The sequence below is a fragment of the Oreochromis aureus genome, linkage group 14 (assembly GCF_013358895.1).
Source record: "Oreochromis aureus strain Israel breed Guangdong linkage group 14, ZZ_aureus, whole genome shotgun sequence".
Classification (NCBI taxonomy): Eukaryota; Metazoa; Chordata; class Actinopteri; order Cichliformes; family Cichlidae; genus Oreochromis; species Oreochromis aureus.
In genome coordinates, this window is record NC_052955.1 from 16017415 (window position 1) to 17054517 (window position 1037103).

At 40.8% G+C, this 1037103-nt stretch overlaps 38 protein-coding genes, 2 long non-coding RNA genes and 1 pseudogene across 89 annotated transcripts; 18 read left to right on the forward strand and 23 right to left on the reverse strand.

Moving 5' to 3' along the window:
• Positions 1-5120: 5120 nt before the first annotated feature.
• Positions 5121-73516, reverse strand: LOC116323575 (muscleblind-like protein 1). 15 transcript variants are annotated; one of them, XM_039622479.1, is made up of 12 exons: positions 73424-73516; positions 69673-69891; positions 49320-50337; positions 27519-27689; positions 20604-20828; positions 17519-17758; positions 15448-15501; positions 14463-14613; positions 12575-12610; positions 11655-11746; positions 11283-11352; positions 5121-9162 (listed from the first exon to the last, which is right to left on the reverse strand). In XM_039622479.1, exons 3-11 carry the CDS (start codon positions 49491-49493, stop codon positions 11296-11298), a joined length of 1200 nt encoding a protein of 399 aa, XP_039478413.1. In that variant the 5' UTR covers positions 49494-50337; positions 69673-69891; positions 73424-73516; the 3' UTR covers positions 5121-9162; positions 11283-11295. The 15 variants fall into 15 exon arrangements, with proteins under 15 accessions (XP_039478413.1, XP_039478414.1, XP_039478415.1 ...); XM_039622480.1 differs by lacking the exon at positions 73424-73516 and having other exon boundaries at positions 69673-69900; XM_039622481.1 differs by lacking the exons at positions 69673-69891; positions 73424-73516 and adding an exon at positions 64221-64377 and having other exon boundaries at positions 14463-14580.
• Positions 73517-95029: 21513 nt separating this feature from the next.
• LOC116323657 (succinate receptor 1) lies at positions 95030-101084 on the forward strand. 2 transcript variants are annotated; one of them, XM_039622510.1, is made up of 4 exons: positions 95030-95061; positions 98099-98147; positions 99397-99476; positions 99718-101084. In XM_039622510.1, exons 3-4 carry the CDS (start codon positions 99474-99476, stop codon positions 100669-100671), a joined length of 957 nt encoding a protein of 318 aa, XP_039478444.1. In that variant the 5' UTR covers positions 95030-95061; positions 98099-98147; positions 99397-99473; the 3' UTR covers positions 100672-101084. The 2 variants fall into 2 exon arrangements, with proteins under 2 accessions (XP_039478444.1, XP_031599901.1); XM_031744041.2 differs by lacking the exon at positions 95030-95061 and having other exon boundaries at positions 97878-98147.
• Positions 101085-103027: 1943 nt separating this feature from the next.
• On the reverse strand, positions 103028-127280 carry aadac (arylacetamide deacetylase). Of its 2 annotated transcripts, none has more exons than XM_039622894.1 (5): positions 127143-127280; positions 109386-109614; positions 108777-108846; positions 107487-107658; positions 103028-105325 (listed from the first exon to the last, which is right to left on the reverse strand). In XM_039622894.1, exons 2-5 carry the CDS (start codon positions 109576-109578, stop codon positions 104711-104713), a joined length of 1050 nt encoding a protein of 349 aa, XP_039478828.1. In that variant the 5' UTR covers positions 109579-109614; positions 127143-127280; the 3' UTR covers positions 103028-104710. The 2 variants fall into 2 exon arrangements, with proteins under 2 accessions (XP_039478828.1, XP_031599907.1); XM_031744047.2 differs by lacking the exon at positions 127143-127280 and adding an exon at positions 110989-111687.
• Positions 126599-140698, forward strand: igsf10 (immunoglobulin superfamily, member 10). The gene is made up of 10 exons (XM_039622893.1): positions 126599-126745; positions 127037-127315; positions 128950-129079; positions 130386-130776; positions 131377-132141; positions 132361-134130; positions 134238-135770; positions 136025-136928; positions 137945-138311; positions 138401-140698. The coding sequence occupies exons 2-10, from the start codon at positions 127113-127115 to the stop codon at positions 139949-139951; spliced, it is 7614 nt and encodes a 2537-aa protein (XP_039478827.1). The 5' UTR covers positions 126599-126745; positions 127037-127112; the 3' UTR covers positions 139952-140698.
• A 14677-nt stretch (positions 140699-155375) lies between these two features.
• Positions 155376-158203, forward strand: p2ry12 (purinergic receptor P2Y12). The gene is made up of 3 exons (XM_031744013.2): positions 155376-155498; positions 155823-156079; positions 156521-158203. The coding sequence occupies exons 2-3, from the start codon at positions 155828-155830 to the stop codon at positions 157364-157366; spliced, it is 1098 nt and encodes a 365-aa protein (XP_031599873.1). The 5' UTR covers positions 155376-155498; positions 155823-155827; the 3' UTR covers positions 157367-158203.
• A 9486-nt stretch (positions 158204-167689) lies between these two features.
• Positions 167690-170847, forward strand: p2ry13 (purinergic receptor P2Y13). The gene is made up of 5 exons (XM_031744007.2): positions 167690-167925; positions 168214-168241; positions 168824-169026; positions 169141-169530; positions 169881-170847. Exons 3-5 carry the CDS (start codon positions 168841-168843, stop codon positions 170379-170381), a joined length of 1077 nt encoding a protein of 358 aa, XP_031599867.1. The 5' UTR covers positions 167690-167925; positions 168214-168241; positions 168824-168840; the 3' UTR covers positions 170382-170847.
• A 24589-nt stretch (positions 170848-195436) lies between these two features.
• On the forward strand, positions 195437-205025 carry mfsd1 (major facilitator superfamily domain containing 1). Of its 3 annotated transcripts, XM_031743998.2 has the most exons (17): positions 195437-195655; positions 195832-195884; positions 196215-196327; positions 196474-196516; positions 196658-196725; positions 197062-197170; positions 197301-197403; positions 197777-197875; positions 199121-199232; positions 199912-199968; positions 200049-200205; positions 200427-200524; positions 200648-200760; positions 200880-200927; positions 201115-201181; positions 203805-203910; positions 204108-205025. In XM_031743998.2, the coding sequence occupies exons 1-17, from the start codon at positions 195511-195513 to the stop codon at positions 204165-204167; spliced, it is 1551 nt and encodes a 516-aa protein (XP_031599858.1). In that variant the 5' UTR covers positions 195437-195510; the 3' UTR covers positions 204168-205025. The 3 variants fall into 3 exon arrangements, with proteins under 3 accessions (XP_031599858.1, XP_039454230.1, XP_031599859.1); XM_039598296.1 differs by lacking the exons at positions 203805-203910; positions 204108-205025 and adding an exon at positions 202127-203635 and having other exon boundaries at positions 195439-195655; XM_031743999.2 differs by lacking the exons at positions 203805-203910; positions 204108-205025 and adding an exon at positions 202130-203635 and having other exon boundaries at positions 195439-195655.
• On the reverse strand, positions 204739-205419 carry LOC116323589 (P2Y purinoceptor 3-like). Its single transcript, XM_031743946.2, has one exon. The coding sequence runs from the start codon at positions 205417-205419 to the stop codon at positions 204739-204741; it is 681 nt and encodes a 226-aa protein (XP_031599806.2).
• Positions 205420-206113: 694 nt separating this feature from the next.
• schip1 (schwannomin interacting protein 1) lies at positions 206114-427477 on the forward strand. 5 transcript variants are annotated; one of them, XM_031744009.2, is made up of 15 exons: positions 206114-206245; positions 206488-206575; positions 214981-215048; positions 216157-216243; positions 218589-218730; positions 275344-275411; positions 276560-276631; positions 276855-276990; positions 388270-389055; positions 415991-416109; positions 417488-417605; positions 418259-418456; positions 424539-424662; positions 425342-425435; positions 426509-427477. In XM_031744009.2, the coding sequence occupies exons 1-15, from the start codon at positions 206223-206225 to the stop codon at positions 426558-426560; spliced, it is 2175 nt and encodes a 724-aa protein (XP_031599869.2). In that variant the 5' UTR covers positions 206114-206222; the 3' UTR covers positions 426561-427477. The 5 variants fall into 5 exon arrangements, with proteins under 5 accessions (XP_031599869.2, XP_031599870.1, XP_039454229.1 ...); XM_031744010.2 differs by lacking the exons at positions 206114-206245; positions 206488-206575; positions 214981-215048; ... (3 more) ...; positions 276560-276631; positions 276855-276990 and adding an exon at positions 384927-385460; XM_039598295.1 differs by lacking the exons at positions 206114-206245; positions 206488-206575; positions 214981-215048; ... (4 more) ...; positions 276855-276990; positions 388270-389055 and adding an exon at positions 393399-393629.
• LOC120432913 lies at positions 325477-326557 on the reverse strand. The gene is made up of 3 exons (XR_005608190.1): positions 326407-326557; positions 326247-326330; positions 325477-325553 (listed from the first exon to the last, which is right to left on the reverse strand). It is a non-coding gene; the product is annotated as an uncharacterized LOC120432913 (long non-coding RNA).
• Positions 427478-429705: 2228 nt separating the features above from the next.
• il12a (interleukin 12a) lies at positions 429706-431994 on the forward strand. Of its 2 annotated transcripts, none has more exons than XM_031743947.2 (7): positions 429706-429810; positions 430415-430560; positions 430680-430769; positions 430926-430967; positions 431072-431215; positions 431327-431377; positions 431504-431994. In XM_031743947.2, the coding sequence occupies exons 1-7, from the start codon at positions 429786-429788 to the stop codon at positions 431636-431638; spliced, it is 633 nt and encodes a 210-aa protein (XP_031599807.1). In that variant the 5' UTR covers positions 429706-429785; the 3' UTR covers positions 431639-431994. The 2 variants fall into 2 exon arrangements, with proteins under 2 accessions (XP_031599807.1, XP_039454227.1); XM_039598293.1 differs by lacking the exon at positions 429706-429810 and adding an exon at positions 430241-430290.
• A 93-nt stretch (positions 431995-432087) lies between these two features.
• Positions 432088-448676, reverse strand: si:dkeyp-97b10.3. The gene is made up of 18 exons (XM_031744008.2): positions 448563-448676; positions 448138-448443; positions 445823-445854; positions 443112-443144; positions 441836-441907; positions 441290-441319; positions 441088-441123; positions 440711-440752; positions 440568-440617; positions 439701-439753; positions 439380-439606; positions 438995-439248; positions 437395-437520; positions 436591-436726; positions 436417-436464; positions 436255-436326; positions 435821-436108; positions 432088-433712 (listed from the first exon to the last, which is right to left on the reverse strand). The coding sequence occupies exons 2-18, from the start codon at positions 448185-448187 to the stop codon at positions 433684-433686; spliced, it is 1578 nt and encodes a 525-aa protein (XP_031599868.1). The 5' UTR covers positions 448188-448443; positions 448563-448676; the 3' UTR covers positions 432088-433683.
• Positions 448677-462438: 13762 nt separating this feature from the next.
• LOC116323591 (uncharacterized membrane protein C3orf80) lies at positions 462439-465196 on the forward strand. The gene has a single exon (XM_039622519.1). It carries the CDS (start codon positions 462829-462831, stop codon positions 463477-463479), a length of 651 nt encoding a protein of 216 aa, XP_039478453.1. The 5' UTR covers positions 462439-462828; the 3' UTR covers positions 463480-465196.
• A 1653-nt stretch (positions 465197-466849) lies between these two features.
• ift80 (intraflagellar transport 80 homolog (Chlamydomonas)) lies at positions 466850-510304 on the reverse strand. Of its 3 annotated transcripts, none has more exons than XM_039622652.1 (20): positions 510268-510304; positions 508390-508450; positions 507944-508165; positions 505773-505883; positions 505570-505638; positions 500068-500177; positions 498982-499071; positions 498765-498902; positions 482785-482964; positions 481253-481371; positions 480555-480629; positions 479824-479987; positions 479669-479733; positions 474543-474678; positions 474167-474314; positions 472278-472449; positions 469950-470039; positions 469601-469773; positions 469243-469366; positions 466850-467483 (listed from the first exon to the last, which is right to left on the reverse strand). In XM_039622652.1, the coding sequence occupies exons 2-20, from the start codon at positions 508424-508426 to the stop codon at positions 467373-467375; spliced, it is 2334 nt and encodes a 777-aa protein (XP_039478586.1). In that variant the 5' UTR covers positions 508427-508450; positions 510268-510304; the 3' UTR covers positions 466850-467372. The 3 variants fall into 3 exon arrangements, with proteins under 3 accessions (XP_039478586.1, XP_031599847.1, XP_031599846.1); XM_031743987.2 differs by lacking the exon at positions 510268-510304 and adding an exon at positions 508582-509271 and having other exon boundaries at positions 474543-474675; XM_031743986.2 differs by lacking the exon at positions 510268-510304 and adding an exon at positions 508582-509271.
• Positions 509432-527699, forward strand: smc4 (structural maintenance of chromosomes 4). 4 transcript variants are annotated; one of them, XM_031743996.2, is made up of 24 exons: positions 509432-509583; positions 510957-511108; positions 512103-512293; positions 512838-513029; positions 514053-514229; positions 516248-516412; positions 516786-516913; positions 517162-517302; positions 517817-517967; positions 519827-519991; positions 520084-520317; positions 520431-520616; positions 520710-520871; positions 521024-521249; positions 521375-521451; positions 522089-522241; positions 522411-522537; positions 522803-522992; positions 525020-525164; positions 525385-525558; positions 525826-526008; positions 526287-526519; positions 527026-527209; positions 527328-527699. In XM_031743996.2, the coding sequence occupies exons 2-24, from the start codon at positions 510967-510969 to the stop codon at positions 527490-527492; spliced, it is 3891 nt and encodes a 1296-aa protein (XP_031599856.1). In that variant the 5' UTR covers positions 509432-509583; positions 510957-510966; the 3' UTR covers positions 527493-527699. The 4 variants fall into 4 exon arrangements, with proteins under 4 accessions (XP_031599856.1, XP_039478584.1, XP_039478583.1 ...); XM_039622650.1 differs by lacking the exon at positions 509432-509583 and adding an exon at positions 509653-509673; XM_039622649.1 differs by lacking the exon at positions 509432-509583 and adding an exon at positions 510442-510613.
• Positions 527700-527945: 246 nt separating this feature from the next.
• Positions 527946-533759, reverse strand: trim59 (tripartite motif containing 59). The gene is made up of 5 exons (XM_031743979.2): positions 533464-533759; positions 530521-530826; positions 530194-530415; positions 529901-530110; positions 527946-529710 (listed from the first exon to the last, which is right to left on the reverse strand). Exons 2-5 carry the CDS (start codon positions 530773-530775, stop codon positions 529108-529110), a joined length of 1290 nt encoding a protein of 429 aa, XP_031599839.1. The 5' UTR covers positions 530776-530826; positions 533464-533759; the 3' UTR covers positions 527946-529107.
• A 133-nt stretch (positions 533760-533892) lies between these two features.
• Positions 533893-548607, reverse strand: kpna4 (karyopherin alpha 4 (importin alpha 3)). The gene is made up of 17 exons (XM_031743978.2): positions 548389-548607; positions 546669-546713; positions 546394-546483; positions 544029-544058; positions 543765-543817; positions 542570-542665; positions 542171-542256; positions 541405-541491; positions 541156-541325; positions 540176-540220; positions 539906-540037; positions 538631-538759; positions 537936-538040; positions 537777-537848; positions 537402-537564; positions 537215-537309; positions 533893-536303 (listed from the first exon to the last, which is right to left on the reverse strand). Exons 1-17 carry the CDS (start codon positions 548455-548457, stop codon positions 536208-536210), a joined length of 1563 nt encoding a protein of 520 aa, XP_031599838.1. The 5' UTR covers positions 548458-548607; the 3' UTR covers positions 533893-536207.
• Positions 548608-550898: 2291 nt separating this feature from the next.
• LOC116323643 (ADP-ribosylation factor 6) lies at positions 550899-552601 on the reverse strand. The gene is made up of 2 exons (XM_031744019.2): positions 552177-552601; positions 550899-551612 (listed from the first exon to the last, which is right to left on the reverse strand). Exons 1-2 carry the CDS (start codon positions 552489-552491, stop codon positions 551304-551306), a joined length of 624 nt encoding a protein of 207 aa, XP_031599879.1. The 5' UTR covers positions 552492-552601; the 3' UTR covers positions 550899-551303.
• Positions 552602-553861: 1260 nt separating this feature from the next.
• ppm1lb (protein phosphatase, Mg2+/Mn2+ dependent, 1Lb) lies at positions 553862-604543 on the reverse strand. Its single transcript, XM_031743990.2, has 4 exons — positions 603571-604543; positions 565663-565879; positions 557674-557835; positions 553862-555975 (listed from the first exon to the last, which is right to left on the reverse strand). The coding sequence occupies exons 1-4, from the start codon at positions 603967-603969 to the stop codon at positions 555635-555637; spliced, it is 1119 nt and encodes a 372-aa protein (XP_031599850.1). The 5' UTR covers positions 603970-604543; the 3' UTR covers positions 553862-555634.
• A 1535-nt stretch (positions 604544-606078) lies between these two features.
• Positions 606079-622536, forward strand: nmd3 (NMD3 ribosome export adaptor). Its single transcript, XM_031744000.2, has 16 exons — positions 606079-606220; positions 606576-606659; positions 608713-608847; positions 609012-609108; positions 609565-609645; positions 610148-610276; positions 611057-611147; positions 612810-612888; positions 613322-613418; positions 613899-614016; positions 616859-617004; positions 617338-617450; positions 617562-617634; positions 617804-617910; positions 621735-621805; positions 622014-622536. Exons 2-16 carry the CDS (start codon positions 606616-606618, stop codon positions 622145-622147), a joined length of 1515 nt encoding a protein of 504 aa, XP_031599860.1. The 5' UTR covers positions 606079-606220; positions 606576-606615; the 3' UTR covers positions 622148-622536.
• A 1928-nt stretch (positions 622537-624464) lies between these two features.
• sptssb (serine palmitoyltransferase, small subunit B) lies at positions 624465-628695 on the forward strand. 6 transcript variants are annotated; one of them, XM_039622226.1, is made up of 3 exons: positions 624465-624950; positions 626563-626829; positions 627412-628695. In XM_039622226.1, the coding sequence occupies exons 1-2, from the start codon at positions 624808-624810 to the stop codon at positions 626804-626806; spliced, it is 387 nt and encodes a 128-aa protein (XP_039478160.1). In that variant the 5' UTR covers positions 624465-624807; the 3' UTR covers positions 626807-626829; positions 627412-628695. The 6 variants fall into 6 exon arrangements, with proteins under 6 accessions (XP_039478160.1, XP_039478159.1, XP_039478158.1 ...); XM_039622225.1 differs by having other exon boundaries at positions 624474-624950; positions 626898-628695; XM_039622229.1 differs by adding an exon at positions 625056-625138 and having other exon boundaries at positions 624490-624950; positions 626563-628695.
• Positions 628696-637486: 8791 nt separating this feature from the next.
• Positions 637487-642240, forward strand: otol1b (otolin 1b). Its single transcript, XM_031743949.2, has 5 exons — positions 637487-637576; positions 638051-638466; positions 638563-638652; positions 640290-640361; positions 640439-642240. Exons 2-5 carry the CDS (start codon positions 638064-638066, stop codon positions 641341-641343), a joined length of 1470 nt encoding a protein of 489 aa, XP_031599809.2. The 5' UTR covers positions 637487-637576; positions 638051-638063; the 3' UTR covers positions 641344-642240.
• Positions 642241-642255: 15 nt separating this feature from the next.
• Positions 642256-644780, reverse strand: LOC116323607 (annotated as a pseudogene).
• A 6694-nt stretch (positions 644781-651474) lies between these two features.
• On the reverse strand, positions 651475-654765 carry LOC120443490 (low affinity immunoglobulin gamma Fc region receptor III-A-like). Its single transcript, XM_039622288.1, has 6 exons — positions 654693-654765; positions 654566-654601; positions 654149-654439; positions 653378-653650; positions 652838-653107; positions 651475-652740 (listed from the first exon to the last, which is right to left on the reverse strand). Exons 1-6 carry the CDS (start codon positions 654715-654717, stop codon positions 652709-652711), a joined length of 927 nt encoding a protein of 308 aa, XP_039478222.1. The 5' UTR covers positions 654718-654765; the 3' UTR covers positions 651475-652708.
• Positions 654766-664024: 9259 nt separating this feature from the next.
• LOC116323608 (low affinity immunoglobulin gamma Fc region receptor III-A-like) lies at positions 664025-667437 on the reverse strand. The gene is made up of 6 exons (XM_031743968.2): positions 667284-667437; positions 667157-667192; positions 666732-667022; positions 665935-666207; positions 665387-665656; positions 664025-665289 (listed from the first exon to the last, which is right to left on the reverse strand). Exons 1-6 carry the CDS (start codon positions 667306-667308, stop codon positions 665258-665260), a joined length of 927 nt encoding a protein of 308 aa, XP_031599828.2. The 5' UTR covers positions 667309-667437; the 3' UTR covers positions 664025-665257.
• Positions 667438-669245: 1808 nt separating this feature from the next.
• On the reverse strand, positions 669246-681680 carry rabgef1l (RAB guanine nucleotide exchange factor (GEF) 1, like). Of its 5 annotated transcripts, none has more exons than XM_031743971.2 (9): positions 681531-681680; positions 680512-680703; positions 680167-680339; positions 678220-678398; positions 677500-677581; positions 677251-677383; positions 677034-677125; positions 675747-676003; positions 669246-671675 (listed from the first exon to the last, which is right to left on the reverse strand). In XM_031743971.2, the coding sequence occupies exons 2-9, from the start codon at positions 680682-680684 to the stop codon at positions 671250-671252; spliced, it is 1515 nt and encodes a 504-aa protein (XP_031599831.1). In that variant the 5' UTR covers positions 680685-680703; positions 681531-681680; the 3' UTR covers positions 669246-671249. The 5 variants fall into 5 exon arrangements, with proteins under 5 accessions (XP_031599831.1, XP_031599830.1, XP_039478739.1 ...); XM_031743970.2 differs by having other exon boundaries at positions 681514-681665; XM_039622805.1 differs by having other exon boundaries at positions 680512-680700; positions 681531-681664.
• Positions 681393-688886, forward strand: LOC116323593 (caspase a-like). Its single transcript, XM_039622375.1, has 9 exons — positions 681393-681399; positions 682811-682828; positions 686690-686968; positions 687040-687128; positions 687246-687422; positions 687512-687749; positions 687843-687995; positions 688122-688231; positions 688310-688886. Exons 1-9 carry the CDS (start codon positions 681393-681395, stop codon positions 688412-688414), a joined length of 1176 nt encoding a protein of 391 aa, XP_039478309.1. The 3' UTR covers positions 688415-688886.
• A 9741-nt stretch (positions 688887-698627) lies between these two features.
• Positions 698628-713315, reverse strand: relb (v-rel avian reticuloendotheliosis viral oncogene homolog B). Of its 3 annotated transcripts, none has more exons than XM_031743992.2 (11): positions 712337-713315; positions 712169-712243; positions 711239-711420; positions 707631-707906; positions 706688-706854; positions 706498-706589; positions 706246-706377; positions 706007-706111; positions 704502-704717; positions 703064-703135; positions 698628-701224 (listed from the first exon to the last, which is right to left on the reverse strand). In XM_031743992.2, exons 1-11 carry the CDS (start codon positions 712368-712370, stop codon positions 700800-700802), a joined length of 1776 nt encoding a protein of 591 aa, XP_031599852.1. In that variant the 5' UTR covers positions 712371-713315; the 3' UTR covers positions 698628-700799. The 3 variants fall into 3 exon arrangements, with proteins under 3 accessions (XP_031599852.1, XP_031599853.1, XP_031599855.1); XM_031743993.2 differs by having other exon boundaries at positions 712169-712240; positions 712337-713314; XM_031743995.2 differs by lacking the exons at positions 711239-711420; positions 712169-712243; positions 712337-713315 and adding an exon at positions 709635-710072.
• Positions 713316-721747: 8432 nt separating this feature from the next.
• Positions 721748-758091, reverse strand: clptm1 (CLPTM1 regulator of GABA type A receptor forward trafficking). 2 transcript variants are annotated; one of them, XR_005608111.1, is made up of 15 exons: positions 757939-758091; positions 753219-753355; positions 746810-746933; positions 746508-746666; positions 746190-746307; positions 746009-746094; positions 745274-745394; positions 744930-745174; positions 744187-744280; positions 743888-744078; positions 743639-743734; positions 743284-743419; positions 742442-742609; positions 740319-740549; positions 721748-721771 (listed from the first exon to the last, which is right to left on the reverse strand). XR_005608111.1 is itself a non-coding variant. In XM_031744016.2 (14 exons), exons 1-14 carry the CDS (start codon positions 757987-757989, stop codon positions 740371-740373), a joined length of 1905 nt encoding a protein of 634 aa, XP_031599876.1. In that variant the 5' UTR covers positions 757990-758091; the 3' UTR covers positions 739303-740370. The 2 variants fall into 2 exon arrangements, 1 of the variants encoding a protein (XP_031599876.1); XM_031744016.2 differs by lacking the exon at positions 721748-721771 and having other exon boundaries at positions 739303-740549.
• Positions 758092-759421: 1330 nt separating this feature from the next.
• Positions 759422-765792, reverse strand: tbcb (tubulin folding cofactor B). Its single transcript, XM_031743997.2, has 7 exons — positions 765625-765792; positions 765090-765245; positions 764791-764934; positions 762975-763071; positions 762509-762700; positions 761379-761451; positions 759422-761279 (listed from the first exon to the last, which is right to left on the reverse strand). Exons 2-7 carry the CDS (start codon positions 765207-765209, stop codon positions 761165-761167), a joined length of 741 nt encoding a protein of 246 aa, XP_031599857.1. The 5' UTR covers positions 765210-765245; positions 765625-765792; the 3' UTR covers positions 759422-761164.
• A 1553-nt stretch (positions 765793-767345) lies between these two features.
• Positions 767346-776217, forward strand: six5 (SIX homeobox 5). Its single transcript, XM_031743924.2, has 3 exons — positions 767346-768801; positions 772347-773812; positions 774869-776217. Exons 1-3 carry the CDS (start codon positions 767891-767893, stop codon positions 775543-775545), a joined length of 3054 nt encoding a protein of 1017 aa, XP_031599784.2. The 5' UTR covers positions 767346-767890; the 3' UTR covers positions 775546-776217.
• Positions 776218-779045: 2828 nt separating this feature from the next.
• Positions 779046-782617, forward strand: six9 (SIX homeobox 9). Of its 2 annotated transcripts, none has more exons than XM_039598237.1 (3): positions 779046-779524; positions 780837-781021; positions 782064-782617. In XM_039598237.1, the coding sequence occupies exons 1-3, from the start codon at positions 779138-779140 to the stop codon at positions 782227-782229; spliced, it is 738 nt and encodes a 245-aa protein (XP_039454171.1). In that variant the 5' UTR covers positions 779046-779137; the 3' UTR covers positions 782230-782617. The 2 variants fall into 2 exon arrangements, with proteins under 2 accessions (XP_039454171.1, XP_031599865.2); XM_031744005.2 differs by having other exon boundaries at positions 780837-780997.
• Positions 782449-790240, reverse strand: qpctla (glutaminyl-peptide cyclotransferase-like a). Its single transcript, XM_031744004.2, has 7 exons — positions 789238-790240; positions 786145-786291; positions 785777-786070; positions 785297-785458; positions 784793-784892; positions 784588-784704; positions 782449-783648 (listed from the first exon to the last, which is right to left on the reverse strand). The coding sequence occupies exons 1-7, from the start codon at positions 789457-789459 to the stop codon at positions 783503-783505; spliced, it is 1188 nt and encodes a 395-aa protein (XP_031599864.1). The 5' UTR covers positions 789460-790240; the 3' UTR covers positions 782449-783502.
• Positions 790241-796807: 6567 nt separating this feature from the next.
• LOC116323629 (ribonucleoside-diphosphate reductase large subunit) lies at positions 796808-802234 on the forward strand. The gene is made up of 4 exons (XM_031744001.2): positions 796808-797019; positions 798810-800791; positions 801566-801754; positions 801843-802234. Exons 1-4 carry the CDS (start codon positions 797001-797003, stop codon positions 802032-802034), a joined length of 2382 nt encoding a protein of 793 aa, XP_031599861.1. The 5' UTR covers positions 796808-797000; the 3' UTR covers positions 802035-802234.
• A 996-nt stretch (positions 802235-803230) lies between these two features.
• Positions 803231-886853, reverse strand: sipa1l3 (signal-induced proliferation-associated 1 like 3). Of its 3 annotated transcripts, XM_039622712.1 has the most exons (25): positions 886549-886853; positions 862460-862628; positions 842621-842703; positions 830749-831463; positions 828689-829670; positions 825525-825655; positions 822657-822845; positions 821970-822144; positions 821471-821574; positions 819689-819846; positions 819007-819592; positions 818040-818138; positions 817772-817947; positions 814283-814525; positions 812292-812468; positions 811496-811620; positions 810420-810529; positions 809886-810334; positions 808729-808956; positions 808011-808173; positions 807757-807931; positions 807509-807658; positions 806739-806865; positions 806301-806382; positions 803231-806050 (listed from the first exon to the last, which is right to left on the reverse strand). In XM_039622712.1, exons 4-25 carry the CDS (start codon positions 831211-831213, stop codon positions 805865-805867), a joined length of 5280 nt encoding a protein of 1759 aa, XP_039478646.1. In that variant the 5' UTR covers positions 831214-831463; positions 842621-842703; positions 862460-862628; positions 886549-886853; the 3' UTR covers positions 803231-805864. The 3 variants fall into 3 exon arrangements, with proteins under 3 accessions (XP_039478646.1, XP_031599785.1, XP_031599786.1); XM_031743925.2 differs by lacking the exon at positions 862460-862628; XM_031743926.2 differs by lacking the exons at positions 842621-842703; positions 862460-862628; positions 886549-886853 and adding an exon at positions 840549-840646.
• Positions 886854-889360: 2507 nt separating this feature from the next.
• On the forward strand, positions 889361-934147 carry map3k10 (mitogen-activated protein kinase kinase kinase 10). Of its 2 annotated transcripts, none has more exons than XM_039598190.1 (12): positions 889361-889788; positions 890858-892203; positions 919384-919564; positions 920800-920948; positions 924517-924692; positions 925093-925339; positions 927005-927127; positions 927200-927338; positions 927922-928034; positions 928118-928416; positions 929652-930177; positions 932004-934147. In XM_039598190.1, the coding sequence occupies exons 2-12, from the start codon at positions 891207-891209 to the stop codon at positions 932396-932398; spliced, it is 3345 nt and encodes a 1114-aa protein (XP_039454124.1). In that variant the 5' UTR covers positions 889361-889788; positions 890858-891206; the 3' UTR covers positions 932399-934147. The 2 variants fall into 2 exon arrangements, with proteins under 2 accessions (XP_039454124.1, XP_031599863.1); XM_031744003.2 differs by having other exon boundaries at positions 891052-892203.
• A 5686-nt stretch (positions 934148-939833) lies between these two features.
• Positions 939834-975851, reverse strand: ttc9b (tetratricopeptide repeat domain 9B). Its single transcript, XM_031744030.2, has 3 exons — positions 975169-975851; positions 944730-944912; positions 939834-942774 (listed from the first exon to the last, which is right to left on the reverse strand). The coding sequence occupies exons 1-3, from the start codon at positions 975629-975631 to the stop codon at positions 942680-942682; spliced, it is 741 nt and encodes a 246-aa protein (XP_031599890.2). The 5' UTR covers positions 975632-975851; the 3' UTR covers positions 939834-942679.
• A 3362-nt stretch (positions 975852-979213) lies between these two features.
• c14h19orf47 (chromosome 14 C19orf47 homolog) lies at positions 979214-985842 on the reverse strand. Of its 2 annotated transcripts, none has more exons than XM_031744040.2 (8): positions 985694-985842; positions 984595-984682; positions 984383-984497; positions 984092-984173; positions 983057-983182; positions 982857-982931; positions 980987-981060; positions 979214-980906 (listed from the first exon to the last, which is right to left on the reverse strand). In XM_031744040.2, the coding sequence occupies exons 1-8, from the start codon at positions 985710-985712 to the stop codon at positions 980376-980378; spliced, it is 1110 nt and encodes a 369-aa protein (XP_031599900.1). In that variant the 5' UTR covers positions 985713-985842; the 3' UTR covers positions 979214-980375. The 2 variants fall into 2 exon arrangements, with proteins under 2 accessions (XP_031599900.1, XP_031599899.1); XM_031744039.2 differs by having other exon boundaries at positions 982782-982931.
• On the forward strand, positions 985773-995043 carry LOC120443658. Its single transcript, XR_005615573.1, has 6 exons — positions 985773-985860; positions 987462-987542; positions 993397-993492; positions 993666-993897; positions 993985-994057; positions 994932-995043. It is a non-coding gene; the product is annotated as an uncharacterized LOC120443658 (long non-coding RNA).
• Positions 989456-999125, reverse strand: fosb (FBJ murine osteosarcoma viral oncogene homolog B). 5 transcript variants are annotated; one of them, XM_031744035.2, is made up of 6 exons: positions 997997-999122; positions 997459-997646; positions 994900-995283; positions 994410-994517; positions 993649-993996; positions 989456-993488 (listed from the first exon to the last, which is right to left on the reverse strand). In XM_031744035.2, exons 1-6 carry the CDS (start codon positions 998058-998060, stop codon positions 993423-993425), a joined length of 1158 nt encoding a protein of 385 aa, XP_031599895.1. In that variant the 5' UTR covers positions 998061-999122; the 3' UTR covers positions 989456-993422. The 5 variants fall into 5 exon arrangements, with proteins under 5 accessions (XP_031599895.1, XP_031599892.1, XP_031599893.1 ...); XM_031744032.2 differs by having other exon boundaries at positions 989456-993996; positions 994930-995283; positions 997997-999125; XM_031744033.2 differs by having other exon boundaries at positions 989456-993996; positions 997459-997616; positions 997997-999124.
• Positions 999126-1013276: 14151 nt separating this feature from the next.
• capn12 (calpain 12) lies at positions 1013277-1031012 on the reverse strand. The gene is made up of 22 exons (XM_031743922.2): positions 1029729-1031012; positions 1029121-1029190; positions 1027948-1028066; positions 1021395-1021528; positions 1021105-1021276; positions 1020951-1021034; positions 1019924-1020009; positions 1019751-1019828; positions 1019501-1019664; positions 1019150-1019409; positions 1019062-1019073; positions 1018886-1018959; positions 1017003-1017125; positions 1016022-1016058; positions 1015853-1015924; positions 1015711-1015756; positions 1015349-1015410; positions 1014974-1015042; positions 1014788-1014866; positions 1014463-1014579; positions 1013570-1013622; positions 1013277-1013489 (listed from the first exon to the last, which is right to left on the reverse strand). Exons 1-22 carry the CDS (start codon positions 1029927-1029929, stop codon positions 1013463-1013465), a joined length of 2139 nt encoding a protein of 712 aa, XP_031599782.1. The 5' UTR covers positions 1029930-1031012; the 3' UTR covers positions 1013277-1013462.
• Positions 1031013-1037103: the final 6091 nt, after the last annotated feature.

A 1037103-nucleotide genomic window follows, 5' to 3' on the forward strand; every position in this document is an offset into this window, starting at 1 on the left:
TTACACAACATTCAGTCATTCACCCATTCACACACTGGTGATGGCAAGCTACATTGTAGCCACAGCTGCCCTGGGGCGCACTGACAGAGGCGAGGCTGCCGGACACTGGCGCCACCGGGCCCTCTGACCACCACCAGTAGGCAACAGGTGAAGTGTCTTGCCCAAGGACACAACGACCGAGACTGTCGGAGCCGGGGCTCGAACCGGCAACCTTCCGATTACAAGACAAACTGCCAACTCTTGAGCCACGATAGTGTCACATAGGGAGCAACATCCCATCATACTCCCTAAAAGGTTCCTGTCATATTTGATTTAAGATATTTGCAGGTAATTTTTGGTCAATTTATGGGAAAGAATAGATTATTTATTTACGAGGTTACAAGACTTATTGTCTCCTCTTGTAGCCTGAGTGCTACTGGCCAATCACCTTTAAACTGGCTTTGATTTGTTGCTGTTAAACAGTCCACATGGAGAGGAAAGAACAGATTGCGTCTGGCGAAATTCAATCTGAGAAAGATTTTGTTTTTTATGACCTCTATTTGCAAAAAGTGACTCACACGCCGAACATTAAATCTTGGCCTGGATATGGTTTATTGTATTTACTAGGACATGATCCATAAACATTTTTTGGAAACAACATTTAATAGTTTATAATATCAAAAGACACCATAGCTAAAAAAAAATAAAATAAAATAAATAAAAAGACACCATAGCTGAGGAACTCATGAGATCTTAAACAGTAAAATGCATAATATCCAAGGACACTGAAGAAACTAGCTTGAGTCAGTAGCAGTTCTATCTGAAATGAACAGAAGATATAAATTTAGTGCTAGACGTAAGTCAGACAGTGTCAAAACCATCTCTAAATAACAACCTTTCTAGGGTTGGCTCTCGCTGATGGCTTTACTGCAGATTAAACTAATACAAAATCATGTAGTTGTCAAGACATTGCTTTGAAATCAACACATAAGTGAGAAGTTTGATCTCACTCTAATTTACAGCTAAAAATGTTCAAAGTTTTTAGCCAGGCCTGAATTGCAGCTATACATCCAGCATCTTTGGACAGGTTTCAGTTACACGACTCCATCAAAACACAACCAAACACATGGCTGTTACTGGCAGAGCAACAGAGAGCTGCAGAGATTCTGCAATGGACTTCAGCTGGTCGGATCGATACCTCCCTTCTTGCTGGGGGAGATGCGATTAGCTTAACATGCGGCAACTCTTGCACACTCTCTCTCTGTTCCACCAACACAAGAAAATATTCACAGACACTTACTATAAACAGACACACACCAGCACATTTCTGTAAACACTCACCTGGATGCTGACACACACACACTTACAGCCTAGAGAAGATCGGGCATTTGAGCTGTGCTCCAGGTAACAGTCAGTGAAAGTCGTAGTGACTCAGCAGTCAGACAGCAGTGAGGGAGAGACAGCGACATCTCTTAAGTGACGGTGGGGACATCGGACAACAGAGCAAAGTAATAAAACCATTCCGCTAAAGTAAAGGCGACAGTGATAATCTATGCTGTCTGTCATTGTCTGTCAGCCTTGGAATTACCTGCCATAAATCCCTTTATGATGCCTGTTTTCTAAGATTTATTATTTACCTCTGGACCTAAATGAAAAAAACATGTGTGCTCACTTTATTGTCATTGTGCATTTTGTTTTTCCTCACTTCCTTTATTTAGCTCTCTTCCCCTTCCTCTGTCTCCCCGTCCTTTCATGATTGCCTTCATAATGAGGTCAGAGCATTAGTCCATTATTGGGTCACTTTTAACTGCTTTTCTAACCCCTGACTAGAGCAGACACACTGCTCTTTAGACTGTATCTATAATTTAAAAATAGAAGGATTCAAATTTTTTTTTCATTACACTTCTCAACATTTTCTCCCCTGAGAGGAAATTCATTAAATGACATTTATTGTTTATTAATGCACACTTATGGCTGAGTGCTCAGAGTGCAACTCATCTGCTTCCTTTTTGTCCACATGGCAACTTGGCTGGAGGTTTCAGTCTTCTTTTATTCACACAAACAATACACTCACACACACACACACACAGACACACACACACACACACACACACACACACACACATTCAGCTTTATATATTGTTTTAAAGGGAACCTAATTGAAAAAAAATTATGACATGTTATGGGGGTAGTAGTAAGTGAGATTCATGATGCGTTGAGGACATGAGGTCATACATCATACTTTGTGCAGCAGGCGACAGAAGCTGCCATTATTGGATCAGCACTGCTTCATTAAACCTCCACACGCCGTTGGACAGAGATGAAGGGAGGGGGAAGGAGAGGGAGAGAGATTTGAGAAGGAAAAGTGAGGACAAAAGCTGTGACGGAAAGGGAACAGACAAGGCAAAAGAAGGAGGCTTATCACTGAGTGAAGGAAGGGAGAGAGGTAAAATAGTTTTATTAAAAAAAGGGGGGGGGGGTTAATGTGGAAAAGAAACAATGTAAAGAAACATCAACCATCCAAAATGTTCTCTAATGATTTTCTTGTTTGTTTCAAGCAGATAATGATGCGTTGGGTCAGCAGCCCACCAGATCTTACAAGTTCCACAGGTTGATTTCCCATCATTTTTCTATCAGTCTAATCATCATGTAATTTCCCTGACATCTCTCATTGTCATTCTATTTGATTTAGTCAAGATCCAGAGCAACAGAAAGTTATGGAACCTAAGAACTGTCATAACTTTCAACAGTGCACTTTGAACTGGGCAGCACTTTTGGGGGGATGAATGGAGATTTATTTGGATGCCATAAAAATAATCAACTAAAAGATAAGATTGAAAATTAGGATGACAAAAAAAAAAAAAAAAGAAACTAGCAAGGAACAACCATTCAACTAAGAGAACCATCCTTTGTGATATCTACATTACTTTATCTTTTAGTTGTGGGCATATCAAATATTTAGATAGGTTATTAATAATAGCTCAGGCTTTGTTGAAGAGAAAAAAGATTTGGCATCTAAAATAGATTAGGCACTCCTTTACTTGATATTGGAATGACCAAAGGAAGGGACAGCGTCAGAAGCAATCATTTCAGTCTATATATATACTTATTACTAATTTAAAAAAAAGAACTGTTCAGAAGCCTTAATTTACAAAGAGAGGGTGCCATCTGGTGGGTCTTCTTTGAATCGCACTTTTGAATCAGCATAATGGCATATCTATTGGGTCTCTGAAGGAAAAAACGCGACACCAAAAAGCTCCTGAAAACTTGAAGTTATACATTTTTATGAGTGTATAATTAAAAAAACAAAGAGGAAGAAGACGGTGAAGATGCACGTGGTCTGTCCTGTGGCTCCTGAGCACTGGGAATACAATTTTCTGACAGCAATTACAGATGGTGTAATCCCGCGGCAACTTGATCTTTACTGTCTCATCAACATCTTCTGTTTTGGCTGATTAAGGATCCTTTCGGATTATATAGGATAAGGAAAGATTACCAATGTTAGAGAACTCTGGGGTCATTTTAAGGACTAAAAAAAACTTTACAAATTCTCTTTTTAATTAAAGCATTGTGCCAGCAAATCAAACAATTCCTCATTCTAATTAGATAGCTTGCTTTTTAAAAGACTGCAGCCAAGTCACGTTTAGATTCTATCGGTTACTGCATCTCTATCTCAATTAAAATCTTTCCTCTTAATTGGAAATTTCGGCAGGTAGGACAAACTGATCCATCATATATAGAGATAGATAAAACAAGATTTTAATGATTGCTACAGTATAAATGGTGGCTGGAATAATGTTTGGTTTTGGGGGGGTTTTAACATAAAAATTACACGTATTATATTTGAAGACAAAAATCTCTAACTGTGCACCATAAAGACCTATCATGTTTGTAATGTGAGTTTAGAATACCGCATTACATTCCTACTGATTTTGTGTGGTGGCTGTCATGTATCTTGACATCATCCATTGTGTGGTTTAGTCAGCTATGACTGCTGAAACAGAAGAGCTTAAGTTAACTAAAAGCTGAAGCCTGCAGCTCATTAGCGTTAGCTTGGCAGAGAGACTGGAAACAGCTAGGCTTTGTTTTTTAAAGAAAAACAGGTCGCAGGCAGAAATTTTATTTGTCTGCAATGACATAGAATTTCAAGGCGTTTTATTTTAAATTACAATGTAAATTAAAATAAAATGCTACAACCTCTTAAAGGGAGAATAAGAGGGTAACAAGTTAGGTGTTCACAGGAAACAAAGATAATTATATTGTAAGTAAATTTAAGTACTATGTAAGTAATTGTAAGTAGTGTGCAATTTTATGGTAATTTTGCAGTAAAACAATATTTACCCATTTCAGATACTACATTTACGGTATTGAGCTGTGTAGTGAATGATTGACGAAGACTTGTTTACCTTTTAATGCTGCTGTTTTATTATCTGGATACGAACAGAGTGTGTACCTGTCAGACAGGTCGGCTGAGTACAGATGGCTCAAACACAGGACACTCAGGCTCGTCTCTCGAATCAGGTAATGTTTTAATGCTGCCACTTTTAGCCGCGGCTTCTGAGAGAGGGCGCCATTGGGCCAAAAAACGTCGCAAATACATTGTGGTTAGTATGGGAATCACAGTGGAATTAGATGCAACAGTAACACTGTTACAACAATAATTTACAAAAAAAAAAAATTTGCAGTCTGTTTAATACAGCATGTCAAACATGCGGCTCGGGGGCCACAATCGCCCCACCAAAGACTCAAATCGGGCCTACCGGAAGGCTTTGGAAAATGTGAACAAGGACATAAATTTTAGACTTTTAGCTGTATTTTTGTAAGTTTTGTAGCTTTTCTTACTGATAAAAACTCCTGGGATCAATCATAATACGCCAGAGTATTGAAGTCATTTGATGTCAATAGATCAACATTTAAATAACATGTTTTTTTTTATAGTTAGTCTGCACAGTTTCAACAAAAAAGAAAAAAAAAGAAAAGTGAAAATTATTACTACTCACAAATCAGTCCCAAAGAGTCGTTCTGACAGATTTCTTCTATTTACTATAGAAGTATTTCTTTATCGTTTACTGTAAAAAACAGAGACATGTTGTTGAAATAATGTTTATTTTTTTCTTATATGAAGATATAACTAAGGGTTTCAATGCACGGTTAAACTTCTTGAAAATGATAGAAAGTTTCACTGGTGTGGCTCACTTAAGGTCAAAGTGGCCTGTATGTGGCCGACAATGTAAAATAAGTTTGACATCCCTGGTTTAATACAAAAACAAAGATGAATATGTTGCGTTAAGCTTCATTTAACGCTTGTGCTGCACACAGCCAGGATAGCCGTTCGCTGCTTACTGTGCACAGAAATGAGCTCTAGTATTGTCATTTGTGTTCCCTTAAATTACCCAGAACATCCCAACCTTGAGCTCAAATGAAACGACACATTTTAAACAAATTCTCCTTTACTTGAGTTCATTTGTAAATTTTTATTACATTTTTTTTATTCATAACAGCAAGAATCAAATATAGCAATGCAGGCCCCGTGAATAAAATGGGTCACGTACTTTTCTCTTAACTCCACACATCCATCAGTGTTGGCACAGCACACCACAAGCTATACTAATTACCTCCACGACTGGAATTATTGCATGATGCTATAGTTAATAAAAACCAAGGCAAACACAATCCTGTGAGATCCAGAACATACCACACCCCACCTCCTTATCATTTTTGATTTCTTCTCATATTTCATTCAGATGATTGGATTTTATGGCTTTAGGCTGTTGCAATCAGTGGTTTTCTCTACACACGCTTTCCAGACGAGGTGGCTGGTATGCAAACATGACGCATCCTTTCAGGGGGCCTGGAACAGTAAAACAAGCAGAAACAAACTGCGGCAGAAGACAGAATACATCATCTTAGCACTACAAGCAGAGAAAACAAACGACAAACCAAAAAAAGTTCAGTTTACATTATATCATAAATGTAAGCATGCGTGCTTGTAGAAGATGAGAGATGACTAAGATGATCAGGACAAAATTTCAAACTAACTGGTTAATAACCAAACTACAAAGCAGTATATCATTCTGCAGTTATTCTTAAATTCTGACCTGATGTTGAACTATAACCGTGTTCGGTCAGTTTCATCTACTAAAAGCACAGCTTACATAAACATAAAGAACATACTTATAGCTATGGTGTTTGTGTTGCATGTATTTTAACTCTCCAAGTGGTGAAACTTTAGTGAGTATATTCTCAGGAATTTTTTTTTAAATAAACCACTATTCTATTTTTATATTTTTTAATATATATTTTATTCCATTACATTGATAGAATATTGTATACTGTAAATACATCTTTCTGTGTAAATGTTTTCTTAATCAATATTACTGTGTTGTGATTTCTTTTTTTAAACTGTATATGTATTTCCTTTAACATGCATTCCTCTCTGAGTACAGTAAAGAGACAGGACGTGTTGTGATTGGTTGGGCCTGGGCGGGCGTGGCCATGACACACACCTGTGCAGTACAGGCGGGTTGGGGGACCAGACAAACCCAGTCAGGCCCTTACCCTGGAGGGTAGTGGACGCCTCCTCCGGAAGGTTACCTGGCAAACTACAAGCTGCTGACAAAAAAGAAGAGCAACACTTGGCCTTTTCTGAAAGGGGTAGGAGAGTGAGAACTCGGTGCCCTTTTGATGCAAGCAATTTTGTTCAGCCTTTCATAAGATTTTTTTTTTGTTATCCTAGCAAAATTCCTTGTCTTGATAGACATTATTTTTTTTATTCAAAATAAGATCTCAATATACATGATTCTCTCTTTTTTGACTATGTACAGAAGTGCAAAAAAGTCAACCATTATCACCTTTATCACCTCAAGATTCCCCACCCCACCCTTGTTGTTTGCAGATGACTGAGTAAGAAACGAGAGTTCAGACTCAGTTTCCTACTCGCCACGTTCACCTGACCCCGCCAACAACGCCCCCAAAAGTGATCAAATATGCAGCTTGTTTTCCAACATGGCCCAATTTCCAGGGAGAGTAAAAACATTAAAACAATAGTTACTATTTGAAATGGATACAGTAGAAAATAACATCTTTACTCTAAACATCTAAGAACTAGATTTTTATAATAGTCTTTTTTTTCTTATATGACTAGTTACAAACCTTACAATCATTAAAATATTACTCATTTATTGGCGACAGTTGCCACAGCGACAACCTCGGCCTCTCTGTTCTATTATTCCATTACTGTTAGATACTCATATAAAACATCTTTGTTCAAAGAAGACAAAAAAAAAAGACTAGCGAAATGAACAATATGCATACAGTTCAACAATATGCATAACGTAGAAAATATTGAGTTTACAATCGTAATCATACTAAAATTAACATTACATGGAATTTCAGGGAACTGTGCATGAGGAACACGCAAACACACACACTGTACCTTATATTCATTATAAGAAAGATAAATATAATAAGCCAAACTGAAAATCAGAACTAATATCAAAAAAATCATCCAAACAAAATGAAACACTTGTCGTTGTCTAACAAAGAAAACCACAAGAGAGTTAAGAAAACACAGACAAAAAAAGTGACAGTTACATAGTGCTCTCTCTGTGTGTTAATATGGCGTGGATTAGGCAACTGGATGGTTCAAAATGGCATGTTGCATTGTGCTGACCCGATAATACATTCTAAGGCTTTGGATGAGTTATACAATCGTTTATATTCTTGCCACTTTCCCTGTACTATCCACCAATTGACTATGCCTGAAAAAACACCCAGAATATTAAAAAATAAAATAACATAAAGAGTTCTAGAGATCTACTCCAAACACTCGATCCTTCTTTGGGCTACATATTTTTAAGATTTTAGCCCCACTAGTCTATCCACAACACCTAACAACAGTGACACGAAAAGACTTTGGCTGACTATCTGAAAAACAGTTCTCAGGTAGACATAAGAACAAATACTCTTAAATATGTCTGACTTTATATACACTACACTGAATTTACTTTAACCTGTCTTAAAATATGAATAACGATACCAATGAAAAACAAATCGGGTCGTACAGGTCGCGTCTTCGCCAGTTGCACTGTAGATTTTGACTTCTGTCTCACAGCAGCGTGGACATCACCTGATCCTGACCCTGTGGAGTCATCATAACAGCTTCATCACTGAGAGAGCTTCTTTGGTCTCTCACCCAGGCCGAGATCTCACAGTCTACTCGTCTGACGTTTAGAGTCGACAGACTTAATGGCCACGGAGAGCTCGGATTACGAATCATTTCATGTCTAAACAACTGACATCAACAACAAAGTTGAAGAAAATAAAATTAAAAGCTAATCATTCAGTAGAAGATTTATGTAAAGCACGTGATCGGGGGACGGTCATCTAATCAATGGGGCAATGGTGCTCTTAGGGAATCAGAGACAATGACGGGCTATGACATTGGACACTTCATGCTGTCCAAAAGAGAAAAGAGACGTATTAAAGGGAGTTGTTGAGTTGCAACACTTTGTAACACTGCTTCTATACCATTCATGTAGTTTGAGATGTATGGCACTTTACAGGGATGCCTGCGACATTAAAGACATGTGCTTAAGAGATAGAAAGGTAGGCTACAAAGGTTTGAAAGACACCTCACAGACATTCAGTTGCTATTTTGCCTCTGAGTGCACTCATGTAATTTCCCTTATATCTGGTTTAACAAAATCAAATCATTAACAAAATCATTGTGCATGCATATGTGATTCAGTCAGATTATTTGTTTCGTTTTCCTCAAATGAAATACAAGGTGCACCTTTGTGTAAACAAAAGACCAACAACCGATGAATAAACACGCACAACGTAAGTCATGATTCTTGGTCAACAGACGTACCGATTCAGTCGACCTGTTCAGCGACTGCTCCACACATTTACCTTATGTTAACATTCAAAGTGTGTCTGGTGAATAAAGGTCAGTTGCCTCTACAGAACGCAAGGCAGTCTTTGATGCGATGTTGTTCTTTTCTCTTGTTGTGTAATAGTGTGCATGAAGTACACATGAAAACGCTTCTAACAAACTGTGCCTCCAATGTTAACATGCAGATTTACTCCAAACCAGTTCGGTCCTCCGTTTCGCTCCTGATGTTATGGGCATGAAGGGTGACCACTAATCTTGGACTTGACACCAGCACGCTCCAGCTCCATCTGAAAAGAAGTGCATGAAGTACAGGAGGTCAGTTGTGAGGAACGACAAAATGGGGTAGCAAAGCTAGTGAGCTTACTGTTGACTTAGAGTTCAGTCAGACAACAATGCTGATAATGGAAGCCTCAAAGTTTCTTTCTAAAATTTGAATGTTTGGTTTCCATAGTAACTGTGAATTACAAACTGTATTGTGCAAAAGTCTTGAACCACCCATTTGTTTTACTTATTTGTTTATATATACATATAAAGCGCTGATTTTTTTTATGTGTAATCATGTATAGAAATACAGCATATAGGGCAAAACACTGATCATGTACAATTTTAACAACCTTGAAAGTCAATACTTGGTATGACCACCTTTATTCTTCAACGCTCTAAGGGAAGCTCTCCTGCAGTTTCTTCAAGTAATAATAATAATAATGATAATAAATTTTATTTATAAAGTGCCTTTCAAGACACCCAAGGACACTGTACAATAGATAAAAACACATAATAAAGTAGAGTTCAGGAGTAGTTGTACAAGATTCTTGAAGGACAATAATGTGATTCAGGCTTTGGAAAACCACTGAATAACTGGATAATGTTCCATTTGTTTTTCTATCTGCTCTTACTGCAGTGTGTTTGCGATCACTGCCCTGCTGAAAAGTGAGGCGGATGGTATTGCACGGTGGATCAAAACTGATGATAATTTCATCAGTTTTGTTCTCCAACACCACGGGCTGAAATGCACCTCTAAACTTTGACAGAGCCTCAACATTGTTTTACAGAGGTCTGTAGATGCTCACTGTTGGACTTGTCTTCTGACCTCCTCTTTGCATATTGATGATGATTTGAATCAAAAATTCAAATTTACTTTTTAACAGCTTCTTGAAAACAATTCAGCAGATCCATTTATGATGGATCAGCTGAAATGCGGCAGCTGTGTCAAACTCCTTGAAAACAAAATCTAATGAAAGAGAGGTGGCTCAAAACTTTTGTACAATAATGTACAAAGTTATGGTTAGGGAAAATCAATCAAAATCAATGCAAACAAAAAGGTTAAATGAAGATCTCTGAGGGGAGGCAGACTCAGGGCACATGATTTCATGCACTGTTACTGAATATTTGAACCCATTAGCCGCACACTTGTTCAATATGAATATATTTCTTAGAAGTACAAGCTCCTTTAGAACAAGATGTGATATTTGACATATTTGATGTTGCTTATTTGTCATCAACATTATTAGTATTTTCTTATTTTATAGATGTTATTTATTTATTTCATTTTTATGAGTGTGATATCGAAACACGTTATATCAATCAATTCTACAATACATTGTTTATGTTCTACTTTACTAAAACACTTAAAGATCTGAGATATTCACAGCTGTATTAAAAACAAAACAAGATTTTTTACGATTTTCATACTGATCTTAAAAAAAATATGTAAAAGTATGCAAACACTGAGCGGCTGAAATTAATTTGATCTAGTTCAGCTGTATGATGACTATCATATCGTAAATCTCATCAGCAGGGAATCAGGAGAGCAAGAAAATCTGATGGATCACTGTGAAAACTTCCACAGTGGCCAAGTCATATAAGGCAAACAGGATATTAATTCATCTCTGTTGGCTTGTGCTCTTTGATAGTGTGGATGGTACGCTTATTTGCTATTCCTGGCATATTGTAGCTGCTGGCAGCTTACAAGCTAGTTAATGTTCCCAGCAACCATTTAGAATCACAACTTTAAATATTGGCAAACATTTTTGTACAAATTTCAACACGCAGGGAGGGAATGTAAACAGATAAGCATTAGACGCTCTACTTGGCAGCTTTTAATATATTTATTTATTTTTTTGTTTGTTTGTTTTTTTTTACTCTGCTGTGTTTCTGTTGTTTATTCTAAGCTAAGTTAAGCAGCTTCATCTTTAACCGGAGACGTAATCTTCTCTTCTAACTGCTGGAAAGTAAGCAAACTTTATTTTGTAAAAAACATTCTAGATTAGAACCTTAACTCCCCCCAAAAACAACAAAAAAAAAGCTTTTGCAACTGTGTCACATCAGGGTTTTGGAGTTCTTTTTCAGAGGAAAAAAATGTATTGTTCAAATGCATTGTGTGAGGTGCTGGAGGTGCAGTACATACTGTTCTGAGACTTCTACATCTGGGTCACATACTTGTGACTAGTCAGATGGTCTGCAGATATTATTGGAATCTGATTGGGAGGAGAAAAGACAAATGGGGGGGGGGGATGGGAAGACAGAGGGAAATAAACAGAAGGGTCTACTGCAATGACAAAACACATTGGAACCACAACCGCTAACAACGATAAGCGATTATGTCTATAATCACAAATTGAGATATTTAGAAATAACTAGCAAAGACCAGAGGTGAGCCTTGTGCACCACTCATGCATTTTTCATTTCATTCACATTGAAATCGTACGACTAGAGGAGAAAAAGTCAGAGGTGATAGCAGAGGTGAAAGACTGTGAAAGAAGGCAGGAGAGGAGCAAACCTGATTGGCTGTTGCTGTTGCAAAGGGAACACTTGTGGCAGATGTGGTGGCTGCAGACACAGTGGCTGGGGTAGCACCGTGCATCATGGGTACTTGGAGGGGGAAAGATCACACAGGCAGTTGAACCAGAGCAGATTTAAAGCTTTTAATGCTTGACACTTCATTTGTACGTCTGTGTATAGAATGCTGATAAACATGAGATCTAAACAGCTTCAGATTTATTGTCTGCTTTCTAGTGATCTTTAACATTTTATCTACAAATATCCCAGCAATTTGCGTAAACTCATAGCAGCTCACCTGCTGTGGAGAAAGAAAAGAAACGTCAGGGAAATTATTTAAATTGCGAGGCAGCTAATTGGAAATTGGACGAGCATATCATATCAGGTGGCAGCGTGTTATTTTCTTGGCGGGGAGCATTCAAAACTGAATAAGAGAGTTCACTGGGTTTTGCAAAAACTACAGTACAATTAGTACAATTAATAAACTTTACACAACATCTCTATCCTTTCTTCTGCTACCACTGATAAATCCTCATGTTTATATGGCATTTATAACCAGACAGTATAATGAGGTGCTCAAGAGGTTAAAGAGCTTGAAATGTAAGTTAAACAAAGCAGGGGTCAGGGGATTTTGAACTGCAACAAGCATTAGGTGACAGATAGATCTGTGGTGAAGCAAAAAAGGACTACAGTACAGAATAGTAAAGCACATCATTTCCAATTGAAATTACACAAGTATGCTCACAATCAAAATTTGCAATTTACATTTTAATAGCCTGTGTTGAAAAGACACTGAATATCATTTTGAGTACATTTCAAAGTCTAAATAAAAAAAAAAACTGTGCTCACTTTATGTGGTGAGTTAAATGAGAGTGACTACAATGGGTTCAAAGATAATCAATAAGGAAAGCTGGCACCTACCAACACTTGTTGCAGGTGTCATGCACAATATCGAGCCTGCCCATCATGCATTGCAACAGGGAGTGGAGTGAATAGGGGGGAGAAGAAATCAGCAAAATGCATTACAAGTGTTACAAAGTCAGACAATATTGGATTCATTCTGGATGTAAACATGTGAACTCTTTCATAGAGTGGCCACAGCTTATTATATAACAGCATTGGTTATTATTACGTTCATGGCTTGCAGTTGCTGTAACTGCACATACTGCATATTTAAGAAAACATATGCATGAAAGTTCTGAGTGGGAAGAGGTGTGAAAAACTGAAAAGAAAACAAAACTTGCTGGTCAACCCCAGTTTACTGTTCAACTGATCCATTAAACTGAAGGGCAAATTAAACGCTACCACTACCCCAATTTTCCTGTCAGGGCCATGGCAGCTGTTTGTACAGTGACAGGTTTGAATGGCTTGCTTTTTAAGCCCTCAAACAGTGTAGCTGTAGCGATCTGACAGTCCAATAGAGTGGGACATATGAAGATCTGAATGTCTCACAGATGGGAATCGATGGCAGGCTATTCTTAGGCTGTCAGAGGAGAATATGGGGCACAGTATAAGATGACTATGCAGTGCCCAAAGAAGAGCATTTAAAAAAGCTGTGCGTGTGTGTGTGTATTTTGTGCGTGCGCATGTAATGCACACCTTGGGTATAATTTACACTGGCAGAGAGTGAAGAAGTGCCCCTCATGTTCCAGGAGTCGTGGATTGTCTTGCCCCATTTTTCAGAATTTCGGTTCAATTAACTAAGTCATATCTTGCTCCTCCTGTTCCTTGTATTTCATATAAGGAAAAAGTCTTATAATGTTTTTATACCACGCAAAACATTTTGAGCCCAAAATGTTGATTTGTAACTAATCAATTAATTAAATGTATATTTCCCATGTAAATGTAACATCAAATGTTCGACTTAATGAACATTTTAATAAATATTTAAATAAATAAAAACTTTGATTTTATTTATCTCAGTTGCATCTTATTCAAAATTACTGCTTCCTGTTTATTAGGATGAAGAATAATCTTTTGAGCGTAGTTTATGTGCAACCCTAGGGGTGTTTTCAAACCTGCAGTGTTTAGTTCATTTAAACTCTGGTTTGTTTTTTCCCTCAGTGCGATCATTTGGGCAGATGTGAAAGCTGTAATTGGACTCAGATGTAAAACAATCGCACCGAGACCCTTTGGTTCCAAATGAACTTCAGAGCAGTTCGTTTTTCATGTGAACATGATCCGACCTTGATCTGACCCAACTACGTTCCAAGTTTGAGCTACAAAAGTTCCGGTTACCATGTATGCTTTGTATTCTGAGTGAGGCAAGGTCCTATAAATGTGCCAAAGTCTGTGCGGGCTAGCAGCTAGCCATGAAATGAATATAAACTCTCCACTAGTCTAGAATGCAGCACCTTCTTCCTGTATTTACTTTTGTTTCTGCAGCCCCAGACTCATCTGGCCAATAAGCAGCCTGAATATTTTCACGTGGTTTATAGTGAAGCATTTTGGTTCACTTGACTTTCTCCGTGTGTGAAAACAAACCAAACCACCCGGAAAAGCTACAAGTTTACAAACTCATGAACTGACTCGAGCCAGAGAAAACGAATATAGGTGTGAAGACATCCTAGTACTGCCTGCCTGTTTATAAATGAAAAAAATAAACCTTTTGACTATTTCTCTTCCCACTTGTGACACCAAAGTTATGCCCATGCAGTACATATATGTGCAAATAATAGTGTGCAAGTTTTTCCCCCATCATTTCACACATTCAGCCAGTCAGTGCTGATGCCAAACCATAATCAAAGGAGTGTGAAATGTGAATAGGATAACTGCAACAAACACCAGTTAAAAAAGACTCGGGCCTTACCTGATGGTATGAAGGCAGCCTGCTGCTGAAACTGCATGTTGGCCAGGGCCTGTTGGTACGGGAATACACCAGCATTGAACATAGTGGTGGCACCGTTGGCTTTTTCAAGTGCAGGTCTCTTTGGTAAAGGAGGCAAGACGGGAGGGAGCCCCTGGAGAGGGGACAACATCAAAACAAAAGGATGGGAGTGAGGGAAATCAAAGTATGGTAGCAGTGACATTCAGGACAGAGAGAAGAAAGAAATTCATTAGAAGATTAAATTGCCCATCAAAACAGCGATCAAATATATTGGCAAGCAAGCAGTGGACTACATTACTTCTGTCAGAGCAGGCGGACAGAGGTGCTAGCTGACAAAAAAATGTGTGACATATATCTTACGACAAGCATAAAAGTCCTCAAGATATTGTCATGAACCTTTTTACATGATTTTAGAATATTACAGTAGATACAGTCAATATTTTGCTGGCTGAGAACTCGAATTTTCTGTAAAGAGAACTTAGCAGCTGTTTAATAAAAGCTGAAGCACAGATTGTCGGACCATCAATGGAAATGATGTAGTTAGGGAAAGTTGCGCTGTCAGCTCCATGATAATAGTAAACTATACGCCATGTTAAGACTGTCATGACACCTCTTTACCAGTTATGCATGCAGTATGGGAAATGACCAACACATGCAAAGACTACCACAGCTTATACCACAATAAACTTTTGCATTTCCATGCTTCCAGTGAAGTGTTTTTTGAGATTCACTTAAGGTGATGAACTGACATTGGAAAATGTAGCGCATTTCCAGCTTTGAGCCACTGTGCTTATTCTTTGCTGATGTGATTGGAATCTGTTTTTAATCTTAAAACGTCAAACCAAAGGTTACAATCAGTTCATCACCCTTCAGTGCTTTCTCATTTAGTTAGTTAAACACACAGCTTCAAACTATATCTATCACACCACAGCTGCATGCCAAGCTAAAAGGTGAAAGGTCATAGTACCAGATCAAAAGTTGCGTCGAGGGGTCGCTTCAGTGATTTGACAGCCGACTGAGTCTTAATTAGCAGGCAGCGAGCACATGATGGCAATGGGCCAATGGGGTTCAAGCGCATTAACAAAAACCAGCAAGCGAAGGTGCGTCATGGGGGCAGCAGTGCAGTGTGGGTTGGTGAGGAAAAAAAACAAACAAAAAAAAAAACAAAACAAACAAACAAAAACGAATCATTGGAATGCAATATACAACAATTACAAGACTTGTGCATGCACATTAATGGCTTTAGGGTTACTGAAAAGAATTAAAGCCCTTGGCAAACTTTGCTGTCAGAAGAAAGTTTTTATTTTCATGAATACGAAAATTCTATGCTATGGTCCAGGAAAGATTATTAGTCAATGAATGAGCTTTGATCAAATACAATCATTTGAAACAGACTATACATATTATCTAACATGATTCTGCCCTTTGCTCCAGATGCACTGCTTTCTTAAAGCCTGTGGTGGCTGGACTATGGCAACTGTACTGAAACAAATTTCCTAAAATGGCACATGACTCTTGGTCCTAGGCCCATTTTAAGGTTCTTAAACGACTGCAATTTCCAGTACTTGTGTGATTCTCCTGTTCCTGTGTTTTCTGTTTCATTCACATGATTTGAATATACCATAAAAAATCATTGACATCTTCAGATGTGTTTGTTCCTAAATTCTTACTATAATGATCCTAGGGTACATGTATGCATCCTATCACCTCCTTAACAGGTGGGCCAATCTGAACAAAACTTTTGTCTTACATACAGCGAATATGAAATTGCAGATACATTTTAAAATGTTTTCTTACTAAATCTTTTGTCCTGTCTCTGTCCCATCACCCCCAGCCGATCATAGCAGATGGCTGCCCCAAATGCTGCTTCTGCTGGAGGTTTCTTCCTGTTCAAAAGGATTTTTTCCTTCCCACTGTCGCCAAGTGCTTGCTCATACGGGGTTGTCTGATTGTTGGAGTTTTCTTTCTAATATTATAGGGTCTTTACCTTACAATATAAAGCTATAAAACACCTTGAGGTGCTTGTTGTGTTCTGGCGCTATATAAATAAAATTGTATTGAATGTTGTCTTCCCCCTGCAAATGTGATGCTGTGTTCTCTGTTTGAGTTTGTTTCATGTGTCACAACTAAATACTCAATGAAGACTTTGAAAAAGCGTCACAGGTCTGGTTATTTGTAATAAAAGAAAAAAAGAGAACGAAATTTAGTCTAATTCTATAGATACACTGTAGTAATAATTATCATTGTGCCATTATATTCATACTAATTGCCACTTTATATCCCAGGAAGTTACTACATTTTATATGGAAAAGATAAGATTGGACATGATAAATGGCAGGCCTGCTCAAATTGTGCTGAATCCATAGAAATAAACAGACATGAAAGGTTAACTGAAATCAAGCTGACCCATATTTTTGAATTCAATGATGCACAATATTATCTACTGTACAGTACTTGGCGGAGCACGACCTTTTTTCTGTCTCTTTAGAGAAACCGATCGCTGCATTGCGGAAACAAGATCCAAAATATGCCGCAGTCTACACAATTGTCTTCTCAGCAAAAAAATGTAACACATCTATTGAGTGTGAAAAAGCAAAATGTAAAACTAACAAAGCAGCAAAACAAGGAGGAGCAGGCGAGGGGAGGCTCAGTCACATACTAGCACGATTACTGCTGCTGCTGCTAATAAAGCACACATTGACACAAGCTACATCTGTATCGTTTTAGGGCGTACTGAGTCAGAGCTGCAGAGGCACAACGAAGACTAAAGGTTGAGGTTAAAAGCAGGGTAAAAGGTACTGGCTCAAGCAACGCTGTCGATACATAGAAAATTATCTCCAGATTAGAGTATTTGTGGTGCAATGCTTGCGCTCCAAACTAAAAAAGAAATTATTTTTGGAAAAACTATACATTTTAAACTTTCATGTACATAAAATGACATTTAGCTTTAATTGTTAACAGCAGGTTGTGATATTGTAATACATTAATCTTTCTTAGTTTGAGTTACTTTTGGAGGTGTAATGTAAACAGATACCTACCATGGCTGCAGCAGCTGCAGCTTGGTTGACTTGGTGTTGAGCGGCTTTGATTTTGGCCTGCAGGTGAGCCGGAGGGTGAAAGTACTTGCACTTCTCCCTCGAGCAGCGGCCCTTTATGTAGTCCATACACACAGTGACTGTGTTGTCGTTGGTGTCGATCATGGTGCTATCTGCAGGATGGGCAAAGCGACAGTCGTTCTCCCCACGCGTGCAGTTACCCCGCTGATATTCCCGGCATACCTGGGGCAATGGTAAGGATTTGATCATAAACCTAACACACATACACACACATACACAGTTACACACATAAGTTACAAAGTTACTGGTGAGTCCATGTGATAAAGCAATCAATCTGCTCCGTCATTTCAGACGGTATCAGACGAGGTAACCGATCTTAACGATGGGTTCAGCCATTAATGTTGATTGATAAGCAGAACAGACCCTAACCAACGTTTACAGACTCATTAATCATACCGCATTCATCCATTATTCAAATGAGAACTGTTTTTGTTCTTCCTGAGTCTGACAGAAGGGGGCAGCACTTGCATGAACAATTGGGAAAATGCCTTCTTCATTCTGAACATACAGACTCAATGAGGCTCATGGGAAATATGAAGCTTGTTACCCTCGAGGGAGGCTGTAGCTGACGTAATTGTCAGCCCGCTGGCACACAGTAGCAAACACGCACACGCACACGCGCACACACATACACACACACACACAAAAGGTGGGTGTATATATATTATAAGGCAGCACTGTTTTTTTTTTTCATTTAGGCACTTAAACAGCCTTGCAATAACTTCAGATCTCTGCTCTCGGCGCGCCATCAGACTGTTGAGTCTGAACTGGATTCGAGACGCAATCCTCCACCAAAAGAAATGCAATTTCATGGTGCGTTGTATTGATCTATCAGTTACTGTGATGGAACAAGCCATTTACTAAGTCTGTTTACCAGTCTCCCTGTCTGCGTGCATAAAGGATTTGATTTGTGGTGGACCGGCTGCCAGACAAAAGGCCACCAGCACCGTTATCTGCAAACTGCTCTGTCTCCAGTCTTGACAGCTCATCATCTACGTTCACTGACTGCTGTGAGTGATGGCGTTTCTCTCTTTGCCTGTCCCTTGTTTCTCGTGGGTACCTCTCCCTTTCTCAGATATGTATGCCTACATATGGACACCACCCCACCACTGCTAACCAGTAACTACTGTTACTTGTCTTTTTTTTTTTTTTTTTAAACGAGAGACTGCCTTGTTGTCAGGCAGATGTCGTAGAGGCGGGGGAGGGAGGGAGGAAACTTGGAGAGAAGGGAAATGTAAGCGTGGTTGATGAATATAGAGTAAAAAGACGAGGATGGAGATGGAGGAGAAAGTGAGAGCCTTTGGTGATGAGGTGTATGTAGGCTGTCATAGGAAAAAAAAACAGGAGAGGACTGAATGATAGGATTTGATGTTCTCGGGACCAAATGTCTAGTAGTGTATTTGTCTTTGCAGTTACAAATTATTTAGAAGACGCTAAACCACTAAAAGTCCTTAGTTAGACAAACAAATGAAGGGTCTGCTAATCGTATTTCTGTCCCTATGGTAACGATCCCCCTGAGCCACTTGCATCACCATGGTTGCAGGTAACCAACATATGACTTTATGCATGCTGAGATCTTGCAGCATGCCGTATTTAAGGAAAAGACAGCGAGACTTCTGGAGAATATTTTCTCAGGAAAACTGTCTGGAGCATTGTCTTCTAAAATAGGAATTTCTCACAGCCTCAAGGAAACAGTCCGAAACACATCAACTGAGCGGTATGTGTGTCGCTCCACAGAATTCCAGCTATGTTTACTTTGAACGACACACACTGGAAACTGAAATATGACTGGCCCCTTTCTCTAAGATATTTTTAGCAAACCTAGTTCCTTTCAAATTAAGAAACTAGGATATGAAATCTCCTCATCAAAAAGCTTCACCCACACATGCAGCCTCACTACCTCTCCTGCAGCCTGACCACCACAGATGCCGTTGACCAACAGACCTCTCTATCTAAAAGGAAAACAGTGGAATGAGGAGAGTATTTCTGCATTTGGTTGATAAATATTTCATATCCTTTTGCTATCGATCTTTTGCAGGACAAATCGTTTTAATCCTTAGTCTGAATCGAGAGCTGCATGCTCTCCTGCTCGCAGCATCTTGCCTCCACTTATCCTTAACCTCTACAGCATGACTTGTACTAACGCCTCCATAAAATTCAGTCAGCGCCCTTTGCTTTGTTTCTGGTATCTCTGTCTCTGCCTGCTCTAACCCCTCCCCTGATGACCACAACAGGTCTACAAATTGATTTCCTATCTTCCGCCTCCATCTCTCTTTCCTGTCAGTGACCTGTTCTGTCGCTCTGCATGTTGTCCACTCATTCACTTGGTCCAGAGACTTACTCAGCCTCACCCCCATTAATTACCCAGCTACCCAACATTACATCTTAAATGTAACCTTCCTGCATTCTTGCACGCCTCCTGCCTGCCTCCAACGATTTCTCCATTATTCCGCTGCCACTGTTTCTCGGGTGGGGCTACATAATGGATGAGATTGACTTACTGTCCAATTAATGATTATCTGAACGCAGCTGGAGGAGGGGCGCTCATCAGGTTTCAAAGAACTAATTGCTTTCCGAGAAGAAGTAAAGATTTTTCTGAAAATGACATATGTACATTATAACCCGCGCTTGTGCCAGACAAAGTTATCTCCTTCGTATCGATAGAGTCAGCAATGGTAATGTTTGTGGATGCTTTCATTAACATCTCATTCTCTTGCTTAAGTCTGAGAAATAACTCTGTCTTGGTAATGGCATGTAGTTAGTGTAACAGAAATGGTGTACATACACAGACGTACAAACAAGACTGTTAATATTGAACAGACAGATCCTACATCTGAAAAGCTTCTGTTAGAAAGGTGTGAAAAAGGTATTTCTCCCAATCGATTTTTATAATCTGGGAGCGGCAAAGGAATCACAAAAAATTATGCAAATCCTCCCGATGTGCTTATATATATTTTTTCCCCACTTATTCTTGTGAATGTGTGTAAATGTTTGTGTTCCTCCTCACCTCCAGTCTGTCTGTCCTCATGAGTTTCTGCGCAGCAGCGGCGGCAGCAGCAGCAGCAGGTATGGGAATGCTGGGGTTGCTGGTGACCAGTACGGGGGCACTGGGCAAGATGTCAGCGGGCATCAGGCCGGGCGACACAGGGCCAAGGTAGGGGTTAAACGCAGCAGCCGCTGCTGCAGCAGCATTGGCATTGGTTGCAAGGCTGGGTGTGACTGAAAACATGGGCTGAGAGCACATGCCAAATAAGAGAGTTGGTCAAAATTAATCCACAATGATTTCTCACAGTCTATATATAAAGATGCTACATATATAATTACATCGTTTCTTCCTCGTATAAATATTACCCCTGGTGGATATAAAACATATGAGGCAGAACGGTGAAATAGAAGATTATCAGTAGGAAAGCAAAAAATAGGACCTCTGATTGTGGATGTGGAAGGAAAGAAGCAAAAACAGATAATTAACAGGCTTACATCTGAGGAAAAAGAACATGGCTGCTTGTCTTTCATTTGCACTAACGCGCAGTGCAAGCGTCAGTATGTGGTGTCACCTTCTCCCATTGATCAGATGGAATCACATGCTTCATACCCCAGATATCACACAGTTAGCAGTAGTGATGAAGGACGTCAAGCTGTGTGAGCATGTGAGTGGGGAGAGAGGCTTCACTGTAAGATAAAGTACTGCCTGTATGCGTTGTACTGGAGTTTGACAGAGAGAGGAGTATGCACTGCAAAGTTTTCCCTGCCTGATCCTGACCTCAGCCCCAGTCTAAGGATTGTCTTTTGAGCCCCTGCCAACAGGACACAGTGAGTAATAGAGGAGCGGCAGCCAGGGCCGTACTGATACATTCTTCCTAAAACCTCCTCACTGCTCAGCGATGACTCAGAAAATCAGAAATAATTCTTTCGGCACTGCCCTCTGGAATGTCTGAAGAGTTGTTTGCTATCATAAGGTGCTCTGGAAAAGCAGATGTGTCTCGCTCCAGGTGCTCAGATATCAGTTTGAGATATTTGCAGCTTGGGGTTTGGATGGAATAAGCATGATGTCATCTAAAACATTTGCGGTCATGGGGTTTTAACTATGCAGTGATATCATCTTGCAAAGAGTTTGAAAGCTTACTAACAGACCTTTTTTGGAACACGTCAAAGTTTCAGTATTGATATGAAATTGAATATTCGTATTAATTAACAAAAATGTTATAACAGAAACATCTATAATTGCATACAGGGCTTAATTCCGGTTCAGCAGTATTTGTTTTCACTATTCCCAGTAAAATGTGTTATCCCCTCTTTTTCTGGTGCATGTTTGCTGTTGTTGTTTTTTGCATAACGGTGGAAAACCTAAAGTTAAGTTTTGCTGAAAAGTCCGAACTACAATTAAAATGATCATGACGGTAAAATGCGACGTAACAGTCATTGCACAACTTTATCTAAATTTTGGTTTTACCAGTTAGCCACTGTACTGGTTATAATGGACTAAGAAACATACTATGTAAAGATATTCAATACATCTTTATAAACAAGCTTAAATTCAGATTTGAAGATTCAAGATTTGGACGTCAGACGCACTGACCTAGTTTGACCTTTCTTTGTTGTAGTGCAAACACTTTGCCACATGAGCCATAACTTCAGCTCCTAAATATTTAAACACAGAGATGTGGCCAATTACACCCCACCACTGGAATGTCATTGGATTGTGGCTTTCATGCTTTGACTTATGTTATTTTCAAAGAGGATCTGTACTAAACAGGTCCTTTCCTACTGTGAGTAAGTGACAACCAGATGTGACAGACCCTAACCACTTCACTGTGTTCATGGTCCAATGCATGAAATTAAAGTAGGTTACCTACATGCACTGAGGAAGGATGGATAGCTGCAGATAAAAGAAAAAAAAGGGGAAAATAAAATGTGGTAGAGATACTAAGGGTGGAAGAAGGGGACTGAGCTACAGACACAAGGGAGGGAAAAAGAATAAAGTCTGATTCCTAGAAAGGTAAGTACCCGGTTTTACCCTTTGATCCCTGTGCACAGAACATGCTCTATTTTCTTGACTTTTCTTTGTAGTGGAGGTCTAAAGCCATCTCTCCTCACTGCTGTCATCCTATCTCCTTCACTTTACCTACCTGTCTTTACCCTGCCCATTTATCTATTTCAGCTGCATTCCCTTCTCCCTTTCTTTTTCTGCTGTGTCCTTCTTTGTCAGCTTGTCTTCCTGCTTCTTCTCTCGTCTTGCTTTCTCTCTCCCCATGACATAAACAGAAAGGGAAGGCTTTGCAGTTCCAGGGAGATCTATGCTTCTTTAAACCCCACCCCTCCCAATGGGGCTCTCAACTCAGCCCTCTTTTCTAGATAGGGTTGATAAGCCATCAGCTAAGTGTGCACTTGCACGTGTGCGTCCAAGCATACAGCATCTTTTGAACTCTTTTGAATAGTGTTAGACAAATTCAGTCCAGTGCTCTCTCAGGGACAGTGGAGATGACAGAGGAATTACTTCAAGCCTGACTGGCAGTTCTCATTGTTTCTGTAAGGTGTCTGGATCGGTCATGGAAAGATTCATTTGGCTGAACGGGGCTCTGGCTATCACCTTGAACATCCTTGGAGCATGCTGCGCATATATAGAGCAACATCTTAACTCAGTTTGCTGTGTGTGTATGTCATACAGCTTTATGGATGTGCTGCTAATCATTTAAAATAATTCCCTTCATTGCCTTATACCAGGACTGGCTATCCATCCATAGTTAGAACCTAACCCAACTGCATATTTAATCCATTCTGATTTGCTAAACATAAATGACCAAAATAAAGGTTCACTTACTAGTTTTGTAAAGCAGTTACTAGTTTTTTAGTTTTCTATATTATGCAATTTACAAACGAAAGGAAAAGTAAGAATAAACTTTCATCAAATTAACTAATTCTGTCAATTTTCTTTAAATTAAACATTTTTTTCAAACTCAGAACTGTTTTTCATGGCTTTCATGTTTTTCAAGTTCATTTGAAGAACACTAAACAGACAAACAACCCTACCCACTGGCAGTCCTATGATCGGCCCGAGTGCTGATCATATGATTGCCCTCATGATTGGTTTACATTGGGCAAATGCTACAAATATTATTTTTAGTGGGATTTAAAATCAGGAAAAAAACTTTTTTATTAACCCTTACACACAGTTTATACTTCATACCTTTGTAATATGATCCTATTTGGAATGTATTTGTTTTATTGAACGCGAAACTGGCAAGAACATTCTGGAACTGCTGGGATTTATTATGTAACCATGTATAACCATTAAACCTATAAACACTGTCTTTATTGTTGTCATTAAACAAATCCTAGGAAATTACCGAGTATAATTATGAATGTTAATTCAGCAATAATAAACCGTTAGATGACAAAGCACAGAAAATTGCTTATTGCAAATTAGTCTGTGAATTCACAGCAGTGGTAGGAAACTTTGTGTATGTGTCACACATGTATTCTACATGTGTGACTGTTTTTCCTATACTCACTGAAATGGCACCTCAGGTGCTTATATAACATTAGGAATCCCCTAATCCCACTTTTGATCTGTCTCTGGTAGCTCAGTTAGCACAGTTGGTTTAATTTCAGTTACCTCAGAATAAATAGATTCGAATTTTCTTATTTTTAGATTATTTTGTTGTATTGTAGGTGTTTTTGGTTGTAAATGTGTGTATCTTTTGTCTGTTTCAAGGCACCCTGTGAACTCTGCATGGATTCTGGTCCTTATGAGCATCATGTCGGATCAATCTCGTGCTATTTCACATACAGTGCTTAACAAAGTATCAGAACACCCAGTATAAAGACTGTGTCACAGATGATCTTAATTACACAGCATTGGTAATTACCAAAATCACTGCTATCATTGTTTCTGTAATGATTACTCCACCAGTAAACATCAGCTAATCAAAACTATGCTCCTAATGTTAAAATATAATTGCTGCTGTTATCCATTAATTTTCAAATTTAATGTTTCACAAAAGAGTTGAAAAAATAACTAGAATGTCATTAATTAAGATTAAGATGCAACATTTCAATTATTTACTTGCTGGACAAACAAAAATGTATGTTATGCTTGATTAATTTCTGACTTCTCAGAGAGAAGTCCAGTGTGCCGACTATTTGGGTCTAAAATGTAAATTCAGTTTGTTAGCTTTTCAATAAATACCAATAAAACAAGACAGCTTTCTAAAATATTTGTGTTTTCTTGTTTTTATGACAAGTCGTCTAATAAATTTGTTAATCTCTGTAGAGTGGTAAGCAGTATGTGCTGCACTGACACTCGATCGAGCCAAAGTTTGTATTGTGCTGGCCACTGTGCTAAATCTGTACTGTGTAATTTTTTTGTGCCTGCTCACTGTCTTTATATAGAGTCTGCTCCCCGTCATTCTTTGTTTCTATTGGTCATGTCAATGCAGAAGCATCCGAGACAGCATGTTTGCATTGCACCTTGCCAAACCATTCATGCGCGGTACAAACCACAGGAAATAATGGTTTTCAGATAGCAGTGGTGCTGGTGCTGATCTTACATTTCGGGCCCTCTACAGGAACCTGGCAAATATGGTGGGAACGCAGCTCTCGTGACAGTGTCAGGTCTCCTTTGAGCTGTCATTACTGTCCCATAAAAAATTCACACTGACATCACATGTGCAGTTACACAGTTTCAACATTCACTAAAACTACTATTTTGACCCCGACTGGTGGACATAAAAACCATCTGAATGGATATGGGCCAAACAGAGCCCTCAACTCATTACTACCAAAGGACTGACAAACACAAACACTTTTACAAAACTATACTCATCAAAAGACTCAAAAACAACAAAAAATTACACAAATCCACTACAAACTGGACCTGGGAACAATATGCTTATTTGCACACTCAGTCACATAGTTACTGAACACACATCTAAATTATACTATATTTGCAGATTTTGCATGCATGTCTTCGTCCTTCTCGTCTATAATATCTTGACAATAACTCAACCTGGTATTCAGTACCTACTGAAAAATCCACTTTGTATTGTCTCTGTCCTGTCTTTGTTTATCTTACAGTTAGTATTGTATAGTTAGTAATTAGTACCTTTTATTTTACCAAAATTTAGCATGTTATTTATTTGTAATTCCTAGTTTTATGTCTCTTGGAGATATATCTTTTATATACTTATAAATACATTATGGGGGGGCTTGGGGTGAAACGACATTTCGGTACACTGTATACTGTGTATACTGTTGTATTGACAATAAAGCTCTTGTATCTTGAATCTTGAAACAAATTGTAACCAGTTTTCATTTATGTGTATTTTGGGTTACTTTTGGAAAAGTCATCACATTTCAGACTAAAAGAATGAGATTCATATTATTTAAAATGTCAACAATATGTAAAGTTTTACATGTTCATTAAGATGAAAATACTGACAAATAACATTAATAAGGAAGATTATAGGTAATCTTAAACCAGATAAAACAACATTTCCAACGTTCTCAAACTCAGGGGTGGGTGCTTGAGGTGGAGAGCCACTACAGGATGACAAAGGAAAAATATGGAGTCAAGCTCAAGTTCAATGGATATAACTTCTTAGGAAAACTTAAACAAGAGTTTGTGCTGGCCTTTAATTCACTAAAATCTAACTTCTATCCTTTTTTAAACCCTGATACAACTGTGAGTATTTTTCAGATATCTAACAGCATTTGAGAACCACTGTGGTATTTAAATGATGCTCAGTTAGTATGATGGGGCGCATAGAAATTATTCGCTACATCATTAAACCACCACCACTGGCAGCTTAAAAGGTTGATCGAAGGCTTAATGGATCTATGCTTTCTTGTTGTTTTCGCCAAATTCTGACCTTACTACCTGAAGGTCACACTAGACATTGAGATTCATCACACTGGGCAAAGTTTTTCCAATCTTCTATTGCCCAGAAGATTGGAAAAACTTGAACCTTGAACCAGTACCCCTTCTGCTTCAAGGTTCAAAAGGTTGTGCATTCAGAGAAGCTCTTCTGCATACTTTGGCTGTAACAAGTGGTTAGTGGAGTTACTGCTGGAGTCCTATCGGCTCAAAGAAGTCTGTCCAATCTCCTCTGACCTCTGGCATCAACTAGGCATTTTGCTGCTCAGTGGACATTTTTCAGAACATTCTCTACAAACCTCCAGTTTTTTTAGAGAAGGTTAGGGTTATGTGGGAAAATCTGAGTTGATCAATAAGGACCCATCTAGCGCCAAGCTATCCATCCATCCAACCATTCCAGTTGCTGAAGAATGACCTACTTTTTTCATTGGTGCTACTCGGTTCGACTCGCCGTGGATCACCACAACTCGACACGGATCGACTGCTTTTCCATTACAATCCAGTACTACCTAATGTGCACGGTTGTCATCATAGCAACGAGTCCGAGCATTCCGCAATGTAATTAAAATGCGGCACGAACGCTACAAAAAAGGTGAACAAGAATATACCTGCTGCTCGGTCTGTGGCTTTTTGTCAGACTCAGGGACCACGGCGTTGTTCTTTGTAGCCATTTCCCTCATTGCCTCGTTTAAACCGCCAAAAATGGCGGTTTAAATTTTCGTGAACAAGACTCATGACTCACTGACCAACCAATCTGTGGCATGCAGTCTAACAATGTCACTTTTTAGTGCCTGCTCAGATCACTTGGAACCCCAGGCGAGCAGGTACTAAAAAAGGTACCTGGTACCAGGCACTGTGACCTAATGGAAAACCCTGAAAACATGGCGAACCGTGCCAAGTCGATCTGAGTAGGTACTAATGGAAGACTGACTTTTGACCATGTCTACATGCCTAAATGCTATGTGATTAGACATTTTTGTTAATGGGCAGTTGAACAGGTGTACCTAATAAACTGTCTGGTGAACTGTCTGGTGAGTGACTACTCACCACTGGTTGTAGCTGTGTGCCGGGCATCATGGCATTAGCGAGCTGCATCTGCTGGGCCAGCATGGCCATGTTTTTCTGCTGGATGAGGTTGTTTCTTCCATTGATCTCCAGCTGGGTCTTTAGGTGAGGAGGAGGATGCAGGTACTTACAGTTCTCCCTGGAACAGCGGCCCTGATGGGAGGAGAGACGAAGAGAAAGGAGGAGACAAGGAGGGCAAAATCAAGGGAGGGGGGTGGGGAAGACAGACACATGGGAAGTGGTGGGTTAGAATACTGTTCCCTTTAACCACAGCCTAATGTATAGAAGTAATGAGCCTTGAATCAAGTCGCTACCCTCCTATTTAACAGGCGCTGACCTCACATCCTTGACATCTGGGCCTGCCACTCTTTTTGCCATAAAGCAGACCAATCAGTTCTGCAGAAGATGTAGGCTTACCACCTTCTCTATTTTCTCAAGGTCCCATTGGGAGACAAATTAGCTCCAAGAGCAGAGATAAGGAGGATTAACTGTCTATCTGCTCTTTCTAAGAGATTGTTTTACACAAAGCAAACATTCGACAAAGACAATGTTGCCGTGTGAGTGTGATAAAATGAACACTTTTCATTTTGCATAAGTCTCGAAATTATTTTTTTGGCTTCATTTGTTTATTATTTGATCAAAATCACAAACCGTGTGAACGTAATTTCTTAAATGCTGAAATAACATCTTTAAATTAAGTCTAATTTTAAAAGTAAAGACAATTGGGTTGAATTGATTCTGCATTGTTGGTCTAACCCCAAAGAAAATTTGTTTTGGGAATCTAAATTAGCAAAAGCTCCCCAGTCTCCTCCATCCTACCACCTAAGAAGCTGTTCAACTTGCTGCTCGATGTTTTACAAAGCCCTGTGAATCACCATTGATCTCCACTCAATTCAAACAAATGAGCCACGTGTCAATATCGGACATAATTTCAGTAAAGATGAAGCGGGAGAACTGATGCAGGATCAATACGTGATTGGAGACTCCTGTGACACGAAACATAAACACATTATGGCGATCTAATGCTGTATTATGCTACTATGCTAGAGACTGTGGTCTGTGTCTGTGCGGACTCACTGCTGTGGGTGCTTATATTCATCCTGCAGCCAGCAGCCCAAAGGGAGGAGAGAATGTAATTTACACTCTCATAATGCCTGCTCCACTGAACACTCCCCTGGCTAGGTGTAATATCTTAGATATCTCCACCTCTCTTTCACTCCCCCTTTCTCCCTCATTCTCTCCCTTTCACATCAATCCCCCTACATCCTGAGCCCCGTGCTGATATTTGCTCTCCTCATCATGAATACAGAGCAGCGCAAGTGCCGACGTACTGCTGTGATCTGTGTATATATTCATGTATGTGTGCAGCATTTGTACTACTCCTTGCCTTTGTCAGCTTCTCTCTCTTTCTTCTTCTTGTGCCTCGACCACCTCATCAAAATGCATCCTCAATCCATCTATTCCCATTACTGCTTTATGTAAATCTTTTTCCAGGGGGATTGGGAAACCAGCCCTGCGACAACTCCACAGTGTCCCCTCCCATGGGGAATTAAAGGTTGGCTGTCATGCGACTGCTTATCTCAGTGAGATTACCTGCTGCTCACTGTGGCCTACTATGACACCTTCCTTCACGGCCTAACACATACACTCTCCCACTCTGGCTTTATGCTTAACACATCTCTTCTTTCTCCTCCTTTCACTTCCTGGTCTTTCTCTGTCTCTGCCTCTCTCCCATTTATTCTGCCTAGCTACAGCATGAAAGGTACTTTGCATTGGAGAGCAGCAGAATGTCAAGACTTCATTCAGCATTTTGATTGGGTAAAAGCTGTGAGGAATAGTATTCCCAGCCTGACCATTGGCCCAAAGGCACACATTGACAATGCTCCAAGTCATCCCTCCCGGTTCATCCCTATGTGGCTGTAAACTATTGATCAGTGTTAATTGGTTAATGTCTTTTGATTTTCAGGGTACATTCCCTCTGGACCCAAGCATGTCAAATCCAGCCGTGTGTGTGTGTGCATGTGTGTGTCTGTGTGTGTGTGTGCAATCAACTGTGACAATGCGGCCCCTCAATTACATAAATTACAGCTCTATCTGAGGGCTGTAATTTATGTAAGCTCTTTTTCAGCGGGGTTCCCTGCATCAGTTTTCAGTGGTCAAAGCTCAAAAGGTTTTAAACACTTACACATTTTAACAAGCCATACTGGGAATAAGCTGCAAAATAATTACTTCAAGAATAAGAAACTTTTGTAAAGGTTTTTACAGAAGAAAAAGTTTATGTCAAGACATTAGAAGCTTCTGGTAAACAGGTGGTGGAAGTGCTTTTCTATGATGAGCAAGAACGTAGATGATCTCATGTTGCCAGTGTTTCATCGAAATATTTATAACAAAACGACTACTTGACATTCTGGTGCTTTTAACTGGCACCACTCAATCGTTCACTGCAGTCAAGCAGTGTTACTTTCAAAATACATGGACAAAATTCTTAGATTATGTTTTCGAAAAAAGGTATTTTCTTTCTCGAAGATGAACAATATCAGCAAATTACGTGGATCGGGATAAGGACAGAATCTGAATTATCGTTTATTGGCTACATTCAGAAAGGTTAGCACCCTGATATATTCATCCCCCTCTATTTTCACCAGCAGGTCCATTATCTATAGCAGCGTTGTTGTTCTCCGAACAATGCCATGCATGAGCCCGAGGTCCTTGCCAATCATTGTCTGTGATGTTAATGTTTTGGCTTCTCTCCTGTGCCTTTTCACCTGTCTGCTTGTCCTCCATGGAGACGTTAATATGCTAACAGACTACCAGCATCTGTCTTTCAAGCGCTCTCTCTACTGTTCCATCTTCTTCTCCTCTTATTTTTGTCTCTTCTGTCTTTTTCCAATTCTTCAGGTCCAGTTCTCTGCAACTCCCTGCCCCAGTCTTTCTTCTTAAGACTATTAAGCAAGTTTCACATGTTTGGTTCACTCTCCAAATAATGGAGGTGGCTATTCCTCAAATCCAGATTCTAACACTTGAACCAATTTACCTTCCCAATATTTTAGTTGCAGCAAAGAACAGTTAAATGGTTAGCACTTTAAAGACAGGAAATCACTTTTCACTATTAAGGTGTATGGAGAATAGAGCAATCTGTTCTTAAAAATCATCTTAGCCTCATTAAACCAGATTTCTCCCGTGCTTATTATAGTTCAGCACATGCAGGTTCTTCTGGTTCGGCACCCAGTACCAACTTTCCAGCTGGTCTCCAGCTTCACTATATAAAGGGGAGAAATCTCATTAGCTTTATGATGCACACCTGTCCCTCCAACCTCCCTGACACTGCCCCTTGAGCTCACAGTACCACCCCTCTCCTGCGGCTGAGCCAGCGACCGAACCTCCGCCACAGTAAGTAACAAGGAAGTCTTGGCCAAGATGTTCAACAGCTACACTGAGAATTTCTGAAACCCACAGTCAATAAGTCATAAGGAATAATAAGTTATAAGTCAGTAGATAAACTGATTGATTACCAGATTGTGAGTTTAACCCAGAAAAGTGGAGTTTTTGTTGAGAGTGCAACATCCTCGACGTCTGGGCAACCACCTTCGGTCGCAAGGTGCAGTCGCAATCCTTGTACAAACTGCAGTCCCTCTCACACAGATTGGAAAATGTTTGCAAAAAACTGCTTACTAAATTGCTTGCTAACTTTATAAATACAACAAATTGTTACCAGATTCCAATCAATCTGCCCAGATGAGCAAAACTCGTCTGTGATGAGTCTCTTTGCAAAAGCGGACTTAATTCATTTAAATGCAAGGTGGTTAAGTTCTGGTTATATTCCTATATAACAGCATGTAGTTTTAGAGCTTAATCAGGGACCTAAAGCACTTGGATTCTGAATGCAAGTATCTAATGGGAATTTGCGACAGACAGCCATGGATTTGAAACATTTGTAGATTTATCATAGTTAATTGCTGCAACATTGAGAACAGATGCATTTAATTGCAGGCTTGACCCCATTGAAGTGCAAACTGACTGACAGCAGACTGACTGTCTCTGTTGTTTTATCACCGTCTTGACGTACCAAATTCTCTCTGAAAACGGCACATGACTAGGTCCCTAACTTTAACATGGCCATTTCAAATGCTGTAAGATCGCAAGTTTATTGCACACCGTTGTAATAATTCTGTGACTGAAGCCGGTACAAAGATTAATATATCAATTTGAGTCAGCATACAGTGATAGATAAGTGAGTGGATATCAAAAGGTTTTTATTTTATTCTGAAATCTTTAATCTTAAGGAGACCCTTGGTTGTGAGTTGTGGGGCACAGAATTGTTAATCATCTGCTTTTTGTTTTTTCCTAATAAGTATGTAATGTATTTATAAGAAAGAATAAAATAATTTAATTTCAGGAACTATATAAACTATTACTGCTGTAGTAGCAGTAGTTGTTGTTGTTGTTGTACTAGTAATACTACTATTCCATAGCAGTAATTACTGTCAGTATGTTTTTTAACTGCTGCTTTATTTTATCATCAAATGTCAGTGCATTTTTTGTCTCCCATCATGCCCTGGTTCTGAGGTTTCTTCCTGTTAAAAGGGAGTTTTTTCTCCCCTTTGTCGCCAAGCGTTTGCTCAAAGTGGATCGTTTGATCATTTTATTGTAGAGGTTTTACCTTCAAATATCAAGTGTCTTCAGGCAACTGCTGTTGTGATTTGGCACTATATAAATAAAATTTAACTGAACTTAAAATGTATTATATACATAAAGCCGCGTGTGGAGATCAAGGGTCAAGACACTGATCCACATCTTTACGAAGTCATCAATCACTATTTTTGCGTACATGCGAATGTTTTGTGGCACTGTGATCAGAACCTCGCAATGTCGGTCTTACTTGTTGCCTGTGGTGCTTTGACAGCTCTCTGAAAGATGTGCCTGAGGAATTCCAGTGAATAAAACCTGTGGCAGAACTCCTCTCAGAGATTGGCAACAGAGGCAAAGACAAGAACAGAAGAAGTAGAAGGCAGACAGTCAGAGAGAGCTACAAAAAAGCAAAAGGGAGTGAGAGAGACAGAGACACAGATGCAGAGTGTGCTTTTCATGTTAATATTAATCAAAGTGGTCTGTGCAAGTGATTTCGGCTGTGCCTTTGTTGGCATGTATCTACAGTATGTCCTCCAAAGGGCTGAATGGCACATTGCTTTCCACAAAGTCCTTCTGCGCATTCACTCCCGTAATCACACACTGATTCTGAATGATCTTTTAATCTACCCATCCAGAATGACTCATTCCAACTTAACCACACATAATCCAACAGCCTCTGATCTTTTCCGCATTTTCACTCTGTCTCTGCTGTCGGTGTGCCTGAGCTCCCCGCAAACCACGGCTTGTGCTGCACAGTGAACACCGTGACCAGTGTGACAACTGTAGAGCTCAAGTGTGGACAGCCACCGTTCCAAGTCCCTTTGCATTATTAATTCTCTCCCAGTGGAACTGCCTCTCCCTCCTGCTCCCAAAGACAAGCATCAATCAAGAAAGTGCCGTCTGGTTGAGGGCTGTGATGAGAATACACAAGCTCACACGCACACGCAGACACGCACTTTGGGGCATGTGCTTTCCTGACCAAAGGTTCCTGTTGGCAAGCATACGTCAGACAAAATATGACATCAGATACGGTACAAAGAACAGCCTGTCTGAGGACTCAGAGTGCTGCCAGACAAGCCAATAACACACAGAAGTACGTGCACACATACACCCCGCACACACAGACACGCGTACACACTCTAAAACTGAAATTTTATTAAGCAATACAGTTCAGCTGCAAACCACTGGCAAATCAGGCAGTATGTTAGTAGGTAAACCCGATGACAAACATGTTTTTCGGAGACAAGAAAACATCCTGTGTTCATTGCCTTCCCTTTTTCCACCTCTCCCTGTTCCATAGCTAATACCAGCTGGCTATATAAGTCTCATTATCTCGTTCCAATCATTTATTAAATGTGGAACACCCCAGGTGCATTAGTATATTAGCCTGGATCAGTTAATGACCTTAAAATCTCATTTAACTGGGCAGAGGGATAAGCCGTTGAGACAACGACAAAGATAGACGTGTGGACAGAAGAATCACAGACAATGATAGACGAGGTGACGCAACACACCTGGTAGAAACTAGTAATGGAACATAACAGCGGACGAATACTGCTGAATGTCACGGCTGACGTAGAATCCGAGGAAAGCTTTTAGCAGCAGTGCTCACTTAGCCAAAACACCAATTACATTGCCCAATAGCACACAGAGTGTTAGCATGTTTTGGGTGGACGTTGGTACAAAATCATTAGCACAGGAAGTTAATGACGGGGCAAAATCATTAGCCCCCGTGGCTAATGACAACACTCTGCTGCTGCTGAGCTGAACTGCTCTGAGTTTGTGATCTATTACCATACATGATGGACATGTCTACCTCAAACAGCTCATGTCAAAGGAGCATTTGACAGTTTGATTCATTTATTACTGGCTATCATTTTCCTTTTTTAAATTAATATTACACTCTGCATTTATGCTAACTGAAAACAAAAAAAACTGAATAGCTCCTCAATCAGTCCTTTTTCAAGGTAAGATAAAGAGAGAGCTCAAACTGACAAATCCCAGTGCTTCTTTTATTTGCTCTGAATACACTGGCTGAATCACATCAATCAAAATATCAAAAATTAATGATAAAAGCCCAGAATTAGGATTTGGTAGGATTTTTTTGTTAAGATTGTCTGGATTTAATCGTGACAAAAAAACCAAAACAGATCCCATGCAGGACAGATTTTGAAATTCTTTCCATTTTGCCGTGAGGAAATGAATGAAAGTTTCCAAACAGATGATCAAGAAACAGGCACTTGCTGAAATCACATGAAGTGGACAGAAATGTCTGAGGAATTACAGAGGCATTGCTATTTTACCACCAGTACTGACTTATTTCACAGTGGGTCACCCGACAACTAAAGGAGTGCACAGGAATTGGTTCAGAGAGTGTATACCATGTAATCATTAGACTCCCTTGAGGCCGGGCAAATCGGGATAAGGCATACCTTCTGTATCTGCTGCTGACCAGTCTGAAAGTGAACACCAGCATGGTCAAAAAAGTCAGCATTAGCACCCAAGAAATAAAAAAAGGATTAAATGAAACGTCAAAGTGACCAAGTCAGCAGCAGAGCCTTTTTTCATCTTTGCTCACTATGCTCCTTTTACTAAAGTCGCACAACCCAAACTTCTTCGTGGCTCAAGAGTTGGGAGTTCGCCTTGTAATCGGAAGGTTGCCGGTTCGAGCCCCGGCTCGGACAGTCTCGGTCGTTGTGTCCTTGGGCAAGACACTTCACCCGTTGCCTACTGGTGGTGGTCAGAGGGCCCGGTGGCGCCAGTGTCCAGCAGCCTCGCCTCTGTCAGTGCGCCCCAGGGTGGCTGTGGCTACAACGTAGCTTGCCATCACCAGTGTGTGAATGTGTGCGTGAATGGGTGAATGACTGGATATGTAAAGCGCTTTGGGGTCCTTAGGGACCAGAAAAGCGCTATAGAAAATACAGGCCAAATACAGGCCATTTTTCACTTGCTTATAGAATCTGCTTTAAAATGCGGGATGAAAACGTTCAAATAAAAAAAGTCTCTGTGGCGTCTGACCCTCTCGGCTGCATTATAGGTGGGAAGTGTTGTCCTGGCTCCAGCGGGAACCTCATCGTAGAGTTGGGTCCCTAATTAGCTTTGTTCTCATTTAGTCTACAACGCTGTCTCCCCTCAGACAGACAAATACACACATTTTCAAACACATATACACACATATAGACAGCAATGCAGAGAGAGGCGAGAGAGACCACCCCACAGCCCCTGAGATCTGGCCCTTCTTCTCTATTTCTCTTTCAATTAACCCTCTTCCTCCATCCTCTATCCGTTCATCTTTTTCTCTTGGCCTTTATCTCTCCTTCACTCTCTGCCTGAGCGTTCCCTATTCACAATCTTTAAAGTTTAGTCTAATTCAGTTTTATCTCCCATTCACTCTGCCAAGAAGGCAGGCAAAGAGCAGACCCATTAAAACAGGCTTAATGGAAGACTGTTGAACAGGCAGACAGGATTCAACAGCTTTTAGACCTAATTATTTTCTGCCCATCTTTGTAACGCTCGTTCTGCAGTTATACTGTATGGGCGTCACTGGCTGCAGGGGACAGACCTCTGTTCTTTTTAAAAATTTTTCTTCATCTAAACCTTCCCCCGCTTTTCATATCTTGCTCTCCATCAATTTTCACTCTGCTTAAACTGCTTTACACTTATTGTCATTAAGTGTTCATTAAGAGGTGGGCTAAAGAGTTTTTGTTTGCTTATGACTCTATTTCAAGAAAGCCAGAGTGAGCCGACGGAAGGAAAGAAGGAAAAAAGATGGAGTTGTCCTTGTAAATGAACAAAAGATGCTTGCTGACAAAGACTGGCAGCTGCCTTTGGTTTGTGCTGTGATCTTTAGCAGCTACATAAAGTGGCTCCGAAGTGAAAACAAAAGATGCTGTTGGCAACAGGAGACGGGCAACAGAGAGGGCTGCTCTCAGCCAGTGAAAACTGCATTTGACCGAGTCGCTGGAGAGCAAGAAAAACAGTTCGATGCCTTCTCTGCATAATGACCTGAAGAAGGCCTTAATATCAAATGACTGTTCTTTTTTTATGAGTCAGGATCAGATGCAGTAAAGTCAGCTGGCTGGAATGTTTTATTCAGCTCTTCTGATGAGTCATGGGGGACATGGCAGATAATCACAAGACCACACCCTAAAGCTTCAGAGTGTGAAAAACTGAGGGCAAGTTGTCAAATGCTAGTAGAGACATCTCTTCTTACATCCGTGTGTGGCACATCTTCAGCCACGCTCACACATACACGCGTACTCCTTCAACAAAGGGTGTCACTGTACTGGCATCAGCAGCTAGTGTCATTGCCTTGAGGTTAAAGCAGATAAGAGAGGATTAGCATTCATTACTCCACAGAGTGATGATATACCCACTGCAAGCACACACAAAATGATGCACGGGCATTCTTAAAGCACACACACTCGAGGAGCATAGCCAAATGCTTTTCTCCAAAGATTACATTAATAATAGAAGGGAAGTACAAAGGAAACAACAGTAATACAGCATGTAATCCTTTGTATCATCAACAACTGCAGAGCTGGAAATCCTTAAACTGAAGCCTTTGGGATACATGACGAGTTTTGGCATTGTTGGGGGAAAAGAAAAAGAAAATAAGCACAACAGTAAAAAGGAATTAACTATTCAGTGCAAGATCCTTCTATTTCCATGATGGTTTCATGATGAAGTTACCCGTTTCCCATGTGCACTACCCAAGAGCACTCGGAACAAAAGTACGATTTGTTTAAAAAACTGAGAAATGGGCGTTTTCCCCCCCTCAGAATCTTGTCTTCTCTACTGGAAAGGAGCATTCAGCACAGAGTGTCTTTTTCCCATAAAGAGCCAAAAGGGAGCAAAAGTAAAAGATGGGTAGAAAGAATAGAAACAAAGACTGAGATGGAGTCATGGGTTAAGGATGTATTCTGTTGGGGTGATATATCATGTAGAAAAGCATGACACAATGTGTCTTAATTCCCTCCCACACACACTGTGCACGACAGAGCAAAGGGCCATCACCCCCCTCCGTCTTCACATAGCGCCTTCCGGCTGCACACTCATCCACATCGATCCACATTGATCAAAGTCGGCTTGTACCACTTCAGCAAAGAGCGGGGAAACGCTGGACAGGGTGATCACCTTCTCTAAGCCTCTCTCACAATGGACTCATCTTGTCAGAGCTGCCACTGCCACGTATTGTATCCCGCTGTAGTCGCAAAACGTAATGTTGTCCGTCAACAAAGCCAATTAGAAAGAAAAAAGTATGAACAAATTCGGGCTAAAACTGAACAGAATTTACACAGAAGCTTACATGAAAAAGCTTGCTTGAGAAAATACGGATCTGACTGCACTCTAGATGTCATTCAGATCAAATATTTGTGAGGACATGTAGTCCAGTCTAGACTTAAAATACCAGTAGGGAAGCTGCGGTGATAGACACTGCGGTGACAGACAGCAAGCTGTCGGCAGACCCAACACGACACAGCTGCTGTAGCCCTTCTGATGGCTGAGCCTGATACCGATGTAATCCAGTTAAAGCCTCCTGAAGAATCACAATGTCTAACAGCAAGCCCTGCAACATGCACTATAACAATAAAGGGATATTACAGACATTCTTCAATATTGCACATGCCGAAGAGCCGACTGGCACCACTCCCGTTCACTTCCGCACTCCCTTTCTCTGTTATTGCTTTCTTTCCATCTGTACACCATCTTCCTGCACTTCCCTTTTCTCGACCTGTCCATCATTGTCCATGTGACATAATTTGATTTCTGTCCATCATTCTTTCATTGTCTTTCACTTTATTTCGTTGCTACACAGTCTCTTTTCCTTTCTGACGCCACCCTCGTGTCTCATCCGTGTCTCTGCAGGGATTATACTCTCGGTGTCTTTTATGTCACGATGATGCAAGTGGAGATGCAGACATTTTCTGCAAATGACATCATCTCATTGTGTTATCTCACCTTGCTTTATTTCATTTCATGTGTTCATTTGCTCAGGTTTGCATGAGTTGCATGTTTCCGGGTGGATTTTACAGGCTGCCGTAAGAGGGTGAGTCAAAGTTGATGTATTAGTCTTTGTAGAAAGAAAAAGAGAGAAAAGCCACGCTGAAAGCAGCAAAACATCCGCTCCATAATGGTCATGAAGGATCAATACTGCATGGCGACAAAGTGCTGATAAACAGTGTGGTTTCTGTTAATTAGCACTTCTCTAATGATCTCTCTCTCACACACATTTTCTCCTCCTCTTTTGCCCACTCTTTCACTTTCTGTACTTCCCTCCCACTCTCTTCATTCCCTTCCATTAAAACCCTTTCTTTCTCTGACTTGATCGCTTGGTCACTCCTCTGTCTAAGTCTGCTGACGCTGTCCTCCCAACCAACACTCTATCTCTGAGCAAAGAAAACAAAGTGAGGGGAGGAATCCGAGTTCTTTTCATAAGCATGATGAATATCCCACTCCTGTGTTTGTGGCTGATGGCTCTCAAGGATGAGATTTAATGAAGCTCTCATCCAACTCTGATTATTTTCTAATTAAAGGAAGGAGTGATGAGGGCAATGAGTAAATTCATGAATGCATGTTTATAACTGCAGGGCAAAAAAAAAAAAAAACACGCCAATGACAGACGGCAAAGACACTAATCATACTCAGCTGAATCTTGTTTACTGCACTCCATTGGGAATGGGAATACATGATCGTAGCACTTAAACAAATTACAAATCTAGCACAGAAGTATGTTTAACATGTTCAGCAAAATGCGCATGCATCTGCTGTAAATATTTTTTCTTAGTTGCATTAATCCGGCTGGACTTCACGGCTAAGAAACTGGATATCTGCAAACATTTTTTTTTAGGATGCTCGGGAGTTAGGAAGTTTTAGAGGCAGTTTTTCATACCTCTTGTATCTTGCCATTCAGTTCTTGTACCAATAATTTAGTTATTTGTCAAATGTGTTGCCTAGTTGGCCTTTTTAGAAGGTGAAAAAATAAAACCCTAATTAATATCTATGCTGTTTAATGTAAATGTTGTGTTTAAAAGTCCTTGTTGTATTTCAGAACTGAAGGTTGTACAGAGAGCGCAGCTAAAGTTTGGTTCTGCTAAGAGTAGTCACCAAGCGTAGCTGGTCAGTAAATCCCTTCAAAATATCAGGCTAAACCATTTCTAATTTAATATGTCTTAACATTAAGGATGTTAACCATTATTTTTTTGTCAAATGTTTGTGAAAATAATAATAATACACAAATGCATTTCTTGTCTTTCAGCAAGGCTTTGACGTTTTTACCAATTAGCCTAATTAGCCAAGACACTGTATTGTTTTCATCCTGTAATCAAATGCAGTGAGTCTATACTCTCTAAGCATAACAATAAGAGAGCAACAGTATGCAGTATGGGCTGAATGTTAACACTAGCTGTTTAGAAGTAAAATGTTAATAATGACAATGATCCCAAACATAATGCCATGCATGCATGTTTGCAATGCAAACCTTGATAAAAAACAAACATCTAAGGGAACACTATGAGTTACGGATTGGCCTCCCCAGAACCTCAACATTATTGAAGCACTGGGGGATCATCTTGACCTAGAATGAAATAAAAGGCAGCCAACATCCAAAGAGGAGTTTTGAATGTCCTTCAAGAAGCCTGGAAAATGAGAAAGCTTTGCTAAAAGAGTTCAGGAAGTGTTGATGTCTAAGCTACTTTCAACTGCTTGCTTGCCACAAGAGGACACCACAGCAGGTAGCTCTGCATGTTTGATTTCACAGAGTTTTTATGCTAGATGCCCTTCCTGACACAACCCCAAGGGGCATGTGTGTCTCCAGCTAAAATCGAAGCAGAGACCTTTCTGTTGCTAAAAGAATGTGTTAACTACTACACAACTGGAGAACAAAACTGTTCATACCAAATATTGACTTGTTAAAATTGTATAACCTCTGTTTTTGCCTTAGATACTGTGTCTTAATCTGTTTTTTACATGTTTCATGTGACTATGGAGCAGCTAAAAGTAGTTCGTTTCATTCACTGCACCTATTTCTCATTTTCCTAGAAAATGCACAGTACTGTAGATGAAAAGCAATTTTCAAAGACACAACAGTTTGTCGTGTGGAGACATTCATTTCAATCCAGTTTGTTTTGCACAACACCACAACTATCAGTCTCTTATTGGAAGCAGTGCTGCAGACTGCCCGCACAACACGTCTGCCTTTGTTTCCACTTTGATCATCCAAACGCTCTCCTGACCCACTCTAATTTCTCTGTTCCAATGCCTTGTGATTTGCGAGCCATCCTGCCGTGGCTTCCATGACGACACATAATCGCTTCAAAATGTCCAATGACACAACAGCGTGAGACTTGCCCAGCCTCCAGTTTCCTGCCTGCTCTAGCCTGCAATATCATTAACCAGGCACCAAAGCCACTCTATCGTGATTACCTACCTGATGTGAATACTTATTATTTTTCAGGACCCTTTGTGCTTTACCGAGATCAGCGAGTGTGCTTGTGTCATTGTGTGAGTGGGTGTCTGCAGGCGAGAGTAAGTGTTTGCTCCTCATGTCAGTTTGTGTGTTTATGTGTTGGAACCTGAAAGTGAATGATTACACTTCAGAAGAGTTACTGCACGATGCCCGCACTCGTGCAATCGGATGAAGAGTGCGGGGTCAGTGACAGACAGAGAGAAGCGGAGATGGAGCAAAGACAGGGGTAGGCAGAATTACGGTGCAGCCAATCGACAGAAGCAGGAAAACAAGTTGGCAGATGACTCTCTGTCCTGGGGTGAATTAATGTTCTGTTGCTTCCACTCTCCATTTACTTCACTCTCCACCCCCTTACACCTTATGTGTCTGCAGTCTCATTTAAATGTTTGTTTTATTACATCAACCTGAAAGAATTACAAATGGAGAGCTTTGAAAGCAGTCCGAAGATAGCGAGAGGTGAGGTCAAAAAAAGGGGGGGAGGTGGAGGAGGAGGAGGGACAGCGATCAGCACACGTGGAGAAAGACGATGAGTTAGTTTGGTGAGACGGGGGACGGGGATGGGGGGGTCGAGACAGGCTAACAGGAATGGATCGCGCCATAACTGATTAGATATTCTATCCACAACAGCGCTAGCAGCAGGAGCAGCAATAGCAATGGGACATCACGACTCAGCACGCAGATATCCTGATATTACCTCTAAATGTCCAGGGCCCTCCAGTTTCTTAAGAAAACACATGCAGAAGTACGCATACGCAATGCAGGAAGAATGACACACATATTTGTAGAGAAATACGCACAGAAAGATCACAAGTTGAAAAATGAAGGGTGCCAAAAGGTGAAAGAGGGAAGTTTCCATGAGCTGGGAGGCTATTCCTGAATGCCCTTGTATATATTTTGGCTCTGGTGTTGTTGTGTCATGTCTCCATGCTGATGCAGCATGTTTAAAGATGGATGTGTGTGTGCGTACGTGCGTCTATGCTGATGCAGTGTATCCACAGATGGATGTAATGGTGGCCTCTCTGAGGACAGAGAGACATTTAGAGGAGACGTTTCAAGGGAGGACCTGCTCATGAATATAGCCAGACAAAGTTAATAGCTGCTGGCTGCGTGTGTTCACTCCTCAGTTCATGGCAATGTGCTAATAAAAGTCTCTCTTAGGCCAATATGTGTGAAATGTTATATATAGCATATCCTGCTTAGTAAGACCAGACAATATAAAAATGGATCTGCAGAAATCATAAGAAACAAACAGAAGTATAAAAGTCACCGAAAGGTGACTTTGGGGTCAAACTGAAATTCGTATCAGCTAGAAAATCAGCAAACACTGTCTGGTATGTGACTTGTTCTGTATACTTACTTGGTAAAAAAAAAAAAAAAAAATACAGTCTAATTTATTTCACTCTAATTTTCTGCAGTTAAACAGCCCTTGACATAAGTGTTTTTGCCACAGAGTGTAAGGTCTAATGGGAATCACTGCTAATTTTAGCAATCTAGGCTAACTAGCTTTCACTTCCTTAATTTTTCAAAGTGTAATGGGAGCTCCCAAATGCCAGGACACAGCATCTGCTAACAATGCTCACCCGTGACTGCCCAGCAACTGATTACTCAAAAAAAAGCTTGTTTCCTAAAATATGTTAAATATGCAAAAAAGCATAATGATTGTAGACTACTGAAGTAATTACAGTGAAATGAGCAAACAGCCTGGAAATGAACTAAAAACTGCACTCAAATTAAAAAACAAAAAATGTAAAATGAAATAAAACTAATGTAAAAATATTACACCATAACTCTGGTCCCCTGAAGGCCAAAGATGACACAACAAAGACGCTTAAATTTTGTCCATCGTCTAACTAATAAAGCCCCAGACGAACAAATGTCTCACCAAAATATGATGAAAAGTGATAAAAGATAAAATCGCTGTGTGTGAAATGGAAATGAAAGTGTCTGGGATGCCTGTAAGGTAAAAAAAAAAGAAGAAGAAGAAAAGGGAGAAAGGGGGATGGAGGGCGGGATGGGTTGAGTAGAGACAGATTAACAGAGGTAATGAGAGGAGAGGATGAGAGCGAAGAGCATGGCAGGAGAATACAGATACAGAGCAGATTAACTCTGTCGGAGTACGTTTCCTTTTCAAAGAGTTCTTAGTCAATATACTGCATCCCTCTGTGGACTACACACTAACACACACTCACACCTCTACTTCTGTTTTCTGCCGGGCTCTCATCTCAATATATATTGCCTAGCCTATTCTGCTGTTATCTGTTCTCGTTGCTTTCCTCTCACCTGCTCTTGCTCACCCCTTACATTTTTGAAAACATTTTCAAGGACTTTGAGGTATACAGTATAGCTATGTAGGTCACTATACCTTCCCAATGCTGCTGGCTTGTGTGTCTCTGCAATGTGGCGATGTATGTGTGACTGTTGAGTGTAGCTTTTAAACACTGATCGCTGTGACAGGGACACCAGGTGATCAGTGCGTAAATATATTTGTATATTGCAAACTAAGCATACAGTATTGATTCAAACACTAGAGCTTTACAACACAAATACATCAGCGTTGTTGGTTCAGAGGATAATGAGTTTACCAAAGCTGGAGTGGGTTGTTTTTCCTCTGACTATCTTGCATGAATTATTAAGGTCCTTTGGGCAACTTTAAACAAACATAATGATACTCCATCTTATTTGATTAGAATGTGTTTCTTTAGTCCCCACTGGTTGGTACATCAAAGTCTGTTTTTTTAAGTAAGGATTCAACAGAAATCAGACCTTGTTGTAGACTAGAACCACATTCCAGCGACTCTGATAACAGCTGACCTTTTTTAAATATTAAAATAAGCTTCTGTGCTTTTTTTCAGTGCCTACGAAGCTTTTGCTTCTTACAAGAAAATATTGTAATAACCTCACTTGTTGCTTGCGCCACTCTATCACTTCCTTAATGCACTTGAACAGGCACTCTGGTGTTTATGGCGGTAATAACACACATCACCATTGGTGTGATGATAGCAAGGGATTCCCTGTGTTATCGCAATAATACAGTCACCAGATCTCAAGGACACGTGGAATCACTGGTATAATCTTAACCTTTAAAGGTTTGCAAAATGAAACTTGTGTGCGGCACATTTAATATGCATAAACAGTGGCAGGACTTTATTAAGCTCAGACAATAACAGCACATTTACAGGCCAAACTTTCAGTTAAGAACTTGGCTGCGTTGGGTCTAACAAACAGCATCTTGGAGAATATACTTCAAATGCTCTGCTGAATGAAAAGATCCAGGAAGGAACGGCACTTGTATGCTCAGCTGTAGCCCGTCTGGTTCTCCGGCGTTTTATGTGACACATCACTGGGGTTTGGCTCGAGTGTGACATGAACATCCCCTGGATTGCCAAATCTAAATATGTCCTTACCTAATAAAAGTCAGACCCCACACTGACCATAAAACTTGAGACAAAAGGATTGCAGTACTTCAAACAGTGTTTGATCTTTCATTGCTGAACTTTCTCTTTGTCTATGTTGGTTTTCTTTTGCCTTTTTCATTCTGGCAACTATAGTTTTGAACACAATGAGCAAGTCAAATTAAATCAAACCAGTGCCCCTCTATAAACACATTCTTTATAAGATGTTTTTTCTGGCTTTGTACAAAGAGTCAGAATTGAAACCCCTGCTGCCTGATTGGTTAATTACCATAAATCATCTAACAGCCCATTATTCAACATTACATCCGAACAAAATTGCTGACAGACTGTTAAAATTGTGACATACTATATTTACACTATACGTTTGACCAACTTGAATGTAGGCCACCAAATTACTTGTAGCTTGGTGTAACATGCAAGTATGTTTACTCAACCAAAACTATTAATAATAAAAAGAAAAATATTAAATTGTGCAAGAAAGAGAGAAGGACTTGACAGCACGCACTATGCTGTTTTTCACATTTATTCACCACATGGCAAAGAAAGGCTGCAGATTCAGGACAAAACGCCCTTGAAGTTTACTCAGTGAAAAGGTGAGGAACAATTACAAATACACTCAACCTAAATAGAACTTTCTTTTCTCTTCACCATCTTTCATGTAACATTTTTTCTGCCAAACCTCAAGTTCCACCAGCATAAATAAGGGAAGGGCAGAGAAAATGCATTACTTATACAACATTTAATGCTCCCCTCTTATCACAGAATTTCCTTTAAAAACTACTAATATATGTCTGTGAGGACTTTGAAGTTTTTGTGTGTGTGTGTAATGTTGTTTTCTTTGAAACAAATAATTTGATAATCCTCAGCGGGCTTGTTAGAATTCATGTAAATACAGAATAACAATATATTCCGTACAAGATGAAAAAAATCTTCGTAGGGAAATTGCGATTATAAAAACTCCCGCTCCCCAAAGAACAAAACTAAACTTCCTCATGTTTCCTGTTAAAATAATGTATTTTTAAGAATAGAACACATTTTCAACAATGTATCATTTGGTAACTTTGAAAGTAGCTATTCAACACACACAAGCTTTAAAGGGATCTAAACTTCTTATAGAAAAAAGCCAATTTACAACACTTATAGTGGAATCAAGTTTAATATTTTAAAATAAATATCAAACAGCCAATTAAAAAACAGAAGTTTTAATGAGAAGAAATTGCTGAGGAAGTCAACTCGCTGTCAGATAATTTTAGCACAGTCATCAGTAGCCAGTCTGTTATACTTCAGCGAAACCCCTTTGGCTTTTTTGGCTCACGCTCACCTGTTTCCCATCACAGTCCAATGGTAAGTTTATTGTATTTCGTCAGCTTAAATGCCCCCAGATTTGCTTTTTATTCACTTGCAGTGAAACCAGCTTTCTGTCCAGCTGCTAATAGCAACAAGCTGTTGAATTCCTTCAGCAGGAGACAAAAGAAAGAGCATATCCCACTGTTTTCCATTCTCTCAAACAGTTACGAAAATACATTGTTTGTTCAAATCTTCTGAAACGGACTCTTTAGCACACGTGAGTACATCCTGATCTGGCATCTCTTTTTGTTTAAACATAAATAATTTTAAGAGTAGAGGTTATACAAGGTCACTCCCATGCCATGACATCTAAAGGTGAATTCAGCAACCACTCTCTTCTGCAGAGTTTCTGCACCAGGACAAGGCATCAAGCTACTTCTGTGCTTGGCAGGCTGAACTGAGAAATTTTTCAATACGACACAACTGCACACAAAGTCAAAAGTGAACACCAACTCACAGAAACTCACTGTTAAAAATGAGAACTCAGGTTGTAGACATGTCTGGTACGTTTGAAAAACTTGAAAAAATGACCTATTAGAGAAGAGTTTTGAGTATTTGAACAAAGTGGTAGGTGCTGTTTGATTTATTATCGTAGACAACCTCTAAACAGAATGATTGAAGACTGATAAAGAAGCATTACATTATCAGTACTTCTTCCAATAGCAAATTAAAACTAAATAAAATCATTTTGAAGTTGTGCTGTGTACCTAGACAGATTCCTCATGTCTTTGCAAACATCGTATTCTTTGTTACTTGAGTTACTTGAGTCCAGGCCATGAGGTCAGTCTCACTGTAATATCGGTCAATCCTAAAGAGCCTCTGCCTCTGACTCATTTCCTGTCCGCTTTTATCACCCCATCCTCTGTTATACGCCCCGTAAATGGAACTTTCCACCATATTCACCACTGACAAAAACCTATTTTTGTGACATTGCTGAATGGCTGAATGAAGTTTAGGTATAAATAGGTATAAATAAAGGTATTATCATAAGAGACCAACTGGTAAGAATTCACAAGGCTCTGATGTGAAAATAAAATGTGCATTTACTGAATCTGAGAAAGACTTGATTCAATACATAAAGAAGATCAAATTAAGGAAGCTATCCATGTGTCTTTCTATTTCTCCTGCTACAAGTCCTCCTTTCCTTTGCTAGCCTGCATTGTAAAAGCACTGAAGGGCAGGTGGTGTGAAAAATTATCCTGAGGTGGGAAGCCACGTTTACCACCATCCATCCCTTTACTCCTATTTTTCCATCCACATTCTCCTGCCTGTCCTTCCCTTATCCCCTTGCCCCTTCTCCCTGCCTGGCTATGTATTATGAATTCATCTGCAGATAAAGCAGATCTATCATTCTGTCATGAAGGCAGGGAAGGGAGGTAGACTGTGGAATGCCCTGGCACTGAAAGCAGGGAAGGGCTGTGTGCATAGTGCTATGCTTCCTTGCACATTCCCTGCTGCGCCTGCTCTTGCCCTCTCCAGCTCTGTCTGTCTGTTCTCATGATCCATGCAAGGCCCCAGCTGCCCCCCTTATCCATTCCTGTCTTACCTGTACCAACTAAACCCACACAAGCCACCTTAGCTTCAGCCAAACAGCCCATAACTGTAATAACACAGTGCCTGGCTTAACAAGAAATCCATCCCCAGGTATAAACCAAGGCCTGGACTGCTTGACTGACTCTCAGCTCAAGTCTCCAGTTACACAGAATAACACCCTTCTTGCCAATCAGATAGGGGACAAATTACAAGACGTGCACAAGAGAGTACACAGAGCTCTAGGATCCAGAACGACTGTGCCCACTGGAGCCAAAATATAGAGATTTACCTCACCGATAGCTCTGCATTCAGCACATATAAAACATATGAAGTAATGAGAAAGCAGTTAGAGGCATGTGTGTGCATGTTGTACATTTGTCTTGTGTACGTTTACTTTTCTGATCTTTCGATGCAAAACAACCTCTCAGCCATCATGCTTGGCTCTCAGCCACTGGCCAGCCTTTATACCCAATCTCGTTAATGTTGATGAAATAAAAAATAAACTGTATGAGTGTTTATAACATTTTGCAGCATCAAATTTAAGAATACATCCATCCAATTTTCTTAACCAATCGAATTCCTATCCCAGCTGTCATTGGGGAAGAGGGTGAATAGAAACAATCATTCGCTCTCACAGTCATACTTCGAATCATATTTAACTTAACGTGTTTTTTGACTGCAAGAGGAAGAACCCAGCCATCCGGCCAATCAAACCCAAGACGTTCTTCCTTTGTGACAGTGTGAATCACTGCACTGCACTTCATACGTGTGTTATCAAAATCTACCTCCCTGACTGTCTTATTTTCTCTTCTTTTTCTTTAACTAAGTTCACATCTGACTTTGTCTCCTTGAAACTGTGTTTTATATCAAAAGAAAAATGCCTGAATTAAATTATGTCAGCATCTTCTTATTAAATTAATAACATCTGAGATATCAGTGCTTTTGTTGGCGTTTGTTCCCCTAGAGCATCTGCATTGCAGTATACAGAGTATATTGTCAAAATGAGGTGTTTATTCTTTAACTATGCTAACATTATGGCGGTAGGGTAAGTTTTGTATCTTCTTAGTGATTTCCTCCAGATTCACCAAGAAGCAGATGTTTCTAGTTTGGACTGAACATTGTTTGGACTGATTTTGTTCTATTTGTAAAAGTATTAACATTCCCATCAGTCTCAGCTATACTTTGTGTTTAGTTGGCAAACATTTGTATGCTAACATGCCAAACAATGATGGGGGCAGCTGTAAAGCAGACACATTAAACATCATCACTAATCTTAGCATGGCTCTAGATTCAGTTCCACTCAAAACCGGCTCAAAATCAGAAACCTCTCCAACCACAGTGGTTAGCTGCCTTGAGCTAACATTCATGAGTCAAGATGCAAAACCTCTCCAACGTCTCCAGTCACCAGAATCAAACCTTTGTCCTCTGTCCACCTTTTGTACCACTTACACTTACAACAAAAGCAGTTAAGCTTATTGCAAAATGTAGTAAGTAAAATTGGTTGAAAGCCTGTAAACAGATTTGGTGACAAGCTACACTGCGACATAAATATCCGTGTCATTTCTTCTGGAAGTTTTAATCAAAACTTCCAGAAGGAGCCTAGATTAAAAAGCCTAGGGCGTTTTAATCTCTTTTAAGCATCGGATAAATAATTCTCGCCCCATTTATTATACCTTAATATATGTATTTGTGTTTTCTTCACAACTTCTCAGTCCATTCCATTTTCCTCCCTCTTTCCATCCACTCTGCCGTTTGATTTTTCTTCCCCTGTCTCGGAGAGAGGAGCTGCATAGTGGGAGTGTGTTGTCTCAGTGCCAGGGCAAAAATAGACAGTAAATTACAGAGCCTTCTGAGAACACCCCACTGTGCTGCATGACCTCAAAATAACACACACAGACATGTACCCACAGACTTACATACAAACGTGAATTACACAGTATGCTGTCCTACTTCTCTATTTCCCATGCAGCCTGTTGATGTGACGATCACACAAAATCTTTTGCAACTTTGTGCCAACCAACAGTCCTGCACCGGAGTTATGCGCCTGCAAAGGAAACTCTGAGTCTGATTCACAGATGTTAATGCGATCATGGTCTCATCTCAGCTTACCCTGACACACAAACATACTTTTAAAAATATTTATACAGATCTATATGCATCTATTGCCAAAGTATAACCAAATGTAGTCATAAGAAGCACAGCAATAAAATAATATTTTATGTCTATTTTATAGTCGAGTTAAACTGATCAATTCTCCAAATACGTCTGTTTACAGGTTTTTGCACTACGAATTCTCAGACCACCCTTGTCAGCAGCATAAGCTCAAAAAACCTCCACAAAAACAAAAAAACAGGGCAGTGCTGATTGAACATCACAGGTGTTTGTCATACTCACCTTGAGAGAGTCAAAACAGGCAATGACTCTGCCATTTTCCACTTGACAGCTCTTGGCAGGGTGGGCGAACTTGCACTCACTGTCTGGTCGTGAACAAGTTCCTCTCTGGAATTCCCGACAAACCTCCAGTGTCAGCCACTTTGTGTCCCGGATCGGTGTCACATTCACCGCCATTTTAAACCAGGAAGGAGGGGTCGATTAAGAGTAATAGATATCCAGCAAATGCAGTTATGTCTATTTCTGTATGTTTCTAATAACACTGAGGCAAATGATGAGAAAGCACAGATAAAGGACATGGGAAAAAGGCAGACTTTACAGATTTTCTCCCCAGGGTCTGACTCTGAATTTAAGCCTAAGAGGCCTTGCTGTCGTCTACCACCTGTGGCCCATCCTAAGAGTCTGTTTGGGGCTCCTTCAGCACCTGTCACCCAGGGCTTAGGCTGCTGACGGCCAGAGAGACCTGCTTTGTAATCGCTCTCTTTCAAACACCCACACCATGCACACCAGTTCTCCCTGTGCCTTGCTTGCTCCTCAGCTAAACTGTCAGGTGAGATGAATGGCAAAACACATTATCGATCGAGTTGGCCCGTGATGAAAAGATGCATGGCTGGAGGAGAGAAGAAAGCAGGAGAGGAGGAGGAGGAGAAGGGGGGAGAGGGGCCGGTGGAGGGGACAGCAAAGAGACAATCTTCTTCTGCTAAAACGAGCCGATAAAAACGCTGTGTCTTCAGTATCGGCCTCTGTCTGCGGAGAAAGGTGGCGTGTTTGACTTCCACAGAGGAGGTCTGAGTGGCATGGGTGGAGAGAGGTCTGGCTGGCAGACAGAGGAGGAGATGGAGGGGAGGAGGGAGGTGTCAGTAATGTGGAGACAGCCTCAGTGGACGAGGCTGGCAATCATGGCAGTCCTGGTGCTCGTGGTGTGGCTGGCAGCTCCAGCAGACGTGGACAGGCGCAGAGGCACACGCGGCTTCAGCGGAGCCAAACAGCCACAGGGGTCAGCGAATGAAGGCACTTCTCTCTGTGGAGAAGGAGGGAAGAGTATCAGGGTAACAGCGCTTATTGCACATACATGCTCACAAACACAAGGCTAATACTCTTCCTCTCAAAAACACACAATTGGATTCAGACACAAAGCCTCATTTGAACTTGCCTCCCATTCATTTTGTCGTGCACGCTCTCTCACAGTAGCTCTCGCAGACACTACCAGGCTCTCAGCTGGAAAATCAAACACCACATTGCTAACAGGAAAGCTCAGCAAAGCTCAAGCATTCAGCCACAGACAATTTATTTCAAAAGTCGACCATGAAGAAGAGAGAGGGGGGAGACAGAAAGTGGAAGAGGGACAATTATGTTATGCATCTTTGTCTGCATCAGTATTAATTAACATTTAGAATTAGCGCCGTAAACAAACAGAAAATAATGAATGACAAGTCAACGATAACAATACAAAGAAAAAAGAAACACAGTAAACAAAAATCAAGTAACTATACTGCAAAATACTGCAGCCAGTACTTAAACGCAGCTAATGGCGAGCACTCGAGTATCAAAGTATTGATTAGTGATTTAACAATCGGCCCATCCCCAGTAAGATTAAAAGTAGCCTATCAGCAGGCTAGACAGTCCCAGCGTCACTGCTGGAAGGTTGCCGGGTAGGACAAACAAGGCAATGACTTGATAAAGGTCGGTACAGAAGAGGGAAATATTTGGGACATGCTTCTTCTTTTTACTTTTGTTACACTCATTCCTGCGTGATATTTAAAGCATTTCATCTGAGAAAAAGTGGTTGCTGAAAGAACATGACTGTCCCTCAAATCTCCAACAGCTTACAGGAAGTGCCCCAAAACCTACATCCCACCAGTGATTACATCACTTCTAGGTCTCCCACACTTTAAGAGATGAAATGTTTCTGTGACCGTGCTATCATGAAACAGTGGTATGAAGTTTATATAAAGCATCCAACTAGATAGGAGTCCTCTGGTAACTTCAAAATGACCTTATTTAGAGTGACCTCTCAGTCAGTCTCACCGTGGCCTGTGATTCACACAGAGGCTCTATTCCTAAATATGTATTCCTGGTATTAGGTAATGCCTCTTTAACTCCAAAGCATGGTATCGTTTCAGTGGGGTTAAATTAGCATTTATAGTGTGTAGAGGAAGAAAACTAAACCAGAAAAAAACAAGCAAATCAACTCACCAAAGTCTGTGTGGATAGATATTAAGTCTTAAACATGACTTTAAAACCTACTCTCAGGTGGTTGTACTAAATCATTTATCTCACTGGGCTGTCACAAAAAAACCCTTAATGATGCCAGATATTTAACAGTAAAGGAACATCAAGGACCAGCTTTTGTCTGATTTTTAATCAGTAGTCTAGCAATGTGGCCAAGAGTTAAAAATGTCAGCTTGAAGAAAAATGAAGAGGTGCATGACTTAGGAAGGGAAAAAGTATAATAAAATGAAAGTACTTGGTCAAGCATTGATTGCTCCTATTTGGGCCAGTCACATCGTGAACTACTTTTTCAGCCCAAAGCTGATATTTTGGGCAGTGCGGATATGTGCAAGTGGCAGCAGAGTGAATAGAGAGATGACTGCTGCTTGCCAAAATTAGTCTTTTACATCACCCACTCTTTCTTCCTGACCTTTCTGGTATACAACATATATTCAAACATTGTTTTTTTTTATGCTGAAATCTCTAAGACACACATGCCAAGATGTGAGTCAGCACTTCCTGTATGCAAACAGAAGTACAGGAAGTACAGCAAAAAAAGAAAATTAAATTAAAATTACAAATTAAGCATCAACAACTAACAATTCAGGAAAACTTAAGGAGATGGGAATATCACTGTCTACAATCAAGAGAAGCATTCACGAATGGAAACAAGGAGGCTTTACAACAAGCTGCAAACCGCCGGTTACATTCAGGAACAGGAAGCCGTGCACCGAAAAAAGAAAAACAATTCTTTGGACAGATGAAACTAACAGAGCGATGGGAGAAGAAAAGCACAGAGATGGAGAGAAACGGTTTATGACCTGAAGCACACAGTAACATCTGTCAAACACAGTGGAGGCACCGTTATGGATGCTAGTGGAATCGAGTCACTAGTGTTTATAGATCATGTGATTGCTGATAAAAGCAGCAGGATGAACAGTGAAGTGTACAGGGATATACTCTCTGCTCAGATTCAGCCAAATGCTGCAAAACTAGTCAGACAGTGCTTCACAGTGCAAATGAATAACCCTTAACATACTGCTATAGCAAACCCAAGAGTTTCTTAAGGCAAAGACATGATATATTCCTTGGTGTCCTAATCAGTCACCTGATTTCAGAACATCAGAGCATGCTTTTCAATTATTAAAAGTAAAACTAAATGCACAGACGCACAAGCAACCAGCATCTGAAGGTGGGTGCAGTAAAGGCCTGCAAAGCATCAGAGAGGAAACACAGCAATTACTGATGTCCATGGGTTCAAGACTGGACATTCATTGACAGCAAAGGATTTTCTTTGAAATGATATAAAATGATGTCCGCCCAATTACGTTTGATCATCTAAATGTGTGGTATAAATGTATGAAATGGCTCTAATTCCTAAACATTTATTGCAAAACTTTTGTTAAACCCCTTAAATTAAAACAGAAAGTCTGCTCTTCCATCACATCTTGACTGTTTGATTTAAAATTCAAAGCATCACGAGGTCAAGCAAAGGCTTGAAAGAGAATTCGTAACGACTTTGGAAAAGAGAACCAGAAAATCGAAGGACCCAACTAAATGGTACAAATGCCGTGGGTCCGTTGTAGCTGCTGGAGCTGAAACTAAAATATTGTGAAGATGAACTAGAAAAAGCACATCCAAGATACTTTAACTTGTTGTTTTTGTTTGTTTGTTTGTTGTTTTGCAGGGTATATAAATGTGGACATCTGAAAAAGATTACCTCATTACCACGGTTGTCATTTTAAAACGCTGAATCTAAAACATATAAAATAGAATAAAATGCTTGTCACACTGAGATTAGTTGCTCATCCTGTCGATTTATATTTTCCCTTCCCGCTGTGGAGATGATCCAGTGTACCTCAAGTCTTTATTAAGGCATTCAGCGTCTGTGACTGAAGTCAAATTAATTAATGATAATCCTGAAGTCTGGCAATACAGCAATGCTGAAACTGATGGTAAACCTCAAATTTACTGTACTGATGTATGTATTCACACTATTTATTTGTAGCACACTCTCTAAACCCATGAAAGTGCTTGGTACTAACTAATGCAGATTCTAATAAAACAGCATAATATCCATAGCTCACCCACGAGAATAATAAACTGTTGTATGTCTAAAACATATCATCACATCCACAAGTTATAGTAGGAAATGCACCGGTAATTAACATTTACACGATTTGTGTAATCATTTTTTTCCTCGAACAGCTTCCTAAAGCCATTATCTTCTTTCCTCTTATTAAAGATGCACTAGTGCATCCGATGGTAAGCAGTGTGACAAAGTAGGCACTGAAGCACCTTTCCTTAGTATTTACAGAAGTCATCTGTCTCGTGTTATGGCTGCCACACAGACGCTTTCAGTTTGAACCTTTCCAGAGCAAAACCTTCACTTTCATGCAATGCAGCATACGTTTCTCCAAAACATCTATTATCGGTGCCTTTATAAGTGTCAGCTATCCCATGTGCTCTGATGATATTTGAACTGTGAGCCAAGTGGATATGATGTCATATTTAAATTTGATTAGCCAGACTACAGGACAGTATTCTTCATAGGACAGTTCCTAAGCCTTGCAAACATTTCCAGTGCAGAATCATACCCTGTGAATTAACCACAATAGCTGTGCAGCATTCCTACCAACGTTTCTAAGGGACATATAACAATTTTTTTTCTAAATCCACATTAAAAATTCAAAGTTTAAACATTTTTTATTGTTTTAATTTATTAAAAGTAGTTTCAAAAGTGTAAATGTCTCACATGCACTATATTATGTTTATAATTTTTATAAGTGTTGATCAGCATGACCAGAAAATGGACAACAGTTGTACTTTTCTGCAACCTAACTAAACAATGTAACACAAAATAATGGAATCATAACTGAAGTGCATCAAAAACTATATTCCCACGTGGGGGATGATCCTGGGTCTCCTGGTTAAAAGTCTTGTTTTATTTGGTCTAAGCACAGAGGACATGAGACATCAGAGCATAACCAAAAGTTCAGTTGCACTGAACTCTAGCATATGCTCATATAAAAGGGAATATGCCTCATTTGCAAGGCTGCATGGATAAAAAGAAAGCAAACAGAGAATGTACATGGATTTGATTAGACAAACTTACCCTTGAGTCCTAAGGCAATGGCATGCTAGTTTTCTGTTAAGAGTTATGCTTTGGGTTCTGGAATATCCTAAATGAAACAGCTATGACAAAATAATATAGATGTAATGGGGCTCCACGTTTACATGCATTATTAGTGCCAGTTCCACACCGGGGAGGGAGTGAGGCACCTTAGTCGACTCTCACCTCAAAGCAGGATTAAAACTAAGAGGTAACAAATGTGAGAAATGACTCTGGCACAGAGGAAATATATAAATAAAGAAGTCATCAATAAGCATCTTACCATGTGTGAATAATGCATGTGGCCATTTCCCATAGCCTGAGGCAGAAGATATTATTACACCATCAGATCAACTAGCCAAAGTAATAAGTTGGAGTGGAAAGGGAGGTGGAGAAACCTGGGGATGTTACACTCCCACAAAACACCCCGATTTCTTCGAACCCCAAACAGACACGTGCAGCCCTACACACACACACATAGAGTTCATTAAAAAGAATAAAATACTGGCTATATACTCTGTCTCATTCCAGGCCAACCCCAGCTGTTGACATGTGGTCAGCACAAAGCAGACTGTAATGCCGAGTGTCACCAGGGTTCACGTATCTCCTCGTTTAAAGAGAGCCATCTGATCTTGTGTTAATCTGTCTGGTAAAACGGTGCCATTCATTTGGCCCAACTCTGCATTATTTCATGCATATGACAACTGTCCAGGAAAAACACACTGATTTAGCTCAGAGAGACACCCCTGCTGTGGAAGTACTGACTACTAAGACCCCCTTACTAACATATCTGCAACACTTTTATGATATTGCAAAGGTAACACTGATTTGGCAACTTCTTTGAAGAAAAATAAGACTCAACAAAAATAATATCATGTTATGTCTGTGAGAAGCTGCATGTAACGCTCAAAATGGAGAAATCTGTGACCCCATGAGCTACTCAGCCTAATTTGCCTCTGGGGACAACAGTCAATTTTTTTTGTGGCTTTCTGTTATCCAAATATTTGAGTCAAGATTTCCATTTTTGTCCTCTGGTCATTGTTTCCACATCCAGATAAAGAACAACAAGGTAATAAAAAGTTACAGCTCATGGTTTCTGAACGCTCTACCCGATTTGCTTGCCACACATAGCTTTTATCTGCATGCAACCACAGCCTGCTCACACGTGAAAAACTCAAGGTAGGCTACAAAAACCTGAAAATATTCATATGCAGAAAAAAGATTCATTTGTTAAGTAGCTATTGGTAGTAGTAGAGACTAATCCACTATTAGCTAGAATTGAATGAAAAGATCACCAAATTTATTGGAAGTGATCCTGAGCTGCACACCAATATCAACTAGCAGTTGTGGCATTTCACATAAAAACGCAAATGTCACCCTGCAGGTGGCACCACTGGAAAAAGTCAGCAGGGTTCATCCTCTGGGCACCGTAAATGTCCACGTAAAATGTCATGAGACTTAAATCAGGAGTTTTTCAGGAAGTCTGAGCCAAAAATGGCAAGCCAGCCAAAAAAAACCGAAAGACAGGCCAAACAGAAAAACAACACTGCCATTTGTAGCATAGATATAACTAATTATACATTAGTAGCTCAGAATGATGTCAGTGCTATTTTTTATATAGTTGCATACCATAATATTAATTTGGACTGTGGAGCATAACACACATGAAACTGAGCTGTTAACTGAAGCAACATGCAGCCCTGCATCTGAGAGTAATGAACAGACAAAAAGAGGAAGAATGATGAAAGTTTTTGTGAACGCAGGCCAGAGATCTGAGTCATTTATTCACCTTGAATGACTTCCAGAAAAGGTAAAAAAATAAAACCAAAGGTGAAGAAAAGAAAGCTAGAAAGCAGGTTCCTTCATGTTTGATTTCCTACGGATGATCTACCAAACACAGTTCACTGAGAAACAGAAGCTTGCTGGAAACTAAGAGAAAATAATATGCTTGAAAACAAAATTCCCCAAGAGAGTCACAGGGTAAACTCTGATCTACTAAAGTGCCTTCGGAGTTGCTGTCTAGCATTTGAAAGGTCTTCTTTGTTTACGCAGTAAGTTGATGGTTTAGTCATTATTTAAGTGTTACAAATTCAGCCAAGAGCTCAGAATCTGTTTTTTTATGCTCCTCCTCTTTGGATTTTGGGAATACAGCAGGTTAGAAACAGGGATTTTTATCTTTTGGCTCAAATTTAATTGTTCAGTAAGTTTACACTGCAGGTATTAAGGAAGAAGTTGCCCTTTCGGGCCATTATGAAAATCATACATGTAAAATGGTTAACGTAATTTTTGGGATGTACCAGTGATGCATTTCTTAAGTACTTATAATGATTTTTCGTAGCTTACTGTAGATTCAAAATGTTCTGTGGCGTAAGAGGCGAGAACTGGGAGAACTGGGTTCCTACTGTGTTAACAAAAAAAAGAGGAGGGGAAATTCAGTAATGTGAGAGGTTAAAGGGCGCTGACTGCAGCAGCAGCAAAAAGCAGATGCTGGGCGCTTCATATTACACCGCATCACCGGCTGACCAGGATATCATCTATAAACGACCTGAGCTGCCCTTTATACTGATAGGCACATCAGGGAGAGTCTGTATGGGGTGGGGAGGCTGCAAGAGACAAATAGAGTAAAGGAGACCAAAGGTGGTGACAGGAAAAGGATAGAAGCTGGAAAGGGATTGATAAGAGGCAAACAGGAGCAATTAGTACAAGTTTGTAAGAGACAGAGGTTGGTGTCTGGTAGTAAACAAAGATCCCTGAATATTTTCTCTTGTTGCAGGGTTTTTTTTTAAATATGTTCAAGGAAAATCAAGGTGTGAACTGGAGGTCCTTTTAATGTCAGCTCTGATTTTAATTTTCCAAAGGGCCTGTATTTATTTGTAAAGTATTTTTAACCTCCAACCTTATTTATTTGTTTAACTTCTCATGTTTGTTGTTATTTAAGTAAACAAATTCCACTGATACGCAAGAGGAGGAATCAAAGGGGAAAGCAGGGAGGGGAAAAAGCCGAGTTTTAAAAAGCACGTCTGGCATTCTGCTGTGATACCATTTCAACATTTCTCATCTCTCTTCATTTCTCGTACCCTAATCTCCACCTGTTCTCCTTTTCTGTTTCTTTACACATGCATGCTTCGGTGTTTCACTTATTTTTCTCTCCCCAAGTCTTTATTCTTCAAACAAATCTGCTCGCCTTCTGCTAAGTTGCACTCGCAGTATCATGTGACATAAACAACTCTGTGAACGTGGCTAGTCTTTTAATAGTAGCTGTCCTCGTTTTATTCGCCCACTGTCTCAGCCCCCTCTATCTCTCCTTCTCGCTGTCTCTATACTCATTCCTTGTTCACACAACACCTTATGCTGCAGTACCACAGTAATGTGCTGCAAGGTCACCATCGCCACGGCAACTAGATAAACCATGCTTAAAGCAAGGACAAAGTGGTTAATGGTGTCAGGTCCAAGCTCATATCATAGCAATATAAGGGAAAGACACAGAGTTTTCAAATGACACTGTGACATCGGGAACGGCCACTGGGCTGTCCATTAATGAGGCTGCAGTGGTTAGGAGCAGGGGTAGCGCAACGGCAGGAGACAATGCCTGTATATATGCATATAGCTTTGCTGCAGGAGTGTCAAGCATAAGGTCCGGGGGCCAGAATCAGCCCGGCAAAGGCTCCAATAAGGACCATTGGATGGCTGTGGAAAATGTGAAGGACATAGATTTTGGACTGGTAACTGCAACTTTTTGAGTTTTAGACAAAGTTATTAACTTACAGATTTCTGTCATTTTATTTCTTACGATACATGTTGACAGATTTCTTTAATTTAATACAACAGCATTTCAACATCCAAACATTCTCTTCTGCTTATCCTTTCCATGGTCACAAGGGGCTGGAGCCTATCCCAGCTACTATTTTGCAAGAGGCAGGGTACACCCTGGACAGCTCGCCAGTTTGTCATAAGGCTAACAACCACTTGCACTCAGATTCACACCTAATTTGGAATGACCACTAACTGCATGTCTGTGGACTGTGGGAGGAGGCCGTAGTTTTCAGAAAGAACCCACACAAACACAGGGAGAACATGCAAACTCCACACAGAAAGGCCAGGTGGTGGAATTGAACTCAGGACCTTCTTGCAGTGAGGCAACACTGGTCTGGTCTTTAAACCACACATCTATTCAAGTAGTTTCAAAAGTTGTTTTGGTTATTTTCTGGCCCAGAATGGTGCATACTATTTAAATACATTTTAATAATGGAAATAACAGATATTCTGTGCTGCAAAATTGAAATTTAATGTGATATGACTTAACACACTTGATTAATGGTGTCGTTTCTGACCTGTTTTGGAATATTGCATGATGAGGGATTTTGTTTTCTGAATACAAGTTATATTGAAGGTTTACATGCAGTCCTAATTAGAGAAAAAACTAATTTCCTCTATACGAAAACATCAAATGTCACAGTGACAACGAAAAATGGATTGTTGCCTTCAGATGATCCGCAGTTCTGCAGCGAGAGTGCTGACAGGGACTAGAAAGAGAGAGTATATCTTTCCCATATTAGCTTTTCTTCATCGCCTCTCTGTTAAACTAACAATCACATTTGAAACTCCTCACATACTATAAGGTCTTGAATAATCAGGTCACATCTTATTTTAAAGACCTCATAGTACCTCGTTCTCAGACTGCTGGCTTACTTGTGGTTCCTAGGATATTTAAAGTTAAATGGGAGGCAGAGCCTTCAGCTTTCAGGCCTCTTATGTGGAACCAGCACCCAGTTTGGATTCGGGAGACAAACACCTTCTCTGCTTTTAAGATTACGCTTAAAAACTTCCCTTTTTGATAAAGCTTAAAGTTAGGGCTGGATAAGGTAACTCTGAACCCTCCCTCAATTACAGTACAATAAGCTAAGGCTGTTGGGGACTTCCTATGATCACTGAATGTTTTTTTCCCTTTTATTATTAGTTAATAGATTAACTATTACATTAGTTATTATTAATGTCTGGTTCTCCTCCATAGTGTGTCTTCTGTCCTCTGTCCCGCCCCTCGCTGTCCCTCCCTGCGCCTGGTTCTTGAGGTTTCTTCCTGTTAAAAGGAAGTTTTTCTTCCCAACTATCACCAAGTGTTTGCTCAAAAAGGATCATTTAATGGTTGGGGTTTTCTCTGTATTATTTTAGGGTCTTTATCATAAAATATAAAGTGTCTTGAGGCTACTGTCGTTGTGATTTGGTGCTATTAAAAAAAACTTTGCATTAGTTTCTCTTTGATTTTAGGCAAGAAAAATCTGATTTGGTCTCTTGAATGAGTGAAAATAAAGCCTTTGCTTGGTTTCCCTTCCTTTCAAGCTGCTAGATGAACAGTGATGGGCATCTTAGTCATGCACAAGTGAACTCAAATACCTTGCCGGGGGTATAACTGAAATTATAAGGCTCACACATGAACCCTGTCAAACAAACGCAATGTCCCACTCATGCAAGCTGGAGATTTGATCTGACAGTCTTCAGCTGAGTGTTAGTCATTGTGGAATGATACTCCATTATGATGACGGTTAGACAGACTGTACCATCAGGGTAATCTTATACCTCATCCTGATGCCGAGTTTGCGACACTCATACACACACACATTAACACTGAGACAGCAGGCCTGCATCAGCTAGAGGAAACACAACTGTAGTGATAAACGTAAGGTCACCAAGTGCATTTTTAATCAGGATACTACCATATAGTGATACGTATGCATATGAACATCAACTATCTCTCGTGCACTCTCTCTAATTCACACACACACATTAACCACACAGTCTGTGACTCCCTCCTTTAGCTGTAAGACAAACAGAGGGGAGGGGAGATGACAAGGGGCAGTCAAGTGGCACGTGTGCAAGCTGTCGTCTGCACTGTGGTATCAGCACAAGTGTTTAAAGAGCCTGACATGCACATAGACAGAAGGGGTGAGGCACTTGTAGCACACTCATATGACTTGGGATGTGTGAGATCATACAGATTTCATGGTTAAGATATGTGGTTTGGTATGCTACACAGGGAAAGAGGATTACATGCAGTCCCCATGTACACATATATTCAGTGGATGTACACATTGTCTTCCTCCTTCACTGCAGTACGGCTACTTTGCTGTGGTGATGCCAGCCTGGTGTAATGCAGCAGCAGCAAGGGTGTCACTGAGTTCATGGACATAAACCAACCCACTGCCAGACCAGTCTGCTCCTCTCAGGAATAGCAATGGAGGTGGTGTGTGTATGAGTATATGTGTGCAAAAAAGTGTGGGTGGGAGGGTAGATTGAGAAAGATTGGAAAACGCTGAGAATGAGAGGAAGAGTCACAGACCAAAAGACAGATAGAGACAGTGAGTGATAGAAGAAGATGTCCAGGGGATATAGATTTAATGGCTGGAAAGGTGGAAGACAGATGCTCATGAAAAAGGGCCCTTTTTAAAGGAAAAAAAGCCTAAATTGTAAATTCACTTGGCATCTCAGCATGTGTCATTTCAAGCACAGGGCCATTTTCAGCAAACGCACAAACACAATCGATGTCATTGACATGACTGTTCAGTTTAACAAAGTCTGTTTTGCTTTGAGACATGTCAGCCTCGAAAGACAATACAGGCAGACAGGTGAATGCAAAAGTTATAATAAAGAAAAGCGACACAGTTAAAGTGACAGACAGATGGAAAGACAGGTAGACAGAGGAGAGGGAAGGTGGCATGGCCTGAGAAACATAAGAGATATTTTGCAAATAATGAGAGGAGTGAGGAAAATGTTTCAGCCAGCAAAAGGTGCAAAAGGTAGAGCAAACTGAGAATTATTTATGAGCTACTTGGCTGTGGAATTCCTTTATAGAAAAAAAAGATTAGTAACTGTGAGATGATCACCGATTAGGAATGGAAGTCTGAAAAAGCTTAATAAAGTAACGTAAAGTTCAGTAGATGAAGATTATTAATGCTAATGATTTGACCTTCTGGGACTTTTTTCCACATCCAAGAGTCTGGCATTTTTGATCAAATGAGGAAATACCAAAGAAGTGGTGCTCTCAGAAGAAAATATCACCACCACACCCACATACGAAATGCAGGATCCATGGCTTGTCATCAGATCAGCAATTGGTCAAACATGGGGATAATCTGTACTCTTCAGCTGTCTCTGACCAGCGATTCTGTTTGACACCTTAATCTGTAGAAACCACAGAGGGCTGCTCTATGGAGCCAACTGTATTTACTATAGATTACATCTTCCACTAGTGTGCATTAGTCCGGTGACAGCTTTGCAGACTGCAGGGAAAACAGCAATCATACACCATTGACTGACTCACTGTGATTTTGCCACTCGCCAAATGGCCTCGTAGGACTTCCCCAACCATTTGTCTGAGTGGCTGTCTATCTGCCACTTACTGTGTCGAATTTCTGAGGCTTGGGATTCAAAGTCCTGTCCGCTCACGTTCTCTTGCTTTCACCTTGATCAAAGCATCCACCCCATTTTCTTATTTTCTGGTAACTGAATAATGCAAATCAGAGTAAGGGTGAGCTCATGTTGTTATGCACATACACTTTAGCTTTTTCAAACAAACACACTGCTCATCTGCATTCAACAGACTGCCCCGTGGCTGCTGAAGACAGCAGGGAGATGACATCACTTCGAAAGGACAGAAGAGGTGGTGGATGAAACTAGAAAGTGGGGGAGGATGAGAAATGAGGACAGACCTTTTCTACATTTTTTAATTGCAAAAAAATTCACAAACGCAGGTAATCAAGCATTCTCTCACTCTCCCTATTAGAGCATCTTCTTGTCTTACACGCTCCTAGTTGATCAGTCAGAGTTATGCGTGCTGTGAAATTCAGTATGTATCTGAGTGCCTCCACACGCCGCTGTTCTATACCCTAATGACCTTGTAGATCTGCCTGCTCTGATCTGCAGAGAAGTTCTTTCAACCGACTCAGAGACTGAAAAAGAAGCAAAGCGAGAGCCACAAAAAAAGCTGAGAGACAGAATAAAACTGAAAGCTGCAGGGAGAGACAGAGACAGAGATGTGCAATATGAGAAAGTAAAACTGTGAAAGAGAGTGGCAGGTGTGGAGATAATGATTGATAACAAGCAGCAAGGAGCGTCAGTTTGGTAAATAACAAAAATGTGCATGTGAGCTCAAATATGGTACTCATTTTACTTCTACCACTATACATATCAGTAGGTGTGCCGCCCACAAACAATCAACATTCAGGCATCATTGCATTTTTTTTTCTTCTAAATTTTAAACCTGTATTTTCAATTTTGTGAGTCACTATCAATTGCCATGACACCGGAGCAAGATACCATTAAGGGAAAATCACCTCCCGGCATCAAAATAAGTCTTTCACCGGTAAACCACCGCAATGCTTTTATTGTGTTTTTATTGCTCCGGAAAGTGAAGGTATAGTCCTAAATGTGAGCAGCTATAAGCTGTGCCTTTGATAAATTAATATTTTACCTTCTTTTTGATAAGTGGGTTGGTGTAAAAAAAAATCAAAAAGTTCAAAAGATTTCACAGAGAATTTTAGGTGTGAGGCACTCATGCAGCTTAAAATGAAACCCTCCATTCTGTCATCGAAGAGACATCATGCACCACAACCCCTTTTTGTGCAGTGTGGAAAATGTATGTAGATGAGTGGCAAATGAGATGTGCATGAAGATAAACTGGGAATCACATTTTTTTTAACAGAAATTATGCACATGTAATAATCATAATTTCATCACACGATTGCTCCTCATTTCCTAACCAATCCTGGTGCAAAGACAACAGCATTTAATGTACTTTTCTTAACGGACACACAGTTAAGCCCTGTACATATTGTGCATATTTTACATTATATGCAATATTCAACAGATTTTTTTTTTCTTTTTTGCACGTGCATTTGTGTGTCAGTCTGAGTAACGTTCAGATCATCTCCTGAGGGCAGCTGCACTGTAAACACCAGTAGCCTTGCTATTGTTCAGAAGTGTAGGACTGTTCTCGAGTCAGAGATTGAGTTGGTGTGTGTGTGCGTGTATTTATGTTTCTCATTCAGGTATCCATCAGGGTGAGAGCATATTTAGAATTAGTGTTACCAGCAGTTTTCACACAACAGGGACTTTATTGCAGTCGAAAAAAAGACAGAGACACAGTGTAAACTGCCAGAAAAGGGAATGTGTGTCAGTGTGAGTGTGTGTGTCTTTGTGCGTGAGTGTGCGCTAACTACTCTGCGGAACATTAAACACCAACCTTACCCATTCTTTTTTGTCTGCTCAGCTCTTTTTCACATTTAAGCTCTCGCACCTCAAACTACCACACATTAGCAGCGAGGCGCGGTGTCAATCTGCACATGTACACACATGGCAAACACATACTTAGAAACACTCATAAAACTCACTCAAACACCCATCAACACATCAACACACTCAACATCCAGATGGCGAATAAAAATTTTCAAAAGCGAGTCACGGCAGAACAAAGGAGAAAAAGTAAGAATGGACAACTTAGTCTTGTTAACACAGAGTAGCGCATAACCCATACAAACACACACACTCACACACACACATATATAAACTGAGTAAACAGCAAGACTTACTGTATCTCTGCATGGACTCATCTGACTGCTGCTGAGGGGAGAATGGAAAGCGAAAACCTCATGCTTGCTTCGCGGCACTCCTCTCTTTCACTCCCTCTGCCACCGCCCCCTCCTCCTTCCTTTTTCCTTCGCTTTCTCACTCCCTTGCCTCTTTTCCTTCCTCCTCCTCCTCCTCCTCCTCCTTTTCTTCCTTCCCTCTCTCCCTCCTTCCTTCTTGGCAGAGCCTTACAGTATTCAGATACACCAGTCTCCATATAAGGCAGCACAGCTAAACATGTCACACATAATTTATCCACAGCAGGCTGCAAGTTCACCTTTCACAGCCCGTGCTTGGATCGTACGCAAAGGAGGGAGGGGAGGAGAGAGGGAGGGCAACGCAGGGGAACAGACAAACTTCTGCTGTCAACAGCCACGTTCCTACGATTTGGCAGCGCGAGGGAGAGTGCATGCATCCGTGTGCACGTGTGTATGTTAACAAATGCTGACAATCAGACCGTGAAAGTGCTACCAGAGACCGAAATGCAATTCACCTGCACTGTTCCGACACCTCCCTCTCTGTCGCTCCACAATCTGTATCTGCAGTCAGTAAATTTTATACAGATGATGTTTGCGAGACCTGTCCACCTGCACGCCTCCACCACCACCCCGCTCTCAGGAAAAGAGAGAGAACTGCAAAGGAGGAATACACAGAGACTTGAAAAAAAAGACAGGAAGAGTTATAGCGGTTTGTTTTGTGACTGAAAAAGGGAGAGGCAGCAAATGAGAAGGGTGAGATAAAAATAATATGTCAACAAATAAGATGCTATCCGGAATGCTGTCTGGTTGCAGCTGGGAGAATCAGCGCAATTCCCTCTGATGATGTGTCAGGTTTTGCAATCGATGGCTTCAAAAATACATAGTTCCTGACCTCTCTTCTGCCTCTCTCGGTCGAGTTTTTCTCTCTTTTTTTCCTTTTTTGAACCTCATAGTCTTTCTAACGGTCTTGAAGTAAAACAAAAGCACCATAAAGATAGCTGCTGTGAAAGGCAAGAAGAGGAAAAAGCAAGGAATAAGAGAATGGGAATAAATATAGCTGCACTTGAGAAGCCGTGTTGGCTGTTAGCTTTCTCCTCCCTCCTCCACAGCTTCAGTCCACTCACAGGACAGCAAGAGTCACAGCTCTGTTGCCATGGCTTCTAACTCCATCAAACACTACGTCAGGTGCATGTGTGTATGTGTGTGAGCATGTGTGAATATCTGGCGTTGTTTTTGCAGAGGTGCATGCGTGTGTGTGTTCATGCATGTGTGTGTGTGTGTGTGTGTGTGTGTGTGTGTCGGGTGGGTGTTGCCGAGTGACTCAGAGCCACATCACTGACTTATGGCAGCAGTATTTCATCCTGTATATTATTTATTTGTGCATGTGTGTTGGTGTGTGCGTGTAAGACAGTAAGTGAAAGGTGTTGACTGAACAGCAACCTAAAGCCCGCCTTCAAAGGCACCTATGATGGATCTCTGCGCTGCTCTAAGTGTTTAGCTCCAGCTTCTATAAATATTTATCGGTTCGCTCATAGAGTCAAAGCAACACAATACAGACACCAGCAATATGGAATTCAGATTTTAGAGATGGCAAGTCATTGTTCTGTGCCCAAAAAAGGTCCTGTAGTTGGCTTACAGGACTATGCTCAACTGGGGTGCTGTGTCTCCAAATGTGTACATGTTGCACTGTGATCTTTTATTTTTACTTTTGCACTGGAAAAAGCATCATCTGCAGTCGGACTATTGATGAGTGCATGCTGGAATAGTGTACTTATGATAACAGTGAGGAAGGTCAATTTGGAATGATCCACACTTCTCGCCCTTAATTATGAAGCAGCGTGGGAAGGACAACCAACCCTCATCAGCAATTACATCACTGCTAGTCAGCTAATATTAACAGCTGCTGATGTGGCTGCGTTTGGTGTTAATGTGCATAAAATAGTCGTTTTCAACACAGAAGAATTTAGTACTTGATGTGTTTCAGAGGCTCGGCGAGTTGTAAATGTCCAAAAAATGCAACAGTTAATGTGACACATTCAAATGCAGCGTTGTTACTTCAAATAAGTGCACAACTTGCCATGTTTGATTTGAAACTATCCTGTCAAAATTACGCAAGTGTACATAGTGTAACTACTCATCTACCTCATTCAGAACACTCATCAACACTTCTGCAGGCAACACGGCAAATATTACAATGTTAAAATGATCCTTTTAAATGTAAGAAGAATATTGTGGTTAGAATTGTTGCTTCACAACAAGAAGGTTCATGAGTTCAAATCCAGGCTGAGGCCCTTCTGTGTTCTCCCTATGACTGCGTGAGATCTCTGGGGATTCCTCCCACAGTTTAAACACATCTATGGGGTTAGGTTAAGTGGTGTTTCTGAACTGACTGTGGGTATGGATGGTTGTCTGTCTCTATATATTAGCCCTGCATGAGATTAGTGACCTGTCTAGGGTGTACCTTGATGGATGGATGGATAGATGGATGGATGGGCAGTTAATATTCATCTTGGTCAATTAGAGACATATAAAATAACTTAATATATATACTTCATCTACCCCCACATGCTCAAAAAATATTTGTCTCCTTAACAGCAAAAGATTCTGTGTTCATTAGTCTTCAACTAGGATCTCACTGCCCCTTGCTGTTGGCTGGGTAGTGCAGCAATAGCTCTTGCTTCCCAGTGCAGTGTGTTCGGTGTCAACCCAAACAGTAACACAAGCTTCAGTGGAAGGCAGAGCTAAGTCTGTAACTGCAGGTTGAGGTGATAATGTTTTGTGGATATGTCATTAGGGGTGACATGTTTTACACTATTCTTGCAGCTTGTCTCTTTGCTAACAGAAAACTATTGATTAGTCTTATAAAAAGCTACTCAAACTTCAAATGTAAAACTGCATTTCTTACTTCAGAAAATCAATGGCTGTGCGAGTGTTACAGTGCCGCTATTTTTATTTGTTCTTTAAAATGCAAGATGTATACAAATGTTAAAGCTGACTGAACCCTATTTGTAAGGAGCTGATGTACTCTGATTACCAGCTCCATGGTATGAATCTCAACTGCATATGTTCCATCTGAGACAAAGTGTAAGTAGTATGAAATGGAAATAATCAAGTAAAACGCAGTTCTTTTAGAATTGTTTGAGTAAAAGGACTTTCCACAGGCAGCCTTGTAGTCAAAAGGGATAAATACAGTGATGAAAAAACAAGGCACAGTGAAAGGTCTTGGACTTGCAGATAATTGCTGCAATTGCAGATAATTTATTGCACACTAAGGTTCCTGCTCACCACTCTGCTGATGTCTGTGTATGGAAGAGAGAACGACAAAAGACTTTTGAGTCACTGCTTTCGAACATAAGCCGTTACACGTTCAATCCTCTCTCATGCTGATCATATCAAAATGAGGTCATGGACTCGTGAACATGTGGAACTTGTATTCCAGGTCAATAAAGGCAGGAATGAGGGAAAACTTAAGTAGAACACCAGAGACAGCATCAATTGTAGTTGAACGAGCAGATCTGGACCCATATATCACTTTTGAGCCATGCTGCTGAGCAAAGCCAGGGTTGGGCTCAGACCAAAAGAAGATCTACTATGGTACCTTAAAGATTTTACAGAATCGAAAATCATATAGGTTCAACCTGACATAGCAAATCTGTTGTTAAACATTCAAGGTCTAATCACAAACACTTAACCTTCTAGAAGTTCATCCTCAATGCAAACAGCTCTGTGTACAGGTACAGACATATTTCGGGGCCCTGCTAGTGTGACTGTACTGAAAATGAGGGAATCTTTCAACACAGAGCTTTATAACAGAGCAGTAGTAGAATATGTGAATATCATTTGTTTTAAAACCTCTTAAACCCGCAAACTCACCACTGAAATAGTTCTGGTATAACCACTGTTATTCAGAGAAATTTTGGATTTACTGTCACGATCTGCTTGAGCCAAACCACTATTTTTCAAGCACCCCCGCCCCCAACTTTTAACTAAAGACAGGCAGGCATTTAGAGTGTCTGCAGAAAACACATGCAACAAAGCAGCTATGTAGACACATACATGAACAAACCTGGAAATAATCAAGTACATCTTTAAGCACCAACACAGCTACTGAGAAGATTAAGAGGTAAAGAGGATACAGTCAGCAACAGATATCGTGGAGGGAGACAGTTAATGAAAGCAACCATCATGAAAAAGAGAATCAATTCCATTTTGAATTTGACAGGTGGATTTTTGCAGTGGAAGAGCAAAGAGAAGTGGTTTTCGGCCAGTGCTAAATGGACATTTTTGTGCGATCTGCATTGTAGTTTCTTTTTTTCTGTCCTTTTTTAAATTTTATTTGCAAAAAGCTCTTTGCATAGCCTGTTAATGTTCAGCAAAAACAGATCCCATATCTACATAATTGTTTCCAAAAGGAGCAAGATACACAAATACAGTTCCTCGTGTCATAGCTCCTTTGAGGGCTCTTTTGTGTGTTTTCCTCAGAAAACACATTCAAAAGATGTCTTTCTGGAATTATGATTTAATCCAAAATAAGCAGTTTTACTGACTGATTTTGGGTTTTTTTGTCTTTCCACTTAACATTGTTGAAACATGATTTTACACTTGAGTCCCAGAGGGGAGACTTCTCAGTTGAGTCCTGAGGTAAAAAAGTTTAAGAGTGTGTGCGCTAAGCTGATGCAATTGCGCTTTTCAGGTTGCCTGAGTCTCTGGCGCAAGAGATATGGTCACAAGCCTCTGTGACAGTTAAACCGCAAAATGACCCGTAAAACAAAAGCTACCCTTTTACCTGTCAGCTTACAACAGTGTCATTTAGGGCATGTACAGTAGACTACCTTAAAAACTGATACGTTTTACATAACTGTATAATTGTTGTCTTTTTAATAGATAAATATATTTTTGTCCAATAAAAAAAATATCTGTTTTAGTATAAAATGAACTTGTTACGCTGCTTATCTGATGAATTTAACTGTCCAGAATGACAGTGCTTTACAGTTTGTAATTTCCTGAAAGTTTCATCATGTTAACCAGCACTATCTGAACACAAGCGCGCACAAAAATCGCCCCCAGTGTATTCAAACTGGCTACAGTTAAACAAATCTGCTAGATCAAAGGAAAAAAACATGCAAATACCAAGCCAAGTAACAGCCAAACACTAACATGGATATATCACAGGCATATCAACTATTTTGATTGCGCTCTATTTAATATACTCTTCCTCTTGAATAATCCTAGTTTCAGGTTTTTTGAGACAGAATTTAGCAGCAGTCACAAGCAACAGGCAAAGAAGTTGTCGGGATCATAACATGTCAAATATTAATCACAGCCTGGCATCTGTATAGAGCCACTCTTCTCTTCTCACTTGGCAGGGGCGAACAGAGAAACAGACGATCTCGAAAAACTCGGCGCTATCTGTGCGGTCAGAGCAAAGCTGTCTTACCTGCCTGGACGTCTGTGTATTTTCTTGCTTCGGTCTGGGCGTATGAGTGCGTGTGCGCTCACAGACAACCCCTCGAACAGGAACTGATGAATCTGCACGACTTCAGCCCTGCAGCGTGCGGTGCATTATGGGGTTTCAGTCAGGCTCTCTCTCTGCTCTCGCTCGCTCTCTCTCTTCCTCTCTGGCACAGCGTTAGAGGGGGATGTCCTCGCCTCCTGTCTGAAGAGAGGAGGGTGAACTCACACACGCTGTGTCCATACACACACACGCAAACACACACACACAATGCAGAAGAAGCCTCGTGATGACGATTGCCGCGGCTTTGGTTGCCATGGCAACAGCTTCCCTCCCCCCCCCCTTTGCTGCTGTAGTTCAGACTGAATATTCTGATAAAATACTGATAAAGAGTCAAACAAGAAAATACTTCACATGCTGAAATCGCTCTGCATGCCTCGATTTCACATCTGCTTGGAGCCAGCTGACGCTGAAATGAGGAAAGACTCTTGTGGTCATGTGACCACTAACTGTTGCTGCCTTCTTACGTTAAGAAAGAGCAGTATGTGGAAAGAGGAGAGAGACAGATAACGAGTGTCTGTCTCTCTGTGTGTGTCTGTGTTCTGAGCATGCGGGTTGATGTAATGGTTACTGGAAGCAGGCTTCCTGTTTGCGGTTTCTTTCCTTTTCTCCATTGCTACTGCCAGTCCACTGAGGCCTGCTGCCCTTTGATAACACATTTCAGTCACATTACAAACAAGGGAAGTACAGCTGGATAGCCCAGGAAAATGACTGGGTGGCTACACATGTTCATGCAGGCAGACAGACAGACATACAAAAAGACTAACAGTTCCCTCCACTATTCACTTTTCTGGAGGTTTGTTAGTTTTTTAGTGCACAGATTTATCAACAACTGTAGGCTGATAGACAGAAAATGAACAGAAACAGCAAAGGAGCAGTATAAAGAATGAGAAGTAGAGGGAATGAGACTGAGGAAGAAAAAGAGACGAGGTCTCTCTACCGTCGCCCATGGAGACAGAGTGGGTGGAAGGTCGTGGCTGTCCTTCAGGCCCTGTAAATCAGCATATCACAGCTGAGTCCTGCAGCGCAACCATCACGCTGGTAACCCCCAACGCTCAGTCTTTCAACGTCTAGCTTCACTTAGGTTTATTTTGCATCTTCCATCGCACTCTCTGCCCCTCAGTATCTCAGTCTTGGTGCAAACCATTCTGCGTCTAATCCATTTGACCCCAAATTAATCAACAGAAACATGTATTTTTGCATGTTCCAAAAACTTAGTAGACCACATTTAGAACAGAAACATTCCCACTATGTTCTCTGTCTTTTCGGTAGCCATGGGAACGGATAAGAACTGGGATCAGTGAGGATCGATTGCTGAAATTGTTTTGACAATAATTTAATCAGCGAGCTTGGCAGCAAAAGGCAGAAATCCAGGGTAAAGACGAGGTCAGAGGCAACAGGTCATAGTGAATTTAAGCATGCCAAGATAACTACATTGATTGAATTTAGAGATTTTTAGTTTAATGATAGAAACTTTATATTTATGAACTCTACAGGTCCTTGTTTGAGCTGCATGATAATGAGACCTGTACTTGGAAAACTTTACACTTATGAATGCAGATGAATCCCTCATGGGGGAAACCATGAACTAAAAGCTCTGTACGTTAGTATACTAAGGATTTATGAGACGTAAATGTTTATGTTCAAATCATTATTTAAGTCCTTTTGTGCCTGTGTCATTTGCTTTTAACAATTTGGTGTGACCTAGGGGTGACCTGGGGGCGATCGTGGCTCAAGAGTTGGGAGTTCGCCTTGTAATCGGAAGGTTGCCGGTTCGAGCCCCGGCTTGGACAGTCTTGGTCGTTGTGTCCTTGGGCAAGACACTTCAGCCGTTTCCTACTGGTGGTGGTCAGAGGGCCCGGTGGCGCCAGTGTCCGGCAGCCTCGCCTCTGTCAGTGCGCCCCAGGGCAGCTGTGGCTACAATGTAGCGTGCTATCACCAGTGTGTGGATGACTGGATGTGTGAAGCGGGGTCCCTAGGGACTAGTAAAGCGCTATACAAATACAGGCCATTTACCATTTACTTAGGCCAAGCTAGCAATGCTCAACCATGAGAGTGACTCCTGGAGTAATTAATCACATGCGACTAATGTTCATCTTTATTAACCATGCGCTACATGGAGTAGGGAAATATGACAAAACCTGCAGTTAAATTTGACAGTATGATGGATACCTAAATTACTACCAGCATTACATAGGATCTATACTTTGGTGTTAAATTTGTGGTGTAGAAATGTAACTACATGTAACTTCTATGTAGGCCATAATGATTGTGATTGGCCTGTTTAGTATCATCATTTTCTCTTATGCATTTCTGAATACTTTTTGATTATACCTTTTGAATGGATCAGTGACAGAATAATAACCCCAGCCTCAGTATAAGAACTCACAGACGGCACCAAATTCTCAAAACTAACAGAAAGGATGTGAGAGAACATACAAATGAGTGAAAAGACACGACGGATGAAAAAATGTTTGTTCTAAATCCACGAGGGAAAAATTTCCCAGCATTTTATTGCCACTGCATATGAAACAAAGTCATTTAAGACATAATGCACTATGCACAGGCATGAATACTGGCAATGACGTCGGCCACCTGTGTAGGTTACATCATAGCCTCTACACAGATTCACTACAGAAGTTTAAATCAACAATTATAGTGTAAAGCTCTTATTCTATATACAATTATATAGTCACGGGTTACCCTGCTTCTCTGAGCTGCCAACGCAAACTCACAACTCTACTTTTTTCTTTAAGTATGCAGAGAACATGCCACTAAGTTTCAAGCTGCTCCTGCAGGCGATTCTCTGAGGGGCAGAAAACTAAATTAAATCAATACACTGGGCTTTTCCATGGGTTTTCCATTTTAGCCTCTAGAAGAAGCACGTATCAGTACAAGCATTATTGCTAAACACTCAGGTGGTCTGTGTAATGAAGGGTCCTTGAAATTGAGGGACACTGAATCACCTGCTCAGATTTGAAAGCCAGGATGATTAGTCTGCTCTCTGGGACTAATGGTAGTAGCAGGTGTCCACAGACTCTGGGTGCCACATCTATTCATTAGAGACATTAACACTAACCACACACACACACAGAGCAAGAGTGAGAGTGAGAGAGAGAACTCACTGCTCATTGGAACGATTCATTAACAACACTTTAGCTACCCTTAAGCGCAATAGCCATTGATTAGGTTTATGCATAATGAAGGTGGTGAAACTGTTTAATTATTGCAGCTCTTAGATTTTTGTCCACTTTGGTTTAGATTTTTATAGCACATCTGCACTGTAAACATCGTGCACCTGTCTACACTATACTTTGGGAGTATTCCTGTATACATTAGAGAGACTAATGTATACAGGAACTACAAACTCCATCAACTCCATCTGATCTGTGCAAGCTATTTTTCTCCTTGCAGCATAGTTGCAGGGTGGGGAGTTGGGACTCTGTGGCAAGTAGCCTACTGCAATAGATAATTCACAAATATAATACACCCACAGACTTTATATAAATCATGAATGTAGCCACTATCATCATTGGCTACAAGTTGGGTTTAGTTACTCCTTTTCAGCCAGAAGCTTGGTTAGCAAGGTGTTTCCAGAAAACCACATGTGTGGCACAGACACACATATTTGCTAATTAGTACTGAGTAAAAACCTATTAAAAAATGTTTTACTCACCAACACTGAAGGACATTGAAGTGCTAACTTTCTGGATGGGTTGCACCACTTAGCAAGCTACATTATTTGTCACATGATTCCATTAAAGATGAGGGGTAGGGCCAGTTCAGTGACTGGCTAACTGACTAGCCCTAGCAGGATCTAACTGGCTCGAGGATCTGCAGTTTTTAGCATTTCCTTGTTGGCTACATTTTTCAGTTTTACATTTATATTTCCTTGGAGATTACTGGGTAACCTGGGGACAACAACTGAAAATCTTCCAGCTAATGCAAAAGACAAAACAAAACTGGTGTTAACATAAAGTTATCACCAGTGTGTTGACTTTGCACAATCTGGTTTGCACATTTGCCTAACTTGTGAAGTCCATTCGGGCTTGTATCAGGATGGGCATCTAATATAAAAAATCTTCCAAATTAAATATGTGGCATTATCTGCTGGATACAAAAAGGTTTTGTTCATGGAAGCTAGAAGCTAACGTTAGCTTGCATAGTTTAGTGCCAGTCTGCTACCAGACAAAATAAACAAGTCTGGCTATATGTCTTTACTGTGCAAACAATTTGAAAGCAAAAGGTTGCTCACAGAGCAGAAACTTCCCTCTCATAATAAATGCGAAAAGAGTTGTAGTTAGTATTACAATAAACAAATATATTTTTAAAAGCTCCAGGGAACAAAAAAAATGAGACCTAGGATCAAAAAATTCCCATTTAAGTTCCAGTAACTGGGGGCATTTTTTGTTCTTATTTTTGTGTTATGTCACACCTCACGGTAAGATCACTTTATTATGACACATCAGTGCATCACCATGGCCGCAGCTAGCTGTGACTACCTGTGGAGTAGGTCATCTACCAATTAGAAAATTGGTGGATGCATCAGTGGCTGCTCCAGTCCACATGTCGAAATATCCTTGGGCAAAATAGCGAAACCAGTGTTGCCCCCTGTTCATCCATCAGACTGTGAGTGTATGCTTAGCCGTAGATAAAAGTGCTGAATGAATGTGTGCGTGACTGGGTGATTAAGACTTGTAGCCAAAAGCGCTTTGAGCATTCAAGTTGAATAAAAAAGGCGAACCAGACCATCGGAGCTAACCTCAAGAAGAGTTTCAACTGAAACGATCTTCAAGTGTGCAAAAAATTTAATTAAATCAGTCAACTAACTAATTAATCAAAAACCACAACCTGAGAGGTTGTTTGGATTTAATCTATTATTTTAAGTTCATAGTTGAATCCTATAGGTGCTGTCACTCTCAGCCCATTACACTGGGATTGACAATAAATATAAACAGTCAGGAAGCACAATTACAGTACTGTGGACATCATATGATAAAAAAAAAAAAAGTTTGACGTCATCATCATAGCAGAAGGGAAGTCATTATAGGAGTTTGGGATAATAATGGTCTGAGGTAATTACGGTAACACCATCGAGGCACCCCATCTGGGAATAAGGTAATGATGAATGGACTCATCACTGATGTGATGGACTGAGGACTCATCATCATCATTTTGGGGCTCTCTATGATATGTCACAAACTTTCATTGAGGCAGTTCCAGGAGTATTATGCTAATATTTCTCTCACCTCTTTCTATATGAAGACCTTTATAGACGGTGTTTGAGCGGTATCCGCGTAGATAGATCTTATTTCAAGCACATCTTTTTATGTATTTATGTCATTCAGAATGATGGGGGGGAATTGTTATGCACATATATTTTCTATCTTTATTCTCAGCAATATTACCCTTCAATGGATGATCTTGCAAAGGTTGATCAAAGTTTAAAAAAATGAGAAATTTTGACACCGTTCATTATGGATCCAAGTACACCAAGGTAGCAAGAAGGAACAAAAACATTACATGCAAATTTATTTAGGAAGCCTGCACTAAAACCATAGTTTATTCTGAGAAACTCCAGAACATTTATATTTGAATTCTTTCCCTGCTATCAGGGGGATGTAGAGGCTCTGCTGGACAGTTGCCATTTGATTTAGTCATTAGGGTGCCTTATTATACTGCTTGCAAAATGAAAAGACCCCTTTTTGTGATTACACCCGTAGAAGCAGACCGCAAATATTTTATATCATACATCTAAACAACACTGAACCTGTGATTAAATAGTGAGCGCTTAGATTAATCTGTAAACAGCAGAACGCCTAGTCAAGACTTGAGTTCCAGTTGCTGATGACGGTCTGAGCAGGCTTTTCAAACAATATATCTGACAGCAAAATAATATTTAGCCATTTATTTTTAAACACATCTTCCCTCGTCTGTCTCAGAGAAATGGAGCAGGGATGGGCGAGGGGTTCGATGTCTGCCTCTGTAATAATCAGACTCTTCCCGCTGAGACAAACTCACACCAAACAGAATGAACAAGCATCACTGGGATGAATTCTTTTTAAAATTCCTTTACATGCAGATTATCAACAGTGCCACTGCTGTATCATCCAAACAATATGAAGGAGGCTATTGCAGAACAATCACAAATCAAAACCAAATAAATACAATTATGTTTTGTGAAGTCTACAATAAAACTGTTTTAAAACTGTTTAAAAGAGACACAAATGCACAAATTCTGACCGCTAATCAGTCTTTTTCCTGCCAGGGCTTAGAAACTCAATGAGAATGCCAAAATGTTGTCATCACCCTTAAATTAAAGGTTGTTGAGGCTGAGTAAGTTCTGCTTACACCAGTGAAATGTCAAGAAGAAAAAAGCAGCAACTCTCAAGAGTTTGGCAAAGTCAAACTTCAAATTACCAGTAATTCTTTCAAAATTAGCAACACATTTTCAAAAGCAATTTTTTGTCAGAGCTGATATTTTCATTACTTTTTGTTTTGATTTGAAAATGGTACTTTAGTTTAATGTGGGTATAAATTATTCAAAACATGAGAAGTTGCTGAAAATACATAAGCGCACTATATATCCCTGTATGAAAAAGAAATGGAAAAATGCATAGTAAATGTTTATATGAATGATACCTACTGAAAACATGAAGGTGGGGACTTTTGTCAGTAAATCATACGCCACTTTCGCATAAGAATTCATCAGGACAGCAAGTTTTCCAGTTTTTCCTTTTTTGGAGGGGTAAGGGAGTTAGTTGGTTGTTTTGTTTGTAGGAAACGTAGCTAACACACGTGATGCTCACTGACTTATGGGGAATGTACAAGAACGTAACCTTTTTTAACCCCCATAGGGAAAAATACTCCTCTGCATTTAACCCATTCACTCAGTGAAGCAGTGGGCAGCCAACAAACCAACCCGGGGAGCAGTGTGTACCTTGATCATGGGTACCTCAGTGGATTTGAACCACCGACCTTCTGATCATGGGGCAACCACTCTGCCTACTGAGCTATCCCTGCCCCTGTACCCCTGTGCAAGACTTTTAGTTGTGTTATGTGCACAGGCAGGATAAACAGTGGGTAATGCTCGATAAAACTGATTTTACCAATTATTTACCACCAAAATCTTGCTCAGCACCCTTGATGGACGATAAAAGGAAAGGATGTGAGAACCTCTGGCCAATTGCCATTGCTTTCAGAGGTTTCCATAATGACAGAACTGTAATCACAATCTCATCACACATCATTCATCTGCATGAAACCATACAAGGAAATGTCTAAACTGTAACTGCAGGGTAGAACAATTAACTTGAGTGCAACAGAATGTATTACAAATAATTGGAAGTGCATTCCTCCAGAACTGCCAGTGTTCAGTGTCACAGTACTAATGCCTAGATTCTTTTCCCCCCAAGAGTTGCACGCATTTCGTGTGAAGGTTTTTAAACCTTTTAGTGGGTAGTTCATTTCACTATTGTGGGTCTAGCAGAGTATGTTGACCACACGGACCATCAACCACACTAAAGGACAACAAAGTTAAATAATGGGTTAACTATGCAATCAGAAACATAAGCATCAAGTAGACAAATAACCCTGCTTGTTCCAGTTATTCAGTCAGATCTGCTCACCAGGTTGGATTGTCCTCTGGCTGTCAGCTTGACAAGCAGTTCAGCACTGCCGCCCCTGACTGCCTTCCACAGATGAATGGCACTCGATTGTTGAGAAAATAATGTAAATTGTTGAAAAGTGTTCAATAGAAGAACATTCATTGCAAGTGCTACTCAGACAGAATAATGTAATTTTGTTGCAACCTTGCTTGTTGCTGCTTAACCCGAATAAAATGTGGAGACACAGAATTATCAGTTACCTAACAATGCTGTTAGAAAAGGCTCTGCATCAAATTTAGATTCAAGCTAACCTCAAAATAAATCTCTTAAAAAGCTTTGTGTATGAGGTACAGTAGGAAAGGCTCTGTATGTGAAGGAGGCCTTGATGTCTCAAATAACGTAGGTTACTCTTGGGTTTGATCGAAGTATACCCAAGGCTACTGAGAGAAGAGTTATAATTCTGAAAAATAAAACACACCCGGCCAAGCGCATATACATACACGCTGAGTCTGAAGCCCACAGAAGAATGGATGCATGCACATAAACTATGGTGGGAGTGAACAAATCTCAGCAGATTGCCCTTGGTAACTTGGTGTTGGTAAATATTAATAAGGGCAATCTCTAGACTCATTGCAAGTAGCAGAAAGATGTGTAAATGTGTGAGATGGCAAGGGAAGGACAGGGAGACATGAATACTGAATAGAGCGCTGAAGAAAGAGAACAGATGCTAAGACATAGAGACAGACGGGTGAAGGATAACAGAGGAAAAACAAGGCTTTGGTTTCATGGCAGTTTAGAAATAGTTGAGAAAGCAAAGAAATGCTTTGGTCTGAGAGATGCACATACCTTTTTCAACTAACTGGCTATTATAGTATGTTACAATGGTACAAAAAACTTTTGTTTATGCGCAGATTTTATCTGATTAGTAATGCATGAACAAACACTGACTTTCTCTACTAATGGGCTTGAATTTGAAACCCCAATTCTAGAGGTTTTTCAAAACATGTGAGTTTTTATTGCTTCATTTATTTCAATAGTAGCCCTTTTCATACTTTGAAATGTGGGCAAATTTCCAAGAATTCCAAGTGTATTTGAATTACGAACTGCAGATAGTAGATAGACTGTATAAATAGCCTATCTGGCATTAATAAATGGATGATTTATCCTTTACATTTCAGAGAGCAGGGAGAGCAGGAGGTTTCTAATCTGTTTACAATACTGGGCAAAAATATTTGTACCACCTATTATCTATTACTTTAAAACACAACAGCTATAATGACTTTAATTTAAGTATATTTTATATTTTACAAAGTGAAAATGGTAGGAACATAGTGGAACTTATTATTATAAAACCTTGTATAACCATTACAGCAGTTAAACACTGATCATAAAATCTCACCATAAAACAATTCTCATAACTGCACTGTAAAAAAAAAAATCCTAATATAAAAGTATTTTACTGTGTATTTTACAGTTTTGTTCTGTTCTTCTAGAATATCATTAAATTTACATAAATAGACTGTGATTTCACATTTCAAATGTAAATTAACATAAAATCACTGTAATGTAATAAAACATAATTTTCTTGTTTTGTAAATGTATTTGTCTGTATATATGCATATTCAGATTGTTAAAATACATTCACAAATGTATCATGATTTCACAAATATGTGTCCGTTATTTGAAAGATTGAACTGTTAAATTCAAATGTAATGCTATGGAAACTTTTTTTACATCAAATAATAATTATTATTATTGCTATTTAGGGCGATCGTGGCTCAAGAGTTGGCAGTTCGCCTTGTAATCATAAGGTTGCTGGTTCGAGCCCCGGCTCGGACACTCTCAGTCGTTGTGTCCTTGCTCAAGACACTTCACCTACCGCCTACTGGTGATGGCCAGAAGAGTCGATGGTGCGATATGGCAGCCTCGCCTCTGTCCCAGGGCACACAATCCATTATTATTTAAACCAACTGTTAACTGTATATTTCTGTACATTTAAGTATTATTCATATTGCCACATTCATTGACCTTGTTTATAGGTAATTTCATTGTTTAATCACATTAACATGTTCCTAATTTAATGTTTAAAAGCACTTGAAAAAGGCAAACTCCCATGTAAAATTAGGGCAACAAACTGTATTGTCATTACTGAAAATAACTGTATTTTTATGAGAAAGTTATTTTCTGGTATTTTCTGGTATTATTTTGGCGCCCCAGCTGCCGGAATATTACTGATTCTTTTTTTTAATAGTGTACCATCTATAATTATTAATAGTAATTTAACATTTATTAATATTTAGAATACAAAGCATAAAAAATTGCAAAGTAGTTGGAAAAGTGGTAGGAGACCTGTGTGGGACTTGCACTTGTGTTTTCCACACTCATTGAAATGGGACTGATTCAAGCTTCTCAAAAATCACCATTGTCCTTGCACTGAACTACACGGGTGGATCGAAAATGAATCTGAACAGATATGGGTTCAATTTGACCCTGAACAGTCTTGGTTTATAAAAATTAGTAGCAACCGCACAACTATGTCCAATTTTTTTCAAAAAATATTTTCATTTATTTCTGTATTTCGGGTAACGTCAGGATAATTCATCTAATTTGAGGCTAAAAGAATAACATTTGAGGTGTTTTATTGTCAAAACAGGTCAAATTTGACTCAAACTGTATGTAAGAGTTAAACTGCTAGCTCTGCCGTAATCAGAAAAACCTAAGAAAATCATCTCCAGCAGCAGCAGGCAGTATAAAAGATGTTCTGTTTTATTGGACAAACAAATGTGTTGTGAAATAATTTTGCCATGGATAATTGTGAGTCCTTGACACGCACTGCACACATTCATAACGCCATGATATTTACCAAATGAAGTGATTAGTGATTTAGAACACTTATTAATTTTTTATTTTACATTTCTGAATCCGAACAGCTTACCCTGAAGGCATGCATTCTTCTTGAACAGCTGGTTTATAACTACGGGGAAAGCCTGATGGACAATCAAGAGCATGCCTCCTTTGTGTAACATGTACTGTATACTGAAATTCGCTGATCTTCCACATGTTCTTTTTCAGTAGTGATTTACTGTTGCCTTTAGGGTCTCTGAGAAAGACTGTTTTATCATCCGTTTAAAAGTGAACATCATGCATATTTAAACATTCTCATGTACGTGCTATAGCATATGCCTGCTACCAGAGGAACACAGGTACATTATATATATATATATACATATAGATAGATAGATAGATGTGTGTGTGTGTGTGTGTGTGTGTGTGTGTGTGTGTGTGTGTGTGTGTGTGTGTGTGTGTGTGTGTGTGTGTGTGTAATGTTTTCTTTCTTGGCATCTTGCAAAATATTCTAACAGACAAATGGGAGAGAAGCCAATAATCTGTGTGCAATTTTAACTTTACCATTTTTGAGGGGAAAAAAATACAATCACAACATGTATATATATCTCCTTTAGCTAAAAATAAGTCTGCTTCTCAGAGGTGCTGGCCAGCCTAATAGACTAATTAACTCAAATCTCTGGAGTACTTTGATAGTCAAAAGAAATGTAAAAAAAAAATAAAAATCACACCACACTTTGCATTGAAGCCATGGACTTGCTGTCTTTGTTGGTGTGCATCGTTTTATGTTTATATCCTTTAAAAAAAAAAAAAAATCTCGAAGTTTTTCTTTCAGTATGGATCCAAACATGCAAATTTCTGTCACACACACATTCCCCGACGTAATGATTTCTCACTTTTCACACTCTTTCCCCCTTTCCTTTGGAGACAGTAATCCCCAGCTGCAGCACTAATAGCATTAGCAGAGCATATCCAATCCCCTTATAGTACTCTGCCAGGGAGCTCAGACCTACCCTGAGACAGACACTCTGCGGGACTACATTACCCATACTCCTCAGGAGTTACCTGGTTACCTAGTCCAGTTTGGATTCATGTAAACTAAGACAAATATTAAACACAAAGTAGAAGGCATTTTATACAAGCTACTGTCTACTCTCAGTGTACAGCAGAGGCACAGAGCGCCAGCTTTAGTATCACACAGTTACTGCAGTGTTTATTGCTTTGTCACAAGTTGGGAGCACTGTGGAAAAAGACACCACAGGATAAAAAGGGCTAAGTGTAAAATAAGGTAAGCCCTACATGTTTAAGTTTAGTCATTAGTCAGCTGTGTGAAAAATGATACTGAAAGGTTGCAGCGCGTTAAAATCAGTCAGTGATTTTTTAAGTGCAGGTCCAGGGATGGAACAGTCAAGAAGCTGCTTAAGGCTAAAGAATCTCAACCATTTAAACACCGGTACAACATTTTGCACATTTATGGATCCAATCCCTATTATTACTCCTAAACAATAAAATTGCATCCTTTGAAACATGTTTGCTGCAGCAGTGAAGCACAGCTTTTACTTTAACAGTGAAGGATCTCCTTTTTTCATTTGTGGTGTACTCCTTTTAGTTTCCCAACCACTTGGCAAGTAGTTAGAGAGTATTTGCAAACAAATCAGCATCTTACAAATAAACAACAGGTGACTGTGGCAATCTGCTAGAATCCAAAGCAATCTCAAGGAGCTTTTTAGTCCAGCAACATATTTGCCATTTGCAAGCCATTACATGTAGTGACAGCAAGCGACACTCACCAACTAGCTGGAGAAAATAATTCTTTTTCTGTATCCACTGGTGGCTACTAGGGGGTCATGGGCTGGTCTCCGGGCTGGTATGACTGGAGCTAATATAAAGGGTTAGAAAATGTGTGTAAGAAAGAGAGAGAGAGAGCCCTTTTGGACATGATCATTTTCCAGTGAGACAAGTTTAATCTCTCATGGATTTAGCACCAAGCTTTTTAAATTACAGTACTTTGTTTAATCAAACTAATTGTTAGTATGGGGTCTTATTTGTAAGCAACTCACATATTATTACATATTATTACATGTACATATTTATTTAATTTTGCATGCACGACAGACCAGATTTTTTTTAAAAACACGCCTTGCATATTCATGTGTTTTGAATGAACAAATGGTATGAAATAATTTGAATATAAAATTCCAGACCGACATTAACAACAGCATCATTCCTGAATTATTCATGTACGCGCAAACAACACAAAGCACTGTATGCACATTTCTGTGCAGACATACTTTTACTCACAAGTGCGCTTTTTTGTACTAAGAGAAAATAAAAGCAGACAAATAGGAGGGAGTGCTAAAAACAAACCCTGTTCCCAGACACAACCATCTAAGGCAGAGCAGCACCAAGCCAACCAGCAGAGAACTTGTCTTCCTTCATCCCAGCCTCTGTAAGCCAGCTCTCAGCTTCTTGACTGCAGCTCCATCTCTCAGTCATTAACCATTGCTCACAGTGAGTCATTGACTTAAAAACAGGCTGCAGTCTGCCACGGCATCAGCTCATAAGTAATCATTCTACTGTGCAGTGTAAATATTGGTGTTTATAAGAGTTCTTTCTTACTTTTTTTTGCATGTGCCCAAGGAAGGATGAAGAAAACTATGCAGATATGGGAAGGGAACACGGAAGCTACAAAGGGGTTAGAAATGAAAGAGAGATGGGGAAAAAAGGAGGGCTGTGTGTCAGGCCTAAGAATGAGCTGTAACCTAATGAGTCTAAATGAAAGCTGACTGTCTGAGCTAACTCAATTCTTTGCTCTGCTAGTCACAGTTCTTAGCTTAATGATGTTTGCTGCAGACTACTGATGCAAGAGCCAATGCTGGATTGTCTTTTTTTGGTCATATGTTTTCCTGCGTGTGGCGTCCCTCTTCGCCACTTGCATGTGTAGAATGTTGAACTTGGCTCAGGGAGCACACGCGATGACATCACCCACACTGTGGAGCAGACATCCGTTTAAGATATGTTTACAGTGCTTAAACCATCGGCATGCCTCTGTCCCTGCTCGTGTAAACACAGAATGCGGCTGACCATGTGCCCGCTTGCCTACCATGTGTATACAGCGTTTACACAAAACAGATAAAGAAATAAAAACCAGAGTGGGGAGTGCGGGTACAGGAGGGAAGGCTGCAATCTGTGGCCATTTGGTTAAATATGGAACAAAGATGAAGCAGCGCAGGGGTGAGGATGTTCCAGAGAGGTCTCTGCAAAGGGTATAACAGATTTTGAAAGGAAATGTGTAGTGTGTACACAGAGGTGAAGAGAAGACATAGTTCATGCTCAGGAATGCTACAAAGCTGTTTGTAGAGTCAGCAGGCCAGCTCAGCCTAGGTGTTAAAGCTTTTTTGCACAGAACGTTTGCAAAAAAAGAGAGCAAACACAAAAGAAATTGTGTGAATTGAATAAAAGAAAAGTAAAGGATCTATAGAGAGAAATATGTCATGTTGTCCGTCAAAGAGAGTTTTTAACTCAGCAAGAATCCAGCCTCAGATTAATGGAATCTGGGAAGCTTTTTTTAGAATTACATGTAAACCTCCTCCTGCCCTACTGCACCATTTCTACCCTTTCAATGGTCTTTGTTTCAGTGTGCTTATCAGCAGCACATCTGTTTCACATGTCGATGTGATTCCAGAGCAAATTTACTATATCTTTCAGAGCCAGGTGTGTGTGTGCGTGCGTGTGTGTGTGTGTGTGTGTGTGTGTGTGTGTGTGTGTGTGTATGTGCATCCCCTGGCCCAATATCACAAAAACAGAGAGCAATTAAATCATGCACACACCGGAGGGGGACACAATTCATGGTGCTCCCCTGACTTTTTATTGCTTGAATTTTCCTCCTTCTCAGTTCAATTTCTTAGCAAAAATAAATAAATAATTGAAAAAGCCTAAAACCTGGTTGGATGCACTTCCAACAGGGTAATGAACCCATAACTAGCATTTCATAAGCTGCAAGACTGGAAAAAGGAGATAAAATTGGATACAGATTCGAGAAACAAACTTCTTTTCAGGTTACTGTATTTCTCTGACATAAGCTAAAGCACTTTGACAGTGTGCATCTTGTAGTAGAAAGTGGAGGTGGGCTCTGCTACCAGAGAGCCATGAGTAATGTTATTTCCTTGTACCATAACTACAGTGGCTTACTAACCCAAGCTTAACGATACCCGAGGAGCCAGAGCAAACCTCTGACATAGGGAGGTCTTGTGTTTTTGTGAAAGTTTCATCCCTCAGTTTGTATTAGTGGATTTTCTTCTCCTGTGGCCAAGGTCTAAGGAGCAGACATTTGGTTTTTTTTTTAAAAAAATACACAAAGCTAAGTAATGTGTGAATGTGGTAATATACAGGTTATACAGGTAAACAAACTGGATTTTTTGTGGTAAAGAAACTCGTTTTAATAGGAAATAAGTTTCATAGCTTTGGATTTTTCACTGGAACCAAACTGCATGTGGCGGGTTTCTGTGCCTGTATACACAAAAGAGCAAAATGTCCATGATCTTGAATTAACAGACTGAATTTCACGACTATTTCATAAAACTGCCATGAAACTGTGCTGGTGTTCCACTACAGAGGCAAAGGGACAGAGCATATATATTATACAAATTGTGCTTGTGAAGAAAGATAAGTGCAGTGCCACTGTGGTAAAAGCACACTATCCAAAATCTAATAATCTGAAACTGACGTTTAAAGGTTTGCAATTTTAAACGGAACCAGGTTTTAGGAAAAAATACTGCTCCCTATACAGATAAACTAAACATTAAACCTAAAGTGAGTCCACAGTTGTGCTGTTATCTACAGATGTACAGTACTGTGCAGAAATCTTAAGCCACACTTCATTTCTTTATATTTTGTTTCCAAACTTGTATTTTTTTTTTTTTAAATGGTCTTGAACGATTTGTTCACCAGGCTTTCTGAACGTTTTTGAAACTGTTTGTACAGTGGACATTGGCCAGTTGGCTTTCTCCTGTTCATTTTCAGAGGTTTCTTTTTCCTTTTTGTTAAGGTACTTTATAAAGCATAAAAAGGCACAGAACACAGAACACAAAGGCTACCAACAACATACAACTACAGGCACTATGCACATTTCAATTCAGTTTTATTTTATTTATATAGTTTAAGTTTATATTGTAAGATTTTACTTCCGCAACAGCTGTTGCCTCAATGCACTTTACATTGTAAATACCATACAGAGAAAACACCAACAATCAAACAAACCCTTTTGAGCAACCACTCGGCGACAGTGGGGAGGAAAAACTCTTTTAACATGAAGAAACCTTCGGCAGAACCAGGCTCAGGGAGGGGCGGCCATCTGAAACAAACAGTTGGGGTTGACGACAGAGAGACAGGCGAGGCAGAGATTAACAACAACATTTGAAATTGAAAATTTTGATTCAATTCATCATCATCAATATGTATGGAGAAAGTCAGGAGAGAGATACAACAGTGAGTGTCTACAGTTATCTGTATAACACATGAACACATTCATACTTTGATGCACCATGAAATACTATCTGGATTGGCAGCCTGGAGATCTATTCCCATAGACTACTCTATTTTACATTTCTCCACTATATCTTCTCCTTTTGAGGATTGTCCAGGGTTTTTCTTCTAGTTTAGTTTATGTCTGGTGTATTCTGCTCCATGATCACGACTGTGGCACGATGCAGTCACTATCTTGCAGTGAGATATGTATGTTTTTTGCGGTAAAACTTTGCTCTTTATTCCAAATTGTCTCACTTTAACAAAAAGCAGGGATTAAAGCTGCACCGGGACAAATGTTACAGCTACTGTAGTGTTGACAAAGACTAGTCTGGCTAAGTCTACATCAACAAAACCTAGTAAGTTTCTTATCTCAGGATTAAAAAAAACAATAAAAATAAAAAAGTCATTCAAAGGATTAAAGACTTAAAATGTAAGCATTTATGTAAAATGTAAGCAAAATGTATGATACAGGGGGTATGTATCATAGCCATCTGTATACAATGTTTGTGTAATTACTTTCATTACCAGCAGGGACAAAAGTTCCACGCTGCAAGATTTAAGCAGTCAGTGTTGCCATGTCCCCCATCTGTTAGCAGAAAGCTAATATTGCAAATGAGCCCTTAGGTAAACTTTACTGGCTTCTTTTTTTTCCAGATATTTGCTCATGAACTGTTTTGACCTGATATTTGTGTGAGAGTCAAGGAACCTTGCAGGTCATCTGAAATGGCAATATAAATATTTCAGTGATGAATAGAAATGCGTGCTGACAGACGTACCCAACATTGCCATTCACAGAGAGGTGCGGCGTGTGGAAAATTTAAAACAAAAGTACCGTTTGTATGATTTTTCTAAAGACAAGGTCGTGTTTTGAATTACAAATCGAGTGAGGAATTGTGGCACTGAGAGAGCAGAGATTCTGCGCGGGGTTATTTTAGTTTTCCATCTGAGCAAAAATCTAATTTAGCTCCATCCCTCCTTGACCACATACCCATGCAGACTCTCCCTTCACAGTGCAACATAACTCAAGGACAGTGAGTCAGCCAGCCAATATGAGCCTAATCAAATCCATGGTCCCGAAATGTGAGCCACCGTGAGACTAGCAGAGAGTCGGGATGTCACAGGGCAAGACCTTCGCCCCATCTACCTGCTGACAGAGGCAATGACAGAGGGAGCACGAGCAGAAATGGGAGACGGGAGAGACGGCTTCCTTTTGTTCTGTTACCATTTTTTCCATGTCTGTGTGCACCAAAGCACAGAGATGAGACACTGCTGTGCATAATTGCCACCTGGGGAGAGAAAAGAGAAGAAGGCAGCGTTACTGACCAATAACGACCACGAAGGTAGAAACACTAGATAGACTGCTTAGATAAACAGACCACATGCACTAACATTGAAGAGCACATACAAACATGCATCTATTATGGATTTTCTGTATTTATACATATCTAGGTATAATAAATCAAACAGGATAACTGTTCCTGACCACAGCACAAACATTGAAAATCTTAATGGTTTAGTTTCTCCTGGTGAGCACCTCCAAACATCATCTCTCTCCATATTTCCTCTATTTATTTTCTTAAAGCCAAGCAGACCAAGAGAAATTCCTGTGGGTGTGCTATTTAGGAGAACTTTTGACCACTTCAACAATGGCTGGCAAAGTGAGCCCCGTCATCTAGTGCCAACACATACAAACCAGTAAGTCAAAGACCCCACAGAGGAAAGTCGTAATTCTTCACCTCTGCCACGGATGCCTTTTATAGTAAGATATTTAGACTTTAAGCTGTCAGGCTTCATATTGTGAACTCGGCTAAGTGTGAAACCTTAGTTTATCATGTTACTTTTTATCTTGTCAAACTGATGTGAGAATACCATCCACCTTCTGCTCAATGCATTATTTTCCCTCCAAGCGCCTGTTGCAAGCTCTGTGTTCTTAAGCGTGGAGACAGATTTCAGTGATGTTCTCTGTGGAGCCTGAAAATTTCCTTGTCCCCTGACACTTCGTGACACCAATTAGGAGGTTGCTGATATGACAAGCCATTGGCCCATTGACAAAAAACCTCTCTAGCTGCGTTTATGTGAGCTGTGATTGATTTTATACTATAGCATAGTGAGGGAACAAAAGAACAAAAGTAAAGATCGTTGCAATGATGACGACGGAGAAACAAGAAGAATCCAGACAGGAAAGAAAAGGGGAGGAGGAAAAAGGAAACAAGCTGAAAGTTAAAAACTTCTGATGTCATTTTTGGAAATTGACGTTTTTTTTGTTGCCCACTTGATTGTCAGCTGACAGAGACGCTGATCTCCAGTGAAAGAGTGACAAGAGAGCTGGTGTGCTCATTGAATACTCCTGTTATGAGTACCTGCTGTCTAGAGCAATGTACATGGCTTCAGAGTCATCACAGCAATTTACAAGACACTCGCTGTTCTAAACCATTACAGTGGGCTTTACATAATGTAACCTGTTTCACAGCTCCCAGGTTCCTCATCACCAGCAGCAGTATGATGTCATCAAGTCAAGATGCAGAACAGGAGGACCATTATTTTGTGTGCACTGTGGATATGTTCACATCAGTAAAACCTGCGATGCCAGTAATGAAACAAGAGAAGGTCCTTAAGAGTGTGTGTGTGCGTGCCATGTGCTTGGAAATCCTCCACAGAAAACTCACACCTGCCAAATGAATGATAACAATTCATGTGGACTCTGAGCACGAGCAGGCAAATCATAGACAGATGCTGCCATTTAGAGTGCACCCCTGTGTGTTTGTGTCACAGTAACTGGCAGTTTAATATGGGGAACAAGTTTCGTAGCTTGTGAAAAATCTACAAGCTACTGTTGAGGATAATTGAAAGCAGGTTGCTGCTGACGACAGTTCTGACAGTTCACTGTCAGAGAACATATGCGCACCCTAACCAAATGTTGTCTGAAGCTGTACTGTAGGCCATGAGCACAGCAGGACAGCATTAAAGCGGAGAGCTCGCATGACCGTAACAGCATACAACCATAAAGCGTCTGGATATAGCCACAACTTAACCTTGTGCTTGACTAACTCTGAGAGCTGCCTGTAAGAGATTGAAGTGAAAACATGTAAAGGTTATACGCAGCACATAGCCGAGGCTGAGAAATTTAGCTTTCAGCAATGTTTCCAGTGACTAGCGTAGTGATTAGCTGACAGTTAGCTGACCTGATGGTGGTTTTGAATTTATGTGTCCCAGTAGACAGAAGAGGCAATCATATCAGTAACGCTGAGAAAGCCTTACACAGCACACACCACCAGCATGTGTAAAACAAGCTTCTGGAACTGCAGTGACTGGAAATGAAATAGATGCACAGCACAGCAAAGAATACCAAAAGTTATCAAAGGAGATCAAAGTTGCACTACTGAACATAAACTCATAATAGAGAAACATAGCAATCCTGTTTATTTAATTATGTGTTAAAGCAAATCTACAAAAGTAATTAGCATATTAGCTTATTGCCATAGCATATTATTACACATTTTCATACAGATTTTAAACATAAAAAAGCCTAAAAAAGAAGCACAAAGAGGGAATAGTGATCTATATCTAAGAGAAAGCTGTCCAGTTGTGGCATCAATGTGGCTTCTTAAAATAAAAATAAAAATGTGCGTTAAATTACTTTTTTTTTTACTGCTTATGCATAAAACTATCATTTTTAAAAATATCATTTTGATTAAACAGCTTGTGCATAGAGCTGGATTAACCATTACAGAAGCATTTTTTAAAAAGTGTTAATTTAGAGCAGCTGTGGCATAAAGCTTACACTGGGTGGTGGGCTAATAAATTACATTAATAAATGGTAAGCGTCTGACATGGATAAAACATCCTGAGTCTAAACAGCTCTGTCATGAAACTGCCCCCATTCTGTCGCTGTGGATGCCCACTTAAACAATGAAAACAAGAAGCCTTTGGAAGCTTTTAAGAACATTTTTAAAATCAGCTTGCGTAGCTGGACCTGCCTGTGACCCCAACAAGAGGACAGGAGCAGGTGAAGCCCCCAATCTCCCCTCTGTCTGTGAAGGCCAATTTCAGCGCTGCTCAGACAAACACTGAATGAATTACTGAAACACGACCTGATCGTGCCTCTGAGAACACTTTGGAAATTGAGGACTGGAAGAAATGAAGGACATGATTTTAAAAAAGGGTTAGAGAAGGCTGAAATGGTGATAGAGGAGAAACATTGAAATAAGGCAAAAAGGATTCAAAAGCACATTCATGTAGAGAAAAGTTTATGACCCACTCAAAGGTTTTGGACATATTTCAAGAATTGAGGTAATTCATCTCTCATCCTCACCTCTGTAATTTCATACATGTTAAACCTTTACGAGACCATTTGCTGTGTCGAATTGTGATCCAATTAACTCACTGTCAAATGTGAACCATGTCGATAATTAGTGCAGACTTGTAGTGATAAAGCTCTAAGTGTGTCACCTTCCAGAACTAGGACAGCCGTGTAAGTTGCAGAGACTAATGGGAACACTCACTGAGAATCAGCCTGCATGAAGCAGACATTCACTCACCTCGCTCATGTTTTACTGCACCATGACAATGTCCTTAAAATTATACATATTGTTATCAGACCAAACAAAAAGGCCTTATTCTATCAACAGATATGATTTTTGTTCCTTTTGGGCCACCCACTCCTTTCTCTTCTCTTTAGTCATTCTTGTTTTCTTCATCGTTGTGTTTCTTTGTGTACACACGAATACCTCAGGGTACACTTGGGACTAATTGGTCGTCTCAGGTGGAGAGCGTTCGACTAAGCAGATTAAGTTTGTCGTCTCAAACAGAGATCAACTAACACATGCATACACACAAATACAAATTATGAGAGCGCTGTGACATTGCAGGCAGATGCACCCTCTGCTCTGTTATCTATATTCTCACTGACTCTCATTCTGTCTCCTTCTTCTGCATTATTTTACTGTCATTCACTATCCCACAAAAATCCATCTTTATGATTCATAACTTGTATGCTTTGTTCATTTTTAGCTACAAATGTTTATACTTTTATAGTTCTTAGTCTATTTCATTGTTGTTCTATCTACACAATCCCATCTATGCATTTCTTTACAAACTAAGGTAGGACACTTGTGGAATTTAAGCCCGATATATGAGTATTGACTTAATGCTGCCCTCTGCTGCAAAATATTGGCATCATACAATGTTTGCTGAGGCTGGTACACAAAATTTACAAATGTAATAAAACAACATTATGGTTTGTATACAGTTCCCGTGAATATGAGTCTGCTTATCAGTGGATCTCATTTATATGACTTACAACATGCAGCTTGTCTTTTGATGTCCTGTAAACAACAAACACAATATGAAGAACATATTTACAGTTTCGTGGCTTCATTTTACAGATGCTTTACTCTGCTCCAAAAGCACATACACGGCAGGTTTGAAGGGAACAGATGCATTTTGTTGTAACTGCGTTCAGCACTCAATAACATCCAGTTAGTGCAGCAGCTGCACAGAGTTGGCAGGCCCACAAGAGGGGCAAACAACAATAAATCTAAAGGAAACCATATAAAACAATTATGCTAGAAGAAATTCAATTCATTTTTTTCTCTTTTTCCCGTTTCTTGAAGCAAAATGTCTTATTTCAGGATACTACAGAGCACCAAGTTGTGCATTGGAGAGTCACTTTGAATTGTTCAAATCACAAAAACCCCAAATCCTCTCCACGTGGTCAACGTAAAAACACAAAAAGTTTGTAATGCAGACTGCACTTGCATGAAATGTCAACAAACCTTCATCTGCACATGCTGTCATGAAGTTACGCAAGACTTACGTTTGCTTAGGCCTGCCACCAGAGAGCACTCCTGTCCTACACAAAACTGCAAATAAAAAGATTTGAACTATATTAAATATAAAAAAGGCATTATTGTAAAAATAATAATGTGACTGTTTCATTATGCTTTTTAAACAAAGGCTTGCACGATTCTCTTTTCCCAGCAGCAAAACAATGTAAAAGAGATGAGAAGGGGAAAAATTATTTTAATTAATATCACTTAATTAACTTTGAGAAAACTAAGTAAAGCATACTTTATGAGCATCATTATTCAAAGAAATAAATAATGTAAATAAATTAAACAAAAAAAAAAAAAAAGCAAGAATATCTAAGAGTTCTTGCTGTCCTGGACTGACAAATGAAGTATCAGCAAACCACTGCTGATAAGATTTTTTGTGTTTGGTTTTTTTGGGGGGGTTTGTTTTTGTGTTTTTTCATGGTCCACTTTGGATAACCGTGTCTTTTAAGTAATCTGGAGAATAAAAATGAATTCATAATTCAAAGATGATTATATAGCCGTTGTAAATATAGGCAAAACATAACGTGATTTTTCTCACGTGAGAATTAAAACAGACTTACATCTTTGCCCTAGCGCTGGCCTCTGCTAGAACAAACTGAACACTATTAAAGACAGGAATGCTGAAAGATTACTTTTGATCCCGTAACCAAACAAACCCCTGACAGTCCCTGCCTGGGTTTCATAAGGACATGCCGACTGTATTATGTCTGGCTTGCTTTATCTGGAGTTCAAGGTTTTTTCAAAAAAATCAAATAAGTCAATAAAGGTCTAACCTGACTTTGTCTCACACGAATGTGTCTTATGATCTCTCAGCACTATGTCATGTGCTTTCAAAAGGCTGGTAAACATTGTAAGCTCTGTTGCCAAAATATACTGTAGGCTCACCATCAGGCTCAACATAATCACGATTAGTGTGTTATGTAACCACAGGACAGGTGTTGAATACAATATGCTGGAAAATGAACAAATCAACAATGTCGCATTAACGTGTTAGCCATTTGATTTATTGTTACTGATGATGAGAAGTGTCTTTCTTGATGTGTAGACAGCATTTGAACATTTTTCATATAGGCTTATTTATTTTGTGCCAAGTCACAACAACAGTCATCTTAAAGCACTTTATATAGTAAGGTTAGTAAAGTACAATATTAGACATGGACAGAAGAATGGATTGGAGAAGTCCCCTAGCAGCTTAAACCTATTAAAGCATAACTAAGGGATGTTTAAGGGTTACCTGATCCAGACCTAACTGAACTCAAACTGAAAACTGGTTCCACAGGAAAAGAGCCTGTGAACTGAAAACTATGAAGTGCTCTGCTGGGATAACATCATACTATGAAGTCTTTAAGATATGACAGAAGCTGATTTTTCAAGAGACGGATCTTAAATTCTGGATTTAACAGGTGCCAGTAAAGAAAAGTGTGAGAAAAAGGATCTCCCTTTTTAGACCCTGCTAAGCTTTTTGCTGCAGCGTTCTGGATCAGCTAAAGACTTATCAAGGAGCTACAATAGTCCTGCATAGAACAAATGAATGAACTAGTTTTCAGCATCAGTCTGAGACATGATGTTTCTAATTATGGCAATACTGTGCAGATGAAAGAAGGAAGCCCTAGATTTGTTTAATGTGCAGATTATAGGACATATTCTAATCAAAAAGACACACACGGTGGTATTGGAGGCCAAGTATGAGTTTTTATGGCCAAAAATAATATAACTTCACTATTTGTTTTTTGTTTGTTTTAGTTTTTGTATGTTTTGTTGTTGATGACAAGTGTACACCAAAGTAATATCAAGTCAGATGTTACGCCAACAGCTGAAGTTTGGCCCAAATTGTGTCATGCAGCAGGGCATTGATCCCACAACAGCAAATCTACAACAGAATGGCTGAAAAAAAGAAAAGTATCAAGGTGTTGGAATGGAGCCCTGCATCAGCTTGGTGACCTGTCCAGTGTACCCACACTGCAATGAAAAAACAAGACTTCATTTTATCATGCACTGTAGCCCTGAAGCTTTCTTAATATTGCCTATGTAGCGGCGCCGGGAGGGGAGGAAAGGATTTGGCTGAGGCAGGTTAACGCCGAACCTACATCCCGTCGACACACCAAATTGTAGCTGCGAAACACCACCAACCTAAATGGTATTGTTTTCGACAACGCCACCTGGGGGTAGTTACACCCCAGGAAAAGATGATTAATAGATGTTCCAGTTATCACAGGCACGCAGGTCTGTTATCTGCAGCAGAGATGGGGCAAAGAAACAAACAAAACTACTAAAAATACTTTATTTGACAATCATCAATAGAAGCAAAAAGGTTCATTAAAAGGACTGCCTTTGTACAGTAACAGCCTGACAAACAGGTAAACTAAATATAAACGGGGAATACCGACCACTTGGAGGCAGACTACAGGGAGGAGTGCCCAGTATGCCACCCGCTACTCACCGGTGCGACCTCACCGCAATCCTCACTGCGATCTAACCGGTGTGTTGTACCTATACCCCAGTGTACACACGCGCATGCTTTGGAGGAAGGGAAACCACCACACGTGCCTAGCCTCCCACAAACGGCCGGACCTTCTCGAAAGAAAAGGACAGAAGAATTACACAAAATAACTAAAATAAACAACAAATACAGATTCTATCCTAGAGTCTCCTTTAAACACACTTTAAAAATTCACCATCAAGCGTAAAATACCATCACACAAGGGGCAAATAAATGCCGACCCTAGTTGGTATAAACCCAATTAAAAGTAGAAACAGGACAACAAGTAAGCAAGACCATAAGACAAGACAGCAGCAGTGTAGCACGACACTGTAACGACAGAGAGAAGCAGTCGTCAGGGTCCACCCTACTATGCCACCAGGGCCGTTGCTAGCCATTTGGGTGCCCTAAGCACAAATGCTTTATGGTGCCCCCCGCCAAAAAAAAAAAAAAAAAAAAAAAACATTAATACTTTTGAATTTCTCAGTGGAATTTGTTTAATTAAATAACAACAAACATGACAGTTAAACAAATAAATAAGGTTAAAGGAGGTTAAAAATACTGTTACAAATAAATACTCAGGCCCCTTTGGAAAATTAAAATCAGAGCTGACATTAAAAGGACCTCTCCGCACAATTTCAACACGATCAGCATCTACAATGTGAGCTGGCCAAAGAGCAGGATCGGTTGAAGGGGGCACACATGTCTCCACAGTGTCACTTTCTGATAGTCTCTCAGTGACAGGACTCTCAGTGGTACTTGTGTATGGAACTGTACCTGAACTGGTGGTTGATGGTTCTTGTTCTTCTTGGCTAGGGATTGTTGCAGGGTCTACAATGGCTGGTGGTTGATGTCCAGGGATGGCACTACTACTGGATGGTTCATCCTGTCCTTGAGATCCTCCTTGAACATATTTAAGCATTGACCCTGCATACAAGAGAAAATATTCAGGGATTTTACAGAAATACAATTTTGAATCTACAGTAGGCCTACGAAAAATTGCATTATAAGACTAATAAATTAAGTAAGTCACTGGTACATTTAAAATTACTAACTATATTTTACATGTATAGATTTTCATAATGGCAAATGGCAATATAAACATGCTGTACATAATTTGATATAAATGCGCAAGTAGGAAATCTATATTACTGAAGATATAGGTTTCATATTACACTGTAATATGAAACCTATATCTTATTTATGCCGCATAAATAAGATATGCGTCTTTATAGATATCCTGAAATGCAGCAACATACAAAGTAATCTTGTCTAATCTGATAATAATACTTGACTGCATCACTGACCTATCCCAAAGTTAAGGTTAATCAGTAGCATGCATGACGTTAGCCAGCTAGCAACCTGAGGAGGGAAATGCTAGTCTCACGATTGCTAACGTTATCTGAAAACCGTCAATTGAGTGACCATGATGAGTTGCTTTTAGTAGTCCATTCTATATTCATATCCACAACGTAAACAAACTACCCAACATCAATCATTTGCAACATTTGTTAACACAGTATGAACACTGCTAACAGGAGCTATCACAGAGTTGACGGACATGAGCGTGCAAGCAAGGGCTACAATAATGAACTTTTTCTTATTGTTATTATTTAAACATTGCCTTACCGGCAAGCGACGCCTGAGTTTCATCACGCTTCCTCTTCTTCTTTCTTTTCTCCGCTCCCGACTCCTGTTGCCGTTTCGAGGCCATGTTCAAACAGGTGTTTACCAATACCGAATTGAGGCATTATAGAACAGACCACTGGGAGTGGGGGGGCACCAGGAGGAGACTGGAGACAGGGCACAAAGCAGATTCACCCCTTTTCTCGGGAAAATTGTTTTATGTTGCTTTTGTATTGTTTAACCATATTAATGCATATGATATTTATAGTATTAATATGGTTTACTTTTTTTTTTTTTTACGACCCTGATTTTTTTGGTGCCCTACCGGCCATTTGGTGCCCTACGCAGTGTGCGTTATGTGCGTTTGCGGAGCTACGGCGCTGAGGCGGCCTAAAGCACTTTATACACCACTGAACTCCAAACATCCTGAATTTTATGACGCCCTCATTCAGGCGGAAGTTTCCCTGAATGGAAGAACAAACAACATTACTTGAACTGGCTTGCGCTGCTGTACCAGCTGACTGCGCAGGCATGACTGTGGGCTCACCAGGGCACTCTCTGGCAAAATGCCCAACCTTCTGGCACTGTCTGCAAATTACGGCCTTATTACGTGAGGCAGGATATGGTTTGGAAGCACTATTCAAAGCAGCAAGATTCCTTGCGAGCTGATTCAACTGCTCTTGCTGACTTTTAAGAATCTCTTTTAACTCCTGTATTTTAGATTCGTAGGGTGCAATACCTGCCAGACTACCTCTAAAAGGGACCTCCTGGACAGTGTGCTGAAATCCTAACACTGGGGGAGCCGAGTAACTTCTATGCCTACCGCCCCTTGGCATACCTCCACGCTCCCATAATATAGCCTCCCGACGAACATCCATCAAGGTGGCAGTAGGGTGGCCGCGGACATACTGCTTTAGTTCTCTGCGTAAGAAATAATCATTTTCAACAAACTGATCTCTAAGCAAGACATCTTTGTTCAGCATATCACGAGGGGACTATTTCACAGCCCTATCTATGAGACACATAAGAGCATGTGAAAATTCCTGTAATGTCTCTCCCTCCTACTGTCATCTTGAAAAGAAATCCTCCTGCAGAGAAACATATGACTTAGTACACCCATACAGTTCCTGTAAGATAGTCAAAATCTTTTTGGGATTTCTCCTCTGGAAGCCGATATTTAATCTCTTCTCTGGGCTCGCCTTCTAGATGATCATAGATAAACAGGGCTTGGTCGGCTGGTGAAAGATGTCGTGGTCTCAAACAGGCCTGCACCTCTTCCACCCACTTGGCATTACCTATACCAGTCTTACCGTTGAACCATGGGCAGTCTCTCTGTCAGGGGAGCTGAAACAGCAGAATACCCATGGGTGAGTGAACCTGTAGAAGCAGCACTGGTTCCAGGTTGCTCCGATTCTCGCTTTTGCCGCATCTGCCGATTTTCTGCTTGCAGCTGAGCTACTAAGTCCTTTAGCTGTGCGAGCTCTTCCTCCATAATAAAACAGAAGAGTATTAAAATATCACTTTATAAAACCAGAAGTCCGTCCCAACGCTGCCGCTGCTGCTGTCTTATCACTACCCCCAATAAACCATACAAACTAACTTGATCCAAAACAAAAAACTGCGCCACGTATCTGCCTGCAGAGATCCTGTCAAACAATGTCAGACTGTGGTGGCACGAAGGAGGATGGCACGAACATCCACTCCTCCCCAGCTGATAATTAGAGGCCGTTGTAAGAAACAGCCGTGCTTCATTACACCTACATACAAATGCATTTGCAGTGTCAGACATTGCATAGTCTACCAGCTGCCTTGTACAAAATCGTTGTGATGCCCACTAGCAAGAATCTGAGCCAATGCTGTATTAGCACAGGTAATAGTCCCATGAATTCATGCCTCCAACATGGCCTACTCAAGCAGCACACTTGCTCAAACTACATACAATTTATTTAGAAGTGAGAATGTGGCGATTTTCAACATGTGCAAAACCATACCACTTTATTAATAACGTGCCTGAGGGTGGCATGCTGAAATTATTCACATTACTGATTGAGTGGCTGATAGTGAAGAGGAAAAATTATTTTGGGTTCTACATAACACATTATTTATAATACAGAAAGAGGAAGTATGAGTTTACTTCGAAGTGACTAAAGAATTATTTTGAAAATCATGGTCTAACTAAAAAGGAACTCAACTATTGGTTGATACAATGATGTACGTGACTGAAATTTTTGCAGCTTCTCGGAACAAGTATAAATATACGGTGACTCAAAAATAGCTTCTAGAAAACATTTCAGTGCTCTTAGACCTTAAGTCTTTAACATTGGAACAATAAATTCTAGGGAAATAGCTCTGTATACTAAAATAAAGTAGCATTGGATGAATAGACAAAAAACAATGAAATAAAAAAATTTTTTTTATGAATTTTGCCATTTTAGTCAGGACTGCCAGAAGCTACCAAGCAAGACCATCAGCTCAAAGGAGACTGTAAGTAAAACTATAGAATCATGCAATTTGTGTGATTTCACATTTTAACAGATTGTTGCTGTTTTAACATAAAATGCATATAGCTTCAACTTTTATTAAAAGGATGAAAATATCTTCTTTATACACTGATGCTGTGTTTTAACCAAATCCACTGATGCTGTGTTTTAACCAAATCCACTGATGATGTGTTTTTCAGATTTAAACACATTGTTGCTTTGTTTACATATAAAGAACACAGTCTCAACTTTAGTTAGGGGTGGCTGAGAAAGGGTGAAGAAAATTCTTATTTTCACACTGATATTGATATTGTGGTTTAACCAAGACCACACATGATGTGTTCTAAAATTATAATTTTTCAATATGGGAAAATAAGACCTTCAGTAACTAACTTTTGAGCATCAATAACACTGGAGAATGTATTGTCGGACAATCCGGTGGAACTGAAATGGAGGTTTTATGTTGAAACAGCACTCAGTGAACGTGCTCTGTAACTTTATGCGGTCTGTCACATCATGGCTGAGCCACTGTGGGTCATAAATGATTCACCTTGCAATACTTTCATTTAGAATTGATCATTACGAATGTCTGAAGGGGAAAACAACGGTTGCACAAACTGACACGTTGCAACACTGGTTTCCTTTTGCTACACTTGAGTTCAGTGAGCTCTTCAGAACGATTCATTATTTCACAAATGTTTGTATAGGCAGCCTAAGGGATCGATTTCATAGATAATAATAATATTGAATATATTACAGTGATGCTAGAAGTCATGCATTGTAATCAGACGATATAAATATTCGAGCAGAAATATGTGTTGACAAAATAGACTCATATATGTTGATTTTATTATTCAGAATAGGGAAGATTTCAAATAAAACTATACAATTCTTCATCAATTGAATGCAAAAGTTTAAATTCTTTTTCAAAAATTTAGAAGAATTTAAACACTTGATTTGGTTGAAAATGTGAAAAATAATATAAAAAAAAAATCATTTTTTCCCAACCCTTATTTCAATATCATGCTGATAATAATGGAGGCGAGCTCATCTGAGCTTTCGATAAGAAAATTATATTATATATAGCCATGTTTTCTTGGGCGTGCATCATATTTCCACGCTGTAAATGCAAATGACTCGCAAAGTGTTTGTGTACTTAAACCATAAGTGAAATGGCTATTTATGTCAGGTTTTCCTGCCCTGTCATATTAATGGCACCAGTACCCTGACTACTCTGTGTTTACTGTTTCCAGTGTACAGAGGGAGGGTGCACCTGCTCACTACTGCACATCATATTCTCGCTAACAGCAGCTTTCAAAACAACTACACCATGGTAAGTCTTATCTTTACAAATATAACATGTATTGTGCTCAATGTGTTCAGTTTGAGTTAAGGAAATCTCCTTAAAGTTTTCTTTTCCAGGATGTAAGACTTTGATATAACTGACTGGATAAATTAGTTTGAATAAATAATTTACTTTGTTTTTTCTCTCATTTTGCCCCAATCCTCCTCTTCGTCCTCTTCCTTTCTCCTTCTTTCACTCCTGTCTTCTCTTTATTCCTCTTTTGCTACAGGTGCTTAATTGTACGGAGATAGTTGTGGCACTGGAGACCTATTACCTGACAACATTTTATGGAATTGAGTTCTCTGTTGGTTTCTTTGGCAACCTGCTGGTTGTACTTGGTTATATATTTTGTTTACAACAGTGGCAAAGCTGCAACATTTACCTCTTCAGTCTTGCAGTTTCAGACCTTCTTTTCCTCTCCACATTGCCACGCCTCTGCTACCTTTATTCAAATCACAAAGAAGAGAACAATGTCTATGTTTGTGTTATCAACCGCTATGTCCTGCATGTAAATCTTTACTCCTCCATACTCTTTATGGTTTGGCTCAGCATGGACCGCTTCCTGCTCATAAAGTATCCAATGAGGAACAATTATCTGCTCAGGCCACGAACAGCTCTGATTGTTACAGGGTTGAGCTGGATAGCTGTCAACGTTGAAGTTGCCCCAATGATAACGCTGATGGTGCAGGACCTAAAGGAAAAAAATTGGACCAAGTGCCGAGATTTTGCCAGTCTGAAGGGAGATATCAGTGTGCTTGGCTACAGCTTAGGGCTGACAGTGACGGGTTATATTCTCCCTATGTTGGGACTTTGTGTTTTTTCCTACCAAATAGCACACCTACTGCGTGTCCAGGAAAGGGCTCTGCAGCGCAGCACAGCGTCATCATACAAGCGGCCTCTAAAGGTGGTTGCATCAGCGGCAGCGCTATTTCTGGTTCTCTACACTCCCTACCATGTGCTTAGAAATGTGTCAATAGCAACTATGCAAGAATGGGCAGGACTGGAGAAGTGTACAAAGATGCACATAAAGAGTATGTATATCTTGACCCGACCTATAGCTTTTTTTCACAGTGTAATCAACCCCATCTTCTACTTCCTCATGGGTGACAAGTTCAGAGACCTCCTAGTATCTAAGATTAGAAATATAGTCAGCAGAACAGTGGTGCAAAGAAACCCTTCATGAGTAAAATACAAATTTACTGTATGTAAAAAAAAAAGAATATCAGCATAGCATCCATGTACATGAATGAGATCTACTTTGTATTTTCTTTCTTTTCTTTTCTGTATTTTGTCTTTTGTTTTGTATTTTTCTCATATCACTGCATCCTTTAGTGATGCACATGTATATTTCTATATATATATATTTTTGTAGGTACAATATTTACACATCACATTATTATTAAGTAATAAAAAGATGTAATAGCATATTCTTGATGTAAAACTATGAATGCAAGTTTATTGTCACATTTGCTGAAACTCGTAACCGAGTTGCATTGCTTTATCATTGTTACTTCTTATTTGGGAATGTTTGCGCATTATAGTGCCGTATAGCTTCCTAATCTAATAAAGTCTATTAAAAACTGTCTGCTCTTTTATTATTACCTAGACTTCAAAGTTTTCTCCACAAATCCTTAAAGGGGGCATTTGGTAAATGAATATATATTTAAATGAATTTTGATTAAATAACCGGACCAAAAATACAAAAAGGAAAAGAAATGTTTGCATGATTACTAGAAAGAAATACCATAGTATGAGATGAGTTGGGTGTGGAATGACAAAGTGAGTATCAATTACACAGTTTCAGCTCCTGTATTCACCTAATAAACCATAGTATGTAAAAATCTGGCTGACGTAGTCTATATCAACAAGAATGATTCAAATTCGAACAATTTTAGTCTGGTCAAGTTGGACTTTTCCATGTAAATGCTGTATGTTCTCCATGGGCCTAAGAAATGCATGTTAGGTAACTTGATTATCAAACCTAACACGATAAAAACCAACTAGAAAAACCGTCTCGTGCATCAGAGGTGTGGACTCGAGTCACATGACTTGGACTCGAGTCAGACTCGAGTCATTAATTTTATGACTTTAGACTTGACTTTAAAAAATGTTCTAAGACTTGTGACTTGACTTGGACTTTTACACCAATGACCTGGGACTTGAATTGGACTTGAACCGGTTTACTTGAAAAGACTTGATATTTCACCCCAAATCTAAAATTTAACACGCATATTATATAGAAAGTGTGCACCATTAATTCAATTCATTTATTCATTTATTCAAACCACACCGTGACGTATGTGTGCAAAAGCGAGCTGTAGCACAGCCAATCAAATTAACCAGATTTTTTCAAAAAAGAAAAAAAAAACGCTCAAAAATGCTGCGAGTAGTTATTTTTTTTCCAGGTACATAAACTATGAAGTAGTCAACAACAAACTGAAATGCAATATGCAAAACATGCAAGAAGAGAATCACAGACGGAGATGGAACAACTTCCAACTTTGTCCGACAGTTGAAGTTGCATAAAGAACGGTAGGTGGTGCTTCTCTTTTGCTACGATGAGATAGCTGACTTCATCTAACTAGCAAATGTTGTCCAGGCTACGTTGATGATACTGTTTGGTTTTAATGTGTATGATATTTTTGTCACGCTATTTTAAAGCCAGTCCTACAAGCACATCCAAGAATAACATGCAGCTTATCTCAGAATTGTCGGTGAAAATTTTTCTTGGAGCTAAGTTTAATTGAGCTGCATTTTATAGAGGTGCAATTTCACAATTTGTGTATATTTTTTAAGTTCACTATTTCGTCATGTGTTGAGAAAAACAGAGATTTAAAAATCACATGGTCTAATATTTACATTTAGCATATAACTGCAACATTCTTTTCTTTTTTTTTTTTTAAAGACTCGAAAGGACTTGAAATTCAAAGTTTCAGACTTGTGACTTTACTCTGACTTTTACACCAGTGACTTGAGACTCGACTCTGACTTGCCTGACATTACTTGTGACTTGACTTGTGACTTGAGGATAAAGACTTGAGACTTACTTGAGACTTGCAAAACAATGACTTGGTCCCACCTCTGCCTATCATTATATTTAGCCTGGACTTCCTTCCTGATATTGAGATGGAGCAAATAAGAAAAAAAAGAGATGAAAAGTATGCCAGGATAAATATAAAGCCTGAAGCTCTATATTACTTATAATATGATTTGGTAATATACTAAACCAGTAAATTCTCTGGGAATATTAAATTTCAGACCACCAACGTCACAGAGGCACCATGGGTATCATTTATAAAGGTTTGAACCTGATTGCTGTATGTTGAGTACAGTTATTTAGTTTAAATGCTGGAATACATTTGAAACATTCACTCTCAAAACCTAAAATCAATTTTGTATTTGACATTTAAAATTAAAGATTAAGCACTCAAGCTTCATGAAAGTTTGATTCTTGTAACACTTAATTACTGGAACATTTTGTCATTGGTGAAGATTGTGTTAGTGCTAGCAAATCAAGTACAATTAACCAGGAGCCAAAGTAAGGATCGAGGAAATTTATTGTCAGATAGCTTAAAAAAAAAAATGCACCTAACAAAGGAAACCCAGGACAAATAATAGAAACTGTTATATTTACAATTGACCAAGTAGAGCTGTTTGAGGAAATAAGCTAGCTTTGTCTGTTAACATGAAATGTTGCAATGTCTTTTTTACCAACAATGTTAGTAAAAAAAAAAAGAAGAAGCTCCAAGCTCTGTTAACCAGAGCTTGTGTCATTTAGATATCTCCCATATGTAAAGAAGTCACAGAGGTGATGTCACTCAAGAGAGAGGAACAGTAATGCTCTAATGACAAGTGAACAGTTAAAAGTCACCTCACCATTGCTAAAAGAAAAAGCAACTCAACTTTTGTATGTTAGAGATATAAACAAAAGTCAAACAAACAACAGTCAAAACAGTAAATACGCAATCAGACGTGCATAGAAAGCCAAATTACCAACTCTTTAATCGCATCTACATACTGTTCACCAAACTGGCAAATGGTCTTGTACTTACAACTTCAGCTAAGTGTCCTAGCCTTTGAACCATTGCTTATTGCGTATGAAGCAAAAACAAATCTACATGCTACATTCCTGATATGGCGACTTTATGTTTATGACTCTATGTTCCCAAATGAGAGCACTTTCTGGTTTTCCAAATGTAAAGTAGTTTATTTACATAATGTACTACCATAAAAAATTATCAGCTCATATTATAGGAAGTGAGACTTGTAATACTCTGTAAAGGTTAAGGCTCCAGATATTATTCCTCTCGCTTTGCCATATTGCTTCTTTACACTCAGCTAAGCTTTATAACAAAAATGTGTTTATGCGTATAGCGAAGCTCTTTATATACAAATACCAATATTCTTCATGGAATGTGGATTATTTTATTTCACTGCCTTTAGCCTTGAAATGAAGATATTTTAAATCACAATGCAAGTAGATGGGTTTCTGATGAGGACTTGAAGTTGTTTTTTTCCTTTTATTAGATTAAAATGCTGTTCATTCTGCAATTTAAATTAAGGGTATTACCATAAGCAACTCTATGTGCACCATTTACATGTAAGGGATACACAACAAAAGGAGTCATTCTTTTTTGTTTTAAACGTGTTGCAATTATGCAAGTCAGTATATTTTGTAACATCACCTCAGGCTTCAGTGACCTGCAGCTTGGATAAATGTTAACTTTGGCTAAACAGACTGTTGTGAAAATTCTTTTCTGCTGTGCCAAAACTTACACTGGATTCTTTAAACCTCTAATGGAATATTTCAGATTTCTCAGTGGTATGCATTACTAAAGCCATAAGATCAGACTAGATATGAGGTGCTGTGGATGGAAAACAATGAGGAGAACCATAACAGGCCAAAGAAAGTCCACAGATATTTTTACCCTCATAGTTGCCTGTTGAGCCAAACACAACACTATTATTGTACTTTGTGATGCCTTCATGTGTTGTGCTGCATTCAAGCCACCTTATTTGGAAAGAAAATGTTCTTTACTCTCAAAATCTTGTTTCCTACTCCTATCCATGGCAACAAAACGTACAAGTTTCTCAATAAATACACACAAAAACAGCAGGACCACAGAAAAAGAGACACCACCAAAAACAAAAGTCTACACCCAATCAAAACATTCTTGCATTGTGAAGAAATACTGGAATAACTACTATTGATCCTCAACCTTTTACAAATTTTCCTTGAGCCATTTAATATAGTTGTCTGTCATGCGACGTGCAATCAGGAAGTCAGTTGGCCACACGGTGAACATCAATGCTCCGTGAAATCCTGTGTCATAGTGTTCATGTGTCACCTCAACGCCAGCAGCACGGAGCCGTGTGGCATACATGATCCCATCATCTCGGAGAACATCATACTCGCACGTCAGAATGTAGGCCTTGGGCAAAGAGCGTAAAGCTGCGTCTGGAACAAGCAGAGGCGACGCCCTCGGATCAGCAAGAGATCGAGATGGTCCATCCATTGCAGCTGCTCCCTCGGTAACTGCGGGAGCACTGTAGTTGTACTTTCTATGATACGTTTCTGGCAGAAAAGCACTCCAGTTGACAAACTTCAGCAGGCTTGAAGACTCTGGGTTGTTGTGGGTGTTGGCCATCATTGCTCTAAAAAAAGCTTTGTCGCTGGTGAAGTATTCACTCCAGAAACGCACCATAAGAGTGCGGGGCAGAATGGGCATGTACTGATTCTGCTGATATGAAGGCGTGTAAAGGTCCAGAGCCTGCAGCACAGGGTAGATGAGTGCTTGGGCCTTTAACTGAATCTGCTGACTAGGTTCCTTTCGTAACTGTTTTGACAGAAAGAGAGAACGAGAGAAGGATTTAAATGTAAGTTAACCAAGAAATGTATGCGTCATTGTTGTTGACTCAGTTCACTTCAGTACTTCCTGTTGGGCTTCAAGTGTAATGACCTGTTAACTTCAGTGCTGTAATACCTACAAACTTAAATAGCGAAAGTACCAAGAATGTTGGCTTAATACAGCTGCCCAGCAAAACAATGTCCTGGACCAGCCTTCCGAAGAAATAGCACTTCTGTTATTTACAAGTCCGAGAGCCATTTTTGATAATACACAGTTTCACAGGCAGTGCTTTTTATATACTTAAGCAACTTCCCCTACACGCTCACTCAGGGTTCAGCATTTTGCCCAGAGATAGTTTGAGTGGCATTTCAAAGTAACTGGGTATTGAGCCACCACGCTACAGCTGCCCAAAGGACACTGCTTTGCAGCGGACACATTAGATACAACAGTTTATCAGTTAACCACTTCAATTATTTTTAAAGGCCAAATGATATACAGGGTACAGGCTGTATGATGGTTGTATTTTAAGAACCATGGTTCCTTGGTTGTTTTTTTCCTAAAAACAATAAAACAGTCTTGGCATTTGTACGGTATGTGAACTGTACGAAAGTTGAAATAAAGTACCTAAGAATCTATATCTAAGAACTAATTCGCAATTCCTTCCTTCCTTCCTAGACAGGCAAAATTAAATTCCAAAGAGATTCCTTGAGAACTCCTGGTCTTGCTAAGACACTTTTGTTTTAGTCAATCTCACATGCTGCTAAAACATCTTTTTTCATCTTTCAGAAACTTCCATGAACCTTATATAGAATAGAATAGATCTTTATTGGAACTGTTACAAGAACAATGAAAGACAGTTTGGCATCTCTCCGTTAGCAGCATGTAGATTTTACATTAAAATTCCTTTAGAATAGAGAGAATAAAGAGAAAGCCCCCCAAAATAGACTTAAAGTTAAAGAGGTACCTACACAGGGAACGTATGTAATAACGTGAGTATCTACACAGATATGTACAAGTTATATATGCCATATAAGGGAGCAGTAGCAATTAAAGGAGCAAGTGATCAGTGCAATGTAATTGGTGGTAGTGCACATTAAGTAAGATGGTTCCATTATAATAAATACAGTTTTTAAATACAGTTGAAATGTCCATAACTGTTAACAGTACAGCTAACCTTCAATCAGGGTGGAGGTAGGGCATGTTTGACAGCCTGTGGGTAGAAACTTTTATTGAGTCTGTTTGTCTTTGACCTGATGGACCTGTAGCGTTTACCAGAGGGGAGGAGGGAAAAAAGTGAGTGTCCAGGGTGCGAGGGGTCCTTGATGATGATACTGGCTTTCTGCTGAAGTCTGCCAGTATAAATGTCTCTGAGGGGGGTTAGTGAAGTGCCGATAGTCCGCTCTGTCACTCTCACCACCCGCTGCAGTTTCCTCTTATTCTCCACACTACAGCAGTTAAACCAGAGTGTACAACAGTAGGTCAGAAGGCTCTCGATGGTGAAGCGGTAGAAGTTAATTAGCAGTTTTGGGGGTAATTGGGCCTGACACAGCTTCCCGAGAAAGTACAGCCTTTATTATGCTTTTCCTACATTTAGGGAAATGTTTGTGGACCAGGTAAGGTCGGCCGAGATATGGACCCCAAGAAACTTTAAGCTTTCTACCCTTTCTACCTCCTCCCCATCCATGTAGAGGGTGGAGTGCTCAGATCGCTTTGTTCTTCTGAAGTTGATTACCATCTCCTTGGTCTTGGCTGTGTTCAGATGTAGGTTCTTGATATAAGGCTCCTTTGTGCTGCAGGTTTTTTTTTTTTTTTTCTTCCCACTGTCGCCAAAGCGCTTGTTCATAGGGAGTTATATGATTGTTGGGTTGTTCCCTGTTTTCTTTGTATTAGTGAACTTACCTTACAATATAAAGCTCCTTGAGGCAAGTGTTGTTGTGATTTGGCACCATATATATAAAACTGAATTGAAAATCTTGAATTGAATATAAAGATACCGATACTTAGATCCAAGAAAGGAACAGTCTTCTGTTTCAGGGTAAGAGAATACTATTTATCACACAGTCACTCAATAACCTATTCTCTGCCACCTCATGAACAGGAAAACAGATTCGACGTTATAAACAAAAGAAAAAAAAAAACAAAACAGTACCTGTTGGGTGACTGCAGCTGCCAGGTTCCCCCCAGCACTATCCCCAGACACAGCAATGCGTCCAGGGTGCACATAGTACTGGGCCAGCACCCCCTTCTGGAGGAAATGTTTGACCACACGGTAAACATCCTCATAGGGAATAGGGAAGTGGTGCGCTGGAGCAAGGCGATACCTGAGCAGAGTTAACTATTTAAGCCATGTTTACAGACAATATTTCAGCAAACAAAGCACGGTGGGAAAAAAAAATTTAATCATTTTTTTAAGTCAAGGACAAACAGACATCTGTCAAACTGAATAGGCAATAAAGAGACAGTAAAGTATAGAAAGGTTATAAAAATGAAAAGAACTTATTGCCATTTAGTTATTAACTTGAACTATAACTGACATAATGTACAACGGATATTAAATGTCTTTACAATTCTTTGTTTTATGTAATGAAAAACTCATGCCAGGTCAAAAAGAAAAATAATAATTAAAAAAAAAAAAAAAGTATAAATATCTGGTTGCATAAGTGTGCACAGCCAGCTATAAATAGGACGTGTCCACAATCAAACAATTACTTCACAACTACAGCTGCTGCAAATTGCTTCAACACTGCTGAAATATGGTTGATACAATAAACAGTTTTGTTTTGCTCTGACCTTTGCAGTGCTGGTGTCATCTCTACAAGTATTTTAATCTATTTGCCAAATGTTACGCATGGCTGACCCTGAGACTCACTAATGCTTCAATTACGCATTGAACCACTGGCAAAAAGCAGAAAGGAATTCAGATGAGCCAGATAAGGAAATACCCTACACGCCCCAAACCCATACGCTATCCACTTTACTACACAGTGGGTTGGTTTCATGACTATCAAAATCTACATTTTAAGAGTTACAAATATCAATATCTAAAAAGATGTTTAAAAGGTGAAAAAAATCATTTAATGTTAGTATTAGCAAACAACACTATAAGTACTGACACACAGACCAGGAGGTGGATGTGCCAAAGAATAGCAGTGGAAGTGCTATGATGGGGAACAGGCTTACAGAGTCCCAAACAAAAAGAAAAATGGCGAGCTTAACAGCATCATCACTTCAATCTAGCCTGTGACTAATGAGGGATGACAGGGACGTGACAAAAGAAAATTGTGTGTGAGCAACAGAAAAAGTCGGGGGAAGAGGATGAGACCTATTAATACCACAAACAAAAAAGAATTTAAATAATGACATAAAAAAAAACATGCTGCTTCAGCAGTACCTCTTTTTTGACAGCAATATACATGACTATAAAATATGAAATACTTACTCCACCGAAAGAACCACAGCATCGAGCTCAGTGACAACTTTTCTGGCCAAGAGATCATATGGACTCATTCCTGAGTAGATAGTAGAGAAAGAGGAAAAAGATTTAAGTAATACAATGCATCATATTAAACTTCATAAATGTAATACTATAGTAAGATAGATGAACCTGGCATTAGCAATACTTCCTGGAAAGATTCATGTTACTGTAATTGTGAAAGGCCTTTAACAGATTGCAAGAGCAGCATGAGATGTGTCAAACTGCATGTCACGTCTTTGGATTAGCAAGGGTAACCACCCCCTGAGGTCCCCACCGCTCCAGCAGAAGGCATGTTATTTCCTCAGGAAACTGAAAGCTTTGTGACTTGTGTTTCACAGTTTGTTCATTATTTATGATCCTGTCACAGTACCAGTCACTGGGAGTCAATATGAAGCTGTAATGTCATGAACCGCAATCAATCAATTGGAGAATATTACCACTACTCTCTTGAAATAACAATGGTAATATTCTGAGCTGAACACACAATGTGTTCATCTTTCAATTCATCTTTAAAAGCCACAGAGTCGTTATTCAGTGTGATTAAGGAGAACAGAGCCCAGCCCAACTACTTACGGGAACTCCCCAGACACCATCCTCCACCGTGCAGGTATATGATCGCTCTCCTGAGGTCTGTGTCACTATCCCGGTGCTTTGGCTGATATAACACCACCTCCACTCCATCAAAGTTTTCTTCTGTCACCTTGACATGCTCATCAGAAACAGGTGCTATCTTTTCTAACAGAGTAATGAAGTACATTACCCCCATGTAGTCCTTCAGGCCCAGTAATTCGCTTATGTCTGCCTGGAAATGGAGAAAGGCAAATGTAAGGTATAGAGAAAAAACATATCACATAATTTGTTGGTGTTTGTGAAACATGAGGCATCTCTATTGCCTTGTGTACAAGTGATAACATTAGTATAACCCTGTTTATCCTATGTACACATCATGCCGGACTAACATCTATAATATTCAAAACAGAAAATGTCAAATATGCTAAACTTGTGACCATGATAAGGAGGAAGGGAGAGAAACAAGTAGTCACAAGAACACTGTTTGGCAAAATGTCAAGTCCCCTAAAGTTAACTGTTGAAAGAAGTCATACCTAAATGAAATAAAAGCATGACTGGTACTCCATTATGTCTGCTTGCTGAAGCAGTAGAAAGCTGGCTTCAGGGTAATCAGCTGATGTGCCCACAATAAACTAATCAGAGTCATCTAGGTCCAGTACCATCAGGAGCTCATGTCAGGCTGTAGTTTTTTGTTTTTGTTTTCTTTTGGGGGGTTTTAAATAAGAGGAAAGAAAGAAAAAAGAAGGACAAGAGGGTTCCCTTTCTTGGCATTTCAAAGACCAAACTGATGTGTACTAAACATGTTAGTATTAGAACAGATTGAATCGAAATTCAGGATTTTAGTACAAAATGCTGTCATTACATCTCCAAAACAGATCATTTTTTAAATGCCATGTTTTTATGCTAAAAGGGAAAAATGAGATACCATTATCCCTAGTTTAACAACAGAACTGCCCTGTGGGGTTCGAGGTAGTAGCCTCCACCTTTTTTTTCTAACTGCATAATAATCAATATTAAAAACAAGCACAACACTAAGATTTATTTAATACTTAGGATGTTAATTAAAAAAATGTGTTCCAAACTAAATCCACTAACCATTATATTAAAACTACACTTATCCTACTGATGATATGATGCAACACTAATCTATTCAAACCGCATTTGAAGACAATAAAAAAAAGCTCTATTAGCCGTAGCACAATGGGCTACAGTAAACCACGGGCGTCTTATCCGTCATAAACGCAGACGGGTTCCCTTGATAGGTTCTATTTTTAGAACAGGTGAGCAGGACTATACAAAACATGGATTAGCATCTGACATAATCTGGTGTAACCAGCATGTGCATCTACATCAGCAAAAAGACAACAAACGTTTAACCTGCCACCTTAGCTGCTCAGAGAACAAAGGCAGTTTACCTACCGTTTCTCAGCTTATGGCTACATAACATACATACAGTGCATTAAAGTGATCAGAAAGGTGTGTTCATACATCCACAATACTGAAGAGCCTACACTCTTTTGGGATTTTATTTCAGTAACACCAGAGCAGATTATCCAGATAGACGGCAAGAATAGTTCTTTTATTTATTTATTTTAATTTTCCTTACCAGATGGCTGAGACTTCTAAAGAAAGAGTTGGTCAGCATGAGTTTCCATCTCTCTTCTATCTCCTCAGGAATGGGCTCGTAAACGTAATAAGCGGTGAAAGAGCAGAAAGCGACGAATAAAATGATGCTTCCCAGCCTCATTTTCCAGCGTGGGTCCCTGGCCACAAACTGCGGGGTGCAAAACAAACGGGCTGTTGCGCTTGTTAAGTCACTTCGCTTCGCGACTAAGCTTACTCACGGAATCAATTCTTGGAACCACGCGAGCTAAATACTACAGCGAGCGCTCGGTGTCATTATGTGGTCATCTGTGCGCATATTCTGAGCTTTTCTCGATGCTCCCTTATGCTCCTTAGTGCGTGTCTGTCTCGTGGAGCAGCAGAATTAATTGAAGTGTCAGTGATATGGAGACAGGAGCGCGCACGCTGTGTGCTCACGAGGCAGGAACCGTCCCACCTTGGCCTACAACTCAAATTCCTCAGGTGCCTCCTAATCGCTAGATTACACGGGGCGCGCGACTAAACTTTATGCTAAGACGCACCTGATGCACGAATGTCGTGGCTTGTAGCTCAAACATGGCTGGTGCATTCAGATTTCCCTTTTTAGTTCTTTTCTCCTTCACTCTTTCCATTCCCCGAGTACAAGTTTTCAAATTGAATTTATAAGAAGAGAAAGTCTGTGTAGCTTGTATGCGGTCACAGCATAAGGCTGTGTACTGCAGATTTGGTTGCAACTGTCCAAGCTAATTATATAATTGGTGACAGAGCCAGCTCTGATGTCTGCTTTCCTGGTAGGACTGTCAAAAGCAACATGACTCTCTGATGCACTCACGTTTTCAAACGCTGCAGGAGGGACGATTTGGTGCTTGCTGCAGCAATGGGAAGAAAAGTTTGCAGATGCAGGACTTTTTTTATTTAGTTTATCTTATTTTCATGGGCATATCTTTGTGTAGAAAAAGTGGCAAACTGGTTCAACAGAAGTGGCACGTCACAAGAGATGTACTCGAGTCAGATTGAATTTATTAAAACAAAACCGTTCAAACCAACACTGGAGCGATGCCAGTAGTGAAGGGTACTGTAGCATGTGCACTGTGAAGTTTTGTAAACACAAAAGAAGGCTGATGCCAGCTGGATCATCCTGGATCAAGATGAGAGAAAAAGAAGATGAGGGCCAGCCTTCATTACATTACTTCATTGCGTTTGTTTAGTAAATGATCCAATAAGAGACACGGGGAAGCTGAGGTCAGTAAATAATGAGGAGCCCCTTCGCTGTCAAAGTTGCAAACTCTAGCTGTTTATGTTTTTAAATGAAATGATCCATATAACCTAAAGCCTTGTTCTGAGGTAGTTTGATTTCTCTATAGGGTTCATCTGAGAAATTATGAACTATATACTTCCCCCTGACTTGGAGTTGACCTCTCTGTTATGATCTTTTTAATGTCTTTTAGTCAAACTGGAATTTAAAATTAGCTGGTGTTAAAGTGCAGGCAAGTGTCTCCTTCCATCAGCCATCAAACTCAATTGAGATAGAATCGGCACGATCCAGGACGTGACAGTGGGTGAAAGCATCTATGAGACCGCTCACTGCTGAGCAGTGGAATACTAAATCTCTTCTCTGAATACAAAATCACACTTCAGACACTCGGGGATTCTCCCTGGAATTCCCTCCCTCTCGTTCGCCTCCAACAACTGGCCTCATCTCTGCTTCTGATGGAGACCACCTCAGATCACTAGTAAATCTTTCATGGAGCTCTCTTCACTCTTTGCATCTTGTTAATGGGGAGGATGGGTGTCAGAAGATGTGGGGGTGGGTATGTTGTCTTCATCTACGTATAGTCATGCTGTGCAGTGCTATGCCACGTGACTCTCCAACACCCTGCTGCGTGTATGGGTAGCTTAAGCAGATATGTACTGAAGTGTAGGAATATGTGTTCATATGCTTGCTGGTGTAATCAGTGTAAGCTCACATACATACATATGAATGTGTGTATACACACAGATGGGCACATTCTTGGGATTACCAAATCTACAGAGGCACTTCAAATAGTTATAATTAAGGAACTCAATCCAGACCTCCCCTGCTTATAAGTATGAGTGGCAAACTTTGTAACTTTTTAAATTGCAGAGCCCCTGCTGAGGCAAAGCAGCTGCCCTGCATGACAAGAGGCATCTGAAGGCACTTAATTCCAGAGTCCAGAGTGAGATGAGTGGAAGGAACATTTATTTGATATAATAATCAAAAAATAGGTCAGGTTGCATGGCCAACTTTAAGCAACTAACCTCAAACAAAACCAAATCCACAAGATTTCTCCATCCTCATTAAATAAAATCATCATATACAAACATAACTGAACAAAAATATTAAACACAGATATTAAACTCAAGCTCCACTACGTCTTAATTCGAGCTTCCAAAGTTGTTTTCATGCAGAACGATTGTTTTCCTCCAGTGTGTTACTTAGAAATGTAATGCCCAGAAAAACACAAAAGCTTTTGGGACTATGCTCTTGATCTTGTTTTCTTGCAGTTAGTTTTACTGTATATATTCTTTTACACACACACACTAGATGCATATCTACTGCTTGGTTCTCTGTTTAAACTTCAGCAGGTCTTCTTGAATATATCTACATGCCTAAATGCCTGCTGTTATATGAAGTTGAACAGCTGTACCCAATAAACTTTTATTTTTATTGTTCATTTCACCGAATGTGTCTTATTCAGGTTCATATGTGTCATGCAGGTTTTTCCATGGAAGACTGAATTGAAGTTGGATAGAACAGAAGTTGGAGGCAATCTTGAAAGAAACGAAAGATTTTTCTTTCTTCAGAATGTGGCTTTGCTTAACATTTATTTTAGCTAGAAAACTGTGAATCTGTACAGCTTGACTGATCATTTGTTTTTGTGCATATATCAATAAGTGATTGTGTGTGTATTCATCAACACATAATACAAAATATATAGTATCTGCTTGTACAAGTAGAGCAGTGGTACTAGGCACTACATGTCTGGGCAATATCTTAAATATTTGTTAGTGTCTGGAGTAACGTACAATAGAATTGTGTTTTTTCATGTAGTGTATTCATCTAAACACATGCAACAATGCATCTATTCTTCTTTTCACGTATTTTTTACAATAAACAGGCTAAACAGGGTCAAATAACTGTCTCTGATTTCAAGCTTTAGGCCAAAAGCAGAGCCACAACCTTGGCAGGTTGCTTTGTGTTGTTGGTCCATCCTCTTGTCACTGCTTTTGAAAGTAACAGGTTTTTAACATACCTCTCTAATGATATAACAATCTAAGCCTCCAAAGTACCATTGCACTATAAAGTAATCATATTGTGGTCATCAAGAGAACAGAAAAGTAAAGAGTTCCTCATACATATTACATATTTCTGAAAGTAAAGTTTGAGGTGGAAAGAGCTACAATCATCAGAAATGAAAAAAGAACACTTTGTACCAGGTGAGAAGATTGTAAGAGCCCAAGGAAAGTGATTCCTTGCTTTAATAATTGAATACTAAAGTTATTTCTGCATGCCACGACAAAGCCCTAAATTAGTAATGACGCAGACCAAGTTTTTATTCCTTTACGACATGAACACCAAACAGTGCCAAACACTGCTTCCAGAAAGTATTGGATTTGCAAATACGTTTATACCAGCAGTTACATAGTTATCATTTATGGATCGCTGGCTTCATGTGAAAGGCTGAAAGAGCTGTAACTTTTTATTTGAACTAGTAAAGACTGACCTACAAAAGCCATGCTTGCATAATGTATCTAGAAGAATGGAAAAAGTATTTTGCCACAGAGTGAATAAGATAATCAGCATCTGACTTGAGTGAAGTGAATAAGACAATAATATTTATGGAGCGTATGCTTTGTCAAAGGTTGTGAAGAGTCAAACGTTTACCCCTGTTTCAGATTAGAAATAATATACAGTGCATTCCACAACAAACTCGTTGTTTTTTTTCCAAAGCTCATTTTGTTTGCACAATAATACATAGTTCCACTATGGTTTCTTTCTTACTAAATCCTTGCATGGCAATATTTGAAATATTTCTTATTTTAAACAAAGCCAGCGAAAGGATCAGAATCGGGAACAGAATTAACCTCCTGATGAGCAGACCTCTATTGCTGCCAAAAAGAAAAAAGTTACTAAAAAAGTTACAACTAAGAACGTCCCTAAGAAATTTTCTTTTATTACAGTAAACATGAACAATGACATTTAATTTAATGCAATGCATAAGGTGGTGTCTTTCTTTTAGTTTTCCCTGAGGTCCCTGATACACATGGTCACATGGTCTTTGGGGAGTGACTGTAAATGAGCTGTTTACCTAAAATGTTGAACTTTAGTTTTCATCACTTTTCACCACCAGATCCTCCCTGAGTCTATATCGACCAACGCTGCAGTTTATTATTTCCACACTGCGCCTCATGATCATTGGACTGGGTGTAGGAGACAGCAGTGGATAAGCTCTTTATCAGTACTTGCCTATGCAACACTTCTATCTTAAGGAATGTTGGCCTCTAACCTCAATTCCACGTGAATTTCTCCTGTTATCACCAGACACAAGGATATCCAGGGGGGTTTGCATTCAACTACACATTGACTAAACAACTCAAAACATAGATAAAAAGCTCTGGAAAACAGAATAACTCAGCCATTGCCTGTTTTAATCAGTTTTGACAAGTTATTTGAACTACAGCCCAAACATGGCGGAACATAGAAGTTTTGGAGTTTACATCATCTCTGACATATTAAACCTGGAGTCTACAGCTACACCAGCAGCTTTATGAGGCTGTACTTAAGCACTATCTAAGCCCTGCTAATGTCAGCACACTGATAGTGATAACATTTGAATGTGTAACACATTTTTTCTTCCATTTTCTCCATCGTATCTTTGTATACTAGAATATGAGCAGGACTAAGCACAAAGTGCTTTGCTGAGGACGATGGAACAACCTTATCTGCAAGCATTTGATGATTAAGCTAAAATATAACAAAACTCGAGTTATTGATTCCACCAGGTGACAAGTCAGAGATCGCAAAATTGATTATAATTCATCTTAAGCAAAGCATAAATACACAAAAATGAATGACGATTCATCCAGTAACTTTAGGAATGTCACATTCAAAAGCACATATCTGAACCCAATGGAGCTAGAGGGAAGGTTGAGGAATCATATAAATCATTTAAATCGCAACTCCAGAAAAAAGACAGAAGATGTCTCTTAAAATATACTGTTAGTGTGAAAACATCCGGTATAAATTGTAGTCATCAGAGAAAAAAACACAGGAAAGAAAAGAAGTGTCTAAAACAACTAATTTCCTGGTAGCTGTCACATAAAATACAAAGCACCATCTGCTATCAGCTATCTTTGTACAACATTGGACAAAAGCCTATTTATAAAAATACTTTATTCTATCTACCGCACTACATAAATATATATATATATATATGTAGTCATGACTACTCAACTCTGCTTGGTTATTGACTTTTACTCTCCAGCAGAGGGTGCTCTGTCCTAAATCAACTACTGCCAGGCTTCAACACATTCACTGAGTAACGTTTTGCTTTGCTCGAGTCAAAACCAGCTATTCCCCAAAAGTGTTTAATAAGAAAATAATATATTTTTTAACTTTTACAAATTCTGCAAAGGTACAGTGAGATATTATAAGAACAGGATAATGAAAACATGACATGCACACCACTAAATAAGTGTCTGTGAGCATAAATATCAAGTGTTTTTCAATACTTTTATCTTTTGATCTCAGTTTGGTTCTGCCTTAATGCTGTGTGGACTGCATTAGTAACCCTGCAGTTGTACATGTCTTCCTTCATCAGTCTAAGCCGTGAGTGAATTTGAGAGTCAGTGTCTCTATGTTTCAATCCTGTAATGGTTTGGCGACTTGTCCAGGGTGCAGCTCACTTCTCGCCGTATAAGATAGACTCCACCCGGCCTGCGACCCTGAACTGGTTAAAGAGTGAAATAAAAGCACTTTCAATGTGCGAACAACCACAGGGGGTCTTTGTCTGAACTGCAGGCAAAGAAACAAGTCATAATATCTGAGAGCTGAGAATAATTACACCAGAAAAATGTGCAAACACATCTGCTGCTAAAGGCACTGTCACCTCTTTGGCAACATATTTAACACTACTGAGTGGGCTCCTAGGGGACCACACGAATAATTAACTGTAAGAAGCAATCATACTAGCAAAATAAAAGTAATAATACTCTTGTTATTTTAATAATACAACAACAATAATAATAATAAAATAATATTTCCAGTCTAGATGTTTCCATTCAGATGATGAAGGTAACAATGGCATTTGAAATGGTTGAAATGTGATGATATCAATACATGGTATCACAATGATGTGATATTATTAGAAACAAACTGATTAACAAAGTCATACAAAATTGGGATGATTAAAAAAATACCTGTGAGATATGTCTGCATGGACCCCAGTCAGTTGAGGTTAAACGGGGTTAAACAGGTGCAGTGTCACATAAAATCCCCCGTTTCAATCATCCTAAATAGTTTCCAAACTTTTACTAAGTCAACAAACTGGATTTTCTGTCCTTCTCCAAGGCAGATGGAAAGATAGGAGCATGCTTTTACCGCTGCCTGAAAGTGAATAATATGATCCTGTGACTAATCCCATTAACTGAAATGCAGTACAGATCAAGCTTCTGTTTAGTAAAGTATAAGGTCATGCAGGATAACAGGTTGGCTCATCTCTTCCTACTTTGGACCTCGGTGCCTTTTAAATGTCAGGATTCCTGGATGTTTCTGGATATTCCTGTTCTTGTGAGAGAAAACTTGGCCATCAGCGAGGACAAAGAGATATTGGAAGAACTACAGGGTCTGGAGGATCAATAAGCCACATGTTCAATTTTTATGTCCTTTTGGCATCCTTTGAGACACAATAAGGCCCTTAACTGTGGATGAGTGATGTAATTTACAAGCCCCTCAAACACAGACAATATTTTTAGCAGTGTTCTTTCAGAGTTTTGTAAGGTATCCAGTACTTACATTACAGCTTTATTTTGTAGTGTCTCAGACTGTTTTGATTCAGCTGTAGAGCTCTAATCTTGCTGATACAAACTCATCAATGATGCATCTGTCTCTTTACAGACTTAACTTCTGAACTTTCCCACTGTTTGTGATGGTTTATAGATATAGATTGTTATAGGGCATCGTTATATAATCAGGAAACTGTTTGTGTCATTATCTTTAGTGGCTAGTTAAGTGTTATCTTAAATGTAAACTTATTGCGGAGGCAGGACAGGTACAGTAAGGCAGAACACAGCAAACAGTAATTAGCTATTGAACTGAGTGAATAAGGATAAAAAGGACAAAGTTGGAGATACTGCAGATGTTACGGTGAACAAAACAAACAGGGAAGATGGATGCAAAAATAAACAAATAATGAATCGGCAAACAACCACAAAATTTTGTTTAGTCTGAAGATCAAACCCTGAAACAGACACTCGATGGAAACTGTTTTGTAAAACAAGTATTGCTTTCACTTGCTGCATGACTCAAACTGGAGAGAGATTTATATATATTATATACATATATATATATATATATTGTGTAATTTACAGTGCAGTTGCCCAACAAGTTTTCTACTTATTATATAACCTGCAGCATTTTGTAATTCGTGTACTTTTGGTTTCTGCAATTGTTTAATTCTTTATGTGGCTGCGAAAGACTCACATTTTTGGTCATGGTTTTAATTTTATTCAACTGACAAACTGCAAGCTGTTTTCCATTAATAACATTCTTATTCAGTGAATTAACTCACACATGTGTTCAGTGTGATGCTTCTCAATATATGCAGATAAAAAAAAAAAAGAAATGTGATCCATACCTAACAGCTTGGCCCTTGATACCCTTTAATGGCTCCAATGGAATGCAGTGGTTTTAGTGGGGCCACTAGAGCCCAAAGGACCACTAGGTATGGAAATATAGTGGGATAAGTAAGGTAGCAGGGGTTGTTTTTGTTTTCATAGTCCTGGGGCATTAGATCAAAAACACATGTTGTTATACTTGCTTCGTGATTGGTTTAGTTAGTAGCAAAACATTGTACATTAGAATTACTACGCTCAAACAAAAGAAGGCAGGATGTGTGCACCACTGGGTCCTGCTACACCAGCACAGGCTGTGTAGTTTTTTTTTGCTTGTCTGTGTGACCAAAAGTAAGAAATATGGCATGCTACAATGATTAAGCTGCAGAACGCACGGCGTGCAATAAAAAAAAACATACTTCATTTAAATAGGATCGCTACGGTCAACTGATCACTGCAATCAGAGGGATAATGAAAACCTGAAACACAGAAGTTTACAAGTCTGTCAAATGACACTTTGTATTGCTTGCATGCATCTATATATCACAATAAGGCCACGCACATTCACACATGCTAACATGCTTGTGTTTCTATATATCTCAATGATGTCAAGCACATTCATATGCTTGGGCATACTGCCCATCAATTGCTGGCCACATACACACAGCACAAGCACAAACATAACAGGCTTTTTTCACCATCAAACCTCAAAGTGATTCAAGGGATGATGTAACATTTTGACTAAATAAGTTTTAACTTGAAAACAAAGTAAAGTGATAAAGGTACATGTAAATCATGAAAGAGCTAACTATTGCCGATTATTCTTCTTTTCCCTTCAGTAACAAATAACTTGCAGATTATTAGATCCTGACTTACAAATTTTATATGGTTGTAAAGCAAATTAAGTTGTAGCAGTCTGTAAAGCATGAAAACAGAAGGAGAAGAAGGAGAATTGAATTACTATTAAGCTCCTCAAGTTCCTGCCATGTAACATATATAAACTCCCACATATACTCACTACAGTTTGTCAGGTATACCTTACTAGTACCGAGTTGGACCCCGTTTGCCTTCAGAACTAAGTCTTTACAGCATAGATTCATTCCTCAGAGATTTTGGTCCATATAGCATCACACAGGAGCTGTGTGAGATTTGTCGGCTGATAGGCAGGCAACAAATTTCATTGTCATATTTAAGAAACAAGCTTGAGATGATCTGAGATTCATAACATGGAGCCTTATCCTGTTGGAAGCAGCTATCAGAAGATGGGTAAAGTGTTGTCATACAAGGGATGGACAAGGTCAGCAACAATACTCAGGTAGACTGTGGTACTTAAACAATTCTCAGTTGGTGCTAAAGTTCCTAAAGTGGGCCACAAGAATGTTTCCCACACTATTACATCGCTACCAGCAGCCGGAATCTTTCATACAAGGTAAGATGGAGATATGCTTTCATGTTGTTTACGCCGAAGTCTGACCCTGCCATCTGATTGTCACAGAAGAAATTGAGACTCATCAGACTACACAACATTTTTCCAGTCCAATTATGGATGAACAAATGTGAACTGTAGCCTCAATCTGACAGGTGTGCCACCTGGTGTGGTCTTCTGCTACTGGCTCAGTGTGTATTTCAGAGATGGTCTTCTGCACACTTTGGTCTTAAGTGACTGTTTGAGTCACTGCTGCATTTCTCTCAGCTCAAATCAGGCCGGCCATTCTCCTCCAACGTCTGGCATCAAACAATGCATTTTTATCCACTGGATTTTCTCTTATTTCCTTGTAAATCCTAGAGGTGCTTGTGTGGGAAAATCCCAGCAAATCGGCACTTTCTGAAATACTTAAACCAGTCCATCTGGCACCAACAACCATGCCATGTTGAAAATCACTTAAATCACCTTTCTTCCCCATTCTCATGCTCCGTCTGAACTTCAGCAAAAAATGACACATGGAAAAAACAATAATAACAATATGTGGAAGATCCTAATCATTTATAACATGACTAATGAAAGAATGTCCATACCTACATCAGGAACACGCTGACAGGGGGAGAACTTACTGTAACACTCAATTGTCTGAATTACTATGTTTATGCAAACTCAACTCCTCTCAGTCCATTAGTTTCCCTTACTCACATCAGCCACACAGAGCGATCAGAGATTACAGATTAGACCCGGTCCAGAGCGGAGGTCTGAGCTACAGAAAACTGTTGTCATATTCAATAATAATGATAGATTTTAATTTAAAAAAACAGCAATAGATCAGAGTTTATAATAAAGAGATGCTGACAGAAGATATGGAATGTCAGCCTGATAGATTAGAATTACGTCTCTGGTAAAATATTGTTTACAGATTTCTGTCTTACGGAAAATGCTATTTAAAGCCAATTAGCCCCTAGTCTGAGACAAGTAAGGATAAACATTACTATGAGGAACAAATAGTTGTTGACTAGCCAACATTAACAAACTGATGACTGATAAACCTGAAAATAATCAAAAACAGCCACATGTGTTCATGGTGCTATAAATGCTCATCAAAGCATTATTTCAGCTAAGTCCATTTTCAAATAATCATGACAGTCCATGAGGATACAAGCCCGTGATAAAGTCAGTGCTGCATATTCACTGACACTGACAGTGAAATCCTCCATAAACAAATTTTTGTGAAGGAATTTAAAGTTCACGTCTGTTCCCTGTTCACTTTTGCAGTTTTACTCGTTTTGATTCTCCTCAGCAGGAATAACATAGCAATGGACAGATGAATACAGTTGGGCACATAACACAAAAAGGAATATTAGAAACAAGATAAAGTCCAGCAGAGTTCAAAAGCACTCATCTGTCCAAATCAGGAGTACAAAAAATGATTCTGACAGCAGAAGCCAGTCCCAAACAGGCTTTTGCAATATTGAATTTAAGACAAAAGGATCTGAGTAAAAAATTATTGTTGAATTGTTGTGCCTCATTATTCTAAAATCTGTTTTTACTCATGAGGCCAAAATCCTTCTGTCTTTGTTTTGCTGTGGTCTAAAATACTCACTAACAGTAATCAAACAATCACAGTGCAGTTGTGAAAATGAGAATATACTGCTGATCCTAAAGCAGTAAAACACAGATCCATTAGGAATTTATTAAGCAGCCCACTAAGAAACTCCAGCATTTTCTTGCTATCGCAAGCATCCTGCTGTGGCTAAAACGCTTTTCATTATCGCTGAGATGTAATTGCTTGTAGATCAGAGCTGGCTAGTTCAATGCCAAACAAAGGAGGATCCTAAGCATATCAGTGATTACTAAAGAAATGTCACCAGGTTATTAAAAAAAAGTGATACCTGAGCAAAACTGTCAGAGATAAATAAGCTGCAAATGTATTTCCATCAAACACATCACGTGTACAAATCTCTGATTTGTGAGTTTTTAAGAACAAAACTATGCATTAAACTGAAACTAAAAAGCTCCAAATTTATTTAGACAAGTCATTCTAATTTATCTGTGTGTGTGAGAGAGTGAAATACCTGTCAGAGAGGCTGTTTGGAAATTATGTTGCTCTCATGCAGTCAGGTCATGTGATTTCCTCAGTGCTAGAATGTGACTGACACGTCAAAGCTAACTTTAGCTGACTGACCCCGGCCTGGAGTCAAAGGCTCGAGGTAAGCGTGCTTGTACACAAGAAGACTAATGTGTTAACAATGCCAGAGTCTGAATGGCAACAGAGAGCATGTTTCTTCACTCATTATATATCAGCTGCATAAAATTACAATAAAGAACAGAGGATTAAACCATCAACAAAAGGTCATCGCCCTACAGAGCAGACGGTAAAGATGCTAAGAATAGCTAGAAATCTCAACTTATGTTTGGAAATTGTAAAAGACAAAATTATAAGAACTATTGAATCCTGCAGTTATCTGTTAAAGCATATCAAGCCAACATTTGCTTTCTCTTTCAGGGAGTATTTCATCTACCACATCTTGAATCACAAAGGGTAACATACTGAATAAATCTGTGAGCAGATGTTTTAGTTTTAGAATAACAGTCATTTTTTGCAAAAGAATTCATTCATCATTATCTAATAAAAGGGTACAGTACAATCACAAGTACTGAATCTATAATGTATAATGCTGACAAGAAAGAATGGTTATTTCTTTGTTTTTTAAAAAAATGCTGCTGCTGAGGTATCTTTCATCAGACCACTGCACTTAAACTGTTCCAGAAAACCTCATTACAGTAGCAAATGTAGCAAATCACCTTCATGTTATCATCTGCATAGTGTATCAGTATAAACCTGATTAATAAAGTTGCTATACAACAAGAGACTTTTGCAAAACAACAAGAAGATATGGGAAACGATAGGGCTCTCTGACTGAGCCAGATATGTTCTAACCTTCCATGTCATGACCCATAAATGCCAAACGTCACGTCAGCTTCACAGCAGGCAGCTGTTAACAGTCTGACAAATGTTACATTGGTCAGGCATGTCAGGAGAACTGGGTTCGCTTTCATCAGTGTTGTTGAGAATTTGTGAAACTTGAGTAAGACCTTGTCCAGGAGTGAAACACAGAACTGAATTCCATTAAAACAGATTTTTCCAAAACTCAAACTATAACGCACACTGCACCACACACAGTATTTGTTCACAAACACGATATATTTCATTTTCTTACATACATAAACACATTTATCAGCTAATGGAACTGAAACTGGAATTTCACTGTTACCTACTGCTACAAATATAAACATATATCTAGACTTTTCCATAGCTTAAATTAAGCTGGAACGTCATGTCAAGGTAGCTAAAGGATGAGTGGGATTGAACAAAGTGTATGAGGAATGTCAGAGTAACAGACTGAAAATGACTTAAAATAGTAGATATCTTACATCTGACAAAGAAAGTCATTTAAGGACTCCACAAAAGCTAAATGTCACCCATTTCAGATCATTTTCCTTGTACATTTATGCAGCAATTTGTAAACGGTATCCAAATAAATTTAAATGACATGGGGATGGATGGCTCCCAACCCACACTGGTCTGGAAGGGTCAGATGAACAGATGAGAAAAAAAAAGAAAATGTTCTCCTACATTGCTCCTCAAAAAAAAAAAAAAAATCTGGCTATCTGTTCTTATGTCTGCATGGTCTGGATTTTGTAATCCCTCTTTTTCCTAAACTCTAGGTTTATGCTACGATCAATCTTTTCGGCCTCCCTAATATACAAAGCCTGTTTGATGCTAAAGCTTTTCAAAAAGACCTCTCGGTGTGTTTACTGCTCTATAAAGCACACCTGCAGATAGACGTGTAGGCACATAAACATCAGTTAATTTGCATATCACAGACAGACAGATAGACCAGATAATTAGAAAGAGTTTCATTTGTAAACTACATACACAGATGTATCTAGAGTAAACATTTCTTGATACAGAAAAATAGAAAATATGCTGAGTTGTTATGAGGAAAAACATGTCAGGGATGTAGAGAGTGTCAGGCGATATTGTTTTCAAACCACACTATTCCTGTCATTCACCTCCTGCAGAGGAGGGCCCCCAGTTAAAACCAAGCATTGAATGAGAAGAACTAAAACCAATGCTATGTGTTTCCAGAGATTTCTCAGCCACCAGCTACCGCAACATTTCCCCACATTCCCTTTAGCCTACACTGATTATAGGGAAAAGACAGCAATATCATAACTGTCATTAACCATGGTGCTTCTGTGTGTATAAACAGAAACTTTCCATTAGCTGAACATTAAAAAAAAGTCTCAAAAAAACACCTTTAAATCTAACTTAGCCTCTCATTTTAAACACTTAGCTTGGAGAACAATACAGCTGCCCTTGCAGTGCTCCTCATCTGGAATGAATTAAAGCCCAAGAGAAACAGTTTCCTCAGCCAGAAGAAGGATGAAGCAAACTCAACTTTCTGATCAGCAGAATCACAAACAAACAACTCCTGTTGTACTGGCCACATGGCTGTCCACATGCAAGCACAGGCTGTTGTAAACTATGCTCTTCCCATCGTCTCCCCTATTCAGCCCCCTAAGCCTCTTATCACTACCCTTTTCCATGTCTCAGAAGAGGCTTAACTTCTCAGTTCTAATGATGACTTGGATCAAGACATAATTAGCTCAAATATGTGTCTGCCCAAAAGAGGGAAAAAGAAAGCTGTTCTGTTAGCAGATTAAACCCACTTTAACTGGGTTGGACATGAAACTCGACATAATTTAATTAAGTCGTGTTTGTATAAGATTACTTGTGAAAGATGAGAAGAGAGGCTCGCTAACTCCAATCGTTACAGCAGTTGGGAAGTGAATCAAAAGTGTAGGGGTCAACAGAGTGGGAGAACACAGTTATCAGTACAATCTAACCAGTTAGTAAATCAAATGCACACTTACATCTATCGCATAGTGACAGTTGCTCGGCGCTTTATTTACTTCATTTAAGTTAGACATCACAGAGAAGAGAAGAGAAGAGAAGAGAAGAGAAGAGAAGAGAAGAGAAGAGAAGAGGTGTTTGTGTCCATGTGTGAGGGTGTGTTATCCAGATGTACAAGTAAAAACAACACCGATAGACTATGCCAACCTTGCCTGTGACCAATGAATGGGAAGCCCTATATCTACACAAAATAACTAATCCAAAAACACACAATCATCTCTTCGTCCTCTGTGGTTCTAAATGAATCTAAAAGGTTACACAGTGCAGTGACTCATTAGTTAGTTCACAAGTATCTGAAAAGGAATACCAGTCCACTTTCTGTGAGTAGTTTCTGATAAACTGAGCCAGATGCTGAGTGTCACAACCATGAAAGCTTCTCTTATTGCTTATTACTTAGTCATGAGTTACACTTTTAGTTAAAAGATACATCTTAGTGAGAAGATCTTAAGTCATTCATCATTTTATTGGTATGATAATATATTTATTATTTTATTATTATCAGGTCATTAATTCATTTTGTTTGCCCTATAAAAAAAGATGGTATCTGATACCTGGTGGTTTCTGAGCAGTGGCTACAGAGGGATTAAAAACGTAGCAAAAAAGCATCCACTTTATGTTAACAAGAGAACAGATTATAACAGTAAATGTATGACAGTTTGTGTGCATTGTGTATAACTTCAGTGACTTTTGTGATAAAACACACTAGTTAAATGAATGGTATGTTTTGTTTTTTTTTGGGGGGGGGGACTCAGCTCCCCCCTTTGCATGCCAGAATAGTGATTTACTTGTGGAATTTATCATAAGAAACCCCCCAAAAAACACACACAAAACCAATTTATTCAAATGACCCATTTGATAGGAGAGAAGAAAGTGAACCGGCTGCTGCTATAATGTGTAACACATTGTGGCTCAAATGTGTTTTAATCTGACAGAAAGACTTTCACAGAAAAGAGTTTGTGGAGTATGTGTGGACAAGCTTGGGATACTTTAGGTCCAAATTTAATCACAGAAAAGCAGGATTCAATGAAAATATGAAAAAAATATACAATAAATCATATCAGGAAAGTGTCAGATTCTTCAAAAAGACATATGACCTCCTTCTGAGCTTGGTCATATGAGACAAAAATTATTGTCTTGGCAGCAGATGATATTTCCAATATCGTCCCCAGTAACTCAAGATGAGGAAGAATTTTGTTGGCCTTTAACTGTCTATCAGATGTTTCAAACAAAGCAACTCCCTGCATTTTTATTTGTAGTTTGTCTAGAACTGCAATACTGCAGTTTATAAAGGAGGAGGAGAAGGAGGAGACTGGAGCGTGTGCTCTGCTGCAGGCGCTCGCAGAGAAATGACTCTAGTCCCTCTGTGCTTACAGAGTGTGCTCATCTAAGAACTCAAACTGGAGAACTACTGAAACTGAATGTGGACTTTAAACAGTTTGACTGGGAATTTCTATTTCGTGCTTCTGCAGCAATTCCGGTTTCTACAGATGTTTTAGTGCGGTGAGAGAAACTGTATACAGGCTATCTTTTTTGTCATGGTTTAAATTCCTCTGTCTGCAGATATTTTACTTCTGCAGAAATATATTTCTCATTGTTTTTATTTTATTTTGCAAGTGCATGGATACATTTTGACTTGAATGCTTATCCTTCCCTAAGTTTTCTTCTTTGGAAGCAACGAATAGCAAAGACAGAAATAAAACATACAAGAATAGAATGGAATGAATGAAGGAAATGGCTTGGAAATTAAATCAATTTTTTTCTATCTATTTATCTTCATCCTTCTCTCTTCAGGTGGTTTTCATTAATGGTTTCTGACAAAGTTTTGCTCTAATTTCCTGTGCAACTGAAGCCCCCAACTCCGTGCACAATGACTGAGTGTGTGTGCAGCTCTTCATACCTGCAGAGGTGGTTGCTAAAGACTTTGTTGTTCCTGGCTGCTGCGCTGCCTTCAAGTGCTGACTGTCCCAAACCATGCGCCTGCCATGTTACCACTGAAGTGCACTGCACCTTCAGATACCTGACTTCAGTACCTGACCACATCCTGCCAGCTGTTGAAAAAATTTACCTCGGGTAAGAGTTGAAGTACACATACTCTTGGTGAAGAATTACTGAGTGATTTAAACCGCAGACTTAAACAGAATAGCATTACACAAAGTATTTCTACAAGTCAAACAGGTTTAGTCTAATAACTAGACCACATATAATTACTGTCTGGAAAAGAAATAACCTTTCAGAATTGAGATAAAAATGTTTTTTAAAATGTCATTGACTCAAGAAGACACAACTATAGCTTCAATTTGTGATGCTGGTTAGTCAACAAGGAAATATTAGCTCAGGTTAGGAAACAAAGTGGATCTTGCCATTAGCTAACAAGCAATAGCTAGCAAGCATTAGCTAGATAGCATTAGCCATCAAAATTCTTAACCGGAGAACTTTAGCAGTGTTTAGTTTTATGTGCTTTGAGATGCTTAGTTTCTCAAAAAAAGAGCAAAGAAGTGAATCACCACTCTAGTGGTGCCATTGTCATCCAGCTAGTAGCTGTTACCACAGCCACTGAATGAATTCGTCATCAAATTCATCATCACTCATCACAAAATCATCTATTGAATGCCTCGGGCTGTTATTATGTTAATGATTCTGAAATACATGATGCATAAACAGAGCTGCCTTACCTCTATCCTGTCTGTGGTGGCCTGGTGCTACTTCAGCCTGCTTGGAAAGCTATTTGTCAATCAAATGACACACATCACTGGTGCTCCACAAGTGCATTCAATTATTGTACCTAATTAGACCTCATTTCAGAATGTGACCAGGCCAGAACAGAGTATTTACTGCAGACATCCTGAGATGTCTTGGCAGGATTAATACAGGCAGAATTAACAGTTAATTATGTAGTAATAATTTCCTCTACAAGTGTCAGCTCCAAGGGCATGTCATGGTGCCTGCTGACTCATACATAGTGAACTCAAACATTACTGGATACACACTATGAGTTGTTTTCATTAATATGTATCACAATATTAGTAATCAACAACATTTACTGGCATTGTTTTAAACTTGTCTTCACATGCATGTATGTCTGAAGATGGTAAAATGTGGCCCTGACCTAGCATAGCTAGTACTACCATCCATCATGTGTTAGAAGTAGTGTAACACGAGAAAGAGCCAAGGTCCCTTATCCAACAACCCCCAAACACACGCACGTGCAAAAACCATCTATAAACATTTGAAAAGTACTTGAAATTTCATATGTACTGGCTCCTGCTTCAAGAGTTTTCTCTGAGATGCTTTAGTGACGCACACAGCCTCTGTTTGGCAAGTTATGGTCCAAAATCTAAATAATTTATTAATGCCTAAGGCAATTATATAATTAAAATTATTAAATTTATTATTAAATTAAAGTGCCTGAATGAGGAACAGGTAATATAGTCAGCACAACACTAATTTCCAGTATGTCAATATTGAGGGTAATATATACCTATAGTTCACCTAGTGAGGTGTTTTCACTTATTTGTCTGAGTAGACAGGTTCTGGATGAGAATGAATGCTTTTTTTCACTGAGATCTTTCACCAGCATTGCCCACCTTTTAGGTTATATGTGCAGGACCTCAGTTGTATTTCAGTAATATTTTTGCGAAGTATATTTGAAGGCTCATTCAAAATGATGATCAGTAACCAAAACTTTTTCATTTCTATGCCGTTAGGTACAACAGCATAACTATCCTGAGAGAAAATGATCTTTCAGGGCTTGAAAACTTGGAACTGTTGTTGCTGCACAGCAACATGATACACACTACTGAAGACAGAGCCTTCAAAGACCTTAAGTCATTACAGGTAAAATCCTTTGTAAACAAATTACTCGCCAACCTCACTGCAACATCCAAAATATATCTTTGTGTGACAACCCTCATTTTTATTTCATTTTGACTTGTTATTATTTTCTAGAGTAGGTTTTCTTATTTCAGTTTATATTTTAAATTTGAAAATGTGTTGTTTTAGTTATTTTTCAATAAATTAGTTTACATGTTCGTTTTCATTTTTGAATGAAGGGCATATGTCAAACACAAGATTGGAGAAAATCAACAGCGGTACTGCAATAAAAATAAAGAATTTTTTGAAAGCAGTTGTAGACATCCAGAGTTTCAATAGACATGGCTCATCAGTTGTGGTTGCAAGTTACAATAAAGGTTTTACGAAACAAACAGATTGCAAAACCAAGGATATTTCCTCTCTCTAGATTATTTTTATTTGCAGTTAGTTTTCCAAGTTCACAAAATTGAGGGGTTTTTTTTCCAAAAAGTATAGTTTTCATTTTTATTTTATTTCAGTATTTTACTGTATTGTTTTTCTCATCTAACTTTAGTTTTTAGTTTGGGTTTAGTTTACAAAAATAGCCTTACTGCTGACATCATATAGTTTTAATTCAGTATTTCTGTGATGACATACACATATCAGTAAGTAGAGCATGCCTACATAAATATGTTTTTGTTTGTTTTCTGTTTTGTTTTCTTTTGTTTGGATAATATCCAATATCCTTGGAGGGATGAAAAGTTCACAGCTGATTTGCGTCACTATTCTTGTGTCACATTTCCATCCATAATTAATTCAAAATGACAGAAATTTCAAAAAGCATAAAAAGACGACACAAATGAGAGAGGAAAACGATAAGAGTTGTCCAATTACAGCACAGGGTTTTCTTCACCGTGGCAAAATTGATTCAGAAGTATCACCTTTGCTTTTGCAAATCTAATTATAAAGTAATGAAATTAAAAAAGAACTCAGGCACAAGTAACTGTGTTTAATCAATAACAGGCAGTATAATTCAATAAAGAATTTCAGTGTCACAAGTGCAAACTTGTAAAAACAGAGTTGCATCAACTCTTTTGTGGTGCATTTTCACAAAAAGTAAATGCTTCATGTTTCACAAAGAATGCATGATTGTTGAATTATTCACAATAATTTTATGTGTGTGTGTTATGTGAAGGATGGTCCTTGATTCCTTGTACTTTTTCAGACTAAATAAACAGTCTGACAATAATTCATGTTATGTCTATAAAAACAATGTTGTGTATTGACATAATAGCTTTCGGTTATCATTGTTTTGACCACCATCTCCATCTTCCTAATTGTGTTTTCCAAGGTCCTGAAGATGTCATACAATAAATTAAAGATTATCAACAAAGAAACTTTCAAAGGCTTGGATAGTCTGCTGAGACTCCACATAGACCACAACCACATTGAATTTATAAACCCGGAGGCTTTCTTTGGGCTTACCAACTTAGAATTGGTTAATCTGGAGGGTAACTACCTCCAGCAGCTCCACCCGGACACATTTATCACACTGAGACACAGCCAGGTTTTCAAGGTATCATCAGTAAGAACCATCCACCTGTCAGACAACCTTCTGACCACTCTGCCAGCAGACACTTTTTCAGGCTGCAGTCAGTTAGAAAATGTCTTCCTCCATGGCAACCCCTGGAAGTGTGATTGTCGTATGAAGTGGTTCTCACTTTGGGCACAAAGAAATACAGGTAAGGAGTGCGTCTGTGCTTTGGACAATTCTCAAAGTACTTAGAGGCATATAAAATTGAACCGTGGTTAACAGCTAAGAAAGCCACTTACTGAATCTAAACAGTTTCTTTTTCATTAATGCCAGAGAAACTTTCTCTAAACCTCTGTAAACCGACATTTGCTACCAGCTTTAATAAGACCCATCTGGTAAAACTGCTGGCAGTATTTGTGGTTGTACTCAGGTTTTAGCATAGTATGTTTTTCTCTTAAAACCTAATAGTGCATGGGATTGTATCCCAACCAAGACAGGCATATCCAAGAGAAGCATATAAATCTTTGCAGAGACATTACAGGAAGCAGATATCATATAATCTTTTCATCATGAGGGCCACAGAAAACAACGAAGACACAGAAGAACTGAAGTTATACATTTTATTTATGACTTGGCAAGCGCCAGGGTTAACCGAAATGTCGCAATTCTGTATTGTGATTATGACCTTTTGCGGTTCACAAGTTTTATTAGCCAGTTTTGGTTTGGCTGGAACATAACTTGTGAGTGTGATTTTTTTTTTCTTCCACGAATCCAACTAAACATTGCACTGCTTAATAATTCTTTCCAGGTGTGCTGAAATGCCGACGAGACAGGAGATATCCCGGAGGCCTATGTCCTGTTTGTGAAAATCCTTCCCTTTACCACAAAAGGCCTCTATCGCTTCTACCCGACAATGCTTTTACTTGCACCAAACCTTTGATCCAACCCCATCTAAAGCAGAAAAACATCAGCCTGGATGAAGGGAACTTCTTTCCTGTTTCCCCCAAAGACTTTATTGCCCCATTAGGCTCAATACAAATGAACCTGACCGACCGGTTTCACAATGATGCCAGTCTAACCTGCACTGTACAGCGGCCCACTTCTTTTGAGAACCTGACTCAAACCCTGGAGGAAGGAGAAGAAAACAATGTCACCATGCTTACCACTTGCATCACTACGTATTTGGTGTGTAATATTAACCATGAACACATCCAGCAACTGTGGCAGATTCTAGCCACCTACAGTGACTCTCCTATGAGGCTAGAGAGAGGTTTAATGTTGGCCAGAAGCCCAGAAATGGTGTACCGATATACTCAGATGAAAACAAAGGATTTAGATAAAGAAATAAACACAAACATTAAGGCTGAGATTAAAGCCTCTCCTGCATGGTTAATGCAGGGAGAAGTGAGCTTCCAACTTGACCGCACTACTACCACCTTCTCTACTCTGCACATTAAGTACCAGTCTGTGGTAAACCTACGTTTGGAAAGCACACCATCTAAGAGGGACCGCTATTCCTGGGCCATGATCAAACGAGATAATCAAACCAAGACTGAGCACACTGTACTTACAGGTGGGAGTCAGAAATTAATATACTAGGTGTGACTTTTACTTAGGTCTGCACACACCAGTAACTGAACTATTAACGTATGTATGAAAATATACTGATCATTGCACTGATAAAATAGAAAGCATTTTAATAAATGAATTCAGAATTTCAAAGACTAAAAAGTCTTTTCTTTTTAGCATGAAAATGGTTATTATATTATCAAATGTTTTCCTCCTGACGTAGGTGGTGTGGTACAGTTGAGCTGCCATATCCAGGGTGATCCAAAGCCTCTCTTGGAGTGGATTTTACCAGATGGAAGCAAGGTCAGAGCTCCTTATTCCAGTGAGGACAGGAGAATAATAATTACTGCTGAAGGGAAGCTCACTCTTCGAGGTGCAGATACCTCTGATACAGGCCTCTACTGGTGCATTGCCACAAACTACCTGGATGCAGATATCCTCATCTTTCGAGTGACAGTTCTGTCCATTGATGTGGAAGAGGCTGAGGTCAATGGTGTTCAACTCTCTAGGCCACTGGGTGAAAAGCTTGTTTTTGACTGTAGCTCCTCGGGGAGTCCTGAGGCCTCAGTGTCTTGGATTCTGCCTGACCATTCAGTGCTTGACAAGCCTCATGGGAACAGAAACATTTTTAAGAATGGAACATTGCTGATTCAGGGTATCACAGCAAGGGATCGAGGATTTTATAGGTGTTTAGTTGCTAATCATCTTGGAGTTGACCTACTTGTGTCTCAGGTGACAGTAACAGACAAAAGGCCCGTGACAGCAACAGCTTTCAACAGTGAGGGATCAGGGATGGTGACGGAGGTTGCGATGGATTCTAGCTTGACACAAAACACAGTCAAACTTAGTGACTCCCAGCATGCTGACAGAACTATCCAGGAGTCCAGGACCATCACTTCAGATCGGGCTTACCCCAGACACAGATCACGTGGCCGAGTAGGTTTTGGTGGTAGACTGGGACAGAGAAGGAGGGGGTCAGTCCGCAACAGCCACATCTGGAGCAGTAGGGTCTTTGATAAAGCTTCCAGGAAAGTAGACCCGCAGAAGTTTGCAGAATTTATGAAAAAGGCTCAGGATGGCTCAAAAATAAAGAGTGGTAGAGAAAATGAGAAAGCAAGATATGAAGACATGCACATTGGTTATTCTGGTAACGATGAAATCGGCTCTGGTGAAGCTCAAAATGAAGACCGTCTCATTGTTCTCCCAACAATAGTCCAACCAACAACAGGTTATCCACAAAGAATATTTGCTCAAGACAGACAGACTGAAACAGTAACAGCTGCACAAATAGGTGAGGGACATATTTTAGTAACAAAGGAAAATGCTATGGAAAATAGATTCAGCAATCACATTAATTCAACTAAAATAATGGAAAATAGAGACATGGCAATGACAGAGCCATATATGCAGTCTACATTCACTAGAGATTCAAGGTTAGTTGAGACAAACAACTTTTACACCCTTGAAAGAACCAGCATGCCACCTTTGAACCCACAACCAGTCACTCTCCAACCTACTGTGACAGACACTTCACAAGAAACCCAACTACAGTTATCAGGAGAAGCACCTGCAGAACTAGAGACCTCGACAGAGGGTGCTTTTTCTTCAACTACAGACCCTAATGTTACTCCAATGAGAGATGAACCAGGCCCAGTGGAACTAGTCCTTCACACAGACCCTGGAAGCCAGACCACATTTACAGCAATCACATCTACAGACAGACAGCAAGACAAGATCATTTTCCATACAACCCAGACAATTAAATCCCCGCGCCTGCCTGCAGGATCTACTATCATCTCCCGGCAGCACATCCATATAATCCCACGCCAGAATAACAGAGGAAAGGTTGGCAGGAGGACCTTCCAAGGCCGCAGAAGGATCATTAAACCAAACAGGATCCATGACATGCAGTCCTTTATTAATAAACTTAAACAGTCCACCATGAGTAAAGAAGGGAATGCCTCTATGCCATATCAAATTCAGTTGACCACAGGTAAGAAACCATGTTCTTAAAACCCTGTTGTTTTGTACTTCTGTGTTGCATAAATAATTAGTCATGAAACAATACATATTTTTACATGGTTCGTTTTTTCTTCTCAGCCTGTAACTGTGATAATAAAGCAGCAACCACTGATTTGGCAGTGGTCACACCAACACCATCTTCTAGTCCATGTTTACACAAAACAGAGAGACCTGCTTATGCGCAAAAAACTCTTGCTTCTACCACAAGTCATTACATGACTTCAGATGCCACATTCAACAATGCAGAGTCTAGATCAGAGACTTCCAATGAGTACATAACGTTTGCAGTTGCCCCTGAACTGGATCCTACAACTAAAGTCCCGACCACGACCACTACTACATCTACTTCTAAGATCATTCGGGGAAAAATTCCATGGAACAAGTTGTTTGGAAACAAAGGAAGGGAAAGGATGCTCAGTAGGCTTAAGAAGCCATTAACTGCGAAAAAACCCTCAACTATGACTGAAACAAGAGGCACCCTAGCCACAACCACTGGTCCTACGCCCATTACCTCTGCAAACTTACTAGTTAAACTTGATAGTTTGTCACCATCCAGACACACACAGAGTAGTTCATTAGATGATGACTATGGAGATGCATCCTCTGCTGATTTCCAGTTCACAACACTGGGTCCCAGCTTGGACTTTATACCTGTTACTAGTTATTCTGGTTCCTCACAGTTTTATACCACTGCCGAAACACCACCAGAATTACAGACTCTACTCTCTCCACCCACTGTCAAACCCACCCAACAGGAAAATCTTGATGTAAAATCATCTGGGTCTGGAAGACTGCCTGACAATTTGCTTATAATCAGACAGAGGCCTGGTGGGACAAGAGGTAGGCTAGGGCGGAGAAGGAGGCCCTATAGGAGAAGAAGACCCCTAAGGAAACCTGGAATTCCTAAAGTCCAACAAACTTCAACAACTGAGGCAACAACTACTGAGGCAACAACCATAGAATACACAGTGGAGGCAACCACACTTTTTCAACAAAGTGTTTCAGAATATAATCCCATTTACACGCAAAAAGATGCCAGAACCACAGTATCGAGTACCACTGAAAAAAGATCTGAGGAGAGTGACCTATATGAGGACTTTGACTGGACATCTAGCGGTTCATCCAGCTATCCTACCACCAAGACACCTTTGTTTTCCTCAGACACTTATGATCCTACTACTACACTGATACCACATACAACTAAAGGGCTTTACACAACAGCTCAGACAAGAATCCACAGCAACATGGAGAGAATTAGACCTACCGGTACTCGAAAAAGCAGTGGTACTAAAGGCAGTGTAGATAACTCTGATACACTGACCCTTCTAACAGCTCAGCAAGGCTACATGATCAGTACCCCCGTTCCTTACATTACAGACAAGGATTCTGCCACCTCTACTATTTATAATCAAGTCTCGGGATATGATGCTACCAGTGCCAGTAATGCTGGTTTTGAACCCACTACAAAGGTCATGTCAAGTAAACCCAAGATAGTGGGTGGAAATGCAGCTAGCTTTACTGTGCTGTCTAACTCTGATGCTTTCCTGCCATGCGTGGCTGTTGGAAACCCACAGCCAGTTATAACATGGAAACGGTTCTCCTCCAGCACAGGTACAAAAATTATTTCATTCATTCTTATCATTAACAGAGCCAAAATGTGATACATATTAAGATATGGGAGTGACAGTATTTTTGGCATCATGTAGAAACAAAATTTGTTGTCAGGTGCAAGTAAAAGCCATTTATAGAAAACACTGCAATAATAAAGTAACACTTTTTGTCAGTTGTTTTAAGTGATTTGTGTAGAATGTTTTGGTGTTTGTAAGGTAAATATTTCATTGTCTCTGTATTTTTTTGTCCCACAGGAAGAACCATTACCATTAAAGAGAGGATGGGCAAGTATGAGGTGTTGAACAACGGCACGCTGTCAATCCCAAATGCCAATATTAAAGACCGAGGCCAATACTTCTGTCTAGCTGAGAACGACCATGGATCAGATAAACTTATTATCACTCTCTCAGTGGTAGCCTATCCCTCGCGCATTTTAGAGCCAAAAATGCGCGAGATAAAATCTTATGCAGGAAACACAGTTGAACTGAAATGTAAAGCAGAGGGCCGGCCCATGCCTGTGATATCTTGGATCTTGGCCAACCGTACCCAAGTCATGGGTCAAAACACTGAGAAAGGAAGAGCATCAGTGTCTGCTGTGGGGACTCTGGTTATTAAAGATGTGTCTGTTTATGACAGAGGTCATTATAAATGCATTGCCAGTAATCCTGCTGGAGCTGATACTGCTACAGTCCGACTGCAGGTGGTGGCAGCTCCACCAGGTATCATGGAGGAGAAGCGGCAGCAGCTACAAGCTATTCTTGGCCACAGTTTACAGCTACCCTGCACTGGTCATGGCACACCTCAGCCTAGTGTTCACTGGGTTCTCCATGATGGGTCAATGATACAATCTAACAGGCCTGTAAGTGATACACGGATATCCATGTATGAGAATGGGACGCTTCACATTAAGGATGTGACTCCAGCAGAAAGTGGAAAATATGAATGTATTGCTACCAGCTCTACTGGCTCAGAGCGAAGGGTCGTGACTCTGACAGTAATACTACAAGAATCTGCTCCTCAGATATTGGAAATATCCAAGCGCTTGACTGAGTTGTCATATGGGGATCAGTTAAGACTAAACTGTTCAGCAACTGGAAACCCTAAACCTAGGATAATCTGGAAACTACCTTCTAAAGCTGTGGTGGACTACTGGTACAGGTAAAAATACACTGATTGGTAGAATAGGTATTTATTGTATTATCTCTTATAAATTAAAGTTACAAAATTCTAATAATTCAATGTGCATGATTTGCATAAATATTGTTTAGAAAAACTGTAGTGGTTTAGTGAACATTTTATGGAAGAAAGTGGATAAAAATCACCAAAACAGACTTATTTTTGCCCTTAGCCTCTCATGAAACAGCTAAACTGTTGAAAACAATTCAGTGGCATACTGTCATGCCTACCAAAGTAAGCACTGATTGTGAATAGAGTACATGCATTTATATTTTTTATAGGTTTTGTTGCCTGCACTGATTCATTGAATGTCTCTCATAAGTACACGTAAAACACGTAATTCTCTCTAAATGTAAAGAAATGAGATGCAGATATTGACTATACTTATTCAGAGCATAACTCAGCACAGTCAAATGAAGACTGAAGTGAAAATATTTTCAGTACAATGGTTCTCTTTCTATGCTTCTTTTAGAATTGAAAAAAACACAAAAGTCATCATACCGAAGGGAATTGGAGTGTATTTCATTTATATTTTTCCTAATCGTTAGCTTGTTCAGTGTGATAATAATGCAAGCATGTTTTACCTTAATTTTACGTCTTTGAAAAAATTACTGCAAGTTTTAAACCACATTATTTCTTATAACCCCAATACCCGTTTATAAAAACACTTTGTGTGTCGGTACATTGTCTTTTGCAATGTCTAACACCAGAGAGAACAGAAAGACTGAGGCAATGCAAAGCAGCTACTGATTTAATCTTCCCAGTGGCATTCAGTACACATTTGTTTGGTGTAAGCAGATAAGACACTTTTCCACTGTTACCGTTTTGTTTTTAGCTGTTTGAAAAAATATATGAAACCATACAAGTTTTGCTCTTAATAAGCATAGCCAAGGAATTCTGCAAATTATCTTAATGCCAGGTTTGTAACTGTACAATGAAAACAGTAAATGTTCCTTCTGTGATGAGAATCTCTAATTTACTTTTATTTGTTACTCCAGGGTGGGCAGCAGGATAAAGGTCCTCGATAATGGTACTCTTACTGTTAACACTGTGAGTGATAAAGATGCCGGAGATTATCTCTGTGTGGCCCGAAACAAGATTGGTGATGCTCTACAACTCATGAAAGTCAGTGTATCAATGAAGCCAGCCAAGATAGAGGCTAAGGTATACAGCAAGAAGCAGGTACCCTATGGAAAGGACTTAAAAGTAGACTGTAAAGCCTCAGGGGCACCAAAGCCAGATATCTCCTGGGGTCTACCAGATGGTACAGTGGTCAACAGTGCTTTGCAGTCTGATGCCAGCAGTAGAGGAGGACGAGAACGTCGCTACACTCTGTTTGACAATGGAACTCTTTATCTAAACCAGGTATTAAATTGGATCAAACACAAACTGCACAAACATATATACATATATATCATGTTTATATATTGTGTTTTCATATCATGTTTCTCCAGGTTGGAATGTCAGAGGAAGGGGATTATACCTGCTTTGCTGAGAACCAGGTTGGCAAAGATGAGATGCATGTACATATCACTGTGGTTACAGCGTCCCCTAGGATGCGTCCAGCCAGCCAGACCTATGCCAGAGTGAAGCCCGGAGGAAGCACCCGCTTTGACTGTGAGGCACTTGGAGAGCCTAAACCTAAGATATTGTGGATACTTCCCAATAATGATGTAATAGCAGCATCACATGAACGCTACTTAATGCATGTCAATGGTTCTCTGGATATTAGGGATGTGAAGGTAATTGATGCAGGGGAGTATGTTTGCATGGCTCGCAACCCTGGTGGAGAAACCAGAAAGGTTTACAAGCTTGAGATAGGTGGGAATCCACCTGTGATCAATGGCTACCATCAGAACAGAACAGTCATTAAAGAAATAGTGTCTACATATTCCAGGAAACTTATAGACTGTACGGCTGAGGGGACTCCCAGACCCACTATCACTTGGATTATGCCTGATAACATCTTTCTAACAGCACCCTACTTTGGGAGTAGGATTAAAGTCCACCAGAATGGGACACTTGAGATACGTAATGTCCGCCCTTCTGATACAGCAGAGTTTATTTGCTTGGCTAGAAATGATGGAGGAGAGGCAGTAATGGTGGTGCAGTTGACGGTTACAAGTATGCTCCGAAGGCCAATCTTCAATAATCCCTTTAATGAACGTATTGTGTCTGGGAATGGGAAAACCACAGTTCTGAATTGTTCTGCTGATGGGCAGCCAATGCCAGAGATCACATGGACTTTGCCTAATGGAACACGGTTTACTGGTGGAACCAATCATGGTTCTCGCCACCAAATAAACAATGATGGGACTTTGGTCATCCACAGTACTCACAAAGAAGATGCTGGGAAATACCGCTGTGGTGCCAAGAATCTCATGGGCTACATAGAGAAGCTAATAATTTTGGAGATTGGACAGAAGCCTTATATCCTGACAAGACCCAGGGGTATCATACGCAGCATATCAGGGGAGTCCCTCTTCCTTCACTGCCTATCTGATGGGAGTCCCAGACCAAGAATCTACTGGACCGTTCCTGGTGGACACACTCTTACTCGGCCTCAAGTCCTCGGACGCTACCAGATGCTAGAAAATGGTACTCTTATAATTCAGGACACTACACTCCACGACCGCGGAAACTACATATGCAGAGCTCGAAACGATGCTGGTGAGGCTGTACTTAGTGTCCCTGTTATTGTCATTGCCTACCCTCCACGGATCACAATGGGGCCACCCTCCAATGTGAGGGCAGTGACTGGGAGACCTATTCAGCTCAACTGTGCTGCTACTGGGATCCCCAAGCCAGAGATCACCTGGGAGCTTCCAGATCATTCAGTTCTATCAGCAGCAGAAAAGGGGCGTCCTATGGGTAGTGAACTGCTCCACCCTCAGGGTACACTAATCATCCAGAGGCCCACAACCTCTGACTCTGGAACATACAAATGCCTTGCCAAAAACCACTTAGGTACAGATTCAAAGGTCGCATATGTACTTGTGCAGTGACTGAAAACAATAGCTGAAGGTTGACAGCATATGCTAATGTAAATATTAACAGACACATATTGTCTGCTAACTACAGTACCTATCATCTTGTGGATTAGTGAAGATCAAGGCATGTGTAATACAGAAGCTGATTATGTAAGTAATTAACAAAGCACAAAACAGGGAATTAAAAAAAAGAAACTCCTGCTTGCTTGTAACATTGGAAGCTGGGGTCTGGAAAATCAAAGTTGGTACTCATTTAGGGTAGTCCTAACGAGAGCAAAAGAGCCAAATCATAGAGCCAAACCTAAAGTGATTTCTCTGACCTGCTGTTGGACATAGTACCCAAACAGGAAAATAGAAATTAGAAGCGGGGGGTTTGTGACTTCACAGTATATTTAAAAAAAACAGAATATGTAGTAAAATGTATTTTAAAAGTAATTCAGTGAGTTTTTTAAGTAGGAAAAAGGGTTTATTCAAATATATATATATATATATATATGATACTTGTCTTACACTGGACACGGTATACTGTTTTGTGTGTGTGTGTGTGTGTGTGTGTGTGTGTGTGTGTGTGTGTGTGTGTGTGTGTGTGTGTGTGTGTGAGTGTGTGTGTGTTAGTGTGTGTTAATAAAGGTTTATATAGATTCCTATATGTGTATTTGGAACACAATGGAATATAATACATATTACCAATCTGTTGTGTTGTACATGACAATTTACAGTAATGTTATACATTATGCCAATAATAAAGTCCATGTATGTCTATTTGTAGTATCTACTTTATCAAAGTATGGGGGAAAAACATGAACTTAAGAAGTAAAACATGACTCATGTCTTTTTATGCTACTATTTTCTCAGTTGGGGATAAAAGAAATACAAAAGGTATTAAATTATAGCTCACCAAAAGTCACAAACAGAAGCATATTCAGCTCTGGAATTTTAAGTGCAGGCCAGCTGTGAAAATAGTCCTTCACTCTGTTTGTCAGTGGGCAGGATCCACAGGGGAGCCATTGATTTTTGCTGTGATGCACTCTGATTTTACTGTGCTCCTGCAAATTAAACTGGAAGATGATGAGTAATGTTAAGACAGAGGAGGTGAACTTAACATGAGGTTGTACTGCTGCTTGAGACTGCTATCTGAAAATATACATTACATGCTATCCACGTTATGCAAAGCTTATTATGTTTGCTCTCTAACCACACTTACTTGGCAAATGTCAGCTGATTCACACCCTGTCCTTTTTCTAAAGAAACAGATACAGAGCATTTTACTTAAAGTCTTGTCTTATGCCTTAGGAACAAATGAAAATAATTTCTCAGTGAATTACTCCACTTTTGAATTGCCCATTATGATGCATGCTTTACAATAGGAAAATCTTAATCTATATAAGACCTCATAAAGAATGCTGTATCTTCTAGCAAGTATGCTTCACCATTTGTGTAAAAGTAAGAAGAAAATGAAGACATAAAAGTTAATTATGAATCAGTCTGAAATGTTTTGAAATGCTGTATGCAGCTACTGGCCATACCATACCATACCATACCATACCAGCATGGTTGATAATGTTAAACACCACTTTGAACATTGGAATGTACAGTACCTGCCAATAAATGAATTTTTTAGATTTCAGGGAAATAAAAAAGGAAAAAATAAAATTCCAAAGTTTAAAGCCAGTCTGCGTAAGTGTGATATAACCCGGGCAGATATGGAGGAAAACGGAATTGTCCTCCATAAACTCTGGAATGTGAGGTACTTGCTGTGTGATTTGAGAGAAAAGTGCTTTCATATGTGAGTTTGGTGACAAACAGATACAAATCACAGTAGTTATGAAGGACCACCTATTCTTTACGTATGGTACCTCAATGTAAAAGACAGTTCATCATTCACACCGGGTGCCCTCTTGAGATGTGGACGGTGAAAAGTTTATTTGTTCAGTTCTGGTTTTGCAGTTCATGTTCAGGGAATGATGGAGTTTATGTTCCACTGACTTGGATATTTATGAGGATTTGGAACATGTGATTTTCTCATTTTCTCCTTTTCCCTTTGGATATTTAAAGGAAGAGGGTGGAAGTCTAACACGTACCATTTAAAATAAGGTTTTATGAGAAGCTACTGAAAGGAGGACTGGGGTTTTTTGTGCTGAGTGAAATTCACCTTCACCAGGTCAAAGTCACTTTTAGACCCAATTGCTGGCCATAGCTTTTGAAACTAGACTTTTCAAGCATGAAGCGCTACACTGTTGTGTTGCGAGAAGATAAGCAGAGCCTGTTTTTACTCTCAGTGGGGTAGGTGGACTTATGACCACTGCTTGGCCACCTTGAAGACTGTGGAAAAACAGAACATACTCAGAATCAAATGACTTGTTAGAAATGTTGTGGCAATTAGTAACAGTCTATTTATAATACAGACATTAATATTCACAGTTAGATTTAAAAGACTCATGGACTTGCTAACTAACATTTAATATACTCACTAATATACTCACTGGTGAACAACAGCATTTTACTTTTTTGTACATCCAGTGAATCTCCTTTTGAGATTTTAAGCATTCATTTACTTTTCAAGAACCACCAGTGTATATGAGTATTCTATCACAGCATCTGTGTGGTAGTTAATCTGTATTTTCATCTAAATATTTAATCAAATCACAGTTTGGCGTTTTCTCTCATCTCACATTACTTTCACATGACATGATATTGGTTTGATAAGAGATCTAATAGACGGTGTTTCCAACCATCATCAAAATGTGTTTTAAAAGAATGATGTTTCATTCTTCCAATACAGTTGCAGAGACTTGAAAAAGTGTTCTGTTGCACTAAAGCTGTTCTTGCAACATGTGGCAATCCAGAAGCTTAATAAGTCGTTACACATCTCTCTGTATTGGAAATACCTGCAATAAGAACTGACATTTAAAAGCAAGGAAAGGAGCAAGTGAAAAAAAAGTGTGAAGGAAAAGGGACGTTTACAGAGTTGGTAGATGAGGGAAACCAGAGAAGGGTGAGACATAGTTTTGGTCTGTGGTATGAATTCCATACTTAAACTAGAATGCTAGCAGCATGAACATGGAAACTGAGATGTCTGGAGAGCACTGCTGGGTGCTGACCAACAGCAGTTTCAGACAGTACTCTTCTGTTAGCTCAGAGTCTGCTTCACTTCTTTGAAGCTGCAAAGTTGGCTACAAGTAAAGTCCCCAGAAAAAATGTAGTCACGCTCCTGCTGATATTTTGCTGCCTATGGATGGAAAACCTTTTCAAAACAAAAATGTAAAAAAATGGCTCATTCTGTTACACACACAGCCTTTTTAGCCTTGTGGGAATACACACACACACTTGCTCATACAGTCGAATGGCGTTTCTGTCAGTATCTGAGCTACGACTAGAATTTCACACCAGCAAAGTAGAATCCACACATCTACACCACACCATCCATCTTTGCACCTTTCTTCAAGGTACAATCTGTCATTCTGGGATGGTGGTTCCCTGAGTTATTGCTTTTCAGTGTTGTGTTTAATCATCTTTCAGTTTGAGTTAATATTTAATATGTAATTAAAGAAAAAGAAGGTAAGCACCTGTAATTCAGAAGAAAAGCTCATATAAAATTCATCTCTACTTTTGAAAGCTCTAAAAGTTTTCTTTTTCTTTTTAAAGTCACTACCTAGAAGCAAAGTATTTGCGCCAGGGAAAGTACATAAATCAGCTTCAACCATAAACTGGCTGAAGGTTTCAGAAAGCGAAATGTTGAATGCAAGAGGGTCCTAACAAATTTAGAAGTGTCTGGTGTGGTACAGTTTTTATATATAAGAATTTGTATACAGATTTTAATGAGACCATATCCCACAGTCTTTATCCTGAGGGCGGTGGAAGTTCTTCACTCTGGGTTCTTACATCTGATTGCGGATGCAGATGTGATACTTTGGTCCCCAGAGTATAATCAGATGGACCAGTGCAGCCTTCTTCTGTTTACCTAAACATTTTTCTTTCAGTTACACAAACACCCAACTAAAAACATCAAAGTACTTCTAAATTATTAGGTCCCCAAGGGGACATGCTTTCAAACAAGCTCTTTCACCCAATTAGACAGCATCAGCAGTGTGGCACTGCCTGGTGGGTGGGTCAGCTACATAACTCTTACAATGCATAAGGGTATTAGCATATTTTTAATCAACGTGCTGTCATTATGCTACACAGAGCTCATTTGAGCCAAAACTAATTTAATATTTTAAATTCCTTATGTATTAAGTCATATTATTTTCTTATGCTGTTCAATCATTCCTTGAATTTTAAGCCTACTGAATGTTGCTGTTTGACTGGCTTCCCATATTCTTTTTGAACCCTAATTATTTCCAGTAGAAGAAGACCAAGACAAAGCTGGAGGACTGCTGTAAAAGAGTCATATGTTTGCAAATTACATTCCTTTACTTAGACACATCTCACATCACATGACAGCATTTCTTCGGTGCCTCTGGAGCTAAAGCTTAATTTACCACTCTCCAATAAAGCCAGTGTGTAATTTAGATGCAATCTGGAGGAGCTGGAACACAGCTGAGGAAACATTACACAGCTATAAATTAAAAAAAAGAACAGCACCAGCAGAAGCTCATTACAAAACCTGAAACCTGCTCCAGTTTACTGTGACATAGACTGATGGTTTTCTATAAACATCTATTTTCACTGTTATGTAAGGTGTCAGTTTTTTTTAACTAGCTACAGATTCAAACAACCTTGATTTTGTTAGGAAACACAGAACAAAAAAGGTTTATTTTCCAGAAACACACTACACCTTCACTGACCAATACAGTTCTAAATGTGAATTCTTTTGCTGTCATTATAAAAAGTACAACACAATAATAGAGTGGCTACACTTTGCAAAACCCCCAAAAACCAAAAAAGAAAAGCAAAGAAAAAACACACATTAATTTACACAGTAAATATAAAGAAATACCACGTATGGTGATGAGATTATGAATAGTGACAAAAAGCAGGTGCATGTATTTTGAAGTTTCACTGTGATTTAATTAATAATGGACAATATCACATTCTAATAATTGAAGATATTGTTCATTGGGAGTTTTCCCTTCCCACTGTTGTCAAGTGCTTGCTCATAGGGGGTCATTTGATTGTTGGGTCAAACAGGTGAGAGTCAGGTTGTGATGACTAAAATGTTTCTGGGTCTGCTGAGACAAAAGGGAGGGGAGTGAAAACCGGACAATCTTCTGAGCTGTGTTGATGATCTGCTGATTCCTGCTCCCCTCTGCTTCAGTACAGCCCCTGTACCATGCAGTGATACAGCATGTCAGCACACTCTCTGTGGAGGAGCAATAAAGTCTCTGCTGTTTCTTTCCTGTGACTGCTGAGGTGTTTGGAGTCCAGGATAGGTCAACAAAGATGATGGTACCCAGGAATTCGTGGCCATTGCCACAATTAATGTTGAGAAAGGTCGGGTCAGGGCTGTTCCTGAAGTCATAGATGATTTCCTTTTTTTTCCCGATGAAATTTCCAAGCTGAAAATGTCAGAATCTCATCTTTGACATGGCTTGGACATGGACACGGCTTCTTCTTGTAATAAGATTAAGCCACATGTTATCTTTTGTCAACCAACCAACAGATGGCATCAATAGACCCAGTTATGAAAATCTACGTTGTTCCAAATAGTACTGAGAAAGTACACAATGTAAAGGATTTAAATCTGAAAATCCTTTGAAAACAAATATAAGTGTCTCAGAAAATTAAATCAATTGGGTTCTTTTTATAAAACATGCAAACTGTCAAGGTTTAGTTATAAACAATTTTACATGACATCATCCAGCTCACCTACTGTGGCTTGTCTGCCTCATATAAATGGTACCCTAGCAACCTCAGCGAGCACAATGACATCAGAGGGAAAACAAACCCTCAACAGCTCTGAGTTCAACAGTCGCTGCTAAAGTCATCATAAAGGTTGCTCTAGACATTCTCTAAACGTTTTATTGCTTTATATCCCATGTTGAAAATAGATGATAAACTTGTTGGGGTGATTTTGTTTCAAGTACAATGATGAAAATCTGCTTTCTATTTAGTTTGCTTTAAATATCTGGAATGTTTGGGCTTTGTAAAGTGTTGTTTAAGGTTTAAAACGTATTAGTATCTAATTCGTGTTTGTCTGTCACACTGGCCTTTTAGCACATCTAGTCCCCACCTTTGTGGGGACCAGATGTGACACTTTCTGGCCTGCCCCTTGGCCTGCCTGCCGCATTCTTTGTGCACACAGGTCTGTGCTGAGCACACAGAGACACTCTGTCAAATATGCCTGGTATCCCTCACTGGCTAGCTTCTAAAAGAGAGCAGTTGTTCATATTTTTCAAATCTCATGCTACAGCTATTCACCCTGCTCTCCTGGTCAGTGGGTTTGGGGATTACCAAACAAACTTTAACACCCTGATGAGACTTTAAAAGTTAAAAAAAAATGCCACTGCTGACAGGTGCTAGCAGCAAGACACATATAAAAAAATGTAGGTATGTGTTACCACTTTGTATTCATAGCAGCTTTTTCCTATTAATTGGCTTATAGCAGGACTTCGTGCCTCATTAGTGAATGTAAGCAGATTGGTTCCTTAAACTGAATCATCAGGGGGTTGCGTAAGTGATAGCTGGTAATGTTGGGTAAATTCAGTTTTGATTTGAGGTGAAGCTGCTACACACAGCTGAGCTAATCGTCATTTGATTTTCTCCATGCATCTTGCTGTGTAATCACAATGCCAAGTAGTATCAACACAGGAACACACATTAAACCACCACTGATTGTGCTGATTATTATGAATAATCTGGGTAGTTTTTACATAAAAATGCTTGCCTGTATCAGTAATGACAATAGTTACTTGGAATTTTAAAAAATTAATTGAAGAAACAAACAAAAAATGTTATAACAATTCAAGACAACCCATTGCAATTATAGGTATTGTAAGAATTTATAAATGATTATATTTGTGGTCATGGGAGGCACGAACTAGGCCTCATAACTAAGAACTGCACAGTGTAAGTAAACAGCTGTACTGATGGTTTGAAATATACATGTAAGTACTTTTAAAGGTATAACTTTACATTGTTATTAATTCTATACGTGACACAATCATATTGCATTTACTCTAAGATATATAGTTACAGTATCATTATATATGTATTCAAATTCTGGAAAAATTTACAAACTTTGGTTCAAGCACTTCTGTTGGCGCATCAGTCCTCATTTATAATCAGTCGTACGGAGAACAACACTTCCACTAAATTGTGACAAATAGATGGATTTGTGGAAAAATCAGTTGTGCAAACCAAGTAGTGTTTATTAGATCATTCAGTGATGCAAATGCCAGACCTCAGACATGAATAGTGATTTGTAGCAATGCAGAGACAAAAGCTGTTGCTAGGAAAACATCATAGGAGCAACAAACAGGAGCCTGAAATGGAATGAACTACATCATTCACCGGTACAAACTCGGAGCCAGTTGGATCCACTGATGGTCTTGTATTCGTGCCATTTCAATGCAGACAGTCAGCACACCTGTACTGGACACATGGGGATCATGAGAAATGAAGCTTAAGTTAGCAGTCACCAATGCAGAACCATCAAAATGCCACTAAAGAAATAAAACTTGAAGCTAAGTATGACATTGAGACCATTTCATAAGAGTTTTATCATAAATATGTAATGGCAGCAAATATTGTTTCATCCTTGATAAAACCTATAGATGCTGTAGCTCACTATTTTTAGCTATACCAGTCTACCCCTATATGATCTCTATATGATCTGTGTCAAGTTGGTCAAAGTGGATAACCATGTGGATTGCAGACCCGCGGGAAACTACACAGAGCAGCACACAAGTAGGAGCAGTAGCTAAGAAAAACCTTACACTGTCAAAACAAACTGTAGCCCACACATTTCAACTTTGCGGAGAGAGACTAATTTGAAAGCCAGTGAAAGGAAATGCATACATATACACATAAAGGCAAAAGACTGTGTCAAACAGACCACAAGCAAATACCACCCTGACTGTTTTTTTTTCTCTCGCGATGTAGTAAGAAGTTTTTGTCTTACGTCTTTAAACCTGTCATCATGACAAGGTGATCAAACATAAACTGTTAGCAAAGGTCAGAGGTCAAAGTTCAGCGTCAACTTGCCCGTGCATCAACCAGGCAAGGGGAGCATCTTCAGACAGCTTTTAGACCTCGTTGTTAAAAGTTTGATATTTTCCTGAAAACAAGACTTTCTCCCATTCTGTCCAACTCCATCTCAGAGTTACCCCAACCTCATAGGTCCCTTTAAGGTTTTGCCTAAAGCAGGGCTACTAAAAGTTATGTGTTAAACGGAGAAGTTTTTCTCTATGTGCTCTGAAGTTTTTACCACAGGGTGAAAAGAGTAGCTTGACGCTGCTGATATAGTAGCAGTGTTTAAGTTTGTGGTTGATCGGAAGACTATGCGAGTGAATAGAGGGGGATAGTGTTGCGAAAAGCTCAAGTCTTGTGTTATCCTTTGTGTTATGCTTTTTCCTCTATTTTACCTTTTGTTTTCTAATATTTAACTTTTGTAATTATCTATTAATTACTTGATATATTTGAAGATGTGAAACAGTGTCTGTTCAATGCAAATGAATGAACAGTCACTCGAAGCAAACCTCTGATAAAATTCTACGGGGTTTACAAGAAACTGTCCATTGATCACAACCGACATGCTAAAGACACAAAAGTCACCAGTATCTGTCATATCTGCAGGTGTAGGTGCATGCCAGGTAGAGTTCTGGACCCAAAAATACTGGACTGAACTAAAAATCACAGCTTTAATGCTGGAAAAACTGGCAACCAAAACATAAAAGGCAAAGGACCAACTAAACCGTCACAAAACATAAAATAAACTGATTCACTGACAGGAAGGAAAACAGGTGGACAGAACAACTACCTACAATGCATGAGAACATGACAGCGAACATAGACAAGGGAAACACAGACAATATATACAGAAAGAGAATAACGAGGGAAGCAGTCACAGGCGGGAGCACAGCTGACACTAATCTGAGTGACGTGACAGGGGAAGCAAAACATAAGAACATAATACACATGAAGCACGAGATTATCAAAATAAAACAGGAAGTACAACCACTGAGACCAAGACTAAGACACATGGGTTTGACACGGGGACCGGGGAGAACAGACAGACGTGGGTACATAACTATGAAGGCTGAAAGACACAGATATGAGACTAGGAAGACTGAGCTCAAGAGACACAAATACAGACTAGAACATAAACCAAAGCAAACACAAAAACTGGGTTGAGGACCTGGGACCATGTGGCTGTGTTCGGTGGGGATTTTCTCCTCAAGCCTGAGGGGTTTGCTGAAAGAGGATTTGAGGCAAAATAATTTGGAATCTGTTTATAGTTTATGCATCTGAAACTGTTCAATAACATTTTTCAGACATAGTTTTGACCAATATTCAGAGACAGTGAAGTTAAGTTGACCAAAACTGGAATTACTGCAAAGTCTGGTTGTTCTTAACTGTGGTGTGTTTTTGCATAACTAACATTTTCGGTCTGCGTTTTTAACATGTGATTGTGCCCATACAGTTCCCATACAAGGTTACAAAATGACCTTCCCTGGAAGTAAGCTGTGATTCTTTTAAATAAAACTCTGCAGTGTGGACCAACTTATGTAAATTGACTGGTTCTTATATAGCGCTTTTCTGCTCTTCTGAGCACTCAAAGCATGGCATGTAGGCTAGGTGAAGCCAGGAATGGAACCACCAACCTTCCGATCAGTAAAGGACCTGCTCTACTGCCTGAGCTACAAACGTCAGACCTGAGTTCAAAATTTTAAACAGTAAATAAATCTATGAAAACCAAAGCTGAAAAAAGTGGGGAAACCAAAGAGACAGACAGATTAGTGTTAAACTGAAAAGAAGCATATGTAGATCCTGGGTCCCCTCCAGGAGAACGCATGCTTGATTCAGTCCTGATCAAACCCAGATGTGACAAGAACATAGCTGCAGAAAACATGACTGGATAGAAATATGGCGGATTGGAAAAATAACCTTACATATAATATTATAGAGAGTTTAGAAAGTGATATTTGACAACAACCACAAGACTAACTAGAAAAATTAGCATTTCCTGGGAAAATGCTGTGTGGATGCTGTAACGCTGAAGCTGTCTGCTGAAAATAGCCAAAAAGATGAAAAGTTGCAAAAATTGCAATAACTTTGCAGAAGCATAAGAACTTAGCAAAAATGTAATTACTTATCAGAACTGCAATAACATAAAGGAAACATAATACTTGGCAGAAATACAATAACATAGCAGAACTTAGCAGAAATATTGTAACTTAGCAGAAACCTGATAACTTCTCAGAAATACAAGAATTTAGGAGAATTGCTACAAGATAACAGAGATACTATATTTAGCCAAAAATACCTAAACATTGCAGAAATACTATGATTTAGGACAAATACTACAACATAGCAGAAATATTGTGATTCAGCAAATATACTGCGATTTAGCAGAAATACTATGATTTGGCACAAATACTATCCTTTGGCAGAAATACTATGATTTAGCAGAAATACTGATTTAGCACAAATACTACGATTTGGCTCCAATATAATGATTGAGCAGAAATACTACGATTTGGCAGAAATACATGCCTTTGGCACAAATACTATCATTTAGCAGAAATACTGATTTAGCACAAATACTATGATTTGGCTCTAATATAATGATTAAGCAGAAATACTATGATTTGGCACAAATACTATAAATACTATGATTTGACAGAAATACTATGGTTTAGCACAAATTCTATGATTTGGCTCAAATACTGTGATTTAGCAGAAATACTATGATTTACCAGAAATACTGTTAATTACAAGAAATACTGTAGTTTAGCAGAAATAATATTCTTTGTCACGAATACTATGATTTTGCAGGACTATTATGTTTTAGCAGGAATATTATGATTTAGCAGAAATACTATATGATAGCTGATATGTGTGCTTGTATGTTTCTTTGAATCCACCAATCAGAGAGGCCGCCTGTTTCCCGCCTAAACAGCTGCACCTGCTGCAGCCCTTTACACACACACAGGCACAGCTACAGTCTTTCTGTAGTCTGTTTCTCATATTGAGGATTCCCCTCGAACAAATGGCCATAATTTCCTAACTGTAGGGGCTAGAACAATCATTCTTAGACTGTTTTGTTCAGAAGAGATGGGGGAATCTTCAAGTGTTAACTATTTATAATTAAAATGCGAATTATATTATATATGACTTAGACGATTGGCTGGCTGGGAAGCCGAGCAGGCCCGGAAATGTAAATTGGAATGCGCCAGCCCTCACAGAGGATTGGCTGGCTGGGGACATGGCAGCCAATTTAGTAGGAATGAAGTAACTTAGCAGGAACATTGGAAAATCCATATTACCAGCTGAAAAAAGCTAACCAAAGGTAAAGTTTGCTCAAAACTACTTGGTGAACTTTATAAAAACAAGAAAGGACATCCAGCAGATACACAAATTTGAAACATGCATGCACACACACACACACACACACACACACACACACACGCACACACACACACACACACACACACACACAGGTGCTTCTGTAAAGTGATTAGAAGTTCAAAAACTTTTTCAAATACTGACTTCAGCTTCTTCAGCTTTTTTCAGCTTTATAATCTGCTGTATCTATGACAGTCAAACAGCCTAGATCTGCTCAATTTGAATCCACCAATCAGAGCTGCTGCTTCTATCTGCTTCATCACGCTGTGTAGTTGTTCCTGTCAATACAGCTGCACCCCTTGATCACACAGACAGAGACACGGGCTTTCGGCAATGTATTTCTGACATGGAGCATTAACATAACATCTTAGCAAAAAAATTGTGACTTAACAGAAACATGATAACTTAGCAGAAATACTATGATTTGGTAGAAATACTATAATTAAGCAGAAATACAATATTTAGTAGAAATACTATGTTTCAGCAGAAATACTATAATTAAGCAGATATACTATATTTAGTACAAATCCTATAAAATAGCAGAAATACTATAATTTAGCAGAAATACTGTATTTAGCACAAATACTGAAAAGTAGCAGAAATACTATGATTTAGCAGAGTAATAATTACTTAAGTAGAAATATTGGAAAAGCAAAATGGACAGCTGAAAAATAGGTGATAAAACATTTCTTGAATTGTGAGCGTCATTAGTGTTTGAAGATATATTGGCACAATCCTCATGCCTTAACTTCGCTTCGTTAAGGAGATATGACGATTCGAAAATGCCTCTCATTAGAGAATTCCAGCAGTGATTTTGAACAAACTCTCCATTGACTTTCTATAGAGAGTTTTCAGACTTTGTGTTGCTCTGAGGAGATTTGGAAAAAATCTGTAACTCCCACAACAATGATAGTGACATTTTCTGAAAGCCAGGAAAAATACGTTTTAATATATAATTTGAGGGGCTTGAGTGAAAATTGAGCGCGTAGCAAGAAGTTGGAACAGTGGCCCACTCAAGGCCTAGCATAGCAACCACAACAACGCATGTATTTTCTGAAAAACCATAAAGATAAAACTGAAAACTTAAAGAGGGATAAAAACAAAACAGTAACAGATATGAAAAAGCTGAATCATACATGATTCGCCCAATAATTTGAGAACATTTTAAAATTTGAATGGTTGTTCTATGTGAAAGTATGAGGAAGTAGTTAAGTTTCAAAAACCAGCAAGTTTTAGCAGAATTTTGGAAGTTTCCTATTTATTTCAATGGGACAAAAAAAAAGGAAAAAAGCTTAGTATTTTAAAAAGTATAATAGTAATAAATACCAAAAGTCATAGCCGGCATTAGTAGAAATAGCAGAATAGTTTGAATGGTGAAAATTGGACAAAAATTGTGGAAGTAGTTCCACGGCGAAAAACGTACGGAAGCAACTAGAAGAAGAAGAATAAAGGATAAAGAATAAAGAGAAATAGGAGCTCAATAGTGTGGATGCTGATTAAGCATCCACACAATAATAATAAAGAATAAAGAGAAACAGGAACTCAATAGTGTGGATGCTTTATCAGCATCCACGCAATAAGCATTTCTAGGAACTGAATAGTGCTGATAATGCCAGTCTTAGTCTGGGCACAGGAAGTTGCAGCATTGCCATGCTAGCTTCTGGGACTGACGAAAATTCTGGGCAGAAGTCCATCAGGATCATGTGATGAGCAGAGAAGTACAGACATGGGCAGGAAGTCTTGCTTAAAAAAAGATTTAAAAACAGAGGCTGCTGATCCCCCAAACATACATGAGTGTATACCACACACCAGTATGAATTTAAAATATTCAGAAAACGCAGGACAAACACAGATACTACACAATGGTTTTATGTTACAGAACAGTAACACCTGTCAGTGTAAATGTCATCATAACCTTCACACTCAAGGTTTGACGCACTTACAATTTAGAGTAAGATTCAAAAATAATAACATTATTTATTTTTTTAAACACTGCTATTCTATAGTTTATTCATAACCCATTGTTTTTCTTCATTCTTGAGTCCTGAGTTAAGTTTAACAAGTTAACGGCCATCAAATGATTACGCCAATCTTCCAGACACAGGAAGTTGTTGCATTTTCATGCTAACTGCTGGCATTCAGGAAAATGAAGGGCAGAAGGCATCAGAGTAATGTGCTGAACAGAGAAGTAAATACAGGCCTTTATAGCCAGTGCTCATCAGCAAATCATTCATAAAATTATAAACACACAACATGCACCAGTGTGACTGAAGATAACATCAACGTGAACATCATATCATTTCCTCTCAAGGTAGAGTGCACTTACACTTTAGACCGAAAACATCATTACTTGTGCTTTAAAATACTAATATTTACAGCTTAGGTTTTAATGAGTAATTTTCTTATTTGCTGTGTTTTTGAGGTACAGAAAATGTTTCTTTAAAACTGTTGTTGAGCATGTGTCTTATAATTAAGATTATTAAATTTAGAACCCTTCAAAGCCTTCAAAACCCTTCATGAAAAAAGTAAATACAGGCAAGTGTAGCCAGCGGTCCTCAAGAAATATTAATATAGTCACAAAACAGTATGGCGAGGTGGAGATAAGAATGGTTTGTTCTACTATTTATTTATTTACTTACTTATTTGTTTATTTATTAAAAGGGTCAGAATGTTTTTTTGGTTTGTTTGTTTGTTGTTGTTGTTTTCTAAAAGGCCTTTGGACCAGAATTAAAATATCTCATCACAGATGGCTGTTGTTTCTTCAGGCTCTGTCTCCAGAAGAGGGCAGTTAGAAGGTGAGCCTATCTAAATGGTCATGTTTACTTCACATCTTGGAACATGGTTATAACCGTTACAATCAAAATGACATGGGAAGGCACTGAGTTCAAATTCTGAATGGAGCTCTGAGCAGTGGAAAAGTTTTATATCAGTGAAGCAGCTGCCAAAAACCTGCCAAAAACCCCTTGATATTGTTTCACAATGGAAGAAAAGGTATTACTGCCATATGCTTCCCAGCCGCTCGTTTTTGTTGTTCTTTTTTTTTTCTCTCTGTGTGTGTGTGTGTGTGTGTGTGTGTGTGTGTGTGTGTGTGTGTGTGTGTGTAATTTTCCTTTATCAAATTCTAAGCAATGCAAGGTATTTTCAATATTTGCTGAAAAACTGTAAACATGCTATATTATATTTAGATGGAAACTAGCGAGCTAACTTCCTGCTAACTTCTAACTCCGTTAAATGCCATAAATTCCGTTTTCATGGATGCCTGGATGTTAAACTTAATTGTTACACCTGGTAGAGCAGCCACACTGATCATTTTATTACAGATGAAAGAATTTAGACAGTTTTTCAACTCTCAGTGATCACACAGTGATCGTCTGACTTATGGACCTGCAGTGGAGCCCAGACACGGCTAATGATGTCAGACTTAAAGACCAGATTATTTTATAGAGAAATTTAAATAGCTATTGATATGTGTTGATTATAATAAATGTGTTCTTCGTTCCCTGACTGCAAAGACTTGGGAGAACAATTTAACAAAAATAAAAATTACATATTGAAAAACTGCATATACAAAGCAGAAGCAGTGAAAGTTACAAAATAGTTGTAATTTAAATGAAATGAAGCAAAACAAAAAAAAGGGAAGCAGATTCACTTATATCATAGTTGTTTTTTTTTTTAAGTAATAGATTTATATTCCATTTAATGAATTTTGCTGTACTTTCATCATTTTGTTTCTTTTTCCAGTGGGATTGTGTTGTGTTATTATTGTCATCTGTTAATGAACTGAAATAAAATAGTGTTTGTGTCTGATAACATAACTCTGGAAATGACACATGACAGGAAAGTGAAAGAAGAAGACAACAAGAAAAACTTCCTGTGACCTATACACCACTAGCAACACACGCCCTGTTTTTCAAAACTTTGAAACTAGGAGGTCCAGACAGTCTATATCTGGTAAGAACTGGAAGTAATACAGAGCGAGGGACCATTAAACTCAAAAAACACCACGCTGGGACTTGATGTGGATTCACTGACAGAACGCAAGAGAACTTGTCAGGTGAGATACAGAACCTTACAGTCTATCTATTTTTAATAAAGGTGTTTAATTTGATGTTTAGCAAATTTTGAAATAATTCTGTAGCGGTCTTTGCTAAAATATACAAAACAGGTGCTAAAAATTGTGCTGTTAAGATAGGTGTATTGCACAGTGTTTGTTTTCATGAACATCGTGCAAAATGGCATCAGCAAAACAATGCTGTTTTTTTTCTGATGTTTTTAGCCACTTCCTCCATACAGCATTTGGCTAAAAAGATTCATTTTTTCATGATGAAGGTTCTTGAGCAACTTAAAGAAAAACAACTATCTCTCTCATTTTTTTCAGGCAACATGGAGAGAAATACAGCTTTCCCCCTGTTAGCTGGCAATCACAGCCACACCAACACCACTTGCTCCCGTGACAATGTTTTGAAGAATGTGGTTTTTCCCATTCTCTACTCCTTTCTTTTCCTAGTGGGAATGTCACTCAATGGTCTGGCAGTGTGGATATTTCTTCGCATCCCCTCGCAGTCTCACTTCATCATATACCTGAAGAATATTGTGGTTGCAGATGTCATCATGACCTTCGCATTCCCTTTCAAGGTTTGCCACGCTTGCATTAGGGAATCTAAATGGGTTAAGGCTTCATTGATGGTTAATTATAAAATTATTGGTATTTTATAGGTTAATTGTAAGTATTTTATTTTTTTTAAGAAATGATTATGAGCCTGAGTTGTAAATATAATTAAGCAAACAAATTTGCAGTTGGTAAGTCAGAATCATGAGTTCTGAACTTCAAAGCCATCAAGCAAGAAGTGATTAGTTTTAAATTGTAAGCCCCTGATGAATAAACACCTATTAACTCTAAATATCTGATTTTTAATAATAGAGTTTCCTGTAAGAGAAAATTAAAAGACAGACAATTTATGAACCATACATTTCAGGGTAATCCAATGAAAATAGGTTCCATTGAACTTAGAGATAGGATTTGTGGTTTGAATGTGGAATAGGTGCTTGACAGCACAAATGTTTGTGTTTCTGCAGGTGTTGTCAGACTCCAACATGGCATCCATTGGCCTACGGATATTTGTGTGTCGAGTTTCCTCCGTGCTTTTCTACCTCAGCATGTATATCAGCATCCTCTTCTTTGGCCTCATCAGCATTGATCGCTGCAGAAAGACCCTTAACCCATTTAAGGGCACTAATGCAACCCGGCTGAAACATCGAAAACTCCTTTCGGGAGCCATCTGGACTTTCCTCGTAATTCTCTGTCTTCCCAATGTAATCCTAACAAGTAAAACCCCGACTTCTCAATATTTCCAGTGCAGCAAACTGAAGACAGAGGCGGGGCTACGTTGGCATGAGATAGTGAATCATGTCTGTCAAGTGATTTTCTGGGGCAACCTGTTGACTGTGATAGTTTGCTACACTCTAATCACCAAAGAGCTGTACCGTTCCTACTCCCGCACAAAGTCTCACAGCACCGGAGGCTCGATATCTCAAGCTGCAAGTCGGGGAACAGTTAAAAAGTCTCACAAGGCCAAAAGAAAAATTAATGCAAATGTGTTCCTGGTTCTGGCAGTGTTCTTTGTGTGCTTTGTGCCATTTCACTTTGCCCGAGTGCCATACACAATAAGCCAGACCCGAGCCGAAAGCTTTGACTGCAAACTCAAGCTCTTCTTCTTTCAGCTGAAGGAAAGTACACTTTTCCTCTCATCCATGAATTCTGTCCTGGATCCTCTCATCTACTTCTTTCTCTGTAAGTCCTTCAGGACCACTCTGTTTAATACCCTGCACCTACTTCCTGGTACTTGTAGCTGGCTAACAGGGAGAGGATCAGATACTGACACGTCCAGCTCCCCTCAGGAAAACTCCACTGCTACTACATAAAATCACTGGACCTGAGAAAGACATGAAGGCATTTATGATGACTTACAGTAAAGAAGTCAACTAAATCCAAATTCAACTATATGACACACTGCAAGGGACAGATATAGTGATCTAAAGCTTGTCATTGGCTGTTGAAGAGTAAGCCACGGCCCATATTTGTCTTTATTACCAAGTTACAATATTACAACAATACTAACAGCATTGTAAATTACACTAAACCATATATGTGATTTTACACTGTCTTTGAAAACAGTGTGAATCAGCATTCCCACAATGAGAAGCTGAAATGAATCAACACATGTACGCAGTGTTGCAGATGTTTGCTTTTCTTTCTTCCTCTATATCACTTTTTCTTACTTCTTCTTTCTACTTCAGTTGAAGTTGAAAATAACCTTTTGTTTTTTTATACTCTCACACTGCCAACAAAAGAAGAATTGAGAAGCGGTCATAATAATAACTTTAAGACTTCCACAGAATATCTTACTGTGAAACTATAATAAAAATCTGTATAATGAACCCTAAGTTTTATATGCAATCACCTGTCAGTACACTGTGATGTCTTTATGCTGCACGAGGGTGCATGCTGCTTGCATTAGCACTGAGTGAGATTTAAGGATAAGCAAACCATAGAGCAAGTTATGCAGTCTTGTTTTTATTTTTATTATTGCTATTCTAAAGCATCAAATGAATTACAACGATACTAAAGTTGGAATGGACATATCAGAGATCTCCAAAAACAGGTGCTACTTTCTGTCATAACTGCATAGCAAAAAATAGTTGTTTAAAAGGTTTGCAGAAACACATTATGAAACAACAATAAAGGAAGTCAAGTTTTAATTACAGCTTTTCTGTGGCTTTTTCTCACACAGGCTATTATTAAACCCTGCATGGCTCTTTTGGAATTATTGTATGACTGTCTACTTCTATAAAAATCTATTTAATTATTCACATTTCAAAACAATACCCATCTAAAATTAAATAAGTCCAAAAAAAGCTAATAAGTATTAGTAATAAATGCTTGTAATAACACAACCTCGATTTCCAGTTTCATAAATCATTTCCCTGTAGCCTGAAAAACACAAGGTCTACCAATATGTGTCATTTAAATCTGCTCACAGATTTGCATCTCTCTGGTTGAAAAGGCACACAGACACTTTAAATTCATTTTTTACTGCATTAATCTTTCACGTTGTGCAGTTTGGAGTTAAGGAGTTGACCATTCCTTGTGGTGAGTGGCTTAACACTATTATCTGAAACTAAATATATATGTAGGACTGGTTAACATCAGAGTGATAAATCATTCGTATGCTTAAATGTCGTTTGTTTAAAAAGAGCATAACGTCTCTTTATGACTTAACAATGCATTTGTATAGCTTCAGTTTTGTTTACCTGTGTCCCTGCATGTCTCTGAGAAAAACAATCAGGTCTGCTCACTCACACAGGACACGCATCAGCTCTTCATGAATTCAAGCTGGAAAATCTTTACTGGCATCCATGTGTAACTCACTGAGAACAGAATCATGTTATTGCCATCACCAGGAACCAAACCGTCAATAAGTACTTGCTTTTTCTTTGGCCAGCTTTTGTTAACAGGTGGTTAATAGTGACAAAGATTATTATTTTTATTTATTCACTAATAATATCAGTTTACTATTACCTGCACAAATACACACTCATAGAATAGAATAGAATAGAATAGAATAGAATAGAATAGAATAGAATGAAGATCTACATCCAGACATGTTAAGGAACCTATGAAGCAGCTGGTGTATAAGGCTGAAAGGGAAGCGTCTCAGTACACTTCACGAGATAAAGTAAGGTTGTAACTCAATACATGTCATGAGGTATTTGAAAATGTACTTATGTTAATGCATCTATATGCGATTACATGCGTTATGTACTGTATTCAGTGAGGCAAAATAAAACCTTCAGTGGCAAAACAGCCATCATTCAGGATGCATTCAAATGCTCTGGGCTAGCATTCAAAAACAAATCCAAGTAACAAATGTCTTCTAAACTATAAAAAATGTAAATCATGTCGAAGTGGGCAAGGTGGAAAAATTTACATTGGTAATAATTCTCAGTCACAAAAAAGTGCTACACGTATCCTCGTTCCGGCTCATTTCACGCCCCATTCTTTATCCTCTCCGGAGCTAAGTCACTCCATGTCAGACAGCCTTTGTGTGTTGGCATATCGCACATAAAATATCACACTCTTGCATGATTCGCAGCTTATTTGTGTTTGCTTGTTGCACATACTGTAAATGCAGGCATAAGTCCCCTCTCATGTCCAGTACTGCCATTCACCTAGCATGCATCTGGTGCGTCACATCAGTAACATTATGAACTGAACCTAAAGAGACGCTGTGAGCATATGTCTGCCACTACTTGCGTCTGTACAATTCATCTTTAAAATCATAGCGAGACAAGCCAATAACTTCTGGAGGGAAACTTCACAGATTTGGGGAAAAGAAGAATACATCTTCCTGTAGACAGCAATGTACTGCAAGTGTATGGAACTCGTCAGCCAAATGGATTTCGACCAGACTAGAAAGCACTATGAGAGCAACTATGCACACAGTAACTACAGTTAGTCTGCACATCTGCAAGAGTGTAATGAGGCCTTAGTGGGAGAGAAAGGTTGGTTTTGCCAAAAAAACAGACAAATGCTTAGTTTGATGTTGACCCCTGTACGTTTTTTTCAGATCTTGAGGATGTCAAACAGCACAGAACGCCTCTCCTCTGACTGTGGCTCTTCCAGCCTGGTGACCTTCCAAATAGTTCTCTCACACCTTTTATTCTTCTTGTTTCCTATTGCATTATTACTTAATGGAATAGCAAGCTGGGTGTCTTTACACCTAGAGTCCACTTCTACCTTCATAGTGTATCTGAAAAATCTGGTAGCTGCTGACCTTCTCATTACACTCATGATCCCACTGAAGGCAGCCGGCATGCTTCCGGGTGCAACAGTTGAGTTTAGGGCTTTCATCTGCCGTTATGCTGCCGTCACGTTCTACTGCTGTTTGTACACAAGCATTGCATTAATGGGTCTCATCAGTTTGGACCGCTTCTTCAAAATCGTTCGACCATGTGGAAAAGTCCTGGGACAAAATATGAAGTTCAGTGTAATAATGTCCACCTTGGTTTGGATTCTGTTGTTTGGCGGTACTGCTATTCCAAATATCATTCTCACTGACCAGGTTTCTGCTACTCAAACTGATGATTTATGTATGTCTTTGAAACCTCCAGCTGGCAAGAACTTCCATAAATATGTGGTTTTATTTATGGAGATTCTTTTCTGGTGTGTCAACATACTGATTGTGTTTTGCTACATCTGCATTACCATGAAAGTAGTGCAGTCCTTCAGAAACTCTGGGAGCAATAACAGACGGGGAAAGAAGAAAACCAAGCTGCGAGTCTTCTTGATCCTTCTTGTTTTTTGGGCGTGCTTTGTGCCACTCCACTTAATTCGCATTCCTATGATGCAAAATGAATTCTCTGACACTGATGTCTGCGTTCCAACATGGTTAAAGATCGTCAATGAATTAGCCACCTGGGTCTCTACTATCAATACCTGCCTAGACCCTGTTCTCTACATCTTCCTGTGCAAGGAGTACAGAGAAAAACTAGTGGAGATGAAGAAAAGTATCTGCACTGGATTTCATTCTGGTGACAAAAATGTGATTTCACAGTAAACAAAAGGGGGATAAAAAGGCTATTTTTCTGTTTATATATTTGTGAATCTTTAAAAACTGAGATATAAGTAATTGATCTTTGGTAACAAACTCTGACTTACTCAGAAAACAACACCATAGCAAGCACTTTTGATCTTTAAAGTTTGTATTGTACCGCCCTCTAGTGCCCCAATAGGGATCAGCATCTATTGAGAGTGAAGGTCCCCCAGCAGAAATAAGACAACGCTTAAATAGATTAATAAATGTTATGTTGCTTGCAAAATAAGTACAATACAATGGATCTTTGCTGTTCTATTCTAGCTATTCAAAGTCTCAGTAAATCTCAATTCGCCTTTTGTTTTAATCAAAGCTGTGTGTTTTTTTATCCATACATGTGCTGTTTATATTTATGTAAATATACAGTTCAGCTAATTGAGGGAATACTTAGATCACAGACTGGAGCTTTATTAATGAAACATTCAAGTTGAAAATCTTCACTTAGATGCATTTTGCAGTTTCTTGAGAACCACAATCATCAACTCTGGACACACACACACACACACACACACACACACACACACACACACACACACACACACACACACACACACACACACACACACACAAAAAAACAAGTTAAAATTTGTTCAAGTAGTCCCTTAATTTTTTTAAAAATGTTTTACTTAAATAAAAACATAAATTCAGATTCTTAATTCTTCTCGATTCTTATTTTCCAGATATTTAACAATATCATTTTTTACAAGTTTTTGATAGTTTTCTAAAATATTTGTGTCTTCTTGTTTTTATGAAAGTTGGATTAATACATGTGTTAAGCAATGTACATATTCTTTGAATGGGTGGATATGTGGATGCTTAGACAGATGGATGGATATTGTTTTATCATTGATTTCAACGTTTTAACCCAATTATCATCTGTTGTTTTGTTTTTCACACATCATAGAAAGATGACTCGGCTTTATATAAATGTATTTTTGCCGCACAAAAGAATGTAATTGTTTCTATTATTATAAGAGCTAAACTGCTACTGCTAACCACAAGAATTCTCATAAATCCTTTTTCAAGATATAATAAGATTACTGTAAAAGTGCACTATTAAGTTGTCAGCATGTAATTCATGTAATTCTTTTGTTAGAATTAATTTCATATTTAGAGACGTTTATAGCCTGTGTAATTTTTTCAAAATCTTTAATCGTTCCTTAAGGAATAAATGTGTGTATGCAACTGTGTCCTCTTTGTTATTCAGCACAAGTCCCCACTCAGCACGATAAACTTTCTTGACAGCTATTGCATTTCCTTTTGTTCAAGAAGACAAAAACCTTCAGTGAAGGCTGTAGGGACTGTGTTTGCTTTAACATCTGATATCATGCTTTGGTCACTTGCTACAGGATCGTGACTTTATTTCTTGAACTAAGTAGTGCAATAAACAACCCGTCGATGCAAATGCAATCAATCTATTAAAAACATTGTAATAATATTTTTTAGAAGAACGTTTATTTTTCTACATCAGCAATAAAAGTCAAAACTATGATGAGTAGAGGGGAAATGGTGATGATGAAGCTTAGAGCTAATGGGACGTAAAAAATAGAAACATTTGTTTTGCTAGTAACTTTGAGGATGATGAGTAACATAAAACACGGGGGTTAGAGGTCTTTTCTATACACACCCATTAATGCTTCAATCTAAAAGTGAGGCAGATGTAATGATGTGTGAAGTCTATATGCAGGCTCATAAAGTCATGGGCCACCCTGACTAGACTGGTTCACCCCATTGAATGTCAGGTCTAAGCACAGTTTACACTGCAAGCTGGATTTATGGCATGTGTTTTGTTTCTCGGCAGAGAGCAATAAGCTGTTATTGTTTTTGCATATGCTCTGATAAATTACCAGACTTTCACGGCTGAATTTGTTTGCCATGAAAATCAAACAGTATTTCTTAAGCGCCTGCCATGTCAGTGCACTGCCACGCATTATCTTGTGCCTTAGAAGAACCACTCAAGTCATCAACTGTAAGTTATTCTCAAGATGTGCTCTTATCTTTATTTAAGAGTGTAGTGTTCACTTTGATAGCATAATCAGGGGTGACAAAGATAACCACTCAACTAATTACTTCTCAAGAGTAGTGTAATAACATCAGTTTTAATCTACAGTTGTACACTGAAAAGATAGATTTTTCTGTTCTGGTTTAGAATAATTCATTAAATATGTTCTGCATAGCAAAGTAAAACAGAGACGCTTTCCTGTCAGAAATCGTTTAAACTACCAATGTATAGAGTATTTCTTGGATTAGTTATGTCTTTATCAAATCTCCTTTGCAAAGTCTATAAAGAGAATGAATTACCCTCCCAGGATAAGGATGCATATAATCTGTAGCATTTGGATTATAATGTATTTACTTTTTGATTAGCTTTCATAACTAGGAATTCAGAAGAGTATTAAACACTGAATACAGGAAATGAATGGAATGTGTAATGGAAAATTGAAAACTACTGGTAAGAAATAAATGTATTTAAAACAACATAATAATACGCCACTGCTTCTGCCCTGTTTAGCCTGCAGCTTGGACTCAGCTAAGCAAGAGATAATGAATGCCACGTGGGATGCAGCCTTTCAAAGTAATCAGAGTGAGTATAAAGAACTCAAAATAGTCACATCTTTCCCATCAAATTAATAAACAAGTCGTGGATTGTTGAACATTAAAGTGGATTTGGCACTCTACATGTATTAAGGCTCATTTACACCATGGAGCCCTACTACTAAGACTGTCACTGGGTTGGTTTGTCTCTAAAGGTTCTCAGTCATCCAGGTCATCGTAGTCTAAGGAGCTTGGAAAGAAAAAAGCGTCTGGGTTGGTTTGTTGATTGGTTACTGGTAATGGACTTGCATTAGCTTATGTTAGCTAACAGTAACAAAGCCAACAAGTAAGTGGAAAACATGGACACTAAAACTGGAAAGCAGTCTATGCAGGGCTGTAATAAGGAGTTAAAAAAAATTTGAAAAAAACAAAACAAAAAAGCATATGCTGTTTTCTTTAACTCTGTGTCTTTTAAGCAGTAATTTGGCTAGCTGCACTGAAATGCAAAAATCCACCTGTTAAACATGATGTTAGGGTTTGTAGAGCATTTAACAAATGAGGACCATGTGAAGGAGATCGGTTTTGAGTCAGGTGCACCAAGCTGAAGTCAGAAACTCGATTTTTCCTGTCATTTCTCATATCCACGTATGGTGTACTGAGAACTGCAATAAGCTGATGGTCACAACATGCGATCAGTGCTGTTTTATGCAATAACGTTTTATGGACTCTCCAACACATCCAAAACGTTTACAACATATCAAGTTACTACATTCACCACAAATAACTTACTAAGTTTCTTACCAAAGCATAAGGAATCCTAACATGAAAAAGCAAAGCCCAAATCTAACTGAAGGAGGAGGATTGTTTCCCTGATGGATAGAAGGATTCACAATTTTGCTTTGGTAAGAAACTTAATTAGGTTTGTGGTGTAATGCGCATGTAGTAACCTGTTATGCTGTAAACTGTTTAGATGTACTTGGGAAAGGACTTTTATATATAAACAAAATTCCCCTCTCGCCCCTGAGGGCGGTCTATCCTTCAAGCTCGGGTCCTCTACCAGAGGCCTGGGAGCTTGAGGGTCCTGCGCAGTATCTTTGCTGTTCCTAGGATTGCGCTCTTCTGGACAGAGATCTCCGATGTTGTTCCTGGGATCTGCTGGAACCACTCACCTAGTTTGGTAGTCACTGCACCTAGTGTCACTAGTACCACTGTTACCTTCACCCTTAATATCTTCTCGAACTCTTCTCTGATCCCTTGGTACTTCTCCAGCTTTTCTTCTCGTCTACCACCACTATGTCAGGTTGGTTAGCCACCACCATTTTGTCCGTCTGTATGTGGAAGTCCCACAGGATCCTTGCTCTGTCATTCTCAACCCACTAGGGGGCGTTTCCCAATTTGACCTCGGGGCTTTCAGGCAATACTTGGCACAGATGTTTCTGTATACTATGCTGGCCACTAGGTTAAGGCGTTCCATGTGTAGATATTGCATAAATTGTCATAAATTCAGTTTTCATGGATGCCTGGATGTTAAACTTAATTGTTACACCTGGTAAAGCAGCAGCACTGATAATTTTATTAAAGATGAAAGAATTTAGACAGTTTCTAACTCTCAGTGATGCCGCAGTGTTCTGCCAAGGGGGCAGCATAAATTTGACCCCCCAACTGCTGACCTGTCACTAGTTAGCGCATATAAACCAATATAAGTCACTTAGCAGCAACTAACCAACCAACCAACCCAGTGACGTCACTTTCTGTACTGGCGCAAAATGGCACTAAACATGTTCTGAAAGCTTTAAATCTATAGCAGTTTTTTTGTGTGTGTGTAAAGTGGCAATGATACGTGTAGTGTTTCATGTCCATTCAAATTGAATACAGTCAGGGGACAATCTGTTTAAAATACATACGGTACTAAACAGACTATATAGGGATTTTCTTTTCTGGAACTATTGCTGTTTAAAACATGTTTTCCTTTTCTAGGTGGAGCGATGCCAGCTGAGACAGCTCAAAATGATTCAAAGTGCCACAGTTTCACTTACAACCCAAATGTTATCCCAGCCCTCTACTATCTGATGTTCCCTTTAGCCTTGTTGCTGAATGGTGTAGCAGCCTGGGTGTCCCTACACCTTAAGTCCACCACCACCTTTGTGGTGTATTTGAAAAATCTGATTGCTGCTGACACTTTAATAACCTTGATCGTCCCATTCAAAATTGCATCTGACTTGACGGGTGCATCACAAATGATATTCAAACTGTCATGCCGTTACTTCAGTGTCGTTATGTACAGTCTAATGTACATATGTATTGGTTTGTTGGGTTTAATTAGTGTAGACCGTTTCTTCAAAATTATGACACCCCACGGAAACTTTGGCCAGAATGTGACATTTGGCAAAGTGATAGCAGGCATAGTCTGGATAACAATATTTGGAGTCTCAGGTTTACCAAATATAATCTTAACTAATAAATCACCCAACTCGACACAGGCCATCACTTGTATGCAAATGAAAGGAACAGAAGGAGTTGTATATCATACAAAAACAGTGATTTTTGTCAATGCTTTTTTCTGGATTGTCAGTGTGGTCATTGTGGTTTGCTACATCTGCATCACAAACAAAGTCATCGAGTCATTTCGAAACTCTGGCAGCAATAACAACCATGGAAAGCAGAAAATCAAACTACGCGTTTTTCTTGTTATTATTGTGTTTTTTGTGGCATTTGGACCATATCACTTAGTCAGGATCCCATACACATTTCAACAAGTCAACTATTCCAGTAATTCCTGCTTGTTTGAACTGGGCAAGTTTGCTAAAGATGCCAGCCTTTGGCTTGCCACCACAAACACGTGCATAGACCCACTTCTCTATGTCTTTCTGTGCAGAGAGTTCAAAGAGAAACTGGTATCTTTGATGGCAGATGTTGCCATCTCACTTAAATTGGCTTCAGCACCAGACAAACCAGAAACCACTTTGCAACAGACTAAATTCTGATAGATCTTATGAAATATTATCCCTGATTAGATCTGCTCAGATGTTATTGCTGTAGTGAACTTAATTATTCCTGCATTTATTAACATTTAATTGCATTATTTACTCTTTTAAGTCATGTAAAATTGTCCTTTTAGTACTAAATGTTCCACATGAAGAGTTTGAAAAACTGTAACATGAAACGCAGCAGAGTGAGTGGTATTTTCATGCTGATTCTATGTAAAAGTAGCACTGCATTTTAATCAGAAGGCGAATGGAGACAAGGACATTATCATGCAAAACACATTCAATCATTTGTCTTTCATGCAGATGTTTTGTAATGACTGTGGTTAAAGTAAATAAGGGTCATGGCAATAAAGAGTTTGTCTAAAATCCATATATTGTATGATGTTAACCATGTATGCAAGTTTATGTCCTACTGCATTGCTTACTAATTATTAATCTGCTAAAATATATATGTCTGTATATTCCATCTGATCTCACTGAGCTTTTACTTATATATTTTTCTTTGTGTGTGCCAAACTGACTGTTGGTTCATGGAATTATATTGTGTTTATCTGTCATGACATGTATCTACATGTGTGGTGTGTGTTTGAAATAATAAAAAAAATAGGTTAACTTCAACTTAAGCAACAACATAATTTGGGGACTTGTAATAAAAACTAAGCTATTTCTCAACTTGCTTTGCAGCTGTCATAATTCTTGGTTCAAATCCAAAATGAATCCCACAGGAAGTTATTTTTGCAATGTTCTCAGAATGTCCTATTTTTAACAAGAAAGTGAGAGTGGAAGGGAATGGTAAATCAGTCACTTATTGTTGTAATTTGATACTATTTACAGAAAATACACACTATTTCAAACAGAGGCAATTTATAATAATATCATTTTCTTCCCAATTTTTTTACATTAAACGTGATGCATCATGGAAGAGCTTGCTACTCCTTTCAAGTGAAGTCAGTAAGAGCAATGTGCAAGCTATGCATGTTATTGTTGCCCACTAAAACCACAGCTGGTGGAGACTTTTTGAAACAAGGCGTAAGCATTGAACATTAGTTGCGAGGTGGAGCGAAGAGCTGTAGGGTGCAAGAGGTCTGCAAATAAGTCTGCGGCTGTGGTGTTCGCCTCTTAACAGCTACTAAGTCTGACGCAAGCTAGCGGAGGCAGAGGGACTGGCACGGAGTAGAGCAAGCCTCTCAGCAGACAATTGGAACAGGAAGCAAGGAAGGAAAGGGTCTTTCACCCGGAGGAAGACTGGCAAACTCATTGGGATTGTGACAAGACAGCCACACATTAGCTCCAGGGACCACCCATTGTAAGAGCATCAAACACACACACACACACAAACACTTAAAAAGAGAGAGTCAGAAGGGGAGGAAATACCAAGAAAGACATAAAGATTCAAACCTCAAGCCAGAACCAGTATTTCTGGACTGATTAAAGAACTAAAATAACAGCAGGAGGTTTTCAGTTTTATTTTTTATTTCCCATTTTTTCCTGTGGCTAAGAAGAAAAAAGAGGAATTTGTCATTTCTCTTCTTCCTTTTTATGAAACATTGTATTTTCTGTTGCGTTTTCTCACTATTCTTCTCATGCCCCACAGACACAGACGATAAAGACACAAAAAGAAGGTAAGACTCACTTACTGGCTTTTCATGTACATCTTGCAGATAAATTACTTTTTGAAACTGGGCACAAACGTGTCATTTGCCTAACAATGTAACTTGCTCAAAATCTAATTAACATTTGAGTGCACACTAAACCAGACAAAGGTTTGAAAGCAGTGTATATTAGATGCCATAGTCCATGTGTGTAACCTCAGTGCTATTCTTCAGAGCAAAAAGAAGAGAGGACATAGGGAATACAGAATGAACAGAAGCACAGTTTAAAGTATATATTAAGTCTGTATCTACATGACTACAACAAACAAAGTATTGGTATTTTTAAGTAGAGGATAGGAAGCAGCTGTAACATTCAAAATGATCTGATAATTCCTGTGGTCAATTTTTTTGTAACTCATGTCATATAAATGAATACAAATAATTATAATAATTAAGTACTTCAGCTACATTTTCTTAGGGACTTTTGTGAGATAGAGAAAACAATGCAATAATTATTTCATATTAATTCTAGAAACAGCATATTACAGTGTTTTTTATAATTTCTTATGATGTCTCTGTCATCTTTTTCTCACTCTCTCACCCTGTCAAAAGCCAACTAAGGACACAGTATGAACAACACCCTGTCCAACACCACCTCCTTCAAGTGTGTTCGGGATACCAGCATAACAGCTGTGGTTTTCCCCTGCCTATACAGTGTCCTCTTTATAGTTGCTCTGATAATGAACTCCCTCGCTGCATGGATCTTCTTCAGTATCCAAAGCACCTCAACATTTCTGGTCTTCCTAAAAAATGTGGTAAGACACCAAGGCTTTTGCTTTGTAGGTTTAGTCTCCGCAGTGAAATAAGGACAACAACAACAACAAAAAAACAGCATTACAATAACAAAGTTAAAATTTGCTCAACAACAGGTGGTGGCTGACTTGCTCATGACTCTGACCATCCCTCTGAAAATCTTAACGGATGCAGGTGTGGGTTCCTGGCAGCTACGCGCCTTCCACTGCCGATACTCTGCGGTGCTCTTCTACATCACCATGTACATCAGCATCCTCTTGCTGGGCCTCATTAGCTTGGACCGTTACCTGAAGATTGTCAGGCCCTTTGGGAAGTGTGCCCTTCAGCGGGTCCGTGTTGGTCAGATACTAAGTGTAGCTGTTTGGGTGGTAATGCTATCATTAGCGTTACCCAACGTTATTCTAAGTGACAAGCCGCCACGGCCGTCTGGAAACCAACTGAAGTGCACGTCCATGAAGAGCCCGGCTGGCTTGCTGTGGCATGAAGGTTTCAACTATTTCTGTCAGGTAGCTATGAATTAAGGAAATACTTTGAAATTTAAGCAAACATTCATATTCAACCTCCTTCCGTTTAGCATAAGATTTCAGAACCAGCTGTTCTCCTTTAAATGTATCCCACAGATAACACTGCTGTCAACTTTTTAATGTGACTCATAGGCGTGTGTGTAAGCAAATTTCACACAATAGAGAAGTGTTGCTATTAATATATCTGAACTGCAAAATCAGCTAATTTAAACTGAATACACGATGTCCTTCTGCTGTTATGAGAATCTTGCTGCTACTGCTGACCTAAATTAATTAGAGAAAAGCTGTGAGGTGCTCCTCTGATTTCACCTTTTCTTGTTTTGTTTTTCTAGGTCATTTTTTGGGGGACACTTGCTTTGATGGTAGTCTGCTACACATTCATCAGCAAGAAGGTTTATGAGTCATACAAAGCCTCAAAGAGTAGCTCTCGGGCTGCCAGTCGCAAAACCAAAGCGAAAGTCTTTGTTGTAGTGGGTGTGTTTTTCATCTGCTTTGCACCATTTCACTTCGTCCGGGTTCCCTATACCCTGACCCAAACACGGAGCCCAACAAGTGACTGCAAGGCTCAGAATGCCGTCTACTTTGCCAAGGAAACCACCCTGTGGCTTTCAGCAACAAATGTATGCCTAGACCCGCTTATCTACGTGTTTCTATGCAAGGTGTTCAGGAGAAGACTGACTGCCGCACTCTGTATTAAGTCCCTCCAAAAAGGTATTGACTCTCCAACAGGCACATCAACGCAACTGGAGATCTCACAAATAGCCTACAGTAAAAGGCTGTCACACAACGGCACGTCAGAACCCAGTGAGCAGTGCACACTGGGACACAATTAATAACACCCTGGAAGAATGTTTATTTTGTATATAGTAATTCCTCCTAATAAGACGGTTGTAAAAAAACAAAACATGTAAAAATGAATGCAAGTTTATAAGAAACTGATGAGTAGACAATGTGTCAAAGAAGAAAAGCCAAAAAGTTTCACGTGCGCAATGACTACTGCTTTTCATACAGTACCAACCAAGTTTCTTTGTTTTTTTGCTAAGTCATCCATCACATTTCCTTGCTTGCACTTGCTGTCATTTACATTTCCTCCTTTCTAATCTTACATAAACCGCATTTTCCCTTTGCAAAAACTTTGACTATGTGGTGAAGATCTTGACAGCACAAATTTTCCAAGGATTAGTGACAAGGGACTGAATAATAATTGAAAAAAAGAATAATAGACTTTAACAAACACTGCTTCCAATAATTAAAATGTGACTAATCATTTTAATAAAAATGATATTTTTCATGCTGTAATTGCACAGTGTTCACTTTTATTTACTTTGCTGAGGCTAACAAAGCTCACACAAGCATCATTGGTGGGTAAGCTAAAAAGCAAGCCAAAACATATACAATAATAGCTACATACAAAATAGATCAGGTTTGAAGTTAAGTTTAGGAGGCCTACCATGAGTCGTAAATATGTCTTGAACTAGCATTAGTCATGAAATTGAATCTGTTGTTTTCTTTATGTTGGCTTCTTAACACAGAAGATTCAAGTATGAGAGATCGTGCATAAGAGACCATGATCTTGACAAAATGTTGTGTCTGCATCAGGAGATAAAGTGCGTTGTTTGCTAATCAGAAGGTCAGTGGTATGGTCGCTATCTTTAGTCTGTTTAAACTGAAGTGAAAGTGAATATTAAAAATGAAATCAAACCAAACATAATGCCAAATATAAAACTGAAATATCTGTTTTGGGAAACATAATTACTGGTGTTGGTCAGTCTGTCATATCCGATACTTAAAGAAAAGATGCCAATTAAATAGAAAGAAAAGGTCAGTGCATTATGAAAGCTTGACAGGAATATGGTTGAGAAACACAGACCTTCAAATAACTTTTAATGGTGTTTAATTATTTGAATTATTTGTTTGTTTGTTTTTGCTTGCACACTTTACACTAAATGATAGATGACAATATTTACCTATTTTTGTATCTAATCTCAGTGTTAATTCATATTTGGGACATTTTTTGAAAAAAAACAATGAAGGTAAAAAAAGGAACAATGAACGAGGCAGAAATGCAGACACATAGCGCACTGCAGGAAATCAGCTATTTGATAACAACCACTGCAACCCAACTAGAACAACACCCAGCAATGCTGCAAGAATTTCCAAGTATAGCATTTCGCCTTTCACAACGCTGCAGCAGCTTCTGATGAATTTTCAAATTGAACAAGGGATGAGAAAAGAATACAGATCTGGAATTAATGGACTTTTTTCCCCACACTACCACACCTCAAGATGGGCTTCTGGACATTCACAAACTGGTTTGGCAGAATTAATGTCACTTCCCACCTGATTTATAATCCAGTCTGCATGTGGGTTTGATTAATATAATAATGAAATATGATCTTTCTCCACCCCACCCACTGTCGGTTACGACAGAGGCTGATATTTGGGCAGGAAATTAATGAGCTACTGAGTGGGAGAGTAGCAACTGCAGCCGGGGAAGGACCATTCATCACCTTCAGATTAAATCCTCTGACAGATGATAGTAGTGAATTATGAGAAATACTAAATTACATTCATGGAAATTAAATAAACCCCCAAAGATAGTGTTACCTAACCATTTCCACAGAAACAGAATTCTATAACTAGGAGTCTATAACATGAGGTAGGGACTGACATTTACTTGCATGGTTGTGAGCTTACATATCAGCAAAACCAGTAATGTCAACGTCTGCACTGACAGACCATGTGAAGGCTGAAATGTGGACCCAAAAGTAGACATGTGGAAACAAAACTTGATGTCAACTAAACATGAAACACGAAACATGAAACATGGAGTACCTGAGCTAGAGCAGAACAGACGACAAACAAAGGGAAACTCACACAATATATACAAAGAGAGGTGAGAACAGCTGTAATGAATGGAAATGATGACACATGGGAAGCAAAACTAAACACACTGAATTGCACCCCTGCAACATCATCATCAAATTTGCAGACGACACCACTCTGATGGGGCTCATCACCAACGATGATGACACCGCCTACAGGGATGAGGTCCAGCAGCTGTCGGAATGGTGTAACTACAATAACCTCACCCTAAACACCAAGAAAACCAAGGAAGTGGTCATGGACTTCCGCAAAACAAGGACTGATCCTCCCCCCCCTCCATAAAAGGTGACTATGTGGAGAGGGTGTCCTCCTTTATGTTCCTCGGCACCCACATATCCGAGGACCTATCCTGGTCCACAAACACATCAGCCCTAGTAAAGAAAGCCCAGCAGCGCCTCCATTTCTTGAGGGTTCTGAGATGGAACAGGCTGCAGACTGAACTCCTAGTGTCCTTCTACGTGTGCCACTATCGAGAGTGTGCTGGTGCACGCCATCCCTGTGTGGTACGCTGGTTGCACAACAGCTGACAAGAAGAGACTACAGAGGATCATCAGAACTGCAGAGAAGGTGATCGGCTGTCCACTCCCCTCCCTGGACTTAATTGCCAGCTCAAGATGTCTCTCCAGAGCCAGGGCAATTATAAAGGACCACCTCCATCCTAACCACCACCTCTTCAACATCCTGCCCTCTGGGAAAAGGCTCAGATCCATCAGGTGCAAAACCAACAGACTAAAGAACAGCTTCTTTCCGTGGGCTGTCAGAACTATTAATGGAAACTAAGAGTGTGTAAAGACTTCCCAACACATCCACCCTGACACTGCTGTTGATCATCTATGTGCAATATCTCAGTCTTTCCATGTTCTGTGCAATATTTTTGGCTCAAGTGCAATTATTTTGGTCCCAGTCTGTTTCAATGTTTCCTACACATACACCATGTATATAGTTCCACTCACACATGTACATATATATACACTGCTTTTATTTTATTCTATTTTTTTTTTTTTTCCACCTTCGATGTATATTGGTTTCTCTTTTTCTTACTTTAGCACCTTTGTGGTCCAGCTACCCAATTTCGCTGTGCAAGAAACTGCACAATGACAATAAAAAGCTCTAAGTCTCTAAGTCTCTAAGTCTCTGAATGTCATGGTCCTGGGTCGGTGGCCCAGTGTTTCTGAGTTTTGTACCTTTTTAGTTTAGATTTTTTTCATGGTTTGTCACTGTAGTGTTTTTTTTTCTCACTGTGTCTAGCTCCCTAGCCCTTTAGTATTTCCTGAGTCCAGTTTTAGGTTTGTTATGTGGCTTCCTGTGTTCTGTATTTCCTGTTTTACTTTGATAGTCCCTGTCCTGTGTGTAGTGTGTCTGGTTTTGCTCCACTTTGTCTCGTCAGCCCTGATTTGACCCAGCTGTGTTTCCTCCTGTCTCTCATCCCCTGATTGCTCCCTCTGTATTTAAGGCCTGTAATTCTCTGTGTCAGTGTTGCGTCGTTAACGCCTGCTCACCCTCATACTACGCTGTGTGCTCTGTTTACCTGCTTGCTGGTCTGTTAGTTTATTTCACCCCAGTATAGCTAGATTTCCATCCAGTCTGCAACCCGCAATAAAGCTGTGTATTTTGAGTTCACCTTTGCCTCCGTGAGTTCTGAATTTTGGGTCATTCCTCCTGCCTGCCTGCACACAGCCATGACTGAACACAGGATGAGAGACTGTCAAAACAAAAAATTAAAAAAATGTGTTATTTTTACACATTTTAGATCACCACAGCCAGCTGTGACATAGTTGTCTATTAATTGGAGGGTGGATTCAAACCACTATCAGAAACCGATGTCCACATAGCAGTCTCTGCAGAACACAAGAAGCTGTTCAACAGTAGTTTTTTAACATAATTTGACTTGTTTTGTTTTGGGTTTTTTTGGTTTGTTTCTTTTTATACAGAGCCAAATAATTAAATATGTTAGGATGATATATTTTTATTGCACGGAATCTACATTTGGTAACAATAAAGTAAAAAAATCTGAAAAAAAGAAAGATTAAGGTTACAGTCAGTCATTTTTTGAGGTAATTTAATAGAAAAACAAATGCAATACATATTATGTACATTAATTAGTGTGTAATTACATCTTCCAATAAAGTGATGGTTTCTCATGAACTTTGAATTAATCCGTTAAAAATACAGTTTGTGAAAACTGCCATGTTGCCTCACCATCTTAAATACAGATGGACATTATGCACCATTATGCCTAATTGCATTTCTGTATACTGGCTATATACATAGAATCAGAATCATCTTTATTTGGTTTGTGCACACAAACCAAATTATTTAATCCCAGTTCAATTTGCTTTTGTCATGCAAAGAAAAGAAACGCTTTGTTAAATAGGCAGTATATACAATATTTATTTTATATAGAGAGAGACGAGAATGTCGCCTCTGCTTTTTGCAGATGATGTGGTTCTGTTGGTTTCATCAGGTGGCAGCCTCCAGCTCACACTGAAGTTTTCACAGCCAAGTGTGAATTGAGGATGAGAATCACCGCCTCAATTCTGAGGCCATGATCATCAGTCAGAAAAGGGTGGAGTCCCCACTCCGGGTCAGGGATGAGTTGCCCCAAGTGAAGGGATTGAAATATCTTGGGGTCTTGATCACGAGTGAGGGGAGAGCAGGAGATCGACAGACAGATTGGTGCTGCTGTGCTGCGATGAGAGAGCTGAGCGTAAAAGCGAAAACTCTCGATTTACTGGTCTATCTATGTCCCTCCCTCACCTATGGTCACGAGCTTTGGGTAATGACCAAAAGAACGAGATCGCGGTTATAAGCGGTTGAAATGAGGTTTCTCCAATGAGTGGCTGGCCTCTCGCTTAGAGCTGGGATCAGAAGTTCGGCCATCCAGGAGGAGCTCAGAGTAGAACCACTACTTCTCCACATCGAAAGGAGCCAGTTGAGGTGGTTAGGGCATCTGACAAGGATGCCTCCTGGGTGAGGTGTCGGGTGAGGTGAGGTCTGTGCTCGACAGCACAAATTTTCCAAGGATTAGTGACAAGGGACTGAATAATAACTGAAAAAAGAATAATAGACTTTAACAAACACTGCTTCCAGTAATTAAAATGTGACTGATCATTTTAATAAAAATGATATTTTTCATGCTGTAATTGCACAGTGTTCACTTTTATTTACTTTGCTGAGGCTAACAAAGCTCACACAAGCATCATTGGTGGGTAAGCTAAAAAGCAAGCCAAAACATATACAATAATAGCTACATACAAAATAGATCAGGTTTGAAGTTAAGTTTAGGAGGCCTACCATGAGTCGTAAATATGTCTTGAACTAGCATTAGTCATGAAATTGAATCTGTTGTTTTCTTTATGTTGGCTTCTTAACACAGAAGATTCAAGTATGAGAGATCGTGCATAAGAGACCATGATCTTGACAAAATGTTGTGTCTGCATCAGGAGATAAAGTGCGTTGTTTGCTAATCAGAAGGTCAGTGGTATGGTCGCTATCTTTAGTCTGTTTAAACTGAAGTGAAAGTGAATATTAAAATGAAATCAAACCAAACATAATGCCAAATATAAAACTGAAATATCTGTTTTGGGAAACATAATTACTGGTGTTGGTCAGTCTGTCATATCCGATACTTAAAGAAAAGATGCCAATTAAATAGAAAGAAAAGGTCAGTGCATTATGAAAGCTTGACAGGAATATGGTTGAGAAACACAGACCTTCAAATAACTTTTAATGGTGTTTAATTATTTGAATTATTTGTTTGTTTGTTTTTTGCTTGCACACTTTACACTAAATGATAGATGACAATATTTACCTATTTTTGTATCTAATCTCAGTGTTAATTCATATTTGGGACATTTTTTGAAAAAAAACAATGAAGGTAAAAAAAGGAACAATGAACGAGGCAGAAATGCAGACACATAGCGCACTGCAGGAGATCAGCTATTTGATAACAACCACTGCAACCCAACTAGAACAACACCCAGCAATGCTGCAAGAATTTCCAAGTATAGCATTTTGCCTTTCACAACGCTGCAGCAGCTTCTGATGAATTTTCAAATTGAACAAGGGATGAGAAAAAGAATACAGATCTGGAATTAATGGACTTTTTCCCCACACTACCACACCCCGAAGATGGGCTTCTGGACATTCACAAACTGGTTTGGCAGAATTAATGTCACTTCCCACCTGATTTATAATCCAGTCTGCATGTGGGTTTGATTAATATAATAATGAAATATGATCTTTCTCCACCCCACCCACTGTCGGTTACGACAGAGGCTGATATTTGGGCAGGAAATTAATGAGCTACTGAGTGGGGAGAGTAGCAACTGCAGCCGGGGGAAGGACCATTCATCACCTTCAGATTAAATCCTCTGACAGATGATAGTAGTGAATTATGAGAAATACTAAATTACATTCATGGAAATTAAATAAACCCCCAAAGATAGTGTTACCTAACCATTTCCACAGAAACAGAATTCTATAACTAGGAGTCTATAACATGAGGTAGGGACTGACATTTACTTGCATGGTTGTGAGCTTACATATCAGCAAAACCAGTAATGTCAACGTCTGCACTGACAGACCATGTGAAGGCTGAAATGTGGACCCAAAAGTAGACATGTGGAAACAAAACTTGATGTCAACTAAACATGAAACACGAAACATGAAACATGGAGTACCTGAGCTAGACGAACAGACGACAAACAAAGGGAAACTCACACAATATATACAAAGAGAGGTGAGAACAGCTGTAATGAATGGAAATGATGACACATGGGAAGCAAAACTAAACACACTGAATTGCACCCCTGCAACATCATCATCAAATTTGCAGACGACACCACTCTGATGGGGCTCATCACCAACGATGATGACACCGCCTACAGGGATGAGGTCCAGCAGCTGTCGGAATGGTGTAACTACAATAACCTCACCCTAAACACCAAGAAAACCAAGGAAGTGGTCATGGACTTCCATAAAACAAGGACTGATCCTCCCCCCCTCCATAAAAGGTGACTATGTGGAGAGGGTGTCCTCCTTATGTTCCTCGGCACCCACATATCCAGGACCTATCCTGGTCCACAAACACATCAGCCCTAGTAAAGAAAGCCCAGCAGCGCCTCCATTTCTTGAGGGTTCTGAGATGGAACAGGCTGCAGACTGAACTCCTAGTGTCCCTCTACCGTGCCACTATCGAGAGTGTGCTGGTGCACGCCATCCCTGTGTGGTACGCTGGTTGCACAACAGCTGACAAGAAGAGACTACAGAGGATCATCAGAACTGCAGAGAAGGTGATCGGCTGTCCACTCCCTCCTGGACTTAATTGCCAGCTCAAGATGTCTCTCCAGAGCCAGGGCAATTATAAAGGACCACCTCCATCCTAACCACCACCTCTTCAACATCCTGCCCTCTGGGAAAAGGCTCAGATCCATCAGGTGCAAAACCAACAGACTAAAGAACAGCTTCTTCCCGTGGGCTGTCAGAACTATTAATGGAAACTAAGAGTGTGTAAAGACTTCCCCAACACATCCACCCTGACACTGCTGTTGATCATCTATGTGCAATATCTCAGTCTTTCCATGTTCTGTGCAATATTTTTGGCTCAAGTGCAATTATTTTGGTCCCAGTCTGTTTCAATGTTTCCTACACATACACCATGTATATAGTTCCACTCACACATGTATATATATACACTGCTTTTTATTTTATTCTATTTATTTTTTTTTTTTCCACCTTCGATGTATATTGGTTTCTCTTTTTCTTACTTTAGCACCTTTGTGGTCCAGCTACCCAATTTCGCTGTGCAAGAAACTGCACAATGACAATAAAAAGCTCTAAGTCTCTAAGTCTCTAAGTCTCTGAATGTCATGGTCCTGGGTCGGTGGCCCAGTGTTTCTGAGTTTTGTACCTTTTTTAGTTTAGATTTTTTTCATGGTTTGTCACTGTAGTGTTTTTTTTCTCACTGTGTCTAGCTCCCTAGCCCTTTAGTATTTCCTGAGTCCAGTTTTAGGTTTGTTATGTGGCTTCCCTGTGTTCTGTATTTCCTGTTTTACTTTGATAGTCCCTGTCCTGTGTGTAGTGTGTCTGGTTTTGCTCCACTTTGTCTCGTCAGCCCTGATTTGACCCAGCTGTGTTTCCCTCCTGTCTCTCATCCCCTGATTGCTCCCTCTGTGTATTTAAGGCCTGTAATTCTCTGTGTCAGTGTTGCGTCGTTAACGTCTGCTCACCCTCATACTACGCTGTGTGCTCTGTTTACCTGCTTGCTGGTCTGTTAGTTTATTTCACCCCAGTATAGCTAGATTTCCATCCAGTCTGCAACCCGCAATAAAGCTGTGTATTTTGAGTTCACCTTTGCCTCCGTGAGTCCTGAATTTTGGGTCATTTCTCCTGCCTGCCTGCATGCAGCCATGACTGAACACAGGATGAGAGACTGTCAAAACAAAAAATAAAAAAAATGTGTTATTTTTACACATTTTAGATCACCACAGCCAGCTGTGACATAGTTGTCTATTAATTGGAGGGTGGATTCAAACCACTATCAGAAACCGATGTCCACATAGCAGTCTCTGCAGAACACAAGAAGCTGTTCAACAGTAGTTTTTTAACATAATTTGACTTGTTTTGTTTTGGGGGGTTTTTGGTTTGTTTCTTTTATACAGAGCCAAATAATTAAATATGTTAGGATGATATATTTTTATTGCATGGAATCTACATTTGGTAACAATAAAGTAAAAAATCTGAAAAAAGAAAGATTAAGGTTACAGTCAGTCATTTTTGAGGTAATTTAATAGAAAACAAATGCAATACATATTATGTACATTAATTAGTGTGTAATTACATCTTCCAATAAAGTGATGGTTTCTCATGAACTTTGAATTAATCCGTTAAAAATACAGTTTGTGAAAACTGCCATGTTGCCTCACCATCTTAAATACAGATGGACATTATGCACCATTATGCCTAATTGCATTTCTGTATACTGGCTATATACATAGAATCAGAATCATCTTTATTTGGTTTGTGCACACAAACCAAATTATTTAATCCCAGTTCAATTTGCTTTTGTCATGCAAAGAAAAGAAACGCTTTGTTAAATAGGCAGTATATACAATATTTATTTTTATATAGAGAGAGACGAGAATGTCGCCTCTGCTTTTTGCAGATGATGTGGTTCTGTTGGTTTCATCAGGTGGCAGCCTCCAGCTCACACTGAAGTTTTCACAGCCAAGTGTGAATTGAGGATGAGAATCACCGCCTCCAATTCTGAGGCCATGATCATCAGTCAGAAAAGGGTGGAGTCCCCACTCCGGGTCAGGGATGAGTTGCCCCAAGTGAAGGGATTGAAATATCTTGGGGTCTTGATCACGAGTGAGGGGAGAGCAGGAGATCGACAGACAGATTGGTGCTGCTGTGCTGCGATGAGAGAGCTGAGCGTAAAAGCGAAAACTCTCGATTTACTGGTCTATCTATGTCCCTCCCTCACCTATGGTCACGAGCTTTGGGTAATGACCAAAAGAACGAGATCGCGGTTATAAGCGGTTGAAATGAGGTTTCTCCAATGAGTGGCTGGCCTCTCGCTTAGAGCTGGGATCAGAAGTTCGGCCATCCAGGAGGAGCTCAGAGTAGAACCACTACTTCTCCACATCGAAAGGAGCCAGTTGAGGTGGTTAGGGCATCTGACAAGGATGCCTCCTGGGTGAGGTGTCGGGTGAGGTGAGGTCTGTGCTCGACAGCACAAATTTTCCAAGGATTAGTGACAAGGGACTGAATAATAACTGAAAAAAGAATAATAGACTTTAACAAACACTGCTTCCAGTAATTAAATGTGACTGATCATTTTAATAAAATGATATTTTTCATGCTGTAATTGCACAGTGTTCACTTTTATTTACTTTGCTGAGGCTAACAAAGCTCACACAAGCATCATTGGTGGGTAAGCTAAAAAGCAAGCCAAAACATATACAATAATAGCTACATACAAAATAGATCAGGTTTGAAGTTAAGTTTAGGAGGCCTACCATGAGTCGTAAATATGTCTTGAACTAGCATTAGTCATGAAATTGAATCTGTTGTTTTCTTTATGTTGGCTTCTGAACACAGAAGATTCAAGTATGAGAGATCGTGCATAAGAGACCATGATCTTGACAAAATGTTGTGTCTGCATCAGGAGATAAAGTGCGTTGTTTGCTAATCAGAAGGTCAGTGGTATGGTCGCTATCTTTAGTCTGTTTAAACTGAAGTGAAAGTGAATATTAAAAATGAAATCAAACCAAACATAATGCCAAATATAAAACTGAAATATCTGTTTTGGGAAACATAATTACTGGTGTTGGTCAGTCTGTCATATCCGATACTTAAAGAAAAGATGCCAATTAAATAGAAAGAAAAGGTCAGTGCATTATGAAAGCTTGACAGGAATATGGTTGAGAAACACAGACCTTCAAATAACTTTTAATGGTGTTTAATTATTTGAATTATTTGTTTGTTTGTTTTTGCTTGCACACTTTACACTAAATGATAGATGACAATATTTACCTATTTTTGTATCTAATCTCAGTGTTAATTCATATTTGGGACATTTTTGAAAAAAAACAATGAAGGTAAAAAAGGAACAATGAACGAGGCAGAAATGCAGACACATAGCGCACTGCAGGAGATCAGCTATTTGATAACAACCACTGCAACCCAACTAGAACAACACCCAGCAATGCTGCAAGAATTTCCAAGTATAGCATTTTGCCTTTCACAACGCTGCAGCAGCTTCTGATGAATTTTCAAATTGAACAAGGGATGAGAAAAAGAATACAGATCTGGAATTAATGGACTTTTTTTCCCCACACTACCACACCCGAAGATGGGCTTCTGGACATTCACAAACTGGTTTGGCAGAATTAATGTCACTTCCCACCTGATTTATAATCCAGTCTGCATGTGGGTTTGATTAATATAATAATGAAATATGATCTTTCTCCACTCCCACCCACTGTCGGTTACGACAGAGGCTGATATTTGGGCAGGAAATTAATGAGCTACTGAGTGGGAGAGTAGCAACTGCAGCCGGGGAAGGACCATTCATCACCTTCAGATTAAATCCTCTGACAGATGATAGTAGTGAATTATGAGAAATACTAAATTACATTCATGGAAATTAAATAAACCCCCAAAGATAGTGTTACCTAACCATTTCCACAGAAACAGAATTCTATAACTAGGAGTCTATAACATGAGGTAGGGACTGACATTTACTTGCATGGTTGTGAGCTTACATATCAGCAAAACCAGTAATGTCAACGTCTGCACTGACAGACCATGTGAAGGCTGAAATGTGGACCCAAAAGTAGACATGTGGAAACAAAACTTGATGTCAACTAAACATGAAACACGAAACATGAAACATGGAGTACCTGAGCTAGACGAACAGACGACAAACAAAGGGAAACTCACACAATATATACAAAGAGAGGTGAGAACAGCTGTAATGAATGGAAATGATGACACATGGGAAGCAAAACTAAACACACTGAATTGCACCCCTGCAACATCATCATCAAATTTGCAGACGACACCACTCTGATGGGGCTCATCACCAACGATGATGACACCGCCTACAGGGATGAGGTCCAGCAGCTGTCGGAATGGTGTAACTACAATAACCTCACCCTAAACACCAAGAAAACCAAGGAAGTGGTCATGGACTTCCGCAAAACAAGGACTGATCCTCCCCCCCCTCCATAAAAGGTGACTATGTGGAGAGGGTGTCCTCCTTTATGTTCCTCGGCACCCACATATCCGAGGACCTATCCTGGTCCACAAACACATCAGCCCTAGTAAAGAAAGCCCAGCAGCGCCTCCATTTCTTGAGGGTTCTGAGATGGAACAGGCTGCAGACTGAACTCCTAGTGTCCCTCTACCGTGCCACTATCGAGAGTGTGCTGGTGCACGCCATCCCTGTGTGGTACGCTGGTTGCACAACAGCTGACAAGAAGAGACTACAGAGGATCATCAGAACTGCAGAGAAGGTGATCGGCTGTCCACTCCCCTCCCTGGACTTAATTGCCAGCTCAAGATGTCTCTCCAGAGCCAGGGCAATTATAAAGGACCACCTCCATCCTAACCACCACCTCTTCAACATCCTGCCCTCTGGGAAAAGGCTCAGATCCATCAGGTGCAAAACCAACAGACTAAAGAACAGCTTCTTCCCGTGGGCTGTCAGAACTATTAATGGAAACTAAGAGTGTGTAAAGACTTCCCCAACACATCCACCCTGACACTGCTGTTGATCATCTATGTGCAATATCTCAGTCTTTCCATGTTCTGTGCAATATTTTTGGCTCAAGTGCAATTATTTTGGTCCCAGTCTGTTTCAATGTTTCCTACACATACACCATGTATATAGTTCCACTCACACATGTATATATATACACTGCTTTTTATTTTATTCTATTTATTTTTTTTTTTTCCACCTTCGATGTATATTGGTTTCTCTTTTTCTTACTTTAGCACCTTTGTGGTCCAGCTACCCAATTTCGCTGTGCAAGAAACTGCACAATGACAATAAAAAGCTCTAAGTCTCTAAGTCTCTGAATGTCATGGTCCTGGGTCGGTGGCCCAGTGTTTCTGAGTTTTGTACCTTTTTTAGTTTAGATTTTTTTCATGGTTTGTCACTGTAGTGTTTTTTTTCTCACTGTGTCTAGCTCCCTAGCCCTTTAGTATTTCCTGAGTCCAGTTTTAGGTTTGTTATGTGGCTTCCCTGTGTTCTGTATTTCCTGTTTTACTTTGATAGTCCCTGTCCTGTGTGTAGTGTGTCTGGTTTTGCTCCACTTTGTCTCGTCAGCCCTGATTTGACCCAGCTGTGTTTCCCTCCTGTCTCTCATCCCCTGATTGCTCCCTCTGTGTATTTAAGGCCTGTAATTCTCTGTGTCAGTGTTGCGTCGTTAACGTCTGCTCACCCTCATACTACGCTGTGTGCTCTGTTTACCTGCTTGCTGGTCTGTTAGTTTATTTCACCCCAGTATAGCTAGATTTCCATCCAGTCTGCAACCCGCAATAAAGCTGTGTATTTTGAGTTCACCTTTGCCTCCGTGAGTTCTGAATTTTGGGTCATTCCTCCTGCCTGCCTGCACACAGCCATGACTGAACACAGGATGAGAGACTGTCAAAACAAAAAATTAAAAAAATGTGTTATTTTTACACATTTTAGATCACCACAGCCAGCTGTGACATAGTTGTCTATTAATTGGAGGGTGGATTCAAACCACTATCAGAAACCGATGTCCACATAGCAGTCTCTGCAGAACACAAGAAGCTGTTCAACAGTAGTTTTTTAACATAATTTGACTTGTTTTGTTTTGGGGGGTTTTTGGTTTGTTTCTTTTTATACAGAGCCAAATAATTAAATATGTTAGGATGATATATTTTTATTGCATGGAATCTACATTTGGTAACAATAAAGTAAAAAAATCTGAAAAAAAGAAAGATTAAGGTTACAGTCAGTCATTTTTTAGGTAATTTAATAGAAAAACAAATGCAATACATATTATGTACATTAATTAGTGTGTAATTACATCTTCCAATAAAGTGATGGTTTCTCATGAACTTTGAATTAATCCGTTAAAAATACAGTTTGTGAAAACTGCCATGTTGCCTCACCATCTTAAATACAGATGGACATTATGCACCATTATGCCTAATTGCATTTCTGTATACTGGCTATATACATAGAATCAGAATCATCTTTATTTGGTTTGTGCACACAAACCAAATTATTTAATCCCAGTTCAATTTGCTTTTGTCATGCAAAGAAAAGAAACGCTTTGTTAAATAGGCAGTATATACAATATTTATTTTATATAGAGAGAGAGACGAGAATGTCGCCTCTGCTTTTTGCAGATGATGTGGTTCTGTTGGTTTCATCAGGTGGCAGCCTCCAGCTCACACTGAAGTTTTCACAGCCAAGTGTGAATTGGAGGGGATGAGAATCACCGCCTCCAATTCTGAGGCCATGATCATCAGTCAGAAAAGGGTGGAGTCCCCACTCCGGGTCAGGGATGAGTTGCCCCAAGTGAAGGGATTGAAATATCTTGGGGTCTTGATCACGAGTGAGGGGGGAGAGCAGGAGATCGACAGACAGATTGGTGCTGCTGTGCTGCGATGAGAGAGCTGAGCGTAAAAGCGAAAACTCTCGATTTACTGGTCTATCTATGTCCCTCCCCTCACCTATGGTCACGAGCTTTGGGTAATGACCAAAAGAACGAGATCGCGGTTATAAGCGGTTGAAATGAGGTTTCTCCAATGAGTGGCTGGCCTCTCGCTTAGAGCTGGGATCAGAAGTTCGGCCATCCAGGAGGAGCTCAGAGTAGAACCACTACTTCTCCACATCGAAAGGAGCCAGTTGAGGTGGTTAGGGCATCTGACAAGGATGCCTCCTGGGTGAGGTGTCGGGTGAGGTGAGGTCTGTGCTCGACAGCACAAATTTTCCAAGGATTAGTGACAAGGGACTGAATAATAACTGAAAAAAAGAATAATAGACTTTAACAAACACTGCTTCCAGTAATTAAAATGTGACTGATCATTTTAATAAAAATGATATTTTTCATGCTGTAATTGCACAGTGTTCACTTTTATTTACTTTGCTGAGGCTAACAAAGCTCACACAAGCATCATTGGTGGGTAAGCTAAAAAGCAAGCCAAAACATATACAATAATAGCTACATACAAAATAGATCAGGTTTGAAGTTAAGTTTAGGAGGCCTACCATGAGTCGTAAATATGTCTTGAACTAGCATTAGTCATGAAATTGAATCTGTTGTTTTCTTTATGTTGGCTTCTGAACACAGAAGATTCAAGTATGAGAGATCGTGCATAAGAGACCATGATCTTGACAAAATGTTGTGTCTGCATCAGGAGATAAAGTGCGTTGTTTGCTAATCAGAAGGTCAGTGGTATGGTCGCTATCTTTAGTCTGCTTAAACTGAAGTGAAAGTGAATATTAAAAATGAAATCAAACCAAACATAATGCCAAATATAAAACTGAAATATCTGTTTTGGGAAACATAATTACTGGTGTTGGTCAGTCTGTCATATCCGATACTTAAAGAAAAGATGCCAATTAAATAGAAAGAAAAGGTCAGTGCATTATGAAAGCTTGACAGGAATATAGTTGAGAAACACAGACCTTCAAATAACTTTTAATGGTGTTTAATTATTTGTTTGTTTGTTTGTTTTTTGCTTGCACACTTTACACTAAATGATAGATGACAATATTTACCTATTTTTGTATCTAATCTCAGTGTTAATTCATATTTGGGACATTTTTTGAAAAAAACAATGAAGGTAAAAAAAAGGAACAATGAACGAGGCAGAAATGCAGACACATAGCGTGAGGTAAACCTGAGAGACCGGCAGCAACCAGGTGAATATTAACACTCAGACACCTCGCGTAAAACGTCTAGGCTCGCCCAGAGGGGTTGGTAGCATTCCTAAAAGTAAACGCTCGCCTGAAAAAGGGGCTGGAAGCTATTTTAGTAGGGTTTCTAGAAGTAAACGCTCGCCTGGAAGGGGCTGGAAGCTATTTTAGATAAACCTGGTCCGTAAGACGTAGTGCGCGTTGAAAAGGTGTTGTTGTTTTATTTTTGTTGGTGGAATAAGTTGATTTTACAGCACAATAAGGAGGCTGAACTATTCCACTGTTTTGTTTGCTGTTGGCCACCCAAGTACTGGTGAAAAGAGAGAAACAGGTCGTGTTTTATCACGTAAAGATGACACCGCTTTCAAGAATAGCTTGAAAGTAGAAGGCCGTGTCAACTACCTCTCTCGATTCTCGTGCCAGAGAAGGTGCCGGTGTAGTTGTAAAGTGTTAAAATTAAAAGGATTAAAATGGGTAACTCACTGCTGACGAGCAGTGGTTAGAAAAGAAATGTCCAGGCGCCGGACAAATTAGTGCATATAGATGGAGAAATCCAAAGAAAACCTAAATGTCCCACGTGGGAGGGAAAATGCATTGACTAAATTATAAGAAACCCTCCAAGCAGAAATAAATACTGAAAAGGAAGCTAAAAAGAAAACAAAGTGTACACAAGAGTTGTAATATTTTAAAGCATGGAAAGTGGAATGAAGTGGAATAAACAAAAGGTTAAATTAAGGTTAACTTAAAGTAGAGCTTATCTGCGATAAGCATGATAATAGGAGATAATAGGAAGGTTAACAACCTGTAAACTGGTATTAACAATGAAACAAAATTGGGAAGACAACCAAGCTGAATGAGTAGTAATGCGTGAAACCAGATAATTCACAACAAAGATATATCAAATAAAAAGGAGAGATACATAAGGTATATTAAGGCTGTGTCATTGTTCAGCCAAGGAAAAGCAAATGTCTCCAGCTTGGGAAGGTGTGAAGCTGCAGATTCGCACAGACCCGTGATGGATACATAATAAAATATAAACTAATATACTATTGTATATTAGTAGTAAAGTAGTGAAGTAGTGTATTGTAATATACTATTGCTGTTATAAAAAAGGAAAAACAATACAATGATAACATTAATAATGACATACTATTAATAAGAAGAGGCACCTCAATCAGTTATGATGTGAGGTGGAAGATTGTTGAAAGTAGTCTGATTCAAGCTTAAGGTTTGCTCAAACTCAAACTCAGTACAATGATATATGAGATGAAGAAAATAAGGAATTAACTACACTAATCAGGTGCATAGAGACACTTGACCTGCTTGTAAACCTGTCATCTTAGATGAGACTTTGTTAAGATGAAGACCTATACTAACAACTAATGAGCCAAACCCTGTATACAACAGCTACAAGATTGAGAAGCTGGATTAAATAAATATGTGGACATTACCAAGCTAATGAGGAGCGGTGACGCGCATGGAGATGCTGGTTTTGCTCACTACAATTGTATAAATAGAGTTTGAATTCATTACTGTGGATGTACAGTGAGTGACCTCTATATATCTTGAAAAGCATGTCTGAAATACTCGTATGGAAGCATATTTTGAGTGATTTTAACTGTGTAAATGCTGTGAGTAGTAGGTTTTGAGTGATTGGGTGTGATCTGCACAAAAATAATAAAAGAAAAAGAAAGTATATCACTACAAAGGTTCATAGTGGAGTGAGTGAACGAGTGGAAGTGTGTGTGATGATTCCTGATGTCTGAAAGAGCTCAATTTAAAGGTGTGTGTGGAATAAAGGCGTATCGTTTTTAGATCAAGATTTAGTAGAATTAAAGAGGGTTTATAGACTATGAATACAAAGAGAAACAAAAGAGTTCGATTAGTCTGCAGAAACAGGAAATATGTATATAAATATATATGTGTGCCTGTGGTGTGTCAAGACAGCTCACAGAGAGAAACAGAACTCTATGAATAGACTCTATGAATAGAATGAATAGTCAACACATACTCAAATTGTTATATGTGAAATTATTGTTGGAAAGGGTCAGAAGAGATAATTTGAACTTAGAACTCAGTGATATGACGCATGAATTAAACCTTATGGCAATAAACACTTGCAATGAAGAAAGCAGAAAGCACCTGACAGTTAAAGTTTCTGCAGTCCCCTTCAGCCTGTTACCCACTACTCTCTACCTCACCTTTGGACTTACATCCAAAACCTCGACACACACCAGTTTGCCTACAGAGCAAACCGATCGACAGAGGACGCCATAGCAACAGCACTCAATGCAGCATTAACACATCTGGAGAAGCAAGGAAACTATGTGCGTATGCTCTTTGTGGATTATAGCTCTGCATTTAACACCATTCTCCCATACAAACTGGATGCTAAGCTAAAAGACTTGGGGCTGCCCCACAACACCTGTAAGTGGATTAATAGCTTCCTCACCGACCGCAGACAGAGAGTGAGAGTGGGATGTCACACATCTCCAGCCCTAAATTTGAGCATTGGGTCGCCACAGGGCTGCGTGCTTAGTCCACTGCTCTACTCGCTTTACACACACGACTGCATCCCCGCCCACCAGAACAATACCATCGTAAAGTTCGCAGACGACACTACTGTGGTGGGGCTTATATCGGGGGGAGACGAGTCTGCCTATAGAGATGAGGTGGAGCGGCTGTCTTCATGGTGTAAGGATAACAACCTTCTTTTAAACACGAAAAAGACTAAAGAACTCATAATCGACTACAGAAGACATAAGACAGAAATTCAACCATTAATCATCAACGACGACTGTGTGGAGAGGGTGACAGACTTCCGCTTCTTGGGAGTCAGCATAGAGGGAAACTTATCCTGGAGTGTGAACACCTCTGAGCTACTGAAAAAGACACAACAGAGACTGTACTTTTTGAGAGTACTCAGAAAGAACAACATCACACAGAGACTGCTGGTGTCCTTTTATAGAGCCTCCATCGAAAGCATACTAACGTACTGTATAGGCATCTGGTACGCTAGCTGCACAGTGGCTCAGAAGAAAGCACTACAGGGAGTAATCAACGCTGCCCAAAGGACAATCGGCTGCCCTCTCCTCAAACTGGAAGACCTACACAGTTCTCGCTGCCTCAAAAGAGCCCATAACATTATAAAAGATATTTCACATCCTGGACATTCCATGTTCGAACTGTTGCCTTCAGGTAAACGGTACAGAACCATATACACAAGGACTAACAGACTCAAACACAGTTTCTACCCAATCGCAATATCCTGTCTCAATGCTACTAAAAGTAGATAACGTTCACTGCCCCTGCTGTCAGTTGAAGACATGTTTTGTTGGATACACTAACATAATTGACTGAGTGTTTGATTGTTATATCACCTAAGGACGTATGTCAAGTGACTGTATGTCAAGTGACTGTATGTGGCATTAGGCCTGGATCGCTTTGGGTGCATTTATTGTATGAGTAGGTTGTATTTTATTTATTTTTCTACAGTATTTATAACATAGTTTTTTATAACATAGTTTTTTTTTTTTAAGTATTTATTTCTGTGAATGTGCATCGATCAGAGACATCTCTCAATTTCATTGTACTTGTAACAATGACAATAAAGAATATTCATTTATTCATTTAATATGAACGCAAAGCCTTGATGCCATAGGCAATTTGTTTTGTTTTGTTTGTTTGTTTTGTAAGTTTGGAAAACAAATTTGTGATCATACTTGTGGATCACAGTGACACATAATGATTAGGCACATGATTTAACAGTGACGAGTTCTAGAGCTGTGAGCTATGAGCTATAAGCAATGCAAAGTTTTTCCTAACTTAAAAGTTTGAAATATGTAAGATGTATGAATTCTTTGAGAAATAGGAATTGCCTAAAATGCCTTAAGTCAAAATGTAGTGTTGCATCTACACAGCAGATAGAGTTGTAGAAGCGAAACCGTTGACATCCTCACACACGCAGGCCAAGATATAAATATATACACTGACATGTATGTTTTTTCAGCTGTGCAACACTTTGAGATCTTCTAAAGACACTATTAGAAGTAATTTTATTGCCAAAACGGTTAGCATTTTGTAAATGTGCTGCACACCAGAAAGGCTGCTCAGAGGTCACTAAAGGCAATAACTTGGCAGACCAGAGCCGCAAAAGCAGCAGCACAACAAACTATAGACACATTAATGTCTGACTCCTCAATGCAAATACCACTTGATGTGCTTATAAACGAACAGAAAGCCGCACCAACTAGAGAACAAAAGAGGTGGTTAAAAGGTGGAACACAGCCAGAAAATGATTTGATGACCTGTAATAGCAAACCAATACTACCAAAGTCCCTACACATATCAGCAGCATTATTGTCAACAGGAGGGGGGGTAGGAGTGGTAGATAAGATTTCGGAAATTTGTCGGAACATGCATGATTTGCCAAAAACATAATGCACATAATGCACACCACCTCATCCTTTTCATACAATCCACATGGGTTTTATTGAGCTAAATGAATGCCAAGAATACGCTCTAGTGATCATAGACGTGATCTCAAAATGGCCAGAAATCTATCCAGTAAAAAAGCAGATGCCAGTAGCAAAATGTTTGTGCAACCATTTTATTTCAATATATGGCATCCCCACTCTGATAAGATCAGACAATGGGACACATATTGTTAATGAAGTAATCAGTAAGGTCTCTGAAGCACTAGGAAATAAAACAGAGACTGAGAAAATGCATGGAAGAAACAGGGAGACCATGGCCTGAGTGTATAGGCCTGGTAAAAATGTGGATGAGACTGACACAAAGTTCTCAGAAACTCACAAGTTGAAGTTACTTGAAAATAAAGAGATTGTTCTAAACAACTCTTCAGTGTCTTGCAGGTTGAAACCAGGTGATTGGATCCTGATCAAAGTACTCCAGAGGAAAAATTGGAGTTCACCAAGGTGGGAAGGTCCTTATCAAGTGCTACTCACCACACCTACTGCCTGCAAAATAGCAGAAAGACCATCTTGGATCCATCAAAGCCACTGCAAAAAAAGTGAGTGACAACCTAAACGTTTAGACGCCGACACCCCTAACTCCTGGTGATCTATTGGTGGAGGGAGGGCTGATCGGGTATACCCCGCCTTCTTCTTCTTGCCAATAGTCTACTCATCAGAGGCCACAGGTGTGTCTGGTGATCATGAAGATGGCACTCCTGGTGAGTTTCTTAACACTCACCCGAAAGAAAGAAAGAAGATGAACAACGCATGGTATCGATATATACATGACAGCACACCCAGAAAAGACTGCTATGTTTGCTCCTATATGCCCCTAACGACAATACGCCACCTTGTATGCGAAGGGAATGGACATAATTCAAGCAAAGTGTGCATAAGCTACGCCAGCCGTGGGCATCAATTCCAGGGAATCGTGGTCAACCATGAGGAACCTCTCCAGATAGGATGAAATGGCACATGTGATGACTGGTTCTGGGTTAACCTGAAAGTGATGCACATAAGTAAGGCTAAATCATTCCCAGTCTTTCTTGGAAACAATGGGAATTTGAGCCACAGCCTATGCTACCGCCAAGAGAACGGATCCACGCTAATGGGACACAACACCAACTGCAAAGCAGTACAGACACTGCCTCCTGGAGGGCCCGTGAAGAGCAGCAACATCTCAAATGGCACCTTCTGGGTGCAAGGGATGGCCTGGATCTGTGGCCAACAGGCCTATTTTATCCTTCCTGGGAATTGGACAGGTCAGTGCGCTCCCATTTTCATATCTGACCACACTTTCAAGATAACCATGGACGCCACGTCAACTTCAACATCAACAACAAGGAAAAGACGGAGCACCCCGAACCTCAAGCAGCATGATTCCATATGGGGTTCCGATGTCCCAGAGGAATTTAAACTTTGGACTGAAAGACAAAAGGTTCTGAATGCTTCATGTAAATTCAACGACGAACAGGATCAAGAGGTTGACGCTCTGTGCATTGCAGTAATGCAACACAGGGTAGCATTGGACATGATTCTCGCCGAGAAAGGAGAAAGGTGTCCTCTTTACCAACACATGTTGCACATACATTCCAGATAATGTGCACTCACCGAACATGACTGATGCTCTGAAAACACTGAGACCACTTCAGGATGCACAACAACGAGACTATGCCACAAACACAGAAGACTGGCTTACGTGGCTCTTGGGAGTCCCTGCTGATTAAAGGACATGTTTTGTTGGTGTTATAATACTGTTATTGTGTCTTTTCACTTCATGTGTCATACCTTGTTTGAAGAACATGGTATCAAAAATGGTAACTGCTTCAATTCATGCTTACATCACCCTGTCACAGAACGATGAAGATGATAATGAGACAGACACTTGGATATAACATACTCACAGAACCCACTATTTTATGATGTCTTGGCTAAAGATGTCTACAAGTGGCCATAGACTGATGCACTGTTAGTGGTTGCTATGTACATATATAGAAGGAAAGATCAAACAACAGGAGAGAATGTTAAGGGATTTCTTAGGATTTTAGGATTTTTATTATGTTATGCTTAAAAGTACATTTCATTATCTAAATGTGTTTGCTCTTTCAGTATTCAGCTTAAATGGGGAAGTTACACTCTGTGCAGACTCAACAGGAAGCCTGCAGCACAGTTCTATTTTATCTCTTCCTGTACGTCTCTGAGAATGCTATGAATAAAAGGCTGACAACTATTACACTGGGTGCGAGTCTCCCTGAGTCTCGACCGTGTACACGTAAACCTGTCTGAGCCTTTTTATTCCGACCTGGGTTGCAATACAGGAAAACTCCTGACATAGCGCACTGCAGGAGATCAGCTATTTGACAACAACCACTGCAACCCAACTAGAACAACACCCAGCAATGCTGCAAGAATTTCCAAGTATAGCATTTCGCCTTTCACAACGCTGCAGCAGCTTCTGATGAATTTTCAAATTGAACAAGGGATGAGAAAAAGAATACAGATCTGGAATTAATGGACTTTTTCCCCACACTACCACACCCCGAAGATGGGCTTCTGGACATACACAAACTGGTTTGGCAGAATTAATGTCACTTTCCACCTGATTTATAATCCAGTCTGCATGTGGGTTTGATTAATATAATAATGAAATATGATCTTTCTCCACCCCACCCACTGTCGGTGACGACAGAGGCTGATATTTGGGCAGGAAATTAATGAGCTTAAATAGGCAGTATATACAATATTTATTTTATATAGAGAGAGAGACGAGAATGTCGCTTCTGCTTTTTGCAGATGATGTGGTTCTGTTGGTTTCATCAGGTGGCAGCCTCCAGCTCACACTGAAGTTTTCACAGCCAAGTGTGAATTGGAGGGAATGAGAATCACCGCCTCCAATTCTGAGGCCATGATCATCAGCCAGAAAAGAGCGGAGTCCCCACTCCGGGTCAGGGATGAGTTGCCCCAAGTGAAGGGATTGAAATATCTCGGGGTCTTGATCACGAGTGAGGGGGGAGAGCAGGGGATCGACAGACAGATTGGTGCTGCTGTGCTGCGATGAGAGAGCTGAGCGTAAAAGCGAAAACTCTCGATTTACTGGTCTATCTATGTCCCTCCCCTCACCTATGGTCACGAGCTTTGGGTAATGACCAAAAGAACGAGATTGCGGTTATAAGCGGTTGAAATGAGGTTTCTCCAATGAGTGGCTGGCCTCTCGCTTAGAGCTGGGATAAGAAGTTCGGCCATCCAGGAGGAGCTCAGAGTAGAACCACTACTTCTCCACATCGAAAGGAGCCAGTTGAGGTGGTTAGGGCATCTGACAGGGATGCCTCCTGGGTGAGGTGTCGGGTGAGGTGAGGTCTGTGCTTCTCTGCTTAGGCAGCTGCCCTGAGACCCATCCCCAGATAAACAGAGGAAAATGGATGGATGGATGGATGGATGGATGGATGGATGGATGGATGGATGGATGGATGGATGGATGGATGGGCAATAGATAAAAAAGTAAGACAAGCTACAGAGAGTCTTAAGAAACTACACAAACTGCAAGGGCAGTGTAATGTGCATATTGGTATATGACCTGAATGCTATAACACTGGGTTATTTCACAGTGTTTGTCAGAGTGACAGCCTGGGGGAAGAAACTGTCTTCTCTGTGGCAGCTGGTTTGAGTAAGCAGTGCTGTATAGTGCCTGCCTGTAGGTAGTAGTTTAAACTGTTTATATCTGGGATGTAAGGGGTCTGCATACATATTTTCTGCTCGTTTTCTAACCCTGGCTATGTACAGGTCTTGAATAGGGGGAAGCTCGGCACTGATGAAACTCTCTGCTGACCTTCTTATCCTTTGCAGTCTGGCCTGTCCTGCTTGGTGGCTGAGCCGAACCAGACAGTGATTGATGTGCACAGCACAGACTGGATGATGTGAGTGTGGAAGATAGTATACATATGGTATAGTATATGTGAATTGGTCAATCTAACATGTAAGTATTATGAAAATAGCATTTTGTTTATTTTGTGACTATCAGCGCACCCCCCCACCCCCCCACCCCCCCACAGACACACACCCACGCCCACCCCCCAAGTTACAGTTCCTGGTTCATTTTGATATTGAGAAAGACCAGTGAAGATGTCAGGCTTTTAAAATAAATAGTTTTTGACATGTTGATGTCTACACATTGCCTCATTTTTAAATATGCAAAAAAAAGCCATCTTGTAAAGTATTTCATGAAGCTAAAGTCTGTTTTATTATTCCTGATTTACTGCTAAGTATTCATATTTTTCAGCTGAATATATAATGGAAAAATATAGCATATAGAAAATGTGGATAAAAAGGTTTTTATACACAAACAGCAGAAGAAAAACATCGCAATCAACAGTTGATTGCGGTTTGCAATCTTCTGATATCTAGTGATATTTTAAACACCGGACCTTTACAGATTCTTTGTACTGGTAAAAAAAGACAACTTTAATATATATTGTTATCAGTAGTAATTTAATGACTGAAATATAGTTCATTACTATTTCATTGTTATCATAACATACACCTGCTGAGTTTTTACACTGCCATCACATTCATTTCTCACTATCTGGGAATCACCTTTCAGATCACCTGACAATTCAAGTCCAGTATAGGCGATTTAGCTTTATAGCTTTATTCTTCCATCTCCTATGAAGAAATATCGTCTTCACAGTTTTCATTAACCTTTATTCTCGCCATCTTTGAATCCGGTGACCAACGAAACTATCTATCACAATAGTTTAAGCTTTTAAATTAAAGTGACTACTTTCTCTGTCCAAGAATGCTGACATACATTTCACTGTAAAGTTTCAAACCACTTGAATCCGCTTTCGTTTCTTCAAAAAAGAATTTTTAAACGCAAACTCTGCTCTTCCTTTTCAAAACATCTCTAAAAGACCATCTTTCAGGGAAAGGTGATCTCGACAGTAAAAGCATTTAGCGTTTAATATTTCATGCTACATCGTGACAAACGTTACTAACTAACCGTTTATGCTCAGCGTGTAAGACGAAACCTCATCTGTTATTTACAGTCAGCCCACTCCACTCAGCTGACTGTGCGCGCTCCCGAGGCGTACGCCAACCTCACTGCGCGCACATATTGCCACGTGACGTGCATAACAGGTCATGTGACTGACACTCTTAGGGCTTCCTTTCTGCTGTGAACCTCACAAATAATCGAGCATGGCGGATTTGGAAGAGCGGCAGAGATTGTTGGGAGACGAGGACAGGGGCAGTGGACCCGGCAGGCCCATGCTCGCCATCTGCGACCCCAGCCACTTACTGCACCGACTGGTTGTCCTTTTTTTTATGTGCTTCCTGGGATTCGGTAAGGAGTAAAAGGCGGCACGGCGAGCTATTTGGGAGATTTGGGACTAACTAAAGTTAAATACTATCAAGCTAGTGTAAATAATGCACGTTATTGTCTGCTTATTATGTATGAAATGTATAATAAATGCAATAGTGTCACGTCTGAGCCCCGCTAATGTGGGTGCTTTGTTTCAGGAAGCTACTTCTGTTACGATAATCCAGCTGCACTCCAAAGTCAAGTCATCCAGGTATTTCACCCATAATTCAAAGTTTTACACCAGGGCCTTAAAACCAAACGCAGGCATTTATATTAATCCCACACTAACAAGTCTTTGGAGAATTCTTTTTATATAGAAGAGAGGTTATCTTTTAAAGATCACCATTTTCTATGTAAACAAAAAAAAAATCTACATAATAAACAACAAGAACAGTCCAATAAGATTCCTAGTAAATGTTGTTGTTACACGGATTTAGTCAAAAAACTAGAACCTACTGTGCATTGCGCTCAACACAAAAAGCAAAAACTAACACAAAGCGAGAGTCTAATGTCTGTTGTTTTTCTTCTGTGACTCACCCAGGATTTGCATCTGACGACTGCAGACTTCATGCAGTTGTACGCCTGGTACTCCTGGCCTAATGTAGTTCTCTGCTTCTTTGGGGGATTTCTGCTTGATCGGGTCTTTGGTGTCAGGTAACTGGAAGAACCAGTCAGATATATGTTTTTTGCCAGCTATATGTTGTTTATGTATTTTCGCCCCAAAGCCAAAAGTGAATGCTCCGTATGGATTTTGTACATGTCGTCTTGATCGGTATCTTTCCCCATATTCTTGTTTACAGGCTGGGAACCATCATCTTTTCCCTTTTTGTCTGTGCTGGACAGGTAATATACTCCTGAAGTTTCAGAAGAATGCAGTTATTTAAACAGATATACATTCTGTTTAAATCCATATAGCTCAATAGAAAAAATCCCTGGGAAAGCTGTGGTGATTAGATTGTTTTTAATGTTTCTACCTCTGCATAGGTGGTCTTTGCTGCTGGAGCATGGACAAATCATTTTTGGCTAATGGAAGCTGGACGATTTATATTTGGGTAAAAAACCAAAACAAACTGTCTTCTAGTTAAACCTTTTTATTTTACTAGCATGTAAAAACCTTAAAAAAACATTGGTGCTTTTCTTATTTGAAATAGCACTAAAAAACCATGCAGTTTCTTATAAGACTGATTTATATCAGCTTACAGAATATGAATGATATAGCTAGAAATACCATATATGTGGGATTCTTAGCAAACCCGAACACACATCAAGTCGCTAAAACAAAGTCAGTGTGGTATTATTCAGCCACATATATTTATCCCTAAAGACATTTTCAGGTTTTCAGTCTTGTTGTTTACATGATCCCTTCTATGTTGTCTTTTCTTGGGTAGTATTGGAGGAGAGTCTTTGGCAGTAGCCCAAAACACATATGCAGTGAACTGGTTCAAAGGCAAGGAGCTCAATCTAGTATTTGGCCTTCAGCTGAGCATGGCTCGCGTGGTAAGAAAGCTCCAAATGAAAGAGTGCATTTATATAGGCTTTGAAATACTTGTATTTTTGTTTGTTTTGATATTGTAAATGAGAAAGCTGTACAAAAATGCATGCCACTGACTTCTCTGCTCATCCCAAGGGCAGCACGGTGAACATGAACATAATGGGCTGGATTTATAACAGAGTTACAGATGCTGTTGGCTCGCCTGGACACACCGTGCTGGGTGCATCACTCATGATAGGTAAATGTTTTACAGTTGCACTTCACTGAACCTGACTTGTCAGGTGAGTTTTACACTCTCAGACTCCAGTTATTTCCTTGTTTGGTAGAAATGCTGCGTCCTTTCTTTTTTACTTCTAAGTTCAAATAACACAGCTAGCACAAACCAAGAGAGAGAAGTGGTATAGAGAACTAAAAGTGCTGCAGACTGTTCCAGATGAATCACAAGGAACAGAAGAAGTGCCAGTTCTTGTAATGTTATCCTGTGACGTGCAGACGTTTCCACTTTTGCACAACTTGCAGTTTTGTGTTGTTTCCTGCTGCTTCTAATTTCACTGAACATGTTTAGTGGCAATAAAATGATTCTGATTCTTCATTTCTTTTTCTCCCCTCAGCTGCCATAACGTGCGTGTTTTCCCTAATCTGTGCCTTGGTTTTGGGATTCCTTGACAAAAGAGCCGAGAGGATCCTCAACAAGGAACAAGAAGGAACAGGTAATGTCTTCCCACACCTTCTCCCTCATTTTTTTGTTTCCCTATTATTGTTTTTTATTATTATTATTGTATTACATTGTTGCTTTTTAATGCCATTTTTATATTGTTAAGCACTTTGTGCAGCATCGGCTGTTTGAAATGTGCTATATAAATAAATTTGACCTTGACCTTGACCTTCCCTCTTTCACTCACATCAGTGAATGAATACTAGAAGTTCTTCCACAGTCGTCCCAGATTGCCCCCGTGTGCAAAGCCAGATTTAGTTTTTGTTTTGTTGAGCTCTAAAACCGACTATCTGAAAGTAGTTTGACTCTACTTTCTCTGTTGTGGTGGACTTTTTGTTGTTGTTGTGTTGGTGGCAGTTGTAGCCAGAGGTGTTTTTGTGGTTCTAACCCCATCCACATGACAAAAATAACCTCTTGAATTTATTTAAATTTAAAACGTCAAGAATATCCACTTGGACTTCAGGTTGAAATTACCAGAAGTTAGTTGTTAAAGGTCTCTCTGACCTCTCAAAACGCTTTTGGTTTTTTGGGTTTTTTTTTTAATTGTAAACCTTTTTCAACATGTTGATGCCGAACTTGCACGGATAACCACACTCTCTGCTCTCGCTCGATGGTTGCATTGAGTGGTTTCATTAGTTAACCCATGTGATGGCTTGTCAACAGTTTAATTTCTCAGAAACTTTCAGCAGAAACAACATTAGCAAGTTGAGTTGGCATCGCATGATGTCACCCTATTAAAAGGGAAATGAGAGGTGAGAGCGCTGAAGCCTGAAATGCATCCATGTGAATCCTGCCTAACTCATGAAGTAGTTATTTTTAAAAAATCACGCACATCAAATATGATAAAATAATGAACTTTTTTGTATTCAAATCAGGGCTCGCAAAATCGCTAGCCCGACGTCCCGGAGCTAGCGATATCTCTGGTCGGGCGACCGAACTCTATCTCAGCCCCGCTCGTCGGGTTATCATACAGCCCACGGGCGGGGCTGAGATAGATTTTGGTCGCCCGACCGGAGATATCCCGGGCTAGCGATTTTGCGAGCCCTGCAAATGGTTTAGTCTGCAGAATCATGGGTGAAAACTACTACTTGACGGGGAATAAAATGGTTAAATTTGGCATGCTGTATCATTTTTCAATAAGAAAAAAGGTTGACATGTGTTAAAGAAGCTTTTATTCTTTTAGAGTTAGTCAAAGCAAATGGTGTTCTCAGACAGATTTGTCTTTTGTGTTGCATGTTAGGTGAAGTGATCAAGATCACAGATGTGAAGCATTTCCCTGCAGCCCTGTGGCTTATCTTCATCATTTGTGTAGGCTACTACGTGGCAATTTTCCCCTTTATTGGACTGGGACAGTGAGTACTCCATACGTCTGCACTCTTCCTCTAACACCATGTTTCCTCCAGTGGTCCTTATATTGCTTTTATAGTATATATACTGTCTGCACAACACTGTCTGCTCTGTGCATCCCGTGTTTCTCATGAAATACAGGAAGCAGCACATGGATCCCAACATTCCAAGTGCATTATCTTTGTTTGTAAATTCTGTATTTTATATGTTATTCATTTAATGTTAAAAGTGACCTTATTTAGTCTTTCCTAAAGTCAACATATCCTGTGATGTGCCCATAACCATTCAGCTTTGAGTGAAGAAAGAAGTCCCACTCTAAATAATGCACTGTTATGGTTAAAATGTCTGATAAGAATTAAATAAAGGAACTTCATCAAGGTAGTGCATTGCATTTGAGGTCGTTCAACCTCACAATGTTGTGTTGTGATTAAACTACAAAGGGAGTTTTTGACAAATAGCTTTGAAGTGAAAGAACACAATTGCAGCCATTACAAAATGAATTTCCTTCACTGAAAGGCGTTCTCAGATCACGTAGCGACTGACATGGATTTGCCACAATGGGTCAGCGCTAACTGAGCGAATGGCTGCTATGAAAACTCAATCTCTCCTTTTGTTGTCATAACAGCCAAAAAGCTAAGCAGTGCTTTGTACTGTGAACGCATCATCTTGTCTTTTCATTCGCAGGGTGTTCTTCATTGAAAAATTCAGCTTCTCCCCAGCTGAAGCCAGAGCTGTCAACAGGTAACTCAGCTAAAATAAGGATATTCGTTATATAATGTTTCAACATAAATCATTTATTGTCCATTGTCTATCTTTCCTAGTATTGTGTACATCATATCAGCCCCTGCATCTCCAGTTTTGGGCTTCATGGTTGATAAGACGGGGAGGAACGTGTATTGGGTGTTGCTTGCAGTGGCAACAACACTTGGCGCTCACATGATGCTGGCCTTCACTTTCTGGAACCCATGGATCGCAATGGTAACTTCCCTGGCAACCTTTTACACTGCACTTAAACATTTTACACATTCATAAACAGTTATAGTATGTCTTGAAAGTTGATTCTGTTCATGTGGATGCACTAAAGCAGTTTTTCATTTGGAGAATTGTTTTATCTCATATCCAGTTAACTTCTTTGGTCTCAGCCAACTGAGAAATTGTAAAGTGATATGACAGATTCTGTGCATTTGCTTGATTTCCAGTCCCTGCTTGGTGTGTCATACTCCTTACTGGCCTGTGCACTTTGGCCCATGGTGGCTTTTGTCGTGCCTGAACATCAACTCGGGACAGCCTATGGCTTGTATGTGCCTTTTTTTTATCATTAAGACTTAAATTATACATATTCTGCTTCATTGGGCCATCCATTAACAACTAAATATTGCTACATTAACACTGATGTGTGTTCTCTGTCGTTGCACATCAGTATGCAGTCCATTCAGAACCTGGGACTCGCTATCATTTCCATAGCGGCAGGGGCGATCCTCGACAGCAAAGGGTACCTGGTTCTGGAAGTGTTTTTTTGCGCCTGCATTTGTGGTCAGTATTTTTATGTCTTTTTGTTTCCCCTTTTTTTTTCTCAAAGTCTTGTTAGCCACTGGTGAGTGCCATTGTTGGTTATTTCTTTTTTACATTGGTTTTCTTCTCCTTTCTTGTAGTTGGACTGATGGCCGGAGTGTTACTGTACTTCGTGGACTACATTAAAGGTGAGAAAAGACTGGAGTGTTGAATTCTCCCACTTTCTCACTCCTCTCTGTTTTCTGTTTCGTTATTGTCTCCGATTTTCTTCATAAGCCATGTCATATGACATCTTGTCACTTTACTCTCACACTCTTTTCCTTACCATCAGACTCGCTCACTGCTTAATCTGCCTATTTCCTTCTCTTGCTCCAGGAGGAGATTTGAACCTGTCAGCCGGAGCCAGAGCCAAACTCAGTAAAGAAGCCAGTACAGATGCAGAGTGAGTAGCTTTGACCTTCCACTCACCGTCAGTGCTTTTCCACCCACTTGCGCATCAATTAGACAAGCATCTCAGAAACGTATTGAACACTTCTCTCATGCAGTCAAGTGACATAAACACATTGTAGGTAGGCAGAAACTTCCAATATAGACACAACTAATAGTTTTAATTACAAATAATAGTTGATAATGTATAGAGGTTATAAAACATACCAAAAGTTTTGGTGGATTGAGCTTTAATTTGTTCAGAGTGGTTGTTACAGAAAGCAGGGTTATGGACTTGCTAGGGATACAATACAGTGTATCAATAATCAACATGTTTTCTTATTCTCCACACTTAAAACGCAGGAAACCTGTACAACATGTATTTTGTATGTATTGTACATTATACATGTATTATACATATTTAAAAAATTAGCCACACACACACAGACTTTGTTGTTGGTTCTGCACCAATTAGAAATTTTAAAAGTAAAAATCCTTTATTAGTTTTTAGTTCAGGTTTCCAGTTCTAGCTTGATATAGGAATCTATCTCATCTGTTGATAGGTGTTCCTTTTGTCATTCTTTTTTTTTCTTTTATGTAATAAAGTACCAAATGTTTGATGTAATACATGCAGTTTTTTTTGTGTTTTTTTTAATTATACACACACACAGGCAAACATGTTTTGAAGCGAGACTTCTTTAACTTGATGGAGGAAGTCGTTTTCTATGTTAGCTTCTGGTTTATTTTCCCACGCAGCACTGAATCAAACCAATACGGCTGCTTTCAGTTCATGTTCTTTGCTCGAGGTTACAATTAGAAAGAACGACGAAAGTCACACATGCTTCTATCTCCCTTTCTGTACTCATGTATAACCTGACTTATCTCTATTTTTATATGTGTGTTATGACTTGTGCCGACTGATTAATATCTCCTGGTTCATGCCTTAATTGATATTTTCCAGATGATGATGATGATGATGATGATGAGCGAACACACATGGTCCTGGGCTTCAGAGCCAGCAGGCTGCAGTGTCCACCCCTGAGCTTTCAATCTGCTACCATGGGGCAGGACTGCGGTTCTGACTCCGCCCAGTGATGTCATCTGTGGTTCTTCACACCAGAACTGACTGTCTGGATTTGGGACTGTTGTATAACCTCGCATAAATGTCTAAATGCGATTTACAGGACACTTGACAAACGACATATCCTACTTAATCCACAGTTACTCTTCGACTTGTCAAAGAGACTTTATTTCTACTTGGATTCACTCTCTACCGACTTTTGTGTGTGTCAAAGTTCAGCATGCTTGAAAAATATTTGAATGATCAAAAGATGACATTTGTACTTACAGCACAGAGGGAAGGGGTCCTTGATTTTATCACGTACTATTTATTGTTAATTTAGCTTTTTAACATGTAAAATGGGGTAACTGACTTTAAATGTTTTGGCTTTTGTTTTGTTTTTTTCTTGTTTTTACAAAAGAAAAAAACAACAACATTTCTGCACAACTGTCACTAGCCTGGTTGCAGAAAGCTCTGCAGTTCATTTATGTACACACCATTTGTCACAATGATTACTAACCAAAATCAGCCTTATTGGACTCTCCTTGGGCACAATGGGCTCATGTTCAGTTCTAATATGCTTCATTGACCTTTGTATGGTGGATTATCTCAAAAAGAGCAAAGCTCTTTGTTTAAGTCTTTACTGCCTGATTCTGTTATTTCTTAGTTTCTTCATTTGCTCTTTGCTGATTTGCAAAGTTCATAAAAGTTTATTTTCTGTTCCATCATCAAATGTTACAATTACCTTAAAGATCATTTTATTTATATATATATATATATATAGTAAGAAAGAGACACTTTTGAACGCACTTAACCATGTAATGATATTCACAGTCTCAACTTTTATAAACTCTTCCATTAATGTGACCTTTATTTTTTTAAAGAGTCAGATTAGTTCCGCACAAGAATTGTGTTTTATCAATTGTCTTTATTGCTCTTTTATCAAGCTCAGGTAATTAACTCTTTCTAAGCATTTCCCCAAACTGATATTTGCTTTATCTTAATGATGTAACAACATATTCAGCTTAATACTGACCATTCCAGTAATGTGGGAGGAGGATTTTGTGTTAATGGCAGGGCAAATGAGTCCTTATTTGAGTTTTAACAAGTATTTCATGCATGTATAAAGACAGCCAGTACAATTAATAGTTCAAAAAGAGGAAAAAAACGGTGGTTGCACATTAAAATGACTATACCCAGAAATGGGCTTCTCGGTCAGCTTGTTTGCACTGTGGAGTTGGGAACTCACTGCAATTGTTTAGCAGAGAATACTTGTATTAAACTTTAACTGTCATTGAACTGTGTACAAGATGACTGCGAAATTAATTGTACAGAAAAATTCAAAGTTATTGAAAAGATCACATTTGATGCCATGAACAATGACATTCAAATTAAACATTTTTTAAAGCATCTTTTTTTTATTGAAGTAGTTATTCTGTAATACTTTTGTGTCCTTTTCTCTGTCTCCTGCAGCAGACTGGGTGACTAATCCTATTGTAATATTTGCATAATTGTGTTCATGTTAGTGTTGGCTGCAGAGATGTTCAAAGTGTCTATGTTATTTTATTTTTTCCTGCAGGAAAGAAAGGCGGCCAAGTAAGCCGACACAGGGTGAGCTGGCTAGACTGGCACCCATGTCTGCTTTTGGCTTACGCAACCGCTATCTCTCCAGGCTGGGCGCACAGGTATACAAACACACACACTTTATGCAATTCATATTCAAACAGAGCCATTTATTAATCCATTCTGCCTCTTATCTTTACAGTGATAGAACATTGTGTTTTTTCTATTATTGTTCTGTTTGCAGGCTTCTTCGCTGTTTTAACTTCCACCGTGGGGTTTTTCTTCTTCATTTAATCTGTCCTGTCTTCTCTTCGCTCAGATCCCAGACCACTGCTCCAGCCATCTGTCATCACTTGCTTACAGGAGTGTTCTGAAATGATGCCCTTCATTCAGCTGTCTGCTGCTCCAACACTGTCACTCTGTGCCTCGAGACAAGTATATGCTAAAATAGATGATGCTTTAAAAAAAAAAGTCCTATTTTCAATGGAAATTTGAAGCGCTTTTTACCTCCAGGTTATTTTTAATCTTCACTTGACTTACTGTTCAGAGTGTTCGCGGGTGCGTCTGTTTTATGGCTACATATTGTCACTGTTTGGAATATTTTGGACCTGTCTTATTTTCCATTTTTGAACTGATATTTCTTCTCTTTTAGAAATAAGGTTCTCTACATACGACAGAGGGCACCAATTCCCACAAATGTTTCATGTCACCTATGACCACAGTGTTGCTGCTTTCTATTGAGCAGTCTGTTGATTGTGGTATTGCTCCAGTTTTGCAGGTTAATTGCAAGATGACGTTAGTATTTGCATAATTGCACAATTGGGGTAATTTTGTATATTGTTTAGTTATGACAAATGCATTTTTTAATTTAAATCAATAAAATTAAGTATAAAACACAGCATGCGTTTGTAGGATAATTTTAGTCACTGTTGTCTGCCGATCACATCCCTTCACGGATTACACCCTTCAGACCTCTTGCTGACCAGACACACGGTGGGCTCCACTCGTTTATTCCTCCTCCAGAGCCAGGCTCTGAACTTCAGACGCTTTGGATGAGAGCTACAGAAGTAGATGAGAGGATTTACGCAGCAGTTTAACACGACTACCGGTTTCCAGACTTTAAACGTGATCATGGCCAGGTTCAGCAGATGACAGTTTCCTGGCATGTAGACTCTGACAAACATGTAGACAGTGCGGACAATATGATACGGCACAAAACAAACGACAAACATGAGGCACACAGTTAAAAGGGTATACAAGCACTTTTTGCGCACACGCTGTTTCCTGGTATTAGAAATGCAGTCCGCGGCCCCGCAGTACAGCACCTTTATCATGGAGCAGTAACAGGTGACCACGACCAGGAATGGGATCAAAAAGCCCGCTATAACCAAGAACAGCCCATATGGAAAGAACACATCAAATTGCGTCGGGCCGGTCATTTCAAAGCAAACAGTGATGTTGTTGATCACACCCGTGTGCGCAAACACAAATGTCGGTGAAATCTCGGCATTGGCTAGAATCCAAATGGACCCTGACGCAAGGATGGCGAACTTTCTGGTCCTGAGGCGCACAGCAGCGATGGGGTAGCACACCCCGATGAACCGGTGAACGCTGACGCAGGTGACAAACATTATACTACAGTGGAGGTTGACCAGAAAGACAAATCTAACAGTTTTGCAGAAGATGTTCCCGAAGGGCCAGAAGTTTCCCATAGCATCGCTGATGATAAGTGGAGGAAGGGCCAGCACGAAGAGGAGGTCCGCGACTGCGAGGTTGGTCAGGTAGATCACCGTGTTGCTCCAGCGGCGCGTCCGACAGATCACGCACCACAGCAGGGCGCCGTTTAAACTCAGGCCAAGCAAAAAGACTAGGCTGTAGGACACCGGGATAAGGATCCTTTTATAGTAGGTGGACACCGGGCAGATTTGGAAGTCCTCCATCCAAAAGGCCAAATCTGATGGTTTGATAGGCCCTAGAGCAAAACGACCCTTAAAGGAGGCCTTTTAATATTTAGGCATCCTTATACCTCACCTCTTCGGTTCTCACCTAAGCCTGTGTAGGGTGGCGTGATATAAAATATCAATCGTGCGTGTTTGTTTAACTTGAGTCCAACCCACACCCTGGAAGTAAGTTGCTAAGAGCAAATAGATTGGCACACCGTGAGCCATTCCCAGCACACACACACACACACACACACCAAAAAAAAAGATAAGCCGTGCAGAATACAGCGATTAAAGTCGATCGCCAAGTTAAATGACGCCGTGTCAACACGCGCGCGTGGGGGGCGCTGTATTGAAAAGCAAAGGCGGGGGGCACGCGCACACCCTCAGCATCCCATTGGCTGCGAGAATTTTCCAAGTGTGGTCGCTCACCGGCTGCTCCCGACTCAAAGTGTTCACTGCATCTCTGTCTGACTGCGGGTGGAGAGCTCGTCATGCTGAGGAGCGGCACGTACAGGTTAGTAACCCACGCAGCGACTCGCCTTAGTCCCAAATGTAAAGCAGCAGTGTTTATTATTTCGGTTAAACGGGAAGCTCCGGTAAAGGCTGCTTCAAGCACTGAGGAGTGATTTTAAAATCCTGCGTATCGGTACTCTCTGCAGCTGGACACAGAGTACAGGCTGCTCGTATGCCGAGAGCTTTTGACATATTTCATATTTTTGAGAGTTTTGCACCCTAACTTGAGTGATGTCCTTCCAGAAATGTTCACCAAGGAGAGGAGGTGAGACTGCGCAGCGGGAGTCTGGCTCGGGAGAGGAAGCACCTTGCTCTGTGCATCAATAACCAGGTAAGATGCAGCCTGTTAGTCTTGTTGTCATTACTGTAAAATAGATTATGTATAATTGTCTGGTGCTGGGAAAGTCTCGTCTGTGGATGGATGACAGACTGTTCTTTTTTTCGGTGAGGGAACAGTTCAGTAATGATGTCATTCACTTTGTCATTCTTTTTTGGAGCGCTAAGTTGATGCTTTCACTGCTGGGCACCACACACTTGTGGGAGAGGAGAGAAGACGGTGTATGTTGCAAACATCTATTAAAGAATGTCTTTCATTATCCGCGTTTGGACTTCTGTTGCACTGTGGAAAGACATTAGAAAAGCACCAACATTATGCACAATGGAAAATCTTTTCAAAAACTATATTAAAGCCGTTTTTCTCCCTTGCTCCCTAACTGCTTTGAATTCTGCTTCCCTTATTCACCAATTAAAATGGTAAAACTGACTGAGTTCAGTTTGGTTTAGGAAATTGCTTTTTTTATGTTGGCTCGGGGCCACTCAAAGATTATCGTGTGGCTGCAACTAAAAAAGGTCTCATTAATACTACATATAGCACCCTTCATTATAAATGACTTCATTTTCAGAAAAGAAATAGTCATGCCATAGTTGAACTGCTCAGCTGGATGGGGCTGGCATGTGTTCCTCATTGCAGTCCAGAGCTCATGTATAGGGTTTAGCTCTGACATCTGGTTTGAAAGGAGCAGTTGTTGCAGTTGACTTGCTAATGTAAATTCTGTTCTGCTCGAGTCATCTTTAACAGACTGTTTCCTTTGTGTGCTCGAGGTGAGTGTATAGGTGCACAAGTTCACCTAGGTGTAGCGAGCGCCTGAATATTTAATGCCGGTGATGTAGTGTTGCGCATTATCGGTGGCTGGGGATATTGAGCCTGTGAGATCTGAAAGCAGAGTTCCATCATAGCTTTTTGACTTACTCTGCAATATATGATGGTGCCCCCCCCCCCATTTATTTCACATCCTCCTACACTTGCTCATTTTGACTTCAGATTTTATCCTGATGTGTTTCCACTGCGTGACCTGACAGCTGAATTTCATCATCACTTTCCCAAAAATGAAATTTCTGAATTGACCTAGCTCAGCTCTGTGACATGCTGTGTCAGGGTGGATTCATGCAAGACTGCTGAGGAGGACGTGAAGAAGCTCGGTGAAGGACCAATCAGTAATTGGCATTAGATATATATGAGTGAGGATACAAATGTGGGTTACTGAGGCTGCTCTACTTGCTCCGTGTGCATGAGTGATTCAGATTCATTGCCGAGGTGGGAACCCCGTGAGAAACGCATTAATCTATCTAGCTATTACCCCGTAATCAATGGAAAAGCTGAATTTTATGGCCATGGGTCCGTGTTGTTAATCATTTTACAGAGAGATTATTTAAACAGCATGCCAATGGTGTCACATCTAATGGGGTTAAGTATAAAATATAAAAGGTGGAATATTTGATGCAGCGCTCACAGTTGGAATCTTGAAATCAGTTACCAGTATCATGCATAAGACTTATAATTCAATAAAAATCAAGAAAAAAATGTCCCAGTGTGCAGTCTTTTTAATGAATATATTCAACGGGAGCTGAACATCCATGGATTTCATTCAGATCCTGTATCGTGGGACAGGGCAACATCAGAGTCCTGCATTTTAGGCACAGCTGCAGCATTCTGTTATGCAGAGGGTTGTACATAGTAGGAGTGTGGTGCCAGGGAAGGGTGTCATATTTCAGAAGTGCATTACTGTATCTCCCTGAGTGGGACAGAGCAGCGCTGAGTGCTGTTTGCGCTAGCTTACTCAAACGCCCCGCGATTGAGTTGTAATGATGTGGACGAGCAGCATGAGCTTGCACGCTGACAGACAGGTGTGTTCTTTGCCCACCCCAGTGTTCGTATTCACGCTGGGATCTAGTGCCACAGGTAAAAAAAACACACCTCTTCCCACCTCACGGTAAAACACACAAATATCTGCCAGTTCTGTGGTGATTTCCATCTCATCCCTTTAAAATGTCCCTGAAGGCTGGTCAGGTCTCGAAGTGCGAGCTTACAGTCTTTGATCACTGAAAGAAGACCTCTTACCGATGATGGCCTTGTCTATATGTGCTCAGAACTTTCCTCACCGTATGTTAACCAGAGCAGCTCTCTGCTGGTTAATAGTACCGGCTGGGGGATACTCCCAAGTGCTCCATTTTGCATTTTGATGGGCTGTGTGATCATTTTCTCACACCTCCTTCATCTCTTTTCATCACACCCCACCCACTTCATATCTTCTTCTTCTATTGCATTTTTTTTGAATAACCCTGTGCTCACTTCTTCTTAATTGATAGGCTCTTGCTTCCCTCATTGTACCTCACCATTTTCAGCCTCTGCATTCTGCAGTGCAGTGCCATATGCTCAACACAGGCAGTTTTGAAGGCTCATATCGAATAAAGTATATTCTGAGTGCATCAGTGCGAAAGAGATGAATCTGCCGCCCAACCAAAACAGCTGGTCAGCAGAAAACTGACAAAACTAACAGTTTTGAGATCTGTCATCACGTGTCGAGCAGAATTACCTCGCAACAGCAAAAGACAGCAGATCAAAAGAGGAACAGATAGTTAAAATATGTGCCTGTTCAGCCTTAGTGTAAATGCTGCGTAATGGCTCTTCCACTGGAATCATGTCTTTTGATTTATAGATTAAATCTGTGGATGTCTCTCAAATAAACATGTATGTATGAGGTTTTTTTTAACTTTTTATTTACAGCCCTTCATCTACTTTTTTCATGTTGCCGTACCTGATTTGCTTCTTCTAGCTTTACTAGATGTACTCCAGCCAGATATTGATAGCTGTGTAAGTACAGCAGCCTAGGATTTATGAGAATGTATACATTCAGTTGCACCTGCCAATTAAAGGTCTCTACATGTTATAATATAATCAACATGTAACTGTTTTCACACAACACTTTCATTTGGATTTGTTTGTCTTTTCTTTCTCTCTCCTAGTTTTCTCGTACCCCTTTCTCGCCTCTTAAAGGATATAAAGCTTTCTATATAAACACATTTATTGCCACTCTTTTACTGCATAGCTATAATACTAAGAGAAAACAAGATTTCACATTACGTAATCACAGAAACACCTCAGTAACACTCTCATCTCTCTGAAGGCTCTTTTTGTACTTGGGGACTCAGACGAAAGAGTAAATGTTGACTTCCATATTACTCCTCTCATGCACTGCGCATGTAAATTGATTTCCAATGTCACAATTAATGAGCACCTCCAGTGGTACAGCCCTCTTGATTGGGCATTTCCTCGGGCTGATCGGCAAGTCGAGCGACAGCTAAAGAGTCAATAGTGTAATGCAGATGTTTCGGCGCATCAACACACTGTAATGAAATCCTCTGAGATCAGACTGAGGTGTATACGTGCTTGCATACATGCTGCTGTGCACGTATGCAGGTGCATTTACTGTTCTAGTGCAGTGTTTGTGTCCACGGGCTTGTGGAGAGGGGCTTTATCCTGCTGAGAGACAATGCTAGACTGAAGGGCACAAAGGCCCGACCATCTCCTACACGTGTCTTGTGTATGTGTGTAAGTGTTTTAGTGTGGACGTTCAGCGGTGCCTGCCATCGATCTTTGTGATAGAACTAGGACTCTGAGAAATAATGATTTTAATAACTCATCAATTAAAGGGAAGCAGACTTTCTGCTATGTGCTGTTGTTTTCTCTCCCCTTTATTCCCCTTTTCCATCCATCTCCCATTTTTCAGCAACTTAATGCTTCTCTTTACCTTGCATCCCAGTCTATTGACTGTCCTTATTTTGCTGTTGAAAATAATGTGATAAACTAGTTTACATGCACAGGAGCAGCAGGTTTCACTAATATCCCCATTTCTATGCAAGCATGTATTCAGGTGTTGATTTAATCAATTGCCCTATAGACTGCAAGCAATATCCCTCCCTTGATATTTCTTATGTAATTGTAGAGCATTTTATCTCGTTCAGAAACCCAACAGATTACAGTTGGTGGTGAATAAATAGTAGCTGTAAAAAAACAAACAAAAAAACATAGCTTCAGTAAATATTAGTAACTAATACTAGGCACTTTAGGATGTGATCTTTAACATAATCAGTATCACGAACAGTAATTATGTCTCATCTCAGTAGAATCCATGTATTTTAGCATATCAGCATTTTTATATTAACAAATATAATATAAAATATGCTAACACATTCATTCCATTTAACACTGCCATTGCCATTAGTCATGGATTCTTATTTTGGCTAGAGCATCTGGATGGAGTCTTCATTTGATACGGCATAACACTTGTTGACACACTTATATTTTAAATCCTTACTGGCCCTTTGCCTGGCATCTTGAACACTTAATCCATTATTGGCTTTGGTTGGTAGATATGCATAAACATTTAGAAGAGTCAAACTAATACAGTAACGGCACACAATGCGTGTATTACATGTACCAAAATGTGCAAAACATATAGAAAATGAATGTGCTGTGACACAAAATTTTGCTCAAAAGATTTGATTTTGTATGTATTGAATACAAAAGGCTGCAGTTGAAATTATGAACTCTAGGATGTCTGGCCTGAGAATATGTTGCAAAGTAGTCTTTTTCTTTCCCCAACAAGTGTAGTATAAGTTTGTGTGGTGATGTTCAAACTGCGATTTGTGTAGTAGTTCTGTAACTGGACAATGCCAAGACTACATACATTAGATAGTTTCTTGTCATCTTAATGGGCATATTGTCATCTGGAAAGAATGAAATTTGGAAACACAGGTTTTCCCAGACCTTTCAAAAGTACATTTTGTCTTTTAACCTCAACAGAGCGAGTTGTATGAGAAACACAGACGTATGAAGTTCAAACTGCCACAGCTGATTGTTTATACATTTTATGTGTATTTTAGTGTAATAGAAAAAAATATTTGTTGGTTTGTCTGCAAACTACTCCCACACAATCAGTTGTGCAACCAAACTTTTCACACAGGTATCTAAAGGCCCCTAAAGGTTCTTACCTATGTAACCATGTTGCCTAGCAACCACTATCAAGCAATGATCCATTAGTAGTGTTTATGCACCGATAACGCCTTATAAAAGAATTGTATCATTTTAATTTCCTTGATTTAGCCAGGTTTATTTTTATACTCAATGTTGATATTTCAAAATTTTACAAGTTAGAGTATGAATATTATGTTACATCATTTTGCACATTAATTTATGAAGTAAGGTTTATTGTATTTAAAGACGAGAACAAAAATGTAAAGTTGGATGAATAACTAGATAAATGTACTTAAGGCGTGTGAATTAGTTCAGCCTACAAAAATCACAATTTTTCCAGATGCATTGCCAGTCCCATGCCCAGATATAAGACGTTTGAATCAGGAAGAGCATTCGGCATAAAATCTGTGCCAAATCAAGCAAATCATCAAAAATGAGCTATCCATACCAAATTTGTCATGGTCTGGTTTAACAGCAACTGCCTCCAGTGCTGTTAACTATCAGGATGCAAACTGTGGTACTGTTGGCCAAAAACAAAGGAAGAAGAGAGGCTGAAAGTCTTCTGAGCCAGCGAGAGAAAAGAAAAGACAAGGCTGGAATATGGAGATGACAGTAGAGATTTCAAATGTAGGAACCATGACAGGTAAAGGGAGAGAGTTGACTGATATGATGGTGAGAAGGAAGGTAGATGTATTGTGTTTGCAAGAGAAAGGCTCTGGGTAGTAGTGACGAGTTTCCAGATGACTGGAAAAATACAGATGAAGCAGTAAAGGAAACTGCCAAAAAGGTATTTGACTCTTTACAGAGGAAAGAAGACAAGGAATTGAGGAAAGTATTCAAAGGAAAAGGTTAGAAAAGATAAAGTCTAATAGGCTGGGAGAGGTAACAAAGGAAAAAGCTTATAGTGAATTGTGTATGAGGTTGAACACTAAGGAAGGAGAACTTGTATTGATTGGTGAGATGGCTGGAAAGGATGTGCAGCATGTTAGGGTGGTTACAGATAGAGATGGGAACTAACAAATGTGGGAAGTGTGTTGAAAACAAGGAAGGAGTACTTTAAGAAGCTGATTAATGAAGATATGAAAGAGGGGGACAAATGGAGAAAAGTTAGTGCAGGAAGTGCAGAAGAGGAAGGACGAAGTGAGGACAGCTATGAAGAGATGGAAGGACTGGTGTTCCAGAAGACATACCTGTGGATGTGTGATGGTGTCCAGAAGAGCAGTTAGTGGACATTTTAACCAGAATGTTTAACACAATCCTGGTGAGGAGGAAATGCATACGTATTTGCAACAACACTGATAGAAACAGTGCTGTCTTTACTTCCTCCAGCTGACACAGTGAGGCAAAGAGGTCCTCTCCTCACTCGCAACTAAAGAAGTTAACGTTTATGACACTGAACAAGACTTTAGGAAGAATTTCAGTCGTCAGTAAACCTCCTGTTTCAATGACATTGAAGTATTAGACAGTTATCATAAATGTTAACCTGTCTGGCACACACAGTAACGTTAGCCACTTAGCAATTATCAGTTAGCAGTGAGGGAACTATAGCTGAATTCAGCAAAGTTTCAAGACCTAAACAGACCAAATGAAAGGTGAAAGTCTGGAGCAGAGCAGCGGTTTCAGGACTGATGAGTAGCGCTGAGGATGCAAAGAGCTGCAGAGAGAGGCTGCAGGCAGCAGTAGGCAAGATGATAAAATGTAACTTTTCTATTTTTACAGTAATTTATTAAAATGCCTCATTTATTTTGATGTAGCAAACTGTGTGGTCAGATTTAAAAGTGAGTGCTCTGTTTTTTACAACTTCTTTTATTTCTTTATTATCATCATTATTATTATTATTATTATTATTATTATTATTATTATCATTATTATTATTGTTATCATTATTATTATTATTATTATTATTATTATTATTATTATTATTAATATAAGTATAAGTAAAAGCACACTTTATCCATAATTTATTTGTAACTTTTCCATAATGCTCTTCTACAATAATTACATTATTTAGATGTTAGGTATTGTGCTGTTTGCTGAACCATTAGTTTATTAGTAGATTCTAAAATATATTTTATCTTCAGGGTCTGTAATGAAATCATCTAAATAATTTGCGAACTGGATAAAAGCTCCAAACTAACACTTTTCAACTTGATCTTAATCTAATACCTGTTTTGTTAAATATAATTTAAAACCGGGAAAATTAGTTGGAAATTAACAAATGAACTTTTTCAAAAACTTTTACTTCTGTTGTTGCAGGAGGGCAAAAATCTTCCTAGTGGTATCAAAATTGTATGGTGTATTTTCCCAGGTATCGATATAAAGTTTGCAACTGCAGTATCATAACAACCCTAATAATAACTACAGAGGGATAAAGTTGATGAGTCATACCATGAAACTGTGGGAATAAGTGGTTGAAGGGAAGGTTAAGGACAGGGATGATGATCAGTGAGCAGCAGTATGGCTTCATGCCGAGAGAGTACTATAGATGCAATGTTTGCTTTAAGAATTTTGATAGAGAAAGCATATGATAAGGTACTAAGAAAGGAACTGTGATACAAAATGAGGAAATCAGGAGTGGCAAAGGGTGGTGCAGTACAGCGAGACATCAGTGAGGTGTACAGTAAAAGTGACAGAAGGGTTCAAGGTGGGGGTGGGTGTAAGCTCTGTGATAAGTGCTGAAGCCCTTCTTGTTTGTGGCAGCGATGGACATGTTGACAGATGATGTTTGAGGATAACAATGTCATGTCTAGTGAGAGTGGGGAGCAGATAAGGAGAGCCTGGAGAGGTGGAGGTATGGCCTGGAGAGTAAAGGAATGAAGTGAGTAGAAACAAGACAGAATACTTGTGTGTGAATGAAAGGAACACTGGTGGAGCAGTAAAGATGCAAGGGGTAGAGGTAGTGAAGGTGGAGTTTAAATGTCTGTGGCAGACCATTCATAGCAACAGACAGTGCATGAGACAAGTGAAGAAGAGGTGGAGAAAAGCTGCCAGGGTTGATTTTTAACAGAATAACAGCAGCAAGAGTGAAAGGAAATGTTTACAAGATTGTAGTGAGACCTGCTATGACCTATTATTTAGAGATGGTGGCTCTTCTTAGTGGATACCCGGCTAGTTGGCACCTGCAGACGACATATGCTGCTATGCATCGGCATTATTCCAACTTACAAATCTGTGTTAATCAAGTGACTCAAATATGCGCCCTTATTTGAGGTTAAAGTGGACTGATAGCAACAACAAATATTAAAATCACCTGATTTGACTCAGTTATGTAGCTATGCCAGGCAGTATGTGTGTAGGTGTTATTAATTACACATACAGATAGATATACTGCAGATTTACAGCTTTTCCGGTGTCATATTCGTATTGCATTAACACTGAGAATTATAAACCATGCTGACATATTGATGTTTTTCAACTGCCAGGAAGAAGTGAAAAGGTATCATCGCTTCTGCAACCACAGCGGAGGCCAAGCTGTTCAAAAGATAGAAAGGTAAGACCTTGTACAGAAATCTGCCTACTCTTAAATGAGCGAAAAACCCCAAAGCACACGGTATTCTCCACAATAGGAAGATGCAATGTTGGATTTTAAAGAACGATGCTATCAGAACCATTTTGCCATAACAGTACCTTATTTTACAATTCCAAAAAAGTTAGGCTGCTGTCTAAGATGTAAATAACAAATGAATACATGAATCTACAAATCTTATAAACCCATATTTTATTCATAATAGCACACAGATTTAAAAAAATGTACCTTTTAGCATTGATGGTGCCTTTCCACATATGCAAGCTGCAACTTTCATAGGCACTTGTGCACCCCCATACCATCAGAGATGCAGGCATTTGAACTGATTGCCGATAACAAGCTAGTTCTTCTTCTGTATGTACACGTGTATTCTTCTTTAAATGTTCCTGAGTCCATGCAGTGGCTTCCCTGACAGAATCATCTGTTATTAAGACAGTGCTGTCTGAGACCTTAAGACATTCCAATATTGACTGTAGGCCATGTCTCTTGCACACAGAGATTTCTCCAGATTTTTGGAGAAATCTCTCTTTTATCTTTGATATCATATAATGCAGATGATGAGATATTCAATCTTTGCAAATGCCAGTTGTTGTACATTATTCTAAAACAGTTCAACAATTTGTGCATGCATTTTTTTTGCAGATTAGTGAGCATCTGCCATCTTTACTTTTGAGAAATTATGGGTCAAATTACTTAACTGTTACCAGTGAGCCTAATTAGTTTTATTACCACTTAATTTTCCAACCTTTGGTTGCACTCATGTCAACCTTTTGAGGCATTTCCATTAAATTCAAAGTGGGATATTTTTCTTAAAATGGTGCATTTTCTCATTTTAAACATTTGGTATATTTTCTGTTCTCTTGTGAATAAAATACGAATTTATGAGATTTGCAAAACATTGTTTGCTTTTATGTATGTTTTTGGGATTGGGGTTTCACTAGCCTAGTATCTGCAGTAACCCCTACAACTTATCATGTTTTAGATGATTTGCATGCACCATGTTCTGTGTTGATGCCAGTATTTATATTTCCGACCTCATAATTATTCTTTATCTGCCCTGTTATCGTCGTAGAAGTTGTCCATGTAGGAGTGAGATGGAGGACGACAATAGCCTTCACTGCCGTGATCAACAACAGCACCTAGAGATAAAGGCTGTCGTGTGAGTATCACTTGTGGCTGCTTTATGTATCATTATGACTGTTTATACAATACCCAGTCATAACAATAGATTCCTATAATATGAAAGGCTTTCATTTTGAATATCATCCATGTTCAATTCCTTTCAATTCATTCTGTGCTTTGGGGTCATGGACTTGTGGGGTCAAGGGTCACTTTTGAAAGCATTAACTCTTGTCAGCTTCCATCTACACAATTACACACTTGTAGGTGCGACAGGGAAGAACAGCTCGGGCCTCAGGCTCTCACTTCATTGGAAGCCAAGGATAGAAAAGAAAAAGCTATTTCTCTCTAGGATAAAAAAATTGACAGATAAGGAAAAAGTGTTTGGATGAACTCAGAGAAAAGTCAATGAAACAGGAAAACACGGAAATGGAGAGACTGAAAAAGCAAAGGGAGAAGAAAAACAAGGAGCGAAGGAAGAGGAAAAGGTAGTGGCTTGGAGCTAGAAGATGTGGTTTAATTCAATTTGTTCCATTTGCCTCAGCTGTCTCTCTGCTCCACTGGAGGTGAATGTGTTTCTCCATCGGGTAATTGATCCTACACTCCATCCTGGAGTCTGGTGTTGAGGTGACTACTGGGATGAAAGTGAGCGGAAAGTGAAAGATGGAGAGAAAGCTGTCTGTAGAAGGTTGGGAACCTAGGCTGGGAGAGGACAAGGGAAAAGGAAAAAATAGACAAAGTTAAGCGAGAAACTGAGGAGAAATGTTTGAGAATGGCCAAGAAGGAGAAGTTGTCATGGAAATTAAAGGAACTAAATAAGAAGATGAGTTAAAGAAAGAGAGACAGAAATCTGCTGTGATGCACTCGTTTACTTAATATCTTGCATCTTGGCAATATTCCTTCAGTTTTATGAAGAAGCAGAAGTGGAAGTGAACTATTTTAACCTTAACTGTGTTTGTGCTTTTTTTTTGTCTTGTATTTTTGGTGAGCATTCAAATTTAAGTTAACCTTTATTCATAATTATAGGCAAATTTTAAAAAAAGCAAAAAACCTGTTTTGGCTCAGTCTTACAACTATACCAGACAGACAGTGTATATACTCACACATATACTGCAAATTCATTATTGTATGCTGTCGCTACTGAGAACAAGCCCAGCAGTACTGCAGATGTGTTTAAAGCTCTGCACCAAAGCTGTTAAATTTGATAAATATTAAGTGATCGGAGAATAAAGAATGAGCTGTGTTACGTTTCTTTAATGGGTAATTCTTACTTAAGTCTTACTTCTTTACGACTTCTTAGGTATTTCTATGCTCACCAGCCACTTTATTAGGTAAACTGAATTATTGCCAATCACGTGATACCAATAAAGGTATTTAGAGGTTGTCTTGACCGCCTGAAGTACAAACCGAGTATCAGAAATGGGAAGAAAGGTGACTTGATTTGATTCAGAAAATTTTAACCTACTTCACATTTATCTCAGGTTTATGGTCAGACAAAGAGAAAATAGTGAGCATCTGTTGATGTTAGAGGAGAATAGACAGACTGTTTTGAGCTTACAGTAATGCTACAGTAACAAAAATAAGCAATTTTTACAAACAAGGTGTGCAGAAGAGCAGAAGAGCATTACAGCAGCAGAAGACCACACCGGGTGCCACTCCTGTTGGCTAAGAACAGGAAACTGAGGCTACAATTCACACTAGCTCACAAAAATTGGACAAACGTTCTCTGGTCTGACTCTTTCTGCTGCAACATTAAGATAGACGAGTCACAATTTACATAACACATCATGAGCGAAACAGTTCAGGTGGGTAGTCCTGGTGTAATAGTGTGGGATATGACATTAAGTTTACTGTACTCAAATTGCCTCCACAGTCACCAGATCTCAATTCAGTAGAGAACTTTTTGGATGTGGTAGAATGGGAGATTCAAACCATGGATGTAAAGCTGACAAATTTGCAGCAAATGAACGCCATCATGTCAGTATGGACCAAAATGAGGAATGTTTCCAGCTCCTTTGTGAATCTATGCCTTGAAAGAGTCAAGACAGTTTTCAAGACAGATTGGTGTCCAGCCCTGCACTAGCAATAGACCTAATGAAGTGTCCAATGAATGTTGCTGTCTTTGCTACATTATTATTCTTATTTTTAAAAGTGAGTAAGAAAAAAACGACACTGTTGTCTTTGGTTATGGCAGCACAACATTGTGTATTTTATGCTCAGCAGCTATCGCTCCAACAATCGTTCATCAAACATCCTTGAAGCAAATACTTAACATTGCTTCCAAATCCATTTCCTTTCACTGGGAACTCCAAAATTGAACACCCTTTTTAAAAAAAAATGCTAGATATGTCTCAATAAATACATTTTGCTGACTTATGTCACCAGGATCCAGCGGGCCTGGCGTGCCAGTATGTCCCGTAGAGAGAGCTGGCAGGCACAAGACAAGAACCGAACCAATGATCATTGGAGAGAGACTGTGCCTTCAGAGAGCCTCCAGGAACCTGTGATGACCACCAATATTTCACCGGTGAGACTGCGAAAACAAAATCAGACAGCCATATGGTGTGACACGAGAACGAGCCAAGTGCTCAGAGATGTCTTGTGTGAGTGATCAGCGGTGATCTGTTGTTACAGTAGAGAATGAATAACAAATGGGGGGTGTGGATGCACGGATGGGTAGACTAACAAAGATGAGAGTAAAAAAGAGGGAGCGAGGGAGGGATGTTTACCTCTAGTGTCATTTGGGCGACTGCAGGGGTGTAGGTGGATGGGATGCCAGCTGGCACTGTGCCCAGATCTGTAATTAGCCGTTAATTAGGTAAATTTTCAAAGCTGGTTGATTGATTAATGAAGTGCCTATGCCCTTGTCCTCCCCCATCTTACCCCCACACTCCCCCCCAATCTCCTCAGGGAATGTGGGGGAGCATTAAACAATGCTCACAGGGCATGGCAGCCAAACAAAAGCCAGAGAAAAAAAAATAACTGCATAAGCAGCAGCTGATAAACAGTGAGAAGACAATAAGAAAGAACAAAGACAGTCAGACAGGAGGAGCAGATGCAGAGATAAGGAGATGATTGCAGAGATGAAAAAAAAGATGCCTTTAGATCGCCTCAACTTCTAAGTGACACATGCGGACGCAGAGGCACGCACATTAGTCTGCTGCACTGATTCCCCAGTCTGTGTCGGCTCTCACAGTTTAGTAATCACACTGAGGCACACACACACACAAGCTACCCGCGCACTCCTGCCCACGTCCTTTGCAGAGACTCAGCTCAGAAAAAAAATATGATGTCATGTCTCCGTACTCACTAGTGTGTGTGGGTTGCATTTGTTTCCCACTCTCTTTTTAAGCAGTGTTAGAGGAAGCAAGAATCCCTTAGCAAACAGATGGGCTAGTATCCTGGTGAGACTGTGAGTGTGTGCATGTGCTTTGTTTATTAGGTTGTTTGTTCTGGTTGAAAGAGTTTGTTGTTCATTAAACAGCAGCAAAATGTCTCGCTAATTAGAAACTTGCTGTAACTTAAAAACCAGGATGACAAAGAATCCCCTCTCTTCTTGAAAAATCAAGTATGTTACTTTTCACTATTGCAATATATTTAATATATAAATATATTTTTTTATTTGCAAATTTTATGTTAATATATCCTGCGACAGACTGGCGACCTGTCCAGGGTGTACCCCGCCTCTCGCCCTATGACAGCTGGGATAGGCTCCAGCGCCCCCTGCGACCCTGGAAAGGATAAGCGGAAGCGAATGGATGGATGGATGGATGGATGGATGGATGGATGGATATGCTGGACTCATGAAAACGATGGACTGTAATATGCTACTTACACTTTAGTCCTATATTATAATAAATTGTTATACAATTAGAGGAGACGTTGAATTGAGTTAAATACTTTTACCTTAATTGTGGCTGTTAATGGTATTTCACATCAACTGAACAATTGAAATACTTGTAATATCACCAAGCAGCCCACACCTATGCACGCTGGGGCTGCTGGTGTAATGTTGTTAAGTAACGCTTAGTCAGTCTTTTCCTCCGCTACTTCAAATTGACTAGTGTAAAGTTTACAAAAAAAAAATCTTTTGAGATTAAATACTGACTTTTGCTGAGAGTGTTTACTGTGAGTCACTCACTCCCCAAACTGCCTTACCTTTTTCAGTTTGAAGCTCTATTTTGGTGGAGTAATGCTGGACAAGCTGTGCTGAACCTTTGCCCTCTGTACTGCCTTGCCTTGCCTCCTCTTGCACCTCCGCCCACAGCACACTACACTCTTAACTCCATTTTTTTTCTTCCCCTCTCTGTCTTGTCACCACGCTCTCTTGCTTCGTCTGTCCTCATTCAGACTGTATCACTCTGCTGTGGCTCTTGTGGTCTCTGAAGGACAGACATTCATCAGCATAAGGCCAGGGTGCCATACTATGTGTGTGTGTGTTTGTGCATGCATGTTTGTGTGGTTCTTCATGTTGGCTCATGTGGGCTTGAAGGACCTTGCAGCTGGCCTGTAGGGGAGGGGGAGGTTCAAACATACTTCAATATCATAGTTCCATGAAATATGCATGAACACACACACATAGAGGAGACACTGCAGCACTGTGGTTTTTCCTTCTTCACTTCTTCCAACATTGGAAAACCTCCTAGATTCAGGCTCACGTTCTCAGTACCTCCCAGACCTCAGCTCTCATTGCGTCAGTATCAAGCTGATGTTGCAGTTGTACTGCTCTCTGGGATAATTGTCGATCCCCTTGAAACAAGATGTTACACCTCAAAGGGTTTATCCAGATACAACAAATTTCAAGTACTTGTACTTCAGTTGAATTTTTCCCTTTTCATGCTGCTTTTTTTAACTTCTGATTGGCACACGGGCTCGCAACTGACTGGTTGCTACACATAGCCCATGCGTCATGTAGTGATGACTTCACCTCCACTTAGCCCATACACTTGTATTAATTAAAACATGGACTTTTGAGAATCAGTGAATGAACCTTTCCTGCCAAGGATAGCCAGCTGTTTGTCATGAAACACATTTTATCAAAGTTAAAAAATCTCAGTCTCTGGTTTTCTGCTTCCTGGTCTGCTCCAGTTTCTTCCTTGACCACACGAATTGCAAGGTTCAGAACAACAAACATTTTTTTTTTTTTTTGCTGAGCTTGCCTGAGTGTACTTCATACTAAGCATGCAGTTATCAATCGTCATTTAACTTCCAGAAACAGTACTTAAAACACTGGTGTCCACCAAAGTGCTTAACATGCTGAAGGCAAAACCATACTATTGCAAGTCATGTTTCTACCAGCCTTCGGGCTAAACTAACATTCTCTATGTAGACATATCTGGGCAAATTGGAGAGCTTACCTGGGAATTGATTAGCTTCAGTTTTGAATGCTGATGAGGTCGTGTGGAGCAGTGAAAGCAGAGATGCTAATTCAGTGCTATATAACAGAACATTATCTGCAAGCTGGAAACAAATTATGTCTCTGTGCTCCTGCTTTATTTGACCATAATTGTAGCTTATTATTAGCTACCCTGTACAGTTTGTCCTGCTTTTGAAATATGCTTTAAAAAGTTTATGTGTACATTTACATTTGAGCATCTATATGTGCTGACTTGATTGCTCGAGTAGATCCCCGTGATTCACAGCAGAGTGTGGCCCTCTGGGAAGGTTTGGCGAGGTTCGTTCAGACGCACAAACCGAAGATCAAAGCCAAAGTGTTGAGATGAGAATGGAGATAAAACGCTTCAGCTCGGTTGCTGTCATTGCAGAGAAAAAGATACAGCTGGTGGGCTGCCTGATGAAATGATTTAAGTGATGTATAGTTAAGAGGAGAATAGGACTGTGAGGAGAAGGATGAAAAAGCATAAAAAGCACAGAGCTGACTGTATGAAAAAAGATAAATTGCATAACATCCTCTTAGCTGCATTCAGCTTGTGCGTCCATGGCTGCTTGTCTGCTAACTGTGTTTGTGGACATTGATCTCCTCCTGCCTCTGTGACATGTTTGCACTTTTCCCCTTCCTTTTGTTCAGCCCAGGTGGAGGGAAAGTGTTACTGTAAGCATTTCTGCAGCCTGCGTGGGAGATCACTCTCTCATCTCTCACCGCCAAGAATCTCACAAAGCAAAGTGACGGCTTCATCTATGCCTCCACCTCTACCTACTTAATCCCTTTTTCCCACCCTCACTCTATGTCATCCCTTGCTTTCCCTCCCACTGCCTTTCCATGCACAGTTACACATTCACGAATGCACCCCTAAACCCTCCCCCTGCCACGCAACCGCACACGCGCGCGCACACATCCCTTGGCGTTTCTCCTGACAAATTCTAACAAATGTTTTATTGGTGTCAGTTGGTGTCTCATTTGAATTGAATTTATACACCTCTGCTCCAGAGTTGACATCGATCGGGCTTAACTCATTTAATAGCCATGACATTTGCCTATTAGCTTATTTACTGTCAAAACAGGCCCGGGCTCAGCTGGCTTCCTGAGAGACACTAACTCTTGCATTTGTATCCGTTAGGGAAGAAAATGTGATTGCTTGTGCAAAATATAAACTCAAGAAGAATGTTCAGCCCTGAAATACACACAGAGATGGACTACAATGAATGCGCTTCATCTACAGTTAGGTGCATAATTTGTTGGACAGAGAGTTTTGTAGTTTGCCTCTGTACGCCACCACAGTGCTTTTTAAATCAAGCAATCAGCATGTGATTGAAGTGCTGACTTTCCTTTTTAATTACAGCCATATTTATACATCATCCTCCATATTCTTGGGATCAAATGCAATCGGATAAGCTAACATAATTTTAAATGCAAGAAATGTTTTTAGGTCTTGGATAAAAATGATTTGTAGTCAATCATTGCCTAAAGTCTAGAAACTATGCATACTTATAAACAATGTGGGTTGCACAGGATGCACAAGACTAAGCTTATAAGTGAGGCTGCGAAATAGCTTCCCACTGGGCATTCACAAAATCAGTGGCTATCTTAAAAATTCATCTTGGCTATGTGACAGCGAGATAAAATGAGGAGAAGAGAGAGCTAATTTCTCCAAAGGCAGAGAGAGAATGATGGATGACTGAAAATCTGAAAGGATTAGGAGTTAGAAGGTAGATAAGATGCAGCAGATTTTGGAGTGATTATGACGATAATAACTGTGCCTTTGAAGCCTTTATGGCTCTACATTTGCGTGGGTATGAGATCAAGTGTGTGCACGGGCACAGGTATGTCAGTCAAAGTGTCTGATTCCTTCTTTGTCACTGTTTCTACGTCTTCATACGAGATAGATGTTAACTCTTACATCCGTGGACCTGGAAAAGTACTCGTAATTACACGCTCACATCAGCTCATGTACACACATATAAACACAGCAACAATCTTCAGCGGCACATTAAAGCCCTTCCAAAACAAATCAATGAAAGCTGTTACACAAATGAGGAAAAAGATGACAAATGAACAAGAGACAGACAGCAAAATGGATGTCGACCCAGAAGCAGGAGAAAAACGCAAAGTATCGTGAGGGAAAAGGGAGTCCTCACTTTTTATTTTATGCATTTCCTTTTGTTTTGTGAGCACATGGTCTTGAATCGCTTGATTGGATATTTAAAGCAGGCTGTGTGCAGCATTTAGATGAGAGCAATGGTTTACAGCTGGTGTATAGCGATTTGATTAGATGCTGTAGCTCACTGCAAATGCCCCACAAGCTTCTAATTGGTTATTTATCTAGAAAACATGCCACTTAGCTGACATTACTTAAACTAAACAAGCATATAGTGGCATGTGTGCTCACATGTAGTCACGTACAGACAGAGATGTGGCACACACACATACACACACACACACACACACACACACACACACATATATATATATATATATATATATATATATATATATACACTATAGCACAACATAAATCTGCTGAAAGCATCTCCAAACCATCTGCAGCAGTAATAACAATCTGGTACCTAAGGCTATATGCTCTACTGTTCATTTCAGCACACTTCTCTTTGCACTCATACCTTTTCTCCGATTGCTCTTTCCCCCCCTCTATTGCAGGTCCCAGTTTTTTCCCATCATGCATTCATTCTCTCTCTTTCACTTTGTTTTCTCACTCACTCACTCTTTCTCTTACGCATGATGTTTGTCCCCCTCTTTTGTCCCACTCTTTAGCCTATCACATACGCTGATAGGCTCAGTTCTCAAGGCCAATGAGTCTTCTATAACGAGATCCCCTGAGGAGAGAAGAGTAGTGTAAAGAGCAGCGGGGACAGCAAATGGGAGGGGAAGAGCTGGGGTTTGATCTCCTTTCTGACCTGCACAAATAGTGCAGCCTCTAACTCAACCTCTCACTACCACTTCTCTTTCTCTCAGTCTCCCTTAACCCACCATTTATGTGTTCCACTCCCCTCTGTTCAGGAGCCATCTATCATTACTGTCCATTGACCCGATCAGATGCATTATAATCTTCTTCTGACAGCACTCCTGCTGTGTTTGCAATACACTGCACAGCGAGAAAGGCTGTGGGAGAAGTGGAGACAGTTGTCCTTACAGAGGAGAGGGAGTGTGGGGTAAAAATCAAATGGGTGCATATCTAAAAGTGAGACAAAACACTCTTAGGAAAAAAGGAGCTTTTACAAACAGTTATCCACCCATGTTCTGGAGTTTGTCACAAACCGAGCTTCTTTAAAGATTGATTTTCTGCTTTCAATAATAATCTCTCTCCTGTTATTTGAGTTCACTACAGATTACCCACAGTCCTTATTTCATCGACCAAGAAAGTCAAGCAGAAAGGAGTGATGTGCCAGTCAATGACTGTTAAACTAGAGTTACCTCCCTGATATCATAAAGTCCAGGCTGTGGCAGCTAGCTGCTGTTTGCCTCATTAGTATGTGCGCTAACAGAGAGGCAAGCTGCTCATCCTTCCTCCGACAGCGTTTTAACAGTTTAAGCGGGAGTTCGATAAAAGGGACTCTTAATGAAATGCTCTCTGGCCATTTGAGGAGACATGGTCTCTGGCAATTTTGTAGTGGTTGTCTTTACACAATCTGTGTACTTTTATTGACTTTTGGCGTATTTGTCAAGGCGCACCTTTCGAGAGAAGTGTACAAATGAGCGGCAACCAGCATAGTCTTGTGTCAGCACGGCATGATGGATATGTTGTAATCATAGAACATATCCATCGTGCTCCCTGCTTTATACCTAAACACAATTGGTTTAGGTATAAATGTAAAATGTGTCATTTTATTTCTGTATTGCTAGAGTTAAACTTAAATTGCAGGAGATTTTTTTGAAGAACTCCTCAAAAGCTTCTCATTCTCGACTTTCTTGCTTCAGGGCTCAGTTGATTCTGTGTCAGTGTTTTCGAGACAAGATAACATACTGAAAAATGTGAGATCTAGGGTAGCTTCTGCACGGTTAACAGTTACTCATTCATCCAGTATTGTAACATGCACACTTGTGACAACACACAAATAATATCATAAAAATGTGGCTAGGTGTCTGAAGCTCGCTCGGGTACGCTCAGGCGATGTCCTCTGGGTGAGTTTCTGACAGCTCAGTCTGCCCTTTCTCGTGTTTTTTGATCAGTGAGTTAGGAATGAGGGGGCAAGGTGTTGCCCTTTTATTTGATGCATACATTATGCACCAATAGTTTTCACTGCATCACATATAAATAAATAAAGCAGCACATTAAAGAAGTCAAAGATGTAAGATTCCTCTGGATCAAACACCTTTTTTCTTATGCAGACCATGTGTACAAGTTGATGAATATAAAGCGTTTTAATGTTGTCGGGCTGTAAGCATGCTATTGTTAGGTCAGAAATCTTCTCAGCAAAGAGCCTCTGCTTTGAAGTTTTGCATTTGTCTATAATAGATTGTTAAATCTTCTGTGAAGACGCTTGTGTTTGCATATGCATTCATACTAACTGTACTGAATAGAGCTGTGTGTATGTGTGGACCGGATCCATACATGCATGTGTATAATGTGCACTCACATGCAGAGCACCTGTCTAGTTTCCCCTGTAGCAGTTTAAACATGGGCCAAATGTGTCCTCACAGTCTTCTAGCGTCACCATGGTAACAGTGAACTTGCTCAGAATGTCCTTATTTACTTATGCAAATGACTTCCTGCAGCCCTCCAGCCTGTCAATCAAGATTGCAAGCATATTGAACAAAATATAGTTGGAAAGGTGAGAACTTTCAGTCTTTGCTACAAACTTATGTAACCTTCGCTTAGCTCCAGTTTGCCCAAAAGTGCTCTCTGTATAAATCAGTGCCTCCATATTTTTTTTTCTTCTAATGCTGTGGTAAATCTCATATTACCTAACGGACCTTTTGTTGGGTTTCAAGTTGAAGCTTTTCTCTCATTTATCCATTTGCAATCCTTTAATCCATCCTGTTCTTTGTTGTGTTTTGCTAATGCTGCTTCTTAATGCTACTTAAGTGTTAACTGTCTGTGCCAGTTTCATGCTGATTCATTATGTAATTTGTTTGCAAGATACAAATAGTGGGAATGTTTTGTGAAATTAAAATTGTCTATCCCGAGCCAGACTAGCCAATACTTTACACAAGCTACCAAATATCCTTTTGCTCTCATTCCCTTTTTTGTCTGGCCTTAGCTTTTGCCCTCCTTGAGGTTTCGCTTGTTTATTCTCTTCTTCTTGTGACTTCTTCCAGCTGCTTCATCTTTTGCTTTTATTTTTCTATCTGCATTTTGCCCACTAACCCACTGTCCTTTAAAATAAGAGAAGGAGAGTCATTCTGATTCTTTAAATGTGGCAATTACTTCTTTTATATATGATCCTCTGAAATAATCATGTTTCTTGAGCATTTCTTTAACAATATTTATTTGTTAAAATGTTAAAATTGTATTTTTTAAAATGCTGTATTATGGTCAAGGCAATACTAGTATAAGGTACTTTGGTTAAAATCTTATATGAGATGATTTCCAAGTCAGGTGACAGACTGCCCTTTTTGGTTTGGGAATGAAGCGCTGCCCCAAATGAAGGAATTAAACAGTGTCTTGGTGCCAGGTGAGGCACACACTGTGTGTAAGCCTGATGCTCTGAAATGGTCAACTAATTTTAGAATTGAGCAGAATTGCCAGATCACTTAATGTCTAGTTGAGTGGGGTCACTGCATGTGATTTATCACCTCAGTTTCCACCAACCAGACGCTCAGATTATGAGATGGATTTGTGGTCTGAAATGTTAATTGGCCGACTGTCAGCTTGAGCAGTTCAGCGGTCCGATTTTCTGCTTTCAAAAGATCTCTTATTACGCTGGTCAAGAATTTTTCAGATGTCATCTGCTTGAGAGGTGAGATGTGCTACTTTTTTTTTTTATTTTGAGGTGCTCAAATATGACAGTTGAAATAGATGATTGGCTACCATTTCCAAGATATCAAAGTTTATTCTTTTAACACCTGTGTTTGTTAAATAGTTGAGTTTTAATTCTGAATTGTTAACTTTTTTTCATTTGTTTATGGTCAGTTCATATGATAATATTTAATCTTTCTTCATTGTGTAACTGTTTAAAAGAAATATATAGATATGCAGAGAGATAACAGTTGATATGAAACACATATACAGCATATTTAATGGAAAGCACAGCAGGGCTATTTCAGTTCACCAAAAAACTGGACTGAAATTATTTAGAGCCCAGCAAGCCCAACCAGGGAGGTCAAGATGTTGTGTCAAGGTGGCATGTTGTGACTTGTGATTTATGTCTGTGGATATCTCCACAAGCAAACTTATTTTATTTGATAATGTAGTGCACCAGAACAGGAAATGCAAAGGTTATCTGCCTTTCGGTGATGCAAGTCACGTTATTTTAACAGCATAGTGTGAAAGAAAATGACAAATATTACTTGTGGGACAAATATACTTATTTAACAAACATTTTGGCAGTACAGAGCCATGAAAAATTGTTTCCTCTCTTCATGATATCTTTGTTTTTTTGCACATTTTCACACTTACATTTTTCAAGTCATTAAACAAATTTCAATATTAGACGAAGATAACCCAAGCAAATACAAAAGGCATATTTTGAATGATGATTTTATTTATTAAGGGGAAAAAAACGTAGACTAGTGTAAGCTGATAGCTTCTTCTAATCTTACTCAGTTTTTACATGTTGTGGTTCAACATGAGAAAAGCTGTGATATGAAACTGAGTTTCAGGACAGACGTCGTCTGCTCGTTGTGAGTGTGTTAGACTTCATTTCATTACCTTTTTCTGGCTTTCCATTTATATTAGAAATATACAAAGTAACATTACCATCTTATCTTTCCAGCCAGTATTTGTGAGGACATAGATGACATAAATAAAGGCTGTTCATCAATAGATAAAACCTGCCAGAGTTTCTGTGCAGCGTGAGTTCCATAGTCATCGATAGTCATTTGATTGTACAGTCAGTCACAGTTTCTAAACCTCTGCAAATAACTCCTTCCATATCTGATCACAGTCATTGTGTCAGCATTTCAGGCCTGTCCAACAGGGATGAGACCCTCAGGCAAACCTAAAACAACATAGAGCAAGTCTTTGGATCACTTTGCAGACTGATCTCGAGGAGGTGGCTGGGGACATGTCCACTGCTTTGGTGACCCCAAACCAGCAGAAAATGAATCACACTGTGAAATAACAACATGGATTTTTCTTAATGGCTTGGGAGAAAGATCCTTGACATTTTGGGTTCTTTGACCAGATGATTGCCACCGGTGGTTGTAAGTATGTTATCGATTTCTCGAAGCGTAACCAGGTATCCTCTTTGTGGAGCAGTTTCACAAAACTTGTTCGGTGATGGCAAAAATGAGACACTCTGGGTCTATAGCTGTGTGTGTGGCTAATGACTATTCATGAGTTACTGTTCAGTCTGTGTGATCGTCATGGTGTGGCATGTGTGGAGAGAGGAAGAGAGGTTTACTGTTTACAGTTTTAACATTGACTGCGAGAATGAGCTCATGTTTCTCCTCCTGCTGTCATTTAGCAGATGCTGTTTCTTGTCAACAGTGAACAGAGAGATGAGCAGAATTAGTATCAAACCCACGATACTAAGACAATAACGGAAGTGGCAGAAAGACAGTAAACAAACACTGACAGAAGAGAGACAATGGCATCTGCTCTAACTGAGCTGCAGAGTGAGTCAAACCTCAAGTCTCTGATGTACAAAAGATCCTTGTTTTTTTAATTATATATGTATTTTTTAAAGTTAAACTTGATTTTCATTTTATATTTTTCCATTTTCTTTTATTTAATAAGAAGCCTATTATTGCACATGTATCACGGCCCTATAAAATATAAGGTCTCATTTCTTTTTTTCTTCTTTTTTAATGATTAATATTTCATGTGAGCCAGCTACAACCTGTGTGGTTTCATTGTTATTAACCCAGAGTTTGTCATAATTATGTAATGTATATTTTGACATTGACAGAGCAGGCCTATTACAAACTCTTATTTCCTTTTCTTAAAGAAATATTTCTAATATCCACTTGTAGTATGTCTGTTTTGTAGATTTAAAGCAAACTCCCTTTTAAAATAAACATTTTGGTGTATGCAGAATATTGCACATCTGTCTCCCATAACTGAGCACCAAGCAAATCCTCACATTTGAGAAGATAGAACCCTCTGGTTATTGATTAAACAACCTTTTAATCAATAAGTTGTCCATGAAGTATCTGTTAATCAACTAATGATTAGTTAGGATCCTGTTTCTGCATAAAACTAGCAAAATATATATAGTTAGTATATAGTCTATCTATCCATATATATATATATATATATATATATATATATGTATATGTAGTTATAGATAGTCTACAAGTATTTTGACTCCTTCCCGTCACCCTCACAATGCATCTCATCTAATCAGTCACACCCCGAGCGCTCACTTTTCTCAGGATCTGTTGTGTATAGCAAGCAAGGCGTGTGTGTGTGTGTGTGTGTGTGTGTGTGTGTGTGTGTGTGTGTGTGTGTGTGTGTGTGTGTGTGTGTGTGTGTGTGTGTGTGTGTGTGTGAGAGAGAGAGAGAGAAAGTGAGAGTAAGTTAATTTCATGCAGGGTTACCTCATTTTGTAGCATAAAAATTAGGATGATACATCATTATACATATTCAGTGAGAAGCTAGCTTACATGCATAAGAGGTTGTCTGAGGGATGAAGAGATAAAAACCTTTGGTGATAAATTGATTTTTGTGCAGTTTTCAAGGAGAAAAATGTTTCAAAGATACATTTTTTTTCAATTTCCGGCCACAAAGAACTCTTTAAATTGGTTAAGTTGTTACCCTTATACCACGTAGCAGTCTTGAGACTGCATTTTGAGTCTCTGGCGTTTCCTCTGGAGGAGTTTTATTTGACTTTTGAATTGAGCAATTTCTTCCCCCCATTATATTGTTTACTCCTTTAATTAAGTCAGTGTTCAGTCATTCCTGCTGATGGTGAAAATGACTTTATAGTAAATCAGTTTAAAGTAAAAGAAAGACAGAAGAATGACAGCTGCATTTAAAAGCACTGTTACTTCTTATTACAGTCATACACTCATATAAATAGTCATTATCTTTGAGCTTCATTGGTTTTTTGTTTCTTTTACTCAAAAACTGCATTTTAGTGCAAAACAACACATTATCTTTTTTGTAAAAGTGACATCTGCACTTCCAAAATGAAATAACAAATTTAATGCATGAGTAGCCCGAGGCTATGGAAAATGATTAAAGATTTGCAAAACTATTATGTGAAGAGCACGAGATGATGTTTCTTTTTCTGTGTGTTTTTCCAGCTCTATTTCACACTGTGACTTTTGTAGCTTTCATTTCTTTTGCTCTTATACTCTCTTTTATATTTTACTCTGTCATTTTTCTTTTCTCTCTCCAGATTTCAGCCAAAAAGTATGAGACCTTATTAAATCATTTCTGGTGCCTTGTGCACCTTCCGCAGTGGCAATGCTGGACAAGGTCAGAATACTGATAAATGGAGCACACGTGTACTCGGACAGCCAGACATTTTTTATTTTAGGCCATACAGCTCAGATAGTGTGAGGGAAGCAGATCTGTGATTTCATGTGTTGAAATAGAGTCTGAAATTGAGCGCTGCCCCGCCTGCACAAACCCAAGCATTTATTAACTCCTCGTTAACCTTCAACGAAGAGTGTGTTTTTGTGCGTGTGGTACAATAAAGCATCCAGGATCTATCTCTTAGATGTCTTTAATGTCACCTCTGTATTTTCCACTCTGTCTGACACAAAGAGGACAAACATTGCACAGCGAAGCAGAAGCCCCACAATGCTTCACCACCTTAAATGAGAATGATGCTTCAAGATAATCTCTGAAAGCCGCAGAGACATAAAAGATACAAAACTGGTTCTATAAATAGTCTGCACAGATCCTCAAAGCAGTAGTTTTTTGGGGGAGGAAATATTTTTATTCACTTTCTTGTCTTGCTTATTTTACCACAAAGACTGGAAGCTGCTACCCTGGCTCTGCCAGAAAGTCTACCTGCCGAAACCGCTAAAGCTCACTAAAGCCGTTCTCACACATGGCTCAACATAGCTAGTTTTGTGAATCGGTTAAAGTGACAGCCTTTTGTCATTCAGACTGAGGTCACCTTTACATTCTTGTTCCTCAGTGCTTCATTTATACACAATTCAAAAGGCATGTAGACTCTTGAAAATGTTTTCACTTTCATATTTTTGCTTAAAGGTACTGCCATGTATGCGAGCGCTGACCCTTCCCATCGCCTACAGGCTCCAAGAGAGCTCTCTTTTGGGTTGGGTTGAGATAAAATGTTATTAACGTCATCTAATTGTTGTTTAAGGCATGCCCCAAAGTTATCCTGTTCTTTGCAAGCTAAACAAAGTGTAAGACAGTCATATATTTGTGCCTGCTTATTTGTATCACTGCTACATGCAGCTCTGAATTGTGCCAGGCTGAAAATGAATATGGCTGAGCGCGTATTGCCTGATTGCCATCGCAAAGGGATCACATTGGTCATTCATACAAGAAAGGTGCCGACAGCTATATGTCAAGGAATTATTGCCGGAGAAGGCATTAATAACACATTATTATATGTTATACCTTTTTATTTAATTCATACAAAAACCTTTAATGTCTTCATTCAAGAAATCATAAAAGTCATTTAAAAGCATTCAAGGATATAAATATCAAAACACACCATTAAAATAGCACGATTCATTTTACACCTCACTGTGTAGCCAAATGCACTTGAGCGAAATCAAGATAATTCAGCAGCCTGTTAGAAGTAGGTTGGCTGTATCAGTGACAGCAGGGCTGGTGCCTGTAGTAGCATGTGTAGAGGCGATGTAATGGTTATATTTAGCATCTCATCTCCCAGACGGTTCTCTGAGCACACAGTCGACTGGCACAGCAGCCTATTCTGGTGAGAACTGTGAACACTGGGAACAGTTAATGCCGTTCTGGCCCAGACAAAGCGATATCATCGGGAGTAATCTTTTTTTTGGGGGGGGGGACAAAAGTTTTACCACACATTTCTTGCCTCTGTGTGAATGATGAGTTTTCCAGCATCTATCAGTTCTTTTACTCCAGCCTCACTTCTAATACAGATACCGATTTCCCTCTTTTCTGTAACTTTTGAATTCCTGTGTGTGTGTGTGTGTAGTTTTTCCCTCTCTCACCTGTATTCTCTTTTTTACCTTCTTTCTTCTTTCATTCACTCCCAAAGCTCGTTTCCCTCAGTAATCTTCCTGCCAGAATGAGAGTTGGAAAACAGGCTTGTGTTTTTTGTGACAGAGTGTGTGATGTTCCTTGTGATCCCTCCCAGTGTTTGAAGCTGCATTACATCAGACTTTCCATCCTGCCTGCAAATCCCCACTTTCATAGTATTCATGTGTAAGCAGGAAAATGGGAGAGCTGAGGCATTGATTCCCCCCCCCCAATACATTCTGTATAAACATGAGAAACATTCACATGCAATGCACATAAGAAAATTTACTTGCACATACTTGCAGGTTTGCACATAAGCACAAAACTCGTATCTGAATGCGTGAATGCTGCAGACTTTTTGAGTTACAGGTATGCACACAGGATACAAGCTGACATCTGTACATCCTGCTGCTGCTGTTTGCTGCTGAAACACTGGGGCTTACTCCTCTGCATTATAGATGAGGAAGCTGTGAACAGCTTGTTTGCTTTCTAAATTAAGTTTTTCTCTCCTCTCTTCCTCTGCTTCTGTCTCTCCCTGGGTTGCTGCTCCTTTTGCTTTTTACACCCTGAGATGAGCCAAAGCCTCTGCGTGCCAGGGTGTTTTGCTGTTTTTCTGCATTTTTGTAAACGTGTAAGCAGCCTCTCTGCTAACAATCGGTGTGAGAAGCTCTCATCTTTAATGTATGTTGCCCTGTGTATAGGAAAGTAACACCCTCAGAGCCAGAGACTTCCCTGCTGGCTAGCCTGTAGTGGATTGCAACTATAGCCCCTAAGCACATTCTCACAAACATTTGCACATCCATCTATTAGCTATATCTGTTTTAACCCATGGAGGGTAACAGAGCAGCTTGATGGTCAACTATTAACCATAGCCAATTAACCTAAGATGCATGACTTTGAGCTGTGGGAGGAAGTTGGAGCTCCTTCAGGAAATCTGCAGAGCCACCGGGAGAACATGCAAATTGCACTCAAAAAGACCTCAGCAGACCAGCAAGATGCAGCCCAGAACCTGTGAGTGAGGCAACAAGCTCAGCACAGCTGTGCATTCCCACTGCACAGAGCTATACAGGGAGTGCAGAATTATTAGGCAAGTTGTATTTTTGAGGAATAATTTTATTATTGAACAACAACCATGTTCTCAATGAACCCAAAAAACACATTAATATCAAAGCTGAATGTTTTTGGAAGTAGTTTTTAGTTTGTTTTTAGTTTTAGCTATTTTAGGGGGATATCTGTGTGTGCAGGTGACTATTACTGTGCATAATTATTAGGCAACTTAACAAAAAACAAATATATACCCATTTCAATTATTTATTTTACCAGTGAAACCAATATAACATCTCCATATTCACAAATATACATTTCTGACATTCAAAAACAAAACAAAATCAAATCAGCGACCAATATAGCCACCTTTCTTTGCAAGGACACTCAAAAGCCTGCCATCCATGGATTCTGTCAGTGTTTTGATCTGTTCACCATCAACATTGCGTGCAGCAGCAACCACAGCCTCCCAGACACTGTTCAGAGAGGTGTACTGTTTTCCCTCCTTGTAAATCTCACATTTGATGATGGACCACAGGTTCTCACTGGGGTTCAGATCAGGTGAACAAGGAGGCCATGTCATTAGTTTTTCTTCTTTTATACCCTTTCTTGCCAGCCACGCTGTGGAGTACTTGGACGCGTGTGATGGAGCATTGTCCTGCATGAAAACCATGTTTTCTTGAAGGATGCAGACTTCTTCCTGTACCACTGCTTGAAGAAGGTGTCTTCCAGAAACTGGCAGTAGGACTGGGAGTTGAGCTTGACTCCATCCTCAACCCGAAAAGGCCCCACAAGCTCATCTTTGATGATACCAGCCCAAACCAGTACTCCACCTCCACCTCGCTGGCGTCTGAGTCGGACTGGAGCTCTCTGCCCTTTACCAATCCAGCCACGGGCCCATCCATCTGGCCCATCAAGACTCACTCTCATTTCATCAGTCCATAAAACCTTAGAAAAATCAGTCTTGAGATATTTCTTGGCCCAGTCTTGACGTTTCAGCTTGTGTGTCTTGTTCAGTGGTGGTCGTCTTTCAGCCTTTCTTACCTTGGCCATGTCTCTGAGTATTGCACACCTTGTGCTTTTGGGCACTCCAGTGATGTTGCAGCTCTGAAATATGGCCAAACTGGTGGCAAGTGGCATCTTGGCAGCTGCACGCTTGACTTTTCTCAGTTCATGGGCAGTTATTTTGCGCCTTGGTTTTCCACACGCTTCTTGCGACCCTGTTGACTATTTTGAATGAAACGCTTGATTGTTCGATGATCACGCTTCAGAAGCTTTGCAATTTTAAGACTGCTGCATCCCTCTGCAAGATATCTCACTATTTTTGACTTTTCTGAGCCTGTCAAGTCCTTCTTTTGACCCATTTTGCCAAAGGAAAGGAAGTTGCCTAATAATTATGCACACCTGATATAGGGTGTTGATGTCATTAGACCACACCCCTTCTCATTACAGAGATGCACATCACCTAATATGCTTAATTGGTAGTAGGCTTTCGAGCCTATACAGCTTGGAGTAAGACAACATGCATGAAGAGGATGATGTGGACAAAATACTCATTTGCCTAATAATTCTGCACTCCCTGTAATTCTCCTGTACAATGCAAGACTGGATCAAGTGTGAGCTCTCTCTCTTTTTCTCTCTATGAGTTTTTCCTACATTTCCTACAATTTTCCTACAATTAGAGTGCACTAAATAAGGGTTCAAAAATTTAGAGCATCCTAAAGTCAGCAGAAAAACTGAAGTCATTTTTTTTAATATAATGTAAATAACTGCTTTAGCTGTTTGCAGTGGTCTGTCTGGAGTCACTTGTTTCTGATACTTTTGAAGTCTTCTTCCATCGCATCCCCTTTTGTCACACCAGCCCTCTGCATGTCTTCCTTCAGCCTATGTATCATATATCTACCATTCCTTCTCTCCAACATATCAGTCAGCTCTCTCCCTTTCCCATAGTCTCTACATTTAAAGTCCTTACTATCACCTCTACACTACAGCCTTTCATTCTCGCTTACTGGCCTCTGAACACACCTCTCCTCTTCCTCTGTCTTTAGCTATCAGAGATAGAGGAGGAGAACCATTTCCATCGGCACTCATTCAGTATAGAAATCTGCATGTTAGTTTTCCTGACACTACACTCCCCATTTATCCGGGCTCGATCTCTTTGCCATAACAAACTTGTGCCTTATGTGCTCGCTAGTTGCTTTGCACTTCATCTAAACACATTAGCTCCATCCAAGAACCATATATAAAAAAACATGAAATCCTTAAGCTTAAAGAATCACTCATAACATCCATGGACAACATTACACCCACACTTTAAAGCTACAGTACCAGTCAGAAAGTTGGACACACTCGTACTTACATCCAAATGAATTCAAGTCTGCTTTGTATCTTCTTTTTTCTATTTTTCTCTATTTCTCTGTTATTGCTGTATTAGATGGCAACAGATTCATTTAAAACATGAATTGGGTAAACAGAAAACTTTCTTTTTGTACACTCTGTTCGGATTATTTCAGAAAAACTGAATATTGCATAAATACAATGAACTAACAAAATTAGACCTAAAACTGCAGAGCTATTCCAGTGACATTTATTAGCAGTAAATCAAATGTTAGACTATATGCTGTTCCACTGCATTATCTGTTTTACTTAAAGTAATAACACTTTTCTGGAAAGTTGGCATTTATCCTGCTCTCCTGTTGTCAAACAAATTCATTCTAAATGGAAGGATTACCTTAAATTATGCCTGCGATTGTGAGTTTCATAAAAAAATATTGTAGCTTAAATGATATTCAGACTATGTTCAGTGAGTTGCATCTTTCATTTCAACTACTGTAGAAACCGTAAACAGAAGCCCACTGTGACTAATGGGATGCTATCTGATTTCTTAGATACTGTGGCGTAAACAAAGCACTGATGCACAAAAAAGAGATTAGGAGTGTCTGTTTCTATCTATCAGCCTTCCTGTCTCTTGAGCCTGTCTCCTTCTTACTGTGGTTTCTGTTCAGCTCTTACTGGGGTCTAGGTGGGCGGATCAGAAGTTCTAGCACTTCTGTACAACCTTTAGCCGGGCTGTCCTTTCCATCCTTCTCTGGTTTAATTTTCTCTGGTCAGACTTTGACTGAGCTGGGTCAGAGGCTATTGATTCACAGAGAGACAAAGAGGAAGGTCAATGAAAGGCAGCAGAGTTGCTTGAGAGTTGATGGGAACTATGAGCATGCACACACACACACCTGCTGTGCTTTTCCAAGAATGGCTTGATTTGTGTTTGCTTGTACTACACATACAAGCACAAATGAAAGCATTGCCTCTTCTTAGATGGATGGCAGTGATTGTGCTGTGCATGCCTCTGGATATATCTCTATCATCAACAGACTTCAACATGAAGTAGAGCTCTAACCTTGCCTGCTCATGTGTTCACTCAAAACAGAGCGAGAGAGTGAGGGAGGGAGAGAGAGGCATAAAATGAGATCCAGTAAACATTATAATTGTGTGTGATATCTCTCTCTTGGAGCATTCTCTTCTTCCCTAATCTGTTCACATGCCAGGCACCTGGACTTCCCTGAATGTCAAGGGGAAATGGCTTATCAGCCCCCCATCCATTTCTTTTTTTCCCCATCTCACTCTCATTCCTCTGTCCAGGCAGTCTGTCTGTGTGGCTCCCAGAGGGAGGCTACCCAGAGGTCAGATTTCCCTCTTCACCTTTTCAGTTCCTCTCCAACTTTTTGTCCAGCCTGCCCAGTGGGACGGAGGGTCGCTGGCTGACATTTATCTCCATGGATATGGAGTATGCTTTCAGAATGGGAAATGGGTTTTTCTCCTGCAAGGCAAGAGCCTAGAGAGAAGTATATTTTCATTGGTGTCGTTTGGTAAAGAGATGGAGCGTGGACAAAAGAAGAACTCATTTGATTTTGATGTGTGTCCAAATTGCTGCTGAAGAATTGGCTTTGCTGAAGCACCACGCTCTCTGAGTGATCTGACTTCATGTTTTCAGTGTGTATGCGTGCAAATTATGTTTCTTTGATGCTCAGTGGAATTACTGTAGCTTGTTTGCTAATGGTGAAAGCTTCAGTTACTGTAGGTGCTCAGTCCATTCAGCTGGGTGATACATGTCAAAGTAATATCCACATGAATACCAGGACCACAAATTTCCAAGCACACGTAATGAGATAAGCAGTGTAATTGAGTTCACCTGTCAGTAGTGTCATCTTTTCTTTACCAGCGTTAACGTCATGCTTATGCACAGACAGTTATCTTCAGGGTGTAGTTTTGATGTTAGCTAAAAGCTGTTAGAGTTTCATTCAAAGTTCTTCCAGGAAAAACTAAAAAGTTCATGATCTTGATCAGCAGAATTTCCTCTGTTGTTGGAGATATAAGTGTTGAACTGTCAGCTTTTTAACTGGGTAATGTGAATCTGACATCTTGGTTTTATGGTTTTTGTCAAATGCTGTTAGTGGATCAAAAATCATTTTTCACACTTAAAGGCTAATTCATGCTTTTCATGTTGGTGTGTCTGTTGGATTGTGATTCATTGAGAGATTTCAAGTGTCTCTACAAAATATGATGAGCCCTATTTGTTAGCTGACATATTTGTCAGCACATACAAATCGTGTTTAGTAGCAAAGCAGTGGCAGTTGTTTCTTGTTGTTAATAATCTACATCAGTATGACTACTTAAAATATATTTCAAGATGTCTAGAAGTGAGAATATAAATTGAACTGAGGGGATTTGAGGATATTTTCTATTTTCTTCTGGTTATTCAGTTAGAAAGGAACCAGAATGGATTCAAACCTCGAACCTTCTTGCTGTGAGGACACAGTGCTATCCACTACACCATCACGTCGTCAGAAAAGTTATTAATAGGCCCATTTGTCACTAAGTGCAACTTGTCAGAATCAGCACCAACAATTCTACACATCTGTAACTTAATTGTAGGTATCTATAATGAAAGCTTATAGAAAAGAATGGCAGCTATGTCACCGTGATATAGCAAACATAAAAGCAGCAAATCATCACTTTCTGACAAGCTGATATTTTCTTGAAGGAACAGACAACATATTTAATTCTTACTTGAAAAAGAATTACAAGGAAGCAGAAGAGATGAACCTCTCATGTGGTGACATATTGTTTGCACTGCTGAATGCTGTAATTTAATTTTTCACAGTGATAGTGTCTTCAAACAGTTACAAAGTTAACACGTTTAAAAAGGGCCTGTCACCAGATGCTTTGCTCATTAGCAGCTGGGAATGGATCTTCTCACAGCAGGGAGAAGATGAGGGTCTGCCAGATGTAGATTTTGATTATTTGACCTGAGCTCTTCTAGGACTTAGAGGCACTTTCTAAGGCCATGTCCACACTAATATGTTTTCGTTTGAAAATGCATCGTTTTCTCTCCGTTTTGGCCTCCCGTCCACACTGAGATGGCATTTTCGCTCATGGAAAACGCAGCGTTTTCGAGACGTGTGAAAACGCATACATTTGAAAATGGTGCTTTCGCGTCGCAGTGTGGACAGCGAAAACAGATACTTTCTAAAACGATGACGCATGTCATATGTCATATGATGCAGTCATGTGACCAATTAAACTAAGATAGCGGAGGGCATTATACAGCAGTTGTTTTGTTTGCTCTCAATTTTGACAGCCCTATTAAAGATTAATATCAGTCTGTACATGCTGCTGATAGCTTTTCTTCAAATTCTTTAACTCTCACTCGCTTTTGCAACTTTGTACTTTTGTGTTACTCGCAGCAACAGCTCCACCTCATTGTTAGTCCATTTAAAAAACTCGGTGCTTTTCCTCAACATTTTGCTGCGACGTTTCAAAGAGCCGGAAAGTAAATAAGCGGCAGACTAAATGAGGCAGGTCGAATCTTCTTGCGTTTCACGCATGCGCAGTACTGGAACGTAAGCATTTTTGGCCGTTTCAATGTGGACGCACAACTCTGTGAAAACGACTGAAAACGCTAGTGTGGACGCGGAGCGTTTTCAGACAAAAACGCTGTTTTCAAATCTATCCGGGCTAGTGTGGACGTAGCCTAAATGAGTTGCTGGTCTTGGAGGTAATCTTTCAGAGTATCACTGTGTTTCTATAAAAGTGAGTTGTACAAAAAAAAGGTGTCTGTTTACTGGTCGTCTTTTCTTTGTGTGCCTGCGTGTGTGTGTTAGTATTTTTAGTCATGTGGTGCAGAACACAGTGGTAAAACAATTACAGTTCATCATCTAGAGGTTTTCCATAATACTGCTGCAGATGGTAAAGCTGCTGATCTACTGCAGATATCGTGTTTAACGTCTACAAAACACATGTGAATTCAGCCCCGCAAGCTGCCGGGGTGGCCAGCTGCTCACTCCGGCTCTCTAACACCACCAATTGAACCATTTCACTACTGACGATGAGTTGTATGGACAGCAGTATGAGACAAAAGCTTCAACAGGTTTTTATGTGTGTTACAGTTCTCGTGTGCAAGCAGGTGTGAACGTACAATCACGGTAAAAAGGGTAGATCAGAGCGACGTTGTTAAGGCTTTGTTTACAATGCAGATAGTCAGAATGGGTTTATCGGGTAGTAAATCAGCAGGCAGCTCGTGTCTGGGGAGCTTTTAATTAGATTTGTCCAGTTTTCTCACTTGCACCCACCCCCGTACACGTTGTTTCCTTTTGAATCTCTCGATCTCTTATCGTTCTCATTCACTGCGTGACACACTCGCACCTCTTTCATGTGTTACATGTGCCACGAATGTGTAAATATGGCAGGTGCATAAACACTGACAGTTTAAAGGCGGTTGGTTAAAGAGACTGATATGTAAAACGGGTCACGTCGACAAGGACGTGTTCGTATCGCTGAGCGCATAGATCCGTGTGTGTGGGTGTGTGTGTGTATGAATATCTGCTGACATAGGCTATGTGCCCTCCAGCAGTTCTCTTTGCTTACCCAACTCTTATTAAAGCAGTAAATATGGCCAGGACATAAATTTGACGTCATGATTTAATTCCACTCTCTCACGCCCTCTCTCTACACTCCCTCGCTCTCTCGCGCTCTCTCTCTTTCTGTTTGTGTGTATGCGGGCATGCTGATGCTCGTTAATATAGCATTAATGCTGCCTTCTAATTACAAGAAGCCAAGAACTGCTGGGGGGCGAAGTTTGATGCAGTCTATTTCAGGGTGCTCCTTGCTCTTTTGAAATATGCCCACCTTTCCATTTCTCATCAATCTAGTTTAGAGGGGGTGATATATTGCTGCTGTGTGAGTTTTTATGAGTGTGTGTAATTGGAGTTTTATGTAGATGTTCTTGGGCGGTTAAAGAGCCAAACAAGCTGCAGGTGTTAGTGCCTCTTATCCTCCCCAACTTAAAGGCACTCTGGATAGTTGCAGAACAACCTGATATAACAGAGCGCAACCAGGTACACAGCCTTCTATTTACAGTACTGGCCCTTTTCCAAAACACTACACCACAGATGATCAAAAACCTGAAAAAGATGAAGTTGTAAATATAATTCATTCCCTCCTTAATTTTACTTTGAGATCTATATCTAACAACCTTTCACTGCTCCACATAAAACCCCAAATGATGCGATGACTTTCCTTATGGAATGTTATATTGCGTAGAGGGGAAACTATATTTTTTTGTAATTTTGTGTCTGTGTGATGCCACACATCTGGTGCAGCCCACATGCAGATGCATTTGAGCCTCGTTTGGGCTACTTTTGGTGACTGCAGCTAAATGATGGCTCTGTCCACTGTTGAGTGGGCCATATGAGCCCTTTAAGTCAGGAGCTAGGCTTGACAAGTATTACGGCCAATCCTAGGAGGTTCTGAGAAGAGTGTTTACTCCTTTTACCACCCTGTTTAAGTGTTATCAAGCTGTGGGACCAACATGAACATCAATTTTCTTTTAATTTAAATACCATTATGGAAGTTTTATTAGATTTTATTGGGTGTAATGCAAGTAGAGATAAGACAGGGCCTTGCAAGCGGCGATAAGGGGAGTGGATCGAGAGAGGCAGGAATGACACATGGGATGTATATGAACATCTGGGGGAGGGATGAGGACAAGTTTTAATGTTATGTCAGATTTGTGTAAAATATCAGGTTCAACTTTTAATTGGGCTGCAGAATGTTATTATGTGGTACCCGAACACATCCTCCTTCTCCATCTCTGCATCATAAACTTTGCCTGACTAAGTCACACACACACACAAAACTAGTTTCTTTTGTGAATAGCTGTGAAGGAGGTTTCTGTAACTTGTGAAAAATGCATTTGGGGCAGTGCAGAGAAGAAATGGGATGAAAGCACAAAGGAAAGAACACTTTACCCGCACTCCTAACCCGCCCATCATGCCTTTCTTCTTTCCTTTAGTCTGAGACGGAGTGAGACAGCGAAAGAAAGCATTAGAAGAGGTGTGAAAGGAAGAAAGGGTGAAACCTGGACTCCTCAAGGCTTCAAACAGGAACACGGCTTTCATCACCTTACAGATAGAAAGAACAGAATGATTGTTCTGTAGAATATGATCATATACTTGCACTGAAATCAGGCCGACCGAGCTTTGTGCAAGAGACATTAAGTTAGCATGTGGTATTAACTTAACCCATGTTTGGTATTCTATTTTGTATCTCTGGATATTACCTATTGGGTTATTACTGATTACAAATATTACCTTTCTTTTTTTAATTTCTGCTTCTCCAGCTGTGCTCATTTCACTTCCTGTTCTCTCCATATCTCTTCTCCATTCCTGTCCCGTGGTTACCTGGGAAACAGTTTCCTTTGCAGTGAGAGAAAGAGTCAAATTTAGTTAATGTTCTCATCCCCTTCAGGGCTGACATAAAAATAAAATAGCATTGAATGGCATCGACATGTTTCCTGCACAAACGTGTGCGACTGTGCGGCATTCATTAGGTGCTTTATTAAAATACGGTTTCCCCCCCGGTGTCCATAATTTGTAGTGATTTTTAGTTGTGTTTTTAAAAAGCTGTGTTCAGTTTTTCCATTCCCAACATTTTCTTGGTCATACCTTCCTTGGTTTTATTAATTAGATGAAGCCACAGTCTTGTACTGGACACATGTCGTCTCTTACCACGCATTTTGAGCCCAACCGCACAATTACTTTAGCCTGTCTTCAGTTTCTCACTTTTCACTGTGCCTGTTGAACTGTGATTGGAAGCAGGTAGTTAAAGCTGTGTAAGCATATGCTTCGAGGACAGTTAAAAACGACAGTTTACCCCAAAATCAAATGTACATGTTTCTTGTAACTTCAGCCAGATCATTGCAGAAAGAGGCATGCGCCTTCTTGTGTCAAAAGAAGCTTGTGACATTGTGACAGGATATGAACATTAAAGCTGTCGCCCGTGGCTGACCTGTATTATTAGGCAACTATTCACTTCTTTTGGAAATAAGAAAATATGGCTGGGTTAAGAGGTCATCCAATTACACATTCGGGAGGTGTGGTGGGGGAGGGGGCTCATGTCACTGGCAGTAATAGTAGAAAGAGGCTACTCACTGAATAAAGGTATTTTCCTTGTGTGTATGCATGGTTATTCCTATGTTTATATTACACAAAGAAGCAAGTGGTATTGATAAATGAATTCCAGTAGCTATTAAAATCATCTAGGTTATTGTTTTTTTAGTGCCATTTATCTTTCTTCACAGATGCATTGGGATAGTAAGCGTTGCCACTGAGATATTGAATTTTTTCTTCCTCTGTTTCCAGTTCAGGAGGATTGTTTTCTTAGAGACTGTCATTGTGATCAATATGGGTTACCCATATTTCAGTGGTGATTCAACTGAAATAACATTTCCAAGCAGTCAAATGGATGGAGACGCTGCAATGCTTCAACCCATGTATGAAGATAATGTTTTGGTGATGTTTATTCAGAATGTTTAAATAGCTCGGTAGAGCAAAGGTGGCATGTAGTTAATTATGTGTGGTGATTAATGTGCAATGTGTGCAGGTATCAGAAACTGTGAGATTGTGAGATCCTATCTTGTGTAATATGAGGTTTAGAATGTGACGTTTAGAGTCATAGAAAATATATTATTGCACGTGTGTCCAGTGGAATTAAAATTCCCTCTTTCATAATTTTAAAATAGTTGTAAAAAATTGCAAATTTTAAGCATATACTGAAATAATTTTGCGAGAGATATCCTTTATTATTACTTTTCAATACAAATAGTTTGTTTGGGGATTTTTTTTTCTCTGCAGTCCAAGTTCAGCTTGATCCTTCTGTTTCTCCTGTGTGTGTTTGTTTGTGTATGTACGTGACAGGGACTCAGTGTGTGATAGCTGAGCCCTGTCACCCACTCCCACAGCGAGGTGAAATGCTTTTCACTGCTCGCTGCCTTTCTTTTCCATGCTCCTCGGGCTGCATGAGCATCCAGGTGGGACAGCAAGCAGAGAATATTGAAGCCCCATAGCTATGTGCATGTGTGTGTGTGGTGCGTACAGGTATGCATGTCTGTTTTCCAGCATAGCTGCGCGCACATGTAGTGTGTAGCTGCATGATTTTCAACCAGTGGAGTGTATCCAAAAGCTGAGACATCCCTGTAGGCAAGCTTTCACTATCCAGCAGTCCCGTCACAAGCCTTTCTCCGTCCTGCTGCTACTTTTACAGGATTAGAGCTGCCACCAGTGCCTCTTCTGTTTGTGTGGCTGTGTGCTTGACAGTGAAGATGGCAAAATGATTGAGCAAAGTTGGAGGCAGCAATATCCATCATTTATATAATGAAGCCACTTTTTTTATTGAGGTAATGGCAGAAAAAATTAGCTTTGTAGCATGCTAGCCCACATCTATATGATGGTTGTCCTATTGGCCATCACTGAACTGTCTCAGTCTCTACCTTATTAACTGTAGCATGCAGCTGCATGACTAATAGACTAATATTACACTGATAACAATCCTTACTGTGGTGTAATTGCATGAGGCAATTTCCATCCGCATTAGCCCATCTCTCCTGCACTGATAAAGAGCTGGGAAACCTTCCCATTAACTGTCTAGAATTAGTTATTAGATCAACAAATATCAGGCCTCAGAGTTGCTCATGAGATCTGTCAGAAATATATTAAATGCAGATGGGATGTGTCTGGCACCTGATCATCTTTCAGATACAGACTGTCTCTGTACCAGTTTTTAGAAGAGAGAAAAATCCATTTTATGACACTCTACAAGTGTCGTGAAATCAGTAAAACCCATTTTGTTTATTTGAACAAGTAAGAGTGTGAATACAAGATATCTTTACAACACATCATTTAGTCATCCTTTCATCATGAATCATCATTTCACCCAGCTTGAACTGTTCATTCACATGTAGCTTACAGTTACATAACAACATTGTGTACTAATTATTATCACGGACACCAACATTTCCCAATGCACATATACTTAAACTTAGGAAGCTCTTCTGGGAACTTAATATTATAAAGGGTATTATGGTGCATCGTGTAGGTTGTATACAAGTGCAACCGTTTTAAATTTGAAGCTTGATTAAGAAATCTCATTTACATATAATACCATAAATTTAAAACAAAGCCTTAGTTCTCAGTCAGCTCTGTGGAATTTAGGAGAGTGGCCAAAATCAGCTCAACCTGATCCTCACAAAGACAGCCAGGCAATTAGACACACACATGCACACATCACATTTCCTCCCACGGCATGGCGACATTTGTCCATTTGGAGAGCAAACATTAGATTCAAATAGTTCTCAGAAAATGGCTGCAAATCTGTCCAACTTTCACACTCTCTCACACACATTCATACATTCACTGAGATAAGCGATGGAGCTTATCAGTCAGGAGCACAGGCTGAGACATGGTAGCCAAGTAACCTGTCTGCTCCCTAACAGGAAACAATAAAGACATTCACAGAGCACAAATGAACACGCAAGTGTGCGTGTCCTTCACCGCGAACACAATGACGCAGATACAGTTTGGGAATCATGTTCATTTTGAATAATGACCCATTCACCAGTGCAGCCAAAGATACATCTCTGATCCAAGTTCATTAACCTTTTCAGGATTTTCCCAAGTGTTTTTTCAGAATTCTCCTACACAATGCATATTGGAGACATCATAATGTAGCAGTTACACCAGATCATATTATTTACAGAGAGGCAACACATACACACTGCAGGTTGTGCTGCCCATAATGATAATGAAGAGTGGTAGCTGAGGTCAGATGGGTTGCTCTAAGTTCTAAGTGAAAGGGCCATGGCAGACATGGGTGGGAATTTCTCCTCTCTTACTCCAGTCCTGATTCAGTTCTTAGTAATAAATTCTAGATGTGGATTTGCGTACCCGTCTATCCATAAATCTTAATGAGGCAAAGAGCACTTCTAATTATTAAAGTTCTCACTGTAAGGTTTCAGTATTACCTGCTGTTTGATCTGACTGCTATTTACAAAACACAGGTATATATAATCCTGCCTCATGCATAAAGGGCAGCAGCGTATAAAACGAATGTCAGATCATAATACAGATGTTGTAAAGCATAGCACAGAAAGTGTTTTCAGCATTTGCAAACTCACTTCTCACATACTCTGTGATGTACCCTGCTGACTTGTTCATAACCCTAACAGAACAACACTCTTTTTTCTGCTCCATCAAATCACATTTTTTCTGATAATTACCCAAAACTATATATAGAGGAATTAGTGTTTTCTTGTATTTTCTACCATTAGATTAGCTTTGAAGCAAATGATTGAATTGAGCAACTGCAGTCACATTGAAATCATAATCCTTGTTATGCATATCAGACTAGCAGTCAAAGAGACATTTATTATTCATTCAAAATTCAGGGATTTTCAAAATAACGCAATGAAGCATACACAGACACATTGGAGCTCCTTTAAATACAGCTGATTGGTCAGTCTCATTTAACTTAAACCTTGTGACCTCAGTTGGAAATACCAGAGAGTTCATGCCATATGTAAAAGATTAGATTCTACACCGAGTTAACATGTAAATGGTAAATGGCCTGTATTTGAATAGCACTTTACTTAGTCCCTATGGACCCCAAAGCACTTTACACTACATTCAGTCATCCACCCACTCACACACATTCACACACTGGTGATAGCAAGCTACATTGTAGCCACAGCTGCCCTGGGGCGCACTGACAGAGGCGAGGCTGCCAGACACTGGCGCCACTGGGCCCTCTGACCACCACCAGTAGGAAACGGCTGAAGTGTCTTGCCCAAGGACACAACGACCAAGACTGTCAGAGCCGGGGCTCGAACCGGCAACCTTCCAATTACAAGATGAACTGCCAACTCTTGAGCCACGATCGCCCCAACATGTAACTTGACTGCCCAGTAAAATAATACACCTGGTATAAAATTGCTCTGAAAAGGAACTTAATGCATCTCCTTCCACATTGCCAGCTGCATGACTTCTCCGTGCTTTTTCACTGCTATGCAGATGACATGCAGCTCTATCTATCCATGAAGCCAGGTATCACAGACCAATTAGTTAAACTGCAGGAATGTCTTAAAGACATAAAGACCTGGATGGCCGCTAACTTTCTGCTTCTTAATTCAGATAAAACTGAGGTTATTGTACTCGGCCCTGAAAATCTTAGAAATATGGTATCTAAGCAGATTCTTACTCTGGATGGCATTACCTTGGCCTCCAGTAATGCTGTGAGGAACCTTGGAGTCATTTTTGACCAGGACATGTCCTTCAATGCACATATTAAACAAATATGTAAGACTGCTTTCTTCCATTTGCGCAACATCTCTAAAATTAGAAATATCCTGTCTCAGAGTGATGCTGAAAAACTAGTTCATGCATTTATTACTTCCAGGCTGGACTACTGTAATTCTTTATTATCAGGATGTCCTAAAAACTCGCTGAAAAGCCTTCAGCTAATCCAAAATGCTGCAGCAAGAGTACTGACAGGGACTAGAAAAGAGAGCATATTTCTCCTGTTTTGGCTTCCTTCATTGGCTTCCTGTTAAATCCAGAATTGAATTCAAAATCCTGCTCCTCACATACAAGGTCTTAAATAATCAGGCCCCATCTTATCCTAATGACCTTGTAGTACCATATCACCCTATTAGAGCACTTCGCTCTTGCACTGCAGGCCTACTTGTTGTTCCTAGAGTATTTAAAAGTAGAATGGGAGGCAGAGCCTTCAGTTTTCAGGCCCCTCTTCTGTGGAACCAACTTCCAGTTTGGATTCGGGAGACAGACACTATCTCTACTTTCAAGATTAGGCTTAAAACTTTCCTTTTGCTAAAGCATATAGTTAGGGCTGGACCAGGTGACCCTGAATCCTCCCTTAGTTATGCTGCAATAGACGAGGCTGCCGGGATTCCCATGATGCATTGAGTTTTTCCTTCCAGTCACCTTTCTCACTCACTATGTGTTAATAGACCTCTCTGCATCGAATCATATCTGTTATTAATCTCTGTCTCTCTTCCACAGCATGTCTTTCATCCTGTTTTCCTTCTTTCACCCCAACCGGTCGCAGCAGATGGCCCGCCCCTCCCTGAGCCTGGTTCTGCCGGAGGTTTCTTCCTGTTAAAGGGAGTTTTCCTTCCCACTGTCGCCAAAGTGCTTGCTCATAGGGGTCATATGATTGTTGGGTTTTTCTCTGTATTTATTATTGTGCTATCTACTGTACAATATAAAGCGCCTTGAGGCGACTTTTGTTGTGATTTGGCGCTATATAAATAAAATTGAATTGAATTGAATTGAATTGAATTTTTAAACTCTCTGAGCTCTGTAGACTCAGCTGTCCTCTTATCCCCCGAGTGCCACTCTTTCATTTAAGGCCTTGTCCAGTGCTACATGGTGATTCATGTATTTTGACCTTTCATTCAAGTTTTAGGTCACTAAAAATTAACCTTTTTTAAAAACTCCTACCAGGGTAAAGACACTGAGAAACTCTATTGACACTGTATAGACAGGAAAAAGAGTGTTATGCTCCAATCTGTTGATATCTTTTTAAACAGGCATGACTGTAGTCCACCTGTTTTTGGACTTTATTTATTTACCCATCTGGTTTGGCAACTGTATGCACTTCAGATGCCATCAGACCAAAGCAGGAAATCTTAACAGAAATGGGAAAAAACCCACAAAATTTGAAAATAGACCTTTGTCCTTCTTATCAGAAAAATTGCCTTCCAATATGCTGAAGTTACTATGTTTTTTGCTTAATCAAAAACTTGTTGCCGGCTACAATTTTAACATAAAGGAGGACACATCAGAAGGGGACTTTGCTTTTTGTTTTGTATTTTTTAGGGTGGGGGGTTTCCAGCATCATATTGAGCTCTTTTGGCCACTGTATTCTCACTGAGGGTTGTTATCCAGAGCACTGAGCTCTCATTTCATCTGTAACACGGACAGGCACTGAAACATGGCATGGGCTCTGTTAGTGCATGAGCATGGACAGTGTGTAGGAATATGTGAGCATCTGTATATCCCTCCACCTGCGAGTTGTTGAGTGGAAAGATGCCATACTGCGAATAAGATGGGCTTGTCAGCAGCTGCGTTGTGGCCCATTGAACATCCCCTCTCAATGCAGCCAGCTCATCCCTTCACTTTCCATCTATCCTTTTCTGGCTTTGCTCATTCCATTTGCCCTCCATTGCCTTATTCACCCTCCCTCTTTTCTCCATAAACCTTTTCTTGCAACCATCTCAATGCCTATCTTTCTTCATTTCACCTCTTTTCATACATCTTGCAGGCCTTCTCATTGACTCCCTTTTCCTACTGTGATACCTCTTTGTATCCCTTTCCCTTTTCATGATACTGCACTTATATTATACTCCTTTCTTTCCTGGTCTCTCTTTGTACTTCCCCTCTGGTCCTTGTCTTACAGTTTCTTTATTCTGCTCCATCTGCTTCTACATTCCTTTGGCGTGAACGACGTCTGCCTCTTATTCTTTCTGTTTGGTTCTTTTGCTTCTTCCTCTCTTCACTATTTTTTAGCACAGTATTGTTTTCTTCTCTCTTTCTTCTCTCTGTGCCTTTAACCATTGATCCCATTATCCTTTTCCTCTCAGTGCTTTACCTGCGTAAAAGAGAAAAAAAGAACCTAGATGTGCAGAAAATCCAAAAAGTGATGTAACAAAACACAGCACAAAATAATAGCACAACTCAATAAAAAGAAAAAATTACAGCAAAAAAGCCTCACACAAGGAAGTCATGTAGTTTTCACCTAAAAACCTGCCTGAAATTACCCATTCAAGGAAAGAAATAGATTATTCAGACTTAAGCCCAGTTAACCTGGACCTACAGAGTGGTCAGTGACCCCTGCAGATTGTTATGGAGAAAAATATATGAAATATGAAAAAAATATGCAGGCAGTTGTTAGATAAAAATGTACGGTGCTGTACTGAAAAACCTTCTTACCATTGCTTTGGTTGCTAGCAGGTTGCTGTGATCGCAGCAATATTCACTACTGCTTTTTGTTATAGATTTTAAATACTACCTAACTACATACCTTAATGACACACGTCCAGAACACCAAACACCTGTTTTGAAAAGAAAAGTGCTTGTGCCAAAGTTTCTAGAGAACATGACAGTTTGATAAAGTACACGCAAAGACCAAGGAGAGGACGGGGAGTGGTGCAAAAATATATGTATAAATAATAAACTTTAATGGGCAATTAATGTCATTCAGGTAAGTGTCAATACTTTAATGAGCTATTATTATTGGCATTCACGACACCCGTGCTTTCTCTGCTAACGTCAAAATGCGTTTTGATTGCAAAGAGCATTAAGTGGGAGGAGAGACCTGTCATAGCATCATATCAAAACAGGTGGATGGCTTCACCGAGCTAACTGGAAGGAAAACAGACAGAATATCACAGGGTCTTGTCTTTTTTATCCAGGTCGTATAAGGTAAACTGATTTTTCTTTTTTGTGTGTGTTATTTTGTGGCTGGAACACTGAGCGTTTCCACATCAATAATAATTGTACCAGGTAATGTTTTCAGCATGAATAATTCGACGGTTTTTTCTGATATTATTAATAATAATAATAATAACTAATAATTACTGACTTAGAACATTAAGCATCACAGTACATTGAAGTTCCCATTTATAGCAACAAATTGTTTGTTTCTTGTGGATAACAAATAATAATATAATTATTTGTTATTCTCTTAGGCAGAATCCAGTATATTAAATTTATCTCTAATCGGTGACGGATAACAACCGTCACAAACTGAGAACCTAATTGTTTCTAAGCAATTTCCATGTGACTGATTGTTGTAACAACTTACACCCCCCCCCCAAAAAAAAGCTCATCTCAGATCAGCTCTTTGCTTCATCTTCTTCATTTCCTTCTCTATCTTTGTTTTATCTCCTTCTCTACCACCCCCTCTAACCTTCCCTCTGTGTATTGTCTAAGCCGGCCTCTTGGCTCCGCTTTAATCTGCTTCTGCCCTGAACATCAGTCAATCACCAGCAGTCCAGCCTGCCACCTGTCTCAATTTCAGTCAGTACATTGTGTAACACTTTACCTTCAGCTGGTCCTTCATCTTTCATCCTATCTGTTCCCCCATCCGTTCTCTCACCAGTCACCCGTCTCTCCTCCTAATTTTCTAATTCTTTTTCATATATATCTTAAGTGTTCTTGGAAAAGCACACACTTTTTAATCACCTTTCTATATGTGTTTCTACAATGTCCACAGTCGTCACTTCTGTTAATGAAAGTGCCCGTTAGCTCTGTGTGTCTTTATGCTTAAAGTACATTAATGATTTGTTTAACCTTAACATAGTCCCGCCTTCCAACCTATCTGTCTGTTTAATCGAGATCAGCATTGACCATAGAGGTGGGTGGTGACTGACTACTTCATTCATGTTATATTATTATTATGCAGGATTGAAAAATTATCTATTCCATATATACTTGACCTTGAAACGAGGCTAGTGAGATCTGAAGCGTAAGAAGGGTGCGGACAGCAAATAAAGCTATCCATCAGGGGGGATGGAGGGAAACAGAAGCAGAGCTGTTTGGGGTGAAAAGAGTGATGGGTGGAGATGTGAGGGAAGAGAAATGAGGGGACGAGGGCTGGCAGACAGGTGAGAAGACAGAGAGGTCTGGTGATGGGCAGAGGGCAATCCACGGGAAGAAGGAAAGGATGGGAGAAACAAAGAGAGAGGGATGAGGAGGGAAGAGAGAGAGATGGCTGCTTTAAGGAGATTAGCTTTTTTAGATAGAGTAGATGAGACAGAAGGGGAGTGATGATGGGGAAGTTGGAGCTATAAAAGCAAGAAAAGAGAAAATGTGAGCGCTTGTGAAGAGCCCGTAAATGCTTACAGGGTTTTTTTTTACCCCAATCTGATTAATGAGGTTGTTTACTGGCTGTAAACAGTGCAGGATCTAGAAAGTGCAGATCAATTGAATGTCACCCTTAGAGAAAAAAACATAGCATGCTCCATAAAGAGCAATACTAGCCCCACCATCTCTGCTCAACCGCATACACCTGACAAAAGACACAAATCGAATGACACACAAAGTGTTTCTCGACACACAGATTACAGTGTTTGATTTATCAAATTGTGCCTCCTTTAATTATGATGTTTGTGTATGAGTGTAAGTGTGTTGGAGTTCTGGTTGGATGAAACTTGACCTGTTTATGAGGCACCATAACACAGGATTTATTCTAAGGGATAAATGAAAACCTAGCAGGAATGAGGCCTAGGTTGATGTAGGTAAGATGGATGGAGTGATGAAACGGTCAAAAGCAAGGGTCAGTAATCACGCCGTGGTGCACTTTTCCAACATTACCAAAACCCAATATTTACTATGTGTACTGAACGCTTGACATCAATACAGCCGAGTATAAACAAATGTAGATTTCATTCTGTGCCACCTTTCGATACACTTGTTCTCAGAGAAATTTAAATCAACACAGAAATCCATTTTACTGCCGCTCTCCTCACAGCTTATTGCCATCGGGATCGTTTGCTGCTTTGCCAAGTAAAGCTTGAAGTGTGTTGCAAGACTATTGACTGCAGTGCAGCCACAACTCGTCAATTGAAAGTATGCCCAAAAGGCGGAGCCGGTCTTCTTAAAATGTACTACTGGGAAACATCTTCAAATCCCAAAGTGATGTGAAGTGGGAGAGGCTATTTCTGACAGCCAGTTGTTGCAAAATATGTTCTGAAAAGTAAGTTGTAATTCTCGAAGATTTGTGGTTAGTCTACAGTGAATTTCTCAAATTCAAACAAGGTTTGTTTTTTGGTTTTGTTGTTAAAACTGCTACAAAGAACAAAAGATTTTGGGAAAAAAAGAAGAAGAATTTAGCACTACGTTTTTACCATTTACTTCAGTATAAAGAACTCAAAAAAAATTCAGTATAAAGAACTAATCTGTTGACTGTTGACTATTGACTTGACAGCTCACTAGACATCAAATATCTTGGCTTCAACTAGATTTGAGCAAACCTAAAATTACATTTGCAGTAGCTGCAATCACACTACGACCTTTACCATGAATGTTTTTTGGGGGGAAATTCCGTGGCCAGTGTTGTTTCTGTGTTAAGGCCAGAAGGTGGCACTGTGATAAACATAAGTACTTAAAAGTATTGTATTATCTCTTATATTGGACAATTTCATTTCAGGAGATAGGGAAACATCTTAAATCTGCCTAAAATTCTGTCAAGTGAGCTAACTAAGACTAAGCAAATTAAGACATCAGTCATACAGAGTGGTTTCGATTACTAGGGAAATGTTTATTCTGTGACCAGTTGGCAACTGATTGCTGGAGGTTGCTGGATGTCACCAGATAAAATTGGTTGCAAATAGGTTGCTGCACTAAAAAGCTTGTTGTGATTGCTTTGGTTGCCAGCAGATTTCTATGGTTTGCTGAAAGATTCTGGCCTGTAAAAAAAAAAAAAGAAAAAGAAAAAAAGTTGTGCCTTTTGACGATGTGCAGGTCACAGTAGTAACGCACTGTGCAAGTTTGTGTTGCAATTTTTCAAGTTTGACTGAATGGTGAGAATTCCAGTATTCCTCGGAAACTACTGGCATCTGCAAATCAATCACGAGGGGTTTTTTGGTGCACCACAACTTCATATCTTTTTGCGACTAATTTCACTCTAGCGACTCTCAGCAACTTCCAGAAACCACTCACCAGCAGGCCACAGAATACACACTTCTACTACACACAGTCTCTAGTAAAGTCTGGATAAGTTCATAGAGACTGCCGCCAGCCTCCAGTAACAATTGGTGGTTGCTAGATAGTTGACAAGTCTCTAGGCGTGTGTGACTTGGGCCTAAGTCCGTGGAGAGCTTAAGATGTAGGTGCAGAAAAACTAAAACCACAATCTAAACCTTAAATAGATTTTACTTTAAACTTTCTTTTTCAGTTTTATTTAAAAAAGCAGATATGACACTATATTTTGTGGTTTGAATTCCCTCCCAAACATATGACTCACAGTTCATAGCAACAGAGCCCAAGGCTCACACCTGTATCAAACAACAAACAAAAGACAATTTATCAAGAACTATGTTGGAAAAAAGTTTCATTTTAGTGTTCTAGGGCGAAGTCTGCAAACTATCACAATCAATAACCTGGAAGTCAGTACCTCCAAAACAAAAAAAGCTAATCATCAACTTCAGGAGGTCCTGTACCTGCAGAATACACAAAAGCTTCCAAACACCATCAAAAGTGTTGAATTGTGTCTCATAACACTGTGCAATGCCGCCACTCCAAACCTCCTGTGCAGTTTCACCAAAAGTACTGTGTAATTGCTATGTGGGTGTATTGTGGGTGTATTTTAAATTATATTTGTCCCTTTTTTCTGTAATTTAAACTCTTAGATTCTTTCATTCTATATATTCTTGGTTTGGGTCAAGATGGGCAAGTGGAATAAAAACTCCTGCCAAACCAAAAAGGCATGCTACCTGCTGTGGCCCTTGTGAATAAAGGAGCAGCCAAACGTTGCTATATGTATAAACACACAGGGAGATGCTCTAAATTTCATTGTAAACTTGTATGATGACAGAAATGCATTTTATTATATTCTATTCTACTCTAATCTAAATTTGAAATGGGAAGATGGACTGGGAAGATATGTCCCACTAGACAAAGCCGATTTGACTTCATAAACTATACAAGATAGACTGATGTATCAAAAGTGGTCACAATGGAGTCAGAGGCCAGAATTGTACATATTTAAACAGGAGGGTGAAGTACTGATTTATCAGGGTGCAAGCAAAGTACATTGGTTGACTGTATTGATGTGTCTTGTGAACAGAGATAACTTCTAATTAGTGCTAAGTAACATGCTAATGAAATATTAGAACAATATTCACCAAAACCAAAGGAGAAACTTACTGGATGTGATGTGTTAACAGCCAGAGCTGTTATTAGATAATTGGAGGGATTGTTGCAAAGGAGCAATCACAGTATATGTTATTGTCATCAACCATTTTTCTTCTTCTCACACCATTTGTCATATACAGACCATTCATGCCTTAAAATGACCAGCTCGCATGTGTGCTGCGTGTTTCTATTCAGGATTTTTAAAATACTGTTTCTGAAAAATTCCAGTTTTTCCAGTGATGAAGTCCCACTGAGTTTGAATGGAGCGAAACTTCCCTCTCAACTCTCCCTCACTGACTTTGTGTCAGAGTTACCACTCACACAGTTCTCCCTTGTAATTTGAAGGTTGTGAGTCCAAGTACAGCATAGGCTATTTTTCACAATGATGTGGGGTTTTTCTTTGTATGTGTTGTATATTACACATCGACACACTTTTAAGAAAACAACCTCACACTATCACGCTGAGTCACTGAAAAGTGCACTGTGGTACAGTTTGTTTTTTACCATAGAGACAAACCATTTTTGACCAAGGTTATAATCCTATTTTTTTCTGTTGTGAAGTTGAGCACTTTAATGTTATGGGACTATAGGGGCTGCTTCACTTTTGGCGTCAACTCTTTTTTTTTTCTTTTACTTTTGTCCTTTCTTTGGTGGCCATTTGGTATTCAACTTAAAAACAGCATGTTATAATTAATCTTGACCTCGCGTTGCCAGATTCCTCTCCCCCTCTCTTTTCTGTCTTTTATTTGTTCCAGCATTGTTTTCAGGCCCTTATCTCCCCAGATACCCTCCTTCTTCATCCTGTATATCTCGACTAGCTGTTCACTTATCTTGGTCTTTTTTTGAGTGTTGCTATAGTTACTGATATTAGAGAAAAGGACAACTGGTGTGAGGCAGCAGGGGGCCGTGAAACTGAGCGATTTAAATGAAAGCCAGGTTAGGACCTGCTGGAGTGCCACATGTTGCACCCAAGTTTAACGCACACACGGATGCATACAAACATTTGGAAACACACAAATAAATACAAATAAAGGGAAAGGTTCAAATTGTAGAGGACACTAATTAGCACTGCATTAAAATAAGGACTATCTCCTGTCTTGTTACCAGAAATGAGCCACGTCTCTGGAGTAAATTTGCACATGTGTGACCTTGACCTTGTGCGGATGGAGGCAAAGATGGAACGCTTCATTCTGCTGGTTTCATTGTTTATGGAACTTAAATACTAAACAAAAGTCTTTCATTCTCGCTGCCCCATCGACCCAGTCCTCCTCCTCCTCGCTTCCTTTGCCCTCTCATTTTGATGAAACACAACACTTTTCATTTCTACTCCTCCATTCCACCTATATCCTTTTCCTCCCACTTTGCTGTCCTCACCATCTCTTCTTGACATGCTTTCTCGATTCACTTCGGCTTCATCTGTCTGACCCTTTCCTATCAGTTCTTCTTTTTCTTAACCTCTTTCTATGGTCTGTTGCTGCCTATACATTTTCTCCCTCTTTCTGTAATTTAGATTTTCATCACACTTTGCTCTCTCTCTGTCTCTCTCAGACTGCCTTTCATTTTATTTCTTTGATGACTATCTCTCTTTTTCACTTCCCCATCTTTGTCTCACACCGTCTCTGTCTCTCTGCACCGCTTCAGTCTCTTTCTGGCTCCCTGCCTCACAGACTCACAGTTCTCCTCTATTAGCATTCCCCCAGGGTGGCTAGACTCCACAATGTGTCGTGTGTCACCTCACCAAAAGGCAAACAATAAAGAAAAATGAAATGTGCCTTTGCATGGAGGAGAGAAGTTTTGAAGAAGAATAAGGAGATACAGACAAGGTGGGGGGCGCTGTAATTGAATGAGACAAAAAAAGACTGGCCTGTGTGTTGGAAGAACACAGACAAATTTGGTCATCCATATGTATGAATGGTACAGAGACCAGACAAATGGATGCATATGAGCCGTGAGTAACTACCCATTTTCCTCTTTTCCAATAAAAAGCAGCCCTGCACAGGTGTGGTGCAGTGCTGCGCATCAGTGTATTCCTGCCCAACGACACAATTTGCAGAAAATCCACAGAAAAAAGCATTCCCCTCAGCTTTGGTTTGGATCACAGTTTGTTCTTTTAATATGAGACATGGTTTGGTATTTTTATCAGCGTAAGAGTCGTGGTTCAATGTATGAGCGAGATGAAGCAGATTTTTTACAAAGTTTATCTGAAACAGTTTTATCAATTAATCGACACAGACTTTGATAATTTGAGTCATTTATAATGATACATTCTCTTAAGTATTTTTTGGTGCTTTTCTCTGTTACACATCACAGTAAACTGAATGTCTTTGAATTTTAAAATCAGAAAAACTCAAAGACTTGGAAATCGTGACAGGCAAATTTCACTCAAAGAGAAATTGATAACAAAAAAATGAACAAGACCAGTTTGATGCATATTTATATGCAGTTTTGCCGTTGCAAGTCTTCATGTAATTCCCTCTGTATGTGCCATTACGCAGTATGCTGTCAGATATATTTTTATCACTATACCATCCCTCACAGCACGACATGAGCGTAGCAAAGTGTACTTTTCAGATACGCTGTTCGCTAAACAATGGCTGACACTTACAACCCTGAGAAATCCTGTCATCTTGTAGGGTATTCATGAAATGCCCAAGAAATGTATGGAAGTTGTGAATATGAAATGCATGCATTATTCTCTGCCAGTGTGATCTCGTCCCGTATCTGATTTGGACCTCATGCTTGTCTCTTTACAGTAAAACACTGGTGACAGTCGCGCTCCTTTTTCATTTGCTGGAGAAAATATGTGTCCAGCGGGAGAGCAGTGTCCTAACTGTTTGTTGCTAGTATTTTCATAAACGGGTGCACAAATATTTTGCTGTTTTCAGGTAATACACATAATCGCAGTGTGCACAGAAGTGGGAATCCATCTTCAAACTCAAAATCAAGCATGCATTCAAGGTTTCTTTTTCTTACACACCTCATCGAACATGAGAAGAGATAAGTCAGACTGTGATATAGAGGGTGTGTCAGCGTGTGTGTCATGTGATGTAACTCACGGGCGTGAGTTAGTGACAGAGCGAGGAGGAGAACGAAGGTGGGTGACTAAAGGGGGAGATAAAGAGAAGACGGCCTGAAAACACAGGACATGAAAGCAGAGAATTGTCACACACCTTCCCCCTCAGGGCCCAGACATCACCCCATCTTCCTTTGTGGCACTTGAAAGACACACCACGTCCAAGCGGGTCTATCAGAGATAAACACAAACACACAATGACGCTTTTCCCCAACCTCACACATGCAGCACACAGACCACCCACAGTTTGACAGCCACACGCAGTCTCACAGAGATTGCAGCCATAAGCACGTCTGTCTCGCTCATCTTTATACCTGTATGAGGTTTCCAAATTGCAACATCATCGTGCGAAATTTTATCTCAAAATGATTCTGACACATTTGACTTCAAACAGGAGAGCTCAACCCAGGAGTGACTTTGCAAGACTGGAAAAAGCAATGGGGCAGTCGTAGTGTGTGGATGTTTGTGTGCTGCACTAAGGTGCCCTCCGACAAATGTTCGTGCCCACACAAACACACACACACACTGACCTTCAGTGGGTACCTTAGTAGACAGGTGGTGGTGCCACTGCCTGTTGCTAAGCAATTACCAAGTCCATTACCCCTGCAACATGTCCATAATGTACATTTTTTCCCATCTGTGTGTGTGTGTATGTGTGTGCTTGTTTATGTGATCTTTCACTAAAACAGATGCAATCTACAAAGTGTTTCTTGCTATAAAACACTGACCCTTCTGTTATGCAATTCCCAATTTACATTTACTCATTCTACGCCTCTTAGGTTCAGTTTTTAAAGCTGTTTTTCGTAGTTGCAAAACAGATTCAGTTGAATTAATGCCGCCTCCTGAATTTGGTCTTTTATTTGTTCATATGGTGAGCAAGTCTGTAACACAAAGCCATGAGACGATAATGCACCACAGAGATAAAGCATCTATGGTGCACTATGAGAGCTGGCTGGTAATTCTCTTTGGGTTTATGTCCGAGTGCCACATTCACATTGCTAATGTCTTTGTGTCAATGATTAAGCACGGTGTTGGAAACATTCTTCAGAGACTTTGGTCCATATTGACATCATATAGTTGCTGCAGTTTTGTCAGCTGAAAATCCGTAATACAAATCTCCTGTAACATCACATCCCAAAGGTGCTTTGTTGGTTTGAGATCCGTTGCCTTTGCAGGGCATTTGAGTACAGTGAACTCATTGGCATGTTCAAAAAAGAGATGATATGACGTTTGTGACTAGGTGTGTTTTCCTGCTGGAAGCAGCCATTACAAGATGGGTCCACTGTAGTCATAAAGGGATGGAGTTGGTCAGCAGTGATACTGAGGTAGGGTGTTGTGTTTAAATCATGCTCATTTGAAACTAAGACGACCAGAGTGTGCTAAGAAAATATCCCCCACACCATTACACCAGAACTGGCAGCCTGAACCAATGAGAGAAGGCAGGATTCACGTTGTTTAAGCCAAATTCTGACCTTACCACCAGAATGGCAACGCAGACTTCAATACCCATCAGACCACCAACATCTTCCTCTTCTGTAGCTTCGAAGTGCACATGTTGTGCATTCAGAGCTGCTCTTCTATATACCTTGGTTATAACACATGATTATTGGAGTTACTGTTGCCTTCCTGTCAGAGGTCAGCAGCAGTCTCTGACCTCTGGCACAAACAAGGTATTTTCACCCAAAGAACTGCTGCTCTCTGCATATTTTCTCTTTTCAGACGATCGGTTTTGAACTTCAGCAGGTCATCTTGACCTTGACCTTGACCTGAATGCATTAAATTGGTGCCATGTGATTGGCTAATTAGATGTAGCTGTCATCCAAAGTCATTGCAAGCCTTTTCCGCATTCTCTGTTGTTTTTTGTGCTTTTTTTAAAGCAGCATATTTATAACATCTTCAGTTCATTTTCTTTGTTTGTAAGAGGATGAGAATTAGGAAGTGAGATTTATTATTTGCACATTTGATCCATGTGTGTGTGTGTGTGTGTGTGTGTGTGTGTGTGTGTGTGTGTGTGTGTGTGTGTGTGTGTGTGTGTGTGTGTGTGTGTGTGTGTGTGTGTAGAAAGAAGTATACTCCCATTCTTGATGTACGCAGCCTGATATACAACACACTAGCTAAATGCAGCAGCATGTGTTGGCTGTAAATAACCAGCAAGCTATTATAAAAGGTTAGACAACTGCAGCTGGTGCAACATAGTGCAGACTGAAACACACGGATAGATACAAGTGCCACCTTGATCCGCTGCAGGTACACAGACAGATGAACAGACACCACTAGATGTTAAACAATTCAACCCTTCCTCTTCCCTTCACTCTGCCTGAAAGAGACTGAATGCGATTTGATCTTTAACATGAGATAGACAGATGCCCTCCCCTAACAGTCAGCCTATTGCAGGAACCTATGTTTGCCCCTAATGCATAAATGATTGGTGCTTGATGCGATTACTTCTCCCCAGTATTCAATTAAAATCACCCCTCTCTGAAAAAGAAAAAAACACATTGAGGCAAAAAGCATTACTTACCCTGTCTGACTGCTGCCTCCTCCCCTCCCACCTCTTTCTTCCGTCAAGTTCATTTCACCTCTGCTCGTTCAGTAAAGGAAAGGGTAATTAAAGTTGAACTTCTCCTGCACAAACATATGCCTAGAAGTGATTGTGTGCACAAATAGTACTATGTACACTTCAAGAACAATCAAAAGAAAAATGCACATTTAAGAACTTTTTAGGTACGTATGAACTCATTGGCTAATAATTATTATAACTCCCTGCATCCATTTTCACCCCTTTGTTTGTTTTGTTCAGAATTTTGTGTAATTGTTCCTTCATTTACACAAGCCAAAGAAAAATTGTCGCAAAGTAGACTTCTAGCCCTGCCAAGCGAGCAGCGCTTGTCTCAGTCAGGCCTTTTGATGTGATTCTGAGATTCTGAGAGTCGTTTGGGCTCCCTAATCATTCAGCAGATATCACAGTTGTATTAATCCATAAAGATGAGTAGCTGGGATGGCAGTTATGTGCATGAGTGAAAATCACTGCCTCTGGAAAGCAGTTTATGCATAATGTGTAGTAGTTTCACTGATGATCTTATTACTTTGTGTCTGATTTATATGTACCCAAATTACAGTAGTGTTTTCTTTGAACACCAAACTAAACTAAACCATGCATGAAGAAAATGACTTATAGGAGGTTTTAATGGGTTTCTTGAGAAAATAGAGATTTTTGTAATATGCTTATTGACTTACTTGGTATTAGTAAGAAAAGGAATTTCCAAACCAGTCTCATGTCTGTATGCTAAATACAGCCATTATCTAAGCGCAGCACAGAGAGCTAAACTGCCAGTCTATGAATGTTTATTTTTTGCACCGATTGAGAAAACACATTAAGAAATGTTAACTGGTGAATTTGTGCTCAGTGGATTTTATTACTTTTGCACTTTCTCCTTCATTTCCATCTTTCTGTGAAAGCTAATTAACTCTCTCCCAGCTATAGCTTCACTCTAAGGCCAGTGCACAGCCTCTACATCTGCCCGGCCACTGTGGTTTTGTAGGGATCATGTTTTGCGAGCACACAAAGAGGGATGGTTCTTATACTGTAGGCAAGAAAGCTCATTCATGTGCCTAAATCAACCTTTTTGTATAGCAATATAATGAATTGGCGATCTGTCCATGTGGTCCCAGCCTCTTGCCCTATGATCTATATAGGATAAGCTCTGCAACTTTGAATTGGATAAATGGACGTTCATTTTATCACTTCTTAGCAAGTTTCAGAGTGTAACCAAACAGTCGAAATTCACATGACAGAACTTACCTCTGTGTTTTTTATTAGGTATGTTTCTAACTGTTTGGTGCAGCAAAATTGTTTTCATCATGACATTTTTTATGTACTCTGTTCACGACTATCTTTCACTTCATGCTACGACTTTATTTTATTATTACCTGCATGTCTTTCTTTTTCACGCTCGTACACATGTACTCATCTTGCTCCTCTCTCTCTCTCTGTGTAAGGGCCCAGTGGTAGAAGTGGTGATTTATGGTTTATGGCTGCTGGCTCCAAATGGGATGTTTTATTCAGTGGTGGGAGGAAGTTGCTGCCTTTCTCCGCTGCATTCTGGAGAGTTGCGTTAAAACGGCGTTAACACAAGCACACACACAAACACGTGCAATTTAGAAGGATGATTTACCGCCAACGCTGACATTTCTGCTTTAAGTTTAGATACGTTAGACCAGGAAAGATGAACTGAGTGAGATGGACAGATTGACAGCCATTTAGGTAAAAGTGAAACGGAATAGAGGGTAACTTCTGTAGCTACTGTGGAGTTAACCACCGTGTGAGAGTACAGTATGTACTTAAAGTCAAGGTCAGCCCAGCGGGCTGCATTTTCATAGCTGTTGTCAGCTCATATGCTGACAGCTAGACATAGATTTGTGGGCAGAAATGGAAATTTCTCAGTTTCCCTGTCTTTTTTTCTTTATTTGCATTCACGTGTGCGTCCAAATGTGTTGGTTCGGGTTAGGATGCAAGAATGTAAATGTGCATGTTTATGCATGCACCGAGTGGATGCAGTGGGAAAGATCATGCTTGTGAAAATACTGTGAATATTCATCAGCTGTGTACTGGTGACGGTTACCCATGTACCTGTCTCTCAGAGTCTCTGGTGGTTGCAGCTACACATAGACACACATCTGTAATTCGGTGACGTTTGCTATATTCTTCTTCTGCGTCGGAATACTTGTTCACTGTCTCGTTTTTATTCACACGTTGGATTCATGCATGCTTGAGTTTATATTGATGCCGTGTGTTTGTTTGAGGGTAGGGCATGCACTGATTTATTTATTGCTTCTGTCCCTTAGAGACATCATGTGAGCAGGATAGACTGCAGCTTGTCTCCACTGTGTGTTTATGACCTCCAGTTGATGTTCTTGTGGCAGAGCTCCCAAACTCTCTGCTTTAATTCCAGCAGAGGTCCTGCTGGAGAGACAGGTGCACTAAACATGACTTATCCCTCACCTGAGTCCCCTACGATTGGACGCTAATTGAACTTCTGTGTACATCTGTGTGTGCGCATGTGAGTGTTTGCGCGTGCTTCTGTGTGTATGGCCATGACTCTGCAATTGAAATGCACGCACTTTCACGCACATATATCTCCGGAACTAATTTCAACTTCATTCTCGTTCTGTGATCTGGAGAGCAAAGACAAGTCATGCAATAGCTCAGCATGGAGCCGTAAGCACAGCAGGTGAAATGGTGCTCAGAGAGCACACAACTCTCCCTGAGCTCCCCAGGAATATTCAGATAGTTTTCATTTTCCACAAGATTGACTCTGGGTGATGGCCACTCGGTATGAGATTGGGACATAGCAAAATAAAATTAGGGGAGCCGTACCGAGAAAGGGAACGTGTGTTTGTGTTTAACATAACCATTCCTCTGTCTCTCATTGAGGCGAGTTACAAGCAGATGGTTTTTACGAGCAGTGACAATATGGGTATTTTCAGGTTTAACCTGTTGTCCAGCTCTCATCTCATTTGCCAATTATTTTTCATTAAGGCATAATAATGTATTTAGTAACCTGCATTACCTGGCCAGCTTGTGTTTTTCTAGGCACTGCAGGGCAGAATAACAGCGCCTGAGACATGCTGGAATAAATTCAGAGTTTAAAAAAAAACACAGACAAAAATTTCATAGTTATTTGAAATAATGACAAGAAGGACAGAATGTCATACAGAAAGCCAGCAAAATGAGTGAGTTTTTGACAGAAAGCTGAAGATATGGATAAAAGATAATTGGTTGCTCAGAAAGTAAGAGTATGGAAGCTTTGGCTCCCTGTCTAAACTTTAGCTGACCTTTATTGAAGGAAAAATATTACTGAGTCCACCTGTCTTTCAAAATCATTGTGTTTTTCTGTCTTTTCACTTTTCTCCATGCCTTTATGCCCCTAACCTATTTCTGGACATCTGTGTGTTTGCAAGTTCTTTTAATTGTGTGCGGTATGCCTTTTCCCGTGTTGTTACAGCTTCGCTCGTAGTGATAAATCTAGTTATAGTGTTGCCATAGGGGCGGATTGCAGAGAGACAATCCCCCCTATTAAAGCCTACTATTCTTAGCTCAAGCAATCACAGCACTCTCATTATTACTCAATAGGATGGAGGCATGCAACTCATCATCTCTCATCATCTGTACATCCCTGGGCAATAAATGCACACATTAAAACCTTGCACATGCACATTCACATCCTCTGCTTATTATATACTATTGTAGCTGATATGTTTTTGTATTGTTGCAGAAGTGAAAGAAGCAGCAGGGTGGGGGGGAAGGGCTTCATAAATACTGTAACATGAGTCCCAGTGCTCTTATAGCGCCTTAGTTTTTACATTCAGCAGTGTGAAAGTCATTTATCTGTTTTAGATAGTCTGATGCTTTTATTGTGTTGTAATAATAGTCTACTATGTGGGAACCTCTGGGGATTACTAAAAACTATGTTAAGATACAAAAATACAGACAACTTAGACTTAGACTTCCCAGCTTGTTACAGCAGCACAAGCGACAGGAAGAAAAGGTAAATCAGGGATGTAATTAGAGATGTAAAAAAAGCCAAAATGCTATACTATGTACAGATGGTTACTATATACAGTAAATTACACTAAGAGTTTTTTATATGTACATAAATGCAGTGGGAATGATAATAATATACCGATATTTTTAGAGAGTTTTCATCCTGTGTGTGTATGTACAGCCTGGATGCTGTCGGGATGAAATACCTATGATAGCGTTCAGTCCTGTAACAGTCTACTGCTGAAGAAGCTGCTCAGAGGTGTTGTCCATAATGAATATTAGCTTGGCTAACATCCTCCTCTCACCCAACTCCTCAGTGGAGTCTAGGGGGCTGTCCAGGACAGAGCTGGGCTTCTTTACCGGGCTATTAAGCCTTTTCCTGTCCCTCTCCGTGCTGCCACCTCCCCAGCAGACAACCACAAAAAAGACACCAGAAACCATCACAGTGTCATAGAAGGTCCTTTACAGTCTAGTTCAAGGCCATTTATTTTATTATAAGTAAATTATTTAATGTGTGATAATGGCTAATAAAACCATTTGAAGCTTATACGTTGTTCACCTAAAGTGTCTTCACTCAAATTGTACTCAAGGTCAACCGCAAGGTCGTATTTGAGCTGGATGAGCTGCTATTGTTTAGACAGACATGGTTTAGTTAGCCGTTATTTGACCCATAGTAGCTTAAAGTTGCAGAATATCATTCGTTTTCTATAGTCTCTGGTCACAGCATCATTCCAGCCTATATGCAATTTAATGCTTTGGAATATAAAGTAATATTATTATTTTCAGAAGACTAGATTTATTTTAGTTGCATGATGTTATTGATGGGCATCCATCTTTAAGGACAGAGTCAAAGTAATGAAATGCATGATAAAGAGAGATGAATGGTCCTAAACTTTTCAAAAAGCTCTGAGAGAACATCACAGACTGTTCTAAGAAGAAAAAAAAAGAAAACATCTGGGCCATGCTGTCAGTGTATCAGTCTGGTGATCTGTAGCAAGTGTGACGTGAGACTTTTTATCCACCTTATCTGAGGCTCATCTCTACAACTTTGCTCTGCAGGATTTAACTAGAAAAAACTTTTTTAGATTAAAAAAAACCCTTAAGATCTCTGGATTTGTCTGAGTAGTTCAGAGAAACAGAATGAGACAGAGAGAGATAATGAGAAAGAGAGCCGGGAGGAACAAGCAGCACAGCTCCTCACCTCTCCCTCTCCCTGCTCCCACTGTCATGAGAGTGTGTTCGTGGGTGTGTTGGACAGGCGAATGGCTTGTTTATGGGCAGATTAATTGCTTTTATGGCCTTTTTTCACCCCGTGAACGGTGCTGGGTGTTTTAATGAACACCCACACTCCCTGCCTGCCTCATAAGCCTGGTATGCCATTCCCACTGCTGATTTTTAGAGCAAAGCCAAGCTTTAGATAGAGCCCAGCAAAGCTAATTGCCTAATGCTCACTCCACAGTAAGGAGCACAGTTGCGTGTGTGTGTGTGTGTGTGTGTGTGTGTGTGTGTGTGTGTGTGTGTGTGTGTGTGTGTGTGTGTGTGTGTGTGTGTGTGTGTGTGTGTGTGTGTGCGACTGTGCACCGTGCCTTCTTAAGAGGCCCAGCACAGGTGGGTGGTTCAAGCCGAGGCCCACAGGGCTGAGGGTGACCAGCAGCTAACTGGACCGTGACTTTAATAATTTCCTGCTGAGCTGAAGACAAGTGAGCCAGGCTTTCTGCAAGCTACTGTTGAGCTACTGTCATGGACACAAAGATGCTTAAAAAGACCTTTCAAGAACAAGATACAGTGATATCTTTGAGCAGAGGCGAGCATTTAGTAAATACACTGAAGGAATTAAGACGTGATAAAGACATTTAACATGGCAGCTTTACATGGATCAATTAAAAAAAAGTAATGGAAAGTCTCTACTTGCTGGTTCTCTGCCCCTTTTACTTCTTGCTTCATCACCTCTAACAGCGCAATTTTGGGTTTCTCTTTTCTACTCTGTTCTTTCCCGCTCTCTTCCGCTACCTCTATCCGCCTCTCATTAATTAGGATTTCTCTTGCTTTTGGCTTTCTACTTCATTAAGCCTGAACAGCAGTGGACCATTGCTAATGGACAGTCTCAGCTCTAACTCACAACTAAAGCCCAGCGTTAATTGTTTGCTTTGTGTAAAGTATATGTGTGTGCGGCTGTATTTGTGAGTACTGAACTGTGTGCATGTAGTGTGAGCACAAAGGCTGTAAAGAAAACAGGCTTTATGTGTCATTTATTTGATTATGTGTTTAGAAAGTTGCAAGAAAAACAGCATGTAGACTGAAGCAGCAGATGACCCTCGATTTATCTCACCTTTAGAAGTTCAGAATAGCAACTTTTTGTGTTTCAATCACTTTTGTAGTTAAAGAAGTGTCTTGTTAGTTAAGTGAGACCTGGTAAAATTACTCTAGTAACGGCACCCTGGTATCTCAGCTTCGGCTTGGACGATACAAATTTAAAACATAAGAACTGAACAGTTAACTCTTCAGGCTGGAACTGTTTTAGCAAAAGATAAAAGCGAGTTACATTATCAGTCTGGACCAGTATCTTTACAGCTTGTCTCATGTTATGGAGTTAAAGTCGGGATGACTTGGTAGAGTTTGCAGCCTTTACTTTAAGTGCAATGCCTAATCATTTTAATGCACTTTAGAGGTCTTTAACATAACTTGTTCCGGCCTTGTTCAGATGCAAAATAAAGATCTAAATAGGACCATATCACCTGAACTAAAAAGCCCTTAGGGAGCTCATATTCCTTACTCTGCATCTCTTTTACTACTCTTTCCACAACTACCTTTACAATCCTATTAAGCAGCAATGCCGATCCTTCCATTTGACCATAATGCCTAATAAAAACGACTTTATGGTTGCATACATTTACCTTCAGCTCTTTGCATATATATTGCTCTTCATCCAACAGTGCAGTCGTTAGTACTGTGGTGTTATGCTCAGCTGCCGTGGAGGACAGGTAGTATTGATTGGTGTTGTAAAAGGAGCTGCTTTACTGTGTGTTTGTTCTGGCATGTTAACGGCTGGCTTTACCGCTCTGATTATGGCCCACCGGGAGCCTGTTAACTACACATTGGAAATGCTGCTTGGAAAAAAGGACACGAGGAAGTGACAGTGTACATTTCCTCAGGCTGTGTGTGGCTTCACAGTGAAACAAAATGATTCCCCTGCCTGTCAGAGGATACATTGTTGTACTTTGTTCTTTCATATCTGGTTAAAGGTTCAGGCCTAACTTTCTGACAATTAAGATCATTTCAAACTTGGGTGATTTCATCAGTCTCTCTGTCACAGGACACCTTTATGTTGTAGTGTTGAAAGTGATGCATAAATGTTACGAGCTGTGACCTTGTAAGACTGTCATTTCTACATTAAAAAAAGTATGAGATTAATGCAAAGGAGTCTTGAAGGCTCTTTATACAATATTATATTAGTATGTCAACATGTAAAGGGCACAGTAAGATCATATGACTCAACTTGGGTGTGCTGTGTTTTGTTACACTGAAAGTCTTGTTGCCCCTCATTGGTTTACGCCTGAATGCCTGCATCGCTAACAACATTCCCTGGTATGAGTGCAGTTTTTGCAAATAAATTGATTGTTATTCTGGTGCGACAAACCCCCCACAGCTTGTGGTCTGAGTCTGAATTTCTAATTTGATAACTGCAAAGAAAAAAGATACACTGCATGCACAGAATTATGTTTTTCCACAGTGGACCGGTTCCTGCTCCAATCTGACACCACACAGATGCTCAGTCTGTTGCCTCGACAACTGGGGACCTCAGTGTGTGTCTGTGTCCCTGTGTCTTTGTGCATGTGTGTATGTTTTGCTCTCGACTCTTCTCGTCTCCTGCAGCTCGCGCTTTGGCCCTTATCCACTTAACTGAACTCCTTTGACATTTTAGGTTCAGCTAAATCATTTTACCTTTTACCCCTTTTACCTCTCTTGCCTATTAACAGCATCATTCTATCTTCATTTATTACTGTTTGTGTTTGCTGGCAGTGATGTGATTTTTCACCTTTTCTCCATGGCATTACATCTTTAGGTTGTCTCCTTGCTCCATTTCCTCCTCTTGCAGTCCGTCCTCTCTGTCTCTGACACCGTCAGTTATTAACCTAACTCCCAAGGCAGAATGAAGGGCTCTGTGTGTGTGTGTGTGTATGTGTGTGCAAAAAAGAGTGCCATAGAAAAAGTATAGGCCACCTCTAGTTGCAGGGTCACTCGGGGACGACATTGCGAGTGTCTGGACACCGAATCCCAATGGACACTGGGAAATCTGCACACACACACACACACACACACACACACACACACACACACACACACATGGAAGCAATAAGACACAGTGCCTTGTCAGGAATGGCTAGAGATAACAGCACCTGTTCTCAGGTTTTGCTATCATTCCCACACACAAATGCAGGGTGTTCCGACAGGTTCTGTGTCCCTGTGGCAGAAGAGAGCGATGAGGATGTGAGCCTGATGGCAGAGATGGCGCCGGCTGGCTTGCTAGGCCAAAGAACCCCAGGGAGGTTTGACTGATAGAAGCTGCCTCCAAGCTCTTTGGCTAGCGTGTTTGTGTGTGTGTGTGTGTGTGGGAGAGAGAGAGAGGGAGGGGTCTGTGTAGCACTGCAGATGGTATGACAGTATTTAAATTAGTTAGGTTACCATCAGTGGAAGACCACATCATGACAGCTTTTTGGCTGAAAGGTGAATGGAATAACTCCTAGCCTCAAGGTTATTAAGCTGGGGGAACCTCCAGCTAGATTTAGCAGGAAGTAATTTATGCATGTCTTTATTTGTTTGCTTGGTGGCTGACATATTGTTGATAGATACACAGTCATACATCAGTTTCTGGGATTGAATTAATATGAATGTGTGTTCAGTCAAGCACTGGACTAATATTTCAATTACTGTTTTATACCATTACTTCACAGCCATTAGAGGGACACAGTCTGCAGCACATCAAAAACAAAAAACATACATCAAGCTTTGACAATATTTTTTTATAGATTTAAGTTGACAAATTAGCCTGTGTAATATACTTAATCTTGGCTTTACTTGAACCAACAGTTTTATGAAGTTATCAGTCATAATTAATATACTACAAAACTGTCTAACACTCTGAGTTTTTCATTTTTTTATGGCAGCAGTGAACATTTGCTAGTATTTTATTATTGGAAGTACATTTTTCTATTTATACTACACAAATGTGTGTTGTTTATTGTGATTTCATTTAATTGAATATCCTTATCCTGCTTTGTCTTAATTAATTACTTAATTTTGATCTATAATTTGAGCATTTAAACTGACCGTGATTACCTGGTTAAATCAGATGTGTGAATCCCAAAACGTTGATTCTGTTCATCTGGACGTAGCGTTTTCGTTGTGAAAAACATTTCGGCACTTATCTAAAGTGACTTCTTCAGTCTCAGAAAGGCCATCTCATGCTCCATCTCATCTTCATGAGACTGAAGAATCAACTTTTTGGGATTTCCTCACCTGGATGATTGAGTTTGCAAGACGCGTGTGTGAGTGTTAGTTTGCGTGTCTGGATCAGTCAAGGTACAAGAGACAGATTTACACTCGTACAGGAGAGATGAAGGCCACTTCGCAGGAAGGCCATTTCTCTCTTTTCCGTGCTGCTCTGGCTAGCTGGCCTTGGTCCAGCTTAATTCTTTCTCAGCCCACAGGCCAGTTCTTCCGCCTCCGCATTCCTTCTTTCCTTTGCCAAGAAAGAACCTTTCACCAATTCTCTTCTTCTTTAATACCTTCAGCAACTTCCAACTACATCATTTTAAGAGAAAAGTCATGGTTGTCCAGTTTTCTTTCATACAGCAAGAGAGCACGTTTATGCAACATCCAATATAAAAGAGCAAAATACGTAAATTATCTTAAATATACAGCACTTCTGATTGATAAACCTTCTGTTCCCAGTGTGCAAAACAACACAAACTGTCATTTTTATGTTTGAATTCATGTCAGGTAGAGCCATTCTTTATAGTCCCATTTTAGAAAATGTGATGTGCAGCCAGGTATTACAGTATTAACAAGATAACAAGGCAGGAACTCCACAGAGAACTGTAACACAATAAAACAATATTGTAAAAGCAAAACAAAAAATACTAAAATAATTATATAAAAGCAATAAAAAGTATAAAAAACACAATGTAATATGTGTAGCATCGGTTAGCACAAACCAGCCTGTCAATACCACCTTAAAAACACATTTTAAAAGAAATTTTGGATATTACATAACATGAATCAGCGAGTATCATTTATTTCAAAGTACAAAACTTGAATGCAACTTTTTATAGAATAATAGAGAACAAAAAATTCATTTTCCTTGTTCCGTTTTAACATCTTTCAGCCTGTGCAATTTAGTTTGAAACACTAAACTTTACATGTGGGAAACAAACCATCCATTGAACTAAGAAGAGTTTAATTATAAGGCTTTGCCCTTCATATGGCCAGGATGCACACTCCGCAAGTAGCTGTGGCCAAGCTTTAAAGTCAAATATATCTATGAATATAAATAAATGAGTAGCCATGTGAATGACTGGTAACCAGTCCCTGGAGTACCTCTTGGCCTGTGACAGCTGGGATAGGTTCCAGCCCTTTGTAACCCAAAGTTGGATAAGTGCCTGAAAAAGAAAGATAAACGATGAATAGATGGTTGGGTGATTATGAGTAAGTAGTGTTCTGTCATAATAGCTACAATCTGAAGGGCAAGAGCTCAAAATCTTAGTTCAGAGTTGCCAGTAAAGGGTGTCAATATTGAATGCATTTGGCCTTCCTCGACACTTTCTGGCCATCTGTCCTTCTTGACATGTTCTGTCAAGCTTATTCTTAATGGCCCTATGAACAATTCTCAATACCATTCAGGTGAAGTGTATACCTGTATTTTCATCTATTGATTGATCTTTACATAGATCCGTACACACACGACAAAAAAAAAGACCTCCAAAACAACTACGAGTCCACTGCACTCTGCTTTGTCTGTCCTTATTTCTAATGCCAGTATATTTCTCACAGTGTGATTAAATCACTGACTTTCCTCTTTATCATCTCCACTAATTGTGTGCTTTCTCTTCTCATTGCCTCCTTGTGCCTGTCTTGTTTTATTTTCATTTATTTTCTTGGAAAGTGGAGTTAAGGAAAAAAGATTGATGAAGGAAGAAAGCAGTGGGGATAGAGAGAGGAGGCGAAGGAAGGGAAGATAATGAAAGAGGTCTTGTGGTCTGTATTTGGCTGTCTTTAGCTCTATTTCCTCCGTTGTTATTTCCTGGGGGTTCAAGGTCTCTTCTCCATCAGCATCCCTCCCTCTCTACCTCCCTACTCCATCCTCTCTCTACTGTGCCTGACTTTACCATAAATCCACCAATACACACGTTCACATATACACAAACACTCACACCAATCAATACAAGCCTGCTTGGCACTGCCAAAGCCTAAAATGACTATAGATTTTCTGTCGACTCTGCCACTAAATTATGCAAACCTCTGGTTTATGTTCCGGTACGTTTTTGGTATTCCTTCTCTAAAACTGGGATGGGGATTTTCCATGCAGATCAGAATGGAAAGATACAGGTACGGCTAGCAAGAGAAAATACTTTCAAACAGGATCTAATAAACTCTTTATGAGCACATTGAGCTTTTGGTTTGGTACACAGTAACCTTAAAATGTTTACTGCTATAGGTCTTAAAATCAATACCATCTATTAAAGTCAATGTAAATGTCCCCCTGAGTTCAGGATTGTGTTTAACTGATGAATAACGCACTCCTGATGTTTGCGTTGCAGTTTTTGTTTTTTAAAGCTCCCATACGCACAATCAAGGATCAAAAAACAGTGATGAGAAAAATGAAGTGAAGGATAAGGCACTACAAAGACTTAAATGCAACTTACCGTAAATAAACTACACCTTTTTAAATAACACAATGTTGATCTATTGTTATGCTATGAAGTACAGAAAATAAACTTTAAAACTAAAAATGACTGAAATTCACAGTTTCATACCCAAATTTGAGCTGGCACTCTGGATTTCTGTGAGGAATCAGAAGTTAATCAAACCTAAAATTCAACAAATTATTGACTGCAAGTAAATTGTGGTAATTAGACATCTTAATAAAAACCTAATAATGTGTTTTACTATGTTTTTAGATGTTTTGGGAAAATACAAATTTGAAAATGAATTCCTAACAACAATAATTATATATAAATATCATTTCAATTTAAGAGTTTTCGCATACTAGTGTACAATAGAGAAGATAATCTTGGTAATTTAGGGCACCTATGGCATAAATGTGGTGCAATAAACTGATTAAGCACTGTGTTTGTGTGTGTGTGTGTGTGTGTGTGTGTGTGTGTGTGTGTGTGTGTGTGTGTGTGTGTGTGTGTGTGTGTGTATTGTTCAGAATTACTGATGAATGTGTGAGAAGCTGTACAGAAGCTCCTATGGACATTTACAGTGTAAGGCAAACACATGTTTTTACTGTTTAGTGTCATTCTCTATGTTTTGAATGAGGTTACGACCCATTTAACACAACTACTCTTGCACTTTTAAACTTTTGCATGCTGATTAATTAGTGTTAGTTGTACTTTCTTCTTTTCAGTAAAACAATAAATAAGGATTCAGTTCTGTGTGTTAGCTTGTGTTAATGTTTGTGATGCGTGTCTCTATGTCAGTGCCTTCTTGTGTGTAAGTGTGTATGTGTGTGTGCATATGTGTGTGTGCTGAAGTAGGCTAACAGTTTGTCTGGTCAGGCTTGTGACAGTACCATCAGTAACTCGAAGGGGAAATTGAAATGATCGCCTCATTCAGTCTCCCAGCAACTCCATTACTCAAAACTTCACACACACACACACACACACACACACACACACACGTACACATCTCTACTCATTTATACTCTGCTTATCTCTACATCATGTCATTTAATTCTCTGTTGTCTCTTTCTCTACTCAGCTTTTTTCCACACCTCCCTGACTTTATTTTAGTGTTTTTTTTTCTCTTTCTTAATTTGCATCTTTCATTTCATCCTCTGCTTAACTATCTCAAAATTCCCAAATGGCACTTTAAAGGCTATTTAAAAGTGTTTAATTGGATTTCTATGTGTGAAACTGGTGGATACTGTAGCATAAAACCTACTGTCTTTCCGGGGAATTTGGAAATGCAAAGGTGACTTCACCAGCTCTCAAAACGAATGACAGTTCAGGGAGGTCTGGGTTCAGTGGAGCTGCAGTTGTGCTTTCATTGAACCTTATTTCATCTGAGTAAACGGAGAGGAAAAGACAAAGTGGAAAAAAAGAGATGGCGGGAAAAAGCTTCTTGAAACAGTCATTGATCACTAGTCAAAGTCCTTGATTCTGCCTAATGAGCTGTTTGTTCCTTCTGGGAGGCAGAGGAATGAGAAAAAAAACAACACTGCCTGTCACACTGAAATTAAGCAAACAGCCAAACAAGATATTTTTATAACCCTAGTTCTATAATATAGTAAGACAGTGGTTCCTACGCTGTTTTACATACACTATTTATGTACTACATTTGTGTAAGTAACACTTCAGAAGGACAGGACACTCTTGCATAGTTATTAAGTGGGGAACGTATATATCAATATATATAATGAATATTAAACACCTTGAACCAAAGCATCAGCTAACCACTTGAGTGCGGTGATTTGTCTCAGTGTGGTCATACATGTGCGAGCTGCAAAAATATTTCTTCGTGCCGGTTTCTTTACAGCCCACTTTGCTATTTAATAGATGCAATATATTCTTTCATGCATAGGTCATTATGCAGTAATGAATTAATAACAATAATAGCCGAATAAAAGTGAAGTTTGACTATAAACACACATCCACAAATACACTGGGATGACGCTGATAGATGCTCGGTGCCCTGATGCGACCCTCTTGGCTCATCAGGAAGAAATGCTCCACTTAAACATTGTTGCTCCTTTGTAATTGAATTAGTATGTTCAATTATGTAGAGGCAGGCCTGTCCTCATTATAAAGCACTATTAAAACTCAAGAATGGAGCCAAGGGGAGGAGAGCAGCTGGCGAGGACTGGAGGATGGAGCTAAAAGTAATTTTAGTAGAGGAGTAAAGTTTTACTGCTCTAATCTCCAATGTGATTGGCACATCTGTACAGCTGTGCCATAGCTACATGAATGATGTCCTTTGCGACTTATTTGCTCTGCCCCGGTCTCTCTCTCTCTTTCTCTCTGTGTGCTTCTGATCCAAACGCCTGGAAAACGCTGAGCCAGCTCAGTTGGCCGAGTTTTTGAAAGCTTACTTTACTAACTTCTCAAGAAAACATTTAAGCGAACCAAAATGCTGCCAAACCACATCCCTCGGGGGTCCCTGATCTCAGCACAATGATCACACATCTGCCACACATTCATTCATATTTGTGCACACACACACAAAATGCTGGGATCTCCTCTTATCGTCCTCATCTCATTACCTCCTCCTCCTGCTCCTGGCTGCTTGACTCTGTATTTGTCCCTCTTGTGTATCTCTTACACAGATTCATCTCAAGAGCCTCCAGAGTGGCTACAAGCATGTTAATAATGAACGCTTCCAGCTGCTGCACAGGTGAGTTTGGGTATATGTGCACACATAACCGACCCAGAGTAGTCCTATATATTTATATTTATGACTTAAAGTCTGACTACAGCATTTACGAGAGTATCGTGGTGTGTTTTTAATGCAATCAACATGCGCAGTATTCTCAGTCGCATGTTTTCCTCTTCAGACACAGGTGATCCAATCAGACTGTAACAATGCAAACAGTTCAATATGCCAGAATTAAATCCCCCTCCCAATTACGTCAATTCAGAAAATAACACATAAATTTCCCGCTACAGTAATTCCTACATATCAGACGACGACCTCAGTCTTTAGTGACAGACTTTCTCTGCTTTTTTCTGCTGCTGATCATCAGCAGACTTTTGAGTTTGAGAGTCAGACAATGTGTGAATATGACTCTGCACTTTAATGTGCACTACAGCATCAGAGACCGCAACCACTTACTTGTGAATGATTCAGCAAATGACGATCAGGTTACGGTTGATGTTTTCAATCAAGACTGTGGCTGCTTCTGTTTACTCGATCATCCCAGCAGCTCCACCATCACATGCAAACCCATAAAACTGTGCTCGTAATTTCTTCAGAAACTCCTCCATCGCAAGATTTTCTAACTGCAGGATGTTGCAGACAGCAGCCCTGGTGCAGACCTGCAATTTAACATATTGAAAGAAGAAGCTGCATAACCCACCTGTGTAAGGAATTCTGATGTCAGCGATCAGCAAGGGGTTAATCCGGTTAATATCTGTTTTATCTGTTTATTTCACTCTGAAACAGTTGTTCTTAGCAGATTAATGAAAAGAAGAAGAAGCATCAAGATGCAACATAAGAATCAGTGTGTGTGTGTGTGGGGGGGGGGATCTCTATCCCCTGTGCGGCATCAAATCACACCTTAGGTAAATCTTATAGTAATAAACACAGATACAGAATGATCATCCTGCTCTTGTGCTACTGCAGTTTCTCTGTAGGAGTGATTTACCGCTGTTTAATTACTGATAACATAGACTGGACCTGTATGGATGTATGTGTGTGTGTGCGTGTGTGTGTGTGTGTGTGTGTGTGTGTGCGTGTGTGTGTGTGTGTGTGTGTGTGTGTGTGTGTGTGTGTGTGTGTGCTGTTTGTTGTTCTTTACCCCTTTCCCCTTTTCTTCTGCTCAGTAATCACCTGACTATGAACCTAGACAATAACATCAATGTCAACCTGCCACCAATTGAGAACAAGGTGTTGATGTGAGTATTTCTTTTATCTGTCTGAAAAAGGGGCATTTGCAGACTTTTATTTTAATTGCAGTCATTAAAAAAACATTTAATAAAGTGCTTCATTTCTTTTGTGTAACTACTTAATTTCCATCATTGCGATGATGAGATTTGAAATTTTTTGTGCCTGTTTACCTCTCTGTAGCTTTCATTGAGTCACAGTTCAAATGAATCTTTCTTTATCTTACACGTGCAGTATCCAGCGGGCTTGGCGTGACTTCCTGCAGCGACAGGAAGTGGAGAAAAGGAGCCCTTCCCCACCATCCCTCTCCTCCTCCGATAAGATGAGCATGTCAATCAGCATGTTGACCCTGTCAGACGGCAGCACCCCAGTAAGTGACGCCCATGTCAAGCAAATTTTCTATTACAAATGTATGGCTTTAAACAACATGCCACATGTGTGATAGTATTTGAGGAGGCTGCGTGTCTGAGGGTGTGTGTGTGTGACAAATGACTAGAAATGACTGCCAATAGTCACATGTTGGTTGGTGCAGTAGTTTTGTGTTGTATGTTAACAATATGTCATTGTATATGCAGGCTTGTGTTAGAAGTATGTGACAGTACAGTGGCAAGGAACAAATCCTTTTGATTTACCTGTTTGTTCTGCACTACTTGTTCCTAAGATCTCAGAGTACAGTCAAACAGACACATTAGACATTTCCTTTAACATCTTGGTTTAATAACTGATAACTGAAACTTTTTTGGACGCTTTAACATCAACCTAGCATCTGTAGATCGGTAGGGTAGGGTCTTTACTTTACAATATAAAGTGCCTTGACGGGACTGTTGCTGTAATCTGGTGCTGTATAGATAAAACTGAATTGAATTGATCAAAGCTGGACAATGTTTCCATTCAGCTCAGCTAATTTTGTTTTTTTGGTCGCACTTCATTGTGGAATTTAGTTGTTTAAACCTTTGTTGTTTTACTTGCGTTTTAGGGATATTGCATTGCTGCATTACCAAACCTTTCCTTAGGAGGGACCATGACATTACCCTGTAGGAATTCATATCCCCTTTAACACGGTGAGCAGCAAAGTAGCTCATAATTACTAGGCTCCCTCTACTGTACTACTCTGGGATGAATGCCAGATGTTGTGTGTTCTCTCCAGTTTAGTTGTGTAAAGGTTTCTTTCTTTATCTTCTTTGTGCCGTCTTGTTAAAGACACATGAGCAGAGATGTTAGTTAGCTTATCTGGCTGCTTTAAGCCTTTGGGTGTGACTCTGGGGTGTGTGGTTTACCTCGTTTAGCATTTTGTGTCATTTTAGCAATGTGAGTAAGAGCAGTCACTGTGTTGACTTTCTGATGCTTTCCAGCTTTATGCAAACAAATCAGTTGAAAACAAGTCAAAGTAGCTTCAACCTACACATTCCTGTCTTGTTTTATTGAATGGTGTTGATTTTTTTTTTTCTACTTTAATTTGCTTTGCAAAAAAACCCATTATATTTTAATTTTATTAGATAAAACAATAACACAAAACAGTGTTTTTGATTTCTTCTTTTTTTCACATGAGACTTTATTTTTACATAAATGCAGAAATTTAACAAATTTTCCTCACTTTTCTTGCCCGTGTTTTAATATGTTGCTCCAAGTTATGTTCTGCCTTTTGTAGAGACTGTGAAACTGTGCTCATAGTCCCACTTATGTCCACAAGGGGGCAGTATCTTAAAGCCAGTTTATTTGCTCTGCAAACTTAGAACCAGCCGCTTTCAAAGAGTAAATATACGGGGATGTGGTCTCTCTTAAACACACTCTCAGAGGAAGCGCACGCTGAGAATAGAGAGCAGCCGAAACGCCATTCTCATTCAGCACATCTTCCGATCTTCCATTTAACCAGACCACAGTAAATCCCTGGGATTTTCTCTACTGCTTCTGTTGTGGTCATTATAATTCTATACTGACGTCGTCTTCAGCCTTCTGGCTGAATAGCAAGTGTGTGTACACTTCTCTACTAATCTCTGAGCCTGAAGTCAACAGGCAGGTTAAATCTCAGAGACGGCTGGGAGAGTTCTGCATTTGAGCACACTTAGGTGGTACTTGTCCACTCAATCACTACAGAGAAAAGCTTTTACACTGAAGAAGACTGCTGGATTTGGATTCTTGAGGACAAAAGGGGGTCGAGTGGGTTATGAGTGAAGAGAATACAGAGTGCTGTGGAACAGAAACACAATCTGCTGGCTTAGAAGCTGTCAGGCGACCTATAAGATTCGCAGCTGGTGGTTGATGACGTTATACCCACGCATCCATCCTGAATGTTTGCGTGTAATGCCATCAGCCAAGTTTGTACACACGACTACAGCACACAAACACACACAAAAAAGAGACATCGTTTATGTTTGAGATCCTTTGGGATGGCAGGGAAATGCTTAGCTCAGTGACTTCAACCTGCTGACAAGGCCAGATGATCATCACCAAGAGAGAAAGAGAGAGTGTGCGCGTAATAAACCCTAAGGTCACGGGAGACGGGGGAGAGTGGTGGAGAGGAAAGGCGGATGAAAAACAGACGTTGCTTCACCGTTTGAATGTGCTGATACTGTAGATCTGCCCTCCTCTGCGAGAAAGGAAGAGTCAGCTTCTCCTCTCTTGTGATTTCAAGAGAATTGATCGCAATAGCCCAGCGAAATCTGCGCTATTATGTTGAAGCTGTCTCGCTTCACACAGGTTCGCTCGCTTTCTGACCTTTCCTTCTCTTTGTTTGGTCGTCCCTTCTTTACGGTAATGTTTTTGCTGGTTATGACATCTCCGCCCTGCTTCATTTCTGTTGACCCAGCAATTCATTCTCAGCACATATTGGTGTCTGTACATTCATGGATAAACACACACACACACACACACACGCGCGCGCGCGGGATGGAGTCATATTTCCTTGAGACACGGTGACGTGGAAGCCATCCCTAAAGTGATTGAGTTTCTAACCTTTGTGACTACAACATCAGTCTTTGACAAAACCTTGTTGCATTACTCTGCAGCATGTGTGTGACTTTGTGCGGGTGGGTGTTTTTCTTTTGTTTTTTCCCCCACCCTTGTGTGTGTTTAAGAGAGATGAGTGTACTGTTCTCAGGCGAAAGATGTGGTTGACATGTGACTTTACTGTGTAAATTACTTTTCGCACTGCAACTTGGCTCACTAATTGCCATGGCAATCCTGCAAAATTGAGCAGCTCTAGATATCTCTCTTTATGATCGATCCCTCTGCTGTGTGGCAGCGCCATCGAGGGTGGCAGAAATTATAGGTTTCATTAAAGGGGAACCTAACAAAACTCTGGCTTTTATGCTGAGATATGAATCAGCTGTCTACATTTTATTGTTTCATAATATTGTGCTGCATCAACACGGCTAGCCAGACCACCAGCAAGTACACACACACGCACAAGTGAAGACACACGCACACACAGACACGGGCACATGAACACACAGTCCAGTGCAGCTTCAATTTTAGACTGTCTAGATGATAGATGTCTTTTTATAACCAGACATCAATCAATACTGTTTTGGGACTGGCTGAATCTTTTTTTTATACCTCTAGCAGTGTTGTTGCTCAATTACTGGAGAAATGAGAATGAAAACAAACATCCAGAGAAGAAGATCTAAAAAATTAAACAAGAGGTTTGTTATTTTTAAGTTTAAAAATCCGAGGGCTTTGATAGATGTCATTTCTAGTTCAGTTTTCTTCCTTGTGTTTTTTGTAGGTAATTTGTGGGACTGTGTTTGGAGTGTGGGAGCTGTCCTTTACTTTGGTGCTGATCCGTGCTCTTTAATGTAGTAGCAGAGTTTTGACAGTAGAGGGAGGGCCTGTATCACAGTCGAGTTTATTGGGTTTTCTTTTTAATACATACGAGATTAATACATCTTTAAGATCTAGCAGAAGTATAATAAGTCAGATACTGCAACAGTAATTAACTGCTCAGTAATTACTCTGTAAGTACATAGAGGCCTAATACTTTTACATAAATTCAACATCACTGTGTGAAACCAGCATATTATAGTACAATGCCACTTGGCAGAGAATAGTCATTTACCTTAATAGACGAAGTAGGCTAGTGTTCCCGTAAATATAGCTAAATATATAAACTCTGTGTGTGTGCGTGTGTGTGTGTGTGTGTGTGTGTGTGTGTGTGTGTGTGTGTGTGTGTGTGTGTGTGTGTGTGTGTGTGTGTGTGTGTGTGTGTGTGTGTGTGTGTGTTGGCTTATGAAGGGCACAGAGGGCCAAATTAGTCCATCTGGCCTGCTAAGGTGCAGTGAAACTGAGCAGAGGAGAGCCGCCTTCTCTGTCTGCCAGCTGTCATATGTCTCCATCTCTGCCCCCTCCATCAGTCCTCTCTTAACACTCTCCTCCTCCTCCTTTTTTACATGATAGTTTATTTAGTTTATGATATTTTATTTTTTCTTTTCTCTTAGAATATTTTATGTCTTTCTCTTTTTCCATCTCAGTCTTAATGGTTCTCTCAGAGCGTCCCCGCATCTTTCTCAGTTTCAGCGTCTCTGTTTTTATCATTTGCTCACCCACATACTGTTCTCTTGGCTTTATCAGACCAGGCAGCAGCAGCAGCTGTGGAGGCCTGGAAGTAGAGATAAAAGAGGTTAGGCAAAGTTTAGGGAACTTTTGTGAGCTTACTGTACTGTCTGCTCTTTATGTACAGCATGAAGTAGGAGATGGCTTCAAAGAGAGATTAATCTTTCAGCAATATAGCACTACCTATTTAGGTCTCCGGGTTAACCTCTTGCATGTGTGTAGTTGTCCTTAAATAACCCCGACTGCTCTGCAGATGACTCAAATTCAATATTACACAAAGCACAAGAACTTCAGCAGATTACTGAGCCAGCAGGCTGTACAGTCTGTACCCTGTGTCAAAGCATTTAACCCCTCACATTTGTTTCACCCATTTAATCCAGTGCAGGATACGAATAGTTTCCCCGTCAGTGAGCTCACATAGTTTTAATCCGTCCATGACGGATCCTTTAGTTTACTGCACAAGTCAACCTTTCTTTACTGTATGTAGAGGAACGCAGCAAAGATCACCTATTGTGTCACACAGGTAGAATGGTTATTACCCAAAGGCCTCAGTATTGTTATTGTATAAATGGCTGTCCCTCGGGTTCACTGTGGCCCCATTCTGCTGTATTTACTGTATATTAAGTTCATAGTGCAGCATTCACTAAAAGGTACCTTATTCCAAGGTCATGCTGCATGATATATGAATATATTTACTGAAACTGTTGCCACAAAGTCAAATTAAATTAAGCCTGTTTCTTTGTAGCCAAATATCCCAAATTTATCTTGAAGAGCTTCAAAGTTTAGCGCATCACCTGCAATGTTAAACTCTTCTTTGAACAGGTGAAAAAGGCGTCACAATTATCTGTTACTTATTTATTATTCAGATAATTTTCCAGCAGTTTTAAAAAAGTTCTAGTTTTTAGACACGTCTTATTTTAATGAAATGGTTCACTGATTGTTACAGAGACAAAAACCCTCCAGTTTCCATGAGGACTTACTTAACTTTGTTTTTAGAAGCACACAGTTATTCCTTAATCACCACACTGCCCGCTAAGTCAGCAGTCTTTTGCATGCTGTCACCTTCCCAAACATTTCCTTTTCCCAATAGCGTTCCTCTGTTCCCCTCTACTGTCGCCCAGAACATCCCTGCACTGATTTATGGTAATTATGCAAATGAAACATAAGGCTTTGGAAATTAATGCTAACCCCCACCAGTCTCTTCGTCACTTGAGGACGGGTGTATCTGGAGCCAATGCTTTTACAATCCTGTTACTGTAATACCAGGGACAATGCAAAAAGGCTAGGTCAGGAGATTAAGGATTGCCTTGAATTAGTTTAGGTTTATTGAAGCCTCATTGAGGCAGTTCATTAGGGAGGAAATTGATTGAAAAGGCATCCTACACATGGGTTTATACTCTTTCTTAGTCCTCGGGAGTGATGCTGGGTCTGTGGGCTGCAGATTTCATTGACATAATCCCTCTTGTCATAATCTCTCACCTAGATGAGATGTGCCGCATAGTAATCGTGTAGGTCTGTGTGTGCTGGGTCTTCACTGTGTCTGAGGTGCACTGAGTGATGGGCCTGACAGGATGCAAAAGACTGCTGTGACACACCAGCCATGGTATTGATTGACAGAATCATTAGTGACCCCGCACCAGTCCATCACCGTCTTGTGTGGAGACGGTCTGGTTCTTTATCTCGACGCTGCTGAATTTTCTTGGCTGTAACCAAGTCAAACTGCCTTAAAACAATCTGAGTATCTAATATGTGCTTCAGCTCTAGTGTTACAACCACCCTACAGACATGTGAAGGACATTCATATGACTCTTATAATTATGTATAAGGGAGATGGAGCCTTCTGCGTAATAATATCTAATGGAGGGCACCGAGGTCGGACTCTCTGTTAATCACCTGCCGGCAGCATGTCAAGTCAAACATGGGCCCTTTCTCACCTGGGACATGTCATGTCATACACTCCCTGAAGTGTGTAATGCATATTATGGCCATGTGACATTCTCGACATGACGCGTGTGTTTGTGTGCGACTGTGACGGACGTGGGACTGAATGAACACCGACTCTCAATTAGTCAAACGCTGAAGTTATTTGATAGGTGAAATTCTAAAAAACAAAAGTACGTGAGTTCACAAACTGCACGATCATTCACTGGAGTTTAAATTATTTTTACATATTTGCAGGACAGTAGTTTGTAAATGGTAACAGCCCTCGCTTCAGTGTGACGTCATGTTGCATTTGTGTTGTATATTAGAATCCACAGGAGGTCACTGTTCTGCTTTGCTGGGATAGACTAACCATATACCTGGGAGGAGTCCAGGTTCAGTAAAAAAAGCACAAAAAAACCCTTTATCAAAATGGATCTAGTGTTTACTCTGCAAGGCATTCATTTTATTGACTATCAATTACTTTATCGATCTGGATTCAAAGGCACGATGCACACAGTTTCAGAACACCCGATCCAGATTGTGAGATCTGCAGGCACGCTGATGTTGTTGCTGTGTAGAGGACACTCTCAGTTTGTAAACACCCCCCCTTCCCCTTCCCCTTCTGTCTGATAATGCCAGTCAAGGGCCTCTTCTTTTAAATTAATAGCTCATTATCAACATATTTGTAATTAAAAAGAGAGGTGAGCTGCTTTTTTTTATTACAGTCTCTTATCTGTCTCGCTCTACCTTTCTCCCTGCGTCCCTTCTATTTTGCCTCCCTTTCCTTTTCTCCTTGAGCCTTTTTAATTTCACAACACTTTGAATTAAATATTAAAGGGTTTCAGGATGACATCAGACTTGCGAACAAGCTGCTGGGTTTTTCTAGCCCGCCTTCTATTTATAAAATGTCATCCCTCCCTATTTTTTCACCCTTTTTTTTCCTTCCAATTTCATTCTCAACTTCCTTTACATAAATTTGTGCTGTCAAAATATGCTGGGGTGAAAACAGAAGAAAGAGATCATGATAATAACAGAGCCTACGAATAGTAAACAATGGTGGCTTAATCTCCCTTGAGACCTTACAGAGGAATTTACTCCCAGCATTTCATTTGAGTGACTGCATTGATATTACATGAAATGTAGCGCATTGTATGGTAATATCAAATTATTGTTATCCACTGCTAGCTAATATAAATATTTGTTTGATGATTATTTTCAGGTTATGTGTTACAATGATCTACCTTTAAGAAACCTGTGAAAACTACACATAACAGCAGACTGATGTAGAAAATATCGTTCTGTTAACTGCAGGTCACTCGGGCTCCTGCAACTGATGTGCTTTTCAAATCCCACTTTCACATTGTGGCATCCTGATTGGTCTCCTTATTAAATAGAAGACTGGAGCAGAAATGGAGACATCAGTATCAACCAATGCAAAGGGAGAAAATAAGAGCAGCTTTGAACACTATTTGTTCAACACCACGGACAAGCAAATTGAGACGCGTTCCCAAACCTTCACAAAGTCAAAGGATACCCACACGTGCGTCATTCTCTGATAACATTTTAATATCAAAAATACATCTGTTCGAAAAAACCTAGCATGTTACAACATATATCATTAAAGGGAGCAAAAAGCAGGCTCTTTCCTTTCCCCTTTTTCTCATACCAAGAATGCCTTTCTGTCTTTACTGATCCCACAACCACCATTATGGTATTTCACTGATCTCTTGCTCGCTCCATAAAACAGACGTAATTGATCATCAAAGCCTGATTGGAGACAGCGATGATTTGAAGTGCAACAGACTGATACAATTATTCATTATCTTAGCTCTAGAATCTATTGATTGGGGCTTTGCAGGGGTAATCAAGAGCAGCCACGCACTGTAAAGTGTGATACTTTATTCTGAAAAGTGTCCATCTTAGATTTCCCAACAGTAAGTGGATCTTTCAGCTGATGGACACAGGACTCAGTTTAATTCTGAAAGCTGATAAGCATGATAGTGGGAGTTACAAAGAAAGCATCTAATATTTTTTTTTGAGAGGACTGGATAAGAGGATGAAGAGAAGGAATATGGATTATCATCATTCATAATAAATAACTTTTGTTTTTTTATGTTCTGTGTAATTTTTTTGTTGTCTGTTCTCAACGAATAAGAACTCGGTCAGTATTTAACCAGAGCACTGGCTATCTCATTTTGGAATAAAGCATGTATTAGCACATCAGCTGCTACCTGTAGCTCATTAGCAGTGCATTTATGCTGCCTCTTAGGCGACACTGAAAAATAGAGATGAAGATGGAACTGCGTCTATTTTCCTGTGCCACAAGTTCTGCCTACCTATAACTAGCGCTAGTAATGGAAATGTTTTATTAATAGGGGAGTGCATGCTCTCTGCCTCAGACATAATCCCTGCTATTCATGCATACGTGCATCACACATACATGTGCACACGTACGCACATAGGAAAGAAAGAGGTAATGAAGAGTATGTTGCTGTAGCGTTCATTTATACTGACATGATTTTACACATTCGTACCTCAAGAGCTGGAAGATATCTTGAGGTACGTGTGTGTGTGTGTGAGAGAGAGAGAGAGAGACACTGAGAGCAAAGGAACAGCCTGCAGCACATTTTATATCCAGCCTCATTTACCAGATTCCACTCCTCCATTATCAGCTGGATCATTATCCTCTCTCCGCCCTGCCCTGGCTGCTCACTTCAGCTGGGACTCAAGGTGGCACACTAAAACATCGACGCATACATCACTTACTTTCACCCAAAAAGCTTATTATTCTGCATTTCCTTTAAAATGTGAACCTCAAAACTGAAAATAGTTCACTTCTGAGTGTATATGTGCACATAAGGGTGCAAAGTTTTCGTCACGGTAGTCCTGCTGCTGCTGTAGTATGTGGCTATGTGTGCACATGTGTACTTGTGAGACGAGTGGTTTGCGGCTAGAGTCGAGTATCGAGATGGAGCGATACACCTCTAAGATTAGATAAAGGTTTCAATTCTGCCACAAGCACGAAACCACTCAATGTCATACCAGTCTTTATCTTCTTTCGTGTACATGTACTATATAATGCTTTGCTGAGCGTAATAGAATGCACTTTATGTGGCACAGCTAGTCATACGTACTGTAGGTACTCGTGAAAGGACACATTTGTCTGTGTACACAGGCAGAGATAACAGGAAGTGGAGCATTAACTTTTCAACAACTAGCTGTTTCACTATGATAATAATTACTTAGAATAGATTGCCGAAGTGAGCGAGGAAAATCATTTCACTCCTGTACAGAGAAGTCCTTTCTTTGATTTTGTACACTGCTGCTTTTTTCCTGTTTCCTATCAAGATGGCAACATTCCCCCACTCAGACAATGAGTCTGTGATTTTTCACAGCCTAGTCCGAACTTATATTTCAGAGAAGTTCTCCATGTTGTTATTCAAGTCGAACAATCCCACTGCTCATTCAGCCCTGTGAGATCCCACTAATAGTCACAGTGACTGCTGAGGCGTGGAACGGTAGGATACACTAAACCGACTCTGGAAATATAAAAGACTGCACGCATACCAGAAGTCAGTTGTTGTGTGTGTGTCTGCATACATTTCGGTGTGTATGTGCTCTCTCAGATGTGACCATCTAAGCTGTGATTTTTATTAAAATACTGAACATGCAGTCTGTTTGAGAAGGAGAGAGCGAGGGAGAGGAGGGGGATTTTGTTTCTCGGTTTATTGGTTTGGCATTTAGAGACTGGAGAAATCCTGAGGAGAAGAAGAGAGGGGAATGTATTGAACAGAAGGGAGATAAAAGGGGGAGAGGAAAAGCCTATTCTTCTTCCCACTGAGTGTTCTGGTCCCCAGAGAGAAACAAACTGATTTGTGATTAATGAAAAGATGGAGAAGAGGCTTCCTCTCCTTCTTTTTCTTCCTCTACAGTCCCTTTCTTTTACTAACCTAAATCTCTCACCCAGAAAAATCCATCTTGGTAATGATGTATGTGTATTGGGAATGATTAGGGAGCAGATAAAGAGGGAAATCAGTCAATAAAATAAAGACAAAAACATTTTATAATGTTATCATCGCACAACCACTTTGTGCCCCATGGAAATAATGTGCTATCGTGAAGTAAACACCTCACCGCTTGGAAAAGTCTCGTCTCTCTCCTGTGGAGCTCTCCACTTTCACAAGTGAGCGTAAGTTTTATCTTCTAAGCTCTCGAAACTTTCTACCTTGCTGAAACTACACATTTGCTCCACAACTTAAGTTTCGTTTTTTTTTTTTAAAGTGAGAAACTCTGATAGAAGACACGACCATAAAGGGAAAGAGGGAGAGCCTGAGCTTTATGGAGCATTTTCATGCTTCATTAGCTCAGTGAAAACCAGCTTTGTTCTCTATCATCACACAGTGCATATTCCTGTGACATTACAGGTCATCACTTTGCCCCAGTTATCGTCCTATGACAATGACGAAGGAGGAAGGTAGTTTTTTTGTTGTTTTTAAAAAAAAAAAAAGTACTCCCAAAGCATTTGTAGGAGAACATGGTTGAAAATAAGTATGTGAAAGGGTTGTAAGACATGTGGAAATGGAACAGGGGTGAGCCAAAGTATCATAATTAGAGACACCTGGAAGATCGGAAACCACGGCGCTATACTGCACCTGCCTGTCACAAGGGAGACTTCACAGCAACCGTAGTACAACTCCTCGTTCACATGACGTTTCTCGGGGAAAGCAAACCATTTTTAGTAAATCAAGAGTGGGGACAGGAGGATGGAGGCGTAAAGGGAGAGATGGTAATTAGGAAGAGGAGAAGCATTTCTGCTGAAAGGCAGAATGTTGAGAAGATGAGCTTTGATTTTACGCATAAATTCATGGAGTGCTAAGGTGAGCGGGTGAAACTAAGTGCCATCGAGGGGTGTGGCAACAAACCGACTGAGGCAAACATGAGGAAAGGAAAGCAAGAGATTTTGAGCACTTTAAACAGGATAAAACAAAAAAAAAATCATGATAGAAGTTTATATTTAAAAAAATACTTTTGTTTCTCATTGGAGCTTAATGCAATGTGAAAAAAAATAAAGTGAAAAAATTTAAAATATCATCCATCCACACTCTCTTCCAGTTATCCTTATCAGGGTCGTGGGATGCCTGGAGTCTATCAGCTACCATAGCACGAGAGGAGGGGTACACCAGTACCAGTTCGCCAATCTGACGCAGGGCTGACACAGAGACACAACCATTCACACTCACATTCACACCTATGGCCAATTTAGTATCACCTATTAATCTAATCCCACTGAATAAAACATTAAGGCAATAAGTTTTTACACATCAAAAAACAAAAAAAAAAGGTTTTTGAGTAAACAACAAGATTTTAGCGTCAGAGACATATAACTTTACATTCACAACTTTCAGCTGCTCCCTTATTTCCAGCAGCAGATTCAACTCCATATTTGGTTTGGCACAGGTTTTTATACCAGATGCAAATCCTTCCATTTATCCCGGCTTTGGGGCCTAGCTTGTGGATAAATGGGAGGGCTGTCAGGAAGTGCGTCTGGTGTTAAAATCTGTGCCAAGCCAAAAATGTTATTGTTAGCCTCATAGGAATATTGGGATTAGGTGAAGAAGAAGAAAATGTAAGATGCCAGAACTAAAGATTCATAAAGTAAACAGGTGAGAAAATTCAGAAAGCTCAAGTAGGCATGATTTTGTGGTAAATTGACTGTTACTTAAATAGTGCTTTTCTCTCAAAATACTACAAGCCTGATTCATCCAGTCACACACATTTAATTTAAAGTGACATTCATACACTCACACTCCAATAGATTAATCGGGGGCAACTTGGGGCTCAGTGTCTCGCCCAAGGATTCTTCAACATGCAGACCAGAGGACCCAGAAATCAAACCGCTCTACCTCCTAAGCCATACTGCCGTAGCTACTAAGCTTAGTGTTACTAAAGTCACCTAAATTGGCCACTCGTTGAGGATTTTCAGGGTCATGACTCAACTACCATAATGTCTGGATATATAGTATACAGGTAATTAAATAAATGTTGACACTAAGTGTTTCAGTACAGTAAGGTTAGGTAAAGATTTTGGTAACGTCACTGGTTACTCGCTGGTTTCTGAAATGTTTCCACTTTTGCTTTCTTACTTAGTTACAAAAATGAATGGCTTGTGTTTAACAAGTCAATAACCAATCAGCCTGTATTTGCATACCAAATAATCCTCAAAATAGACTTAGGTTTGTATTCAATATGATCCGAAATGAGTGAGGTCAAGACAGAAAACCGCAGGCATGTGACCACTAACCATGTGACGTTAACTGTCTTCCATTGGGGGTTCATAATCATCTTGACAATGTAGGATCAACTGAATATGGCCTCAATCACACACGCCTAGAAACCAGTCCATGACTATCTGGCAACCAGCAGTCGAGACGGAAAAATTAGTATCCTCCTGTGAGTGGTTGATGAAGGTTGATGGCATTTGCTGGGAAAATGATTGCTAAATCCCCAGTTACACAGCCCTATGGACCAGTCACGGATCCCCTGGCGACTGCTTGTCACTAGGGAAAAGTCACTAGGTCATCATGGCTCATAGTTGTAGTTTGAATAGAAGTGACAGACTTGTCTACAAACGCTGTTAAGATGTGACACAAATCGAAAATGTAGACTTTTGCCTTCAAAGTGAAAGTTGTGCTGTATGCAGCATGTGGCTGCAGTGCTTAGACATAATTTCCGGTTTGCTTTGTATATTTTCGACTTGTAATTAGCAAGTATTTGCATCCAAACATGAAAAACCACAGCCGGTTCTGGCAATGTGCTAACAACCAAAGCAATCACTGGGAGATTTTTAGTACAACTAGCCAGCAACCTCCAGGAACTACTGCCAACTAGTCGGGTAACACATGGTTTTCCTTAGCAGCCACAGCTGTCGCCATCTGGTGTCTTCATATAGAATGCATCAGTATATGCATGTCATTGTCAAAGGCAGGAACAGACCTCAGCTTGTAAAACTTTTAACTTCTCTTAGTGTTTATTATCTTCCTTCTCACTACATTTAAATATACCTGATATGCCTACCCTGTTATTTAAGCTAACAGCTACACTTAATGCACAGAAATGTGTAGTTTTTGTTTAAAGTTTCTGTGTATTTAGGAATTTTGCAAATGTTGCCTCAAAGACAGCACGTCTACTCTAAGTGTATACTGAGTGACAACAGGCATTCTGCACCAGACAATGTTCAATGTCTGCATATTTGCATCAGCTGTCTAGGAAATGATGCATGCAGGATTCATAGAGCAAACAAAGAATGGCTGACAGCTTTGATATGACAACGCTTTTCCTCTCCTATGGAGCTCCACGGTTTCAAAATCAGTCATTCCCTGAGTTCATGAACTGTGGAAAAAAAATGGCATGTGCAGGAGAGAGTACGACAGAGAGGACAGCAAATGGAAGGAAAAGAACAGAAGTCTTCCTACAGAGTGCTTCCTGAACAATTCTTCTGTGGCTTCCCACTCCTGTGAGGAGAACATAGGCTTTGCTGAGAAAAGAGATCACATCAGTATTAAATCGAAGGCATTTTAACTGCTTTGTAGGAAGCAGAATTAACTTGGGACTAGCAGAGGTAGAAAGTTCACCAGGTACACAGAAGGAGAAGCTAACTAGTTTAGAGACAGAGAGTTTTTCAGTTCCAGTAATGTTTTATTAATTGCAGTTATGAAAATTAATATCTCACCAAATATCAGAGCTTTAGGCTCCTTTCTGTCCAATAATTCTCTTATTAATTGAAAGGCTCTTTTTCTGCCCACACACTGTTTTCGGTGTGGATAAATATTTCATTTGATGATTTACATTTCCAGTAGGCAACTATCTGCCCTCATGCCATAAAGGCTAGAATATGGAAATGGCCTGAGTCGCTTTGGCACAGTCAATGCATTCGAACTGCAGAACATCAATCACAATATATACACTTCTATACCACCATTCCTTATTTGCATATGAGTCTTTTACAAATTTGATATTGTGCTCTCACGAGTACTGTTTGAATGGAGAAATGCACTCTGCATGCATAATGCATCACAAACATTTTTTTTTTATTTAACACAATTGTTTCAAGTTCCAGTAAGACTCACAATCACAGCACAGTCACCATGTTTCTCTGAACAGTTCAGCAATTTGTTGAATATAAGATGATTTAATATATTTCTGCAACCAAAGGACACACGAGCAGTTTTCTGGTACAAACATGAGCAGTAGCGCTGTCTACTGGAGATCATCAGTACTTATATTTAATTAAAAAATGATAATTAGTAATTAGTGTGTTGTTACAGATCAAGACTGATTTACTATGTCAAGTTAAGATGCAGTTTTCATGAGATACCCCCAAGTGCTGGCACTCCGGTGATGTACCAGCATCTGTGATATGGTTATAGAAAGGAAGCCACTTACATTAATTAGTATTATATGTGGACAAACTACCAAAATAAAAGCACTACCAGCAAGGCTGTTATTGAAAACAAGAGGGAAAAAAATGAGGAGCAGCTGAGCAATGCTTATTTTTATTTAAGGGTGGAGATCGCTTCAACAATGACTTCACCACATTCTGTAATAGCATGGGTTTTGAAATAACATATTTCTCTTGCATACATTCGAAGCTTAGGAGCTACTGACTGCCAGAAGGTAAAACAATGATCTGTGTACCCTTTTGTCTACGTATACTTTGCACATCTTTGGAGCCACTCTCTTTTTCTTGTTTTATTAATAGGTATGAATAATGTCTCTGCAATATTAGAATGACGGGGGGTTTGAACAGTGTGTTAATGCACTGCTGTGTAATACTTAAAATGTATCTAAAGCCCCTCTCAGCTCATCTATAATGCCTCTAAGAGGAAACCCCGTTTTGCTTATTTACACTGAACCAAGCAGAGCTGACCTAATGCTACAAGAGAGATTTTTAGTTAGCACATCACCGCTCTGGAATCGGACTATAGAGATGCAGGTAATCTCGGTGTTATTTCATTGTAATAGAAGAACACCACGCAAAAAATCTTCATACCTCAGGTGCAGTTTGATGAAGGGGCGATGTTTTGGTACAGGACAAAATGAGACTTGCACTGTATGGCAAAACTGACTGAAGCAGAAGTCTCACTCCACGAGATGAGAGTGTGACATCCTTACATTAACACCCAAGCTGCGATAATTACAGGAGGCCTACAAGAAGTGTTTTACAGCTAGCAAGTTCATTATCAAGGCAAGCAGGCGAATATTCATATTACATGTCCAAGTCCTGTATGTGTGTGTGTATGTTACGCTTATACGTGTAAATGTTCTGTTGAAAGTAAAACTGCCGGACCGTGCCTTCACACATGTCTGGCCACGACGTAGCCGTGAAAGACAGTTATGCACTAAGATTAGAAACACATAGTCTTATTCGATCTTTGTAATGAGAAACCTGTCCTCATTTCTATGCTTCTGATTTGTGAAGAGATCGGAGAGTCTCCATGTGCGGTGAGAAAAGAGCAAAAGCCAATCAATGTTTTCAAAGTAGAAGAGTGCACTGTGGCTGCTCTCTCCTAACAAAGAAATCTCCCATAAACCCATGCAAAGACTTGAAATGATTTATTTATTAGACTTGCTGTTTAGAAATAGTTCCATTTTCATCATCGTTCATCATCTTTAAAGCAACATGTTTTTGCGATTTTGCAGTAACCAAAACAGGTGCCCCTAGCAGTTGGAAACTTTACCTAGGAGGGATTTTCCATAAACAAGTGTCATGTCAGTGAACCAGTGTTCATCTCTTCACAGCTAATTATCTTGTAGGAGACGGCACATAGCACGGTTGCTTGGATCAGTTTCAATGAGCATACTGCATGTGCTAAACCAGGCGCCGTAGGAAGTGGAAATCACCAAAGGACGCAGGGAAATCTCTTTGCCGCACTGAGGCATAGAGTGAGATTAGCGGTGATGGGTTTTACTTTGCTGTAAACAGGCTGAGCAGTAATGCAGTTGTATTAGAACTGTTTCTTGTGTCCGATGCGATGTGGGTGCATTATTGTGTCCCTGACGTGCGTACCTTTGATCAGCTGCGATATTTAATCACACTGAAGAACACCCTGAACATCTGAATTTGTTTCCACTTTGTTTTTTTCATTTACTCCCCTATGCATCTATAATAGAAAACAGCTGGGCGTATCATAGGGAGCAATAAAACGGCTTATCCCGAAAGCTTTGCTATCATAGCTGTTTGCATTCATGTTGAGCTCCTTTGTGCAGGGTGACGCTTTATGAACACAGATGTTCACTGAACGCAGAGACAGACAGATTAAGACGATAACTGCTCATTTACAAATTTCGAAATTGTTGAGTGTTGTCTCAACTTATACACAACATTTACTACATAGAAACTAACAGCTGTCAGAGTTTAAAGTAAAAGGGAAAAGAGAGCCGAAATGCACTCTACTCATTTCTCACCAAACCTCAAGTCCATTTTTGCGTCGTAGCTACAGCACAAGCGCAAAGGGTGGAGACAAGATGTGAGTTATTGAATTTGTAATGAATGGTCTCAATGACACCACTAGCTGCCAGATTGCATATTTTAGCTCAATCCATCACTAAAGGGACATTTTCAAATCTCACCCTGAAGCTGAAATATGAAAATCACAGCCACTCTGCTTGGTTTTAAGACTGAAGCCATCAATCCTCTGGCCCCCATCTTTTCACAGCCTTAATTACATGGTATCTCTTGTGCCATCTGCCCTCCTGTCCAAGTCTGGTTGTCATTCAGTATAAAATGAGTGAGATGAGCCCATTCTAATTAAATAAGAAAGAGATAGACTGGGGAGATTACAATATGTGGGTGCATTATGAGCTGGGTGGAAAAATGTCTATATTTGGCGGTTGGTGTTTATGAACTGCTTAGCTGTCGAGTCATGCCGCATTTATATAGGATAACTGAAACCAAAGATATGAAACCAACCTCAACAGAGACATCTGTACCAGACAAATGTTGTATGTTCTGCTATCAGAAACCTGAAATACTGCAGTATTTCATGCTTCAAAGTGTATAATGAAGGCCACCCAGAGGAATTGCTGCTACTACAGCTCATTCAGTAAATAACAATTACACATGGTGACACCTATATGAGCACAGCATAGGCAATTTGTGTTAGCAACTGTTTAACGCATATTGTACTCTTACCCTCGCTTCTTTTTGCTCCGTCACATCAGGAGAAAGTAGAAGCTCGACGGGTTCTGTTTCCCTTCTTGTCCGCCGACAGTGTGACTTATAATTGGTGGAATTGATCAAATGAAATGAGTGAGCTGATGCAGCACAGTGCAGAGCAGAATAGTGTCAGACTAAAATTGCACATGTACAAATGAGTGACATTTATGAGATCAGACATTTACACGAACTCTGTCTCGCTTGCCAGCTCTCACAGAAGGCAGAAGGCACCTGCAGAGAGAGGAAATGGCTCACTTTTTGTGCGTGTGGGAGGCTGGGTGTTACTGGAAATTCCCTGAAAACAGCTTACTCATCCCTGAAACAATATATCTGTTATCCCCGTCCAGTTCGTGTATCCCCACTGAACCAACTGATTCCCCCCATTTGGTGCGTGCGAACATGTGTAGATGGCTCTTACGGGAAGGCGCAGGTCTCAGCCCTTGCAAGTGTTATCTCTTTAACAGAGCATGGAGCACCCTGTGGCGGCGATCAGCTGGGCAGCCATCTCTTCCACAGCAGGACATGCACTAGTCAGGAATACTCGCTGCTTTGCTTTTCTCCGAGGGTTAATCGAAGAGCTGCAGGTATGCCCTGGGGGGAAACGGGTGGAAAGAAGGATTAGGTTGAAGAAAAGAGATCTCATGAATGTGCGTTTATTGATTAAAATGACTAGTTGAGTCCAGTTATTTTAATCAATCAAAGCTGATTGTGTTAAACAGAATCAACTTTTTGGGATTTCCTTACCTGGATGATTGAGCATGCATCAAGAAATTAAAATGACTAGACTTTCAGTTTTTTTAATCAGTTTCACTGAGGGACATTTCTCCTCATGCATACCATCCAAACCAGTGCTTTGTATTGCTCTTGCTCCAAAATAAGGTCAAATATTATATAAAGATCAGAGTGATTAAATCTTACCTGTGGTTCAAACCCAGTTCATTGAATACATGAGACTTAACTCACAGGGTAAGATCAAAAGTCAAACTCCTGAGTCCTTGACCTTAGATCTCCTCCCCGTGGCTTCGCTGATTTATCTTTGTTGGTGACCTTGCAAGGAATAAAAAAGAACATCTGAGTTTTCTTTCTTACAGGTATGCTTTTGTGTCCGGTGAGATACACTGGTGTATATCTTCCAGAAATTCAGTTATTTTTCTTTCATTCCAACTCAAATTATGCGGACCTCGTGTCCATCGCTGCCTTCCCCAGAAAACTTCTCTGCCCCCTTAGGCTTTGTGCCCTGAGCTGAAGACACAAACGACCGCCAAGGCTCTGCCAGTTTCACAGCAAACAGTCGCTTGTCACTTCACAGTGGTGAAATCAACTCGGATAAGAGGATTATGTGACTGAGGACGACTGAACAGAACATTTAGTGTTGGCGCCAAGAAACAGCTCGATCAACAGCTAAGGGTTATTAGGCAGCTTGCAGACTTGAAGTCCTCGCTATCTTTCATTTACTGTCCTCGACTCCTGCCATCGTCTTCTTCTGCCTCTTTCTCCTGCTAGAGGTTTTCTTTTCCTCTTTTCTTACGCCCACTTATTTACTCCTCTGTTATATCTGTAGCCTTGCACCTTTCTGTTAAAATCAGTTACATCTTGCTGTTCAGTTATTCCTCTTCTTCCATCCTTATTATGGTTGGCAATTCATCAGTTTGCCAGCATGAGAGTAATATTGCAGTTTGCATTAATCAGAAACTTGTATAAACTGTTATATGGCTAGTAATAACGCTGTGCGTGTGTACGTGTTTTCTCTCCTCTTATTAGGATCGTCAATTTTCCAGCAGGAAATATATGTTCACCTCTCGTGCTTTAATGTGTTTGGAATGGCTGAGTGCTGTAAAAGAGAGCCATCAGAGAGAGCGAGGAAAGTGACTACCCCCAAAGGATCTGCAATACAAGAAAAGATACTTACACAGAGAGAAATGCAGTGACACAGTCACTGCGTCTCTTATCCGATAGACCATCAGTCACACCACTTGGATGGGTGATCTTGGAAAACCCTTGAAATTCAAAGGAACAGAAATATAGTTTGTAAAGTTTAGGTATTTCTGTTTTTATTGTATTACATTTTTTTATTTGTTAATCCAGCGTTAACATTGTGGTTCTGCTCTCATTCCCAGCTGCAGAATGACTTTTAATGCCAGTTGGTCTTCATTTCTGGCAAAATATTTTACCTTGAGGGAGAGAAGAGCGCTTAATGTCTGGCTCCCTGCTTCTTGTTTTCACTTTTTGTTTGTGTGAGCAATGAAATGATCACAGCAGATCTTGATTTTAATGCCGTTATTTGTTTTAACCACCAGAGATATATGATTGATTAGATTTAGGCAAATGATCGTTTGCTTACTGAGCATGAATGTTTCATCAGAAACACCTTGTCTCAGTTGTAGCACAACCCAAATATGCCATAGAAAGTGAGACATGAAATGCCTGCATTAGAGAGTACTGAATACTCTTCATTAAAAATAAAGCATGGAGGTAATCTTTAGCATTGACTAAACTGTCAGCTACTGTTTTATTATTAACACTTGTTTTAAAACTGCAAGAGCTGCCTTGTTCAAGAGGTTTTGTTTCATGAAGCAAAGCAAGAGGAAGAATTTCAGATATTACCGAGCATTGCTTATTTTTTTAACACAAGCAGCTTGTCTGGTATGCAGGAGGTTGGTAATCACGGCTCCCTGTAGCAAAAAAAAGATGAGCAGTCACCCCTTCATGACAAAATATGGTGAAAATCCTGTATTAAAGAATCTTACTCAAAAGTGCTGACGTATTTTAGGCAAAAAAAAAGCTCGGCCAAGTGTGCATAAGAATTCACAGATAAAAATCCATCTTGAGATAGAATCACACCAGCTACAAAACCACAGAGCTCTCAAACTGCAGAAGAACTGAACTTCATTGTGGTCTCAACTATCCAAACGGACATTTTTGGTTATACAATGTGTCTCACATTTCAATGATGACACACACACACACACACACACACACGCACACACACACACACACACACAAATATAAACCAACAAGGTGAAAATAATACCAACTACTTCAATCCAACAGTTACATCTTTTAATACAGAAGAAAAAATGCAACAGAAAACGTGAGGCCATGTTGGAATGGGGCCACCTTAGCTGCAGTGGCAGTGAGCTGTCTACCTTTGAACATATCATTTGTTTATACACCAGGTAAAAATATCCAGTTTGTGGCGTTAAGAATACATTATAAAGTAAAAAGCAGCAGACAGCATCTTAAACAGGGGACAGACCATACCAATCTTCAAGCTTCTGTGCAAATTTTAAACTAAGCTCAGAAAGAACAAAAAGGCTCCCGGGGTGAAAACAGTACCAGCCTTTCTGTTGCAAGCACAACAGAACTCCTGGCAACAAATGGAGCAACTTTGTCATTCAGTCCCCATGCCCTGCTTTTCCCAACCAGTTTGAAATAAGTAATTTCCAACTCATAAGCTAGCTTTCCTCCCAAGTGCCTTCCCAACCACCTCTCCAATGCAAACTCATTGCATTTGTCCACACAGCCATTTCCTAAGCTGACATTGGTTTTGATGCAGTGTTACAAATGCGATGCAGAGCTCTCTGAGTTAGTGTTTAGTGAATCAATGCTGTTTCATTTAGCTTCGTCCTTAGTGTTTAAGGGGACTCTGGAAAACACAACTTTACTTTGTCGCAATGCCAAGAACCTTCACTAGTCTATCATGATGACAACACATTAAGTTAAATGCATTAACCCAGAGATGGAATAAAAGTCAGAGCCAAGGAATCAATCACATAGCAAATGGAATAAGTTTGTTTATTTGTTAAGACGAATGAGAGACAAATGAGAGGGTGTAGCCAATTACGCCTGATTCTGTGTGAGGGGAGAGAAAAAGCATCAAGTAGATGAGCGAATGTTTAATATTTCATCTTAAATGTTCACCTTAAAGACTGATACCCTATTTCACAGATAAATAGCTTTTACACAAACAATTATACATCGTTCAATAAGCATTTAAAAATCAAAGGCTTTTCTATTGCCAGCGATCTGGTTCAGTGATGCTTTTTTTTTGTACATGTGCTCAAGAACACATTCACACACATGTCGTCTTTGAGCAAGGCTTTCAAATTCAAAAACCTTGTGCTGTCTTGTCTGTGATGTTTTGGCATAAAAGATCCAGTCATTTCTAAGCTCTAGTACGCACTCAGTCAGACCCCCACAAGCCATTTACTCACTCAGTAGGGTGCCAAAGGTATTCATTCCCTATTCCAGCAGCATTTGTGACTCCAATCATTTTTCAGTTGTGTCTCTTTTTTTTGTGTAATTCAGACAAGATGCAATGAATTTTGGAATTGGTATCTGAAGAGCTAAAAACAGCAAAATCATCACCTTTTCCTCTGGCTTTCAGCTCTGGAGTGTTTTAAGTGCTGTTATGCTCAGTGCAAACATGGGGGCTATGCTGCTGATGTCACATTAGAGTGCCTTTACTGGACATGACTGTAAGCACCTTATGCTAACCAGCCCAAACCCCTCAATATATTAGTTTTACTAAGAATCACATAGACACAGACTTTCTTTAATCTTCTCTTCTTTTATGTGAAGTGACTTTCTCAGGACAATAATAACTAAAAGGTTTCTCGAAACCAAAAAAAATGGTGGAAAATTATTTTCAGATTTTCTATCTTCTCAACCCAAGAAAACCAATTTCTTCTTTATTGTCATATTTCCAGCAAATGAATTGAGTTTTTTTTCTGTAGCGGTGAAAAAGTTCTAATCCTTATTGCTACAGGGAGAAAAATAATTGAGTCAGGGAGAGGTCAATAGACGTCCGTGCAAAGATAAAGGCGCACGCACATAAGCTGGCTTTGTGACACATGTACTGTAAATACATACAAAGACACAAAGTAAAAACAATACATTCGCAAAGAGAAGCATAGACATGTACCCATTTCATTCAATAAGTGCACACATGTTTATCGATGCCATTTTTTTAGCACTGACATGTTAACATACCCACAGCGATAGTGGTAACATGTCAATGTCTGTGCTTTCCTTAAAAAGGTAATATTGTAACTCAATTTATTCATATTTAGAACAGAGTATCCATCTGGGGCTGGCAAGAATGTAATTTGTTTTGCAGGTAATAGTTATAAAGCACACTACTTGGAAAATGGGAGTATTTTTTTGGGCAAATTTTTATGGCAATCCAACTAGTAGAGAAGTAAATGAGGCCGACAGGCCAACAGAGAGATTCATAAAGCCACTCTAAATTTCCATGGTCTCCAAAAAAGCATCTAAAACTAAAAAAATATTCTCTCTGGAGTGATATTACGCAGATTATTTTCATTTTCACTTTAAATAAACTGGATTCAGTGATCAACAGGACAGTTTTAACTGATAAGCACTTATTAAAATGGGCAGCAACAAAAAATGACAAATCTGCAGACTAACTAACCAAAAACACAGGTATTGTTGTATTGTGGGATAGTACATGCTTGAGTGTCTTGTAAAAGTGCCACGCTTTATGAGCATGGGGCACCAACATGCCCTCTGGACCAGATGTAAACAATGCTATGGCCTTCCTTAGTAATATGTATGTAGAGATGTGAATAATCATCAAGTGCGAGCCCCTGGCTGACTGCGGTGCCAGGGGAAATCAAGCTGAACAGCACGCAGCAGGGACCCTTCCATTCCATTAGCTAAAGTACAGGTAGATCAGCCCTGCCTGACTCCTGCTCCACAGAGGCAAATGTGTGTTTGCCCACGTTTGCAGGCTACTGTGTGTGCAAGCTGGTTTGATGCCTGCGTAGCACGAATACTGGGACAGCTATGGCCTTGCTATACTGCCTGCCTTCAGCTCCCCAATATGCAGCCATTAATCATTGAGCAGACCCTATAAATAACTTCTAAAGGGATTTCTGTTGTGTAAGAGTCTGCGCTTGTAATCAAGCAAAAGAAGTACCCCTGTGGTGTGTTTTTGTTGCTGTTGTTATTTTTATTTTTAATTTATTTTTGCTTTTCTTCTTTCTCTGCCTTTTGAGGCGTAGAATGGAAGGTTATTGTCAAAAACGTCATCCTTAATTGTCCTCGCCTCACCTCTCTGATGAGCACCCTCTTACTCTTGTACGATAATACTTTGTTTGAAGGTGACAGCTGCTAATAGCCATGTTTGGAAACATGCATGTACTCATCTTTATATTCATTTTTCTTGATTAGACGTGTGTGTTTATGTGTTTGTGTGCATGTGTGCCTGCGCTCTTCCATATGCTTGAATGTGGCTGGTCTGTCTTTGCCAGGTCTCAGTCATTAGGATCGTATCCAAGTCACACGAAGCTGAACCTCTCATCTCTCATTTAGCCTGATGGACACCCACTTGGGTAAGCACAGAGGGGAGGCACGTCCTGCTTTGTCTGTCCTTCTCACTTTCTCTGTTTGTTTGAGCGTGCAGGACTATGCGTGCCTGTCCCTGAACGGCTCAAGGGCACAGAGTGTAGAAACTTCCATTAAAATAAAGGCTAAAAAAATCCAGTACAGAAAAACTGAGCCATTCTGTCATGTAATGTCATTAGCTCATGTTAAGGAAACTGAAGATTTTTAAAGATATGGGGTCTTTCTTTTTATAATAGATGGTGTAACAGCGCTTGAACTTGCAGAACAAGTGCATTCTTAGGTTAAGCCTAGCATTTAAAAGCTGTAAAAGATATGAAAGGTTGCAGCCATTTGTTATCATTTCCAGCCCAAAGTTGTTTATCGAGCTGCGAAATAAATGCATTTTTATTTCTCATGTTCATCCTGTAAAATTTGTAAAAAATAAATAAATAAATAAATGAATATTTTTTTTAAAAAGAGACAAAGAAAAGAAAATGAATAGGCTCTGGTGTGAAATTTATGGTTTTCAGGGTTTTTATCGGTTTTTATCGTTATTTTTTTATTGTTTTTATCATTAACTCGGTTTTCCTGGGTCTTTTCCCGTGTTTTATGAATAAATCTTCCTTTTTTTTGGTACCGGTACTGGTTTTATTTTGTTGTATTTATCCGTGACACCTTAAAGGTCGGTCCATGAAAATACTGTCGGACATAAACCGGTCCGTGGCCCAAAAAAGGTTAGGGACCACTGCTGCAGATTCTAGACATTAAGATGCTCAACCTTAGAGCAGAAATTCACGTTTTGCGCCAAATTTAGTAAGAGGGGCAAGTTAGTGCTGTACTTGAAAAAAAAAAAATATAATAAGTTCTGATTTAATGCAGTTTGTTTCAATAAGAACCAGCATTCTTCTCAGAGTGGCGCACATTAGCGGGTCCAAAAGAGCAGGCTATGTGCAGTCTGCAGGCCAAAATAATAAGCTGTAAGCGCAGGTTTTCTATTGTGTCAATATGGCAATTTATAACAGAGGCAGCTAGAGAAGAATCAATATGTTAGCCTAACTCTTCTGTTAGAAATTGCTGGGGACTCGTGCTTGGTTTTGTAGGTTTAAAAACAGCTGTTCTCTGACTAAATGTGGACTTGTCTGATTTTCATTATTTGATTCGTTTTGACAGACCTTCAGTTTGGTTTGTAACAGATCGATACCAGAGTGAAGTCAAAAGAATAAAAAGGTTGCTGCGTGCGTTCACACTGCTAAGAACGGGCATGTGACGTCTGCATACCGCTCAGCTCGATGTGAAAAGTAACCTGGCCGTGGGTAAAACAAGATGCACATTCTTCTTCTCCCTCTAATCTTCAGCTCAGTTCGGCTAAGCTCTGCTCGGTTTCATCAAAATGCCAAAAATATTTAGAAGCAGAAATATGTGGCTTAGGTCTAGCCAAAGTTTTGGCACAATTCTCACAACTTTGAGCAATCCACTCGTGCCAGTTACTAACTCATTCTGATAATCTCTCCCTTCCTTATTAAGAAAGAGCACTTCTAACAGTAACTACCACAACCATACATAAAAAAGACGTTCTTCTTTTCAGCATTAAATTCAATGGAAAAGTTTCCTTTTAACGCCTCGAGAGGATTTCATGCCGCCACAGGCTGTTAGTTGAGACCAAAAGCCAGATTTCCTAATTTGAGTGACTGAACTGTTTGTGGTGCATTTTTAACACTGTTGTCTAAAAGCCAAAAAACACTACTGCACAGCTATTTCACCGGATAGCAGGAAAGGAACAGACACATCCAGTGTTGCGCGCTAATTTGCAAAAAGTTATATTCATTTGCAAAATGGCCAAATTCAAAAGGGTAGTCCACAAACCAGTGGGTGATGTCATCGTGTATACCTTACCCCAGCTTTTGCTCTACAGTATATGCTAACCAAATCTCCTGGCTGTTATTTGTATTAACAGGCAGATACGAGATATGAAGTCAAATATTAAATGTAATTATTATGAAGAAAGGGAACAACCTTATTTCCCAAAAAGGTCAGTTAAATAAGCCTTAATCACTTCCATTTAGCTCAGTAGCAGGATTACCTACCAAGAAAATGCTCGTATTCTGACAGTTACCTGTCCTCAGTGTATTATCTGGCCCGTATTAGTGATAGCACAAAGCACAACAAAAGCTTCAGGATGATCTGCCATCAGCATAATTCATAAAGCTCCTCGGGCATATCAGTGTCAAACATATGCCAATGCTGTTTAATTACTAGACTGAGATAATCCACAGGTAATTACTCCTTTTTATTAATTTCCATTTTTAATGTCCCCATATTCATTCATTTGCTTTGTTGCAGCTGCCGGGAGACTTGGATGGAAGGCATTATGTATTTAGACAGGTTTCATTTAAAATTTAGTGTTTTCCTATTGCATGGAAAGGAGGAATTAGACTCATGTAAATAATGTGGTAATTTGCCAAAACCTAAAGCTCCAGTATATTCTATCTCCACATGCAGCATTCTTGGCTTTGTGCCTCAAGCACTCATGTAGCATCCCTACATACAGCCAAGTCTTGGTTTTAAGTGTAATCATATCCTTCTTTTTCTCCATTTGTTCAATTTTAAAATGCTTTGTTCATTTGTGTTGGTTGAGCTTAGCCATCAGGCTGAACTTTTTAATTTAAATGGGTGGACGAGCTCATTACTTAGCCTAGATGCATTATTATGAAATATTGTGAAATGTTTTACTGAGGTTGTTTATTTTGTTTTATTTCTCCCTCTATAAAAAAGAAGCAGACTTTAAGTCAAGAAAAATGGCCTCGGACATGCAGTATTTGGCTAAAAACAACTAGAGAACTGTAAGCACATTGGCTTAAGAATAGTGAGAGAACACAAAGACAACAAAGTAATTTAGGGGGGAAAAGGTTGTAGAGAAGAGGGGATAACAGGGTCGTTATGTTTCACCACAGAGTACATTCCTTGGACATCATTCTCCTGCTTCCAATTAAGCCCTCCAAAAACAGATCTTTGCAGACAGGAGGAAGGCACTCAGCTAAGACCCTGAATGTCTCCCACTGGTCCAGTTTCCCCAGATAAGTAGTGGATCAGTGCAGCCCCAGCGCTGCTGTGTCTGAGACACTGGTATCTTCTTTGTCAAGTTGAGGAAGCTCCAGCTGTTCTCGTGCTATAAGGAACTGAGGATGCATCTTTTTCCCGGATAAAATGAGCTTGCCTGGAGGGAACAAGAGTTTGTGGATTTATAGCAGGCACTTTCAGCACAAGCCAAATGGTTCACTGATATAATCAGGCTCCCCATCACAAGAGACACAGCTACTCTATGCCCTTTGTCTGTCACATATTCACACATGCAGATATCCACGGCAACCTTTTTTTGCTCCGGTGTAGACACACACACACACCACCAGCACGAGCACAGTTTATATCTCTTAACCTACCATCCAATTAAACATATGTAGTATGCTTCCTCTGTCCATATAGTATTCATTATATGTGTCCATACTGTACAGATATCATCAGCTTAGACCAGCCATGTCTGTGTTTCTTTCCCCAAAGGATCAAACATTTCCTTGTCTTGCATCATTATAATGTTTTTCAAGGTGTGCGGGAAGCTCAGCCGTGACTTTATTGATGAGTCATCCTAATCATCCCCACCGTCCAACCTTGTTTTTCCGTCCCTTGGCTCTTGCAATGCATTAGTGTGCCTGCATTTACATTATATCCTAATAAGTGTTTCTCAGCAGGATATCTGAAACTTTCTTTCATTGTCTTGAAACCTCAAAATGAATACAAATGTAGATGGATTTGATCAGTGGAGATGCCGCTGATTTAAGTCTCCTCGATGTGCTCAGCAGCGCTGGATAAGAATTAGGTGTGTGTGTGAGAGAGAGAGAAGGTGTTGACATCAAGTACACTGTGTGTCCTGTAAGATTGTTGCTAGGATGCACATCTCTCAGAAGGAAATGAAATCTGGATGATGTTATAGTAGCAATCAATTAATCCTGCTTGAAGTCAGGACAGAGTCACACGCCCTCACGCACACATGCACACCAGTACGCACACACACGTATATGATTGGTCTGTATTTCAAGCTGTCATTGGTGCAACTCATGGTGGATTTTCATATCATTGTGGCATATTATTCGGTTTGTTTTATGCCATGTTTTACTACTTTTTTAAAGAAAAAAATTCATAGTAATCTGTTTTGTTGTCCTCTATTGGTAACTATAATTTGAAATTTGTGCTACTCAATTTGAACCTACGACCTTTGCTCCTGAATTTCTGGGGGTATATTTTTGCACCAGGTAGGTGTGTGCGTTGCTGCAGGAGCAGCAAGAACAATTGGCTATATTCAAAGTTGAACTGCAAAGTGAGAACTCCCACACAGTAACACAGTTAGGGCTGAGTTTATGCAGCAAGTCATTGGCCTTATTGAACCACAAAACTGAATGAATCTAAAAGCCAGACAGCTCTAGTGGCTTATGAATAATGATCTCTGAGCTAGGTAATTTGATTTATCATTGCATACTTTTAGCCAGAGTCTACTTTTTCTTCTTTGGTAAATTGATTCTCAAGGTTAAGAGACAGCAGTATGATAGTACTCTGGAGTTTGTTTGAAATCCTATTTTTTTTCTTTTATTATACGGTAACTACAATGTAAGAGGCGGAGGTTAACAGAAGCATAAAACATAGTACGGTGAACCAATCTGACATAAACACGACTGGGGTATAAATGTATATAACAACATCAAGCAGGAGCTTATTTTTTAATTTTTTTTAATAGATTATTTGATGGTGCATTGCTTTGTGTACTTTACTCCTTTGCCTTCATGATACCTTGTATATTGTGTTTTGCATAAATTCTTAGCCAGTTCTCTTAATCAACAACTTTTGATGCTTTAGCCACATAAAAAGCATCAGTGTGGCCAATGAACCAACATCGAGACAGGAAAAAGAAGTGGATGGACACAGAAACGGTTTTAGTGGCACTCTGTTGGACTACCAGTTACTGCTTATGGGGTTTATAGCAGCTGGGGAAGTCTTGTCAAAGAAATAGGGTGCTGTAATTCTTCTGACAAACAGAGAAACACAATAATGTCAAAGCTCAATGGCTTTTCTGTGTCGTGCATTGTGGGATGGATTTTGCTGAGGTGTATGTATATATTGGCAAAGAGCACAAGATAAACAGTGAATATAAGAAGTGCTTGTTCACTAGCATATCCTCCCAAGAGTGAGGATCTCTTTATACATGACAGAAATATCAAAGGCCTGTTTGATCTCACCACCGGCTTTTCACCCTCCGAAACAAATCGACACGGTTCAGTCTTTTTTTTCCTCCCTTTCTGAATAGCTGCTTGTTGGAGTTTTGATGATGAAATGTTGCAGTCTGTTCAATCCCTCATGCTCTGAATTTCTCAGCTCCTCCCTTTGGTGTTCTTTCTTTTACCAGTTTTACTCTCTCAAGTCAGGCTCCCTTCTTTAAAGTTCAGCATCTCTCCTTGTGTGGATGTGCAGCTATTTGCATCTGGATGAGCTCTGGGCCAGCAGTTTCTGTATGGGAAAACATCCTTAGGTATCAGATGTGAAGAAAGAGGAGAGAAGGGAAAGGGAGAGCAATATGCTGGCTTAGTTAATTCGAAATGTGTGCTATCACAGCCCCATCCAATCTTACTGCCACACACTCATACTGTTACAGGCTCTTAACCATTCCGTCTGGTCCAAGTTACTCTCAGTGTGCTTAATGTCCACCAATTAGGCCCAGGCTCATTTTGGACTTGGCATGTCTTATTATTTGTCATTTGTCCCATCAGAGCTGTGTTGCTGGACTCATAACTGCTACTTAATTGGCTGGGAGACAGAACACTGGGTCTATATGGGTTCTTATGCTGGTTACTGACTGATGATGATGGCTAGTTTGGGACTGAGAAAGCCTATCTGTGGGGTAATGGAGTCTGAATGGATGGTGCCCTGCAGATGTCTTATGCTTTCTATTTAGCCCATATAAGCCTTTGTGTCTAGACTGGAGGTGCCTATTAGAGATGTGCCAAATACATGGTGGTGTCTATGCTCTTTGATTAAACCTACACGTAGAAGGTACAATGCTGCAGTACTTCCTTTTTTTGTGATAGAACAGACAGAGAGCACTTTGCTGGATGGACACATCAACATAAATCTTGTTTAAATAGGACAGTTAAAGAGTAAAGACTGTAATAGTGGGCATCGAGCCATTTTAATTCCTTTTGGAACAAAATGGGTGACGAAGCACTCTTTTGTCAGAGGGCAAAAACCCTCTAAGTTGCAAGCCACTTTGGTTAATCACAGGTCGTTTCAGATGGAGAGCCTTCGGTTTGGTTCCTCCAGAAGCACAAACGCACGTGCAGTTTCCCCCAGATAATAAAAGTTGGATTTAAAAGAAGAAAATTCTCCAGGAAAAATACACTGCAGCCTGTAACCTACAGGTATTTTATGTTTCATGAGACTTATATGTCTCATCATGTAGATATTACACTATAAATAACCCATGAATGTGTGCACTTTTGCCCCTTTGGGGAATTTGCTCATCATGCAATGACTTCCTTGAGCAAGAATATTCCATCTTCAACTGCACGGATGTTATATGCAATGCTGGAAAACAAGGTGAATTCTAAGCCAACTTTTTCAGTGGTTTTAAATAAGCAGAGAGCCAGTGCCTTGTCACCTGGAGCAGATGGACAACACCTCTGCAGATAAGACCATAAAATGCGACAGATAAACAGCCAGTCTGATAAGACCCATTGAATCGAGCTTTGAATAACTGGCTCAATGAACATGCGGAAGGAGTAGATGCAGTTGTAGAAAGACTTGATATAATGTGGAAATTTTAAAAACACACACACACATAGGCAGTGTTGGCTGTTCCTGGAAATAGAGTAGTAGCCAGTATGTCCCTGACTACATATTGGAAGAGGAAAAAGATGAGCGTGAGAGAAATAAAGGAAGGACTGGTTAAGAACAAGGGGTCATGACTGCTACAGCTTGTATGTAGTCAGGCTGAATCTGTTAATTTCACACTTCACTTCCATGTCGACTCGCTCTTCTTTGGCTTCATAGTCTTGCAAGTCCCGTTTCATTAAGGAATATGAACATATTCTCTAATCCACTTTCCCATGTACTGTAACCATAACAACCAGGAGATCTTTTTTTCTTTCTTTTTTTTGCATATTTTTCATTCTATTTGACTTCAATCTTTGTTTTCATCCTTGTTTTTCCCTTTTTTTCTCCCAGTTTGGTGAGGCCACTTCCCCTCAACTTCGGATTTTTTTTTTCTTTTTTAACTGCGAAGGCTGGAGGGCATAGATAGTCTTGTACCTCCACTTACATACATGCTGTTACCAGCTGCTCTTTTCTGCCTTCAGAAGGCTGTAATATGTCCAGAGATTTCCTGGTTGTGGAGTAATAAAGAAATGGGTACTACTGCGAAATAAACCCAGATACTAGGATGGGCAAGTGCTTTTTCCTAGCCCAGGCCACTGTACTGCAGCATATCCTTAACCCTTACTAAAATAATTTCATTTCCAACTTTCATTTTGGGCGACTCTTCGATTATGTATGGTTTATGTTTAATGAAGGTTCTAATCCCACATTTGTCATTTTTATCAGCCAAGCAAAAAAAAACCTCTTGCTTCTGTTCAGTATGCAGTTGGTTGTCATTTTGTGACCTGCGTGTATTGAAAACATACTATATGTATGCACATCATTTCTATGTGGACAAAACAAAGGAAACTATGGCAGTAATATGGTTATCTCTGTGGCCCTGCTGCAGCCCATAGTGAAAATCTGAAAGACATTTACCTTACCTGTGTGCAGTTTGCAGTTATATAAGTGTGTCTGTCAGTAGTTCTACCATCCATTAACGCTTACTATTGTGGCATTCACTCCACTATTATGAGACAGAGGCATTCAAGGGAGAAACTTGGATTCAGCAATAAGAAAAAGTGAGCAAGGAAAAGAGGAATACTGTAGGTGACAAAAGGAAGCATATAGAGAGGCACACACAGTAAAGGCAAGCTGTGTAAGTAATACGAAAGCCACTGTTATGGAACTAAAAAGCAAAAAGGTCAGCTTGTCTGTTTGAGAGAAGCATTCTTCTGGGCTCTGCTGCTCGATCTTCTGTCCCCGCTTGTTTTCTGCTTCTGTTTTTATCTGCCTCCAATCTCTGCCACACTGCAACGAGCAGTTGGTTTACATCAGAGACACCTGTATTATGATCAGCAGCACTGAAGGGGGATTTAAGACAGTATAAATTTGATTTCACAGTATAAGGAAGATTTATCAGACTGATGGAGTTATGTATCAGTATACATAATGCAAGGGGTAAACCCAGATTCTATCAAAAACAACATCATGTCTTTGTCTCCTCTGTAAACTCATTTCATCCCATCCTCACTACTCGAAGACTGACCTCTGCCAGACAGACAGCAGATGGGATTTTTTTTTTTTTGGTTTCTTTTCTGTTTTGCTGTCTCCCTCTTTCTCTTTCTGTTCCTTCCTTTCACTGGTGATGTCACTGATGCAGAGATAAATATGCTGCTTTAAAGACCATCTCACTGCTGAGGGACAGTCCGCAGTGCGGAGAGGAGGGAGACAGAGGAATGCTTAGTAGAATGAAACAATGTGAAATAGACAGAAAAACTTAGTTCTAACTAAGCTCGCAATGATGATTCCTACTTGCTGTGGAGAGTGAAGACTCTGTGGTATAAGTAGGCATTGATATTCTCACAGTGCTTTAGATATGCATCACTAATAATCGCTTACAGTGTATTTATTATGTGATAGTAATAGTAATCTAGAGTATTTCCATATGCAGTCACATACATCACTGGCCACGCCCATCAGCGTGCACCCAGGCATTCATAAACTTCTGCAAACAACCAGAGAAAGAAGAAGCCAGGCTCAGTGTGTGCAGATGTCTTGCAGTGGAGGTGATTTATTGCCCGCCAGCTCATTCCTAGATGAATTCTCCCATGAATCATTGCACCTGCAGTGGTGATGGCAGACAGGGCAGTGTCACTAGCTGCTTCTTTTGTTTGGCTCTATACAACTTTGTTTAGAGGGATTTGCTATTTCTACTATCTTTATGCCACTTGACTAGCCTAAACTACACACACACACACAAGCTTGCTGAGTTTTTCTTTTTAGCATCTTTTTGACCATCTTGCAAATAAGTAGCCAAAAGTATGATGAAGCTATAGAATAGATTGTATAGTGCAAGAGTAAGCAAGGAGGGATTTTTAGATGCCAAGATACCAGCCATTGATATCCAGGCCCTACAGTATGGTTGTTGGTTTTACTTGTAACGCTTTTATTTTTAATGGGTATGTTTTGAATCTTTTCATTTCTGGCCACTGTTCTTAACAATTTTGAGGTTTGTGGCTAGCATTACCCTGAGCAGAGTACTGGTATCACTTCAGTTAGGTTTCCAAAGAGAAGAAGACAAAAACTAAAGGACTTAAGGGATTCAGCATTCACAGGCCACCATGATTTCTACCAAAAAAAGGAAAAAGAAAGAAAAAAACACTCTTCCTTATCATGCCACTGCACCCTCTTTTTCTATTCTGTTTCTAATGATCTGCACTGTGACGACATTATATGACAACTGGCAACTAATGGGACCAAAAGAACAAATGGCAATGGCAACTTCTGACTCAATATATATAACAGAAAGTAAACATTACCAGAACTAGCTAAACTCTTAAAATGATGCTTACATGTTGATTCCCAAACTGAGGTTCTGAGGATCCATTTCCATAAATTATATTTTCTTCCCATGCCTATTAGTGTTTGCATTCATACCAAATGTGCAAAGTGCAACTGTTAACAACCAATACATCCTTTGAAGTATAAACACATCTACATGCCACGTTCCATTCTTTTTCTTTCTAGTACTTTTGGATTCACCTGTTGTAATTATCTGAATACTGTAGACACGGGCACACATCTGTGCCCGTGTCTACAGTATTCAGATGTGTTTCTGGCTGTGCGTATGTCATGGGTGTGTTTGCACATACCAATTTAAGAGTCATAGATTGTATAATGGTCACACTGTTGTTTTGCGGCCCATACCCTATTTGCTGTGTCGTCAGCTGCTGTGTTCTCGTCCTGGGTGCAAGTGCTGAGTTGCGTTAGTGTAAGCCCAGATAGACTACAGGCCTGCACACATATTTGTTTAGAAAAACGCAAACGCAGCTCTACTTGGACACTCTTGTCAGAGTTTGTAGGGAGTGGGAGGCTGAGGAATTTGCTGAAGGATTTTCTGCCTCTCCGTCTCTAATCACAATACTAATTAAAGTTTACTGGCTAATTGTGGCTGAGATAGTGTTTCTGTATGCTGCCTACTTCTCTGTGCTAGAGCCTGGCAAATTACAGAGCTAATGGTCTATTGGCCAGCTCTGCTGTGGACACAGCTCTAATGCATGAACAGTAAAGTGATGGATTACAGTCCGTGTTCATCAGTCCTGGTCCCGCTAGAGCCTCCCATGGGGTTCAGGTTTTTGCTCCTGCCCAGTGATGAAACTGGAACACTGAAAATCATCCAACTCCCTGCTAGCCACAGCAGTCAATAGCTGTCATTTCATGCTAGCTCATAAGACTTCTTATCAACCTGTAGTATTACACAGCTAATCCACAGACACCCATATGCTTGCACGTGACACAGATTCCTTTCATGCATGGCCACCTCCCTTCAGTCAGCTTAGGACGTCGACAGCTGGTACTGACAGTCTCATATCCTGAGGCTAGTGCTAGGTGTGTGTAATGTTTGTGCATTCATCAGCCATAACAATGATTAGCAGGGTTAATTGGGCACAGTGAGGCTCTGATTATGCTGCAGGATAACAAGGAGCTGGTGGAAAGCTGTCAGAGTACTACTGGAGTGCTGAGGTGTACCCGAGTTCTGTCCTTGCAAATCCCAGCAGATCAAGTCAGGGCGACGCACAAATCTTCAAACGAGGACTGGCTTTCCGCGTCTTTGTCTGTATGCTCTAACTTTCCTTTAACTTTGCCGGTGGAATATCACTTATGTTTTGTGCAGTACACTGCAATATGCTTCCCAGCTAAGGACACTCAAAATATTGTTATTAAGATGCTAGCGGCCTTGCAGGCAGCTGCACTCTCGAGCAAAGAGAAGGACTTGCCAACAGCACAAAATACAAACTGCGTACAAGCATCATGTTGTATTCCCAATCCCACACACCAGAATTCCTTTACTCCATCATCCTCCTGCCTGCTGGGGGCTCGGCTAGATAACAGGGTTTTCAAGGAGCATTCCAGAGAAACGAAAGCACAAAACATCTTTGGAGATGCTTTTATTCAATACATACAGGCGCTCATATATTAAAGAAATGATCTAGTGTGTGCCTTGGATGTGGAATTCTGAGGTTACTCAGTTTGCGCCATACAAAAGCACAGGGGCATCTCTCTCAGAAGCCAAGCCTCTCATAAGCACAGTTTCTTTTGAATTTTCCTCTGTGCATGTGTCTTCTTGCATGTGTCAGTGTGCCTGTGTCCTTTGCCTTTGTAATCGGATCTCTGTGATGTCTTGACTGTCTGACGAACCAAAGCCCTCTGCAGGCAACAAATGATAAACACAAGGGTAAAGAGAAAGAAAGAGAGAGACCTATTTGAATTAGGGATTCATCTTTCTTTACTGCATACTTTGAAGCTTGGGACAAGCCTGGTGATTGGATCAAGGATGCTGTAAGAAATGGGATAAAGGATGGGAGGGGAGTGGTGGGAATGAGATTTTCCCCTCTCTGGGAATGTTCTAAGATTTCTTCATGCCTGTACGCTGACATTGACATTAAGCTTGTCATCATTAAAGAGCTATTCTGTGATTCTATGTACATGCTGTTCTATGTGCAAATCTATGTGAGCAATAGGAGCGCATATTATCAAAGGGCCTCATATCTCTATGACCGTCGGACATACTCACACACGCACTTTGAGGCATGTATTCTTAATTGCAAATCATTTTTAAGTCCTCCTCCACCGTATCAGATTCTTGATTGAATTAGATCAGCATGCTTTGGCCTTGAGAGGATTTCTCCACATGCATTTTGTATGAGACTGTAATCGGCACTGTTACTATCACTCCTGCTTTTCAAGAAGAAGCGGATTATTAGTACAGATTACGGGAGACTTTTTAAGATATTCTTCAAAAAAAAAAAATCATGTGCTCGTATGCCACCCACAGCGTGAGCAAACACTGGTGCCAGAGGGAAAGAAATGATAAAACAGCAACAAAAAGCTGAGAAGAAAGTATTATGCATAGCTACTTGGCATCGTTTCCCCTCTCTGATATATAATAACTTTGATCCAAGCTGTGAGATTTTTCTTGCAATTTTAGCCCAGTTACTCTCTTTTGTGCTGACCCGAGCCTTTTCTACATATGTCTCCACTTTAACATCCGCTGTTAACTACGTGTCTGTGCCCTTACTGCAGTGCCCTGCCTCGCCCCACTGTCTGGCGTATTGATCAGGACAGCTTTAAGCTCCCTGCATTGAAGCTCCCTGGAGCCCAGATGCTTCACACCGCTCTGAATGTGGACTAGAAAGTAGTGGTTTGTTTTGGCCTTGAGTATTAAGCAAAATACCTCTATACATTGATGCTGCTGATGAGTACACATACCTCTGTAAAATGCCGTCACTCTTTATTCAAGCTTTTGTCAGTGTGGTATTTTGTTTGGTTTTGTTTGTGTTTTCCTTGGTTTTGGCTCGGATCCTGTCTTTCATTCTGTTGTCTGTGTTTAATTTTCTGGTTAGACTACAAGACCGAGAGCGAGTTTATCTCTCCTCTCCCTCTCTCTGTCAGATCCCCTTGGTGAGTTTGTACCTGCCGCCTGTCTCTCTGTGTGCCTTGAACTGTGCTTTGGAGTAATTACCTGGAGAGACAGAGAAATGAGAGGGAACACCTAACCTTTACGTCTTTATCAGCCCACAGGCCTGGAGAGGAGAGCACAAACACATGCAACTGAGATAAACACACTCACACAGAATACAGTAATGACACATACAAAGTAGACCTGCAACAACTCATTGAGCAATTCAGATATACCCGATTACAGAAGATCCTCGATGCTTCATGTCATTGCGGTCCAAATTTCTTAATGGCTCAGTCATATTGGAGTAAATGATAAGATGGCAACCTCCTTGTAAAAAGGAAAATTCTGTGGTAAAATCGCACTGAGTCAGTGAGCACTGATGCTCTTGAGCCTGTTTCAAAAGTTTTAAGTCACAATTCACTGTATTGTGCCATGTGCTGGTGTGTGCTTCACCCGCTAACATACTGGACGGGCGCCCGCCGCTCAGTAAGAAAATGATCAGCACTACAAGGTCAAGTCACCACTAATTAGAAACCACTTGTTGTGTGCTCTGACAGGTGGTTTGACTTCTACTTTTGAATAATAAGCTCAGAGCACAAACACCTTCAAGTAAGTTTTCATCCTCAATAGGTTGTGGCTGGAGCCGTCATATAAGCAGTTAATGTGAATTTCTGTTTAATATGAACTTCTGTATACGTAGACAGCAACAGATCTGCAACAGTTGGGAGCAGATTTGCAATTTTTGACAGTTTATCACAAACAGATTGTATATAATTGCCAACTTGAGCCCATTCAATCATATCCTGATAACCAGACTGATAGTTGACCAGTTCCATCTTGACGCACCAAAGTTGCTTTGAAGTTGGCAACGGCTGCAGGTGGTCGCAGACCTAGAACCCGTCTTCAAAGAAACCATTTCAAAGGCAACGAGATTTGTAAGTTTAGTCACGCAATGGTTTGCAGCCTCTGTATTCTGTAGTGTGACTATAGCATTGGGTCACCATCCTACTTTCATCAATAAGATTCTTGCCCGATGACACACTTTCCCAGTCTTCCACTGCTGACACCAACACCAATCTGTGAGCTGTGATGAAAACCTACCTGAAGACATCACTGCGTTTGTGCTCTGAGCTTATTATTATTTAAAAGCAAAAGTCAAACCACTTGTCAGAGCACACACAACAAGTGCTTTCTAATTAGTGGTGACATGATCATGTAGTGCCGGCCATTTCTCTTAGTGAGTGGCGGACGTCCATCCAGTATGTTAGATGGTAAAGCGCACATGGCACGACTTAAAACTTCTGAAACAGGCTCAAGAGCATCACTGCTCACTGACTCAGTGCTATTTCATTAATTTTCTAAATTCAATTGTTGAGTAATTGAAGATTAAAAAGACAAGATTTCTTATCCAATCAATCCATGGGATGGCCAGCAGAAAAGTTGATTATCAAAATAACTGATTGCTGCAGCACTGACACCAGCAGAAGTCTAAAACTGTGTTGTGCTGAGTGATGACACACCATTTCAATGAGGGATTTGGTCACATGAGCCAGGCACATATGGCAGGGCTTAATTAGACTTGCCCACAGATACACATAATTGATCATGTAATCGGTTAATTAATGTGGCCCCGCCCCACCCCTTGTTTGTGGCCCATGAAGCCCATTTGCTTTTACAGGTCATTAAAATGATGAAGGGATGAAAGTGGGTTGAAATGAACATAGGTAAAGAAATAATGAGTCTGCAGAGGCTTGTGTGGAGGAGTGTGTGTTTGGAAAATGCCTGGAAACCGCTATCTGTTCCTCTCATTCCTTTCACAGGCGTTCACAAATATGAAAATACACACATGCAGAACAAATCTGCAGGTAACTTTAAAGAGTAATTGTCTGCATCTACTCCGCACGGCCTGTTTCTTCCTTCATAGCATTTGTTTCTCACTCTTTTACATTTTCTTACTCTACATAACTAGCTCTACTCTATCTGTCAGTTTGCCACCAATTCTTATTCATATGGCAACTGTCTGCATAAACGTGTGTGGACACACAGACACACTTACACAAGTCTGAGGGAGGCAGGTGTGTGAATGTGTTGACAAATGAAAATTAATGAGGAAGAAAGTTTCCTTTTGCAATGGAAAGAAATCTAGCTGATTATTCAAATCAGACTTGGCTTTGTAGTGAAATGAGCTTGGCAGTCGTTCAGAGGAATGAGGCCGTAAAGAAGGAGAGAGAGATATAAGAAACTCACTTTTTTTTTATTTTCACAAGGAAAAAGCCAAACCATCCCATGTGTCTGATGGTTTCCCTGAGGGGGATGGAAGGGGGGGCTAGGTTGCTTTTAGGTGAGGAGAAAAAGGGAATTATCTGCCCATACCTGTCTGTGTTGTCTTCTGGTTACTCTGCACTAGCAGCACAGAGGAGAGGAGACTGAAGCAGCGATTTAACGCACGACTGCTGTCTCGCTTCATCAGTGTCCTGTCATCTTCCACATCACCCCGCCTTAAACGCTACAAACCCACCGCTTCATCATTCACTCAAGAACCATGAGTTGTAGAAATTATAAGAAAGCATGCAGCTAGTCCAGCCGTTTAACCTTTAACGCTAAATTCAGAAAACATGATTTTAGATTTTAATTTTCAGGAATGAAGTTGTACAATTCAGTAATTTTCTTAAGCATCTGGTTTATTTCTCAGTAACTGAGGGCTGATCCGCTTAAGTTTGTTGTTCAAGTTAACCTGCTGCAGTTTGCGGTGCTTTCCATGTGACACTGGTTTACAAAACTCTCTTAATATCAGATCCCATTAGCTAGTGGTCAGATCCTTCTTCCAGAAACATTTTCTCAAATTTGATAAACTCTAAAGGTTAGAATAGCAATTTATCTGAAAGTTTTTCAATTAGCCTGAAAGTTTATCCTTAAAGGACACCTATTACATGCACACTGATACATATATAATGTTACGTGTTGGATGTTCATATTGCAGCTTCAAGTAATCAGTTAAAGTATGTAAAAGTGGTTGTTCTGAGCTGAAAGCTCATGACTCAGGCTGCTTTGCTTCCTTTATATCATCTCATGTTTCTGGCAAAAGCGATGAGAAGATCTCTTTTTTTCCTGTGAAACCACAGTCCTCCTGGTAAGTTGCTGCTCACATTGTAGCAAAGCAGTATGAGTAGTGTTAAAGGCATTTATTGCAGCATAGAAATAACCAGTGGTGCAGAGAGTTACCATACAGTTGCTTGGAAACAGCAGAGTTAAAACTTCCTAGCCAGATTATCTTTAGTATTTCCTGGGAGACGACACTTTACAATTCACTTGGCATTTTACGGTATTTCCCACACGTACATCTATTAACTGGGGTTTAAAATGAAAACATTTTTTATGTATGGCTTGTGACTGCAGGTAATGAGTGTAATGTTTACCAAACAGAAACATCAGACTGCAGTCTTTGTTGCTGTGAAAGTTCATGCGCTGCAGGTTAAATTCAAGCTCAAACACATAACGGATTTATTTGAGATGTTGTAAAATTTCATCTCATGAGAAATATTGTTACTAAGTACATTTACCATTACTGGATAGACTGTTTTGTCAAGTCTACATATGTTTGTGCAGTACTGACCAGGTGGTAGAGGCATAGTATCCACTCCCAGTCACTGCTGTGCATTACTGAGTTTCAAAAAGTTCCATACTCTCTAAAATTATAGTAACCTACTGATTTCCCTATTAACGTCCCCATCAAATAAAAGGGATTATATATCTTATTTTTCTATTTTTAAATGTCCTGTGTGTCCTAGTGATACCATCCAGATAATCTGATAATTGTAAGCAAAGCAAGAACAATTTGAAATTGAGCAGTGCATTAGTATGACAAAGACATTGTTTCATAATAGAATTTGTTCTTTTGTTCATAATCTTATATACTTAAACATCTCTCCAGCTGCTGTGACCCAGTTTCTCTAGAGGAATCATTAAACTTTCATGCTATCGAAACTGCTCTTGGAGCAAAACCTCCAGGCTCTCAAGAGCTCACTCCAGATCACACCAGCACACCGCAGCCACATTCCTCCACACTGGCTGAAAAACCCTTCCACAGCTTGCTACTTTAACAGCCCACTCAGTGGATACAGAAGACAGCGAGGACTGGAAAAGCAAAGGAAAAGGAGCACGAGAGCAGGCAATCATTATAGCTAGCAGCAGTGCAGAATGACTAATGACCTATCAACCAAGTGAGACAAAGTAAAACAGGGAGGAAGTTTGGGTTAATGTGTGGAGGGTTATTTGCACATTTGAGTGCTTGGCCTAATAATAAATATACTGGCACAGAGACTCACAGAGTGCTTCACCTGCCTTATGTTGAAGTGTTGTCATATTGATTAATGGGAGGCTATCGTGCTTACATACAGTCGATTTGTAATAGCATTATCAAACAACATTATCTAATGAAATATATCATCCCCCATTTGTATGACAGTAAATTCTGGTTAAATATGTGGGAATATTAGTTTTGCACACCTGAAAAACAACGTAATTTCTAATCAGAGACTTTGAGGGATTATGAGAAATCTGGAAATATGTAAGTTTTTGCAAAAAGAGACAGTAAGCATCACTTACTAGATGTTAACTGGGGCAAGAAGAATAAAGTTTACATGAAGTTAGAGGAGAGGAGAGGAGAGGAGAGGAGAGGAGAGGAGAGGAGATTTGCCACAGTGTAACATGTGTTGCATACTAAGATAAAATGCTTGAGGAGAAAAAAACAACATGATACAAGAAAGACAATAAGAGGCTGACTTTGAAAAGATTTGCTGTGTAGAAGTCAAACAAGAGATATGAAAGAAAAGAGAATAAAGATATTAAAGCCTGAGCAAACCAAATATTACCCATTGAAATCAATGATCCCATTAAAGCCTCCGGCAGCTGTTCCTTGTTAAACAGAGACTGGTCGGCACCGCTTCACATCAAAGTATTGACAAGCAGTACAGCTCCTTTTTACCATAGTGGATATTAAGTCAAGCACCAAATGATTTTAACATAAAGTGCTTTTTATAACATATTACGTACACAAATAAATTAGGCAAGACTTTTTGCAATCAATCAAAACGTCTTTCCTCCTTATGTTTGGGTTTTTCTTTGTGTCTGCTTTTTATCTCCGACCTGCGGTGACAGTGGTGTTGCTGCTGCGCTCTCGCTGACGTAAAGAAGCAGACTGAAAGTAAACTCTTCGATAATTTCCTCCTCTTAAAAATATCAATCCAGAGTTAATAAAGTAGTCACCGTTTGAACGGGTGTAAGTGCATGTGAGAGAATGTCTGCTGGTCTTTATGAAAGAGAGAATTTCATGCATTGCTGGTTATAATGGGAGCAAGAGGGCAATGGTGTGGGCTAGAACGGAGGGGTGGTGGAGATGAATTACGAAGATGGACCTGGAGGAAAGGATTCATGCTGTAATTTATGCAAATACTACTCGCCCCTTCACACTTGATCCTTCCAGCTTCTTTTACAGCATTCCCTCATTTCAGAGCCCAGTGGACACAGTTTTCGACTCATTGCACAACATCGATAGTTGTTATACGTTTAACAGTTACAAATGATACTTGTTACTCGCTGGGAGCCGTCTTTGTAATGTTTTAATTTGATGACAAGTGTTACTTCACTGGGTTTTGTAGATTGTGGCGAGATGTTTTGTACTAAAATCAAAACTTGGATATTCGAAGCAACAGCTCTATACAGTATAGTATGATTGTTCAGTCTGTGAATCATCTTTATTTCTGGTATATATATTATGTAGCTTACAAAGACTGGACCTACCTAAGAATGACTTTCATTGTTTTTATCTTTAAGAGCACCTTACAGTTCCCTGAGTTTATTGCGTGTTAAAACGATTCACCGTGTCGTCTTCGCTTTCTTTAACTACTGGTTTTTGTCTTTTTGCTCTGAATATCGAGGTGCTTTGAATAATTCCATGTGGAGAAAAGAAACTTTTACACCATGCAGGGCTCATTTTTATGCAGCACAAATAAAAGGGCATTTTCTTCCTTTCAATTAAAAAACTAATTAACAACTAATTATAATGACAATGACTCTGGGACTTGGAGTTTATTATTTGTTTTTGTTAAACCTCAAGGTGATATTTCCAGAGGTTAATAACAAATGCAATAACTTGACACTTTACCTCAGCAATTACAATTGCTAATACACTATCATTTTAGTGCCTTTCATTTCCATGTTTGTATGGCTCACACTTCTATCACTTCTCTGTGACACACGAGTGTCTACCTTCCTAATCATCCATTTTCCCACCTACACTAACACAAACAGACACACAGCTGAAAGACAGAGAGACAGACAGAAAAGCATCTCCTTCTCTCTGCACCTTTGACCAAATGACAGTGGCCATGCTGTCATCCATGAGAGAGGTGTCTCTCCTTCAGAGTCTGGTTCTATAAATCACTCAGCAGCAGGACACTTGCTATTCCCCCGACACAAACACATCTGACAATCAATTCATCACAGTAGTCTGGATACACTTAGGGAGGAGGGCATCACCAAACTTGTGCTTGTTGGGAAAATAGAATTTAAGGGTTTGTTTTTTTACCACCTTAAGCTGTGTCTACCCTGGAAGTGATGTGGTAACCAGAGACCATATAAAGTGAATGACATTTGACAATTTTCAGGGATCACAAGCAAAATAACCGCTGGCGACACGAAGTGGGCAGAACCCGAGGTTAACCTTTCTCAACTTCCAGGTGAGTGATTGAAGCGACTGCCAATGAAAGCGCGAGTTAATACTGATTGATATATGACCTAGTAATATAAACCTGTGGTTTATCTAGGCAAGTGGAACCTGGCATGTGCACAAGCAATCAGCATTGAGCATCAAAGACGTGCAACGAGCAGATCTCTTCGAGTGTGAATGCAGGTTAATGGCTCATAGCAGAGGAAAAATAGGACAATACCATCCTAGTAAACACCTGTGGTTTCCTGGTGATTGCTTTTAGTTTCTTCAGTTTCCGTGCAAGTAGCTGTGTTAACCAACTGTTAGGCTGTGAGGGTGTTGCACATTTAACCTCTGGGCTAGACTTTTGATCACAAGGAAATTGCAAAGGTCATCTGCTGGGAGGGCAACCTATTTCCAAACAGTTACGGTCTGACTTGGACTAATTGCAGCTACTCACAGACAGACTGGCAAAGGTTTGCAAATAATTGCCACCTAATGCATAACTGCAGACAGATTGCCAACACGTTGGTATCAGATGGACGATATCAGATTGTGCATCATTGAGTGCACCTCATTTGCAATGCATCTCTTTGAGGCAGGGGACCAAACTCAAAGATGGATCTGACTGCAAGTGGTTGCAGACCTCGTCCTCATCTTCAACATGATTATTATAAAGGCAATGAAACTAGAACAGTATATGAGTATTTAATTAACTGTCTCTGGCAGTCAAAATGTAATTGACTTGGATAACCATGTAAGTGCTAAATGATATAATGTAACACATACTATTATAAATCTGCATGTAAAACCCTCCACTTACAAAGAAACAGCCAGAAATACCCTCATGATCAACTTCCCTCTGTTCTGCCTGCTGATACAACCCTGAGATTCAAAACATGTTAAACCAACTTCATATAAAGACGCTAGCTTCAATCCAACACACATAAGAAAACACAGACACACATGCACACACACATAGGCAATCCACTCTGTTAATAGGCAGAGTAAGTCAAGGCCTTAAGGGTTAAAGGTTGTAAGCAAAGGTTTGTATTTAAATGAGGCATATTTGCAGTAGGCACAGACTCAGAGGATCTTGTGCTGTTTAAAATTACTAGAAGCACCCATCATGGGTCAAGATGTCAATGTTTATGCATCGCTCCATCACCTGAAGAGTCCCGGAAATGTGCATGAGAGGTTAATAAGGGCAGATTTTTGGTCTTATTTGTCTGCCTCTTTGTGAACGCGTCTGTGCTCTGCATATATTGCATGTTTGGGTGTTTATTCGTTAATTTTTTCCCAGTATTTCTGTCTAAACACTGAGTGTGTACTTCTGTATGATTGTGTCTTTGCTGTTGGCCCACATGCATGTTTATGTTTGCTTGTGTTGGTTATCATCGGCCGAGCACAGCATTTAACGAGGGAGATGGGAGGAAAATAAATATAGTGGCTTTGAAAATGATTTCATCTCATCCTTTTATTGCCTCTCATTTCCATCCATTTATTGTGTGGGAGAGAGTGTATGGAAGCACAGAGAGGGAGAAAATTTGAATCATTACACCCCAGTGTCAACATTAGTTTGTCCTCCTTTATGCCTCTGTTCAGCTTTATTCGCTCCTCTTACCCCAGCTGTGCACGGTGAGCTCTGTTTGCTAACATTAGGACAACTGCAGTTCAACAATAATACATTTTGTGGAAAATGTGTGTCCTTTTAAGTGAAAAACAAATGAGTACACTCACATGTGTACATTATGCAAATTGTGATAAAGTTTTAATGTGACAGTTCATTCTTCAGCATGACAGGCAGAACGTACAGAACATGATACTTTAAGCCCCCCGAAGAAAGTTTTGTTTGTAAAATCCTGCCTGGAGAGATTTTGCTTGAAGCCCCAGTCACACAGGCCAAGACAAGGGAGGAAAAAATGTGCATTCCCTGAAAGGATGGCAAGCAGTTGCAAGACATTGCTTGCTATCACTAGGTGAAATTGGTTGCAAAGAGGCATGTGTTTTTGCACAAAAAACTCTTTTGCAGTTGCTTTGGTCGCTAAGAGATTGCTACAGTCACCCAAAGTTGGTATGAAAGACACCGACTTGTCTGCAGTCACTTCTATAGAGAGCCTGTGACATAGAATACACAAGTGGTTAAAGCTGTGTAGTAGTTACATGACTCTGGAGGTGCACACCGTGTTACAACCTAGGCTACAGCAGAGGTTCTAGCATGGAGTTTCAGAAGCGTAAGTAGTAGTCAGACCACGCATACAAGAATCTGAGACCACCTTTAGAGTAAAATTTGTGCCCTCTGAAGTGTTTTGGTTTCAGTAGTAAAACTGAACTTTTCTTTGAAGGTGGTCTCAGTTTCTTGTTCCTTCACAATATCAGCATCTTCCACATAAACTCTCAGCAGTCGTTGCAATCCGCTGGTGACCGAAGCAAACGCAAAGAGGTTTTTAGGCCAGCACTTTCTCTTCAACAGATTTCACCTGATTTCAGCCAGTTGGGAAATAGACATGTTTCTGTAGTGTCCAGAGGGGGGTGACTTGGCCTGTGTGACTGAGGTCTTGTTATTTTGTTCATTTGTTTTGTAATGAAGGCATGTAGCTTAATACTACACAGATAGAGCTCCTTCCTTGTCTAGAGCATATTGCCTTTCCCCTTCTCATATTGTTGATTGGTATAACATTTACTGCATCTTACCTAAGAAGAAGCTGTTTTTACATGAGCCATCCAGTAAGTGTGGTGGAATGTGTGTGATTGTGTTTGATTGCCAGTCTAAGAGCTCATAAGCTTTCCAAGTACCAGATTGGTCTAATTTGCTTCCTCTTTTTTCCCCCTACTTAAAGTAGTGAGCATGGTGAGGCATTGTGCTTTCTGTTATCATCCCTCATATGCTTTATTGATTGTTATTTAGTAATAATGTTTTAGGGGCAGGGGGAAATTTAGGTTTTGGATTGAGGTATTGTAGAGTTCCTTTACTTTACAAGTAAACTGCCCTGATTTTGTCCACACTGGTCTTCGCATAGAAGTGAGGTTTCAAAAACTAGAAGACCATCCTGATGGTTGACAAGATAAAACACCTTTCTGAAAAATGTTTTACACAGTGACTTCCTTGAGAAGGCCGAAAGAAAGGTTTCTTTCCAGTGTGTTAGTATTTGAATGGCTCTGGAAATCCAGAACCAAGTATATTCTAAGGCAAAAAAGGGTTATTTTTCAAATTGGGTTTATAGAAGCAGACTTGCGAATCTGACGGACAGCTGCTTGTGCCAGGAAAAAGGGCATGCGACCACAAATTACACAGAAAGTAAGATATTGTTGCAGGTGAGGGAGTAAAGAGGCGAAGAGAAAAAGAGACCGTGATTGGGAGGTTGCAAAAGGAAACCTCGTCCTTTACATAATGCTTCTCTGATTAGTCTCAATTATGACTTCAGTTCAGTGCAAGAAAACAAATCTCAACATCTTATTACATGCTGAACCGTAGCTACACATTGTATTTTCAGTGTATGTTTAATTCCAGAGAGATTAAGATAAGATCATTCCTTTTGTCTGTGGCTGCTCGTCTCTTAATTAAAGCTGTTGTGCGTGTGAGGTCAGAGCCTACAACATTAGGGTTATTACCCCACGGAGCTGAGAATCAATGCGGTGGGCAAGGAGCATTCTTTTTGTCCTTTAACTCATCGACTCTCATTTACCTCCACCCACCATCCATCGTCACCACCCAGTAAAGCGTGCGCAGAACGACTAGAGGTGAATTAATAAGACTTTGAGACTGCGCGTGTTTGTGTGTAGAAGTGGATATATGTGTATATATGTTCACTTTCAGTGAATAGAACAGTATGTCATATTTATTTTGATAATCTTCTGCTCTTTAGTCTTCTTCAGTCACTCTATTGTTCCTCAAACACAGCACCTGCAGGCTCACTGCCTGTTACCTCACACTGATACCACTCTTACGCCTCGGCACAGCTGGAGGTGAGGAAACAGTACGTGAACGTATGAACCATGTTTCCCCTCAAGCCCCTCTCTTGATCTATCCTACATGTTCACCCCATGTTCACTCTTCTCCCGCCCTCTGCAGCACTTCTGTACTTGTCTTTGCAATCAAAATGGGAATAACAGGGCACCCTTCGAACCTTTTTTCTCTTTTCATTTATCAAACACAAATCACACGGTTTGAGAAATGACACATTTTTTATTATCTACACCCCCTCCGTATCTGTAACGCTCTCCCTGCATGACCATTTTGTAGGTGTTGGTATTATATGCTGTGAGGTGCGGCGATTAAGAGAGTGGGCAGGAGGCTGAGCTCTTAACTTGTCTCCTGGTATATAATATGTGACATGTTTTACAGCCGTCTGCTGTGTTCAATAACACCTCAATCTCTCTCAGAACAAAGACACTGCTAGACCTCTGAACCCTAGCAATCTTTGTTAAGGTTAATAAATACAGACACTCAATACTGCATGTTGTATGCTGTATTTTAATTCCACTGCAGTGACCCTTGGGTTGCGAAATTGTGAATTCAAACAGGTGTAATTTCTCAATCTTCAATCTCAGTAGCAATTACAACCCAGTTGTAGGCAAAGGATTGATATCTCACTCTGTGCAGTTTCACTTAATATTTTTCTCTTTTAATCATATAATTGATGGTCACGCAACATCACTATGATATTATGAGTCACTCAAATCGCTCATGCAAGCAAACTAAGAGAATAATGTAGTGACATTAGCAGCATTTTGCACACGCACGCATGCACATTAATTTGTGTACTGGCCGTGCGATGTTTGTGCACGTGTATTTGTTGACTACAAGGTTATGTGGGAGAGGAGTGCACACATATATTAGCCCTCAACCTCATCACGTATTCTGCGACAGCCTTGCAATGCAGTGTCCCGGGACTTTTTACAAACCATTTTTCTTTTCATTGTTGGGAAATATCAGCCATTATGCAGGGCACGGGGTATCAAATCTGACTTTTAAATTGTATACAAACACTCATCTCACATTCAATGACATCTCCTTTCCACTGCGTGCCCTCAAAGGATTTCTGCTCTATTTTCTCTGTTTGCTGTCTCCCCGGGGAGGACTCATATGAAAGGTCCATGGCCCAGGGACATGCTCTTTTAATAGCCCACCCCACACACACACACACACACTTAAAGTCTGAAGTCATCCATAATGCTACAGTACAACCTTTTCATACACATACACTCATAAGTGCACACACAAGCACACACTTTCTCCTCTGTTTGCCCCGGGACATATTGGAAGAGGAGTCCTTTGGGATCGGTGTGGAGAAGGGTAACTTTGACTGGATACGAGGAAATGATTGAATGTGTGACCTTGGAATGGTAACAGAGACAAGAGACAAGCAGGTAGATTTTGATTAAAGGGTTGCTCTAGGTGAAAGACAAGCTTGGGTTTAACAGTGGAGAAGAGTGTCAGGGGATGGACAGGAGTAATAGTTAGAGACCTTCAAGAGGAGGGTAGACAGGGTAAAGTCAGAGGTTCAGGAGAAGCCTTGGTCTACAGAGGAATAGCCCGTATCTGTTCATTTCTTTTTCTGCTTCTGGGAGTGCAAACCTATTCCATGCATAATCATATTCATCAAGATTCTTTGTCGTGAAATCATGATTCACAATTTGCATCACAAATGCATCAAACCTTCTAATGAGATGCAGCAAAAAAATATTTTTGGAATTAGTTCCTCGGGAAACTTACTCAGTAGGTCTAAATTTATCTCATTGTTTCATAACTTTGGAAATGAAATTCAAAGCTGGATGCAGGAATAAGGTTTCAAGCAGGGTAGAGTTCTGTGGGCATTGCAGCTGCGTTACGTCACTAAGTGCCAATGTTTCTGTTCCTGGTCCCCCTTTGAATATTTCACACTGCCATTTGCTCCTGAGTTCCTTCCCAGAGAAAGGGAACCACAGTAAATTGTGCTGTGCCAGATCTCCCCTCTTCTCTTTACCCTCTCTCTCCTTCCTCCCTCTCAACCTTTGTTTCTCCCTTCTCGCCTTTCTCTTCACACTTACCGTTACTTTTTCATAAACTTCAGCCCTCTGCTCTCCATCTCTCGATTCCTCGCTTATACTCACACACCTCTTTTCCCATTTTCCCTGATCAGAGACATAATAGGTTAGAAACATGTATGTGATGTAATCCAAACAGACCGCACTTCCCTCTCAGGAATACCTGTCCCTCCACCTGCGTCCTGCAGTCTCTTTTAAGACACAGTGAGTCCATATCCCCATGTTTTTGTGGCTTGTCTTCACCTTTTCCCACCTTTAAATAGAAGATCTATGTTCAATCTGCCCTCAGTTCCTTAGCAAGGACCTTTGATACCAATTCGCTGTTGTGATGTGAGATGAGCTGCAAGAAAATGAAGATGAAAAAGCCCAAATCACGTAGTTCCTTTTCGCAGTGACATTTAGCAGTCTTTTGCCTGTAACTTTCTTTCTAAGTGTGGGGCAAAAGGTGAATCTCTTCATTCAGGATGAAAATGTTGTTTTTGACACCATCGTAGCAGTTGCTCTGTAGCAAACCTTACAGCTATAATACTTCAAATGTACTAGAAATGAGTGGCAGATCATTGCATAGCTGACCTTGTGAACCGTGGTGGCCCTCCGGGCGGCAGACAGGTGCTGGGCTGATCAAAGGCTGCTTAAAGGCGGTGAACTTTTGTACCAGCATATATCAAATTTCTCCTCTTTCCGTCAGCCATTTGCTAACTTTCTCTCCCTCTCTGAGGAAGCCAGCGAGTGTGTCTTGTCAAAAAGCGGCGACACTTTTATCTGTTCAAGTAAAGAAGGGAAAAAGAGTCGAGATGGGAGAGAGGGAGATGATGTGGAATCAGAAAATGTGTTTATGCATGGACAAAGGAGAGAATGAGAAACCAATAGAAAGAGAACAGCAGGGAGAGAAGAGATGGAGGGGGAAAAGAAAGATATTTTAAGAGCCACAAGAAGCGTATTCGCTTAAATATTGACAGCAAGGAATGTTAGATTACTTCTCTGTTATCTGGCAACTCCTTTCTACACAGTCTCTCTTTGCTTTCCCTCATTGTGTCACAGCACTCACCCTGTGTTTAGACACAGATGTTTGACCTCCATCAAGACTCCTCAATTGTCTCCCCTTTCCATTTTCTGATCCTTTTTTCATAATAAAAACCCACTCCTTAGGAAAACGAATACACAAGACTATTTAAAGGAAGCACTTGTATTGGTTTTCATTATGTGCTAAACCCAAAAGCAGTATTGCTATCTACATAGCAGGGCTATCCAAATTCAGTGATCATTTAAGTTTATTAATCTACCAGTAAAATATATCCATGATCAGAGTCTGTTATATCGCTAATGTGGCCAAATAGAGTTGAAAGGATTACATTCTATCATCCCCATGTTGCTGCAGTTTGTATTAACACCCCATTCCAGTGGCTTACAAATGCTTGCCACTCGTATTAGCCTCATGAACCGCTATATAACCTAAATATTTAGCCCATGCACTGTGAATGTGTTGCAACGATGCCCATTGTTCTAAATCTTTTGCAAGCCATGAGACTGTAATTATGCTTCAGTAATCTAATGGCTCATTGACACCGTGGTTTCCTGTTGCAAAGGTCTGAGCTAAGCACTGGCTCAAGTGGATGCAAAAGGAGGCTCACTGCACACAGGCTCAGCAATGAATTATAAAAAGAAACGCATCCGAGTTTATTCATTAGCACCTTGGCACATGCTGACGGCAGTAAGCCCTCGCAGTGGTTTTACACACGTGCACACGGCTCAACATACCCACACACATTTGTTCCCAAAAACAAAGCCTCTGTCAGTGCTCCATGGTAGCACAACTGCAGTGCTGCACAGCCAGATTTGGGTCAAGTGCTGGATGGTGGCCGTATGGCTGTGGAGCTGAGTTATGGCTTTTTAACAGATTGGATTTGCCCTCTCATCTGCTCATGGACGGGTACTTACTGTGGTTCACAAAATGCTGTGAGCGTGCAGATTGAGCTGAGTGAAGCATGAGAGGAACGAGAAGAGATGGAGTTGGATTTTGCCTTTCAGGGAAGTGGTGGAATGTTTCCAAGAAGACATGAGCCTCGGTGGTGTATTTTAATGTGTTGTATTTGAAAATATAGCGGTCCAGTGCTTACTGTGTTTTGATTAAAATCCTTATGGTGAATGAATGATGACTGAACACCAGAAATAGCTAACAGTCAAAAATATTTCATATTTTGTAGAAAATTATAATTGTTGTTTGCAGGACAATGCTTTACGTAACACTCTTTGTTAACAGCTTTCTGTTAACAGATGCTGTCTTCTCCTGATTATGCAGTTTTATTTTAGCTTCTAATCTTCTTACTCTATTCAGGTCAAGTTAAGCAGTGCTAGTGCTCAAATTATATTCTGGGTTACACTATGAAGCTGACAGGTAGTTTTTTAAAGGTCCAATATTTTTGACTTATTAATAGAAAAGAACATTGTACTCATAAATATACTGTACAATGATTAGTTTGTAATTACATCGCATCAACTACAAGAAATTGATGCGTTCTTATAAACTTAGGAGAAATTTATTAACAATGCTTAGAAGTGGGCGTCAGTTTGTGGAAGTCAAGTTGGGCATTGCAGTTCAGCCTGATTGCATTTTATGTCTTTGGCTAGAGAACGGCCACAGATATAAATGTAGTAAGCCTTATAAGTTACCTTTAATTTAAAGATCACAAATAGCTCTGTCGACCTGTGTATAACATTTTTACATGCATATTATCTCTTTGCCATTTTGCCTTTCTCTTCCTGCCCTCCCTCATTTCCTCCTCTTCTTACTCACCTCCAGCCTCATCTCCTGAACCCAAGTCAGGGCTTGCATGACAACGTGCATAAACATGTTTATTTAATCCCAATTTTGTGGCAATCACTCACTGTTAGAAGATTAGACATGTAAACAAGAACAACCGCTAAGCTAAAATTATGCGAGCGGCCAGTGAACATACAGAAGCCTGCTGCCCTTGACCTGACAATTAGTGATAAAAGTGCAATCAGGTTTATGTTATTATAGGGCACATGAGAAATTTCATATACATTTGTTTGCACTGTCTTCATATAATTCAAGAAGTAGTTCAGGAATTGGGTGCTGTTAAACTCATTTCAGGTCCTTCATCTCTAAATCATTCTTCTGATGATTTAGTGTTCCCAATATTACTTTCAAAAAGTGGCCACATAGCCCCTCACCAGGGACACATTCATTCTTGTTTGACCTTTAAACTTGCCACAGGCAGGAAATGTCATTTTCACTAACCCACTAACATGTCTAGTGCCATTTAATTAATAACAGTGTTCATCTCTACAATTCACGTATGCACACATACAATTATGCAGTCGTTACTTAGGTATATAGGAGAAATATATTTCATAGACGCGGTCTTTCTGGTATCACAGACACAAACACAGATGCACATGCACAAACTCATCATCATTTTCCTAACTTCTTCCTGGAAGGACATCAAGTTTGTCTGATAAACACTAATGCCATCTCGCCGCAGAAGTAGATCAATGTATCAGATTGCCACTTCAGTTCCAAACTGATACTGTGATCATATAAAGTTTTGTTATTATAACGTTCCTGTAAAGAAAGGAAAAGAAAAGAAAGGGAAGGTAAGTGTCTTCTCTCCGTGTCAGAGTGTCTGATAATCAGTCTCTCTCTGCTAAAGCCCTGACTTCCAGGGATTAAGTAAGACAGAATGAAAGTGTAGAAAGTAAAACAATAAAGAGGCTGTAATTTAAATTCACTCACTAAAACCATGAGCTACTATATTTCACCTCAAGGTTTTTATATGTAAATGGAATTTTCTATCATCTGATTCTCTCCCCACCTCCGTGACATTGCAATAATGAGCTGCACTCATGCCAGAGTTCAGATCAAGTCTTCAGGCTGTTTGGTGGGTGGTGGAACACACAGAGTGCGCAGAGAGGAGCTCAGTCAAAACTGTGTGGCAGCGTTTCGAAACCTAAGAAAAGCAATTCCGTTTGTGCTCTGTATTTTTGGCAGGACATTGGCAGTTTGACTTCACACTCACACATACAGCGATCTACAAGAAAAGCCTATAGAAAAGTGGACTGATTTTTATTTCTCAGAACATTCAGAGGATGTAGAAAGATGATTATTTTTTGAACTGGTGTTCCTAGCAGGACATTAAACCTAAATCACTGAACTGATTTTCACGCTCTTTCATCACTGCATCACTCTCCCGCACACCAAAAGAAACAAATGAAAAAAAAAAGGGTTGTGTGCCGGTATTGTAATGTATCATTATCACTTAAGCAGTTCAGATTCTGTGTGCGTCCAGTGTGTGTAATGAATTACAAGAAAAGTGCTTAGTGACAGGCCACAGAAGCTGCAAGCTGGAATATGGTTTCCTGGGAAACCTCCTCTCATCTGCTGCATTAAATCTCTGTTGCGTGTTCTATAAAAATCAAACCAGAGTTCAGCCTAATATGTTTATTTTATTGGAGTTTTTATATCACTATTTGCTCTTAGACAAGTATTCACCTTGAGACTTGAGAGTTTTTTTATTGACAGTGTCTTACTTTTTCTAGCTGATCATCCTTTATATTTCATAAAATTCTTCCATTCAAATTTAGTATTACGTGACAGAGCTAATGAGCACAAAGTCCAAAGATGTATCCAGTCACCCTTTATAATTCTCTTACAATATTGCATACCTCACATGAAATTTATTTTAAGTGAGTGGCCTGTTGTTATTTCTCTACTCAGGAGAAGATTGCAGTTAGTTGTCCATGAAATGTTGAGCAACAGCTTAACACAAGTCCATATGCACCAACATCTGGGGCTGAAAACTGAAGCCAACACAGTTGTATGAAAGACCTGAAGTTCCTTGAATTGCTCAAAAAGGGAGTCAATCGCCAAATAAGTCTTAGTAATATTACTGTAATACATGAAAGATATGGATATTTTCCCACTAACTCATCCTTCACAATTAGGAATTGTGTGACCAAAATTAATGCCCAGGTTCTTATTTATAGCAGATGGGCTCCAGGACCCTCGTTACCCTGATAAGGATAAGCCGAAGAGGGTGGATGTACTAACAGCACTGTGTTTGCCATGTCTATGAGCATGGGCGATCTCTGCCACCCTTTTTTAATGACCAGTCAAAGGTAAGCTGCAGAGAGCTAAGTAAGCAGCATAGAAAGCACAAGTGCCACTTCTAACTTCTAACTGGATTGCCAGCCAGAAGCTGCAGATGTAACAAGTAGCACGCACACTCCAATCCATCCATCCATTTTCTTCCACTTATCCAAATCAGGATAATGGATGGACTGGTGTCTTTCCCAGCTGTCACAGGGTGAGAGGTCACATATCGTTTCATTATTTGTAAAAGAAAATTATCATGAATGTGTGTGTGAATGGGTGGATGACTGGTTGTGTAAAGCGCTATACAAATACAGGCCATTTACCATTAAGAAGACTTAAAATTGATGCTACGCTTCTGTTTAGGCTCAAGAGAGAGCCTACCACTGTTTATTAATGTGTGTGCTTTAGTCATGAATTGGTATTCATAATATTCTTCTCATGGAAGAAATGTACTGAATGAGCAGCCTGACAACATAAAAACAACTTTTTCTTTTCTCTTAAGAGAAAGAGCGATTATATTTACGTGTAAACTAGAGCGTGAGACATTTAATGAAGCCATTACAGTTTGTTTAGTGAATGCTAACTCGGTAATTGTTTTTATCTTGCGTTTACTGCAGCTGTAGCGGCATTATTTATAGCAGCGTTTAACCATTTTGACACAGAAAAGCTGGACAGCAGACAGAGGGTGGTCAGAGTCCTTGTTTGTGTGTCGGGCGTGGGGGAGCGCAGATGTTGATTTCTGCCGTTTTTGACTGCTGTTTTTCAGCTTGTAGAAGATATCAGAAAACATCTACAAAAACATTTGTCAGAGAGGTGATGCTAACATCTGAACAAGGACTCAAACCTCTAGGTTACTATTTTTCTGCTCTAACCTAGAGTCTTTGTCTCAGTCAAGTTGCCAACCCAGGTCTGGGACTGGCTCAGATTGAGTTTCATTTAAATCTTAGCACTATTAGCACTCATCTTTGTCTTCACGATGCATCTGTAGTCAACAGACTGAGCTTGCTAAACCAAGCTAATTAGTGTTGGCCTATAAGTTAGCCTTCCACCCTCTCATCCTAAGACCATCATTTAAGATGGTGACAGCTAATAGGGCGAAATGGAGGCTTTGGAATAGTAGTCCATAAACCTTTGGATGATATTATGTTTTATATAGATTCCACAGGTGAACACTTGGATTTCTTGCCTTTAAACGTGCTGCAAATAAGGATATATAAAGGTAGATACATGTGTTTTGCATGTGGGACGTGTGGGAGAGGTTAGCAATGATGTTTTTTAGGATTGTTGTTGTCCTACCTCATTAGCATCGATGCTATACAGTCTGTTTATGGAGCAAAGCCAGCTGCTTTTACCTTTTTCATCATTCTGTAGAAGAGCTAAGAATAGTTACATGTTTCACTCAGCCTGTTCCTCTTCTATTCTGAGCCAAACTCTGCACTGACAAAGACAAACTTCAAAATTGATCTGCTGAAAACCTCCCCTTCTCTTCTATCCCACAGGAATGTTAAAGCAGGACAGAAAAGCTTATTTCTCCCTTCCTCCTCGTTTCTTTTTCATTGTCCTCTCTCCATTGCTGCCCTGGACTGCCCTGCAGTAATTCAGAACTTTGACACATGCACCGTCTTCGTGCAGCTGTCTTTCTCTCCATGCGTCTGTGTGTGTTAGCAGCTATAATGTGCAGGGCGTGACTCTTTTACAATACGTTCAATATCACACCACAGGGCTTCGCAACCCAGACAACAACTCTAATGATGCAGAGAGAAGGAGCGAGATGGCAGGATGTTAGAATATATGGCACTGAACTATCAGTGCAGAGTAAATCCATTTGTCTCCCTCTTCCCGTATTTGCAACACCCCCTACAGCCTATAAAACATACCACACTAAACATACCCACGCACACTAACAAAGAAACATTATAGCTTCCAAATTCCACATTATCCATCCCCCAGAAGCTGAACAGCTCATATTTCTAGACGTGCACTATTCTCCTCAAGCTTTGCTTCAATTGTCAAGCCAACAGGGCTTAAAAGGGAAGACAGATCTGCATGATTTGGACCATTATATTTGTAATCTTGTAAGATCTGTGAGATCAATGTGCTAACATAAGCTGCAGAACAATTTAAAACAATGTCAGGGTAATTTCAAAAAGTCTGTCTAATACGGCTTAATAATTAGAGTCAATATCAGACATCGATATCAATATTTTGCCATTACTGGTGTAGTACGTTACAGACTGGGAAGAAATGAAAACGTTGTTCAGTGACACAATGCTGCAAACTGGGATCAGATCAAATCCAGGCTAATATTAGCTTTTTATTTATTATGCAGACATGGCAACACATTAAACATGCAGATTATCAAGAAAAGAGATTTCCATACTGGATCGGTCGGGGCCCGGGTTAACAAGGACTGCCTCTGGTGCTGTTGGACAACAGGGTGCCGGTGGAAACTGTGACACTGTTGGCCGAAGACAAAGGACATGCAGAGGGTTGGTGTGACAGAGGAGGATGCTAGGGATTGGGTGAGATGGAGACAGATGATTCGCTGTGGTGACCCCTAAAGGCCCCGGGCAAAAGAAGGAGAAGACATGGTAACATGTCTGTCTTTTGTGTACCTCTTCGCAAGATAGCAGTCAGTTACTGCATTTCCCAAAATGTCCTTTATGTTGTTTTCTCCCAGGACATAAGTCGTTTTCCAAAAAATATACCAAACAAAAAAAATCTATAAATCAAATCATATGACATCGACTTCATAAGATTTCAGCGAAACTCAATTAATAATTTAACCTCTATTTAATTTGCAACGTAATGATCCATAAACAGTAAGTGACAGTTACTGTCATCCCAAAGGACATACAGTACAGCTTGAGCATCGTTTCAGTCTTAAGAGCGTGTCAGGATTAACTGGCATGCTACTCAATGGACACGCACAAAGTTTTTGAACACATTTGTGATTTTCTCAACACAGACCGGGCCAGTGAAAGTCTGACAGGCAGGCAGAGTGAAAGGAGACGTGTGCTAATATTTGCTTGGTTATCCATTGATCCATGCGGATGTGTGTTGAGGCTTTGTAGATTAGGTGGCCTGCCTCGGGGCTCTGTGGAAATCAGCAGGATACACTCTCACATCAGATTGTCTTAACTGATTTCTGCTTAGAGGGGGATTTAATCTCACTGTCACGAGCCTGACTAATAAAGGTTTTAAAACATTGCCAAGTTGTTAAAAGTACTGAGTGATTAACAGTAGCTCCCAGATGGTAGCTGATCCAACCTATATGCAATTAGCAGTTATACTGGGGTATAAAGTTTTTAGCTGCATTCAGAGACTCAGTTGCAGTGGTGCGATTTAACTATCCAACGTCTCCAGTGATTTTTGTGTAAATGCTTATAAACACTGATCGTTTGACAAGTCAGGCTTATTACTTTTCCCTCAATAGTGATAAAACTGCCCTTGGGGTGTATTATCATGGGAGGGAATATAATTATTGTGTTTGCTACTTAGTAATGTGGCTTTGATTAAAGGGGGTTTCCAGTGTGGATGCTATGACAATAAACATGGGGGGGCGGGTTTGGGTTTTTTTTTTTGCTTTTTTATCACAAGATTGCTTGAATAGCAATAAACACATGCACAATTACCATTTCCATTTCAGGCTCAATTGAGAACACATTGAGTATGCGATGGTCAAGTGAGCACCGACAAACTTGGCCTATAGGGAAAGACATAAAATGATCATACACAACTACAGTATGGTGTGTTATGAAAAATAGGAAATGACACCACTGTGGGGCTTGGTCTCCTTTACTGGACAATTGGTCGTCCTGAAATAGAGAATGAGTGTTTCATGCTTTGCGCATGTGTGTGAGTGTGTGTGTGCCAAATGCAAAAACAGGACAGACTCTGAGTACCTCTCCACTATTCTCTTTCACATACATTCCCTAGAGATGTATATAGGCTTGTTTTAGAAAGCAGAAAAATGTAGGAAGAGCGAGAGAAAAAAGCTGATGAAAAGTAGGGATACGCTTTAACCCTTCACTGCAAAGAGAGTTATATAAGCAGAAAAATAGACCCTTGTATGTTTTCAGTCTCTAAGCTAACTCAGTGAGAGCAATCCACCTGTACCTGCATTCTTCCTTTTCCTCATCCATTCCACTTCTTTCCTCCTCCTTACTTTTCTTCACCACCCACGATCCCGCTCTCACATCTTGTGCTTTATACCTGCTTGCCAAGTTTCCTCTTCTCTCGCCCACCTGAGCCCAACACCTGTGTGAGCAGTGAGTTCCAGGAAAGAGGGCCAGACCGCCATCGCAAGCAGCCTGTCAAGAAGTTCTCTCCTGCTGCGTAGCTACCTCACACAGCCAGCCTGCCTCCCTCTCTGGAGGCCCAGATCTACCCCAGAGATTGTGTTTCTGGGGTGGGTTCTTTAAGCTGCGCACTTTTGTTGCGCTAGAGGCTTTCCTGTCTCTCTGCACTTGCACACATATTCACACGTAGAGCCGAGCACACACACAAACACAGAAACACATTGTGCTCTTGGAAAACCTGTTCACAAGTGTGGGCTGCTTAGTGGTAGTGAGTCGTGATAACCCTCTCACCGCCACCAGATGGCCTGCTCTCACTCATCATTGTAATGATCTGGCAGCCAATCACAGGCTATGTAATATTCATGAATGAAAGCAAGGCTGGATGGGTGAGTAAAGTGTTTAGTGAGGGGGAACAGACATTATGTTTGCTTCTCTAATTTTTTGAGATTGAGAGCAGTGTCCCACATTTTATGGTGTATGGTTCCTTGATGGCACCCGAACATCGACTCAGCACTAAGTGAGCGATTGTTCATTGGTTTGTTAAGTGTAAAGTTTAATTTAGCTGCATTTGTCAAATCAGGCTGAATCCTTGAGCAACATTACGCAAAATACATCTCAATAAATAAATAAATTGTTTATTATCCCCTAGCTGAGAAACATTTTTCCGCCATTAATGACGATAAGGAAATGATCAAATGTAAAATAAACAAAAAACAATTAACAGTCTGGGTTAGAGTTTTCATTTGTTGGTTTTTATGTGTGTAAACCAAACTCAGAAATGTCTTTGATAATTCCAAGTCACTGCATTCAGACATTGATTTATTTATTTAAATGATCATTTTGGAGGACGATTAAGAGGAACACAGCTGCGTATTAATAATCAAAGCTACTGAGATTTCCTTTTCCCTACTCTTAGGTATATTTTTCCAAAAAGATGAACACTGAGCATCATGGCACTGTCAGCACTGCTTTACTTTTTATGTTTAATACAACATAGAAAGAGCAGCAACTAATGTTGTTGGTTTATTGAGTCAGGCCACTTTGGTACAAGCTGAAATATTTTAACTCTAGTGACAACTGGGAACAACTGGTACATAACCAATGATGAATATTACTTTCTTTTCCTATAGTAGCTCAGTTATGGGGGTGGATGTGGCTCAAGCAGTAGAATGGAGCTTCCACCAATCAGAAAATCAGTGGTATGATCTCCAGATCCTCTAGTCTGCATGTTAAAGTATCATTGGGCAAGATATATACAAAGCAGTACAACACACTAAAAAGACAACAGTCTGAATAAACGCAGTAGGACCTTGGACCCATCGCAGGGTTGAATCGCTAACATTTAACAAGTTGATTCCTTTTCTAATACTTTGGTTCATGATATCTGAAAAACGAATGTCAATAGCATCACCATTTCCTCTATTTAGTGTTGTAAATATTAATCTAGTTAACATATTTTATCTGTTAATCGTTACATTTTCTTTTCAGCTATTGTGATTATGTTAGCATAGTGATGCTAGCGTTTAGCTTTTTAGCTAGTTAGCATTAAGCTTTTATTGACTAATAGAGTTGCCCTAATTGGGTTATGTTGTGATATTTATAACTGTATAAAAGAGAGAAAAGGAACAACATGCAAAGCTTTCAATTTCAGACACTAGAACCAGTTAATGGGAATTAATTTTCTGTCAGCTAATAATTCAATGAATCAGTCAATCGTTTCAGCACAGTTCAATCATCCAGATGACATTGTATTTACAATTATCATGCTAATTTATTTTTATTGTGTTAAATTTAATTTCAAACATGCCCAAACCCAGCAGAGAGCAAAGCAATGGAACATGACACTGCTTTGTTATCTCCGGCAGCCAATTAACCTCATCCACTCTGCCTAGGCAGCCACACAAATATGAATAAATACACAAACACACCAGCACAAAAGTACACATAAACAACGTAAAGCTGTGGTGTTATCTGTGATATGCAATTAGGCGAATATTTACCATTGTGCTGATGATAGCAGCAGTGACTGTAGTATTAATCTATTAGTATGCACAGGCTGTCTGTGATTTGCTCTGGAACACTACCTTGGATTGTTAATCAGAGAGAGAATAAAGTGTCTGCTGCTGTTTTTTCTTCCCTCTCAATTCTTTGTTTCTCTCTTCTCCTTTTATCTCCCCAAATAACATCCCCTTTTCTTTATTGCGTTTGCTTTTCACATCACATTTTTTTCCACTCATGGATATTACTCATTACCCCCAAAATTTCCATTTTGTCATTTTTACACTCAACAATTTTTTTGTTAAGAGTTAAAATTTCCATTTTGTCATTTTTACATACTCAGCTGCTAGTTTTATGTCAGCAATTGCTTCGTGAGTCTAGAATATTTTGTTTTGAACTCTCTCCGCTTTTCCTCCTCTTCTTCCTCCTCCTGTTGCTCCCCAACTCCCTGGTGTAATGACTCATCTAATGAGTTGAAGTCCAGCAATTTCAACCAGGCCACTGGCTGCACAATCACACACAAAAGGGAGACAAGCTTGGACCTAATCTGTACACTGCAGCCAGTCATCTCCTATAAACCAAAAAGAAGTGGTGAGATCGACGGGGAGAGCAATAGGTGAAGAAGAGGAGAAGATCAGTGACATAAAGGCAGGACAGGGTAATAAAGAGAGACCATGAGAAAACAGTGTGTGTGTGTGTGTGTGTGTGTGTGTGTGTGTGTGTGTGTGTGTGTGTGTGTGTGTGTGTGTGTGTGTGTGTGTGTTGGGTGGTGGGCGACCTTGTACAGGAAAAAAATATGTTGAGGGAGAGTTTGAACCTCATAGTGTTCACGCACATGTATAATCAGTCCCCAAGCCTACTTGTTATTCTGCTTGGTCGTCCAGCTTGAACCTATTGTTAGCTTCAAACTGCACCACAGAAGTCAATTTAATAAAATAAAATAATTATCCATGTTGACTCCTCTTTGAAGGACATCATAGGATTGTAGGGATCACTGTAGAAGACCTGCTACCTCCTTCTTCAGCCTCTCTCTCTCATACACAAACACAAATTCCCCTCTCTGTCTCCACATTCAGTGAGTCATCGGTGATGTGTCAGAGCCAGATCGATACTGGGTGTCTCTTGCACAGATAGAATGGCAGAAACTCCTTGGAAAGGAGGAGAAGTTAGGCTATGAAAATGTGTTCTGTCTTGACTGCTAATATTGCCATTGACGTATTCCCCAGGGCCATCCTTAAATCACACGCCAGGACTCACAAGTGAGAATTTGAATATCGATCTTTTGCTGTAAAAACCATTTGTCTTTTCAGGGCTTGTAAAAACAACTTAGGTGTATATTTTACATAATTTAGGTTTGAAACTATAACCCTGAAACAGGAAAATGTTGTTAGGTATTGTTTTCTATATGATGCTTGATGATAGTCGAAGTGCTCTGTGGTGTGGCTGTCAGAAGGAGAATGTAGTTCTACTACGCTTTTAGAAAAAGTTTTCATCAGTCTGTGTTCTGTCTCCTTTATACATAGGTTTTTACAGTAGTTTCAGACCTATTTTGTTGTAGTTATGGAAACATTTGGGCAAAGTGAAAAAATTGCAGCGTATACAAGACAGGTGAAAAAAGAGTCAGATGCTTTATACAGCCAACCACCCACTGCAACATCATAGCAACAGGACTTACTTTAAAGTTTACAGCCCCAGCAATACAGGCAGATTGAGATCAGTTGCCAACTGCCTAGCAACCACCAGTTGCTAGGGAAAAATGAGTACTGATAAATGGCAGGTGCTGTGAATTCAATAGCTAAAGCCCCATAAAGGCAAAAAGAAAAAGTATGTGTTTTTGGGACCGTTTTGCCAGTGATCGCTGGAGGTCACTAGCATGAATTTGGTCTCATAGTGGTATACGAAAAGATATTTGCAATTGCTTTGGTTGCTAACAAATTGCATCGGTCTCCAGTAGCTTGGACCAAGAAGCTGTCCCAGAAGGTTATGATTTAAAACCTGACAGGGTGCATCTTTTTTAACTGGTAGAGCTTTTCTGTTCTTTACGGTAGCGGTTCAATGGCTGAAGAAATGCAGAGACTAATTTGGTGCTAATTAGGCCACATGATACCACTCAGCCAATCAAATCTGTGCATCCCAGGCACTAAACACTGGGACTCTACAGTGCTGACAGCTGAGAGTTAGTAGTGATAAATGCAGAAAAAAAAGAAAGGGAGAAATACAGATGACTATCTGGAGAAATGGAGGGACAAATAAGGAACAAACGGTGCTGTGAAAAAAAGAAAAGTGGACAGTGAAAATAGAGCATTGGCTTCACACTCAAAAGTGAGGCAGTTTTCTCCACAGTGACATAATCGAAACTAAATGTCGTTCCCAGCTCACCAATGAGCACCTCCACATGTGTGTAAGAATGGCACTGACTCCATTCAAGCCCAGGTTTAAAATCCTGGCAGGGCAAGCTGTAGCTCAATTCTCTCACTGAGCAAAAAAGTGGGGGACTTGATTAAAAGAGTGGAAGAAAATGACCCTCTAAAACTGTTCACAACTGTTAAACTGTGTTAAGATTTATTATCTGTAAAGTTGTTTGAGACTGTTCAGTGAGGATGTGAAACAGAAAAGGGGAAATTCAAGTTTTTCCATCATCCATCCATCCTCTCCTGCTTATCCTTGTCAGGGTCACGGGGGGGCTGGAGCCTATTCCTGCTGTCTTAGGGCGAGAGGCAGGGTACACCCTGGACAGGTCACCAGTCTGCCACAGAGCTAACACATAGAGACAGACAACCATTCACACCCACATTCACTGCTATGGGCAATTTAGAGTTAATGATGAACCTATCCCTACTAACTAATCCCCACTATTTTTCTTCCCTTTGTGTAATTTTTCTGAAGTTAAGCACTTCATTGGAACGTGCACAATTTTCACTTTTCAATGGTGAGAGTTTTCAGCAGTCATACTGTTCAGTTCTACGCCTCGTGACCAAACATTTGTCAAATTGCTTAGACATTATGATCATCCGGACCTTCGCATCAAGAAACGTTTTCTAACTGGATCTCTTTAAATTTTAGTTGAATACCCCTGGTCTATGTGTATTGGCCACTATATAACCAGCAGTCATCAGCAGTCATGTTTCTGGGCAAAGAATGGAAGCCCATTTTTTCATTTCCTGTTTACACTGTAAATACTTCACTGTTTTAATATAATTGATGACTTTGTCAGTTTCCTATTTGGTGCTTAACACAGAGCAGTCATCCTTCAACTTATTCATCCATCCATTTTTGTTAATTACCTATCTTATGTAGCTTAATGGGATGGCTGTAGTGTAATACAGTTGTCACAGCATGAAGGGCATACCACACTCCGGACATCCCTCACATCCACACCTATGCCAAATTTAGAATCACCAATAAGCCTGATAAACAGGTCATTGAACTTGATTTATTTATCTATGGTCATTGTTAACACATGTGTCCCATATATTATCATACATTTCACACCTGGCTGCCTGCACATCAAAAACATCTAGCAAAAGATCAATACAACATTTATTTAATTCCATCCAGCCACAATCTAATGCACCTCAGTGTCTGTCTTTTGGATCTCTTCCGGGAAGAAAGGCAAGTCTTCGGTTCATCTTAAGGTCATGTCTAACTCTGATTGACCACTTTACCATCTGTTCACACTTCTCTTCTTCCCCCCTTTTCCTCCTGTGTTTGCCTGGATTACTTTTTTTTGTAATCTTTGTGTTATCTGTTTTTTTATGTGAGAAGTCCTTGTTGTTAAATCCATTCAGTCAATTGCAGGCGGCCTGAAGCCATCATTTGCACATATATCTGTCTATTTCACTTGAGCCTCGCTTTGCAAAGAGCAACCCTCAGTTAAATCTTCAGACCCTAATATGGTTTATTTGTGTCTGAGGAGTGCTGAGTTCATTTCTAGATGTACTTTCTGAGCATGGATTTAAGTTGTAATTAAATATTCCCCTTAGAGTAAGCGAGCAGCTATTTTTCATTTTAGTTGAGAAGCAAGAAAACAGTTTTCAAAAAATCAGTTTTGAAAACAATCATTCACTTTCTCTTAAATTTATTCAGGTTAGGTTTGTTGATTAAATTAATATTTTAAATTCAAGAGCTGTTTATACCAGGCAGGTAGCATTCTGGCACCATAAACAAGTGAGTTGTATTCAAATTTATGACATCACACGCTACAATTTCTCCTGCCACAGCGAGCTGTTTTGACCATTCTCAACTCTAAAACTAATCACTTGTGATCAAAATGGATCATAAAATATTATATAGAGAGTGCATAAAGTGCATAAAGGTAAATAAAAGATGAATTTGTGCATTTTGTGATTTATCTTACCTTTTCAGAGAATTAATTTCTATAGTTTGTTGGTGCTTGTTCCATCGTTCAGTGGGTTCCCAACCAAATCCTGCCCATTATTTCACCAGAAAACACTCCAGTCATAGGCCTCAGTGTATCACCCACAGTGACCCTGTTAGTTTTCACATTCATGTCTGACAAGATAGCAGGTCAACAAATCCTGAAATATGAACTGCAGAAAATAGCTTACAGCACATTTTCAAGTAGAAAAAACCCCAAATCTGTTATAACTAAAGTCAGAATTTCTCCTTTTCTAGTTTCAGTTTCTCTCTATCAGCCCCGCGCTTTAAAACAGCTTTAGAATATCTCCTCCTTAACTACCACACCAAGCACCACCCCCTCAAGCACATTACACAACATAGATTGTTTGTTAAACCACATGCATTTTATAAATTTTTCCCTGTGCCTTCCATCTATAATGACAGTAGCTTTCTTGAAATTAATGAGATGTATACCTCTGTCGCTCATTTGTCAGTTATAGCTGACAAGCATATATTGCATATATTGCTTTTTTATATGGATGAATAATACAATTCAATCAGATTTAGTAACATGTTTCCTTTTCTGGTTGTTGAAAGTCCACAGAGCCACTAAATAACACACTTTCTGTTCTTTCTCTGAAACATTTACCATATTAACCATTTACTTTTTAACCTGACTCGTAAGTCTGAACAGTTAAACAGCATTCTTTGGATTTTCATGTTAAATGTTGCTAATTTAGCTTAGTTGGATCTAAAGCTTTGTTTGATAGCAACCAAAGATTCAATGCAAGTACATCCCTGTAGACTTTACTAAAAATGGTATTTTACAGCCAAAATGAGAGCCAGTTGTTATCATTGGGGCATCAGTTAGTACCACTTTGTTAACTTATTCCTACTTTACACACAAAGTGTATATGTGTGTGTGTGTGTGTGTGTGTGTGTGTGTGTGTGTGTGTGTGTGTGTGTGTGTGTGTGTGTGTGTGTGTGTGTGTGTGTGTGTGTGTGTGTGTGTATGTGTATGCATGTGCTATGATGCACTTGGTTATGGGATGCCCTAGGTCCTCCTGCTAGCCATCTCTCGCTCACTGTAAGAAACCTCGGAGTGTTCCTCGATACTCTTTTAATCTAGAGAAACAGGTCTCCACTGTGGTAAAAAACAGCTTTTACCAGCTGCACCAGATATCTAAAGCAAAGCCGTTCCTTCCTTTAAAGGACTTTGAAAAGCTAATCCACGCATTTATCACGTCCAGACTGGTCTACTGTAACTCCCTCTACTTGGGCCTCCACACTTTTATCTTTACCGGCTTCAGTTAGTTCAAAATGCAGCTGGCTCAACAGGTACTAGAATCTATGATCACATCACTCCGATTTTAGCCAATTTACATTGGCTCCCTGTTAAATATCATATAGATTTTAAAGTTCTTTTTTTCACTTTTAAAATTCTAAACAATTTATCACCCAGCCATCTTTTCGAACTCCTCCATTTGTACAATCCCAATAGAGCACTAAGATCTTCCAATCAGATGTTCCTAACACAACCTAGGTCTTGACTGAAGTCCAGAGGTGACCGGGCGTTTGCTAACATAGCACCTAGACTCTGGAATAACCTCCCTGCTCATATTCGTACCTCCGAGTCTATCCAGTCTTTTAAAACCTATTTTTTTACTTTGGCTTTTGATTCAAACTAGTTGTTTTGTTTTAATTGTCTCATGCTTTTACTCTGTCTGACTGTGAAGCACTATGGTCAACTTCGTTGTTTCTAATATGTGCTATAGAAATAAATTTTGATTTGATTTGATTTGATTTGATTTGATGGTGTAACTGAAAGTTATCGGTCATTTCCAACACTGGTCAGTTGTCATCACACGAACCAGCGTGTCCTGATGAGTGTGCCATCGTGACCCCTCCAGCCTGCATGCACGCCTGTTAAATGTGGCTGTTATCTCTCAGTGGACAATATAACCACAGAGCGTCAGAGCACTGATGCTAAAGGACATTTGGTGCATAATGAGGAGATGAAGGATGCACCACAAAAATTAGCAAATAAAGTGTTTATAGTGTGATACATAAAGTTATACATGATTAAGGTCATGGTCACTTTAATTGATAAACAGGTGCTGATACACAGAGCTACAGCCCAAGTGTGAGTTACTGAAGTAGTTTTTGGAGCCTTTTAATGAAAAATGGGTGTGATGCATTATTAACTGCAGTGTGTGTTTTTTGTTTAGTGAATTTCCCTTTTATTATTTTTTTAATATATATAAATGGTGCTTGTATGTATAAATGCAAATTTTATGAGTACATACTGTTGCATCATTTGTGATCAAGTTTTTAAATAATTTTCCCAACTTCTTGTAAAGATGTTAGGGACACCTACAGGTCTGGGAAATAAATGCTCTAAAGAACATAGCAGATTTAAAAAACAAACAAACAAACAAACACATAGACCTTTGAATTAAATGAAAAGAGAAAATTAAAGTGATATGTGGTTCCCCACATATTTCAGATGTGACTGTTTATCAGTAGTCCTTTTCATACTTAGATGGGAATCTGCATCATCACTGTTATCATGGCCGTCTTTTTTTAGACAGTCATTTGTGCATCACATGCTGTTCTCCATTGAGCTGGAGAGGGAGAGCACATCACCTGATGTGGAAGTTGTATCATGCTCTTTAATTCATTCAACCTTTTGGTTTTTTTAAATTTAACTGTTTTCTAGTGTCTTCTAACTCTATAGCTGCAGCATATATAGAGTACATGCACACACACACACACACATTTACAGCTACCATGTTTTTTTCTCCATTTCTTTTCATTTCTTCAACGCTGGCTACTCTGTGCCATTGATCTGTTCTACTGATTTATGGCAATGGTTGAAGGGTTCAGTCATTGTTTCTATACTTTTGTTGCACATCTCTATACTTTTGTTTGCCTACACACAAACAAACATGTGCTGTATTTTACTGTCCATTTTACAGAGTAAAGAGAATCTAGGGAGAAGAAGTCTGTGTGATTCAGGTTCTTTATAGCCTACAGACTTTGTATTATGCAGAGTGCAGCTTATTGTTCATTGTGTGGGCTGCGCAGCTGTGCCGCAAGTAAAAACAGCAACATATAAATGAAGACGCAGACAAAAGACAAGTATTGCAACTTTTTCATACCAGATGTTGTCATATTGTGAGTCTGAAGGCTTTAAACTGAAAGGCAGAAGGCCTGGGTCAGGCTAAGTTCATGTGGCAGATTTATCACAACCGGAGAAAGATAAAATTCCTTTCATTTTTGTTTATGGGAAAATAAAAAGGCAAGGAAAAGTCTAATGTTGCCAAAAACAGGGTTAAGATTGGTGATAACACACACCTGGCTTTTTGTGTGCACTAACACTGCAGCTGCAACGGTATGACCTCGCAATGATAATTGTGTTAGGAAAAACTAAGTATATTGCAGAGTAAATGTTTTTTAGCTGTCTCTATCTGTTTAATGATTAAGGTTTGATTACTCAGATTTTTAAGAAAGCTTTAGTTAAAGATTCAAAGAGCGCAGCCTCATAGACATGAAAAAAACTGTGGCCTTACATCTATAAAACCAACTAGTGAGTCAATATTGACCTTTTTCCTCAACAGTTAATCCCTGACTCCAGGCCACCCAGGACCTGAGTCCCATGAACTCATCAAACAGCTCTCTTTCACTTCACCTTTCTCTCTTTTCATGCCTCATCCTCTCATCTCAGTGACTGATGTGGCAGTCAAACCCCAGTTACCTCTATGACTGTCTCCCGATCCATTACCACCCCCTTTACCTTCTCATTTCCAATTTTTTAAACCCTTTTATTTTAAACCACGATAACAGCAAAATAGTCTTTTTATGTTGCCGCTCGTGTTTCATCTGCCCATCTCCGTCTGGCTGCTGTCGAGTTCAGATTTTATTTATTAGAGCTTCCTCTGATATCAAATGTTCATATTGATGAAAAATTAATGTGAAGTTATTTGTGAAATTCAGGGTCAAATGCAGGATAATTCATGAATTCAGATCTCGTCTGTGTTTACCTTTGAACTAGCCAAAAGTTCCCTAACTTTCTCATTTTTGTACGGAAGTATATTTTTAGTCAAGTGTCTCAGGTTATGTGAGCTCTGTCTGCAAAACTGGATCCTGGCACATTTATCTGACGATCAATGTATTGACAAGTAATGTAACTGTAGGTTACTCATACAGAAAGAAAGTGTAGCATAATAAACAGTTGATAATTTGTCAAAATGAAGAAAAAGAGCTCCTCATTCGAGCTGCAATCTTGTATCAGGTTGGACCTTCTTTTGCCTAGATTTTGATGGCATAGATTCCAAAAGATTGTAGTGACAAATTGTTGTAGAATCTCCTGATTTGAGCTTTGTGATATTATCCTGCTGGAAGCTGCTTTGGCCACGTGGGTGCTGTGTGGCTGGTTATTTGAGTTACTGTTACCGTCCTATCGGCTCGAAGAAGTCCGGTCATTCTTCTCTGACCTCTGGCACCAACGGGCTATTTTTTCCCCAGATAACTGCTGTTCACTGGATGTTTTGTCTTTTTGGACCAATCGCTGTAAACCCCAGAGTTGGTTGTGTGCAAAACTCCCAGTAGATCAGCAATTTCTGAAATTCTCAGACCAGCCAACAGCATCAAACACATAACATTTAAAGTCACTTCTTCCAAATTCTAATGCTCAGTTTGAACTTCAGCAGGTTATGTGAAGAAATGCATTAAGATGCTGCCATTAGATTAGATTATTAGAGATCTGTGTGAACGGGTACTTCAATACAAATCTTTAATCCATAAGTGGCCTGAGTGTAAATTGAAAAGCTACTATGGATGTAAACACCCATCCACAATAATTATCCTTGTTATTTTGAACTACAGCATCTATCTAAAGTCCAGCAGTAGATGAGCCTTAACCAGACCTGTTTATCATTGTCTGGCTCTCAGGCTTCCCTGTCATGAACTGTTGTACTGCCGCTGAGACCGTGGGTTTTGTCATCTGCTAAAAATAATGTCACCCAATTAGCACTTTGTAATTACCTCATCACCCAGATAAGCCTGATGCTGATTGGTTAATCAAAGATGTGTGTGTAAGTATATGTGAGGATGTGAAATCTTGCAGGGATTTTGTGACCACTGATTTTCAGCACAGTTTAGTGTCAATGTGTTTTGAGTTACTGAGCAAAAGAAATTCACTTCCTCCTTAAAATGATGTGACACAAAACCTTTATGGAACCAGACACATTTAGTGGGAATCAAAAGGCATTGCTGGTTAATGTACACACACACACACACACACACAAATACACACATTCACAGAGATATGTTTTCATCAATTTGTCATTACCAACTGTTTAGCTCATCAGGCACTGGCAAAGTGGCCATCTCTATCAGATCTGCCCAGATATCACAAACACACAGTAATTCAGCTCAAGGTGTTGATTGTGCACATTTCTGCTGGTATTTGTGTGAACATGTGACATTCTCTCAGTCTGCAGGCTTTCACCTCCTCCCTGAATCAATCATTGTCCACCCTCTAATGAGGGTGAAAGAACAGACTCATTAAAACACCTCCATTCTCCCACTGATAGAGCCAAACAGAGTAACAGTTAAACAGAAAGAGAAAAAACTCTCCGATAATCTTAATGAAATAGAGAGAATTAACATATGGAGTGGGGGAAATGTGAGCGAGGACTGCTGGCGAGATAGATACCTGAGATACAACAAGAGTTAGAGGTGGAGAGGACAGACGGAGAGCTGAAGAGCTGGCCTGAAAGACAGACAGAGGGAGGGATGTGGGATTCCTGGAAAGCGATGAAGAGCGCTGAGTTTGTCGGGTGCACATGAATGATCATTGCATTTGTGCAGGCCTCCTCCATAGCAAATGGAGAAATTGCCCAGATTTCCTCTTTTCATGTGTTGTGTTTCTGATGCAGTGCCAATCCGTCTGCCTGGCCAAAACTCTAAAGACCCATATTTAATCTGTTCACTTCTCCCTCTCTCCGCTTTCTGTTGTTCTCTCCTTTCTGCGTAAGTCAGAGGCTTGTCAAGAGCTACTTTAAGCCCCTCACGTTCAGTGTAAGCAAAAGATTTTTCATCTTTTTTTTAATAATCCCATGAACCACATAGTTTCGCCATTTTTTTGTTTGTGACCTCACTGTGTAACTAAATGTATAACTAAATCTTTAGCTAAAGTGACATCATTGTTCACAGAATCTTCTTCATTTATATGCTGTTTGTAAATTTCCCTGTTGTCTTTCACATTGCCCTTCTTAGACCTCTGTGTGTGTGTTTGCTTGCCTGTGTGGAAGGTTAGTGGATGGGAGGTGAGTACATGCTGCTATGGATGGATGGCACCAGGCCCAATATTACCCTGTGGAAGACAGAAACACTGTACCACAGGATTAACCACTCTTTAAGCCCCTGCGTCTGGGGCTGCTGCACTCTGTGCTCTTTGTGTGTCTGTACAATTTTGTGTTAATGTGTCTGTACATTTGTGTGTGAATGTGCATATTTGTGCTGGCACACCAGTGTGTGCGTGCAGAAATGTCTGCTGCTAGCAGATTAGCACAGTGTGTGAAAACAATGGCCAAGCTTTGAGACAAGAAAAGCGAAGAGAAAAAAAAGCAGGAGAGAAGAAAGAGAGGGGAGGGAAATTGCCGAGTGATGAAGAAGGAAAAGGAAATATTGACTGATATTGGGAAATGACTGGATGAATAAGAGAAGGGAGGCTTTAAATAGGAATGAAAAGAAGGTGCCTCTCAGCACTGAGTAAATGAGGTTGGGAAAGGTTTGATGAGATTTGAAAATAGAATGAGGAAATTTGAATAGCAAAGATATTTATGAGCAATCCAGGCTGAGCTTCACATAGAAGTTTAGAGACCAGAGTGTGGAGAGGAGGAGATGGATGGACAGATGAAAGCATTAAAGGCCACAGAGTTAGGCTCACTTATCTGTGAGGCAGCAGTTAAAGTGCCTGGGGCTTCCCTATCGCTTCCCTCCCTCTCTTTTTTCAGCCCTGTACCAAAGCAGCCTGCTAATTCTCCAGGATTCAGCATCCTCGTCGCTTGTTATGCATGCGTGCACGCTCAGATGTCTGCTTAAACATTCATAAATTCGCAGTGTGAAGCTGTACATGTGTGATAGATTTGTCTTTACATGAATGACACACACAAAAACAAACAAACAGACACACACACACCTAGTTGCTAACATCCATCAGTGTTGTCCCCAGTGTTTCCTGCTCTTGTCCACGGCCAGCAGGTGTCACATCGAGAGGAAACTTGGCTCATGCTGAACTGCTGGCAGTGGACCAGGCTGTCCCCATGTCAAATACACAAACACCAGGACTCACACACTGTGCTTACACACAAATATACACTCGCTAATGTACACACAGAAAAGGTGACACACACTCACAGCTGCTGGCGTGCCTCAGTTTTCTGACAGGCCGACAGAGGACTGCTGGCTTTACACCCACACGACTGTGCTACCCACTGGCCTTGAGCTCCATCAATCTCTGTAACATAAAGCATAAGCATGCACATAAGCCCACTGGCATGCAGATTGTGAGAAGAGAAGAAATATATAAATTATATATAAATGAATGCATTGTATTATAAATTGTTTCTTTACATTATGGCACATCCCACCTTAACATCCCACTCTCGCTGCCACTGAGTTACAGCCCTCATATACTGTTGTAACTCTAAACAGTAAGCTTGATTCTGTTAATTTCAGGTCTGACAGACTGTGCATATTTTTGTGTAGTGCTCTAGGCTACTTCCACACTTCTGCATTCACCACCCACATCTCAGATTTTGCTGGGCAATTTAACTTGTCTCTGCTTTTACTGAAATCCCATCAGTGCCTGAGTAGATGGGACTAAGGTTAGGAGCATCTCCAACTGTCTCTAAGACAAATATGGTGTAACACACAGATGACACCAATACTCTTATCAAGGCTGTGGTAAACTGAATAACCTTAGATGAGAGCGTGCTGAATTTATTTCTTCATGAGATTATTTATTTTCCCCTGTGCTGTTGGAAAAAGGTTTTATTCGTCACTCAGTCCTTTATGCTTGAGGAAACAGGCTGCAAGGATTTAGGGCTAGTAGTCACCTTTTTGACAGCATACTTTAAGCAATTAAATGGACATAGAAATTACAGATACAGGGCAGGAACATTTCTAATCCCAACAGAATATCAGGACATCAGCAGGACAGAAAAGGCCAGCAGCTGTTTGTTTGTTCAGGTCATTAGCATCAAGTCGGAACTGTTTACAGATGTGCAGAAAATGAATCTCATGCCAGAGGTCTAATGTGGCGTAGTTTAAATGCACAGTAGATAAACATTACTGATGTTTCTATCACCATTTGGTCATATTACATTTTCCTCTGCACCTGTAAGCTGTAATTGTTTCTCATTGCTGGAAAACCCTGAAAACAGCCCGAGTCTTGCACCATGTCAAGAGAAAAGTGATAATGGGAGTCTTCTGAGCTAAGCTATTACATTATTTTAATCCAGTTTAACTGTGTCTAATCAGATCATTTTAATCCCCTTGTATTTCTGGTATATTATGATTTACTGTATCTGGATGTATCCTGAGCACTCTTTGACTGACATGTTGTTATCAATGAGCTCTTAAATCCCTTTTCGACCTGCTCAGTGTCTCATGCTAACCCACCCACATAAAATGACAGGTGTCCCACCTTGGCAGCTCACCTTGAACGGTTAGTGGCTCCCTCATTATGTGCCATTATGGTTTGGAGGGATATCTGGCAGAAGAGCAGAGCACAGCTAAAGCCAGAAAGTGACAGCTGACAGAAACCAGCCAGTAGACCATGAAGAGGAAATCTTGTTTCATTTAGTAGAGAATATGTGGTGGCGAGGATCTTTCTACCCACTGTTGTGGTCAGTGTTCTTGTGTTTATTCTGGAGCCTGTTGTTGATGTTGTTTTTGTCTGGCTCTTGGCTGGGGAACAATCATTCAGGCTCTTCATGCAGCGTATTTGATGGACTGACTGTGTGCAGCTGGGCAGGATGATAGAAGAGAGGGAGAAGGCTGCAATTGATTGTTTAACTGAATAGAAACGCAACTGAATCCTGCTTTTAATGGAATGAAAATGCCCTTTGCATTAAAACGCCTCCATTCTCAATCATTTTTTATTATTCTTTCTTTTTTTTTTGCTGAACTATATTTAGTAAAAAAAACAAAAACATGTTTTTGTTTGTGAACTGTAACATTAACACAAATTAACACAAGGAGAAAGGAAATGAGTGCAGTTGCATCATCTTTGGCAAAGTGAGGAAGGTGATCAAGAAGCAGCTCAGTGTCATTAAGTGTCATTATGCTGCCACTTCTGATATGTTATTGTTTCACCAAATGACAGAAAAGGAAGGTGTGTTTAGGTAAGCCAGAGCTTGTTATTTCAAAGGTAAATGGACGATGAAGGACAACCGTGGCAAAAACCATGTAAACTTAAATTGTTCATGTAATTTGCTGCCGTGACTTTAGTCTAAATTGCATCCAGTAACACACACAAAGAAAGTGTGGTCACTAGTCTCTCTCCCTTTATTTCGACCAGCGTTCTGTCATAAACGGTTTGTATCCATCGTTTAAATTACTCCTATCTTGTGGCTGCAGCTGGCTATTGTATCTGGAAGCAGTCTTAACTCCGCTTGACTACGATCCATTGGAATCTGTAACATCTGTCGTTATCATCATGTGTCGTCCTCACAAATGGGCAGGCTGTAAGGCTAGAAGCTTTGTAGCAAATTTTTCACTGTAGATAAACCTGTGGTCTTTGGCAGGAGATTGATGGAAGGCTAGTGTGCTTGAGAAGCTTCTGCTAGCTCTGTCTTAACCCTTCTTAGATCAGCCTGTGCATTACATGGAAACAGAAGGATCATTAGCAAGTAAGTGAGTTACATTGTCATTTATCATCTTAACAGATTTTCTCATTCTAACCTCCCTGGAAAACGTGATGTATATTTAACACATTTGCGAGGACGGTCCTGATTGCAGAGCGGAGATGTCCACTCCTAAATAAAACAGGCAAGTTAGACCAGTATACCTTCCACCAGCATTTTCTGATTGGCATCCATGCGAAATCACATGGTTGAACAAATGTGCAAAGTTTAAGCAGCTGTTTTGCTAATACACCACCTTAATTCATGTATTAATATTTTTAATGCCTCTGTAGATACTGACAGTGAAGTGTCTTTTTTTTCAATCAAAGTTTAGGTCTGCTTTTCTGATATCATTGTACTCCGTTTATTCAGGGAAACAAACACTGGACAGCTACTACAAACATTTCATTCTATAGAATATGATGTATTAGTGCAGTTTTAATGAAATATAAAGTATTTTAAGAGACCTAAATATTCTCATCCTTAGATATCTGCAGCGAGTCATTATCTCTGCTTAGCTTTCTGTAAAAGTCACCCCATGAACTTGAATCCTTGTGCTTTTTTTCAATATTTTTATACAGAAGTCAAGTGATAGTGGAGATTTTTTAAAGCGTCACAAGGAAGTGTTCAGTGTTCATACCAATAAAAAAAATAAACACATATGTAAACATTACATTTACCATTGCTTTGGACACTGAGTATTCCACTATAGGTAAAAATATGGGGAAAAAAAGACAACAATAAATCAGAACTGTTGGTTCTTGAATAATTATTTAATTTCAGTAAAACAGATTAACATTTTAACTAAAATATACGCTATAATGTCTGCAGTAAGCAGAAGACAATATGATAGACAATATTATAGTTAGTCTTTTCCTTTATTCACCATAGTTTTCCTTCAAGAATTATGGATTTCTCAATCTCACAGAAAACAATCATTTGTCTTTGGCTGTAGATGGATGTAACATGTAGAGATAGAAAACTAAAAAGTGGGATTGAAATGATCGACAGAGGCCTAGTATGAGGGAGAAGGAAGAGATTGAAGGTGAATACCAATGCTCTGTGGTCCAGATCAAAGTGCTGGCCTCCTCTTATCCTTCTGCTCATCAGTTCCCCATCCTCACTCTTCTTTCCACACTCACTCTATCCTCCCCTCCCACTCACTCAGCTTTGCTGTCTCTGCTCCAGATCTTTTAATGCCTTTAAATTCATCTCTAAGCATTCGCCGCTTCTACCAAATTTTCCTGCTTCTTCTCGGTCACTTCCATCTTTTACCCACCCCTGAATTCCTTCTGTTTTCTCTTTCTACTCACTTCGGCCATCTGAGGAATGGTCTACACCCAAGTTACCTCAAGCCTCTCTCGCTCTCTCTCTCTCTCATTGTCCCTGTCTCTCTGTGTGTGTGTAAGGGATTGTGTACATTCAGTAGCCCAGCTTCCTCCAAATAGCCCATAAATCATTGAGGTTTGGCATGGCGGGAGGAGATGGCCAGCCAGGGCAGAACTATTAATGCAGCTGAACCACACTTATCATTGTCCCTCTCTGCTTCTCACATCCTGTCCCTCACTGACTTTCAGTGGTGCTTCCCTGTTAAAGCACATATGTAACATTCTCTGTTGATCATAGACAGTGAGTACAATTAATTTAGTTAAACCATCACCTGCTAGGATTAATTTGAATTAAAAGACTCAGAAAAGTCAAATTCTATATTGTGCCTATAGAGACACTCCTGCACTTAAGCAGGCTTTCCACACAAAGGTTCCAAAAAGCAACCTTTCCAAGATGGTTGCTCCTTTTCTTTTCCAAGAAGGAGCAAACTGCTTGGAAAATAAAGAAACTAAACCTTCTATATTTGCCAAGAATGTTCCTTCTTGTCATTTCAGTCTGCTGGATGCATTACCCACAAAATACAGAAAACAAAGGTTTTCGTAAGCTGAACCGAAGACTTACCCTAATGCATCTCTTTATTATGCTGTAGCTTGTTAACCAATATAATCTTTTTAGACGGCTAAAAGTCCTTATTTGCATTTCAACCCACATGTTTATGGAGCCAAATTTTTCTCTGGTTCAAAATTAATTATATTAAAATACATTTTTTTTATTGTGCCAACTGACCCACTTTTTTAAAGACCTGTGACCTGATCCAGAAAAAAACAGACAATCAGCATGCTTATGAAAGGAAGTAGTTCATACAATATCAACAAAAAGAACCACTACTGAAATTTAACATGGCCAGATTATCATGGAGAGGGGGAGATTCAACATTGTTTACATGCTTCATTCAGTCATTCACGTCGCTTTCCATTGCAAACCAAATAATGGTCCTCCACTCGATGACACGTCGCAGTCTCGCTGCAGTGAAGCCAGCATGTTGAGCTCCAGCTGAGCTCCAGTCAGCCAACAGATGGATTATACTCCGTCACCGTGATGCATGGCATTCATTTACCAGTTTGCTGAATGTATTATGTACTTACTCATTGGCATTCATTGCTTCTAAATGCCTCTCTGTATGATGGCCATTTTAAAAGGCTACAATACTACTGTGGGGTTCTCCACGCCTAGCTGAACCCCTTGTGGGCAGAGGATGGGGCACCATTACTGAGCTGCAATCCCTCATATCCCTCCCTCCATTTTCCACATTAAAAAGAGAATGATTCGGATAAATTAATGAACCCGTACATTTACAAGAAGAAGATAATTTGAACAGGTGCACCTAAAAATCTGATATTGAGTCTCGCTCTTTCATTTACTGCATTTCATCTGTTTTATTTCTGGGCAAGTACCTCACCAGAAACCTTCAAGGAAAAAAAAACTAACTACTAAGCCACAAAATCCCACAGCACCCAGCTGCTGGGTAGTAGAAAGTTTGTGACCCATGTAGAGAACAGAAGAGAAAGTACGGGAAGAAGCGAGGGAAACAGTTGTGATTCTTTTTATCTCCTCAGCTTTTAGAAGCATATGCTCTGCTTTGAGCTCGGGACAGACACACTAATACACTGGTCTAGATGTGTCAGTGGTATGCAAATTCATATTCATTTAAATATGTGCTGCTCATCGTCAAGTCATGGTGTCCACCCTCTGACACTGCAGCCAGCCCATCTGTTTATTCAATACATATTCATGCAGTATACATCCATCCATTAATAGGTGCTTTCTTAGTGTTGGCCTCTCCTTCTTCCTGGCCTCTTTTTTCTGCACTTGTAATTGTGCAGCCATATTAAAGTTTTTAGAGTCTTAGGAGTTTCATGGGAACACGAAGAGAGATTACTGATATTGTTTAATTTCCCTGGGGTCCAATGTATTCGAAGAACCCAGAAGCGTATGGCCGCCTGCCTGCGTGCTTATGTGGACCAACTTACATTTGTTTGCCTTTACATATGTCTTTGAGTGTTTTTCTTGAAACTTAATGGATGAGGCGATAAATTTTGCCAAGCTGTCTCAGTTTTATGTCTTGGATATTGCTCTCTGTGAGTTTGTGTGCAAACATAAAGTGTTCCGCTTTTTATCCCACATTCGACAAAAGGATGAGGAAATTTCTGGCGACCTCTCTGTGGTTACTGAACCTGCCAGCATGTGCCTTTCAGCCACCTGTGTCTTCTCATATAGCTTGTGTCCCATAGGACTCAGATGATTGATATGTCAGGCAGTTTGCTGGCCACCTCTCCCGTCCTTATGCCACCAAAGTCCCATCCCGGTAGTCCAAGGATGACTGATTTGTCAGGCAATGTCTCCAGACACATTTTTTTTCTTTTTTGCGGGGTCTCATGTGAATCAGTGAGTCAGTTGAACAGACTTTTAGGAGGGATCTTGTCACCTTTCACACTACGGATGATAAATGCTATGTTTTCTCTGTATTTTCTTTCCTTTTCATATCCCCGTTGTCTCCCTTTTTATTGTCTTGATCTTGATCTCTTTCGTGCTCTCTCTAGAGCCATCTCAGTCTCTGAATCTCAAATTAGTTGCTGACTGAAGGCATGCAGAGTTATGGTGTATCTCAGATCTAGTTGCTTGTTCTGCACCTTCTCAAAGAAACTTATCAAAATGCATTAATACACACTGGCTTTTTATACTTCTGTGTGTATTTGTGCATGAGGGGCATAATGTTGTCTTGTGCACTGTGTCGTATGTAAAAATTCAGTATGTACTGGCATAAACATTCCTAAGCTTGTGTAATTTCATGTAAATGAGAAAGAGTTCAGCAGAATGAGTTTTGCCTGTCCACCCTGGCATTGCTAGCGTATCGATGTGCTGGGTTAGTACCAAGACCAGATCTGTCCATCACTTTCCTGATACAGGACAGTGAGGAGGAGGAACCTTTAAGAAAAAGTTGAAAAAGTAAGCTACATACAAAATGAAATGTGGGAGTCGGGGTTGAGATTGAGTAGTTTGAGTTAGCAGTCCAAAGAGATGAGCAGCAGTGTGGATACTCAAAACTTATCCTTTATAGTTGAAGTCTCTGAAGGTGAAATAGCTTTTCAGAACTATAGGTAAGTAGAGGACTGAAGGTGGGTTACCAAAAGTAACATCTCTCATCTTTAGAGTGTAAGACAGCGATCAGGAAGCAGAGATGGACCTGTTCGTTAGCATGGCACACACATTCTTCAGTTCTTCTTCCTTCTCTTTTCACCCTTCATTTTGACCTCTCATCTGTTGCCACAGTTTGACAACATTGACTTTCATACCACGGCAGCATCCTGCTGATACTGTAACACAGAAGAAATACTTGGTGCTGAATTCTTGCAGTGCTGCAGTCAGATAGTTATGCTGCACAGGAGAGTCAAGCTGGAACAACACTAAGACTGAGAATGAGGCTTTGCTGGCAGACAGGGCAAAGGTTGATGACACACAAATACACATCGATGCAGTATATACAGTTTCTCTCTGCCTGTCTGAATATGACCTATTTTTCTTCTTTGCTACTGTTATTATGAAAGTTCTCACTAAAAAATGGTTAATTACTGATAATTATTTCACAGCCTCATCTAGCATGGACGTGGACACGCGCACATTTGAACCATGCCTCCGTTACAAACCACACTCGTGTCTTTATTTGTGTGCATTATTTTGCATGTCACTTTGTTCAGGCTGAATTTAACTAGCAGCTGCACACACTCCTGACAAATGGCACAGAGCTACCAATAACCACACTACAACAACACAAGTACAGGCCAGTGCAAATATCCTCCAGACAGTGGGTGGTAGCCAGTGGCAGTTTAAGGGAAATTAATGAGCTCTTATAATGAACGCATCAACTAACCTGTGTGCTGTTGCCTATGGGAATATTACAGAAACTCTGACACACACACACATACACATAAGCACACGCAGCCCACAGGGAAGACTACATTAACACAAAGAGATGGAGACTGCTCAATCACTATGGTTACACAGATGGGCCCCAGAGAGAGGCCGGCCAGCCTAGAGTCTGGAGGCAAATCACGCATAAACACATGTAATACAGATAAATTGATAGACCGCGTATATTGTCACATGTTTACTGACACAGTCGGTATCTCTGAATGAAAGTGCAGAAAAAGGTGTCTCACTGTGCCTGCCTGCCTGTCCTGTCTGTTTTTGTGTATTTAACTGAGCCTTTAGGCCCTATAGAATATGGCTTATAACAGCACGGCAGACACAAACTCTTTTCTCTTCACACTGTAAAGTTTCATTGTCCCTTTTCTCATCAGGGAATTGTAGTAGAGATAGCATTAAAGTGAACGATATCGCTGGTGTGTGCTCCATATCCACAGGGACAGCCAGAGAATAAATCACTTTGAGGAAAAGGGAAGTGGGGCAAGGGGAAATGGTTTAGGACTTTTGTGTATTCACTCGCATACTGTATTACATCGTGGGGTTAAAGCACATCACAGACTATAACTCCTCTTTTGTCCACACTGTCTTATCTATTTCTCTGTTTTTTCTGTCCTTCCATTCTGCCATCCTTTTCCTCCGTCTGTCCCCAGTTGATCCCTGAGGGGACACGCGTTGTCATCCCTTCCATCTCTGAGGGCTCTGCAGCCTGACAACACAGCAGCCTGTTGTCCCCCAGGGGCCACGAGTGCAAGAGAAATAGAAGAGTTACATATAGGCTTGAGGAGGGAAACGGAAAGAGATCTGGCTGAGGCTGAAGCCAAAATAGAATTCATGAAGAAGCACAATGTGAGCATTCACATGTGTATATGAATGTAAAGTGCACGCATATAACAAAAATCCTGTTTACCCATGGGTAATGCGGTGAGATAAATGTGAGCTAAAGCTATTCAGCATGTGTGAACTATGAGGCTTCCTCAGTGGGTCGCTGCTTCAGACACATGGCTGACTATTCTTAGCATCGAGACAAGACACTGAAATACTACCTACTCTTTACTGGGCTGCAGCTACACCTGTCTGCTCTGGGACTGAGGCAGCCACACACACAAAGAGAGCAAGCCTTGACATATATGCTTATACACTCCTTTTTAGGCCATGTCATTCATTATGAATCATTTTTCTGGTTCTGTTATGTTTATCTATTCCCATCCAATTTGTCACTGCGGCTATCAGCACCGTTATTTTTCCTCATTTTTATCTTGTCACATGTCCATGCATCTTCTCTGCCACTTTATTCAGTATTTATTCATCATCATTGTTACAGAACTGGGCAATATATCAATATAATTGGTGCTGTAATGAAAATAAAATTCAGTATAGTCTGGGACTGATTAACATAATGCAGGGATCCTCCAACTGTGAAACTAATCTGAATAAAAAGGCTGTTTGGGGGTTTTTTTTGGGGGGGGGGGGAATTAAACAGACAGATGTTTTTGTATGCTATTAGTCCTTTTTTAAAAAAAAATTTTTTATTTATTACCTATTTATACTTATTGTCAGGTTAACCTTTCCATTTCTGTGACACATGCCAGCAAAGGTTTAAGAACCACTGGAATAATGTCAGTTTCAGATAAAACAGCTATCAGCCCAGTTATGGCCCATGGTATAGGATGTGTGCACACAAGTGCCAATAGTTAGAGTTATTGGTACATGGGGTCATAATCAAGGATTACCAGCAATGCACCTGGCAAAAATCACCACATCCTAAAACAAAAACAGTAGCATGACAGAAATTTTTTGGGAGGGTTGGTGCTCCACAGTGATTCTGTCACGTCTGTGAGGTTGAGCACAGAGTGATCTGCCAGCTGGTGAGAGCTTTTTTCTGCCGCTTAGCTGTGTACAACTGTGTAAACATGGAAAAGCAAAAGAGGAATGAAGTTTCTTTTAGCTAGGTAGAACTGTAAATTACAGTAACACAAGCCAGCAAGTAACATATACGCACAGCTTCAGTTGCCATCATCTGCTTACATTGCTACCTTGTGCTTCCACGCTGATGTGGAGGCGAGATTGATTGGGGAGCGGTACAATCTGTCATGCCACAAGAAGGAAATATTTTATAACTTTGTAACTGACTAATCTTGGCTAATCTACTCAGAACCTGTATAAGACAAGATGATGACAAATTAAGGTGTTCAAGAGGATGCAGGAAGGGAGAGACTGAACCCTAGACCATGAAATGTCAATGAAATTCAGCGTCTTGTAGCGAGGATGGGTGAAATAGCCATTAGCATTGCAAAGTGGGCAGGTCCTAAGTTGAAGTTGTGTCAGTTCTACCAGAGCAAGTGAAGCGAGGACTTGTGGACGGCAAATAATACCCATCATTGTTATACCAGTGGTTTTAAATACATTAGAGGGTTATCTACTCAACAGGAGCCACGACTGTCCAGTAGCAAGCAGCCTTCAGCTACAAGTGACAAGCAAATCGCTTTATATGTGCACAGGGCTTTAGTTTGCTTTGACAAGTCAAAATATTCTCCATTAAAATGTCTATCATGTGGTAAATGCAAAAAAGAGAGCTTAGGAGAGAAGTTCAACCCTGTCAACACTTCACACCGCTGTGCTGTCACCGTGTCAGGTAAGTGTGAATGGCGAATTGTTGTTTTCAGAAAGAAACAAAAAAATAACAAAAAAGTTCACACCAACAAACGGTAATGGTAAAGAGGTGTGGAAAGAGGAGGTCTGACCCTCCGACAAGCATGTCATTTTATACCTTTAAAAATTTCTGCTAAACAGATTATTATACACATTACATTTCATTTTGCAGTCATTTCCCAGTCTGTCGGTAGTAATTGCTGTGCTTTATTGTCACTGGGTCATTGTATTTGTTAGGGGATAAGGTTATGGTAAACAATATTTGAGTTTCACAGTCTTTTTCTTTATTGTTGTATGGTATATACATTTTTTCATATTGCCTACATTCTCGTTATTCTCCTTTACCCTCTGTCATTCAGCTTGTCACCATTCAGCCTTATGTCCCTTTCCTCCTTAACTGCATCCCTTCTTATGAAAACCTTATATAGGGCCATATAGTGCCTTTGTGCCAGCTATGTTTCCCTCATATAGCCTTCTCTGCATTCTTATAAAATGTTGTTTGCAGTGAGTAAAAGGCAGGATGGCGGAGACGATGCAGCAGGCCGAGTTAAAGTAAGTCTAGGCGTGATCAGACCTGGGGAGGTGGTGGACTCGTCGTCAGCGTGTGACACGGGGACCGGCTAGTGCTGCCAGACAAAACCAGTCATGTGAAAAACTAATCTACCTATCCATTTGTCTGAGAGCAGCAGAGGTAGACGGAGGTGGTATAATTGTGCTCAGTGTTAGAAGGATTGCCAGCCGCTTTTTGTTTCTCACGGTTATGGAGGCCGGATTTCACAGCCCATTTTTACAGTGCTCAGTTCGCTCTCTAAGCTGTTTTAGATTGCGCAGACATGCTGATAATTGAATGAAAAACAGGTCCTGCGTAGGTAGGTGTGTGTGCATGTGGGGTTTAAAGCCTGGCTGCATTTTATGAGCAATAAGCTGTTGTTTGTGATCCTCTGTGGACGCATAGCAAATGCATGTCTTAGTCAGCAGACTAGTGGCTGTATATTATAAAACTGCGATGGGGTAATTGACTGAAAGGAGGTGAGACAGAAGAATAAGGCTGTAAGATATAGCTGTATTGGGAAGAACATATTCATTGACAATGCCATCAAAATTTTGCACATTATATCTTAATCCAAAGTGGATATGAGTTTACACTTTCATGCAATCTGTAGGATGCAAATGTATCGCCCAAGTCAATAAAACGTATGACTGTATAATACCTTTGTATTACATCGGCATGTTTTTCCTTCTTTTTGCCATTCTGACCAAAGAGCCCAGGTAGTTAAAATGTTAATGAGTTGAATCAGTTTAATAATGTCACCATAGCTAGACTCATCAATCATGGCTTCATATGCGCTGCTATAATGCTGACATGAATGCAGACTCGATGCAGATGAAGTCATTAGGCTATGCCCCCAGCTTTAAAGAGAAAAAAACATTGTCTTTTTATCGTGTTTACATTTCTTTGTGTGCAGTATAACGTTCATCTATCTTTCCTTCTTATTCCTTTATTACCTTCCTTTCATGCTTCTGTTCCTTGTCAACTTCTACTGCTGCTCTCCTGCTTGTCTCTTTTAAATGTGCATCTTCTCTCCAGGCATTCCCTTCTTAGTTTTGTGCTGTAACTTGCTGCTGTTTCTTCCTTTAATATCTGACAAGGCCCCCTGTGCTGAGTTTTTCGCGTTTTTTTACCCCCACACACAGTACAACACACAGACACATACCACATACACACAGACACGCACAAGCAGTTGTGTTGCAGACTCAGTCTTTGTTACTATGACAGTACTGTCATTTCCATCTAGATGTTAGTTTGATGGGTTGAACAAGATGGCAGAGCGTATATCCACCTCTCTGGTCCTCTTTACTGTTACTCTGAGTGACAGTGTGATTATGGATGAGTATGTACCACATGTGTGTGTGCCTGCGCTTGATACTCATGTTCTAAGTACATTAATTTGACATTTTGAGGACCTATGTCCTTTTGAAAATCACCATAATGTAACTTATTGCATTTGAGGGGAAGGAGATGATTTATCTAGGAGTTAAGTTTATTTCATTTATGGTTGTGGGCAGGGTATGTGTAAAAAAAAAAAAAAAAGAAAGAAAGAAAAGAACATAAGCCAAATGTAATATCGATTGAAACATGACGATGTGTGTGTGTTCAACTCACTGAAGCATGGACTCTACAAGACCCCTGAAGATGTCCTTTCTTTTCCCTTTAAGTCATTTAAGAATCAGAGAGTCTCACAGACCTTGAATAGATTTCTGTTCCTTTTGTCTGATCATAACTATGCTCAGTATATAGTGAAGTGGCCAGTACTGGGTTGCATTCAGAATAGCTTTAATCCTTCATGGCACAGAGTCAACAAGGTGCTGGAAACATTCCTCAGAGATTTTGGTCCATATTGACATGATAGCATCACACAGTTGCTGCAGATTTGCCAGCTGCACATACATGATGCTAATCTCCCATTCCACCACATTCCAGAGGTGCTCTTTTGGATTGAGATCTGGTGACTGTGAAGGCTATTTCAGTACAGTGAACTCACTGTCAAGTTAAGGGAAGCCACTCAGGTAGGATGTTTAAATAATGCTCAGTTGATATTAAGGAGCCCAAAGTGTGCTAAGAAAATGTCCCTCAAATCATTATACCAACATTAGCAGCTTGTAACATTTGCAGGGTGGATCCACGCATTCATGTTTACTCCAAATTCTGACTGTTCCATTCAAATGTTGAAGCAGAAATGGAGACTCATCGGAGCTCATGCAAATTGATGCCTCAGTTTGCTTTTTTAGCTGACAGAAGTGGCATCCGGTGTGGTCTTCTGCTTTTGGAGTCCATCTGCCTTAAGGTTTGATATCTTGTGCATTTAGAGATGCTCTTCTGCATATCTTGGTTGTAACAAGTATGTAACATTCTCCTCTGACCTCTGGCATCAGAGTACAGCACAAGTCAACTGCTGCTCACTGGACATTTTCTTTTTTGGACCATTCTCTGTAAACCTTAGATGGTTGTGTGGGAAAATCCCAGTAGATCAGCCATTTCTATAAGATTCACACCATTTTGCAGATCATCTCAACATGCCTGAATACACTGAATGTCTGCCATGTAATTTGCTAATCACATATTTGCATTACCAAGAAATTGAACAGGTGTACTAAGTGATCACAGACCTTGACTGAACTGTTATTATAAGATTACACCAGTCACTACATTTGTGAATTTGATTACCAGGAGATTCCTGTGTGTCTGTACCTGAAAACATTAAAGAAAACATGAAGTTAATATTTTATATTTACAGTAGAGGATAATACTTTTAAAAGTGGCATTTCCACCCACTTAACATCGTTACACAGTGACAAAAGATTTATTCATATAATCTACTTTTACGGTATAATATCTTTCCACTATACATGCATTGAAAAGCAAGTACACAGTACACATGGTTTACTTTTTAGGACTAAAAGTTTCCATCGAGCTGAGGTTAGCAGTTTGCACTGTTGTCACATTCTAAGCCTAATTAGTCTGTTGAAAATGTATAATCCCAGTTTCTCAGTGCAGTAAGTTAGTTAGTCACACTCTAATCTTTCCCTGGCGCATCACTAATCCACATAACATACTGCGCATCTGGATTTTCTTTCCTATTACTTCTTTCAGCATTTTGTCATGTGTGTGATGCTATTTTGTTCATCTTCATCTCTGTTCCCCACATCTTCTTTCTGAGAGGCTGTGCCCAGTTCAGGTTGACATTACACACCCAGGTTTCAGTCCCAGGAGAATGTCTGTACAATTTGTATGATAGACAACTTAGTCTCAACAAGTTGAAGTCAGAAGTATCAGGAGTAACTGACTGATTGATTGAATGTAATCTATGTGCCACATGGGCACTCGGCCAGTCTGTTAGAGCCAAATTTTCTGTCTCAAATACTTTTTCACTCAGTGACATGCAAATAATAATGGTATCCTGCCTCTCTCCATTAAAATGAAACTACCATAAAAATTTGTAAGTAAGCAACAAATTCAGCAGAGGATCAAAATAATCATTTCCCCCACTGTATACTTTAATATACTTTTTTAAATTAATGAACTCAGGCCTGTTTTTCAGGCCTGAGTTCATTAAAAGCTGTTTATTTAGAGAAACGTGGTCCTCACACATCCACTACAAACATATAGTTTTGTACAATATGATGTATTACTGTAGTTTAAACAGAAAATAAATATTCTCAGTCTTAAATATCTGCAGCAAGTCATTAGCTCTGAAATAATTACTCCCCCCACTGTAAGTGTGCCTGTGTGTGTGCGTGTCCTTAAAATCTATTTACTGTACCATTATTGTGTTTGTGTGTGCAGCTTTGTGAACACTTGTGTGTCCCATGTATCCTATACAGCATACAGCATTTCTAATTAGTATGTGATCGATAGCTGGTTGTTGTGATGCTGTGCATGGGGAGCCGTGTCGGAGCAGGGAAACAGTGACATTTCAGCGGACAGGGATTACTCTGTTGACCTTATTGTTGTGATTAGAATTCAGCCTCGGCTCCCACCAGAGATGACCTCACCTTGTTCCACACTGCACCGGGATGCTGGAGGTTATTCAAAACTTACTTCTTTCCTCCTTCCTATTCCTCGCTGATGTTGTAAACCTCTGAAACATCCTCTGCTATAAATATATTTCCTTTCAGGGTTTGTTTTTTGAAATAACATCTTTCTGTTTTCTGCTTCTTTTTTCCCTGTTTCTTTACATGTTACTCAATCTAATATACTCTAATGCTATACTTTCAAGATTACGTGTCATAAGATGTTCAGCTTCTATTGGATTGTTACTCTTTTTTGTGTGGAATTGTGCAGAACGGCTTGTGTGAGTGTGTGGACCACAATATATACATATATAAAAAAGACTCAAGGACATAAAACTGTCCTTTTGTGACTTTTTATTTCCCTTTTCAACAAATCAATGAGGCATGTTATTTATATACAGTCTATTTTAGTTAACCCTTCTGTAATCTCCAAATACAAAGCAAACACAAAGATACCCAAGCAAACTTGCATTACTCTTTTGTGTTGATCTTTTTTTGTTTCCACATAACCTACAAATAAAGACAAAAGGTGAGAAACGAGAAAAGATCAAATCAAAAGAAAAACAATGCTTACTTTTACAAAAAAAGTGTTGAATATTTTGTTTACTCTTCTCGCCTATTTTTTTCCCCTTGTCGCTTGTAGGAATCACAGATCTTTCAGTCTGTGCCGTTCGGTGGAAGCCTTTATAGATGAAAAGAAAAAGTAAAAGTGGAGCATCATGAAGGCATGGTGTTGGATCAAAGCCATTCATGAATATTAGCTAATTATTCACTGACCAAGGCATTGCTGGTGGGTTTTTTCAAATGTGCACTGTTAGACTTTTCATCGCCACTTTACGGTAACATACTGGCGTCACTGTTGCCAGCGTCATACCGTGACGCCGTGTTACGGTAGCTTACCGTTCTGCAGGATGATACCGTTTTTCGCTGGTGTGGTATAATACTCTTGGACAAATTATGGTAACGCACCGTAAGCTTTTTACGGTATCTCACTGGCGTCACTGTCGCCAGTGAGATACCGTTATGTCGTTATGTCGTAAATTACGTCAACAAAGTAACATCATACTGTGATTAAGAAATTGGTATACTACCGTTTATTCACGGTATGTCACTGTAAGCCCGCTGCAAGGTAATAAACTGCAATATATTAACCAGTAACTTACCGTTATCACGCATCATCAGTACCAAAAATATTCATCTCTGCTAGAGGATACCGTGTCCCAACAGGCGGTCATTTACTGTTTAACAGGCAGTGTTGGGAAGGTTACTTTTAAAATGTATTCCATTACAGAATACTGAATACATGCCCCAAAATGTATTCTGTAACGTGATTCCGTTACGTTACTCAATGAGAGTAACGTATTCTGAATACTTTGGATTACTTAATATATTATCATGCTGTTTACAACTACGTGAATGTACTATTGCTGTGATTTATTACTGTTACTGAAGGTCCATGCTCCGAACAGTAGTAAAGGGACCTCGGGCTAATACAGTGTGTTCCGTGTTGGGCTGGTAGCCGAAAACTAGCTTTACTTTGTTGTCTGGGTCAACTTTGCTTGCCAGAGACAGAGAGAGGCGTTGAAAGGCTGCTCCAACGGAACTTATTTTTTCCGGAGGAAAACACGAACACAGTGTACAGATGAGTCTTAATAGCTTACTTACAAATGGGCTCGTCAGGCACTCTTCTTGGCTGCAGTGGTTATTATTATATTTACATGCTTCCAGCTCCCGTTTTTGCTCCGTGACAGCTCGGACTTTTCCTTTCTCTCCCTCCACAGACACATAACGTGTATGGTAGTCCATTCTCCCTGCAGCACGGACTACACTGCCCATGAGGCTACATTCTTTAGGGCCATGCCTGTAGCATTCTGCCTTTTAGCTTAGCACAACAACAACAACAACAACAACAAAAAAGCGCTCTCTCACCCAGGAAACACGCAGAGAGAGAGAGAGCGTCACCCTGTAACCATGGCAACCGTAACGCTGCCGCCTGGAACAACAGCAAACATAGCTGTCAAACAAACCCAAATAATCCTGACCCGCGACAATATGAAACAGGAAAGTACCGCCGTGTAATCCATTTATTTCAACAAAGTAACTGTATTCTGAATACCACCTTTTTAAACGGTAACTGTAACGGAATACAGTTACTCATATTTTGTATTCTAAATACGTAACGGCGGTACATGTATTCCGTTACTCCCCAACACTGTTAACAGGTCGTAATTTACCGTAATTTCAGTTAACAGTAACATACTGTAAGAGACTGGAGGGTTCCAAAAAAACTAGATAGATAGATAGATAGATAGATAGATAGATAGATAGATAGATAGATAGATAGATAGATAGATAGATAGATAGACAGACACACACACACAAAATATAATTCATGTGCTTTACACCACTTTTTATTTCAGTTCTGATTTTCCTCTGCAGAAATACACATTTCCAAAATCAAAACTGAAAAGAACTGAAAACATATTTTCATTGAGAAAGCACTTGTTTTTACTAAACCATGTAATCCATTATTTTCTCAGATGGTTGTACAAACAATAACGATATTATGTCATATTTATATCATAAAAGCCAACATATGCTCAAGTGATGAGTTTTCTTAGTTATATTTTGTAGGGTCTTAAACCTACAATGTGAAGTGCCTTGGCATTCATTTTGTTGGCACCATACAAATAAACTGAATTGTAATGAATATAATATCAAGCCCCACACTTCTGCCTTTATATACACTTTGTCCAAAATACTGGCTCACACCACCAAATCAATGCACAAAGCAGGGTCCACAAGGACATGGATGAGTGTGTGTGGTGTGAAGGAACTTGACTGACCTGCACTGAACCCTGATCTTGCTTTGTGGACTGAGTTCATTGATTTGTAGGGTGAGCCAATACATGTGACAATTAAAGTGTAAGTAGCTGCAATAATTTTTAACAAACGGGTAAAAGAAGGAAAAAAAATCAACACTGTTGCACTCAAAAAAACCTATTGGACAGAGTCAGCGTCTTGCAAGATGGCAAGAGAGCTTGTCTTCTTTGTTGTTCGTCTTGTGTAAATGTCCAGAAAGCATGGGCCATGGATCATCTGTGGAGACACAGGTAACAACACATTGGTCACTTAAATTATACAAGAAATTCACTAAAAATGGCAAAACAGTTACCTAATTTGAAGTTCGCCACTCAAATTCAGTAAGCCACTGGGGAAAGTTGTGACATGAGGGTTAATGTGAACAACCTTTTCGCTCACAGTGGTCCCAGTCCTTCTGCTTGTCCCAACCTTGGAGGTACATTTTGTTCCCTCTTCAGGGTTTATCCTTACAAAAACCTTGCACACGCTGACTCCTGGTATTCCAGGTTCAATACATAGAATGAACCAAAGAAGACTGACATTGCATCAGCAAAGATGTTCTCTTTGTCCAGCTCAACAATTACACGCCCCTCTGCACTCACCATCCAGCAGGTGGCGGTCATTGAACTTTGTCCTTAAATGTATAGGGGCAACATGTTGTCATTATGCAACATAAAATAATTTCAATACTTCACTTCTTCACACTGTCTAGATAGTCATAAAGCAAATAGCTATGTACAGTTAATTATTAATGGCCTTATGTACATAAGTCCGTTTTAACATATTATAATTGTACATAATTGGGAATTATTCTGCCCATTAAACACACCTAACAAAGAGTCAGCCCAATTAAATTACCGGAGATGAATCAACTGTATGGTTATTTTGGAGTTTATAGTTTGTTCTGCTGTTAAACTTTACAGTATTGACTTCAGTATTTTTGCTGTTGGTGTAGCTAGATTACTATGTTGATCAGTAATATGTAATGTGAAATTTGATATTGTTACTTTGCTGGATTCACTGAGACACATGTCCAACAACCTTGGTTTATAAAGGAAATTACAGAAATTTGAGCTAACAAAACAGAGACAGGATACCTGTGTCCACGAAAAGCTCCTGTGCCAAACAGAAATTTTAATATGGTCTAATCAGCTCTATTTCATAAATGACTTCTTACCAAGCATAATCAGCCTTGGGGTGCTTGGCAGGCTTTTAACATGCAAACTGAACAATATAAATTTGCGTGCACTGAAGCCACAAAATTTAGAAATACACAGCTGCAAAAGTTCAGTGACCAATTACCTTTCCTGAATGACATATGCAATGCAAAAAATAAGAGTATTGTCAATAGGGTCCAATTCCCAGTTTTTACATGATCAAAATTATTCACAAAAGGCTTCAATAAACAGAAAATGTGTGCTGACAAGAGAGCAGTGCACAAAAACGAAAAGATATTTGAGCTCGACGCTTTAATGGGTTTAACATGACTTAGTCAGCACTCCGCACCGTACAGGTAGTACAAGCACACCTGAAAACACTGACCAGCTAACAGCTTTAAGCATTTGGGCGCAACCTCGGTAGTTCACCGATTCACCTGTTGCAAACGTCCAAGTTTCTATCAAGTCTCATAAATCCATCGGCAACTATTACCTAACTAGTCTTTTGAGTCTCCACATTCATAGCTATTGACATTTTGTCTTAGCATTTGAATGAAAATATCCTGGTAGGGTAGCTTAAAAGTCAAAACAAACAGTAATAAGAACGCATTTCTGACTTCTCTCGAATAAGTGAAAAAAACACTTACCTTCAGACTGATTAGCTGGTTCCGATCCAACTTTAATGTGTCCCATGTCAGTCCGTTTTAGGGAAAAAGTGTTAAGTGGTTTCATTTAATTTTGGGATACTCCCGCATGGACGAGCAATTTGGAGTCTAGCAGAGTTATCACGAATAGCATACGATCTTCAGATATAATCCAATCAACCTTGCATTTAACCCGATTGAACATCCAGTTACCTCTGACTACTTCTAAGTTGCACATGTTAACGGTCTCATCATCACTCTGTGCTGCAGCGAACTGGATCTGTGGCACAGAATAGTTGATGGTCATGTTGTTCTCCTGCTTTGCAGCTTTGTTTGAGTCTGAATTAATTGCGGCTTAAACGTGCAAAACTAAGAGAAGCAGATCAATATTTTCTTCTTGTTGTTATTTAATGGTGGTTGGCAACCAGCGAAAGGAGCATTAACCACTCGAGCAATATTTTCTATCCCCATTGTTGTTTTGAAAGTGAATACCCGACGTGTGCGTCATACGTCACGTTGTACGTCAGGTGAAGGTGTGGTGTCGGCTATCGCACCTGTCGCATTAAAAAGCTTTAAAACGTAACAATTGCTTTAAAAAAACACAACCCAACGCGCTAAACTGTGATAATGTACAGAGCATATTATTAGGTTAGTTCACTGTAGTTAGGCAGAGGTGTCTTAAAAAGTACCACCTTATACAAAACAAATGAAGGTCCAGAAAGAATAAGAAGAGAAAAAAGGAACACCCTGCTAAATTAAGTCATTTTTAAACATTACTCTAAATGTAGCCATTAGTATTTGTTGCTGGACATACAAAAAATAAGTATACTTCAATTATATTTCCCAAGTATACCTTACCTAGTACGTATACTAATAATGCTTCTTGGGACTATATTGGCCCCCGTTTTAGTACATAACAGTATTCTTGAAATTAACTTTTAGATGTACTTTTTGTTCACCATAATTGTACTAGCATAATGTCATAATGTCTACAAGAGTATAATTAAAATATACGCGACTCTATCACAATACTAACCTTACAAGTATACTATTAATTAATAGTATTACTAATGTTTCACATTGTTTGACTTAACAAATACATTTATTAATATATGAGGTTCCATTCAGTTCAAGGAATTAAATTTTAGTGTGGCTGCAACTTCCTCCTTAAGTTAAAAATTATGCTGTAGTTTATATGTTATACTACTTTCACAGTGAATCACATTTTATGGTAATACACTCTGAATGAGGATTTAAGTAATTACTCTTAGATCTACAGTAGAAAACAACAGAAATTCGGATGGTGTAATAGTATAATCTCAGTGACATCACCAATTGTTACATTTGCTGTATTTTACAGCTGTTTCCATGAGTACGGTGAGTTACCGTAAAAATAATGTAATCTCATGGAATTTTCCCACAATTACATGCAAATTACAGTACTAAACTGCTAACATCCTTTAGAGTTTTTTACTGTTGATTTTGCAGTACTAAGCTATGGAAATTACTGCAAAGGCTAACAGTGTGCTTTTTACGTCTTTATAACCACAGACACAATCTCAGCCACTGCCACTGAATTGCAGCAGTCATATCAGAAGCTGAGCAAATAAAACATATTTCTGAAGTTATAGAGTTTATGACGTTAAATAGGAGAAAATGTGGTTTTGTTATGTGGGAGAACTACAAAGTTTTCACTGCTTAAGACTGATGTGCAATTTTGTTAAACTACAGTACCTGTTATTCACAAATGCTTTTAAACCCTTACATAGCGATCTAAGGCCTGCAAGATATTTCCACTCAGGTTATTTGGTCCAATTCCCATAACAACAGGTAGGTTCAGAAAAAGCACAGTTTGATTTTGCAGGTTTGAAACAAATAATGTGGCTAACGGAGAGGATAATCAATGATTACCACGTGCTGAGAGAAATTGGTATTCCACTCTTCCAAAACCATTTGCACTTACTGTATTGATGTGCTTATAAGCAAAGCTGAGAAGCACCCACTTTATTGGCATAAGCTGCTAAAACTTTGTTTGTACTGCAGTTGTTTGTTGGAGCTCACTCAGTGGTATTTCTTAGTACATGACTGCTGAATTGTGATTACCTATCTGAGGGTAATAACTGCAGCATGGCAGTTCAAGGTTGCATCATTTTCACTACAGGACCATTGGGTGACTGGCACACATATCTGGGATATGGCCCCGAGTGGCACATGAACTAGGGGGAGGGGGTATAATGGAGCACCAGCAGCAGGTGAAGGTTGCAGAATTGTGGATTTAGTTGCAGCCTTTTGGTTCCGCTAAGGGGAGGAGGCTGCTGGTGGTGGGAGACATGCAAACCTGTCACACCTGTTTGATGTCCGCTCTGCTTATCGGGAGGTTTCCAGCTCAGAGACATAGCTATGAAGCTATGTCACTATGGAGGAGAGGAGAGGTGACGTGAGGTCATGGCACGCACATATATTGGATCGAGGGAACAGATAATGGTATAATGGTTACAGTAGTGAGAGAGGAGGACAGCTGTGGAGCAATGGCAGTAAAAATGGAGATGGAGAGGTGGAGGGCTGGATGCCACCAGGGGAGCGTTTCGGGCATAAGAATTCCTCTGTAGCCTCCCACTGCTGCCAGCTTAGTGATAACATGCATGACTACACCTAAGGTGAAAGGAGATGGGAAGATGAGGCGAGAGTCAGGGTGGGAAAAGCGGAGCAAAATTGACAGATTCAAAAGAGCAAAGTGGTCTGAAAGCCTTCCCCATCCTCCCTCCTTCCCTCTCCTGCATCCCTGTCACTTCTCATAGGGGAGCCTGCTAAGGACCATAGCGTCCATTAAAATTGCAGCATGTTTACATAAAACGAACACAGGCTTGTGCTGTCTTTACCTCCTACCTCATCTCACCCTCCTACATAACAAACACGTACAAAAACAGAATTCTTTTTATTTACTGATGTACAGCAAATGCTTTCAAATGTAAATTAACATGCAGTTTAAAGCCTTTATCCACGATCCTTCTGACACTGTACAGACCTGTCTCTCGTAAACTCGCGGTGACCCCCTTTTCTGTAAATTAAAACAGTCAGAATATGCAGTATTTGCTGCAGATCAGAAGCTCTTCCGCATTGCTTATAATCATTTTCCTTACCTGGAGAGTATTTTGTACAGTGCAGTAAACAGCTGCAAAGTCATGCACATACACAAACACGTGCACATGCACATCGTTCACCTATCAGCTCCTGTATTAATGTCGTATCCTGTTGCGTAGCTTTTGAATGATTCAACACGCTCTATCGCAAGGTCCATTTGCTGTCTGATTCCTTCTGTCAGGGTAGTTTTCTCGATATTCTGCTGATGATGCCCTACTGCTTGCACTCTCTCTGCCAGGGAGCTGTGGGCTTGATGCCCTCATGCCTATTTACCCTCCCAACCTCTTCAGCAGCATCTGATGGTGCATAGAGCATCAGTGATGGCACAGAGAGCCTGGAGGGGAGAGATGAAGAGATGGTGAATGTAGAATACAAAAAAGCAGAAAGAGAAAGGAATGAGGCCATGGAAGAAGAAAAAAAGACATGAGTGCTTCATTGATGAAGGAAGAATGTGACAAATGAAAGGGAGTAGTTTTACGAGGGGGTGCTCATCGTGATAAGGCCCTCCTTGTGGTGTATTCTCCGCCAAATGGCTGAGGTGCTGCTTTTGGCAGTGCCTCTGACAGGGCATGCCTCTCTGCTGGAGTGGCGGGCTACCATTATGGCTCTTTCAGTGGTTCAGGTTGGACTAACCCTGCATACTTAATGACTTTTATGTGGAGAAAATGTTCAAACCTTGAAGTAACTTTTTTCTGCAGGTGCATTTGATGAATCTATTTTAACCACATGAAATAAATTTCATAGCATCACTGGAATCACAAACAGAGGAATTCTGCTCATTGGAAGCAGTCCTATGATTCTCTGCTCTACTAGTTCCCCTGCTGTTAGTTAATAGCAAAACTACGATGGCCAGAGGTTTGTGGACGTCTGTTCTTTTTTAACCCAATCTCCTCAGATTGGCTTTATTAACAAATGACAGATGTAATTACAGCAACCAAACCACAGTTTTCTGGCAGTTTTCTGGCAATCCATTCACTGATTCTTCCATTATCCGTGCACTGTGGTCGTGGATTAGCTCTAATCATCGCTGTTGTATTATGTAATCCACTTCAAAGAGAAGTCCATTATAATTTAAACTACTATAATCTGATCTCATTTCCTCGCTGTCATCTCAATTACTGTATCATTGGGCTACTTTCTTAAGGCATCTTCTGTGTGTGAGTATTTTGCAATTAAATTATCTGTTAGGTTCTGTTAGATTTTCAGTAGTTACAGGAGTCGTTGTGATGCAAACACGATACTGCTTTTTGTCAGCTGGTCCATTTAGGGGTCACCACAGCAGATCATCTGAATCCATCACACCCTCTGTCACACCAACCCTCTCTTTGCAACGTCTACAACCATCTGTCCTTTTCTCTGTTCCTTTCACCTGCATATCCACTGAAGTCTGCTGCAATCACCATCCTATCCTCCCTGCGGACACTTTAGCATTTCATCCAACTTACTTCAGAATTTTACTTTCTCTTCAGACTGATGGAGCATATGCATCCACCTTATTTAATATGTATACCCCATCCAACATACACACACATACTCTTTTCACAATATACTCTTACTCTTACATACTCTTCCTTAAAGATGACCTTTCCTTCATTTCTCTTTCTATCTACACAGTGATAGAATAGTTTGGATCCATCTCCAATGCGCATGGTGTTGCTTCCCTTCCAAGTGGTCTTCTGCACGTATCAATCATCCTTCTCTCCATCATATCAGCCATCATCATGTCCCAACATTTAACCCTTTTTCTTAACCATGGGTCTGCTGACGGGCCCATTTCACAAATGCTCTGTAATTGAATCGACAAGGTTTACAGGGATATTTGATGTGTCGAGGTACTACTCTCTGAACACAGACAGAAGAAATCAGTTCCACCTAGATTTTACCGTATGCGCTTCATATTACCATTCTTCATAACCATTTTGAGAAAATTCAAATGGTAATTTTACGTTTACAAAATAAGTCCATTAGGCCTGTATAAATCTTGGTCAATAAAGGGTTAAAGTCCCTACACTCACTTCCACACTCGTGCCTTTCCTCCTCTCTCACTGCTTCATCACATGCCGTAATCACATCACATCCTCTTGCTTCATCTTCAGCCAACAATAGCCTTACCCTAACCCTGCCTAACATTAACCCCCTCTATATCAGTTTGCAATGGCGCCCTGTTGGCCAGCAGCACCTGAGGCAGTTGCTGTTAACCTGAGCTCCAACAGCTCCGGTTTGGAAACCTCATCCTTGATGATCCACATGTTTGTGCCAAAGACATGAAAGAAGTGAAACTGCAGCTGTCAGTTCGATAAGTGACTTGTAGTGCTAAGTGGTTTGATTGGTCAGTAAGACAAGAAAAGTGCTATATAAATGCAATCCATTTACCATAAACGCTGTACAGTAAGTGTGGAGTGATGATATGGACCATTAGCTGTGCAATACTCTCCTTTTTTTGAAAGTCTATGATCTCCTGTGGGGAGGAAAGGTTATTAAATCAAAAAAGCCTGCTGACTACCGTTTTTAAAAATGTCAAAATACATCCATTCACAGATGCTGAATAATGGACAGCTCAGTATAAGTTTAAACTTTGTGTGTATTTCACAGATGTATTTCAGGGGGGATATTGACTTTTCAAACTTCTGAAACCAAGATTAGATTATGAGAAAAATAATGTGTTAAAGATCCTCAAAAGTACAGTTTAAGGAAGATCTCATAGCATTTATAACATAAAGACAAACTAGGTTACCGTTAACTGTGGTGAAATTTTAGATTAAAATATTGAAGGGAAATTTGACCCCATTATCCTTCACGGGACGAAAACCAATCATTAGAGAGCCATTACATGGATATCTAATGCTGCTTTTGGGGAGAAAGAGCAGGGAAGACGTAAATGAGTTTGTGCACACTAATAGGCTAAGGGTAATCATTTTGATTTGCATGCTTTTAGGAATTTGGAAAAATAATGAGATAAGCTATTAAGTGAAAGAATATACAGAGAAGCAATGTTCCCCAAACAAAAATAATATATTAAACAAAAATCAATTAAATTTTGGCAAGACACGATAAGAGAAAATTAAACCAATCCCCTTTATCAAAGCCAGACGTCATTGCAATTACGAGACTTAGAAGATGGAAATGAAGTCCAGTTAGGAATGTTATTGAAAATGAGTATCGGGATTTGTCGTCCAAATGCCAATGTGCTCCTACAACAAAGAACTTGAAGAAGACTTTTAAGGACACAAACTATTAATATGTAAAAAGTATGAAAGGCATGATGCCCTGCAGCATATGCAATCAGAATAATACTTAACCATCTGAGTCACTGGGAAACACATGGCTGTTCTCTGTAATTACTGTAATAAACAAAGAGGCCCAAGATTGCAGCTTGTCTGTTGAAGAGGCTGATAGTTAAATTAAATGTAAAGACTGCTTGTGGTTTTACCCGATACACAGTATTTAAACACTGATACACCACAACAGTGGATTCAAATCAAACATTCAAGGTCTGCTTTAAGTGCAGACTTTCAGCTTCATTCTTGGAGTTTAATAAAAAATTGGAACAGACTGTTGAGGAAATAAAGTTATTTTTATACGTAGCCTCCCATTTTCAGAGTCTCAGAAGTAACTGGACTAGCTAACATATCAGGATTGTTTTTAATGCTTTAATGAAAATCCTCTGCAGTCACTGATTGCCTGAAATCCTGGACTCATGGACATCAAATGCTCTCTCTTCCTGGGAGATGGTTTGTCAGGCCTTTACTGCAGCTACCTTTGGTTGCTGCTTGTTTGTTAGTCTCGGAATTGCCTGTGGGTAACTGAAAAACATCCTCTGTTGAGCTTGGATCAGGTGACAGTCTTGGCCATTGAAGAATATCACATCTTTGCCTTGAGAAACTCTTGGGTTGCTTTTTCACTCTGCTTTGGGTCATTATCCAAGTGCACTGTGAAGCACATTTGGTTGAGTCTCACCAGCGAGTGTAGTCCTGTACACTTTACAATTCATCCTGCCTCTTCTATCAGCAATCACCTCATCAGCAGCTATACATGCTCATGCTATAATGCTGCCCTCACCAGTTTTGACAGATAATGTGGAAGGCTTTGGATCATGAGCTGTTTCTCTCCTTTTCTGCACTTTTCTCTGTCCATCCTTCTGGCACAAGATCATCTTGGTTTCTGTCTGAAGAGTTCTTTGGGAATAATTCTGCTATCACTCACTTTAGCTGTCTTCTGTGGTCTTTCAGGCTTTTTGGTGTTGCTGAGCTGATCAGTGTTTTCCTTCTTTTTAAGAACGATTCTAAATCTGTCTGCTTCAGTTTTTGCTGTCTCTCCAAAAGTTTCTTTTTTTTCAGTGATGGCCTCCATCACTTGCATCAATATGTCTTTGGGCCTCATTTGGAGAGTTCAAAACTTCAAGCTCAACACTTGGCATTAACTCTAGATCTTTTATCTACTTAATTTATCAGTTAATTGCTCATCAGGTAATTATCCGATTACTTTTGAACCTTGAAAAATGATATATGCATAACAAGGACTGCTGAAAGTCTGCACTTTAATCGTATCCCGCTTGATTTGCACACCAGTGTGGTGATGTGCAGAGGCCAAACTACAAATATTATATATTTGTCTACAAGTTGCACAAATGTTAAAAACACAATGTTTACCCATTTATTTGAACCTTTAAAGTTTAAAGCTCTGAAGATAATACCAGGTACTGCAGAATAAGTAACATCAGTAACCTGTCAGATGTATTGAGATCCCAAGAGCCACCTGCTGCCACCTCAAGACAGGATAGTATAGCAAGGACGCTGCAGCTGCTGTTGTTCTTCTCCTTTGTCATGTCCTTTGTCTTTTTCATTTCAATCAGTGATTGCAGTTCTGCCAGTTACTGCCTCTGTCAAGTAGCATACAAACAGGACTGGGCCTGTGTCATTGGATCCCCAATTCTGCCTCCCTTTGGTTCTTATATATCTTATAACAGTGATATATATGTTTACTATTAGTGGTGGTATTTTTCTGTTATTTCAAATGAGTCTGGGAGACATCAATAACTAATTTAGACAGTGTACCATTCGTGTATTACTCCAACTTTCTAATTAAGTATAGCTGACCTTAAGAACCCTTTGGCTGGCTATATACATATGCATTCAAAGTGTATAAGCTGAAGATCATCAGTGCTCATTTAAGTGCCAGACTGGTTCTAAAACCTGCAGACTAGTGTGAAATACATGGCCTGTTTTCGACTGGGTGAAAAAGATTCACTGCAAAGAATAGAATAGCCTCCTTTTGTCATATCACCCATCAACCTATTTCCTTTCTTTTTTCCAGCTCGTTCAGTCCTTCCTAGTTTAATTTGCTCCTTAAATCACCTCCCGCTGCCTCTCCTCTCTCTTCCTCTCCAATCTCTGGATGTTTATTCGTTTATGAGAGGAGGTTGGGAACAGCAGGTGCGAGGCCTGCACAAAACACCAGAGAAGTGATTGAATTTGGTGTGGGCAGTAAATTGTGTGGACATATGCGCACTGCACAGCGTGGCGATGGGCACAGGGCAGTGTGGATGCATATCTCTGTCTGGCTGTATTGCTGACAGGGCACAGAAACCACAGAGTAGGGGATGCCAGGCGGCATCAGAGAGCGAGTGAGAGAAAGAGACTGAGGATTGGGACGTGACATAGTTTCAGAGTCTCTGTCTCTGTAATCTGACTCTTAAATTGTCGTGGATGTTTTCTGCCATGTTGCAGAAAGAGAAGAAGAGAGCTGAATGTGTTTTAGGGAAAAGTAAAGAGGAGTGAGAGTATTAAGACCATCATGTAAACCTTCAAGTGTCTTCTGTGGCATTCAGGAAAATGTTCTCCACAGTCCTGAGCCCGATTCTTTCCACGGCCCCACAGGACGCCTCCCCAGGCTGAGCTAATTGATCAGATTACAGACCTTTCCTTCTTTCACTCTAATTAGCATTAGCCCGCCGTCAACTAAATAGGTCTGGAGCAGGTCTCGGTCCTTGACTCTTGCAAGCGATTAAGATCTTTTGCCACAGCGGTGACTATGGTCATAACTTCATTAATGACTTGGATGACTTTTTCCAACTCTGCTGGCTGCAGTCCCCCTGGGGAGGTTACGTCTGAATTTTGCTTCCCTGCAGCATAACGATCTTAGACTAGATTTAGCAGGCTTCTAGTTTTACTTTGTAACTGTTTAGATGTATGCCAACCGTATTGGTTTTGATTAATCATGTTTGTTATCGTGATCATCCTCTCACTGATAACTATGGTGTTAGAAACTATCATTTTCATCAGCACAAGCATGGCTGTAATCATTCTGATTTCTCCAGTGATTATCATTAGAGACATTTTCATCTTCCTCAACATCTACATCTCTGCAATTGTCTTCCTCCTCCCCCTCGGTAACACTATATACTCTTCCTTCCTCACATTTATCACTGTCTGAGTTCCCACCCAATCTCTCTTTATGGTTATGGCCATATGCACATATTCTGGTCTTTTCTGTAATTGCTAGTTTGGATTTAAAGCTTCTTTATGAATGCTAAGCTGTGCAAAACACTGCCTACCACTGTGAGCGAGCCATTTAGCCTATAAACCGAGCTAGATTAAACAAATTTGGTCTCAGTTTGTCCACACTGCACATGCTACACTGCAGACTGGAACCTGACGTGCTTCCCATTTAAATGAATCTAATATCTGTGAGTGCTTGTATATACGTTGGACAAGATGTTGCTCTCACAATTCATTTCACACTTCGTTAGCAAGTGAAATTGTTGGTTGGATATACAGTATAGGAGGGAAGATCAATATATTACAGTCAGGTATTAGCGCTGCAGTCAGACACGGGCATCGGGGTTCGACAGATTGTGTAAACACCATTTCAGAAACACGATACGAAGTGCTCTGCTATGCCTCACAGCACACATACACACACTTACATATAGTTTCCTGGGAAATAAAGAACACCCAGAATTTCACACACACACAAACACACACAGACTTTTTTTCCTTCAGTCCCCCAGTAATTTGAATGGAGTAAATCATCATTGTGTTTGGGAAGGAGATTGATGGCCAGGCTCAATGGTTTGGCCACCCATTCTATTTAGAACAGCGGGTCAGTCGGCCAGTTACGGATCCGACCTCTATTGTTGCCACCTGACATCTCTATTCATCATCACACAGTCTGCATCCTGCCGCTGCTGTCTCAAGGCACAAACTGCTTTGTGTGGCACTTTGTGTGCATGTTGCAGGAAATGTGGCAAAAAGATGTATGTACTCAGAGGTTTTTGATGTATTAAAATGAATAATGATGTAAATAACTCGCCCTTTAATGACTTGGGGTGTATTAGAACTGCACGGGAGAGTTTAACGCTTCATTGTAATGTAGGATGTATGGAATATGTGCTATTTTATTATCTGCTCCTTTTGTTGCTTGTCTAATACATTTTGTAATTTAGGTTCTGTAAAGACAAAATAACATTATTATATAACTTTTACAATAATTTGATGCTTATATTTTGAATGATCAGATTTAGCTTTTACTGGAGATATTCTTGTCTTGTTGTTTACTTTCGTTAATAGGTTTTTAACTGATTTTCCAGACAATTTAGTCTGTCACCATTTTTATTTATATAGCAGAATGGAACTGTAATTTGAATAGGAGTATGCCTCAAAAGTAACATAACTCACATCAGTGTTTTGTAATTTAATATGTATTTTTTATTACATTTGACACAATGTTTAGGTTTATATTGAAATGTGTGTCCAGTGTTGAATTAAAGTTCATTTTTTGGGGATAAGATGGACGAGAGGAGACAGGAAAGTAGAGAGACGGGGATGAAATAGAGGAATTGGTCTGGCATGGATTCAAACCCAAGCTCCTTTAAGCTTAAGGGCTGCCCAGTCATCGTATAACAGCACCTGCTCGTGGAGTTATTTCAGCACTTTTTCAAACATGTTCAAACTTAATAATAAAACATTTTAGGCTTTGCAAGCATTCTTTCTTTAACTTCAAAACCATTTTAAAAACAATGTGGGCAGTGCCCAGTAGACTTCTGGCGGGTGTGCCCACCAAAGGTCTACTCACCTGCTGGTTAAGGTTTGAGTTAGGCTTGCAGTGTATGTCATTATATGTCTGCCCGTGCCTTGTTAAGTGATTACCTATAATTTAGTGTCTCGAAAATAATGCGGCATTGTCCAGCTGTTATGATGTTGGGTTAGTGGCAGCTTCCACGAATCCACCCAACATACGAGTGTTGCACATTGTTTCCTTCCTCCTGCAGTTAACAAACAGACTCATCACTGCTGGTGTGACCAAAAAATTGAATTTGAGTGTAATCAGATCTCTAGCAAGTTGAGCTGGTTTTATAAACTCACTCAAATGACACCAACACTGAAGAACATTTTGTTAATAGACACTCTTAGGGAGCTGTAGCAGTTTGGAAATATTGAAGTCCTAAATATTTACAATTTTTGCTGTGTTCTTGCATGTTTGATTATATTCTCCTATGTGACTTTGCTCATATTTGTTAATTTATTTGTGATGCAGAGTCACTATTCATACAGCTATAGTTATTTATAACACTTCCTGTTTTTTCATTGTTATCATTTTATACTGCCATGCAGTTTCTTTGTAAAGCGCTTTGAGTGCTCAGAAGAGTAGAAAAGCGCTATATAAGAACCAGTCCATTTACCATTTCTGTGTAAATGTCACAACTTATTCACTGTGACAGAGAGCAGTGTGTTTTGAAGAGTGGCTGTGCAATGATAATGGCCTTGCTAGATGTGTTTTACTGAAGACTGCTTACCACTTACTTGCTTCAAGTTGCCTTTGTTATCAACAGTTTCCACTAGCAACCTAAGCTGAGCTGCTAATCTTTTTATATAGTTACAGTTTTGAGGAGGAGGTAACAACATAGCCCGAAGTATTGGTAGAAATCTGCATATGTACTCACCGTAGTAAAGAGCACAACTTCTTGACACACAAGCTTTAAGTGGGTAGTAGAAGTGTGGACAGAGTATGCAGTGAAGTATAAAGATTTCATGACAGCCAGGATTGTGTCTTCTTCACCTAAAAAAGACATGACACTGTGAAAGAACTGTGTGTTGAGTGTCTGGCCTCTTTTTGCCCCATGTTACTCATAACCAGGCAGGACATTTCCCATCTGCAGGTTGTACCACAGTCATGTTTCTGATGTTTCATTTTCTGTCAGCTGGCTCAGTCAGAGTTTTATTTCAGGGTGAACTCCCTTTCTCAGTCCCCGAAAAGAAGGAAGTGAGAGGGAGAAGAGAGAATCCTCCAAGGTCACTTTTGGTGTCTCTCCATTGGAGTCAGTGAGTTCCTGACAAGCCAGAGACAGGTTCAATTTCTCGCTGACTGTCAGGAGCTCCCTGTTTTTTAAATGCCTGTGAGACAGATATAAGCAGAGGAAGATGTTCCCTGACTTTTCAGTATTATCTGAGGGGCATTCTTTTCTCCAGCCTTATCTCTCTGTCAGTAATGGGCCTTCAGTGATTTCTGCCAGATATCTGCTACGGATGGACTGGTAGGCTGGCAGATAGAGCAAAGCTTTCCCAGATACTGTAGATCTAGAATGGGCTGTTTTTCCACATGTTCCTGCCCCTCGGTGATTGGTAAAGCCGGGTGACCGGCAGTTTGACAGGCACCGCACCTCTGCTTCTTAGCAAAGTAGAGGAGGAAAAAACAAGAGTGGGAGGAATGACTGATCTGAGGTGATGGTAGAGTTGCATGGTGAACTATCTTTGACCACCTCCTCAATCAAAAGTACAGAAAAAAGGCATCTTTTTTTGCCAGGTGTGATGAGGACATGCATCACAGAGCTTTGATGTGACAATCATGGACGTCTTCATCTGGCCCTCCTGGCTCTGAGCTTGTTGCTGCTTTTATTGTTTTGTGGAACAACTCACTGAAGGGTAGGATGCCATGTCAAAACTGTTTTTAGAGTCTTTGACGCTAAAGAGGAATGGAAACTTCAAAGACAGCAAACTGTGTGTGCCTGCATGAGTGCAAGAGTGACCTAAGCAATGCTGCCCTCCTGTTGACAAATTAATGATAAATTAATTGCCTGGTGAGCATATGAACTTACAGTCTTCAAATTCTCTACAGGATAACCCCAACCCCCCCAAAGCAGTTTATCCGCCTTACAGGCTCTGAGTTAACTCTACAACTCTTCATTTTACTTGACTATGACCGATTAATGTTTGGGGAATTAGGGAGGAAATGCAGAGGGGTGGAGTGGAAGGGCTGATAAGAGAGTTGAAAGCAGCAGTGGGGAATGGAGTGGTACCAATAGGCAGGACTCCTGCTGTCTCCTCTTTAGGGAGATCCCTACTAGTGCTGTCCCTACTGCAGTGTAAGGACAGGCTCAGCCAGGGGTCTTTGAAGTACTGCTCTCTTATTATATGGATGAACTCCTTTGTGCTACTATTATATATGCAACGCACCATATCTGAAGACAGCTCCCATCCTTCAAAAAAAACTACAAATCTCTGCAGAGCCCAGCCGGCCGTGCAGAAAGAGTAAAGCTGTGAGGGACTGAGAGATTCTCGACATCATCGCTGTAGTGCTTTTATATTTTCAAATGTTTGGCTTACCACTCGAGAGACACAGAACCGGCCTCTAATCAAAACACTCATTATAAAAAAGCTTTGGACTGCATTTTACTCCTGCGGTGGATGAGATTGGGTTATCATTGACATTTAGCTTGATCTCGATCTCGTGCTATGTAAATTACCAGCTGCTGCAAGAAGAAACAGAATGCAACATGGAGATATCATGCCAAGTTGGTGTTAACCCCTCTTCAGCTCTGACACTGCAGCTGACATCTGTGTGTGTGTGTGTGTGTGTGTGTGTGTGTGTGTGTGTGTGTGTGTGTGTGTGTGTGTGTGTGTGTGTGTGTGTGTGTGTGTGTGTGTGTGTGTGTGTGAGACAACTCATTTGACTGGTTTAGTGATTTCATCCAATCAAAGCCGTCCCTACGAAGGAAAAAAATAAATCAATTAAAATAAAATAAACATTAATACAGATTTAAAAAATAGAAGTGAGCATCTGCTGCAATCACAGTGGAAAGTTGTCTTACACCCATCTGACTGATGTCGTTAATTATATGATTTAGTGCAATTTAGAGTTGCAAGTAACAATTATTTTCATTACTGATGATTTTTTTTTCTTGAAAATGTGATTGCCCATGAAAATAGAGCTGTCACTGATTTTTTTTCTTTGTCTATCCAACAGCCCAAAACACATTCAAATGCCTTAATTCTTCATGGCATAGATTCAACAAGGTGCTGGAAACATTCTTCTGAGATTTTGGTCCATGTTGACATGACAACTTCACACAGTTCCTGCAAATGTATTGGCTCTACATCCATGATGTGAATCTCCCATTCCACCACATCCTAAAGGTGCTCCTCTGGACTGAGATCCGGTGACTGTGGAGACCATTTGAGTGCAGTGAACTTGATTTCATGTCCAAGAAACCAGTTTAAGATGGCACGTTATCCTGCTGGTACTTAGGAGCCCAAGATGTGCCAAGGAAACATTCCCCGCACCATTTCATCACCATTAGTAGCCCGAACCGTTGATACAAAGCGGGATGGATCAATGCTTCCATGTTGTTTAAGCCAAATTCTGACCTAACCATCTACATGGTGCAGTGCAGAGTCTCATCAGACCAGGCAACATTTCTGCTGTCCAATTTTGTTGAGCCGATATGAATCAAAGCCTCAGTTATGAGTTGGACTCGGTGTGGTCTTCTGCTGCCCATCTGCTTCAAAGTTGCACATGTGTGTTCGGGGATGCTCTCCTGCATACCTTGCTTGTAATGAATGGTTGAGTTACTGTTGCCTTCCTATCACATCTTCTCTGACCTCTGACCCCAACAAAAGAACTGCCATTCACTGAATATTTTCTCTTGTTTGGAAAAGCTGTATAGATGTGAGCATACCCGAGGATTCCAGTAGTGCAGCATAGCCATATGCAATCAAGTGTTTGGTAGTCAACTTCCTCTTTTGTGCTGTAGCTGAATAAGTATTTATTTTTACAGTAAAGGTGCTGTTATTACAGTGTGTTTTGATTTTGCTTATACCTTTAATGGCCTTTTAAACACGTTTTGCGTGGCTATCTGGCTGTGGGGCTACGCAGACACAGTGTAAATCACCTGAATACTCCCCTGTGTGGCATGATCTCAACACAAACTGAATGTTATAACCTTCATGAGGCTGGATTTATTGCCGGGCTGTTGCATTGGATTGCACTAGGTGTACCAATAAAATGGTAATTCAGTGTAAGATGAAAATGACAGTCTTTGCTGTAAATGTTTGAAGCCAAATAGAAGATGTAACAACAGGGTGTGGGGGGTGTTCTTGATATCCTTGAGTTTTATAAGGGCTCTAAAACAAGTCTGAAACTATTCTATATTCACAACACCAGACGTATGTTTAATAATTCACCTAGATAGTTTCCTCTCTTTTTTATATCTCTCCATCTCGCTCACTCTCTTTCTTTCGACCATTTGCAAGGTCAGTGGGTGCAGAAGGTTGGGCTTTAGTTGTGTTTTTCCGTCGTCACTCCTCAGAGTGGCAGGCTGCGACAGACTTAAATAGGGAGGGAGAGAGAGAGAGTCTCCACAAATATAAGATCTGTGCCTGTCGGGGAGCAGCGGCATGCTTGTAGTGCGCTTAGTTTTTAAGTCTTGTTTCTGAGTAATAACTGAGCAATAAACGCCGCCCGGTTGTGTGGAATTTCTATAAGGTGCGCAAACCCACAGTGTAAGGGGACGCACTTTTACTCAGAGGCTATTTATTTCCCGGCTGACGTGGGAGCGAGAGAGCGCTGGCTAAACTGTCGGCTGGGCATCTCTGCGCGCCGGGAAGAAGAGGAGAGAAAGCAGCGTTGACCTGCTGGGATTTAAAGACATCCGCGTTATTGTTTGTATTTTCTGTGAGGTCTCAGACTCCGGCTCTCTCCTCTGTGGGCAGACTACACACTCAGTTGCGATGAGTGTACTGAATTATCCACCGGCTGTCTGTAATTTCTCCAGCGAAACCAGCCCCACCGACACCCACCCTTAGAATAAAGCTGCTGTAAAGCGAGTCAGCACCGTCGCCGTTGTCTAACAGCTGGGATTTTACACTTTACCATGTCTTGAGACGTGGAAGGGAAGCTGCAAAGATGATGACAGTGAGTATGGATTCGTTTAAATGGCAGTGATGTTGCATCAAGGCTACTTTTAGCTCACCTCCCGGCGTCGGCTTTAATTTTGACCGATAATGGTGGTACTGAGTAGGGGTCAGCTTGGTCACAGTAGCGGATGACATCCGCGGTGTGATTGTGTGATATCTGGGCGTTTCTGTCACCGCTGTTGCCGGGGGCATCGGGTTCCTCCTGGGACTTTTTTTGGGAACATTACATCATTTGAGTAGCCTATGAATGACTGTGCAAATTGAAGAAACACATGCGGGTTGCCTTTATTTATTTATTTCTTATGACGTGAGTGCTGTCTTGTTCCAGTCGGTGTTTCTGTTTCAATAAACTATATGTTGCCAGATGTAATCGTGCGGCTGCCACGCGTGGAGAAATGTCACTTGGACTGAGCTCGACGCACGCAAAAGACTGGGCGTATGCGATGATGCCCCTTTGGAAACCTAGGGGACGACCGACAGAGTTGTGAGAGTAGTCTTTGGCATAAATTAAAAGGCCAGCCCCCACACCCACCCCGAACACCCAAACACCCGCCCGGCTGCTGCGGGATGGAGGGGAATCGGTGCAGCTGTCAATTTGCATGTATTCCCGTATTTTGTTGGCCGAATCCAGCCTATAGTCTGCCTGCGCTCGCTTAATCCCACGGCGGATCAGCTTTAGCAGCCCCAGTCTGCCCTCATACAGCGCCTTCCCCCTCTTTCTCTATTATATTTTTTCTAAACACTTTAAATGATTAAATTATTTTCAATCGGGCTCTCGTGACCGTCGTGTATCGACGCGTTAACGCGCAGACACCCGGCGGTGTTTGGAGGCTGCAGGAAATGGGAATTAACACTTGAAGAGAAGGATTGGTGACCGAGATTTTGAAACGCGATCGTAGCTTGGATATAGGCTACTCTGCTTCTGCTTAGCGGTCTTTCCACGCTGGAGAGGAAAGCCCACCCAGTTCCTGAATCTATTTCTTTACTTATAAAGGGTGGCAAAACCAAAATGAAAGCCTGGTGAGGCTTTTCATGAGCAAGCCGGTAAGGTTGTTGTCTTCTGTAAGCTCCTGATAAACTGATCACGAATCCGAAAATACGAATAGCCTTGCTACATTGTCAAAGCCTAAATGTTACACTGTGTTTTACAGTCTCATAACAGTGACGAATGGCGCATTGGGCTGCTAAAAACGGCTCTAATCAATTACTATAGCATTAGCCCACAAGTGCGCAGGTATAGTGTCGTGCGCCCTTAAGTCCTCCCCCTTCTTTTGTAAACACAAAGAAGCTCCTGGAGCTTTTCATGCCAGGAAACTGATTATGGGATGTTACATGTTGTTACTGTCTGGGAAACTAAACTAATGAGACGTTCTTGTGCTGAACTTGTTCATCAGGCAGGGAATTAATACTAAATTTGCTCTCCTTCCAGTCAAACTGAAGGTCTCAACACCTCAGTAGTTATGCACAACCAAAGTTTTCTTTCATAACATTGCTCTAACTAGGTAAGAACCACCTGCTGTGCTTCATGACAAAAATCTTATCTTTTGTGTCCCCGCTCGTGTATCTGGTGCAGACAGCATCCCTGCAGCAGCTTCTCTCCTATTCTCTTTGACCTGTTAGTATTTCACGCAGAAATGCAACGTCCTCAGCGGAGGGAGGCTTTATTTTTCTACACCACATCAGCACTTTTTATATCTAGTCTCTAAGATGCTGAGTCACATTGCCCCCCACCCCACCCCCAGTGTAGATATTTTCTGCATTGTGTTGTGATGCCTGGTGTCTGCACAGGTGTGATCCAGTGGCCATGTCTCAAGAAAGCTTTTTGTCATTAAGATAACACTGTGTTAACATTTCTCTCTCATTAGTCTTCTGCAAGAGGCAAAACTACTGCAAGTCCTTGTGGTCTAAACCAGTAATCAGCAATCTTCATAATTAATTTCAGCTCATAATGCGGTCGCGTAGGAATGTGTCGTTAATTTCTCTTTGCCCTGGGAGAGATTTTGGTGCGCTTTGCTTTTCATTATGCTTTAAAAGTGTTGAGGCTCCATGATAATGTGCTCCTTTAGAAACAAGACTAACTCTGTGAGAGAAGGCTCAGGTCAAGTTAAGATTTGTGGACGGCTGTAAACACCGGGGACGTTTTCATTAGCTGGGAACTAATCAGTCAGGTGGAGATTGGGGCGCTGCGGGAGCATCGCAGTCAAGGTTAGAGATCCGCTCCAGACTCATCTGTTCGTGTCACAGTTTGGTGTGTTGTGTACCGACATGTCGTTGTCACTCACTCTCAGCTCCTCACTGTTTTGTCCCTGTGGAGCTTGGCAGACGTAGGAGGGAATGGCAGCATTTATTATTCTGACATCTCTGGCCGCATAGACTCTCCCTTCGCTGTGTCTGTGTGTGTCAAGCCGTTGAACGCATACACATTTAACAATGTACAGGAATGTAAAAGGAATGGGATTATCTGTTAGGCAAACAAGCAAGAGTAGGAGAGTCCAGAGCACTGCGAATTTAAGGCGAGAGGAAAACAAATACAAAAGAGACAATGACTGCAAAATGTTGTGCAGAAAGGAAGTTCCCTGCAGGACAGGAAGTTTTTGTGGTTGCCCGACTCAAACCACAATACCGGTGTGACTAATCTAAGTCTACACACTTCCCTAAATTCTCTTTGCCGCCTCCTTTTTTTATGTCATTTCACTGATTCTGTCAGACCAACAGCATGGCCCATGTTCCCTGTACCACATTTTTCTTTAGGGTACTGTCTCCCCAGTACTAAATCTCTTTCTTTGTCTCTTCTTTTTTCATTGCAGGATTATCGGGAGGATGGCATGGACCTGGGGAGTGACGCATCCAGTCGCTCCAGCTCAGAGTCCAACTCCAACAAGGTCACACCTTGCTCCCCTTCTCTTGACCTGGCTACTTTAGAGGACTACAAATCCTCCCCCTCTCTGGACCTGGTTACCTTAGAGGACTATGAGGAAGATGAGGACTACCAAGAGTATAAGAAGAAGGTGATAGAAGAGTGGGAGAGTGAATATGGAGAGGACTATACCTCTCCACAGCCCTCTGGTGAGGGGGACGGCAGAGAAGGCATTGTGAGTGCTGACAGTGCTGGCGAAGGCTACAGGAAGACAGTGAACAGTCGCAGCCTTGCTGAAGAATTCCAGGATGTCAAGACCATCCCGCCCTTACCGGCCCCCAGCGGACGCACTGCCACGTCAGCCGCAGCCGTCCCCGATGAACTGAAGCAAAATGGCAATCTGATTTTGCCGAGGAACAACCAGCCCCAATCTCCTGGCACACCACAGGGAGGCACGGGGACTCCTAAGTCCAGCCACCGGAGCACCAGTCAAGGCAGGGGGAGTCGCAGCAGTGGCGGAGGCAGTGGCGAAGGTGGTGGAGGAGGAGGAAGTGTGGGGACTGGGGGGATAATGCGAGGATACAGAGAAGAGGAAGGGGTAGAAGAAGAGCCTCTGCCCACCATGGACTGGGCAGCCCTGGAGAGACACCTGGCTGGGCTGCAGTGCAGAGAGCAGGAGAACCATAACCTCAACCAAAACCAGAACCACAACATGGGAAAGACCAACTACACCTCAGTGAGTGTGCAAGGGTTTTTTTAAATGTTATTTTTGGGAGTTAAGATTTTGTCCACTTTTATCTATGTGTGTCAGAGGTCATCAAACATAGTGCACCGATGGGCAGCTGTAATCCAGCAGTTATCTGTGTCAGACGGACCAAGGAAACATGAGGTCAGGTTAGCTGGAGGAAGGTCGAGAGATTAGTCAGCTAATGTAGCGCTAAGCTATGTGGCCCAGCTCCTGTCTATTATGGAAGTCTGTACAGCTGGAAGGAAATGAAGTGGGGCAGGAAAGCAACATCAGTTCATCTTACTGCAGATTCAACTGGATGTCCAGGAAGTGCACAGATTTAGCTGAGACAACTTTAAAACTATAGATCTACGACTAAGAGTTCATACTGATGAGTCCTGACAGCATTATAACAACGATTTGTTGCTGACCTTAGAGAGTTACGTCTGTCTAACCTAATTTCTATATGTTCTAAAAAAAAACAGTTGTGGCCATGTAGTGTTTCTACCAGAAGAGGTCAGTGTTGCATTGACATTAAGCAGAGAGGTGCCTTAGGCCTTTCATGCCTCACCAGCAGCACCAGCAGGAGAGGCTGTCATGATTCACTTGCTAATTTATTGCATTACTCAGTTTAAATCACAGCCTCAGCCAGAGCTTCATGGTTTGTTGTCAGTTTATGGGTCCAAAAGGGCGTAACTTTAAAATATTTAGGGTGGGAGTGGGAGAAAATTGTTTAGAGCTGCTAGAGCTCCATCGCCAGTTGTCACAGAGTAAAACTAAGTGAGGGCAAATGAAAAGGTTGGATTGGTGTTCTCTATTGATGTGCAAGCACCAAGGCCTTTTCCCCCGATGCGCACACATAATGGCTGCAACCTAGTGCTATTGTGAGTGTGTCGTGTGTGTTGTGCGTCTTTGTCAGTCTCTCCTGGAGGCCCTCTCTGTCTCCCTGAGGCATGTCAGGAATGCAGCGGGAGAAGTGGGGGATGAGCGGAAGGAAAGAGGGAGTAAAAGGACAGGAGGAGGACCGGGGAGTTCGGGGCCACATTTGTGTCAATGTTCATTACCTGCTGTCCAGCTTAAAGTGGAAGATCACCTCCTTAGAATGGGAAAAATCTGCTCCCTCTCTCTCCCTGTCTCTCGATCCCCTCAGGCAGTGGGCTGTGATATAATTGACCCAGGTGGAGGAAAATCTCTCAAAAGAGGGCCTCTGTGTCCACATGTAGCTACTACTTTCTCCATGCAGCAGCACAAGCGCATTAAATCATGCGTATGCTCCTCAGACATTTTGATCTTTGCTTGTGCCTTAGATATGAGTACATTGAGGCTCGGAGTAGTAGATAGAGATCAAGTGGTCTTGATAATGATAGTGACACAACATCCAACTATCTCTCCAGGAAAAGCCTGAGAAAAACCGGGCCTCGGATTTCAGTGCTCTAGATAAGAAATTGGAATTAGTGTTGTAATCCCACCAGAGCAGGGAGCAGAAGTGAAACACTAGAAAAGACAGGAGATATAAAATAATATCCTGGACAATCCCACTCTGCTTTTGCTATTTCTGCAGAACTATGCCCATCAGATTTTACCACATTACTTAATCTTTCATTGTATCTCCAAGCTTCCACATACAGTAAAGGCCAGACTCTGTTAGCAAGCAAAAAAAAAGAAGTCAAGTGCAAATTTGACACTCCCAAAAGATATCTTCGGTTTATTTCTGTGTCTGGGGTCGTCCAGATCTCTTAATTTTGAAACCTGCTGGTCTTGGCCAACACTCAGGAGAACAGAGAGACTGGTGCTTTTAAAATGTTGTTAAATATTTAGTCGTCCTGTCAAGCAGAACCCACCACAGTGCATCTGCCGGTGCACGCAGGGGTGGGTCTGTCTGGTATGTCGCTGGAGGTCCAGTGGGATGGAGATATTCATGCTTCACTTGAGCTTCAAAAGCATCTAAGCCTGGGATGCAGTAAAGTCCAGAGCTAATAATCTGTAGCGGTCACTTGGTGCCTGAAGACTGGGTTAGTTAATGTGCTGTAGTAACAGAACTGACTTTTGCTTCTATATATAAAAAAATGCAGAAAACATTCAAGTGTCAGTAAAATCAATTGTGCACTGAGTGCACCAGACTGGACACATAGAAGGCTTTTCTGCAAATTTATCCTGCTCAGTTCTCAGTGTCTTTGCTTTTCTGGTAGAAAATTACAGCTGAGTAGTTGTATTAGCTACTACTAAGCCATAGATTTATGGAAAATGTGATGGCTGCACTGTATTCTATGCCATGAAAAGCTACAGTTATTGAACACGTTTTATTTCCACTTTATTTAGTATTAAGTCTTGTTGTTGCAGGTGTGTTTAGTTAGGGTGTGGCTTTTGGCTCCTGTAATCTCAGCGTCTGCCTTTGAGCTACAGGTGTGGCGTCCGGAGGATTCATGGTGATGAGGGGCCCGGTGGATTTTTCAAAATTTGTTTCTAATTAAATCTGGAGGCACGTGGCAAAGAGGGCTCCACAGGGACCTCAAGTACACCGGGGGTAAATTACCTCTAACCCTGCATTTAGCTCTGCACTCCTCAAAGGTGAACAATAATATTATTCTTCCGATCCGGACTTAGGGTTAAAAAAGCAGAAATGGGCTCGGGCTACATGTATGGTTATCCGCATGCAGAAATTTGCCTGTGTGTTTTCTGAGGTACGTGCTGGAGAAGTATTAAATCTGTGTCTACAGGCTAGTTCTTTTTCAATCTCAGAGTGCACACACCCAGACTTACTCACACAATTTGAAAACACCCCACAGGCAAACTAGCAAAAAAAAAAAGAAAGAAAAAAAGATAGGGCCTGTGCTGAGACCTGCTGAGACGGGCATGCTCTCACACACACACACACACACACACACACACACACACACACACACACACACACACAGTCATGATAAGGCTGAAGCATTTACTTCATATGTTAGTGCAGTTTCACAGCACTTTCTCAACTCAAGGAAAACCAATCTCTATGTTTTACTTTAGCAACATCCTGATTTGAGTACCTGACACTGAGTTTGGAAAGCTGTAACTGAAAATAAATTATGAAGTGGCATTATAGGAAGCGTAGTAGCCATGTTTTTGGAATCACTCTCCCCTAACCCTCAGCCTGCCGTGGCAGATGGCCCCACTCCCTGAGCCTACTTCTGCTGGAAGTTTCTTCCTGTTAATGTGAAGTTTTTCCTTTCCAGTGTCACCAAGTGCTTGATTATTGGGGTTTTCCCTGTAATACTGTAGCGTCGTTACCTTACAATATAAAGCACCTTGAGTACTATATAATTAAAATTGAATTGAACTTATTAATATGTCCCGTGAATGTGCTCCATCCTTATGTAAATTCTCAACAAAATTGCTACAGTTCGCTTCTAAATCGTTGTTAATGTAATCATAAATGGCTTGTTACTGCATAACTATCAGTATGTGTGAGATTACATATTGCCAACAGTTATCTTAGGACAGATGTGATGATTCACCTTTGCTCCTCCCCAGCTGTCGAAAGAAGATGAACAGAACCTTGTATCAAAAGTGTCGCTCAGCTACACCATATAAAGAGTAAAAAGGCCACAAGCCAGATGAAACTGTACAACTGTGGAGTGCTTTGCCCCAGAAAAGCACTCAAGGGCTGTGGAAAATAAAAGAATGTGGAGGAATCAGCGAGAGGTTAGAGAAAAGAGCAAAGGAAGAGATCGCTTTCTCTTTTTCTCTCTTTGCACTCTGTGTTTATGTACAAGTTCAGCAGTTGAACCATTCGCCAGCCTCCACTAACAACTTAACGACTACCTTCACCCGCAGCTCAGACTGTGCCACGTATAGAGGGAGAGAGGCGGCGGGTAAAAGAAGAAAGAAATTGCAGGGTTCGGGAAGTCACGAGCACATTTATAAAGGCTATAAATAGGTACAAACAATCTGTATAAAGAGGTTGCACTAGAGTTACGTCTTGAATGGGGGAAACAAATCGGTGAGGCCTGAAATGAGCGATAGCTGTAATAAGCAAGAACCTGTCAAAGTGAACAGGAGCTCAGAGGACGTGCATAAGACCAGAATTGTGGTTTGAATAAAAATGGAGGCGAGCCAAATAGGAAAGGATAAAAAATGGTTAATATGTAAATGAGTAGGAGGACGCTTTAGAGATTGGGGGCAGGGCTCTAACCAGGTGTAGAGAACCCGTGCTGGAGCACTAGTGTCTGGTTCAGCCTCCATGGCTTAACCACTGCTCCAGGACTGTGTTTGAGTGTGTGTCCATGTGCAGATACCCGCTGAAACATGCCCAACCCTCCGCACACCAAAGCTCGTACACACACACTCACTCCTTATACAACTCACTGCACTGTCTGTGCTTTAAAGTAAAGCAGTCTTCTGTCTCCTGTGAGTCCACACATGCACAAACTCAGCTCACCAAATCATATCAAAGGATATATTTGTATTCTCATAGTATCCTGAAAGTCTGCCAGTGCTGGCAGATGCTTTTTTTTTTCCTTTTTTCTTTTTTTTTCCCGTGGAATATTTTTCATCTCAGCTTAACCTTGGATTCCTCACAGCAAGTCGGGCATTTAACTCAGGTAAAGAAGAATATGATCAGTTTGTAAAAGTGTGCTCTGTTTCCAGCTTCTCAGACTTTTCCGTGTTTATACATTGTGATGTGAAAACAAATCTTTCATGCACAAAGTTGAATGAGTTGTTTGGAAAGCGGCTTTACATGTATTTATAGCTGAGTGCACAACATACTTCTGCTGGGAGATGTTGTTTTTTGACTTTGTGCGTTACTCAAAAAGTTCAATATTTTGAGAACAGAACCAGAACAGAACCAGATGCACATCCATAGATCTCATTTTCCTTTGAATGAAGTTCTTGTGTGACCCTTTAACAAAGAGCAGGTTCATGCTGCCTTCTTTGTTGCCCTTTTTTTTTTCACGCTCTTTTTTTGGTCAAAACACAATATGCTGCGCACGTGTGTTTGAATTCTGTTTTAAATAAGCAAATGTTTGCACCATACAGCTGTTTTGAATGAAGGGGCAGAGAAGGTTTTTGTGAGACATAAAGCCCTGCTAAAAGAACCAGCCACGACAAAGAGCCAGGCAATCAAAAGCTTTATGTTGCCTCTGGATAACCACGTCAACACAGAATAAAAGAATGAGATAAAGTGCAGCCAGTTTATGCATTTCACCTGTGTTATCAGTAGACTGTTTTTTTTCTTCTATTTTTTCCCAGTGAGAGAGGAAGGGAAGCTGGCAGAAGCAAAACACAAGAATAAAGTACCTTAAATGGGTCAAAATCAGTGATTCACAAGAACAGTCAGTCAGTTAGCTCTAATACTAATGGTGATTCAGCTTGTTCATTCATCCTAATGTGCCTATTGGCCAACTGTCTACTGAGTAGGCCCACACTGACCCCACACCCTCAACCATCCAACTACCGGTGAATAAGTGAAGTCAGTTTGACAGTTTAGTTAGTCTGGTATACCAAAATCAGATGTTTTGCTGCTTAGATTTATCTACCTGCAAAGTCTACGCACGAAGGCAACACAAACATCGGAGATAAACCACAGGTTATGAAGTTAGACGGCGTGCATGGGAGTGGTGCCTAAACTGCTCTTATCTGATGTCAAAGTACAGCTTAATGAGCTGCCTGATAACATCTCCACGGAACCAGTAAACAGACACAAAAACACCACCTATGTGTATTTATAATAATACTGTCATAGTATAGATGTGGCTAAACTGACAGAGACGGGCGTCCCATCTGGGTACTTAAAGTGGAAGCGCTGCCAGTTTGGTTGATGATCCAGAGAGTGATGTCACCCAAGCGAGCAAGCAGGAACTAGACTGAGGCACCGCTGTGACTGGAGATAAATGGCACTTTTAGGTGGAAATTCACAGCCTACAGCTACACATTCCTCTGCCTCTTCTGTCTCACACTGATGATTTCACAAAAGCTCACGCGAGCACACCCTTCCACTGATTTATTCACTCGTGACTCACCACAGTGTGAGAAAGGTGGATAAAATGCAAAGTCAAAACCTCTCTTCAGCATGCGTTATATCCTATCCGGCATGGAAGTCAGCTTAAGCTCTGACTCGTTTTACTACACTGCTGCAAATCTTCACCTTCTCCCCTTTCCCTCGCCGTTTAAGACGTCCCCTGTCCTTCACTACTGTTCCCACTCCCATTCCAGGCTAATTGTTTTCTTCCTCTAGCTGTCAGGAGGCATTATAGCCTAATGTTTTCACACAGCCAAAGTTACAGCAGGAGACCATTTCCCCCCTCCTTGCTTGGTTCCCCCTCTCCACCCTATATGAAAACTATCAAAGAGAGGCGCAGGCTGTGAGTGGCAGAGCGTGCTGTGGAGGAAATAGAGGTTTATGCAGCAGCAAGGAGACGGCCTCCAATGTCATAGCTTTGTGTCAGAATTCATACGACACAGCCACTTCAGAGCTGAGCCGAGTACACATATATACTACACACAGGCCGGCTGGATAAGTAAAAACAGGGCAGACGGAGATAAAAACAAGGTTTGCTTTAAGAAAAGAGGGTGTTTTGCTCCCAGTAAAGGATTTAAAACTCCTATCCATCTCTGGTCAGAGATGGATGCATATATACAAAGAGACACGTAGAAGCCTGTGTTTCTGTGCATTTACATGGGTGGAGCTGAAACACTGGTCTGCTCTGCTCCTAATTATAGAGCTTGTGCTTGGGTGTATGTGTGCATGTGTAAGAGGTAGAGATGTGGGCTGTAAACGAAGTCTAAAAATACAAAACGTGTTTATTCACGTCTGCAGAAAGAGGCAGACTTAAAAAAGAGGTTTTCTGTCTCCATGACTGTGTGTTATCTAAGCTGTTAGTCTGTTCATGTGAGAGACAGAGAAAGAGATACTGTGCCAGGCCATGCTGAGATCTTCATCTGTTGCTGGAGAGCACAGAACATTTTCATCCCTTCACATACCAACAGCAAAAAAAAAAACATTTCATCAGATTAAGGGAGGGCTGCAGCTAATGACTGACCTGCTGATAATTTCCTAATGAAACACTTCATTCTGAAGGTTGCAAAGTTAAAAAAAAGAACAAAAATAAAGTTTGAGCCTGTCGAGTCCCTAAAGCAAAGGATGACCTCTTTGTAATGCTTTTTTGCCTTTTATTTGCTCCAACCAACAGTAAACACCATCAGCTAAGACAGAGGCAAGCAGGAAATCAGTAGCTGAAAGTGGGGGAAGGTTTGGATGTTTATGCCTTTCCAGTGCCCCGTGTACATTACAGCAGTGCAGTGGTTAGCACTGTCACCTCACAGCCAGGACATTCTTGGTTTCAGGATGGTTTTTCAAGGACACGCTCGTCAGGTAGACTCTAAATTGGCAGTGGGTGTGAGTATGATAGTGTGTGATTGTTTGTGTTTCTGTGATGGGCTGATGAGTCATCCAGGGTGTTTCCTGCTAGGATATTCACTCATTCAAACTCCAGAGTGACTGACTGACTGGAGAGATTCACAGAGAGCATGTTCACTTTGTAATTGGACTATAGCAAAGCTGGCTACAATTCATCTAGAGCAGGGGTGTCAAACATAAGGCCGGGAACACAAATTGGCCCTAGGCATCAGATGTGACTCCAATCTGGTCTCTCGCCCCTGCAAGTGGTCTATCCTTCAAGCTCGTGTCCTCCACCAGAGGCCTGGGAGCTTGAGGGTCCTACGCAGTGTCTTTGCTGTTCCTAGGACTGCGCTCTTCTGGACAGAGATCTCAGATGTTGTTCCTGGGATCTGCTGGAGCCACTCGCCTAGCTTGAGGGTCACTGCACGGAGCACTCTGATTACCACTGGGACCACTGTTACCTTCACCCTCCACATCTTCTCGAGCTCTTCTCTGAGCCCTGGGTACTTCCCCAGCTTCTCGTGTTCCTTCTTCCTGATGTTGCTGTCATTCAGTATCGCTGCATCTATCACTACGGCCGTCTTCCTCTGCTTGTCTACCACTACTGTGTCCGGTTGGTTAGTCGCCACCACATTGCAATCAAACTGGGCTGTATGTGTCCCACAATGTGAATGAGTTCATCACTGGTCTAGAGTGAGGTAGTCATCAATCAATAGGAATTAATCGACCTAAATGGCTGAGATAATTATTTACAGCTGTTTTCAGATAAAAACAAAAAAAAAAGCTTTTCCCAAATATAGTATTAATTATTTTAAAGCTAATTTTTTGCTAGCATTGTGTTAATGTATACTAACTGGACAGTTTAGGATATACAACAGGAAATATGTCCTTATGGTCCTTCTTTCAAAGACAGCAATTACAACAGATGTTTGTCATGTAAATTATAACAGAAGCTTGCATCAAAACCAGCTGGTTGCATGTTTAGATGACTAGTGCTTGATTTTGTCTCCTGTTGCTCATTTAATTTAATAAATGTATTAAAAGTTGCTTGTGGTGCTGTGGCATCTGTAGTTCTTACAGAAAAATATTTTACTACAATCATAAAAGAAGTTGCAGTCAAACTGTCTGAAGACCCCAGAGTTTGGTCAGATGAGATGAAAAGGTCTCCACAGGGAAACACGGAGAAACATTGTCCTCCAACACAACAACAACCCAAATCATAGTGACGATATGCTCTTAGTGAAGAACTACCTGCAGAAGACCAAACTGAACATTACTAACTAGTCTGCACTAGCTAGTAATGTTAGTCTAGACTAGTTTGCCCCCCTCCTCCATATTTATTCTACACTATTTTGCACACATACTTAAAGAAACTGGAACCTCCAAGAGAGGGAGGTTAGAAAATCTGTTCTTTTCTGTGTTTTCAAGCCATCTTTTTTGCTTTTGCCATTTTCTATCTGCTCCCAAGGAGACATACCATGCCATAGTTCTGTCTCAGCTGCTTGTTATTCTCTGTGACTCACAACTGCTGTTTCATAATGGACTTCATCATTGCACAAGTGTAACTGGTGGTCAGTTAGTCATTTAGTTTGCTGGTATTTGAATGTTAATGCACTGATGCGCCTTTAAAAATGCAAGGCAAATATTAATACAGGCTAGTGATCACAGCATGCCCTGTCTTTCCACCACAAACCGTAGGCATAGAGTCCTCATTAGAACAACCTCTAGTGGCTGGTCGTCCACACACACACACGCACACACACGCACTCCTTGGCCTTCCACATCAGTTCCTCCCTGTCAGAGTGAGCTCATTACCGCCAGAATCTGGCCCTCACACTGAGCCAACCTGCTTTGCTATGCAGTGTTTTTACACTGGCACAAAATGTCAGCTCGCTAAAAGCATCTGTGCTCCTCTCTTCCTGCTGAGCCAGAGGGAGGGGGCGAGGGGGGGTAGCAGAGAAGGAGCACTAGGGGGAATGAGGGGGAAGATGGAGAAAAGTGGCAAAAGAAATCAAATGTAGTTACGCTGAAAGGCCAAAGACAGAGAGGAAGGAGGGGTAGATGGCACAGAGGATAAAAAGAGAGAGGACAAGCTGTTTGTCGGAGAAAGAGAGGAGGTGTCACAGCGTGCTTGAGACTCATGTATTTTCCATGAGCTCTGCAGAGTGTTACGGGACATTATTTCCCACCTACAGCACCACTTCCTGTCCTCTCTGTATCCCACTAGTTACAGAAGAATGAACAGCAGTATTATTCACTCAGTGATCATTTACTTATGATGAAGTATTCATTCCTGCTGTTTTCCTGTACAAATATGCCCACATCGCAAAGCTAAATACACACATCCCCCCACACAAGTGTTGTTTTGATGTGCAAAATGAGATGAGGAAAAGAAGAATGAGTGAAGAGTCCTCAGTGTACACAACATACTCTCGCAGCAAGTGGCACACACAACAGCAATTCCCTCTGCTCTGTGCAGGCATAAATTACATATGACTGTTAGAGTTTACATTAGAATCTGCAGGCAGTTATTGTACTTTAGCAGAAAGTCGCTGCTGGTGGAGATCCAGTGAGTTAGTTTTAGCATCTCATAACGTGGCCAATGAGTGGGAGGCAAAACTGCAGTCTGCCCGACTCAAGTTAATAATTTTTGTTCTGGGTTTTCTTTGTGGTGTTTTAGGTCACTTACATAATCACAGCTTTTTGAAACTTTGTTTGTTCTGTGTGCTTGTTACTCTCTGTGTATATAATTGTGTGTGTAATCTGAGGGTGGGGGTCTTCACAGTGTGCAGTCTGGATGGAGTCTGATATTGTTTTCTTTTCTTGGTGTGAATAAAGAGATGCTCTCTCCGTCTCCACCTGTGCTGTGACTCAGATTGTAACCTTGACAACCCTGTGAAGGTCAGTGGGGGGTGTCTTCAGACAGACTGCTGCCATGGTGACAGAGGAGGGGAAAGGGGGTGGCTGTGGATTCCTCTATGAAAGCTAGGCTCGTGATGTTGGACATCAAAGTTGTTTCAGTGCTTTGTTGTGTTGTCTGGATGCATGTACGTGTGCAACAGAGAGTGAAATGACTACATCTGTATTCAAAAACACAAGAGCATCTTGAAGCTCTACATACTGGACTGGATCAAGTCATTGACTCACTGCTTGTGGGAAGTTGTTTCATGCTGATGTTCTTTACCTGTGGAGCCTAAACATAGGCTCGCACTCATGGTTTCACTTAAAATGAATATGTTTTACAAAAGTCGGTGAGAGAGTTCTGACTTTACTGACTCAAGAACGGTGCTGGTTAAAGATACTGTTGGAACCATACAAGCATTATAGGAGCATCATCCATCCATCCATCCATCCATCCATCCATCCATCCATCCATGTATCCGTCCATCCATTCAAAACAATTCTTCAGAATTTAAATATAATTTTTTTGCATTTTCTTTACTGATTTTTATTTTTATTTCTTTATATATTTATTTATTTATGCTACAGGGCAGAAAGTGACTACCAAAGCAAACCTACGATAGCTGTTCAGTTTTTATAAAGTTCTGATCAAGCTGCCCTATTCAAGGGTTAAAAAATGAATCTGTGTGCTGAACACTGTACTTTAAAGCTGACTCCAAAAAGCAAGCCAGTCGCCACACAGACTGCTATAATTGCCAGCCTAAGAGCACAAATAAATACGTTTATGCCCAAATGCACACCAAAAACTGTTTGGGTGTCATTACAGCTGCACATTGAGCGCATTTTTATATCTTTTTTTCCACTCTTTTGAATTGTATAACAGCTTAAAGTTGTTTGCTTTAATGCACATCTGGAAGTTGTACTATACACTATAATTTGGGATGTCCTGACCCTCTTTATATTTAGCCACTTTGAGCTTGTTTAATGTATGCTTGTAAGCTTAAAAGTGCTTTTATGAGGCCCATTTGGTATTCTATGAGAAAAAAACGGGTTTATCATACAAAGATAATTATATCATCACCCACAGTATGGGAGCTCTTCCAGCCCTCCCCAGCTGGGCACCGTGCAGAAAGCTAACCCAGAGCCAATGATGCGCAGGCTTGAGCAGCGAGATCAGAGCAGGGAGCTCATCGATCCACATCCAGGTCATTAAACCCAAGAGTGGTCTTATCGGAAAAGCAGCGTCACCCAACAAAGATCAATATCGGATAGAGAGATTTGGCCTGGAGGACGGATGAGATAACGGGGTTAGTGTGTGGCTAGCTACCTTGCCACAAAAGACAAACATGAAACTTGAAACAGACGCATGTTGCAACAGCATCAGGATCTCACATCCTCCAAACCGCTGTTGGAAGTTTTTCCACTTCCTCTGATGGGAATGTTTATAATGGAGGAAAGCAGATACTTACTGTAGAGTCCAAACAGTTCTGTAACTGCAGTATGCTGGTTTGTGTAGTTAAATGCTTAAAATGACTATTTTAGAGTGTTTGTGTAGTCATTTTAAAGTAAAAAAAAGAGTGGGGTTACACTAAAAAAACAAGAAGAACACATCCATCTCACTGGAATTAAAAACAAATAGATGGAGATATAAAGGTTATGGGTAGATGCCAGTGCAACGGGGGGAAAGATAGAGAAGGAAGAGATTATCTGAGGAGGTTGACCTGCATGTGGATTATAGACCGGCCATCTGCCACTGTGGGATTATAATCTTACAACGAGTTAGAGAAAGACAATGAAGGGAAGCTGAAGATGAGCATGTATACTTTCACACAGTGAGGCAAAAGTCACGCAAACGTGCACATAAATTAAGCAAGAGACACACTGCTTCACTTTAAATAAGGAATGTTTGGGGGGGAATAACTAAATAAGTGAATGATTTGTGTCTGTTCAAACATTCAGTGCCAGCTTTTGATACTTTCAGCTTTCGCATACTTTCTGATTACAACACATTTCAGGTTGAGCTTTTATTCAATGCCAGTTTGTGCAACACACATGGAGATTAAGATAAAGGTTAAGGAATGAAAGTCTCTTCACTGCCCTTCTCTTCTGTCCGCTTTCCGTGTCTGGCATGACTTTATATAAAACAGCTGAATGACATCCTGGCCCGGACCCACACCACCCGCACCCTCCCTCATCCCTTTTTCACAATCCCCTCTCCCCACTGGGCATACATTCAGCCCCACAGCTCCTCCCCCTTTTTCCGTCCAAAGCAGACAGAGAAAGGCGAGCGGGAGTGTACTCTGCTTTTCACAGCGTCTTTCCCTCCCTCTCTTATTCTCACACCCCTCCTCCAGTCACTCACTCCCCTCCCTCTTTCAGCTTTGGGGAAGCAGCGATCAGACCCTGCCCTTTTCTGTTAACAAACAGACAGAGCAGAAAACAAGCAGAAAGAGACAGAAAAGCAGAGGGTGAAGACTGAACTGACTGACAACGAGAGGCAAGCAGTGGTAGTGACAGATTTTTCTGAGTTTGGATCAAACGCTGAGTGGGATCTCTCCTCTCTTCTCCGTTGGAATACCACTGCAGAGCTGGGAATCTTATCCCAGTCCCGCTCCTGTTCCCCCAGCTCAGGCAGCTCCGCTCTAGGATGCTGTGAAGGATGGTCCACCAGGAAAACTGTTCGTACCAGGTATTTGTCTGACCAAAATGACACAACAAACATTGCTGCGCTTCAGCTGGCAGTCTGACAGGCGCAAACTGATGATGATTTTTTTTTTTTATGTATTTTGTTACTTGTAGTGTTTTATAAATCGCAAGTTTTTCCCTTCAGTGAAGCTTTAAATGTCACATTTGAAAATAGGACACTCAGTACACATGTGCAGGACTTGTGTGTCACTACCGAGACTCAGACCTGTGTGGGAGTGTTGCTCTGTCTTTTGCAGTTACGTGATTGTGTTGTGAATCTGATGGCTGTCTGGTTGCTAAGAGAGAACTTGACTCCAGGGAATAATGTCCTAACTCCCATCCACCTCCTCGTCATACAACCCCCATAACATGGAAACATGAGTTTTACATGGAACTGCAAGTTTATATTCTCACAACTAGCCGATGTAAAGGATTTTCAAAGCTGTGAGATTCATATAGCGGCGCAACAATATTCAGTGTATGGCGCAGACAACATAGTGATAAATGGAATTTAAATGATAATGCTTGGAGGGTGTGCTTGTGTCTGGATTCATGTTTATGGCCGTGTGGGTGACCCTGCTGGGACATGTGACAGCAGTGTCCCACTTTATCTAACTAAGAATGGGGAGAAACGAAGCATCTGTGATTAAAGGCAAGCATCACATCACAGCTGTGCATCCGGTTTTCTATAACCAGCTCTTCTCAGGAAGAAAATCTGCAATGCAGTGAAGATGGAGAGTGGGAACAAGCAGAGAGGTAGATGAAAGGCAAAAGAAATGAGGGGATATGCCAGGGGAGGCTGCGAGGAAGGAAAAGATGGAGCTTCTTTGATGAGAAGAAACAAGTGTGGAGAGTCCCAGAGAGATGGATGGGCCTTGTGGGTGTACTTAAAGTGTTTCATCAACATGTAATATGGAATTTCAAGATGAAAAGTCCATATTCTGTCCTTTAACCACAACATTTTGCATTTAGTTCAAATTCACTTGCATGAAACCTTCAGCTGAGTTGATCAAGCGTACTCCCAACTGGGCTAATAACAGTTCCCAAGTGCTCAAGTCTCTACAATTATCCACATTTGTGCAGTCTGATCTCTTGGCTGTTTCATGCAAGTGCTCTGTAGTCTTAAGATTATGTTATGGAATCAATAAACTGCCCTTAAAAAGATATAATATTTGTATTATTCCCTGTGCGTCCTCCACATATCAGTATTTGCGTGTCAGGAGGATGGATTTGCACTCGTGTTGGGTTAGGGAGCAGTTGTGTAATGGGATAAGGATTTCCTGCCATGTTTGTGGCAGATAAAGGCTCGATGGAGTGACTGAGAAATGGCAGGAATGAAGGAAAGAACACAAGATAACCAGAGACGCCAAAGGGATAGTGGAGATGACAGATGAAAGGCAGAGATGAAACAGTAAGGAAATTGACACCTCTGGCTGAGCAAAGTCCAATAAGAAGTGTGCAGACAGCACTGATGAACAGTCTTCCAAGGCAACTATAACAGATAATACACATAAAAAAATAATCATAATTATCTTCAGTAAAGAGGAAGGAAAATTTAAGGAGATGTTAAAGAAAGTTAAAAGCAGAGATGGCTTTAATGTGGCAAAAATACTGGAAAAGAGAGAGATGGAGAAAATAAGAGAAAGAATTCGAGCGGTAAGCGGAAGAAGAGGTTCAAGCTCTTCTGATAACAGCTACTCTCTAGAGGCCTCTCAATTAGACTGGTAACCTGGCAACCAGCAGGCAGACAGCGCCCCTCACACACACAGAATAACACACACACACACACAGAGGGATGGTAAGTAGCAAAGGGCAATGGCGAGACAGGATTGAAGAGAAGGAATGAGTGAGGGGTGTGATGAAGACATAAAATTGTCAGAGAGTAGATGAAGTGGAAAATAGAGAGAGGTCAGGGTGGCGTTGTCTATGTATGTGCCCATTTCTTTTTTAAGATCAGCATCAGTGTTTTGTCCTGCTTTAAATAAGGTGTGGTCCTCTGTGTTTGGAGGTTAGGAGTTTAAATCCTCTTTTCTTCCCTTTCTGTTCCCCACATACCATATCAGGCGAGCTCCCACTTAATGTCTGATACCATTAGCCAATTAGGAGGCAGGCTGACCCTGGGAGAACAAGAAAAGCAGCCATTTAACCCACATTCATCTGAAGCCATCAATCGATTAAGGTTCTAGTTAGTTTAAAGTCCAAAAAGAGGAAAACATTGTCTCTTCAATAACCGATCATCTGCTAGATCTCCTTTATCTCTGTGCTGCACTTCATTTCATTAAGTGCTTAAGTGAGCTAAAAGCACGCAGACCCTCTGTGTGTTTACTCGAGTCTGAGGTCTCGGTATGCCGCCCTGTTTTCAGATTCTCGTGTAAATCTATAAATCTCGCAGCGCCGTATTGCTGTCAGCAGCAGCAGCAATAACCAGCAGGGTGAAGGGTGATGGGGAGATTTATCAGCTTGGCCACAGTGTGTCATCCTGGGCTGGAGGAATATTGTCAGCTTGCCAAGGCCTGGAGGTGTGGGGGGGGGCGCCACTCTCACTGAATGCTGAGTACTGCCACACGTAGTATTTGTATGTACATATGTGTGCGCGAAGATTGTTGTATATTTATGTTGGGGCTACATGAGCTCATGCAGTTTTCCAAGCTTGACTGGAAAACGATGGAGAGAGTTCCAGTGTAACTGTATATGAGGTGTGGCCTAATGAATTATAAATAAGAGTACAGTACAGTAGATCGTACTGGTAGATCATTCCAGCCTGACAGAACCAATCGATAAGTTGGTGCAATAAGCAAAAATCTATGGAATTACTGTCAATATTGTTTTCCATAGTTCACTAGGCCATAGACCTTAATACATTATGTTTGTATAATGTAAGTGAAAGGCATAAGTTTACACAGAGATAAACATATGTATTTAAACTTATTTCCTTTTCTCTGCTAATTCTAACTTAAGCTTTACGTGCTTCTTTTCAAGGTCCAAACTTAATGCCAAGCATGTGATGATGTACAACTTTTTTCCAGGGTTCATGTTGCTTTTTGGGCATGATTCTGATGTATTTTTTTAAGTAAATCCTTTAGCAGTACTGGCCCACAAAAAAAAAGCTAAGTCCAGCTCACAGTTTGTCTTCCACAATTGTGCAAACTGCAGAAAATAAGGCTTAATTTTTGGACTTTTGATGCATTTTAGTGCAGTTCATTAGGAATGCATCACATCAAAGCAGAGGTCTGAGTCATTGTTGGTTTCACGGCCTTCTTGCTGACAAACATCACCCATGGGGTAATGGCGTAATTACCCAAGCCAAGATGTGGTCCTGATATATTTATTTGATTCACAAGAGTAGTGTTTCTTTGTAATGTGGAAAAACTGACACCGATAGTTCAAAACCACATTTGTATTTCCTAAGACATGTCGAGCTCTTCATCATGTGTTTTGGATTATTGAATCTGGACATTTTTTTCTTTGTAGCCCGTGTGAAGGTTTTACTTGTGTGGTTCACTTGAGATGAAATTAGGTTGCATGTGGCCCTTGAAATACCTTTCGATTTATCTGGCTGACCTAAATACACCACTGATTTGGCAGGTTATACTGTAGCCCACACTAAACTCAGGACAGAGCCAACACATAAAAGGGAAATGTTATGAAATGATATAAAAAAAATACTGAAAACCTTTGTTCATATCATATTATTAACATCAGAAGGGAACCGATCAGGAGGGAAAATAAGAGCATTTCTTTCCCTAAAAGACACCCAGACAGTATCATTTTTGGATTAATTGCATTGCATCATGACGTATGTGCCTGGGATTGCATGAGTTTTGAGTTCCTTAACATCACTCTAACAGTATGTTTAATATTGTGCAATTTACCAGAATTGGAGCTCCCTCAAAAGCATGCCTCAGTGTGAGTTTTGCAGACTTCCCGATGGGCTGCCCTGTGTTCCTTTCACAGCCCAATTTGTTTGGAACACAGAGCATCGCCATGGAGAAATTCTTACCACGTTGCTATGGTAGCAGACCCCGTTCTTTTCCTCCTCGTTCCAAAATAAGATCAGATGAGAATATGTGGCGTTACTTTCAAACGTCTTAGTAAAACTGGTATGATAATGACATACAGATATTAGAAAGAAGATAAACAGTAAAGATGTGATTGTACAGCATGTGCACACTCATGCATTTGTACTATTATCTTTGTGAGGACATTGGCATATTATATATTTCCTAAAGCAAAACCTTTATCCTAAAGCCAGGTCTTACCCCTTAAACACGCCTTGTGAAGTGTGTCAGAAAATGACAAGCAACCAGACTGTCCTCACTTCCTGCAAGCGTCCTCACGCATAAGTTCTCAATTCTGTATTGGTCCTCACAAAGATAGATATACAAGTACAGAAACACACATAGCGCCACTGGCCTTGGATCCCAGGCTTACAGGAGGTGCCAGGAACCCTCTCCCACAGTCACCCTCTGTTCACTTGGAACAATAAGCCTTTCTGTGTGTGTATGTGTCTCTCTGTCTTTCATACTCGCTCTCTCAGCTGACCATAAAGTCAAGTCATCACCTATACTAGAAGAACTAACTTGCATGTGTGCAGGCTCGTGTGTGTGTCTCAAATGTAGCTTAAAGTACCCACAGTTCACTTCGGCTTTGAACTGTCAATAGGGAATGTTTGCACTAGTGAGTGGATGTGCGTTTGTTTGCCTCCTTTGCCTAGGTAGACCAGGTAACCAATTCCTCCCTGCCTCCTATAACACTTGAATCAGCGGTGACTTCACCTTCACGATGAAGTCAGCCTCAGTAATGAAGTAGAGATCCAGCGGGGCAAACTCTGCCCCACCCTCTAGCTCCAAACAGGCCGCTCTCGCTGACGGCTACCACTGGCTTTATCAGCCTGCGCATGTATGTGTGTGTTGCATGTATTGTCTCCAGCAGCACCCCAGTGTGGGTGGATTCAGGAGACAGCCAGACAATTCGCTGTACTCTGCCCATAATCCACAGGGATCAACACTGAATCAAATCCACTTCCTATTTTTTCCACTTAACCCTTCTGTGTGTGCAAGTGTGTATGTATGTGTGTGTGTGTGTGTGTGTGTGTGTGTGTGTGTGTGTGTGTGTGTGTGTGTGTGTGTGTGTTCAAAAGCTCTTTGATGTTATCATCCAATTGCATTATTCCCCAACTGTCTTCCTCTTTGATATTTTTTCTCTTGTTATTCTCATCTGCGCGCTCTCTCAGTCTGAGCAGAGAAACAGATGAATGTGACTCATGTTCATCAGTACCACTTGGCATTCTCCTCCCTCTCATCTTCTCCTCACAATCCTCGTGTACCCCTTTGTCCTTGGCTGGGTATTTTATTTCTTATCTGATATCCTCGTCTTTCCTTTAGATCCCTCACTGTTTAGCGTGATACATCATCTGAACCCACCTGTAGGCGGTGATTTAATGCTTCAAAAATAAAAAAAAACTTTTATGTCTACTCTGTTTGAGATCAGGGTTAGCTTGTCTAATTATACGAGGCTTTTAAGGGTACCATAGTTTCAGTTGCTGTTCCTAATACGTAATAATGAAGTGCATTTTAAAGTACTGCTGTAAATACATCGTGAGTATCTTAAGCTGTTTCCCCACATGAATTACAAACAATATTTGAAAGATTAGAGACATATAATCCAGTACACACAAAACATGAAATACAGTAAACAAAACAAAAAGTTACCTTGAATCATGAGGAAAAAGGTTCAAATTACAATATCAGATGGAGCAAACAAGCATCATGGTCTTCTCCCCAACCTGCTGAGGGTCCCAAACGATTGTGCCCTTGAGATGACCCTCATTTCATACAGATTCTGAAGGTAACTAAGGATGGCACTGGATCCTGGATGGTCGCTCATGCCGTTTGATACACCCTCTAGCTAGCTAACACCCTCCACCTTCAATCAGGCTGGAAATTTATCCAACTTATCTTATTTTTCATCTAGCACACTCACTACTGGAAATGATCCTCGTGGCCTGGGAAGGCCTTGTAGAGTATACGAGAAGCAGCACACATGATGAGCACTTAGAAAATGACCTGCTCTATTCTCAGATGAGCAAAACCTCACATTGCACAGACTTGGCATTCAGGAGACGGCGAGTTATAAACTTTATGTCTGATCCATCTGCATTTACATTAAATCTAAAACAACTGAAGGTTACATTGCATGTGTAAAATACTTTTCACTTCTGGAATACTTCAAATTTCAACCTTTGGAAATACAAAGTTTGATGTATCTTGTTTTCCATTAAAAAAAAAATAAAACAAACCTTTAAAATACAACTGTGTATTGAATGCATTCTGCCTGAATAAAATATAACAGGAAGGTGTAAAAACAATAACGTCAGCTGCAATCCGTCACTGATGTGCTGGCATTTTGTCATTATGAAGTAAAAATATAAGTGAGTACCTGATTTGTCATTCTAAGTTCTTGTCATACCGGCCATTTTTCTGTGTAACCAGCTGATTGTGTGTGTGTGACTGTGTGTGTTTGTGTGAAGTCATGTTCCCCGCAGTGTGAAGCTGCAGCCATATCTGGATATAATTTTCTGTCTGGGCGGCTATGACAAATGTATGAGTCACGGGTCAATAACGTCTCACAAAGATGAGATCATTACACACCGTGGAGAGCTCAGATTGAAATTGTAAGTCACCGATACAAGGCACAAGCAATCTCTGTGTGTATGAGTGAGTGAGTGACTGTGTGTGTGCTTGTGTGCCAGACTAATGGTCTATTGTGCTCTGTCAGGGTTTATTTAGCTGGCCGGGGCTGTGGGGTTTGCTGGCTTTGGAGTCTGGACCAGGCACTATTTTTACCTTAGCAGGAAGGGAGTACACCACCCTCTCTGTTACATATGCTCACTCTTAAACATTCATTCACCTCCAGTGTATAGTCTGATTTGCAAAGTTTTATCATACACAGAAATCCTAGGTGGGACAGACTGGGAAGAGATATAAAGAGCGAGAGATGATGCCCAGGAGGGCTTTTAGACACAATAGAAACCATCAAAAACACACATGGGCAAGCACAGTCCCCTACACACACATACTGCGGATATCCCTGTCCCATCGCTGAGGTGTCTCTTTTCAAACTGGTGGTGAGCAGCTGCTGTCCTCATGTCAGGGCATGAAGATGAAACAAACACCCGTCTAAGTTTCTCTCCTCGCTCTCTCTCTCTCTTTCCTGTCCTGAGCTGTGAGAGGCTGCCCTGGCCAGAGGGTGGAAGGTAGGGAGGGTCTAAAGGGGCTTTACCTCTGACAACTATGCTTTTTCAGTCCTGTGGGAGAGGCGGAATGAACCTATAGACCGAGCGAGCAGAGTATTCAGAAAAGTGCAGGGAAAGAGAAACAGTGTCACAACATGTTAGCGTAAGACGAGGAGAAGACACCAGTAGAGGAGCAGATAGGGGTCAGTTGACTGGGATTATGATGCATTTTGACTGGACTGAGGCTCAGGAGTCGGTGTGGACTACAACCTACTGACTGGGACGTAGAAGGGAAAAGACAGGAAAACGGAGAAGGAGAGAAGGATGAGGGAGGCACTGGATAAAACGGATGTATGTGGAGGGGTGGATGATGTCATCAGGCAAGCGTCCAATCTCTACCTCAGTGATGATTATAAAGAGGTAAAAAAAAGCATGGAATCAAATTTTGATCATTAATTGCATGATTTGAAAGTGTATAAAGTCAACAGGTGGATTATTTTAGGTAATATCCGTGCCCGTGATTATGTTGGTTTCTTCTACTTCGTGTCTGCCAACTTAAACCCCTGAACATACTTTTGCTCTGTTTTGTGACAAAAATAGAAGTTCAAACTTAATGCAAAGTGGAAAAGCGCTGCCACAGAGTTCAGAGTTAACTCAGTTTCTAATGCAGGCATCTGTAATTTATTTATAATCAGTATGAAATGTTTTATTTGTTTAGTCCAATCCAATTAATACACTAAATTGTGCGTTTTATGATGGCCCATTAACCTCACTGTGAGTAAAAGCCTTTCTAGATTCTAGAAACAAGTCTTCTACAACTTCAAAGGCACTTATTTGGGAAGTTATTTGGAGGCCTTAATTTAATTTTAATGGTCATGGGGACAAAAAAAAAACCCTCTATACAGAATCTGCTTAAAATCTGATAAAAATGCTTCAAAGGTTTTCCTGATTTGGGCCCAAAATTAGTTTTTTTTTTTTAAAAAAGCTTATGTGCCCTGAAAGTTAAACTTCCACCTCAATCTTTGGTGGAATTTTCCCACAGATTTCAGTTGAGGGATTCTTTGAGTGCTTTGATGTCTTTATAATATAATAATGTCTCTTACTGCAACTGGCCCAGAAATAGTCCAACGCAACACTGCACTGTGTAACTCTGACATCACTAGTTCAAGGATTTGCTGGAGAGAGAGCTAATGGACTAATAGTTTTTGTTAGTTCCCAGTCTCCTCGGTGCACTAACTCACTTTCATACTGAACAGAGACGTGATGTGAGTTTCAGCTTCTGATTCGATTTTCAGCAAGAAAAGTAATAAAAAAATTTTTTTCCAAATGGCTGAACTTTCCATTTAATCCACTTTTGAGTGTTGCGCACAGCTGTGAATGCAGCCCAAAGACCGAGGCTGATGTAGTTCGGGCGTTGAAGCGCTTACATATTTGGGCCATTGTTTTGACAAAACAGTGTGAGTAACCAGGATTTTATTCTATAACTCTGCTGCACTTTTCTCTACAAAGACTCGGCCCTTCTGCTTGAAAGAATGCTCTAGTATCGCATGGTGGACCCATTGTCCTGTCCAAACCCACTTCATGCTCCTTATCTCTTCTGCCTCCCTTTGTCAGACCCACCCCCCTCCTCCCCCCCTTCTTTGTTTTCCTTTCTCCCACCACAACCCTCCCCCATCTCTTTTACCCCACATGAACATTCATGTGTAGCCCACTGCCACTTGTTGAGTTTTTCCCTTCCAATCTGAGTGACAGGAGCAGCCTTGCACTGACCTGCAGCTGAACTATATGGGGGGGTCAAAGGTCAGGTCTCTTATCTTGGATGGAATGTTCCACTGCCTGGACAGACGGGTCTCAGATAGCATGAGAAGAGAAGACAGTCTTACACACACACAAACACACACCTCTTTAGAGACATTTAAAGAAATCTGTGCGCTTCCTCTCCTGCTGAGATGAGAATATCACTGTCGTGTAGATGGGAAGGCTCTTCCAGTAGTCAATCAGTTGTAAATTGTAAATGGCTTTAAATATAGTCAAGTTGATCCAGTTTTACTCTAAGCCTGCAAGAACATCTGTGTGAAATGTGAAAGTATGTAGCACAGTCATAACAACTGGCTCACACGGAAGACTTTGTGGCCTTGGTTCTGTTTGTAAAGCTGAGGGTTCAGCAGCATCCCACTGTTAGTCCTGGAAAATATATGTCAGTGAAGTCATCCCTGTTTGTATTCACACCATCACACAAAAATTTCATAACGCAGCAACGCACACGCACATCGACACGGCACCTTCTCTGAAAACAGGCACTCAGTCATGCCCAGGTGTGCTCCACTGTCGTGCATTTACTAATAATATACATGAAGACCTGCAGTCTGTGCTCACAAGACCGGCCATTTTTGTGCAAGTGCATGTATGATAACAGTGGGTTCTTGTTCTCAGTCAGGGAGTAAGGTCCGGGTCACTGAAAAGACTCCATTGTGCAGAAAAAGAGAGACCACTTTGTAAGGAATTGTGTGAAAAGAGATGAAGAAACCTTGTAGAGCACTCCTCAGCCAAAGCCAATACCATATGTCTCAAATTCAACAAAAGTGATCCTCATCTGTTCCAAACTTTAATACGCACTTCCCTTGCTCCACCTGTCCACCAAGTCTCCAGACACTCAGCCTTTAGTTTTTTGGGTTAATCTTGCTGAAAAAAGATAAAGTATGCGGCACTGATCACATTCCTTAGCCTGCGCCTTCGCAAAGGAGTGAATGAAAAACTATCTACCACATATTTTAAGTTACAGTAAAAGAAGGCTTTCAGAGACTGAAATCAGAGAAAAGTCAAGCACAGCTGTACTGATTCATGCACATCCACATTTACATGTAAACACGTCTCAGATCTTAACCACTGAAAAAATTCTGGCACGAGAGCCAGCAATTTTGTGGGAGGCAGAAGGAGGATGCTCTTTGTTGGTGCGGATAATTAAATTCATCTCCCTTCTCTAATATAGATTTTCAGGGAAGATTTGAAGGCTCAAAACAAGCACCCTGTCGTCCACTGCCAGGCCTAAATCACCCTCTAGGCCTGCGGATGAATGGTTGTACTGCGGAGTGGAGAGGGGGAAATGCCTTTGTCAATGAGGGTTTTTTCAGCAGAGGAAATTGCTTGGTGATTTTGAGGAAAAACAGAAATTAGTCCAATTGTGTTGGTCCCAATCTAATTTGGAAAGTGATGGCTCTAGTGTTTAGGCCAGGAACTGATGGAGGTAGTTAGGATGGATCTCTCATTCGGTGTCTCTTACTCGTTTCATGCATTAAAATGTTAATGTAATGGATCCAGCAATTTTCCATGTCATCATCAAGTGGAAATGCTCATTTGCGCTCTGTGGATTTTTAGTTTCTCTTCTTTCTTTGGAAGGATATTTAGCAGAAAAATTACAGAGTAAAGCGCACAGAAGAATGTTTGAATAGCAAACCCAATGAAAAGGAGGCTTTGTGCGCGTGGAGCCTGTGACTTGCAGGTTTGCTTGTCATTCAAAAGTCACACCTGTAAGAGGTGGAAGTGAATATGGCAGCTGTGACAGGATGTGATAGCTTCCTGCGTTTGAAAAGTATGTGATTAAGCTGATATTCAGTCAAGGGAGAGACTGAAACTAAAATGAAATATTAACATTTAAAGGGGAAAAAAAAAACATGCACATATTTTTTTTCTGCCCGTTTCACACTTCCTCCTGTTAGTTGCATATTCAACACCTTTCTAAAAGGTTTATGGATCTCCCTCGATGACTGTTTTACCACCTGCACGCACACAAGCGCACAACGCAAACAAGCAGTATAACAGATGACGCCTATTCAATGACAGGAAGTTGTTTTGTCAGGCAGGTGTGAGATGCAGAGCTTTGCAGAGCCACATCTGCGTGATGTAGTCGTCTACTGTCACCAGGGGGCGATGTCAGCAATATAACAGCCAGTAATGTGGGCAAACAAATGTGAAACCAGTTTGTAGTTTGCTGTGGTGCTCGCCGAAGAAAGGCGAATAAGTCAGGGTAAATTCACCAGATAAGAACTTATCAGTCACAAGTCGTCAGCCGGTGACCACGCAGTGTCGCCCTGTCAGATCCACACCTCACACAATCACCACCAGCAACAACACGCATGTGCGTCTCCATAGGCTCTGCGTTGGTTGGATTGTAATAATCCTTCCCTCTGTGTAGCCAAAGAGCTATGTTTACGGACACAAACACAGCAACATTAATCCAGCTTTAATCCAACTGCAGATCAGTGTTACAGTTTGACTCCCAGAGATTTTCCCACTTCTTTAGGGAACGTAATGTTGTTCTGTGTGTCTTCGTATCAGGTTTGACAGTGCATCACGACTATACCTGCACTGTTTTCTTAAACGCGCTGGTCTTCTTCTTTCCTTCTTCTTTTATACCATATAATTGCCAAGTGGATATCTTTGTGTTCTGCAGTGTTAGTCAGTCAGACAGACAACACGAATGTGAAGCTGTAACCTTGAATGAATTGAACGATTTCTTGGCTGACTGAGAAAATATTCAGATTAAAAACAACCCTGGCTTTCCTGTATTCGTCGTTTGCATTATATAAGAGAGTCGAACCAGCTTAAGAGTATAACAGTAAAACTCGTAAGCAGTGCTTTTAATTATTGCTCTTGAATATCATCAGTAACCAGCGTGTCCTTGAGCATCCCTGTCGCACATTATTGCAGCATATGCTTTGTCTTCTGCATCACTAATGTATTTAAATAACTCTGAACTCTGATGACTGGACATTAAATGTAAATCTGTGCTGCTGAGTTGAATAGTAAAACTTTATAAAACAGGATAAACACAAAGCTGTTAAGTAGATCTGCATCTTTATGTCTGCACTCACTGCAGAGTGAACAACAGAGTGAACCGCAGAGAGATAGTTTGATGGTCTTCAACATGTCTTTACCTGTTATTAAGGTGATATTCATAACATCCAAAATGTCCCCTGAGCCTTCGTGAAGAATTCCTTCCCACCCATCCCTCATTTTAGTCTTTTCTTAGCTCTCACCACATGAGCGGAGCATGCAGTTACCAATGCTCAGTGAGCCTGCTGCTTTTGATTCTTACCTTGGCTTGGAGCTACTGTTCAGTGGAGTAACATGAGTGACAGCTTTGTTGCAGTCAGTATGAGTGATGTGTAGTATACGTGTTTGACCTGCACTGTGCCACACAGGCTGTTGTTGCACCTTTGAAGCAGTGAATTGAAACTTTCAAGTGTGTTCTCCTTGGTTCTCCAGGGAGTGTCTCAAACAGAGCAGCGCCAGGTCCGCTCCTCAACATGCCAGTGTGTGTTTATGTGTGTGTGCGCTCGCTGCACAAGGAGTGTCTTGCGGCCTCTTGTGTGGAGTGGGATTATGTTAATATGTTAATTTGTCCTTAGTGAAGGCGCTCTCACCAACGCCTGCACACAATTGTCAAGAGAGATAGGCAGTGAGAGAGGAAAGGAGGGAGAGAAGGAGTTGAGAAAATGAGTGGGAGAGAGGTGAAGGTGCGATTTGGAGCAGAGTGAACGAACAGAGTGAACCGCAGAGAGATAGTTTGATGGGAGGGTTAGGACGGGCCTGAGGATGAAGATGAAGAAGAAAGCATGTAAATGTAAACAACAAGACAGATGAGCAAGGTGACATTTTTTAAGATGGTTTGCATGAAACTCGCAAAGACAGGAATAGTGACTGTCAGTCAGGCAAACACCACAGGTATCTCTTTCCTGCTTCGCACATTCTCACCTCAATCTTACGCTCTCCTTTTTGCCAATTTGCCTTTTCTAAGACAGAAATACAGGCCAGAAATATGGGAAAGAGAGAGGCTACAGACAGAGCAGGAATGTAGCAGTTACATGATATATGTCTTAGCACAGTACCCTGGTTCCCATAAGACGTTAATATGTCATCATTATGGATAGCTTTGCTGTGCACAAACCAAATAGTTGATTTAACCTCAAATCATGTAAAGCTTTGTTTTGTAAACCTTTCCCTCCATTCAGGTCCCCAGACCCCCATTTGAGAGACGGACATTTAAGCACTGCAGTGTTTGGGGCAGCTGTGTGTCAAACAACCTGCAAAAAATTCTACAGAGCTTGTCCTTCAAAAATGTGACACCACAGTTTGAGTGGCTCACTAGTAGCGTGCATCTCTGTCTGCTGTGTTCACCTGTTATCAGCAGAGGCGAGATGGGTAGCTGGTTTGATTTTGTGTGAGCACTACCCGTGCTGAAGCGGTCCACAGCTAGACCGGGAAGAGGCAAAGCAAGAGAAACTCTGAAACTGCGTTGTTTGGAATTCCTGCACCTTTAATTATGTATGAAATGTGCATTAGAGTAATTTCTCAGGGGTTTATCCTATATACACTCGTGCACGTCATCTGTAATATCGAGTCTTGTTCTCTGAATCAACAGTACCACCTCCTGGTGAATCCTGGTACTGTCAACTTCTAAAGGTCTCCTTTGATATTTCAAAAACAGTTTGTTTTTTTTAGTACATCAGCCTACACCGTGCTTTGTATCAAAGTTGGCTAAGACAAATGCTGCTGTAGATATGCTTGCATCTTTGGTTTGTACAGTCAGAAAGTAATCAGGGTGGCACTGGTTTCTATCTGTGCATGTCCTGCAGGATGAAGCTTACTAAAGAGGAAGACACTTGGCCTAATTTCGAAACTGCAATATCAGTCATCAAAAAGATCACAAAAAGTAACCAAATCGTGTTAATTTACTGTTGCAGGCCCAGAAGAATGAGCGGGAGTCTATCAGGCAGAAGTTGGCCCTGGGCAGTTTCTTCGATGATGGGCCGGGCATCTACACCAGCTGTAGCAAGAGTGGCAAACCCAGTTTGTCCTCAAGGTAACAGAGCTGACATCTCTCATATAAGCATGTGACTAACACTTGGAAAGTGTTTGATTGAGTGTGTGCGTTTTTTTGTTTTTGTTATTGTTGTTGCTTTACTTTGAAGCGTGTGTGTGTGTGTCGGGGGTATATGTGGTCACATAATTATCCGAATGTGAAAGTGCACTGAATAAAATTGTATATCTATCAAGTTCTCTTTACTGTCATTGGCAGCTGAGTGGGGTACTGTCATATAGTCAGACCTTGTGGTTTTTCACTTCCCAAGAAAATACCAACATGTGTATGCACAGAAAAACACACACACGTACACACACAACCTCCTACTTGTACCTTACTGGAACTGCAGTGCTCATCGTATCCCCGTGATTCGAATCGAGTGGATTTCTCATTATTTGTGGTTAATCGTCAAAGGGCAGTATTGTGCAAAATAAGATGCACTCATCACTTTGACATTAACATGATGTTCTCGAGAAAACCCTGAAATGAGGAGCTTAGTAAATTTATGAATTTTTCTTTCTCTTTTTTTTAAATGAAGTTCAAAATATTGGAGTACCAAAAGACTGTTTACAACTTATGACGCACGTCTCGGGCATTTCCATCTCTTTCTATTCAGTGCGAATTGTCAGCTGATATATTAACTAATACTAATATGTCTGAGCCAGATTTATATTGCCAAGCATATACATATATATATATATCAGCCAGGCCCTACACTGTTTATTGCTGAACTTCAGTTTGTCATCTTCTGGTTGTCAAAAAGTCACTTTAGTGGCCTGTGCAATCTATTAAATCCAGAGAGTGTTTTGATTCTCCTTGTCTCAAAAAACCAACCAGCCACTCAGGTCCTATATTTATTGGGACTGATTGGATCTATGCTATGTAATCAATCACCTCTGTTTGTAATTACTCTATTGAATTAAGCAGATTATTGATCCACGGTGGGATGGAGCTACACCTAGCGATATTCTGTTCTTCCATGGCACAAATACACCCCCTCTGGTCCCAGGCAGATTGCAGCAGACCTATCTGAGGCCACCTGGATCGATCCACACTGGAGATAAAAGGGGAGATGATTAAAAACAAGAGCCCTCTTTAATTTTATCTTCAGCTGGCACTTTTCTCTGCTGATGAAGGGCACTCGTGGGGATCTTCTTTCCTATTCCTGTATTTCTGTGTTTTAGCACATCAAAGTTTGTGTTTGCTCTCTTACGCTCACAGCACTCTTTGTAAGAGCATCAGTGCATCAGTGTTCATTTTGGTGTTGCTCCAAGTCTGCGTCAGTCACTGCAGAATCAGCTAACAAGTGAACCAACTTAACGCTCGCCCGCTTTGTGCTAATATTGGTTTTCTCTGTGTTTTCACGCCTCTCTTTCAGGCTGCAGAGTGGGATGAACCTACAAATCTGTTTTGTCAACGATAGTGGCAGCGATAAGGACAGCGATGCAGACGACAGCAAGACGGAGACTAGCCTGGACACACCTCTGTCCCCTATGGTATGCACAGATGCCCACACGTCCACCGCTGAAGCCCGTGCCAGAATTCAAAAATGGAGAAGAAAAAAATTACTTAAATCCTGATATCACTATGCGATGTTTATTAATGATGATGTGAAAGTAGCAAAGTGTACAGATTTGATTGTATGAACGGAAAATCAAGAAATAATGAGAATGAAAGCAGATTAGTGAGAGGGAAAGTGTGTTCAATATGATTCAGAGAGATAACTGGCAGTTTAGCACCTTTATGAATTTCTGTGCTCGTGTTTTCTGCGCTGTTAACCAGTTCGCAGTTCCAATGAAAAGCAATTTGGTAGGTGCTCGCTGAGGCCACGGATGACTGGCTGCGTTAACCTGTTATCACACTGAGACATACTTAACAAAATGAGAGGGAGAAAGATCAAATTTGAGCCTTGTGTTGCAGCCATGTGTACAATGACGCTCTCATCAGTGTTAAAATCTGCATACTAAAATTCCAAGAAGTCATGACCGTTAACCTTTTTCCCGTCTTACCATTTCCTCTGCCCCCATCCCCTTGTTACTTCCCCTTTATTGTGCGATCCATACGTTATTTTCCCTCTAACTTCCAATTGTGTTTCCTTCAATTATCCTTTTCCCATTTTGCCTACTCCCTACCTTCCTCCTCCCTGCAGTCCAAACAGAGTTCTTCCTACTCGGACAGGGACACCACAGAGGACGACTCGGAGTCTCTGGAGGACATGGACTTCTTGAGTCGACAGAAGAAGCTGCAGGCAGAGGCTAAACTGGCCCTGGCTATGGCCAAGCCCATGGCCAAGATGCAGGTGGAGGTTGAAAAACAGAACCGCAAAAAGTCACCAGTGGCTGATCTGGTCAGTTCCAGAAATCTGAGGCTGTCTGTTTAGCTGTTTATTCATTTATTTCCTTTTTTTTGGTGTTACTCATACAATCTTTGACCTTTCACAAGTCATTTTAAACAGACTAGCATGACGGAGTGGTGATTAAGCGCTATACAGATATTATTAGACTTAAACTTTCTTGATTAAAATTAATTAGTTTTTTAAAAACAGGGTGGTGGTGTTGTCAGTGTATTTGACACTTTCTCTTCTCCAAAGTGGCCAAAACATCATAAATATTATTATTACAGGACTAAAAAGACAATTTTTAACAGTGTATGGATCTAACAGCTGACTTCTGACTCATGTCAACTGTAAGATAGACTGTTTAAGACGCTATACATGCTGGAGTGACCCTTTTTAACTAAAGTAGCAGCTGAAAGAAGCTCGTGAAGCTCATGTGAACAACCTTAGTTAATTAGAAGCTTTTCTACTTTTCCTCAGAGAAAGTTTAGAGTATGTCTAGGCCAGATGCTTTTTTATATGAGCCATAAATACTGTTATTTATCCAAGAGTGAAAGCCTAGTGAAAGTGAAAGATGAGCAGTTTAGGTGATGTCCCTGAGGACTGACACTTTTACTGTTTGCTAATAATCAGGGGAAGATGTGTCTTGTAGCCCTTAGGATTGTAAATGCTCTCTCTCAGTGGCACTTCTCTCACACGGCTTACGCTGGGATGTAATGGAAACAAATACCAGTCAAAGCCCTCCCACCCCTCCTCTGTTTCCTCTCCTCTTCTTAAAGAGAGGAAGGTGATGACAGCCCTGCTCATCATTATTTCATTCATTTATGTCTGCCCCGCTGCCTCCTCCGGAGCACACGCCAAGGGACACTCACACATCCACAGTGTCACAGATGCACACTGTGTTTCCACGCGCACTTGAAGGCAGAACTTTTTTACTTATTCAGAAAAGAGAAGGGCAGCTCGCCCGGGTCCATCTATAATTCATATGCCAGAAAGCGTCGACTTTGGTGTTCAGGGATGTAGCAGTGCTCAGCAGTCAGAAGACATCACCGTCACACGCGGACACAACCCGCAGTGAATTTTAAAATGTTTTAAGGCTACAGCTGCCCGCCCTGTCCGCAACACCAGAGATCTGTTAAACTGCATTCATTACAAATGTAAAGTGGTGAACAGTGATTCCCAGCTAAGAGTGCTTTTACCACAAGTGGTTCGTCTGCAGGGCTCAACTAATTTGAAAAGTGTAAAATTATAATTTGTTTTAAAAAAAGACGTCCTTTAAGATATCATTACAAATTAGCGTAATGCTTATCTTAGTGAGCTGAGACAGACGAAGTCACGGTAAGAATAAGCTACACCCTGTTTAAATTCTAAGGTTTTACATATTAAAAATAATCTGGTCCTTAGCTGTTCTTAAATTTAGGTAAATACCTCAGGTGAACAAACCATGACGCGTTACACTGTGTCATTATGTATTTAACATAAAACTGACAACATGTCAAAGCAGTGTGTGTGAAAACGTATGAACACCCTTACTGCTTCCATAGGAATTAAAACTGTAAGCAGCAGCAAGGTGCATATGATTAACTGATCATCAGCACGTGTGAACAAATCTGTGAAGCTTCAGGTGTGGGTTAGCACAATGCCAAGGAGGAAAGACATAAGGAATGACCATGCATCATTCTAAGAAAGATTATTCACAAGTGGAAAATACTGAAGGCAGTAGTCAGCAGTCTCAAGAGTGGATGTCCCAGGAAATTCACCCCAAGGTCAGACGGTGCAATGCTGAGAAACTGTAAAACCCCCAAAGCCACAGCTCAAACTCAGCCAGTTAGCATAATAAATGTTAAAGTTCATGACAACAAAATCAGGAAAAACACTGAACAAGTACGACTTACTTGGAAGGGTTTTGGGCAGCAAGGCTCTTCTCTTTTTTAAAAAAAAAAAAGGAAAATGCACTTTTTCAGTTCAGTTTTATTTATAGCTCCAAATCACAACAGCAGTCGCTTCAAGGCGTTTTATTGTGTAAGGTAAAGACTCTGCAATTATACAGAAAAAACCCCATCAATCATAAACAAACAAACAAAACATGACAGCTTGGATAATTTTTGCAAAATTGCAACTGAACGAACCACAAGACTTGTGGAACAGTGTCCCTTGGACAGATATTTGGCCACAGCACTACATTTGGGGAAGTCCAAACACTACAAATCAACACAATCAGCACAAACACCTCACACTGTGATGATTTGGATTTGTTTTGCACCCCCATGACTCGAGCAACTTGCAGCCATTAAGTCGACCGTGAACTCCTGTGTTTCCCAAAGTATTGTAGATCTAAATAGATCATTTCTCCAACAGCTAAAGCTTGGCATAAAGTGTCATCCAGCAGATCAATGATCCCAAGCGCAGTGCAGATGTACAACAGAAAGACTGAAAAAGAAATGACTCAAGGTGCTCCAATGATCCCGTGAAGGCCTAGTTTGTATTTGTTTACTATGCCCTGATATGTAAAACTTTTTGTTATACACAGCTTTCAATAACCCCGAGTCAGGTGTAGACTTTTTATGTTTTATACACAGTCTGTTTATAAAACCTTAAAGTCACGACATCTTGAAGAAAACTAGCTTTTCCAAAGCAAGAACGGGTCAAGATAATTAAAGTAGCACTAAAACTCTAAGGATAAACAGGTGAAATAGTTAACTGCTAAATCATTATCCTTCTTTAGCTCTGTGTGGATAAACTAAAGATAAACAGGTAAAATATTAGATAAAGCTAATAAAGCTAAAGCTACGTTACTAACAAACAGTTAAAATATGTACAAAGAGTTTTACTATATATATATACAGGTAACAGGTTGAATAAAAAATTAAAGATAACCCATAAAGAGTTCAAATATGAGCTAAAGCTATTGGGTTCGTAGCTAATACTAGATGCTAATACTTCATTACCAACTGAAAATACTACTAGATAAACAACAGAAATGATACGCTAAAAGTAAGTGTTTTCTGATGAAGTGGCCTGACCTGCCGCTGGGCAAGAGAAAAGAACGGAAACTGTGGCCTGTGCAGTGAGATTACACCTAAACGTCTGTCTGCTGGTTAGAGAGTCGTCCTACAATTTCAAGCAGAATCACTGAGAGAAAGTGAGAAAATCAGTGAGAGGGAAATGGGGGCAATAATTTGTTTCCACTGTAAAGCCTCTAGTTTCTTTCTTGACTTCATTCACAAAGCTTTACAGCTCCTCAATATGACACAGAGTCATCACTGGAAATTATCTTTCTGGTTTTGAATATTCAGATGACAATTAGCAGTACGGTCAGTCTACCACAGAAACTCAGAAGTTGAGTCAGGCCTAATACCAGTCTCAAGCCTTTCCCATGGCCCACGCATGCTGACATCACATTTCTCCTTATGTCACTCTCAAGTGACCTTCTTGTACATAGCCAATTTCCCGAAACTGAAACTTACGCATGACAGCCTCATATATAGTTGCTCCGGTACTAATGTGAAAGTGAAATGAGACTACCAAGAAGAGCGAGCCCACCTACGCTTTACGAAAAGAGAGTATGAGTGCGTTCTCTTTGCGTTTATCTCCACTAAGGCTGGAAGTGAAAGTGGGCCACGACAGAGGAAACGGGCGCAGGATGCAAAGAGAAAGAATACAGACTGGTTGAGACAGATTGTTAAGCGAGGGAGAGACAGAGAGGAAATGATCCACCCAGGTGAGCCTCACTAAGCACACGTGATGCTTTAGTGCTTTTATTGCATCTGAAGGAACCGGTGCTACTGCAAGGAGAATTCTGATACACACAAAACCAGCAGAAGAGCCTGAAAAAGTTTAAAAAATATATATATACATGCACAACACAATTTAAATAAAACACTACACAGATTCTGGCATGTTAAAAGTAATAGTGAAGGGAGAGTTTAAATGTCTAATTTCTCATCTCTTTCTCGTCACTTGTCTTTGATTGCGTGTTCGATGTTTGCACTACCGGTGCAACCGACTGTGATTTCTTGCTAACTTGCAGCATCAAAAGGTTCCAGGAAAAGAGAGGTGATATAAATGTAAATTAGATATGAGATGACTCTGTGAAGTAAAAATAATTCAGTGGTCTCACTGTTGGCTGGAGAGACAGCACCCCACAGAGACACCGAGTTCATGTGCTGTGGACTTGTATAAGGTGCTGTCAACATGTTTGTGAACAAACAGTAGCGCCTACTTGAAATCCCCCATCTTTACTGCCGCTCAAAGGAAAAACAAAGGGAAATATATCCTTTTGTTTCACCAGGGAAGCTGGAGCCTGGGAAGCATTCATCCCTTTTGCAGAAAGCGTTCAGGCAAAACAGCTGACTCTTTTATTTCCCACTCGGATTCAGTTTCACTGCCCTTATTCTGCTGATAATTCCTGACAGTGTGGGTTTAACCGGGTTCACGTTTGTTTTTCTTAAGGTTGCTTTTTGAACACAAAAAAAAATGTAAATCTAATCAGGCTCAGATGTCAGATTTCAGAGTGAGGGAGCAGTGAATGACAGATCAAATAGTTATAAGATTGAATGAAATCTGCCAGTGTCTGAAGTTTAAAATAGAGATTCAATGAAACATAATTCAGAACTTGTTCTTATCCATTTAAAAATATGTCCCTTTTCTTTTCAATCATGAAAAAAGACATTCAGGTTCAAATAGTACAGAGTCTGATTCAGGGTTTTTGCCACTGGAAAACAAAACAAGCATTCATTGTCATCCATAAGTCAAAATGTTGCATTATTAACTCAAAATTTCAAATCAACGTTCAGAGTAAATAACTAAAAAAGTGAGAAAATTCATCGAAATTTTGAGATATTGAACTGAAAATTGATTTTTCTGGTTATTTTTCAGTGGCAGAAACAAGCTTCCATAGTGAAGTTACAATAAACTCACACAGGATTTTTAGTAAAACTGAATATATAATCTTTGGTGATTTAATGAAACTCGTTGGAAATTATGTTGAAATTGAAGTTACATAAGTTAAATTTTATACTTATATAAGTTATATCAAAGATAAAATACCAGCTTTAATTCTATGGGGTATATAATGTATTTCATGTATGTTTCGGTTAATACTTACAAAGCTATTAACTATTCAGTGTTCATACTGTACTTTAAAAGAGATTGTCAAGAAAAATAAAACGCGTCTAAACATTAAAAACTTTAAAATGTAGGGAGCTGGTAATTGTTAAGTTGGATCAAATAATGCACAAATCAAAGAATCTGTTATCGCTGCTATCAAAAAGTCATTAAAGTTATGAGTTAAGTGTTTGAAAACAGAGCAAATGAGCAAATTGCTGGAGAGAAATTTCTGTGTTCACAAAACAATCAGTCCTTCGGTTTTCTGTCGAGGAAATAAATGTGTAGAAAAGCTGCGGTGAGGAACTGAAAACATGTACAGCATTTACCATGTTTTACCATAGAAATATACTTAACCCTTTAAAGCCTGAACCACTAGATAATTGGCAGAAAAATCACATTTGTTTTAAAAAACTGGAATGTTTAGTGAAGCCTCGGAATAATTTGAAATAAACAAAAAATGAATATCAATTTGAATATATGACTTTTCGCTACATTCGGCATTCATTTCTTTAAACTAACATAAACATATAAGGGGGTTAAAAAATCACTGATGATGTAGAGGTCTTGAAAACTGATGTATCAAATATGATACACTTGGCGTTACAGCGTTAAAAAGTATAAACATACCATATAAGATGATGAGGACGAGCCACTTTCCAGCGGAGTGAGGGTGTGAAGGGCGCTTTGTTTCTAGGTTGGACTGTGTGGTTTAAAGGGTCAGGATCATCACAGCCTTTATGGAGCTTTTTGCATGTTGTATTTAAGGAATATTAAATGCATCAGTTTTCTGTTAATTTGATCAGTTTGTCATCTGAAAACATTCAAATATAAATATTTTTAAAAAGTGAAGAAGTCAGTTGTGCATTTTGTGCTTTGGTTATTAGCGTGAGGTTTCACTATCCAATTAGGGAAAACACATTGTCTAACCGGGTTTTCTGTTCTTGTTTTTTCTCCCTTACATACCTCTGTGTGTCTATTTCGGCAGCTTCCACACATGCCACACATCAGCGAGTGTCTAATGAAAAGGAGCCTGAAGCCCACCGACCTGAGAGACATGACAGTGGGACAGCTCCAGGTTATAGTAAACGACCTGCACTCCCAGATTGAAAGTGAGTTGACCACACGCCCAGAATACAAACAGAGGCACACTGACCTCTGCTTTCACTTGCAGATATGAGCAAGAGATGAACTGGGGAAAAACATGCACATACATAGTGACCCCTACCCTTTTTAGTGGATGTGAAAGTACTTTTATATATAAGTTAGTCACTTCAGAGAGTTGTACCAGTTAACAGCTTCCCCTGAGCATTTACTGTTACTGCACGGTACACATCATTGATCCCTGTACTGCTGGATGAATAATCTCGCATCTTACATAAAAAAGTTCCAAAAATCCCCATGAGTCCAAAAGCACGAGTTTGTTTTTACTTACAAAGCAGACTTTCCCCGTTGAAAATATCTTCAGTTTATGCTTCATATTTTCTGGCAGCACTGAAGGAACAATAGCTGTAACATGTGATATTAAAGACAGCGAGAGCAGTCTGAGTGCGTGTGGTCAGACTGCTCATAAAGTTTTCAGTGGCTATGTTATGAACCCATAATGGGAATTTGAGGGGATCACTTCCCGTGTTTCTTGTAGATTTAGTATCTATTGTTAGGATCACAATGGAATACTGGTATGATCAGTTGTGGTAATTGTGGTGTTTCCCTAGTTTCAGTAGTTTAATTACGAAATTGTGCTTTATCATTGTGGTAAATGTCTGTTCCGCCTCTTATCGATCACTCCAGGTCTCAACGAGGAGCTCGTACAGTTGCTACTGATTCGGGATGAGCTACACATGGAGCAAGACGCCATGCTGGTTGACATAGAGGACCTCACCAGGTGGCAAAGAACTTTTCGACTATTTATTCACTGCATGTCCCGCTATTTATTTTTTTTAACTTATAGAAAAGAACGCATTCATACACATATTTTGCATACACATTCAAACCTGTGAAAATGTGGTCAGCTATCTGATTTTGCACGGCTCTCTCAGTGGCTGCAAAAGTCTTTGCGCAACTTCTTATCACATGTGAAGAAGTTCTCCCTGAGAGTTGTAAACACTTGTAAGCTTTAATGTCTTAAATGTGCAGAGTTCCCCTTTGAGCAAACATTACTCAAATGTGAGTAAGTAATCCATTTGTAAGGGACTGTTTTCAGCTGTGCATGTAGCTCCTGAAGTAAAACTAATGGTGATGCATGTGAAGGTGAACATGCCACCCAGTGCACCTGTGCACCTAAGTGATTTTAGTCGATTTTTTGGGGGGAAACCAAAGAAGTTAATTGATTTTAGTTCATCCGTTTTTGACTGAGAGGTCAAGACTTTTCAACTTTTCAACTTAATAAAAAGAACCTCAGCGATCTAACAGTCCCTTATGAGCAAGCACTTGGGGAGACAGAAACTTCCCTTCGAAAGGAAAAAACCTCCGGCAGGCTCAGCAGGTTAGCCAGGGCATGTGGGGATCAGATATTCAGCTTTAGCTGTTGGTGTTGTTCTCTGTGCGTAACCGGTTCTGTCTGTCTGTTTGTTAGCGGTCTAGCATCCACAGTTTTCTAAATTTGGTGTGATGATCGATACCAATTTGTTGTCAAGGTGGCTCCAAATGCAAAAATCATAAAAACTTTGTATTATCCACAATTTTTTATTAATCATCTTCAAACTCGGCAGTAACATACTAGGCTAGAAACCACATCAAGTAACATGTTCTATGAAAGGCTGTACATCAGACTTTTTCTGTTTTTTTTGTACGACGCCCTGCGACGTCATAACAGGCTCGGCTCATCATATTGTGACAAAGTTTTAGTGTAGCCCTCGCCCTTCAGGGGGAGTTGCACTGCTCTTGTTTATCTTTGGATTTGTTGAGTCACTTAATTCATCATTTAAGTGTCAATATATTCTCCTTTTCTCTTTCCAGGCATGCTGAGAGCCAACAGAAACATTTGGCTGAGAAGACCCTATCCAAATAAGATGCCCCCCCACCCCCCAAACACCCCCGCCCTCACCCCCAATCCGCTTCCCTATGCCAAGCTTAGCCCCCTGCTCCCAAACAAACTTTCCCCCTCCAGCCATTCCACCTTTGCCCCGTGTCGATCCGAAACCCCTCCCCGCTTGTCCTAAGTACTTTGCTCCTCGCTGCTTCCCTGTCCGCCCCCGAACCTCCCCATCTCCCTTTCTGTCCAACTCACTGACTTCAGCGGTAGCAGCAGCACAGAAGAAGGCCGCTCATTCGCTTCTGTGGTTTTCTCCCAGCGCAAAGGACGGTGTAGCACGTCCTGTTTTCCTGGGAGAGGAGAAAACTGATTGTGTGTCCCCCAGCTTCCTGTGCAGTGATCGGCCTCGCTTTGCTCTTGTTTCTTTTTTTAACTTTCTACATTCACCACTAAATTATAACTGTTCAAGCTCAAAAAATTGTGGAGAAAAAAAAAACAAAATAATAGTGAAAAATTTAGTAGAAAGTCAGTCATGAGATTTAAAAAAAGAAGTAAAAAGAAACAATGCTGTATGAGAAAAAAAAATGATGGAAAACTAACTTCTTCAGACCATTTTAAGTTGGACGGTAATTTAAAAGTATTTCAGAGTCGACCCGTTTTTATTCTGCACAAATGGTCGTTTTCAGCTGATGAGAAATGTTCGTTTGAAGGTGCTATAAGAGTGTAAAAGGAAAACATGCCTGCCTTGTAGTGGAGTTGTAGATTTTTTGGTAATACGTTCACTCTAATTGCTCTTCAACATTTTGTGAATGTTGATTTTCTGACACGAGTCATTTTAAATGAATAAGTGTGTTAATATTGTTTTCATCCTACTGTATTCAGATACTTTATTTGAGGGAAGAAATGTTTATGTACAGATATGTAAAATAAAGAATAAACTTTGTTTCATATATGCCGGTTTGCTGTGCACTTCTCCTCGCTGCTGGTGCTCCTGCTGCTGCATTACAAAGAGACGAAATTGCGCTTTCAGTTGAGTTTCCTCCTTGAGTGCAAGAACTAAAACCTCTGCTCACAATAGCAGTGAGAGTACATGACATCACATCACACGTAGTATGACTCAACTCCCTCTTTTTCGGTCTTGCCTCATCATGACACTCTGTTATTGGGGTTGCGTTTCTGCTCTTAAAGGGACTTCATATCAATTTGGGCAACCCCTTTTGGGTCACATTCAGGGATTTTTGTTTCTCAAGAAAAATGACAGTTTGTGGAATTAAAATATTTAACGAATGGCCACTTGTGGTCCAGTGAAAGGTAAAAGGATACAGAAATAGTTCTATATGACTTGTAGGTTTGGTAATGAATACATTTACTTGGAAAATCTCCCCTTCTTACTCTCGGATCATATATCTGAGCATATGTTGTATTGTATAAAGCGAGTGATGGTAAGTTTAAGTCTGATGGTCCAAAGACAAAGGCCAGGAAACTCCTCTCAACCACACGATGACCACAGTTTCAGAGAATGCACTTCCCTTCAAAAGTGGGTAAGCACAGTAGACGGCAGTTTCTGAAAACTGGAGTGAAAGAGGAGAACAAAAGTAGTGCTTTGTGTGTTTCAAAATTTCACGTTACTCTCATTTTGAGTCTTGTGTAATTCTCCGATCCTTTGTGGATAGATAGAAAGCAGATAGATAGCTCATAGCATAGACACCATCTAAAAAGAGTTCAAAGTTAATTTGTCACACATGAAATAGACATTATTAAAACAGTCTCACCTTCGCTGTTGTTCTGGAGGTTTTGATCATATCCACAGCCTTCCAGGGTTGGAGTTGGGATTAGCCTCAGTGAAATGTGTATTTAACACAGGTTAAATACACATGAACACTCATCTGTCTGTTTCATCTTTTTTGTTATTTCATGTAAAAAAAAAAAAAAATGAATAAATAAAAATGGATAGATTAACTTTCCTTTCACGGAAAAGTAAAACCAATTTAAGAGAATTTATTTAATTAAATGTTTCAAGTAGTAGGGTTGTTTAACAGTTAACTTTGATATCCAAACGCCACCTGAAAATTATCTTCTTGTAAATAATACCTACAGTCACTGTGTCACGAAACAAAACTATTTAAAAAACTTGCAAATACGCAGTTCAGAACTACATTCATGGATACTGGGTGCATTCATATCATTTGCTGGAGTGGTTAAAAGGTAATTTAAAACTCCTTTATAGGGTAAGAAGGAGCTGATATATATATATAGAACATAATCTAAGTGTAGAAAGTACCCATTCTGCAGAACTTCTCTTTTAAACTTTTTTTGGACTTTTATTATCCAGTGATTTTACTCTCTGTCACTTAGCAGCATTTTAGTATTACACTGGTGGGACTGCATTGTCAGGCGGCTACACTGTGTAATTTAAATGTTATTATCTTATATTTTATGCAAAGAACCTGTAGCTTTAGCCAATATTTCTCTAATAGATTTGATAAACAGCGCTATTGGTGTTGTACTGGCCAGGCTACCGCGTTACCCTGCCCCGTGGTGATTGGTTGGCATTGCTCATTGTTTTCCAAGTCTGAGCATGAGTGAAAACAAAGCAGACATAAACCACAACCACCTACTACTCAACACGAGGAAAAAATAATAATAATAATAATAATAATGCCACCTCCTCTTCATTGACGTTATCAGTCAGTTGATCAAGAACATGCGTAATTAGTCATGGCTGAATGGACATCCGGTAGTATCTGTTGGGGACAACGTCCGTGGAATTAATTACCACAAGTGAGTAAGGCTCTTTCTCACCTAATGACAGTCCACTGACAATTTACCACCAAAGACCACAATGTTGGTTTAACCCCATGATTCATTTACTATCAGCCGCTCCTTTTTACCATCAGTTGGCTTATTTTATTTCTGTTTTCTATGATTTATTCTGCAACCAGGTCTGCAGGAATCAATAACTGTGCACCCCGCAAGCACAGACTGCTGCGGTGAATAAAATGGTACACGTGCACTGCATCTTTATAACACTGCACACTTTCTGAGAGCAGGCTGCGCAGAGCATGCGCTTAAATGTACTGAGAAATTTGCTTTAAAAAAAAATTCATTTCCCTTCATCGTCATCCATCTGTGTTGTTTTGATTTGATGCTATGCAAATGTGCAAATGCCGTCACTTGACTATACTTTGATATGTTGATGTAGGGCGGGGTCAGCATCCAGGACTGTGGGCTATATATAGTCTGAAAGGAAAGGCACTGGCTATGGATGCTGAACGAATCCCAGCTTGTGAGTGTATATCGTTTATCAAAAGTGCCCCTCATAGATGCTTCTTGTCAATCTGCAACAATCACATCGGCAAACTCCTTGTTTTTTTCCCCTAATATAAAAAAGATCTCAACGATTAGCTCACTAGAAGGTTATTCATCATTGTGGACTTTTTCACACCTTGGTACACAGGAAATGCTCTCATAAATCGCGCTTTAATTTTTCCCAGAGCTGGGTATTTAAGACTATTAATCAAAGAAAGAGAGAGAGAGAGAGAGAGAGAGAGAGATCTTTTTGCAAACTAAAACTAAAACTATTCATCATTATGTAATTTCCTAGTTGAAAGAAAACAAAAGCTTTGTCCAAGTTGAGGGAATCCCCCCCAGCTTTATAGTATATAAACCCCAGCATCATACGGAGACTGAAGCAGTGCTGATTTACCAAGCTCCGGCCAAGTTCCCTACCTGATCAGAAGCAGTCTTATGGCAAACATTCAACTATGTAAGTCAGACCGTTGCAGGATAGGCTGTTATTTAAATTGCTCTGTTGCGTGCTCATGCAAGCTGGGTGTCGTAATGCCCGTGTAGACTCATGCGTTGACGGCTGTTTCTGTCTTTCCTTGCAGACGTCGCCAGCTGTGTGCTGCTGCTGTCCCTGAGCTGGCGCACATCCGAAGCTCTCCCGGTGCCGGCACCGAGCCCGGGGACCGGCGGTCAGTGCGCCGACTTCTACAAGATGCTCCTGCTGAACATCTCAAACGCTCTGGACAGTGTGAGTACAAATCTCAGCAGCGTGTGATTTTTGCATGATTTTCCTCCCTTTGTTTTCACGTGTCGTTTATCCGCGATTATTCTACTCTGTAGCAATAATTTCTTTACTGTGTATTACAGATTTATTTGACTGATGGTATCCAATCCGAAAAAATTGAGATGAGGAGTACTGGGGACACAGTACTGGCCTGTGCACCCACTCTGACTCAGGTGAGCCTTTTCCCAAAGCAGCACAGTTTATGGCAACAGCTGTCAGCTGTGCTAATTTCAGCTCAGCTTTCACTGTGTTTTAATTGGTTGGACAACTTTAAATGACTGCAGTGTGAACATTGCTGATTTTAAATGTTTGTTTGTTTTCCTACACAGAACTTAGGTTGCGTGACACAAAGAAATTCTTCCTTCAGTGAGGTATGTCAGACACACTGTATGTTCTATAAAAAGAAGCTATGATTCATATGCATGTGTTGGTATTGTAGCTGAAACTGAACTGGTTTTTCCCATTGTTTTGACAGAGTGAATGTCTGAAGAACATAAAGATGGACCTGCTCTACTATCATGAAGAGATTGCGTCTTACCTCGGAGGTCCTCTCAAAAATGGTCCAGAGGAAATTAGACTTCTGAGCCCAATCGTGGAAATCACAAAGAATCTCACAGAGGTGTGTTTATTTTGCAATTTTTTAAAAATTGAGACATCGAGACTTCAAGGTGAAATAGTTTGACTCTCCTGGGAAGTACTTGTCTAACTAAATATTCCTCGGTTTATACAGAACTGCTTTCCACAGCTGGATGTAGAGAACCTGCCCTCAAAGGCATCAAAGGTATTTTTATATTCTTTGTTCCTTATTTACACCTTGTCTTTCAGTCTTTAGGATCACTGATCTTGAGTATTTTTTCCTGAGACCTTATGTCCTGCATTCACACTCTATCCTCTCCTGTTGTAACAGGATGACAAGAAGTGGGGCAATGACTCCTACAGCAACCGGCTGGAGATGAATAAGATGATGAAAGGCTTCCACATCAGAGCCATCACTATCAACCGAGCCATTGGCTACATCTCCTCGGGAGACCACAGGAAGTAAACGTCCTGCAACCTCTTCCACTTCAACCTCATCAAATAATAGCACAACAAATATCAAATCTCTATTATCACATCAGAACAAGCTGTCCTAATTAGTCACTACCATCTCTTTCAACTGCTGACCAAGTTCTACAATATACCTGTTGCACAACTGCCTGCACTGAAGGAAGTTTACTCAGGCATAAGCTAGCTGGTTCGACTCCAGCATCTGCATTCAGTAAGTGCTGAAGAATGTTCAAACTATTGATACGGTTAGGCGTGTGTTATAATGATTTTATTTATTTATTTATTGCATCTATTTATTTATTTGATCTCCAGTTGTGTTATTTATTATTATTTAAATAAAGTATTTTGTTATCAAGCATCAAACTTGAAGTGATTTTGATTGAAACTGTTCAACATCAGAAGTTAAGAAATGAGGTATAAAAGAAACATGTAGGAGACTTTCGGTTGTTTCCTTCAGCGCTTCTTTATTTCATCTCTTCTGCCAAAATATACACAAAAAAAAAAAAATGAAGGGAACACCTGAACAATCTTAACTTTGATTTTGGTCGCGAGCTCGAATCCTACCCTTAAAGGACAGCTGATTTTGTTTTTCACAGTATTCAGTTCTTCTTGATCTGATTTTTTCCCTTTTATTTTTACTTTGGACCTTTTTTGTGGACTTTCTAATAATATGACATAAAAAACTAAGCTGCTGAATTTCCCAAAACTTGGTGAGACATGATCAAAAGCAGGAACTATTCTGTTTTGGTGTGAATCTGGATCACTTTCCTTAAAATGATGAAACAAACAGTAATTTCACTTGTTTTATGAAAAGTCTTTGGAGAGATTCTGACATGATTTAAAAAGAAATGGAAAACAACAACAACAACAACAACAAAAACAGATTTGGAACAGGGATAAATTGGACTGTTGGTGGTATTTTTCTTTTAAGGAAACAACCCTTTTCTCTGAATGTAAACATTGTGGTTTTCTCAAATAATGTTGACACAAACATTTGCAATTGGTACCTGAAAGATTTCCACAGCTGTTCCTGCTGATTTTATAGTACTTAATCGTACCTGAGGCCTACATCTGCGAAATAATCCTCAAAAAACTGAATTAAAAATATACATTGCTTGGTTTTAGCTGCACTCACACAGGTAAAACACCTAAATTCATCCCTGAATCCAAACATGCTGCATTTTTGTTTTTCATAAAGATTTGGGAAAAAAACATTTGGGAAAAAAACAAAAAAAAAAAAAACAGAAGAAATGCATTCAAGCCTCCGGAGGGCAGGAAGTAATTCCCAGTTAAACATAATCAGCATCATTTTCTGGTCTTCTTGCACAGTTGTTTTACAGAGTCACGGTTATCGCATCAAATAAAGAACAAGTAGACAAAAACAGACACAACTGGCTTTTAAAAAAACATGAGCGACAAAGAAATGGAATCTATTTACAGGAAATAGTGCGGACAAGTTTATAAAAACACAAAAGTTTCATAGTTCAGTCTGTAATTCTGTGGACAGTCATTTTCACGTCCACGTGATATAATGCCTAATTGTTTTATAAAAATTCCCACAAGCCCAACATGCAAAAGTGAAAGAACACACACAAATGGATGGATTTTTCCAGATTTCTTTTGCAGTTTCAACACTGCAGCACCTAACATTTACATCTGTTACTGGCTACATAATTAGCTACTAAACATCTCAATGACCTCTACACCTCTGCTGGTCATTTTTTAACCTGGTTAAAAATAAAGGTAAGCTCATTCATTTGTGTATCCTTAGATACAGCACAGTCGGTTCTGTACAAACCACAGAACCCAAGAACCACAGCTGAACTAAAGAAGGGAAACAAAGGGAAATGATTCCTTTTTATGAAATGCAGAACTATAAACGAATCAGTTTCATATCTAGAAAATATTCAAGAGAGAAATGCAAACTGAAGGGAGACGTTAACTCTGCTCTGCTGTGTTCCTGAGATCCCGTCCTGAGATCGTTTCTTCCCACTGATGGAGCGTCAGATATCCAAGAGTCTAATGAAATTTATTTTCCCTTCACTTTACTGCTTCGTTGCCCATCATATCTGAAAACAACAAACAACAAATAATGAATTAAGGTTCTGTACCATCCTGTGAGTTTGAATTTTCAGCGTTCTTCACCTAAAGAGTGAAAGAGCTGCTGAGTCAAAGTACCTGGACACAGTAATATTTGTACTGCAGTACAGAGAATCGGTGGGATTGTCATGCATACTTTATTTAGTTTAGTAGCAAGATGTTTTAGCTCATCGCAATCACAACTACTCTGATGAGTTGGCCTCTGGGAGCCAGTCCCATTCTACGGTTCCTGGAAATGAGTTAGCCTTTTGTATTTTGGGTTCCCCTGTCCTAACCATGATGGGTTTTAGAACAGTTTTTTGGTTAGATGCCTGAAATAAAGTCAGTGACTAACAGAAGCTTGGGGTATTTTTACAGTTTGTTTTAGAGTAAAAGTTGTTGGTTGACAAGCCGTTTCATGATCCTTCAGACATTCACGTCATCACACTGAACATGCCTAAGTTATAAACTCCAATGTTAGCATTTTACTTTTCTCCAGGGATGACAAACTTGCGAGTCTCATTTGGTAAAAGATTTTAATTATTTACACCTATTAAAAAGTAAAAATACACTAAAAAAACCCCAAAAAACGTAAAAGTACAAGAATTGGTCAAGATTGTCTTGCTGAATGAAACACGAACAGTCATAAACTTTTATTTCCCAGTTTTGTTCTGCAATTATCCACGAACTGGAAAAGTCCCACTGTTTTTTTTATTTGTTTGTTTTCAAGGGAACCAGGTGTGGTCCTCAGTCCCAGGGTTAGCCTACAAAAATACATCAAATAAAATATGTCATCTCACTAGTACTGTATTTTTCTGGGCTTTTGGTGTATCCAGGGGATATCTGGACTAAGATTTTCCTTTCCATCAGCTAATATTTGTTTGACTAATGCAGAAAAACAAGATAAATCATCAGCAGACAATGGCTGATGGTTATCCGATGCATTTTCTCAAATGACATCCGTCTTTTGTGTTCCGTGGAAAGGACTGTTTATCTGCATGTAAACAAAGCTTGCTCAAACATTACCAGCTTATGCATACTGATAACAAAAGGCTCGTCTCTTTTGTACAGATTCTACATGAGCCTGTACAGATAGCTATTTGTATAAACTACTCTAAAAAATGAAAAGGAACACTTTTTAATCTGAGTAAAGCATCAAGTCAGTTAAAGTTCTGGGATTTTGTCCTGGTCAGTTAATCAGCAGAGGGGGTTGTTAATCGGTTTCAGCTGCTTTGGTGTTAATGAAATAAACAACAGGTGTTGCAAGAGGAGGAACAATGAGACAACCCATAAAACAGGAATGTTTTACAGGTTGTGGACGCTCATCCTTTCTGTTTTTTCACTAGTTCTGTATTCAGCTAGGGCCAGTGTCACCGCTGGTAGCATGTGGCCATACCTAGACCCTGCACGTCAGTACGTGCCTTTGCAATTGGCCGGCACAGTCTCAAGAGCATGGAGGAGATTCCAGGAGACTCTTACTTAGCAAGCTCACCCTGAGCACATGTGAGAGAGTCTGGAGAAGCTGTGGAGAAGGTTATGCTGCTTCTAACATCGTTCAGTTACCCGTTAACCGGTTTGGTGGTGGGTCAGTGATGGTCTGAGGGACGCACAGACCTCTACAGGTTAGGCAACGGCACACTGACTACAATTAGATATCAGGATGAAATCCTTGAATCAGACCCTACGCTGGTGCAGTGGGTCCTAGCTTCCTCCTGGTGCCCGGTCTCACGTGGAGAGACTATGTAGGCAGTTCCTGGAGGATGAATGCATTGAGACTCGCTGCCATGCTGCCTGACCTAAATCCAGTTGAGCACCTCTCAGGTGTTCAATGATGCCCTAGTTCAGATATGGGAGGAGATCCCTCAGGATACCAAGCATGTGTGGGTCACACAAACTACTTCCTGCAATAAAATTTTGGTAACACGGACTAGTCTCCTAGAGCATTTTTTCACTTTGATTTTTGGGGGTGTCCCTGAATTCAGCCCTCTGTAGGTTGATCATTTTGATTTTCCAAAAATTTGATTGGTTGACTTTTACATGCCTGCTCTTCATGAGCATTCACCAATGTCTTAAATGGTTTAGGTTTGCAGTGTTGTACCTTGTAATGTCTGATGAACCTCATTTGGCAAGTCATCCAGCTCCTTCACACTTTCCAAAAGGTGTCTAGCTGTGGCTTCCCCGGATTTTCTGTTCTTCCACCTCAGCAGCATCTTCAGCTTCTGCATGGTCACATCTGTCTCTGCTGTCTGGATATTATCCAGATCATTGACGGTAACACCTAGAAGGATACCCACCTGTTTCCACTCCTTCCCGAGCTGCTTGGCCACCTGCAGCAGCTGCTTCTCTGACATGTCCTGGCCCTGAGTGACTGCTGTTTTCACTCCATCTGGAGAAAGACACACATAAACACATGCGTATTTGTTTTCAGTAAGATTTTAGGCATATCTGGAATGAACTGGTGTGAACTGTTGACTTGGCCATAAAGTTGTTCATAAAGTTTTGCTGAAATCGCAGTCAGACACTTAAAGTTACCTGGCTCGTCTTGCATTCGAGTTTTTTTAAAGGCTATTTCGTCTTCTGAGGGGCTGCTGCTTCTCTGTCTGCCTATTTCAGAGACAGATATGACATCAGTTAATGTTTTCAAGCTAATCTAAAGTCTAATCAGATTACAAAAAAGTGAAAGAGCCAGCATACTGTTTGTCCTTTTCCTCGGCTTCCTCTCAGTGTTATCCACACAGTCACCTAAGGGAAGAGCAAAAGATGGACGTGGACCAGTGAATCCTCTTTGGTTTATTTGGTTTTCGGTCAACATAAACACAAACTCCCAAAAGACAAAAGTGTCTCCAAAGTGCACTCGTGCACCGGTACCTTCTCTGATGGTAGCAGACCATACAGTCTCCTCAGTGTTAATCTCTATGAGAGACAATTTAAATGGAGGGTGCTGCTCAAAGAAAGCCTCAAAGTAGCCCTTCATCTTAGTGACTGCAAGGGTGAATTTCAGTTCCTGTACAGAGACACACAGACACAACTTAGCTGTGTAGTCAGTGAAATACAAAAGCAAAATCTTATAAATGAGACCAAATCAAAAAGCACCTTTGGATGAGTCGGAACTACTTCTAGCTCCTGCTATTTTTAGATCTTTCTGTGGAAGTCCAGTTCTGACCACTGTGTCTTGTGCAGACATCAAACTTCGCTGTCAACCTGGGGAGACTTTCCCATCGTGGATCAGCAAAGATAATGAAAGCTGGGTTTCCAGCTGCGGCCAACAGACCACGTAGCATTTTCTAGTTAAAGAATCCACAGGACGGGAACATGTTTGTCTTTCTTTTTGCCACCCTGATATTCTTCTGGTTGTTTGTTATAAATTTGTCAATACAGATAATGCCACTCTAATGTCCTCAAGTATCTGAGGGAGAACATTCGGTGAAGTGAGTGAGTCTTCTTCTCCAAAAATAATATTTCTTATTAAAGAGTCACCATTTTTACACCAAGGAGGAGAAGATCCAGCTTGCCTTGCTGGCTGAACGTGGGCAGAATGGGACTAACGCTGAGCAATCAAAAAATAGCAGCAGTGCTGGAAGCCACCCTGAGGTGCACAAGGCCAAATTTAAGACGTGTAAGGTTTTTGCTTTTTGATCCACGTAAATTGCAGATTTGTTGAGAGACACACACCTGAGGTTTGATCTCTCCCTCCGGCTCGCTCAGGAGACGATACGTTCCCTCGTCCAGCTTGCACGTGGGAGGCTTTTCTATGTTAATGTAGCGAGTCTTGTAGCCCCGCACCTGATTCTTTATATCCTAGTTTAAAAAAAAAAAAACAGAGCAGGAGTTCAGTTTGTAGGCAACGATGACAGAGAAGTTACTAAACTGAGGGCGTCTCATAAGGACTCAGAGTTGAATGACGGTAGGACAGAGCCACGGGAAAACAGCAGCAATGGAAAAACACATCATACGGGGAAAAAATAATCAATGCATTTTTTAAAAATAGCTCTTTTTTTAGGTTATAATAAATGAATGACTATTCACCAGCAACATCCTCAAAAACAAACACACATGCTCACAAAACCACAAACACTTCCTGAGTGAGTTCAGTAGTTCAAGTTTTAAAAAAAAATGAAACAAACAAACAGCTTTATAGTTTTGTTGTCATGTAGCTGTCATATTTACGTGGTACACTTACAGTAATGCAAACACTATTTTGGCCACTGACATTTTTCTTTTTTTTGATATGACTCTTTGTTTTAAGAAAATGACTACTCTAATCATTTCCCTGCACAAACCCTGCGCTTCACTGTAAATAACTAAATAACAGGTGGTTTAATAAGGCCGGTAGCACAAATTGTAGCTGAAATACAAAATCCTGGAAATCCGCACCATTGAAGCCGCTGGCAGGTCGACAAATGAACAAAAAGTGGAAGCTAGGTTTCGAACAAATTTCTACAAAATTTCAATGGTGAGGTATTTTTCTGGAGTTTTGTCCAGAAAGAAGTGGCCGTGACTGAAAAACACAAGGAGACTCTTGATGGCCTCATGAATGGAATATTTCTTTGTGCTGCTCCTGCAACGAAGGTATTTTTGCTGCCGTTTTGTTTTTGAAATCTACTCAATGGAAAAAAAATTCCTCAATTGAAACAAAGAATTTACTTTTCATTTTAAGAGAAACATCATCAAAACGTTCAAAACGGTCAAAACGTCGGCCGGTCGTGTTCTTCTGAAAGTGGGCAGTTAACTGTTTGAGATCTATACACACACATATACATATGCATTTTCTATAAATGCGAAACTGATTACTGTCCTCAGTAGTCTGCGCTTAACATGTGCATTTGTTAAACATGTGTTTGTGGTCAGGTATGATCAGAAAATAACCTTTAACCATGTGCATTAGTGCAAGGTCACTGCAGTATTTCATTATGGAACAGAAACAGATACTGGGGGGGAAAAGTGCTGAATCCCAGTTACACTTTTAAGAATGAAAATAAACAAGGCACTTTTTTTAAATCAGGTCACTAAAGTTGCCAATGCCCGTTTCAAAGAAGTGTGCTCTAACTGGATGTTGTGGAAATGAAGACAAAGCTAAAGAAAGAAAACAGGATCCTGAAACCCGAGGAGGGTTTGGTTAAATTTGACCAAATTTCCAAAACCATCTGTCAGGTTTGGAAATACACACCAAGTCTACTGACAACCAAAACAGCGCTGGTTGGAGATCTTTCTGAAAAAAGGAAACCACAAGGAACATTTAAAAACAAAAAAACAAAAACAAAACACCACTTACCTTGATGTCAGATGCACTGTTTGTGCCCAGATAAACGTGGAAGCTGTAGCTGTTGTTGTCAGTGGTGAGCTGCTTGTAGACCAGAACCACCCCGTGGTGCTCTACAGCCTGGCTCGTCTGAATGATGGGACCAACGGGCGATAGGGACGTCACATTCCACTTAACGTGGCTCCCTGAGTGATCCACCGTAGGCTCGATGACTGGACGGTTGCCCTTTATGTGCAGGACACTGAATGTCATGTCATCGTCAGTATCTGTGATATAAGACAGAAAAACAACATTTTGTGTTTCACATTTAAACTGAGTAGTTATTGTTGCACTGAGTCAGAACTCTAGCTTCATTCACACAGGGTAAATGTGCTGGGTGAATGCCCTACGAGCTTACGAGCAAGGCAGATGGAGTGTGGGAACTGGATGGACTTGAGGACAGACGCATCCTTATTGACCGTGTCCACATTGAAGATGGGTCCAGCAAATTTCCAGGAGTCATGCAGAAAGGCGCCAAACTTGGACCAGGATAAGACAGAGTACCGCACAAGAACGGGCTCGGACGCTTCAAAAACCAGACCAGTGACCGAACACTCATATGTGCCCTCTCCTTCTAGCTGCACCCTGAAAGACGCAAACACAGAGTCAGTGATGCTGAGCAATCAGAGCCGAACAAAATAAACGTGAGCATGACGCATGGAGACAATGATCCACTTACTGCAACCGGCCCTTGGACAGTCTCTTCGGGGTAACCAGCTCACTGCCGTGGCTCTGTGAAAAGCAAACAACAGCAAAGCACACAGTAAGGACAGAAACAGGTAAAAGAAGCACAGAGGGGTGTGCCAAGAAGCGAGATTAATGGCTTAGCAAGCCGTCTCAAGCTTAAAATCAGAGTTTTCTGTGTCATAAAAGTGGATTTTTTTTCCAGCTAAAGCACCGTGGTAACTTAGTATGTAGCTACTAAAACAGAGAAAACACGTTCGATTAATAAAACTAATTTCGCTTTGATCTGCCGACAAACTAAATCCATCTCCACGTCTCCATTATCAGGTTTTGGAACAGTAAGCTTTAAGTTTCAGGGGTCTAATGTGTAGCCGTCACCTTAGAAATAAACAGCGCAGGGAGCGTTTTCAGGGATGTGTGATAAATCCCAAGATTAGGGATTTTCTGCAGTTTTAATCTCTGTCTTATTTTCAACAGTGTTTACAGTGTGTTACGGCCATATTTTTATGTTCTTTAAAGATTTCTAATAACCATTTTATCATCATCTGATAATATTTCTGATTGGAGTGGGCTGCGCGGGGTAATTTTGTGTGGAAAAAGAGCAATATGACCCGTGAAACACTCCTTTTTTCAGGCCTGAAGCTTAACAGAGAAATCTGATAATTGCCGCTTTGACACCCGTTATCTCCAACAGGGGTTTCAGGTTTTGTCGAGCCAGCTAACGCACAGAAAGCCTGGCTGTGTTCAGAGCGTAACCCTCTGATGAAGACAGAATTAAGGGTCACACGAAGTTAAACGGTAGCTGTAACCTCAGACACTTAAAATCGCATTTTGTCAGATAGCACCTGATTTCTGAGCTCACCTGTTGGACGGCTTTGCATCTTTCACAGCATGACTTGAAGGGCCTCTCATCTGTCAGCATACATGGGAACAAACAGGAGGTTATTCATGAGCCAGCAACACTATCGTGAGTGCAGCGTAGCGCATTACTTAGCATGGACTTACCTTTTCCATTTAACACCCCTGCTTCGGTTCCAGCACCTGGCTCTGTGAGGTAAATGAATTCTGATCGGCAACTATCACATGAGAATCTTACAGGCTGAAATTCAATTTTAAGCCTCTGAGATATCCCACAAACAAATTTTACAGCCAGTCCCAGGGTGTGTGTGTGTGTTTGCGAGAGGGTGGAGTGTGTTCAGTTACATTTTAGTTTTGATTCCTTAATTAAAAAGCCAGCTGAATCTGATATTTGTGACATAATTATGTAGTACTACTGCCAGTAAAACACAGTTGTGACCACAGACTACTCCTTAGTCATCACTAAGGTTTAGGCAGCTGCTACAAGCAGGCATGAACACCTATGTACATGTGGTGTGTCTTACTGTTTATAGAGTCTTCTGCATGGGCCTCTTCATTCTCTGGATAGGAAACAATGCAAATTGAAGGATTTAGAGAACACTCTCGAAACCAAAATGCAACACATCAGAATACAATGCCTCAAACAGTCACTTCTGTTGACTTTAAACTCAGCAGCAACACGAGGAGTCATGAAGTAGTGACTCTGGTGAGTCAAATATATCTTACCTTCCTCTTCTCCATCCCTCTCAGTGCCTCCTGTTGAAAGATTAAATGATAAGGAAAAGAAGAAGCAGGAATATTAATGGAAATAGTTCAACTTTTTGCAGCATGCATTCATTTGCTGGGAGATCTTTGAGAAGATTGCCACTTTATAAACAACACCTAATATAAAAGGTACCACCAGCAGCTTAACTTAGCACAAAGGGTAGAAGCAGGGAAAGGTCAAAACTCTGCCCACCAGCATTGTGAAATTCACTAATTAAAACAATTTATCTTGGGTTTTTTCCCCCCACCCGATGACAAAACTTCAGTAGGTGACTGCGCCAGAGTGTCATCTTAACAACAGTTTTATTCAGATTAAACAACGTGTCAGTTAACGAGTTTTAGAGGAGCTGGAAGAATACAGAAAAGGTGTTTAAATCTATCCAAAGCAAAGGTGACACTTGCAGTCTGGATCTTCATATTACCAAGGAAAACAAGAGTGTCATTTTTCTCATCGTACTTTCCAAAAAGGAAAATTATTCCGTTAAGTTATGAAAATGTGGCTCTCACCATAAGCCTCATCCTCCTCTGAATCGTCCTCTTCGTCCTCTGAGCTCTCGTCGGTGGATGTTCCTGTGTTTTCTGTTCAACAAATCGATGTGCAGAGTATGTGTTAAAAGAATTTATCTTTAATAAAGAATAAAAGAGATTCATGCCACAGCTGGCTAAACATACAGTGCTGTGAAAAAAGGCTCAAGCACCACTTATTTCTTTTTATATTGCTTCCAGGGAGCCAGACTGTCTAGTCATTTTTAAAGTGGTCTTTGGCGACGGTTCTCCTGGCTTTCTGAAAGTCTATCAAAGTGCTAAAAGACCTCATTTTCACTCTAGTTTTGTAACTTTATTTTCAGAAGAATGTTTTTGTTTGCTACAACCAACTTTTAAATTGTATATTTAGGACCTTTGTCACTAGCAGGCAGTCACAATGCTGTACCATCCCTTAAAGTAATTCTACAGTTCAGAAAACATATAACAGTATCTTGCACCAGCAAGGTGATTCTCAAAGAGCTATTAGCCAAAAACTTGGCGTATTTCATCATGACGTATTTAAAACAAATATGAGGAAACTGGCCAAAAGAAGTGGCAGAGCTAGAAAACCATCTATAGCAGATGAACAGTATCTGAAAGTCACGTCCTTAAGAAATAAGAAAAATACTTAAGAAAGGGGAAACAGGAAGAAAAACTTGGGGTATGCTAAATTACACAAGAACTGCAAGGGCAATAGAGGCAACAAAATTTGAAATATTTGGTTCAAATCATCATGTGAACAGAGGAGGTGCCGTCATAGTTTGTTGGGGATTTTGTCAAAATTGATGGAATTACGAAAGCAGAAAAGTATCATCAGACTTTGATCCGCGATGCTATGCCATCTGGAAAGAGTGATTGGGAGCAGCTTGAAAATGAAACATATACAGGCCAATGTAGTAAAAGCAAACCTGGATAGAAAAACACAGAGTGAAAACACCATCAGTCATGGACTGGCCCCCCCAGAGCCAAAGAAGAGCTTTGGATGTCCTCCAAGAAGCGTGGAGAAATATTCCTGAACACCACTTAAAGGAATTACAAGAAAGTTGGGTAAGAGAGTTCAGGTTGTGTTGAAGAATAAAGCTGGTCATCCCAAATACCGACTTTCAACTCTATTTTTGCCTCATATGTTGTATTTCCATGAGTGCTTGAACATTGCAATAAATTGCTGAACCCATTTCCCATTTTCTAAACAAAATATAAAGAAATGAGGGTTGGCTCAAGACTTTTGCACAGTACCGTGTGCTATATTTGTACTTACCTGAACTGCTGCTGTCATTTTCTGCCAGATTATCTGTAAACAGATTAGTGAAAACGTTGAGACGGCTGTTGTTTATTCAGAAAAATCTGATGCAATAATTTCAAAATGTGAGAAAATCCAAAAAAATTTATTTCCCCTCATTTTATTACTCACTACTATACATATGTCATTGTGGTTGTCATTATGGCATCATCACTACTACGGAAACTAGACTACTTTAAATGGTTTGATAACACAATCAACCTCCTCTTTAGTCATACTGCCCAGGACTTAGTGCACTAATGGCTGCAGCTGTCAGAGCGACAAAAGCTATTTAGAGTGTCTTGTTTTACATTAACCAGAAAAACAACCAGAATTCTGCAGTAAAAACAGAAACAACCAATAGTATGTAAATCGAGGGAAAGCTAAATTATTCAGACCGTTTCTTCTTCTACTTCCCCCACAAAATAAAAAGCCTATTTAAAGCACAGAAAGCCTCAAGTGCTGCTCAACACTCACGTGGTTTAAAAGTCATAAAAAAGAAAAGAAAAAAACTAGAGTGAAGCATGTGATGCATCACAAAAATAAGTACAGAATTAGAACAGGTGCAGCCCCAGTGAGAAACCTCCAGTTTTAGTTTACTTCTAGGTTCGTGCAGTGTGTGGTTCTTTATGAGGCTTCATTCATATTAGTCACCAAAAAGCCCTAAGCAGGGCTGAAGTACACCAGCCGTTTTTTTTATATATGCGTCATTCACGCCAGCTGAACCGCAGCACCCCGTGAACAACCCTGTGATAAGTGCAATGCATTAGCATTCTGGCACATTTACGTAGATGGGGTCCAAAGGAACTGCTGCTGCTCCTCTCTTCCCAGCAGCACTGACTGTCCGTGGACCGGGCCATGTGGCCGAGCGCCAGGCTGGCTAATGGATGGAGCCCCTCCTCATCTGGCCCAGAGAGTTTTATCTTAGACTAACAAGCAGATGCTGCCTTTGCAGCTCCGCTCACAGCGCCTCCCTCATCAATCTCTCTGTCTCACTTTGCTCAATCTGTCTGCCTCACCTCTCCCTGCACTCTCTTCTCCATGCCTCCCTCCCTTGTCCTCATATGCCTCCTATGGCCCATCTCATTCGCCGCTGCTGTTGCTGCTGCTGCTGTCTCACAGCTGAGCCAGCGCGCATCCCTCTTCTTTGTCGTTTGGGCATGGATGCTTCCCTTCATCAAACTGACAAACAAGGTGGCGAGCAAGTGCCCGCACAGATGCACACATGCAGATGCAATCACAAATATGCAGAGAGTGTGAGAGGCTGTGTGCAGCCTCAAGGATTTGGTTATATTGAAAGGTGTTGGCTGCCATCTGCTGGCTGAAAACCATAATACAGAAAAAAAACAGAAAGAGGTTAATGGGTTCTTTTTGTGACTTATTAACTGACTCATTGCTCCTCCAGTAGATTTAAAGCTACCAAAATAAGTCAGCTTTGTCAGATCCATACTGGAATTCATGTTTTGGAAGTATTATTTGAAAGACTGTAGATGTTTAGTGAATCTAATTATACATTTCTCCTACTTTAAATAAGACTAAACTACCAAACACTGGAAATCTGATATCCAATCAGGCTTTGAGTCAGGATCAGACTGATATCGATTTACAGTGTACCTGATATCAGAATGGTAACATACACTCGCTGGCCACTTTTTTAGGTACACCTGTTGAATCGCTTGTAACCACAATCAGCCAATCACCTGACAACAAGTCAACACATCTAGGCACGTAGACAGGTTCAAAAAAACCTGCTGAAATTCAAACTGGGCATCGGAACGAGGAAAAAAGGTGATGTACGTGGCTTTAAATATGGAATAGTTTTTCAGAAACTACTGATATTCCGGGTTTTCCTCACACAACCATCTCTAGGGTTTACAGAGAATGATCCAAAAAAGGGGAAAATATCCAGTGAGCAGCAGTCCTCTGGCTGAAAATGCCCTGTTGATGTCAGAGGTTAGAGGAGAATGGCCTCACTGCTTTGAGCAAAATTGTACCTCGTTACACTCGAGCTATTTGAATGCAAAACAGGCTACAGCGTCATCTCCCTGTTAGCTTAGAACAGGAAATTGAGGATACAATTTGCTCACTAAAACTGAAAAACACAGGATTGGACAAACATGGGCTGGTCTGATAAGTCTTAAATTCAGCTGTTACATTCAGATGGAAGGGTCAGGTAGGGCAAAAACAAGATGAAAGCATGGATCCATCCTGCCTGGCATCAACAGTTCTGGCTGGTGTAACATTTTCCTGGTTGGTGACCATCCCTTTATGACCACACTGAACCTTTTTTGTCCATATCACAAAGCTCAAATTATCTCACACTGGTTAATTAAACATGATTGTGAGTTCGCTGTATTGAAATGGCCTCCACAGTCACCAGATCTCAAGGTAATAGAGCAACTTTGGCTCGGTGTAACGAGAGATTCAAATCATGAAGCAGCAGCTTTCCGGCCTTTCATGCAAATGATATGAAAACAAGGACGGCACACAGTGAAAGGGGAGCCAGCTGGGAAAATATAACAAAAGGACGAGTAAAACAAAATACAAGAAGTGATAAATAGATGAGGTTGCAAACTTTTCAAATAGCAAGAGAAGCTATTACATAACAACTGAGAGCTCAGAGAAAATGAAAGCATGAAGAGCTGCTGAAAGAGAGGGGGCAGGAAAGCAATGAAGCGGCTGGTGTTTACCTTTGTTCTCAGGTGCGGGGATATCGCCGTCTCTGTAAGGCAGAAGAGATAACATTCAGACAAATATAAATCAAACAGCCTTGTAAGATTCAAAGTGCTTTTTTATTTATTTTTGTTTTTAAAATTGTGCAGCTGCAGGATCACGCAGTAGCCAGTACTTCTCCTTTTCTGTACGGCTGAGTAAATCAGTCAAAGAGGAAGTGTGTGGCTAAACGGCCTGCATCACACTTTCTCACGAAACTCCCTTCTCTTAAACACTTTCAAAGCAGTGTTGATAGCAAAGGAAAGAGCTAAGGAAACATACGGGCTGGGTCTGTTTCCTATTCAACAACTCAGGTTGGACTCTTCATTTATGGCTTTATCATAGGACAGCATCAAGCAGAGCGTAAATATGACTATTTTCAGGGCCATTGTGTAACATTATAATCATACAGTGTTAGCTGGCTAATTATTGAGTTTAAGCACTTTGTTACTTTGTCCTACACATATTTATGCACATGACAAGTTTTATCAAACTTAAAAGAAAGACTAATAAACAGATCGCACCACAATAAACATCGCTGCAAGCATCTGCAGCTCTGTACTGCTCCTATATTCTTCTTAATACTGCAATAATATATTCAGTGACAGCACCCAGACTTAGATATCAGATACCAGTCTTCCTGACTGTCCAGGAATGTTATAAACAAAGCCAGACATGAACGCTGTCCAAGTGTTCGTATATGCTGTGTGAAGACTGGAGCAACCTGTTGATGCAGTCAGAGCTTCAGCAAGACGAAACACGCCTGTGAGCCATCAAGGGTAAAAACAAAACGAGACAGCCAACCCCACAAGAAGAACGAGTTCACCACCAGCATGTGTTAAAAAAAAATAGGTCAGCCTGTGTTTTTTCCTGTCTCACTCTCCCTCTGCTCCAATTATATCCAAATGAAGCAAATGAATCAGGAAACCTGAATTATTACCAAAGATCAAAAAGTGATATTTTATTTCTTTTGCTTGGCGGCTGTTTCGCCTGATAAGGAGCTGAGGCTTTCCTTTGTTTTTAAACATCTGTCCAGGAAGCTGAACTTTTTTCCCCTCTCTCTCTCTTTCTCTCTTCAAGGTCATCTCATTATCGCCTCTGCCATACAGTCTCACCACAACACCACTGGGGTCATTGCCATGGTAATGGTAATCATCTCTTCCTGTATGAGTCCTCATGCCTCCAATGATCTTACATGTTTGAAAAATAAAAACATACTCGGTAACTCAAACTTCTCTGTGGTTTGTCTGTTTGTTTCTGCTTAAAGATAAAGCCCGGATCGTGTCACACTCGCAACAGCTTCCCACAAACAGCTCACAGAGGAGTGCGTTTGTGTATAGATAAACAACTGTCACATAGCACCAGCAGTGGAACAAAAGAGCTGCCGCCCTTTGTTTCGGTCATTTATTGTCCATACTTTACTGCTTTTATTGCATTTACAGCAGGTTAGAAATCTCTAATCAAATCATAAAGTGAAAGTTGGCCTTTTCCTGCTATAGCCTCACAAACAAAGCTAGAGGTGAAATTAATTTCTATCACATTTAACAGATTCATAGATCTATAAGGTCTTTTAGCATCTGATCATGTGTTTGGGGACTTTTCCTGCCGGGTGGGGCATGATGCCGTGCGAGTAACCCGATAGCTCCAATGACAATGAGTCATCAGTATCACTTCACCTGTCTGTGGCTCACGGATGAACTGATGATGAATATAACCGAATCACTAAAGACAACTGTATAAATTAGAAGAGGACAATCGGTTAAAACCCGCCAAATAATAATATCTCAAAGCATCACCAATCCGTGGGCACTGTCGTGTTTCGTTCTGCGCTGCACTGTAATGTGAGGCTGCGCATTAACGTGAACAAAAACCGATGCTTTTTGTGTGTATTTAATTGAACTAAACTGTTGCATAAGCTTTGCTTTACAGCTTCAGCTTTGGCACGCGCTACCAACTCGCTCGGTGATACGTTGTTGTCACACACAACGTTTAACAACAGCGGCGCGAGCGCACAGACACCAACAAAGAGATTTTAAACAGACCGTGTTTGCAACGAGGAAGCGAAAACTAGGCAGACATATATTGTTGTTGTTGTTGTTTCATGAAATGCACGAGCAGATGAGCCCCGAAAAGAATACAGCGACAATGACTCCCACTTCCTGTGCGTGGGGGACGCGAGATTTTTTTAGCTCTGCATCCACGCCGATTCGCCCAAAACTGTTCACGATTGAAAAACACAAACCGCCGCGGATCGCGCACAGCAACGCTTTCGACTGATCTAGTACCAACTTACCCATCCTCGAGGTGGCAAGCCGCACCGCAGCTGGCCATCTCCGCCACCATCCTCCGTCTGTGGCCCCGTTATGCTTTCTCTTCTTCACTAGCGTGCAGCGGCTGCGCGTAAAAAACACCTGGGGGGCAACATGAGCCTCTCACCGGCAGCGATCGCGTTCTGGGTTAAAGCGCTAAGCATTAATTGGTGGAGACCTCTTTGGCGGCAGAACTGATTTCACATCATGCGTCCCGCAGATTGGAGCATCTTCTCTTTAGCGAGACAAAACAACTCGGTTTGACTCCCCCGGAAAAGCCGCTCACTTTCCTAAAATCCACAAAAAGGAAACATCAGAGTCCCTTTTTTTTCGTGCAGCCTAAATGTGGGATGCTTTCCTTTCTTTCATGAAAAACGTGCTTGTGTGTAAAAAGAAAAAAAATACAGACCACAGATCTTTACGTCACTGGACCATCCGCAGGTCTTGAGAAGCGCCACTTTCAGGATCAGCGCTGCTGCGCAGTTGCGCAGTTGCGCATGAATGTGGGCGGGCCTGCAGCATCCCGCCACAGCTCAGGCTTTGTGGAGTCTTGTTGATGATTTACAGCCACACTAACGCTTATTAAATAAGCGAGCTGCACAACCTGTGAGAAAGAAATGTTTACTGCTGGAAGCCTCAGACTGTCTGAATATGAATAACGGAAGATAAAAACCACACCGCTTAACTTTCAGGACATGCACAGAGTTTCCACATGCAGAGGCCACCTTTTTGCATGAGTAAGCACAGCAGAGGGTCGGTGTGACAGAAGGAGACAGAGGGTCCCCTGAAGCGATCCTCAAAGGTATTGAAAGAGATAGAAGGTGGTGATGATGACGATGATGAAGCACAGTTAGAGGTTTATTCTAATCACTTATGTAATAAGTAAAACAAAGTGTATAATGAGAATAGTGGGAGCTGGACGGTTACTTGGTTTACTTCAAAATAAAACAGGCATTTATCTGAGAGATGTTCATTGCACTGAAAGGAGCAACCAGCTTCCCGTGGTGCAACTAGGTCACTTTTGAGCGGGAAAAAATACATCTGCATTACAGAGAGGTAACCAGCAGATGTCGCATTAGACAACAAAACAAGAAGCACATTCCAACATGATTGATGCACGTCTTTGATGTGAGGACTGATCACTGTCATCATACCATAAAGTTACAGTGGAATCAGATCAGAGAAGTTCAGCGTCCTATGGTGGATCTAGGCTGGCCAGCAGGAAGAGCAAAAAAAGGGAGGAAGGGCTCTGTGTGTCTGTGAGATGTCCGGTGGGAGGAATGAGTGAAGGATGAAGGGCTTTCTTATTGATCTTCAAAGCACCTTTCTCCTCCCTCCATCCACTCACCGAGTTTGACAAGTGGATGTGTGGTTTACAGGCAACAGAAAGGAAACACAGAGAGGGAGAGATGCCACAGACTAATGGGGGCATTATCCTAGTCTCAGAGTCTAAAGGGAGAGATCAGCTACTCCTCGCAGGGGTGAGACGATATCCCCAATACCTCAGGAAATCAGAGGAGATAAAGCAGAAGTGGTGGAAAAGAAGGGTGAGAGAAGTAGAGGACAGGGAAGGTCAACTTGATGAGAAGATAAGAAGAGATGGGGGAAAAAAGAGAAAATATAATAGGAAAAAGGGGTCAGTTAAATAGGTTAAGATGTAAATCATAAGAGCGGGAGGCACAAGACTTAAACCTTTAACTCAATTATTCACTCGAGTTGCAAAAACTTATAATTTAATAATGGCTAGTCTGGTATGAGAGGTCATTCGACCTGACTTGAGACAAAAAGCCGAAGAGGCTGGATGTCAAATCACAACAGCAGTCGCCTCAAGGTGCTAGATGAAGATTCGATGACCACACCTGGTGTGGTTTCACACTGACAGAGTTAGCTGTGTTAGCGTTCTGCAATTTACTCTTTCGCATGTCAGAAACCAATCCAGTATCAGAAAAATGATTATTTTGAACTCATAATGCTGCTGCAGTAAAAGTTGTTAAGACATTTGACCTCATGGTGGAGCTAGAGGAAACACTAGAAGAATATCAGTCAGTGGGACACATTGTGGGAACTATGAAATGCATCTATCAAATTATATGTCAGGCCATGTAGAAGTTACTGACATATTTTAATGGTTAGATGGAAGCTTTGACCTCATAGTGATGAGGAATATTTAAAGTATGATGAAAGTCACTCAGTATGTTTCAGCTGCTGGGGATCTTGCCTGAAGTTACAAAGGGGCATCTGAATCCAGACTTAAAAAGCTCTGTGGTGCTTTTTAAGTCTTGATCAGAGCGGTGGAGTGATGGACCAGGCAACAGGTGACAGAGCAATGCTGCCATCTAAAACGCCTCATCACCAGCTACTAAAAATGCTGAGCTGTTGCACAGAGGCACTTTGGGCATGCAGTGTGGATTGTTGCCATTCTGGTAATTGCACTGTTGTAACTATTATACTAAGCAGGGAGGGGAGGTTAAAAAAAATCAAAGCTTTGAGTCTTGATCTTAAAAATAGGTACTGGGAAAGCATCTGACTTTCATTCCTCTGTGACTCAGTTAAGACAGTGTTTCACTGTATGAGTGTATGTGTGTGTAATATGACAGGGCTTTTTTAATATAGACCCACCAACCAGTTTGGAAACCATGATGTCACACACCCTCGGGGGGTAATACGAGCCCTCAACGTGCCGACTCATTATCCATCATGTAGATACTTTAAACAACACACACACACCAACCTGATGAAGCACATATGAAGATGCTTCATCAGGGTGGAGGGAAACTCATACCTTGGTGCTCAGACTTTCCCCTTTATGACATACATAAAAATACACGAAAGGTGTTCTGACTCTGCAGATGAGGAACTTCATATCTTTCTGTTTAAATGGGCCATTTTGCCAACAGGGCCAGTTTATCACATGGAAAGATGCAAAGTTACTAAAGAGCCGTGACAGTTGAAGGCCTGCATAAAGAAGCTAGAGAAAGGGGACTAGGTACAAAGAGAAAACAGGAGAGAGGCTTGGGAAATCATTCAGCCATGAGAGCGTTCAAAGGAAATGTATGAGCCTAAAATTCTTCCATGTGTAATGAACATAATGAATTTCCCATTTTAAAGCATTAAAAAAACAGCGTGGAGCTGTTTTACTCAGATGCAAAGCTTCAGATCAACAAGGGAAAGTGCCTTTGAAAGTCTAATCTGAATACAGTGCAGATAACTCCTGGACTTAGAGCTAATGCTAACTGCTTGTGACTGGACCGTGAATTCACTTGTGACACACCCCTCTCCCGCTTTGATTTCCTGCTCATTATCTGAGGTCTATATTTGTTTGTTCTTTATTTTTACATGTAGTGTTGTTTTTCAGTAGTCACCTCTCGCTGCTGCCATCGTGTTGCTTTTTCCTTCCTCTTGGGTAAAAATGTTTTATGAGCACCACCAGGGTATTTTCACCTCACCCACACAGTTTACACTCTTTGTCTTCCATTTTCAGTCTATTGTACACCCCCCTTCCCCCCATCCCCCGAAATTGCTGTCACATTTAAAAAAAAATAGTAAGATAATGCAAGAGTTTCCTCTGCTATCAGGAAATTATTCTGCCTTTTGCCTTAAATGTCGTTTTATGCATAGAGTGTAACTAGGAAAATTTGCAATTTCTTATGAGTCTTTTATATATCCTTAAATGATTTTCTGGTTTGTTTCAGGATCTAAAATTAGATAAATACATTCTCAGATGCACTACACCACATGACATATTGCATCTTGTCATTATTTACCAAACACTGATGCGAAATGCAGAAGCAGCGTGTGAAAAATGAACACACACCAGCTTGTAGAACCACTTTTACCAGCAATAACCTAAAGTAATGTTCTTTTGTATGACTTTATCAGTGTCTCACATCATTGTGGAGGAATTTTTGAACCACTCGAACCAATGCACCAGTGCATTGAGGTTTGTGTGCGTTCATTTATGCACAGCTCCTGTAAGGTCTTGCCACAGTATTTAAATAGGTTGAAGTCTGGACTGGCTGGGCCATTTCACCACCTTGATTCTATCTTTTTCAGACATTATGTTGTGGTTGAGTTAATAACTGGAGAGTCCCTGGGTCCTGTGGCTGCAAAAATAAGCCCAAATCCTAAGCCCTCCACCACCATGCTTGACAGTGGGTATGAGGTGTTTGTGCTGATATGCTGTGTTTGTTTTTTTCCCAAATGTGGAGCTCTGCATTATGGCCAAACATGTCCACTTTAATCTCATCTGTTCTAGAGACATTATTCTAGAAGTCTTGTGGTTTATTCAGATTCAGCTTCAGCTTTTCAAACATGTGCTCCAGTGTTCCTTTATGGAGAAGTTATCATCTGACAACCCTTTGAAACAAGCAATACTTCTTTAGTCTTTTTGTAGTCGTGTTGTCATTAACCCTAAAGTTTTCATATGCTAATTGAATCCTGTAGATCTCTGAGATGTAGCTCTTGGGTTGGCACTGGCAGTGATCTGATCTTAGGGTGAATTTGCTGTGACACCAATCCTGGGAAGACTAGCAACTGCCTTGAATCTTTTCCACTTGTTCCTAATCTTTGTCAACATAGAATGGTGGACTTCAAATTGTTTGTAAATGGCCTTGCTAGATTGAGAGGTAGCAACAGAATCTGTGCTGCTCACACATGCTGATGATCAAGTAATCAAGTGTGTTGTAGAGGCTCACCTTTCAGCACATTCACTTCACCAGATGCACCTTGTTTCTTTTCCTCACCTTTGATTGGGTGTGGTGCTTGCTCTTAATTGCACTCACCTGTCACTCGTTATATAAGGACTGCACTCACCTACCCCTCACTCTTTCTTCACTCCCACATGGGGCGGCAGCTGAGGTGAGTTTCTGTTTGAGTCTCCTGAGTTCATGTGTTATTTTGAGTTACTTAAATCATACTTTGTCCTTTTTAGAGAGAGCAGTCCATGTGTGTCTTTCCTTTACCCATTATCCAATAAAAGGACAAAACCTGCAAATGACTGATGACTGCTTAATCTCATTCTAATCGGATGAGCCCATGATGATGACTACTTAAACCCTGAGCCTTCCTTCCTCCAAAACATGGTCCTCCGAGCCGGAGTAGTGTTATCATCATGGATTCACAGCAGCCATTGACTGAAGGTTTGAGACGTTCCAGTCGTGATAGTCGACCTCCTACCCACCTGCAGTATGACGTTCAGTACCCTGGAGGTATAAGTGCTAGATGTGATACAGGGAGTCAAACAGAATGCCAGCATAGTGACACAGACACACATGGGCTGCAGGATCCTGACGGAGAGTCAGAAAGCCAACCAGAGGCATGCCCTGCTCCTTTACCCACCAATCAAGATGAGGTGATGAGGGAACTCCTGATGACGATGAGGGAGATTAGGCAACTCATGATTCAATTATCTCCCCCCCATTCTCGCAGTTCCTCCAGATCTTCAATTCACACTGTCTCATCTGATGAAAGCAAATCCTCTGTATGTGGTTTACAAGCCATTCCCCAAACGCATCAGCAACATGAGCAGTTCCCATTGATTGATCCAGCAACATGTCAGTCACCCTCTCAGCCCCCACAGGTTAGCCGTCACTCTGGTGCAGTTCCGGCTGCTAGCCCTCCTGTCCCTAATTCAACAATATTAGATGCTGCAGTTCCTTCAAGTGGTTTGCCTAGACCAGTTTTTCCTACACCACACGAGACTCCTTTTAATTTCCTGGCCACACCATTGCAAGGTCCCCACCAGATTTCATGTGTTCAACCTGCTGTTCCTCTAGATGAAGACCCCGCTCAACCTCTCGTTTGCATTCCAGAACCAAGGCAGCACCCTCCTGTAAAGCCGCAACCAGCTACATCTGATGTTTTGAGTGCACAAAAACCTTCGGTACCCATTACTGCTAGTTCTAGTCACCCTGTTAGCACTAGAACACATGTGTATAAGCTTGAGGGTCCTTCTTTCCCAGACCTTACCAGTGAAGATGAAATCCAGTATAGGCTGTTACGAATGGCCCTTACTAACCTTCTTGACCCTCATGAGACAGAGCACTTTAAATATCATGTCCTTCTCGATCATCTGAAAGTAGACCAAGCTAAACGGTTAGCTATTTCCTTTTCCTATGCTCCTGACCCATACACTCAAGCCATCAAAGCCCTTGATGAGCGTTATGGGCAACCAAGACAGCTAGCATTGAAAGAGTTACGGAATATACTGGAGCTTCCTCCTATCAGAGCAGGTGATGGTCGGACTCTGGATAACTTTGCTCTTCGTGTGCAAGCTTTAGTTGGTTTGCTTAGCACTATGGGTGATCAAGGACAGACAGAACTAAATTGTGGCTCCCATGTCGATCGCCTACTTGAAAAGTTGCCCGCAGAGCATTCCAGTCACTTCAAATGGCACATTTACAGGGAACAAGGAGATATGATGTATGACTTACCTTTGTTCTCGTCCTGGTTGCAAATGGAGTGCAAGTGTCAACCAAGAAAGGACAGTCCTGTTTCATCCTTTAACCAGCCACGACCTGCCTGTAAGTACACCCCTCCACTCACAACAATATTACATGGGACAAATCCATCCGATCCTGTACAGCCAACACAACCCATCATAATGACTAAGGCAAGATGTGCATATTGCTGCTCACCTGAACACCACATTAGCAAGTGCCCTGAGTTCATTAACAAGACAAAGGATGAGAAAATAAACTGGATAAAGAGAAACAAACGGTGTTGGCGTTGTGCTAGAACTCATCAGGCTGCAAAGTGTGATCTGAGGAAAGCATGTGCCTCCTGCATGGGACGACATCTACAGATCCTGTGTGAGGTGAATCGGAGACCTAGAACTGAAGTTAATCCTGTAGTGAGGACACTGTACTTTGATAAACCTAGTGACTGTCCCATTGTACTATTAAAAGTTGTGAAAGTGCTCCTGCGAAATGGCAAAAGAACTCTTGAAGCATATGCCGTACTTGACGATGGCTCTCAACGCACCATGCTTCTGACATCTGCAGCTCAGCATCTCTACCTAACTGGGAAAGCTGAAAATTATCACTCAGAACTGTCCATCAAGAAGTTGAAACCATTTAAGGTTCTTCTGTAAGTTTCCAGATTTCTCCCATCGCACATCCAGAGAAAACTTACACAATTAATAATGCCTTCGCTACAAGTCAGTTAGCACTTTCAGACCACACCTACCCCGTATCATCTCTCCAACGAAGATACAAGCATCTTCAAGGTATCCCATTAACCTTTATTAACAAAGCAGCTCCACTACTGCTCATAGGCTCTGATCATACCCACCTTATTACGCCTATTGCACCAGTTAGACATGGACCATTTGGATCTCCTGCAGCAGTCAAAACCCGCTTAGGATGGACACTCCAAGGTCCAATCACAGACTTCCAACCCCAGAGCAGTTCCACGCATGCCCAATGTTTGTTCACATCTTCCAGTTCAGGTTCAGGTGAACCGCTCCAGCACATCCTCGTGTCCACTGATGGCTCTGAATTCATTCAGCCACCTCCTACTCTACCATCAGCAGTACCTACGGCGTCACCGGCAGTGCCGCTATCACCAGTTCCACCGCCTGTGGCTGCCATTCCACCAGTGGTCAGGGCACCGCCTGCTCCTGCATCACCTGGTCCTGCACCTGCCAAGTCCCGTAAATTGCCCCCAGCACCTGCAAAACTGCCCGACGGTCTGCAGGTCTGGGCCTGCAGTTGGCATTTGGACCTGCTTTGCCGCCACCGCTGGCTACATGGTCGGCTCCCTGAACTGTCTGGCCTGCGTTGTCAACCTCTAGGTCGACCCCCTGAACCTATATTAGACCTGTAGCATGTCTGATTCCTCTGCCCCCGCTTCGTGAAAAAGAGCATCTCTAATCCTTTGAACTTATTTCTCAGTAGAAATATGGGGGCGGCTGTTGTAGAGGCTCACCTTTCAGCACATTCACTTCACCAGATGCACCTTGTTTCTTTTCCTCACCTTTGATTGGGTGTGGTGCTTGCTCTTAATTGCACTCACCTGTCACTCGTTATATAAGGACTGCACTCACCTACCCCTCACTCTTTCTTCACTCCCACATGGGGCGGCAGCTGAGGTGAGTTTGAGTCTCCTGAGTTCATGTGTTATTTTGAGTTACTTAAATCATACTTTGTCCTTTTTAGAGAGAGCAGTCCATGTGTGTCTTTCCTTTACCCATTATCCAATAAAAGGACAAAACCTGCAAATGACTGATGACTGCTTAATCTCATTCTAATCGGATGAGCCCATGATGATGACTACTTAAACCCTGAGCCTTCCTTCCTCCAAAACAAAGTGCATCTGATGAGCACCACCTGGCTGCTCTTACTTACTCTTATAATTACTATAGAAGCAATAAGGGTGCACTTAGTTTTACACTAACTGCTTCTGCATTATGACTTAGTTTTTGTTCTACAAATAATGACACTGTGTGACTCACTGGCCAGCCAAAAAAAAAAGTTAAACTCTAAGATTTCATTGGACAACCTTTAGCTTTGTTGGCAGGACACATTCACCGTGGTATTTCAATTAACTTATGCAATGTCACAATATTTATTTCCATCCAGAGCTTCATGAATTATTCACAAAGATCTGCTAGAAGTGACGACAGGAGAGTTGGACTGTTAAAGTCTTCTCAAACACATCCCAAAGATCCTCAGTGGGGTAAAGGTTTCAAGTCTGCGGTGGCCAATTCATGTGTGAAAATGATGTCTCGTGCTCTCTGAACTATGAATCCTGGCATCCCATCTCATGTCCATGCAATCAAGGAAGGAAAAACTTGATCATTTTAGGTATATTGAGTTAGTCAGCTCATTTTTTGGCACTAAATATTGCTTAACCTAGACCTCAGACCTCCAGTCCAATGAAAGGCTCTCACCTACAGTGTCCAGGCATGTGTCGTTTGTCCCAATATATGAAATCTCAGAGTTTAAACTAAAGTTTCAAGTTCAAAGTAAAGATTCAGCTTACTATCCCCATATATACATATTAAAACTATACTTTAATACTAAATACTTTGACGGCATCACATTTACTCTTTATTCTGTGAATGCTTATTACAGCATTTTGTTATATTTCTTAGTTAATATTCACATCCAAATGGATATTTTTCCATTTTAGTGGTTATTCTGAGAACTGCAGTTTCCTAACATTCCCAGCATATTCGAATGCTGAAATTAATTTAATTTCAATTTAGTTCCGTTCTCTTTTATTCCAACAACAGTTGCCTCAAGGTGCTTTATATTATAAGGTAAAGGCCCTGCAATAATACAGAGAAATGACCCCCTTTGAGCAAGCACTTGGTGACAGTGGGAAGGAAAAACTCCCACTTAACGGGAAGAAACCTTGAGCAGAACCAGGCTCAGGGAGAGGCAGCCATCTGTTATTACTGGCTGGGGTCGGGGGGAGGAAGATGGGACAAAAACACACTGAGAGCTTTCAAAAAAACACTTAATGAGTTTGAGAAATGGCCTCAAAAACCAAGAAGTTCAGTCCATAGTGTCTGGTTTCTTGCTGTTTATTGTTTGTGAAAGACATGGGAATCATGGAAATCTCTGAAGGTTTTGCATGTTGTATGTTTTCTAAGAAGAAAAGTATCCTTCCTTGATGCTGTTTGGATTTGAGGCCTACGCATACTAAGTATTTGGGAATCTTCGCTTGTCCCTCCATCACCAGACGAGAGTGATTTAAATTGCTGTCCATTTTCACATTTCCTGTCTCTGGACATCTGTAAAACTGCATGCTGGGAAGTAGCAGAAGAATGGAGGTCATAATTTAGGCAAAGAGGAGGGGTGTGAGAGAAGTTAGTGTCTGCATGGCCTCTGGGGAGCTTGGTTACAAGTTTTTAGCTGACCCCTCTTCTGTTCTCCTGTCGCTTTAGTTTACACCCTCCTATTGCTTACACAGTCTATGTACTTATTGCTCTATACTAAGCCCGTCAGCATTTTGTATAATGTGTGTTGTGTCATGGCCTCTTTCTCTTTTTATCTATCCCGCTTTCCCTCCATGCTGTTAATGCCTTATTTCGAGAGTTCCCTCAGGGAACGCTGTGTTTTCAGGGGCAAGAGAAGGAGGAATCCTGGGATATAATGTGGGCGTTTGGTAAAAGTGCTGAAAGCCATAGTCACCTTCTGAGACACAGACCACCTCCTCCTTTTAGTGTGTCTCAGCACAGGGATGTGGAGGCAGGGGGTCAAAACTCCTCTGACCTCCACACCCACTCAGAACATGTGGGAATGGTAAAATTATCCTATATTTAACCCCCAGGTGTGTGTGTGTGTGTGTGTGTGTGTGTGTGTGTGTGTGTGTGTGTGTGTGTGTGTGTGTGTGTGTGTGTGTGTGTGTGTGTGTGTGTGTGTGTGTGTGTGTGTGTGTGTGTGTAACAGTAACAGTAACTGAGTCATCTGCAGCTGGGTGGTAGATGGGGTATCTTATAGGGTGGAAAAAAGAGGGTGGGTTTGGAAAAGCTGTGCATCCCCCTTAATACACCACAGTCACCTCCCTGGGATAAGAACTTTCTCAGTTAAATATGTCTGAGGTTGAATGTGTGTACATTAGATATATGTGAAATCCAATCAAACATTAACTGCGTGGTTACAGAAAGCCACCGGGAACTTAATGGCAATCTCCCACCCTCTCAGCTAGATAGTCATACAAAACTTAATGCAAGAGAAGAACAAAAAAGTCATTCCTTCAAAGAATAAAAAACACACATTTTTCTTCTTTGTAGAGCAAAAGTAACACATAATTAATACTTTTTTGTTTTACACAGAGAATATTGGTGCTTATGTGGCTGTGAAGGGGGCATTTGCACATAAAATATTTAAATTTTCACAGAGGGAAACAATGCTGAGTCAAATAAATTACTGCTATTACCCATCAAAAGGGCAGCTTTATATGGTTATTCACTGTAAAGTGAAAAAAAAGCTTGGCTCAGCACAAACCTTCCAAACATCTGACTTACTAAGAGCACTGAGTAATTCCCATTAGACAGAGAAGGGATTTTACCCCTCTGTCTTCTGGTGAGGATTTCTTTAAGTCTTCGTTCTCAGAGGAAGTCTGGATTCTGATTCATCTCCCTGCCAAAAACTACACAAAGCTGGGAGAGCAAGCCACATTAAGGTGCTTGTTAAGGCACACACTTTCCCTCCAGTATATTTGTTACCACATGCTTGTTCAAAGGCGCAAAGTTTACACTATGGTGTATTTCAAATGAAGTCTGTCCCGTGACCTGTGCCACGTCATCTCTTCTCGCCTCCATTTCTCGTGTCTCTGTCTACCACATTGTCCAGTTATGCAAAAAAAAAGGGAAAAAAAGAAGAAAGAATGAAACCATACAAAGACACCCACACAAACAAACTCAAACATAAATACAGTTGCCCCATACTCTCAACACGCACAGTCCGTACACTTTAAGACCTCCGAGCCAGCAGAGCGATAAGATTAGAGGAAGTATGTGGGTGTGAAATAGCTGCGGTGTGGGACTTTCTGGATTCACACAATCTTCACTGACTGCAGGCCCCGCTTTTTATTAGAGTTCAAGCTGATGGGAATACACAGACACTGATGACACCCACACTCATATCCTGCACAGATACCAAATTCATACATTAATATGTTAAACAAGCCAAAACTTATGCATCAATCGTCCCCTGTCTGCAAAGCCAGACGCAGCTATTCTTAGGTACGATCACACAGAAAGAAATCCTTCATATAATGTATATTTGTGGACCTGAAACACTGCTATCATTCAAAGAAAAAAAAAATCTCATTGTTTCCATAAATACTGCAGAAAAGAAGCTACGGAGACTGAAGTTGATCTCAGGGCAGTAACCCTGAGGTTGCGACTTCTGCTCTGGAGCAAACAAAGTGAAACCCAGAACCATCAGTGGGCCCATTAACAAAGCCAGAGGCCGGACAAGGCTTTCTTTGTTTCATAATTAATGCAAACATGATAAGCGTGACATTGACTGTTGGGCGGGCCGTACATCAGCGTCCTCGACACATGAAAATGAACGTTGCCATTCATCATTAAACACGGCTAATGGACCCCACAAGACTGAATTATTAAGCACAACACAAGAGACCTTTGTGCCAGATTAATGGAAGCACACAGGACGGCATATTTATTACAGTGATATAGAATAGTGAAAGTGTTATCACAGCGATTGTTGGCCATACAGGAGGCTGAGACTTTGTGCAAGTTAACGCAACAGGAACACAGTCGCCTTTGTGTTGCTGGTGTTAACAGATTTGCTGCATATAAAATACCCATTGTTGCATTCTGAATTTGTCTTTAAGGATCAGGGTTTCTACTTCTGTGTACATCAAATATTCCAAACTATAAATATACTATGCGTTACAAAGAGGGGGGTGAATGTTATTTTCATGTTTCCTGTGGGATGTAGTTGGTCTCCAATTGGTTTGATGTGTTTGCTGGAAACTGCTAGAAAAGACAAAATGGGGGGGAGGCAAGGCAATCGTGCGGATGAACAGTGAAAATAAAGGAAGGATTCATTTACACTTTAATTTTTCTTCAGGATATAAACATTTATTTAAATTCTTATCTATATAGTTGCTCACATTGGCTTGATTTGAGTCAGTTAAAAGCCAAATATCCACAGTTTTTCCTCCATACTGTACAGGTTGCGGCATTTTTCTGCCTTCCAGACACTGCACAGAGTGAAAGCTGTGATCAAAAATAGCAGTTGTTCTCTGTGCTTGTCAATAAGAGCCCTCCTGAGAAGCAGACTTGCTGGAAAAACCCTCCAAACAGGGGACTGAGAAGGGTTTCTGAACTCTCAGAGCCATGGTCCACAGGCTATTGATTGTTTATTTGGTTGGAAAGTTGCCCTGTGATCACATTTCCCTAATTGAGGTAGATTACAGAAAGAAATACGATGCTGCATAAATTAGGTTGCATGGTGCTCTTCTTCTACTGAATTTCACGTCATAATGGTCCAGTAATTGGATTTGGTGTATTGTGCATTAGGCCTTGTTTAGGAAAGAGAGGAATACAGACTGACTATCAGTAACAAACAGTAACATGAAGACAGGGTGAAATGTTCCTGTAATTTAAAAGGATTCACCACAATTTATACAATGTAGACTTTGCAAAAGACTCTAAAGTCCTTATATTTATCAGTACAACCCTGTCTTTTAAAATAGAATCAGAGGCTGTAGTCTTCCCTGTAATGTCTTAATATCATAAATGCTCCTCACCGCAGAGAGAGAGAGAGAAAGAAAAGGACAACTGGCCTTTGAAAAATGATGCTGGTCGATCTCTACAACCACGGCGGAAAATTATTCAAGTCGCTAATTCATTGCAAGACAACAAATTAAGCAGAGTGGTTTAATTAATCAGTTAATATTCAGGACTTGTGGAGCAGCTTAGTGAGCCTGCTGTTCTTGGATGTTATCCAAAGGGACATCTTTAGCATAAATTAACACACGGGGCACAGAGACTATCGTTTAAAGCAAGGATTTAGGTTTTATGGTTATGTTCTTCAATGCTGCAGACACATGGTTCTCTAGGGTGATGCTGAACTAATGGGAATCCAGACACTCATCTAATGGGGGCCATTACAATCCACATTGCATTTTTAATGAGACGGTTGGAGCTGTTGGCGCCTTGTGTCAGGGACATTCACCAGTGCTGGTTTTTGCCTGGTTCAGAATTCAGTGATGGGACAGTTTTAAAGTCTTTCGGGTGCAATGGATCATAAAGTGGCATCTGGGGACGCGTCAGTCTCAGATATTACAGCTGTTTACCTCTCTACATTATAAAAGGTTTCTATTAATTTATACTAGCCTAAAGAGTTCAGAAACATATGATGATCTTGGGACAATATGAGAAACATTAGCTCCACCTTAACCAAAGCCAACCCTACTCATCCACAAATACTTCATAGTATCTTTTATCATTCATATTACTGTTAAGTGAATTTATACATAATCTGCACTATCCTACATTTCCAATGCAGGATGTTTACTTGCAGTTAATTAATTCTGTATTGCAGTATTGCTGCTGTTCCTGGACTTAAGGACCTCTGCGCTCCACTATCACTATAGAACGAAGACTTGTTTAAATTTTACAAGGTACTAAGGCACAATGTCTTCACTCCTTCCTCTTGTCACCCCTCCTCCTACCACTACAGCATTCTTTATTGGATCTTTAAAGTATAAATCATGATGCTCTGCAGCAAACATTGCACGTAGTGATCAGAGAGGGGGGCTGCTGATGTCTGAAAACTGGGGAGATTGCATGCGTCTTTGTGCAGGAGACTTCAGGTTAAGGCTGAATATGTAACCAGGAGCGCGGGCTGGCTATCTGCGGGTTTCACTGGTTTAAGGACATGCTAGGACCCAATAAAGATATCTTCACCTAATAATGATGTAAGATTATTCATGAATCTCATCCCTGCTGCCTTCAGACACTGAGGTGGCTCCACTCCGATCGCCCATACTAAAGCAGACAGGTCGTCCTCAGCAGGGGGAGGGGGGGCACCTGCTGTCCCGCTCCTCGCTGCAGAAGCTGTGACAGCACATATTTCGCGAACAGCTGGAAGGAAAGGCAGTCCTGCAACACCTGAGCGGGCTTAACGATACGACGTCGTGCGCACTGGAGACGCGCCGATAGCTGCTCCATCCTGGGGGATCCCGAAATGATGCCCCGTATGCCGGGCGGCGGCCGGACAGCATACACTGGCACATTTCTGTCGGCATGCCTGATCTCTGCATGTCAAGCCGCCCAGAGCTGCGGGGAGGTCCAGTGCGGCGCCAACCAGCACTGCTGTCCGCCCACCGTCACAGGGAACACCAGTGCCAGCTCGAAGGTGAGCTGCTGCCAGCTCTCCATCCACGCATTTTTCGACAACGTCGGCTGGTTCACGCGGAAGCTGTCCGGCATCCTGATCCTGTTGCTGCTCTTTGCCATGGGCTACTTCATCCAGCGGATCATCTGCCCTCGGCCCCGGCGGCACCCGCACCACGACCGCGGCGAGGAGCCGTCCCTCTTTCACGGACACACATCGGCGTCCCAGGATTCCCTGCTGGAGCGGTACCCCGAATACAACCTCGGGGGCTTTGCCTCTCCAAACCTGCCGGCCTATGACGAAGTTAAATATTTGCCCACCTATGAGGAAAGCATGCAAGACATGCACAGAGACCGGTCCGGTGAGAACTTGTTGTCCGAAAACGAGAGTGGCGGCCAGGGCAGAGGGAGAGCAACAGGACCGAGATCCGGAGACCAGAGGTTGGCTGCCCTGGAGGTCTCAGGACCTCAGAGCCCAAGGACATCCCGGAACTCTGTTTGACGGAGACTGGGCAAGACTACAGAAACATTATTATTCTTATTTTAATATAGTCAGGGTAAAAAAAAATCTTGCAGAGATACAACGAACAAGTGCAATTATACTCCTGAATGTAAAGAATAAAAGAGAAGGCTGAGAAAAATGCAGGACTACGTGTTTTCTGAGATAACAGGAACCTGCTTTCCTTTTGTATGCAAATGACCGCTTGGGTTATGGAAAGCAGATTATAAAGTAAGCGGAGGAGGCTGAAATTGAGGCGCTTTGTGTTGGGAACAGCTAAATTGGCTCCGGTACAATCGCATTAAGCTTTTTTAAACTTCAGCACCTCAATTTAATGGCAGCATGAAACAGATTTCCTGTCAAACTGAGGTCCTCTCTTAGTGCTTAATATACTGCCGAACCTGAAAAATTCTCATACTATTTTGTGGAGCCTTTTCTTTATTAAATTTGCATCCAAAAAAAGAAAATAGTTTTTTTCAGTCCCCTTAGAAATGGACTGAAAGAGAGAAAGGATTAGGCAAATATCTGTTATAATTCTTTCTGAGACACTTTTTTTTTTTTTTTAAACCAGCCAGCCCTGGAGTCTAGCTTATCAGCATGAAGGCAGCAATCTACCCCCACATACACACTTCACTGGGAGCTGATAGATGAGCATTATATAAATGACCTGCTCGATGCTTGACATCTCTCCTGTGAGTGAAGCCTTACTGCCCCAGGTCCCAGCTTATGAATTCAAGAAGAAGAAGAAAATGGATGAGATTACAGCTTCCAGACTGATAAGAGCTAAAGTTGCACTTTTATGAAGCCATGTCAGAGAAGATAGCTGCTGTCCCAAGGAGCAAAACAGCAAAACACTAGCTGACACGCAGCATTGAAGAAAATGTAGTCTTTTCTTTGTTAAAGCAGAAGGATTTGAAGATGCCAGATGAGAATACCTTCAAGTTTTGCAGATGCTAACTGTCCTAACGAAACAAGAAATTACACTTTAGCTCAACTGAAAACTGAGCTGAATTTGAGAAAACATGCTTTCTGTGAATTAATGCCATACATTTGTTATAATACTGAAAAGGCCATTTTGTTCATTTAGTATTTCTTTACCTTGTGATTGACCGGGTGTCTGGTAAATAGTCACACTCTCCATATTGTATTGTCTTATCTTTAGGGCCAGGCCAAAAATTCTAATGAGAATCTGCATTATCGCTGGATGTAAGCCAGCCAAACGTCTTTTGTTGTACGAACAGTATTGGATCATTTCTAATTTACATTAATGGAAGGTTCTGCAATTTTTTACATATGAACTGAAAGAAAAAATGCTTTTCAATTTATTTGCCTGTCAACTTCAAAATGGACGAATGTTTTCTGTTTCCTGTGCAGAAATGAAAAGGGGTGTTTGTATATAAACAGTGCGCCAAATTAAATCCCTTTAAAGATACAGGAGCAGGTGTAAAGCAGATAATAACCATCAGCTTATCAAATCAACTAAACTGATTTATCCCAGAAGCTCCAAAGTGCTCATCTTTCATCATTACGAACAATGCAGAACCGTATCTGCAAAGCTAGCCTTTACAATTAGAGACCCTGAGTTGATCCCAACTCTAAAAGTCTGAGTGTGATTGTGGTGGCTTTTGTAAACCAATATCGCCTGACCATAATGGCAGAGCCAGTAGTGATCACTGATGGCTTTCTTTTCCTGAGGGACATTTGTGGGCGGCTGGAGTTTGGACTTAAAAGCATTAAATCCAGACTAAAACAACCACTGATGGGTAGATGAGGTAAAGGATGTGAGACCCTGAGCAGCATGAGGCCATGTTTGAGGGCTAATGAACCCATGAGAAGTGTGATTGTTGCGATTCATTTTCTCCTTCCTAGTCAGTGTACTTCACTATATACCGACTTCCATTTGTAAGCATCAACAGTAAAGCTGTATGTCCTCTCTCAGGGGAGAGGATAGTTATATACTCTCATGGGAGATGCAAATCTATAAAAACACAGGGATAAATACAGTATTGGTACACTCAGTGGGTTTTGAATCAGAGCCCATAATTCAGTTATCGTATTGCTCTCTGGTATAAAGAACAGACAAACTTCAAAAAGGTCAAATCAATGAGCATTATCCTTCTCTATCCTCCTCATAAATTCTACATTATATCCGGGAAGTGTATTTTTGGGAGAGCTTGGCTATCAATTTAATATATGAGAACCAGCCAGTCTTTGAATATAGATATACACTTCAATGGTTTAATAAAAGCAGAGCATCTGTTTGGCACTGGGTGCTGTGTAGCTTCAAAAATATGAAATGTTTATACTGACCATTTTATTGTAAGGTATTTGCCACTGGGACTCAAAACTATAGAAAGTCTCATGTAAATGTGACTTTTATATTCTTAACATTAAGATACGGCTGAAGGTAGAGGTGTGGAATTGAGTGAATCAGGTATATCACGCAATGCATAGTTTAAGAGAAAGCATGAACTGATTTCACATGTTGCTGTTTATTGTGTGTGGCCACTCCCAGCAGTAATGGATGTGAAACCCGGTCATTCAGTGACACTGTTTAGCCGTTTTCTCACATCTATTTGGTTTAAGGTGAAGGAGTTGTTTGGATAAAGTGTGCTTGACGCCAAGCACATGATGCTCACTTGCTTTGTGTTAAATTACAGGAAAATCGTCACTACTCTTGTATTATGAATTTGAACACGGGAGATGGCAGGGTAAAGACGTTCAGTGAACCCAACTAGCTTTAACCTCAATGACTAATCAATGATTTATTTTTCTGTTCTTAAAAATACATTAGTTCAGATGGGTAGTTGGTGGAAAGACAGAAATAAAAAAAAGGCTTTTAGTAGTGAAGTGACCAAAACTACAGGATGCTAAGAAAAAAAAAAGCAGCAAGAGAGACCCAACCCAAGAGAGAGATTTTCCTGCTGTTTTCTGTGATGTGTGTCTGTCGCCACTCACTGTTTCACTGGATTCATCTTGTTCACTTTCTACCGTAGCCATCTGCATCTTCATGACATAGTATAGGAGCTGTTTCTGAAGAGCCTTGAGAAAGATGTTCATCCTCCTGGACCATTAGTGGAGATGAATAGGCTATAACCCTCTGCTGATGTACTGGCCCTCTGCCAACCAGGGGGTGGAGCTCCGTGGCAAGCGGTCTGTTTCACACCTCAGCAGCGGAGGAAATACAAGAACAATTTAAAAAGAGAAGCCCTGCATTATTTTAAGACTGTGAAAACACGCATGCACACAGAAATACCTTCAGGGTGCATGTGCAAAGCTTAAAATAAATCTCAGACCTCAAAGATAGTCCCTGATCCTTGTATAAAACCAGTAAAGTGTCACGACACAAAGGGAAAAACAAAGAAACGGGACATTTCGGATCAATACATACAGTATGGTTCACGTGCTTTATTAATGGACATTCTCGTGTTTCCACAAGGCAACACTTTAAACGTGTAAACTATAAAAATATATTTTAATATAAAAAACAAAGTGAAACATGACAAAAACAACACTCATACATATTTACAAATGAATGAGTTTGCCTAGTTAACGTTAACAAATGAAAACAGATCAACTTTAAACTTGATTCACTCAAAATCAGTCACTACAACAGGAAGGCCACAGGTCTTTTGGTCAGAAATACAGACAGCCTTAAAAAACTTATCAGCCACCCACAGTAACAGACTGTCATATACAATTTTGTTTAAAGCTTTATATGTAACTTGACAAGACTATGTGTGTAGTGTAAGTCAGGTATCACAAACTTCACAGCTTATGATTTACATCTCCTAATTGTGCAGTATTGGTTTTTACATGAAGGTAATCGTACTTGCTGTACTTATTGCGGACATGACCCTCTTAAAAAAATTTAAAAAATTTAAAAAATTAAAAAATTAACGGCGTGAGGCCACACTGCTCCTCACAGAGGTGTTAGCAGCTCGCTCTCTCTCTTTAGACAACTCCATCTCTATCTTCGCTTGGATTTTTTCCCAGTCCACTTCAACCTGGAAGACACAGTAAGATGAGATGAAATGAGAAAGTAAGAAACACTATTTTAACTGATAACCAGTTCGGGGAAGCAAAAGAGAAGGAAAACAAATTATAGTAAGCAGTGTTATTAAAAAAACTGGCTTTCAAATGTTAGTCTCGGATACGCTAAGAAAGCTGCTGCTAGATCGTCTGTAAATCCCTCCAAACTGTAAGGCTGGCTGAGCTCGGGTAGTAGAAAGTAACGTGTAATGCATTACAGTAGGTTCTTTCTGTTTAAGAGTAATTAGTGTAAGTACTGCAAACACTTTTAAAATTAGAAATGTTTACTGAACAATTTACAGGAGTTGGGAAGGTCGTGTAGGATGATAATAGTGCTTTTGAACCTCCAGTGGTGATCACATGGGTTGAAGTCACATGCACACATTTTTCCTTGCAGTCTGGCTGAAATCCTACCTACTGCTGAGTTTTTCGGGGTCAGCTGTTTACATGGGATATGATTTAATATGGTCTGGTTATTGTATGCGCCAACACTACAAACTGGAAGAGTTTTAGATGTGTAAAAAAACCCAAAACAACTATCTTATCTCTTTGGCACATGTTTGATCAGCTTATTAAAGATGGATATTTACCATCTGTACAGTCCAGTAGTTTCCATTATTGTGTCGCTCTCAATTTTTTAAGAGTTGGATTAAAAAACAAACTGTCCACAGAAGATCAGTTCATCTTGGAAGCTAGCATTTTTGGGAAGAGTAGACACTGTTAGGTCCATAATTTGTTGGAAAAGGACACTATTTTTGTAGTTTTGCCTCACTACACTACCACAGTGGGTTTTAAATAAAACTATATGTAATTGAAGTGCAGACTTTTAGCTTTAATTCAACTCTTAACAAATAAGTTTGGTGTTAACAGTTTATTCATCAGTTTATTATAAATTACAGCCATTTTTATAGATGGTCCCCATTTTTCAGAGGCTCAAAATTAACTGATCAGACTAACATGATTTTACATATTATGTTATTTTAAGCATTTTTAATACTTGCATGAAAAGTCTTGAGAGCGGGACTGCACCTTAATTCAACTTCAGATGTTGTGCCTGCCTCATTTGTAATGAAATATCAGGGAAACAGGCCTCGTCTAACTGTTCGTCTGTCTAAATTAACTCTGAGCCTCTGACAATGGGGCTAAACTCCACTGTGGTCGTGAACAGAGGCAAAACAATAACTGTACATATATACCTAAGCATTTTTGGCATGACGGCAAGTGTAGAAAGAACAAAGTAAAACTGTAATCACAATGGATTTTTCTTTCCTTTAACCAGTTTACAAGAAGGTTTTAACCATCTCAACCACCTTTTAAAACCAACAGAGTCTCAGTGAGTTTTTTTGTTATATGGAACTTTTTTATTCTATTTGCACTTTGAGACTATAATTATAATATTAGGCATTGGTTGCAGTGATAAGCACTCCAGTAACACTACTGCAAGCAATATTTGGGATTAAATAGCTCAGGTGCAGCTGGAGATTTGCCTCCTTTTGCAGTTTAATGCTGTAGGCTTTTCTGATTGGGTGGTAAACAGAAATGCTAAGGTAACACAGTTTTTCCCTAAACCAACTTTTTTTTAAGGCCACTTAGAGTGTATTAGCAGAGCAAACAAAGTTGATAACCCATGGGAAATAATTAGAAATAGACACCATCCACAGCTAAAAATGTTTCCAGTGTGTTGCTGACTAAGTCAGTTTATACAGTGCAGCAAGACAGGCCACCATAACGTACCCCTTCAGAGTACTGCAGGAATCTCTTATTGGTCTCCTTCCTGCCAAATTTCTGTAGAAACTTCTCCCTATAGGCCAGCACAGTGTCCACATGGGTCTTGTGTTTAACTGCCAGCTCCAATGCCCTGGACACAAGATGACATGATGCAGACAGACATACATCCTCTGTGAACAAATATGCTTCACCTTAACCCTTTAAAACCTCATTTCAGACTACCTCCATAAAACAAAATCCTTACACAGCCAGAAAGATTTTAAAAAATAAATGAATACACAAATAAAAATCTCCCAAAACTGCTTATACTGTCCCTCTCCTAGCTGTACATTTCCAACATGAACACATATACACAGAATTATACCTTTCCCAGTTATAAAGGTCAATGTTGACTTGTATGGCCTGGTAGATGAGACCAGCTTGTAAGAAAGCAGCCTCAGCTTCCTGGACCTGACCACTGAACAGCAGCATGTGGGCCAACAATGACTCCTTAGATGGCTGCTCCCTTAGAAAGTTGATGTATTGAACTCTGGGTAACTGAAAGAGGTGAAGCAGCAGATATGCAAAGAGAGAAGTTAGACCATTTATGAAATACCATATCTCTTTTCACTGACAGATTCACTGAAGTTTCACAGAATTTTTCTTTTTTATGGTTTTGTGGTGGTTAACAACATTTGTGTTTAGCTGAACTAGCCAAAGGGCAATGCTCTTACCTCTCCGATGGCAGCATAAGCCATCTCTGCAGTAGTCAGCTCTCTGTTTGCCATTGCCATGCCAGCAAGACATGCCCACAAAGATTGGTCCTAGGGATAAAGGGAACAACAGCAGAGAGCATCTTTTAATGAAACCATTTTTTCTTTAATTAATATCAACCTATGACCTATGGCATGAAAAAGGCACCTAACTCAAGGGAGGAACTGGTGTTGTGTTTACACCAATTGCTACCAGCAGCCTGTAATAAAAACACATAGTTTGTTCCCTTTTCTTTTGCTGAATCTATGAAAAATGCCAAAGATAATACAATTTGGCAAACATAAAATAGTATAATTGCACCACCAAAGTGATTCCCAAAGAGCTATTAGCCAAAAACGTGGCATCTCTACAGAGTGTGCTTTAGAAAAAACAAGGAAACTGGACAAGTGGAGGACAAAATAACTTGCAGGCCTAAAAAACCATCTACAGCAGATGAGCAACATCTGAAAATATCTGAAAGAGTCTTTAAAGCTTATTGGCAGCAGCTTAATTATTCATCTTAACAATGCCAATGGAATAAAAACATACAGGGATAGAAAAACACAGATAAAACACTATCAGTCATGGATTGGTCTCTTAGCCAGACATCAACATTACTGAAGCAGCGTGAGATCGTCTAGATAGACGATAAAATAAAAGGCAGCCAACATCCAAAGAAGAGCTTTGAATGTCCTTCAAGAAGCCTGAAGAACTATTCCTGAAGACTGCTGAAGACTAGACAAGAAAGCTTGGCTAAGAGCGTCAAAGAATAAAGTGGTCATACCAAATACTGACTTTTAAGCTGGTTAGAACTGCACAAACTCCCTTTAATCCTGCATTTCCATGCACCTTTGCACATGTTTCAATGAATCACTGCACTGCATTTCCAATTTTCCCAACAAAATATAAAGAAATGAGGGGTGGTCAAGACTTTTGCCCAGTACTGTATGTTGTAAATCTCATCTTGGTGGACATACACCAAATAACAGCTGAAGAATTCAGCTATTACTTACTTAGTTTTAGAAACCATTTGCTATGGAGAGATGAAGTAAAAATTAAGTTCTTTGGCCACATTCACAAAAGACATGTTTAGCAAAAAAGCACTTAATGAAAAGAGGATGTATCAGTGGGCACAAGGACAGAGTACGACTGTATCTTCAATGCATTCTGGTACACTTTACTCATACTTTAAGCAAGTCTTTAAACATGCATGACACACACAAAAACAGGAGGTATGTGCAGTACAAAACAACTATAAATGTAAACAAATGTGTCACCACTTTATTTCCTGCAGCTGGATTAATTAAAATTTGACCACAAACGGGCCAGCAGTTGAGCAAACTGAACTCAAGAGTCACCACTCTGTAATCTCCTGCTTTAATCAGTATCCATCACTAAGAAAAACAGCTCCAATTAGAAACCACTCCTGCAAACAACAAATATCATCGCAGGACTTGCCAGAGATCGTAAACATGACAACACAACTTCACGTGAAACAATTTCACGTGAAATAAACCTTTTTTTGCCTACTTAATTATTAGGTTATAAGCTTTAGTCACTGTATGGTAAGTCTGTGCTTCTCGCCTTAATTTATAACATGTTTCTGTTGACTCCTGTCAGGTGAGCACTTACTGACAACAACTGTGGTTCTGGGAAAAGCCACCAAACTCTTACCAGAAGCAGAGAGGATGGGGTCAAGGAAAAAGCTCTTAAAACTGGTGCCTCTCTCCATCCCTTTTGTTCCAACCACCCTTTGCTACTTGTTGTCCGTTTCTCCAAGCTTGTGGTTATTGCATCATTGCCTAAGCAAAGACACAGTCTCACACTGTGCTCAGTGTGTGTGAGTAATATGTTTGGAAAGTCCACACATGCATGCAGCAGAGTGTGTATTTATGAGTGAGGTCTGGGGGGTTAATCTGGTAAATGGAGTCACCAGGCTAATTGAAGCTAATTAAAGCCTGCTGGTCGGGTCCCATAAACCTGTCTACTACCTTCTTGGTTCAGACATAACATCCATGCATACGCGTGACATACGCCATGGGAAGCTGAACTGTACCAGAGCCCCAAGACTGGAGGATATTTAACACTACCACAAAACTGCTAACATAAATACAATGTGAAAGAAATGTAGTAATCAATGCTAAAGTTTAATGCTCACTATGGCTTTGCTGTACAGCTAATGCAAAGACATACACAGCTCTACAAACACTGAGACCAAATGTACAATGATGTCACATCACTTACATTAAGCACATAAAGAAATCACTGACACAAGTATAAAACAGTAAAAGACATTTCCAGTATCTTACTTTTGCATAGCAGCAGAGGCGCAGTGCATCCTCCCAGCGTGCAGAGATGCTGTATTCATGCAGGAGGGCAGGAAAGGGTAGTACACTGCTGTACACCAATGAACCATCTCCTTGGCGTAATGTCACTTTGGTGCCAATGTAGTTTAGAACTTGGGGTGCACGTCTGAACTCACTTTGCAAAGACACACACAGTTTGTTACAGTAAACACTGCATTGACAGATAGCAGAGGAAAAAAATGAGTTTGCTATGCATAAATAACATGTAAATGATTCCTGACGCTGTTTCGACAGACTCATTAACAATGCAGATTTTACCTCTACAAACACGGCATATGTAAATCTGATAAAATGGCCCAACAGCCATGGTACCACTGTAACTTGTACTGTTCTTAGGGCGTCCTGCTTCCTGTAGTACACCATCATTGGTCACTTTTTTAGATACACCTTGCTAGTACTGGGTTAGGTCCCATTTTGCTTTCAGATCTGCTTAATTCTTCATGGCACAGATTCAAAGGTGCTGGAAACATTCTTCTGAGATTTTGGTACATGCTGACATGATAGCATCTGACACATCTCAGTAGCTTTTGAAATACTCAGCCTGCCTGGCACCAGCAACCATGCCACATTCAGAGTCACTTAAACCACTTTTCTCCCCATTCTCGATTTTCAGCTTGAACTTCAGCAGGTCACCTTGACCATGTCTAAATATGTAAATCCACTGGGTTGCTGCCACGTGATTGGCCAATTTGACATTTGTGCTAATCAGCAGTTGAACAGGTATATCTAATAAAGTGGCTGGTGTATATCCAACAAACCTAAAGAGAAACTTTCTGAAATTTGCAGTTTCTGATGATTTATTAGCTTTTGCCACTTAGACTTTGGTGTTCCTCAAATTTCTGCCTGCTTGAGCACTAAACAGGAATAATAAAACCAGTGAGTGAGTCCAAAATGTGCACAAAAACTTTACAACCAAGTGTTCAGATTAGTGTAGCAGACGCAAGTGTAGTTTACAATTGCCTGTACTGACAGTGCAGGCACTCTGCCTTCAATGCTGGCTAAAGCTGAGGCGTTCTGGCCAGAAAGCTTTGCACAGTTTGATAGATGTTGGCCATATGCATTTTGCTTTGGAGAATGAGTTAAAAGGTACAGAAAAGCTGCCTCCATTTCTGCTCTTAGTTTATATTTGACATCTTTTCCAGCTACCTCTCAGATGAAAATGCAAGGGCACTGAGAGGTTCTCTTATATACTTCCATCTACTCTGGCCAACTCTAAACTTGAATGTAATCTTTTGCTGCTTTTGTAATAGGAACTTACTCGCCATTCCGGTGAATAGTATCAGCTGTTATATGCTAAAGTCACCAATTAATTCTCATCCTCATTTGTTGTACTCCATAATAGTTCTCTGTCAGAACCTCCAGCATCTCCCCACGTAAGGTGGTTTTTAGAGTTGGTGCTTTGACACACCAGACATGGTTAAATTGGCAGCTGAGTATTAACGGGCGCATTTAACAGAAGTGTCAAGTCTTCATAAGGAGGTTGGAGGATTGGTGGTGTGACATCTATTATTGTACGATCTACTGTACAATATAAAGCCCCTTGAGGGGACTGTTGTTGTGATTTGGCGCTATATAAATAAAACTGAACTGAATTGAATTAACAGTCAGGAGATGCTGGTTCACATCCTACTGGAACCTTACTTTTGTTTTGTTTTCCTTTTACATCCACTTGCATCTACCTGTAACAACAATAACCTTTCTTTTTGAAAAACAACTCATTGGCCTATGACCAATCACTCTCACTAATGGATTACCCAGTGTGTCAAAGCATAGACGCTAATTGTTCATTAATTAGTCACACCAAGGGCTTTGCGAAAGCCCAGGGAAATTACCTGCCATCCTTTATGTACAGTGTCTTCGGTAATAATTCCTTGTCAGTGAAGACAACACTTGGGTAGTACCACACTGTGAGCTGGTTGTCTTGGATTCCACACAGGATGTTAGCAGCATCATTCCAGGCCATACTATGAACCATGCTACCTACAAGATAGAATATGTATGCAGCTATTACAGTAATCTAACCTTACTTATATACACACACACACACACACACACACACACACACACACACACACACACACACACACACACACACACACACACACACACACACACACACACACACACACACACACACACACACACACACACAAAACAAAGAAAGTCATCACAGATCTTGTTAAGTGCATTCCCTCCACCATGTCTCACCAATTTTGCAGATTTTGGGTTCTCGTCCAAGATGACGCACGGTGGTCAAATAAAGGTCACGGTTCTTGTCTATCAGGGCAATTTTCCTGTCAGTAGATGGGCCACACTGATCCAGAGCTATCTCCAACACCTCCTGCTACATGGAAATGCACACACATATACACACAAACAAGTAAATAGGTAAGTGGGAATAGGAAAGGACAAAAGATCAGGAAAAGAAAGGAAGAGGGAGAGGCAGTTTATACCGTGACCCAACAGTCTTTCTGCCAAATGTGTGTGCTTGTAGAGTCAGGGAGAGAGAGAGAGAGAGAGAGAGAGAGAGAGAGTCTGTTTGTGTGTGAGTGAGTGAGTGAGTGAGTGAGTGAGAGAGAGAGAGAGAGGGAGGGAGAACCTGTGTGTGTTTCTGGCCAGAATTAGCTGGCTTTGGTGCAGTATCTTGGAGCTGTAGCGTGCTGGCAGACAAAGCCATGCTGACAAACACTAACTACTGCTACTTCTACTTCTTTTCCCTCTTTTCTAATTCTTTTCTTCTTTTTCTCTCTCTCTCACTCTCACTTTGATTCCAAACCCCATCCCCTATTTTTTTCCTTTGTCTTTATTGTCTCTAATCCTTTGAGATTTGTGGTATATTTTTCTAAATCAGACAGTCCAAATCTAAAATTTCAACAAACTGTGTATATGTATAGATGAAAATTAGCAATTAGAATCATCATTAAATTTCACTAAAGCTTGAAGGTTGCAAGCAAAACGTAAACCTCCTCAGCAGGTGATCCTAAGGACATGGAAAATAAGCAGTGGAGATGGGTATTGCCAGCCTAAATGATCAACATGATCGATATTTCAGAGAAAAATGCTTTTAACACAGCCCCATTTCAACAATTACAGCAATGAAAAAATTATGCCAGGAAGATTTACAGTCAGCAGTTTCAAACTTTTTTTCTTTCCCTTTTTGTCAATGACTTTCACAGGGTCAGGGTGTATGTGTAATGTAACCTGTTATTCTACAAAATAATCTATCAAACTACACTCTAAAATCCTATTTAGCAAGACCCATTAGCACATCTCTACTCATGGAAAACAATAGCAATCATAGTAATCACTAGCAGAGGTAAGTCTGCAAATTCTCCCTGCTGATGAGCTATAGATGTTGACTTTTGATGGGGAAGCTAAAAGAGGCTGCTATATTGGCTAAAAACCATATAATGGTATAAATACAGTTGTGGTCAGAAGTTTCCATACACTCATCCTGGACATAAATGTCCCAGTAATTTTGATCTTATGATTTCTTTTAAATGTTCTTTTTCCAGAGCAGAATGATTAAACAGCATATATCTTTAATGGTTTTAAACACTAGAATTGGGTGCACAGGTTTGAATTTATTTTGGATTTTCTCTAATCTACACAGGGCAAAAATTATGCACACAGGCTCAAATACATAGATACAGTGGGGCAAAAAATTATTTAGTCAGCCACCAATTCTGCACATTCTCCCACTTAAAAAGATGAGAGAGGCCTGCAATTTTTAACATATCATCCCCTATTGTGTTGTACATTTCATTGTTTTTCTTTACGCTACCTGTTATGACCTGTCTCCCCGATGTGATGTTTGTGTATTGCATGTATGGTCGGAAGAGGTCCAATTTTGCTGTAGGCAACTGCAAGTGACAAATAAAGGCTTCATCATCATCATCATCATCATCATCATCATCATCATAGGTATACCAGCACCAGTGTGTGAAAACCTTGTGAAGACTTGCAGAAAACATTTGACCTCTGTCATTGCCAACAAAGGGTATATAACAAAGTACTGAGATGAACTTTTGTTAATAACCAAATACTTATTTTCCACCATAATTTGCAAATAAATTCTTTAAAAATCAGACAATGTGATTTTCTGGATTTTTTTTCCTCATTTTGTCTCTCACAGTTGAGGTATACCTATGATGAAAATTACAGGCCTCTCTCATCTTTTTAAGTGGGAGAACTTGCACAATTGGTAGCTGACTAAGTACTTTTTTGCCCCACTGTGTAGCCCCAGTAATATTAAATGTCCCTTAACTAGTTGCACCTTCATCAGATATTGTTGGTAGCCATTAACAAACTTCTAACAAAATTCTGGTTGGGTGTTTGACAACTCTTTTAAGTTCACTTAAAATGGTCGGTTTCCTGGTTCAGACTCAGCTTTTAGTCTACAAATCTTAAGTGGGGTTGAGGTCAGGGCTTTGGGAAGGCCAATCCAGAAGCTTAATGTCAGCCTGCTTTATCCATTCCAAAACCAGTTTCAATGTATCTTGAGGTCAGTGTCCTGGTGGAAGACCAAATTGTGTCCAAGTTTCAACCATCCAGCCGTTGATCTGAGGTGACATTGAATAACTTGGAGGTAGTCCTGCTTCTTCATTATTCAATCTACTTTGTGCAATGTACTAATAGCACTAGCAGCTAAACAACCCCAGAACATGATGCTACCACCACGTTTGACAGTGTTCTTAGAAAGCCTTTACACCTCAAGAAAATATCTCTTCTGATTGTGACCAGTCACACAGCTTGACTTTCATTTTATCTGACCATAAAACTTTGTGAAAGAAAGCATTTGGCTTGTCTGCGTGGACAGTTGCAAATTTCAGTCGAGTTTGAAGATGTCGATTTCTTTCTTGGTCGGCACCCTCTCAGTCCACGGTGATGTAAAACTCGCTTCAGTGTGGTCAGGTTCCCGGGTGTTCCATCAGTATAAAGTTCATGGTAGGCTTGAATCTGGGTTGTTCCTGAACATCCCAACTAATTTCCTCTCATCTGAGGGTAACGGTTTTGGTCTTCTTCCAGATCTCAGTAAAGACGTAAGACATCGGAATAACTTGTGAGTAAGTATAATTGTTTGTAATGATGACATTGGAATCTGCAGTTGTTTAGAAATGGCTACAAAGAATCTTTCCAAATTGTGTAAATCTTCAATTATCCTTCTTAGACCTTCACTGAGTTCCTTGGACTTTCCCATTCTTTTGAGTGGTCAGTCCAATGAATGCTGTCAAACAAATTATTTTAATGCTGACAAAGAGAAACTACCAGAGATAATAGGCCTAGATAGATAGGCCTTGGCCTTCTCAAGTTAAAGTACATTGTAGAACTTTACACAGCACTTAATAAACAATTTAAGTGAGTGTATGTATAGATTTGAGCCTGTATGTATACTTTTGACCATGTGTATTAGAGAAAATCCAAAATAATGTCAATAAAGTTGTATACTTTACAACCATCCCATTCTGGAAAAAGAACACTTCAAAGAAATCATTAAAAGCCCCAAATTACCATGACTGTTATGCCCATGATGAGTGTATGGAAACATCTGACCACAACTGTTTGTCACCAAGGTCTCAGCAGCACTGACAAGGACACATAAATTTCACTATATCCCTTTTTGATCAGATCATGCATTAAATTATGCCCCTTTATCATGATAAGGCCATGTTGAAAAAAAAAGTTTTTATTGTTACTAAGCTGTAACTGAACAATTCATGCACATGGAGACAGTTTATCTTATTCATTGGAAGATTTATTTTTATTTTTCATGTAACTTTGTCTTCTGCTGCTCAAGATAATAGGAGGTTTAGCTGGAAATTCAAAATTAAAGACTGAGAGCATTTTAGGTGCAAATTCAGAAGGCTCATATCACTACTTAGAATTTAGCTCAGTTCAAAGAAAGAAAACACATATCTTGAAGGAAGACGCGATGAACACCATGGATCTATTAACGTACATATTGCTCTCTTGTGGCATTATTTTCTCTATGAGGATTAATGCTATGAAAATACTTTGTAATCAGTATTTGTCATCATATTATGATAAGCATCTGTAAAAAAAAAAAAAAAAAAAAAAAAAAAAAGGGAAAACCCCAATAATTAGGCAATCCCCTGCGAGCAAGCATTTGGCAACAGTGGGGAGGAAGAAGTTCCTTTTAACAAGAGGAAACCTCCAGCTGAACCCAACTCAGAAATGGGCAGCCATCTACCATGACCAGATCGGGGGTGAGGAGTAAGAAAAGAATGAAAAGTGGAGCAGAGAGAGAGGCCAATTCAGAAACTATGTGGGAAGGAAGACAAAACTTCAAGATGTGCAGTAGTGGCATGTAAATGAATCAGAAGTTTAAAAAAAACATGTTCCCATGTGAACATTAAAGTAATGATCTAATTAAAAACAATTTCAATTAGTGTTATTACTGTTATTACTACAGCAAAAGGCTTCAGTTTGATGAAGCATGCATAAAAACCTTTCACTTTTCACTCGGCTGTAGAAAACATAATAAATACAGCTTGTTACACAATAATGGGAGGCTGCGTTATACATAACTGAACTGTGTGTAATACTAAAACTAAACAAATGTGTGTTCACTCTGACTCTGTGTTTTGGTTGAAAAAATAAACACACATTTGAACAGCCACCATCAGACAGCTTCTGTTATTATTTCCTATCATATCAACACATAATAAAACACAAATACTAACACATTCTAACCAGTCACACTGACAAAAAACAAAACAAAACAAAAACCCATTTCTACACTTCTCTGCTTATCTGTAACACTCTGCTTTATAACATAATTTTAAGGTATCTTCCGAGATGCAGGTCCAAGCAGCAGATATGCTCACCGGGCACTTTTGTTGGGTACATCTGTTCAACTGCTCATTAACGCTGATATCTGATCAGCCAATCACATGGCAGCAACTCAATGCATTTAGGCAAATCACAAAGCTCAAATCACCTCAAACTAATTTCTTGACCAAGATAATAACTTTTCTGTACTTAAATGACCTCTACAGTCACCAGTCTCACTCTCCCCTTTGGGGTGTGGTGGAAGAGTATCATGGATCAGTAAAACTGTGTGGCGCTATCATGACAATATGGATGCAAAATTGCTAATGAATGTTTTTACCACCTTGTTGAATCTTCCCACTAAGAATTAAAGGGGGTCCAACCAAGTACTAGCGCCGTGTACTTACTAAAGTGGCATGTGAGCATAAAGTTATCTCGTTTTGTGTAATCAAAGTTTAATAAATAAATAAATAATCTGATGTCGTCGGAGAACTTCCTTGTTCCTGAAGTACATTTGGTCAGAAAGAAAGCAGGGGACTAACCTTGTGAGTCAAGGGCTTCCCATCACCAAGAGGCTTTCCAGTCAGGGCATCAAAGAGAAGGATAACTTGTGAGAGAAAAAGAGAAAGAGGACACAGTAAAAGCACAGTCCATATGATTTTGAAATTTTATAGTAAGCATGGAGTTTTCCCCTCACCTTTTTCATCACTCTTGTCCCGAATGGCTATGGTGTCGTTACTAAGTGAGACACTCTGAGCATTTAGGATATCTGCTCTCATACCCGGGAACTTTGGGGACGATATCAATCGTCCTTCATAGGAGAACGTATACAACCCTGCTCCATCCACTAGTAGAAAATGTCTGGGAGGGGGAGACAAGAGAGGCCACGTTACTGTATATGCTGTATACTACACATTATACGACTGAGGTAACATGGTGAGGAATAAAGGGGAGCAAACAGGGAAATTAAATAGATAACAGACGGTAAGAGTTAATTAACTGACACAGGAAGGTAATTTAAACATTTACTGAACATCAACACACTGTTAACTTACTCAGTATGACTCATCAATCTAAACTGCGATTACAAAATGGCCAGTAATCTATTTAGCTCCATGCTGAGTGTCAGGGACACTGCACTGGAGTATTGCACAAGAGCTACTCCATATTAATCTAATTTCCCCCAGTGGTTTCACTCTCAGCCTTATTGTATGACAGGGCTGGCTGAGCTAGAGCACAACCCGGCTGTGTGTGTGTGTACGTGTGCGTGCGTCCATGTGCGCGTGTGTGTTTTTGTGTGTGTTTGCTAGGTTGGCTGCTGCTTGATGAGTGGCCAGTGCAGAGTAATGAAGCATTAGAGAAGCTGATAGATGATCCAACAGCCTGTTCTCTCTCCTGCTGCTTTGCTCCTGGAATAAAAAGACTCACTTCTCTGCTTGTAGGATGAGGCTGACTGTTCCCTCCTTTAGGTCAAAGATGAGAGGAGTATTCCAGTTTCTTGAGCTGGCAAAAATAAACAGCACAGTCGCAGACATTAAATAACTGTGCTACATCTGGCACAACTGCAGAGATGAGGGAAGAAAAAAAGCAAAAATACGACCCAGAGCAAAAGGGTGAAAAGCAATAAAAGACACAATATTTAGACAATATCACTGAATGGAGAGGAGATAAATCTGCAGAGTGAGCATAAAGAGTGCAGGGCTGAAAACAATCATTATAGGATGAAGTCTGCAGAACATGTTCTCCTGTTCCTAATCCTATTATTTTTCCATGAAGTGAAACAAAAAAAAAAAATGTCTCCATATTTTACAAAACACACAGATTATGAAGTAACAATAGCCTGAAATGAATCAGCAGCTTAGTAAGATTTGGTTGTTTTCCCCTCCCATCAGAACCAGTTTTTTCTGTGTGGTTATGTTTTATTTTTGTAGGTTTTTCTAGCTACACAGCATGAGATTTCAGTATATTCTGGTTGAATCAAAAGACTTTTCTCATGGTTTGCTCAGTAAAAGAGGAGCATGTTTTGTACAACAACAACAAAACATCCTGAAAGTACATGATGAGAAACTATGACTTTGAATAGAGGATACAAAGATTAAAAAAAGACAAAAAAGTGCACTACTCACTTGTAGACATAGCACTGGAGGGAAGTTGCAACCACTAGGTGACCGTATGCTAGAGATGCTTTGATGACTCGATCTCTAAACTCCAACAAGTCCACTGCATCGTTCAGCACATTCCTCACCTGTGGAAAAGGGAGGAAAGGAGAGGAGAGAGGGGGACTTAAAAGTGGAAAAAAAAGTGTAGGGATGACTTTTCTCATTTAAAATGCAAAACAAAAAACCCCAAAAAAGGAAAGACGCTAGCTTCACTAGCAGAGGACTGAACACAGTCACGTACACATTGGAGTGTAATTATTCGTAATATACACAGGAAACTATATACAGTAAGTCCAAGTATACGTAGGTCAGCTGTGGACACAGGGAAAGCAGTTCTTACTGTTTTAAGTGCGTGCGTGCAGCGGTCGGTACTAATTTTTTCACCTGCGTAGATAAATACTTCCCTCCAGCTCTCTGTGTGAATGAATGAAGGAGCCTTTTCCAGCACCAGGTGAAAGGTGGGGTTATTTTTACAGCTTTACAAATCTTCCTCCTCTGCTCCCTCCAGCAATCCAAATTTACATGCAACACAACCAGGAATAAAAAACATTTGACCGCAAGGTGGTAAATTTAGCTGGCTGATTCACAAACCACTGGCAGATGTGCAGTTTTAAAACGGACTGCGAGGAGGAGAGAGGGAGGAGGGAGACAGAGAAGCGCCTGCAAGGCTGAAAATAAATGGCTGATGACCCAACTTTGTTTGGTTTACACAAACTGCACTTGGTAGAGTTGTCTATGGGTGCACATGTGTGTTGGCACACGTGTGTAACCCTGCTTCTGTAGGTGTGTGCGCGGCCCTGCCTGAAAATATACGTGTGTGTGTGTGTGTGTGTGTGTGTGTGTGTGTGTGTGTGTGTGTGTGTGTGTGTGTGTGTGTGTGTGTGTGTGTGTGTGTACACTTGGGTGTGTTAACCGCATGTAAACGCTACCTTGTGGTGAGTGCAAGTTTAAAGAGTAGAGAATGGTGAAGCGAGGGAGGCGGCGAGACAGGCTGGTCATTGTCATTGCAGGGCTGCACACTGGCACATTGGGAGGGTCCTCCTATAATATATGGCCACAGCTAGCCAAGGCCTGGGAGGCATTTGCTTCGCTATATAGCATATTTACTCTGTATAGTCTGCCTATAGCATTGCACTATTTTTCAATTCTCTTGCTATACCAACATAACGGAGTTGGCTCTGTTAAGTGTTTGGATAAATATCCATACTCCTTTTCCCTCACAGGCAAGCTTATTTTCAGTGATTTTGGTTTCAACACAGACAGCTCTGAAGAGCAGAAAAGCAACTTTTATTATAGACCAGAAACAAAATGATTTTTACTATGATTCTTTTGGACACGTATATGATTACACCATTTATTTATGCACAAGTTACTGAAATATATTTGTCTTTTGGTTTACTTTAGAATTCCTCAGTCTTTTATCACCTGCTTTGTTAAATTAGAAAGGAAAACTAATTTGATGCAAACACAAACTCATTTGTATGAGGTAATCTTTCTACCTGCATGGTTCTCCTCTTTGTAAGAGTGATCACAAAATTCTTCCACTCCCAGTGCTGCTCCACCACATGGGCAAAGATGACATGGCCGTTGCCGCAGGCCCCGGCCACCTGGGTGCCATCCGCAGACCAGGCCAAGCTGAAAACACTCCCTGTGTTGGGCTTCTCCAACGCATAGGACCACTAAAGAGAGGGGCGAGATGAAGAATGAAACGGTTAATTGTTGGTAATATTAATAAACAATGTTAAACAATTACCTGTGGGGCAGTTTAGGAACTACTGACAATGTGAAGTTTAGCGAGCAGAAGCAGTATAAGTCAAGGTACATGTGAGTGCTTTTATGTGTGTATGTGCACATAATATAAACTCTGCCAGAGAGACATAGGCCCAGTCAGTCATTGAGCAGTGATGAACTGTGAGACACAGACAGAGAACTTAGCTCTGCACCGCTCATAAACATACACTGCTATTTTCATCGACTACACTGATGGGGGCTGGGAGGAAGAGGGAGGGTTTATGGGTGTCTCTGAACTAAAGCTAATTAACAAAATCTCTTCCTTTATATGAGAATAGGTTCAGTAAAGTCAGGGCTGAGAAGAATGGGAAAAAGAGGAGCAAAGAAAGAAATAATGACTCTTTTTCTTGTCTGCTGTGCTGCATCAGACAGGCTGTCTGATAGTAAAGAATGGCAAAAGACACAACTGTGAGATAAGGAACTCCTTACTATCCAAGTCAAGGCACCCCTCATACTGCCCACCTCCCCTGTTTTTCTACGCTGGCATAGAACATAAGAGCAAAGGCTAAGGCCATTATGTTTTGATTCAGCAAGATTCTGTTGAGACAATGTGAATCAACTAACAGACAAAAAAAAAAAAAAAATCCAGTTTGTTATTTTCCAGAATGATCTCTCTGAAGGCCATGGAGTAGTAGATAAAGGCACAATGAATATGTTTTGTGACATCAAAATTGTTGTTATTATCCATCATCTACAATAACTAGAGCCAATTTTCCTCACACAATAAGCCCTTCTGCCACTAGAGTCCCCCTTCCTCATCCTCCACGGCTGTGCCTGACCTCCTCTCTTGCCTTGAGCACAAGTAGCTGGCTGACCTGAGTTTCTTAGCTGCAGTCTTCCACACAAACACATGCATTCACACTGTAACCTGCTTATTAGGGAAGAAAAGTGCTAATGTTAACCTAGCCCTGCCTGCTTGCCTGCAATGGAGAGACAGGTGTGGTGCAGTGGGCCAAGTGCTGCGGTGAACCTTGGAGCAAAGGCCTCAGTGTGTTCGCCGCCTAACACACACGCAGCTGCGGGATGTGAGGTGTATCGTTATTTCCTCTTCGTTGCCTCTGACAGGAGTAGAGGTAAAGTCAGAAAGCTACAGGTTTCTGGGCTGCTGCTTTGATCTCTCTCCCTCTCCTGGTCCCATCTGCCTCCTACACCCACCACTCAGCTGGTTTTGGTCAGCACCCTCCCAGCAGTTAATGTCATATCAGGACCCAAAATAGCTTTAGGAAAAAGGACCTTTCCCATGTGGACAAAGGCTAGTTTGTTAAAGTGAGATTAATTTATATTTATCTTTTTCTTCCCTCCCTTCTTCCTTTAATTTCGGCAGCTTCAACTTCCCTTATGCATTACGTTAATCAGATTTTCTTTAAATCAACATACTTTTTTACATATAGATTTTTTTTATTCCTCTCTTCCAAAAGAGTGAAAGTGTTCTTGCTTGAGCTCCAAAGCAGAGCAGCTTGGGCCAACATTTACAATAACAACAGAACTCATTTATTCTTCTGCTAACATCTTGAGATGACCCACTCTGTGTTAAAGCACACCAGGGGGAAACGAGAGGGGAGGGATGGAAGACAGAGCGATGGATAGATGGAGGGTCAGAGATCAAGCCGAATGTATACAACAGACTGTAATGAAGCAGGACATGTGATATCGGCCTGAGGAGCACTGCTGGATCCATGCTTACCTAATGCTTTTAACACATTGAGCCATTTGACTCTTTCTGGAGCCAGTGAGCGAGCGCGCGTGTGTGTGTGTGTGTGTGTGTGTGTGTGTGTGTGTGTGTGTGTGTGTGTGTGTGTGTGTGTGTGTGTGTGTGTGTGTGTGTGTGTGTGTGTGTGTGTGTGGAAAGAGGGTGTTGCTTTTATATGTGTGTAATATGCGGCATGTGTGCACCTAAGTTTGAGTTTGCGTGTGAGAGAAAGTACAAAGGAAATGAAAAAAAGTTTAAACAAAATGAATATAAGAATGCAGGAAATAAGACAACAGAAATTCAGTGTGCGTTCACATGTTGCTCTAATGTGTACATGTGTGTAAAAGAGGTGAAAATCCTCTGGCTTGTCAAGAGTTGTCAGCCAGTGTCTGACTATGGGACACAAGGGGGGACTCCTATTGCTCTCCTGAGATGGGCGGACTGTGCCTCGAGGACCAGGGATACAAAAATCTTTTCCAGAGCAGCACTCAGAGGAAAGCTCACTCTCTCACTCCATCTTTATCTCCTTCATCTACCTTTCTTTCATTTATTCCCTCTCTCCTTACTGGCGAAGAGTTGAATAATTCTGACACTTGGCTGCTTAACAAGAAACTGGTTAGAAGAACAAAAAGTCCTGCATTAAAAATGACCATACGAGAATAATAAAACCAGCTGACTTAAAGGCAAGGCAGGAGGTTATCTAGAAGAACAACTCTCCTTCTGCATCCTGTGCTGTTGTTTGTATACAGCAAAAGGAAGAAAGACAGGCACAGTCTGATTGATGACTTGGCTTGGCCGCAGTAGGTTTAACCTCATATTCAATTATTTTGTCTCAGAGTGTCACAGAATCACAGAAATTTTGAGTCAATAGATATTTGACTTTTTTTTTAATACACTGCAAAGCCAGACTGATGTGCTCCGATTTTAAAGAGGATGTGAGACTGGTAATAAACAGGGGAGAGCAGAGCACTGACTATTACAAGAACAGTAGAGATGGGGGAGCCCGATTAAGGGGGAGCGCAGCAAGGGAAGGTGAATCAGCCAGTGGCATTACATTTGGCAAATGGTTTTACTGCAGCCCAGAGGGGTGGAACTCTGCTGGATACTTGAGAATTCTACTTGACAAGGTTGCAAGGAGATTTAAGATTAGTGCAGAGAGATGTTATACAGCATCAAGAGAGAACATGCAGACAGGGACATGGTCTGTATAGAGGCCAAAATAAAGATTTGGCTGTGGGATGTGGAAGGTGAGCTTCGGCCGTCATCTAGCCAGAGTCCACTCTGGTCATTGAACACTGTTTAACCATAATGGGCAGCTTTGTGGTCAGAGGGATGGTGGCAGACATGACGTTTAGTTCTCAGCTGAGGTTTGGGGGAGAGAGGGTGAGACCCCTGAAAGTCACAATGAGCTTATACAAAAAAAGAAAAGAAAAAAAAAGATGAAACACTTTACACATAGCAGCAATGCTATGTATGCAAGTCTAGGTGTGTACTCCAATGCAGATGAAAACACACTCACACAAATTAAAGTTAAGCAGTTAAAAACTGCTGTGTATTTATGAGACAGACGCAGGAAAATGGAAAATAAAGTGCAGCAATTTATTTAAACATGTGGAATCATGAATGGATATATAGTTTATAAAGCAAAAACAGAGCTTCTGCAATTCTAACCTGCTTCAAAGTCAGTATTTGGTGTGACCAACTTTATTTATTTTTTTGAAAAAACACAACCTGAACTCTCTTAAGCAAACTTTCCTGTAACTTCTTTAATCAGCCTTCAAGAATACTTGAAGGACATTCTTTGGATGTTAGTTATCTTTGGTTCCATTCTCTAACTAGATGGTTTCACACTGCTTCAACTTTTGAGGACTCGCAGAGGTCAGTCCATGACTGATTCCAGTTTGTTCTCCTGTGTGTTTGTCTATCCAGGTATGCTTTTACTGCATTTACAGTGTGTTTAGGATCATTGTCACACTGAAAAATGAAGCTACTGCCAAAGAGTTGCTTTCCAGGTAGTATTGCACGATGGATCAAAATCTGATGCTGAAATGCAGTTCCAAACCATGACAGAGCCTACACAACATTTTACAGATGACTGTAGACACTCACTGTTGTACCTCCGCTGTAAATACTGACAATAATTTGAACGAAAAGTTTCAAATTTGGATTTGTCACTCCATGAAACCTGTTGCCACTGATTTTAAGCCCAGGTCTTGTGTAATTTGGCATACTTCAGCCTATTCTGCCTGTTTCCCTTCCTTGAAAATGGCTTCTTGACAGCCACCTTCCCCCGAGGCTTTGGCAAACTGAAGATAGATACAGATACGTCTCACAGGAAAATAAATAAATAAATAAATCCAACAAACACCTGACACAGGACCTATTTCTTATGGACACAACTTTCAGACACTATCCATCTGCTGTAAACAGATTTTTTTTTAACCTCCACTTGTCCAGGATATACCAGGCCAGGTTTTTAGCTAATAGCACTTTGGGAATCACCTTAGTGGGTTAAAAAAAAATACTATTTTATGCCTGTCAAACTGTGTTATCTTTGGCATTTTTCATAGATTCAACTAAAGGGGGAACAAATTCTGTGTTTTTGCAAAGGCTGATAGTAACAAATTGCTTTTTTCCTAACCTGTATTTTATGTGAAAACAACACTGGTTCATCTTTTGAGTTAGGCGCCTGTTTCTGCTTGAACAATTTTTAGATTAGGGTTAAGTGACTTAACAAAAATAAAACATTTCTCTTTTAAAAATGGTCAGTTACAAAGACAGGAAATGAACACAAGTAAAAAAGCAAAAAACAAAAAAGGCCTTCAAAAAGCCTGGAGAGCTACTGGTGAAGACTACCTTATAAAAAAATGACAAGAAACTGGATAATAAGCAGCAAATATATATATTTGAAAAAAGGAATGGCTCTAGAGCTTCAATAGCATGAAATAAATAGTTTAATAAACCTTAGTATGTACTAACCTTTACCATATTTAGCTGGCTGGTGTTACTATTTGGGGCTATTTTTATTTAAGCGATGATGCACAGACCCGAGCTTGCAGCATGCAACCAACTGTAAGTGCACACAAGGCTGCAACAGTCTTTTGATGCACAGCCTCTTCGAGGAGCGTGCGCTTGCTCTCCTCCTCCTCTCTTCCTCCTCACGTTCTGCATTTCATGACATATGTTTACCATTAAGACTGGCAGGTGTTGTGGGCCTGCCCCTTCTCTCTATTGTTGCCCTGTAGCTGCAGCCGGCACGGGGACGACTGCAAAAAGGTTATTTTAAGAGAAAATTAGATTCAAGGCAGACTCAAACTTGTTTCTAAAGGCACAAGTTTGGTTAATAATGTTGGGCCTTCTAAAAGTCAGGACATTCCTGCCTTGGAGCAAACGTTCTGTTAAAATAACCATTTTGCATATGCCTTTTCTATAGGTCTTTCTTTCTAAATAGCCATGACTAACTCTGTCGTGTTACTTTTTTTGAAGCAGTTTCTTGCCTTTAAAAAAAAAACAAAAAACCATCCTCCCACAAATTACTCGATAGTAGCTCATTATTTTAATGACAAATACTTATTCCCTGTAGGCTTGAAAGGAGGCTGTTGAAACACTGCCGGTGTTCAGCTTGAATTAAGTTGGCTACCATGCTTTCTAACAATGACAGCTTTGTGGCAGAAAGAAAAGTCAAAATATCAAGGTTACTCTGCACGGGGAGCTATTTCTATTTGTTATTAGCAACTAATTATCACAACTGCAAAAGCGAGTTGCATATTTACATGTGTCCTGGTTAAAATGTGAGTGTTTGCACAAAAAAGTGGCTTATCTGGCAAAACTGGAGTGAAAAACCCCCCCAATGCATTGATACATTTTTCTTTTTTGAAAACCATTAAGTTTCATTGTAACTGAAATGAACCAGACCAGGCATACGTACTCCATCTTTTACATCTACTCTTGAAACCATGCAGTGTATGACTAATAAAGCAAAAATACATATTTATTAGCATGTAGCAAATGCCATAAATTATTACATCGCTCCTGAGCTATATGCAAAAGTTGCCCTATATATATATTTAAAATAAATTAATATGATAATGCAAATAAAGCACAAAAGCAAAAAAAAATAAAAGAGTAGAAATTAAGTCAAAGGAGAAAATAAAAGTGCGACTCTGTGCCACTGAATTTCTGTCTCTCTACAGTACCTGAAAGTGTAGGGAAAGGGTTAATGACACATGTCTGGGCTAATGGCTCCCAGTGGAGCTATCTGCTGATTCAGCCCCATTACTTCACAAGCATTAAATATATCTGCTCTGACCGCTCTCTGCTCCCCCCCAGCCCTAACGCAAGTCAACAACATGCTAATCAGAAGGGGGGCATGAGAGTTTCAGACTCTCTGTGCTTTTCTAGCCCTTCATCTTGGACGCTCCTGACACATTTGCAGCAAGCGTTTAGAAAAAACTTGTAACTGCCACATGTGTTAATGGGTCAAACAGAGTCTGTGACCCATTAACAAACTTGTATTTAATGCAGTTACAACCCTATTTGGCCTTGTTATATAGAGCACACAATGCACATACTTTTTTCATAAACATAAGCATATAATTATGTATCTCTAATACTTTACAGTCATACTTCAGACCATATGCCATTGTTTAGTTATGTTTTCAACTTGAAATTAAAAATATTGCTCAAAGTGTGAAAAAAAGTTTATCTCATCATTACATAACATAAACTGTGAAAAAAAAAAAACCCACACGGTTCAAACCTACAATTTTCTCCACAATTTTTAAACAGGTGAAAGGAGAGCTATTCTCTGTTAGTTTAACACTGTGCTAGTGAGCTAGTGGGAGCTGACCTAGTCCGGGGTTAACAGTCTTACATAAATCAGAACAGATGGCAGACTCTCTGCAAAGCCAGCTGGCTTTAGTTTGCCTATGTGTCTATGTGCAGGACAGGACCTGGCAGTGCAGGTACAGAGTAACTCCCTGCACATAATAAACACAAAATATCTCAGTGTAATGGACACTAGACATATACAGGCAAGTATCAAGCCCTAAACAGACATAGGGTGTACATGTCTGAAAGTGCTGACACAAATGTTCAGGACCAATCCTGAGCTAAACCCACTGTGAAGTATATATTTAAAAAAAAATGCTCAAGAGTGAAACTAAAAACAAAGCAATTTGCTTTGGGGAAAAACAAGAAGGTCGTTTTGGATGAGGGCTCATCAATCTCTCAGCAGATTAGGAGACCTTGTAAACGTCAGCTTGCAGTGAACCCTCCATGGGGGATGGGGTTGACTATTAGGATAAGGACAGCTGGGCCTATGTCCAGGACTGGTCAGACCTGTGTGTGGGAATGTCTCAGGCTGAGAGCTGACTTCCAAGATGGATTCTACGTTCCAAATACCCACATGTTTTCTCGAGATGGTTATGTTACTTTAAACCAAATAACTTTTTAAATAAACATTTGTGTGTAACTATAACATCATTCTAGTGTTATTTAACTGCACATCATCTATGTATTGCAATTCCACACTGTATTTCATGCTGCATGTATTTCATGTTTCTGTGTAAGTAATCAACAGTATACAAAGTGATAATATTAGTTGTTTTGGTAACAAGTGCGCGCACAAACACACACACACACGTAAGTCTACAAGTGGGGCATGGCAAGACTGAAGTAAAAAAAACTGTGCACATGAAATGCATTAAAGATGCAACTTATAAAGAAGAAATACATAGGAAATACATAAAATTCAACCGATAACTGTATTGTTTGTTAAAGATTTAATTTAGCTCTGACCACTGTCAGAGTCACAAAAAAGAAGAGTCCTTCAGTTTAACAATATCACTGTAAAATACAGTGTTATTCTAAAAAGTTGTCCTTCAATCTGTTGTCATCTTGTCTGCTTTTATTCAAAATCGGCCTTGTAAAGAATCGCTGTGTGTGTGTGTGCAAAACATACAATACAATCAAAACTAGAAAAAAAATCATTATTATCATTACAACATCACAGCCCATTTCGAGTGTCCAATATATACTAAGTAAAGGTTTCAGTATTTACTGTGCAATGATAAACTAAACCATTTGTATTTCCTGACTCTGCAATAACACACTATAGTTATCTTATAAGCCCATTTGTAAACATAGGCTAGTGTGAGGAGCTCCACAAATCTCTGTATTGAAATACCCATTTGGCTTGGCTAACGAGATACAGAGGCTGGGCCGTAGACAAGCGTAGTGTGGCATAAGTTGGAGCTTTGGCAGAGCAAAGGGAAGTGGAGAGAGACGGGAGAGAGACGGCAAGGCGGGAGGGGGGGGGGGGGGCAAGACAAACCAGAAGATAGCGAGAGAGAGAGAGTGGGGGAGAGAGAGAGAGAGGGGGAGAGAGAGAAAAGGGGAGAGTAATGATCTACACATGGTTTCATGCTGGAGCCTCAACATAGTAACCATAGACACATGCTGGGGCCTCCTGGGACTCATCAGCAGGACACAGCTGTGAGCTGGACAGCAGAATTCTATTAGCACCAACTATGCACATATGCACTTGCAAACACACACGCGCGCACAGACATGCACCCACACAGGTAATTTAGGTATTTAAAAGCATTTGACATGCTACAAATGGCACAATGCACAAGACCCCACTATATCAGTGATGACAATTTAAGAACAGACAGGTTTATTTTGGTCATCGTATGAGCTGCACAGACTAAGGCTTTGAGAATGTATCCAGCCCTGTCTGTGTAGAACACTTGTTGATATCTGCTAATCTTAATTCCACCGTTATACCATGGCAGATCTTTTCTACTGTCATAAAGTATCCACACAGTTGAGCATACACAAAGTAAACTACATATGACAGGACAAAACATCATTCCTCTGTTGAAGCAAACATATAACAAATTAGAACAAATGAAGGAAGCAGTCATTAAATTAGTCAGCATCATTCTGATCCATGTGGAGGCCAGCAGAGAGGGGGAGGGAACCCTGGGGTGCAGCCAAAATTAAACCCTTTCAAATCATCCTCTTCTGGAAGTTGGTCCAGTGCCTCCAGCCCAGCCCTAGCCCTCAATAACGGCCCTTAATGAACTCTGGGCTGGCAAAAAATCTCAAAGTGATACCCCCAGTTCCACACATACTAGGCTCTCCCCTACTTGTGTGCACAACCAAAGCCCGTTATTTGCTCCCTGCCTTCGTCACCAAGTATCACCCTCATGGCTTTATCCCTCTTTCCTCTCTTTCTCCCTCTTTCTGTCTATGAGTGTGACATGTTTGTCTAGCTAGTGGAGGTAGTGATTTAGCGTTGCTAAGAATGATGACTCTGCCAGAGCGGCTGGCAGGGCACTGTCTTACTGTCGTACTCTTACTCCAGCTTTGGGGGGAGGGAAGGAGGGTTTGAGAAGTAAAGAAAAAAAAAAAAAGAGCGACTGAGAGAGAGAGAGAGAGAGAGAGGGAGAGAGAGAGAGACTTGAGGGAAAGAGAAACCACCGTCTTTTATGGAGACCAATCCTCCAAGCCTCACTGCCTAGGCCAACTTTAAAGGATATATTGGACAGTTCCACACTACCCCACCCCCCACCCCTCCAACTGCTCTCTTTTCTCAGCTTTTCATGCTCCCCTCCTTTTTGGTTTCCAACAAGGCAAGCCTTTAGCCGAACTCGGGAGAGGTGTAAAAGTAATACCATGTCAACAAGTGCCTTTTACTCTAACCCACTTTATGCACACAAGCACTGACTCTCTCTCACACACACACACACACACATACACACAAACTTACACAAAAAAAAAAAAAAAAAAAATTGGGGTCAATCATCTGCAAGATGGACCTAAGTATACACTGTTCCACAGAGTGTGCCAGAATGAGTTCAGCAACACAGAAAACCAAAGCCTGTTCGACACAAAGGGCCTCGAATACAAAGGAGAAATCATTATCCTCACATTCTGGTAGGGGAAACTAATGAGCTCCTAGGGATGACAGATTAAGTCTACATGTAAGTATTGCATCTAATAGTCTTACACTATTCATGCTCGCAAAGGTTTCATCAAGACTGGTAACCTCATTAAAATCTGTTAAAAGAAATGGGCAAAATTATTCCTATGAAAACAAGAATAAACTGTAGAGGGAGAGAGCTGAGAGAGGACAGGCAGACCTCAGATTCAGAACTTGAGTTCTTTTTCTACCAGTTCACCATAATATGGAGGAAGCTTTCTGTTCTTACTATAGCGAGAGAGAGAGTGTGCATAAAGGAAAAGTGCAGAGTGCAGAGAGCAAGAAATAGCATGCAAAAGCACAGATTTGTAAGGGGAGGGAGAGAGTGAGAAAGAAAGAGAGTGAGGGACAGAGAGCGCAAGTGGGAGGAGGAGGGAGAGAGAGAAAGAGAGAGGGGTAGCCCTACCCAGTTGCCTGGGGAGAAAACTGCTTTGCTGCTGACTCAGGACTCTCTTTGTTTGACAACGCTCCCTAGCTCTCCCTCTCTCTCTCTCCCTGACACACTCACACACTCAAACTTACTTGTCTTTTTTCAAATACTAAGACACCATGTTTTCTAATGTGCACATGGTCTTTCTTTGTCAAAGCTACACCATTAATTTTACTCAGTCTCTGCTGTTTTTCTACTCCCTATCCTCAATGTGTGTGTGTTTCTCTCTTACTTCTGCTGCCTAAAACCATACTGTACTGAACGCCCCCGTTTCTTGTGATGAAAACAGATAAAGGTTTGCACTGTAATAAATCTACAGTGGTTTCTTTTGCTTTTTCATGCTCCACTAACAGTGGTTCACGATCAGGACCAGAACTCTTGGCCATTTCATTCTTTTCATGTTGGCTGGCCAATGGCTGGTAGCAAACTTGCCAGCACACGGTCAGGTATATGCTCCCCAGTGGTAAAGGGGGGGAGCTGTTAAAGGGACTAATTGATAAGATGGTGATGACTGATACCTAGCAATTAAGAGTCTACGGCTCAGATGGAAAATAAAGACAGCAACAAGAGTGGCAGGCTAACAGACAGTCAAGAGGAATACACTTTCTGAGGACATAAACAATAGCTAGTGGTGTTAAGGACGGGTGGACAAAGATCCTACAGACAAAGAGGCTGCAGATGAAGTCGCAAGGGATAAGAAAGAAAACAAAACATGGACCGATTCCAAAAGTGGCAATGCTGAGCAAAGCCCTAAGGGGACCCCTAGACTCATCCAGAAAAAGAGAGGTAAAGAGGGCCTCGAGGAAGGAACAAGGGAGACGGAGCCAAGAGGGGGAGCACTGATAAGCGCAAGGTAGTCAAACATACCCAAAGGGAGTAGGGAGGCATGAGAAGCAAAAAAAAAAAAAGAATGATAGAGGAAGATTTAGACGAATGGGGTAATTCTTCTTTAAAAAAAAGAAAGAAAGAAAAAGTAAAAACATGCAAGAGAAAGAAACAATTAGGAGCTAAGTCTCCTGCATAAATTTACCCAAAACTGCCACAAAGTGGATGAATAAAATATTCAGTTCGTTCTAAAGACAATGTAGCTGGCAGAAAATCATGGATAGTTAATCACTGATTGTTATGAGTAAAGACCATTTCGGCTTTTCAATCAAATAGAAACATCAAAAAGGGTATAACAGTGGTTTAACACTTTTACATTCTCTGCCTTTGAAAGCAATGCTACTATTATGAGCTATAACATTAACAGATCATTTTCTCAAAACTGTGTGAGGTTAACAACTGTTAGTTCTTTGTGTACCAACAACTGCAACACCTGAAGGAAAGGGATTTTTAACTATAAATGACAAAGATATTCATAAGAAATAGGGCTCACCCTTACGCCAACTTTACGAGTATTCAGACTAAGCTAGTCTCCTGTGCACAAGTGTAATTTAACAGAAGGGGATTACAAAAGCGATGGTGGAAAGGAGAGTGGAAGATTAAGATATGCACTTGAGATTATTGGTGGGAGCTTGAGAGAAACCTGGATCATTCCAGGTCAACCATATTTTTAGTAAGACCTCAGTTAAACAAGAGAGACAGGAGCAGCAATCATTAGGTTCAATGAGGTATATGTCTACAGCCACATTCAGATTGACATCAACCCTGCATGAACAATCACAGGCTGATTATTCGTTTAAATGAGGTCATTCTGGTAAACACGCAGATTTTCAGCAAAAACAGTTATGCCTTCTTGATCTGGCTCTGCTTACGTGCCTTTGACCAGCCTCTGAACTTGGGACGATGTCCTGTGCTCTGTGTCTCCTACAGCAGAAGAAGAACTTGCTCTTCATGACCAAATAACAAAAGCAAAAACATAAAATCATATTTTTTAATCAATCTATTGAAAGTTTAAATAGATAAACAAATGTTATTCTTATTCCTTCACAATATTCTTCCAGGGAATTAGAATAGCAAAACCAGGCAGCTTTTACATTTATGCATGTGAGCATGGTTGTACAGCAGAGAGAGAGAAAAAAAACAAGTGTACAGAAGAGAAGGGGGAGAAGGGGTGGAGAGCAAGAAGCGAGAGGGTGCTTGCCTGGCACAATGAGTCCTACTTGTTAGCTAGTGACAGTGTCAGGGATCGTGACAGGGTCCAGACGCTAGACACCAGCTGCAGCGCCTCGTAAATAGACTGCTGTCTCGCAGGCACATTTGCACGGCAATGGTTGCACACAAATGCGCACACACAGGCATGTGGGCACATGCATATACTATGGCAGGCACACAGACAGACACTGACTTATTGTGTCTCCCAAATCTTGTAAAAGGGACAGTGAGCCTCTTTGTGTCTTGTGTGATGTTAAACCTCCTGTAAAAAGTGCTTTACACAAAAAGTTCTCTACACAAAAGAACTCTAAGCACCATAAAAGTCTAAATAAAAGAAATAAATATGTATTAATAAATCAGTTATCTTTTAATTGTTAAGAAAAAAATGGTACAATCAGTCCACGGGCGACTTGCTGGAACTGCAAGACTAATATTTTTTTTTTTTGCTACTTTTGTATTTGCGTGTGTCCACCCAGCCTTTCCAGCGATAATGGAGAGGGGTAATGCACTACATCTGCCCTAAGGCATGGAGGAGAGAAAGTAAAAATGTAGACGAGAGCTGATAGTTTAGAATGAGAGGAGAGCCAAGCTGGAAAAGGGTGAAAGGGTTAAATCTGCAGGACTGATCCTGCTGAGCCAGCAGCAATACGTTAAAGTGCAAGGTTTCATTGTAGCAGATACAGAATGAAACTCCTTCCCATTAGTCACGCTAGTAACTGAAAAGGCTCTTCACGCTGTTTAACCCTTGCTGTGCCGCAAACAAACCACAGCAACAACACAGGTAAAGCACTTGTAACCGGCTAATGGTTTCTGTCTGCAACTTCTCATGCACAATGACATTATAATAAATATACAACACTGGCCGAGGGTGCACATGTAAGCAAAACTTGAACTTTTTCTCTGATGCATGAAAGAACCTTCTGTCTGAATTCACACATAGAACGCGACTCGGACGGAGTGACCTTTTGAGGGGGATTTTCTTTTTCTAAACTCTTCCCCCCCCCCCCCCTTATTCCCTGCACCCCCACCTCGCTTCTCTTCTTGAGCAAGCCTCCCACACCATGCTACAGTACACACTGTCTCTGAGGGGCTTAGGGAGGAGAAGGCATGCATACCCTTCCTCCAGTCAGAGCAGGGCAGAACCATAATCATCATAATTATCATCATCATCACACTGCCTTAACCAAGACACACCACAGCAAAGCAAGTGGTGCAATGATGAAACAATGGAACAAACCAACCACGTAAACAAACCCATAATGGGAGGACATAAGGTTACTCGGGTCATTACAAAAAATAAAGGAGCAAGTTGTAATTTTAATAGTACATTATTTTTAGTTTTGTTTACACAGGCAAAATGGATATGAGCTGCCTTAATTTGAATCACTTCCTTAAGCTGCAGCAATAAACTGGCAAGTTTCCCCCAAACAACTGAAATCGCTGGTTCAGAAGAGCAAAAGTAACTATACCAAATCTGTCTCGCAACGCAGATACAAACACACACCTTACTCCTGGAGAGAAGAAATATTGGTTGGCCCGGACCTCTTTCTAGCACATTTGATTTAGTACCCCAAGAAAAAAAAAAAAAAAAGACATTTGATCCTAATTAAATCAAAATGAAGCATGAAATGCCCGATGATCAGGACACAAAAATCCCAGCCCAGGTTGTTTGTTTTGATTACTGCGATCTGATGCAGCAGTTCAGTGACATCTGAACATAAACTCAAAGAAGCCCTAAACGTCCCATGAGGGAACTGGTAATATTGCTCTCTGCCAAGTGTTCAGCAATAATGAAACAACAATTACCATTCATCATTCTCTCATTTCCTTTCTCATTACTGAAGTTACCATCAGCACCAGGTAACAAGAACATGTGGCATGCAGCCTAATGTGATTTAAAGAGATGAATGATGTATAGAAAACACGTGGCCTGTAATGAGCTACACACTGTAAACCATACTGCATTGGAAAAGCTGACAATGTGCTACAGACACTGTACGTTTCGAGGAAAAGGACTTCACGCACTACAAATAAATGCTACACTGGGAGATGTACATAAACTAAAGGAAAAAGTACACAAAAAAAGCTAAAAGTACATGGCCCTGATGATGTACAGCTGTACAGCTTCTGCTCCTTTTTTTCCAGCAACAGCTGCATATAACTGAGGTCACTCTGATTTCATGAACTATCACTTGTGTAGAGTATGTCACTGAAAGGTAATAGTTAAATTGTTTTTGAGAAACATGCTGCTCAAGTAGTTCGTTTAAAATGATGAATTTTATGATATCCTCAAAAAGTGATCAAAACCTGGAATTAACTTAAGCACATGCAAACACACTTTGATTTTTTTTTTACTCAATATATATACTTTTTCATGAGATTACTGCCACAAAGTTTTCCTGTGGGACTGTAACAAATGCTATAAATGCGTGTACTTACTTACTTACTACATGTGTAACCAGAGAGGAGACATGTATTACTGAAAATTCAACCTTAGGTAGACTTTTTGTAAAAAGATTACGTATGGCAAATGTAAAAGATTAGATTAGACTGAGTGAACATTTGAGTGTGTCCTTGTGCCAGGGTTGTGTTGAGATTAGCTAGTTAGTGGCTGATGTGGGGGAAAAACAACAACTTCCACATTTTATTTTCAAAAAAGCAAAAGTATGCTATACAAGTTTATTTATTATTAAATATTAGAAAAATAATGTATCAGGCTGAAAATGTGGGAGACGCAGTGTTGCCGTTAGCACTGTTGCCTACCACCAAGAAGGTTTGGGGGCTTTTCTATGAGGAGTTTGGATGTTCGCCCTGTGCCTGTGTGGGTTTCCTCCCACAGTTAAAATACAAATAAAATCATACTGATTAGGTTAATTGATATTCCCAAGGTAACTGTCACTGAAGATTTGAAAGTGTGTGCTTGTGTCTTTGTCCTGCCTTCCTCCCCTCACTTCCAACCGGTTTCCACAGTGACCTAAGCACTTGCTCATTGGGGGGAGGTCACCTAATTGTAAGGTCTTTACCTGACAATATAAAGCACCTTAAGGCAACTGATGTTGTCATTTGTTGCTATATAAATAAAACTGAATTGAACTGAACTAAATTGTGGTTCACTGATGGACTGTAGTCCTGCCCATACCCTACCTCCAGCACTTCCTGTTGGTTACATGGGTAAGACAGTGGATGATGAATGTGTAAGAGGTGCCAGAAATCTCAAATTAAGTTCACTTTATGTCATTCCAGGCATATTAAAATACACTGGGACAAAATTATGTTTATGAAAGCCTGAGTAAGTGCAAAAATAAAAAAAAAAACATAAAAAACAAAGAAAATTTGCTGTTTTGAACCCTTTTGCCAAAATTGTGTCTATTAATAACCTCCATTTCACTTCTATAGCTAATTCCAGACATTCCATTTACATTATACTATCTTCAACATTAAAAAAAAAAAAATACATGGAGGTTATAATGGGTTCACTTACTCCAGTCTTATCACAGAGCCGCAGGGTGTTGAAAGAGCCCACAGCAAACACCTCTCCATCTGGAGCCCAGGACAAAGATGTGACTGGGTAGTCATGGGACAATGAGCAGTGAAGCAGATGTCCAAAGCTGTCCCATACCTGTTGAAGAAGGAAATGGTTTTAAAAAGGTATTCAGTAATTACTAAGACATCAACAAATATACCAAAAAGCCACTGACCTTATATTTACAATCTTCTCCACCTGACAGGATAAGGTCATTGACTGAATTCCAGTCTACCTTCAGAATGACCCCATCATGAGCCTTCCACTAGGCAGAGAAAGATAGAGAGAAAGCATACAAGTAATGGAAAGAATGGGGGGGGAGGAAAAGTTAAGTTTAGAAACATAATAATGTCATCAACACATAACATTTTGGTTTGAAGAGATCTCTAACAAATTCCTATACTTTTCCTTTGTCCAAAAGGAGGATAAAAATAAGCTGGCTGGAATAAGCACCCGTATGGAATTTATTATTTGGTCACGACCACAGTTACAAGTTTATGAATTGTTTCATCTTAGCCAAACTGAGAGCTTACTTTTAACATCATGTGTTACAGCGTAACAAAGAACAGAGAGCCTGTTCCCAGCCTTATCTCACCAGACCTAATGTACCATTCTGTTCCTAATCTGTATACACACTTTATTTTTTGTACACTGGTTACTTATTCCATGTACCCAAGGAAGACACAGGTAAATATTCTGTATTGCTGTCTGTATAAGGGAGTGCAAAGGTCAAAGAGTATGATGTTAGGGGGTCTGTGGGGGAGGAGGGAGGGGAGTTCATTTGTTTAGTTCATCGTGTTGGTCTTCAGGAGATCTCAGATGCATACACGGGCACAATGTCCCAACTTCATTATCTAATGAAGTTGGGACATTGTGCCCGTGTATGCATTTATGTGCAGTAATAGCTTAGTAATAGTTTTCTTATAAGCCTTTAAGTATAGTGTAGCAGAGATGAGAGAAAAAATATCTTCTCTTGTTTCAGTGTCTTTTGTGATATTAATGGCCTCACTGACTTATTTAAGTGGAGAACTCAATTTTGTTTCTCTTTGACATAATAATTTCAAGTTAATAATTCACTAAAAACTATTCTATACTGAGAGGTCATATGATCTGGAACTGGTTTTCATATACATATGAAATAGCATATTTTGATGTCTAAATCCTACAAGCCTTTGTAAATGTCAGTGAATTTGCGCTCAAGCAACGTGTGAGTGATAGAGAAAGTTTAGTCTGTCGGCTTCTTCAGAAAAAGTTTGTGTACCTGTATGATTTTGGCGCTGGGCTGTAAAGGCTTGATAACTAGCTGTCTTCCTGAAGTGTAGAGAATTCTGTCCGAGTCCGGACCCCAGGCCACAGAATATACAGGAGATCCTGGAAAGACATCCAAAAACACAGGATGAAGAAAGAAGCAATCTTTTATTAATCATGAGCCAAGAGCACAGAGTTGTGTACAAATGCCCCCTTCTCTCATTTACAAATCAGAATTTGCTGTGAAAAATAGCTAGAGGATGAAGCAGACCCAATTCCTCCTCTCAAAAGATATCATACTCAATCAGAAATCTCACCTTCAGTGTACGTAACAGCACTTTGCTTCACTTACAAGAAAACCAGCTGAGAAAATCAGTCTAACTTCTACTGCATAAGCACAAGTGTGTGTCTGTGTGAGCAAGAGCGTGTGTTGAGCTGTGGCTGTGAATCTGTGAGAGTGTGTGTGTGTGGGGGGGGGTGACATTTAACCCTACTCCAGGTGCATGGGGTTTCTCACAAATGCCAAATGGTCACATGATCCAAATCTGACGAAGGCGATGAGAGGGGTTCAGACAAGTTCCTTTTTCCTCGCTCTTACTCTGTTCCAACCTCTTCCTAGAGCTCTCTCATAAAATGGGTCATAGTACCCAGAACAGTGTGCTCCTGTAATTTGTGCATATGTGCGTGTGTGAGAGAGAGTTTGTGTGTGTGTTTGTGCATGTGAGTGCGTGTGTGTGTTTGTGAAGCTGTAGCCACAAAAGAGAATCAACACCTGCAGTGATCTGGGTGCCATGTGGAGGGTGGTGTGTATCTGTAGAAATACTACAAAATCCAGGTGTTGCACAAATGTACAGCTCAATCCCCAAACGCTAAGAAAAAAACATTACTACATACTGGGCTCAATCACCAGTCCCCAGCCAGGTTTTCCACAGCACCCATCATTCAGCAGTGGCATACAATCAGTTTCACCAAGAAGCCAATTTTTACCCCCCAAAACAGTTACATTTATTGAGTTTAACTGCACAGTGATTAATAAGTAAGATCTGAATGCTAGAGAAAGAACTTTAGCATCAGTCTTACTGGAGGTTTTTATGGCTTTTAGTAAAACTCCACTTCAAAAAAAAAAATATAGTGCCTCTAATTATTATTTTTTTAACTTGTACCTGAAAACGGACTCACATTTTAGTAGTGCTAAGCATGGTTATCTTCTTAAGCCTTGATTATACTCTGTTTTGAAAACGGACAGCAGAGCCAAATAGGCATCCCGGTTTCACACTTCTTTCAACTCCGCTTGAAGTCCGTCACCTTTGCAACATGCCTAGTTAGTGTATTATAATGTAAATTCTCTATGAACTAGTCCACACAGTCACAAAAAATAGGTAGGCATGTTTTCCACAGTTTGACATCCCCCCTTCCTTTAACAACAGTCTATAAACATGTGGGAGCTGAGGAGACCAGCTGCTGGATTTTTGGGAGAGGAATCCCATTCTTGTCTGATACAGGATCCTAGCTGTTCAACAGTCCTGAGTTTTCTTTGTTGTCTACTTAATTTGTTGCATTTTATAATGAACCAAATTCAATTGCAGAAAGCCCAGTTTGACAACCACACCTTTCTACAATTAAGCCATTCAGTCTGGATGGACATTTTGCTTTAAAGCATTTTATGGGCTTTAGAGCAAAATGTCCAAAAAGTGGGCTACCATATACGAGAAGATGGTGAAGATCGTGTTCATGTATTTTCTTTTAATGATAGAGCTTTAACCTGCATCTGTGAATGGCACACAAACTGGGTTCACACAAATTGGTCTTTGCTGATATTATGTACTGTAGATGACGACAAATTCATTCATTCTTTAAAATTTTACACTGAAAATTCTGAAATTATTACAGAATTTTTTGATGTAGTTTTTTGCAGATAAACCTGTGCCTTTAATTCTGAGAAACTCTGCCTCTCTAAGATGGTCTTGGGGGAGAAACTCTAAAAATCTATCAAACATGAGGCACTACACATTGTGGTGTGGTTATATACCACCACTAATATTTGGTTAAATGTTCCATAGCAAGTTGGCCCTTGACCAGATGCTTTTGGTAGCCATTAACAAGCTTCTGGTCTAATTTTGGCTGACCACTCTTCTTGGAAAAATTAGCAAAGTTCATTTAAATTGGTTTGTTTCCTGCCATGGTTCCAGCTTTTAAACATAGTCCACAAATTTTGAATATGGTTGAGGTCCACGATTTAGAAAGGCAATTCCAGAAGCTTAATGTTAGCCTGCTTTATCCATTCCTAAACCAGTTTTGATGTGTGTGATCATTGTCCTGTTGGAAGACTCAATTCTTCCCAAGTGTAGCTGTTTATCTGAGGTGACATGAAGAACTTGGAGGTAGTTCTACTTCTTCATTATTCAGTCTACAATGTGCAATGTATCAGTAGCACTGACAGCTAAACAACCCCAGAGCATGATGCTACCACCACCATGTTTGACAGTTTTTACACTGTTCGTACACTGTTCATCTCGTCTGACCATCAGGCATTTGGCTTTTCCATATTGTAAAATTCCTGTTGAGTTTAAAGATGTGGATTTTGGAGCAGTGGCTTTTTTCTTTTACTTGTCAGTACATGGCAACGTAAAACCTGATTCACTGTGGACAGAGATCTTGGTGTTTCAGCAGTTTCCAGTTCATGTTAGGATGAACCCTGGTGGTTCCTAGGTTGCTCTTGAACATCCTGAACAATTTCCAATCATCTGAGGGGGATGATTTTTGATCTTTTTCCAGACCTTGGCAAAGTGGTGACGTATCCAAATAACCTGTATTTCCACACAATTGGTTAAACTGATAATCTTGGACTCTGCAGTTGTTTAGAGATGGCTCCAAGAAACCTTCCCAACTTGTGTAAATATACAGTTATCCTTCTTAAGTCTTCACTTACTTTCTTAGACTTTCCTATTATTCTGAGGAATGGTCAATGCAATGAGGGCTGTTAAACAAATTATCTTTATGTTGGCAGAGAGAAACTACCAAGTGTATTCAATCATAAAAACTAATGAGAAGTTAATATTGTAGACATTGCAGAACCTTCAGTACCACTTATCACCAGTAAAAGATTTAAGTGAGTGTATTTATACATTTGAGCCTATATGTATACTTTTAACCCTGCATGGATGAGGGAAAATCCATCATTACTTCAAACTTGTGCAACCAATTCCCCAATTCTTTTGTTTTAAGTCAATAAACACATATGTTGTATAATGACTCCCACCTGGAAAAAGAACATTTCAGAGAAATCATTAAAAGACCAAAATTACTATGACATTCATGCTCATGATGGGTGTATGTAAATGTTTGACCACATCTGTTGGTATCACTCACAACAAGCAACAAGTCTGCAATCACATTAACAAATGTGATGAGGACAGAGTCTGTGACATGTCAGCTTAACAAGTTTTGTCAGTGATGATTTAACTTGAGTTCTAACAGAAGCAAGAGACTAAGATTAAAAGTTAGTTTACTGTTTTCACTTGTTTCTTCTGAGATTATTGCATACTTGTAGCATCAAATGACAGCAGAATCAATGCAGAAGCTTTAGAAAATCAAAAGAGCTCTGCACATTAATGCGCATTCTGAACTACTATATTTTATATTACTTATTGTGCTGCCAAATCTTGTACATAATACATAATAATATTGCTGGAATCCCTTTATGTCTTTAAAACACTGTTTACGCAAGCACTGATAGCCATCTCATGTCTGAGAAGGGCTACAGTTAGGTCAATAAGGTTTTGAACAATTATACTTTTTTTGGTAATTTTAGCTCTGTATACCACCACAGTGTATTTTGTAAGATAATACATGATTAAATTGCAGACTTATAGCTTGAGCTTGAGAAATTTAACGAAATTACTGCATAAACTCTTTGGGCATTACAGTTTTTTAATATCATTCCTCATTTTCAGTTGCTCAAAAGAAAATGGACAACTGACTGACAAGCAGTTACACAGCCAGGTGAGGTCTGATGCCTTATTATATCATGCAAACTAAATAGTTTGCACCTCACCTCAAGTGAGGTGGACTCGCTTGAACCCTTCATGTAAGGGCCACAGAGCTGTCGATGCATGTGAGGGAGGCCATCATTGAACTGAAAAACCTAAAAAAAATCTATTCGACAAATAGAAAAAAATTAAATACTGGACAAATCAACAATCTGTTATTTTCTTTAAAAAAAAAAAAAAAGGCAATGCACTGGCCAGCTCAGCTACACCAACAGTATGAAAGACTACAGAAGACAACTAAAGGAAAAGATTTAAAATTCTTTCATTTGTTAAAAATGCAAATAAACAAAAAAACTCGTCCTTCACAATAAGTTCAACTTCAAGTCAACAATACTCTCAAAATTTAGCCATATCATTGTCAAGGTCTACAATCATGAGAAGTTTTTATAAATGTAAATACAGAGGGTTTACAACAAAGTATAAACTGCTGGTTACACTCAAAAAACAAGAAGCCTAAATAAGACTGCTGGAAAACATCTAAAAAAGTTCTGTGAAATATTTTTGGACAGATGAAACCAAAATCAACATTTACCAGACTGATGGACCTAGTCAAGTACAGAGAAGGAGAGAAATAGCTTATGATCCAAAACGTACCATATTATTTGTCAAACATGGTGGAGGCAGTGTTATAGCGTTGGCATGTATGGCTGGTAGTGGAATTGTGCCTCTAGTGTTTATAGATCATGCGACTGCTGAAAGAAGTACCGCAATGAGGTGTTAAGTGTGCAGGGATGTAGTGTCTGTTCAGATAAAACAAAATTACCCAAAACTAATTAGACAGCGCTTTGCAGTGCAAAGGGAAAATGACCTGAAACAAACTGCAAAAGGTACCCAAGAGTTTCTAAAGGCAACGAAACGGGATATTCTTCAGTGGCCAAGTTTGACACCTGATCTAAGCTCAACAGAGCATACTTGACCCACAGAGTGACCCAAAAACAAGCAGGACTGAAGATGGCAGTACTAAAGGTCTGCAGTGCATCTCAAGGGAAGAAACGGCATTTAGTAATGTCCATGCTCTCTAAACTCATTCACAAGTTGATTGATTGATTTGGAATCCACTGTGATGGTGCATGGAGCCAAAATGGCAAAAAAAAAAGTGCCATTGCCCAAAACCATATGGAACTAACTGTATAGTGTTGCTTTTTTCCTCCAGCAAATCAGATTTTTCCCAGATGCAAATAGTGTTATTAATTATCATCTGTTATTCAGGTAAAAATCTGATTGAGATTAAAGTCTTTTTTCAAGTGAGGCCGGGCCAATTCAGACACATCAGGAAAAGTTGGGCATTTTGTTAACTATAGAAATTTTACAGGTGCAACTGTTTTCCTGATCAGTTTGATCTGCGTTTTGCTTTGCTAATTAACATTTTAGCGCTTAAATAATAAATGAAAAGTGTACAGTTTTACACATGCACTAGATACACATTTGCAGCTCCGCTTCAGTGAAATTAAGGTTTTAAGCCTTACCTTGGCTGGCTAGTGTCGAGCGTAGCATCCCACTTTTTGACCAGATTTTAATCTGCCCATCTTCTCCAGCTAATTAGAAAAACAACCAGAATAGACCTTAAAGACAGCTTGATTAGATTCTCATTTTTATTTAAAAAGGAAAAAAGGCTGATTAGATGAGTAGTTGTCAGATAACAGAGGAAATGAGTCCTAGTCATCTTTACCAGTGATAAGAGCAGTCCCATCATAGTTCCATCTTCCAGCCAAAACAGCTCCTTTGTGCGCCTCAACACTCTTCTCAATGCGACCCATCTTTGAGGTTAAGTGGAACTTTCCTGCAACAAATTTACAAAAAAAACCCACATAGATGGTGTAAAGCCATTCCACACACTAGGCCTGGGGTGATGTTGGTGTTTTCAGTTGTTTATAACTCAAATACAGAACTGAGCATTGTAATTCACTCAGTAAAGTTTCATAAATCTGTGGAATTCTAGTTACTGTGTAATGGAAAACAAGTTTTAATGGCCAAGACAAAATAGTAAAAATATATAAATAAATACGTATTTTAATCAAAACACACAATAACTACCAATGCATCTCCTAACACACAAATACAGACAAATTTATATTCTCTCCAATCAAGTAAATTACAAACTTCTGGTTTGAAGCAAATGAGTGAAACTAAAAAGGCTTCTGTTGGGTGAATTAGGGCAATTTTCTATGCGGTAGACACGAAAGGGTGATCAGCCATGGAGAGTTATTGAAGACCGTAGCCTACCATATACTTTGTGGCAGTGTGTATTAAAAATTCTGAATGTTCTATGTAATTTCTGGTGACCTAAAACTGCAAATCAGCATGCTGCAGTGCTCTCTCATTTCTAAATTTGGACATCCCAACAAAAGTAGATGTAACTGATCCAGCAGGTAGTCAGTTTAACAGGCATGTACAGCTGAGTGACTCTCTTAAACGAAAAGCACATTAGAAAGCCACATTCTACATAGGAAATGCTTAATTGTTTGTTTGCCTCTTATCTGGAAAGCCTCATTTTTTGATTTCTTATAAAAAATAAAATAAATAGTGATAATAATAATAATAATAATAACAATCGACCCTTTTAATTTAGCTTTTCATTATATTTGGTCCTTTGAGAAATTCCTGGCAGTGCATCTAGACTTCCAAACAAAGTCTGAGAATATTCATCACACTTAATCGTACCCTCCTTGTGTCAAATCTGTCATACAATATAATTTCCAGCAAATGCCACGTATGAGCTATGCAATTCTGTGCCTTAACAGTGTGAACATATTGGGGATTCCAAAATAATGAAGTACGCTTATTAAGTAAATTTACAATATCAAGCTTAATAGGAATGAAATATTATACGAACTCCAATACCATGTGTGCTTGTAATTTAAAACGCTGAAACTGCTTAGCATCATACATTTAAAAAAAAAAAAAAAAAAAAAAAAAAAATCACAAATAAACTTGTAAAAGGGAAAGAAGGCCAACTAATCAAAAAAGGTTAGGAAATCCCAAAGATATAAAGTCTTCAAAACTAATAAAACCCAGGTGGACTGTTTTCTCTTCAAGTATGTCATACAATCTAATAGGAAATCCAACAAAGAATCCAGATTAAAAACTTTAATCTGGAGCAAAAGAAAGCTTTCAGTGTTTCAGTTAACAGTGAAGTCAAAATAAATGAATAAAACTCTGTTTCTATTCCCATTGCAGAACCAATAACTTTTGCAATACTAATATTTTTAACCGTAACAAGACAAGAAGCAGAGGAAAGTTGCAAAATGGATCGTAACACTTTTCACTAGTCTCTGCTCTGCCAGAGAAAATTGCTGCTTCAGTTTGTGGGTGTGTTTATGCAACCCTACACTGCCATTAGTGTTGTGACCACACATTGCCTTGCCATAACAGTACATCCATATTCTGTGTGTTGCATCTAACGCAGGCCAAAGAAGAGACATGTACGACAGATTCATGTCACACAAATAGTATCAACCAAGGGGTCGGTATTAGAAATCTACAAAACAAAAATTGAGTTTTAGACACAGATTTATACTGAATACATAAAAAGAAGAATTCAGATGGACTCTACTGGATCCTACAAGTATCAAATTGGTAGCGATTATTTCCCTTAAATATAAATAACTCTTGAATTGTGCCTATGTCTTCTAAAAAAATAAATAATCAAAAATTAAGGAAGACATTGCCATCCTGTAGATAGCCAAGTCTGTTACTTTATTTAATTTATTTATTTCATGAGAATGTCTTTAACTAATAAATGTATAGATATGACCAAAAAACGGCCACTCATTTTATGAATGAACTCTGAAATAAACCCTTTAACATTCGGGTCAAATTTCAGAGAATACAGAGACTTGCCATCTGTGCTGGTAAGAACAAAGATTTCAGCCTGGGCCTGTTTCTTCACACCAACAGTTTTGGGGAACCAGTGTAGGTCAGTAGGGTAAATTTCCTCTGGCAGTTTGACAATCAGACTGGTCTCACTGGTCAGCAGGTTCCACTTGAGAATCTGATGATCCTCACTGCACGAGTACAGCTCATCTGCTGTGGTCCAGCCAACGCAGCTCACAAGTTCTTTATGTGATCAGCTGTTAAGGAGTTATTAGTAATGAACTGATTCTAAAACCCTTTTTTGTGGTAACCTCTGCAATAAATTGGGTTTTCTGAAAAATGGACAGAGGTTAGAGCAACACAAGGATGGAAAATACTATCACTGCCTCAAATAGCACCACTAATAATTACGATTAAAAGTTCTGGAATTCTGTCACAGAATTACATGTGTTACATAATTACAAAAAGGATATGTTTGGATTCCTTTAGGAGCGACGTTTTCAGTCTCATGGTGGATGTTCGTTCTGTTGATCACTAAACGAACAGAAAAATGTCAGAGACAGTAACGTACCTGTTATGTTAAAGCTCTCTATATAACACTGTTGTCAAACCAACACAAAAAATAATAGTACAGAAGACCTGAAGCATGGGTGTATACAGCTTACCCGTAAACTATGTAAAGCAGCCGTTTGCACTCTCCGTTAGCTGTAACGATGAAACAAACAAGCGTCCGCTGTTGCTACGGTACCTGCTACTGTTGCTAACGGAAGTCCTCAGCTATCCCCTGAGTCTCGTCTGTGACTTGAATGCTAACGTTAACTTGTTCTCTTGGTTAAAATGGACATCGTTTTCTCGTTGCCGAGTGTACTAAGCGACTCTCAGCAAAACGTGCGTGTCATTTACTCTACTATGAAGCGCTATTAGAATACGCAAAAGTCTTATCTATCACCAATCAGCAATTTATGCCCCAACGTGTAAAACCTGCACTTTGGTAGCCATTTAATCTGGGTCATAAACAGCTTGAAAAACAAATTATCGCGAGAGTTGCATCTCAACTTCCTTGACAACGGAAATTTCGAAATATTTCTAAGTTCAAAAACGACATCTGTTAAATAAATGCATTTATGCAAGTCGTTAGAATCGGGATCAACCAACACTAACAGTTGATCTATCGAGCTATATTTCCTCAAGTATAGACATTGCCCGGGGCAGGTCCTTTATCGTACCACAGACAACCGTTTGAAGACGTAGGAACAACATTAGGCATTTAATAAGAATAAACTTGAATAATATGAACAATTTGCTGTAAACGCATTGCATGGCTCTTATTCCTTTTCGTTTGTTCTTTAGAGTCGTGTGAATGCGGTTTGTTTGGAGTGAGGCGGAGTTGGCTTCGTCCCCTTTTTTGAATTTCGTTTCCCCCCCCCCCTGCCCTTTGAACGTTCCATGGTGCCTTGCGTCAGTTTGTAACGAATTTGGTTCGACAGCGAGGTTTAGGCGCCATTTACAAGTTTGAGTTATCAACTAAGGAGAGCGAGTCGGAGTGACACGGGAGTAAATTTTTTGGATTATATTTGCCAAACTTTGGATTGACGATTATTTTTTGCGTAATAGCGACTGTGGTCTGAAAGGAAGACTCTTGACAGATCGTGGTTATAGTGTGGAAGGTACATGGAAGTATTTTAGGGGAATGTAACGACTGGGTTCCATCTACTTGCTGAAATGTATTACGTTTGAAGAGGGACTTAACAGTAACGGCAAGTTAAACTAAGGTTTAACGTTAGCTTCTGATTGAAAGCGAGCGGACCATTATTACACATACTAACAGAAATAATGAGACCTAATCACTTTTCGTCTTAACTTATATTAAACTCACAGTGACACTCACTCTTAATAGTGACATTTCCGACTCGTTTAAGTAATGCTCGCGTTGCTAATAGCTCATAACCGGCGGGCTCTAATGTATTTACTCGTTTAACTTTAATACTAGGGTTAATAACTCCTTTCATTTCAGATAACACATTGACGTTGGATAGGTTTTGCGTTTCATTTATGCCGACACTCCATTTGACTTTATAGAGCCCAGCAACTCATACCTTTTTATAGTTTAAGTTAGCCATTATGTTAGCTTTAGCGTCGCAGCGATATTTCACTTCATATAGTTAGCCAATCAGTTAGCAGCAGTAGTAGTAGTACAGCTAACTTAACGGTAACGTTAGCAAGTAAAAACAGCGTGGCAGGGTTTGCGCTGCCATTGCCAAGTTACTTATTTGGCAAACGTGAATGTAATTATACCGTTATGCTAACACGGGTAAAGTTGCATTAGTTGTTTGAATGTGCGTACCAATTACCTAGCGAGTTAGGTTGGCTCGTCTACGCCTCCGCCCCAGCAAAAACGTTGTGGGGATGAAAGTTAATATTAGTGTCGGTTTGAAACCTCGATCAATTTAGGACGTTGGGTCTTCACCACCAACTTCAGCCAAACTTCAGCCACATTAGCAGTGGCAGTGTAACGCAGGCTAGGCTAAGAGAGCTAAGGGGGAAAATAATTAGGCTATTTGCACATTAACTGAGTCGTTTTTCACTTGCTGTGACGTTAACCTTATTTTTGCTGCGTTATTTACCGCCTAGGTTCGCGAGGCAAAATAAAATGCATGATATAGATGCAGATGCCTACTACAATTATTCTGTGAAAGGGTGAGATTATTATTTTAATATAGGTTATTTTAAAGAAAAATGATGCTTGATTTTAAACTTGAAATAGCTTATGATTCTGTGCAGTCATCGGATTGGTGCTATCTCATTTTAACGTTTTCAGCACGAGTAACTCGTGTAATGCTGGACTCATTGTTGTAACAGCAATGTTAAGATATGCAAAGTATACCGATTAACAGTTAGCTGGGCGTCAATAGGATCTGACTGTAGTAATGATTAGAGCCTGACAGAGAAGCTGCGTGTAACCGACTAAAAGTGGAGTTGAGAGATTGACAGGCACAAAAACCACTCATGGATATTCCCTTTTTACCAATGACCCCTTCAGATTTCAAGTCATGCCATCTAAAACTGCAAAGAGCTCAACTGCCTCCGCCAAGCCAAGAGGGAAAGGGTCGCAGTCTGACTCCGAAGACGAGCTAGATGTACCCCCTCAAGAAACCAACTCCAATGGCCAAGAGGAGGCACCGCCGAAAACTGGCAAGTAACAAAGGGTGTTTTGGTGTCTGTGAATCTAAATAAGTTGTTCAGTCAAAGCCTTTGCGTGTATTGCTGTATTGGTAGGGGCCAATTGGCACAGCTGTAAAGCTTTTTTTTTCCCCCCTTCTTGCTTAAACAACACGGAGTTAGAATGGCTGATATATTTTTCACTAAAGTGCCAGTCATCAATAAAATGATTTTGGAGATGATTTTGATAACGCCGAGTGTACTTCTTCCCCGGATCTTCTCAGCAGACGAGGTAATTTATTTCGAAAAATGAGGTGCTTTGTGTAGTAGATCAGAGCGGTGTTTGACTTAATTCTTGTAAGCTTGATATTCACTGATTTGTATGCGAACCTTATAAGATGCACATAAGCAGTGGGTAATGTCTGTATTTTGTAGAATATGTTGAAATGCTTCACAGGGTGTCTGGCTGCGAGGTTTTAATTGACAAACATCGACATCTTTGCTTGTTTATGCTTATGTGAGCACAATAGATTTTGGACAGGTCGTTGTGGCTTGGTGTGATGGCAACATAATCGTTTCTGCGTTACACATTATTATCACAAAACACCCGTTTTCCTGTTTCTGTTTGAGCACAGACAGGCATGAGTGAAAATGTGACGCTGATGGCTGAGATTTCCACTTTAGTTATTTGTCATCGACAATGTGGCGCATCTGAGTACGTACAAACGCTTCTGGTAGAGAGCGTTTGGATTATAATGTGGGTTCGTTCATAAGCGGCCATGGTCTCTTTTCTTTTTTGGGGTTGGCTCTTGTTTGCAGAACAAAGAAAAATAACGCCTGTCAACTTTTCTTTCTGGAGTCGTACTTTGACTGCTCTTGTAACTTGGTGCGTGTGTTTTGTTTGTTTTTGTTTTTTTGTGTGTGTGTGTGCGCGAGTATGCTTCTCTACCCTCCCCCACGTACAACTGCCCCCCACCTGAAACGACTCGAACAGAAGAATAAAAGTTGTACTTTTTGTGTGCCACAGATTCGTCTCACGGGGAAGCTACCGAGACCGTTGATAATAGAAGTTTGGAGGAGATTGTCGGTAGCATCCCTCCACCTCCGCCCCCAGCAATGACCAATGAACCGGGCGCCCCTCGCCTGATGATAACACATTTAGTTAATCGAAACTTTAAATCATATGCAGGCGAGCAGATTCTGGGGCCTTTTCACAAGGTACGACCAAACATGGTTACACATGTAATCCCTGCCTGGGAAATACTCTTCTGATGTGTCACAGATTTAACATCACTTGTTGTGTATCCCACTCTTAATTTAATTTTTTTTCTGTTTAATTTCATATGATATAAACTCATAGATTTTTGCCTCGTGTAGTAGAAAACAGAACATGTCACAGAATAATTTATCCTGCTATATTTTAGCATCATTGCCTTAAATAAAATCAAAGTGGAAAAAGTCAGACTCCTCCATTTTGATTTAGTGAGTCTATCTCACAAGAGGTAGTGATCTAGTGGGGTGCTCACTTCTCTTGAAAATTGTGAGTTTCTGTAAACTTTGTCTTCATACCTTTTTCTGTTTCTTTTGTTACTAAATAATTTCTCTATGTTAAAAACAACTTTAACTTACACTCACATGGAATACATTCAAATTTGCAGTCTTGCTGAAGTAAAATGTTACTGTTTAACTCTACAGGATAGACTCTGTTTTTACATTATTGATTTTATTTTATTTTTTTCTATTTTCTCTACCTTTTTCTTAGCGCTTTTCCTGCATCATTGGTCCAAATGGAAGTGGGAAGTCCAATGTGATAGACTCAATGCTCTTTGTGTTTGGATACAGAGCTCAAAAGATCAGATCGAAAAAGCTCTCAGTGCTGATTCACAGCTCTGATCAACACAAAGATGTGCAAAGCTGTACTGTGGAGGTGCACTTTCAAAAGATTATTGATAAGGTATATATATCTATCTCTGTCACACAGATGCATGCTGCACTCACTCTGAATTAATAAATGGGTAGCCCAAATGCAGAAAGATAAGAAGAAATATTTTCTGAAGTATAGTGGTGTTTGTTGAATTAAAAAAAAAATATATTTTTTGTTCTCTGTATAATATTGCTGCATAGTGATCACAACAGTGACTAAACAAAGACTCAAATCAGTCATGAAAGTTACAGCTAACACCCACACATGTCATAGTCAGTTCATATTGTGCTAGAGTTGATCCCTCTATTTTTAAATATATATATATTTTTTTTAAATTGCAGTTCAGTAATTAGCCTCTACTCATTTGACTGTACTGTGAAAAGTCAAAAAAGTGGCTTTTGTATTGAGAGAGAACTTAAGTTGGGTGGCTAAGATGACAGATTACACTGAAAATCGACTGAACTGTAGTTCAAAGAATTAAACACGTTTCTATATTTGATCTGCCACAGGGGGTGTGAGAAAGTGTTTTGCCTTGTGTACTCATAAATGTGTCTGAGCCTTTCTCTTTGGTTCATTAGCTCAAAGTAAATTCAAATCAAGTTGTTAAACTGATGGTCAAATTTTGTGTGCTATATCAGCTTTAAACTATTATTTTCTAAAACAAAAACAAAAAATCAGAAGTAGTATAAACAACTTAAAGTTTTAGACATGCTTCTAAAAGTACTTAATTCTCTGTTTTATGCTGTATTTTCACTGTCATTATTTTATCTAATAAACTGTTTTAATTCTCTTCATATGTTGCACTCCATACACTCCAGTATGTATAGGGTGTATTTGCATGTTACTCTGGCTAGCTTTATATACTTTTTAAAGAAGCCTTTTTTTTCTTATTTTGTTTTTAATATAGTGTGCTTTTTTGCCCTAGCCATCCTAATGTATTTGTTAGTGTTATAAATGTTATAAATATTGCAATTTGCTGTGTGGAGCTGTTTGAATTTCTTCTTAACTGCTCTCTTCTAAGCTGCTCTCTGTCCTCTGCCCCTCCCCCCTCAGCAAGGAGATGACTACGAAGTCATCCCCAACAGCAAGTTCTATGTTTCCAGGACTGCCAACAAAGACAATTCCTCAGCCTACCATATCAATGGCAAGAAAGCCACATTCAAAGAAGTGGGTGCCTTACTGCGAAGCCACGGTATTGACCTAGACCACAACAGATTTCTGATCTTACAGGTAATTTTTTTATGCAATTTCCTCTTCCAGTTCTAGCTTTGCTTTTTGTTTTTTGTTTTAGTTTAGTTTTTTTTTTTCTTTTTTTTTCCCCCTGCTGTGACCATCCCATTTTGTAAGATTTCCTGCTCTCTGTTCTCTATCCATGTCTTAGTCCACTTTGAGTCAAAGTGTTTCATATAACTTAAACCATGACTGTCTTTGGGAATAACCTGTTGCACTGGATTTGGAAAATAGATGTGCCCTCTGCCAGCCCTTAGACTACTATAGCAGCGCATCATGGTTTGAAACAATGTGGAAAAGGTGCGAACCATAATTTGCTGCTTTAGGATTTTAAGGAATAGATACAGTTTTATCCACACTTGGACCGGCACGTGAGTGGCTGTAGTTGGATAAGTCACTAAGATTTTCTTGTGGGGGAATCTTTGAGGCTGACCTACCAGTGGGGACAGGTTAGCCCCCGCCTCCCCTTTCCCATGTACCTGCCACGCTTTAGCAGCACGTAAATATTGGCGTGTGAGAATAGACCCCAACCCCAATATTAGCAGTGCTGCTTCAGTGTGGCTGGATCAAACACCCTTCATTACCATGGCTTTAATATTGGTTCTACATGTTGTTTGTTTAGTTTTTTATGTATTTATTTCCATTTACCTCAACTGTGAATGGAATGGAGTCCTGAATATTTTTAATTATTTTATTTGCGTAATTTTACATTTTTATTTATATTTTATTTAGCTTTGTGTTGCTCTGACCTTTAAATCATTTCACTTGTTATACTTCTACTTCTCCTCTTATTATTATTATTACCTGTTGTTACTGATGAACTCAGAGAAATGTAGATTACAACAATTACAACTGAGCAGAGCAGAATAGCTGATTTAAAAAAAAAAAAAATTGTTTTCCCAGTTTTATTTATCCATCAAGTTTTTTTTTAATGGGGGTAGTTTCAGGTGAACACTTAAACCTGCTCTGCTCGACATTTTTGTATTTATGTGTGCATGTCCATTTCTACACTACACTACTACTCTCTTGTCAGTGATATGGCTGCATGACTATGGGAAGAGGCTTGAGCTTGTTCTCCAAGGTCACTTTTCCAGGCCTCTGGCAAAGGGAAAGCTGTCTATTTTGTGCACTGGTCAGAGCAGAGGATGACGTGGGATTTCCCCCTCCTTCCTCTAACGGGCTTCTCCTTTCTTTCATACCTAAAAAGTAATATATGAGCTGCTTTTTTCCCCTAGACATAAATAAAAGCCCAATTTGAGACTTGGTTTGTTTTTGCTACAACTAGATTTAATTTTTGTTTGACTTGAAATTTCTTACCTGGTAATATTATTCTAGCCAGCCTATTTAAAATAAATAAATAAAAATGAACACATGTTCTGACAAATATAATTATACTGTAGAGTTGTCCCCAACTTTGGGCCAAGTAGTACATGTACAGTAATTTGAAAATTTAACTGTGGTGTAGTTACCAGAAGTCAGAATTTGCATGTTTACACCAGCATTTGTTTTTCAACCACCTTAAATTTGGATATAATAAATTTAGCATCCTTTAATGTGCGGTGATTGCTGTGAGACAATGTTTTTACTTCAGCACTAGTATTTCTGAAGCATGTTAAACATGTGATTACAGAAATTAATCATTTAACAGATTTCATCTGTTTTTATTATTATTTTTTAGCCAGTTGTTAAGTAGTTGAATTTTAATTACACTCTTTGTTTTCAGCTTCTTTGAGTAAAAGTAGTAAAAAAAAATACTCATGATTTGTAACTTAAAAAAATTATTATTTTTTTGCACAGGATTTGTGTGTGTGTGTGTGTGTGGCAAACTAGTGTTAAGTCAGGTTTAGAGCCATAAGTTCAGCTGGCCACACCCTAATGGTTAAACATGTGGATAATTTAAAAAAAAAAAATTAAAAAAAATCTTATTTTACAAATCATTATTACCCATTTCATTTTGGCTTTCTGTGAATGGGTGCAAGCAGTATTTTTGCCAATGTGCTGTTGTGGACTTTGCCTAGGGTGAGGTGGAGCAGATTGCCATGATGAAGCCTAAAGGTCAGACAGAGCATGACGAGGGCATGCTGGAGTACCTGGAGGACATTATTGGCTCCTGCCGTCTCAAGGAACCCATCCAAACTCTGGCTCGCCGCATTGAGCTACTCAATGAGCAGAGGGGAGAAAAGGTGACAACTCAAATACTATCTGCTCACACAGTTTAGCTAACCAACTTTCCTTCCTGTGTGTGGACTACAATTGTTGAGCATCTATTCAGTAGTCTCATGAGGCTTTCTCATGTCTGTGTGTATATGTTTTGGGGTACTTTCAGTACACATGTCTGAGATGAAAATGATGCACTGACAGGAAACTATGAAGCATACAGTAGATTTAATAATTGGGTTTTATTGAAAATTATTAATTAATTTCTGTTGATTGTACAATGTTACCATGTTGACAAGCTTTTTTTTTTAATTGTTATTTGAATAATTTTTTTATACTATGCAAGTAACTAAGTTTTATCACCAGACATAAAATACTGCTATATTTTGTTTACCCAAGCTAAACCGAGTAAAGATGGTGGAAAAAGAGAAGAATGCTTTGGAGGGAGAAAAGAACAAAGCTGTGGAGTTCCTCACCCTGGAAAATGACATCTTCAAACACAAGTGTCAGCTCTGTCAGTATTACATGTGAGTACACCAGTACCACCTCTGTTTTGTACATGGAAAAATTTCATCAATAAAAATAAAAATGCAGACCCAGCAGTCGTACAGAAAAGACTTCTCCATTTCAAATATTCAAAAGAGCAGCTGGGCATGCTTCTCTGCTGTCAAACATCATAGTCTTTTGCTTTCCATGTAAATGATAAAGTTTTATCAGACTTTTTTTCTCTCTCTCTTTTTTCCTCTCTCTCTCTCTGATTTCTCTTTGTCATTAGTCATGATCTGCAGAAACGTGTGGTTGATAAAGAGCAGGAAAAGCAAAAGATCTCGGAGGACACCAAGGAGCTCACTGAGAAAAATGCCAAGTTATCAGAAGAGATGGAGAAAATGAACCAAGAACTCAAAAATGTGGAAAAGTAAGGCATTTGAATTTCTTCTCCTTCTGTTAACCAATGTAACCTTTAGCACATTACTCAGTTTTTTTTAATGACTTAGTAACATTTTGTATTTGTTTGCTTTATTTATTTTATTATTTATTTATTTTTCTTGGTTGCTTAAGCATCTCTTATCTGTAAGGTGTATCAAGTGTAACAAACATGGGTCTAATTTATTTACACACATTGTTGCAAAAAATGTTTACACAAAGAAGCGTATGTGCTTGAAATTTATATATGCAATAATTTTCAAAATTTTTGGGTTGGTGACCATAGATCATTTTTAAACTGACAAATCATCTCTAAAATAAATAATGTGCAGGAACTGAAAACTGGAAGAACATTAATGATTAGTATACTGTATTATATATATGTATACATGCACTTAATGTATAGATTCTATATATTTTTTCAGATTTTCACAGTTTATATAGTATTTCAGTAGATGGACTGATGGACTTGAATGTACCCAGTAAAAATGCTATTCCTCCACCAGGAAACAAAATAAGCTCAACAAGTACATTGAAACCCAGAAGGAGAAGTTCACCCAGCTGGATTTGCAGGACGTTGAAGTGCGTGAGAAGATTAAACACTCAAAGAGCAAGAACAAGAAACTGCAGAAGCAGCTGGAGAAGGACAAAGAAAAGGTGTGTTGGACTTTAAATTGCGGACCACTTTTACACAAAGCCTAATCACTACACAATTGTTTCAGAGTAATTAGAATCACTCTGATAATCACAGTGGGCATTCACATGTGATTCAGAGGTAAAAACACAAAATCTGTCAGTATGGTGTAGTTTTGTCCCTTTTTTATTTAATGGAAATTTAGTATACAAATCCGTCTGCAAATACAAGGTTACACAAAGTAACCAGTGCCATGGTTACCCTATGAGTTACTCTATTTAATTTGTATGAAGGCCAAGACAGAAACATGGGCACTAAAAATACATTTTCTTTTGCTTGTCAATAAACACCATGGCTTCTGTTTTGAAACAGAGAGAGGAAAAAAATGTTTGTATTCCTTTTACAGTAACTTACTTAAAATAAATATACAACAAAAACTACATTTGAGCATTTTTATTCAGTGTTTCATTTACTAGAATCATTTGTAGGCTGAGAAGTTTTCCACAGAGTACACACAGCTTCATGTTTTACAGTTGTCAGCAGTGTTGTTTTAAACTTGGGCTTACAGAGTGGTTACCAATCATAGTAAACGCAAAATATAAAACTAGCCTTAGTTTGTATATTTTAATTTTTTTTATTTTTATGTTGTTGTTGTTGTGGTTTTTTTTTTTTTGTGTTTTTTTTCTGTCAGCTTTTAAGGATGATACATATTTGTGTGAACAGAACAAAGTGAAGTCTGACTGCTAGCAGAGGATGTATGACAGCCATAGCAACACAAAGCAAAACTTTGTACATTGAAACTTAGTACACAAGTGTTTGAATGTTGCTGACACATTTTTAGTCTTAAGCACAAATCCCATATGATACTGAAAGATAATTTTGTATCCAAGTGTATAGGGGCTTTGCTTTAATTTATTTATGTATGTATGTATGTATGTATGTATGTGTATGTGTATGTGTGTGTGTGTGTGTGTGTGTGTCTTCTTACTTTGGTTAAAGTCAGGTTTCTGTATTTTTATAAATTAACTGACATTGTTCACAGGAAAAAAATTAAAGCCCTATGAGTCCGGAAGGGCTATCTGTCTTAAAGTAGCCACTAGGGGGCTGCGAAGTAGCACAAGTTGATAGTGTTTGTGCTCTGTTTCACAGTTCACGGTCTTCCTGTCTCTTAGACTCACGTTTTTTTGTCGCTTAAACACTAACTTAAAATAAACTCTTCACAGTAATCAAGAGTTGTCTTATGACTGTCAGAATATTCTCATTTCCCTCTGCTCTAAAAGCCAATCTGCTCCACCTACAATGGCTGTGCTCTGGAAACATCTTGGTCAGAGGGGGAGCTGGGCAGAGGCAGGCAGACCTCTGGGGAGCAGTGTTCTGCTGTATGGTAGTCAACTATGGCCTGGCTTGTGTAACGCTCCCAGCAGCTACATTCACATTTCACCCGCAGTTAACCCTACAAAACATAGACCATACACACACGCACCACTCCTTGGCTTGTTTCAGCCCTGCCAAGTGGCAGATTGTTGTGCCAGTCTTAACCAGAGCTTGCTCAGTCCTGAATATGTGTTTATAGTTGATTACAGTTGTGTGTTTTGGCCTGTGTCTGGATGCGTAGCACAGTTTCTTTGTAACTGTTGCTGTCAAAAAAAACCAAAACAACAAACTTTCACCTCCTGTCTCCCACACTCTTCTCTTGTTTTATCTTTTCTAATTTAGGAAGTAAACGGCTGTTTCTCGGTGGGTGGTAGAAGTGTGTACTACTGATGTTGTCAAGTTAATCTGGAGGGAGGGAGGGAGGGAATGTAGCAACTGTTGCTTTGATTTTGGAGTTGGACACATCTCATATGCTTTTGCACATTGTCCTGTCTGGCTCATCTTTCAGCTGGAGGAAGTGCGTGGTATACCAGCCAGCAGTGAAAAGGCCATCTCTGAGGCAACAGCTCGCAAAGACGAACTGGAGCAGCAGAAGGTGAAAGAAGAAGAAAAACTTAAAGATGTGATGGAGAGTTTGAAGGAAGAGACCAGCGGCTTGCAGCAGGACAAAGAGGTAGGTGTATACATCATGGTTTTAGTTGTGTGCTCATTGAAACTTTGTTTTGTTTTTAAAACAAAACAAAACAATCTTCTTGTATAATCCAGAAAAAAGAAAAGGAGCTCATGGAGCTCAACAAGGCTGTAAATGAGACCCGTTCTCGTATGGACCTCGCTCAGTCGGAGCTTGACATCTACCTTAGCCGCCACAACACAGCTCTGACACAGCTCAACACAGCCAAGCAGACACTGCAGACGACCTCTGACACACTGCGGGAGCGCCGTGCCGCCATCAAAGACCTGGAGGTCAAAATACCTGAAAGAGAACGGGAGCTAAAGAAGGTAGAACCAAACATCAGCACTGTCAGTTAGATAACATTTTGTGAATAATTTGTGTTGAAACCACTACAGCCATCATGTGTTTTGAGTTTTTGCCTTCTTCTGTTTCTTTGCAGGATGAGGAAGAGTTGGAGCAGCTGATGAAGACTGATAATGAGACAAGGGAGGTGGTGAGGGAATTGAGGCAGAAGGTAGATGAAGCCAAGAGCTCCCTGTCCTCCAACCGCAGTCGTGGAAAAGTCCTGGATGCCCTCATGCAGCAGAAGAAAAGTGGCAGAATCCCCGGCATCTATGGACGATTGGTAAAGAAAATACAAACAAAAATTGCAGAACTCAACAACTTTCCTTCGCTTGTTTCTATTAATTGATGAGTCCAAATATATTTACACCTGTAGGGAGACCTGGGAGCCATAGATGAGAAGTATGATGTGGCCATTTCATCTAGCTGTGGTGCTCTGGACAACATTGTAGTTGATACCATTGACACAGCTCAGAAATGCGTCACATTCCTAAAAGAACAGAACATTGGGGTTGCTACCTTCATTGGTCTTGACAAGGTAAATATGAAGGCTTTAAAGAACTTCAGTCAGGCAAAATATGATTTTTAAGTCTTAACGACTTTAGTTATATTTTCTGTGAAATATTGTGCCTTCAGATGCCCTCCATATCTTGCTGCTCCTTCTCATTCCTCTTAACTTCCTTTGCACAGATGAAAGTATGGGAGAAGAGCATGGCTTCCATTCGCACCCCAGAAGACAGCCCTCGTCTTTTTGACATGGTGCGAGTGAACGATGACAGTGTGCGACCAGCTTTCTACTTTGCCCTGAGGGACACGCTGGTGGCCCAAAACTTGGAGCAGGCCACAAGGATAGCCTACCAAAAAGACAAACGCTGGAGAGTGGTCACCCTGAAGGGAGAGATAATAGAGATGGCTGGTGGGTGATTTATCTTTTCTGTCTATCTTGCTTGCATGAAAAAATATATATACTTATGACCCTCTCAATCAGATCATTTGGTTAAAGTTTTTAAAAAGCTTGAATAATTTTCCGATGTTTCACAGGAACCATGACTGGAGGAGGAAGAGTCATGAAGGGCAGAATGGGCTCCTCTATTGGCACTGAAGTCTCCCAGGTGGAGGTAAGTTGTTTTAAGCTATAATGTTTAATACAACTTGTATTTTAATTGAACATAGCTAAATCTCTTTTAAAGTAACAGTTGCATTCTCTGCAAACCAAGTAAATTCATGCATACATGATCTTTGCCTCTGCAACCAAATGGTCCACAGATACATCTGGAGCATGAGAGCAGATGGTGCCTAAGCTTTTCAGTACTAGTTGCACAAGTATTAACAATAATGGACACCACAAAATGCAACGTGAGAATTCAATAAACATTCATTTAAAAGTGTGTGAAACTCTCTCTTGGTTTCGAACTAACTGGTCGTTAAAGTGAAACATTATCTTTGAGTCCATTTTTAGTCACCACGCTACTGTATCTGTCGGACTGTCTGTTTAGTGTTTATTGCAAACCACAACTGCAGAGAAAAACTGCAAGACACGAGCTTGGAGTTCTTAGTTATTCACTCTGAAAGGTCTCCTTTCAGAGTGAATAACTATTCCTTAATCCACATGAGTGATGTGAACTTTTAAAATAATAATTCTTGCCATGAGATTTTACTTTATACACATTTCCCAGGAGTGATGGATAGTAGAGAACATAATCACAGCTAGGCATTTGTGTATAGGACATGATGATTTTCATTTGTTTTCTGCAGCTTGACCGCATGGAGAGCAAGCTAAATGAGAAAGTGTCGAAGCTGCAGGGATGCCAAGAGAGAAAGCTGCAGCTAGAAGAGAACATCCAGCGCCTGCAGCCACAGCTCCGGGACATGAAGAACACCCTGGAAAAATACACCAACAGCATGACTGTACATAGTTTTCATTCATTCTGCTTCTCTCACACTCATTTGGCTGTGTTTTTGATCTAATTAATAACCCCTGCTATTCATAAGCCATCAAATAGGACAGTTTTGACTGATTAAAATATTTTTTTGTGTTTGCAAGTCTGAATTATTTCTTTTTCTTTGCTTCTTTCAGAGTTTAGCTGACCAAGAGACTCACTTGAAACTTCAGATCAAGGAACTTGAAGCCAATGTGCTGGCAGCTGCCCCAGACAAGGCCAAACAGAAACAGATGGAGAAGAGCCTGGAGGCCTTCAAACAAGGTAATGTCCTGTAAACACTAAAGAGAAATACTGTTGTTAATCATTTAAATATGGTAATGTTCACTCTCTTGAGATGTTTAAAAAAAAATATAATCACTTGGTAGTGTAATTTTGTTTTAAAAAATCTTGTCACATTATTGCTCTTAATAACCAGATTAGCTTTTGTGTATACATGAATTTAATTCTTGAATCCTTCTAAATCTATCAATGCAAATATCTTTGTCTTGATTTTTCTTCTATATGCTGTTCCTGTTTGTTCAATCAGACTATGAGGCAGCATCCAGTAAGGCTGGGAAGGTGGAAAATGAGGTGAAAAGGCTCCACAATCTGATTGTAGACATCAACAGCCACAAGCTTAAAGCTCAGCAGGACAAGCTTGACAAGATCAACAAGGAGCTAGATGAGTGCTCCTCTACCATAACCAAAGCCCAAGTGGCCATAAAGACAGCTGGCCGGTGAGGAAATGATGCTTGTTTAAACTCATTTACATGTGCATCCACTGACTGTAGACTCATGGTTTCAGCCAGACGAGTGGCTACTGGTGAAATCACTGTAAAGCCTGTTATTTATAATTCTGATATGTGTATGAGTCTCTGCTCGTACATAACAGGTTAAATACTTAACTCTTATGTTCTTTGTGTAAGTTATCTGTACCTGTCATCATGCCCCTCAGTAATATTACAGTATGCAGGAATATTCTCAATTATCCATGCAGCTGGACAGATGGTTGATTCCATGAAAAGTAATTCAGTACCTCCCACCTGAGCCCCTCAGAATCAGGTGGTTGTTTTTTTACAGGAACATATATATAATAAATAGTGAAAAATTTCACAGTTAGGAGTGAGCAGAATACACAAGAATGGGTTGAAATTTTGGCACTTTTTGAGCCTCTATAACTTCACAAGTACCACAGATGGCCACATGACATTTTGAGTGCTGAAGACTGCCACCAAAATTTTTACCAAAATGCTGCTTGATGGACCTTAAAGTCCTGTAACTTTCATAGTATAGAAGTCATTTTTTTTGCATGGCTTCATGGAAGTTTTTGTATTGAATCAGCTGCTTCTGAGAGACTGGGAAATATTTTTTTAGATGTAGTTTATCTTGTAATGAAAGAGTAGGTACCTCTCCCTTTTATCTTAAGAGGGGACACCCTATACTTGTTTTTCCTTTGTTCTTTTTTTCTTACGAATATTCAATACTAATATCACATGTAAGTAGCATTAGGTTTCTGTCACTAAATTCCTGTCTCCTGTTGTTGTCATTGGTTTCTTTGAATTAATCAGTGTTGTGGCAGTGGTGAGTGTGTTGGGTGTCTAGTCTTTGGTGTCTGTGGCTGGAACATTAAGATTGATCATGTAGGCAGGACAGCCTGGCAGTGCGCTGTAGCAAAAACACACACTTGGTCCGTGTGTGATGTGGTTTGTCTGGCATGACAAGCTGTTGAGTCGATTACGAACAAAGTGGGAGCTTATGAACTGACACACTGAAGCAGGTCTGAAAGCCAAAAACATTTACTTAGACAAATGAACCTACCACCACATTTACACACTTTGTGTATGAAAGAGATTTTAATCTTTTAGAAACCGTTGTGACTGCAGTTTAAGTGAATCTGTGTTTGGGTAGCACTGTATCTAACCACAGTAGATTTTATTCTAAGATCCGAGCCAAGTTTCTAACCTTGAAGTTCACTCTGTAATATGCAAAGTATGAGATTTGACTGTACAGACGCACCATATTAATGTGATTGACGGCCTCAGAGTGCAGCAGTGCCAGGATTACTGTTGTTTTAACAAGTAGTTTTTATGAGCCGTGTCAAATCACTTTTGTTTTCTTTTTCTTTTTTCTTTTTTTTTTATCCTCACAGCAGAAAAAGAATAGTCAGGTAGGACACCTGGGATATACATTTGCCTTGTAAAACAAGTTGCAAGTGTTTTGTCTGACAGTAGTTCATTACCAGACAATAACTATAATACACAATTTTTTTTAAAATTATTTTTAGGGGTTTTTTTTAATACTGTTGACGACAAACTGATAAGGAGGGAGATGATGTGGATAAAATGTTAACAGTTACTTTCAGTTGGTTGTTTCAGTTTGTGCACTTAATTTTTTTTGTTTGTTTGTTTTGTTTTTTTGTGCTTCAGGATTTATTTAATTTGTTTGATATTTATATGCACATACGTACAGTTGTGTTTCAGGCTTTGAATTGCTGCCAGAATGGGGGTGACCTTTACTTCAGTTGTCTTAACGCACCTGTGTAGACGGATGAAGCTGCTGCTCTAACATATTGCTCAATTTACAGCTGGCCTCCCGTGCAGGCAGGGTGATGGCCTGGGTTAGAGTAAGATCCTTGTGTAGACAAATATATTAGCTCTTCAGCAGTCATTCTGTAATGTTTTTGATCCACTACTGATCATCAGCAGTAATCTTTCTAATCACACGTGGCTGTCACCAACTCTGACTGTTGCTGTTTCCTCTGTAGCAACCTGAAGAAGTTTGAGGAGAGTTTGGCTTGTGTGCAGCGTGAGCTGGAGGAGAATGAGAAGTCAATAGCTGAACTCACAGAACAGCTGAAAAAACTGGAAGACGAGGCTGGAGAGATCATGAAAGACTGTCAGGAGGCTGAGGTTGGAACTTTTCATCCACTTTGGTTGTTTTATTTTTCTTCACAGGAAAAAAAAAAAAATCATTCATTTTTATTTTTTTGCACTGATTTATTCTGAGGAGTTTACATTTTAGCAAGTTGTTTTAAAACATTGCTGTCCCACATGCATTTTGTAAGAAAAAAAATGAATGTGTAAAGGACTGATGTTAATTGACTGCTGTTGTTTTTTCTGTTTCTTCCAGGCTGCATTGCCAGATGTGCAGGAGCAGTATCAGGGGGTGCTGAAGGAGATAAAGGCGTTGCAGCAGCAGGAGCACGCTCTGCAGGAGGAGTCCCTGAGCGTCCGGCTCCGCATCGAGCAGATCGAGGCCACCATCACCGAACACAATAACAAAATCAAACACTGGCAGAAAGAGGTGGGAGAGGAAAGGTGTTGCTGTGAATTGATGTACTACTATAGTTTTATTCTTGTAACAATAAAATTAATGAAGATTTACTCAGCAAACTTAACGCAAAGGACAAAAATAGTCCAATGATAACAGATACACTGTTTTATATTGATACTTTTTTCATTTTCTAATTGTGAATGCTTTAATCATATCTGAGGCCCTTTGATTTGTATCTTTGTTTGCTCTACAGGATGATGGTGTAAAATAGTAAAAACTATTGTTTCTATTCCACAGGCCTCCAAGCTGTCCCTTCATACCATTGAGGACAAGCCAGCAGAGGAACTCCCTGTGCTCACTCCGGCTGAACTCGATGAAATCTCAGATCCCAACATCATTATCAACAAGATGATCACATTAGAGACCCAGTGTGCTCAGATGAAGCCCAACCTCGGGGCCATTGCAGAGTACAAGAAGAAGGTATGCACAGACATGACAGGCAGCCTGCTACCTAACAACCCGCCATCGCTGAAATTCACACTGACTCTTGTTAATACTGCTGTTTTATTTTGTGTTTTTTCTGGATCTGTTGGCTTATCTAATGCTGGTTCAGCCAATGTGTGGAGCATGTTTAATGGTACTCTCATGGTCCATTTATAGCTTTATTTTAAGCAGCTCTGTTTAGAATTTATCAAAACGGAAATGAGCTCACAGCCTAATTTTAATTTCAATCTGCCTGTGCGTGTTCGTGTTCTCAGGAGGAGCTTTACTTGCAGCGTGTCGCCCAGCTTGATGAGATTACTACAGAGAGGGACAAATTCAAACGTGGCTACGAGGACCTGCGCAAACAGCGCCTCAATGAGTTCATGACTGGATTCAACATGATCACAAACAAGCTGAAGGAAAACTACCAGATGCTTACACTGGGTGGTGATGCAGAGCTGGAGCTCGTGGACAGTTTGGACCCCTTCTCTGAGGGCATCATGTTCAGGTAAAGCGTGAGTGACTGTAGGTAGGTGATCACTGCGAGGTTCATCAGAGCAGAGAATTCATCGCTTGCTTTTGAATCGATGCAGTTTTTTCATTAATGTCGAGGACATCTGATAGAAAAACACTTGTTTACATCCCAACAATCCAAATAAACTAAAGACCAAACTAAATCCTGCCTGCTTTGAATTAAACAAATATTCAGGCCAACTTATTGTAAAAATCCAAATTCTTTAACACAAAAAAAGCTCTCAGACCCTTTCAGAGATCTAGTTTGTCTTTAACATTAGAGGGATGAAAATAATTTCTCATTCACCTTGTTCCAAAGGCTGATTAAAATATGGAGTGTGTTCAATTTCTGGAGATGATGAATTACACACAGTGTTCCGGTCTTTCTGAGATGTCACACAGTCGAAACATGAGTATTTTTTGTTTTATTTTGTTTTTTTTGGTGATGATGCATTTCCTGTGCTAGACAAACAAACTTTTTTTTTTTTTTCTTTCTTTCAGTGTTCGTCCTCCAAAGAAAAGCTGGAAGAAGATCTTTAACCTGTCGGGAGGAGAAAAGACCCTCAGCTCCTTGGCTCTGGTGTTTGCGCTGCACCACTATAAACCCACACCGCTCTACTTCATGGACGAGATTGATGCTGCTCTTGATTTTAAGAATGTCTCCATTGTGGCCTGTTACATTTATGTGAGTATGGAGCGGTTTATTCTGTTAATTCCTCAAATGGTCACCCTTTTGAGTAGTAGTGCTACTTTACAAAGCAGCATGGTGGTGTAAAACTAAAGGAAAAATATTTTTCTTTCAGGAGCAAACAAAGAACGCACAGTTCATCATCATTTCCCTGAGGAACAACATGTTCGAGATCGCTGATCGTCTCATCGGCATCTACAAAACTAACAACACCACCAAGAGTGTGGGAATCAACCCAAAGACTATCGTCTTTAAAGAGCACGACGCCATCACTGCCTAAACCCGAGAACCCTGTTTGCTCTTTTACTTTACCTTTCACACATCATGTAAATATTTTGTTCTTTATGATTAAATGCTGCTATTCTTTTTTTTTTTTTTTTTTTCTCAATAAATAAATATGTGCTGACAAATGTTTTGCATTTGTTACAGCAGCTGTGTGTGTAAAACCTGAGATGTACTATTGAAATTAAATTCTTTTTATATAAAATGTGTAGTTAAATGTCTTTACAGTGATAGCGGCGTTTCGCTGGTTCAGCCAATGATGTAGGGAATTTGATATACCTGAGCAAGGTTTTAAAAAAGTATTAAACAGTGTTAATTACATTTATTTCCCTTTACAACTTTAACTGCAGATATATTTGACACTACTGGCTCAGTAAAGGGAGCTCACTTAATTTGTTCTCATTGCAACACAAACTGTTTCATCTCACCTTTGGAAAAACTGAACACAACACAAGTTTTTTAATTTATTTTCATTACATGAGCTGAAGTTTATAAAAGTACAAACACTACAACAGGTGTACATTAGTTCAGTCTGATTTCAGAAGCATATAAAATCCTGGTTTGTATCATACCTGTGCAGAGTCTACATCACTGCAGATATCTGCTGGATACTCAGTAAAGAGCTGAACTGAGCAAAATAACAACTTTTAAAAATCGACTGTAAATCAGGGCAGCATTTTAAGAGCTTTTTTTTTTTTTTTTTTTTTTTTTCGTTAAAGCCAGCTCTGTCCTGGGAACGATGTATTGGTCCTGGTGGAATTACTGTAAAGCTATTAAGCGAGGCGAGCTGAAGGCATGATGGCTAAAGGCACAGTCAGGGAGGCACTCGGCATCACTGCAACATGATCTGTGGAGGCTTTAACTGGGTCCAACGTGTGTCTGCTTCCACTCACCAGGCTCTAAATTTCACATACCGCTCCAGTCACTGTAAATCGCTCTGTGTGAGGGCTTATATGTGTAGCCTGCTGCGCTTGTGTCCCACGCTCAGACGGAAATGGCAGAAAAGCTACTGAAATGTCCCCTGGTAAGGCTGGACAGAGGATGACCGAACGGTTCAAGATGGATTAGTGTTTGGTAAATGCTTGTTAGACGTTCTAAACATTATTTAAAGTAACATGCGTCCAAAGAAGAGCAAAATCAGTAACACAATAAGAAGGAAAAAGGACATAAAGCTACACAAAGTGCACCTACAGAAGGTTACAGGAAGCTTTTGAAATGTTTGTGCTGAACAAGAAATCACATTAGAGAAAACAAACATACATGTATCCTTTAGAGTGTCACTAAAGGTATACGTGTGATTAAGGCATATCTAATGAATCTTTTATTAATGTTTTTTGGTTGACCTTTTGTTTAGAATGACCTCAAGTTTTCCCGTTCATGAAAAAGGTCACTGTCCCAAACCCTCGCTGTGCAGACGTCAGCAAAATCTCGTTCGCCATTGTGGCTTTCGTTTTGTTAAACAAAACAGGAACGTAAAATCGTCAGTAGCAGCTGCTAACAAACTGTTTTAGGGTGGATTCTTTCCATCTCTACACAAACAGGGAAGTGAGACTTTTTTTTTTTTTTAAATTCTAAACACTAGATAAAGGTTTTTTGAATCTGCTTGGCCATTCTTATCGAGACGTCAGAGTTTTAAATAAGGCAGCCAGGTGCTCAAACACCCTAACGCCCACCGCAGAGAGCTGTGAGCTCCATTTATCTACGGCCACCCCCGCCGTGGTATATGCCGTCCCCACCATGTCCCACACGCATGTGATGAGTACGCTACTCAGGCTGTGGACCAAGTGGCTGAGCCGAGACATGAGGGAGAAGCCGAGTGACGCCCCTCCGACCGGGTTCACCCACAGTACTACCAACAGCAGCAGCAGCCCCAGCAGCACCACCAACACAGTAGGTTTTAGCTCAGCCCACACATCCTGAACCCCTTTGCTGGAGTGATCCCCTCCAGCTTCACTCCCAGCACCGCCACATCTGGCACAGCAGCACACCTTAGGAACAGGTGCGGCCTCCAAGCTCCCGATGGTCACGACAGGCCAGTGCTGCTGGAGGTACTCTGCTGCCCGCGGAGTGACGGAGAGGGTCATCACAGACGGCAGAGGGGTTTTAATGAACTCCTCCACCCGCTCTCTGAACAAATGCACCTTCTCCAAGAAGACCAGGGGCGAGTCTTCATCCTCTACCGACGAACCCAAGGACACCAGATCCAGCTGTTCTTCCTGCAGGAAACAGGACTGTTATTGGCTCAGGTGCATGCCACAGGAGCAAAAAACAGAAAATAATATGACTGAAAAAACTGACTAAAAATAACAAACCTTTCCTGCTTCTGCTTTCCAGATTTATTTTAGATTAAATAATTCTGTCTGATGAGCACACAACTGGTTTTATAGTTCTGGTGTATGTACACACCTGTAGCTCCTTTACTTGGTGGATGAGAGGGTCATACGCCCGCGACACCTCAGCTCCAGCTTTATCTAGAGCGTCCAGGCAGGCTTGCCTCTTCCTGGCCAGCACCACCTCCAGCGTTTGAAAAAACTGGTTGACTTCCTGTCGGTCCTGCCTCACCACACCCTCACAGCGGGCCTTCTCCTGCTCCAGCTGTTCCCCCAGCTCACACACCTGGCAGAGGAGAGAAGATTAATTTACATGTAAACTAAGCTTTAATAACTGGGGAGTGTTGCAAAATTGAGAGTCATCTCCACCTGTGCCCATCTCTCCTCTGAGAGCCTTTTCAGGAGCTGTGATGGCGTCTGTTTTTCACGGATAAAAGCTGCCTGCAGGTCGTCTATGGGATGGCCGTGGTGCTGCCCCACCGTCAGGCACAGCCCGCAGATCAGCTGCCGGTCCTGGATACAGTACATGTTCAGAGGTTGCCTGTGGTGCTCCGGACAGGAAGGCGGTCGCGGCTCACTGTCCATCTGATACTGCGGACGGCACACAAGCAAAACAGATGTCAGACCAATGAGGACAAACTGAAAGAGAAAAGCTCTGACTGCATGTTACACTTCATCTCAGTCACTCTTTCCTACTTTCTCGACGATAGCCCGCAGAGACACGTTGGTGGGCAGAGCATCTACACCCGCAGGGGGCAGCTCCACCACACTGCGACAGTTGGGGCATTTCAGCGGCAGGCGGAGCGGACGCCAGATGGAGTAGTTGGTCGACACCTGGAGGAGATTGTCCAGGCAGGTCTTGCAGAAGGTGTGTGAACAGGGCAGGACTCGTGGGTCGGAGAACAGACAGTAGCACACGGAGCACGTCAGGTCCTCCTCTAGGTTGTCCATGACAGAGACTTGCGCTCAGGTGGGGAGGTGAGGGTTTGGGGAGAGGAAAATCTGGCAGGACAAAAATCCAGTTGTTGCACATGTTTAGAGAAATAAATGAAGTGTTAGTGAATATGGGGCTTAATTTAGACTTAAGCTGAAAGCTATTGTGAGGATCGAGTTATTAACCTACAAGGCCCGGTGTGAAAAACCTAATAACTGGTTGGGCCTCCTTTACCAGCAAGAACTGCAAACAAACGTTTGCGATAATATCAGGTGTGGAGGAATTTCTGCCCGCTTATCTTTGCAGAATTGTTGTAATTCAGCAACATTGGAGGGTTTTCGAGAATGAACCGTTTGAAAATCGCATTCAGGTCAGGACTTTGACTGGGACACTTCAAAGTCCTTATTTTGACTTTCTTTAGCCATTCAGAGGTGAAATTGCTGGTGTGTTTTGGATCATTGTCCTGCTGCAAACCCAAGTGCACTTCAGCTTGAGGTCACAAACGGATGTTGTTAATGTTGTTCTGGGGATTTTTGTGCTCTGGGTTCTCTTGTGAACTCTTGGATGAGTCGTTGATGTGGTCTTGGGAGTAATTTTGGTAGGCTAGTCACTCCTGGGAAGCTTCACTGCTGTTCCAGGTTTGTGGATAATGGCTCTCATTGTGGTTTGCTGGAGTCCCAAAGTCCTAGAAATGGCTTTTTAACCTTTAACTCTAGACTGATATATGTCAATGACTTTGTATTCCAGGTGTTTCTTTAGATCTTGGCATGTGTTGCTTTTTGAGATCTTTTAGTCTGCTTCACTTTGTCACACAGGTTCTATTTAAGGGATTTCTTGATTCAACAAGTCTGCCAGTAATCAAGTCTCAGTGTGTTTAGTGAAACTAAATATAGCTTTCCAAACTATGTGGTTAATCACAGTAATCCATGATTTAACAAGAGGGGCAATTAGGTTTTCACACAGGACCAGGCAGGTTTGGATAACTTTTCCTCCCTTAATCAATGAACTCATTATTTTAAAACTGCATTTTGTGTTTAACTTTGTTATATTTGTCTAATATTAAAATGTGTTTGATGATCTTAAACATCCAAGTGTGACAAATATGCTCATCTCTAATCCTGTGCCTCCTAATGAAAATCTGAGGATATTCAGCTCTGCCACCTCCAACTGCTGTCTTTTTAATCACTGCCACTGTCTCCAAACCATCACAGCAGGTCTTACTACAGTCTCATAAATCTTTCCTTTCATTCTCGTTGCTATGATATCACAAAATCACCCACACACTCATCTCCACCTCTTTTGTACACTGTCCGTTACTTTAGATGGTTGACTACATGTATGCAAACTCATCCACCTTCACTGTTACACCTGTGTGGCTCTCATTCATACGCATGTTCTGTCTTGCATTCTTCTTTCCAGAGAACACCTCCACCGAGGATGTCTTACCTGCTCCATGCTCCCACTATAGATCACAATGTTGTCTGCAAAAGTCACAGTCCACAAAGATCTGTCAGCCTGACCATCACCACTGTAAACAAGAAGGGGCTCAGAGCGGATCCTGGACACAATCCCGCCTCCACTTTAAAGCCATCTGCAACTCCTACCACACACCTCACATACTTCTATGCCACTCCTGATGCTCTCATACAGTCCCATAGATCTTCTCTTAGCACCCACAAGAATACCTATGAAAACACTCGAGTTAGGGACAGTTCCTCTATTGGTGGGTCTAAAGGCAACCAACCAAAACCTTTACCTGAGGATCTCAGAGAATGTATTTTCACATCACTGAGAAGGGATACTTGCAGTGTCACTATAGAGTGTTACAGGTTAGTAAAACAGTCCTAACTACAGTCTTAGTGCTAAATAATTTATTTACATTAAAAGAAAAGAAAAGTTGAACATTGTGTGTTAGATTGCCTCAGATTACCTGATAAAATTGGCTCTGGGTGTGTAATTACTACTTATCATATAAACACGTTTAAATCTAACCAATGTGAGAAAGAGCTGATCATTCACTGAAAAACAAGAGAACAGCCAAAACAGGCTCAGCTCTTATTACCGGATCGGTTATATTATAGTGTTTGTGCGCTCTCTCCTCTTGTTACAGCCAGGACCGCAGCGACAATAGGAGGCCCTCTGCCAGCACCCACACAGTCCAACACACACACACACACACACACAGTTGTGTGAGGACACGCTGTTCATCTGTCCCTCACAAAACCTGATCCATAAACGGAGTCTGAGGCCAATTTGGCGCCCAGATTCAAACAGGTGACCGATGTCCAGCTGCCCGCGGAGAATCGACATCAAGCCAAATGTGGTCTCCTCCACGTATGGAAGTGTACATCCAAAAGCGTTACTATAAAACCCATCTACACCGAGGTGTAAAGTAGCGGCAGGGACTCCTACAGTTCAGTTTTCACTCATGTGTCATATATTACATTCTTAATGTGTGTGGGAAAAGTAGTAACACGTTAAAAACAGTGTACATTATTAAAATATGCTCTTTAATGTTTTTAACTGTGCTAGCCACACAGCTGTTGCGGTCAGTACTTTAATAGCAACTAATTTTCATCATATGCCGATTCTAGATTTGGCGTAAAAAAGAAAAACAAACACCAACTTTAAACAACTTGAGCACCACTTTTCGTGTAGAAATCTCCTGTTTAAAAGAAACGAAACAAAAACAAGCCCAAACTCACCGTCAGCTGGGGGAAAGCGTCTGTCCAACAACAGAGCTTTCACTTCCTGTCAGCTCATACGCGTGCTGTGTTCACGTGCACTCCGCAAATCCTGTTAGCGATGAAAGAAAGAAAACGGGAAAAGGTGCTAGACTTCTAGAGCGCATGCTCGTATGGTAAAGAGTGCGAGTTAAAAAATAATAATAATAATAATTATCAGCGGTAGCCATTTCTTTTCGCAATTATGCATTTTTTAAAACCCCCTTTCATGGTCATCCATTTTTCCGATAGTACCCAGAGGCGCCGCTATTTCCGTATCACGCACGAGCACAAGCTGCCTCTCTGGCCAATCAGGACTCGATTTTCCCCCCAATTTGAAAAATTGTAACCGTTAGGAGAAGCGAAGACATTATCAGGGACACACAACAGATCACACACACAAGCAGTCTCTCGATTTGGGTTTCACTATTTATTTTCTCGAAGACAACCTATCCTGTATCCTATCTCCCCCGAAAAATGACTTTGCTTTGGGGGGGCGGGGGGGAAGCCACCTCATTCATTTATTTATTTTTTCTTTCCAGGTCGTAATTTTAAATTTGAAACCACGTTTGCTAACAAGGAATGCTGCAAAAGAATACCCCTATGTTCAAACAGAAAGCTTATTTATGAGCACAATGTGTAATCATTACTACAGTGTTTGAAGTTAACACAAAAAAATGAAAGGGGTAAGCTTGTACATCTAGCTGGCAGAAAGACGAAAGGGGAGTAATGGGGCTAAAGGACTCCGGTACTAAAGTTACAGCAAACTTGTTCATGGGTTTATATATTATTCAGGAAACCCCACATACTCCAGTCTGATGTGTGGGACACCCTCTGACCTTGAGAGAAAAAAAAAAAAGCGGGGGAGGTTAAACCACCTCCTGAAATAAACTCATTTTCTCACTAAAAAGCATCCTTGGATTACTCTCGAAAGACAACAGATTGTGGCTGAGTGAGTGATGCATATTGAGATTTTGCTGGCAGGTCAAAACCTATAAAAACCCACCAGCACACCTTCAGAAAGACGTCAGGCCTCACTTTGCAGTACATGTGCAAAAACCATATAGATTATTTAGCAAATCAGACACTAGTGAGGGAAAAGGGGAAGGGGAGACATGTAACATTTAAGCACAGTTTTACTTAAAATGAAAATTACACTGTATCCACAGCCTAAGGAAACTAAAATACCCTAAAAAAATAACTGTGCTATAGTTTAGTACATGCAAAGGTTATGATTCACAATCCTACGTGAAATGGCCATTGTTCTCTTCTCCCTTGGTGACAATCAAAGCTATGGCAACAGTACTGCAAAGCAGTGATTTTGCTGTAAATTGAAGGGAAAAAGGGGGGTGGGAGAAAAAATAAAGGAGTTACAAGGAGGAATAGGTCATTTGGTTGATTATAAAGTGAAGGTGTCAACAATTTCACAGCATCAAGCCCATATGTGGTGTGCAGGTTAGGGATGTGGTGTGAGGATGGAGTACAATGGTCATCAATCACCTTTACAGAAGCGATATGAAACTAAAAGCTGGAAAACAAAGTCATAAAAAAAGGGAAAAAAGAAAGAAAAGAAAATACACTGGAGGCAAAAAGAAAAAGCCCAAAAGCCACCAAATGCATCTTAATACAATGCACTGCTGCTCCACACCTGCCAATAACATTGTCCAGTGTCAATTAATACTAACTTAATAAATCAAAAACAAAATCCTGGTGATGACGATGATTTTCTCATATCCACAGTTCCTTCTTTCAGGGATTTCGCAGATCAGCCTCTCAAAGGCAGAATTTCTTCCTGAAACCTTTGCGAACCTCATTGTTGCAATTTTCTTTTCTCTTCAGATGTTTTTGTATCTTTTTTTGTTGTTGTTGTTGTTGTTGGTTGTTTTTTCATTTTTCCTCATCTCTGCATGCGTTCTCACCCAGTCTCGCACACTCCCAGTTCACGCACGCAGCCAAGCACACACGACTCATCCGTCCACTCTCTCGCAACATGCGAACACGCGCAGCCGGACTCCTGGCCCCGCCCACCAGGGGGAGAGGACTGCGCCCCGCGTGGGGGGGCGTCTCGTTGGAGGAGATGAACCTGGCTCCTCAGCGCTGAGTCCAGACATTCGTACACAATGGGTCCATTCACACACATGTCTGATAGCGTGGCCGATTGGGGGAGGGGCACATTGAGGCTGGCGCCCTCTCTAGTCGGAGGACCGCAGAATTGTGATGGTTCGTTGTTCATCTCAGTTCATAATCATAGTTATAATCATTTCTGCATTTTGCTGTATTGTAATATTTCAAGATCACTTGATTTTCTTATTATTTTTTAATGTCCTTGGTTCTCCCTGGGCAGACAGAGTTTTTCTTATTTTCGTTTTTCTTGTCATTTGAAGTAGTTTTCCGAGGACGACAGCTCCAATAACACAGAAGTTATGTCGGCATGTCTCTCAACGCATTCGATGTAGATGTTTTGCTTTTTTTTGCAACATGTAGCCACTCATTCTCACTCGCACCCACTCGCCATCTCAAACTTCATTTGGGCTGGTTCCCCTGGAATGCCAAATGAAATCCACATATTTTTCTCTCAGATAAGATGCAGCCATGGATCCCACGAGCCAAGCACAATGGATCAAATTTCTCACACTCGCTCTCTCTCGCCCTTTCTCTCCTAATTTTTTATATGTTGAACAGAGTGCTGCATCGTGAACAAAACTCCAGAATACCCCAGATGCCGTCTAGAACTGGAATCCCTCGGCTGGCACGTTGGCTGAGTTGAAGCCGTAAGTTCCGCCCTGGATGGCCTCTGGGACCAGGCTGGTGTCTTCATCGATCTGAAAGACAGACGAGTAAAAGGAGCATTAACACTGTGCGGAAGACAAGGCGTTAGGTCAAGACGACAGCCAGCCACTGTTCCTGAGCCAGGGACCATCAGCAGCTTTCTAAAGAAAGTGGGTCTACGTAGCTCTACTTATTGAAGTTAACTTTGGGAATTCTGGTATGTGATTCTGGGTTTCTGGAGGTGGGCTGTCTTGCCAACTTGCTCCTCGGGGATAATAAAGTTTATCTACATCCTAAATAGAAGAACTGTCAATACAAACAATCACTTTGGCACATCTCCTTGGATTAACCACCTTGCTTTGTGGTACGACAGCACCATGGTAACGACCTAAAGCTGACAGTGATTCGGACCTCTGGCTCGGATCAAATTAGCAGTTTGGACAGCCACTCTGGGCAGGATCCATTTTCAGACTTACACTATTGCCGTTTCTCAATATGCGTACTTGCGTTCTCGTGTACTCGTGATACGTCATCAGTCGGAGACCAAGTAATGTTCCAATTCGAAGTACGCATCAAACCGAGAACGCGAAAAAGTCCCGGATGTGTTCTCGCTCCGCCCGTTTTATCGAGCATGCATCGGTGGTGACTTGTGTGGACTTGGTACAGCTAAATATCCCAGAATGCATTTCGTCCGAAACTCAGACAAAGGCCGTTTCTCGATTCTCAAAGCACGCGATGCACGCTCGCGTTCTCGGCGAGTCCGTGCTCGCCGAGAACGCGCGAGTACGCATCACGCATTTTGAGAATTGAGAAACGGCAAATGATTTGTGGTGCAAAAAACTGAAAATGGCCAAACTGGAGCCTCCTATGTGGCAACTCAGAGTTAACCTGTTCATCTTCCAAACTTTGGTTCATTTGATCAATGTGAAGACTTTTAAAAAAGCAGATATCCTAAGTAACTTACATCATCAGATGAGAAGAACTGATCAATAATTTCGTATGCCAATTTGTAGATATCTTCATTTTCATGATTCTGCAGTTGCTCCACCTTTTCCAGACCTGCGAAACAAAAAATAATTACACATTAACACCTGGTGTCACAAGTTAAGACCAGCAATTGTGATAAATGTGATGGTAAAGGTGACACTGACCTCCGCATTCCTCAATGAGGTTAGCAATAGTTTCTGCCTCGTCATCAGCCATTTTTAGGATATTGCTGAGGCCATCGAGAACAACCTGCACAACCTGAGCGTCCTTCACTGTGAGCAGGTTGCAGAATGGAGGAATCACCTGCTTCTCAATCAGGTGTGCCACCTGGAGACGACACAGACACAGCGATGCACTATCAACCACTCACCGCGTTAAAAAAGGAAGAGCATTGTACTCATCAATAAAAATGAGTAAGCTTAAACTTATTCTTAAAGCAGCAAATATTATGATGTCATTTCAGTTCTATGTTTACAGATGTTCAACACCAACGACTTCACATTTCTTGTACATTTTTCATGTGTTTGGGAGAGGCTTACCTGATCTTTCCTCCCGCTTATTGTCAGGTTACTGATGGCCCAGGCTGCTTCTTTCTGCGTGCCAAAGTCACCCTAAAACATACATTCAATGTAAGCAACCCATCCATCACCCAGAAGCTCTCTGAAATTAAACAGGATCGACTTAAGATGGATACAAACTTTATCGAGCAGGTGAATGATCATGGGAACCAGCTTGGCGTCAATGACGGCCTGCACCTGTTGCTGGTTACCTGCTGTGATGTTGGACAGGAACCACACTGCCTCCTACAGGACAAAAGCATAAACACAAGAGTTAGTGATGATTTTCTCTCATGAGTATGATGTGCTGTGTCACAGATTCAGTCTATGTTTGATCACAAAGCAAGTGGGAGCTGGATCAGAACCCAGGGGTCGAAACAGAGTTTTGACCCCCGGCTGAGACAGAGTGCAGTGGGTGGGGAGAGGGTGACTTTGAGGCTATAATCATCGACCAGTCACAAAAAGGAGGCCTCTTTTTTTAGGTGACTGGTCTCAGATGCACTCCGATATCAGCAGAGACGCTTGGTCTTCAGCACCCTTTCTCCACCAACCCATGTATCACACACACGTACACACTACTACCCCTTATCCCCACCTCCAAACCCCTAATCTATGCTACTAATTGAAGGTATAAAGTTGCTGGCGTCCTCTTCGGTTCTTCGTCTTTGTGATTCTGCACCTTTTAAATTCCTGCTCTCAGCTATCTGCCCCATCTATTTCCTTTCACGCAGCACTCACTTGCACAACGTCTCTGTTTTCATCACTTCCAGATGACTGACAAAGTAGCTTGAGCTCATCAGTTTGTGTGTTTCTTACAAACAGTCGGAGAACGTTACCTTGTTGATTTTCTCCTTCGGGTGGGTGAGGAGCGCAGGGAAGTGGCTGAGGGCGTCACAGTTGAGCACCACCTGGGTCTGTTCGTCTGTGCCGGTCACAATGTTCCCAACAGCCCTCAGGGCAGCGGTCTGCATGTGGAGAGGAAGCATGTTCGATGATGACACATATAAAGAAGAATTCTTTCGTAATACGCAATATGCTTGTAGCACAAAGAAGAAACTAAGACAAATCTCACTGGAGTTTAACAGTAAAAGCAGTTAAAAAGAAGAATTATCACCACATTTTTGCTTCACTTAGTACATTTATTAATGTTGCCAGTGTTGAGATAACAGAAGTTGTATTTTATGATTTTTACATTTTAGGTACTCCGGCTGGATCGTCCATATTGATTGGTCGGTCAGTATAATCCCATGCAACCCAAGCTGTCATTGGTGGTCTATAAAAATCTGTGTTTTGAAACCAACCCGAACCCAGATACTACCAAATACTTTTAAAAGTGCAGGCTGTTTATGCTGTTTCAGAGTAACTGATAACATGTCAAAGATGTTTTGAGTTGTTGACAAGCAACAAAGCATATAGCTTTAATGCAGCATGCTAACCTATGGGGGCTAATTTCTGCTAACTTCTTATTTAATGCTCAGAACTGACATCTTTCAGTGCGTTTGGTCAGCATCACTGCTTCGATGTCTCAGCGACACACAGACCAAGCAGGACTCAAAGCCTCCTCTCTCATGTAAACGAGAAATCACAACAACAAGAGTCTAACAGTTTGTTCTGGACATGAAGTCCAAAGTCTGTTGTTCTAGGATTACCAGTTAATGCAGGTCTATTTTCAGATAGATGAGTACTGGTTGGATCCCAATCTGTCATCATCTTAGATAACTTGGTAAGAGTGATTTAATGTATCACAAATTCTGTTTTTTTAATCTTTGTCCATAAGTTATAACAACACTTACAGAGTGGTTGTGTCAGGAAAAGCATCCGATGTAAAACTCGAGTGAATAAGGGAGCACTCGAAAGGAGCTTTAGAGGGAACACAGACCACTGAGTCTGATTTATTTAATGTAAATGTGATGTGAAAGTTTACTTCTCTGTGCAGCTGTTTGATAACTTGAAGAGTAGGTACAATTTCAGTCAACCAAGATATTTTTTCGTTGAATGCAGCTCTAATCTTCACATGATGTTGGTTAACTCTTCTGCATCAACAGGGCTTTTAAAACAATACCCAATTTAGGTTTAATTAGACATAAAGGCCCCCATGCCCTTTTCCATACCTGAACTTTAACCTCCTGGTGACTGAGCAGAGGTACCAGATGTGGGACAATGCCGGAGTCAATAACCATTTGGATCTGCTCGTTCCCAGCATCTGTCAGGTAGGACAGAGCCCACACTGTGTCTACCAAGATCTGGAGGTAGCAAAGAAAGAAAAGATTCAAATGAATACATTTTGCTTTCTGTTTAAACTTCATTCGACAGGGATAATTTAGCTGGAACTGGGAATCCAGTGTGCATCGTGGTTACGTAGGACAGTTCTGGGTACTTACACTGACGTCAGTGTGGTGGATCAGAACGCAGAGAGCTGGCAGTATCTGAGAAAGAAAATAAAGTGTTACGAGGTGGATAAAATGAGAGTGAAAACACAAGAAAAGTTCCTGGCATGATTCAAGTTTGAGCATAGCTGCAGTGTTGACGTAATTAACCACTATAATTCCTGACAAGTCTTCTCTGAATCACCTGATTAAAACACATAACTAAAACAAAGCTGCTGTCCTTTGACTGGCCTCATGTAACCACAGGTTCACTGAATTCTGCACTGTGTGCCTTGCATCTTAAACTTGAACAGGACATGAAGTCTCAGAGATGCAGACTTAAATCAGTTTTATAGTTTCTGCCACAATCCAGTTGGTGACATACTGTCCCAACGTCCAACTTGATACTCCCTGATACATTTAGAAGGATCAGACAGTTTCAACCACGTTTCAAATGTCTATACCAGGGGTGGGGAACTCCAGGCCTTAAGAGCCGGTGTCCTGCAGGTCCATACACATGCTGGCTTCCGTTACACCTTAATATTTTCAACCCATTTTTCAGGACTTGTAACTGCACATACAGCAAAGTGTATATAAAGGATGGACATAACCACTGTGACATCACCTGTATGTTATTGAAGTCTCGAGCTGCCTGCTATTTATCGCCCCCTTTTTGTCTCCAATTTATGACTCATAACTTACTAAATGGTCATCATGTTTTTCTATTCTATTGAAGGTGTTTTTAAACCCACAAGCAAAAAGCATTCACTGTGGTCAGATCAAGGACATAGGTGAGGCTGCTTTTCTACATACTTCTGCTGAGGCCACAAATGAAGCGGCCGATGGTTCAAGTTTATTTTGCACCGTCTAAATGTTAAAATTCAAAGACCTTGAAACGTTTTTTGCTCTTGGTATAAATGAGGGAATAAAAACACAAAACCAAACGATGACTGTGCATTCCTACACCCCTAAGCACATGCACTCTCTCCACATACCTCCTGGATTGTCTCCATGGGTGGTGGAGGGTCCTTGTGACGGCACAGGTTGACCATGACCCAAGTGACATTGCGGAGGAAGGTTATGGGGATGGAGGGACTGATGAAGGAGAGCAAAGGCTTCACCACACCCAAGCTGATCACATAATCTCTGCACTGAGGGCCATCACCTGGAAAGAACACACAGATTTTAGGACCGAATGAGGATTCACTTCTAACGCAGTCCTGTTCATTCGAACGGCAGCTCACCTATGATGTTTCCCAGAGCCCAGACGGCCTGTTCACACACATTCTGGTGAGGAGAGTGAAGCAGCCTCAAGAAGAGCGGCACAGCGTCTACACAAAGGAAACAGATTAAAAATAAACAGAAATCGCTGACTAAACAAAGAAATTTGGAAGATCTTAACTAAGAAAGCACTTTTAATCCTGATTAAGATGACTTAATGTTGCTGTTAAGACTGCGTAATGCATCAATGATCGGGACTGTGTGTACTGTAATGATAGGCACTGCCGTTTAATGTGACCAACCACAAACAGGTCATAAAACCAAGAAACAAAGAACATGGTTAGGGAGGCAGCTTTGATAAGGCCCGGGTCACACAGGCCATGAAACCAGTCAGGGACTACACATTTTTCCTAGCGACTAGTGGTTGTTAGGGCATCTCTAACCGATCTCCGGGCCTAAGGAAAACAATATCCCACTGACCTCTTTTACAAGTAGAATTAAACCAATAAGACAAAGTAAATCTTTACAAATGCAGAATTACCCATTACAATCTGTGTTTTCCAAATTATTGAGGTCGCTAGTACTTATACTAATATTTTATATTACAGAAATTTGCACAGGTCTTCACCTCGTCAAAAGTCTTTAACTGCACTAAAAAATCTTGATTTCTCAAAAGTTAATTTTACCACCTTATTATCTGCCAGGCTAAATTTGGATTAAGAAAGATAAATTACAGAGTAAAGTGAGATAAAGCTCAGAAAGATAAGTGACATGTTAATTGACACTTACTAGACTGGACCACAGCTTGAGTCTGCTCTGAGGTCCCCGAGGCTATGTTGGTTAGAGCCCAGGCTGCCTCAAACTGGAGAGAGGGGCTGTGGAAAGGTGTAGAAGAGGCAATTATAGGAGTGAGCGTGATTGTGTCGGTGTGTTTAACAGTAAGAGTACTAATGAACAGAAAGAATACTAATGAGCCAATTATGTTCCACCATTCCTGGAAAGTGAAAACTAAAATGTATTTGCATATCTGTGACATTGTTTGGATGTAGGGTGGGCTAAAACACAAACTCAACATGGTCTGAGAAAAAACAAAACAAAACAAAACCCAAAGTTGTACTTTGATTATCACATGTAAAAAAGGACGATTCAACGCTACATTCAGGCAAACAAGAGCTACAGCAGGCTTACTTGTCATCTCTGTCCAGGCAATGCACCAGGATAGGAAGGATCCCAGACTTAATCAGGTCATCTATGGGAGGATTACGGTCACTGGACAACAATTTCCTACAAAAACAAAGAAAACAAAAGACAATTACCCTCTCTCTCTCCCTCTCTCTCACACACACACACAAAATAAAAACACACAAACACCAAGCTGAAGGAACTGAGCACAGAGAGAAACAGCTAAAGAATTTCAAGTATCTCGAGAATGCAAGTCAATCACAATATCAGTGACTCCTAGGAGACGTCACCCTGATTATCACCTAAAATAATCAACATTATTTTGATATCTAACACGTGTACTGTTATCATGCATCTGGGTTTTCTTTTTGTTTTAAGAGAAAAAAGGGGGAAAAGGTGCCGTTTTAAGGGTGAATTTCTTTGATATTTTAAGAAAACAGTTAATGCAAGCTGAATTAAACGTTTCACAGCTTGCACATCTGTAATAGCATGTGGTGCTGTGGATTTATAGCGAAACCGAAAAGCGGTATTGTGAAACAGAATGTGGCACCATAACAATTTTATCTCGATATCTTATCATCTTGTTTTCATATTAGTTGAAAGCCAAAAACAAAACTGAAAACAAAATCGATGCATTTCCCGGCACATGTAACACAGAGCAAACAAAAAAATAAAAAATAAAAAGATTCCCAGCACGTGAATTTGTTTCAGCTACCTTATGCTGCACGACTGAGCTGCAGTGCCATTTACAATGTCCATTAATTAGACAGAGCTGGCTTATTCTTAAATTGCATCTGTCAAGCAAAGCTGGAAGGAAAAACAAAACAAAACAAAAAAACCCCAAAAAAACCCCACTTCGCCCCAGAAAACAAAACACTGAAGTTGTATTTTGCAAAGAACCAGCAATTTCAACCAGAAAGACTGCCGAGACAGAGCTGTGATGTACGGCGCAGAATCAGCAGCTTGCACACACACTTGTGACCCAGGTGTGAATAAAAGCGACTGTTACTAACATTTGTTTGTTGAAGCATCGGTAAAGTTCACTTATTGTGAAAACTGCACGAACAGTAGTAGGGGACGGCATTTTTTCCCCCTAGATGTTGATGTGCAGTGGTTTCTATTTGCAACATGATTTAAAAGACAAAGAATAATAGTTATCAGGGTCAGTCCTGAGGCAGGCTAAGTGTGTGTGTGTTTTTACCTGGCAGCCTGGACAGCGCTCAGCTGGACGCCCTGGTTATCACTGGTAGCATTCTAAAAAAAGGAAAAAGAAATTGCAAACGAATCACGCACCGTACAACAATCAATATATTTATTTTACAGCAACAATGTGTGTTTTCCCCAAATTATTTTTAGTTACAGGGAGTATATTATAAGACATTAAACAGACTTTAAAGGACATTTGTTATTTTTAATGAATCATTCAGATCTTAGGAAATAACAGGAAAGGAAATATAGCACTTACTTGTACTATTGCTTCAAGAGAGGTGTTTTGCTGAAGAAGAAGATTTCAGAAAGATTAAGACTCTGTTAAACATGTAAACCCATAAGTACAAAAAAAATACAGGACGTGTAACAGAAAAAAAACCAAACATTTTAAACCCAATGTGTGAAAAAAAACCCAGCACTATTAAAGGCATGTAGTGAGTTATCAGAAGGACAGCGAGCAGACATCTGTTAGCTTCTTGTTTTTATATGTGAGAACTATTAGACAGGAAAGAGAGTCTAAAGCACCAGCTGATACAGCGAGAGGAGGCTGGGGGATTGAGAAATGCTGTCAGGAGTCTCACTTGAACCAGTCTGGTGTTATGGTGTAACAGTCAGCAAGCTGGACGTGCAGGCCGGCATTCACCATGACAAAATGCCAATTGGCACCCTCACCCAGTGCCCCCTACATAAAGTTCAGAGTCAAACGTAGGCCCTGAGTGACTGAACTTATTGGAAGATACCTCTGAGTAATTTATGCAGCACGAGTGGAAACCAGAAAAAAAAATCTTAACACATCTCTGTGTGAAGCAGATTTATGATGTTGTATTTACATTCCATATCTGGGCAGATGATTAAAGAGGCAACTCCAACCTAGAGATATTAAAAATACTTAAGACAAGAATAATGAAAGGAACAGCTGAGGGAAAGAGAGGATTCAGTCATAAGGTCCAAACTACTTATTTTGCAGAAGCTAACAAAAAGCATCCTTAAGGAAACAACTAAATAAACCTTAAAACACCACTATCACTGGTGTGATGAGTATTTAAAGCAGACTTTTACAAAGGCCAGTGTAATGTTTTGCAGTGAGTCAGAGCAGCATGTCACTGTTGATCTACTGCTAAGCAGCTCACTCCAAGTTAGCTTTCTCAACACTATGAGGTAGAGTGATTGCAATTTTGAACTGCTGAGTGGCCATTTTAACCCAGCGATGCCACCAAACCCAGAGACATGATGGCAGGATCCCTGATGGATCCATTTTGTGTGACACCGTTAGCACAAAACATGAAGCGTGAGCCAACACTGCATACTAAAAGACGGCTATTGAGACAATTACAGATTAGTTTCAAGCTTCTCAGGGTGTAAGGTTTAAAACTGATGATCCAACTTCTTGCAGATCCACAAAAGCACCTTGTGACATATGGTAAGAAAAATGTCGCTGAAAATAAGATACACCCTGAAATGCACGATGTCTTCTGTGTTTAATCAGATTTCAGGGCTCTCCAGTGAGAGAAAAGACTTGACTCTGTTTCTATTAAGAGACGGCATCCAGCGCGCTCAAGGCCGACTGATGAGAGCAGCAAAAATTTAAGATAGAGCAATATTCTTGTTATCGGCTGACCCTTTACATTTAAGGAAGGTGGCTTTGTTGGTCACCTTTGTCTCGGAGCTCCTTTGTTGTGTGGACGTAACATTATTAAAACACAGCCATAGTGACTGAAGTGGGCTGATGACATTCCTTTAAATCAACCATGAAATTTCCAGATAGGCTGTCTCTGCCTCCTTGTCATCACTTCAGAAAGTGATGAGCATTTTGAACTTAAAAACATTATAGCTAAATGCAAACAGCTAGTGTATCACCCAACAAAAACACTGTACCACTTGAAATGGTTCAGTTACAGAGTAAAAGCATGTAGGTCATTTCATAGGCTGCAATGCCATGATATTTTATTTCACTGATTAACTTGACTGTGCATGCATTTACACATTATTTAAATTGACCCCAACCCCTAACCTGAAGATTAAAAAGTATATAATGTCAGGTCTGAGACACTTGTGGAAAAAATGATTTGGAGGCAGCTGAAACAGTACTACATATATTACTTATGTTGCCTTGTCTTACCTAGAATGCATTTTAGGAAACAGAATAGGTGTTCACTGCACAGTTAACATAATCAAAAAAAATAAAAATAAATAAAAATGTGGCATTAGTATTTATTAAAAAGCCAACTAAATATCTGAAAGTAAGGCATGTTGAACAGATTCTACCAAGTGAGCATCTTCCTTCGGGAAGAAGCCATCAACAAGCACACAGCTAGACAAACTGCATGTTTTTTCACACTAATGCCACACTGAGCTGACGTAAAGCACGGAGAGCCAATGAGGCAGCATCACATGAACAAGATGTCAGCAGGTTCTAAACCTCTGGAGCATTTCATCACTGTGATGAACTGCACGTGCAAAAACCCCTTGAACAAACAGTCACGACAACCTTCCTCCCAGACTGTCAATCCCACTGCTTGGACAACACCCCACCTTTAAAAACAAAAAAACCCCACAAAACCTAAAAAGATGTTTACTTGACTTCCTAATGACAGGAGACTTGAGAGAGACTCAAAACATACCGATCTGAAATCTCCGTCAACATCAGAGTCCTCACAGATGTCCTCGTGGGGAACATTTCTCCTCTTCAGAAGATGCTCATCTCTTTTGTTCTGTAGAAATAACACTTCATATAAGCTCATACAGAATTTCATCATAAATAAATTAGAAACTTAGCATACATACTATGTCACACAGATTTGCAGATAAAAGACCAGACCATAACATAATGTACCTTAAAGTTATTAGCGTTTGAAATTGATGGAAAATAAATTTTAAAAAATACAAATGTGATTACCTTTCTGAGTTCCACCACTACTTCAGTCCTCTGTCTTCTCATAGTCTGTGAGGAAAGATGGCACAGGAAGATTATTCAGAAGGAAAGCTTTAATTAGCCTATACTGTCTTCAATGAATTCAAATCATACACACACTACAAATGAGAGACTGACCTAATATTATTTAGCTTTAAGACCCTAACAACACAGCTAATTCGTCTATTCTTTGACAAATACCTTATTTTATTAATGATCTTCCCTTTAAGGAACAAACATGATGAGTTATACTTAACCAACATTTTATCATCATATGAAGACACTGCAGTTCTGCAAAAGGTAATTAATATTTGTGATGCTGTGTTGTACTGCTTTATGATCAAATGTGCACTACTGTATTGATATTCATGGACTGCATAATTTGAAAGAAATGCACGGTAGTCTTACTCACTGTTTATGGAGAAAAGCTAAAAGAGGAACGTTTTGTTGAATAGTACATCGGTTATGTTGTTTATTTTCTGTCCTCTGATGGCCAAGACTTGGGAGAGCAGTTTAAATATTTTTTCATAGTAATGACTAAGAGCTCGCAGGGTTTTATTTAAAATAAAATATTCATAAAGAGACATTTTAATGTAGGATTTTTTAATCAAACGACAGTAGCTGTACCACACTGAAGAGACATATTGCAGACAGTAAATAACTGACGAAAATATGTTGTGGTTGCTGCTCGCGAAATCGTGTGTTCTTCAATAACAAACCTGCACCGTGCTTTTGTAACTGAAGTTTTCAGCAGGTTGTGAAGCGAGAGAGCTCGTGTCCGGAGGCCTACCGCGCCACAGACTTGTCAAACAGGATGTATGAGTATATCCTGCTTATACATCTTAACTAAGCCCGCCTGAAAACAATATCAGCCGGGTAACATTAGTGAAACACTGACACTCTGACCCGACTCCAACTCCCCTGGTAACTTATCGATCCGACGTTAGCTAACGTGTAGCTTTGATCTGCGGCTCATGTAATCATGTTATCTTAGCTATGCGCGCTGTTTTCACGGAACGTGTAACGTTAGCATGAACGAAATACAAAAATGGAAACAAACAGAAAATCAACTCCAAGCTTTGATTAAAACACCCAGGTGACCGGCCAGTAAAGAAGCTAACTGGTTTCCGCCATTGTTTTTGATTATAAAGACGGGGGATGGGTGGAACTGCAGCCAGCAGTACCACCATCAAACCCCAATCACCAAGCTAGCATAGGCTAGCTAACTGCAGTATCAAAATAACGATAAGATGCCGCCATGTTGTCTTAGCAATAAATTAAATAGTTCTAAAGAACAGCACGAAAGCCATGTGTATGAACTTTTCGACGAGACGGTGACTAACACGCCAAGCTAAACCTATCTGGGGGGTGATAGTCTTCAGTTGAACTAGCATGTACCCCGTGGGCCTGGCTAGCAGCGGGCTAGCAGATGAACTCTGGCTAGCGTTTCTGACGCGTTTTATAGCCAAAGCGGCCCATGGGTTAACGAAACCAACGAGACCCAACAGGGAGTCGTCCGGCCCCGGACAAATATTTAACATGAGCTTCATGTAAAGACCCTGGCCGGGGTTCTGGGTACAAAGTTCCCATCGGTAGAAATTAGAAACGACGTCACAGGGAAGCGGAGCGGCGAAGCTGGAGGCAAACAGAGCGGCGGACGCTGTGGAAAAGAGAGATCCTCGACACCGATCGGCACAACTTTTACCTCCAAATCACGGCCTTTATTCTTGAAATTCTTCAGTCGCTGGTTGTCCAGTTTCTCGTTGTCAGCCATGTTATCGCTTCTGGTTACGTTAAATACAGATGAACTCGCGGATTTAGCTGTGAGCTACCCCTTTTCTGGTTCCCTTTTCTCAGCCTTTCGTTAGCGGACTATTTTTCGCAGCTCAGTCCGCGGTGCATACTGGGAATGCCGGTGGTGGAGGGCAGCCTCGATCTGGCGTAGCGGAAGGGTGGGGAATTCCCCCACACGCTCATTGGTGCAGGGCTCACTACAAGTTACTTAATCATTATATCTAATTTATATTTATATGTATGCACCGTCAGAGAGAGGTACATTCACGAACTGCACACAGTGTTAGCGCCAACTGATAAAAATAAATAAATAAAAACAAATTTTATTGTCGCAAACGAAATTAAATAAAATGAAATAAACATTTAAAAAAGGCCCTAAGACGATTATGTTAAAATGTGTCACTGACAAATACCCTATTTAAAAATAAATACTAAATAATAATGTATATTGAATAGTAAAACTTAGGTCCGATAAAGAGTCAAAATCCAGCCACTGGAGGGCTTTAAAAATTGTGAAGGAGGGCAAACATTTTTCACTTTTAACATAATTTTCATAACTTTTACAGCTTTTTCTATTATTGAAGACCTCCTCAAGGCCAATTATACTATGCCAAAGTAACTGAGTAATAGATCAGCTTTTTTTTTTTTACTATATGTATTAAAGAAATGTTGATGAATGCATGGATGGATACACGTTTACAAAGACTTAATTTTTAAATTACAAAATATTCTGGGAAATGAGATACCAGAACTTTTCTCATAATTTTACACATTGTAGTTGCTTTTCTTATAATTAGATGTCTCAGGGGATTAAATATGTAGTTAATCTTACATTAAACTTAAAGTTAAAGGGGAGTTTCTCCTGTCTGTACTGTGAAAAAGTATTTGGCACACTTACATGTTTCAGATCGTCCATTTTCTTCTGCCGGTACAGGGTCATGAATTCAGGGTCATGAGAGGCAGGGTGCATACTGGACAGAGGAACAGATTGCCAACCCAGTGCTCACACAGAGAGCTGGGTAGACAACCATTCACACTCACATTAACACCTACAGTCAGTTTAAAATTACCAGCCTAACATGTATGTCTTTGGATTGTGGGAGGAAGCCACAGGCAGGATTCAAACCCACGACCTTCTTGCTGTAAAGTAATACCCATGTTTCAGATCATCAAACAATTTTTAATATTAGTTAAACATAACCTGAGTAAATACAAAATGCAGTTTTTAAATGATGATTTCTTTTATTGAGGGAACAAAGCTATCCAGAGCTACTTGGCCCTGTGTGAAAAAGTGAGTGTTTCACATCACTGTGGAGGAATTTTGGCCCACACTTCTTTGCAGAATTGTTTTAATTCAACCACATTTGACCATTTTGACTATAAATGGTGTGTTTAAGGTCACGCCCAAGCACCTCAAACTGAATAAAGTCTGGACTTTATCCCTTTAAAGCCCAAACCACAAAATAATTGCCAGAAAATTGAGATTGTTTTTGAAAATGAAACGTTTATTGAAACTTCTGACAATTAAAAGAAATGTAAATATTAATGTTAATTTGCATATATGTCTTTTAATTTGTAATTTTAAACATTTTGTTTTTGCAATTTCTTGCTTAAAAATGTGTTGTGCAATTTATTTGGCCTTTTCGGGGGGGGGGATGTCATACTGATGTTGAAGAATCCTCAAAAACTCCCAAAAAACATGAATCAAATATTATAGAATAGGCTTTACAGGGTTAAATACTGTCACCTGGTCTGGATAAGTGTGGCCGAATCAGGCCCACAGGCCGACTGGAACCATGATAAAGATCAGGAATAACTCCAGAAGTTAAGACAAGCACTGAAAAGCCAGCTCAACAGTAGGAAGCTATCAGTACATTCACCCTACCAATCACTGGATACCCAGCTGGAGGACAGAGCTGTCACTGATGTCAAGGCATAAAAACTCACAGAGATCTCCACCCAAAGTCCAGCACCCTGAGGCTCTATGAGCAACTGAGAGAGGGAGGGCGAGGATTAGTCCATGAGGTAACACGGAGCATCTGTTTGCTTGTGACGTGTAAACTAAAGGAGGAAGCTTTGGAAGATTTCATTTCAATTATTTAACTATTATATTTCTCTGAATGCAACAAGTTTGAGTGAGTTACAATTAACAAAAAATTTAGAAAAATGTGAAAACATCCTGAAAGGCAAAACCAAAAACCGAGACTTTGGAGGCTAGTCCTGCTGTCATTGGCTACGCTAAATCACATCAGATCCATGCTCATGTTGCAGTACTGCGGTACCACTTTTCCAGTTCATCTGATCAAAGCTGCCTGATTCAAATACTTTTATTTAATTAGAAAAAAAATACAGGACAAATGAAAATACATAATTCAAACCTTAGATATACAGTAGACATGATTTGTATTCACATTTGTGTCCATGAAGATAATCTACCACTAACTCTGAATATTTTAATATTGTGACAATAACAATAACACAAATAACAGATTAAAAGATAAACACGTTAAGTGCACAGCTGAGCCGAGAAAACTTGCACAACCACCAACTGCTATCAGCTTTTTTACATATTATCAGGCTACATTTTTGCCTATGACATCTTGAGACTGTTTTCCCATAATCTGCTAATCCAAGATTTTTCACAGAATACTAGTGGTCTGCAGTCACAATCCGAGGATACTCTGCCCTCAGTGTGATACGCACTCTTATCTCTGACTATTGCCCTCTGACTGTGACTCAGTGAGGCCATTCGGTGATGTGTTGCAGAGGCAGGCAGGGGGAAATCCTGCACGGCGCATGAATAAAACTAAAGAAAGTCTTCATCCATCAGCTGCCACAGAGCAAGGCTTGTTTCATAGCCGTGACACTGAAGCCTTTAGACCTCATCTTCACCTTAATGTCCTCTTGAGTCCGTTTCAGTGGGGTCTTCATGAGATACACTATCCTCCTGAAACCTTCCTCGAGTCCCATCCCAGTTGTGGCTGAGCACGGCTGGATGTACCAGGCCCTGCCTTCGCACACTTTTCTCAAATCAAGTTTCAGGCAAAGCTCCTCTGGGCTCAGAGCTCCGGGTAGGTCCTGTTTGTTGGCGAGGACCAAGAGAGGAACCTCCCTGAGACTCTCATACCTCAGAACCTGGTAAGCGGAGAACACAGTGAGGGCCAGCACTACAAACTTTTTAGAAAAGCCCAAATTTTGTGCTTGCTTCCAGGTTTACTATAACTATATGGTTTACAACACATTAAAATTAAAATTAGAAGAATATCTTAGCATTTATTATGCATTTATCAACAATTAGAAGTTTTTTTGTGAAGACTTTAAACTGATAATCCTAATGACCTCTTAATACCTTTAACATATGAACACATTAAAAACCACCCTCTTACAACTACATTATAATATGTGATAGATAATTTATTAAAGATATAAACAGGAACACAAAATAAAGCACCTGTAAGATTAATTTGCACGTTTTATTGTTTTGTCCACAAAAACAATGCCTTCAAATTACTTCATCAGAAGTTTAAATACTGTGCCTTGAAGTTTCTTGAGTTGCTAGATTCAAAACTAGTTGCAGTGCCACAAATCCCTGCTCATAAATATCCTACATGCTTTCAACATTTCCTCTTTCTGAAGACAGTTTTGGAAACAGATTTGTAGCATCAAAGCCTGCACAGTGAAGGTGCATGCTTTATTTACCCGATGGAGTTCCTTGCGGGCCTCGTCCAACCGTTTCAGGTTCCTGCTATCCACCACAAACACCACTCCAGCTGTGTCGGTGTAGTGATGCCTCCAGTGGGGCCTCATCTTCTTCTGGCCCCCGACGTCCCACACAATCAGTGCCGGGCTGCTCCTGTCCGTCTCCAGTGTCTCTACATTGAAACCCACAGTCGGCACTGTCACCACACTCTCGTTGTACTTCAGCTTGTAAAGCAGCGTGGTCTTTCCTGATCCATCCAGGCCCAGCATCAGGACTTGTGCTTGTTTCTGATGCTTGGATCCGTGAATACCCATGTCGTAAGAATGCTTTCTCTCTTTGTGCAAGTGTGTAAACTACGCTGAGTGCACTCAGTGTGTCTGCTGTCTTATGAAGAACGAGTAATCCCTCCCCTCTGTTGTGTCCAGATTCCTTCTGGCCTTGTGCAGCTTTCAGTAAAGCTATTTATATCTGAATTGACGGTGCAGCTGAGTGGGGCAGCATGCAGTTCTCCGGTTACCAAAGCACAGCCAGTGGAGTCACATCACACCTGCCCCAGATCATCATACACACGGGCAGCAAGGAAGTCCATGTTTGGCACAACGGGCAAGATTGTGTTACTTCCTGGCTGGCTGGTCACTGCTGGCCTCATACCAGTGACATCACAGCTAAAGTTTGATAGCCGTGGCAGATGGGCAAATTTTGTCTAATGAAAGTGCAGCTTCCAGAAGCCTCTGAGCCAATCTGAAAATGTAACATTAATCTCAAATACACTTGCATCTAATTAAACAAAGAGTCCTCTTTTTATTAGTGAATACAAAAAAGGATTAAATACACAATTTACTTGTCATATTTAATTACCAGTGATTCTGGATACTTATTATTGGATCTCCTGGCTTGACTGCTAGCTGCATTTTAGGCTTCATGTCACTGTTTGTTCCAGCTCTTTACAGACCTTTTATGTGGCTGTCAGGTTTAATTGGTGTAATCAACTGTGGACTTGTTTATAATGTCAGCAGCAGAATTAGCTGACCCGCACTAACAAAACCACAAATGCCAACTTATGTTAATTAACATCTTCAGATGTCCTCCAGTAGGTGGAATAAACAGACTCAAATCTAAAACTTTAAAAAGTCAGAGATCATCAGTTGATTTTGCCACAGCTTCCTTTTAAATAATGAAAATAATACACAAAATAGAATTTGATCACATTTTAGTATGGTGAGTGTTGATAGTACACCTCATTTATTTGAAATTCATCCAGGGACCCAGACTTTGTCATTTGTTAAAGTGGCCTTCAGCAACAGTTCTCCAGGTTTTCTGAAGATCTTTCAAAGAGATAAAAATTTTTTCTTAGATATAATGATTCTTAAAAAAAAAAAATCAGAGGAAACTGGACAAGTGGAGGACAAAAGAAGTGGCAGGTCTAATAAAAACTGAACAGTATCTGTCCTTAAGAAACAGAAAACGAAATAAGCAAAGACTGAAACAGGAACTGAGAGATGCATCTGATCCTTCAGTCGATCCACCTACGCTTCACTGAAGCCTCATCAGATATGGTCTGCATTTAAGCCAGTGCTGCTGTTTCTCATTTATTTTTACAAAGAAATAAGAGGTGGTTCAAGACTTTTGCACGGTACTGTAACCTACACCTGTACAGAATACATTAAAAAAACTCCACACACAATGATGATGCGATCTTTTATCGTTTTAATCTTACCTTTGTGATTTACACCTTAAAATTGCTGAATTTTCTCTTTTTTACAGTTTATGAAATCCAACAAAAACAAGTACAAATGCCACACAAACATCCCGTAACATACGTTAGAGAAAAAATGTGAACTGAAAAAAGCACAGACAGTTTCATTGGGTATATATCTCTGAAGTGAAACAGCTCAGGTAACAGGGGCCCCGCTGTGTTAAACATTGGAGGAGTGATACACAAGGACAGTATGTACATTCATCTTACAATTTGTCTCTCGGAGACATATTTTCATCATTGCTTTTCTACATTTGATTTGAGGGGATGACGCTGAGGTCGTGCACTGTGCGCCGCGTGGTCGACTGCGTTACATCAGAAAACCGAGAAGTCGTTTTGGCAGCGGACTCGTTAACTGGATATGAACAGCTAGAAAATAAGGCAACGATAACTGATCTCATTCAAAGGCTCGTTAAGATTAAGTTCAGAGTAAATCAAAAGCAATGCAATTCAGATCCACGACTTTTGCCTTAGTGAGAGGAGATGCTGTGAAAAGATGAAAACATAACTGTATGCTGTCGGTTTAAGTTCATCAGGTAGACTGTAATAAATGATGATGTAACAAAAGTCACATAAAGGAAGAGGTTGTCAATATCTGTGAAAGTCTTTTAAAGGGTGTAATATAAAATCCTGCATAACATAATGCTTAAAACTGCCATTTATTATTATGATAGAACCGTTTACCTTCTTCATACCACTCCAGGTTAGCGGTCAGCTATTATATGAGATAGCACATTAACCTTTTGAATTAAAACTTAGCAGTTAGTCATAATGAGATGTTACTTTGTTGTTACTCCAAACATTTAATTACACTTTGACAAGCTACAATATTATCCAACAGTTATTACACTATTAGTAGTTACACAGATCCTGATGAGTTGGGCCAGAAAAAAGCAGGAGAGGAGGTCAAACGTGAGGATGAAACGCTTTGGTGGAACAGAAACTCTTAGCGATCGTTTTAATTAAAGACACTCAACATTTAAAATTAGAAAACGGGGCAACTCAAACCAAAACATGACGATTTCCCCACATCCAGCAAGTGGCTGGTGCTATTGCTGTACAGTATGAGCAGTAACGTGTTTTCATTTGTGTTGGTCGTGTATAAAACCTGGAACCGTGCTGAACAACAGATTTCTTAATCTCTAAAATTAGACAAGGTGGAAGTCAGAAAACTGAAAGAATGAATTTGGAGGTCACGGAGACAGTGAGGGAAAGACATAGTTACTGTAAACATCATGCTGTCATTTAAAAGGGACATTACAATGGGACAATGAATCAGCTGTTAGTGTCAGACGTGTGTGCAAGTTCATCACAAAGAGACATCAATGACTGTCACCTCTCTCTCTCTCTCACACACACACAAACACACACACACAAACAAACATATGCAGGGACAGGCGCACCCACAGCTGCACAAAGCTTAATCAGATTATTTGCATAACAGTGATCCAGCTCGCTTTACGGTGCCTCAGAGATATGGCTAAGACTAAATGAAGGACATTTTTATTGGGTCACTTTTATCGCAAAGTAAAGCGGGCGAGGGGGGCATGACGGGGTGGGGGTCGGATGCACTGAGGGACAAACTGCTGTAAATATGTGTGATAGAAATAGTTCTCGCTCAAAAAGCGCTTATTTCATCTTAAGTATATTCTTATTTATATTCAGACACAAAATAGATACTGTGCACAGAAGACGTGCGGTCTACTTTTCGCTGGCCTTGCCTTTGAACTTGACTACCATGACGGTGATGTTGTCAGGGCAACCACGGTAGAAGGACTGAAGGACGATGCTCTTGGCGCCGAAGTGCGGCTCGTCCAGTCGTTCCCTGATGAAGCGAACCGCCTCCTCGTTGCTGAAGGTGTCCCACAGGCCGTCCGACGCCAGGATCATGAACTCGGGCTGCAGCTTGTTCAGGTCGAAGGACATGACGTCGGGATCGGGAATGACCACGTTGAGGTTTTTCAGAGGGTAATCGCCCAAAGAGCGGGACATGGCCAGGATGCCCTGGACGCGCCACGAGCCATTGAAACTGATGAAACCGCCTGAGGATGCATGGGTGGGATATTAGAAAAAAATGTAAGGAATCAGGATAATAAGACAGAAATTACAAAAACAAAGGTGGGAGGAGACACGTGTATTTCTACTTAACCATTAAAATGTAAAATATTTTGACAGATTAAATGACAGGATGTTTATTTAATTTCATCAACTAAGAAATGATCAAAACGCAAACATGGCTCTTTGCCATGACCCAGCGCAGCACTATTTTTGTTAGAAACATTTAAATTAATTTCCCATCCTGCAGACAGGGAATTATACTGGAAATTACTGGATACTAGGCCAGGAAGACTTCAGAATTTGCAGTGAGCAAGGCCATAAGCAGGATGTTAAAAAAGTACTGAGGTTAAAAGTTCAGGCCATGGTTATGAAATATCTAATTATGTGTAACTCTGACTAATAAAAAAGGCCCAAGTTAGCTAAAATTCCCAGAAAAAGCAGAGGACTTGGTCTCTCTGTCCTCGCTTTAGTAGCCACTGATTCTTCAGCTGCTGTGAGGTATTAAAAGTTAAGCTTGTAAATGCATCTTCAAGCATTTATCGTTATATTTGTATTCAAATAGCCCATGAATTGTGTTTTTCTTTTCATTAATTTCAGTGTTTTAGCATCATTACTGCTGACAGCATGTTACACTAACCCTCAGGAGGCACCAAACTCACTGTGGACCATTTATGGATAATTCAGCAGCTAAATGAGCTTGTTTGGCTCATGAAGCTTTATTACATTTTTTCTTTTTGTTGTCGATGTTATAATATAAAAATTTCCCCTGTTTTTTCTCTCTAGTCTCATGTCTTTTATTTTTTTTGTCTCTTGGTGCAGTTGCTGTCCTTTTTTTGTTAATAAAAATGTAAAAATCCCAGCAAGGTTTAAGTTTATGATTAAATACAAATTGGTTATTATTTCCCAGCAAAATATAAAGGAATGAGGACCAGCTCAAGACTTTTCCACAGAACAGCACAGACTGTTAAGAATATACCTAATTAATATTATTATAAAGCTTTAATATAAATGTAAACATATTTTATTATTAGTGTGCAAATTTTAGGGGAAAAGGCATCTAATTTACTGTGTTTTGTATTTTTTAAAATAAGTTAATCTTAAATCTTAAATGTGAATTGGCTGTTTCGGTGTTTTTATTTAAAAGTGACAGTGCAGTTTGACGTAGCACTTCTCACTAAAGGCTGCTAAAAAAAACTATAGTAAATTTCTTCACTGAAATCATGCTTCTCCTATCAGTCAACTAAATCTTTCATCTTCAGTACCAAATTAGACCATTAGATGGCGATAGTGGGCTATCCTTCCGCCGATCACACTGACTAATCTGGAAATTTGCCATCAAACTCTCCTCAGGCAGAGAGTATGCAGATTGGGTTGGAGGGAGAATTGTGCCTACGATTACACCTTAAACACTGAACACCGTCTGGCTGGTTTTGATAACATGCTGCTTTAGAAGCAGATAGTGTTATCAGTCAGTAGGGTTTGATGTCAGCCTGAGACTGAGATGTATGAGGGGGGAGGACTGTGTAATGGCTTTTAGCTTTGATCATAAGAAGACTCATTTCATGCTTTCATAGCAACAATGTGAGTTTGGATGCTCCCTCAAGTTTTAACTGAAGTCTTTTCTGTTGCTCTGAATATAATGAGAACTGCGTATGGGTCTGGATCGCAGCCCATTTTCTCACCGGCCTTCTTGATCCTCTTGCGCTCCTTGAGCTGGTAAGGTTTGTGGTCGTGCGATAGAGGAATGGCATTGCCGTCTTTATCGCAAAGAACTCCGCGTGAGTCTCCAACATTAGCCACTGTCAGCTCCTTATCAGACAGCAGGGCCACCAGACATGTAGTTCCTGAAACAGAGGAGGGAAAGGGTAGAGGAGAAGCAAGGAGATGATAATCATGGTAGCTGGACATGAATTTCTTAGCGGTCCATCAAACAGCTGCTGAGATATTTCTGTCTTTACCAGAGTGATGGAGAAACAACATTCATGTGGTTCAAAAATACCATCCTGTTATTAATCAGTGTTTATTAAAAACAGTGTGACAACTGATAAATTTATGTCAGCTCATTATATCCCCAATTCGTAAACCTTAGTGTGTGATTGAAAACTTGATCCAGTGACAGACACACAATGTTTTACAGTACAGTATAAAAACACAGCGCTCTTCCAAGACACGCACGTCCGTCCTGTGTAACGGCAAACACGTGAAGCCACGTGCAAACAATTCAAACGCTCTTTGACGCAACTTCTCTTTCTTCCACTCTTTTTCTCCTTCCTCTCTTTGTTTGGCTTCCCAGCCAGGCAGAACAGTGTATGTACTCAGGATCTGAGGCCTATTGTATGAGATCCAAAGTCCTGTAGAGAAAGAACAGATCTGCCTGTTTGGCCATCTGCTCACACTGAGCGAAGACAAAAGTGGACAGAGAGAGAGGGACACAGGAAAGGGGAAAAAAAAAGAGGAAAAAGAAAGTTCTGGACCACCCGGACAGCGAGCGAGGGGGTAGAGTCAAGTCACAATCAGGATTTTAGGGTAAAAAAAATGCCAAAGGAGGCAAAAAAGGACTAAAAACTAAGCAGGTTTAAATGCCACTACAAGAATGTGGATGACCTACTAACATTTCAAACTTTTCTTTTAAGTTTCACATATTTGTGCCGATGCTGACTAAAAATGTATGTTTCAGCTGTTTCTCATTGAACCCAATGGAATAAATCTCTTCCCCATGAAGGCTTCTTCCATTATGTTTGCAGTTACTCTGTCCCAGACCTGACGCAGTCGCTTGGTGAGCAATGAAACGGTAAAGAAAAGGCTGCAGTGCATGATGCAGATGAAATAAAACAAGTGTGAGATGGGCATAGAGCTGGAGGACAGAGACAATTCCTCAGCAGGACAGTGATTTTATTATTCCCCTTTGAGGAAAGATTTGGGTGAAACTGGAGGCGGAAAGTAACTAGACTAAAGTGAAGTGAAGTGAAAATTGATGCCGCTTAATTGTAAATCTCACAGACCTCGTGAAAAATCTATTTCTATTAGTTTCACCACGTTATGCATCCCTAATCCTCGTGCCTATAGCTGCCACTGCACTGTGCCATGCTGTCCAGCTAATTATCCTTATCTAGTTCCCATGGTGATAGAGATAATGGACTGAGGTGCCTTCCTAGCACACCCTTCCCCAATTAGCCCAGCCTCTCAGTGCACACATTCAGCATTCCCTATTAAAATGGCACCATGGCCCATATGCACCCTGTGCTCATGCTAATTATGGGCTTAGCTTGGCCAGGCACACCTTCAACACTCCAATACCATTAACATCTTAACCCCAGTTAGTCTCTCACTTCAATTTGCAACACTGCACTAATTCACTCTTTCAGTTAGCAAACTCTGACAGGCTCTATTTATGCTCTCAAATACATCTGGAGAGTTCAGTGTAAGTGTATCCACAGTACCCGAATGGATTTATGCACTTAGCCAACCTGCTTGGCATTTAGGTGAAAAATGTGGGGTCAGGACTGCCACCACTGCGCTCGCCCTACCTCGCTGTCTTCTTCAAAGCCTTTCTAAAAACACTACCTGCCCATTAGCACACACACAGTAATTTTATCCCTTAAGAGCTGCCATCCTGTCTTACTTCCTTGGACTTGCACTGTTAACATTTAGAGCAGTATATTATTTTTAGAATGTGCATCATTTCGACCTGCTTTATAAAGTCAGAGCAACACTCTGGATTTGCATATCACGCCTCTCAGACCGTCTCAGCTTTTTATTTTCATTCCATTCATTTTTTTTTCACCCCTAAATAACTACAGCAGCTTTCTCTGGGTCAGTCCCAGCCTTTCTGGAGCCCTGTGTAAGATTTAGCTTTGGCTTGAGTGTGCAAAGCCGAACCAACCTATCATTTCTCCACTCTCTCTCGTTCTTGGCAAAATAAGAGAGTACCAGAAGATTTGATTTAACTGGGCTATGACCATATCTATTCTAGTTAGTCTAGTTCAGGAAGTTTGGTTCTCAAAGTCAAACCTTAATCTACTTTAACGTTCCTCCCCTAGAGCTGGAATGCATGCATAATATAAACAGCAGAAACAGAGGTATTCAATTCACTTCAATGTTATTTACATAGTTCCAAATCAAAACAGCATTCGCCTCAAGGCGCTTTATTTTGTAAGGTAAGAACCTTGCAAAAGTACAGTGAAAATCCCCATGATTGAGCAAGCACTTTGGCGACAGTGGGAAGGAAAAACACCCTCTTAACAGGAAGAAGTTGGGGGTAAAGGGAGGAAAATGCTTTTTTATGGCTCTCCTTTCTTGGTCAACACCCAGTGGCCACCTTGCCCTCCACGCAATTTATCTGCCGAAACTTCAGTTTCGCCTCCAGCGGAAATGAGTAGAAGCCAGCAAAGCTTTCTTCTCTCTAATTCTGCACTCTCACATTAATTGATCTTTATACAACTTGTGTATTAGACCTCGAGACCTGAATGTTGGCAGAGTTAACCTTTAATATAATTAATCTTCCAGTTTCTTTTCCCTTCCCACAAACAAGAGGGTGCAGAAAAAATAAAAAGCTTAACGCCCCGAGGCCTTACAGACCTTAACAACTCTTTTAGAAACAACATCAATCTTGCAAAGACTTAAAACTTGAATTCTAAGGTGAGAGCGAATTCGTCTCACACACACACACACACACACACACACACACACACACACACACACACACACACACACACACACACACACACACACACACACACACACACACACACACACACACACACACACACACACACACACACACACACACACACACACACACAAAAACAACCTTACAATCTTTTTTCAATCTATCCAAAGGTGGTACAGTCCTGCAGTGGGCAGCAGCCACTTTAAAAAGTCTCCACGGTGAGTTCAGGAAAACGGAGGTGTGACTGTGACGTATATCTGACGTCGGAGCCCGTAAAACATGTTTGATAGTTTTCTTCAGTGTAAAGCTGATGTTACAGCTTTTCCTACCATTCAGTCTGTTTTTAAATACTTACAAACTGATCAGTCATAATCTATTCCTCCTTTTGACCATAACAGAAAGAGGAATGCTTGAGGTCTGCTCCTAAATTATATCACGTATTACTGGTGGATTCCTCTGAATCTGCTGTAAAGAGACTGGAAGGATGAAGAGAGGGCTTATATGATGGCATGCTCTGAGGCTCATTGCAAAAAGTTGACACATTCCTAACATTATTGCAATATAACTGATTGATGCTGACCTTTTAAAATGAAGGGATGGTATTCTACCTTAGCTTCAACACTGCCAGTTGAAAAAAGTCACTAATTTTATCAGGCCTTTCAGAGCCCTTAGGGCTCTCTCTTAAGTTATCTAGAGAGAATTGATCTGACTTTGATGTTGGTGACATCTGATTATCTAATACCCTATAAATAATCAATTCACATGATGATGACATGATTTTTGTTTGTTTTTATACAGATATATAATGCTGTGACTGGGCAATTATTCAATAAAAGATATTGTTGGCCAAAAAAAAGCTGATGTCACAGCAACCGGTGTAAACTACTTTTGTCTACCCTGAACATTTGTAAAACCTTATACCGGACAAGGTTTTAATCTTTGTTGTTTCCTATTCTCACTTTATTTACCTAATCCCAAAAATAAATTTCTCCATTCTTTAAACACCACAGAGTGACGTGCAGCCACCAAATATCCATCAGTTTCAGGTCACAGGGTAGACATTGATGACATGCACGAAAGCGCTTTCACAGTGATTAGTTGGGATCATAACACCCTGCTGGCCTTCATAGTTACTGGCACCAAAATTCAAACTGTTTCTTCTTCTGCCTCATAAACAAAGTGGCTGCAGAGTTTGAAAGAAACTGCTGCAAGCTGACTTTGTTTGAACAAACATTTAGTTAAAGTGCTTTTTAAAGTAACAACAGCCATCAGTCATACTTAGTCAGCTGTAACTGTTTCTGTTTAAGTAGCAGCACAGACACAGTCAGGAGGCTGAGTTTTGTCTGATTATGATCAAAAATAAGTTATAAGAGCCGACGTTCTCAGACAACTTCAACGACCACTCTAGCTGTAGTATTAGGTGGTAGCAGACCAAGTTCATGGTCAGTTTTTGATCATGACGCCGTAGCTCAAATGATCTTTTCAAATCATTCCACTTAGACCAACTGAGTAAATTTGAGCAAATTACTGCATTTAAACCTGGGTGGTCTCTATCGATGATGATGTGTAGTTAGATTTCTGGGGAGGTGCACGTCAGGTTACGGCCTAGGTTTGACACAGCGGTACACTTATTTGACTTTTTGTTATGGCAAATAAATACATTTAATTAAAAAACTTTCAGAATGATGCCATGAAAAAGCAACCGACCTCACTTTATATATGTAACTGGCATTATTATGAAAAAAGAAAAAGAAAAAAAGGACTGGATCCGCCAAAGTTTACACAGCCTCGTTCCACACGCACTGAAGGAGAAGGGTTTAAAAAAAAAAACTGCACCAAACACATTTGGTTTAAACAAATATTTGTCTGAAGGGGAATATGTGGCACACAGAACATACTAAAATGAAATGATTAATGGCAATAAAGAAACACAAAAACATAAGCATGAGAGCAAAAACACAACGAGTAGTGCCTCACTAAGTGGAGCTTCATTCTTGAGAGATTTGAAGATGAAAATCAATGAAGACCGGTGACCTCCGGGAACCCTTACAGTGTCTCTTAGAGGTCAGAACTGGAGAGGATGTGAACAAAATGATGCCGTGTAGGATGAGGTTTGTACATGAATGTTTAATTTCCGCTGTGCAAAAAAGTTATTTTGTTACAGACTATGGTGGACATAATATTTCTGCACATATTTAAATCTTACATTCCCAACCTAAATAGTTTTTTAATAAAATAGACAGATGCCTTTATTTTTTTTAAGATGACATGGCTAACCGGTCAGCGTGGCCTCTGCTGACTGCAGATTATTGGACGAAAGCAAAACAGTCAATTTTTGTGTTGTTGCGTGCAGACATGTCACCCAGCCACATAAAGATTGGTACAAGCAGAATACCATACAGCATTAAGGAGACTGTTTCCATAATAGACTCTAAGCTCCTGGGCACTGCATCAAAGTCCCATCTTCCTTATCTTTCTTTGAGGCGCTTATGTTCGCTGATAAACAACACAGGGATGAATGAACAGGGGGATAAATCTGATACGCTGTTGTCCTGGGGACGGGGAGCTGAATTGAGAGTGTGTATCTCTATTCTGCCTCACTCCCTCCCCTGCTAGCTCAATTTAGGCCCCCCGATTACTACAGAAAGCAGGGAGCTGCGCGCCCTAAACGATGCGATTGTGGAATCAGATACAAGGACAAGAATGCACAATTACCTGATCAGCAGATTCCCCCGAGACGCCTGCAAGAAAGCCACAACAAATGCCGCAGCAAATTCAATCCCTGAACTAGACAACACAGGAGCCCATTTATTGTAATGGAGATTGCAAGTTTATCTAGAAGCATCATGTCAGTCTGTCTCGCTGTGCTGTCCAAAAAGAAGGATGGGGCATAAGAAAAAGATACGAGCAGATGGAGGTGTGGAAAGTATCTTTGAAACTCAACGCAACAGGTCTGCTTAAGAACAGAAGAAGGCAGCGGGATCAGGAGAGGAGATTTACTTTTGGCCCCTTTTGGGAGTGACAGATCAGAAAGCCGATGATTAGCTCCAGATGGAGAGGCAGCAAAGGAGGTGGAGGATAAAGCGTCGAAGAGCAGGTGACTTCAGCTGCAAAACCAAACCTTCTCTGAGAAGGAAGGATCAGCTGTCTTCAGACTGAAAGCTCCAACTCTGTTTTTATTTGACCTCGTTAACATCCTTTGTCACATATCAAGCATTCACAGAAGGATGTGAGGCCTTCTCAGGGGCTCTTTTATACCCGTGACCGCCTCGCCACCTTAGATGTGATTCACATGTCAGCTTTCTCTTTACCCTCATGTCATCGGTTGAATGAGAGAATTCCCATGTGCTATAACTAATTTTTCACAGATTTGACCTTCATTCCTGCTCGTTACAGAGAGAGTAAACTCATCCATGCAGGCGCTGTATGCCATAAAATAAAGGATTATATTTCATATTCCACAGCATGTCTAGGGCTTACAGCTAACATGCATGTTACACAGGTGTGAGTGCCAGAGGTGTTGAAGCGACTCAGGAAAAATTCACCTGTTTACATCACAGAAGGTTGGCGAGTATGGAGTGTGTGTACTAGCTACGCACACATTAATTGCTTTGTCTGCTCGGCCTTGATTACCGTTTAAATTGATTTTGCTTTAATTGCGGAAACAAAAGCAGGTAATTCAGCTGCATCTGGAAGGCAGATCTGTCTGAATCAGCACTGCAGCAAGCGGCGGTGAAACTGTATGAAGTCACCGCATCACTAAAATAACTCAAGACCTGGGAACTCGGCAACATGATGATCATCATCCCCAAAAATGTACACAACCCCCCCCCAAAAAATCCACTTCAAACGAGCACGTCTCAAGTGTCAGCTCACCTCACAGGTCAATTACAAGTGAGAGGCTCGGCCCTTGAACTGTGATGTATGTTTACAATTATTAATTAAGGCCACATGTTTTTTTTTCTTCTTGCCCCATTTGAGTTCTTTACAGCTGCTTTCAGTAACTTTGCAATTAACTGCACTTGAAGAAAATCGTCCATACAAACAAAACTTTGCAGTTACAACTCTGAAGACAGATTCTGTAAATAAAGACCTACTCGAGACTCGTTCCTCTTGCATTTACTCTCTCATCTTCAGTTTAACCGGGGCGCTGGAAGGAAAAGTGACCTTCCCACAGAAATGCTGAATTGTTGAGGTTGCAGAAAGTCACTGCAGTGAGACCAGGAAATAATCTTACGATCCATATTTAAACTCTCTTGACTTGGTGTTCAATAATCCAATAAAGGCAGCACAGAAGGAAGACTTGCTATGAAACTCGCACAAAATCACTTATGTTCATGAATATGTCCACATCGTTCTCCTCCTTCTCCTCCTCTTCCCTGAGGTTGTTTAGTGCACTCAGATTGGACTTTGCCATCGACTGTTTGTGTGTCTTTCTGTTTTGTATTTATTGTTCTCGTTTTATTCTGCCTGTGGTTCTGGGCTTCCATTTCCCTATACTGTATAGCTTTAACCAATAAAAAACAAAAAACAAAACACACTTCCAACACATGAATCCACTCCTCTGAGGCTTTTCCTACCTCTTTCTATCCATCACTCTCTCTCTTGCATTACCACTCTCTCCTTGCATGCCTCCTGAGATAATTACTACAAGCCTTGTGAAGATCAACTTGTATTTAAACAGCTGAATAAGCAAGGCCTTGGGGTGCTGACAGTCACTATTCAACAACCGTCAAATGAAATAGTGGAGAAGAAAATAGTTTGTGTGCAGCATTACAGGGGACACTGCAGCAAAACACCTTTTGCGTCCATCTTGTGTTATCTGTATGCTCTTTAGTTTTGTGGTTGCACGGGTAGGCTGAAATACTGTATGCGTGTATTTTGATAGTTGCTAGCTACCGAACAAATGTAGCATCTAAACAACAACAAAAAAAAGGGCAGAAAGTTGGCATATTTGCAGAACGGATCATGTGTGAAGTTACGTGAACGGGCAAATACGCACCTGCTTCGTTGTAAGCGGCAGAGAGCTTTTCCAGCATTTCTCTGTCCAGCGTCAGTATCTGCTGCTCCAGGATGGAGGGGTAGGAGAGGCTTATCCTCTCCCTTTTTTCATCTTTCTCCTTTTCTTTTTCCCTGTCTCGCTCTTTCTCCCGTTCATAGGTCAGTAGCTGCTGGCGCAGAGCCTCTGGCAGGTGTGTCTTAGCAAACTCAGCAGCAGCCTGATAATGGAGAGCAGAGGGAGACACAAGTAGAATTAGATGACTGCAGATAAAAAAAATTAGGTGCTAGAAGAGAATAAATTCTGACATGTTGATGAGGGTGCTTTTCTTTTAATTGGTCATGTTTAAGCAGAAGGATAAGATGCGTAGGTCTCCATTTTCAAATGCATGGAACACTTAAGGGTTATAATGAGCAGAGGTGATTTATCATTTTTCAGCACTAAAGGCAGCTTCTCAGTTCTGAGGATATTTTATATACACTTAAGGTTTAGGAAAATCAAACAAGCAACCATCCACACAATAAATCCTGCCCAAAATGGTGACTTCAGTTTATTTACATATAAATTTTCCATGTAATTTTGTTACATGCGTTACAATGTAATCGTTGTAACAAGTCAAATTTACTTGATTGGTATACATTCAGTTTATATCAAGCACATTTTCCTCACTTATTAATTATTTGAATAAATAAATCTTTGACTTTATATGTTTTAGTTGCACTTTGCACAAAATTATGGCTTCATGTTTATTGAGGGTAGAGAATCCTTTTTTTCTGATTGTCATAACTTCTTCTGTGTATTCAGTTCAGGGTTGGCCAATAAATCTAACATATGCATTTGTTTGCAAGAACTCAGAAACCAGGAACAAGAAGCAGAGTTATTCAGAGTTAGGGGATCAGACAAGGTGGAGAAACGCTAGCATACCTCAGTGGAAAATATCCCAAAACTGCCAACTGGCACATCTAACACTCACAGATTAGCATCTTTTATCTCATTTGTTAAATCCTTACAAAACCCAGGATGTAAAAACAAGACGTTGAGGCCGTGTGGGGTGATACATGCTGGAACTATTTTTTGCCAGCAGCTCCCCAGAGTTTTGTCATCATGTTAAGATTTAAAGCTGCCTTACCAGCAATAAAGTAAATAAGCTTATTTCCCAACATGTCCCAAAAACTTTTCCTGTTTTGGAGACAGAATTGCAAGTGCAGTAAGTACAGATACGTACACGGTGACTTTGGCAGGCTGGAGTAGCAGTAACCCGCTTGTTCTTTCGGTTTTGCTGAAGCAGATAAATCACAGATAAACAGAGATAAAGAAGAAAAAAGTGCACCGCCAATCAAGTGTACACAGGCTAATGCTGCGGGATTGAGCTGAGCTAGAGAAACTTTATCCTCACCGCTATCTATTTTACTCTAAGGACATCAACAGATTCTGCACAGATTCCCATCGCAGGTCCAGAGCAAATAATGCCTGTCTCCTCAGACCCGGGCTTCAGAGAAAGCAGGCCAAGCCAAGGTCATGAGGTACAAATGTCAGATAATATACTGCTGACTTGCTTCTGGTCTGCATGATCCCAGATTCACAAAGCTCATATTTCATATGTGGTTTCCACTCGTAACACTTGCGGTGATTGAAGAGCAGTCAATTAAGAAAACAGAACGAGGGAAAAGGATTGCAATTTCCTGGCATTGGATATAATGATTAGAGGTCGTATGACAGAGAAGCTCAGATGAACCTGATGTCTCGAGTGCTCATACACTGTCCCCATTTAGCTCTCTCTTCTATCCATACCTCCCTCTCTTTCACTCTCCATCTATATCTCATTCTGCTCTGGGAAATTGCTTTCAAGGACTTAGATAACACTGCCTCCTCTGCTTTTTCTCCACACATGAAAACAATTCTTCCACTCCTCTCTTGTTATATCTTGTCAGCATAGTTGAAGCTTTGCTCTGCAAGCTCTGTCAATCCACCCCTATCTTCTCCAATGAAACCAAAACACTGTTATTCATGTGTGGCTGTGCATGAATCTGTCTTTCATTTTCCATTTCCCACAGTCACTTCACTCTACTCCCAAAGTGAGGTTCATTCCAAAATCACCATGAATCTTTTCTGAGAACAATCCCTGATGACATACTCTCATCCCATGGCTAGCATGAAGGGGGTAGGAGTCACAAACCGAGTTCAAAGGTCAAACATAGAACAGGAAGTCTTTTGTCTGCTTGGGTTACGCTAAGTCAATTAGTGCAGCGGTCCCCAACCCCCGGGCCTCGGACCGGTACCGGTCCGTGAGTCGTTTGGTACCGGGCCGCGAGAGTTGAGGCTCAGGTGTGAAACGTATGGTTTTCAGGGTTTTTATCGGTTTTCAACGTTATTTTGTTATCGTTTTTATCGTTAACTCGGTTTTCCTGGGTCTTTTCACGTGTGTTATGAATAAATCTTCTTTTTTTCGGTACCGGCACTAGTTTTATTTTGTTGTATTCATCCGCGACACCTCATTGCCGGTCCGTGAAAATATTGTCGGGCATAAACCGGTCCGTGGCGCAAAAAAGGTTGGGGACCGCTGAATTAGTGTGCACTTTAATTGTTTGTCTGCCAGTCCTTAACAAAGCACTGGGGCCACAAACCGTTTCTCCAGCTACATTCCTTTTAACTATTTAACTGCATGTGCACATGTACCACTCAGTGCGTGCAGGGAAGCCAAGACTTGATTATCTGATCCACACTGGCACATCTGATGCCAGCTTAGTGGATAAAGGGAGAAAAGGTTGGATGGGTGTAGAGCAGGGTGAGGACAAAGACTACTGGAACAGAATAAAAAAGACAAGAATCAAGAATAACAAAACACAAGGGAACAAAATTAAGAATGAGATTAGCAAACGGCATAAGAGCACAGAAGGAATGCAGGGAGGGCTAAAAAAAAAATAAGAGGGTGGAGCCAGAATAAATGAAGTAAACAGAGCTGGCTATCTGAGGTTGTTTTCATAGCTGGGAGAGACAGAGAGAGAGGGCAAGAACTAAAATTATGAGAAAGTTAGAAACTAAAAGTGGGAGGAGGTGATGAAGATGATGAGTTTGTAAACAAGTGAATGAACAAGTGGTATAAAGGCCTGTTTCAGAGAGAAAACACTCACGATCAGTAACATTACAGTTTTTAATTGTGCATTATTTAAAACTACATGACCCATGTCGCTGAACTGCTAAATCTTTTGGCATGTGTGCACTGCGATGTGTTTCCTTGTGTATTTTCCTTGATCCTACAGCTAAATGAACTGATTAATGTGCATTTTTGCTGAAAATGGCTCTGAACGGAGTGGAAACCTCAGCCAAGGCAGCTCACTCTCTGGGCAGCATTTACTTTTTAGGGAAAAGTATTGTACTATATATACATGTTGTTTTATTTGTTCTATTTAAACACACTTTAAGGAGTTTGAGATGCAAAGTATATTTGTTGCAATCCCCTTTTACCTTTCTTAAAGCAAGAATTAATTAAAGATGGATCAGATGATGATAAGAGATGACCAGAAATCTCAACTGAATTGCTTCCTCTGAGAACTGTATAGCATTAATTTAATTCATCACTAATGCAGAAATACTAACTAGTGTTTCTTTTGCAGGGTTATTTTGTGCATGGTGGATACCTTGACGACCCCCTCCGAGATCTTTAGGAAATCACCAGATTTGTTTTTAATTTAATCTAAATTTTTAAACATTTTCTTTTTTAAATTGGAGCATCATTGATTCAAATATCATAGCGGTACAGTCCATAATTTTTTGGAGACCTCGGAGGATTTCCTACCTCTTCGAGAAAGGTCTCCCTGCTTTACCACTTTTATTAATCTAGTGGCAGAACAGACTACAAAGTGTAATAATTTGACAATTTCTAACTCAATCAAAGTTTATAAAAATGCTTTCGCCTGATAATAAACTTCAGTATTTGATAAATAAAACAGTCTTTGAATAAACTTACTGATTTGTCAACAAATGTGTCCAGATAGAATTTTTGCACTGCTAAAAATGATCATTATAACTGCGAGTCCCGACATCAGTCATGGTGGTGCAGAGCATCACACACGGCTCTTCTTCTGCTTTGTGCATCAAGAGAGCACAAAGCTATACGTCTATACACAAAAACACCTTCATGTGTCAGCAGGGCCACCTACACACTGCGCATCATCCACCCTGTTACCCAAACACTCCCTCCTGACTGCAACTGTGAGCCTCTCCGATACACAGTCCACCAGAAATAGTCAGACCTTCCATCCATTATATCACGAGGCCGCCCAAAAATGAGGGAAGTCATCAGAGTTTTCCTGTAGAATCACCCCGAGGGAGTCTCATAACCGAGGAAGAGAAATCTCTTTCTCTGACAGATCAAGCAGGCAGATGGAGAGAAGAAGAAGAAGAAAGGGAATGGAGGGGGAGAGGCTGAGGAGCGGTGTGAGAACCATTCATTAGCATCACTCAAGCACATCATTAAAGAGAGGGGAGAGAAAGAGAGCAAGGAAGAGGGGGAGCATGGGAGACTCCAGTTTTAAGACGGAAGCTGTGATAAGTGACAGAAAACCATCAAAGTGGTATAATACAGCGAAAGCAGCAGGAACTAAAAAGTCTGGAAAAAAGGATCCAGAATATTTTCCTTTGTTGTTTTTATTTCCAATTTGAATCTTTTTAAATTACAGTCATAAAAGATGTCATAGAGGAGATAATGACAGTGATCAAAGGTCCAATCTGACTATAGTAAGCAATGACTATAAAATGTTCATCCATCTAGTTCTATGGACACTGGAAAGGATATAACTTATGTTTAGCGTAAATCAATGAATAATTCAAAGGGTTTAATTAAAGGGAGAAAGGAGGGCTTGCTGCTGAGTGGGACCGTGTGTGTACACTGCAGAGGTGTAGCATGTTTCTCCTCAGAATGACATTGCGGAGCTCAGTCGGTCCACAGGGTCTAGAAGAGCATGAGCATGAAGGTCTAATTTCATGATTTCACACCAGAGCTTTGTATGTGCTGAAGGTTTGCCAAGTATACTGTAGGGTGTGAGTGTGTGTGTGTGTGTGTGAGAGTTAGTTTGGTATGGCATTGTCTCTGTAACAAAAAAAGAAGCTCTTTTGTAATTGCACAGAGTCATCATTTGAAAAGTTGAAACAGGAAAACAATTTCACTGCAAGATCCATTTAGCAGCCTTTTGGAGCTCAGTCAAGACGAAGTTCCTAAGTGCTCTGATAAACTCCCGTGTGACACAAGCAGAAGCTGTTAAATGGACTTTGTGGTTTGCTATTTATAAGCCTGTTTTTCTGCACGTTAATGCACTAACATTAAGCCTTTATGCTCAGCCATGAGCTTAGATGTGTTTGGCAAAGACAAAAATGAAATAAAACTAAATCATACACTTGCTTCTACTCATAGGCTATTTATTAAAGATGTACACAGTCATCGTGACATTACCCACTGGCTCGTAAAGTCTGGTTTCGAAGCTTCGAGCTCAGCCTTTAGGCATCTGGGCATCTTGGTGTTTCAACGCCAGATGTCTTCAAAAAGAGGTGGATTAGGCTGAGATACCAAAGAAGAATCTTATGGAGGTCATGGTACGCTCATTCTAAAAGAAAACCCCGGTTTATTCTCATTTTTGGCTCTTCTGGAGGTGAGCATGACACTAGTGAATGAAATCATAAACTCGTGAGGAAAGAGTTAAGGGAGTCAAGAGCTGCTTTTTCAAAGATTTCTATACAATCAGACTTCTTTTTGCAACCACACGAGTCACCCCGTGGTTCCACATTGACTTCAATTTTTAGACCCTGAAGCTACCTTCATCTTTTCTATACAGCAGGCATGTCAAAATCATTTTACACTGTGGGGCACATGCAGCCCACTTTGATCTTGAGTGGGCCAGCCAAGTGAAACTCCCCTTTCCACTCCATCAGTGTAAAGAAGTTTAACTACACTTAATCCCTGAGACATCTTTGTATTAGAAAAAGAAGTGCAATTTCAACAGCTCTCAGTTTTTCCGCCAAACAGTGAAATGCTGCTCTGGTAAATGAAAGAAATGTGTCGCCATGACTCTTTGGGCTTAAATTGTAAGACTTAAATGTGTAATATTTCAACAAAAATACCCAGGCTGCCCTTTAATTAATAAAAAGCAAGATTTTGTTAATTCTTAGAATATGTCCTTTTGTTTGGTTTTTGGGGGGGTTCTTTATTTTTTTTTAAACTGTGAACCCGCAAAAATCCCATCATAAATTTTTATAGTAGATAGTGAGAAAAGGAAGGTTTCTGTTTCTCTCATTTAATTGTTTATCTTTTACTTTGGTGTAATATGAAAGGCCATGTGGGAGGTCTTTATTAGCAGGAAAAGGTGTGAAACTTAAGAAAATGCAGTTAACAGTACAAAATTTATTGCTTCCCTCAGATTTCCCAAAGCTGTCCTGTGGTCCAGATTGGAGTCTTTGCTAGGCCGATTTTGGCCCCTGGGCTTTATGTTTGACACCCGTGATATACAGTCAATGTTTCTACTGCTCAGTAGCTTTCTAACTTTAATCACATCACATTTTTTCTTCTATCAGAACATCTATTGATTCATCTCACTTATCTACACTGGATCCATTTGACTTGTTTTACCATAACAGCCATCTGCTGAATCCCATGAGATGTGATTGTTGAAATAATCATTATCCTGTAACAGCTTTTTCTACCGCAGCTGCGATATTAATCTAGAAAGAAAGGAGTCGTAAGTAAGGAGGGAATCTATTGAAAAGCTATCGTAAACCTGAGTATTACAACTCAATAACTTGCTTCCTGTGCGGTGTGAGCCTGGGGCCAGACTGGAAGTGTTTGTGTGGCCTTGAAAACACACCCTTGTGCCCAACACACAGATTTTTGCCCACACCAAAAAAACCGAAACCATTCCACTCTTCCAGCCATTAAATCTCACCCAAAACCACAACAAACATCCTGAGCACAGATGGGCTCAGGGAGGGTGAGGGTGGAGCGATGGCACTGTGAGCCACAAATCCCCTTTAGGGACCAACAAAGCTCATACACTTCTGCACATCGTGACAACTTGAGCTAAAGAAATATTTAAAAATAAACCACTCAGAGCAACATTCATATTCAAATACCAGCCATGTCGCAGAGGGTATATGTAAGGGCCAACAGAGAGCCGACAGCGTAAAGAGGACAGAAATCTGCAGTGAATGAGGATTTCAGAGGGAAAAGGCAGCGCTATAAAAGTGGATGAGGACTGGAAAGTTGAATAGAAGTCCATTAAAAGTGGCAGGAAATGCTTCACTGCCTTCAGCATTCACAGAGAGAAAAACACATCGCCATGAAATACTGCCTCTTGGCTAAACACAGTTAGCCTCATCTCTTTTCTATTTCTGACTGTGACTGAATAAGAGGGGCAACATTAGTAAGATAGGAACATCTGGTAACCGCAGTCACAGCTGCCAAAGTCTCGGATTGGCTGGACATCTGTCCCACCTCGCCAGTCATCTGACTGCACGTCCCCTCAAATGTTTGGCAGCACACAAATACCTGCGCCCGAGGACAACAGACCGCGGGTTGTTGGCCCATTCTGTCTCCAATAAAGATTTTACTGCAAAGGTGACCGTCCTGCGAATCCACATCTACCACCCTAAACACACACAGGCACACAGTTGCACACTTATACCCAGCCATCACACTGCAAAGGGAGATCTTGCTCATAAAGTAAAGTGAAATCTCATGGAGGTGATTCGCATTCAGCGAGTAAACAGACTCGGAGTCATCAGTCTGCCTCTCCGGTCTCCGCTCGCAATGCACACATCTCAGAGTAAGATCTCAATGTGTGTCCTTCCTGTGACAGCCAAGTCCATTAGAGGAGATGAAGACACATATAAAACCTAAAGAGTCTATTAGAAGCAAGCAGCCTAGTTGATCAATCACTTCATATAGCCTCACCTGGTAATAAGACAACCGTGTCAGTGTCTATGATCTTGGTACAGACTCAACAGTGGTCTCATGTTTGGTTTATATAAAAGAAGGCTTGGCAAGCATTTTCAAAAATCTGTATATGCAAAACAGGATTCACAAAACTGCTGAAGTATGCTTGGATTTCAACTGCTTGTGTTACAGCCTGACTGATACTGGATATGTGCTGATGATACTGATTGATATTTGAGAGTTAAAGAGGACCTATTATGTCCACTTAACCGCCATGTTTTTATTCTCTCATTCAGAGTGGCTTTGAATTATTTAGCGTTCAGAATCATCCTTATTTCTCTTATGCTGGGCAGTCCCTCAGTTTATACTCTGAAACAACCTGATTAAACTCCTCTGCCTGTAGGACAGTCTTCCAATTGGCTCCCTCTTGCAAACAGAGCATTTTAAAAGAAGTCAGAGTTATGCAATGGAGATGACTATACTGAAGATACACTATTTTGCCATCCCACTCTTAATTAATAGGTTTTAACATGATGTCAGCCCACTTTTTGCAGCTGTAACAGTTTCAGCACTGGGAAGTCTTTCCTCAAGGTTTAAGAGTCTGTTTATGGGAATTTTTGACCATTCTTTGTGAGTTCAGACATGATGTTGGACGAGAAGGCCTGGCTCACGCTGTCTGCTCTAATTCATCCCAAAGGTGTTCTGGGGGTTGAGGTCAGGACTCATGCAAGTCAAGCCAGTCAAGTTCTTCACACCAAACTCGATCATCCACGTCAATATGGACCTTGCTTTGTGCGCTGGTGTGCAGTCATGTTGGAAGAGGAAGGGGGCCACACCCAAACTGTGTCACAAAGTTGGGAGCGTGAAATAGCCCAAAATAGCTGAAGCATTAAGAGTACCTCTCACTGGAACCAAGTGTCCGGGCCCAACTCCTGAAAAACAACCCCACACCATAATCCCTTATCTACCAAACGCTACACTTGTCACAACAAGTGTCAGACATGTACCAGTCTCCTGGCAGCTGCCAAACCCAGACTCCTCCATCAGATTACCAGACAGACAAGCTTGATTTGTGATCTTCAGAGTACAGTGGTGCTGTGCTTTACGCACACTGCATCCGACGCATTGCATTGTGCTTGATGATGTAAGGCTTGGATGCAGCTGCTTGGCCTTGGAAACCCATGAAGCTCTCTAAGCACTGTTCTTGATCTAATTTGAAGGCCACATGAAGTTTGGATGTCTGTAGTGATTGACTCTGCAGAAGGCTGCCGTCCTCTGCGCATCATGCACCTCAGTATCCACAGACCGCGCTCTGAGATTCATACCACTTCATAGCTGAGTTGTTGTCATTCATTTAGGTCTTCATCAGTGGATATCTGGTTGGTTTGTTTGGGTAGTGGACATCGAAGCACTATGTAAACACAGAATCACTACAAGGATGCACGATGGCTGGCAGTGTTACGCTGACAAGTTAAATTGCTGGCAGCGTGTTTTCAGTTAATCTCTACCACTTTCTCATTCTTGCTGACTACGCAATAAAACGACTTTTGGCTTGTTTGGCTTGGTTTGGTAAATTCTACGAATGGTAAACAAAAGTTATTTTGATGGACTGGTAACATGAATAAAAGCAAGTAAATCAAACAATCAGCTGACGAGGGTTGGTCCTTGGGTGGTCTGAAGCCTGCTGAGAACCTTTTGTTGTGTGTCAAGTTCTACATCTCTTGTCTCATTGTCTGCCAGCTCTCCTCTCCCCATACACTACTCCACTGCTGTGGCTTAAAAAAAAAAAAAAATCAATGACTTCACCAGAAAGCAAAAACATGACATTTCACAAGAAAATTACCCCCTTGCTGTGACATGACCACTTAAGAGACCCACAAACTCTTCTCAAAGGTGTCACTGTTCTGCAGGTCCTGTTATGTCGATGAACAAACATCGCATGCTTTGCTTTTAGGCAGGAGGACCATTCAAGAACAATAGTTTCTCTAAATGACATCTTTGGCTTCTCTCAGCTCAAATGATATGTTACTCATCAACAGAGAGAAAGTCAGCCAATAATATCTGGCACATTGGGTCTGCTTTTAAGTGCGAGTAACATTGTTTTCCTCCCACATTCAACAGCAAGAAAAGTGCAGCTACTTAAATAGCAAATGACAGGAGATCACTGGGAATATTAAGCCAATGGTGCAGAGGCGCTGATGCCCACATCTCCAGCATGGCTGTAAATAACATTTTAGACTTTCATCTTGCTGCTCTCTTTGACATACGTACAACACACGTTACACACTGCACGAACACACAAACAGCTGCCATAGTGTGAAAGTGGCACTCATGAAAAGTAACACTGCAGCCCTGTAATTTCTTGAGTTATTATCAACACGAATCTGAGTGCTAAGCAGCAGCGTGAAAGCATAGCCCGTTAGCTTATGTGCACCACTCTGCAGGTGCCAATATTCATGCCTGCATGTCAATGACAGATAGAAACAGCTACAGCCTTTGGCCTAGGGTCTCCGGATGCCACATACTTGTCTTTCAAAACAGAGAGAGAGGTGGCAATTAAAATGATTCCAACTGGCATAAAATCAGCATGGGCCCTAAACACAACGGTGAGGGTGTGAGAGTGACGCAGTTAAAAAAAGAAAAGAAAAAGAAAATAAAGAGATGAGAGAAAGAGAGTAGAGGTGAAAATCCATTTTAGACGAGCGTTCAGGTGAGGAAAAATGAGCCGAGTGAGAGAAAGAGAAAGAATAAGTGTAGAGAATCACTTACAGTTCAAATGTGTTGCCACATTTCTTGCAGGTGTGGGACTGATTAAACGAAACCACACACATAACACTTTCAAGCCTAATTGATAGGCTTTTTCTCACACAGCTGGCTTTGCACAGAATAAAATGTTCCTTTTCTTAACTTTCAACAGAAGCAAATAACCCAAAGAAGCCGTGACTGACCACAAATAGCAGCGAAGTTGGGTTTTAGAAGTGCAGAAAACAGGCATTCTAGGTTGGGAGTCCATTTTCTAAAATGAAAGGAAGATGTTTTCAGCAAAGCAACCCTTTAGTCATGATTATAGGTATATGTGTTAGAATAGGTATTACTGTAAGAAAGTGGTACTTTTGTGTTGCGCCTGCACCACTGACAGCACTTTGAATACCTTCTCATCCTCCACCTTCAGTAAGTCTATTATTACCAAGAGCCAGCAACAACCACACGCAATCCCACGCTTTTACTACCGCTGCAAGAAAACAAATGATGATTCTGAATAAATATCACACAGTCCTACGACACGACTGAGCAGGGAAGACTTCCCACAGGCCTCTTCTTCCAAGTCTCTGTAGGAAAGTACACTCTGATCACATTAGCTATAAAGACTGAACGCGGGGTGGGATGGGGGGGAGCTGTAGAAATAAATGAGAGCTGTGTCACCAAGCTGCAGAGTCAACATGTCCACTGCGCGGGTGAATTCCTTTCTTTTAGGCAAGCAAAATGCCTTATTGATTACTTAGTGCAATCTCAGACAATATGCACCATGAATGGCAGTCCTATCTATAATATAATACAGCTGCATTCTGACATAGTGGTGACTGTGTTTTCTGCTGGGTAGTGGTCCATTTAGAGCTCAAGTACATTAATTATTCAGCTTATTACTTAGTCGACTGTCATTCAGTACATGACATGATAGGATCACGCAAGTGCTGCAGATTTGTCAGCTGTACATGCTTGATGCCAATCTCCCGTTCCACCACATCCCAAAGATGCTCTATTGGATTGAACTTAACCTTGTTTTCCTGTTCTTAGCTGACAGGAGTGGCATGCAATGTGGTCTTCTGCTGCTGTGGTCCATCTGCTAAAAGTTCGATGTGTTGTGCATTCATAGATGCTCTTCTGCATACTGTCATTATAACAAGCAGTTATTTGAGTTAATGCCTTCTTATCTAAGCAACCTGGCCGACTTCTGATTTCTGAAATTAACATTTTCACCTCACATGTTATTTTCTGTTTCAGACCATTCTCTGTTAACTCCAGTTAACTCCTACATGCCTAAATACACTGAGTTGCTGCCAATGTGATTGGCTCATCAGACAACTGTGTTAATGATCAGTTTAGTAGACAACTCAAGTTAAAAGTTAAATAAGGTGAACAAATCATTTTTAAATCTAGACATTTTTAAAGTGGCAAAAATAATCTCAACATCCCTCAACAGTGCAAATAAGCACAGCTTATAGAAGAGAAGCCTGTAAAAGATTTACATTTTTTTTTTCCCCCCCAAATATTATTCGAAACGCATAGGTTTAGGATTAATGAGGACTAACAAAAGAAGCCATTTTGTTTGAGACTCTTTGGGGTTTTTTGTGCACACACAAACAAGTAATTAAAAAATGTCAGAGTAACCCATAATATTATATTCTAGCCATTTGTTACTTCTAATGATGCAAAAACCATAGGTCCAACAGTTTCGTTTCCCGCTTATCATGCAGTAATATGTCAGCAAGCGGACTAAATTATTGCAAATTTGCAGTTTTTCCTTAAATGAACAGATGTAAGCCAAGAACGATGACTGTTTCCGTTCAGGACCCGGGGGATTTGGGTAAGCACTTCTCAGATATCCATCAGCTCACAGATGTCCTTGTGCTGAGGACGAAGGCAGCACTATTAAAAGTTTGTAAGATGTATTTGTATATAATAAAAAAAAGGCCCATACAGACTACTCAAGGCTGCAGAAGAGAAAAGAGAAAAGAAGAGAAGAGCTTGGTGTCTTTATAGGCCTGTCTTTTAGCATCTATTAGAATTGCATTTGTCCTTCAGAGCCCCACACCTAGCTTTGTTCTATTTTTATGCAAACACACACCTCTGCGTGACTTCTTTGTGTTGAGTATACAGCTGATTTACTTTCCCTTTGATTTGTGGAAAAGGAGAAAAGAAGCACTGAGTAAAAATCTCGAGCCACTCTTCATTTCTTTTTGTTTTGCTGGGAAAATGGAAAATGATCTCCATGCACATGGAACATGTGTATATAAGGCAAAACAGTTCACATTATTAACCAGCTTGAAAGTCAATACTTGGTATGACCCCCTTTATTTTATCTAACAAAACCTGAACTTAGATAGACAAGCTTTCTTGTAATTTCTTTAAGAAATAGTCCTTCTGGGAGGTCATGTCCTTAATTCCAAACCTCTTCTATGGGGAGGCCGATCTATGACTGATGGTGTTCCAGGTATGTTTTTTACCGCATTGACAGTGTGTTTGGCATAATTGTCGTGTTTAAAAATGACTCAGATCCTTTCCAGACAGTATTCCATGGTGGATCAAAATTTGATGGTAGTTTTCTGCATTCATAATTTCATTAATTTTGACAAGATCTCCAACACCACTGGTGGAATTAAAGTCCCATACCATCCAAAGCCTCCACTGTGCTTTATAGATGTCTGTAGACTAACTGTTGTACCTCTCTCGTGACATCCTCTATATACACTGACAACAATTTTAATGAAAAATTTCAAATTAGAATAGATGACTCTGTAAAACCTTCCTTCAGAATGGCTTCCTGACAGCCAGCCTTCCACTGAGACCATTTCGGATGAAGCTTCAGTGAGCAGTAGATGGATCAACTGAAGATCCAGATGCATCTCTCAGGTCATGTGTCAGGTTTTTGATGGATTTTTCCCCTTATTTCTTAAGGACATGAGTTTCAGATACTATTCATCTGCTTCAAATTGTTTTAGGGAATTTTTTGTGTTTTATTTTTTAGACCTGTCACTTCTTTTCTCCTCCAGATGTCCAATTTTCTCACTTTAAGGACACATTGCACACCATGCTGGGATTTGCCCAGTTTCTGGCTAATAGCCCTTCTAGAATCACCTTGTTAGTGCAAAAATATTATTTTATGCCTGTCACACATTTTTCCATGGATTCAACTAAAGAAATGTGAATAAATGACGTGTTTTTACAAAAAGTTAGTAACAAAGTGCCTAAAGACACAATTTAAAATTTGTTCTTTGTTCAATTGTCTCCAATATAGCGAATAAAGACATTCCTCTGAAAATGATCAGCTACAATGGCTGAATCTGAAAAGACCTTCAGAAAGCTTGGAGAACTGCTACTCAAGACTGATTTAAAAATGGCAAGAAAGTCTGGCTTTGAGGGGTGATTCAAGACTTTTGCACAATACTGCACTACTCAGTAGCAATGTTCTTCACACGCAGACACCTTGTTTTCCCCGGCGTCTCTTTCGTTTGCTTTGTGATTCGTTTCAGTCTTTTTAGTGTTCACAGGATTAAGATGAAAACATTTGCACAGACCTTTTAAAAACAAGTCTCTGCCAATAAACCTTTCTTCAGGGACTGTTGTAGCATCTTCCTTTGGGCTAAGAGGTCCAAGTGTACTGGGTATTAGAGGTGATTATCACCACCTATTATCTCGACCAATAAAACTCTGCAAAAGGTTACAAAGTCTAGAGGCCAGGCCAGAGAGAGTTATTCTCTCTCATGGAAACCACTGCGCCTTGTTTGCAGTGCAGAATTTTCTTCCATTGCTCATCTATGTTATAATTCACCACTTCTGCAAAATGTTCACCTAGCACCTGAATGAGAAGCTGCCTTGCAGGTCACCATTGTTTCCTCCTTAGGGCTGCTTCAGCTAACTCGAGCAAAGAGTTGTTCTGTTCTGTTGCTGGCGGCACTGTTGTCTTCACACACTCCCAGGATCTGTGGGACGCATAACATTTGCTTTTTGTCCAACTTTACAATTAGCCTTGATCCTACGCCCACATACCAGAGCCATGTCAAAACTGTAATGCTGAGGAACAGAAACAGTGAAACTGAGACTGATTTAAAAGCAGTCCCAGTGCTTTTTCAAAAAAAAAAAAAAGTATCCCATCAGTTAAGGTCACAACTTTCACTTGACCGTCTGGGGATATGAATCTTTTTCAGCCATTCCTGTTTTACTTTTCTGGTTTTGGTCATCATCTTGAGGCACTGCCCATCCTCTCTAAAGGATTAGGTCATGGACAGCCCTATAACACAACTTGATGTAATTTTTAATTCATTGCACTCTGGGGACAATAAAGCAGCCCCAGATAGTTCGATCCACCAGGCTTCATAGCTGTGAACATTGTCATTTTTTCGTAAGAATTTTTCATCCCGTCCAAGTTAAACTTGGCGATTTTTGCTTGCCGAAGGGAAGGGGGTTTAATTTGAACTTGAATCAAGATTAGCTGAACTCAGATGTTGGCTTAGGGTTGTTTTTGGTTACCGTTTACAAATACTGACTGCCTTCATACGAGGCTTTTGGGAACATCAGTAAACTGAAGCCACATAACCTACCACCTCAAGAAAAGTTTAAACACTGCAGTGAAATTTGGACATAGACGCACTGCAGCAGTCTCTCAAACGCTTCTTTGTGCTGTACACATTGTTGTGATACCAGCATCAGTTTATACTAAATCATCTTTGTTGAGAATAGCATACTTTGCTAGTAACCAAATACTGAACGTCTTCATTTACAGGCACCGGGGTACTGTCTGGGCCATTATCTTTACCACTGGAGTCCAAGCAGCTTATTAATGAAATAATTAGCACACCTAGATTAACACACATTTTTAAGCCTGGATTTTGGATGATTACTCAGTGTGTGTTACAGGCATGACAAAGTGAGTGTTATTAGTCTGATCAGATTGTCGCTGTAAGTAAAAATCAGGCCACAGTGTTTTGTAATCAGTGCTGAAACGGTGGCACTTAAAATTACAAATGACTGAAAATAAAAACGAGATTAATTATTTTTTTTGTTTTACCGTCCTGCTTTCAAGTGTGAAAAGTACGTTTATGCCAATTTCTCTTGGCTGAATGATTAATAAAAACTCGAGTTATACTTCAGGAAGGGAACTAGTTTCATAGCAGATTTTATTTGCCGAGCTCCAGAGAGACGCCTGGCAAATAAAATACAAGAAGCTGATTTTTAAGAGCGAGTGGTAAAATAACCTGTAATTTTTGTGATGAAATAAAATATGATTTGATGACTGCAACTGCAGTTTTTTTCTCTCTCCCTCTCTGTTGGTGAATTATGTGCATGACATGAATTTAAAATCAAGTCAGAAGTCCGCGGTCTGAGTTATTGAATTAAACAGGTATGTCATCGCATTACAGCCTTCAGTATAAACGGTTCGTTGCAGTATTTTCCTCACTGTGCTGCAGTGGGATTGGGTCCTGATGTAAATACAGCGTTTGCAGATTTCACACTAATTTTGTACATTTCACTCCCCATCTGTTGGAGTTGCATTAGAAAGGCTTGTTGTTGTTTTAATATAATGTGCTGCTAATGTAGATATAGGCACGTACTATTTTTTCACTCTAACAAAGCAGATATGAATTCCTCATTTAAATCAGCCTAGTCATCTGACTGAAACAAAGCAAGATGCTCTCTAACAGTGGAGTTTTTCCCCATCTTTCCTCTTCCATTTGGAACAAGCAGCACAATGTAATGTAGTGACAGAGGCTAAGATGTGAAGACAGCAGCAAAAAGTTTTAAAAAACAAGAGTGAGTGTTATTCTTCCTCTGTGAATGTGGGGCACAAAAAGCCTAGAGGAGAAGAGCTAAGTAAATGTCAGCTACGCCTTTTTTTCCCCTCTCTCTCTGACACACACACATGCACACGTCTATCACAATCTCACACCCTCCCAATAGCTCATGTACTCCTGGGCTTATAATATACCACTGTGCCCACACACACGCACACACATGCACAGACACACACTCACAGACACACACACTTGGCAAGTGTTCTTATTTGTATTCCTGCTATCTGGAGCCTGTGTTCTCTGGCAGACACTGATATATCAATTGCATAAATATTCATACACTAGTCAGAGTGGCAAGCTTCATCAGCCTCCTCTCTTCATGCAAGTGTGATTGCACGCGAACACACACACACAAACACACACTCGTCGTGAAGCATTCCTAAACAATACCAACCTTGCACATGCACCCATACAGTGAGCGAACACTGAAAACTGCTGAAAGCTGCCACAGCGGGGTCTTTCATCACAAGCTAATGAACCACGTCAAGTCTGTCACCTCATGTGCTCACACACACACACACACATAAGCTCATATCTTATAAGATGTGCGTCTCTTTCTTCCTGTGATGGAAGCCACTTATCAATCATTTCCTGGTTGATTAATTGGTAGAGCAGCTCTACTGGCAAATTAATCACCTCTGTGTGAGAGGCTTTGTTTGATCAGCGTCACTGAGGAGACTGAAACTGGGACATTAGGTGGAACCCAGTATGAGCTAAAGCCTAAATTATTTACAAGACTATAGCTGTAGTCACGTTTCTCCATAAAGACTTATTCGACTTTTAGTTGGATGTTGATGCGACTTCATTAGAATGGGATAAGAACAACACCCGCACCACCCTTATTTTGTGGATAGGATTCATTAAGGTGCTGCTGTTAGACAGACCATTCAAGATCTTTGTCAGTGTGCGTTTGTCATCTCCACTCACTAACTTTCTTCCCTACATCTTCATGGCTCATTGCTCCCAAGCTTCATCTCTTTCTCTCACACACACACACACACACACACACACACACACACACACACACACACACACACACACACAGATATATTACCACCATCTCGTCTGATCGGAAATATCAATTTGCATTTATCTAAAATTCACAACCAGGACGATGCACATTTATACACGTTACCATGTAACTCACGCTCAGGGAGACCTTGTCCTTGTTCGTTTCAGTCTCACTTTCTCCTGCTTAGATTGAATGGATGATTATGCACATGGCCGCCGTAAAGTGAAACCTGAAGTTAAAACACTGAGTTACTCCCCCCCCCCCCACCTCAGGTTGATACATGCTCTGCTTTTATCAGAGCACAAAGTGATGGAGTACAAAGCCAGCACCATCACATTACCAGAGGAGCAAACACAATGATTTAGAGATGAAAAAAGCAAATGTGAGATAAAAGAATTTCCTGTGTTAATATACCAAAGTGTTTATTGTTTACAGAAAATCACCATGTTATCAAAGGACAATGCTTTCACCGGGGACCTGAGGGAAACATGATAAAAGGAAGGAAGGAAGAAGCTGTTAGAGCACACACACACACACACACACCAACTGTTCCTCCATCTCCTCCTTAAATTTATGTTACTTCATCTAGTCAAAGATGAATGCCATCTATAAATCCAACCATGCATCTAATATTTAACTGCACTTTAACAACCTACAACTACACCATTATACGGGTTCTCACACTGAACTGCAAATGTCAAATGTTTATTGGTCATTTTACAATAAGGTTTAAGTGCAAAACTGAAGCATGAAATCTTATCTGAGTGGAAATTGTTTACATTTCTACTGTTGGGAAATTTCGTAAGAGCACATAATCCACTTACCCCCACAAACTTCTGCTGAAATACTTAAAAAAAATCTGTTTACACCCTGTTAGCCAGCGAGTTCACATCAGAATCAGAATACTTTATTAATCCCGGAGAGAAAACTGTTTTGTTATAGAAAATAAGGCACTCAAAGTGCAATGTTACACTCAAATAAAATATTAAAAAGTTAAAACAATACTATGTTTAAATGAAAATAGTCCAGGCATCATTAAATGCACGGAAGGAGGATTTGGAAAGTGGAATATTAGCAGGAGATTGGAAATAAGTTTTGCTGAGGCTCACACTCAGACTGACAATATGCCCCAGACAAATACACCATGAATCATGTAAGTCAAGTTAAATCGCTATAATAAAATATGTCAGCATATGCACTAAATGCACAGAGAACGAAAGGAACGGGGACAAGTTCAGAGAAATGCATCTCCAAGAAATTCCACTAGATCCAAAGTTGCCTCTAATTAGTTTATATCAAGTAGGACATAAATATAATAGCAGCCTCTGGTTTAGTTTCTTCTTTGGCGTGTATTTTGAAATGATGAAAATATTTTTTGTGCACACTGTCTGTTTTATGTCAAAAATAAACAGAAAGAACGGTTGCTTCAACATTTCATTCCTGGTTGATTTGTTCGGTAGTAGTATAAACACTAAATGCAGATTTATGAATTGTGGGGAAAGCAAATCAATAATAAAAGAAGCTTTAATAGAAGAAATCGGGCAGTAATTGGCCTTTTCCATCAGTCTCCTAACAATTTTATGCTGATTTTATGCTGCACGCAGCATGAGCCAGCAAACAGGGCAATGGAGGGAGTTTGTTATCACAGAATCTAGTCAAAATAACACCACTATGCAAAATACGACTCCAGTAAAATTAGAACGAGCTCATTGCAGCAGCCATGTGGAGAATTTAGATCATGGAAATGAACAAACTGATATGATTGTCCAACGTCTGTGACCCAGGTGCTAAAGTGACTTTTCTGATGTTCTTGTATGAATAGTATGTGTTTGGTTGACTGACTGAGATGTATTGTGAAAGGGCTCTGTAGAAATGATAAGGCTAAACTCTTCATGACAGTTAAAAACCTAAATAGTGTCTTATATTGTGCTTTATCTGCTGATGTGGTCCTCTTGTCCGAACGATCTTATTCTGTGGCTGCTTCTTTCACTTCTCCTGCCTATGGTGTGCAGCAGGGTTCAGTTTTGGGGCCTGTATTGTTTCTGTTACATCTGCTTTTTTTTCAGTTCATTTTTAATGCATCTATTTTAAGATGTTTCTAAGCTTTTCTCCAAATTAATGACAAAACCAGAAACCCTTGTTTGGGCCCCGAACAGATTTATGCCTAGTGTAATGACACTCTAGGTCCTCTTGCAATTGTTGCCAAGTCCTCCACAAGGAACATTGGAGGTGACTATTTTTACTTTGGATGTTCATATTAAATCTCTGCTACATTCTTGTTTTTACTCACTTGAACATTGTTAAGCTGTCGTGCTCTGTCACACTCTGAACTGGAGATTGTTGTTCATGCCTTCATTTCATTGCGTTCTGATTACTGTAATTCTCTGTTCACTTGTCTTAACAGAAGCTCCTTGTAATGTTTGTGGGTTCCCAGATAAAGTTTTCTACGTGCCCACATGTCACACAGATGTTGTACTGTTGTATTGGCTCCCCATGAACTTCACCGTCCTGTGTAAGATTCTGGTTTTGACATTTAGAGCATCTCATGGACAAGCACCAGCGTACAGCAGTGAGCTTTTACATCAACATTATCCCCAGGAAGACCCTGAGATCATGTAAGGCAGAGAACTAAAGGTGACAGAGCTTTTGCAACAGTGCCCATCTGAGCAAAAAAAAGCAGCTTAAAGTTCATCTTTTTACACTTACATTTGCTTTTGAGTAATATTTTAGTTGTGTTTTTTATTTTTTAAAGTGTTTTTTAAATACATTTTTACTTTTACACTTGTGCAAAATAATATTAATTCTTTCAGGCCCTTTTGGATTTTTATATTGATGTAAAATGAAGTTAAACCTATTTTCAAATTGTATAATCAGGATAATTCTGACTCGACCCACAAATTCAGCTCTAAACATAACATTTCTGACACTCAGTGATTATAGATGCAGGTTGAGTTGTTGAAGTCGTTTTCATTCTGAAAGACTTTTGTCACCACAAGGCACACTGCAGCACGCTCCAAATGCCAAGTGCTGCTTCCGCCATCCTGAGTCGACAGCTTCCTGGACTCCATTCATCCCTTCCTGTGTCCATCCATTCATGACTGCTCTCATCTCCATACAGCTGGCTTTTTTGGCACAACAACTCTTTCAATTAAACAACAATGCAGAAAACAACCCAACAGTGGGTCCGTGGTGCAAACTAACTATTTCCATATTTCATGTGCACCTAATTTTCATGCACATACGGCACGCTGAGAACCAGCAGGCAGTAGGCTTATAATTGGGGCACCCATAAATAAGATAGAGAGCCACACCTGGATTTCTGCTGATTTGTTTTGCAGGAGATGCATGTGTAAATAAACTGGTGGCATTTCATTTTAATAACGCTGTACTCTGGTGGTGTCATCTCGCCTTCTTTCACCTTTAAATAACTTTTTCACACATTTCTCTCACTGTATCGCTTTCATTTATGAACATGCCTTCTTCGCACTCTAATTCCAGAGATTCGGTCTGCTTTTCCTTCTCAACTTTCTCTAGATTCAGAATATTTTAAATGTGGCAGATGCAAGAAACTGCCTCTCTCCTCTATCTCAGTCTGAGAAAAAAGTCACTGAAGACAGCATTGTCCTACACCAGTGTAGGTATACAGTGCTCTGAGTACGTGGTTGCCCCTTAATGATTTCTTGGTTTTTTGTTCAGATTCATCACACTTATGTTTCAAATCAAATAAGCTTAATATTTGACAAAGATAATGGGTAAAAATACAATATGTAGTTTTTAAATGACAATTTCATTTATTAAGGGAAAAAAAAGTTATCCAAACCTACTTGGCCCTGTGTGGAAAAAAGTAATTGCCCCCCTCATTAAATATCAAATTACCTGTGATTTACCACATTTTTTGGAAAGATGAGTTCAATTTCACTAGACACACCCGAGCCGAGAGGAGATTAGTGCCACACCGACTGAATAAAGTTTTTTGCTGCCAAGAGTGAAACAACCAGTTATTATGTTTAGGGGGTAATTACCTTCTCTAGGTTTTTGATAGATTTGCTCCTTTAAAATGAAATAAAACATTGAAAAACATATTTTTAAATATTAAAATGTGTTTGCTCATCTGAAACATGTACATGTGACAGATATACTCACAGTTAAAGGTTATCAAACAACACCAGTCCTAACCTCTGTCCTGTTCATAATTCAGTGCAATGCCAAACATTTGACTTTCCTTTACAAAAGTCCAAAGAATTGCTTCCTGGTGCCTCCTCAACTCTGCGCTCACATTCATCAGAGTAGAAAGAAAAAAAAAAGAACAGTGATCAATGCGATGCCTGTGTGTGTGTGTGTGTGTGTGTGTGTGTGTGTGTGTGTGTGTGTGTGTGTGTGTGTGTGTGTGTGTGTGTGTGTGTGTGTGTGTGTGTGTGTGTGTGTCTCAAAAACAAAACTGCACTAGCTGATAAACATACCGATGTTCATAAAAAAAAGGAAAAGAAAAAAAATCAATACTCATCTACTCCATCTGCTATAACTCTCATAAAGCTTGCTGATGGAAATAAAAGCCTTTATGCGCGTGGTTGTATGCATCACATTGTGAGGAATGCAGACCTCTATTAATCTGAACACTGACTAATTCAGTGGACTTTGGATATGAGGATTGTTTTGTGCATAATGAGACATGACTTTGCACTGTAAAGTTAAGAATATGGGACCAATAAAGCAGATAGGAACTTTGAGAGATACATAAACTGAAGAGAAGTGCCCACTTTTGTGAGTCATGCCAAATACGAGGAGGGAGACACAGGTAGATTGTGCATCATATTAGTCTGAGTGACAGTCTTGTGGGGGAACAAGACATCCCCTCCCACATACTGGCACAGGAGATTCTTGCTGAGAGGAACAGATGCCCGTGAGAAACAAAAAGTCTGATTCAGGATCAGTGTGTCGTTCAACACTAGTCCTCTTCAATCTGGAGAAAAAAACAAGACTGAATCTGTTACAGTCTGGAAGCAACACAACAAATTTCTCCCTGACTCAGTGACCCCACCGATGCTAATTTTTTCCCTTTATTTGTAGCTTAAACATGACTTATTCCCTCAGGTCACACTGATTTAAGAGGTAAACAGTTTAATGACAGATGAAGGGGTTGTGACGATGACACATGCAGCTCCACGATGGCTCAAAACCTCAGCATAGCCAAGTTCCCATCCAAAATAATGAGGACAGGATGCGTAGCCAAACTCCGAACTCGGTGCCCAATTTCCAAAACAATCCTAAATGTTGCCCATTACAGCTCAAAAACTATACTGTTGCCATTTGGACCAGCCATGTTCAATAAGCTCTGCGTGGAAAGCGTCCAAAATATCTGCTTTCAGTATGGCCCAGCTGATAAATTAACTTGATGCTTATAAGCTTGCCCCGTGGGAAATAATTCTGGATGAACAAGCTTCTAATCATTTTTGTTAATTTTTGGTTTGCAACCTTTTGACTTTTTGCGTATTTGTTGTCATGCCTGGAGAGAGAGAGCTGTGGGCGTAGTGACAAAGCCAGCAGGCGCTGGGCCACCGGGCTTCGAGGTAGCCCAGTTTCCACAGCAGGTGCAGAACCATCATGGAGCAGACCCACACCGCTTTGGCCTGCTCACCATTTCCAGCCTTAGACACCGCTGCACCCCCAAGGGACTGCCTGCTAAGAATAGAAGCCACCATGAGCCTCTGTCCTTCTCCATGTGTCGGTGTGTGTGTAGACATGCATATCCTTCAGGCTGCTCATGCTGCGCGTAGTACAAATTGTAGAAAGACATGCTTAAAACGACTGTGACATCACCTGAGCCTTACTGAAACAGTGACTGAACTGAAACGATGACCCAGCAAGTCTAATGCTGCAAGATGACATGATCAAGTGACAACCTGACATAATCAAGTGACAACATGAAGCAGTGAGATATCTGTCACATCAAGCAAAAAAAAAGAAAAAAAAAAAGACACATTACACATCTCAGTAATTCTAAGCAGTGTTTTAAAAGTCTTAAGTCACTCTCAGGCTTCCCAAGCTTGCTTGCATGGAGTTTGACAAGCAGGAGGAACATGGAAGCAGTGTAGTGTCCAGTGTATTTGGAGTATGGCAATGGCATTTTTAAAAAAAGCACATTTCATGACATGTAAACTCAATGTGCTCAACACAGAAGATCAAAACATAAAAACATGTGCAGGTTTAAGTGCCTTAAGGCAGAATAAGGGAAAAAGTCTGGGTGTCTGAGCAGATGTGGCACCATGTTTAGTCTTTTATTGTTAGGGTTAGGCACACAGATGTGGCTCTTTCACAAGTTCACAAGTTCAACAACAAATAAAATACGCTTGTAAGACTTTGTGGCTTGATGCTTCATGCTTTCTTGACACAAATTTGGAAGTACCTCGTGTCTTCAGACAGTCTCTTCTCTGAGGCTTTCATGGTGTTGTGCTAACATTTCAGGGATATTAATAGTGATGTGAACAAAATAAAAGAAAGACAAAGTGTGGAGGGAAAGGTTACATCTGTTGTTTGACTATCCATGGAGCACCTCACGCTGATGCTTTTTACTTCTTGAGAATTACAGTAGTGAGTGACGGAAGCGGAGCTTTTTCCAGCCCTTGAACATAAGTCTGTAGTTTCCATAAAGCGACCAGCAGCAATTATCCTACTTGTTCACATGAGTCAGGACTCCCTTGTATGGCAAGATCAGCTCATGCTAATTGGTGTTCAGGAACAGGCATATGTATCACTGGCTTGCAGTCACTCAAGCCCAAATGCCAAAAGTCTTTTTGACAGCATACATGTACCTAAAGAGGTCTCAAAGGAGCAGAATTTGTCAGCATGCCATGTGCAGTCTGTCAGTCTCTAAAAGCCAAGAGGAGACTCTGAAAAGACAGGATGCGTAGCGCTGTGCTGTCTTTGGAAACACTATAATTTACATTGTGTGTATGTGTGTGCGCATGCACGTGTTGTAAGTAAGGTGGACTCCCCTCAAGACTAGAGGAAGCAGACTCTTTAATATTTCAGAGCAGTGATAAATAAGTCAGACAGACTGCAGACAGATAAGGTGACTCTGCGGGCTGGGGCGAGGGGGTGCAGGGAGGACGAAGAGGAGGGGGACAGAGGTATAAAAGCAAAGGGAAGTGGGGAAATAGATATAGCAAGGTGGCGAGAGATACATCAGGTAATAGAGCAAAAGATGAGAAGACAGGTGGATTAGCAATGGGGAAAACACAAGAAAAACTAGACATCACTGGCAAAAAAAAAAGAAGAAGAGTGGAATATCTGCTTTAAAACCTACTTTAAACATTTCAGTATACAGTGAGGGATATGAGTATGTAATAAACAATCACACCTAAAATAGTTCAACAGATCAATCAGGTCTGTGATGCAGAAGAAGAAACCCTGTCCTTCACTGTTCCCACTTCCTCCCTCACACACAACCTCCAGCTACACCTCCAGCATGAAGCTGAAGACACTCGGGGCGAATGACAGACTTTGATTTCTGTTTCTGCGGACAAAAGGGATCACGAGGGGATCAGAAAGTGAGAAGAGATGAGTAGGTGAGGCGGAAGGAAGGGGGGGGATAGGATGCAGCGATGGGAGGGAGGGGACGAGAGAGAGAGAAAACAGAGACAGTTACTGTGGGGAAAGGTCAACAGAGGCACAGAGCAAGTGTGAGAGAGGAGATGAAAAACAGGCCGAAAGAGGTGGAAAAGTACGGCATGCTTTCTTGAGGGGGAGGAACTGCCCCATGGTGCCGTGGCCTTCGGTCTGGCAGACTTATGATCAAAAGATGATAAAGCTCCACTAGCACTTCAGCCTTGTAACTTGCTATGTTTAGCTTCTGTCAGCTCTTTGCTTCAGACAGATTCCTTAAGTCTGTGAACCTACATAGACATGGTGCAAACAGGAGTTTTGCTGCAGTCCTGGAAAATCTTTAGGCTCCGAGCAAGGCACTGCCTTTCAGCCCATCCGTTTTTATCCTCATCTCCTTTGAAAGAAATAGTTTCTTGCCCGCCTTTTCTCCACCTCCAAACAGCAGCTTTAAGCTCCCTCTTCCACTATCTTCACTTATACTTCTGTAAGCCAGGAGCATTTTTATTTCTCAGCTTGTCTGTCAGTCCCTCTCATCTCCGCAACTCTCTCCCTCTCTTTCTGTCCTCCTCCTCTCTCCTTCCCTAAATAAAGGCACATTTCAACCAAGCCAGCATTTTCCCCTTTTTTCTCTCACCCTCAATAAAGCATCTCTCCCCTTCTGAACAGCATCAGTATAGCTACCAGCTCTGCTTCTGGATAAGCTCATTAAATCAACTCAGGAAGAAGGCAACATACATATTTCTCTGGGTAACATCAAGGTACTGGACGGTTAAGCAGATACAGGGTTAGGGAAAAAAAAAAAAAAGCCCCCCAGGAAGGAAAAGCTTAATTGAACAATTAAACGCATACAAATGATCAGGATGTGGATGATGTAAAAAAAGAATAAGAATCCACAGAGAGAATTTAATCCCACTATCCCCAGTGGGATTATGGTAAATCTAACCTGCCCTGCTGTCTCTTCTGCTCCTTATAGCCTCAGCTCAGAGTTGAAGACTGCAGGGATCCTGTGAGCCTTGAGGTGTTGGCATTATCCCTATAAGGTTCCTCTGCACCACAGTAATCAATTACTATTCCTGCTTATCTGCCTCTAAAACTACCCATCCATCCAAAGCCATCACCAGCCCATGACCCAGAGCACAGGAAAGGAAAGATCCTTTAATCAACACTCATTTACAGAAACACAGGATGTGATGTATTTGTATAGCTTTCTGCAAAACTTGTTAGGCACTGTACTAAAATGAGACTTAAAAGACCATAAATAGTACATTAAATAAAAAAGGATTTGAATCTGTGTTTTGCAGGACAGATTTGCTCTTGGTCAATCATCAGAGTGAGACAGCAGTACATGATTGTTCCAAGGATTTCAGAAAACTGGCCACAGAATGAATCTGAGAGCGATCAGACGCCTCTCTGATTGTGTTACATAAATCAAGGGCAAGAAAACTAAACTTTTCCACAGTGAAATGTTTGTCCTGTTTGGCAGTGTACCAGTGGATGTGGCAGTATGCAGTCATCACATCACCACAGCTTATATTATTCCAATAACTATTTTTGGGCCAATGATTCACCAAAACCACACTAAAAATCAGAAAGATCTTAAATTCTTGGTCAAATTTGTAATTTTTTTAAAAATGTATTCACAGAGTAATTTTTCAAGCATGGACACAAACACTCTGGATCAAGGTCCTTCACTGTGAAGATCTGTTGTTTTTAAATCTGAATGATTACTTGGGGGGTGGTAAAATAATAGAAGCAATATCAAAACCTTTGAACATTTGTAACCCTTTTGAGTTCCACATTAGCATTAAATGCTGGTACATATTGAGATGCAAAGCAATGATAGTTTTAAACTAGAAAAAAAGCCAGACCCATGTGAGGCTAATTTAGGTCACTAGGGTCAGAGGAAATCAACAACCTGTTTCAGATTCTCTGAATGAGACCAACAACACCTCATGAGGCTTCATACACGCACTCAGTAGATCACACTTCCACAGACAGGCTACACACAGGCCTTGCTCTAAACTTGCAGTGCCATTCAGTCCCTGCTGGCATGCTTTAAGATTACACAAACAAAAAAAGGTCAGACCAATAAAGATTGGAATTAACTCGCAATCCTATTGGAAGATTAAGTTTATTTATTGCGGTTACTCTGATGAACATGTACACGTTTCCCTCAGTCTGTTTACAAAAAAGCCTCAATCTGCTTCTTTACCCTTCTACACCGTCCTCATTTTTCCCTTCCAATTATATCTTCAACCTCATCTGTTTGCTCTTTAGAATAAACAACTTCATCTAAAGATTGCAGAGCAGATTGTTCACCCAAAAGCCTTACTAGTTTTAGATTAGTGCCTCCTTTTCTTATTTTTTTTTCTTTTTTTAACAGGAAACTCATTGAGGGGCAATGAGGGGAAAAAAATCCTACGATCGTGAATCTCAAAGGGCCATAATCAAGATTTCATGGCAGAGATCCAGCAAGACCCTGATATACAAACATAGACTGTCTGCCTGGGAATGCATGGACATCACACACATACAAATGTGTGCATAACATCCCTCTGCCTCCCAATTTTAATCACAAGCACAAGTTAATGACATTCTGTGGAGTCTGGTCTTTTTTATCATATCCCATGAGCTTTTCTTATAGCATAAATTAAAGACAACCTGGGTCAGGATTGGTTCACCGCCAGGTGTATTCCAAGGTTTGTAGCTCACGGTTCTTCCCCTGAATAGAAACCATGTGTAATAATCAAACATTCATATCAGCTGCATTCCTTTTGTCTGGGTAGATCCAGTATGTGTGCAGCACATGTGTGCGGCAGACCGGCTGCAGCATGCTAACTTTAAATATACACACACCAACATGTGGTCAGAAAAAAAAAAAACATTCAAATTGAGATAGGGGAGAAATCTCATTTTATAAATAAAAAAACAAACGATTCAGTCTTTTATGGGCAACAAGGGTTAAGTGGTTAACTCTGTGTTGCCTCACAGCAACAAGGCTTAGGGCTTGAGCCTGCCGGCTGGTCGGCTGGGGCCTTTCTGTGTGGAGTTTACATGTTCTCCCTGTGGGTTTCCTCCAGGCAAGCTAATTTCCTCCCAGGTAAATTGGTGGATGTGAGAGTGTGTGGTGGCCTGTCGCACTATTTCACCCGAATGGGTAGACCCAGCCTTCCTGCAACCCTGAGCTGGTTAAGAAAATTGCTTAATGGTTTGACAGTTTGTTATGAGAGACCTTGGAAGCTTAAAAATGATCTAAGTTGGCTCACCCCACATCTGGGCATTTATACTGATAAGAGGCAGTGGCACACAACCAGCAGGCCTGTTTTCTTTTTAGGAGGATGCACCTGCCCTACCCGCAGGTCCACTTGGCTAGCGCCAGGAGAGGAAGAGCCACAACTGTGAGCTATACAAATATCATGGCTGAGGCTCTTTGCGCACACAATCACACCAATGTTGCTAACTCTGAACAGCTGCAGCTCGCTACCTCCTCTCAGCCAACATTCTTCTCCCGCCATCCTTCACTGCCAGCGAGCAGGCAAACTCCAAGTGACTCGTCTATTTTCCCAATCACACGCAGACAAACAAACAATTGAGTAGCTGGCGCTCGCATACAGGGTTAGGCTTCTGGAGCTGGATTCAAATTGTAGACAATGCTGTGTGAGCATTTTTTCACTTCAGCGCTTTATATAACAGCCATCTACGTGAGAATGCAGCCCCTCTCAAAAACAAAATGCAGCAGCCGGGTTCCAACCATGTGATTAGATTTACAGACTCTTAATCACCTAGAAACACACATAAGACAGTCTAATAGCATTTTCTTTGAGTGCTGCTGTAGGTGAGCATTGTGCATTCAGAGCAAGACTTGTAGCTTTGCTATGTTTGAAACCGGATTTTAAAGCTATACTTTGAATGCATTTTTTGGTATTTAAAACTAGGGGAAAGCATCACATGGGGTAGCATTCTTGCTCACCATGAGCGTGGAAAGCAGCTGGCATGGCAGCGGGAGGGACAGGTTGACATGGCCTTGAAGACGAAGAGCTTGTGCGGCTTTCACTCACTGCCAACCCCCCTCAGAGAGAGGAGGAGTCGGAAAGAGGGGGTTGAAAGGGTGATAAAGGGAAAACAGGGTGACAGACGGGTGGTTGAGGGGGGGGGGTTGTCACCCAAACACAACAGCTCTATTACCAAACCCACCATATAGCAACATCACAGCTCAGACTAGCCCTGCGGGATTAAGAGTGGGTGAAGTGGAAGGGGACAAAGAAAAGGCGAGCATCGCAAAGCTGAAACTTTGGAAATGACTTTCGAAAACAGACCTCCTCTAAGAAGCACCACATGCACACAGTGATGTCATGTGACGTGTTCGTGTGAACGGTGACCTTGTGGCCTCTTTCTGCTTGGAGGAAGCTGTATATTTAGTTGGTGGGGTTTAGCTGAAGTGTTTGACAGCAAGGGTGTTAAATTATTGAGTAGTCAGTGCCAGCAGGGAAGGATGGCACACTGAGGCTGAAGAAGGTCCTCTTATCTGGTGCTACATGCTGTTGGCAAACACATATACACACGCACAGCCCTGACACACAAGTACACACACCCATCAAACCTGAGAAATATATTTTTTAAATATTTTACTAAATGCTCTTATCTTTTAAAGAGAGTGGAAGGGTTTAAGGCTATGCAGAGGCAAAGAAAATGTTAGTACAATTGAAAGACTGTACTAACATTTATTTCATGTAAAATGATGACAGAGGACAAGAGGAGATTACAGATGTTTACTCCAGGGCCAAACATTTAGGCTGCCTGACAGGCAGCAGCCTCATTCGTCCATTTATTTGCTGCGTTTCACTCCTTGAATCCACTCCTCAGTCGCTCCCTGACAGTCTTGTCACCACAAATAAGGCGAACCTGACTACCCGGGACAAATTACCAAAAGGTCAGAAGACTTTTCGGCAGAACTCTCCGGCTGTCTGTTCTCTCCACTGCTGCACAAGTATTTTCCGAGAGAGCATGACCTCCCTGTTCTCTCCACTTTCTGCTTCACTTGAATTCAAGGAGGGGCTGAAATGTTACGTGTCAGCTTTCATCACAAGTGACAGAACTGGGTACAACAGGATAAGAGTATTAATGAGCAGTCTTACTGATTATAATTAGGTCCATTTCTCTCTTTAAAAAAAAAATAGTTTAATAAAAACAGTTTATGATGCACTTTAAGAGCTGCTGCTAATGCTTTAGCCTCATCGGGCTTCCAGAAAACACTACAGCGGCACCACTGCACTCCGAATCCAATTATTTCCAATGGCTTGCACTGGGCTACGATGGTCTGTCAGTGCACTGATCAAAGGGCTAGTTAAACTTTGACCACTGTGCGCTGTGACTAATACCCAAGCGGTCAATAGAAACAAGGCTTCCAGCTGGGTGTCAGTAGACCAAAGTGGAGAAAAGCTGATATTGTGTGCCTGAATTGCCTGAATTATACTGCACTGGTTTGCTTTATTTTTTTAAACCCTGTTAGTAAAGTCCCAACTTGGAAAGATGTTTAAATTGAACTTTAATAGTCAGGCCGCTTGTTGATGGTAGGCGATCTGTTTATTTAGACACAACTTAGGTTTGTTTGTATTAATAGCTCAGTAGCTCTATAGTTAAAAGTTTTCTTAAAAGATAAAAAAAAACTGAGTATTTGATGTGACAACACTGTTCAGACTTCTTCGCTTATGGAGGAGTGGTTATAAAGACTTGAGTCAAAACTACAAACCTTCAAGTTAAATTTCATTTTGGAGAGACGACAAACTCCCAGCGAGCCAAATCTACCGTGTAGGGCGGGTGGTGATCAAAGACTATACTCATGTGGCCAAAACAGCATTAAATTTTAGGACATTACAGAAGAGCTTTGCACCATCTTACCCTCTGGAGTGAATTCTCAGTGCACAACTCCATGACTGATTTGACGTTTAAAAGAGATTAGCACTTCCTTCTTTGCATAACCTAGCTGTCATCAGCTGTCATGGTCATTGATTTGAAGGTCTGTTAATTTGACACTAAAGTTTTCACTTTCTGAACAAGTTTGAGGTCTACAAGTGGGCTATAAGCAGCCCGAGGAGACGACCGTCGAGGAGAAAACAGGCAAATTTAAATACAGTATGGTTTTTGGTTTTTTTATGTGCAAAGTAACAGAATTTTATCATCGCAACTTGTATTTAGAAGACGAGCATGAGGGTTTTTCAAATGTTTCCCTGTTTTGCTCTGCTCTGGCTTCCCCAGCGTACCGAACCCAGGAGCAAGCACAGCAAATTGTCTTGTATCTGAAATCCACATGAATCTCAATAGTGTGTTCCAGCATGCAAACAGCACAGTGGGCAATGGGCTGGCTGGCAGAACCGGTGCACCACATGAGACAAACTTATATCTGAAGTCTGCAATGACTGATTTATTGTCAACGTTGGCACTATTTTCACACACTAGTCTCCATTTACTCTTGCTTCAGAGCTGTTCTGGGCAAAATACTGAAGAAAATGCTGCTTTCCTTAGCTGCTAGACATCATCTCTACTGTCCAGTTAGAGTTTTTTTGTTTTGTTTTGTTTTCATAGCAAGCAGCTGGCTGCTGTGCCCAAAAGCACGACTGATGAGAGCAGTGTAAGTGAACCAAAAAGCTGAACTATTAAAAGCTCAGAAGAGCAGATGTGAATAAAACAGTTGGGCAATTCCTTTAACATAATAATACTTAATATAGCTGATTACAACCTTTTGATTGTTTGCATTCAGCATTACTCATGTCATGTGACACTGGAGCATGCTTAGTGTCTTATATAAACTTTCTGAGGGTACTTGATGTGAAGCAGGTGGCTCTTCTTAATAGGTTTTTGGTGGTTTTGAGCTTCTTGCTCAAGTCTTCTCTCTCTCTAACATCAAACTGCCCCTCTCTCCAACTGCTTGCTCTGCAAGCTTGCAACACACACATTAATATTCATACACCCAGGCACATGCTGGTGTCCTTGGTCTTGCTACTCCTTCTCGCTCTCACTCTCTCTATTTGCTCTCTCTCTCTCTAATCCTGTAAAGCCAACAGTGCAATTAGTCACATGCCGAGTCTTTCTTTCATCTCTCCAGTGAGCGTGAGCTCAGGAGGAATTCAAACGGCTCGGTATCTACCCTTCTGGGGTAAAACACAAACATGTACATAGCCGTATTAAAATACCTCAAATTCAAACAACAGCCTGTCTGACTATAACGCGTCCTTGGGGTTTAAAAGGTGAACCATCATCGATTCCCTCTTAAAAGTCTTGTCTTCTTTGCAACTCAAGGAACTGCACTAAACTTGAAAGCAAGTTTAGCCTTAAACTGAAGCAAAGGTAAACTCAGGACAAGCTAAGACTGAAAGGAGTCCTCTAAAAATGATCACCGTCCCTGTGGTTTCGACGTTATTTGTGCTTCTTTGCTCTGAACTCGCCGCAGTCACCTCCTTCACAGTTAGGAGCCGTATCTATCACAACCCACTCACAAACTCCACTGATCGAAACAGCATGAGAGAGCGAGCTGTGATGGAAATCCACAGAACAAAAACTTAAAAGGATAGGGAAACAGACGGCAAGAGAAAGCCCCCGCATTCAAGTTAAACAGGCTTATCGTGAATGTCTTCTCTATGCTCTACAGTTAAGGTAATTTTGCACTGCCTGAAGCCACAACCTGAGAGTGAGACGGGGAGGAGTGAAGTACGGCTCACTCTCTACATCCCGGTAAAGGAACAAATGGCTCATGTTGCCATTAAATGGACAGAGAGCCCAGGGTTATCACTTTCATGCAGGTTATTCCCACGTGTCAGCTAAAAATCAATCTCCATTTAACTGATAAATCTCCTCACTGAGCCAGCATCTAATATGACGGGGACAGCCGAAGGTATGCTCACATTAAACACCGATTTTTAACACTTTGGAAATTGAATTTGCATTGTCTGTGTGTGTGTGTGTGTGTGTGTGTGTGTGTGTGTGTGTGTGTGTGTGTGTGTGTGTGTGTGTGTGTGTGTGTGTGTGTGTGTAAGTGGGGTTTGTGATGCAAAAAGATAATGAAAGAAAAAAGGAGATTTCCAGATGTTATCAATCGCTCACTGATAATTTATTTATCTGGTAGTAAACTGATTGGTTCCAGTGAATTGGCAGAACATCAACAGAGTCAAACGAATGAAGACATCCATCTTCTGTCTCTACTTCCTATCCTCCAACCAGCTGAAAACACACCGCAGTACAGGCTGGCCATCTGAATTCATCTTAATTTGGCATATGATGTGCTTTTCAGAAGAATGCACAGATAGCAACATTAAAGAAACGGCTCACGCTTTAAACTTAATTTATCATGAAGTGAGAAAAAGCACAAAGGAAGACTTGGAGGTTCTGTAACTGGGACAAAGAACAGCGGTGAGCTTGTCAACATCCTGAAAGAAGAATCAGAGCGATGACGATGTGAATCACCACTTTGACTCAGAACTTTTAGAATAAAAATCAGAGCAAAAACAGGAAGCAAACACTGCCTTGAATGGAAGTTATTAGCTTTATATTCGGGCAGCCATATGCACAAGTAATCATGTTATCACGGGTGGGCAGACCTTTTATTGTATCAAATCATGCACTCATTCACTACTTGCATTCAGGCAGTTCTATGTAGCGTTATATTGTGAGCTCTTTGGCTAAACACAAAAACTATCGGACACTTGGACAGCGCAGTTTGGTAATATAAAAACTAATTTTGCAGCCATTTACATTCTGACGCGCCGATCTTCTTCCTCTCACCTGTCTATGTTTTTATGGTTTTCTTTCTATTCCATGCTTGGGTAATGACCATCAGTTGTACGCTACTTCTTGTGAGGCCTTGTACAATACTTTGAGTCTACTGTAACAGCCTAAGTAATTCACTACACAGATCTACAAAATGGTGAACTCAATATGTAGTCTATCATCCAGTCATGTGAAAAAGAAAGTTTCTCACTGGACTCCTGAGAGAAACAAAGTACATCCATACTGCAGCCAGGTAAACTGCACCTCTATAAAAGTGGATGATTTGGTAAGCTTGCTGTTCTGGAGCATTTAGTTTACGGTTAAAACTAAGCTACAATCTTCCCAATAATGGACACCCCCAAAAACTCAGACTGTGCAATGTTCAGATGAACTGCAAAAAATCCAAGAGCAACACCTCATACTGTACAGGACTCAGTGGGCATGTTTAAAGTTCATGACAGCAGAATCAGAAAAAGACTGAACAAGTGTGGCTTGTTTGGACAGCTTGCCAGGAGAAAGCCTGTTCTCTAAAAAGAACATGGCACCCCGGCATAGGTTTACAAAGCTGCATCTGATTAAACCACAAGATATCTGGAGCAACGTCCTTTGGACAGCTGAGACCAAAGTGGAGACGTTTGCTGTAATGCAGAATGTCTGATTTGGAGAAAACCAAACACAGCCTGTGAGCACAAACACCTCATACCAACTGTCAAGCATGGTAGTAGAGGAGCTATGCTTGCCACCTTGCAGTCACCAAGTCTGAACATGAACTCCTCTGTATACTAAAGTATTCTAGAGTTTCTTGTGAGACCATATTTCTGACAGATAAAGGTTGTGCTAGCACGACAATGATCCCAAGCACACCAGCAAATCTGCAACAGAATATTTGAAAAAGAAAAGAATAAAAATGTTGCAATGAGCCAGTAAAAAAGTCCAGACCTCAACCTGACTGAAATGTTGTGGTGGGGCTTTAAGAGAGCTGCGTATAAACAAATGCCTACAAACCTCAATGAACTGAAGCAATGCTGCAAAGAAGACTGGGAAAAAAATCCTCCTCCACAATGATGTGAGACACTGATAAAGTCATACAAGAAAACAACTGGTTCAAGTTATTGCTGCTAAATAGTGGTTCTGTAAGCTAATCACAAGATATAGATACAAAGTAGTTTCTCCACAGGACTGTATCATGTCAGGTGAAAACCATTTTACACAGCTGTAAATACAGAGCAATTATGGATGCAGCTTTTTAATTCAGTTTGACTTTTTGGAGAAGAACTATGCAAGCTGTTTGAAGCTTACTGCCTGCCTTTTCCAGCTCCATCACTAAACACAGGAATGAGAAAGATACCAATCTTGTACTGATCAATTTCTTGGCAAGAAAGCATCTGTTTGCCTGTCAATAATAGGATACAGTAATTACAAGAGCGTTTAGTGCCTGCCCTCACTCACAGCACCGGTACATGCATTAACAATAACGGATTGCAGGAAGAAATTGAAAGCTTTGTCAAGCCAAGATGATGAATCAATATTATAAATCCCAACCAGAGCTGGTATGCAGGTAAACTGTCAGCTGTTCTGATAAATCCTTCAATGTCCTTTTTCTTTAAAAAGACAGACATTACACACATGCAGCCTCTTAGTAATGGGCATTGGCTGCTTTTCTTTATGTTATGTAATTGTCAGGTGAATATTTTACCTGACTTGGTTTCAACACAGTCCACTTTTTTTTTTTTAAATTTCCTGTAATTAAATAGCTATCAGTTAACATTAATCAATTATATAACATAACCACTGGTGGCAGCCTTTATTGTAATTTAACCTAGCATTTCCTCCTCTGCGTTGATTTTATTTCTCTATTTTAGCATGCTCACACCCCAGTGAAAGTGTACTTTACATTTCTGTCCATTACAGGATTTGTAAACATCCAAGAAGGGCTAAAGTCTTGGATGCTAAAAAGATGCTGGCACAAGTCCGACATTGCTTTAATGACTGTGTATATGTGGCCTGGATGAGCAGAGTGTGTGTGCATGCGTGCGTGTGTAAAGAAATTGAAGCATTTGACACCTCACTAACAAGCCAGCTGAGGCAGCCAGTATCCTGATGCTGCCTTGGGCCACACAGCATCACTCCGCTTAATGCCCTCTGGCTAAGTATAAATATAAAAATATCTACATCCACCAAAGAGAGGAAGTTTTTTATTTTTATTTATTTATTTATTTTCTGAAGGCTGCTGACTGGCAACCATTTTCCACACTTCAAAAGAGGGCGTGGGAATAAACCGATGCCCATGGACATGAAACGATAAAACAGACTCTCACATCCAAAGGCAAATCCTAAGCATCTCTTCTCGCTCTTCCCACTCGCCACCGATGCTCTCCCACTCGTTTTCTCTCTTTTTTTTCCCCTGGCAGATCAACAAACATATCTCCTACTTATTTTTCTTAAACACATGTATGGTGAGCTGTGGCAGAGCTAACAGGTTAGGCCACTGATCGCTAAAAATGAACTCCACAGAGGAGGGAAGGAGGCCATGAGGGGAAACCCAATCCAATGACCACTTTTGGTCAAAAAGCTGCAGCATCCAGCGTTGCGGCCTAAAATTTAATTTCCCCAAGTAGAAAAGCCACCTCGATGCCTTTAGCTGCCTATTTTTAGTATGTTATCATTCAGCCACAATCAGAGTACAGCAGTCAACCTCAGGAGTGAGGATTGTTGCAGTGAGACAATAACAAAAAAAAAAAAAAAGCACTGAGCTCCTCGGAAACCAGAAGTGGCTCATCGGAAAGAAGAGAAGAGAAGAGAAGAGAAGAGAAGAGAAGAGAAGAGAAGAGAAGAGAAGAGAAAGAGAAGAGTCTATTGGAGTTTATGTTTCTTCTTCTTTCTATTTGGTGGCTCTGTTGCATCAGCACTGTCAGCTGAGGGCACAGTCGAAGCCTCAGAAAACAATGCCCGAGCAGAGGCATGCTTCGACTTCATAATAAATCAGTGTTTTCATGTTCCCGCCTGACTGTGGCATCATGTCAAATGCTCTTTGTCCCTTTAACTGACAGCACTTTTTAAGGGTCTCATTGTGAGCTGCTTTGTCAGGCTGTTGCCTCGATGCCCTGACATTAATTAGCACCAAGGAAGCAGAAAGCAAAGGAGAATGGCTGTAACCAGCGGACTAGTGATCGATGTCATCTGTGTTTTTCCTCACAGTATGGGGCCCTGGCTAGAATCTGAAAAAATCTGAGTTTATCCTTCTCCTTCCAGCTATAATTGTGTTCGACTATGGGGGATGCATCCCTGCTTTGGACAAACAAACCCAAGAGAGATTGTTTTTGGAGACAAATAAGCTGGAAATAAAGAGCATGCGGCTCTACTTGCCATCTAAAAGAAGACTCTCTCACAGGGAGGGTGACTGTGTTTGCAAGGCTGTAACGAGAAAACCCAGAAGCCCCAGTGTCGCTGTGCCTCTGTGTGTGTGTCACTTGGTTTGTCCTAATTAAAGTCATAACTTGCACCCATCAGTGACACAGGACGTCAAAGTGAATCCTGCCTAATTACTCGACCTCGAGTCCCTGTCTTAAAGAGTCTCCGTGTTAACACATTCAAGACATTCATTAGTTCAGTTTCTCCTTACCTCGAGTTGCATAATCCTGAATTAGTTTGCGTTTGATTAAATTACCACACAGAGAAAAAAATACACAGGGTTCAAACTGAGGAAGGAAAATATCCCCTTTATCACTACACATTAACTCTATGTAACTTAATACACTGTAATAAATGATTTATGGGGTGGACTACATCGCTTTATCCGTTAGAAGTTATTTTAGGCGTACAGAAAGTAGATTTTTAGCCCTCATATTTATACTTTATTTAAAAGTAAAACGAGGACAGTTTTGGTTGAAAATACCGAATAAGATCTCTGCTTCATTTAGTCTCATTCGTGTTTTTAATAAAGAAATAAAAGCAGGTCTAAGAAAAGGACCAGACATAACTCATTCAAACCCACACTTTAGCCCCACTGGAGATCACTTTAATGTCCCCCTGGGTACCACACTCACCTCTCCTCCGTGGCCATCAAAAACCCCAAAGATTGACGGGTGACTCTTGTTGACGATGTCGGTGAGCACCTCGAACCTGTCCTCCATGTGATCTCGCCGGCCTTGGATGGAGTACACGGCCACGTTGTTACTCTTGAACTCCCAGGTCTTGGAGAACTCCGCGTCCAGGACGTCCAGCCCACCGAAGCGCTCGTTCTGCATCATCTCCGCCACTTTCCCCTTGACCATCTTGACCGCATCTCGGCTGGACTTGACGATGGTCTTCACTTCGTCCGTGTGGAAGAAGTAACTCCACAGAGCCAGGCTGATGCACAGCAGGAACAAGGTCTCCGGTCTGAGCAGAAAATAACGCATGATCCGACCTAACAGAGACAGCAGGGTCATTGTATCCTCTATCATTTATTTATTCACGCGCAGGAAATCGCGGCAGGTTGTGTGTCGCTCGCCCCCCCGCCGCAGATTTCACTCCATCGTCGCTGTTTTTGTTGTTGATGATGTTACCGTGTTTGCTTTGGTTAGCGGCGAAACAGACACATTTAACCGAGCTACTCACGCCGGGAAACATTCAGGTTATACTGGACCAACGGGTGACACTTCACTGCATTCCTGTACCAGGACCCTCAAGGCAGGAGGGAGACGTATCAGCGACCGAGGGGAGATAAAGAAGAAGAAGCGCGGTGCACCGGCTGGTTCCCTCTAGCATTCAGCCCAGCAGTGAGCCACCACCAACGGCTGTCCGCTGACCATCTGCCGCGGTCCGAGAACACGGACACCCCAGGCGGGAAACAGCAGCTTCTCCCCTCTGTTTGGACTTGAGGTTAAGCCAGTGTGTTGGCTAGAGTAAAGTTGTGGGCAGAGCCTGTCCCTCCCCGGCCAGCCCTGCTACTGTTCCCAGTCCTGAAATAGCAGCCTGTGCTGAAACCCTCACATTCCCAGCTGCCACACTGGCTGCGAAGCCCCGCTGCTGCTTTCCTAAACGGCCGTGCTGCTTTCAGGTGCAGCTCGTAAAGTTCCCCTTCAATATTGTAGGAAATAATTGTGTTTAAAATATCAACATTTACCTACAGACAACGCATAGTGATACTGTTTAAATAAGCCCCTCCCTCCCCCCCCAAAAATCTAACTTATTCAACTGCAGCTGGTTACGTCTGAAAACAAGGTGATTAGGCGATTAAGCGATGCAAAGAAATGTAATCTACAGCTGTTTAGATAAATAATTTAGATACATTTAGATAAATAAATGAATTAGTTAATAAATGTAATCACTTGAAAGAAAAGAACAGTTGTGATGTGGCTACAACTTAATAAGTTGTCACATTCACTGGCTTGCCGCAAAAAAATGCAGTAGAGAAACCAATAAGAAAACTGCAGACTGTTTACAGAAATGAAATTATTGCAGCATTATGTTACTTCATCCAAATGTTATAAATTCTACTGCTCAATTATATATCAGCCATGCCTAAAATCTCACCAGGGGTTAAGCAAGACACCAAGAGGGAAACCGCACGGGAGATTTACGACAGAACTCGAAGGCGTCCAAGGACCAGTCATACCACAGGTGAGTCTGAAGACCTCCGTGAATCAGTCATTTTAAATACATACTAACACGCAGCAGTTCATTATAAAATTAAATCAGATAAATAACCTTTCGGTAGGCCCAGCGTGTTTGTGGCAAGGTAGAATTGTCATGTTATAGGAGAAAAGGGGAGATCCTGTATTAATGCTTGTGTCAAAAGTCCTTCTCAGGCCTCCCCCACCACCACAAAAACCCCCCCAAACAAACCAAACAAACAGAGAAAACTTGTAAAATTATTGTTTTTAGAACTATAGTATCAGTCGCACCAGGAGGGAAATGTGAGGTCAACAAGTCCATCAGTTTAGCCCCTCATATTAGTTAACGTACAATAAGATGGCAAACTAATGAATCAAAACAAGATGTTAGCAGGTGTTTTGGTGGAAAGTTTAAATGACTCTTTTCCTTTTAACTGAGAAAAATAAATATTAATCTCTCTTATTAAACAATGGCACAAAGGAGATGCTTTTTTCTTCATCAAGCGGCAAGCAAACATTTCAGTGATCGTGTGGGTGTGAAAAGAGAAAGAAAGACCGTATTTACTAAAGAAAAACAAAGAGAAAGGGCGCAAAAGTTAAAGTTTATCAACTGAGCTTTGATTTATTGTTATAAATATAAATAGCTTCTCTATGCTATGCATGCCTGTTTACCTATTGAATGAGACTTTCTAATTTTAATTCAGTTAGTTAAATGTTAAACTCCTCTTCACAATAATACATTAAAATGATCTTTAACTGATTGCCTAAAACGCTTCTGGTAATAATCTTATAGTTTTACTATGCTTTTTAAGATATATGACTATATATACCACCATCAGCGTTTCAGATTATCTAATACAAGATTTAAATTAGAAAAAAACAAGTAATAGATTTTTTTTTTAATTTTTTTTTTTGGTCTTTAAGTGGCATTTTTATTTGATTTAAATTTTTATGAGGAAATGTATTCAGGCAAACAAAGACAGTCCTGGGGTCCTTGAGTCCTGCCTGACGCCATCGAGCCTCTCTCGGTCCTCCGTGGAGAAAACGTGGGGTTACCTCGTTTACTGTCTGCTGTGGATTTTTCATCAAAATAAGATCAGTAAGTTTTGTCACCACTCGGTCGCGTTAGCTGTAGTTACTGAATACTTTCAGTCCACTCTGTGTGTTTGTTTTTCCGCGAAAACTTTTGAGAATCACTCAGAAGAGTTAGCAGTTTAGCCTCCAGTGCTAACACACTGTATCAAGAGCATCAGCCAGGCTAGCAGTGCTAACTGTACTTAGGGCAGCTTTATCGTTGTTTAGATATCGGTCTCTCCGTTCCTAAATGAACGCTTGGAAACAAAATAAGCCTATCTGGGTTAACGTGTATTAACCCTTTCTTTTTCCCCCAGTCGTCTGTGTTGTGCTTCAGCGTTGACAGGGCAACTTTACATCTGTCATGTTTGTGTCCTCAGAGATAACTGGACCACCTGAGACCCACTCAGCTTGGCAAGGATGGAGTACATGCAGGCTCCTGCCTCGAGCAGCCAGGGGAACATGTAAGTGCAGCCCTTTAGCACTGTGTGAGTTTTAACAGCAAAGATCGTTCTCCAGACTGTGGATAGCATCTCTGCCTCTAACTATAAAGCCTATATTTCCTTTAAGGGTGGCATTAAACTACCAATAGGAGGCAAGGACCCAGGATATATTGGCCGATATTTGGCTTGCTAACTATCAGCAGGCAGGATAATCAACTACATAGCATCAGCAGCCTGTATTTATCTGTTGAGTCATAAAGTTTTCTGCTTGACCATGGTAACATTTCAATGTAAATATCTTTAAAAACTATTAAAGATAAAAGCTTGAAATTTTCACCATAAAAGTGAACCAGAATCTGTGATTTGGGGATAAAGAAATATGCATTTCTTTAACAAAGTTATTTTCTCACTTATAATTTGAGTGTCATCTGGAAACTAAAGGATTTTGTTCGATTCAGGTTAGACATCTAATGATATTATTCTTTATGTAGTACAACTTGTAATATTTACTCAATCAGCAGGAAATGGAATGAAAAAGAATTTTTTTCTTTCAAGTGTCTATTACTCAAGTGGATTTGCCCCCCAGCATATGCAAAGTGTATACATTCAGGGTGGGCTGAAATGTTGGGCTTCCAGCATTTTTGAGCCCTCATAACATTGTAATGTTATAACATCAAAAGTACAGTCGATAGAGACGTGAAAAATTTAGGGCTGGACACATGTAAGCTCTGTTTGAAAACTGCAAGCAAATCAACCAAAATATTTGTATATTATATTCGTATATATTTGTATATTTGTTTTAGTAATCAACTTTGAGCAGCAGTATAATCATGGCTTCAATAGCAAAACTACACCAGTGGTCATGTCTGTAATGTAACGTAATGGGAAGAAGCTGGGCCAACTGGTACTCTGGATGTTTGATCTGCTTTGTTATAATTCACTGGGGAAAAAAAATCAAAATGTGCATTTTTGGTTAACTTTCAGGGGTAATATGACTACAGGGCATAGGCGGCTGGTCAAAGTTGTAGCACAAGAAATTTCTTTTCTTTTCTTTTTTCTTTTTTTAACCAACATTTTTAAATCAGGCTCATAGGTTATACATAATTTCTTCCTTTAGTTATTGTACCAAAAAAAAAATGGAGTCATGTGGGGGACAATGATTGTTCTTTTGTTTTGTTTTTTTCATTAAATCATCCATAAAGCACAACAGCAGTAAAATAAAATATACTATCTTTTCAGTGGGTGTGTTGCTGATTTGGACCAAAAGTTCCTAATTAAGAGCCCTGTTGACAAACTTGGCTCGAATCCTTACTGATCCAGTGCTGTTAGCCAATCTAGAACCAGTTCCACATGTTTTAACCAAATAGAACCGGTTACCAGCACCATAAAGCTGACACCAGTAGGACACCACAGAATTTCTGGTATCAGTAACTATGTGAGGGGTTACCAAAAGAAATTCCCTAATGATTAGCAGCCCACAGATTCTGATAACTATCATCTTGTTCTCATGTAAATTACTTCTGCTCTTAAAGCTTCAGAACACTTGGATCTCAAACCTGTCAAAAAGTGGGAAAGTTTTCAGAAGACAGCATTTCTCTGACACATCACTAGTGGAATACAGATCATGGAGCAGTCTTTGTTAAGACTTAAGATTGAAATAATTAATATTTTATTTATTATTCAAATAATAGGCTTGATCTGAATACATGTCCCTAGGCTGTAAAAGGGCTGCAGCTGTCTTCAGTCCAATATAACAACTAGCTGTAGCTTTTGATTTTAAATTGATTATGGCACACTGTCAGTGTAATTTTGCCAGAACAATTGAGATGGATTATGTCATCAAATAAGGTGAACATTGTGACTCTTTATTTTCAGAAAATGCTCAGATGACGAGAAAAATATGGGAAAAACGCAGCAACATAAGCTGCTTTGTAAAATCTAACATTGTAATGTACATGCTGTCTTTAGTGAAGAGGCTGAAACCTTTTATAACCATATATATCATTAACAAAAGGGTCTGAAACAACTCATCATTTATTCGTATTTCACTGACTTTGGCGTCTCTCCCCTCCAGCCTCTGCTGTACCTGTGGTGTCCCCATTCCTCCTAACCCAGCCAACATGTGTGTGGCCTGCCTGCGCACTCAGGTAGACATCTCAGAGGGAATCCCCAAGCAAGTCACGGTGCATTTCTGCAAGCAGTGTGAACGGTGCGTTTCATGCATTTAATAACACACACATAACTGTTGTATTTGTTTTGTACACTGTAATGCACCCATTATATCACTGTTTCTCTTTAGAAGGCATTTACAGGTGAAATGTAGCAGTCAGAAAGGTGTGTTTTTTATTTAAATGTATTTCCTCTTTTACGCAGGTACTTGCAGCCTCCAGCGACCTGGGTACAGTGTGCTCTGGAGTCCAGGGAGCTGCTTGCTCTTTGCTTGAAAAAACTAAAGAGCTCTATGTCTAAAGTAAGCCTCTTTTTTTAGTCAGTGTCACTAAAGATGAATAGCATATTTCTACATGAGTGAAAGATTTCTAGAATAAATTAAATATAAGGGGGTGTCCAGTGCCACTTTGTAATATGAGATTCACAAGCTGCTTGTTTCCGTCCTGCCTTTTTATTGAGCGCATTTTCTTTTTGTTGTGTGTGGAGAGGGACCATCTTAGACATATGCAAGCTAAGAATTCATATCCTTAAGTATATATTGCATTTTTAATGACAGTAAAGTTTAATCAAAACCTTAATGCTGTACTCTTAAAACCCTTCTAGTTTGATGTATTCTCAGCAGGTACTCTGTGATACATTATTACATTACAGCATCCTTCCCATCTATCTGTTTTTTATTATGATGTGCATCAAGTTCACTATTATACTTCTCAATACTCAGACAGTGCTCACAGATCTAAAACATCTGTCTTCACAGGTGCGACTTATCGATGCTGGTTTCCTGTGGACAGAGCCGCACTCCAAAAGGATTAAGATGAAACTGACCATCCAGAAAGAGGTTAGAAAACAGGGGGACATTTCTATGTGTGGGAAAATTATATTTGTAATTAGCGATATGAGATGGGCAAGGTGCTCTTTGTCCTGAAAGTTTAAAATAAAATCTTTTAATTTTTTTATAATCTTACAAATATACATAAAGTGGTGACAAGTTGTGGGACGTGCATCCACTACAAAGTGACCCTGAGGTTGTTTTATCAGAAGAACAAGCGATCTGTCTGTTCTTGACAGAGTTATGTGAGAGTAGCGAGCCTCGCCATTGGCTGTCATTGCATCTCCTTGACCTTTAGTGAGAACCTGAGCCTTGTGCTTCTTTTGTTTGTGCAGTTGGAGGGTCTTTATAATTCTGCCTGCAGTTCTCCCTGTTCACATAAAAATTCAAGCATAACAATTCAAATATGCTCTCCTTGAGCAGTTTGTTTAATGAATTTCAGCCACAAGTTTTTGTCATCGTTTCCCATGGAGTTGGAGCATATGGTGTGACTTGTTGTTGTCTTCTCCAGGTGATGAATGGCGCCATCCTACAACAGGTGTTTGTGGTCGAGTTTGTCATCCAGTCCCAGATGTGTGACGACTGCCACCGTGTGGAGGCCAAAGACTTTTGGAAGGCCGTCGTTCAAGTTCGTCAGAAGGTAGATACCTGTGGTCTTACACCCTAATAAGTACAAACTTTTTTCCCATTCTGGCTGTTTTCAACCTTTTTAAAAGCACTTTTAAATAAACCATGAACCATTTTATCAGTTATTGAAGTGGATGGTGAATGGTTATATTTCAGCACATTTGTAAAATTGGTTGTCATAGTAAAGTGTTAAAAAGTAAAGCTTGTGGTCAAAGCTGAAAAATGTGTGCAAAGCCTCTTTTTCCACTAACACTGACTCGACTTTACTCTTCTGAATGAAATTTGACTTCTAATGTTTACTTTTTACGGTTTTTGGGTCATTCACTGTTTCTCTTTCTATATATAGCGCTGTTAGTGTCTCATATAAACATACAAACATAGCTCTCTGAGTCTTTGTTGGGAAATACAACTCAAGACACTCTGTACTGACGTACTGAACTGATTTAAACTGAACTTTACTGCTGCAGAGACCGTAGACTAGCAGTTGAGTGATTAATAAATAGTTATGTTACTATGAAGCTAAACTATGTTATTATATAACTCAGCCACTTCATAATAAAAGCCAGTCACTGAAAAAACTTTTGCTCTGTAGCTGCATGACAGAAAAGGCTCAGCAGATCGTAGATGCATGAAATAAACAGCTTGTTCAGATGTGGAAAAAAAACCCAGCTGTATTGAATGCCATTAAGTTGAGTGATCACAGGCAAATGCAAAGCTAGTTATCGAGGTTTGTGCTGTTTAAAGGGATGAGTATGAATTTCTCTGTGATGAAGATTTCTCTTTTGTCCATCAGACTGTACACAAAAAGACTTTCTACTATTTGGAGCAGCTGATCCTGAAGCATAAACTCCACCAGAATACCCTCAACATTAAAGAAATACATGGTAGGTCAATGATCTATGATTATGTGCACAACGCTGTATACACCAATAGAATTCTATAATAATGTTCCAGGTTCCTAAGAATGAGAGAGAACCTGATAAACACCAACAAAAAATGAATTGACTGTCTGTTATAGAGCTCTTTCAAAATATTTATGGCCACTAAGATTAATACATTTATCTTTTCATCATCTCTGTCTGTTCCTCTTCTTCATCTGCCACCTCCACCGCTGTTCTCTCCTCCCTCATCTCTACCTCATCCTCTTCCTCCTCAGCTGAAGCCTCCTGAACTAAAGTCAGAGCTCTTACCTGTGGGAATGTGCATAAAAATGCTGCTTTATTCCCAGTTTATATTGTCAGCAGATTACATGTGCAGACCTCCCGTTTCTAACAATAAGCTGGCTGTAACGGCAGCAGCTGGTTAAAAGATAATGTTATGGAAGCTAACCTTAGGTTCAAGTGTCCTAAAAATCTCACTTTCCCTATGATAAACAGTTGATTTATATTCTTGCATCTTATGAAAGTTTATACGCCAATTGCCCGAGTCTGATGGCATTAGATCTACTTCAGTAACGGCGGCTAACACCAACCAAAACGGCAGCTCTTACTGACAGAAATGTTGGGGACAGCCGCAGCATACTTCAGCGTCGCTGTCATCAGTCAGAAATGAGCTTTGCTGGCTCGATCGACTCGTATCAGACTCCTTCAACGACAGCGTCCTCAAGAGTACATAGACGTGGACGCTTCACATCAGGCATGTTGACAGCTGATATAAACAGTGGACTGAGAGTCTAGATTTACTACTGATGAATGCCACACAGACTGCCTGAGGTGAATGAGGGCAAAAAAATGAAAATATTACAAATATTTAATTGACACTTGTTTCTTTTTAATGTGTGCATATTATTTAAATATATTAAAGTATTGTGTGTGCAATAATATGTTTATACACAGGCAGTAGTGGAAACCTGCCAGCCTGCCGCGGCTGTTATGGGATGCCGAGGGTTAAAGGGGAAATGCCTCGTCTCTGCTGTGGGGACTTTTACCCAAATTACACTGCAAAGTGGGAAACTTGCCCTAGTTGTCACCAGCGGAACTAATGTGGGTTAGAGCGAAGGAGAACATAATGATGTGTCGAGTGTTAATTACCTCTTCCCGTACCAGACAGCCAGTCATGCATGCATATCACTGGCACCAATAACTCCATGCAGCTGTCCTCGCGTGGGCCTCTCAGGGGCACGCGTTGTACATCTAATCAGTGCGCTCTAATCAGAGCGGGCGTTCCTTACCAGCTGCCTGCAGAGCAAGCTTGTTTCTTACCCTACTTATCGATGCTAAGTGCTACTTCATACATACTTATATGTGCAGAGGCTCACATGCTGTGCATTGAGTGACATCTCAGCAGCAGTCCTCTGTATTCTTGGATGGGACTGTTAAGCTGAATTTTGGCCCGATGGGGTTGTTTAAATCATCTCCGTGTCTCGGCGGGACTTGAAAGCTTTAAGAAGGTTACATGTGGCTGCCATATTTTTCTTTCCTCTTCATCTGCTCTGTGGTATGTGCCGTTTTCATGCATATGTTCTTTGGCGTGGGGATGACCTGCGAAGCACGCCTGTGATAAATATATCGGTGAAGTGTATTTGATGGTATTGCTTTTTCTCGCAGAGGGCATCGATTTCTACTACGGCTCCAAGCAGCACGCTCAGAAGATGGTGGACTTCTTGCAGTGCACTGTGCCCTGCAGGTAAACATTGCTTCAGTCCATGCCTCTGAAAACACACAGCGCGACCTTCACAGCGTTCAGTGATGACGTCTGTCAGGGTTCAGAATTTGTATGTAGAAGTGGAGATGATTAGCTAGCAGGTGTTAGCAAAATGTAGCCTGTCGGTAATAAATCTGAATTGGAAGAGAATGTAACCTATTATAAAGAAAGGGAATATATTAAAGTTTTTAATTAATTTGAAACAGCGTACAAGTGTTGTTTCTGCATAGCAGAAACCGTTTATATAATCATAATCTGCACAGGATGTTTCCTTTCCATGTGTGCACAGCATCTTAGTGCTTTTAGGCCCTTTTGTTGTAGCATTTGTCCAACCGACATTTAACGAGCTCGCGTGTGTTGGTGAATGTTTTAATATTACTAATAAAAATTAATACTTTCTTTTTTTACTTTAAAGGTCAAAGGCATCTCAGCGCCTCATCTCTCACGACATCCACTCAAACACATACAACTACAAGAGCACCTTCTCCGTGGAGATCGTACCGGTCTGCAAGGTATCCAGCAAACAGTTGCATTTATATTTGGAACTCATTTTAGTTGAATTTAGGTTTTATCCCATGATTCATTGTTAGCCATGTGGTACACCCGACTGTCCTCGTCATTCCTACGGCCTACACATTTATACACACTTTATAAAAAGGGTTGAATTTGTGTTTAACGGTGACAGGTTAGATTGAACTGGAAAAGCAATGAAGTTAAAATTAAGGTGGGGATTAATTGATCCCTGTCAGGTGTCATTTTCAGTAGTTGATTGGGATGCCACTACAGTTCAATGCTTTAAATATCATTACATATACTGGGTTTGTTAACACCTCATATTTCAATACTAGGGGGTCCATGGAGGGACACTTGTTTTCTTAAATGAAAACGTCAAGTCCTTTTTTTGAGTAAACAAGCTGAAACAAGTTCAAAGCCTTTTTACTCCATTTGACCTCAGTTTGACCCCCGGTGTTCTGGTTGTGTCTGGTTGCCAGGACAACGTCGTGTGCCTTTCACCTCGACTGGCGCAGAGCCTGGGGAACATGGGTCAAGTCTGCGTGTGCATCCGTGTCACCAGCACCATCCATCTGATCGACCCCCGCACCCTGCAGAGTGAGTACGGAGGAGTTTTGACACGTTTAGCTGACACCACGGCTCACGCTGTCTGCAGCTCACCTGGTTGATTGTAGAAGCATTTCTCACGTATTTGTGTTGGCTTGCAGTCAGCAGAGATATAGTTTAAGTTGGGAATAAGTGCAGTAAATAATTGTCATCCTTTAAAAAGAAAAGGAAAAAAAAGTGTAATAAAAGTAGCTTTTGAGCTCAAACCTGCTGGCCGGGCCTTTCTTGTGTGGAGTTTAGATGTTCTAGCTGTGCCTGTGTGGCTGCTTTTTGTGTACTCTGGCCTCCTGTGACAGTCCTAAAACACACACAAGTGTGGCGTGACTCTATCCACCCTTCTCATCTCCTTGAATTCGACAAACGGTGTCCAATTCAAATGAATATTTTTAAAACAGTTTCTTGTCTTAAAAAATACTTCTATTTAATTTTTGTTGTTATTAGTATTTTCTGTTTGTTTAAAGTTCCCATCCCTATTTTGAATTCCTATAAATGATCTCATAGTAAACACAATTAGCTTCACTCTTTGCCCCATAAAGACGACATTTGGCGACGACCCCTGGGCCTTAATGACAAGTTTGACACATCAGTATATAATACATAAAGATATGGTAGTTTCTGGGTTTTTCCATGGGTAACTTCCACTAATTTCTGATGCACATGTAGTCATTTTGTTCTAGAAGCATCCCTGAAATCTGACAGAAACCACTCAGTTCAGAAAAGAGCTTTAGTGGGCTTTCAGTGTTACGCTGCAGATATTCAACTGAAAATTGTTCAGTAATTTATTTGTAATTAACAGTAGCAGTTTTGTGTTATGAGACGTTTAGCAGCACATTTTACGTTTACATTTTATAAACTGTTTGACAGCTGATGGTTCAAAAATAATGGACATTTTAATTAACAATGGCATTCATTCACTAGATTTAAATATGACTTCTACGTTCTTTAAGTCTATTACCAATGCTTATTAGCATTGTTGAAAAAAGCTGCTGATTTTAGCACTTAATACATTTGATCAGAAACTAAAATTGTAATTACATAAGAAGCCGATCGTCACAGTCGACTAGCTGAATATTTAAATATTCATCTGAGTAGTTTCTCATTATATGACTTTGATAAACCAGTTGTTGCGTCTGTGCACTCTGTTTAGCCTCTTTCAGTATCTGCACTTTTAGAAACATTACCACAGGTTGGTTATTTTTCACTCTTGTATTGTTCATAACACCAAAAGTATTTCCTGCATTACCGACAGTCGCTGCTTGGTCGACACCCTCCTAAACTGCACTAGACTGACCCCAGTTTGGTGACCACATGTTCCACGCTGTCATTTTACTCGGCTGCTTCTCTCTTCTCCAGTCACAGCACGATATTAGACGTGCTCCCAGAGAGCAAAACATATTTCAGATTGCATTATTTATTCTATCAAAGCCAAGTTATCTGATTTAGGGGGACTTATTACCAATACAAGCACGGAGACAATTAGTGATGGGTTGCTTCCTCTGCGTGTGGCGTAATCGCTCATTTTGTGAGAGGCTGGATGGTCCTCCACATCTTGAAGCAGCACACACGTTTTTAATTACTCTTCAAAGAGCAGGCTATATTTGGAGCAGAAAGTTTTTTAGCTGGTTGAAAAGCACAAACAGCCTCAAGGCTGTCGAGCAGATTCAGCGGCACAAGGCAATTAACTCGTGTATCAGAAGTATCTGTTTCTGTTTTTCTGCTTGTACAGTTTGGTTGCAGTATGGACAGGAAGACAATCTTCCTGTCCATACTGCAACTGAATTCAAATACACCCCAAAAATCAAATTGAAAAGGACTTGGCAGGCTAGTCCATTTTACTGAAATTTCATTACAGCAAATCCAAATGGTGCTCAGTAGTTTGTATGGCCTCCATGTGCTTGTGCTTGATGATGGATGGTGTCCTTGGGGATCTCCTCCCACATCTGGACCAGGGCATCACTGAGCTCCTGCACAGTCTCAGGTGCAACCTGTCAGATGGACTGAAACATATGTCCCAGAGGTGTTCTGTTCGATTTATGTCAGGCGAGCATGGGGGAGGGGCCAGGCAGCGATATCAGTACCTTGCATGAGCTGGTTTCAAACTGTCATCACATGTGGCCGGCCATTGTCGAGCACCAGGAGGTGCCCAGGAGCCGCTGCACCACAGCAGGGTTTGACAGGGGGTTCAAGGATTCACTCCCAATTTGGCAGTCAGGTTGCTGCTGCCTCACCTGTAGAGGTCTGTGCACCGCTCGATGGATGTGTCCCCCCCCCCCAGACTATCGCTGACCCACCACTAAATTGAAAATGCTGATCTATGTTACAGCAAGCTTAACATCTTCCACAGCTCCTCCAAAGGCTTTCACATCTATGACATGTTCAGGGTGGACCTGCTAATTCTGGTATTCTTTGACAAATGCCAGTTGGACTCCACGGTGACGGGCAGTGAGCACAGGGTCCACTAGAAGATGTCGGGCCACTCTCATTAACTCTGTTTCTGATTGTTTTGTCAGATGGTATAAGGACCTTTTGCGATTGCTAGGAAACACAGCAAACCTCCTGGCAATGTATTCATGTGCCATCCTGAAAGTGTCGGACTTACCTGTGTAACCTCTGTAGGGTCCAAATTTTGCCTTGTATTGGGTCAAAATCCCAGAACTTTAACTGACTTGATGCTATACTCAGATTAAAAGTGTTATTTTCATATTTTTTGAGTAGTGTATGTATTTTTTTTCCAGAAAAATTGATTTAAATATCCAGAAAGTTAAGTATGTGGGTTTTTTTTTTTGGTTTTTTTTAAATTACTTTTGATTATTTAGAGTAATTATCTCCCTAGTTGCTGAGGTGGACGGGAACACATACTGGCGTAACCCCTTCAACGGTCTCTTCAACCCGAAACAGCTGGAGGAGTTCATAGTCATGGACATTGACATCATCAGAGACCAGAAGCTGGGTGCTGGAGCTGGCATGAGGTCCAACAAGGTAAGGGCGCGTGTGTGTTGGTGCAGAACAGATTGCATTATGGGGGAACATTGCTCTTCCCTTGGAAGTAAAATCAATAGCAAACCATTACATTATCCCTGAACCTGTATGTTGGATTTGAGCCAAATCGACACAAACAGTCAGGAGTGTTTCTTTTGAGGCGAGTGCGGTGTGTAGTTTCGTGTCGCTCTTTTGCGTCTTTCTGTGTGTGTGTTGCATTATTATTGATGCACCTGAATGAGCAAACTTGGACGAAAGAACAGGAGTAATGTTGTTTGATTGCTTTAAACATTTTGGATTTTCCCTTCCCTCTTTGTGTTTGTGTGTATACAGCACACCCTGGCTGAGGTGTGGGTTCAGAAAACATCAGAGATGAATACCAGTCAGCAGTATCACTGCCGTACATTCCTGGGCCACCTTCTCAATATTGGAGACCTGGTGCTGGGGTACGTATGCAGATCCGTCAGATAACAATAAATAAATAAAAATAATAATAAATAATTAAATAATGGTCAGTGTGTTTACACGTAACCATTAATTTTCTTCTTATCTTGTAGGTTTGACTTTGCCAATTCCAACATCAATGATGAGTACCTTAATAAGATGAACCCTCACCATGTTCCTGATGTGGTAAGGCTCACCTGCACTTCAGCGGACACGATTTGTTGACTTGATTAACACTGACCTCTAGTGGCAAAATGAAACCCTGCATGCAGTTTTGAAAGTTCATCCCTTTGTTAAATCACATAGGAACAAAAATGCCGTGTGTTGTTAAATTTGAGCATTTGTACAATCAAAGGTGCTGATCAAGAAGAGCTACGACCGCAGCCGGAGGGTGAAGCGCAGGAACTGGAAACTGCAGGAGATGGCCAGAGACCGTGAAGGCATGGACACGGATGATGAGAGGTAAGACTGTTCAGCTCATTGAGATGAATGATGTATGGCTTACAAGCATTGTCCTCTAAGCTGTCTTGGGAATGTTTTGGGTTTTTTGTTTTTAAGCTAAGATTAAAGACTTAAAAGTTAAAAAAGCCCTTTTGTTTGGGACTGTGTTCAGATGTTTATACAGTGGTTTTTGTGTTTGTTTGGGTTTTTTTGGTGTGTTTTTTTTGTATTCCTGTCGTCCTTCCTTCACTCCCAGCCGATCAATGCTGCCCTCCCTGACCCTGGTTCTGCCAGGGATTTCTTCCTGTTTAAAGGAAGTTTTTCCTTCCCACTGTCGCCAAGTGCTTGTACATAGGGGTCATCTAATTGTTGGAGTTTTCCTTCCATTATTGTAGGGTCAACCAGAAGTTGTATAGTTTTTACTCAAAAACAAAAAAAAAAAACATACAAGTCAGGTTTATTGGTGTTAATGATTTGTTTCAACCAATATAGCACTGTAGCTCACTGATGTGTGTTTTTGGACGACAGTGGAGGCGTAACAGATGAATGAGCTGCTTCAGACTCAGATACACAGAAAATACTTCTTACAATGATTCATTATTAGTTTTAAGCTTTTCATAGAATTTCTAAACCTGTAATTTTAGTGTATTGTATCCATCCATCCATCCATCCATCCATCCATCCATCCATCTTCATCCGCTTTATCCGAGGCCGGGTCGCGGGGGCAGCAGCCTAAGCAGAGAAGCCCAGACCTCCCTCTCCCCAGCCACCTCCTCCAGCTTATCCGGGGAATACCAAAGGCGTTCCCAGGCCAGCCGAGAGATATAATCTCCAGCGTGTCCTGGGTCTGCCCTGGGCCTCCTCCCGGTGGGACATGCCCGAACACCTCACCCAGGAGGCGCCCAGGAGGCATCCTTGTCAGATGCCGAACCACCTCAACTGGCTCCTTTCAATGTGGAGGAGCAGCGGCTCTACTCTGAGCCCCTCCCGGATGGCCGAACTTCTCACCCTATCTCTAAGGGGAGGCCAGCCACCCTTCGGAGGAAGCTCATTTCTGCCGCTTGTATCCGCGATCTCGTTCTTTCGGTCACTACCCACAGCTCGTGGCCATAGGTGAGGTAGGGACGAGATCGACTTCGGTAAATTGAGAGCTTCGCTTTTACACTCAGCTCCCTCTTCACCACGACGGACCGGTGCAGCGTCCGCATCACTGCAGCCGCAGCACCAATCCGTCTGTCGATCTCCGGCTCCCTTCTCCCATCACTCGCGAACAAGACCCCGAGATACTTGAACTCCTCCACTTGGGGCAGGAACTCATCCTGAACTTCTGTTCAGGAGTTAAGTGCCTCTCCGTGAATTGCTACCTTATCGTGGTGGAGGGGTTTGTGTGTCCCAGGGATCCCAGGGGCTATGTTGTCTGGGGGCTTTTGCCCCCTGGTAGGGTCTCCCATGGCAAATTGGTCCTGGGTGAGGGACCAGACAAAGAGCGATTCAGAAGACCCTTATGAAGAAAACATCGAGGGAACAGTTTACCCTGCCCGGGTTACCGGGGCCCCGCCCTGGAGCCAGGCCAGGGGGGGGTGCCCGAGGGCGAGCGTCTGGTGGCCGGGCCTTAGTCTATGGGGCCCGGCCGGGCACAGCCTGAAGAGGAGACATGGGCCCATCCTCCCGCAGGCCCACCACCCGCAGGAGGCGCCATAGGGTTCGGGTGCATTGTGTGCTGGGCGGCGGCCAGGAGCAGAGGCCCTGGCGGACTGATCCCCGGCTGCCAAGACTGGCAATAGTGTATTGTATGTAATGTAATATTATCAGTGCTGTCAAAATTAACGCGTTAACGCAAATTAATCCGCCATCACGGTCAACGCGATTAAAATTTTTAACGCATCTGGAGTGCAGAACGACTCAAAATCCCCGAAATGTTTCTGTCAACGCACTTCGGGCAGTTTGTCGAGGTACAGTTACCTTCGCAGATGTGCAAATGGGCAGTTGATCTGGTAGTGACGGGAGGCTGAACCAATCAACTCGATACGGAAGATGATAAACGCACATTGGCCCTCTCAATGGGAAATTTGAGTATTAAAAAAATAAGAAGATGGAACAGTCGACCGACATAAACTATTATGCACATTGTGCAAGAAGGAATTTTCTTTTCACCGAAGCACTTCCAGCTTAAAATATCACATTGACGCGAAGCATACGTTAGTCGGGGATGCTGCTAGCACGTCACTAACACGTCACCCAGCTTGCGACAAACCACTCACAGAGCATCGGGGACTCAGTAAGTCTACTTCAGACATATTGACTGACACAATTGCCGAGTGGATTGCAACAAACTGCAGACCTATTAATATTGTTGAGGACACGCGCTTTACATAGCTTTGGTTCCTCGTGCCTCCCCAAGAGTGACAGAGAGAGAGTGGATACATGTTTACAGTTTTTTTTGTTAACATGAATGTTCAATAAACATGTTATGTGTGTATATTTTCCCTTTTTTCTTGAATCTGTTTGCTCATGCAAAATGAAATGCGATTAATATAGAATAAAAATGAATGATATTTAATCGTGATTAATCGTGATTAATCAAAATTAATCCACAGTAACCCTGTGACGAATCAGATTAAACATTTTAATTGTTTGACAGCACTAATATAATTATATATTAGTGTATACTTACCTATTAGTATATAGTTTTGTTTTTAAGTTGTATTTCACAGGAGAGAAGCTGTGCTAAAAGACTGAAGAAAACTATTCAAATTCTCTGTGAATTTAAGCATACATTCTTTGTGTTTATTCTGCATTTATTTCATTATATTGCATAAATGTCAGTTACAAGCGTAAATATAAAGTTGAAAAATGTAATTGCAACCAGGCTATTGATCAAGTAATTGTGATTAATCGCGATTAATTACAGAAAATTGTGAGATTAATTAGTTGTTTTTTTTTTTTTCTATTGACAGCACTAAATATTATGCATTAATATTCAGGTGAATAAAACATATCTAATCAAAAAGTGGGGGGCGGGGGTGCTCCTCATGAAGTATTCTTAAAAAATTAGCATAAATTTGAAACGCCTTAGAAATATCCCTTAAACAAGAGCGCTCAGAGGCCACAACTCTCCCAGAGGTAAAAGGCTATACTAAAACTTTTATGTTTTACGATGTCAAGTCATGCTGGCGTCAGCCTGTTATGGTCTCATTGTGACATCGAAGGGCGTTGTGTAGAAAACATTAAGTGTCTCTTATAGCTCGCTCCCTTTGATATGATATATTACTCAATATGGTTTCTTTGACTTTTTTTTTTTTTCCCAAGGTCAACTTTACTTTGGAGCTAGCAATGAAGGTCAAATGCTTAGCCAACCTAGGTACTCGTGTCCCCGAAGGCCTAGTATATTATTGTGAAGTTTTAGATGATCCATAAAAAATGTGCCTTATATATAAAGTTTTAAGCTGTTTTTTTAACTTTAACATTTTCTTTGACCTCGACCCAATTTTTCACCAAAATTAAGTCAGCTTGAGCTATCAACACATAAAATTTGAAAATTACATGTTAAAAACTGGTCGATAGGCTGCTAACAATCAGAACTGATTACATACTCCCTCCCTTTGAGGTGAGATTAAATAACCAAAGGGTCTTATTATTATCTTAAGATTAAAGCCATTACTTCCAGCACGCACGTCTCTGGTGTAGACCACATAGGAAAAACACTTCCGATACCTGAAACGAGGACTCAAGGGAGTTAATAGGTGTTTAGTGTACTAAGAGCGCAGAGTATCATGTGGTTTGTCTTTCGTTTTCTGTAAAGTAACCAGACTGGTTTTGCTCTCAACTCACTTTTCTGTCTTCAGGCAATATCAGGACTTCCTGGAGGACCTGGAGGAAGATGAGGCACTGAGGAAGAACGTCAATATCTTCAGAGGTGAGCAGCTGATGACCGCAGCACAGACTTACTCCCGCAGCAGCATCACGAGAGAGATTTCAGAGCCTTTGTTTAGGTTTTTTATTGTCAGGTTACGGCTCATTTACCGTCAACGGCTGCTTGAGGTTCTGATGGAAGTTGTGTCACACGTTCATTACAGATGATGCATGAGGCACTTAATGAGCAGATGCTGATTTTTCAATTTCAGATGCGTCAAAGATCCCGGTGGAGAGCGACACTGATGATGACGGAGCACCATGCGTTTCCCTGGCGGAGATGCTGGAGGAGCTGAGTCTAACGGATGCCACAGGAGGAGAGGGTGCCGACATGATGACGGACTAACCAGTCGGCGTTCTGACATTGTGACGCCGACAGCCGATTTATCAAATAAAGGCTCGTTTACAATACAACGGTGCAACTGCACACCGGATTTAGAACTGTCTGCAAATTGGGGACTGATTCAAACACAAACAGATGATATGTAGGAGCAAACAAATCCAGTGGTTTAATGGTTTATCATGGTTAAAACGTACCAACTGTGAGTCATAATGGCGCTCAGTCATATGAAACATATGATAATTTATCTCCACGCTCTCTCAGTGGATTTTTATCCAAACTGGGTCTTCAGATTCACATTTTCCTGTGTTTATATGATCCTCTTTGTCATATCAGAATAATATGAAAATGAAGCGGTTACAGCTTCTTTATCGAAATAAATCCTTACCCACATATTTTCTGCTGGTTTAAAGGCTCTTGTTGTGACGTGCTTTGCTTTATTCATCCACCAGAGGGAGCTTTGTGCTAGGAAGATATGGGAAGTAACTCATTTAAATGAGGCTGGCAGCAAGCTGAGCAAAGTCTGTTAATGGTGTAATTTGGCTACTGTGGGCAAAATGCAAATGCTGTCCAGCTGCAACACCTTCAGCCAGCGAGCGTACAGTCTTTGTGAGACGAGCTGATTTAAAAACGAAAGTGTAAAAATGGGCATTCTTCCCCTCTCTGTTTAAAGCCTGTCACACCAGCATGCGCTTTAAATGCAATACATGTAAGTCAGCACTTATTTGTGCCTCCACAGTTCATTCAAATCATGCTCTCAAGTCTATGCTTAACCCATCGTGCCACCGTGTTCCTCACAGTTCCTCACAAATGGTGCTCAACCTGAACTGCTCCAGAGAAAAATGATGTTCTTTTCAGATCTGAAGTGATGGGGAAACCATTTTGGACCATAATGGCACATGTATGACCTGCTCCTAGCTCCAGCTTGCTCAAAAGGTGCAAAAATGTAAAGATCCAATCTAATTTTGGATTTCACTACACATTAAAGGCGACTCTTTTACCAGAAATGCTCCTCAGAACAAGTTTTCTCACATGAACACTCAAATTTGAGGCTTTTGGACCAGTAAAAAAAGACTTTCACATTTTTGGATTATGTTGCTTGATATTCTGATAATATGCAGGATAATATAGCAATGTATTATAATAAATGTCAGGCTTGTGGTATTTCAAATGTAAATATATAAAAGTGGTGACAAAATCCTTAAATGTGAAAGTGAATCAGTTGTTTAGAAGCAATAAATGAACTAGAACTATAAAAACTTGGAATGTATTTAACAGGGAGGTTAATTAAATCTACTAAAACTGATTTCTTTTTTTTATGTGAATGGTTAAAGCAAACCATACTGGAACTGTGGTTAAACATGCCACCATGTTTGCTGGAACAGTTTAGCCCGCCAATAGCAAGCTTTATGTAATATAAAACACCAGAGGAATGTGTGTATCACAGGGTGTGTTAGTTTCACATTTTGACTCGGGGAGGGGAGGGGAGGGGGGGCAGCTCTTGTTTTTCACAAACCTGAGCAGGTTGTTAACGGTAATCAGATCTACTTGGGAAAACGAATGAAGCGAATCCCGCCAGCTCTTTCGCTCTCTTTTGTGTGTTGGCCTGATTCACCTGTAGTTTCCCTGTTTACAGACTACAAAGTCCCTAAAGGCTAAAGACTGTGGATGTCCGATTTGAATAATGATTTCCCCAGTGCTTGTCGCAGGCAGCAGCAGCAGCAGCAGCAGTCAGTGGTTTCACTGCTCTTACACCTCCTTTACAAACATGTGTCCGGTGTGAAGAAGCGCCTTCATGAGCTGTGCCTGACATTTCAGACCAGTATCCATCCTCCTGACGCTAACTGCGGGCTTGACGGTGCATCCATGCGTCACCAGTGCGCTGCCCGTGTTTACACATCAATAATGCAGTATAAGAAGTGAGCTGGTCAGCAAAGCTCACAGTTAGGAGATAAGATTTCTCAACTGTATGTGTGCTTACAGAAAGACACCCTGCCCTGTGTGTGTGTGAGAGAGAGTTTCTTCCACAGGCGTGTCTGAGCGCCCTTGGTTGTCCCACAGCTGTATGCAGGCTATGAATCCATAGACTGAAATGATCAAGTCCAGAAGGAGATGTGAGGACTCCTGATGATTACATTTGTTTTCAAAACACTTTGGAGAATGTTTAAGGCTGCATTCCCAGACGATCCCAGAAACACTCAGTGTGAGTTGCAAAATATAATTAAAGAGGCATAAGGTGTTGTAGCCTGTTATTACTTCATCTAGTCTTATCACGGAGAAGGGGATGAAGAGGAGGAGGAGGCTGGTTTGGGGATGCTTTGTGAGCTGCATTCAGCTGAACGTGCTTCTTGCCGGTCAGTGTATGATCTCATGTCCCTTTAATATTTTTGTTTCCTCTAATGAAATGCAAACTACAGCATGCCGGGGTTGCGGTACACCAGTGTGGTCTCTGCTTTTTCCATTTTCCATCCTCCTCCTGCTGCTCCTGCTGATGCTGCTTGCTTGCTTGCTGCTGCTGGTGGTGGTGCTTGATTGCTCGCTGCTGTCTACGTCAGAGGTGGCACTGCGGCGCAGTGTCGGGCTGCAGCAGCATGGTGGGACAGAGGCGATGCGACACCGACTGAACAAAGTTTAAAGATGCCGCACAAAGCAGCAGCACACCACACATGGCTGGAACAGAGGTCCGGCCCAGTCAACGCCTTCCCCCGTGCCTCTTATGCAAGGACTGTTTTCTTTTTCTCTGCGTAAACAAACATCGGCCTATGCATCGCAGCTCTCGGACACTCCACCTGCGTGATCTGCGAGCCAGGTGAGTCGTGAGTCTAAGCACGGGTTGTGGGTGTGGTGTCATGTGTGTACCACATATAGGCTGGTGGTAAACTGGTGAAGCAGCTTTTTGGTTTACACAAAGCAGCGGAGCAGCAGCAGCGGCAGCAGGGGGACTCCACTGGTCTCATAATCGCAGTATAACGAAGGAATCTCACGTCTGCTGCCGAGGTGAGTGACGGCACAGGCTGAAGTAATGGCTCAAGAGCTAATAAGCGCGCACGCCTTCTAATATATAGTCTATACACATGTATTAAAATCTAAATTAAGTAATCATTGCTGTGGGTTGATAACTAACTCTAGTTGCACTTGTTTATGTCATTCGGGCACAATTTATAACTTTTGCGCAAATTCTTGCAGGTTTCTGGGTCAAACTTGGCATTTTAAGCAAGGCACCATCCTAACAGTAATGAAAAAAGAAAGGTAACTATCACAGGAAACTACCTCGTTGAGGCTTCAGGACAACAGTCCTGCAGTTATTAGACCACTTTTTATAACAAGGAAGTTTATTTGATTGCACACGGTTGATGATAGCGGGTCTGTACTGAGAAGGAAACGTTGATTTTCATATTCTAATAAATTGCACGGCATTTAGAAGAGTGCACCTGCACTTGTAAAGCACCTGCTGGCCCCACCCCCTACCTGTGTAGAAGGATCTGTCACTGCCTGCCACCACTTCAGCGTATATCATTTATCATATTTGATAAGACGTATTTTGAGAACATCACGGTCTTGGTTTTAAATCTAAAAAGTTATTTTTGTCCATAAATTCAGCTCGTTGGTCTGTGATGCGGCTTCTTCTTCTGTGGTGGTTAAAATACCTTTGGGGTTTTTGTTGGTGTTTTTGTTTTGTTTTTGTTTTTTATTACGTCTTAGAATTGTTTCTGTTTTTTTTGTGAGTGAGCCATGTGTGAAAACGCGGACCGAGAAAATATTAATGACGACTGTTTAATGTCACGTGGATTAATTTTATTGGTGTTTCTCCACCCACAAGACTGATCCCTACAGGAGACTGAGCCTCCGCTTGATTGCTCCCTCTGGGCACCTTTTGTCGGTTTTGAGGGCTGAAAGAGTGCTCCGAGCTCCCCTCAGTCTTCCTTATTAATAAACACAGTGCTACAAGGAGTCTTTATCATTATTATTATTATCATTATTATTATTATTATTATTATTATTATTATTATTATTATTATTATATTGTATCATCATTATTATTATTATTATTATTATTATTATTATTATTATTATTATTATTATTATTATTATTATTATTATTAAATATTTATTATATTATTATTGTAATAAACAAACCACATATCTATATGAATATATATAATTTTCACAGGTTTTTTTTAATAATCCAGGTGGTTTTACAGGCTTTAAAAAGCATGTTTTTCAAGTGTTACTACTTTATCCTTCTTATTATTTCGTAATTGTCAAAGATAAATGCAGTAGATGAATGTAAAGTATAAAAAATGTGTAGCTGTGTAACTGTAAAAGTTGCACCACCAATGCAAATAGTTTTCCAGCTTATGAGTACTTAATACATTTTCTGTTGAGCCTTGTATATTTTTCTACTACTACTACTTCTGCAGGATGAACTTCAAAAACTTGAGGGAGTACCTGGCTTGGTTGTACTACCAATACCTGCTCATCACCGGCATCTATGTCCTGGAGCCGTGGGAAAAATCCATCTTCAACTCCATCCTCTTCTCTGCCATCGCCATGGTCGTCTACACCTCATACGTCTTTGTACCCATCCACGTGCGTCTGGCGCTGGAGTTTTTCTTAGGCATCTTTGGCGGCCAGCTGGAGAGCACCATGGCACTCATGACCTAAAAGAAACAAAACAAAACATGAAGGTAAAGAGACAGAAAATGTGTGGATGAGCATGAATCTGTAAATCATTTCTTATAACTCAACTCCTTAGATCCTAGAGCACCTTGGGCCCTCTTTTTACAACACGTTCGCCCTAAACCACGGCAATCAGCCACCTCCGCGAATCACGACTGAAAACATGAAGATCTTAATGGAACGATGTGGAAATCAGAGCCTTACTATCTTCTTTACATCCCAAACCCTCCAGCCTTACCCCATGGTATTAGACAGGCAGCAGAACAGTGCTTTCACACATGTCCTGTGAGATGTCTTATGATATGTTGTTTGTCCTTATTGATTTTTTGTTTGTTTTTGGGTTTTTGTTGTGTTTTTCACCATATGTCCTGTGTGAGTGCATACCACATATGTGTTTTGCATGATAGGGTCATATATGGGCAGTAGATTTGCATGCTCATCTCACTACGAAATACTACTAGACTTGTCTTTCTTTTATTGCCTTTTAAGGTCCAGACTTTAAAGTCACTATTTACAAAAAAGCGGAGTAATCGTTTTATAGTGTCTGAATCCAGTCTGTAAAATTTATGTCTCGCATTCTCAATTTACAGCTCACTACAGAGCAAACTGTCACGTTTCAAGTGTTACACAGTGAGAGGCGACTACGTGAGTTCGAGATGATTTTAGACACAGCCCAAACTTCCTTCAGACCACAGAAAGCATTATATGTCAGGCTCTGTGGGACTTAATGCAACAGGTAAACTAAACTTGCAATGTAACATCAGTGACGTTTTCTTTGTAAGTGTGTATGTTTGTTTATCTGATGTATCTGTGATGCCATGTTATCTCGTACACCCACTGTAGGCAGTTAATCTGTGGTTTTGCATCAGAACCACTATCACTTTTTTTGGGGGGGGGGAGTGTTTGTTTGTTTTTAGTTGCCTTTATGAGCTGTAATACTGACTGGCAGGGCACATTACACATTTCACGTAGATGTCATTTAGCTGATCTTAAGAGAGAGGACTGATAAAAAGCCCAACCTATGCAATGAGTCTTAAAACGTTCGTGTTAAGACTCTGTTAAACAGATTTTCCCAGTCAGCGTGAGTAATATTAAACCAAAATAACAGAAGAGATACGTGCCGAGCCCTGCTTTATCTGTAGTTTATTAACTGTTGGCATTTCTGGTAGGTGTGCTCAGCTCTGAGCATGAGCAAATATTGATACAACACACCTTTGTGTTTTAGGCTTGGCTTTGGTAATAACGTAACTCTACTTCACAAACCCCTGAAATCAAAGAAGAACTGTTTGATGTTTCATGTAGAATGCAAAGATACTGTAGGCAAATTAACCCAAATGAAAAACAATGATATGGCTGACCACAGTCTTCCTTATCTATAGTTGATCTATAGATAGAAAGTGAGTTTTAGTGTGTCTGGTAGCTGCGATGAGCATTGTGCTTTGGATCATTTTTAGCTATTTGTGCTTTGGGTGAGGGGCTCGCCGGTTATAGTTTAAGCATAAGTTACAATGAGTTAATTTTATTTATATGGATTTATATATTTATATACACTGGTAAATGCTTGGCTGGTTACAATGTCAATTACCAAATTTTTGTGATTATTTATATCTGTGTTCTCTCGTGGCCATACTTTTGTTATTTGCTCTGTTTCTCTACCTTAAAGTGCTTTTTATATTGTTGTATCATCTCATTTCACTTTGGATAAACATTTGCTGAAGTCTCAGACGTTTCCGGCTCAGACAATGATGCATTCTCTGAAAAATCTTTTCTTTTTTTTTTCACTGTGCACAAAATGAATGTTTTATTTATACATGATGGTGACACATCGCTCCAGTAATCAGAAAATAAAAATGCATCTGAAGATTCTTGGACAACTCTTCTCATTCTGCGTGGTTATTTATACATGTTTATAGTTTTAAATGCAATTTGAATATTATGATCAGAAGTTTATGTATATTTATCAGCATGAATGTCGCTCATAATGAATTCTTTGAACAGTTCTTTTTCCAGAATAAAACGATTGTATAGCACACATCTTTAGTGACTTTAAAAAACAAGAATCCACACAGAGTCAAAAATATACATGCAGGCTCAAATATATACATATACTCAAATATAAATCTTTTACTAAGTGGCATTGAAGCTTCTATAATGTCTTTCAAATTGACAAAGTCAAGGCTTAATAACTTCTCCTTAGTGAAGGTAGGAAATTTTTAGGTTGTTCAGAAATGCTCTGAGCACTGAGGCTCAAGCCAGCCTTCACTAAAAACTGCTGGAAAACCAGCATCTCTGTCCACAGTGAACTGTTTTACACCGACGTGGACCGAGAGGGTGCCAACCAAGAAAGAAACCCCTGCTCCAAAATGAAAACCATTTATTTTGTCTTTTATTTATTTATTTATAAATAAATAAAACACCATAATGTTGTACAGAACTTTGCAGCTGCCCACATGGAAAAGCCAAAAGTCTTCTGAAGCAAACTATGTTCCGACTTTACAGCTATTGAGCTATTTGTCCACAATGACTGGGTATGTTTAGAGGAGTAAAGAACTCTGTGAAGCATGGTGGTGGTAGCATCATGCTCTGGGATTGTTTTGCTGCCAGTGGTACTGATACATTTCACAAAGTGATGGAACATGAAGGAGGAGGACTACCTCAAAGCTTCACCTCAGAGCCACAGCTAGATGGTTGAAACTTGGATGCAGTTGGGTGTTCCAAGAGGACAATGAGCCCAAACACATCAAAGAGCTCCACAGCACTCTCTTTTCATAATTCAAAATACCTTTTCTCATGGAATGGTTAAACTCCAACGTGGTTCAGCAGACAAGCCTTCATCAGGGAGTGAAGCAGAGGCCATGAACCAACTAAACAGTGAAAAACTCCACCAACAAGGGAAGTATTCAAAAAACTCAGACAGATGCCAGAGTCCAAAAACATACCATCAAGCATTTACCAAATTCAATCAAAGACAAGACAAGAAATAGACCACACAACGATATCAACCTCAGATAACATCCATCTTCAAAAGCAATTAAGTTTAAGAAGAAAAGTTTATAAAAATAAAAGAAATAAGACTCATATAAGCGAGGATACCTAGTGAGCTGTACTCTATAAATCTATAACTGGTTTTATAAAGTGCAGGCTAACATTGAGCTTCTGGAATGATCTTCCCAAATCACCATCCTCAACCCTCCTAAAAATTTGTGGACTAAACTTATAAGCCGCGGCTGTATCTGGAAACCAACCACTTTAAATAAACTCTACCTATTCTTCCAAGAAGACTAGTCAAATATCTAACCAGAGTTATACTGGAAGCTTGATGATGGGTACCATCATGTTTGAGTTTGTCCGTATGTATTTGAGCCTGTGTGTAGTAGAAAAAATACAAAATATATTCAAACTTGGACACGCATTTCTTGTTTTTGAAGGTCTTTAAAGATGTACGCTGTACAATCAACAATCCACCCTGTAAAAAAGAAGAGTTCAAAGAAAACATTAAAGGCCCCAAAATTACCACAACAATTTTTATGATGAGTCAGAATGAACTTCTGGCCACAACTGTATTTATTCACACAGTTTCACGTCAGTGAAGCAGAGCAGTTACTTTGAAATTAAACAAGGAAAACAAAAGCCTACAGGAAGAACATTTTGGACCCAGCAGACCGTACCACATAAAACAAATTCAAACAGGCAAAGCCACCAAACCTGTTCTCTCTCAAAGGAGCAGGAATGAATGGCCCCGGGCCATCCTTCAGATACTATGTCCTATCCATTCCTCCAAAGCTCTGGTAACATCAAGCCTGCCACAGTCACCATATTTGGGGCGTAATTTAACCCAGCATTTGTGGAAGAATGTGAGATGAATGGGGCTGAATACAAATATCACTGCACATTTCTTCTGGAGAGCAGATGTAGGTTCTGGCAATTGTTTTGGTTATCAGTTAAGCAAGACCTCGAGGGTCTGCCAAGGTTTATGTGTTATAACCAAACACCTCCACCTTGTTCTGTTGTTTTTTTTTTCCAGGATGTTGGAACAAAATAGCTGCAACACCATCAGCTGTTAACCTACAAACCCAAGCTCATCTAAAAGGATATGCTGAAAACCGTTTTTACCCTTTGTCCCTTGCCCTTGGTGCTTTCTCTTCTGTGCTTTCTTTTCTCTTCTCTCCTATGGAAAAAAAAGGCCAAGCACTACGCATTGTTATGCCACCCTGTAAGGTAAGTTTAGCTTCTGCCTCGGGGTCTTTGAAGACGTGTCCTCTGTTTACACTACCCTTGTTAATTTGAGTCCCATGGAGGACGAGGTTAGTGGTTATCTCCATAATGACAGGGTGTAAACAAAGCTTTCTGTAGACTCAAGCTTTTTTTGTCAAAGCTCTCTGAGAGGTGATGTATTGTTTCCGTCGTGTGTGCACGTGGCCTGTGAGTGTGACATTCACTCACAGGCCATGTGAAAAATGAGAACTCCTAGCGACTGCTGAATGCAAAGACTGAGATGAGCATAAAAGTGAGAATAACACATGCATGCATGCCAGTGCTGCCACCACCAACAGCAGCAGCAGCAGCAGCAGGTTTCAGTTAACAAGGAAACCCCAGAAAGTATTCAAATATTAATATTTCTTCCAATATTTCATAACACCTTGCACTCAAGCCGTGTCACACATGCACACATTGAGACAGCCTCCTCCATTAGGCGTGCGCCATCACAACAAATGTCTCCATGGATATAATCTAAGACAGCTCTTTGGTCACAGCCTGTGACAGACATTGATGAGCTACACAAAATACACAGAATGTACTGCTTTGCATGACCTTTGAATGACATCTGTTACACTTTATGTTAGTCAGAAAGAGAATATGCACATTTTTCCTCCAATAAAAATGCCTTTCTATTCATTAGGAACAGAAACATAGTAACAAGCTGCATACCTCAGCATATGTAACCTATGGGTTACTTCCCAGTGCAGCTATTTGAATAGACAATGCAAACAGTTGTATTTCATTTGTTTGTCTTCCTGTGCAAAAAAAAAGAACTTCTCCTTAAAGGATGGCAAATTGTTCCTTCAGTTTGTCACCACATATTCTTTAATGTAGGTCTTAAAGGTAAACAAGAACTTTGGAACAGCTTGTTCCTTAGCAATTAAATTTATTGCACCTTTATTATCAGCTTCATTCTGTAGCTTTAATTTTAATCATGTGAAAGCGTTCACAGTCGTCCTTGTCTGTAACCGTTTGTTTGTTTGTTTGTCAATCAGCAAAATTCAAAAGCCACCAAGCTGAATTCAGGAAACTTGGTGGACAGGAATTGGGATCACTCTGAGAGTGCCCAACAGATCGAACTCTTTTCCGGTTAACTCTCGAAGACTAAGCCTTGTGATTTACTGTGAAAACATTTTATAAAACGGAGTCACTTGTGCCAACATGTGCCGCCTACTATCAAAGAGGAAACAAGACAATAACCTGTGGTTATAATGTATTTTAGTGACATTCACTGAGATTGTTTTGAGGGAATATTGTTTGCTCAGTTGGGTGTGTGTGTCTGGGTTTGTGTGTGTTGTCTCTACATTTATTGTTCTGTAGGGTTTTAGGTGGAGTCCTGGGTAAACATGCTCTGTGTAACTGGACGTTTTCTTGTAGCCTAATCATTCAGCTGTAATATCCAGGACAGAAAAAAATAATGTTTTTTTTTTTGTTCATAAAAATTAATTTGCCCATAAAAACAAAATTCTGAAACACTGTTATTTACCTTGCCAGCTTCTACACTCTCACTCCTCTCTTTTCTTTTTTAAAGACCTCATTTTTAATTTAATTTGTTTTTTTTAACACATTAGTGGTAAAATATTCATTCACAAAACAACATGCATGAATGAGATGAGCCAGATTACAACAAGCAGAAACATCGCGTATCACTCGCAACATTAAAACCTGGTACGATGTGCTGGAACAAGCTCGATCCATGAAGGCCCACCTGCTACCCACTGGACCCGGATCTGCTGCCATGGTCTGGGTATCAGACCCTGTTCTTAGGGTCAGACCACTTCCGGCTGAATGACGCACCTGCCAAACAGGACGGTGCTTTTAACGTCGTGGCTATAATTTGAGGACCTAAACTTGACTTACAGGTGAAGTTAATATCTTGTTTATACGAACACCCTTTAAACCTCTAGGTCTATCGGTGCAATTTTACAAGCTTAGTGCTGTCATTTAAAGACCCTGGACAATTATTGCATGTGCTTTTCACCCCATGGCACAGCTCCCAGCCCTGCATGTGGGCTATTAATCAGTTGATATGAACCTAGGAGTGGCTGCTGGCCTGATAGTAAAGAAACGAAAGAAGAAGAAAAAACAGTCCAGCAAGGCGTTAAACTTTGGCCAAACTTCCAAATGGTCAAAGGGCTTACACTACAACTACTATTATGTTGTTCTAAGTTTGTAGAACAGTAACAGTAAAAAAACCCGGGAGAAAACAGTAGTGTGTGCTCCTAATATCCTAATCGCTTGGGTATAATCTCACCTAAAATATTTATTTTGGATTTATGACATGCATGTGTGTTTGTGTTTGATAAGGTGCACTTTATGTCCCGTAAAGACAAAAGGAAAAGGACTGCCACCAAGTGGTCATATAGAACACAACTGTCTCCTTAATGTATTATAGATGGTGAAAAATTAAACTGTCTGTGCAGTAAAATCATCACAAAGCTCTGAGTCTGAGTCTAGCACACAAAGCAGTCGAGTACATGTGATTAATATTCAGTATCTGGTCCTAATGGCGAATTTCAGAGTAGGTTGCTCGTAGTTCATGGAAACATGGAAATTCATCAAGGTGTGCAAGCCACCGTGGAGGAATATTTGACAGGGAACCAAGAATCTGAGACCCAGAAGCGAAGGAGTGAGACAGAAGTTTGCAGTTTGTTTTTTCTTGGTTAATCCCACACCTGCGTGCTCTCTGCAGGGTCGTGGAGTCTGTTAGTATAGCTAAAACAAATCTGAGGAAAGTTTGCAAGTTAGGACTTAAGCTGAGTGCCGTGGAAGTGAAGCCAAGACTGCTTCTTATTTTACCTCACTTTTTAAGGGTGTCTTCTGAAGTAGGGACATATTAAGGCAGCGAGTGTAGAAACAACGATTTTGTGATGGTGGTGGTTCTGAGGATTCAAAAAGGGGAGATTGAGGAGCACACGCTTTCAAGATTTCCATAAATGCACACATCCAACAACCTTTCCCTGCTTTGTCTAGTCAACAGCTTACCTGAGCCAGCTGGCCAAGAGTCAGTTGACCGCACATTATGTTTACTGCATGAATGAAGAAGGCGCATAATACTTTACACAGTGCTTTACTGCCCTCTCTGGTTAAAAGTTCTGTGTCAGACGAACCTCTGCTGGTTGCTGGTTGACAAAGAGATTGATGAGACAAGCAAAAAGTACTATTTTCAGAAAACATGTAAAGAGTTTTTCAGTGTCAGAATCATTTTGTTGTCTTCTGATTGCCAAGACTCTGGAAACAATTAAAGAAAGAAAGAAAGAAAAGATTAACTTATAGTTACATATAAAATTCACAACATAAAGACTGAAAATGGTCTGAACATCTAGTAATACTCCAAAGGTTTTATGGGCAGCTGAATGCAGAACTGAAGTCCCTTCATCCGGTCTTCCCATCTCTGTGAAGCTGTTGGACTTGTTCCCATTCATGTTTATTGTTTTTCTGTGCACTCAGCTGTAGCTTAGGTACGCCTGTTCAACTGCTTGTTGGCTAAAATATCTAATCAGCCAATCACATGGCAGCAGAGAAAATATTGTGTGGAAATGCCTCATTGATTTCACAGGTCAGAGGAGGAGAGCCAGCTTACTTTAAGCTGATAGGAAAGCAACAGTAGCTAAAATAACCACTAATTACAGCAAAGGTATGCAGAAGAGCCTCTCTGAATGACAACATCTCACATCTTAAAGCAGCAGCAGAAGACCACACCAGGTGCTGCTTCTGTCAGCAAATAACAGGAAACTGAGGCTCCAGTTCACACAAGCTCTCCAAAATTGGAAGACAGAAGATTAGCAAAGGGTTGTTTGCTCTGAATCTCAATTTTGGGTCAGAAAACAACAACATGGAAGAACGGATCCATTCAGTCCTGTATTAACGTTTTTAGCTGCTGCTGGTGTGATGGTGTGGGGGGTATTGTCTTGGCACACTTTGGGACCCAAAGTTCCAACTGAGCATCCCTTTATGAAGACAGTGTACACGTGGACAGCTGTTTCCACCATGTCATGGCCTCTGCAGTCACCAGATCTTGATCCAATAGAGCACCCTTGAGATGTGTTGGGACAGGAGATTCGTATCATGGATGTGCAGCAACTGTGCGATGCTGTTGTGCCAAAATGGAGCAAAGTCTCAGAGGAATGTTTCAGGGATCTTGATGAATCTGAGTCACAAATTAAGACATTTAAGAAAACACAAAAAAGTCCAACCTGGTGCTTCAAAGCTGTAACTGATAAAGTGTCTGGTGGGTGTACAACGGACATTTTAAAAGTACTAATAATATTTTATTTTTTTCCAAAAAGGACACACATTTCTCAAAATGTGGAACTGCTGCTTTAAGCTGCTTTAGGTTGCAACTCTTTGAATGAATCCCACAAACTCATTTTAAATAGAAAATATCTGAAAAACGACCTTATACAACTCTAAACACTAATTCACTACCAACCCCAAATTATGTCATTTTTTATCACCTCCCATCTCTTGCATAAATAAAACATCAGTGTTCATCAAAACACATGAAACATCTGTAAAAACCAGCAGATTGAAATAAATGTAGCTTTCACCACAACCTGCTGTGATGAAGGCTATCGTGTTTCCACAACCACCGTCTAATGCATTAGAAACCTAACATTAGAGGGGCTTGTCAGGGAAAGTGTGGCAGGAGAAAGTGTTTAATTGTGCTCTGGCCATATGAGCTGTGTCTTCACTGCCAGTATACCTCCTGCCAAGGTCATTAGCTGCTAATTCTGCAGGGTCTAGATTTCCTTCGATAAGAACAAAAAAAATAAAATTTATGGCAGTGATTGTACCCGTGAGCATGCCGGGGCTGGGTGGCTGATTGCTAAACAGGTCGCTCCAAACTTATTTCACATATTCACCGCAGCTTGGCCACCTCTTTTACATGAATAGAGTTAATGTAAGGCAATACACCTCCGTCCATTCAGGTCATCTTTGGTGCTCTCTCTGCTCTGCTGCACCGGCTGAGTGAGTAAGTTAACTCTTCGTGATCCCTTTCTCTATAGTGTATGTGGATGGCAGCTAAGGGCATGGACGGAAGATGGAGGCTGTTAAAAGAACCAGCAGGTGAGCAGCGTCTGGGTCCTCTGTGACCAGCTGGGCGCTGTAAAATGACCGCCGCTGTTGTGTGTGGTCTGAATAGAGCTGAGAGACGATGTTGTTGAGGTCAGGTAAGGAGAACCCCAGAGGAACCCCTCTCTCTCGCAGGAATCAACTGCGTATCTTACACTCCATCTACTGGCCTTTTATAGAGGGGCCGGTTGGGCCATTACCTGAGCTGCTGGGAAAGATGGAGATGAAGAGCATGTAAATGTAGGTCAAGACATGGAGAAAGGTTTACGTAATAAGATTATATGCTTTAAATACACCCGATCGTCTAATTTTTAATAGCGTGCTCTTCATCCCTCAATCCTGCCATCAGCGCTCTCCATTTCCCAAATTTCATTTCCCGTCTTTCCTGCTCACTCACAGCCGGTCATGGATCTCTCTGAGGACGTGAGGTCTTCAGCAACTGAGGCATGTCCACTTCTCAAACATTCATTGTCAATGGCAAGTCGAGAGTTTCGACTGCACAGCTACCAGAAAATCACTTTTCTACAAAAACCCGATGCTCTCTTGTTACACCACAAGAATGAATCATTGTCCAGCCGCACAGTTTGAATCATAGTTAACAAATGTCTCCGTCAGCTGACCTGAGGGCTCATGTGCTAAAAAAGTCAGTCCCAGTGATCGGGCAAGCATTGCAAGTGCATCGATTTAAGGAGATAAGCTGGTTCTTTTGACAAACAGCTCAGGTTTAGCTGCTGCTGAGTGATTATGAGTGCTCGTTAAAAGCTAAAGCTTTTCCCTGGATGTTCACCAAGTACGGTTAGATTGTAAATACTGAGCTCTCTGTGCTACGTGCCAGTTTTCAGATCTAGTGTTAAGCCAGTTTAATTAATTGTTGCAGATTTTTTTGTCACAGGTCAAAGTACAAGATCGTGCATGCAAATATACTTGCAGCTTTGTGCATACAGAGTGTCACACATGCATACATGCAGTGCAGTCTCCAAAAGTGGCCGCTTTAAAAGCCAGTGTCAGAGATTCCTCCTTGCTTGGCTTTGTACCATTAAGAGCCTGGGTAGTAGGTGGGCTGTTTGGAGGAATGCCTCCCATATCAGGTGAACTACTGCCCCACGGCCTTTGCTCCTTGCTAGCTAGCAGCGAGAGAGTGCTCCTGGCGGATGATGTATCCCGTGTCACAAAAGCACCTTTCTACACAACAGGGGTACAGAGAATAGGCCACAGCACAGTGGTTCTCCTTGGGTTGGCTCCAGCCCGCCATAGTGAGATTTCAGACCTCCCCCTATGCTTCCAGCAAAACCCCCTCATTGGAGGGGATGGCCCTTTACCCAAGCCTGGCAGAGATATCAGAGGGACCTGAAGCTCCTGGTGCTGCCTCCAAGACACTGCTAGAGAGGATAAATGACCATAACACTTATGCATAACTGGGTAAGTGCTTTTAACTTGATTGAACAAATATACTCAGAAGCTTTTAAATAACCTAGTTTAAACTAGTGAGAGCACAAGTTTATTTGATATTTTTGCTTGTGTGTAGATTTATGAAATTGGTAGTGTGATGCCAACTTTGGTCGAACAAGCCTGAAATAACTGACAAACTAACAGAAACCAGTGTTGACTGAATATCAGACTGCAGCAAAAACTAAATAAAAAGTAGAGCTAACCTGTGACTGACATTTTAGGAAAAGTTAAAATACAGAAAAGGAAAGAGGAAAAACATAAACAAGGAATAGATGCATGGAAATAATAGAAATATAAAAGCAGAGGTACAATCTGTTCTACATTTGTGAGTGAAGTGCTAGTCTGCATGTGCTTTTTTTAACTTCTAATTTGTTTAAAGTGAAATATATGGAAGATTAAACAAAGTCTGACAAATATCAGAATAACGTCTCGATGCACTCTCAGATCCCCGACAACCATGAGGATTATTTCCTGCCAGTCGACTCTTGTGGCTGTAGTTGCGGTTGCTGTTATTGTGGTGTACTACACTGAAGCTAAGACTACTCCGAAGCCAAAGTACCAGTACACCAAGAAACCCGTACCTCAGATCACGGTCCACAGCCCTGTAACCACCAGCGTGCCCAAGACTCTTAAGATAGTCCCAACTGCAAATCCTGTGAAGCCCCACCCCCCGCCCAACCCAGTGAGGACCACCAACCCAAGTCATGTCTTTCCACAGCACTACCCTGACAGCACCGGGCCACCCGGTGTTGGTCCTGAGAACTACACCCTGGATTACAACGAGTGTTACTTTAACTTTTGTGAATGCTGCCCGCCGGAGAGAGGACCCAGGGGCCTGAAAGGAGAAAGAGGCCTGACAGGTATAGACTCACGTGTATGTTTTAATGTTATTAATTATTGTTTGGTTTGTTTGTATGTTTGGCTTCAGATTTTCCACTCACACTTATTTTACTCAGGGCCACCTGGAGAAAAAGGCCTTACAGGAGCAGCTGGTTTACCTGGGCCACCTGGTGTCAGTGGTCCTATGGGCTTAAAGGGAGAAAAAGGTACACACTTTAAAATTACTTATTAAAATGATATATTGTATTATGCTATTTACTCACTGGCCACTTTATTATTTAGGTATGTAGACATAGTCAAGACAACCTGCTGAAGTTCAAACTGAGCATCAGAATGGGAACAAAAGGATTAAGTGACTTTAAGCATGGTGTGATTATTAGTGTCACATGCGCGAGAGTAACCCCAATAACCACTCGTAACAACCAAGTCTGGGTTGGATCTCCTTTTGCCTTCAGAACTGTCTTTATTCTTCATGTCATAGATTCAACAAGGTGCTGGAAACATTCCTCAGAGATTTTGGTTCATGTTGACAAGACAGCCACAGACAGACACACAGTTGCTGCAGATTTCTTGAACAGTGCTTAATGTCAGGTTCTAGAAACCAGTTTGGGATGATTTGAGTTTTGTGGCGTCATTTGGTCACGTGATCACGTGGTCAGCAACAATACTCAGGTAGGTTTAGGTCTTTAAACGTTCTTCATTTGGTACTAAGGAGACTTCAGTATGCCAAGAAACTATCCCCCACACCATCACACCAACCTGAACCGTTGATACAAGGCAGGACAGAGTCGTGCTTTTAATTTTTATGATGTTTGTGCCAATTTCTGATCATCTGAAACGTCTCATTTCGAAACTTGTGACTCATCAGACCAGGCAACATTTTTCTAACTTTCTGTTGTCCAATTTTGGAAATCCTATTCAAACTGTAGCCACAGTTTCCTGTTTTTAGCTGCCAGTAGTGGCACTTGTGTAATCTCCTGCTTAAAGGTTTGATGTGTTCAGAGATGCTTTGTGCATACCTTTTTTGTAAGGAGCGTAGTGGCTATATTAATTTGTTAGAGTTCTCTTTCTTTTATATTTAAAATAACCACACTGCGGACGGACAAGCGACGGTTTTTACGCGTCGGTTGGTTAGAAACGACGAGTAAAACCATCGTGTGGCTCAGCCGTCCGCTTGTTTATTTTCCACATAAACCTTTCACAATAAAGCACAAGATCCTGTTGACATTTTTCAAAATAAACTGAAATAATGACAATATGCATTATTTTCAAACATCAAATTTTAGAATATGCATGAAACAAGTTACCTCAAATAAGAACATGAAGTAACTATAAATGGCGCTCAGAAGGAGTGATTATTTAGTTACTGTTACTGTGAGTTACTGTTGCCTTCCATCAACTCAGCTTGGTCATTATCCTCTGACCACTGACAAGATTTTTTCACACAGAAAACTTCCGCTCACTGGATATTTTCTCTTTGTTCGATCATTCTCTGTAAATTTTAGAGATTTTGTGGGGAAATCCCAACAGATCTGCAGGTACTCTGACCAGCTTGTCTGGCAATAACAACCATGTTAAAAGTCACTTAAATCACTTTTTTCCCCGTTCTGATGCTCAGCTTGAACTTCAGCAGCTCATCTTGAGCACATCTACATGCCTAAATGCATTAGGATGCTGTCACATGATTGGCTGATTACATATCTGTGTTAACAGGCATGCAGGCATACCTAATGAAGCGGCTGATTTATCTATATATTGTTTTTCCTCATCTAAGAGAATTTCTTTTAAAATAAATTTATATTTGAAATATAATTAATATACTTGTATTTTGCAAATTTTCTAGGGGATAAAGGTGACAGAGGAAACAGTGGGCCAAGTGGGCCACTAGGAATTCCAGGAAAACCAGGACCAAAAGGTATGCAAATCTCATGGCTATATTTTTCATTGTTACCTGACTTCATTTATTTTTACACAGTTTTCCTTACCTTACAGGTGATGTTGGCTACAAAGGGGAAAAGGGTGAAGTAGGACTGCAAGGTCTCAAAGGAGAAAAAGGGCAGAAAGGAGAACCTGGCAAGAATGGGACTGCTGGTGAGAAAGGAGAACCTGGAAAAGAGGGGCCAGCTGGGCCTCCAGGAGTGGCTACAGTACAAGGACCAAAAGGAGATAAGGGGGATAGAGGAGAGTGTGCCTCATATGGAGAGAAAGGACAAAAAGGTGAACCAGGTGAACCTGGAGCTCCTGGAATCCCAGGAGCGATGGGAATTCCAGGACAGAATGGCAAGCATGGCTCCCCAGGCCCTATAGGTGTCCGAGGGGATCCGGGAGCTCCTGGACCACAAGGAGAACCAGGGGTGAGGGGGCTAGAAGGACCACAAGGTATAAGAGGGATGCCAGGACCGAGAGGGGAAAGAGGTTACCCCGGGATGAGAGGTGAGCGGGGTTTTCGTGGATTCAAAGGTGCTAAGGGTTCTGGATCAGGGGTTCCCCAGAAACGCTCTGCCTTCAGCGTAGGTATCTCTCCGAGAAAGTCTTTCCCTCCGTCAGGCTTCCCGATCCGCTTCGACAAAGTCTTCTACAATGAAGAGAACCACTTCAACATAACTTCCAACAGCTTTACATGCGTCTACCCTGGAGTTTATGTCTTCTCCTTCCACATCACCGTGCGCAATCAGCCGCTGCGAGCCACGCTGGTGGTGAACGGGTCACGGAGAGTGAGGACACGGGACTCTCTCTACGGTCAAGACATCGACCAGGCCTCCACTCTGGTGGTGCTGCGGTTGGCTGCAGGCGATCAGGTGTGGATGGAGACGCTCAGAGACTGGAATGGAGCGTATGCCAGCAGTGAGGACGACAGCATCTTCTCTGGATTTCTGCTTTACTCAGACAAGCCGTGATACACACTTTGTGCTTACTATCACAAAGTCTGAATACTGGTGGTGCTAGTGTACATGCTGGTCTGCACGTCTTCTATTATTGCCTAGCCTCTTCTTAAGAAGGGATAGTACTCGCCACACACCAATGCTGCTGCAGAGTAGCGCTCCAAAGTTTTGATCGACACCACCCTAGTTAAACATAATGGTTAAATACAGTCCAATTTTTTAAAAAACACACACAGTGAGTAAAGCATCCTAATAAATACCACTGAGTTAATTATTGGAAGATGGCTTTCACAAGTAGTAAAAGATCATAAACTAATCTCCAGTTATCCAGACAGAAGAAAAAAAGTTTTTTTAAATGATAAAAGTGTAAAAGTTCAATATTTAGCATAAAAAATGTATATATTTACCCAACATTTTTGTACACATGCAATGCCTCCTTATGTTAAAGCATCCTAATTAAAAGTAGCAGCAGTAAGTGAGAGATTGTGCAGAAGTTTATTATTCAGCTACCAAAGCAAAAGATAAAGCACAAAAATGTGATCAGTGCTTTTTATCTATTTGTCAGCAAGATTACCGTGTTCCTCTACTGATTCCTTCAGTTAACCTTCAAGTCAATGCCCTGACCCAGTGTCACCCTTGCCTCATTTGCATGAAACGAAAAAGCTCTTTCGTTTTGGGTCCCACTTTTTTCTCACGATTTAACCGCTGCTTCCTTTTTAGTTGTTTTCACCTATAATGACCTAAGCTGTGTGAACATGTATGCATAATGTGAGGAATAGAAAGGACAAATGTGTTGTGGCAAAAAATGACTGCACCCCTGTGTCTTATTAAACCAGTGATTGTAATATATAAGAAGTGTTGCTCAAATATGGAGCGGTGTAAAAAGAAATTGTGTTCACAGAAAATAAAATCCAGCAGTACATAACATTTTGTGAATTTTGCTTTATTTGACTTTAACATGTATGTGTTAGATATTTCCAACAATTCTGGTACAGCATTTGATGTTTGTTAACTGGAGATAATTCATCTGAATTTCAGGAGCAGGACCACATATATGACATTTCTAGTTGTACAAAGTACAAATACAAAAGATGAAAAATTGCACAGTTTAATACAGAAGTGTGACAATGACCCAGCGTGATTAGTAGAGAGATTGTTTGTAATGTATGCTAAGTTATCACAGAGAATCTGCAGAGTCCCCAGACATGTCACCGGGTTCCTCAAATGGATTTGCCTGATTTTGGGTTGTAGCTGAGTTAAAAACCTGGTCTGTAGTCAGCAAAGTGGTTGGGACTGGTTGTGAAGTCTTCAGTGGAGGCCCTTGTGATGGTGTGCTCTTTACTGGAGTGAACTGGATGGGCTGGTGAGAGGAGAGGTTAGGGAATCTTGGTAGTGAAGCAGCAGGTGGGAAGTTGCCTGTGGCTGGAACAAGGCGAAATACTGTTACACACAAAGTATCACATTTTTAGCAGTTCATTAGGAAGTTTGGGGCTTATCAGTGTAGAACAAATGCTGGGGTAAATTAAATTTAAAATACCTCTTATTCCAAAGTTTTTGGGTTCACTGGACTTCGAGAGGTCCAACTGAGGCACCCTGGCCTTGCAGCTGTACAGCCCTGGAGTCTGTTTCACTAGATTATAGTTGTCAGAGGTTGCAGGTCCCAGTCGCCTGTTATTTTTGTAGAAATAGAAGTCTATCGGAGGGGCAGGAGCAGGGGCGTTGTATTGCACATGGCAAGTGAGCTTCATCCTCTTCAGCTGAGTATCATAGTTGGGGATGATCTCCAAAATTGGCTGTGACAGAACCTCTGTGACAGAAGACATTGGTTTAATTTAATTAAAAAACAAGTGGTAGGTCATGAGGCTAAGAATATTTATGTTTAATTGTACTAACAGGAATAACTTAACATATATGGGCTTTCTTGCTCAGCATTAAAGGAGAAGGTCAATAGACACCAAGTTTAGCACTAGGTGTAAAGATGGAAGCACTTCTAGGCATATTATCTTGATTAGCATGTTGCCATTTCTTTAACTACACCACAGCTAAGATAAGAACACAGAATTCGGTGTAATCTCACCTAAGATTTGTACATGAGTGCCAGCAGAAGTGACCGAGAGTGTTTGTCTCCTCACATCCCAGGAAGCCCTGCAAGAATATACCCTAGGTCCTCAAGGCTCAAGTTGGTCAGATAGAAATCTGGCTTGTGACCATTTTGCCTCATTACTTCAACGCCGTCTTTGTACAAAATAATCTCTTCAAGTCGGGGATTCCGTCTGACACGACATGTCACCTCCAATGTGCTCCCAACAAGTTGAGGATGTCGTGGGACTTGCAGAATCGCCCAGCCACCTACGGAAACACCACAGAGTTACCTCTGAATAGCTCCCAATCTTACATTAGTACATAATATTGATGTAATAACATCTAACAATAGTGCATAATGCTACAATGCAAGAAGGGGAGGTTAAGGTACTCTATAATACAGCCTGTACCCCTGATATACTGTCTAGTTATAACATAAGGTGGGGAAAGAAAATTTGTACCTCAAAGATCCCACATAAGTACAAAAAAACCCCCAAACAGAACAAGTCCTTGTTGTACCAAATTGACATTTTCAGTAGAATTATAGAAGAATAATGTTAAACCCTAGAAAATCACAGTATAAGTTGCAGGCTGTATTAAGAAATGCTACCATCACTCACGGCATGTTTCAGGTAAGCTGCACAGAAAACCTAAAGTTGAAAAGAAGCTTATAGATGCTCCAGTGTTAGGATTAAACAGGAAGAAAGAAGCCTAACTTGCAAAGCAATTATATTTCTTTCATGCAGACAAACAGATCTTACCGTCCACCTTGAGCTCCACAGGGACACTTTGCTGGGTGCGAATCTTTCCCACCTTTGTATTTCTTGTTCCTTGGCAGTAGTATTTCCCGCTTTCTTGAACTTTGGTATTCCACAGATTTAATTCTTCCCCAGTCTGTGAGAGCTCCTCAGACCCCCTGAACCACAGGTAAGTCCAGTTAGACCTGTGCACATCAGGAATACTGCATCTCAGGCGGGCTCTCTCCCCCGAGAAAATCCTCGAATGTTCTGACACCAACTCAATGTTGGCTCTGAAAGACGTCTCAGTGTGAACTGCAGAAACAAAGAAGAATACAGTTAAAGCGTCTATTTTGGTAATGAGTGTAAATCCTGAGATCACTTCTAAAATAATATCTGTTCAAATTTAAAGTATATTTGTAAAGAATATTTGGCTCATACCATGAGACACTACAATCTGTGAGAGTGCTGAAAAAACTGAAAGAGAAAATAATCAAGTTTAAATGACAGTTACATCAGTTCAGTATTTAAAAGTACATTTTCATTAAATGAGCTGAAGAAAACTCACCAAAGAGAGAGATGAGCTTGTCCATGTCGGAGACTCTTCAAGAAACAGAAACTGATCGAGTATTTATTCATTTCTACTAAAAGGAGAAGTGAAAATGCTTCTTCCCCCCTTGGGGTGTGCCACATGGGAACATCCTTCTTTCCAAACAGTTCTCTACCCTAGGCTAAAATTAGTTTCATGGTGAACCACATCATGTGGCAAATTGTCTTTTATGCTGTGAAGGCATTATTTTGACATGGTCACATCACGGGAAGAATAATTACAAATAAATGGGAAGTGACCATTTTTGTCACAGGAAACATTTCTATCCTGATAGCAGGGATCTCTTCCTTCATCAAGAGACCACAAGGAGTCACTGAATAGTTTGATGAGAATGAAAACCATGTGACTCGTGTTTTATTTCCCCCACAGTCACCTGTTATCTGACCCCCCTGTGGGATGTTTTGGACTGATGCGTTGCACAGTCCTCCCCAACAACACCATTTTTCTTCATCTGTTTAATGTGGAAACTTGATATTTTCTAGAATTAGCAAACACAGTTGTTCTGTTTATTTGTTATTGTTATTGTAAAATAAAGGTGTTTGTTTTGTATTTTTTATGATAGATTCATGTTTCATTTAGTTCATATATTTGTTGGAAAGGGTTAAAAATGGATTGGATAAAACAAATAAAAGGGTAGCTAGCATTGATTAAAAACGTGTCTAAAATATGTGATTACAAAAGAAGGGTTTGCTAAAAGTGTAAAGTGCTGTAAAGTTTGTTTGAGGTAGAGTTTGTGATGGTCACATGACCAGAGTTTAGCTGACAGCACATCCATGCATTGTGGGTCAGAACTAGCATGGATACAGAGCTACAGCCACAACAGTAATGTTATTCTGCATGTGGTCTAAGAAGCGCACATGGTAACGGTTTTCATGTACAGTATATTGTATATATAATGTTGTATACATGTGTTATATTGGCGATAAGAAGATATTTTCAGTAATATCCGTTATATTGCATTTTTCCTGTTCCACTAGCTCAAGACTGTTTATTGACACTAACATGAGAGACTTTGATAGGTTCAGAGATATTTACGTTGCAAACTTTATGTTTTCTTTAGTTTTCACAGTGTCTGAAGAAAATAAGAGAGAGAGAGAGAAAAATAATCTTCCGAAGACGTCAGTATGATGCGTCGCCATTGTTTGTTGGACCCCTGTAGTTACAGTTATATCAAGCTAATTGAAATAATACACATTTTACACTTTATTATTGTAGTACTGATGCGGTAGTCTGCTATGAGCTGTTTCTCTTACGGCACTGTGCAAAAAGTCATGAGTCACCCCTCGTGTCTTTATATTTTACCAGGGAAATGGGAAATAGGTCCAGCGATTTATTGAAATGTGGAAATACAGCATATCAGGCAAAAATTAAATTTGTATAATTCTAACAAGCTTGACGATCAATATTTGCTATGATGACCTTCATTCTTGTACACAGTCCAAACTGTCTGAGGCAGTTTTCTTTTAATTTCTTTAAGAAGTCTTCAGGAATAGTTCTCCAGGCTTCTGGAAGGACACTGAAAGCTCGTCTTTGGATTCAGTAATGCTGAGGTTCAGGCTGTGGGGAGGCCAACCCATGACTGATAGTGTCCCTGTGTGTGTGTGTGTGTGTGTTGTTTAAATCCAGGTATGCTTTCATTAAACTGGCAGTGTGAATATATTCAGCTGCTGCCAATCAGTCATTTTCCAGATAGTGGCCATGACAGAGCCTCCACCGTGTTTTTCAGATGGATGTAGACACTTACTCTTCAGCAGAAGAGCATCTATGACACACATCAAACCTCGAAGCAGATGGTCTATGGCAGCAGAAGACCACACCAGGTACCACTTAGTTAAAAACAGGAGACCGAGGCTGCAGTTCACATGGGCTTAACTTAGATTGAGCCTAAAGCAGTTTATCTACATTAAGATATTATAAGATATATAAATAAATAGAATGACACTCCATGTTTTTATACAGTTCACTGCCAAAAATACCACAACCTCATTGCACATGTTTAAAATAAGCTTTTGTTGAGCTGTACTCACAAAATGTAAAATATTATGTTTTGCATTCTTTCGAGCTCATTTGAACCCCTCCAGTGAAAAACTCCCAGTGATTAATTTTCACTGGAAGGGTGTGTTTTCTTGTTCTCTCTTTCTTTTCTCTGATTTATCCTTGAGCCAAGAGGTCTTAAGCAACAGTTCTCAAGGCTTTCTAGGTTTCGCTTTTGGTTTTTAGTCCACTCCTTATACCTGACCATGTTCACAGGAATGTGGTTTTTCTTTCTTTTTTTTTTGTTACAGACAACATAACTAAGGACCATTTTAAATTGTATCTTTAGGCATTTTGTTATTAGCAGCCTGTCACAGAAACATTTTTTGGTTCAATCTGTGAAAATATTGGAAAAATACCAAAGATAAAATAGTTTGAAAGCCACTAATATTATTTTTTGCACCAAAAAGGTGATTGAAACCTCAGCAGGGTATGGAGTGTGTCCTTACAAATCTAAGGAAATTGGACAAGTGGAGGGCAAAAGAAGAAGTGAGAGGCCTAAAACGCTATCAACAGCAGATCACCAGCCACGTCATGAAAAACACATCCTTAAGATATGGTGTCAAGAAGCCACCCTTAAAGTATCCCCCCTTTCCCAGATATCATACAGAACAGTAGACACAGCTAAAATTCTGGGTTAATTCCACTTCATTCCTGACTTGCAAAATCTTGACCATCAGTGTCATGTAAAAAAAAAATTAGGAACCACAACAGTCCATCTGACTTTTCTGTTTTTATTAATCACACACCCATAGATGCAAATATACCAATACTGCCCCAATAAGTTACATTTAAATAAAAGACAGTATTCTGTTCATTTCTCCCATGTCACACAATAACAAACCTATAAGGTAACAAAGACGCAGTTTAAAATGTTTTGAAATACCTGATAAATGGCTTCTGCATACATTCGAGCAGCATTCAAGTTTTTTTTTTAATCTCTTGTAAATATTACAGGATTATCGTCTCCTACTTCATCCAGAGGGAGGATTAACCAACACTGTATAGAAAAATTAAATCACTTCTGTACATCCAGCTTATGACTGGAGGTCAGCCATGAAAAAAAATAAAGTATTTCTACAGGTGTAACTGGAGGATTTGTCGACATTAATGGAAAATGCAACACACACACACAGCACAGATTACAAACAACCACTGGGAGTTCCCCACTACCTCACTAACCCCACCCTGCCCATTACTTTGTTAGATACAACTTGGGAATTAAGGGCCTACATAGCCCGGAGACATACACTTAAAATAAATCCTCATCTGATATTGTCCATTTTATCTTCTCTGTACATAAAAGGGTGAATGTCAAGAGATTTATTCTAAAGACACTTCTTCAGCTAAGAGTCTAAGGGTAGAAACACACACAGACGCTGTGTTTTTCACTTGTATACAAGGGCGGTCACAGAACGCTCACACCAGAGTGGGGGCCCTGTGATGCACGCCCTGTTACCGCTCTGGTCTTTATTTATATACAAAGCAATACAACAGTGAATACGTCTATTCATAGGCAGAGGAATGTTAGTGCGTAGGGAGTGAAGATAAGAGTGGTTCAGGTGTATGTGTGTGTGTTGTGAGATTCAGAAGGACGCAGCCCTTCTTCTTGTTAGAGAGCGCAGATAAAAGTGTCCGGCTCTCCTCTTCCTGCTTGTTCAGCTATTATCGCTGTGAGAAAGAATTTATAAAACAGTCTTGTAGTGGACAACAGTCTAAGTCATCAAAAGGTCAACATACAGTATTCTATCATATGCAAACTTATATCATTAAAAGCTTATACTGACTACTAAGTACAATTTTCCATTGACATTCCCTCCTGTTGTCAGTATAACTTTCAAGTGAGATATCAGTATGTAACATCTTGTTGTACAGTTTCTATCACACCATCATTAATCACACAAAGTCTTCATGTTCCAACAGGTCGGGGTCATCATCATCATCATTTGTCACAGCTATGTATGCAGGAACAGTGGAAACAATTATACGGTTAATCATGAGTTTTAGACATGGCAGGATACATGTTACAAAGACACAAAATAAAAGTGAAAATACAAAAAGGGATAAATAGAATAAATAAGAATAAGAATACAAAGGAATTGCAAGTATTTCAAGTATTTCAAGTATTGAAGTCTATTGAAGTCATCAAAAGGTCAACATACAGTATTCTATCATATACAAACTTATATCATTAAAAGCTTATACTGACTACTAAGTACAATTTTCCATTGACAGCGAAGAAGAGCTGAGGTACTGAAGATGCCACAGTGGGTGACAAGCAGATGTGTATCAGAAAAACTTTGAATGGAGCCGCTCTGCACAGCTGGATTGAGGATATCAGCAAGTCTAAAACTTTAACAGGAGCAGACTGTAACAGTGACAGACCCCTGACTGAGTGTTGCTGGCCTCCAGGAATCTACCTTGTGCTGCCTGTGGTTCAAAATAATCTGAAATGTTAGTAAATACTCTTATTTGCTTTCTGGTGGAGAGTCAGGAGCATTCATACCACTCTGGCAGCTGCAGCCAGCCTAGCCGTGTCCACAGGTGACAGAAATCCACCACCAATGAACTGCTGATCTGTACGAAAGCTTAGACGCTTTGGTTTTTCTACAAACTAATTTACAACAAAACATTTCGCAGTTTTACATTTATTGTTCAGACATGAGAGTGTCATCAAGACACTTATCTTACTCTCTCCAAGAAAGCAAATGAAGCACAACCCAAAAATAACAAACTTGTCAAACTCAGCAGTGTTCAAAAAGGTCAAGAATGAAAGCTTTTCATGTGGATTTCTATAATCGGAGCTATCGCCATCTGGTGGCTTTCTGATAGAATGCAGGTTTTTAGTCAAAATATATTTATAGATGTGTATGTACAGTATGTTTTATATGTATGTATATATATCAGTTCTTTAGAAACGATGACAGTAAAACCTAGGGATGGACCGAGCCGCTATACAGTATCGATATCAGTCCGACCCTGACCTAAATTACTGGATCGGATATCGGGGAGAAAAAAAAAGTAATCCGATCTATTAAATATCACAAAAGCACCTCAAAAAACTTGTGACATGGAGTAACCCATGTAGTGACCTTAGCACGTCGGAGCATTATGCGCCATCTGATAAAGCGGCTGTTGAGTACGATACTTGTCAGCGGTCTGGAGTTCACATTAAAAGCATTTGGAGCCTCGCCACATGCTGCCAAACCAGGTGTTGTGCCAAGGTAGTTATCCCAGACAAAATTTGTCCCCCTCTGCCCACAACAGAGTGAACAGCAGTGGGCTGAGCACACATCCCTGAGGGGCTCCAGTGCTCAGTGTGGTGGTGTTGGAGATGCTGTTACTGATCCGGACTGTCTGAGGTCTCTCCGTCAGAAAGTCCAGGATCCAGTTGCAGAGGGAGGTGTTCAGGCCCAGCAGGCCTAGTTTTCCAATCAGGTGCTGAGGAATGATTGTGCTGAATGCTGAACTGAAGTCTATGAACAGCATTTGTACATATGTGTCTATCAGGTGTGGATGGAGACGCTCAGAGACTGGAATGGAGCGTATGCCAGCAGTGAGGACAACAGCATCTTCTCTGGATTTCTGCTTTACTCAGACAAGCCGTGACACACACTTTGTGCTTACTATCACAAAGTCTGAATACTGGTGGTGCTAGTGTACATGCTGGTCTGCACGTCTTCTATTATTGCCTAGCCTCTTCTTAAGAAGGGATAGTACTCGCCACACACCAATGGTGCTGCAGAGTAGCGCTCCAAAGTTTTGATCGACACCACCCTAGTTAAACATAATGGTTAAATACAGTCCAATTTTTTTTTTAAAAAGACACTCAGTGAGTAAAGCATCCCAAGAAATACCACTGAGTTAATTATTGGAAGATGGCATTCACAAGTAGTAAAAGATCATAAACTAATCTCCAGTTATCCAGATAGAAGAAAGAAAGTTTTTTTTTTAAATGATAAGTGCAAAAGTTTAATATTTAGCATAAAAAATGTATAATTTACCCAACATTTTTGTACACATGCAATGCCTCCTTATGTTAAAGCATCCTACTTAAAAGTAGCAGCAGTAAGTGAGAGATTGTGCAGAAGTTTATTATTCAGCTACCAATGCAAAAGATAAAGCACAAAAATGTGATCAGTGCTTTTTATCTATTTGTCAGCAAGATTACCGTGTTCCTCTACTGATTCCTTCAGTTAACCTTCAAGTCAGTGCCCTGACCCAGTGTAGCCCTTGCCTCATTTGCATAACATGAAAAAGCTCTTTAACCCCTCAGAAATGGACGCTGCCTTTGTTTTGGTCCCACTTTTTTCTCATGATTTAACCGCTGCTTCCTTTTACTTGTTTTCACCTATAATGACCTAAGCTGTGTGAACGTATATGCAAAATGTGAGGAATCTTAATGTAAATCTGGCAAAAAAAAAAGGGACTGCACCCTTGTGTCTTATTAAACCAGTGATTGTAATTCTCCAAAAGTTGAATCTGTTCATCTGGACGTAGCGTTTTGTCCAGATGAACCCACAAAACGCTACGTCCAGATGAACAGATTCAACTTTTGGAGATTTACTTTCCTGGATGATTGAGAATGCATCAAGACAGTGATTGTAATATATAAGAAGTCCTGCTCAAATATGGAGCTGTAAAAAGAAATTGTGTTCACAGAAAATAAAATCCAGCAGTACATAACATTTTGTGAAATACTTTATTTGATTTGAACATGTATGTGTTAGGTATTTCCGACAATTCTGGTACAGCGTTTGATGTCTGTTAACTGGAAATAGTTCAAAAAGATGAAAATTGCACAGGTCAATACAGAACTGTTACAATGACCCAGCGTGATTAGTAGAGGGATTTGGTTTGTAATGTATGCTACGTTGTCATAGAGAGGCTGTGTGGCACCCTGAGTATTTTAAGTGTTAAAAAAAGTCTCAGAATTTGATGAACTTCTTTTAATGTGCCCCCCCGAATCACTTTTTTTTTTTTGCTTTTGTTGTGACAATAGTTGACATCATAGCACAGAGTGAAAAGCTCATTTGCTCCCAACTGATTTGATGCTAAGGCCATATTTAGTTTCGCCAGTAGGTGGCAGTGGCGGCTCAGACAAATGAGTGACTGACAAAGTAATCCCTTATAAAAGCACCGTCAGTAACACAGAACTGCTGTTTTGCTGCGTTTCAGGTGAGAGCGGTAGACGAGCAGTATATAGATTTATGTAAAATTGATACTTATTTAAAGTAACGTGACCAAATAGGGGAGTTAATTCAGGTTTTGGGTAACGCTAATAACGTGGGTGCGCTAGCTAAATGATGTTTCTCTCCTGCATTAGCCTGTAACTGTGTTGTTTCATCAGAAATATGATAGAAGACAATTAGCTGGTTTCAGTGAAAGTAATAAGAAATGTTTTGGTAAACCAGCCAGTACATCATATGTTGTGTATGTTTACTGGTTTATTGTCTATCAGTTACTATGTTTACTAAGGGCTGATTACAGGGCTGTGACACATAATCCCTTACCAAAAGCAACGCAGGCCAGCTATTGTAATGGAAGCTGTCAGTAACACAGAACTGATGGTTCGCTGTGAACCATTGTTTTTCTTCAGTGTGTAACATCTTCTGTGTCCCCAGACATGTTACCAGGTTCCTTGATTCGATTTGCCTGATCTTGAGTTGTAGCTGAGTTAAAAACCTGGTCTGTAGTCAGCAAAGTGGTTGGGACTGGTTGTGAAGTCTTCAGTGGAGGCCCTTGTGATGGTGTGCTCTTTTCTGGAGTGAACTGGATGGGCTGGTGAGAGGAGAGGTTAGGGGAGGTTGGTAATGAAGCAGCAGCAGGTGGGAAGTCGTCTGTGGCTGAAGCACGGTGAAATACTGGCCTTTGGAGTCCAGGATGAATAGGTGGCATCTTCTCAGGTTCCGTTGGGTCAGAGATGAGATGGCCTCTGAGGCTGTGCAACTGTTACACACAAAGTATCACATTTTTAGCAGTTCATTAGGAAGTTTGGGGCTTATCAGTGTAGAACAAATGCTGGGGTAAATTAAATTTAAAATACCTCTTAGTCCAAAGTTTTTGGGTTCACTGGACTTCGAGAGGTCCAACTGAGGCACCCTGGCCTTGCAGCTGTACAGCCCTGGAGTCTGTTTCACTAGATTATAGTTGTCAGAGGTTGCAGGTCCCAGTCGCCTGTTATTTTTGTAGAAATAGAAGTCTATCGGAGGGGCAGGAGCAGGGGCGTTGTATTGCACATGGCAAGTGAGCTTCATCCTCTTCAGCTGAGTATCATAGTTGGGGATGATCTCCAAAATTGGCTGTGACAGAACCTCTGTGACAGAAGACATTGGTTTAATTTAATTAAAAAACAAGTGGTAGGTCATGAGGCTAAGAATATTTATGTTTAATTGTACTAACAGGAATAACTTAACATATATGGGCTTTCTTGCTCAGCATTAAAGGAGAAGGTCAATAGACACCAAGTTTAGCACTAGGTGTAAAGATGGAAGCACTTCTAGGCATATTATCTTGATTAGCATGTTGCCATTTCTTTAACTACACCACAGCTAAGATAAGAACACAGAATTCGGTGTAATCTCACCTAAGATTTGTACATGAGTGCCAGCAGAAGTGACCGAGAGTGTTTGTCTCCTCACATCCCAGGAAGCCCTGCAAGAATATACTCCTAGGTCCTCAAGGCTCAAGTTGGTCAGATAGAAATCTGGCTTGTGACCATTTTGCCTCATTACTTCAACGCCGTCTTTGTACAAAATAATCTCTTCAAGTCGGGGGTTCCCTCTGACACGACATGTCACCTCCAATGTGCTCCCAACAAGTTGAGGATGTCGTGGGACTTGCAGAATCGCCCAGCCACCTACGGAAACACCACAGAGTTACCTCTGAATAACTTCCAATCTTACATTAGTACATAATATTGATGTAATAACATCTAACAATAGTGCATAATGCTACAATGCAAGAAGGGGAGGTTAAGGTACTCTATAATACAGCCTGTACCCCTGATATACTGTCTAGTTATAACATAAGGTGGGGAAACAAAATTTGTACCTCAAAGATCCCACATAAGTACAAAAAACCCCCAAACAGAACAAGTCCTTGTTGTACCAAATTGACATTTTCAGTAGAATTATAGAAGAATAATTATATATTAAACCCTAGAAAATCACAGTATAAGTTGCAGGCTGTATTAAGAAGTGCTACCATCATTCACAGCATGTTTCAGGTAAGCTGCACAGAAAACCTAAAGTTGAAAAGAAGCTTATAGATGCTCCAGTGTTAGGATTAAACAGGAAGAAAGAAGCCTAACTTGCAAAGCAATTATATTTCTTTCATGCAGACAAACAGATCTTACCGTCCACCTTGAGCTCCACAGGGAGACTTTGCTGGGTGCGAATCTTTCCCACCTTTGTATTTCTTGTTCCTTGGCAGTAGTATTTCCCGCTTTCTTGAACTTTGGTATTCCACAGATTTAATTCTTCCCCAGTCTGTGAGAGCTCCTCAGACCCCCTGAACCACAGGTAAGTCCAGTTAGACCTGTGCACATCAGGAATACTGCATCTCAGGCGGGCTCTCTCCCCCGAGAAAATCCTCGAATGTTCTGACACCAACTCAATGTTGGCTCTGAAAGATGCCTCAGTGTGAACTGCAGAAAGAAAGAAGAATACAGTTAAAGCGTCTACTTTGGTAATGAGTGTAAATCCTGTGATCACTTCTAAAATAATATCTGTGCAAATTTAAAATATATTTGTAAAGAATATTTGGCTCATACCATGAGACACAACAATCTGTGAGAGTGCTGAAAAAACTGAAAGAGAAAATAATCAAGTTTAAATGACAGTTACATCAGGTCAGTATTTAAAAGTACATTTTCATTAAATGAGCTGAAGAAAACTCACCAAAGAGAGAGATGAGCTTGTCCATGTCGGAGACTCTTCAAGAAACAGAAACTGATCGAGTATTTATTCATTTCTACTAAAAAGAGAAGTGAAAATGCTTCTTCCCCCCTTGGGGTGTGCCACATGGGAACATCCTTCTTTCCCAAAAAATTTCTACCCTAGGCTAAAATTAGTTTCATGGTAAACCACATCATGTGGCAAATTGTCTTTTATGCTGTGAAGGCATTATTTTGACATGGTCACATTACAGGAAGAATAATTACAAATAAATGGGAAGTGACCATCACAGGAAACATTTCTATCCTGATAGCAGGGATCTCTTCCTTCATCAAGAGACCACAAGGAGTCACTGAATAGTTTGATGAGAATGAAAACCATGTGACTCATGTTTTATTTCCCCCACAGTCACCTGTTATCTGACCCCCCTGTGGGATGTTTTGGACTGATGCGTTGCACAGTCCTCCCCAACAACACCATTTTTCTTCATCTGTTTAACGTGAAAACTTGATATTTTCTAGAATTAGCAAACACAGTTGTTCTGTTTATTTGTTATTGTAAAATAAAGGTGTTTGTTTTGTATTTTCTATGATAGATTCATGTTTCATTTAGTTCATATATTTGTTGGAAAGGGTTAAAAATGGATTGGATAAAACAAATAAAAGGGTAGCTAGCATTGATTAAAAACGTGTCTAAAATATGTGATTACAAAAGAAGGGTTTGCTAAAAGTGTAAAGTGCTGTAAAGTTTGTTTGAGGTAGAGTTTGTGATGGTCACATGACCAGAGTTTGGCTGACAGCACATCCATGCATTGTGGGTCAGAACTAGCATGGATACAGAGCTACAGCCACAACAGTAATGTTATTCTGCATGTGGTCTAAGAAGCGCACATGGTAACGGTTTTCATGTACAGTATATTGTATATATAATGTTGTATACATGTGTTATATTGGCCATAAGAAGATATTTTCAGTAATATCTGTTATATTGCACTTTTCCTGTTCCGCTAGCTCAAGACTGTTTATTGACACTAACATGAGAGACTTTGATAGGTTCAGAGATATTTACGTTGTAAACTTTGTGTTTTCTTTAGTTTTCACAGTGTCTGAAGAAAATAAGAGAGAGAGAGAGAAAAAAAATCTTCCGAAGACGTCAGTATGATGCGTCGCCATTGTTTGTTGGACCCCTGTAGTTACAGTTATATCAAGCTAATTGAAATAATGCACATTATTCAGGAATAGTTCTCCAGGCTTCTGGAAGGACACCGAAAGCTCTTCTTTGGATTCAGTAATGCTGAGGTTCAGGCTGTGGGGATGCCAACCCATGACTGATAGTTTCCCATTGTGTGTTGTTTAAATCCAGGTATGCTTTCATTGAACTGGCAGTGTGAATATATTCAGCTTCTGCCAATCAGTCATTTTCCAGATAGTGGCCATGACAGAGCCTCCACCGTGTTTTTCAGATAGTTAAAAACAGGAGACCGAGGCTGCAGTTCACATGGGTTTAACTTAGATTGATCCTAAAGCAGTTAGGATCAATCCATTCGCTTCCGCTTATCCTTTTCAGGGTCGCGGGGGGCGCTGGAGCCTATCCCAGCTGTCATAGGGCAAGAGGCGGGGTACACCCTGGACAGGTCGCCAGTCTGTCGCAGGGCCAACACACAGGGACAGACAACCATTCACACTCACATTTACACCTAGTGGCAATTTGGATTATCCAATTAACCTATCCCCACAAGCTGCATGTCTTTGGACGGTGGGAGGAAGCCGGAGTACCCGGAGAGAACCCACGCAAACACGGGGAGAACATGCAAACTCCACACAGAAAGACCCCGGCCTGATGGTGGAATTGAACTCAGGACCTTCTTGCTGTGCGACAACAGTGCTAACCACCGTGCCACCGTTATTAATAAGATATATAAATAAATAGAATGACACTCCCTGTTTTTATACAGTTCACTGTCAAAAATACCACAATCTCATTGCACACGTTTAAAATAAGCTTTTGTTGAGCTGTACTCACAAACTATAAAATATTATTTGTAGCATTGTTCTTTCGAGCTCATTTGAAAAATTAATCACTGGGAGTTTTTCACTGGAAGGGTGTGTTTTCTTATTCTCTTTTTCTTTTCTCTGATTTTTCCTTGAGCCAAGAGGTCTTGAGCAGCCGTTCTTGAGGCTCTCAAGGCTCTAGGTATCTTTCTTTCTAGGTATCTTTAGGCATTTTGCTACTAGCAGCCTGTCATAGAAACATATTTTGTGGTTCAATCTGTGAAAATATTGGAAAAATACCAAAGATAAAACAGTTTGACAGCCATTAAATAGTATTTTTAAAACTCAGCAGGGTATGGAGTGTTACCTTAAAAATTTAAGGAAATTGGACAAGTGGAGGGCAAAAGAAGAAGTGAGAGGCCTAAAACGCTAACAGCAGCAGATCACCAGCCACGTCATGAAAAACACACCCTTAAGATATGCTGCCAAGAAGCCACCCTTAAAGTATCCCCCCTTTCCCAGATATCATACAGAACAGTCGACACAGCTAAAATTCTGGGTTAATTCCACTTCATTCCTGACTTGCAAAATCTTGACCATCACAGTCATGTGAAACAAAAAGAACCACAACAGTCCATCTGACTTTTCTGTTTTTATTAATCACACACCCATAGATGCAAATATACCAATACTGCCCCAATAAGTTACATTTAAATAAAAGACAGTATTCTGTTCATTTCTCCCATGTCACACAATAACAAACCTATAAGGTAACAAAGACGCAGTTTAAAATGTTTTGAAATACCTGATAAATGGCTTCTGCATACATTCGAGCAGCATTCAAGTTTTTTTTTTAATCTCTTGTAAATATTACAGGATTATCGTCTCCTACTTCATCCAGAGGGAGGATTAACCAACACTGTATAGAAAAATTAAATCACTTCTGTACATCCAGCTTATGACTGGAGGTCAGCCATGAAAAAAAAATAAAGTATTTCTACAGGTGTAACTGGAGGATTTGTCGACATTAATGGAAAATGCAACACACACACACAGCACAGATTACAAACAACCACTGGGAGTTCCCCACTACCTCAATAACCCCACCCTGCCCATTACTTTGTTAGATACAACTTGGGAATTAAGAGCCTACATAGCCCGGAGACATACACCTAAAATAAATCCTCATCTGATAGTTTGAGAGTTATAATACATGTTTACATATCGTCTGTTTTATCCGCTCTGTTTCCACTGCACAGCTGGATTGAGGATATCAGCAAGTCTAAAACTTTAACAGGAGCAGACTGTAACAGTGACAGACCCCTGACTGAGTGTTGCTGGCCTCCAGGAATCTACCTTGTGCTGCCTGTGGTTCAAAATAATCTGAAATGTTAGTAAATACTCTTATTTCCTTTCTGGTGGAGAGTCAGGAGCATTCATACCACTCTGGCAGCTGCAGCCAGCCTAGCCGTGTCCACAGGTGACAGAAATCCACCACCAATGAACTGCTGATCTGTACGAAAGCTCCTACGCTTTGGTTTTTCTACAAACTAATTTACAATAAAACATTTAGCAGTTTTACATTTATTGTTCAGACATGAGAGTGGCATCAAGCTTCTCATCTTACTCTCTCCAAGAAAGCAAATAAATGCACAACCCAATAATAACAAACTTGTCAAACTCAGCAATGTTCAAAAGTTCAAGATTGAAAGCTCTTCATGTGGATTTCTATAACCAGAGCTATCGCCATCTGATGGCTTTCTGATAGAATGCAGGTTTTTACTCAAAATATTTTTATAGAACAATTGTGGATACAGTTAACAAAAAAAACAAAGGGAAACACGTCACCTTTGGCCCCGGCTGCTTCCCTTGCTCTCTGTTCCAGGAGAAAGTGACGTTCTCACCATCACCGCTCAAAGCCTGAGCCTGAGGAGGCTCCACAGCTAACACCATCTGTTGTTTTCCACCAACTGTCCAGTTGTGATTAGAATTGGCTGTTGTTTCAAGTAATAACACTTTTATTATGAACTCAAAGACTGAATTCTGGTGCCCTGAAAATAATAAGAGTCATGATTTTGAACTGTTTAGCTCCAGCACGGCCATCTCCAGTCAGGAGATAGCCAATTCTGAGGCTGGGATCAGGGCATCCAATTCTTGTTCTTCTAATCCAGTTAAGATATTACAAGATAAATTTTTGATTGGGAGTAATGACGTGACAACTAGCTCACAGTCTCCACTGCCACCTGTAGCAGCTAATTGTTCTAGCGCTGCATTAACTGTGCCAATCTTTCTGCACTGTCCTGTCGATATGTATCTCACAGACCGCTTCTGGGGGAAAGTCGGGCTCTGACGAGTTTGTTTATCCACAGTGTTGGGGAGTAACGGAATACATGTACCGCCGTTACGTATTCAGAATACAAAATATGAGTAACTGTATTCCGTTACAGTTACCGTTTAAAAAGGTGGTATTCAGAATACAGTTACTTTGGTGAAATAAATGGAATACACGGCGGTACTTCCCTGTTTCATATTGTCGCGGGTCAGGACTGTTTAGGTTTGTTTGACAGCTACGTAATGTTGTTCCAGGCGGCAGCGTTACGGTTGCCATGGTTACATAGTGACGCGCTCTCTCTCTGCGTGTTTCCTGGGTGAGAGAGCGCTTTTTTGTTGTTGTTGTTGTGCTAAGCTAATAGACAGAATGCTACAGGCATAGCTCTAAAGCATGTAGCCTGATGGGCAGTGTAGTCCGTGCTGCAGGGAGAATGGACTGCCATACACGTTATGTGTCTGTGAGCGAGGGAGGGAGAGAAAGGAAAAGTCCGAGCTGTCACGGAGCAAAAACGGGAGCTGGAAGCATGTAAATATAATAATAACCACTGCAGCCAAGAAGAGTGCCTGAGGAGCCCATTTGTAAGTAAGCTATTAAGACTCAACTGTACACTGTGTTCGTGTTTTCCTCCGGAAACAATAAGGTCCGTTGGAGCAGCCTTTCAACGCCTCTCTCTGTCTCCCACAAGCAAAGTTGACCCAGACAACAAAGTAAAGCTAGTTTTCGGCTACCAGCCCGACACGAACCCGACGTATTAGCCAGAGGTCCCTTTACTACGTTTCGGACCTTCAGTAACAGTAATAAATCACAGCAATAGTACATTCACGTAGTTGTAAACAGCATGATAATATATTAAGTATTCCAAAGTATTCAGAATACGTTACCCTCATTGAGTAACGTAACGGAATACGTTACAGAATACATTTTGGGGCATGTATTCAGTATTCTGTAGTGGAATACATTTTAAAAGTAACCTTCCCAACACTGTTTATCCACCACATCACTGCCACGGTAATGTGTTGAACTCAACTATGTACACTTCTGAGTGTTTAATGTGTGCCCAGGAACCAAACCATGAGCGTTTAAATCATGTTTTTGCAAACACTCTTGTAATGAATGTTTCTCGTGTGGCTGAACCGGCCCCTTTGGAGTTCGAAAAATTGTCACAGTTGGAGACTGAAAAGACAATGATTTTAGCTTTTCCGTGACTGAGGAGACTGGACTCTCTGCTTTAGAGCCAGCTAAGATAGCCTGCACCAGCCCTGAATTAAGTGAACTGGCTCCCCTGTCACCCACTTTCGGGAGCTGTGTTTTTTGGGGTTTGGGGATTGCTGTGGGGTTGCAAGGGAGGTTGTGCAGCACCTTCAAGTGTCTGCTGGAGGTTCCGGAGAACCCAGCCATCAGTTTGCTGTGACAGCTGGAGGCTCAGCCGAGCCCGCCCAGCATCCTGCTCCATCAGCTGAATATATACAGCCATCACCTGTCTCCACTGGGAGCTCCAGAGAGCCCTCACAGCCACCTGGGTTTCCCACGTCAGCTGGAGGCGTAGCCCAGCCTGTCCTGCATCCTGTCACGCTACCACCTACAAAACCACCTGCAGCTGCTACGCCGCCACCAGCTCATCTGCCTGCAGCTGCCATGCCGTCACCTGCTCAACCGGCCGTGGCATCCACACCGTCGCCTGCAGCTCCTCCATCTGTGACTGCCTCACCGCCACCCACAGCTACCGCTTCACCACTGGCTCCACCGTCTGCCATTTCTACGTCCATGCCTGGTCCTGCCACACCTGGTCCCACCTCGCCTTGCCTCAGCCTGAGGTCAATGCGTTGTTTGGACTAGCCACTGCCAGGTCTGCCACTGCCAAGCCACGTCCAGCGTGCCAAGCCGCCCGAGGGTCATCGCCTGTGCCCGCTTCGCCGCCGCCACTTTCCCCATGGTTGGTCTCCGGACCTGCTTTGCCACAGTCGCTGCCGCTGGCCCCGCAGTCGGCCTCCTGATCTGCTCCATTGCCGCTGCCCCGCGGTTGGCCTCCCGAACTGTTTCATTATAAACTATGTCGGTCGGTCAGTTGACTGGCTGTAGTTGCGGTTGCTCTCATTGTGGTGTACTACACTGGAGCTAAGACTACTCCGAAGCCAAAGTACTAGTACACCAAGAAACCCGGCCCTCAGATCACGGTCCACAGAGGCCTGACAGATTTTCCACTCACACTTATTTTACTCAGGGCCATTTGGAGAAAAAGGCCATGCAGGACCAGCTGGTTTACCTGGGCCACCTGGCATCAGTGGTCCTATGGGCTTCATCTATGGGCTTAAAGGGAGAAAACGGTACGCACTTTAAAATTACTTTATAAAAAAGGAATATTGTGTTATGCTATTTACTCACTGGCCACTTTATTATTTAGGTATGCAAACATAGTCAAGACAACCTGCTGAACTTCAAGCTGAGCATCAGAATGGGGAAAAAAGGATTAAGTGACTTTAAGCATGGCATGATTATTAGTGCCACATGTGCGAAATAACCACTTGTAACAACCAAGGTATGTAGAAGAGTTTCTCTGAATTCACAATACATCAAACCTCGAAGCAGATGGTCTACAGCAGCAGAAGACCGTATTGGTAATCTGGGTTGGATCTCCTTTTGCCTTCAGAACTGTCTTTATTCTTCATGTCATAGATTCAACAAGGTGCTGGAAACATTTTGCAGAGATTTTGGGCCATGTTGACAAGACAGCATCACACAGTTGCTGCAGATTTCTTGAAAAGTACTTAATGTCAGGTTCTAGAAACCAGTTCGGGATGATTTGAGTTTTGTGACATGATTTGTAATCCTGCTGAAAGCAGCCATGAAATAATGGGCACACTCTGATCATAAAGGGATGGACGCGGTCAGCAACAATACTCAGGTAGGGTTCGGTGTTTGAACATTGTTCATTTGGTACTAAGGAGACTGACTGTGCCAAATATCTCCCACACCATTACATCAACCTGAACCGTTGATACAAGGCAGGACAGTCATGCTATTATGTTTTATGATGTTTGTGCCAAATTCTGATCATCTGAAATGTCTCGTTTCGAAACTCTGGACTCATCAGACTAGGCAACATTTTTCTAACTTTCTGTTGACCAATTTTGGAAATCCTATTGAAATTGTAGTTTCCTGTTTTTAGCTGCCAGTAGTGGCACTTGTGTAATCTCCTGCTTAAAGGTTTGATGTGTTTGGAGATACTCTTGTGCATACCTTTTTTGTAAGGAGTGTAGTGGCTATATTAATTTTTTTAGAGTTCTCTTTCTCTTACACATGTATATATATATTTATATACCACACTGCAGATGGACAAGTGACGGTTTTTACGCATTGGTTCTTTAGAAACAATGACAGTAAAACCTAGGGATGGACCGAGCTGCTATACAGTATCGATATCAGTCCGACCCTGACCTAAATTACTGGATTGGATATCGGGGAGAAAAAAAAAGTAATCCGATCCATTAAATATCACAAAAGCACCTCAAAAAACTTGTGACATGGAGTAACCCATGTAGTGACCTTAGCACGTCGAAGCAGTATGCGTCGTGTGATAAAGCGGCTGTTGAGTGCGAGACTTGTCAGCGGTCTGGAGTTCACACTAAAAGCATTTGGAGCCTCGCCACATGCTGCCAAACCAGGTGTTGTGCCAAGGTAGTTATCCCAGACAAAATTTGTCCCCCTCTGCCCACAACAGAGTGAACAGCAGTGGGCTGAGCACACATCCCTGAGGGGCTCCAGTGCTCAGTGTGGTGGTGTTGGAGATGCTGTTACTGATCCGGACTGTCTGAGGTCTCTCCATCAGAAAGTCCAGGATCCAGTTGCAGAGGGAGGTGTTCAGGCCCAGCAGGCTTAGTTTTCCAATCAGGTGCTGAGGAATGATTGTGCTGAATGCTGAACTGAAGTCTATGAACAGCATTTGTACATATGTGTCTATCAGGTGTGGATGGAGACGCTCAGAGACTGGAATGGAGCGTATGCCAGCAGTGAGGACAACAGCATCTTCTCTGGATTTCTGCTTTACTCAGACAAGCCGTGATACACACTTTGTGCTTACTATCACAAAGTCTGAATACTGGTGGTGCTAGCGTACATGCTGGTCTGCACGTCTTCTATTATTGCCTAGCCTCTTCTTAAGAAGGGATAGTACTCGCCACACACTAATGCTGCTGCAGAGTAGCGCTCCAAAGTTTTGATCGACACCACCCTAGTTAAACATAATGGTTAAATACAGTCCAATTTTTTTTTTAAAAGACACTCAGTGAGTAAAGCATCCCAAGAAATACCACTGAGTTAATTATTGGAAGATGGCATTCACAAGTAGTAAATATATGAATCTCCAGTTATCCAGATAGAAGAAAGGAAGTTTTTTTAAATGATAAAAGTGTAAAAGTTCAATATTTAGCATAAAAAATGTATAATTTACCCAACATTTATGTACACATGCAATGCCTCCTTATGTTAAAGCATCCTAATTAAAAGTAGGAGCAGTAAGTGAGAGATTGTGCAGAAGTTTATCATTCAGCTACCAACGCAAAAGGTAAAGCACGAAAATATGATCAGTGCTGTTTATCTATTTGTCAGCAAGATTACCGTGTTCCTCTACTGATTCCTTCAGTTAACCTTCAAGTCAGTGCCCTGACCCAGTGTCACCCTTGCCTCATTTGCATGAAACAAAAAGAAGCTCCTTCGTTTTGGGTCCCACTTTTTTCTCACGATTTAACCGCTGCTTCCTTTTTGGTTGTTTTCACCTATAATGACCTAAGCTGTGTGAACATGTATGGAAAAAGTGATAAATAGAAAAGACAAATGTGTTAAAATAGTCATCACCGATAGGTGCATTATTAATCTTAATGTAAATCTGTCAAAAAATGACTGCACCCCTGTGTCTTATTAAACCAGTGATTGTAATATATAAGAAGTCCTGCTCAAATATGGAGCTGTAAAAAGAAATTGTGTTCACAGAAAATAAAATCCAGCAGTACATAACATTTTGTGAAATACTTTATTTGATTTTAACATGTATGTGTTAGATATTTCCAACAATTCTGGTACAGCGTTTGATGTTTGTTAACTGGAAATAGTTCAAAAAGATGAAAATTGCACAGGTCAATACAGAACTGTTACAATGACCCAGCGTGATTAGTAGAGGGATTTGGTTTGTAATGTATGCTACGTTGTCATAGAGAGGCTGTGTGGCACCCTGAGTATTTTAAGTGTTAAAAAAAGTCTCAGAATTTGATGAACTTCTTTTAATGTGCCCCCCGAATCACTTTTTTTTTGCTTTTGTTGTGACAATAGTTGACATCATAGCACAGAGTGAAAAGCTCATTTGCTCCCAACTGATTTGATGCTAAGGCCATATTTAGTTTCGCCAGTAGGTGGCAGTGGCGGCTCAGACAAATGAGTGACTGACAAAGTAATCCCTTATAATAGTAGCACCGTCAGTAACACAGAACTGCTGTTTTGCTGCGTTTCAGGTGAGAGCGGTAGACGAGCAGTATATAGATTTATATAAAATTGATACTTATTTAAAGTAACGTGACCAAATAAGGGGAGTTAATTCAGGTTATCCTTGGGTAACGCTAATAACGTGGGTGCGCTAGCTAAATGATGTTTCTCTCCTGCATTAGCCTGTAACTGTGTTGTTTCATCAGAAATATGATAGAAGACAATTAGCTGGTTTCAGTGAAAGTAATAAGAAATGTTTTGGTAAACCAGCCAGTACATCATATGTTGTGTATGTTCACTGGTTTATTGTCTATCAGTTACTATGTTTACTAAGGGCTGATTACAGGGCTGTGACACATAACCCCTTACCAAAAGCAACGCAGGCCAGCTATTGTAATGGAAGCTGTCAGTAACACAGAACTGATGGTTCACTGTGAACCATTGTTTTTCTTCAGTGTGTAACATCTTCTGTGTTCACAGACATGTTACCAGGTTCCTTGACTCGATTTGCCTGATCTTGAGTTGTAGCTGAGTTAAAAACCTGGTCTGTAGTCAGCAAAGTGGTTGGGACTGGTTGTGAAGTCTTCAGTGGAGGCCCTTGTGATGGTGTGCTCTTTTCTGGAGTGAACTGGATGGGCTGGTGAGAGGAGAGGTTAGGGGAGGTTGGTAATGAAGCAGCAGCAGGTGGGAAGTCGTCTGTGGCTGAAGCACGGTGAAATACTGGCCTTTGGAGTCCAGGATGAATAGGTGGCATCTTCTCAGGTTCCATTGGGTCAGAGATGAGATGGCCTCTGAGGCTGTGCAACTGTTACACACAAAGTATCACATTTTTAGAAGTTCATTAGGAAGTTTGGGGCTTATCAGTGAAAAACAAATGCTGGGGTAAATTAAATTTTAAATACCTCTTAGTCCAAAGTTTTTGGGTTCACTGGACTTCGAGAGGTCCAACTGAGGCACCCTGGCCTTGCAGCTGTACAGCCCCGGAGTCTGTTTCACTACATTATAGTTGTCAGTGGTTGCAGGTCCCAGTCGCCTGTTATTTTTGTAGAAATAGAAGTCTATCGGAGGGGCAGGAGCAGGGGCGTTGTATTGCACATGGCAAGTGAGCTTCATCCTCTTCAGCTGAGTATCATAGTTGGGGATGATCTCCAAAATTGGCTGTGACAGAACCTCTGTGACAGAAGACATTGGTTTAATTTAAGAAAAAAACAAGTGGTAGGTCATGAGGCTAAGAATATTTATGTTTAATTGTACTAACAGGAATAACTTAACATTGTGGGAAATATGGGCTTTCTTGCTCAGCATTAAAGGAGAAGGTCGATAGACACCAAGTTTAGCACTCGGTGTAAAGATGGAAGCACTTCTAGGCATATTATCTTGATTAGCATGTTGCCATTTCTTTAACTACACCACAGCTAAGATAAGAACACACAATTCGGTGTAATCTCACCTAAGATCTGTACATGAGTGCCAGCAGAAGTGACCGAGTGTGTTCGTCCACTCACATCCCAAGAAGCCCTGCAAGAATATACTCCTAGGTCCTCAAGGCTCAAGTTGTTCAGGTAGAAATCTGGCTTGTGACCATTTTGCCTCATTACTTCAACGCCGTCTTTGTACAAAATAATCTCTTCAAGTCGGGGGTTCCCTCTGACACGACATGTCACCTCCAATGTGCTCCCAACAAGTTGAGGATGTCGTGGGACTTGCAGAATCGCCCAGCCACCTACGGAAACACCACAGAGTTACCTCTGAATAACTTCCAATCTTACATTAGTAAAGCAATGGGAGAAATTCACTAATTTCCTAACATTTAATGTAATAACATCTAACAATAGTGCATAATGCTACAATGCAAGAAGGGGAGGTTAAGGTACTCTATAATACAGCCTGTACCCCTGATATACTGTCTAGTTATAACATAAGGTGGGGAAACAAAGTTTGTACCTCAAAGATACCACATAAGTACAAAAAATCCCCCAAAAAACAAGTCCTTGTTGTACCAAATTGACATTTTCAGTAGAATTATAGAAGAATAATTATATATTAAACCCTAGAAAATCACAGTATAAGTTGCAGGCTGTATTAAGAAGTGCTACCATCATTCACAGCATGTTTCAGGTAAGCTGCACAGAAAACCTAAAGTTGAAAAGAAGCTTATAGATGCTCCAGTGTTAGGATTAAACAGGAAGAAAGAAGCCTAACTTGCAAAGCAATTATATTTCTTTCATGCAGACAAACAGATCTTACCGTCCATCTTGAGCTCCACAGGGACACTTTGCTGGGTGCGAATCTTTCCCACCTTTGTATTTCTTGTTCCTTGGCAGTAGTATTTCCCGCTGTCTTGAACTTTGGTATTCCACAGATTTAATTCCTCCCCAGTCTGTGAGAGCTCCTCAGACCCCCTGAACCACAGGTAAGTCCAGTTAGACCTGTGCACATCAGGAATACTGCATCTCAGGCGGGCTCTCTCCCCCGAGAAGATCCTCGAATGTTCTGACACCAACTCAATGTTGGCTCTGAAAGATGCCTCAGTGTGAACTGCAGAAAGAAAGAATACAGTTAAAGCGTCTATTTTGGTAATGAGTGTAAATCCTGAGATCACTTCTAAAAAAGTGACAAAATAATATCTGTGCAAATTTAAAGTATATTTGTAAAGAATATTTGGCTCATACCATGAGACACTACAATCTGTGAGAGTGCTGAAAAAACTGAAAGAGAAAATAATCAAGTTTAAATGACAGTTACATCAGGTCAGTAGTTAAAAGTATACTTTCATTAAATGAGCTGAAGAAAACTCACCAAAGAGAGAGATGAGCTTGTCCATGTTGGAGACTCTTCAAGAAACAGAAGCCGATCGAGTATTTATTCATTTCTACTAAAAGGAGAAGTGAAAATATCCCCCCCCCCCCTCGGGGTGCAACACATGAGGACATTCTCTTTTCCAAACAATTCTCTACCGTAGGCTAAAATTAGTTTCATGGTAAACCACATTATGTGGCAAATTAAAGAACAGTCCTCCCCAACTACACTTTTTTTCTTCATCTGTTTAATGTGGAAACTTGATATTTTCTAGAATTAGCAAACAATTCTGTTTATTTGTTGTATCAAGCTAATTGAAATAATGCAAATTTTACACTTTATTATTGTAGTATTGATGCGGTAGTCTGCTACGAGCTTTTTTTTCTTACAGCACTGTGTAAAAGTCATGAGTCACCCTCGTACCTTTATATTTAGCCAGGAAAATGGGAGATAGGTCCAGTGATGTATTGAAATGTGGAAATCTACACGGAAATACAGCATATGAGCCAAAAATAAAATTCGTACAATTCTAACAAGCTTGACAGTTAATATTTAGTATGATGACCTGTATTGTTTTACACAGTCCAAACTGTCTGAGGCAGTTTTCTTTTAATTTCTTTAAGTAGTCTTCAGGAATAGTTCTCCAGGCTTCTGGAAGGACACTATTGTCCATGACTGATAGTGTCACATTTTGTGTGTGTGTGTGTGTGTGTGTGTGTGTGTGTGTGTGTGTGTGTGTGTGTGTGTGTGTCTTTTAATCCAGGTATGGTCTTACTGAATTGGCAGTGTGAAAATATTAAGCTGCTGCCAATCAGTTATTTTCCAGATAGTGGCCATGACAGAGCCTCCACCATGTTTTTTTTAGGTAGATGTAGCCACTTACTGTTGTATCCTCCTACATTCTTTTAAATATATTTTGGGGGGCTTTTTCTGGTATTATTAGATAGTGCAGTGAAGAGTGAAAAAAAAAACTGTTTACCACTGCATTTTCAGAAGTTAGTAATCTGCTGGGATTTTCCCCGCACAACCATCTCTAGAGTTTACAGAGGTTAGTTAAACCCTCTTAGTTAAAAACAGGAGGAGGAGGCTGCAATTCGCATGGGTTTAACTTAGCTTGATCCTAAAGCAGTTTACCTACATTATTAATAAGTGTATAATTAATAGAATGAAACTCTGAGGTTTTTATACAATCCACTGATTCACTGCACTGTTGAGCTGAACTCCCGAACTGTAAAATATTATTTGTTGCATTATTCTTTCGAGCTCATTTGAACCCTTCCAGTGAAAAACTGTCAGTGCTTCATTTTCAGTGGAAGGGTGTGTTTTCTTGTTCTCTTTTTCTTTTCTTTGGTTTTTTCTTTGAGCCAAGAGGTCTTAAGCAACAGTTCTCAAGGCTTTCTAGGTTTCGCTTTTGGTTTTTAGTCCACTCCTTATACCTGACCATGTTCACAGGAATGTGGTTTTTTCTTTTTCTCTTTTTTTGTTACAGACAACATAACTAAGGACCATTTTTAAATTGTATCTTTAGGCATTTTGTTATTAGCAGCCTGTCACAGAAACATTTTTTGGTTCAATCTGTGAAAATATTGGAAAAATACCAAAGATAAAATAGTTTGAAAGCCACTAAATATTATTTTTTGCACCAAAAAGGTGATTGAAACCTCAGCAGGGTATGGAGTGTGTCCTTACAAATCTAAGGAAATTGGACAAGTGGAGGGCAAAAGAAGAAGTGAGAGGCCTAAAACGCTATCAACAGCAGATCACCAGCCACGTCATGAAAAACACATCCTTAAGATATGCTGCCAAGAAGCCACCCTTAAAGTATCCCCCCTTTCCCAGATATCATACAGAACAGTCGACACAGCTAAAATTCTGGGTTAATTCCACTTCATTCCTGACTTGCAAAATCTTGACCATCAGTGTCATGTAAAAAAAAAAATTAAAAGGAACCACAACAGTCCATCTGACTTTTCTGTTTTTATTAATCACACACCCATAGATGCAAATATACCAATACTGCCCCAATAAGTTACATTTAAATAAAAGACAGTATTCTGTTCATTTCTCCCATGTCACACAATAACAAACCTATAAGGTAACAAAGACGCAGTTTAAAATGTTTTGAAATACCTGATAAATGGCTTCTGCATACAGTGCAATAAGAATTTATTCAAGCTGTTAGTTTATGTCTGCATTAAGAGCTTTTTCTCAAAGTGAATTTTGACGGCAGCCAAACACTGACTGCACTGTTACAAATTCTCAATAACTAAAAACAAACGTTAAACCTGGTAGGAAAAGGGAAACATTAGCTTGCGAGAAAAGGAAAAATGCGCCTCACATAATTCAAACAAACTTTCCTAAAAAGCTTTCTTCACTTTAAGACTGAGAAATTAAAAAAGGACAGTCCAACTAAATCTGTGCAACAAAGATGCTTTTAACTACTATACTATCAAATAATGCGCGCAATTACCTTCTTCAATCTTGAACAAAGTGCTTTAAAAGCAAATAAAAGTGCCTTGAAATAAATTTAACTAGTTATCTAAATTCTCCTGCACTAGAGAAGCCATGAGCCTCTGGAGTGATTCTGCCTCATTCTTACAGGTAAACAGCATCGTGCTGGTTTTTGTGCCCAATTCATTCACCTTCTTTCAGCAGACCTGCTCATGACGCTCTCTTAAGACGTCAATGACTCAATCATTAAACTGTATACATCTTCGAGCAAAGATTTTTTTTTTTTTTAAATCTACTGTAAATATTACAGGATTATCGTCTCCTACTTCATCCAGAGGGAGGATTAACCAACACCGTATAGAAAAATAAAATCACTTCTGTACATCCAGCTTATGACTGGAATGAGGTCAGCCTTGAAAAAAAAGAAGTATTTCTACAGGTGTAACTGGAGGATTTGTCAACATTACTAGAACATGCAACACACATACACACTTTCTCAACTCACGCACACACTTCTTTTTTCAGGCTATTTCTGTGAAGGGTTGTGAAACGCACACTAAACACAGCACACATTACAAACATGAGCTGGAGTTTCAGAGTTTTAGAGAGCGGCAAGTTGGTTATTGCATCATTGGGAGTTCCCTACCACCTCACTTACCCCCACCCCGCCCACCTAAAGTGTTATATAAAGTGTAATGAAAATTGTTTGTTAGATACGACTTGCGAATTAAGAGCCTACATAGCCCGGAGACATACGCTTAAAATAAATCCTCATCTGATAGTTTGAGAGTTATTATACATGTTTAAATATCATCCATTTTATCCTCTCTGTACATAAAATGGCGAAGAAGAGCTGAGGTACTGAAGATGCCACAGTGGGTGACAAGCAGATGTGTTTCGGAAGAACTTGGAATGGAGTCGCTCTGTTTCCACTGCACAGCTGGATTGAGGATATCAGCAAGTCTAAAACTTTAACAGGAGCAGACTGTAACAGTGACAGACCCCTGACTGAGTGTTGCTGGCCTCCAGGAATCTACCTCATGCTCCCTGGTGTTCAAAATAATCTAAAATGTTAGTAAATACTCTTATTTGCTTTCTGGTGGAGAGTCAGGAGCATTCATACCACTCTGGCAGCTGCAGCCAACCTAGCCGTGTCCACAGGTGACAGAAATTCACCACCAATGAACTGCTGATCTGTACGAAAGCTTCTACGCTTTGGTTTTTCTACAAACTAATTTACAACAAAACATTTTCATGGCTAAGCAGCTTAATATTTACTGTTCAGACACGAGAGTGGCATCAAGCTTCTCATCTTACTTTCTCCAAGAAAGCAAATAAACGCACAACCCCAAAATAACAAACTTCTCTTTTCATTTGAAAGTGACATTGCTGTAGGGTCTAGCGTCATGGCTTCTACAAGAAAAGGGTGGATGGAGCAAAGATTCTGGGAGTGTTGAAAGGGATCTGTATCAGACAGCTGGAGGGAAAAGGGTCAGGGTGGAGTAAAGCTTTATATCAACCAGCAAACACTTGTGGCTGCAGTGGTGGTGGCAGGAGCTCATTCTCAACATTATCCGAGTCTATTGCTGATGAAGCTGCTGCAGTCCCACTCGCTGTGGGTGCAGGAGGGTTTTGCATGTCGGGTGGAAAACTCTCCAGAACGCTCTGCACTTTCTGCTCCACTTCATCGGTCCAGTCAATGAGGTCACTCTCCAGCTGGCGAGCCTTCTCGATGACGCGCTCCTGCCTTTCCCCGAGCCCCGTCAGCAGATCCAGCCTTTTGTGGACCTGACTGAGAGCGGTGTTGCTGGAGGAGGAGGTGGCTCCGGAGGTGAGTGGCCAGTGTGGGGACGCCTGGCCCGACATGTAAAGCTCAAACTCCTCAGAGCTCAGGTTCAGAGACTGGCCATCCAATTTCTCAATGAAGGCCACTGCGCAGCACTGGGGAGACAGGAAGTAAAGAGTCGGTAAGAAAAGAAATCTCAACCATGGATGTCATCCGTGATTTAAATGTTTCAGATTAAATTCAGGCATGAAGACATCCCCCACTTACAAATCACATGCACGGAGCCTCCTCATATCTTCTGACCAGATTCCCTTCATATTTTAATTTGATTTAAAATATCAGTTCAGAATATGATTTCAGTGATTTTACATTTATTGGAGACACAGAGATCGTTTGCTTCATCTTTATGTGCATATTTGGTGAATCTGTTGTTTTTATCATGCTAGTATTTTTTTCAGTTAAACTCAAGGAAAACTAGAAAAATTTGCATTTCCTGCGAAAATGCTGTGTGGATGCCTTAATGCTGAAGCTGTCTGCTGAAAAAGGCTGAAAAAGTTGAAAAGTTGCAAAAAGTTGTATGGCGGTGAAGAAACTGAAAAATCTGCTGAAAACAGGTGACGAAGCAGAAGTTTTTTGCTGAAAAGTGGTGAAAAGCCAAAAATTATACTGAAAAGGGTAAAAAAAAAAAAAAAAAAAAGCTAAAATTTCTACTGAAAAGAGGTGAAAAGAAATTTTGCCATGAGCAGGATTCGAACCCGGCCCTCCTGATCTCAAAGTGGCTAGTCATCTCACTGAGCCAAACTCAATCTCACAAGAAGAGAGATGGAGAGACTGACAATTATGGTGAAATGAGCAGAAACTGCTGAGAATTGTGCTGATAAGAGGTGAAATGGTTGAAAATTCTGCAGAAAAAGATGTGAATCAGCAGAAATTCTGCTGAAAAGAGGTAAAGAAGCAGAAAGTTGCGCAGAAAAGATTTGAATCAGCAGAATTTCTGCTCAAAAGAGGTTTTTTCTGAAAACAGCTGAGATTTGTGCTGATAAGAGGTGAAAAGGCTGAAAATTTTGCAGAAGAGGTGAATAAGCAGAATTTGGGATGAAAAGACGGAAAGAAGCAGAACGTTGCGCTGAAAAGAGGTGAATGAGCAGAATTTCTGCTGAAAAGTTTTTTTCTGAAAACAGCAGAAAAAACTGAAAATTTTGCTAAAAGGGGTGAAAAAACTGAAATTTGTGTTGGAAAGAGTTAAAAAAGTTTAACTGTTAGCTGAAAGAAATGTTATCAGCATAGAACAACCTGGTTCTGCTCAATTTCAGTCCACCAATCAGAGGTACTGCTTCTGTCTGCTTCATCAGGCTGTGTACTTGTATGTATTTCTGCCATGGAGCGTTAACAAGAATCTGAGGTCCATATTAGAAAAGCTGCTAAAATCATAAAACTTTGCAGAATTGTAATAAATTAGCAAAATAAATTACAGGTCTGTGATACTGTATCAATTTGTAGTGAAAAAAAAAAAAAAATGTTGAACAAGGTGGGATTGAACCCACGACCTTTGAGCTGCAGAGCCGTGTCATTACCGATTGCGCCACCTGGAAAGGGGGCGGGCGTCTGAAAAACCGAGACATGAGCAGTCAGAATTAGATTGCGGTGAGAGGCGAAAAACGCCATTTTTTGGAGTTACAAAACGTCGTGTAACTCAAAAATTAGGTGGGATAGAAGCATAATTCCTGTACTGGGTGAATCAGCGGACTTTGGTGTACTTTGACTGCGATTTTCATAGCTCTTTGTAGCTCCGTCGCGGAGATATGACGAGAGAAGAAACGGCTTCATTTTCGGAGTTTGAAAACTGAGAGGAGGACAGATTTCCACCCTTCAAACAAACGTAATTCATTGCTCAACGGTAAGATAACTGTAAAAACTGCTTCCACTGTGAGTGTCAGCAGTGTCTGAAGATATATTGGCACAAGCCTCATGTCCTAACTTTGTTTTGTTTAAGAGATATGACGATTTGAAAATGCCTCCCGTTACAGAATTTCAGCTCTGAATTTCAAAACCTCCCCATAGACTTTGAATGGGGAGTAACCAGACCATGTGTCACTTGAGGCAAATTATGAAAAAAACGGTAAATCTCACAATAAAGATAGTGACATTGTCTGAAAGCCAGCAAAAATACCTACGTTTTGATGTATAATTTGTGGGGGTTGAGTGGAAATTGAGCGAGTAGCAAGAAGTTGTTCAGACATGAAGAGAAAATTCAGAACAGACCAGCGCTCACTCTGAGTTAATTGCATAGCAACCATAGCAACGCATGTATTTTCTGAAAAATCACAAAGCTGCAACTGAAAACTTAAAGAGGCACTAAATTAAAATGGTAAAAGATATAAAGAAGCTGAATCACACAGGCATAGCCCTATAATTTGAGAACGTTTTACAGTTTGAATGGAGTTTCTAGGTGAAAGTATGAGGAAGTAGTTAAGTTTCAAAAACAAGCTAGTTTCAGCAGAATTGTGGAAGTTTTCCATTCATTTCAATGGGACAAAAAAAGTGTAATATTTTAAAAAGTATAATAGTAATAAACACCAAAAGATATAGCCGGAAAGAGCAGAAATAGCAGAACAGTTTAGAGTTTGAACGGAGAAAATTGGCTGAAAACTGAGGGAGTAGTTAAGCGGCAAAAAAACGGGGGAGCAACTTGAAGAATAAAGTTTAAAGAGAAACAGGAACTCAATAGTGTGGATGCCTTTGAGGGCATCCACACAACAAAGGAAATGAGCCATTTGTGGATGCTCTATTGAGGGTGTAAATGAAAACAAATATTTAAGAACTGTGAAAAGAGAGCAATCTTGACACAATCTTAATGCACAATGCAAGGTGAAGCACAGACACACAAGCGGTATATTAATTTTTGACATTTTCCATTAAACTGTTCTCAAATTTAACTTCCTGAGTGTTTCTTAGTTTTACTAGTTGGTTAGCCTAAATTTTTCCCCTCATTTAGACTAGTAAGAAAATGGTCGCCAGAAATTTTCCCTAATTAATACTATTGCCATTATTACATCAGGAGGAGGTGCAGCGTACCACCACATAGGGCTGTTCGATATAACGATATATATCGGATGACGATATAAAAACGTCTATCGTTTCATTTTACGCTATCGTTTGTTTCGTGGTGTCGCAAAATAAACTGTTTACGGCAATATTTTTTCATTATTTTGATGGTCACTGTAGTGGCTATATTAATTTCTAAAGTTCTCTCTTTCTCTTATTTTTAATATAACCACACACTACAGATGGACAAGCGCTTGTTTTTATGCGTTGTCGTTAGCAACAACGACGGTAAAACCACCTCGTGTCCGCTTGTTTATTTTCCACATAAACCTTTCACAATAAAGCTCAAGATCCTGTTGAGACTTTTCAAAATAAACTGAATCACGTGAAAGATGCAGAGTATTTACGGATGAGAAGCAAAAAAGAGCCGTCAGGTGCTAAAAAATAAACCTTAGACTCAAACGTTAGAACAGGCTTTTCCCCGCAGCACGCTGTGTAATAAATACTCACAAAGAAAACAGCGGCCGTTACAACCTATGTCTAAAAATGTATCGTTTCATGCATGAGTTAAAACACTCGACTCCAGGTACGCGACGCCCAGCTGGAAACACTTCATGCAAGTCAAGCTGCCCGACATTCACAGAATTTACAGAAAATGTTACATTTTTGTGATTTATATCGTTATCGGACGATAGATGTCTTAATATCGGGATATGAGATTTTGGTCATATCGCACAGCCCTACCACCACAGAGTTCTTTGACATCTTCTTTTACAACTCTATTGAACACATCCATGTGATCTGTACACTGTGGTGGTTCAATTGTTTTGGAGCATTTTATCTTTAATCTATGCAAATTGAATTAAATCGAATGAAAAGTTGCTGCGAAGAAAAAGAAATCTGATTTAATAGAAAAATGTCACTAACTAAAAGGATTTTGGCAATTTTTGTCAGAAACTGTTTTTAAAAAGTGACTGAACTTTAAAAGCTGTAGTTTTGTATTCCTGCTGAACGATACTGAATTTTACAGAACGTTTGTGACTCAGCCATCTCTCATAGCACAAAATAATAGAAAACAGGTCAGAATAACACAAAACAACTTCAAAGCACTAAACCATAACTGAAAAACTACAGACAAACACCAATAAGCCACATAAATGCACTTGTATTAATTTCCTCACCAGATTGGTGAAATAGTAGCCGTCCTCTCCAGTCATGAGTCTGCTAGGGTTGCAGAAACGGGTGATGTATTGGATGTTGGAGTGCAGTCGCGGTGGGTTTGCTTTCAGCACGATGTAGATCAGTGTGGGGAGGAAGTCGTCTGCAGACGCAGCCTCTTTCTTGCTGACTTTGATAGCGTTGAAGATGTGCTTGCTACAACGAGTAATGCATGCCAGCTTGTTCTTGGGCACGCGCTTCGAATCCATTTCGATCACGTCTGAAACAAAACAGAAGACAAACAGAGCATTAATCTGAAAGTTTTGTCATATCAGCACTATAAGGAAGGTTTCCACCAGCGTAATACAAGCTCAGCATCCTGCAGGTCCTAAGCATCAGTAGCATCTTTGGACAAAAGCTACAAGCATTAGGTTAGATGATGTATTGTATCAGCCCTCTGTTCAAGTTCATTTTTAACACATGCAAAAGTAGTCTGAAAAAAAATTACACAGAAGTAAAAGGAGAATAAATAACATTTTCTGACTTATGTCCACCACTCAACGTAGTTTAACACTCTGGAGTCTAGTGTATAACTGACCATTTCGGACTACTTTTGATTTCACCTTTATATTTCAAATTTATAAACTACTTATATTTCCTTGTTTGGTATCATTCTTTTCAGCACAACCTCGCAGTTATTTTCTCTTTTCAATTTACTGTGTTAACACAACTGAACTAAAAATCACAAAAAACAAATCAATCAATAAAAATAAAATACATTTTTAAAAAGTAGGAAATAGTTACATACATAAATAGTTATGATAGTTACAAACTTGGGTGTCCACATCGCCCACCCGCCCAGCAGGGAGACGACAATACCCCATCAGCCTTTTATAGCTAAGGGATAAAAAGCATGGCGTAAATTATTTATCTCTGGCTTTACTTGGCCAATCAACACAATTGATAAAATTGGTATAGTTTAAAGTCCGCACTTAAGAAACAAGTGAAAAGGAGACTCAGCAAAGCTTTGTCTTGCTTCTACGTCATCTTAAATCAGTCGTGTGATCTGGACGCAACGGCATGTCAGACTACTTCAGAGGGTTAACACACAAGTTCCTTTCTCTTCCCGCTGTAAGTGGAAAATAACAGTACCGTCTTTCTTCTAATGTGTGCACAGCACCACTCCTAGCCCTCTAGCCCCCTGACTACATCATCAGCCAGGTGTCAAAATGTTCCTGGTGGAAACCCTCTGTGAGAGCGCGAGATGTCCTGTTTTGTTCTTCTCAAACATAACCCAGTATGGGACAAACCTGTGATGGCTTTGACTACGCTGTCAGAAACCTCAGGGATCTCCTCATCTACAGGAACACACAGCATCTCAATGGTGACCCAGTGCAGGGCTCTGTAATAAATCATTCAGTACTTCAGTCCTACTGCAGCAGTACTTCCTTGTTATTATCAAAAAATACATTTATTAAAAAAAAAAAAAAATTCTTTTAAGTGTTGTGACGACTTTTGTCTGCGAACCTGATCCTCTTCTGAATGGCGAGGTCTTTCTTCTCATCATCAGTTGTTTCTGGACAGAAGGCTTCCTTGTAGAGACGAGTCATCATGTACTTTTCCACTTCATCCATAATACACTCTACTTGATCAGACGAACCTACAAAGAGAAACCCAGAGACTGCAGATATTAAATCAAAATCATACCCAGTAATACTGTTAATATTTTTCATTTAAAGCAGATTCTTGTTGGGTGCAAGAGTAAAGCAGCAGCACCTTTGAACTGGGTCTGGAGGCGCTCTGAAAGGTTCTGGTAGAAGTCCTGCACGCACTCTGACAGCTCATCAGCTCCTATGTCCTGAATGAGGAATAAGAAATAATATAAATTCAGCCTTGATATAACTGAAAGCTTTGATAGTCTTGAATATATTACCTGCAGAAAACACAAGGGCATATTAAATGGATACATTCATAATACATCTGATCAACAACATTTACTAGCAGTTCTGCTTGAACTTCAAACTACTTGCCACTGGAGCGTGACTGTGTTATCTGCTGAGGAAATTCTCTCCCATCATCGCTGCTGCCATTTCACTTCAGTCTGAATCAACTCTGGATTATCACAAAAGACCTTCAATTTTTTTTTTCAAACTGTATTTTATTTAGATTCAGTTTTTTGTATTTTCTATTTAATCGAGCTCATTCTTCATACCAATCTGAACTTCTTTGATTTAGGACATTGTATTTGTTTTTCATGTTTTACCTGCTGTAACGCAGGGATTTCCCAACTTTTGGGTTTAAAAAAAGTAAATCTTTCCTTACAACACAAAAATAATGCCTTTATCATTTGAGTTGAAGCTGATTTGACATGGTTAACTGTAACTGCTACACCAGTGTTGTGTGAATTTGAGTAAGAACATTAATAAAAACTGAATTTTAAAGTAACGGTTTTGCATTAACAGTTTGTCGAGTCTTGTATAGCTAATCAAAACCCACCCTCTTGTAGACCATGGTCTCAGTGAAGGCCCGACACTGTTTGAAGATCTCCCTGCCAGACTTCAGAGGCTTAAGAAAATCAATAAACTCTTGTGTCGCGATGTCACTGTCCACAGATGACTGTCGGCTTGTGGATGAGCTGGGGCTGGGGCTAGACTGCGTGTCAAAAGGAGGAGCATCTGCAGAATGATAATTTAATGTCACTTTAATCAGTTACAGATACAAGCATGTATTCCTAATATCTCAAAACCGCATATAGCAGCTAGTGCTGTACCAGAAAAAGAACACATTTATCCAACCAGATTGTATTTAGGTTAAACTAAACAGGTCTCTTCAACAGGGCAAAGATCACCACACACAAATCTATGCGTGTAGTGATTTTCCAGCTAAACGGGTAAAATGTAAAGCATTAAGGCAAAGAAATACTTTTACTGAAACAAGCTCATTTTCATTATATCATCGTTTTCTCAACAGCATTGTCAACTTTTAACAGTATAAAAACACAACATATAGACTAAACCTATAATAGCACTTCATATTGCAGCTCAGTAACAACATGGTAATAATGTGGTATCAATTTATTACAGAAACTAGAAAGTGCTTCCAGATAAAAACCATGCATCTTGATGTTTGGTTTTATAAGCTTCTACTTTTATTATTAGAGAAAATTTCCATCCACTAATTAAAGGATTTAACGTAATTTTTACATTATTACCTTCACGTTTACAAGAACTTTAAAGTAATCTTGAAGGTATTTGGCTTATAACAGCATAATATGAAAACATCTGCCAAATTTACCTCATTATTATCGGCCTACTTCAATAATTAAATTCACTATATTAACATTTTAATCCAAATACTGCACATATTTTTCAGTTATTTTAACCAGATTTCGTGGCAACTCTTGAAAGAGGAGAAGCTTAAATAGTTTTTATTGTATTTATAACCAAAGTTTTACTTGGTTTTGCTTGGCAGTCAAAATTTCATACATACATAACATATTATTGACTGTTAAAGAGTCCTGAGGCGCGTATTGAGAGGGAAACTCTATTAACTGAATAGCTTTGTACCTGCTGAGGGAATTCTCTTCTCACTGAGGTTTCTAATCATTTTCCACTAAATTTAACATAAAGGAAACAAACAAATAATGACACATTTACATAATTACACTGCTGATTCACATGCTGGGTAATGCTAGCATGCCAGGTAGCACAACAGCTGGGAGGAGCAGCATTACTACGTGAAAGAACAGGAAAGACTGTGGAATGAAGAAACGAGACCAGAGTCGCAGCAAAATAACTTGTGACCAATGGAGGAGCTTCATCTGCTGTTTGGAAGTTTCTTCTTTTTCTCCCCCCCCCCCCATTTTTTTTTCTTATCTTCTTTTCTTAATTCTTTTAGCTTTAAAAATGACTCCTTTTACTTAATTCCTGATCATGCTGCTCTCGTACTGCACTTTCACTGCGCGTGGGGCAGCTAATCAATGCTAACCAACCAGATGTTTAAGAATACAGTAACAACAAAAAGATGGATTACATCAAATCAAAGGACTCCTGTTAAGGATAGATTCTTATTCTCTGTACTAAATATTTTATTTTTGTAGCAGATCCTAAATGTAGAATGTTTATCGTTTTTTGGATTTATTTTATTTTAGTTTTAATTATGTTTTTCATGACATTAAAACGTTTAAAATTCCACAAACTCCTGAATGATTCATTGTAAGTCTACATCAAGGCCCACTCATGCAGCATCAATATGGCGATAACCTGACATACTGTGATATAATTCGTTGGTCACACTTCTCATACCTCTCCTCATTATTTCGTGGCATTTCTGAAACTATTGTTTCTATGTTAAAGCTACAAAACTATCAGGATGTTATTACCGAGCTGCAACATAAAGCCCTACCAGAGTTTCTAGCAGCTGACTGTTTGCTACAGTATGTACCTTTTTTTGGTGGTGTTTTTGTGGACGGAATAAAAAACTTTGTGACCGTGTTGACTTTGCTGGACTTTTCTTTAGTTTTTCTCTCCTCAAACTTGCTAAAAGGTGTAATGGAAGGCTGTGATTGGGTCTTCTGTTGTCGGCTTGCATATGCTTCCTCTTCCTCTCTCTGCAACCTGTGAGGAAAAAAATTTAAAAGAACAGTAGAATTGTAAGACTGCGCAGCTGGACAGCTAACTGTAAGAGGAAGCTGAGTAAATCTAGAGGTAAGAGAACAGAACAACTTCTAACAACTTTTTTTTTCTTTTTCTGAGTAGTCTTACATAGGAGACAAGAAGGCAAACAAACCTTTCAGCGAGTGCCCAGTCCTCCTGAATCTGTTTTTGCTTTTCTCGCTGATTTTCTTCTCGCCAGCACTTTGAGCACAGGCCTTGCCAAGCAGTGTTGCCATAAAAACCACATCCTTTTTTGCATAGCAGCTCTGATTGGTCCAGATGGATCCCACGCCGCTGGCTCATCATTCTTTAAAAGGAAGGACTACTGAGTGGAGACAGAAGTGATACAACTTTAAAAACTTGAACAGCAACTGTGCCTTGCTATATCTAAATATACTACAAATACATTATATAATGTACAAAGGCTGAGAACGTCATTTAGTCATTGCAGCTGGAGTTAAACTCCTTTATATTAATTTTTACTACTGTGAAGCTTACTGTAGTATACGTTTTACTTATAATTATTAGTGAAGACGATCTTTAATTTGAGTCAACTGCACAAACACATACTACTCAAAGAGGCCTGCAAAGCTTTAAAGCTACTCTATTTCAAAGCAGCTCTGTATATGCTAATGTTATTCCCTTCATTTCATAATCGTTGTGTTTTGTTGATAATACATTACTCCTATTAGTAATGCTGAGAGGCGAATTTCTACTTAACAAGCCGCGACAGCTTCATTATACGCCTTAAATGTGTCCTGAGGATTCAAACAGACTTATTTTGGTCAGAAACTTTTCAAAAATAGCTCTTCTGACATTAAAGTTTGCCGACTGCTGGGTTGTACTGAAGGAATGCCCCCAGCTATGAGCTAAGCTGTGATTAGCACGCTAATAGTCGGTGTAGTTCTCCTACACAGACTCTGAAGCTTACCCTTTCCAAACACCGCTGTCTCTTAGCGACAAATGTTTCCTGGAGTTTCTAACAGACCCTGTTAGCCTTTGTTACGGTCCAGAATGACAAGTCAATACGCTAATCTATAGCCAGCCAATGTAACCAGTGCTAACATAAGCTAATTACTGAGCTATCATAGCTCGCTAAGACGGCAAGTCAGGTCAACGTTATGTTACTACGTACATTTCGTGTCAACGTACAAAAAGCTTTCTTGTAACGCTATCTTCAGTTGCTCTCCAGTCTCCTCTTGGTGAATATTTACATTAGCCTGACAGCTAGCTTCGCCCCAAACCCATTTTCTAGCTGTTATTTCTTCTTCACCGCTTTTTAAAAAACATAATATACAACTAACTTTGAACAGCTTAGCGCCACCTAGAGTAAACAATCAAGAAGTTTACCTCCGTGTGACGGCAAATAAAATAAAATAAAATAAAATAAAATAAAATACTAACGCATTTGAAATAATTAAAAATAACAGCAGCAATACCATAGGCCTACATAAAAAGCACACAAAGGTATTTGGATTAGTATATGTCTGTTTCGTTATTTATTCAATATTCTTGACTTGTGAAAAGAATATTGATTCATAATTTTCTTAATCTTCATGTCAGAGGGAGAGCAGACAGTCGTGTGAATAGGTTTAGTCCTTTATGACTCCATAGCTGGACTGGCCATCGGGCATACCGGGCATTTGCCCGGTGGGCCGCTGGTGATTCTTTGTTTTTATGGGCCGATGGATTTTTTTTTTTTTTTTAGGAAGGGTATATATAATGAAAGGTGTTGGATTGGCCAATTGGTCATGATCGACTCTGGGCTGGACCAATTACAGCCGAGGAGGCCGGATGCACCCTCCCCCTTGTTTAGCAATCTTATAGACGAACTAAAGAAAATGGAGAACAAAAAAAGGAAAGGTGTTTATGAAAATATCACTAAATCTGTCGTTTATTAATTTTAATATTAATTAATGATCATGTCTCACCTCTAGTGTTCTTGGTCTTAATTTAAGGTTTTTCCTATAGCGATTGACAGATCACGTGACTTTCGCGCATTGCATGCCGGGAACTCGCGGCAAAACAATCCAAGTACTGCATCAAATGCAAGCATTTGCAGCACCGCAAAATGTTCATTCTCCGGTTCCAATACCTTCTTGGTTTTTCTTTCCTCACCAAAAAAGGAATGTACAAAACTAAGGAGAACAATGCCGAACCATACAAAGACAGACTCGACGAAAAGGCAAAGAAAAGATACGAGGAAAAAATCAAAGGAGTGAGAGGGTCAGACCCTTATGAGCACACAGAGTGGACAAAAGACGTTAGTGTGCTGCCCAACTTTCACCACGCTCAGATTTATAATTATACGGTTCTTGGAGTGAGTGCATACACTCATGAAGTTTAGTACCTTCAGGTCACTGCAACAAGCCCAGGTACAGTTTACCGACGGATGGGTACAGGACCTTGAAATGCACCGTGTAGAATGAAAGACCATCGTACAAACAAAGGTAAGTTTACCAGTCTCACAAATCGTCGTCATAAATACACATTCGTTAACCATTTATTAATATAACCTTTGAGCTCAACGGTAATTAATTAGTAGTGGAAATAATCTCTGGTACGCATTACAGAAATGTAGCAGTGACAATAATATTGTATGTTGTAATCGCACTGGACAATTAGTGATACAAAACAACTGTTTTATCCTGTGAATAAAAGTATATGTTTTTGTCAATGTACCGCGGTAATAACAGAAGCGAAACGCAATATTGTGTCAGGACAATTCACTATTTATGCACAATAAACAAAGGAGCATAGCGCGACAATTTCTGTTCAGCGCCAGACTTGCTTGTAACCTATATCACCAATTATGTTATGAAAAATGACGTATTAACTACTACAAAACACTGACCTTTGTGGGAATGCTTGGAGCAGACTAACATGTGAGCTGGAGTGTTCTGAGACGTTATATTTGGTATATCCAGACCATCCGTCGGCTCTTACTTCAGAAACATGGCTTAAAAAAATTCTCTTCAACGACGTAATCCGATAAAAAAAACGATCTCTCTACCCATCGGCTTCCCGTGGCTGTCATGCGACCGGCTATTGCAGTTAATAATACAACAGCTTCTTGCCATTTTTTGTGTTTCTTTTTATCGCTGTGAAACTGAGTTCAATTGAAAGCCTGCGTGCGCTAGTACCGCTTGCCTCAAGTTCCCAGAATCCTTTGCGGTTTTACCCCTCAATGACGTCACATTTTCAATCTCTATTCTGGTGGGCCGGTCTCTAGTCAAAATGCCCGGGCCGATTTTTTGTCCCAGTCCAGCCCTGTTTATGACTCTGCAGTGATTAGTACTGATGCTTCAGAGCAAGAAGGTCCTGGGTTCAAATTCAGTTTGCATGTTCTCCCTGTGACTTTGAGGGTTCTCTCTGAGTGCTCCAGCTTCTTCCAACAGTCCAAAAATATACCTACGCCTGTCACCATATAACAGCTGCGATAGGATAGATGGAAACGATTTTCTGTCACTCAATGCACAGTTTTTGAAGGTCTGGTAACATTAACCCAGTAATGTGTTTTCACCTTTCCCATGACCATAGGGGAAAGTAATGCAGCCTATCAGAACTTCTACACAGTCCCTGGGTATTTAAAGGTCAAAGGTCATAAGTGCTCCAGTGTTAAGCACCCAGAGGTAAAAAGAAATCTCAATTCCACCAGTCTGTCCTGTACACAAATTACAATTACAAGCTTTTTATATTTAAGGCTAAATTCCAAACCACTAACACACATAGGTTGAGTGTATTCTTCCTTCTTTTTTTTTTAAGTCAGACATACCAAAATTCATCCCACATAAAAAATCACACTCACACAAACATTTATCTGCTCACACTAGATATGTCTCCTCTAAACCCTTTTAAGTCTGTGTAAATATGGAGTCTCACGTAAGTAATTTTTAGTCTTTTCAGAAACATTTATCAGTTGAGGCTGTTTTTGTAATTCTGTGAACTACCACTATGGGTTTAAAATAAAGGGCTCTAGCTTTCTAAATTTTAAGTGCAACAGGTCAGTAACAGCTCTTTTGGTTTGTACATGTCGATTGCCTTGCCTTGTTTAGAGTGTCTTCAAGTAGCTTGCATGTGCTCGGACTTGTTGCTTGAAAGCTGGATCATTTGTTGGTCTGTTTAAGAATGAGTCAGCAAAGCAATACTCCCTACTTCAGCCTCAGAGTGGCTTCATTGGTATCGAGTCATTTCAGGAAAAGAAAAATCACTGAGTGAATAAAATGGTTCTAAAAATGGCCTCCAGCAAGCATGAAAAAGGGTTTTCACCTCATTTCTGTTCTCGCAAAGAGAAAAAAATTGTCTGTTGTGATTTGTGTTTCTGAATCTACTGGACAACTGCAGAACAAGATTTTCCCCCAGATTCGTCTGAACTTCTTATATAATATATAATCCTTACAGTCACAGTTGATAAGAATCAGTTTCTCATGAAACTCAATAGGAAATAAATGCCTTAAGACTTCAGGCCTTAAGACCAAAAATATTTTGTCTTAAACTTTACACACTAAAAACATGATTTCCTTTAGGTACTAACTCCTACAGAAATGTAGAGCACTGGTCTTTTCTGATTCTGTTCATTGTTGATGTATTAATGTAATTGAGTGTAATTTGAGTGCAATTTAAGTCAACACAACTGTTTGTCAGCCATCTGAAGATCTTTGTACAGCAGAGGTTCTGGTTGTAAATCCTTTGTGATCTTTGGAAATAAAGTCGGTGATTATCCACTTTTTATGGTGACTTTCATTTGACAAATTTTTGACTTGGGCCTTTATTATCCATCCATCCATCCATCCATTCTCTTCCACTTCTTATCGGGGGGGGGGGCATACACTGTAAAATCTAATTAGTTCAGAACTCCAAACAACTATGGAAACTCATTGCCTCAAAAAAATTGAGTAAAGCTCACTTAAGATGACTAAGTTAGGGCCACTTATTCATTTTGATGGTGCACACCCTGGACATGTCGCCAGCCTGGCGCAGCTCCAACACAGAGACAGACAACCATTCACACTCACATTCACACCTGTGGGCTATTTAGAATCGCTGGTTAACCTAAACCAGGAGTGTCCAAACTTTTTTCCAAGAGCACCATATTTATGAATGGAAAATCACCCAGGCTTAATAAACTAAAACTACATTTCATTCACATATAGAAAGTAAAATAACATAAAGATCAGGCTGTCTGGAAAACCTGAAAAGATTAAGACTTCTATACACCCATTGGTTGCAACATAGATCAGATGGAAAGAGAAATGCACTTTAATAATTCGGCTTGTGGTGAAAGCAGAATTACAATATGTAAATATAATACGTAAATATGACTTGGACTCCTCATTCCAGGTTTGACACTTCTGACCTCGTCTGTAGTTCAGGAGTGGCATGATGTCAGGACAATTGTAGCCATGTTCTTGCTTTTCCGGTTGCCCCTTACCCCTTTAGGGGTTGACACAGTAGATATTCAGCCTGCATCTAAACCCTAGCCCTAGCATCTTCATCTGTCACACCAGTCATCTGCATCACCTCCTTCACTACATCCACGAAACGTCTGAGTTCTCCCTCTTTTCATCCGGTCCTGCAGCTTTTCTTCTCTAACCTCGCCTCCAAACCACTGGACCTGACCTGTCCCTGTCTAACCCTGTCCATTCTGGAAACTTCCATTGAAAACCTTCATCTTCAGCTACAACTGTGCCACCTCCAGCTCCATCTCACATCTTTTTATCAGTGTCAATGTCTCCAAACCTTACATCAGATGTCACTACCATCACATAAATCTTCCCTTTCACTCTTGCGTCTATGTTTCTGTCACAAATCACCCTCTGATACTCATCTCCATCCACTCCACCCAGTCCATACTAGATGGAAAAATACATTTCTTCTTGTACATTTTAATATAAGTGGCTCTGTGTTCCTAAGAAAGCTATTTAAAAACATAAACATGACAATAAAGAACGCAAATCATAACAAACATAGGGCTTAAAGTCCACATCGGAAAATATAAAAGACTTACTTCTTTGTAAACAACAATAAGCATCGCTTAATTTTTAGGAAACCACTGCCAAAAGAAACTGCAAATATTTTGTGTTGCATTTCAAGTTTTCCTTGATTGCTACCACTTCCATGGAAGTGTGGTTTCCACATAACTATCAGCAGATAAAACATCTTCATGACAAACTCACTCGTACATGTTGGAGGACACAGGCTGAATAATGGCAGGTAAGACAGAAGGTATCACGATTCATGCCTTTTCCAAGTGTTAATGTGTGATCGATTTTGATTTTGACATGATTATTTGATCTTATTCTTCCCTCTAGATAAGGAGCTTGCCAGAGTGAGAGGACGGTTTGTTGAAAAGGTATCAAAAGCCCTTCTTAAACAGCTCCTGGATGACCTTTTAGAAGAGGGTTTGCTGAATGATGGAGAGATTGACTCTGTGCTCGAAGACAACAGTAACAAAGCAGACATGGCCCGTGCTCTCATCAACATGGTGAAGAGGAAAGGAGATAAAGCCAGCAGGAAGATGATCGAACACCTGGAGAAGAGAGATCCTACACTTTACTCTGAGCTGGGTCTGTCCTGTGGTCAGCCTCCTGGTGAGTTCACCCTGTTTGGAAGAAGGAAATCGTACAGAATAAAGTCTGAACAGTGCTTTTGTTTTTTCCAGCTGCAGCGACTCAGAAGGAGCAAAGCTGGTCCTCCGAACTCATCGCCACAACTGACTCTTTCTGGAGGATGAAGCTGAACGATAAAAATGTTTGTCATCACTGTTCACTTTTAACAGACAAGATTAAAATTTGGGATACTTTGTTTATACACTTAAATTTTACATTTATAACTGTAAATATTCTGTCTTTACATTTGTATTTTTAGATTTACCCTGTGGCAGAAAAGTCCATCAGCAGTCGTGTGGCCCTGCTAATCAGTAATCAAAATTTTTCTGATGAGAGATTAACCCGAAAAGGAGCTGAAGTTGACGAGGAGAACATGGATAAACTTCTCCGATCTCTGCAATATGAAGTGGTCAAATACAAAGATCTCACTGGAAAGGTATTTAAATAATAATCTTTTATTCTTTCCTGGCAAATTAAGGCTGAGTGACAAAATAACTGATGCTGGGACTTTTTGTGTTCAATCAGATGATCGATGAGGCTCTGATCAAGTTCTCCAAACATCCCAAACTCAAAGAGACAGACAGTGTGTTTGTGGTGATTATGTCTCACGGGAAACGGAGAATTGTCCTCGGTGTCAATCACAGAGAAGAAGGAGAACCGGATGAATTCCCTGTTGACAATATTTACAAGTACTTGGGCTCACAGAAATGCTCAGCACTGCTAAACAAACCAAAGATCATCATCATCCAGGCTGACAGAGGAGGTGACTTTCAATCATTTCATCTGACCAACATCTACAAATGTCCTCGTAGCTACAGTTTGGACCTGAATTAAAAGCATGCTGCGTGTGTTGCAGAATCTGGTGGCTCCGTGATGGTTAGTGACAGTGCAAAAGTGGTCTGTGATGATGTGTCCCAGAGCCACTTTGATGAAAACAGCATTGTGGATGACTCTACTCGATATGTGCACAAAGAAAAGGACTTCATTTCACTTCTGTCCAGCACCCCAGGTCAGTTTGTCTGCTGATGGGTTTTAGTATGCAAAAGGTTTCTGCCATTATTAAGATAAGCATCTGAAATTTGCACCAATAACACACAAGCATAGTCTGATTCTGTTTTCACATGATTTCCTGCAGACACTGTTTCATACAGACAGGAAGATCGTGGGTCTTTTCTGATCCAGTTCATCAAGGAGGTATTCAACACGTGCTCCCATGAGGACGACATCGACGAGCTCTTCAGAAAAGTAAGTACCTGAAAACTCATTTGGTGATAGTGCTGCAGGCAAACAGATGCAGTCACTGATTATGTTTCCGTCACACAGGTCATGCAACGCTTTGAAGATTTTCCCTCTGAGAAACTGAGACAGATGCCAACCAAAGACAGATGCACTCTAACCAAGCGCTTCTACCTCTTTCCAGGCCGCTGAGACAGGATTGAATTTTGGTCAAAGGAAACTGATAATAAGTGCTAATAAGTACATTAATGGCTTCATGGATAATCACTTCCTAGTAATAAGGGATTCATACTTATCTGTAGGATAACGGGGGATATGCATTGATTATTGTGAATTATATGTAAAATACTGATTTCTTTGTTTCTGTTTTTACTGCTATGTGAATGTCAGATTTTTGCAGCTTTTTAACATTTTTGAGATTTTAATAGCTGTCTGAGTAAGTGTATCATTCATATCATTTATTCTTGCCTATTATGTCATTAAATCACTGTTACAGTTACATGGTAAATAAAGAAAAGAATCTGTAATTACAGTAAATGAACCTTGTATTAACTATAACATTAAGACATTAATTAGAATAAAAGTTGTAAGTTGTTGGACATTTATTCAGTTTCAGATCCATTTGAACGTGTTGGTTTATTTATATTTAATTATAAATAATAAAAAGAAGAAGCTGAAAAAGAAGAATAAAGAATTATATTTGTGCCTACAGAAATAATATGGGATTAAAATGAGAAAAAAAATCTCATATTCAATGAAATGAATGAAAAAATTAAATTTTAATCTAAATAAAGTCTTAAAACACTAGAAACAAGTCAGAAAGGATTTTTTTTTTAGAAAATTGAAGAAGCACAAAACTCTAGTCTCTGTGCATGAGCAGTCTTTGTGGGCCCATTTCTTTTTTCTTGAATCTCTCATCCATCTTTTTATTTTATTTTAATTATTTATTTATTTTAACAATTGAGCCATCAACAATCTTTTTTGCTTGGAGTATTGAGCTCATGAGTGCATTATTTTATGCGGCTGTATTTAAGTATTTATGATTCTTGTGGCACAAAAGAGTTTTCCAACACTTTTCTGTGAGCATTTCTTTGATGTTATCAAACACAAAAGTTATGAGGACGTGAGCTGGGTAGGTGAAAATGGTCCTGAGGTCTGGTGTGCTGCAAACACCTTAAAATTTATTATATGTTATATGACCACTTATCAGCAGCTCGGTGTTCCTAAGAAAGCAAACAAAGGTGTTCAAAAGTACACAGACGTGACAAAAAGGAACGCAACTCATAACAAACATAAAGCACAAAGAGCAGAGGAGGTGCTCAGGTCTGAAAACATGAAAGACGTGCGTCTTTGCAAACAAACATAAGTGTCACTTAATTTTCTAAGAGACCACTGAGCAAGAGACAACAGCTACCTTTCAAGTTTGACTTGCTTACTACTGCTTCCATGAAGTGTGGTAAGTATTCTTTTTAAATATTTCTATACACGTACCTATATCTATACGTCTATTTTTTTTTCTTAAAATTCTGTTTATTAGACTTAACCTGCAGCAGAAATGTCCATTGGAAGTCATGTGACCATGCTAACTGCTGATGAGAAATTTTGCTGATGAGTTGGATGTGAAAAGGAGCTGAGACTGACGAGGAAAACAGGATAAACTCCTCAAATCTCTGCAGCATGATGTGGTGAAACAGAGATCTAACTGCAAAGGTATTTCAGGAATCATTCCTTTCTCTCTACTGCATGACTTTTTAATGTTTGGGGAAAAAAATATTTCTCCCTATTTTGGGGGAGCTTTAGGGTCCCTAATAATATATCAATTATATATCAATTATAAAAAAAAAAAAACACTGACACCCTGCCGCCCCCCCCCCGAAACAGATATTGGTTTGTTGTTTCAAGGCAACACTGTGCGACAAGGGCAGTCAAACACCAAGTGATTCTATAATAAGTTTTATTAGTACAACAAGGATGAACAAATAAATAAACAACAAATAAACAATGTAAACATTTCACAGAACAATAAAACATCAAAATACATCCAACATTTGACCCTAACCCCATGCACGCGCACACACACACACACACACACACACACACACACACGCACATGTTGTGTTTCCATCACTTTTGGGGACACTACATTAACTTACATTCATTTCCTGGAGACTTATCCTGACCCTACCCATCACAAGTCCCTGCCTGAACCTAACCATAACCCTGACCTTATCCTAAACCTAACCTTACCCTAACCCTGACTCAAGCCTTCACCCTAAAATTGAATGGTTTACCTTGCAATTTGTCCCCATAAAGTAGGCAAGACCTCACAATGTGAGTGTGTAAACAAATTTGTGTCCCCACAACAATAAGTAATACACAACTACACACACACACACACACTAACACACACACAGACACAGTTACTTTACCAACTGACCCCTGACCCCTGTCCCTCAAACCTGATTCAGGGATCCACTCCTCTGCTTCACTGTCACTCCATGATAGCTCACTGTCCTCACTTTCTGAGGACACAAAGTGCACATTCCCTTGGTTTCCTTCCATAAAAGGTTTTTACGTCCATGTCCTGTAATTATGAGTAGATTGTAAAGTAAAAAACATTGACTATGATCATATAAATGCACACAAACACATCTCTACACACATATGCTAATGCATTATATTGCCTGAAAAAAATTAGGCTAACTGCAGAGTGTTGCCTTGAGGCAACGAATGAAAATTAACAGTTTTACTGTATAAATAAATTTTAAAAAGTAGAACAAACAATCAAATATGCTTCTTAACATATTCATGCACATACACGTATTTTTTTTATATGCATTTATTTCACTATAAACATGTAAAATAGTGATCTTTATCTTACCTCCTAATGGAGATGTCTCTCATGTAGTGCAGCTTGCAGAAAGGGTTTTTTTTTGAAGGGCCAGTGTGAGGCATGAAAATGTGGTTTGTTGCCTCAGGGCAATGCTATGCAGTAGAGGGTTATAAGGACATGAGCTGGGTAGATGAAAATGGTCCTTTTGGTGTGCTGCAAACACCTTAAGAATCATTATATGTTATATGACCACTTATCAGCAGCTCGGTGTTCCTAAGAAAGCAAACAAAGGCGTTCAAAAGTACACAGACGTGACAAAAAGGAACACAACTCATAACAAACATAAAGCACAAAGAGCAGAGGAGGTGCTCAGGTCTGAAAACATGAAAGACGTGCGTCTTTGCAAACAAACATAAGTGTCACTTAATTTCTAAGAGACCACTGAGCAAGAGACAACAGCTACCTTTCAAGTTTGACTTGCTTACTACTGCTTCCATGAAGTGTGGTAAGTATTCTTTTTAAATATTTCTATACACGTACCTATATCTATACGTCTATTTTTTTCTTAAAATTCTGTTTATTAGACTTAACCTGCAGCAGAAATGTCCATTGGAAGTCATGTGACCATGCTAACTGCTGATGAGAAATTTTGCTGCTGAGTTTAATGTGAAAAGGAGCTGAGACTGACGAGGAAAACAGGAGAAACTCCTCAAATCTCTGCAGCATGATGTGGTGAAACAGAGATCTAACTGCAAAGGTATTTCAGGAATCATTCCTTTTTCTTTCCATCTTTTTTTCTTGTATAAACTTGCTTGGCTGCCTCTTCTTGACAACATCGCTTTGGTTCACTGAGGTTTGCATGCATTCACTTTTGCACGGCTCTACTAAGATCCAATCACAGAATTTAAATCAGGCAGAGATCTGAACTCTGGGACACCAAAGCACCGTGTTTCTTTTCTTTTACTGTTGTAGATTTGGTGGGATTTTTGTGTTTCCTGACCCAATTTCAGCCAGGATTTAGATGTCAGACAGGTGGTCTCACATTGGATGCTAGAACACTTTGTACAGCAGTTGCATCAGTCTAGTGACTACAAGTTGTCCAGATCCTGTGGCTGTAAAACAAGTTCAAATCCTCAGCCCTCTAACACAGTGCTGAGAGTCTGTGTTTGGTTCTCTCCAAATGTGGGGCTGTGCATTAAAGCTAAACATTTCAACTATAGTCTTGTCTTACCAAAGGTCGTTTTTTCATAAGTGTTGTGATTTGTTCTGATGCAACTTTGGAAACCCAAGTGTTGCCATATTCTTTGTAGAAATAAGAGGTTTTCTCCATGGAAAGTCTTTTTTGTGCCAACTGAGGCCTGTAGAGTCCAAGATGTAGCTCTTGGCTTTTTTTATTTCAGTCTGATCTTGGAGTGAATTTCCTGGCACGTTCAATCCCGGGAAGATCCTGGATCTGTGTTGACACAAGCCAGCAGAGAAGCAAACTGCTTTTATATCACTATTGATGATCAATCAGAAGTAATTTTAAATATCAGCTCCGTCCACTACTTAACCCCCTGAATTCATACAGAAGCTGTCAGGGTGCTCTGCGTGGAGTCCTGTGAGACGTTTCTTTTTAACATGACTGTATTTCATTCAATGAAAGTGTTTTGTACTTCCTCTGAAGCCTCTACATTGTAGAGTCTACAATAACAACTAATTCGAATGACAGACGAACACTTTTCTCAAAATGTAGACATGTTCCACTAGATGGCGCCAAAGTGATTCAAATTACTTGACGTTAGATTACACGAAGGCTTGTTTGACATATGGAGCCAATTGTTTCTTTATTAAAATCCCTTTACAGTTAATTTAATCATTTCCATCCTTTAAAAAAATGTTTTTACGTCTCCCCCCAAAAAGCTCCTAAACATGTCAAATCTTGACAGTCTGTAAAAAAAAAAAGATGTTTATTTCTCGCGGTTTTCTTCTTGAAGACTGACAAGTGCTACTATCAAAACAAGTGATGCAACAAACCGCACGTCTGTCTGTCAAAGCATCAGGGAGGGAGCAAAGGTCCTTATATGGCGCTCGAGGTGACCAGTGGAAAAAAAAAATGTCAGAGTTTTGAAAACATTAGTAGCCGTTTCTCGCCTGGTTTCGCTTTCAGTAGCTTTGTGTAGCTTTGTGGTTGAAATGTGCTGTTGTGGGAAAGGTGGCGAGTCCCTACTAGTGTGGGGACTCCCGTGGGTGTTGTAACCAGGCAACGGAGACTATGCCTGCCAGCTGTAAACAGAAAGGTTCGGTGCTTATATAGATGCAGCATCTGCCTGGAATTACCCCCTGATGCATATTCAGGAGAGGCAAAGTAAGAAAACAAGGGCTGAAAGTGAGGCACAAAGTGCCATATTCGGTGTTTTTTCCTTTTTTGGTAGGCTGTCACACAGGAGCATCTGTCACATTCAGCTTCACTCACTTTAAGCTAAACCAGACATTGAAGTTATGGATGTTTGACCATAAAACTCCCCATCACCATTTGGATCTGGATCAATTAAACTGGTGTAACCAGTATTTCCTCCACATACACGTGCAGCATGGTGCATCATCTGTGATTAAACCTTACGTCCTCACCATAACTGCATGATATATTATGGTCTCCCAAGTCCTGGCAATTACTGGAAAAAATAATGGTCATAATAATTGGGGTCAAGAGTTGGGGTCATCAACTTTGACCTGATTTGCTAGCTGTAGTGCAGTGACCTGATTATTCACTGTATTTGTATTTTATTCCAAATGCAGATGCTTTTTGTGAAAGGGAAAGTTGACGGTTGTTTTTAAGGAAGTAATTTAGCTCTGTTTTTGTTGACTAAGTGCTTTCATTTCCTAAGATTTTCTGGTTTGGTGATCTTAACCTTAGAGGGTGGAACAACCCGGATAAAATTAGCCAGATGTGCTATAAGCTGCTACATGGTATTTTACTCCAAATTTAACCATTAAAAAACAGTGTTGTATTTAATAAGAGTTGAAGCTGCTGATTGATGTCATAGTTTGGTCATTTTCTCATAGATGTCTTTACAGTCTGACTTCTTTCTACAGTCGAGGAGTCAACCCCTGCTGCCCATAAGGTTTCCACACAGGAAGTGATGTGCCTGACTACAGTAAGTCCATCATATTCAGCGATTTCAAATCATTATTGGCAAAATAACTCTTTAAACTTCAAGACCAGCGATTGAAGCTGATTGACATGGTGCTAAAAACATTACAGCAGGGGTGTCTAACTTAAGGCCCCCACTTTCGGGGTACCTGTGCTGCCTGGGGGTGGTGTCGGGATGTGATGTGACTTGTGTTGGACCTCTGACGGAGACTTTCTTGCATGTTTCTCACATAACAAGCAGGTGTTCACAGCTTCTTTGTCTTCGCTATTACTTGGGTTTCTGAGCTATTGTGGGTTCTCATCAGCACCGTGTTACGATGTTTGGTCTCTGGTGATTTGGGTGACTTTTATGGGAGTGAAGGTGTCCTCACAACATAATTTACCATGCTGCCTGGCTGTTCATTCTTTTAGTGACTTTCAGCATCTATATGAAATCAGGCTCCTCTCAGAGTCACAGTCTGTCATTTTAGTCACTCAGCATATTTTAAATGCTCTTCTGTGAGGGGGAGGGTTTCATCTTGTCAGCAGAGATTTCTTAAATTCTGAGTGGGCTGGCACCTGTGTATTTGTCTGATCTCACTCATGATTACACTCCTATCTGCTGATCAGATCAGATCCTCTATATTCCAAAAGCTAGACTTATACAGATATAATAGAGGTGACCGAGCTTTTTCAGTTGTCACCCGAGTCTCTGAATGTCTCACCATTTCATATTAGAACTGTTTCTACATTTAATTCTTTGCACAAGACTAAGGCTACGTTCACACTGCAGGTCTTAATGCTCAATTCCGATTTTTTGATCAAATCCGATTTTTTTTGTCTGCTTGTTCACACTACAAATAAAATGTGACAGCAAACGCGCTCCTGTTTGAACCCTCAAAGCGGCCCGCATGCGCAAAAGAAGACGTCACACATAACACGCTCTGTTTAGACCCAGACCAAACAGTATTTGTTTGACTGATGGCCCTTAATATAAAGACTTGTTTCGGACTTTACGTTTCCCAATTTTGCTTTAAGTTATAAAGTTATTTTGTTATTTACATATGGCCTAATAATTATCCTTATTGTTGTTTTAGAGAGGAGCGGTGCTTCAAAGGATAGTTGCAGATTTCTGTCAGAACCTGCAGATTATACATTACAAATAAAATGTTCACGTTTCTCCAACGTTGTCTTCCCAACAGTTTCACTGGATGGCCAGGAAGCGTTCACGATGTCTTCTCCGGCGCTGATAATTGGCGTCTGTCTTGTGTCAGTGACGTAAAAGACAGATTTGATGCGACATGACCGTTCAAACAGCAGTCGCTTTCTAAAACATCAGATACGTATCGGATTCAGTACCACATACGAAAGTGACCCAGGTCGGATTTGAAAATATCGGATTTGTGCCGTTCACACTGTCATACCATGATCGGATATGGGTCGCATAGGGTCAAAAAAGTCGGATTTGATGCGCTTTCGCCTGCAGTGTGAACGTAGCCTAATTTATAATCTCTGGCCTTTGAGCTAAACCTTGACATCAGGTAATTGGTTTTGTTTTTTGTCATTTTATTATTGGCCGCCTGTGAAACACTATGGCCAACCCCTGTCATTTGAAATGTGCTACACAACTAAACTTAACCTTGATCTAAAAATGAGTTCTCCCCCAGACTCCCGACATCAAACACTTGCTAACAGGTGATTGTCTGATTGTTGGATTTTCTCCCTAATATTGTGAAAAGCACACTGAGAAACTCATTGCTGTGATTTGGATTTATATAAATAAAAGTGAACGGATTTTTCACTTACAGGAATGCATTGCATCAGTTTCTCATTTACTAATATGTGCCATTTATGAGTAAGTGCCTCGTAATCAGTTGTGTACATCTAATTGCTGTGGTAACTACAGGAGGAAAGAAAAATCGATTTGATGGAAAGCCAGCATAACATCATCTAAGAGATTTCACTGAAAGTTTAACCTTGAAGCTCTTCAGCCTCCTCTTTTTCGTCTTTCCACAACATATGACTCATTCTCTCGGCTCAGCACTCGCCAGATACTCCACAGACCTACTGAGATATCTGCATGTGAAGATTAAGATCAGCACTTTTTTTTTTTCTTACTGGTGGCTTAAAAAGGGGCCATTCACTAGAAGAACCTCTGATGATAAGGACATGTTTTGTTTTTGTTTGGTGTTTTAGGAGTAAGCGATAAGGTGCCAGGCGTTAAGTGGTTTCTTCTTCTCAGATTTGAGATTATGGTTTTCGGCTGTGTGAGTTCAGATATTAAAACAAACAATTAGACAAAATCATCCAAAGATGAACTGATTAAAATTGAATCCATCCTCCAGAGGAAGCTGCCTGATCAATCCTGGGTTTCAGCAAAAAAGCTTTTCCTTCATACAAGATGAGAATCTTAAAAAGCCCTTATTGTCTAAGGCAAACAGATCCAGTGGACAAGTCCAGACAGGTCTTAGCAGCTGGTTATACAGCACCCTTTCACAGGAAATAAAGTGTCTCTCTCTCTGTTTACATAGGATCAAAGGTCTTGGAGATGAGCTCAGTGTGGAGTTTCCCAGAGGCTGTAACTGGAGTATGCTCCAGGGTGATGGATGGGGCCAACAAACGGTAACTCCTGCTTTAACTAACCTGAAGAAAACGGATGCCCACAGTCAAATACGAATATTAAAGCACAGCTACAACGATCTCTTTACCACTCGGCAAACACAAGTGTATAAAAATGTGTTAATAACTTGTGTCATGATCATTTAAAAAGCAACAATGGGAACCACTTTATAAAGGGATGAAAATTAAATATTCGTATTAAATGTTACTGCTGGAAAAAGCCTTCTAGGCTTGATTTAAGTAAATGTTAGTAATTAATAAAAAAGGACACCCGCTCTCAGTTCTATTGGGACATTAATAAAAATCTCTGGTGCTTAATAAGATTAGGCAAATACAACCTCAGATGAACGAGTTACACTGCACCATTACTTGTTTGACAAAATGCAGAGGCAGTGTGAGAAGAACTGAGTACACCTCATGATTCAAAGCCTGGAGATCCACTTTTACTAGCAATAACTTTAAATGAATGAATGATTTTGGACCACTGCTTGTTACTGCTGGGCACAGCATTTCAGTCAGGTTGGGGTCTGGACTCTTCCTGGGCAACTCCATTCTTTTTTTTTAGTCAGAACTTTAACGTTTAACATACTAACAGAGAGTCTGAGGTGTAACCCTTGTGATTTTTTTGCAGTTTTTCTGCACAGTCTGACTTCGGGGGGGTAACTTGTTGGAGAAGCTTGGCAACCGAATGATGGAGTTCAGATTATTTAGAAATGGCCTTACAACCATCCCCAAACTGATGGGAAGCAACAGTTGCTTCTCTAAGATCAGTGCTGATGTCTATCATCCTCTCAGTGGTGTATTAACACACACCTGAATGCTCCAGACCAGCAAACTGACATAGAGGTTCATAGAGCTCCTCACAATTAATCGAGTTTATTTTATTAGCAGCGCTTGGCTGATCCTTTCCTTTTAATCCCTATGGAAGCAGTAAGGGTGTACTTAGTTTTTCCTCGCACTGCTTTGGCATCTTAGCTTTTGTTAAGTAATGAACCTGTGTAATATTTAATGCTGTGTCAATCATTTTTCGGTGTATTACCTGTGTTTTATGACGTGGTAAGGTCAAGATTATTGTTATTATGTCCTAAAATCTAAAACCTTAGTTCTCTGTCATTTCCAGCTCCACATTTTTATTCTTGGACTCTACCCGAGTTTGTTTGCATGACAGCTCAAAATCAATGATTCCTTATTTATCGTATACTGGATCTTTGTGAAGCCCCTCGGCCTCTGTGACCATGTTAAGTATATCTCCGCTCACTGTCATCACGCAGCAGTAGTATCTGTATTATTAATAAAATGAGTAAGGTTAACATCCCTGTGTGTCTCAATCGCCAAGTTTCCCCAAAAGGAGCGGAGTTACAAAAGACTGGGTGTTTCACCAGAGTCCACAAAAACCAAAGAGAAAAGCAGAAATAGGGCACGTTCCCAGACTGGATTACTGTAAGAAGTGATAGTCATGTTTTAGGCAGAAAAGGAAAAGAAAAAAAAGAGCTATTGTTTCTTGTGAGAGGCTATGACTAAAGTGACCTCAAGGTGTCTCACAGCCATAAACAATAGGGTGATTTATGTCCTCTGGGTTTCTGTCTAATGGGTTGGACAAACAAGTACTTCAAGGTTCTCTTGAGGCATTGAAGATATTTTAAACTGCGATATGACAAGCCAAAAAGCATCTTGGAGATGTCGAAGCTGCCAAGAATCATTGTTTTTATAAGTGAGAGAGCAGCTCAGGAATGTGTGTGGGCGGCAGCTGAATCGCAGCGCCTACATCCCCTTTAACACACTCTAATCTTTTATTTCTGCCTCTCACTCTGCCTCAACAGGAAGTAATGACACAACAAAAGTTACACACAGACATTTTATTTTTTTCCGACTACTGCACTACACTGAGTGGGCAGACATGTGATAAGGTGCGATTGGAAATTCAAATGCTTAGCACGAGAGCGAAACTGACAAACAAAAGGAACTGACACAAAGAAAGCCAGGACTAGGAAAAGGGCTGTTTTCTATTACATTTATGTTGATTAAATATTAAACAAGCCAGCGGCTGTGACGGCCAACAGAGAGCAATAACAGACAGAGACAAAGAAGAATTGATCTCCAACCACTGTACTTGAGACTTTTGGTGATAAAAAAAAACCCTTTTATGCTGCCGGCAGCTTCAGCTAAGCAAACAAAACAAATCTTGCACAAACATTTAAAACGTGGCATTTTAGTCTCACCTCGTAACTAAAAAAGACTGCAATTATGGAAGTTTACAGCTTTTGTGGAGAAGTTTGAGTTCTCCTTTTAAACTCCACACTGACTGTAAGCCTTAAATTAATGCTTGCAGCATTTATGGAAAATAAGGAATGCTAACTTGCTCCCGAAGACTTGACCAGCAAGGCTTCAGGAGCTAAGGATAAAAGGTTACGAGGTTAAATACAGGGCAACGTCGCAGAGGTGTGAAACCAAAACAGTCTACAAGCCCAAAGTGCAAAGCAGCAGCAGCAGGAAAGAAGGCCCTCTGCTCCATATTGGTTTTGCACTCTAGCAGAGCAAGTGCAGCAGATAACTCAGTACATGAAGATTGTTCACAAGTGGATACAAGCACCAAAAATGCGACGTATATTCTTCTATGATTCAAGATACTCGAAGTGTTTGTTATTTTTATATTCACTAGTTTACATTTGACAGCATTTCAAGTTGATAATGACAGACGACACAAGCATCAATTGAGGCTGCGTTTTGGGGAAGGCCCTCATAGGGGACTGGCAGTGGGAGGTTCCTGTGTGCTAATGAAAAGTGAACGAACTGAAAAAGCTGAACAAACAGCTTGCTGATCAGGCCTAATATTATAACCACCTGCCTAATGCTGTGTTGGTTCCCCTTTTGCTGCCAAAATAGCCCTGACCCATTGAGGCGCAGACCCCACTCGACCCCTGGTAAGTTCGGAGGTGGGGTCTCCTTGTTTGTCCAGCAGGTCCCACAGATGCTCGATTAGACTGAGGTCTGGGAAATCTGGAGGCCAAGTCAATGGCTCAAAATGTTCCTGAACCTTTTTTTACTTGTGGCAAGGTGTTTATCCTGCTGAAAGAGGCCACAGCCTCACCATTGGTATCTGTGTGTGTGTATGCATGCATGTGTGTGTGTGTGTGTGTAGCTTACAAAACTGCTTTGAGTGCCAGCTCAGACAGAAAACACTCAGATGGAAAAAAACAAAAAACAAACTGATTGTAAGTTCTCACAGAAGATCAGACACCGGTGTGAAACTTAGCTTAAGGGTTCAGTACTGACTAACTTGGTGTATTTAGGTTGGTTACATGAGTAAGCCAATAAAACAAACAGCTTAGCAGCGCAGTGGTGCATGGGTCTCCTTGGTTAGGTTTAAACTCTCCAGAGTCATGCGTGTCAGGTTAACCGGCGATTCTAAAGTGGTGTGATGGTAAATGGCGTGCCCCACCTCACACCCATTGTCTGGAATGAACTGGATAAGTGTGCCAGCATGAGAGCGCTGAGCCGAGGATAAAGGAGCTTTGAACCAGTGCCATCAAAGGGGTAAAAGTGGAATCTCTCGGCCTGCAGAGCTATGCGCAGCCTTAACTGTCATCAGACCATCGGAGCAGCATGTAACATGTGTCAATGCAATTATTTTGCTTAAGTCGGAGTTATACCTTTGACTCAAAGTCAAATCCATTAAAAATCAAGAGAAAACCTCTGAAATGTATTAAATGGATGATATTCAGTGATGAAAGTTCAAGTGGCTGATGGGATTTTTTTTGACTCCAGAGAGACAATCATATGTATTTTGGTACTTGTATCCACTTTTGAAGGATGGTTTCAGTTTTCTGCTGCGCTAATCAGTACCAGTCTCATACGAAATACAAAGCAGGCGATAGCTTGTTTAGCTTAGCACAAGTTCTAGAAACAAGGGGAAACTAGCTTAATGTGCACACATGACAGTGACAAAACTGTCAGCAAGGAAATGTTAAAAGATGACAGAAACAGAAACAGCTGTAAACGGTGCTACACGATCCTCATAGTTCCTCTTCCGTTTTCACCTGAACCGTGCCATCCTGCGGCTCCAACTGCGGGTTCTGGCTCTCGCTGACGAGCATGTTGAATTGCAAGTCACTGTAATGGGAAAAGTCCTGGGGGAAGCCAGAGTTCTGGTTGAAGTTCATATCCACGTTAGCAAAGGTGGAGGCAGTGATGTCCAAGTTACCAGGCACGAGCGAGGTGAAGTTCGGGTTATTGAAGACCTCCCAAAATTCAGGCATGTCTACCAACTGGTTGTAAATGGCTGCCTCTTCGGTGTTTGAATCGATTGGATTGCAGTAATGCGGTTCCGCCGCAGCGGGGATGCCGGGCAAGACAGGGTGCGACCGCTCTTGTGGCGACATCATGTTTTGGGCCTCTGGGAGGAACTGGATGACCTGATCTGACGCAGGTGCGCTCTTGGCTGAAACAGATTACGTTACAGAGAAAACAAAGCTGTTAGAAACATGATGAATGGTCAGTTATTAGACGGAGGACTTTGTACCTGGATTGTGACATGTGATTCTCGACCTTTTTTAAAAAGCACACACACACAGCTGCCAGTCTTGAAAAAGGTCTTGAGATTATGGGAAACCTTTGAGGAGAAGTGCTGAGCCAGCTGTCTGATCATTTTGAAAGGTGTTTGTCTCATTGTTAATCTGTAGTACTTTATGCCACAAGGACTGTTTTGCCTTGTTTATATCAGTCAGACCAGGCTATGAAATGGAAATAACTGCATGAAAAACCTCCAAAACAAGCACACAGCTGAGTCGACATCAACAAAAACTAACCTTTACGAAGGCAGAACCTGCTGCTCTTTAGTTTTAACCTTTTGTACAGTTTACCCTGTTGCTTTTAACCCCTTTGTGCTTTTATTACACACCATCTTTATCTTGTTTGGTGTGTCTATATATATGTATAACACATAAAACTCTGATAAGCCAGTCATATAAATGACATGTCACATAAGGAGTATTTGTGGCTGATCACTTCCTCTTTTTCATTTCTGTGTATTCCAGTGGTCCATTTTGGCATTTTTGGCAAATGTCATGTTATCATGTGATCTGCTCTTCATCATGCAGTGATGAGTAGACAGAAAATGATGAAGTGTGATTTTTTGAAGGGCATTGTGATTCGTCCCAATTACTGAAGCTGCCACGTTTCTAATAGTGCATCTTCAAAGCAGACGTGTTGACTCTTAGTAGGTGTGGTTAATGGCACAAACACCAACTCAACTGTTCCACTGAGGTTTCTGTGTAATTCACCCAAGTGAGCGTGACCAAGATGCCCGTTTTTTCACAGGAAAATAAATGAATGGCTCACTTCCACCTTGTTTCCACCAGTGCAGTGCTGGTGTGGAGCTGGTATGGGGGGCTTTCTGAGGAAAAAAGCTTTGAGACCCAAACGCTACTAGCAGGTGTTGGAGTAATTTCCATGCAAAAAAAAAAAAAAATGCATCTGCTAGTCATGGGTGAAATTCCTGCCGACTTAATTTAGTTTCAGTTTTGGTGTCAGCAATTCTGTGGCACCATCTTGGGCCACAATACCACCAGTCCTTTTTCAGGGGAAATATGTGGAACAGGTTCTAGATTATGGACTGGTACTGCATCAGTGGAAAAGGGGCTTTGCGGTTCTTGAAGTCAGGGAGATAGACTACAGTTTAAACCTGGATTTTGGGAAGACTGGCTATCATTTAACAAGCAGTTTAAACATGATCATTAATAGCTTTAATCTGTGCTGAGTGTCAAGTTAAAACATAAATAATTACATTCATTTAAAGGTACTTTATGCCTTTTGCATGATGAAATCCAAGGAGTTTAGATTTAAAATGTTGGTTTGCTGTGCTTTTCCTGTTGTTATAAGTCTGATTCAGTAAAAGGACTAGATGTTACAATCCCTGACAATGCATTGCTTTAAATGGAGAAAATCTTGGGGGATGGCTGTTATGAGGAAAAGCAGCCCAGAAACTTTACCAGCAGCACACATCATTGTGTGCCTCAATTTTCGTTCTTTTACCCAAGCTAATCTGCCATTTTTCCCTGCTTAGGTTTAGGGATTAGAGATCTGATCTAAATTATTATATTAAAATTTGGGACACATCGTCAGTAGTTAAAATGTTGGTTTGCTGCGCTTTTCCTGTTGTTATAAGTCACAATATTTTGAGTGAAAATATGTAAACACGGAGCCAGAGAGGTGGCACGCTGAACAGTTCACATGCTGAATTGTAAAAGCACAAAGATCAAACTGAGAGTCTGAACCTCACCTGTCACACAGGGCTTCTCCGTGAGGTTCACCTCGGACTTTAACCTTGTCTTACGCTTCACCTCGTACGGGTCTGAAATGAGAAATGAAACGTTGTCACTGTTTAGCAATAATCTGCTGCATCTGTTTTTTAATTTGTGAGCACTATGACTGTCAAAGAGGAGAGAGGGCTGGCTGACATGATGGAGAGAAAGAAGGTGGCTGTATTGAGCGTGCAGGAGACCACGTGGAAAGCCCAGGAGCGCTGGAGGTGGATTCAAAATGTTCTATTGTGGTGTAGATAGTGCTGTGGATGCGCAGAGTGTCAGACAGGATCATGGGTGTGAAGGTGGAAATCAGAGGAGGGGTTTTCAGTGTTATCTGTGCGTACGCCCCACAGGTTGGATGTCATTTAGAAGAGAGAGGGGAATTCTGGAGCAAGTTGGATCAAGTGGCAGAGAGTGTCTCCAAGGGGGGAGAGAGACGGACAGAATTCACTGGACATGTAGATGAAGGGAAGAGAGGTGACGAGGAGGTGTTGAGTAGGAATGGTATCAAGGAATGCAGAAGGAAAGATGGTGCTGGCCGTGGTGAACACTTTAAGAAGAGGGAAGATCATAGCTGACGTATATGTGTGGAGGAAGGTGCACCCAGGATGGCTGCAGCTGCAAGGTGGGAAAATGTACCACATCAGTATGAGATGATAGTCTCAAGGGTGATTTTGGAGATCAAGTAAAGAAACTAGGTAAAGGCAGAGTCGATGAATAAATGGTGGAAGTTGAAGGAGGAATAGTGTAGCACAGAGTTCAGGAAGGAGTTGAGAGAGGCTGTGTCTGAGGCTGTGTCTGTTACAGAAGAGTTACCAGATTACTGGGAAAGTACGACTAAAGTGTTGAAGGAAACTTCCAAGAGGGTGTTTGGTGTATCCTGTGGACAGAGGAAAGAGGGCAAGGAGACCTAGTGGTGGAATGAGGACGTACGGAAAAGAATTCAAAGAGACTTACAGTGAGTTGTATGTGAGGCTGGACAATAACGAAGAAGATAAGGGCTTGTATTGATTGGTTAAAGTGATCTAGCTGGAAAGGATGTGCAGCAGGATGGAAACATACTAACGAGTAAGAAGAGTGTGCAGAGAAGGTGGAAGGAGTACTCTGAGAGATAAAAAGACAGAGGACGACAGATAGAGGACGGTTAGTGAATCAGAAAGTGCAGTGAGGAGGAAGTGAGGACAGCTATGAAGAGGATGAAGAACAGAAAGGTGGCTGGTCCTGATGACATAAGTGTGGAGATGTCTAGGAGAGAGGACAGTGGACTTTATGACCAGAAGAAGGAGGGAGACAGGAGGAAAAGTGAATCTACAGGGAGTAGAGTTAGTGGAGGCTCATGAATGTAGTGAAGGAGGACATGCAGAAGGTTGGTGTGGCAGAAGAGGATGTTAGGGAAGTCCAGTACTGACTGACCTGGATTGCGAGGCAGGTACTTGAATGTAATGGGCTCGCTCTCCATCTGGTCTGAGATGCGACGCAGGGCCAGGTTGACTTCCACTTCCTCTGTGATGTCTTGGTCCTCGTAGGGCGGAGTCTTAAACACGATGGCGATCTGTCGGTGCACATCTGTCTGGGCAAACTCCCCGTTCGCCTTCCACGACCCTCGCCTGAAGATGATCTCTATGTCGTCTGAGGACCAAACACACAAAGCTCTTTATTATTCAAGAAACAGAACATGTTTGTGTAGGTTCTCATTCATCCAGGTCATGGGAGTATTTAACAAGAAGCTTCTTCAGCTCTGGGAGTCCCAGGTTTTATTACATTAGGGACCCCGTAATGGTCAGCACCTAGGCTCATGTGACCCTTGACTCCAAGGCCACCTTCCCGTTAGCCTTAAAAATCCTCTTAAGAGTTGCTAAAGTTTGACAAGAAATTTTTTCAGAAATGATCCAAAATACAAAGAAGACTAAAAATAAAACCTTTGTAGAGGAATCAAAACTTTTAATACTTTTATTCAAAGTAATTAGGTCACAACAGTTTTCTTCTTTAGGGCGCGTTACCACCTGGAAACCACCTACAAGTCCTCTTTCATCACATCTACACACCTTCTTCTTCTCTGACAGCATCTTTCTACCTGCACGTCTTCACTGCACATGTCCAAACAAACTCAGCTTCTTCCAGGTCTTTTCATACGTTTCATGCAACGTAACTGATCTCTCAGCTGCCTTCTTAACTTTTACTTTCATGTTGGTATCCTTCTGTCACAACCCAGTACCCTTTTCTTCACCTCTTTTTCACACCCCATTTGTTCTGGATGGTTGACCCCAAGTATTTAAACTCAACCACCTTCACCTCCTCCTCCATCCTCACCTCACCTCAACACATTTTCTACCTTACTCTTTCTCACCTTCACTCTTTTTCGCTACACAGGAAGCCCCCACAGCTCCCTGTGTAGACCGACACATCATATGCAAACATAATATTCCACAGAGTCAGACCTCATCTGACAGTTTGAGAAGCTCTCAAAGGCAATCCTCTGTGTCTTCTCAAATTCACTTTAAACCAGTCTGTCACTCCTACTACACACTATTGTCTCAGTGCACCCATGCATATCATGCACCGCTCTCACACTTCTCTCTAACCCTCCTGACTTCCTCATGCAGCACCGCACCTCCTTTCTGGGCACCCTGTCACATGCTTTCTCTTAGTCAAGAAAAACACAATGTGACTCTTGACCTTCGTCACGCTTCTTTTTACTATTTTAAGTTACAAAACTGTGGGTGTGTTTGGTTTTTTTGTTGTTTTTTTTAAATAACACGATCACAAAAATCTCATTTAAAAGTTAACTAAAGCTCCGAAGCCCTACACGTAAACTTAGATTGTAATCAGGCTCTTTGTCGCGTTTCTGAATAGTGGAAACCGGACTTGTTTTATGTAATCTACTCCTGAAACCTAACTTCAAAAAACTTTCCTGTTACCTTTCTGCACTTTGTCACATAACATGTAGACCTCCGTCTTGCCGGTGCAGGGACCTTCATACAGGTTCAAATGGGTGATCTTCAGCTGTGATGTAGTTGTTGCCTCTGGAATTAAAACAAAAAACAAAAAACATGCATGACAAATCGTGAGAATAGGGAAGTACGCTGCCTTATTTTTGGCGCGCTTGGTTGAAACTGTGGTCAAGGCTTTTCAGTGTGTTTGTGTGGTTATGTCTTACTCTTGTCATAAATGGGCTTCGAAACCACCGGGCTGAGGTGGTCTTTCCTGCCGTCCTGCCACTCGAGCTCGCACTGAAAGCACAGACGCACTGAATTCATGTCCATGTCTTCAATACCCTTCGAATGCCCGGCTGAGGGGAGAAAAGAGACAAAATAAGTCAGTGAGGACAGAAAAAACTGCCTTTATATATGTGAATGATGAGCAACTTGAACATTAAGGTGCAGCGTGTTGGCATACGTCTCCCACTCACTCTGAAATGGGTCGATATTTAGGCTTCTTCGCTTCTGAAGTGAAATGTCCAGCTCTTTCCGCCTCACACACTGAATACCGAGGTTAGCGAAGCTGGGTGTAAAAATGAGGGGAACTATTCAAATAAAATGTAAAGACACACCACGAAATTTAAATTATCAAAATGGGAGGGAACGAAGGCGAATGCTCACCTGTGACGTCGGTTGTTGCGAGGGTTGAATGTGACAAAACAGATTCCTGTACCATTTGGACAATCTTTACCCACGAGGCAGTGGGGGTGAGGCCGGTGTGGGAGGTCTTTGGTCACCAAGGAAACTGTGACGTTGACCCTCTTTAAGCCGTCGATGGAACCCTGAATCTGAAAGAAAGAAAAGAACAAGATTTATAGAAAAATCCAGAATAAATTCAGAGCTGCGATGCCTATTAATGTGATTTTCTAGATAGAAAACACAGAAAAAGTTGTCTAAAGTTCTTCATTTTTTCCCTGACCGACAGACCAAAGCTGTTGTAATATGCCAGACTAAAGCAGATAACCCTGACATCTGAGAAACTTGGCTTGAAAAAAGTTGAAATAAAAGCCGATTAACCTTCTCTACCTGTTGCTCCAGGCTTTTTTGGGTGTGTTTCCCCTGCAGACATTTATCTGGGGCACCTGTCAGACTTTTAACAATAGTTTCTAGAAGGTCAATACAGATTTCCTGGTGCATTAAAATAAAAAAATAAAAACAAAACCAAGTCCTCTCAGTTACCGGTTTCATCCAAAAATAATGACACATTAAAACCATTGTTCAATTCTATTAATATCCATTACGCAACCGGACATTTCCTTGACTAAACTTTATATAACCTGGTAACCAGCAAGTCAAAGTGTGAATGATCGTGGCGTGTAGATGTGTGTGGGAGTGTTTCTTTAGTAAGCAGCTCGGGGATATACCTCCTTGTATCTAACTGCACTCGAGCTGGGATTTGTGGGGACTTTCTAATTGATTCAGACAAACCACATTTTTTTCCTGTCTCCACCCATTTCAGACAGGAGGGGTCAAGTGAACAGAGTAAACAGGATCAGCTGTGGTTAAAAGTGCCTAACTGCCTCTGAGATCTTGTAAACTCCCCTTCTGAAACGCAAACTTCTACCTCTATTGTAGGCAGGGTCTTTTCACTGTGGGTGCTGGATGCCCCCAGGATGCTGCCCGCCGAGCGTCCTTCACATTCATAGCGAAACCTCATGCCTCTGTCTTTGGGCTCCTCCACTATCACGAGCTTGGGCTTGTCCAGAACACGCTCCAGAATGTCCGTGTCGCCCCGGTTCTGAGAGGACGGGATGCTGGAGTTCTTCGGGCTCAGCAAACACGAGGACCCTCGCCCAGAGGAAGGATGAGTCGATGCCATATCCATGACAGGGAGGACTGGCTGATGGGGGGGGGGGACAAGAAAAAGCAATTTTAAGCAATTGACTTAAACATATTTACCTTGCACTAGAAACTTCTGGCAGAAAAGGCAGCATAAAAAGATGCAGACAACAACCAACCAAGCCTCACGACTGTCCCTAAAGGCTGGTGATGCACATCAGATGAGTCTTTTATAACCTGATCTAATGAGTAAAGATAATTTCTGTACTAGAAAGGCTTCAAAGCAAATCCACAAAACATCTGAAAGAAGAAACAATACTTAAAAAAAAAAAAAAAAATCCCACTTTTTCCCCCCCACTGGTTTGTGTTTATTTTATGTTTTAACCATTTCTTCATCATGTTTGTGATCTCTGTGCTTTTTATTTCTGCTCTGGTCTTACCTCACGCCCCCACAGTGTTTTTTCCTATTTGATCTGTTTTAGCAGGAAAGTTAAAAGTCACATGACTCGACTTCATATTTCTCATGAAAACTTAATTTACACTCAGAAGTTTTCTTGCTTTGGATGTCCAAATGCAGTGAGTCAGTTTGCTGACAGCACGAAACGTCTCTCCAGTTGAACTATGTCTTTAGATTTCCGATCATCAACTATTGACCTTTCTCAACACTCTTCCAAGAAGAAAAACTGAACTTCTGCAATAAAATAAAAGTACTGGTAACTGCTACCCGTCAGACTCACAGCAGATGCACCTGTGGTATCAATTACAAAATCCTACGTCATCTTGTCCTTAAGTTATCGCAAACTTAGGTGCCCACGTCATCAGCCTCGGTGAGGTGACGACAATACATGATCAGCCTTTTACGGCTGAGGAGTAAAAACCTGAGCTGACAGTCATAATTCACTCACCAGATTTCCATCTCGATGCATAAAGGAGATGAAGTCACCAAGTCAAATACACGGACATTTGCAAACAGTCACAACCTTTAAGAATATCCACAGTTTCGAAGCAATGATTCACTCACTTTCAAAGCACAACTTCATAAAATCCTTTTAATAAAATGTTTCCCTTCCAAACTTCTAGGTTATCTAATTTAAAAACAAGTGTGATGTTTCAGTATTTCACTATTAAAAAAAATATAATGAGAGAACATGTTAAACTAAGTCACTCTATATAAAGCAGCTGAAAGTAGCTCCACCTTGACAAGCTAAAATACTACAATGGTACTTTTTACACACCAGTGTGTCTGTATTAACAGTCTAATGATGTTACACAGTTTTGCGGTTTTACTGCTGAAAGAGCTTTTCCCCCCCTCGATATCTTCATAGTTTTAATGAAGAAAAACAACCTCAAGTCTCCTGAGCAGTGATGACACTACAGATGAAGCATGCAGTGAAAGAACTGACTCATGGCGTGTGTTTCTTTTTGTTTTCTGTCCATACATGTGCTTTCTATCAGTGAGCAGAGTTAACCTCGTGCTCTGCGACTCCTCCTCTTGCATATGATGTCTTATTTTTTCCGTTACACCGCAGACCACCGAGCTTTTTCCGCTCCCACTCAAGACTTCGCATCTCTTTTTTGTCTTTGCTGCTTTTAGTTTCTCTCTCTTTCTCTGCAGTGCTCTTCCTCCATCCTCGCTCATTTGTTTCTGCCCATCGAGGCGCCTGATTGCTTTCTCTTACATCACCGTGAACCCAAAGTTCTCACAAATCAAGTTTCACCCGACTCACTGCAGTCTATCTGTTGTAGCTAATCTAAAAAAAACAGATGATAAGAATGATAATGATCAAACCTGCAGGTAAGAAAAGTAGTAAAGAAGTCGCCTCCTTTGTCAGACGTGTTGCTGTGAATCATTAAACCATCGCTGCAGAGATGTGGGTGATACCTCTGCATGAGATCATGTTTCATAATATCCTGTCGATCCCCAGACGTCTTTGGTCAAAGTGTTTGTATGCACCCCTGCAATCGTGTTAGCCCCCTCCCCAAAAAAAGAAAAGAAAAAAAAAAGGACTGGACCTTTCAACAAAAGCCTGCTACACCGAGCCAGCAAACGGAAATAGGAAGTCAGCTCAGCCTTACACCCTTCAGCCAATCACAGCACTGACACGGGGGTGAAAAATGCAACCTTTCGCCTCCGGTGGGTTTGGCTTGTAAACAGAAAGGATGGCAAACTGAAAGCAGGAGTCAGATTACAGCTCTTCCAAAATGTCCTCCCCACTCCCCAAGCCCACCTCCTCTATAACAACAACAAAAAAGCACAAAGAGGTGTGCCACACTCTCTCACAAGCTGCAAAACCTCTTCAAACCCAGCAACATAACCTGTGCAGCTCATTCACTAAGAGAAGGCTAAACTTGTCTTCCAGCATCCTTCATTATTACCCATCTGTGCGGCCACTACAGTCCCTCATCAGATTACAGCCTTTCTGAGCTTCCCGCTGCCTGTAAACCACGTGCTTTCTGGTAGAAGCCGGACCTGCCAAGTTGCCTAACGGCTGCACTGTGCCACACAGCAAAAAAGCCAACCGTCTGCAGGCTGCACATGAATCATGCAGCACTTCATACCACCAACATTCAATCCTCACAACAGCCTCATTATGAGAGCTGCAGCCACCCCCGAGGAGGAGGAACAGACGCTTCCTCTGAACGTGTTTTATATCAACCGCCTTTCAATAATAGCACAAAGACAATATGGGAAATAAAACTACTGTTGCTAATAATAAACCGAGGGAAGAGCACAACAACCTGCCCATCTGTGTGACTGCTTTGCACAAACAAATGATAAGAAGAAAACCTAAAAAAACCAATCAGAGGAGCCACAAGCAGATACATTTTTAACAGTTTCTTCTCATAAATAAAATGTTTTAAGTTTTAGCTGAATCCATTAACTGTTTTAATGTTTTTGTTGCCCAGCTAAGATAAGAAAAGGCTAAAAATAAGAATACCATCATTATTGTTATCATTGTTTATCAGTCATAACCTTTCTCCAGAAAGCTTAGACTCCAGTTTCCTACCTGTTATACAGTCATAGCAGCCAAAGTGATTGAATATTTACAAAATAGGCGCATGTACTGACATTTATTTCTCTGGTTTTTATACAAATTAAGTATCAGGTATATTAATTATGACTTGATGAAGCTAAATAGACCCTGTATTGAAGTAATGAGCGCAAATTTTTGCCAGGATCTGTAAAAATTATGCCCCTATTCACCCCAGATTGGCAACTTTCACAGCCCACAACTGATACAAACACCTCTCTGCTTGGCACCCTTGGGTGTTGCCAGCAGTCTTTCTGGGTAACGTATGAAACTGCTAAATGAGCAGGAAACCAGAAAAATCAACACCCTGCGTGACACCACCTAAAAAAACAAAAAAAAAACCCAAAAGCAAAACACCCACCTTAGACAAGGTGCCTCTTGCAACCAGCACCGGCTTGGATATCTGCGTTGGTTTGTGGATGGGGTTTGGTGGGGTTTGGTTTGTGGGGCAGGGGAGGGCAGTAGGTGGAGGAGGTGGTCCAGGTAGTCCAGATGGGGTGGGTGCTACCTGCTCACTTTCTGCGATATATTCTTGAATCAGGTCTGTGTGAATGAATACAAACTGATGGTGAATCCAAAGTGAAAGTGCAAATATTCTAAAAATCTGACACCGGTTTAGGGCAGCAGCTACTCTGTTTCTTTATGTTTTTGGATTAGAAAGCAGAAACACTTCCATTAACATCTTCCAAACCTAATAGTATATTACTGCAATCTATTTTAAGACGTGGCAACGTGTCACAAGACACAGTCTGTCAGAATCTGAGCGGTTACCACCTCACATGAACCGTTTCCTCTGTTTTGTTTTTGTCACTGGTGCATGAATCTGTGGCACGTTGTTTCAGCACTGCACCAATAAAAAAAACAGGCCTCCTGCCCTGTAGTCAGCCTCAGTTTAACCAGTGAAAGTGAATCTAGAGCAGTGGTTACCTGCAGGTAAATACACCTATTTTTGGGGACCAGTGGTTGTGGTCTGTCATGTCTGACACTTTGTCAGAAAGCATGAAACATTAAACAAAGCTAGCATCTGCAGCACAGTTTTCAATGTTAAATAAGAGAAATCAGCTGTTGTGACTTTTTTCATGTTTAATTTAATGTCCCAAATGTTGAGTTCTCCCTTTCTGACATCGGAAATAAGACAACCTAAGATTAAACAAGCAGGAACTCTGATGATGGTTTACGCCTCCTGCCAGAGGTCATCTCAGGTCACCGTAATTCCTCCCTGGTTCCGGCACATGCACGCAGAGCCAAAACAAAACAAAATAAAACAAAACAAAAAAGACCCACCACTCACCGAAATCTAGAGAGCCGAGGCTCGAACAATTGTCGTCCTGCGGGTCAATCCCGGGAAGGGGTGTTGTCTCCTCTGCTGTGAAAAATCACATGCCTCAGGATGATGTCAGCGCTTTTACGCACAAACACACGCAAAGATTCAACAGGTTTACAAAAGACAACCACCCACCAGAGGTACCGTTGACCATGTCCATGTCTATCATGGCATGCGTCCAGTCTTTAAGACCACCTTTAGGACCTTAAACTCCACCGTCGTGTCCTTGAATCCTTCCTTGAGTCGTCTCCAAACCGGATGACTCTGGGTCTTTTTCCGTCTCGGCCCAAACCTTCGTCCTGAACTCTGAAACAGCTCCTTAAACCACCTGTTAGACTGCACAGCGGCTCACAGCTTCTGTCTGATCCCTGGGAGAAGTGTCAAACCGTCTCGAAGCCATGTGTTGAAATATCTTACACGAAGTCATCTCCGCTTTTGTGTTTCGGACAAGCTTCGCGCTGATTGGCTGCTGGACCGCGTGGAAATCCCCCTCCGCGCGTAACGTCACCTCACAGACGGGAAACCCCCCCCGCGACAGCACGAACCGAGCTTTTAATCAAACCCTTGCCGCTTTATTGATTTGCATAATGCATCATAATGAGGCCAGAATAGGTCCTTTACCCTTAAAAGCCGATTTCCCCGCTTATTATGTATGTAAACTGATCGCACGTATCGGCGGCTCGTCTTGTTTTCATATCGGCTTCAGTGCATATGCAAATCAGTTTTTAACTATTCAAATGAGCCTCTATCCCAGAGCTCATGCACCTATTTTTAGCACAAAGAAGTCAAAAAGCCAGCTCTTTCTCAGCCACACGCCCTCTGAGGCATTTCTCCTGGTTACATCATGTCTTTATCACGCTTCTCCCGGTTCCTCCAATCAGGGAGAAGTGGGAATTTCATAAGTGCAAAGTAAAAGTTACAATTTCAAAAAAACAAAAACAAAAAACCCCTCCCATTAGAAACGGCGCCTCTTCTCCTCTCAACTTAAAAACTCTTGACAAACTGCTGAAAAATTACGAAGCGCAGCAGCGACACCTGCTGGTCGCCCAGAAGACAGACGATTTAAAGGAAATGGAAATCGAAAGCGGGGCCTTTTAGGGGAAGCAGTGACTCAGCAGGGAGCAGATTAAAAAACAAAAATTAAGGAAGCCAGCTGCAGGCATGACCGACACGCTTCAGCCTGAGCTCTGCAACCAGAGGATGCTCTGCAACCAGAGGATGATCTGCGAGTCCTCAGTCCTCCTTTTGAAGGCAACAGAAGAATATCCACAAAATTTAATATATATATATATGTATATATATATATATATATATATATATATATATATATATATTTTTTTTTTTTTTTAAAGCTAAAACTTTATGGGCACACAGCATTTACTGGAGGCCACATGTCTTTACTTGAGTCAAAAGTAGACCATCAGTGTTTCATGACACCAAGCATCACCTACACCTGTCACTGGTGTGTTCCTAACAGTGTTTCCACTTGCCTCAAATGTCAGTGCAATGGGGAAACAGCGCCCTCCCTCCTGGTGCACAATGACTGTAAAAAGTATATGTAATAAGTATGTAAGTATGTAATCACTGCCAGTTTGTTAAAGCTACATGAGAGGAAATAAATATACAATGGCCTGTCTATTTCCTGGAAGGTGGACTGTGCGGAAAACCGCGGGAGACTGGTTTCTCTTAGTCCCGCCATTTTCTGTTTTCTTTCGGACATTGAGGTGGGATTGTGTACTTTCTCTTTGTGTAGAGGCTACGCCTATGCTTGAAGCCTCAGAGGTGTTTGTTAACGGGGGTGACGTGATGTCACTGGTATGCATGAATTAATTAAACAGTCCAATAACTCCAGCAGTACTTATCTTGTCCTTTTGGTCTTTATTCCAACATCATTTTAATATAACAGCGCAGCGGTCACAAACTGTTTGCCTTCTTACGATTAATAACACACCTGACGCTGATTACGTGCATCTACCTTAAATACCTTGACATAAACCTACCATACAGAAACTAAAAGAGGTGACCTCTAGCGGCAACATAAGGTATTAACCCAAAAATGGCTCCTACACTTTGGGAAGGAGAAAAAGAAGGGGGGGGATAAACACGTTTTATCTTCAACAAAACAGCTGTTTAGTACTCTGCAGTGATTCAGTGTAGTGGTCCATTGCTATGCATTTTTATTAAGGTCTATTTAGCTGTGCTCTTGTATTTTTTGGGAGGTAGTTGTGTGTGTTTGAGGTTTTGCTGTATATTCCATTTGAGATGTTTTCTTTCACATTTTGAACTCAGAGTCAACTATTTTCTTTCCCCCTTTAAATGTACTGTTTTCGATAATCAAAACAACAACAAAAATCTGCTAAAGCATGACAGATTTTCCCACTTTTGGTAGGGGGGAGAGGGACAGTTTCTTTTAGTTTTGCTTGTGCTATGGACTGGGAAACACCGTTGTTGGGTCTATGCTCTCAGAGCCCTCAGTACTGAATGTGGTTGCAAAATCTGATGTCAAAGAACCTGTGTGTTTTAGAGGGGATGGCTGTGACACATGCAGTGTTTGGGAATGGGGAAAATGATGATGGCCTTTTTAAAAAGAAAAGGGATACCAGTAGCAGAACAAGCTGATGAAGTGCCAAGTAAACTTGCAGGGAGGGTATGAGAGATAATCAGGATGGGCATATGTAGTAAGCCATCTATATGTCATGAGGGGGGCCCAGAGCCCATTTTTGAGATCTAAAAGCAGCACTTCATTAACACTGCCTGTTCAAGCATGCCTTTAGCAGATTTTTATGCAACATTATCCAACTTAGGTGAAAAGCCTGTTGATTACTGGCTCAGGTTGAACAGCGCTATGGAGGTGACAGAAGACTGCCTTAAAAGACAAATTAAGTCCTTTGCATATCTGACAAAAGAGCTGACTGCTATGTTTAACCGTCACTCCCCGGACTCAGAACTGTCTCCTATTTTCAAGTGCAACTCCTTGCAGCGGTGGACAGTTGCTGATGTGTACGAGAAGTTGCTGGAGCATGGCAAAGATCAGAAGTGTGCCTCTCAGCTTAGTGCAGCCACTGCCTTTTAGTTTTTAGCGACAGTAGGTGAGTCCCAATATGACCCATATTTCAGAACACACACAGACTAAAACAGAATGATGAACTGCTCAATGAAAACGTCACCCTAGGTGGCAAACTGTCAGCTAAAGCGATGCTTGACGGTGGCTCCATGGCCTGCATCCTCAGCATCAATGTAATGCCCCAATTTTTACGTCCTGTAGCGTTGGAGACCTCGACCTTCCAACCCACTGATGTCGTCCTGATTGGTTGTGGTGGTTCAAGGACAGTTCCAACAGGTGTGTGGGACATTACCGTTGAGGTGTATGGGTGTAAAGTTGTTCTGCCAATGATGGTGGTTGCAGGGCAGAGTGAGGACCTTATTCTGGGCAGCAACCTTATAATGCATCTGGTTAATCACCAGAGGGAAGAGGGAGATTTAGGAGAGGACCACAGTAAGAGCCTGAATGCTGAAGAACTGACTAATAAAAATCTGATAAACACAGCTGTTGCATAGGCTGAGGTGGGAGCTGTCCTCCAGGGCCATAGTAAACACAAGTCAAGAGTGTGGCCACATGCTCTTCTCCTGCCTCTCTCAAACTGTGCTTACACCGAACTGGTCTGACTCTGAATCCTTTTTACAAGATGACCTAGTGAGACACATGATGATGTGCTGTGCAGAGTGATCCTCTATGTGGAAAGGGGGCAGAGACCATCAAGGAGAGAGTGGGCCAAAGAAGCGACCGATACAAGGAGACTCCTAAAGGCTTGGGACAAGTTGACCGTAAGAAATAGTTTACTGTATCGAGTCTCTAAGACCTACCTGTATGTTGTTCCGCCAACCGTGCATCCTGCTGTACTGAAAGGTGCCCATGATGAAGCAGGTCACCAGGGCCAACAAGGAACGGCGCTAAAGTATTTTGGGAGGATTCAGCAAACAAATCAGTGGATGTGTTTGTGGTCATAAACCACTTTCCAAAGATGGCTCAGGCCATTCTAATCAGCCCTAATCAGTCTGCTAAGGCAGTAGCGCACAAACTCTGGCATAACTACTTCTGCATCTACGGCTTTCCAAAACACTGACCAGGGAGCTAATGACCCCTGCTGACTGCAAGTTTCCCCAACCTTATAAACAGTACATTTGCACAATAACTGAAACTAGCCCACTGAATGAACAGTGAGTTGTGAGGTCAGGTCCTTGATCATTAATATGCATCCAGTGGTGCACAAACTGGGTGTCATCAGGACGCCACAACATAGAACGAACACCATCCCCATAGACACAGCAGCCAGGGAAGCAGAAGAACATCACATCAAGAAGGCCCTGAGTAAATGTGGTTATCCTAGCTGGACATTTGTCAAAGCTGGGAAGGCACCTAAAGAAAGCTCCAGTTCATCCAGGAGAGAAGGACAACTGCTGCCTAAGCGAAAACCTGTAGTGATCCCGTATGTGTCAGGAGTATCGGAACAGTTGAGATGCATTTTTCTAAACACAGGGTCTCTGTGGCTTTCAAACCCCAAAACATGCTGTGCCAAAAATTGTTCCACCCCAAGGATCGGGTCCCCCGACACAAGTAATATAGTGTACGCTGTTAAGTGCCAGGAGGATTGCCAGGATTTATACATCGGTGAAACCAAACAACCTCTGGCGAAGCGGATGGCACAACACAGAAGAGCTAACTCGTCAGGCCAGGACTCTGCAGTCTATTTACACCTACAGGCCAGGGACACTCTTTCAATGATGAGGATGTACACATCCTGGACAGGGAGGAACGCTGGTTTGAGCGCGGAGTCAAGGAGGCCATTTACGTGAAAAGGGAAAAAACATCTCTGAATCATCTTACAATGGAGCCATTCCCCAACTCTCTGTGAATGGTACTCATGGCCATTGATCAGTGGTCTTTGATCAGTGTTTGTTGAGCAATGAACATCACAATTTGCATACTAATGATCAAAAAACTGACATCCCAGCCCATTGTTCATTCAGTGGGCTGGTTTCAGTTATTATGCAAATGTGCTATTTATAAGATTGGGGAAACCTGCAGTCAGCTGAGACTGAAGAAGTCACTTTGATGAGTGACGCAACTTTTCTCCCACTGAAAACGTCCAGATGAACAGAATCAAACTTCTGCGATTTGCTTACCTGGATGACTGAGCATGCATCAAGACAAACCAGAGACTCATTGTCTTCTTTAAAAATACAACAAAACGCAGAGTCAAGGAGTTAATTTTGGCCGGCCTGTTATAGAGGGGGAAGCAGAAACTGGTTACACTAACATCATACACCTGCCAAACTGACAGGAATCTAATTTAAATGGTCAGATGATGTTAGAAAAAAAAAAGGTTAGCTGAGGGTTAAAAGAAAGGTTTGGAGTGTCTCTTTTGTCAGTGTAAATTTGTTTTACTGTATCCAATATTTTGTGCAGCAGTTATTGTGACCTACTTCAGTTCTCATGTGCCAAACATGACCTCAGTTTTACATGTCACAGAGGTGGTCTTGGATTATATGGAAACCGAAAGCCTAAATCCACAGAACTATTAAGTCTTTAAACTATGCAAATGATTTGGTACCCTTTTTACTGTTAATCTGTTAGTCTTTCTACACCTAGTTTCCCTCTGAAGTATTCTTGTCGCATAATTTTAAGACTTCCCTTTTTTTATTTTCAGTGTACTGGCCACCCCCGTGAGGCTAGACTCCAAAATATCAACCCACAGCAACTAATGACTCAATATAGAACAGTCTATAATTAGCACTATTTTATAATTATATGTTTATCACTTTAAGGTTTCCCCCTCTTGAATCATAATATTTTTTTAAACTTCTAATCAAAAAACTTGAGCCACATCTCATTTCTATACATTTTGCTTCCAAAGAGCCAGACTTTCTTGTAATTTTTTTTTTTTTTAATCTCTTGAGCAACAGTCGTTTAGGTTTTCTGAAGGTCTTTCAAAGTTTTCTTTGGACATTGGCTGCTTTTACATTTATTTTTAGCCCAGTCCATACCTGACCACTGACCTACTCTAGTAAGCATAAACTAACTCAAGGATGAACCAGTGCTATGTCTACACATAACAGCTTAGCAAACAACCAGTTTCAAATTGTATTTTTGTGCACATTGTTACTAGCAGCCTGTCACAAAAACACAATTAGTTTCATTTCTTTAGCCAAATCTACAAATCTAAGGAAACTGAAAAAAGTTGAGGAGAAACAAATGTGTGAAGAAACGAAGGGCAGCTCAAGACTTTGCACGGTACTCTACATATTTTGTTGGCTTGTTCCTAGGGGTGGGTTTATAAAAATCGATTTCCTGATTCAAATTGATTTTAGCTTGAATAATGCAATATCGATGAATTAAAGCCTGAATCAATTTTTAAATATACATGTATTTTGCCAAAAAACACCAGAATCTCTGGTTAAAGCTCATGAAACTATTTCCGGCAAACAGCTAAAACAGCAAATGATTAAATAGCAGGTAAGCAGATTTCGCACAAAGATGTACACACAAAGCACAGATCATCCCCATTCACCCAATGACTCGTAGACGAAGGGTCAAACATGAAACATGCTTCACGTTTAAAAACATTGGCCGTTTCTCAATATGCGTACTTGTGCATACTTGCGTTCTCGTGTACTCGTGATACGTCATCAGTCGGAGACCAAGTACTGTTCCAATTCGAAGTACGCATCAAACCGAGAACGCGAAAAAGTCCCGGATGTGTTCTTGCTCCGCCCGTTTTATCGAGCATGCATCGGTGGTGACTTGTGTGGACTTGGTACAGCTAAATATCCCAGAATGCATTTCGTCCGAAACTCAGACAAAGGCAGTTTCTCAATTCTCAAGTACGTGAGTCCGTACTCCCGTGCGTTCTCGGCCAGTACGTACTCGCCGAGAATGCGAGTACGTACTCACGTACTTGAGAATTGAGAAACGGCAATAGTCACAGATTCTCTTACTCTTGGTTTTGCTTCCACCACCATAAAATTGCCCTTCCTGTACAGCTCTCTCTCTCTCAGTGTACTTCAGGACCAGTTTACCATCAAAAATCTCTATTTTCTGCATTATTTGCTTGCTTATTACGCATCAGTCTACCATGTGTACAGTGCTGTCACCCGCTGTTTGGTTTTTTGTTTTTTAAAAATGACCTCTGACAAGAAAATCTCATTTTTGCTGTTCAATACCAAAGAAATTCAAACTCCAAATTACAAAGCGCTTAGCTATGTCTCTAATAAAACCTCTGTGGCTGTGCTCTGCTTCACTGCAGCAGCATCAGGCAATGTTCATATGTTTATTAATGGTTTTTTTTTTTAGTTTTTAATCTATTGTAGAATATTTTTAAGGGGGTTATCTGCTATAAAAGCCAGGCCAGGAAAATCTCATGTTTTCCTGTGTTTTATCCTCAGCAACTTCACTGTCTGAGTCAAAGTTCAATCAAATCTAATCAAGACCTTGTAAATCTAAATCAAATCAGTTATAAAAATCAGTGACGACACCCAGCTCTACTTGTGTGTCCTCAACTCCAATCTGTGACCTTGAGTTCTGGATGTTATGATGGCTGTTCTTGGACAGCACAGACACAAAGAGTTACTGGCTGAAAATTGGACTCAACTCCTAACACAAAGATGAAAGAGTTCAGTAGTGTTGTTGCGATGTTAGCACAAACTGTATTTTCTGTAACAGCAATAGAAATTAATGTGCAAAATGAAGTGTCATGCAAAAATCTTGTCCTAAAGCCCAAAACAAATATTTAAAAGGTATCAAAGATAATAAAAATGAGATTTGCAAATTACCTATTGCTAAACAGTTTGACATCGGTAATATTAACATGAGGCTGTACAGTTTGAGGAAAATACAAAAGAATGCATCAGTGACTGAAAAACAAAAAATTAAGTCATTGACAATATTAATATATTTATATTAATACCAACAAGGCTGTTATTTTTATGTTCAAGTTTAGAACATTAACTATTTGTTTAAAATTCAGGGTAGTAGTCGTCATCTCGTGGGTAACGTCCTGCACGGTCATCCAGTCGCCACCTCGCTTCTTCACCAACCTCCATGGTGGCTCAGGATCTTTCCAGTTTCCTGTACTACTCACCCGTTTCCGGCCAAGCCGAAACAGAGTGCTCACATGGAATGAAAAGGAATCTGCACAAAGCACAGAAGCTGCACTTGGCCTCTTTTTCCTCTGTATAAAAATAATAAAAGTGGCATAACTGCGACCAGTAGCGGTTTTAGATACGGGCAACACGGGCGGTTGCCCGGGGCGGCATCACGGGCATCGGCAAAAAAAATGCTGCCCCGACATCAGCCAGCGCATATTGGGAATGGCATAGGCACCGATCGGTTTTCTATCGCCCATTTGCTGGGAGTAAGGGCGCTCTCCGTTTGCTAGGCGCGCCTGCTGCTTGCGGCACAGGGAGGAAAAGGCCGGGCGGCTGGCGATTCTCTGGCTGGCTGGAGCAGCATTTAATAACCAACTCGCAAAATAAAACAAAATAAAAACAAACCAACAAACACGAAAACACCAGAGAGTATGATACAGACTTATAATTTGCACAGATGTTTTTTCGAAATTCAATACGCGAAAAGTGAGCGCGAGAGCCCTCGGTGCGCCTGCTCGCTGCTGAAGTCAAAGTAAACTTTATTGTCATCTCCGCTACATACAGTCCAGTATATAGAGGGACGAGACGACGAGGCTCCAGTTACAGCAGTGCAAGTAAACAAACAATAAATATAAGAAGAGTAAGAAAATAAATATACACTTTAGGACTAGGGGTAAAGGGATCAATAACAATTTATAATTTACAGTTTGATGATCTCACACACAACCTGTCGACAGGGGAGGGGGGCTGGCTGCTTCCAGATAGAGCACATTTCATACATAATGTTGTAAATCCAAGCCCATTATGTATTCATGATTTGAATCCTGGGTTGTGTGAAATCCCACAAATAAACCCTATACAAAGTGAATCTGTGAACTAAGGTGTAGGTCTGTTAGGTTATGTTGTGGTGATCCTCGAGTTGGGGGATTTGTGTTCATACTGGAGTGCAAAATTAAAACAAATGGAAGATGGACAAGAAAAGTTCAAAGCCATCAGGTGCTCAGTTTAGAAAAAAGAGAAAAGAAGAGGAGGAGAAACGAGCAAAAGGCCAGAGGAGGGAGTGTTCGCCCGGGGCGCCAAACAGGCTAGGACCGCCACTGACTGCGACCTGTTCCCCTCCCAACATCTACTTCCAGACACCGTTACCCTCTGAAGTGGGAAAAAAAGAAGAATCATACATATAAAATCATACAAATCATACAGAATACAGTACATCACGTTTTGTTTTACTTCAGTTGAACTGCGAAACAGAGGGCAGGGATGGGTGGGAGCAGAAATAAGAATTTACCAAGTCTACACTGAATATGAATCTCTGTGCATCCACAAAGAAACCAGAGGGAACAGCTGAACTGCATTTTATTTTGGTAGCGGCATCCATGACAGCTGAACAACAACTCCACTCTCCATGCCCACTTTCCACAAGTCCTCTTCACTCCAGCAGTGAGAGCCGGGGAGGAAGATTAATCATTCTTCTTCTCCCCCTCTGGTTTGTCTGTGATTGCAGCGGAGGCGGCATCTTGCGTAGGGGCTGCTGTGTTCTGGGCGTGGTCTACTCCGCTGGTACCGAACTCATTGAACCTATTGGGATCGACTCGATAGATCCAGCGTTGGTAAAGGTAGATGAAGAACACCACATCTGCAGGAGAGGACACAGTTTGGTCCAGTGAGAAACGAGCCCCAATCAAACTTTTTTAGTGCTAAATAAATAAAACTGAATTGAATTGAGACCAATATGTCACTTATGCTGGGCGCTGGGCGCTGGGCGATTTTTGGCCCTTTTTGAGACGATTTTTCAGTTGTTCGACCGTTTTGGGGATCGGGCCAAGTTTCGCCTTAATCGTGTGTCGTGCATCGTGTAGTATACATGGGGTAACGAGAAGCGATTAAAACCTCACGACCATCAATCGTTTGGTCGTAAGAAAATCAAACTTCTTTGAACTCCTGTCGGCCGTTGTGAGGGTGTCAACGCAGCCTCTCACACTGCGCACGTGCAAACACAGAAATGAAAGTGAAAAGACGGAGCGGCACGGCAGTGCAGCGTGTGATCTGGACACCAGAGATGAAAGCACAATACGGTGTACATTTTAGGACATCGTCAGGTCTCAGGAAAAAAGTTGTCAGGTATCAGTCTCACACAAAAAATTGTCAGGTCTTAGAATCACACGAAAAAATGTCAGGTCTCAGGAGAAAAGTTGTCAGGTATCAGTCTCACATGAAAAATTGTCAGGTCTCAGAATCACACGAAAAATTGTCAGGTCTCAGACTCACACGAAAAATTGTCAGGTCTCAGAATCACACGAAAAAATGTCAGGTCTCAGACTCACACGAAAAATTGTCAGGTCTCAGGAAAAAAGTTGTCAGGTATCAGTCTCACATGAAAAATTGTCAGGTCTCAGACTCACATGAAAAATTGTCAGGTCTCAGACTCACACGAAAAATTGTCAGGTCTCAGTCTCAGATGGAGGCTGCCATCTTGCAAATTTGGAGTAGTGACTTGAGGTGGAGCGAATGTGTAACGCTCCCGCCCACACACCCGCTGGTGATCGCAAACACGCCCCCCTACACTTTTTACTTAGCCCGGCTGCTCGAGGTTTTTTTTTGCTGGTTTACCACGACTGACGACTCGTTTAATTAAGGTAAATACAACCATGTCACTGTTATATAAAAAAAAGACACACAGTTTATCGTCTTATAGTTCTAAAATCGCTCTGTTGTTAATTCGTTTGCTAGATTAGCCGCTAGCATACGCACTGTGTTGGAGGCTTGTTGCTAGCTAGTTAGCAATGCTACACACCTGCTACTCTAATAGTCTGTTATTGAAGGATTCAGCACTCCTTAGGGTTTTGTTATACATTTTTAGACAGCGATGAGATCATCTGCACACTCTACAGAGCCCCAGAGTTACTGTTAATATAAAAAATATAAGACTGTGAGTGTAATGGATCTAAAACTGTTTAAATCTTCAGAGCCCTCTACATCCTGGTAACATGGAGACTTTAAAAACATCAGCAGAACGTCTCAGTAATGTAGTCTTAATTTGTTCTTTTCATTTAATAATAATCCATATTATATCAACAGCTACATTCACCCTGGAGAGAAACTAGTGAGGGAGACCACCAGGACCAAGCTGGGTTTCCTGTGTCCAGAGGTTTGGAGAAACTTCTTCGCTTTCTTTCATCACAGCTGTCCTGTGCCAGAAGTTCTGTTGACCTACTTAAAAAGGCATCATTTAAGAAACACCAGGAACACTGAAGCTCATCGCGTTGATCAAGCAGGACTCATGATCTTCACCAGCAGCTCCCTCACAGGGAAATCTTCAGCACTCCTCCGTAGGCCCGATCCAGGAAATGGATAAACCCAGCATTTCATGAACACTGTGATGGAGACCTTTGGTTTGTGTAATGTTATAAATACTCGGATACTCCCCAAAGGCTCCAGACTTTTATATAAAGATATTATATTCAGTCCTGTAGAAAGTTATATATTTAAAAATATGTGATCCTCTCTGGTCACTCTGGTATGAATAACTCTGAATCACTTTACGGTAAATAACACACAATCTGCAAAAAACTGTGAAAGAATTCCAGATCACAAGTTTGTAGTTCAACATACTACAACATTCAACATGATGACCTTTGACCTTCATCAGGTTTTATTTAATTGTGTTAGACAAAATCTCATATGCTCTTCATGAAGCTGAGTACATCAAGTGTTTAAAACGGAAGCTGTGCAGGTCTGAGATACAAACTGAGGTCCTGTTAATGCTGATATATAGTGACACAGTTACATGAGTGATTAATCCTTTTGTTTTTTTTGTTTTTAACTTTATCAATAAAGCTGCAGCTTTCACTACAGCACGTGTGGTACTTTAACCTTTGTACTGTTTTCATCAGTTCATTTTGCAGTTAACATGTTGGATGATCTGTCTGCTGTCACTCGATGGGGCTGAGGTCTGAATCTGAGGGCAGCTCCTGTAATCACAAAGAGAACAGAACCATCAAACTCAAATATAAATTTTATCCTCAACATTGAAATAAAGCTGATTCTTCTGTCCTCACACACTCAGGATCTGAAGTTCTTCTCTTACATTTTTTCAGTATTACAGTAGACTACAGTACTTTAATCCATAGTTCCTGATTAATGAGGAGTTACTGAAGTACAAGCTTTTAAAAAGATGTTACTGTCTTTACAGATGTGGCAAGAGACTGAAAACATGCTGTTGTTTGCATACGTTTAATATTCAGCTCTGCACAGGAGCTGAAGCAGGATGCAGCCTGTTGCTTTTACAGTATAATAAAAGTACAGTAACAGTAATTAGTGACTGAGTAGCCCGGGGCGTTTCTCTTGATTTCTTTAGTAAATGCATTCACCTGCACAGATTAGCTAAACGAACCCTGACATCTTAGCTAGCTAGGTCTCAGGACCTAGCTAAGGACGGTAGTTACGGAGTAGATTACAAACACATGCTTACAAACACATGTAGCTTACCGAAACAGTGCAGCGGGGCCTCGGGTCCTTCTGTCAGGTAGTCCAGTTTACTGAAGAACACCTCAGGCTGTCAGGTTAAAACACTCGGTCGTGTTTTCGAAGCGTAAACGCTGGCCCGCCTCTCAGAGCCTACGCTCTATCTGCTATTCCCGAACAGAGATACGCAAGTTTCTCCGTGACTGCAGCTGTCACTACAGTCATTGGTGGGACGTGACAACAGCGCCGCCTGCAGGAAGATTTTCTCTCTGTCTGATTGCTCGTGTTCTGAGACCTGACATTTTTTCGAGTGATTCTGAGACCTGACATTTTTTCGTGTGAGTCTGAGACCTGACATTTTTTCGTGTGATTCTGAGACCTGACAATTTTTCGTGTGAGTCTGAGACCTGACATTTTTTCGTGTGATTCTGAGACCTGACATTTTTTCGTGTGATTCTGAGACCTGACAATTTTTCGTGTGAGTCTGAGACCTGACATTTTTTCGTGTGAGTCTGAGACCTGACAATTTTTCGTGTGATTCTGAGACCTGACATTTTTTCGTGTGATTCTGAGACCTGACATTTTTTCGTGTGATTCTGAGACCTGACAATTTTTCGTGTGAGTCTGAGACCTGACATTTTTTCGTGTGAGTCTGAGACCTGACAATTTTTCGTGTGAGTCTGAGACCTGACAATTTTTCGTGTGAGTCTGAGACCTGACATTTTTTCGTGTGATTCTGAGACCTGACAATTTTTCGTGTGAGTCTGAGACCTGACATTTTTTCGTGTGATTCTGAGACCTGACAATTTTTCGTGTGAGTCTGAGACCTGACAATTTTTCGTGTGATTCTGAGACCTGACATTTTTCCGTCTGAGTCTGAGACCTGACAATTTTTCGTGTGATTCTGAGACCTGACATTTTTCCGTCTGAGTCTGAGACCTGACAATTTTTCGTGTGAGACTGATACCTGACAACTTTTTTCCTGAGACCTGACACCTTTTTTCCTGAGACCTGACAATTTTTCGTGTGAGACTGATACCTGACAACTTTTTTCCTGAGACCTGACAACTTTTTTCCTGAGACCTGACGATGTCCTAAAATGTACACCGTAGCACAACTTGTAGAACTTTGGCAAGCTCATCTGAGCCTTTTCGATGTGGCCTCACAAAATTATTACAACCACAACAACCGTGAAAATAGTTGGATGGACTGATCAATGTTTTCATTAGCAATTTAGCAAAGTTGATGATGGTGGTGTGTGTGTGTGTGTGTGTGTGTGTGTGTGTGTGAGAGAGAGAGAGAGAGAGAGAGTGAGTGAAAGACAGAGAGGGAGAGCGAGAGACAGATTTTGTGTTATAACCTTCATGTTATGGACGGACAGTGTGAGCACTCAGGTCGCATCAGAGCATCTGGCCGTATAGTGTGAGACCATGCATCATGACCTACGAACTTCTATCCCCTGCAAGTCAATCGTACAGTTTGAGCAGGAGCTGAATAACGCGACTGGGAAAAAAAAAAAAAAAAAAAAATTGCAGTGTATGCCCAGCTTTAGAAAGCATCAAAAATGGGTGAAGCACTGGCATCATCTCCCATCAAAGCTGAACACGCTATGACGGCAAAAACTGCACTGCAAGCAGAGAGATGATAACGTATTCACGTACAGTAGAGGACCAGTCAGACCATCACTTATAAAGAAACAAATATGCTCACAATGCAGTGCAAACTCATCTGTCTTTGTTTGTTTTAAATGCAAGATTTGCTTGTCACCTGATTTGGTTACTACATGCTTGTAAACCGACAGTTGCACAACATCCTGCACATGTATACAGACCAGTATTACCACAGCCTGTTATTTTAAAGTGAGAAATCTTAAGTACAAGCGTCCCTTGTGGCCGATTACTGCTTAGTTTTCTATTCTTCTCACAAGCGAGAACGTTTAGTTTCATTTTGTTGTAACTGATATAAAGATAACCTAAGCCTTCTTGCATACAGAATTCCCCTTGCTGGAAAGTCCAAATGCAACGTTCAATAGTTATTCCAGTAGATAGCAAAGTTAGACAGTGAGTTTAGTATAAACCACACCTGTCCTCCTAGTTTAAGTGAATATATGAATTCACCAACACTCAGTGTAGAATATATTTGACACATCTTTCCACTCCACCCGTTTTCTTCCTCTTATCCATATCAGGGTTGTGTGGGAGCTGGAGCCCATCCCAGAGGCAGGGTACACCCTGGACAGATCTCCAGTCTGTCACAGGGCTAACACACTGAAACTAACAACCATTCACACTCACATACACAGCCAGGGACACTTATAATAACAAATTAACCTAACCCCACTAATTTTCTCTTTCCAATTATTTCACAAATCAAATGACAAAATGTTTAAGAGCTGGCTGCACGAGCTGATGAATGACATCTTTGCTGTTTCAAAGAGACGTGACAGGTCTCCATGATCGGCTTAGCAGCAACTAGGGATGGGTATCGAAACCCGGTTCTTGTTGAGAACCAGTTCCCACTGTTTCAATTGCCATTTTTGCAAACGATTCCCTTATCGATTCCAGTCGCCCCGAATGATGTCACCACGTTGCGGAGCGTCATTTACCTGGCAGGGCGCCTAAGCGGCTTAAACGCTCAAAAGTTTGGTCCTACTTTACGAGAACGGATGACAACAGGGCAACTTGCAATACTTGCAAAGTAGATATTTCATTTAAAGGAGGAAACACTACGAATATGCAAAAGCATTTGCTCACAAAACATGCGATAACCTTAAATGAATGTCGTGTTTTTAATTCCGCTCCGTACTCGTGAATCTCAACCGAGCAGCAGCGGTAACGTTTGCACGTCCTCTTCCGTTAATGTGGCAGGTAAATAATCAGCTAACAGTGCATATTATGTTAGCGCGATCTGCCTTATTACAAAACCTGCCATTACTGTGCGCTGCATTTAGGTGACCATGATGAGAGACAGACAGAGTCTGGCTGGCTCAGATGCTGGCAGTTCTCGCTGCAGTCTACCGGTAGCATCTCCTTTCAGGCCAGGATAGACGAATGTCACCGAGCAGTGACTAAGTTTGTCGTCAAAGGCTTGCACCCATTTGCCCCGATTTTCGGTAAGTGAATGTGTTTAATTGTAGGCAGGGACATTACTGGATATTCTTGTGTAATTGCTACAGAATAATTTATGTTATACTTTGTTATTGCTACAGAAGATTATTTATTTTATTATTTTACATTTACAATTTTTTTTCCTGGGGACCCTGTGACACCCCATTGAAGAGCCGTAGGCTGTGGATCTCTTAAGATCTCACTGTTGGGTTTGTAAGGCCATGTTACTCCTAAATTTCTGTCTTGTTCAAAGAGAAGATATAAAACAAAGTTCTAAGCTATTCGACCTTAGTGTTCTCTTTTTTAAAAAAAAGAATCGATAAGAGAATCGATAAAGAATCGAATCGTTAAACAGAATCGAAAATGGAATCGGAATCGTGAAAATCTTATCCTTAACCCATCCCTAGCAGCAACATCAGTGTCCTCAGTGCAGTGTAACGGAGTGAATATCAACCAAATCATTACTCCCAGTTTGGTTGTTACTGACTTGTCTTCTTGCTGATGTGAGCGCTGCTCTAAACCACTTTTTTGTGTCCAACTTAAAGTTAGCGAGTTAGCACAGACAGCAAAAGAAAATTCACATTCGTGTCGCCCACCTAACATCTAATTGACTGGCTGGCCACACAGTGTAGGTGGTAGCTGTTTAATTTGTGAAGCAGGGGGTTTTATTTAAAGGCTTCCTAACTGCAAAGTGTGTAGGTTTCAGTTTGCACAGCAGGGCTCAGTCCTTCATCACCAAACTGTATGAACTAACATGAACTGTGCAGCAGAAGTACTACAATTTAGGCTTTTTTTGTGTCAAATAAATATTTCAGTGACCTTTGTGGATGATGATTAATGATCACACAAAGTTCAAAACTGTGAGATCTAGTGAGTTAACACTAGGTGGAGTAAGATTATGACAAGCACAGGCTGTCACTGATCCCCCCCCCCCCAAAAATGGAACAATCTTCCAGTATGAGACAGTGATTCTACATTTTCTCTTTGATCAGTATTCTCCAGATACAAGAGAATAACTACTAATAACCAATAAAACCGCCCATGTTAGCTGCCACCATGCTAGACAATGAGTCAAATCTGAAACCACTTCCAGAAAAACACTCATTTTAAAACTACAAACTCAAAGCTGCTCCTTGAACACTGAATGAGGAAGAAAAATTATGATGTTTTAGGTGATTAACTTTCCCTGATTCTGCAAAAAAAGATGGAGATGACCATGGTGAATGCTTTAAGAAGAGGGAGGACCATAGCGTGACGTATATAAGTGAGGAAGGTTCACTCAGGATGACTACATTTGCAAGTTGGGAAATTTAGCCAATCAGCATCAGATGGTAGTCTCCAGGATGACTTTGGAGATCAAGAAAAGAAACCGAGTCAAGGCAGAGTCAAGCATTAAATGGTGGAAGTTGAAGAAGGAATAGTGTTGCACAGAGTTCAGGAAGGAGTTGAGAAAGGCTCTCTGTGTTAGGGAAGACTTACCAGTTTACTGGGAAAGTACTTAAGTGCTGAAGGGCACTGCCAAGAGGATGTTTGGAGTATCCTGTGGACAGAGGAAAGAGGACAAGCAGACTTGGTGGAATGAGGACGTACAGGAAAGTATTCAAAGAGGCTTACAGTGAGTTGTAAGGAAGGAGATATGGACTTGTAGATTGTAGGCTCTACCTTACAATATAAAGCGCCTTGAGGCAACTAGCGTTGTGATTTGACACAGTATAAATAAAACAGAATTGAATTATTGATTGGTTAAAGAGATCGCGCTGGAATGGATGTGGAGCGGGATGGAAATGTACTAACGAGTAAGGAGAGTATGAAGAGAAGGTGGAAGGAGTACTTTGAGAGAAAACAAGACAGAGGACGACAGATGCAGGACGGTTAGTGAATCAGAAAGTGCAGGGAGGAGGAAGTGAGGACAGCTATGAAGAGGATGAAGAACAGAAAGGTGGCTGGTCCTGATGACATAAGTGTGGAGATGTCTAGGAGAGAGGACAGTGGACTTTATGACCAGAAGAAGGAGGGAGACAGGAGGAAAAGTGAATCTACAGGGAGATTCAGATTTAGTGGAGGCTCATGAATGTAGTGAAGGAGGACATGCAGAAGGTTGGTGTGGCAGAAGAGGATGTTAGGGAAGTCCAGTACTGACTGACCTGGATTGCGAGGCAGGTACTTGAATGTAATGGGCTCGCTCTCCATCTGGTCTGAGATGCGACGCAGGGCCAGGTTGACTTCCACTTCCTCTGTGATGTCTTGGTCCTCGTAGGGCGGAGTCTTAAACACAATGGCGATCTGTCGGTGCACATCTGTCTGGGCAAACTCCCCGTTCGCCTTCCACGACCCTCGCCTGAAGATGATCTCTATGTCGTCTGAGGACCAAACACACAAAGCTCTTTATTATTCAAGAAACAGAACATGTTTGTGTAGGTTCTCATTCATCCAGGTCATGGGAGTATTTAACAAGAAGCTTCTTCAGTTCTGGGAGTCCCAGGTTTTATTACATTAGGGACCCCGTAATGGTCAGCACCTAGGCTCATGTGACCTTTGACTCCAAGGCCACCTTCCCGTTAGCCTTAAAAATCCTCTTAAGAGTTGCTAAAGTTTGACAAGAAAATTTTTCAGAAATGATCCAAAATACAAAGAAGATTAAAAATAAAACCTTTGTAGAGGAATCAAAACTTTTAATACTTTCATTTAAAGTAATTAGGTCACAGGAGTATTCGTCTTTTGGCCTCTATATTTAGGCGTTACCACCTGTAAACCACCTACAAATCCTCTTTCATCACATCTACACACCTCTTTGTGCTTTCTTCTTCTCTGACAGCATCTTTCTACCTGCACATGTCCAGACAAACTCAGTCTCATCTTTCCTACTTTGTCCCAGAACCATCCAACCTGAGCGGTCGCTGTGATGAGCTCCAAATATTCTTTTTTAAATTACATTTTTTTAAATAGATTTAAGCAAGAACTTAAATGGGTGAGACAACAGAAACAAAACAAAACAAAAACAAAAGAAAAAAAACCCAAAAGGAAATACACAGTTCAAATACAAACAACAAATAAATAAATACCTAAGGGTACATGTATGTAATGATTAAATACAGTAAGTGAATGAAAAGTCTTTAATCCATTCAGAATATAAATAATAATAATAAATAAAAAATATGAGTAATAAAGTTATGAATAAAATTTAAAAAAAAAATTAAATATAAAAATAATAACAATAATAATGATAATAATAATAATAATAATATTTTAAAGGGGGAGGGCGTAAGGAGATCTATCAATCAGGTGCGAAAGACTGAAGAGAATAGAAGAATGTTAGGAAGGGACGCCAAATATTATATAAGAGTTGCCTTTCACTGAATATCTAATCTTCTCCAACTTTAGAAACGACATGGTGTTGTTGAGCCACTGAGTGCTGGAGGGAGCTTTAATTGACTTCCAGTGAAGAAGAAGACGACGTCTTGCCATAAGGAATTAAAGCACATAAAGCACAGACACACTGAATTCATGTCCAATGCGCTTCAAAGTCCCGGCTGAGGGGAGAACAGAGACAAAATAAGTCTGTGAGGACAGAAGAGCAACATTAATAGAATAGAATAGAATAGAACAGAATTCAACTTTATTGTCATTGAACATGTCACAGGTACAGGGCAACGAAATGCAGTTTGCATCCATCCAGAAGTGCTTTAGCCGTGATATAGATATATTACAATATATATTAGCAATAATATAGATATGTAAGTATATTACAGAAATGGGTCTATTATGGTATGTTATAATGTACATGGTATGAAGTATGTTATGAATATTCTATAACTATAAGTATGTACAGGCTGTAGTGAGTACAAGCTATGTACAGGCTATGAACAGGATATAAATATGAAAAAACTATACAGAAATATGAGATATACAGTTATACAGAAATGTGAACTATGCAAGTTATGAACAGTTGTAGGATTAAAAATTATCGTATGTACAGAATGATTATTTACACAGAACTATACAGTAGTGCAGTTAAGATAAGTGAGATATGTGGATAATTTCTACAGAAGCTATATAAAGTGCTAGTGGTTGTGAGTGGTGGTTCAGTCCATGTTATTATTGTGTGTTTGAGGGTACAGTTGTCCATTGTGTGTGTGTGTGTGTATGTTCAGTCCATGAGTTTAATGTGGGTCAGATGTCAGGAGGCAGAGTTCAGGAGTCTGACAGCTGTGGGGAAGAAGCTGTTCCGGTACCTGGTGGTCTTAGTCTGGAGGCTCCTGTAGTCAAAGGAGTTTGCAAAGAAAAGCGTCTGGACTTCTTTAAGTTAAGTTAAGTCCAGACGCTTTTCTTGGCAAACTCCTTTGACTACGATGACCTGGATGACTGAGAATCTTCACAGACATACGAGGCTCCTGTAGCGCCTCCCAGAGGGCAGGAGGGTGAAGAGTCCATGTGATGGGTGACTGGGGTCTTTGATGATTTTCCCAGCCCTTTTCAGACACCGCTTCCTGTAGATGTCCTTTATGGCAGGAAGTGGTGCTCCGGCGATGCGTTGGGCAGTTTTCACGACCCTCTGCAACGCCTTCCGGTCCGAGGCAGAGCAGTTCCCGTACCAGACTGTTATACAGTTGGTCAGGATGCTCTCGATGGTGCAGCGATAGAAGTTCACCAGGATGTCTGAGGACAGGTGGTTCTTCCTCAGAGTCCTCAAGAAGAAGAGGCGCTGGTGAGCCTTCTTGACCAGCTTGGAGCAGTTGGTCGTCCAGATGAGATCCTCGGAGATGTGGACTCCCAGGAACTTGAAGCTGTTCACACGCTCCACAGCCGTCCCCTTAATGTGGATGGGTGGATGTGGGTCAGCATTCCTCCTGTAGTCCACAATGAGCTCCTTAGTCTTCTCGGTGTTAAGCAGCAGGTTGTTTGTGTCGCACCACTCAGCCAGACGATCCACCTCCTCCCTGTAGGCGGTCTCATCGTTGTCACTGATGAGGCCAATCACCGTGGTGTTATCTGCAAACTTAATGATGGTGTTGGAACCATCAGCAGGTCTGCAGTCGTGGGTGAAGAGGGAGTAAAGGAAAGGGCTCATCACACAGCCTTGTGGTACACCGGTGTTCATTGTGATTGTAGATGAGCAGCGGTTATCCAGCCGGACATGTTGGGGGCGGTTGGTCAGGAAGTCCAGTAACCATTTGCAGATGAGGGAACTGATGCCCAGGTCTGTCAGTTTCCTGATGAGTTGTGAGGGGTGGATTGTATTGAACGCTGAACTGAAGTCTATAAACAGCATTCTGGCGTAGGTGGTGTTGTTGTCCAGGTGTGAGGGGACAGAGTGCAGTGCGATGGACACTGCATCCTCTGTGCTCCTGTTCTGGCGGTATGCGAATTGGTGGGGGTCCAGGGTGGGGGGGAGACAGGATTTGAAGTATGCTAAGACCAGCTGCTCTAAGCACTTAGTGATGATGGGGGTGAGTGCTACTGGGCGGTAGTCATTGAGGCTAGATGGGTTGGAGTTTTTGGGTATCGGGACGATGGAGGTGGATTTGAAGCAGGCCGGTACCACAGCGTGGGCCAAGGACACATTGAATATGTCTGTGAGCACTCCTGCAAGCTCCCCACAACACGCTCTGAGAACACGCCCGGGGATGCCATCAGGACCTGCAGCCTTGTGGACATTGATCCTGCTCAGCACCGCCCTACATCGGTGGGGAGAGAGTCAGAGGTTGGTGGTCTGGCGTCATGTCTGTTTTGGTTGTGGTTGTGGGGTTCCCTCACTCAAAACGAGCATAAAAGTTGTTGAGCTCGTTGAGGAAGGAGACATCAGAGGATGTGGGGGAGGGTTTGGTGGTCCTGTAGTCTGTAATGGTCTGGAGTCCTTGCCACATGCGTCGGGGGTTGGAGTTGGAGAAGTGTTCTTCTACCTTCTTTTTGTAATGGTGTTTGGCTTTTTTGATGCCCTTCTTTAGATTAGCCCTGGCTGTACTGTAGGTGTGTGCATCTCCTGACCTAAAGGCGGTGTTGCGGGCCTTCAGGAGGAGACGAACATCCCGGTTCATCCAAGGCTTCTGGTTGGGGTTAATATTAAGGTGTGGCGTGTTGGCATACGGAGGTAAATGAAGCTAGGTGTAAAAATAAGGGGAAGTATTCAAATAAAATGTAAAGACACAACACAAAAATTTAAGTATCAAAACAGCAGGGAACGAAGGCGAATGCTCACCGGTGACGTCGGTTGTTGCGAGGGTTGAATGTGACAAAACAGATCCCTGTACCATTTGGACAATCTTTACCCACGAGGCAGTGGGGGTGAGGCCGGTGTGGGAGGTCTTTGGTCACCAAGGAAACTGTGACGTTGACCCTCTTTAAGCCGTCGATGGAACCCTGAATCTGAAAGAAAGAAAAGAACAAGATTTATAGAAAAATCCAGAATAAATTCAGAGCTGCTACCCCAGATAAAAGACTGATGGGAAAACGCACACATAAAAAGCCTGGAAAAACAGATAGAGAAGGTTATTTGGCTTTTATTTCACATTTTTTCAATGTGAAAAAAAGCCTGTTTCAATGTTTTCAGTTGCTCCAGGCTTTTTTGTGTGTGTTTCCCCCGCAGACATTTATCTGGGGCACCTGTCAGACTTTTAACAATAGTTTCTAGAAGGTCAATACAGATTTCCTGGTGCATTAAAATAAAAAATAAAAACAAAACTAAGTCCTCTCAGGTACTAGTTTCATCCAAAAATAATGACAGATTAACACCATTGTTCAATTCTATTAATATCCATTATGCAACCGGACATTTCCTTGACTAAACTTTACATAACCTGGTAACCAGCAAGTCAATGTGTGAATGATCGTGGCGTGTAGATGTGTGTGGGAGTGTTTCTTTAGTAAGCAGCTCGGGGATATACCTCCTTGTATCTAACTGCACTCGAGCTGGGATTTGTGGGGACTTTCTAATTGATTCAGACAAACCACATTTTTTTCTGTCTCCACCCATTTCAGACAGGAGGGGTCAAGTGAACAGAGTAAACAGGATCAGCTGTGGTTAAAAGTGCCTAACCATCTCTGAGATCTTGTAAATCCCTCTTCAGGGATTACCTCGCACTAGAAAGCTTGGGCAGAAAAGGCAGCGTAAAAAGATTATAATGGGAACAGACATGACATAACCTGTGCAGCTCATTCACTGAGAGAAGGCTAAACTTGTCTTCTAGCGCCCTTCATTATTACCCATCTAAATACAAATAGCCTTTCTGAGCTCCCCGCTGCCTGTAAACCACGTGCTTTCTGGTAGAAGCCGGACCTGCCAAGTTGCCTAACGGCTGCACTGTGCCACACAGCAAAAAAGCCAACCGTCTGCAGGCTGCACATGAATCATGCAGCACTTCATACCACCAACATTCAATCCTCACAACAGCCTCATTATGAGAGCTGCAGCCACCCCCGAGGAGGAGGAACAGACGCTTCCTCTGAACGTGTTTTATATCAACCGCCTTTCAATAATAGCACAAAGACAATATGGGAAATAAAACTACTGTTGCTAATAATAAACCGAGGGAAGAGCACAACAACCTGCCCATCTGTGTGACTGCTTTGCACAAACAAATGATAAGAAGAAAACCTAAAAAAAACCAATCAGAGGAGCCACAAGCAGATACATTTTTAACAGTTTCTTCTCATAAATATAATGTTTTAAGTTTTAGCTGAATCCATTAACTGTTTTAATGTTTTTGTTGCCCAGCTAAGATAAGAAAAGGCTAAAAATAAGAATACCATCATTATTGTTATCATTGTTTATTAGTCATAACCTTTCTCCAGAAAGCTTAGACTCCAGTTTCCTACCTGTTATACAGTCATAGCAGCCAAAGTGATTGAATATTTACAAAATAGGCGCATGTACTGACATTTATTTCTCTGGTTTTTATACAAATTAAGTATCAGGTATATTAATTAAGATTTGATCTAGTTAAATAGGACCTGGATCGAAGTAATGAGCACAAACTTTGCCAAGAATCTGTAACCCCAAACAGGCAACTTTCACGGCCCACACCTGACACCACCTAAAAAACACAAAACCCATATACCCACCTTAGACAAGGTGCCTTTTGCAACCAGCACCGGCTTGAATATTTGCGTTGGTTTGTGGATGGGGGTTGGCGTCGGGCAGGGGAGGCCAGTAGGTGGAGGTGGTGGTCCAGGTAGTCCAGATAGGGAGGCTGCTACCTGTTTACTTTCTGAGATATATTCTTGAATCAGCTCTGCATGAATGAATACAAACTGATGGAAAATCCAAAGTAAAAGTGCAAATGTTGTAAAAATCTGACACCGGTTTAGGGCAGCAGCTATTCTGTTTCTTTATGTTTTTGGATTAGAAAGCAGAAACACTTCCATTAACATCTTCCAAACCTAATAGTACAACCCCAAATCACAAAAAGTTGGGGCGATAAACTAAAGTTGGAACAGTAAAGTATTTACCACTTTGTAATGTTGCCATTCCTCCTTTTCACAACACTTAAAAGATGTTTAGGGACTGAAGAAAAAGTGATGCAGTGTTTCAGGTGTAGTTTTGTCTCACTCTTTCTGCAAACAAGTCTTAAGGTGGGCAACAGCACGGGGTCTTCGTTGTCGCATTTTACGCTTCAAAACGCGCCACACATTCTCTATTGGAGACAGGTCAGGACTGCAGTCAGGCCAGTCAAGTACCCGTACCCTCTTCCTCCGCAGCCAGGACTTTGTAATGTGTGCAGAATGTGGTTTTGCATTGTCTTGTTGAAATATTCATGGGCGTCTCTGGAAAACATGCCTTCTTGAAGGCAGCATATTGTGCTCCAAAATCTCTATGTACTTTTCAGCATTAATGGTACCATTACAGAAGTGCAAGTTACCTTTGCCAAGGGCACTGACAGAACCCCATACCATGACAGACCCTGACATTTGGGACCACACGGCATACATTTCTCCCCAAAAATACTTATTCATCTGACCACAGTACACATTTCTACTGTGTGATGGTCCATCCCAGATGCCTCCGGACCCAGAGAAGTCGACAGTGCTTCTGGACACAACATAGGAGATCGCGGTTGTTCAGCTTAGGCTTGCACCCTTGTCCGTTACGCACTGAAATTCCTCCAGGTACCTTGAATCTTTTAATTATGTTATGCACTGTTGAAGGTGAAATATTCAAATCTCTTCCTATCTTTCTTTGAGGAACATTGTTTTTACACATTTCAATCATTTTCTAACATATTTGTTGGCAAACTGGCAATCCGCAGCCCATCTTTGCTCTTAAAGTACTAGACATTTTTTGGATGCTGCTTTTGTACCAAATCATAATTACAATCACCTGTTGACATCACCTGTTTCAAATCATATCATTATTTAACCAATTTACCTGAGTACTAGCTCTAAATTGCTCCGTTCCCAACCTTTTTTGGAGTACGTTGCAGGTCTGAATGACAGGAAAGGATGTTTATTACAAATGAAATGTAGTTGACCAGATAAAACATGAAATATTTTGTGTTCATATTGTCTGCAATGAAATACAAGTCAAAGTAAATTTAAAAATCACTAATTTCTTTTTTATTTGCGTTTTCCATACTGTCCCAACTTTTTCTGATTTGGGTATGTATATTACTGCGATGTATTTAAATACGTGGCCACGGGTCACAAGACATAATGTGTCAGAATCTGAGGGGTTATCACCTAACATGAACAGTTTCCTCTGTTTTGATTTGATCACTGGTCCATGAATCTGTGGCACATTGAGCACTGCACCAACAAAAAGAGACAGAAACAGAGCCCAAGCCTCCTGCCCTGTAGTCAGCCCTTAGTTTAACCAGTGAAAGTGAATCTAGAGCAGTGGTTACCTGCAGGTAAATATACCTGTCTTTGGGTACCAGTGGTTGTGGTCTGTCGTGTCGCCTCAGGAAGATGTCAGCGTTTTTACGCACAAAGATTCAACAGGTTTACAAAAGACAACCACCCGTCAGAGGTACCGTTGACCATGTCCATGTCTATCATGGCTCGCGTCGAGTCTTTGAGACCACCTTAAGGACGTTAAACTCCACCGTCGTGTCCTTGAATCCTTCCTTGAGACCTCGCCAAACCAGATGACTCTGGGTTTTTTTCCCCCCCGTCTCTGTTCAGACCTTCGTCCTGAACTCTGAAACAGCTCCTTAACCCACCGGTTAGACTGCACAGCGGCTCCGAGTGTCTGTCTGAGCCCGCGGAAAGGCGTCAAACCATCCCGAAGCCATGAGTCAAACGAAGTGTGCTCCGCTTTTATGTTTCTGTAGCAGGCTTCGCGCTGATTGGCTGCTGGACAGCGTTGAAATCCCCCTCCGCGCAGGTCACCTCACAGACAGGAACCCGCCTTAGGATAGCACGAACCGAGCTTTTTTTAATCAAACCATCAGTGCTTTATTGATTTGCATAATGCATAATAGTGAGGCCAGAAAAGGCACTTTGTCCTTAAAAAACTTAATTTAGATCAGAAACTCTATAATTAGGCCTAATTTATAATTATACGTTTAACATTTTAAGGTTTCCTCCTCTTGAATCATATTTTTTACTTCCAATCAAAAGTCTTGAGCCATATCTCATTTCTATATGTTCTGCTTTCAAAAAGCCGGACTATCTTACACTTTTTTGTTTTTAAAGGTATTTAGCAACAGTCCTTTAGGTTTTCTGAACATCTTTCTTGCCAATGTCAAAGTTTTTCTTTGACATTGGCTGCTTTTTCATTCATTTCCAGCCCAGTCCTTGACCTTTACCTGACAAAATCTAGTAAACATAAACTAACTCAAGGATGAACCAGTGCTGTGTCTACACATAACAGCTTAGCGAAGAACCAGTTTCAAATTGTGTCTTTGTGCACGTTGTTACTAGCAGCCTGTCACAAAAACACAATGTTTCCTTTCTTTAGCCAAATCGACAAAAAAATGCTAAAGATAACAGTAGAAACAGTAAACAGTGTTTTGCACATAGAAAGCAGGACTCAGAGCTATTAACCGAAAACATGGTATATCTCAACATGGTGAGGAGAGTGCTTACAAATCTGAGGAAACTGGAGAAGTTGAGGAGAAAAGAAAAATGTGTGAAGAAATGAAGGGCAGCTCAAGACTTTTGCACAGTACTCTACATATTTTGTTGGCTTGTTTGTGCTCAACTCCAATCTACGACCTTGAGTTCTGGATGTTATGATGGCTGTTCTTGGACAGCACAGTTAGTTACTGGCTGAAAATTGGACCTCAACTCGTAACACAAAGATGAAAGAGTTCAGTAGTGTAGATGCCGTGTTAGCACAATTTGTATTTTCTGTAACATCAATAGAAATTAATGTGCAAAATGAAGTGTCATGCAAAGATATTTGGTGTCAAAAAATAAAAATAAAAAAAAATTAAAAAACTTTGCATAGACATTTTAAATCACACTTAGTTTTACTATAAACATGAATCCTTGAAAATATATGTACCAACATGGAACCCCTCATCTTTTCATGATTTACAGCACTCAAAATGAAAAAAAGGAAAAAAAAAGAGAGACTGTAACTCTTCCAGCATACGCCTGACTCTGTTGTGTCCGTCAAAAGTGATTTTGGAGCGTGAAGATGAAACCATCCGAAAAGTCAGATGACCAGCTGAGGAGGGGCGGGGTGGGTAATAAAAATGAGACTTGCAAATTACTAAATTGCTAAACAGTTTGACATCGGTATTATTAACATGAGGCTGTACAGTTTTGAGGACATACAAAAGAATGCATCAGTGACTGAAAAACAAAAATTAAGTCATTGACAATATTAATATATTTATATTAATACCAACAAGGCTGTTATTTTTATGTTCAAGTTTAGAACATTAACCATTTGTTTAAAATTCAGGGTAGTAGTCATTATCTCGTGGGTAACGTCCTGCACGGTCATCCAGTCACCACCTCGCTTCTTCACCAACCTCCATGGTGGCTCAGGATCTTTCCAGTTTCCTGTACTACTCACCCGTTTCCGGCCAAGCCGAAACAGAGTGCTCACATGGAATGAAAAGGAATCTACACAAAGGACAAAAGCTGCACTTGGCCTCTTTTTCCTCTGTATAAAAATAATAAAAGTAGCATAACTGCGACCTGTTCCCCTCCCAACATCTACTTCCAGACACCGTTACCCTCTGAAGTGAGGAAAAAAAAAAAGAAAAAAATCATACAGAATACAGTACATCACGTTTTGTTTTACTTCACTTGAACTGCAAAACGGAGGGCAGGGATGGGTGGGAGCAGAAATAAGAATTTACCAAGTCTACACTGAATATGACTCTCTGTGCATCCACAAAGAAACCAGAGGGAACAGCTGAACTGCATTTTTTTTTGTTTTTTTCTGTTTTGGTAGCGGCATCCATGATAGCTAAACAACAACTCCACTCCATGCCCACTTTCCACAAGTCCTCTTCACTCCAGCAGTGAGAGCCAGGGAGGAAGATCAGGGTGGGATCTCGCTTAATCATTCTTCTTCTCCCCCTCTGGTTTGTCTGTGATTGCAGCGGAAGCGGCATCTGGCGCAGGGGCTGCTGTGTTGTTCTGGGTGTGGTCTACTCCGCTGGTACCAAACTCGTTGACCCTGTTAGGATCGACTCGATAGATCCAGCGCTGGTAAAGGTAGATGAAGAACACCACATCTGCAGGAGAGGACACAGTTTGGTCCAGTGAGAAACGAGCCCCAATCAGACTTTTTTAGTGCTAAGTAAATAAAACTGAATTGAGACCAATATGTCACTTAAGTATCAAAAACGAGTGAAGCACTGACATCATCTCCCATCAACGCTGAACACGCTATGACGGCAAAAACTGCACTGCAAGCAGAGAGATGAGAACGTATTCACGTACAGTAGAGGACCAGTCAGACCGTCACTTGTAAAGAAACAAATATGCTCACAATGCAGTGCAAACTCATCTGTCTTTGTTTGTTTTAAATGCAAGATTTGCTTGTCACCTGATTTGGTTACTACATGCTTGTAAACCGACAGTTGCACAACATCCTGCACATGTATACAGACCAGTATTACCACAGCCTGTTATTTTAAAGTGAGAAATCTTAAGTACAAGCGTCCCTTGTGGCCGATTACTGCTTAGTTTTCTATTCTTCTCACAAGCGAGAACGTTTAGTTTCATTTTGTTGTAATTGATATAAAGATAACCTAAGCCTTCTTGCATACAGAATTCCCCTTGCTGGAAAGTCCAAATGCAACGTTCAATAGGTAGTTAGCAAAGTTAGACAGTGGGTTTAGTATAAACCACACCTGTCCTCCTAGTTTAAGTGAATATATGAATTCACCAACACTCAGTGTAGAATATATTTGACACATCTTTCCACTCCACCCGTTTTCTTCCTCTTATCCATATCAGGGTTGTGTGGGAGCTGGAGCCCATCCCAGAGGCAGGGTACACCCTGGACAGATCTCCAGTCTGTCACAGGGCTAACACACTGAAACTAACAACCATTCACACTCACATACACAGCCAGGGACACTTATAATAACAAATTAACCTAACCCCACTAATTTTCTCTTTCCAATTATTTCACAAATCAAATGACAAAATGTTTAAGAGCTGGCTGCACGAGCTGATGAATGACATCTTTGCTGTTTCAAAGAGACGTGACAGGTTTCCATGATCGGCTTAGCAGCAACATCAGTGTCCTCAGTGCAGTGTAACGGAGTGAATATCAACCAAATCATTACTCCCAGTTTGGTTGTTACTGACTTGTCTTCTTGCTGATGTGAGCGCTGCTCTAAACCACTTTTTCGTGTCCAACTTAAAGTTAGCGAGTTAGCACAGACAGCAAAAGAAAATTCACATTCGTGTCGCCCACCTAACATCTAATTGACTGGCTGGCCACACAGTGTAGGTGGTAGCTGTTTAATTTGTGAAGCAGGGGGTTTTATTTAAAGGCTTCCTAACTGCAAAGTGTGTAGGTTTCAGTTTGCACAGCAGGGCTCAGTCCTTCATCACCAAACTGTATGAACTAACATGAACTGTGCAGCAGGAGAAGTACTACAATTTAGGCTTTTTTTGTGTCAAATAAATATTTCAGTGACCTTTGTGGATGATGATTAATGATCACACAAAGTTCAAAACTGTGAGATCTAGTGAGTTAACACTAGGTGGAGTTAGAGGATTATGAAAACCAACAGCTGTCACAGATCCAAGAATGACAGTTAAAAAAAAAGAAAAAAAAGAAAAGAAACATCCTCCAGTATGAGACAGTGATTCTACATTTTCTCTTTGATCAATATGCTCCAGATAAAAGAGAAATCAGAAGGAGGACGGCATTTTGTTTAAACACAAAACCACCCACATTAACTGGAAACCATTCTAGAGAATGAGGCAAATCTTAAACCACCTCCAACAAAACACTCATCTTAAAGCTACAAACTCAAAGCTGCACTGGCTGAGGAAGCAAAATGATGTTTTAGGCGATTAGCTTTCTCTGATCCTGGTATATTAAAAAAAAAAAAAAAAAAAAAAAAAAAAAATCAACATATTAATGCATAACTGAAAGAAAACTCACCATCTCTGAGGCATCCTATCCTGTACATCATTGGCATCTTGATGACGAAGGCAAAAAGGTCATCAATAAAGGTATTGAGAGCCTTGTAGGTGAGCATCCTCCATGGGAGGTGAGCTACAGACTTCATTTTATAGTTGATGAAAAGCTGTGGCGTCATTGTAATAAAACCTACAAAGACAGGAAAAGGAGGTTAGATAATACTAACAATTCCTATATCACAGGCAGTAATTTAACCAGCAGGAACCACGAGTGAGTGTGCCAGGTGAAGTTTATTAATACACAGCACATTAGCTGAGGCTACTGGGAATTGAATGCGTAACCATGATGCAAGTATGAAAACATTAGCTGGGAGTCCGGCAGCTCAGAGGCGAGGCAATCGAGAGCGACCAAAAATAAATCAGCCTCATCTCTGGGCTTTAAAATAGATTAACATAAACAAACAGAAAAAAACCTGCTGGATGACAGAGTAAAAATCAACCCCATAGAAAGAAAAGAGGAAACATAAACGGTTCCAGGAGGAGCACACAATTCATCTAATACTTTATGCCAGGCATCTCTAAAATGTTTATGCTAAAAACTCAGGAAACTGTTTTGGTTTTTATGAACTTTATCTGAGAACTTTGTCTCTGTAGCTCTGTATTTTCTATTAATTTCATCCTTTTAAGATAACCTTTAAAAGATTACATCTAAAACCAAACTTTCAAGGAACACTTCAGTATTCTTCATTTTAGTAAATGGCCATTCTTCATAGTTAGTAAATCCAGCACAGTTTAAATTCCTTCAGCCTGTGGATTAAGTCTTAAGACGTCAGAGTAGTATAAAACTGCTTCAGATAAACTTACCAAAGGTTAACAAGAAGCCATAGAGCATGCTGAGTACCCATGAGTACCAGCCTTTGTGCTCTACGTACAATAAACTGTAGACCGCATAGCAGCCAAACAGAGGGTAGAGCAGCCATGACAAGTACTTGAAGGCCATCTGTTCATGAGATGAGAGAAAAGAAGATGTCACTCATCTTTTTATCAGAAATATCCAAACAACTTGCAGAGAAATACATATTTAGAGAAACTTCCTTCAGATAAACATTTAAACAGACTAATTTAATCAGGTTTCATCCGTTCTGAAGACACAACAATCATGTGAATGCATTTGTTACATCCACCCTCTCTGAATGTGACTGGTGTTGGTTTCACTTACATCATCATAGATTTTGGTTGAAGACTCCACATACGTCGACTTATCTTTGAATACCAATCTTGGGAACACTCCTGCGAATTTGTTCTCTCTGTCCAACTAGAGAAAAACAACAACAGTTAAGAATCTAGTGGAAACGGCACTCAATGAATAAACAGTTTAGCATCTGCAAAAGGTCAGGAAGAGCCTGTTCGAGAGTTTAATTAAATGCTGCTCATCCTGCATGAAAAAAACAAATGTTTTTCGACTTACTTTGACGTCCATGACCTTGGTGATTTTCCACAGGTCAATGAGAAGGCCAATGAAGACGCTGACCTGCACCACAAAGTTGGTTTCGTTGTCCAGAATGTACAGCAGCACCACTAGAGACTGAAATACTCCAAATATGATGGAGCGCACAGATAAACCTTCTAGAGACTGTCTGCTGTTCCAAAACTGGATATCTGAGGAGGAGAAGACGGAGCTGAGGTGAAACTTGGGCAGACGCACACTGTTCAAACTATTCTCCTCCTGTTATGTGAAGTCCTGAGTACAGACTGCTGCGATCTTACCATTCTTGAAGGCGAGAAACTCAAAGATGCTGTGCACAATGGAGACAACGATGGTGAGTCCCAGCAGGTATGGATTGGTTTCCAGGAGGGCCACCTTCACAAAGAGTTTATTGTTAAACTCAGCTTGCTTATAAAACAATGAATCTTCTATATGTTCAGTTGCTACAGAAGTTAATCACCCTAGAAACAGCCCACATGCTAGCTTTGTAAATAACTAAAGTGCACCTGTCCAAGTATTTGGGATTGGGACTACGAGTATTTTGCTTTAATACAGTGTCAACTGAAAATTAGAGTAGCCTGTATTTGGACACCAAGATAACAAAGTCCCACATAACACCCGAAGAGCAGAGGTCACTGAATTGTGAAGTGCCAGTTTCCACTCGTCACGTGTCTCGCATTTTGTTTTCAAGTAAAAGGTAATCTGCCAGAAAGCATTTGAAATCCTCTCCACCTGCCACATACCAACTCAAGTATACTTTCTTTTAAATATATGTGAAATATATGTGAAATATATTTATAATATATAATTTATATTGTAATATATCTATATCACGACTAAAGCACTTTCTGGATGGATGCAAACTGCATTTCGTTGCCCTGTACCTGTGACATGTGCAATGACAATAAAGTTGAATTCTATTCTATTCTAAATAAGATCACAGCATCTAAATGAGCACCAATATTAAATTCAAACTTGCAGGAGGAAAACTTTAGTTTCGTCTCAGTAACCTTTGACTGCCTACCTTGACTGAGTCTTGGTCTTCATCGGATTGCTCGTAGGTGTCCTCAGGAAGGAAATTCCAGGGTGAGCGAGCGTTCTGGGCTGCATACAGCTGCCAGCGCCACAAGGACAGCGGGCAGTAACTGAGGCGGAGCGGGAGGCTTTTTAGGGTCTCGTTGATGGGATAGTAGTCCTTCTGAAGGTTCCAGTAGTCATTGAAGTATACAATGGGATAGTAATCGCCACTGACTGCATCAAACTTAACATCTAGTATAACGTAGGGTAGAAGAGCAGCAATGTCAGATAAACCAGAGCTTTAAATAAACTATGGATAAATAACTGTCACATTATACTTCTGATACTTACACTGGTCTAGAGGAGGTGGAACAGAGCCCTTCACCCAGGCTGTGTGGTCATCCACCATATTGATAGTGAGGTTGGGGTGCCAATGTGAGATAATCTCCACTGGACCGTGGCTCTCTGCTCGCTGTGAGAAAACAGCCAACGTGTGAGTGCAAACATAAATATATCAATCTGGTAACTGCAAACTGATCATCACACAGCTGCTACATTTCTTACTAGTACAAATAAAAGCAAAGTCACTTTGGGCTCAACTGCACTGTAAATTATCTACATCTATTCACAATAAGCCCTGTCCAACAGCAAAGCACTTTACCTCAAAAGAAAAGGACTCTGGGTTGGTTTACATTACTTTTAAATGCGCTTTATAAATAAAAGTGACTTGATCAACCAACCAAATAAAGATATACATAAAGAAAGGTAAAACCATTGACTGTGTACATTTGGTTTGGTTGTCAGTTTTCAAAGTTCTTCTGTTCAGACGTCTGTCAAGGGCAATCATTTACAGACTGTGAGGGAGCCAATAAATGGTTCTCAGTTTCCAAAGTCTTTAATCTTAGTCGGTTTTTCCTCTGCTGCGAAATGTGAAGGCAACTACCTCAAATACATTAACTGGAAATTGAAAATACCCTAGAAATTACTTCTCATACTTGCAATATGTGAAGTATGCATTAGGAATTAAAGTAATGAAGCTCTCCGAGTTGAACTCAGTTCCGTTTTAGGATAAATAATAATCTTAACCTTGATCATCTCGGGGTCTGCTTCTGTCTCTCCTGTGAGCAGATTCTTGGTCTTCAGAAACTTTCTTCGCTTATATTTATTCAGCACTGAAAGAGTTCAAAAGTAAAGTTTAGCACTTTAAACAAACATTACAATAACAGGATATTATGTTAAAGCGAGTGTGCTTTTCACAGGTGCTTACTTCTGGTTGCGTGAACTGTTGCCAGTCTGCGATACTGCCCCTTTCGTTTGGGGTCTGGGTGGAATCCACTTTTAGTGAAGTAGATGTGTATGTAAAGTGAGCCGTTCTGCTGTATTGTCTTCAATCAGACAGAAAGGGGGGGAAAAAAAAAAATCAGACAAAAATAAACAACTTTATGCAATATGCAAACTTCACTATAAACTGGTATTTCCTGTCCTTCATCAACATCCATCACATTTCCTAAACTAACACCTGTTCTTTCTCACCGTCCAACTACTGTCTGTCACCCTCCCCCAATTCATCCATAGTAATCCTTACTTCTGGGATATCCATCTCCTTATAGTGCTGGTAGCAGCCATCACCATCTTCCCCTGTGGTCCAATCTCCATAGACCAGATCCCTGTGGAACCAGAACAGGGCATCTGTGTTGTTGAAGTCAGAGAAGACCTCCTCCTGGGACACGTACACGTACAGATCCTGCAGAAAGAGAGAGATAATAAAGGTGTTTATCATATTGAAACAGTTAGAAACAGTCAGAAAACTGGTTTGCTGTGTGGTAAATAAACGATAATGCAGCTGACGAGGTAGATAAAGGAAAGGAAAAGGGGACAGTGTAATACCATGAGCGTGTCTTTGGGGAAGAGGTTCCTGCTGGGTACCCTGGGGGCACCGGCTGGTGTGCTGGGGTCAGGAGTGGATGGCCCTCGGCGGAACCAGCTACTGATCGCCCAGATTATGAAGATTCTGGTGAAACAAATGGAATCACAGTCAGAGGAAAACAAGGTTTAACTAACAAGGAATTAAAAGAAAATAAGTGAAAAACAAAAAGAACAAAAACATAAAAGGGGAGAAGAGAAGTGGGAAATGAATCGAGTCACTAACACTTTAAAAAACTGTTCAGATTCTTAGACAAGGTTATTTATTTGGACCATCTCTAAATAAAGAGCTGCTGCAGGCAAGTTAAACTGCAAGGAAGCTAATCAGATTAAAGGTTAACCAGTCTAACTGCATTACATTTCAAAGAAACTGTTTTCCTGCCTCATACAAGGGTGATGGGTCAAACTAGAATAATCTACAAAGACAAAAGAAGAAAGAAAATACTGCAGAATATTTCAACAAATAATTTTTCATTTGTATCCACCCTAACTTTGTGTTTGTGATTTTAAGTGAATATTCACAGCACCTCTTTCCTTTGTGTTGTTCTAACTAACAGAAATAATTGATTTTGTGTCTGATATTTTAATGCAGATCTCTTTGTGACATAATGTGAAAACACTCTGTCTTTACTCAATGTTACTTAGTCTGTGTGGCTGCGGAGGAAGTGTGTCAATTATTGACTGGACCCAGTATGCCAAACCTCCCTTAGACTCTGCTCACACAGATTATACCCAAACACATTTGACCCCTGTGACCAGTGCATCTGACTACTGTGATTACTTCTTGCCGTACTGGGGCACAGTAGAACACATACATCATGATCGCCAACCACACCCGAGGACAACTGCCTCCATTGATTTTGCAGTGTTAAGTATTTAAGGCGTGTGAGAGGACACTGTGTTTTCCCTTACGGAAAATGCCCCAATCAAGCCACAAATAAATAAAATTACAAATTTCTTGGTTGAGACAAAGTTTGAGAGCAGGCCAGCAGGGGAGTAGCACACAGCTGCCCATAAAATCCCCTTTAAGAGTCCATGTACTAGTGACATACAACACACCATACAGTGGTGGTGGTGGAGGGTCAATTTACTATATGTGACAGATGTGACTAGGGATGCACCGATACCGATACTGGTATCGGGTATCGGGGCCGATACTGTAAAATGTGTGCGTACTCGTACTCGTAAAAGTTAACCGATACCATGAACCGATACTAATGTAGCCCGGAAGGGAATTTGGGAGTGGAAACTCATAATTCCCATGGACTTAAACGCCACGGTAACATAAGGTGTTCTGGGATAGTGGCGCGGCTGCCCCTCTGTTGGTCTTCCTTGGTCTCTTGTGTTCTGGGGGCCTCTGGATGTCTGGAGTTTTGATCTCCTCCATACCTGCTTCATGCCCTGGAGGACGGGCAGTGGCCCCCCACCCTCTAGCAGATCATTACATGAAGGAACCTTTTTAAAAAAACAAGCGCGTTCATGCTCACAGGTGCACACACGGGTGATCACACACACAAACTACACCCTTTTTGGCTCCTACCTCAAAGCACACTGTGCGCTGTCGATCTCACGTGCTGCACAATAATGTTTAATATTTAGTATTTACTGTCATATTCCCATATATCATTGTGATGATGTTTATTACTCTCGTTTTCTTCTGCTTGCTTTCTTTTTTCTTTCTCAACAGGTGATCCAGGTGATCGATATGTATTTTTTGTCTGCTTATTCTGTTGGTTTTGGTTTTGCCCTTTTTCCCCGTCCCTCTTCTCAGCTGTTTTTCTTTCCTCTTTCTTTCTCCCTTTCTTTCCACCAGTCAAGTCTGTCCCGTATTCAGCAAGTGAAAATAAAATAAACAATAAAAGGTGAATCAAATGGACCATTACGGCAAGGCTGGGATGGTCCATTTGGTAAAGTAAATCCGTTGGGCATCTTTCTTCGCCTTTAGACAATAATTCTGATGGCAAAAGAACCAAACGGGACAGGTAAAAAAAAAAAAAAAAAAAAAAAACTTGGTAGAAGTGTGGAGGGAACAAAATCCTGATAAAATAGAATTCTCCTGTCATTCAAGTATACATAAATCCCACTCACGTATAGATTACTTTCTTGTTTCAAGAGAACTTTTATCCAGGATCAAACAGTGTCAGTATGATAGCATAGTGATCAGTGATCATGCAGCTATCTCACTGAGTATCCCTCTAAGAAAGTTTATCCTTTGCCTTATAACCCCCCGAACTGGCGGTTTCAAACAAAATGGCTACAGAATCCAGGATTTGTTAACTTTATAGAGGAGAAAATAGAAAATTACTTTGAGTTAAACACAGATCAAACTGTGCCTCAGTGAGTTGGGAAGGATTCACAGCATATATTAGAGGTGAAATTCTTAGCTTTACGAGTACAAAGAATAAACAGCAAAAAAAGCAAATGGAAACCCTGGATAAAAAAAAAGAGAGAAAAAAAAGAAAGAAAAAGAAAACATAAGGTGTTCACAGTTGATGTTATGTGATGTAACTCTACCCTGAATATAATTTGCCCTGTAATATGTCGCAAGGTAAATACAGGTAATTAGAGCAATCAAACTGTTATGTTAATCATAAAAGTATTATTTTATGGTATGTAACTCTGAAGGGAGTTAAAATATTGTTCAGAGTTCTAATTTTCTGGAGGCCTGTGAAGGTAGCATAAAACGGGACCTTGCATGGAGAGATGCACGAGGTTAGCTGAACCAAAGTGAGAGACTCGGCTAGTTTTACTGAGGTTAACCAGCACAAAAGAGTGTGTGACTAGAAAGCTGACCGTGTGAGAGCTTCACAACAGAGTGTGGGTGAAGTGACTTTTTGTTTCAACGGTCGCACCACCGTGGAAAACTGTGTTTCCAGCTACGACCGCCGAGGCTAAAGGCTAGCCCGGACTGCTTGGCTTCGCCAAGGAGGCAGCCGCTATGGACTGTCGGAGAGCTGGACAGTGACGGGCTAACGCGCTGTAGCAGAGACAGCATCGGGTCCGCAGGGAGTGGATTTAGTGTGGAACTGGTGCACGGCGACCTACCGATCAGCTGAACTGTAAGTCAGACTTTTGTGCTCTTACTGGGGAGAAGAGGATTTAACTCCATCGTCCGGCGTGAGCAACAAACAGGCCTGCAACAAGTGTGAATGTGAGTGTGTGGAGCCCATGTGTGAATATTGTATGTTTAGTGGAGTTATATAACGTGTTTTGGAGTGTATATTAGTGAGTCACTTACCAAAAGGTGATAACATAAGTTGGGTTGTTTAATATAATTTGAAAGGGAATTATGTCATTTATACAGTGTATTTCATTTGGTTAAGGAATTGGAATATCATTTGAGTTTAAAAAAGGGATGTGTTGTACAGTATTTGTCTCTGCCCTTACGTTCAGTAAACGTTTCGTTTGTGTTAAAGAGTTGTCTGGGGTCGTTTCTTTACTACCGGTTAAGTTTAACGTGTGTGGTAGAAGTATCGGATTTTGTACTCGGTATCGGCAAGTACTCAGATCCAAGTATCGGTATCGGATCGGTTTGAAAAAATTGGTATCGTTGCATCCCTAGATGTGACCATTTTCATTTTTTCCTTGACCCACCATATACTAAAACGCACTTACAGAGAAAAGTGAAATCATTATTTTTGCTGAAGTAGAGCAAATGGGTTGTTTTTATTGCACTTGCGATCTTACAACCACTGGAAACAGTAACATAAATTAAGAAACCTTATATACCTTCATAGCACTCGTGTTTCCAAATCATGATCCTGAAATGTGTTCAAATATTCAATGCCAAAGATTTTAACTGAAGGGTTTTAACTGATTAATGCAATATAATCTTCTTAATCTCATAAATGGGCCTCTTCTTCTGCTTGAGCAGTTGCCAAAGGTAGGAAAAGCAGCCAAAGCCTGTTATTCAAACAAGGTGCCAAAAAAGTACTACTCTGGTCCAGCTCTTTTTTTTCTTTTTCTTTTTTAAATGAGCACTAACCCTAATGTACCGTACATTTTTATTATACAGGAACATTTCAAAAAATGTAAAACTGCTAAAGAGTGTAAAACGATACTGAAATCAAAGCTGAGATCCTCCACAGCTGGGTAATGGCCCTCAGACAGCCACAACCATTTATGCTAGCCATTACAGCACAGGTACCCACCATAAAAAGCACCTTGAGACAACGGTTGTTGTGAATTGGCTTTATGTAAATCAAACTGAACTGATATTCCTACAAAGCTCTCACACTCAGAGTAAGTCAACTATTAATTTGACTATAGAAGAAAGAAATAAAAAATGCTGCACACTTCATAACATGTACTAAGTTTTAGTGATCATGCATATATGGATTTTACCTCATTTACAAACTTTGGACCAAAAAGTCATAAAAAAAAATAAAAATAAAATCATGCAGTCAGGAGGAAACTTACTGAAAAGCCTGCTGCAAAATTTCTGACTGTTACAAAGGTCACTGTGAGAGATTAGTCAATTATACTGTCATAAAATTGTTAAGGAAGTCAACACGTTGCTCCTCGATCCATAATGCATCTTTCACAATGTGCATGATGTAACTGCAAAGGAGGTAGTAATTTCTAGGGAAAGAAATAAAACTGGCAGTGCCAACCAAAGCAGTATGGACAGCCTATTTTGTGTTACTCCACCTCACCTAGCTACTAGGGGTGCAACAATACTCGTATCGATATTGAACCGTTCGATACAGTGCTTTCGGTTCGGTACGCATATGTATCGAACAATACAAAACGTTTAATTTATTTTGTCAACTTTTCTTCTGACGATGCTGTCTGTGTTGAGCGCTCAGTGGATCTGCGTTCGACTACTCCGCCTAGGCTGCACTGTCAAGTGCAGATCCACTGAGCGCAGCACAAGCTAGCAAGACAGAAGCTAAGCTCGTTGCAACATGGCAATTGAGCCTCCCCCACCCTCATTCAGATCTGGCGTTTGGAACTATCTTGGTTTTCATGTGAAGCATGACCCTGATGGTAAGTGTGTCATGGACAAAAGTAAAACAGTATGTCGGATGTGCCACGCAATGCTCAATTGGTGGGAACTAGTGCGTTAGCGCAGTTAGCTTGTTAACGTGTTGACACCGTCCAGCCTCACGCACGGGGCGATCTGTGGTAACTCATTAACGGAGATTTGCCGCGTTATGGCGTTAATGTCATTTTAACGAGATCAACGCTGACAGCACTAGTGGGAACACAACGAATATGACTGCACATTTACGCCGACATCATCCTAGTGCAAAGACAAGTGGAAGCAGACAAAAACAACAAGCACGCATGCTACAAACTTTACCCGAGTCATTTAGACAGCCGTCAGCACATGATTCTCCTTATGGGGACCTGATATGTTTAATATGCTGCTGAGAATATACCCCAGAAGAAGCGTATAGTATAGCTTTTATTTTGGAAAGAGTCATTTCTCTGTAATAAACTCTCTTTTCCAAAGATGAGTGATTTCTCGAGCAGATAGATTTTTTAATTATTTTGTTGTTTCAGCAACATTAAATTTAAAAACTGTACTTTTGAGTTAAAATATACATTTATAATTTTAATAAATGACAAATTAAAAAGGCATGAACATTTTTTTGTATCGAAAAAATATCGAACCGTGACACCAAAGTATCGAATCGAACCGAACCGTGAATTTTGTGTATCGTTGCACCCCTACTAGCTACAGCAGCAACATCAGTGGTAGCAGGTAACTAACTAAACAGCTTGTGGAGTGCCCTGTGCTCATAGTGGCAGAAGATTTTAACATGGGAGTCTGGCATTAGGCAAGGTCTACACTTTACGTGTCCGCTATAGGTTCGCTTGTGTACCAATGACAAATTTCGTCAGCTCAAAATTCTGTGCGGACGTCCCCATGCACGCCTGTTTTGTTGGATACACATGCTCCCCATGTGACAGACTTTAAGCGGACATCAAAGACGGATAACAGGAATGACTACTCGGACGTCACGTCTCCATCTGTCCGTGACCATATCCACAACAGAGTATAATTTAGTTTTTAGTGGCCTTGAATAAAGTTCAATTCCTGGTTTGAATTATTGTTTCAGTCCCGCTGTGTGTGAGACAGTATTTGGAAAGACACAATGATCCATCACTGGTTTCCTCTTAATTATTTATGCTGCACACACAAAAAAAAAACCCACAATGGAACTAAACAATGTAGACCACAAACTTTACAGTTAACTCCAGCAGCAGCTCACACTTTCATTATTACCTTACCATTTACATTCACTCTGACACCACTGTGGCATAACACATTTGGTTGGTCATTAAACTCACAGCATCAGAGCGAATGCTTATCTGTGGGCTGGCTTTGTGCTGGTAAACAGAAGAAAAAAATGCAATAACTCACCTGAAGAGAACTCCTTTAATGACCTGCCATGCATTAGGAGCTTGCTGTTGCTGCTGTTGCTGTTGAGGGTCCTGTGCATTTCCAGCTGTCTGCACAGTCTGGCCATCTGTTGTTGCAGCAGTCCCATTGCTGCTCACCTGAAATAAAACATATGCACAGGGTCAAAGAAAGTCACAAAGATGACGCAGCAATGGCACAATGTAAGAAAGAATGTTAAAAATAAAGAGCTTCATTGGCAGTAAAAATATCCAGAGAAGCCAATGTACTTTCCTAAAAGCCTAAAGTGGTGATATGATTTATTCAAGAATTCTTCCTCAATCTGCAGCCAAAACAAAGAACATACAGTACGATGTAGTGCAGCTGTAAAGACTAAAAGGTGCAGTTAAGGTGACAAACCGCAGTTCTTCTGGGTCTTTTATTACATGGCCTTAAGAGTAAACTACACCTCGACCTTTGCATTTTAACTTTTTAAATAAGAACGGCAGATTTGTCGCTCGCTGATGCACTTAAATCTTAATAGCAAGTAACAAACATGAAAGACCTGAAAACAAACAGCTGTTTAAGCAAAGGATCCCCAGTTTGATACTGGGAGGAGAAAATTCCCTTTGGGCTTGGGTTAGGAAAGCCTTTGGCATTTAAAAAAAAAAAAAATCAAAATCAAACATGCAGAGATACTCCCTGTGATGACCCCCGTGTGAATAACAGAGCAGCTAAAAGCAGCTACATAACAAACAAAACCTCTGCTACAAAATAAACATCACTTCAAAAAAAAAAAAAAAACCCAACAACTAATATTGACACATCCCTATTTACCTATTGTGACCTGTTGACCTAACAGAGCAGGAGAGTCAAACTCATTTTAGCTTATGAGCCACACACAGCCCAATCTGATCTCAAGTGGGTCAGATCAGTATTACTTATATGGGAAAAAACAAACACCCCTCTAAATTTCTCTCTTTTAATAAAGAGTCTTAAAACATTCCCATTTTTATATTTAATGAACCACCATTTACAAAATCCTATGGCACACCTGATTTTGCATGAAGACAAACCATTTTGGGAACCCCTAGTTTCAAAACCTCTCATAACAGTGTCAGCATGATTATGCAACTTCCCTTGGTTTCAGTGAAATCTGTCATACATTTGCCCTTTAATTCAATTTTTTCCCAAGTTTCTCCATGTCCATGTAACCCCCACCACCCCTGTGGCAAGGCCACCCTCAATTCAAGTGACACAATAGACAAGCACATGCCAAGTCATGAGACTCATTCACTATCTAAACATCTAATCTCCCCTGTTGTCACCAACCAGCAGTCAGCCAGCAGAAACAAAACATGACTTGAGGCAAAAAAAAATGTTTTATGTTTAAACAGATTACCATCAGTTTTGGCTCGGAATTTGCAAACAGAAAATTTTTAAAGTTTTTGTTAAAACACTGACCTAACGACATCATAACCAGACCGTTTCAAGGACACGGATTGGCTCAAAATAGGTCCTTTCATCCTCAGTGCCCAGTACTTTTCCTGCTGCGTTAAAATAGAAACAATTCGCTAAACAGACAAGGATCTTAGAGTCCTGATGGGATCAACATAATAACCATTACACAGATAGATCACTCGATAACCTGTTTTTATTGTTGAGCCTCTCTCTTCCAGCTTAGGATAATCATTTACAATTTACACCCTCTGAAACAAAGATTAACAATTAACCACCTATTCTGGGTTCACAGTAGATCATTCATTTATCACCGAGTCTAACATTAAGCACTCACATAAGTCAACTGTTCACAGGCTCTGGTAATGTGTCTCTAACATGGTGACATTATCTCCTACATGCCAGCTCAAACAATGCAGTATATCAGTATTAGGACAATAACACACTCTGTACATCACCACAGTGGTTTTTATATCAAACAATCAACATGTGATTAAAGGGCAGACTTTAGTGCCTTAATTCAAGGGGTTTCACAAAGATACCATGCTAACTATTTCGGTAATACAGCCATTTTTATACATAGTTCCCCAGAGGCTCAGAGCCTCAACGTAAGTGGACAGTTGACTGATAAGCAGCTGCACCAGATGAGGCCTGTTCCCTCATTTATTCTGTGATAAAGTCAGCAGATAAAGGACGTGGGGTTGATATACAAGTGTTGAACTTGTATATAGTAGCTGCATACTAGAACTCTCAATGCAGATGCATGTAAAGGAGGACAAGGTGAAAAATGACACATGTATAAATAACTAACTTTAAAAAAACACACACACACACACACACACACACACACACACACACACACACACACACACACACACACACACACAAGCCTATGGCAAAACTCTCCCTGCACTGAAATCTGGGATGGTACAGCAGGATGTGCTCAAAGTTTTTCTGTTTTCTTTTGACCACCTTGGCCTGTGATACATTTCATTCAATCACTGCTGCCTAAAGTCCCTAATGTTTAGGTATGTAGTACTTATCAAAGCAGCACACACAAATACCGAATCCAAGGTTACCAGAGAGTCAAACCGAGAGCATCACTCTGACACTTCACTCTTCTCTTCCCTCCTCCAACCCCCAAACAGTATACCCTGCTTCCACCTCTTCCCCAGGTAATTGCTGTAACCGTACCCAGCCCTCCATATCGTATAAATCTAATGGTACTTCCTCAAACCACTTTCCAGATTTTTATGGTCCAAACCCATGGTCAACTATCTAAGGGGCTACTGGGCTGACTAGCCTGGAGCTAAACAACAAGCTGGCATACAGAAACCTTCTCTGGATTGGACCAGAGGTTGGTTGGTTGGTTGACTGGCTGGCCCCCGGTACACATCAACAGTTCTCAATCGGGTCACTGGTTGACGTTCCTCTCATCACTTTTTCTATGTACTAACAACTGCATACAGCTAGCACCCTACAGAGATGCTCCCAGACATCTGCCCCCATCAAAGTCACTCAGATCCTCACACTTTTTATTCCTTCTTTCAACAAACTTATTTTAGGAGCTCACTGTTCACTCACTGACAAGATAATCAGTGTTATTAACTCATCAGTAATCCCCCCCACCCCCCCTCCATTACAAGTAATTCAATCAACAGATTCACCTAGTAGTGGACCTCAAGAGGCCCATTAGGGCTCACTCTAAAAACACCAGCACATTTATCCTGACAGAGCAATTTTATTACAGAAGAAACACTTGGTGCATGCGTTACCCTTGCCCTAGTTTCTGACATATGTGTATTCACATTGAATTTGAAGCACAGAGGAAAGCTTTTTTTTCTCTCTCTTTGACAGAAAACATGTAGCAAAAGATGACAATACAGATACACAGTAATTTTTATTTGGAATCAGGCAGCATGGTAGTACAGTGGTTAGCACTGTGGCGTAACAGGAAGATGCACCTTGGCCACCTGGGGTCTCTCTGTGTTGAGTTTGCATTGCCTGCGGTTAAATTAATTGGTGATTCTTTGCAATAGGCATGTGTGGTTCTATGTCTCTCTGTATTAGCCTTACAATACACTGTCGATCTGCCTGTCACCCTGTGACTGATTGGAGCAGGTCATCTGGAGCTGGTGGTTTGATCCCTGGCTGCTCCACTCTGCGTTCAAACGTATCTTTGGGCAAGATACTGAACCCTGAGTTACTGACAATGCATTCATCAAGGAGAGTAGAATATAAGAACTATAGCTATATAAGAACCAGTACATTTCCCATTTTACCCCCAGTGCTGGCCCCAGCACTGGGGGTAAAATGGGTAAAATCTCAGCTATGTAACTGTACTCCATAGACAATACATTCGTTGCCATCAATGCTTTAGATTTAATCATAAAAAGCCAATCATTGACTGTGTCAGTCTTCAATAGAGAATGGATACGCATTTACAATCTTTACAGTCATGCTCGTGTATTCAGTATTTGTGTCACTACACATTTTTGAGGATTGAGCAAACGGAAGAGTAATGTTTAGCCATCTAAAAAGAAAGCGATGATTCACAATGACCTCTAGCAGCTTGTGATAAGCATTTGCGACTCTGGAAAATAACTGCTAGCTACTGCCCTCATTAAGACTCCAGTGCTAACAAGACAATTTTAGGAGCATTTTTCATGGTTGGCTAAATTTGACGACGGCTACACCTGATTCATTCACTCTGTCCGTGTTAACAAGCTCTCAGGTGAACAGGATGTTTATATATATTTTTTTTCTTTTTTTCTTTAGGGGATTTCGAAAATGCACCTCGAGTCAAAAGTTTTCTTTAAATATCCAAGTAGACAGTAGCTGGAAGGATTTAGCATGAGGTGAGAAATATGCGAGAGGTGCTTGAGACTGGCCTTGTTAGGCAAGACAAGCTGCGTTGTTCAGGTTCAGGCCTTGTGATAAGCTAACTGACACACGCCAGCACTCACTCGGCTCACATCAGCCCACCGGCAGTCGGTTAATTACCGAGTCCGTTGGAGGTTACCGTGTGATTTCAAGTGAGATTTCAACTTCAACATCGGCCTTCTCGCCGCTTACCGTCGGGATTTCTCTACATATCGTTAGCTGCAGGAGGGGGGTCGTTTTAAAACCACCCGGCACTGACAACGTCACTGTGGCTCGTGTATCGACTGTGATCACGTTTAAATGTCAGCGCCCCCCCACAGGCGAGCTTCACACAAACCAACAAACTCCTTCTGCCTCGCGCATTAAAAGTGAAAAAGCCAATAACGGTGTCATTCATTTTTACCTCGCCGTTGCTCACGGTAGCTTTGGTTGCTCCGCTCTCCTGCGTCGCCATCTTTCTTCGTCTCTACAAGCGCACCACACTGCTGGCTGGGAAACTGCGCGTAATCTCGCGAGAAGACTGTAGTTACGTCTTCAGAGAAGTGATCGAAAATGCGGTGAATAAAAAGTCAGGTGATCTTTTTTTGGGCAGGGCCGGCGAAACCCCGTGACACACTTCGTCAAGAATCTTCGATCATGTAACAATAAAATGAAAAAAAAATAAAAAATAAATATATATATATATAAAAAATTATTTTATCACCTAATGAATGCCTTAGTAGATTTTTTTTTATGGTAGTTATATGGAAGTTTATTTCCGAAAGTGGGGGGGGGATAAAGACTTGCTATCAAACAAGGCTAAATTTCGGGTTATTATCGCAAAGTTTGGACTGCTGAGAAAATAACTCCAATTAAGAAAATAGAAAATAGTGAAAATAAACATTTTTTAGAAAAGGAGTTTAAATTTTGAATTGCTAATCAGCAAAAAGTACACCAAAATAAAACCTTGCTTCTCATCATTGGCGTTATCTTTCTACTCATCCATAGTTCTCACAGGTGTTGCATATAACCCCTCTCATTGGGTCATAGCCATTAATTACATGCTGTCAGTCCTTGTCCATGTATGCCTTATTATAGCTTCTCAGTCCATTTGTCATACTGTTAAGCTGGGGGATTTCCAAGTCAGTATGGCTTTATTTATGTATCTCTTGCTTAAAGTGAGTTTGGGTAGCATGGGAGTTTAGCCCAAAGATCCTTAGCAGAGCTGGGACTTGAAACCCTGACCTACTGTTCCAAAGAGAGCAATGTTGTCACTACGCTATCCAGCTGGGTACAGGTGGAGATAGATACCACGGATGTCAAAACACAATAACTCCTTGCAATGCATGGATATCTCCATCTGAAGTCCTGCACCCTGAGGCTCTGTGAGTAGCAGAAAGAGGGAGAGTGAGGATTAGTGAATGTCGGAGCCATGATCCAGGAGGAAACACAGAGCAGGAACAATCACTGAAGGACAAACCCCTGTATGGGATGTTCTATTGACATATAGAAGAAGTGACTCACATCAAGAAATCCCACTAATGGCTAGAAAAAGCCTAAAGGACAGCACAGAGGCTCTGATGATGGCAGCGTAAGAACAGGGTCTAAGCCCCAGATTTATAGAGGCAGGAGTCTAGCACAGCTGACAGCTGATAAGTTGCAGACTGTGCAAAGATGCAGCACATAGTACCAGGATGGAGGATAAAAGCTGAGCTGGCGTACACTGAAAGGCAAAAACAAGTGGCCAGAGGTCCCGATGAGAGACACAATTGAGAAAATATAGTACCAGGGGCTGAAGGAAGAACTGATGTGAGTCGAGTGAGTTTCTTTTGCCTGGAGAAGCTGTAAAACAAAATGGAAAACAGATGAAAACATATGATAAAAAATGAATATTACTGCAAATCAAATAGATTCACTCACTTTAATAAGCTATAAGTGTACTGGTAAACACTTCTCATTTCTAATCATTACGCTTTGGCACATAACACCAGTACCTCAGATAGACACAGATTTTAAGGAAAAGAGAAAACACTTGGACAATTTTCCATGTGTGACATTTCCTTAAAAAGACTTTTACATTTGTTCTATAAGCAATAGAGGACAAAGACATGAAGAGGTTTTGATCAGTAACATAAAACAAAGCATAAATAAGGCCATTTGAAACACAGTCCAAGAGTGAGTGTTGTGTTTTAACTTGATGGCCTTCGAGTATGTACGATCAAAATGCATCTGAAGGTACTTTGTACACTTCACAAAAACAATTGGTAACTGTGCTACAGGCGGTAATCATAACCAGGTTTATTTCAGAGTTTACTCAAGCATGAATCGATACATAATGAAAGGTTTAGAACCAAAGCTGACTCATTAACATTTAAATAATTTCCTCTGGGACTAATAAAGTATTGTGATTCTGATGTTCTCTGTGAAATTTAACATGCTGTGTTTACATTAAACTGCAGCAATTAAAGACTTGAAAATAGGCTGAATTAAGTCACAGAAATAAGTGAGCAATCACTGGTCACTAGGGGGGAAAAAATGCATTCTCCATCACCAACCACCCACCCAATGAAAAGTTGAATTTCAGTGATTTAGCGGTTGCTCGAAGTCATATTTTTGGGGTTGCCAATGGGTCGCTGGCTGGTCTGTAGGCATGTGTGACTGGAGCTTTAAGTAAATTCAGATTGCTCAGTGAAGAAAATAGTAAAACTGAGCCTCATCAAATTTTAAATTTGAAAGCTCTTTTAGTTCAGTGGTTCAACACACGCATGATACATTCAAGTGCACAAATTTAATGTTTAACAAGAAGAATTGTGTCACAGAAAAATAAATGGAAATTACATTTTATCTTTACTCTGAAAGCTAAAATCTGGACTGTTGCACATCCTACTTCCAAACAAAAATAACGAATTGAACTTTTAAAGAAAAAGAAAAAACATCGACCCTTGCACACTTTGGCACAAAAATTTCAGGCACGGTTTGTCTATGAGGAAATTTTTAACTGCAAAGTACAACAAAAAAGAGCAGGAAATATATCTGGTGAGATGGGATCTACTGTTTCTTCCTCTTCTGCCAAAATCCTTGTGAGTCAGACATTAAATTTGCCAGCGAGCAAGAATCTTAAGCGACAGGAAGAAAAAGCACCTCGGGTTTAACTCACTTATACAAAGTTAGTAACACAATGCCGCTTTTTATCTTAGTGTCAAAGTGTGGCTGGGTGAATTTTCTTACCAGCAACTCAGTCTTTAAACCAAAAAAAAAAAAAAATGCAAAGACTACAGATAACTAAACAGTTATATACAATAATCTTTGTACACCATGACATTTACTAAACATGAGAACAAAAATAAAGTACAATTACAGGAAGCGCTATGAATTGAACAGAAGTGTTTGTAGTAAGGAACAAACAACAGAAACCTTCATTTTGCTGCAAAAAAAAAAAAGAAAAAGAAAAACATCCCCAACCTTATGAAATGCCTGTTGGTACGAGAACCCAAAAATCTGTCAAGTTACTGAGAAAGTGCTTTAGGATCATGCCTTCCAGAGAAGCACAGGCAAAACAATTCTAATTTGCCACACTAAAATGACGCGCCATCTTCTCTGCTTGGTGAATGGATAAAGGTGCGAGGTTGGGGCAGAAAAACTGTGCAGTCCTAGATCTCGTCTAAACCGTAGTCCTCCTCAGGGAAATCCCCCACAGTCACACTCAGGGGCTTCACAAACGCACCGTATTTGTTCTCGCACTCAAAGTACTGCTTCCCTTCAACACTACAGAGATACAATAAACAAGGCAGAGTCAAAAATAAGGACCAGCGTCACTGAAACTGTGAATTATTTAAAAACAAAGCCAGAAAAAGGCCCTCTTACGTTCCATTGTGTTTGCCCAGTGGTTCATCATACTTCACACCCACCCAGTAGCCTGGCTTGAAATCTGTTGTTCCTGCAAGAAATGCAACACTTATTGAGCTCTAGCCGAGCTTATTAGGAAGACTTTGACTTCACAATAATGATATTATAAGAAAAAAGAAGTGCAAACCCCCACCAAAGCAGCTCACTCTCTGGGAAGTATTTACTTTTAAGAAACAAGCATTTTATTTTCATAGAAGTTTGTAGTGCAGTAAAAATAACACATTTTGGGGTCAACTTGAAAGAAAGGCAGATGTGAAATGTAAGAGTGAGGTCAGAGGTCAAACATGACATAATATTTTAAATCTTCATATGGTACTTGCTATAGTTTGACAATACACACCAGACTTGTCATAGTTATAAGCCTTCTTGTCAATTATCAACCAACAAAGATGATAATCATTAAGTTAACCTTGAAGACCTTGGCAGATGTCAGTTTTAATGGATTCTCAACATGACCCCCCTCTACACCACTACGAAGTTTTAGAAGAATTCATTCAAAACTTTTAAAGCCATGTACAGACAGAAAGAATGGCACGCATGGAAATGCTAACAACAGCATAACCTCTTTGGGGACCTTATTGAAGTTAACTGTAACTATAAAGTTAGCAAACTACCTAAACTGAATCACTTTTATTTGCTATGTTTTTGGAGGGTGACACTTGGCGATAGTACTCAGGTAAAGCTGCTTTCAAACTAAACTAGAACATGTTCACCTCACAGGAAATGTAATTAGATTTTCTAGGCAGACTTAAAACTTGCTAATAAAATAGATTAAACAAAACAGTAGGGTTAGGTTAATTGGACAGACAGCTGGGATAGGCTCCAGAGCCCCCCGCGACACTGAAAAGGATAAGCGGAATCGAATGGATGGATGGATGGATGGATAAACAAAACACACAGAATCCAAACGTGATATTTAGCGTACTAAAAAAACCCAACTTTGTCCTCCACTGACGTCACAGATTTGGGAACGGGCCTTAGATAAATCACAGCAAAGTCTGCTCTGCAGGACAGAAAATCCTCAGCAGCACAGGGTTTACACTAATGTCCTACACAAAGTAAACCAGCTCAGCTTTATCCACACTTACCAACATACATGACTGTGCCAAGCTTCGTGGGCTGACCGGGGACCTGCACTTTGCAGCGGCCGCCAACTGCAATGGCATCGGCAGCAGCCTTCTGCTCCTCTTCCCATGCAGCATTCTCCGCCTTTTTCTTGGCCATTTCTTCCTCATTGAAGCGACCCACACGTTGCTTCTTCATAAATGACCTGGCTGTGTCTGAAGGAAATACACAGTTTGTGATAAATGCAAAGCTCTTCAAATCAGACTGAAGTCTATTCATCTTCATTCTCATGAAGTAAGTCATCCACATTGGAACTAGCTATCAATAGTTAGCATAAAAAAATAAACAGAACAAGCGCAGAATGCGACTAACGATCATGGACATACTTCTCAATCAGCTGACTTATTCACCAAACATCTTTAACATAAATTCATCCTCTTGATTTATTTAATACAAAAAGAAAAGACACTTAAGAGAGGCAGTTTGTACCTGTTCTCTTATCATAAGCATCATCCGGGAGCTCAAATTTCTCCACTTTGGAAACATCAGTGAATTCGCCCATCTGCCCGCCACTTCTATCAACAACCTGTAAGAGAAACAAGACGAAAGACAGGCAATTATTAAGTCACGCTGTTGTAGACACAACAGCCAATAAAAGCCACCAGAACTTTAGCTTTTAGCAACTTAGATGTGATCTTTTGTTTGTTGTTGTTAGTGTGGTAATTGTAACATTATTGTTGTTTAACAATGCATCAGTTTTACACTTAGTGGACAATTTAAGGGAGTGCTAGTGTATTTAAATGGAAAAGATTATTACCTTTTCAATCATTAAAACACTATCTGCACAGCAGAGTTTTTTTTTGGACATCAAAGTTTCTGGATGCATGCAGAGTGAATAGATTTGGGATTCAGAGACTTAACTAAAAACCCCATTCAATGCCAGAAAAGGATGCTCTATCCCAATATATTCAACTGTGTTGTTAAACCAGAATCGTGTAGTGCCAATGTTACGATGCTGAAATGTAAACCAGTTTAGTCTAGTCGTAGGAATTAAAGGATTTTTGTCTAAAGTAAATATAGAAAACCCCACATTTGCAGTGATTTCTTCATTTGTTGCATATTTGTTACATTTACACGTTCATCAACAAATTATATTAGACAAACATAACCCGAGTACATACGAATGGCTTTTAAATGATGTCCACAATAAACACGTTGCTTAGTGCACTGGCTCGAGTCTTGGTCCTTGTGAAGCTCTCCCAAGTTCTTGCATCAACTTCTCTTGACATTAATTTACTTAAACTCAAAATTAAATATTCCAATATGAGATTTCTGATTGTCACAAGCTATAAGCCATAATCAACAAAATTATAATAATAAAATAAAATAAATGCCGCAAAACGTTTCTCTTTACATGTAATGATAATAGATGTTTAATTTTTGAAATAATTTACAGAAGCAATTAACTTTACCATGATGTTCTAATTTTTTTGATACATCAGTACATGAGTTTCAGATGACTGGATTATACTTAATTTATTGTACTGCAGTTGAATCTGCTTTCTGAGGTATTTCCCTACAAGAGTCCACGGAGAGCAGTTTCCAAACTCCCAACTGCACAGTGCTTGACATAGATGACACTGCGTATCAGTTCAATGGTGACTTGTTGACAAATGGGCCTGAATAGGGAAGGAACTGATATCGGAGTTCATCGGGGACAGGAGATGCAATCCAAAGAGTATCTGGATTGGATACTTTTCATTGTTTTTAAAAACTTGGTTTCCCTTCTGCTTTGTGTATGTTGCAACACTCTTCTCTGTGGCTGGCTAACAGACCAACAGCAGCACAATCAAGACTGGCCTACAGACTTGTTGTACTTTTGACACTGACCCATCAACAACAGATAGACAGTCCAGAGCTCCCCACACACTACCACAGCTGAATCTCCATTAAAGAATCAGACAGTAATCCATTACGTGACCTCATATACATGCTTAAAAACAAAGTGGTATAATTCTGACTGATGTTAGAAGTTTTGTAGTGAGCACATTATTGTTCTAAATTTTATATAAATCCTCTCAGAGTAAACATTTAAAGCTGAAAGCGGATCATTCAGCCAGCAGATGTCATTATGTCTCTCTCTGTGATAGCAACTTTGACAGATAGCACCCCAGATGGCAGGAGGACCTGCATGTTCAATTCAAGTGAAATAAACTAAAAACCTGTCTCACCCTGTATTTACTCCAACATCACAGTGATCTGAGCCACAGTATTACAAGAAGCTCCCAACAGAGCTGGGACATACGTGTATTCTGCAGTCGTCATCCACAGGATACGATCCTAGCAGAGCTTCATTCTCATCCATTTTTTGCAGGAACTTGTCAGAGATGCTGAATAACTCCAGGTCCATGCAGGAGGTCGGTGCACCCACAATCATCTCCAATTTTCCCTGAATGCAACGTTGCAAATAGTTCATGTAACACAAAAGAGGTGACGTTGTCAATGAATATGTCATTTCAATATCAAAAGATATGTTAACAAAGAGAAAACCCAACAACAGACCCATCCTTGAGGGTTTTAGAGGTGCGCTGTATGCCGTCTCACCTTCAGTTCTGCTATACTGATCCCTCTGTTGAACCTGCGCTGCACCTCGAAGGAGGAGAGGGTGCTTGTTAAGCGCACATTCACCGTGGGATTGGTTATTACTGTCACTCCGCTGTCCATTTTCCTGTCTCCTTGTACTCAGGTATTAATCAAACACTGAAAACAGGAATAAAAAATAACGTGACCAATTCAGCCAACGGGACTGAAGCTCATACGCCATCTCATAGCTGCAAACAAATTTAAGTCAATAGTCAAACAACCACAAAGACTTCCAAACAACTGCTCCTTTTCCACCGATAGTAGCTACTTAAGCCCGTTCTCTGATATTAATCCTGTTTGAAGTTAAATTTTACATCTATGTTTGGTCTCTCGTGTTTATTCGTCATATTAGCTGTGATCGTATAATTTTAAATAACCCTTTTTTAGCTGTGTAGTTTAGAGTAGCTAGCTACGTTAGCCACTGGGCGGCTAGCAGAGTCACGTTGGACTCACTCGGGACCCTCAGACAGACGGCAAGGTTGCCATAATTACTTACAAATTATGTATATTTTCCTCGATGGTGCTGAAAAAGGACTTTGATCTTTGTATCTACAATTAACCGGAAGTATTCATGACTACTTGATTATAATAGCAGTGAAAATGGTGCATGTAGCGTAGATCTGTGGGTTTGCCAGAAAATTATAACCTCAATTCCTGCTACGCCCAACTCTGGAAGGTTCCATCCGCCTCCAAACTGGAACAAGACCAATCACAACGTAGGAAAGAGAAAATTTAACCAATAGCATTACGATACGAAGAAACAGACCGTCAAGACCCGCCTATTGACCGATAGATTGGCACAAATGGTGGCCAATCATTCGTCAGGAGTAAAATACGACCATTGAAATATCCACATAGTGGCGCTGAAGTCCAAACTAAACCATGTAGAAGACTAAGCTGGAAACTTTCTCCTTATTATGGATTTGTTTTAAAATATTTTTTTAAGACACAGTATTCGTAAAGTTTGATTTTAAGCACTACGCTCTATTATACAATTTCTACCCTATTGCTATGTCATACTTTATCGACTAACAAAGAAATCTCCCCTGATAAAAGCCAGATATGTAGTGAGTAAATTAAAGCACAGACAGAAAAGAGAAGTGTCAAAAAACCTGAAAGCTTCAAGAAAACATGGGGGGGGGGGGGCTATGAATGAGACCATGCAAAGCAGCATGGTCTCATTCATAGCTCATTTGCAAGTCATATTATAAAATACACTGGGATGCTTTCTCTGTTTGACACATGATTTTTCATAAATCTTTGAGCTTGGGTACAAGACCTGTAAATATGCAACCTTTCAGGTTCAGTAACTGAAATAGTGTGTCACATACAGTGTAGCAGTCTAAATGGGTCTTTGTTCTGTCGGTTTAATAAGATATCTTTTGTAAAAACTCAGAACACATGAAACATGTTGCATTTAAACACGTTTGTGAGTGCCTGCACGCATGCGTTTGTACTGAGAGTATTTGCATTAGGCAACCACCTCAGGGGCACAGAAGAGTGATGACAGCATGTTCAGCCTGAGCAAACAGGGATACATGGCCATACATGATGCACAACACATATAAAACACATGCAACCAGCATTGGTCTTAAATGAAAGCACCAGTAAAGGCTGGCCAAGAATGACTTCTAACAGGTAATCTGTTATTAATCAAAATAATCACATAATAATCAGCAGATTATAGCAGGTTCATTTACACAGATATTATTATTATATATTTTTATTTTACAGCAGCCTACATAATGTAGCTATTATTTGTTGCACTTCAACTATGATATTAAATATTGTCTACAGTGTAGCTTCAGCAATAATATTGGATGCAATTCAATATGATAAGAAAAGGACAGTTTAGTGTTTTGTTTGTTTGTATTTTTTATGGACATTATTGGAGATTATACATGAAAATATGGCATTCTTAACTCCAAAATACTAAACCATTTAATAGGTGCTGAAAAACATAAATGTTAAACTATTATGTAGCACACACACACACACACACACACACACACACACACCTTCATGCACCAAGTGACTTTTTGCACAATATTCAGTCTTTTGCACATTTCTATTGCACTGTTGTGTCTGCATCGTTCTGTTCTGTCTGGTGTGGTACTGTCTTTGTTTTGTTTTGTTGCAATTTTTGTGCATTGCACTTTATGTAGTCCTGTGTTGATTGCCTGTTATATGCTATATGTAGCACCGTGGTCTTGGAGGAACGTTGTCTCGTTTCACTGTGTACTGTACACATGGTTGAAATGACAATAAAGCCGTTGACTTGACTAAATGAGAACTTCGGGACTCAAATTACATTTATAAAGTATTTACTATTACAAGGCAGTAGTATTAAACATTTTACATAGTGTTTAAATTCTCACTTACAGTTCGACATTGTATATATTTACAAGGAGAGGCCTGGAATTCAGAATCCAAAGGGGCCACACGAGAAACTGGGACTGTTGTGGAAGGTCGCTTATTCGTGCAGCCCCCCTCAACAGTCCTAGTTTCGCACATGGCCCCTTTTGCCCCTGCTTTAAAAGTTTCATTTTTCCAAATTAAATACTCAAGCTAATTATTGGACGCTATGGGGGAAGTGGGGGAGGGGATTTCAAAATAAAAGCTCTATGTGAGATTTTTTTCTCCAAAATAAAAGCCTCATTTACCTCCTAGAAAGTTACCGGGATGCCTTAAAGATGTCAGATATTCAAAAGCAAAGCTTTGTATTTAGCTTTGCTTCGTTAAAACAAAAAAAAATAATGTAAATGCTCCGTATCAGTCTTTGCATCGGATTATTTGATAATCAGAAGCAACCGCTCTTGCTTTCCCTCCGATGTCTGTGCGGCTTGAAGAACAAAGGGGCGTGGCCGCCGCTGTTCATCGGGCACGCTCGCGGTTTGGAGGATGGGAGAGAGGACGGCGCTGCAGAGGGAGGGAGCGAGGAGGAGGAGGAGGAGGAACTACGGGTGGAAAAAAAAGTTAAAGTGAAAATGGCTTCCTTGTCTTTGGAGTCCACAGAACAATCTGAGAACAGCACAGGGGAGCCAGCGGGATCGGAGACCAAAGAAGAGAAAGATCCACTCCAAATTTCGGAACAATTGCTCCAAAGTTTCCAAAAGTCGGCGCTGAGTTTTTCCACTGACCAGGTCTCATGTCTGTGCGAGGCCCTTCTGCAGGCGGGCAATGTGGATCGCCTGTGGAGATTTCTCTCCACTATACCTCCTTCGTCCGAGCTGCTACGTGGCAACGAGACCCTGCTAAAGGCCCAGGCACTGGTGGCTTTCCACCGGGAGGAATTCAAGGAGCTGTACGCCATCCTGGAAAGCCACAACTTCCACCCGTCTAACCACGGGTTCCTGCAGGACCTGTACCTCAAAGCCCGTTACAAGGAGGCGGAGAGGTCCCGGGGCCGTAGCCTGGGCGCAGTGGACAAGTACCGGCTCAGAAAGAAGTTCCCCCTACCCAAAACCATCTGGGACGGAGAGGAGACCGTGTACTGCTTCAAAGAGAAGTCCCGCAATGCCCTGAAAGAGTGCTACAAGAGCAACAGGTATCCCACTCCGGACGAGAAGAAAAACCTGGCCAAAGTCACCGGGCTGTCCCTCACGCAGGTCAGCAACTGGTTCAAGAATCGCAGGCAGAGGGACAGGACCCCGTCCGGGACCCACAGCAAAAGGCAAGACCCGCAACACTGGAAACACAATCCAGCTGTTGACTTTATCTCTGTTTGCGCTCTGAGCTTGATAGCAAGCAAGGAGTCACAGTCTGAGCGGCAGCAGCTGCTGTTTTCAGCTGTCCTGTGTTTATCTGAAAGCAGCTTCTTTCTTTACTTTGTCTTTTATAGCGAGGTCTTATCAGAAAAGTCACTGAAAGCAGCACACAAAAGCTTACCAATTAAAAAGCGCGCAGACCTACAGAGGGCTGCCTGCAGGAGTCCACACATCAGTGTGGCAAAACTCAGAAATGGCACGAAGTAGGAAGATGAACAGGAGGTGACTTCTGACAGCAGTGAGGCCACACATGTCTGACACCAAGAGCATGTTGCTTTGTTATGAAATGTGAGATCCAGGCGCCCACTGTGGCTCAAGTTTCCTGAAACCCTGCACTGCATCCTGCAGAGCCACAGGGTGACAGAGGTTAGGGGAGGAAAAGAGCGTAAACTAAGGCAAAGGTGGGAGTGGGGGGTGGGAGTGGGGGGAGGCTGAAATCACAGTTTTAAAGTGAAGATTTCTGCAAGCATTGGGAGGGGCAGTTTGTGAAAAGATAAGAAAGATAAGTTTGCTGTGCTGTATCAAACCCCACGGTCTGGCAGACTGTGTAACAGGCCACCAGGATGCTTTATTTTCACACGTTAACCACATATAACCAAATGTATCCAAGTGATAAGAACAAGTTCCAGCTTATTTAGAAGTTTTATTATCAATTCATCTTAGTTTCAGTTACATTTCCACAGAGTTTTTGCTCATTTTAGTTTAGTTTTTTTTTTTTTTTTTAGAAAAGATTCGGTTAGATTCCGTTTTAAAACGGGAACACACAACCCATCGTGTCATGCAGACATCCCAGTCTTAAAAAAAACAAAGCCCCAGAACCTCCTGGTGCATGTTCTGCAAGACTAAAACTTAAAAATTAGGATTAATGTCAGTAGGTGATCATACAGCTGCTTTTAGCCCCACTTTTTGTGATAATCCTGATGTTGCATCTATAAAGGTTTTTAGAGTCAGTAACTGACTACTGTATTATAAAGTCTCTAAACAGCACCAATAAGTCGTATTTTTGCCTTAATTCACAGGAACAAAGATCAGCAGTAAACATTAGTGTAAATGAGCCTGTTAGCAAATATTTAACCTGCATTCCCTCAGTTGAAACGACAAAGTCACTGTGCAATGCAGTAGTGCAGCAAATAACGGGTTTAAATGTGTTTTATTTGCAACATACTACAGCGAAGACAGTCATTAGATCAGTTGAAAATATGGCTGAATGACTTTATGTAGACAAAATAAATAATAAGCAAAGGTTTGCTGACGTTATCAGGTTGATCTCTACTTCCTAAAGTTTTCTACTGTTAATGGTTGATACCAGATGTGGGATGTGGGGGGTTGATTCTGGGAGAACACACAAATCCTTTTGGGGTTGTGTGTGGTAGTTCATTCGGCGTTAAAAAAAAAAAAACACAGAACTGTCAAATCAAACGTGCAGCTACCTGCTGTGGCGACCCTTTGTTAATAAGGGATCAGCTGAAAGTAGCTTCTTCTAAAGGAGGCATGCCAGAAACAGTTGGAGAAAGTCAGCATTAGAAGAACGCTTTGATTATGTTAGGATTTCCGGACGGATACAAAATGATTTCTGCACCATAAAGTGGAGGCTACTCTCCCTTTAAAATAAAAAGAGAGAAAGGAGAGAAAAGAGAGTGTTACTTGGTACGATGAAGGTTGCTTGCTCAGTCTAATAGATTTGAATCCTGTAATATTGTATACACAGAGCTTTAATTGGATTTTTTTACCATCTGCACGGCGTCATTGTCCCCTCTTGTTCACAAATGGGTCCATTCTATCTTTTATTCCTCAAGCCATCAAACTTCTGAACATGAGCAACACACAGCCTGCTCAGTTCGTGTGGCCAAAGTCATCCCTACGATGCAAGAAGAGTGAAAGTGTCTGTTTAACGTGTGCTTGTCTTATGTTGATGGGATTGTTTTATTTGAGGTGTCTGCAAATGTCAGGTGACTTCCCCATGGGGACAAATAAATCTGTCTATTTATTTATTTAAAGTTGTAATGAACAGTTGATTACTCTCTAGCGGCCTGGCCTTGGAGAGTGGATGAGATTCATCCTAAGTCCCTTAATAGCCGGTTTATACTCGACGTTGGCACCACAACAAATTGCAGCACGCGCCAAAAGCGACATCACAACTGCCACGTCCTGGTGTCGTTTCTGCTTGTCGGGCACCTCTGAACTGTGTTCAGTGACGTACTGGTGCAGGAGCTCAGAAACTCCCACGTTACAGAGAGGGAGATGCTCCAGCAGCTGAGACAGATGAAACTTACTGAAGAAGACTTTGGGATTTCTCTCCTTCCTGTTTCGACTTGTTTTATACTCCTACCCCGGTGCTGACGTGGAGGCCCCTCTTCTATTTTTAAAAGTAGGCTTGAAACTTTCCTTGTTGATGAAGCATATAATTAATGCTGGATCAGGCGATCGTGAATCCTCCCTTAGTTGCACTGCAACAATCTTGGGCTGCACTGAGCGTTTCTTCTTCACTCTGCATTTAATCACTAGTTATTTTTAATCTTTGGCTGTTTCCATAGTGTGTCTTCTGTCCTGTCTTCTCTCACCACAATCAGTTGTGGCAAATGGGCGCCACTCCCTCAGCCTGATTCTGCCGGAGGTTTCTTCCTGTTAAAAGGGAGTTTTTCCTTCCCACTGTCACCAAGTGCTAATAGAGGGTTGTCTGATTGTTGGGGTTTTCTCTCTATTGTTGTAGCAGGTCACCTGCTAATCGGAAGGTTGGTGGTTCACTCCTCGTCTACTCCAGTCTGCATGCCAAATATCCTTGGGGAAGATATTAACCCCAAGTTGCTCTCCGATGCATCCATCGGAGTATGAATGTGTGTGAAGTTAGATACAAACAGCTTAAAAAAAAAAACAGCGCTTAAGTAGAAGAGTGCTATATGAGAACCAGTCCATGATGGGGTAGCAGTGACGTCACACAGGAATTAGATTCTGGATATTGTGGGTTATCCTGATGTGCACGCCTCTCCTCTTGGGTGGTGGACCGTGGATTCCAAATTCAGGAGGAATCACACTCCTTGGGTCTGGTGCTGGAAAGGAGTGTTTGCCTCTTTATCTGGCTGCTTAGTTAATTATTTACCTAGTTAGTTTAACAGAAAATTAACCAACAGCTAGTCTGATTATTGATTAATAATTTGAGCTCTTTCCAAACAGACACATATTCACTGACTTTAAATTCTGTTGTAAAAGCGTTGAGGCTTTTTCCTCTTTTTGGTTAGAAGACTGAAAACTGTGGGCTGAATTTGATAAAAATAATGAATATATAATTATTAGCTGCAGTCTTACTAGTAGCTACTTTTTGAATCAAACATATTTCAGTCTTAAGGTTTTGTTTTATTTGCGAGTTGATCTTAATTGTGTATTTTCGTTCATTTCTTGTAATGTTAAAAACTCATTTGTCTGTGCTTCTGTCCTTTATATTTGACCATTTCAGTGAGTCCGATGGGAACCACAGCACTGAGGATGAGGCGAGCGCGATGGACGACACTCCCGACAAACCAGACGAGGCTGCCGGCTCCACAGCTTCCATCATCTCTGTCTCTGCGGTCCCGTCCAGCACCGGAGGCCAGCTCATCCTCAACGGGTCCAGCGGCTTCCTCACCGCCTCTTTGCTCAATGGCAACTCCCTGATCTCCAGCAGTGGTGCTGGGGTTATAATTAATGGGATAAATTTAGGTGATTGCCAGACCGTCACACTGAGTCCTGTTGGAACCAGCTCTCCTTTAATACTGAACGGGGCTCAAGTAATAACCAAATCTGGGGTTGGTGTGCAGCAGCCACAGCAAGCTGTTTCTGGGGTGGAGCAGGAAGTTTCAGAAATGGAGGCCAAGCCGAGCGGCGTTCCAGCAGTTGTTCTTAACACTAACGCCACGCCTGTCTCGAACCCCATCATTTCTCTTCCCCTGCAAACCAAGGCCGAGAGTGAAAGTGCAATGGGCTTCATCAGTGTTTCTGAATCAGAGGGCAGCAGCCAAACGGTATCATCCTCTTCTTCCTCTTCCTCACCAACCAGCCTCTCTTCACTAGTCTTAACACAAAACCACCAACGCCAGGAGTCCCTCCCCCTGGCAGCGTCTCTGTCATCTGCAGGCATGCTTATCTCCAGTTCTGCAGGGGAGCAAGGGGAGTATAGCGTCTCTGCTACTGCTCCCTCTACCAGCCTCAACCCTCCTAACTCTGTGATTTCCTCCAGCAACTCCACCCCTCAGGTTTTCTCTCTGCCCCAGGTTGTGCCTTCCATCCAGGGTATACCAGTATCCCACCTGGTTCAGCACTCTTCAGGAGCCCAGGTGTCCCAGTGCCCTCAGCTGGTCCCAGTATCCCCCCTCGCCTCGCCAACGCCTCAGTTTCAAAGCCCCCAGACTCTGAACACAGGAAACAGACTGGCACAGCAGCAACAGGAAGCCTCGGCAGCTATGTCTGAAGGTGCCACAACCATAGTTTCCATCTCACCGCTCAACAACAGCCAGCTCCCCCAGCATGTGATGCAACAACTGGGGGAGCAGACCACAAACTGTACACCCAGCAAAATCCAGACACCGCAGGTTATTTCCATCTCTTCCCCTACACAAGTCGTCCCAGTCCCCCAGGCCAAAGGTGGCACACCGGCACAGCTCGTCCCGCTCTCTGTGCCCCAGCTGGTACCAGTCTCCTCCATCCAAACTTCCTCCACCATCTCTTTCCCACAGGTGGTACCTGCCAGTCCTTCTATCTCCATCCCTTCTGCCCGAGTGCCGTTACAGATCCTCACTTCAGCTCCTGCAGCTGGAGGGGTCCCACAGGCTCCTCTCAGGTTAAACCAGCTGAGGCCCATTCAGAGCGTAGCTCCTCCAGCCAGCACGGCCCCTACGGTGCAGCTCCTAAACTCCGGCATCATTCAGCTACCCTCTACCCCTCCAGGTATGTATGTATATGTACATATATATGTTCAGCTCAGCAATTCTCTGAGCCAAAATTTACTGCTTCCAGCTTCTCAGACATGATGACTTGGTTTTCATATTCACATGAACTGATTGTATTTACAGTCAGAAAAGGTGAAAATTTTGAAGTTACTGTTAGTCAGAAAGAGTGCGCAAAGACATTTGAATGTTTTAGGACTCAAAAAAATCTTTTTCATTATTGATTACTAGATCATCATTGATTGTTTGTGTGGTGCAGAAAGAAAAAACAGTGAGAGACATGTTTTGGGGGTTTTTTGTCTTGCAAATAATCAACAACATGTCACACAAGTCAAAGACGAGCAGACATTGAAATTTTTCGCTTAATCAGAATTGGTTATGATTAATATTTTGCTACCCAGCTACCCTTGGAAAAACCCAGAAACTATTCTAATGGTCATCAAACTACGTCTTTATTATATACTGAGTTATCAAAACTTATCATTGGGTGTACAGGGGAGGTCCTCAAATGTCGTCTCTATAGGGGGAAAAGTTGAATCTATTTAATTCCGATTGGCATCCACTCATAAATAAAAGTTTGAACAGCAGGTTGCCGTGTGCCTGAGATGACCGCATGAGGGAATATCCATTCTAAATAACATCATCCAAAGTCAACAGTATGAAAAGCTGTCTGAAGCCTGTGGTTCTGGCTCAGATCCTCTGACCTCATTATGTGCAACACTGGACATGTTTAATATAAGCATCTACCAACGTGTTAGTATGTACCTGGGAAAATTTGAGGAGTATTTATCAGTACAGTGTGTTTGTTTTTGTTTTTTTCCATTGATAACACTGCAAAACCAAACATAAAAGAAAATAATGCTTTCAGAAACATGTTCTGTTTCTGTATGATATTATATAGTTGCCATTCTGTAAAACACTCATTAAAAGTATTGATCTATAACTTGGATTGCTGCATGCACTTATAAGATATAGCCCCATTGCTTTTTATATCAGCTGAATTTGGTTATATTGTTTAGATTGATGCCAGTTTATCATTTATCATTCATATTCATAGGTAACCTTCTCCTCGGTGGAAGCCCCTACCTGAGTGTCCAGCAAGGCAAACTGATTCTGACCATCCCAGCAGGCATTCAGCTCACCAGTTTGCCGCTGAAACCAGTCCCTGACGCTTCCACCATCTCTACAAACGGAGTGATCCCCGTTCTTAACCCTTCTACCCTTCCCGTAGCCTCACAGCCTTCAACACCAACGCCCAGCAGCCTCGCCACATCATCTCCCCTGAACTTCATCAACTCATCTCCACCATACTGTGCTCAAGAGACTCCCATCCAAACCAGCCAAGCGCACGCCATCCCCTCTCCTCACCCGCTGGACCCAACGGCTACCCCGACAACGCAGAATGCTCTGACTCCAGAAAGCATGCTCACCCTCAGCCCCATGTACACTGGAGTGACGCCAAATAGCCAAATGCCCCAGCCAGTGTGGAGCCCAGTGCCCCTCTCCACTTCAGCCAGTTTAACTCTGTTTGACGTCCGCACCAAGGGGGACCTACCTGTGGACCCAGCCTTGTTGGGTCTACCTGGTGGGGAGTCACTGCTCCTGGGCAGCCCCTCTCCAGAGCAGGATGTGGAAGCCAGCTCGCCACTGGGGAATCCAGAGGAGATCGATGGAGAATCAAAAATCCTTACTCAGCTTCAGTCTGTCCCTGTGGATGACGATCTGGGCTTATAGTTTATAAAACTGGTTCAACACCACAGATCTGTTTGTCTTGTTTGGATGACTTGAAACATTTTTATCCCACATCATGCATCATATAAGATCACCATATTTTTTTATAACCTACAGCAGCAATTCTCACTCAGTAGACCAGGTGCCATTGTGGTGCTAGCTGGAACTTCCAGCTCTCTTTATTATGAATGGGATTATTCACCTGCTGGTTCAACATCAGATTACTCCTCTCAGTTTGGATTAGGAATTTTTTTTTTTTTTTTTTTTTTTTTTACTAAAATCAGTATGTGCCTTGCTTTTTAAAAAAAAAAGAAAGATCAGATCCGCACAGATGATTTAAGGATTAATCTGCTTTACTCACAAGTCTTGGTGTTAGACCAAGACTTGTGAGTCATGGGGTCAGGGGTCATGGATCCTTCTTGTGGTTTTGTGGACTAACTCAGCTCTACTACGTCTGGGTTTCTGATATAGATCCACAACAGTGATACACTGTTCAAAAGGGAAAAATCTTTAAATGGTTCCCCCCCCGTCCTGAATTCAGCTTGAATATATTCTGCCATAATAATAATAATAATGATAATGGATTGGATTTATATAGCGCTTTTCAAGGCACCCAAAGCGCTTTACAATGCCATTATTCATTCACGCTCACATTCATACACTGGTGGAGGCAAGCTACGGTTGTAGCCACAGCTGCCCTGGGGCAGACTGACAGAGGCGAGGCTGCCATATCGCGCCATCGGCCCCTCTGGCTAACACCAGTAGGCGGTAGGGTAAAGTGTCTTGCCCAAGGACAACAACGACCAGGACAGAAAGGCCAGGACAGAAAGGCCGGGGATCGAACCGGCGACCTTCCAGTTACAGGTGCGCTTCCCAACCCCTCCAGCAATATCCCTTCATCCATCCACCCATCATCTCCCACTCATCCTGGACCAGGTCATAGTAGAAATTAGCCTAAGCAGCTACCAACTTCAGTTCTTCCAGGAGGAAACCAAGACATTCCCAAGCCAGCAACAACAGCACACTGTTTCCTGTGATCAGTTGTGGAGTCGTCCTGGTCGGATCCCTGAACCACTTCAGCTGGTTCTTTTTAAAGCAGAAGGGCAGCGGCTCTCCTCTGAGCTCCTTCTCACTTTGTGTCTAACTTTGAAGAATCTGATTTGCATCTCATGATCGTATTCTTCCACTTACTACCCCAAGTATCCCTAATATTTAATTCCTCACAGTGTAGAGTAGGAGTGCACAGAACAGTCGGACTCACCTCTCTTCAAAACAACTGGATCATCTGCCTAACTGCTCACGCCACACCAGTCCACCATATTTTCGCCATCCACCAGTCCTCTTCCACACTTTCGTCAGGATAATTTAACTCCTACATGTGTAGCAGGTTCACCTAACAAATAAAAGATCCTCGATTCTGGGTGGAGACCCAAATCCCTTTCGGGGTTGCGTCAGGAAGAGCATCCAGCATAAAAATCTTCCCAATCCCTAGTGAATAAGGGAGTAGCTACTTGTAGCAACAACACAAACTCACCCTAAACCCACAGTGGAGACTTGTATTTTTAACTTTGAGGTTCGGATTCTCATCCCACCCTGCAGGACGTCACCCTCCGAGCATCTGACCACCGAACATCGACACCACCAGTTCTGTCAGTTAAGTCTATGAACATAGTCGGTGATTAAGGGCAAGCATGGCTGAATCTGTTGCCCAGTTGCAACGAGTTTGACCAGGAATATAGCGAATATTATAATCTTCACGAACATTAGATCATAGCTGAAAGGGCTATATGACAGTATTACTACACGTTAGTAGTGTTGTTTTTATCATTGAACTGTCTGCAGTTTCCAGGATTCAGCGCTGCCTGACCTTTGTTTAAAAAAAAAAAAACAACCTATATATAGATCAGGAGGAAATAAAAGGGTTTATACTCTATGCAATGCATGTTTAGTTCTTCATAGGACACTATGTCGCACAGTGGCTGACTGTAATTTTTTAAAGCCAGTACTCTTGGGAGATGAAAAGAAGCTGTGCTGAGCTTTCAAAAGGAAGCACAGCAGAGCATTACACTAAAACATGCTGAGATGTTTCCTGTTAACATCTCAGCATGTTAATACTTATAAGTGCCTTATTTTAAAGCTCACACGTTTGATGTTATTGATGTTCTGACTAAAACGTGCTATATATATTTGCTATGTACTCAACCAAATATCTGGATTCACTTCATATGGACTCTTTTGTGTCTACGTTTATGAATGAGTTTGTTCAGTGATACGCAAACGTGTCTTTTCTTTTTTTGGTTGTGTGGTCATAGCTCAGTTGTGTTTTTTTTTTGTTGTTGTATATTTTGCACATTTCATTCACATATTGTTTACGCTGCGCTGCCATGGTGTTATGACAGTGGTCGGACTCATTTCACAGTCTCTTAGTAAGAGTGACACAGAAAGATAAGGAGCCACGGAGATAAATCAGGAAGTTGAGGTTCGTGTTTTCGAGATATTCTTGTTAAATTTTTGGGTACAGCTCGATCAAAGCTGTGTGAGCTTTCTGTTGTCATAACACAGGTAAGCGGTCAAACCTTTGGCCAATTATGGTACAGAAAAAATCAAAAAAACATGTATAGTTACATTAATGTGTGTGTGTGTGTGTTTGTCAGTGTTTGTTTGTTGGTCTCATTTAATCTATTTAAGGCATGCATCAATCAGTTAGTAGTTTTTAAAACAGTCCTCGAGGAGAAGCTGTGGATAGGAAATGTTCATTATCAATTCACGCTGTAACGTGAGGTTTTACAAGCTCAGTTTCCAGGACCTTAGCTTGGACAAATCAACCTGAATTTAGCTGAGTGTTTAAATTAGTTGGGGGGGGGGGGGGTAAAAGGGAAATGTTTTCATTGTGTTTGTTCATATTAGCCATTTCTTACCAAAGTATGTTGACATTAAAGCCTGCGTGGCTTACACACACACGTTCCTGGATTGGTTTTTCACTCTCCAGCCTGACGTGTAACATTCATGACTCCAGACTTAACCAAAGATATCGTGTGTTTTTGCTTTGTTTTTGTTTCTGAGTTTTCAAAGGGATCATTTGTGCCTCGTCTTCTCATTTTTGTACTCAAATGCATTCTATTTTTTATATTACATGATACTGTAATAAACTACATTTACAGAAAAGACTGTGATTATTGTGAATGTCCTCATGCGCCACACTTTGGAACTGTAGATTATTGTCAGCGGGGGGGTGGAGGGTATCAACCTTTGCTTCTAATTTGGCAAGAAAATTTTATTCAAATGTGTTCTCTTCTTTTACTGAGAAACCATCGTGCTCCGACTCTGCGTGCAAGTCAAACCAAAATGTGTGTGAGCTTGTGCATGCATGTGTTTGTACAAGAGAAGGAGGGGATGCATGGTGTGTTATGATAGCCCTGATGGTCTCAGGTTACCTGTGCCAGGGTATGATGATGAGTAATGCTACACACACATGCAGTTTACTTAGTTTTTGTTCAGCCACACACACAAGGGCATAGAGGGAAGGCTTTGGCGCTCTCCTGAGAGCTGTTAGAAGATATTTTCACCTTACGCCTCAGGACCCGTCCATGCAGCTATGATCTTCACAGCAGAGCAGGTCACCTGCGTGTGCGAGGTCCTGCTGCAGAGCGGCTGCATAGATCGTCTCGCCAGCTTCCTCCGCACTCTTCCTCCTGCTTCCTCCTCCTCGTGCCCCGAGGAGCTTGAGAGCGTGCTAAAAGCCAAAGCCGCGGTGGCCTTTCACCAAGGGCGCTTCTCAGACCTCTACACCCTGCTGGAGGGCTTCCTCTTCTCTCCACGCAGCCACCCGCTCCTGCAGCAGCTCTGGCTGCAAGCCCACTACATAGAGGCGGAGAGGCAGAGGGGTCGACCCCTGGGAGCTGTGGGGAAGTACCGCGTGAGGAGAAAATTTCCCCTACCAAACACCATCTGGGACGGAGAGGAGACCAGTTACTGCTTCAAGGTAGGCAAACTCTAGTACTGCATGCTTTTAAGTAACTGAAGTGTGAGCTGCATTTATTCAAGTAGTGTACTGGTACTGATTGAAGTGGAGCATAGTGTACTTGTGGGCTACTAATACTACTATGTACAAGTCGTGTACTATCACATCTGAGGAATACTGCATCTTTAATATGTTTATGTGACCTCTATAGTATAAATACATAATTTATAGGTTCGTGCTTTGCATAAAATATTACCTTTCAAGTATTTTTATAGTAATGAATCTAATTATATGCAAATATAAACTGTCCCACCCTGGTTTGGTGAGTAAAGAGTATTATTAATCTTAATCTATTGGTTCAGAGCATTATAGGACCAGTGGGATGTAACTTGGTATTTTACTCACATACTTAATTTAAGCATTTCTATGCAGCATGCTGCATCTATGCCATTGTATTTTGGCTTAAAATTCAGTGCTATGCAAGTCTTGAGCCACCCTAATTTCTTTATATTTTGCTTCTAAGGAGTAGAACTTTGTTGTAATTTTTTAAAGTGGTCTTGACCAATAGTTCTCCAGGTTTTCTGAAGCTTTTTCAAGTCTTTCTTTGGACACTGGCTGCTGTTTCGCTTAGTCAGCTACAAGGATTGAAAATATTTTCAGAGGACTGATTATTATTATTATTATTTTTTTGTTAGTTATTCAGAAGGCGGCACGGTGGTGTGGTGGTTAGCACTGTTGCCTGACAGCAAGAAGGTCATGAACATCTCTCTGGGTACTCCGACTTCCTCCCATAGTCCAAAGACATGCAGTTAGTGGGGTTAGGTTAATTGTCCAGGGTGTACCCTGCCTCTTGCTCTGTGATAGCTGGGATAGGCTCCAGCCCTCCTGCTACCCTGACAAGGATAAGCGGAAGAGAATGGATGGTTAGTTATTTGGAACCAGTTAACACTGACCTAACTCAAGGATGGACCAGTGCTGTCTACATGTAAGGGGTATCTTTAGGCACTTCAATCTATGAGAAATGCCAAAGATAATAGTTTGACAGGCATAAAAAGTTTTTTTTGCAATTAGTTGAAATGTTTAGCTCAGCAGGGGTGTGCAATGTGTTCTTTAAAAAAAAAAGAGGAAACTGAAAATATGGAGACCAAAACAAATCTCAATAGAAGGAAGGTATCTAAAAGTCATGTATGTAAGAAATAGGAAAAAGACCTGACACAAAGATGCACATGGCCCTTCAGCTAATAAGAGATGCTCTGACAGTTTTTGGATCGCTGACATATCTTCTGATAATAATGTCCAGATTTCACTATTTATTTTATTTAACTACAAACAGGAAAAATCTCGGAGTATCCTCAGGGAGTGGTACCACCGTAAGCCGTATCCCTCCACCCGAGAAAAGCGGGAGCTAGCAGCAGCCACCGGCCTCACCGCCATCCAGGTCAGCAACTGGTTCAAGAACCGCCGGCAGAGGGACCGCATAGTGGAGTTTACCGGGTCAGTGAAGGGCACCAGCTCGCTGTAAGCTGAACTGCTGTCCTCTTATCATTCAAAGAACCCCCATGTAAACTAATATTAATAATAAAAAGTGATGAACGCGCTAATTAACCTGAGCTCATGGTGCGTCCTAGTTACCTCGAAAGTCGGAGCTGGGAGCGACGTACGAAAAGCAGGAAAGAAAACGCAGTTTTACTAATGTTTATGCGCACTGCTGCCATCCTGGATTGCTAAATCGTAGTTGGTGGGGCTTCTCCGACTTGTCGAATTGGAGGTCCGACTTGAGTATATGTTCCAGGTGAAACTCCTACTGGGAACAGGGAAATCCCGACTTCCGACTACAAATGGAACGCGCCATCAGTGGCCCACAGAAAGCGAATGGATACACTGAATACATAAACCGTTGGCGTTTAGCATTAAGCAATAAAAAACGGGATTTGTGCTGTCTGTAACAATTTAAATTAATGACTCTAAAAAATAAAAAAAAATCACCTACTCATACTTTTAACTTAAAAGAGAAATGGGTCTTTATAGAAATCATTGAGTTTTATACTTTTCGTTAAGAAACTGATTTTTAAAAAATCGCGGAGTGATTTTAAAAAAATGACACCATAAGCTAACCCGATTCTCTTACCTTATAGTCGGTCCTACTTGTTTCCAGTAGCTTTTTTTCTATGACCAAACTAAATTACACAATCAGTACATATCAATATAAAGAAACTGGTATTTGAGTTAAAATGTATTTCATGCACATAGTGATAGGGTTCACTGATAATTCTGAAATTTCGAGTCAATGTTGTGGAAAAAAAAACAAGCGGATGGATGAACGAATTTTTTTTCCTGTTAAAACTTAAAAAAAACATCTATGTGAAGCGAAGCATTTAATTGGGTCAAAAAAAAAAATAGAGGTACTTTCTACAAAGCGCTTTAAGAAGACTTTAATCTGGCATGCCGTAAGTAGAATTGATCACTGTGGCGCACGCATTGAATTTTGCACAATAGCACCACCTTGTGGTTACAGTAAGACATTAATCTGCACTTTTTTCTAAAACTCATGATCCTTCAGTTTTCAGACAGGCTCTCGAGGACCTTCAGAACAAGCCTACCCATCCTCTGACAACGACCTTTCACCTCCAGGCAGTCCTCAGTGCTGCAGTGAACCACCTCCACCCCTTTTCCATCCACCGCCTCCTCCACTGCACCACACATGTGGAGGGCATCCAGATGTTTAAACTGTCCAGTGGTTGATAGATCATCATAATTTCTGTTGTAATTGAAAGTTTATTACCAAAACAAGACCTAGAAGATCCCGTACAGAGACTTAAATGGTTAAAGAACATCACACGAGACAGACATCAGACGCCTGGGGATTAAACCCAACAGACTGGATCACAGGTGTGGCAAAAAGGTGCATCTCCACGCTGCATTCACAGATGAAACCAAAGCATTTATAATGATCAGGGAATTATTTTTATTTTTTAAAGGGTACGTGCTGGTAAACTCCTCCCACGTTCACCCAAAGGTTACACACTGAACCAGGAGACAGAGTTTTCAGTGTTTACGACTTCCTGAAATGTCTCGAAACTGTAAGAGAACCTGAATAAAATAATTTCACAATCACTGCGGTGTGATCTTTTACCATAGTAACATCTTCATCTTCATGATTTTCATCTTGCTGGCACTTCATAACAGCCAAGGCCATGAGGATCTTCACTGATGTGAAGGTAAAGTCAGGAGAAGGTACTCACAGATAAACTACGAAAAGCGTCCTCAGCAGCACCGCTCGTCACAGGTCGTTCTTAAAGGGGGACCCATCGTGCTTTTGCTGATTTCCCTTCATATGTATATATAAACGGCTACAGTTGTGGATGCTCCTATTAAATTAAGCCAAAGCTTAAGCTTGAGAGTGCTCCAAATGCGCTTTTTCACAGTTTTTTTCTACTCTTGGCTCTGAATGATGTCACTGAGAGCAGATATTCTATTATTTATGATGGGCAGCCAATCAGAAGGAGCTCAGTTTAAAAGGAGAGGCTTGTTTCAGGCTGCACGTGATCGGTAAATCATGCAAAACTACTTGAGCAGAGTCAGAGAAAAAATTCACAGAGCTGAAAATGAGCACAACAGGTCCCTCCCAAGAAGACGAAGAGCATCTCCATCTCTTATTAACAGGGTAAATCATTAATAAGGCTAATAAGGCTTTTTTTTTTCTTTCACAGGAACAGAACAAAAACATTAATTTAGAGTCACAGACACATTTCCCAGCTGCTTCTCAGGTATGATGCTCCCCAGCATGTGTATTAGTAATAAAGTTTTAACCATCCACTTCACATACTTTGCTCAGCTGTGTCCGATTCGTTGTCCATGTGAACCCGAGGACTGCCCAGCAGATACACGTCTTTGGTAAAGTTCAGATTCCAGTTTACATCATTTCACCAGGCTCTCCTCTTCCTCACCTCGTCGTTTATCGCCGGTCCTGCTCGGACCGTTGCTGTCTGTGTTCAGCGCTCAGAGGCCCAGGTACTCCGCCACAAACACTGCCATGATCTTCGTCAGGTTCTCCACCGTCGGGCGGTGCATGTTCTCCTCCGTGTCCTCCAGTGTGTGCCAGAACTGTGGGAAGGGAGTGGCGATGACATGCAGCACGGGGACGCCTGTACAGAGACACGAAGGCAGGGATGGTGACTGAGCATGGGTTAAAGAAAGTGACTTCTCTTCTTTAAAGAGGAGAGAAATCCCTGGAGACAGACATGTGCTACAGTACTGAGCTTAAAAGGTTCAAATCGTAGCTGTGATTCAACTGGCGAACATCAAAAAAGGAGGTTGGCTCTGTAGAGCCGGGAGAAAGAAGTTCAACCGAGGCCTGAACACAGCAGGGAGAAACGCCCTTCAGTGGGCCAGCATCAGAGCTCTTTACTAATCTTCCTTCTCACTTCTTTTAAAGGGGGCATATTAAACTCATACATTTCCAGCTTCATGTTTTCACGTTTGATGAAACTTCAGATATTTACATGTGTGCATGTCTGCACAGTCACACAGATGTTGAGGGCATGCAGACATCTGCACAGAGCCTTGTGTTCACTGTCTAAGAATTTAGGGACCCGAGTCGACCCTTCGCACACATCCCAGATGAAAATGTTAACGCTGCTGTTAACATGGGCTGCACCAGAACTGAGGCTAGTCTTAATTCCACCTGATTTTAGTGGCAGCAGCATGTTATCCTGCTAATCTGTCATTACGGAGCGAGGATCCAAGAACAAGAAAAGTCCAATTTTAACCAGCTGGAAGGAAAAAAAAAAGCCAAGAAGTTCTGCTTAACAGAAAGAGGAAGCAGCTGGTTTGGTGTTCTATAAATTACTGCTCAAAAAACATTTGAGCGAGGCAAAGAAACATTCAAATACACCAGTACAGGACTGCCAGTGTCTTTGTTCATGGAAAGCATCGCTGCTGCAGTCCTAATCTAAGTGTCTTGTGGCTTGCTTCGACTATAATAACTCTGAGGGATGACCTCCAGCTGCAGAGGTCAGGGGGTGAAACCACACAGAGGTGGGCAGGAGATGGGTATACAGGCTACACTCCTGGTTCCCACCTACCTTTGTGAAGGAAGGGGATGTGATCGTCCTGCACGGGTCCGAGATACACATCCTTCCTGAAGTAGGTCTGCTCCGAGGGGTGAGACGTCAGGAGACCCTGTCGATGGAGCCGCTTTTCTGAGGGTGGAGGAGGAGGCAGAGATCGGGTCTACAAGTGTTCAGGAGGGATTCAAGCATTGGTGGAGGAGTTACGGCGGGCGCTTACCTGCAGCAATCAGGCGGTCAAACCAGCGTGCAGTGTTATCGAAGTGATTCGCAATCAGCGGATCGGGACCACCGAGTAGGTCGAGCAGCACGAAGAGATCCTGCAGAGACGAAGTTAGAGAGACAGGAGCTGACATTCGTCTTAATCAGAGTACTTTAAATGTTTCATGTAAGTCAAAGGGTCACTCCATGACCCTCTCACCTGACCTTCTCATAATCAGCTGACCTTTGTGTGCAATAATGTTTTTTAAATGAGTTTATGCACATTTTACCTTCATATTATGAATATTTACTGAGTTAAAAAGGCTCAAAATGTACTTCAAGAGCCTGTAGATGTAAGTATGAAGCTGACTCTGAGGTGGAAACTTTTTCAGGTTTGACTGACCGAAGTGTGACTGGATTCAACTTTTAAGCTGTGGAAACTGAAGGACAACGTGGAGCGCGTCTGGTTCAGGAAATAAGCGTGAACACAGAGGAAACGTATTTCTGCCTGCAGCTTCCTCACCAATGCCTGAAGCATGTTGGCGTGCGAGGAGGCTGCGGGGTGGGGCGTGTTGGCCATGCGCTCGGCCAGGTGGCGCGAGCCGTACAGCGAGTCGGTGGCAGTCCATTCTTCAAATGACTCCTCGCCGTCGAAAAACACAAGCTGGAGAGTTACGGGAAGTTTCTGAGAGGAAAAACAAGGAAAGCAGAGGTAATCAAATTTGTGGGGGAAAAAAAAAAGCAGGGCTTGAGTTTCTCTTCCTGCAGTGCTGTTGCAGTATGTGTTTCTACGGTAACTACATAAATCACAGCCCTCTGGAGAGATAGTGTTCGAGTCAGCATTTTCTCCCCGTACTGCGGCCTCAGAAGCAGAGGGATGAAACAACACAATAAGAAAGACTCTCGTCAGCATCTCAGCCCTTTACTTTTCATCATGAGCGGGAACCACATCTGTCAGCATCTGCTTTGTCTGTTGCTTAAATTCAGCCAACACAAAACCCACCTGCTGTTTGAATGACCTAAGCTGGGCGTCCAGAGAGGTGGCGAGCTCCAGGATCATAGCGCAGGGCACTGCAGAATCGCTGGCCCCCAGGAACACCTTCTCCGGGGTTCGCGGGTCTGGAGGCAACACCTTGGAGTCATAGTGGCAGGCCAGGAGCAGCCGTCGAGGTGCCGAAGGGTCCAGAGTGGCGACGACGTTGGTGAAAGTGACCTGGCCTCGAGGGGTAGGGGACTGGAACGAGTCCAGGTCCATGGACCAGCTGGCAGACAGCGAGGACAGGGTGGAGGTGATGTGCTGAAGTGGAGCAGGGAGTTAATGATGAGGAGGGAATGTGTAAAAGCGAGGAAGCTATAAATATTTACACCCACCTGCTGTACAGCCAGGCTGCCCTGCGTGCCTGGGAGGCGCTCTATAAGGATGGGCCGCAGGTGAGCCTCCCACAGGCGAGTGCCGTCCACCTGAGAGGCCAGACGGCGGATCTGAGCTGGAGAGGACTTACTGGGTTTGTGGGACAGCTGGAAGAGAGGGAAAAAAAGAATAGTGCGTAAACACGAGCATGGGCAGCACAGACGTTCCACGTGTTCGTGGTCCAGAGGTTCATGTCCTCTCTGATGGGTTTAAAGGATCATTCAGTTCCTCCAGTGTTTATATTACACCTCCGTTTCTCCATTTAACTATTTTGTCAACATGTTTTTTTCCTTTGACTATTGAAGCTTCAATGCCCCAAAGCAAAACTAGCCCGCACACAGTTCAGGCAAACAGTCTGTGTTACCTTACTAAGGACAAGTCTGTGCAGTTTCCTGTTGTTTTTGGCAATGTTTTACAGAAAACTGTATTTAAGCCAAAGAAAAATTAACCCCTACTAAAAAAAAAAAATGTTTTTAGCACAGTCCTCATGGGTTTTCTTCGGCGGAAAGCCAACACCTCCTAGGTGGGCCGTAAAAATACAGTTGTGGTCAAATGTTTACATACACAGCGTACTTCTTCAGTGATTGTGATTGACTACATCTAGTAGATTTTCTTTGACAGCACTCATCATTGTACTGACCAATATTCAGAATAATGGGAAAGTCGAAGAAACTGCAGATTCACGTAAGCTGGGAAGGTTTCTTGGAGCCATTTCTGAACAACTGCAGAGTCTGAGATCACCAGTTTATTCATGTCTCACCACTTTTCCAAAGTCTGGAAGAAGACCCAAACTGTCACCCTCAGATGAAAACTCCCTTTTAACAGGAAGAAACCTCCGGCAGAACCAGGCTCAGGGTGGGGCGGCCATCTGCCGCAACTGGTTGGGGTGAGAGAAGGAAGACAGGATAAAAGACATGCTGTGGAAGAGAGCCACAGTGTCACTGTCCACAGTGAACTGAGTTTGATATTGCCATGGACTGAGAATTGCCAGGGTGTGTTTGGGTAAAGTCTTTCAAACCTTAAACCTTAATTAAAAGTTGTACGCTGTACAATCATTCAACCCTGCTAAAAGAACAATTCAAAGAAATTATTAAAAGCTCAAAATGACCATGACAGTCATGCCCATGATGAGTCAGAATAAACTTCTGGCCACAGCTGTATGTGCTTAACAACATAAGAGCATATGTGATGTTTGTGAAACTTGCAGCTCTTTTTGTGCTTCATTAAAATCCCAAATCATAAACATGAAGGTAAGATGATTTTGTTTGTGTTATATGAAAGTAAATTAAACATCTTTGGGTTTGGGCTGCTGATCAGAAGCTATGAGCAGCTCCGTTCACCTTTTTATTTGCAGGAATCTGTGATTTATTTCTGATTTGGGGCAACATGAACTAAACTGTCGCCACTAAGGAGTAAAGTAAAATGAGGATAGGTAAAAGCTGCAGAGTGAAACATGATCAGTGGCACACCTGCGCTGCTGCGGCGCCCATTATTAATGGAGCTGAGCGTCTAAATAAACAGGTCGTCAGTTTATTTATGTAGCACGTTTAATCACAACAGATGTCGACTTCTCAAAGTCTGGTGCTTGCAACAGCTGCCCGTCGACTGAGCGTAGGATATAAAATTGTAGCATTGCTGATCGTTGGCGAGGGGCAGGTCCATGCAAGAACTTCTAAGTGAAATAAATTGACTTTAATATGAATCCTAAAGAGTGAGAGTGAGAGCAAGATCAGTGAAATTTGTTCATGTGAGAGCCTCCCAGTCAGGACTGCAGCAGCAGCAGGGAGAAGAAACAGCAGTAGGCCTGTACATAATAGTAGTTTTCAGTTTCAGTCAATATTACAGGATAGAGAAAATGCTACTCTTGGCCACATGACTGCTCTCAAAGGGCTCAGATTCACAAACGTGCTCATGATACACTGCTACACAGAATCAGCATTGTCTTACAATGGTCACAAGTCAAGCAATATAAAACGTATCAATTTAATTTGAGGAACACGCACTCACTGATGAATAAAGACGTCCTGAAAATCGTCATTAAGCATGTCACACCCAACATGCTACATGTTACAGCTGGCTGTTTTTATGTTGATATCAGCCACTGCACTGAGGGTGTCAGGTCTCAGTTTCCCACCAAACTGCTGACTTGTCATGAATCACACCTGCAGACTATACGCCTGACTTCACATCTGTTTGGCCGTGCAAGTTAAATTATTATTTTGTTTTCACAGCTCTAGTCTTTTGCCCATTAAAAATGAAGAGTGCCTCCATAATTCTATTCAAAGAAATTATTTTTAGGTTAGACTGAAACAGTTTCAGAGCTCTGAGTGAATTTCAGGTGTCAAGTTTGACTGAAAGTTAGTTGGGTTTTTGTTGTTGTTGTTGTTGTTGTTTTTAACATATAATCTGGTGCTGTGTTCACTTCTGCATCTATCTGTGTGATTGTGTTTCTAATAGTTACAGTGGCTCCTGCTGCTTTAATGTTTTACCTGGCTCATTTAAAATAAAAGTAAAATAATCTATTTTTGGTACAAAAAGAAATTCAGCTCATATTTAAAATGACTTTGGCTCTTTATTTGTTTTGTGCAAAGTACGCCAACATTAAAGTGTATCTGTGAGCAAGCTAAAGTTATTATAAGCAGACAATGATTGAATTTAAGCTCAGTAATTACTTCAGCATGATCCGTGTTATGTAAAAATGACATGGGCTCATCTGCGTGATTACAGATGCTCTGCAGCACTATATGATTCAGCTCCACTGCTGCAAACACAGATGCAAACTTTGCATTGCCTCACTCCACAGTAACCGCTGTTATTGGCCAGATTTTTCTTATTAAGCTCCTGATCATTTAGATTTGGAATGACTACGATGCTGCATTTGAGTTATGCTTATAAAAGCTAAGTTATCCCGGAGTACTGGTTTGAAGTAACCCGTAGCACAGCTGTGACTGAACAGGTCTGGTTACAGTGAGGTGTTATAATGACCGTCTGTTGGGATTAAATCAGCCCTGCTGTGTGCACAGCTTCAGTTTGTTTCCTGTCGCAGCTCTTACCCTGTCTCGGCTCAGATCCACCGCTGGCACGCGGCTCACATGTCCGGTGACGGTGTCGTTGGACAGGTACACTCCCAGGACCACCGCCAGCACCAGAACACCGAGGAGGCAGAACAGCAGCACACGGGCCCGGGGCATCCGGACCCGGTCACAGCCGGGCAGCGAGCCGCCGCCCCCGCTGCTCTGCTGGAGCGGCTTGTACCTCCGGCCGGACCTGGACATGACTGAACGCGCAGAGCCGCTCCGGGCGGTCCTTACAGCTACGTGTCACAACCGGCTTTGCAGAACAGCGGAGGAGAGAGAGTCACACAGGAAGTGGAGGCTGTTGAGAAGCAGAGCCGAGGGGGACATCCGACACAGCACGCTGCACTCCTGCTGCACAGCGGCGGCCCATCATTAGCTGCTGCTCGGCGGGCTCCGGGGGTCGCAGCTCCCAGACGCAGCGGCCCGGCAGCTCGAAGACACGCCGGACATGTTGAAGATGTTCAGAGGAGCTTTTAATCCAGCATAAATGACAACAGAGACACAAACTGCCGCTTGTAACGCCTCACTTGCTGTCGTAAAACTCGTTTAAATCCACTTACAGCTACTACAGAGAAACACTACAACAATGAAGTCACGAAGCAAGCTTATCATTACTCCACTGCTGCGTTATTCCTTTTAAAAAATGTTTAATTTTAACCCCTTCTCTTTACGGGACATCTCCTCTGAAAACTGCACTGCTTCTTCTTCTGTGGTGCCCGTAGGGGGGGAAGACGTAATCGCCACCTATGGAGCGCAAAAGGAACTACAGTAAACACAACACTTTGTTAGGTACATCTTCTTGTTCTTGCCTTCAGATTGCCCTTAACCCAAACACTTCAATTCGGCCTCTTGGAAAGTGTTGGAAAATGTGAAGGAGAACATTAATTTGGGACTTTTATTTGTATTTTCATAGGTTTTACAGTTGTTTCTATTGATACAGACATTCCCCGTGGCCATTACCCTGCACCAAAGTAAACAAGTAATAGATTTCTGTCATTTTACACATTCACTACTTACAGTTTAAGCCTAAAGAGTCAGATTTCTTTCTCTTGCTACAGCAGCATTTCTTTAACATGTAACATGTAAAACTGAGACATACAGTTAGGATTGCAGTTCTTTTTCTTATATTAAAATATCTCAGGGATTAAATGTATCGCTAAGCTTCAGCTTCCTGTTTTTAGCTGACACGAGTGGCACCCTCCTTTTGTTGGAGGGTGGCACATTCATCTGCTAGTGTAGACAGGCCTACAGTCCTCTGCTGCTGTAGTTCGTCTTGCGCATGCAGAGATGCTCTTCTGCATACCTTCGTTGCAGCAACTGGTTATTTGAGTTACTGTTGCCTTCCTATCCGCTCAAAAGAGTTTGGTCATTCTCTTTTGGCCTCACCTTTCTTCCTCATTCTGATGATCAACTTGAATTTCAGCAGGTTGTAATGATCATGACTACATGCCTAAATACAGTGAGTTGGTAGCATGTGATTGACTAATTAGATATTTGCAATAAGCCGTTGAATAGAATAGAATAGAATGCCTTTATTGTCACTATACAGACGTACAATGAGATACAGAGCATCTTCTACTCCATGCAAACATGTATATAGTGCTGCACAGTTATTGCAGCACTATATACATATGGACAGTATTTACAGAAAAAATATATAAAATGTGCAAGTATACAATCCAGTAAAAATAAATAAATAAATCAGTGAAAATGTAAATAAATAGTGTTCCCTATATGGCTTCCCTGAGGAAGCAGGTTGAACAAGTTAAAACCAGGGTGGGAACTGTCTTAGATGATGTTTGTTGCTCTGTTGAGGCAGAGGGAGGAATAAATGTCCATCAGAGAGGGGAGAAGACAGCCGATGATCTTCTGTGCTGCCTTGACTACACTCTGTACTAACTCGGGAATTTTAAATCTTTTCAGACAAATACACCTCATGTACACATACATGTGACATTTTCCTGTTAACAGGATAGTTTACTTTTACTGCAAAAGTTTCTTTTTTGTGTGAATTTGAAGTCCCGAGATGTTGATTGGCCGAGATGCCCGTCCATCTCTTCACTTCCGTGGTGACGCCTTCCATACTCTTCCATCTCCAAATATCTGTTGGTGTGCTCCAGACAGTTTCATTCCTGTAAGTTCTAAATATGTTCATATCACTCTTTATAGCCTATTAGTTTTATTTTCGACGCGCTCTGAGGTCATAGCAAATTAGAACAAACATCCTACTGAGTGATTTTGCAGAACCACCTTCTATTTATAGAGTTTCTAATTATTTGGCATTATTGCAGGTAAACCAGCCTATGAAATGGATGAAACACATTGTGACTGGGTTCCAGTGCTACACAAGGGACCTGCTTCAAACATACCACCATGCCAATCAGATTACTTCTTCCATGTGAGGGTGAAGAGGTGACCCTTCAGGATAAGCTGGTGAAGGTTTGCTGCGTCTGTTGAACAGTGTGGTAGTAAAACCAGGGAACAATGAAACTTGCTCCTGTTAAATATTCTTAAGTCTTTTGCTGTATAAATAGTGTTATTTTTTTTTCAAAAGATACAGTAAATAATGTTAGTAGTGGGTGATATCATGTAAACACTGTCATGATTTTATGTAAACATTTTGTCATTTGTAAACTATAAATGAGATGGATTCTACATTGTAACGGATGTGATGTTCTATAAAGTGGTTTTAATAAAAAAAAGAGGCAAAATTAGTTTGTTTCTTTATTCAACTTTTGAACAGTGCTACTCAGTCAGTACATATTCAGTAAATGCAAATTATTTACATGGCAGTGCACTACAGGCATAAATCTAGACCCCTAGATAAAACATTATGGCATTATAGCAGTGACAACTCCTCCACAGTAGCAGGTGGGATTTTTCTTTTTTGAGGACTGCTCCTTTTACCTTTCAATATCGATGGTCTGTTTATGTTTTGATCAAGAGCCATTTTTTGGGCAGCTGAAGAGGAGAAGTCTATCTTAGGGCCAACCTCTGGCTGTATCTTGGTCACATTACCCAGCAAAACCCAGTATGCAGGTTCATCTGTAACAGTCCTTGTGCCACGGATCCGCACTGTTGCTTCTACATTAAACAGAAGAGCAGTGACATGATGGGTGCAGGTCTCCACGACTCCGGCCATACAGGTGCAGTGGGCGGCTTCAACCTTCCCTGTGATGCTCACAATGACCCATGGCTGCAATGCTGGTTCATTCAGTCTTTGAGAGTGCAGCACCTGAAACACACACAAAGTTCATTAAAAGACATGAACTAATTCCAAATAGCACGCACAAACTCCAAAACACATGCAAACTCCAAAACACATCCAAACTCCAAAACACGTACAAAATACAAAACACGTGCAAAATACAAAACACGTACAAAATACAAAACACATGCAAACTCCAAAACACATGCAAAATACAAAACACATGCAAACTCCAAAACACGTACAAACTCCAAAACACATGCAAACTCCAAAACACATGCAAAATACAAAACACGTACAAAATCCAAAACACATGCAAACTCTAAAACACGTACAAAATACAAAACACGTGCAAAATACAAAACACGTGCAAAATACAAAACACATGCAAACTCCAAAACACATGCAAAATCCAAAACACGTACAAAATCCAAAACACGTACAAAATCCAAAACACATGCAAAATACAAAACACACGCAAAATACAAAACACACGCAAACTCCAAAACACGTACAAACTCCAAAACACATGCAAACTCCAAAACACATGCAAAATACAAAACACGTACAAAATCCAAAACACATGCAAAATACAAAACACGTACAAAATCCAAAACACATGCAAAATACAAAACACATGCAAACTCCAAAACACGTACAAAATACAAAACACGTACAAAATACAAAACGCGTACAAAATACAAAACACGTACAAACTCCAAAACACATGCAAACTCCAAAACGCATGCAAAATACAAAACACATACAAACTCCAAAACACATGCAAAATACAAAACACATGCAAACTCCAAAACACATACAAACTCCAAAACACATACAAACTCCAAAACACATGCAAACTCCAAAACGCATGCAAAATACAAAACACATACAAACTCCAAAACACGTGCAAAATACAAAACACATGCAAAATACAAAACACATACAAACTCCAAAACACATACAAACTCCAAAACACGTACAAAATACAAAACACATGCAAAATACAAAACACATGCAAACTCCAAAGCACAACGGAAGTGCTCCAGGACGCTAGGGGCAGTGTTGAGCTCGATTTGCAAAATAAACGGCAAGTTTGGGCTGTATGGGACGGTCTAGTCTCCGTCGCGCTGCCCAGGTTGCCTAGCAACCATTATACTAACCGCTGGAAACGTGTCATACAACTTAGTTTGACAGAAATGAAGGAGAACATATTTTGTTCATTTGTTTGTTTGTTTCTACAAGAGCTGTGTGTGATTTAATAAGTATCTGAGGCTGAGACCACAGGACTGTAAAACATGACTTTTGGGCTTCATTTCTGCACTGAACAGTCATTTTAAGATTAGCTAGTAAATAACAATTAATTAATGTTTTTCATGAGACTAAAGTCATATCACTTTGGTAATGTAAATATAATATGGCCAATATTATAGTTATTATATTAATCATTATTAGCTATTACAGCAGTGAACATGAACTCTGTGTCAAATACTGAGCTTCAGTACAGATTCTAGTTGCAGTTATTTATGTCTTTTCACCTTTTCTTTCCAAGCTCCTTAGTCTATCACCTTAAATCTTCACTCAAAGACAAGTATCTTTGACAGTGCATATATAGGTGTATCATACATAAGAGACAAATGTTGTTCCTTCAGTATGTTGGCATTACTAAATTTGGCTCATTGCTTACATATATTTATAAAAAGAAAATGTACAAGCTGTGATAACTGTTTCTGATAAAATGAAGAGTAGACTGATATATTAAATATTCCTTTATTGGGTGAGAAAATCAGACCATGTCATAACTGCTTTAAGTCATACAGAATAGATATCAGAGCCTTAAACAGGCTAACTTCTGCTAAATGGGTCAAACTGGGCAGAAACTATACAAACACATAACATCCTTATAGAATATGATGTAACACTATAGATCAACTTAGCTCAGAATATATAAAGCATATAAACAATTACAGTAATATGATGCAACAAACACAGCAGTACTACTAATCCAAAATACTCAAAGCTTCATAGAACTGAAACAAACATTTATTTTTAGCTCCATTCTGCTGCTGATACATACTTTAGGTTTCTGAATATTAAACTTGTTGCTGCCTTTCATAGTGTGTAACTTGAAGGCCCTGAGTACTTTCTCCCACACTGAAAACACTGGGATGATAACATTATTTGAACATTACCTAATAAGACTGATTCAGGACAGACAATTAGTTATGTTAAACTTTCCTAGCAGTCCTTCACAAACAGGAACAGTCTCTATTCTCTCCATCTGTCAGCTACTGCTGGCTCTTCCTCCTCCTCTTCCTCACACACTGCTGAGTTTGTCCTGGTGGATCATCAGGGGTGCAAAGCCTCACAGATGATGTGCAGCAGTGGGTCCCTCAGTCTGTCCTCACTCTGGACACTTGCAGTTGGCACAAATGGAAATCAAATGTGTGATAAGCTGCAGGATTCAAACACAAGTGTAACTTATAAATACATGTTCATACTTTTATTCCACAATCAGAGAGAAAGAAACAGAGAGAGAGTGCAGGACAGACAGACAGGTGACAGTCTCAGGTGTACACACTGCTACAAAACAGCACAAGAGAAGGAGGATTTAGTGTTTGTGTTATTACGAGTGCTAAACAAGAAGAGTTCCCAGATGGTACAGTGGACACATGTGTGACTCCTGTGATTAAAGCATCTTTCTTTCAGCTTAACGAGTGAACCGTCAGCTCGTTCAAACACACGTTAAAGTCCGTTTGGCTCGACACCACCGAACAGAGGCAGCAATATAACATAGCTAACATTAACAGTGCAGTGAATCCTGCTTGTGCCGTGATATTCAGGACTGCAAACCGAGCAGCATCACTGACTTTCAGCTTGTTGTGTTTGTGGATATATGACTGACTTTAATTATCCATAAAATCATCACATTCTCTTTAAGATTAAAGTCAACTATTGAACGGCGTATATTTTGAAGTAAAGGCTTTAAAACCAAGTTAGTACAAACATCGCTAATGGCACATAACTTTCCCGACATGTGGCCAACAGTAATGTTTTAATGTTGTTCATTATTAAACATTTGCACATAAATAAGTGACATAATAATCAGTACTTACTTTTGAAAGTACTCTTCGGCCGCTTCGCTTCCACGGTTTTTTTCGGCAAAATTATCCACACCACCGCCGCGCTATGAAGTCTGGGATATGTTGGGCCATGAAGGCTACACTGACCCATCCTTAAAATTCAGGGAAATGAAGAACGCATTTGAGGGCCGCATTTCGAGCAGCCTTTGAATTGGGACAGCCTTTGGCATTAAAATGCGGCCTTTAAGGCTGCAGACCCCTTGACTGTATGTCTAAAATGAGATAAATAAAGTGAGGAAAAAAAAGGCTGCAGACCCTGAATTGGGATACAGCCCAAATCCGGTAATTGGTACGTCCTGGCTTGTGTAGTTACTAGGTAACAAAAGCTCAACACTGCCCCTAGCGTCCTGGAGCACTTCCGTTGTGCTTTGGAGTTTGCATGTGTTTTGTATTTTGCATGTGTTTTGTATTTTGTATGTGTTTTGTATTTTGCATGTGTTTTGTATTTTGTACGTGTTTTGTATTTTGCATGTGTTTTGGAGTTTGCATGTGTTTTGTATTTTGTATGTGTTTTGTATTTTGCATGTGTTTTGTATTTTGTACGTGTTTTGTATTTTGTACGTGTTTTGTATTTTGCATGTGTTTTGGAGTTTGCATGTGTTTTGTATTTTGTATGTGTTTTGTATTTTGCATGTGTTTTGTATTTTGTACGTGTTTTGTATTTTGTACGTGTTTTGTATTTTGCATGTGTTTTGTATTTTGTACGTGTTTTGTATTTTGCATGTGTTTTGTATTTTGCATGTGTTTTGGAGTTTGTGCGTGCTATTTGGAATTTGTAAGTGTTTTGGAGTTTGTACATGCTTTGTCTCTAGGGGCCACCGTAAGATACAAATATTGAAGCAAGATGTATTATTTATAATAAATATGAATAAATCATTGCAATTTCTTTAACCATAAAGAATAACTAAATCGTTCAGGACAATGTCACATCAATGCACTGAACTCACTATGTTATCCACCTAACAGAGCCTCCACATGTTCTCACTGTAATTTCCCCCTCATGAATGAATTTATGCTGCACTAATCTGAATGTTTGCAGGGAAATCAAACGCATTTCACACGCAGTACTCTGACTGACTTACCTTTGTTTGAATGACGACTTGTACGCGCTGACTCTTGTAACCGTCGTTACAACACAGTGTGTTTGTTTTGATTCGTAGACCCCGAAAATGATGCCGCGCTCCCACAATGCATTGCGGCGTGACGTCAACTCCAAAGCCCTATACGAGGTGAGCGGGTTTTCTGGGAGTCTTTCGCGCGCTTCTACAGCGAGCAGTCTGCAAGTTAGTGTCCAGCAGCTCGCTGTGATCCCGCGAACAGCTTCGACCTGTACCTGGAGAGCTGCTCACATCCCCGCCCCTGAGACAGAGACGCCTGAGCCCGCCAACATGCATGTGGTCAAAAGAGGTGAGCGCTGCGATGTTGTAGCAGGCCTCGGTTAGCTTCGCGTGGAGTTACCGGTGTTACGTGATTCTGCCTGCTGTGGGGTTACATCATTTAGCGACAAGCTGGTTAACCTGGACTAGTGAGGAGCTGGTTAGTGCTGCACCGTTCCCCCTGACGTGGAGGTTAAACGTGCTTAAGTGGGGGGTCGGTTGTAGTTCGACAATATCGACTTAGTCTTTGTCTTAAAAGAGGCGCCAAAAGTTTTTATAGCCTCGCAGTGTAACGTCATAAAGAAGATCTATAAACCCTTACAACACCTCCACTTTGAAGGTAGTTTTGACACTGTGTTCAGAGTTTGTTTACGTGATTCATCTGGACATCTGAACTGTAATGTTCAAACCCTACAGTGTGAGAGAGGAAATCCCAATAAGCAGGTCTTGGCGATGATTGGCAGAAAGAACTCCCAATCATCAAGAAGAGAACCCGGTTCAGGGAGGGGCAACCATCGACTGGTTGGAGGATGAGGGGAGATGAAGAAGGAAAAGGAGCAGAGAGAGGAAAGAAAATAACAACTGAACAAGAGAAGAGTGTAGACAAAGATTAATGACAAAAGACAAAGAAAAAAGATTAATAGAGACAAAATGCATCATAGGAAGAAACTTTACTTTTGGGTTGAGCTTCTTCTAAAGATATGATTGTCATCTTCATGCCGTTTTGAGCCTCAGTGTAGCCCCTTGTTATTTAAGAAATAGAGCTAATATATACAAATGGCTCAATTATACATATCAAGAATATTACAGAGGTCATATAAACATCAAGAATATTGACAAAGAATATTACAGGGGTGGAATATATATGATTGACATTTGACTCTAACCTGTGAATTTTGTCATTTGCTATTTTACTGTAGAGCATGTGCAAAAAGGGTGTAACTATTGTAGTGTTTACAGTGTATTAGATGGAGGAGTTGTACAGGGAGTAGGGCTGTGCGATATGACGAACTATATCGGATGATGATATGAAAACATCTATCGTTTTAAATTATACGCTATCATTTGTTTCGTGGTGATGCAGAATACACTGTTTACAGCAAATTTTTTTTGTCTTCTACCACCAAAAAAGAGCCATCAGGTGCCCAAAATAAACCTTAGACTCAAACGTTAGAATAGGTTTTCCCTGCAGCACGCCATGTAATAAATACAAAGAAAGTGGCGGCTGTTACAACTTGTATCTAGCTATCTATCTGTAAATATAAATATATATAAAAGTTTTATGCATCGGTCAAAACACTCGACTCCAGGTACACGACAGCCAGCCGAAAACACTTCACACAGGTTGAGTTGCCTGAGATTCACAGAATTTACAGAAAATGCACTATTTTGTGATATATATTGTTACTGGGATGAGAAGCGTCTTATATCGGGATATGAGATTTAGGTCATATCGCACAGCCCTGTCAGGGAGATGGCCACAGGCAAGAATGATTTCCTGTGTGGTTCAGTGGTGCTTTTTGGTAATCTCAGTCTCTCACTGAACATGCTCCTGTGACCAGCCAGCACGTTATGAAGTGGGTGGGAGGTATTAGGGATGTCCAATAATATATTGGGGATGTAGGTACCTCAGGTACCTTGACATCACACAAGAGAAGAACGGAAACCTGAGCTCTAAGTATGTTGACGTCATTATTCACCTTTAAAAACAAACTTGAACCCAAAAATATACGAGCCGTGGTTGTTTTAAACCGGATTAAAGTTTGTTGCATTCATAAAATCAGTCGCCCTTTTTTAAAAACGGGTTTCTCTGTTTTTCAGATGGACGCCAAGAGCGCGTCATGTTCGACAAAATCACATCTCGCATCCAGAAGCTTTGCTATGGACTCAACATGGAGTTTGTGGACCCAGCCCAGATCACGATGAAGGTCATCCAGGGTTTGTACAGCGGCGTCACCACCGTGGAGCTCGACACGCTGGCGGCGGAGATCGCTGCCACTCTCACAACCAAGTACCCCGACTATGCCATACTCGCCGCACGCATTGCTGTCTCTAACCTGCACAAAGAGACGAAGAAGGTGTTCAGCGACGTCATGGAGGACCTGTACAACTACATCAACCCCCTGAACAAACGCCACTCCCCCATGGTTTCGAAAGACACACTCGACATTGTTCTTGCAAACAAAGACCGCCTTAACTCGGCCATAATCTATGACAGAGATTTCTCCTATAACTTCTTTGGCTTCAAGACTCTGGAGCGCTCCTACCTGCTAAAGATCAATGGCAAAGTAGCTGAGCGTCCGCAGCACATGCTCATGAGGGTGGCTGTGGGAATCCACGGGACGGATATCGAAGCGGCCATCGAGACCTACAACCTGCTGTCAGAGAAGTGGTTCACCCACGCCTCCCCGACCCTCTTCAATGCTGGAACCAACAGGCCGCAGCTGTCCAGCTGCTTCCTGCTCGCCATGAAGGATGACAGCATTGAGGGGATCTACGACACACTGAAGCATTGCGCCCTCATCTCCAAATCAGCCGGAGGGATTGGCGTGGCAGTCAGCTGCATCAGATCCACGGGGAGCTACATCGCCGGCACCAACGGCTGTTCCAACGGGCTTGTCCCAATGTTGAGGGTGTACAACAACACAGCGCGGTATGTTGATCAGGGGGGCAACAAAAGACCCGGCGCCTTCGCCATGTACCTGGAGCCCTGGCACTTTGATGTGTTTGACTTCCTGGAGCTGAAGAAGAACACGGGAAAGGAGGAGCAGCGAGCCAGGGACCTGTTCTACGCCCTGTGGATCCCTGACCTCTTCATGAAGCGGGTGGAGAACAACGAAGACTGGTCCCTGATGTGCCCAGCCGACTGCCCCGGACTGGATGAGTGCTGGGGGGAGGAGTTTGAAGAACTCTACACCAGATATGAGAGGGAGGGGAGGGTGAAGCGTGTGGTGAAGGCTCAGCAGCTATGGTATGCAATCATCGAGTCGCAGACAGAAACTGGGACGCCGTACATGGTCTACAAAGACGCCTGCAACAGGAAGAGCAACCAGCAGAATCTGGGCACCATCAAGTGCAGCAACCTTTGCACGGAAATCGTCGAGTACACTAGCAAGGACGAGGTGGCGGTCTGCAATCTGGCCTCTATCGCTCTCAACATGTACGTCACCCCTGAGCGGACTTATGACTTTAAAAAACTGGCATACGTGACCAAAGTAATTGTCAGGAACTTGAACAAGGTTATCGACATCAACTACTACCCGGTGGAAGACGCCAGGAGGTCGAACATGCGCCACAGGCCGATAGGAATCGGGGTCCAGGGATTGGCTGATGCCTTCATCCTCATGCGTTATCCCTTTGAAAGCCCCGAGGCTCAACTGCTCAACATCCAGATCTTTGAGACAATCTACTATGCCGCTTTGGAAGCGAGCTGCGAGCTGGGTGCCGAGCTAGGCACCTATGAGACGTATGAAGGCTCGCCGGTGAGTAAGGGCATTCTCCAGTACGACATGTGGGAGAAGACTCCAACGGACCTGTGGGACTGGAAGCTGCTGAAGGAGAAGATCGCCAAACATGGCGTGAGGAACAGCCTGCTGCTGGCCCCGATGCCCACGGCCTCCACCGCCCAGATCCTGGGCAACAATGAGTCCATCGAGGCCTACACAAGCAACATCTACACCCGCCGGGTGCTCTCGGGGGAGTTTCAGATCGTCAACCCCCACCTGCTCAAAGACCTGACGGAGAGGGGCCTGTGGAATGAGGAGATGAAGAACCAGCTGATCGCTCACAATGGATCCATCCAGGTAATCATCAGCAGGAGGGAAACCATAAAAGATGACAGACATCTCTAGGTTCCAGCTTCTTACGTGTGAACTTCTCTCTGTAGCCTAAAATATTGATTTCCAAACATTTCCTTTACAGTAAATGATAAAATGCCACTCAACTGCTTTTAAATACATACATTTAAAGCTTCAAGACTCTTGAAATAAGCATAATGAAATTAAGGCAATACTCAATCTCTTGCTGTTTTTCATTCTCTTTGATCCTGAATTGGTCTTCTAGTTCATCAACAAAAAAACGAATTTCGATCAGGTGCCACAAAGTAAATCAATAAACAGTCAAATATTTAGAAGATCAAAAGCAATCGGTGAAAACACGAAGAAGGAAATCCGTCATCTCAGTCTGACGTTTTGAAATGGTCCAATTATTTTTGTAACGATTTCGTTTCCACAGCAAATTGCTTAAAGCTTGGTTCTTCCTGTTAAAAGGGAGTTTTTCCTCCCCACTGTCACGCAGTGCTTGCTAGGTCATCTGTTGGCGTTTTCTCTCAATTGTTGTTGTTACCTTACAAAATAAAGCACCTTGACATGGGTGTTGTTGTGATTTGGTGTTACTTAAATAAAATTGAATGGAAAATTGTTTTAAGCATCACATTAGCCCAAAATTCTGGTCTTTGTGTCCCAAATACCATCAGCTGAGAAGTTTAAGATGTTTTAAGCTCAGCTGGTTATTTATTTCTTGTTTTTACTCCTTTGTGTTTGGACCTGAAACTTTTGTTTTTTAAAATTTTTTGACAGAACATCAATGAGATCCCGGATGATCTGAAGCAGCTGTACAAAACCGTATGGGAGATCTCCCAGAAAACTGTACTCAAGATGGCCGCCGACCGTGGGGCCTACATCGACCAGAGCCAGTCCCTGAACATCCACATAGCAGAGCCGAACTACGGCAAACTGACCAGCATGCACTTCTACGGCTGGAAGCAGGTGAGTGTCGAGCTGCACGAGGAGGAGTGAAACCTCACCGTGAAGACATGTTGGGGTTTAAAATAACTCCCTCTTTCTCCCACCGCAGGGTCTGAAGACTGGGATGTACTACCTGAGGACCAAGCCTGCCGCCAACCCCATCCAGTTCACCCTGAACAAGGAGAAGCTGAAAGAGGCACAGCCGGCCACGTCCTCGGAGCAGGAGATCAAAGAGCGCAACAAGGCGGCCATGGTGTGCTCTCTGGAGAACAAGGACGAGTGCCTGATGTGCGGCTCGTAAACGTTTCCGACCTGCTGAAGCCTTGGATCTCCTTTTGTAGCTTGAAGCTTGTTCCACTACAGTTCAGTTAAACTCAGAGGGGTACAGTTAGTATTGTATAAAATAAACTTCCTGTTGACTCAAGCAAAGACAGAAAGCAGTTACTGTAAAATGTACATTTGAGTTTTTTCTAACACAAAATAAAGTTTTGGATCAAAGTTGATCGTGTAAAATCTGTTTCATTGACACTTTGTCTGCTATAAACAAAATGGACTGAACATGTTTTTTTTTTTAGTTGTATTCACTGCTGTGACAAAATTGTGCCACACTTAACAGAACTGCAATCAAGTGTTTATGACAAAGAGGGATGATTGCTTTTCACACAGGGTCGGGTAGGTTTGGATAGCTTTTTCCCCCTCAATAAATGAAATAATTTAAATAGTGAATTTTTAAAAATTTAATCAGGTTATCTTTGTCGGACACCAATGGGAGAGACTGTTTTTACCAGTTTATTAACCAAATGTTGTACTGATTAATTCATTCAACCAGGAACCTGTATAGCAAAACAGAGGGATAGAAGCAAAGTCAGCGATTTCTTCCCATTAAAGAGCTTTTTCCTTCCCGCTGTTGCCAAAGCGCTTGCTCCCATGAGTGCTAGGGTTTTGTTTTTTCTGTATTATTGTTTGGTCTTATAAAGACGCTGAATTGGCGCTATATAAATAAAATTGAATTTAAAATAAGTAAGGCTTGAACTCCGACTCATGCAAAGCTACCTTGCATGTATTAATGATTAATACATTTTTATAATTTCCTGTGTCGTTTTCCTGTTAACAGCATTATTTTGAACGAGTGATCATGCAAAAATACAGATATGACAGGATCAACCAGCCAAAAACAGTCGTTTTATTCCTGCTAGTCTCACCATTAAGAACCTGAAATCACCAAATATCTTTCTGTAAGTTAAAATTAATTTTAGGTCATAAAAAGCTTAATTGCAGTTTAAGCCACGAGGATGTTTTTTTTTTTCCAAATGTACTGTTAATGCAGCAAAAATCTGCTTCAAGTTTAAGTGAAAAACATTTTCTTTACATACACGAAATTTACTAACTTCTCATAACTCGTCCTTACAACCCTGCAGTCGTTTTCTAAACTCTGAAACCAAAAGCAGGTTATTTTTAAACCGCAGCTCAAAAACTGAAAGACCAGAAACCAGTAAATGTTTTGACTTATTTTTAATATATTTTTTTTTATAAAATAATGAAAACATAATTTACACTTTTAAAATGTACACGTTATTACAACCCAAAGAAAACCAAACCCTTGCTTCAGTTATTCCTGCAGAACACAGGAAACCTCGATGGAAAGAGGAACAATGAGGCTTGAGGAGAAAGGAAGGAGGAATTGGAGAGAAAACACAGTACCCTCTCATCTTCACTATTGTCTGCAACAGTGGCCAACATGTCAAAAATAAATTATAAAAATATTAACATCTAAAAAAAAACAAAAACAAAAAGGAAACAACTAGTCATACAATATTACCAGTAATAATGCATTATTGTATTTGTTCAACAGGGGTCCTTGTGTATGCTTTAAATAGCTTAAAATTATACATAACAAGATTTATATATATGTAAAACACAAAAAAAAAACCCAACCTTGCCCCTTTTACATCAGCAAACTAAAGATTAAGACTTGAAGACACTAAAATCACAGCTACACCTGCAGAGCTGTGTGGATGGAGGACATCCTGCTAACAGGAACCCGAATGAAGCTGCTTAAAGACAAAAAAGACAAAGAAAAAACTGGGATGACAACAACCCAGAGAAGGAGGCGGTGGGTTTAAAGCGGGTGCAGAGAGAGAGAGGGAGAGAGGGGAGCGGGGGGGGGGAGAAAGGCGGTAGTTATCCTCCGGGGTCAGTGACAAAAAAACAGAAGAGGTTTTTTTTGGCTTTTCCAGAAATTTAAAACATCCTGCTGCCCAAAAACATTTAAAGGGACAACGGTGCAGACAGCAGGGTGACGTCTGTCATCATCAACCCCCCCCCCCCCCGACGGTCGAGTGTCGTTAACAGCATCCTGAGGAACCTGAGTGGAAACTTTAAACAGATCCAGTTAAAGAGAAAAAGAGAAACCTCCTGTTTTATCAGAGAGATGAGAGTGCAGTACAGTTCTAGCAGGGCGGAGGGGTGAGGGGGTTGGGGTGTACTGTCCATTCACTGCCAGCATTCAAAAACACGTTTCTGTATGAAAAATACAGTACACAGTATCACTGAGAGCACTGTCGCAGTATAAAACACAGGAAAAGTCCTCTCAAACAAGCACATCTGTCCTGATGTGACGGACTTTCAGGTACAGTACATGTTTCCTGTGAGTGCGCTCAGCTGGAGACGGAGCTTCACTGGATCACAAATACATGAAGACTTGTGGACACTTTGAGAAAATACACTTATTTACTTTCTTGGTGAGGCTGTTGCACATGCTTTATGCACTCCAGTTCAGTTTGTGACGTCTTAAAACACAAAAACACAACAACCGGGTTGCTCTGCTGCCTGACACACTAAATCATAAACAACACAAGGTTTGTTAAAGGACGTCAGTTAGAGGTTACAGCGACGTGATGGAAGCGATTTGATTTCACAATAACAGCCATCGAACCACCTCATAACTACCAGCTCTTCTCCTGAGAGCTACCAGGAGCGAGAAGTTGGCTGATTTTTAAAGATTTCTCCAGTTTTACAGTAATCCAGCGGCAGCAGTTGGTACGTCCAATAAAAAAGGTAAAAATGAAAGCTTATTCGCCATGCTTTATTCCCCAAAACGTAAACAACAATATGGTCAAAACTGGGCTCATGTGGGGCTACGCCAACTGCATTACTTCAGAATAAGCTCTTCACCAGAAAGCAGGTAAGTGTAAGTCTCAAAATTCTGCAACTAAAACCAAACAAAGGACCCGCTGAAGGTTAAAGCAACCATCAGTTCATTCAGGTCTGAGATGATCGGGCACTGCTGAGGACGCCGCTCTGTGTGGGAGATACGACGCCGCCGCGCTGGCGAGCTCTGCGACCGTTTGCTCTCGGCACACTGATGGCTTGATTCACATCTGTGGGCCGCCGCGGGTCACCCGTGTAAACGGAGGGCAGGAAAACGGCGGAGAGGCCCACAGGGTTCAGATTACAGTAAACAGGTTTGTTCATCACTCCGCTGTCCACACACACACACACACACACACGAGGAATAAAATACATCCTCAGCACAAACAATGCTGTGCTGTAATGCTTCTCACTTTTGTACCATCAGTCTCACACACACACACACACACACACACACACAAACACACACCTTTAGTACGTCTCTTATACAATATCAGTACATTGTCGATAATATTGATATATGAGAATTGTACCACACAGGCATCTATCTACAGTACCACGTCTGTAGAGCTTCCTCTCTTCTAGTGCATTCTGGGAGATGCAGTCTTATTTATTTATTTTTTTGGCTGATTGGCTGCAGGAACAGTATTAGGCCTCTCCAGGTGATCTAGTGTTCTCTAAAACAGTCAGGATCTCCACTCCTGCTCGCTCCTCCGGCATAGTAGCAGATGTATTTACACCGTGTGACAAATATTCAGACGTCAGTTAGAAAAATAAACAGGCTCAGAGCAGGGAGCGTGTAGAGAGGGAGGTTCTCTACTGGAAGGGTTTAAAAAAATCCAGATCTTCTTTTTCTCTCTGGTTTAAGGCAGTCCAGTGGAAGCTGAATGTGACATCTGCCGCCCCTGTGAGTGCAAGGAATCATGGGAACTGAAAGCCCCTCCCTCCGGCCTGAACCTCACTCTCTTCCTTGGCTGTCGATCACTCCCTCTGTGAGTCGGCTAAGGAGTGAGCCTCGTGGTCGCTGCCCGGCTTGTTGAGATTGGTCAGAAGCACGCTGAACTTGCGCAGCTGCTCGCTGGCGGTCTGGCTCTCCACCTGCAGCCGCTGGTTGTTCTCTCTCAGGTTGGCCATCTCAGCGAGTAAGATGACCTTATCTTGTTTCTCCTGCGATAGAGAGGAGGAGAAATAAAGGCAATGTTCAGTTAAGACCAAATAACATCTGCATGGAGCCACAAATACATGTGAGCCTCATAATGAAGGTGATGCAGCTTTTAAACATACATCAGTATCAACAACACATGTAAATATTTGAAGTCTTTAAGAAGACATGATTCCACAGTCACTTATTATCGATTATTTGGTACTTTAACCTCAGAGGGTTCCTGCTTTAGAGAGAAAAACAAAAGGTTCTCACTTTCTCCAGGTCATTGTTCAGCTGCTTCAGCATCACTTCCAGGTGGTAGAGCCGACCGGACAGATCGTTGGGCACCTCATCGCTGTAACACACACAAACACACCTGGCATTTATAACCGTGGACCCAGTGATTACACACACAAAACACTGCTGTGATGTGCACGCCGGAGGTAAACAGACTGGTTTTACTGGTTTTATTATGAGGATCTGAAAGCTCTTCATCTTCAGTAAAAAACGTTTTTTTTTTGTTTTTTTTTTAAATGTGTGCTGCTCACTGGCAGGACAAACAGCCTCTCTGGTGCCACAGAGTTAACAAACTGTTAATTCTGGTGAAAACGCTCAAAAGGAGACTCTGATAAACTACCACCAGGTGGCAGTAGTGACTTATGAAAACCTGAATATTTACAGGCGCTCTCTGTAACAGAGGGGCTGACCTACCTGCTGAGTGTGGGCGTGGTCCGTGGCGTCTGAGGAGTCTGAAACTGGACTGGACTAGCGGCCGGTCTCGTGTCTGGACCTCCGAGCTGCGGGTCAGTCAGCGAGAACAGGGAACCCGCTCTTTGTGCTGCAAAAGAAACACGTGATCGTGCTTTTAAAAAGCCTTTTCCACATAAAGAACGTCCCAAAAAAGAAAAGGAGTGCTCTAAAAACCTTTCCTGGGAAAAAAAATGTTGTGAAAGAAGGTAAAAAGCAACCAAATCCCAGCAGCCAAATAAAACGATCCTCTGGGAGCAATAAAAAAATATATCGTTGGTTTAGTCAGATGAGTCTAAGCACCGAGGCACCACTGAATGATTAACAGTCCAAAATTTTTTCCAGGTCCAATAAACACGATCGGTGTGGCTGCTCTGCCAGATGTTACAATGACGTTAAACATCTGTGGGGTTTAGTGGAGTGAAGTTAGCAGTAGCTTAGCGAATGATAAGGAAGTTTTTTTGTTGTTTTTTTTAAGTTAAGCACTACTTCAGCTTTGCATGTAAAGAAAAGCAGAAAACATAACAGTTAACACAGAAAGCTGTGCTGCTACAAACACATCAGCACTGAGAGGACACAGACTGCTGAGGGTTCCTAACAGCCAGACGAATGTTCAGAGAAGATCTGACATGACTCCATCCTCAACACGAGTGAGGTCGGGGTGAGATGGTGGTTACCTCATCACTCACGAACCAGGTTATGTTTATATTTAATACTGAAATATCCATCCTCACCTTCGTACGCCTTAGCAGCGTTGACCAGGCTGGACCACTCGAGTCCGCTGGCTGTGTCGGGAAGGGGCATCATGCCGGGGTCGAGCCTCCTCACAGGGGGGAGCTTGTCTCTCACTTCAGTCAGAGAGAGCTCAGATGCAGAGAGCGGCACTGTGGGGCAGCAGAGTCGTGATTAATGATCTGAACACAATCACAGCAGGTTTGCTTTAGCCGTTGCGAGGCGCTGGGAGGAGAATCGAGGCACTCACCCTTCTTGCTCTGCATGTGGTTGGAGGAGCCGGCGTGTTTGCGTGTGGGCAGCGTGCAGGTGAACAGCACGTCGCTGGGAGCCGTCTGGTTCTCAGAGCTGGCGAAGCCGGCGTCCCTGCGCCCGCTGCACAGCGACTCGTCGGAAAAGGTGCGCTGCAGGGTGCGTCTGGGAGACTGCAGGGAGAAAGGTCAGAGGTCAGAGCTGTGTGCTCATGAGAGGAAAACTGATATCATCCACCAGCACGATGCTCACAGGGTCTCTCTGCGGCGTCTCCCCCGGATTGTCCATGATGATCAGTTTCTTCAGGTCGTCCTCAATGCTGCTCTTGTACGTCCGTCGTGGCGAGCGCAGGTCCCTCAGTGACGCTCGCAGGCGAGGTTGTCCAAACACGTTTTTTGAATTTGTGTCCACCTGCCTGGAGACACAAGATATGAGAACAAAACACAAACATACAGTCTTCCTTTACTGAAGACTGCTTCCTGCCTCTATCCACAGTAAGAAACTATGTTCCACTTTATTCTGCCTACAGTATCCTCCAGTGTTTGTTGGTCTACTGCCACTTACACCAGAGTCAGAACTCAAACTCTTTGGATGGTTTCGAGTAAAAACAAACACGTGTTGAAGGATTTCACTTAGTTTAGGAGCGATCACGCGCTCCTCGGATGGATGGATGGATATACGGACTTGGAAAGTTGTTCCGAGGACATGACCACTGTGCGGGCCTAGGTTTGACTCCACGGATAAAGACACAAAAAGCCAAATGCCTTCTATTTCATTGATCAGCGCTTAAAAAATGTGAAATTTTTAAACATAATTTGCACCATTAATCACACATTTATGTCCACCATCCTTTTGAGTACGAGGTCATTTATATGATTATTTTGGAATAAAAGGAGGTGCCTAAAAATAATTTCTATCCCAGAAGAAGAACCAAGCATCAGAGCAGATCCACTGAGGCTGTCGGTCTTACTTCTTGCTGTTGCTGCTGTCGGAGCTCGATGCTGTGGTCGAGTTTGAAGGAGAGGGGTTGGAGTCTTCTGCCTGCCAACCGCTTGGTGTGCTCTTGCCATATGATGACTTGGGGGCGGAGCTGGACAGAGGGGTGGAGCTTAGCTGAGCTGAAGTGGGCGTTGCGGTAGAGGCTCGGACAGGCCGTGGTTTCTCCACTGGAGTTTTGTAACCCTGCGGTGTGTAGGCCCTGAAGGTTACAGAAAATAAAAGAAACAATATAAAACTCCTTGACCAGGACAGAAAGACCCCAGAAGAGAAATACATCTGAATCTGACTTCTATTAACACTGAGGATGATCGCCATCTATTAGATTGAATAAAGTGACAGAACATGGATGCCATGTTTATTGTTTTCCTTTTTTAATGAACGCTTCTTTAATATTTTAGTGGAAAAGATTGTCCGAGGACAGGAAACATGTTTGTTATTTGAATGAGGAAAAACATTTAAAAATCATCTGTATTTTGACTGCATCAATTGAACTGAAACACATCCCGTGCTCAGACAGGGGTGATATTTTTTTATGAAATAGTAAAATGTGTCAGTTTAATATCAGATGTTTTCTACGCTCTAATGTGAATACAGTATGGGTTTATGAGATTTGCAAATCATTGCATTCTTTTTTTTTTTTATCCACATCTTAAACAATGTTCTGGCTTTTTTAGGACTTGGGGTTACGTGTCTCGATCATCATGTGACACATCGCATGCACAGAGTACACAATAAGAGCTGCTGGGACTCTGAGTTTCAGCACAGATTGTTTTAATCCAGCACAGACTGACCGAAGCGGGTGGAGGTTTGTGTGCTGAATCCCTGTGTGGATTTATATTGTGGCCCTGACAGTTATAAAACCACGAGAGCATGAGATCACATGATGATCTTTATGTTTCACAAGGATTAGATGGCCATAATCCCACTTTTTCTCTACATTTAGTTTAGTATTGAACATTTTCAGTCATGTGATGATGCTACATAAACTAAAGACTGATAAAAACACTCTAAAGTGATTAATAAGCACAGGAATCTGAGCCTAAAACTGTAACATTCAGGGACAACGTTGCTACAAGTTTCATAAAAGGATCAGCAGGCGATGCATCTCATCAGGAGTTTGTCACTTACCTGGGCTTGAAAGCATCCATTTTATCAGCGCTGGAGCCAGGAGGAGGGAATGTCCTCGTCCTGTACCCTTTGGTCTGATTGGCTGCAGCTGGTATAATGGGCGAAGACTCTCGTCTCTTCGTCTCCCCCCCGCTGCCGCCGCTCCTTCCCACCGACAGCTCCGGGATGCCACTGTAGGTCGCAGAGCTGTGCATGGCCTTGTGGGACTGGCTGTTGGACATGTTACCGTGGCGACCGTTTCCGTAGTGGGTCGAGGCGTCGATGCCGCTATCGTTGGACCCGCCCTTGTTAAGGAGGTCGGGGTCAGGGTCAGCCGTCTCACCGAGGCAACCCACGCCTCCTCGCTCTCCAGGTGCGCCTCCGTCGAACCAGCGCTCGTCGCTGTGGCTGCTCGAGGCGTTACTGGACAGGGTGTTGCTGCTGGAGTGGCTGGAGTACTGAGTCTCACCCTGCGGAGGACACAGAGTCAGAGGCGCTCAGCGAGAAGGCGAAAGGTGGAAAGAAGAGAGACGAAATGTTGATGTTGAGTCTGACCTTCGAGTGTCTGTTTGGAGAGTCTTTCCCCGGGACATCCTGTCTGGGCATTCTCCTCTGCCCCCCTCCACCACCTGGTCCTCGAGACGCTGGGACATGCCAGAGAGGCTCTGCATCCAAAAACACACACACGCAGATAGACAGACACTCTCAGGATTATAACAAATCACACTGAACGTCCACGGCTGTCAAAGAGGATTAAATACTTATAGCACATTTAAACACTGACCTCCCCCCACACACCAAAACCACACTCAGCAGCCTCTAGTCTGCTGAGCAACAACTGCACTCTTTAAAGCAGCATGAACACAACACATAAGAAGAGTACATATCTATAGAATAAATGGAAGTGAGAAATTCTGTAAAAAACTACATCACATACAAAAAGGAAATGGGATGCTGAATTACGCACAGAAATACCACCAGAAATATGCAGTGAAGCACATTCAGCAACAAGTTCAAATTCATGGAACTGAATAAATAAATTATAACTGAAAGTTATAATGTGGTACACAAGCTAGGACTCATTTGCACATACTCTGGATTTGTCCAAATTCAGACACATAATAATGTCTTTGATGCCCTCAAGAAGATATTTCACCAAAATCTTGCAAAAGAGTCCAAGATCGCATTGCTCAGCATCTAAGGGGTCAGCTAATAGATATCTTATACGACTACTATTGACAGCAGGAGTTAAAAGCACTGTCAAGCATATCAACCACATATGATTGGATAGTGTTTGGGAAATCTGATGGAATAACATACTACTTAGGGCTTCAGAAAGGCTTCTTTATCAGCAGATAGAGACCTATTTTTTTAGGACATTTAAACAATAATGAGAGACTTTTACAAATCTCTGTTTAGATATGTGCATGTCATTTTATTTTCAGTTTCAGTGTTCAGCTGTACTCTGTCACGACGGCTGTGATGACAGCAATGAAAATATGAAGGGTGATGTTTAACTGTTTTTAAAAACCAACCCAATAAAAAACTCATTTTTTGCTACTTATGAGATTTTACATTATATGTTAAATAAGAGTAGAGTTCAACATTTACTTCTGAAGGTGGTGCTGTACCTGTTTTGCTGCGCTCCATGGTACTCTCCTGACTGGTAAAGCCTGACGAAGATTCTCCACTGGAGAGGAGGTCCACACCGAGGTGAGGATCATACGGCAGCAGGGGGCGCTGTCCTGTTCCAAATCTATATGAACCACAGGAGAAACATTAGTGATAGATGAACACATTCACAGGGATTTTCCTGGCCCCTGGAGCTGCATATGTTTAATGAGTCTGTTCTACCTTACTAAACAGAAGTCTGAATCCTCCTGCTGTTTCTGACCAAAACTGCATTTTGTAATTGTGCAAATGCAGCTCTGCTCTTTTAAATCAGTCCTGATGTTATCATTGGTGGAAGGTCAAAACCCTTTTTAAATAAAATAAGATGTACAGCTATTCAGACACCATGACAGAAAGGACACACTCTGGAATAAAACTCCCCAGCTGTAAAAATATAACGTTTCTGACTAACAGAGAACATTTTCAGTTTCTGCTTTGCATCCCTGTGGCGGTTGAATAAAACAAGTTTTTCTGGTTGGGTGAGATGTTATCAACCTCCACAGTGTGAGGAAGAGCCACCCACACAACAGATCCTTCCTCTGGGAGACTGTGTGTTCATACACGTCTAACTGCAGACCTGGTCGTGCCGCGCTATTCAGCCTGCGATTTGAACCAATATATTCCACCTTCAGCACACAAAGCATTTACGAGTAAAACCAGACATGTTTGATCAAGATCAAACGAGTGACAGTGGAGAGCTCGCAGAGTAAAACACCACACACACACACACACACACACACACCCACACCCACCCACCTGTCGGGTGAAGGTTTGTAGCGCACAAAGGGGCCTGGTGAGATTCCCGGTGGTCCCATCGTGGTGAGACTGACCAGGCCGGAGGGAGGAGAGGAGAAGCTGGCTGAGGGGTTTCTGTAGGGCCTGTCGCCTCCTGCAGGAGACAGGCTGAAGTGGTTCTCTGGGTAGCTGACCGGCCTGAAATACACAAAGGACAGTGGGTAATCAAGAGAAACAAGCATACTAAAGAGAGGCGATTGATACATAACACAAATAAGAGAGATTTAAAATAACTGAGGACTAGTGTGTCTGTGTGTTACTCAAAAGAGCAAAACAGACTGAAAACACAATGAAAACACGGCTGTAAACAGCTTAAAATGTGTTGTTTTAGACAAACACCTGGAACCAACTCAAGTTTAAAAAACTAGTATTGACAGTTTGGGGGGGAAAAAAACTTTTTTAAGTGGAATAAAACCACACAAAGACTTTATTGTTTCCACTGTTTAGGTGAAACAAAATGCCAGGATATCATTTACTATCAATACAAGTTTATGACCGTCTGGCAGGCTTAGACGGTGCAGTAATCACACGAGTTAGCCTGAGGGCTTTTGTTACTTCACACACATCTGCCTCGGAAAACCCTGCTGTGAAATGTTATATAGAAGGATTTTCAGGAGCTGTGCACATGAGGTCCATCATATTTATGCTTTTTGTATGAGGAAAACATCCTGACGACAGGACTAAGCAGGTATTTTTGGAGCAGTCACAGTTCATGTTCAGTTTATCCATGATGTCATCCAGCTGACATCACTTTTCCTCAAACATTCATTCAGTGATTTAACATCAAATCTTTCATCAGTCAACATGAACAAACTAAGACAAGGAGCTGCAGAACAACTGTTTAGTTAAAATGCAATAAAACATTTCATCTACAGCCACCTGTACAGCTGCAGCAGTTTTCTCCTCTTCTCTATAATTAACTGTGTAAGATGATGACAGCCCAGTGATGTAAAACTGAAAATGTGACGGTGATTGAGGAGTTTGGGCGAGGAAACTATCTACTACAGGAAGCCTTTGTGAAGATGGCTCACTGCATTGCATATTACACTTTTACACCCATCATTAGTTAATGATTTACGTCTTAATGAACAAATATCCTCATAGTATGCTGAACAATGGTGACTGGATTCACTAACTTCATACAATACGCAGTTAAAGCTGAAGTAGGTGACAGGATTCTGTCATCACTGGACAAAGACATCCATAAAAACCTTTCGGCATTCTTTACTTAAAGGAAATTTGACTCCTGCACCTCCTCCAAGGTCTGTATGAGGCTTTAGAACATCTAGCCTAGAACAAAGACTTTGGCCACTCACTGAGCTTTTCGGGTGAAGAATATAATGAGAAAAAAAAAGTCAAAGCAGCTGCTGTTGTCCCTTTCCTAAATTTCTACACACTGCAGGCTTTAAACACTTTTTATACTTGCTTTTTTTCATTAAAATCTGAATTTTAATGGAGTGATGAATAAAGACTTGGTGCAGGTGGGGCAGCAGCACATGTGTAGAAGTCCTTCATGAGTCTTTTGCATATTCATGTGTTTGGTTTGCATGTGCACACTGCAATGACAGCGTGCACTCGCCTGTTGACTTCACCTGGACTTGAGAGCTGGGGACTGCATTTCTCTGCTGATCGGACTTTGATTCATGTTTTACTTTAGAATGAGAAAGTTTGTTTGTTTTTGATATGTTTTTTTGCTTGGAAATGCTGGGTTGATACTGGCAGCACAGCACAGTGATGATCATGAGCTCACGCATGTGTTTGGCCTACTACAGCTACTTACAATGAACATGAGGCTTTCCTCCATGTCATACATGTAAAACCTTGGGTTGTATTATATTTTAGTGTCCATCACATTTGTGTTGTCACCAGTAAACAGATTGCAGTCAGCTACAGTGTCTCAGGCAGGAATGATTACTTGTGGAGAATAACTGTGTTTCGGCTCAGAGGCTCACCTCTTGGTCAGATGAGGCTCTCTGTAGGGAACTGGCATCAGGGGCTTGTGTGAGCGTACTAGTGGAGGAGGTGGGGGGCCGATGGGGGCCCAGCGCTGCAGGCTAGAGGGGTGGAGCACTTGAGGAACAGGTGAGTTCTCCCATCGCCAGGTCTGGCGGGGAGAGGGTCGGTATCCTGCTGCCAGAGGCTCAGGTTCTGGTTTCTGCTCCATGGTCTTCATCTCATACTCCTCGGTGCAGCCCCTACAGAGACAGAGGAGGACAGTTTATAAAGGTACAGAGCACACCACATCCACTACAAGAGAATTAAAAGCTTGACACTTAAAATGCTGCCGTTTCCCTCCAAAACTCCAAGGTTATCTCCTTTACACAACCTTCATGTGCAGTTTTTGATCCTCAGCACGGGTCAGTAAATGCAGCAGCCCTGAACTGTAGCTGAACCAGAACAGCGGTTTCTGTACCAAGTTCAGTGCGTGGAAACTGCTCAATAAATCTCCCCCAAATGCTCCACATTATTGTCCTCTCATAACTTACTTTGCGGATGCTCAAACACACTGCAGACATGTAATAGAGCTCACTAATGAGCTCCCCTGACGCCAATGGAGGGAGAAAGAGAGGAAAGTAAACCGATTATTGGCACATCAGGACTCCATCTCTCCTACTGCGAGACTGAGGTCAAGTGTGTAAGTGTGTGTGTGTGTGTGTGTGTGTGTGTGTGTGTGTGTGTGTGTGTGTGTGTGTGTGTGTGTGTGTGTGTGTGTGTGTGAGAGAGAGAGAGAGAGAGAGAGAGAGAGAGAGAGAGAGAGAGAGAGAGAGAGAGAGAGAGAGAGAGAGAGAGAGAGAGAGAGAGAGAGAAATATCCAATCTCATCAAACAGCTCCTGAACCAGAGTCTTGGTATACACAGCAGATATGTTTAGTAAAGGCACACAAGGTTGCAGTAACTCTTGGTTGTACAATCAGGCATCAAATAACTATGAATCTGTTTTTAAACCAAAGATCACACAGACATCGACTCTTTCAGCTCCCTCTGACTAAATAAATAAAAACAGCATGTAAGTAGAAACAGCCTCAAATGAAGACACGATGCCATTTATTTATCATCAATTAAATCACTGATGGAGCTCCCAGCTAGACAAGTGGCCATCTCTATGCATCTACTCAACCTTAATATTTTTTTTTATGTTCTCACAGTGACCTTTCACCTGATGCCCAGCACATGTCTTTCACACATCATCATCACTACTCCATTCACAAAGCATCACTGCAGGAGGGAAGGAGGCATCAAATATGCATACTGGATGGCATTTAACATGAGACTAATGAAGAGAGGAGGAAATGAGCAGGAAAATGCTGTCAGGGTGAGGATTTAAAGTGAGGCAGAGTGGGATAAAGACCATGAGGACAGAGTGTGTGTAGTATAAACTTTCATTATTAAACAATACGCATTTGGCGTATTAAGGCAATAATGCTGTTACCTTGTCTGACACAAGTCTATTCATTTTCAGTTATTTACGTTTAATGGATGAATAAAAGTGTCTGTTATGCTTAGATAAACTAGACCCCAATGATAAATTCACCACAGCATCAGAGGGGGGAGTGTATTTTTGTTTTGGGGGTGGTTATAAAGTCTTTGGGGGCACCAAAAGTTCCTGTAAGCAGCAGAACAAAAATAAAGTCAGAACAAAGAAGTCTATTATAGTTTCCCCAAACTGCAGAGCAGAGTCTTTAAATATGTTTTTGCTTAAAATTGGCTTCAACGATGAATTAAATGTTTGTTTTTAGCACACATGTTAGCAGAATATCTTTGAGGCTCCTCAAAGTGCTGCTTGGACAAAACATTTCAAGATGTCATCGTGTGCTTTGGGAAACTGTGCAGGGCGATACATGTTTCTTTTATACAGCGTGATTATTCATTTAACCTTGAAAATAATCAGCTGACTAATCCACAGTGAAAACACGCTGCAGCCATGTCCACAGTGAAACACAAACACAACACAGACGTCCTCAAAAACACGACCAGGTGATTTCAAATGACATGTGCATTAAACCAAAAGAGACACAAGTCGATGCACATGTGGTCGGGATATTTTCATCAACAACGGAATAAGTCAAATCCAATCAGTATCAATACGGTTACATAACAGCAGCGCGGGCTAACACAAACGCAGGAAGAGAGCACAAACCTTAGAGAGAGCAGAGCCTAAATCTGTCGGCATTCAGTGTTCCTCCCATCACGCTGGCTGATGTGACACAGCTGGAGCTCGTGCACGCATGCACGCACTCGTGCACGCACACAGTCAAATACACAGTGCCATAAGTCACACCTTCTCCCCGTCGTATCCGTCCATCTTGCACGCTCGGAGCCGAGAAAGAACGGCGAAGAAAAAGCCCTTCCAACTTTGGTCTCTCTCTCTTTTCTTTCTTTTTCTCTTCCACCCACTCCTCTAACTCTCGGTGGTGTTGAGACACGTCCTCCTCACCGAGCGCTTCTCTGCCTCTTCTGTTCAAAACACTCAACCCTGCCTCCCTCTCTCTCTCTTTCACTCTCTCCCTCCCTCCCTCTTTTCCTGTCCTTTTCATTCGCACAGGGCGTGCATTTTTAATTAATCACTTCCACTCCTTTATTTATTTATTTAGATTTTTTGTGGACCTTTTTTCTCCTGCAGATTCCAGGCTTTAATCTCATGCAATCTGCTTGCCTGGCACACAACAGCAAATGAGTCGGATGGGGAGAGAGGGGAAGAATGAAATACAAGACTCTAATTATCAGTTGCTCCAATGCCACAGTACCATGTGTGTGTTTGTGCATGTGTGTGTGTCAAAGGGATTGCCTCCAGCATTAAAGAAATCTAACCACTGTGCGATCACACAGCCTGACACAATTACTGTATTTAGGAGCTCTGGTTCTCGGTCACAAGCATGTGCGCACACACACGGTTATTTTTTCACCTCAGTAACACCACATCAGCGTCTCATAAGGTCTCGTTATTCTGTCTCAATCAAGGCCTCGTATGTGGATGAAAGGATGGAAAAGGGTGACGGCAGGGAAAAGATATAAATGATGTGGAGGAGAGGAAGTGACACAATAGCAGAGATCAGCAGATATGAAGAAGCAAGGAAGGCGGATTGTAGCTAATTCACGTTAAACAAATGCTTCTTTCTTTTTGTCTGTGTGCCTCATTTCGCCCGCTTCCTCTTCAGCCACGCATCGTTCTTTCTCTCTGTTTGCTCGCTTCCTCTTTTCACACACTCCCACACAGAATCATCAGAACATTGGAGTCTGGCCACTATCTCTGCCAGGCTTTTGTGTGTTGGAGTAATGAGTGTCCTGCGCTCTCTTCTAGCTCGCTCTTGTCCTTCCACTTCTGCCCACTTACACTGAGCGCGCTCCTGTGCTGTAACCCACTGTCCAAACATCTGCATTCATGACAGCTGTTTACAAATGAAGCTCGGCTTCAAAGGAAACCACACGCAGACTGCTACGCACCTGCGAGGCCCGCCTTCTTCGTATGGAGGAATGATGACAACTTTGACCGTGACCGATGTCCTCAGCAGGTCAATCATCTGCTCGTGCGTCAGCGTCACCGCGGCCACCTTACAGATCTCCACTAACCGGCTACCCTGCCTCAGGCCTGCCTGCCAGGCGAAGCCGTACTCCTCCACCTGGATGAAAAAACAAAACAAAAGCAGAGCATTTATGCACGGCCAAGAATCTTCAGAATGCTTCAAAATTAGATCTGGTCATCTGACGGTACCTCAGCTACGGTGCCATCCAAGCGAACGTGGAAGCCCAGCTGTCCCAGTCCATTTCTTCTTAGTGTCATATCCACAGTTTCACATCCCACCGTCAACAACTACACAAACAGGAGGGAAAAAAATCATATCAGATTTACAGTATTAGCTTGTTATATATGGACAAACAAACTAAAGATCATCATAGCAAAGTAACAACCAGGTGATGATGACTTCTTACCCAGCACTGGGTGAAGTTTTCAGTCTCAAATCTGCATGTATTTGGTGCTTTTAGTAAGATTAACTCATTTTTAAATATTTAATTTTCTGCTGGATTAACTCAAAGCTTGATCGAGTCCAGGAAATCTCCTTTTCCCAGCGTTTAATTCATCACTTTTTTCAGAGATTATCACAATATGAAAGGCCTCAGATGAGCCAGTGCAGACAGTGGCAAAGCCTCATTGAAAAAAAAGACAACCACAAAAACAAAGCAAAAAAACACAGAATACACTGTGAATGTTGACACAATGACTTGCCTTTGAATTTAGTTTTTCAGTGGAATGAAAACCAACACCCACTGTGGAAATCCCCTGAGCTTAAAGGAGTATAAAAGAATGAAGGTGTTGCACTGATTTGGTCTAATAAACTTCAATAACCACATGAAACATTTCTGACTACAGGAAGCTCTAAAGAATAATTTTGTGCAAGCAGTATGTCTTGTTTGCACTAGACATACAGGGGCACAAATGCAAACAGATGAGAAAAGTTTCATGTTATTTTCCTCTAAGAGTTGGTGAGAAAGCAACAAAGCAATAAAAAAAAAAACACACACACCAAAGGATGTAAAGAAAACTACAAGCTGGAGAACAAGGAAGTAAACGAGACATGACACAACTGTGTTTGCACTGTAGTCTTTCTACAAGATCTGCTTAAAGCACAGCCTGCATGACCTCAAATCCCAAAGATCAAGTCTTTGCTCCAAGGTCTCACCTTTAACCTCTGCACCATCTCCCTGATGTCCTGTGCACCTCCCTCTGGCACTCGAACTGCAATGTGGTCTCCTCTGCCGTAGAAGATCTTCAGCGCCAGCCGCTCCGGCGTCCAGCCGATCACGTCTGCACAGAAACAGTTGAACACCACCTCTTTGGTGGAGCAGTCTATGAGGACGATGTATTCAGCCGACACACCCAAGGCACAGGGGAGTTCTGCTCCCCCGCCTCCACTAAAGTCCTGGGCCTGGACTCTCCAGGCGACCGCCCCGGCAGCACCCAGCTCCGCTCCCTCTCTCGCCTTCGTGCGCTCCCGTTTCTTAGATGCGAGGGAGATGAGGTTGTTTAATTTGCCGGCCGAATCCAGCGGCGTGCTGCTGACATAGTTCTCGGCCAGGTCGCGCAGGTACTCCTGCCGTGTTCGCGTCGCCATGGTGTGGAACTTCTCAGACTTGTGTGCTGCGTTTTCTGCGTTGATGACTTTGGCGAGAAGGAAGTTACGAAAGGTCTCTGGGTCCCGGAAGGTGACGCCGCTGGGGATGGGTGGTCCAAAGGGGGGCACATCCTTCATTCGTGTCACGGCAACACTGAGAGGAGGGAACAGAATATTGGAAGTGAGATCCTAATTAATAATGTGTACCACGTGTATAGAAACATGAGTTTGTGCTGATGTAAACATTTACCTGTAATAGGTGTTTTCAGAGCAGGGGTTGTGAACACGAACGATAACAAAAACGTGCTGGAAGTGGGAACGAATATTTTGCGGGGTGAAGGACAGTGCTCCCGGCTCCTGAAAGATGATGGTGACAATATCGTTCCCTATGTGCCTCTTTCTCAGGAGCTGAGCAGGAGAGAAGAGATAAAAACGACAAATTAATAAAATGAGCGAGCGTAATTGGCATTCACACGACTGACTCAGTGAACGACAGAAAGTCTGACAGGGGAAAAGAGAGATTAAGATGCTCGCTGTTAGACACCAAGCAACAGCTCTTTACGTAATTTGTTTTGCGGGTTCTGTGTGGGCTATTTGTGTCTGTGTGTGTGCGTTAGTTTGTCTGTCTATCTGCGTTTATGTAGGAGACGTGGCACACAGTGCAGGCTGTGTCTGTGGTGCGGTGCTTGCCAATCCGCTCTTCATCTGCAAAGAGAAGTGTGAAAGTACCAATTATGTAATGCAGCCCACTGTTTGGCTCCTGTGCAGTACCACAGGAGCATCCTTCACTCGTACCCAGGCTGCTGTGTGAACATTTGAATTGTACTTCATGTGTTTTTACAGCAGCATGAAAATCTGGGATATGTGGGACCTCTTATGTATTAGCATATCATCATTTTCTATTTCAGGGTTTTGAATGTGACCCTTCATATGCATGATTCACCTGTTATTTACAGCAAATTTCTTCATTGTTCATTTAACCCAAGAACAGCTGTGCAGGTCAAGTTAGTGTTCTACTTTATCCTGAATTCAGGAGTCATCACAGCAGCTTCTTTTGCTTCTCCAGTCACTGAGGGTTATTTTTGCAGTGAGATGATGCCATCTAGAGGTTCAGCTGAGTAAGTAAACCTCCTTGCTGTTGCAGCCTTAAAGCCTCTGGATGGAGTTATTGTGCTGTTATATTCTGATTAAACACCTGACACCAACACTCAGCTGTTTGAACATTTTAACGATTTCACATTTTCTCATGTTACCAAAAGATGAGGAGATTATCAAAAAGCTTTTTCTATAATAAATAACTGATTGCTGGTATGGGGTATGGCAACATGTAAAGTTTAATTAACAAGATTAATGTATGTTTAATGACACCTCTTTGGCCTAAACTGCTCTGCTCTGACATATTGACACATTCAAAAGTGTGCACTAATCCCGAGCACCTGCAGGCTTGTCTGAGCACATGTGCACAGTCGAGTGAGGCTCTTACGCAAATACTCAGGCAAACTGTAAAAAACACCAACATGCTGAATTTTACACACTTTTGAGCGACACCAGCACATGCTGGAAACGCACAGCATCCAGAAGATCATGCAAGAAGAAAAATGTAGTCAAATTTAAAAAAATAAAAAGGGAAAGAAAGAGGAGAAAATATGAGGAAGAAAAAAATAAGAAGGAAGAAAATATACTAATGCTGAACCCCACCCAACTCTGATCCAGACAAACAATGAGGGCAGAAGAGACAGCCAGAAAGGAAAGAAATACCAAGACACAGAAAACAAAGACTATAAAAACACAAGAGGCTGAATAAAAACAAAAAATTCCAAATGAAGAGGTCGACAAAAGACACAAGTTTCCACTTCATGAATTCTTGCCGTCGTTTACGAGCCGGAGAAAAAAAAAAAACAGAAGAAGCCTCAGCTAACAAACACAGACGTGCTTTCAAAGGCTGTGTGACAACAAAGCATCGACTTGGACGTTTTTTTTCTCTTTAGAGACGCACACCAGTGTTGGTGCTTTACTTAGGTGGGGCTGTTACCTGCTGTGGGTTGCTGGGCATGTACGGCAGCATGGTGGACACGTGGAACATTATCTCATAGCCCTGGTAGGTGGTGTACAGGGAGTGGGTGCCCGTAGAGTCCGCTGGAGGAAACATATTTGTTGAAAGTCAGCAGCTGTTGACCACACATTAGTCAAAGTTTCTGATGATGCATTCACTGTGTAACCTCCGGTTTTATGACACGTATGCAACATTACTGACTTTATGAGTCTGTTAAATGTAATGAATTCATGAAAACTAAAGATGCTGCAGGAGTTATTGTGTAAACATTCTTTATGGCTTTATCAGGACAAGTGAGTGTCTTTATGAAGAACCTCCTTTAAAACCTAAAATACTCATTTCACAGTTTATTTGCATTTTCCCTTTGAGAATAGGAAACAGTAATGAAATGATACATTAAAACCACTTCTTCAGCAATGAGACCAACATGTAAAAAATGATTTCTAAAAGCGAATGCTATGCTGCAGAGCATTCTTACTCTTGGTGTCGAGCTGTGCAGCGTATTTGGTGAATCCTTTGAGAAGCACCTGCTCCCCGAGCAGCTCCAGGAAGGCAGAGAAGGCGGGCGACGCCTCCTCGTTGTTGTACATCTCCTCCTCTGTGCTCTGCCCTGCACGGCACAGCAGAACACCCACCTTGTGCTTCTGACTTAACTACAAGGCAGAAGAGACACGATATTAATATTACACAAGCAGAACAAGCACGAGCAGCTGAGAGACCACACACACAAACACAGCTGAAACACAGCACTCTGAAGGTTAATGCCAACAAACAAGCTTTTAACCCAAAAGTAAGGTATATCTGGACTTGTTTACACACAGCTTTGTTGGATCTATAAACCACCTGCACAAACAACCCAACAGGCCAGCTGTTGGCAAAATACCTACGCTTCTCCCTCCATTAAATGAAAGGTGAGATAACATGGCCAAACATTACAGCTTGTATGGTTACTCACTCATGCTCAAACGTACCACACCCTGTTGCTTACAGCTTTCCCTGTACAACACTGCACTTTGCACCAGCACTAAATCAGTTACCCAGGTCTCACACACTACCTGAGAACACCACGTGCCACAGCTTCACCTTATTAGTGTACAATTTTACTCTGCAGTCTTCCAGCCTGCTGGAAAGGCTGCTCGGTGCACTTGGTGCACCATCAACTCACCCCCTGTTCATCCAGTTTAAGGAGCTGCTCTGTGACTTTGGTCGTGCTGAGCGCCAGTCTCAGACAGGACACGTTGAGTTCGGGGACGACCTGTTCCAGGACCTCTTTGAGTGGCAGACCCCGAACGGTGCCTTGCTTCCCCGTAGACGCCACTGCATCTTCTAAAATGGAGCCGCGCAGCGTCACCAGCTGTGGGTTGAGAACAACATTGGTTTAAAAAAACAAACAAACTGGAAGCAATTTGAGCTTCCTACATAACAAATATTATTCAAGTGTCATGGTTGAAATGTCAAGAAAATTAATATTCCCCCCCCAAAGGTGTTACAGCGAATATAACCTTATGATGTGGGAAACAACAGATCAGTGTGATTATAGTAACCAGCCTTGTTAATGATGTGATGATGTGCATCGTTCTTGTTTGTGATAAAACCACTGGATTTATTGCTGTCCTTTTGTTTTATGTTTTTTTTCCATAAATTTAAATAGTTAAGCAGTAAATTTCTTTTTGCACTGTCTTAAAATTAACGCTTTCTGCTGTTTAGTGTTTTTCCTTTAAGGGCTCAAGTTTCAGATTTTTGGTTGGATATTATTTATGTTGTCTAAAATATTTAGATTAAGTAATAATAAGAACAGTCTTAGTTTATAAATTCTTATTTTTGTTGGATTTCTTTCTTTCTTTTTTTTCTTCAAACAATGATTTATTGATTTTTTGGAACAACACAAACATCAACAAATCAGCACAGCCAAATACAAATAAGAAAAAGAGGAGAAAAAAAACAAATACAGGTACATGAGTTACAGATGTAGATGTCTGGGTCAAAATGTGTACAGTGTTTCACATTTGAAGTCAAGGGAAAAAAAAAAAAAAAAAAGGGGGAATACAGACATTAATTATTGTGTTTAAAAACAAAATGTGATCCCCCTTTATGTAATATGGATTTATTTCTTGTTCCTTTTTTTCTTTGTTGACATAAAACTTCTGAAGTGAATTGAACTTTAGTGTATCAGACATATTGGCTTTTGTGGGTTTTTTTGTGGGTATTTATGAAATAATAAAGCAGCGTTGCCATAAAAAAGTAACAATAATGTTGAACTCTACTGAGAGAGGTCAGAGGTCACTTGGTTACTGTACTACACCTTTGGGAAAAAGGGGTTTGGATGATTCACAGTATGGGAGTCTGAAGCAGGTAGGTCCATCAGATCACATTAATGGCACCCTGCTGCCCTGAAGCGTCTTCCTCTTTATCAAACATGCACACAGTTCAGCGGTATTGTGAATCAAGATTCTGCTCAGTATTGTGCTGCTTTCTGATCAGGGGGAACTGACCTGCTTCAAAACAGTTAGACTATAATAACCTCTGGGAGGAGTGGGCTGCTGCTTCTCACTTGCAGACTGATTAAAAATGTATGGCGGTCTCTGGAGCTGGCAGAGGCCGGAGAGACAGCTGAACCTCAGCGACTCGGGTCTGCTGCAGAGAAATGAAGCCCGACAGACCCGCGGCTGAAGTTACGCAGATATCGTTTCAACTCGTCAGCCTGTGAGCAAGGCCGAGCGAGTGACTGCGACGTGCTGAGCAGAAATATCAGAGGGGGGCTGTTTGAATGTGTGACGGAGGGAAAGGAGAAAGAGGAAGTCTCCCCACCTTGCTGTGTCAGCAGTGCTGCACAGAATTAAATGACAGGCTTAGGGGGATGGATATTTGAGAGCGGCTGTGGCTTGAGTGGGAGAGAATAAAGTCCGCAATCAATCTCCTTTTTTCTCTGTGTGGGAACAGTGGGCCTGGACTGTGTCCGTTAGCTTAGCTCTGTGTACTTAGATGGTGGAGAGGCTCCATTGTTATACCAGAGCTACAGTGATGAGGCCAGGCAGCCATGTAATCCTGCTAAAAACAACACAGCACAGCCACAAAGAAGGACACACTCAGGCTAAGACTGCATTAACACAATGAGGAGAGGCGAGCTTGTTGTTCGAGCGGCCTTTATGATGCTAAACCGGTAAAATATATTGATTGAGATTAAGCCAATTACTTCACGAGACCTCTGACACAAACTGTGCTGTGTTATCATTTTAAATGCCAATAAAAATTAAAAAAAAACCCACAAGACTGAGCTGAGCAGAAAGTGAGGTCTAAGTGGTGTGAACACTAGCCCTAACTCTTAATTTCCAGAACTTTCATCCATTTTCCAACAGCTTATCCCACCTGTCATAGGATGAGAGGCGGGATACACCCTGGACACGCTGCAGGGCTAAAACAGAGAAAGAACCATTCACACCTTCAAATAATTTAGACTTGGGAGCCCCTCATCGAGATAGTCTGCAGCTATTTCAGTTACAGTAAACTTAATGTCTTTCAGTTTTGGACTGTTAGTCAAACTACAAGAGTCATTCTATTTGACTTCGGTAAACTGAAATGGACAATTTACATTAATTAGTAGGAAAATAATCATCAGTTGCGTCTCTGAACAAAGATGTCTTTCCAGAATTGTGTCTTGGAAACTGTGGAAGTAAAACCTCTGAAGACAACCAAGAACAGATGCAGAGAATCTGAAAACTAATTCTCTACAATCATCAGCCCATCATTTACCACATCATGAGTGTTTGATCCATCAAAGAGGAGAAGTAGCTGGCTGTGGGAGCAGCCCGTGTTTGGTTTGGCTTTAATGTGCTTGGACTGGGCAGGTGGAATTTTCCACTGACAGAGAGCAGAAGAGGGATGAGCAGAGGGGCGAGGGGACAGAGGGAAGGTTATAATGAGGGCACGTGTCACAGGTAGGCCTGGAGAAACTGAAAGCAGTTGAGTAATTAACAGACTCTGACCGGAAATCCCCGTGATCAGCATATAAACACATAAACACACACGCGCATACCTCGCTCGTCCTGACGATGAGTCTGTACTGGTACTGGTCTTTCAGGTCTTTGGTGTCTTCCAGTTTCTCTCTGCGGATGCTCAAGGCCACAGGGCCCAGCTTATCGTCTGTCCCGAAGTAGTTTGAGTGCTCTGGAGGAGGTCAGAGACAACCAAGGTTAAAGTCTGACAAGCAGAGAAAGTTCTGTGTCTGAACATGTGCCTGTGTTGTGTCTACACCTCAGTGTGCCAGCAGACAGGCGATCAGATGAGTTTTCCAATAATAAAAGAAGAAGCAGCAGCCAAAAAAATGCTATCAGTGATGAGTCGAGCATCAGAAATGTAATCTTCATCTACTTACACATCGTTTCCAGATTCTCTCTAACTGCTTAATCCTTGAATGAGAGTAAACTGACCAGCTTTATATTTTGAAGTGTTTTTGGAGCCCAAACAATCAGATAATAACCACCTTTTTGTTCGCTCTGGAAAACTGATGAATTTTTTTAAAATCACAAAGGTAATCCTGTTTAAGAAAGGACTCTATGAACTGTACGCATTAAATTATTTTAAATTATTTTACCTAGAAGGCAAACTCTAGAGATCAACAATCTGTTTTATGAGAGGGTCCTGGGTGCAGATAGTGATCTTTAACCTGCATGATGGCAGAAGAAACCGAAACTCTGAGAGAAAACCCACGCACACACAGTGAGAACAAACGCTAATATGAGGCACAGCACAGTCTACAGACCCACCGTGCTGCTTCCCTATTTAAAAATAAATAACATGTTTTAATTACAGTAGCTGCCCAGAGAAAAATTATCTAGGCAACATACCTCACAATAATTTAAATCAGTAATGTCAACACGACTACATGTATAATGAGCTGTTCGAAGCACAGAGCAGCAGAAGTGGCTACAGAAATGTGTTGAGGTTCACAACATGACTGAGAAGGAGAGTAAGCAGCACATATAACACACTGGTTCTCAAATTATTCTGTCATGTCCCACTTCACAGGATGAAAAAGTTCACAAGCACTGATTCATAAGAAATGAGATGGATGGGAAAGAACTTGACTTACAGAGACTGTCTGGATGTTGTGTAATTTATATGTATTTATCAGGCCTGACAGATGAGGAGAAGGACAGGACTAAGACAACAGCATGCTAACTAGTAATCAGTCAATCGACTGATCGATTGCTAACCTGTAGAGAACGATGGGAAATCTTGTTTTTTGTCATGTTGGAACAGCATGACCTTTAGAATGAGACCATTAAAAGGAGAAATATGTCCCTCAGCCTTGTAACTCGAGGAAGTGAATAAAATGTAATGTCCACAGCAGTCAATTAGCATTTTATGGCTTGTTACCATTGTCGGCACAACACGTTCATCTATTAAAGGGGCCGGGACAGAGTTATCGCCACACTTTACTAGCATCTTGCCGATATTCCTCTAAAGCTCATAAGCTGAGCCGTGCTAATGCCAGTGCTGCAGGCATTATGGAAAGAAACAAATTCTCCATAACTGTGAGGAGGAATCCAGTTTGACAAGTACTCCTCCTCCATCCCACCGCTGGAGTGAACGGGGACGACGTGCACGTTAGGAGACTCGGGCCTGATCAGCTTCTACACCACGTCCTGTGGTGCAAATGTCAGCTTTTTGATGAGGCTTTCTGACGTGCACACGCACACAATCTCCGCAGCGTTCTGGGGGACAGCTAAGCTGGAAACGAGTCAGCAGATGAACATATTTTTGGAATGATAACCTTTATCTGTGTGGCTGCAGGCCAGTCTCTGTCTCTCTCTTGCGCTCACACACATGTGCTCCTAACAGCATCTGTCACTAATTAGGCTTCAGCCAGATGATGCACGCCAGAGGGAAGTTTAATCAACAGTGTCAGAAGAGGTGATGCTGACAAGAAATGCCCAATGACAAGCTCACATCACACAAACCGCCTCCTCCTCCTCTGAAAATTGGTGTGACATCTGACCTTTAACAACAGATCTAAAACAACTGTTGTTAAGTGCTCCCCCCGACCTGCAGAAAGGCAGGTGGCGTATCATCAGGTCAGAGTTTGCCAGCAGAACAGGCAGGTACACGTGTAAGAAAAACTGTAGGAGGTTGGCCAGCTCAGCGCTGGGGCCCAGCTGGATATAAAGAGCTGCGGGATGAGATGTGAGAAACTCTGAATGGACAAACAACATCGACACATCTAACTCCAACGGATGACAGCAAGAGGCACAAATTGTATTATAAAGGAAGATCATTACGTCAGTATTGTTGAGCTGTCAGTAGTGATTAACACCAGTGGGTGGACATCATCCGACAAGATGAAGAGATTTTACTACTTTTAAAGACTTATTAGTCACTTAGAAAAGAGAAAGAAAGAGCAAGTGTTTCTTGTTTCAGAAACTACATCTGGACACATACAAGCAGTAATCAAAAACAAACATTGATTTATAAAACAAGAATGAAAAACATTCGGTTTCAATGTGAAAACGTATGTCTGTAAATCTGTTAGCATCTAGCACAGTTTTATTTTGCTCACTTTCAGGGTACTTAGATTTTAAAACGTAAATAAATATTTTAAATGTGTTTTTTATTATTTTATTTATGTTTAATTATCATTTTTATTATTTTTGTTCTGTTATTCCTCAACTTTCGTCCGTAAACTACCTTGAACTGCACTACACTGCAGTGTGAAAGGTTTTCACTGATTCACAAAACATAAGCATTTTTTTTATCTGAAACTGTAAAGATAATTTATACAATTTTATTACTGAGACTGAATGTTTATGAAGTATAATGAACTACTGTTGTGGCTTTCAATCAGATTAACGGCTCTCATGAGTGAGGAGTGATTTCTGTTGTCTCGGTTACTAGAAGCCTATCCAAGATAGAACATCCTAACATGTCGCATCTTGTTCTTATTTCATGTTCTTTGTAAGTCAATTTTCATCGCTGTGTTTGCCGGAGGTTGCATTCTAGTAAGCCTACCATGCTAAATGCGTCCAAAACTGAGCCCTGCCCATTTCCTATTAACTCAAGAGACTCTTGGAAATGAAAACTCTGGTGATTATGACATGAACACAGCTGGCAGTTACATCAAAGAGTATTTATAGTATTTACAGTGGAAGTGATGGCTCTGCAGCAGAGCGAGCGTGTTAACTGTGTATGACTCAGTGCTACCTTTTCCATGGAAGTAGTCTCTGTAGTACCTAGCTCCCAGGTCTACATGCTCTATGCTGTACAGTTTCAGTCTTTCCAGTCTCGTAGCCTGCTCTTCAGTGGCCACCTCCACCACTGACATGCTGGCGTTACTCTTCCTCAGCCATCCCCTCCCCCCGTCCCCTCCTCCTCCATCTCCTCCTCGTTCTAATGACGAGCTGAGGAAGCTGATGTTGCGCTCTCCGTGGCCCCCGGTTTCATTGAGGAAGTGTGGGCAGGAGAGGAGAAGTGGACTGGAGCTCTGGGATCCAGCGCCATCTAGAGGGTCCACACCCAGTGAGGGTGTAGTGGAGCCCTGGTCGAGGCTCAGAGTCAGATCCTCGATGCTGGAGTAAATGGGGTCGTTCACACTCGCTGAGGATCTGGAGACTGACAGAGACACTGAGGCAGCTGATGCTCCCGTGGCCGTGTTTCTTCTCTGCGTGACAAAGCCACGCTGAGCCGCTGCCTCGTGGAGGTCAAACAGGATGCTCTGAGCGTCAAAGTGGACAAAGCTTTTTGGACACACCCACGATTTGTAGGAGGAATTGATGGCACCTCGCGTTCCCCTGTCTTCAACAGTCTCTCCTTTCCCTCCATCCAGCTCCCCTCTATTGGAGCTCCGAAGTTTCCGAAACAAAGAGGAGGTGCCCAGCGACGACTCTGTCCCTCCACTTTTCTTCCTCACTCTCTCAGTGCCGTCTTTCCTTCCTGTCTCTCTGTCTTCCCCACCTGTGGGACCAGGTGAAGGCGCTGAGGGGAGAGGTCCGGGTGGCGAGTCTGGAGCACGCAGCAGCTCGCCGAGTTGTATGGGTGCAGAGCTGCGCTGGTCAGGCCTCTCCTGGCGGAACTGGCTGATCATGTCAAAGAAGCTCTGGTCAGGGATGCCTTGGATGTCGATGGAGGAGGTGCTGCCGTATTCCCTGAACCGGTTCCCCAATCCGCCATCTCCTCGAGCCTCCACCTTTATGCAAGAAGAGGAGACAATTTCAGTGTGTGATAACAGCTCAGTGGTTAGAACATCAGCCTTTTACTGCATAATGATTTATGTAATATCAAGCAAGGAGCAGATTTTAGACAGATCTGAAAGCTGTCAATCAAACCAGTCACACAGAGACCTCCTCAACTTAAAAAAATAAATAAAAAGTCAGTGCTTCAATAAAACAAAAATAAAGGCTGAACAATGTCTAGATTTCTTATACTGCAGATTTTATAATTAAGTTACAATTAACAGTTTGGTATACATTATTAAAAAGCCAAGTGAATCCGTAGTACATTTTGGACTGTTAGATGGAAACAGAGAGTAATTTAAAGACCTCACTCTAACGTGCGGTTTCGCTTTTTAGTTTCTGTCAGTTTACTTAAATCCTGGCAACCTGCCAGAACCTACACAGACATATTCTTAAGATGTCTGTATCAGATGTCTAATTTCTTCTGCAGGTGGCCTGAAGGTAAGGGAACAGCCAAAAACATCTGCAACAATCTCATTAGGTTAGCATGTCAACCCATACTAAGCTACAGCTGAAAATAAATAAACCTGCACAATAACAACATCATGAATTCACAATGTAAAACTGCACTTCATTAATCACATTAAAGTAAAGCAGGACAGGATTTTAAAACCGCAGATATGTGATTTCAGCATAGCTTGAAAAGTTAATACCATTAAATCCACCTGTCAAAGCTTGATAAACTATTTGTTTAAATGTTAATGGAAGATCATCTGTAACCGCAGAAACGTGCCACAGCATCTGTGATAACGGAAAGGAGTTTAGACTAAACATGCAGTAACAACATTTTAAGTTTTTTAATTTTTCTTGGACAGTGTAAATATGTCCTGTACACAGAGCAGATTGCAGCGCTGTATCACCTGCATTCAGTCGCCGGTGTTTGCGGATGCCAATCATTGTGTAGTCATGCATTGTAAAGTCGGTTTGTTTGAGTCATTTAACTCAAACTGGACTACTGCTAAAAGGAAAACAATTAATCCAGTTAGGACCTAAACGTGTAAAAGAGACACTAGAGGAAGATTTCACACTGACCTCATTTTCATCTTGTTCGCTCAACGTCACTTCACTGTTGGAGCGCTTTCTCAAAGGAGGGAACACTCTGAGGCTGAAAGGAGAACTTCTCTCACCGCCAAACTCTCCTCCTACCTCCTTGGACCTCCGCCGGGGCAACCTGGCGACTCCTCCCCGCACCAGCCTGAAGTCAGACAAAACTGACGAAACTGAACTGTCATCGCCATAGTGATTGCCGCCAATCTGCCCATTCTCGAGCAGTGACTCCCGGGACTGAGCACGGCGTGGAGGCCATTCTGCGATCCGTGCACGGACACCCATTTTGGGCACAGAGATGCGTGGTTGGATGGCCGGGTCAGAGGGACCTAGCACCGGGTGCCCATTAGGGGTGTGACGAAATGGATTGTGCTGGGGCAACCCTCCTCCGCCTCCATCGAGAAGGTCTGAGGAGGTGCAAGTTACCCCTCTGTCTCTGTAGCTATTCATGACACCCCAGGAGAGCTCAGGGCAGGGGGGCAGGGGGCTGGCATCCCATATCGGGAGGGGTGCTGGGGAAGAGGGAGCGGAGGGGCCCCACACGCACTCTGCTGATGGTGTTACGACCTCCAGCTCCCAAAAACATTGCTTTTAACGGGGAGGGTGGGAAAGACTTCACTGGTCCATCCAATCTGGAACCAGGCCGTTCTCCTCCTCGTCTTCTTCTTGTGCTTCTTCTTGGATGATGTCTGATGCAGATCTGAGAGGAGAAACAACAACAGGCAGACAATCAGGAAAAATATTAAGACAAAGACAAATTTGCCTTAAAATACACAGAGATTTTTAAATCATAAAGCCTGTGTGACCCATATTTCTTCCACAGAGCCAAAACTCAGAATCACTAAACTGTAAAACAACGTAGGACTGATAAGCCAGAGTGAGAGAGAAAATAAGGTGAGGGGATATGACAGAGGATTTCTCCCATCCAGGCTAATCTTCAGGAGGCTGACAAGGGATATTATTATCACATGTGGCGTGCACACACAGAAAGCCGCACACCCACAGGACACGAAGGCTGCAGCCGCTCTGCTGCAGATTAAAACCTCAGAAACACTCTAGCTAATTTTATCAGACAAGAAAGTAATACAAATCCAAACAGGGAGAGTGCACAGACAGTTTAAATACACTGAAGCATTTTCCCACTGCACAGGTTACAGCAGGGCTCAAAAATGATCTTTGAGGGAGGGGGCGACTGCACACATAAACACAAAAGTCTATGCATTCTTTTCTTATTCTGGGCCATTTGATGATTGTTTTGTATTTTAAGCATGAATAAATGAAACTCCAACATTTTTTTATATACCTAAAAAAACAAAAGCGTGCTATATTTAGGGCCCGAGCACCGAGAGTGCGAAGGCCCTATTGTATCTGCTCTGTTTATTATTATTATTATTATTATTATTATTATTATTATTATTATTATTATTATTATTTTTTCATTGAAATGAATTGCCTTTTTGAGGGCTTTAACATGCTCAAAAACTCATGAAATTTTGCACACATGCCAGGTCTGGTGAAAAATTTTGTATTTTAATGGTTTTATATATGAGCACTGGGAAATGGCTCTGTAGCGCCACCTATGCGTTGTTAAATGCAGCCCCACGAACACATCTTTTGAGCTACATGTATGAAATTTGGCACACATGTGTGTCATGCCAAGACGAACAAAAAGTCAATGGGACCATTGACGCAGACCCAACAGGAAGTCCGCCATTTCAAGTGAAGGTGACATTTTGGCTCCAATTTTGCCATTTCCATGCCTCGAACTTTTTCGAACTCCTCCTTGGGATTTTGTCATAGAAACTTCATATTTGGACAGTGCCAACTACACACCTGGGCCATGTTAAATTGCGGAGCTTTGAGTTTTTATGATACGGTGAGGACGTGGCGCCACGGCGAATTTCGATGACTCGCCATGAAAATCTTATTGTCTCTCATTCCCTCATACATTGTCCGACATGGACCAAAGAGCACACATATGATAAGGCTCCACCCCTGAACATATTTCAACTGCCATATTTGACATCAGGGAGAGCGCCACCTAGTGGAAGCAGGAAATGTCATGTTTTACACTTTGGGGTACAGTATTGTGATCGGTGACATCTGCAGCCTCAAATTTCTCCAGGAAAGCCTTAAGGAGTTGGTCTTGGGTTACAGTGAAAACTGTGAGTTTTCGCGAGAGGGTGTGAGCCCTGCAGCATGGCGAACTTTGATGTCTCGCCATAAAGAAACAAATTAGTATAACTCAATGAAATCCAGTATGATCAGTACCAGATTTTACAGGGATGATGTCAGACCCGCCCTGAACAGATTGATATGCCCATTGTCAGGAATACGTAGAGCGCCACCTAGTGGCACCAGGAAATGTCATGTCTTTCATTTTGTTGTACTGATTTTCACAGGTTCATCGTGGCCACCTCAAAAGCGGTGAATATCACCATCAGTCCCTCTTGATGCTTCAGTGAGAAAATTGTGACTATAAACTGAACGGCGCACCCTGGTGGCAACGCAGTTCACCATGAAAGATGAAGTGGCTTTTGAGGGGCTTGAAAAGTTTAAAAGTCTTGAAATTTGGCGCACACCTCTAATGTGATGAGGGATTTCTTTTATATGTTCATTTTCCTTGAACAGCGCAAAAAGGCTCCCACAGCGCCCCTACAAAATTTCAAAACAACAGCCCCTGCTCTGTGTTTTATGTATGAGTTTGAAACCTGGCAAGCTTATTGGAGATATCAAGATGTACAAAAAGTCTCTTGGAGCAATATCCCAAATCCAACAGGAAGTCAGCCATTTTAAAATTAATGTGTAAATTTGGTGACATTTTCCCTCTTTTCAGGCCTCATACTTTGACGAACTCCTCCAAGGGATTTCATTAGATTTACGCGATCTCCAGTGTGTGGAATCTAAAGACCTTTGTGATGTTAAATTGCGAAGCTTTTACGTTCAGGGAAACGGGTGGTCATGGCGGCACGTGGAGTTTCAATCCCTCGCCAAAAGCAGTAACCTGCTGTCGCTCAAAAACACAATGTCCAATCTCTCCCAAAGGTCGCAGGCGTGATGAGACTCGAGCTCGGAAATGTTTGTTATGCCATTTGTCAGTAATGGTTAGAGCGCCACCTAGTGGGACGACTATAATAATGGTTGAATGAGATGAAATTTTAGCTGGTGGTTAAATGCATGAATTCCATCAATGTGACATCAGATCGGAAGCGCTGGTTTTAGGTGTTGGGCTTGGCTCGATGCGCCGGGGGTGCGAGGGCCCTCATATCGCTGCTTGCAGCTTTAATTGTGTTTGCTGTTATGTGGGCTCACGGCTGTGACAGTCACAAAGAAGTTACTCTGTTTCTACTCTTTCCGCAGAGCGACACTAAACAAACAACTTTGTGTGGTTCATAGTTTTTCGAAGAGAGAGAAAGAGAAAGCAAAAGAACACTTTAGCCAAAAGGGTGAGGTTTGGTAAAGTAGATATCAAGAGTCAAGAAAGTGGGTGGAGGAGACTGGAGCACTGCTTGGTGAACCACAACAGTATGTTTTAACATAACACTCACACAGCACCAAGTCTTAAAAATGAACTGGCCTTATAAAGACTTCTGTTTTCTCTCTTCTGAGGTTTTATGGTTACATGTTCATCGAACAGGTACAGGAATACGGTCACCTCCAGCTTACTCTGTCAACCTGAAGACTGGACTATTCTGATCTTCGGTCATCGTGAGTGCAGACAATAGACTGAAGTTGTGGTTGCGTGTTTTTGGTTTTGATTTCGTTGGTACTTCAGGGTGACCGGCAGGGAATTTATTATTTTTTTTCATTATGTGGTTATGACTCGACTGCGTGACAGCAAGAAATGATAATGTGCTGGCATGGTGGTCCATATGCAAATGTAAAGAGAGACCCAGTAAGGGATCTTGGCAGTACAGCTCTGCGGTGAAAAATGTTGGGACGCTGCATAAAAAGTTAATGAAATCAGAATGTCATAATCTTCAAAATCATTTAAAACCTCACATTTAACTGAAAACTGACTCTGAAATTTTACTGAGAATTAAACCAAACCCATAGTCATTTGACTATTGCCCTGGAACCAGGAGGGCAATAGTCAAATGACATGCTTTGGATCTTTCTTTCTAAACACAAACCTGATAAACCTTCACTGTGAGTGACGAACAGTTAAAAGGTTCACTTTAGTGCTTTGAAGAACATTTACTTTACATTCACTTACATTTAAGTAACTACAGCATAGCATATTAGTATTGAAGAGACTGATGTGGATTTATGATGTTGTTTGTGCTCATTTGACCAGCTCTCGCTATGCTGTGAGAGGGATTGTGGGAATTCAACCAATGCAGAGGCTACAAACAAAACTTTGCCCTGGGTAGAATACTGATTGGTTGCAAAGAAAGGGAGTGACAGCAGAGTTCAGCATGAAGGCAAAGAGGCACAAACAGTGGCTGCAGTGGGCAGTTTCAGTCTCATCTTTCTACAGGACGTTCTTCTGTCTGACTTCTATCTTGTCTGCAGCATGTACTGTCAGAGCCATGAAAACCAGAAAACCGGCCTGCATTGACACTGGCAGAACACTAGTGTGAGCATAGCACAATGAGCAAGCTAGATACAATTACAGCCTGTTACATTTAGCTTCACAGAGGTATTGTCCTTGTGCTGTCAAGACAATCCCACTTTCTTTGGATTTTTTTCAGCTGTTTTTTCTGATAACCTGCAGCTATCAGAACATTTTGTAGCCAAACCACTGCTTACCCTGGACAAAAAATGCACATATTTAACAGCTATTTTGAATGACACAGAAACCACTGGTTCTGGAAAATATTTTAAGAGCTGCAGATACCAACAGGAAATTTAGCAAGTGTGAAAATGTGATAATAGCAGTCTCAGTGGGGGGTTACTTATTATTAATAAGAGATTGAGCTTAATGTCTGAAATGTAAATGTGCTTAATTCTCTATGCTGCAGTCAGACCACTAGCATTTCTCTCTTTCCTTTATCATTCTCAGGTTTCTGTTTAATCTCAGTCTCTATTTAGGTCTCCATTGTCAGGTTAAAGCTCTTATCTATATAAGTCTCCTCACAGTGAATAAGCTCATCATCTGCATATATACCTTTATAAAATATGCCCATAAAGTTCCACTGCTCACCATATAATTTTTTGTACTGCTTTTGAGTTCCAAATTACTCTGCTGTTATACTTAACTTTCACAAAATCCTAGGGTTTCATGTCCCCACTTCCATCATATATGCCACTCATCTGTCACCTGTATCTTGCACTACATTCAACTGTATGTGTCATCACATGGTGCTTTCACCTCACTTTCATCAACTGTCCAACTCATGGTCATGGTTAATCAGAGAGGAACAGTACAATTTTAGAGCTTTAAAAAATGTAATATGATTCAAACACCAGCAGGAACACACACTCAAACAACGAACCACTGCATAATTACATCCAGCATTAAAATTTAAGTAGTGACACACTACACTGTTGCACACGGAGCTGCAAGGGAAGCTCCAGAAAGACAGGAGTTAAACATTTGAGTATTTCCAGTGAGAACGAGCAGAAAATGTGCTCTCTCCAGCTACACGTGTCTTTGTGAACTCTACAAATGTCGACTCCTGGTGTGGCTATCTCTGTACAAAGTCCAATTTGCATAACGTTGAGCTTTCCATTGTGTAAAGGCAGCTCACAGTGGTCCCAGTGTCTTTTATGATACACAATGGCTTTTATGAGTGCTAGCTGAATTCCTTTTTGGCATTAAGACCGCATTACTCATACACAACACACACACATGGGCAACATCAACAAAACTCATTCACGGCAAACAGAATCTCCCTATCGTCATACAGCCGCGCGGATGTATCATGTCTTTGTTTTTAGGTAACCGCAGTCACTTCCGGGCCAAAGACGCCTGCTCTGATCATGCTTTCTGACAGAGTCCTTCCTCTTTCAGAGGGCTGTCCTGTGATCCACTGAGGCCCAATCGCAGATTATCCGCCCCAGCTGCCGGAGCGGTAGAATGGCTTCATTATATGTCTGAGGTGCCTGATGAGAGAAGCAATGCAGAGAGTGTGGTCTTCTTTATCAGTGACCTTTGCCAGAACACAGCTCCTTAGTGAGAAACACATCTGATTAAAGCTGTTCTCACACATAAACTCCGGAAAACACCGGGTGAATCAGGTCGTGACATTTTCTGAAGTTGTCCTTTCTCACATTTACAAGGAGATGGTTCAGATCAGCCGTATTCTCATTACCAGGAGCTCCCAGAGTAGCGTTCAGGACACGGGGCAGCCAATTGCTAGCAATGGCAATTTCATATCAGTGTAAATCAGTGTTGTCGGATATCACACAGACTGTTTACTAGAGAGGTGGGATTGGAGTCTGAAAAGTGAAGCCAACATCATAGTGACTTAAACCTGCGTTCTTTCTAATGTGGATGCCAAATAACATCCAATCCTATAGAAGCTCTTGGTGCTCGGTGTTTATTGGTGTGTTTTCTTGGTTTATTGGTGTTTATTGTATAGGCAAGGTGTACTTTATTAATTTAGTTACTGGTATTTTAGGCCTTTGGCAGATAGGATAATGTGGACAAACAGAAAAGTAGAGAGACGTGTAGTTAGTTCAAGGTCTGGGGCAGAGTGAACCCCAGGCTGCTGCAGTAAGGACTTCAGCCTTTGAGGTGCCCCTCTGTGAGGTAATGCAGTGCATATGTGATCTACAGCCATGCTACAGGCACTGTGTGGCAATACTTGGTCACAGATGTGCTACTAACATGCTGTTGGTTAGCATGTTTGATGTTTAAACACTGTAAATCTGCGAGAGTACTAACAGCTGCCAATGAGCTGTAAGCAAAAGTAGAGCTGAGGCTGATGGTAATGTCGTTAGTTTTCTTAAATGCAAACTCTCAGGACGACGAATTCTCAACTCGAGGTCCCAGTTTTTCTTAAGTAAATGGTACTGAGACAAAACAAATGGTGTTGCTGTGTGAGGAAGAAACATCCCCATCACAAAGATTCACTTTCACCTCATGCATAAGTAATTAGCAGTAAGGAGCTAATATATTGTATGCCTGATGGTGGGAATCTTGAGAACCAGTTGTATTTAAAGTAAGAGAGTATTTTTAAAGCAAATCAACATAAAAAATTGATCATTGACTGCAAACAAACAGGCAAAAAAAAGGAGACACACATGGGAGGAAAAAAAAAAAAAAAAAAAAGAAAGAAAAAGACTTAATCTCCCTCCTCTTCAGTGAGACGAGGGCAGAGACATCCAGCACAGTCTCTGGCACCGACTTCAGAAGATAAAAAGCAGACATTTAATGCTTTTTAATTACTCACATACAGTAATTAGTTAGCTCAGGGATGTACCTCCCCTGTTCTGGCTCTCCCATTCACGCTCTCTCGCGCGCGCGCGCTCTGCTCACCCACTCCGGCTTGCTCAGCATGATGCAGGCTTGGATCGTGCACCGCAAACACACATCGAGGCTGGTAATTATACTGCTTAGATGGTAGTAATGACAGAGCTCGCAGAGGAGTGCAGCTTCCAGTGGAATGAGTGCAATCACTCTGGAGGAGGAGGTGCTGCTCACTGGTATGTCAAAGCAATGCAGGCAGACCTGAGATCAGAGTGAAATGTGACCGATAAGGAGGGATGAACCAGACGTATGCTGGCAACAAGAACAAAGACGAAGGGGCTTCTGATGATATAATAACAACAGATAACTCGCCAAAAGACCAAAACAAACTCTCTGGATATAAAACATCTGCAACACTTACAAACAGTGCAAACAACACTAGAGTGTGAGCTACATCATGGGCTGGTTTGACAAACAGATGGTGAAATGTATGACTGGCAGACAGGAGCAGAGTACAACATCTGGCATTCATGCCACCATGACTGCAAGAGAACAGGTCAGGCAAGAAGATGCCAGGTCTCGACTGACCCCAGGTTAGTCATTATTAACCTGATATGATATAGAAGTTAAACAAAACATCTACAGCTGATCTGAGACAGTTTGACAGCCCTAATTTCCCCTTTAAGGTCTAAATCTTTGACCTTGGAAAATTTCAAAACAGTTAAAAAAAATAAATAAAATCAAGCACAAAAACATGATACAAACATCTTTGTTAATTACTGGTCCTTCACTATCACATAACCTGCTTTCAGATAAGAAAATAAGGTGCAGTCACATATGGACAAGAGGAATGATTCATCAGTAACTCGTACATATTAAGACAGAGATTGAGGAGATTTCTGCACACTGTCTTCTTTCCTACAGCACCATTTATCAACTTATAACGTTTGAGTGTGTTCAACCTGAAGCGACTGAGTCATTGAAAAGAGGTGGTGACAGAGAACGTAAGCTTCTTCAAAGGGAGGCGTATTTATATATCATTTACAAACTTTGTATCCTGGTGGACTAAATGAGGAACCGTCGTCGTCTGGGTTTGTTTTTGTCTGTGAATGTGTTTCAGACAGTGTTAATGGTGTCTGTTGGTTTGTACAGGTTTCGATGATCTGTACATGTGGGTGGAGTTGCACATTGATGTATTGTTGATTGTTGCCACCTTTGCCTTGTGTTTTACATGACTATTAGAAACACAGAGAGAAGGCTTGTCATTTTCTTCTTACTGCCTTGTAATAGCAAATACTTTATATGTGTAAGTATGAGAGCTGAAGTTCTCATTCATAAGCTGACACTTACATGGCTGAGCACCCATTAAATGGTTTATTTGGAGTTGAGCATGTTGGTTTTCTTGTTTGAAAAAGTATGAAGTGAAACTAAACTGAATGAATTTTTTGATGTAGGGTGTGTTGATGCTGACCCGATTTTACTGACCTTTACTTCATTAAAAATTCAACTATGATCTTTTTTCTTTAATAATTAATGACTGACAAAAAATTCTAGGGTGTTTGGTGTGAACATGTTTCAGCTCTGAGAGGAGAAGAAGAAGCATGGCCTAAAAGGCAGTCAGAGGATGAATAGAGGGGCTGCACTATAAGATAAACAGGCATTAATTTTGTCATGCAAAGCAACTCTTACAGAGTCCAAGAATAAAAATGGAGCTGGATAAAGACATAATACATCCACTTTAACGGTGGCTTTGGTCAAAAATAACAAGCCAATGGTAAATGGTAAACTCTTCAATAAAAAGAAATCCTCAGTGGATTTCAGAAAGGTCAGTGCCTTTAAAAGGGAGTGAGTGTGTGTTCAGTGGACCGGATGGCTCTCTGCAGTGGAGGAGTCAGGAGGAGGCTACAGGATGTCTGCAGGTGTCTGCCTGCACCTCCCTGATGAGACTGAAGAGGCAACCTGTTTTCCCTCCGCAACAACAGATTTGATAACCAAATTTGATGTTGGCATACGTGGCAAATGGAGGCTCTGCTTCTGACAAGGCAGCACTGTCAAAAACCAGCTGTTAAAGATCCACATTTTCCTACAACAGGAAACATCCTCTAAGAAATAAATGCAAATCCAGCCTTGTTGCTCTAATATTATCCCAACAGACCGGACCCCATGACCTATTCCAAATTAGACCTATTCTTTACAGAGAAATCACATTCTTAATGTGAACCAGGAAACACCAAACAACAACAATACTTTCCAGGAAACACTTTAAACAACACTAACATTGCAGCACACCAGGCTGGAAGGAAGCACACAATGAATACCTCTGACTCCGGTCTGTGTTGGGCTCATAGGTCCGTTTGAGTTATCTGTAGGAGACATCTCTGTCTTACACTGAACTTTACTAAGCTGCAGCTCTTTCCTCTCCACTCACTTTCCTCCCCAGCCTTTTCCTCAAGTCTCTCCTGACCCCACTGTCATTGTCGCCATTGATTTCCATCTACTTTGCTTTTGCTGAATCCCGCTGATGTCGCCAACGTCACTTCCATCTGCCTGTCTGTCCGTCAGGCTGCTGTCCCACGACACTGAAGCAGCTCGTGAGGGCGAGGAGGAAGAGAAGCAGAAAGACCGGGGGTTGGGGTGAAAAGAGCTAGATTCATTTAGTGCGCACACGCACACACACACACACACACACACACACACACACACACACACACACACAAAAAGGCACTGACGTAATGAGTCTAATGATTTGCATCCAGTTGGAAGATCACAAATTGCAGCCCACACCGCGATTCATCATTCACTGGTTTATCTGTGGTAGTGGTGAGAAAACGCGGCCGAACAGAAAGCTGAAGGGATTGTGCAAAAATCACAGAAGGGAGGTCAAGATGATTATGAAAGTATTCACATATTGCATCACTTGATGTTTCAATTTCCACTGCTGCAGAAAAATTTCTACGAAACAGCACCAGCTCATTTCCACACAGAACATGTCATTTCCCCTTTCTCTCAGTGGTCAACATGCCAGGAGCTGATGATGACGATGATGATGATGATGATGATTCAGTGAACTGTTAAAGGGCATTTCAGGAAAAGTCCCTGCAGGAAAAGGGTCATGAACCTCAGATGCCAAGTGGAACGACCACAGCCTTTCTTAGCAGAAGCAGCTGACCTAACTGCTGTACTGAAAAATACACGCACACTGTACCATAGTCTTTGCTTCTACATGTAGTTTCATGCAAAAAATCTGCCACGTAATCAACAGTTCTGAAAAAACACGTCATTTGATTTAGTCAGTTTGGGCTCTAAAACATTTTCTGTTCGCCTTAGGTTGCGCACTTGATTGATGATGATCACTGATTAATCAAGAATAAAGACTTAGCTGTAGCCCTGGCACTTATCACTTTTCTGGGAAATGTTAGATTCATTTAATTTATTTAACTAAATGTGTGAAAAATCCAGATTCTTAATCACACTGAAGATAAGATTATTTCAGATTTATTCACAGTGAGGCAACACATTCACAGATATTAACAGGATAGCTACAGCATCCATTAGAGATGGTGAGAATGTCCGTCTCCTGTAAGAACAATTATGAGGCGGTTTCATGTGCAACACAGAACCGAGCGCAGGCAAATAGTTGTGGGCACACTTAGCACACACACGCACACACACACATATCCTAACTTATTTACGTTTCTTTCCATCAAAATGTCACTAATAATATTTCTCTTGATGAATCTACTGCACTTTTCTAACTATTTAATGTTGTTTATGCTGTGTAAGAAGATCTGATATATGTGTAAATTGCAGCAGGATGAAAAGTACATGTCAAGACTCTAGTATATATTTTAAGAATAAATTATAGTCTGAGCAGTAACAAAATTGAATTTATGATAGAAAAGGCTTTGTGGGTGAATGCAGACAGCTCGGAGACAAATCAAAATGCTTCCTGAAGCTAACAAAACAAAAGAGCTATAAATCAGATTCACACATTCATGACAACAACCAGAGTGAAACAGAGCAAAGCAGCTGTTACAGAAACCAGAGAGACTGCTATGGGACACTTCAGAGTGTTTTCTGACAATGGCTGCTTGTGTAGCCCTCTTTTATGCAAGCAGAGTACATATCAAGTGACCTTCTTTCCATTATCAGTACAAAATGCAGATGAGGAAGTGCTTTATCTCCTAGAGAGCAGTGCAGCGCTGACAGCTCCCACCTACACTGCAGAAAAATATTGAGATTATCAAGACAATTAGCCTCTGATCGAGTCTTTAAATCTCACTTCGCTTATACCCAAGCACTATGTTCAAACTCAACAATGGCTCCACAACTGACACAAACATTCACTGACACTAAACTGTGTCAGATAGCTCACACAAAGCATTCTTACATACGTTTGGTTTAAAATCAGCCTTTCAACTCGAAGTTCAGCTCAAGAATCAACATTATAAAAAATGAATTACCCATGCAGATACCCATCACCATACATGCTAACTTTACCTTTTCTGCCCTCAGCTATGCAGGCGAAGCTTGTGGTGACGTCTGATGTCACTGTGTAGGCAGAGGCGGCCCGGTTTTTCACTCTGTAGAGACAAGGCACAAACATCTTATTAAAAAATGATACCAACTTCTTTTCGGTGTTACATAATTGTAAAGTTTCTTTTAGAATGCCAAACAGGTGAGCATAACTTGTAGAATAAAATGTGGCACGATGTTTTCAGCTTTTTGCCTGTCATATAATCTGTGTGTGGTACTGATAATGTGTGTATGTGTAGCTGTAATCAGTTCCACGCTCATCAGAGCATTCACACAGACATCGTCCATTGTTTGTGAGGAGTACGAACAAAGAGGCTCGGGGCGGTCTATCTGCATTGTAAACAAGCCAGCAGACTCCACAACCAGTCGTTATGGTACAATAAAAAAAAAATTACTTAAAGTGAAACCATTGTTTAATGAACCCATGTTTGTAATTGAGTTCTTGGATAGAGGAGGGGAAATTATGTTGGGTGATTGTTTTGCAGAAAAGCACAGCGCAGTTTGTGATTTTTTTCCCCCACATATAATCAGATTTATACAACTAAATGGAAAAATATCCCCAAGTACAGAGCCTTGCATCAGGGATACAACACGGAGGAGTGAGGAAAAAAAGAAAACTAAGACAATATATCAGCTGTATTTGCATGCTAATGAAATACTTGCTTTTATTGGACATATGCGTCCCATGGAAGAGTTTCTTTTTTCTTTTTAGTTAAGTTTGCACTTTCAATCTTGAAGCAACTTACTGCTTGGCTTTGTCAAGAGGAAGAGGGGTCAAGTCTCCACTTCTTTTAGTGTTTTAATGATTAATTTTGGCTTAAAGCTGAAAAGTATATAATTCAGATTTTTACAGTTATCACTGAACTATAACATTTTGTGATATATGTCTCAGTCACACAGGCCTGGAGACTGGTCAGTGACACGCTTGCTGGAGGTTGCTGGCTGCAAATATGGTGCCGCTCCCAAACCCTCCTTGTGTCTGCTTTGGTTGATAGTAGACTGCCTCGGTCACCTGGTGGAAGGCACCAACTTGCCTGCAAACACTCACCACTATCTGCTCCCTCAGCAGTAGTGAAACTGAAAGCGTGTAGCATAAACCAGAAGCAAAGATTCTGAAGTAAAAGTGGTATCTCACCAGTGAAACCAACATGGTTCAAAAGTTTTAAAGCTACTTTATCGTTCAGTGTTTGCAGACAGGTCAGTCTCATTCACTGCGGCAAACTGCTAGAGACCAAAGCAATCACAATGAGGTTTCAGGTGCAGCACCAACCGATTTCACCTAGTGACTGCCAGCAACCATAATGCAGTCTTCAAAGAAGTTTGTATACACACAAGCAAGCCGGTATGCAAATACATTTAAAAGCATCATTTAAAGTAGGCTTTGCAAAATTCTTCCTGGAAAAAGTTCCTGACCTGCACAGAGCCGTAAAGAGAAACAAACACACGTGCTCCCTGACTTGATTAACCTCACAATCCACCTCCATCCTTAACCTCTGTCTTAAACATAGATGGAGAAACAGAAGATGAGTGGAGGCAAAGTGAAGGAGCTTAGTGCTCTGTGATTAGAGGCTAAACAATGAGAAGGAGGGCCCTTGAAGTAGGACATAAAGATAGGGGAGAAGGGGGGCCAGAGAAGCAGCAGACATAATGTCCTGAGGGGCAGGCCCATTACTGTCTGGCAAATACAGTTCTGATCAATAATGATCAATCAGAGTCCACTTATCCTGCCGCACAAAGCATAATCACACTGTTTTTGGCAGTGGGGGAGAGCAGGGTCAGTGATTGCATGAGCATCTATTTTACTACAGCAGTGAGGGTCCTTAAAGCTAGCAGCGTCAGCACAGATTTAAGGCTCAGGCTCCACTCCACTGCACTGAAAATGAAATTAAACTCAAAGTGAAAACTTCCCAACCATGGAAGACTTTGCACCGCAGACCCCTGAAAGTAATTACACCTGCCTGTCAGTGTAAGACACTGTACACACACACACCCGCGCGTGCACCCTCCCTCTCTCTCTCTCTGAAGGACACATTATAGCAGTAAAATCAAGAAAACACTCTCCCTAACATCTATGCAGAAGCATAGAATGAAAACTAGCTCTATGTTTACTCAGTACGCCTACACGTACACAACTATTCACATCAATTTTATTCACAACTTGAAAAAAAGCAGATTTATTAACCTTTTAATTTCCATTTCTAACTTAAAAAATACATCCATGTGAAATAAACAAAGGAGTGAATATTTGGAAAACTTAAAGACAACAAAAGAGCATCATCTTCATCATCTGACAAAGTCGCACTGTCGTCAAAATGTTTCAGGGAACAGTGTTAACGCTTTATTCGTTTTTCAAAAGTAATGTCACTTTTTCCTGCATTAAATTACATGAAATTTTATGTAATGTTTGAGGAAAGGTGCAAAACATATGAGCTGCACCACATCGCATCACAGCAGGGAAACAAATATGATGACATTGCTGCATCAAGACCCAACCACTGTGGGGGCTTTGTTAAACTTTCTTTGTTAAACCAGACTTTCTGCTTCAGGCTCTGTACATGCTCACATGGAAGGGAGCATTTAATGCTTTCTTGTTACACAGTAAATGGGCCTATTGAGAGCGGCATAGTACAGTCAGAGACATTATCAGAGGACAAGTAGCAGGGACCTACACAAACACAAACACACATTTCGACTGTCACTTATTTCTAACACACTTTAAAAATAGTACATAAAAAAACCCATTCATGTCTAAAACTTTTCCACAGCTTAATGAAGCAAACATGGGAATCGCACACGCCCATTCGTAGTGCAGTCCTCTTATAAACCACCTGCATGCCACAAAACACGTTAGTGAAAGGAGATGGCTCTGCTGCATTGTGTGGTCCAGTGGTCCTGATGAATGGCTGTGTCACAGTAGAGCACGCTGCCGTAGAAGTTCAGAAAATCCAATGAATACCATGGATGAAGACAAATGACCTCGGTGGCCCCCACAAGCACCACATGTTCACACCACTGACCCTTCACATGCAGCAGAGAGCAGAGCTGAGCTAAGAGCAGGTGTTCACATGTGCCTGTTGACCGAGGCTTTAGTTTTGCATATCTGCACGAACAGCAGTGGAGTCACTGTCTGCTGCTGTGATTGCTGTAAAGCTATCACAGCAGCTATAAAGAAATAAATTCTGCTACAGCCGTTTCAGAGAAGAACAAGAAATTTTACCTGCAGAAGATGTGCAGCAACCACTGATGGCATTAAAAGAGTGTGTGTGTGTGTGTGTGTGTGTGTGTGTGTGTGTGTGTGTGTGTGTGTGTGTGTGTGTGTGTGTGTGTGTGTGTGTGTGTGTGTGTGTGTGTGTGTGTGTGTGTGTGTAAGCCTGCACCATCATTAGTATTATGTTGTGATTAAGATGGGATTAACACTGATGCAATTTTGCTGTGTCAGTGTTCCTTCAGAGTTAAGCCTACTGATGTTTTTACTGACAGTGTAACATCATCAGTGTCTGTGCACATTGCTGCTCTTTTTCCACACCTGTGCATTGGATAATGTACATAAAATTTTCCCCACACTAACCTCTCACTGCAGAAATTAACAGATTACCTAAAAACACCCAATATAAAATAACTTACATTTATAAGGTAAAATCAAGTTTTTTGTTAAAGCATAAAGATATTAATTTCTTTTTTGTATCCTACTGGTTTCTTTAATTAATTGATGTGTTTCACATGCATTTTTCCTTATGGCGATAAATATTATTTGAAAGTATGTAACTGGATGTAATTCAACATTTCTGGTGGTTTAATGCCACTTTGAGGAAGCATTGAAGGAATTATTTAGCTTTCCTATTATTTAGCTTAGCTAAATAATAGGAAATAATTTTTAGGCTTTTAGGCTTTTCCCAGTCACTGCCATCATCTCCATTGCTCATACACTGTAAAATATCTAGATCTTTACAGGATCCAAATCTTCCTGAATGTACTCTTATTCGGCTTCCAGAATATTGTGTGTACGTTTACATGTTTACATATCAAACAGGAGCCTGAAATGTGTAATGAGCTCACATGTTTCAGGATAGGGAGGCCCCCTACAGAGAGGGTGGACAGCCCCATTCACACTCCAATGCTTGGGAGGGGGAGACATGGCAGCTTCCCTTTTACATCTCTGTTCCCATGCATGACCCCTCTTGTCTTCCTCCGCTTTAATTAATTCACATTAAAATGAAGCCGTGGGTGGGAAAAAAAAGCCCGGTTTGCTTCCTTCCTCTATGTGTCACACGATAATGATGCATGGCTCTGTCCCGCTGTCTTAAAAAGATATCACTGCATACGACAAATACATGAGGGTGAGAGCTGGGCTGATCAATCAGCATTTAATCAATACGAATCTGAGACTGATGAGCCTCCCATTCAAATGTACCCATATGTATTTGCAGTGTAAGCGTGCTCAGTTTGCATTATTTGACACAAGCAGGGTATGACTCAGCTCACTCATGTCTAAGGCAATCCATCAATAGATTCAGGCCGCAACTATTTACTCAAAGCATTTTATGTTAAAAACACCCAAACTCTATTAGTCTTTCTTTCCATAATGTTAAATCATGAAAGAAACTTAAACACACCCAGGGCAACTCTTATCTGGCATCAATTACCCTAACATCGACAATCAGGCTAAGTGGTCACATGCAGGTTTAAAAAAAGAAACTCCAAATCAGACATTTCTTAATGTCTAAGAAGTGAATGAAGTCCACAGACTGTGGGCTTAAAGTCTGGGCAACATAGGAGGAAAATAAGTGATGAAGTCATGTGTAATACACAGTGCTCCTTTTTACCAAAACCACTTGGAAATGTTGCTGTAGATGTTTAATCGCTATGCTGGTGCTGGTTGCTATAGGAACGTAAAGGTGCAACAGCGAGAAGATGTACGGTGTAGGCGGTCGGCTGCAGGCAATCAGGACACACAACCCGAGAGCAGAGCAGTAAATAATAAAGGCACAGCGCGGTAATGTAGATAACATGTCCATCAGCTGGTTCCTCTCTCCAAAGCTGAAGATCTTAAAGGCACTGGAGTTGATCCTGTTATTTTATTATTTTACTTTACTCAGATGTGTTTTTTTTCCTCCCACTGAGGACTATATAGTCTGTCCATCTCTAACAACAATTTCTACATGAGCACCAAAGCATGTCTGCATGGCCTCTAAACTGTTGAAAAAGCTGAGTGGCAGAAAAGTGCACACATCAGCAGACTTCCAGGATCTGTTACTTGTTTTTGTGCCCATAACATAATTCAGCCTGGCAAATTCCTGGCATTTTATAAGGATGGTCGCGAAGGACACAATCTTTGGTGGACTTAAAAGCCATAAATCAAACTCTTGAGCTTGGCTTTTATATCTACAGTGTTTGAACTTGGTGACAAAATAACTACTGATAAAGAGCAGAAAAGTTTGACGGTTAAATCTTACTTCCTCATTAGAAGTTTACTGCAGGGATATGCGAGACTAGTCGACTAGACATTCAAACCTGATGCTCTCGCAATCCACTAGCAGATAAAAATAGCTGCCCAAGCAAAATTGTCTTATTTTATTCATACACAACAGCAGTCGACTTTTGATTTTAAGATGCTACACAGCTTTCATGCTCTTATCGCTCTGTGATGGAAAAATATTGACATGGAAAGTAAAACTGGGGACGTCCCTGTGAACTACTGTGTTTCTGTAGTACTTGGTAGGCTATGGGAAAACAGTCAAATAATTTTGCTTAGGAAGGTCAGTAACTAAGTGAAATGACCCTGACGTATCTGTGCTGCAGCCATAATAAGACCTGGTCAAACCCCTCAAACAAAGATGTTTCGCTTACTTTTTAAAATGAACTCATTCAGCAGAGGATATACTGGACCATTTTTTATTAAAAATAGAATACGTAAACAAAAATATGGCTGTCCCATAATACATAGTGATAAATCAAGGCTTCATAACAAATACACAAGGCCTTGATTATACTTTCTTCTTCCGCTAGGCTCTGCTTGGATCTGAGTGACATAAAGTTCGCAGTAAGACAATGAGTGCAAAGGTCTGTGCAAAAGTCCATGTGTCTGGGATTTTTTTTTTTGTCACTGTTACAGTGTAACACTTTTATAGTAACACTTCTACTATTACAATGCACCAACTGCACAAGTGCCCCAGGTGGCAGAATGACTGCTGAGTCGTGGTGTCTCCAGCTGTCTCTGTCCACAATAGAGTAAAATACATTTCTGTAATCAAATCTGCTTCTTGGCAAGGTGTTGCCTCATGTGTGTGTGTGTATATGTGTATATATATATATATATATATATATATGAAAAACGCTCTCTATCTTCTGGAAATTGTTGTTTCAATATGACAGACATTCACAATCACACCATTAAGGAGCCTAGTGTAAGTGCCACCTGGCTCTCTGCATCGCCTTTCTCTTTATCAATGCTCCTTCACACTTTTCCATGACCTCTTGACATTTTCCATCAAGGTTGAGGTAACATGATTAGGAAAAGGCACTAGGGGATAATTTTGAATACTTAACACACACACACACACATGCTGCTAGTATCAGCCACACTCAGCAAACTAATATGAGATTGTGTTGGTTTACATTTCTGCTTTACTTCCAAAGCAACCACAGAAAGTGACCTTTTCTGCCTTCATTCTTCCTAACCATATAACTGCAATCTTTATCCCACTGATCACAGTGGTTTTTCCTGCGCAGAGAAGAGAGGTTTTAGTTACAGCCACACATTGTAATAATATGACAACTAGTTTTGCTGATTGGGATTTTATTTACCCAAGCATAACAGACATTTCTGCTTAACAGTCAAGACTCCCGAGCAAAGAGAAACCCTGTATATGTACTATAATAAGTACTATATAACCTTCACTTTTAACAATAAAATGAGGATGGCTTCTTAGAGAGACCTGCCTGCATGTTCAGTGCTCATCTCATGAAAAAGGAATTTTGTCACCACACAGACATTTTCTCATCACGCAGTCATTCTTTCAACTCTTCAAGGCATATCATCTGCGTTGGTGGGAGCATCGATTACCATCAAGATCTTGTCAGCCAGCTACCTTTTTGTATCTGGTGGAGAACGGGGCCCTGTTTTGTCTGACTGTCAAACAAACTGCCTGATGCATCTCTGTGCAGTGACGTGCAGATCAGACACAAGATCATCCAAACTCAGGCCAGAAGGCAAATTCCTGACAAGACTTACACATGTTTCTTTGCTGTAAAGGCAAGATACAGGCTGAAACTCCACCACTGAACTAAAAATAGCTTTCCATCGCAAAACATATTGAAACATTGAAACAGTTTAATTTGTGTAAGGATAATATCTATCTTTACCTACTTAGTTTTTTTTCCCCTGCATACCCTAACACACACGAACATTCCAATAAAGAGACCACATATCTGGATCTGGTTCTGTTTTTAATTTTAGACATCGTTCCAGAGCCCCTTTGATCACAGCACATTACGCACAATTCAAACATGGGAAATTCCCACCTGGTAATTTAGATAAAAAAAAGATGCTGAGGAGCACATTAAGCACGTTCATTAGCAAAGATTGGACTATTTTAGAAAGGATGGCGTATTAAATCAGACACTCCCAATGCAAAAACATACAGAAGACAGACAATAATAAAGGAGGCCGACTGCAGCCCTTGGCCTTCATGGACGTGCAGTGTGAGACAGCGCGTGTGTGTGGCGCTGCAGCTGTAGCGACAGGTCCTGGGGGTGCCTTACACCTTCACAGCTGTTGCAGCTCCCACAGAGAGGTCTCAGGGGAAAAACTGAGGGCTACTGCAGCTTTTCACTGATTAATTCAAAGGCGCACACAAGGAAAATTCTTTGACTCACACAGACAGAACAGGCTTGAGTGTTCACTGCAGCGTTTATCTTATGTTATATTAAGGTACAGCTAAAGTTTAACATTCATTCAGTAAATAAGTGGCATTTTGCTTCAGCAGTTAAATATAACGGTGTAGAGATTAACTGTGTATTTCAATCGCTATCTAAATAAATAATTTATTTTTGTTTCATTATCTCATGATAAGTAATGAATGAGGTTTTAACACTGCTTTGTACTTCCTCCACTGCAGGTTTAACAAAGTCCGGACTTCACTTTATAAACCAGCCATTGTTGACAGCTGAGGATTAGTGCACCATATTTAAGTCAGCCAAAACTGAAGATGACTGTCAAAAAACAATTCTGCACTGAGTTATATCCCTTTTTTCAACACAACCTTTGGCAGGACACCTTGAGACCTGCTGAAACTCAAAACTGCTGCCTTTGTAGTCAGTAGCTCCACCCACTCCAGGAAATTACAATTAACTTACAATAAAGTACTAAACTAATTTGTAGCAGTGCTTAGTTTAAGAGAACTGCAATAACTCAGTATTGGAAAAAGATATCTACCTCCATTTTAAGAGAATGAACTAACTCTCAAACTGCTTAAAAAGGGTTAACACATCCTCCAAACATCAGGCAAAACTCCCCCTCCCTTGAACCACACTTGGCACATTCCCCCAGAAACCTGACCATAAAAGAAGCCCAAAAGGGGCTTTGATGGACTGGTTTGGCAGTTCCTGAGTCCAAACCGAGGCAGGGCCAAGTGAAGTTTGGGGGAGAGGTGAAAAACAGGCAAGTTAATCAAATACAAATCTCCAAAAGCACCCTCTATTAAATCACTGCATTTACATTTCTGCAGTGAGTGAGCATGCAACTACCAAAACTAATGCATGCTGATGAATTACATTACAAGCCACAGATCGTCTGAAATAAACAGAATTCTATGTATCTTGAGTTCTGTTTAGTTATCAAAACAACTGAAAAAAGAAGGTACCAGTTTTTTAAACATTTCCAAATAAGACCTGGACACTGACAAAGACTTCAGTGCTGTAGTTAACAATTACTGACTAAAATAAATAATACTAAAATAATGATCACGCATTATGGAGAGACTGTTGTCGAGGCACGCCTGACACTGCACACTGTCAGTGACACATGACTTTCTAATTGGGAATAATGTTCATGTTTGCTCACCTGTCAAAAAGATGACAGCTCTGAAGGCAGATTGTGACGGTGTTTCAATTACTGTAAATCCATCTGTCATATTCAATCTGTCTAGCACAATACTGATTAGCATTAGCATTTCCCCTTCAACAACTTAGGTTAGCAGGAGGAGAAAGACCGCGATGTGCAGCAAATACGCATCTGTGATTTGTGCTGCTGTTTCCAAATTTTTACAGCATCACTATGTCAGTTATCTTGACTGTTTATGAACCTGTAACACTCCTAAAAACTATCTGCAATCTGATTGGGATTAGGATGCAATTATTCTACTACCGCCATAATTTTTCTCTCATCCCTTAAACACACAAACAAAAATGGCTTTAGCTTCATATTTCATATTTATTTGCTACCGGTACTTACTTTCCCATGTTACTCTCACCAAGAAAGCAAGCAGGTCTAATTTCCCCATACTTCTTAAAGTGCTGAAGGGTGTTACTGAATATTTGGTCTCATTTCCCTATTTTTACGAGGTATCTTTGAATGAATAATGACTTTATATTTATTTCACTGTACAGACAACACTATCTCTAGAAAACTGAAATATTCCAGATATCATCATAAGTGGAAGTTTTGGTTGTTGCGTCCGTGGCTCTGCTTGTTTCATGGTGATGCACCTTTCAGATGGTGAGTGCGAGACTCCATGCGAATGTCCAATTTAGTGCCACTTTTTTGTAAAACCACAGACTCGTTTATGGAGCAACTACACAACTATGCACCATCTAAACATCTGCCCTTTATGTCAAGTGGACTTCAAAGAAATACAACAGGAATGACTGCTCATCTACAGCTATTTCTGACTGCTTATAATCCTCACTTTACCAGGACCTCAACTACAACAAATTTTAAACAAAAAGTAAAAAAGAAACCAGAACACTGTTATGACTTGTTATGAAATCTTTATCTTCAGTGGCTCAGCTTTTATCAGTCTACTTACACTGAATAATTATGATCAACCTAATCATTCAGCAGCATATAAAAGGTTACCTCTCTGCCTGGTGTATCGACGTTACTTTCTTTTAATGTTGGAAAGGTAAATACACTCCCCAGTGTCTCTCTGTGTTAAACCCCCACCTCAGGTTGGCCCGCAGCTGGATATAAGACTTATGGCAAAAGAAAACATGATTATGTTTCTCAAACTTGTCCATAAAATGGATTGTTTCCACCTCACTGTATTTTCTTAGTTATTTTTCTACAACAGTGCTTTTAAGAGGAGGCAGGAGCAGGAGAGTGGTGATGCCTCTGTGTGTCTGTGTGTGTTCTGCTGGTTATTTCAAGGCTCTTCCTGTAACCAAATCAGGGCAGTGACAGACTAATGAGGCTAAATGATGATGATGCTTCAGGAAGAGAGCCTCCAGCGGGGAGAAGAGAAGATGTGTCAAACTGCTGGGACAGAGTCGTGGTTTTCCTCTGGAAGCTTTGCTTTTATAGAAACACTATATCTGGCAGGGAAGAGCTGCTCTCATCGTGCACAAGATTTTCACCAGGAGTGGTCAGCGCAATCAAAAACTACCTGATGAGAGTCCTGTATTGATTATTATCTGATGATTATTGATCGCCATAAGTAAATTATCTTCTTCAGAGGGCAGTCAGAGTGGCCGGGGCTTGTTCTCGGGTCCTTGAAGTGCACGCAGTCTCACAAACACCATCTCTGAGGTGGATATTGTGGGGCTGATGTAAACAGATGCAAGCCCTCATTCAACAGCCTCCTGACCACACTCCTGGCCAAGCACTCAAATTAAGGGTTCATCACAATATTTCCAGTGACCGGATCAGCAAGGGTCAAGCTCGGGTTAAGCTTCAATCAAAAAATTCCTAAAGCCCACTCCTCCGTGCACTTCTCTAAAAAAAGATTATTTAATCAGTGCAGGCACAAAAAATGAGCCAAATCGGGGTTTTAAGGCTAAGAACTGGATTTGGCAACGCAAGATTTTCTAGAAGAAAAAAAACAAACAAAAAAACCCAGACCAATCCATGTTTCCACAATTTAGCAACCCCCCCCCCCCAAAACAATGGTGGCTGGTGAAGGGGCATGGAAAAAATAAATAAATAAAAATAGACAGACAACCATAAATAGCCAGAAACCTGCCGGAAAGCAGAACAATTTTAATGTTTGCACTAAAGAAGGAAATTGACTCAACGTGAACAAAAGCTCAGCGCTCTGAGGGTAAAGATTAAAGAGTACCCTGAGTGACATCCCTGTCAGTTTTGCTGATTAATGAGAAGTGACACTGGTGTCCTCTTTTCTGCAGCCTGCTCCATATTGACAATAGCAAAAGAGCACAGGGTCAAGGGGTGTGTGTTTGTGTGTGTGTGAGAGAGATGGGGTTACAGTGTAGTCAAACAAAGAAGGCCTCTGAGACAAATCCAGCTAGTCTTTCTCTCTCTTTCACTTTTTTTTTCCACTCAGACTCTCACTGTTTTGAGCCCAACCCCCCATAGCGCCATTGAAAGAAGAGGCAGTTAGGACATTATTCCACAAAAACTTGGTGAGCTCTCAGAAACAAGCCCAACTGATGCAGATCATTTTCCCCCCTCGGTTACCTACAGTCTCCTCTTACCTAAGGTGAGGGGGTCAGACTTTGTATAACACTAAAAAAAATGTCACTACACTTGAAAATCAAGACAGTGACAACAATATGATTTACAATAAAGTCGTGCCTCTTGTCTGATCTCTTTGAAAACTTTGACTGCCTCCACCCAGTATTTGTGTAGCTGTATGGCCTAGATAAGCTCAGCTGGTGGAGGGAAAGCATGTCAGGGCTGAAAGATAGCGGACAGAGATAGAGGTAATAGTGCCTGCCGGTTCCTCTGATGCCTGTGAAATGATGGACTCCTCTGGGATTATCTCTGCAGACAGTTTGTACCACAATTGTGGGTTAGTTCAAGATGAAGTGTGGGAACGGCTTGGCCTATTGTGGGTGTAATACTGTAAGGTCAAATTAATCTCAGAGCAAGAGAAAGCGTTTAACTGCTGCTGGATTTGGAGATTACTATATGCAACTTTTCATCCTTTTATTAGCAATACCTGCCTCTGAGTGTATCAGCCTCACAAATGAAGTCAGTCAAGTATTCCAACCTGGATAATACAATCACCGGCTTTAAATTCATCTCACACCCGGTCAGGTTGCAGCTTCAAGGTGTAGTCACCTCTACTTCAATGACAGATGCAGTCTGCAGTGTCCCTATCACACAGCTTGCACAGAGTAACAAAGCTTAAGAGCACAAACTCCCAAGAAAACAAGAATGCATCAGCTGTCGACTTTAACCTTAAATCACTTTTCCATTTCAGGACAAATTCATGTCAGTCTCACATGTTCCCACAATGTAAATTGAAAGTTCCAGAGAATAGCACAGCGCTTGGTAAATGGCACCAACGTGTTTTTCCCTGTAGTTAATGGGCCGTGTTAAAGTCAACATTTCATGGTCGTTCTCTTGTCTGACGAAAAGGACAGAAAAAATATGTATGTGAGAACAGGTTTACTGGGAATTCAGCTGTGTTAAAATACAGTAAATGTGAGAACACCAAGTAAGAGAGAAGCAAACAGATATAAACAGATAACAGAAAGACAGCCAAGTTTCACACATACAACTGCGATACAGGAGAACGTGAAAGCATTAGTTTATTTGTAGACTGTAGGGGAATCTCAACGCTTGCAGCCCTAAGAGAGCCCTTGCCATTCTCTTGTTAAAATCATTACTGTTTTTGTGGTGGAACATATCTTACACTTAAAATACAGCCTCAAGCAGAACTGATAGATGTCTTTACGGTTTCTAAAATACATTTTACTAATGACCTCACACAGTAGAATGGTTAACATCCGTGATAGGAGAGGTGCAGGATGGTGCTGAGTATGGATGAATTTTAACTCAGCACCTATAGGTTCTCCATTCACACGAAGAAAGAGGAGAGAGCACTAACTGGCTGTGAAGCTGAAGGGTGGTCTAGTTTCTTGCGGGGGTGGAGGTAGACTGGGATACTTCAAATTCTCTGGGCTCAAACTTTATATGCGCAAGTTTAGCAAAATTGCTAAACACACTAAAAACAAATTTTCAGGAACTTTAAAAGGAGAAGACAAGACTTGACTACTTTTATAAGACTGAGCCATTACTTCAAATTGCTTCATTATTTTAATTATATTTACAAAGTTTTGAGTTGTGAATGCCCTTATGAACAGCTGGGATTAAAACCTTTATTTCTCTGTATATTCCTCATGTGCGTGGGGGCCATAATGGGGTAACTTTCTACAGTCACTGTGGTGTAAAAATAAAAAAAAAAAAGATCTCAGGCATATGCAGTCCAATAGAAAACCTCAAGTCTGCTCTTTAAAAACAGAGTGCACTAAAGTAGAGAGAGTGTGAGCTTTTTACAGCACATTTACATGCTGCACGCATTATACATGGTAGTATATGTACTATCTGACAGCCATAAACAGCCAGAAAGCAGAACAATCTAAAGTTCAGATGTTGGCAGGAAAAGGAAGAAAATGACTAGATATGAATCTTATGGTGGAAAGAATGAGGTTTATAGACCCTGGTAGGTGACCGCTTGTACACACAGTTGTTGCTATTGCAATGTGAGTACAGCAGTAAGGACTGAGGGTTAACATTTGTTAACAGAATTAGCTGCTGTCAAGAAAACATTTCTTTTAAACATCTCTCTCCTGTCCTCACTCAACATCTTTTCGGCTACATTTGGGCGACTGTCAACCCCCGCACCCTGTCCTGACCCAGACTTCTTCAATCCGCCACAGGGCTTGCAGACAGAGGCAGCAACAGCAGCAGCAGCATGCTAAAGGAAATTAAAAACACATCTACCACTCCCTTGTTCCTCCCTCTCCTCTAACTCCTTTCTAAAAATTTATAGTTGCCACCCTTGAATCCCGGATTGTGAAAAAGACCTAGATGTGATTCGTAAGCTAAAGAAAACAGAAACAATTCTCCATTAAAATTCAGAAGAACCATTATTTTGCTAAACTTATATATAGCTGTATATATAGCCTGAGTCATGTCTCTTACTCTAGACTGTTTTCACTGTCTGTGGTTAGGCTGGTGAAAAATTGCTAGGATCGGGTACAAAAAGGCGTTCAGAGAAGATGGGGGTAGCAGCAGACTTGGAAATGTTTAACAGGAAAATACATGGAAAATACAAGGAGGAGGAATGTGCAGGGGAACCCCACAAATATGATCCTCTATGTTTTCACACACATTCGGGTACATTTTCAATGGTTGACTGCAAATTCTCAGAGTCTGAATCCTCCAGCCATTATAATAACCTTTTTTTGGTTTTGTTTCTTCTTACAAATTGTTCTGCATTGACTCTGCTGTGAACAGACCAACAGAACTGATAAGGACAAAACCAGCCTTGATATGAGAAAGAGCTAGTGTTGCAGTTTGTTAACTCAACTGATTTCTTGTCAGTTTTTAACCCATTGAACCAGCCAAGTTCTGTTGGCAGACTTCAAATGTATTCTTTTCACCCATGTAGCTATTTTTCTAGGCATAATCATCAAACAAATCCAAGATATGTGTGGTAGCAGGGATTGGGCTGGGACTTGTAGAAGCTAAACAGTCCTTCCACATCCATACATTTAAGGGGATAAATTAAAATCAAGGTAGAGGGTAGGGCTGCACGATTAATCGTTAGAAAATCGCGATCTCAATTCATACTTATGTGCGATCTCATTTCCAAATGACAACGATTTTTTTTTAAAAAGAAGAAAAAAAAGACGACGACGATTGTACCGCATTTTGATCCGGGATGTAATCTGCATGAAAACAAGCGCTCACTCTTCCTGCTCAACAAATGACAAGGGCGGAGCCTTATACCACGTGATACAGAAGCTGTGCCGTGTGATGCTCAAATTGGCAGGGAAAAAACAACGGAGAACACGAGAAAGTGACAGGAGAAAATCCGCCCCGGTCAACCACCCAAACATCAATGACGGGAACCTTATACAGCGCTTCCCTATACACGTCGAACTCCCGCAGGCACAAAGAAATTATGGAGGCTATTACTTATCACCTGACCAAAGATATGGCTCCCATCAACACTGTGCAAAACGAGGGATTTAGGAAAATGATCAACACCCTAGACAAACGCTACACAGTGCCGTCCCGCAACTATTTTTCTATTGTTGCTATTTTTCTATTGTTGCACTACCTGCTCTATACACGCAGTGTCGAGCAACGGTGGAGACGGAATTTCAAGCAGCACAACATTTTGCGGCAACCACAAAATGTGAGGCATTTATTGTTTTTATGTTCAGTCTCAACTGTTACGAAGTTAATGTGCAGTTAATAAGTGCAATAAATATTTATATTGGAAAAGAAAATCATGAGAGAATCGTGATCTCAATTCTAAGCAAAAAAATCGTGATTCTCATTTTATGCAAAATTGTGCAGCCCTAGTAGAGGGTATGATTATATGCAGATGATGTTCTCTTGTTTTGTCATTCCTCATATTCTACATATATATTTCCCAGTGCACATTAACATTTTATTTTATTTTATTTTTTTTTAAATCAAAGCACACTTTTACTCACATCAGCAAAAAATGCCATCTGGATTTTTATCAGTTCTTCTGATTGCACCGATCAAGGCACTTGATGATGCATCATCTAGCAAGATGCACTATTCCCCATATCACTTATAGCCCTTCCACTAGTACATACTCCGCTCGACTTGGCTCGGTTTTTAGGGTTTTCCAATAGATGGTAGTGCCTGGTACCAGGTACTTTTTTTAGTACCTGCTCAACCAGGGTTCCAAGCGTGGATCTGAAAATGTAACGTAAAGAGACTCCATGCCACTGATTGGCTATTCAATGGCATCACTCGATGAATCATCACTCGAAAATTAAGACCTCCATTTTTGAGAATCGGCAACAAAGAAAAGTTCCCCGAGTCTGACAAAAAAAAACTTTACACCAAGCAGCAAATATGCCATCGTCTTGACATCCTCCATCGTTATGTTGTGCTTGTGTTGCATACAAATGCCGTCACTGGACTTCTGCCGTGTTGCTATAACGACCCCACACACATTAGCTGGTGGTACTCAATTGTAATGGAAAACAACCGAAACAGAGTCGAGTCAAATTGAGCACATACTAGTGGAAAAGGGCCATTATTGTGCAACACTTTTGCAATATCAAACACATCTTCCTGCTTATTGTTCAGATCGTGTGCCCTTTTACAGCAGGCACCGTTTCTCTCAGAAGGGATTTTTGGTTTCCAAGTGCCTCTTTAACTTGCTTGGTATCAGGTTAGTATTAATATTAACTCCTCCCAACAAATGATGCCCTTGGGCTGAAGGCGCTGAAAGACACACAGCTTCCAAATTAGTTTCTCCTAACCGTCTTTTCATTCTTTAAGCGGTTTTCTCATGAAAGGTGATCAGTTTTATTTTCTCACAATGTCATCTCCTGATATTTACTAATCAAAGACCCTGAAAATTTAAATTTCATTCATTACTCTTTGTACAGCTGCAGTGATAATGTTTGCTTGTCATAAAATCCCCAAGTCACACCTGGCCTTGCATTAAGGTACACCATATGGGGACCACTCCTCTTCTATGTGACCCACCTGGTGAGACTGCTAGTTAATTTTAGACCAAAGTGTCACTTTCAAGTGTTTTGGTACGCTCGTGCTGTACTCACAGTGAGTGAGCCAGACATACACCTGTCTGCTGAGGAGCTGTAGAGGCTCTGTAGCTCCGCTGATATAACAGTTGGAACAGTCCTCCACCTATCCAAAACTATAACTACACATTAAGGTCACGTGGATCTGTTATTGTCTTGTATATTCCTCATGTTAGGGTCTTTTTTTTGTTTAGATCTTTAGTAAAGCCTTTATGATTTCATTTTCCCTCTTTTAGAAAGTTACTGGTTATTCTACAATCTCAGAAGACTGAAGGTGATCTCACTGCTGCGTTTGTTGTACAAAGAGTACTTTTTTTCTTTTTTAAATTTTTAAATTTTTGGGTGAGCATACTTGCATGTCTATAACTCTTGAGGCACACTTTCTTGTAAACATGTTCAAACAGTCCAAACAGTCCAAACACACCTGGCAAAACAGGAAATACAACTCCATCCTTACAGCATACACAACAGAGCAAGGGTGAGCGTGAGCAAACTGGGCAGTCGAGTTTCACTATGAAATGAGTCACTGCGCAACTCCATGAACACGGAGTAACACTTTGTTTTGGCATTTATAGAGGCAGCATGCTGGCCTAAATACACAATGACCACCTGAATGAATACAAAACAGAAACTGGAAGGCTGTTTGTGTAATTCTCAGGTGATTTTTCAAGGAGGTGATAACAATACTTCTGTTTTTGAAATAAGATGCCAAATTTATAGATGAAAAACAAAAATACTGGTAACGAATCAGATTTTAACTCAAGCTGCATCGAGTGAGAAATTTTAAACGACAACTGTGGTGCTCTCCTTTCAAAGTCTCTGAGTAAGACCTGGTCACAGGGTCACATGTTATTCAATCCACAGATTCTCCTGCATCTAAAAAATTGAAAGGTTTTGGCAAGCCAGATTCTGTGTTTTAACTGTATACAGTCATAATAATGCATACCTTTAAAAGGCCCATTGTGAGCCAGGAATAACCTGGAATCACATTCACACACTTAAAATTTCAATCCACAACTTTCCCTATCTTCTATCTTTTCCTCATGTTTTTCTTGTCAGCTTTCTTATCTGCCCTGACACATTTTACAAGTCTTTGCTGACAGCCTTCAAATCTCTGTTATACTATTCTTTTTAAAAATCTTTCCCGTTGCCAGATGGACGAAGCAGAGGGCGGAGAAAAAAAAAGAGAGGAGTGATGACAAACACCACAGCACAGTGTCCGGTCCTCGATGAGTGGCCTGAGTCCAAGCTGTTTGTCTGACAATGTGTCACAGCAGCAATTCACATTGCAAATGCATCTGACGAAGCTCCCGCTGGAGCCACAAACCAACCACTTAGATCTGTGGTTTTGCTCCGATCCGTTTGATACACAGACCTGGAGAACAGGTGTTGCACACTCACTGGCAGCTGGAGGAGCTTTAACATGGGAGAGAAAGTTTGTACTTGTGCCCAGCCCTTCTTCTTCCACTAAGACTTCATTAGACCGTTTTAGTTTGTTCTCCTGCCAGTGACTACACACTTACAGAGTCAAATATTAACTGAGGGCTAGCAGCTGTGTTCCACCACATCACCTTGAACTCAAATCTCTATAATACACATACCAAAACCATACAGCCCTTTTCAGTGCATTACTGAATAAATGACAGAAAAAAAGGGAACAATGATTTGTTCCCAGTGAAACTGTCAGTTCCACATTTCCACTTGTAATGTAGGAGGACCGTCAAAGGAGTGATTCACAGAGTGACTGGTTCAAACATGATCATAGTTTCTGATAAGATACAAACAGCTTGTCTCCAAATTCATACAAAAATCAAATGTGGGATATTTCGCAACTCTAAGACGTGTGGTTTACCAACCATACTCGGCCCAAACCGATGATACAAGCAAACTCTCAGCGCACTGGAGAAGAAAAACATACCCTCAGAGAATTATTTCACCACTCTGGAAAATACTACAGTTGGTTCTCATTGGGAGCTGGACTTGACTCGTAGCTCTACAATTAATATAGTTATATTTAGGAGATAACAAGGATCGGAAATACTGGAAATTCTGTTTAAATGTGATAAAAATCCACCTACCAGCATTTAATGCTCAACTCGTTATGTCTGTGTGTGTAAAGTGAAAAAGAACCTGACTAGTTCCTGGAATCAAGCCATTTGTTGTTCATGGTGTAGGTCTGTGGTAAACACCATTAAAATGATCATTAAGAGGTTAGCAGCAGTGGATGGTTTTTCTCACAGGCTTTTCCTGGAGTGGCAATTAATCTATCAAAGACAACAGAGTAACACTGGACAATCCTCTGTTTTAATTTGAAAGTTTAGTCATTGCAGACAGCTAGCTCCTAGAGTTTTCTATGGGTAGGTCTATCTTGACACTGTCATTCAGCTGTCTTGAGTCTCCAGTACCCATGGTTGGACAGACTAACTGCTTCAGTTGGACAGACTTCAACTGCTGGAGGGCCATTATAACCAGAACCTGCAGCAGGTGGAGAACTCCTGTCACTACACTCATGGAGACTACCGCTGTCAGCTATAGTCCATGACTGTGGAATGCCACGCACAGGGAGAGACTTACTGGAGAGGCTGCTGTTTATTGTTCTGTACTGAACTGTAATGCCTTCCAATAACTACACAAGAACAACACTGCTCATGTGCAAACAGCTCACTCATGGTTACTGCTGTTCGATTATCTCTGCTATTCATTACACATACAAAACCCTGACATAACATCTTAGTATTGCTCAGTGAGTTAAGTACTAAGAGGTTAACTACAATGAAATGCTATGAGTGAGATGGATGTCAGACAGCAAAATGTAATGATATTTAAGGAAAAACTAAGACTTATATTACAGAAAAAGTGGAGTTCACGCTTTAATCGGTGATTCCCTGGTTCTGGTAGCAGTTATTCGTTTCCACACTGATGACTCTCAGGGAGCCAATATAATATACCAACAGGGATCATTAACTCGTCAGGAAGCAGGTACCAGTTGAGTGAAGCACAGACAACCGGCGCCAGCGTTATTTGGAGCCCAGATGGTTAAAAGCTTGTCTGCACCGTCCCTCCCTCCACTACACTGACCTGCACTGTGCCATCTGTTTAACCAACCATACTGTGCCAGGCCTGGTCATGCCGTGCCTTATAGCCTCAGAATAGGGCAGCTTCCTTAAGGATGGAGATGGCTTTGATTCAATCTGCAGTCCTCTCTCCAACTGTCTTCCTTGATCAAAGCAGCCTATGTCTACGAACTCTGCAAAACCAGAGATGGTCCTTTTTAAGAATCTAGCACGGGATGGTATGACCATTTTAAAAATAATCTGGCAGTTTCACTATACTTCACTGTGTTATTATTATTGTTACTGAATCAGACTTGGTACAGTTACAGCTGAGAATTTTAAAGACAACATTTAATTACCAGCAACCGGGAACCATTAGAAATGCAATAGGAACATGTAATTTATAAGAACGGGGAGTACCAAAGGCTCTATGCTGTGTATGGTAAAAGATGGGGCTGTTGTTGCTATACATATCATTTCTGTTATTTGTAAACGTTGTTAACTGGTACTAAAGAAAATTCTGAGCAATGCTTAAAACTACATTTACAGCAACATTTTGCTACAGTTGAGACACTTTAACCCTCGTATTAATATCAATAATTACTAGGGCCTTTTGACTGTAAACATAGATATAAATGTGAAAATGACTGAAAGGACAAGCCAGCATTTTACCTCAAACGAAACAACGACCACACCTGCTGTTCGCAGAAAGTACCTTTGCCCTTTTACGTTGATCGTGGTTCTTTGGAACCATGCATGCAAATGTCTGGAAAGATTCCCCTCTCTCTGCCATCTCTTGTGATCGTGTTTGACCGTCATTTAATGGTGTTGAATGGTGAAGGTGCGTCAGATAATAGATAAAAACTTTACCAATTCTTAAAACTTAGACCTTGTGGTGACCATTAAAAAATAAAGGTAACGCAGATAGGAACAATCAAATGTTAAGTTGCATTTGCATGTGTAAAAACGGCATACGGTCATGAATTGGCCTCGATTGCTCAGTTTCTATAAAGAAATAAACAGAAAAAGTACTTTTTATTTAATGTGAATGTTTTAATCAAATACTATATGATTGTTATGAACAGATATAGATGTTAGATAGTTTAAAGGCCAACAAACAAACAAACATACAGACATACATGTGCAATGCTCATTATAGTATAATGATTGTTTCTGTATAAGTGAGCCTTTACAATGGCTCATCTACTGTTAGTAGTGTATAATGTACAAAAACACTTTAATTTCATAATAATAAAGAAACAAACCTTAATAACACCACATAGCCAAAACATGAAATAGTCTGCTCTTAAGCTCTAACAAACATGTAAACATTAGGCTCAAAGCTGTACAGTCAGCTGCCTGTTACGTCTTGAAAGATAACAGTGAGCTGCCCAACACTACATGAAATGTTAGCATTTATGAGACATGCAATAAAAACCTTGTGACAAAAATAAGCTGAATTTATAGCACTTCTTTAAGAAAAAAAAAAACACTGAACTGCACTGTGGGTGTACAGCAACACAGTAATTTCACCAGTGATAATTTAGTCTTGAGGGTACAAAGATCTCTTATGTGATGGTAACGAATCTTCATGGCTGCCTGAACTTATCACAGTATACATGAAGGGTTGCATGCAATAAGTTGTGTGAAAGTAGAGTTCAGCTATGACTAAGCAGCTTACACTTGGCCAAAACTTGCATACAAAAACACCACAACCTTTTTTAGATCGCATCACTCACTGGGTCTCTGTCCCTCTTTCAGCATCTCTGATCATCTGTTGTAAAAAGCCCAATTTGTTCACCATCCCCACTCTTCCAGACAGCTCTCCCTTTCAGTGCCAATGCCTTTGTTAATTATAAATCTCACCCTGTCGTCTTCATTTAACAGACACAAGGGGAACTACGCCGAGCAAGAGCATGAGATGAGGCGAGACATTATGAAAAGCAAGCAGGAGAAAGACATGACTGACTGATCTGAATGAGAAGGTCAGAGAGGGAGAGAGGACAGATATGAGGATACAGAAGATTGTTTGTTTGGTAGGGGGGACAAAATAAGGACTGGGTTGCCTGGCTGACCTCGATTCTGCCATGACTCCTCTGTGCTACAAGGGCGGGAGGGCTGGTGTGTGTGTGTGTGTGTGTGTGTGTGTGTGTGTGTGTGTGTGTGTGTGTGTGTGTGTGTGTGTGTATAGGGAGGAGTCCAGACGTAAACCTACAATGACAAGGCTGCTGTTCTAACAATGCACCCCCTCTGATGAATCAGCCAACCCCCAACTGTTTGTTTCCCCTCTGCTCTTCAGTTTGCATTTGCAGGAAAACACAAAAGTATTCTCTTGTTTTGTGAATGACTAATACTGGCAAACAAAACTCAAAAGCAATTTACTGGAATTTAATTTACTGGCTTTTGAAAATTCTGAAAATAACAATCTGGATAAAATATTTTTTTTTGCATTAATTTTATGTCTTGTGTTCCAAGTGAACCCATTTCCTTTACAGCAGTGTGCTTTCCTGCCACCAAATCTTAATCTTCAGCTCAAGCCAAGATAATGGAAAAGGGAGCCTTTAGTCAACAGACTATCTAGAAGAAAAAAAGGTCGTAAAATAATTCTGTAGCTGAAACTGTGGAAGGATCATAAACATTACAGCTGGAGTCCTCCCAAAGGACAATGATATCTCGGCTCGACGATCATCAAATCATTTTTAGCTTAATATAAATGTGCAATTGCAGAAAAGCTCGTTTATTGTGTCTCCTTAACTTCTTTCCTGCCAGGCATTTCTGTTGTTGAAAAAGTGCTGTGTGTGATAAACATGATGAAGGGTGGAGGAGAGAAAAGTGACAGAAAGACAGCAGAGCTACAGACCTGTAGTAATAACTTAAAGAGTCAGCATATGTAATGATCAAATATCGTTTTAGTTGCTCAGCTGAGGTCTGTCCATGTATACTCACTAATTATGGTAAATTTATCTCTCTATCAACAGCAGTTTCTCACTTACCAGTTACTGAGACAACACTGGTGAGTCTTTTTGTTGGGACCACACATTTCAGAGCTCAGAAAACACTACTTTGGTGATGGCGCCGACCGGCGATCATAGGATGATCAGACTACGGAGCAGATCACCAAAACAAATTACAGCTGCTGTTATCTGTGAATCACCAGGTCTCTCACCCGGTCCACTTTTGGTAGTGTTTGATAGTGTTATCAGTTGGTCATCAGCTCTTCATTGCTCTCCCTGCTGCTGCTGTTGAGGTCTCATAGTTTGCACAAGACTCCACCCCCGTAGACATCAGGGTGGAGGCTGCAGGCCAGCAGGAGCTGGCAGTTGCCCGTACAAACAGGCTTTAGGGTCAGAAACATTTGCTGGTCTCGGCTTAATTCCCAACCAGTCGGCCTTGTGTGCCCCTAACTTCACCTCTTTTTCCCTCTATTTATTCAATTTTTTCATTTATATTTAAAGACAATCCCACACACACAAGCTTTCTAAAGTTCAAAAGTTTGATAAGTCATTGAATAACTGCGTTAAATAATTACATTTTAAACATTAGGGTCCAAAATAACCATAATGGAGCAGCCTTACTCACGAGTACTCAGCCACAGTGAAAGCATTGTGCACAATTTCGCTTTGTAAATTATGTGGTGGTCTACATTTCTCAGTGCAACCCATCCATGCATGTGAAAAAACAAGAGAGAATGCTGCACATAAAGAATGCAAGGAACTTGGCCTTATGAGCCTGTTTTATTAAGAGAGGAAGCCCAGCATAGCTGGGAGAGGATGGACAAGACTATAATCAGACCCCTGGGGCAGAGGCTAGCCCAGTGCAAACTGTGTGTGAAAAGGGGGGTGCTGGCGTTGAACACTGGGAAGACAAACCAGGAGGCTCACTTCAAACAAAATTCTCTATACAACATGGACAGATCCACACTCACATGAATCCACTTATAAGACAAATAAAAACAGCATGCTGATACAAATAAACATAAATTTTCAAAGGAAGATGAAAAGTGTGCAGATAGCATTTCTAGGCAGTAAGACAAAGAACAGCCGCAAGCAACAAACTATAAGCTCACTCTGGGAGGAGGATTTAAAGCACTAAGCTCACCGTTTTGGCAGGAGACCCTGAGATGGTGTGCTAAGTGGGTTAAAGCACACCCCAAGTCTCATAATCGCTCTAGCCCGCCCCTCCTCCCCCTCCTCCCCCCTCTGTCTGGCAACACCAGCCAAGGGGAGCAATTTCCAGTCCCACAGAATATTTGGAGAGGCCGAGGTAAAGAGTTAGATGAAACAGAAAAGACATGCACAAAAATGTGAACATGCAACTTCATCCAGACACCACTGGAGACAAATGGAGGGCCTTTCTCTCATAACTACTCTGTCTGGTGCATCACCCTCACTCTATTGCTGTCACCGATCCAGCTCCTTCTATTTCGAATACAAAATATTAAGTTCAGGCATCAATTCAACTGACTAGTTACAAATTAAGCTGTTTTCCTCACTCTAAGGAAGAAACTGGGAACAATTCTTTTATGTTTTATAAAGCATATTAAACAAGTTGACAATAACACGTCGTTGCTGTAAATGTAACAAAAGCCTCCCAGGAAGGGGAATCACCATCCTCCTAACTTCTCCTTACATAAACTCTCTGACCAAGCACAACTAGTGACACTAAACAAGTGTCAGAGAAAAGCCAAAGTATCGTCATTGAGCTTTTCAGTCGTATCCACTCACTCAACCTCAGTTACCAATTAAAATTAAAAGCTTGTAAATATCCTCCATATTGGTAGCTCTTTGCTCTCTACATGCTATACTAGCTCTCCTGCTAGCTGCTGCTAACACAGGGCGATGTTAGCTCAGAAGACCGAACTGACTTGAATAGATAGGCATTATAACCGATATCTGATCTATAATTATATCTAAAATTTTACATTTTGGTGACCTTTTATCTGTGAGTGTGACTTCAAGAATAAACAGGGTGAAAAAAAACAAAAAAACATGCAAACTGTCAACCTCGAGTCCCTCTCCAGCATTTGTATGCAGACACATGTGCATGCACACAAAGCCAGTAGCCAGACACTGTGGTAACATGAGCCTACAGTGAAACTGAAGTACTGCATCTCAGCAGGTCCCAGGCCCCACAGAGACCAGGCACTGTTTGCCTGCAGGACTGGTGAGCGCAAACAGAGTACAGTAGGTCCATTGAGACTGAGCTGAAACACAGAGCTGCAGAAAGCACTGTACAAAGTGAAGCTGTGAGAAAAGAGAAACAAAGACTGCAGCCAACAGCAAGGAAATTAAACCAGCGCAAACAGCAGCAGAGGTAAATCTCTAAGGTAAATGTATACTCTGTATTTGTTAAGCATTAGTATTAAGTGCTATAAAACAGCTTCCATATCAATGCTTCCACTTCAGGGTTTTTTCTATGCATTTTCAAAACTCTGGAATAGATGCTGAGGAAACGAATGATATATTTGTCAGACACAATGACCTAATGACCTAACTATTTCACAGTTCCCTTGCTCTCGGTTTCAAAGTTCAGTTGCTACTCAGTCATGGAGGTCAGTCAGTTATCTGGGGTGTCTCCTCCTTTTGTCACACAGACTCCAACTCCGCTGTTCTGAACTGAATCTTTAAATCACTGAATCAATTAACATCCACACAAACAGGGTTCTCTTATCACTAGTGCACATTTTATGTTCCTGTTGCCTAGGTAACCCTGTGACGAGTTCCCACCCTGTTGTGTCATTCAACTGCGTCCCATTGGTCCTGGCTTCACTCACCTCAAAGTTAAGAAATGTTAACGCAGGAGCAGCCAAATCAGTTTCACTAACAATTATTTCACATTGTTGCTGCAACACATCGCACTCTGGTATCACATAAGGATGACAAGAATGTGAGCTCCCTGTGTAGACATTGTGCAATCAGAGCCTGCAGCAGGTGGAGAACTGGGGCTTTAAGTGGTTAGAACCACTACCCCGAGTTTACCACAGCTGCAGAGCAGAAACAGCAACCATCATCACTGGTCCAGGACAGTGAAGTTGGACTCCATCCACAGGATGAGACTCACGTGAGGGAGCTCTGTTATTCATTGTCACAAACCAAATGCAGTGTTACTTATTAATTTATTTAAGAAAACATGGTTGTGCCCCTTTTTTGCACACACACACACACACACACACACACACACACACACACACACACACACACACACACACACACACACACACACACACACACACACACACACACACACACACACACACACACACACATATGCTCTCACCTGTTTCCTGCATCATTAACACCTCAAATACAGTTCAATTCTGCAAGAAACTCTGGATACTCTGAAGATGTTGCTCATCAGGAAACTGATGGGATAACAAATATTAATTATAAAGTCCTTGCAGGCCTTTATGTTTGTATTCATTCTGGGTATTTCTCTTGTTTTCTTGGTACACTTCTCATTATTATTGTTGAGTTTCTTTTTTTTTGTACCACTTGTTCTTCTTACACTGGACTTAAGTTTGCAGTTGTGTATTAAACATTTACAAGGGCATCCATTCCTGGCAAAGGAGAAGCAGAGAGGCAGGTGGTGAGTACAGGTGAACGAAGCCTATTCAGAAGATATTATAAAGAGGGGTTTGTCTTGACTGAAAGAGGATTACAGGAGAAGGTGTGGTTCTTCTTAACTCACAGTGGTATTGTGTGCATGTGTGTGGGCTTGTTTTACTATTCATGGGATTCTGAAAAGAGGAAGCCTGCTATACTGGTGTGGACCTAGATCTCTATGGGGGCTAAAAATGCTGGGCCACATAAGTTTAAATGGCTTTTCAGGGTTAAGACTTTAGTTGTGGTGGTAAAGATTAGGGTAAGGGGTTAACCCATGCATTATGTTGAGGCTGGTTGTGTTTTTGACCTACCCAATAGGGTTCAGTGTCAACAGAGGAACAGCGCAGATGCTTTGCTTTTAGAATCCAGAGGTCAAAATCTGCACTGCATTAAAACCACTGTGCTTCTAATGCTTAAGAAAATACTGTGATAATTTATGAATGGTTGTTTGTTTCAAGTCACACAGAGGAGGTGAGGAGGAGTTTTACTTGCTGATAGAGGTTTCAGCCTCTCACAGTTATCTCAGGCATCTGGGCTGACAGCGGCATCTCTGAAGTGGAATTAGGCCAATAACAACAATCAAATGGAAGGTGTGTCTGCTCCAACCACCCTCAAATGCTTCAAAGCATACTCACAACACAAGCACTGTACCATCGGATCACCATCATCACTTTCTTTCTCAACCTTGGCTACAGCTGCAGGGACGGCACTGAGGGCAGCGCCACTGCCATTTTTCTCATTCCTTACCCTGCAATCCACAGTCATCACAGTCCCGGCTTGAACTGATGTGGAGCTGTGTCACAACAAGCTAAATTCATGCAGAAGTCATCTCCCTTTCGCTCTGTGTTTGGTTTAAAGCGTGGCGTGAGTCCAGGGTGTGGTCCTACAGCCATGCATGCACTCACACTGAGCTGCACATGTGCTCTCAAAAGGATACAGTGGCCTATTTGTTTTCCGGGGCTAGGAATTACGGTGTGGAGTGAAAACATTTAACTAATGGCATGAAGTTAAAGATTAAAAATAGGACAAAAGGGAGGGAAGGGTAAAGAGAGTTAAGAAGGAGCATTTGAAGGAATTATTTGACATTTTGGGCAATATTCAAGATCCCAGTTTCAACAACAGCAATCTTCGTTGTTTCTCCATTTATTTTTCAACAATACTTCTCCATCCATCCATCCATCCATGCATCCATCCATCCCTGCTTATCCCTTTCAGGGTTGCGGGGGGCTGAAGCCTATCCCAGCTGTCTTAGGGCGAGAGGCAGGGTACACCCTGGACAGGTCGCCAGTCTGCCACAGGGCTGACAATACTTCTATTAATATTAAATTTTAAAAAAAGACTATTATAAAGCAGAAAATTGTCTTTTTACCAACATGTCATAATTTATACTCAAACAAAAACTTAATTTCTTTTTATATTGCAAATATCATGGGAAAAAATAGGTTATTGTCCCTTCAAAACCAAATAAATAAATTGTCTGTTAGCTCCACATTGTTTATTGTCAATGGCCTTTTGAAGACGAAGCAACCCAACTCTTGCTGAACTTCCTTTGATATAGTTTACTCATGGGTCACACTCTTTACTAGATAGGTTAATCTTTTTGCCCAAATGCAATGACACCGTATTTCTTTAACCTCTGTGCATGGCACAGGCAACAGGATATAGACAGATATAAAAACCTGACAGGTTACCTTTTTGTGACTAGCCTTATTTTTATTTCAACACCAAGACTCTTCCTAGATTTAACTTTCAACACTGAAATTAAGCGCATTTCCCCAAAAGCCAAACTACTTGTGAATAAATTAGCAGGGGAGGGGGGGAACAGCGCCTGGAGGATTCGCATGGGGCTGCCAATATTCAAAACTCAGACGTGGGAACGGCTGAAGAAACGCAGCCCTCTGCAGACAAGTGTGCACACGGGGGAAGAGCGTCTGGAGTAGTTAATGAGTGCAGGTAAGTCTGTGTTGAGGTGTTTGGGTTGAGATCAGCGACAGTCTGAGAGAAGAAAAGTTATCTAAAAGCATGTCTGAGACACACAAGGACAGAGAGGTGTTGTGAGTGCCTTTAGGGAGCAAATTGGGTCAAGCAAGTTTCAGTCAGGTACAGGTGAATACAGGGAAAACACACACACACACACACACACACACACACACACACACACACACACACACACACACACACACACACACATAGCTCCAGCACAGACACAATATCCACCGTCTCCAACGTCTACATTGTGCTAAACCTTTTTTCTTCGTAAACATACTCATTAGAGAAAGAGGAGATCTGCTCCACATACACGCTCTCTCCAGAGACAAACAACAGACTGCATTTCCTCCAAAAACTCACACACAATACACCTCCTTTATCACAATCACATGTCACTTTATTCTTCTTTGTCCGCCTTTGTTTTAGTCATTACTGTTTCTCAGGTAAAGCCTCTCCTGCCACACTGAACTGAGCAGTTATCTAATCAGAGCTCAGCTGCAGAGGTCACGGGGAAAACACAGAGACAAAAGGGAGGATAAATCCAGGGAGTGAAAAAGGAGAAGGAAGCAACAGACCTCCCTTTCAGCCTCTCCCACAGTCTGTCCCTCATCCCAGGGCTCTGAGTTATCAGCTCACCCGTCTCCTCTCTCACAATGATAACAGCCTCTGCTGGTGTGTGGAGAAACACTAACTTTTGTCACTTCCTTCACCCCTCCACTGCTCTCTGGCCGACTCCTGTGGGACAGTTAACAAGCCTGTCGCTGCTACATGCACTAACATTTGCTGGAAAAACAACTGCATCGATCACCGCCTTTGGCTACAACAAACAATTAAGCAGAGAGCTGACGCTTTTGACATTTTCCCTCCAATGTAAAATAGATTTTACCACATAAATATTTTCCACAGTAGTGCATGATCTAAATGCACTGAATGCCAAGTCTGCAGTGAGAGAAAAAGATTAAAAACAGCCAGGGAGCTACATGTTACAATTAAAGTGTTTCAAGGACTGGCATCAGAAGAACTAATTACAATACTGCTAATTTAATCAGGCACTCGAATAAACAGCACTTGAAGGCATACAAGTTTTCACATGTAGTGGCTCAGGAAAACTCTGTTCAGGCTCAGCAAAAAAACGCTAAGACAAAGATGATGTATGTGTGAGGGCAGGGCACAAGCAGGAGCCACGCTACTATTTATGTTCACCTGAAAAGAGTTTATAAGAGGCTTGTTTGAAGCGTGTGACCACAGTTATGCATGATTTATGGTACTGCATTAAATCTATGGCAGAGCTCTATATCCTATGCTGCAACGTAGACACTGCACTTTTAGGTTGTAATATGCATTGTAAACAAGTATACTGATTAGCATAAAGATCATCTTTGTGAATCTCAGTGTAATAGGCTGCTATTGTGTCTAGTTTGCTCATTCTGCCAGTGGAGGCTACATAATTTTGTGTAAATTCAAGAGTCAGGACCAGCTACGTTTCAGTAAAATTAACTGTTCTTCGATGTCCACCATGAACAGGTCAGTTTGACTTGTGGTACCAAAGCAATGCACACACATCACTCTAGATGTCACAAGTACGTGGAGGGGGGGTCAAAGAGATTTTTTCCAAAACCAAATTTGAGCATCAACATCATGAGATACATCATTATTTCAATAGCAAAACTGGCGTAGAGAAACAGAAACTACATTTGTTGCCCTGGATGCTGGATCTGTTTTCTGATTATTCCCTGGAGAGACCTTCAAATAGCAAATGCTGGGACAACATTCCCAGGGCCATATCACCACGTAGGATCAGTGGCTTATCTAAACAAGTTATTACATGTCAATGTCTACTTTTTACCTACATCCTCTAGTCGTGAATATAAAATATTACATGGTTTTATCAAATATGTTACTTACTGTAAAAAAATAAAATCAAATCTGCTGGTTTTTATTGGATATAAACTAGATGGAGCTTAATAAGCAGAAATCTAACAAATACATTGATGTCTAAAAAGATGTAATCCTTTGGAAGTGGCAGCCTATCAACATAAGTTGCTTGTTAACTACAAATATATATTTTTAAAGATGCATACACATAATGAATACTCAAGACAACAAATGGTGCCCGAGAGTTACAGAAATATACTGTATGTTTGCAAGAAATTCCCCCTCACAGAGCAGACTAAATATATTGTCTGCCCTGCTGTAGCAATGACATAAACACATTATCATACCATACACTGTCTGAGCTGTGTAGACCAAATGAACTACATAACCTCCATCACAGCACCAAATCTGATTTTGAAATAAGGAGGGGGAAAAAATGCACATTTTGATACAGTACCATAATAAAGTGGGACAAGAGGCATCCATGGAATGACCGCACGCTATACTCAATTAGCATTAAAACAATGGCACCACAGTGAACAGCAACAGCCTGAGATCTGAGCTGTGAAAAAACTGAGCGTGTTAGAGACCACATGTATGTATAACAGTGTGTATATATGCATGTTTGTATATTTATGCATGTTTCTCGTCACACATGCCACAAAATGCCAGGGGAGTATACCGTGTTACTGTTGATGTTTCATGAAATATTTCAAATAAAAAACAAAAAATAAAACAACTTAAACTATCCCCTCCTCATCCACCTATTCCTACACATGCGCGAGGTCCTGTGGGTGTGGGTGTGTGTGTGTGATCTGCTGTCTCTGTTTTAAAAGGACATGCTGGTCACTAAAAGAAAAACATCCTGTGCGACAGAGGAATGAGGAAACATTCACATCTCTCTACATGTTTCCTGATGCTGTTTGGAGAATTTGGAAGCAGCCTTGTTCCTCTCCGGAAACCAGGATGATCCAATCTTAAACTATCCTAACAATGAAAGGGCAGGGAGAGTCTCCAGGATTGCAGCTGCATGCCACAGACAAACTCCACGGCCTCTTTCTGAAATGAATGTTTAGACTCATACCCTGTGAACTGGTCATTTATCATCATGACGGATCACAGGGTAAGACCATTTCTCTCCCTGATGCCTAACGGCTGATTCACAGCAACACTCATATCCACCACACACTTGCGTCCCCCTCAGAATACACTCACTTCCTGTCCAGCAGCTCAACTTCCAGCTGGCAGCACAGAAGGAGAACTAGTAAAAAGGCTGATGAACACCTTCAAAGAAAATACAGATCGAATTTCCCCACGAGAGGTTCCTGGAGGCTACAAAGAGGCCAAAATGTGGTCATTCACACATCCATTTAACAAAGAAGAACTGACTCATTGTTGGGACATAATTGCCTGGAACACGACAGCCTTTTGTTGACTTTGTGATTCAGACAATTTACTGAGATGATGGGCTTTTATACTTCCTCTTTTGCATTACCATTTTCGATTGCTGATTTCAAACTCTGTCGTTAGTGTCGAGTTTCAAACTGTAACACTAAAAACAGATGGGTGAAAAACCTGAACCAAAAATCCAGAGCTGATCTTACTCTAGCCCAGAGTAATGCCACTGTAACAACTTCTGCATCTGTAAGAATGCAAGCGTGGGACTGGGCCACTAACTTATTAAAATAAAATTAAAAAATTGTGACTTATTGAAATGAGATCATCAGGACAAAATAATTACTCTTGCGTTCATTTCACCAAGAAGCTTCTGTTTAGTTTCTTGTTATAAATAAAGCACATCCCTTTCTTTCATAAAAGGTGCTTTCATTTATTTATTTTTTGCTTTGTAAAAGACCAAACTCACACACCATTTTCAGCCTGAGCCAATACGACTAAAACAGAGCCTTTAGTAGGCAGGACAGGATGAAGGAAAGGTGAAGTGAAAGTTGGCTTAAAGGCACCCAAACAGGACACGAACAGCATTAGCGTTGCAACGAGAGTCAACGTAAAGTGACATTCAGTGACTGTAGAGTAATGGCAGCAATGATGGTCAGCATCATGACATAGTCTCGCATTAGGCTTTTCTTAGCTTTGAGGTAAGCAATTTGGTTGATTGACAGCACAGGAAATTGGTTAGAGGGTCATCTAGGCTAGAGCGAGGAATGACCACTAGCAACCAACCAACTGCAGCGACAAGGGAACCTTGGAAAGGATTTTCAGGTTTTTGCAGCTGCTTGTGTCTCCAAGGTCCCTCACTCAGCCCGTATTTGGTGGCATCCAATACTTGGCTGTCAATTTCAGCTCTCTGTCACTCGACAGCTGTGTGGTCCTTTCTTAATGTCTGTCTGCACCGTAGACATTATCATTGATATTACTGAAACTTTAAAATGTAACATCTTGTGATAACAGAAGAGGGTTATCTGCAGCAACATCTTAGCAAAGCTCAAGCTGGTGCCTTTGAGAAATGGGCTTCACAGTCAGGGGGTAAAAATTCCTTCTGGACAATTCTGCATTGTCACTTCCTCTTCATTTAAATTTGTTTTCCATTTTAATTAAATTTAAAGAAAAGTTTAAAGCATGAATTTCTATGGGAAAATTAACTGCATGATTATTAAATTAAGAAATAAGAAAAAAACTTACATTATTGAACACAGTCATCATGATTATGATTGCTGCTGTAATCTGCAACCTTACGGAGGGGTATTATCCAAATTGTTTAAACTGTGTGTCACAACAATACAAATCACCAAATATTGATGCTTTTTCTAGGTTGCCTTAAAAAAGTAACAACAACAACTACTTGTCCCTAGTGTGCAAGTTGGCCACGCATGCTTTCAAAAGGGGGTATATCCCCACCGTAAAACAGATAGCAAGTGAACCCATGACCTGACAGGTGTTTGATGGTCAAGCTCGTGTGTACGTCGAGTGCACGAGGTTAATTCACTGTCTCACTCCATTAATAACAGATGGAGACACAATCAGCTGTTTCTTTATCCCGTCGTGCAGGATTTCCTGTTTCCAGCACATTTTTGGCATGCTAAATACAATAGAGCTTTTTGTGGAATCAGACACACACACACACCCACACACACACCCACGCACACACACACACACACACACACACACACACACACACACACACACACACACACACCACCTGTCATCTCCACATGTGATGGCTCAGTTAAGAACAGATAAGAAGCAGGTGTAACAACATACTCGTTGTCTTAACGCTCTAGACACGGCTACCTGGAAATAAGGAGGAGGTGAAATGAAGACATTATAGAGAGAAGTGTCTGCTGTCCCTTTCACCTCCGTGGCATTTCATATTAACGAGCAAGTATTTGAATGCTTTGAAAGTCTCTGGAACAAAGTCTTTTCCCTAGAGATCAATTGAATGAATTGTGCTTCTAGCATCGTCATCAGCATCACTCACCATCCTCATTCGTGTTTTAAAGAGAGGGCAGAGAGACACTTTACAAAGGAAAGGGAGGAGAAGGAGTAACAGCTGAGAGCTCTTAATGTTATAAAGGTGAGGACATTCAGTGCTGTTCAGGGATAAAGCAAGTCTATAGCCAATTGGTGAAGCTATTCCTATTTTTCATGCACTCAGATTTAATGTGAGAATTCAGAAAACCCTCAAAACATTGAATCCAGTTTTCTAACACTCATGAAAATCTTAGAGTCCTTCTCTGTTTCAATAAGGACAGATCGAAGTATTCACATTTAAACTCACTGCCTGTCAGGGCTAAGTACAGACTCTTCTGGAGTAGATATCCATTTATAAATCTGTAGCGTGGCCTTCACTTTAAATTGCTGAATGGACTGCATTACACAGTCTTGTGTAAATCACTCTTTATGTACAGCACTTTATCAGGCTGTCTAAATGCCTTTGTAGCCAGTGGATCTGCTGTAACCCTGTCACAAGCTGAGAGTTTAGTCAGTAACACTGTTTAAGTGTTTTGTGGATGGACGATGTGGCTCTCTCTCTCTCTTTCACTCTCTCACTCTCCCCTCTGTTACCAACGGTGACCACGAAGAGGACGCAGGCCAACCTGTGGCAAGACAGGCCTCCTCAACATCTGGGTTTATCCTCGAGCTAAAACCAACAGGCTATATTTACCCGGGTCAAACACATTCAGAGGAGAAAGATGGAGCCGAGGACATAGCCTGTGCTGCTAAAAAGACCTCTTTTAAAGAAAGAAAGTGGCACATCTCATATATTTACACCCAGGCCTGTGATTATCTGATTCATTCTCTTCTCTGACAAGAAGACACAGATGGGTAAACAACACCTTGAGAGAAAAAAAAGAGGAGGCAGTTTTGACAGATCAGCTGCCTACCTAGAAGATGTTTTATCGTTGCACAAGAGGCCGTAAAGCATAGACTCATTTCATGAAACATGGTATGCACCTCCCTCTGTAAATCTCTGACCTCCTGACACCATCATGAATGCTGACTTATGGACAAAACCCTCGAGGGAGGAAAAATACATCAGAGTGCAGGGGGGTGGGCTGTAATGCTGTCACTCATCTAATGCTATTTGATATTAAACTGTACACCTGAACTCTAACACAGAACAACCATTCAGCATGTGTTTATGCACAGTATCTAAACAACTTTCATTAGGTTTGCAAACAAGAGCTTGTTGCATACATAAAGATGCTGCTGTGTCCAATCTACTCAAATATCTACATGTATATAAAATGAAATAGGTATCCAGATATACACATTAATGTATACAGAGATACATTTTCAGTTAGACAAAAACATGTTCATGCTGACTGCTCATAGAAACTGTGACTTAGCACACTGTAACCACAATATTACATAAAACTACACTACATTACATAATTATCAAATGAAATGCAATTTTCTGTCCTTTCTGTTGCACTCACACTAACTACACCCACACAATACCTCTACGTTTCTGTTCTGCTCTCTCTCTTATTGCCTCTTACTCTTCTACCTTATATATACACACACACATCTGTATGTTACAGATTACTGCTCTGCAACTGTATTCCACCTTTAATTAAATTTAACTGTATTTTAATTGACTGCAGTTTCATTAATTGTTTTTAAATGTTCATGTTTTGCCTGTGTACCCCCCCCACTTGTGGATGTACCTTGTGGAGGTGCCTGCTACATAAAGACTAAAACAATCTCTGTCCAGACATTTCAGCTTATTTGCATGCAGTGTAAACAAAAATGAGACTGATGGTTGCTTGTTGAAAACATTACAGAGGATAAAGAGTAATGGCAAAAAGCCTAGAGATTTCAATATATGGATTCACAAAGTAAATACAGGGTGTAAAGGTGCTTTTAGACAAGACGCATCGCGCTCTGAAACACACCTTTTAATGGCTAGCTCGGTTTGCTGCTGCGCTGAGCAAAAGCGCAACTCAGCTTTGACGCCAATACAAATGAGGCATCCAGCCCTCAGCAGCAGCAGGCAGGGAAGGCAAAATGGGAGAAGTGTTGACACCTGTTTCTGAGTTAACCCTGGAGCTCTATAGCAGGCCGGACCCCTGTCCAGGGTGAAACCTGCCTCTCATCTTATGACAGCTCGATACCACATTGGATTTGTGGTCTAACTGCACATACTATCCATATGACCCTCACTGCACACTTAACTGCACTTCACTTCTTTTTCTCTTTTCTTTCTTCATTGGAGAAAACGTGGACTACAACTGAGTAAATATTGGCTTTGTTCATGTTTTCCTTTGCTTACAATTGAAAGTTTCTAGCATTTGTGCTGAGGATATATACACATATACAGTATGTGTATTGGCCATTTATTTGTGGGCTCTTTCCCAACAAAGTAAAATAGTTTGAATCTATGCAGAAGAAAAGACACTGTATAGAGGAAGTTTTTTGAGATTTTGCTTGGTATTCTATTACATTATTTATTTTTAAGTAACCAAAGAATTTAGCCTTTTATTTTGTTTGCATTCTTCTGTGACACTTAAAACTTTTGACTGATCTGAATTAGGATTTAGTTTATAACACATACCCACGTTATTTATCTGAAGTACAACCGCATAATGTTTTACAGTACATTAATCATGTTTAACTAAATAATATTTAAATGAAAATTAACTTTAGGAGCAAAAACAAACCTTCAGGCTTGAAAAACACCATGATAAAGTCCAGTAACACTGTTTAAGTGCTTTGACTGAGATGATAAAAATGACCGTGAGAAGCCCGGGCAAATGGTAAATGAACTGGTTCTTATATAATGCTTTTATACTCCAGCACGCAAAGAACTTTTATACAACGTGTATTCACATACATGTCTTAGTCCTTTCTATCCAACAGTCACATACATTCACGCATCGAGAAACTCAGAGTTCAGTATCTTGCCCAAGGATACTTTGGCATGCAGAGTAGAAGAGCCAAAAAGCAGACCACCAACCTTCAGATTAGTAGATGTCCTGAATAAATGGTGAAAGAAATGCACTTTTTTAAATGATGGAAAAAGAGTTGATGTACAAATTGTTTTATCTGGAAGGTTTATTATTTCAGCAATAGCAAATCATCACCAAAAACACACACACACAAAAAAAACTACACCTCGATAAAACCACCTGTTGATCATAGTCAATTAATGCCCTCATCGCAAGCTGGGTGGAGGCTGTGATGTCAGGTGTGCTGACGTGTGCAGATCCATTCAGATTAACTGCCAGCACTGGTTTAACCTGTGTCACAGTGTCGGTTTATAAAGGCTATAAAAAGACTATGAGCCAGCAACAAACACAGAATGCAATTTGAAATACACTCCAATAAAGAATAGAAGACAGTAGCTAGCCCAAGTTCTAGTTAAAGACCCACTTTAAACACAAACTTATGCACACATGCAGCATCACCGTGGAATCTGACTTAGACCAGATGGCATCCATAGCCTCAAGGTTTGTGCTCCCTCTCTGTGACCTATCAGGATACACCCAGTGATTGTGATGGATGTCATGTACACAGTGAGCACACACAGTTATTCACTTCTATTAACCTCTATTTAACTAAGACGCCTTGAAGGATTAAAAAGAAACCTGGCAAGAGATTTTGCGTTCTAAAATTACAAACGGCAGGAGGACGGCCAAGGTGTCGCGGCTGGGAAAGAGAACTACAACCATCGCTGATGCCAAAGCGCAGCTTTTACTGGTGTTAAAAAAAATAAAAAATAAATCACGATCTTGGAAAGATTGCTTTGTTCCTCCTACAGAGGACCACGACTGCACGGCCATGAGTAAGTTCCTTGAAATCTTTGTCAAGAAAAAAGGAAAAGGGGGAAATCAACAACTGATGAGTCACCTCTGCCAAGATAGAACGCTGTGATTCAACAAAATGTTTACAGGCGAAATAACTCAGGTGGCCCACATTCACCTCCCTTTGAAGACAGCAGTCTTTGTTCCAGCAGCTGCTTGCAATGAAACACCAAAAATATGTAGCAGAAAATATAGGATGTCTTCAAAGATCACAGACTGAAAGCAAGAGTTATCTGCTACAAGTTAACTCCTGTAGGCGCTTTGCAACAATCCTACATGGGTCCAGAGTTATGAGGTCAACCCAAATTAACGTGATATCATTGTTTTAAGAGAAAAAGAAACATGCTTAGATAGACACAAAAGACCTTACAAGACTTTCCAAGCCCATGTCACACTCAGCGAAACATATTTTAGACAAAACACGAGGTGCATGCAGGTGAAACACATGAACTCTTACAGCTGTATCAACATATTTTGATGCAGCTGTAGGAAAGGTGAAGTTTAAACAGTTAACCCTGTATGCAAAATGCAGCTTATAACCAGCTGTTGTTGTTTAGTTGGCTCTTTGTCAGATTTCTGGTGATGGAGTGTTGTATCTGCTGACAATATTGAGCATATTATGCATGTGGTTGCTCTGTAGCTACATACATATAACGCCGTTAGGCACAACGACAATGTCTATCTACACCACTGTATTCAACAAGGCAGCTTCCTCATAAGCATAAGCTTATGAGAATGCTGTTGTTGGAAGACGTAATTAATGAATTAATACATGGATATTTCAGAGTATCACTTTTTTCCCCCTATCAAATAATCCCAAAAAACAAATGACTGTAACTTTAAACTACAACGCTTTTCAGCTCCAAGACAACAAACCTCAACAGCCTTTTTTCTGAAACATCTTTTTCATTACAAAAAACCCGAAACAAAACAACAAACAAAAACAACACAGCTTTAGCTAAAACATTAATTCACTTTAGCTTCCTCATCCTCCTCATATTGTAAAGTTATTACTGAGGCATGTTCACAGAACAGAGACATCATTATCAAGTTACTACTCTGGCACATGAAAAAGGTCAGTTCACACCTGTGGCTGCATCCCCCTGTATACAGGTTCATAAAAAGTCCCTTAAGCAGCTCATCTAGAACATCTTTTGGTGTCACAGTTTTTGCATTTGAAAGTATACACATCTCCCAAACAGGCAGATATACAAATAATTCTAAAATAAGACTGAAAGTCATTAATGCTTGCAAATTTTTAACACAACTTCACCCATCTGAAGAAAAATCAAACCAAGTATAAAGAGCTTCAGGTCTGATGAAAGTTCCTTTGGGATCATTTTTTTTTTTTTTACTGTGACCCCACAAACTGTTTTAATCTTTCTGACAAACTCATTAAAAGAGTATTCTTTAATTCTATGTACATTTAGTTCATACACTATAAGAACCAAGGTTTTGGCCCACTCATCTTAATCTTTAAATTCATGTGTTTTCAGTCCCATTACCACAGGTATAGCACAGGTATGGAGTCTGTCTTTACACATATTTGAGTCATTCTAAAGAGCACACTGAATTTAAACATATTGGTACTGTAATAGGATGGCTCATTGAAACAAGTCAGCTTGTGAAATTTCTTTTCTCCTAAATATTCCATGACCACCTTTAAGCAGTATTGCAAAGTGGAAGTGATTAGGAACCACAGCAACTCAGCCACAAAGTGGCAACCACAGTTGACAGTTACAGAGTGGGGTCACTGAGTGCTAAGAAGCATAGTGTGTGAAAGTCACCAACTCTCTGCTGACTCAATGAGTTTCACACCTCCTCTGGCATTAAGATCATAACTTCAACACAAACACTTTGACAGTTGATCTGAATCTTTACAGAGCCTACGATGTAACCTACGTAAGTGGCCAGTGCTGTTGCCAGCATGCTTGCGCATCTGGTCACGTCCCCAGTGTTTTATACATGCCACAATAGAAACAAATAAACTTCTGGCTTGTTTTCCCCTCCTGAGTCCCTTCTCTTTATTGTGGGTACTTTCTTCCCAAAGGCAAACATTTATCCCTCAAGTTTTTCCACTTCTTTGTACATCTCCTCAAATCCACTCCCATAGGTTTGCCAATTTCCCTCCAAGAACTTACTGACATGCATGAGTTCTTACATTGAGGCTATGACTGTTATCCTCTCAATGATAAATTCAAAAACTGAGGCTAAAAAGTAGGCGGAAATACATAAGATGAATCAGCGGTAATGAACAGCCCAGTCAGTCAATAGTTGTGGGCTGCATCGATTCAATATCCAGTTAAATTTCCAGAGAAGTGTACGCCAGGTTATGCATAGCGTAGGGTTTCAAAGGGGTTTGCAGTTAAGATGTACCTACAGCACTGTAGGCACTTCTATGCAGAAGTCTAAATCAACTATGAACTGGTAATTTCATGAAATGGGTTTCCATGTACAAGCAGTGCACTAACCCAGGTCCATAAAAATATGCTTAGATGAGTTTAATGTGGAATAGGTTGACTTGCCCATACAGCCCGTATTCTTCGGACTATAAGGCACACTTAGGCTACGTCCACACGTACATGGGTATTTTTGAAAACGGAGATTTTCCGTTTTCGTTTTGAAAAGAGAAGCAGAACCGAGTCATATGTGTGGAGGGACAGTAACTGTGTGTGTATATGTAAGCATTTAAACACTGCAGAGAGTACAATTAACAGTAACAGTATTGTAGAAATTCATTTCACCGAAACAATAACGTGGCGCACAGTGTGACGTCAAAAAAGGCGCACACCTTTGACGCTGCGTTTTCTCCGTTTTCCTCGTCCACACCTAAATGCAAAAACGGAGTTTTCGAAAATATCCACCCTGGCAGGCGTTTTTAGAAATCTCCGTTTTCAGTGACCAAAAACGCCGTTTACATGTAGACGAAAGGTGCAAACGCATAGAAAAATCTGCGTTTTCAAAAATACCCGGGTACGCCTTAAAATCCTTTAATTTTCTCAAAAATTGTCAGTGCGTCTTATAATCCGGTGCACCTTATGTATCGATTCTGGTTATGCTTACTGACCTCGAACCGATTTTATGTGGTACATGGCGCTCAAAAATAGGGCTGTTCGATATAACGATATATATTCGATGACGATATAAAAACGTCTATCGTTTCATATTACGCTATTGTTTGTTTCATGGTGTCGCAAAATAAACTGTTTACGGCAATATTTTTTCATCGTTTTGATGGTCACTGTAGAATTTATTTCTTAAAGTTTTCCCTCTTATATTTCAAATAACCACACTTAATTGCCCCTTGGGGATAAATAAAGTCTCTCTGATTCTGACTATAGATGGACAAGCGACTGCTTTTATGCGCTGTCGTTAGCAATAATGATCACGTGGCTCTGTCCGCTTGTTTATTTTCCACATGAACCTTTCACAATAAAGCTGAAGATCCTGTTGAGATTCTTCAAAATAAAATGAATCACGTGAAATAGTATGCAGAGTGTTTATGGATGAGAAGCAAAAAAGAGCCGCCAGGTCCTAAAAATTAAACCTTAGAAAAGGCTTTTCCCAGCAGCACGCCGTGTAATAAATACTGACAAAGAAAATGGTGGCTGTTTCATGTCTAAAAATGTAACACTCGACTCCAGGTACATGACGCCCAGCTGAAAACACTTCACGCAAGTCGAGATGCCCGAGATTCACAGAATTTACAGAAAATGTAAAATTTTTGTGCTATATATCGTTGTAGGGACGATAAATGTCTTATATCGGGATATGAGATTTTGGTCATACTGCACAGCCCTACTCAAAAATCTGCCAAAAAATGTTTTAGTACAACTTTGGTAAGCTACGAAGCCGTACCGCTTGATGGATTGTCGGAGCATTATGGCTACTATAATCAGGAGCCTCACAGAGTCGGAGTAATCTGGGTCCAAAAGTCCGTCCGCTTCAGGTCCCAAAGTCAAACGAGCACTGCGGCATCACTGAGAGTTAAAAACTGTCTAAATTCTTTCATCTTTAATAAAATGATGAGCATTGCTGCTTTACCAGGTGTAACAATTAAGTTTAACATCCAGGCATCCATGAAAACAGAATGTATTAAATTTAACGGAGTTAGAAGTAGAAGTTAGAAGCAGAAAGTTAGCTCGCTAGTTTCCACCTAAACATGATATACCATGTTCTGACTGAGAGACTTCTGAAAAAATTAAAACGTACAGGTCTGCTATCATTTCCAACATAAATGAAGACAGAAAACTAAACAGCAGTTACGTTTGTAGGGTTACTGAAGTTTGGCTAGCTGGTATATAATGATGTGCTAGGTGATCGCTAGCGACACAGCTATGTTAGCATAACATAAACACAGTGAAGCTAGAGGATGAATGATAACCTTTTTTTTTTTCACTCGACAAAAGTTAACGTGAGGGTTCCCGAGGGTTGGGGACAAATGCAATCGCATGGCAGGATGCTGTAAACGGACCAAACTTCAGTCAGGAGAACAACTGAGATAATCCATCCACAATACGAGGTTAGTCATTAATATACTGCAACAACATGGGAATAGAGCAGCTGCAAGAGAATTCAACATTAATGAATCAATGGTACGGAAGTGGAGTAAGCAAGAAGAATGAATTGAGTAAAGTTTGACCTATCTGACTGCTTTGTTTCGCTTAATGCGCCTTATAATCCAGTGCGCCTTATGGTCCAAAAAATACGGTACCTTCAGGATGAACTAGAATGGGGGCCTCTGCCCTCAGAAGTGTCTGACCTGACAAATTCCCAACAGCATCCTCCAAAATCTTGTAGAAAGATTTAAAAGCTTCTGTATTATGTGTCGGTGGCCCAATATGTATATAGAACATATATTGTATTTTAGGTATATTTTAATTATACAGTTTCATCAAGTTTGCATTCACCATTCAGTTTCTATTTATCTTATACTGCGAAGAGGGTACATAACTTTTGCTCATTCGATAACTATAATGCATTTTGGATTCCAAGCTAAAGCAACTGCCTAATATTTTCCTTGACCAAAAATAGCCATTGTGCTTAGTTTGGCTTTTAAAATGCAAGCTTTCCAAACACCCATGGAAAGGATGAAAACAACGGAAACACAGATCACTGAATGGCTGACTCTTGCAGCTCGGTGTACATCCACTGATCAAAAACGGGATTTACAATGAGGAAAACCATGTCGTTACTACAGTAAACAGCACAGGCAACATCCAATCCTGATTTCCCCTTAAACTGGACGTGAAATGTAGGATTTCCCCCATAGTACAGCAAACAGTGGGCAATACAGGATAACCAGGTTAAGGCATTTGCACATGATTCTCACATTTTCCTGGTAATCATTATTCCATTAGTTCCAGACGAGAGGCGACCAGAGCAAATGATGCCTTGAATATGTGCAGTGCTGCCATGCTCTGCTGCTCTTGCCCGACAAAATCCATCATCCTCATACTCGACGTGTCGTTTTCTGAGGGCTTTGGGGTGTGTGGGGGGTACAGCAGCAACACGGAGGATCTCAATGAAAGGGAGACGACACAAACCCCGAGGCATCATCATCTCCCATTCTGCGTACACACAATCGACTAAGCACACACACTGAAGCATGCATATCTACAATGCACTTACAAATCCTGCACACAGGTCCTCTGACAGCTGAGCAGTCTGCATGCACACACACGCGTACGCACAATCAATTAAAACGTGTTGCATACCCTTTCATGACAAACCACTTCCATCTACAACTACTGAACTCGTCCCCCCACCCCTCCTCCTTAAATATGCGGTGCAGCCAAAATATTTCCCATGCCGCTCATGCTGGATCCAATCTCCAGCCAAGGCAACTTCCGTTTGTAGGAAAAACTACTCGAAATTCAAAGCTCGTCCAGGCTAACTAGCTGGCTCCCAAACAAAGCTCCCATTGTCTGGAACTTGTAGTTTTACCGTTTTTCTCTTGGCCCTCGCAACTGTGATTAACTCAGGTACGAAAAACTACAAATCCGAAGTCTGCAGAGCCCCATGAGCATGCGCACTGGCCCCTTAAGGATCGCGAAGGTTGTAGAATATTTTCTCCTTAATAATTTTTGCGTGCAGCGGCACATTTGAGAGTATGTATGTACTTTGCTGAGAAGCTGGAGGTCGAAGTAGAGCACGGACCCGGTGGAAACGGCTCCTGGTGGGACTGAGACCCGCGGCTGAGCCGTAGTAAAGAGGCTGCTCTCCGCATCGACTGAAGTTGGTCGGCTCGGCTGCCTCTCCTCTCGGTGTTTGCTTTGGCTCACTAACGTTCACTTCGCTCGCCACTTTTCAGCGCTTTTGAATATCCCCGGCTGCTCACCCAAAACTGGTCAGAGAAAACCAAAAGAGCACACACGGCTTACCTTTCGCTCCTCCAGGGTTTCCGCTCACTTCCATCTCCGTTAAAATAATCCTCCAGACATTGTGGAAACTGCCGTTGCCCGACGGTCTGCTGCCTGTTCACCGAGCGAGACGTTGCCAAGAATTCTCAACCGAAACCACGGCGAAGCTGCGCCCGCACTCGCTGCGCATGCGTGGCTCAGACTGGCGCAAACTACTGATAGTAACACAGGGGGCGGCACGCTGCTGCTCCTGGAGCCGTGGAAACACGTAGTAAATACAAGTGGTAATACTGCAGAGTACAAGTACCTATCAAAGTCCTGCATTCACAGTTTTACTGCAGTACGAGAACAACAATACATCAAAATAAAAGCATACTGCCTAACTGACTTTGACTGTATCTCATTGTACAACTGTATAGTGACAATAAAGGCATTCTATTCTATTCTATTCTATTCTATTCTATTCTAATTAAATAGTGGGTTACCTAAAATTTGATAAGACATTTTAAGAACAAATATAAATTAAACCATAAATGAACCTAGAGGTTTGGCAATACCCAAAGCAAAAGGTGGATGCTTACTGATATAAACTTTTCTATATTTTAAACTTCTTAAATTGTGAGCCTGACAAATATGCCCCATAAGAACAATAAACTACACAAAAACACATTTTTAACAATACAGATTAGGCTAAAATGAGAAAAAACTATCAAATAAAATGATTAAGCAAAAAACATCACATCACAACTATTTAAAATGAATAAACTAAAATCACTCAGCTATAGTAACCCTGGGGCAGGTGTAGCTTTCACATTTGAAGGGTGGGGTTCTGCAATGCATGGCATGGCCCCAACATTGTTATAGTCATAACACCAAGTATTAGTTTAATTTATTGTGGTTTTGTACGGTTTATTTATGAATGAAAACTATTCATGCAGTTATTTTGAAGGCAGAATAGCACAGGTAAATGATTTTATAGTATTGGCTTATACATTAGACCTATTGTTACAGATAATGATGGTGCCCTTTTTTCTTTCATTTACAAACTTCCATCTTATCCTAACCCATAATACTTAGTTATAATTTATTTGTTTATAATATGTTGTATGAATAATCTGAGTCTACAAGTAAAAATAAATGAATCTGAACTGGTGGAATAGTATCAAGAAGCAGAATGGAATATCCCTGTATTGTTATGTACTTGAGTAAATGTATTTTCTTTTATTTTGTTTCTTTTAAGCAGTGGGCAGAGTGTTTTACTTTGCAGCGCAATAAGTTTTTACTCAGTGTCATGTCAAGTTCACAAATAGGCCAATAGCACACCCTTGTGTTTGCTGATTTGAAATGCTGAGAAATTAACCTGAAATGAACAATAATTAAGTTAATGACATATAAGTATTTGTGTGAATTCATTCAAAACTTTTTGAGCCATTACCTCGTCGGCGGGGGTGATAATGAAAATATAGGATGTGAATTTTCCAGCAAGTCAAATATATAATATGAGAAAAAAAAACCTTCTTTTTTTTCTTTTTTAAAATTTTTTTTATTTCTGAGTTTTGCAGTTTACAATGCTAGGTATAGGCACTGGTTAATACAATTTGCGGTCTTCGGCTGATATGGTCTACTCCGCACCAAACCGCACCAAAAAAACACACCTTACTTCCGGCAGGAATTGTAGATATACATAGGATAATCTGGGATGGACAGAACAAAATCATTTCAGGAAAAAACAACAAATAAAAAAGTACATCTTTCCAAAAATGTGCTCAACCAGTCAAAAAACTCGGTTCATTATCTTTTTATCATTTTTTCCTGATTAACCATGACCATACCTTCATGAGTATGATGAAATTATTTTAATGAACAGCCGTTCAAAAGATGATTCATTTGTAACATAATTGTGCAGTTCGAAAAAAAAACCCCCTTCTAATAAGATGTAAGAATAAACCACAGCATGCACCCTAAGCATTGATAAAGAGTGAAGTTTGACGCACAGGAGGGTGTTGATAAAAGGATGGCAAGGACACCACACAAAAGCCTTGAATTCAAAGCGGCAATTAAGGGTGGAGAGTAATAAAAGAAATGGGGAGAAAGAACTTGAAGAAAGATGGACTAGGAGGGAGAGTTTGATCCCCTTCTGAAAAAGACACTCCATTCAAGAATTTCTGTTTAACTAACTGCGCACCAGGGGTCAGTATAGCTCAACAATTAATGGGCGTGAACACTATTGTTTAAAAAGACATTATTTTATTGCTTTGTTTTGTTTTTTTTGCACTTTACTGCTATTCTGGTGTTATTTTTAGATCAAATAAAAAGACCTTCAGCTACTGCTTTCTGCATTTTAATAGGCTAAATAAAATAAGTAATGCTTTATAATCTGTGATTTTATGGCCTATGAGACAAATACCAGCTGCCACTGGTGCTTAAAAATCACACGTTAAAAGCAATGGAGCAGGACAATGGGAATCAGGGGGCTAACAGTTAGGTTAAAATGCCTCTTTTGTGTGGTGTTATCAACTAGAGCCTAAAAATATCCTTCCCTATAGTCAGCTCCAAAATCTTATTATTGCATTATATTATAATATTTTACATTATTTGAATTGTAATCTGGTTGTTTTAAGTGGACAGTAGGCCACGGTATATTAAAGGATAATGCTAATAATGTACTGTACAGCCAGCCGTTTCCTGATGATTGTAATAATATTAATTATTTAGTTATATCAGCTGCCAGAATGATGTAGGTCAGCTGGAGAGCACGCAAACACTACATTACCCAGGGTGCACCTGCACACCAACACAGTCCAGTCCCGTTCCAACAGACTGCGGTGTCTTACACTCTCCGCCCTGCACACTGAGCTGCACCCTGATCTGCGCACAGGCGATGGGATCGCGGGCGTGAACCTGTTACCTGCTGCAGCCATCCCTATGATTAGAGAATCGGTGACGGGGCAAGCGCTCGCTTAAGCGTACGTGAACGGCACTCCGGCATATTTGAATGCAAAGTCAGCCCACAGACTGACAGCTCGGACCTCGAAATATTTCGTCTGTTTGGTGTGTGTGTGTGTGTGTGTGTGGAGGTGGAAGAGAGAAAAGCCTGTTTGAGTATCGTGGAGCTCCAGACAGCTGGCTGACCGCGGACTCCCGGGTGCGCTTTTTCAATCTGATGCCAAATTGTGAGGACCTCGATGGGCCCCCTTACTTGGATGTAAACCGTACGCCCATGCGACGATGTTAGTGGATGTTGCTGGCTTCAGTTTCCAGGTTAGGTTACAGTAATTGTTTACGTATTAAAATTAAGCCATTTTAAGGCGGAACACGCGAGAGGCGCCTGGATACGCTGCACAATTTTACGCACAGGATTTTATTATTGTTATTATTATCATCATTAATATTAGTGGGATGCGGATGTGTCTTTATAGAGGAAAAATGGAGACAGTGGATCTGTTCATCTCGTCCTCGGATAGCCTGTAGAGCTGTTATACCGCAATGCTTCCATGCAAACCTCCGCTGACAGCGTTTTCCACCTTATGTGACGGTTTCCGTCTCCGCTGAAGAAGTGGCGGACATTTAAAGCTCACACCTCCCTTACGACCTTATAGATTCGGCAATCATGCGCGCTAACAGGGCAACAGGATAATGATAAACGCTGGCATCTCTTTGCCGTCACCAGTGAGGAAGAATTTCTTGTCCAAACCGACGCTCGTCACCATCACCAATGCAGCCCAGCAGAGGCGATTAAACCAGGCCGCTGCACAGAGACGGAGGCGGGTTTGTTATGCTCAGACTTGGCTGGATGCTGAACATGGTGCCACTTTCTCAGCTCTGTATTGACTACCTGTCGCCCAACCGTCGGCTCATTTCACTAATTGCCCAGCTGTCTTAAAATGGACGAGGCTTTTTTGATGAAGGCTATTCAGGGACACTGAACCGGCTCTTGAGTGGCCATGCGTGTAGGTTTTAGCTTGGACCGGCTTGTCGGGATGTAGGGCGCATATCCGCGGATATTCCCAAACGCAGAAGAGAAAACAGCCTATATTCATGGAGATGGCAGGCGGTGGAGGTGCATCTATACGGGGCTGGATGAGAAATAATGAGGACCTCTGCGCAGAGGATTTCACTCAGCTCGTACACCCACAGCAGTTTGCCTAAGAGTCTATACAAGGAACATGTCTGACAACCATCAGAGGTCATTCGGGCAAATAAATCAAAATTCTAACAAAATTATGAGCTCAGATTGTAAATGCTGGATTTTTACTGGATGGATTTATTTCACAGCTTATTAGCTGATCAGGACCTCTGAAGGCATCTCTCTGATTATGCTCTTTCACAGATAAATACGCTCTCCTGAGGCAGCTTCTTCTTTTTTCTCTTTTTTTTTTTTTACAAGACAGTTTTGAAAACAATCAGTTTTTTGGGGGGCGGGTGGCATGGGGAGAGGATCCATTCTGTTTGACCTAATGTACGTTATCCCTGAATAAACTTGCCTTTGGGAATTCATGTTACTTCCACACTTTGTGCCAACAGCACAGCAGCAGCCGGTGACAGGATTTAGGATTTGGCACAGTTTCAGCAGCGATATGTGGTGATGGGGGAGAGCAGTCGCTGCTCTCTGACCCGCTGATTCCCCTCACCCCTCCTCCAGTGGTCGAGGGCAGCTCATCTCAGTCAATGGGCCCTGTATGGATTTTGTGCCTGAGTTGTCCGAGGGCAGGCCAACAGTGTCAAACAGCAGTCAGGCTGCCATGAACCCATACGGCAAAGCGAGCAGCACAGCGGCCCCCCTGTCCTGCACCAGCTGTGGGGGCTGTTGCTCACCCCCTCCCCCTTGCCTCATTCCCCCTGGGCCCCCTTCCTCTACTACCTCTTCCTCTTCCATGCCTCCAAACATGACCCCTCCGCCACCAATGTTTCCTGCCCCAGTCGTGCAGGTGGAGAATGGTAGCAGCTGGAACTCCTCCACCATCTCCTCCTCTGGCTCCCCAGACTCCCACTCTGGTCATCGAGGTGGGGCAAACAACCCTTACTGGACGGCGGTGTTTGACTATGAGGCCACAGCTGATGAAGAGTTAACCCTGCGGCGTGGGGACCTTCTTGAGGTTCTCTCCAAGGACTCTAAGGTGTCTGGAGACGAGGGCTGGTGGACGGGCAAAATCCAGGACAAGGTGGGTATCTTTCCAAGCAACTATGTCACAAGGGGAGACACTCCCAATTACCAGCAGCTGACTTCAGGAGGACTGGTGGCAGGTGGGGTGGGTGATTGTCCGTTGGAGATTGACTTTTCAGAACTGCTCCTGGAGGAGGTGATAGGAGCTGGTGGATTTGGAAAAGTGTACAAAGGAGTGTGGCGGGGAGAGGAAGTAGCCGTTAAGGCTGCCAGGCAGGACCCAGATGAGGATATCAGTGTCACAGCAGAGAGCGTGCGGCAGGAGGCCAGGCTGTTCTGGATGCTCCGGCACCCCAACATTATCGCGCTCCGTGGAGTCTGCCTGAAGGAGCCCAACTTGTGCTTGGTGATGGAGTATGCTCGAGGGGGGGCTCTGAATCGAGCCTTGGCTGGGAAGAAGGTCCCTCCGAGAGTTTTGGTGAACTGGGCGGTCCAGATTGCAACGGGGATGGACTATCTGCACAACCAGGCATTCGTACCCATCATCCACAGAGACCTCAAGTCGAGTAATAGTGAGTACTTCAAAGTCTTTTATCTTCCCTGTAATCAAACAAAAACACATTTCAAATATGTAGTTGTTGGAAAAAAGGTTTTGATGTAATGCACATGTACTGAGACAGAAGAATAGAGCAGAACTCAATGGTGGATAAACACTTTAAATTGTTATGATGTGAGATCAGCAGGAGGAGTTTGCTCAGCTGTTGTGTTATCATGCAGCTGAAGGTGACTGGATATTTAGATTATGTTGACATTATGCTGAGATATTGTTTGCAGTATGCAACCTTCAAGCTGACCTTTGTGTATGCTGGATGTCACTGAACTTGCAACTAAGAGCTCAGTGAGGATACACACAACCTTACATAGTTCTTCTGTTTAGTTCCTCCGTTTAATATACACACACTTGAATTATAGGTCAAATCTACTTTAATCTAACACAAAGTCACACAGAATTGCTCATTTATTATCATTATTATTATTATTATTATTATTCGAGATGTTTGAAACAGGTGTTCCACTTCATTCACTTGTGAAGTGGGAATAGAGGATTTTAAACAAAAAGCTGACTATATTATCATCAATTTACCTAAGGTTTTGTTTCCTCCCTAAAATTTGTATGCATGGCATTTTGGAAGATTCAATTTAATGAACTAACAACTTTACTTTGATAATGACTGACTCAAAGCAAGAATAATGTGACTGATGCAGTCACAATCTATTGATCGCCGTATCAGGGGCATATTATAATACGAACAGCATATGCAGGACTCATCCAGTGTACATCAGTGTTTTACTAGAGAGGAGAACACATGCCACTTTTTTCTTTTTAAGAGCAAAGACGGGTGAACTAGTCTCTAATCTGAGCAAGCTGTCCATCTCTGCGCATGAATATGCAAAAAGTCAAGATTTTTGTTGCTGGAAGCTTTCAGGTTTCCATTTGTAATCCAGATTATATTGACCAGTGGTGTTTGATCAGGCTTTGGTTGCATTTAGGTCATATAAAGAGCAAAAAAAGAAAAAGAAAGAAAAGCAAGATGGGACTTGCAGAAATACACTGGTTAATAATTAACTGTTGTCTGAAGATGATTATCTGTATGTGCAGGCGATGACCAGAAAGCAGAAATCATGGTCTGAATTAATATATTTTATACATTTTTATTTGATAGGGATGCTTCCTTTAACATAGTTCCAATACAGAGCATGAGTGTTTATAGCTAGTTCTAATTTCTATTCATTGTCTCTGGATGGAGTTTTTCATCTGCAGTACACAAATAAAATTTTACTGTGTTCAATTATATAAAACCACAATAAACTGTAGGTATCTGTTGGCTACACTGTAACTTCAAAGGAAAAACCTAGCAGATTATCTGGGTTTCTAGACTGCAGAACAATAGACGGGAAGGACTTAGCTTAACTTAGCTTAACATGATGACTGAAGTCAGGTGGAAATGGCTAGCTGGCCCAAGCTAAATCAGCCTATCAGGACCTCCAAGTACACACCAAATAATCATAACATTAAAACCATCTACCTAGTAGTGCTGTGCTATACTGCAGATTTTGATATAGATGAGATAATAAGTAAATACAGTCCAGTAGTGCTGATATCAATACTGATACCGATACTTTTACAGCATAAAGGTAACTTATGTTGGAGATCACAGTGTGTGATATTTGGATCGATCTGCCTACATCGACTACCTTGTATTGCGTACATTCACCGTCATACAACAAACCAGCTCTGACCTGTCAGGGACACCGGACCTCAGGGGTGTCCTCAGGTGTCTGGCACTGTGACACTGGCAGCAGATTCTCTGGGTCCTGTGGGTTGCACTGTGGCACCAAGATTGACCTGTAGCGTCTTCCAGATTCTCAATGGGATTGAAATTGTAAGACTCAGTGACAGAGATGGTTCCTGAGCATTTTTGTTTTGTGTATGTAGGCTGATGCTGTGGCAGTGTCTAGGTACATGTGTTCTAATGAGATGATCGGTGTTATTCACTTAAACTGTCGTGCGTTCTGTAGCTGCGGCTCATCATATTGAAGCTTGTTTCAGACTCTCAACCCCGCCTGCCCAAAAAAAACCAAAACAAATTTTGCCTTCCGTACAATACAATGTCAGGTTTGAGTTAGTTACTTAAATGTCTGAGAAAAATAAGTCATAATTTTGACTTATGTAGGGCAAAAATGTTTCTTTTAGTAGATGAAACAAGCTTCCACGTTGTCATCATCAGCACAAACCAGTAATTTACAGTATTTCAGAAGAGAAGAGGAAGAAACACTTCAGACTGGTGAGAAATAAACACTTGCAAAACGGCACACGGTGCTGTGCTGCTGTGTTAAATAGTTGTCCCACATTGAATATTGACATGTTTACAGTCTATATGTCAGATTTGTGGTCACAGCTATTGCAGTCAGGGCTGCCCTGTGTGTAATCCACCGGGGCAAATGAGCCCTCTCCCAGTCACTGCAGAAATGAGATCGTGATGGTGTTATCACTGGATTCCAGTATTTGATGTGAGGTTTTGGGAATGATGACACTAGAGGAGAAACTTAAATTGATCCCAGCAGGGAGGCTTTAGTCCTGGTCTCACTTTGCCATCTTTTCCCTGTCATCTCTTGCTACACCTCCTACTGCTCCTCATCCTCATCCTCATCCTCCTCCTCCATCCTCCCCTCCTCAAGGAGAGCAGTTTTCCTCTGCAACTCACTGAGCTATTTTTGGTCCTTTGTGCTACTTGCTGTTTAAAGACGCAGTTGCAGTTGTTGGTGCATCAAAGAAATAATACACAGCAAGCATCTAAGTGCGTCTGTGTGCAGGTCAGGGACGGAGAGTGTTTATTTATCCCAAGTGACATGAGTCATGGGGAAGGGACAGTACAAATAAGGGTGGAGTGTGTAGGATGCTGACTATAGGCCTTTTAAGCAGGAGAGGTAAGAGTAGCAAACACACTCGTTGCTCATGTGCTGCTAATCTTCAGTCCCTGTCTCGGTCTTCATGAGTCTCTTACTTTTCTATCATACGTCCTCAGTTCCCTCTCTGCCGTCTCCCACCTCCTCTCTGTACGGCTCAGGCAGCAATGATGCGGGAGCTGATGCGTATTGGACGGCAGAGCCCTGGCAACAACGCCATAACGCTGCCTTTCCATGGTGACATGGTCACTGCTTCTGTGCTACTGAGTCATACAGCTGCTAGCCGCTGTCAGCTGCTGGGTAAAATGTCAGTCCCCTAATTTAGACGATTGTGTGTGCGTGTGTGAAAATAGCAGCTGAAGAAATGCAGGAAAATCTCAGGGAGGGAATGTTGGACTCGCTTTTCCCTCCGGAATAATGAATCTTGCTGTAAATGCAGGGTGCTAATCGTTAAGCATGTGATTATATGAGTCATACCCGCACTAGTGGGATGTTTGCATTAGCCTTGTGATGCCCAGAAGGGAAAATCTTGGGAAGAAAGTGAGACAGAGGAGAGAGGTAGCAGGTCAAAATATTGGGAGGATAGGAGGGTGGAAAAGATCGGGTGGTGAAGAGAAAATAAGCTGGAGTGTGAAGACTGATGGGAAAAAACAAGAGAAGCAGAGCACGGGAGGGGGGGTAAACAGTGGTTCATCTCAGTTTAGGGTTACACCTCAGCTCATTGTCCAGGTGCGCTGGTCTCAGGTGTCCTCTTCAAACCGCCGACCACTTGGCAGCACCGCGGTTACAGTGCAGCACAGGCCCCCGAGCCTCTCCACCACCTCCCGTCTCCACACTCCCAAAGAGAAAAAAGAAATCATCAAGGCAAAACGTGACACTTGATCAAATCAGTGTTTGAAGCTTTGTGCGAGCTTTCTTTTCTTTCTTTCTTTTTTTTACAGCAATTTTATTTTTGGCTCAGATGCTTTCTTCTAAATTTATCCTGAGTGTTTGCAGCGGGTGTTTTTAACCTGCTGAGTGTCGCTGTCGTTGTGGGCCCACAGCGAGCGGGCGAGTCTGTGTAACCGGGATAATCTGATTACCGTGACCTCCTTAGAGTGATGTCACAGCATGTTTGTGGGTTGGCAGGTCATTGGCCAACCCACATGCCTTACCTGTTTCTCTGATCCTGGATCAGCCTCTAAGTTGCTCAAAGCATAGGGCACCAGTCGCCCTCGCTTGACTCAAATGTAGAATTAAAGGAAGCAGAAAAGATTCAGAGTATCGATATCTGGGCAGCGGTTAGCACTGTTGCCTCACAGCATGAAGGTCCTGGGTTTGAATCCACCATCTGGGCGGGGCCTTTCTGTGTGGAGTCTTTTCTGGTATGGCTTCCTCCCACAGTTTAAGGCATGCAGGTAGTGGGGTTAGGTTAACTGGTAATATTAAATTGACTACAAATGGTTGTCTGTCTCCCCATGCTACCCCTGGCGACCTCATTCTATTGCAGCTGGGATAGGCCCCTGGACAAATGGGGAATACAAACAGTCTCAAGATGACCTGGGAAAAATGTCCTTGGCTGTACAATTTATGATGACATTATTTCCTGAAGCAGAAAATTAGTCGAGGACATCAGAGGCACATTTATCTAATGCAAAAGGATGACCTGGAATTTTAAGGAAACTTTATGCTGGAATGTAAGACAGAAAGAGGAGCCATTCTAGAAATGTTTGAAAATGTATAATTTTTGGAGAGATGTTTTGTTTTTGGCTTGTATGGGACAATGATTGAAGTGATTTTGCCCATGTCACCCTGCCTGTGTCTCCTTAGTGACTGGGCAGTCCTACCACAGCTGAATAAGTAACTGGAGTATTGATGGTTGGTATATAAGCGCCAATCCAGATGTTAATCAGCCTCATTTTTTTCCTTTTACTTAAAATAAATGTTAATGTTTGGAGATGGGAGTTGAACCACAGTGATACGGTGACATCACCTCTGATGTCACTGTACAGAGCCCCGTATGTACAGAGTTTCAGTGATGTGCATAAACCATTACTCAGACTTATGTAGTGGGAGTGAAACAGAAAGCAGCATTAACCCAGCGTCCACGTACTCAGTTAAACTGTAACTTTCAACAAGTCCTTGTAAGTGGACTATATTAAAAATGTATATTTTAATAAACTGATTTAAAAAGACTGAAATTAGCTGGACCTTCAGTATCGTTTGATGAAACGCTGATTACAAAAGTTCGGCTCAAATTATCAGTTAAATTGTGTTTTTACTTTGCTTCAGTGCAACCAGTAGTCCAAAACCTCCAGCTCCACACGTGTTCAGGGAATTGATTCATAAAGGTTTCAGGGCTGACATCGTTAGGTGATAACCACAATCATCACAAACATCACATTGGTGGTGTTAGTGGTTAACCGTGAACCACAGGGGTGACATCATATCTGATTTTGGACTACTGGTTGCACTGAGGCAAAGTAAAAAACACAATTTAACAGATAAATTGACAGATACTTGGAGCTGAGAGTTTTGTAATCAGCAGTTCGTCCAGCTATATTGAAGGTCCAGTTACTTTTCCACTTTTCAACCATCTAATTTCAGTCTATTTTTTAAATCAATGTCCAAAAGATACATTTTTAATATAGTCCACTTACAAAGACTGCTTGAAAGTTATAGTTGACTGAGTAAGTGGACATGTCAATGCTTCTATTTCACTCCCACTGCCACTACACAAGTCTGAGTCATGGTTCATGTACATCACTGACAATCACTGACACTCTGTGCATACACAGAAGCAGTGAGTCAGCTGGAGGTAAGACAATACAGGTGAGCAGATCACCTTTCTTTGCACAGCACATATCTGTGCCTGTATCCTGCTCTTACGTACAGTAAATGCTTTGTAGCTTGACTGTGTTACACTGTGGACATTTACAATATTTCCTTTGCTTTGAACTCTTGTTTGATAACATTATTAAAAGTCTGTAGCATATTGGTAACTGGTGGTTTTCTGGCCTCAGATGAAGCTCCTGTAATGTTTAACCATGAATGCAGAGGCTAATACTATAGACACACACATACACAATAAAGGCAGAGCACGGTTGACAGTACCTGCTGTTATGACTGCAGCAGCTTCAAATGGAAGCCATGTTTACACAGTCAACAATCACGTGAATAGCGGGAGACCCTTGTCCCAAAGCTGGCTTGTCGAGTATTCTGCCTGAACTCGGAATATTTAAATTATAAAGCAACATAACGATAATTAATTCGACAGATTTGTTTTTTGCCTTTTCTTTTTTTATTTGATGTGTTCCACTATAGCGGCCATGACATCAATAACAATACTTGCGCACAAGTGCTGTAATAGCTACTTAAGATTAGCAAGCTGAGATATGGCATATAGCTGCCATCATTGAAAAGTCTGTCTGGCTGTGTGTGAGAACCAAAGAGCGAGTCTGTTGAGGAAAGGATTAGAGCGGTGGCCAGTGTGGGCTGCTAATCCCTCAGAGAGACAGAGCAGAGGCCGAGGCTGTGACTAACTGGGCTAGTGTGAGCCAGCGATGCTAGGAACTAGGCACAAAACTGTTATCATGCCACAGCCTTCGAGACTGATGTGTGGAAGTGCACCCGCAGCCACTTCGTTAGGTACACCTGTTCAACTGCACAATAAAGTATCCGACCAGTCAATCATATGGTGGCAACTCGGTGTATTCAGGCATACAGAGGTTACAGGAGAATAGCTAGCCGGCTTTGAGCTGAGAGGAAAACAACGCTAGCCTAAATAATAATTCATTATAACAAAAGTATGCAGAAGAGACTCTCTGTGTTGAACCTTGAAGCAGATGGACTACAGGAGCAGAAGACCACACCGCGTGCCACTCTTGTTAGCTAAGAGCCAGAAACTGATGCCACAATTCACATGGACAGCAGAAGATTGGAAAGACTGTCTGTTCCTAAAGTCTTTATTTTTGCTGTAACATTTGGACGGCACAGTGACAATTTGGTGTAAACTACATTAAAGCATGGATCCATCCTGCCTCGTATCAGCGATTCAGGCTGCTGCTGGTGATGTAACGGTGTGGAGCATACTTTCTAGACACGTTATGGGCACCTTTGTATCTACTGCAACAATACTCAGATTACCTGAGTACCAAAATCTCTGAGGACTATTTCCAGCACCTTGATGAGTCCATGCCATGAAGAAATAAGTCAAGCCAAAAGCTTCAGCTTAACTTTCAGTTATTAAGAGATTAGTTGGTATTTGCACACTAACTGCCCAGTGAAGCTCGCAGACAGTGTGGACACTTTTAAAAAATTTTTTTTATGTGTTTGTTTGACTGTCGGAGTATTGCATTTGGTCTTCTTACTGTATCATCAGGGCAGTTACCACCTATGAAAAGTAAAGTCCATATCAGAGGTTTTCAAACTATCAGGGAGGTTCAGAGTGAGGTGAAGATACTGTGTGAGGTACATGCAAAGCAATGGGGAGTTAGTTTACATGTTTTAACTTCTGTGTATAATTATGATGTTAAATACTGTGTAAATAGATAACATGAGATGTGCTTACCTTTCAAATTAGGCCACACAATAATTATATGTGTCACATATGAAAATATTAAACCAATAGCACCAATACCAGCCTTCAGTGTATGACTTTATAAAGAAGACAGCTAGTACAGATGATTTTTAATGTTTGTATTATTAATATTTTATTAATTTAAATATTTCAACACTGAATTAAAATACAAGCAGCAGGAGGACACCTTCTACCTGATGACATGTGACTTATGATAACTTGGCATTAACCGAGGTTTAGATTTTAAAGACGAGTTCCAATTTTACACCTATAGTGTAGGTCAAGGATAATATTCGTGATGCAGGTATAATGGCTTCATGACAGCTAATGTAAAAAAAATTTAAAGAGAATCCACTGTGTTCCTTTTTGCTGTCATAGTGTAACAGCAGCGGATTAAACGTATCCAAAATTTGAAACAAAGAGATCTGTGTATTTGCACCTAATTCCTGTGACTACTCTAGACAAACAGTTTAAGACATTTGTTTTCGTCTTAGCTCTGTGTGATGTCATATAGAGCTGTTATCCTTAATGTGGTCATCTTGTTCACACAACTCTGGCAGCGAGCACAGAAGCCCCACCCACCTGCTGTTCAAACCTTCTGTTAGTGAGTGGCAGCCAACCAGAAAATAGTGAAAGAACATTAAAAAGCTAAACAGGTTCATTATGAACTGTAAATCATTCAAAGCTACTCTAATGGAGTTGGAACGATCAGAATATATCCTCTTAAAGTTGGAAAATTAGGTCTGCTATGTCAAGTTTATGACAGATTAAGGATCCTGGGCCTCATTTTAGGGTTTAACAGCAAATCAGAATATTAAGATTTTTTTTTTTTTTTTTTCTTGGAAAATCATGCAACCCTTCGAGCAACAGCTTTGGTAGCCCTGATCAGTGTCAGCTGATCTTAATCTTTGGCTACTGAACGTTTGGGTTTGACAGCCTACCTGAGAGGCGAAAGTCAGGGCAAAAGAAGTCAATAATGTGGTTTGTGTGAGGCGACTATTTAATCTGAATTTTTGTGTTACATTTAGGATGTTGGAATAAATTATATCACTAGATTAGGCTGTTTTAAATTCTGCATGTCTCCAAGCTCAGTGCATGTACAGTGAGTATGTAGGCCTGCGTGTGTATGGAGGTCGGGCTGCAGGACAAAAACTCACACTTGTGCTATCACACATGTACACACACACTTATGTACATGCTACAGCACAGCAACAATGACCCCATTCTCACACAGCAGCCCAAGACAGAGCAAGAGCAGAGCTCACAAAGGCAGGAGTCACTGCACCGGGAACGGGGGGCGAAGGCTGGGCGATGCTGGCAGTGAGGGTCGACTGTAGGTTGTGAATAGAGAGATGGATGGAAGCAAGGCAGGATGGGTAGGAGAACAGAGCAGGAATGCAGTGATTGTAGAGAAACCCCTGCAGGCTCGGCAGGGAATGGGAATAGATAGATGGATGGGGGAGGAAGGGACAGGCCAGTTTGAGAGGAGGTCAGACCAGTTTTCTTTCCCTCAGTAAGGGAGATACAAATTAAGGCTAACATCGCTGCTGCACTGAAGGCTGCAGTTCTTTATGATCTGTGTCCATATATATGTAGGCCTCATTATACTGATAGACTTGGAGTCAAATGAGCAAATTGTATAACACGTGCAGGTTTGTTAAAAAGTGAAATCATAATAATGGCACTTATATTTTCCCTAATTTTGCTGTATAACACAGCAGCCGCCTAGCAGCTGAAGATGGGTTGTTCAGCAACGTCTCCAGACTGAAATGCAGACATAAATCAGAGCCTGATCGCTGTGTGCCCCTGACAGCTTTATCTTTAGTTCTCCCAGCTGTGAGAAATTTGGATGTTGCTTTTGATTAGCTGTTCAGTTTTGATAACCATGTTGGCTGTTGTGTACAAACCTGTTTTTATCATCTGTAGAATATTACCCGTCTTAAATTTACTGTATCTCATTGTCAAATGGAAATAATTAATTATGCTTTTTATAATTCATTATTCCTCTGGCAGAGCAAATCATCTCTGGATTGCTTAGAAATCATCCAGGGGTTAGCTTCTTCTCCCCAGGTCCTCTGAAAGATCTTGTGTGATAACGATTCTGTCCTCCTTACATAGGTCTATGTTTCAATCCCTATATTGGTGAACTACTAGATCCAGGTCAGCTGATTGCAGATGATCAGTGCTTTTAGATCCAGGTCGAGGATAAAAGGAGACTATGCTCTTGAGGTTGTCTCCCCAAGTTGTGGAACTAGACTTAAAATCAGTGGACACTGTTGCTACCTTTATAAAAGAAACATACTTGTGCAAGTTTGCTTTGAAAAAACTCTAGCAATGAAATGCTCGAATTAAATACAGTTTTTAAGTTGCATAATCTGCAACAGTGTGTTTACTTCATTGTTAATTTTGGCATCAAATTAGTTAAAAACCCTCATATGTTTTGGGGGCTGCTTTGTCCGACTGTGCCTCATTGATATCAAACCTACGATAGATAACTTTCATCCCTTTGGCGAGCCTAAACAGCATTACTGCAGGCTTTACTGTTTTGCTTGTAACCTAGCAACCTCTATCAACACGTCACATGAAGCGATGAACACACTACCTAGAGGCATCATTATAAATTCAGTCTTTCACTGCCACATCCAGTCCTCTTTACGTACTATTTTCCAAACAGCAGGGTGGAAGGAGGATCCATGAATGTGCTCGTGTTTGTAATCATGGTCCCTACGTGGATCCTTCCTCTTTTCGGTGCTAACCTTATTGTCATAGTAGTCATATTTTTCTGACAGACCAGTGTTTGTGGTTGTTTCTTGTTTATTTTTAGATCACAAATCATTTTTGTGCTGTTTTTGTACTGTAAAATACTATGCAAAATCCTGATATTGCCACTTTAAACTCCAGCGGCACAGTTGAGTAGTACGCTAAGGTCATAAGAAAAAAAGTAAGCTGGATAACAGGCCTCCAGGTTTTGTTGCTTACTGATCAGTAGAAATAAGTCCCTTCAATCCTGAAGCTCTCTCCATCGTGTGAACGCTTGTTCCAGGCTAACGCCTGTTTTGTCCCATCTTCTGTCACTCTCTCTGTTTTTCTTTGCTTCCTTGGATAAAAAAGCTCTTTCTTCTTTTGGATGGATGCATTTACAAAGTTGTTTGTATATCTTTCATGTCAGCTAATTTAAAGATATCTACCAGTGACTCTGAAGATAAATCTCTAGAATTGTTTGCAAATTGCTGACATACTTCCTCTTTGTTGCAAATAAAATATTATTTAGTGAGGGAAAATTCCAGCCTGGTGACACCAATTAAAGATTTATTGTGCTTTTACAAACACGTGATCCCTAGCTATGTGATGTTAACTTTTTAACATGTAAAAATTGAATTAGGACCTAGTCACGCAGACCTAGAGACCAGTCTGCAACCATTTGGCAACCACCCTGTTGCTAAGGAAAAATGTGTATTCCCCAAGCGATTGTCAAAAACCTCCTTATGATTGCTTTAGTTGCTAGCATGTAGCTGTGGTTGTAGTTTAAGTGGAAGTGATGAACTTGTCTACAAATACTGTTCAGCTTCTCTCTAAGCTGCAGTGAAACTGCAGTGAAATCGAGACTGTTTGCCAATTGAAAAGTTCTCCCTTCTGAAACATGTTGGTTGCAACGCTGAGGCACAAATTCTACTCTAAACGCAATTAATCTAGTAACCAGCAAATATTTGCAGACAAACAAGAAAAACTACAGGCAACAACGGTTTTCGGTGCAGAAACGTCTTTATGACTTTTACCCAGCGACCTCCAGGAACCACTGCCAAACAGTCAGCAGGTGGTTGTATCACGTCTGAGGTGACAGACAACTTTTGAGCAATGTGAGCATTACATCATGTGACAGCGCAATCGGCAATCCGAAATGCGGATGTGGTGTCATTTTTCTGTGGTTGTTAAAAAGAAAAACCACAACAAACTTTAAACTAAAAAGTCAAAATGCTTCTTTTAAGCAACTCTGAAGCTCACAAAAAAATGTGAATAAAAAAAAGAGGTTTTTGTGTGAGCTATCTCAGCATCAGGCAGCTGTAAACTTATTTTATACTCTGAGGTTTCCTGACAGCTACAACAGCGATATTGATTTCTCCACTCACAGAAGCCTCAGTGGACTCTCCAGACATGATGTAAAGTGCAGAGGCTGATTTAAGTTGATCTTCTAACCTCCTTTTCTTTCTCTGATATTGCCTGTAAGCTGCTTCAGATAAGTCCCCTCCAGCATTATTGTGTCTTTAAAGTAAATTCTTTAGTTTTTTTTAGGGAGACTGCTTCATTGAACATTTACCCACTCATATTTTAAAAAATGCATATTTGGATACAAATGATTTTATAACCTGCAGTTTATTAACTTACTTTTGCATGGTTTTTAAGAGGAACTGCTCTTCTGGTGTGACCTAAATAATGGAAGGCTTTGGTTATATTGTAACTATATTGTAATTTTTCACTTCTAATCACTACATTCTGATGTTTTTCAGTGAATTACGGCTTATTCATAGAATCCAGTTTGTTCATGTAAATAATGACTCTTCATCACAAACTTACGGTTAATTATGGAGTTCCGCAGGGTTCTGTGCTGGCACCAATTCTACTGGCATTATACATGCTTCCCTTAGACAGGAATATTAGAAAACATAACATACATTTTCACTGCTATGCAGATGACAACCAGCTTTAGCTATCCATGAAGCCAGAGGACAAATTAGTTAAACTGCAGGAACGTCTTAAAGACATAAAGACCCAGATGACCTCTAATTTCCTGATTCTAAATTTAGCCCTACAAACCTTAGAAACATGATGTCTAACCAGATACTTGGCATTACCATGGCTTCGAGTAACGGTGTGAGGGATCTGGGAGTCATTTTTGACCAGGATATGAACTTAAAAATATTAAACAAATATGCAAGAAAAACAAAAAACATACAAAAACCCAAAGTGCATGACAAAGCAGCAGATGGCAACATAATCCTAAATGCAAAGAAATATTAGTAAATCAGAAGCCTAGAAAAAATATCGTCATCATCATCATCATCATCAATGACATCAAAAAAAGATGATGAAGATGTACAACTTTGATGTTTGTTTTTTTTTCTACAATTATACTCAGTCTCAGTTTCCAGAAATCTTCAGCGTGGAAGGACGATGTTTATGTTGCTGTTTAAGTGTGGACGTAAACGCAAACACAAAATACCACTGTACTGTAGTTATGAGTATACTGTGATTTTTATTTATTTATTTTATCAGAATATTGTGAAGTCACACTTAAACGTGTTACTGGTCTTATTTGGGGAAAAAATGTTACAAGTGAAAAATAATGATTATAATATTTGTCCTATATAACAGAATCAGTATGGTTATAATTGTAATGAGCATTTCTGTATAAAATGTATTGAGGTGATCAATAACTCCATTTGGTCATTTTAGCTTTGGCTGCTTGAGAGTTAAATTGCTAAATTGTTTAAATTGCTGAATTCAAGGTCAGAGGTCAGGTTTCAGGAATCTTTTTAGTGGGATAACTCAAGAATGTGGTGACGTATGATTTACGAGCTGGTACCAAAGGTGTGTCTACTAGGAGGCTAAGGGGTAGCACTGACAGTCGCCAGTATTTTTAATGACTTACAAACATTTACGTCCCACATAACCATTGTACTCACAAAGCACTAACAAGGTGTATAGTGATATGTATGTGTTGCGATCACCCAGAAAAGCACAATTAAACTTAGTTCCCTACATTAGCAATTTAAATCTGTTAGACATAAACACAAAGCTGTTTGATTTCCCATTCTGTTTAAATAAACATTTAATCTATTATTATTATATTATATTATTTATTATTATTATATATTATATATTATTATCTGATGAATGGCTTACAAAGTTTTCAGAATAGTTTGGTGAAAGGTAGGAGATCTGTAGTTGCAGTAGTAACAGCGTGCCACACTGTGGATTATTGGAAGGACTTTGGACTTGTTCACATCTCGTCGGCACTGTGTGAACTCAACCACGCTGCTAAAACATGTTTGTATCACCTCGCTGTCAGAAGGACATGGCGCCGAGCCTCAGTCTGTCTCTATGAGTGAGAGACAAAGGGAGAGCTGCAGTGAAACTGCTAAATCGAATCAATCAGTGCCTGCACGATTACAAATGATGCACCCGCTCGTCACGATTGCTTTCTCCACTGATCAATAAAACTCTGATTTCAAGCCGGTTAACAGTTATGACTCCCTCCTCCACTGACACACATTTACACGTCCCCAAGCTGTATGACACTGTACATAATGCACTAATGTAGCTGAGTAACAGGTTCACTCAAATTCAGGGATTCTGCTGAATTTGAGTTTAAAAATGATAAATAATGCAGCTTCTATAAACAAACGTACACAGTGGATTGCTCCACCATACTTTAAAGACGCATGGATTTCAGCGGACAAAGTCATAAAGATTTACACTGGCACGTCCTGGGCTGTTTAGTGGTCGTTGAGTCGGCTGTTAGAGAGTCATTGTTGTTTGCCAGCAGCCTGGCACGGAGAGTGGGGAGTCAGGCTAAGCAGAGAAGGCGCTGGGTGTCCCCTCCGAGCCGAAGGTCCTTCACCCACTTTCACAGCAGAGTCATGTGAAGGACACTTTAGTCAGACGGCAGACAACACGCTGCGTGTTTGGAGCGAAGAGCCAAGACTCAGTGCGAGCATGTAATGTTTTATTCAACGTTTACATTCACTGCTGGAGAGATTCAATGTTTTTCTGTGTGATACATGTTGGATGATTCCAAAACAAACCACTGAGCACTCAGGTCCATCCATAACTCATGACACTAAACATAAATGTAACAGATGATCTGCACAGTCAGCAGCTTTTCAATATTTTAAAGGTGAGCTGTGTGAGACAACTTTAACTTCAGTTTTTCGTTGTCAGTTATCTGTTCGTACACAAAAAAGATGTTTAACTTGACGAATAGTTGATAGGATTTTAACTGCTTTAAACAAAAACACATTGGGATTGGATTGAGGTTAATTTCAGTTAATCATATACTTTTACTGATTTTTGTTTAGTTTAACACTAATCACTTCCCAGAGTTGGTCAACTGTCTCGATTCTTTATCTATAACCATTTGCTTACTGTGTCAGCCAATAATTCATTCATTATTTTTAGTGAATATTCGTTTTAAGACCTGCTTATTATATCGAAGGACCGGTTTCAATTGTTTCTCTATTAAGTTTAGTTAACAGCTAACAATTAACAGTTTTAATTGTTTATCTATATTGTTAGCTAGTTGACAATGCTACCTTTAGCTTACAGTTTTAAGTTGGCATCCATATCTTAAGCTAACGTTTTCTAGGTATTTATTAGTACTTTTTGCTTGAAATTTACAATGTTATCCCTTTTTCAGTTGATTTTTTTTTTTTTTTTTTTTTTTTACTTTAAATGGTTTACGGTTACCATTTTCCAATGTTTTTAACTTGCCACTATTTTTTTTTTTTTTTTTTTTTTTTTAGCTAGCTATAGGGTTGCCAACATTCACATTTTAGCTGGGACATCCCATTATAATGAGCAAAATTGGTTTGTTCCTTATTCTACCTTAAATGTCACGTATATTTATCATTATCTGCAATGTCACATACAGAGCATATTTACACTATGTCCAGCTGGTTGTGCATTGTGCTTCTGGCACACCAGAGTGTCCCTTATTTGATAGTTAAAAGTTGGCAACCCTAGCTAGCTATATCCACAATTTTATTTTATTTATTTTTTTCTTCTTAGTTTTGGCTCTTATTTTCTGCTTATCTATTACTTTAAGTTAACTGCTATCAAACCTTTTCAGGTCCAGTTAATTCTTTGTCACTGCAGAATGGCTATGACTTGTTTGTAATAACTGTGTTAGGGGAAAGAAATGCTAATTGTTCATCTAATGTCAGTAAAATGTTGCCTTTCAACTAAACAACTGTGAAAGCTAAAACTTGTCATGAGTTAGAAAAGCTCAAATCTCTCAGTGAGTATTCCCGTGCTGTAAGTACGCCCATTTTCATACCATACACATTCAAAGATGCAAACACACACATACATAGGCTCCATGCACAAAAAGCCACCTCATTTAATACCTCCATCTCTTCTAAGAGAGAGGCTGCCTGGTCACACGAATCTGGCAGCTGCGTTTGTGTGCAGACAAAGTGAATAGCTGCAGGGTGAAACTGTGCCACTGTGCGGCTCAGGATTGGAGCCTCGATGGCCTGTGGTGGTACAAGCGGAGCCAAGCTGGGGTATCGATGACATGGGAGCATACTCACTACAACCTCCGTATCAAAGAACTGGGGAATGGAAACAGACCCAGGGATTCGATGCGCATCTGCTATGCTGTTGCAACAGTTTTTAGTTAGACTAACAAGCAGAATTCATTTCCACACTGTCTCATGAAGCTTTATCTCTTTATTTAAAAAAAAAAAACTATTCTGAGGTTTAATTTACATATATATTGTGGGGCATGCTCGGAAAGATGTGCATCGTCTTATGGTTCAAATCTCTTGAGAGGTGAGAGATGTGAGAAGCCAAAAAGAAACTTAAAAAAGGGAAAGACCTATCGAGATACAAAGACATGTGGTATGTGCTGCCAGGATAATGACAAAAGCATTCCCTCCAGTCATCTCTCTTTACCTTTAGTAGCCCTCATCTTTTCATCCACTCATTTCCCTCTCTCTCATAGTGTGTGTGCCTTTCCTCCCCTCCATCTCTCCTTCGCTCTCCTCCTTTGCCCTCATTTCTGCAGCTTTGTTCCACCCTACCCCCCCTGCCCCATTCCTCATCTTAACCCCCCTTTGCTTCCTTATCGTCTTACGCCCCCTCCACCCATTACTCTGCACGCACACAGTCTATTTCTCTCTGTTTTTGACTCCCTCTCCACCCTCTTCTTCCATTTCTTCTCCCCGGCGTGCTGTGATGGTAGTCAGGCTGGCGACAGCTGCAAAAGCAGAGAGTGGAGCAGTAGGCACCAGCAGTAGGGGAGGGAAGAGGGCCGGAGCTGTGGGGAAAAGAGCTGATGTGAAGATGAAGACGAGGGGGCGGTCACTTCTTCGTTGGTGAGGTTTTGATCTTGTAGCAATGAAGATGAAACAGGGTGGGTCTGCAGGCGGGGGCGGGGAAGTGGCTGCTCAGTAATCCCATGGGCACGTACTTCATCTGCGTTGATGCACATCAGCCTGCTGCTGTGTTGGTGTAATATTTATTTTTAATTTTTTTTGTCATGCTGATGTGCTGAGGCAGGCGGCGGGGAGGGTGCTCAGGTGTTACCGGAGTGACAACAAGAAGCTCTGGACTTGCAGGAGGATGAGGAGGTAGATGAAGGTGGTTGGAGATGTGCATCGGGGTGCTGACGAGGCGACACAGAAACAGCTGTTATCAAATGCAGGCTACACCTGGTCTGCAGGGGAGAGGGAGAAGGGGCTGTAAAACGAGGCTGATAAGGGAAAAGGAAAAAAGAAATAACTCGATGAAGGATGGTCTTTGTTATTTGGCTGTACCTAAATGGATCTCATATAATAAAATTCAACAATGTCACAACTGTGTGGCTCATATCTGACTAAATATTTAACCCCAAAGGCCCGTTTTGAACATGAGTCAAGAAAACAACATGAATTAAAATTTACAAACATTTTGTCAGATAAAAACAACACTGATCACTAAGCAAGCAGCTCTGTGAGACTGTATATAAAAGAGGGACGCAGCCCATCGACTGCTAGTTTCTGGAATTTTGGTTGTTCCTATCCAATTTTATTCATTGATTATTATTTTTTTCCCTTTAAGCCAGGCATGATCATATTTAGAAGAGCAGTTGAAGGTTATCGGGTGAGCCTATTGCTAGCTTGGGTGGTGAGATGTGTGATATTAACTGGGATGCTAATTTTGGCGTAAAACAAAATAAAAATGTTGGAAAAACTGATCCACTGACTACTTAGTGTGTTTGACTCCAGCCAGTGTTGTCACTCAGAGTGGCTGTTGTCTTAATTATGCATAACATCACATCTTAATGCAGTGAGCAGGTTAACTAGACTTTGTTCCCACTTTGTCCCATTTAATTTGTTGGGATTTGGTTATCTTACAGTTTTTATTTGAGTAAAGAGGTTTAACCAGTACTTTAGCTTTTACCGGAGTATTTTCTAACTAAGCAAGTATCTGTATTTCTACTTCAGTGACAAATGCTGTAAGTTGGGGATGTAAAATGAGCGTATATGAGGACTAACTTGCGTTTGTATCCTGCCTCTAGTGGCAGCTTTTGAAACTGCACCGTCCATGTTAGCATCTGTTCGTGGCTTGATTTAGACTCATTGCTTTGAAGTAAATGCAATCATCAGACTGTTAACAAATTAGGTTTGTGTTAGATTAGACATTTTTTAAACAAGTGTATGGGAGTTGAAGAAAATGCAAGGAAACCGCCTTAAGAAAACCTAACCAATATATACAAAAAATGATTAAAATAAAAAACTAAATCAAATAAAATTATTAATTAAATAAAATTCCACGTGCTGCTTGGCTGATACAAAAGTAGAGATCAGGGCTTGAGAGAGTTAAAAAGGTATCTTTGAGGAAAATGTGCCCACTATCTCCTTTTGAATCCACCCTGAGTATCTGGTTTACACATATAACTTTACACACATTGGTATACACACATTTAACTTTTAGTTTTGCAGTCATGGGAAACTAAAGTTTCACTTGATGATGGTGCTCCAAGGCCACAGTCAGTAGGCATTTATAGTTTGGGGTAATCCATAATAAACATGAAGATTAAAGTTAAATTTTAACCGTTTATCACAGTTTTACAGTCAAAATGATTTACTTGGCGGCTAGAAATGTCACAGTATAATGGCTGCGCACCTTCATGAATATGATGCTGCCCAGATTAGGAGAAAATGTACTGAATTTAAAGGGGCATCATACTAATCACTACGTGGCTTCCAGGGAGGGGGTCGTAGTTTCCTGATGGTTTTCCTCATGGTTGATTTTCATGCGGCGGAGTTTCCTTTAAACCAACGAGGACGATGGTCAAAATGGATCCTCATAGGAGCGTCAGGGTGTTCATACCCCACTCACCTTTTCGTTCCCAATGTCACTGCTCTGGTTTGTGACCTTTCCCAGTTGTTACCACAACATCAAATTAATGACACAGCAGTGTGGACTGAATCCAGAAATTACACATGTGATGTAAGAGATTGAGCTTGCGCTCCCACTGTTGATGTTATAGCTGAATCATTCAGGGCACATTTGCATTTGTGAATTTCCTCATTGCTCCGATATCAGCTGGATGTGTCCAGGCTGCTCTCTGGAGGTCAGCTCAGGATGCAGTTGATTTTTTTTTTTTTTTTTTTAACTTTATTCAGTCATATTTCATGTATATATTTATATTTTTGTACAATAAAGTGTAATTTTCTTATGTTAGTGTAACATTAAAAAGAAAAACAAGTCTTGATTTTCTCTTGGAGTAAAAGCTGTTCATTTGGATTGAATGTGTTTATATTTGTGCTTCAGAAAGAGTCAAATATTGAAATATCTGAAGGGTTTTCAGTAGGCATACACTTGCTATAAGCTACTGAGCTTTCCTCTAATGTGCCTGCAGTGTTACTTTAAAGAACAGAGGAAGGAAAATGAAAGTGGTGTCGAGCTCTGTCAGGCTGTTCCACCTGCAGTAACCAGATCAGCTGATCAGCAGAAGATAAATCTCTCAGCTGACTGCTCAGAGGACCACGCCCAAAACGCTGCTCCAGCTGATTGCTCGCTCTCCCATCACGGAGTTTATTTAAGGCGAGGCAGCACAGAGACAATGGCACTTTGCTCAGGGCTTGTAAAAATCCCACTGAATAGTCATCAAAAGGAGTTGTAAATAGTTTTGTTTTGTTTTTCATCTGCCGGTAGTCGTGCTATAGTGTTTTAAAATACATTTCGTCAGTATTTCTCTCAATATTGGGCTGAAAATATGTGAAAAGTGGAATTTAAACCTGATAGTTATGAATAAAATCTGGGACCTAACCGGAGCAGTTTTCACAAAGAATGAAAACTTTATAATGCAGATCCATTTTTTGTTGTTGTCAACATAGAAAGCTAATAATTTACATTTACTTTTTATTATCAGGGTCAGAGCCTTTGGTGAAAGGTCTTTAACACTGTTTTCTATTGAAAATTGTTCCTAATATTTTGCCTCCCTCAAGTGTAATAACATGTTTTTTTTAAAATGTTGTGACTGACATGTCGAAAAAAGCATAAAAGATTATTATCATTATAAGATCATTCACGTATATATTTTGTAATGAATTTTTAAAACGGGCATTTGGACAGTGGATGCCTCTGGCTGATACTCTGACTATTCTTGTTAGTTCTAGCGCTTTTTTTTTTTTTTTATTAGCTTAAGTGGTGAAAGAGGTGAGGTGAGCCCTGAGCACCTGGTGCAAGCAACATGACCCGTTCCAGAGAGTAGCAGGCAGGGAGTCTTACTGGGCTGATACACCTGTCAAACTATAACGCAGGCGTCCTGAGGTGAGATCAGAGAGGACAGAAAGCTCCTGGGGGGAAGAAAGCCAGAAGCTTGATTGGATAAGTTTAAATCGGGTCACCACAGCGGTGCAGTGGTTATCACAGTCGCCTCACAGCAAGAAGGTGAGATGTATGTTGGGTACCTTCAAAGTAAAAGTTGTTAACTGTGTAACAAACAGTTCTTTTGAAAAGGTGCAACTTTTACTTTGAAGGTGATCACTCTCTGTTTCTGCGATTTGTTGCACTTTTTATGTTGAGTGTTTGCACATAAGTGTGCATCTTCCATGCAAACTACGGCCGTCCGCAACCGTCTGCTACAGACCAATCACAAGCAGGTTTTTAGTGCAGCACCCTCTTTGTGACTTATTTCACCTAGCAACAGCCAGCAACCATTTGCCAACCAGTGGGGGAATAAACATTTTTCCATAGCAACCAGTTGTTGGCAGGGATCGGCTCACTGGTCTTTAGGATTATGTGTTTTAAGACTGTCAATAGTACACACTCAGTATGCCCAACCAAAAACCTGCTTTTCATCACAGTCATTATACAAAAGATACTAAATCTGTGACCTGTATTATCATGGATGCTTTACTTTTAGTGGATGAAGCAAACTTCCTGCTGCATTTAGTTGTGCTTACATTGCAAATGCTCTCGTCCTGCTTCAAGTCAGCGATTATTTTCACCGTGCTGCTGTGAAATAATTCTGCAACAGAGCAGTTTGTGTTACACAAACCTGCATGAAGTACAACATTCTCTGTTCAACATACTGGGCCAGCAGGGTTTTCCAGATCACAACTAGCATGTGCTAAACACTCTTTGCTTATGTTTTTTTTAATAAAAGCTTTCCAGAAATGCCTTCACTCAGAAGACCTTTGCACATTCCATTGTGGTGAAGGATCCGTGTGGGCTGTAGGCTAATGTGTCACCTGTTCTTAATGCCCTGACTAACTAGTCTGAAGGATCATTAGTAAGCTCAAAGCCTCTCTGTCAGTGTTTAAACAGCGACTGGGGTCAAAGTCCGCCAATGGATGTCTGGTGTGAGTAAATAAATGATCAGAGGGGCAGGAAACTGCTGCCGCACTTCTCCCTGTGGAAAAAACTCGACTCCCAGCAGGTGTCTCTGACAGCTGATCAATACTCGGCTGTGATAGTAGCTTTGGGAGTGCGGCGTGAGTCACACTGTGTGTCCTGTCCAAAAACTAAACCCTGCAGTCCTCTTCCAGAGGTCACAAACTGGTGCACACCTGTGTCAAAGACTGATGTAGCCACTGTGATGTCACGCAGTGCTTTTGGGGTTTCGGGATTTTAAAGAAATAATCTTATGTCATGAATGAGAGGTGGATCTGACATGCCCGTCACAAGACAGCATCTCGCAGAATCATATCCAGTCAATTCAGTTTTATTTGTATATGCTAATACCACATATATGGGTTCACATGCCTAAAAACCACATTAGAAATAAGGTCACTTGGATATTAAAGCAGATATTTAAATAAATATCAGAAATTAATACATATACTGGCTCACACAGACGCACAAAGCATACAAAAGTAAAAGTAAAATAAAAATCCTGTGAAACACACAGTAATGTGAAAAACCCCCAAAACTTTGTCTGTTTGTGCTCTAAATGTGAACGCATATACAAAATATTAAGTTTTATTCAGTAACATTTGAGGCCGGAAACTCTTCACTGACTCATTATTTTGATTGAAAGGCAGTCTTTAATTTTCCCATAGACTTCTGCACAATCGCAAAGTGCTCGTCATTAAAAACAAAAAGTGGCGAAAATGCAGATTTAAGACACTTGGACTTAACGTTACAGTCCCAGAAGCTATGCTAAATGAGCAGAAGTGTTGGGCCTCACCTCCTAACCCTTAACTCCCTCATTTGATGACCTCACATGTACCTTTTAAATGTATGACTAAAACCTGGTTTGACAACATTAGAATAGGTTCCAGGATTTTCCAAAAGTAGACCACCCTCACTAATGTCTAATGCAAACTCATTTTGTTCTATAAGTAGACCTGGAACATGACAGAAGCCACAATTTCTGTGCTTTATTTTTCCTCAAGGAGCTGTTTGCTTGGCTTTAGACTCGATCTCCTTACTTATAATTTGGGTGCTCTCTGTAGGTTGCAGGCACAGCACTCTGAGGTCATTGATAAGAGAGTGTGAATGATATTGGCTTTTTGGACCTTCATTTCAAGGAGCAGAGAAAGCATCAGTTTTTCTTGCTGTAATATTGTCACAGTATGATTACTGTAATCAAACTGTGCGATTAATCAGTGGCTGTGATATTTACCACGATTCATGTTTGTATAGAAGCCCTTTGGGAGAATGTAAGCAGTGCTTCTTGCTTTCTTCTCAGTCCCATTTTGAGATAACATTTCCGACAGCGCTGGCATCGCATTGTCTAAAAGCCACACTATCCTTGAGGACTATCACTGCGATAAAAATATGCTTCCCACGCCCTTGCGAGTCTTATTCGTGTGTCGCTGCACTTCAGGTTTCTGTGCTGCCAGCTTAACACAAACATGTTGATTTGTGTGTTTGATGTGTGGATGAAATGATGGGTGGAAGAACTTGTGGCAGGGTGAACATGAATGCCTCTCTACCAGTGTGTGAACCTAAGCTGATGATATATTCACATCAAGATGAGAAACGGAGAGGAAGCAGGTGGAAGTGCTGCTTCAGTCACACATTCAGTTTCTGTTTGTGCGTTTCTGTCAGCCTCCCTGTCTTTTTCTTTCTATTTCCACCCGACCTTCCACCCACATGCCTGATGTCCTTTCCCAGAGTGTCAGGGCTTTGTATATGTACACACAAAACTAACTGGGAAAGGTGGACTGTGAGGACACACCCATCCGAGCATGCAAACACATCCCAATCTCTCTCTGTCCTTTTTCTTTTTTCTTTTTGGAATCTGTCCGGGTCCATTTTTGCTTCTCAGAAACAGCTAACCCTGAGGAGACATTCGTCCCTCACACAGACGGCAGTATCAGAATAGAACAGATGAAGGAGGAGGAGGATGAGGGCAGCTTATTATCACTGTCAGCAACCCTCACTTTACTCCTCGACACAGTCACATTACCTTAGAGAGGTGGAAAATAACATGTACTCAAGGACTCGCCTATATTTTTCAAGTTTTTATCTTCAGTGTTATACATTTTAAAGCGTCGGTAAAACACGTAGTATTTTTTTGTTTTAGATGTTTCATCTGTGATGTGTTATATAATAACAAAGCTGAAATCTAAAACCTTAACTGACTTTTCCAGAAACCTGAAGAAAACAGGGAATATTCAAATGTGAGCAGTATTTGGCATTTTTGCTCAAAACTGTTGCTGAATGTTTTTTCTCATTATCCACTAAGATATAGAATATTTTATTCCTTTTTTGCCAATGTGCATGCCCAAGGTGACATACTTCACCTGTTTATTAAAGTAAAAGCACCAAGGGCACGATATAAAAATACTTAATTACAGGTAAAAGTCTTAGATTTAAAAAAAACAAAACAAAACTACTCAAGTAGATGTCCAGTCCACTGTAACAGTAATATATAGTAGTATATATTGTATACATTATAGTGTTTTTTTTCCTTTAGTTTTTTGTACCAGTACATTGATTAATGCATTGGTTCAAATTATAAGCAAATGTAAAGAAATTATCCAACGGAAGTCGACGTATAGGACAAAACCCACACAGTGAACATAGCAGGAGAAAGCAAACACAATAAACACACACTGACCCCAACAATGCAGTGAATACACATTTAATACCTGCCTTTTAGTTCTTTAACAGCTGTTTATATTATTCGTTAATTAGACAACTCTATGCAATGTATAGAATATCACAGAAACATATGGGGTTAGTCTGTGATTTCCACCAGTTACCATTAGAGTCAAACTTCTTGCATCACTTCAATAACTTTATTATAATTTAACCTAGACTATACATATTTGTTATCATATACAAATAATATGCATACAGTATAGTTTAATTGAGTATGGATTCCATACAAATAGGTTGACTTCATCAGTAGTTCTGGAGAAAATTATGACAACGATAGAAAATACCAGCTATACAATTGGAGTGTTTATATTTGTGGCGTTCCTCAGGGTTCAATTTTGGGTCCTGAATTATTTTATTTGGTTTATTAATAATATATATAACCAAAAATAAATTGTAAATGTGGTTTGACAGAAATATGCTGTCACTGGATTTACATAAAATACGTTTTTGGTGTTTGGAACCAGCAATAAAAAAAAAAAAGGGGGGGGGGATCAAGTAAAAGATACCTGGTTTGATCCCAGGAGGAGACAAAAATACCTTTTTGGGTTGTTTCAAGACAGGAACTAATTGCTGTGATGGTCCTTTGTGAATAAGAAAACAACCAAAAGTATAGTTTTCTACTCATTTAACAATCGAGTGAATTGAGTAAAATATATTGTTCTTTTAAAAGATTATATTGTACATAAAGTCTAATAAGAAAAGACGCCAAAACAGTGTGCACTTCTAATGCCATACATTCACATTTTATGAAATATGAAGAAATACACGAGACCGTTACAGATTTAACAGAAGAAAACAGAATAGTAAACAATGCTGATTTAAAGGTGCAGGGCCACAGATATTTTTTCATTAAATCTAGACGTGGCTGAGCTGAAGACCTTGATAGTCTCATATAGAGCAGAAATAGAGAGCTGCCCATAAGCAATAAATAAACTCTAAGATACTTTTTAAGGTCACTATAACATTTTTCTTAACTGGCTTTGCAATCTGTGAACCACCACATGTCATTTGAACCTCAATAGGATAAGAAAAAACACACTTCAATGAACAAGTGAGAAACTTCAGGAGGAGCAGCACTCACTGATGTGTGGGAGATGCTGTGTGTACAGCGACACAAAAATAGATTTACATTATGAAGGATCTGATCTGGGCGGATGTAAAGCAAGTTTCAGGCAGAGTCGTGTGACCTCTTCATCGCTATTAAGACCTGACCCAGCAGACAAACAGAAACACGATTTAATCGTCATCTCACCGCTACAGCCTCTCTGTAATGGAGTGCTGTGACAGCGTTCCTCAAGCAAAACATGACTCGGCTATGGAAGTATCAGCTGATAGGCCTGAGAGCACGTCCGTATCACTGAAACTCGTCTCCTAGTGAGCTTGTGGACAGAGCACAGAGAGAGAAAGAGACACACCTTTATCATGTGAAAGGTTATTGTGCATGTGTGTGCGCACGCACAGGAGTGCACGTGTGTGTAAACAAAGACGCTGTTGTGTGTGTGTGTAGCCTTGTTTCACCACCTTTTGCATACGGCTGTAGATAATTGCGAGCGAGTCAGAGAGAGAGAGCAACCCCCACCTGGCTCCCAGTGAACTGTGTACACTCCAAATATTTCCATAGCCAGTCCTGTCACGGAAATGAAGGAGGAAGTCGGAGAGCGACACAAAGACGTAGGCATCTAATGTTAGCAAGGAGACTGCGTACATTAAAATACCGTCACTGTAGGAAACTGCAGACTGACCAGGTAGTTTCACTGAATGGAAGAAAGAGGCACAAAGGTCTGCTCTGTGAACATGACTGTGCTGCTGAACTCTTATTCTTAATGAAAAATAGATCCATTGTTTGATTTTCAGCATTTATGCAGTGGCCCTGGGAGGTCAAGCGCACTCAAAGTTATGAATTATCAGCAAATAGAAAAACACTGCACACAAAACACAGCAGAGGGAGAAGAAAACACAATGGAAATTGAATAAAACACAAAGCATGTAGGAAAGAAAATCTCACAAATCAAAAAAAGGTGTTTTTAGGGGAGACAATAATGTGACGGAACAGGTGAGGAAGCGATAGAAACCAAAACATGCAGGTAATGTGTGCGATGATGTGTATGTGTATTATTCTTTTAACTCTTTACATGTTTGCTATTAGCTATTAGTCATACTTGTTATTAATCGCTGGCTCTCTTCCACAGCATGTCTTTATCCTGTCTTCCTTCTCTCACTCCAACCGGTCACGGCAGATGGCTGCCACTCCCTGAGCCTGGTTCTGTTGGAGGTTTCTTCCTGTTAAAAGGGAGTTTTTCCTCCCCAATGTTGCCAAAGTGCTTGCTTATAGGGGGTCATATGATTGTTGGGTTTTTCTCTATATGTATTTTTATAGGGTCTACCTTACAATATAAAGCGCCTTGAAGCGACTGTTGTTGTGATTTGGCGCTGTATAAATAAAATTGAATTGAATTGAATAGCCGTTTGCTGTTAGCTCGTCACCTCTGCAGCTGGTCCGTCACGTTATTGTCTCCACAAAAACACTTGCGTTGTGTTCTGTGAACGTTTGCTTTGCTTTTTTTCTATTTCTGTTGTGTTTTTATTTTGTTGTGCGCTTTTGTAGCATTTCTATGTTTGCTGTTGTTTTCTTAAGTTGCAGTGCATTTGAAGTCTCAGGCCCAACGTAATTTTCACAGATTCTGCTGAATATAATAAGAAGTGAAAGAAGACTCTTTAATCTCCTCCTGCCTTCATTGCACTGCCCCCTGCGTCTTGTTCATGGTCTCTGATTGCGGGAGTGGGGAGTTCTTCCTCCCCACAGTCTGCATGTGTTGTTTGAGCGGAATATCTGATTTTTGGTGGGGTTTTTTGTAATATAGTAGGTCTTTACTTCTCAATATAAAGCATTTTGGGATGACTGTTGTGAACAAACACTTAAAGTAAAGCAGAAATTAACTGAATCACACTGACACTTCTGTTAAGGCTGTAAGCAGTGATTATTTTGACTGATTTGCTGCTTAATTTCTTTATAATTTGATCTTTTAATTTAGCACACCGGCCCCCTCACCCAAAATAAATAAATAAATTCAATCTGTATCATAAAGGAACTATAAAGAAAGAGATATTTGCATTTAAGAATCATAAAAACACTTGGTTAGTGTAATGTGAGTTCATTTTTACTGCTGGATTTATACAGTAATTATTCATGACTCCGGAGCTTTGTTTGCTGTCTGTGTTTCTACTTTTTCCCTCTCAGTAGTTTGATATCTTGTCAGAGAGCATTTGCATATTTAAAAGTCACAAAAGCAGTTTTTAAGTGTATTTGTGTGCGTTTTTGTCATGCACACTGTGTGTATGAGAATGTCACCTTTTATAACAAAAGCTCTTCTCTTCTGCTTTCTTTCCTCCTCATCCTCAGTCCTCATTCTGCAGCCGGTGGAGCGGGATGACCTGAATGGCAAAACCCTGAAGATCACAGACTTTGGTCTGGCCAGAGAGTGGCACCAGACCACCAAGATGAGTGCAGCAGGGACCTACGCCTGGATGGCCCCGGAGGTCATCAAGCACTCCCTCTTCTCCAAGAGCAGCGACGTGTGGAGGTACTGCCCTTGCCTCTTTGTGTGTCACAGCACTTCCCTGGTTTACACACAGACAGATGTCTCCATGCAGCCTGTCAGGGCAGGCGAATGGGGAACAGGGTGAATAGCCAAAACACTGTAAAAGCTGTCAGTGGACTTTCCAGCAAAGTGGCATCAGCACAGCGTCTGCAGCAGGACAACGATCCCAAACACACAGCTAGAGTCATAAAAACCTCTGACGACCTACAACAGACAGTGTAGCCTCCTCGGGCCTTGATCTGCACATAATGCAGTCAGTGTGGGGTTACATGTAGAAAGAGAAGATGGTGAGAAAGTCTAAACACACAGGAGCAATACAGGTAGATGCTCTAAAAGTCAACCTGCCAAACACCTTAAAAACTGGTCTCATTTCAGATGCTACTTGATAAAGTTATTAATTGATTTATAAAGTGCTATAGAAATGAAAGCTTTTAGGATGAATACTGAGGTGGAGCTGGAGGTGGCAGAGTTGAGGATGCTGAGATTTTCAATGGGAGTGACCAAAAGAGACAGGATTAGAAATGTGAGGAGCAAAAGAGGAAGACTTCAGAGAAGATTTAAGGATGTAGTGAAGAAGGTCATGCAGAGGGTTGGTGTGGTAGAGGAGAGGGCTGGTGAGATGGAGGCAGATGATCTACTGTGTTGGACCTCTAAAGGGAACGGTAAGAAGAAGAAGAGCAGGGAAGAAGACAGTTAAGTAATTAGCGACGCCAAGTGTTCAGGTTGTTTATTTAATAACATAGCCTGTATATAAAAGATAGACTTCATCTGCAGGAAGTGATGCGTGATTGCAGAAGGAAGTCAGATTGACTGGAAATTATGACAACAGCAGATCTAGTTTCATATTTTATTTAATATCACGTTCACTTGGTTTATACTGGGCCACTTTAATTTTATATTGTGACTGTTGTTTGCACTATATTTAGTCAAAGTGAATAACATTCACAGAGCTATTTTACTTTATAGAGGTATTTTTTGTATTACAAAACAGAAAGCTGTTTATTCTACGTTGTACTTATTGACACACATCCCACCCTGCCTACTTTATCTTTTCTTTTTGACTAAACTTTGTTCTTTTGAGTAAATGACTAATTTACCGTGAATGTTAGATCCACAGCGTGCTCTACACTTTAAAAAAAATGAAGATGACAGTTGACATTTTTTTTTAAGTTAGAATAGATTTAATGTTGATTTCTCCTTTTTATCTCTCCTCATAGTTTTGGTGTGTTGCTCTGGGAGTTGCTAACTGGCGAGGTTCCTTACCGGGAGATAGATGCACTGGCGGTAGCTTATGGAGTCGCCATGAACAAGCTGACGCTTCCCGTCCCTTCAACCTGCCCTGAACCTTTTGCTCAACTACTGGGAGGTAAGAAGGCTGTTACCTGAACACAGCCTCAGTCAAGAATGTAATCAGTGGTTTCTGAAACTAAAAAAGTCCAAAATGATTATTATTATTGTTATCGTCATCATCAAAAATCCATCCAGTTTCCCCAAGCTTGTGGCAGTTATCACTTCGCTCATGTACACAAACATATATGTTAATTTATCAGCTTACATTTTTTATCTTTATGATATCACTTTATATGGTGAGATGGCAAGAATCATAATCTTTATTATCACTGTAGCAATGAAAAATTGAACAATTGAGGTGCAATTCTCTCAGTGCAGAACGAAGAATAACATGAAAATAGAGTTGACAAAAAAAGAATATAGATACAGATAAAGATAAATGGAGAATATATATAAACAATATATATATATATATATATATATATATATACATATATATATATATATATATATCTACAGAAATACGAATTTGCCCGATCTACTTTGTACACAAAACGACGCCTGAACACGAGGCGACTCCTCAAGCTACTTTAATTTCCCGAGCTCCCTCAGAAATCTTTAAATTTTGGTCCTGCACATTAAATTTACCTGCGTTTACTTTGCTTTACTATTTCAACCTCACCTTGGAAAATGTTTAAGCTTTACTTTCACTTGCTGCTTTAGTTAGATTAGCAGATTAACAGCTGCACTTTAGAAACATGCCTCCCAAAAACAGGAGATTTCACAGAGGAGGGGAAAAATGTTTTTCTCAGACATTTCTGACTATATTTTAAGGAGTATCTGAGTTTTCTGACTTTAATAATCTCAGAGATTACTCAAGTTGTTTTTATTCATTGAATGACTTTAATATGTCTCCCCTTCTCCCTCGTCTTTCCTTATAACCTAGTAAAGCCCTAAAATGTTGCTGCGAGTATGACCTTAAACTGTCACTGAAAATGCTGAAACATTTTAAATAAGCCCACAGGCTGTTCATATCCACTGACTTTAAGATCCTGTAACTTTTGAGGTTACTGTTGTTCATTTTAAACCCGTTTCTATCCCACATTTGGGAGATGAGAAGCAAACGCAGAGATAAAATAGATGACGTGTGTCTGGACGGTTTCATTAACTTACTTTTTATACATGCCTGAGCTCCCCCCGGGCCACATTTCTCCGTTTCACCTTGCAAATAATCGCTGTTAACAGTGGTGGAATATTAACCGGCTCCTGTTTCAGAGTTCGGATCATCCCTGTTTAAACACATACTTGCTTTATATCCAAGCTGCCCTAATGTGCTTATTCCCAGGTTACTTTAAAAAAATGTGGATGGTTAAAGCTGCAGGGCAGGTTTAATGTAAAAGACAAAAAAAAGAGAGAGAGAGAGAGAGAGAGAGAGATGTGCCTCAAACTGTCAGCACCACAGCACCAAACTTCCCTCCCACTCTGCTGCTTAAAGCTCCTTTCCCCCACTTCATCTTATCAAAGTTCATCCGTTAATCTCCCCTTTGTCATCCCTCGCTACTCTCTACACTCTGTTTACTCCTGTCATCGGCTCACTTTCATCTCCTCTCCCGCCACATGGATTTTATGGTAATTTAGATCCATAAAAAAAAAAATGAACGTCACCTGCTGCAGGCTGTATTTTTAGCCCCTGAATCCATCCATCCTTTGTTTTTTCCATGTGTTAAAATTTCCACTGATGGTGCTTCTCTTACGTTAATCTGTTGGACTTTTAGGAGACGGGTTGTGTGTTTGTAGTTTGACGTCGGAGAGGCAGCAGTGATCAGTTTGTGGCTCGGCAGATTATTGTAGGTGTGCAGCATGTTTCGGCAACACTGTCAGTCGGGGTTTGGCTCATGATGGTCGCCATATGCCGTCTCATCTCGCTTCCTTCCACGTCTCCTGTTGCTGCTTTGAGTGCCAGAAAGGGAAAAATTGTCCGAGCCAACAATTCATGGCTCGGTCCTTTTTGTGCTGTACAAATAACCTGACCGCTGTATGATAGGCTAACAAACATTAACCTGTGGATGGGGTAGAGGGTGAGTCTACTGAAATTATCTATGTATCATTTTGTTAGACCTAAAAATCCATTTTTAGGTTTTATTGTGTGCTTGTTCATCCGTTCACACATCCCCAGGGTCACTGCGTGCTGGAGCCTATCCCAGCTGTCATAGGGTAGAAGGTGGTGTACACCCTGCACAGTCCGTCGCACAGCCATTGTCTGGCTTTCTAAAACTTGAAGGAAAAATTCAGACAAAATGAATATATAAATCTGATATGTAAACATATCTATCTATAGCTACCTATCTGCATTATTTTTTATAGATTTTGCTGCATGCATTTATTCTGTACTGTCCACTTCCCACTATAGGGCAAAGCTAATTAGATAACAGTCCACGTTTCCATGTTACAGAGACACCAAATACCAATATTTTATTAAATAAATTAAAATAACAGGACAAAAAAAAACAGAAAACAGACTTAGTCTGAATTGGGACATCAGAGCAAGATAATGGCTCAGTCACCTGAGTAAAAAAACTCCTCCTGGTGATTGTAATGAATTTCTTTGCATTCTGCGACTCTTCACGACCACTTTTGATCACAAGGCGATTGCACAGGTCTCCTGATAGGAGACAACCTTTCTGCAAACTGTCACAGTCCGAGTTGGACTGACTGCATTTACTCTCTAATTTATGAATGAGGGTTTTAAGCTATGGTGACATCTTCTCCAAGTATAAGAGTGAGTCTTTGTCCATGAGCACAACCTGGGGGGCTCGACTCAGCTGACTGCCAGCTGGTTGGGTTCTGGTTATATTCCGGTAGAACGGGAAGGTGGATGAGTGGAAATGTAATAGTTAAATATGTAGACTGCTACAGATATGTGAATCTGGCTGACCTATCACAGTTAATTGCTGCATTATTAGAAACGGATTACATGTAATTGCCATAAAAAACTAAAGTGTGATAATATTATCTTGCTGGATAAAACAGATACTGACAGATTTGACTTTGAGGACATAATTTGCAGTTTAAAAAAGGTGATAAATCGTAATATATGTTATTTGTGTTGGGTGTCTCTAGCCCTTCCTGACTCAATCATTTCTTTTAACTTGCAAACAGCAGTATTTAAAATGCTTGGGAGGTCTTTAAGCTTCTCCAAGTATAAGATTTGAGATTTTTAAGACTTCTTCTACCATAATTCAGCATTTTTAAGATACATAGTTACGATTAGGTCCGTCCCTCCTTTAAAGTCTTTATTTGGTAAGCGTGGTAGTGAGATTTTTCAAGGACGTTGTGTGAAATTTGATATATTGTGAAAATATGTTTTGACATTAGAAGCCTGATTACGTAAGACCACATTTGTTATGCCTTTAAAAAAATGTGTTTATGTATTTTTAAATGTTTCATATTTAAAATCTTTGAAATTTCTGTGACAATTTTACACTTAATTAAGAAAAAGTAGCATCTGTTCAATGATTGCAAACACAACTTAAGTGGCACTTTATTTCACGTGTGCTTGTAATTTTACGTTATAGTTATAACTCATGATTACAGCTGCAAAATCCATAATAAACGACAGCTTCTTACTGTCTGCTGCTCCTCAGAGTGCTGGAGCCCAAACCCTCACGGCAGGCCGTCGTTCACCAGCATCCTGAGGCGACTGCTGGCCATCGAGCAGTCGGCCATGTTTCAGATGCCTCTGGAGTCCTTTCACTCCTTACAAGAAGACTGGAGGCTGGAGATCCAGCAGATGTTCGACGAGCTCAGGGCCAAAGAGAAGGTGAGAAATGGTGGATTTTTATAAAACATGTCTGCGTATAAAAATACTTTAAAATGCTCGTATGTGTGCACAGATGCTCTCTGTACTATAATGCTCAATGTTGTGGTTAGAACTCACATCGTACAAAGACAGAATGAGTAAATCAGAACTTTAGTTTCCAGCTAAAAGTGGACAAATGTGAGTACATTCGTTTGCTCTTCTTTTCTCCTGTTCTGAGCTGATTTATTCAGACAGAAGTGCTTTAATAAAAGTCACATTTCATACGGAGGTGAGAGGAATCTCACCCTGTCACATGTGTGCTGCTTCTGCAAATAAGAATCAAGTTAGCAGCAAATGCCAGAAAAGAGGTGTCAAAAGAGGTGCTGCGGTAAGCTCTTCATCTTCCCCTGCCTCTCTGCAGGAGCTGAGATCATGGGAGGAAGCGCTGGCCCGAGCAGCCGAGGAGCAGAAGGAGCAGGAGGAGCAGCTACGGAAGAGGGAGCAGGAGCTGGCAGAGAGGGAGATCGACATCGTTGAGCGAGAGCTGAATATCATCATCCACCAGATGTACCAGGAAAAACCCAGTGTCAAGAAGAGGAAGGGCAACTTTAAGAAGAGCCGACTACTGAAGCTGGGCAGAGACAGCAACTGTATCAGTCTGCCCTCTGGTGGGTGCACACAGGAATCACACCTGGACAGTTTTAATCCAGTGAAACAGGTGCACAAAGGTGGTGTGATGTCACTTCCTGTTACATGGGGTATTTTCAGGTGGAAAATTTAGGACACTGGCTGCATTTGAATATTCCTAAAAGAATGACCTCATATGTCCTTTCCCTAATCTTTGGGAGCTCGTTTCCGCCACTGAAAACAAAGCGTTTCTGTCATCCATGAGTAAATACGTTTGGGTCATCTCCTCAAAATTTATACTCAATTACTCAAAGTTTGAAGTTATTGTCTCAGCGTCGAGTTACTTTCTCAGAAGTTTAAGTATGTAAGTTGAAATTTTGACTCACGAATGGTAAAAGATAGTAATCACTTTTCCTCTTTTTTGATGGAAAACATCACAAAGGCAAAGAAAAAATTCATTTTTGATACTTTCCTTTGTGTGTGTTTTACCAAATCGTTTCATGTAGGCTAACAAGGACGTCCCAGTGAAAAGTATCACTTCATTACTAAAGGTGGAAAGAAAAACCCGTCAAATTACTTTGCTAATCCTAACGGCTACAGTTAGGACACAGTTAATGCAAAGTAACACTTTTGAAAGAAGCAGGTTTTATGAGAGCAGCCTTTCAGTTCAGATGTGTGTTTAACAAAGAGCGTTGCATGGCATCCATCCAGACATTGTCTTTACTGCTTGTCCTGGAGCTTACTGAGATATTACCAGTCTATCACTGGGCTAACACAGAGAGAAACAGCCATTCACTCTTACATTCACAAGGCCAGCAGTTATCCTGACATGCATGTCTTTGGTGTTTTTTCATCAGTCAACTCATCTTTGTCTTGAATCGCTTTTTATTTAGCAAGTTTTAAGAAGAAAAACCGAACAGGTGGGATACTCCAAACATCACTGCATTCTCAGAGTATACTGGCCCAGGTGTCCAAACCATTAATGGTAGAATTAATGGTAGTTGACATGAAGGTGATCCATTTCTTCCACATCTGTAGAAAGGCGTCTCATTTAGAGTTTTGCAAGAAATCCATTAAAGTATTCCCTCGCTCCATCCATTATTTAAGACTTGGAAGGTCAGGTTTATACCATTTATAGCTTTTTTTTTTTTTGTTAACCAGCAATTATCAGTATTTTGAATAAATAACAGTCCTTTTTGATATTAAAAATCTTCTTTGATTACTTTGATTATGTTTGGTTCTTTTTTCCCAGTTGTGTTTCAGTGTACTTGGTGTTATTCTGTTTCCTGAGGCCTTGATATAATTTAGAGATAATTTTCCCATGAATCTGTTTATATGCTTCAAAATTTCCGTCACTGCATTTCCTAGAATGACACTCTTCCAATGCGGTGTTGCTGTTGAGCGAGCTGTAACCCAATAATAAGTAAAGTTAACTTAACTCTGCTTTTCAGTCAATTTATTATCCCTAAAATTAGAGTAGGATGTAGGAAATCCAAAATATATGTTCTCATGGTGTATTAAATCTCTAATACAATAGATGGGGAGACGCCTCCTGTGTGCCTCCTTTTGATGTAATTTCTGTTTATCCTCAAAATCTGCACCTTGTTTTGTGTGTGTTTCCAAATCCTCAGTTTGTTTGTGAGTTCTTTGTCTATTAATCTCTCCTTTTGTCATGTAAATGCTTCTCATATTCCCTGTCTTTGCAGGCTTCGAGCATAAGATCACAGTGCAGGCGTCGCCCAGCGTGGACAAGAGGAAGACCCAGGGGAGCGAGAGCACGACCCCGCCTGCCAGCCCTGGGGTCATACCCCGGCTGAGAGCTATCAGATGTGAGTGTTAACGTCAATAAGTCTAGTGAGGATATGGAACGGAGTTTATTGAATGTTAGCTGTGTTTCTCAGTGACGCCGAGCGATGGCAGTAAGACGTGGGGTCGCAGCGCTGTGTGTAAAAAGGAAGACCTGACGACCAATAAGAAGAAAGGACGCACCTGGGGCCCGAGCTCCACCCATCAGAAAGAGAGAGTGGGCGGCGAGGAAAAGTATGTCAACAGATTTGCTCAAAGTTAAAGATATAATTTGGCTTTGATTATTTAGTATTTTCTAAGGTTTGTTTGAAGGGGGAGAAGTCTTTTTGACAGCACTGTATGTGGAGTGACAGGCCGCACTTACGCGGTTTGATAAACTATGAATTCTGTGGTTAATAATTTCCAGGAACAGGCACAGAAAGTCACAGCTCTTTAATTTTGAACAGAGAGCTTTGTTTTCTGTAAAAACTAAATAAACCTGATGAAACTGCAGTGTCAACACCTGCAGGATTATAAGGCCCACTGTCTGTTCACCTGCAGGCAAGAAAAAGGGGCTTCTTCAGATACTCGTCTGGATAACACACAGAAGCAAAACCTTTAGATCAATATCTCATTACAGTGAGCGGAGAAGCCAGAAGCAGAGTAATCATCTTCGTTTTGTATGAATCGCGTCCTCAAGTGGCATCGACCCGACCGGTTTATGTCACTTTTCATTTAAAAAAATGTTATTTTTCACAGCATCTCCTGCCTCTGATAATATATTACAAAATAAGAGTCTTGATGGCCTGCCAGTCTAATTCAAATTCCCTGTTGGCAGGTTGAAGTCTCTCGCAGAGGGAAGCAAAGTTTGGTCATCCAGCGCGCCAAATCTGGGCAAGTCCCCCAAACATGCCCCCATGACTGCTGGTTTCTCCAGCCTGAATGAAATGGGTGAGTCTTTTCATTTCACTGTGCGTTCTGCCTCATTCACGCAATCACAAGTATGAGTTTAATCAATTCTCTGTCTTTTACAGAGGAATGCAGTGAGTTTGAGGAATCGCCAGGCTCCTTGCTGCCCTCGGAGTCGAGCAGCAACGGGGCAATGGAGGACTCGGGTTCCCTGTGGAGCAGCCTGGGGCCCAACATGGTGCCCGCTGTTGGGAATATGGGCTCCTGTCAAGCGGTTGGAGGCCTGGGAACGGGCGTGAGCTACCAGGACTCGCTTCGTCGCCTCAGTCAGAGGAAGAAGAGCGATATATTCCTGCTGGGTTGCGCCTCTCTGCTCGCCTCGGTGGGTCTCGGACAAGACTTGCTACAGCTGGGAAAACAGCAGGTAGGAAACCCTGAAACTGGGAGAGATACGGTTGAACTCTGGAGCAAGATTAAAGCCATGTTGCACGAGGAAGGAGATTTTTCTTGATTTGGCATTTGAATTTTTATTTTTTTGCTGCATTTAGAGAATAAAATTGAAAGGTCAAGGGTGACTTTGCTCTTGAAATGTCGAGTTTAGTCTGGACATTTAGTTTTTATTCCTCAAACCCCCACAACGAATTTATTTTTTACTTAATACATCTTCATGAGATATGATTCATGGTTTTATATTCAGAAGATTTTATTATGCTTTTTTGCTATTCAAGGCAGTTCGATTGTGAGTGTGTGAAATGTTATTGTGCTAATCCTGTTTATTTGTGTATATCTGTGTGTTTTAATGTTCTGCTTGGAGACACAATCTCTCTTACACAATAACAGACGTGTTCATTCATACACACATGATTCCCCTTTATTAAATACATGGCCTCTCCACATAAACAGCCTCCTCCTGCAGACGGTTTATTACCTGTTAGTATAAAATCAGTGCCTGGCAGAGATCATATCTCTGAATCTATAATACCAGGACTCCTCAGACTCATTTGAATCATTTATGAAGGATAAACCAGCATGAACAAGCCCTCATATTATCAGTGAGAAATGTGGGATGCTCCTGAGTCAGACCTGATCTTTTGTATTGAGTCAAACATGTTTCCTATTAAAGTACAGGTCGACAATATTATTACTTTATGATCCTGTGAAAAACAGGACAGTTTTCACAGAGCTCTGTGCAGTCCTGAAAGTTGAGTATACCTTTACTACTTCCAGAGGAATTAAGAGGGTCAGTAGGAACCAGGTGCTGATAATCAAATTCACTTGATTAAATGATCATCAGCAAGTTTGAGCACCTCTATAAAAGACGATGCTTTGGCATTTTGCATATCTGGAATGTTTAGTCATGTGTTAAAATAATGGCACAAACTTCCTGGGAGTGAACATCTTAGAAAGTTCAAGTTGCGGCTGAACAAACCACAAGAACTTTGGACAAAATGCTGCATTGATCCATTAAAAGGCCAGACATCAACCTGACTGAAATGACTGAAACTTAAGAGAGCTTAAGAGAAGCAAAGACAGTGGGCCAAAATTTTATTTGCAGGTCACATTGTAGCAGCTGAATTGTTAAACTTATGTATTTGGTGTGTGTTTTCTCAGAATGAGAGTAAAGCTCACCACGTTTTTGTGATCTGATGTTGTCTTCAGGTGCTTCAGGATGAGCAGGACCTCCGAGAGGAGCAGCGTAAGAAGAAGGATGGTCTCTTCCAGCGGACGGGACGTTTCCGTCGCAGCACCTCTCCACCCAGCCGAAACCTCTCTCTGTCTCTCTCCAGACACCACGACTCCACGCTTCCCTGCTTGGACCCTTCTCCCTCAGTAACACTGCTCTCTTTGTCCTCTCTGTCGGACTGCAACTCCACCAAGTCCCTCCTCCCCTCTGACCCAGACGATTACCCCCTCACCCCGATGGCTGGGGTCAGAACACCGGCGGCGCCCCCAGCGCCTACCCTCAACCCACTCTTGGACCTGCGGGCCGAGAGCTTCAAGAAGGAGCCCAACCAGTCGCTCACGCCCACCCACGTATCTGCAGCCATGGCCATGAACCGAGGACACAGACGCACCCCTTCAGACGGGGCGATACGACCCAGAGCCCAAACTCTGGGACACCACAGGACACCGTCAGACGGGAGCATGCCCATGCCTCCTCCACCGCACATCACAACAAACAAAGGTACGGAACTCAAATCTAGTCTAACTTGTCATCAGAATCAGAGTATTTTATTAATCTCAGGGATTAAAGTGCTTAAAAGTAAATGTTAAAAATCAGGCACTCCACTCACCGTGCAGTATGTTAATCCAAAAATAATACAAACAGGATACTATACATGAAAACAGTCCATGTGTCACAGGTAGGAATGACCTCCTGTGGTGTCCTGTGGTGCATCATGGTCGAATGAGAGCCTGTGAAGGATTTTCCAGAATAACTGTACAGAACAACTTCCTCAGCTTCTTCTTCCTCCATCTCACCCTATCCCAGGCATCCCCTTCTGTCACACAAACCCTCTGCATGTCCTCCTTCACTGCATCCACAAATCTCCTCTGTGGTCTTATCTTTTCATCCATCTTCAACATCCTTTCACCAGTATATCCACTATCTCTCCTCTGTGCATCGATTACAAGCACATGCCCCACCACAGTCAGTTCCACCTGTGTTGTGTTAGTCACATCCTGCTTTATTTTGAAATCTCTGGGTACAATCGAGTCAAATTTGCTGAGCAAAGTGACCCTGAAGTAACTGCAGGGCAGCTTCAGTACCTCCTTTATAACCTCCTTTAGTGGATGCTACACTGGAGCACCCTTCATGAAAGGAAAGCAGATGATTACATCCCACTCACTGTGATGCAAAATGATCAACAAACCCAACAAAGTGGTGTAGATCATGTAAATGTTAATTATAGGCGTGTTTTCCATTCACAGTGGAACTCTGAACTTTATGTTGCTGTAATAAAATCTACTTTATCTCATGGTGTTGCCTCTCTTAAGATTATAGGTAATGTTTACTATATCACAGTGCATTTAAGGTTTTTCAGTGCTTCGCTTTGCATTAGTATTGTCCATGATTATTTGCCAGCCTTCAGGATTAAAGTTTTTACTTCAATCAGCTGGGATAGGCCTCCAACAATCTGACCGTTAACTGGACAAGTGATGGATGCACACAGTTTTACTAAAGTTACAAAAAAAATCCATCCGTCCACCCTAACCCAGCTGTCCTATGGCGAGAGGTGGGGTAAACTCAATCTGCCAATCTGCTGCTGAGGATGACAACATGCTGCCATGATGTTAAATTTGCATTTTGTAGTCCAGCTTCTGGACATAGTAGTTTCAGCGGGGCAGACGTCTGCTGTACCACTATCAGTTCTCCTTCTCGCCTTTGCTGCAATTAGGAAAAGAAGGTTTGACTTACACTTCAGGTAGTTTCCGCGCTTCCTGTGCCACGCCTGTGTTCACTCATTATTTGGTCTTCTCAGTATTTATACCTGCAGCTGCTCCACTTGCCAGCTCTCTTGCTGTACTCTTGTGTTTCCTAGTTTTCCCTCTTTATTGTTTTATTATTTCTTTGTGTACTCTTACTTTATGTTGGACTTTTCGTTGCAGTATGCATACTAAAATGACCCCCGGTGTTGAATGTAATTGTAATATTTGCTTATACCTTGCAGTACTTACTTCTTACAAACTTTCCTAAAGTAAAAGATCTAAGGCAACATAAATTATACACAAATTTGCAGTTAGTGGGCTAACATATGCAAAACATTGCCTCATTATCTGGTCTACAGCTGCAGCTGCTGAATATTTTCTAGTGAGTTAGTCCGCAGATGATTTTCTCACTTAATTGCTTTGTGCATAAAATGTGAGAAGGAGATTTGATGCAAAACATCCGTTTTGACATCTTTAGCTTCAGCCCACAGGCATTTATTTTACTACACACTTACGTATCTGAGCAGCTTAAACCACGAAGTGTTTGCTTGATACATGACATACCTCTGTTTTTATTCTTAGTTATGCAGGACAAGCTGGATATCCCCCGACTACCTGACCCTGCCATTATCTACCCTCACCGGCGTAAAGCTCCCGCTCCACCCATCCCCGACCCGGACCCTCACAGTCTCATCAGCCCCCTGGAGAGGCCCAAGACGCTGGAGTTTGCCCCCCGACCGAGGCCAACGCCGTCCCGGGTAAGACCTGATCCCTGGAAGCTGGGCTCTCTCTCCCGGACCCTGAGCTCATCGCCGGGCAGCAGCTGCGACAGCCCCCTCGGTTCAGGGGACAGCAGCGCCAGTGCGGCGCGACCCAACCTGATGGACATGGACATGGAGGGCCAGAATCTGGACCACACTGTTCCTCTGTGTGGGCAGCTACAGCCTGCCACCCTATGTGGGCAGCAGTACTCGTAGTAAAAATCAAAGAATAAATGAACATATTAAGGGTTTTTGTTTTTTTTTGTTGCATTCAGACCTGTTCCAGGACATGACAGCTTGGGCCGAACAAGGAACGCCTACTGATGTCTGAGCCGAGCAAAGTGCACTCTCACCGAAGTTTGCAAAAACATCCCACTTCTTGTCTTGTTGTTTTAAGGACCCTCATGCAACCCACCTCACTTGCGTGCCCTAATAAGGTGTTAAACCCTCACAGAAAGCCATTCGCTGATAGTGCTCACTAACCTGCACGACACTGAGGGTCCAGGAGGCCTTTTTAACAGCCTTGTAGCGTGCCCATTCCCACTTTACCTTTCTTTTCCTGCCCGGAAACACCATCTCTACCTGCTGCCCTATGACCAGGCTACATTTCCTCAAAAGCCATTCGAGTACTCAAACAACCGTTCTGTGACTTCACTAACTGCTCATTTCAATCCATCTGCTTGTGCTTTTGCCCGTCTGCGTAGCTTTCCACTTTCTGCTTGCATGTTTCTTCCTGAAGGTGGAGCATTTTCATGATTTAAAAAGAAAAAAGAGGCGCTGATATTGTGAAAATCTTGTGTCCTTGTTCTTTTTTGCACACTGTTTGTCATGCCAGTGCACAAACATGCCCTATAAAATCAGCTCCACCTTCTTCATCCTCACACGTGTCATCCGTCGTCCTCTTCTCTCCTAGACTCGAGACAGGAAAAAGCCTTTTTCTCACTGGTGGACTTGGTTATATATCCTCAGCCTTGTAAAGTAAAAATTAAAAAAAAAAAAAAAAATCAGAGTTTATTTTCTCAGTGCTTGCACCATCCCTGCTGCAGCCTGTTAGCAAAAATGTTTTTCTATTGGTCCTGCACCCCCGGTGTGCGTCTCTGTGTGTGAATGTGTACATATATATATATATATATATATATATATATATATATATTACTGTACATGTGTGGATTAAGGAGATACGCCTGTTTCTGTGTGCTGGTGCTTTTTCAGTGCATGTCATTTCACATGTGAACCGTTTTGCACTTCTTTAAAATGAGACCACTGGTTGCCACACATCTGTTCCTCTCTTAGGTCTTTTTTTAATTTTATGGAGACATTCCTTACCGACCGGCAGTCTGGTCCCATCCTGCTCACACCACTGAAACGGACACAAAGTAGAAAGCGCTGACAGAAGCCCGCCACTCGATTTCAAACTTCACCTCCTCTCCTTTTGACCTGCTGTGTTCGATGTCACCTGCACTTTAAGTTGGGCAACTGGTGGACCAGCTCAGCACAAAGTGCTCCCGTCATGGCTGACAAATCAACTTTTATCTCCGGAGTAGTTTTTGAACAGAGGACGGTTCATCCTGGCTACAGATGTTATTTACTTGACTGTGCAGATTTCTTTGTGTGGATGTGTGTGTGTGGGTGTGAGTGCGTGTGTGTGTGCGCGCGCATGTTTATTATTTGTATGGGATGATGATCCCACTGGTTGAAGGGTGAGCCCAAACTCATTCCCGTTGTGTGGTTAAGAACACTGAGTATTTATTAAATTTATTGTTATTATGGAAAAGGGTTAATTATGATTGCGATGCTCTTCCTGGGATATCTGTATATATTTGTTTAGTATAAAATGAAAAACCAAGGAAAACCTGGGAAGCTGAAACATCCATGTTGTCTTCGGTCTCAACCTGTGACGTTTCTACGGTTCAATGATGAGTAAATGTGAAACGAATGAGAGACAATAAAATAAAAACAAAGATGCTTCAGTGTCACGACTGCATCTGGTTTTGTTATTGTCACGAAGTCACAGACTGTCAGATGAAGAAGTAGAACTGAAAGCATCGGGCTCAGACTGAGGTGTGAAATTATCAACAAAATGCACTTAAAGGGCCACTTCACCCCAAAATGAAACATGCATGTTATTGTTCCCGCGGTTCTGTTTATCCTCCTCAATGGTTCTGGTGTGAATTATAAGCTTTTGAGCTTCAGAGATGCCTGTTGCAGTGCTGTGAAAAGGCATTTGCCCCCTTGCTGGTCACACTTAAATGTTTCAGATCATCAAACACATTTTAATGTTAATCAAAGATAACCTGAGTGAATATAAAATGCAGTTTATAAATGAAAACTTCATTTATTAATGGGGTTATCCAGTTATCCAGACCTTTTTTCTTTTTCACTTTCTGTGAGCGCTGTAGATGTGCACTCACCAAAAAAGCCCCAAAACTGTTAGATGTAGTGTTGGAGGCTGGCTTTCAGTGTAACCTGTGCTTCAGTCTTTTCAGGAAAGCATGCGAGAAGTCAGCAGTCTTCTATCGACAAGACAAATAGACAAGTTAGACGTGCCGTTTTCCTTCTTAAAATGTAGCAGAGGTGACGGAGGGCATCATTAAAGGACCTCTAAAGTTGGTCTTGGTTATATCACACTGCTGCTGTCTCACGTTTCACACTGGTGGGAGCTTCCACTCCTGACAACAGCAGAGACAAAGGCGCCTGTAGCAGCAGGCGAACTCCTCTAGGTGTCACCACTGTGCCCTATGATGTCATTTCTTTCCCATGTCTGCTGTTTTTCTCCCGTTGTCCCCTCCTGACACTGCAGCTGCACTGGATGGCACGCGTGCATTTTAGCACAGTTAACAAAAACTGACTGGTGAAATGTGACACGTGAGAAATAAATAAATTATCAACATGCAAACAAAATGTGAGATTTGAGCCGCAACCTCGCAATGTAAAGATGGTTCAAACGCGGTGCATACAGATGTTACACACATACAAAACACATACACAAGTCCTCTCCTGCTGTGTCTGTCAGTATGACCGCCAATCAAACACCCTTTCAGACGCCAGCCAGTTACCTAGCAACCCCTCTTCACTTCCATGGTGATGCTATTAAAAGCAACCACACACATTCACACGCACGCGAAAAAAATGGACGATGAGCCTGAAAATGAAGTGAAGAGCATTGAGAGAGGCGATAAAGTGACAGCAGAGAGGGTTCAACACGCTGAACATCACGTCTGGTTCACACACACACACACACGTCATCTGTCTTTTGTCCTGTTGTGATGAGTCTCTCATGTTTGCCACCTTCTTTGTTTTTCCCCTCAACACATATTTTCACCATATTTCTTATTTTTTATGCCACAGTCCGCCCCTTCTTGTGTCCCTGCAGACATATTTCACGGGCAGTAGGTTGGGTCAGGTGGTGACAGTGTTGAGGGGAGGACAGAGAGCAAAAAGAGGCAGGCCTGGAGTGTGTGTGAGTGTGTTTTCTGTTCACTTTCAAAGTGAACAACTAACCAGATTGCCTGCCAGTTGGTGCGTCGTCAGATCTGCAGAAGGACTCACTTTGTTATTTTAATTTTTTTTAAAACTGAATCTTCATCAGATCATTAAACCACTAATGAAGATTTATCCCGAACATATTAATAAACAAAACTCGGTGCCCTCATGCCACCATTTCCTTCAGGATGCAATGGGATAGATCACTTCAGATGATGTAGTCTGATTCAAAGGTGGAAAATCCTGCAGAAATATTACAGTCCTCTACTGAAAAGCAACCCCCCCAAAAAGAAAGAAACTAATAAAAGAACCTATCAATATCAGAGAACCGAGTTACATCTAATAACCACAACATACCAGCCTTGTCACATATCTACTGGGTAGGTTAGCTTAATTTTCCCATGGACCTCGATGTGTTGTGTTGGTTGACGAAGCTTTAAAAGAAATCGAGCTAAGTCAGTTTAATTCTTATGTAGTGTGTGAAGCATGCCTGTGTCTGACTGGAGGGGCTGATCTTGCGGTTTGTTTTGTTTTGGGGTTTGAATATTTAGAGAATATACTTGATTTTGGGGTTCTGTTTAGGGTTCCTTGTTGCTCTAGTGTCTCGAAGGTCAAGTTTTGACTTTGGGTTATTTTTTAATTTTAATTTTGAGCATTAATTTTAGTTCTTTGAGTTCTGGTCCTTGACTTGTGTGCAGACGGTTTAGTTGCCTCAGTGTTTCCCTCTCTGTTACTCCCTCTGTCTCATCCTTCAGTGTTTATGTCCTCCAATATTGTCTGTGTCTTCAGTTTTGATCGTCTCCTCATCCTTCCCATCACCCTCGGGGTAACCTTCATTTTCCTCTCTCTCTTTGCTTCCATCATCCTCTGTCACATCTTCTTACCATCTGCCACACAGACAGACCGCTACAAGAATGAAGCATGCCGGAGTGATATTAGCCTCTTACCCTGCTCACAGCCTCATGTTTTCAACACATCAGAGGTCGAACCAGATCCTCAGTGCACTCCATAATAATTTTAATTAAGGTAATTATTGTGATAATTATGAAAGCCTAAATAAATCGTCCATGCTTATTTTTTAAAAAAAATCAAACTGTAACACTACAATTACAGCACCTCAGCTACAGTAAGTAGGCCTCATGCATTAGATTAAATTAGGTTTGAGATATGTATAATGTGAGATTTAACAAGCATTTTTGGTAAATATGACTCACACTTTGCATCATGAGTCGGGTCAGTAGAATAAATTATTTGTGCAGGTGAGTCAGAGTGTGGGGTGAACTAAACTGTGGCATTAGAGAGTCTCAGCAGCTTTTTTGAATAAGGGCATTTCTCCTTCTTCTAGCTGGTCCCTTTAGGGGCTGCCCTGGTGGATCAATTGCCTCCATCTCACCTTATCCCCAGCATCCTCCTCTGTCACACCACCCTCCTTCACTACATCCACAAATCTCCCAGTTTTCTTCCTGCCTGACAGCTCCATCTTCAACATCCCTCCTCTGCATGTGTCCAAACCATGTCAGCCTTGCTGGTTTACTTCGTCTCCACGCTGCTTGACCTTAGCTGTCCCACTGATGCACTCATTTCTAATTCTGTCCATTCTGGTCACCCTCACTGAAAGTCTTAATGTCTTCAGTTCTGTCTTTTTTGTTAGTGCCACCGCCTCCAAACCTGCATCGACCCTTCTATCCTATCCAGCATGCTGCAATCCTTCTGTCACAATCACCTTGATTACCTCTTTCATAGACTGTCCTTGGCTGTCCATAGACTGGCTTGGATGGTTGACTCCAGGTATTTAAACTCATTTACCTACACTACCTCTACTCCTTGCAGCTTCATTGTTACACCTGTCTCCCTCTCATTAGCACACATGTTTTCTGTTTTGCTTCTACTGACTTTCACGCCTCTTTTCTCCAGTGCATACCTACACCTCTCCAGACTCTCCTCCACCTGGTCCTTACTCTCACCCCAGATTACAATGTCATCTGTAAACATGATAGTCCATGGAGACTCCTGCCTGACTTCATCTGTCACCCTGTCCATCACTACTGTGAACAAGAAGGGGCTCAGAGCTGATCCCTAATGGAAACCCACCTCCACCTTGAACCCATCTGTCATTCCTGCCGCACCTCACCACTGTCTTGTTGTCCTCATACATGTCCTGCGCTACCCTAATATACGTCTCTTCCATGTCTGACTGCCTCACTATTACCAGTTACTCTCTTGGCACACTATCATTTTTTTTCTTTAGATCCACAAAGGCACAAAGCATCTCCTTCTGATCTTCTTTATAATTTTAAATGCTTTCCTTTACCCTTACTAGACCTTATTTGTTATGAACTTCTCTTCAGCTCAGCTTCATGGTCTGTTTGTCTTCTGCGTCCACATGTTACCACACATGGCTACATTTCATTTACAAATTATTACATTTTCCAGATTCCTGCCTGTGTAGTTTTATCTGAAATGAGACGAAGTCATGACCACACAACAGCAACATTCCTCTTTGTTTGAAACTTTATTCATAATCTTCATTTACCAATCAATAGTGCATTCCCAGGCTAGCAGTTCAGTAAAACCAGTGATGGAGGCCTGTTGGATGTCTGAAAGTTGAAAGGGGAAAAAGAGAAAGGCCTCTTGGCAGCGAGGAGAGACAAAAACACAGTTTTAGCCAGGACACCCCAGCTTTGTGTCCTTCAGGTAGGATGGAGGCCTGCAGCTGTGAGGAGCAGCTCTGGTCCAAGTTCCTCAGAGTGTCATCCGCTCCTGTGTTTACTGCTCGTCTCGCTGTTCAGAAACAGAATAGTTGGGTGAACCGTCAGTCGGACGAGGGGGTCAAAGGGCGTTGCACATACTCCGAGCCGTTTCTGTATCCCTCGACGTGAAGGACATCAACAGAAATACCAACAAATACAGACACAGTCACAAAGCAGCTCTGTGAAGGAGCTGTAGTTAAATTCTCTTTTCTATCTCTTGCTTTTCTTTTCTGCTGATAAAGTAATTTAGTGAAGTAAAGCTTTTCACAACCATAAAACTTTCCATTTTTCTTTTTTTTTGTACATTTGTATCATATATTCACAAAAACTACTTTGACATTTGACAAACATTTACCTTAAATGACATCAAAGTAAAAATAGCCAAAATAAAGTAACACAGCCAGTATATTTTTTTAACTTTTCCATCTCTCTTTTTTGTTGTGCTTTTTGTTTGTTTTCAAAGCTACACAGACACAGAGATCCGGCGTCTCCGTCTCCATTTGCACAGACAGCATGTTGTCAGGTTATGCTTACGATAACAGCCTCCGAGTCAGCTTGGTCATTAATCAAGGAAACCAATCAGCTAGAAACAATCCTGTTTTATGTGCAGCTAGGAATCCCTAGATGGTCGTAGTACAGTAGTACAAGTTGAGCAAGAATGACTTAGCACTGCAAGACAAAAACAAGATGGAGGGGTGGGGGCTGGTGCCGTGGAGAGCGGACCACGGGAGGAGACCTATCCTCGAGGGGGCCCCTGGGTGAGGGGACTCGGCCAAGGTAGTTATGGAGATGGCGCCTGCAGGTGCCGTTCCTTGCTGTTGTGGTGATTTATCTCCAAGAGAGAGCATAAAGGAGGAGCAAGGAAAGCTTCTGCATTCAGTGTTTTCATCCTAATTAACCCCAGAGCTGCACGACACCAATACAATTCACATGTTTCAATCGGGGTTTGCAGCAGCGTTGCTGATCGTGGCACTAATTCAGAGATGGAGTCTTAAACAGAACCTTTTGCTTAATCAGACAATTTCCCACAATGTGTGGACAAAAATATGTGGACAGCCTTGCATGTAAATGTTTATATTTCTTATAATTTTGGCATAAATCCTGCACACTTTTTTTTTCCTATGTCGAAGTAGTGCTGTGCTCTGCTGCAAATTCTGGTATCGATCCGATACCAAGTAAATACAGGGCCAGTATTGCAGATACCAATACTGATATCGATAGTTTTAACCTATAAAGGCAGCTTATTTGGGCTAAAGCAGTGTGTTGTGATTTAAGAGATGGATCATCGTCAGTTTGCAAATTGAATATTTTGAAACTGGGTTTGTTGGAGAGCTGGAATGTAAATGTGCTCGTCTCTAAAGCACTTTGGTTCAACTTCTGTTGTTTAAATGTGCTTCAGGCTGTAAATAAAAGATGTGATAGTCAGCATGAAAAGGTTCAGACATTTTTTATAGTGCATGTTTAAGGTGTGTTTTAATGTCCAAAAAATAATTATTTTAACAATTTGTTAGGCTATTTACTGAAAAGGAAAAACAAAGTATCGATCCTATACTGATAACAGCACTGGTATCAATACTTGGATTCATCCGCTCACCTTTGTGTCTATGTGCTTTCTATCTGACATTCACACGCTGATGTGCGGACTAGAGAGCAACTTGGGATTTGCTGTGCCGACTGGAGTAAGCAGGGACTGAACCACTAATTTTTCAATTAGCAGATGACCTGTTGTACGTCCTGAGCCACAGCCATGTTTATGCTTATGTGATCACTTTTGCCTCCGTTCCTCAGAGAGGTTTATATTGTGCACGTCTGATTTGCTTTTTCATGATCTGGTGCACGCTGCTGCTACATTTCTTATTCTACAGCTTGCACAACAACGCAGACCGAGACCTCGCTTTCATCCAACGCCTCGCCGGCTGTGAGCCAGGCCTTGTCGTCGCCCAACATCATTAATGATCTTGTGGCTGAATGGGAGCAAACTCAGGCTGCAGATTAATGCTCAGGTGTCCACACACTTTTTCTAAGTGCAGTGTATGATGATAAATCAGCTCAAAACTTGCTTTTTGCTGCCAATTTAGAGGTGCAGCTGCTTTAGTGGGGCTGATGATGGCCTACTTCTCCCTCCACTGGAGCCTCTCGGTATCACGCCGGTCTCTCCAACGCGTGGTGCCGTCTCTCCAGAGTCCCATTGACACACTTAGGTCCCAATTTACCTCATAGCAGGTCAATGAAATAAATGGGGAAGTGGGGGGGGGGGACCTCTCCCAACGCCGTTATTTGACTTGATTTCCTCCTCAGCCTCTTAAGCAGTGGACTAATCAGTCGTTTTAGTCGAGGCAGAAGGTGACCCTAATTTTTAAGAAGTATTTCATACCTATTCTACTGCTGTGATCACAGTCTGTCGCCACCTTCTGTATTTATAAAGGGCAGAATGGATAAAACAGAGGTATAGGCAAACAGTTGAGTGGCAGCATGCCATGACAGAAAGCAATAGAGCAGATATAATCCCAATCCCAAAACATCTGAAGCAACGCTCGGGAGCCGCATGTTACATGCAGGAGGTGGGCTTGCACATGATAAGGAGGAAACTGAGTTTTCACGGGATATTTTAGGTCATGCTCTCACAAATGATCAATCCAGCCTTCTGCAGAACAGAGCAGGCAGATTTAAGCCTGTGGTAAAGCTATTATAAAAAGCCACATATCAATGATTCAGCTTCACACGTCACAAGATAAGCAGCGTTTGACAGCTTGTAATGGATATCCACAAACCAGATCGTCTGCACTGGTAATGTTGTGTGTTATCTGCCCGGCACAGGTGTTTTAATCTATCAACATACAGTAAACTGTAAGCAGGAGAAATCTCAAATGACTCACTCTAGGTGAAGTGCTCCAAGATGGCAGTCTGCACCATCAGGCCAGATGTGTGTATGTGTGTGTGTGTGTGTGTGTGTGTGTGCATTTTCCCTGCACTAACGCTGCCCAGAGTCTCTGTGGTGGTTTATGGATGTCTGGGAAGCCTCAGCATTAGTGATAAAAGGATAAAAGTGTCTCTCTCTCTCTCTCTCTGCAAAACTTTCTCGTGGATCTCCATCTAGCCAGCGGCAGCTGATGGAAGTCTGATCTCACTGGCTATTTTCCGTTGTGACATCATTAACAGGAGAACAGAGGATGGTGGAATTGATGAGAAAGAGCGAGGGAGCGAAGGAGGGGCTTCGACAGTCTCAACAACAGTAACACGACACACGACCCAGGAGGGGCTTCGGACAACAGATTCAAGACACACCAGTTTGCACGAAAGCACATCAGGCAACGGAATGAACCGCTTGGAGAATTTAGGCTCTTTGCCGCACACACAGATGCTATTAACCACCGATTATTCACTACTGAGTATGACAGCAAATTAAAAAACCCTAATACGGGGTTATAAACACTTGAATTAGCCCTTAAATTCAAAAAACAGTCAAGAAACTGAGATAGATGGGATCTAGGAAAGAAAAATCCAGACAGAAAGGTGATAGATTAAGCACGGAGGCAGGCTTTTTTTTTTCTACGCGTTATATTAGTCCATCTCATAGTCTGGGTAAGTGGCCTGAGTGAGACCTGGTGGGTTAGGATGTACAATCAAATTGGGATGTGGTCTTGACATGTGTCTCACACACACATACACCCCCTCACCGCACCCATTTTTATTCTCCAAACCTGTTTCACACACTTCCACACGCATCCCTGCCCCTCCTCCCGGTGCGGTCGAGCTTCCCGAGATCCCCCAAATTCTCCTCGAGAGTTCAGAATAAAACGGAGAGAAAAAGAGAGCGCGAGAGAGCAGAAACAAAATGCTTTTCATGTTTTTTAAACATCTGCTGAATCACGCAGATGTCTATCTGTCATGTGTATGGGCTGAAGCTCCGTTTTGACTCCACCACAATGATGGGTTTGTATGAGTATATATTACAGCTTCTTCCATGTATTTTGATGATTTTTCTTTTTTGTTTTTTTAAGTTTCCTTGCTGACTGCGTCGAGGGAGAGGAACCACAGCACCTGAGGGAGAAAGAGGGAGAAGAAGAGGGAGAGGAAGAAGGAAGAGGGTGGGTCGCAGACAGCGCTTGATATGTGTTTGTCCGTAACAGGCAGGTGATTGCGTCTCTTCTGTCTGTGTTGCCGTCAGGAGGAGTCAACAGGGGAGAAGGAGGAAGTGGAGAGTGGGAGGTACAACTTTTAGGATGAAAGGTCAGAGGGTTCAGGAGGGGGGAAAGGTCGAAGGTTAGCCCTGGGTCTCCTTGCCGCTCTCTCGTTCCCGTTGTCCACTCTTGCTCATCTTCATCTCTGTCAGCTGGATGTATCGGAGCACGTTGGTGTCTGCAGAGAGAAAATGGAACGACAGGTCATCGGTGGATGATCTGAGCTTTGGCAGCAGAGCAGTCGGTTGCCCCTTTCTTACATAAGTTTAGCAAACTGAGTTAAAAAGACGTGCTACAGCAGAAAGGTAAACAATGTAGAGAAAAGAGTTACAGGCTTCTACTTTAGTCAGCTGTAACTGCTCATCGATGACGAGAAAGAACCCTGACCTCTCACATTTTGACACTTTCCTATTGGATAAAGTTCTCCAAACAATTCAAGTTTATCCAGACTTGACCTTCAACCTTTTGGTCATTTTGTCATATGACACATTTGGCTCAAACTTGGTCATAATTATCATTTTAGGTTAGAGTTCTCTTTGACCTTTGGCCACCAAATTCAAATTACTGGTAATCCCAGATTTATAAGGTGAATTGAAAACTTTCGTGTTCCTGGAATATATGGATTGTGCAAAGGCATAAAAAAGGCTGTTTCCCAAAATGAAAACAATCTATTCCCTCCTAGTTTAGAAAAATATCCTTCCAAATGTATTCACAGCAAAAATTCATACAAAAATCTACTAAAGCTCCTAATGCCATGTGCCCTATAGCTGGCATGTAATGAACACAGAGGTGCACACCTGCATGTGCACACTCACTCTTTGATATTAAAAAAAGGAGCTGCATTTGCTGCCATGCATGTTGCCTCTGTTGCATGTGCTTCTCATACTATGATTTAGTCAAGAAAGTGGCCCCTTTAGCATTTTCCTGAGACAGCATATCTACTTAATTCTTACTGACTCTGGTTACGTTTTGGGGTTTTTATTCTTGGTTAACATGTTTTCTGGTATCTGAAGATCAGCGTCTTGTGTTGGCTTTTATCATTCTCATAACACATGCTAGTTTTGGTTTGTAGCTTTTCTTTTCCTGTTTTATTTTGATAGCGGTCTCTTGTGTTTCTGTCCACCTTCTGAAGTCCTGTGGATTTAGTTTGAGCTGTGAGTCTCCATTTGGGTTTGCTGTGCTGTCCACATGTACTTGAGTATTTCTGGAAAACCTATAGAATCAGGGGAGTGGAAGATTTTCACATGTGGACAAAGAAAAAGATTTCTTTTAATGCCAAAGGTGTGAGACTTTATCTACTTTTCTGATGTCAGACTGTGTGTTGCAATGTCTGTAGACCTACTTTTGTTATCATTCATGTGAAGAAACATATTTTTCAAAATGAAATATGTACGTGTGGACGAAGCCTGTGAACATCTCCGCATGTGTCTTTGCTGTTTAGACTGGTTTCCTGTGGCTTCCTTGAATTTCTTTTGCATCTGGATCCTAAACATTAGACATAAAATGTATTCATAAAACAAATCTGCCAGTCTTCCCTTTCAAATAAACAGACTATAAAACACAATGTGCTGCTTACACACATCACTTATGTACTTTACTTAATTCATTTACACTAAAGTAATTTAATACTGGCTGTCTGCAGTATAATTTATCATGAAAGCATACTGATGTAAAATATGGAGCAGTTTTAATTATTACAAGTCTAGCTGTGCTTTTGACCTTTTTGGAAATGTGCATAGTCAAAGCAAACATGCAAAACAGGAAGTCTTTTAAAGTCTGTACAGTAATACAGGTTTTAGAAATACAGAGAGCATCTTTTTAGTTTCTGCTCAGCACTCTTGGAACAAAAGGCTTTAGTTATCACTCAGTTTGTCACATAACAAATAAAATCTAGCAGGAGAAATGGAAAAATTATGCTTTTTGATTTTTCCTGTCATAAATGTTGATGCTCATATTAAACATGCCTCAAGTTTCAAATCATGAGACAACTGGATGACCTGATAGGCTGCACTAAGGCCAGAGTACATAAATTTAAATATGGAGCTACAGGTGAGCACATTGGTTCACCATCAAAGAAGAGCTTGTACCTCAAGGCTGCTTTGTAAATGTATAAATACATTGGGTCATTCTCACCTGTGGGTTCGCGGTTTTTGGCGTCACGCAGGTAGCGTAGGGCACATTCGTAATCACCCAGGTGATAGAAGGCGATGCCGGCTCGGTACATGGCCTTGAAGTGGTCTCTCTGGTGGCTCAGGACCTTCAGACAGTACTCCTTCACTCTCTCATAGTTTACCAGCTCAGACTGCAACAGACAAGCTGTGGGAAGGAAGACAGGAAATAGTTAGTGGTTCATATACATTTTCTGCCTTAGTTTGTCCAACCAAACACATTTTGTCTCGTTTAGAGAAGATTAAACCACATGTGTGTCCCCCGAGTGAAAAACAAAGACGGGGAGATTTTGCTGACATCTTACTCTGTTTCTTTTAATAGAGCCACAATGAAATTTATCCTGCACACTGCTTCCTCAGGGCGGACTATAAATAGCCGGTTCTAATGTCTCACAGTGTAGAGAAGACACAAAAAGTCGTCCAAGCAGTTTGAGCCCTGGGGCAGGAGAGCAGCATCGCTGAGCTCAACATGCAAAATACAAGAACATGGCGAAAAAAAAATGCACCGATCGCTGCGAGGAAGCTTTCGACTTGTTCCTTTCACTTTTTAGGTGGTTTCTAAATCTTGAGGGCTGCAGGAAAAGAAACGAAGGGCAGAAAGTGAGAGCACTAAATTCAGCAAGCTGAAAACAGCCATAAAGTGGAACGCTTGAGAAAAGGACTATAGTAATCTATCCCACAGATTGCTACAGCAATTCTCTGCAGCTCTGAGATCAGAATAACATCATTAGCAAAGACACACGGACAAAAATCGCACACACATACACACACAGCTTTTAGTCCACCAAAGCTTTTAAACGCCTGCTGATTGCTCAGATATCTGATCACTCAAACAATTCCTCTGGTGGTCACAACCACTCGCGGTTTCACTTCCTCCCCCACCCCATCACTCCTTCCCTCTCTGCCAGTGTCTTAATCTATCTGATGATAGATCAAAAGTGATTTCCTTCTGTCTCTCCTTGTGCTTCCACAGTCACATCTGCCTCAGCACTCCCTCCCTGATCCAGCTCCTTTTTAACCTCCCCATCCTGCCCCTTTCCTCCCAGTTCGCCCTTGAAACGCAGACAGCTCTGTGAATAACATGAGTCAGGGACTGTTAGCCGGGAGGCAGAGTGAGTCAGGAGTAAGTGATGGAGAGAGAGGGGAGGAGGAGATGATGCATGTGTGGGAAGCTGGGGTTAAAGAGTAGAAAAGGTGAGGCCTATGGGAGCCATAGGGCGAGGATTAGGAGGGGGAGCGTGTTAAAAGCAGCCAGTGGCCCTTAAACCACCATTTGTGTGTGAGACAAAAAGCTGAAACCGCTTGAGAGACGTTCAGGGTCTGAGGGTTTTGTGAAATGTGAAGCACTAATGGAGCTCCGTCATTTACACACACACACACACACACCACGTCACCCATCAACAACACAAATTGCAAAACACTAAATAATTCATTTTGGATATCAGGGGACGAAAAAATTCAATAACAATCGATTTGTTTTTGGTATTTAGTGGTTGAAGTTGCACGTGTCTGGTAGGTGCTTTGCAAGCTTGTCCAACCTTAAAGGAAATCCATCTTAACCCCAATGCAAAAACTGAAAAGAAAAATAGCAATTCGAAGACGTTCATCAACTGCTACTACAAGTAGATCGAACTTAAATGACATCCAAGCATTTTGCTTCCTTTTATCCCTGTCCAATGGTATCCTGTTATTTGGAGTTTTATTTAATCAACGCTCAAGAAATAACAGGAAAATGTCTTGATGCATTCTCAATCATCCAGGTAAGTAAATCTCCAACAGTTGATTCTGTTCATCTGGATGTAGCGTTTTCAGTGGGAAGTCACTTGGATAAGTGACAAAACGTTTCTCCCACTGAAAACGCTACATCCAGATGAACAGAATCAACTTTTGGACAACAGGAAAATGTATTTCTGTATTAAAAATGGTAGCGCAGGTTCACTGACCATGATTACCTTAACATGTAGTCACAACCCCAGGCCCAGTGTAACACACAGATCCTTGTCATTCAGATTTATAAAATCAATCCAAGTATATTCTTTCTTTCTTCAACACAGCAAATAGCAGACGTTTTAACTTGTCGTAAGAACACTTTAAACATTAAGGAATTTAATAGAGGATACACTACAGCTTCCTTTAAAATGAGACATTTTTAATGGAGCACACTATAGCACACATTTTTAGTTTAATCTTTCTGGTTTAGCTTCTTTTTAAGGTTTTGCGTTTGTTTAGTCATTTTGTTGGGATTTTTATTTGGGTTTAGCTTATACTTACCTCCCTTACACCATCTTGTTTAATCTTGTCTTCATCAGTGTTAATCATTTCCTGTGCAGTTGCTTCCTGTTTTATTTTGACAGGATAAAAGTCTCCTGCAGGTTGTATTTCATTTTACTTCCTTTGTATCATTTGTCTTGATTAGTTTCAGCTTTCTTGTTCCCCATCTGTTTCGGATTTCCTTGATTACCCTCAGTGTGTCTGTGTGTGTATACATCGTCCGAAACCCTGTTTTTGTCAGAGAGTTTGTTCAACTTTTCTTTTCTTTTGGCAAGTTTTGGATTCTAATCGATATCTTCGTTCCATTAAATAACATTTTTATTCACCAAGTCCTTTATTTCTTTCTTACGTTCTAGCTTTATGATCATTTACTTTACAGTTCCAACCTCTGTTAAAGGAATTTTTTTCCCTGGTGGTTCTCATTTTTGCATGAAACTCATTACAATCACATCTGGGGCAAGATGCACATTGTGTAGGTCCGTCTTCTGGACATTGTGCCGCTGATTTAATGCTGGTTCTCTGTTTAGTTCATTGTTTTGTGGTTTATGTTTTCATTTATTCCAAACTATTATGAGCCTTTAATTCTTGTTATGTTTTTGTTACTGTTTGCATTTGTAGAGTTATTAGTCTCCTCTTCTGTTAATTCCTTTATTCACTTATGTTTATTCTTGTTCTGTCTTTGTGTTTAGTTTTACTTCCCTCCTGTGTCACTGTCTCACTCTCTCCTCTTTAGCCAATAAATAGTATTTTGTTTTTATTTTTTGGTTCTGTGCTCTCTTTGGTTGCAGTTTGCCTTTTGAATGATTCAGCTTGCCCCCTCCCACCCCCTTCTGTGTGATTCCCCTTCCTACATTTAAGTCCTCATTTCATGCACCACAACACATCACATCACATTTTAAAGATGACAGACACCTTTCTTTCACCTCATGACATTGTATTCGACACCACCATTTGGCAATTTTATTTGCTTTCATGTAACCAGGAAGTGAAACTCTTGGACCCACACAAGCACATTAACCTAGCATGTCTTTCAGTGATGGGAACACTTACGCAAGCAATGGGGAGAACATGCAACCACCACACGGCAGAGCTCAGGAGCCTCTTACTGCGAGGCAACAGTGCTAACCAGTGAGCCACCATGCTGCATTGATGAGCTCACATATCACACATGTATCCTGGCATTTTTTACAAGAATTCAAGCTTTGTTATGCACAGCTGCTGCAGAAACCTAAAGATAATCCAGAGTGTCAAAATCCTGCACATTAGAAATGAATGGTGATGATAGACTAGGCTCCATATTAATGCCACGTATAGATATTTTACTGATAAACACGTGTCAGAGCTGAAAATTCAGGAATTGTTTTTTAGTCCCACCAGCACTAAGACTTTTTTCGAGGACGAGGTTCTTCTACAGCGTGAATGTGATCTTATGTCGATTTGACCCAACTACCATGTGTATGTTGCAAGTTTGAGATAAACACTTTCCCCTAGGCCAGAGGTTCCCAAAGTGTGGGGCCCGCCCCCTAGGGGGGGCGCGGTATGAAAAAAAAAAAAAAAAAAAAAGAGCGCTTGGACACTGTGGACAGGTTTTTGACGGGGCTCCCACATAAACGCAAAGCAGGAGATGAAGCATCGCCAAATATGTTTCCAAACCAACTTCCTTCCAAGGCAAAGACAAGAAAATATGGTGAAGCATATCTTCCCTTTGGCTTCACCTGCACAAGTGCCAAGGTAGGTCTCCCCTGCAAAATTAGTTTCCCTGTGTCGGGAGCACGCGCTGGGTTCTCCAAATCACGGACAAACAGGATCCCACATTCTTGATTTTTAGTTTACAAACATTTCTTGTAATGACTAACTACTCCTGACATTTTGGACATGTTAGCTCTTTATGCAGTAAAGTTACAGTGGGATACAAATAATATCAGGCTGATCCTGCCGTAATTTGTTCCCCCTGTTCAAATCGGACAAACAGTATCCCACAGCTGTTTATGTGTTTAAACCCATTTTGCACAGAGAGACATTTTTTGAAAAATGTATTGATAGCAATGTTGAATATTATTACACAGGAGAAAAACAACTACACGTAAAATAATTACACCCTGACGCCTCTGCCTTTCTAAATGCAGGGACAGTAACTGCGTGTGTATATGTAAGCTTGTAAAACCTGAAGATAGATTAACAGTAACAGTATTTCGTCTCTATCTGCCATTCTGCAATTCATCTCATGTAAACAATAACGTGGTGCACAGCGTGACGTGAAAAGAGGCACATACCTTTGACGTTGCGTGACGAACTCTGTAATCCTCGTCCACACGTCAACGCAAAAGAGGAGTTTTAAATAATCTCCGTTTTCGGTGAATCGCAACGCCGTTTACGTGTTGACGAAAGGCCCAAACGCATAGAAACAGCTGCGTTTTCAAAAATACCCGTGTAGGTGTGGACGTAGCGTAAAAGAGTTAGTAGTATATTTTATTACTACCTGTAATTTATTGCCGTTTACTTGTATTTGCTTAATTGTTTACTAAATGTTTGAGGTGTGAAATAAACCGCAATGGAGTTTGTAAACAAAATATGGGTGTGTGTGTTTGGAGGATGTGTTTGTGCGGGGGGGAGGGGTTAGGTGGTGGGGGGGCGCGAACATTTTTCTTGTAAAAAAGGGGGGCCTGGCAAAAAAAGTTTGGGAACCACTGCCCTAGGCACATATGCTTTTCATTCTGGAATGCAAAGTGCAGGAGATGTGCTAATGTCTGTACGGGCTAGCAACTAGCCATGAAATGAATGGAAAATCTCCAGTAGTCCATCTTTCTGTTTTTACTGTTGGTCCTGCCCCAAACACATCTGGCCAATAAGTGGACTGAACACTCTAATGGGGCTTATAGTGATGCATTTTGGTCCACGCAGATCTACAAGCTTACAAACTCATTGGCAAACTCATTTGGACCAGCATAAACAAACTATAGGTGTAAAAAAAAAAACCCACCCTCAGACAACCTGGTGGCACATGTGGATCCTGGGTGGGTTTTGCAGTTTTCCAGCTGTCAGCCAGCTGCTTGAGTTGTATTTCCTGAATAAAAGCCGCCATATACATGAGATAAACTGTAATAATTATCCATGATTAGACACACTCACGTTTACACACACCTTAATAAGACGAAAAACAGAAGAACAACCCTTTTCTTCTTACTAAGACTCATGACTCAGCTTAGAGCAGGGCAGTAGGGTCGAAGCCACTGATCATAAGTCAGCTCAGCTTGTTACAGTGACGGTCACCTTAGAAGCCCTCCACCTCTCCTGCACACCTTTCCAGATGCTCCACCCCTCTGTTTGTTTTTACAACTGTTCAGCTACAGCAAGACTGCTCTCATCCCTCCACCATCCATCCATCACTGCCCTGCAGCTGTGGGCATGAGCTGAGCTTTCAGGGGGATTCAGTTACAGTCCATAATGGCTTAATGGGTGACGCAGTTAGAGTTCACAGGCACTGACACCCTCGTATACACAATCTACACACTTCCAGTGCATGGAGCATTCACAAATGGCACAAACACACAATGAAGAGAGTGCACAAGTGGGTGTGAACAGAAGGCTGATTTAAACTTGAAGACACAGCCAACACAAAAACAGACTCATCAGCACAAAATTTCAAATGACACAGGTCGAGAGAAAGATACATGACTGTACAAATACACACAGACACACAAAAGCAGCGTGCACAAGTGATGACTGGCCGGCCGCACCCTACTGGCCCATTAGACAGATGGATAGCATGCCAAAGGAAATGTAGAGTGTGGTGAGATGCATTAAGGGTGTGATAATGACGGGATCATTGGAGAAGGCTGGGCAGAGGCACAGACAGACATGAAGCCTGATAAACACAGCCAAGTGATATCACTGGAGCCAAGGTGTCCCCATCTCTAAAAGGGTGCGATGGCCTGTGCAGTGATTACACAGCACTTCCCACAAATACATGAAACAGGTAGTGAAGTGAATAACAGTTTTACCTCTTCATAAGACCAGCCCAGAATATGTCTTCAGACTGGATCGTGTTTTTTTGCATGACTGAAAGGCAGATGTGCTAAAGCAGGTGATGTAGGTAGGTAGGTCTTACAAGTAGTACAAAGACTGAAATACCCGATGCTCCACTTAAACCTGCGATCAACAGGAAGGTCTGAGGATTTTAGGTAGCTGACTGGATGCATTGACAAGTTAGAGGAAAAACCCAAAACCTTGACTCTGACAGGAAAATGGGCCTAATGGCTCGGTCATACTATGGGGATCACAACAAATCAATACAAAACTGTTCTGAATGATTGCATTTATGCTGTGATGAGACATTTCTATCCTGATGGGAACGGCCTCTTCTGAGAGGGATTAGGGCAAAAGGGCTTGATGACTATGAAAGCATGTGAATCACATGCTGTGACCTTTGCAGTCAACAGATCTCAACGCATCTGAAGATCTGTGAGAGATTCTGAACCAGTTTCTCCACTTCCATCATTCAAACAACTTTAATTAGAGTACATCCCTCCAGTAGAGCAAATATCACTCAAATGCTTCTGAACCCGTTGCACTCACAGTTTCTGTTATAATTTCCTGTTTTTTCTGGAGTTCTTAGGCTCTTTACACTCTTGTTAGCTTTGTGATCGTTTGCCCCCATTAATGTTTAGCGCTTTTAATCTGCTTCATCTTACAAGTACTCTTTTGCCTTAAGATCTGCCTTAATTTCTTCATGGTATAGTGCAGGGGTAGGGAACTCCAGGCCTCGAGAGCCGGTGTCCTGCAGGTTTTAGATCTCACCCTGGGTCAACACACCTGAATCAAATGATTTAGGCCATTATCAGCCCTCTGGAAAACTTCAAGACATGTTAAGGAGGTATTTTAGCCATTTAAATCAGCTGTGTTGGATCAAGGACACATCTTAAACCTGCAAGACACCGGCTCTCGAGGCCTGGAGTTCCCTACCCCTGGTATAGAGTCAACAAAGTGCTGGAAACATTGCTCAGAGATTTTGGTCCATATTGACAAGATGGCATCACACAGCTGTAGCAGATTTGTTTGAATTTCCTGTTCCATCCCAGAGGTTTTCCACTGGACTGAGATCTGGTGATTGTGGAGACCATTTGAGTACTGTGAACTCACTGCACACTTTGGTCATAAAGGAATGGATCAGCTACTATACTCATGTAGGTTGTGGCATTTAAATTATGCTCAGTTGGTACTAAGGAGACCAAAGTGTGCCAAAAAAAAAATCCCCTACACCAGGGGTGCCCAATCCCAGTCCTCGAGAGCTACTGTCCTGCAGCTTTTAGATGCATCCCTACTCCAACACAGCTGAATCAAATAGTTGGATTACCAATTCGGCATGCCATCAAGTCTGGCAAAGGCCTGATAACGAGCCATTCATTTGATTCAGGTGTGCTGGAACAAGGACGCATCTAAAAGCTGCAGGGCAGTAGCTCTCGAGGACTGGGATTGGGCACCCCTGCCCTACACCATTACACCGGCAGCAGCCTGAACCACAAGGCAAGATGGATCCATGCTTTCATGTCGTTTACTCCAAACTCTCACTCTACCAACTGAAGTAGACCAGGAAATGTTTCCCAATCTTAATCAAATCTCCAATTTTGTCTAGTTCCTTTTTCTTAGCTGATAGGTGTAGTCCTCTGCTGGTGTGGTCCATCTCCTTTGAGATTTGACATGTTGTGCATTCAGAGATGGTCTTCAGGATACCATGTTTGTAACCAGTGGTTATTTGAATTGCTGTTGCCTTCCTGTCAGCTTAAAGCAGTCTTTTCCTCTGACCTCCGATATCAACAAAGCATTTTCTCCCAGTGAACTGGTGCTCACTGGATATTATCTCTTTTTCTGACCATCCTCTGTAAACGCTAAAGATGGTTATGTGGGAAAATCACAGAAGATCAGCAGTTTCTGAAATACTCAGACCAGCCTGTCTGACACCAACAACCACACCATGTTCAAAGTCACTTAAATCACCTTTTCCCTCATTCTCATGCCCAGTTTCAGCTTCAGCAGGTCGTCTTGCCCTTCTCTGTATGCATAAATACACTGGGTTGCTGCCATCTCATCAGGTCCAGGATTCCTCGTGTTTTTCTTGTTTTTTTTTTTTTTCCTTGTGTGTGAGCTTCTGGGCTGTTTAATGGATTTTGCCTTTTTGCACTCACCTCAGCTGGACTGTTTGCCATCATGACTCATCTTCTGTGTACGACCGCCACCCGTTTTAGCTTAAAGACGTTTTGCACTCCCTGGTGTTTGAGTCTTCTTCCTTATATTTGAGTGGTATTGTTTTCTCATTGTTTTCTCATCACTGACGATTAAGTGTTAACTGAACATAAACAGATTACCAGTAGACATACAGAACAGTGGCAGACAACTATTTTCATAATAGCATTCCTTTTTTAAAAATCAGATTTTAAGTTAATCTTCTGGCTCCTGCTTTTTAAACACATTCTTAGGTTTTGAACTTGTAAAAGTCTGAGATTGAGATTAGAGTGAAAAAGATTAGAATATGCATAAATGTCAATGAGGAGGATACTGCATGGCTTACGGCTGAACTTTGACCTCTATAACCCTCTTGGGACATTTGAGACCAGATAAAAATGAATACCAGTGGTACAAAGAAGCCAGACAAATTGGTCTTAATGAGAGACTTCACGTGAGGACAAGGACAAAAGAAGGAGCCATGGCTGCTTCAGTGTTTTGAGTATAATATCTTTTTCCTTCTCGAGGAATCTTTTAGATATTAAAGTGACAGAAATAGATGAAAAAATTAAGAAATATGATGGCGGGAAAAAAGTGAACAAAAAGAAAAATTGTGTTTGAATTGAATTTCTAAAGAGCAACAGGTGCAAAGCAGCTGTCAAGTGCGAGAGTGTGAAAGCGTGTGTGTGTGTCTTGATGCGACCGTACGAGTGCGTTTCTGTCACTTGAATGTGGAATCAGAGGTGTGGTGAGTGGGAGTGGTTAACACATGCTCAGGAACCCCGCTGGTTTGCCTGAAGCGTCGTGTCAGAAAAAAAACAGCGCCTGCACAGAGACGCGCTTTCATTTAGCAGACAGAGCGTCGAAGCCTGGGAGGAATAAAAGGAAAAGAAAGAGAGCGAAAGGGAGACAAAAGACATGCGGATGAAATAAGATGAAAGGGAGACGGAGGAGCGAGGGAGGACAGAGATGGAGACGGCACAGACGAAGCAAAATCCAGAAGCATCCAAGGGAAAACGATGATAGGAATCCTGTGTGAGAGGTACAGAGGACAAGAGGAGAGTGTGAAAGTCCCCTTTTCCTCTTTTGTCAATAAATTTTGTTAAATTCGGCTCTCCTGTGAAGATGCTTTCCTTTCCTTCTTGCTGTTACTTCATCTTCCCTCTGGACCCACGTCGCTCTCCTCTCCTGTCCCTCTCCATCACACCAGGCACGACTCCACGGTTCAGCTAATTTAAAGCCACTAGTGGCCCTGGTGATTAGTCTGCTGTCCATCACCTTGTAATTAGTTCTGCGGGAAGATAATGGCAGATGGAGAGACCCATCACTCAGACACACACACGCAGACTCTCATTTCCTCAGATAGCTCCACAGCAGCCTCCATCTTTGACCCTCTTCCCATTTGTTCCTCACCTCAGAGCAAAACCCTCCTCTCACCTTTCACTGCACCTTACTCTCTCCCCTCCACAAATGCCACACTGCTGCTGCAGATTTATTCAGAGAGACAAATGAACCGTGCACAGTCATTACCCTGAAATTACCTCACGGTTACATTGTTGAGCAAAATCCGATCCTACGCGTCTGACGTCACGGCTCTCGGACAGAGTAGCCGGCCGGTCTCTCCGGGCTCCCGCTAAGAATAGCTCCACCCAGAGCGCTTCTGCGAATGCCTTTTTGCTGTTATCGAGAGGGACAGGAGTAGAGTTCTTCGGTCTGTTTACCACAAGGGCACGTTTGCACTGACATGACACAGCATTTACTCCACTCCGCCACCACCTGCGTTATTGTCTCCTTTTAGCCCCGTTTTGACCTCTTTTCATATCCTGAAATTCCCTCCCTCTCTCCCTTTTGTTTTAGTTTTCTTCTTAAATCAGATGTTACACTGTTGCAGGTTAAATGATGAAACAATGGATGCCTGAAGACCCTAAAATATTTGGATAATTGATCACTGAAGCATATTTTGTTGATATTTTGTTTACAGCCTCTCATATAAAAGTCGCATAATAATGTCATCAGTCATCAGTGAGATAGAGTATCTTTAGCCATCTCAGGCACACAGCTCTGTCTGGGAGCACAGAAGCTCCACCCATCTGCTGTTCAAACCTTCTGTTTGTGAGTGGCAGCCAATCAGAGGAAAGTTGAGGTGAAGGAAGAGGCGCCTTTGTTGTACCAAGGCCCTGGTGTAAGATACATAAGGATTATTTTGAGGTAGGAGAATCCAAGATTAAAATGACAGAGCAGGAAATGAGACCCCTATAAAGTTTGCCTTTAGTCCCATCTTCCTTGCCTCACTCCCAACAGTCCGCAGCCCTCCCTGAGCCTGGTTCTGCCAGAGGTTTCTTCCTGTTGTAGCGGAGTTTTTTCCCCCCACCTTCGCCAAGTGCTTGCTCATGAGGCGTCGTCCTATTGTTTTGGTTTTTTCTCTATTATTTATAGGCCCTTTGTTTCACAATGTAAAGAACCTTGAGGTAACTGTTATTGTGATTTGGCACTATATAAATAAAACAGAACTAAACTAAATACTGCCACTCTAAACAAAACTGCCTCTTTTTCTCCCTCATGGGCCACTCTGAATGTGACATCAGGAACATCTGCTGTGATTTAGTATCACACAGAGACAATAGAAGCTCATCTTGTCCTCAAATGGCTTTTTATTTAAACTCAGCAGAGCAGATGATTTCTTTCATTCTGTGTCACTGTAGCGGAAGACTAATGAAGCTCCATATGGTGTCAAAAAAACAACAAAAAAAACAACAACTCATAATTGCTTACTCTTATTTTTGCTGTTTGACTGGATGTGTCTTGCCTGTCCTTAGAAATAAGTCAAGGATTCAGTGCAAGCTTTGGCAAAAGGACCGTGAAGCTTTTATGGATTTTGGTAGATTGGGGAAAAGATTCAAATTGGCTGGTAAATTTCCCACATGCATCACAGATTAAAGGACTAGTTTTACATTTTGGGGTCATCAATATGTGGCTCGTCAATAGATTAACTAAACAAGGAAGCTTCTAGTACAGAAAATCGTTTTTGCTGCCTGAAGGCTGCACATACATAGATGCAGGTATCTGTTAGTAGAGGTCAGCCTGTTGTTAACCTCAGAATCTGTGGCGCCCAGCTCTGCAGAGCCCTGTCATATGGGTTACCTTATAACATCAACACAGAGCCTGTAATGCCATGTCTGGAAACTGAGGTACATCAAACATATTTGCATGGATTACCCACAGTGCAACACTGATCCTGGGAGTGAAGAGCGATCAAATAACCAGATTATTCTGTTAGATCTGCCACAGTGTGGGCGGCACAGGGAGGCTTTAGTGGCTTCTCCCTCTTAAAAAAAATGAATCCAGTCCCTTTATTGCTCTTTGGTCAAGGTCTGACATTTCTCCAGAGAGAGCGGTGATTTCTAACTTCAGCAGATGACCTTAGTTGTCTACTTGCCACACTTAATGCCTCATGTCCTTCGTCCCAAACCCTGACTCATGCACCACAAATCTCCTGGCTATTCTTGTCTTCTACCTTACGTTGTCAATTCGCAGCCTCCTCCATTGTTCTGCTCTCCTAAAATAGTCGCTGACTCAGGATTAATACTCATCTACTTAAATATTTATACAATCGAGGAAGCTATTTTCTGGACAAAGTTGGGATCATTTAATGCCCCACGCTGCACATTTCCCCGATTTCTTCTCGTCTGTAATCGAAGCTCTGTGTGGGGAACGAGCTTTGCTTGCTGATTTGATTTTTGTTTAGCTCATTTTAGCAAAAGCAACATTTATTTTATTCTTTAAGGATCATCCAGGAAGTTTCTGTTCTTTTGACTATCGTGAGGCAAAACAGGCTTTCGAATAACAGACAAGTGCATTTTAATAAAGAATTAAAGAGACTTTTATTGAGGTTTTATCTGAAGTTAAACTTCCTGACAGGGATATAATTTTGTTGTGGCCCGTGTCCAGGGCATTATCAGATTGGTGATGTCATTTACGGACACAGGGCAGACGCTTGTCTCTGGCTCAGCAGATCTTTGGCTACAGCCTTCTGCTGTCAAACACATTACTTCCATAATCTCTGACCAAACACTCTCAAGTTTAAAGATGTCAAGTGACATCAAGGATGTGCTTGTTGGTATTGACCCACTTCCTGCTTCTTTCTCCTCTTGTTTTGCTAATCTGTGTACGCAAGATGTGAGAAATACGCTCTATGCATTATACTTGTTACAAGAGACAGATGAGAGAGATGGGAAGGTGAACAGAGGAAACTGCCAAACGGTTTGGCTCAGGATCTCATAGAGTCAGGTAGTAAAGCTTTTTTTGCCAAGTACCTGAAGTAAAGCGCATGCTACTCAATACAGAAAACACAGCACGCAGATAAATCAGCTGTAAAGAGTATGTATCAGGGCATAACTCGAGCACACAATCACATTAAACAGCCACCTTCTTCTTCTTCCAGCTGCTCTGTCCAGGGGTTGCCACAGTGGATCATCTTCCTCCATCTCCCCCCATTCCCAGCATCCTTCTCCTGTCACACCGATCCTCTGCATGTCCTCCTTCACTACATGAATCTCCTTTTCCTTCTTTATCCAAAATATCCTCCTCTGCACATGCCTGAACCACCTCAGCCTCGCCTCTCCAACGTTTCCTTCAGTTGCTGCTCTAAAAGTGAATCCCGGTTTGTTTTTCACTCTTAGCCGTACTTCTTGTTGTGTGCTTACACTTGTTTCCAATGTTTAGCAATATTTACCATGAAATGAGCAATTTTTGAGCAACGTCTGACCAAAGAAAATCTTTATTGAGCTGCAAAACACCTTTAAGCCTTAATATGAGTAACTATACACGAATCTTTCAACATTACTAATAGGTGTAAATAATTAAATTCTCTACACTGTTGCGGATTATTTAGGTATCTTTTGCTGCTTTATCTTTGCATTTTCATTACAATAATGAGATGTTTACTATTTGAAATTGTAGCAATAAAATACTGAAAATTATGTAGTTCTTTGTTTGTTTTTTTAATTTTATTTGGTTCCCAACAAAACAGAAAAATGTGAAAAAGAGGTAAAGTATCTATCAGCTTGTATACGCCAGCTCTGAAACAATAGTTGCAAGGCCAGGCCATGGAAATGAACCAAATTAACCGTAGCTTATGTTGATAAGAAATATGATATATCAGCTTTAAAATTTGCAAAAGTTAAAAATGATAGTTTAAGAGTCCAGATCCAGGACACAGGAGCCCAGCAATATCGTGGCGACATCTGTCCACACACTCTTTAAATCTGTTTTTCTTGGTTGGTCTTTTAGTCTGGAATCCAATGATAGCGCGTTATAAGCTCTTTATGTGTGTACATCCATGCAAGCCAGCGTGTCTGAGTTCAGTGAAATTGAGGAGACAAAGCGCCAGGAGACAGATGCAGCTGCACAGGTTTGCAGCTGGAGACTGTAAAGAATCACTTACATCATTATTAATCTGGGTCAAACCCACAGGGAGCTACTCGAGACGGACAAAAGAGCTGCATGTGGCCCTGGAGCTGCAGGTTCAAGACTCCTGAATAAGTCATCCACACTCCTGTATTTACTCCACCTGTGCAGCATTTCTCATTTCCTCGATTGTCTTTCTGCTCCCTGTAGTTAAACCTTGCAGCATTTTCCTGTTACTTGTTGAAAATGTCATCTTTTCTGTGACGTTCTCCTCATGTATGGCTTTATGCCCGATTTTGGACTTCAGATGTTTTTCCTGAAACTGAATTTCTGGATTTTTCTAGATTTGTGTGTGTGTGTGTGTTTTGGTCTTTAACTGATGTGGGAAGTTTATGTACGAGTACAAACAAAATGTGACTGTTTCATTGTCACAAACATGCAGCGTGTGACCTAAAATGTCACTCATCACTGAAAATTGGAGCAGAAGAAAACTCAGATTTCAAAGGACAAAATTAATTCATGAAATAAACAGAAAAGCCGTGTTTCCACGAGCCTTTCCAGCCCATTTTGTATTGTTAGAAATGTGAATGGTGCTCTTTGTGATTCAGCCGTTTTGCACCACTAACTTTCCAGCTCCTAATAATCTACAGGATGAAAACAAACAGAATATCTTCAGTGTTGCATTTCTGATTCATTATTTGTATGTAGACTTAATGGGCTGTGCAATGCTTTAACCCCAAATGCATGACATGTTTTTCATACCTCAGTTCATTAGTGAATGGGCACTTACATAATTTAGACTGACCTGCTTATTAAATATCATTATGCTGTTAAGAGCACAACATTTGCATTAACTAGCACTTGTTTTAAAGCACAAACGTGTATGTGAAGTTATGTTATTCTTAATATCTTCATTAAATCAATATATATAGTCAAAAAACATTTATTGCTCTTAATCTATTATATATTTATGTTATAGTTACATTTTTACTCATTATAAGTTCAATAATGACTAAACTGAAGAGCAGGTTGAAGATTCCCCTCGTCATTTCTCACTGACATAGTCTGACAGCTCCGTCCTTTATTGTCACGCTTTAGGCTTAGCTTTAAACAACCTGACTCATGAATGGCAATAAATCAAATTCCTTATCATTAGCAGCCTCAGCTGCGGCACTGTCCACATCAAAACACTCAAATATCAACGAAAGACGCCGCTCTGAACTAAACCTGTAAACTGCTGCTGCACCGTCACGTTTCTGGGACAATAAGACACTGTGTTCGGGTATTTAAGGAGCGATGAGATCACAAAGTAACACTGGAAACCTGCTTGAACGGTATTACAGATAAATAGTTTGAGGACTGCTGCAGAGCCGAATGCTTCATCCCCAGTGTGCCACCAGCAACCAGAGCTACGCATTTAAAGGTTAAAGCTCCTTACAGCAGAGAGGGACTGCAGAGTTGTTGTTTTATTGTTACATTTAAAGAATACAGCAACTTTAAATTCAACATTTCAACAGTTATTTCTTTCTTTTCCTTTTAATTAAAACAATCAAAAGACCACCCTCAGAGATGCATCAACATAACCAGGGCTCACCCAGTCTCAGCATTTTACCGCCGTCACAAATGGGGTTTAACAAGGACACGTTTTCAATGTCATCCCCCGGCAGTGCACGCTATAAAGCATTCTGTGTCCGGCCAAGGAGAGGGGAGGCTCAGATAGCGACCGGCATGGCTTAAAAAAAATGTATTTATTTACATTATCAGCGTTGGAGCTCTGCGGATAAATATAAACAGCGAATGAGTTTACTCTGCACTGTCCACTGGAGCACGGGGTGTTAGATATGCGCAAATAGCTTCAGCAAATTCTCATTACTGGTGGCTTACAGAGGATGAATATTCTGCATTTCTCAATCTGCCTCCCTCTCACGCTCACCCTCTATCTCAGGAAAGGGTTTGTGTTTGTGACTTTCAACTAGCTTTGACAGAGAAGTTCAGTTTATTCATTATTTCACACAACTGTCAGTTCATGTCAGGAGGAGGAGGTCTCGTGTCAAGAATACGCATATTCAGCAATACACGCACACACATGGACAAGAAGAGCTGGGAAAACACACCCTTTCTCCTGCTGTGTTAATAAAGCTTAACTGGATTCGCTTTTTTTTTTAATGTGGTGGGATCACTTTATTTTGAATGCACAAATAGCGCCGATATAGTGTCAGGGTTACGTTTGGGTTTTTGGTTTCTATTTTGGGCTCTGTTGTTTCGTTCTAGCCTCCCTAGTGTTTCCCTGTCTGTGTTTCGCTGCCTCTGTGTCGTGTTTGGTGTGAGGCTGCTTGTTTCTGGCTTCAGCGTGTGTCTCTCTTTATAGTTTTCCCCTGTTGTCTTGTTTTGGTTTTCACTTCCTGTCTCATCCCTTACCTGTTTCCCATCAGCCGCCTTAAGTTACAGCAGAGAATCTGCAGCATCAAAGCCGAGTGTAAGGTCAATGAAATGTCACAGGGGTGCTCATCCAAAGACGGGCTGTCAAAAGCCATGGACTACACTGTTTAGTAGTTTACACAGAGTGCTACACTAAAACTGTGCACACAGAAGTATCTGAAGGGAGATGTGCTCTGTTTTTCTTCCTCTTTGTTTCTTGTGGACTCATGCAGCAGCTTTACTTATTCCTCTTATTTTTTTAGCCAGTTTTCTTTATTCATTTCTATTTTACTTTTGTCGGTATGTTTTAAAAAAAAATTGTGTTATCTGTGTAATAATGTAGTTACTCTCCACTCACACCGTTATGTTGGACACCCCTCAAACACTCGCTTAAAACAAATTAGGAAGCAAAACACTTTCAAAATTAAATATAATGCACTTCTGTGGTAATTTTGTTGCTTTACTTTTTTGTTGTTTTTTGAGCACAGTATGCTGAAGCTGGCTTTTACCCCTGAGCTGCTGCCTCCATACTTGTATAACGGCACTAAAGTTTAATCTATTCTTCTTCTATTCTTGTGTTTTTATTGTATTTACTGCGTTTTAGACCCTGTGATATTTGTTGGGGTTTTTTGGGGGTACTGTTAACGCACAGGTCAAACACAGGTAAACCCAGCTTTTGGCATAACAAAGTATTATTTTCTGGTAAATGTATGAGTTGACATTGATGTTATGAAGCTGGGCCTGGTGATAAAGTCCACACAGGTTTTGGTGGTAATCATCGAATATAAATTGTTGTTTATTTGCTATATGATGCAAAAACCCTCCAAATTATACACATTTGCACTTCCTTAATTAGCACTTTTAAAAATTACATGTTTAATTCTGTTGTTTTTTTGTTTTTTTTTTAGTTTTTATGTTCAACAAGAGAAAACAAAATGTTAAAAAATGATATTTTTAGTTCTATTTTTTTTTACCCAGGACGAGTTTTGTGCAGCATGGTCCAGGTTGTAATGTAACAGCAATGACATACATCACAGGGCTCATATGCAACACATTAATATTTGTAAATAGAATAAATTTAGTTTTTTTTTTATTTATTTGTGAGATTTAAAAATAGATTTTAAAAAAAGAAATAAACATGCATCATTTCCATTATCCCAGCATGATGTCCAAGTTGTTGCTGTGTTATTTAAAAAAAGAATTGCCAAAAGAAATAAAGTTCACAGTGATAAACTGCAACAGCTGGTAATTGTAACAACCGTCCTGTAGTGTGCTAATGTGCTAAAGTCACACAAACAATGATAAAAATTAGCATTTAACTTTGTCTTTTTTCTGAATAAGATGGTTGCATTAGGTGTAAAATCTGTGCCAAATCAAATATGGTGACCGGTGGAAAAATAAGGGAGCAGATGGGAGTACTCCTGTTGTGGGTCTAATTTCTCCCGCCTCTGTTATCATGTTCAGAGTTAGCTCCTTTCCTGCCATTTGTAGTTTTTAATTTTTTTTAGTTTTGCTTAGGTCTAACTGTCTCCACCGGTGCCTTCTTTGGTTTCTTGGCCACTAAAGGCTCGCCTATTTTTTATTTTTTTAAATTTTAAACCCGTATCTGTGTCTTGCATCATGCCATCTGCCATTTGTAGCTTCGTAAGCAGCGTCTGCTAAACGAGCTGCTAAAGTTACAGTTAACTGAATTATGCCGTTCTCTGATAACAGCAATTCTGGGAGTGTATTAGCACAAGGCTGGCTGCGACATACTCGGTATAATTCGGTTATTATCATCATAAATGGCAGGTTGGAGCCAGAACAGCGCGGCTGCGATTGATTCATCACACAGAGAGTTTAGAGCCGCTACACTCGCGTTGTTTTCTATTCTGATTTTAATCTATATGGATTTAAGAACGCAGCCGTGCCAACTATACTTCTAACAGCAAAAAGACTTCAATCCAAAAGCAATCATGACAAAAAGCATTAAAATAAAAACTTCGTCTCCTCTTTCCTCCCCTCTCCGCCTCTCCGCCTGCTGCCTCCTCCTTTTATTCCTGACAAATGACTGAATCTTATTTGCTCCTTTGACACGAGTCATCTGGGCCTGTCAGAGCTGTGGCATAAATCAGTTTTGGTCTGAAATGGATTTCTCAGTAAGAATTGAAAGAAAAACATAATAAAATGCAGTTCTGTAAACCCTCCCTCAACTGCTTAGAGGTCAAGCCTTTCCTGCCTCCCCTCCTCCTTTACAGCCGTGCCTCCACATAATCCCATCACATTTAAGAGCTCCGTCCAGCCTCTTGCGCTCCTTTTGTTTTACACCTCCCTCCATTTGAGCCTGTCCATCACCTTCTGCTGATTCACCCCTTCCTCTAAATCGCCCTATCTATAAGGTAGGAGGTAATTCAGAGGAGACGGTACAGTGTGAGAGGTACAGTAGAGGGAGTGCCAGCCATACACCCAACAGCAATGCCACGCCATCTGCAGCTCTGGCACGTTCTCACATTTCTGCTGTGGCCGTCCCTTTAATGGCAGACGTACCCACACAGAGGGAGGAAAAAAACAAACAAAAAAAACCTCACCCCATCCGCCCCATCTCTCCTCTTCCTCCTCCTCATCATCCCCCCTCTATACAGTACAAGCGCACTGTCTGAATATCACATTTCTCCTGTCCAAAGCTCCGAGCAAGTCTTCTTCCATTCCCAGCCTCGTCTTAACCCCTCTATCCTACGTCTCCTCTCCCCATCTCGTTTCCTCCTCGCTTGCACTCCATCAAGTCCCCTGGTGACGGAGCTGGCAGTAGATGAAAGGGAGGAGTTTTCTCTTCTATTCCGCTTTTGTAAGCAGGCACTGGTTCTTCTCTGGCAGCGGGTTAGAGCGGACTGGTAAAAATCACTCCGTCTGTGGTGTTACACATCGCTGACGTTATGCGAGTGCAGCCCCAAGCAGCCCCCATCCGAAGCATGACTGGGCTCAGAGGCTGTGATGTGTTGAGGAAGTGGAGAAATAACAATCTGTCTTATGACTGCAGCGAAACACGGGCAGCGATTTTTATTTTTGGTCCAGTGGTAACAGATGTTGATGTCACCAGCAGGCTCATTAAAGGCTCGTTAAATTTAATATGAGGTCTGTAATTGCATGTCATGGTTCAAAAGTTCATTTATGGCCACAGTCGGATGTCCCTGAGGCTCTGGGTGCAGGACACATGCTAATACATTTGTCTTTATCAAGCACATTGTAACAAAAAACAACAGTGTAACTGTGTAACGTAGTAACCGCCCTTATCCCCTCCAAGTGTTTGAGAATAATTCAGCTTGATGTTTTGCTTTTTTTGGTTTCTAAAGGTTCATCATAAATAGGCAGGCAGAAAAATTAGCTCATAAAAAACATCTACCTACTCAAATGGGAGAAAATAAAGCAGGCGGCTGAAAGGCTGAAAGGCCAGCTGGACTCTTAATGAACGCTCATGCTTCTGCATGTTTTCTGAATAATATCTAACGCCTTCACTATTTTAACACTGTAGTTCCAAGTTTGCTGCTACCAGGCTGGACCGCACTTATCTGTCAGAAATGTCTCAATTCTTCACGACACAGACTCAACAAGGTGCTGGAAACATTCCTGAGATTTTTGGTCAATATTTATGTGACACATCCCAAAGTTGCTCTATTGGATTGAGATCTGGTGACTCAATGTCATGATCAAGAAGCCAGTGTGAGATGATTTGATTTTTGTGACATGGTGTGTTTTCTTGCCCTTAGAAGATGAGTGCACTGTGGACATGGAGCGATGAACAAGGTGAGCAACAACACTCAGGTAAGCTGTGGTGTTTAAATGATGCTTAAGAGAGGGCATAAATAAAAGGGCATAAATCATTCCAAGAAAATACTCTGCACACCGAGACGCAAACCAGGAAAGGTTTTCCAATTTTCTGTTGTCTAATTTTGGTGAGCCTGTGCAAACTGTAGCTCAGTTGGTGTGGTCTTCTGGCACCAGGTGTGGTCTTCTGCTGCTGTGGCACATCTGCTTCAAGTTTCAGGTTGTATGTTCAGAAATGTTGTTGACTTTCTATCAGCTGAAAGCAGTCTGTTCATTCTCTTCTGACCTCTGACATTAAAAAAAGGATTTTTACCCTTAGAGCTGCCACTCACTGGATAATTTCTCCTTTTTTCAGGGCACTCTCTGTAAACCCATGACTCATGACTATGTGGGATCACTAGTTTCTGAAATACTCTGACCAGCCCACCTCACAGCAATAACCAATAACCACATTCAAAGTCACTCTAATGTCTAAATGCCTAAATGCACTGAGATGCTGCTGTTTTATTGGCTGATTGGATATTTGTATTAACAAGTTGAACCAGTGACTGTATGGCTGTTATACTGATGCCAAAAGCATCCACACAGTGCACTTACCAGCGTATGGTCAACTGCATCACATTAAAGTAAAGTACTTTACAGTCCAGTGGTGGTCCACAGGTAGCCACGCGTTAGACATTAAACAGCTGGTTAGTCACAGCTGAAAAGCAGAGCAACCACAGTGATAGAGAGGAAGGACCTAGGAAGCAACCAAGGAAGACTTGGATTACTGCCAGTGTGACTTTTCCCTGTCAATCCGCAGTTATACGTGATATCTTGCGAACTGTGACATGAACACAGCACGGTTGTATTTCATTCTCACACTCGAGGCATGACTGACCCGCTGGAGTCCTCCCCTAAATGATAGATGCTAGTGCTGAATGTGTGCACAGTCTCCACTCTTTCTTCCTGAAATTTACCGTTTTAGTTTCAACTGCTGCAGCAATTTCAATCTGTAAATCCTATGCTTGTTGATGTGAAGGTGCCTGTAGAGAAGAACAGTCGAAACCTGAAGTCTGACGTGCACCAGTGTGTGCAAAAGCAATGATGGAGAGCAAGTCTTTGTGAAACTACTCTCACCACCAGGAGGGCTTAAAAAGTGCTTCTACTTGGTACTGTTGCTGCAACCAAGTAGTAAAGAAAGAAAAATCAATTACTGTACTGATTAAATCTCAGTTTTAATGAAGATTAGTTTTCCACTTCACAAGAATGTTGTTTAGATCCTCAGGAGGACTTTAATCCTCTCAGACAGACACCTTTGCAGGTATGTTGATTCGTGTCTTTTAATTTTCTGTAAAATGCTCGGCAACGTTTACACTGAAACCGATATTAACGTGTTTTACAAGCCAAAAAAGTTGGTGTCCAGGAGGGAGTTCAGGTTTGTTTTTAGTAACAAATCTCCTTCATTGCTAAATGATAAATAACGCAATCAAAATCACGCTGGACTCAAGTTATTTTCCTTGGCATCAGATGAGAAATGTGTCATTATGTTTGCTCTTCTCTTCTTCCCAAGCGCTGACATTTAGTCACATTTTCACGAGGAATGGGGAGTGTGGGAGTTAGCTGAACCCTCCCTTCCCGCCTGTTTTTCGGGGACAAATCAAATGTGTGCGTCTAACCTTACCGCACTTGGAGCTTACTTCTGATTGGATCACTTCCAAACTCATCCCGCCTTTCTACACAACTTAGTTCATTCTGAGTGGATAGTTTCATCTTTGTTTTAATTTGCTGACATAAGTCTCAATACATTTAATCCTATTTTTATCCTATTTTTTCATTTAGTTATCGTCAGAAAAAAAACTGTGAACAGATTATTGGTCCTCCCTCCCTCTGTGTCATTTCATGTGTGTTATTATTTTCATGTTGTGCTGCTCTTCTTGTGCCTCCGTATGTATTTTCTTACTCCTGTGATTATTTATGCTGTCTGTGGCTGCTTTCTCGATACCGGCTCTGCTTGGACTGAGCTATTCTGTATATTTTTTAAATTTTGCTTGCAAATCAAGTAGTTTACAAAGTATTATTATTTCTTTTTACTGAAATGAATCAGCTCTACAATGTTAGCTGGTAGATAGACCAGTTCTTTTGTAGCACTTTTATACTCTGTGTGAGCACTCAAAGTGCTCTGTACTACAAACCTCACTCATAAAAGCAATTTTCTATGCCTAAGTGCTTTCCATCTGCATTCACACTCCAAAGAAAGCATCAGGAGCAACTCGAGGTTTAGTGTCTTGTCCAAGGATACTTTGGCATGCAGACTTGGAGCAGCCAGATATTGAACCACCAACTTTCCAATTAGCTGGCGACCTCAGCCACAGCCACCCCCATCACTAACTTTGCTCTTATATCCTCTTAAAGTTATATTAAATATGAGTTATTTCCTTCTATAAAGGAAATTATAACTTAACCGAGTTTATCTGGTTTGGCTGGCCAGCAAAGCAGGCCTTCACAAAACAAGCTTAGTGCACTTGCTGTCCTATCAGCAAATATCTTCTGAGGAATAAAGTTTCCAGTACAATAATAATAATAATAATCATAATAATAATAATAATAATAATAATAATAATAATAATAATAATAATAATAATAATAATAATAATAATAATAATACCAATTTCTTGCCTGTTCTGTTGAAAAACAGTTTGTTTTCCTTCCTTTAACATTTTATTTAAAGTGACGAGTGGGTGGAAATTGCTGGATCTTCAACACAGCAAGCGAAGCGGCTGTGAGCCGCAGCAGTTGAATAAAAAGGTGGCTGGTGTTATGAAACAAACAATTTCACTCGTCCCCTCCTGCTGCGTTCCTCCCAAGGCTGTGACTTATGACTCACTCTCAGATCGAGCCAGTCAGGAGGAACAAAGGGAGATTTCAGGCAGAGATCTGAGCGTGAGCAGGAGTTAATGAAAAGTCAGACGGAGCTCTCTCACAACAGGATCAGACCATAACGCTCCCTGTTTTGTTCTCTGTGCACTTCCATGGGGACATTTGGACTGATTTAAAAATGACTAGAGCTTCTGAACTGCAGACGCTTTTAGAAAACTGCTATTCCTGTTGTCAGAAGTGCTCCTACGTGATCGATATCAGGACAAAAAAAAAAAGAGCAAACAAACTGCAGTCACATCTGTTATTTCTGTATGTGCCTCACAGTGTTTGTGGTGGGTGGATAGATAGATGGATGGATGGATGGATGGATGGCTGAGGCGGGCTGGCAGGCAGTCTGCCTCTGGCCAGCATGCTGCACCACTGTAAACTGCGACAGACACAGACGTTGGTGGAGGAAGTAGTGTAACCTATTTAGATACGGCCCTACAGGGATACACAGACTTTGGGTCTCCTTAACAAGGCCAGCAAATAGGACATTTGTCATCAGAATCAGGTGATCTTACTCTTGGCGCCGATATTTCTCTAAAGCACATTCATCTCTCTTTACAATGTTAAATATTTCTAACAATTACCGCCATTGTTTTGTCTACTTAAATCTTTACACCAGGTAGAGACAAACACTAAACAATTTTAAGCCTGATTAACTGTATTACAACAGTGTTTGGCCATATTATTAGATATGTGTTAGAAACTAGATCATTATTAGATAATTATTATTGGATAATGTTTTTACACATGTAAATACGTTTTATACCTTTTAAAATTTACAATAACTGGTTTTTTTATCATCCAGTAAAAATACAGAAAAAATCTGTGTTTTTACTGAATGGTTTAAATTCTGTATTTTAAAAATAGAAATGTATTGTCCTTTAAAAATACTGATTTTTGTGTTTTAATTCCAGAACTACAGTTAATAATTACAGCTTTTCCTGCATTTGACTGAATCCTCACAAATGAGGTGCTTAAAACCAGAGAATATTTAAGTTGAGTCGGGCAGCTCTGATCTTTCACGCTCCGTCTTCATCCCTCTTGGTGATATGGGTTTTTCTATTTTTCATCACTTCTGTTTTTCCACACTTTGAAAACCACCTCACTCAAACTTTCAGTGTCACTCTTCTTGTCCAATGCCCTCTCGGCACATGTTCTCCAATCCAATCGCCTCTTTGGTTTTTGTTCTTTTTAAACTCATTCTGCCTTTAAAAAAAGCAGTTTTCCTTCATCTACTCCCCACCCCCAGGGCGTTTCATCCATCTCATCTGGGGCTCTGCTCTGTGATGTTGCTCCTCGGTGCAGTCAAACAGACAAAAACTTAAATTTTGGAATGAATTTTTGTTTTTTTTCCTGCAAATGAACTCTATGTTTTCAAATTACAGTAGACTAAAATTTTCAGCTGTCAAAATAAACAAGATGAATTGAACTGGTCAATGTAGGTGTTAGGATTTACAAGTTTAATATGTAAATCATGTCATCTGCAGTAATTTATATTTAATAGTACGGCTCAGTTCTGGGACCACCACCCTCCCATGTGCATATATCAAAAGCCAAAGGCAGGAAGAGCTGCAGCAGGGCCCCCGCAAAGCACGGCAGAAATGATTTTGTCAGATATGAAGGCATGAAAGGAGTAAATGGGGTGAAGGTGGTTTACAAAGCGGCTTGCAGATAGACAGCAACTTGGGGAATGCTAAAACAGCAGGATTAAATAGTGCATCCTGTGTGAGATTTACTAGCTGAATGCTTAAGTATCAGCTGATGTGCAGGGGCTGCAGCCGAGAGTGACTTCTAACACTGTGACGGGCTTCATGGTCAGTGTGAAGTTCATTTTAACTGTTATAAACAGCTGGGTAGTTTAATCCATGAGAATATGTCACATTTCATTAAGGATCAACCACAATCATGTTTCCTTTGGAATATATTCATTTTAAAGTATCTTTAGATGTCGAATGAAGGCAGTGGAATAACATTTCCCCATGAAATATACTTAAATACAGAGCTTGAGTAAATGTATTTATTCCCCTTCCTTTCATGGATAAAATATCGTGGCAACAGGAAATGTTTACCCTCATCACATCAAAGCTAGGGACTTAAAAAAGACACACATATCAATTCATGAATGTACACACGCACACACCACACACACCAATACACCAACGCATTCAGTGCAGTAAGATTCAGCAATGTCAGCAACGGCTACAGCAAGTACGGCAGGACAAGCAGCACTAAAAGTAACTCTCCTTCCCTTTTACACACACACACACACACACACACACACACACACACACACACACACACACACACACACACACACACACACATATCCCCCTGGCCAGCTGCAGCTCTACAGGCCTGTGCAGCAGAGACAAACCCACACACACTTGTGTACATGCATGAACACCCGGTACATACACTCACACACAATGCTGACACGCAGTCACTCGCACACGTGTGACTGGCTCCACTTGCTTGTTGCTCTCCTGTCATACGTCAGAACCAAAGACGGCCGGCCAATCAAATGACAGCTCCTCACTCATAACCACGGTGACCACTGTCTGCCCAGCAAAACTCTGGGTAACCAGGTAGAGCTGCCTTTTTTTCACCCAATAAGTGAGTCTTAATTTAAGTCATTTTTAAGTGCTTTTGTCTTTTAAAGACTACTACTGACCATTGCAACTGGATCTGTATTGCTGTTTTGTTCATCTCAATTTCAGTTTTTCAGAAAACAAATAACAAATTAGCCTCAGTGACGACCTGTGTAACCAAAGATTGATGTCCCATAGAGCTGCTGCACAAATACTACTACTACACATCACTGAGTCATGATGCTGCACTCTTCCTTCCCTGCAAACTTCGACATCATCTCCCTCCCTAAACCTGAGCGCGGAACAAAGACAAAAAACGAACCGTAGATGGACTTATTTATGTTGTTTCTACAAAGAATAGAGGATGGGTCTCTTACAAAGTGAGAAATATAAATTGGATTCTTGCAGAGAAGGCATCGAATGCCCTGTGACAGACTGGCAACCTGTCCAGCTAACCCCCCGCAATCCTGAATTGGATAAGCAGAAGGGAATGGATGGATGGATTACATTAAATAGGTCTTATTACTCTGTTAAGCATTGGTGTTTTTTATTAAATAGGCTGTAGGTGTGAATGCTTGTCGACCTATCCAGGATATACCCCACCTTTTGACCTATGACAGCTGGGATAGGCTCTCCCAGAACTCTGAATTAGATAACCTGAAAAACCGGATGGATGCATATATTGACATTCTTTCTACCAAGAAACTTTTCTAAATTTTTGTTTTGTTTTATTGTAATCAATAAAGATATTGTAGAAAATAATTCTTGAACTGAAACGTTCTCTTAATAGAGTCTAAGACGATGTCTATGCGGTGTTGAAGGTGTACCTTGACCTGCGTCATGGTTCAGTTTGGAACTATTTTTCAAACTGGACCAGATTTAAAGAATAGACGCCAGCCCACACACATTAAACAGGTTCCTCGCATAAATACCTGCACTACAGATACACTTCCAGATACAGCCTCTCTCTGCTGTAAATAGATTTTCGAAAGGAACTTAATCCACAACTTAACATTTCATTTTAGCTGGAAAAAAATAATGCCCAGTTTATTGCTCATCTTCAGGATGCAGCAGCAGAAACAAGTAACAGACGAAAGGCAGGAAGTATTCTAGAGATATCTTTTCCACTATTACTGAGGTTTGTGTTAAATTCTGGGTTGGTGAATGTGATGTGGCAAAATATAGAGCATATATCTTCAGTTATATCATCATGACTGCAGATATCAGCAGGAAAATGAAAGTAAATGTATTTTATAGCCTAATCGATCCATACACACATCATGATGCACCTTACTGGAGTAAGTGGCTTACTACAGAGTGTACACTGTTGTCAGCACTTTAAACTGATTAAACCATGGCATGCTCCCCTTTTTTCATAGGCACTCTTTTTGTTTTTTTTAAATAAATATGCTCAGTAAGCTCAATTCATCCTATAGGAGGCAGTGAAAGAGTGAACAAGGGGTGATTACAGGCAGTGATGGCACAGCGAGGTTGTGGTGGCATTTCTTTGTGGTACAAGTCTGCGAGTGCGCATGTGCACACACACACACACACACACACACACACACACACACACACACACACACACACACACACACACACACACACACACACACACACACACACAGCAGTGACGGGAAGGGGAGTAGTGTTATTACAACAACAGGGAAAAGACCCAGTGATGGTTACCATGGTAAATATGGCCTCCTGTCACATGCTACCACTCTTCCTCCTCATCCTCTTCCCTCTATTTTGTTCTCTCTGCTATTTGTACCTTTTTCCTTTCTCTCTTACTCACCACATCTCCAGTTTCCTCTTAATTCTCATTTTGCCCTTCCTTCCTTCCTTCCTTCCTTCCTTCCTTCCTTCTTTTATTCGTTTGTTCTCCCTCCCCCTCTTCTCAGTCCCTCCCCCATCCTTCCCTTGATGCCACAGTGGCCTTCCTACAGGCTTCAGACAGGCCCTGAACGATAGGCAGAACAAGCGACCTTCAGTGCATCATGGCATGCGTAGCGGGCAGCACCTGGGACAGCAGCGAGACACCACAGCAGTCCAGAATCACAGGTGAACGGTGTGTTATAGGTGATTTGATATAACTGCTGTAGTGCCTTTGTGCACCATTAATAACTATCATCATCAATCCCTCTGAATGTGACCATTTATCACAATCTTCTGTTCACACTGAATACCAGAGTCACAGTTTTTCCAACAAAAGCCTGGCTATAAGCTGATAATTAATGTGTTCTTCAGTTTCCATTGTTGTTACGCACTGCTTTGGTTTTATTCACATCCAAGTACCCAAGATAATCAGTAGCAGTTATCTCTGAGGTTCACTGGTAATCTTATAGCATATAGCTGTGACTTAATGTCTGTCTCACTATATAAGACCATAAGAGCGTAAAAGAACAAACAAGTAAGTTTGTCACAGTGTCCATGTACTGACAATAGCCAATAATAAACATGCTATACAACACAAAGCAATGTGTTATTTTGTATGTGTGTAATGTGTTTAATTCAGTAGATGATGAATTGCTGCTGAACAAGCTTATTGGTTATGGACCTTAGAATGTTAACTGAATTATAATCCACCTTGTAAGTCAAACTATGTCTATGCAGATGATCATAAATCTGATTTTTTTTTTTTTTTTTAGCTAACAAAGGGATCCCACAGGGTTTTGGGATAAATCTTGTTTTTTATTTTATTAGTTTTATTCTACTTTTTATAAATGACTTTGGTAGAGAAAATGCAGCAAAACTACATCTTTATGCTGATGATACTGTCATTTACACACATGCTCCCTCTGTAAGACAGACAGCGCAACCTCAGACTGCAACTTCACCCATTTAAATCTGTATATGTAAACTATAAAGTTTATAGTCTTCTGAAAAACTCACCAACAAGGGTTTGGTGGTTTTTAGTACTGTTAGATCAAAGAGTTCATGCAAACAGGTGCTTGGATATATGTACAGATGACAAGTTCAATGTATACTCTTTTTAGGGAGCTGAGAGTGAAGATTGGTTTCACTTTGTTTATATGTAAAATCTTGTGAAAGCTACTTATCTGCTTGAGATTGACGATGGTGACACAATGCATATACTCATACACACCTTTTCAGCTTTGAGTCTTGATTCAGTGTATCATGCAACTCCACATTTTATTACAGGCACAAAGTCTGACTCACAGCTATTTTCTTTATGATTTGGTGTGCTAGCCATCACTAACCACCGTTGGATAACAGCACTGGTATTTTCAGTCTATTTTTCAGTTAACCTTTGCACCTCTCTCTGTCCCAGTACCAGCTGCACACCTCTAAGTGCTTGCTTTGGGGAATTCTAAGAAAACGGATGAAAATGGAATCTAAAATTAAACATGCTTATGGAGTCATGTGAAAAACTAAGGACACCCTGTGACTGAATAACTTGTGGAACCAACCTTAGCAGCAAAGTCATGGAGGAAAATATTTCATCACTCTTACACCATTGTGGGTTACAGTTTCTCTGAACATTACACGGTCTGACTTTGGAGAGAATTTGTTGGGATGTCTGCTCGTCGAAAGATTTTGGCATCGTGTTAACACACAAATGAGTGCTTCAGACTAGCAAACTGCCCAAACTTCTGCTTTTATAGTGATGCACACTTACTGACGATCAGTTAATCAAATGCAGAAAAACTGTGGATTTTCTTGTGAATTTTTTTTTAAACTTTTTTTTTCCTTCAAAGGACTGTATCTATTATTGAATTTAAAAGCATCATAAAGAATACAGGAAAGGAAATGTGGATGATTTTTTTTTGGACAGCTATAGTTACACTCTTACCACCTCTGTGTACTTTTTTTTTTTTCAGCACAATAATTTTGCCGAAACAATATAACAAAACAACGACAATAATTAAAACCACGTGTGAATTTCATTATTATACATTATTTTTTTCCATCGCTTTCAATGTTATTTTGAATTTTTTTGATCACTAAAACCTTGAATGAAACTCTCATATTGTTGAAGCTCTGGTGTCTACTTTTATTCATGATTGTGCATAATTGCAAGTCTAGAAACAATGATGTAACAGTCTGTGGCGAGATAAGGGGACTATGAGAATGAACAATGAGCTTCTCCTCAGCTGTTCTTTTCTGGTATGTTATAAATGAAATTATTGAGAATAAATATTGAAAGCAGCTGTTACACGACGCAAGTACCAAAGCTCTGTTAACCCTGTTGTAACTCCCTCCACACTTGGAGCCATTAAACTTGCAGCCTTACATCACCCCTCTTGCCAGATCCCATGTGGATGCCGATACAACACAACAGTGTGGTGAACTTGCTCCATACATAAATAATGGTAACATGTCCTAAAACATGAAGCCTGATTGTATTTATGGCCCAGATGTTTTTCTTTTTTCTCACAGGTACACATGTACAAATAAACAACCCACGTGAAAGGCTGTTTGAGAGCATGTAACTGGCAGAGAGGTGAACTATTTTAGCCCACACGGTGAAATTTCTCTGTAATGGCTGGCAAATGGCCTCACCGGAACAAATAAACGCACTAGTGGTCAAACATTGTGCAGCCACTTTTGTATGTGCAATTAAAAAACACACAAACAAACACCATTCATGCTCCATTTCAGCACCAGTGTTGGGAGCAGCAGAGGCTGATCCCAGCACTTGTAGACACAACTGCACCCCGGAGCTTGTGTGAACCCGGTGAACCGGAACCAACAATGGTGTAAGCACTACTTGGAGGATAGTAGGGGTCTGGGTGTTTCTGAGTTTTAGTGTGTTTGTGGTCGTGTCACCTGTCAGGCTGTCGTAGCACTCGATCTCGGTGCTCTCCACGGCTCTCCGCTGCTCCTCGGTCAGCTTGGCCGCGGCTTGGCTGAGCAGGTTGACCTCGGAGCCCGTAGTGCCGTCCACGACATGAACCCCTTTGAGCTGCAGCAGCGCCCGGTGATACTTGCCTATCGCTTCCCGGAACTTCTTCTCCTTGTAGCAGCGATGGCCCTCCGCCTTGAACTCGATGGCTTTCTGGATCTTCGAGTCCATCTCCATTTCAGCTGAGCCGGCTCGATACCCCCCTCCTCCGTCTACTCCGGCGGCCGCTGCCAGGCTCCGACCGCCGGTCTCCGGGTAGCTTTTCAGGCTCTTTATCTGGTGCTGTTTGGCTTCCATGTCTCTCAGTGAAAGCGACTGGAGCGGGCCATGGTGCTCGGACACGAAGGTGTGCTTTGTTGGGGAGGACCGGAGCAGCGTGCTGTGCATAAAGGATGCAGGACGGAGCGGCGAAGGAGGCTGGGCAGGCGGCGGCACCGGAGACACGACGAGCCGAGGGAAAAAATGGGCTTTTAGGCGCGTCTCCCGTGTGCAGCACTTACAGAAAAAAACGAGAAATAACCCAGGAGAACGTCAGCAGATACAGAAAAAAGACGCATTACATCACCAGAGCTGGCGGAAACATGCTGAATCTCTCCTAGCGTCGACCACAAACCATCCCTCGCTGCTGGAACTCTCGCGGAAGGATGCTCGGGTGGATTTGTATGGTAGCAACCTCAGAGGCACGCGCAGCTTCAGCACCACAGATAGCGCACACACGACAGCCCCTACCGCGCAGCATTGTGGGAAAAAAAGAGAAGTCGTGAGGCGTTGCTGCAGTCCGGATTTTACATGGAGAAAAAAGGAGAAGAAAGAAAAAAGAGAAAATGTGGAAATATTCAGACATAATCGATTATTTCTTAGTGTGATGTGGCACATTAAAATCACCCTTAACAACTGCATGAACCGCAAAGTAGATGCTTTTGTCAGTCAGTAATAAACAACAACTTATTTGCATGTTTATTTATTGAACTATTCGACAAAAGGTTTAAAAAGATAACCTTATAAACTATCTACTCTTAGGCCTGGGGCTCGTTCTTCAAGGATCAATTAATAATAACGATTAGAAGTGATCAGTCCTCACAATAAAATCCAGCTTTTACTTTAACTATTGTTTCTGTAATCGTTTCAGGACCAAGCGGAGCGCCTGATGACTTCAGCTGATAAGGTTTTCAAGGAGATGGAGACGAACGGCAGGAGGCTGAGGGAGAAGGAGGAGGGAGAGAGCGACCTCAAGGGGACAAACTGTCAATTACACTTAGTTTGATGTGACGTGTGGTTAACCTAGAAGTCAGCAGTCAGCCTCAGAGGCATGTCACCTCATTTTCTTTATATTGAGCAGCTACCTTACATCTCTGAGGGGTGATTATTATGTCAGTTTGATGGTGATGCGCATCACATGAGGCTGAAGCGTCAAGCTGAAGCAGTCACTCCACTTAAAGTCAAGAAAAATCCCACATGGCCTCCTCAGAATTAGCTGTTTTTTCCCTGCAGCTATTCAAGCAAGTCAAAGATCATGATATCAAAATGTAAATGATAAAAATGAGATATTTTAGAGCAGACCTTTTAGACCTTTTCTCCTTGGTCTCCCACATCCAAACAAACATCTCAGAAAATTGTTTCATCTTCTGATTTTCTGTGTGAAGAAAAAATATCCTGCTTCAGTGTCTCTCTCTTACTTTCTCCTAAAAGCTCCAGTTGAAAAAAGAGCCAAAGAGGCAAACATTGTCAGGCAAAATAATTAAACTGAAAGAGACTGAAAACAAAGCCCTTAAATTGGTAACTATGCAAGAGTAAGTTAAAAAGAAAAACACACACCATCTTCTCCACAGAGCAGGAGTAAGCATCCGCAGCACACCCTGTAGCGCTCCTCGAACTCCTGCTCATTGAAAAGAAGGGCAGCACCTGAGGCACGACAGCTCTCACAGATGCCAAACAATCAAGTTTATTACAGTTAACTAAAGATAAAATAAGTGCTCTGTTTGTGTTGTAATAACTGACAAACAATTCACACTTCACTTTTATTAAACCAAGACCCAGAAAATCCCTTTAAACCATTGCAGGGCTCACTTTTATGTAGTTTCACTTCACAAGTTACATCTATTCAATGACTCATTAGTACAAATATCTAATCAGCGAATCAGGTAGCAGCAACTCATTGCACTTAGGCATGTAGACATGGTCCAGATGACCTGCTGAAGTTCAAGCTGAGCATCAGAATGAGAAAAAAGGTCTGACACCAACAACCACGCCATGTTCAACTGACTTTGAACGTTGCGTGGTTGTTGGTGTCAGACAGCCTGGTCTGAGTATTTCAGAAACTGTTGATCTGCTGGGATTTTCCCACAGAATCAGCTTTAGAGTTTACAGAGGATGGTCAGAAAAAGAGAAAATATCCAGTGAGCAGCAGTTCACTGGGAGAAAATGCCTTGTTGATATCAGAGGTGAGAGGAAAATGGCCAGACTACTTCTTAGACCAGGAAACATTTCCAGGAAACGTTTCCTGGTCTAAGGAGTTGTGATTTTTGATGCATTCTGATGGTAGAGTGAGAATTTGGATCTATCCTGCCTTGTATCGATGGTTCAGGCTGCTGCCGGTGTAATGGTGTGGGGGATATTTTTTTTGGGCACATTTTGGTCCCCTTTGTACCAACTGAGCATAATTTAAATGCTGCAACCTACTTGAGTATTGTAGCTGACCATGTCCATCCCTTTATAACCACTGTGTACCATCTTCTGATGGCTGCTTCCAGCAGGATAACATAACATACCACAAAGCTCAGATGATGCCAAAATCTCTCAGGAATGTTTTCAGAACTTTGCTGAATCTATGACATGATGTAAAATCGGGGGTCAAACCCAGGACTAGTAAGGTGCACCTAATGAATAATAGCTGGTGTTGTTTTGAGGCTTTGATAAATAATTCAATGATAAGTCAGACACCATCATATGTATTTTTAGATAAATTAAAAATTAGTGTTTATTGCTTCTAAAGCAAAACAGAGACGGCTTTTATCCCTACTTCTGTGCAAAAATAAATTTCCTCTAAATTAATTTTTTAAAAGATGCTAAATAAAAAGTATGTTAATGTAGACACAAACATCATTGTCTTTTTTGTCTGTGGGTTGTATTGTTTGGTGTGTCACGTACTGACAGCTCCAGTTAAAGGCAATTTTATTTCACACATTTTTAACAAGACACAGCGTGCAGTATCCTCCCTGTATCAGTGTTTAAAACATTCATCTGTGTTTTTTCCACAGTGTCACAGCAGATCACACTTTCATTGGCTGCCTGTAAATTTTAGGTTAGAAGTTTTTTGATTGATAGTCTAAACTACCAGAACAAACAAAGTAAATAAAAATCAGGAGAGAAAATTGCTGCTAAAGATTTCAAATGAAGAAGTTTAATATTTATCTTTCTCTATGCTCAACTACGTCATTTTTAATATGTAAAATATGTATGTATGGATCAGTAGAAACACCATTGGTTTCCCAAACAGACCAGCAGCTGGGTAATCAGCTTATATTCAGTGAAGTTGAACCCTTTTCTTGCTGTATGTCACTTTGAGGGGATGCTTACTTTGCTGAAAACACCTTCACTAGCTGGGACCACATCCTCGGAAATGATGAGCGAAGAGGGATGAGGAAGTATGAACTGGTGCTGCGGTTTGGGGAAGGCCTCGAAGGGGATTGGCGACGGCTCCCGGGCCGGGCAGATCCCCATGTACTAACGAGAAGTGAATGAAGGAAGGGAGGAGAGAAGAGGAGAAGAGAGGGAAAAAGTGGGGGGAGGGTGGGGCATGGAAGTGAGAACAGCAGGTATTGGAGAAGGGGCATTTATAGTCTGAGGTCAGAAGGGGTGTGAAGGAGGAGTGGTCCCGCTCCTGAAATTCAGATGATATCCCCACTAAAACAGTAAAGTACTGTCTCAACGTCCTCTTGTAGTAAGAAAAAGAGAAACCCAGACATCTTACACCTTTTCATCATTTAATTTTTTTTTCCAAGCACACTTTTCCTTCATACCTTGAAAAAGAAAACATGACATGTCATGGTGTGTTTTCCAGATATTTCTTTAAACACAGGGGGAAAAAAATCCTTAAAATTTTAAAATATTTACAATGTAACGAAGCTCTGGCATGAAGCCCAACAGACAAAAACTGTACATCAGGAGTAATGAGCAACACTGGTTTGAGTGGACTACATCAAGCCGGGCCTGATGGCATCACTGAGTTCCTTTTGTAAGGATACGTCATGATAGAAGAACGTCCACATAGAAAAATATGTGTGTGTGAAGTCTAACAAATCTATACATTGCATAAAAACAAAAGAAATATTCTAGTGAGTTGGCTTTCAAGTAGGTGGTTATAGAAAATGTTCAGTACTACGATAGAAAAGGTGCCTTTAGTTCGAAGGTGTCAACTTCTACTCCACAAAGCACAGAAGAAGAGCAGGAGGAGGTGTGGTGCTTTCTAAAGATTCAAGTGTTCATCGAGGTTGTTCTGTGTAATAGTTTGAATTTTTTCCTTTCCCCTCTTATAAGTTCGGGGTCTGAGTTCAGAAGCTTGTTACTGACACTTTTCCTACTTTGAAAAGGAGGTAATTCTTAGGTGAAGGTTAGAAGATTTAACTTTAACTTATCATCTCCTAACTAGTCCTAAGTTTGACTGCTGTCCTGTGTTTTCAACTTAAAAATAAAATAATAAAAAACCCAAAACAAATATCTGTACATTTTACATGTTCAGGTAAATATCAATAAAACACTTACATAATTATTCTTGGAAAAGCAACATTTTCTACAGCCTCACTATTCATTCAGGGGCAATCTCAGACGGGAGTGTAAGCAGCAGCAGCATCCTCGTGTGGGGTGTGGTGGGGGTAGCGAATGTCAAGCTCATGCTTTAAGCTAACAAATGAGTCCTTAAATAATAGGTTTGGACACTAAACGGTAAACGTTTTTCCAATGGCAGCATGAATAATGAGTTTAAAGTAAATGATAATCTTTGTCATTTATCCAAACACCCCGCCTAAACAAAACAAAAAATATTGCAGCAAGATAAATCCTAAAAGTTGGCGATACAAACTTTAGAAATAGTGTAAAGAAAGAGTATTTTTTGGGTGGTTGTAGGGTGAGTGTGTTAGGTTCTCTTGCTGCCCAGTCTCTTGAAAACACTGATAGCTTTAACGTCCATCTGGGCCCCCGCGGACTCTCCTCCCATTCCTGCTCCTCCGGTGCTGCTGCTCACCTTGGAGTTTGCTACGGTCGTCCTCTCCTGGGCTCGGGATCTGGTGCTGGTCACTCTGTTGTCCTGTGTGTCAGCGGGTGTGGGCGACACACCGGTGTTTGAGTGTGTGGCGGGGGGCTTTCCCAGTCTCTGAAGAACACTAATCTTAGCAGGGGGGAGGCCATTTGGGGAAGGTGAGGAGGACGAGGTGGGTGTATCAGAGGGAGGTAGTTTGAATTTGCCGCCGAGGCGCCGCAAGGTGATGGGAGGTGCTTTTATCGCAGACTCTTTCTTCTGGAAGGAAGGGGGTTTCTTGAGGACGCCAGCATACTGGAGGACGGAGCCTTCTCCATCGCTGTTGTCCTCGTTCTCACCTGCGTTTCCAGCTCTCAGCTCATCTGCAGTTTCTTCCCCTCTGTCGAGGCGACTGAACACGCCGGTCGGCTGCAAACATATGAGCGCTATGAGCTCAGAACTCATCTTTAAGATGCGGAACACAGTTAATGTACATCGACGGGTCTCACCTTGTTACTGCCCGTCGTCGTGTCCGCCTTCGATTCAGCTCCAAGTCTCGCAAACACAGACGTGCGTTTCAAACCTTCATGAAGAGAAGAGCAAATAAGCAAAAAAGATATTTTTTCCCAACAGATCAGTTTGATTACTTGGAAAACTAATCAGCTAAACAATACAGTGGAAGAGAGAAGGTGAAGAAATATTTGTCAGCACTACCTCTCTGTAGTTGTTGTTTAAAGTCTGTTAGTTTACCTTTGCTCAGTTTCTGTTATTCTACCATGAATTTGTATTAAGCATCGTTATAGTCGGTGTATGACTTATTGGATTATGTGCAAAAACAAGTCTCAGGAGATCGCAGTGACCTTTGACCCCCAAAATGCAGCCTGTGTGCTTCTGGAGTCCTCCCCCCCCCCAAAAAAAGGGGGTTCTGATTTTTATGTCATAAAAATGTTTGAAAGTATTGTTTTACAAAAGGTTTAAGAATACTGCAGAAAAAATAAAACACCTGTTTGAATCTTTATAAATATATTTTTTGGTTTATAATTACATGTTGGAAATTTTGACAGTATTCTCCATACATGTACTATGTTGAGAACTTTTGCTTTTATTTTGAAAACTCTCACTAAAGCCACACTGATTAGAATTAAACAAACATTTGATTTGTTCTTTTCTTCTCACCCACAACAACCAGTTTTTCGTTTTCTTTCAGAAAAATGAGAAATGTGAATTTTAACAGTGTATCACTGGGCTTTATATTATAATGTTTCATTTTGCTTTCCCATGTTTATATTCTAGTGTTTGTTATTTTGTATGTGGGTTTTTGTAGAGTTGAGTGTAAATGTATCTGCCTGGAAAACATTTTGGATCAACTCCTGTTGTTTTAAGTCACCTCAAAAAAAAAAACAAAAACAAAAACAAACCTCTTAATTTAATTGCTAACATGACAAACCAGTTAAAGCTGGGATAGGCAGTAAACACTGGCAAACATCCCAAGTTAGTTTAAGTGGTGTGAAAGAAAACAATAGACCCGTTTTCAGACTCTGAAGTCTTTCTCTGAAAGGGCGTTCCTGTTGGCTGTGTGGTCATATCACTTCAGATGGTGGAAACTTGATTCGGTGGTGGTAAATCCCACAGGAAGCATTTGCAACAACTGTAAACGCCGCAAACTAACTGAACCAGACAAAAAAGCTGCCTCAAAGAAGGCAATGAAACATGTGTCAACACTGACCTGGTCTTTTCACAGAAGGGAGTTACACCCAATTGCTAATAATTACTCTTTTCAGAGTACACCATTCTTCTATGTTGCAAACTTGATTTTCCGGTGAGTTTAATGCGCTGCAGTGGTTTGTTAGATTGTGCCGGTAAATTTATCATGAAAGCAGCAGATGATTAGCTATAGCTGCAGGTAATTCATTTTCACTGCATCTTTAACAGGTAGAAAAGTGACATTTCCTTCATGAATTTAGAGAAAATCTGTTGAAGCTGAAGGACAGATCTGTAACACAATCCAAATGCAAGCTCATGCCAGGGAGGAAAAATCAGAAGAGCAAAAAGAAGTAAAATTTGGTTGATGTGAGACAAACGGGGGGGGGAAAGCAGTGTGAGGGGAAATACTGTTGGTACAGTGAGCAGGATTAGTAAAAACAAGGGCAGACGGTGAGGGTCAAACAGGCTCTGATCATCAGCACCTGATCAATAGTTGTAGTTTTTAGGAGGGAGATTCATTAGAGCTTCGGGTTTGATTAGTTGTTGTGAGTAACGCGTTAGTTAGGCGAGCTGTTGGCGAGGCCACCTCCTCAGGCCTACCTTTCTTGGCCTGCTGGGCCAGGATTCGGCGTGTGCGAGGAGTGGTGCCCTTGGGCATGTTGATGATGTACTTGCCTTCCATCTCAGCTGTTACGCGGCGACGCTTCACTACAGGCAGACCGTTCCCCTCGTCAGCTGGTTGGCGTATAACTGACAACAAATTGGGGAGCACGTAAGGAACAAACACGAGTAAGAAGAGGGCTTTCCTGGCTTCAGGGAAACAGGAAACAGGGGACGGATGGGGTGAAACACAAACATACATTTATTTAATCTACCTGCTTTGTTACTCTTGTTTGCTTGCGTGTTGGACACTGTGACGGAGAGGCGGTTGTCAGGCCGGCGGGTTGGCGTGGCTGGTGGAGAGTCATGGCTCAAAGCGTTGGCGATCATGCGAGTGGCAGCTGAGGAACAAAATAAAAGATTGTTACAATCTTACTTCTTAAGTCTATATGTTTTATTTTGTACCAAACAGATGAAAGACGGATGGGATTCACACTTTCACAAAACATTAAAAAAGTAACCTGAAAAATGTGCAGTTCACAGAGGGAGATAAATACTAATTTAAAAAATCTTAATAAATGAGGCGGAAGAATAAAGGAAAAGACAAGCCCAGGACCAAAACTGTAATTCTCATTAAAGCAACCCTAAGATAAGGCTGGCTATCTATCTCTCTCCCTCTCCCTCTTTCTCTCTGGGATATTTTTTGTTGTTGTTATTTTGGGGACTTTTTGGGCCAGTAAAAGTCTGTTCTACTCTCTTGGTGAATCCAAAAATAACACGTTGAACACTATAAAGCCACTTTTGGCTGTTCCCTTATTCACAAGGGGTCGCCACAGCAGGCAGCTCCACATGTTTGATTTGGCAGTGTTTTTAAACTGGTTGCCCATTCTGATGCAACCCCAAAGGAATGTGCGTCTCCTCCTGAGGTTGAACTCCGGATCTTTCACTCGTTAGGTCATCTTTTCCTTAACGTAAACAGCTTCAACCGCCCGATTACATCTGCTTCTTCAGTTCTGAATCATGGCAGGTGAAATGATTACGCACACAGATGTGTGCGTAATTCCCGCAGACATACCACATTACACTGGAATAGATGATTCATAATGCCTCTGGCCTGGCTCATTAATGGGTCAAACTGCTGGGTCATTCCAACTGTCTGACCTCCGTAGTGACTTGAGTGATTTAGACGCAACCAGAACTTACTGCTGGAAAATTTTGCTCACCGCTGAACAATGACAGCCATTTAAAAACCTAAACACTTCTAATAAAGGCTCATAATTTACAGAATAAATTAAAATGTCATTACTTACGGGTGTTGGCAGTTCTTCTGAGCTCCGCTTGAACACTGGTCTGTCCTGATGAGATGGCCTCAGTTGCCATTTTGCACATGTCCTTAAAAAAACAGAGCAGGAAAACAAAGTGTTGAGTGAAATCTGCACCTGATGCTGCTATTTTAAAACAAACCCTAGCGCTACCATATAGGGGTGGCTATTTTAAATCAATACATGATTATATTGTCTGTAGACTTCTGGACAAACACAATTGTTAACAGTGAATAATTTTCAGCTTTACATAACATTAAAAGATCAAGTCTGGCTCACCTGCCTGTAGACCTGCTTGGCATGTTTAAGAATGGCAATGATGTCCCCAATTACAGTAATGCCGAGGTCCATCATGATGTCTTTACTGAGGTCCATTAACATGTTCTTCTGAATTCTGCAGAAGATTAAACAATCCGGACAAACAATGAGAGCATTAATAAAGTGCACATGATCACAGCATGAATGGGTCCACGAGGCCAAAATGTCTTTACCTGTTGTCTACGAAGGAAACGGCGTATGTGACAGCCAGACCAGCTGGGATCCCCGCATCCTTAAAAAACTGAATCCACTCTGAGGTGGCTTAAAAGAAATATGGAAAGGTTGAAACATTAACCACCAAACAACTTAAGCAGAATCAAACACGGGTCTTTATAAATAAATAATGCCACAACTACAGTTGCAAGTAAAGAGTTCTTTACTTGTTGATTTTTTAAAAGTCTACAGTGTCAGAAAAAGTCTGTTGTTGTTCTTATATAGACAAACACTGTTCCAGTTTGCTTGTGTTAAAAACAGAAAGATTGGAAACCAAAACACAACAGCAATAACCAAAACTCCTGGCCAAGTTTGGCCACGATTTCCACAGCCTGTGACCACACTAAGTGTAATGTGGGACTGTTCAAAGTAATACTACAGTGTAACAAGACGCCAGTGGGAGACATAAACCATCAGAGACAGCAGCATACTGATGTCTAACACATGCTGACCATGACCAGCTGGAGGTTATTTATAACTCCACATATGAACCGTCCTGTGGCTGCAGGAGCAGATAAACTGTGAAGGAAGCACAACAGCTGCCACAACAATGGCTCTGCCCGACGTGAAACTCGGCCACGCGGAGACACAGACGGCGAATAAAGTGTCATAGCACTTAGAAGCAAATCAGAGATAAACTATTTAAAAATCATCTAGTTTTAACAGATTGAGGACAAAGCGGAGTGGTAGATGTGGTAGGCTAACGTTAGCGTTAGCGGTAGCGGTGAGACAAGTTGGACTATTCCTAGGTTAAACTGGCTGCTAATCTAGGACACAGTTCCCCCTTACGATTGTTTTCCCATTAAAGATTAAATCACATATTTAAGAGAGCGACATAAAACTCAGTAACAGGGCTGTTTGTCCTAGCACTCTGTGTTAGCATCGTGTGAGCGGCTCCAGTGGCTGCGAATAAAAGCTGCTCTGCGGGGACCGCTGTGAACTCAAACGCTCGTAAACATTCAAGACGAGGAGCCAGTGTTAATATCTGGCGAAGTACTGCTGAAATAATTTAAATCTACCAATTGTTAACACCGGCTAGCCGGGCCTTTGTGCTCTCACCTGTTGTCACGGACGCCATGTTCACGACTGTGAGGTGACGTCAACCGCATGCGGAAAGGTCCCCAACTTCCGGCGGAGCCGGAAACATTTCGGTCGGAAAGTTTTCAGTCTGGGACGCTAGAGAGCGACGGAGACCGGAAAATCACACAAAACACTGCCAGCATCAGGTGATGTTCACTTTAATTATTTATAGGACAATCAGAAATGCACGAAATTAAAAAAATATTCAAACATAGAGCATTACTTGAGCATATTACAGGACTTAAAAACATTCCTGTTTTTATGTCGCATTGCTGTGAAAAAGTATGTGCCCCCTTCCTGAGTTCTTTTATATATATATATATATATATATATATATATATATATATATATATATATATATATATATATATATATATATGTTTTTTTTCAGGCTTGTTTTAGATCATCAAACAAATTTTAACATTAGTCAAAGACGTGAATGGTTGTCTGTTTCTCTCTGTTAGCCTGTGTCATTTCCCATTAACCACATTTCTGGAAAGCTGAATCTGTTCTCACAGCCACACCCAGGCCTGATTTCTGCCAGACTGGTTGAATCAAGAAATCACTTAAATAGAACCCTTTTCACTGTCTGACAAAGTGAAGAAGGATAAATGACCTCAGAAAGCAACACGTCATGCCACACTCAAAAAAACCCTCAAGAACATCTTTGACATCTATCTGTCTGGAAAAAGTTACCAAAGTGGTGAAACATCACAGGATTGGCCAGCCTACTAAAACCACTGCATGAGCACATCTACAAATCCAGGTGGTCACAAAAGACCCAGAATAACATCTAAAGTACTGCAGGCATCACTTGCCTCAGTTAATGTCAGAGTTCATGATTCAAAAATGAGAAAGAGACTAGGCAAAAATGGCATCCATGGGAGACTTATAAGGAGAAAACCACTGCTGACCAAGGCTCATTGCGCATTTGGCAAAAAAAAAATCTGGATTATCCCCAAGACTTTTGGGAAAATATTCTGTAGTGTGACGAGACAAAGGCAGAACTACTTGGAAGATTTGAGTCCCATTACATACAGCATAAAACTAACACAGCATTCCATAAAAAGAACATCATACCAGCAGTCAAACATGGTGGTGGAAGTTGGTCTTGGGCTGCTTTGCTGCTTCAGCTCTGTACCAGAAAATCCTGAAGGAGAATTTCGGCCATCAGTTAATGCCCTGAAGCTTAAGCATACTTAGGTTATTTAGCAAAACACCAGCAAATCCACCTCTGAATGGCTCAAAAATAATAAAAGGGGTGGCACAACCACTTATTAGGTTTAAGGGGAAGTTATTTTTTCACACAGGTTCAGGTAGGTTTGAATAGTTTTTTCCCTTGATGAATTTAATAATTAAATCATAAATAATGTAAACTGCATTTTGTATTTAACTGGGTAATTTTTTTCTTTTTTTGAATGATGTGGGGAAAAAAACATCAGCGTTTGAACTGCTCCAGGCCACTCAGATGCAATAATGACACTGTCGCTCATGTAACCTAATCTTTGCTGATTGGCTGAGAGAAATCCATGCCGTTCTACAGTCTCACAGTGGAGGCCAGTTTTGATGTCTTACCAAACATGAGTCTTCGTTCAGTGAATGGCTATAAGTGACAATCAGTGACAGTCACTTTATTTTTAAAGTTTGTGGGCTATCACTACTTGAATTTGACTACTTACGTAAGTTTTAAAATACGCAGTTTTTTTTAACTTGTTAGCAAGAAGATGATGATATGAACATTTAGCAGATATGGAGCAACATCTGGCCTCACCTGGAGCAGTGGAAGCAAAAATACATCCAGAGTGAAGTTTCTGACTACTTGATGGAGGTAAGCATTCACTTTCTGTTTATCAGTGTTTTGTCTTCACTCTGCTAAATGCTGTAGCTTTTAACTCAAACACAGGCAGAACACAAAAAAAGAAAAGAAAAAAGAAAAATTAAACATGAACTGCCCCCTCCCCCAGCAAAACAAAACAAATAAAAACAAAAAAAATACAAAATAAAAATAAAAAAAAAAGCCAGAAGGCACTATAAAGCTCTGCACAGCACAGATAAGTAATGGAGACCATTTACACCAATTAATATGCACATTAATGAAAAACATTAATAAATAAGCATTTTATGAGTCTTCTTTTTATAATCAATTTATTATACTCTTACAAGTCACTGGGTATGAGGAAAACCACAAGTTAAAAGTCTTGGGGTTGTTTTAAATTCTGGTTTGAGCTTTAAACCTCACATTAATTCCATCAATAAGACATCTCAGGAATATATCCAAGATACAACCGTTCCTGACTCTAAAAAACTTGTTCTTGCATTCATGTCTAGTGGAACTGCTGTGCTCTTTTTTTCTGGACATCCCAAAAAGATTATCCAAAACTCTCCTGCAAGGTTATTAACTAAAAGAAAAAAAATAAAATAACAGGGAGCACATTAGTCCAGTTTTAGCAGAGCTACACTGGTTTCCAGTATCTTACAGCACATCTTATTGACTTTTGACTGACTCTTACATATAGGTATATATAAAATCCTAAATGGTCTTGGACCTTCTTATATGTCAGAAAGTTGGCTACTCTACTTTCCTACTCGCTCTTCAGTCCTTCAGTCTCAAATTGCTAGCAGTCCAATACTCCTCACAGAGAAGAGCCACTTTGAACCTCTATATGTGACACTGGGATGTACAAATAAACTGAATTTTGTGACTTGCAGTGAATCTTTTGCATATTGCTTTTCATAAATACATTGTAATCTTCTATCTGCATCTTTCTGTAAATTATTGGAATTTAAACACAGAGTAAACTGAGCATTACAGCATGTTATTTCATTAACGTAAGCAAAATGTTATCTGGTTGGAGGTTGTTAAATGTAAGGATTTTTTGTGACAGTAGACATCAGATTGGTTTAACATAACAAGATAGTACAGCAGATAATACTTAATGTCCAAAGAACTCTGATGGATATTTTTTATTATTATTATTATTGTTATTATTATTTTTTTTACATTTTGTGGAATGTATGAAAATAATCATCAGAATAAAATATAAAGAAAAGAAACTGCAGTTCAGAAAAATCAGACATACATGCACTTTTCAGATTCTTGCTCAACTTCTGCAGTCTCGACTCAAGTAAATCTTTTAAGGAGCTCAAAAAGAGCAAAACAAGTGTAAAAAATGAGAGAAGTGCACCTCAAGATATGTTTTTTTTTATGCAATTCTTCATAAATTGGGAAAAATGTAAGGCATTTAGCCAAACCATCATTAAAGGAGACAGCTCACCCAGCTCTCATAGACTAGAAAATGAGGAAAAAACAAACATAATGTAAACTTTTTTTTAAATGCAAAGCCAGAGGTGGAATAACGGACACAGGAGCTCACAGAGCAGAGACCGCAAAAGTGACACAGAAAATATGTCATACACTTTTGTACTCTTCCAAGATAAAAAAAAAAAATGAAAATAAGGCTGTAAAAATAAGTAAACAGTACATTTTTGTGACGTACAGAATAAATTAGGGTGAAGTAAATGCACTAGAAAATAGACCAGTTGATAATTTGATATCAGAGCACCTTCATGAGCACATTATGTAATAATGCATGTATCTTCAATTACATCTTTCATTGCATTTTTTCATGCCCTTCACTTCTGTACCCATATTTATTATATATTCCAAAACTGTAACCTTTACTCACAGAAAATAATATGAAGGTTTATTTAAAAAACAAGAAAAGATGTCAATAAAAGCAGTGGCTTTCTATAACTTTAATCTTTATGTATCATCAATATATGAATAAAAAATTATAGATTTTTTGATAAATTCTCTATGACGTTTGTCTCACACTAGATGCTATTTTAAACAATAAGGATAACGTTTAATACTGTAAGAAAACGCGTTAATTAAAGCAATACATCATCACACTTGACATATAGTAGCAGTCAGTTTGATCACTGTGTAATTTGCTACATTATGTTCATCCAAGAGGATAATAATATTGCATTTCATTACAGATGATATGAAACTGGAGCTCATATGGGAATTGTGGAAAAATAGAAATACATAGAAACATTCACCTCATCATAGAAAAATAAGAAAGCTCTTTTTTGTTTTCAGTTAATGCTATCATAGCCATCGCACAGCTGGATATTTCTTCTCGTCCTTTTGTGTCACCTTTTCCAATTTATGAGCAACCCATTTGTTATTGTAACCTCACAATTATCAAAGGAAAAATAAAAACGATTTCAATTAAATCCAAAGCAAACAAATTTCATTAAAGAATGAGTCTAATATGTTGTGTGATGATCAGAGATGTAAATGTGGAGTGCAGGTACAGTACAAGGGCCCTCTGAGATCTATTTTTCACACTTGGAGATGGAACAGGCAGTTGATATTAAACTATTACTGAGTATTCAGACCTTCAGCTGCATCGAATTCACTGTTATCAGCTTTCGTTCAGAATACAACATTCTGATGAGACAGCCAGCGTTTTCATTTGTCTGGACCTTCGGTGACGGCAACGTGTAACTTTTCTACCGCTCAACGGTCTCATCGTTGTAGTCTAGTATAAGTAGCACCACAAAAATCTATATACATGAGAACTATTGAATATGTTTTATGCTTATTCTGACACCAGAACATATTCTCATCACATTTGCATTTGGATAGAGATCAAAAAGGCATCTCCAACATCTGTACAAACACAGTCCTTATACAACATTTAAAAAACGAAACAAAAAAACATGAGGTCTGCCCATTTTCTGACCACCCAGAGCCACATTTTAGCAAAGATTTATACCATTAATCCAGCAATTTCTTTTCTTTTTGGAATAAACATGTTTATTAGTTGAAAAATAAAGCTTCTCATCCAGCAAATGCAATAACAACATTTGATTTTTTTTTTTTTTTTTTTTTTAATCTCAGACAGGCAACATGTATTGTCGATTATACCAGGGGATCAGCTTTAACATGATGACGCCCATCAATCAAGGCTGCAGTTATGCTTCAAACACTTTTTATCGGAAATACGAACGCCACTGAGTGGCATGTTTACACTGGGTGTCAAATACTTTGTCCTTAAAAATCAAACAGTTTAATCGTCATGTTTTCATCTGAACACTTACACTTTTAATATGCGCATTGACATTCAATCACTTTTTTTGCCCTCGTTTTCTGCTAAGGAGCAAGTGGCGTTAAGGTGTCAGTAGCTTTGGGACAGACCTCACAGAGGAAAACACAAACAAAACAAAGGCATTACCACAACCTTCTAACATCATCATCATTATAAACATACATTTAATGTAACTCGGATAGTGCTTTATATCGTTTATAAAACATAAATACACATTGACAGAGGCAGTGACATCGTGCTTCATGTTGAGGGACAGGGCAGTACTTTATAATATATATATATATATGTTTGTTCATTTAGAAAAATATTGATTTTACTATTTTATCTTGTTCTTCATTGACAAAAATATCCCATTTAGATCTACAGACATTCATACATCATGGTATATATAGTTTTATATATATACATGTTACCTTTAACTATGTAGATGGGTATGGACTTAAATTTTTTTTCCTCGTAGTGCACAGCATGCCTCCAAAGTTGCCAAATGAAAAAAATACAATAAGATAATAAAACAATAAGTACAATGCAGATATAATCGGAACATTTGTGAAGAAATCTCCCACTTAAAACGACAAAACATACAAAAATAATAATAAACGGTAACAGTACAGGAGAAAGCGGAGGTCAATGCAAAACAATTAAACACACAAACAAATATAAACATTAAAATATATAACGGTTCTTACTCAAACATACAGGGAAAAAAAAAATTACAAATTCACAGGCAAAGGAAAGGACACTTTACTCCAAAACAACAGCCCACACGTTCTCCCCTTTCGTTTCCAGGTCTTGCTTTTGTGCTCACTGGCCCCATCAACCTCAATAAAGAAAGAAATAAACGGGCCAGGTGCCTCAGAGTGGACGCACTCACAATAAACGCACCTCCGCCTCATCCTCACTAGAGAACAGAGGAGGTACAGAGACCACTGAGCCCAATGTTTAGAGGTTGTCTGAATCACTATCCCCAAAAAAGAAAAAAAAAGAAAAGAAAAAGTCTCTCCTCTAAATAAAGGCATCGGTTCACATCTGAATGAGTGTGAGCAAAACTCTGAGCTGGTGCGCTGCAGCAAACATCGTCAGTTGTTGAAAGCGATGGCGTGAATATACGCATGTCGGCCCAGGGCGATGAGGCTCTGTGGTATGGAGGTGTTTTTACTGAGGTCACCCTTCCACACAGTTGGCAAGAGAAGATTTTTTTTGTGTGTGTGTTTTGTTTTGTTTTTTATTCTTTTTTTCTGCTGTTGTTTTGTTTTGTTTCCTTTTTTTTAAACTTTTGGTCACAAAAATCCGTCGTTAAAATGAGAGCCATCCTCTATCCGGACTCCCTCAGAGCCTTTCCTGCTTGCTTCCTTAATTCCTTAAGTCTCTCTATATCCTCACAACTGGTGTGTCTAATCTTCATTGTGTGAACAACATGAAAAATGGCTCAGCAGAAGACAGTGGCATCCATCTTGCATTTTTTTTTTTTTTTGCATGTGTGTGTTCATCAATTATGCGTCTGTGTGCGTGTTCAGAGTATTTAGCTGCTGTTCACTGTAAGGATTTGAGCAACGTGCTCCAAGAAAAGACTCTTCCGTTTGGTTGGGCTTGCGTCCATGTCCTTGTGTGACAGGGTGCAAAGGGGGGCATGTTAGTTGAGCCGGCTTTCACTCAAGGTCCCAAGGGCTGGAGGGTGTCTTCGGGCTCTCGGGGGTCGAAGACTTCAGAGAGAAGGAGAAAGAGACAGAAGAGGAGAAAACAGAGATGGGTAGAGATGGGTCGCACAGCAGGTAGGCAGACGTCAGAAGATTTTTTTTTTTGTGTGGTTTTTTTGTTAAAAAAAAGAAAAAAAAAGAAGAAAAAACGAGAGAAGGAAAAAGCACAAGATTTAGTGGCGGGCTGTGACACTCAGATCCTTAACTTGTCAAGTCCAAACAGCAAATGAAGAAGCAAAGGGAAGTCGAGCAGATGAACAGTTAGAGGTGAGCGAGAGATCAGCAGCCTGTCTCCCACGAGAAGAGCCCCTGAACAGAGCGTCCTTCGTCCCTATTTCAGATTTGCACAAATACATTCAGCGAGAGGAAGAAAAGCATGGAAAAGGATGGGAGCACTGGAAGAGGGCCAACCGACAGAGGGAACAAGTTAGGGGCGCTTGTGCTTGTCGGAGTGTAACGTGATCGTGTTGTTTCTTACTCAATCAGAGTACAAGCATAAGGGAATTCACTGTGAATTAATCTGTTAAGCCACAGAAGTTAAGATTGGCAACATGGACTCGGTTTTCGTAACCCAGTTTTTATTCACCCATAATGTCCAGTTGCGAGTGTAATGGAAAACTAAAATATAGTGAATGTTAAAGGTTAGACCTAATGTGCAACTATTTGTATGGCTCTTAATTAGGATACATTTCAGAATGTGTAAACTTATAATCCAATCAGATGTAAACCATTGGTTGTTTTTGTTGTTATTTTTTTTCCTCAATCGGTGAGGCTGAGAGGTACTGTGCTTGTACTTCAGCCTCTACTTCCAGAGAGAATAATGTGCGTGTGTGTTAACATGTGTATGCGTGTGTCTGTCGGTCAGTCAGAGTGCCAGCAGAGAAGGCGAGTTCAGAGAATCGGACGACTGCTCGCTACTGCTGTTCCGCTGGTTGGCACTGACCCCGCAGGCTCCCTCTGGGTAGGTGAACACAAATGAAGATGTGTATGAGGTGTTGTAGCTGCCAATGGCCGCATCGTCATGGTTAACACCACCACCACCACTGTCGTTGACCATAAGGCATGGCCCACCAGGTGCTGGCTCACTTGAGCCATAAAAAGAACTAGAAAACTCTACCTCCTGCATTATTCCAGGCTGAGGCTGCTGCTGGACTTGCTGCTGCTGTTGAACCGGAGGCTGGGACTGTGTGGAGGCCGGATGGGCTGTGTAGGCAGGAGGAAGATAGAAAGAGTCTTCCTTCACAGTCAAGCCCACAATGGAGACAGGCGGTTGTAAGGCCTGGGGAGGCAGCTGAGACTGCACTGGAGGCAGCTGTGCTGAGCCCTGCTGAGGCTGGTCCTGGTACGGGATCTTACAGTTTGCCTGGTGAGCCACCAGCACAAACTCCAAGCGCTCTTTCTCCTTCTGTAGCTCTGAGATCTCTGCCTCCAGTTCTGCCTTTGCTTCCTCCAGTAGGTCTGTCTCCTGTGGGTTGGTACAGAGGATGAAAAAAAATGGGGAAGAAGGAGACGGGAACAAGGCAAAGGTGGGTGAAATGGGAAGAAGATGTGCAGCAGATAGAAGAAAGGAGTGTTAGGTATGCCAATCTTCTTTGTGTTTATTCCAGTAGAAATACCTCCCTGCTTCCCCTACAGCCGTATATGCAAGGAGGCTTATAGAAGAGTATGTTAATTAGGCCTTAACTACCAAAAGTACAATAGTCTCTTTTGAGGACTGTAATTGTCTTCGCTGCAGCTAAACACCCATTACCATAATCCTCTCTCTTGTACACACATGCAAGCATTTATTACCCCACCACACGATGCTATGGGAGGTAACATAAAATATGCAATTATCATCATCATTCGCTCTGAAAGCAAGAACAGGGCCAGGCTCACCGACTGCAGTCTGTCTGTAAGTTCTCGTCTGCGATTTCGGCATTTGGCAGCAGCCAGCTTGTTCCTCTCTCGACGAACACGTCTCTTTTCCTCTTCCTCGGGTGTTAGCTAAGATAAGGAAGAATACAGATTAGCTTAAAAAAAAAACACTGGCTATTTAAAAATATATATTTTTTAATTGACTAATTTAGCTTAAAAACACCAAATAAAGCTACATTTAATCACAGCTGACAGATAAAAGTTGCTTGTGCCTGAACAGTGAACTAGCCTTCAGCCGTTTAGTAGGTTTGTGCAAATGGGAAAATACCAAAGCAAACACCAAATACACCAATTAATTACCCACCCACCCATTAGTGTTAGCACACACCACTGCTTAACATTACAGACACAGCGCCATTACCTTTACTGGCTTCCTTGTAAACAATATACCTGCAGTGCATGTGTAACATGCGAGGGTCAACAGACAAACCATTCAAGCACGCAAACTTACTAACACACCAACATCTCCATCTTCACTCACAGACTCTTCTCGTGTACGGCGAGTTCGGGCTCTGGACTGACGGACAGGGCCGGCTGCTGGCCCTGGAGTGTCTGAACTCGGTGGGGTGAATCCAGACCCCGAAGAATAACTCGGGCCTGGCATGTCAAACGGATCAACCAGTGAAGCTGGTTGGGTCATGGTCGTGGTCCCGGTGGAGCCACTCTGTCCAGAAGCCTGGGATGAGATGAGGGTTGGCTGTACCATCCACTGCAGGTCCTGACTGGTGGTGATGGCAGTGACGGTTGGCACGAATGAACCGGGCATCTCACCTCCGCCACTTGTCCCTGGCCCGCTGCCCACAATGCTCAAGCCAGCACTTGCTGACACACACTCCTGAGGAGGAGATGTCGACAATTAAGTTTTATGGACCAGAGCTCAGATCACGTAGAGCAGCTAAGAAATACTGACAGATACAGAAAAACCAGTAAAAACAAGCTGGGATCTGTGCATCAGTCTGATCACTGTAGCAAACTGGATACATTTAGTACAAACATGCACTGAAATTCTCATCAGCTGCAATAAAGATCTGCTTTAAAGTGTAAAATGCTTTAAATTCAGTTTTCACGTAAAACTATTTGCATCTGTTTGTTATTATCATCTGACTGTAGATAAACTACAACAAGGTGTGACAAACCATGTGCTCTGAATGTGGCTGAATGTATAAAACAACAGCTGAAGAGATACTAGTGTTTATCATATACTAGGAAAGTCATGCTAGGCTGCCACAAACAGAAAGAAGAATATTAACATTAATAATTGAATATGCCTGGACCCATTATGTTAACAATTACATAAAGAAAGGTTTAGGCTACCTGACGTGATACAGTGTTAAGACTGCTTAGTGATCAGACATTATACGCCAGGGGTATCAAACTCATTTCACATTGTGGGCCACATGCAGCCCACAGACATTTAATCATACATTAAACCCTGAAAAATTTTAATATAAGAAAAACAAGTGCAGTTTTAAGTAATATGACTCAGTCTTTCTAGGTGATAGAGAAATTCCACTTGGGGCTTAAATTGTAAGAAATAAATGTGTAAAATTAAGGAAGAAGTTCTGTTAGCTCATTGCGCAGACTGTCCTGCAATTATAAAGCTGAAAATGTTTGTTAGTTGACAGAGTGCCCTTTTTTAAATTTATTTATTTTTTCTACAGTAAACTCATTTTATAAATCATACATTTCTATAGTAGACAGTGAAAAAACAGGAACATTCTGCCATTTAGCTGTTTATCTGTTACTACTTTGGTGAAGTATAAATAGCCCTGGGAGAAGTACAAAAGCCATAAAACCTATGAAAAAAATACAGCAAAAAATTTAAAATTTATGCATTTCTTCACATTTTCCAAAGCTGTCAAGTGGGCCAGATTAAAGACTTTTGTGGCCACTTCTGGCACTGGGGTATTATGTTTTACACCCCTGTTGTAGGCCTATATTACCTAGACCCAGTTTCTGACTTGTTTCCATTTCTTGACATTCATTTAACCACCTTTTCCGTGGGATTTACCAAAGAGTGGGGAAATGCTATTTGTTGTAAAGGTAGGAGCCAAAACGTGTTAAGGTAACAGCCTTGGATTTCTCATTATATAGAGAATTTGAATTAAAAGGGTATTCAAGAATGTTTTGTTTAACTTTAAACAAAAAAAAAAAAAAGAAAAGAAAAAAAACTTGAAATTTACGACTGTAGGTGTTTTTATTGTTAAATAAAAAAGACAGGCTATTAATTTTTCCTCAGCGCCCATGTCTAAAAATAGTCGTGGAAAGCTCAAATCTGTCGCTGGTATTTTATATTTCATACTCGGGGGAGTATCGCCGTTCATTAATATTCATTTGAAAGCGCGTTCAGACGTTTGGACGGGCGGCTCTGAGAGCGACCGCCTCCACCAATCGTTTTTCTCTAAACGGCGTCTCTCCCGCCTCCTTCCTCCTCCCCCGTCACACCCCCGGTGTTCCCCTTGGCAACGCGACGTAGCACTCCAAAATAGAACGGGCATTTACGTCACGGCGAGAGGAGAGCGGAGCGAGTGGAAGGAGAGAAGCGGGGCAAAGGGGCGGGGCTGCGGCGCTTACGTCGGAGAGTTCCAGAGCGCTGTCAACCGCGCTGAACACGTTGTCAACGCCGCCGCCGGGGCTACAGTCAACACAAACGTTGAATTTACATCCAGTCATCCCGGTCATTTAAGTTCTGACTTAGACGTGCCAAATAAAATAGAAGACCGGATACACCAAATGTGCTGACTTGGTGTAGTCGGTCTTCTGTGTCAGCGGTGACAGAGCCCACTGCTTCATAAGCCATAAATACGTTTATATTCTGTATATTTATACAACTGACACACCATGCAGAGTGTGCTTAAGCAAAAGCACATGTCATAATTAAATTATAGGTTCATACCCAGTGATCGCGTGTCAGTCATGATGCATTTTTAAATGAATAAACAATCCGAGGTAAAAAACGCTCTCCGACTTTTGTTTTCACTACATTTCCAGTCTGCTGACTGGAACTTACCTGTGGAGCACTGGTGGTCGGCGGGCTCCCGAAGGAGTCCACGGAGGAAAGGTACTGGGACTCTATAGATGGAGACGAGCTTCCACGGGAACCGCTGTCTGGGTCGCCGGGAAATCCTTGGTACATCTCCCCGGGGGGGCCGAAAGAGAACGCGACACCTGCAGGTACCGGAGAAAGAGCGATGTCACCTGCAGCGGCAGGGCAGCGGCACACACAAGATTACTAAAGGAGGAGAGGTACTGTAGGGAGAGAATGACGATGTTAAACTCGGTGCACTTAACCAAAGCAAGCTGGCGCTGGCTTTAAATTAGGCTGTTCTCTCATAAATGATGGCAGGCGGTTAATAAGTAGCCTGCAGCAGCGTGTTTTATGCGTTTAAACTGGTGTCAGCAGGGAAAACTGTCTTTAAGCATCTCCTATGAAGCAGTCTGAAGCGGACAGATGTTCCCGACCTACTTTAAAATAGTGCGCTTTCAAAAGGCGACTTTTCCTCTCAAACCGTTTGCGCTCACAGCCACAAAAAGTAAGCGTTTCTTACCTGTGTAAGTCTTCTTGTTATTCCCCGGTGAAACGCTCTTGGTCTCTTTCCAAAAAAGTTGCATGAAGACTCTTAATCCAGTTCCCCGCTTTTAGACGGGGGAGGGAGGTCTACCAGTTCAATCTGTGAAGAAGTCCTCCCCGGTTCAGCGGTAAATCCTCTCAATGCTCTCCGTTATCCGACCTTATCAAACGTGCAAATATACATCCATAAAGTCCGCTCACGGAACGCCGGAGGACGTTTGCTATATTACGGTGCACAGTAGCAGATCTTGTCTTATGAATGAAGCCCAGAGTAGAAGCAAGACATTTCAACGGTCTAGTCCCGCCTCGGAGTTCCGCTGACGTACATGCCCATATTTGTGCCTGATGTTGTGTTTGGTATCCTTGGTGACGTTGAGGGATTCCCTCTGCCACTGAAATGGACCAGAAGCTCACCTCGTCGACGGATAATAATAGACTTTTCTTTCTTTTTTTTCTTCTTCTTCTTTTTTTTGGTAATATCACGGGCACGAGATATTTCTCACCGTCTGACAATTTCTGAGAGGAAATTTTAAGACGCTCGGGGGTGATAAATATGGAAAGAATCTATTTAGGACTCTGTTTGCGTGTGTTTTTGATTGGGACATTTATTTAGTCATAGCAATACATAATATTCCTATAATGCCTACATCTGTAATAGATTGTGGAGGATTGTTACGTTGAAATCAGTGGCATATTTACCCAATTATAATTGTAATTAGTCTGCTATAGTTTGGATAAACCTATAATATATATTCTGTAGATATTGTAACTGGGATAGATAAGTAATCTTTATTTATTTCTTTCAATTATTTTCTTTATTTATAATATAATACATAACCTGGAAAACACCAGAAGAAAAACAATGGATTAAGTTATGCAATACTCACAGCTCAGGACGGAATCCCGTCAACATGCGAGGGAAATCCTGCTGAAAAGTTTCTCAGGACACGCCCTCGGGAGTCCTCTGTGCTTGTGAGCTTAATGTTTTAATGAAAGGAAAGCCTCCTTTTCTTCTGTGCCTGAACACTCCTTAAACCTGGGGGCAGGTACGACGCCGAGCGAGGTTTTACTGCACGCCGAAAAACGACTTTTAAAAATGTATACACCTAATCTGTTAGGGATTTGAGTGTGGGCAGGATAGTCAGAGAGCACTCAGAGAGTGTCAGAGCATCAGTCTTATTCACACCCCTCTCCTCCTCCTCCTCCTGAAGAAAAGAAGGAAAAATAAACATTAGTTGGTAAACAGCAGTGTTATTCTGACATGTACAGTGGGCAGCAGTGACGGAAATCTGCGCCTGTCATTGCAAACATCACCGGGACGAGCACAAAAGTGATTCATTATTAAAGCCTACATGCGGACAGCAGTGGGAATGTGGCAGGTGGGAGTTTGGCATTGGCTTGGGGGGAGGAGGGTCGCTCCAAGGGCCAAATGCGGGAACATGGGGTGTCAAATCATGAATGAAAATGTGAAATACAAGGCCTACGTTTTGTGTTCGTGATGTCACACAGTGTCACTGGGCGGGCTTGCTGCTGCGAGAGGGCTACGGCAATACAGTCGGTGTGTGAAAAGGCGTGAGCAAAAAGGGAAGAGTTGGGGATAACGAGTTATTAGTCAGCGCCGTAACAACGTCAGAGACGAGGATCCACGGAGGACGCTGTGTCCCATCCGGACTGCCGCTACCGGTGCCGTGCGGCTGAACCAGGATGACTAACTCCGTCGATGCGAATTGTTCCTGATGGGGAATTATTAAGGTGAATGGCTGATAACGCAGGAAAGGCAGCCCACATTCACGGGGAAACAAATCACTGCCGACTAACATAGCTGCCGCTATTTTAACACAACATATATCTAGTCCGATTAAAAATACAGACATGCTTCCCAGCGACAGAAGAAGACGTGTTTACTTTTAATAATCTCTAAAACAAGCGGTTAAAAAGAGACACGGTGTGCTAAAAGAAGAGGCAGGGGCCATGTGCTGTACACGGCTTTGCTGAATGTGTGTAGCGTTGCGTCGCCATGGAGACGCCGTTGCCTCTGACGCAAGCACGTATAAATTTGGTCTTTTTTGTTATGCCGCTTAGCAACCGGTTTCCGTGGCAACCGGCTCTGGGTGACAAGACAGCAGCCGCACACAATATGGCTTCCGGATTCTTTCTGCACAGAGAACAGCGGCAGCAGCGGAGAGGAGCAGAGAGCAGTGCGGCGACTGTTGTTGTTTCAGCGCACTTTTAACCGTTAACGACCGTTTTTTATCCTCCTTTCCTCCCCCCCGTGCTGCCTGAACTACCCTCAGGCAGTTACAGGGAAACATAACTAAACTAGCTGTCATACCGTCCGAGCAGTCGCCGGTAAAATTCCCGACTCCATGCGCTAGTCGCTGTGTCGTTAAATCTGCAGTGGGTATGGGCTCAGTTCTCATTTCGTGCAATAAACACATTCACTGTTACACAAAAGGTGGGCTGTAATTACTCCTGTACTTGCAGAAGTGATTAATCATGCATTAATTATAATGTTGTGAAACAGGTCATTAACTTTCATTCCAGTGAATTAAAGGTGATCTACTCAGTGTCAATAAGTTGCTTGGATTATATAGATTATAATTAAAACAGCAACACTATATCAGTGAGCAGCAGGAGTTTGCTTTGCCAAGTGTACTAATCATCAGGGTTGCATTTGTAAAGGTTGTAAACTTAACATCTAAGTTAATGCTGAAGTTTTTTCATAAGTTTCTTCATAGGCTCCATGGGCCTAAATAGTTAGTCATGGCTAGACTTTAGACAGAGATGGTGTGGAGTTTCTAGACTGCAATCCTCCCTCCAGACTGTTTACTTCATCGCAAGTTTGTTTGTTTACAACTTGTGGCAGTCTAGACTCCTGCCAAGCTAGGTAAAAATGAAAAAATAGAAAGTGGTTGGTGTTGTCTAATGCCCCTGACGTGCTTTGTTTTGCTTGCCCCTGTCTCTTAGCGTATTTTCGGGAAGTCACTAACTTGCACTGTGCTCATGAGGCCAGCCCCTGTTTCCTTTTGGAAGGCGGGCCATGTTTGCTTGGTCTGGCCCAAAATACTTGTTACTAGGCAACGATTAGGCCTGTCCCACTTGAGAGCGGTGTTGTTTACACCCCTTTCTGGCTCCATATCCCAACAACATTGCATAACTCTCACAGGCTTCCCCCACCTAACTGAGAGAAATTTGATCAGATTTCTCCCCCCCAGCCAACCAAAGCGTCTCATACTCTTATGCCACAGCTCTTCTGTCGGCCACTCTACAGTTTCCTTCCTCGTCTTTGTTGTATTCTGTGTTTCGGCTCGGTCGATACAGCAAAAATTAAACTGCGACGAGGACTGTTTTGTCTTTCAGGTCAAAAACCCCTCAAAGCTCATTCTTACATGATCTTTAAAGTGGTGGTTCAGGCCTCTGTAGCTGCTTGAAAACTCGTATCGTCTAAATCCAGCAGTAATTCTTTCTTGGCAAAGTTTACTGTCTCCCTCCACACCTATGTAAACATGGCCTGTGTATACTGCATTAGCTGAAGCACTTGAGGTGAAATTAAAAACGCAGAGCCCTGAATTTATTAATATTTGAATCAAGATGAAACCATAAACTTTTGAACTTTTATTTCTGCAAAGATGCATGAGTTTCCCGCCTGCCTGTTTTCAGATATTTAACAGACTTTCTTTATTATCATGGCAGTTTTTAGTGTAAAAGTCATGAATGCACTCAGGACTACAAGATATGGATTGATACCAAATGCTTGCAATAAATCCTAAGTTTAAGGAGAGCACTTAGGGCAAACTTTGGTGTTTGATTTATAGTGGCGTAGCAGTCCTGTTATTTTGCAGCTCCTCACACCCTTTGGCTTGAGTACTAGCTGGTTTATTCTTTCAGTGATGGCGTGCAAAGAATGGACTAAATGATTAAGATTTGTAGAGATTTCTCTGCTAATCACAGCTGACTATCTTGTGTGTATCTTACGAGCAGAGGTATGAACTCGTTGTCCTCGTTACGAGGAGCCAAAGATTGCCTCAGTGTTATCCTCCACCTTCCCTTGACTCTCTGTAGTATTCATGTTGTTTTTCAGGCTCTGCTTGTGTCTGATTTGTCTTCGCTACATTTGTTTGGCTTTTGTTTTACTTCACATTTGCTGGTAAACGAGTGCCTGATTTTCTGCAGATGTTACAGCCGCAGTTTTTTGGTTTAGATTAGACAATATAATCCCACAGGGAGCCCACAATGAACAGTTTGTATCATAAAGTTAATGCTAACTGAATAGGAAAATTCCCATGACCTCCTTGACATCCGTGTGTGGAGAGCCAGTTACATTATTTACACTCGCATCTTTTCCAGTCTTTCTCGTTCCCATCTCCGCCGCCGCTCGCCTTTGTCCTGTTTATGTCCGTGCACTTGTGTTTATATGGTGTAATCCTTGTGGCTCATTAGACAAGTAACAGGCTCGCGAGTTTACACGGCACACACGCACAGGGATGATTTAGAGCGGTATGTGGAGAAGGTAAAACATTCGATTGTGCATGCGTCACAACCTTGGTTGCAGACTCTTCTGAGACAAAAATTTTCTAACGTCATTTAATTTTATCCGGCTTGGTGGTATCAGGCTTCATATAGTTGTTTTCCTCTGTGTTAAGCAGGTAAGTAGGGCTATGGTTGACCATGGCACTGCTGACCTCCTGAAAACAGGGCCTTGGCAGCACTTGATGATGAAGCATAAATTAAAGAGATGCTTGCGAGCTATGTGTGAGGGAGAGGTTAATGTAACATGGCAGAAAATTTAAAAATTGTAGTTTTTTTCTCTTTATCCTTTTTTTTTTCTTTTTATTTTATTTGGCACGTCATCCTAAACCACTGTTTTGCAACTACAGCAAGGATAATGTCTCTTTACTGTTGCCGTACTATGTTCTGAGTGACATTACTTTTTCCGTTGTGATGAAAATGCCTCTAAATAACCATCTGTGCAATTGTACACGGCGTCAGACCAATTTTTTTTTTTCTTTTTTTCTGCTTGTAAGTGCAGCCATAAACGTCAGCATTGAGGCACAGAAACAAGAGTGGATGGCTCTATTGTATCATGCACTGCATGGGAGTCGGATGCCTAAAGTTAAATGCAATCAGTGGGTTTCAGTATTCCACAGCTCTCTGTGACTCAGACACAAGCAGCGCGTCAATCCTAGCCTACTTTCAACAGGCTCGCTGCCAGTCAGAGAGGCAAAGTGCCAGAAAGAGGGAGGGACAAGAGCAAGAGGGTGAGAGAGAGAGTGATGATGAGATCAGAGGTGGAAAGTAACTCTGTGTGCCTCAACACGGTGCTTAAATGCTGTTGTTAAATCCAGCGCTGAGTCATTAAACGTAGAATTTTATTGCATGTAAACTCAACATTCCCTACATATATGTCCACTTCTTCTCGCAGCACACACTTTGACATTGTAGGAAAAACACAAGTCCCGCTAAGCCGTGAGGCTGTGATAGCGAGCCAGCGTGCAGCACAATGAGACGACAATAAAACTGAACCGGCGAAATCGAATTCAACCATCATTAATTTTATTATTCACAACTGCGCTTTTACTGCATTTGCATGTCAAAATGTCCTCTTAAGTAGAGACATCACACTGGAGGAGACTGCAGATTTTATTTAGACAGGTTTGTTTGGTTTGAAACAAATCCAAACACGTTCAAGTGCTGACTGTCAGCTTTAATATGATCAAACCTATAAGTATGTTACAGCAACTGCAACATTTGTAACCCAGTAGCCTCCTTAGTCCTGTAATAAGTCTGCAAAATCAAATTACTGCCTATGTATATTTAAAACTAACAGGCTTTCCTAATTGGACCCTTTTCTATGGAAGACGTTTACTTCTTATGCTGTGGTTTTAATTGTTTTTTCCATTCCCTATTGTTTTTGTGAAGCTGAACACGTCTTTCTACCTGCGCGAAGAGCTCGCATGCCAACTTCATTATTCCCCCTACTCATTCTCACGGTGATTGCTTGTTTCTATCCAGAAGGCTTTGTTTCACCCTTTTTTTTTTTCCCTCAGCTCACAGTCTACCCCCCTCCCCACTTCTTCTCTCTTCCTTACATAATGGCTGCCCTATTTCTTTTTTTCAGGGACCAGTAATAGGTAGGAATAAAGGGAGTGAGTGGGTGAGGAAGAGGGATTGATGGAGGGTGGGATCCAATACATAGTGAGAGAGAAAAGATATGGGGGCAGAAGAGAGGACTGTGTGTACACTTCACACGTCAGGAAGATACAAACCTGCATGTGTCCCCGTCATCACCCTCACCTCGCCGGCCCTCTCTGCCCACACACTGCTCACCCTCTGCTCCTCACCCTTTTTCTTTGCCTCTTCTGCTCCTCACCGTATCCGTCTCCTCTTCTCTGCATGCTCCCTCCCCCTCATTCACCCCATTTGCTCGGCAGTTTCCAGGAGTGCATCTGTTTGTCAACTGCTGAAACATTTGTAGGAACATTCAGCATCACCTTCAGATTCACTGTTTATCTGTCTATCTTAAAAATCCTACATTGTGCTCTTTTTGGCTCTAGTTTCTCTCTCTCTGTGCATCCAGTTTTAAAAGTCATAAAAACACAAAGGAACATGTTTATCTTCTCCTTCAGGTCAGTCCTATGCCTGAACATATTTGACAACTGACCAAAAACCTTTATGTAAACCGTGTAAGTGATTACGAGCTGCGTAAAACCACATTTGCGTACGATGAGTATACAGACAAGTTCAACACAACGTGCAGCAGTGTTACGGTATTCCAATCATGAATAGAATCTCAAATGTGTTATAGCTGCGGGACATTGGAGTATCACAGGCATAAACAGCTGACGAAAGCAGTTTTTCTCCCCTCCCCTGTGCACACGTAGTAAACGCTGTTTACATTTTTGTCTTGTTTTGTGTGTTAGTTACGGTTGTTGTCACATACCGACACCTATGTAGAGTTTACTGCGATGTAAAAATAACTTCTCTAACCAACTAAATTTGGCTTGAATGATCCCATATGTACACACTCTACATCTACATTATTTAATTCCTTGTGCCGCTTCTAAATATTCTACAAGAAGAACTAAAATTCTTACTGAAAAGTATATGCAAAAATGACAGAAACTGATGTTTTTTTAAATGCAGTGCTGAGTTCTGGCCATGATCTCCACTCTGAAGAATGTCAGATAGACTAGAAAGTAAGCACACTACTGAGAAAAAAGCAAGACATTCAGTAGTGTATCAAAAAAAGACAGCGATTGATGTACATTTGCATTGTTCACAAATTCTGTTACAGAATATTTTATTATGCTGGAGTTTAATGAAAAGCAAGAGTTAGTTCAAAACTTACCGCAGTCTTCATTTACCAGCGTGATTTAAAAAATAATAATAATAATAAATAAATTAATAAATAAAACTCAATGAACATTATGGAATACAATTTTTTTCTTTACATGTACATTTTGATCTTGCTTTTTCATCTTCATATTTTACCAAAGTCCTTCTAGAAGCATGTCTTTGCACTTGACAGCAGTCTTGAAATTATATTAGCAGTTATTTAGAAGCATTTATTAAAATTACCTTTCATTCAGTAGTCACTAGAACATATACATATACATGGATATAAAGCCAGCAGCCAAATCTGGAAACAGATTAAAATCTTTGCTGACTTTGCCTCAAAATATTTTTTAAAAGCATTTCCACCTGTAAGTTAAACTTCTACCACAATCTTTTCCGTTTTTGGATCCTCCCATATGTTTCAGTTCAGGATTCTTTGACCGATCTCCACCACAGACTGTAAACTCACATAATTATTTCCAAAAATGGCACTTTCATAGGCGCACATCTTGTATACAGTAAATATAAAATCATTACAAAATAGTTTAATTGATATGGGTTTCTTTTCAAAGAAAACTAGCATCTAAATAGAATTTTATTTATATAGCATCAATTCACAACAACATTCACCTCAAGTCACTTTATACTGTAAGGTAAAATAGCACAATATTAGATAGAAACCCCAACTATCACCCCCTTTGAACATGCACTTGGCGACAGTGGGAAGGAAAAACTTCCTTTTTACAGGAAGACACTTCTGGTCGAACCAGGCTCAGGGAAGGGCAGCCATCTGCTAAGACCGATTGGGGTCAAGAGGAGGGAGATGGGATAAAAGACCACCTTATAGGAGAGAGAGAGTCAGAGTTTATGCCAGCTAATGTTAGGCTCAAGGTGTTATAGTAATTGACACTTTGCCTTTGATAAACAGTTTGATAACATTCTCACATCATATGACAGTTTATTCACTAAGCATCAGACTTAAGCTACAGCCACTCCAAAGAAAGTTCCACTAACAGCAGCAAACAACCACGAACAGAGGCTAACAGCAGCAAACAACCACGAACAGAGGCTAACAGCAGCAAACAACCACGAACAGAGGCTAACAGCAGCAAACAACCACGAACAGAGGCTAACAGCAGCAAAAACAGCAGCACTTACTGACATCGACAGCTCACCTCACTATCGCTGTCATTAGTCAGATGTGAACTTCTCTGACTCACTGACCCATATCAGGCTCTTTTCACAAAGTTTTATAGTCTCTTACAGATTAAATAGATGTTAACGCTTTTCACTCAGCATAGACAGCTGAGGTAAACAGTGGACCGAAATCCTTCCACAGAAAGGGGAGAACTTGGTGTCAGATCCAGATCTGGTCCAAACAGTAGAAGAACTGCCTGCGGCCGTTAGATTTAATGCGACCATTAAATCTAAATTTAATGGTTTCTGATCCCTTATGGCTGACTGAAACATGTTTGACCTTATGTCACCTTCAGCACAAGAGGACCCCAGAAGAGTGGATAAAGCTGCAAATGCAAAGAATGCAGAAGGCTTGGCAGCCATTAGCTATGATAGACCTCGGTTGACTGTAATCGGCAATCTACTGACATCTAGCCATGAAAAATTTTACACTTTCACTTTAAATAATGAGTGTATAGGGTAATTTTATTCTAAATATTAATTACAATGATAATCAAAATTAAAAATGCTGAGCAGAGTATTGATCCGACCAAATGTAGAATGATTGTGCTGCAGGCTTGCAACCTCGAGGGCCTGCATTCTGCAGTCGAACTGGACTATGAACTAGAAAGAATGAGAGTCTAAGCTTTGTGTACTTGGCTCAAGAAACGCCCTGTTTTAAACCCCACCTATTTTAAACCCTTTCACCTCCACGTTGTAATATGGAAAAATCTAACTGAACCTTCCTAGCAACCTAATGAAAAACACAGTCTTCAGAGTAAAAATGTATAGAAATGTTCTCACATCATCAGATTTTGACAGATCCTCACATGAGGATCTTCTTAATCCAGTTTGAAGTTTTTAATTTTCATGAATGAGGCAGAAATAGACTTTTTTTTGGTAGATTTATTCTCATTTCATTCACAACACTGAAAGCAAAGGCACATACTCCCATTGAAATGGTAATTGTTTGGTTAATTGGTGATTTTAAACTGGCTGTAGGTGGCTGGCTCTTGCCCCGTGACCGCTGAGATAGGCTCCACCCCCACACCGGGACCCTGAACTGAATGGTCACTTCCCTGTCATGGCTTATTTTGGGACCCTGAACTGAGCCTGTTCGTTCACTCGTGTGCAAAGTCAAAATGTTTGTTATACAAAAAGTTTATTGGCTGCAGGTGAAAAAGAGAAAGCAATATCCTGCATGCAAATAATAGCATGAGAAGTGGTTGTCAGGTATTTGATATTATTTCAACAACACTCAGCTGGTGGATTTGGTGCTGACTTTTTATTCTCCGTAACAGTGCAATTCAAAGTGTTTGAATAACCTCTTAACGACTAAAGGGCGACTAATTTAAATAAACTGAATACATTCTTAGGAAATCACCCGGTTTGCATAATACTGGTCTTCTTAAAACAGCTGGATTCCAGTTTCTTTGCACGAAATTAACCTTTTCCTGCTATAAATCCCTTTCTGCAGCAGCACTCTCCGACCTTAAGTTACCTCACATAAAAAAGACTTCTCTAAACACTGTGAAGCAGAGAATTTAAACTTTACTGCCCAAACAGACACCTACACATGGAAATAATAAAAAAAAGTGAAAAATAGAAAAGCTAAAAATCCATAAATTCATCTGAAAGCTCTAATCTTGCTGTCTGAAGTGAAGGTGCAATAGAAAGGGAGTCTGAGTGAGATGTTACATCACCTCATTATTTCTGTGCCAGAGTCACTGACTGTGAAACACCTGGACAACCATCTATAGCAGTTTGCCATTTAGAAAATAAATAGCAACAACAGGAAGAGGAACGGAAAGGGGAGAGGTGCATAATGTAGATGCAAATCCTGATCTTTGCCTCTCAAATTATCAGCCGTCACTCTTCACGACTTGTAAATAAACACACAATAAATATGCCCCACGTTCCATGCCAGCATACACTCGCGTCTTAAAATACCGCAGCTCTGACGACTGAGATAGTACTGCTCATCAAATTTATGCGTGAGCAAACCCAGTCTAAATTTGCACCCAGTGAGCCAACTTACGCAAGCCTCCCTGGTCTCCCTCCTGTCTATACAATGGCTTAAAAATCTCACAGTTCTCAAAGCATCCCTGCTCTCCCCAGATCCCCACCCCCACACTATACACTACAACTTCGGCACTATTCTTGTACCAGCCCCCGTCGTTGTGGCACAAAAATACCAGCACCTCCAAGAACAGACGCCAAGCCTGTCAGAGCATCATCACATCCCACAGGACAGCTGGGGGGGAAGAGGAGGGAGGATGGCGTGAAGAAAAGAGGGGAGGAGAGCAGGTGGAAGGATGAGCACAGCTGCTGTCGAGAGAGAAGAATCAACAGAGAAAATACAGACTTTATACGAGGAAGAGGACACAGTTTACGGTTTTATCCTGGCAGATCAGCCGCAAACTGTTTCTCTTTATCTTGATATGAAGGCTCCCGCCTGAGCTGCTGCTCTTCTCGGGAAGTGTGGGCTGTGGTGCCACAATATTTACAAGGATCATTAGAGATACCAAATCAATCAGAATAACTTCTCAAAAGGTTAGTGCTCATTACCTTTTTAAGGCCTTTAGGGATGTGTTAAAGTTTTAACGGTTATCTCAGTGCTGCCTCATGGATGTCTCAGGGAAATAAAAATGTCTCTAAAGCTGTAATTATTGATGAATGGACAGAAATGTACTTGTAGTACTGTGCAAAAGTCTTGAGCCAGCCCTCGTTTCTTTGTAGTTTGTTTTGGAAAATGGAAAATAGGTGCAGTGATTCATATAAACATGTAAACCAACGCAGTAATACAGTATATAAGTCAAAAACAGAGTTTGTACAATTGTAACATGCTTGAAAGTCAATATTTGGGACCACCACCTTTATTCTTCAGCACAGCCTGAACTCTCTTAGGCAGGCTTTCCTCTAAGTTCTTTAAGTAGTCTCCAGGAATAGTTCTCCAGGCTTCTTGAAAGACTTTCAAAGCTCCTCTTTGGATATTGGCTTTTTTCTTTTTGATCTGTTCTTTGTCAAGATGATCCCACAATGCTTCAGTAATATTGAGGTTCAGGCCCTGGGGAGGCCAATCCATGACTGATGGTGTTTCACTCTGTGTTTTTTTTATCCAGGTTTGCTTTTACTACATTGGCCTGTGTGTTTGGGTTCATTGTCAAGCTGAAAAATTAAGGCGTTGCCCATCAGATGCTTTCCACATTTTGCTGCATGGTGGTTCAAAATATGACCATAATTTTCTGTTTATAATTCCATCAGTTTTGACGAGATCTTTAACGCCACTGTCTTAAATGCAGCTCCAAACCATGTCACAGCCTCCACTGTGTTTTAAACATGGCTGTAGGCTCTTACTGTTGTACCTCTCTTCTGACCTCCTCAGTATGTACTGATGACAATATGAACCAAAAATCACTCCATCAAACTCTCTGCCACTGATTTTCCATCCAGTTCTTGTATAATTTGGCATACTTCAACCTTTTCTCCCCGTTTTCCTCTCTTAAGAATGGTTTCTTGACAGCCACCCTTCCACTGAGACCATTTCTGATGAGGCTTCAGTGATCAGAAGTGGTCCTCGGTCAAGTCTTTTCTGGGCTTTTCCCCTCTAGCTCTTAAAGATGTGACTTTCAGTTTCTATTCCTCTGATGAATATAGTTTTATAGGTTTGAGACTTCTTCTGTGCTTCGCTTGCCTGGTGTCCTCAGTTTTTTCTCAAGGCTACACTGAACAGCATGTCGACATGCTGAAAATGTGGGATTGGATATCTGGGGGAAAACTGCCATATAAAGATATGATGACTGTTTTTCCACATAAACTGACAAATTTATCTGGATATAACAGAGTCTGATGGCACAGTATGTATTTTTTAGTTCATTTACTTAAATTATTCACTATTTTATGGACTCTAGAATCATTTTTTCTCTATTCTTTTCATTTTTATCTGCTGTCTTCTAATTATGAACTGAAGCAATAAATTTAATAAACTTAAATCAATAAAAACAAATCATGGTCCCCAGACAATAGATCCCCATCACTTGTGTGTAGCCTCCTGACTTTTCTTCTCATACCACCATGAAATTGACATTTGCAGTTTTGAGTAAAATGGCTCAGATATTTCATTATCGTGAACTTTGGTGCACACATTCATGATCCCTGTGTTATCAACTAGCTCAAAGTTCAGATAAACAAATGTGGAGTCCACAGATGTAAATCCATTTGATTCAGTTAAACTGATAGGAAATACACAGTGATCAAATCTTTAAAAGAGAAACGTTTAGCCCCAAACCACACCTAAAAGTATATGCTTATCTGCTGTACACAAGAGCTAATGTTAGCTAACTAAGCCTTTTAAACAATTAACTGAGTGCCAACAGGTGTGCTCCTCCACCTGTTACACAAAGAAGGGAAGGGGAAAGACTGAGCAGGCAGGTTTGATCACACCCAAAGCCTGAGGTTTACATTTGTGAAACTGTTCTTCCTCAACAGATGAACAAATTTTCATTTAGCGCCATCATCTGGTCAAAGTTTCAACTTGTTCAACACGTAGAGTACCTGTAAAATTAATGTTAATCAACAGGTGTTCCCATAGCAACATACTAAACTGAAAGTGAGCAGGGTTAGAGTAGGAACCACTTTGCTTCACTTAATTTGAAAGGATACTGAAACAGCAGGTAGCGGGGAAGTAATCCTTTTGTACTGAGTAACTGCTAAGGGTAATGTTTCAAGTAACTATTGTTTCAGTAAAAGGACTAGATGTTAGAATCCCTGATTCTAACATCTAGTCCTTGTAACATGAAAGCGTCGCTGCTGTTCTGTTCCCTCAGAGTTAATCAGATAATTATAATCATCAGGAGTCCAGTGTCAGGACTACACTGGTGTTAACAAAGGTTCCTCCATGAAAGCCTTTTAAAGTATTACAGGTTCCTCCGGTAACCTTTTCTCCAAATTGAGTTGTTAAAGGTTCCTTAAGGATCTCCCAGCTTGATCAAGGCTCCTCTTTGACCCTACACTTTATTGAGGCTCAGTTCAATATGAGAGAGTAAAGTGGTCCTTTAGTAAATATCACAAATCCTGGATTAGAGTTAAGAGGAAATTTTTCATGAAGTGAGGAGGACCCGAATGCAGGACTCAGGTAGACAAAATAACGAGAAGCGAGACTTTTACTCGGCTGAAGGCAAAGTCTGAAAATCTAACCTCGACGCAGCACACGAGGGGAGCCAGCCAGACGCTAAGACAGAGACTGCCGGGGACGGAGTTGGGGTTAATCACAAGAGGGGGAAGTGACTAAGAACAGGTGAAAACAATCAAGGCAGTTAGACAAACAGGAAGTCAAAACTGCAACAAGACACCAGAGAAGACTATCAAAGTTTAACAGGTAACAAAATGGACACGAAAACTCAAATTTAAGACGATACAAAGAAAAATTGGGATGGTATGAATAACCAAAGATGGAAAACAATGTAATATAATAAAAATGAATTAATCACATGAAGAATAAACTTAAAGTAGGAAGCCAAAGCTTTCATACACAAAACAGTAAATGCAAATCAACATTTAATAATAGAAAATAAGAATTCAAACCTCAAAAAATATAACCATTCCCAGGGACATGCAATACTGCTGAAGGACTCAGTAACCATCAGCTTCTTCCTGATTCATTCTTTAGAAACTAAATGAAGTTTTTCTCTCACTTTTCTGCGAAACATCAACATGACACATGGTCTTTCTGTTAGCACAATGTCCTTTAGCGCCATTGTGTCTCAATGCAGGCTCCAGAAGCTGCTAACCTGGCTGCACGCTATCAGTTTTGTTTCTTGTTGCTCGTTTTATAAACCGTCTCCAGGATAAAAACACTCAGATAAGAGGAAGCAACACGGTTTGAAAACACGAAAATAAATAAATAAGTGAATAAAGTAGGTGTTTGTGAAGAAGAGGCCGTACACAGAGAGCAATCATAAGAACCACTCTCTATGGGTCCTTCCTGTCTGCCTCTCTCCTCTCCCTTGCTTTTGTCTCCTCCTCTCTCTATCACAATGTAAATGGACGGTTGCCGAGGGCAACCTGTGTGTACTCACCTAAGGATGAACAGGAGGTGGTGTGTGAGTAAAGGGGCTATTAATAGCAGCATGTGTAGAAAGGACATTTGCTCGCTTGCATGCGCATGTGTGTGTATCTGTGTGTGTGTGCGCACCTGTGTGTGTGTGTGTGTGTTTGAGAGAGAGAGAGTGAGAGCAGCCAGCATGTACCAGCAGGAGGAGGAGGATGCAGATTGTGAGACTCAGACATTTACTAGAGAGAACAGGAGGGTGGAGAAAGGGTGAGGGACGGATGGAGGGAGTGAGGGAACGTAGTGGAGGAGGGGGCGAATGTGTGTTGACGCTGTACGTGGCGTCAGTGTGATAAGAATAGAGATGGTGCGTGTAGCTGAGACATCACCCTCACACCCTCGGTGGGGCAGGCAGTACTCACTCTGAATGTGTGTGTGTGTTAATAAGTGCATATATCTCAGAGTACGCTTGTGTGCGTGGATGAGTAAGGTGTTGGGGTTGAAGTGTTTTTTTTTCACCATGTGGGTAATTGAAGTCATCTGTACCATTTAATTCAATTGTAAGAATTCGAAACATATTTTCTTTTGGCATTTCAAAATCATTTTGACACTTTTATGTTCTGAAAGAGGGACTTGAGAGCTTTTTAAAATATTTTTGTTGTTGTTTGACGCAAAAGACAAAAGCACGGAGGACATATCAGTTCTAAAACTGCTTTTATTACATGTGGAGTAACATAATGGGATTTGATTATAAATTCTAGGACTACGGAGTTAAGCAAGAATGCAAGAATACAACAGCACAGCAAGCAAGCGAGAGCAGCTTCTCTCATATTTCTCCGGTAGCTCATCGGGGTCCGTGTGGAACAGCTTTCATGAAATGCTGTCACACTGTCAGAAACTGAAGCAGCCACTGTGGATTGACACGAGCAGAAAATGAAAAGCCTGTTCAGGTCCGGGGTCAGTGCATAACCGAGCATGTTTGATACTCACAGAGTTGATCCCTCTGTCTTTCACCTCCTGGCTGGTCTCAGATTCATACAGAGCTGGGGAGAAAAGGGGAGGAGATGACTGCATGTGATATATTTGCAGAAGCTCAACACTCGACTCATCAGAGCCAGACGGTTTTCACTGAGGTGGCCAAGTTGAGACCATTACTTACATCAGGGCATCTGGCACGATAGCTGGCACGATAGCTGATACCTTATTATTAGTGTTCTTTTTGTTTTTAACTAATTAATTAATTTTTAATTTATTAAAAATATCTCTTATTTTGTTATACAAGCATTATACAAGCATGATTACCATGCAGAGGTACACTGTAAAGAAATGGGCTTTTCTTAGTTGAACCATAACTCGATATATATATGTATGTGTATATATATATATATATATATGTATATACATACATATATATATATTTCCAGAGGGGCACTCAGTGTGGTCTTCTGCTTTAAGGGTTTGATATGTTGACCATTCAGAAATGCTCCTCTTCATACCCTCATTGTAACAAGTGGTTATTTAAGTTACTGTCCTGTCATTTTGAAGGACTCTGTCCATTTTCATCTTATCTTTTATATCAACAAGGTATTTTCATGCAGGGAACTGCTGCTCACTGGATATTTTCCCTTTTTTGAACCATTCCTGTGGTTTTGTTGGAAATTCTCAGTAGATGAACGGTTTCTTAAATACACTACCAGCAAAAATCTTCCACCATTCTGACACTCAGTTTGGACTTCAGCAGGTCATCTTGACCGTGTCTACATGCCTGATTGCACTGTGTTGCATTAGTTGTGCACAATAACAGTAATGGATGCGCTAACTTAGCACAGTAGAGTACACATGGATGATAGATGTACACACAGGTGTGTGTTTGTGTGTGTTACCAAAAAGCTTGCGCAGCCTGGTGACACATGACACAAAGCCGTGGAAGGGCATGTCCAGCTCTCCAGATGTGAACCGCTCAGACAGCAGCTCAACCACCTTGTTATCGCACTGGAATTCTGGAAAACAGGGATGAGCAAAGGTGTAAACCCAAACTGTGCATTCATTTTTGATGGCTAGGGGCTAGGGTTAGAGTAAATAACTAGGGAAAGCCTTATGTCAATTAGATGTCCTCACTAAGATATGAAAATGAGTGTGTGTGTGTGTGTGTGTGTGTGTGTGTGTGTGTGTGTGTGTGTGTGTGTGTGTGTGTGTGTGTGTGCATACCAACACCCTGCAGTGCTGAGCTGAGTTCAAAGCGGCTCATGCTTCCAGAAGAGTCCTCATCAAACTGAGAAAAGATGGACTGAAAAAGAGAGCAGCATCAGTAACACTGACATGACTCTCATCCACACGCACAGACACACACACACACACACACACACACACACGTGCGCACAGACTGAGCTGTACCTGCAGATTGCGCACACTGGCCAGCAGGGTTCCTGCTTGCTCACGGCTGAGAGCACAGCGCCCTTTAGTCTGCCAGCAGAGTTTAAGGACATCTCAACAGGACAGAAGACAGAGAGATAAAGTTATAAGGAAGGAGCGTGATAGTGAACAGCAGGGTGAAACAATGACTCAGCCGCAGAAGTCAGCAAGCGTCTGCCCCGAGGAAGTGTGAAACCAGCAAAGGTCAGTCTGGTTTCTAACAGCTGCAGCTGTAACGTGAAGAACACGAGGACGTGCCTACAGCGCAGACAGTGTCAGCAAGGATCGCAGTGCACCGCAAGCAAGAAGACTGGTACGTGAGTGATGTTAAAGAATAAACTGAGGACAAAAGGATACATCCTCTCCAAAGATGAGCTCTCTGCACGTCTCCAAAGGCAGATGGTAATCTTTCTCAAGAACTGTGATTAGGGAAGAAAGGCACAGATTGATGCAGAGGGAGAAAACAAGGGTTTAAATTGGATTTAGCAGAGGAAAGGTGAAGGTGAGGACAAGTGTCGTCACTTTTCATTACTCAACTGAGTTCAATTTACTTCATCTGACTGTGTATGAGCCTCTGTCTAGACTGGCGACCTCTGTGGCTGCAGTGTTCAAACCTATGAAGGAGCTGCTTTGCTCCCATCTGGTGGCCACTGTAGGTATTACACATAAATACACACGCTACTAAAACTGACTTCTGGCAGTGCAGCGGATGCTCTGACCTGAGTTGAACAGCTTCATGATGTCTTTGACGTTCAGCCTGTCATCCTGCACGCAAGACACAGTTGAGAAACAGTTTAACAAAAAGCTTCAAAGCTTTCTTTACTTTGTGAGCCTGAAGTGTTTGAGTGCTATGATTCTTACTAGGCCAGCCTGCTTGTCAAAAGTCATCTCCACTCTCTCTTGATCCTCTGAGGAGACAGGAGCGGTCATCACCTGATAGAAAAACAAAACAAATATAAACATACTACAGCTTTTAGCACCTGTTAGCGTCTAGTACTGTAATGTGTACCGAAGAAGTCTGTGAACTCACTTGTGAGAAGCTGGAGGTGCAGGCAAAGTCTTGAGTCCTGGAACACAGAGGCCATGTCAGATTGTTGTACTTGTAAAAGAAATCTGGCTGACTCATTTGCACAAAAATAAATGCAGTAAAGCACTAAGATACTTTAGGCTACTTAAGTAGCACTAGCAATACTATAACAATTAGAGGTCCTGCAGTCTAATTTCTCCTTGGTTGAAAGCCAAAAAATGACTCACAATGCATAATGACTGCAAAGCGCCTGCACGCCTGTTATTATCTTATGTAACCTGATAAAAATATAGGTATTCCTGGACTTCGGGGTCTCTACTGCTAATAATCCTGCAGGAGACTTCATCAGTTTTTTTAACTGACTCATTTAAACCGAGCGTGTGCAGATTTAATTGCATAAACACACACCTGAATGCATCAGTGTGGTTGCACAAGGGCTCTAATCTATGACCAGCCATCATACTTTATTTTTTTGAGCTGGTCTTTTGTTATGGGATAAAAAGTTTCTCCAAAACCTCTAACATCAGGCGGTGTACAAGAAAACAGCGCATTACTACAAGTACTTCACAGTTTAATTTACATCAGGCTAAAATAGCTTTTTTTTTTTCACAGGGTATTGGTATGGTGCCAGCTTGTTTTATAAGCTGCTTGCAGTGTTTTATATTTAACATCAGTATAACATATAATTCAGCCTCTGATAGGTACAGGGGAGTGTGGGTGACTATGACTGTGCTGTTCAGTGTGAGTGTTGCGGCAGGTGATTCAGGCGTGCAGCTGAGCCCTCGGGAAGTGAGTTTATAATTTGACAGAATATCTATGACGAGTGCAGACACAGGGAGACGCACACACAGCGGTAATAATTCACACATGCTATCAGAAGTAGGTTTTTTTTTGGTTTTCTGACATCAGACTGTGCAGAAAGTTTTTCTTTATCCTTGCTTTGGAATCTTTTGGGGAATGAAAGCTAAATTTCCTCCATCTTACTCGAGAGTGTTTCCGATCTTGGAGAAAGTGCGGACGAAGAACTCTCCAGGGAGGTTGGGTCGATAGGTGGATACCACAATGACGTAAGTACCTGGATCCAGACGCATCTTTCTCCACACACCTCTGCAGGACAAACAGCATGTTTACTGATTCTAACAAATGAGCTAAAAGATTCTATGCACAAAACATGCCACACATACCCTGCTAAAAAAAACAGTAAGGTGATGATGGACCACTCCATCATCACAATAAAAGACAAAATCAGATAAACTTCCCCGTTGGTCCCTTTTAGGAAGCATAAACCATTGTGAATGTATTTCACCTGCTTTGGAAATCACACAGCGTCTGTTAGACAGGCAACAACAAGACAGCTCCCGTTCCTGTCACTGTACCTGCAGCTGCTTCACATAGCTTCTCCAGAATGGCACATCCACATTTACTGTTTCTACCAGCACACTCTCACAAGTATGGAGGAGATTTCAGAAGATGAGGAGAGCTGGAAAGAACCATAGAATGACATCAAGGCAGCAGCAGTACCAAAAAGTACTCCTTTTTGTGAAGACAACCAGAAGCCAAACAAAATTACACCCAGCAGGATGCCCACGTCCTGACCAAACTGTCAGAAACAGACTTCATAAGAGCAGTATCAGGGTCAGACCTCCTTTAACTCTTTCCCCCATAGAGGCGGCATTTGACAACCTCCTTTGTAGCCTTAATGAAAAGTTTTGACACCTCAGTATATAACAAATAAAGATGTGGTTTGACCACAACAGTTTTCAGGTTTTTCCAAAAGTAACTACCTGGCAGAGACCACCACACCACACCACACTCAGTCACTATGTTCTATAAGAAATATGAAATATGACAGAAGCCACTCAGCTCAGAAAAGAGTGTCAAGGGTTACTCCTAGTAGTAGATTGAAGACTTAGCGGGGAGGACCGGATCAGACCGGGTCAGGACCAGGACGGTCCAGATCAACTGGCCCAGGTATGAGACACGAATCTGGAAGTGCCAAGACAAATATCACAATGTGAAGAGGGCATGGCACCTGTCAGCTTTGGTCCTCTTTGGTGAATTGGTCTGGAGCACAGGCACTCTGGTAGTGCTTCTGTTCCTCATTGCACCATCAAGCAGATACCAGTCCCGGGGCTGGTCGATGCCCATCTGCGGACATGTCTGTCTCTCCTCATCTTTTGGTATCTCCTCCACACTCTTGATGTGCCATCATTGAGTATCTGTGCAAGCTGAATGCGCTGCAGGTACTGTATCATGCTACCAGTCGTGACAAAGACACTAGCAAAAAGCAAACCTGGAGAAAATCAGTCAGGAGGGATGAGGAGAGAGCAATGGTCATCACCTTCAAGTCATTTTGGATGTTGTCCTGTTGCCTCTCCAGTGCATCTGCTGTCATTTTCATTTGCTCCAAAGCAGGTGAAAGGGAATGGTTTCTGTTTCCTGACTGGACAGACCAATCTCCCTGAAGTTTAACTAACTGTGTGTTATTCTTTAATAATCGAGTCTTCCCTTAACGGTTTTGAGCAATGTATATGATACAGACTGTACTATTAGACTCAATTTTTAATGGCACCATGAGAAAAAGGTGTAATATAGCTGCTCTGGTTGATTGATTTTCTGTTTTTTTGTTTATTTTTAAATCTCTTTTCTGTTCAAAGTTTCTCAGTCAGCAAAAGATGACAAAATTCTCTTGCATAAAAAGTTACTTCAGAGTTAGCTCAGGTATTACTCAAAATTACAACTAAAAGTGTCTCAAATATTCGCCACAGCATCAGGATCTGCAGCTGTTGGGATCATCGTGTGAATGCGTAGCTCTCTTTGTGTTTTAAAGAGCAACATGCAGTCTCTTTAAAAGTTTCATCTTATACCTTTGAGCTTTGTACTTCCCAGAACGCCCCGCTGGGCGATTCTTCATAAAGAAGCTGCGGTCCAGACAAGTGTTCTGCAGTTATATGGAAAAAACATAAACAGTTACTGAGAAATGAAAATAGTTCTCATGTTAATTTGATTTTATATAAATAATTGATAATTGGTAGATATTTACCTCAGAAGGAACCTGGAAAAAACAAAGAATGAGTCACATGAGTGTGTCAAGAAAATGCTGAAACGTTAAAGCTGGATAAATATGGCACCTTATAGACGTGAAAGGCGATGTAGAGGAAGTTGAGTTTATCCCTCTGCCTTCGGTTTTTCTGCAGCAGCTCCACCAGCACCGTGCAACGTCTGACTTTCTGCTTCTCGGCTCTCTTCTTTGAATCTGGGGTCACAGTCTGATCTTCCATTTCATCATCGTCCTCGCCATCGTCCCCCATGTCGTCGTCATCGTCCTCATCCTCATTCTCATCCTTCTCCCTGAGGACCAGCGTATACTGGGGATTTTTGCAGAATGTTTCTGAGGGGAAAAAAGCAGAGACAGCAACATCTAGCAACAGAAAGGATCCCAGTAAAGCTTGAATGAACAGTGATCCAGATGTGAACCGTACTGTTATATTTGCGGCTACCACCAGCAGAACTCCCCGGCAGCCAGCAGCCTTCGTGTTCGGTGATGGCCCAGCTGGCAGGTGTGCTTTCTTCATCATAAGAGTCTGGATTGACGCTGCAGAGCTCCACGACATCAAAGAGGTTGCAGAAGTCTTCGGCACTGATCCTAACAGAGACGGCGCCTCGCATCAGAGCTCTTAAAGCCACAAGAGGTTTATTCACTGGTTTAAGTTTTATGTTTCTTCTTCTTACCAGAACTCCCCGTCTTCAACGCATTTCACCTCGATCCTTTCCTTCTCTGTCGGGTCCACGTTCTCCCACTCTTTGCCCCTGCAGTCACGCACACGCAGAGAGAAACTCGACATCCGTGGATGTTCTGTAAACTGCAAGTGGGCGTGCTCTCTTTGTGTAACATGCACACTCACTTGTCACTCCAGGGTCCGCAATATTCAATAAAACCCCAGGGGTTTCTCAGCCTCAGCAGCAAAATCTCATCTGATGTTTTTGTCAACTAAAATTTAAACAACAACAATAAAGAAGCTTATAAAACACACATGAAGTCTTATTTTGAAAGGATAATTTTTCACTATGTTGTTATTTATATCAAGATTTGAGAAAAAGTTTTAAAATGTATAATTCCATGAAAAAATGATCAGTTTACAAGAACAGATCATAGTAGACTGACAATAAATGACAATAAAGTTGACTGTTCTGTAATTGGTTCCATTTGTTTGTCTGTCTGTTCGTTAGCAGTCTAGCAGCCACAGTTTTCAAGATATCGTTTTTAAATTTTGTGTGATGGTAGATACCAATAACAGCTCGAGTTGATTTAATTTAGGTGAAAATCAGTAAAAACTTTATATTACCTACAATTTTTGGGGATCGTGTTCAAACTTCACAATATTCTAGGCCTTGAGGGACATGAATACCGAGGTTGGCTAAGCATTTGACTTCGACCTTCATTTTTAGCACCCAAGATCAAAGTTGACCTTTGAGAAAGATTTCAAGAAACCATATCGAGTAACATATCGTATGAAAGGACATGGAAAGAGCTGTATAATAAACTTTTTATGTTTTCAATACGACGCCCTGCGACGTCACAGTGACGCCGTAACAGCATCAGCATGTTGTAATAAAAACATCATAAAACATCAAAGTTTTAGTTTAGCCCTTGCCCTCCGGGGGTAGTTGCGCTCCCTGAGTGTTCTCGTTCATCTTGATCTTTTTTTAATTTGACGCAAGATTAGACGACATTAGATCAAAGTAGAGCGGATTATGAATCAATTACATTCCAAGATAAGATTAAATCCAGTCAAATTATAATAAGGAGACATGAAATATAAATGAGATTACAGTTAATGTCACAATGAATTTCATCAGCTTAGAATAAAATGATATAATGTGAGATAGAGTGAAAATTGTGCTCAGTAATGAAACTCATCTTCGTGATACCTTGTCAGCGTCAGTTATGGCGTAAGCATGTCCCCTTATCAGCCCCTCTCCTGTCACCTTGCCGATATCTGAGGCGCTCTTGGCCTGTGAAGACAAACACAGGTTAACATCCACGTGCGTGAGTGTAAACATCTGGAGTTGGTGCTGCGTGTACCTGGATAAAGCAGCTGAGGAGGCTCCCTCGGGACAGAGCAGCAGCCAAGGACCTCCAGAGGACTCGAGGGGTACGAGAAGAGATCTCCAGCGAGCGGGCGATGCCTCCAGTGAAGTCCTCCATCCCCTCTGAAATGTTGCCTCCCTTCAGGCTCCCGTAAGATCCGATTAACCTACATATGGAGGGTGAGAAAAGTGGCTATCTCTGTTAGCGACATAACACAGACAGAAAAGGAGTGGGTGATCTCAGACATTACAACCCAGAAACATATGCTGGTTGTGGAAACTGACTTGGCATAGGCCTTTTCCACCAGGGCGCTCCAAAACTCATTGCGGCTGCGAGAGTAGCTGAAGAGCAGACGGCCTTCGCGTACTGGCAGCCTGTCATCCACAACCACCTCCACCCACTCACCATACTGCCAGAACTGCACAGAGCGAGGGAAGGAGAGAGAGACAGCGACAGGAAGAGGGAGACGTGAGAAGAGAGGAGGAGAGGATGTAATGAGTCAGGAGGAACTGTAATGAGGAGGAAGACTGAGTGAGAACGCGAACATTAGAATCAACTGATTTCTTTTGGCCAGCTGGGGTCAGTAGAAACAAACTATTAGCGATGCACACACCCCCACCTTTAGACTCTGTAGTTCGTCTGTGTCAGGCTGACCTCTCTGTGAGTGAAAGGCTCCGTACTGCCGTATTCTGTCTTCATGTTGATGTACGAGTTATTTTTTATTACACAGTGTTCTGAGATGGAAAACTAGTCTATGTAAATACTCTAGGCTTACGGTCCCTCTGGGTCAAACAACATCCACGCTCTGCACTTTTGTTTGACCTTTTTGCAACGGTAAACAAACCTCACAAAGAGAACTTGGCAAAGTTCAGATTTCCAAAGCAATTTGTGATCATATTCAGCAGATAACAAGTTAGCTTTCATGCTTCTGGTCACACATTAGACCCAGACTCAGTATTTCTAGAGAAAGTCTGAATACTGGAAACCACTGATTTTAATAAAGAGAGATAATCTGACGTTTAGTTTCAGTTAGTTTGCAGAACAAAATTATATTTTTTTCAGTTTAGTTTTATTGTTTTAAAAATGTTTAGCTTTAGCTTAGTTTTCGCTAGTCTTAGAGCGTCTCCACAGTGTAGTTACCTGTTTGGCTAACGTGCAAAAGGTCCTGTCCTGTTACCACCCCAAATCCCTTTGGGGTGCTTTGGGTGGTATTTGTCACTGACAAGTTTAATACATTCAGAACAGAGGTTAATATAAACACGATACTTTGTTAAGGCAGCTGACTCACAGAAATACAGTGGGGGAAATAATTATCCGAGTTTGTAAGTTTGCTCACATAAAAAGAAATGAACAGTCTCCAATTTTATGGTAGTTTAATTTTATGCATTATGCTATGCATTCATTTACATGTCATTAAATTAAACAAGTCTTTGATACCAAAGCGAAACATGACTTAGTATTTGATGGAGAAATCCTTGTTGGCGAGCACATGTTAGATGTTTCTTGTAATTGGTCACTAGGTTTGGTCACCACATTTTAAAGGGGGTTTTCACCCAGCCCCCTTTATAGAACCTCTCTAAATCCTTTAGATTTCTTGGCTGCTGCTTGCTGACTTGAGCTTCAGCTCCCTCCACAGATTTTCTATAGGATTAAAATCTGGAGGCTGGCTAGGCTTTTCCATGACCTCAACGTGCTTTTTCCACTCCTTTGTTGTGGTAGGTTTTGAGTCACTTTCATGGTGGAAAACCCATCTTCAGTGTTTTGGCTAAGGGAAGGTTCTCCTCCAAGATTTTATGGTACATGGCCGAATCGATTGGTCCCTCAGTGCAATGAAGTCATCCTGTAGCCTAAGCAGAAAAACAGCCCTAAAGCATAATGTGCCCACCTCTATGCTTCACTGCGGGGATGATGTTCTTTTGGTCATACTCAGCATTTCTCTTTCTCTAAACATGGCGTGTTGAGTTGGTGCCAAGAGCTTGATTTGTCCAAAAGACTTCTCCGACTAATTTGAAGTTAACTGGCAAATTTAAGACGGGACTGTACACGTGCCTTCTTGAGCAGGGGGACCTTGTTGGTCTCTAAAAATTAGTCCATTACAGCATAGCGTGTTACCAATGGTGTTCAGAGTGACTGTGATCCAACTGCCTTCAGATCATTAACAAGCTCTGCCCATGTAGTTTTGGGCCGAACAACCACCTCATGCTCATCTTCACCCCGTCAGGCAGGATTTAGAGCTCCAGACCGAATGCAACTGACGGTCATTTTACATTTATTCCATTTCTCAATAATCGCATCAGCAGCCATCACCTTCTCATCACCCTCTGACAGCTCATTGATCTTGCCCGTGGTGGTGCATTGATTGATTGATTGATTGTAATCTGTGTCCCATACAACCAATATGCAGGAGCCAGAATTCTGGTTGAGTTGTAGGGGTTCAAATACTTATTTGATTCAATTACATGCAAATCAATTTATAACATTATCTTATACATTATTATAATTTATGATATTCTGACTCTCTCCATTAAAATGACACTATCATAAAAACGAGAGACTATTCATTTCTTTGTAAGTGTGCGCAGCGGTCCCCAAACCGGTACCGGTCCGTGAGTCATTTGGTACCGAGCCGCGAGAGTTGAGGCTCGCGTGTGAAATTTATGGTTTTCAGGGTTTTAATTGTTATTTTTTTAGCGTTTTTATCATTAACTCAGTTTCCCGGGGTCTTTTCCCGTGTGTTATGAATAAATCTTCTTTTTTGTGGTACCTGTACTGGTTTTATTTTGTTGTATTTATCCGCGACACTTTAAAGGCCGGTCCGTGAAAACATTGCCAGACATAAACCGGTCTGCGGCGCAAAAAAGGTTGGGGACCGCTGAGTCAGCGGACTTACAAATGCAACCAGAGATCAAATCATTATTTTAAGGTTTTAAGGTTTTTGGTTAGGGAGCAGTTGCCTTCTTTGGGTGCTTTCCCAGTTCTCACAAATGTTCACCTGGGATAAACCACATTTTCTGTCAAACATTTGCACCATCAGTCTCATCTGGGTGGCTGTTTTGTCTAAATTTTAACTTTAATGACCATGTTGGTTAGTAATTCAGTTAGCTTTCAGTCTTATCTTAATTTGTATTTCAGGTAACTAAAATGCAAGCAGTGTGGTGGATATCAGTGGATAACTAAAATGTTTCAGTTAGTAGTTTAGTTTTGGTTAGCTACCAGTCAGTTCATGTCCAAGTAACCCTGTGAGCCTCAGACTGCTTTAATCACTCTGTTTCAGACAGTTTTTTCTATGAATCAGATATTCGATCTGTATGATGTCATAGAGATGGGATATGCTTAATCTGGTCATCTCAGGCACGAAGCTCTTGCTGTGAGATGACCAAAGACCAATGTAAGATTATTCTGGACTGTTGCAACGACTAAATTAAATCATTCAACAAATTTAGGAAAACTGAGCACAGGTAGATTAATGACAGCTGCATAGAGAGAAGAATAATCTTTGTGGAGAAAAATAGTATAATCTCTGCACACTGTCCTGCTCACCATTGCTTTTTGTTTATTTACAACGTTTCGATTAATGTGACCTTTGTCAGTTACAGAGAATAATTAATGATTAATGATTAAATTAAATAATGGAAAGCACTTTAAACTGCTGTGTTGTTGTTGCCTGTAGATAAGATCGTCTTGCCTCAATTAATGCTATAATTTAATATTATGCCTTCACATCAACAAGAGACAATCAGGGGACTTATCGGCGGTCCAGATATGAAGCTTCAAAAGGTTTATAAAGGAGAATTTAAAAACAACAACTCATCAGGTCGTTACTGGTCATGGCTCAAGGTGTGTACCATACTGTTAACGGTGTGTACACAACAGTAGCTGAAAGCAGGCTTACACTGGTCTTTCATGGCTGGTGTGTGTGTGCGTGTGTGTGTGTGTGTGTGTGTGTGTGTGTGTGTGTGTGTGTGTGTGTGTGTGTGTACAGGTGTCCCGGGGGAGTCACTACCTGCATGTCTGAACTGCTCTCCAATTACTCTGACAGGGCAGAATCAGTTTCCAGTCCTTCCGTCCTGCTTGTTCAGTCACGCCACATTCTCCCCAGCAGTCTCTAAAGGTCCAGAGCTTCGAGCCAAAACAATCACTTCCCGATGTGTCTGCTTTTGCAAGATTCATGTGTCTACGAAGTTGATATTTTATTGATCTGAGCAAGTTAAAGCCAGAGAATAAGTGTTGAACTCTGCAGATAAGAATCACCAGTTCTAATGAGCTGATAAAGATTTGGGTTTATGTTTGTCTCCCTCAAGCTGGGAGGCCTTTGTGCAGAAATGACTCCAGGATGAGTTGATACGTGTCTCAGCTGCCTTCATTAAATACCAGAGCTGTGGCACAGCAGCTTAGCAAAAAGACAACTCACAGAAAACATTTCAAAGGATAGAGCCAAATCAGATAAAATATAAATTAGTTCAGGCAATCTGTCCTTAAATTTAAGGGGTGTCTAAATATAATTATGTTTGTGCAGGCCTCACATTCGTCAGAATAAATGGCTCTTCAAAGGCGCTCAAGCAGGACCAGACAAAAAGCTTTTAGTCTCGTGTTATGTTGTGCCAAACGATATGTGACCACAAACTTTGGCAGGAACCACCAGCAGATGAACTTGCTTGAGGGCCACAGACTGATGTGTTTTGTGTGCATCTATGCTGAAATATGACCTCAGCTTTTGTGTAATGATTTAATAAAAGAACACAGGGAAACACTTTAATGGACATTTTTGGTTTCAGATTTGGCTGAATGTGTCATCGTGTCTTCAAATAAAGCAACTTGAGTCAGCTCTGGGCCTGCAAGTCTGCAAGTGTCACATTTAAAAAGTAAAATAAAATCTGTGCTGTCAACAACATAAGATGTATGCAAAAGATGGACGTACTCACTGTTGCCTAATGATTTGTTAAGTCCTGTCAACTTTGAGCTGCTCGATTACCCTCATGCTGTTTTATGATCAGACATGAGAAACCTCTGCATGATTATACTAAAGTCCCCGGCCAACTCCGGGTCGGGGACAAGTTCTTGACCAAGTGGAGGAGTTTAAGTATCTCGGGGTCTTTTTCACGAGTGACGGGAGAAGGGAGCCAGAGATCGACAGACGGAGTCATGCTGTGGCTGCAGTGATGCAGACGATGTACTGGTCCATCGTGGTGAAGAGAGAGCTGAGCGTAAAAGCGATGCTCTCAATTTGCAGTCTATGTCCCGACCCTCACCTATGGCCACAAGCTGTGGGTAGTGACCGAAACAATGAGATCGTGGATACAAGCACAGAAATGAGCTTCCTCCAATGGGTGGCTGGCCTCTCCCTTAGAGATAGGCTGAGAGGTTCAGCCATCCAGGAGGGACTCAGAGTAGAGCCGCTGCTCCTCCACATCGCAAGGAGCCAGTTGAGGTGGTTCGGCATCTAACAAGGATGCCTCCTGGGCGATTCCGGGTATGTCCCACCAGGAGAAGGCCCTGGGGCAAACCCAGGGCACGCTGGAGAGATTATATCTCTGGGAACGCTTTTGTGTTCCCCCGGACAAGCTGGAGGAGGTGGCTGGGAAGAAAGAGGTCTGGGCCCCCGCGACCCGGCCGGGGTCACGGGGGCAGCATATGGAAAAATGGTCATACATTTTTATTTTACTGTTATTTTTTTGTTTTGTTTTGTTTCCTCACTGCCAGTTGTATTTCAGGATTTTGACTTCACTTCTTCCACTTGGATTCGGCCAAGTGGAAGAAGATGGATAGATTATACTAAAGCATACTCTGCTCCATGTGTGTCCATAACTTACAAAATGAGCTTCACGTTTTATTAAATATGACTTAAAACTGCAGTAATCCACGTTCACCTGTACTCAGAGAAACCTTTCACCAGTCTGAGTCACGTCTTCAGTTCCCAGTACAAACACGTAATGACCAAAACCAGCAGCACTGACTAACAATGGCCCGTGAGGTTAGTTTCATGGTTGTTAATATGCAAATTGTCATGACCGTTGTTTAACGCCTGTGAATGCCGCTCACAGAGAGTTCCTCTCTCCACTATGTGCACATCCTCACTGAAGGAGTGGCCACTGGCCTGCAGGTGTAAACAGACTGTGGAGTACTGACCTGATGGGGCAGCTCTTCTGTGCCATCAGCTTCACCAGAGGTTGTTTGGCTTCCACAAAGTATAATTCATAGCTTTCCTCTTGGCATTTAATTGCATAAAATATAGTACTCTATTTGTTTTTGGGGGACCTAATACTTGGGGTGGACCAGTTATTGGCGTGGGGATTTGAGGTTTGAACGCCACAGAGACACAGTGTTTTGAAAAGATGCATCTCAGCTATTCTGATGCTCCTGACGCATAAGGCATCACCAAAGGCTTTTGCTTAGGGAGCAGTTAGCTTTCTTCTTTGGGTGCTTTCACAGCGCTCACTAAAGTTCAGCCACAATAAACCAAATTTAATCTGGGCCTCTTTGACATGATGTTCTTCCTGCTGGTTCCCTGGTTGCTGTGTCTGTGGGGATGGTGTTCACTCTTTGTTGTAACTTCCTGATGTAACGCCCAGTTTGTGCTCCAGTGGATGCTGAGAGTCAAACTTTAAATCAGTATATGCTGGTTTACAGTCCACATCGACCTTCAAATGTCCCACATTACTGATGGTAATTGCACAGGCCAAGAAAGCTAGCCTCCTGTAATAGCATGGCAGTTAGGCCTCCCTCGAATTGTCTGTGGGCAATTTGCATTAAGGATAATGTAGGTGCTGTTTTGGGGGCTCCAGTGTTTCTCATCAGTAAGAAAAAGACCAGGAGGCCTTAGATAGAGTGTGTCCTTACCTTAAAATGGAAGATCCCTGCGTAACGGTCGCTCAGGCTTTGGTTTGGTGGCACCACCTTCACAAAGAGCGAGGGGTGCGCGGTCAGACAGGATAGGGCGGCCAGCAGCCAGCAGTCACCTGATAAACAAGAAGAAGAGTGTGACGAGTATAAGGGTGATCGCTTTTTACATTTATTAAAGTATTTCAGAGGGCCTTGAGGTGGTGGTCTCCCACAGACTGGCAGCTCTCTCACGCACGTAATCAACCACATTCTTCTCAAGCAGCCAACATCTGTTCTGTGTTGCAGATGTTGCAGTAACTGCTAGTATCTGTGTAAATCATGGAAAAACACAGACTTAAAAGGAAACCCAAAACTTAGACATGGAGACAGAGGCAGGGGGAGGAGGAGGGGGTGTTGATCTGTGCCAGTGACATACTCGCACACATCCGACGACACAAATCATCAATTCAGAAATCCCAGAGGTGGAGGAATGGCAAATGGCCTGTATTTGTATAGCGCTTTACTAGTCCCTAAGAACCCCAAAGCGCTTTACACATCCAGTCATGCACCCATTCACACACTGGTGATGGCAAGCTACATTGTAGCTACGTTGCACTGACAGAGGCGAGGCTGCCGGACACTGGCGCCACCGGGCCCTCTGACCACCACCAGTAGGCAACGGGTGAAGTGTCTTGCCCAAGGACACAACGACCGAGACTGTCCAAGCCGGGGCTCGAACCGGCAATCTTCCGATTACAAAGCGAGCTCCCAACTCTTGAGCCACAATCGCCCCATAAAAGGCGAAGGAAGAGTTTGCTGTTTTGCAGAAAACAGCCGTCTAATTCATCATAAATAGGAAACAGACTGAAAAACGCATATTTTAGCTGACGCTGCAGGCTAATAAAGCTGCAGCTCGATGGGGTAACGACCCTCAGCAGATTTAGGGTTTGATGACCACAAAGAGACACGACTCTTTTCCCTCTGGCTGCACATTAGATGTTTTGGTCCCTCAGGGCCTGTGGGTCCCCGTTGTACAGCTACTTCATTCGCCTGTATCCATTTAACTGGGATGTTGTACAGTCCCAGTTTGAGACATTTCAACATGACTGGTTTCATCACTCAATCCCCGGGGAGTGATAATAAGCAGCTGGCAGATAAAAAGATTACATTTGTTTTTCCAGATGTACTCACCAAGTTGGCCCTGACAGATATCAGTGGTTGCAGTCGTGTCCTCGACAAACGCAGCGTTCTTACTGATTTCCTACAGAAACAGAACAAAAAGAGCACAATTTACAAACTGCTGTTATGACCACGAATGTTTTAACTCCTGTGACCCCGCATCCGTATTAAGAAGCCATTAAACTTTGACTTTCCTACACTAATTCTACTGGAGAGTTTCCGACTTTGTCATAAACTCATTGTGGCGTTTGTGACTTTGTGACTTGGTGTCAATATAAAACTAGATTAAGGATATGTGAATGGGCATTTGGCTCTTTTCTCGATGATTTGTATAGCCTTTTCCAGTCCTCCCTCACTTCTTTCTTTCTCAACTCCTTCCAGGAAAAAGTTTTTCCACACCTGTGACACACCTGGTTAAATCTGTCTACACCCACATCAGCGCTGCTGAGAGCTCATGTGCAGAATGTGGGGGAAACATTTAGAAACACATACCTGAAAAACAGAGAAACTTTCTTTAACTTCAGAGTTTTGGTTTGAATCATGTTAAATGAGCCCACGAACACCTAAACATCTGCCTCTTTATGCGCATGCACAACATGTCAGTGGTCAAACTTTCGCACCTTGGGTCTCTTCCATTGAATAGCCTTTTTAGGGTCCGGGTCTTCCGGTGTTCCGATGGACTTCTGCTCCGCTGGAAAGGTTGGATCAGAGAACAGCACGCCGGACTTCAGACACTCTGCCTGGAGAGTTTCAAAGTCCTGGTCCTTGAACTTGATCGGGTTCTCACTGGAGCCCAGAGGAGCCTCCTTGTTGGTCGCCATCGTGTCAGTGGGTGCGCTGAAAAATTCTATCAGATGCCAAATGTGAGAGCTTAAATACAGTAAAAGAAAAAGCGCACACCCACCGGATCAGGCGAGGGCTGCTGGAGCGCCTCCCCGGCTCTGCCCAGCCTGGAAAGGTATGCGGAGCGCCCGGGGGGCCTTCGGTGCGGGAGTCGGAGTAATAACACGGTGCCAGGGGCGCCTTTGATCTCTGGAGTTTATTGTCCATCGTGCTGAGAGTGCAGACAGGGGCGAAAAGGGATACAGCTGTCTGTGCAGGGACTGAGCAAGTTTTACAAAACTTCACTCAAAACTATACAAAAACTTCAAATCTTTAAAAGTGTCTGTTTGCTTTCTGTAAAACATCCCGAACTGTGACTGCAGCACGTTTTTTGTTCGCGTGCGTGCAGGAAGCTTGTTTCCAGCGAAACCCAAATCACCAACAGGGATCATTTAAAACCTCTAATAAGGAAGTTTGGATTTGCCAGCACGTTATTCATGTCGATCGGCATGGCTGCATGCCGAGAAACCCCCAGTCAGTTCTCCAACGCCAGCGCTAGGTGGCAGTGCACTCCAGTGGACGACACAACACACCACTGTGGGACTCATAGTAACAGCTGATTTACTCACTGAAAGCTGTCTAAACGCGATATATAAGAGGGGTGGCAAATTAAAAGAAAACCCCTGATCTTTGACCCCTCGCAGTGAGGAGATCTGCAGCAGCTCTGAGTGATCTCCTTCCTCTCATGATGAAACATTTCAGCTGTGATGGCAGTAGTGGCTTCTTCCAGGATGAAAACCCAGCTGATCACCTTTGGGCCTGTGGGAGAGTTTATGCTGGCGTGTTAGACAGCGCTTTCATCATCAAATACCAAAAAATGTGAGAACATCCCTGTGGAAGAGTGATCCTCTGTGGAGATCAGGGTGAATGAAGAGAGAGCCCCGAAGCTGCTCTGGTGCAACATGCTGATTGATTTCTGTTGGCTTTTCCTTTAATTTGACACTGCTTTATATAGTGCACTGTACTGTTTTTATTTAAAACAACAAAACTAAAGGCGACATAAGGGAATAAAAGGCCATATTATAGTTCTTTCAACAGCCTGCACTTAAACATTCATGCTGTTGTCCATTTTGTCTGTCTGTCTATTCTGTTGTATGTGTGGACAAAGAAAATAAAGCTGATTTTGATCCTGATTTATATAAAGTGTAAAAACTCCCTGTCAATTAAAGACTTCATGCATTGATGCAAACACATGAAAAAGACAGACTTGTTACTCCATTCATCTGGAGGATGTGCTCCAGGAGGGATCAAGGAAGCAAACAAATCACTGAACTAAAGTGATGTTTCTCCTGTTTCTAGAACAGAAATGTGAGATATTTCCATGTATAATCACAGTTTTGCCTTTTATCTGCACAAATCTTCCTTTAGGGGAACTTTCATGACACTGAAACTGAGCTGGAACAAAAATAATCCAGCCTCCTTCACTGAACATTGAATTTAAATCCTGACCTAAATGTCTTGAGATGCTGCCTCACCCATATGGACCCTTTTAAGCGGTTTTCGGACAGGGGTGCTTTGGTTTGGCCTCCCTTTTTGTGATCTGGCCTCTGAATCTGAAGTGGACATCCAATTACACCTCCCACACCCCCACCCTCCCCGAGCCCTCTGCTGTCATTCAGCGAGTTTAGGTGAATATCCATCTCCAGGAAGCTGTTGAAGTGTCTCCAGCAGTCCTTCCATCACACGCCTGATTACACCGAAAACGAGAGACTGACCGGGACTAAACAAACAAGAAGAATAGCGACACATATCCTCCTAATGGTCACCATTTAACTTCATTCATGGGCTCTCCATTATGTCCGCGCGCTCTTTGAGGACGGGATTATAGGAAGCCTCGGTGACAAAGGTCAGAGGGCCGACCGACACTCCCACACCTCCTTGACCCGCTCTGATCCCACGACCCCGGCACCAGCAGCCCCCCGACCCGTCTCACCCTGCGCGCTGGTTAACCGGCTTTGTCCCAGCCTGTTTTCTGCTGCATCACTCACACACATCACAGCAGGCTGAAGCGGTCAGGAGATGGAGAGAGGGGACCTTATTATGCCTCAATAAGACTCGAGCCAAAGGACGTCAATAACACACGAAGAAAAACAACCGATGGGAGTTTCTTTTAGAATTAATCTGGGGTTTTTTCTTTATTAAAAATAGAGTTTATTTGTCTTTCATGTTGTTTTCACTCTTCCTGGATTCCTTATCGTATTTTATTGTGATACAGTGCTTCCTCCTCTTTGATTGTGCTCTGTATTCAACTACTTTTTACATTTTTCTTAATTGTTTTATTTCTGTAGTTTGTGTCCTTCTTTTCAAAGATTGTCTTTTTTTTTAAACTGTAATTTTTAACATCATGTTAGTACACTTTAGTACTTCTGCTTCACACCATACTTCTGAAATACTTTATATTTCAGAATTATGATGTATTTATTCATTTGACACCTTCAGGCACTGTTTTATCTTTACACAAAGTCTATGGTCAGTTTCTAAAATCTGATCAAATTATGTGAATGAAAGTTTCTTGAAGAGGTCAAAGGGTGTTTAAAATATGATTTGGACCAATAGGAACTCTGATATGATCACAATACGTCACTAATTTCTCTCAGGGTGCAGTAATATGTTTACTTCAGTCAGCTGGTGAGACTGTAGCAATATTCGAGTGAGTCCATATCTTCCAGTGACCTTAAGCCCAAGGATCTAAATCTCTGTTGGGATCCTTTGAGAACACTTAGAGAGTCTTTCCAAGTCATAAAGTTTGAGATCGCTTGAAGTAAGTTTTCATTTCTCTGGTCACAATATTCATCTGCTCATTAATGTAAATATCTAATCAGCCAATCACATGGCAGCAACTCAGAGCAATCAGACGACATGATGTAGTTCAGACTGAGCATCAGAATGAGGAGCAAAGATAATTTAAGAGTCTCTGAACGTGTCATGGTTGTTGGTACCCGATGCAGTTTGGAGTAAATCCTCCCTGTTAGCAGCCTGGAAAAGATCGACCTCTTCAGCTTTAATGAGGTCAGAGCTATCTGACTGTTAGAGAGCTTCAGTGTCCGAGCTGGACTTGCTTTTAAATAGGTCTGGAGAGTTCAGGGTTACAACATGAAAATTACCATTAACAGTTGCGTTATGGCCTCTTGCTGATCTTTGGGAGAAAGCTTGCTCATTGTTGTGGTTCTGGCTTTGGAACTAATTGTTCTTGGGTTCAGAAAATATGCCTCTATTTTCCACAGAGTGGTGGAGAAGGAACGATGGAATTAAGGCCGACTTTCTCTGAAGTTTTCTTCTTTTCATCCTCTGTTATGTCACTTTTGCTAAAATGCATAAAAAAGGTTCGCTCTGGCTGAACTCCCATTTACTTGATTCTGCTGCAGTTCATGATTGTCTGTCACATCTGTAGCAACAGCTGACCACTCAACACCCTTGTACTGATTATGAGAAGGACTCTAGGAAACTTTTTTTCACCATGCCATGCTAGCAAAGCGTACCCAATAAAGCTGATCTATGTTTCTTTAGGTTGCCATCAATGCTGACTCTCTGCAGCGTCTTTGCTCTCTGTAAAGTTTACCAAATTAAATATGCCTCACTGGACCTTACAGCATTTAATTAAGGCTCAGTTGCATTAATGCAACACATCATGCAAAAATTATGAGGACAAACATATTTGAAAAAGCACATTTTTGTGGAACACAGACTTGTAGAGCTGAGGTGACAGAGGACATCTGATGCATTTGGAGACTCTGATTCAGGCAGTCAGGAACTGCAGTTCAGCTGCCCTCAGGCCTGCAGGGCACAGACACATCAAAGCATTTTCACCTGTCCCAGGAGTGAACCCTACCTCCTAACCTTACTTTGCATGCTACGACAGTAGCACCTCTGACCCCAGCGCCATGTTCGTGCACTGCGGTGAGTGGTCAAAATCCAGTTTTTCCAGCATTCATGCACAGACGCCTCTGGGTTAAATGAGACACAAACTGATGTCAATATATGTGCGTGATTATATGAGCAACTGAACTACTGTGTATGTGTTTGCTTAAGTCGTGTTCAAAGAGATGGGCGGCCAGGTGCAGCAGGAACAGCGCGATGAGCACACATGTCTGACAGACAAAGAGAGTAACAGTCCAGGCATCAGAGAACATTTGGCGGTGCAGATGTTTGGTGAACTTATCTCTTCCATCTTCTTGTGGTTACTGAGGTGCATCTCATCTCTGTTTATGCTCGCAGCTCTACGTACAAACATGTTGGTGCCAGAGAAGAATAATACAAGAACTTGCATTTACCATCATTCATGTCAGCAGCCGGTTGAGGAGGCCCTGTTTAGATGTTGCTTTCTTAACTGATCCTGCATTTTATTGCACTACAGTGTTAATTATACTGATAATTTATCCAGCTATATGAGAATTTTGCATTGTGTTATCCAGTGCATTCTACCCGATCATATTGATTTAAAATGCCATGATTAATGCAGTTTCTTCTTCTTTGTCAGACTAAATGTGAAGACTGGAATAAATAAGCAGGCTTTCTTGTAGGTTTTCCTTGAAGTTTTTAAATTTTGTGGGTCATGTTTTATTTGCTCTTTACCTATTGTGTTGTGGTACACTGTGGTTGAATACTGAGCATTGCTTGGAGTGTGAATGCATCATATCGAGGTCTCTGAGTGGATAAAATCTCTGTGTTGCTGCGCCTCCTGTAAACGAGGTTGTAATCTTTGCAGAGTTCTTGCACTGTTACGACTGTAATACAGCAGCAGAGAGTAGCAGTGGGCTGTACAGCTGATCCGTGCACGATTACATTAACCTGTCTTTGCTGGCTTTGAACACACAAACACACACTTTTATCTGTGAGAGTAAAAACAACCGCCACTCTACTCAGTGAGCTTTATTTAGTTTAGTTTTTAAATGTATTTTCAGCATCATTACAGTCCCCGCCGCCCCCAACTCCTCTTTGCTGAAGCTTTAGATCTCACGCTGTGAAAAAGGAGAAATCACTAAACTTCCTCCTTTTTTTGTGTGTGTTTTTTTTTATTGTTTTTGTATAAACCAGCTGCCTCGGTCTCATCAGTGCCTCACACACTCGGTGCAAATGAAGTGGCACTCCTCCCTCAGAGCTCGTCTCCAGTGATCAGTGACATTATAAGAATGAACCCGCCTTGTCTTTCCCTGCTCGCATTATCAGGAGGTGTTGAATGGCAAAAAGAGAGGCATGACTGATGGCTGCGCGGGATCTCGCTGCCTCTCACCTCATCCTCCCACACTCTCACTGTTCAGAGGGTGAGAGGGGGGTCGAGGGGCAGGAGAGGAGACAAGGGTGTAATTTCAGGGTTCGGGTTTCACCTTGCGGTCATTGCGGGAGGAGGGACGGACGAGAGAAGGTGGGATTTGTGGGAACGATGCAAGGATAAAGAGCAGAGAGGGAGTCCTGTGGTTAGTCTGACCACTCCCAAATGCATCTTTCCCGTTTTGTTATCCTCATTTCTGTCGGCCCTGCTGATCATTTAATCCTGAGCTCCTGCCGCCTCCTCCTCTTCAGCTATTCTGAGGAGGAAGAAGACAACAGAGCAAGGACTGCAGAGATGATTGGAAGCTTCACACAGTATACCAGAAGAAATGTAATTAAAAACTCACAGTTAATTGGCTTTTTACATAATAAAGCACAATCTTTTTCATACATAAGTGAAAGCCTCTCATGGCTGCAGGCCTGCCCCATAGCAAAGCAGACCTACAGCTCATACGTTCCCTTTGTGCTTGAATTTTCAGAGCTAATCATCTTAAGTTTAATCTGAATCTGTGGTTGCTGCCAGAGAGCACAGCTTCACATCCAAAAAGTCCATGACGACCCATGAAGTTGAGGAATAAGAAGGCTCTGTTAAATATTGAAAGCTCTGTTTTGTAAAATCTCCTGGATCCACTGGTCTGTGGCTGATTTCTATTTGCATCCGTGACTATGAGCCTGACGTTCTGGACTGATCCCTGTTTCCTTCTTTTTTTTTCTCCTTGAATTTGAGGACCTTGAATTTAAAAATCTGTCAATTCTCTGCAGAAGGCATCCAACTGTCAGCTTTTCAAAACAGCCTAAACTCTATACAAACGACATGGAGATTTAAATGCATTAAAGTTGCATGGACACTCCTGCATGTTACTTCTACAACCCACATGATGAAAATATTTCCCCTCTCATCAACGATTCAGTGACTATATTTCATGTCATGGCGTATTTTTAGAAACAAGCTACTAGATGTTTAGCACATCTCAGCTGAAACTTCAAATAACCAAACTTATCAGTATTTCTATCAGCCGGGCTCAGACCTCAGGGGCCCCAAACAAGCAAACGGGTGTGTTCAGCGGCTTCGCTTGTTGACCACAAACTGCCGAAAATATCCAGAAAACTGTTTTAAGAGTAACACAGTGTCAATACAGAGAGCAAAACTATTCTAAAAATCTCAGATATCTTCTCATTACGTCAATAAATCTTCCTGTTTTCAGACAGCAGATGTGTGTGTGAGTGTGTGAGAGTGTGTGTGTGCAACGTATTAACTTCCCCTGTGACTCTGCTGGTTGCTTGCGTCTATCCCACAGCGTCCTCTTTTAACTTCCACTCAAACAAAAGCTTTCCCTTTCTGAGCTGAGACAACGATTAGATCTCAAAGTCCACATTACTACCGCCCAGGGGCACCCACTGGTCAGAACACACACACAGACACACACACACACACACACACACACACACACACACAGAGTGGGAGCCATGATGACTTCTTCAAGCACTGTGATTGGCTGGTCTGGGGACTGACGCTGACCTGTGTGGATAGGTGTGGACTGCTGGAAGACAAAGGGCACATATCCACTTGCTGCAGTCTTCTGCTCTGTATCGCCTTACATAATTGGGATCATACGAGCACCAAATGGCGCCTGCAGCAGCACCCAACAGCCTCGCAGAGCAGAGTTTACCTGAGAGATCTTACCTGTCACCTGTACTGTCCTCCCTCGTGTTTTTCCCCCCTCGTCTCTGTGGAGAGAAACGGACAAACTGACTCATCCGGATCCAAAGGGGCTTCTGTCTTCACTTCCTCCTTATTCACCATAACACAATGGTAATTGGTAATAGTGGGCGTGAGTGCATCTG

Excerpts from the sequence above, each read along its gene's own strand:
- ppm1lb (XM_031743990.2), bottom strand. The coding sequence starts at position 603,969 with ATGATAGAGGATACAATGACCCTGCTGTCTCTGTTAGGTCGGATCATG. Across the intron at positions 557,836-565,662 it reads TGCCGCTTACAACGAAGCAG|GAACTACATGTCTGGTGGCC; the intron begins GTGCGTATTTGC and ends CCTCTGTTTCAG. Across the intron at positions 555,976-557,673 it reads CAAGAGGATCAAGAAGGCCG|GCGGTTTCATCAGTTTCAAT; the intron begins GTGAGAAAATGG and ends ATGCATCCTCAG.
- six5 (XM_031743924.2), top strand. The coding sequence starts at position 767,891 with ATGCTCCGTATCAGTCTTTGCATCGGATTATTTGATAATCAGAAGCAA. Across the intron at positions 768,802-772,346 it reads TCCGGGACCCACAGCAAAAG|TGAGTCCGATGGGAACCACA; the intron begins GCAAGACCCGCA and ends TGACCATTTCAG. Across the intron at positions 773,813-774,868 it reads GCTACCCTCTACCCCTCCAG|GTAACCTTCTCCTCGGTGGA; the intron begins GTATGTATGTAT and ends TCATATTCATAG.
- schip1 (XM_031744009.2), top strand. The coding sequence starts at position 206,223 with ATGCTGAGGAGCGGCACGTACAG. Across the intron at positions 216,244-218,588 it reads CTAGAGATAAAGGCTGTCGT|GATCCAGCGGGCCTGGCGTG; the intron begins GTGAGTATCACT and ends TTATGTCACCAG. Across the intron at positions 425,436-426,508 it reads GACATAGAGGACCTCACCAG|GCATGCTGAGAGCCAACAGA; the intron begins GTGGCAAAGAAC and ends TTCTCTTTCCAG.
- smc4 (XM_039622649.1), top strand. The coding sequence starts at position 510,567 with ATGCATGATATAGATGCAGATGCCTACTACAATTATTCTGTGAAAGG. Across the intron at positions 517,303-517,816 it reads GAACTCAAAAATGTGGAAAA|GAAACAAAATAAGCTCAACA; the intron begins GTAAGGCATTTG and ends TTCCTCCACCAG. Across the intron at positions 525,165-525,384 it reads AAGACTGTCAGGAGGCTGAG|GCTGCATTGCCAGATGTGCA; the intron begins GTTGGAACTTTT and ends TGTTTCTTCCAG.
- map3k10 (XM_039598190.1), top strand. The coding sequence starts at position 891,207 with ATGGATTTTGTGCCTGAGTTGTCCGAGGGCAGGCCAACAGTGTCAAAC. Across the intron at positions 919,565-920,799 it reads AAGAGCAGCGACGTGTGGAG|TTTTGGTGTGTTGCTCTGGG; the intron begins GTACTGCCCTTG and ends CTCTCCTCATAG. Across the intron at positions 927,128-927,199 it reads CCGGCTGAGAGCTATCAGAT|TGACGCCGAGCGATGGCAGT; the intron begins GTGAGTGTTAAC and ends TGTGTTTCTCAG.
- LOC116323589 (XM_031743946.2), bottom strand. The coding sequence starts at position 205,419 with ATGTTTGTCACCTGCGTCAGCGTTCACCGGTTCATCGGGGTGTGCTAC.
- six9 (XM_039598237.1), top strand. The coding sequence starts at position 779,138 with ATGATCTTCACAGCAGAGCAGGTCACCTGCGTGTGCGAGGTCCTGCTG. Across the intron at positions 779,525-780,836 it reads AGACCAGTTACTGCTTCAAG|GAAAAATCTCGGAGTATCCT; the intron begins GTAGGCAAACTC and ends AACTACAAACAG. Across the intron at positions 781,022-782,063 it reads GTGAAGGGCACCAGCTCGCT|TTTTCAGACAGGCTCTCGAG; the intron begins GTAAGCTGAACT and ends ATGATCCTTCAG.
- p2ry13 (XM_031744007.2), top strand. The coding sequence starts at position 168,841 with ATGAACAACACCCTGTCCAACACCACCTCCTTCAAGTGTGTTCGGGAT. Across the intron at positions 169,027-169,140 it reads TGGTCTTCCTAAAAAATGTG|GTGGTGGCTGACTTGCTCAT; the intron begins GTAAGACACCAA and ends GCTCAACAACAG. Across the intron at positions 169,531-169,880 it reads GTTTCAACTATTTCTGTCAG|GTCATTTTTTGGGGGACACT; the intron begins GTAGCTATGAAT and ends TTGTTTTTCTAG.
- kpna4 (XM_031743978.2), bottom strand. The coding sequence starts at position 548,457 with ATGGCTGACAACGAGAAACTGGACAACCAGCGACTGAAGAATTTCAAG. Across the intron at positions 542,666-543,764 it reads AGCGCTGTCCAGGCTGCCAG|GAAATTGTTGTCCAGTGACC; the intron begins GTAAAAACACAC and ends TTGTTTTTGTAG. Across the intron at positions 538,760-539,905 it reads ACCAGGAGGTTAAAGTTCAG|ACCGCTGCCCTGAGGGCTGT; the intron begins GTATGGAAAAGG and ends CTCCACATGCAG.
- qpctla (XM_031744004.2), bottom strand. The coding sequence starts at position 789,459 with ATGTCCAGGTCCGGCCGGAGGTACAAGCCGCTCCAGCAGAGCAGCGGG. Across the intron at positions 786,071-786,144 it reads GCAGCCTGGCTGTACAGCAG|CACATCACCTCCACCCTGTC; the intron begins GTGGGTGTAAAT and ends GCTCCACTTCAG. Across the intron at positions 784,893-785,296 it reads CCAACATGCTTCAGGCATTG|GATCTCTTCGTGCTGCTCGA; the intron begins GTGAGGAAGCTG and ends TCGTCTCTGCAG.
- aadac (XM_031744047.2), bottom strand. The coding sequence starts at position 111,129 with ATGAGGCTGGGAAGCATCATTTTATTCGTCGCTTTCTGCTCTTTCACC. Across the intron at positions 108,847-109,385 it reads ATGGTGTCTGGGGAGTTCCC|GAATGAGTCCATATGATCTC; the intron begins GTAAGTAGTTGG and ends CTATCTACTCAG. Across the intron at positions 107,659-108,776 it reads GCTGTGGTTCTTTCGGTGGA|GTATCGCCTTGCTCCAGCGC; the intron begins GTAAGTATTTCA and ends AACTCTGCTCAG.
- LOC116323643 (XM_031744019.2), bottom strand. The coding sequence starts at position 552,491 with ATGGGTATTCACGGATCCAAGCATCAGAAACAAGCACAAGTCCTGATG. Across the intron at positions 551,613-552,176 it reads CCCGCAAGGAACTCCATCGG|GTTCTGAGGTATGAGAGTCT; the intron begins GTAAATAAAGCA and ends TCCGCTTACCAG.
- sipa1l3 (XM_031743925.2), bottom strand. The coding sequence starts at position 831,213 with ATGAATAGCTACAGAGACAGAGGGGTAACTTGCACCTCCTCAGACCTT. Across the intron at positions 822,145-822,656 it reads TTAAACTGGATGAACAGGGG|TTAAGTCAGAAGCACAAGGT; the intron begins GTGAGTTGATGG and ends TCTGCCTTGTAG. Across the intron at positions 812,469-814,282 it reads GAGCCTCATCTGACCAAGAG|GCCGGTCAGCTACCCAGAGA; the intron begins GTGAGCCTCTGA and ends TGTGTATTTCAG.
- capn12 (XM_031743922.2), bottom strand. The coding sequence starts at position 1,029,929 with ATGGCGACCAACAAGGAGGCTCCTCTGGGCTCCAGTGAGAACCCGATC. Across the intron at positions 1,021,529-1,027,947 it reads CAGGGATCTTCCATTTTAAG|TTCTGGCAGTATGGTGAGTG; the intron begins GTAAGGACACAC and ends CGCTCTGTGCAG. Across the intron at positions 1,019,665-1,019,750 it reads GTTGAAGACGGGGAGTTCTG|GATCAGTGCCGAAGACTTCT; the intron begins GTAAGAAGAAGA and ends CGTCTCTGTTAG.
- rabgef1l (XM_031743971.2), bottom strand. The coding sequence starts at position 680,684 with ATGATGAGCCAGCGGCGTGGGATCCATCTGGACCAATCAGAGCTGCTA. Across the intron at positions 677,384-677,499 it reads CCTCCAGACCCAGTTCAAAG|GTTCGTCTGATCAAGTAGAG; the intron begins GTGCTGCTGCTT and ends TTCTCTTTGTAG. Across the intron at positions 676,004-677,033 it reads CGTAGTCAAAGCCATCACAG|ACGTGATCGAAATGGATTCG; the intron begins GTTTGTCCCATA and ends GTTTTGTTTCAG.
- si:dkeyp-97b10.3 (XM_031744008.2), bottom strand. The coding sequence starts at position 448,187 with ATGGTGGCGGAGATGGCCAGCTGCGGTGCGGCTTGCCACCTCGAGGAT. Across the intron at positions 441,908-443,111 it reads AAATGACAGCAGCAGTTCAG|AAAACACAGGAACATCCACC; the intron begins GTAAGTACAAAT and ends TTTGTTGAACAG. Across the intron at positions 439,754-440,567 it reads GATGCAAAGCCGTCCAACAG|AGCCACGGCAGTGAGCTGGT; the intron begins GTGAGCTCAGAA and ends TGCTTTTCACAG.
- LOC116323575 (XM_039622479.1), bottom strand. The coding sequence starts at position 49,493 with ATGGCGGTGAATGTGACACCGATCCGGGACACAAAGTGGCTGACACTG. Across the intron at positions 17,759-20,603 it reads TGAGGACAGACAGACTGGAG|GTATGCCGGGAATATCAGCG; the intron begins GTGAGGAGGAAC and ends CCATTGCCCCAG. Across the intron at positions 15,502-17,518 it reads CTGCAGCTGCTGCAGCCATG|ACTCAGTCGGCTGTCAAATC; the intron begins GTAGGTATCTGT and ends CTGCTAATTAAG.
- igsf10 (XM_039622893.1), top strand. The coding sequence starts at position 127,113 with ATGACTGAGTGTGTGTGCAGCTCTTCATACCTGCAGAGGTGGTTGCTA. Across the intron at positions 132,142-132,360 it reads TGAGCACACTGTACTTACAG|GTGGTGTGGTACAGTTGAGC; the intron begins GTGGGAGTCAGA and ends CTCCTGACGTAG. Across the intron at positions 138,312-138,400 it reads GAACTCTTTATCTAAACCAG|GTTGGAATGTCAGAGGAAGG; the intron begins GTATTAAATTGG and ends ATGTTTCTCCAG.
- tbcb (XM_031743997.2), bottom strand. The coding sequence starts at position 765,209 with ATGGACAGCGGAGTGACAGTAATAACCAATCCCACGGTGAATGTGCGC. Across the intron at positions 762,701-762,974 it reads TGCTTATGATAAGAGAACAG|ACACAGCCAGGTCATTTATG; the intron begins GTACAAACTGCC and ends TATTTCCTTCAG. Across the intron at positions 761,280-761,378 it reads CTGGGCAAACACAATGGAAC|TGTTGAAGGGAAGCAGTACT; the intron begins GTAAGAGGGCCT and ends GTATCTCTGTAG.
- nmd3 (XM_031744000.2), top strand. The coding sequence starts at position 606,616 with ATGGAGTACATGCAGGCTCCTGCCTCGAGCAGCCAGGGGAACAT. Across the intron at positions 617,635-617,803 it reads CTCACCATGTTCCTGATGTG|GTGCTGATCAAGAAGAGCTA; the intron begins GTAAGGCTCACC and ends GTACAATCAAAG. Across the intron at positions 617,911-621,734 it reads ATGGACACGGATGATGAGAG|GCAATATCAGGACTTCCTGG; the intron begins GTAAGACTGTTC and ends TTCTGTCTTCAG.
- c14h19orf47 (XM_031744039.2), bottom strand. Across the intron at positions 984,174-984,382 it reads CCAAGCAGGTCTACAGGCAG|GACATGTGCAAAATGGCAAC; the intron begins GTGAGCCAGACT and ends TGTTTTTTTAAG. Across the intron at positions 983,183-984,091 it reads CAGAAGAACTGCCAACACCC|CTGCCACTCGCATGATCGCC; the intron begins GTAAGTAATGAC and ends TTTGTTCCTCAG.
- ift80 (XM_039622652.1), bottom strand. The coding sequence starts at position 508,426 with ATGAGACTGAAAACGTCGCTCCTAAAGGAATCCAAAC. Across the intron at positions 474,315-474,542 it reads ACCCAAAATCTGCAAAATTG|GTAGCATGGTTCATAGTATG; the intron begins GTGAGACATGGT and ends TCTATCTTGTAG. Across the intron at positions 470,040-472,277 it reads GCCTCTGCTGCTATGCAAAA|GACCAATCTTTGTGGGCATG; the intron begins GTAAGATACTGG and ends CTTTATCCCTAG.
- p2ry12 (XM_031744013.2), top strand. The coding sequence starts at position 155,828 with ATGGAGAGAAATACAGCTTTCCCCCTGTTAGCTGGCAATCACAGCCAC. Across the intron at positions 156,080-156,520 it reads CCTTCGCATTCCCTTTCAAG|GTGTTGTCAGACTCCAACAT; the intron begins GTTTGCCACGCT and ends GTGTTTCTGCAG.
- LOC116323608 (XM_031743968.2), bottom strand. The coding sequence starts at position 667,308 with ATGGACAAGCTCATCTCTCTCTTTG. Across the intron at positions 667,023-667,156 it reads ACAGATTGTAGTGTCTCATG|TTCACACTGAGGCATCTTTC; the intron begins GTATGAGCCAAA and ends TTCTTTCTGCAG. Across the intron at positions 665,657-665,934 it reads CACTCATGTACAGATCTTAG|AGGTTCTGTCACAGCCAATT; the intron begins GTGAGATTACAC and ends CTTCTGTCACAG.
- LOC116323591 (XM_039622519.1), top strand. The coding sequence starts at position 462,829 with ATGATGCCCCGTATGCCGGGCGGCGGCCGGACAGCATACACTGGCACA.
- mfsd1 (XM_031743998.2), top strand. The coding sequence starts at position 195,511 with ATGGCGGATTTGGAAGAGCGGCAGAGATTGTTGGGAGACGAGGACAGG. Across the intron at positions 196,517-196,657 it reads TTTTTGTCTGTGCTGGACAG|GTGGTCTTTGCTGCTGGAGC; the intron begins GTAATATACTCC and ends ACCTCTGCATAG. Across the intron at positions 200,525-200,647 it reads CTCGGGACAGCCTATGGCTT|TATGCAGTCCATTCAGAACC; the intron begins GTATGTGCCTTT and ends GTTGCACATCAG.
- il12a (XM_031743947.2), top strand. The coding sequence starts at position 429,786 with ATGGATGCTGAACGAATCCCAGCTT. Across the intron at positions 431,216-431,326 it reads TCACAAAGAATCTCACAGAG|AACTGCTTTCCACAGCTGGA; the intron begins GTGTGTTTATTT and ends CGGTTTATACAG. Across the intron at positions 431,378-431,503 it reads TGCCCTCAAAGGCATCAAAG|GATGACAAGAAGTGGGGCAA; the intron begins GTATTTTTATAT and ends CTGTTGTAACAG.
- trim59 (XM_031743979.2), bottom strand. The coding sequence starts at position 530,775 with ATGGACAACCTAGAGGAGGACCTGACGTGCTCCGTGTGCTACTGTCTG. Across the intron at positions 530,416-530,520 it reads TGCGGGCTATCGTCGAGAAA|TATCAGATGGACAGTGAGCC; the intron begins GTAGGAAAGAGT and ends TGCCGTCCGCAG. Across the intron at positions 529,711-529,900 it reads ACCAAGTAAAGGAGCTACAG|GAAGAACAGCTGGATCTGGT; the intron begins GTGTGTACATAC and ends TGTTTCCTGCAG.
- fosb (XM_031744031.2), bottom strand. The coding sequence starts at position 998,060 with ATGCAACTTTTTTGGAAAGAGACCAAGAGCGTTTCACCGGGGAATAAC. Across the intron at positions 997,647-997,996 it reads TAACAAGAAGACTTACACAG|GTGACATCGCTCTTTCTCCG; the intron begins GTAAGAAACGCT and ends CTGCCGCTGCAG. Across the intron at positions 994,518-994,899 it reads ATGGAGATGTTGGTGTGTTA|CTAACACCCGAGGAAGAGGA; the intron begins GTAAGTTTGCGT and ends TCCTTATCTTAG.
- relb (XM_031743992.2), bottom strand. The coding sequence starts at position 712,370 with ATGATAGACATGGACATGGTCAACGGTACCTCTG. Across the intron at positions 706,590-706,687 it reads CGCAACAACCGACGTCACAG|CTTCGCTAACCTCGGTATTC; the intron begins GTGAGCATTCGC and ends TTTTACACCCAG. Across the intron at positions 704,718-706,006 it reads ATGTGACAAAGTGCAGAAAG|ACGACATAGAGATCATCTTC; the intron begins GTAACAGGAAAG and ends TTTGGTCCTCAG.
- ttc9b (XM_031744030.2), bottom strand. The coding sequence starts at position 975,631 with ATGCACAGCACGCTGCTCCGGTCCTCCCCAACAAAGCACACCTTCGTG. Across the intron at positions 944,913-975,168 it reads GTGCTACGACAGCCTGACAG|CTTGTCTGTTGCAGTCTGAG; the intron begins GTGACACGACCA and ends TCCTTCCCACAG. Across the intron at positions 942,775-944,729 it reads CAAAAACCGCGAACCCACAG|ACACCAACGTGCTCCGATAC; the intron begins GTGAGAATGACC and ends TTCTCTCTGCAG.
- LOC116323593 (XM_039622375.1), top strand. Across the intron at positions 687,423-687,511 it reads ACAAAGATCTCACTGGAAAG|ATGATCGATGAGGCTCTGAT; the intron begins GTATTTAAATAA and ends GTGTTCAATCAG. Across the intron at positions 688,232-688,309 it reads TCGACGAGCTCTTCAGAAAA|GTCATGCAACGCTTTGAAGA; the intron begins GTAAGTACCTGA and ends TCCGTCACACAG.
- otol1b (XM_031743949.2), top strand. The coding sequence starts at position 638,064 with ATGAGGATTATTTCCTGCCAGTCGACTCTTGTGGCTGTAGTTGCGGTT. Across the intron at positions 638,653-640,289 it reads GGGCTTAAAGGGAGAAAAAG|GGGATAAAGGTGACAGAGGA; the intron begins GTACACACTTTA and ends CAAATTTTCTAG. Across the intron at positions 640,362-640,438 it reads AGGAAAACCAGGACCAAAAG|GTGATGTTGGCTACAAAGGG; the intron begins GTATGCAAATCT and ends CTTACCTTACAG.
- LOC120443490 (XM_039622288.1), bottom strand. The coding sequence starts at position 654,717 with ATGGACAAGCTCATCTCTCTCTTTG. Across the intron at positions 654,602-654,692 it reads CAAGCTCATCTCTCTCTTTG|TTTTTTCAGCACTCTCACAG; the intron begins GTGAGTTTTCTT and ends TTTCTCTTTCAG. Across the intron at positions 652,741-652,837 it reads CAAAAACTTTGGACTAAGAG|TTGCACAGCCTCAGAGGCCA; the intron begins GTATTTTAAATT and ends TGTGTGTAACAG.
- clptm1 (XM_031744016.2), bottom strand. The coding sequence starts at position 757,989 with ATGGCGACGCAGGAGAGCGGAGCAACCAAAGCTACCGTGAGCAACGGC. Across the intron at positions 746,308-746,507 it reads AGGAGATGGATATCCCAGAA|ACAATACAGCAGAACGGCTC; the intron begins GTAAGGATTACT and ends GTCTGATTGAAG. Across the intron at positions 743,735-743,887 it reads CCAAGGTCATGGACGTCAAA|TTGGACAGAGAGAACAAATT; the intron begins GTAAGTCGAAAA and ends GTTTTTCTCTAG.
- sptssb (XM_039622226.1), top strand. The coding sequence starts at position 624,808 with ATGGCTGGAACAGAGGTCCGGCCCAGTCAACGCCTTCCCCCGTGCCTC. Across the intron at positions 624,951-626,562 it reads CTGCGTGATCTGCGAGCCAG|GATGAACTTCAAAAACTTGA; the intron begins GTGAGTCGTGAG and ends CTACTTCTGCAG.
- LOC116323629 (XM_031744001.2), top strand. Across the intron at positions 800,792-801,565 it reads CTCACAATGGATCCATCCAG|AACATCAATGAGATCCCGGA; the intron begins GTAATCATCAGC and ends ATTTTTTGACAG. Across the intron at positions 801,755-801,842 it reads ACTTCTACGGCTGGAAGCAG|GGTCTGAAGACTGGGATGTA; the intron begins GTGAGTGTCGAG and ends CTCCCACCGCAG.